General features: G+C 44.2%; 1 protein-coding gene across 1 annotated transcript; it reads right to left on the bottom strand.

Annotated features, from left to right (window-relative positions):
• Positions 1-272,292: 272,292 nt before the first annotated feature.
• On the bottom strand, positions 272,293-272,681 carry LOC121283899 (histone H2A). Its single transcript, XM_041198702.1, is given in 2 exon segments — positions 272,293-272,576; positions 272,579-272,681. Coding segments are annotated over 2 exon segments (387 nt in total).
• Positions 272,682-1,153,433: the final 880,752 nt, after the last annotated feature.

Here is a 1,153,433-nt window from a genome sequence, read left to right as displayed (position 1 = left end):
CCCATTGAATCCGGAGGATGCAGCGGAGGCATTACTGGTGGAGTTTCTCTGGAATCTTATGTGTTGCTGATAGGTCTCATAGGTCCAGGTCTCACTGCGGTAGCATTAGACCATAAGGCGTAGAAGTTGGTCATTTGGCCCATTGAGTCTGCTCTGCCATTCAGCGAGATCATGGCTGATCTGATAATCCTCAACGCCACTTTCCTGCCTTTTCACCATAACCCTTGATTCCCTTACTGATTAAAAACCTGTCTATCTCAGTCTTTCATATACTTAATGACCCAGTATCTACAGCTCTCTGTGGTAAAGAATTCTACAGATTCACTACCCTCTGAGAGAAGAAATTCCTCCTCATCTCTGTCTTAAATAGGTGATCCCCTACTCTGAGTTTATGCCCTCTGGTCCTAGACTCTCCCACAAGGGGAAATAACTCTGAACATCTATCCTGTGAAGCCCCCTATATGTTTCAATAAGGTCACCTCTTATTCTTCAAAACTCCAATGAGTACAGGCTTAACCTACTCAACCTCTCCTCATAAGAAAATCCCTCCATACCTGGGATCAACCTTGTGAACTTTCTCTGGACTGCCTCCAATGCCAATATATCTTTCCTTAGATAAGGGGACCAAAACTGTTCACAGTATTCTAGATGTGCCCTAACTAGTGCCTTGTATAGTTTCAGCAAGACTTCCCTATTTTTATGCCCATATCCTTTGAAATAAAGGCCAACATTTCATTTATCTTCCATATTACTTGCTGAACTTATATGCTAGCTTTTTGTGATTCATGCACGATGACCCCAAAATCCCTCTGTGCTGTAGCTTCTGCAGTCTTTCTCTATTTAAATAATATTCAGCTCCTCTATTCTTCCTGCCAAATGCATAGCCTCACATTTTCCCACATTATGTTCCATCTGCCAATTTTTTGCCCACTCACTTAACCTATCTAAATCCCTCTGTAGACTCCTTGTGTCATCCTCACCATTTGCCTTCCCACCTATTTTTGTGTCATCCGCAAACTTGGTGAAAGTAAATTCACTTCCCTCATCCAAGTCATTAATATATATTGTAAATAGTTGTGGCGCCAGCACTGAACCCTGTGGCACTCCACTGGTTACAGGTTGCCTTCTTGAAAATGCCCCTCATATCCAAACTCTCTGTCTTCTATTAGCCAATCCTCTATCCATGCTAATATACCAACACCAAGGGGTCTTACCTTACTAAATAGACTTATGTGCGGTATCTTATCGAATGCCTTTTGGAAATCCAAATATATTACATCTACTGGTTCCCCTTTATCTATCCTGCTTGTTACCTCCTCAAAGAATTCTAACAAATTTGACAGGCATAATTTCTCCTTCAAGAAGTTATTCTGACTCTGCATTTCTAAATGCTCTGCTATTACATCATTCATAATAGATTCTAACATTTTCCCAATGATGGAATGATGGACTATAGTTACCTGTTTTTGGTCTCCCTCCCTTTTTGATTAAGGGTGTTACATTGACAGTTTTCTAATCCTCTGTGACTTTTCCAGAATCTAAGGATTCTTGGATGATTACTACCAGTGCATCCACTATCTCTGTAGCTACTTCCTTTAATATCTTAGGATGTAACACATCAGGTCCAGGGGACTTATTGGCCTTTAGCCCCATTAGTTTCCCTAGTACTTTTTCTCTAGTGATATTTATTGTATTTATTTCCTCCCCCGACACCTTTTGGCCCTTAATTATTTAGTATTTTTGGAATGCTATTAGTGTATTCTACCATGAAGTCTGATGCAAAGCATTTATTCAACTCCTCTGCCATTTCCTGGTTCCCCATTATTATTTCCCCCGCTTCATTCTCTAAGGGGCCAATGTTCACTTTGACCTCTCTCTTCCTTTTCATATATTTGAAGAAGCTCTTACTTGCCAGTTCACCCTCAAAGTTTATTTTCTCCCCCTTTATTATTTTTTTGGTAATCTTTTGTTGGTTTTTAAAACTTTCCCAATCCTCTGGGTTACCACAATCCTTGCCACATTGTATGCTTTTTCTTTCAATTTGATACTGTCCTTAACTTCCTTGGTTAACCATTGTTGGTTTATCCCCTTTCTATTTTATTAAATGACTGCCATTGTTCATCAACCATCTTTTCTGCTAAACTCTTTTCCCAGTCTACTCCCGCTAACTCTGTCCTCATTCCTTTGTAATTGCCCTTATTTAAGTTTAGCAGTTGTTTCCATCCTAAGTTTCTCACTTTCAAACTGAATGCTAAGTTCAACCATGTTATGGTCACTATTTCCTAGGGGATCATTTACCCTGAGATCATTTATTAAACCTGCCTCATTACACATTACCAGATCCAAAATAGCCTTATCCACACATATTGTTCTAGGAAACACTCTATCAATCCTTTCTTGTCAATTTGATTTTCCCAATCTAATGAAGATTAAATTCATCCATGAATGTACTGGCTTTTTTTACATGCCCTCATTATTTTCTGATTTATTTTCTGTCCTACAGTATAGCTATGTTTAGGGGGCCTATAGACTATTCCCACCAGTGTCTTCTTCCCCTTGTTATTTCTTACCTTCACCCAAATGGATTCGACATCTTCCTATCCAAGATCATTTCTTGCTATCATACTTATTTCATCTCATACTAACAAAGCTACCCACCACCCTTTCCTCCTGCCTGTCCTTTCAAAACGTCACATACCCCTGAATATTTAGTTCCCAGCTTTGATTCCCTTGTAACCATGTGGGTGTTGTTACAACAACTGCCCTGTACACAAGGACTTCTATTGACTTGTGGAAGTCTTTGTTGTCAAACTCTCACTGCCATATATTTTAGAAGGCTGAGCTGGTGCAGATTATTTGGTGTTGGAACTCTTCATAGATAGTGGCCTTTTGGGAGAGGTAGCTGCCAAAGTATTGGAAATGCTCAACATATTCCAAAGTCGCTCCTTCAACATGTATGGGAGGTGTAATATTTGGCTGACCAGCTGTGGGTTGATATATATGTAGAATAAAGGGTTAACATCAGAAGCACATGATGCCACATGATTGAATAACAGAGGTCTGGAGAGAGGAGAAGTTGCAACCTTGTGCAGAGTTTCTAATATGTTTATAGAAGCTGTGAATAAAGAGTAATGATTTTAACAAACTACAGTCTCGAGTAGCTTATTTTGGGAGAATAGATAAGCCCCAAAGAACCCCATCTAGATCCCAAACAGACAGCAAAACAATATGAGTTTCATTTTGGCAACATTCAAGGACAGGCCAAGGAGATGAATTGAAGAGATCAAGAGCAGCTTACAAATCTGGTGCAGGGTGGGCAATGACACTGCAGTCATCTGCAAACTGTAGATCATGTATGTGGTCAGTTTAGTTTTGGGATGGAGGTGACTGAGATTGAAGGGTTTTCCATCTAGGTGGTATTTAATACTGATAACAGAGGGTAGTTGATCTTTGATGAAGTGACTTGCCACTGTCAAATAGTATGGGGGCCATCATACAGCCTTACTTGACCCTGGTCCAGATTTTGAAAACACCTCTTTCAGATCTCCCACTCAGGCAGTTGGATTCATATCATCATGAAGCAATTGCAGAATTGTAATGAAGCTTCTTAGAATCTTTGGGGAATGTAATGAGCTTGATGTACCGGACAAGGTTCTTACTTAAAACAGAAAAATGTACTTACAGAGCTCTTGCAGAAACTACATGCTTGAACCAGGCCCACGACTAGAAAGCTCTGCTCCTAAGATTACCCATGCTTAGGGCTGATTCATCTGCACAATCATGTGACTCCTAAAGGCAGTAAGTAAGGTTTTACCTGCAATCACTACAGAGAATAACCCACTGAGCCTCACAACTTACTGAGTCAAATGCTTTGGGTTAGGTTGATGAATGCAATGAAGAGTTCCTGGTGTTGACCTTGACATTTTTCTTGGATTTGCTGGCAACAAAGACCATGTCAGACATTTCCCTGGAAGATCTAAAGTCACACTGTGTCCCCAGGAGGATTTCCTCAATCACAGGAAGTCAGCAAATCAGGAGAATATGTGTCAGGATTTTTCATGCGATGGACCTCAATACCTCAATCATAGCATGATTTATCAATCATCGCATTCCTGAAGTCAGGGGAGGGGAGTTATTGTTCTTCCCAAATCTGTAGGATGAGTGCATGGAGCCTTGAGTACAAGACCATCAGCTTTGAAGACCTCAGCTGGGCTACCATCGAGGCCACAGGCTTTGTTGTTTTTCATCCATTTTATTGTTTGTTGCAGCTCTCCCATTGATGGTTGTTCACCTTTGGATTCCAGGACAGGGTACTGGGGGATAGCTTGAGAGTGTATCACCTCTGTTGGTGCTACCACCTTCGTATGTCACTAATCTCATTGGTGTTGTCATATTTATCCTCTATTCTGCTGTTGTCAGGTCATAGCTTCTATTCCCCATCCTCCCTTCTACAGAATATTGGCTTTCCAGATGGCTGGCAGGCAAAGGCAGCACTAACCTATCACCTCCTTTAACTTTGAAGCTTTGAAGCTCCATGGTTCACATGTGTTGTTCATAAAATACTAAAAGCACCCTAAAATTCAAGTTACTTTCCATTTGAAACAACTTAATTGATGTCCCACAACATTGGTATTAGATGTCCATCCTCCATGGTTCCACGCCATTTAAAATTCGGAACTGACATCATGGCATTGGACTTCCAGGCAAATAGGACCCAACTGCATTTTACAGTTACCTGCCCTCACTCACCCACCTGCCCCACCAAATGCTGACCCCACTGGCAGTGGCTCAGTAAAATTCCAGTCCCATAATCAGCGAAGGATGTGGTGGGACAGGAAGATGGTTTGGCATTGTGAGATGGTAGCTTCAACCATATCATGCTTTTGGCATTGTCTCACCATGTCTATTGATAGGCACAATTGCAAGCCTAACGGCAGTCAAAAGACTGCTGAAACCCATATTGACAACTCTCTCCACATCATCACCCAGACTGTTTGGGGTTCAGGAGAGAGTTTGTTTCACATTGGAAACCAAGGTTTCGATGGCAGTAGAGTTGAGCATTCATGGGAGATTTTGTTTATGGTCTTGGGGTCTTTGGCTTGGCCAATCTGCTGTTAATATCCCTGGAGTTGCTGCATGCTTCTTGGCGAAAGGAAGTATTTTAATTCTGTGCATTACTACATCAAAATTGCAGCTAGTGGACTCCAGCCACAGTAGGAGGCAAACTAGAAAAAGTGATTTGGATAAATTGGACACATGAATAGGCAAAAGGCATTTAATATGGACAAATCTAAGACATTGGGATGAGGATAGCAAAATGAAGAAATGGAAATACAAAGCTAAATATTTTTGAAATACTTAGAGAGAGCTGTTCATAATGGTTTCAGCAAGTTACAACATAATAGAGGAATCTCAGGATATTAGTGGATAGGCACTCAAACTAACTAGGCTGTGTGTAGCAGCAATAAGAAAAGCTGGCTGGATCTTCAGATGTATAGCAGAGATATATAGCACTCTTAGAGGTGATAATGAGCCTATACAAGGCCATTGAAAAAGCTCCAACTTGAGTACTTTGTATAATTTAGTTTGCCATACTATAGTAACCTTAGATCTCGAGGCACTATAGACAAAAAAAAATCCAACAAAATTGATACCAAGCACAAAACATAAGGTCAAGAAGTAGAAGTTGAAGGGTTTGGCAGTGAGAAGAGCTTGGCATAGTGTGGCTATGGATACCCACATGGGCCCCCATTATTCCTGTCTCTTTATGGGGTATGTGGAACATTCTTTGTTCCATTCCTACTCAGGCCCCCTCCCACAACACTTTCTCTGGTACATCGATGACTGCTTCGGTGCCACTTCATGCTCTCGTCTAGATCTGGAAAAATTTATTAATTTTGCTTCCATCATTTTCAAGTGGTCCATCACTGACACTTCCCTTCCCTTCCTTGACCTCTCAGTCTCAATTTCTGGTGATAGACTGACCACCAATATTCATTACAAGCCTACCGACTCCCACAGCTACCTTGACTACAGCTCCTCACACCCCGTTTCCTGTGAGGACTCCACTCCATTCTCTCAGTTCCTTTGCCTCCGTCGCATCTGTTCTGATGATGCCACTTTCCAGAACAGTTCCTCTGACATGTCTTCCTTCTTCCTTAACCAAGGTTTTCCACCCACGGTGGTTGAGAGGGCCCTCAACCATGTCCAGCCCATCTCTCGTGCATCCACCTTCACACCTTCCTCTCCCTCCCAGAAACAAGATAGGGTCCCCGTTGCCCTCACTTATCACCCCACCATCCTCCGCGTTCAAAGGATCATCCTCCACCATTTCTGCCAACTCCAGCATGATGCTACCACCAAACACATCTTCCCTTCACAGGGATCCCTTTCCGCAGGGATTGTTCCCTCCAGGACACCCTGGTCCACTCCTCCATCACTCCCTACACCTCAACCCCCTCCCACGGCACCTTCCCATGCAACCACAGAAGGTGCAACACCTGCCCCTTTCCTTCCCCCTTCTTCACCGTCCAAGGTCCCAAACATTCCTTTCAAGTGAAGCAGTGCTTCACCTGCACTTCCCTCAATTTAGTCTACTGCATTCGCTGCTCCCAATGCAGTCCCCTCTACACTGGAGAGATCAAACGCAGACTGGGTGACCGCTTTGCGGACCACCTTTGGTCTTTGCAAGCATGACCCAGACCTCCCTGTGGCTTGCCATTTCAACACACCATCCTGCTCTCATGCCCACATGTTCGTCCTTGGCCTGTTGCAATGTTCCAGTGAAGCTCAACGCAAACTGGAAGAACAGCACCTCATCATCTGCCTACGCCCTTTACAGTCTTCCAGGCTTAATATTGAGTTCAACAATTTCAGATCATGAATTCTCTCTTCCATCCACACCCCCTTTCTCATCCCCCTTTTTCCAATAATTTATCACTTTTAAACAAACATATTTTCTTTTCCCACCTATTTTTACATTTATTTTGATCTACTGTTTCATCTCCACCTTCTAGCCCATTTCGATCCCTTCCCCCCACCCCACCTCCACTAGGGCCATTTGCCACTAGCTTGTCCTGCTTGCTACCCTTAATGTCACCATTAGCACATCCTTTAGATAATATCACCACCGTCAACACCCCTTTGTCCTTTTGTCTATGACATCTTTAGCAGTCTCTTCTTTCCTCCACCTATCACTGGCCCCTTATCAAGCTCTACCTACCCCATCCCCTTCTACCAGCTTATATTTCATCTCATTTCTATATTTCTTAGTTCTGATGAAGGGTCATACGGACTCAAAACATCAACTGTATCCCTTTCCGCAGATGCTGTCAGGCCTGTTGAGTTTTTCCAGGTATTTTTGTTTTTGTTGTTGACGAGCTTGGAATTGTTTGCTCTGGGGAATAGGTGATTCATAATAGATACTATAAAAATATTCACTTCTTAAAGGAATACATAGGTCAAGCCTCAATAACATGTTCAAGATTAATACAAATTCTAGGAACAGGAGCGATAGTGTTAACCTTAAGAGAAAAAGTTCCTTAACAGTGTAGATTTAAAAAGTAGAGGAAGAGGAGGCAAAGAGTATGGGATAAATTTAGGATGAGTTGGATAACAATCTGAAGGGCATATGTTGGATGGTGCAATGGATATTCATGTTGTTTATATTGACTCCACTGACACACATGCTGGAAGGTATCAATAGCTTAATTTGAAAGTCAGGATATCCTGATATTCTGTGGCCAGTATCAACCCCTGTGGTTTGTTATAGTGTGTTGTAAATCAGCACACTGACAGTCAGGCATGTACTTGTAATACATCTATCACTATACATCCCAGAGAAAAATCAGGGCCCATAAGTTTTCGCTTCACTAGATTTCCAATGGAAATAAAAAAGGAAGAATTTGCATTGATATGGTGCTGTATCTCATGTACTGGAATGTTTCAGCATTTGACAACCATAAGTTATATTTTAAGTGCAGTCATTTTTATGAAAACGACCACAGCAGTTAATTTGTGTGCAACTTGCCACAGACAACTGTTACTGACACGAGTATTTATTGGACGGTTATGTTTTAAGCGCTCTCTTTTAATTTTGGGTAATTTTAGAACGTCCTGGAATGGGGGATGGTAATCATGCTGAACTCTGCCTGGAAACGGACTCATGCAATGTGGTTACCATGGGAGCAGAGGCCCAGGTTGAAACTCATAGAAACTCAAGTGCTAGTTTTCATATGTTGACACAAAAGAGGGGCAGCTGGTTTTGAACTTTGCAGTCTCGATCGGTCAGAGAGACCTGGAGGGAAAGACTGAAAACAATGACAAATGTGCTAAGCAGAGGGTGAGACTTTTTTTTATTAACTACAATGTTGAATGTTACTGAGAATGGATTCCTTGCTTGAAGAAATGGGACCTGTGGAGATATAAATTCCAAGGAGGTCGCAGAGCATGCCTTACTGCTGGAAGTCAATTCGATTATACTCAGGAGGATTGAGTGAAAGGACTTTTAAAGGGCAATGGAAGTGAGGCAGGGAGAAGAGAGCCTGTGAATCACTAGGAGGAATTTGGGACTTTATCAGAAGGCTATATATCTGTTCAAAGTGTGTTATGACATATAATTATTTTATGGCATTTTCAGTTATGTTAATTGGTTAATATGGGATACCTTTTCTGTAGTATTGTAATTTCATTATCTATCAAGTATTGTTTAGTCCATAAATATAAGCAAAATACTGTGGATGCTGGAAATCTGATGTTGAAGAATAAGGTAACCTATTTAGTCCATGTTGCTTTTACTTTGCTTGGGAGTAAAAGTCTTAAAACTTTTTGTGTGATTCTTTGCGTCGGTCACTGGGAAATTCATATCTCTTTCTAAAAGTTATTGGCCTCCACAGGATCGTAAAATTACAAATAAATGAGTGATCAAATAATGATACTTTAATGGTGTTAACTAAGGAAGAAATTTTGGCCAGACAGCTCACTGCTCTTCAGATAGTACCACGAGATCTTTAATGTCCCCTTTAGTCATTTAGGGCCTTGGGCTTAGCATTTCATTTTAGTGACAGCAAATCGAACAGATCCGTGCTCCCTTGGGGTTGGTGCCAAGCTAGATAGAATGTTTATGGCTAGAATTTTCTGTGCCCGCTGGCATTGGGTGTGGTCAGTGGCATGAGCAGACAATATGGCGCAATCAGTTTCACAACAGCGTAAACCAGTTTGCGATCATCTGCATTTCCCACCTTTGGACATTGGGAACCTCATTGTAATACATCTGCAAATCATTATTAGGCAAGCCTGTCGGAATTGGTCCCCCGCCCCCCCCCCCCCCCTCTCTGGACCATCTGCCTACGTCAGCTGGAAAACATGCTGATGTGTTTCACAACAGCATATAAAAAGAATGCTCTTGGCGGACTGCACTTTGAAGGGAACTCGGAGGTGAGTACACAGTAACATTGCAAAGTGCCTGCCAGTTGGACTTCAGGCTGAGGCGACTTGCGGGGGGAGTGGGGTTGGGGGGGGAGTGGGCAAGGGCTGCCCTGCAGTTGAAGTGACTTGTGGGGGATCGAGGGCAAGGGCTGCCCTGCGGTTGAAGTGATTTGTGGGGGATCAAGAGCAAGGGCTGCCCTGCGGTTGAATGTAGAACACAAGCATTTAGGATGGGGGAATATGGTGGATGAGGGAAATGGCCATGCATTAGGGACACCTTGTATGAAGTGACCATTCCTCTGCAGCTGAGACAGTTCAGGTGCAGCCACGTTGAGATAATTGGAGCCATCCATCTAGCTTATTTAGCTTATTTAGCTTATCAAGCAACACAGAGGCATGAAAATAGCACCAAGTGCTTCAGAGCTTTTCATCCCTCGGCACAGACTGTAAATTCATGAGTATTTTTGTTGATTGCAGAACAGTTGGACAACTGGGCACGTTGTACAATCTCCTTGCTAAAGCTGGCCATGGAGCAGTCACTGGTGGAGGTGCTCACAATCCCTTGCAATGTCATCATCCCGATTTGGACCAGTCTTCCCCATGGTTCAAGCTAACAGTGCAGCCTTGCAGCATGGGCTAGGAGAATTCCTGCACCTGATCTGAGGGCATAGCACTAATCTAATGGGCAAAGCTGCTGTTAATCGGTCAGGTGGAGTGGTGCGGAGGAGGGTGGGGTTTTGGGCAGCCATGCAGCGCACTAATCTCTGGCCATCCAAATGATGGCCAGCACTCTCCAGGATGCGTTAAGGGGCCTTTAGTCTTAACCAAGTCAGGTTCATAGTGCATCCGTGCTAACCCACAAATCTCTCTCTTTCATCCTGTAGGAGGAGTACATCAGGATCATGGAGCCTGGTGAACTAGCTGTATTTGTTGTGATATACAGAGAGCAAAGATGATGGAGAAGAGACCAACTGAGGCGCCTGGCTGCACAGAGGGAGGAGCAGCATCCCCTGAAAGAAGTGGCGGCTGGGGTTCCCATACACACCGCCAAAGAGACACAGTGAGCTGTCGCTGGTCGGCACCTAGCTAGACCCAGGGTCTTTTCCTGCAGATGACTGAGAACCAGTGTCGCTGAAGACTGCATGTCGAGGGAACCGGTTGGTCACATCTACCAGCTACTGCAGGATTTGGCGCCAAGGGGACATGGAGGACATCCACTGCCATTGGCCATGAAAGTGACAATTGTACTCAATTTCTATGTCAGTGGCATCTTTCAGGACTCTACAGGTGACCTCTGTGGGACATCACAAGCCTCCAATCACAAATGCATCCATGAGGTCACGGATTCCATCTTTGTGAGGGCACACACCTTTGTGCATTTCACCAGGGACCAGGTTAGCCAGGATGCAAGAGCAATTGGATTTGCCCAGATCTCGGGTTTCCCACAGGTGCAGGGTGTGATCGACTGCACTCATGTGGCGCTCAGGTCTGCATTGCAACACGCAGTGGACTATGTCAGTCACAAGGGATTCCATTTGCTGAATGTGCAGCTTGTGTGCGATCACCAGAAATGCATCCTGCAGGTCTGCACACTGTTTACCTTGAATATGCATGACTTCTATATTCCCAGTTGGTCACAGATCCCTGGAGTCTTCCAGGGTCCACAGAAGCTGCAGGGATGACTCTGTGGGAACAATGGCTACCCACAGATGATGACCGAGTTGTACTATTAGTGATAGAGTTAATTTACAGACACTTCTTGGGTGGAAACATTAAGTTTATTTACAATAGACTCAGCAGCAATAACACATGTGCTTTCAACTCCAACTCTATCTCTACACTGACTGCTGAGATAGCCCATGCTACTCTCCTATTGGTTACTACAATCATGTGATCTTGCCTAGCAAGTTATATTCTTAAAGATACATTACACACTAAATAAAACCATAATTACTGCAGTCCTCCCCCTTTAACTCGGTTATACATAATATATTTACAAGTACATATTTTTCAAGACAACATTATATTCACACTGTGTAAGGGTACTTCGGAGAGCACTTGTAGTTCTGTATCCTCAACCCTTTCAGGAACATCAGACATGTTAGTCCTGGGTTGAGTATCTTCAACAGGAAACAAGATCGGGTCATGGTCACTGGTGGAATCAAATCTTGGTGATTTGTCTCTCTCTTCCTTAAATGGTCCTTAATATGTTTATGGATGATCCAGCCTTCCACCTCCATGTGGTAAGATAGAGGTCCAGTCACCGCACTCATTTCACCCAGTAACCACTTTGGTCCTTCCCCGAAGTTCTTTACATATACCAGCTCTCCCATGGTAAATTTCCTCTCGCGACAGTGCCAGTCACGTATAGTTTTTTGGCTTCCCTGACTCCTTTCCACTTTCCCCTCTAAATTCAGCATTATTAAGCTCAATCTCATCCTGAGAAGGCATTTCAACAATAACTCCGCAGGTGTGACAACTGTTGTTATGTGAGTGGTAGTCCTGTAATTAAAAGGAAAGCATGCTAGCTTGGTTGCCAGTGAATCACCAATTAACATTTTCATGCCTGTTTCGAACATTTGAATCTCCCTTTTGGCCAGTCCATTTGAGGAGGGTGGTACGATGCAGTTTCCACATGAGTGACACCATTGAAGCTTATAAATAGTTGAAACTCAGCACTCGTAAACGCCGTGCCATTATCGGAAAAGGTGTGTTTGGGCCCTTGGACGGTGAGGAGAGGGGAAGTAAAGGGTCAGGTGTTACACCTTCTGCAGTTGCATGGGAAGGTGCCGTTGGAGGGGGTTGAGGTGTAGATGGGATGGAGGAGTGGACCAGTGTGTGCCGGAGGGAACGATCCCTACGGAATGCCGCCAGGGGGGTGAAGGGAAGATAAAAACAAAAAACTGCTGATGCTGGAGATCCAAAACAAAAACAGAATTACCTGGAAAAACTCAGCAGGTCTGGCAGCATTGGCGGAGAAGAAAAGAGTTGACGTTTTGAGTCCTGATGACCCTTCAACAGAAAGATGTGTTTGGTGGTGGCATCATGCTGGAGTTGGCAGAAATGGTGGAGGATGATCCTTTGAATGCAGAGGCTGGTGGGGTGATAAGTGAGGACAAGGGGGACCCTATCATGTTTCTGGGAGGGAGAAGAAGGCATGAGGGCGGATGTGCAGGAGATGGGCTGGACACAGTTGAGGGCCCTGTTAACGACCACGGGTGGAAAATCTCAGTTAAGGAAGAAGGAGGACATGTCAGAGGAACTGTTTTTGAAGGTAGCATTATCAGAACAGATGCGACGGAGGCGAAGGAACTGAGAGAATGGGATGGAGTCCTTACAGGAAGCGGGGTGTGAGGAGCTGTAGTTGAGGTAGCTGTGGGAGTCAGTAGGCTTGTAATGAATATTGGTGGACAGTCTATCACCAGAAATTGAGACAGAGAGGTCAAGGAAGGGAAGGGAAATGTCAGAGATGGACCATGTGAAAATGATGGAGGGGTGGAGATTGGAAGCAAGATTAATAAATTTTTCCAGATCCCGACGAGAGCATGAAGCAGCACCGAAGTAACCATCGATGTACCGGAGAAAGAGTTGTGGGAGGGGGCCTGAGTAGGAATGAAACAAGGAATGTTCCACATACACCATAAAGGGACAGGCAAAGCTGGGGCCCATGCGGGTACCCATATTCACACCTTTTCTTTGGAGGCAATTATCTGCTTCTATCACTGCTTGCTTGTCCCTACAACCACCACCCCCCACTTCTCTCCGCCCATCCCCCCACCTTAAACCAGCTTATATTTCACCCCTATCCTAATTTTACTCAGTTCTGTTGAAGGGTCATGAGGACTCGAAACGTCAACTGTTTTCTTCTCCGCCGATGCTGCCAGACCTGCTGAGTTTTTCCAGGTAATTCTGTTTTTGTTTTGGATTTCCAGCATCCACAGTTTTTTGTTTTTGTTTTTAGGTTGTATAATACTCAGTTTCTCTTGTCTATCCAGTTCAATGTCGATTATTGCTGTCAGGGCATATGGCACCGGTCTTGCCTCCAGGAAGTGAGGGGTTGCTTCCGGATCCACATGAATCTTGGCCTGCAGGCCCTGGATTTTCCCCAGTTCATTCTTGAAGATGGTGGCGTACTTTCTAAGTAGCTCTGGTAGCCCGCTTGCTCTCAACTGGAAAATTTCAGACTATTCTAAAGTAATCTTCTTTAACCAATTTCACTGTAGGAGCCTTGGCCCTTCATCTGCTACCACCATCAAGGGTAGCTTTGCAGATTGGCTTCCATAATGGACAATTACTCTGCTTATGCCTTTTACTTCAATGACTTCACCCGTATATGTTTTTAGCTCGGCAGCTGTTCCATCTAAACTTAATTGATGTTACCCATTATTCACATATCTGAAGGTATGTTCCCCAATTACTGTAGTGGAAGCTCCTGTGTCTATTTCCATTCTAACAGGTTTGCCATGTGAGTACTGTTGAAGAGTCATATAGACTCGAAATGTTAACTGCATTCCTCTCCGCAGATGCTGTCAGACCTGCTGAGTTTTCCCAGCTATTTTTGTTTTTCTAACAAGTTTGTCATTTACTTTCACTGTGACAAATATTAGTTCTGTCTTTCCAACTTTCAGATTAAACAATGAGTAAATGTCTGAATTTGTTATTTCAGGCTCTTATGCATTGTCGATTTCATTGGGATTCTTCATTTGTTTAAAATCCTGCTTGAATCTTTCCTTGCATTGCCTCATTATATGTCCATTTCTATGACAATAGTAGCATTTGATTTTATTTAAACTGCCAATCACTAAAAGACTGATTGTTTCCACCTCTATTAAAATTATTCTTCAATTTTGCTGCTAAGTTATTTTTCTTTATTCTTCAGCTAGCGGAGGCTGTTTCCCACCTCTCTGCAGAGTCTCGCTTTTTCGCGCCTCTTTTAGGTGAGATTTCCCACCTAATGTGGAGGGCGGCACCAATTTGCACACCCCGTTTTGCTTTTGAATCTCTCACTGCGCTTTCCATGGCCAGTGCTATCTCTCGCGCCTTCTTGAAATCCAGACTCACTTTGGACAATAATCTTTTCTGAATAGAGTCCTCTTTCACAACGCACACCAAACCATCTCTGAGCATGTTTTTCAGAGTCATACCAAACTCTCAATTTTCCATTAGCTGCTTTAAATATTCCACGTAGCATGCAATTGTCTCACTTGGGGCTGTATCTTGCAAATCAAACCTGAACCTCTGCACTGTGACTGAGTGCTAGGGTTGAAAGTGACCCTTCAAGAGGTCCCCAATTCATTGAAAGTTTTTGCATCTGGGGCCAGGGGTGCTTTCAAACCTCAAATCAAATCATAGGTTTTGCTCCCACAAGTACTCCAGAGGAGTACTTGCCTCTTCTCTTCCCCCATAATCTCGTTCACTTGAGAAAAGAATGTGAGGGGTTCTATGTATTGAGATCAATCATCTGAGCAGGTTCAAAAGGATCAATCCTCCAAAATTGTAGCATTTTTATTGAAATAACTTCTTTAATTCTAACAGAGCTTGCTACTTACAATCACTGGGCGAGGTGCTGTGCCCATTTCTTTTTAACTTGATTTCTTCTATTCAATCCTGTTTAATCCTTATCACCAGTTTGTTGCAGCTACATGTGTGCTTTCAACTCCACGCTACTCTCCTATTGGCTGCTACAGATCATGTGTTCTTGCCTCACAAGTATTATTCTCGAAAGTAGATTACACACTAAATAAAACCATATTTACTACTAAGTGGCTGATGACATCCAGCGGTGGCCTCAGACTGCAGCAGAGAAGAGGTATAACGAATCTCATGCTGCAACTTGCAACTTGGTGGAGCAGACCATTGGGATGCTGAAAATTAGTTTCCAGTGCCTGGGCTCATCTGCTGGAGCCCTGCAATTTGGTCCAGAGAGGGTGGCACACTTTGTCGTCACCTGTTGCGCCTTTTCCAACCTCGCACTGCAATGGGAAGGAGATCGGGCCGAGGAGGAGATGGAGGTCTCCTCTGATGGGGAGGATGCTGACAGGCATGATGATAAGGACGATGATGATGGGGATGAGGCCCTCACATTGGCCAGATGAGGCAGGCGTGCTCGGGATGCCCTCATAGATGCTAGATTTGTGGAGAATGATGATGACATGCAGTGAGGTGACTCCATAGATCCTCACATTGTATGTATGAATGTTTGCATCCAGTTGGGCTTACTGCAGCCCTCATGCCCTCTGTGATAATGTTTCTGTCATGGAAGCACAGTGGAGGCCCTTAAAGCCACTCAATTACAGGAGGATGTTGACAACATGCAGTGAAGACACCCCATCGATCCTCACATAGTCTGAGAATGTCTGACTCCTGTCTGGCCAAGGACAGCTCACTTGCACTCTGTAATCAGGGTATTATCATAGATTACAGTAATGAAACTTTAAAATCACCTGATCCTTTGTCCGCCTTCAGCACCTGACCCTTTCAGGTGCATAGCATCACTGGTCACAGATGCTGGTGTGATGGGGGCCAGCCTCTCCTCAAAGGTGCTGACAGCACACAGAGAGAATGAGAGAACTCTGTGACATCTGCCTACTACATTCTGGCAGCAATGACCAGCACCGCCGAGGTACAGGTATCAGTAATATGTCCAGGAAGTATGAGGCTGGACCATCACCTTGGTCTAAAGGTTGCATAAATCACAGGGAAGAGGCTCTGGACTGAGACAACTACCTTTATCTTGTGCAAAAAGTTTTCACGTCTGAGTGACAAGAACACTGCCCATCAGAACAAGGAGCCATAGGCAGGAAGACATACTTGGGAGTTTATTAACAATAGTGAACAGTTTCAACAAATGATTAACACCCGTGTCCAGGCTGTGCAACTACATCCTTCTTAATTTTCCTAACCCTGCCTCTATGTCTTGGTGCTTCTCAGATATCCACTGCGGAGGTAGAGGCAGCCTGCTGACTGTGACACCCTATCTGTGATGCCCTTGGCAGGCATCTACTGAAGGACTAAGACCTGGCTCACTTCTTGAGGAGCATGGGTGGCTGGAGTGAGATCTAGCTGCTCCACACCCCTCTCACATCACACTGTTGGAGGCCAACTATGGCATCAGCGACAGACTTGAGCCTGCCCAGCAGTGCAGGGCAACATCTTGAACCAAGGTGCCCATGGCAGCTATCATTGTACCAGTGTTGACCTCGGTGCATTGGCATGCCGGCGCTATCACCTCAGCCAGAAGGTGGACGGACTCATTCATCATGCATTGCAATCTGAGGAGTGCAGCGGACATCCTTCCAGATGTTTCCAAGCTTGCCTTTGCAGCTCCAACAACTATGACATCACTGAGTCCAGAGTCTCATCATCTGATTTGGACTCAGCAAATTTCTGGTCTCCAACAGTCCGCTGAGGGTCAGACACCTGGGAAGTCCATGCCACCACCTGCTGTGGATCAGACAGTGAGATGTACTTACCAGATTGTGATCCCGAGGCTACTCTAGAACTAGTTCCCACCGAGGTGTGTGTCTTGTGCTGGTGGAGGGTGTGGGTGAGCGTTGTGATGGTAATTCAAGGAGGTTGCATCCAGATCCCTCTTCTGAGGTTTCTTCGGAGCTCCCTGGGAGACCCTGGGTCATGGACTCCATCAACTGTTTCCCAGATGCGCCTGCGGAAGCAAAGGGAGATAATTAGTGCATGGCAGAGGCGTGTGAAAGAGGACACATCACTCACAGTATGGTTGTCTGATGGATGTTGCACTATAGGATCCTCACTTGGTAGAGCACCGCCAACCTCATTGTCAGTGCAGGAACGGTCCAGATCAGCGTCAGTCAACTGGATGGCTCTATTTTCCAAGTCTGTGATTTCAGTCATTCCTCCACCAGTCTGTGAACTCTCCCTGCTGCTGTGTGCCAGCTGTTCCTGCATGAGTAGAGATGGAGAGAACTTAAGCAGGATGCCTACCAGGCCAGATGATAACTATGCCTGGCCTATGTGGGTGGTGAGTGATCCCATGAATGGGATGAGGACAGTGAAGGTGTGTGTGAGATAGTGAATGGTCATGTCCCTTGCACTGGCAGTGAGTGGGTGCCCTGTGTGTGTGTGCTGGGTTTGTGAGTGTGTGAGTTGAGAATGATGAGAAAAGTGACTTAACCTGGCAGAGGAGATCATTCATCCTCTTGAGGCACTGGGTGGCTGTCCTCTTTTGAAAGGTTTTGGCACTGATTACCGCTGCCACCGCCTCCCAAGCCTGATTGGTCATGCCGCTGCCCATCCTACAGCTAGAGCGGGGATAGAGGACACCGCAGCTGGCCTCCACGACATTCAAAAAGCATTCCAATGGCGTGTCAATAAAGCTGGATCTGCAGTCTTTTTGTCTTTCGTAGACACCTTCCCTGCAGTAGTCGTGTGTTAGAAGCACTGAGATGTGTGCATGTGGCTGGACTTTAAATATGGCACCTAGTATGATGAAGCGGCGAGGTGAAGGCTTGGAGGGCGAATGAGAGCCCACCTGCTATCAAAATGGTGTGTTTCCTGGGAATGCGCAATTAACATGGCGGGTTTGGAAATGATACTGCGTGAAAACCTGTCACTGTGCCAGCGAGTAAAACATCATTTTACCCACTCACTACTGCAGTTAGTGCAAATATGGGATGATTCCGCCCTATGTTTAGCCTTGAATCCACAAGCTTCTGACTGACAAATAAGAGCATTGCCACCTTAGCAAATTTCCTTTCAAAGGGAATTATTTTGTCACAAGTTACAGCACTCACACCTAATATCAGTCAATGGCATTTTTGGAAACAGAATAAGCATTATAATACAATTTCAGATATATAAATCAGTACAAACTACCTGAAATTTAAACTTTATTTAAACCTTTATTTTGAATCAGTTAATTTTGGTTTGTTTGTATTTATAATATAGATTAGAGCTTAACCATAACCCATCTGTGTTTGGGGTCTGATCCCAGATATAATTTTAGTTAGCGATAAGGTGCAAAATAACAAGAATCTTTTAAAATATATATAAATGGGAAAATTGTGTACCCCTCCATTCAACAGAAACTGGATACACCAGGAGTTAAAATCCAACCAATAAATTTACTGCCCTTTTCTTTCCTCATCACCACTAAGTTCTTGTGCATTTAGGGCATAAACCAGGTAGGAGCCTTATGAATATATGTAAACCAGGCCCCTGGTAATTTTAACTATCCACACCCATAATCCTACTGAATGGCAGCATATGTTTGAGGGGCTGAATGGTCCACTCCCGTTCATGTCCTTACTGAATGGAATGTTCCCCCAAGATGGACGCTTAGTACAGCTGTGACAACACACAGCCTTTTCAATATAGTAAACGTATTTCAAAGTGTTTCACAGGAATATTAAGACAAAACCGACACCAAACTTTGGAAAAATACACCGGGGCAGGTTACCGCCCAGAAGGATAAAAACAGTAAAAACTGGGAAATAAGAGTATTATTATGGTCCAAACTGGTCTTGTATAGCTTAAAATAGAACACCAGTAAAACTTGGAAATAAGAGTATTGGCAATAGCTTGGTCAAAGATATAGGATTTAGGGAGTTTCTTAAAGGAGGAGAGAGGGAACTCCAGAGCTTAGGGCCCAGGCAGCTGAAGCATGGGCAACAATGGTGAAGTGATTAAAATCTAGATGCACAAGAGACCAGAATTGGAAGACCTCAAATATTTCATGTGGTTGTAGTGCTAGAGGAGGTAACAGAGATATAAAAGGGGCGAAGCCATGGAGGGATTTGAAAACAGGGACATTTTAAAATCAACGCAATTCCCTGTCAGGAAAGTTCAAAACTTTCCTTTGCAGGGATAGCAGTTACAGGCGTTCTCCACCTTCCTTGAAAACCCTCCCTAAGCTCCCTAGCTCCCTGCAACTTAATTTACCTGTGGGTTGAAGGCATCTGGGACGTTCTGTCAGGTTTGGATTCCCCTCTGTCATAAACATAGTTTTGATAAACTTAGGACTGTAGCTTTAAAAACTACTCCTCTGTTGTAAGATCACATGATCTGTGTAAACCAAAGAGTTAGCAGCGCGGGGAACTTCTAAGTGAGAGTTCTTCTTTAGTTGTGGAGTTCCTGCTACTGTCTTGTAAATTAAGTTCAATGTTTCCACCAAGAAAAATCATCTCTATAACAAACTGGTAATGAGGATAAATCAGATCTGGTGCTGTCCTTCACTCAGCGATTGCGAGTATCTAAGATAATTAAAAAGAAAGGAAGATATACTCATCTGAGGTGCCAGTTTGGCAGAATCGACCCCTTTGAGCCAGGCACAGATAACTGGGGTCTCAGTATATAGAACGTCTTGCATTCTACTTTCAAGCCAATGAAATCACAGTGGAGGAAAAGAGGAGAGTGATTCGCTCGAGTATTTGTGGGACCAAGACCTACAGTTTAATTCGAAGCTTGACAGCCCCCAGCGCCCCTGATTTGAAGACCCCCAGTGAATTAGAAGACCTCGTTAAGGGACATTTTCAACCCAAGCCCTCAGTCATCATGCAGAGGTTGCAGAGGTGGAGGTACAAATCATGGAATAGAGCCCTGAGGGAGACCATTGCTATCTACGTGGTGAAATTAAAACAACTAATGGAATATTGTAATTTGGGTGAAACCCTGAATGGTATGATCAGGGATTGTTTGGTATGTGGCGTGCAGGAGGATGCTATTTAGTGAAGATTGTCTGGCTAAAGTGGATCTTGACTTTAAGAAAGTGTTGGAAATAGCACTTGAATGGAAAATTCAAGGTGTGCAAAATGGTGCTGTTTTCCTAGTTGGGGGGAACAGTCAGCCAAAAGTAACGCGAAAAATCAAGACTCCGCTACGAAGCAGGAAATAGCCCCGCTAACTGCAAGTTTAAAGGTAACAGCTTAGCAGCAAAATTGAAACTCATTTTTATCAACGTGGAAACAATCACACTCCAAATGGTTGGCAATTTAAAAAGATAGAATGTTACTTTTGTCACAAAAAATGGACAAATATTGAAACATTGCAAGGCGAGATTAAAACAGGTTTCCAGGCAACAAATGAAGCTCAATGAAGTACATAATGTGGAAGAGCCAGAGACAACCAATTCTGGCATTTATTCCTTATAGGGCCACTTATTGTCACATTACAAATGAATGGTAAACCCTTAAAAATGGAAATAGACATGGGTGCTTCTACCACTGCAATAGGAGAACACACTTTCAGATATCTAAATAAAGGTGATCAACAATTACGTTTGGAACAAACATCTGCCAAGTTGAAAATGTACACAGGCGAAGAAATCCTAAAGGTATCACCAGAATAACTGTTCATTACAGACATCAAACAGCATGTCTACCAGTGATGGTATTAGAAGGTAGAAGACTAAGGCTTCTAGGTTGAAACTGGTTGAGGGAAATTAACCTTGATTGGCTAGTGAGATTTCAAAAGGAGGCCGGAAGAGTCCCTGAGAGGAAAAAGAAACAAGACGAGGTACTTCTGAAAGGGCCTGGGGAGCCCAAGGGCCACAATTAGATGAAAAAGGAATGTGCAGCCATTCAGCAACCTGAAGAAATGAAGACTGCCTCAAACAATGACATGGAAGAATGGCAGAAGAAACTCAAGGAGACTCTGCTGAATGACAGAATTCAAGATGAAGTGAATGAGCTTCACAAAGAAAAGGAAAACCAGTTGAAAGACGTTCACACACAACAAGGATCCCTCAAGACAAAGTTTGTGCCTCTGGAAAGTTATGAAGAGAAACAAGAAGAATTTAATGTCCTTATTAATAAACTGAAGAACTAGTTGGCAGAGAAGATGCAGCAATGTTAAAGGTTCCGGGAGGAAGCCAGTAGATACTAGAAGGAGACAGAAGAGTGGAAGAATCATCTGAATGAAGCTGAAGAGGCTTTGAAAGCAAAAGTTGCTTTCCAAGATGCGAGTAGATGAGGAAATCATGGGCAGCTCAACTGCTGAACTAAGACAAGCTGAGATTTCACCTGAGAGAAGTCTGGCTGACAGTGAAGTCAAAAAGAAGGCCGAGACTAAACTTTGTGGTAGAAAGAAGATGACAAAAGGAAGAAGGTCCCGAAAAGACAATAAAAGGCGGGAACGAAAAAGTTAACAGGTGAATTGTTGGAAACTAAACTTGCTCATTTCCTATTTCACTACGGAACAATTCCCCACACTACGACAGATGCAACACCTGCCGAATTATTGATGAGGGCGTCATCTTCAAACAAGACTAAGCCTGATATTTCCCAATTTAGAGGGGAAGGTGGAGAAAAGTCAAGGGAACCAAAAGCGACTCATGATTTGCATAGTCGCATGTGACAATTTACTGTTGGAGAAGCAGCATATATACGAAATTTTGGTGGAGGACTGAAGTGGTTATCTGGTAGAGTGAGCCATGTGACCAGACCATTGTCGTACCACGTGGAAACGGAGGACCGGATCGCCCATAAGCATGTGAATCATTTAAGACGAAGGGAGCTACCCAAACAAAATGATGTTCTGCCTGTAACCATTGCTGAACCTATGGTTCCTGTTGAAGTTGCACAACCAAGGATAGACATGCACGATGTCTATGTTGGAGTGGATAACACTGAACTGCCTAATGAGGTACCTGATGTTAGTGCAGTTCCAGAGAATGTGGTTCTGAAAAAGAATTGGAAGTTGTGGAGCTACAACATTCCACATGGATCAGGAAACTACCAGAAAGATTGAACTTGTAATTTCATGACCTGTGTAAATATTGTTATGTCATGAGAGAAATATCCTTGTATATACAAAATGTACAGAAAACTTAAAGGGGGAGGAATGTAGTTATTATAGTTTTGATAAATGTAGGACTGTAGCTTTGGAAATAATCCTGTGTTGTAAGATCACATGATCTGTGTAAACCACTGAGTTAGCAGCATGGGGAACCTCTAGGGGTTAGTTATAGAGTTAGATGCACACATGTAGTTGCTGCTACTGTCTTGTCAATAAAGTTCAATGTTTCCACCAAGAAAAGTTGCCTGGAAAATCAACTCTATAACACCCTCTTAGGTGTGCAGCTGGTCACTGGAATATTAATGAAATTTAGCCATCCAAATGGAACAGACTTTCCACTGCTGCTCCTGCCCATCCTGCTTATACTCATATCTCTGATATGTGGCTAAGCGGTAACTTGTCTCTGAGACAGAAGGTTGTGGTTTCAATTCCTACTCTGAAGACTTGAGTACAAAAGCAATCCCATGGCATTACTTCTAAGGAGAGTAACAGAGTTCTCATTGGTATCCTGAATAATTAATCACTCAACAGTTTATCTGGTCATTATCTCCTTGTTTTTTATGGGATCCTGCCATGCACAAATTAGTTGTTGCATTTCCTGCATTACAACAGTGACCACACTTTGAAAAATTATTTAATTAGTTGTAAAACTGTAAGCACTTTGGGATGTTCTGAGGTGTCTAAAGATAATCTATTAACGTGAATTTGTTTTTCTTTATATCATTGTTCATGTTGGGGCTGAAATTTCCTTCAGGGTTTGTGAGGTCAATGTGAGCTCATCTAAATAACATGATGCAGGGTGTGCAAGCATCATTGCAAGCCCATAGCCCATGACTGCCCTGCGCAACATGAATTCTGGTGTATGTATGACCTTGTGAACGTGGCCTCTGCAGTCTCTCTCCAACTGGCCCTGCTGCTCCTAGCCTCCCAAGCAAGGTGACTGATATTAAAGAAAAACTAAAATTACCTGCTGGTTTCTCCAGGGGTCCATGCTTGAGCCCAGTATGCCCCACCTCACTGCACATTCCGTCTTTCACACATTTGTTGAATCTTTGCTACTAGTTCTGCCAACTTGGCATCATTTGCCTTGTTAGAAATTCTGGTAAGAGACTGCCAGAGTCCTTGAAAAAGATAAGCCTGGTTTGTCAGTGGATTAATGTATTTCAACAATTAGAGTATCATCAAATCATAACAAGAGAAAAGTATTTTAGAGTGTATGTTAGCAGATCTCCTTTAGCACTGTACTGAATTCTGTGTTCCTCATTTTTTGTCAATAACCTCTTCCCTTTCTCTCTCTTTCTCACATCTCTCAGTTTTCAATTGGTCTCTCTCCCCATGCCTCCAGTCTCTTTCTATCCCTCAGTCTGTCTGTGTGATCTCTCTATCTCAAATGTCTCTCTGTAGCCTCTTTCTCATATCTCTCTCTCCTGGTTTTTAAACCTATTTCTCCTCCTTCCTATTTTTCACATCTTCCTGATTTTTTGCCTATGCTACCCTCCCTCTGTCTGTGCTCCAATCTATCCTCTAACTCGCTGCATCTTTCATCCAATGTCTTCCCATCTCTCTCCTGCCATGGGCAGAATTTTTCGGTCATTGGGCGGGCGTGTGTCCGACCCGAACAAGCATAAAATGACACGCAATGACATCAGACGAGCGTTCCGACATCATCATGCATTCACGCAATATTTCCCTCGGGAGTCGGAGCTGGTCCTGCCATTAATTAAGAGGCCAGTTAAGGCCCTTGACAACCCAATTAATGGTGATTTAATGTTGCCAGTGCGATTTTTCACTCATCACATGGGCAAAACGGGCAGGTGGGCAGCCCACAATTTGCAAAGCCTCATCTACGGGAGGGATACAAAGGCTCAGCAGCATTGGCAATATGAGTAGTGAGGACTTTGGAGATAATTTGCTGCTGGTTGCTAATTAGTACTTGTCAGCTTAATCTCTGATCGGGGCTCCATTGTTAGCATTTCTAGGCTTCATTTCAGGACTCATTGGTGCCTTCAAGGCCCCTTGAGGATTCAAACCGTGTGGACCCTTCCAGGTATCAGGCAGCCTTTCCTTATCCTGGTAATGTGGATTGTGATCTTCGCTGGAGGCACCTCCTCTGAGGAGGAAGAAAGGGGCAGAAGGGAGAGGAGACCACATATCCCAATGCAGCTTCCAGGGGAGGGACCTGTGGGAGGAGAGGTGCAAGCACAAGGGGCTCAAGACCAGCAGGAAGTCCAAGACAGAAGGGGCCACAGGAGATGCCACTATCCTGCAGCCAGAGTTTACAGGCAGCGATGTAACTACTTCAATATTCCCACAAGCAATGCTGAACGAGGCTCTGTCTCTCCAGGGAGACCGTGACCTCCATTTGTCAGACGATCGGGCCTGAGATCAGCTCCATCTGTGTGGATGAATACCCCATGCCAATGGCTCTTAAGGTCAAGGTGGCCCTCAACTTCTATGCCTCTGGCTCTTTTGATGGGTCAGTAGGGGATCTGTGTGGTGTCTCCCAATTAGCTGCCCATGGTTGCGTCAAGCAGGTGACAGAAGCTCTGTTCAGGCGGGTAATGACTTGTAATAATTTCCATATGGATGTGACCAGCCTGGCTGAGTGAGCCAGAGGCTTTGCAGCGATTGCTAGCTTCCCCCATGTCCAGGGTGCTATGGACTATACACATGTGGCCATCAACATGCCAGCAGGTGAGCCTGGTGCCTTCATCAGCAGGAAGGGCTTCCACTCCATGAACGTGCAGATAGTGAGTGATCACAGGATGCTGATTCTACAAGCCTGTGCAAGGTACCCAGGCAGCTTCCACGATGCCTACATCCTCAGATACTCCCAGGCGCTGGGGCTCTTCAGTGCTCCAGCCCAGCTGCATGGATGGCTGCTGGGTAACAAAGGCTATCCCCTCAAAAGGTGGCTCATGACGCCTCTGCGCCCTCCCAAGAACAGAGGCAGAGCAGTGGTACAACAGGAGCATTGCCTCCACGAGGGCGGTGGTAGAGGGAATTATATGTCTTCTCAAGATGCGCTTCCAATGCCTGGACCATTGAGGGGGTGCACTGTAATACCTCCCAGAGCAGGTGTCGCTGATAGTGGTTGCATGCTGCACTCTCCATAACCTGGCACTGGCACTGGAGGAAGAGGATGTTGATGCAGCTGCACAGGCCACAGAGGATGAATCTAGTCATGAGTCAGAAGAGGAGCACAATGAGGAGAACACTGAGGGTGTAGAGCCAGACCTCGGTAACCTCCAGGGAGGCAGGGACACCAGAGACACATTGATCCAACGTTCCTTCAGCCAGGCTGCCAAATAAGAGCTACCACCTCATGCCAGGGTTGCTGCCTTCATCCTGGACCACAGAAATGACACTTTCCTTTTCCCCCCAAGATACACTCAGTGCCTGTGCAATAAGGTTTCAAGCAACCCACATCCAGAGTTACATACTGGCCTACCCTGCACCTACAAAATAAATGAAGCACCCTCAAGCCAATAACAAAAAAGCAAATGTAATTTAATGTTTGAACTCATATTATTGAACAGAACAATATCTGGTTGTTGATCCACCTTGAGCGTTGGATCAAGGTGTCTCTGGTGTCCCTGCCTCCCTGGAGGTTACCAAGGTCTGGCTCTACACCCTCAGCGTTCTCCTCACTGTGCTCCTTTTAAAAAAAGTAAAACGAAATGGGGGAACTAAAGATCACTCGTGACCAGTCCCTCTTGTACTAAAGGTGCTTTAAGCTTACGTTTATGAGCGCTACATCTAGATGCTCCTCCCTCACTGGCACCAGCGTTGGAGACAGCCTGCTGACTCTGCCATCCTGTTGGCCTTGATGACCTTGGCGGGCGTCCTCCGCCTGGGAGGGAGTGGCCAGTTCCACACTGGCATCTCCCCAGTCGCTGCAGCCTCATCAGATTCCACGGTCACTGGCGGAGGGGTGAAGGAGCTGCTGCCATCATCCAAAGTGACCTGAGAGGAGCCCGCAGAGACAACAAGCAGCGCATGCACCAACATGAGATTGCTTGGACCTCCCTGCTCGCCATTGATAGATGTTGCATCTAGCTGGGATACAGGGTGCCTCATCCATTTCCCAAACGGACACTGAACCACCTGAGGTCAGTGCCTGTGTGAGGGCTTGCAGGTCTGAGCGCAGCCCTAGGAACCCCTGATTCTGTTCCTGGAGCAGTCTCTCCATGACAGTCGCCACTCTCTCCATAGTGGAGGCATTGTGCACAGCCATGAGGGTCACTGCAGTGTTCACACTCCGTAGGGACTCCTTCATAACAGAGACCACAGCAAGCATACCCTCTTGGAACTCCACCAGATCCTCCTGCACATCCTCCTGCACATCCAGCATCTGCTGCCTAATGGAGGACTCCAGAGGGCCATCATCTGCCTTCAACTGAGCATCATCCTGGTCTCCAGCAGTCCTCCGACTGTCATCACCTTGGGCACTCTCTGCCTCCTCCTACACCTCAAGTGAGTGTGAAGGGCCCTCATCAACATGCACCGAGATACTAGCTGCTGAACTAATGTCCACCAAGGTGCTGGTATCTGCGCTGGTGCCTGGCTCAGAGAGTGGGTGTGACGCAGGTGTTGGGGAGCATGGTGGTCCTCCGGTATCAGGGGTAGCTCCTGGAGGCCCTGTAATTGGCTACTTGATGGCAGATCTAAGGGAGGAGAAGGACATGTCATTAGTTTAAGTCATCACACTGTCACTGTGCATGCCAGACACCCTGGTGAGACAATGGAGATCTGCATCATGGTGCCATCGTTTTTCAATGATCAATGAGGAATCCAGTCTGGGGGCTCCCATCAATGATGAGACTGCAAAAGTTTGTTTGCAGTATCCGAAAGTCTCACCTCAGTGCACTGCACTCTTACCTTTGTCTGACACCTCAGCCTCACCACGTCCAGTTGACCGAGGTACATGGCACCTCTCATGCTCCAAGGCTTCCTGCTCATACCGAGAAAGGATGAGGAGACGTGGAGGTCCCCCGCAACCTTTCAGTATTGTTATTGGCTGCCTTCTCCTGTAAGGACAGAGGAGCATGGATTAGTCTAGGCTCTACCTGCAGCACCATTGTAGCCTGGCCAACCCCAGCTGAGGAACACCTTGCAGGGCAGGTCCAAGTCGTGGCCCTCGAGGCGCAAGGCACTCAGTCCAAGCAGCCAGGGCTCACCCCCTTGGTCAGCTTCAATATGTTTGACAGTTGGCACTCAGATTCTAACACCCCTGAGCTCCACGGGGGGAAGGCCAGCCCAAAACAATTCAACACACTGACCCATGCCAACGCGGTACTCACCCTTCCTGAACGCGGCAGGTCATTGAAGTGCTTCTGGCACCACGCCCAGGTGTGCCGCACTACATCATGGCTGCTCACCTGAGCTGCCATCTCCTCCCACGCCCTCCTTGTGAGGTGCAGTGGCCTCTTCCTCCCATCTCTGGGGACAAGGGTGTCTACTCTGGCAGCCACCTCCTCCAGGAGGGCGGCAATGCACTCATTGGAAAAACGAGGCGCCAAGTGCCCAGCCAACCTCTCCTCCCGCCTGGTCTCTACATGTTCTTTTGTAGCCATATTGCTGCTGCAACTCTGATGTGGGCAGCCTCCATGGGGCTGCCTGTGCCATTTTTGAACTGGCTGCCGGGTCGCCATTGGATCTGGTGGCCAACAGGCCCCTGTTTCCGCCCATCCCTTCTCGGATGCTCGGCAGCCGGCATTCTCACTGGGCGGGCCTTAATTGGCTTACCAGCGTGAAATCGTAGTTGGGTCCTGATCTCGGGCAGCGGTCAGCTTCCTGACTGCTCCTGCTCCTGACCGACAAGGGCAAAATTCTGCCCCATGTCTCCCTGAGTCTAATGATCTCTTGTATCATCTGGTTGGCATGGCCAAATGAAAAGGGAGAGGCTCGACCAACTGTGGAGGTCATGCAAAGAAACCTTAAATGTTCCATATGATTAACTGAAACAGAGGAGGGTGAAGAAACTACAAGGCTGGAGTTAGGAAGGCACAGTTGAGTAAGGCTGGAATATGAACAATGGTGCCAGAGTGATCGGCATTTTAGGCCTGAGGGATGAATAAGAAGTTGAGGAAAAAATCTAAAAAATAAGTTTAAACTTAAATTTAATTCTGTTTTCATCAGCAGAATAGCTAAAAGATAGACTTTCAATTGCAGTCATTAGACTCTTTAGTAATTGAGCAATGGGCTGGTGGGCTATAGCATCACCAGATAGAAAGGGATGCCTGTTTGCACCATCACAGCAACTTGCATAGGAATTCCCAACATAAATGTTTACTTAAGAATTTTTTCATTGTAACTGTTGCCATAGCGCATCTGAACCAGTAGCATGTTTCTGACTAATGCATGATGGTTGTAAAATTCTAATTTGGGTGTATATCTTTAAACTATGAACAAATTACTTCCTGGTGTCTCAAAAAGGAATCTCAGTAGATACTGCACTTAAGTGTGCCATAATATCTGGCCATTTTCTCTTTATATTGACTATTATGTCCCTAGTAGTAAAACAGGGATGGAAGAGATGATCAATAATAACCCCCTCTTTGCTGATTACACATTTATGGATGCGCTAGAATCAGAGATTGATGGTTTCATAGAATCTAATACAGAAACAATAGATTCAATTGTTTTGGTATAAATGCTTACAGCCAGGTAGCATTATTAACTTTGCCTCAACTTGGAAATAGAAAACTGAGCAAAACTCATTAAGCTGAAAGAAGTATTGGTTGTACCAGGGAAAGAACACAGCCAATCTCCAAATGAAGCTCCTTCATCATGAGCTTATGAAAGTTAAGCATGAATTTAGTACTATTTACAGAAGGAATGGAGTATTCCCTCTTCTTGGGAGACATTACAAATCATGACCCACATGTAAAATTAGGAAATTATTGATTCAAGTTTGGTACATGTTGAGACTGCTGCTAATAGATACTTTGCTGTGGTAAACACAAACCCTTCAAATCAACAAATGACATTTTTTCTCCCCACACCTCAGACCAGCTGTTATAACAACTCTAGACACTAGAACTCCATTCCCAAAAGCCTTCATTCTAGTCAGATCTCCCCTTTTAACAAGTCAGCTGCCTGAACCCTCCTCACAAACATATCATCTGTGCCTGGTCTCTTTGTAAAGTGCTACAGGCATTCTGTTAGGCTCAAGAAATAGGCTAGAAATAGGCTAGAAATTATTGTTTATCAGATGGGCTTCACATCATCTAGAAAGATGCAATGGTGTGGTTAATGCAGGTTGCTGTGATAAGTTCATCAATCATTCAAAACTTTTGATTTGAGTTAAAAAACTTGGATTTGCAGTAGAAATAACAGTGAGGCTCTCAGTTCCTTATCCCAGGTACACAGTTAAATGCAGAAATTGATTACATACATACAAACAAATGAATTAGGAGCAGGAGTAGGCGACTCAACCCTTCAAGCCTACTCTGTCATTCAATAAGATCATAGCTGATCTGAGTGTAACCTCAATTTCACATTTCCACCTAACCCCGATAACTTTCACCCCCTTGCTTATCAAGAATCTACATAGCTCTTTCTTAAAAGCAGACTCTGCTCCCGCCGTCTTTTGAGGGAGAGAGTTCCAATGACTCATGACCCTTTTGAGAGAAAAAAATTTTCCTCATCTCTGTCTTAAATGGGTGAACCCTTATTTTCAAACAGTGAACCCCTCGTTCTAGATTCTCCCAAAAGAGGAAAAAACCTCTCCACTTCCACTTTGTCAAGACCCCTCAGGGTCTTTAATGTTTCAATCAAGTTACCTCTTACTCTTCTACACTCCATTAGATACAAACCTAGCCTGTCCAACCTTTCCTCATAAGACAACCCGCCCATTCCAATTGTTAATTTAGTATCTAATGGTTGTTGTCTGAGTTTTTCTGCTGCTCCAGAAGCTTTTCTCTAAACCATATCTGGGTGAGGGACTACATTGAAATACATGGAATGATGCAAAACTTTTGTACCTACCTGATATTTACACACTAAATTTGCCAGAAAAGGTTAGAGTTTGTCTATTCCAATGTAAAAAAAAAATTAACATGAGATTAATTTACTTTTATAAATGTTGGATCTCATACTTTAATTATTGTTGTGGATCCAAAAAACTAAAAATGACATTTTTAAAAGCTTTTTATTTATCTCGTTTATCTCTTTCTCCTTTAATTCCATCTTGTTTCCCTATCTTTATTTGCTTCCTGTACATGTTTTGGTTTGGAATTAATTATTCTCAAATACACTTGCTGGGTCAGCTTTGATTGTGCACTTCATGAATGATTCTTCGACCTGATTAGTTAAGGAGGCACACTTGTTTGCCCTATTTACACAGGTCCCAGATTAAGAGGGTGCTGCACTGTTTTGGATTTCTTATTGATGCAAGTTCCAGTGCAAAAGCCCAAATATAAGTGCAAGATTGTTTAGCGCTGACTGAAAAAGGATATTATTTTTAATGCGCTGGCCTTCAAATCCCATAAATAACAGGTTCCCAAAGAAGCCCACGGACAGACTTCTTGATGTAAAAGAAGAAGATGATATAGTGATCAAAAGCACTGGGCAGTGTTATAAATTTTTGGTCTGATCTAGACCGTTTCTTGGATTCAGCATCATTTTTCCTTAAGCAGATCCTATGCCCAACACAATATGGAGTTTGCCCAATATCTATACAAATGCTACCATTCAGCGGGCCATAACAATTAGACCCAAATTTTATCAGTCTTATATCAACATTGTCTCAATGACAGCATTCCCACCTATTAGCCAGAAGGCTGTGGGTTAAACACAATGAAATTAATTAGATTTTACAGCACAGAAACATGCCATTCCATCAAAGTGGTATGTATCAGTGTCTATGCTTCACATGGGCCTCCTCCAGCTCTATTTATTTCATCTCATCATTTCAACATTTCCTAAGAATATATAAATCTTACAGGCTATTGTAATATAATCATCTGCACAGGTGCTACTATCTGATTTTTATGTTAGGCTGATATTTTAAGATGCAATTAATTTTATTGTCATCAGTTATTCTAACACTAAGTTGTAGGGAGTTATTGTATCCTCCAGGAGGAAAAAATAGATCAATTCTCTTTTGTTTATGACCTGAAAGATAGAGAGAGGGAGAGAGAGAGATTACATTCAGCTCCACCTCCAGGTACTCAGTCGTTGAACACAATTGTCACCATGATTAAATGTGCCTTTTGCTGCCTGAATTCAAGTGTCAATCAGTGATCCCTGTATATGTTTTCTTTTTTCATATCTGATGAGAAATAAAACATTGCATAATACATTCCCCATATTTTTCTGAATTAACAGGGCGCAGAAAAGCCATGCCCCTAACTACAAAATTCTCAGGTGTTCAAGGGGATTTGAAAGACTTTTTAAAGAAATGTACAAAGTACAATATCTTCTTTCTTCCTATTCACTGTCAGCCCGTAATGATCAAGTCACTTCATGTCAAATTTTCCCTATAGCATTGCCCACAGTTCTGTTGAAAGAACAAACAATTCTTAGTTGCGGGGGTGCTATAGAAATAAAGTTGTTGAAGAGGAAAACTTTTCGTTAGGAATAGATGAGGATCATTTCAAACAGCAGTCAATGACAACAATTAGAATGAAAATCCCTTGATGCAAAAGCCAAATTGCTCAAGGTAAATAAATAACTTCCATTAATAGCAGTCTGTGTCAGTGGCATTCAATTAATGAACAATTTAGACAGGGACTGGACATTGATTATATATAATGGCCATTAATGAGCTATCTTCCAAATTAAGGCATATGTTGAGGGATTATAACCATTCTGTTCATGCATCTCTTATGACAAACAATGTCAGTTTCATGATCTACCAGGAATAGAATGATTAATCTACTCAATGTTGGTGAGGGTTTATTCTGGTCTATGTAATGGTTGATAGATATAGTACCATATTGAAGTTCAACACCTTATACCACAATATCAGTGTTTTAGCTCTCATTGTGATCAGCACCCTGTAAAATTTGAGCAAAATTTGTAAGGAATCTATTGTTTCCAAATACATTTTCAAGTGATAAGAAGTAAATTTATCCATCACAATATTCGGAACAGCCTAGCAATACAAAGCAATCTGTTGATAGAAAAGCATACCCTTACAGTCAAATATCATTGGTAAGGTATGAACAGACTCCATAGCAACACATAAGTGTTTTGACTCTTAAAAAGGCCATTAATTTGAATTCCAGAACTATCTGTTACCTAAATTCAGTTGCCTTAATTTGCTGAGATTTTTCAGCAGTAACCGAATGCTATAAAAATAGAAAATGCTGGAAAAACTTAGCAGGTCAAGTAGCAACTGTGGAGAGAGAAACAGAGCTCATGGGTTCAATTTTAAGTATCTTGGCAATGGGTGGGAGTCCGTTCTGGCAGTCGATGGCTTGCCAACTCCCGTCCATGCCTTTGAAAGAAGGTGCATATTACATGATGTGGCCAAATAACTACCACTGGGCAGGGAGCCAGCCAACAGCCTCAGAGGATGGTGGACAGTGCACCCAATGGGCCTAAGAGGGTGGGACATCAGACACAGAGGTGGCAGGCCGTGTGACCCGGAAGAAGGTCGCAGCCACTCATTTAAAGGGACCCCTGGCACGGGAATGTGCCAGCTGCACCAGGTATCATCATTTGGAAAAATTAAGAAAACCCTGTTGGAGAATATAAATAATTTGAGCCATTGCTGAATGAAATTTGTTAAAAATGTATGATTATTATTACTGTTGGGAAGCTTTTAGGACCTTTAATATGGAACAATTAGTATTGGAATTTAGGCAAACCGTAACCCTGATAAACAGCAAGTGTTGAGGGAGATATTGAACATCAGGATATTAACTCTCTGTGTCTCTCCACAGATTGCCAAGAGGAAAGAGCCAGTGATGGGGAGGGCAAAAAGTCAAGGATGGCCCTGAGGTTTGACAATGACTCCGCAAGTCCTCCTCCAGGCTGTAGGTGACAGGCAGGAGATCTTGGAGGTCCTCATGCCGCTGATGGGAGAGGAGACTTCTCAGCCTGACCAAAGCAGCATGGATGGAAGTTGCAATGGAAGTAAGCATCTTTGGGGTCATCCAGCGAACCTGGTTACTGTGCCACAAGTGCCTCAATTACCTTTTGAGCTCTGCAAGGATGAGTGTGTCACCATTATGGAGATGTACATACATGGAAGGTTATCTGAAGGCTGCATTAAGGTATTGACTTGTGTGTTGCACAAATGTGCGAGGTGACATGATGCACACATGCTACTCCATGTGGCAGCGGGAGAATTTAAAGTCACACCAGTTAGCTGGCTCAAATTATTGTACAAACTGTGCATCCGATAGAGTTCTTATAGTCCATAGGAGTTCAAGAATGATTGTGCAGGAGAATCAACATCATTATAATATCGCACTTTAACTATGAAGAGGTCTCACAATACCAGAAAGAGAAGCAAGACCGGAGATGGTGTGCCAAACCTAGCTATTCTAACGCCCATAGAGGAGGAGGTGATGGAACTGGCGATGAATGAGTGGAGTCACTTCATTGCTCAAGGAGAAAGAGGAGGAAGGTCCAGGGGTGGTGAGGTTGCAAAGGGGCATCTTGATATTTGAAAGAAAGATGTGTTATGAGGGCGGGGAAGGGGAGGATAGGTGACGTCTAGAATGTTGTTAGGAATGAGGCATTGATGGTTTGAGCTTGAAGGTTCTCCTGCATCAGAGAGGGAAGAGCATGTTGAAAGGTGTAAAATACAGATACTGAGCAATATCTCACAATATTTGCAATGCTGGCAATGAGGAAACTTGTCTTAGTGCACTCACCTTGATATAGAAGATAGCCTTAATCATCCCTATTTTTGTCCCCTACACAGGTGCAACATCGGCTGCTGTTGCCGCAAGGCCTGAGGGTCACATATTGCTCTGTGAGGAGGAAGAGGAAATCTCAGGGGGTGCAGTGTCACATTCTTGCTCCACACTCAGCACCAGAGCAGATGCCAGCACCTCAGTAGGCACGTGTGCCTCAGAAGTAAGGGATACACAAACTGGTGAAGGCACATCACAGCCTCACATGCAGCTGCCAGAGGCTGAGGTGCAGTAGGCCTCTGGCAGTAGGAGGAGAATTAGAGGTGACAAAGTTGCTAAGCCCAAGTTAGGTGATGAGCTTCTGGAGATACCTGTAAGGTTATAGATGCTGAATGTCCAGCATAAGGTGTGTGGAAATGTAGCAAAGATACCAGAGGGGTTGTTATTCTGGCATGACACTGGAGAAGCGTTGGAGGAGGATGATGTGGCCAACTGTGTCAAAAGGTTGCAGACAGGTCAAGAACGATGAGGGTATATAAATTTGTCACAGTCACATAGGATGTCCTTTACGACTTTGGTAAGAACTTTCTTGATTCCATGCCAGAAGCAGAAACCTGATTCCACAGATTTAAACATTCTAGGAAAGTGGAAACAGGTTAGGAAGGCGCCAACATGTTCAAGGACTTTGGAGAGAAAATGGAAGCTGGAGATGGGACGGTAGTTTGCAAGGGCAGTGGGGTCAAGGTTTTTTTTGAGGAGAGGGGGTGATGACAGCAGATTTAAAGAAGAGAGGGGCAACATCTGAAGAGAGGGAACTGTTACAATATTGATTACCATGGAGCTAGGAGGGGAGGTCAGGTGATCAGCACTTTAGTGGGAATAGGATTGAGCGAACAGGATGTGGATATCATGGACAAGGTGAGCTCAGAGAGGGCATGAGGGGAGATAGGAGAGAAACTAGAGAGAAATGCAAGTTCAGGACTAGGGCAAGGGGGACTAGGAAGTGTGGCTAGGTGGGATAGTGGAATGGAGGGACACAGCAGAGGCAGCTGGTTGGATAGTCTTGATATTTGTGAAAAAGAAGTCCATGAACTCCTCACACTTATTGTTGGAGGTAACGGTTGTGGAGACAGGGAACATCGGTTTAAAAGTCAGTTTTTAGTAGTGATAAAAAGATGGGGATTATCTTTGCATTTCAAGGTGACCCTGAAATAATGAGCAATCTTAGTAAGTTCCAATAATGCTTTAATTGGCCCAGCCACATCTAGTGGTGGAAGGCTGTTTCATTCATCCGCCATAATTTTTCAAGTCTACGTTCCTTGGACTTAAGGGAGCGGTGATGAGAGCCATACCAGGGGAGTGGCCAGGGTGAGAATGAGGAAAGACTTTACTGGGGACGAGGGTACCAAAGATGGAGGTGGGTACACGATTAAGCAAATCAGCAGCTGCAGAAACATTGTGCTGAAAAGAGAGCCACAGGCTAGAGAGTTGGGACTTTGAAAATGTGATTATAAATTAATTGTGAGATAGTTATTTTCCAGGACCAGAATTTTAAGACCCTGCCATGGCATGTCTCTCCCCCCTTTAGCCCGGTGGATGCAGCAAGCCATTTAAATCCCTATTCAGTCAGGCAGGACCGTAATATCCCACCGAGGGAAGGGGCTGTAAAATTCTGGCCCATGTATGGATACAGAAAGAGGTGGGGTTGTGGTGTGGAAGAAGAATATGAGTGGTGAGTGATATCCTCTGACAAGTCTCCTTACTTTTTTTGGAAAACGCCATGGGAGCTGCAGTCTTCACGCGTTCTGATTTAGCAGAAGCTGCTGCTGCTTTAATAAAACCGTAAAAGATAATTGGTTTGTAAGTTGTGCAAGCAAGACAAATACCTGACTTAATCTTCACCTAGTGATGGGAAATGAAGAATGTAAACAGATTTCACAGAGCTCAGTACATAGCAGTTCTTTCCCTGAATTTGCAGGCAGTTCATAATTCTCACTTTGGAATTCCTATATGCATTATTTCAAAACCTGCCAGTTCACAAGCTTCATAGAATTTTGTATGCATTGCAATAATGTCTTGCTTTTTGAATATAAAATATTATGAATCATAACTATGTCATTGTTCCTGCTAACAGCTAGTCATCCAATAAAGGCAGACTACAAAAAAATGCTACATCTTTGATTTTCAGATCTATTTTCTCTCTTTTGTTTTGTTATAAAGATTTTATAGTCCCATTTTATTGTATATTCCTACTTAGCTGTACAAAACACTGCAAACAGGTTCCAAAATTCAAAGGTGGAGTCGTGATATGAACTATTATTTATTATATCATGTTACTGAATGTTTTGGTCTATCAAAACAAGTATGTCAGTGCTGTTGAATGATAGCCTCAAGTGCTCTCAGGAGCACGGGTCTTATGGGTCATGTGGAGAGTACACTTATCTCTGTAGCAATCTTATAATGTCATGTTTCTGCCTCCCACACCAACCATCCTTCTGGCACTTCCTGAAAAAATACTAATTTGTTCTGAATTATGTTCAAATTACAGATGTGGTCTCAAACCCACGAGGATTGAAATTGTCCATTTCATTTAGGGCACTTACAACCATCAGAGAGATTCTTTCATTCTAAAACAATGGTTCCCAAAGTAGAGACTGCAGGCTAGTCAAAAATACAAGTCACCAAAGCTGGTATTTGGCCAGAAAAGTTTGATGAACTTTTGGCCTCACAGTCCAAATATCTTAGACTCACTAATGCAATTATGAGGCACCTGCCACAATTTGCAACAGCATACAACTGTGAGATCAGATTTGCAACAAGTGTGGGGCTGAAAACAAAGAAGAGGACTTGGCTGAACATAAAACCTGACATGGGGTTGTAGCTCTCCATCTTGGAACCAAACGTCACTTCATTGGTACATATGGACATAGGAATTAGGAGAAGGAGTGGACCATTCAGCTCCTCAAGCCTACTCAGCCATTTGATAAGATCATGGCTGTTCTGATTGTGACCTCAACTCTACTTTCCTGTCTAGCCCCAATACCCTTTGCCTCCCTTGTAAATCAAGAATCTATCTCATTCAGCCTTAAAGATAGTCAATGACCCTGCCCCTACTGCTCTCTGGGGGAGAGAATTCAATGTACTAATGATTCTTTGATGTCTCCTTTGGTGTTTCATGAGTTATGTCAATAAGACATGAAAAAAATCCAAACTGTGTATATCAGACTTTATTCTTTTTTTTTGCTATTTTTTAAATTGGACTTCCTGCTGAACCCAACATAATGGGTGCTACAAGTCACATGACCACAGGATTGGCCCTTTGTTCTGAAAGCTAACAACAGGAGTTACAAGAACAGAAAAATCCCCTTCTCATCATTGTGGAATCTCACACCAAATTGTAAGGACATTATAATCACAAAACAAGAGGACTTGCAAATCGAAACTCATTATTCCTGCAGAGTTGTTAACAGACTCATCTCACACCTGGTGTTGTCCATGTCCATTTAAAAAGGGGACAATTTAGGGGATAATGGACATCATTTGCATCTTGATAAGCATACCTCTCAAGTGGTGTCAGAGGGTTTACCCAGACAATGGCATTCCAACCCTAGAACCTCAGTATAGATGGTAACTCTTTCAAAAGCTGGGACATTATCAGTCCAGAAATCAAAGCAATTTCCAAACAATAGATAAACATCCCTTTTGAAATCATTGTGGAGTAGGAAAGTCACATGACTGGAGTAACCAGTTTGAAATCTCCATATTCCTTTGAGAACAGGGAAACCCCGAGTATGCTGAATTACCAACTAATCAAATAGACCTACAGTAGGATTCCTGCTGACTAAGCTGCTGGTCTCTGTACCTGAACTCCTCGAAGTTTGTTTGATATTAAAGTCTGTGACCATCGCCTGCAAAGTAGCCTAAGCATGAAAATCATGTTGTGCTGCTCTGTCATTCATTTCAAGGATTTTTGTGTTGTCTCCAATTAGGAACTCATCTGGACTGAACTTTGTCACAAAGGAAACATTCCCTGGACTTTGATTTCCCATACTGTGGAAATCAGGTGAGCTAATATTCATTTCTGAGGTTCATTTACTGTTGTTATACATTGTTGTAAAAATTCCCTCTTTCTATCCCCCTTACTCTATATCTGTGTGTGTGTGTATGTGTGTGAGGTTGTGAACAATCCTGCCACCACACCCCCCACCACCCCTAACTGGGTTTGAATGTGAAATATACTAACCTTCTGAGCTAATTACAAAGAGAGTTTGCTGTATGTTAGCTATAAAATTGGACCACACAAACTGAGGGTTTGGGGAAACATGCCTACTTTAAAATAATACAAAAACACCTGTGCTTAAGCACAGACAGGGAGAGGATTAAAAAGTTCAGTTTGCCTCTCCCCCATCCGTATACATGGAAAACAACTGGTGGGTTATTTTGCAGTGGGAAGCAAAAGCAGGTGGGTAGGGCTGGTAGTTGTCTGGCAGGCTCTTTTGTCCCAGCTAAGTGGTCTGCGGATGAGAACTACTATTCTAACAGCCTGGTTAGATTCAAATCTGTATTCATTAGTTGGGTTAAAGAGCACAATGTAGAAATTTGTAATACAATGAATGCTAGTTAAATTCTATGAGCAGCATGAAAGAGGTGCCTTTAGTACCTTAAGAATTATAGTTGCATTTCAGTACTCCCATAAAATATCACACAAATTATAAAACTACATAATGCTGAACATATGAGATATATTTTACTGGATAAGCAAAGGGGGCAGGATTTTTAGTTTGGCGGGCAGGTGCGCGCTTGACACGCTCGAGCATTAAATAAAATGTGCTGACATTGGCCGGGCGTGCCGATATCAACGCGCACTCTCACAATATATCACTAGACGGGCACACAATGGAGACAGAGGCATGCCAGCCATTAATTAATTGCCAGTTAAGGCCCTTGAGACACCAATTGTCTTGGACTTTACGTAGCCCGTGTGATTTTTAGGCCATTGCATGGGCAAAACAGGCAGGCAGGCGAGCCACAATTCCAAAAGTCTCTTCCACGGACAGGAAAAGAGGGGTCTGTTGCCTTGTCAATGCGATTAGTGAGGAGTGCAGGATATCATTTGCTGCTGGTTGCTTCTGTGAACAGGACTGCTTCATTTTCCTTCAGAGTTGCATTCCGATGTTTTAGAGGCTTCAGTTTATTACTCAGTGTTGTTGTCCAGGCCCCCGGAGGACTCACACTGCTTGGGGCCTTCCAGGTATCAGACAGACTTCCCTTACCTTGGTAATGGAGATTGTGGTCTCCGCTGGAGGTACCTTCTCTGAGGGGGAAGAGAGGCAGAAGGGAGAGGAGGCCAGGAGTCTCTATTCAGCCTCCAGGGGAGTGACCTGTGGGAGGACAGGTGCAGACACAAGGGGCTCAGGGCCAACAAGAAATCCAAGGCAGAAGGGGCTGCAGAAGACACCAATATCCTGCTGTCAGGGTTTACAGGTGGCGATGAAGCTACCTCAATATGTTTGAGGTACAATGCCAAAGGAGGCTCCATCTTTCAAGGAGACAGTGACCTCCATCTGTCAGGGGATCAGCCCTGAGATCAACTCCGACTGTGTGAGTGGACACCCCATGCCAGTGGTATTGAACGTCATGGTGGCCCTCAACTTCTATGCCTCCGGATATTTCCAAGGGTCATTGGGGGATCTTTGTGAGTGTCTCAATCAGCTGTCCATAGGTGTGTCAAACTGGTGACATATGGTCTATTCAGGTGTGCATTGGCTTTCATTCATTTCTGTATGGATGAGGCCAGCCAGGCAGAGTGAGCCAGAGGCTTTGCCATGATGGCTGGGTTCCCCTGCATCCAGGGTGCAATCGACTGCACATATGTGGCCATCAAGGTGGCAGAGATTGAGTCATCAACAGGACAGGATCCCACTCCATGAACGTGCAGATAGTGTGTGATCACAAGATTCAGATTCTGCAAGTCTGTGCAAGGTACCCTGGCAGTTCCCATGATGCTTACATCCTGAGGCATTCCCAGATGCCAGGGCTCTTCAGTGCTTCAGCCCGACTGGATGGATGGCCGATGTGTGACAAGGGCTATCCCCTCAAAAGGTGACTCATGTTGCCTCTCCGCCACCCAGGAACAGAGGCCGAGCTGCGGTATAACAGGAGCCATGCCTCTTCAAGGGATGTGATAGAGAGAACCATAGGTCTTCTCAAGATGTGCTTCCAATGCCTGGACCATTCAAGGGTGCACTGCAATACCTCCAGAATGTGCGGCACTAACAAGGGGGTCTCACAATGGAGGGAGAAGATCTTGATGCAGCTGCACAGGCAACAGATGATGAGTCCAGTAGTGAGTCTGAGGACGAGCACAGTGAGGAAAACACTGAGGGCATAGGCGTAGACCTGGGTAACCTCCAGGGAGGCAGGGACACCAGGGATGCTTTGATCTAATGCTCCTTCAGCTAGACTACCAAATAAGAACCACCACCACATGCCAGGGCTGCAGGCTCCGTACTCGGTCCCTGACAGGACCACATCCTTGGTCACCAACACAAACTATGGGCCTTTGTAATAAAGTTTCAGGAGACAAACGTCCATCATAGCATCATGGCCTACCCTGCACCTACAGAACAAATGGAGCATACAGAAGCCAATTGCATAAAATAACATCTCATTTATTTGTGAATTTGAAACATTGCAGAAATTGACATGAACCAATGTTTTCCATCACACCATTAAAAAGAGAAAAGAAAAATGGGGGAACCAAATATCACCCATGATAAGTCAGCACATTAAGCTGTGCTTAACGTGGAGGGAGAAGATCTTGATGCAGCTGCACAGGCAACAGATGATGAGTCCAATAGTGAGTCCAAGGACGAACACAGTGAGAAGAATGCTGAAGGCATAGACGCAGACCTGGGCAACCTCTTAATGTGGGCAGTGCCACTCCCTCTTAGGCATTTCCGCAGCCTCATCAGATGCCATGGTCACTGGTAGAGGGGCAGAGGAGCTGCTGTTATCACCTGGAGCACTCTGAGAGGAGCCTACAGAGATGACAGGCAGCTTTTGTGCCAACATCAGGTCACTTTGGACCTCCCAAAGTGATGAGGATGGACGGGCACCTAGCTGGGATGCTGGGTGCCCAATCCATCTCCCACACCGACATTGACCAGCTGAGTTCATTGCTGGTGTGAGGGCTTGCAGGTCCGAGCACATCCCTAGGAACACCTGATGGAGTCCCTGGAGGATCCTCTCCATGAGAGTCGCCACTCTCTCCATGGAGGAGGCAGTGTGCTCGGCCATCAGGGCCAATGCAGTGCTTGTGCTTGTGCTCTGCAGGGTCTCCTTCTGGGCACTCTCTGCCTCTGCCTGCACCTCAAGCGAGTGTGAAGTGCCTTCACCAATGTACACCAATAGACCACATGGTGATGTTATGCCCACCGAAGTTCTGGTATCTGCGCTGGTGCCTGCTTGATAGAAAGGGTGTGACACAGGTGCATGGTGAATATGGTGGCCTTCAGGTGTCAGAGTGGGCTGAAGGGCTCCTCATAACTACTGGCTGCTGGTGAGCCTAAAAGGGAGACAAAGGACATGTCATTAGTTTAAGTCATGAAGCAGTCACTATACATGCCTGGCACCCTGTCGAGACAGAGATATGCATCATGGTGCCCTCATCTTTCCATTATCAATGAGGATTTCAGATTCGAGGCTCAGAGCAATGTAGAGACTACATGAGAATGATTGCAATAACCGACATTCTCACCTCAGTGCACTGCACTCTTACCTTCCTCTGGCACCCCAACCTAACCGTGGCCACTTGACCGAGGTCATGGTGTCTCTCCAGCTCCAGGGCCTCCTGCTCGTACTGCAAGAGGATGAGGAGGTGTGGGATTCGTGACCTCTCAACATTGTTATGGGATGTTTTATCCTGAAAGGACAAAGGTGCATTGATTAGTCCACTGTACCTGCAGCGCCATTGCAGCCTGGCCAATTCCACCTGAGGAACATCTTGCAGGGCTCAGCCGATTCGTGACCCTCAGTCCAAGCAGCCAGGGCTCACCCCCTTGGCCAGCTCCTGCCCCACTGACATTGGCACTCACACTCTAACACCTGTGAGGTCCATGGGGGGATGGGCAGCTCATAACTGTTCTGCAAAGTGGCGCATGCCAACACAGTATTCACCCTTCTCAATCGCAGGAGATCGTTGAAGAGCTTCCAGAACTGGACCCATGTGCACCTCACCATGTCGTGGATGCTGACCCTGGATGCCATGAGGTTTTGTTGAGGTGGCGGGGCCTCCTCCTCCCTTTCCTGGTGACAAGAGTTTTTTTCTCCTCACTGCCACCTCCTCCAGGAGGGCTGCAAGGCACTCGTCTAAAAAAGGCAGGGCCAAATGCCCAGCTGGTCTGCCCTCCCGCCTGCTGTGTCCACCCGCTATGGTTTCCATTTGCAACACTTCCGCGTCCTTCGGTGGCAGCCTTACAGGGGCTGCCGAGGCCGCAGTTGAATCAGCCGCTGGGTCGCAATTGGAACCGGCAGACATCATGCCCCCGCCCCCACTTTCGCACTCATTCCCAGGCCGCGTATCGCACTGGGCAGGCCTTAATTAACTTGGCCATGTAAAACCGCAGAGCGCTGCTGATTGAGGGTGACCGTCGGCTCCCCGACCACCAACCGCACACCCCTGCTGATCCCACACACCAAGGGTAAAATTCTGCCCTTGAGGCCTACAGCCTCTAGGCTAAATGGTCAAAAGGCTTACTTCTAGCTTATGTTAAAAGTAACAAAATTTCCACGTGCAAATAACATTTCATTAATTCTTTACATAATTATTTATTACCAGTACCATTAACGTTACATTCTAAATTTGCAAAGGAAGGCAGGTTTAATACAATTTTGGTTGAGGGACAGGAAACTGGTGGTGGTGAATAGGCTGCCCCTTGACTTCAATGGAACAGAAAATCAGGCAGAGTGTGTAATCGATGATCAATCTGCTACCATCCACTTTACACTCCTACCAGTGTTGAATTTTGTCTCTAAGATATTTCTTTTTATTAATTCATTTCTACAGTAAATGCTGAAGTCATGGCTAACCAAGATACAATTATTAAAGCAAAGCAAGTTGATGGTGAAATGTTTGTGCACCAGCAGAATCTAGGATTACTAGTCCTGCTCATAGCTGTGGCAGTTTTCTCAGATTCTATTCACTGGTCTAAGCCAAATCCAACCTCATTACTTAGTGCATTTTCATAGGCTGCCCAATGATCTGGAGAACAGAAACACCTGTCCTTAATCCACAATGTTCTCTTAATCAGTAACTTCCTGAAGTAAAACATTGTAGGAAGGGCATTCAATTTACCAATTTTGCATGATTTGTTTTTGTTATTTCCAAATATAAAATGCAGGATTGATTATATGCATTTTCTGCATATAATAATACTAACTTATTTCATATATTATGGTATTCCAGTATTTATGGGAATAATTATAAATCTACAACTTCATTATAATTAACAGATCTACATTATGCCCATGATGACTAAATTGTTAGGGTCTAAATTAATCTGAAACTTTTATTTAAAGTGTGCTTTTAATATTTATCCTTTGCATGCAGTTGATATTATAATAATGTTCTGGATATTTCAACAGCTTTATTAATATAATGCTAACCATTGTTTGGTCATAAAATATATTGGGGTGGTATTTCTAAGTTGGGGTTGAGTTCTGGTCAAGATTAACTCTTCAGCAAATGTGCGCACATGTTTTTTTTAACAGGATCTGCTATGTGTTTTTGTTGTCTTTTGGTTCCCAGAGGTTGTTAATAATCACGCTTTAAGCTTGGAAAGATCAGGAACTCTTTGGGCAGAACTTTCTGCCATCCAAGCGGGTGGGCCTGATCCAATCTCTGGCTGGCGGGGAGCCGATTCCTGCCGGAGAAGTGGGCCCCACAACCATTTTAAGTGGGCGGGCCAATTAAGGCCCGCCCAGCGTGACACCCGGTGGGAAGTGCTATGCCCTTCCTGTGTGGGTGGGGGGGATTCCCCAAATGCGAGAGTGCACTCTTTCGCGCATGCGCACGAAACAACGCACATCTCCCTGAGGCAAAGTGCTGCCTCAGGGAGATCGCTGACAGTTGTAAAAACAGTGAAAATAGAAAAAAAATCCTTAATATGTCCCCCTCATGTGACAATGAGAAGGGACTTGTTAATAAGTTTCACTAAAACTTTATTGAACTTTTTAAATCCCTACATGAAACCTCATCCCGCCGGTGAATGAGGTTTCATGTGTTTTCTATTCCCCGCTGGTGCTCCTGGCCTGCTTGCCACCCTTAAGGTTGGATGGGCAGGTCCTTTAATTGTTTTAATGATCCTGTCAATGGCCTCAATTGGCCAATGACAGGTCAGCGGGCGCACAGCTGATTTTGCTGCAGGCCCGCCTTCCTGAAGATTTAAATGGGGTGGGATGACACTGGGGGTTCCCCCTGACGTCATCCTGCGTCATTTTGCACATTGGCGAGTGGGACCCGCCCCTGCTCGCTGACGGCAAAATTCAGTCCTTTGTGTTTAATTTTGCTACGTTGTCTGGTTCAGTAGAAGGTCTGGATTGAACTGGTTCTGTGCACATCAATCAGTCTCTCGTGCAGCCATGAGATGTGGTCTCCTGGAACACTTACATATAACACATTAGTTCCTAGCTATGTAGTTCCTAGCTATTTACATATATATATACAGATAATTCAACAATATAAAGCATCCCTCTCTCTTTAAAATGTAATGCCCCTATCAATGTTCTAGTCATTAACTTTTATAAACTAAAGAAGATTAGCAATTGACTTTTAGAAATAAAATGTACCCATTCTTAGAGTTTTTTACAGCATGAATTCTTTTCTTAAAGTATTATTCATGGTATCACTTAAATGGTACAATGTTGTGTCTCCAACTCGTACATTTAATATTCGTTGCTTTTAGTGGTGAGTTGGCACGCTTGTACAGATGATTTTGTGCATGTTTGAATCATAGAAGGAGGTCACTTGGCTCATCATGTCTGCACCAGCCAAATAACAAGCCACCCAACCTAATCCTACATCCCAGCATTTGATCCGTAGCCCTTCAGGTGATGGCGCTTGAGGTGTATATCCACACGCCTCTTAGGGGAGGCAGTGGCATGGTGGTATTGTCACTGGACTAGTATTCCAGAGACCCAGGGTAATGTTCTGGGGACCCAGGTTTGAATTTCACCTTGGCAGATGATGGAATTAAAAGTCTGATGATGACCATGAAACCATTGTCGATTGTTACAAAAACCCATCTGGTTTACCAATGTCCTTTAGGGAAGGAGATCTGCTGTCCTTACTTGGTCTGGCCTGCATGTGACTCCAGACCCACAGCAATGTGGTTAACTCTTAAAATGCCCTCAGAACAAGGGCAATTAGGGATTGGCAATAAAAGCTGGCTTAGCCAGTGATGCACAAATCCCATGAAAACATTTTATAAAAATGAGTTAAGGGTTTCTGCCTCTACTACACTTTCAGGCATTGAGATCCAAACCCCCACTACCCTCTGGGTGAAAAAAAAAACTTTTCCTCACCTCCTTCTATCTTTCTACTAAACACTTTAAATCCAGCCCCCTGGTCACTGACCTCTCTGTTAAAGTGAATAGTCCCTTCATATCCACTCTATCCAGGCCCCTCACACTTTTGTACATCTCAATCAAATTTCCCCTCAACCTCCTCTGTTTCAAGGAGAACAATCCCAGCCTATCCAATCTTTCCTCATAGCTGCATTTTTCCAGTCCTGGCAACATCTTCGTAAATCTCCTCTGTACCCTCTCTAGTGCAGATACATCCTTTCAGTAATGAGGTGACCAGAACCGCACACATTACTCAAGTTGTGGCCTAACTAATAATTTATACAGTTCCAGCATAACTTCCTTGCTCTTATGTTCTGTACCTTGGCTAATAATGGAAAGGATCCCATATGCCTTCTTAACCGCCTTATCAAACTGTCCTGCTAACTTCAGAGATTGTGGACATTGGCTCCAAGGTCTCTCACTTCATCTCCACCTCTCAGTCTCCTCTCATTTATTATGTAATCATTTGTCTTGTTTGACCTCCCCAAATGCATCACCTTACACTTCTCTGGGTTGAATTCCATTTGTTACTTTGCCTCCCTGACCAGTCCATTGATATCTTCTTGCAGTCTACAACTATCCTCTTCACTATCAACTACGTGGCCAATTTTTGTGTCATCTTCAGGCTTCTGGATCATGCTCCCTACATTTATATCCAAATTGTTAATATAAAGCACAAAAAGCAGAGGAATTAGTATTGAGACCTGTGGAACCCCACTGGAACAGCCTTCCAGTCACAAAAACACCTATCAAAAATTACTCTTTGTTTCCTGCCAGAGTCAATTTTGTATCCAATTTGCTTCACTCCTCTGGATACAATGTGTGTTTACTTTTTTAACTAGTCTGTGGGACCTTGTAAAAAGTCTTGCTAAAATCCATGTACACCACATCAACTACACTACCCTCATCAATCCATCTTGTTACTTCCTCAAAAAATTCAATCAAGTTAGTCAGACATGATCTTCACTTAACAAATCCATGCTGGCTGACCTTGATTATTCTGTGCCTTTCTAAGTAACAATTTAACCTGTCTCTCATAATTGATTCCAATAATCTGTCATTACTGAGGTTAGACTGACTGGCCTGTAATTATTTGGTCTATCCCCTGCTCCCTTTTTAAACAAAGCTACAACTTCAGCAATCCTCCAATCATCGGGCACTACACCTGTATCCAGTGAGGATAGGAAAATAATTGTCAGGCCTGCACCATTTCCTTTTTTGGCTTCTTTTAACAACCTGGGGTGCATTTCATCCAGCTCTAGTGAATAATCCACTTAATAATTCAAAGTGGCTTACGCATCAGCCTCCAAACGCAATTTTGATCCAATTGGGCTTCTTTATATTGGCCCGTAATTCTAAATGCTTCCACTGGGCTTGATCAGATTGATTTAAAGCAATGTATTGAATAAACAGGCAACACTGAGATTTGAACTCAGGATTTCTTGTTTACTAGACAAGTGCTTTGACCCACTAAGTCATGGTGCCAATTAACGAACAGCACTTCTGACAGTATGGTATTTCCTCAGTATTGCACTGCAGCGTCAACCTTGATGCTTGCACTCAAGTCCTGGAGTGAAACTTAAATCCATAACCTTCTGAGTAAAAAATGCTGCCAGCTGAGTTATAGTTGTAATGGAGCCAGATTAAAAACCCAAACATCCTAAATCCCACTGGTTAAAAAACAGCCAGGCTCCAGAAGAACCATCTTCTTCTTGAGTTCTCTGGCCCAAGAGAGATCCAAACCACTTTGCAACGAGCTCCACCACAGCAACGGCAAGGAGGAAGATCCTAAATCCACCCCAGCCAGAATGGGGATCAAAACTCGAGCTGTTGACACCAATCTGATCCACACCAGCTGTCCAGCCAAATGAGCCAACAGGCCTCCTTGAAGTATTAAATTTTGCTTACACTTACATTAACAAGCTTTAATGTTTCCACCCATTTCAAACTGGGGACCTTTCCCGTGAGAAGCAAACATGAAAAATATTACACCACAGAGGCATTGGCCAGAATTTTCCAGCCCTGTTAGTGTCATGGCAGGCAGGAAAGGACAATATGGCGAGAAGGCCAAAATCATTTTACGGCATGGTGAAACCAGTTTGCAATCGCACACTCCACCTGTCAATGCTGCGTTGTATTTCCCACGACCACACATCGGGGATGTCATTTGAATACATTTGCATCTAACTATAAGCCCTGCTCACCGTAATCATCTACCCCCTATTAAATATACCAGACACATCGGTGTGACTTCGGAATGGCGTACTTCACGACTGCTTTTAAAAGGCATACAACTGGTAACCTGAGCTTCAAGGGGAACTCGGAGATGAGTGCACACAATCTTGTGCAGTGCTTGCAAGTATCGCCCATAGGACATCAGGGAAGAGGCACTTTGCATTCTGACAGTTGCTTTTTTTTGACTGGCTTTCTGTACAGTGCTGTGTCAAGGGCTCCAGTTCCGGTCAGACCTGGGGTGGGGCGGGGGAGGGGGCGGGTGCAGGGTTGTGGGGGATGGTCATGGTGGGTAGTTGGCATGGCAGCACAGACAGATTGAAGGAAATACTCAAACACATGTTGGGAGAAGGCGGGGTGAGGGAAGCAGCCACATACTTGGAAAAGCTTGTCAAAAGTGAGCATTCTTCCGCAGCTGAGACTGTTCAGCAGCATGGAGTGGGACATCTGAAAATTTCCTGCCCACTCAAGCAATGCGAAAGCATGAATGTGCCACCAAATGCTCCAGAATTTTTCACCCCTCGGGTGCAGGCTGCAAATTAATGTCAGTTTTAGGGGCCATCAGAACAATTGGCCGACTGGGCAAGTTATAGACTCCCCTTGTGAAAGCTGGCCCTGGAGCAGTCACTGGTGGAGGTGCTCAGAGCCCCTTGCAATGTCTTCATTAAGGTTTGGATCAGTATCCCTCATGGTTCAAGCTAACATCCCAGCCTTGCAGTGTGGGTTAGGAGACTGCCTGCACCCGAGCTGACAGCACAGCATGCAGTCCACTGGCTGAAGCTGCCACCAATCGTTCAAGTAGAGTGGGGTGGAGGTGGGTGGGGTTTCAGGCAGCCAATGAGCAGACTACATACTGGCCATCCAAGTATTGGCCCTAAATCTCCTGCATGCATGAAGGGGCCTTCAGAGTTAACCAAAAGACACCCATACTCTTTTTGATACTGCAGGAGGAGAACAGCAGGATAATGGAGCCAGGTGATTTAACTGCAAGCCTCATGGCTTACATAGAGCAGAGAAGAAGAAGAAGAGAGTGGCAGAGGCACCTGGCTCAGCCAATGGAGAAGCACCTCCCTCAAGATGAAGGGGCAGCAGGGAATGCTGCACACAGGGCTGACGATCCACAGAGAGCCATTGCTCAAAGGCACCTCGCTAGGCCCAGGGACTGTAGACCATGCTTGTCATTCCTGCAGATGACTGAGAACGAGTATCACCAAAGATTGCGCATGTCCAGGGAACTGGTCAGTTACATATTCCACCTGTTGCAGGATTTTGTGCCACGGGGACATGGAGGGCATCCACTGCCAGTGGCTGTGAAAGTGACCGTGGTGCTCAATTTTTACGCCACTAGCTCTTTCCAGGGCTCCAAGGTGACCTGTGCAGAATCTCACAAACCTCCGCACACAAGTGTATCCAGGAAGTCACGGATGCCATCTTCACAAAGGCACAGAACTTTGTGCATTTTGCCCAAGATCAGGAAAGCCAGGAAGCAAGAATGTTGGGATTTGCTCAGATCTCAGGTTTTCACAGGTGCAGGGTGCCATTGACTGTATTCACATGACGCTTAGATCTCCGTGGCAACAAGCAGTCAACTACATCAACCACAAGGGCTTCCACTCGCTGAATGCTCAGCTGGTGTGCGACCACCACAAACACATCCTAAGGATCTGTATACGATTCCCAGGGAGCATCCATGACTCCTACATCCTTAGCAGGTCTCAGATCCTTGACATCTTCCAGGGTCCACAGAGGCTGCAGAGTTGGCTGCTCTGGGACAAGAGCTACCCACGGAGGATGTTGATGATGACACTGTGTGGTAGCTTCGGACTGCAGCAGAGTGAGAGTACAAGGCTCATGCTCCGAACCGGAATTTGGTTGGAGCAAACTGCAGGCATTTTGAAGGTGAGGTTCCGGTGACTCAACAGGTCCAGTGGAGCACTGCAGTACAGTCCCAAGAGGGTGTCGTGCATCATCGTTGCTTGCTGCGCGCTCCACAACCTGGCGCTGCAGTGAGGGGAGGACCTGGCTGAGGAGGAGATGGAGGAGCTGCACACTCCTGTAATGAGGAGGACAATAGAGATGACAATCATAAGGTCCTCCAAGGCAAGGATGCCAGTGATGAGGCCATTGCACTGGTCAGATGAGGCAGGCATGCTCAGGAGGCCCTCATAGCCACAAGATTCATGGAGGATGATGAAAAAATGCAGTGAGGACAGTCCTGACCTCCTCACCTGGCATTTGTGAATGTTTGACTCCTGTGTGCACATACCCTCAGTGCTCAGGCTCATGTCATGGAGACACTGCAGAGGTCCTAATAGTCAGTAGATTCCGGGAAGATGATGATAACATGCAATATGGCCACTCCATAGATTTTCACATTGCCTCCTGCCTAACTCCAGACTGGCTGAGTGCAGCTTTCTTGCACTTGTGATCAGGGTGATATCATGGAGATGCAGCTGTGAAACATTAGAGGGTCCTGATCCTTTTTCAGCCTTCAGCATGTGACTCCTTAAAGAGCACAGCATCACTGGTCAAAGATGCTGAGGAGATGGGGGCCAGCCCCACTTCGAAGGTGCTGAGAGCACACAGAGAGAATGACGAACTCTGTGACACCTGCCCACAACATTCTGGCAGCAATGACAAGCACCATCAAGGTGCAGGCATCACTAACGTGTCCAGTGAGTGTGAAGCTGGACCATCACTTTACTCTGAAGGTTATACATTGCACAGGGAAGAGGCCCAGGACTGGGACAGCTGCCTTTATCTTGTGCAGGAATCAAGGTTTCATATCTGAGTGACATGAACACTGCTCATCATAAAAAGGAGCCAAAAGGCAAGGAGACATTCTTCTGAGTTTATTGACAATAGTGATCATTATGTACAAGTGATTAACAGTCATGCCCAGGCTGTGCAACTACATCTTTTGTAAGGCTTGGCCTAAATAGCCAAGTGGTTATGGTACTGGGTTTGTAACCCCAAGATCAAGAGTTCAAATCTCACAATGGCAAACTATGAAACAATGTAACTTCATCTGAAACAGATGGAAACAGGTTTACTCAAAAGAGTATCAAGAGTTCAAATCTCACAATGGCAAAGCTATCAAGAGTATCAATCCAACAGCGGGCAGGGACTCACCAAGTGGGAGCATGACAAGTAAACCCTGGAGTTTTTGCCTCCAATTCTGGCGGGGTGGCTATCTTGTTGGCCCCGCATTTTCAGCCGGAGATCTTGGGGGTCAAGGAGCCAGTGCCAGGCCGGTTGCTGCACCTGACTGTGCGTCTGGGGGGGGCGGTGCTTCACTTTGTGAATGTGTACGCTCCCCTGGGCACGCAGCAGCAAGCGAGCTTCTTTGAAGAAGTGTCCACTCATCTCGGCTCCATCGACGCTGGCGAGTGCATCGTCCTCGGGGGGGATTTCAATTGCACCCTCGGGGTCCGGGACCGTCACGGTACCCCGCACTGCACGCGAGGTGTGAGTAAGTTGCGGGACCTGGTCAGGTCCTTCGACTTAGTGGACGTCTGGCGAAATCTCCATCCTGACTCCAGCGTGTTCACCTTTGTGTCACCTGGAGTCGGAGCGTCCAGACTCGACCGCCTTTACTTTTCGAAGGCGTACGTGTCCTGCGTTCCGGCTGCTTCTATACAGCAGGTTCCGTGCACGGACCACCGTCTGGTGTGGGCGGAGCTCACTTCGTTCTGCGCTCGGACGGGGTCCACGTACTGGCATTTTAATAACCTGTTGTTGGAAGACCAGCGGTTCCTGGACTCGTTCCGTCGCTTCTGGGCCGGCTGGAGAAGGAAGCGGGGAGGCTTCCCCTCCTTGAGGCTATGGTGGGACGTGGGCAAGACTCACGTCCGAGTTTTCTGTCAAGAGTACGCGAAGGGGTCGACAAAGAGACGCAAATCCAGGGTCGAGGAGTTGGAGAAGGAGGTGCTGGACCTGGAGGCACGTCTCCGTCAGCCCGACGCGGACCCGGCCCTGCGGTCGGTGTACGATGAGAAGAAGGGCGCGCTGCGGGACCTGCAACTGGTCGGGTCTCGGGGCGCGTTCGTGAGGTCGCGGATCTGTTTCCTTAAGGAGATGGACCGTGGCTCTCCCTTCTTCTACTCACTGGAAAAAAGGCACGGGGTCCGTAAGCAGCTCTTTACGCTGCTGGCCGACGACGGATCACTTGTCTCGGATCCGGAGGGCATCAGGGCCATTGCCCGAGATTACTACACTGCCCTTTTCTCTCCGGATCCGTCCAGTGAGGAAGCTTGCAGAGTTTTGTGGGAGGACCTGCCGCAGGTCGGCCCGGAGTGCGCCGGAAAGCTCGACTCCCCTATAAGTCTGGGGGAGCTGACCGGCGCACTCGACGGTCCTGATCTATGGGCCCCCGGTGCGGAAGGGGGTCGGGAAGGAGTAGGACCTCCTCGTGAACATGCTCCTGGGCCTGGCCAAGTTGGCCATTAACAGGTCCAGGCAGCGGGCGATCGACGGGGGAGTCCCGCCCGATTGTTTGCCCCTCTTCCGTGGCTACGTTCGCTGCCGGATGTCCCTGGAGAAGGAGCACGCGGTGTCTGCTGGCACTCTCGAGGCCTTCCGTGCTCGGTGGGCACCGCGGGGACTGGGGTGTTTTGTTGACCCCTTTAATCACATTTTGATTTAAAGTTTGTAAGTTTCCTTTAAACTTTGTTCTTGGTTTTACAGCTGACCTGAATTAGGGGCTGTGCCTGATTTATCCCAGTTTTGTTGATTTGGTTTTCATTTAAAAGATTATCAAGAGTTCATCTTCTTAACGATCTCGTGGAGGTAATTGTGGATTCAGTTGGTTTCCTGATACTGAGGAGAGAAGGTGTGTGGTGTTGGTGTTGCTGCTCCTCAGTGTTTCAACTGTTTCTGTTGCTGCCTTTGGGGTTGTTGCTTCTGCTGTGTGCTGCTGCTGGACCTGCACTCGAGGGTGTTTGCTGCTGCTGCTGCTGGACCTGCACTCGAGGGTGTTTGTTGCTGCTGCTGGACCTGCACTTGAGGGTGTTTGCTGCTGCTGCTCCTGCACTCGAGGGTGTTTGTTGCTGCTGCTGCTCCTGCACTCGAGGGTGTTTGCTGCTGCTGCTGCTGCTGGACCTGCCCGTGTGGAGCAAAAGGAGAGAGAGGGAGAGAAGAAGAACAGCTTCTGTTGTTACAGGATAGGAAGGCCAGGACTGTGTCTAAAAACAACATCCTAGGTGGGTGTTCAATGTTATTGTTTGTGTAAGGTGGGGGCAATAAAGGACTGTGTTTTGTAGGGGGAGGCAAGAAGACTGCCAGAGGGGTTGGGGAAGGAAGAGAGGGAGGGTGAGTGTGTGTGCTGAAACCATCTTTCTGCCGCCCCTCCCTCAACCCAGCCCTTTTCCCCGGTAAGACCAGCAGTAGCTGGTGAAGACATCACCTCCCCCTGCCTGAAGAACATCAGGCCCCCACCCACCGTCCATCCACCATCGAGGACACCCACCTGGACATTTACCTCTTTCCCTCCTGTGCCTCCCTGTCTTTTACTCCTCTCCCTCCTCTCCTCTCCTGCCTAAAAGAGGGGAGGTTGTTTCTACCTCTCTCCCCCACCCCCTTTCCTCCCTATATATATATAAAAAAAAAACAACAAAATGGCCAATCCTTCCCGGGGTGGGCGTGGCTCTGGCCCTAAGGCCAATTCACCATCGCCTGTGGCCGGGCCCTCGAGGGCTAATATGGAGGCGGTTTTGTCACCGGTGGCAGGGCCTCAAAAAAAGAAAACCTATGCGGGGGTGGCTGCTTCTGCAGCTCCAGCTGCTCCTGCTGCCCTGTCACCATTCTGCCTCCTCACCAGGGCCCTTGGGGTAAAGAGCTATGCTCACCCTGAAATGACAATAGAGGCCTGTGTAAAGGCTATGGCTGGGGTCGTCGGCCCCTCAACCATTGTCGCGGCCTCTAAAATGTATGGGAAGGCCATCTTCTTCTTGAGGTCCGAGCGGGCGGTGCACCTCGCCCTGCAAAAAGGACTCACTGTGGGCGAGACTTTTCTGGCGGTCGACCCCCTTGAGGCCACCGCCCAGAGAATTATTATTTCGAACGTCCCGCCTATTCTATCCAGTGAGCTCCTCCTCCCCCACCTTAATAAACTGGGGGAGGTCAGGTCGGGGTTTGCACCAATCCCGCTCGGCCTCAAAGACTCGGCCTTCCGCCACGTGTACTCCTTCCGGCGCCAGGTATTTGTCCGCTTGGCTCAGATGGAGTGCCTGGAGGGGGCCTTCACTATCAATTTTGAGGGGACCGCCTATCAGGTCTTCTGGACCGTGGAGGGCATGTGGTGCCATGCTTGTAAGGAGGCGGGGCACGTGAGGAAGAACTGCCCCGCCTCCAAGGCCACGAGCCCCACCCAAGCGGCCACGGCTGGCACCGCCCCTCCTCCCCCCGCCACCACTCCATCTCCCTCCCCGCAAGGGGAAGCGACGCCAGCGGCCACTGCCATCTCGGCTGCCGGTGAGGCGGGGGGAGAGCCCCTGCGCCGTAAGAAGGCGCGGAGGAAGACCCGCAACCTGGAGGCGGCCCCTGAAACGCCCCAAAACCCCCAAACACCTGCAGGCACCGGCTCGGGGGAAAAGACATCATCCGGCCCCGGCGTCATGTCCGCGTGTGCTCCCGGACCCGTGGGCGCTAAGGCGTCGAGTGCTGGGCCCGGCGTCGTCCCTGCGAGTGGTCCCGGGGCCGGCGGGGAAAAGACGCGGGACCCCGAGCCGGGGAATCTAACATCCAAAAGCCAGAGGGTGGAGTGTCCGGGAGGGCTGGACAAGGAGGAGGGGGCCTCGGAAATGGAGGTCTCCCTAGCCCCCAGCCTGACCCGGAAGAGACGTCACGCTTCGGAGGAGGAGGTGGGTGATGCCCAAACTGAAGAAGTTGGGTGTGTCCCTTCCCCCGATGAAGAGGTGGTGGCGTTTCCACCAAGTAAAATCTCGCCCTGTCCACTGGGGGAACTCAAAACCCCTGCACCGACTCCCACCACTATTACCCCTGTCAACCTGCTGCAGTCCCCTGAACAGGGCCCCTCGGGGGTCACTGAAGGCACCTCCCTTGAGGTGGTGCCCGACTCAGGAACCCTCGATACCCCCGAGGTACCTTCTGGCTCGTCGGGGGACTGTAGCTTTCAAAATTTAAAAAATGTTAACGGGTCATTGGGTGGCGGCGAAAAGGAAGGCCTTCCCGCTCCCTCCCAAACCTTAGCACCGGGCGTCCTAGTTTTGGGTCAGGAGCTTGTCCTGAGCTCCCCGAACGACCTGGTGCCGGGAGGAGAGCGGGCATCAGAACTGCCGCTGCCCTCTGACCCAAAACGTTTAGAGGAGACCAGAGAGGACCCCTCTGGCCTTGATCCTGGGGGTGGGATCGAGGTACAGGTGGGGCCAGCTGGCAGCTCCGAATCAGCCCCCGTACTCAATGCGGGGGAGGGGTCGGAAGCTGGAGGCGACGACCTGGAGGAGGACGGGGTGTCCGTGGTGAGCGCTGGAGATTACGCTGAGTCGCTCTCAAGTGAGGCGGTGGATCCCCTGGTGCCCTCCACTGACTCCCCCCTCATCCCCCCAAGGGAACTCCGGGACTTTTTGGTGAGTCATCGCGGTCGCCGAGACAGGGTTCAGTTGGCCTTGGACCGGTGGCATTCTTTTCCGCTGGTGTTCTGGTCCACTCGCGAGGCTCTCAAGTCTCCTGAGTTGGATAGGAACGCGCGGCGGAGGGTCCAAACGTTTCTCGCTGGGCTCCTGAAGGAGAGGAAGGACTAAAAAGTCCTCTTCTTTTTAATGACTTAAGGTGAAGGTTTGATGTATCTTTGACAATGAAGACGACTATAGCCAGCCTCAACATCCGCGGCAGCAGGGGCGCACAGCGCAGGTTCCAGAACATCTCGGTCCTCAGGGACGGGAAGTATGCATTGTGCTTCCTGCAAGAAACCCATACTGTTCCGGGAGACGAAGCCACGTGGTTCCTGGAGTGGCGTGGGGGGGTCTACATGAGTCAACTAGCCTCCAATTCTGGCGGGGTGGCTATCTTGTTGGCCCCGCATTTTCAGCCGGAGATCTTGGGGGTCAAGGAGCCAGTGCCAGGCCGGTTGCTGCACCTGACTGTGCGTCTGGGGGGGGCGGTGCTTCACTTTGTGAATGTGTACGCTCCCCTGGGCACGCAGCAGCAAGCGAGCTTCTTTGAAGAAGTGTCCACTCATCTCGGCTCCATCGACGCTGGCGAGTGCATCGTCCTCGGGGGGGATTTCAATTGCACCCTCGGGGTCCGGGACCGTCACGGTACCCCGCACTGCACGCGAGGTGTGAGTAAGTTGCGGGACCTGGTCAGGTCCTTCGACTTAGTGGACGTCTGGCGAAATCTCCATCCTGACTCCAGCGTGTTCACCTTTGTGTCACCTGGAGTCGGAGCGTCCAGACTCGACCGCCTTTACGTTTCGAAGGCGTACGTGTCCTGCGTTCCGGCTGCTTCTATACAGCAGGTTCCGTGCACGGACCACCGTCTGGTGTGGGCGGAGCTCACTTCGTTCTGCGCTCGGACGGGGTCCGCGTACTGGCATTTTAATAACCTGTTGTTGGAAGACCAGCGGTTCCTGGACTCGTTCCGTCGCTTCTGGGCCGGCTGGAGAAGGAAGCGGGGAGGCTTCCCCTCCTTGAGGCTATGGTGGGACGTGGGCAAGACTCACGTCCGAGTTTTCTGTCAAGAGTACGCGAAGGGGTCGACAAAGAGACGCAAATCCAGGGTCGAGGAGTTGGAGAAGGAGGTGCTCGACCTGGAGGCACGTCTCCGTCAGCCCGACGCGGACCCGGCCCTGCGGTCGGTGTACGATGAGAAGAAGGGCGCGCTGCGGGACCTGCAACTGGTCGGGTCTCGGGGCGCGTTCGTGAGGTCGCGGATCTGTTTCCTTAAGGAGATGGACCGTGGCTCTCCCTTCTTCTACTCACTGGAAAAAAGGCACGGGGTCCGTAAGCAGCTCTTTACGCTGCTGGCCGACGACGGATCACTTGTCTCGGATCCGGAGGGCATCAGGGCCATTGCCCGAGATTACTACACTGCCCTTTTCTCTCCGGATCCGTCCAGTGAGGAAGCTTGCAGAGTTTTGTGGGAGGACCTGCCGCAGGTCGGCCCGGAGTGCGCCGGAAAGCTCGACTCCCCTATAAGTCTGGGGGAGCTGACCGGCGCACTCGACGGTCTTTCTAGGGGCAAAACCCCGGGACTAGACGGGCTGACCGTGGAGTTCTTCAGGGCGTTCTGGGACATCTTGGGGAGCGACTTCGCGGGGGTCCTGGGGGAGAGCATTGCTACCGGGGAGATGCCCCTTTCGTGGCGCAGGGCCGTGATTGCCCTGCTACCGAAGAAGGGGGATCTCCGCCTTCTTAAAAACTGGCGCCCGGTCTCCCTCCTCAGCACGGACTACAAAATCTTCGCCCGAGCCATGTCTTCTCGGCTCGGCACCGTGCTGGACCACATGATCCACCCTGACCAGTCCTACACCGTCCCGGACCGAACCATTTATGATAACATCCATCTGGTCCGGGACATCATCCACCATTCCCAGAGGGCTGGTCTGTCGAGCGCCTTCCTGTCTCTCGATCAGGAGAAGGCGTTCGACAGGGTGGATCACGAATACTTACTCGGAACTCTGCGAGCTTTCGGGTTCGGGACGCATTTTGTCGCCCGGATCCGACTTCTGTACACTGCCGCGGAGTGTCTAGTGAAGGTTAACGGGTCCCTGACGGCGCCCCTTCGCTTTGGGAGAGGGGTACGTCAGGGCTGCCCCCTGTCTGGCCAGTTGTATTCTATTTGCGTGGAGCCTTTCCTGCGCCTCTTGCGGAGGAGGTTGTCGGGATTGGTTCTGCGCGGGCCGGGCATCGGGGTGGTCCTTTCGGCTTACGCCGATGACGTGCTCCTTATGTTTAGTGACCCGGCTGACCTGCGGAGGATGCGCGAGTGCCAGGAGGTCTACTCTGCCGCTTCTTCTGCCAGGATCAACTGGGGTAAGTGTTCTGGACTCCTGGTCGGTCAGTGGCAGATGGATCCCCTACCCGAGGAGCTCAGGCCTTTCACCTGGAGCAGGACCAGCCTCCTCTACCTGGGGGTCCATCTCTGCCCCGCTGAGGAATCCTGGCCGGCAAACTGGCAGGAACTGGAGACGAAAGTCACCGCTCGCCTGCGGCGCTGGACAGGACTGCTCCGAGTGCTATCTTACCGGGGTCGAGTTCTGGTCATAAACCAGCTGATCGCCGCCATGTTGTGGTATCGGCTGGTCACTTTGACCCCTCCCCCGGACTTTGTCACAAGAATCCAGAGATTGTTAGTCGACTTCTTCTGGGACAAAAGATTGCACTGGGTCGCTGCCGAGGTTCTGAGTCTCCCGCTTAGGGAGGGTGGTCAGGCGCTAGTGTGCCTACGCACACAGGTGGCGACTTTCCGCCTTCAGACCCTGCAGCGATACCTCTACGTTGAGCCTCCTCCTAGATGGTGTGCCCTGATGACGTATTTCTTCCGTCAGGTGCACGGCCTGAATTATGACGTGCAGCTCCTGTTTATAGAACAGCTGGGCCTCGGTGGCTCCTTGCAGGCGTTGCCCGTCTTTTACCAGGACCTGATCAAAGTCTGGAAAGTGGTCGCCTCGCGACGCAGCTCTCCCCCGTCAGGAGTAGCGGCTATCGTCAGAGAGCCGCTGCTCAGGAATCCGCCCCTCCGTCCTTTTCAGTGGTTGGCGGAGAGGAGGGCTGTGGCCGCAGGGGTGACCAGGATCGGGGACGTGCTGGGTGGCGGAGGACTGGGCTGGATGCTCCCGCAGGAGTTGGCGTGACGCGCGTCTGTGAGTGTCCAGGTCGCAGCCGATGCCATCCAAGACCTGAGAACGGTCGTGCTCGGACCCGACGTTATTTTGGGTCTTGAGGTGGCCCAGGTGCGCGGTGGTCTTCCGTCTGAGCGTTCCCCTGTTCGGACGGAATTCCACATTGGCCCCAAGCCCCGAACCCTCCCTCGGGTGCTGGTGCCCCGCAATATGAGCCGCCTCGGGGACATGCCCTCTGTGCCTTTTGGCACAGCAAAGAGGGGCTTTTTGTATGGACTGCTGCTGCACACCTTCCATTTTCTCGCCCTTGTCCGTCGACCGGACACGCCCTGGTGTGCCTTGTTGCCGTCCGGCGGCGGAGGCCCTCGATGGGAGGCCCTCTACGGAGGTGTCCTCCCCCTTTCTATCGGGGACCTGGGTTGGAGGGTGTTGCATGCGGCAGTCCCTTATAATAAGAGGATGCATAGGTTCACGGACTCTCAGGACACATGCCCTTTTTGCGGTCTTGTGGAGTCCGTGGACCATGTATACATAGGGTGTTGTAGGCTGCACTCCCTTTTTAGTTATTTGAAAAACCTTTTATTGATGTTTTGTTTGCACTTCAGCCCCACGCTCCTGATCTATGGGCACCCGGTGCGGAAGGGGGTCGGGAAGGAGGAGGACCTCCTCGTGAACCTGCTCCTGGGCCTGGCCAAGTTGGCCATTAACAGGTCCAGGCAGCGGGCGATCGACGGGGGAGTCCCGCCTGATTGTTTGTCCCTCTTCCGCGGCTACGTTCGCTGCCGGATGTCCCTGGAGAAGGAGCACGCGGTGTCTGCTGGCACTCTCGAGGCCTTCCGTGCTCGGTGGGCACCGCGGGGACTGGGGTGTTTTGTTGACCCCTTTAATCACATTTTGATTTAAAGTTTGTAAGTTTCCTTTAAACTTTGTTCTTGGTTTTACAGCTGACCAGAATTAGGGGCTGTGCCTGATTTATCCCAATTTTGTTGATTTGGTTTTCATTTAAAAGATTATCAAGAGTTCAAATCTCACAATGGGAAACAATGTGACTTCATCTGAAACAGATGGGAACGGGTTTGTACTCGAAAGAGTTACATCTTTCATAATGCTTGGCCTAAATAGCCAAGTGGTTATCGTACTGGGCTTGTAACCCCAAGATCAAGAGTTCAAATCTCACAATGGCAAACTATGCAACAATGTAACTTCATCTGAATAGGAACAGATGGAAACGGGTTTGTACTTGAAAGAGTTACCCAGCAATTATGCTTGGCCTAAATAGCCAAGTGGTTATGGTACTGGGTTTGTAAGATCAAGAGTTCAAATCACACAATGGCCAAATATGAAACAATGTAACTGCATCTGAATAGGAACTGATGGAAACGGGTTTGTACTCGAAAGAGTTACAACACTGGCATTTTACTCGAAAGAGTTACATCTTAACCAAGCTTGGCCTAAATAACCAAGTGGTTATGGTACTGGGCTTATAACCCCAAGATCATGAGTTCAAATCTCACAATGGCAAACTGAAACAATGTAACTTCATCTGAATAGGAACAGATGGAAACGTGTTTGTACTCAAAAGAGTTACATCTTAACCAAATTTGGCCTGAATAGCCAAGTGGTTATGGTACTAGGTTTGTAACCCCAAGATCAAGAGTTCAAATCTCACAATGACAAACTATGAAACAATGTAACTTCATCTGAAACAGATGGATATGGGATTGTACTCAAAAGAGTTACATTCGGTCCCAGTGTAGAAGAGCCAGGATCCAGATGGAAGGTGAGTACTGGGGATCTTTCAGCAGGAACAGGGCTGGATGCCCCCATTGAGGTTAGAATGTATGAGGGGATGGAGACAGGGTTCCAAAGACCGGGGGGAGGAGACACATAGGGACAGCAGGCCTTAAGGAAGGACCCCATCCAGGAAAGGAGGCCTGTGAGGGAGGAAAGCCCTAACAGAAATGCACCCAAGGCCTGAGCAGGCAGGCTTCCCTGTCCATCCCTGACCTTCTCCCACTGGTCTGAAAATTGACATCAGGCAGGAAATGACCCTGAAGTAGCCATTAACTGACCACATAGGTTCTCAATGGGAGCTAAGTGGGCAGACTGTCCTGGACCTCACCCACTCCTCATATAACCTCAGCCAGGTCATGTGCTGTTGCATAGGTGGCAGGAAGGGCAGTAGCAGAATTTCCGGCTGACCTGCGGAGGATGCGCGAGTGCCAGGAGGTCTACTCTGCCGCTTCTTCTGCCAGGATCAATTGGGGTAAATGTTCTGGACTCCTGGTCGGTCAGTGGCAGATGGATCCCCTACCCGAGGAGCTTAGGCCTTTCACCTGGAGCAGGACCAGCCTCCTCTACCTGGGGGTCCATCTCTGCCCCGCTGAGGAATCCTGGCCGGCAAACTGGCAGGAACTGGAGACGAAAGTCACCGCTCGCCTGCGGCGCTGGACAGGACTGCTCCGAGTGCTATCTTACCGAGGTCGAGTTCTGGTCATAAACCAGCTGATCGCCGCCATGTTGTGGTATCGGCTGGTCACTTTGACCCCTCCCCCGGACTTTGTCACAAGAATCCAGAGATTGTTAGTCGACTTCTTCTGGGACAAAAGATTGCACTGGGTCGCTGCCGAGGTTCTGAGTCTCCCGCTTAGGGAGGGTGGTCAGGCGCTAGTGTGCCTACGCACACAGGTGGCGACTTTCCGCCTTCAGACCCTGCAGCGATACCTCTACGTCGAGCCTCCTCCTAGATGGTGTGCCCTGATGACGTATTTCTTCCGTCAGGTGCACGGCCTGAATTATGACGTGCGGCTCCTGTTTATAGAACAGCTGGGCCTCGGTGGCTCCTTGCAGGCGTTGCCCGTCTTTTACCAGGACCTGATCAAAGTCTGGAAAGTGGTCGCCTCGCGACGCAGCTCTCCCCCGTCAGGAGTAGCGGCTATCGTCAGAGAGCCGCTGCTCAGGAATCCGCCCCTCCGTCCTTTTCAGTGGTTGACGGAGAGGAGGGCTGTGGCCGCAGGGGTGACCAGGATCGGGGACGTGCTGGGTGGCGGAGGACTGGGCTGGATGCTCCCGCAGGAGTTGGCGCGACGCATGTCTGTGAGTGTCCAGGTCGCAGCCGATGCCATCCAAGACCTGAGAACGGTCGTGCTCGGACCCGACATTATTTTGGGTCTTGAGGTGGCCCAGGTGCGCGGTGGTCTTCCGTCTGAGCGTTCCCCTGTTCGGACGGAATTCCACATTGGCCCCAAGCCCCGAACCCTCCCTCGGGTGCTGGTGCCCCGCAATATGAGCCGCCTCGGGGACATGCCCTCCGTGCCTTTTGGCACGGCAAAGAGGGGCTTTTTGTACGGACTGCTGCTGCACACCTTCCATTTTCTCGCCCTTGTCCGTCGACCGGACACGCCCTGGTGTGCCTTGTTGCCGTCCGGCGGTGGAGGCCCCCGATGGGAGGCCCTCTACGGAGGTGTCCTCCCCCTTACTATCGGGGACCTGGGTTGGAGGGTGTTGCATGCAGCAGTCCCTTATAATAAGAGGATGCATAGGTTCACGGACTCTCAGGACACGTGCCCTTTTTGCGGTCTTGTGTAGTCCGTGGACCATGTATACATAGGGTGTTGTAGGCTGCACTCCCTTTTTAGTTATTTGAAAAACCTTTTATTGATGTTTTGTTTGCACTTCAGCCCCACGCTCCTGATCTATGGGCACCCGGTGCGGAAGGGGGTCGGGACGGAGTAGGACCTCCTCGTGAACCTGCTCCTGGGCCTGGCCAAGTTGGCCATTAACAGGTCCAGGCAGCGGGCGATCGACGGGGGAGTCCCGCCCGATTGTTTGTCCCTCTTCCGTGGCTACGTTCGCTGCCGGATGTCCCTGGAGAAGGAGCACGCGGTGTCTGCTGGCACTCTCGAGGCCTTCCGTGCTCAGTGGGCACCGCGGGGACTGGGGTGTTTTGTTGACCCCTTTAATCACATTTTGATTTAAAGTTTGTAAGTTTCCTTTAAACTTTGTTCTTGGTTTTACAGCTGACCAGAATTAGGGGCTGTGCCTGATTTATCCCAATTTTGTTGATTTGGTTTTCATTTAAAAGATTATCAAGAGTTCAAATCTCACAATGGCAAACTATGAAACAATGTAACTTCATCTGAAACATATGGAAACGGGTTTGTACTCGAAACAGTTACCCAGCAATTATGCTTGGCCTAAATAGCCAAGTGGTTCTGGTACTGGGTTTGTAATCCCAAGATCAAGAGTTCAAATCTCACAATGGCAAACTATGAAACAATGTAACTTCATCTGAAACAGATGGAAACAGGTTTGTACTCAAAAGAGTTACCAGATTCCTAAAGAAGCTTAATAGGCTGTTATTTTGCCTCCTCACCAGGGCCCTTGGGGTAAAGAGCTATGCTCACCCTGAAATGACAATAGAGGCCTGCGTAAAGGCTATGGCTGGGGTCGTCGGCCCCTCAGCCTTGGTCGCGGCCTCTAAAATGTATGGGAAGGCCATATTCTTCTTGAGGTCCGAGCAGGCGGTGAACCTCGCCCTGCAAAAAGGACTCACTGTGGGCGGGACTTTTCTGGCGGTGGACCCCCTTGAGGCCACCGCCCAGAGAATTATTATTTCGAACGTCCCGCTTATTCTATCCAGTGAGCTCCTCCTCCCCCACCTTAATAAATTGGGGGAGGTCAGGTCGGGGGTTGCACCAATTCCCGCTCGGCCTCAAAGACTCGGCTCTCCGCCATGTGTACTCCTTCCGGCGCCAGGTATTTGTCCGCTTGGCCCGGGAGGAGTGCCTGGAGGGGGCCTTCATTATCAATTTTGAGGGGACCGCCTATCGGGTCTTCTGGACCGTGGAGGGCGGGCGGTGCCATGCTTGTAAGGAGGCGGGGCACGTGAGGAAGAACTGCCCCGCCTCCAAGGCCACGAGCCCCACCCAAGCGGCCACGGCTGGCACCGCCCCTCCTCCCCCCGCCACCACTCTATCTCCCTCCCCGCAAGGGGAAGCGACGCCGGCGGCCACTGCCATCTCGGCTGCCGGTGAGGCGGGGGGAGAGCCCCCGCGCCGTAAGAAGGCGCAGAGGAAGACCCGCAACCTGGAGGCGGCCCCTGAAACGGCCCAAAACCCCCAAACACCTGCAAGCACCGGCTCGGGGGAAAAGTCATCATCCGGCCCCGGCGTCGTGTCCGCGTGTGCTCCCGGGCCTGTGGGTGCTAAGACGCCGAGTGCTGGGCCCGGCGTCGTCCCTGCGTGTGGTCCCGGGGCCGGCGGGGAAAAGACGCGGGACCCCGAGCCGGGGAATCTAACACCCAAAAGCCAGAGGGTGGAGTGTCCGGGAGGGCTGGACAAGGAGGAGGGGGCCTCGGAAATGGAGGTCTCCCTAGCCCCCAGCCTGACCCGGAAGAGACGTCACGCTTCGGAGGAGGAGGTGGGTGATGCCCAAACTGAAGAAGTTGGGTGTGTCCCTTCCCCCGATGAAGAGGTGGTGGCGTTTCCACCAAGTAAAATCTCGCCCTGTCCACTGGGGGAACTCATAACCCCTGCACCGACTCCCACCACTGTTACCCCCGTCAACCTGCTGCAGTCCCCTGAACAGGGCCCCTCGGGGGTCACTGAAGGCACCTCCCTTGAGGTGGTGCCCGACTCAGGAACCCTCGATACCCCCGAGGTACCTTCTGGCTCGTCGGGGGACTGTAGCTTTCAAAATTTAAAAAATGTTAACGGGTCATTGGGTGGCGGCGAAAAGGAAGGCCTTCCCGCTCCCTCCCAAACCTTAGCACCGGGCGTCCTAGTTTTGGGTCAGGAGCTTGTCCTGAGCTCCCCGGACGACCCGGTGCCGGGAGGAGAGCGGGCATCAGAACTGCCGCTGCCCTCTGACCCAAAACGTTTAGAGGAGACCAGAGAGGACCCCTCTGGCCTTGATCCTGGGGGTGGGATCGAGGTACAGGTGGGGCCAGCTGGCAGCTCCGAATCAGCCCCCGGACTCAATGCGGGGGAGGGGTCGGAAGCTGGAGGCGACGACCTGGAGGAGGACGGGGTGTCCGTGGTGAGCGCTGGAGATTACGCTGAGTCGCTCTCAAGCGAGGCGGTGGATCCCCTGGTGCCCACCACTGACTCCCCCCTCATCCCCCCAAGGGAACTCCGGGACTTTTTGGCGAGTCATCGCGGTCGCCGAGACAGGGTTCAGTTGGCCTTGGACCGATGGCATTCTTTTCCGCTGGTGTTCTGGTCCACTCGCAAGGCTCTCAAGTCTCCTGAGTTGGATAGGAACGTGCGGCGGAGGGTCCAAGCGTTTCTCGCTGGGCTCCTGAAGGAGAGGAAGGACTAAAAAGTCCTCTTCTTCTTTTTAATGACTTAAGGTGAAGGTTTGATGTACCTTTGACAATGAAGACGACTATAGCCAGCCTCAACATCCGCGGCAGCAGGACCGCACAGCGCAGGTTCCAGAACTTCTCGGTCCTCAGGGACGGGAAGTATGCATTGTGCTTCCTGCAAGAAACCCATACCATTCCGGGAGACGAAGCCACGTGGCTCCTGGAGTGGCGAGGGGGGGTCTACATGAGTCACCTAGCCTCCAATTATGGCGGGGTGGCTATCTTGTTGGCCCCGCATTTTCAGCCGGAGATCTTGGGGGTCAAGGAGCCGGTGCCAGGCCGGTTGCTGCACCTGACTGCGTCTGGGGGGGGCGGTGCTTCACTTTGTGAATGTGTACGCTCCCCTGGGCACGCAACAGCAAGCGAGCTTCTTTGAAGAAGTGTCCACTCATCTCGGCTCCATCGACGCTGGCGAGTGCATCGTCCTCGGGGGGGATTTCAATTGCACCCTCGGGGCCCGGGACCGTCACGGTACCCCGCACTGCACGCGAGGTGTGAGTAAGTTGTGGGACCTGGTCAGGTCCTTCGACTTAGTGGACGTCTGGCGAAATCTCCATTCTGACTCCAGCGTCTTCACCTTTGTGTCACCTGGAGTCGGAGCGTCCAGACTCGACCGCCTTTACGTTTCGAAGGCATACGTGTCCTGCGTTCCGGCTGCTTCTATACAGCAGGTTCCGTGCACGGACCACCGTCTGGTGTGGGCGGAGCTCACTTCGTTCTGCGCTCGGTCGGGGTCCGCGTACTGGCATTTTAATAACATGTTGTTGGAAGACCAGCGGTTCCTGGACTCGTTCCGTCACTTCTGGGCCGGCTGGAGAAGGAAGCGGGGTGGCTTCCCCTCCTTGAGGCTATGGTGGGACGTGGGCAAGACTCACGTCCGAGTTTTCTGTCAAGAGTACGCGAAGGGGTCAACAAGGAGACGCAAATCCAGGGTCGAGGAGTTGGAGAAGGAGGTGCTCGACCTGGAGGCACGTCTCCGTCAGCCCGACGCGGACCCGGCCCTGCGGTCGGTGTACGATGAGAAGAAGGGCGCGCTGCGGGACCTGCAACTGGTCGGGTCTCGGGGCGCGATCGTGAGGTCGCGGATCTGTTTCCTTAAGGAGATGGACCGTGGCTCTCCCTTCTTCTACTCGCTGGAAAAAAGGCACGGGGTCCGTAAGCAGCTCTTTACGCTGCTGGCCGACGACGGATCCCTTGTCTCGGATCCGGAGGGCATCAGGACCATTGCCCGAGATTACTACACTGCCCTGTTCTCTCCGGATCCGTCCAGTGAGGAAGCTTGCAGAGTTTTGTGGGAGGACCTGCCGCAGGTCGGCCCGGAGTGCGCCGGAAAGCTCGACTCCCCTATAAGTCTGGGGGAGCTGACCGGCGTACTCGACGGTCTTTCTAGGGGCAAAACCCCGGGACTAGACGGGCTGACCGTGGAGTTCTTCAGGGCGTTCTGGGACGCCTTGGGGAGCGACTTCGCGGGGGTCCTGGGGGAGAGCATTGCTACCGGGGAGATGCCCCTTTCGTGGCGCAGGGCCGTGATTGCCCTGCTGCCGAAGAAGGGGGATCTCCGCCTTCTTAAAAACTGGCGCCCGGTCTCCCTCCTCAGCACGGACTACAAAATCTTCTCCCGAGTCATGTCTTCTCAGCTCGGCACCGTGCTGGACCACATGATCCACCCTGACCAGTCCTACACCGTCCCGGACCGAACCATTTATGATAACATCCATCTGGTCCGGGACATCATCCACCATTCCCAGAGGGCTGGTCTGTCGAGCGCCTTCCTGTCTTTCGATCAGGAGAAGGCGTTCGACAGGGTGGATCACGAATACTTACTCGGAACTCTGCGAGCTTTCGGGTTCGGGACGCATTTTGTCGCCCGGATCCGACTTCTGTACACCGCCGCGAAGTGTCTAGTGAAGGTTAACGGGTCCCTGACGGCGCCCCTTCGCTTTGGGAGAGGGGTACGTCAGGGCTGCCCCCTGTCTGGCCAGTTGTATTCTATTTGCGTGGAGCCTTTCCTGCACCTCTTGCGGAGGAGGTTGTCGGGATTGGTTCTGCGCGGGCCAGGCATCGGGGTGGTCCTTTTGGCTTACGCCGATGATGTGCTCCTTATGTTTAGTGACCCGGCTGACCTGCGGAGGATGCGCGAGTGCCAGGAGGTCTACTCTGCCGCTTCTTCTGCCAGGATCAACTGGAGTAAATGTTCTGGACTCCTGGTCGGTCAGTGGCAGATGGATCCACTACCCGAGGAGCTCAGGCCTTTCACCTGGAGCAGGACCAGCCTCCTCTACCTGGGGGTCCATCTCTGCCCCGCTGAGGAATCCTGGCCGGCAAACTGGCAGGAACTGGAGACGAAAGTCACCGCTCGCCTGCGGCGCTGGACAGGACTGCTCCGAGTGCTATCTTACCGAGGTCGAGTTCTGGTCATAAACCAGCTGATCGCAGCCATGTTGTGGTATCGGCCGGTCACTTTGACCCCTCCCCTAGACTTTGTCATAAGAATCCAGAGATTGTTAGTCGACTTCTTCTGGGACAAAAGATTGCACTGGGTCGCTGCCGAGGTTCTGAGTCTCCCGCTTAGGGAGGGTGGTCAGGCGCTAGTGTGCCTACGCACACAGGTGGCGACTTTCCGCCTTCAGACCCTGCAGCGATACCTCTACGTCGAGCCTCCTCCTAGATGGTGTGCCCTGATGACGTATTTCTTCCGTCAGGTGCACGGCCTGAATTATGACGTGCGGCTCCTGTTTATAGAACAGCTGGGCGTCGGTGGCTCCTTGCAGGCGTTGCCCGTCTTTTACCAGGACCTGATCAAAGTCTGGAAAGTGGTCGCCTCGCGACGCAGCTCTCCCCCGTCAGGAGTAGCGGCTATCGTCAGAGAGCCGCTGCTCAGGAATCCGCCCCTCCGTCCTTTTCAGTGGTTGGCGGAGAGGAGGGCTGTGGCCGCAGGGGTGACCAGGATCGGGGACGTGCTGGGTGGCGGAGGACTGGGCTGGATGCTCCCGCAGGAGTTGGCGCGACGCGCGTCTGTGAGTGTCCAGGTCGCAGCCGATGCCATCCAAGACCTGAGAACGGTCGTGCTCGGACCCGACGTTATTTTGGGTCTTGAGCTGGCCCAGGTGCGCGGTGATCTTCCATCTGAACGTTCCCCTGTTCGGACAGAATTCCACATTGGCCCCAAGCCCCGAACCCTCCCTCGGGTGCTGGTGCCCCGCAATATGAGCGGCCACGGGGACATGCCCTCCGTGCCTTTTGGCACGGCAAAGAGGGGCTTTTTGTACGGACTGCTGCTGCACACCTTCCATTTTCTCGCCCTTGTCCGTCGACCGGACACGCCCTGGCGTGCCTTGTTGCCGTCCGGCGGCGGAGGCCCCCGATGGGAGGCCCTCTACGGAGGTGTCCTCCCCCTTTCTATCGGGGACCTGGGTTGGAGGGTGTTGCATGCAGCAGTCCCCTATAATAAGAGGATGCATAGGTTCACGGACTCTCAGGACACATGCCCTTTTTGCGGTCTTGTGGAGTCCGTGGACCATGTATACATAGGGTGTTGTAGGCTGCACTCCCTTTTTAGTTATTTGAAAAACCTTTTATTGATGTTTTGTTTGCACTTCAGCCCCACGCTCCTGATCTATGGGCCCCCGGTGCGGAAGGGGGTCGGGAAGGAGTAGGACCTCCTCGTGAACATGCTCCTGGGCCTGGCCAAGTTGGCCATTAACAGGTCCAGGCAGCGGGCGATCGACGGGGGAGTCCCGCCCGATTGTTTGCCCCTCTTCCGTGGCTACGTTCGCTGCCGGATGTCCCTGGAGAAGGAGCACGCGGTGTCTGCTGGCACTCTCGAGGCCTTCCGTGCTCGGTGGGCACCGCGGGGACTGGGGTGTTTTGTTGACCCCTTTAATCACATTTTGATTTAAAGTTTGTAAGTTTCCTTTAAACTTTGTTCTTGGTTTTACAGCTGACCTGAATTAGGGGCTGTGCCTGATTTATCCCAGTTTTGTTGATTTGGTTTTCATTTAAAAGATTATCAAGAGTTCATCTTCTTAACGATCTCGTGGAGGTAATTGTGGATTCAGTTGGTTTCCTGATACTGAGGAGAGAAGGTGTGTGGTGTTGGTGTTGCTGCTCCTCAGTGTTTCAACTGTTTCTGTTGCTGCCTTTGGGGTTGTTGCTTCTGCTGTGTGCTGCTGCTGGACCTGCACTCGAGGGTGTTTGCTGCTGCTGCTGCTGGACCTGCACTCGAGGGTGTTTGTTGCTGCTGCTGGACCTGCACTTGAGGGTGTTTGCTGCTGCTGCTCCTGCACTCGAGGGTGTTTGTTGCTGCTGCTGCTCCTGCACTCGAGGGTGTTTGCTGCTGCTGCTGCTGCTGGACCTGCCCGTGTGGAGCAAAAGGAGAGAGAGGGAGAGAAGAAGAACAGCTTCTGTTGTTACAGGATAGGAAGGCCAGGACTGTGTCTAAAAACAACATCCTAGGTGGGTGTTCAATGTTATTGTTTGTGTAAGGTGGGGGCAATAAAGGACTGTGTTTTGTAGGGGGAGGCAAGAAGACTGCCAGAGGGGTTGGGGAAGGAAGAGAGGGAGGGTGAGTGTGTGTGCTGAAACCATCTTTCTGCCGCCCCTCCCTCAACCCAGCCCTTTTCCCCGGTAAGACCAGCAGTAGCTGGTGAAGACATCACCTCCCCCTGCCTGAAGAACATCAGGCCCCCACCCACCGTCCATCCACCATCGAGGACACCCACCTGGACATTTACCTCTTTCCCTCCTGTGCCTCCCTGTCTTTTACTCCTCTCCCTCCTCTCCTCTCCTGCCTAAAAGAGGGGAGGTTGTTTCTACCTCTCTCCCCCACCCCCTTTCCTCCCTATATATATATAAAAAAAAAACAACAAAATGGCCAATCCTTCCCGGGGTGGGCGTGGCTCTGGCCCTAAGGCCAATTCACCATCGCCTGTGGCCGGGCCCTCGAGGGCTAATATGGAGGCGGTTTTGTCACCGGTGGCAGGGCCTCAAAAAAAGAAAACCTATGCGGGGGTGGCTGCTTCTGCAGCTCCAGCTGCTCCTGCTGCCCTGTCACCATTCTGCCTCCTCACCAGGGCCCTTGGGGTAAAGAGCTATGCTCACCCTGAAATGACAATAGAGGCCTGTGTAAAGGCTATGGCTGGGGTCGTCGGCCCCTCAACCATTGTCGCGGCCTCTAAAATGTATGGGAAGGCCATCTTCTTCTTGAGGTCCGAGCGGGCGGTGCACCTCGCCCTGCAAAAAGGACTCACTGTGGGCGAGACTTTTCTGGCGGTCGACCCCCTTGAGGCCACCGCCCAGAGAATTATTATTTCGAACGTCCCGCCTATTCTATCCAGTGAGCTCCTCCTCCCCCACCTTAATAAACTGGGGGAGGTCAGGTCGGGGTTTGCACCAATCCCGCTCGGCCTCAAAGACTCGGCCTTCCGCCACGTGTACTCCTTCCGGCGCCAGGTATTTGTCCGCTTGGCTCAGATGGAGTGCCTGGAGGGGGCCTTCACTATCAATTTTGAGGGGACCGCCTATCAGGTCTTCTGGACCGTGGAGGGCATGTGGTGCCATGCTTGTAAGGAGGCGGGGCACGTGAGGAAGAACTGCCCCGCCTCCAAGGCCACGAGCCCCACCCAAGCGGCCACGGCTGGCACCGCCCCTCCTCCCCCCGCCACCACTCCATCTCCCTCCCCGCAAGGGGAAGCGACGCCAGCGGCCACTGCCATCTCGGCTGCCGGTGAGGCGGGGGGAGAGCCCCTGCGCCGTAAGAAGGCGCGGAGGAAGACCCGCAACCTGGAGGCGGCCCCTGAAACGCCCCAAAACCCCCAAACACCTGCAGGCACCGGCTCGGGGGAAAAGACATCATCCGGCCCCGGCGTCATGTCCGCGTGTGCTCCCGGACCCGTGGGCGCTAAGGCGTCGAGTGCTGGGCCCGGCGTCGTCCCTGCGAGTGGTCCCGGGGCCGGCGGGGAAAAGACGCGGGACCCCGAGCCGGGGAATCTAACATCCAAAAGCCAGAGGGTGGAGTGTCCGGGAGGGCTGGACAAGGAGGAGGGGGCCTCGGAAATGGAGGTCTCCCTAGCCCCCAGCCTGACCCGGAAGAGACGTCACGCTTCGGAGGAGGAGGTGGGTGATGCCCAAACTGAAGAAGTTGGGTGTGTCCCTTCCCCCGATGAAGAGGTGGTGGCGTTTCCACCAAGTAAAATCTCGCCCTGTCCACTGGGGGAACTCAAAACCCCTGCACCGACTCCCACCACTATTACCCCTGTCAACCTGCTGCAGTCCCCTGAACAGGGCCCCTCGGGGGTCACTGAAGGCACCTCCCTTGAGGTGGTGCCCGACTCAGGAACCCTCGATACCCCCGAGGTACCTTCTGGCTCGTCGGGGGACTGTAGCTTTCAAAATTTAAAAAATGTTAACGGGTCATTGGGTGGCGGCGAAAAGGAAGGCCTTCCCGCTCCCTCCCAAACCTTAGCACCGGGCGTCCTAGTTTTGGGTCAGGAGCTTGTCCTGAGCTCCCCGAACGACCTGGTGCCGGGAGGAGAGCGGGCATCAGAACTGCCGCTGCCCTCTGACCCAAAACGTTTAGAGGAGACCAGAGAGGACCCCTCTGGCCTTGATCCTGGGGGTGGGATCGAGGTACAGGTGGGGCCAGCTGGCAGCTCCGAATCAGCCCCCGTACTCAATGCGGGGGAGGGGTCGGAAGCTGGAGGCGACGACCTGGAGGAGGACGGGGTGTCCGTGGTGAGCGCTGGAGATTACGCTGAGTCGCTCTCAAGTGAGGCGGTGGATCCCCTGGTGCCCTCCACTGACTCCCCCCTCATCCCCCCAAGGGAACTCCGGGACTTTTTGGTGAGTCATCGCGGTCGCCGAGACAGGGTTCAGTTGGCCTTGGACCGGTGGCATTCTTTTCCGCTGGTGTTCTGGTCCACTCGCGAGGCTCTCAAGTCTCCTGAGTTGGATAGGAACGCGCGGCGGAGGGTCCACACGTTTCTCGCTGGGCTCCTGAAGGAGAGGAAGGACTAAAAAGTCCTCTTCTTTTTAATGACTTAAGGTGAAGGTTTGATGTATCTTTGACAATGAAGACGACTATAGCCAGCCTCAACATCCGCGGCAGCAGGGGCGCACAGCGCAGGTTCCAGAACATCTCGGTCCTCAGGGACGGGAAGTATGCATTGTGCTTCCTGCAAGAAACCCATACTGTTCCGGGAGACGAAGCCACGTGGTTCCTGGAGTGGCGTGGGGGGGTCTACATGAGTCAACTAGCCTCCAATTCTGGCGGGGTGGCTATCTTGTTGGCCCCGCATTTTCAGCCGGAGATCTTGGGGGTCAAGGAGCCGGTGCCAGGCCGGTTGCTGCACCTGACTGTGCGTCTGGGGGGGGCGGTGCTTCACTTTGTGAATGTGTACGCTCCCCTGGGCACGCAACAGCAAGCGAGCTTCTTTGAAGAAGTGTCCACTCATCTCGGCTCCATCGACGCTGGCGAGTGCATCGTCCTCGGGGGGGATTTCAATTGCACCCTCGGGGTCCGGGACCGTCACGGTACCCCGCACTGCACGCGAGGTGTGAGTAAGTTGTGGGACCTGGTCAGGTCCTTCGACTTAGTGGACGTCTGGCGAAATCTCCATCCTGACTCCAGCGTCTTCACCTTTGTGTCACCTGGAGTCGGAGCGTCCAGACTCGACCGCCTTTACGTTTCGAAGGCGTACGTGTCCTGAGTTCCGGCTGCTTCTATACAGCAGGTTCCGTGCACGGACCACCGTCTGGTATGGGCGGAGCTCACTTCGTTCTGCGCTCGGACGGGGTCCGCGTACTGGCATTTTAATAACCTGTTGTTGGAAGACCAGTGGTTCCTGGACTCGTTCCGTAGCTTCTGGGCCGGCTGGAGAAGGAAGCGGGGTGGCTTCCCCTCCTTGAGGCTATGGTGGGACGTGGGCAAGACTCACGTCCGAGTTTTCTGTCAAGATTACGCGAAGGTGTCGACAAACAGATGCAAATCCAGGGTCGAGGAGTTGGAGAAGGAGGTGCTCGACCTGGAGGCACGTCTCCGTCAGCCCGACGCGGACCCGGCCCTGCGGTCGGTGTACGATGAGAAGAAGGGCGTGCTGCGGGACCTGCAACTGGTCGGGTCTCGGGGCGCGATCGTGAGGTCGCGGATCTGTTTCCTTAAGGAGATGGACCGTGGCTCTCCCTTCTTCTACTCGCTGGAAAAAAGGCACGGGGTCCGTAAGCAGCTCTTTACGCTGCTGGCCGACGACGGATCCCTTGTCTCGGATCCGGAGGGCATCAGGGCCATTGCCCGAGATTACTACACTGCCCTGTTCTCTCCGGATCCGTCCAGTGAGGAAGCTGCAGAATTTTGTGGGAGGACCTGCCGCAGGTTGGCCCGGAGTGCGCCGGAATGCTCGACTCCCCTATAAGTCTGGGGGAGCTGACCGGCGCACTCGACGGTCTTTCTAGGGGCAAAACCCCGGGACTAGACGGGCTGACCGTGGAGTTCTTCAGGGCGTTCTGGGACGTCTTGGGGAGCGACTTCGCGGGGGTCCTGGGGGAGAGCATTGCTACCGGGGAGATGCCCCTTTCATGGCGCAGGGCCGTGATTGCCCTGCTGCCGAAGAAGGGGGATCTCCGTCTTCTTAAAAACTGGCGCCCGGTCTCCCTCCTCAGCACGGACTACAAAATCTTCGCCCGAGTCATGTCTTCTCGGCTCGGCACCATGCTGGACCACATGATCCACCCTGACCAGTCCTACACCGTCCCGGACCGAACCATTTATGATAACATCCATCTGGTCCGGGACATCATCCACCATTCCCAGAGGGCTGGTCTGTCGAGCGCCTTCCTGTCTCTCGATCAGGAGAAGGCGTTCGACAGGGTGGATCACGAATACTTACTCGGAACTCTGCGAGCTTTCGGGTTCGGGACGCATTTTGTCGCCCGGATCCGACTTCTGTACACTGCCGCGGAGTGTCTAGTGAAGGTTAACGGGTCCCTGACGGCGCCCCTTCGCTTTGGGAGAGGGGTACGTCAGGGCTGCCCCCTGTCTGGCCAGTTGTATTCTATTTGCGTGGAGCCTTTCCTGCGCCTCTTGCGGAGGAGGTTGTCGGGATTGGTTCTGCGCGGGCCGGGCAACGGGGTGGTCCTTTCGGCTTACGCCGATGACGTGCTCCTTATGTTTAGTGACCCGGCTGACCTGCGGAGGATGCGCGAGTGCCAGGAGGTCTACTCTGCCGCTTCTTCTGCCAGGATCAACTGGGGTAAGTGTTCTGGACTCCTGGTCGGTCAGTGGCAGATGGATCCCCTACCCGAGGAGCTCAGGCCTTTCACCTGGAGCAGGACCAGCCTCCTCTACCTGGGGGTCCATCTCTGCCCCGCTGAGGAATCCTGGCCGGCAAACTGGCAGGAACTGGAGACGAAAGTCACCGCTCGCCTGCGGCGCTGGACAGGACTGCTCCGAGTGCTATCTTACCGGGGTCGAGTTCTGGTCATAAACCAGCTGATCGCCGCCATGTTGTGGTATCGGCTGGTCACTTTGACCCCTCCCCCGGACTTTGTCACAAGAATCCAGAGATTGTTAGTCGACTTCTTCTGGGACAAAAGATTGCACTGGGTCGCTGCCGAGGTTCTGAGTCTCCCGCTTAGGGAGGGTGGTCAGGCGCTAGTGTGCCTACGCACACAGGTGGCGACTTTTCGCCTTCAGACCCTGCAGCGATACCTCTACGTCGAGCCTCCTCCTAGATGGTGTGCCCTGATGACGTATTTCTTCCGTCAGGTGCACGGCCTGAATTATGACGTGCAGCTCCTGTTTATAGAACAGCTGGGCCTCGGTGGCTCATTGCATGCATTGCCCGTCTTTTACCAGGACCTGATCAAAGTCTGGAAAGTGGTCGCCTCGCGACGCAGCTCTCCCCCGTCAGGAGTAGCGGCTATCGTCAGAGAGCCGCTGCTCAGGAATCCGCCCCTCCGTCCTTTTCAGTGGTTGGCGGAGAGGAGGGCTGTGGCCGCAGGGGTGACCAGGATCGGGGACGTGCTGGGTGGCGGAGGTCTGGGCTGGATGCTCCCGCAAGAGTTGGCGCGACGTGCGTCTGTGAGTGTCCAGGTCGCAGCCGATGCCATCCAAGACCTGAGAACGATCGTGCTCGGACCCGACGTTACTTTGGGTCTTGAGGTGGCCCACGTGCGCGATGGTCTTCCGTCTGAGCGTTCCCCTGTTCGGACAGAATTCCACATTGGCCCCAAGCCCCGAACCCTCCCTCGGGTGCTGGTGCCCTGCAATATGAGCCGCCTCGGGGACATGCCCTCTGTGCCTTTTGGCACTGCAAAGAGGAGCTTTTTGTACGGACTGCTGCTGCACACCTTCCATTTTCTCGCCCTTGTCCGTCGACCGGACACGCCCTGGTGTGCCTTGTTGCCGTCCGGCGGCGGAGGCCCCCGATGGGAGGCCCTCTACGGAGGTGTCCTCCCCCTTTCTATCGGGCACCTGGGTTGGAGGGTGTTGCATGCAGCAGTCCCTTATAATAAGAGGATGCATAGGTTCACGGACTCTCAGGACACGTGCCCTTTTTGCGGTCTTGTGGAGTCCGTGGACCATGTATACATAGGGTGTTGTAGGCTGCACTCCCTTTTTAGTTATTTGAAAAACCTTTTATTGATGTTTTGTTTGCACTTCAGCCCCACGCTCCTGATCTATGGGCACCCGGTGCGGAAGGGGGTCGGGAAGGAGGAGGACCTCCTCGTGAACATGCTCCTGGGCCTGGCCAAGTTGGCCATTAACAGGTCCAGGCAGCGGGCGATCGACGGGGGAGTCCCGCCCGATTGTTTGTCCCTCTTCCGTGACTACGTTCGCTGCCGGATGTCCCTGGAGAAGGAGCACGCGGTGTCTGCTGGCACTCTCGAGGCTTTCCGTGCTCGGTGGGCACCGCGGGGACTGGGGTGTTTTGTTGACCCCTTTAATCACATTTTGATTTAAAGTTTGTAAGTTTCCTTTAAACTTTGTTCTTGGTTTTACAGCTGACCTGAATTAGGGGCTGTGCCTGATTTATCCCAATTTTGTTGATTTGGTTTTCATTTAAAAGATTATCAAGAGTTCAAATCTCACAATGGCCAAATATGAAACAATGTAGTGAACCTGCTCCTGGGCCTGGCCAAGTTGGCCATTAACAGGTCCAGACAGCGGGCAATCGACGGGGGAGTCCCGCCCGATTGTTTGTCCCTCTTCCGCGTCTACGTTCGCTGCCGGATGTCCCTGGAGAAGGAGCACGCGGTGTCTGCTGGCACTCTCGAGGCCTTCCGTGCTCGAGTGGGCACCACGGGGAATGGGGTGTTTCGTTGACCCCTTTAATCACATTTTGATTTAAAGTTTGTAAGTTTCCTTTAAACTTTGCTCTTGGTTTTACAGCTGACCTGAATTAGGGGCTGTGCCTGATGTATCCCAATTTTGTTGATTTGGTTTTCATTTAAAAGATTATCAAGAGTTCAAATCTGACAATGGCAAACTATGACATAATGTAACTTCATCTGAAACAGATAGAAACATGTTTGTACTCGAAAGAGTTACAGAGAAAATATTTATTAAACCAGCTGATCGCAGCCATGTTGTGGTATCGGCTGGTCACTTTGACCCCTCCCCTGGACTTTGTCACAAGAATCCAGAGATTGTTAGTCGACTTCTTCTGGGACAAAAGATTGCATTGGGTCGCTGCCGAGGTTCTGAGTCTCCCGCTTAGGGAGGGTGGTCAGGCGCTAGTGTGCCTACGCACACAGGTGGCGACTTTCCGCCTTCAGACCCTGCAGCGATACCTCTACGTCGAGCCTCCTCCTAGATGGTGTTCCCTGACGACATATTTCTTCCGTCAGGTGCACGGCCTGAATTATGACGTGCAGCTCCTGTTTATAGAACAGAGGGGCCTCGGTGGCTCCTTGCAGGCGTTGCCCGTCTTTTACCAGGACGTGATCAAAGTCTGGAACATGGTCGCCTCGCGACGCAGCTCTCCCCCGTCAGGAGTAGCGGCTATCGTCAGAGAGCCGCTGCTCAGGAATCCGCCCCTCCGTCCTTTTCAGTGGATGACGGAGAGGAGGGCTGTGGCCGCAGGGGTGACCAGGATTGGGGACGTGCTGGGTGGCGGAGGACTGGGCTGGATGCTCCCGCAGGAGTTGGCCCGTCGCGCGTCTGTGAGTGTCCAGGTCGCAGCCGATGCCATCCAAGACCTGAGAACGGTCGTGCTCGGACCCGACGTTATTTTAGGTCTTGAGGTGGCCCAGGTGCGCGGTGGTCTTCCGTCTGAACGTTCCCCTGTTGGACGGAATTCCACATTGGCCCCAAGCCCAAACCCTCCCTCGGGTGCTGGTGCCCCGCAATATGAGCCGCCTCGGGGACATGCCCTCTGTGCCTTTTGGCACGGCAAAGAGGAGCTTTTTGTACGGACTGCTGCTGCACACCTTCCATTTTCTCGCCCTTGTCCGCCGCCCGGACACGCCCTGGCATGCCTTGTTGCCGTTCAGTGGCGGAGGCCCCAATGGGAGGCCCTCTACGGAGGTATCCTCCCCCTTTCTATCGGGGACCTGGGTTGGAGGGTGTTGAATGCAGCAGTTCCCTATAATAGGAGAATGCATAGGTTCACGGACTCTCAGGACACATGCCCTTTTTGCGGTCTTGTGGAGTCCGTGGACCATGTATACATAGGGTGTTGTAGGCTGCACTCCCTTTTTAGTTATTTGAAAAACCTTTTATTGATGTTTTGTTTGCACTTCAGCCCCACGCTCCTGCTCTATGGGCACCCGTTGTGGAAGGGGGTCGGGAAGGAGAAGGAGCTCCTCGTGAACCTGCTCCTGGGCCTGGCTAAATTGGCCATTAACAGGTCCAGGCAGCGGACAATCGACAGGGGAATCCCGCCCGATTGTTTGTCCCTATTCCGTGGCTACGTTCGTGGCTGGATGTCCCTGGAGGGGGAGCACGCGGTGTCTGTTGGCACTCTCTGGCCTTCCATGCCCGGTGGGCACTGCGTGGACTGGGGTGTTTTGTTGACCCCTTTAATCACATTTTGAGTTAAAGTTTGTAAGTTTCCTTTAAACTTTGTCCTTGGTTTTTTAGCTGACCTGAATTAGGGGCTGTGCCTGATTTATCCCAATTTTGTTGATTTGGTTTTCATTTAAAAGATTATCAAGAGTTCAAATCACATAGTGGCAAACTATGAAACAATATAACTTCACCTAAAACATATGGAAATGGGTTTGTACTCGAAAGAGTTACACTCTTCACTGAAACAGGGTTGGTCCCTTCGTTGATGGTAGAGTGATAGAAATGTCAGGCAATGAGGTTAGAGACTGTGGTTGACTAAAATTTTCTGCCCTGCTGAGGGATCCTGGCTGGCAAACTGGCAGGAACTGGAGACGAAAGTCACCGCTCACCTGCGGCGCTGGACAGGACTGCTCTGAGTGCTATCTTACCGAGGTCGAGTTCTGGTCATAAACCAGCTGATCGCCGCCATGTTGTGGTATCGGCTGGTCACTTTGACCCCTCCCCCAGACTTTATCACAAGAATCCAGAGATTGTTAGTTGACTTCTTCTGGGACAAAAGATTGCACAGGGTCGCTGCCGAGGTTCTGAGTCTCCCGCTTAGGGAGAGTGGTCAGGAGTCAGTGTGCCTACGCACACAGGTGGCGACTTTCCGCCTTCAGACCCTGCAGCGATACCTCTACATCGAGCCTCCTCCTAGATGGTGTTCCCTGACGACGTATTTCTTCCATCAGGTGCACGGCCTGAATTATGATGTGCAGCTCCTGTTTATAGAACAGCTGGGCGTCGGTGGCTCCTTGCAGGCGTTGCCTGTCTTTTACCAGGACCTGATCAAAGTCTGGAAAGTGGTCGCCTCGCGACGCAGCTCTCCCCCGTCAGGAGTAGCGGCTCTCGTCAGAGAGCCGCTGCTCAGGAATCCGCCCCTCCGTCCTTTTCAGTGGTTGGCGGAGAGGAGGGCTGTGGCCGCAGGGGTGACCAGGATCGGGGACGTGCTGGGTGGCGGAGGACTGGGATGGATGCTCCCGCAGGAGTTGGAGCGACGCGCGTCTGTGAGTGTCCAGGTCGGGAAGGAGGAGGACCTCCTCGTGAACCTGCTCCTGGGCCTGGCCAAGTTGGCCATTAACAGGTCCAGGCAGCGGGCGATTGACGGGGGAGTCCCGCCCGATTGTTTGTCCCTCTTCCGTGACTACGTTCGCTGCCGGATGTCCCTGGAGAAGGAGCACGCGGTGTCTGCTGGCACTCTCGAGTTTTTCCGTGCTCGGTGTGCACCGTGGGGACTGGGGTGTTTTGTTGACCCCTTTAATCACATTTTGATTTAAAGTTTGTAAGTTTCCTTTAATCTTTGTTCTTGGTTTTGCAGCTGACCTGAATTAGGGGCTGTGCCTGATTTATCTCAATTTTGTTGATTTGGTTTAATTGTTTTTATTTAAAAGATTATCAAGAGTTCAAATCTCACAATGGCAAAACTATGAAACAATGTAACTTCATCTGAAACAGATGGAAACAAGTTTGTGGACGTGGGCAAGACTCACGTCTGAGTTTTCTGTCAAGAGTACGCGAAGGGGTCGACAAAGAGTCGCAAATCCAGGGTCGAGGAGTTGGAGAAGGAGGTGCTCGACCTGGAGGCACATCTCTGTCAGCCTGATGCGGACCCGGCCCTGCAGTCGGTGTACGATGAGAAGAAGGGCGTGCTGCGGGACCTGCAACTGGTCGGGTCTCGGGGCGCGTTCGTGAGGTCCCACATCCGGTTCCTCAAGGAGATGGACCGTGGCTCCCCCTTCTTCTACTCGCTGGAAAAAAGGCACGGGGTCCGTCAGCAGCTCTTTACGCTGCTGGCCGACGACGGATCCCTTGTCTCGGATCTGGAGGGCATCAGGGCCATCGCCCGAGGTTACTACACTGCCCTGTTCTCTCTGGATCCATCCAGCGAGGACGCTTGCAGAGTTTTGTGGGAGGACCTGCCGCAGGTCGGCCCGGAGTGCGCCGGAAAGCTGGAGTCCCCTATAAGTCTGGGGGAGCTGACCGGCGCACTCGACGGTCTTTCTAGGGGCAAAACCCCGGGACTAGACGGGCTGACCGTGGAGTTCTTCAGGGCATTCTGGGATGTCTTGGGGAGCGACTTCGCGGGGGTCCTGGGGGAGAACATTGCTACCGGGGAGATGCCCCTTTCGTGGCGCAGGGCCGTGATTGCCCTGCTGCCGAAGAAAGGGGTTCTCTGCCTTCTTAAAAACTGGCGCCCGGTCTCCCTCCTCAGCATGGACTACAAAATCTTCTCCCGAGCCATGTCTTCTCGGCTCGGCACCGTGCTGGACCACATGATCCACCCTGACCAGTCCTACACCGTCCCGGACCGAACCATTTATGATAACATCCATCTGGTCCGGGACATCATCCACCATTCCCAGAGGGCTGGTCTGTCGAGCGCCTTCCTGTCTCTCGATCAGGAGAAGGCATTCGACAGGGTGGATCACGGATACTTACTCGGAACTCTGCGAGCGTTGGGGTTCGGGACGCATTTTGTCGCCCGGATCCGACTTCTGTGCACCGCCGCGGAGTGTCTCGTGTAGGTTAACGGGTCCCTGATGGCACCCCTTCGCTTTGGGAGAGGGGTACGTCAGGGCTGCCCCCTGTCTGGCCAGTTGTATTCTATTTGCGTGGAGCCTTTCCTGCGCCTCTTGCGGAGTAGGTTGTCGGGATTGGTTCTGCGCGGGCCGGGCATCGGGGTGGTCCTTTCGGCTTACGCCGATGACGTGCTCCTTATGTTTAGTGACCCGGCTGACCTGCGGAGGATGCGCGAGTGCCAGGAGGTCTACTCTGCCGCTTCTTCTGCCAGGATCAACTGGAGTAAATGTTCTGGACTCCTGGTAGGTCAGTGGCAGATGGATCCCCTACCCGAGGAGCTCAGGCCTTTCACCTGGAGCAGGACCAGCCTCCTCTACCTGGGGGTCCATCTCTGCCCTGCTGAGGAATCCTGGCCGGCAAACTGGCAGGACCTGGAGACGAAAGTCACCGCTCGCCTGCGGCGCTGGACAGGACTGCTCCGAGTGCTATCTTACCGAGGTCGAGTTCTGGTCATAAACCAGCTGATCGCCACCATGTTGTGGTATCGGCTGGTCACTTTGACCCCTCCCCCGGACTTTGTCACAAGAATCCAGAGATTGTTAGTTGACTTCTTCTGGGACAAAAGATTGCACTGGGTCGCTGCCGAGGTTCTGAGTCTCCCGCTTAGGGAGGGTGGTCAGGCACTAGTGTGCCTATGCACACAGGTGGCGACTTTCCACCTTCAGACCCTGCAGCGATACCTCTACGTCGAGCCTCCTCCTAGATGGTGTGCCCTGACGACATATTTCTTCCGTCAGGTGCACGGCCTGAATTATGACGTGCAGCTCCTGTTTATAGAACAGCTGGGCCTCGGTGGCTCCTTGCAGTTGTTGCCCATCTTTTACCAGGACCTGATCAAAGTCTGGAAAGTGGTCGCCTCGCGACGCAGCTCTCCCCCGTCAGGAGTAGCGGCTATCGTCAGAGAGCCGCTGCTCAGGAATCCGCCCCTCCGTCCTTTTCAGTGGTTGGCGGAGAGGAGGGCTGTGGCTGCCGGGGTGACCAGGATTGGGGACGTGCTGGGTGGCGGAGGACTGGGCTGGATGCTCCCGCAGGAGTTGGCGCGACGTGCGTCTGTGAGTGTCCAGTTCGCAGTCGGTGCCATCCAAGACCTGAGAACGGTCGTGCTCGGACCCGACGTTATTTTGGGTCTTGAGGTGGCCCAGGTGCGCGGTGGGCTTCCGTCTGAACATTCCCCTGTTCGGACAGAATTCCACATTGGCCCCAAGCCCCGAACCCTCCCTCGGGTGCTGGTGCCCCGCAATATAAGCCGCCTCGGGGACATGCCCTCCGTGCCTTTTGGCACGGAAAAGAGGGGCTTTTTGTATGGACTGCTGCTGTACACCTTCCATTTTCTCGCCCTTGTCCGTCGACCGGACATACCCTGGCGTGCCTTGTTGCTGTCCGGCGGCGGAGGCCCCCGATGGGAGGCCCTCTATGGAGGTGTCCTCCCCCTTTCAATCGGGGATCTGGGTTGGAGGGTGTTGCATGCAGCAGTCCCCTATAATAAGAGGATGCATAGGTTCACGGACTCTCAGGACACGTGCCCTTTTTGCGGTCTTGTGGAGTCCGTAGACCATATATACATAGGGTGTTGTAGGCTGCACTCCCTTTTTAGTTATTTGAAAAACCTTTTATTGATGTTTTGTTTGCACTTCAGCCCCACGCTCCTGATCTATGGGCACCCGGTGCGGAAGGGGGTCGGGAAGGAGGAGGACCTCCTCGTGAACCTGCTCCTGGGCCTGGCCAAGTTGGCCATTAACAGGTCCAGGCAGCGGGCGATCGACGGGGGAGTCCCACCCGATTGTTTGTCCCTCTTCCGCGGCTACGTTCGCTGCCGGATGTCCCTGGAGAAGGAGCATGCGGTGTTTGCTGACACGCTCAAGGCCTTCCATGCTCGGTGGGCACCGCGGGGACTGGGGTGTTTTGTTGACCCCTTTAATCACATTTTGATTTAAAGTTTGTGAGGTTCCTTTAAACTTTGTCCTTGGTTTTACAGCTGACCTGAATTAGGGGCTGTGCCTGATTTATCCCAATTTTGTTGATTTGGTTTTCATTTAAAAGATTATCAAGAGTTCAAATCTCACAATGGCAAACTATGAAACAATGTAACTTCATCTGAATAGGAACAGATGGAAATGTGTTTGTACTCGAAAGAGTTACATCTTCTTAACATTCCTAAACCTTCTGTTATGTCTTGGTGCTCCCCTGACATCCACAGTGGAGGTGGAGGCAGCCTGCTGACTGCTATACCCTGACTGTGATGACCTTCACAGGTGTCCTCTGGAGGGCTGAGATTTGGAAGGTCCTGCCTGCTTTGGGGGTCCTGCTGTGTGACAGTGGCACCCTCCTTAGCCAATGGTGCCGCAGGAAGAAGGGATTCGGATGGGCTGGACACTCCTGGAGTCACCTGGGATGTGCACCGGCTTATTCTCCTCCCTATGGGAGCATTAGGCCCCAGCTAACTCCTTGAGGAGAAGGGGAATCTGGAGTGAGATCGAGCATGCCCTGAAGTCCTTAGGTGACCGCAGGGTGGGCAAATCAGAGGTTACCCCACCAGCGATCTGCGTGTTTCCTGGGAATGCATTATTAATGAGATGGAATGGGCTGGAAATGGGATGATACAGTGTAAGAAGCTGCCCTTGCATCCAGCAGATAAAACATCCATTTTCCCGCCCGCTATCATACTTTGTGCAAATCTGGGATGATTCCGCCCATTGTGGTGTTCCTGGTGTTGCAGGAGTTGTGCTTGATATTGTTAATGTTCTGTCATTTTCTGGTGATATTGTTAATGTTTTCTCCCTGGATATTAATGTTTCTGGTGTTGCTAATGGTCTTTTCTGCTTTTCCAGCTCTGGTGTAGGTCGAATGTGGGCTCCGTTTCTTCTCATTTGCTCACCAGTTTGGATCTCAATTCTGTATGACTTTGGTATCTCGGCTTCAGCAACAACTTTTGTTGGGCTCCAGGTTTTCATGATTGGATCCTGTATGTGTACACTTTGTACTTTCAATAGCTTAGACAGCAATTTACCATGTTTGTTGAAGTGCTGACCTTTTTTATTCTGTACTTCAATGAGTTTTTATCTCATTTCCTCCTGGCCACTTGGAAGATGTGTTTTACTCAGCAGAGTGGTCTTATATTTTCTTCCATTCAGCAATTCTGCAGGTGATTTCATGTCTACCTTGAGAGCTTTGAATCGGAGTGACGATCAGGTAAAGTTGTCTCTAAGCATTTTACAAGGGTTTGTTTGATTGCCTGGACCTGTGTTTCTATAAACCCATGAGCTTGAGGGTATTGTGAGGATGAGGTGATTTTGAACCCATATTGTTCAGCGAATTCCTTAACTTTCCTGGATGTGACCTTGGTGCCAACATCAGATGTTAATCTTTCAGGAATCTCTTACTCATCAAACAGAACTCATACTGCTGAAATGTTTGTTGTAGCTCTCAAGCCTTTCATCTTCCGGATGAAAGGAAACTTTGAGTAGTAGTCTGTGACAATAAGATACCATTCTTGATTGTGTCCGAATAAATCATGCCATTGTCTGGGTGGTACTTCAGGAGCTATCAGCTCTTCTTTCTGCAATGTGTAATTTTACATTTGGTGCACATTGCTGTGAAGGACAATGGCCTCACACTACATATTTTTATGAAGTACATATGGATGTGCTATTTCCAAAATTTCCAAAACACTGAACAAAGACCTTTAAAATGGTGGAAACTGTGACTGTTTGTGACCCCTGAACTAAAGAAGCCACTTGGCAGTTTTAGGAAAACTCACACCTCGTTATCTCTCATGAGCCACCACTGACCCTCTGTGTGCTATAGAGACGAACTTCAAAGAGAGCTTTACCAAGGCCGTCTGCATTAAATAATGCAACTGACCAGGAGGTGATGGATTGTCTGCTAAGACAAAGGCCCCAGAACTTTCCTTTCAATTCAAATAGCTGAGACATTTACCAATCATTGGAATCCAGACAATGTAGTTACACCATTTGTCAAAGATGGTGGGAGATGGGAGTCATGTGACATGGGCCTCTGGGTTGTGGAACAAGTAATATTGCCTTGTCGAGATGAACCTGGCCCCATCTACACTGCTTCTGTTGGAAGTAATGTGCCATTGCCTATAAGACTGATTCATCTCTGCATGTCTCTCTCACCATGTGAAGTCAATGACACCAGAAAAGTGAATTCTACAGCATCGGTTTTCAACTCACCGATCTCTGTGAAGGCATATCTCATTGGACTTTGATCCTGGAACCCAGGTGAAACAATATTTCTTTCCTCTGTGGTCTCTGCACTGTAAATCTTTCTTTTTCTATCCCTCTCTTTACTGTCTGAAGGTGAGTGGGGTGTTGCAAACCCTCTTTTGAGCATGTGCAAATAAACTAACCCTTTGAGTTCATCCTATCCCAAGCTTGTTGTGGGGATATCAATAGAAAATTGGATTTCACCAAAGCCAGGGGGTTGGGAAATATGCCACCACTTATAAAGAGGGAAACAAATCCAAATGACCTTTCAGTTTATGGATGCATTATGAGAGGGGAAATTAGTGCTATTTAAATTAACACCCGCCCCCCTTCTGTGCATTACATTGGGCGGAATCATCCAAGATTTGCACTGAGTGTGGTAGCGGGTGAGTAAAACGATATTTTACCCACCAACCACAATGGCAACTTTTCATGCCATGTCGTCCCAAAACCACAGCATTAGTTATACAGCCTCCAGGTTCAATGATGCATCCCTGGAGCCAACGGAGTCTTGATGTGATATCCTCTATCCCTGCTCTGGCCACAGGATGGGCAGTAACATCACTAAACCAGCTTGGGAGGCAGTGGCAGTGGTGATCAGTGCCAACACCCTGCAAAAGAGGACAGTTGCTCAGTGCAGAAAGAGGATGAATGATCTCCTTTGTTCCTCCAGGATAAGTCACTCTTCTCATCACTCTCAACTCACACACTCACAAACCCATCATGCCTCCACAGAGCACCTACTCACTGCCAGTTCAAGGGACTTCACCATTTACTCTCTCAAACACACTTTCATTGCCCTCATCCCATTCATGGGACCACCCACTACACACACATGCCAGGTTAACATATCTGGCCTGGCAGCATTTCCTGCTTACACTCTCTCCATCGCTATTCATGCAGGGCAAGCTGGGTCACAACAAGATGGAGAGGTTGCAGACCGGTAGAGGAATGCCTGAAATCAAGGTCCTCATGGACTTTGAAAACAGAGCCAGCCAGCTGGCCAGCGAGGGGCTGAAGTGTTCCTGTGCTGATGGTGGGGCTGTTTCACAGGCCACTACCATGCACCAATTATCTCTCCTTCCTTTCGCAGGTACACCTGGGAAAATGCCGAGACAGTCCATGCCCCAATCAAGCTCCGAGGAAGCTCAGAAGAGGAATCCGCTGAAACCCTTCCTGAAGATCCATCACAGTGCTCGCCCACACCCTCCACCAGCATGGAGAACATACCTCAAAGGGACCTAGCTTTACAGTAGTCTCAGGGGATCACAATCTGGCAAGCACATCACTCTGTCTGACCCACAGCAGAAGGCGGCAGGGACTTCCCAGGTACCTGGCACTCGGGGGACTGCTGAAGGCCAGAAATTTGCTGAATCCGAGTCAGGTGACGAGTCACTGGACTTGGTTTTGCCACAGTTGCTGGAGCTGCAAAGGCAAACTCGGGATCATCAGGAAGGGATGTCTGCTGCACTCCTTAGATTGCAAGCCACAATGGAGGAGTCCGTCCTTCTTCAGGTTAAGGTGATAGTACTGGCATGCCAACACACCAAGGTCAACACTGGTAGGATGGCAGCTGCCATGCAGACTTGGTGCAGGACATCACTCCTACACTGCTGCATAAGTTGAAGTCCATCAGTAACACCATAGTTGGCCTCTAACAGTGTGTACGTGTGAGAGGTGTGGAGCAGCTTAGTTTCACTCCAACTACCCCTTGTTCTCAAGGGGTTAGCCAAGGCCCTCGGGCACCTATAGGAAGGTGGATCAGCATGAGTACCCCCTGGGGCAATCTATGCAGGTGACTCTGGAAGTGTCCGGCCCATCTGACTCTCCTCTTCCTGTGACTTCAGTAGCTCCAGCTCCATAGAGCGAGGAGGGTGCTACTGCCACACAGCAGGACCCCGAAAGCAGGCCGTGGCACTCCAGGTCTCAGCCCTCCAGAGGACACACGCCAAGGACGTTACATTCAGCAGGCTGCCTCCACCTCCACTGTGGATTCCAGGGAGCACCAATACATAGTGGCAGAGTTAGGAAGGTTCAAAAGATATAACTCTTTTGGAGTTAAAACAATTAAACTAAATTAACAAAATAAGGGTTAAAACAAGCACAGCCCCTAAGTCAGGTCAGTTGTAAAACTAAGGACAAAGTTTAAAGGAATCTTACAAACATTAAAACAAAATCTGATCAAAGGGGTCAATAAAACACCCCAGTCCCCGCGGTGCCCACCGAGCACGGAAGGCCTCTAGAGTGCCAGCAGACACCGCGTGTTCCTTCTCCAGGGACACCTGGCCGCGAACATAGCCGTGCAAGAGGGACAAACAATCGGGCGGGACTCCCAACTTGATCGCCCGCTGCCTGGACCTGTTAATGGCCAACTTGGCCTGGCCCAGGAGCAGGTTCACGAGGAGGTCCTCTGCCTTCCCGACCCCCTTCCGCACCGGGTGTCCATAGATCAGAAGCGTGGGGCTGAAGTGCAAACAAAACAGTAATAAAAGGTTTTTGAAATAACTAAAAAGGGAGTGCAGCCTATCACACCCTATATATGCGTGGTCCACGGACTCCACAAGACCACAAAAAGGGCAGGTGTCCTGGGAGTACGCGAACCTACACATTCTACGATTATAGGGGACTGCTGCATGCAACACCCTCCAACCCAGGTCCCCGATAGAAAGAGGGAGGACACCTCTGTAGAGGGCCTCCCATCGGGGGCCTCCACCGCCGAACGGCAACAAGGCACACCAGGGCGTGTCCGGGTGGCGGACGAGGGCGAGAAAATGAAAGGTGTGCAGCAGCAGTCAATACAAAAAGCTCCTCCGCGCTGTGCCAAATGGCACAGAGGGCATGTCGCCGAGGCGGCTCATATTGCGGGGCACCGGCACCCGAGGGATGGTTCGGGGCTTGGGGCCAATGTGGAATTCTGTCCGAACAAGGGAACATTCAGCAGGAAGACCACCGCGCACCTGGGCCACCTCAAGACCTAAAATTACGTCAGGTCCGAGCACGACCGTTCTCAGGTCTTGAATGCATTGGCTGTGATCTGGACACTCACAGACGCGCGACACGCCAACTCCTGCGGGAACATCCAGCCCAGTCCTCCGCCACCCAGCACGTCCCCGATCCTAGTCACCCCGGCAGCCACAGCCCTCCTCTCCGCCAACCACTGAAAAGAACGGAGGGGTGGATTCCTGAGCAGCAGCTCTCTGACGATAGCCGCTACTCCTGACGGAGGAGAGCGACCATGTTCCAGACTTTGATCAGGTTCTGGTAAAAGACGGGCAACGCCTACAAGGAGCCACCGAGGCCCCTCTGCTCTATAAACAGGAGCTGCACATCATAATTCAGGCCATGCACCTGATGGAAGAAATACGTCGTCAGGGCACACCATCCCGGAGGAGGCTCAATGTAAAGGTATCGCTGCAGGGTCTGAAGGTGGAAAGTCGCCTCCTGTGTGCATTGGCACCCTAGCGCCTGACCACCCTCCCTAAGCTGGAGAGTTAAGGAGATGTAACTCTTTTGGAATTAAACTAAATTAGCAAAATAAGGGATAAATCAAGCACAGCCCCTAAGTCAGATAAGCTGTAAAACCAAGGACAAAGTTTAAAGGAAACTTAAAAATATTAAACCAAAGTGTGATTAAAGGGGTCAATAAACACCCCAGTCCCCGTGGTGCCCACAGAGCACGGAAAGCCTCGAGGGTGCCGGCTGTCACCGCGTGTTCCCTCTCCAGGGACACCCGGCCTCGAACATAGCTGCGGAAGAGGGACAAACAATCAAGCGGGACACCCTCCTCGATTGCCCGCTGCCCGGACATGCTCAACTTGGCCAGGCCCAGAAGCAGGTTCACGAAGAGCTCCTCCTCCTTCCCGACCCCCTTCCACACCGGGTCTCCGTAGATCAGGAGTGTGGGACTGAAGTGCAAACAAAACAGTAACAAAAGGCTTTTTAAATAACTGAAAAGGGAGTGCAGCCTACAACACCCTACATAAGCGTGGTCCACGGACTCCACAAGACCACAAAAAGGGCAGGTGTCTTGGGAGTCCGTGAACCTACACATTCTCCTATTATAGGAGACTGCTGCATGCAACACCCTCCAACCCAGGTCCCCGATAGAAAGGGGGAGGACACCTCCGTAGAGGGCCTCCCATCGGGGGCCTCCGCTGGCAGACAGCAACACGGCACGCCAGGGAGTGTCCGGGCAGCGGACAAGGGCGAGAAAATGGAAATTGTGCAGCAGTCCGTACAGAAAGCTCCTCCGCGCCGTGCCAAATGGCACAGAGGGCATGTCCCCGAGGCATCTCATATGGCAGGGCACCAGCACCCGAAGGAGGGTTCGGGGCTTGGGGCCAATGTGGAATTCCATCCGAACAGGGGAACATTCAGCAGGAAGACCACCGTGCAGCTGGGCCACCTCGAGACCTAAAATTATTTCAGGTCCAAGCACGACCGTCCTTAGGTCTTGGATGGCATCGGCTGCGACCTGGACAGTCACAGACGTGTGACGCGCCAACTCCTGCGGGAGCATCCAGCCCAGTCCTCCGCCACCCAGCACGTCCCCGATCCTGGTCACCCCTGCGGCCACAGCCCTCCTCTCTGCCAAACACTGAAAATGACATAGGAGCGGATTCCTGAGCAGCAGCTCTCTGACGATAGCGGCTACTCCTGACAGGGGAGAGCTGCGTCGCGAGGCGACCACTTTCCAGACTTTGATCAGGTCCTGGTAAAAGACGGGCAACGCCTGCAAGGAGCCACCGAGGTCCCTCTGCTCTATAAACAGGAGCTGCACGTCATAATTCAGGCCATGCACCTGACAGAAGAAATATGTCATCAGGGCACACCATCTAGGAGGAGGCTCGACGTAGAGGTATCGCTGCAGGATCTGAAGGCAGAAAGTCGCCACCTGTGTGTGTAGGCACACTAGCACCTGACCGTCCTCCCTAAGTGGGAGAGTTAAGGAGATGTAACTCTTTTGGAGTTAAAACAATTAAACTAAATTAACGAAGTGAAGGACAAATCAAGCACAGCCCCTAATTCAGCTCAGCTGTAAAACTAAGGACAAAGTTTAAAGGAAACTTACAAATTTTGAACCAAAATGTGATTGCGGTCATTAAAACACCCCAGTCCCCATGGTGCCCACCGAGCACGGAAGGCCTCGAGAGTGCCGGCAGACACCGCGTGCTCCCTCTCCAGGGACACCCGGCCGCGAACGTAGCCGCGGAAGAGTGACAAACAATCGGGCGGGACTCGCCCCTCGATCGCCCGCTGCCTGGACCTGTTAATGGCCAGCTTGGCCAGGCCCAGGAGCAGGTTCACGAGGAGGTCCTCCTCCTTCCCAACCCCCTTCCACACCGGGTGTCCATAGATCAGGAGTGTGGGGTTGAAGGGCAAACAAAACATTAATAAAAGGTTTTTTAAATAACTAAAAAGGGACTGCAGTCTACCACACCCTATATGTGCATGGTCCACGGACTCCACAAGACCGCAAAAAGGGCATGTGTCCTGAGAGTCCGTGAACCTATGCATTCTCCTATCATAGGGGACTGCTGCATGCAACACCCTCCAACCCAGGTCCCCGATAGAAAGGGGGAGGACACCTCTGTAGAGGGCCTCCCATCGGGGGCCTCCGCCGCCGGACGGCAACAAGGCAAGCCAGGGCGTGTCCTGGCGGTGGACAAGGGCGAGAAAATAAAAGGTGTGCAGCAGCAGTCAATACAAAAAGCTCCTCCGTGCCGTGCCAAATGGCACAGAGGGCATGTCCCCGAGGCGGCTCATATTGCGGGGCACCAGCACCCGAGGGAGGGTTCGGGGCTTGGGGCCAATGTGGAATTCTGTCCGAACAGGGGAACGCTCAGACGGAAGACCACCGCGCACCTGGGCCACCTCAAGACCTAAAATTACTTCAGGTCTGAGCATGTCCATCTTTATGTCTTGGATGGCATTGGCTGCGCCCTGGAGACTGACAGACGCGCGACCGCCAACTCCTGCGGGAGCATCCAGCCCAGTCCTCCACCACCCAGCACGTCCCCGATCCTGGTCACCCCTGCGGCCACAGCCCTCCTCTCCGCCAACCACTGAAAGGGACGGAGGGGCGGATTCCTGAGCAGCAGCTCTCTGACGATAGCCGATACTCCTGATGGGGGAGAGCTGCGTCGCGAGGCGACCATATTCCAGACTTTGAGCAGGTCCTGGTAAAAGACGGGCAACGCCTGTAAGGAGCCACCGAGGCCCATCTGTTCTATAAACAGGAGCTGCACGTCATAATTCAGGCCACACCTGATGGAAGAAATACGTCGTCAGGACACACCATCCCGGAGGAGGCTCAACGTAAAGGTATCGTTGCAGGGTCTGAAGGCGGAAAGTTGCCACCTGTGTGCGTAGGCACACTAGCGCCTGACCGCCCTCCCTAGTTGAGTTAAGGTGATGTAGTTACATAGCTTGGGCACTGGTGTTAATCACTTGTACATAATGTTCACTATTGTCAATAAACTCTGAAGAATATCTCCCTGCCTACGACTCTTTGTTCTGATGAGCAGTGTTCTTCTCACTCAGATGTGAAACCTTTCTGCCCAATATAAATGCAGGTGTCTCAGTCTAGAGCCTCTTCCCTCTGCTTTGTGCAGACTTCAGACCAAAACGATGGTCCGGCTTCACACTCCCTGGAAACATTACTGATGCCGGCACCTTGGTGGTGCTGGTCATTGCTGCCAGAATGTCGCAGGCATCAAAGAGTTCTCTCAAATTCTCTGTGTGCTCTCAGTGCTGGCCCCAATCTCTTCAGCATCTGTGACCAGTGATGCTGTGCTCCTGAAGGGCTCAGGTGCTGAAGGCAGTCAAAGGATCAGATGCTTCTAAAGTTTCATGGTTATGTCTCCATGATCTGACCCTGATCACAGAGCGCAAGTGAGCTGCCCTCAGCCAGACAGGAGTCAGACATTCACAGAGGCTATGTAAGATCTATGGAGTGTCCTCACCGCATGTCGTTATCATCCTCCTGCAGTAGCGTGACTATTAGGGCCTCCACTGCATCGCAACAAGAGCCTTGTTATACCTTCACTCTGCTGCAGTCTGATTCCGCACACAGGTGTCATCTGCAGGTAGCTGTTGACCCTAGAAGGCAACCATGCAACCTCTGTGGACACTGGAAGATGCCAGAGATCTGAGACGGACTGAGGATGTAGGAGTTGTGGGCAGACCATAGAAACCATGCACAGACCTGCAGGATGTACTTATGGTAGGTCACGACCTTCAACTGCAGGTCAGCCCTTGCGCACCCAGCAGCCCCCGCCCCCCCCCAGCCCCCACCCCCACCCTCCTAATGTGCTTCAACTGCAAGGCAGTATTTGCCCCCACCCCCAAGTCACCTCAACCGCAGGGCAGCCCTTGTGCAATCATGCCGATGTGGACGGGCGATCCAGCATGGGGGGATGATTCCAGCGGGCTGGCCTTATAATGATATGAAGATGTATTACAATGAGGTTTCTGCTGTCCGATGGTAAGAAACGCAGCCCGCTATCAACAGGGTGAGCAGACGATCGAAAGCTAGTTTCACGACGTCGTAAAACCAATTGTTGGCCTTCTCGCCATTTGGTGTGCTCACTGCGCTGAGCATGCCTGATGCCAATGGGCATGGAATATTCTGCCCCACATTTTCAATGTCTTTTTGTGTGTCGGTCCAGGACACAGGTGACCTGGCTCTGAGCTTATACTTCTCCATTCCCAGGTGACCTTCAAGTGTCTTCTGGAGAAGAACTTCCTGCATTTTATTGGGTATGATTATTCTGGATCCGGCTAGAAGAACACCATCTTCCACTGAGATGTCATCTCTGATAGACCAATACTGCCATATTGCTGGCTGTGTGTGCTGTATCTTATGAGGCCAACCCTTGATCACTTGCTGAGAAAGCATTTGTCACTCCTCAACTTTGCTGGTCTAATCTGTAATTTGACTTAGTTTTGGTGGTGTTACATTCACTAGGTGATGGATCTTTGTATCTGGATCATCTATCTCCTGTTTCTCCTGCAGCATCAATGGAGATAGAGTATTTGCCAGCACCATTTCTCTTCCTGGCTCATATTTCAGAGTGAAATCATAACTCTGAAGCCTCAAGATTAATTTATGTCTTTTTTTATTATTCGTTCCTGGGATGTGGGTGTCGTTGGCTAGGTCAACATTTATTGGCCATCCCTAATTGCCTTTGAGAAGGTGGTGATGAGTTGCCTTCTTGAACCACTGCAGCCTTGCTGATATTTTACATAGATTCTTCTTGTAGATCAGCTCCAGTGGACAAAGATTGCTGTTCACATGAACTTCTGAACTTTATTCCATAGAGGTATGTGTGGAGTTTCTTACATCTATACAGGGTTGCCAAAAGCTCTCTTTCAATGTTGGCGTATCCAAACTAATTTCCTGTCAGTGAGAAACGAATGTTTTCAAACATGCCAAATTTAGTGCCCCTGCCCGGCACTATTCCTGCTGCTGGTAGGAGCAGAAATTTCCGCCCAACATCACAACATGTTTTATTTGGTTTTCAGATGCTTGTACCTGAGGCAAGTTTCCATCAAAGTAGTTTTGAGTTTCATCTTTCTCAAGAAAGTAGAATTCCAAGCATCTTTCTGCATTGGAGGTCAAATGGAAATTTTGCTTCAAGCATATCTTTAGAGCTCTGCCCTACTGTACTTTCCATTTGTAATTCAATTTTCATTCTTGTAATTCCAAATAGTTGCTTGTTTATTTTTCCATTACCATCATCGTATTCTTGAACAATATGTCGTTAAGTGTTTACGCAATGTTGTGAACTGACAAGTGAACAAACATCACACATCTGAAAGTCCTTTCTGTTTGACCTAAGGCTATTTAACAAGCAGAGTTGATAAAGGGGAACTGGTAGATGTGGTGTATTTGGATTTCCAGAAGGCATTCAATAAGATGCCACAAGGTTATTGCACAAGGCAGGAGCTCACGGTATTGGGCCTAATGTATTAGCATTGCTTAAGGATTGGTTAACACACAGAAGACACAGTTGGGATTAGTGGGTCTTTTTCAGGTTGGAAAGATGTAACTAGTTGAGTATCACAAGGATCAGTCCTAGTGTCTCAACTATTTACTATCTATATTAATGGCTTGGAAGAAGGGGCAGAGTGTAATGAATCCAAACTTGCTGATGATACAAAAATAGGTGGGAAGGCATGTTGTGATGAGGACATAAGGAATCTGTAAGGGGATATAGAGAGGTTGAGTGAGTGGGCAAAAACTTGACAGGTGGAATTTAATGTAGGAAAGTGTGAGGTCATTCACTTTGGTAGGAAGAATCAAAAGGCAGCCTATATTTAAATGGAGAGAGACTACAAAAAGGTGCAGCACAGAGGAATTTGGGTGTTCTTGTGCATGAAACACAAAATGTTAGCATGCAGGTGCAGCAAGTAATTAAGAAGACAAATTGAATTTTGGCCTGTATTGCTAGGGGGCTAGAGCTTAAATATAGTGAAGTCTTGTTACAACTGTACAGGGTGTTGTTGAGGCCGTACCTGGAGTACTGTGTACAGTTTTGGTCCCCGTATTTAAGAAAGGGTATACTAGCATTGGAGACAGTTCAAAAATCACTAGGCTGATTCCACTATTTGGAGGTCTATAGACTACACCGAGCAATGTAATTGCACGCTTTTTGTTCTTTAGCTCGAGCCACATTGATTCTGTCCTTGAACCCTCTGGACATCCTCTTTCTCCAGTAGTGCAATGCTGTCCTTAACCAATACAGCCACCCCTCCTCCTTTCCTTCCTTTCCTATCTTTTCTGAATACCTTGTATCCGGGAATAATTAACAACTAGTTCTGCCTTTCCTTAAGCCAGGTCTCTGTTATTGCCACAACATCATATTTCTACATGGCAATCTGCACCTGTAACTCCCCAATCTTCTTTACTGTACATACATGCATTGTAACCCTGATTTAGATTTTGTTACTGTCTCCCTTACCCCAACTTTACCTATTTTTAACTCACTATTCTCTGTACTAGTGCTATCTGTCCCTCCCAGTTTTTTTGTGCACTCTGGTATTCCTCTCTAATATCTTTTCTTGGTTCCCACACCCCTGCCAAGTTAGTTTAAAGCCCTCCCAACAGCACTAACAAAACTCCCAGCAAGAAACTCAGTCCCAGCTCTGTTCACGTGCAACCTGTACAGCTTGTACAGATGCCATTTCCTCCAGAGCCAGTCCCAGTGTCCCAGGAATCTAAAGCCCTCCCCCATGCACCATCTTTCCAGCGATACATTCATCTGCCTTATCCTCCTATTTCTGTACTCACTGGCATATGGCACTGGGAGCAATCTGGAGATTACTACTTTAGAGGTCTGCATGCTAATGTTCTACCAGCTCCCTAAATTCTGATTGCAGGACCACATCCCCCTAAGTCATAGGTCCCAATTGCTCTTCCTTTCTTCTTCCTCCCCTCTTACATAGCCGAGCCACTCATGGTGTCACAAACTTGGCTCTGACTGCACTCCTCTGAGCAACCAGCTTCCAAAACAAAAAATTGATTTTTGAGCAGGGCCCCAGGGGACTCCTGCGTTACCTGTCTACTTCTCTTGAACTGGCTGGTGGTCATCCATTCCCTCTTTGCCTTCAGACCCTTAAGCTGCGGCATGACCACCTCTCTGAACGTGCTATCCATTGTCGTTATTGTTTATTGCTGGTTCTTTGACAGTAGAATTCACCTGGCAGGATACAAACAACTCATTTTTGTAGTAAGCAAAACAGTTTTTAAAAAAAGCAATTACAATTTTGTCATAAACAGAATTATTTGAAATAAAGTCAATAAATCCCAACTATATTCATGCATTATGTACATATATGTTGACATAAAATAGTTAGAAATATCATCAGAATAGTGCAGTTAAATAAGAAAATTGTAGCAAGTATAAAAAACATGAGGTGACCCTAAGTATTTTTGTGCACATCCTTCATTTTTATTGACCTACTATGTCTGACCATGACAAATGTGTTATTTCAAAATGACTGAAGTAAATTAAGTTGTTTTTGAGGTGCTTGAATATCTGACATGTATCAATATGGGTACATCATAATGTTGATGAAAAAATTGGTCAGTTTGTGTATTTTATCCTTTGAAAAAAGTGTTCAGAAATAGTGCTACTTTTCAGGATCATTAAAACTATGAACAGAGCAGAAACAGGAAAATTGTGCCTCACTGACTTTCTCAAATTGTTACTTCATTTCTATAGCTCAATAAATGTGACTTTTTTCTTCTGTGAATGCTAGAGGATTTTTGCATTGCTAATTTGATGAATTTGATGATGAAGAGCTTGACTAATGCAAAATCAATTAGAACTTTTACGGTGACAGAATCTTCATTAATCTCTTTGGTTGGCTGTTGTCCAGGCTAAGTCAGGCATTTGCCTCAGCAACTCTCCTTAACATGCAGTAAAACCTGATTTATAAAGTTAACCTCGCAGTGAATAATATATTCTGTTTAATTATACCAATAAATGCATTGGTGAGAATGCATGTTTTATATATATTCTTTCAGTTCCAAAACATCAAGGCTCTGAAATGAGGCTAGCATATAAATGCTGAATGCGCTCCTGAGAAATTCTTCTCCTCATAATTTTAGCTGACATGTTCGCCCATTTGCTTTAAGTGGGTTAATACCTCTTTTAAGATGCCAAAGAAGTAGAATTTCTGGTGCCCATATGTTGTTATTTCAGGGCTGCGTTCATTCAGTTTTGGCTGCCTTGAGCAGTGAATCAGAAACTTAGAAAGTTTCTGTTTCAAACGTGAACGCCGATGATTTCACAGACACATAGCTTATATAAATGTCCATTCAGTTAGATAGTTGTTCTACAGAAATGAAAAGGCTATGGATCTGAAAATTTCAGGTGGTGCTACAGCCAAACAGTCACCCTGGAATTGCATCAACTGGTGCTCTCTAGTGACGCTTAGATATGCCAGGGCCCTCCTTGACCAAGAAAGTGAGAATAGCCAGCATCGGGAATCTAGCAGCTGGATCTCGGCTTTTTGCCCAAGTTATTCGGCCAAGTTCCTCTCAGAATTCTGGGGCAGAATTTTTTAGCCCCAGTGAGTGGAGTATAAAGGGTTAACAGGTGGGATATGCTAATGTATGATGTAGATGATGAAGTTCCACTGACATAAGAGAGATGAGAGATAAGTTGGAATCATTCCTAGGTGCAACATGCCTACTCTGTAACCTGTTTAGATGTAATAATGTAATAAACAAGTGTTAAGCAGAGAATGTCCACAGTCTATCCACGAACCAATCCCCACACTTGGAGTCCAAGACAGAAGAACCCATCTCAGAAAATGCGGGCAGCTGTGGAAACATCAAATTTAGAAAGAGACATCAATGTTATAGGAGGAACCACAGAGTGCAGAAACATTTGCAAACAGCTAGAAGAAATTTTGTCAGAAGAAGGAGGCACACTGCAGAGACCTAAGGATGACCAGACCTGGTGAGCAGTCCCTGGCCTTGTGCGGCCCATTTGACTGCCTCAAGGAGCCACAGAAAGGCCATCAGTGACAGTTATGGAAACGCCATTTTCTCCAGACCAGGTCTTCATGAAAAGGAGCCAAAGCTTCAAGTTAGCTCTTTGTTTAATGCAGCAGGTCCAGTAGTGGGCGATGTTCTCCAAGACAGGGTATGCAGTAGATTTTAAGTCCAATTTTGAAGCATTTTATACCTTTTCTAATCTGCCATGAAACCCCGTTATCGAGCAGGCAATTCCATGGGTGAGGTGGCCACAACTCTAAGCACCAAATTGGGCTATAATTCGTGACAACTCTGAGGCTTCACGTGACTCCATTGACCCCACCCGCAAGAAAAGCCACCAAACCATGCAAAATTATGCGATAGCATAGTGCTGCGAGAAACAAGCATGGGTGTCAAGACTGTCCAGCAGGGGGAATGAATTTTTCCAGTGTGGCAAAACTGGAAATTTCAAGCATTTCAGCAAATCCAGGAATTTTAATCAAAGTTGCAGACAAGCAAATGTGTATGAAACACATTCCTTCACAGAAATGTAAAATCCAGAAAAGGACAAAATTACAGACTTCCTAGGAGCAGTTGGTAGTCTTTACAGTCCAAGTTCAAGGCTTTGACACTACTTTTAATATTGATCCTGGAGCTTCTGTTAACATATTAGCAGATACTCTCTACTGACTTCAGCCAATGGCCCTTCATCCATCAGAAATCAAGTTACAAGGTTCAGGTGCCATAGACCTAGCAATCAAAGGCAAGATTATTCCTCCTCTTAGCTACAAGGGTGACAGATCATTTCTACTTCTCTGTAGCTCTGAAGAAGGGTCATACAGTCTCGAAATGTCAATTCTGTTTCTCCCTCCACAAATATCAGATCTGCTGAGTTTTTCCAGCATTTTCTGTTTTTGTGACAGATCATTGATTCCCTCTCTGTTCTTCACAATCAACCTACATCCTTGAGTGATAATGTTGGCATACTTCTAGGAGTCATAGAAAACAGATAATGCTTATCATTTAAACAATTTGCTGCCTTTCATGCAACAATCTTCAACCTTTTCTTTAGAAGCAGTGGAAATTCAGCCTTCGGAAGCTGAGATGTTTGCACACTCAGCAGTAAGTTCTTTTCTTTCACAGAGACACCATCCACTAGGCCCAGGGCAGACAAGGAAGTTATGAATCTCTCAGTTCATCACAAAGTAAGGCCGGAGGTGGGAGTAAAGAAGGCACTGCTGCAGATGATGACCATCCCCATGAATACCTACTGAGCTGAATTGGCTCTTCCTAAAGAGTGATGAGGAAGAATCCCTTGCAGTACTGAATAACCTCTTGGAGGTTGTGGTCCTAGAGAATGATTAATCTTTCCCATTGATGGATGCACCTTATGTAGTCTCTGATGCCTTTTTAGAAGAATCAGCTTTGCTTTTACAGGCCGAGTAGCATTCAGATTATAGTTCTGTTGAATTTATTGATGTGTTGTCTTCTTTATTTCCTGTTGCTCGTGAAGAGTCTTCCACAAAGAATGATTTGCCTGAATCCAGGTTAGAGTCCATAGAGGATCATATTGCTAAAGAGCTGGTATCTTCCCAGGGTGAAACTCAATTGGCACCCATACTTCAGCACCAGCTGAAAGTCTTCTTCTCTTCAGAGCCAGAGGTCAGCACAGAAGCTGTTACAGAATCTTCAGCACTTCTGAAGCTGCAGAATCCTGTACAGTTATCTTGTCCCAGAGTTGATTGTCTACAAGAGATTCCTCTTGCCTCCATATTCTCAGCAATTTTTCCCATTGCCCATTGTGGGCAGCCTTGTACAGAGAGAAGTGTGCTGTCTTATCACTGTCTACAGAAAGTAGATGGTCCTCCCAGAAAATCGTTGGTAAATCATCTCTTCTTTTCCTGACTGTCTTACAGGAAGTTGGTCATTTTTTTCCTGCGTCACCTAAGTTCAGTAAGATCTCAGATCTTCATTGCCTTTTCAGTCTTTAATACAGCAGGGGAGGATGCAGCTGTGATAGTCTTCCCAAGAGCTGAAGATCATTCCACTTCTGAAGCTTCTTCCAGAGTCCTTTGAGGGAGCTACAAATTCTTCAGAGTATCCTGAGCTCTTCTTTTCCCGTCCCTGAGGATCCAAAGTTTGATTATCTTCAATCTTCTCTTTTGGAACAGCCTTTCATTCCCAAGTCTTCGTTGTCCTTGCAGTACAGTTATCCTGCAGCCAGTCTCTGCTTACCAGCAATGATGCCAAAGTGTTGACCCATTCTGCAGATGATGATGACCTGGTAGATGTAGAACAGTGTTCTCATGTCTCCAAGACATCTTCCCTAAGGGCCGAGAATGCTAAGGGAGATTGAATTCCTCCAGGACTGTGACTTGGGGAGGGCAAGAGTGGGAGATGAAGCTGACTAGAATCTGTAGCTGTAAAAAAGGAAGTTACAGAAGTCTAATGTAAATAGTTAAAGAAATAGGGCGGACTCGTCCCAGATTTACACTAAGTGCTGTAGCGGGTGAGTAAAAAAACGCTGGCTGCGATGGTGGGTTGTCAAGCTGTATCATCCCAAATGCGCCACATTATTTATGCACTCCTCAGAAACATATCATTTCCATAGTGGGCGGGTCCTCATTTGCCCGCCCGCCATCACCTCACCGCTGCATCACACCACGCGACTATTTAAAGTCCAGCCACAAGCCCACATCTCAGTTCTTCCAGACCACCACTGCCACATGGAAGACGTGGCCCTGAAACTGAAGAAGACTGCAGCCCCCAGGTTCCCTCGCATCCCTCAAGTGACTTTTGGATGCTGTGGAGGCCTGCCACAATGTCCTCTACCCCCCGCTCTGGCCGCAGGATGGGCAGCAACAGCACTAACCCTGCTGTGGAGGTGGTGGTCAGTGCCAATGCTCTTCAAAAGAGGACAACCACCCAGTGCCGCAAGTGGATGAATGATCTCCTCCATTCCGGCCAGGGTAAGTCACTCCTCATCACTCTCAACTCACACACTCACAAACCCATCGCACATCCACAGGGCCCTCACTCATTTCCAGTTCCACGGACGTCACCATTCATCCTCTCACACTCACCGTCATTGTCCTCATCTCATCTATGAGACCACTCACCACCCACACAGCCAGGCATACTTATCATCTGGCCTGGCTTGCATCCTGTTTACACTTTCTCCATCTCTATTCATGCAGGACAAGCTGGCACACAACAAGAGGGAGAGGTTACAGGCCGGTGGCAGAATGCCCAAAATCCAGGTCCTCACAGACTTTGAAAACAGAGCCATCCAGGGCCGGTGAGGATCTGGACCGGCCCTGTGCAGTGACTGCTCCATGGCCAGCTTTAGTGAGGAGATTGTACAATGTGTGCAGTCGTCCGACTGTCCTGCATTCCACTAAAATGCTCGTGAACCTACAGTCTGTGCCGGCAAGGGGGAGGCTAGTGGGCTGGGGCTGCAGAGGGGAAAGCTCTGGAGCACCTGGTGGCACTTTGATGCCTCTGCGTTGCTTGAGTGGGCAGAAAAACTAGGAGACAGACCCCAATCATATCAATGTGGCTACACCTGAACTGTCTCAGTTGCAAAGGAATGTTCACTTTATACAGGTTCCCTGAATGCGTGGCCAATTCCCTTGCCCACCCTACCCCCACCAGCACCACCCCCCCCTCACCCCACCCCAAATACTTGTATGCGCTATTCAATGGCAGGGCTGCCCTTAACCGCCATCAGTCGCCACAATGGCAGGTCTGCCCTTTAGCCCGGTCCCCTGCTCTCCTTGAAGATTGAAGTCCAACAGGTGACCCTGGTGAGTGCTGCGCAATGTTACTGTGTACTCACCTTCGAATTCCCTCAAAGTGCAGGCCGCCAAGTGCACAACTTTTATGTGTTGTTGGGAACACATCCGCATGCTTTCCCAATGACGTGGACATTCAATCCAGCAGTTGGCGGTGGGTGGGGTGGGAATGATTCCGGTGGGCTGGCCTAATAAGGATAGGCTGATGTATTACAATGAGGTTCCCGACATCCGATGGCGGGGAACGTGGCTAACCATCAACAGGGAGCGGACGATCATGAACTGGTTTCCCGCCATCGTAAAACTGATTGCGCCATATTGTCCTCTCTCACCACCAATCATGCCCAATGCCAGTGGGCACGGAAAACTCTGCCCATAGGATGAAATTTTCCGCACCTGCCCACTGCCAGGATCTTCCAGTCCTGCCGCAAATCAATGGACTTCTGGCTGGCCTGGCCCGCGGTGGGTCCCACCCACAACAGGGCCGGAAGATCCTGGCCATAGTTTCATGTTGCTGTTAAAAATTAGGATAGTATACTTGGGGGGATGTGTATAAAAAGGGTTAACAGATGTGTTTTCCCAATGTTGACATAGATGATACCACTGAAATCAGTCAGTCATGTGTTAGACTCTTGAGAGAGAGAAGTTTGGAACACCATTGTCAGGTGCAATGTGCCTACTCTGTAACCTGTTTAAATGTAGCACTAATAAACAAGTGTTAAGCAAATACCAGAATATGTCCACAGTCTGTCTAAGAACCAAGTCCCATGTTAAAGACAGAGGACCAATCTCAGATTGGGTGGATGGAAAAGGTGGATAGGCTGGCATGCCCCTCTCTCAATCCCGAACCCAGTGCTGGGCCATTTTCAGAGAGGTGTGCAGTCAACTAAGCTCTTCAAGAGTCTTGTTGAGGACAGTTGAAGAAAGCCAACTGGGATTTTCAGGTCAGCTTTCAATTTCTGTATGTGACAGGGGGAGTTTAACTCCGTGGAGGTGTGCACCCAGCAGAGGAGGAGGTGGGGGAGGGGCAGTGCTCCAGCCCCTTTGTGCCTGTCTGGGTTCAGGTGCAGCCAAAAGCCATCGTGCTGAGGGATTCCCATCACCAACCTTCCCTGCGCCCCACACTCCACAGCCCCTCCCCCTGCCCAACACTCCGCACCCCCTCCCCTCCCCGATAGTGGTATCCTAGCTGCTTTTTTTGTCTTTATGTGAATTTTTAACAAGGTTGGTGACAGGGCACTCTCATGTTGAAGCACCCTGCTAGTTACTTGCCTTCTACTGCTGCCTGCTGCTCCTCATAAGCTGGGAGGATTTGAGACCTGGAAACAGATCTGACTTCTGCCCAGAAACAAAAATTCAGCCCAAAGTGGCAGCGCAGCAAAAAAGTGGAGGAAATTTGGCTCAGTTGGACTTTCTTTTCCATCTGTTTGATTTTACCTTATAGTTCTGAGGATGTCAATTGTGCTAAACTCAATTTCACAACATTTAATAGAAAAGCAAAAGCAAATCTAATAGCAGTAATTCTAATTCAAACTGGAACAGAAAGGTAACCATGAGCTAACGCAAGCTGTTGCAAACATGCCAGTTACCATTTGGAATAAATTAATTCCAAAATATTTATTTCTCAAGATAAAGAATGGCTTCTGGGCCATCTTAACTTCTTGGTAAAAATAACCTTAACATGCTGGGAATTTCCTCCAGGGTTCTCCTAATCAGCCACCATAACATCAGCATAACATAACACAATGTAAGTGGGGTTTCCACCCAACCCCCAGGTACAGCCTCCCCATCACATCATTCAAATGATTCTTTCTTTACATTAAGGTTCCAACTCCATCACTCTACTCAGAATTCAATTCCAATTGTTGGTTACTATTTGTGTGAAGAGATTCTTCCCGATATCAGGGATGAATTCATTATTCACATCTTCAAACCTCTCCCCTAGTTTTACTGTTATAACTGTGGTAACATTTGGGTTATCTTTACCATTTTTCCCAACAGGACAGAGTTGAAAAATAGAGTTACTTTTATTGTTGGATTGTTAAGAAGCATAATGTCTTCATAAAAGTTTAAGAAATAAAATGCATGAGTGATAGGTAGTAAAGATCCAAACAGACTAGCTTGTACAAGCTGTTGGCCTGTAAATAAGCAAGATATAAATAAGCCTGTCTTAGCAAATGTAAAACACCTCAATGAATTTTGAAGAAAAAACTTTCATCTCATTTAATGACTTTGAACAAAGGATAGAAGATAAAGCTGAGACACAGGCTTCGCACAGATAGAAGAAGGACACTGCACAAAGAGCTTTCCAAAGAGGAAGTTGTCAGATGTTTTACCAGAACGAAGAGGTCATAGGTGGTGGAGAACAGTTAGAAGTCATCTTGTTTAAGTTAAATTAGATGAACCAGTTACAATCGCCACAGAGAACTGATAACTTTTAAACTGAAAGGAATGTCCTTGACATCAATAGAAAGAAAACTGCTGGAGAAGATTTCAATTTTGAAAACTTAAACTGTAATAAACTAACTAAAGCCAACTTGGCTCAAGCAATAATTAATAAGTGAGGGATGTTTCAAATAAAAAGATAAATTTAGCTTTAAATAGTCGATACAACAAAGAGAGGCTTCTCATAGTTACAAGCACTCACGTTACTTCCAGCACAAATATGTGATCACATGTAATCTCACAGTCTTTCCAACTTAGTTTTTCATTTGTAAGATCTCCCACCCAGTCTTTGGGTCATATTCACCAGCGGCCATATTCCATCTGAAATTCCCAGAAACAGTTACCACCAACAAGGCACACATCATTGAACCCTCCCTCACTCGGATCACAACAGTCTTGAAGGTACAGAATCTTCAGACTCCCTTCTCCAACCCTTTTAAATGGTCTGGTGGGCACTGGCACCACTTCAACAGCAGCAATGGCTATTTTCCAATTCACAATCTCTTCCTCTTCTTGTCTTCAGTATTCTGCCCTTTTCAACTGTATATCACACATATTAACTGAGGGCAGATTTTTCCATGCCCGCTGGCGTCGATAATCATGGCAGGCGTGAGCGGACAATATGATGCGAAGGTCAAAATTGGTTTCAAGCCATCGTGAAACAAGTTTGCACCCGTTTGCTCTGCCCATCAATGATGGGCTGCGTTTCCCAACATTGCAAGTCAGGAACATCAATGTAAACATCTGTATATCATTATAAGCCCAGATAACTGGAATCATACTGTCACACTGAATCATCAGAGCTCTTCGGTGTGATTGCACACTGACCTTATTCACAACTGGACATAAGCGGCGTGCACATGGTGAGCTGCACTTCACTGGGGACTTAGAGTCTTGTTTACCTACCTTGTTTTTAACAGCACTCGCAGCCACCAGCGCCAGGCTTCACAGGCAGCACCACATCACTTTTTGGGGGCTCATGGGCAGGTTCCTACCTATCAGACCAGCCATAAGGCAGGGGTGGCTTTTCAATGGCTGCAGGACTATGGCTTACTTGTGGAAGGGGGAGAAGTGGCCTCAGGTAAGGGAAGAAGCTGCAGGGCGAGGGCTGTACTGGGGAAGGGGGGATATCCCAGGGTATGTGTGGGGACACATGTTGATCTGTGCAAGTGGCCTCAAGAGGGTGAGGGCTGAGGAAGCAGTCCCTCCAGAGGACATGAGGGCAGATGGTGATATGAGGGTGTGTTTGAGAGTGTGAGTGGTGATATCTTTTGAGCTGGCAGTGAGCGAGATGAATATGTGATGGCTTTGTGAGTGTATGAGTTTAGAATGATGAGATAGTTGCTTATCCTGGCAGCACGGAGGAGATTATTAATCCTCTTTCTATACTGGATAGCCAACCTCTTCTATGCAGCATTGTCACTGACCACCTCTGCCACCACCTCCTAAGCTGGAGTGGTGACTCTCATGGACTTCCTGCAGCCAGAGCAGGGATAGGGGCCATCATGGTGGGCTCCAAACGTGCACAGAAGTTATCCCTGGGATACGTCACAGATTCGGGGAGCTGCAGTCTTCTTGCTTTTTGGGGCCATGTCTTCTATGCAGCAGTCCTGGGCTGGAAGTATTGAGAGGTGTGTGAATGGCTGCTCTTTAAATATGACACCCGGCGTGAGGAAGCAGCGAGGTGATGGGCAAATGAGAGCGCACTTGCCATCGAAATGACGTCTTTCCCGGGAAAACATGATTAATAAAGTGGAGTTGGGATGAAACAGCCAGTGAAAATCTGCCATTGCAGCCGGCTGTTAAAACATTATTTTTCCCACCTGCTATTGCTAGTGTAAACCTGAGGTGATTCTGCCCACAGTCTCTGCTCCATTCTCAGAGACCTGTTCCAATGCCAGGATCTGCTTGAAGACTGCCAAACAGAAAACTGTTCCATTCAGAGAGGGACTATCTTGTTTTCTTTTTGCACCAATTCTTATTGCTCTGAATTACCTACCATAAAGACATGCTGGAAAACCAAATACCACTGCAATAAGCTTTCTATTTACCCTTTTCTTCTGAGCTGGTCATCCCAATGGCAATCCCAGGTCACATAGGCATTTCTGGGAACCTAATAATGCATAAACAGGAAACCATTTAACCCTCTTTAAAAATACTCTCCAGCACATTTTTCTTAAAGGGACATTGCACAAAAGAAAATACAGGTTTTTCCCAGTACATGGGTCATCACAAACCATGGATGTGGTTATGAAGAAGCATGACATGTTCTTTATTCTGTATAATTAAGAAATTAATTACTGTACTGATTAAATTAACTGAGTCTGATCATAACTGTCAATTTATATGTTCACCTGCTGTGAAATGAAGCAGCCTATCAATTTGTATCAAGCTTCATCTTATTTCAACTAACATGCAGAAGTCATGAATATCCCAATCAGGCCTAAGCTATAGATAGGGTTAACACAGAGAAAGGATAGATACAGAGAAACTATTCTTTCTGATGGGGCAAGCACAAATGAGGGGACATAATATTAAAATTAGATCTGGGAAGCAGTTTTCCACACAAAGAATAGCACACATTTGGAACTTACTGCTGCAAAACGCAATGGATGCAAGGAGCTTTGAAGACTGAGACTGATAGATTTTTGTTAGGTATCAACATCTATTGATGTGGAATCAAAGCAAGTAAATGGAGTTGAGGTACAGATCAACCAAGATCAAACTGAATGGTGGAGAAGACACACGAGACTGAATGGCCCTGCTCCTGTTCCTATATCATCCAGTAAAGATATATAGACATCAAGATATAAAACAGCATGAGTCAACCCCCATAAAGATTTTGATGGGGTGAGTAAAAGGAAATAATTTTCACTGGAGAGTCGGTTACCAGTGGACATAGTTTTACCATAATTAGCATAAAATCAGACAGAAGATGAAAATTTTTTTAAACAATGTGACTTATAATGATCTAAATACCTGAAAGGATGGTGGAAGCTGATCCAATGGTAACTTCCAAAAGGAAACTAGGTTTACACTTGAAGAGGAGCAAAGGCCATAGGGAAAGTGAAATTTTCACGTAATAAGTTGGATAGCTATTTCAAAGAGCAAGCATTGCCATGATCAGCCAACTGGCCTATTTCTGTGCTGTATAATTCTGATACTATAATCACTCTATTTCTGAGAAATTACAATTCCATCCCTGCAGTACAAAAGCAAGCACATTACAGGGCCTCAGACACATTTGCCACTACCTGACCATGCCAGTCTTTATAAGCTTTATTAACACATGGGCCTGAATTTTACCTTTGGTGGGCACATGTGATCATTGGGCCTGGGAGCAGCCAGGAAATGGGTGCCTGACTGCAGTTTCACACTGGCTGGCCAATTAACGGCCAGCCAATGTGAAAAGCATGCTGAAAAGCTCAATGCTACCGGGGTGAGGGCGGGAAGAGGGCAGACGATGACATTTCCGCAGGCCTGGGTGAGCGCTACGAGAAAGCTCCCTGCAGGCAGACAACTGCAGTGGGAGCTGAAGACCTAAAAATACTCAAATAAAGGTTTAGAAAGCTTCAAAAAAATGTTTATGCGTCACAATCAATATAGCTGATAAAAAAGCTGTCCACAGATATTTATTCTTATTTTATTTCATAATGGAAATTTCATCTGCCCTTGGATGAGGTTTGATAAAAAATGCAAAGGCAGCCTGGCTGATTCGCCCATCTGCCAACCGTAAGATTGGATGTGCCACAAAAAATCAGAGACAATTGTTCTGTTAATGGGCTTAATTGCCCTCTTAATTGTCGGTGGGCACTTTTGCGCATGCCCATCGAGCGAAATATTGTGCAAGTGTGCGATGACATCAGAATGCTCGCCCAATGTCTTCTCGCATGATTTCACGCCCGATTGAGTCTGGTGCACGTGCACCTGCGGGAATGTAAATTTCAACCCATGAGCACAAAATGAGCGTCCTCTTTCTTACATGACTACAATTTCACAGGCTAAGTGCAACTTCTCACTTTTTGCAATGATTTCATTAATAATCACAAGCCAGCCTACTTGTTCAGTTGCATTTTCCTGAGTATCCAATCATGCTTTTCTTTCTCAACCTAAGTATTGAGCATCACAAGAGGTGTTTGGCTACTTACATGGTACAATAATCCTTCCAAGCTGAAAAGGCCCTCCTCCCATGGCAGATTGGTGTTCAGAGGTGCTTCAGGCTCCATATCTTGACTTTGATTGGCAGAATTAACACATCTTGTAAGACATAGATTTTGTAGATTTGTTAGCAACATTGCATGAAGGGTAACACGTGCAGCTATTGATTTCAAAGGTGAACAATGTAATGGTACCTATGGTGCCCAAGAAGGAAAAAGGAGTTTTTCATTTTGGTTGTATGTCTGTTTCCTGCTCTTCATAACATGCAGGGAAAATGTAAAACATTACTTCACTGGGCCCTTTCTAGACCTTGGTGCAGTTCCTAATAGGTTTGCTTTGCTGAGGAGCTTACAACTGCTTCTCCATTCAGACCTTGGGTTAAAATAGAAGATTATACCCTGATGATGTTATCAGAACCCAAACTATATATTTAAGGATACCCTGCTGGCTTGGCATGATTATCCTTATTGATTATAAGTTAAAATTGCAGTTGGCCAGCTTGGGGTGTGAAGGGATTGGTTAAGATCCTGGGGGCCCTGTTTTAACTTGATATAAGCAAATGGGTTTTGAATGTATTAGGACTGGGCCATGATTGCTGCCAGGTCTGGGGGTGGAGGGGCAGTTATCATCAAAGCCAGAATCACGTCACTCCTACTCAGCTTAAAGACAAACAAGAGTTGATCCAATTGGTCAAAGAACATTTACACCCGAAGCCATTTGTTATCGGGGAAGGTGTGGTAAAGTGAGGTACCCTGTCCCTTTAAGAGAATGCAAGTGTACTGATCATGTGACAGCACTGATTAATTACTGTACAGTGTGGGCAACTGGGAGCTGTAAGTCAAGTTCTGGAGGTTTCTGATTGAGCACATATGTTCTGGTGCTCTGCCCTATGTCTCAGTAAACCATCACTGTTTATTTTTACATTAGTCTTTCCCCATTATTGATTGCAAGCAGCAACCGAAGAGAACATAGAAAATCAAGCAGTTAGAGTTCGGGTGGCCAAGAAACCCATTTACCCAAGACATAAATGTGGTGATGAGGATAAAGAACAAAAGAAAATAAACTTCATGACAGGTGAGCAAAGCTTGTGAAATAGGTGACAGTCGGCAATCAGAGCAGAAAGCAGTGCTGCAGTTTAAAATAATAAAAAAACCCTGCAGAATTGTGATCATGGGGATCCTGCCAAAACTTGAAAAGAGTGCAAAACCCAGCAGAGAAAAGTTGACAGCTGCAGAGACCGAGTTGGAAAAAATGGTGACTGCTCTTAAAGCAGCAATACGTTTAAAAGGCTATATGAAAAATGGCTATGGACAGAAAATTATAAGAGACCCCATGGAGACCGTGACTCCGTGGTAAGCCAAACAGCTAAATATGTCATTATCTGGAAAGCCTATTGGAAGTGCAGTCATTCATGATGCCGCAGTTCGGGTGTGTCGATCTGCTCGACTGCATTTCCGGTGACTGGTCTCAATGTGTCGAATGCCTAGTATCCTTTTTTACCATTAACAACATTGCAGGGGAGGAAAAGAAAAGGGCAATTCTTTTGTCTTCATGCAAGAGCAAAACGTATGGGCTGATCCTCAGTCTTCTGTCACCTAGCGCCCCAGACTCAAAGACTTTCGACGAGTTAATAAAAATTGTACAGAGCCACCTGAGACCAAACCCCAGTTACTATGCACTGCTTCAAGTTCAATTCAAGGAACAGGTTTTCAGAGGAGACAATAGCTTACTATGTGGCCATTTTAAAGGCATTAACTGAGCATTGCAAATTTGGAAAGTCCATTAGTGATATGTTGAGACACCGGCTGATATGTGGGAGTGGAGATGATACCATTCAAAGGCGTTTGCTAGCCGAACCTAGGCTAGACTTCAATAAGGATTAGAGTTAGCTACTGCATTGGAGAGTGCTGTTAGAAATTCCGAAGTTATAAAAGATACACAAAATGGCGCCATCCATCTGGTCAAGCGGAAGAATCCAGCAACAAAAGACGTGAAATCTTTGGACTCGCCAGAAAAACAGGAAATACTCACTAGCTCCAGACCATTTAAAAACTGCAGTGAAAATCCACAGCATGATTGAGAGAAATACATCCAGGCCTCCAGTGAGCGAATGACAACTCAAACAAGTCGAGTGCTTTTTCTGCCACCGCTATGACCTCATAATGCGGCACTGTGGAGAAAGGCTAAAACAACACTATAAAGGCAGAAGAAAAAAATCATGAAATATGCCTTGTGGAGGAGCCAGAAGAAATAGAATCCGACAATCATTCATTATACAACCTCAAGGTAGGTAGAACCGAGCCAATCTAAATACTCATTACAGTTAATGGACAACCCATTAAGATGGAAGTTGATACGGGAGTGTTGATGTCCGTCATTGGAGAGCATACATTTAGATATCTGAGTAAAGGAACCCATCCTTTGAAGTTGAAGTTTTGAACACAAAGCTGAGGACATACACAGGTGAAGAAATAAATGTGAAAGGGATATATCAAGGTGCAGTATGAGGAACAGTCAGCAAAATGACCTCTATTTATAACGTCAGGCAGGGGACTGAGCCTCCTGAGAAGGAACTGGTTGGGAGAGATAAATCTTGAGGGCCCATTAAGTTCCCAATTCGACACCAGAAGCATTGCAAGAAAAAAATAAATATGCTAAGAACCAACGGGAGAAGCCTGTAGAAGTGTTACACTGGGACAGAGTTCAGGCTGAAGTCAGCATCCTTCAAAAGGAAATGGAAAATCTGTTAAAGGGCTTTCGTGCACTACAAAATTAAATCAGCTCCCAATTTGTTCCATGAAAAAGATATGAAGAAGAAAATGAAGAGTTAAGCATGTCTCTGGCCAAGTTAAGTAATGAATTATCTGAGAAGGGGCAACGATATGCAATTCTCTGACAAACTATTAATGAGAATAGGAAATAATTGGAAGAGCTGAAGCTGCAGCTAAAGCTGGAAGGCCCTAAATTCTCAGAAGAGGTGTCAGAGAACCCAACTACTGAGCTCATTCATGTTCAGCTCACGCCTTAGTCTAGTCCAGCCAACAGCGAAATTAAAGAGAAGACAGAGAAACGAGTCAGTGCTACCAAGAAAAGGAAACACGGGAAGAAAAAGAGAAATTATTGACAGCCGTCGGAAAGCAAAACAAAAAGATTTCTTTTTCCTTTTCCTCTTTCTCCTCACACATCATGTAGCTCATCGTTGTTTTGCTATGTGCTTGTTGCCCTTTATCTGTTTCAGCTTGGAGTGGAGGGACAGCAGGAATGAACATGACTGCACCCGGAAGATAGTGAAATCACCCACTGAGAGACATAGTGGGCAACTGCCCCTGAAAAGGAGGTCTCAGAAACACCAGCTGAGGTTGTTGGGCTATGACGCTCAACCTGTCAAAGAAGGCCTCCTGAGAGACTTGACCTGTAAATAGTTATTGTGTAAATAGTTACTGTGTTTTAAGCTTGTTAGCTGTAGCTTTAAGTAAAGGGGGAGGGTATAATCAGGTAACCTGTCCCTTTAAAGGAATGCAAGTGTTCTGATTATGGAACAGAACTGATGAATCACTGCATAGCAGGGGCAACTAGGAACTGTAAATCTATTCTGGAGGTTTCCAAGTGAGCACGTATGATCTGGTGCTCTGCCTTATGTCTCAATAAACCATCACTGTTTATTCTTACATCAGTCTCTCTCCATTACTCATTGCAAGCAACAACTGAAGAGAACATAGGAAGGCATGCAGTTAAAGTTTGGTTGGCCAATGAACTCATTTACCCAAGACTTGAAAGAAAAATTCAAGTTTAACTTTGAAAGGATGGAAAGTGATCATGAAAATGTTGCTTGGTTCATGGCAGAACTGCGAAATCTGTCTGAAACACATGACATGGGTGGGCTTCTCGACAGAAGGAAAAAACAATTTGGACCAGTACTCTTATTTCCCAGTTTTACTGGTGTTCCAATTTAAGGTATACAAGACCATTTCAGACCAGTATTCCCATTTCCCACTTTTTACTGTTTTTTCCCTAAATGTAACCATAGATCATTTTGTGGTTTGAAGGTAATGTGCATACAGAAGAAACCATTGGTAGAAGACAAATTCAGGTTTGCTAGAGTTCTTGAACTAGCATTTGGCTGCCAGTGAGTTAATGCCATCAAGACTTCTTTCAATTTGCCTCAACTGTGAGACCAGACAAGATCTTGGTTAATATCTTTCCTGAAAGATGGCACCCTGACACTGAAGCACTCCCTCAGTACTGCACTGAAGCTGGCTTCCCCCAAAGGTCACAAACTTTCCTATGAGGCAGGTTTTTTTTTAGCTTACAAAACTCACACCACCACACGAAAATAGCAGTAGGGAAGAAGTTCAAATTTGCTATAGGGCTGAAAATAGTGACTGCAACCTCAGGAGAGCTGCATCTGAACCATGATCCAATGCCTGCCCAACTCACGAAAAGGCTGCACAAAAATAGCACATGGTCAGGAAGGGAGAGGAAACCTATTTTATCAGTGAAAAACTTCAATGTTTCAGCTCTCTGTATTTCTATTTCCATTGGGAGGTGAAAATCTGACCACAGAGTCAGGAACATTCTAACAGATAAGTGTTAAAATGTTTTCACAACTTAATATATCATTATTAGATGCGGTATTATAATGTAGATATGTTCTAACTGCAGTGATTCTTCACAGTGCTCTGTCCTGAAAAGGTAAATTGACCATTACGTTAATCAGTGTTGTTTAAGTGTTGGGTTGCATTAAAGTGTTTTGAAAAAGTGCAATAATGCACTCAAATTGTAAAAAAAAGCTCTAGTCATGTTTTGGACTTTGGATTTAAATGTTTGGAGATCTTTTGCTTTGAAAATATTGCCCTGTTGTTGAAAGTAAAATAAAATCTAAAATACATGCTCGACTCAATTGATCAATTGAAATGGAAATGAAACACCATCTGTAGTTTAAAAGAAACCATCTTTTTTTCAGCCTTGATATTAGATTTCTCAGGGTTTGCTGTGACAGATGAGCCTATTATGAATGCCTGGCTGATTTCCAATGCTCCAGTACCACATATCTCTGCAGGGGGCTCTACTGAAATTTCATTTAGCAGCTTTAAGAGGATATTAAATGATTACTTGTCTTTGATGTGATAAATGGCATATGTTTGTTTTTACAACAGATTGACCACATGACGGGATTTACATTTTTAATGGCTGTTATGAATGAGAGTTTTTTTTCCACAATGAAGTGTCTTATAAGAAATTGCTGTGTAATATCTATATAAAGTCCAAAGGAATGTATTGAATATTATAGGAACAGGGCTCTATGTTGCTCCCTTTCTCTCTCTCTCTCTCTCTCTCTCAATAAGAAACCTCCATAACAGCTTCTTGGGCTGACAAACCAGGGCAGTGAAGGCCGTGATGTCCGACAAGGGCATGCCTTTAGCATAGGGACTGAAACAATGCATTTCTAATTCTGATAATGGGGGAGGGGGGGTGGGGGGGGGGGGGGGGGGGGAGGGGGTGGGGTGGGGGGGGGGCGCGATCTCATGGCCCATATGTAAAGCAAATGTCTTAAGGTTAAACAGAATGTCCTAGCAAACGATGAGCCACAAAATGACTTTTTATTTCAAATACAGACTGAGGTCTACCCATCATGGATATTGGATGAGCAACAATGAAGGACACATGAGGAAATGGAAGAGGAATGGGCAGGGATGGTTTGAGTGGGCTTGGAAGGGAATAGGGTGGCATGGGATATATGGAGGCATGGAGATGGCATTGGAAGAATGAGGGGGCTTGCAGGATGGTGGGATGACATGGAGGATATGAGGGGTCATGGAGGGGTTAAGGGAGGTATGTGGGGGTATGGTGTGGAAAGGGGGATATGAGAAGCATGCAGAAGCATAGGAGTGCATGGGGCATGAGGGTTGACGTTTAGGGGACAAAAAAGCAATGTTGTGAAATGGGCTGCTGTCCCCAAGTACCAAGGTGGACATTCTAACTGGCCCACCTCTGTACCTGCACTCCTTCTGCACTGCATTGCAGCTTGCAAAACCCAAGCCCTCCCGCCCACATTTCTCAGAGACACAAGTATGATGGGCATGGGATTTTGAGGTGGGCTTAGGTTTCGGAAGCTGCAAAAGGGCCTGACTCGCATTCCCCCAGGCTGAGACAGAATTCCGGATCTATGTGTTCAAGTTCAAGTGGACTGAACTAACAACCTTTTGACAATGGCAAGTGTACTACCATGAAGCCAAGATTTGCACTTTTGGAAATGTCTGCTGGTGCCCAGAGTGGACAAAGAAGAAAGGGGAATTTCTGGTGTGTTACCCTGGTATGTTATTGGCGTTGTAAGGTTAGGGGAAGATGGTGGTGTAGTGGTAATGTCACCGGACTAATAATTCAGGGAGCCAGACAAATTCTCTGGGGACATGGGTTAAATCCCACCATGTTAGCTGGTGGAATTTAAATTCAATAAATAAATCTGGAATTGAAAAGCTAGTCTCAGTAATGGTGGCTATGAGACCATAATTGAGTTTTGTTAAAAGCCTATCTGGTTCACTAATCTCCTTTAGGGAAGGAAATTTGCCTTCCTTACCTGGTCTGGTCAACATATGACTCCAGACCCACAGCAATATGGTTGACTCTGAAATGGCCAAGCAAGCCATTCAGTTCAAGGGTAATTTGGGATGAGCGGATGGTGAATGGATGATGCTCAACACTTACCTTGAAAATGGCTGCCCAAAAAAGATTGCTCCTATTCCAACATGACATTCGATCTGGTGCCATCTATAGGAAATTTGTCTAATCCAGCAACAATGAAGTCGTCAAGCAGGCTGAGCAGCCAGTCAGATTGAAGAATGTTCACAGACAGCAAACCAAGAAGTATAAAGCACAGGTTATTGATCCCTTTTTAATCGGAGAGTGAAATAAGGCTTTGGATATTAACATGGGGTTAAGGTAGAGGCTGAACCATGATAAACCATTTTTTTGAAAACTTCTTATCATTTCAAAATTATGGAATTGTTATCATGTAATAGAGGGAATGACACTCCACACTCATGCATTTAGTTTTTACAGGGCCAGAAAAGTTGCTTAACAGTAATTATGATTTAGTACATTGTTACAAACTCAGATACACCTCATTCAACAAGGCTTAAAAATTTTAATGGTTTTACAGTGAGAATATGCAAAAAAGTTGAAGTTCACACAAACACACTGATTTCTATGCTGATAGCATCAGTGATACTGTAACAGTATACCCTGTGGAGGAGCAAGGCATCATTGACAGCAGCTTCTGGATGTCCATGTTTAACTGTCATTACAACTGCTAATTCAAGCACCAAGATTATTTTACAAGGGATTAACACCTATCGCTGCTCCAATTATAATACAAATGAGCTTACCCAGGAAACTGTTTGCAAATACCTCTTCTGACTGCCCACTGGTGGACAAAAGTCTTTTTCCACTTGTGCAACAGCAGCACAAATCAATGTGAGAAAATCTACCCACTTTCTGTAAACAGCAGTCAAAACGGTTTCAGGAGGAACTAAGATAAAAGCAAAACACTGCAGATGCTGGAAATCTAGAACAAAAACAAAAATACCTGGAAAAACTCAGCAGTTCTGACAGCATCTGCGGAGAGGAATATAGTTAATGTTTTGAGTCCGAATGATTCTTCATTAGAACTAAGGAAAAATAGAAAAGAGGGATAGGAGGTAAAAAAAGAATATCACCACTGTCAGCACCTCTTTGTTCTTTTGTCTGTGACATCTTTTGGCAGTCTGCACCTATCAGTAGCCCTCTATCCAGATCTACCTGTTCCCCCCGCCACCACCCCCTCCTTAAACCAGCTTATATTTCACCTCTTTTCCATTTTTCCTTAGTTCTGATGAAGAGTCATTCGGACTCGAAACGTTAGCTATGCTCCTCTCTGCAGATGCTGTCAGACCTGCTGAGTTTTTCCAGGTATTTTTGTTTTTATTCAGGAGGAACTAATTCTGTTTGACCAACCACCTTGATTGGGGAACCAATTTTTAGTGAATGGTGGCAGTCCCCATGAAGTATTGAATCAACTTTCAGAAAGTATTTGGTTACACTCAATGCTTTATGGACTTAGGTAAGAAATCAGCTGAAGGGCAGAAAAAGTAAGCACTTACTGGAGGTGTTATACTGGGATAGTGGGGAGGAGCGTAAAATAATTAGTTGAGTGCTCCAAGCCTCTTAGTTTGGGCCACTGATGTTTCTAATTTTAAAAAAATGGCTAGAATTTTGATCAAAATTGCAGGTGATGCAAAGCTAGATGGGGCAGTGGAATTCGAGGAGACAGCACAGAAATGAGAGAATGTGTTGAAAACAATATGCAAGCAGGCAGAGAAATGGCTGAAAAAAATTAACAAATGCTGATCATAGAAGAAAAAATAAACAATGTGCATGCTCCATGAATGGTGTCGATAGAGCTAAGCCTTTAATCTAAAAGAGACCAAGGTATTCCAATAAACAGAGATATTAGTGGATAGTCAGAAGGATGTTAAACTACATAGCCAAAATAGTACAATACAGGTCAAAGGGTGTTGTGATCCAACTGCCTAGACTTTGTTCAGACTCTGGAATCTTTTAAGAAATAATTGGAGCCTGAAGTGGGCATTATACATGTTTCACTCCAATAACACAACCTCTTTGAATCGTCACTGCACTTATTAGCATACAAATTGTATGAAACTAAGATTTTTTTCGAGCTTTTGTTTCTCACATTGATATAAACTACTTAATCAAGAGGTCAGCAGCTTGCTCTTTTCGAAAAGTGCAATGCGATAATATCTAGACTGCATATTCAAGTGAGATCTGCAGCAACATTCAACATTTATGCAGGCAGCTGGTAAACAATATTTGTTTTACTGATAGCTCTGCTCCCAGAGTAAAGATTTTCCCATTTGCTCTTTGGCGATGAGTTAGATTCACTGCCTATGAAGTAAACATTTAATTATAAGAATTAGATTATGCTGGAAAGACTGAACAAGAAAACATTATTGGGAATCTGTCTTTATTGATTATATTTGTGACTACATCTCTCAGTAAACCAAGAATCGTCTAAGTGGCCCCTGGCAGGGAATAAAGGTCAGTTAGTACTGGAGGGTTGACATGGATTGGTTTCCTGATAATTCAGTATTCACATTTATCGAACTGCAAAAATATAAATAATAATTTCTGAAAATATTTAGGCTCTTATTCATTCGATCAGACTGTCTGTTTACACATAATGATGGTAAATAGTCTAAGAACTTGTTACATATTGTGTAATGTAAATATTTGCTCATGCTTATTTTGATGGGATGGGCTAAAAGATCCAATTATTTTGTAGCTAATGGAAGAACATAAAACTTATAACAAAATTTGGATCGGGATATCCTGCAGTAGGTATATGGAAAGGGGGAATGAATTAAACTATTCCTAATATGCCTCTTGTGATGACTTTTGACCCAAAGCAGTACAGTAAGGAAAATTAGTAATTTCCTTAAAATGTGTAGGTAATCTATAATTGTTTGGGGAACCTATAATTAAGAATGTTTGAAAAGTACTTTTAAGAGCTTGCATCAATTGTAAAGAGGTCAATTGCAATTTTCTTGGAGCAAAGGAAATATTGGTTCATGTGACCTGGTGATCCTTGATTTGGAAGCAATACCAACAGGAAGCAAGTTAAGATTAAAAAAAACACATGGACAGCCACAGAGAAGACAGACAAAGAAGCTACTATAATAAAAAATAAAGGTGAGCTGCAGCAAAGGGGAGAATAAAGAAGGAACATTTTCAAGGAGCTGTGTGTATGTAATACAGTTAAACAGGACAGAAGGCTGAAGACAGGGATGGATTGGACAATTTTACTTCCGCTGCTTCAGTTTTGCTGCATCCAGCCAGATCGTTCAACGTGGTTTATTAAAGGATTCAGATGAAGGAGTCTCTGGGGAACGTTATGGCACAGCCGATGGTAAATGCTGAGCTGCTCAAATCCCAAAGGGAAACTTGAAACAACTGCCACAACTGTTTTGTAATTTGTATAAATTTCGAGATGCATGCCTTGAATTCAGTAGTAATAAAACCACCGAGTCTTATAGGTTTCTTACAAAACTAAATTAAACCTTTATTAATAGAAAAAATGATTTTAAGTTCATAGATAGATCTACAAATTACTACTATAACTTCTAAATCTGCTAGTTAATCTAACTCCCAGTTACACTTTCTTTAAGGCAACAGTAAGACACATCAATTTTAAAAGACCCAGGCAAAGAAACACAGTACCCTGAACTATCTAATTCAAAGTGGGTTTTCTTAACTTCAGCTTTTTGTAGACAGCACCTTGAGGCTTAGACGCTGGAGGCTTTATCACACTTGTTTTAGAACTTAGAATGCCTACCCTTACACACAGCCTCCACTCCTTTATACAAATTTTCCCCTTTGAAAGCAAATTCCCATTGTTTCACTATGCCTTTGGGCTTTACCTCTCTAATAATAAAAATCTCTCATAGTACCAATTTTACCAATGATCTTTGGAAAAATTAAACACACTCTCTTAACTTGTCCTGAATAGGTGAAACATTTCACACCCTCCTTTGAATTCAAGCTAATCTGGTTTATTTAAAAAACAACTATTCCCTTTACACCTATGTCTACCTAATTAATATTTCAAACCTAGCTTATCTTCTGATACATCAATGCCTTCAGATCAACTGCCTCTAATTCAATTAAGTCACACATGCACACATATACTTAGACCCATACGCACAGACCCCACTATTACTCTACAATAAATTCCAATAACTTTATGAAAATTATCATATCTTCCTGACAGGAATCTGTGTCATCAAGATAACCATGAACTTAACTAAGGAGGTTCTTCAGGAGTCTACCATTTGCGTGATGACTGTCTCTGTGGATCTTGTATAAAATATGGCTGCCAGTCAGTGCAACTTGATGGCCAAATCAATTGAGTGGAAAAATGAAAGGCTGAATTGGAAAGACTGTGAGATTGCACATGGTGCCATGATTGTGCAGGGAGTAATTTTGGTGCCTGTGGTTGCAGAAGATGTACATTTTTTGTCTCGACATCTCTATTTGAAGTATCTTTTGCCAGTTAATTCATGTTTAATTTGAGTTGGTTCTGATTCCTATTAAAGTAAAAGTTATAAAAATGAAATATTGTTGGTGATTTCTTCATTTGGGAGTTGTTTGGTAAATCAGATTATTTTAGTTTACGCTTCCCCATGGGGATCATCACACTCAATCTACAATGTGTTGAGAAATGAACTTCATATCAGTGCATGTGGCAGGCCATGCTTTTCTACACACTCACAATTTTTTCCAGCTTTGTCCAGCTATCATTAGTGCTTTTCCCAGGGCCTCAAGTTTAATTTTTAAGACAATATTAATAAAAAGAGTTCATAGAGACAAATGATTTCTATTTATCCTTTGTTCTAGCGGCTTCAAATAGCGTAAGAAGTTGCTCTTTTTAGTAATATTGATCAAATTCCTTTGTGAAGTAGGCTTTAATCCATAGTAAATGAAATATAGTCAAATCAAATAAACGTTGCTGCTCATTTTATCACTTCCTTCAGCTATGGTCTCAATGAACATTCCTTCTGCCAATATCCTAGCTGAATATATTCATCAGAAATATTGGCTCAGGTCTTCCTGACAGCAGCAAAGCCGTGGCTTATACCGCTGACTAGATTTGTTGGTTGCAATGCAAACTTCCTCCCCGGCTTTCCTTCCCGCCCCATGCACATCCCAAGTGTCACTCACATCTCTCATCGTCCACACTTCATGATCACCCATCACCATTCAACCCTCCCCCCAAAGGCACCACTGGCTCTCATCCACCATTGGTGGATGCAAGGAGCTGGGAATGCCAGGATAGCAGGGTGGGGGTGGGGATAGGTGGGGCAAGGGACTGTTGCTCTCCATGGAGAGAGGGTTTTTGAGAGGAGCAGGCGTGCCATTGGTGGGGGAGGGGAGGTGAGCTGGGGGCGCAGGAGGGGATGCAGGTGGGAATGAGCAGGGGCACGGAAGCAGGGAGAGTGGGTAAGCCAGGGTTGCAGGAGAAGAGTAAGCAGGTGGGATGAGGGGTGTGATGCGAGCTGGGGTTGTAAATGGAAGGTTTAGCAGCACCAAGAATGGAGGGAGTGTGAAGGCACTCCGGATTTAAAGGCCTGCTCCCAACATGTTCCATGCCTGTTAGGAACAGCGCTAAATAAATCAGGTCCAAAAACTAGGTAAGTCCTGGGCAAGCAATCTAAGTTCATGTGCTGTCAGGTTCCAGCTGGATCATCAAAGGAGGTCCCCAGAGAGCCATGACTAGCAAACCAGAAGTTCAGGGTTCCAGTGTAAGTCAGTTCCACAGAACTTCCAAGTCTGTTGCGGCCCTGAATAGCTGTAAATGTCTGCTATTGGGACCAGATAATTTGGGCCAAACAGTATACATGTATAAGCATGCTATAGTGGACAGCAATCCAATTAAGCTTTCTTTAGCTCTACAAATTTTCACCAAAGTAGTTGTTCGAATTGCTGACAGTATCATAACATTGGGTGGAAATTTATCAGCCGCACATAGCGGAGAGGTGGGAATTTTGAAAATGGAACTTCAGGTCGGCCACCCAACGTGCTTGCAGCTCTGGCCAGTCTTGCTTTTGTTAACTGTGTAATGGAAACAGCTAACTGTCCGACAGCAGCAGGTAGTCAATCAGTGCCAAACAACTGGCTAATTGGGGATGCAGCTGCAGCTGCAGGATATCTTGTGGATGGGGTTCCCATCTGCAATGATGGTCTGGCACCTTTAGTCACATATGAGTGTAAAACTTTCCTACATCTTCAGAGGATGCCTCCATCTTAAAGCGCTCATGTGGTCTCCTCTCTGCCCTAGCAGCTCCTGCCTTTCCAAGTGGGACTGCTGGCAGGATAACTCTGAAGGAATTAGGATGAAAAGCTGTTATATCAAGTCTATGTCCCACAATATAACCCAGCAGGGTTCATGTGCCGCTCCCACCATGGCTCATGGCTTTGGGTAAGATCATATGGGCGGGCAGCGGTACCCATCGTTGAAGTAGGGGCCTGCAGTCTTTATTCCTTTGTTGGCCATGTCTCTTGTGCAGTGGTGGTGAGCTGGTGTTGATGAGCACTGTGCTGGTGGCTGCCTTTAATCATGGTGGCCAGCGTGATGTGACAGCCGGGTGATGGCAGGGGATGAATGAGAGCCTGCCCGCCTTGGAAATGGCATGTTTTGTGGAAGTGAATGAATAACGAGGTGGGCTTGAGATGATATGGCGTGAAAATCCACCATTTTCGTCGGTGGGTAGGACTCCATTTTACCGCCCACTACCGCACTTAGTGCAATTCTGCGAAAATTCCGCTCTAAGAATGAAAATTTGCTGTGTCAGAGAGTCATGGGTACAGTCACATCCTGTTATTCAGTCTATTTGTTGTAGTTCCTTAATATTCTGGAATGTGGCAAAAATAAAGAAGGCACATTTTCAAGCTAATTAATTACAGGACTAGCATTGAATACCAAAGGCTTTATGGGAGAAAAATTTGCATTTCCAAACTCAGATAATGTGGTAATAAAATATCATCAAAATTTTAAGTAGAGCCTTGGGTATTTCTAATAGCAGAAAACATCTGTGTTTGAAGACATTTTCAACACCTTTGCTTGGTATAAGGTAACATCTGTCAACTGTCTCTACAGCTTAACTTGCTTTGATGATTTGCTTTCTTTACTCAGTGAAACCTGCATTTAATTTCATTTTGAAACTTCAGCAAAGACAAGCCATCAATAGTTTGCTTTGTAGGTGTTCTTGTTATACCAGAAATTTGGTCTGTCTAAAGGACTGAAAGAAAACAAGACTTGGATTCAACATGCAACCTTGCAGACTATTCCATCCGGCCAGTTTTTTTTCAGTGAAATGTGTTCTTGGAAAATGGATGTCAAAGTTGGAGATTGAAACACTCAGGGAGATTAACCTCTTTGCTGTGCCAGGAAATATTCAGTTCTGACGGTGGGAATTGGGATGAAAAGCTGTTATGTCAGGCGTCCACCCTCACAATATAGCCCTGGAGTTCCCAAAATAAATGGATATGTCCTTCCAGTGGATGCAGGTCCAGCATAGGGGTATGGTTGATGAGGAAGGCAGGGGCTTCTAAGTATACCTTAGGGTGTTCCAAAATGGAGGGGTGTTCCTAAAGGTTGGAGGTGGGATTTGTTTCAGGACACACATGCACTCCACCAGTAATTGGGTTTGTGCCATGGCAATACATATACAATATAAAAAGAAGGCAAGGTAAATTGTACATGCTCCTCCCACAGGGGGACATTTTACCTGTTCAGTAAGTGTGTGTGTGTATGGATGGGAGGGGTGGGTTGGTTCAACACCATGACTAGCCCAACTGATTTCAGGGTTTTACATCTAGCATCAAAACTCAGATGTTAGGCATTTTACAACCTATTCTGCCCGACACAGGACTTTCTCGATCTCTGAAGGAGAATCTTCGCTGTAATAGGGCCCAAAACTTCCAATCAGAGTTGGAATCCCTGCGCCCGACACTGATCAGGCAGAAAACTACCCACTTACCCGCGTACGTTGAAAATTCTCCTACTTCTGATGGAGGACCCTGCAGAACTCCCTCATCACAAAAATCCACACAGAGAGCAGTGAAGATCTGTGCAGAAGCCATGCTCCCTTTTTACGGCACTAGCTGCTGTATTCTGATCAACATTTAAAGGTCTCCAAAGTTCTCAATGTGCTAGTGAATGAGTGAGTGAACTGGTGAGTGTATAAATGTGTAATTGGGTAGTTGGGTGAAGTAAGTGAGTAGGGTGGCGGGTGGGTTACATGACAGCTGGGTAGGTTGGCAGGTGAGTGAGGTGGATAGGGTGGGTCGGGGCTAGTCGGGCCGGGTTAGGTCGGGAGGGATTGTCAAGTATGGTTAGGGCGGAATCGGAGGGAGAAATGGGGGAATCGAGGGGTGGGGTCTGGTCTGGTTGAGTCAGGGGGTCCGGGGGGGTGGGTAGTTGGGTGGTGGGGTATAGTCAGCTTGGGTGGGTGTGAGGAGTCAAGGGGCCAGGGGAGGTCAAGTAGGGGGCTAGTCAGGTCGGTCATGGGGAGTTGGGGCTTAGTAGGGTGTTGGGGTGTCAGGTGGATAGTCGGATGTTGAGGGATAATCAGCTTGGATCGGGGGATTTGCAGGAAGTCGATTGGTAAGGGCTAGCCAGTTTGGGTCTGGGGTGGTAGTTGAGTTCAAGAGGGAGTCATGTGGTGGCGGATAGTCAGGTTGGGTAGGGAGGGGGAGGAAAGTGATGGGGGCTGGTCAGGTCAGATCAAGATGGAGTCAAGTGGTGGAAGAGAGTCAGATTGGGAAGGGAGGGTCTCTGTTGAGTAGTTGGGAAGTAGTGGGGTGGTTGAGGGGGTAGTTGGGGGTGTCAGTTGTGCCCAGGAGTTCGACTAGGATTTTTCTGTCTAACATTTCCTGGGTAAATTTACAGATAAGTAAGTTGGAACCATCTAATCCAGGGTTCCAGGTATATTAATATGATCAAGCTCTGGGTGTCTTCAATAGAAGAGCATTGGAAACAATGCTGTTGCAATCTAGTGAACATTTATTGAATATTTACACTATTTACAGAGATGGACTTTAAGAGGACTCCATTCAAACCTTCTTCCCTCAAGTTCTAGTTACATGTGATCTGACATCATCTGACATCACTAATGATGCACTCTAGCTACTAACATAATAGCTATTGAGCCTTTATAATACACCAGGGGGCAGGGAATTTCCCACTAGAGACTCAAACTCTCCAGGCAATTTCCAGGGAGTTTTTGCATTGGGACCTTTACAGGATTCCATAGCACATCTTGAGGGGGTACATCCAATTCCTGCCATCTGGAGACCGGAAGATCTGGGCCAGTGCGTATTTTTCAATTTTTTACTAAATCATCTCAGGCAAGATTTCTTCTATTTGTTATTTGTGAATATGTGTACTCCAAAAATGCCCATGAATTTCAGTGCAACTGGGAAAATGTTTACTCCCTTGCCTTGCATTTTGTCCTCTGGTTCTGAAACTTCTAGAGACCAAGGCCCAAATTTTCACTTCTAAGTCAAGAACACAACGTCAAGAAATTTTCCAATTCTCCAAAACTGACTCAGGGGAAACTGCACAAATGGTCAGATTTTTGCACTGGCTGGGGGCATGTGTATGTACTAGATTTGGGCCAAGCAACCCTGGAAACAGAGTGGAGGCAGCCACAGGGGCTGCTGAGTGCCAAGACGGGCTGTTTATAAGGCCTGTCTTACTTTTTTCAAGCAAAAAAAAATCTCAGAATAAAAACAGTAAGGCTCTCTAGCCCTCACACCTTTCATACTCCCTCTGCCCCATCCATGCCAACTTATGCCTCATCAACCTATGCGCTTACACCCTCTAAGCCAACCCACCCAGTATCCACCAAGGCCAGACCTCAGCTGCCATGCTGAGATGAAAAAAATTGAAGTTCTAAGTATCTATTACAGACTTCAGTCTATTAAAAAAAATTCTGATTGTTAAAAGCCTATTCAAAACATTTAAATCCCTTCATGTACTTAATCCCTCTTAAAAACAAACATCTTTATTCATAGCACCACATCCCTTTATAACTACTTGGAGCTGTCAATCAAACTGTGAACTTACAGGCTCCCCACTGTGATAATGATAGGTTGTAGAAGAAGCGATGCAGTATTAATACTGTTGTGATAACCCTGAGGCTTATGTTATAGGAACATAAGACAGGATTATGTTAATTGACCCATCAAGCCTGCTTCACTGTTCAATTTGATCATGGCTATTGTCTACCTCAACGCCATTTTCCTGCATTATCCCCATATCCCTTGACATTATTAGTATCCAGAAATCTATCCATTTCTGTCTTGAACATGCTCAATGATTCAACTTCCACAGCCCGCTGGGGTGGGAATTCCAAAACTGCACTATCCTCTGAGTGAAGAAATTCCTCCTCATCTCAGTCTTAAATGGCCTACTTCTTATTCTGAGACCGTGCCCTTTGGTTTTAGACTCACCAGCCAAGGGAAACATGGAAACATCCTAGCTACATCTACCCTTTCATGCCTTGTAAAAAAATTGGTAAGTTTCAATGAGATCACTTCTCATTCTTTGAAACTCCAGGGAATACAGGCCCAGTTTCCTCAATTTCTTCTCATAAAATAATCCTGCCAACCCAGGGATTAGTCTGGTGCACCTCCATTGCACTCCCTGCATGGGAAATATATCGTTCCTTAGATAAACTGATACAAATTGCACACAATACTCCAGACGTGTTCTCACCAAGGGTCTATACAATTGCAGCAAGATATTTATATTCCTGTAATCCAATCCTCTTGCAATGAAGGCCAACATACCATTTCCCTTCCTAATTGCTTGCTGCATCTGCATGCTAGCTTTTAATCACTCATGAACAAGGACATCTAGGCCCCTTTTGGACATCAACACTTCACAACATCTCACCATTTAAGAAATACTCTGTCTATTCTGTTTTTTCTATCAAAATAAATAACTTCAGACTTATTCACATTATATTCCATCTTCCATATTCTTGCCCAGTCACTGAGCCTGTCCACTTCCCCTTGAAGCCTCCTTGCATCCTCCTCACAACTTACAATCCCATCTACTTTTGTGTCATCAGCAAATTTGGAAATAATAAATTTGGTCCCCACATCCAAATCATTGCTATAGATTGTGAACATCTGTGGCTCTCGCACTAATCCTTGTGGTACCCCATTAGTAACAGCTAGCCATCCTGAGAAGGTCAACAAACAGCCATTAAAATTACAAGCACCCTAATTTTTTTTCAACTCAGAGTCACAGAATCACAGTGCAGAAGAGGCCCATCGGCCCAACGAGTCTGCACCGACACATGAGAAATACCTGACCTACCTACCTAATCCTATTTACCAGAACTTGGCCCATAGCCTTGAATGTTATGATGTGCCAAGTGCTCATCCAGGTACTTTTTAAAGGATGTGAAGCAACCCACCTCCACCACCCTTCCAGGCAACACATTCCAGACTGTCACCACCCTCTGGGTAAAGAAGTTTTTTCTCACATCCCCCTAAATCTCCTGCCCCTCACCTTGAACTTATGTCCCCTCATGACTGACCCTTCAACTAATGGGAACAGCTGCTCCCTATCCACCCTGTCCATGCCCCTCATAATCTTCTACACCTCAATCAGGTTGCCCCTCAGTCTTCTCTGCTCCAACAAAAACAACCCAAGTCTATCCAACCTCTCTCCATAACTTAAATGTTTCATCCCAGGCATCATCCTGGTGAATCTCCTCTGCACCTCCTCCAGTGCAATCACATCCTTCCTATAATGTGGCGACTGGAACTGCACACAGTACTCCATCTGTGGCCTCACCAAGGTTCTATACAACTCCAGCATGACCTCCCTACTTTTGTAATCTATGCCTCGATTGATAAAGGCAAGTGTCACATATGCCTTTTTCACCACCTCACTAACATGCCCCTCCGCCTTCAGAGATCTGTGGACCCACAGTCCAAGGTCCCTTTGTTCCTCAGAACTTCCTAGTGTCATGCCATTCATTAAATACTTCCTTGTCAAATTATTCCTACCAAAGTATATCACCTCACACTTTTCAGGGTTAAATTCCATCTGCCACTTATCTGCTCATTTGATCATCCCGTCTATGTCTTCCTGTAGCCCAAGACACTCAACCTCATTGTTAGCCACCCAGCCAATCTTTGTATCATCCGCAAACTTACTAACCCAACCCTCCACATAGTCATCTATATCGTTTATATAAATGACGAATAATAGGGGACCCAGCACAGATCCCTGTGGTACACTACTGGGCACTGGCTTCCAATCACTAAAGCAGCCTTCTGTCATCACCCTCTGTCTCCTACATCTAAGCCAATTTTGAATCCACCTTATCAAATTACCCTGTATCCCATATGCATTTTCCTTCTTTATAAGTCTCCCATGTGGGACCTAGTCAAAGGCTTTGCTGAAATCCATATAAACTACATCAACTACACTACCCTCATCTACACACCTGGTCACCTCCTCAAAAAATTCAATCAAATTTGTTAGATATGGCCTCTTCTGACAAAGCCATGCTGACTATCCCTGATCAAACCTTGCCTATCCAAGTAGAGATAGATTCTCTCCTTCAGAATTTTCTCCAGTAGTTTCCCTACCACTGACAAGAGACTCACTGGCCTGTAGTTCCCTGGCTTATCTCTACAACCCTTCTTAAATAGCAGAACCACATTAGCTGTTCTCCAGTCCTCTGGCACTGCCCCCGTGGCCAGAAAGGAATTAAAAATTTGGGTCAGGGTCCCTGCGATCCCCTCCCTTGCTTCCCTCAACAGTCTGGGACACAAATTATCCAGACCTGGAGATTTGTCCACTTTTAAGCCTGCCAACACCTCCAATACCTTGTCACTCCCTATATCAATTTGCTCAAGAACCTTGCAGTCTCTCTCCCTGAGTTCCATACCTTCATCCTCCTTCTCTTGGGCGAAGACAGATGTGAAGTATTCATTCAACAGCAGGCTTTTTTTTTCATTTAGAGCAGGGGATTGAAATAATTTGACAGCCTGACAGTTCCACAGACCTTATCTATCATTTACACATATTCATACTGATTCTTAACAATCCAAAGTCACAGTTGGGAACAGACCCCACTCCAGAAAAAGTGGGGTCTGTTTGAACATTATGTTGAGTTCAAATGTTCCCACTGGGTTCAGGTTTCCTATATGTATGAATCACATCCCAGCTCCTTTTCCCTCCAGCGAAAATAGTATCTGTTGGAATGGGGGCAGGAGTTCGGATTTGGAGCTGAGGTGTGGAACCCTGTTGTCTCCACCAAAATTTAAGCTTAAATTACAGATCGAGAAGGTGTTTATCCATTTTCAGTTAGTCTCTCATGAATCCCAGATCCAGCAGTGAAAGGGTAATATTTCAATTCACTATGCCATCCATCTCTATCTGCCGATATATTTTAATTTGAGAGATCACAGCATTGTCTATTGAGACTGCAATGCTATTTCAACTTGGATTAATATGAAAAACAGAGGGAAAAACAGATTGATAGGTGAAGACAATGCTATGAAAGTGAAATATAAAAGTAAAATCAATGTATTTAATACTTGACAAACAAGTTGTGTTAAATGAAAACTACATTATGTACAAACCAAATCCTTTTCAAATATTTACACAATGGACTCATCATTTCACTTAAATGTGTATACATTTTGTTTGAAAATCTTTGTAAAGTGCTTCTGAAATTAAAAATATGCGCTGAAGCTCCGAAATAAATAACCAAATGTAATAGAAAGGCTTGCTGGGGATTTCACCTCTGGACTCCCAGTGATGTTGGAAGTACAGGAGCAGAAACTCTCGACAAGAAGCTACATCATATCCAACACTACAATGGCGAGTATAAAAATTAAAAGATTTTCCTTATTAATGGAATACAATGGCCCAGAACTTCCGTGGACCGACAATCACCATCGGTTTGCCACTGTGCTCCTTTTTATTTACCCAAACCTGGAGCTGCATATTTCTGGGGGCCAGGCTTCCATCCTGGGCCTGGAGAGAAATGTGCAGCGCAGCAGCTTGGGAGCCCTATCAGCATAGGGTTGGAGTGTAGTCTGGGGCAGGGGAGGGGTGTTAGCAGATATTAGGGGCTCAAGTGGGCGAAGAAGGTCAGAAGGGGGATGGGGGGATGAAGGGGGAGATCATTACCATAGTTACCCAGGAGTTAGGAGTGGTTTTAATTCTTTTCCTGGGTATCTTTTCTGCTAAGAGAGTCGGAACCATCCAAAATCTTCTATTTAATTTGCAGCTTCTAATGGTTCCAGGCACAGGGTCTTTGCCCAACTGAAGTCCTTGTGTGGGGATGTTATTTTCCTTCTGTCAGGTCGCTTTGCTCGCGAACACAGTTGCACGCCTATCTACCGGTGGGTGAGTTGGCAACAATATGCTGCAGATGCAGAGACCAATATAAGATGAAGCACATGCCGTTTATTTACACAAACAACAGAGCACCAACACAACATATGCTTCTCCAACCAGACCCTACTCTATGCTACTAATTAATGTTGTAGCCCACGCTACACAGCAATTGGGTCACGTGGTCAATCTGCTCACATTCTCTTAAAGCTGTATTGCTCCTCAGGTTACCACATCCCTCCCCCTTTACTCAGAAGTACAACTTACAATCTTGACCATATACCAACAATTTACATAAATAAACTATTTACACATTCAGTCTCTCTGGAGGTTTCTTCAAACGTGTCGAATGTCGTAGTTCTACAACATCGGATGTTTTATCCGAGGCCTCCCTCTCAGGAGTCATCTGTCCACTAGGCTCTCCAGTTGGAACCTGTAAGTTTGTCTCTTTGAGTCTCTCAGGCTCAACGGATCCTACAGGCACTTCCAAACCAAGTGGAGTTCCTTCTACATGTGGCGTAGGCTCCAATGGAAATGCTTTCACCCTCTTTTGGGCCCAATTGCATGCACCCCTGCTGCTCCCACCACCCCCACCTACCCCCCCCCTCCTCCAAGTTCAACAATGTGAGTGCCAACTGTCAGGAATGCTCTCAAAATCACCATGCTGGGCAAGGCTAAATTGAACATGGTATGATCAGCTTCCTTTTGTGTAAAAAAAAAATCAGGGCCTTGTTAGTAATTCTGCTTTTTCTTCCTACACATCTTCATTGATGGGTTTTCTTTTGGCAGCACTGACCTTAATCCCAGACTTCTTTTCAATTTCTCTATTGGCCAGACTAGGCTTAGGTATAAACTCAATTTGAGTGAACTCAGAGGTTGAGTCTTCCAGCATTTCCTCATCTGTCAGCTCCTTTGAAAACTCAGGGATGTCTATTTTTAAAGCTTCTTGGCTTTCACGTAGCTGATTCTTCAGCTCTTCCATTTCTTTTTTATATTTGTTAGTTGTTTCCTGGAGAATTAAGCATTACTGTACTTTCTTGGCTAATTTATTCTTCATCTCGGCCAGGGATTTGCTGAATTATTTCTGTTCTTCCTCATACCTTTTCAGTGGTACAAATTGGGACCTGAGGGAATCTTACAATATGCAGACGTTTTTCAGCAGGTTTTCTTTTTCTTTTTGGAGATTACTGACTTCAACTCGCACTCTGTCCTGAAGCATCACCTCTAAGAGTTCCTTGAGTCTTTGCATAGTCCTTTTTGAAAACAATAACATTTCCTGCTTCTGCTTGAGATCTTAGCAGTCTTTCAAGATTATTTTCTCTTAACCAGTTTCTAGCGAGGAGACTCAGTCGTCTACCTGCTATCACTATTAGGTTTGAATCAACAGACTGATTTCCACATTATACTGGAACATTGTATATACCTCTTACTTGCATGTCCTCACCAGCATACACCTTTAGTTTAGCATCTGAACTTTTCAGATTTAGTGAGTGGCCTCCTCCATTCATATAGTTAAACATATGTTCTCCTATAACTGTCGTGGGTGCTCCCTGTGTCCACCTCCATGCCAGTGGGTTTTCCTTTGACTTCCACTGACATGTAGATTGGCTCTGTTTTACTCATTTTTAAGATGTGCAGTGAGTAAATATCTGACTCTGTTTCTTCTAGTTCCTCTCTTATGTGTGTTTCATGGCTTCTGCCTTTTTGTTTAAAATTTTGTCTCAATCTGTCTTTACAATATCGTATAACATGCCCATTGTGATGACAGTAGAAACACTCGGTTATTTTAAACTGTTGTTTGTTTGCAGGCTGTCTGGTTCCATTTCTGCCATTATTGGATTTTATCTGTTAAACCATTGCTTTTTGCTGGTGTTTTAATAGTGGCTGTTTCTTGCCTTTCCACAGAGCCCAGCGTTTCCATGCCATTTCTAACTGGTGCTTCCCTCCCAATGTGAAGGACAGAGCCACTTTGCGCTCCTTTGATTGATTCTGAATCCATGACTGCGGCTTTCATTGCGAGCGCCAACTCCAGCACCTTGCCGAAGTTTAAAATTCATTTCTGACAACAACCTTTATTGAATGGCGCCTTCGTTAACCCCACATACTAATCGGTCTCTTAATATGTCATTAATTGATGTCCTGAACTCTGTGCTCTGTTAGTTGTTTCAAGGTTGCTATATAGCAAGCGACTGTCTCTCCAGGGGTGCGACACCTTGAATTAAATTAAAAACGTTGAATTGTTACCGAGGATTTCGGCTGCAAGTGGCTTTTCACAAGATTTACCAAGCCCTTGGAATTTGGGGTGTTAGGTGCCGTTAGATTACAAATTAGGTTGTATGTTTTACTGCCACATGTCAATAAGAGGATTTCCCACCTCTTCTCCTCCCCTGATATGTCGTTGGCCAAAAAGAAGAACGCAAGGCATTTAAGATAGTGTGACCAGTCATCAGTGATCTGATCAAATGGTTCCATGCGGCCAAATTGTGGCATAACAGCAGGAGATAACTTCAACGACTATGGTGAGGGCTGAACTTACAATCGACCTGCAAGGCACAGATGATTCACTTCTGTGGAATTTTCAAGGCTTTCTTTGGTGTTGTCAACTGGTCGTACTTTGCCTCATCACCAGTTATTATGTTTCTTCTGTCAGGTTGCTCTGCTCATGAACACGGTTGCACACCTATCTACAAGTGGGTGAGTTAGCAACAATATACTGCAGATGCAGAAATCAATATAAGATGAAGCACATGCTGTTTATTTACACAAGTAACAGAGCACTAAAACAATGTAACTCCTTCGAGTACAAACCCATTTCCATTTGTTTCAGATGAAATTACATTGTTTCATAGTTTGTCATTGTGAGATTTGAACTCTTGATTTTGGGGTTACAAACCCAGTACCATAACCACTTGGCTATTTAGGCCAAGCACTAAAACAACGTGTGCTTTCCCGACCAGACCCTACTCTAAACTACTGATTAATGTTGTAGCCCTGGCAACACAGCAATTGGGTAATACAGTCATGTGGTCAATCTGCTTACATTCTTTTAAAGGTGTATTGCATCCCAAATTACCACAGGGGACTTCTGGAGCTTGGGCAGGGTGTGGGTTCCCCAGCGCATCTTCTGGGGCATCTATTTATGTATGATATTTATTTGTTTGTTTTCAATATTAGGAAAACCCCTCTCCTGAACAAAAATTAAACTCGCAAAAATACAAGAATTAGGACAGGAGTAGGCCATTCGACCACTCAAGCCTGTTCTGTTATTCAATAAGATCATGGCTGATCTGATTGCAGTCTTAACTTCACGTTCCTGTCTTCCTCCCATAACCCTTGATTCCCTTGCTGATCAAAAATCTATCTAACTCAGCCTTGAGTATATTCAATGACCCAGATTCCACTCCTTTCTGGGGAAGAGAATGCCAAAGGCTAATAAAAAAAAATTCTCCTTACTTCAGGCTTAAATGGGAGACTACTAATTTTTAAACTGTGACGCCTGGCTCTGGACTTCCCATGAAGGAAACATCCTCTCACCATCCACCATGTCAAATCCCCCCAGGATCTTGTATGGTTCAACAACATCACCTCTCATTCTTCTAAACTCCAATGGCCTAACCTATTTAAATGCTCCTCATCAGATAAGCCCACACCCCAGGAATGAATTGAATGAACCTTCTCTGAACTGCTTCTAATGCAGTTGTATCTGTTATTACATAAGGAGACCAAAGCTTTACACAGTATCTTAACAAGACCTTGTACAGCTTCAGTAAAACCTCTCTCCTTTTATATTCCATCCCCCTTGCAATAAATGCTAACATTCCATCGTCTTAACCACCAGCATAATAACCTTTTATGATTAATGTACCAGGACACTCAGATCCCTCTGTACTGTAGAGTTCTGCAATCTCTCCCCTTTTAAATAGTTATGCTCCTTTTCTAGTCTTCCTGCCAAAGCGGACAAGTTTACATTTTCCCACATCATACTCCATCTGCCAATTTTTTGCTCAACCACTTAACCTATCCATATCTCTTTGTAAAGTCTTTACCTCCTTGTGACAACTCACTTTCCTACCAATCTTGATGTCATCGGCAACTTTAGCTATCAGACATTCAGCCCCTTCATCTAATTCAATGACTTACAGTGGAATCATCATGCCATCGGGCATGTTCGGCAGCATGAGTGGACAATATGGCTAGAAGGCCAAAAATCGGTTTCACAGTATTGTAAAGCCAGTTTGCAATTGTCTGTTCAGCCCATCAATGACAGGCCAGGTTTCCTGCCATCGGACATCAGGAACCTCACTGTAATACATCTGCATATCATTATAAGGTCAACTTTCCGGAATCATCCACCTGCCCGGATCGTCCGCCCATGTCTGAGTGAGTGCACGCCGGTGTGATTTATAACAGTGTACATAAGGTATGCACTTGGCAGTCTGCACTTTGAGGCAAACTTGGAGGTAAGTACACAGTAATGTTGTGCGCGCTCAACCGGGTTGCCTGTTGGGCTTCAAGGTTGAGGTGCGTTGGAGCCGTGGGGGCAAGGCCTGCTCTGTGGTTGTAGGCAGTGCACAACCGTGTCTGGGAGGTGGTGGGGTGGGAAGTGGCCAGGCATTAGGGAAACCTTGTATAAAGTGACCATTCCTCTGCAGCTGAGACAGTTCAGACGCAGACACATTGATGTGCTTGGAGTTGGGCCTCTAGCTTATCTGCCCACTCAAGCAATGCAGATGCATGAAAGTGCCACCAAGTGCTCCAGAGCTTTTCACCCCTTGGGCACAGACTGCAAACTAATGAGCATTTTAATGCAGAACAGTTGGATGACTCAGTACATTGTACAATCTCCTTGCTAAAGCTGGCCTTGGAGAGTCTCTGGTGAAAGCGCTCACAGCCCCTTGTAATGTCTTCTTTCAGCGTGGGTTAGGAGAATGCCTGCGCCTGAGCTGAGAGCACAGCATGCAGTCCAGTGGGCAAAGCTGCTGCCAATTAGTCAGGTGGAGTGGGGCGGGGGTGGGTGGGGTTTTGGGCAGCCATGCAGTGCACTAAACTCTGGTCATCCAAGTGGTGGCCAGCAATCTCTGGAATGCATTAAGGGGAATTCAAGCTTAACCAAGAGAGGTTCTTAGTGTACCGAAGTGAACCCACACGTCTCTCTGTTTCATCCTGCACAAGGAATACATCAGGACGATGGAGACTAGTGAACTAGTTGTATGCCTGATGGTGTACAGAGATTGGAGACAACAAAGAAGAGAGCGACGGAGATGCCTGGCTGTGCAGAGGGAGGAGCAGCACCCTCAGGAAGAAGCAGCAGCTGGGGCTCCCACATACGCAGTTGAAGAGCCACAGTAAGCTGTCGTTGGTTGGTGCCTAGGTAAACTCTGGGTCTTTAGACACCACCTGTCATTCCTGCAGATGACCGAGAACCAGTGTCACCAAAAATTGTGCATGCCTAGGGAACTGGTCAGTCACATCTGTCACCTGCAGCAGAATTTGGCACCATGGGGACATTGAGGGCATCCACGTGAAAGTGACAATGGTGTTCAATTTTCATGCCAGTGGCTCCTTTCAGGGCTCCACAGCTGACCTCTGTGGGATATTACAAGCCTCCACCCTCAAATGCATTCATGAGATCATGGATGCCATCTTCACAAAGCAACTTTGTGCATTTCACCCGGGACCAAGAGAGCCAGGATGTAAGAGTGATTGAATTTGCCCAGATCTTAGGATTCCCATAGGTGCACTGTGCCATCAACTGCACTTACACAGCGCTCTGATCTCTGGTGTAACAAGGGGTCAACTATATCAACTTCTCCCCTTTGTTATGCACCAGCTTGTCCTGCATAAATAGAGATGGAGAGTGTAAGCACGATGCCTGCTGGGTCAGATGATAAGTATGCCTGGTATGTGTGGGTGGTGAGTGGTCCCATGGACAGGATGAGGACAATGCAGGTGTGTGTGAAAGAGTGAATAGTGATGTCCCTTGCACTGGCAGTGAGTGAGGGCCCTGTGGGTGTGTAATGGGTTTGTGAGTGTGTGAGTTGAGAGTGATGAGAAGAGTGACTTACTCTGAAGGAATGGAAGAGATCATTCATCCTCTCGCGGCACTGGGAGGTTGTTCTCGTTTGTGGGTATTGTGGGTACCATCACCTCCCAAGCCGGATTAGTGATGTTCTGCGGTCAGGTGGGGGTACAGGACATCATGGCGAGCCTCCACTGCTTTCAAAAGATGCTTGAGGGATGCGTGATTGAACCTGGGGGCTGCATGTCTTCCTGCAGCAGTCATGGGCTGGAAGCACTGAGAGGTGTGCGTGTGGCTGCACTTTAAAGATGGTGCCCAGTGTGATGAAGCAGTGAGGTGATGGCGTGTCAGGTGATGAGAGTCTGCCCGTCATGGAAATGGCACTTACACAGCGCTCTGATCTCTGGTGCAATAAGGGGTCAACTATGTCAACCTCTCCCCCTTGTTATGCACCAGTTTGTCCTGCATGAATAGAGAGCCTGCCTGTCATGGAAATGGTATGTTTCCTGGGAATGTATAATTAATGCGGTGGGTTTGGGATGATACAGCATGTAAAGCCGCCATTGCAGCCGCTAGATTAATGTCATTATTCCCACCCACTTCCACACTTCGTGCAAATTTGGGACGATTCTGTCCCAAGATTGTAAATAATTAAGGCCCCAGCATTGATTCCTTGGCATTGCACTCGTTACAGCTTACATCCTGAAAAAGATCCATTTATTCCTACTCTTTGCTTACTGGTAGCTAACTAATACTTTATCCAGGCTAATATGTTACCCTGTCCGCCATGTGGCACCTTATCAAATGACCAAAATATCAGGTGGGGAGACTGCCCAGCAGGAGAATGGCTGCCCTGCAGACAGTTCATGGCCAATTGGTCGCTAGTTGACTAGAGGCAGGACTTCTGCCCTTAGAAACACGAAGGCCCTTCTCAGAGAGTACCAGGCAATCAGAAGTTTGCAGCACTGCAGTACCAACAGCAGCCACCAGGAGCAGAGGTCACTGCCTGTACTGTATCGAAGACATCAGGGAGGTGTTCAGCGATGGACCTGGACATCCATGTATGTCTGGGAGTTAAAGCGGGCCGGGCTAGCCGGCCTCACCAAGGGCTGGGGTGCCATTTTGTACAAACTGGGTTGCGGCGGGGGTGGTGGGGGGAGGGTAGTTGTTGCAGTATAAGGGTCTGGCACAGAGGTAATGTGGGACTGAATACAGTAGTGCCCACAAAGTGATATAAAAAGTTACAGGATCCAGACCCATGGTCAGTGTGTTGTACAGAGAAGTGTGTAGACCTAAGTATGGAGACATCTCCTAGAATGTAACCTTTACTGTACGTGTAAATAGTTCTAGTAGTTAATAAATACTTACAGTGTACCAACAGAAGACTACTGAGACTTCTCTAAGACACGCTGATCTGTAACCAACAACTGATATGGGGAGAAAAAATTTGGGAGGGGGCCTCTGATTGTCACCAGGAGCTTTTAAAGGTAGAATCCCCACTCTTTTGACTGGCCAACAGCCTGCAGGATCAAACCTGCCAGGTGTGGGGATGCCTTTACTGCTATCCATCAAACCATTCACATCTTAAAGATAACATCTTCCACAAAATTCATATCCACTTATTCCAGCCTTGCTTTAGGAATATGTAACAACACATCTGCTACAGTCTGTTTCTTCCCTTGCACATACTCATTTGTAGCACCAAATTTGATCAACCGCACACAAAATCTTTAAACTCTTGGAGGCATCTTTGCTAATTCAATAGAGTAACCAAAGGTATGTGGGCAGTCTCAGTTGTGAACTCAAGACCCAGGATATACTTCTCGCAAGCCCAGATAGCAGCTGAAAATTCTTTTTCAATACTGCATGCCTTTGTTCTGTTTCAGTCAAAGAACATAGTACACCGGCCTATGATTACCATCCCCCTGAATCTGGAAAAGTACAGCCCCCAATCCAGTCAAAGATGTGGCAACAATTGTCGACAGTTCTGGCTCATAATGAACCAATGTGCCTAGTGATGTTAACATTTCCTTGATACTTCCAAATGCTATCTGTTGGGCTTCGTCCCAGCACCAAGCCTGGTCCTGTCTTAGCACCTGATGTAATGGTTCATTCACATTTGCTAAGTTGGGTGAGAACTTCCCCGCTTGATTCACCAGCTCCGTAAATCACTGGAGCTCAGTGACATTTTGAGGAGGTAGAAATTCTTTGATCGCTCTAGTTTTCTGAGGATCTGCACTGACCCCTGACACACGAACAAAATGCCCTAGGAATTTAATCGTCAATTACGAGAAGTCACATTTGATATTTAGGGTAAGTCCTGCTTCTTGTAGATGTTGTTGCACAGCTCTCACGTTGGCATCATGCTCATTGTAGTGAACCATGGGTTTGGATGTCATCCATGTGGCAAATTACTCCCTCCAAATCCTCCAGGATTACATGTCATCACCCCCTGAAAAATCTCAGGTGCAGACATGATACAAAACGGTGATCTGTTAAAGCAATACCTCCCAAATGATGTAATAAAGGTGCTAATGATGACATTAAGGGTAGAAAGCAGGACGAGCAAGTGACAGATGGCCTTAGTGGGGGTGGGGTGGGGAGAAGGGATCAAAATAGGCTAAAAGGTGGAGATGAAACAATAGATGGAAATAAATTTAAAAATAATAGAAATAGGTGGGAAAAGCAAAAAAATATAAAAAAATTTCGTCCTGCTTTCTACCCTTAATGTCACTATTAGCACATTCCCTAGCTAACATCACCACCGTCAACACCCCTTTGTCCTTTTGTCTATGACATCTTTGGCAATCTCTCCTTTGCCTCCACCTAACACCGGCCCTCTACCCAGCTCTACCTGTCCCACCCCCCTCAACCACCTTATATTTCACCTCATTTCTATTTTCCCTTAGTTCTGATGAAGAGTCATATGGACTCGAAACGTTAACTGTGTTCCTCTCTGCAGATGCTGTCAGACCTGCTGAATTTTTCCAGCTATTTTTGTTTTTGTTTCAGATTTCCAGCATCCACAGTATTATGCTTTTATCTGAATGATACCAGGGAAATGCCATTACCTGCCATTAATTAATGCAATCAAGAAGCCTGGTGACCCAACACAATGACACAAATGACATATCATCTATAAAATACATTCAAGAAATTATGCAACTAAGGTCTGCATCACAGACAATAGTATGGGGATAGGGTCATTCAAACCCTCATTAACTTTGGAGCCAAGTGTTATTAATATGCTATTACTGTGCCACCTCAAAGAGTAGGAGAATTGCTCATATAATGAGAACTAATAATATTCGTCTGGATACATCTTCCATGGAAAGCTCTGTACTGTTGCATCCAGCAGGAGCTGATGACATTTGTCTGGCCTTTGCATGGAATCAACTAAATGGACGTTGGAACATATGTTTCGACATGTCTGAGTTAAATTGTTACAAAAGAAGAGCAGATGTGAGTATCCGGGCTGCAGTTGGAAGGACGGCCAGCGCTGGTCACTTTGACTCAGGTCTACATTCTACACCGAATAGGCCAGCCTTGTTGGGGATTGTAAATTTCAGCCAAATCATAGTGATATTGGTCGAAGGGTTTTATGAAGGTTCGGTGTGAAAATTGGTGTTTTTTGCTGGTACCTTGTAACTTGTTTCAGCCATATCTTGGTGATATTGGTCTGAGGATTTTTTCTTAAGATTTCAGGACAAGACGTAGTGTGTTGCCTGTGTTTTTGTAAGTTTAAATCAAGTTGTGGGGACTTTGTGTGGAGTTAGTATTTTTGTAAGTTTAAGCCCGAGTTGTGGTGATTTTGTGTTGGGTACTGGGAATTGGTTGTTTTAAATTTTGGGGTTTTGTACTGTGGAGTTGTGGGTGATTCAATAAAGCAATTGTGAATTATCAGGAGAAACTGTCTCACTGGTCATTCTGTTCAAGCCATACACTTGTGTATCTGGTTTCACGAACTTGAATATGGAGACGATCTCTGAGAGTGACCGCGCGACAGGACCAGTGGGTGATATGGCTGAACAGATGGCACCATGGACAAAGTGATCCTCCCATGACAATGGAAATGATCTTACGTAAGTCTGTCTGTGAGAAGCTAAAGCCAAGTGAGGCTTGATTAAGGGAAATGGCTAATTCAGAGGATCTGTCAGGATGGGTCGAGGGGTGGACTGAGTCATCCCAAAAGTGAAAGAAGATAAAAAAGGCAGTGTGGTTGTATGAATATGACTATCATCACTGTAAAGGCCAGTATGAAAATATTAAACTCAGGCAAGAAGTCGAGATCCTGAGGAAACAAGCCTCTGGGAAGCGGTAGTTAATTGCTTGATGAATGAACTTGAGGGGCTAAAGGCAGAAAGTGCCACCGAACAGTCAGGGCATGAATAGACCGTGAGTTATTATCAGGTCCAGGTCTGTAAGGTAAAGAAAGAGAGAAATGAATATCGGAGGTTCTATTATGAGGTGAAGGCACAGGCTCAAGGCTTGAAAACGAAGTGTGAAGGCGGCTTACCATTTGGTAAAGGAACAGAAAAGGGACAAGGTGCCTTTTGAAGTAGAGAAGTTGTCTAATAACCAGGTCCAGACACAGCTCACTGAGTGCCTGGAGAAGGGGGACAGGGTCCCTTTTGCGGAGGTTGTGTTCATTCAAGAATGGATAGAGGAGAAAAAGCTAAGAGCTGAAAAGCTTACAAGCCTTTCAGTTAAAACAGTTTATTGTGCTGAGAAATTTGGCAAGGATTTTCAGGAGTCAGAGAATATAAGATGCAGGGCACACAAAGGAATTCAGAACTTAAAAGGGAAAATAGGCAGGCAACAGGTACTTGTCCCAGCTCAGATGAGAAGACTTGAGGTCCTCTGTCAGCGAGACCATGGTCCATCTGTTTGCGTAAGGTTGAGATATAAGAGAAATTTTGGGGTCATGGAAGATGGTTAGGGGAAAGTAAGAAATTAAGTTGATATGCCCAAAGTATAGTTAAAATGCTGTGTGAACGGTAAAAGAAACCTTGTGTGTATGTGAGTGGAGTCAGTTTCTATCTGTGTGTTTTAATCTGTTTGTGTGTCTTTTCTGATTTTGTGTTCTGTGCTCTGGTGTTCAGTGTCTATCACCGAGTGGATGTTGTAAGTGTTAAATCCAAAACAAAAACAGAATTACCTGGAAAAACTCAGCAGGTCTAGCAGCATCGGCGGAGAAGAAAAGAGTTGACGTTTCTAGTCCTCATGACTCTTCAACAGAACCAATTGTGTTGCATGCTTGTGCTGAGTGAGAGAGAGAGAAAAGGGTCTTTTGTCTGTCACTTAAAAGTTGTTTAAACCCTTGTGGCCTGTTTTTGTGTGTAGTTTAAAACAGCTGGTTGTTTTATGTGTTTTCACAGTAATAATGTTGTGAGAGAATGTTTGTGTGATAAAGATTTTGCATGGATGAGTATGTTTTAATATTTCTCCTGAACCTGTGATATCCATCTTAAAAGTAAGGTGTAATTAATGTGTGTGTGATAAAAAATGTACGTGGATGAGCATGTTTTAAAATTTCCCTGAAACTGTGATATCTATCTAAAAAGGGAGGTGGAATTAGTGAAGTAAAATCTTCAAGGATTGAATCTAGAGTCATGATTACTGGACAGAATCATAATTCCAGGTTATTTTGATAAACATATGGGGATTTTAATCCAGATATGAATTCACACATGTGAGAGCGAGGTAGTTTTAATGTTTGGGAGGATTGATTGGAATCTGGGATATTTGAAGTGATCATGGTTAATCCTAATTGGATTGGTTTTGGGTTAGAAACTTGTTACAAAGATTAAGGTTTTGAGGATTTTGTTCCTAGAAAAGGGAAAATTTTGAGATTGGATACTACTAATTGGAACTTGAGTTCAGACTGCCAAAAGTAGGGGAAATTAAAAAAAAGAGCTTGGAATTTTAAACAACTGGAAGGGTGATTTTAAATTACTGTCTGAGGAGAATGTTAAGAAATCTGAGGAGGTGTGAAAAAGACAATGAGAATTCAAAACGTAGAAACAGTTTCCGTTTTTTAAATTTATTTTTATTGGGCATTACGACATTTTTAAGTTTCTCAATTGTCAGATATGTTTGGTCAAATTAACCCATTTTGCCCCAAGCTAAATGGATCTTTTGTGTTTTTCTTACAGGTAAACTGCAAGTAACAAGATCTGCATTAGCTTCGACTGTTACAATTGTAAAAGTGAAGCTCAACGCAAACTGGAGGAACATTACCTCATCTTCCAACTAGGCACTTTACAGTCTTCCAGACTGAATATTGAGTTCAACAATTTTAGATCATGAACTCTCTCCTCCATCCCTATCCCCTTTCCGATCCCCCTTTTTTCCAATAATTTATATAGATTTTTCTTTTCCCACCTATTTCCATTATTTTTAAATGTATTTCTATCCATTGTTTTATCTCTGCCTTTTATCCTATTTCGATCCTTTCCCCCCACCCCACCCCCACTAGGGCTATCTGTACCTTTATTATCACATTCCTTAGATAATATCACCAGCTTCAACACCTCTTTGTCCTTTTGCCTATGACATCTTTTGGCAATCTCCACCTATCACTGGCCCTCTATCCAGCTCTACCTGTCCCACCACCCACCACCCACCCCCCCCCCCACCTTAAACCAGCTCATATTTCACCTCTTTTCTATTTTTCCTTAGTTCTGTTGAAGAGTCATACGGACTCGAAACGTTAATTGTGTTCTTCTCTGCAGATGCTGTCAGACCTGTTGAGTTTTTCCAGGTATTTTTGTTTTTGTTTTGTACGCAACATTGTTAGTTAAGTAAAACAAAAAGAGAATTACCTGGAAAAACCCAGCAGGTCTGGCAGCATCGGCGGAGAAGAAAAGAGTTGATGTTTCGAGTCCTCATGACCCTTCAGCAGACGTTTTTCCAGGTAATTCTGTTTTAGTTTTGGATTTCCAGCATCTGCAGTTTTTTGTTTTTATCTCTATTGTTAGTTAAGGGGCACGAAACACTTACAGTTAGCCATGGTTGGCAAAACACAAGTGACCAAGCAGTAAAACTCATTTTGGGTATCTTGTCCACCATTACCCAAGCATTTAAGAAATTAGAAGGATTTTTTAAAAGGGAGTTTGGGTTGATGGATTTTAATGTATAGATTCTGTAAGTAATGTAAGATTTTGCTGGGACCTGCAATACCTCATCGCAGCTGAAGATTTATCGGCAGTAATATCTCATTTAAGGTATAAAAGAGATTTTAAAGGGGAAGATGTAGGATCAGAATCCCCTCCAACTGGGAAATTTATGGAACATAATTTCATACCCATAGACATGTTTGGATCTATAAATTACTAAAAAGCCAAGCTGCAGCCAGCAGTACAGGGCCGGGCAGCAAGGGGTTAATACAGACATTTGGTAAAAAGACAGTGGGCAGAATTGTCCCAGATTTGTACTAAGAGCGATGGCAGGCGGGGAAAATAACATTTTACTCGCTACTTCATCATGCCAGGTACCACATTTAAAGTGCAGCCGCGCTCAGTGCTTCCAGCCCAGGAGGCAGCTTATAAGACATGGCCCAAAAAGGCAAGAAGACCACAGCCCTCGGATGACTTTTAGACATCGTGGAGGCCGCTCTGATGTCCCCTACCCCTGCTCTGGCCGCAGGAAAGTCAGCAACATTACCACCATGGCTTGGTAGGCAATGGCAGCAGTGGTCAGTGCCAACACTGCCAAAAGAGGTTAGCCGTCCAATGCAGATTGAGGATGAATGTTCTCATCTGTGCAGCCAGCGTTTGGCAACAATCTCATCACTCTAAACTCACACTCTCAAGCCCTTCACACATTCACTGGCATCTCACTCACTGCCAGCTCAAGGGACATCACCACCCATTCTCACACACATACCCTCACATGTCTATTTAGCCTCATCTCCTCTGGAGACTGCATCCTCAGCCCTCATTATCTTGAGGCCACTTGCACAGATCAACATGTGCCCCCACACATACCCTGAGATACCTTCCTTCCTCAGTACAACTCTCATCCTGCAGCCTCTTCCCTTGCCTGACGCCACTTCACCCCCTTCCCCAAGGAAGAGCCTGTCCTGCAGCCATTGAAAAGCCACCCATATATGGCTGATCAGGTAGGTAGAGACCTAACCATGAGCCCCTAAAAGTGATGTGGTGCTGTTTGTGAAGCCTGGCACTGATGACTGTGAGTGTTGACCGAAGCAAGGTAGGCAAATAAACCTTGAAGACCCGAGTGAAGTGCAGCTCGCCAGGTGCATGTCGCTTCTGTGCTGTTATGAAACACGTTGGCGTGTTTACCTGCTGTCGCGGGAAGACGATCCAGCAGGTGGGGGAATGAGTCCAGTGGACTGGCCTTATAATGATATGCTGATGTATTACAGTGAGGTTCCTGATGTCCAATGATGGGAAATGTAGCCTGCCATTGGTGGGCTGAATCGACAATTGCAAACTGATTTCATGCTGTTGTCAAATCGAATGCGCCATACTGTCTGATCATGCCACCGAACAGGCCCAACACCAGCAGGCACGGAAAATCTTGGCTAGAGTCTCTAACTCTCAGAGTCCTGGAGTCACCAATATGTGGCAAAGCTCCCATCCACCCCCATCCTGCCTCTGGGCCACCTGCTTTCTGCTCCTGGACTGGGGACTGGGGACCTAACCGGGCGCCTGTTGCCACCAACAATTCTCTTAAAAATACAGCTGCCTGTTTTTTTTTCCCTCCTGAAGGGAATTTCCATTCCCATCCTCTTGTTTTTTTTAAAAAAAACCTTTAAACAAAAGATGTATGTTCTGATCTGCTTTCAGACACACTCCCCTCAGGATTATTATAAGTCTATAAATCTGATTTCCCCTAGAGCTCTGGTTAACTCCCTAGGCTTTTAAAGTAAAAAAAAAATTAATTTTAAAATGATGGGGTGAACCCACCAACTGACTGTTGGATCCTGGTCACCAGTTTGTTATGGATCTGGGTCGCATGATTTGTTTTAGGATGGCTCAGTTGGTACAATAGACAGAGTAGATCAGCAGGCAGTTCTTAGGTGGAACACATTCTGTTTATTTACAAAGGTATTCAGCAGCTACACTTGTGTACTTTCAACTCAAACTCTGTCTCCACACTACAGACACTTGACTATAGACTACTGACTACTAAGGTAGCCCACACTACTTCTCTATTGGATACTAAGATCATGTGATCTTCCATTATAACATGCTTTTTAAAGGTATATTACACATCAGATTACCACATCCCTTCCCCTTTACTAAGAAATACATTTTACAGTTACAATTACAATTTTTTTAAAATATCAAATTATTTACACATATAAGTAATTTACAAATTCAATCTTTCTGGGGGCTTCCTTATTCATGTAGAATGTCTCAGCTCTACAGCTTCAGATACTTCGTCAGGAACATCCTTTTCTGGGGTTTTCTGAACATCAGGTTCTTCGGTGAGCACCTGCAAACCTGTTTCCTCAACTCTTGCAGGTACAGCCGATCCTTCAGACACATTTGTACTTGGTTGAATTCTTTCAACCAGAAATACTGACTCGGTCGTGAACACTGATGGAATAATTTCTTGGTGAATGATTTCTCTTCTCCTTATATGATCCACATGTCTCCGGATAACTCGATCATTACGTGGTAAGCAAGAGGTCCGGTCACTGCAATTATTTCACCCAATAACCACTTTGGTCCTTCTCCAAAATTCTTCACATATACCGTCTCTCTTGCTGTAAACTTCCTGTCACGACTACATCAGTTGTGTCTAGTTTTCTGACTTTCCTGATTTCTTTCCACCTTCCCTCCTAAATTTGTCATTATTAAGCTCAATTTCGTCCTGAGACAGCATTTCACCAATAATTCCGCAAAAACCTGTTGTTTTGTGAGGGGTGGTCCTATAATGGAAAATAAAGCATGCTAGCTTGGTTACAATGGAATCTCCAGCTAATTTCTTCATGCCAGACTTGAGTGTTTGGACCGCCCTTTCAGTCAGTGCACTTGAGGAAGGTGGTACAATGAAATTATTACATTAGTAATACCATTGAGGTTGATAAACCATTGAAACTCAGCACTTGTAAATGCCATGCCGTTATCAGATATGATTACTCTTGGTAGCCAGTGAATGACAAAACTTTGACGTAGCTTGTCACTTGTAGCAGGAGGCATTGGTGACTTCACCTCATATATGTCTATCCATTCTAAGTGGGCATCAACAATAAGAAGAAACAGAATGAAAGGTCCCACATAGTCAATATGTAATCGCACCCATGGCCTTTCTGGCTACTCCTATGGGTGTAACGGAACTGTTGAAGATAAATTTTGCACTTGCTGACACTGCATGCAATTCTTCACTAAGCTCTCTATTTCCCCATCTATCCCAGGCCACCATAGATAGCTGTGTGTTATGGTCTTCATTTGGGAAATTCCTGCCACTATGTAGTTCTATTAACAATAGCTTTCTCCCTTTTGGAGGAACAATCACTTGTGCTCCCCACAATAAGGTGCCATCCTGGCTGGTTATTTCATGTCTTCTGTTAAAATATGGTTTCATTTCATCAGATACCTGCTTTTGTGACCAACCATGAAGAACTTGTTCTCATACTTTGTATTAGACTGGCTCTCAATTTGTCTAGTCTCTGATCTGTCTAGAACATCGGTGATGAATCTAAGAAGTTCAACAATAAAACAACTTCTTGAGGTACTGGGGCATCCTCATCTTTTTCATGTAAGGGCAAATGACTAAGTGCATCAGCATTTGCAATCTGATTTCCAGGCCTGTGGATGAAAGTATATTCATACGCTGCCAGAATCAATGCCCATCTTTGTATTTTTGCTGAGGCTATCTGTGCTATAGCCTTGTCCTCGCTGAACAATCCTAGCAAAGGCTTGTGGTCCGAAACAATAGTAAAATGCAGGCTGTGCACATACTGGTGAAATTTTTTGACACCAAAGATGATTGACAAGCCTTCTTTTTCTATCTGTGATTATCACTTTTCCACTGTGGTGAGAGTTCTTGATACCTATAGGCCTTTCCATGCCATCGACCATTTGATGGGAGAGCATTGCTCCCACTCCATAGGGAGATGCGTCGCATGTCAACATCAATTCTTTCCTCTGGTCGTAATGTACCGATAGATTGGATGAGTGCAACATTTTTTTTATCTTTATGAAAACTTTTTTCTGTGGCGTTTGCCAAGACCAATGTTGGTTTTTCTTGAGCAGATAATGCAGGGGAGCCAGTTCTGTAGACAAATTAGGTAAGAAACGCCCATAGTAACTGATCATCCCTAGGAATGATTTGAGCTCGGAGGTGTTGTTTGTCGTAGGTGCCTCTCTTATTGCTCTCACTTTTTCCTCAACCAGGTGGAGGCCCTGTGAATCTACCTGGTGACCCAAATAGATTACCTCCCTCACTTGGAATGTGTGCTTTTCTTTTTAAAAACACACCCAAACTGCAAGAAACGTTTTAAGCTTTCTTCTAAGTTTTCCAAATGCTCCTTTTCAGTGAGTCCTGTCAGCAGAACATCATCTAAATATATTACAACATGGGTCAGTCCCTGCAGTAAACTTTCCATTGTTCTCTAGAATAAGGCACAAGCTGAGGAGACACTGAAAGGCAAACTGATATATTGGTACAACCCTTTATGGATATTAATTATGACAAATTTCTGGGAGGCCTTCTCTAACTCTATTTGTTGATAAGCATGGCTCATATTAAGCATCGTACAAGGGGTTCCACCTGTCAGCTTAGCATACAGGTCTTCAATTTTTGGCATGGGCTCTCTGTCCACCTTAGCCACTTTATTAACTCCACAATCTCCACAAATTTGAACGCTTTAGTTGGGTTTAAGAACGAGGACTATTGGTGCTGCCCAATCTGAGAACTGCACAGGTTGTACAACGTCCAGTTTCTCTAATCTGTCCAGTTCAGTATTGACCTTTTCCCGCAATGCATAAGGTACTGGTCTCGCTTTCATGAGTCGCGGGGTTGCCTTTGGATCCACACACATGTTTGCTTGCAGCCCCTGGATCTTCCCAAGTTCGTCCTTGAAAACTGAGGTGTATTTTTGTAGTAGCTCTGGGGTCTCACTTGCTCTCAGCTGGAAAATTTCAGTCCATTCAAACTTAATCTCCCTTAGCCAGTTGCATCCAAGGAGGCTTGGCCCCTCGCCTGCTACCAGCATCAAGGGTAGTTATATCGATTGGCTTCTGTAATGGACAGTAACCCTGCTTATGCCTTTGACTTGTATGTCTTCTTCTGTGTAAGTTTTTACTTTGGCATCTGTTTCTTCCAAATGTAATTTATGTTCACCATAATTCAGATATTTGGAGATATGTTCACCAATCACTACAGTGGAAGTTCCTGTGTCCACTTCTGTTCTAACAGGTCTGCCATTTCCCTTCACTGTTACATATATGGTTCTGTTTTCTGAATCTTCAAATTATACAGTGAATAAATATCTGAATTTGTTACTTCATGCTCTTTTACACTATAAATCTCATGGGGTTTTCCCTTTTGTTTGAAAGTCTGCCTGATTCTTTTCTTGCACTGTCTCATTTTGATGACAATAAAAACAGTCAATTTTTCTAAATTGCCAATCATTATAAGACTGCTTGCTTCCACCTCTGTCACAATTCTTCCTTGCTTCCGCTGCTAAGTCATTTGTTTTTATTGGTCTGCTGGCAGTGGCTGTTTCCCACTTCTTGGCAGAGCCTTGCATTTTCGCACCTGTTTTGGCTGGAGCTTCCTGCCCACCATGGAGGACCGTGCCATTTTGTGCTCCCTGAATGGCTTTCAAATCCCTCACTGTGCTTTCCATGGCCAGTGCTATCTCTAGGGCCTTCTTAAAATCCAAATTTGTTTCAGACAATAACCTTTTCTGAGTCATCTCCTCATTCACACCATGCACGAAACGATCTCTGAGCATATCTCTGAGATATACCAAACTCACAATGTTCTGTTAATTGTTTCAAACTTGCCACATAACAAGCAACTGTATACCCTGGGGCTCTATTTCTTGAGTTAAATTTGAACTGTCTCATTGTTACCAATGGCTTTGGCTGGTAATGACCCTGCATGATGTCCACCAATTCATCAAAACCTTTCGAATCAGGGGCACCGGGTTCCATCAGACTTCAAATTAATCCATAGGTTTTACTCCCACACGTGGATAAGAGGATCGCTCGCCTCTTCTCTTGCCCCCCAATGTCGTTCGCTTGGAATAAGAACACGTAATGAGACCAATGTAATGAGACCAATCATCTATGGCTGGATCGAAGGGATCAATTCTTCTGAATTGCGGCATTCTGTAAGGGGATTGCTTCGAAGATTAGGACAGAAATTCTACTTTCAATTACTGTGCAAGGTACGGCCGATTTCATTTTTCTTGATTTCTTCTGTTAACTTGTTTTATTCCCAAAGCCAGTTTATTGTATCTTTGCTATTGTCCTAGCTTTTTTGTGCTTTTCCCTCATCACCAGTTTGTTGGATCCTGGTCACCAGTTTGTTGGGAATTATGGATCCAGGTTGCACACTTGTTTTCGGATGGCCAAGTTGGTACAATAGACAGAGTAGGTCAGTAGATACTTCTTGGTTTGAACACATTCTGTTTATTTACAAAGGTATTCAGCAGCTACATTTGTGTACTTTTAACTCCAGACTCTGACTATTGACTATTGCTGCACCTCTATTAGATATTAAGATCATGTGACCTACTATTATAACATTCTTCTTAAAGGTATATTACACATCAGGTTATCACACTGACTTTATTGGAACCTGATCACTGACTGTGATCTGACACCAAAGATACATGAGGAGCAGCAAGAGAATATGTTAAGAAGTCCTTGCAGCTGATGCCTGGAGGAATACAGCACAAATGGATTTCTGGGGAAGCCCACATAGGAGAGGTTGGGACAGCAGGGCAAAATCTGGGAAATCCAGGATGGAGAGTCCCCCTCAATCCTCACTTGCTGTCGCCAGGCTGGCAAACCAACTGGATTTTTGGGACTGTCCCATAATTCAGCTTTTCATCCTGCATCTTGGGTAAGATCTTCCCAGGGTGCATTTTATCCTGGATATCTTACGTCTCCGCAGGCTTTGTGCTGCGCATGTGTCAGCAGCAGCATGTTGGTGGTTCCTGTTCTGGGCTGTCCAGCAGGTTTCTGGCTGGCGTCAGGGTTGAGTATCAGACTCGGGCTGTGTTGTTGGGCTGCGGTGGTAGTCCCATGCATGAGTTAGAGACAATTGTCCCCACCACAACCTCACCCAGGGTGACCAAGTCACAGCAAAATATTTAAAGGCCATGTTGACATGGCAGCAACCCTGTAATTAAACCAATGTGCGGGGAAGTAGGTGTTAGGTGGTGGTGCCAGAACTGTAGTTGTGGGGGGTAGCAGTGGGGTTGTGTCCTGCTGCATATGTCCCAAACACAAACTGGGTCAGACACATGCACAGAATCAACAAACAATTACACTTGTCCCAACTCAGGTGCAGAAACAGCAGGAGAACAGCAAGGCCCAACACATGCGCAGAGATGAGAAAAGAAGGCTCAGGGCCTGGTGCACGGACAGAGATGAGTCAAAGCAGACATCTGGAACAAAATGCGTCCCGGGAGAGGCAGACCTGGGATGCAAGACAAAAGCCTGGATTACGGGACAATCATGAAAAATCTTGAATTGTTCATCATCTTGCTCTCACAACCCTTCCTGCCCCTGTTCCTAGGTCTCGCTGATACTTCCACTGCCTCCCACTTCCTCATGGCAAAGTCTCCCTTTTCTTATCATTTAGCGGTTGGTCACGCTGGCTACTGCTGCTCGGTCCTCGAGCCATGGTGGTGGTGCTGCGGGGGGAGGTGGAGGGGGGTGGTGGTATTGGTGGGGGCGTGGATGGACATGTAACATTTGTCAGATTTCTCAAACTTATGATTGAATTTGCCAAGACTTTTGGGGGGTTTTTTGAACACTAGCTGAACCAAACTGTCTGTGACAAAAAACCTAAAAACACAGAACATGAACTTGTGAATTAACTGCAAGTACATTACTACTTACTTCAAGTGCATTTCTCTCTGTGTGGAATGGGATAAGGTATTATAACATACATGTACATGTGGTGACTCTTTTACAGGAATTGGGGAAAAGAAAAGGAAGGCATGTTTGCTCCCCCACTACATGATCTGTGCAATGACCCTAAATTAAACAATCTACAGATTGAATATATAACATATTGCATTAGCTTGGGCTTAGAAAAATCCATTGCACAATAATGCTGATGCCAGCTGATATGTGAAACTTAGTCAAATTTGTCTTAGTCAAATTTTGCTGTAATTGCAATAACTTATGACCTTTTCTGATGTCAGTTGAATGTTTCTGAGCACTGAAAGTTAAGAAATGCTGCTTATCATGCTTGAGCGTTGCGTGATTTCTTTTGATGTCAATTGATGACAATGATATCAATTGATCGGTCCTTGGGATATCAAATGGTGGCTAAATGATTGCTTTTGTGTGCAAATGATGTCAAATGAATGCAAATGAACTCTGTTGAATGCAAATGATGTCCAATGATGTCAAAACTTCCTGGTAGTTGATACAGCTTTCAACAACAAAATCCATATTGTTGAAAATAAAGGATCGCTCAAAAGATCAATCTCACTAACAGATTGATCTACAGGTCACCTAATAGTGGAAAGGATACCTGGGCTAGATATGTTAGATAGTATCAATAAAATCAACTTTAGTCTACAAAAGCCACTGCTACTCTGCACACACTGGCATGTATTCTTGACATTCCCATAGGAGCACCTTGCTCACATCCTTTAACACAGCTCCTCCCCAATGCCTAAATAAATGATTATGAGACTCTGCAGTCAAACAGCCAATTCTTCCCAGGATATATTTCTCTTACTTATTATTTCCCAGGATGTAGTCATCACTGGCTAAGCCAACATTATTTGCACATCACTAATTGCTCTTAAAAAGTTGGTGGTGAGCCATCTTTTTGAACCGGTGTAATCCATGTGGTATAGGTACATCCACAGTGCTGTTAGATAGGGAGTTCCAGGATGTTGAAACAACAACAGTGAAGGAACAGTGATATATTTCCAAGTCAGGATGTTATGTGGCTTGGAGGGGAAATTGTAGGTGGTGCTGTTCTCATGCATATGCTGCCCTTGTCCATCGAGGTCACGGGTTTCGAAGATGCTGTTGAAGGGGCCTTGGTGAGTTGCTTTATGTATCTTATAGATATATAAGATATAGATATATATAGGTATATATATGGTACACACTGCTGTCACCGTGCGTTGGTGGTAGAGGGATGGAATGCTAAGTTGTTGAATGGGGTGGCAATCAAGCGGGTTACTTTGTCCTGGACAGTGTCGAGCTTCTTGAGTGTTGGTGGAGCTGCACTGATCCAGGCAAGTGCAGTGTTTTTCATCACACTCCTGTCTCGTGCCTTGTAGATGTTGGACAGGCTTTGGGGAGTCAAGAGATGAGTTACTTGCTGTAGAATTCCAAATAATGACTTGTTCTTGTAGCCACAGTATTTATATGGCTTGTCCAGTTCAGTTTCCGCTCAATGGTAACTCTTACAATGTTGATAGTGGAGGGTTCAGTGATGGTAATGCCGTTGAATGTAAAGGCGAGATGATTAAATCCTCTCTTGTTGGAGATGGTCATTGCCTGGCACTTGAGTGGTGTGAATGTTATTTGCTACTTATCAGCTCAAGACTAAGTGTTGTCTAGGTCTTGCTGCATACGGGCACAGACTGTTTCAGTATCTGAGGAGTTGTGAATGGTGTTGAATATTTTGCAATTATCAGCGAACATCCCCCCTTCTGACCTAATGATGGAAGGAAGGTCATTGATAAAGCAACTGAAGATGGTTGGGCCTAGGATACTACCCTGAGGAACTCCTGCAAGAATGTCCCGGGACTGAGGCGATTGACCTCCAACAAGCACAAGCACCTTCCTTTTGTGCTAGGTATGGCTCCAAACGGTGGAGACTTTTCCCCCTGATTCATATTTACTCCAGTTTTAGGGCCCCTTGATGCCACACTTGGTCAAATGCGGCCTTGATGTCAAAGGCAGTCACTCTCACCTCACTTCTTGAGTTCAGCTCTTTTGTCCATGTTTGGACCAACGCTGTAATGAGGTCAGAAGTTGAGTGGTCCTGGTGGAACCCAAACTGAGCGTCAGTGAGAAGATTATTGCTGAGCAAGTGCTACCTGGTAGCACTGTTGACAACTCTTCTATCATTTTATTGATGATCGAGGGTAGACTGCTGGGCATTAATTGGCTGGAACAAAAACAGAATTACCTGGAAAAACTCAGCAGGTCTGGCAACATCAGCGGAGAAGAAAAGAGTTGACGTTTTGAGTCCTCATGACCCTTCAACAGAACTGAGTAATATTAGGAGAGGGGTGAAATATAAGCTGATTTAAGGTGGGGTGGTGGTGGGGGAGAGAAGTGGGGGTGGTGTGGTTGTAGGGACAAGCAAGCAGTGATAGGAGCAGATAATCAAAAGATGTCACATAAAAAAAACAAAGAGGTGTTGAAGGTGATGATATTATCTAAACAAATGTGCTAATTAAGAATGGATGGCAGGACACGCAAGGTACAGCTCTAGTGGGGGTGGGGTGGAAAGACTAATAGGGCATAAAAGGTATAGATTTAAAAATAATGGAAATAGGTGGGAAAAGAAAAATCTATATAAATTATTGGAAAAAACAAAAGGAAGGGGGAAGAAACAGAAAGGGGGTGGGGATGGAGGAGGGAGATCAAGATCTAAAGTTGGTGAATTCAATATTCAGTCCAGAAGTCTGTAAAGTGCCTAGTCGGAAGATGAGGTGCTGTTCCTTCAGTTTGCATTGGGCTTCACTGGAACAATGCAGCAAGCCAAGGACAGTCATGTGGACAAGAGAGCAGGGTGGAGTGTTAAAATGGCAAGCGACAGGGAGATTTGGGTCTTTCTTGCGGACAGACCACAGGTGTTCTGCAAAGCGGTCGCCCAGTTTACGTTTGATCTCTATAACGTAGAGGAGACCGCATTGGGAGCAATGGATGCAGTAGGCTAAGTTAGGGGAAATGCAAGTGAAATGCTGCTTCACTTGAAAGGAATGTTTGGGCCCTTGGACGGTGAGAAGAGAGGAAGTGAAGGGGCAGGTGTTGCATCTTTTACGTGGGCATGGGGTGGTGCCATAGGTGGGGGTTGAGGAGTAGGGGGTGATGGAGGAGTGGACCAGGGTGTCCCGGAGAGAAGGATCCCTATGGAATGCCGCCGGGGAGGAGAAGGGAAGATGTGTTTGCTGGTGGCATCATGCTGGAGTTGGCGGAAATGGCGGAGGATGATCCTTTGAATGCGGAGGCTGGTGGGATGATAAGTGAGGACAAGGGGGACCCTATCATGTTTCTGGGAGGGAGGAGAAGGCGTGAGGCCGGATGCGCGGGAGATGGGCCGGACCCGGTTGAGGGCCTTGTCAACGACCGTGGGTGGAAAACCTCGGTTAAGGAAGAAGGAGGACATGTCAAAGGAACTGTTTTTGAAGGTAGCATCATCAGAAACAGATGCGACAGAGGCGAAGGAACTGAGAGAATGGGATGGAGTCCTTACAGGAAGCGGGGTGTGAGGAGCTGTAGTCGAGGTAGCTGTGGGAGTTGGTAGGCTCGTAATGGATATTGGTGGACAGTCTATCACCAGAAATTAAGACAGAGAGGTCAAGGAAGGGAAGAGTCAGAGAAAGACCATGTGAAAATGATGGAGGGGTGGAGATTGGAAGCAAAATTAATAAACTTTTCCAGGTCCTGACGAGAGCGTGAAGCAGCACCGAAGTAATCATCGATGTACCGGAGAAAGAGTTGGGGGAGGAGGCCGGATTAGGACTGGAACAAGGAATGTTCCACATACCCCATAAAGAGACAGGCATAGCTGGGGCCCATGCGGGTACCCATAGCCACACCTTTGATTTGGAGGTAGTGAAAGGAGTTCAAGGAGAAATTGTTCAGTGTGGGAACAAGTTCAGCCAGACGGAGGAGAGTAGTGGTAGGTGGGGATTGTTCAGGCCTCTGTTCGAGGAAGAAGCTAAGGGCCCTCAGACCATCCTGGTGGGGGATGGAGGTGTAGAGGGATTGGACGTCCATGGTGAAGAGGAAGCGGTTGGGGCCAGGGAACTGGAAATTGCTGATGTGACATAAGGTGTCAGAGGAATCACGGATGTAGGTGAGAAGGGACTGGATAAGGGGAGAGAGAAGGGAGTCAAGATAACGAGAAATGAGTTCTCTGGGGCAGGAGCAAGCTGACACGATCGGTCTACTGGGACAGTGCTGTTTGTGGATATTGGGTAGGAGGTAGAAGCGGGCCGTCCGAGGTTGGGCGACTATCAGGTTGGAAGCTGTGGGAGGAAGATCCCCAGAGGAGATGAGGTCAGTGACAGTCCTGGAAACAATGGCTTGATATTCAGTGGTGGGGTCATGGTCCAGGGAGAGGTAGGAGGAAGTGTCTGCGAGTTGACGCTCAGCCTCCGCGAGGTAGAGGTCAGTGCGCCAGACAACAGCAGCACCACCCTTGTCAGCGGGTTTGATGACAATGTCAGGGTTGGACCTGAGAGAACGGAGTGCAGTAAGTTCAGCTAGAGACAGATTAGAATGTGTGAGAGGAGCAGAGAAATTGAGATGACTAATGTCACGCCGACAGTTCTCAATGAAAAGATCAAGAGAAGATAAGAATCCAGAAGAAGGGGTTCAGGTGGAGGGAGAATATTGGAGGTGGGTAAAAGGATCCGTTGAATGGAGAGAGGACTCCTGCCCAAAGAAGTAAGCACGGAAATGAAGATGGCGGAAGAAGAGTTCAGCATCGTGCCGAGCCCGAAATTCATTGAGATGAGGGCGTAAGGGTATGACACTAAGTCCTTTGCTGAGCACTGAACATTCTGCGTCGGAGAGGGGAAGGTCTGGGGGTATGGCGAATACACAGCCAGGGCTGGGATTGGAAGATGGGGTGGGGACGGAGGGACAGGCAGGGGTGGAGTGTCCTAGATGGGTGTTGGTGTCGATGAGTTGTTGGAGCTTGTGTTCCTTAGCACTTGAGAGAAAGAGAAAAAGTTTCTTGTTGAGGCGTTGGACGAGACGAAGAATAAAATGAAACTGGGGGCACGCGCAGCTTTGAGAAAGGGTACGGCGGTGCTGCTGGAGGGAGAGGTCGAGTGTGTTCATATAGAGGCGCATGGCACTGAGTGTGGATCTCAGAATGTGACGGGAACAGCATTCCGAGAAACGTTTATGTCCCGGAGATACCTTAAATCCTGGGTGGGTTCGAAACAAGAGGGATGGAATTTTAGTTGAAATCCATGTGGGGTAAGTCGGAGACGGAGACAGTCACTGAGAAAGGAGATATGGCTGTGAAAGCGGGTTTTAGTAAACACCTTGTCAAACACCAGGAGAGAAATGGAAAGCAATGAAGGTGAACAAGGCAAAAGAGAGGTACAGAAATCCTGTCGGAGGGAGGAACAGTACTTCTTCAAGGTAGGCATTTCTTGAAGAGGAGTGGCAGTCAATTAAACACAGAGATAAAAACAAAAAAACTGCGGATGCTGGAAACCTAAAACAAAAACAGAATTACCTATAAAAACTCAGCAGGTCTGGCAGCATCGGCAGAGACGAAAAGAGTTGATGTTTCGAGTCCTCATGACCCTTCAACATTAATTCAATTTTAATTTATATAGATGTTTCTTTTCCCACCTATTTCCATTATTTTTAAGTCCATACCTTTTATGCCCTGTTAGTCTTTCCAGCCCATCTCCACTAGAACTGTACCTTGTGTGTACTGCCATCCATTCGTATGTAGCACATTCGTTTAGATAATATCACCACCTTCAACACCTCTTTGTTCTTTTGTCTGTGACATCTTTTGGTTATCTGCTCCTATCACTGCTTACTTGTCCATACAACCACACCCCCGCACTTCTCCCCCCGCACCACCCCACCCGCCCCCCCCCCCCACCTTAAACCAGTTTATATTTCACCCCTCTCCAAATATTACCTAGTTCTGTTGAAGGATCATGAGGACTCAAAACGTCAACTCTTTTCTTCACCACCAATGCTGCCAGACCTGCTGAGTTTTTCCAGGTAATTCTGTTTTTGTTTTGGATTTCCAGCATCTGCAGTTTTTTGTTTTTATCTCAGTAATTGGCTGGGTTGGATTTGCCCTGCTTTTTGTGAACGTGACATATCTGGGCAATTTTGCATATTGCCAGGTAGATGACAGTGTTGTAGCTGTAATGAAACAGCTTGCCTAGGCGTGCAGCTAGTTCTGGAGAACAAGACTTCAATACCTTTGCCAGAATGTTGTCAGGCCCCATAGCCTTTGCACTATCCAGTGCCTTCAGCAGTTTCTTGATATCACGTGGAGTGAATCGAATTGGCTGAAGACTGGCATCTGTAATGCTGTGGACCTCAGGAGGAGGCCAAGATGGATCATCCATTCAGCACTTCCGGCTGAAGATGTTTGCAAATTCTTCAGCCTTGTCTCTTGCACTGTTGTGCTGGGCTCTCTCATCATTGATGCTAGGGGTATTTGTGGAGCCTCCTGCTCTACTTAGTTGTTTTATTGTCCACCACTACTCATGCTTGGATGTGGAAGGACTGCAGAACTTAGATCTGATCCATTGGTATAGCTCTGTCTATTCCATGTTGCTTCAGCTGTTTGGCACAGTGTCCTGTGTTGTAGCTTCACCAAGTTGACACCTCATTTTTAGGTGCTGCTCCTGGCATGTCCTCCTACTCTTCACTGAACCAGGGTTGATCCCCCAGCTTGATGGTAATGGTAGACTTGGGGGATATGCTGAGCCAAGAGGCTGCATGTTGTGGTTGAATACAATTCCACTGCTGCTGATGCCCAGCTTTCTGTTGCTAGATTTGTTTGAAATCTATCCCATTCAGCAGGTGGTAGTACCATACAATACGATGGAGGGTATCTGCAACTTGAGGATGGAGCTTTGTTTTCACATGTTCTATATGGTGACTGCTCCTACTGATACTGTCATGGAGAGATGCATCTACACCAAGTAGATTGGTGAGGATGCGGTCAATTAGGTTTTCTCTCTTGTTGGTTCTGTCACCACCTACCGCAGACCTAGTCTAGCAGCTATGTCATTTTGGCCTTGGCCAGATGGTCAGTAGTGGTGCTACAAAGCCACTTTTGGTGATGGATATTGAAGTTCCCCACCTAGAGTACATTTTGTGTCCCTGCCACCTTCAATGCTTCTTCCAAGCGATGTTCAATATGGAGGAGTACAAATTCATCAGCTGAAAGAGCAAATGCAAGCACGGTGGTGGTAATCAGTAGGAGGTTTCCTTGCCCATGTTTGACCTGATGCCATGAGATTTCATGGAGACTGGAGTCAATGTTGAAGACTCGCAAGGCAACTCCCTCCTGACTGTATACCACTGTGCCACCATCTCTAATAGGCCTGACTTGCTGGCGTGACTGGACATACATAGGGATTTTGATGGTGGTGTCTCGCACATTGTTTTTTCATGTATGATTCTGTGAGTGTGACTATGCCAGGCTGTTGCTTGAATAATCTGTGGAATAATTATTCCAATTTTGGCACATGCCAGGTGCCTGGTTTCATTCCTTATCAACAATTCTGTAGTGGTTTAATATAACTAAGTGGCTTGCTAGGCCAATTCAGTGGGCATTTAAGAGTCAACCACATTGCTGAGTCTGGGGTTACTTGTAGGCCAGACCAGGTAAGGATGGCATGTTTCCTCTCCTGAAGGATATTAATAAACCAGATGGGTTTTTATGACAATCAATAATTCATGGTCACCATTACTGAGACTAGCTAATTACTAATTGAATTTAAATTCCACCAGCTGCCATGGTGGGATTCAAACCCAGGGCTCCACAGCATTAGCCTGGCCTCTGGATTACTAGTCTAGTGACATTACCATTGTGTCACTGCCTCCCCTATAATCCAATTTACTAGAATATGCCACATGCCATCATGTGATTTTCCTCATCCTTGGTGTCTTTGATGATCTGTCATTTGGTCTTCTGTACAGTCATTAAGCATCAGTCTTTCTTATAGAATCGAAGAATCTTATATCAGGAGGCCTTTCGTCCCATTGTGTCTGTCCATTCAAACTGCTGGTCCATCCCCCACCCCACTCTTTCCCCATTGTCCTGCAATGTTCTGACCTTTAATTTATCCAATTTCCTTTTGAAATGTATCATTGAATTTGTTTCCAACACCTTTTGAGGCAGTGCGTTCCAGATCACAATTACTTTCAGATGAAAAACTCTCACCTCACCTCTGTTCCTTCACCAATCTTCTTAAACCTGTGCTCCCTGGCTGCAGACTTTTTCTTGAGCAATGTACTTATTCACTACAGGTGCTTCGACAGGCTTGAGTGTCCACACTAAGATGGCTTGCATATTGCAGAAACCAGCAATGATGTAAAAAATTTGGCCCAGATTTTATGACGGGAGGGGTGGGTGTTGAAGGTGAACTGTCAGCATTCGTCGTTATTGACGCTGATTGTAACTTCATGATGTTGGGCATTCAGATATTAGTGTGGAAATCTTGAAGTGTTAGTCGTCTACTCAGGGCTTTACACGGGCTGAGACATGGATTCCACCCCAGAGCCAGCAATCAATCAGGTGTAACTGGGTTTTCAATGGTGATGTGATAGTCAACTTTGATGAACAAAAGAACTGGCCCTGAAAAGTTAATTTTGTTTTCATGGAGCTTTGTCAAATGATTAGTTCTAGATTTTTTAAAACTATTTTTAAAATTATGTTTAAAGTTTTTTAAAATAGTTTTGTAGCTTCTACCTTCACTACATCTGTATGGCCTAATCTTTAATTTGATCCCTGTAAATTTTTTTAAAAGTGATTTTCTTTAACTCATTTTTAATTCCTGTTTGTGTGCCTGGTAAAACCCTCTAATGTGATTAGTTTATTTGAACAGCTTTATGACATCACTGTAGCTCCATGCTGGGAATCACCAGTATCTAACTCTTCAGTCAGCCACAGTATTGCTGCAGGATGACAGGAGTGAAATGCTCACCAGAGGTATCACTAGATTAGTCACTGAGACTTCAAGGTCAATGGCAAGTGCCCTTGCTTTGTTGCTGACTGCAAATTCTGGGCCAAAACAAACGGAAAACACTGCGGATACTGGAAATCTGAAATAAGAACAGAAAATGTTGGAAATACTCAGCAGGTCTGGCAGCATCTGTGGGGAGAGACAGAGTTAATGTTTCAGGTCGATGACCTTTCATCTGTAATGTAATAGGTTTTGAGCAAGCGATGGGGGATGGGTAGAGTGGAAGGTGGGAAGAAGAACAAAAGGGAAGGGCTGCGATAGGGGGGATAGCAGGGCAGATTAAATAACAATATGTTTCATGAGGGCACATATGCACCAAATAGGAGGCGAGTAAATCGACAAGAAAACTTTTATCGAAGTTAGTAGCATGTTATCAAATAGGTGAAAGGGTTCACTCACTGGTGTGAAAAGTTATTGGAGCACTTCAAGGGACAGGGGAAGAGGCAGAAGTCAGAGTCTTGCCAGCTCCCCATCCTCCTAGCGTCACCAGAGCACTGTTCATTGACCCAGGCTTTGTGGACCTTCCTGATCAACTGAAAGGGTGAAGCTGTAAATAGGTGCTGCAGCTTCGGAAATTAGAGACCATTAAACACCAGCCTGCACAACAAAAAAGCAATGCTTGGCATCAGTGAGCTGCAGCGGAGGGGGTGCCAAAGTAGACTCTAGACTTTTTAGATGGTCAGAGACATCTGGACCCTTCTCACTGAGGAGTGAAGCTTGCACCTTGCTCTACTCATAGACACACCTTGCCAGTAGCAGCCCAGGTAACTGCAACCTTGAATTTCTTCACCTCTATAGAGCCTTTCAGAGTTCAGCCGTGGACTTCAGTGGCACCTCTCAATCAGCTGAAGAGGCAATGGCATAGTGGTATTGTCACTAGACTGGTAATCCAGAGAACCAGGGTAACTCTCTGGGAGACCTGGGTTTCAATCCCACCATGGCAAATGGAATTGAATTTAATAAATGACCATGAAACCATTGCCAATTGTTGTAATGTCAATGGTTCACTAGTGTCCTTTAGGGAAGGAAATCTGCTGTCCTCACCTGGTCTGGCCTACATATGACTCCAGATGCACAATAATGTGATTGACTCTTAAATGCTCTCTCAACAAGGGCAATTAGGGATGGACAATAAATGCTGGCATAGCTAGTGATGCCCACATCCTGTGAATGAATAGAAAATAAACACCACTGCATCACCCTACTGACCAATGCCCTTGTTGCCAAGTTCGTAGATTATAAGATCATACAAAGTAAGCCATTTGGTGTCTTAATCCTGTTCCACCTTTTGATAAGATCATGGCTGATCTGATTGTGGCCTCAACTCCACTTTCCTGCCAACTCCCCACATAAGCCATGATCCCCTTGTCTATCAAAAATCTAACTCAGCCTTGAATAAGTTCAATGAGCCAGCTTCCACTGCTCTCTGGGAAGATAATTCCACAGACTAACGATGCTCTGAGAGCAACATTTCTCCTCATCTCCATTTTAAAAGGGATACCTCATTTTTAAATTGTGTCCCCTAGTTCTACTCTCCTCCACAAGGGCAAACATCCTACCAGAATCCACCCTGACATGTCACCTCAAAATCTTATATGTTTCAATAAGATCACCTCTAATTCTTCTAAATTCCAATGGGAAATGGCCCAACCTGCTCAAACATTCCTCATAAGTTAACCCTTTCACCCCAGGAATCAGTCTGATGAACATTCTCTGAACTAATTTGAATGCAATTGTATCCTTTCTTAAGTACACTGTACTCCAGATGTGGTTTCACCAACACCCTGTATAGCTGTAGCAAAACTTCCTTATTTTTATACACAATTCCTCTTGCAATAAACACCAACATTCCATTACAAAAACAGAATTACCTGGAAAAACTCAGCAGGTCTGGCAGCATCGGCGGAGAACAAAAGAGTTGACGTTTCGAGTCCTCATGACCCTTTGACAGAACTTGAGTTCAAGTCCAAGAAAGAGTTGAAATATAAGCTGGTTTAAGGTGTGTGTGTGGGGGGGGGCGGAGAGATAGAGAGAGAGAGAGGTGGAGGGGGGCGGGTGTGGTTTTAGGGACAAACAAGCAGTGATAGAAGCAGATCATCAAAAGATATCAACGACAATAGTACAATAGAACACATAGGAGTTAAAGTTAAAGTTGGTGATATTATCTAAACGAATGTGCTAATTAAGAATGGATGGTAGGGCACTCAAGGTATAGCTCTAGTGGGGTTTTTTTTATATAATGGAAATAGGTGGGAAAAGGAAAATCTTTATAACTTACTGGAAAAAAAAGAAAAGGAAGGGAGAAACAGAAAGGGGGTGGGGATGGGGGAGGGAGCTCACGACCTAAAGTTGTTGAATTTAATATTCAGTCCGGAAGGCTGTAAAGTCCCTAGTCGGAAGATGAGGTGTTGTTCCTCCAGTTTGCGTTGGGCTTCACTGGAACAATGCAGCAAGCCAAGGACAGACATGTGGGCAAGAGAGCAGGGTGGAGTGTTAAAATGGCAAGCGACAGGGAGGTTTGGGTCATTCTTGTGGACAGACCGCAGGTGTTCTGCAAAGCGGTCGCCCAGTTTACGTTTGGTCTCTCCAATGTAGAGGAGACCACATTGGGAGCAACGAATGCAGTAGACTAAGTTGGGGGAAATGCAAGTGAAATGCTGCTTCACTTGAAAGGAGTGTTTGGGTCCTTGGATGGTGAGGAGAGAGGAAGTGAAGGGGCAGGTGTTGCATCTTTTGCGTGGGCATGGGGTGGTGCCGTAGGAGGGGGTTGAGGAGTAGGGGGTGATGGAGGAGTGGACCAGGGTGTCCCGGAGGGAGCGATCCCTACGGAATGCCGATAAGGGGGGTGAAGGGAAGATGTGTTTGGTGGTGGCATCATGCTGGAGTTGGCAGAAATGGCGGAGGATGATCCTTTGAATGCGGAGGCTGGTGGGGTGATAAGTGAGGACAAGGGGGACCCTATCATGTTTCTGGGAGGGAGGAAAAGGCGTGAGGCCGGATGCGCGGGAGATGGGCCGGACACGGTTGAGGGCCCTGTCAATGACCGTGGGTGGAAAACCTTGGTTAAGGAAGAAGGAGGACATGTCAGAGGAACTGTTTTTGAAGGTAGCATCATCGGAACAGATGCGACGGAGGCGAAGGAACTGAGAGAATGGGATGGAGTCCTTACAGGAAGCGGGGTGTGAGGAGCTGTAGTCGAGATAGCTGTGGGAGTCGGTGGGTTTGTAATGGATATTGGTGGACAGTCTATCACCAGAGATTGAGACAGAGAGGTCAAGGAAGGGAAGGGAAGTGTCAGAGATGGACCATGTGAAAATGATGGAGGGGTGGAGATTGGAAGCAAAATTAATAAATTTTTCCAAGTCCCGACGAGAGCATGAAGCGGCACCGAAGTAATCATCGATGTACCGGAGAAAGAGTTGTGGAAGGGGGCCGGAGTAGGAATGAAACAAGGAATATTCCACATACCCCATAAAGAGACAGGCATAGCTGGGGCCCATGCGGGTACCCATAGCCACACCTTTTATTTGGAGGAAGTGAGAGGAGTTGAAGGAGAAATTGTTCAGCATGAGAACAAGTTCAGCCAGACGGAGGAGAGTAGTGGTGGATGGGGATTGTTCAGGCCTCTGTTCGAGGAAGAAGCTAAGGGCCCTCAGACCATCCTGGTGGGGGATGGAGGTGTAGATGGATTGGACGTCCATGGTGAAGAGGAAGCGGTTGGGGCCAGGGAACTGGAAATTGTTGATGTGACGTAAGGTGTCAGAGGAATCACGGATGTAGGTGGGAAGGGACTGGACAAGGGGAGAGAGAAGGGAGTCAAGATAACGAGAAATGAGTTCTGTGGGGCAGGAGCAAGCTGAGACGATCGGTCTACCGGGGCAGTGCTGTTTGTGGATTTTGGGTAGGAGGTAGAAGCGGGCCGTCCGAGGTTGGGCGACTATCAGGTTGGAAGCTGTGGGAGGGAGATCCCCAGAGGAGATGAGGTCAGTGACAGTCCTGGAAACAATGGCTTGATGTTCAGTGGTGGGGTCATGGTCCAGGGAGAGGTAGGAGGAAGTGTCTGCGAGTTGACGCTCAGCCTCCGCGAGGTAGAGGTCAGTGCGCCAGACAACAGCAGCACCACCCTTGTCAGCGGGTTTGATGACAATGTCAGGGTTGGACCTGAGAGAATGGAGTGCAGTAAGTTCAGAGAGAGACAGGTTAGAATGGCTGAGAGGAGCAGAGAAATTGAGACGACTAATGTCGCGCCGACAGTTCTCAATGAAAAGATCGAGAGAAGGTAAGAATCCAGAGGGAGGGGTTCAAGTGGAGGGAGAATATTGGAGATGGGTAAAAGGATCCGTTGAACTGGGAGAGGACTCCTGCCCAAAGAAGTGAGCCTGGAGACGAAGACGGCGGAAGAAGAGTTCAGTATCATGCCGAGCCCAAAATTCATTGAGGTGAGGGCGTAAGGGTATGAAACTAAGTCCTTTGCTGAGCACTGAACGTTCAGCATCGGAGAGGGGAAGGTCAGGGGGTATAGTGAATACACGGCTGGGGTTGGGATTGGAAGAAAGGGTGGGGACGGAGGGACAGGCAGGGGTGGAGGGTCCTAGATGGGTGTTGGTGTCGATGAGTTGTTGGAGCTTGCGTTCCTTAGCACTTGAGAGAAAGAGAAAAAGTTTCTTGTTGAGGCGTCGGATGAGCCGAAGGATAAAATGAAACTGGGGTCACGCGCAGCTTTGAAAAAGGGTGCGGTGGTGCTGCTGGAGGGAGAGGTCGAGTGTGTTCATATGGTTTTTTTTACCAACATTTCATTTGCATTCCTAACCATTTGCTGCATCAGCATGCCAACATTTTGCGATTCATGTACCAGGACACAAAAATCCTTTTGTAAAGTAAAGTTTTCTCTCACCATTCAAATAATGTACTGTTTTTCTATTTTTCCTGTCAAAGTGGACAAACTTAGACATATAGCTAAGTTTGACCTCTCTTTTGGTTTTATTAATAGAGGCAGGTATGGCTGAAGTCATTTATCGGTCTAGTAGGGCAAATGGAGACCAAAAGACTGAAGCCCAGGAAGACTGACAGTCATGTTGTTCCATCAGAAATGCAGTGTGCAAGTGTGCAAGTCTGCCTACCTGTCTCACCTCGAGTGACCCCCCACCCTTATGCCAAATCTTGGGAATGAGATTACCTAAGCATTAGGGATAGGCATTTACACCTGTATCACTGCTTCTGCGGAGTCCACTCTCGGCACCCAGCAGGTTTTTCGAATAGCATATGGAACAAAAAAACAAAACTCAAATTCTCTTCTCCCTTGTTCCTCTGGTGATGAGTCCCACGTTCCAGTGGTAATTGATCTGCGTTTGACCAATGCCATTCGAATAGATATTTAAGGGACACACAATTTGCACTGTAGGACAAGTAGATTTGCTTCATGTGACTGTTTTCACCACTGACCATAGAGGGGATGTAACTGATAAGATTTCCAGGGGAACCCAGGCTTTCCAGCATGTTTCTGAATACATTCGAGAAGTGATAGAAAGCTGAAGGCACTGAGGGAAAAGTGCACATTCACCAATGGGAGCCACTAAATGACAGAAACAGATTTTGCTACAATTACCTGTCCCTCTGTTACGAGGTTTCTGCCCACAATGTAGTTTTGTTTAATTAGGCAAGGTTTGCCTTCTTAACCTAATCAAAGAACTTCATTACATTATAACTTTAGCTTACTTGGAGGTAAAGTGCCAGATAAAATGAATTTCTAGATGACCTAATCAATGCAGAGATGGAATCCTGGATAGGAAATGGAGGTGACCCATAAAATATATTGCAATCATGTGCAATCTTATATTGCACTAATTTAGTAATACATAAAATGCTTCAATATTTTAATGGAGGCATTAATTTGCCTCTGCCTAAAACAGCAGGCAGAGAATTTTAATGTGAACACATTCACTCTTTGTAAAATAATAAAGCACAGATTAATTTCTAAAGTTACAAGTAAAGATAAAGGCAAGTATAGTGTTTCAGTTCTCTCTGAGTACAGATGTACGGCTTCTTCTGCCTGCTTTGTTTATATTAAAATAAATATTGTTGAATTCATTGGGCCGAATCATCCCAGATTTGCACTCAATTCAGTAGCGGGTGGGTAAAACAATGTTTTACCCGTTGGCCGCAATGGCGGCTTTTCACACCATATCGTCCCAAACCCGCTGCATTAATTATGCATTCCTGGGAAGCACGTCATTTCTATGGCAGGTGGGTGCTCATTCGGCTGCCATGTCAGCACCTCACCACTTCATCATGGCGGGTGCCACATTTAAAGTTCAGCCACATGCACACCTCTCAGTGCTTCCAGCCCACGACTGCTGCAAAGGAGAAATGGCCCTGAAAAGCAAAGAAACTGCAGCCCCCAGGTTCAGTAACTGTCCCTTGAGTGCCTTTTGGACATAGTGGAGGCTCGTCGTGATGTCCTCTACCCCCACTTTGGCAGCCGGATGGGCAGCAACATCACTTATCTGGCTTGGGAGGCGGTGGCAGTGCCAATGACCTGCTAAAGAGGACAGTCACCCAGTGATGCCACAGGATGAATAATCTCATCCGTTCCACCAAGCTAACTCATTCTTCTCATCATTCTTAACTCACAAACCCATCACACATCCACAGGGATCTCACACCTCAAGGACAATGCCACTAACTCTCACACACACCTCCATCAGGCTCATTGCCTCTTGAGCTCACATCCTTATCCTGCCCATGACTCTGCACACCAAACAAATATTCCATGCAGTGCCAAGTGTCCTGTTCACCCTCTCTCCAACTGTTTTCATGCAGGAGAAGTTGGCTCAAGTCAGCAGGGAGAGGTCCCAGACCAGGGGTGAGTGGCCCACATTAGGCCCCTCACTCACTTCGAGCAGCATGCCATCACGCTGACTGGTGAGGAAGTGGATTATGCCTCCCGTGACACTGAGATTGGCAGCGAACATCTACCCGAGGATCATGCATCATGTCATCCCTTTCTCAACGCAACTGTGAGTGCTCTCTCTCCTGCTTTTGACTCTACTGCCATGCACTAATTATCTGTATTTTGGTTCACAGGCAGCTCTACAAAGTGCCCGACACCCTCAGCCAGCCAGTCCCTCAGCTCCATCCAGGTCCCCACCTCCAGTCAAGAGGACAGCTCCTCCATTGAAGAGCTGGAAATAAGCAGCCTGGAAGACCTGTCACAGCACTTCCCACATCCTGCACCCTTCAGAGACACACACCTTGGTAGGGCCTAGACCTAGGGCAGGCTCAGGTTCACAATCTGGTGGTCACTGCATGGACACATGTCCTCAGCAGCAGGAGGCAGGTTCGGCTGAGCTGCCTGGCGCTTGGGGGGCTGCTGGGGATCTGGCACCTGTGAGATCTGAGTCAGGTGATGAGCCTGTAGATTTGGCCTTCCAATTCATCCTACAGAATCAGTAGAAGGCCTGGAACAACATGTTGAGCTGTTGGAAGCCCTCAACAGAGTGGCACATGAGTCGGAGGAGTGCATTTCACTGATGGACCTATTCCCCCTCTGGAACCCCTTCCCTCCTCCAGAGCCCTTCCCCCCTCTGGACCCCTTAGCCCCCCCCAAGAATCTCTTCCCCCCCAGAACCCCTCCCCCAGCCTTACTCCTCCCGTCTTAGTCCCCCCCCTTTCTTGACTCTCTCATACATCCCTACTTCTTCTGCCACCCTTAGTCCTTCCCCCATGCCCCGACTCCTTCCTCCAGCCTTACCTCTTCCTCCAGTCTCACTTCTTCCTCCAGCTTTTCTCCTTCCTCCACCCTTACTTCTTCCTCCACCCTTACCACCCCTCCCTCCCACCCTCACCGCAGTCCTTTCTCTCCCTGGACTACCTCCCTTCTCCTCCCTATGGACTCCCTCCCCTTTCGTACTCCGTCCCCTTTCCAAACTCCTTTCCCTACACCTTCTACCCCCTTACACCTACCTTCCCAAGTGCCAACTTCTCCCCGTTACCCCCTCCTCCTCATGTACTCCCTCACCTCTCACTACCTCACCCCCCTGATGCCTTCATTCCCTCTCCCAATCTCACACCCCAACACCTCTTCCTCTCCCAGTTGACCTTAGACCTTCCTCTCCCGCCCACGCGACCATCATCCATTATGAGCATCAGTGATGACTTTCCAAATTCCGTGAGCTGCTTTGCAGCAGAGCCATGTCCATGAGAACCTACCAACTTGCCATGGGCATTCCTCCAGTATGTCACTGCTGTCGGGCTCCAGCATCTTCTGCTCCTCGGATGTGAGCAAGGCCCTGGCGGTAAGTCCCAACAATTGAACATCACAGCTGTCAAGACTTGCTCTGCACCGGCGTGTTTTCCCCCTGACGTGGGTGGATGATCCAGCATGGGGCAACTGAGTCCAATGGGCTGGCCTTACAATGATATGCTGATGCATTACAATGAGGTTCCCAAAGTTCGATGATGGTGAACGTGGCCTGCCATCGACAAGCTGAGTGGACAATCGCAAACTAGTTTCCAACATCGTGAAACCAACTTCTGGCCTCCTTGCCATATTGTCTGCTCAAGGAACATCCCAGTCACTGTCTCAAAGCTTCACTGAGTCAAGTTTTGAGTCACCCAGAAATTGGTACAATAAAACCTATAAAGTTGTTGAATTGAAGACATTTGTTTAAGAACCACTAAGAATGATTTTAAGGCTAAAAAGCTTTCTTCTACTCTTAATGAATAATCACAGCACTTCTAAGCAATTGGAACAAACATTCTTTCCTAAAGTCAGAAGACACTTTGAGCCAGTAAAATGTACCTAGAATGTACCATCTCGGCAGGAGAACTTTATGTTTCCATGGTAATTTTAACTAAAGCCTGTTCAACAAATGATTTCAATGTTCCAGAATTCATTGGAGAAAAATGTTGCTTACTTTCAGCATGTAATTAGATTGCAAAAGTAATTACTTTAAACTTAAATTTTAAGGGAGTTATCTGAGCAGTTAAGGTGCTTTTAAGGATTGCGTAGATGTTATTGTGGTAAAGACAGAGCTATACTTAATGTTTTAGAACATAACTTTCCTTGTATTTTACAACCTGATATGATTAAACAGCTTTACTAATTGACCAGCAATACTCAACAATCTTGTTCTCCAATTTACTATCTTATCTGCTTATAAATCATATTCCCTCAACATATTCTTATATGCATCATTGCTATTTCAGGTTGGATATTATATTTGAAACAATTTTTGATAATGTTTATCAAACATTCAGATTTACACTTAACTCTTTTGTGTGTGAGCTCATTAACAGCTAATGAGTGATCGTGCTTGACAATAACCTCAGACGAAAGAATGGAGTGGACCATCATCTTCATATGATCATTGCTGGTCCTCTTGAAGTTAAAATTGAGTTGTTCATTTTAAACTGGGTAGATTTTGTTTTGCTGTGAATTCAAGTCTTTGGCAAACTCAATGATGATTACGAGAAATAAATCTTATCAAGCTGATAACATCCATAAACAGAATTTAAGCTTTTTTCCTGTTCTAGATTCAAAGACAGGTGATAGCCAACTATATATTTTTTTTACAATGCTGCTACCATACACTGTACAACAATTCCAATGAATTTAACATGACACTGTAAAAAATGACAATAGAAATGAACTGATTTTGAAAAAATACTCATGCTGGGACTACAGTGATTTTCAATTTGGCAATAGTGTAAAATGCATAATATGAGCTCAACCACTCATTAAACACCTCTCTTGATTTTTATTTTGATAGAATATCAGCACAACTTAATTAGCCCCCACTGTGTTTAAGTCTACCACAATCGACAATCTTATTCTTGGAAGGATAGAATCTTTACACGCTGTCTGCAGCAAATAACACTGAGCAGAGCTAAATTATAGGCTAGGCTGTAGACCCATCTCCTAGTAACCACTTCAATCTCCATGCATTAGATAAACTCAATCTTCATTGCTGAATATCAGATTAATTAACCTTACATAAATGGAGCAATACATAAGTTGAAGGGTGATAAGATCTTTCTGTGATGGTGTTTAGTCTCTCTTGAAGCCGATGCATCCTCATGTTTCCTTTTGTCCTCCCCATCCACACAACATACATGCAGTCCAGTTTTGACACAATTTGGTGTTGGGTCCCGAAGCAGACAATGGGTTTCTGATTTGCATAATCAAGGAGCCTAATGCATGTTTTAGACAGGCTCTCTGGGCACACAGAAGTGAAAGAGGTTGGCTGTTGCAACTTTTACAGCCAACACACTTCAAACAGGGGAGTCCACCACTGGAAAGTGCACCAAAACATTGATTCCCCCGTTTCTTGCCCCTACAAACAATCATGACAGGGACCAAATTCCCCTGAGTGACTTTTTTTTCTTGAACCTTTTATGTTCAGCTACAATGTTGGATTTCTTGGTAGTACAAGCTTCAAACAATGGGGAAAGGATTGTTGTTACAAAATATGTTTTTTTTAAAAGCTGGTAACTCCTCTTGAAATAACGAGAATATTTTTGTATCTAGTAAACAGATAGCATGATACAGCTGCATCTTTAATGATAAAATCATTTGTAGCAATTCTGGATCGAGAATTATAAGATCTGTTTAAACTGCAAATCTTTCAATTTCAATTTATTTGCCACAAAACCAAACGACATAATACTGCTGCTAAAATTAAATTCCCAGCTGCTTGTGGTAAATGTGTTGATGCTAATTTTCCATTGCTGAACTGATAGATTTTAATCTTTGGGCAGCCGACTGTTGAAGCAAAGAATCCAAAACGATTTTGACCCAACCTTATTTAAATAGAGCTGGTGAGCTGTAACTGACCAACAGACATCCTGATACAGATTGGCAGGTTCAGGCTAGTGCAATATTAACTATACCCGAGGCCAACCAAGGTACACTCTGGTGAGGTTTGCATTTGAAGTGGGGAAATACCTTGGGTGGTGGTGGTCCATATTATATTTGTGGTGCCTGAAGAGCTTTCCTGCTCCTCCTGCTTCCTTTTGGGGACCTCTTCAGCTGCTCCAATTGTAAAAGTGGGCAAAGCTTATATGACACTCGCTCTGTCCAGTCAGCTCTTAAAGTGACTGTTACGTAATTAGGTTTGCTAACCATCCAGAAATGACCTGGAGTCTCCAGGAATTGAAGGTCAGCCTCCAGAACACTGCTGTGTGCAATCCTGGAGAAAAATAATTGGAACATTAAAAAAAAGCTTTTTGTCATTTTCTTTGAACATTTCTTTTTACCAGATATAAAACTATTGAAAATGGGATAAAAGCTTGCTTGTCTGACAGTCAATCATCCTCCAGTTGGGAGTCTTCTTGCTTCCAGTTGGCATAAGCAAGTATATCATAAGGATGGATATGTTGGCCAAATAATGGCTGGGCACGGGGGCAAGTCATGTGATGAAATCAACAGGAATACATTCAATCACAGTTGGCAACCCTAGTTATGTGCTATGCAAATCAGAGATTTTCAATGTTCATGTTAAAGGGGCCTATCACCCGAAACAAGTGGGCATTCCAATCGCTGAAAAGTAGACCCCTTTCAAGATGGTAGTAGTGGAGGCACTGACAAAAACAGGATGTTAAGCATTGCCTAAAATTTTAAATGCCTTTATTACCCACTTACAACGGGTTGCCCAAGTTAAAATTAACCCAATGTTTCTTATGCCTTCAGTCAAAAAGAATTTAATTATGGTAATAGAATATTCTTAAGTTATGTATAAATCCAGCAACTCCCCTCTGAACCTTTTCTAGGTTCTATCAGCCACAATGTGAAGGAATCAAAACCAGACAAGGTTTTCTAAATGTGGCTTAGACATGGATTATGCGAAGAAAGAATATTGTTTCTAGCTTTATATATTATTGTCTTGGCAACACATCCAAACACGCTATTTTGTTTTACAATAGCCTCATGGTACTGTTCAAGAGTGTTCAATGAATCAGGCACTATAACCTCCTTCAACCACCCAGCAAACTTGAGCATGCAATCCTAGATGATGTGCACATGATTAGACTTGCCTCTATCCAAGTGCATCATGTTATATTTTTCTATATTAAAAAAGCACCACCAGGTATGAGCCATTCCCCTGTCATGTGTAGGTGTTTAAGAAATTATTTATTTTAACTTAAAACCCTTACACAGCAAACTTGCCAACATTGGAAATGTGTGCGTCAGTTATGAAAGTCGTGAAGAGCAACAGCCAGAACACTTGTCACCTCACTGTCAACATCTTGAGGGTGGGCCAGACAAATCAATACTCTGGCTACAAAGACATAGCATTGCCTAGACAAATTTAAGTCAACACAGCCGACACATGCATAGTCAATTGGCCTCCTTGTGTGCTTTGTCATTATATGATTCTATGAACACAAGGACCAGTCTAATTTAAGGAGAAAGGTCACCACCACCTTCACAAGGAAAATAGGAGCGGGAAATAAAGTTTGCCCTGCCAATGTTGCCCACCTCCCAAGACCAAATTTCAAAAAGGCATAAAAGAAAATTAATGGTCGATTTTCCTGGGCATTGTACATCAGGAACACTTGATTGAGAAGCACAGCCAATTGGAAACATAAATAAAGACCAGTAACACTTGGATTCCATTCTCATTGAGCTGCCCGTAAACATCCTGTCCTCACCACAGAGCTGTGCCTGAAGGAGAGGTGGCTACTGAATGAGTTCTGTTACATTTATGACATAAGAACAGCCTGGATCTAAAATTCCCTCTCCCAGTACCAGTTGCAGATCAGGTATTAGATGTTCTGCACAAATAAAAAAAGTTCTGGCAAAATAATGGAGATTTTTATTTTGTGAGGAAAATGAGCAGGCACTAGGCAACAGACTTGCCCTCCCACTCAATATTTCCTGTCACCTCTTCCTAGTTGCCTTGCAGGACCTTTTCCCCCATTTTTCAAATAAGATCACTTCCCAAACAGCAACTGGTCCTCTTCCAGTAGCTGTGACATGCCTTCTTTTAAATGTTTCCTTCTCCTACATATGAACATCAGTAGTGATGGTCTATAAAAGACCAAGGACCATCTAGCATGTCTTCTACTATCCTGGTAATTGCATAATATGACATCAGAATAGTTGACTCATTGTACCCATCAAACATGGTATAAGTGGGTGGCCATCTGTTACAGTAGAAGAGCCTGACAAGGCAGGAATCCTCCAGGAGTATAGCATTGTCATTTAGATTTTGGTACTGAGTACCAGCGAGGAAGATGACACCTTGAGGGAATGTACTCTTGAGCACTTTCATGGCATTATGTAGTATGTGACTGCATAGGCAGGGCTCAGCAAAGTGTAGAAAGGCAGTTGTCATAGAGGATTTGATAGTCAGTGGGATACACAGGCATCCCTGCAACCACTGACACAAAACTTACACAGTGTGTTGCCTCTTGGGTCCCAGGGTAAAGGACACCACTGAACAGCGGCATAACATTTTGTTGGGGGGTAGGGAACAGCCAGAGCTCATGGTTCATATTGGAGCCAAATGCATAGGCAGAAAAATAGGTGAGGTGCTAAAAACAGCTTCAAGAGTTGGGAAGAATGTTAAAGAGCAGGATTTCAAAGATAGTGATCTCTCGATGACTCCTAGGGCCATATGGTAGTTGGTGGTGCTGAGAGATAAGACAGGTTATTGTGTAGTTGGAGAAATGATACAGGAGGAAGGGCTTCAGATCCCTTGTGTATAGGGAATCTTTCTGAGGCAGAAAGGGAGGGCGTGTACAAAGGAAACAGGTTGCACCTAAACATGGTTCAGACCAATGTCCTCAAAGGGTTACTAACGGGTTCTGCAGGGGGTGTGGAGTGGGGTTGGGGAGGTTGGGGTGATTGGGTTAAATAAATTTGTCAGGTTGAGCAAAAAGCCAGGCTAAAACATTAGGGAGAAAACTGTACACAGAGTACTGAGAGAGACAAATAGCATTAGGATGAAGAGCAATCCAGCACCAGGTTGGAGAGGGGGGGAGTACAAGCCACACTATGATCAATTTGGAATCCATAGCTGTATAAATGCATAGAGTGTGGGAAATAAGCAATTTGTAGGCACAAGTAGCCATTTAGGATCATGACATAATGGCAATAACGGAGACCTGGCTCAAACAAGTGGATTAATGGTCGCTTAATATTCCTAACTACAATGCATTCAAGAGAGATAGGGAAGGAAAATTGTAAGAGGGTATTGCAGTATTGAACAAAGATACTGTTGGAGCACTAGGAGAGCTTTAAAATTGAATGCTCAAAGACAGAATTTATATGGTTATATTTAAAGATCAACAGGAGATCTATTATATTCCTGGGTGTATACTATAGGTCATTGAACAATAAGAAGGTAAAAGGGGCAAATGTGCAGGCAATTAGAGAAGGCTGCAAGGTTAAGAGTAGCATTAATGGGGAACTTCAATTATCCTAATACAGATTTGTAAAATAACCATGTAAAGGACAAAGGGCAGAAATTTTTGCTCAGTGGGTGGGCACGCTCGGAGCGTGAAATGGTGCGCGTTGACGTTGGCCGAGTGTACCGACATCAACGCACAGTCTCATGATAGTTCAGTCAGCAGGCACGAGCTGGAGTTGGCAGTGCACCCGCTGATAATTAAAAGGCTTGTTAAGGCTAATAAATAATCAATTAACTTAAATTTTTCTCTGCCCATCCAAACTAATGATTGGCAGGCAGGCGAAAAGGCCAAGCCTTTTTTTCCAATTTTTCCCCAATGGGTGGGATGAGGTTTCTAAAAGAAAATAGCAACAAAATAAAAGTTTTAAAATTAAATTAATAACATGTCCCTGTTCATGAGGGGACATGTTTTATTACTTTTTTTTATTTTCTTCATTTTCTTTTTTAAAAATACTTCATCTCCCTGAGGCAGCTCTGTGCCTCAGGGAGAATATGAACGGCTCATTCTCACGCATGCGCTAAACTCGCACTCGGCCCATTCGCCCTCCTCTCCCCCCCGCACAGACAGCGCTGCCACTCACGTTCATGCTGGGCGGGCCTTGATGGCGACCTGGTCTTCCACCCCCCAGGAGGGCACTTCGATTGAGCTGGTGGCCTCAGTACTTGGCAGGAATGAGGTTGGCTACTCCGGTGGCATTCAATTCAATGAATTCAATGTTATTAGTCCATCTTCAACATCATGAAGTATTTTGATGGTGAAAATAAGGAGGAACTGTTTTCAGTGGTAGAAGGGTTGGTAAACAGATGAACATAGATGTAAGGTAATTGGTAAAAAGCTCGAGGTTTGGCAGGATCTGGAATGGATTGCCTGAAAGAATGGTGGAAGCAAATTCAAACGTAATTTCCAAAAGGGATTTGGATAAATACTTGAAGAGGAGAAATTTATGTGGCTATGGGAAAAGAGCTGCAGATTGGGGCTAATTTGGTAGTTTTTTCAAAGAATCAGCACTAGCAAGGGCAAAGTGGGTTGACATGCACCCTCTGTGCTGTATCATACTATGATTCTTTGAGGCGAGGATCCCCCAGTTGTGGAGAACTTTGAAAGCCACAGATCTAAAGTCACTTGTTCCTCCCAAGCATTCTACACTTATCATATGTCATGCCTTAGATTAATCCTATGTTTTCTTCTGCCCATAAATAATGCACTTTCATGAATATATGCATCATTAGGTGATCCCACGTTTGCACTTCTCTTGCCCTTTACATTAATAATGAGTGGCAGTGGCTAGGGCTGTGGTTGTTCTTTTATTTATTATGTCCTTGCAATGCCAATTGAATTGCCTCCTTTAAGCATTCTCTGTCCTTTGAGGCCTGAAGCTGTGCTTTTATTTCCTGGGCAATCTTCACCGCGCCCAATTGGTGGCCCCTGCAGTTGTCCGTAGTAACATCAGGAAATCAAAATTGGGCTGAGGTTGAAAGTCAACTGCACAAACAGAGCTGACATCAGGTGTACTGTTAGTTTTCTGCAGTACCCACACTTTCTGCTTAGTTCCCTTTGTTTGAAGGATATCATCCCATTGATGTTTATTGGAGCCCTGCTTCAAGCTAACATGACAGGGGTTCACCATTGCTGTCATGACGAAGTCTTCGTAAAATTTTATAGATTTCACTGATATTAAAGGTACAGTTCTCACCTTATAAAACAAGCATAAGGTGTAAATAACTTTAGTTCTCATTTCTCTGAAACCTCTTATTCTCAGTTATTTATATTGCAATTTGTTTTTGCCCTCTCTCCCTTGCTGGATTAGCAATTTTGATTTAAGATGTTTAAAATTAATTTGTCTATTTGTCTCTCCACTCTTCTCAAAACCTTCCTTCTCTTTCATATTTACTTAATTGATTACTTCTCATGGTGGAATTGCTTTTGCATTACCAAAGGAAGATTTTTCACCATTCTACCTTCAGCTCCTGAACAGATGGTCATTTGCTGTCATCCAGGTATAGCTACTGTTGAAATACACCAGAATTTTTGTTGAGCATTGGAAGTAGGACCAGAGGCAGAAGGACTGGAATATTGGCCTTGGTGAGTGGCATGCCACTTTGCAGCATGTTCCATCCTCTGGGCTGTTTTTAATTTAATTCAATTCAATTTCACTTTATTGTCCATACCAAAATTCATTTCGGGTACTTGCTCGTACATTAAGAAATTACATATAACTGAGTAATAACAATAAAAGAACGAAAATTATCCTATCACAGAGATCTAACTTTAGTTAAAATAGTATTAACAATTACCCAATTCCTTAAACATAATCAGTAATTCCCATCCTAAGTGTATATCCTCGTCCATGTACCAAACTCCCGTTAAAAGTTCTTATAGAGGAGGATACAAACAAGTTCAGGAACCAATTTGTCCTGCACCTGAGGGATTGTAGCCTTTTCCCTGGGTGTGTCCAACATTAATACTGATCCTCATTGCTCACAGCTCTCTTCACTTGTGTCAAAATTCTTCGAGACCAGATTTCATCAAATACCTTTCCTGCCTTTAAAAGTAAATGATTGGCTGGGGGCGGGGTGCTATCATTTACCTGCACGCAAGCGCCATGTATCCTATTAAGGTTCTTAACAATCCTATTTAGGACACTGGGGAGATACCAACATGCATTTTCCAGTCAGTAGTTGGGCCACCCTCAGCGAACGATTCCCAGCCAATGGATGAGAGCAGCCTCCTGGCTGCCAACCGCGGACCCACTGCTCCAAATAACTTAGGTAAACGTCAGTGGCGGTGACCATTAGGTAGCAATAGCTACAGCCACAGGCTACCAGGTGGCAGGGTTCCCTCCCCAAAGTAGAATTATGGCAGCTGTGGCTAGTATTAATTACATCTTAAATAGAAAGTCTGCAGGGGGCTCTTCTATCTTAATGAGCCCTCTCTCTCTCTTACATACATTTTCGATGCCCACCTCATATGGTAGGGCTTCTGCTCTCTCAGAGCTGGAGGGCCTCCAATTTGTCCTCAAGCCTTGGGAGCACATCTGCCTACCCTCCTTAATTGGATGATGAGCACGCACCCTGGACATTAATGGGCCAGACATTCAGAAATCACATCGGGCCTCAGACGCTTTGTGGGTTCAAGACCCAGAAATGATCCTGATGTTGGGGTCCTGACCTCAAAACAAAAATCCTGTCCTTAATGTCCAGTAACAACTCAGAAGGAAAAAAAAACATTTCGGACAAGCACTCTTATTTCCCAGTTTTACTGGTGTTCCATTTTAAGTTATACAAGACCAGCTTGGGCCAATATTCTTATTTCCCAGTTTTTGCTGTTTTTTCCTTTTGGGAATACATGATAAATATATGACCCAGATCCACTCGCAAACATCATTCAATCTCTGAGCAATGTAAAAAACAAACTCATCTCAAACAACAGTTAGCTCAGCATTTTTAATTAAAGCCTAAATTGTATAAAATGCTGAAAATATGAAACCACCCAGCCCTTGCCTCTGATACCCCTCCCCACCCAAGTGAGCACCCCACTGTGTGACCTCCATCCCGTCCCATTCACTTCTGTCCAGGGATCCAGTGATGATCCCTGCTGAAGCCACTCACCAAGGCTCCTTCAGCAGCACTTTCCAAACCTGTGAGCTCTACCACACAGAAGGACAAGGGTAGCAGATACATGGGAATATCACTACTACAAGTTCCCCTCCATCTTGGCTTGGAACTATATCGCTGTTCCTTCCCTGTCACTGGGTCAAAGTTTTGGAACTTCCTTCCTGACTGTGCATTGGGAAGGAACTGTAGGTGCACCTGTACCACATGGACTGCAGCAGTTCAAGAGGGCAGCTCACCACCGCCTTCTCAAGGGAAATCAGGGATGGGAACAAATGCTGGCCCAAAGAAATAGATGAAGAAATAAAAAAAACCTGGAAGCAATAGTATGGAAGTTAGCATCATCCAAGCAGATGTACCAGAGATGGAGAAGCTAGGAGAATGGGCTAGAGTCCTTGCAGGAAGTGGGGCTTGAGGAAGCGTAATGAAGGTCAGGTGAAATAGCGGGCTGAATTTTACAGGGTGGCGTACTGCTCATCATCCCCTCCCCCGTTGAAATGGACCAATGAAATAAAGTCCATCCCATAACAATTAACAGTCTGCAGGCAGCATCAACAAAGTAAGTGTAGGTCTCCCGCCACTCACTGGGAGGAAGTCCCACTCTTGGGAGCTACTGGCCAATCAGATTGCAGTCCTGGCAGCTCCAGGGCTCAGTAGTGGCTGCTGCCAGGACTGTAAGCAAGCCCAGGATGAAGGCTACAATGGATCCCGGTATTGGCGGTATTGCGCGGGAAGGATCGGGCACTTGAGTGGGTGTGTGGGTTTTGCAGTGCAGGTGGGGAGGGAGGGGGGGTATTATCTTTATGGGGATGCCCTTGATGCGCAAAGTACACCCTGCCCCCAACACTCTCACTGATGATAGTATCCTCCCGCCCCATACATTCCCACCCTTTTAAAAACTTTCTTTCCACTCCCACCTGCCTGCCCGTGCCAACCGTGTTATGGTGTGAACAGCATAATATTGAGGTCAAGTGCCTTGTAAACAAGCTCAATTGACCCTTAATCATTTATTTACATATGGCGGGCAGGCTGCCACTATTATGGGGGGACAGCTGGGAGGTGGGTGAGAATGGTGTGGGTTAGTCACCCCTCATGTTTTACTTGCTCCATCCTCACTGAAAACACACCTGGTGGAGCACCTGAAAATCCAGCCCAGCTTCTTTCAATTTAGTACATCCTATTCGCTGCTCATGATGTGACGTCTCCATTGGGAAAACCAAACACAGACTGGGGACTGCTTTGTGACACATTCAGTTTACAGTTGTGACCTCAAGCTTCCAGCTGCCTGTCATTTTCATTCTCTTTCTTGATCCCAACTCTGATCTTTCTGATAAAAACAAAAAAACTGCGGATGCTGGAAATCCAAAACAAAAACAGAATTACCTGGAAAAACTCAGCAGGTCTGGCAGCATTGGCGGAGAAGAAAAGAGTTGACGTTTCGAGTCCTCATGACCCTTCGACAGAACTTTCTGTCCTTGTTTCCTGCAGTACTCCAGTTAGCCTGAATGCATGCTGTCTTATTTCCTTTACTGTTATCAGGCCTACCAAATAAAAAGTGTTTTAACTTATTCAGCTTCTGCCTTTTTATCTAGACCTGATGCAATCATGTATCAAAGGAATCTCGTTCTCCAGAGTCCCCAATTTTGCAATTGATCTGGGTCTTGGATAAGTCCAAATGGATCTGGAAGTGTGGATTTCTGAATCACGGTTAAAATTTCTAAATTGCAGGTTCAGCTTTAAGAAGTTTAAGAAGCTTTAAGAAAATCCAAGATGGCACCGCCATTTGCTTCTTCACAAAGGGATTTCTTATACTTGCTGGTTTTGGTGGACTCCCACAGTAATGGCATTCGTGATCTTAGTGTTTTTTCACCAATGGCTTCCTGGATTGACTGGTTAGAGAGTAGAATTTTCCCTGAATTGCACTAAGTGTGGTGGCAGGTGTGAAAAAGGCATTTTTCTGCCTGCCACATTGGTGGGTTTATCTGCTGTATTATCCGCTCCCCGGCACGTCCCACCTCATTAATAGTGCATGCACGGGAAACACACCGGATCGCTGGCTGGTGGGAAGATTTGTCCATCATGTCATGAGCTCAGCACCTCCTTCCTCCAGACACCATATTTAAATGTGAACCAGAGTGCAGCCTACCTCAAGTCTACAGACCAGACTGCTCCAGGCAAAAGATGGCCCCGAAGGTCAGGAAGACAACAGCCCCAAATGTAGTGATGCCACATGGAGCACCTTTTGAATGCCATTGAGGCCTGCTGCGATGTCTTCTACCCTTGCTCTGGTTGCAAGACGTCCACCAGAGTCACCAATCGGCCTGGGAGGCAGTGGCAGCGGTGGTCAACGCCAATGGAGCACAGAGAGGAACAGCCATCCAGTGCAGGGAGAGCATGAATGCTCTCATCCATTCCACCAGGTTAAGTCAACCATCTCCTCACTCTCAATTCACACACTCACAAACCCATCATTCATCCACAGGGATCTCACACCTCAAGGGACAACATCAATAACTCTGACACACACTCACACATCACCATTAGGCTCATATTCTCAGGAGCTCAAGTCCTCATCCCATCCATGGCTGCACTCACCACAGAAATATTCCAAGCATCCTTGTCATCTGCTGTAGCATGTGTCCTGCTCACACTATCTCCATCTGTTTGCATACAGGAGAAGCTGGCTCACAACAGTAGGGAGAGGACCCAGACTGGGCATGGACTGTCCAATATTAGGCCTCTTACTCACTTTGAGGAGCATGCTATCATGTTGGCTGGTGAGGACATGGACTGTTCCTGTGGCAATGGTGAGGTCAGCTGCGAATACCTACATGAGGATCCTGTGCCAGATCATCCCTCTGTCAACACAGCCATGACTGTTCTGTCTTGTTTTTGACTCTGCTGCCATCCACTAATTATTTCTACTTTGGCTCACAGGGAGCACGGCCAAGTGACCGATGCCGTCAGCCAGCCAGTTCCTCAGCTCCATCCAGGTCCTCACCTCTGGCCAAGAGGACACCTCCTCCATTGAAAAGCAGCCCGGTATAAGCAGCCTGGAATTTCCATCACTGCGCTTACCCACACTGCCCACTAGCACAGAGGCACACACCAACTGGACCTAGACCTGGAGCAGGCTCGGGTTCATAATCTGGTGGTCACCGCATGGGCAGGTGTCTGCAGCAGTAGGAGGCAGGTTCAGCCGAGCTCCCTGGCACTTGGAGGACTACTGGGGAAGAGGTATCAGTGAGGCCTGAGTCATATGACGAACCTCTAGAGTCGGCCTTCCTCTCATCGTGGAGAGTCAGAAGAAGGCAGGGGAACATCACACAGAGCTGTAGAAAGCACTCAAAAGAGTAGAACACAAGTTGGAGGAGTGTGCCCATGGAGATCCTGGTCCAGCAGAATGTGGAGATGTGCGCAGACCTGCACTCCATCATGGTAGCCATAGGTGAGTTCCTACAGTGGCAAGGTGAGAAGCAAACGGGACACCTCAACATTTCTCTGGGTGCTCCTTCCCCTCAAGGAGTCAGGCCAGGGCCCTCGGGCATTTGGAGAGAGGAGGAGTGGCAGCTGGACACCCCTGGGTAATCCACTCAGGAATATCAGAGGCTGTCCGTTCCTTCCAAGTCCCCTTTGCCTGTGACCCCTCAACCTCTTCCTGTGTCACAGCAGAGGGAGCAGCTGGCTCACAGGAGGACAGAAAAGCAAGCCGGGGCCCTCAAGGCCTCGGGTCTCCAGCACGCCAAAGTCAGCAGAGGCAACAGGACCAACCATTGCACAGGCTGTCTCTATCTCTGCTGCAGGTGTTAGGGCAGCACCTAGAAGAATTATTAGGCCTAAAAAATTCAAGCAATTTTGTTCACAAGTGGCTGCATGGTCAACACATTTTGTCATGTTATAATCTGACAATATATTCACTTTTATTGAATAATGTGTAATTTGGCATTCAGCTTCATTGACAGGCTTTGCGAGTCCTCCCGCGACATCCTTCCCCATGACTAGCAGTTCAGCTGTACACAGTCAGGCCATGAGTGATTCCGGAAGAAGTGTGTGTGTGTGGCAGGGCCTTTCGGAGCCTCATGCAAGCACTCTCCCACTTGCGCAGAGCCTTCACCCATCGCAGTCATCTCACTGCCCTGAGCATTTTCAATGCTGCCTGCTGGGGTTCTCTTTCAGTTGTCCATCTGAGCTGACCTGCATCTCCGCCCGCCCACTGATCACACTCCCATGCAGCACCTGTGCCGGCCCAACACCAAGCTCTGCTCACTTTTGATTTGTGCGATATGTTAGTCGTTAAGTTTCTGGAAAGCTCCGTCACCCTTTCCCCTCCTCAGTCACCCATGTCCTTTCCCCCAGCACAGTCCAACCCCAGCATCACCTTCCACCTCCCCACCATTACCCTACAACCTGAACCCTTCTCCTTCAGGAATGTCCAGATGAACATACACATTCCTTACCTTTGTGAGAATCCCACTCCCATCCACATTGACATCCCTGATCTCCTCCTTCTCACTCCCAGTTCTGTTTTTGCCTCCATGTTCCCACCAACCCTCCCTGTCACCCTTTCTACCGGTACCGAAAAACCCTCACCCTCCCACCCTACCAGTTTCCTCTGCCCCCTCTCACACTCACCATTCCATCCTACCATGTCCACCCTGAGTTCGCTCCCCAGGAGGCAGTCACTGGCTCCACAGACCCCTCCCTTGTGGCATTCCACCCCACTTACACCTTCCCCTCCATATACCTTCCTCCCCCAGTACATATTCCTCATCTCTTATACCTTCTTCCTCCATACATTTTCCTCCCAACTTACACCATTCTCCCCGTAACACCTTCATCCCCAATTACACCTTACCCCCTCCCAACATCAGCCCCCCAACACCTTCACCCCCCAACTTCACCCCATTCCCTAACACCTTCGTCTCCCTCTCCCAACTTCACCCCACAACACCTTTGTGCCCCCCTCCCAAACGCCCCTGGGAGATGGTGCGAGCCCATGGCAATGCCCCGGGAGATGGTGCGAGCCCATGGCAATGCCCCTGGAAGACGGTGTGAGTCCATGGCGATGCCCCTGGAAGATGGTGCGAGTCCATGGTGATGCCCCTGGAAGATGGTGTGAGCCCATGGCAATGGCCATGGAAGATGGTGCGAGTCCATGGCGATGCCCCTGGAAGATGGTGCGAGTCCATGGTGATGCCCCTGGAAGATGGTGCGAGTCCATGGCGATGCCCCTGGAAGATGGTGCGAGTCCATGGCGATGCCCCTGGAAGATGGTGCGAGTCCATGGCGATGCCCCTGGAAGATGGTGCGAGTCCATGGTGATGCCCCTGGAAGATGGTGTGAGCCCATGGCAAAATCCCTGAAGTGCTGAAGCAGGTCCAAAGCCTGAGCAAAGTTGAAACTGTTGCATGGAGACCTCCCGCTATCCAAGGGCTGCTTCGCAGTGCATGAAGATCCAACCAGCATGCGATGCATGTGTTCCTCCAGGGTCTGGTAGTTGTAGGCCTCCAGCATCTTTGTCTCGGTTATCTGCGATCTGAGGAAGGCCTTAAAAGTAAGTCATTGTTTTTATACATCACGCTTGTCTAGACATATTCTGGACTGGGTCAGCGTGTTTTCCTGCTAACATAACGGTAAATCTGGCATGGGGGGGACAATTCTCTTAGGGCCTTACTTTGCATTCCATTAGCGGGATACAAATTGGGTTCATGCTGGCCTCCAGCACGATTCACGATCCACTATGGTGGAAACCGTCGGACGGCCCTGCTGTGATTTCACACTGGCATGAAACTGATTTCTGTCCCTACCAACGAATTTCACTTCCCCCCCACCTCCAGCTGCCATGATGCTCGCCGCAAACGGGAGCGGAGAATTCCGGCTAGAGTCTTTCCCACTTCAGCAAAATATCTTGGAAGCATTGAATCTTGGCTTTTGGTGGGTTTTTTAAGCTGCCTACTCAGTCGCAATTAATTTTTAATTCATTTTTTTGTCTTTGTTTGGAGTGAGCTCAGCTGCCATGTTTTTAGGTGCCAAGAATCAGGTTCCTTGGACTGCAATTTAAATGGCAATTTCTGACCACTGAAATCTTTTAACTTCTTTAAAGATTTGTGTTGTCGAGAAATGTAAAATTTTTAGCTCACTCCTGCTAGGTCTGATGACTCAATATATGCTGGGTATTGAAGCTGGACTTCTATGGGTTTCAATGGAGTCTTCTGCTGCAGTGAGGAATTTTATTTCTGCCTTCAGCTTCCAAGCCTTTACTTGGAGCTTTTCTCTGGTGGTTTCTTTCTGTGCCTTCACTTCTTGAGCTTTTCTTCAGGTCAGAATGATTTCTTGATTTTTCCATCAGTTTTCCAGGATTTTAATTTTCTTCTGCAGTCTCTACTTGATTTCAAGTTGTTCCATTTGCTGCCACCATGTTGTAAGGTGTTATGCATTGTTCGGAAGGTTTTATTAAGGTATTTGTAGTTGTAGGTAGTGCAACAGTAAATATTTATCAACCACTAGAAACTATATACACAGGTACCGTAAAAATCCATGCTAGGAGCTGTCTTCATGCTTGCTTCTGCACATGGCTCTATCCAACATTACACTGACCCCCTAGGTGAGAGTCATATGTTCTCTACATCACTGTGCGGGCAGTACTATACTCAGTCCCACAGTATCCCTTTATGTACCAGACTCTTATACTACAGGTGAGGGGTAGAGTAGCAGGCATGTGGGTGAGGGGGGTTAGAGTGGGAGATGAATGGGTGAGGGGGTAGCATGGCAGGTGGGTGGCTGAGGGGGTAGTGTAGCATGTGGGCCAAGGTAGATGGATGGGTGAGGGGTTAGGTTGGCTTGTGGTTGAGGGAGCAGGTAGCACATTGGTGACAGGTAGGATTATAGGCACATGGGCGTGGGGGTAGTTGTCATGTCCCGAATGTAATTCCTCTTATATTTATGCCCAAATCATTTCTATTAAGGGAAAGAAATAAAAATCCTTATCTGCTTTCTGTCCCACAGCCACAGTGAAATTGATCTTGTGCTCAAAATGGGCCATAACAACAAAGGTGAACTGCGCCACATACCGCTCGCTGGCAGCCTGATGCTCGAGTCAGCGAGCTGAAATTTTTTTTGTGGGCCCAGGAGGAGCAGTTCTGTGTGTCCTGGGCCTACAAAAATAAAGTGTAGAGTTGTCAGGTTGGCGGGCCCGGGGGCTGGCAGGGAATGGACCACCAACCACGATCGGCCCCCAGCTGCGATTTCATGCTTGTTGGCCAATTGACGGCTCAGCGCTGCTGGGGTGGGGGCGGGAGGGGGGGGCGAGCACTGAAGTCAGTAAGGGCACAGGGGAGAGTGCAGTGAAAGCTCCCTGAAGGCAGAGAGCTGCCTCAGGGGGCTGACAAATTTAAAACTATCAAATAAAGCTGACTCTCGCGCGCGCCCGCCAACTAAAATCTCGCGCATGTGCGCAATGATGCCGGGATGCTCACTCACACGCCGAACGGAAAACTCTGCCCAAAAGCTCGGAATTTTTTTTACTTTTTTAAAGTGGCCTAAGGTAGTTTCTTCAGGACTGCTAGTTCAATCCTTCAACGCCAACTGTAATTAGGCAGAGAATGTGCACCACAAGCTTCACCCATTTGTAACTGATTTTTACATTCAGGGTCCCACAACTGGTGTGAGACTTTGATTTGAGGTGTCCACACCAGTTTCAGACGGATACCCTGGACAGCTAAATGTCACCCCAGGCAACGTGATGTCAAGTTCAGTTCAAACACAGATTGCATCACAAAATTTGCATATCTAATTTGTCTAATTTGGAAAGTTTAAGCTCATTGGCTCTCCCCCACACACTCTTCTTCTAGTTATGAGGCTGTCACTTTGCGGAAACTCCATAGAAAATATCCACCACTTGTTACCTTTATCTCTCTCTACACATAGATTTATTTGGCAAATTCCATTTAAACAAGCATTATCTCTACTTCAAAAATCTATGAGTTAAAATCTTCCGGTCTCCGGGTCGTTAGAGACCAGACGTACAATGGAAGATGCATGTCAGGACCCTAATGACGTCCTGAGGTGTAGGCATAGGTGGGAATTCCTGAGAAGTTTAAACTTCTGATAGGCTGATTTCTTGCTGCCAGACTTCCTCCGCGAATTTCTCCGACCCTGAGATCAGGATGGGGACTTGGGCTAGATACATGGGCCTTACCGGAATACTCAGCCAGGAAATGTTCAGCAGTTTAAAACCTGGTCTAACAGCTGGGTAACTCCGCAACCACACCCCCCAATCACCCTATCCTATAATCCGACCATCCCCCGACACCCAACTATCCCCCGACTACCAGACTACCCCCCAAACCAACTCCATCCAACTATCCCCGATCTGACCTGACTACTCTTCGACCTGACTACTCCCTGACTACCCATCTACACCCCACGACAAACCAAACAAACTCCCAACCACCAGACCACCCTCCGACTACATCCTTACCCAATTACTCATTCATCTACCCACCCACCCACTCACCGACTTACACACCTATCCACTCACCCGACTTACCCGACTACCCACTCACCCATCTACCCAGCTACCTCCCCAACTCAACTCACCCACCTATCCACATACTCACATACCCAGCTACCCATTCACTCACTCACCCATTCATTCACTCACCCATTCACTCATCTATTTGCTAACCCACACTTATTCATTAAATATATGAATGTACAAACATACCAATTAGGAGCAGGATCACGCCACTCAGCCCCTCGAGCCTGCTCTGCCATTCGTTAAGATCATGGCTGATCTGATTGTAACCTCAACCCCACATTCCCGCATATATTTGATAACCTTTCACCCCCTTGCTTATCAAGAATCTATGAATCACTATCTTAAAAATATTTAAAAGGCAAAATCATCCTGGCCTCGGGTGTGTTCGGTGGTGTGAGCAGACAATATGGCAAGAAGACCAAAGGCAGGTTTTACGATGTAAGCCCGTTGATGGTGGGCTGCGTTCCCCACCATTGGACATCGGGAAACTTTTTATAATACATAAGAACATAAGAAATTGGAACATTCGGCCCCTTGAGCCTGTTCCGCCATTCAATAAGATCATGGCTGATCTGTTTGTGTTTTGAATTCCACATTCCCACCTGTCCCTGTTAACCTTTGATTCCCTTACCTAACAAGAATAGATCTACCTCTGCCTTAAAAATATTCAATGACCCCACCTCCGCCACCTTCTGAGGCAGAAATTTCCGAAGTTGCACAACCCTCTGAGAGAAAAAAAACTCCTCATTTCTGTCCTAAAAGGGTGACCCCTAATTTTTAAAAAAGTGGCCCCTACTTCTGGACTCACCCTAAAGAGGAAACATCCTTTCACATCCACCTTGACAACAATGTTGAGGATTTATATACTTCAATCAAGTCAGCCCTCACTCCCCTAACCTCCAGTGGAAACTTTCCTCATAAGACAAACCACTCATTCTAGGTACAATCTAGTTAAACTCCTCTGACTCGTCTCCAATTCATTTACATCCTTCCTTAAATAAGACCAAAACTGCACACAGTAATGAGGTGCGGTCTCACCAATGCCCTGTACAACTGAAACATAACATCCTTAAGATTATGTTCAATTCCTCTTGTAATAAAGGATAGCATCCATTAGCCTTCTTAATTACTTGCTGTACCTGCATACTAACTTCTTGTGACTCATATACTAGAACACTTAGATCCCTCTGCACCTCAGATTTATGCAGCCATTCTCCATTTAAGTAATACTCAGTGTTTTTGTTCTTCCTGCTAGATCTTTATTCGCTCAATCTATCAATATCCGTCTGCAACCTCCTCACATCCCCTTCACAACGTACTTTCCTACCTATCTTTGTGTCATCTGCAAATTTAGCTACCATGCCTTCACTCCCCTCATCCAAGTCGTTGATGTAAATTGTAAAAAGTTGAGGCCTCAGCACAGACCCCTGTGGGACTCCACTCATCACATCTTGTCAATCCAAAAAGGAGCCATTTATGCATACTCTCTGTTTCCTGCCAGCCAGCCAATCTTCTATCCATGCCAATATGTTACCCCCTGCACCATGCTCTTTAATTTTCCATATTAAACTTTGATGTGGCACCTTATCAAATGCCTTCTGGAAATCTAAGTACAGTATATCTACAGGCTCCTCTTTATCCACAACACATGTTTCTCCTTCAAAAAAACTCAATAAATTGGTTAAACACAATTTTCCTTCACAAAACCATGCTGACTCTTTCTGATTGCCTTGGACTCTTCTAAGTGCCCAGCTATAACCTTCTTAATGATTGATTCTAACAACTTCTCCAAGACAGATATCAAGCTAACTAGTTTATAGTTTCCTGTTTTCTGCCTCCCTCCCTTCTTGAATAGAAGGGTTATATTTGCTACTTTCCACTCTAATTATTGTGTTCATTAAATAATCCTTTCCAGAATCTAGTGAATTTTGGAAAATTAACACCAGCGCATTGACTACCTCATTAGCCACCTCTTTTAAAACCCAAGGATGTAGTCCATTGGAACCCGGAGACTTGCCAGCATACAACTCCATCAATTTGCTCAGTACTGTTTCTCTAGTGATTTCAATTTCACCAAGTTCCTCTCTTCCTTTTACTTCCTGACTTACAGCTATTACTAGAGTTTTTTGTATCCTCTATAGTGAATATAGAAGCAAAATACTTGTTCATTTCTTCCGCCATTTCCTTATTTTCAACAATTAACTCCCCACTGTCACTCTCCAGAGGACCAACACTCACTTTACTTACTCCTATCTTTTCTAAATACCTGTAGAAACTCTTGCTATCTGTTTTTACATTTCTAGTTGGCTTCCTCTCATACTTTAAATTCTTTCTCCTGGTTAACCTTTTAGTCATTCTCAGCCATCCTTTATATTCTGACCAATTATCTGTCCTGCCACTCATCTTTGCGGAGTTGTATGCTTTTTCCTCAAGTTCAAATCTTTCCTTAACTTCTTTAGTTAACCACTGATGGTGGGTCCTCCCCTTAGAATTTTTCTTTATAATAGGAACGTATTTATTCTGAATACTCTGAAATATCCCCTTAAATATCTGCCACTACTTCTCTATTGATCTATCCTCTAGCCTAGTTTCCCAGTTCACTTCTGCTAGCTCAGCTTTTATGCCCACATAGTTACCCTTAATTAAGTTTAAATGCTAGTCTTAGACCCCTCTTCTCCCTTTCAAAGTGGATGCAAAATTCAATCATATTGTGGTTGCTACTACCTAGTGGTGCCTTTACTCTGTGGTCATTAATTAATTCTGTCACGTTATATAATACCAAGTCTGATATAACCTGCTCTATGGTTGGTTCTAGAACATGCTGCTCTGAGAAACTATCTCGAAAGCACTCTAAGAACTCTTCATCCAGGCAACTACTGACAATTGAGTTTTCAAGTTTATATGTGGATTAAAATCATCCATGGTTATTGTTGTCCCTTTATCACAAGCACACAATATTTTCTCTTGAATACATTGCTCTACACTGTGGCTACTGTTAGGGGGCCTGTAGACCACTCCCACTGGTGACCTTTTCCCCCTGCTATTCCTCATCTCTACCCAAAACGATTCTACACCCTGATCTCCTGAACCAAGATCATCTCTAACTATCGCACCAATGCCCTCTTGATTAACAGTGCTACCCCTTCACCTTTACATCAGCATATCATTATAAGGCTAGCCTGCTGGACTCATCCACCCACAATGGAATCATCCACCCACATCAGTAGGAAAACACAATGGTGCAGAACATGTCTTGACAACCAAGATGTGCAGAAGTCGGAACCTACTGCTAAGGCTCTGCTCACATTGTGGATATCCAAGGAGCAGAAGATGGGACACTGGAGGAACATCCATGGCAAGTTGATTGGATTCTCATTTACATGACTTTGCTGCAAAGCAGCTCACAATGGATGATGATCGAGGGGGTGGGAGAGGAAGGTCTATGTTCAACTGGGAGAGGGAGAGGTGTTGGGGGGCTGGTGAGGTTGGGAGGGGGGAGTGAAGGTGTTGGGTGGTAAGGTTAGGAGGCAGGGATGAAGGTGTCAGGGGGGAGGTTGAGGGGGAGGGAGTACAGGGGGAGCAGGGGGTAACACGGCAGAAGATGGCAACTGGAGAGGTAGGTGTAAGGAAGTGAAAGGTGTAAGGGAAGTAGTTTGGAGGAGGGAAGGAGTGCAGATAGGGGAAGGAGTTAGGAGATGGGAGGGAGTCCAGGGGTGGGGAGAAAGGATTACGCTGAGGGAAGGGTGTCCATGGGGAGGAAGGAGTGCTGAGAGGGGAGTGAGTAAGTGTGGAGGAAGAAGTAAGGGTGGAGGAAGGAGTCAAGAAGGGGGAAGGGGTAAAACTGGAGAAAGAAGTGAGGGTGTCTGAGGGATTCAGGAAGGGGGAAGTAGTAAGGCTGGAGGAAGACGTGAAGCTGGAGGAAGATGTAAGGCTGGAGGAAGGAATCAGGAGGAGGCAAGGATTAAGGGAGTCGGAAGAAGTAAGAGTGTCTGAGAGAGTCAGGAAATGGAAAGAATAAGTGGGGGGTGGGGAATCCAGGATGGGTGGGAGTATTCAGGCTGAGGGGAAGTCGTTCCATGGGGGAAGGAGTTCTGGGGAGGGGAAGGGATTCGGAGGGGGGATGGTATTTTGAGGGGGAAGGAGCCCGGAAGAAGGGCTGGGGAGGAAGGGGTCTGGAGTGGGGAAAGGATTCCGGTGGAAGGGATCCAGTGGGGGAAGGGTTTCCAGGGGGAAAGGGTCCAGAGGGTGGGATGAGATTCTTGGGCCGGGTTGGGGGGGGCGGGGGGGGGGGGTGGTAGGGATCCAGAGAAGGAAGGGGTTCTAGGGGGAAAGGGTGCAGAGGGTGGATCTCCAGGTGAGTGTGCAAGGGAAGGGTTTGGTGGGTCCATAACTGCCTCCTGGGGAACAAACTTAGGGTGGGTGTGGTATGAGAGTTTGGTGAGAATGACCAAGGGCAGAGTGAGATGGTAGGTTGGGAGGGTGAGGGTAGCAGTAGAAGGAGTGGCGAGGGTGGTTGGTGGGGACCTGGAGGCAGACACAGATTCTGGGGGTGGGAAGGAGATTGTTGGAGAAGTGAATGTGGATGGGACTGGGATTTTCAGGAAGGAAGAGAAAGTACACATTCACCAGGAGTTCACTGAAGGAAAAGGGTTGTGGCTGGTAGGTCAAGGAGGGGAGGTTGAAGGTGATGCCAGTGGGGTCAACTGTGACAGGGGGTAGGAAATTGGTCACTGGAGGAAGGGAAAGGACTGGGCAGTGGAAGTAAAACAGAACTTGCACCATGCTGTCCAAATCGAAAGTGAAATGAAAGTCGTGGATGAGAACAGGTGCTGCATGGGAGTGTGATCAGTGGGTGAATGGAGATACAGGTCAGCTCACATGGACAACTGAAAACGAACCCCAGCAGACAGCATTGAAAATGCTCAGGCCATTGAGATGAGTATAATACATGAAGGATCCACATGTGTGGGAGAATGTTTGCGCAGGCTCGGAAAAGCCCTGCTGCACACACATTTCTCCCTCCAGAATCACTCGTGGACCGGCCATTCCCTCTGCAGTGACAGAGGACGAGGTTGGGACAAGAAAAGGGGACTCAGAGGGAGAGGACTGCCTCTGAGATTCCTAGGTGGATGACCAGGTGTGTCCAGCTGCTGCTCCTCCTCCCTTCAGGTGCCCGAGGGCCCCGGCCTGTCGAGGGGAAGCAGCAGCTGGGTGGATGTCGAGCTGCACTATTTCTCTCTCATGTTGCCACTGCAGGAACTTACCCATGGTTTCCACAATGGAGTGCACGTCTGTACACATCTCTATGTTCTGCTGGACCAAGGCCTCCATGGCATCCACCATCCTGCCCATGGAGACCTCCACACACGCACATGTGGGCATCACTTCATCAGAGAGCAGGCAGATGCACTGGCCCAACTCACATGATGCTGAGGGCTTCCAACAGCTTGGCATGATGTTCCCCTGCTTTTTGCTGACTCTCCATGATGAGTTGGAAGGCTGAATCCAGAGACTCGTCATCTGACTTGGACCTCACAGATGCCTGATCCCCAGCAGTCCTCCATGTGCCATCAAACCTGGCTGTACCTGCCTCCTCCTGCTGGGGATAAGCGTCCGTGTGGTGACTACCAGATTGTGAACTCAAGCCTGCTCTAGATCTAGGTCCCACAGAGGTATGTACCTTTGCTCTGGTGGAGGGTGTGGGTAAGCGCTGTGACAGGTCTTCCAGGCCGCTAATTTCTAGCTCTTCAATGGAGGAGGCGTCCTCTTGATTGGAGATGAGGACTTGGATGGAGCTGAGGGACTGGCTGGCTGAGGGTGTTGGTCGCTTGGCAGAGCTCCCTGTGAACCAAAGTAGAGATAATTTGTGCATGACAGCAGAGTCAGAAGAGGTGAAAGAGCATTCACATTTACGTTGAGAGAGGGATGATGTGGTGCAGGATCCTCAGGTGGGTTTTCATCGCCGACCTCATCATCACCGCAGGCACAGTTCCCATCCTCACCAGTTAGCGCAACGGCACGTTCCTCAAAGTGAGTTGACTGGGCCTAATGTGGTCCACTCCACGCCTGACCTGGGATCTCTCCCTGCTGATGAGAGTGGGCTTCTCCTGCATGGAAACAGATAGAGAGAGTGTGAGCAGGACACATGGCACTGTATGGAATGTTTGTGTGGTGTGTGGAGTCATGAACAGGATGAGGACGTCAGCTCAAGAGGATATGAGCCTGATGGAGATGTGAGGGTGTCTGTGAGAGTTAGTGGCATTTTCCCTTGGGGTGTGAGATCCCTGTAGATGTGTGATGGGTTTGTGAGTGTGAGAGTGATGAGAAGAGCAAGTTACCCTGGCGGAACAGATGAGGCCATTCATTCTGTACCAGCACTGTCCTCTTTTGCAGGGCACTGGCATGGACCACCGCTGCCACCACCTCCCATGCTGGATTGGTGATGCTGCTGCCCCTCCTGTGGCCAGAGTTGGGATAGAGGACATCGCAGCGGGACTCCACGTGTCCAAAAGCCGCATGAGGGACGAATCACTAAACCTGGTGGCTGCAACCTTTTTGCCTTCCGAGGCCATCCTGACTTCCGTGCAGCAGTCCTGGGCTGGAAGCACTGAGAGGTGTGCACGTGGCTGGACTTTAAATATGGCGCCCAGCATGAGGAAGCAACAAGGTGATGGCATGGAACGAATGAGAGCCTGCCCTCCCCCCTTGGAAACGGTGGTTTCCGGGAGTGCATAATTACTGCGGTGGATTTGGGATGATATGGCATGAAAAGCCGCCATTGCAGCCAGCGGGTAAAACGTCGCTACCACACTTATTGCAAATCTGGGATGATTCTGCCCAAAGACTCTGCCTCCACTGCCTTTTGAGGAAGTGAGTTCCAAAGACTCACAATCCTCGAGAGAAAAAATTCTCCTCATCTCTGTCTTAAATGAGCAATCCCTTATTTTTAAACGGTGACCTCCTAGTTCTAGATTCTCCATCAAGAGAAAACTTCCTTTCGACATCCACACTGTCAAGACCCTTCAACCAAGTCGCCCCTTACTCTTCTAAACTCCAGCCAAACAAGCCTAGCCTAGCTAGCCTTTCCTAATACGACAACACCCCCATCCCTGTTTTAATCCAGTAAACCTTCTCTGAACTGCTTCCAATGTATTTACATCCTTCCTTGAATAAGCAGACCAATACTGTACACAGTACTCCAGATGTGATCTCACCAATACCCTGTATAACCGAAACGTAACCTCTCTACATTTGTATTCAGTAACTGATAACATTCTATTTGCTTTCCTAATGACTTGCTGTGCCTGTGTACTAACCTTTTGCAATGCATGTCCTAGGACATCCAGATCCTTCTGCATCTCAGAGCTCTGCAATCTCTCACCATTAGATGGCATGCTGCTTTTTTAAACTTCATGCCAAAATGGACAATTTCACATTTTCCCACATTATACCCCATTTGCCAGATTTCCCCCCCCCCCCTCACTTAATATATCTACATCCCTTTGTAGCCTTCATATATCCTCTTCACAATTTACTTTCTCATCTATCTTTGTGTTATCAGCAAATTTAGCAACCATACCTCTGGTCTCTTCATCCAAGTCATAGTCCAGCAGCAAGGAATCAGCCTATCAGAAGTTTAAACTCCCCAGGCAAGCCCCACTTATATCCACACCCCAGCACATCTGCAGGGTCCTGACATGCATCTTCCATCATACGCCTACTCTCTAATGATCTGGAGACCAGAGGATTTTGACTCACAGGTTTATAAAGTAATTTATATAAATTGTAAAAAATTGAGGCCCCAGCACTGATCCCTGTGCATAATATTATTCACATCTTGCCACCCAGAAATTTACCCCTTTATGCCAACCCTCTTGTTCCAGTTAGCTAGCCAATCCATGCCAATATGTTGCCCCATACACCAGGAGCTTTTATTTTCTGCATTAACCTTTGATGAGGCACCTTATCAAATGCCTTCTGGTAATCTAAGTCCAGTACATCTACAGGTTCACCTTTATCCACAGCACATGTTTCTTCCTCAAAGAACCCCAATTGTTTAAACATGATTCCTTTTTCACAAAACCGTTCTGACTCTGCCTGATTACCTTGAATTTTTTTTAAGTGCCCTGCTATGATGTCTTTAAGAATAGCATCTAACATTTTTGCTAAGGCAGATATTAAGATAACTGGCCTATAGTTTCCTGCTTTCTGTCTCCCTCCCATTTTGAATATTGAAGTTGCATTTGCTATTTTCCAATCTAATGGAACCTTCCCCGAATCTTGGGAATTTTGGGAAATGAAACCAATGCATCAACTATTTCACTAGCCACTTCTTTAAGACCCTAGGATAAAATCCATCAGGTCCCAGGGACTTGTCAGCCTGCATCACCAACAATTTGCTCAGTATCACTCCCCTGATGATTATAATTTTCTTGAGTTCCGCTCTCCCTTCCATATCCTGATTTACAGCTATTTCTAGAATGTTATTTGTATCCCCTATAGTGTAAACCAATGCAAAATATCTGTTCAATTAATCTGCCACCTCCTTACTTTCCATTATTAATTCCCCAAACTCACTTTCTATAGGAACAACACTCACTTTATTAACTCTTTTTTAAATATCTATATAAATTCTTATTATCTGTCTTTATATTTCTAGCTAGTTTTCTCTCACTCTAATTTTTTCCTCCTTGCTAATCTTTTAGTCACTCTTTGCTGATTTTTATATGCTGTCCAATCTTCTGACCTGCCACCCATTCTTGCACAATTATATGCTTTTTCTTTAAGTTTGATACTATCTTTAGCTTCTTTCATTAACCATGGATGGAATTTAGTGAAGGGTTTAGTTTAATGGTTTAGTTAACCCTTGGAATTTTTCTTTCTCATTGGAATGTATCTATTCTATGTATTCTGAAATGTCCCTTAAATGTCTGCTACTGCATCTCTATTGACCTATAACCCAATTTTCCAGTCCATTTTAGCTAGTGCTGCTTTCATGCCCTCATAATTGCCCTTATTTAAGTTTAAGATTCTAGTTTTAGATCCACTCTTCTCTCCCTCAAACTGAATGTAAATTTCAATTATATTATGATTGCAGCTACCTAGGGGTGCCTTCACATGAGGTCATTAATTAATCCTGTCTCATTGCACAATACCAGGCCTGGTTCAGCCTGCTCTCTGGTTGTGTCCAGAACATGCTGTTCTAAGAAACTATCCTGAAAGCATTCTATGAACTCTCCATCTAGGCAACCTTTGCCCATCTGATTTTTTTCAGTCTGTGTGTAGATTAAAATCCTCCATGATTATTGCTTTTCTCTCAAGCTCCCAATATTTTTTCCTTCTTACTCTGTCCTACTATGTGGGTACTGTTGGGGGGCCTGTACACAGCTCCCACGAGTGACTTCTTGGCTTTATCATTTGTCACCTCTAATCAAACCGCTTCTACATCCTGGTTTATTGCATTAGCTCATCCCTCTCTATCATCATCATTAATGAATGGAGCCACACCTCCACCTTTTCCTAGCTTTCTGTCCTTTCTAAATGTCATGTACTCTTCAATATTCAGGTGTAAATCTATGTCATCCTGCAGCCATGTTTCTGTAATGGCTTTCAGATTGTACTTATTTATTTCTATTTGAGCTATCAGTTCATCTGTTTTGTTACAACTGTTACATGCATTCAGATACAGAGCCTTGAGATTTTTCCTCTATTATTTTTGTAAGCTCTAGTGTTATCTGCTGACTTACTCTTAGATGTGTACTCTGTCACTTCCATCACGGTCTTTTATCCTTTCCCATAATAATACCTTTTGCTCTTGCCTTACCTCTACTCTTTGACTTACCACATCTTCCCTAGACTTGGACCTTTAAAGATTTACCTGAATACAGCAGCTACTGCTGTAAAAAGTTGGCATGTCCTGTCCACCCCCCAACTCTACTCCAGTCACTGGAGTTAGATGGGAGACATCGGGTCAGGAAAATCTTCATGGGCAGTGGCATGTGTCCAGCATTGCCACTGACTTAAATAACTCATCTCATTGTCCTTTATTGGCTAGTGCCTTTCTAAACATTTTCTAATTTTACGCTAAACTACAGATTTAGAAATGTACCTACAATTGAGGTGGCACTATTGGCCCATATTCTTATGGCTTATTCCTTTCTCCTTTTTGAACATGGGTGTAATACTTGTTGTTGTTCCTATTCCAATTTCCAAAGATGTTACCTGGAATTTATAGCTGCTAGCTCCAGTGGCTTCTCTCCATCCTCCTTCAGTATTCTGGGTTGTATGTCATCACCTAGTGACTTATTACTTGAGTGCCATTCAATTATGAATGAAGTTTCCTTTTGAATATTTATATACATCAGTAGCTCTTTCACATCTTTCTCAGGTATTTTCATTGTTCCATTTTACCCATATTTATTAAAAACCGAGGCAAAGTACTGATTAATCACCATTGTCAATTCTTCATTCTCAGTTACAAGATGGCAATTTTTGTTTTATGGTGCAGAACACTTCAACAGTTTAATAAGTATAGAACAGAAGAAAATGGGGTCAATATTAGCCACTCTACATGAAAGGTGACAGAGGGTTGCGGGAGGCATAAAATTAAAAATCACCAAATGCAATCTCAATCTGTTGTTTATGTGCCTGATGCAATTTTCATACCAACAGGTGTCTAATTCCCAATCACAAGAAGTGGGACACTTCATTATAATATTTAAATTAATTCAGTTGGGGGCATGCTTTAAATTTAACACTGGCCAGTTGTGTTTTCCAGGATTTGGGAAACCCGGCAAATTAATGATGATGGGTCGACCACTTTTTATAGCACTGCTTGTGAGCCAGCAAGAGCGGCCTCCATGAAAATTCTGATGAGTGACTGATTGCCCTGGGTTTGGATTTGGAACCCAGAAGTAGTCCTGCCTTCTGTTTCCTGAGCTTGAAGCAAAAGTTCAACTGAAAATATTCATTAAGTACCTGCCCACGTCTTTTGCCTGCACACACAAGTTACCTCTAAGTCTCTAATAAACCCTGCTCTTTCCTTAGTTATCCTCTGGCCCTCATACATTTTTAACATATCTGTGGATTTTCCTTGATTTTAGTTGTCAATTATTTTCCATGCCCTCTCTTTGCTTTTTTAATTGCACTTTCTGTATTCCTCTCTGCTTTCTGTAGTGTTGAGCTATTAGCATCTGACATAAGCTTTTCTTTTTTTTTGTATAATCCTACGCTGTCTCCTCTTAGGTATGCAGGGAGGTCTAGATTTGGGAGTCCCAGATTTTATTTTATGAGAACGTATTTGTTCTGAACCCTACTTTATCTCCTCTTTGGAAGCCTCCCAACGTCCTGACATTGATTTATCTTAAAGTAGCTGTTTCCTACTATGCTTGCCAAATCACATCTCAGCCCCAAAGAATTGGCCTTTCCTCAGTTTAAAACTCTTACTCTTGGTCTGTATTTATCCTCTTCCCTGGGCCACCACATGCACTCAAGCTGTCTTCTATGCATTCTCCCTCACCAACTCAGCCTCATAGCAAAGAGTTACAAACCTTCAGTTGTCTCTTTGAACCTTCTTGCTTCTTGCAAGCTGTTCAATTAATGCTGTCTCCCACCCCCCCCTCCCCATTGTCCCTACATCCTTGACAATCCCAATGTCCACTCTGACCCGCAACCTTCTCATTATCCTCCTCAATGCTTTTGTCTGCTCATATGACTCAACCCATGAGACCTCTATTACCTGACTTTGACTCAGGACCTGCCTCCACACTGAATACAACTCCCCCTTTAACTATGACTGTTCCTTCTGCCACCCAGCACCCTCAATTCGAAACTAAGCACCCCACTGCTGATAGCATCACCCCTGCCCTTTAGTCATTCATCTGTCTTTCAAACCCTGCTTGACCTTCCCATACCCACCCATATAAGAGACCACGACACTCAGGACACTAGGCCCTCCCTTCCACCGCACCTCCCTGCACCCGAACACTAATCTCTGTCCACTCTACTTTCTTTCCATGGCACCTCCCTGCATTCATACACCAACCTTTCAAACCCATCACCTTGTGCCACAGAGTTCAACATGGAAGCCTGCTCACCTTCATCACAACTTCACAAAGTTGACGGGATGAATTCACTTTTAAATGATCGTGCACTGGACATGTCACTATTCTCATGCACTGCTGACTTTATCCCAAGGGTAGGACTTTATTCAAAACTATTTCGCATTAATGAGTATTCATGGCATGTAAATACATTGCAAGTATGAACCCTCAACTGGCCAGTAATTTTTGACATGCTGCAAACACTTTGCTGACTTACTACTGCATCTCAACAGCCATCAGGAAATCAAAATTCTCTATTCACATCCAGCCTATTTAGGCACCCATTAAACCACATTCCCTACTTTTGTGAGCTCCATAACATCCCCCCTCCACCATCTCTCTCCCCATTCACATACGTGTCTGCCTTCGACCAGGTTTTTCAGGTTTCTGTTATCTCTGGTCTGCTTGACTTCTTGCATTCCATATTTTCTCTTTTAAAGTCTTCAACATTTATCATAGCTTGTTATTAATCTCCAGTAAATTATTCTCTGATTCCGAAATAGTGCTAAGCTGCATCTGCAATTCACTAATATGATGTCTGAACTCAACACTGTCACTCTTCATTTTGAAGTTCTATTTGAAGCATGTGATGTTGAAGATTTGACCTGAAGTTCAGGATCTCCCTCTCCGATGCCTCTGCTAATTGCACACCATGCAGCTTTGCTTCCATATGTTCCTTTTCAGTATGCCATGCTATGTCCTACTCAGCTTTCAGTTTTTCCAGGTCAGGAGCTTTATTCTCTCGTTCTAACATTTCGTCTTGGAGTGCTGTAAATTTCTGGAAATCTTCTTTATCTGCCTGAGCTTTCTGAATTAGATCTCTTTGTGTCTTTTGATATTGGCATTGAGAATTTAAATATCTGACATTCATTTGTCATTGCATGTTATTTCTCTAAAATGGAATTTACCCATTTATAGGCCCTGTGACTCTGGTGATAACTTGCTTTCCTTCCATTTCTTGGAGCTCTCTTTCAAGCTTTCCTTTTAGTTCTATCGGTACTTGAGGGATGAATCACTGGTTTCTTCTCTCAATCAATAGTGATGTGATACTCAAAATCTTCAAAATATTCAACCATCTCATCAAACAAATCAAGCATTTGGACCAGATCTTGCTTGCCTTCAATTGGAGGGCTTTATTCAATGGGTATTATCTTCAACAGTCAGTGATGCCTCCTTCATCTCAGGTTTATTGAGAAAAGTTGTAGCTCTTCGCAACTAGCCAACCCCAGAAAAGCTGGACTTCCTGGTTCGATGACATAGAACATATAGTTAACATTTTTTCCTATATCTGTCTGTCCTAGTTGTTGAATTATAAAATGCTGTCAAAAGATGTTACTCGGTTTCAGGTAAACTTTTTTTTCGGGTAACCTTCTTTCAAATTTTCAGGGATGATCTTCTGGGAAAGTGTGAGTGGGTTTGCATTATTCTGTGCTCCGGTATCAAGCTTCAGTTACAGTTTTATGGTTCTGGGCTTATTTCATACCTTCTACTTGATCTGATTGGTTGTGCAAATTTATTTTAGCTGGGAATTGTCACATCTAAACATTCCATGTAGATGCATGGTTCCTATGTCTATTGTCTCCTCAAACTCTTGCCCTCTTCCGGGGAATGTTTGTTTCCTTTTCGTTTGTTGCCCTGTTGCCCTGCCTCTGAGAATGAATTTATCATCTTTCTTTGTTATGCACATCTTGTCCCACTGATTTCCAAAAAACCCTGCAGTTTGATTCATATGTGGGACATTTCCTTCTTTCTATGAACTCATGGTTGTCCACAGCTCCTGTATATCTTTCTCTCTGTCTGCTGTACTTTCTTTTGTTGTCATTTCACTGCATCAACCCTGCTAACTTTCCCTTGACTTAACTGAAGACTAGCCATTTGGATAGTCAGTGTCTTCACCAGTCTACATAGCTTCATGGGCTCTGGCATTGTCTAGAGCCTGCAATATCGTGAGGTTGTTTTTTCCAGTCAGATCCTGTTGTACATCAGGTTGTACAGAGCCTCGAATGAGCTGATCTACCAGTCTTCCATTGTTTCCTTGAACCTACGCTTGTTGATTACATTTCCCAATCTCATTAAGAAATTAACAGGCTCACCTGGTTCCTGCCATAGTCTCTGAAATTCATATTGTTCGATTTATTAGTTTGACTTTGGTTGGAAATGCTTGCTGAATTTCTCAAAAAAATTGTCTTGGTTTTTCTAGTTGTCTTCACTCAGCTCCAAACTATTAAACAGACCTAAATCTTTCTCTTTTGTCCACAAAAGGATGTAACTGACTCTTTCCTGTTTACTAGTGTCTTTTAGCAAATTACTAAATTTCAACCTGTGCCTTTTCATTAAACTTCTTAAATGCCACCACAACATCATTCGCTTCCCAGTTCATCCTGGGCTGGAGCTACATGTTCATTGCTGGGGTGGCAGGCATTTCATTTTTGCATAATTCATTCAGTTTTTCTTTCTCTCTGGCAATAATTCAGGTTCAATTTTCTCAATATAATTCAGCATTAAATCAGTTTAAACTGCTTTACTAACAGACACCTGCTATCACCATGCAATGCTTTGTGGTTTTCAGCAGTTTGAAAAAAAATCACACTTTTAGGCGCAGATGCTGGAGCTGACGTCAAATATATTTCTCAGGTTTCAGATGCAAAATGATACATTGTTGCTCGATGCACAGACTGCAGTGCAGTACTGAGTGATGTGGTATCCTGGATAGCTATGTATACATTCGCACAACAGCATAATTCCTAAGGGCTTTCAAACATTAAAACAATATAATACTCTATCTGCAATGCTGCATCACACAATAAATAACATTTCCAGGTAAAAAGACAGCTAAAGATTGTGGAAATGTCATATATTGTTATTGTTTTATAATGTAATTGCATAAGAAATAGGAGCAGGAGTAGGCCATTTGACCCTTCAAGCCTGCTCTGCTATTCAGTACAATCATGGCTGATCATCTACCTTAACTTCACCTTCCCTTATTCTCCCCATTTCTCTTATTTCCCTTCATATCCATGAATCTATCAATCTCTGCCTTGAATATAAGCAATGACTGGACATACACAGCCCTCGGAATAGAGAATACCAAAGGCCCACAACCCTTTCAGTGGATAAACTTATCCTTATTTGTGGGGGGTTAATTTAAACAGCACAAATTTGTGCTCTTACCAACCATCCATAAAAAGAGAGGTGTTTTGATTTGTTTCCCACTTTATAAACAGTGGCATATTTCCCAACCCCTCAGTTTTGTGTGATCCAAATTTTCATTAATAACCTCACAGCAAACTTGAGATAGGATGAACTCAAAGGGTTAGTTTATTTACTCATACTCAAAACATAAGGAAGATTTATAGTGCAGAGGTCACAGAGAAAAGAAATTTTGTTTCATGTGGATTGCATTGTCCAGAATCAAAGACCAATGAGGCATTCCTTCAAAGACGTCAATGGGCTCAAAATCGATGCTGTAGAATCACTTCTCCAGTACTGTTGACTTCACACGATGAGATAGGCATGCAGAGATGAATCTCTGTTTTGTAGGCAATGGTAGAGAATTTCCAGCAGAAGCAGAGTGGATGGGGCTAGGTGCTTAACCTGGGCAGAGCTCCTTTTTTGTGAGGCTGATAGTTAGGTGGTAAACAGCAGATTGGACTTTGCAGTTCAGTAAGCCAATATTACTGGTTCCACAGTCAGAGGCCAACGTCACATGACTCTTCACACTGTCTTTGACAAAGGATGTGTATCCTTCATCTGGGTCCCTGAGATTGTTAAATGTTTCAACCATTAAGAATTGAAATGAAGGTTGTGGGGCCCTTTGTCTTAGCAGTCAAGCAGGCTCCTGTTGGCTAGCCTGGGTTATGAAATGCAGATGGCCTTTGTATAGCTTTCTTAGAATTTGGCCTTTGCAACCCTCAGGGGTCATTAGTGGCTCCCCAGAGATAAAGATGTGCAAATTTCCCCGTAACTGCCGGGCAGCTCTTTTTGTTCGGGGATCACAGGCTGACATAGATACAACCATTTTAAAGGTCTTTGTCTAGTTTTAATTTTTATTGAAATAATGATGACCATATTTCTATATATTTTATAAATAATAGTTCCTCACCTCATTTCAGTTCTAAATTGCCAACTTCTTATTTTGTGACTCCCCAGTTCTAGGCTCCCAGCTAGGGTAATACCCTACCAGCATCATCCCTGTTAATCCCCTCAAGAATTTTATGTTTCAATGAGATCACCTCTCATTCTTCTAAATTCTAGAGAATATAGACCTCATCTATGCAATCTCTCCATAATTCATTATAAAGAAGCTGCAATCATATACCAAATTGATTGAAGAATATTTCAGTGCATATAATGTCTATCACTTAAATTTAATCAGTGGATGGCAAGAAACGTTCCTGAGGGATATTGTCACAGCAATTTTCAAAAATAGTAACAAATATTAAATTGTAGATACATTTGTGGGATCATTTTTCTTAGGAAAATGTTATGAAAAATTAACTTATTGTATAAACTACTTTTTATTTGCTTATAAACCAGGAGACAGCACATAGTCTGCCTCCAGATCTAAATAAAGACCTTAAGGTTTACTTTCAAAAAGTTTAGCCTTTCAATATTGTTGGTTGTGTAGGCTTGTTAAAGCAGATGTAATAGATTTCATAGAAATGCACACAAATCTTTGCTGATGCATGGATCTTGCATATTACTTGTAGATAACAGAATTAAAGGTGACAACAGATAACACATCAACACTTTCTCTTGAATTGTTTACAAATAATAGTCTTAAGATTAGGCAGGCTTAATGAGGCTGCCAGCAAATTGGTTCACAGACCTCAGTTGCTTATTACCAGTGAGCAGCAGGCACCAGTCGCAGCCCCAGATACAGCTCATCAGTCATGAAATGAGAATGAATTTGGCTGGCTATGATGCTGATTGAGGTCCTCAGCAGTGTCCAGGGCAGGAAGCAGTTGAGAGCAGGCGTGTGTGAAGGGTGGCCGACAGGAGCATGCTGACTTATTGGAAAACAGGGAGAAGCATTCTTGCTGTTCCTCGCTTCCCAATGAAGTAAATAAGAAGTTGAAACTTAGCTTTTGCATGGCTTCAACTACTTTTCATCTGCTGGTTTGGCTAATAAATGCATGAAGAAAATCCTGCAGTGTGCCTGGTGCACATAGAAACATAGAAAATAGGTGCAGGAATATGTCATTTGGCCCTTAGAGCCTGCTCTACCATTAAGTATGATCATGGCTGATCCTTTATCTCAATGCCATGTTTCCAATCTCTCCCCATACCACTTGGCATCTTTAGAGTCTAGAAATCTATCTATTTCCTCCTTTAGCATATTCAATGACTTGGCCCTTACTGCCTGCAATGTAGATAATTCGACAAGTTCACCACACTCTGAGTGAAGAAATTGCTCCTCATCTCAGTCCTAAGTATCCTATCCTGTATCCTGAGATTGTGAACCTTTGTTCTAGACCCCCCCAGCCAGAGGAAACATTATCCCTGAGTCCACTACGCCCTTCCTTGTCAGGATTTTATACGTTTCAATGAGATCCTCTCTCATTCTTCTAAGCTCCTGTGAATGCAGACCTAGTCGACCCAATGTCTCCTCATACAGCAAGCCTGCCAGCCCAGAAAAAATCTTGCGAACCTTCGCTGCGCTCCCTCTATGGCAAGTATATCATTTCATAGTTAAGGAGACCAAAACTGCACACAATACTCCAGGTGAGGTCTCACCAAGGCCCTGCACAGCTGCAGTAAAACATCCTTGCTCCTGTACTCAAATCCCCTTGCAACATTTGCCTTCCTAACTGCTACACCTGCATGATTGCTTTCAGTGACTGATGTATAAGGACACATAGGTGGGAGAGTCGTGACATGCGCACTTTTGCGCATACGTCTGAAAGAGCACAGAAATCTCCCTGAGACATGGAGCTGCTTCAGGGAGGTTATGTTCATTATGAAAACTTCAAAAAAGGAATTAAAAAAATTATTCAGATCTGTCCCTTCATGTGACAATGTCACATGAGCTAGGACATGTCAATGAATTTTAATTAAAACATTTATTTGATTTATTAAGCCTTCATGAAACCTCATCTCACCCGTGGATGAGGTTTCATGATAAATGCAAAGGCTGCTTGGGCTCTTCGCCTGCCCGCCAACCTTAAAGTTGAACAGGCAGCCCTGTTAATTATTTCAATTAGTTTTTAAATGGCCTTAATAGGCCTTTGACTGTTCGGCAGGCATGCAGCTGACTCCGAAGCATGCTCGCTAAGCTGAAGATCTGAATGATGCGCGGTGATGCCAGGATGCATGCCCAATGTCACTGTACGTCATTTTACGTGTCAGTGTGTGGGGCCCACCCCGGCACGCCGAACGGAAGATTCAGGCCGTGAGATCATTGAGATAATTCACAATCAGATTTTGCAAAGGGATCTGAAAAAGGCACTTGTCTCAATTTTTCCTAACATCCGTTTCAGGTGCACATCCTGGATACCTATAGAAAAGCCCCAACCAATATAGTAGATAGTGCACTTCCAGTGAAGAATGCCACCTGCCATATTGGGCCCTTAAGTTCCTGTTTAATACATACAAACGGATACAGAGGCCTAATTGTTCACCACGACCGACAGCCTCTCCATCATGGCAAAAATGGCTGGCAGCCTGGAAATCCGAAGTCCTGCTCTGAACATGACACTTCCTGTTTTCACAGAAGTAGGACTGGAGTTGGGGTCAGTTTGATTGACAGCTCCAAGTGCTAATAGAATAGAGATGTTTGTTTTCATAAGAGTTTAGTTGAAGAAAATTCATTCAATTGAATGTATTTTTATCAATGAGAGTGTTTTCTTTAAATAGTGACATCATCAATAACTTTGTTTTAATGTCAGAATGGCTCCTGAGCTTTCCCCATGGTGGATATTAGGTGAGCTGGTATGGAGGGGGTAGTGGTTAAGGGTGTTGAGTGGGGTCATAGGTTGGCATGAGTCGGCAATAAGATGGCTTGTGGGTACTAAAGGACCAAGGGGATGACTGGGTAGCATGGGTTGACATGGGTGCTATAAAGGGCAAAGGAGATGAGAGGGGGCATAGAGGGGGAAAGGGGGTATCAGGGCCATGGGGGTAGGTAGAAGTGCATGGGTTAGCATGGGGAACATGAGGGGCCATGGGGGGCATGAGGTGACATTGATTAGCATGGATCGGGCATGGGAGTATGTGGAGGGGTGAGAGAGAAGAGGGGTTAATGCTGGAAGGCTGTTATTTTGTTTCAATAATTTTTTTGTATTAAATTCAACAAAATGTCGGTGCACGGAGGCAGGCCTTCCGGCCAGTCTGCGCACTCATTCCGGGGGTGAGGTAGGCCCAACTTTTAATCTAGCTGCCCCCCACAGACAAAAATCGGAACTGAGGGCTGCCATTTTTAAAGGTCAGTTCTCAGATCTTGGAATTTTCCCGTCTCTGAACTCGTGACCCGGGAGCAAAAATCTGGGCCAGAGTGATCTAATTTCTAGACTAATTTATTTTACTAGACTAGTCTGATCTTTGGATCATCAAGAAGTCCAGAACCCAATAGCTTGTTGATCTATCAACTATGCTCCAAAGCCAATACCATCTGCTTTATTAGGGAACAGGTGCAGTCACTTATTGGATTCCTAGTCCACTCTGTTCCAATTGAGAAACTGGCAATCTTACTATGGAAGGCCAATAAATCCTCCAGGACTTGTTTCAAGCTCTTAAAACATGGATGAAATAATTGGCTTTGAAAATTCCCTCTGTGATTTTGTTAAGCTGACTTCAGAATCTTTGCCATGAGAATTTCATGCAGAATTTTGTTCTTGCTCTTGGAAAATAATGAGCTCCTGAAACATGGCCACCTTGTGGGAATAGCAGGACTACAAAAGATGGAGCCTTGTGTTTATGAATGATTTAAACTATACCTATCATTAACATACTTAACATGGTATAGTTATGTGTGAAATAGTATTTGCATCTGATTACGAGTAAAATTCCACATTCATAGCCATTATCATTGCTAATGGAGTGCTCAATAAAGGGATTTTATCTTAAGAGCTGAATTCCAGCATTATTATTAATGAAAAATATCTGAAGGGGAATGAAGTGTCATAAATAATATTGATAAAGTATAAATATCCCATTCCATAGAGAACACATACACCTTTGTTATATAAACTGTTCTTCTCATGTAGAATGAGAAGACTCGTGGACTACATCAAGCAATGCCTTGTTTTGTTCCTCTATTATCTGTTTTTCTAGAGGCATTCTTCAGTTTTTACTAAGGTTTATTACATATATTTTGTGAGAAAAATAACTAAAATGGTGATGTGCATAATGAACTTTGGAAATCACTTATCTAGTACAAATGTTGCCAAAGATAAGACTGGATTGTACATTGGGGGCCACCCCAACATGAAAAATGCTGGGGTGAGCCTGCCTCCAGTTGGTGGACTCCTTCTGCAACCATGTAACAGCAAACTCGCCATTAAATGGCTTCAGGCACGACTTCTGTCCCTCAGCAACAGGAAGTTCCGCCTCAGAGTGTTGCTGACCAATCAGAGCCCAGTAGCTCTCCAGTACCTGCAGTGACACCTTGTGCAATGGCCACTGTCAGTACTGTAGTGAAGCCTGCAGGAAAGCATGCAGCGCTGGAACCGGGATCAAAGATAAGCCTGGGGATCTCTCCATGTCCAGGCTGGCAGGCTCTAGTGAGGTGGGGGTTGGCTGTAGGGGCCAGGTTAGAAGGTCGGGAGTAAGGGGAAATGAGGTGGGGGATGACCATTGTGGAGCCCTCTAATGGGGCCAAGGTGCCTGCTAAAGAGGCACAGTACCCCCTTTCCCACAACCATCATGTGGAGTGAAAGCTACCAGGCTGGATGCTTGGTGTAGACTTCTCCCGCCTATGGTTAAATCCCAGTGGTGCTGTGATGAGGCCATTAAATGCCATTAATCAAACCCTTAAGGTCCTCAATTGGCTCATGGGCTGCTGGTAAAATTACAGCAGCGGGCAGGTAGGTAGGCAGCAGCCATGCCAACCTGCTGCCTTGTGTGCAGGCTTGTGAAGTAGCATGTGGGGTTGGGAAGTTGACTATGTATCCGCTTTTCCTGACTTATGTCAGCACTTCCTGCACTGAATCCATGAGTGTGCTCTTGTTGCTAGCCTCCTGTGCCACCTCTGGCCTCGTCTTCTCAGCATCAGCAACAGGTTCCACCTTCCCAGGTTGCAGCATTTGGTCATCCTAATTCGAAACTGAGAATTCTACCTCTACTTCTTCCAGCTCCATGCTCTTCAAATGACATCTTTGAACTAACATTATAAATACTGGAGTTGAACCATGTCAAGTTGATTGTCAACACGCCCACTGTCACTGATTGGACAGGAAAGCTGGAAATAAAATGGTAGTGAGGAGGCAAGTCACAGACAAACATGCTGAAAAAATTTTCAGCTTTTTGATTTGATACCAGACCCCACTCTTCCAATCCCAGCATGCCTCCCATTTAGCATCAGGACCAAAGTTGTCACTCGCTCAAGGGATACTCTCAGAACCTCTTTGAACATGTTTCTTGTCAGGCGAGTAACCATAAATTTTAATTCCTATATTATCTTCTTTACCTCTGCTGGAATGTTGGTACATCCTTATTCAGTCCCCATTCTTCCAGTTCAGTTGAGCTCTGTGAATTACCTGGTGCCATGCCCTCACTCACACCAACTCTCTCTTGATGCCAGTATCTTTGCTTGGGTGTTAGAATGAAAAAACAAATGAGGCAGGGGGTGACAGTGAGAGGGTTGTGGCAGAGGAGCAAGTTGGAGGTTATTGCTCCAGGGACTCTTGTGTGACCTTTTCCTCAGCACTCCATTCCTCATCATCATTTATCATCACCATCATCAATGAGGTCAGAACTGTAACTGATCACAGCAACTTAGCTTATACTCCTACCCATATCCTTTTCTTTCGATGCACCTCCTCACACCCTCATCCATCCAATCACCATTGCCACTCACCCTCATGCCTCGCCCTCATAATCACCCTTTTCAAATGCACTTCATCAATCAGATGAACACATTCCATGATAGTTATACATAGATCTGTTCTTTCACCTGTTTCAGGAGAAAAGAGGGCAGAACACCAGTGAAAAGGAAAGAACGGGAGGTGGCTCTCCATCCATTTCACAATTTACAAGTGCAGAACAGGAGGCACTCAAAATCAATGGAATTTAGGCTTGCCTGGTCGTTAGAAATATGGACACAAGGAGATCCCAATTATCTGGTTATATGATTAAATGTCAGAAAACATAAATGCACTCAGCACTCAGTCAATGTGAAAAAGTTGCAAGATTTTTATTCTTAATAGTCATTCATATCTGTTACCTTGGACTGGGCTTCATGCATGCAACAGGAGATGCTGAAGGTCACGGACAATGATTTCTTGGAAGAGATGAGTTCTTCTGAATGTGCACTGTCACAGAACTCAAGCAGCTCAGATACATGCACTTCAGTAAGACTAATTTGACAGTTAGCTGGGCTTTCATTTGGTGTCTCACACTTCACAACTGAGCAAGAATAGAGTATATGCCAGAGGTCACAGCTTCTCCATGTTCTGCTCAGCTAGGCACAGATAATGAAGCCCAGGGGCCATTGATGAAAAAGAGAATTATTGAGAATCAGCAGATAATATGCAAAGCACTGGCAGGTCTTCAAGTCCATCATTGCACAGAGAATGGAGGAGTCCACCTCAAGCAAGAATTAGTTGATGTCACAGATCATTTAGATGATCATGGAGCAGCAAATAGCTCACCAAATATCGTGCTCACACCTGCCCAAACACCACTGTTACAGGGGTGTGTTGATGTCAAGTACAAGGTGGTTGACTCTTAGCTGCCCTCTCCAACGTTAATTCAAGGGCACTTAGGGATGGGCAACAAATGCTGGCCTTACCAGAGATGCCCACATCCCAAGAATAATAATAAAAAGAATCAATTTCATCTGCTGGACTCATGTATGGAACTTTTTAAAAAGGCAGTTGCAACTGTTAAAAAAAAGGACAGAATTATCTGGTCCTCTTGGTGGTGGGCATCATGGCGGGTGTGAGCGGACAATATGGCAAGAAGGCCAAAAATCGGTTTCACCGCACATCGGGAACCTAATTTCAATACTTTAGCATCTTATTATATGCCCTGCTCACCGCAATAAATACCCACATCAAACACCCGCATTGGCGTCACTTCAGAAAGGTGTGCTTCATGATTGCATTTAAAAGGTGTGCACCTGGCAAGCTGAACTTTGAGGAGATCTCAGAGGTGAGTGCGCACAAACTCGCACAGCACACACAAGCATTGCCCATAGGACTACAAGGAAGAGGCGCCGTGCATTCAGGGCGAGAGGGGCACAGTCAGGTCACTTTTTCTTGGCTGGCTTGCAGTGTGTGCCGGGGCAAGGGTTCCATTGTGGGTGAGGCCGGGGGAGGTGGGACCAAGGCAGCACAGATTGAAGGAAGTTCAGAAGCACGAGCAGGCGGTTGGGAGGGTGGTGGCGGTGGGAGGACGGAGTGTGGGGTGGTGAGGGGAGTAGCCAGGGACTTGGGAAAGCTTGTCAAAAGTGTTCTCGGGAGGCCCTCATAGCTGCAGGATTTGTGGAGGATGATGACGAGATGCAGTGAAGACATCCTGACATCCTCACCTTGCACCTGTGAACATTTTACTCCTCCGTGGGTGATGGCAGTGCGCCCTACAAAGCAGAGGCCTTAATAGACATTAGATTCCAGGAGGATGATGATGAGATGCAGTGAGCACATTCCATAGATTTTCACATAGCCGCTGTGAATGTCTGACTCCTGTCTGGCTGAGGACAGCTCACTTGTGCTCTGTGATCAGTGTCATATCATAGAGATGCGGCCATGAAACTTTAAAGGCACCTGATCCTTTGTCATCCTTCAGCACCTGACCCCTTCAGGAACACAGCGTCACTGGTCACAAATGCTGACAAGTTGGGGAACCAGCTCCACCTTAAAGGTGCTGAGGGCATACAGAGAGATTGACAGAACTCTGTGATGTCTGCCCACTACATTCTGGCAGCAATGACAAGGACCATCGAGGTGCAGGCACCAGTAATGTTTCCAGTGAGTGTGAAGCTGGACCATTACTTTGGTCTGAAAGTTACACGCTGCACAGGGAAAAGGACCTGGACTGAGACACCTGCCTTCATCTTGTGCAGAAAGGTTTCACAACTGAGTGACACGAACACCGCTCATCAGAACAAGGAGCCATAGGCAAGGAGATATTCTTGGGAGCTTATTTACAATCGTTAATATTAAGTACAAGTGATTAACACCCGTGCCCAGGCTGTGCAACTATGTCTTTTTAACCTTCCTAACTCTGACACTACGTCTTGGTGCTCCCTGGACATCCACAGCGGAGGTGGAGGCAGCTTGCTGACTGCTACACCTTGTCTGTGATCACCTTGATGGACGTCCTCTGGAGGGCCCTGGCATGATGTGGGTGTTCTGCTGTGTGCCAGCTGCACCCTCCTCAGCCTGTGGAGCTGGAGTTATGGGGGTGACAGGAAGAGATGATTCGGATGAGCTAGTCACCCCTGGAGTCACCTGGGTGCATAGCTGTGGGTGCGCACCTGCTGGTCCTCCTCCCTATGGGTGCCCAAGGACCCCTGGCTGACTTCTTGAGGAGAAGGGGAAGCTGGAGTGAGGTTGAGCTGCCCCATAGCCATCTCACATTGACACCGTTGGAGGCCAACAATGGTGTCAGCGATGGAGTTCAGCCCACACAGCAGTGCAGGACCGATGTCCTGGACCAAGATCTCCATGATGGCTGTCATCCTGCAAGTGTTGACGTTGATGCGTCGGCGTGCAGGCACTATTACCTCAGCCTGAAGGTGGACAAACCCCTCCATCATCTCTTGCAATCTGAGGAGTGCACCAGAACATCCTTTCCTGATGTTCTAATGATTGGCTTTGCAGCTCCACTAACTGATTGAGGACCGAGTCCAGAGGCTCATCGTCTGACTTGGACTCAGCAGATATCTTGCCTCCAGCAGTCCTCCGAGTGCTGGCAACCAAGGATATCTCTGCCTCCGCCTGCTGTGGAACAGACTGTGTGGTGTGTTCACCAGATTGTGATCTTGAGGCTACTCTATATCCAGATCCCATCGAGGTGTGTGTCACTACACTAGTGGAGGGTGTGGGTGAAGGCCATGATGGGTTTTCAATGGTGTTTTGCTTAGGGTCCTCATCCAAGTGCTCTCAGCACTGGGGTTAGGGTCACCGTTGTCTGGGGGCAATGTGTCAGATGTGCCTAGGAAAGAAAGTGGAGATTATTAATGCTTGGCAGCCACGTTGAACACAGGGGAGGTGGTGGCATAGTGGTATTGTCAGTGAATTGGTAATCCAGAATCCCATATGCTCTGGGGACCTGGGTTCGAATCCCACTAGGCAGATGGCGGAATTTGAATTCAGTAAAAATATCTGGAACTAGAAGTTTGATGATGACCAGGAAACCATTGTTGATTGTTATAAAAACCCATCTGGTTCACTGATGCCCTTTAGGGAAAGAAATCTGCTGTCCTGATCTGCTGGCCTACATGTGACTCCAGACCCACAGCAATGTGGTTGACTCTTAAAAATGCCCTCTGGACAAGGGTAATTAGGGATGGGCAATAAATGCTGGCCTAGCCAATGACACCCACATCCAATGAAGGCAAGTAAAAAGAACAGTGGGTTCAGAGTAGCACTGTTCGCTACTGACATCACTGCAGGAAGGTTTGATATCCTCTCTAGCCAGCTCCAACACATGACTCTTGAATGGACCTTGATGTCTGCCACTCCACCCCCAATCTGGAACTTTCTTCGGTAATTGTGCATGGTCTTGTCCTGCATGAAGACAGATGGGGAGAGTGTGAGCAAGGAGCATGCCAGACCAAATGAGAAGGATGCCTGTGTGTGTGCTGAATGGAGCCATGAGATGAGGAGTCCAGTGGAGATGAGGCCATATGGAGATGTATGTGTGAGAGAGTGATGTTCCTTGAGCTAGCAGTGAGTGAGATGCCAGTGAACATGTGATGGGCTTGTGAGTGGATGAGTTGAGATTGACTTATCTGGTGGAATAAATGAAATCATTCATCCTTTTTCTGCACTGGATGCCACTGGCGTGGTCAGTCTCACCACCTCTGCCACTGCCTCCCAAACCGAGGTGGTGAGACTGATGGCCCTCCTAGTGCCAGAGTGGGGGTAGAGGACTTCACGGCGGGCCTCCACAGAAGGCCAGGGATGCATCACTGAATTGGGGGGCTGCAATTTTCCTAGCTTTTGGGGCCATACCTTCAGTGGAGCAGTCCTAGGCTGCAAACATTGAGGAGTGTGTGCGCGGCTGCATTTTAAATAATGTGCCCAGCATCAGGAAATGATGAGATAATGACATGGCAGACCAATTGGACATCTGCTGTCAGCAATCCGGTGTGTTTCCTGTCACTGCATAATTTATGGGGCAGGAAGGGGATGATACAGTGCAAAAACCCAACATTGCGGCCAGCAGGCAAAACATATTTTTTCACGGCCATGCCGCCCTAAGAGCAAATCTGGGATGATACACCAAAGACATTGACTTAACATGGCTGCCATAGGTCACCTGGCACATCTGCAATTGCAAGTTGCTCAAGTTTTTGGAAGCTTTCAATGCGGATTACAATTATGATATACCCAGGTAAATTTCCTGTGGAATTTCATACCTGGATTACTTGAAAGGTGGACTGAAACTGAAAATGTCTGTCGCCACTTGCATCACTCTCAGAGCCATTCTGATGGAGAGTCATATTGGACTTGAAATGTTAACTCTGCTTCTCTCGCCACAGATGCTGCCACACCTGCTGAGTTTTTCCAGCATTTTTTCTTTTTATGTAGTATAAAACCCACATTCATTCCATCAGGCAGAGACAGAAAGTCTACAGAGACAATCAGTATCCTGGGGGTTACTATTGACCAGAAACTGAACTGGACTAGCCATATAAATACTGTAGCTATAAGAGCAGGTCAGAGGCTAGGAATAGTGCGATGAGTAGCTTAACTCCTGACTCCCCAAAGCCTGTCCACTATCTACAAGGCACAAGTCAGGAGCGCGATGGAATACTCCCCACTTGCCTGGATGAGTGCAGCTCCCACAACACTCAAGCAGCTTGATACCACCCAGGACAAAGCAGCCCACTTGATTGGCACCACATTCACAAACATTCACCCCCCTCCACCACCGACGCACTGTAGCAGCAGTGTGTACCATCTACAAGATGCACTGCAGGAATTCACCAATGCTCCTTCGACAGCACCTTCCAAACCCACGACCACTACCATCTAGAAGAACAAGGGAAGCAGATAGATGGGAACACCACTGCCTGGAAGTTCCCTTCCAAATCACTCACCATCCTGGCTTGGAAATATATCGTTGTTCCTTCATTGTCACTGGGTCAAAATCCTGGAACTCCCTTCCTAACAGCACTGTGGGTGTACCTACACCGCATGGACTGCAGCAGTTCAAGAAAGCAGCTCACCACCACCTTCTCAAGGGAAACTAAGGATGGGCAATAAATGCTGTCCCAGACAGTGATGCCCACATCCCATGAATGAATAAAAAAAACTATGTTGGAGATGTTGATATGTTCTTCCTATCTCATCACATGGAAGAATGGACCATTTAGACATGATGGCCTGGACATTAAAAAAATAATCACCTCGACCATAACACAATAGTCAAGGTCTGTCCATACATGAGCTAATCAGTTACCTTCTGCAGAATACTCAAATTATTATGGAGATAGAGTTTACGTGATCAAGATCACCATTTTCAAATGTATTTTGTTAGAACATCCTGCTTGATTTTGGGGGAATCTGAAAAAGGAACACTTGATAAGAGCAAGAAGGCTGCATGCCTATCTCTCTCTTTCAACCAAAGTGAACTGTACATGCATACATCATATCTTGGACAACAGACAGAAAAATTCTAAAGAAAACTTCAAATTCCAAAGCAGTGTTTCCAGGGGGGGAAAAAAAACAAGGACTACTGTTTAAAGAACTGCCTCAGCCATGAACAACAGCAAAGGACTCATTCAGTGGACTCTGCATTTGCCTTATATTGGTGAATATTAATTTGGCCAAAGTTAACCTCCTCTACTTGGTAACTTGTAAGTTTTGCATGTGTGTGTGCTTGCGTACGTCTGTGTGTGTGTGTGTGTGTCTGTGTGTCTGTGTTTTGCAAAGTTTGGGACATGTGTTTACCTTTTTTAATATTTTAATATCTTTAACTGAATGGGTTTTTAATCACAGTAAAGATTAACCTCTTTTTTATTTAAATGCAAGTAAGCCTGCCTGGCTGAGTTCCTTACAATCAGCATGTAAACAGTTAAATAGATACACTGAATTGGCAAATTCATCCTTATATATAAAAAACCCCTGTTACAATCAACTGAGGAGTAGGAAACAGGGGAGTCCTCACACCTGTCCATATCTGGTCGTAACAACACCAGCTGCACATTGATCGAGTGGGAGTCCTTATGATTGATAAATACTCCTCGGTGTTTGCTGGGGTTCCCAGGTTACTACATCTATGCAATCAATGATACCATGGATTTGTGGAAAACCAGCCAAAGGTGCAAAGTTGAGTGTCTGCTCATTCTGACTGGCATGGTCACAGGTGAAGTTTACATATAATTGCCGACCTGTCAAACATGTAGTATGTCTCTGGTAGAGCCCTAGAAAAGCTAGACAGCAAAAAGGTTGAGGGAAGTGATAACTTTGACAGACACTGTTAAAGTGTGGCCACCAGGTCCAGCAGAGAGCACACCTTCTTCTAGGAGGTTGCAGATGTCTGCCACTACCTGATGTGACAACATCACGTACTGTTTTTCAGGTATGTCAAGGAAACAGAGCCTCTGCCTCTCATCCCTGTTTCTGCCTCAGCTTCCACTTTATTTCTGTTGCCATTACAGACTAATATCTATATTCCACCAACATTTATATATTTTTTTATTCATTCAAGGAATGTGGGCTTCGCTGACTAGGCCAGCATTTATTGCCCATCCCTAATTGCCCTTGAGAAGGTGGTGGTATGGGTAGTGCTGTCTAAACCAGGCATGACCTGCTGAAATGGTATAGTCCTGATAATGGAAGCTTTTAAATGGAAATAATTTAAAGACGGGCCTTGAAGATTTCAGGTGATGAGGCTGTGACTATTTCCTTTTGCAGCTTGTCCCATTGTGGAACTGTCCTTGGGAAGAAATATTGTTGATACACTGTCTTGGAAACAAGTGTTCTTTGTAGTTTGTGTGGATGGCTCCTCATGTTTTGTCATTGCCAGAGGGCACCAGGTACTTGTTTCTGCCCATTCCCACCAGTCCATTCTGTATTTTAAAGAATATGTCAAGTCTATTTTTCTCTCTCTTTTGCTGTAGTGATTTCCATTCTGAATTTTTGGTCCAGCATGTGGACAAGAGTTTTCATGAGGAATCTTGTCAAAGGCTTTTGCCATGTGAGCAGTTTAATTTCTTTCAAGACTTGAAGCTAGGTCATCGATAGTTTGTAAAAGCTGTGTTGTGGTAGATATTTTCAACTGAAAGCTATACTGACTATCTACCAGAATATTATGAGTTTCAAAGTGGCTTGTGACATGACAGTAAACAATATATTCAAGCAATTTGCATGTGACACTGGTGAGAGATATCGGACTCTAGCTTTCCAGCTGACTTTTATCCTCTTTTTTGAATATGCCACAGATGTTTGCTTGTCTCCACTGATCTGTTAATTAGCCAGTATTGATTGACTCTTGAAAGAAATAGGTCAATATTGGAGCAAGTTCATTAGCTGCTGATTTAAAAATCCAGGAAGAGATTTAATCTGAATCCAAGCTTCATTTGGATTTATTTCTTGCAAATAATTTTAAAACACCCTCTTTACTTATGATGGGGCTTAGTATGTCTCATAAGTGGTCACTGCATAAACTGGACATGTGTGTTAAATCTTCTCTTGTAAATACATGAGAAAATTGATTACTTATTGCTCCTGCTTTACCCTTTGGATCACACAAAACTAACGCCCATTTTGATATCTGAAACACCCACTTCTTCCTTTTGATTTTCTTAATGAATGACCAGAAGCCCTTAGGATCCTCCTTAATAGAGGTTGCAGGATACTCGAAACATGATCGTTCCTTGCTTTGTTGAGAGCTTTCTTTACTTTCCTCTGGCAGGTTTCATATTCCTTCCAGTCTTCCTTATCCCCGGGCTTCTTAGCTTTATTGTAAAGACACTTTTTCTTTCTACGTAGCCTACAGTTTTCTCGACAGAACCATGGGGGATTTCTCTGTTGGATGAAAACTTGGATGGTATATATTGATCCATTGCTTCTGTCAAGGTATTTTGCAGCTTGTTCCATTTTTCTTACACTGAGAGATTAAATTAATAAAGTAATAAATATTAAAATGCTGAAGATATTTTTTATTCCTTCCTTGTTGGTTTTCTTCCAAAAAAGATTTTCTTTTTGGCCTTTTTCTTATATTTACATACGGATGCGGGTCAGGTACTATGACTCAGTGATCATTAATCCCTGGTTCTACAGAGAGTCTTGTGAACAAACAGGATTTGTTGGTGAGCACAAGATCTGGGAGGCTATTCCCTCTATTTGTTCATTAACCAACTGTTCCATCCTGCTTTTAACAACCACATCTAAGAGATCTTTTATGGTGTTTCCACAAGTGTAGTGATTTGGGATAGTGTTTCCTGCACTACAGATAACATTGGGCTGTTTTAAGTCTCATCCCACCATGTTCTTGGAGGTGTGCAATGGTCCCATACTGAGAAAAATCTTTAAGTTCACATACTTCCAAATGTAATGGTCTCAAATTCAAGATATAAATCTTTCAAAAGGTTGATCATTACCAGTCTATGCTGATTCCTACACATAGTACTGTACAGTATGATACATTGGGATGGATAACAAAATTCCTCATATGAAGACTTGCCTAAATGCTGAATTGACCTTCTGTTTTGGCCAGACAGTAAGGCGATTACCAAAAAAAATCCCCAGTCAAAATTAATTTGAGTCCCAAGAAAGTAGTGTATAGAACAGCTATAGGCACGGTAGCAGACTGTACCTTTACAAAGAAAACAAATAAATATTTAAGGTACTATTAATCCCCTCTCCCAAGCCAACATGCCTAGCATCAAGGTAGTAATCACTCAAAACTAGCTCTGCTGGGCAGGACATATCATTTGTATCACAAAACAAAAACAAAATTACCTGGAAAAACTCAGCAGGTCTGGCAGCATTGGCGGAGAAGAAAAGAGTTGACGTTTCAGGTCCTTATGACCCTTTGATATCATTTGTATGTTTGACACCAGACTTACAAAGCAACTGCTTTACTCGGAATTCAGTCACAGCAGGAGAGTCCCAGGAGGACAATGGAACTGCTTAAGGGATGTCCTCTAAACAAACCTGAAGAGTTCAAACATTCCTGCTGATTCACAGGAATCCCTGGTTTGTGTCTGACCAGAATGGAGAAGGTCCATTCAGGAAGACACCAAACACATTGAGAGGCTTCATCGGAACACGCAGGGACAAAGTCAAGGTGACGGAGAGTGCACACAAGCCTCCAAGCAACTCATCGGTCTGACCCTTCCAGCCCTACTTGTCCCACATGTGGCAGAGTCTGCAGGTCACAGATTGGACTTAACAACCACCTCTGAACATACTGAACTGTAAAGGAAGCAAGTTACCTCAATCTGGAGTTGCTTCTTAAGAAAAAGAAGAATAACATTAAGTTAAACATTTTTAAAAGGCAGCCGCCAACAAAGCGCTCATCGCCACCAGCTCACCACCGCTGACCGGGAAACATGGCCAGCAAAGAAAAAAAGACTGCAGCCCCCACTCTTCAACGACGGGTCCCCTGAGCGACTGCTGGATGCCATGGAGGCCCGCCGGGATGTGCTTTACCCCTGTTCTGCCCGCAGGATGGGCAGCAAAATCACCAACCCGGCTTGGGAGGTATTGACAGCAGTGGTCAGTGCAAACACTCTGCAGAGGAGGACAGCCACCCAGTGCCGCAAGAGGATGAATGATCTCTTCTGTTCTGCCAGGGTAAGTCACACTATTCATCACTCCCAACTCACACACTAACAAATATAAAAACAAAAAAACTGCGGATGCTGGAAATCCAAAACAAAAACAGAATTACCTGGAAAAACTCAGCAGGTCTGGCAGCATCGGCGGAGAAGAAACGTCAACTCTTTTCTTCTCCGCCGATGCTGCCAGACCTGCTTAGTTTTTCCAGGTAATTCTGTTTTTGTTTCACACACTAACAAGCCCATCACACATCCACAGGGCCCTCACTCACTGCCAGTGCAAAGGACATCACCATTCACTTTTTCACACACACCTGCATTGTCCTCATTCCTTATTTGGGACCGTTCACCACCCACACAGGCCAGACATACTTATCATCTGGCCCAGTAGGCATCCTGATACATTCTCCCCATCTCTATCCATGCAGGACAAACTGGCACACAACAGGGGGTAAAGGTCACAGACAGGTAGAGGGATGCCGGATATCAAAGTTCTGGCAGAATTCAAAAACAGAGCCATCCAGCTGGCCGGCGATGACTGGGACCAGTCCTGTGCTGACAGTAAGGTTGGCACTGCTCTACCAAGTGAGAATTCAGCAGTGCAACATCCATCAGAATACCATGCCATGAGTGATGTGTCCTCTTTCACAGGCCATGCACTAATTATCTTCCCTTAGGGACATCTGCCAAACAGTCAACAGAGTCCATGACCCAGGGCCTCCAAACAAGCCCTGAAGAAACCTCTGAAGAGGAATCTGGAGACACCCTCCCTGAAGACCCATCACAGCGCTCACACACACTCTCCACCAGCGCAGAGACACACACCTCAGTGGGACCTAACTTTAGAGTAGCCTCGGGATCACAATCTGGTGAGAACATTGCACTTATTGATCCACAGCAGGCGGAAGCATGGACTTCCCAGGCCCCCGGCACTTGGAGCACTGCTGGAGGCTAGAACGTTACTGAGTCTGAGTTAGATGACGAGCCTCTGGACTCAGTCATGCCCGAGTTGCTGGACCTGCAAAGGCAAGCTCGGGAACATCAGGGAGACACGATGGAGGAATCTATCCGTCTTCAGGCTGAGGTGATAGCACCGACATTGCAAGACACCGAGGTCAACACTGGCAGGATGACGGCCACTATGGAGAACTTGGTCCAGGACATCACTCCTGCACTGCTGCGTGGGCTTAACTTCATCGCTGATGCCATAGTCGGCCTCTAACAGTGTGTACGCGAGAGGGGTGCTGGGCAGCTCGACCTCACTCCAGCTACCTCTTCCGCTCACGGAATCAACCAGGGGACCTCGGGCACCCATAAGGAGGAGGGCCATCCACCTAAGTAACCCTGGGAGTGGCCAGCCCATCCGAATCCCCTCTTACTGTCACCTCTGCAGATCCAGCTTCACAGGCCGAGGACGGTGCCACTGCCACACAGCAGGAACCTGAAAGTAGGCTGGGGTCCTGCAAGTCTCAGCCCTCCAGAGGACACCCGCCAAAGTCATCACAGACAGGGCATCGCAGTCAGCAGGTTGCCTCCACCTCCGCTATGGATGTCCGGGGAGCACCAAGACCATAGAGGCAGGGTTAGGAAAGTTAGGTAAAAGTAGTTGCTCAGCCTGGGCACAGGTGTTGATCACTTGCACATACTGTTCACTATTGTCAACAAACTCCTAAGAATGTTTCCCTGCCTGTGTCTCCTTGTTCTGATGGGCAGTGTTCCTGTCACTCAAATGTGAAACCTTTCTGCACAAGATAAAAGGCAGGTGTCTCAGTCCAGGGCCTCTTCCCTGTGTTCTATGAAGCCTTCAGACTAAAGTGATGGTCCAGCCTCACATTCCCTGGAAACATTACTGATGCCTGCACCTCGGTGGTGCTGGTCATTGCTGCCAGAATGTAGTGGGCAGACAACACAGAGTTCTCTCATACTCTCTGTGTGCTCTCAGCACCTTTAAGGTGATGCTGGCCCCAGATCCTGAAGGGCTGAGGTGCTGAAGGCGGACACAGCATCAGATGCATCTAAAGTTTCATGGCTGTGTTTCTGAGATCGCCCTGATTACAGAGTGCAAGCAAGCTGCCCTCGGCCAGACAGGAGTCAGACATTCACAGAACATTCACAGAGGCTATGTGAAGATCTATGGCGTGTCCTCATGGCATGTTGTCATCATCCTATTGCGATCGATCGAATATTAATGTCTCCACTGCGTCTCCATGACAGAAGCATTCTCACAGAGGGTATTGGCACTGCGATAAGCCAGACTGGAGTCAAATGTTCACAACAGCGATGTGAGGATTTATGGGGACACCTCACTGCATGTCGTCATTATCCCCCACAAAGCTGGCAGCTATGATGACCTCCCGAGCCCTCCTGCCTCATCTAACCAGTGTGAAGGCCTCATCCCCGTCATTGTCACCACTGAGGAGCCCCTCACTCCCATACCCATCTGCATCCTCCTCAATGGAGGAGATGTGCATCTCCTCCATCTCCTCGTCAGGCAGCTCGTCTCCCCGTTGCAGCGCCAGGTTGTAAAGGGTGCAGCAGATGACAATGATACATGACAGCCTCTGTGGACTATATTGCAGGGCTCCACCACACCAGTCCACCGGAACTGCATCTTCAGCATCCCGATGGTCTGCTCCACCATGGTGTGAGCTGCTGCATGAGCTTTATTATAGCGTCGCTCTGCTGCAGTCTGAGGCTGCTGCACGGGTGTCATCAGCCATGACCTCTGGACGTAGCCCTTGTCCCTGAGAAGCCATCCATGCAGCCTCTGTGGACCCTGGGAGACTGCAGGGATTTGTGAGTGACACAGGATGTAGGCATTGTGTAGACACCCTGGAAACCGCTTGCAAAACTGCAGGATGCGTTTCTGGTGGTCACATACCAGCTGCACATTCAGTGAGTGGAAGCCCTTGCGGTTGATAAAGTCCACCAAGTGTAGCGACAGAGACCTGAGCGCCACATGAGTGCAGTCAATCGCACCCTGCAACTCTGGGAATCCTGGATGACCTGGCCCCGGGCAAAATGCACAAAGTTGTGTGCCATGGAGAAGATGGCATCCATGACTTAATGGGTGGTGGATTGCAAAATCCCAGAGGTCACCTGTGGAGCCCTGAAACTTGCATAGAAATTGAGAAATTGAGTGGTCACTTTCATAGCCAATGGCAGTGGATGCCCTCCATGTCCCATTGGTACCAAATTCTGCAGCAAGTGGCAGGTGTGAGCCACCAGGTCCCTAGACATGCACATCATCGGCGGCATTGGTTCTCAGTCATCTGCAGGAATTGCAGGCAGCATCTATAGACCCTGGGTGTCACTAGGTGCTGACCAGCCAAGACTTACTGTTGCTCCTGGGCAGCGTGTGCAGGAGCCCCTAATGCCCCTTCTTCATGAGGTTGCTGCTCCTGCCTTTGCGCAGCCAGGTGCCTCTGTCACCCTCTCCTCCGTCTTCTATGGTCTCTGTCGGCCATCAGGCACACAGCTAGGTCACCAAGATCCATGATCCTGACATGATCCTCCTGCAGCATGAAAATGAGAGAAGCAGGGTTATCATGGCTGTAATTAGCACCTTTCCTGGTCCTGTGTGATCACCCCTTAATGCTTCCTAGAGAGCACCGGTCACGAGTGTGCTGCATGGCTGCCGTGTCAACCTGCAACATGGGGAACAGGTCCAAACCAGGATGCTGAAATTGGAAGGGACTGTGAGCACCTCCTGCAGTGACTGCTAGGTGGTGGGGGTTTGGCTGGGGGGTGGGGGATTAAGGTGTGGAGCCCTTGGAGGCTCTTTGGTGCCTCCACATTGCTTGCATGTGTGGGCAGGCTAGGAGCCTGACCCCAGTCATATCACTGTGGCTGAGACTCATCAGTCTCAGTTGCAGAGGCATGGTCAGCTTATACAGGTCGCTAATGCATGGCCACTTCCCTCACTTACCCTGTCCCCCATGCCCCCCCAGCTCAACTGCCTGTGCACGGGATGCAGTGCCAGGGTTGCAGTTGACCGTCACCTGCCCCCCCTCCCCGCCTCCCCCCACCATCTCTGACAAAGGTCACCTCCAAGGCTGGCCAGCACCTTTCCCCCAGACAACTCACCCCTCAGCAGTTGAGCAGCGGCCTCCAAGACTGGCCAACACTTTTTGCCCCCGGATACCCCCACTCTCCCCCCCCTCAGCAGTAATTTCTGAGGCTGGCCAGCACTTGCCCCCGGACACCCCCACTCTCCCCCCCACTGCAGTCGTCTTCGAGGCTGGCCAGCACTTGCCCCCGGATATGCCCCCCGGCCCTAGCAGTCGCCTCTGATGTTGGCCAGCACTTGCCCCTGGACATTCCCCCTCACCCTCAGCAGTCACCTCCGAAGCTGGCCAGCACTTGCCCCCGGACACCGCACACCCAGCAGTTGCCTCCTAGGCTGGCCAGCACTTTCCCCCAGATACCTACACCCCCCACCCCTCAGCGGTCGTCTCTAGACCAGGCATCAGTTGCCCCCACCCCCTGGTGTCCCTGGGGCCCGTAAACAATGGACGAGCTGTGGAGAATGCTGCTGTTCACTCACCTCAGTTCCCCAAATTGAAGGCCGCCAAGTGCACGTTGCCTGTGTGCTATTGTGAAACATGTCGGTGTGCTTTAATACGGCGGGGTTCCAAGAGCCTGGCAGGATGGCTTTGTATTACAATTAGCTCCCCACCGACTGATGGCGGGAAAGTGCCCACCATCATGGGCTGAGCGGACGATCACAACTTTCCTTTATACCATTGTGAAGCAGGATGCACCATATTTTCCATGCACACCATCTATCATGCCCACCGCCAGCGGGCTTGGAAAATTCCACCCTATATGTCTGCTTGGCTCCTTCCCGCTTCCTCAACTCTTCTACCCTCATCCAGTTCTGTTTATGGGATGCCTTCCGCTTCCCCAGCTAGCATTGTAATAAGCACTTTTTGAAAGAGTTCATTTTCTGCCACAGAATGAGCTGAAGTGAACTAAATACAGAACTAAATGGTTGCTGCTGTGTGAAATATTCTGAATATTTATGAACTTTGCATAGCCTGGCTGTACATGAAAAGCGTGGTTGAGAAAAAAAAAATCAATAAAAAGGATATTTAGGCAGCAATGTACAAAATGCACAATGACTTAAAACATGAAATAGTGAACAACTGTCCATTACAATTGATTATGCACCAAGTATTATCCAGGGATAAAAATCCAGAGTATCCGTTTTCACAAGAAATATAATCAAGGAAAGTTTTTTTTTTCTGTCTCCTGTTCTGTTTATCTTAACAATTTGGAATTACATTTCAAATGTACAATCTCCTAAGTTCCCAAAAAAAAATCATTAGCGTGTAGTTGGGGCAAAGTTGGGATCAGTGCCATTTTGGGGTGAGTTGCACTGAATGCCAGATTGGTGACATGTTTGTGCACGTGCCTCTGAAAGCAGGCAGACCATGATGTGCCATTTTGGAACTCTAACATTCCCCCTTAATTCCCTATAGTTGAGCACATGTTCAACAGCAGGTAGGAAGTGCCCCCCTGCTACTCACACCCAGTGCTATTTAAATGGATCATCAATTACTCTCAGGTTAATTGCTTGTTGATTTCTTATGGCTGTTGCTTTGAGTCCACAAGCATTTGCACCTTGCATAGCTGTTTGAAATTACAAAAGTACTTGCTTTATTTTTTCATGGGATGTGGGCATCGCTGGCTAGGCCAGCATTTATGTTCTTGTCACTGACATTCTTTGAGAAGGTCAACTTCTTAAAAGGCCTTCTTTAGCCTTCTTGAACTCCTGCAGTCCATGTGTTATAGGTACATCCACAGTGCTGTTAGGGAGGGACTTCCAGGATTTTGACCCAACAATAGGAAGGAACAGCGATATAGCTCCAAGTCAGGACTATGTGTGGCTTGGAAGGGAACTTCCAGGTGGTGGTGTTCCTCTGCATCTGCTGCCCATGTCCTTCTAGATGGTAGAGGGCACAGGTTTAGAGGTTGCTGTTGAAAGAGCATTGGTGAGTTGCTGCAGTGAATCCTGTAGATGGTGACACACTGCTGTCACTGTGTCAGTGGTGGAGGGAGTGGAAGGTGAAGGTAGTGGATGGGATGCCAATCAAGTGGGCTGCTTTCTCTTGGATAGTGTCAAGCTTCTTAAGTGTCGTTGGAGCTGCGCTTCTCCAGGGAAGTGGGGAGTACCCCATCACACTCCTGACTTATGCCTTGTAGATGGTGGACAGGCTTTGGGGGGTCAGGAGGTGAGCTACTCCCTGCAGAATTCCCAGCCTCTGACCTGCTCTTGTAGCCACAGTATTTATATGGCTGGTCCAGTTCAGTTTCTGGTCAATGGTAACCCCAAGGATGTTGATAATGGAGGACTCAGTGATGGTAATGCCATTGAATGTCATGGGGAGGTGGTTAGATTTCCTCTTGTTGGAGATGGTCATTGCCTGGCACTTGTGTGGCACGAATGTTACTTGCCACTTATCAGCCCAGTTTGAATAGTGTTCATGTCTTCCTGCAAATGGGCACAGACTGTTTCAGTACCTAAGGAGTCACGAATGGTGCTGAACATTGTGCAACCAGCATTGAACATCCCTACTGTTAACCTTATGGTGGACAAAAAGTCATTGATGAAACAGCTGAAGGCTGTTGAGCCGTCGACATTACCCTGAGGAACTCCTGCAGTGGTGTCTTGGGACTGAAATGATTGACCTCCAACAACAACAACAGCAACCATCTTCCTTTGTGCCAGGTATGACTCCAGCCAGTGGGGAGATTTCCTATGATTCCTGTTGACTCCTTGATGCCACATTTGGTCAAATGCAGCCTTGATGTCAAGGGCAGTCACTCTCACCTCACACCTGGAGTTCAGTTCCTTTGTCCATGTTTGGACTAAGGCTGTAATGAGGTCAGGAGCTGAGTGGTCCTGGTGGAAACCAAACTGAGTGTCAGTGAACAGGTTGTTTCTGAGTAAATGCCACTTGATAGTCCTTGATGACCTCTTCTATCACTTTATTGATGATCGAGAGTAGACCAATGGGGCAGTAATTGGCCACGTTGGATTTGTCCTGCTGTTTATGGACAGGACATACCTGGGCAGTTTTCCACATTGGTGGATACATGCCATTGTTGTAGCTGTACTAGAACTGCTTGCTAAGGGTACAGCTATTTCTGGAGTACAAGTCGTTAGTTCTATTGTTGGAATATTGTCAGGGTCCTTAGCCTTTGCAGTATCCAGTGCCTTTAGCCATTTCTTGATATCATGTGGGGTGAATCGAATTGACTGGAGACTGGCATCTGTGACGCTGGGGACCTCATGAGGAGGCTGAGATGGATTATCCACTTGGTACTTGTGGCTGAAGATAGATGCAAATGCTTCAGCCTTGTCTTTTGCACTGAAGTGCTGGACTCCCCCATTAATGAGGATGGGGGTATTTGTGGAGCCTCTTCCTCCAGTGAGTTGTTTAATTGTCTGCCCTCATTCACAACTGGATGTGGCAGGACTGTGGAGCTTGGATTTGATCTGTTGGTTGTGGGATTGCTTCGCTCTGTTTATCACTTGCTAGCACACAGTAATCCTGTGCTGTGGCTTCACCAGGTTGACAGCTCATTTTTAGGCATGACTGGTGCTGCTCCTGGCATGACCTCTTGCACTCTTCATTGAACTAGCGTTGATCCCCCAGTTTGATGGTAATGGTAGAGTGAGGAATATGCCAGGCCATGAGGTTACAGCTTGTAGCTGTATACAATTCTTCTGCTGATGGCCTCAGTGCCTCATGGATCCCAGTTTTGAGTTGCTGGATCTGTTCAAAATCTATTTTATTTAGTACGGTGATAGTGCCGCACAACACGATGAAGGGTATTCTCAATGTGAAGGCAGGACTTTGTCGCCACAAGGACTGTGTGGTGATCACTTCCACCAATACTATCACGGACAGATGCATCTGCAACAGATTGATTGGTGAGGACAAGGTCATTGAGGTTTTTCCTCTTTTTGGTTCTCTCCCCACCTGCCACAGACACATTCTAGCAGCTATGTCCTTTAGGACTCAGCTAGCTCGATCAGTAGTGGTGCTACTGAACCACTCTTGGTGATGGTCACTGAAGACCCCACTCAGAGTACATTCTGTGCCCTAGCCACCCTCAGTGCTTCCTCCAAGTGGCGTTCATTATGGAGAAGTGCTGATTCATCAGCTGAGGGGTGATGGTAGGTGGTAGTCAGCAGGAGGTTACTTGCCCATGTTTGACCTGATGCTATGAGACTTTATGTGTTCCAGAGACATTGTTGAGAACTCCCAGGGCAACTCCCTCCCAACTGTATAGCACTATGCCACCACCTCTGGTGGGTCTCTCCTGCCTGTGGGACAGGACATATCCAGGAATGGTAATGGTTGTGTCTGGGACATTGGGCGGAATTGTCCCAGATTTGCACTAAGTGTGGCGGTGGGTGGGTAAAGTGATGTTTTACCCATCGGCTGCAATGGCGGCTTCTCACGCCGTATCATCCCAATCCCACTGAATTAATTATGCATTCCCAGGAAACATGCTGTTTCAATGGTGAGTGGGTTCCAATTCACCCGCAATTCCCTCACCTCGCCACTTCCTCACACCGGGCGCCACATTTAAAGTACAGCCGCGTGCACACTCTCAGTGCTTCCAACTTAGGACTACTGTAAATAAGACATGGCCTCAAAAGGCAAGAAGACAGCAGCCCCCAGGTTTAGTGATGCATCCCTCAAGCGCCTTTTGGGCCCTGGAGGCCCGCTATGATGTCCTCTACCCCCTGCTCTGGCCACAGGAGGGGCAGCAACATTACTACTCTGGCTTGGTAGGCGATGGCAGTGGTGATCAGTGCCAATGCTGCACAGAAGAGGTTGGCCATCCAATGCAGATAGAGGATAGATAATCTCATCCATACAATTAGGGAATGACAACCATCCCATCACTCTAAACTCACACATTCCAGGCCATCACACATTCCCTGGCATCTCACTCGCTCAAGGGACATCATCACCCAATTTCACACTCACCCTCACATCTCTATCTGGTCTCATTTCCTCTGGAGACTGCCTCCTCCGCCCTTACCATCTTGAGGCCACTTGCATAGATCAACATGTGCCCCACACACACCCTGAACTACCCCCCTTCCTCAGTACAACCCTCAACCTGCAGCCTCTTCCCTTGCCTGAGGCCACTTCTCTCCCTTCCCCAAGGAAGACCTAGCCCTGCAGCCATACAAAACCACCCCCATCTTATGGCTGATCTGGTAGGGAGAGACCTGCCCATGAGTCCCCCTAAAAGTGGTAAGGTACTGTCTGTGAAGTCCGGCGCTGGTGATTGCAAGCGCTGCCCAAAGCAAGATAGGCAAACAAACCTCAAAATCGTGAGTTAAGTGCAGCTCGCCAGGTGCACATCACTTATGTGCAGTTGTGAAACATGTCAGCGTGCAGACGTAATATGATAAGGTTCCAGATGTCCGGTGGTGGGAAACGCTGCCACCATCGACAGTCTGAGTGGTTGATCGCAACCTGGTTTCACGACATTGTGAAACTGATTTTTGGCCATCTTGCCATATTATCCACTCATGCCACCGAATATGCCCGATGCCAGCAGGTAAGGATGATTCCGCCAATTGTCTGTAAAGTATGATTTTGTGAATATGGCCCTGTTAAGCTGTTACTCGTCTGGTCTTTGGGACAGCTCTCCAAATTTTGGCACAAGCTCCCAGATATTAATAAGGAGGACTTTGCTGGGTCGACAGGGCTGGGTGTGCCTTTGTCTTCAATGAGTAATGTAACAGGTGCTGAAGGAATTTTTCTTTGACTTCAAGGCTTCTGCACAAATCAGTTTCTCCTAGACATAGGTACAAGTCGGCATTTCTTTCAGAGTATAGCTTGCCTTTGTTATGGCAGGTGGATGGTAAATGCCAAGCTAAATCCCAGCAGCTATTACAACTATTTGCAATTTGTATTTATTTGTACTAAAAATGCAGGCTTTGAATTCAATAAGAAGAAGGCCACCAAGTCTTATAGGTTTCTTACAAAACTAAATTAAACCTTTAATAATATAAGAAATGATTTTAAGCACATACGTAGTTCTACAAATTAATACTATGATAACGTCTAAATCCCCTAATTAATCTAAACCCAAGTTACACCTCTGTTAAGGCAACAGGGGGCACACAGGTTTTTAAAAGAATCAGGCAAAGTAACACACAATACCCTGAACAGTCGAATTCAAAATGAGTTTTCTCAGCTTCAGTTCCTTAGAGACAGCTGCTTGAGGCTTAGATACTGGAGGCTTTTCACACTTGTATTAGATCTTAGAATGCTTACTCTTACACACAACTTCTGCTCCTTTATACATGCTTTCCCCTTTGAATACAAATTCCCATTTTTTCACTATGTGTTTGCACTTTACCTCTCCAATAATAGAATCTATCATAGTACTAATTTTACCAGTAATCTTTGGGAAAAAACAAACACACTGTTTCTTAGCTTCTCCTGGCTAGCTGTAACATTTCACCGATGGTTTGAATTCAATCTAGTCTTGTTTATTTAACAATGCAAATGTTCCCTTTACACCTATGTTTACTGACATAACATTTCAAACCTAGCTTATCTTCTGTTACATCAAATCCTTCAGACCAGCTGCCTTTAATTCACTTAAGTCCCCCCCACCCCACCTCCATACACACTCACGCGCACACACACACACACACACACACACACACACACATATAGACACAGACCCCACTATTACTCAAATTTGCAATAGATTCCAATAACATTATGAAAATTATTATATCTTGCCGACAGACTTGGAGAATGAACCAAGACCACACAGAGTAGGACAAGCTGCTAGAAGATGGTGGAGGAGGAGAGGAGGGGAGAAGGGCTCTCAACAGGGGGAATATCTGCCCACAGGGTTCAGGGAGCAAATCTCCTACCGGAAGCTCAACAAAGAACAATGTGTACTGCATCTGCATTTCTGCAAGGATGTTCTCATTGAAATCTGCCAACTACTGCATCCACAATTCCAACTTCTGAGGGATTACATTGTAACTGGCTATCAAGGGTTAGGAGGATGACCAGGGGGGTTGTCTCTGATGGACCAGGGGTGACCTTCAAAGGAGACTCCCCCCTTGTCCTGAAGCTGGCAAGCTTCCCAGGTAGTGGGATAAGATTAAGCCCTTAAGTGGCCATTAATTGGCTACTTAAGGACCTCAATAGGCCTAAGGGTGGGCAGGAAGGCCATCTGTGGTTCACCATGCCTCTCTGTAAAGTTTTAGGAAGGTCAGGGATGAGTGGACCTATTGTGGGAAGGCTAGCCATTGGATTTTATGTGTCCCCCGTCACTGGTGGGGAAGTGTACGATCTAGCTCAATATCAAGACTGTTTCTAACAAATGGATGGTGATCATTCAAATATATATGCAAATTGTGTCCTCAACTTGCGGGTGCATATAATAGGCTAGAAATTGAGCTAGTGTTTCAGAATGTGCTCCTGATGCTTACATAGTGGCAGATCACAAAAATCGTCACACAATTTGAAGTTTGAGATCTAGTAAGCACCCACGATGCCTCTATTATGTGGCATTCCATCATGCCTAGACTAATTGTTGTTTGGTAGTACAGAACTTGAGTATTGCTGAAAAATGACATGTTGTCGAAGCTTTTCATTTTGCACTCATCAGGACAATTCGCAAGAATACCAAATGTAAAGAGAACAATGATTTATACTTCATAAGAAGCATGTGCTGATCGGTTGGCAAGTGGAATCTGATTGATAGGGGCATTGCCAAGGAGAATGCACTAGTTAACTGATGACTGGCAGTTAACTGCCAAGTTTTGTTTACACTCAAACCAAACAGGTTGACTGATTGGTTAAAGCATTGCCCTGGGGAATGAACCACAGAATAGATGCCTATTTTGTTTAGCTGAAACAGGCACAATGTGTGTACACATTCTTTCAGTCTGCAAAAAACAGGGCTTTGTGTATTAATATAAGTACACACATCTCGCATTTCAACTAAACAAAATAGGTGACTGCTACTTCCTGGCTCATTCCCTAGGGCAATGCCTTGACCAATCAGAGTCAGCCTGCCTGGTTTGAATTTAAACAATGCTTGACTGTTAACAGTCAGTCATCAGTTAACTGGTGCATTCTCCATGGCAAAGCTTTTACCCATCTGTCGACTTGCCAACCAATCAGCACTCTCCTCTCATGAAATATAAATTGTTGTTCCTTTTACATTTGTTATTCTTGTGAATTGTCCTGATGAATTCAAGATGAAAAGGTTCGACATCATGTGTCTTTTTCAGCAGTGCTTAGATTATTTGAGGCCCAGTGAGACTGAAAAGATAGCTCCAAGGAAATGGAATTGTCCTCTTTGACCTTTGCTGATGGACACTGAGAAATCTTTGAGCACTAACCAAACTGAAATGTAATGAGCACATGCATCAACCAGAATGATTTTGAGCACCTCCCTAATAAACTTGAGATGTTTCTAATTATACTTGAGAAAACATCATTTTATAAGTGACCTGAATGCTGTTACAGAAGCTGATAGGGCCAGACAGTCATTTTGTGTTTGCAACAATACAGCATACTGCAATGCCTACACATTGAGCAGAAGTGGGGCAGTGTTGGGCGTGTGCAGAGAAGTGGTGGGGTGGTGTCATTTCATCAGAAAGTTTTTCTGGTGGTCAGCATGCCAAGGGGCTGTGGGGGTAGACTGGACATCCCCAAGATATTGCCAGGACAAGGCAATTTAGATTCCAGAAGACAGGGAAGATGGCCAGTTAAGGAAGGAAAGCAGACCTTCCATGTTGATAGTGCAATCAGTGGGCAATTTCCATGGAGGCTCAGCATATAAGGACTTCAACAGGGTCCTGATGAAAGTCAAGTCTCCAACAATCTGGAGACCAAAAGATTTGGCCCCAGGTGATTTGATATAAATAAAAGGATTTTTCTTTTTTAACATTTGACAACCAGATCATTAAGGTTTAAAGGAAAATGTTAAAAAAAAATCAATTTGACACATTCTACTTGTTGTAAACATGAAAATAGAAGCATGTAAACTTGCTAAAGCTACCCACTTGATATAAAATACAAAATTAGTTAATTTAAAAAAATAAAGCAGAAGTTAATTTGCACTCTGAATGATTCTGTCCCCCGCATCCCAAATATCCTGCCTTTACAAATTTAGACACACACACAGCAGTAAATTTTATCAAAGGTTTTTTTCTCGCTGCTTTCAAATATTTGAAACAATTATTCCAGTTTCACATCCAGCTGCATTGAGAAGCAAGTGTAACTTTCCCTACCGAAGCTCAGCTAGAATGACAAATCCCCCAATCACAGAATATGCTCATTACAACCTGACCCCTGTGATCAAAGTGCTTATCAAAGTGATTGTTGCAGTGTGTGTTTATGTGTATGCGTGTGCGCGTGTGTTTTGCTAGCTTTTTCAGAGTAAAGGCATTATACGATTATCCAAGTCTTATCCTGACAAAAGCCATATTTTTGCCTGGTTCAATCAAACCAGCCAAATCGAGATTAGCCCAGATTTTTGGCCTAGATTTACACTTATCTTTAGCATGAGCTATTGCTCTCTGGAATGGATTTCTTAAATAATAAAAAGTGACAGGTGTGGTTCTGGCAGCTCAGCCATTTAGCAACTACAGAACCATACAAAATCTAAAGAAAGTGTTTTATGCTAGGTGATACATCGCAGTTTTATGACATAGCCGAATTTATTTGGAAAATGTAAATGTAAGTTTAACTATGAATCTTAAAAAATATTTAAAATCTAATGAACTAATCTAACATTATATTAATTCTAGCTTTAAGAAAAATAAACAATCGGCTGGTGAAAGAAAAGCAATAGATATTTTGATTAGTGTAATTTCACCAACGGTGGTAACTCATTTTGGATGTCACTATTCTGTCTCATACTAATTCCTGCTTGCTTGATACCCTTGCCCTCGCTGATCTACATTGACTCTCTTGTCTCCCAAAACATTAAAATTCAAATCCTCTTCCTATTTGCAAATTCCTTCACTCTCTTGTTCCATCTTACGTCTTCACCTTCTCCAATCGTACAACAACCTCTGTGTCTTCCCTGATCTCTACCCCCATGGCTTGAAATCCATTCATAGAATCATAAAATGATACAGCACACAAGGAGTCTACCATGTCTGTGACATTGTCTAGGAAATAATTATTCAATTAGTTCCATTACCATGCCCTTTCCCTATAGTTCTGCAAATGTTTTTCCTTCAATTCCCTTTTAAACATTATTATGGAATCTGCTTGCACCATCCCTCCAGGCAGTGCATTCCAGATCATAGCAATATGTTAGGTTAAAAAGGTTCTACTTATTCTTTTACATAAGAACATAAGAAATAGAGTAGGAGTAGGCCATTCAGCCCCTTGAGCCTTCTATGCCATTCAATAAGATCATGGCTGTTCTGCTCGTGTTTTGCGTTCCACATTCCCATCCATCCCCGATAACCTTTGATGGCCTTGCCTAACAAGAATCCATCTACCTCTGCCTTAAAAATAATGACCCTGCTTCCACTGCCTTCTGAGGCAGAGAGTTCTAAGGTTGCATAAATCTCTGAGAGAAAACATTTCTTCTCACCTTTGTTCTATAAGCACTACCTCTAATTTTAAGACTGTGCCTCCTATGTTCTGGACTTATCCACAAGAGGAAGCATCCTTTCCACGTTCACCTTGTCATGATCATTTAGGATCTTATATACTTTAAAACACCCCTCACTCTTCTGAACTCCAGTGTAAACAAGCCCAGTCTGTCCAACCTTTCCTCATAAGGCAACCTGCTCATTTCAGGTATCAATTTATTAAATCTCCTCTAAACTGCCTCCAATGCATTTACATCCTTCCTTAAATAAGAAGACCAAAACTGCACACAGTATTTGAGGTGTGGCCTCACCAATGCCCTGTATAACTAAAGTATAACATCCTTACTTTTATATTCAATGCCCCTCATAATAAATGATAGCTTTCCATTAGTCCTCCTAATTACCTGTTGTACCTGCATACTAACTAACTCATGCACTAGAACACCTAGATCCCTCTGCCCTCAATATTCTGCAGTCATTCTTCATTTAAGTAACACTCTGTTTTTTTATTCTTCTTGCCAAAGTGAACAACTTCACATTTTCCCACATTATATTCCATTTGCCAGATATCTGCCCACTCACTCAACCTATCTATATCCATTTGCAACCTCCTTACATCCCCTTCAAACATAATTTTCTACCTATCTTTGTGTCATCTACAAATTTAGCTCCTCATCTAAGCCATTGATGTAAATTTTAAAAAGTTGAGGCCTCAGTGCAGACCCCTGTGGGACACCACGCGTCACATCCTGCCAATCAGAAGAAGACCCATTTATGCACACTTTTTTTTTCTGGCAGTCAGCCAATCTTCTATCCAGGCTAATATGTTACCCCTTACACCATGATCTTTTATTTTCTGCAATAACCTTTGATGTGGCCCCTTATTAAATGCCTTCTGGAAATCCAGGTACAGTACATCTACAGGCTCACCTTTGTCCACAGTGCATGTTATTCCCTCAAAAAACTCCAATAAATTGGTTAAAAATTATTTATCTTTCACAAACCCATGCTAACTTTCCAGATTACTTTGAATTTCTCTAAGTTCACAGCTATAACCTCTTTAATGATTGATTCTAACAACTTCCCAATGATAGACATCAAGCTAACTGGCCTATAGTTTCTTGTTTTCTGTCTCCCTCGATTTTTGAATATAGGGGTTATATTTGCTACTTTCCAGTCTAATGGAACCTTTCCAGAATCTAGCAAATTTCAGAAAATTAACACCAACACATGCATTCCCTCATTAGCCACCTCTTACCAATCACCTTAAATCTTTCTCACCTTGTTACCGACTGTTCTGCCACTAGAAACAGTTTTTCCTTACTTACTCTTTAAAACCATTCATGATTTTGAACACTTCTCTTAGATCTCCAATTAACCTTCTCTGTCCTAAGGAGAAAAATCCCAGCTTCAGTTCTTCCATGTAACTGAAGTTCCACATCCCTGGCTCTATTGTGGTAAATCTCTGCATTTCTTTTAGCTATTTTTCTACCCTCTCTCTAAAGTACTTTGGGATATTTTATATGTTAAAGGTTCTATATTAATATGCTTTGTTATTGATTTTAACTTGTTGCAGTAATACTGACTAAAGTCAACAGAATTAATATTGGGCAAAATGGCTAACAGCCGTGCTGCAGGTCTCATCTCTTTTTCTTATTGAACCATAAGTCTATTGTAACATAGAATTTTAGGGACCTATTCTGCTGAGTTCCTCATGTCTCTCTTATTTTTGATAAAGTAAATCAAAGGTAGATTTGTCACCAGGCCACTGTGCTTCCTGAAATACAGGTAATGAATGGAAGAGGCCTGGGTGCACCCACCCGTCGAGGTAACTCCATAAGATGGGTGTCTTGATAAGACCTTAACATGGAAGAAAACAGAAACAAAACGTATACTTCAAAAATGCTCAATTTTAACCGCACATGCTCAATTGGAATGGGGTGTGTTAGAGATACAGGAAACCTGGCATGATGCATACAAGCTTCACACCATTTTATTCCTCACATTTCATAAGCGTATGAGATCCTCACCCAGGTAGCCGAGGACGTCAGTGAGCTTCAGGTTGGGATTTTCTGTGCCCACTGGCATCAGGCATGTTCGGTGGCATAAGCAGACAATAGATGCGATCTGTTTTACGATGGCGTGAAACTACTTCATGATCATCTGCTCAGCCCACCAATGACGGGCCGCTTTCTCAGCTATTGGACATTGGGAACCTCAATGTAATACATCAGTGTTGTGACACAGCAGTTGGTAAAGGCTGAGTTGTTTAAATCCCAGAGGGAAACTTGCACAACTGTGGTAACCTATATCTTCAATAGTTATGTTTGAAATGCAGCTCTGAGTTCAGGAATAAAGCCACTGAGCCTTGAAATGTTTTTTAATATAAAACTAAGTTAAATATTTATCAATTCAACAACAAATTAAACACATACACATGTCTCCAAATTACTATCATAATAACTTTTAAATAAATCCTCAACTTAAACACTCCCAAGTGAATCTTCACTAAGGCAACAATAACCCATAGACTTTAAACTGACAACAGGCAAAGCACATTTGACCTTACAAAATCCAAAAAGAGGTTCCTTTTAATTTTGTTCCTTTGCAGATACAGTTGTAGGCTTACAGGCTAGTTAGATCTTAAATGCCCCTACCTCACACACAAACTCCTTTCTGTTTACACTTAGCTTCCCTTTTCAATGTAAATTTTCCATTGCATTACAAGGTTTTTAAAAAAAAATTACCTCTCCTATAAATAACCCTTTCATTCCATCAATTTTATTAGTAATATAAACACATTGCTTAGTGTCTCTCAGCTAGGTGCAAGATTTTACCCATTCTTTTGAATGGTTCATCCAACAAATGCAAATTGCACTTTACCTTTTAACTTCCTTAGTTTTATCTAATTAACATCTCAAAACTACTATACATCAAAATGCCAAGACCAGCTAGCTTTAATCCAATTAAGACACACACAGACTCACACATAGACACACACATAGACACAGACCCTACTACAAGTCCAATTTAAAACTACTTTCCAATGACGTTATAGACAATAATATCCCTTCATCACAATCAGTATATCATTATTAGACCTGCCGCCAGAATTGTCCCCCCACCACTGGATCATTTGTCTACGTTGGTAAGAAAACACGCCAACATGTTTCCCAACAGCACATATGTGACATGCACCTGGCGGACTGCACTTCACTCAGGATGTCAAAAGTTTGTTTGCCTACCTTGCTTCGGTCAGCACTCATAGCCATCAGAGCAAGGCTTCACAGACAGCACCACATCACTTTTACAGGGGCTCACAGATAGGTCTTTACCTACCAGATCAGCTATATGTGGGTGACTTTTCAATGGCTGCTGGGCAAGTCTTGCTTGGCAAATGGGGAGAAGTGGCCTCAGACAAGGGAAGAGACTACAGGACAAGAGCTGGGGAAGCTGGGTATCCCAGGGTGTGTGTGGGGGCACATGTTGACCTGTGCAAGTGGCCTCAAGATGGTGTGAGCTGAGGAGGCAGTCTCCAGAGGAGTGAGGCCAGATGGACATGTGAGGGAATGTGTGTGAGAATGAGTGGTGATGTCCCTTGAGCTGGCAGTGAGTGAGATGCTGCTGAATGTGTGATGAGCTTGAGTGTATGAGTTTAGAGCGCTGAGTTGGTTGCCATACCCTGGCTGCACAGTTGAGATCATTCATCCTCCAACTGCATTGAATGGCCAATCTCTACTGTGCAACATTGGCACTAACCACCACTGCCCTGCCTCTCAAGCCTGGCTGGTCACGGCGCTGCCCAACCTGTGGCCAGAGTGGACTTCACAGCGGGCCTCCACAGCATTCAAAAGGTGTTCAGTGACGCATCACTAAAATTTGGAGCTGCTTTATTTACTTTTTAATCTATTTGCTTTTTATGGACATCTTTCCTGCAGTAGTCGTGGGCTGGAAGCACTGAGATGTGTGCACGTGGCTGGATTTTAAGTATGTCACCGGCTTGTTGAAGCAGCAAGGTGATGTTGTGGTGGGCGAATGAGAGCCCGCCTGCCATAAAAACAGTATGTTTCCCAGGAATGCATAACTAATGCAGTGGGTTTGGGATGATACGACGTGAAAATTCGCCATTGCGGCTGACTGGTAAAACGTCATTTTACCTGCCTACTCCGGCACTTAATGCAACTCTGGGATGATTCCGCCCTCGGAGCCTGGTAAGGATCTGACTTCTGCCTTTCCCCTGTCCCTTGATGTGCTCCAGTAACTCATCACTCCAGTGAGTGAGCCCTTTTCCCTATTAGATAACATACTACTAACTTTGATAAAAAGTTTTCTTGTCGACTTACTCGCCTCCCATTTGGTGCGTGTCTGCCCTCACAAAAGCTTTTGTCATTTAATCTGTCCTGCTGTGCATAGTATCACAGACCAACCCTTTTTTTCTTCTTCCCACCTTCCTTCCTTCACTTGCTCAAAATCTATTACATTTCTAACTTGTCCCAATATTAATGAAAGGTCATTGACCTGAAATGTTAACTCTGTTTCTGATGGGCAAAGCAGCCAGTTTGATTGGCACCCCATCCATCAGCTTAGCATTCACTCACTCCAACACTAATGCACAGTGGCAGCAGTGTGTACCATCTACAAGATGCACTGCAGCAACTCATCAACATTCCTTTGTCAGCACCTTCCAAACCTGTGACCTCTTACACTTCAAAGGACAAGGACAGCAGATACATAAGAACACAACCACCTACAAGTTTCCTTCCAAGCTACACACCACCCTGACTTGGAACAATATTTCTGTTCCTTCATAGCTGCTGGGTCAAAATCCTGCAGTGGTTCAAGAAGGCATCTTCTCAAGAGCAACTAGGAATGGGTAATAAATGCTGGCCCAGCCAGCGAAGCCAACATCCCATGAATGAATTTTTAAAAACTCGCTGCCTAACTGCACTTTGGGTGTACCTACACACATGGATTGTATTTGGTTCAAGAAGGCGGCTCATCACCACCTTCTCAAGGGAAATTAGTGATGGGCAAATAATGCTGGCCTAGCCAGTGATGTCCACATCCTGGGAAGGAATAATTTTTTTTTTTAAAGCCCTGGGAAAAATTCTCCGTTTAACTGTAGCATTTTATTATCATTTATCCAGGCATTGGGGAGGAGCTGTGGTAAGGCATATGAGTGAGGTGCTCTAATGGGAGTGTCAAGAATGCCTATTAATCTGTATAGAGTAGCAGTGGCTTGTTTGGGCTAAAGTTGACTTTAGCGATACCATCTAACATATCTAGGCCAAGGCAGGATTTTTCTACTTCCTCCCCGTGGCCGGCATCATGGTAGGTGTGAGCAGAAAATATCACAGGAAGCCCAAAATCAGTTTTATGTTATAAAAACAGTTTGCAATCGTCCGTCCCAGCCTTCAATGGCATGTCGGGAACATCATTTGAATCTCATTATAAGGTCTGCTCAGTGGAATTGGATGATTGAGAGGCCTTGGTGGGAAGGAAAGCTGAACGTTAAGCTCCTCCAGGACGATGGAAGGGACTTCCACACTCACACAGAGAGGGTCCAAGCTGGTCTGGCAGTGAGACCTCAGCACCACCATCTTCCAACCTGCAGTGATGGTGCAGTACAAAGTTAACATGAGGAGATAGTCTGCTGGTGAGGGCTTTGAGGGCCAATTGGAGGGCAGGTGCACTGCACTGGGGGGGTGATTAAAGAGACACCCAACTGAACTGTGCATTCCCAAATGAGGAGAGTTGCACAGCTAAGACATGTTCGGAGCCTTTCAATGACAATGCAGGGTATCAGGAGAGTGAAGATATGAAACACATTCATGCGAGACTAATCCTGAAAAGTGGCACTTATCAAGCTCCATGTTCACAGTGTGGAAATTCTCCAGAGTGCTTATGAACTCCAGAGCAATTGGGCAAATGGACAAGCTTCAGTTGCATGTTAGAATCGAGGCACTGGCAGGTTCACAGAAGGGAAGCCTCAGACCCCCATGAAATAATCTCAGTTCCTGACTAAACATTTTCCCTCATGTGTATTCCAAAGAGTGTGGTATTAGAATGCAGTGAATGAGGATCCCAGTGTCAGGGCTGAAATCAGCACCTCCAAGCGCCTGGCAGTAGCTTATATAAATGTGCGGAGGTGGGGGTGGGGGGTGTGGTAAGGAAAGGGGCGCCTTGAAACACACCCTGCACTGGATAGGGTTTCAGTGGCAAGTAATTGCCAACATTGGAATCAAGCCCTTGAACCCACATTCACTGACAAGTCATTGACAGAAATAAAACGTTTGAGGTCAAGGCCCACAATTACGTCAACTTGGATAGAGATCAACCAAGCCAGGATGGCAGAGCACTGGGCTTTGCTGAGATTGCTGGATTCCCACAGATGCAGTGTGCCACCTATTACTCTTGTGTAGCTATAAAAGCTCCCTGGCAACAGGCACTCCACAGGAAAGGCTTCTACTCGCTCAATGTCCAGCTGGCCTGCAACAATATCAAGCAAATCCTGCAGGTTCACAAGAGATACCCAGGAAGCTGCCAAGACTCATATACCCTGAGTAGATCCTATATCCTGGACATCTTCAAGGGCCCACACAGAATCCAGGGTTGACTCCTCAGTGTCAAAGGATACCCGCAAAGGACATGGCTGGTGATGCCTGTGCAGCAGCCACAGAATCGTGAAGAGAGAAGGTACAAGAATGCTCATGCCGCTACCTGAACACCGGTGGAGCATACCATAAGGATCTTTAAGATGTGATTGCGATGCCTGGAAAGATCTGGTGGAGCACTGCAGTGCATACCCTGGAGGGTCTCACAGATCATCGTGGTTTGCTGTGTGCTGCACAACCCGGCGCTGCAAAGTGGGGAGGACTTGCCAGATGCCAACATGAAGGATCTGCATGAGGAGGAGGACCTCGAAGGGGATGAGGGTGATGAATTTCAGGAAGACGTGGCTGCAGGGGAAGAGGCCATAGCATGGGCCAGATGAGGCAGGCGTGCACGTGAGGACCTGATAGCCACCAGATTCCATGAGGAGGATGACAAGTTGCAGTGAGTTTCCTCTTGATTAAGTTCCCTCCATCATGGGCCAACATGAACTCCAGTGTGGCAAAAATTCCTCTCCTTTCGCCCATGTACTTCAATCTGAGAGTGATTAGTTACACAGCAGGCTCACATTGTCCTAATCGTTTGAGGGATGATGAACCCTCAGCATCATGTGTCCTTGCTGAGGTGAGGTGCTAACTGGAGGAGGGCATCCCGGCATCAGACAGCAGAAGGTGCTGCCTCTTGAAGCACCTCTCTAGCTACCAAATGCACTTCCAGGTCATATTCAAAGGCTTCATTGACGGTCCAAAATCACCATTTGGAATTAGCATCACTGACCTCAGTGAATGTTTAGATGAGGTGATGCACAGCGCTGCAGCCCTATGTTGTGACAACAGCCTTGTGGGCACAAAACAGACAAATACAGAGTGAAAAAGACTCAAGGTTGTAGGTATGAACGCCAGGACAATATAGTGGCTGAGAAGCACAGAGATTTGGCACTGATTGGTGAGATTAGCAGATGTACACTCAGAAAGTTGGAACTGTGGCTGGCTGACAGGAGCACACAAAAGCTGAGTATGGGCTCATAGCATGAATACCCTGCCGGATGACGGAGAGCACATGGAGTTCCAGGGCATATGACCCTTTTCCATTTGTTAAGCCATCTCTCCTTTGACGCTACACCTTCACCTTTCAATAATGCAGGTGAAATGGGAGAACACCTCTGCCTCAATCTTGCACAGCCAAGAAAAACATGACATGACCCTGCAAAGCATGTGCACGAGGTTCCTTCCACAAGCACACTTAACATTAAGGACGAGGTATCATTGATGTAGCGAATGATCTGAGAACAGACACACACTGTAGTGATATGGAAGCATGTTACATAGACGAGAGGCCCATGATAATGGCAGCTGTATAAAGTCGGAGGGGGGGGGTAGAACATGATGTGACACCTGATTGACAGCAACACAGCTCATCATAAAAAGGAGGCATATACAAAGGAGATGCAAAATGGGTGTGATTCCATTTATATTTGTGAACATTATATACATGTGGTGAATACCCATGCCACTATTGTTCTCCTAATATTTTTTAACTTTCCTACCCTACCACTATCTCTGTGAATCCCAACATCCAAAGCGGAGGTGAAGGCAGCCTGCTGTGACACCTACGCCCTGTCTGTGATGATGTAGGCAGGTATCCTCCGGAGTGCCGAGATCTGGAGAGCCTCAGCCTGCTTTGGGGGTCCTGCTGTGGGGCAGGTGCACCCTTTTGGCCTGTGGAGTTGGAGGTGATGGGGTCACAGGAAGAAGGGAATGCGATCAGCTGGACACCCCCGGAGTCACTTGGGAGGATGGCCCTAGGGTGTCTACCAGCTGGTCCTCCTCCTGATGAGTAATGAGAACCGCTGGCTGACTCCTTGAGGTGAAGGGGCAGTTGGAGTGAGATTGAGGTGCCCTGGTCCCCTCTCACATAGCCACTGATGGATGCCATTAATGCCTACAGCAGTGGAGTGCTGCGCCTGGTGCCGTGCAAGAACGACGTCTTGGACCAAAGTCTTCATGGTGGACGCCATCCTACCAGTGTTGACCTCGGTGCTTTGGCATGACTGCGCTATTACCTCAGCTTGAAAATAGATGGACTCCACCATTGTACTTCGAAATCTGAGGAACGCAGCTGACCTTCCTTCCTGATGTTCTCATGATTGTCGCTGCAGCTCCACCAACTGATTTAGGACCCAGCCTGGAGGCTCATCATCTGACTCGGACTCTGCAGATTCATGGCCTCCAATGGTCCTCCCAGTGCCAGCTATCTTGAATGTCTCTGCCTCCACCTGATGTGGACCAGATTCTGTGCTGTGCTCACCAAATTGTGACCCCGAGGCTGCTCTGGAACGAGGTCCCACCGAGGTGTATGTCTCTGCTCTGCTGTAGGATGTGGGTGAGTGCTGTGACAGGTCTTCTACGGTGATCTGTTCTCGTTCCTCATCTGAGGTGTTGTCAGGGCTGGAGCTGAGGGCCTGGCTTGTGGATGCCCTTGGGTGCTTTCGAGAGGTGCTTCAGAAAGAAAGTATAAATAATTAGTGCACAGCAGGCAACTCTAAAACAGGACAATGCATTCACAGTATCACCGCCTGAGGGATGAGCTGGTGCAGGATCCTCACTTGAATGTGTTCCACTACCCTTACCATCAACACAGGCATGGTCCACATCCTCAAAAGGATCAGCCAGCTTGATGGCTTGGTTCTCATGGGGAGTGATAACTTAAATTTCGGCCACTCCACCCCCAGTCTGAAACAGCTCCCTCTGATTATTCTGCAAGCTTATCCTGCATAAAGACAGATGGAGAGTGTGAGCAGGGCGCATGTCAGGGTTCATGATAAGGATGCCTGCCATGGGTGGGTGGTGAGTGGAGACATGAACGGGATGAGGGCATGAACTCCAGAGGATTTGGGTCCAAATGGAGATATGAGGGTGTGTGTGAGAGAGTGAGCGGTGATATCCTTTAAGCAGGCAGCATGTGAGGTCCCAGTGGATGTGTGATGGGCTGGTGAATGTGTGAGTTGAGAGTGACAAAATGATTGACTTACGTTCGAGACATGCCTGAGATCATTCATCTTTTTGCACTGGGTGGCTGATCCATCTGTGCTGCATTGGCACTGACCACCGCTGCCATTGCCTCCCAAGCTGGAGTGGTGAAGTTGGTGGACTTCCAGCCGGGAGTACAGGACAATGTGATGGACCTCGACTGCCTCCAGAAGACTTTCGGGGAAGCATTACTGAATTATGGTGAAACTATCTTCTTCCCTTTTGGGGCCATCTCTCTATCTGTAGCAGTCCTAGGCTGCAGACAATGAGAAAGCTGTGCATGGGTGCCATTTAAATATGCCCCCTGGAGTGAGGAACTAGTGAGCCCACGGTGAGGTGACCGAATCAGAGGATGCCCACCTGCAATCCAGTGTGTTTTCTGTGCATGCATAATTAATGAGGCAGGAAGCAGATGATATGGCGCAAAAACCCTCCATTGCAGCTGGTGGGGGGAGGGGGGTGGCGTAAAACATCAATTTTCATGCCCTCTGCTGCACTTAGCCCTCGAAGGGAAAATCCCGCCCCAAGTCTCCTTCCCACAATTAGGTGACCTATAGACCAGTCTCTTAGTGTGATTGATCCTTTGATTGAGCTCTAATTATCTGTTATATCTACCTATGTGGATTCTGTTTATGAAAGCTGTATCAACTACCAAAACATGTTGATATTATTTACATTCAACAGTGTTCATTTGTGTTATGACCACTGCAGATGTTAATTGCTGCACAAACCAAATCCCAGAGGGAAACTTGTAGGCCATACTCTTTTCTTCATATTCTGAAAATGAGTTGAAAGCATATTGATCTCAGCAGCAAGAAGTCCAGTAATATGTTTGGGATTTAAAAATGTAAAATAAAAGTTTTAATAACAAAAAGAAAAGAAAACTTAAGCACAAAAGACTACAGATACACAGTTAAAATTAGTCTTACAAAACATTCCCCCCAAAAATTCCCTATTTGGTCAGTCCCACAAGTAAACAGCAAATAGGCAACACTCCCTTATAGATATTTAACTATAAAAATCCAATAATATTATTCAAGGCCCCATGATCTCAAAAGCTCTCTTCCATTCTGCTGTGGAAATCCAAGACTTCTAAACAAGACTGCTTGTTTGAGCCCAAGACTTTTCTGGCTTGCCTGGGTGGCTGATTCAAATTGCATCTTCTCCCAGCCTAGAACTGTTTCCAGGAGATCTTCCTTACACAGTCAACCCCTAAGCTCTTCACAGTAACTCTAAAATACCTTTGTCCCCATTTCACCTCAGGTTCCATTGTTCTCACACCTCTTTGAAACTTAAGTCCTCCCAAATATAAGATCTTTCATGTTTCTATTTTGTCTCTGCTTTAGGGTCAAGAAAATGTAATATACACACTTCTGTTTACCCATGGAACTCCTGCAAATGCAAAAATGTTTCTTGTCACCTCTGACTTCTGTTTTACATTCAAACAAACTCTCATCTTATCTAAAAATGCAAATGTTTGATCCAAACTATTTACTTGTACCTCAAACTACCATAATGTCTTGTTACAAATGCACAAACCTAATGCCTCTATTCTTTCAGGTCTTAAACCTCCCATACAACCTGTCTCTAGTAACTTTTCCCCAGCTTAAACAAATCATTTACACACACAAACACACCTTTCTTCACAGAATAACACAATATTCCCCAAAAATATTTTTAAAACACCCATTCTCACATTTACATTCATTTGAAATCATTTGTGCTCAAAGTCGATCATTTCGCCAACATTTGATATCATTTGCACTCAAAAGCAACTATTTAGCCACTAATTGATACCCTAAGTAGCGATCAACTGATAACATTGACATAATTGACAACAACTGAAATCACACAGCGCTCAAACATTTGTGATTAACATCATATAACAAGCTTCAGTGCTCAGGAGCATTGCACTGATACCAAAAGAAGTCATAGAGTTTGTTTGTTAGGAAACTCTAAGGTATTGTGATCAAGGCAAAATTTAACTAAGACAAAATTTGACTCAGTTTCACACATCAGTGACATCAACACCTTGGGTTTTTCTAAGCCCAGGCTAATGAAGTACGTTACGTATTCAGTCTATAGATTGTTTAACATAGGAATAGTGCACAGATCATGAAGTGGGGGTACAAACATGCCTCCCTTTTCTTTTTTCAATTTCCCCTACATGAGTCATCACATGTACATGTACCTTATAATACCCCATCCCATTCCACACAGAGGGAAATGCACTGGAAATGAAATAGTTATACATTTTCAGTTAATTCAGATGTTCATTCTCATGTTCCCATGTTACGGAGTAATGGCTAGGGAGCAGGATTAGGTAGATGGCTCTTTCAGCAAGCCAGTGCAGACTTGATGGGCTGAATAGCCTCCTTCTGCACTGTAAGGGTCCATGTTTTTAATATTTTGTCATAAGCAGTTTGGTTCAGCTAGCATTCAAAACCACACACTCTCTCCCCCCCCCCACCCCCCGCCACAAAAGTCCTGGAATCTTCAATCACAGGTACGGCCAGTTAGAGAAAGGTCATCTTCCCAAACCCTCATGGCCCAAGAACTGAGCAGCAGTGGCCTAGGTGACCAAGTCTAGGTGAAAATATTAGGGAACATTTTGCCATTGGTAGGGTGTGATGGGTACTGGCGAGACCATGGGAACAGGGGTGGAAGGGGTTGGCGAGACCAAGGTGACCAACCATCCCAGATTTTTCAGGATTGTCCAGTAATCCAGGCTTTTGTCCTGCATCCCAGGTCAGGTCCTCTCGGGTCGCATTTGTCCTGAATTCCTGCTTTACCGCCGTTCTGCGCATGCATTTGGTCCCAAATGTTCTTTTCTCATCTCTGCACATGTGTCAGGCCCGGCTGCCTGGCACATTCTCCTGCTGCTTCTGCACATGTTGGGACAGGCATATTCTTTTGTTAATTCTGAGCATATGTTAATCCCAGCCCGCACACAGTTTGTCTTTGTGACATTTGGAGCAGGATCACCACCTCCCCCAACCCCTTCACAGTTCTAGTAGAATGACCCACCTCTCATTACACCATCACTGCCCACTAAAACCCACCCCGCCCCCTCCCCACCATCGCCCCACACCCTGCCACTGGTTTACTTACATGCCCACAGCCATGACAACGTGGCCTTCAAATTTTTCACTGAGAGTTGGGCGAGGCTGCGGCGGGAAGGAAGAATCTCCATCCCTAACTCATGCATGAGATGACCACTGTTGCCCAGTGACCTGCCCCTAGTCTGATACCATCTGATCAGACCCAACATCCTGCTCAACACCTGGAACCTTGCTGGACAGCCCCGAATAGGAATTACCAACATGCTGCTGCTGGCACATGCGCAGGCACAAAGCCTGTGGAGACAGAAGGTATCCGGGACAAATGGCATCCTGTGAAGGCCTTACCTAGGATGCAGGTTGAAAAACCAAATTACGGGACAGCACCAGAAAATCCGAGATGGTTTAACACCCTGGCAGCAGCGAACGATGCCTGAGGGTGACCATCCATGCTGGATTTCCCACAATCTGCCCTGCTGTCCCAATGTAGTGATTGTAGGTATAACCTTTCCCACTACCCATTAGGAGTTATGTGATTGTTGTGATGAAGGAGCCCTAAGCGTGGGCAATCGAAGGGTCGGAGCTTTCTAGTCAAGGACCTGGTTCAAGCGTGTAGCTTCTACTAGAGCTCTGTAATAAAATTATCCGTTTTAAGTAAGAAACCTGTCCGGTACATCAAGTCCATTACACCCAACCTCTCGTGTGTGGGTTTCCCAGCAATCCATCATTGCTGTATTCTTCCAGGCATCAGCTGTGAGGACTTAACATATCCTCTTACTGCTGCTCACATATCTTTGGTGTTAGATCACAGTCAGCCACCAGGATTCTAAAAAGGTCAGTTTGTGGGTTCACCTCATCTTTTTTAAAATTAAAATCGTTTTTTTTTAATTTAAAGGTGAAGGGAGTTATCCAAAGCTCTGGGAGATTTATATATTTATGATAATCCTGAGGGGTGTGTGCCTGGGCACAGATCAGAACACTCATCTTTTGTCTGAAGCTTTTTTTAAAAAGAACAAGTGGTTGGGATGGAAAGTTCCTTCAGGAGGGAAAAACCCAGTTGGCTGTGTTTTTAAGAGAATTTTGGGCAGCAACAGGCGTCCATTCCCCAGCCCAGGAGCAGAAAGTAGGCGGCCTAACTTAGGCCCAGAGGCAGATGTGGGGGAGGGAGTTGGGTGGGGGTGGGGGGGATGTTGGTGGATGGGAGCTCCACCATGTATTGATGACTCCAGGACTCTTAGAGTTAGAGACTCTGGGCAGAATATTGTGCTCATCGGGATGGTGCACGCCTGACCCGAATGAATGTAAAATGACCCATGATGACGTTGAGCGAGCATCCTGACGTCATTGCGCACTTGCACGATATTTTGCCCTGCAGGTGCGCACGGGAGTCGGCAGTGCGCCACCAACAATTAACAGACCTTTTAAGGCCATTAAAGATCTAATTAATGAAATTTTTCACTGCTTGTCCAACCTTACAGTTGGCGGGCAAGCAAAAAGAACAAGTGGCCTTTGGATTTTTTGCGAAGCCTCATTCAACAAGTGGGGTGATGTTTTGATCAATGATTTTTAAAAAAATAAAAAATTTTTCAAACTAGTTTGTAACATGTCCCTGCTCATGTGACAGAGTCATTATTAACATTTTTAGTATCTTTATTTTTTATTTTCACAAAGCTTCAGCTCCCTGAGGCAGCTCTGTGCCTCAGGAAGCTTTTAGTACGTGCACCCGCAGGCATGCACAAAATTCCCTGCTCGCCCTTCTCCCATCCCCACACAGGCAGCATTAGGCACTGCAGCACGGCGATTCACACTGGCTGGCTGTTAGTTGGCCAACCAGCATGAAATGGCGGTCACGGCCTGATCGCAGGTGGTGGTCCTCTTCTTGGCCAATCCTACTCGCCCCCGCCAAGCCCGCCCGACGACTGGAAAATCCTGCCTTCTGTGTGGGAGAGAGAGAGAGAGAGCGGTTGTGTGTGAAAGTGAGGAGTGTGTTTGAAAGTATGGACGTGTGCGATGGAGACTATGGGTGCCTATGTGCATGTGAGGCAGAGACTGTGTGACACAGAATCTCACTGGGGTACAGCTTCCACATGCACCATCTGTCTTGGTGAAGGGTTCCACACTCTAGGGCATGGGTCCCACCACGAGGAGCAGCCAGTACAGGAGAACAAAGCAGGTCGAGGTGTGGGTTTAGGGGAGGGGTTTGGGTTGGGGCTATAGTCCACACTTCAGGTATGAATAGGTAGTGTAGGTTGAGAGGCGGTTCAGCCAGGGTCTCTGGCTCAGCAGCTGGCGGTAAGTCTGAGTTAGGGGCTGGTGGGAGGGGGGGAGGATGGGTGGGAATTCTCCCACCTCTTGGCAAAGTGGAAAAATCCAGCCGAGGGGTGGATGGAGAAGGAGGAGGGGATAAGTATGTGAGGGCTGAGTATAGGAGGGACAGCATTGGTGAGTGTGTATGGGGGAGGCCCATTGATCATTTTTTAAGCCACTAAATGCTTTCGGTTCCTTTGAACTCTTGGTAGCATTTGATGTCAAAGATAGCAATCATTGGCTGGCAATAGGAAAACCTTGTTCCAAATTAAACCTTTTGATGTCAAATGATCACTGATCCTTTTGAGCAAATTGTGTGCATTTGAACGCAAAAATTATGTTAAAATTTTCTGGTAGGGTTTTTTCTACTGCTGTGTTATCTCTAATAAGTACTGCTATTTCGACAGCCCCTTTTCCCTTCTCTTTTCTAAATATGTTACATGATTCATTGGGGAACAGAAGAGATGCAGCATTAATCAATGTCTGCTACAAATCACTATATTTCAGAGTCCTCTGTGGGTGTGTATATTTGCTTTGGCGACCCTGCATCATTTGGAGATTCAATAATATTACAACAGTTTATTTTACAGTAAAACAGGATTTCTTCTTTATTTACAGGAAATTCAATATTTATTCACAAAATGTACAAATAATATTGGGAGAAGGATCAGTTGATGTTACGAGGAGGAGGACCTGGATGAGGTCAGTTGCTGTGAAGGCAAGGATCAGGCAGGATTCAGAACATATGGTGCTGAAGGGTCTTTCGGGTGCTGGACAGCTGACAATTACATCTTTCCAACAGGAGATACTTCGGACGAGTCCAAAGCTGTCTGTGTGCTTCACGAGAAAAGTTAACAAGGCCACTACATGATCATGGAGATGGTCATGGTCGTTGATGGAGGATGTACAGTCCATAGGAAGTCTCCATGTTGAGGGAATCCTGAATAAGTTGGCATGATAGGCATCTAAGAAAACCGAAGTAATACCAGCTGGGCTCCTCCATATACTTTTCAATTAAGTAATGAACCTTTTCAGGTCCAATGAGTGAGAAGATCTGGATTGTTAAACTAGAAGATTGGATAATCTCATCATTCTTACCACCCAAACACAGCAACAAGCACACCAGGTTGGCATGGATCTGCTGCTGGAAGTAGCTTTGACACATCGTACCTCGGTAATAGGTGAGATGTACCATGAGTATCTCATCAAGCTGTTAATTACAGTATCTCTGAGACCCAGCACTGAAATCCACAGAGCTTTTAGGTGCTCCCCAAAAAAGATGATCACAGGACCGGCCTGACAGTCTTGGACCCTAACCAGTTGGTGAAAAATATCTCACATATCACAACTAGCATGTGCATTCAATCCACTGGCCAGCAGAACAACACCCTTATCAAATGTAACCCCCAACATTTCATGCAATCCTTCATTTCTCACCATCTCTTCATGGTTATCTCTTTAACCTGGCCAATCAAACGGCTCCTTTAGCGACCTCATACGATTTTCATTCAGAGACCTACTTGTGTGTGCCTCAAACTCAAACTGAGGTGAAACCTCTCTGCTGTGATGAATCAAGAGAAAATTTAATATAAATGGTGAGAGATACAAGTAGACTACTGAACAACAATGGGAACAATGTATTCCCCACTTCTGCCATCCTGAGGACTTAGCTATCATTTCATTTAGCCAAGAGATGGTGGCCAGGGAAACATTGGTTGAATACTTGTTCCCACAGATGGAGTAGGTTTTTCTCTGAAGTGAGTACACAAGATGTTCTATGGTATTCACTGTGCAGCCTGCCTCCTCAGATGCTGACCACCACACATCCCTGATAAACTTGTCTTCAGGGATGCAACAGGCGAGCAGCTGGGACACAACTGCTGTTGAGTTGTGTGAAGCCAAAATTGTTAAACCTCATAGAATTCACCATTTAACCTCCTGGTAAGAAACTAAATCTAAATGAACCCCCAGCACTTCAATGATCTCTGAGACCTGGTCCTGGATTTCTCACCCTTGTCTTGTGAAGATGGTTTCTAATAACAGATAGCTACACAGGCACAACTGGGCTGTTGACTAGACAAGTTGTTGAAGACCATGATCATAAGTTTGTCTAGCTCTTCATTGGGCAGGCACTCGGTGATTCGTTCTGTGATTGGATGATACTTTTTGAATTGTACTTGCACATCGAGGTTTGACAGTTCTTGAGAATCCCAATCCACTTGTGTTGCTGTTCCAGATTGGCACCTTGCCTGTCTGAAAATTTAACATTTTTGCATTCAAATGCACTCAATGTGCTCAAAAACAATCGGTGACCATTCGACATCAAAATGTATAATTTGGAACTAGTTTTTCATGCAGTCAACCATTAATTGTCAACTTTAACATCAAATATGATCAAAAGCTCTCAAGGACATCACAACCACACTCTCACACCCACACAAGCACTCTCACACCTGCACACACACTCTCACACCCACAGACACACTCTCACACCTGCACTCACACCCACACACACACTCTCACACCCACACAAGCACTCTCACACCTGCACACACACTCTCACACCCACAGACACACTCTCACACCTGCACTCACACCCACACACACACTCTCACACCCACAAAAGCACTCTCATACCTACACACACACTCTCACACCCACAGACACACTCTCACATCTGCACTCTCATACCCACACACACACTCTCACACCCACACATGCACTCTCACATCCACACTTTCACACCCATACATGCACTCTCACACCCACACATGCACTCTCACATCCACACTTTCACACCCATACATGCACTCTCACACCCACACATGCACTCTCACACCCACAGATACACTCTCACACCCGCACTCTCACACCCACACTCTCACACCCACACATGCATTCTCATACCCACACATGCACTCTCACACCCACAGATACACTCTCACACCCGCACTCTCACACCCACACTCTCACACCCACACATACACTCTCACACCCAGACACACACACACACTCAAACCTGCACGCTCACACCCGAACTCTCACACCCACACACACACTCTCATGTCCACAGTCTCACACCAACACATGCACTTCCACATCCACAATCTCACACCCAAACCCGCACTCTCACATCGGCACTCTCACACCCTTACCCACTCTCTCACGCCTGCACTCTCACAGCCACACATGCAATCTCACACCAACACATGCACTCTCAGACCCACACTCTCACACCCGTACCTGCACTCTCACACATGTACTCTCACCCTGACACACACACTTTCACATCCACACCCACAGACTGCAGCTTTAGGCCTTGCAAAATTTTAACCTGAAGCAACAAGTGAGGCAACAAGGAACAACAGTTTCCGAAGATAGTCAAAAAGGTAAGTTCATTTCATCTTTTAAATTTTCTTCAGGGACATAAGGATTAGGAATTGTTGAGCCTTCCCATCTCTGGGCCTCCTACAATGACATGAGACCTGACCTTGACGTGCATTTGCTGTGGATCATTCCCAATGGCCCCCTGCCATTCTCACCTGCTCCCAACCACCAGCGCCATGTCGTTGATGCCAGGTTTTGGCAGGACATGGATCTAATTTATTTAAAGGCCCCGGAGTTAAAATAGCCCTGGCCTCCCATCAATGTTTCCACTTAAATGCGTGGGTATGCAGCCATGCAGCAGCCTGGAAGATAATTTGTGGGCCTTGTTCTGTGATACACTTTTGTAGCTGTAAAAAAAAAATTAAAGGGATTACACACTGACTGACATTGGAGATGCCTAACAACTAAATTTTAAAGGGACCATTGCATCTGGTCAGTGAACAAAGATAAGATTGATACTCGCTTAGTTCTATGTTCCATGCATGTCCCTTGTCCAGAAGTAAAATCAGAATTCCTGGTTCCAATGCATGAATTGTGGCAGATCATGTTGTTATGAGTCTATTTAAAGTGTTTTTATCACAAAGGCTTCTATTTGACATCAGCTCCCACAACACTCAAGAAGCCTGCACCATCCAGGACAAAGCAGCCTGCTTGATTGGCACCACATCCACAAACATTCACTCCCTCCACCACCGACACACAGTAGCAGCAGTGTGTACCATCTACAAGATGCACTGCAGGAATTCACCAAGGCTCCTTCAACAGCACCTTTCAAACCCGCAACCACTACCACCTAGAAGGACAAGGGCAGCATTAGATGGGAACACCACCTCCTAGAAGTTCCCCTCCAAGTCCTTCACCATCCTGACTTGGAAATGTTTTGCCATTCCTTTACTGTCATTAGGTCAAAATCCTGAAACACCCTTCTTAACAGCACTGTGGGTGTACCTATACCACATGGACTGCAGCGGTTCAAGAAGGCAGCTCACCACCACCTTCTCAAGGGCAACTAGGGATGGGCAATAAGTTCTGACCCAGCCAGTGAAGCCCAAATCCTGTGAAGGAATAAAAAATAATAATAATTTGGGTTTAATTTTAACTCCCCACTGTTAAAGAGGAAGTGTTAAAATGGAGTGGGGAATTTTCACACTTTTTTTCTACCCAGACCCGATTGATTGGAATTTTAAATGACAGGTGGCAAGGACCCGAACCTAATGCCAGCAGGATCTTTCTTAAATATGCAGATCAGGCCTGATCTGTAATTGTAATTTGATATCGGAGCAGGGGGGCAACAGTGACATCTCCAGCAGAATAAAGCAGCTGAGTGCAGGAACCAGATCTGGAAGAGACGCAGTAAGAAAAGTTGCTTATTCTTTTTAAATTCTTTCCCACTTGGAAATCTTCAGTTGTCTCTGCATTTAGGTCCCCACCACTCCTAACCAACCAACTTTCATTAACCCCAGCTGGGATTCAGGCCTCATTCCCCACCCCATACCTACCTACAAGGCAATTCCCTCTGATGCCTGGTGGCTGTCTCCAACTAGCATGATTTTAACAGCTGTTTTGGTCAGAAAATCAGCAAGTGGCAAGTGGCATGAAAATTAGGCTAAAATTAGGCCAAACCTGACTGCTGCCACTTCAGGGCAGACATGGCTCAGTCCCTCCTGAGAGTAGAATTCAAGACCTCTATTTTCGACTTAGAATTTTTTCACCAATGAGGCCCTACTGCAGTACCATTTAGATTGTCCTCTTGGTACTCCAGGAATTCTGCTAGAAGCTCACCTTTGGATTGTTTATACTGCTCAACCAGGAAAAAGCATCAGCGTGGAAGGAATTCAGAGGAGTGGTTAAGAGCCATAATCCCAGCTTCATCTGGGTATTGGTCAAACTCACTTCAGCAAACAACAAACTCTGCAAAGATTCTAAGCACCTCCTGTAGCTGTGGCCCTGATGGGATCTGGGAGGCAGTCATGAAACCCAGCTCTAAACATTGTCATATGACATTGTCTGCCATGGAATATTTGGAATCAGTCGAAACCTCTGTGACTGCAGTAAGGGAGTTGCAGAATTACATGGACTGGCAGCAAGTTAGTGAAGAATTATCCATAGAAAGGAGATGAGGTCCAGGACTGAACAACAATCTTCACTACTGTTCCAATATAGGAGCAAAGTAATAGGACATAAACTTACAGCTTATTAGAACAAAGCATAAGTGATGCCATGGAAAATATATATAACGATATGGATATATGTACTGTTCATCCTGATGTGAGTATCTAAAGAGGTTTATTATTTTACTCAGATCATTTCAGTCAACTCTGGCTTTACAGCAATCATGAATAAATTTTAAAGTACTGCACATGGTAGGGAGTGGCTGTACAGATTTAGTCTGTTCCTTTTATAAGATGAGCTACAAATAAGATTCTTGCACTGAAATTCTGTAGGGGTCCTAGCCATCTCCTACCATACCTATGGCAGAAGATCCATGGAGCCTCCATGGAAATAGCCTAACCATCTGAAACTGACTCTTGGCACCCTTTCTCAGGTGGTTCACCAGTCCCTCATAAAGCTAGCTTTAAGGAAGGCGACTGATAGAATCCTGATGTATTTCAGAGCCAGCATTTTTCCCTTGAAAAATTAAAATGCTATACATTCTTTGAAATGTTGAGTTAACCCACCAACCACATAATTAAATCATAACAAATGGTATGTTTATATAAAGGTGTGCACATTGAAATAATAATTTCAGAAGGGCAGCGCATTACCTCTTAGTTCTGGTTGGTTGTCACCATTCAATCCATTCTGCTCATTGTCCCTGTCTCACATAACCTGAGCTGTATCATGAACTGGATTTCTATTTATCTAACCCACCAGGAGCAGGGGTTGTCTGAAAAGTGTTGGGAACTGTAAAATCGGGATTACCCTGCATGCATGTTTGTTTCCCATCTAATTGACAGACTTGGCTTCCAAGTCAGATGGGGAGCAGATTGGTTGAGGCTACAGGATCAGGGAGGGAGGTTATGGTTAGGGTTTGCGGGGGGAAGGGCAAAATCTGTAGGCGCTTGTTTCGGGAGGGGTGTTGGCCCCAGGAGGGTGAAAAGGGGTCAATCAGATGGGAGAGCTTTGATTGGCTGGGGTGCTTTCAGCATGGCGAGATGATCTCTGCAGGTGGGGTGATCCAGGGGAAAGTTGACTCTGGGGTCTTGGGGCGGGGGGAGTTCAGAGGCCTTGGAATGGGGGGATCAGACCTACTGAGATTACCCTCTGCACCCCACCCCACCCCCCAGCACCTCATGCTGTGATCATCTCAGCTTCTCTATCTTTTATCCCGCTATCAAATCTCCTACCCATCCAATCGACCTCCCTTTCATTCCCAAAACCCCAGCCCCAGGGTTGACCCCTTATGGTGGGAGGGAAGGATTGGAACCCTGCGAAGTGGATCAGCGGCATGGAGGATAGGTGAGGGAAGTCAGGGGCCTTGTGGGGAAGTCGGGGTGTGGGTGGTGTCAGAATGCCTGACCTGGGCTTTGAAAAGACAGGTATGCTGGATCCAGGATGTACATGTAAAGGCACTCACCTCCTGGATCCAGAAGCCCTCTCCGGATGGAGGTGGCAGGTTTCAGAAGTCTCCTGCAATTAAAGTAGAATAGCTGAAAAGAAAAATAACAATGAGGCTTACTGCCTCATCATCATAGGAATGTGCAAATCCACCCCCTTGGAGCAGTTTGGTTGCCCATCAACATTCCTGCTCAGTTAAAGCCAAAATTTGGTAAGTTTGGGGCAGGTTTGAGCTGGAATTCTGATTTTAATCATTTTAACTCCACACCTGACGCAAACCTATCCATCTCTCTTTTGGTTAAACTTCTCCCTTCCCCCTCTCAACACCCCCATTCCCTTCCAACTCCCCATGAGTCTTGTAAATTGTCACCTATCAAAGACCTTCTAAAAACATGTATACTGCATCCACTTCATTCCCTTTTCTACAATTTCTGTTGCTTCTCCAGATAATTTAAACATGACTTTCCTTTCAGAAATTGATGATTTTTTTCATTACATTCTCAATCAATAGATTGATTTGAAGACTTTTCAGGTGAAGGGTGCCAGATAATCTGACTGATGAAAATAGAAGCTGAACAAATACCAGTGAAATGACTTCTCCTAAATTTAAACAACGTAAGACAGATACAAAGGGAACCTTTGAGCAGCTCATTCCCAAAGGAATTTTTCTGCAAATCTTCAGTCCCTTAAAAGCAAAGTCACAGTGGTAATATGAATATGCCATCCTAAGCACCAGTTACACTGATAAAAACAATCAGTACAATCAGCTTATGGAAATACTAGAACAAAGTGTAGTGGAAGCTGTTTGAAGCAACAGAAAGCTCAGCTGAAAGCTTCACTGATGTGAAGCAGCAGAAGAAATTTAGATGCCAATGAAACCAAGGGGAGATAAGTGTGAAAAATCTGAAAAAAGAGCTTCTCTATGTCACAAGCAAGAAGTGATTTATCCACCAGCTGCTTATAGTAAATTGGGCCACCTGGATGCAAATAAACAAAGTAACAAAGAAGAATGATCTTTGAAATATAGTCAATAATGCAATATAAGTGATAAATGCTGAATGTGCAATTTTATTATCATTATATGTAGTTTGATCGCACTAGCCAGAATAATCACAAAGGCAGAAATTTAAATAATTTTGAGATGATTAAAATAATGAAGAAGTCTTGCAAAGAAAAAAATGAAAATATGAAGTGGAAGGGTCAACAAAAAAGCATGAAAAATGTCAAAACAGAGGGAAGCAGCATGTAAATGTTATAAACATTATTGCAGAAATTATCCTGAAGACTTGTGTATCAATCAAAAAAGAGGTGAAATGATGTTCAGCCCTTCTGAGTTCATGGAAAACTTTACAAATTTGAGGTTTATGCACTGAGTTTGTTAAATGAAGGAGTTCCCATTTTAAAACCCTGGATGTATACTCAATTGTAACTTCATAGTATGGCCCGTTATTGTGAGAAGTTAAGGGAAGCTTCTTGGGCTGACAAGAAGTGGGAAGTTGTGTGCTGCAAGGATCCTTGTTGGGCCCACTGTTGATTACCATTTACAAAATTGATTCAGGCTTAGAGATTGGAGGTGCAGTGTTGACATTTGCAGATGAAGCTGCAGGTATAATTAATAATGTAGAAGACTGCACCAAAGTACAGGAAGAAACAGGCTTGCAGAGTGGCCAGACAAATGGCAAAAGAAATTTAACATAGGAAAATGTGATGCCGTTCATTTTAGTTGGAGGAATAAAGAAGTATTTATTTCTTGGAAAGTAAGAAATTATTGGGTGTCAGAACCAATAGCTTTGGAATATAAATATACATTACTAAATCTAGCAGTGCAAGTTAATAAAGCAGTAGAGGATACAACGTTTTTAAACACATTTATTTATTGATATATGAGTTTGGGGCATCACTGGCAACACCCGCATTTATTGTTTACTGCCGTTGAGAAATTGGTGATGTGCTGTCTTTTTGAACCGCTGCACTCCATGTGGTAAAGGTAATCTCACAGTGCTGTTAGGTAGGGCATTCCTGGAATTTTGATCCAGTGACAATGAAAGAACAGCCCTACTTGCCTAAGATAGGACTGGGGTTAATTTCTAGAGGATTAGAATGGAAATGTAATGAAATGTTAAATTTCTTTAGTACTTTGTATAGTTTTGTATAGTTCCTGCCCGCACACTGCAAAAGGGATATTAAGGTGGTAGAAAGGGTGCAGAAAAGATTTACAAGGATGTCATTGGAATTGAGAAAGTACAGCTATCAAGGAAGATTGGACTTGTTGAGACTGTTTTATTCGGATGAGAGAAGATAAATAGGAAACCTAAAGGGGTTCATTAGATTGGGAAGGTAGAAACAGTTCCCACCTGCATGTGAGTCCAGAACGTGGAGACATAAATATAAGATTGCTACTTAGAGATGAAATGAGGAATTTAAAAGGAACTTATTTTACAGAGAATCTTGTGAGAATGTGAAATGTGCTACCACAGAATGTTTGAAGTAATTTGCTTTGATACATTTATTTCCAAACTTGATTCATAAATGAAGAAGAAAGAAATAGTGAGATATAGGCCCAGAATGGAAAGTAATTATTGAAAGGGTAGGTAGTTCTTGTGGATTATAAATACTGCCATAGACCATGAATGATTTGTTTCTGTGCTGTAGATTCTAAGTAATTCTATGAGCAAAAGTAGTAGCGAAAGTCATGATAGAATTTCTATTACCAAATAGATTAATGCGCAGGCAAAGTAACATTAACCTTCACTTGTAGCAATAAAGTTTGCCTCTTCCAGCAGCATCTGTATCAGGAAAACCTTACTGTTTGGACCAGCCCCACAAGTCACTCCAATAAGTGAACTTTATAACCCCCCTATGATCAGGAGTGTACATGTATTTTCTTACATCTAGTTATATAGCAATGTAGAATCATAGGATAACACACCACAGAAGGAGGCCATTTGGCCCTTTATGGATGTGCCAGCTCTTTGAAATAACTATCCAATTAGTCTTTCTCCCCTCAGCCCTGTAAATCTTTTTCTTTCAAGTATTCATCCAATTCCCTTTTGAGTGTTACTATTGGATCTGCTTGCACCATCCCTTCCAACTGCATTCCAGACAACAACAGCTCCCCACATAAAAAATAAAATCTGCATATTCTACTCTAGTTGTTTTTTGTCTATCACCTTAAATCTTTGTCCTCTGGTTATCAACACTTCTGCCACTGGAAATAGTTTTTCCTGATTTACTTTGTCAAAACCCATTCATGATTTTGAACACCTATGAAGTCTTCTCTTAACCTTCTCTGAGAAGAACAACCCCAGTTTCTCCAATCTCTCCAAGTCTCTCATCAATGATAAGAACTGCCAGCTGTAATATAGCACCTAGGTAATCTTAAATGCATCCATGTGCTTTTCTGTTTTCTAAGTGAATTGGTTGTAAGAATAGGCTCCTTCCTCTTGCCGCTTATCAACTCTCACTGGGTCTCTCCATCTTGCTACTTATCAACTCTCGCTGGGTCTCTCCATCTTGCTACTTATCAACTCTTGCTCGGTCTCTCCCTCTTGAGCCCCTTTTTGAACTCTCACATGATCTCTCCTTCTCATGCCATTTTTCAACTCTTGCTGGGTCACATGACTTACTTACATGACTTATTTTACATGCTACATAACAATAAACAAATTATTGTTTGGTAATATAGAACTTGAGTATTGCTGAACAAAGACATTTTGCCAAAACTTTTCATCTTGCACTCAACGGGACAATTGCAAGAATATCAGTGTCAGGGGAAGCAACAACTGTTTTTCAGCAATAAACAAATTATTATTTTCCCAGCAATAGCAACCTGTATCCTATTTTCTTCATAATAACATTATGCAAACTTTAGCCTTCCTACGAGCCTACATCATTTTTCTGGTCACTAGCATGAAACCATTGTTGCTACCTTGAGAAGAATAACAACTTATGATAAATGTTAACTTTTACCCAGAGAGACAGAAGGAGGCAAAAGCTTAAAATTTGCAACCATTCTTCCATATGCCAAGAATACACTTAACAAGACACCAATCAAAGCCCACTTAGTGTTGAGACCATGAGAACACATTGCTAACTAGGACTTTTGTTGTGCTGAGTGAATGAAACCAATCCAATATTATGTCTAATTGCAACCTATCACATCGACTTAAACTTATGAATAAACACAATTTGGTTAATTACCTCTTCAGCTAATCAAATCTCAAAGCTTACATAATAAATCAGAGTAAGAGTAGGCCATTCAACCCTTTGAGCCTGCTATGCCATTCAATTTGACCATGACCACTCTTGTATCTTATTTGGTGATGAGAATAAACTCAATGAGACATTTAACTTTATGGCACGGTCATAATACAAATTAGCCTCAAATCTCATCTAGGATATAAAGGAAAGAATTCAGAAACATAATATTAATAAAACACAATTAAGTTCAATTAATATTGAAGACTTAATGTGTTAGGAGGAATAGGTTCTTATTAACTGCATGACCTTTCCTTATTCTTGATTTTCTTATTTAATGGCATTTAATAGGATTTTAGCAAGCAAATGCATGCCAATAATTTGATTAAGAAGTTCTAACAATAATAGATCAAGATGAGAAGTTGAAACAGGAAAGTTGAAAAGTGGCACAAGGAGACACCCAGCAAGAGTTGAAAAGTGGCGTGAAAAGGAGGGAGCCGGTGAGAGGTTGAAAAGAGGCACTGGGGGAAAGACCCAGTGAGAGTTTGGAAAGCAGCATGAGAGGGAAAGGCCCAGCGAGTATTGAAAAGCGATGTGAGAGGGACAGACTCAGTGAAAGTTTGAAAAGCAGCGTGAGAGGGAGAAGCCCAGTTAGAGTTTGAAAAGTGGCGTGAGAGGGAGAGACCCAGTGAGAACTCAAAAGGTGGCGTGAGAGGGAGAGACCAGGGAAGGCCAGTATGTGGAGCAACTGCATTCTGATAAAAACAAAATCAAAGTTTGACATCCCAGGGAAACAGGTAAGTGATTGGTTGGTGAGTATTTTGCTTGTTTGTCTGCAAAAACTCTGTAATTTTTTAGTAATTGTAGGGTGTCATTAGCAGTAGTAAAGCTTATTGGGAGTAATGGGGTTCATTAATTATAAATTAATTGAGAGAAATAATAGAATAATTTACACATAATAAGGATGGCAGAGCAGTTGATTTATTGCAAATACAGAATATGGGAACTCCTGGACACCAATGTGATCCAGGGCAAATACATCAGCAGTAAGTATCTGTGGCTTGAGGAGCTTCAGCTCAGAGTGATTGAGCTGGAGACTGCTCGACAGACACTACAATGCATTAGGGAAGGGGAAAGTTACCTCAATACTTTGTTTCAGAAGGTAGTTACAACACTTTGGTCTCCTAACTTGGTCAGTGGTCAGGGACAGGAGGGTGTGAGCCATATAACTAGGTTGGTAGAGAAGGTTTTAAACTAAATAGTGGAGGTGAGGGATCAAGAGTTGGAATATGGGATAAATTAAAAGAGCAGACAAGGCAAGAGAGCAAAACAGTAATAAGGGAAATGATAATCAAAGCATGGCAGGAAAGGACAAAGTGTACAAGCCTACAAGTGCAAAAGATACAGCTAGAGGTGTGAAAGTATTAAAAGTGCAGAACTAAAGGCTCTGTATCTAAATACACACAGCATTCATAACAAAATGGAAGAATGGAGAGCTCAGATAGAAATAAAGGTGCATGATCTGATAGCCAATACTGAGACATGACTGCAAAATAACAATGACTGGAACCTGAATTTTCAAAGGTACGTAACATTTCAGAAGAACAGGAAGCTAAGAAAAGATGGAGGAGTAGCTCTGATAATTAAGGATGGTATTTGTGCATTAGACAGGAATGAGCTTAGTTCTAAAGATCAAGATGTAGAATCAGTTTGGGTAGAGATGAGAAATAGTAAAGGCAGGAAGTCACTTGTGGGAATAGTTTATAGGCCCCATAAGTGTAACCAAACCATAGGGCGGGGTATACAAGAAGAAATAATGAGGGCTTGTGACAAAAATATAGTGATAATCATGGGTGATTATAATTTTACACATAGATTGGATGAATCAGATTGGCAAAGGCAGACCGTAAGATGAGTTCATCAAGTGTTTCTGGGACAATTTCTTAGAGCAGCATGTGCAAGAGCTAACCAGAGAGCAGGTTATTCTAGATGTGATAATGCCCAACAAGACAGAATTAATTAATAACTTCATAGTAAAGGTACCCCTGGATAGCAGTGACCATAGCACGATTTAATTTCACATTCAGTTTGAGGGAGAGAAAAATGGATCTAAGACTACTGTTCCAAACTAAATAAGGGAAATTATTTGGGCAGGGACACAGAACTAGCTGAAATGAACAGGGATTTTTGGTTAAGTGATATATCAGTAAAGATGCATCGGCAGACATTAAGGAAACATTTCATAACACCCAGCAAAGAAATATTCCAGTGAGAAAGAAAGACTCAAGGAAAGGATGCACCAGTCATGGCTAAGGAAGTTACAGGTTATATGAAATTGAACGAATAAAGTGTACGATCCCATGAAGATTAGTGGCAAGTCAGAACATTGGACAGAATATAAAGAACAGTAAAGAATGACTAAAAGAATAATAGGGATGGAGAAAAAAGAGTATGAGAGAAAACTAGCTAGAAAGATAAAAACAGATAGTAAGAGCTTCTACAGGCATTCAAAAAGGAAAATGATAACGTGAGCATGGGTTCCCTAGAGAGCAAGTTGGGGGAATTAATAATAGCAGATAAGGAAATGCCGGATGAATTGAACAGATATTTTGCATCAGTCAGCACTATACAGGTTACAAATAACACCCTAGAAATAATTGTCAATCAAGAGGTGAAAGGGAGGGAGAAACTTAAAACAATTACAATCACCAGGGAAAGGGTCCTGAGAAAATTATTGGAACTTAAAGCTGACTAGTCCCCAGGTGCAGATGGACTTCATTTTAGGGTCTTAAAGAAAGTGGCTGCTGAGGTAGTAGATGCATTTGTTTTAATTTTCCAAAATTCCCTAAATTCTGGAAAGGCCTCATCAGTTTGGAAAATAGTGAATGCAAACTCTTCTATTCAAGGAAGGATGGAGACAGAAAGCAGGAAGCTACAGGCTAGTTAGCTTAACATCTGTCACAGGGAAAATGCTACAATCTATTCTTAAGGAGGTTATAGCTGGGCATTTAGAAAACCTCAATGCAATCAGGCAGAGTCAACACGGTTTTCTGAAAGGGAAATCGTGTTTGACCAACTTATTAGAGATTTTTGAGCAAGTAACATGCAATGTGAATAATGGGGAGCCTGTGGATGTGATGCATTTGTATTTACATTAAAGTAAGAACTCATGGTGTAAGGAGTGACATATTATCATGGATAGAGGATTGGTTAGCTAACAGAAAGCAGAGAGTAGACATAAGAAGGTCATTTTTGGGTTGCCAAGCTGTAACAAGTTGCGTGTCACATGGATCAGCACTGGGGCATCAACTATTTACAATCTATGTTAATGGCTTGGATGAAGAAGCCAGGTTTGTTGCTGAATGTTTTCTGCCAGTTGCTGAATTTGCTGGTGACACAAAGATAGGCAGAAAGTAAGTTGTGAAGAGGAAATAAGGGGTCTGCAAATGGATACAGATAGGTTAAGTGAGTGGGCAAAAATTTGGAAATGCAGTGTAATTTTGGAAAATGTGAACTTGTCAACTTTGGCACGAAGAATAGAAAATCAGCATATTATCTAAATGGGGAGAGATTGCATAATGCTGAGGTACAGGGAGGGGGTCTGGGTGCCCTGGGACACAAATCGCAAAACGTTAGTATGCAGGTCCAGCAAGAGATTAGGAAGGCAACTGGAATGTTCCCACTTATTGCAAGGGAATGGAATGTAAAAGAATATAAAAGGATGTTTTGCTACAGTTTTACAGGGCATTGGTGAGACCACATCTGTAGCACTGTGCAGAGTTTTGGTCTTCTTATTTAAGAAAGGATGTAATTGCATTATAAGCAGTTCAGAGAAGGTTAACTCAACTGATTCCTGGGATAAAGGGATTGATTCCCTTATGAGGAAAGTTGGGCCTGTATCCATTAGAGTTTGGAAGAATGAGAGTGATCTTATTGATCACATATAAGATCCTGAGGGGGCTTGACAAAGTGGATGCTGAAAGGATGCTTCCCCTTGTTAGAGAGAGCAGAACTAGGGGCACAGTTTAAAAATAAGGCATCTCAAATTGAAGAAGAAGATGAGAGAAATTGTTTTCTCTCAGAGGGTTGTAAATCTGTGGAGCTCTTTTACCAGAGAGAGGTAGAGGCAGCATCATTGGGTATTTTTAAGGTAGAGGTATATAGGTTCTTGACTAACAAAGGAAGCAAAGGGTATCAGGGCTATGTAGGTATGTAGTGATGAGGCCATAATCAGATCAGCCATGATCATATCGAACGGCAGAGTAGGCATGAGGAGACAAATGGCCTACTCCTGCTCTTAATTTATTTGTCTGTATATTCGTCGAGGAGCTCCAGCTACTTATGAACAGAACAGAATCCTGAAATGCAGTTAATGCCACATATTTCACTGCTTAACAATTTCAATTATTTATTGTAAGTATGATTTGGACAGCATTAATTTCCCCATAGATTCTCCCAATCTCCTGCCATGATTTTGGCAGATGTTTAGGAGAAATGCCGTAAGCTGTTTATGCAGTTTCTGTAGGGATTCCATGGCTCGACCACCAAAGTTATGGGAAAAATCTGGAGTAAACCTGTGGACTATTTTGATGCCCACTGATATTGTTCAATTTTTTCTTAGCATATGTTACAGTCCAATTTTTGTCTTGTTTCCCTGCTTATGTCATCTCCTACAGTCATTTTAACAGGCAGCAGATCTGCTCCCTGGTCTTTATTGCTCCAAATGATCCACTCAGATGTAAGGTACAACTGGCGAATTACAACTTTTCTTTGGATTTTCACCTTTTGGAAGGATTTGATAGTTATGTTGTTAAAAAAATGTACATAAAATGCCAGGAGTCCTTGTTTTGTAATGTGCAATACCAGTAAACAGTTTTTGAAGCAGTAGATAAATCATGTTCTAGTTCTCTACAGCAAAAAGAAAGGAACATTTCTAATAATAACTTTAGATGATGCTGTAGTTGCTATCAACGACAAATAATGAGCAATAATAATGATTGAACATTATCACTGACTTAAGTATATTTTTGAGATATTCACCAATAAAGGACGTGTTAGTCCAGCTAGGGGAACAGAGTTGGCAAAGCACTGAAAACCCTTCACAGAAAATCTGCTTTAGAGTAGGATTTCTTTACCATGTTTAACATGATTTTTGGCAACGAGTCTTATGAAAACTGGGGAGATTTCAGTTTAATGCATGTTGGTTGAAGATGCCAGTGTTCATTTAAATTGATAATCTGCCTCTTTTAAGATGGCATAGTGCCTGGCTGCACTTTAGTGAATATCTTTGAGGATGATCCAAAGTTCTGTTATGTTGGATGTGCATGGTATTATTTCTTTCTAAATTTGTTTTTAAATGGATTGATGGAGATGAAGGAAGAAGATCTGTAGCACACTTCAACATCAAGATTGAAAGGAATAGGAGAAAAACAAAATAAATTAAGGCGTGACATCAAGCTTAGCTTCTAAAAATGTAATAGCTCAAGAGAAAATGTCATAGAATCGAATAGAATTTTCCAGCATGGAACTATGTTAATTAGTTGAACGTTATTTGAACTTCTTTATGAATTAAGCAATAGTTGATCTCAACTATAAAGACTAACTGATAAGTGTTGGTAATGCATTTTTTGCCTGTCAATGACCTGAAAAGCTAGATAGAAGAGGGTGTTCAACAATAAGACAGCATCTAGCAGTTCTGGAACAGATGACCAATTGAAGGTATTTTAGAAATGTTTCTTTCTGTCTGCTTTTGAGAAGTGGAAATCTATTTGTGAACTGTTCCAATAACTGTTGACTGCTGCACTTTATTAAGATCAAACTTCCCCTATCAGTTTTGGATACTGTTGTAGGCCAAGGTCCCATCCACTAATAAAAACCTACATGCAGGGCTGGACTTTCACTACTGAGGCAGGTAGCTTGAGCTGGGAAATGTCCCAACTTGCCAGACCCACTTTGGTAAAAAGTACCCAGAATTGCACAATTCTTGCTCTGGGGTGTTAGGGGATGTGGAGGGTGAAGGTGGGGTGGAGACAGGGGTTGGGGGGGGAGGCAGGGTGGGGGGAAACGGGCAGGTGTGGGATTGAGTTGGGCCTGCTGACCCTGGAAGAGACCATAGGTGGCTATGGAGCAGGTGAATGCAGAGGTGGGCTTGTTAGAAGGCCTACCTTAGTTCTCTGGGACTGGGGCAGCTCATCAGCACCTTCTCGAGGGAGAGAATTAGAAATGGATAGTAAATGCTGACCTTGACAGCCAATTCAGACCCCAATAATGAATAAATAAAACAAGAAAATCATTGTTTTTTCCCTCCAAGATGACTACAGTAATGTATGATTACTTTCTGAAATATTAAAATATATCTGTGTCATACCACTTGGTGAAATTCGAATCCATGAGCACAGATTGAATTCACAGATATGATCCTGTGTATGTACTAATCCTATATATGTTCCTAGGGTTGGACTCATGAAAACTTTAAGGGTGAGTTCCCAGTATGAATAATATCTGCCATTAGAAACACACCCATTGATGACCTGGGAACCAAGTACTCTGCAAAACTCAAAAGTCCCTTAGCAGTTTAAAGGGGCTTCTGCTTTCTGTTGGCAAAGAGGAATCAAAAAACATAAAAGTAGAACCACATCCAAGAGAACGAGTTCTAGCACAATTTACAGATGGAACAATATAAATAATAGTGCAGCTCTCATTCTTGCAGTTGGCCATTTGGTGAGATGAGTGGTTCATGAGGCTATCAGGAGGTTATGACATAGTATTGCCAATGAAACTTTTCAATAGATCTAGCTGCAGTGCCAGCAAAGTTTATAGTAAGACAAAAAACCTCTCAATAATTTTTATGTCATGCCAGGTATTAAGGAATCTTGGTATGTACAGTTATTTACCACCTACACTGCACTGTAGTGCTTTATATATTTTCCAGGAATGCCCATTATACATCAGGGTCCACTTTCTAATAGGTTCCCTTTCCCTCATGCAGCAACTGCTTTTCCCCTCTAACAAATCCTTTGATCTACTGTATATGCAGCAACATACAAACAACTTTAACATAGGAAAAAAATCCCAAGAACTACATGTAGAGACATGAGCAGAATTTTCAACACTTAATACGTGCAGGAAAGACGGGTCCCTCATTAGTAAGTCGGGAATCTGTTAAAATCTCCAATGAACTTTGTTCCGGCTCTTTGACTGAGACCCGGCATTAGTAACCCACTTCCATCTTTTCTAGTCAATCAGACAGGGTGGACAGGATCATGGACTGAATCTGTCAAAGGAAGGATTTCTGATTAAACGAATCCCGGCAGGGGTCAGAAAGGCTCAAATGCAAATGTATTGTTGAGAATTCAGCAACCTCAGGAGTGGAGGAGACCAGGGGAGTCTGCTCCCTGGGTCTCTCATTACTTACCTGGAGTTCCTGCCGTGGGATCTGAGGGACTGCAGTGGGCTGATGTTTGTCAAGCATGAGAGGAAGAGGAAAACCTCTCCAAACAATAAGATGTGAATGGAAGTGCCTAAGAAAGGAAGTGAGCATCAGGTGCAGTCTCTTCAACCTGAGGACCAAGAGGATCCAATACCTCAGAAGCATGAAAAAGGTGAATGGTGTAATACTTCCAGATGCCAATCTCCACACTCTGACTTTTCCAGCATTCTCTTGCAAAGCACCCCTCAGGACAACTCACTTTGCAGCTCCATTCATTCCTCTCTCTCCAACCATCTCTGAGCAGTCAGCATTGATACTCACCCCCAACTGACTGCCCTCTTGCCCCATGCCTCACAATCACCCTCCACAAACGTTGTCTGTGCCTTCTATCCACACCAGCCATTTCTAACACTCATAAGTCTGTTTTCTCCCCTTGCAGAAAAGAGAGCACACAACTTCAGGAAGAAGCAGAGACCCAGTTGGGGGCAGGGGTGGGTGAGGGTGGGGGTGGGGGGAGGTGCTGGTCCTCCAGCGACAGGCACCTTGCGGTGCATGCCTATCTCCTCCTCTGGAAAGTGGGTTTTTCCTCCAGGAATCTGCAGCTGTCACTAATGACCTGCCATGAAAATCTGAGCTCCCTGGCCCATTGCTGTTCGGACATGACAAGAGAGCTGGTCCTTTGCCTGCAGGGCCAATCCGCAAAATAGTGGACAATAAAAACATTGAAAGCAGGGGCTAGGAAATCTAAAGACCTGGTCCCAGTAGTAAACTCGTATTAACATTTTCTCACATCATTCATTAATTGGAAATAAATCAAACATTAAAATTATTATATCATAAAATTATTCTCATGCCCACAAGAATTGAAGCTCTTATCAATGCCTTGTCACTGCTGGTTCAAGGAGCTCCTTACCAGTCTCTCAAGATTCATTCTCTATAAATTCACATTTGTCCAAACACACACACATTTGACACACACTATCACACATGGGTCTCATGATAGACTCATCCAGGAATGTTTCACTTAATAAGTGTGCGTGAAGTATCTAACGGTGCCATCAGAAACCCTGTTCACTCACACCCCCACCCTCCAAGACACAATTCATTCTAACAGTTCGCCACTTGCTGAAGCTGCAGGAAGAAGAGGAGGGGGCCTCCATGCCGAGGTGCACTTGAAGATGAGGTAAGCTTCTTTCACCAACCTGGGCCATTGAAGTAAGTTCGACAATCTGGCAGCATAGTTTATGTTCCAGAGGCGTGCTTCTGCTGTGAGGGATGGCATTGTTGCAAAATGACCCTCTGTGGGCCAAAGAACAGACATTAAGGAGGGCTCCCTTCTGGAACCCGCTGAGAAGCCACCAGTGTTTACCTGGGGATCTGCCCACATGGCAGCAGGCCCACCAGATGCAGGAAAAATGCCAACAGAGGCAGGTGGGACATAAATTGGCTCAAATGACAGTCATACAGCTCCAACTACTAGTAATAAGCCATGGTGGCATATTGCCCTCCCAATGACTTTCATAACTTTTTACCAGCCCTCTCCCCTCCCAGCCCATCGCTGTAAGGCTGGTAAAATTCAGTCCCAAGTCTTCATTCTCATTAATGCTCAGTGTTTCACCTCATGATATCCAAATAACTTCTGAACAACATGCATATCTATGTTGGAGCATGCCCAGGTTAGATAACAAGACAGAGGGTGGAATCATCCGATTCCATTGGCAGGGGGCAACATGGTGGGTGGGGGGGGCTGTCAGTTTGGCTTGAGGGGCAAAAATTGGTTTCACACCGGCAGGATTATCCATTCGTGTCTGTTATGGAGGAACACAAATCCCGCTGAAGGCCGGCGTGAACTCTATTTACATCCCGCTAATGGAATGCAAATAAGGCATGACTGGAATTATCCCCCCATGCCCATTTTACCATGTCAAGGAAGAATCGTATTTTTGCTAATATTACTGTGGGGCACTGAAAAGCAGGTGTGTGTGTGTGTGTGTGTGTTTGTGTGTGTGTGTGTGTGTGTGCACTAATTTAAATAAGGATGGAAGGCTGTGTGAGGTGTGGCCATGTGAGATTTTGAAAAGTGCACCCTGTGAAACGGACTTGGGGGAAAAAGCCTCTAGCTGGACTGTTGCCTTTAAAGGGGGTGTGTAGTTTGGGAGTCTGGTTAAGTAGAAATTTTGGGAATTGTTTTAACTGTGTAACTGTAATCTTGTGTTCGTTTAAGGTTTTTCTTCTTTAGTTAATAAATGTTTTAATTTAACCTTTAAAATCTCTAAAGGTGGTAGTGGACTCACTGCTTCTGATTTCAGTGCACAAGCCTTCTTGTAATAAATACAAGTTGCAAAATCGTTGTGATGGCATGGCCACGTTTCCCTTGCCGATTTGGTCAGCCTGGCAAATACCACCTGCCACATTATTATAACTGTTACGCTGGCAGGAAAACAGGCTGGCCCAGGACACACCTGGAAAGGTGTGATCTGCAGAATTCAGGATTTACCTTAGGGGCTCAGATTGTGGACATCTGAGGAGAAGATGTTGAAGCTCTACAACTAGCAGACTCTGGAGGAACACATGCATCGCGTGCTGGGTGAATTCCCATGGACATGGCTGTGCTGTGATGCAGCTCTCGGAAGGTGGGAGGTCTTAGTTGATGCTTTGGGTTTGCTTCAGAACATCATGGCCTTGGCCACAGGTGGCTACGGATGATCGGTGAAGAGCTGTGAGTAGGAGAGGAAGATGCACTGGGATGGGTGGGTGAGGAAGGTCGAGGCGGGAGACGGAGCTGTACTGGGGGGGCGGGGGTGGTGTTGATCGAAGGTGTCAGGGGGGTAATGTTGGAAGGGGAGGGCAAAAGTTTCAGGGGGGTGAGGTTGGGAGGGGGGACCAAGGTGTCGGGGATTGAGTTTGGAAAGCAGGGACAAAGGTGTCGGTGGGAGGTGAGTTTCAGAGGGGTGGGAAGAAGGTAGCGAGTGGGTGAGGTTGGGGGTGTCAAAGATGTCTGGGGGTTGAGGTTGAGGGGGGGCAAAGGTGTCGAGGGGTGAGGTTGGGAGGGGGAAGATTGACTACAGGGTAGGAGGGTGTAATGGGGAAGAATGCACCAAGTGGGGAGGTAGGTGCAAGGGGGGGACGAGGTGTAAGGGATGGAGTTCGGAGACGGGAAGGTTTTTGGTGGAGGAGGGAGTAAGGGTGAAGGAAGGTGTAAGGGTGGAGGAGGAAGAGGGGGATACCCAGGTAAATGTGCAAGGAGGGGTCTGTGGAGTCAATGACTGCCTCATGGGGAGCAAGCAGAGGGTGGGTAGGATGGAATGGTGAGCGTGAGAGGGGGGAGGGGGAGCCAGTAGGGTGGGAGGGTGAGGTGTGTCGATAACGGTAGAACGGACAGCGAATGTGGTTGGTGGGGACTCAGAGGCTGACACGAACCCTGGAGGTGGGACGGAGGAGGTCGGGGAGGTCAATGTGTATGGAGGTGGGATTCTTAGGAAGGCAGGGAACATGCACATTCACCTGGATGTCCTAGAATGACAAGGTTTCCGGTTGGTAGGTGGTGGTAGGGAGGTGGAAGGTGATGCCAGAGGGGTCCACAGTGATGGGGGAAAGGACATGGGTGACTGAGGGAGGGGAAAGGATGAGGGAACTGATAAGATACTTGACCATGATCATGGCTGTCAAAATCGAGCGGAGCTTCATGCTGGATGGGCTTAGGTGCTGCTTGCGAGGACAATCAATAGGTGGGCAGAGATGCAGGTCAGCTCAGATGGGCAAATGAAAATGTTCAGGACAATAAGAGGAGTGTGATAGATGATGGCTCTGTGTGCATGGGAGAGTGCTTGCATGAGGCTCTGAAAGGCCCTGCACAAACACATGCTTCTCCCTCCAGAATCACTTGTGGTCCGGCTGCGTGCGGCTGAACTGTGAATAGGGGTGGGGGTGGAGATGGTGGAGGGTTGCAGTGGGAGAGCACACGAAGCCTGTCAATGAAGCGGAAAGACAACTTTAACATTACTTAGTGAAAATGAATATATTGTTAGATTATAAACTGACAAAATGTGTTCACCCGTGCAACCACTTGTGATCAGAATTTTTTAACCTTTCTATGCCTAACACTTCTTCTAGTTGCTGCACTAACATCTACAGCAGGGGTGGAGACAGCCTGTGCAATGGCTGGCTCTGTCGCCTCCGATGACTTTGGCATGTGTCCTCTGGAGACCCGAGGCCTTGAAGGCCCTGGCTTGCTTTGGCTGTCCTCCTGTGGGCCAGCTGCTCCCTCTGCGGTGGCAGAGGAAATGGTTGAAGGGGTCACAGGTAAAGGGGACTCAGAGGGAGCAGACAACCTCTGAGATTCCTGAGTGGGAGACCGAGGGGTGGCCAGCTGCTGCTCCTCTCCACCTTGGGGTGCCCGACAGCCCTGGCCTGACTCCTTGAGAAGAAGGAACACCTAGATGGACATCAAGGTGCCTTGTTTCCTTCTTACGTTATATATGTGGAAATCACTTCATCAGCGAGCAGGTGGATGCACTCTTCCGACGCGCGTGCCACTCTGTTGAGGGCTTCCAACAGCTCTGTCTGTGTGACATTCCCCACCTTCTGCTGATTCTCCATGATGAGTTGGAAGGCCAAATCCAGAGGTTTGTCATTCGACTCAGGCCTCACAGATGCCTCTTCACCGGCAGCCCTCCGAATGCTGGGGTGCTCGGCTGAACCTGCCTCCTGCTGCTGCAGACACGTGTCCATGCAGTGGCCACCAGATCGTGAATCCGAGCCTGCTTTAGATCCAGGTCCCACTAAGGTGTGTGTTCCTGTGCTGGTGGAGGGTGTGGGTAAGCACTGTGATGGGTCCCCAGGCTGCTTATTTCCAGCTCTTCAATGGAGGAGGAGTGCTCTTGGCTGGAGGTGAGGACCTGGATAGATCTGAGGGACTGGCTGGCTGAGGGCATCGGTCGCTTGGCAGAGCTCCCTGTGAACCAAAGCAGAGAATTAGTGCATGGCAGCAGAGTCAAAAGCAGGAGAGAGAACACTCTCAGCCACATTGAGTGAGGGATAATGTGGTGCAGGATCCTCATGTGGGTGTTCGCCACCAACCCCCACCATCGCAGCAGGCCCAGTCCACGTCCTCACCAGTCAGCACAATGGCATGCTCCTCTGAGTGAGGGGCCTAATGTGGGCCACTCCACCTCCCGGTCTGGGATCTCTCCCTGCTGTTGTGAGCCAGCTTGTCCTACATGAAAACAGATGGAAAGAGTGTGAGCAGGACACGGGGCATTGTGGGGAATGTTTGTGTGGTGAGCGGATGATGGAGATGTGAGGATGTGTGTGAGAGTTAGTGGTGTTGCATCTTGAGGTGTGAAATCCTTGTGGATGTGTGATGGGTTTGTGAGTGTGTGAGTTGAGAGTGAGGAGATGGTTGACTTAACCTGGTGGAATGGATTAGAGCATTCATCCTCTTCATGCGCTTGGATGGCTGACCTCCTCTGTGCTCAGGTGGCACTGACCACCATTGCCAGTATACCTCAAGCCTGATTGATGACTCTGGTGGACCTTTTGCGAACAGAAGGGTGTTAGAGGACATTGTGGCGGCCTTCCACTACATCCAACAGGCGCCCCAGAGAGGAATCACTAAATTTGGGGCTGCTGTCTTCTTCGCTATTGGGGCCATCTGCCCCCTGGAGCAGTCCTGATCTGTAGCCATGAAATAGGCTGCACTCTGGTGCGCTTTAAATATGGCACCAAGAGCAAGGAGGTGCTGAGGTCACAGGGTGGCAGGCAAATCCAAGCCTGCCCACCCACCAGAGATCCGGCATGTTTCCTATGAACATATTATTAATGAGGCAAGATGTACCAGGAAGGGGATAATATGGCATGAAAATCCGCGACTGGTGAGCAAAATGTCTTTTCTTCATGCCTGCTACCACACTTAGTGCAAATGTGGGACGATTGCACCCAGGCTTGATGAAAAACTAATGGCAGATCCAAAAGTGACACAGATTTTTTGTCTGCATTTCACCAGATCATCACTAGAGTTGTTCACCTCTTTTCCCCTGACTATGCAGTAAATGGCAGGGAAATTTAAGGGGCTATTTGTCAAATGTAAGAAAATTGCAATGCTTTGAGGAAGCACTTGGAGCTGCCAGTTTTGATGAGTTTTGCCCTGCCTTCACCAACCCTATTACTGTAAGCTCACCTCTAACTCACTCTCCCATATAGTATCCCACATACTTCATCCCAGAATTTGCCGAGCTTCCTTTTCCTATGGTGCCAGGATCTTCCATCAATGGTAGTTTTCTGGCACAGGTAGTAGGGTAGCTTTTCTTATGGAGAAAGCAATTGTCAAGAATTTCTTCAGGGCTTCTCCTACTGTGCCACCATAATATCAATGGAAGTTTGATCTTTTTTCTGATCTCGCCTCTTCAGGCATAAACCTTGCTGGGGTGGCTGGTTTTCTTGGACAGCAGCATAGCCTGGATGTTGGGCAGGACCCTACCCTGGACTATGGTGATGCCTCCCAGCAGCTTGCTGAGCTCCTCGTCATTGCGGATGGTGAGCTGTAGGTGGCGGGGGAAGATATGGGTCTTCTTGTTGTCCCAAGCCGGGTTGCCAGCCAGCTTGAGGATCTCGGCCGTCAGGTACTCGAGGACGGCGGCCAGGTAGACGGGGGCTGTAGCCCCAACCTGCTCGGCATAGTGACCTTGCTCAGCAGCCAGTGGATACGGCCAACGGGGAACTGGAGCCTGGCTCTGGAGGAGCGAGTCTTGGCCTTGGCACGCCCTTTGCCTCCAGTTTTACCGTGACCAGACATCTTTCAGAATTAGCTCTCATTGATGTTTATGGGGAACTGCATTTATGTGGTTCAGTAGGATTTCTGTTGAACTTCCACCAAAGTTATACCAACAGTGTGGAATATGCCATAAAGAAATTGCCCCCATATGAGCATATGGAATCATGGAATGGTCACAACACAAAAGGAGGACATTCAGGTCGAGTCTGCATCATCTCTCGGTAGGAGGAATTCACCTAGATCTACTGCACCTGCCTTCCCCCATAGCTCTTCAAATTTTTTCTGGTAGGTACTTATCCAATCTCCTTTTCAATGCCACAATTGAATCTACCTCCACCAAACTGTTAGGCCACGTAATCCAGATCCTAACCACTCAGCACATAAAACGAAAATCTTTTCCCACGGCGCCTTTGGTTCATTTGCCAATCTGTTGGTGCCCAATGATTATCGATCCCTCTGCCAAACGGAACAATTTCTCTCTATCTACCCTGCTTAGGCACCTCCAGATTTGAACACCTCTATCAACTCCCCTCTCAGGCTTATTTGGCCTAATGAAAACAGCTCCAGCTTCTCCAACCTCTCCACATAATGGAGTCTCACATCCCTGGAACCATTTGTGTAAGTCTTTTCTGCACCCCTCTCTAAAATCTTCATATCCTCCCAAAAGTGTGTAACTCAGGATTGGAGACAAGAATCTGTTTGAGGCAGAACTACTGTTTTATAAAGGTTCATTATAAATTTCTTGCTTTTGTACCCTATGTCTCATTTTATAAGCCTCAGCATCCCATATACCTTTTTAATTACTTTCTCAACCTGCCCTGCCACCTTCAATGATTTGTGTACATATACTTGCTGATCTCCCCGTTTTTACACCCATTATTAAAATCGTGTCCTTTATGTTATATTTCCGGTCCTCTTTCCTCCTATCAAAATATATCACTTCACATTTCTCTGCATGTAATTTCATCTTCCACTTGTCCGTCCATTCCACCAGCCTGCCTATATTCTTGTGAAATCTATCACTATCGTCATCACAGTTCACAATATTTCCAAGTTTTGTGCCATTTGCAAGTTTTGAAAATGTGCCCTTGACACCCAAGCCCAAGTCATTAATATGTATCAAGAAAAGCAGTGGTCCTAATACTGGAGAACACCACTGTATACCTTCCTCCTTTCTGGAAAAACAACAGTTTACTCTCTGATTCCTGCCACTCAGGAAACTTTGTATCAATGCTGCCATTGTCAGTTTTATTTCCAGGCCTCAACTTTGCTGACAAGTCTATTAGGTGACACTGAAATATTTTTGGACATCTATATATACTACATCAAAGACATTAACCACATCAATGCGCTTTGTTAACTCATCAAAATATTCAATTAATATAGTTAAACATGATTTGCCTTTAACAGGTTTGTTCTGGCTTTTCTTAATTAATCCACATTTGTTCAAGTGATTGTAAATTTTTTTTCCTGTGTTTGTGATAGGGTTTGGAGAGAATTGAAACCCTTGTAAACCTTTCCCTTACTTTCTGCAATTAATGTGATTTTGGAAAGGAAGATGTGTATGTTTCTTAGCCCCTGGAGTGTGTGCTTTCAATTTAAATAACAGCAGCAAAATTTTGTGCATTTAAATAACGAGGATTATTTATTCACTCATTCATTCCGAAAGTTTAAACACTACCTATCTCACCCAAATACACGCATGAGATGGATACAGTTCAAGAGAATAGTGCATTTTTAAAAGTTGTAAACAAAAGAACAGTTCATAGTTCACGTATTTGACTTGTAAGGAAAAGCAGTCATTGTGGGCCAAGTGAAGGCGGCATTTTCACTCTGAAAGGGTAGTTTAGCTACTTTCAATAACTAGTCATACATCATGGAATATTGCAGGAGTCTCTTGAAGAGATGGATGTTCAGCAGTTTGGTCAAAGTTGGTCACTCTTGGTTTCTTCTTACCAGGAGATCAAATTTCTTTACATGTGGACTTGGAATAGGAATCAGGCTGGAAAACATTTTAGATGCATCAGTCTCCAGGTTTAAAAAGGCATGGGCCTATTGTCTTTTTTGCTGAGCATTATCTCCAGCCAGTGGTCAGGGTTGTCTGACTGACTTTCTGGGTCTTGAGATAAGTGCAATTCATTATCTGAAGAGTTTTGGTCAGATGGTCAAATATTGTCAACCCAGAATGGATGAGTTCTTCATACTTACTCAGGACGGATTTGTTTCTGCCCGCTCTTATTGTTAAAGTTCAAACTCAGAGGCATGGAATGTGGACTTGTGTTTTTGGTAACTCGACAAACAATGGCAAGTGTAAATTCCACAGATAGTATTCATTTTGGTATGGCCCTTCAAAGTGCAGCACTCCCCCATGGGCATTCAAGTAAGAACTTCCTGGAAATTTGAGGTAGCTTGTTTAGAAATTGCAAAGTCACCTGCCCCTTGACAGCCATCTTAATATTCTTGTTAGTGTCCATTTTTAAAAACAATAAACAGTTCCAGAGAAGTATATATTGAGTGCAGTCCACATTTAAAGTTATGAATAAGAAATGCCTTCACTGGGCATGACATCAGATTAACATTTCTAAAACTTTTTTCATTATTGAGGGTAAATTTATTAGCTTGTAGATGCTGGTTTTATTCTTACATCTTTTTTTGAACAACATTTGCAACATTTTCAGTTCTTTAGTCCTCTGGCATCAACCTCATACCTAAGGAGTATTGGAAGTTTAAGGCTAGTACATCTAAAATTTCCAGCCAGGACAGTTCCATTCTTAAACTACAGAAATTATCCATCCTCCACTTTGACCCTAGTTTGCTCCTTGTCTTTTTATATAGCTAACCTAAATCTTATGATGCCATGATCACTGTTACCTAAATGTTCCCCTACTAACACGTGATTCACTTCATTCATTCCCCACTCATTCTTCAGAATCAGATCCAGCATGCCTACTTTCCTGTGGGGTTATAAATAAAATAATCAATAAAATTCTCCTGAACGCACTTCAGAAAATCTTTTCCCTCTCAGCCCCTTAGACCATAAGACCATAAGACATAGGAGCAGAAATTAGGCCATTCAGCACATCGAGTCTGCTCTGCCATTCAATCATGGCTGATAAGTTTCTCAACCCCATTCTCCTGCCTTCTCCCTGTAATCTTTGATCTCCTTACCAATCAAGAACTTATCTAGAAAAACTCAGCAGGTCTGGCTGCATTTCGAGTCCTCATGACCTTTCAACAGAACGAAGTAAAAATAGGAGAGGGGTGAAATATAAGCTGGTTTAAGGCGGGTGGGGGGAGGGGGGGTTGGGGAGAAGTGGGGGGGGTGGTGGTTGTAGGGACAAGCAAGCAGTGATAGGAGCAGATAACCAAAAGATGTCACAGACACAAGAACAAAGAGGTGCTGAAGGTGGTGATATCATCTAAAAGAACGTGCTAATTAAGAATGGATAGCAGGACACGTAAGGTACAGATAGCTATAGTGGGGGGGGGGGGGTGGGGGTGGGGGGGTGAAATAAGACTTAAAGGGCATAAAAGGTTTGGCATTAAAAATAATGGAAATAGGTGGGAAAAGAAAAAGCTATATAAATTATTGGAAAAAACAAAAGGAAGGGGGATGAAACGGAAAGGGGGTGGGGATGGAGGAGGGAGTTCAAGATCTAAAGTTATTGAACTCAATATTCAGTCCGGAAGGCTGTAAAGTGCCTAGTCGGAAGATGAGGTGCTGTTCCTCCAGTTTGCGTTGAGCTTCACTGGAACAATGCAACAAGCCAAGGACAGACATGTGGGCAAGAGAACAGGGTGGAGTGTTAAAATGGCAAGTGACAGGGAGGTCTGGGTCATTCTTGTGGACAGACCGAAGGTGTTCTACAAAGCGGTCACCCAGTCTGCATTTGGTCTCTGCAATGTAGAGGAAACTGTATTGGGAGCAACGAATGCAGTAGACTAAGTTGGGGGAAATGCAAGTGAAATGCTGCTTCACTTGAAAGGAGTGTTTGGGCCCTTGGACGGTGAGGAGAGGGGCAGTGAAGGGGCAGGTATTGCATATTTTGCATATGCATGGGGAGGTGTGGTAGGTGGGGGTTGAGGAGTAGGGGGTAATGGAGAAGTGGATCAGGGTGTCACAGAGGGAATGATCCCTATGGAATGCCGCCGGGGGGGTAAAGGGAAGATGTGTTTGGTGGTGGCATCATGCTGGAGTTGGTGGAAATGGCGGAGGATGATCCTTTGAATGCGGATGCTGGTGGCTTGATAATGAGGACGAGGGGGACCCTATCATGTTTCTGGGAGGGAGGAGAAGGTGTGAGGGAGGATGCGCAGGAGATGGGCCGGACACGATTGAGGGCCCTATCAACGACCGTGGGTGGAAAACCTCGGTTAAGGAAGAAGGAGGACATGTCAGAGGAACTGTTTTTGAAAGTACCTTCAAAAGATACCAAGGGCCCAAACACTCCTTTCGAGTGAAGCAGCATTTCACTTGCATTTTCCCCAATTTAGTCTACTGCATTCATTGCTCCCCATGCGGTTTCCTCTACATTGGTGAGACCAAACGCAAACTGGGCAACCGCTTTGTAGAACACCTTCGGTCTGTCCGCAAGAATGACCCAGACCTCCCTGTCGCTTGTCATTTTAACACTCCACCCTACTCTCTTGCCCACATGTCTGTCCTAGGCTTGCTGCATTGTTCCAGTGAAGCTCAACGCAAACTGGAGGAACAGCACCTCATCTTCCGACTAGGCACTTTACAGCCTTCCGGACTGAATATTGAGTTCAACATCTTTAGATCTTGAACTCCCTCCTCCATCTCCACCCCATTTCCGTTTCTACCCCCTCCCTTTTGTTTTTTCCAATAATTTATATAGATTTTTCTTTTCCCACCTATTTCCATTATTTTTAAATCTATACCTTTTATGCCCTTTTAGTCTTATTTCACACCACCCCCACTAGAGCTGTACCTTGCGTGTCCTGCTATCCATTCTTAATTAGCACATTTGTTTAGATAATATCACCACCTTCAACACCGCTTTGTTCTTTTGTCTGTGACATCTTTTCATCTCCTATCACTGCTTGCTTGTCCCTACAACCTCCCCCCCACCCCCCAATACTTCTCCCCCTGCCCCCCCCCACCTTAAACCAGCTTATATTTCACCCCTTTCCTATTTTTACTTAGTTCTGTTGAAGGGTCATAAGGGCTCGAAACATTAACTTTGTTCTTCTCCGCCGATGCTGCCAGACCTGCTGAGTTTTTCCAGGTATTTCTGTTTTTGTTTTGGATTTCCAGCATCCGCAGTTTTTGTTTTTATTTTTAAGAACTTATCTATCTCGGTCTTAAATACACTCAATGACCTGGCCTCCACAGCCTTCTGTGGCAATGAATTCCATAGTTTCACCACTATCTGGCTAAAGAAGTTTATCCTCATCTCTGTTCTAAAAGGTCTTCCCTTTATTCTGAGGCTATGCCCTCGGGTCCTAGTCTTTCCTACTAATGGAAACATCTTCCCCATGTACACTCGATCCTGGCCTTTCAGTATTCTATAAGTTTCAATCAGATCCCCCCTCATCCTTCTAAACTCCATCGAGTATAGACCCAGAGTCCTCAAACATTCTTCATATGTTAAGCCTTTCATTCCTGGGATCATTCTCGTGAACCTCCTCTGGACCCTCTCCAGGGCCAGCACATCCTTCCTGAGATATGGGGCCCAAAATTGCTCACAATATTCTAAATGTGGTCTGACTAGAGCCTTATAAAGCCTCAGCAGCACATCCCTGCTTTTATATTCTAGTCCTCTCGAAATAAATGCCAACATTGCATTTGCCTTCCTAACTACTGACTCAACCTGCAAGTTAACCTTAAGAGAATCCTGGACTAGGACTCCCAAGTCCCTTTGCACTCCAGATTTCTGAATTCTCTCCCCATTTAGAAAATGGTCTATGCCTCTATTCCTACCAAAGTGCATGACCTCACACTTCCCCACATTATATTCCATCTGCCACTTCTTTGCCCATTCTCCTAACCTGTCCAAATCCTTCTGCAGCCTCCCCACCTCCTCAATACTACCTGTCCCTCCACCTATCTTTGTATCATCTGCAAACTTAGCCAGGATGCCCTCAGTTCCTTTATTTAGATCATTAATGTATAAAGTGAAAAGTTGTAGTCCCAACACTGACCCCTGTGGAACTCCACTAGTCACCGGCCGCCATCCTGAGAAGGACCCCCTTATGCCCACTCTCTGCTAATCTTCTATCCATGCTAGTACCTTGCCTCTAACACCATGGGCTCTTATCTTACTGAGCAACCTCCTGTGCGGCACCTTGTCAAAGGCCTTCTGGAAGTCCAAGTAGATAACATCCATTGGCTCTCCTTTGTCTGACCTACTCGTTACCTCCTCAAATAATTCTAACAGATTTGTCAGGCATGACCTCCCCTCGATAAAACCATGCTGACTTTGCTCTATTTTATCATGCACTTCCAAGTATTCTAAAGTCTCATCCTTAATAATGGACTCTAAAATCTTACCAGTGACCGAGGTCAGGCTAATCGGCCTGTAATTTCCTGTCTTTTGCCTCAGTCCCTTCTTAAACGGGGGGTTACATTAGCAATTTTCCAGTCCCCTGGGACTCTCCCTGACTCCAGTGATTCCTGAAAGATCACCACTAACGCCTCCACTATCTCTTCAGCTATCTCCTTCAGAACTCTGGTGTAATCGATCTGGCCCAGGTGATTTATCCACCTTCAGACCTTCCAGTTTTCCTAGCACCTTCTCCTTGGTAATGGTCACCATACTCACCTCTGCCCCCCCGACTCTCTTGAACTTTGGGGATGTCACTCGTGTCTTCCACTGTGAAGACTGACGCAAAGTACCTATTCAGTTCCTCTGCCATTTCTTTGTTCCCCGCTACTACTTCTCCAGCGTCATTTTCCAGTGGCCCCAGTCCACTTTTGCCTCTCTCTTACCCTTTATATATCTAAAAAAATTCTTGCAATCTTCTTTTATATTACTGATTAGTTTAACCTCATATTTAATCTTCTCCCTCCTTATTTCTTTTTTAGTTGTCCTCTGTTGGTCTTTGTAGGCTTCCCAATACCCTGGTTTCCCACTGCTCTTCGCTGCATTGTATGCTTTCTCTTTAGCTTTTATGCTGTCCCTAACTTCCCTTGTCAGCCATCGTTGCCTCATCTTCCCTTTTGTATGCTTCTTCTTCCTAGGGATGAATTTTTGCTGTCTCCCCCAAATTACTCCCAGAAACTCCTGCCATTGCTGTTCCACTGTCTTTCCTGCTAGCTCATCTCCCAGTCAATTCTGGCCAGCTCCTCCCTCATGTCTCTGTAGTTGCCTTTATTCAACTGTAATACCGTTACATCTGATTCCAGCTTTATCCTCTCAAATTACAGGGTAAATTCTATCATATTATGGTCACTTCCTCCTAAGGGTTCCTTCACCTTAAACTCCCTTATCAAATCTGCCTCATTACACATCACTAAATCTAGAATTGCCTGTTCCCTAGTGGGCTCCACCACAAGCTGCTCCAAAAAGCCATCTCGTAGACATTCCACAAATTTCTTTTCTTGGGATCCACTACCAACCTGATTTTCCCAGTCTACCTGCATATTGAAATCCCCCATGATCACTGTAACCTTGCCTTTCTTACACACCTTTTCTATCTCCTGGTGTATCTTGTGCCCCACATTCTGACTACTGTTCGGAGGCCTGTACATAACTCCATTATGATTTTTTTACCTTTGCGGTTCCTCAACTGTACCCACACAGATTCTACATCATCTGACCCTACGTCATTTCTTGCTAATTTTATTTTCATTTCTTACTAACAATGCAACCCCACCCCCTCTGCCAACATGCCTATCTTTTCAATAGGATGTATATCCTTGGATATTTAGCTCCCAGTCCTGATACCCTTGCAGCCATGTCTCCGTGATGCCCACCACATCATACCTGCCAATTTCAATCTGCGCCATAAGCTCATTTACCTTATTTCGTATACTGCGTGCATTCAGACACAAAGACTTCAGTCCTGTATTTCCCATCCCCTTTCTCATTGTCGTCCCTTTATCTGATGTGCTTGAAGTTAGATTCCTAGCTCTTTCCAAACACTCTGTCCTATTTTGTGTTCTGGAGACTTTAATAGCCTCTCCTGGGCTCTCCTTTCTTTTCAGTATTTTCATAATTTTCCATGAAGTTGAATCCACCCCCTCACACGCTAACCTGCTGCTTTGTTTCCCATTAGTCATACTTCTTGGTGTTTTACCCTTCCCTTCCCCCCCGACACTTTCTAGCTTAAAGTCCTGTTGACCACCTATTTACCCTTTTCACTAGAACATTGGTCCCAGATTGGTTCAGGTGGAGACTGTCCCAATGGTACAGATCCCTCCTGTTCCAATACTGATGCCAGTGCCCCACGAAATGGAACCCCTCTTTCCTGCACCACTCCTTTAGCCACATGTTTACCTCCCTTATTCTCATGTCCCTATGCCAATTTGCACGTGGCTTAGGTAGTAATCTGGAGATTATAATCCTTGAGGACCTGTTCTTTAATTTAGTTCCTAGTTCCTGATAATCCCCAAACAGGTCCTCTTTCCTAGTCTTACCTATGTTATTTGTCCCGACGTGGACCACAACAGCTGGATCCTCCCCCTCCATCTCCAATATCCTTTCAAGCCGGTCAGAGATGTCTCTCACCCTGGCACCGGGCAGGCAACATACCATGCGGGACTCTCGATCCTGCTTACAAAGGATGCTACAATTCCCCTAATTATAGAATCCTCTCCAACTACCACTTGTCTTTTTGCTCCCCCCTCTTGAATGGCCTCCTGTGCCACAGTGCCGTGGTCAGCTGGCTCATCCTCCCTACAGCCCTGTTCCTCATCCATACAGGGAGCAAGTACCTCGAACCTGTTGGACAAGGTCAAAAGCTGAGGCTCCTCTGTTCCTGAACACAGGATCCCACTACCTGCCTCACTTGCAGTCACACCCTGCTGACCCTGACCAATGATCGAACTTGAGGTACTTAATCTACCGGGTGTGACCGCCTCCTGAAACAAAGCGTCCAGGTAACTCTCCCCCTTTCGAATGTGGCACAGTGTCCAGAGCTCAGACTCCAGCTCATCAATTCTGAGCCAGAGTTCCTCCAGTACCAACACTTGCTGCAGATGTAGTCGCTGAGGCTAGCAATGGGATCTGCCAGCTCCCACATCATACAGCTACAGCACATCACCTCCCCAGCCATCTCGATTTAGATAATTCATTTATTAATTAGCTTTGCAGTGTTTTTTTTTCAAATTTGGTGCAGATTTGCCGCCAACCAATTAGGTCACAGCTTTCCAGTGATGTCGCTTTTTCAGCTTTGGCTTCAGTTACTCTGTGCTCCAGTGCTCCTCCCTCCGAGTCTGCGCCCTGGAGACAAGGCCGCGAATCCCCGAGGTAAACTAGATTTATACTCACCGCTCCGGTGCTCCTCCCTCCGAGTTTGCTCCCAGGATTTACTCACCAATCAGCTGCTTTTTCTTTAAAATCCACTTTCAGAAGAGTGTCCCTCTCAGGTCTGGTGCACTCCTGAAGACAATGCCTCTTCCTCTCTCTCTCTTTTTTTTAGGTTTGAGGGGTAGGGAGGGATGGAAACACTACAGCAATGTAATGTTTGGGCCCATTCCATTCTTTGACAGTGGGTCCTCCTTAATTCCCTCCTGAGTCGTGGTGACTTCTCCCAGAATGTTTCCGTCACTTCTCATCAGCAGCCTCTGTTGGATGCTCTTCCTCCTGTTGAGTGCAAGAGTCCTTCTCCTCGATTACCTCCTGAGTCGCAGTGGCTGTGGTGACTTCTCCCAGAATGCTTCAGTCACATCTCACCACCGCCCTCTGTTGCCAAGGAGTGTCATACAGCTTTGCAATCCCAGTTTATATTATAATAGTTAAAGTCCCCATTATCACTCTTCTATAGTTCTTGCACCTCTTTCCAATTACCCAGCAACTCTGCTGCTTTATATCTTTTCCCACCAGTTGGTGGCCTATACAATATACCCAGTAGTGTAAGGGTATCTCTATTTTTTTTTTGCAAATCTAAACAAATAGATTTTGTCCTTGACCTCTCCATGATATTCTTTCGCTCCAATACTGTATTATTCTTAATCAATAATTCCAATCCTCTTCCTTTCTTTCTTCTCAATCTTTCCTGAACACCTTGTATCCAAGATATTTAGCATCCAGTCCTGCTCCTTTTTGTGTCAGATCTCTGTAATTGTCATCACATCATATTCTCTTGCAGCTCATCAACCTAATTTACCGTACACTTGCGTTACACAGCCAAACAGTGCAGTAGGTTGTTCTTAATGATGTGGATAAAAGTGTTTCTATGGGATTGAGGCAATCAAGACTGCCCTTGACATCAATTCTGCATTTGACCGAGTGTGGCATCAAGGAGCCCTAGCAAAACTAGAGTCAATGGGAATCAGGGGGAAAACTCGCCACTGGTTGGAGTCATACCTAGCACAAAGGAAGATGGTTGTTGTTGGAGGTCAGTCATCTCAGCTCCAGGCATCACTGCAGGAGTTCTTCAGGGTAGTGTCCTCGGCTCAACCATCTTCAGCTGCTTCATCAATGACCTTCCTTCCAGCTTAAGGTCAGAAGTGGGGATGTCGCTAATGATTGCACAATGTTCAGCACCATTCACAACTCCTCAGATACTGAAGCAGTACATGTCCATATGCAGCAAGACCTGGACAATATCCAGGCTTGGACTGACAAATGGCAAGTAACATTTGTGCCACACAAGTGTCAGGCAATGACCATCTCCAACAAAAGAGCATCCAACCATCACTCCTTGATGTTCAATGACGTTACCATCACTTAATCCCCCACTGTCAACATCCTAGGGGTTGCCATTGACCAGAAACTGAACTGGACTAGCCATATAAATACTGTAGATACAAGAGCAGGTCAGAGTCTAGGAATCCTGCAATGAGTAACTACTGACTCCTCAAAGCCTGTCCGCCATCTACAAGGCGCAAGTCAGGAGTGCAGATCCCACAACACTCAAGAAGCTTGACACCACCCAGGACAAAGCAGCCCGCTTGATTGGCACCATATCCACAAACATTCACTCCCCTCCACCACTGACACACAGTAGCAGCAGTGTGTACCATCTACAAGATGCACTGCAGGAATTCACCAAGGCTCCTTCAACAGCACCTTCCAAACCCACAACCATCTAGAAGGATAAGGGCAGCAGATAGATGGGAACACCGCCACCTGGAAGTTCCCCTCCAAGCCACTCACAATTCTGACTTGAAAACATATCGTTGTTCCTTCGCTGTCACTGGGTCAAAATCCTGGAAATCCCTTCCTAACAACATTGTGGGTGTACCTACACTACAAGGGCTGCAGCAGTTCAAGAAGGCAGCTCACCACCACCTTCTCAAGGGCAACTAGGGTTGGGCAATAAGTGCTGGCCCAGACAGTGAAGCCCACACCCCATGAATGAAAATGAAGCGTAAGCAGCTTGAGGAATTCCAGAACAGGATTATTGATCTGGAAACCAACATGCAGACACTGCGCAACATAAGGGAGGGGAATAAGTACCTGGATACTTTGTGCCAGAAAATGGTCACACCTCTTAGAAGACGGTCATCTGTTTTGGTCAGCAGTAAGGGACAGGAGGATGTGACTGTCAGTGAGGCAGGTACTGGGACTGAGCAGACAGTAGGGAAGGAACTTCAGGCTTTGCAATTGTCAAATAGGTTTGAGGTGCCCACAACTTGTGTGGATGAAAGCAAAGTCTGCAAGATGGATGAGCTGGCTGGCCATGGCACCATGGTACAGGAAGCCATTCAAGAGGGGGGAGCAACAACAAAGGTAGTCTTAGTATGGGGATTATATAGTGAGGGGGATTAATGCTGTTCTCTGCAGCAAAGAGTGAGAGTCCAGAGGCTGTGTTGCCTCCCCGTGCCAGGGTTCAGGACATCTGCTCAGGGCTGGAGAGGAGCTTGCATTGTGAGGGGGAGGATTCAGTTGTTGTGGTTCATGCTGGTGCCAATGACATGGGTAGACCTAGGGAAGAGGTTCTGCAAAATCAGTATGAGAAGCTAAGTACCAAATTAAGAAACAGAATCTCAAAGGTAATAATCTCTGGATTATTACCTGAGCCATGTGCAAATTGGTATAGGACAAATAAGATTAGAGAGGTGAATAAATGGCTCAAAGATAGGTGTGGGAGAAGTGGGTTCCGATTTGTTGGACACTGGTATCAGTTTTGGGGAAAGTGAGGGCTATACTGTTGGGACGGTTACACCTGAACCATCTAGGATGAGTGTCCTCCAAAATTGCATAACTAGGGAAGTAGAGAGGGCTTTAAACTAAACAAGGGGGGTGAAGGTAGAGGTAGCTTGGGTAGAGGTAGCCATTCAAGGCGTAGAGTCAAGACAGGAGAGCAAAATAGTAACATGAGAAATGAGGGTCAGAAAAATGAAGGAAGGACAGAGAGAAAAAATACCTAAAAGTACATCAACAGTCAAGACTAGATGTTACAAAGGTAGCAAAAAGACAAAACTGAAGGCTTTCTATGTGAATGCACATAGCATGCATAAAGTAAATGAATTGATGGCCCATATTGAAGTAAATGAATGTGATCTGATAGCAATTATGGAGACGTGGCTGCAGGACAACAATGATTGGGTCCTTAATATTGAAGGGTAAATGACATTCAAGAAGAATAGGAAGCTAGGTAAAGGTGGAGGGATAGCACTGTTAATCAAGGAGGGTATTGGTGCAATAGTTAGAGATGACCCTGGTTCAGGAGATCAGGGCATAGAATCAGTTTGGGTGGAGATGAGGAATAGTAGGGGGAAAAAGTCATTAATGGGAGTGGTCTACAGGCCCCTTAACAGTAGCCACTGTGTAGGACAAAATATTCAAGAGAAAATATTGTGTGCTTGTGATAAAGGGACTGCAATAATCATGGGTGATTTAAATCTACACATAAACTGGAAAAATCAGATTGGCAGTAATAGCCTGGATGAGAAGTTCTCAGAATGCTTTTGAGATAGTTTTTTAGAGCAGCATGTTCTGGAACCAATCAGACAGCAGGTTATATGAGATTTTGTATTGTGTAACGTGACAGGATTAATTAATGACCTCAGAATAAAGCCACCTCCTAGGTAGCAGTGACCACAATATGATTGAATTTTACATCCAGTTTGAAACGGAGAAGAGCGGGTCTAAGACAGGTATTTAAACTTAATTTAAGGGCAACTATGTGGGCATGAAAGCTGAGCTAGCAGAAGTGAACAGGGAAACTAGGCTAGAAGATAGATCAATAAAGAAGCAGTGGCAAACATATTACAGGATATTTCAGAGTATTCAGAATAAGTACATTCCTACTATAAAGATAAATTCTAAGGGGTGGACCCACCATGTGTGGTTAACTAGAGATGTTAAAGAAAGCATCAAACTTAAGAAAAAAGCATACAACTCTGCAAAGATGAGTGGCAGGTCAGATGATTGGACAGAATATAAAGAATGGCAGCGAATGACTAAAAGGTTAATCAGGAGAAAGGAATTAGAGTATGAGGGGAAACTAGCTACAAATGTAAAAATGGACAGCAAGAGTTTCTACAGGTATTTAAAAAGGAAAAGAGTAAGTAAAGTGAGCATTGGTCCTCTGGAGGGTGACAGTGGGGAGCTAATAGTAGAGAATAAGGAAACGGTGGAAGAAATGAACAAATATTTTGCTTCTGTGTTCACTATAGAGGATACAAAAATATTCCAGTCATTGCAACAAATGAGGAGGTGAATGGGAGAAAGGAGCTTGGTGAAATTGAAATCACTAAGGAAATGGTACTGAGCAAATTGATGGACTTGCAGGCTGGAAAGTCTCTGGGTCCCGATGGACTACATCCTTGGGTCTTAAAAGAGGTGGCTAATGAGAGAGTTGATCCGCTGTTGTTAACTTTCCAAAATTCGCTAGATCCTGGAAAGGTTCCTTCAGATTGGAAAGTAGCAAATATAACCCCTCTATTCAAGAAGGGAGGGAGGCAGAAAACAGGAAACTATGGGCCAGTTAGCTTGATGCCCGTCGTGAGAAAGTTATTAGAATCGATCATTAAGGAGGTTATAACTGGGCACTTAGAAGAGCTCAAGGCAATCAGATAGAGTTAGCATTGTTTTGTGAAAGGAAAATTATGTTTAACCAATTTATTGGAGTTTTTTGAAGGAGTAACATGTGCAGCAGATAAAGGGGAGCCTGTAGACGTACTGTACTTAGATTTCCAGAAGGCATTTGATAAGGTATCACATCAAAGATGTAGCAGGTAACATATTAGCATGGATAGAAGATTGGCTGGCTGGCAGAAAGCAGGGAGTGTGCACAAATAGGTCTTTTTCTGACTGGCCAAATGTTGGGAGTGGTATCCCACAGGGGCCTGTGCTGGGGCCTCAGCTTTTTCTGATTTACATCAAAGACTTAGATGAGGGAAGTGAAGTCATGGTAGCTAAATTTGCAGATGACACAAAGATAGGTAGGAAAGTATGTTGTGAAGAGGACATGAGGAGATTGCAAATGGATATGGATAGGTTGAGTGAGTGGGCAAGGATCTGGCAAATTGCGTTTAATGTGGGAAAATGATGTTGTTTGCTTTGGCAACAAGAATAAAAAAGCAGAGCACTACTTAAATGGAGAACAGCTGCATAATTCTGAGGTGCACAAGGATCTAGGTACTCTAGTATATGAGTCACAAAAAGTTAGTATGCAGGTACAGCAAGTAATTAAGAAAGCTAATGGAATGCTATCCTTTATCACGAGAAGGATTGAACATAAAAGTAAGGATGTTAAGCTTCAGTTATACAGGGCATTGGTGAGACCACACCTCAAATACTTGTGTGCAATTTTGTCTCCTTATTTAAGGAAGGATGTAAATGCAATGGAGGTAGTTCAATGGAGGTTTACTAGACTGATACCTGAATGAGTGGGCTGTCTTATGAGGAAAGGTTGGACAGGCTGGGCTTGTTTCCACTGGAGTTTAGAAGAATGAGATGTGATTTGATTGAAGTATACAAGATCCTGAATGACCTTGACAAGGTGGACAGCAGAACTATGTTTCTTCTTGTGGGTGAGTCCAGAACTAGGGGACACTGTTTTAAAATTAAGTGTCGCCCTTTTGGGACAGAGATGAGGAGAAATTTTATCTCTCAGAGGGTTGTGCGACTTTGTAATTCTCTGCCTCAGAAGGTGTTGGAGGTGGGGTCATTGAATATTCTTAAGGCAGAGGTAGATAGATTCTTGTTATCGGGGTTAGACGGGAATGTGGAAATCGAAGCGCAAGAAAATCAGCCGTGATCTTATTGAATTGTGGAGCAGGCTCGAGGAGCCAACTGGTCTACTCCTGTTCTTATTTCTTATGTTCTTATGAGCAGAGCTGAGGAGGTTTTGCAGATGTGTGCCATTTTGGTGAAGACTGTGCAAGTAGAACTCAGGTTGGTAGGGAGCTGCTGTTGAATGAGGATTGGTGACTAAATACTTAAAGAAAAGGAGCTAGAATTCTACCTGAGGAAGTTCAAAGCTTTGATTGACTTTGTGGCTGAAATAAGCACTGCATCTGTTAAGTGGACTGTCAGTAAATACATAACATCTATCTTTGTTGTATCTGCTACTTAATCTGCAATACTATTTGCCAGTTAATTCATGTTTAATTTATGTTGATTTTGGTCTGATTGTTGAATTAAAAGTTATAAAAAAGTGAAACAATGTCCATTTGTCATCTTGTTGGGGTCTTTTGGTAAATTCGATTTTTTTGGCTTTTGGTTTCCATGAGGAGCATGACAAAATCAAAGAAAATTTTTAATGCAATTATTTTTTAAAAATTACATGTCAAAATGCTGCCTGGTTGTGCTGGCTCATGGAAAGTTTTGTGTTCAACAATATGTAAATAAGTTTGAGCGAAAACTTGAGCAAAAAACTCACTCAGAAAAACATTTCTGCAATTTGAGTGCAATTTGTGGCTGGAGAACTGATTCTGATCCAAGTGGAAATTCTTGACCAGTGTGTTAAAAATGTCAAGTGTTTGGTGTGTTTCCTGGAGCTTCAGAGGTTAGAATATTTTATTTGCTGCTGGGTGTCATTTCAGAAAATCACTGCAATCATTAATGCTGTCAGAATGTTCACCAATTAAAAGATTCACTGTCTGATGTTAATTTCTACCCATGGGTTTAATTATCTAAGTACAAGGTAAACCTCATCAAGGAACCCATTATAATGGGTTTAACTGATAATCAGATTGCAGCCAATTAATGTCTGTATGCTTGGATGCACAATAATTTACAGCTGAAAGAAAACCATAGACAACAATAGAATTTGAGGCACTGACAGTTTCAGCAATATGTACTGCACTGCGGAGGCCTATCATATGATCGTCATCCGCTCCCAATAGAATATAGGTAGCTTCGCAGAATGAAAACCCAATGAACATAATAATACTTGGTTTCAATTTTATTATCATTGCAGGGTGCTTAACCTCCCTAGATTTGTTCCTGAAATCTATTAATTAATTTCTAAGGGAGGATGGTAACTTCGACACTGTGATCAAAACAGAATCGAAGAGTGGAGCATTATGATGATAGATGTACAAAATTAAACCTGTGTTCAATTACACAGGATTATCCCACATATAGTGTGCCTGAGGGGTCTTTCAGGTTGGGAAATACACAGGTGAGGTCAAAGTCCAGCGGTGCTCATCCAACCAAGTATTCAGGAGGCCTGAACCGCTTACAGCTTCAGGTCCTATGAAAAGCATTTATCAGGCTCATATTGACTGGAAATGTTAACTTTTTTCCATGGACACTGCTTGAGCTGAGAGTGAATTCAGAATTTTCAGTTTTCATTTAAACTGTCATCACATGTTTATTATACGGCAATCCACCATAGAGCCTTGATAACTCAGGAGCAGACATTGGAGTGGTTAGTTAACGGGGATAGTCCTACAATGGTATATGATTCCATTAGGCATCTGGGTACAGATGGGAAGAACAAAATTTTAATAAGGCAGATGGGACTACAAGAATTTTAATAGAGCTGGCCATAGACATTTTGAAATCTCATTTTAACTATCTGGATAAATCTGGTATAGCCAGAGTCTCCAGAATCATTGCTGCTTTCTACATGCTATGCATTGAATAGATCAAATAGCTAAAGACCACAAAATAAAGCAGCATAACACTGCTGATTTTGGAGGCATTGATGAAAAAAATGATGGGAATTGGGGTCCACTTCTGACTTCCATGCTGATTGATGTGTTTTGCAGGTACCTTTTGCATGCAGACTGTGATATCAGTCAATGTTTTTGCTTATTTAGCACACAATCTGCCAGTTTGGATTTCACCAACCCTGTTAAAGATCTCTCTTAAACACACAGAGTGGAACATGCATTCAGCTGCATATAAAGGTCTGCCCACCAGCATTATTTAAAGGCATGGTCATTCAACTTTCAGGTCAGGTACTGTTGACTTTCCTTTTGTGATGCAGAGCTATTGGACGTACTGTTGTGTTGGAGGAGTTGACAGAAGTCCTTTCAGTCAGAAGGGATTGGTGTTGGATCTTTGGAAGGATCACTGTGGTTTAAAAAGGCCTCTGAATCCACCGCTTGCTCCCAGTCGTAGGGGCTATAGTTGCACTTCATCTTGGGCTACATCATTTCAGGAACATGGAGCAAAAACAGCAGAGAGGAGAAGTTATTCACAGAGAGAGGAGAGGAAGGGCTGTCAGCAAGAGGTTTTGTCCACCTAGGGCCTTCAGATTGTACTTCTCCTACCTGCACCTAAACTAAAGCAGTGACTGTAGTTGCTACGCTTCACCAAGGGGATGGTCTCAGAACTGTGCTACCTCTTTAAACCGAACCTGCAGCCCCAGGGCAGGGTGAGAATGGCACTGCCGATGGCCCTCAACTTCTGTGCCGCATATCCTTCCAGGCTAGCACTGGTGCCAGCACAAACATGTCAGTTTGCTGTCCATAACTGCATCCAGTATGTCACTGGAGCCCTGCCTGCCAGGAGAGGAGACTTCTCTGCCTTCTCTCCAAGCAGTGAAGAGCAGGATGTGTGGGTATGTGGCTTTGCCAGTCGACCTGAATTCCTAATGGTGCTCCCCAATATGAGTAATGTATTAACTAATTTCACTTAAAGATGAAGCATCAAAACTACATTAATAGGAATTAAGAAGAAGGGTTTGAATCTTTGGAATTCTCTGCCCCAGACGGTCATGGATATTCCATTGTTGAGTATATTTCAGGTTGATATAGACAGATTTTTGGTCACTTGGGGAATCAAGGGATATGGGGGTTGGGAAGGAAAGTGGAATTGAAGCTGAAGATCAGCCAAGATCATTTTGAATGGTGGTGCAGGCTTAGCAGGCTGTATGGTTACTCTGTCCCTATCTCTTATGTTCTTATGTATCTAAAAACTGGAAACTCACTTTAGCTTGATATGAATCAGGAAAAAAATCAATTTCTAATCAGTTAGACAATAACTTCCTTTCTGCAATTAGGGTAGATTATTGCCTGAAATGACCAAAAGTCAAATCTAATCTAATATTTTGCTATTTAATAAAATTATATATTCATTACATCAATAACTAACACAGATATGTAAATTGCATTATTGGCTTTTCAAGTGTTTAGTGGAAGTGCAAAATTACTTGAACAAAACATGCTTATAGTTTTCAAATATCACAGGAAATTTTCACCTCCATCTGAATTTGCATGTCCACTGCATCAGCCCAAATCCAATGACTTGAGGTACATGATGTTTGTGCCTCAATACAAGAATAAGCTGTCACTGTTGTCATTGTTACTTGGGTTTGTTTTTGGCAAAAATGAAGTGGAGGTTCCCATGGTTAAAAGGTTGCCTGTACCTCCTAAAGGGAAGGCACCTTTGGCTAAAGCTGCCTTTTTATTCATGGATTTATCGAGAATGAAAGAAGGTCCGAGAGACAGATTCAGAATGCCTGTCTGGCAATAGTGGATAGTGGTTGTTGAACACAGGGATACTGGATGCCTTAAAATGAGGACCTGGTAACAATACTGAAGAGCTGCTCATTCTCTGTCTGGTCCTGCATCACGTTACTGTGTCCCCAGCACTTATAAGCCTTCCCTGCTCCGATTGCTAGTTCTCTGCTACAGTCACAATAGCACACTTCAGTCTATAATGCTTTCCGTTTCACTTTCTGCTGCTAAACCTGTCCTTGTAATTACTGGGCCTTCCTCCCCACACCTACTTCCCCAAACCTTTCCCTGACCATGAAAACTATTAACCCTCCACAGACAGCTTCAGCAGCCTGCAATCTAGCTTACATCCACACACCTTCCAGGGCAAGTCAGTGCACTGCATGAGGGAGGTGTCCATTAATGGAGGAGGGCTATGCCAGTAAAATGAGTTCTCACGCCAATAGAGAAGGTGAACATGAGGTTGATGCAAAGGGAAAGGATAAAGCCTAGCCGATGGCGAGGCTGTCAGAAACCTCATGCATGCTGACTGGTCATTTTCCCCCCTTATTCTCTTGAAACTGAACTTCTTCCCTCACACATGCTGCATTACAACCTGGTAGCAAATGATATTCCACTCTAATTGCTTTTCCTTGACACCAAGGGCTGAATATTATTGGGGGACAGATGGCTCTGACTCTGACTGGATTTCCAGCATCCGCAGTTTTTTGTTTTTATATTTTGGCTCTGACTCAGTCCATGCCAACTTGCCCCGACACCTTAACACACTGTGGGCAGACTAAAATACCTGCCAGTGGGACTTCACCCCACTCACTGGAGCGGAAGTCCTGCCCTCAGGAACCGTTGGCCAATCCAGTTGGCTGGCAGCTCCAGCAGTCCTGGCATCGCCAAGAATGTATTAGTGAGTGCTTCCAGGACTGCAAGCAGGCCCAAGACAATGGATGCCAGAGCAAGGTAAGTCCAGGATTTTGGGTGGGGAGGGTTTGGGTAGTTTACAGAGCCAGGTGGGGGTGTCAGGTTTTGGTGGGCAGGCAGGTAGGAAGAAAGCGCGGTACTATCTTAGGGAACGGCCCCCAGATGCACAAAGGGTACACCCCACAGATAGTACACATACTTCCCGCCCTTTTCAAATTTTTTTAAAAAAAACGGCCTGCCCACTCCTGCTTGACTGCCCCTGCCAACTGTACTATGGCATGGGCAGCATATTATTCGGGTCAAGTGGCATGTTAACAGGCTCAGTTGACCCTTGATTATTTATTTAAGTATGGCAAGCATGCTGCCAATTTCAGCACCTACCCACCAATTATATTATGGGGGTGAATTTGGGGGTGGCAGGAAGGTGATGGGATTGGCAGCCACCCTTTTTTATCTGCACCCCTGCTGAAAATACACCTGGCAGGAGAATGTAAAATCCAGCCCTCAGTGTTAACTGCTGTCTCTCTCCACTTTTACAATGTCCATATCAGGTGACTGGCCTAGATGTAGAGGAGACTGGAGAGCCTCGCCACTGCTCTTCCTCTTTTTACAGCCACACTAAATTGCAATTGTCCAACAGTCACGAGGTTCTTGCAAGTTATGTGGATGAGAGCGGGAACTGCAGGGTGGATGAGTGAGCTGACCACGGCACCATGGTACAGGGAACCATTCAGCTGAGGGGAGGAAATAAGAAATTAGTAGTGATAGGTGACAGTATAATTAGGGGGATAGATACTGTTGTCTGCAGCAATGAGCATGAATCCCAAAGACTGTGTTGCCTGCCCGGTGCCAGGGTTAAGGGCATCTCCTGAGGGCAGGAGAGGAACTTGGAGTGGGAGGGGAGGGATCCAGTTGTTGTCATCCACATTGGTACCAATGACATTGATAGGACTAGAAAGGAGGTTCCGCTGAAAGGATTTGAACAGTTAGGAGCTAAATTAAAAAGAAGAACTTCCAAGGTAATAATCTCGGGATTACTACCTGAGCCACGGGCAAACTGGCACAGAGTCAGCCATGATCTCACTGAATGGTGGAGCAAACTCGGTGGGCCAAATGGTCTACTTCTGCTCCTACAACTTATGGCCTTATGGTTTTACAGTGGCATTACAATCAGCAAACATGAAGGCAACAAGAACCTCCTGCTTAAAATCCCTCTGTAAGCACTGTTTAATCGCAGAGACTGGACATATGGCTGAAGATGTCTTGGGACCCTGTGGAAGACCTGATGAGTGGGCCTGCGTTGGGAATTGTCCTGTAAGTTTAAACTTCTGATGGGAAATTCCATTTTGCCCAGAACCTGCCAAAGAGTCAGAGCCCTGGTGGTTACCTGAATAGTTATCCAGGAAACATTCGACAATTTAAAACCTAGTCTAACACCTAGATAACTACACAACTGACCCTAGAATCACAGCACCCCTGACCACCAAACAACCCCCCGACCCAACACAACTACCCGTCAACCCAACCTGACCAAACTACCTCCGCAACCACCCGAATATCTACCTTAACTCCTCCTGACCCAATTTGACTACTCCACCACTGACTTCCTCACCAGCTGACTACCCCTTGACCAGACACGATCACCCCCTTTACCGGAATACCCCGCCTGACCCAACTTGACTACCCTCTGACATGAATCGACCACCCCCCCAACCTGACTATCCCGCCTGACCGCCCAACTACCCTCCTGACCAGACCTGACTACCGCACCATCCCGACCTGATTACCATTCCCAATTTCACCTGACTGGTGTCTGATCAGATCTGACTACCCCTCCGACCCAACCCAACCAACCCCCCTACCCGAACTAACTAACCCCTGACCTGACTACCCATTCTCCACCTACCCACCTCAACCATCCACCTACACACTTACCCACTTACCCACCTCACCCATCTATCCACCTCACCAATCTACCCACCTACCCACCTCACCCACCTACCCATTCACTCACTCAACCATTCATCTATTCATCCACTCACTATTCATTCATCCATTCATTCAATTCAAAGGTGAGACCATTAAACTTACAACAGCAGCTAATGCCTTAAAAATGGGACGTGTCCTCTCTTCCCCCAAGTCTACTCTAATCTTATTGAGTCCACTGAGGGACGCTGTGCATTGCTGTGAAAGCAGGGATCAGAAGACCCTGGAATAAATACGCAGCAGTGTCGAGTTGGGGAAATTTATGAGCGCAGTGGCAATTTACTCAACATTGCTGCTGTTCAGAAGGTTCAGGCCATTAAGTCAATGCATTAGCAGTCAAAGTGAGCAAACCAACAATTTACCTGAGAGAGCTGGGAATCCCTTCAATTAACATAGGAAATGGCACCCAAATAGCTGCATAATATTTGGTCATTCGGCACTTCAATCCTGTTCCATCACTCAATGAAATCATGGCTGATATGTATATTAACTCCATCCACCTGCCTTGTCTCCATATCCTTTTTTTTAAGCAAACAACTATCAATCTCAGATTTAAAGCTATTAATTTAGCTAACATTTACGGCATTTTGTGGGAGATTACCATATTTCTACCTCGTTCTGTATTGCTCTTGTTGAGTTTTATGCCTCGGAGATATGAAAAGATGATACACCAGGTTCTATGTGTGCACAAGTTTTATTCAGTGCTTTAAAATGTCTACTCTCATTCTTACATCTGATTGCTTATAGTTTAGTTCCTTTTTCTCAGTAACCATACCCAGATTTAACTGATCACATATAATGGACAGATACCAGGCACACAAAATCAAACATTGAACAATTGAAGAATCGAATATGACATATTTTCGCCCTTGTAAAACTAAAAAACCTTATTTTAAATTAGAACATCCCAAACAACATCAAGTCACTCCTTAGAATTTGGAGTGTCCTTTTTCTCTAAGTAAAGAAATTGTCTTTGAGGTATGAAGGTTGTAGATGACAGTGCTGAGATCCATAAATTTGAGGTTGTGGTTTTGCGTGATCAACTAAATGAGGCAGAAGATCAACAACACAGTCATTCATTGGAAAACAAAATGTGTCCTTGTAATCACTGTCCTCAAAATATCCTGGTCAACTCACTAGCAAGCATCTCGCATTTCACTTTGTGTTGTCATCCAACAGATAAGAACTGGTACCAAGCAACTGATTGATTTGCTTTGGTCTAGACAGAGATGATGCGAGTTTGTGGTCATGATTTGGGTGTTTGAGGTGAACCCAATCTCCAACTTCAAATCGTGGTTTCCTTGCATCGAAGTACGCTTTTGCTTTAACTTGTCACTTTGCAATTTTTTCTGCTTTTACTCTGACATTCACGTTGGACAGTGATAATGGCTTAAGAATGGTCAGCAGCCTGCAGAAGTTATGACCTGTCATAATTTCGGCCGGTGTCTTTCTGGTCAGAGATCAGAGATGTGGGTTAGATTGATATGTTTGAAGTAGGATAGGAGTGGATTGCTCCAAGGTTTTCCCCTCCGATGTACTAGCTCTCAGACTGTCTTTGATCATCCTGTTGAATTGTTCACCATTTGATTACAGTTTATTTTGCAATGTCAGATGGCAGCGAACTCAGTAGCTTGCTAGGAACTCTGGAACTGACTGGAAACAAACTGTGGTCCATTTTCTGTAGTGATCGTCTCCAGCAAACACCGTTTTGGAACTAACTTGCCTAGAACGTCAATGACCAAAATGGTGGTTATAGAATTGGTTGCACTGATTTCCAGCCATTTGTTCTGTAGATTATAAACAACAAGCAAAACAACATTGATTCCAAGGGGCTACTTGCGCTTCTTCAAAATATCCACTTAGAATTGTTACAATGGTTCTGTTGACCATGGGTTAGTTGCAGAAATGTGGGACAGAGTTTAACAGATTTTTCACTGAGTGTACAAGCAAGGCAGTTTCTAATGAATTCTTCTACAGCGATCTATTGCTGGCCACCAGACTGCTTCACAGAATCATTGTTTCATCTTGATGATACTCAGATGTCCTTCATGGGCCAGATGCAATACACACTGCTTTAGCGCTATTGGGATTACTGCTTGAGTTCTGTGTGCCAACAAACAATGCGAGCTTGTTGCATGCTTTTTAGTATGAGAATAGTTCTTCCTCTATTCCATGAGGCCACTTGGTTCTTAGGCACTAGCTTTCTTTCTGCAGTACACTGCCTGTCACCGATTCTGCCTTCAACTGCTCTTGCATAGCAAGATCCATAGTTGTCTCATAGTATTCAATGTTGCAAGTTGCTTCACTGTCGGTATTAGTACTGCAAAACATGTCAGCTACTTATTGTGTGAATCTGTGAGAAACTTGACTTCAAAGTTGTACTGATGAAGATAATCTGGCCATCTGTAGATTGTGGAGGTCAGTGTTCCTCACATGGCTAACAGTATAATCAGCACTTGGTGATCGGGGCGAAGAATGAATTTTCTACCATCGAAACTGTAAAATTTGCAGAATTGATGTGTCAGTCCAAGGGGCATAACAGTACCTCTTAATCCCCCCAAACCTGGTAAATAAGGAAGGCTGCTGTTGGGTATGGCCAGTGTCATCCATCACATTAATGTGTACTCTAGTGGGATCTGAAAGTACCCCTATAAGGCTTCTGTGTTTGGCTACATAGAATGTGAACCTGCCTAGGTTGATGTTTTTATAGCATACTGGAATTGTGACTGGTTCTAAAACCAGACTAATCAAGTCATTGTAAACTTGAAGAGTGTCTGTTGCAGGAGTGAAAGTTATGAAAAATACCGATGGTTGAGTTTGCTGCTCAATAAAGATACTTTTGTATCAACATTGATGAGAAGCAACACTGAGATGCCCGTGACCTCAACTGAGCATTCCATAAAATGACTTAGTGCTTTAACATGCATGATGGTTTACACATACCATACCTCACTCTCAGAAAGATGTTCCTCCAAGTGTCAACCAATGAAGTCCCTTCTTTGACCTGCATATCTTTGTGAAATGCTTCCACTTCAATCACAAGTGACACTTTTCCCTTCGAGCTAGGAATGACATTGTGAATTGATGAGCATTTCCATAATTTGGTCATGTGCTTGAGGGTAGCTGGCCATGATGGCCTCTGGCATTTCTGGTGGAAAGTATATTGTTTGATCATCACCTTTTAATCCATCAATCTCACAACATGGGTGGATCTCCCGGTGAAGAAAGGAAAGGTGTGGGAGCTGGTAAATTTGAACGATTTTCCAACATCCACATTGACAGTTGTTGTGTTTTATGCCTCAGAGATATGCAAAGATACACCAGCTCCCTATGTGTGCAGGAGTTTTATTCAATGTTGTAAAATGTCTGTTCTCATGCTTACAGCTGCTTGCTTACAGTTAAGTTTCTTTTTCTCAGTAACCACATCCAGGCTTAACTAATCACACACATTGAACAGAGAACAGATACCAGACACACATATAAAAACACTGAACAATTGAACGTTACAGTTCTCACCCATAATTTGTGGGTCTATTGTAGAACTGGCAAATCACATCCAGCAGCAATTAAAGAGGCATAACGCATCTGGAACAAAGACAGGATCCTAATTTGCAAAGCAAATTAGAAATTAGAAATGTCTTCAGACACTGGTGAGTTTGACCACCCTTTCAATACAAAATTGGATCTGTTTGTCCAATTTCTAATTTGCTTTGCACACACAGGTGAAGAATCCAAGAAATTCAGTACCAGCACAACTTCTTGTGGCACTGGAGCATGTACAATGCTATCTGATAACGGGAGATGATTGAATGCACCTGCATTTGGAATATGCAAGCCAGGACAGTGCATAAAGGTGTACTCACACACAGATAATTTCAAAGCCCAATGTTGAATTCTTGCTGGTGCTATTGGCGGAACGGCTTTATCCTCATTGAAAAACTCTTTAATGGTTTATGATCTGACACAAAGGTGAGATATCATCTATGTAGGTACTGGGGAATTTCTTCACTCTGAATATAACTGATAAACCTTCCTCTTCTAGTTTGGAATAACCCTTCTTGGCTGCAAAGAGGGTTCTGGAAACATAGCCAGTGGGCCTTTCTGATTCATCTTCCATCCTATGCGATAACGCAGCTCCATAATGAAGTGCATCACATGTTAATACCAATTCTTTCAACCGCCATAGCGTACCAATAACATGGTGAATGTAATAACTTCTTAACTTTCACAAAGGCCTTTTCCTGTTGTGAATTTCACAACCAACGATGATTCTTTTTTAATAACAAGTGTAATATTGCTAACACTGTTAACAAGTTTGGCAAGAAGCGGCTATAATAGGGGATCATGCCCAGGAAGGACTTGAGTTTGGTTACACTGGACAGAGAGGGTGCATCCTTGATTGCCCTAACTTTCTCTTCTACTGGTTGCAAACCCATGGCATCCACCCTGTGACCCAGGTAAGTAATTTCTGGTGCTTGGAATGTGCATTTCATTTTCCTTAATTATGCACCAGCTTTAAAGAATCTTCTTAGCACCTCTTCCAGGTTGGTCAAGTTTTCGACTTTAATTGACCTGTGGATCAGAACAACATCCAGGTAAACTACTAATTGGGGAAGTCTTTGCAAAAGACTTTCCATTGTCCTTTGGAAGATTGCACATGCAGATGATACTCCAAAGGATAGGCGAGCATATTGATACAGACCCTTGTGTGTGTTGACGGTTACATGCCCTCTAGACATGCTATCCAGCTCTAACTGTTGCCATGCATGGCTCATGTCCAGTTTTGTATAAGGTTTGCCTCCAGCTAGTTTTGCATAAAAGTCATCTATCCTCAGGATAGGACATTTATCTAGCTTGGCTGCCTTGTTTACGGTCCCCACAAATGTGTAGTTTGGTCAGGCTTTACCACTGGGACAATGGACGCCGCGCATTCCAAAGATTGGGCAGGTTGGACGATGCCCAACTTTTCTAACCAGCACAGTTCTGCATCCACCTTCTCCTTTAAGGCATAAGGCACAGGACTGGCCTTAAAGAAACAGGGTGTTGCCTGAGAATCCAATATATTTTTGCTTTTAAGCCTTTTGGCTTCCCTAATTCATCACAAAAAACTGTTGAGTTTCCTTAGCAATTCAGGAAATCCTCTTGTTCTCTAGTGAAATATTTCAGACCAGTTGAGCTTGATTTTTTGTAACTATTCTTGGCCCTGAAGACTAGGTCCTTCACCCGTCACTATGATTACTGGAAGCTGGGCTGTCTGTTGCCTATAGGACACAGGAACTGTGACGATGCCCTTTACCTGTATGGGTTCTCCAATGTATGTCTTCAATTAAGCTGCTGTTGGCTCCAGATTCAGTGGCAGGGTCCCTTCAGTTGGGTATTTAAATGGTCCTCTCCCATCACTGTGGTTGAGGCTCCTGTATTTACCTCCATTATTAGTGGCTTCCCATCAACATGGATTGTGACAGTAATAGGTTTGGTTTTTATCTCTGTGACATTGTACGGGGAGTAGATGCTGGTATCGGCAGCTTCAGGTTCTGTTGTATTATTCAATTCAATCATATTGGTTTGCTGCTTTATGGGTTGTTTCGACTTTGCCCTGCATTGCTTTATTATGTGACCTTTCTTATGGCAGTAATGGCATTCTGCATCCTTGAATCTGCAGGTGTCCGATACACGGTCACCCCCACAGCTATAACAGATTAACCTTGGAATCCTTGCTGAAATGTTTCTACTAGGTCTTCTCGTTTTTCTAACAGCAGACATTGCCTCTCACTTCACCGCTGTGTCTCTGATTTTTGCACCACGACTGGCGGTAGGTTCCTGTCCTACGTGAAGAACAGTGTCATGTTGTATGCATTGTAAAGCCTGCGAGTCTCTTACAGCACTTTTCATGGCTAGTGCTACTTCCTTGGCACACTTCAAATCGATGTTGACTTCTACAAGTAAATGGCGCTGAATGGCATCATTGTGAGCTCCACAATCCTAATAGGTCTCGCAGCATATCATTGAGTGTGTCTCCGAAGTTGCAGTGCTCAGTCAACTGCATCAACTTCACTATATAGGTTGCAGTGGGCTCTCCCAGGTCCCTTACTCTGCAATTAAACTTAACGCTCCATTATTACCGATGGCTTTGGCTGGAAATGCATTTTCACAAGGTCCACTAATTCATTAAAGGACTTAAGATTGTATGTCTTACTGCCACATACTCTCAAAAGGATTGCTTTCTGCTTCGCCTCTGCAGTAATTTGTTCACTACAAAATAAAAACCAGTCTTCCATAGTCACATCGTAAGGATCAATTCTGCTGAAGTGCGGCATGACTGGTGAGTCATCTTTTCTTTTCTCTTAACATTTAATGTACTGACCTTCACAAGGTGCAGCATCGTAGCTATTTTACCCTTGTCACCAAATGTAATAGCCCGGATTTTCTGGATGGGATGAGAATGGGACCTGCCCCAGCCAGAAGTCCATTGACTTGCAGCGGAGCCAGGAGATCCCGGTGGCGGGTGGGTGCGGAAAATCCCGCCCAGTGAATCGATTTGCCAGACAGGTTTCAACTAGAAACAGATAACTTTATTACAGAGAGCTTTTCAGATGCTAGATGCTTGAGCCAGGTCCTCGACAAGAAGTCCTGCGCCCTGGATTGCCCACAATTAGAGCTCATTTGTCGGAGCCTCCAAGAACAATCAAGTGATCCCTGATAGGCAGTAGGAAAGGCTATACCTTCAATTATTACAGTTACATTAAGATAAATAACAAAGGAATTAGATTTCAACATGACACTGGGACATAAAGCTTTGCAAGTGTTTCATAGGGACCGTTATAAATCACTAGGAAGCTGAAGATGCACATTGATCATTTAGAACTTTCACGTGCAGCAAGATCCTGAGTCTACACAATATGAGTGTTTGGAATGGTACAGAATATTTACAATATTTACAGAATAAGATACAAAATATTTATTCCATGTTGACAAGCAGCAGTGAAATTTAAATGAAAACACACAAACTTTGTTTGCTAATGTTCATTTGTGGAAAGAAAGAATCCATGTGATGCATATCAGTAACTGAACAGTGAACGTTCAGATGTCCTCCTTAAGCCACATCAGTAGCTTGTCACTCAAACAGAAATGTTAACTGGAGCCTTGGAGCAGGTGCAAGCTTTGCTGCTTTCTCTGCGGAAAAGCAAAGGAACAAGACTTAGGCTTCATTTGACAAGGAATTAAAACTTTTCAGCTGCCCTAAACCATAAAACATGCATATTTAAGAGATGATTTAATGACAAGTCAGTTCCTGGGTTTGATCTTATAACTAGCAGCACAAAACTGGATATCCAAGAGGCACTGTAGGCCATCAGCAGTAGCAGATCTGTATGCCACCACAATTTGTAACCTCATAGCCTGGCATATCCCTCACTCAACCATTACAAGAGCCAGTGTAGGGTGCAGATGGGAACCTATCGCCATAATCACAAATTCTTGTGCCTCCTCCTATTTTAGTAAACAGGTGAGGACATGATCTGAGAAATTTAGAACTAGCTTCACATATGTTCACAAGATTAATGGGCTTTCCCATATGTACACTCCTCTACAGGTCTGTGAATGTTGATCAGACTTGATTAAAAGTGGAACTAGTCTCTTTGAAATGCATTCCCCCCTGGTAAAGGGACTCTATCTAATAAAATAGATGTGAGTTAATGTGGTTATCTGATGATACCTTTAAGAAGGATGTTATAATAGAAGAACACATGATATAATTATCCAATGGCAGAGCAGTGTGGGCTATCTTAGTAGCCTGTAGTCTGTAGTCTAGAGAAAGAGTCTGTGATGTAGAGACAGGGTTTTAGTTTTAAGTACACAAGTGTAGCTGCTGAATTTCTTTGTAAATAAATAGAATGTGTTCTACATAAGAACTGTCTACTGATCTGCTATGTCTACAGTACCAACTTGGTCATCACGAAGCAAGCTTGCAACCCGGATCTATTGGTCCAATTAAACTAGTGACCAAGGATCCAACAGTTACAGAAAATCCAAAACAAAAACATAAAAACACAGAAAAAATAACAACAATCCTTGGAGCAGATTTGAAATTACTATTATTTCTAGGGACACCTACCATAACTTTGGCAAGAATCTATGGGGAAGTGCATAATCTCTGATGGAACCCAGTTATGCTGGGTTTCAGCCTAACCTAGCGTTTTCCATGGGCCTTAGTTAGTGGCAGAATTTCCACCTATCCTACACTGAGAGTACCCATGTTATCAGCCACATAGGGATCCGGTGTAAGGTTGAGTGCCAATATACTGAGTGGGCCACAAAAAGGTCTAGCCTTAACATTACATTAGCATTTTTAATTTGTTTTTGTACCTGTGCACTAGCTTCTGGTGATTTATACACATCAACACCTAAATCACTCTACTCCTCCATGACTCCTAGTCACTCATTACTGAAAATATGCCAATTTGTTTTAATGAATACAGAAAGGATGACCTCACCCTGCTCCACACTGAAATACATATGCCATAGTTTTGCCCATTCACTTTATTCAGTTGATGTCCCTTTCCAACTTCCTGCTACCAGCCACACAATTCATTGTGCCTCTTAACTTTACATCACCTGTTAACTTTAATATGCAATTTTCTATTCAAAATCAAAGCCCTGCTACTGACTGAACTGGTCATGTCCTGAAGGATATCGCCACCAGACTGGGCTTGGTCCAACTAAACTAGTGACCAAGGATCCAACAGTTATAGAAAACCAACACAAGGGAAAACAATTACTTGTCTTTCTCCTCACAGCTGCCTGTCACAGATGCATTTGTTCTTGACAGTATTGGTAGGAGTGAAAACTTGTGGCGATGTCCCACCTTTACACAAAGGATACCCTCTATTGTGTTGGGTGGCATTACTAGCATGCTATATGGGACAGATTTAGAACAGATGTATCAGCACAAAACTGAATATCCAAGAGGCACTGTAAGCCATCAGCAGTAGCAGATCTGTATTCCACCACAATTTGTAACCTCATAGCCTAGCATATCCCTCACTCTACCATTAGAAGAGCCAGTGTAGGGCGCAGAAAATGCTAGGAGCAGCACCAGGCATATCTAAATATGAGGTGCAAACCTGTTTAAGCTACAACACAGTACTGAATGAATCTGAAACAGCAGAAGCAGTGTGCTATTGACAAAGCTAGTGAAACCACAACCAGTGGATCAGATCAAAGCTCTGCAGTCATGCCACATTCAGTTATAATGGTTGTGGAAAGTTAAACAACTAGCCAAAGGAGGAGCCCCACAAATACCCCCATCCTCAATTATGTTGGAGCCCAGCATGAGAATATACAGACTGGGCTTACTCATTTGGAACCATTTTCAGCCAGAACTGCCAAGTGGAAGATCCATCTCAGCCCCCTCCTGAGTACCCCATTACAGATGTCAGTCTTTGGCCAATTCAATTCACTCCTTGTGATATCAAGAAACAGTTGAATGTATTGGATATTACAAAGGCAATGGGCCCTGACAACATCCATATGTAGTACTGAAGACTTGCATTTCCCGTTTAGCCGCACCCTTAGTCAAGCTGTTCTAGTACAGCTACAACACTGGCATCTACCCAATAATGTGAAAAATTGCCAAGCTATGTCCCATCCAGACAAAGCAGGACAAATCTAATCTGGCCAATTACTGGTGTTATGCTCCCAGTTGATGTTGCTACTGGACAAGTCAAATCCCAGGGTGGATCCTGGCTTGATCGATCCTAACTTTTATTTTTTGTTTAGATATGTGGAGGGTGGCTACTGAACAGAGTCCCAGGAGTCAGTTGCTAAACTTTAACAAAAGAATAAAACATTTATTAAACAAGAAAAGATGAACTATATTACAATACTTCTTCACCTCAACTATTCCTTTACAGATATATACAAATTTGGAAGGATAACACAAGTTACAAAATCTATCTTATACTCAAATGTTCACAGAAAGTGCACAATCCAAGTAAACCAATAGGCAACTTGTGGTTAGGCATATCACACTCTGAAACCAAGTGATCGATGCCACAACAAACAGGTGCTATGGATCCCTCATCCACTCCCTCCAAATGCATGTCACAATGTGAGCCAACTAGTCTCACTGAACTCTGTCTTTTACAGGAGGGTTTTCAAACTCCACTCTTGAAGAACCCACTTTGGAACATTCTCCAAAACAACTCTTTCTCTCAAATGCCTTCCACAAGGGTCCAACTCCAGGGTTTTGAGCTCTCCTAATGTTCCCCTCCCCTGGATTGCCATGTGCATTCAAGATTTGCCTTCCACGCACTCTCTCAGATTTTCAGCAATACCAACAGAACACCACTGCTACACATGCCCATAGTCGGGAGTCACCAAATTTTTGGCTGTCTCCTCAAATCTTCTGGCTTCTCGTAAGCCTATTTTGCTTTAAGTCTGCATCCTGCAACTTTCTTACTTTAAACTTAGAGCTTTCCTCTGCTCCTCACTCTTGACTTCACTTAACAGGACCTTTTCCAGATTTCTGTTCTTCCTTTGACTAGAAGATCTTCTTGGGACCTTTCTCCTGTTCCACTTCCTGGTTTTGCCTTCTTTAGTTTTGGACTTGCTATCTGTCCCTCTCCTATGCTGCTTCTCCTGGCAACTCCTTTCAATGAAACTGAAAAGCTATTTTTCTGTTTTTCTCTGTCTTTGTGGGTCCCTCTCTCTGGACCCCTGTTGCAAGCAACACTACAGCTTTTTTTATAATTTGTGTTTGTTTTAATTTTCCTTCAAAAGTCATAAAGCCTCATTAGAATGTAGGCACCTTTTAAATTGAAACCAAAACTCAAGTTCCCCCATTTCTTACCACACAAATACAGAAATACAAATTAAACTTAAAGATATACCCTAATTCTAACACACACAAATACACATATGACTTACTTAAAACCATTTCTAGCCCCTAACACTGCCCCCATCAGTTTACTCTCAATCATAGCAAAGTGATGGAAGTTGTCACAACTATGTTATGAAACAGCACTTACACAGCAATGACCTGCTCACTGATACTCAGTTTGGGCCCTGTCAGTCAGCTGCAGGCCTCATTACAGCCTCGGTCCAAATATAAACAACATAGCTGAATTTCAGAGGTGAGGTGAGAGTGATTGCCCCTGATATCAAGGCAACATTTGAGCAAATATGTCATCAAGGAGCACTAGCAAGGTTGAAATCAATGGAAATCAGCGAGAAAACTCTCCATTGATTGGAGTTATACCTACCACAAAGGAAGGTGGTTGTGGTTGTTGGACACATCACCTCAGTCCCAGGCCCAACTATCTTCAGCTTCTTCATCAATAATTTTTCCTCCATCATAAGGTCAAAAGTGGCTATGTTCACTGATGATTGAACATTGTTGAGTTCCATTTGCAACTCCTCAGATACTGACTTAGTCTGTGCCCAGATATAGCAAGACACAGACAACTTTCTGGCTTAGGTTAATAAGTGTAGTTGATAGTGAAGAGGAAAGCTGTTGTCTCCAGAAAGATATTAATGGTTTTGTCAAGTGGATGGAAAAGTGGCAAAAGGAAGTCAATCTGTAAAAGTGTGAGGTAATGCATTTGGGGATGGCAAACAAAGCAAGGGAATACTTAATAAACAGGATTGATATAGAGAAGGGTTGAGGAAGTTAGCAACCTTGGAGTGCATGTCCACAGGTCCCTGAACCTGATAGGACAAGTGGATGAGGTGGTAGGAAGGCATATGGAATGCTTTCCTTTATTGGATATGTCATGTCATGTCAGAACTGTATAAAACGTGGGTTAGGCCACAGCTGGAATTTTGTGTACAGTTCTGGTCACCACATTATAGGAAGGACATAAATGATCTGGGGAGAGTACAGAGGAGAGTTACAAGAATGTTGGCAGGGCTAGAAAATTGCAGCTATGAGGAAAGATTGGATAGGCTCGGGTTGTTTTCCTTAGAACAGAGGAGGCTTAGGGGTGACCTAATTGAAGGTTATAAAATTATGAGAGGCCTGGATAGGGTAGACCTGTTCCCCCTATCTGAAGGGTCAATTACCAGGGGCCATAGATTTTAGATGCTTGGTAGAAGGATTAGAGGGGACATGAAGAAAAGCTTTTGCACCCAGAGAGTGGTGGGCACCTGGAATTCACTGCCTAAATCTTCTGTTGAGGCTGAAATGCTCAACTCATTTAAAAGATACCAGGATCAAATCTGAAGTGCTGTAAACTGCAAGGTTTAGGACTAGGCTCTAGAATGTGGGATTAAAAATGAGCGATTAGTTTTTTTTTGGCCAGCACGGACACAGTGGGCTGAATGGCCTCTTTCTGTACTATAACTTTTCAATGGTTCTATGGTTCTAAGTTGCAAGGAACATTCATGCCACTGAAGTGCCAGGCAATGACCATCTCCTACAAGAAAGAATCTAACCATCTCCACTTGATAGTTAATGGAATTACCATTGTAAATCCCTCACCATCAATATCCTGGGGTTTACCATTGACTGGAAACTTAACTGGACCAGTCATTTAAGTACTGTGGCCAGGAAAGCAGGTCAGAGACTGGATGCAGAATCTTCTGCCTGTTGGGGGGGACGGGCCTGACCCAATCACCGGCTGGCGCGGAGCCGATCGCCGCCAATAATCAGGGCCACACCGCCATTTTACATGGGCAGGCCAATCAAGGCCCACCCAGCGTGACATTCGCCAGGAAGCGCTATGCGCTCCCAGTGCAGGCAGGGGGTGGGGGTCCCTAAAATCGAGAGTGCGCTCTTTCGCGCATACGCACAAAAGAGTGCACATCTCCCTGAGGCTGAGTGCAGTCTCAGGGAAATCGCATTGACTTTTAAAACTATTAAAAATAGAGAAAAGAAAAATCTCTGACGTGTCCCCTCATGTGACAATGTCACATGAGTTGGGACATGCTCATAATTTACAGAACAACTTTATTACAATCTTTAAAACCTTACATGAAACCTCATCCCGCCTGTGGATGAGGTTTCATGTTTTCTCTATTTGCCTCTGGGGCTCCTGGCCTGCCTGTCAACCTTAAGGTTGGACGGTCAGGTCCTTTAATTGTTTAAATGATCCTGTCAATGGCCTCAAGTAGCCATTGACAGGTCAGCGAGCCCACAGCTGATTTTGATGCACCCCCGCCTTCCTGAAAATTTAAATGGGGCAGGATGACATCGGGGGTTCCGCCTGATGTCACCCCATGTCATTTTAAGCATCGGCGAGCAGGCCCCACACCCAGCTCGCCAACGGCAAAATTCTGCCCTGGGAATTCTGCGATGAATAACTCACCTCCTGACTTCCCAAATTGGTCCACATCTACAAGGCCCAAGTCAGGATTGTGATGGAATAATCTTCACTTCGCTAGATGAGTTTAGCTCCAAAAAAACTTGAGAAGCTCAATACCTTCCACAACAAAGCAGCCTGCTTGACCAGCACCTCATTATTCATCTTAAACATTAATTCAAGATGCAATGCAGCAATTCACCAAGGCTCCTTTGAAAACATCTTCCATACCTGTGATCTCTACCACTGGGAAGGATGAGAGCAGCAAACACATGCAAGTTCCCCTCCAATTAGGCTGACTTGGGACTATTTAGTTATTCCTTTACTGTCACTGAGTCAAGATCCTGGAACTGCCTACCTAGCATTCCTGTGAATGTACTTACACAATATGCACTTCAGTAGTTCAAGAGGATGGCTTACCACCACCTTATCAAGGGCGATTATGGATAGGCAATAAATGTTAGCTTTGTTAGCGACACCCACATCCCATGAATAAATAAAAAGAATACAGGCCATTGAGCACCATTTGTCACATTTTGGCTTTCAACAAACATTCACTCTGTCCCTACTCCCTGTCTCCTGCCTCCTAACCAATTACATACTTTGTCACAAGGTTATCTTCAATTCTGTCTGTTTTCACTATTGTTCATGGTTTCTTGTATAGAACTTTATCAAATGGATTCTGAAAATTCATAAAAATAACATCCACAGGCATTCACTCCCCTATACAACATGTTTGCAACTTCATCAAAAGGTAATTTAGTAAAACATGCTTTACAAATCCATGCTGACTCTCTTTAATAATCTCATACTTATCCAAAGGCTCAGTCCTTCTGGGCTTGATTATCATTGGGACTGGGACCCGGTGCCCAGATATTTCCAAGTCCCCACCCCAGGCCACATCTGCATCACTCATGCAATGAAACCTTCAAATGCAGATGCATTTGGGCTGATGGTGAGCTCGGTGTCTAATTAGCAATGTTGAATTTTGCCAGGAGGAGACAGTTGCCTGCTAGAGCATGAGCGTCAAAGGCAGGTGGCATCCATGTTGGGGCCTATTACTTTACAGTAGACAGGGGGCAGCATGTTGGAGGGTGAGCAGCCTCACCATGCGCAAAAGCTGGCTATAGCCAACTAAAATGTATTGTGTCTAATTTGGAACAGAAACCACTCATAGCAAAAGATTATAATCATAAAGAAATTCTTAATTAGTCCTTGCATTCAACCCAGCCTCGATGCATTAACATGCACCAGACTTTTCAGGTTGGTGATTTACAAATTGAAAATTGCCTTGTGGCCCTCACCGCCCTGTTAACAAGCTCCTTAAGGATCTTAATTGGCAGTTAATTGGAGTCAAGCAGGTTCCTGATTCCATCCTCCCACCCTCACTTTGAAAATTCCAGCATGTCTAAGAAGTGTTGGAATACTGACATACCATGTGGAAGCACTATTTTCAAAGTGCACTTGCTCCTGTTCTTGCTCCCATGGATGATTGAAAATCCCAGCCTCTGTTTCTGATAATAGAATCCAGTAATTTCCCCACAACTGATGTGTCTTTAGTTTTTTTGATTTCTCCCTCCTTCCCTTTTTAAGTAATGGAATGACATTTACAATTGTTCAATCAATAAGCACAATTCCTGAACCTGGACAGCTTTGGAAAAGTATGACAAATGTGCTTGCGCTTTCCTCATCTGTTTCTTTCAAGACCCTGGAGTGGAAACCACAGGTCCTGGAGATTTGTTATTGTTAAGTCCCATTATTGTCTCAGTTACCATTTTTTTTTCAAAAAGACTTGTATGAAATTCATGCATTGTGTGTTTTACTATAGCACAGATATTTTATACTCCTCCTCCACTGAGAAAATGGATACAAAATATTCATTTAACAAGTCTGCAGTTTCTTTATTGTTCTATTATAGTCTCATCTGCATTTATCTTTAATGGAGCCTTTGCCACTTCCTTTCTCGTCATATGTTTATAAAAATCTTTTACTATTACCCTTTGATAATATTTTTCACACTCCCTTTTTGCACATCTTATCAATATCTTGGCATCCTTATGCTTCTTTTAGGGCTTTCTAATCACTGAATTTTCAGTCTTACTTGCATTTCTGACTGCCTCATCTATCAGCTTGTAACTAAATTATTAATCCAGTATAGAGAATGGAGTAGATTTTTATCCTTCTGGGCATTAAGTTATCACCTGGGTAACTGAGTGCAAAAAAGAAAATTTGATGGGAAGGTTTGTATATCGCTAGGAGATCCAGCCTGGTTTCCATTCTGTTCATTTCAATGGAAGGAAAATCTGTTGGACTTTATTATAGGTGTTCAATCCTCTCTGCTCTCGTTCCCACACTTCACCCATATGATGCTTAGTGCCAAGGTTTTAAAAATGGAAAGCTACTGGCTTTCAACTTGGTATAAATGGTGAGCAGAGAGAATTTGCCTCTGAGTAACTATGAGAGGGTATGGACAGGGGGCATATTAACAAGGACACATGTCACGTCAATTTTGGCAGTTGCTAAACACTCAAAAGGACTTGGAGAATACAGGTTCCCCTCTGTCCAACAACCTTATTTTAACAAATAATATTTCTGCAGACTGCTGGCAAAGTACCAGCCAGCAATCTGAGCTCCTCAGGTAAGTGTAAGGCTTCACCAGTAATTGGCATAGCTGTTGCAGATGGCTCTGCTTTTGGGATCCTGTCATAATATATAGAGGTCAGGCACAAATGTGGAACTTCTCAGTTTACGGTAAGTATTAGTCTGGATATTCCACAGTAGGCCAAACATCCAATTCTGCTGGCTGGGCATGTATGCCTATGAGAGAGTAGGCCATATCATAGGCCAGGATTTTCCAGTTGCCGAGCGGGCTTGGTGAGGGTGAGCGGGAGCGGCCGCGAATTGGACCGCCGCCCGCGATTGGGCTGCGATCATTTCACGCTGGCTGGCCAATTAACAGCCAGCCAGCGTGAATCGCCATGTTGCAGCGCTCAATGCTGCCTGTGTGGGGGTGTGGGAGGAGGGCGAGCGGGGAACTTCGTGCATGCATGTATGTGCACGCAGTAAAAGCTCCCTGAAATACAGAGCTGCTCCAGGGAAGTGAAGCTTTTTTGAAAATAAAAAATAAAGATACAAAACAACGTTAATAATGTGTCCTCTTGTGTGACTCTGTCACATGAGCAGGGATATGTTACAAATTAGTTTTAAAATTTTTTTTAAACCACTGATCGAAATCTCATCCTGCCTGTGGATGAGGTTTCACGAAATATCCGAAGGCTGCTTGGCCCTTTTGCCTATCCGCCAACCGTAAGGTTGGATGGGCAGCATAAAATTCAACTCAATTACCTTGTTAATAGCCTTAATAGGCCCGATAATTGCCGGCAGGCACGCTGCTGACTCCCGTGTGTGCTGCACCGACTGAAATATCGTGCAAGTGCGCAATGATGTCAGGGCACCCGATTTCATCAGGCGTCATTTTATGCTCGTTCAGGTCGGGCATGTGCCCACCCGATGAATGCAATATTCTGCCCATAGAGTTACAGAGCGATAGACTTGAAGTTTATTGGTCCATAAATAAAAGGATTGGAGGTGTAGGCTCAATAAAATGGCGGGGAACATGTTTAAATGGAACCCTGACATGTTGCTGCTGCTGATCAACTTTTCGAGAGGTAATTGGGATACAGGGTCTAGATCATGGGTAGCGGCAGCGAGCAGGAAATTAAGTTTTTAAGAAGCCTAGTGCTATTTTGAGGTGGTTTTTAAATTAAACCAGGAATGCAAGGGAACCACGGAGCTTCAGCATCTTGCCAGCTGTATGGAGACGAGAGCTCATCGTCTGGTGAACGGCGGGTGGAGGTGGAAATTATAGAGAGCACAGCACTTCACCATAGGAAAAGTGTGAGGCTTTAAAGCATAGGGGGGAGAAGATGGAGGCATTGTCAAGTGGGCCCACAAATCAGAGGCAGATTATTGGAATGGCCTCTCCAAAGGGCAGTTCACACCTGCAGAGTTAGGGGATGGAGAGGTTTTCATCAATTAACAATCAGTTTTATGCACTCAGATTCAGATTCCTCCAGAGAGGGGAAGAATGAAAGATAGAGAGAGACAAAGACAGAGAGGTGCAGGCAAAGGGATCAGGGTTGCAATACCCAGAGGAGCAATCGACCCATGAGGTGAAAGGGGACACACACAACTGGGGCAAAGACGGCTGAAATTACGTTCCAGTCCCTGGATAAATCTGGCGGAACCCTGCAGTATGCATCATCAAGTGTTCACATGTTGTTGTAGTATGCTGTGCTCTGGAGGATGGCCTGTTGGGGACTCGAGGCAAAGCGTCCGAGGGACTGATGAAAACTGGCATCCACATGCATGCCAGGGAGACAGAGTCACTCATATGGACATGCCTATGTAAGTGCTTGATTGCTCCCCCTCACAGAGCCTTGCTGGCCTTTCCTTGAATGCCCTTACCATCTCAGTTTAGTCTGCCACAACAAGATGCCAAGGCATACACTCACCATTGCCCTCAGCAATACAGGCTTTTTCTTTACCTCCTTTTCAAGAGCTCACCAGCTGATGAAGGTCCAGTGATGCAGAAATGAGCACTCAAGACTTTAACTGAAGCAAACATCACCTTTCATTTTACATATTGATCCAAATCCTTTTCATTACACAATTACCTGAATGACACCAGTGCAACTAGGTTTTTTTTAACACTTGTGGGTGCTCTGATGTTGCGTGGCCCTGGTGCTGGCAGATGAGGCGGAGGCAGGTTGCTTGCCTTTCAGTTTGGGGGCCAAAAATGACCTCTTGCCCTTTTGTCCTCTTTGTAGCTGAGTCCTTCATGACCCTGGAACCTGAGGAGGCCACCTGCATCTGTGCAGAAGCCACCTCTGTTGTTATGACTTCATGAAGTACTGGTCTTTCCTTCAAAAGGACTTAGACACCACTGCTGACGTCCTTCCTGAGATGAGTCCCTAGGGGCTTCAGGCAACTGTTTCTCCACATTTTCCAAGGCCCACCTGTCCTTCCCCATGCTCCTGGAATGCTTGAGTCCCTGCAAAATGTCCATACACTTCAGGCCCATCTCGCCCACCCATCACTCCATAGAACTCATGGGTGTGGCGTGCTATAATGGGTCAGCACATCCCTCAGATCCTTCCCCCTGGGAGCAGGAAGCTGAAAGGAGTATAGGCAGATTTGGGAGAATTTTTCTGGTCTGCACAAGGTGGGGATCACAACGGGGTGGGGGGTGAAATCGGGGGCGGGGTGGAGGGGGGTTATCATGTGGTGTTCCCCACTATTTTGTGCTGCTGGGGAATTTCGCCAACTACAGGGCTGGCTTCAAACAGGTTTCTCACCACAAGGAGGTGGGAAGCAAATTTAAATATTCAAATGCCTTATTAAGGGCATTTTGATGGCATTTTGTCGATGGTGGATGGACGTTCGGCAGAATGGGGAGGTTGCCACCTGAATGCGGTTAACCACCCAGTGGCAGCCTGAGGTGGAGAGGAGGAGACTTGTTTTTATTTGGAGAGGCGCCTCAGGCAGGGAAGGCAGCCCCTGCAGTCCCAGGATTATCTCAGAGGGGTTCCCCTTCCAACAAGATAACATGGTTGTCTGATGGATGTTGTACTGCTGGATCCTCGCTTGGTAGAGCACCACCAACCTCACCGTCAGCACAGGATCGGTCCAGATCCTTGCCGGCCAGCTGGGTGGCTCCATTTTCAAAGTCTGTGAGGATCTTGATTTCAAGCATTCCCCCACTAGTCTGCGACCTCTCCCTGTTGTTGTGCATCAGCTTATTCTGAATGAATAAAGATGGTTAGAGCATATGCAAGACACCTGCCAGGCCAGATGATAAGCGTATATGTGGTGGTGAGTGGTCCCATGGATGGGATGAGGACAATGAAGGTGTGTGTGAGAGAATGAATGGTGATGTCTTTTGAACTGGCAGTAAGTGAGATCCCTGTTGGTGTGTGATGGGTTTGTGAGTGTGGCAGTTGGAAGTGATGAGAAGAGTGACTTACCCTGGTAGAACGGAAGTGATAATTTATCCTTTTTCGGCACTGGGTGGCTGTCCTCTTTTGCAGGGCATTGTGCTGACCACTGCTGCCACTGCCTCCCATGCTGAGTTAGTGATGTTGCTGCCTCTCCTGCAGCCAGAGCAGAGGTAGAGAACACCACAGCGGGCTTCCACTGCCTCCAAAATGCACTCGAGGGATGTGTCATTAAACTGGGTGGGGGGGGGTGGGGGGGGCGGGGGGCTGCAGTCTTCTTGCCTTTCAAGGCCATGTCTTCCGTGCAGCAGTCCAGGGCTGGAAACACTGGGATGTGTTGCTTGGTCGCACTTTAAACATGGTGCCCGGTGTGGGGAAGGGACAAGGTGATGGCGTGGCGGGTGAATGATAGCCTGCCCGCCTTTGAAGTGGCGTGTTTCCTGGCAATGCATAAGTAATGTGACGGGACTGGGATGATACGGCGTGAGAAGCCACCATTGCAGTCAGTGGGTAAAGCATAATTTTTCCTGCCCGCTACCACACTTCATGCAAATCTGGGGCGATTCTGCCCAAGATGTTTCCGGGCAGCCCCTAGAGTTTGTGACTTTACTAGGCAGCAAGTTCCTTCAGTTGTTCTCAATGTCTCTAAGAATTTCATGATGGTATCTTATTTATCACATTGTTATTTTTTCAGAAAGCAGATGAAACAGACATTTCACTCTGAGGCTGGTTGTTTGGGGGGAGGAATAACATGTGACACTTGTCAGGAATGCAGGCACAGATGCAGAGGCATGGTACACTTAGGGCTGCACCTCCACAAGAGCTCCATTTGAACAAACCATTGACACCCAGAAAGAGGAGTTCTCTGCTCAAGTCATTCTGGGACATCCTACAATGTAGCTGGAGATTACTGAATGCTCCATAACTTTGTCCTGGAAGTAAGGACAACTCTGGAGGCCCCCTGTGGAGGAAGATGCATGAACAGGAAGAACAGCAAAATGCAGAGGATACTGTGTAAAAGCAGGGTCCACTAATCCTGCCAGCTCCCAGACCAACAGGTCAGCAGATCATTGGGAGAAGTATTCACTGAGCCAACCTTTCCTTCCCTGCACCAACAAACTCCTTCTACCATCAGACCCAGTTCAGCCATCATCCAGCTGAATGCCCTCTACTTAAAACAATAGGGAGCATATTTTTATCACATGTCCTGGTATGGTCAATAGATACAATCCAAAGAAACAAGAATTTGGTGTAGAATAGTTCATATTGAGTTGGGGGTTAGCTCCATTAGGATCTTATAAACCTTAGATGAGTATGCTAGATATCAGATTTAGTCTGTATGAATGCAGGAAGAGAAAGGACAAAGATTAGTCCAACTGAGTATCAAAAATGTGATTGTATATTTCACATGTATCTTTACTTATAGGCATATACAGTACAACTGGAACTGAAAAGGAATGAAATAATGGGGTTTTTATTTTCTAGATAACAAAGATGAATGGATTTTGAAAAAGAATGTATTTTCCTCTCTTGCATGCTTATTGTGCAAGTACTCATTAGCATCTTCTCAAGGGAAATTAGGGATGGACAATAAATGCTGGACTTGCTGCAATGTTCCCATCCAAAGAAAAAAATTTAAAAAAGCTTTGAAGCTGCTGGATGACAAATAGTTGAATGCAGATTTTATTTATTTCATTTATTGAACTATGAATTGTGCGCCATGTAGCAGTCCTGTCATACACATTCTTTATTTCCCTGCTACTTTTTCTTTCACCTGCTACTTCAAAAGCTCATGTATTTATACATTGTCTCTCAACACGCTGGTAAATGGAACACCCCAAAGTTCTGACATACTCCTTGGGCATAACCTTTAGCTTTAGCTGGGGTGCTAAATGGGCAGAGATGATTGGTTGCCCATTAGACAGCCAATTCAGTTTTCCTTTCCATTTGTTGGGTTCTTCAACTCAACATCAACCTTGGTTACAAACAACCTTTACTGGGATTTGACCAAGTTCTGACAGAGTAAATGTCTTAAGCAAGAGTCACACACAAACAAGAAATTAACCACTTTCATCCTGGCCAATATTTGTTGATTTGTTTAAGTTGTGTCTTTCTCTAGAGAAAAGCTTAAGAGTTTTCTCGAGTACTAATCAGCAGAACCCATTCCTTTTAATATTGATGATTCATTATATGTAATGCAACCCATCTGAAGTTTAAACTTCCCAGGTAAATACCGCACATGTGCACGGTTAGAGACTTCCTTTGTTTCCCGTCATGCAACAGAGACGAACATCTGAACATTCACCACTGGTGCTATTGGAAGATCCGGCGAATTCCCAGAATGTTTCAGGGTATGGGTAACCTTTAGCATGAAAAAGCTTTGTCAGCAAGGAAAGGGGTTTTGTTAGCAAGGAATGTTTAAGCAAGGGGTCAATGGTCTTCCTGATAAGAAGCTAGCTTTTTTCAGTTTTCCTGACCAACCTGTTGATCATTGTTTTGTTTGTCTGTGGTATAAGTTAGCTTCTTATCAGGAATATCATTGACCCCTTGCTTAAGTAGTGGTGAATGTTCAGACGTTCGTCTCTGGTGCACAATGGGAGCCAAGGGAAGGCCCTACCCATGCACATGTGTGATACTTAACTGGGAAATTTGAACTTCAGATCAGTTGCATTACATTGTCCGGGCCCCTCTGTGAATGTCTCCAATACTGACTTTAATTTTGGAGACTTGGTCTTCATGCACTATACTCACATAGAAATTTGCCCAATTATTCTCCTACTATTATTCGTAGGCATGGGTGCTGATTAACAGTGGCAGCTGTATTGGAAAGGCTGAAAACACAATCCCCATCCACACCCCTGACATTGATCACACCTCACACCCCTGACAGTGCTCAAGCCTCTTCCATCCACAATAATACTCACCCTTCACCCCTCTTGACCCTACTCACCCACCCACACTCCTAACAGTGATCAAGCTCCCCGCACCCAGGCCAATGCTCAACCCCTTCCAACAATGCTCACCACAAACTAATAACAAAAAATGTCACCCATTCACTGCCATACTCAATTATGGACAATAGACACCCTGCTTTGAAACAAAATGAGGTTGAGAGGCCAGATGACCTCTTTTCTGTCAATATACATGGCACCATATGACATTGTAAGGTAAACTTTGCCTCTGAACAGGAAAATAAAATGTAAACAACCTTTTGGGACATTCTGTTGAAGGCATTACAATGCAACAAACATTTCATGTGGATTGCTAGCTGCCATTGTCCAAATAACTGCAAAAGCTAGTTCACAACGGGCTTACAGACTTCTCAGCTTCAGAGTGGAATTTCATAGAACAGGTGTGAGAAGAAACCCACTTCTATTATAAGGAGATGCAGATGGATACAATTCAAACACTATTGTGTGTCAATGCCCAAGTTGTCAGAGACCATGGGAAGAATTCTCCTCCCATTGTGAGGGGAAGTGCAGGAGCAGGTATGGGCAAGTGCACCACTGATCAGCGCCTCCAATAGGGGCTTGCCGCCATTTTATGTGGGCAGGCCAATTAAGGTCCGCCCAGCATGACATCTGCCAGGAAGCGCTATGTGTTCCCTGCGTGGGCTGTGGGGATGGGGGGATTCTCTCAGCCAGGAGTTTGAAAGAACACACTCATCTCCATGAGGCTAAGTGCTGCCTCAGGGAGTTCAGCGCCAAATTGAAAAATTGTAAAGGCGCAAAAACAATATTACCCTGACATGTCCCCTCATGTGATACTGTAACATGAGTTGGGACATGTCCATCACTTTATATCATACATTTATTAAATTTTTAAAAACCCTCATGAAACCTCATCCCACCTGTGGATGTGGTTTTATGCTTTTTCTGAAGCCCGGCAGGGGCCCTGGCCTGCCCGCCAAACCTAAGGTTGGACGGGCAGGTCCCTTAATAAGGTTAATGATTTTGTCAATGGCCTCAATAGGCCGTTGACAGGTCGGCAAGTGCACAACTGACCTGGATGTGCCCCCGCCGAACTGAAAATTGAAATGATGCGGGGTGACATTGGAAGTTCTGCCTGACGTCATCCCGCGTCATTTCACTTGTCGATGAGCAGGCCCCGCTCCCTGCTTACCAACCTCAAAACCCCGCCCCATTTGTGTGGACAATGAAAAACAGATGCTATGGTCACCTGACAGAAACCAGGCTTTGATAAGGAACTTTTATTCAGATATATTTTGAGAGCAGCCAGAGGGAGGGTGGGGGTGTGGGCAGACAGATTTCGATAAGCAAAAGAAGGACCCTGTCTAAAATCCATCAGCAGGTAGAGAATTGGGGCTATCCTTTACCTACCAATTTGCAGAACAAAGCCAAGTTTTCACTGCAGGAGCTCTAGAATGAAGCCAGAGAAACCTGCTGCTGCAAACTGTAAGCCACAGTGAATTGGTCATCAGAAAGTTCCACCCTCCAATTCTTCAGTGAATCAACCTTGAAAGATTCAAGGGTAACAGTGATAGTTTGGACTCTTAAGACTTAAATATATGTCACTTCTTTTGTAATTTGCTTTGATTGTGCATACGCCTGTGTGTGTCTGTATGCATGTGAGTGTGTGTCTACGTGTTTGTGAGTGGGTGCTTTTGGAAATATATACAGGCGTTGAGTAATAAACATTTTCCATTTTTTTAAACTTGCAAGAAAAGCTGTCTTTTGTCTACTCCTGAGAGTTACAGCACTCAAGGTGTTAAAACAAGTTCTCCCTTTAAAGCACATCTGCCGCTGGTCAATTGAGAGATGGAAAAAAGGGGGAACCATCCTAGCATCTCTCTCCTGTCCATAACACAATTGAAATTCTTAAACATTAGTAACAGTTAAAAATAAACATTAAGAACTTTGAAAAGTCCACCAGAACACTACAAACATGCTGATCTTAAGGATGGTCATGTGAGTTGGCGACATCAGTAGTGGGCTTTGCTTCTCTGCTCCTCACCAGTTGCCTGGTGGATCCCAGTGATCATGGCTCACTCCTTGTTCGAGGACAGGAAGGCCCAGCTGGAAGGACAGGAAAAGGTAAGGCCGTACTTTAATTTGAAATCAATGGTGACTCTATATGTGTGAAAGCAAAACAGGGCAAAGCATATAATGTTCAGCCATTTAACTGCTACTCATTTCATACTCCCACCATAGTTGAAATTTCCACTGTTTTTCTTTATCAGAAAATGATCATTTTGAGAATTTCAGTCAGTTGTTTAATGAGAATAGATGCTCATTAATTTCTCGGCAATTATTTTTGAAATCACATTGCAGTGAAACCACTTTAGCTGTTTTTGTTTATGTTCTTGATGAGAAGTGAGAGAATTTCTGAATCATCTATTAACATTTAATTTGCATAGGAAGGAAGTAGGCCATTTAGAACCTCGAACATGTTTTGCTATTCAATGAGATTGATCTGTGACCTAATTCCACATACCCACTTTTGGCCCTTATCTCTTAATATCTTTGGTTAACAAAAATCTAACAATCTTAGACTTGAAACTGATAATTGATCGAGCATCAATAGAGAGTTCTATATCTAGCACCTTTCTCATGAAGAAATGTTTCATAGTTCCACTCATGTAGGATCTGACTCTAATTTTTGGACTAGGGGAAGAATCTTCTGATTGGCGAGCGGGGATGGGGCCGGAGCCCACTCCGCCAATGCGTGAAATGATGCACGGTGACATCGGGCGGGTGTCCCGACCTCACGAGGCGTCATTTAGATTTTCAGTTCAGCGCCCATCAAACTTTCAAAGGCCAAAATACTTAAATGAGCTGCCTGTTCAACCTTAAGGTTGGTGGGCAGGCAAAGTGCCCAGGCAGCCTTCGTATTTTTCACGAAACCTCATCCATGGGTGGGATGAGGTTTCATGAAGTGTTTAAAAATGCAATAAAAATTACTTTAAAGATTCACTGATATGTCCGAGCTCATGTGACACTGTCACATGAAGGGAAATGTTTTAAAAAGTTTTAATTACTTTATTCATACGTTTAAAAGTTTTGTATCTCAGGGAGATTTCTGCTCTCTCTTGTGCACACGCACGAAAAAGTGTAGGCCTGGATTCAGGGAATCCGCCCCCCACCACCCCCACCACACCCAACCCCCTCCCCCCACCACCCGCACAGGGGGCACTCAGCACTTAACAGTGAGCGTCACACTGGGAGGGACTTAACTGGCCCACCCACATAAAACTGTTCGTGCTCACTCCTGGCCGCCCCGACACAACCCCCCCCAACAACCCCCATTATGTCCCTGATATGAATGTGAGGTTTTATATGATGGTTCTGTTTTGGGCTATCTTTGTTTATCAAGATAAAATTACATCATGAAGAGGGATATGGAACACTGTTGCTAGTTTTTCCTGGTGACAAGTTGATGTGGCCTGGTTACCATGGAGACGGGGGACGAAGTCAAATATTATTGAAATCCATGTGCCAGGTTCAACACCTGGAAACAAAGGACAGAGCACTTATTGGGCAGAATTTTGCCGTCGGCAAGCAGGAGGTGAGGCCCGCTCGCCGACATGTAAAATGATGCATGGTGACGTCGGGCATAACCCACACTGTCACCCCACCCCATTTAAATTTTCAGGAAGGTGGGGGCGCAGCAAAATCAGCTGCGGGCCCGCCAACCTGTCAATGGCCAATTGAGGCCATTGACAGGATCAATTAAACAATTAAAGGACCTGCCCATCCAACCTTAAGGTTGGCAGCAGGCCAGTAGCCCCGGCGGCAAATAGATAAAACATGAAACCTCATCCAGTGGTGGGATGACATTTCATGTCGGGTTTTAAACATTTTAATGAAGTTATTATGTAAATTATGAACATGTCCCGTCTTATGTGACATTGTCATGTTAGAGAATTTTTTATTTTTACTGTTAATATTTTTAAAAGTGTCAGCGATCTCCCTGAGGCTGCACTCAGCCTCAGGGATATGTGCGCTCTTTCGTGCGCATGCGTGAAAGAGTACACTCTCGCTTTTGGGGAATCCCATCCCCCCGCCCGCACAAGCAGCACATAGTGCTTCCCACATGATGTCACGCTGGGCAGGCCTTAATTGGCCTGCCCACGTAAAACGGCAGCGGGGCCCACTTCTCCAGCAGGGATCGGCTCCCCGCCCGCTGTGGAGGGAAAGGTTGAGTGTGTTCAAAAAGCAGCACACAGCTCTGTGTGTGGATCTCAGGTTGCAGCATGAACAGCACTCCGAGGAATGTTGTATGTTCCGGAGATACATGTAATCCTGGGTAGATTCGAAACATGAGGGATGGAACTTGAGTTAGAAGCCACATGGGGTAAGTCATAGACAGAGACAGTCACTGAAGAAGGAAATATGGCTGCGAAAGTGAATTTTGGTAAACGCCTTGTCAAACACCAGGAGTGAAATGGAAAGCAATGAAGGTGAACAGGGCAAAAGAGACAAGCAGGAATCCTGTTGGAGAGAAGAGCAGAACATCTTCAAGGTGGGCAATCCTGGAAGGGAAGTGCAATGAATTCAACACTAAGATAAAAGCAAAATCCTGTTGGAAATGTGCAATAAAAACAGAAAATATTGGAATAACTTCAGACCATGAACTCTCTACTCTATCTTCACCCCTTTTTATTAATTTATTAATTGTTTTATCCCCTTTTTTATCCTTTTTTAAATCCCCATTTCTATCCTTTTTCCCCAACCATCGGCCCCTGCCGTCACCCCACCCCAACAAGGGCCTTCTGTTACTTGTTCCATGTTGTTCTTTCACAGTGTGCTTACCTTTGTTCTGTTATTAACACTTTCTGCTTTCTTACCTTTATGCCATTATCAGCACCTTCTTTAGCCTTTACCAGTACCATTAACACTCCCTTTGTCTTTTTGTCCATGACATCTTTGTTAATCTCTCCTTAGCCCCCATCTATCACTGGCCTTCTGTACAACTTTACCTGCTCCACTCCCCTTAAACAGTATAAATTTAATCACATTTCTACTTCTCTTTAGCTCTGAAGAAGAGTCATATGGACTCGAAACATTAACTCTGTTTCTCTCCGCACAGATGCTGTCAGACCTGTTGAGTTTTTCCAGCATTTTATGTTTTCAGTTCAGATGTTCAGCATCCACAGTATTTTGCTTTTATCTTAAATGTTGTTAGCTCTGTTAGCAACAGACAGAATGCTGGTGAAATATTGTCCTCTGGTCAAAGAGTTAGAACCTACAGAGATCTAAAGACACCGGAAAAATCATCCTGGTGAGAATAACAGAAGGAATCAACAGGTCTGACTGCTGGAAGTCAGTTTGGGAATTCTCAGAAGACTGAGGGAGAGGGCATTCAATGGGTAGTGTACATTACAATTCAGTGAAATGGGGAGAGGTGGACCCATTGGAAGCTGAGAGTGCTTTTGGATTGTTTCTTGTAAATACTACAATTCTGTGGAGATTCTGCTGTAAAGTATAAATGTGATGTGGGGCTATCAGTTGTGTTAAGACACGACTAAGGGCTACCTTTTCTAGTTTCGAGCATTAGTTGCTGACTAAGTAATGTCAATCGAAGTTGATTTTAGTTTGTTATAGCAAAAATCTTAAAACTTAAAACCTTGTCATCCAGTTACTTCAAGTTGGTCACTGGGCATTCAAATCCATTTTAAAAAATGTTATTGATTTTTACAGGGAATGTAACAGCCTCTTAGTCCTAGGCTCCCAATCAAGGAAAATTGTATTTCCCAATCAACACTATGTGTTCCCTGCTTCTTCTTCTCCAGGTAGCCTGAGGATTGCTGAACTATAGTTTATTCTGTGATTTTACTATAAAGCAGAGCAAAGGAGACAAGACCCCCCCTCCCCACCCCCCACCCACCCCACCCAACCATTTACCTCAGCCATAACCATGCTCTCTTGATGTTATTCTGAATCACATGCCAGCAGTCTAGCCAACTGATCCTACCTGGACCCCTCTTAATAACCTGAAAATTTTGATCAAATCATCCATTTTCAAGGGAAGACAAACTTAGTTTGTGTAATCACCTTTTGTTTCACATAGTTGAAAGATAAGAACATAAGAATGTTTTTGAGATTAACCTCCCACCCCCATTAAAGTTATCTCAAGGGACATATCCAATTCTCTTTTGAATTTGCTGATACAATCACCACTCTTTACAGGAAGCAGTTAAATCAAAAGCTGTTCTGTCACATAATTTTTAACAATTCTATTCAATCTTTAATGAAGAGTCTCAGTTTCTCTGTCAAGACAAGGACCGATCCATTCTTCCTTTTATTCATGGTTTATGAGACATGCTGGATGTGGTATGCTGAAAAATATATTTTATTGGAACAACTGGTAAATAACAAAAATATAATACAATGATTCAACCCTGTATGTTGCATTAGGGCAGGCTCACTGTATACAAGTTACAACTTAATTCTGTACCAAATTATAAACATTTATTCTAGTGCTTTGGCACAACAAACCAGGCAAAAGCTCCTCTAATACCAGAAAAGGAGAGAGAAAGTAAGAGAGAAAAAGAATCAACCACTAAAACAACAGTGTCAAAATGCAATAGGAATAAGAGGCTTGCTTTGTTTCTACAAATGTTTTGTGCGGTTACCAAAGATTACTGAGTAGTAGCGCATGCCAGGTACAGTACCTGTTTCCTAGGAATCCCTGCACCCTATTATAGGGTATAAATATACATTTCTCTGCCTTGCTGGCTTGTTTTTTATTCAAATTCCCATTATAAAGGCTCATTTGATTATAATGGTAGTCAAGTTGTTCTTTGCTCACCAATTATTCCTGTTCAGGACACTTAGTCCGCAGCTGCAAAAGAGAGGAAAAAGGGAGAAAAATTGGTGCTGGGTGTTCTGGTGTTTATGCTAAGGGAGTTGATCCCTTATTTATGCAGATGCAGAAAATATAGTACCACAGAAAAGAGGCAGGATTGGAATAACTGCACCTTCCATTTTGGTTTCCTCTGGGAACAGAAGCTGGATACTTATTTTGATGGACCTCAAGAAACTTGTTAGCCCTGGCAACTGGCCCCTCTCAGATTGGAGTATCTGAAAAGGGCAGAGAACAAGCTGAGGAAGGCTTTAATAAGTATATAGTCCTTTCTTCCCAGAGGGACCAATTACTTCATTACTGCTTATGTTTGGTGCAGAAATCCTGGAATGAAGGTTTGAAATAGCAGCCTTCTGGCTTAGAACCTAGAGGACTATCAACTAAGTCCTATTGACAATTGTGATGCACAATCCTAACTTTTTAGTGAAAGGAATGTACACATTTTAACATGCAGCTGTAATTTAACAATTCTCTTTGTATTCAAAAGGGATCTTCAAGGACACGTTAGATTGTTTGTATGTTAATTGAGGGCATCATATAAAATTCTGCTATAATGAATCCTCTTGTGGGCTTTTGTTTGCAAAATTCTGATTACCAAGTCAAAAACACTGACACTAATAATGTGGTCAGGGCAAAATCTGCCCAAAAGAGATCTATTAAAATCCTGTTGTTTCATGAATTGATTTTATAGCTGCTACTTTGTGACTGAGAAAAAAAAATGAAATGTTCTTTCTATCTTACTTCATATGAATAAAAGCCTGCAGCTAACTAGACTGATTACACCAACTGCATTTCAGCATCACTTCATATCGTAGGAGATTTAGGAGATAGCTGGGCTTATCTTCCATTGTAAGTTCCCTGGTGAGTTACTGGCATTCACACTGCCTCAGGAGAGTCTGTTTACAAAATCTTAGTGGCGATGTGGGGCTCCATTTTCAAAGAGAAAGACTGAAACAATGATTAAATTACTTTATAGTGTTGAGTCTAATAACACATTGGTATAGTGTAACTTGACTGCTGAGATCATGGGCTGGATTTTCTCTTAGAGATCATGACCACAATGCCAGGACCAAATGAGGGCCCTAGCCCAGTACCGTGAAGGGATAGTGATATGACACTGATATGATTAGTGGCCAGAGTGCGCACGCACCGTCCAATTAAGCATAGGAGGCAGCCCAGTGAAGACAGAGTGGCAGCCCCGCTGTCAGAGGTGGAAGTTGCAATGCCCGCAGAGACAGAGAGCAAAAGAGAGCACAAGAAAAGGTGCCTCACAGTGCAAGTGCCCTCTGGAGACCAGGGGCAGATTTTTTTACTTCAGCAGACAGGCGCTGGCCTGTCCCGCTCAAGTATAAAATGACACACGTTGAAGCGAGCGTCCCGAAGTCAATGTGCAGTCGCGCAATAGTTTGGTCAGCGGGTGTGCTCGGGAATCGGCAGCGCACCCAGCAACAATTAGAAGGCCTATTAAGGCCATTAAAGTCTTGACTACCTTAAAGTTTTCACTTTTCCATCCAACCTTACGGTTGGCCAGCAGGTGAAAAGACAGGCGGGATGAGGTTTCCAACAGCAAATAAAAATAAAATAAAACATTTTACATTTCATTTATAACATGTCCTTGCTCATGTGACAGAGTCACATGAGGGGACATGTTTTATAACATTTTTAAAATCTTTATTTTTTTTTGAAAATTGTTTATCCCCCTGTGGGAGGTCTGTGCCTCAGGGAGATTTTCAAGCGCGCACTCGTGCACATGGGCAAAGTTCGCGCTCATCCTCCTCCCCCACCCGCACAGGCTACGCTGAGCGCTGCCGCTTGCATTTCACACCAGGCGGTCCTTAATTGGCCCACCCGGTGTGAAATTGCAGACCGGCCGCAATCGCAGGAGGCAGTCGGCTTCCCTACTGCCCCTGCCCCCCCCCCCCCCACCCCAGCCTGCCCGACAAGGCAAAATTTTGCCCTTAGGTTAAAAAGAATTGATTTAAAAAGGACCACAGCTGTCAGACCATGGGCGGAATTTTCCATTCCGGAGACTAAGTCCAGTAGCAGGAGCGGAAGTCAAACTGGGGACAGCTGAACATGCGAGATCTTGCGCTGTTCAAAGCATTAATTATGCATCTGTGAGGAGCACGTTGCATCTCTGGAGGGGTGAGCAGGAAATGACCTGCCCTGTTGTCATCTCACAGGCTCCAATGTTCCCAGGCACCATATTTAAACAGCACCTGGACACCATTCACTTGCTGCAAGCCAGGACCTCCAGACTCTGCAAAGCAAATGTCCAGGAGAAGACAGCTACCCTGAGCCCCACAAATCAGCGATGCCTCCCTGGAGATTCTCCTTCAGGCAGTCAAGGAAAAGCGGGTGGCCGTCTTTCCGAGAGATGGGAGCAGGAGGCCCTCCCCTCTGACTATTGCCACCTGGGAGGAGGTTGGCAGGGTGGCGAGTGCCAGTGGGGCCCAAAGGAGCACTACACTGCAGTGCAGGAAACAGATGAATGATCTCATCTGCTTTGCCAGCATAAGTAAAACCTCTACTCATTGCAAACTCACAATCTCGTAAGTCTAAGGGTTAGGGTCCACAGAGATGCCACACGCAATCGATAGATGGGACATTAGCACTCTTTAAAAATTCTTTCACAGGATGTGGGCATTGTTGGGTAAGCCAGTATTTTTGTTGTACATCTCTAGTTGCCCTTGCGAAGGTGGTGGTGAGCTGCCTTCTTGAACCACTGCAATTCATGTGGTGTGGCTCCACCCCTTGCGCTTAGGGCTCATTCGTCAGAACAATCAAATGGCCCCTAAAGGCAGTAAGAAAGGTTATACCTTCAATCACTTCATTTTCTCCCTCTTTAGGATTTTTTTACATTTCCTATTTACAAAGAATATTTTAATCCACAATATATACACATATACACAGATTATGTGATTAAAGATTAAGTTTCTGAGGTGACTTTCTAATTCGGTTGGAGCGATGTAGCTCTACCACTTGAGATTCTCCCATTGGATCGACATAATCAGGAACTGCAGCAATAGGCTTGCAATAGGACTTGCAATAAGCATTCCATGGTCCTTTGGAAGATTGCACAGGCAGATGATACACCAAATGATAGGTGTGTATATTGCTACAGGCCCATATGCATGTTGATAGTTATATACCCTCTAGATGTGCTGTCCAGCTCTAGCTCCTGGTATGTATGGCTCATGTCCAGTTTGGTGTAGGATTTTCCTGCAGCCAGCTTAGCGTATAGATCTTCTGTCCTTGAAGGAGGATATTTATCTAGCTTAGCAGCCTTTTTCAGAGTTAATTTGTAGCCTCCGCAAATGCAAATAGTTTGGACATGGATTAGCTTGGGTGTTCTAAGAACATCTCTTGGTTAAGTCTGAAGGCCTCTTAACACATCCTGGAGAGTGCTGGCCACCATTTGGATGGCCAGAGTTTAGTGTGCTGCATGGCTGTCCGAAACCCCACTCCTCTCTGCCCCACTCCACCTAACCAATTGGCAGCAGATTTGCCCATTGGACTGCATGCTTGGCTCTCTGCTCAGGCACAGACATTCTCCTAATCCACACTGCAAGGCTGCACTGTTAGCTTGAACCATAAGGAGACTATTCCAAACTGGAGTAAGGACATTGCAAGGGGCTGTGAGTGCCTCCACCAGTGGCTGCTCCATGGCTAGCTTTCGCAAGGAGTACAGTGAGATGTACAATGTGTGCAGTCATCCAACTGTTCTGCAGTGCAATAAAGCACTCATTAGTTTGCAAACTGCCTGAGCGGTGTAAAGCTCTGAAGTACTTGGTGACACTTTCATGCCTCTGCATTGCTTGAGTGGGCAGAAAAGCTGGAGACCTGACTCCAAGCACATCAATGTGTCTGCGATTGAACTGTCTCAGTTGAAGAGAAATGGTCACTTTATACAATGTTTCCCTGATACATGGCTATTTCTGCCCCCCACACCGACCCCCGCACCATCAACCTCCGTGCAGTCCTTGCCCCCTCCCCCCAAGTCTCCTCAACCTCAGTGCAGTCCTTGCTCACACCCCCCCAGAAGGCGCCTCAACCTCAGTCCGGTCCTTTACCTTACCCGTAACTTGCCTCAGCCTTGAAATCCAACAGGCGACCCTCGCAAGCGCTGCATAAAGTTATTGTGTACTCACCTCCGAGTTCCCCTCAAAGTATAGTCTGCCAAATGCACATCTTATGTATGCTGTTGCGAAACACGTCAGTGTGATGCTCGGATGATCTAGCGGGTGGGATGATTCCGGTAGGATGGTCTCATAATGAGATCAGGTGTATTACAATGAGGCCCCTGAAGTCCAATGGCGGGATATGTGACCTGCCATTTATGGGCAGAGCGGACAATTGCAAACTGGTTTCCCGACATCATGAAACCAACATTGGCCGTCTCGTCATACTGTCTGCTCGCGCCGCTGAACATACCCGACGCCAGCAGTCACATCTGATTCCGCCCATTAACTCTGTTTCTCTCTCCACAGATGGTGCCTAACCTGATGAGTATTTCTAGCATTTTCTGTTTTTATTTCAGATTTCCAGCATCTCCAGTATCTCGCTTTTGTTATACAAATGTGTTTCCTATCAAGTGTCCGTAATCGTGGTCAACAATAAGCAATGATAAAAAACGCAGGGTTTCCAAATCCAGGCTGTGTAGACCAGCTTTTCAATCAGTGATGAAGTTGCAGGCCTGCAAAATGCTAGTGACCTCCTGCATTGATCCCACCAAAATTTGCAAAACTACACAGTGGCCATCTAATTTAAATGAAGTGAACACCCAGAACAATAGGGGCACATCTCTGACACCTGCCTGGGCATGGCAGATGTAGCTGAATGGTTTTGTGGAAATGTGACTATTGTACAGAGTTGGCTGTATAACAGGACTACCAAAAAATGGCAAAAAATACCTTAAGACCTTGGGGGATTCAGAGACTGATCCAAACCTAGTATTCCAGGTGTGCCAGTTTGGGCTGCACAGCAAGCAGTTTTCCCGTGTTACTCAGTATATTGCCTGTTGCTCTTCTGTCAAGCCAGAGATGAAAAGGCTTCCAGGGTATTCCAAAGACGGCACTCCCAACAGTGTTGCATTTCCTTAGTGCTGCACTGGAAGGTCAGCCTTGATTTTCATATTCAAGCCCTGGAGTGGATGTCCAGTGATTACAGGGATGGAGGAGGTTACAGAGATCGGGGGCGGAATTTTCCATTTTCGAACCTAGGTGCGGTGGCGATGGGCTCTGTCGTGCATTTCCCGCTGCTCAGAACTATGGAAAATCACGCCAAATCCACGCTTGGAAGCTAATTAATTATATGTAGCCGAGTATCGCTCTGAATCACATGGTGGATTGGGAACTGATTCAGCCTTCCGAACTAACATTGAGTTCAACAACTTCAAACCATGAACTTGCTCATCCATCCTCATCCCCCCTTTTTTATCCCTTTTTTTAATATTCATTTTCATTTTTAAAATTTTTATTTTGTCATTTTTAAATTTTTATTTGTATCCACTGATTTTTATTTTTATTTATTTTCATTTTTATTCATTATTTTATCCTCACCTTTTATCCTATTTTCAATCTTTTTTCCCACCACCGTCCATTCTCCCTACCCATTCATACAAGGGCCTTCTGTCACTTGTTCATGTTGTTCTTTCCAGAGTGCTTACTCTTCTCTTCACATTTTGCTTTCTGATCTTAATGCCACCATCAGCACTTCCTTTAATCAGTATCACTATCATTAATACCCCTTTGTCCTTTTGTCCATGATATCTCTGGCAATCTCTCCTTTGCCTCCACCTATCACTGGCCTTCTATCCAGCTTCACCTGCTCCACCACCCCCCCGCCCCCTTAAATTTCATTACATTTTTACATCTCGTTAGCTCTGAAGAAGAATCATAAGGATTCGAAATGTTAACTCTGTTGTTTTTCCCTCCACAGATGCTATTAGACCTATGAGTTTTTCCAGCATTTTCTGTTTTTCAAATTTCCAGCATCTGCAGTATTTTGCTTTTATCTAAGTCATCCTTCTACTCCTTCCAAAATCAAACTCTTATCATGGCATCATGTACTCAAAGGGCTACTCCTTTCAGGGATCTCATATAACATCATTAGCAGGGGACACATAATGGCATTGATACTCCTGGATAAGTTCACATCATCACCAATTCATCTATCAAGCTGCACACATTCCATCCTCAGCCCTTTCTGGGGAGTGTGCAACACACACAGGGGGCATGCAGGTTTCCCAAACTCTGCTCCATCCCCTCTCATCACAATCCTTTCTTTGTCTTCATGCAGGCCAAGCTAGCCCACAACAGAAGGGAAAGATCCGAGACTGGAGAGGGACGGCTGACGTCACACCGCTCATCCAATTCGAGGAGGATGCCGATGAGCTAGTTGGGGAGGACAGGGATGGCTCCTGTGGGGAAGGGAAGATCAGCCTATCCCAGCAAGCTAGCACAGATGACACCTCCATGAGTTCGTCACATCCTGACAATCGCAGTAAGTGACATGCAATCTTGTGTTATGCCTGCTCATGAACTGAAACTATCTTCTCTCTCTTATAGGCACCAGCACATCAAGACACAGCAGAGGGCTAACATAAGCCCCAGCCCCCAGACCACCTTGAGTAAGGAAGCTGAGGAAGCCACTATAGAGGAACTGTCACTACGCCCACTCACTCCCTCCACTAACACAGAGACACTGCTGGAGTTCATCCACCCTCCAAATCTGAGTCAGGTGATGAGCGGCCACTGAGGCAATGCTGTAAATGCAATGACAGGCGGTGGAACATCAGGAAGAGGTATGGCAGTCATTCAGCAGAATGGAGCGAAGGATGGAGACGGCCACCACGTTCTGTCTGATGTCGTGTTCCTGATACGCTAGTGCCTCGAGGTCATCTTGGGAAGGTTGGCAACCACCATAGAGACCTTAGTCCAGCAGATTTTCTGGATTTGCGCTCGGTCCTGGACTCCATGGCACAGACTTTGCTGGGATCCATCAGTAGCTAGGTGAGATGGGTGCGAGGCACCTTGACCTCACTCCAGGTGCTCCTTCTTCTCAAGACATCAGGGAGGGGGTCATCGGACACCCATAGGGAGAATGAGTGTCAGCGGACACTCCGGGGACCTCCACTCTGGGTACACTAAATGTGCCCAGCCACTCAGAGTCCCCTCTGCCTGTGACCCCATCCACTCCGTCTGCTCAGAACGAGAAGGGTGTTTCTGCCCCTGAGCAGGAGGCCCCTATCAGGCTGGGACCCTCCAGGCCTTGGACCACCAAAGCATGTCTGCCAAGATCATCTCAGACATCAGGACATAACAGGCTCCCTGCACCTGTGCTGCGGATCTCAGGGCTATACCCAGGCATAGTAATAGGGTTAGGAAAATTAAGAAATATTGAACTCATTTTTAGGACATAGGTGTGCAACCACTGTAGAAATGTTGCACTCTTGTTAATATATTTGATGTTAATGTGAATAGCTTGGTCAACTGAAGGCATTGTCGTTATTTACATATATGTATCCTCTCATTGCGAGGTTTAGCCATCCACCACTCAGTGACAGTCTCCCTTTGTGAGATTCACATTCATGTGATGTCAACCTCATTGAATATAGTTTCCTTGTGTAATGTCAGGGAGATGTATCAAAATCTTTATTGGAAGTGTGCGCTAAAAGCAATCATAACCCTTTATGCTCACGACATAACATTGTGTGAAGGCAGCTCAGCAGCCTTTAAGGATTAGCGGCAGTTGTGTCTCATCAGTGGTAGTGCTAAAGGACAAGAGCTGAATGAAATGATAATATCCCCACCCATGTTTCCAACAGACTAGCTGCTGTAGTTTCTCATTAATGCGGCGATGACTGCATCAAGTTAGCTGATGCAGCGTTCTTGCTGTTATGTTAACTTTCACTTCCCAGAGCAAGTACACACAGGATGCGCCACAGACCTTCTTAGAGATTATGGCCTGTCAATCATGAAGCTAGAAGGTGCAAGTCTGAATGCTAAACTTGCTTTCGATGTGACTGGTTCAATGCAATGGCATGGCATTAAGGGACAGAAGGAGTATGGCCATCTTCCCTTGCCTTACTCCTCCTGGAACGTGGTGGCAATTAAATTGGCACAGGCACGTCTTCCATGTCAAACTTCCTCGATGGCATCATTCCATGGCAGCTGACCCTCATCTTCCTCATGAGGTTCCTGGTCCTCCTGCTCTTCATCCTCCGAGGAGCTCTCATCCTCTTCCATTTCTCTCTTTGGCAAGGGATCACTCCTTGGCAGCACTAGGCTGTGAAGGGCGCAACACATAGTGATGATGTGGGATTCCCGATTTGGAATGTACTGCAGGGCCCCGCCTGAGCAGTCTGAGCATTGGAAGCGCATCTTCAGGATGCTAATGGTCTGCTCATTATGGACCATGTGGAGATATGATCTGCATTGTACCTCTTCTCTGAGGCACTCTGAGGCCGACACACAGGTGTCATGAGCCATCCTTCCTCATGAAGAATGTGCCAAATGTGATACACCAGAGCTCGGGACAAGAATAGACTTGTGCAGCATTGTCTCTCGCTCATCTGCAGATAGGAGAGCCTTCTTTGATGGACTCTTGGTTGACTTAGTCGCCTCCATGATTTGGGTCTATCCTCCTGATCCTTATGTTGTTACTGAGGCTTCCCTGGACCCTGGACCTCAGACAGGGCCTCAGTTCCCAAAGCTGTGCTCAGCAGCACCTGTCCCTTCTTCTCCACCTCCATTTTGTTGGAACCCTCAAGAAGGGCTGCATTAAGACCAGGCTCCATTATTGTTTTGTTCTTCTCTCTGAAATGAAAAATTAAAGACAGTAATGGATAATGGGGAAAAACAGTGAAGCTCACAATTTAAACCCAAAGCCACTGTAATAGTCTCGAGCAGCTTCTATCCCATTAGCCTTGTTGCTGATGCAGCCTTATATCTGAGGTGCAAACGGACCCATCAAGGTGACCAAAATGCCATCCTTAAGACTCAACCTCTCAATCCCACAGAGATTGGAGAAAGTTTGAATGACGTACGTGACCTTACCTAACTCAGTGCTCTAATCTCAGATCTGGCATACTGATTGACAATAAATTGCTCATGATTAATGACTGGATGCCCTTTGACCTGTTATTGCTGCTAATTGTGGCAAGCGCATGAATGTCTTTCATTGATGGGATGCCATAAATGCATTAGCTGTGCCTTCTTAATGGTTGCCTACATTTCCAATTTTCACATTCCCCTGTGTTAATGTTGAAATGGAGCGAATGTCATGTGAAGCCTGTGACTCTTGCATTTCCCTGTTACTGAGCAGCAAAAGGCATGTGTTCCAATGGCACCCTTCTCTCTCTCTGACTCAATATCTGTCTTGTTGCTACAACAAGTTTGAGGGCATCCCCAGAAAGGGCCCCTTAGCCCAGCAGTGCACTCCTCCCACGCTGCCTCTGACCCCTCCCGTGCAGATTCGTTTCTACTTTCAGCTTTATACTGCACCATTACATCAAGTGTGCAAGATAGTGGTCTTCACTTTTATTTCAAGATCAGCTTTGACCCTCACTCTGTCAGTGTTCAGGTCTCCCCTGTTTACCTGGAACCTCACGATGTGCCGGTAGAGCTTCCTCCTGATATTCTCCAGCCTCCCCCAGTAATAGTGGTTCCCATTGTTGTTGTGGTCAACATTCCAAGCCTCTTCCCTGACCTCATCACTGTTGATGTGCCCATGCCCCATGTTGACCTCACCCTCCCCCATCTAGAGGCCATGTGCAAGGTCAGCTTCAGAGGAGACCACCACATCAACCAAGAGAACTTCAAATACCCCTCCCCATTATCATAGTTTCCCTATCTACAGGCTGCAGATGCCTCCTCTGATCATGACCATCCCATATGCAGCCCAGTACAAACCCATGAACAGTGACTGTAAAAACGCCCTGCCTATCAAGCTGTGCCTTATCCCAATTGAGCACACAGGCCTTGCCCCTCCCTGGAGCAGGAGTAGAATATGCATGCCATGCATAGCCTGTGGCATGGCCTGCTGCACCCTCGGACTGTTTCTACTCTCTCACTCTTGACTGTGAGGTGCCCAGAGCCCAAGGACTATGTCCACTCTTTCACTCCTGAACGTGAACCCTAGGAGTGTCTCTGCTCTCTCACTTCTAACTGTCAACACCTCCCTTCATGAGTCTCCATGCAACCCGTCCCTCTTGTGCTGCACTAACACATACCCCCACTTCCTATTCCAGAGTCTGCATGTATCCCCTCCCACTCATACATTTGGTATCCCATCCACCCTCTTATCTGTCTGCATTTTAGTTTCCCTTGTTGGGCTCCAGTTTCCCTCCCCTCAGCTTCCAACCATTTCCCCGCCCAGCCTTTTTGCCCACAATGTGTCCATCATCCTCCCCTGCCGGTTGTAATGCTGGTCTCTGTTTGAGTGTACAGCCCTGCCTGAGTGCTGCTGCATAGTGGGGTCCTCCAGGGCTACAGGGGCACCCACTGGGAGCAGACAAACCCTACACCCATGGCAGTGTGGTGCTCCACTAGCATTGCAACAAGACTGGCGCAGCGCTGTCGCAGGTAGGTTATGTGGGCTGCATTCACCTCAAAGTCATGAGCGAAGTGAGGTCCGACTGCTGCTTGCCACTCTTTCTCAACCATGTTTCAGACCAGTGTGAATTCCTGCTGGCTTGATGGAAGATTGGAAGGCACCACATAATCCCAGTGAGCAGCATATTTAATGAGCATTCATGAGATGGTAATGATGCAAATGGAATTCCTGACACTAGGCAGCGGGATACCTCACCCACCATCAACCTGCCATTCGAGAGCTGTCAGGAGAATTGCAAACTGTTTTCACGCTGGAAGGAGTCTGATTTTTTGGCTCTCTCCAGTTTTTCCACTCCTGCCTGCCACGAAACCTGCCACGGGCAGGATGGGCAAGATTTTGCCCTTGGCAAGGGTGCTCAGCGGGGGTGGTCAGGAAGCCGACCATCACCCACAATTGGCTCTGCACCCCGATTTCTTGCAGGCGGGCCAATTATTGCCCGCCCTTTGTGGATTGCAGGCGGCAGCGCTGAGTGCGGGCGGGAGAAGGAGTGAGAGCGGGCCTCTGTCACATGAGATGGGACAAGTTTTTAATTCCAAAAATAAAGTTTTTATTTAATGTTTATTTGCTTTAGGAAACTTCATTCCACTTGTGGATGAGGTTTCCTAAAAAATGTAAAGGCCGCTTGGCCTTTTCGCCTGCCCACGGGCGGGCAGTGTAAATTTGAATTTAATTAGATTGTTAATGGCCTTAATAGGCCTTTTAATTATCGGTGGATGCACAGCCGACTCCGGCGTGTGCCCATCAAACAAAATATCAAGCGAGTGCGCGATGACGTTGGGACGCTTGCCCAATGTCATCACACATCATTTTACGCTCGAGCGAGTTGGACACGCACCCACACGCCGCGCATAATATTCTGTCCAATATTTTGAGCCCAATTTGGCTCCTCTTCTTCACATTCCATTAAAGTATAGCTCAGGATTAGATCGCAGCAAAGTGCATTTTTGTTGAACTGTACAGCACTGAAACAGATGTTGAAACAGCAACTGTTTTTCTGAAACATAGAGTGAGAGAGCAATATTAAATCTAATTATTAATATTTATATGATCATTTGAAAAAAATACAAAGAGGCAAACTGAAGTGGTAGATAAATCACAACCAGATGCTTAAGTCCATTTGGCCCTTTCATGAATTTGCTAAAAGGGTACAATCAAATGAATGGGCAATGAGTAAAACATTTTCTTTTGTTCATCATGTTACCCAAATTTCTAAAGGTCTTTGTTAAAAAAAATTGCTGAATTTTCAATTCTTTTTTAACTGGACATTGATGCACGGCAAAGGAAATGTTAAAGTAAAGAAGAGAGAGAACTGGAGTCAATCCTTTATGGGGCCAGATTTTAATTTACCTTCTTGACCCTTTTCTGGGCCAGCTGCTCCTTGCTGCCAGGCTTCCTGGTGAAGCTAGCACAAGGCACCAACCTCATACAACACAAAAGCTTAGATTCCCTAATCTCTATTTATTTTTTGATGTTCTTGAGCATTTAAGAGTTCAAAAGAATGACATGGTATCTTTATTGTTTCCCCCAAAGGCCTCTAAATTATATGAGCAAATACATACCAGGGCCCTTTACAAGAAGGCCCATCATCATGTCAGGTTTGCTCTGGACGAAGATAGCCAGGCTGTGAGGTTCACCTCCTTTGCCACCATCTCAGGCTTCCTTAGAGTACAGGGTGTAACAGATTGCATCTATGTGGCTATACGGGCTCCATGGCAGCAGCCCCTATTGTTTATAAACCTCAAGGGCTATCATTCCATCAACGTGCAACTGGTGTGTGATCACCAGAAACACATGCTGCATGTTTGTGCATGGTACCCTGGTAGTTGCCATGACTCCTTCAACCTGAGTTAATCCCAGGTCCCTGAGATTATCGAGGGGCCATTACATCTATGGGGATGGATGCTTGGGGATAAGCCACTGAAAAACTGGCTAAGGAGAGGTACAATGCTGCTCACAGCATCACACGCTCCCTTATAGAGCAGACCATAGGGCTTTTGAAGATGCATTTCAGGTGCTTGGACCGCTCAGGTGGCTCAATCCAATACACTCCCAAAAGGGTTTCCTGCATCATTGCAGTGTGTTGTGCCCTTCACAATCTGGCTATGCAAAGAGGTGACCCCTTGCCGGAGGATGAACTGGAGGAGGATGAGAGCTCATCAGAGGGTGAAGATCTGGAGGTCCAGAGACATTAGAGGCTGCTGAGGGTCAGTCAGAGTGCGATCATATCATGGACGAAGGAAGGCGTGGACGATGTGCCCATGATATGTTGATCATTGACAGGTTCCAGGAAGAGCAAAATTAAGTGAGGGAATATGGCCACATCTCTCCTAGCCCTCAATGCTATTTTCTTTCAACTCAGGAGATGACCACTCACTTGCAGCGAGAACCAGTCCAGCATTCACACTTGCATGTTCTGACCTCATGAATCACCAGGCTGTGATCTTTGCTTTGGTCCATGGGGCCCTGTGAGTGAGCTCGCTCTGCGAACTGAGAGCCCACTTAGGAAAAGATCGATGCGATAGAAGAATTGAAGCCTTCGCTGCCATGTAGTGATGCAAATGCTGCTGTGACTTAGATGTGGACATGCCTAGGGAACCCCTCCTCCCGTGCATGTCTTTTCTCCTGCCACTACCACAGAAGAGGCACAAATGCTGCTAGATTATTAATGCTGATGAGCTGCCCTCAATCAATGGTGTTCCTTGTGGAAGAAGGGTTAGAAACGGTTGCATCACACGCTTCAACTAAAGATTTAAACACATCTCCCTGACATCACACAAGGTGCGGAGACTAGTTTAACAGAGGTTGACATCACAGGAATGTGAATCTCAGTGTGGGACACTATCACTGAGTGGGAGGAAGGCTAAACTTTGAAATGAGAGGATTCCAAAGTACAAAATCACAACGCCTTCAGTTGACAGGAACATTCACATAACCATCAAATGTATTAACAAAAGTGCAATTTATTTACATGTCTAGCACACCCGTGACCCAAAAGTACCATCAATTTTTCATAACTTTCCTAACTCTAGCGCTACACCTGGGTGCAGCCCCAACATCCACAGCAGAGGTGGAGGCAGCCTGCTGACTGCTATGCCCTGATGTCTGTGATGACCTTGGCAGACGTCCTCTGGTGGACCATGGCCTAGAGGGCCCTGGCCTGATAAGGGTCACTTGCTCATGAGTAAAAGCACCCTCAACGGCTTGAGAAGCTGGAGTGGATGGGGTCACAGGCACAGGAGGCTGTGAGAGGCTGCATACCTTTGCAGTGTCCTGAGAGGTGGTGCCTGGGGTGATTGGCTGATACTCATTCTCCTTGTGGGTGCTTGAGTGTCCTGCCCAGACTCCTGCAGGAGATGGTGCACCTGGAAGGAGGTCAAAGTGCCTCGTCCCCATGTGACCTACATCCTGATGGTGCCCACCAGGGTGTGTGGCCATGGAGTGGAGGGCCGGATGCAAACAGGCAAAACCTGCTGGACGAAGGTCTCCATGGTGGTCGCCAGCCTTCCCATGGTGACTGAGGCACTCGCATGTTAGGGTTAAAACATCAGACAGAACACAGATGGACTCCTCCAACATTCGTTCTAGTCTGCAGAGTGACTGTTGAATCTCTGCCTGATGCTCCACCGCCTTTTGTTGCTTCTTCAGCATTGATTTGGCAGCTGCTTCCAAAGGCTCATCATCTGACTTGGACTGAGCGGGTGGCTGGTCTCCAGCAGCTCTCTGAGTGCCTGAGACCTGGGCTGTCCCTGCGTCCGACTGCAGTGGGGACGTGTCAGTAAGGTGTTCCCCAGAAAGTGAGCCAGAGCCAAATCTACAGCTGTGTACCACCAACATGTGTGTCTCTGAGCTGGTGGAGGGTGAGTGTGAGCACCATGGCGATTCTTCCAGAACTTCCTCTTCAGATGAAGTCAGTGGGCTCGATCTGCTGGTGCCTTGAAAATAGGAAATAGAGTTTCAGTGAATGAGCACGAGCTATATAAGACTGCACATGACTCATTGTGAATGCTAGGATTTGATGAAGTGATGGAGCTGTCATCCATACTAGGTTGCTGGGAGAGGCCAATCTCCTCTTCACCACAGGAGCGATCCCTATCTTCTTCAGCCAGCTTAGCTGCAGCCTCCTCAAAATCCCGTGAGGGAGAAGATGTCAGGCATCCCTCCCCAGATCTGTGATCTCTTGCGTCTGTTGTGCGCCAACTTGGTCCGTATGAAGAAGAAAGAAAGACACGTGATGAGAAGGGATGGAGCAGATGTTGGGTGAGATGCATGTCCCCTGTGTGTGGTGACCCTACCCCAGCAGGGCCAGAGGATGGAGTGTGAACAACATGATAGATGGGATGGTGGTGATGTGAAAGTCTCTGTGGGAGAATGAGTTTTGATGTGTGTCTCCCTCTAATGGAGATCCCTGGAGAGAGTAGCCTTTTGAGTGCATGAAACCATGATGAGAGTTTGATATTGGGGGGATTTGAAGGATGACTTACCCTGGCGGAGCGGATGAGATCATTTATTTATCCGCTTCCTGCACTGGATGGCATTTCAGGAGCGGTTGCCAGCCGCGTTCAACTGCTCAGCGACGGCCTCGCAGGCCGGAGAGGTGAGGCTGCTGTGCTTCCTGCAGCCATCCCTGGGATAGAGCATGTGCCTTTGAATCTACGCCCTCTGATAAAAGCCTGGAGGGCCTGTTGTGTGAAGCGGGGTGCTGCCTTCTTCTTAAGGTTCTCAGCCTTCCTCTTCTGGCTGCAAAGCATCTCTGGTGGGTTGGAGAGAGTGAGGTTGTGTTGGACTGGCCTTTAAATATGGCCCCCAGACCTTCAAACCTGCCAGCTGATGGCGGGTGGATGAATCTGTTCCTTACCTACCAGGTGATTCAGACCGATATGTGCCTTTGCATAATTAATGACCCACCAAGCTTGGAATGGGGCGCAAGTTCTTGCCATTTCGGACAGCAGGGTGGGCGCTGCCAAAAACGCTCTCCACCGCACTTAGTCTCATCTATGAAATGTTCTGCCCCATGTCACCATAGTCACAGCCTTCAGCCTTTCAGTGCAGCCGTTAATGAAGGAGTCAACAGGTTCTCCTGGCTGCTGGACACGTTTGTTAAACTTTGCTCTTTCAATGATATTGTTAGTGCTCAAATTAAAAAATGGGTCAAGTAATTTTAAAACTTCATCAAACTATGCTGAGGATTCATGGATTCCTTGTCTAGCTATTATATTGCATATTACAAGACTTCCCTCTATATTTGGGTTATGTGTTCATTTACATCACACTGTGGGCAGTACTGTACCCAATCCGATGTTAACCCTTTTTATGCCAGATCATTATGCTACAGTAGTAATACTATAATTGTGGCCCTTAGGGTTCTATCAACAAACAGCTATTGAAACTGAAAACACCTTTTTTTTTCAACTCAGACACAAGTAGGTTTATTTTAAATTTAAAGGGCATGGGATTTAAATAACTTTGCAGCTTGACAGTTCCACAGACCTTATTTGTCTTTTCCGAGAGTTTTCATCTGCTCTAAAAAATTGTAAGTCACATATTGCAGGATAAGGACCTTGATCCAGCTCTTGGACCTACTGAAGAAAGCAGTGAGTTACCCTTTTGGATTCTGTCTTTTTATCTGCACCTGAAGCAATCATGTATATAAGGAACCTCTTTCTCCAATGTCCCTAATTCTGTGACTGGTCTAGACCTTGGATGTGTCCAAATTGGTCTGGTAAGGTAGATTTTTGATCCACGGTCATTTAAAATTAGAAGTGTGTATAGTTTTAAATGCTGTTAGGAAATCCAGGATGGTGCTGCCATATGTTTCTTCTCAACAGGGTCTCCTGCGCTTGTTTGTTTTGGCAGGCTCCCGCAGTAATGGTGTTCACAATTTCTGCATTTTAAATTTTCAGCAGTGACTCCCTGGATTAACCTTTTTGAATCTTCCCCACAGTATCTAAGTATTTACAGGTACCTGTCTTTTCCTGTGTTTTTTAACTAGTGATTTTTTAAATAATATATTTTTTTTGATTGGAGCGAGCTTAGCTACCACGTGTTCAGGTGCCGACTTGGATCTCGGGCTTTTTGCGGTGCTTTTTTTAAAATGGCAATTCTGACAGCTGCTGACTTAAAAGCTTTTTAAACGTGCTCTGGCCTAGAAGTTAAGTTTTTTAGCTCTTCCCTGCTAGATCTTCTGATTCTGCACTCTGAGTATTGAAGCTAGACTTTCACGGGATTCAGTGAGTCTTCTGCTGTAACATGGAGTTTTATCTCTGCCTTCTGCTTCCAATCCTGCTTTGGAGCTTTTCTCTGGTGATCTCCTTCTGCAACTTCACTTCTGGTGCTTTCTTTGCGTCAGAATGCTGCTTTTTCAATCTTCCAGGTTTTACATTTCTTCTCCAGCTTCTGAGGCTCTGGGTTGTTTTGATAGCTGCCACTCTGTTGTAAGATGTGTGTGGTTTGGTAGGCCTCATGAACAGGCTCGGAGTCTTGTGTAGTTTAACAATAAGTGTTTATTAACTATTTGTAAGTATGTACATATATACAGTATAATAACTAATATACAGTATAATAACTAGGAACTGTCCCCAAGCTTGCCTCTACACACATCTCTGTTCAGTACAAGACTTCCCTCTATATTTGGGTTATGTGTTCATTTACATCACACTGTGGGTAGTACTGTACCCAATTCGATGTTAACCCTTTTTATGCCAGATCATTATGCTACAGTAGTAATACTATAATTGTGGTCCTTAGGGTTCTATCAACAAACAGCTATTGAAACTGAAAACGCCTTTTTTTTTCAACTCAGACACAAGTAGGTTTATTTTAAATTTAAAGGGCATGGGATTTAAATAACTTTGCAGCTTGACAGTTCCACAGACCTTATTTGTCTTTTCCGAGAGTTTTCATCTGCTCTAAAAAATTGTAAGTCACATATTGCAGGATAAGGACCTTGATCCAGCAAAAATGGGTTTTGGTTCAACTCAGCACTGAGTTCAAATGGCCCTGCTGGGTTCAAGAATCCCCTACGTGTGAGTCACGTTCTGCTCCTGTTCCCTTACCCGTAAAAATAGGAGCACTTGGAAATGGGGGCAGGACTTTTGAATCGGGTTCTGGCACCATTTTGGATAAAGCACAGAGTCTCTACAACTCCATGAAAAGCTAGGCCTCAGTCTTCAATCAGAGGTGCTAAAGTTGTTCCACTCCCATAACAAAACATATTACACACACATCACAGGAAACATGAACTCTCTCCAATTTCCTCCAGTTTGTAATGTTTTTGGTCCCTTCCCAGAGTGTTTCTCTAACTCTCAACCTCCCTGGTTGTTTTTCTCTTTCTCTCTCTCTCTCTCTCTCACACACACACACACACACTCTCAGTTTGAGTTTGTCTCCCTGCCTAAATGTGTGCTTTTCTCTTTCTCACACAAACTGTCAGGTTTGGATTTCTCTCTCTCCCTCTCCCAGTCTGTATTGCTCTATCCCTCCCCCAGTTGCTGTCTCAGTATTCACAAAGTTGCTTGGCAATTTTTATTTGTCTTAGTGAGATCATCCTCATTATTAGCGATGAAGCATTGTGTTATGAATAACAGGGGTAGAGTGGGTGGGATCCAGCAGGACGCAAACAAAGCAATTTGGTTGAAAACCATGACAGCTGGGATACTGTGCCTGTGCGAATTGTGCAGAGATTGTGGGCTCAATTTTAACTCTGTGCAAGTCAATGGGTTTTGAGTGAGTTAAAATCAGGGCTCAAGTCTGCTGTGTCACTAGCAGTAGCGCTTGGGAGACCGGTGGCCTATTGCAGTATACTCCCTCCCAAAGCAAGAGGATTGGGAACCATCAGCTAACTATCTATTCAAACATGCTGGTTTTGGAGATTGCATTCAAGGATGAAAAAGGTATTGAAGAGACTACAGCAGGAGAACAGGCGCAGCACATTAAGATGGAAGGACATAATCCAATTTTCCCAGTCAAGCTGAAAAATATTTGGACTGTAATGTTTCCAGTTTATATTGGTATATAAGCATCCCATTCTTTTCGATCTCAACAGCTGCACATGTTAGAAAAAAATGTTCATGATGGTGTCCTGATCTCCTGTTGTAACTTCAATATGAGATTGGAAGGAACCGGTGAAACAGCACAAGCAACCGAGCTTCCACTGAATTTATGAAAATACATTGGAAAACAACGTCATGCAAATTCCAGGTAATTGTTTTTGGTTTATACTTTTCTTTTAGATAGAGTCAAAAATGACAGTCGAATATAGCATTTAATATAACCAGGGCAGGTGTGTTTTAATTCACATATTGTGTATAGGTTTAAGTGTGTGTGCTCCCTGTGTGTATATGTTATCGATGCTCAATGTGATTTAGTTCTGTGCTTAACACCTAAATACAGTCATGCACCTCTATGTTTGGTGTTTGTGTTCCTGATTTATTTACTCCATCAGGTAAGAAAGTAAATTGTTAAGAGGAGGTAAGCATTTACAAAGGGATATGGATAGGTTAAGTGAACGGTTGAGAATCTGGCAGATGGAATATACTGTGGGAAAATGTAAAATTGTCCACTTTGGCAGAAAGATTAGAAAAGGAGTATAGTTATTTAAATGGAGAGAGATTTCAGAACTCAGTGGTACAGAGGAATCTGGGTGTCCCAGTACAGTCAAAAGAAAAAGTTAGTATGCAAGTGCAGCAAGTGATTAGGAAGGCAAATGGATTGTTGGCGTTTATTGCAAAGGGAACAGAAAATAAAAGTAGGGAAGTTTTACTGTAGCTTGGTGTGATCACACCTGGAATTCTGTGTACAGTTTTTGTCCCCTTACTTGATAAAGGATATATTGCATTAGAAACAGTTCAGAGAAGGTTCACTCGACTCACTCCTGGGATGAAGAACTTATCTTGTGATAAAAGGATGAACAGTTGGACCTCTATCAGTTGGAGTTTAGAAGACTAAAAGGTGATCTTGAAACACATAAGATGCTGAAGGGATTTGCTAGGGTGGATACTGGGAAGATGCTTCCTCTGGTGGGGGAGACTAGAACTAGGGCTAGCAGTTTAAAGGTAAGAGATCTCCCTGTCAAAATGGAAATCAGGAGAAATGTTGTCACTCAGAAGGTTGGTAATCTTTGGAAATCTCTTCCCTAGAAAACAGCGGAAGCTGGGTCATTGAATTTATTCACGACTGAATTAGATAGATTTTTGATAGACAAGGGAGTCAAGGGTTATGGGAGGCGATCGGGAATGTGCAGTGGAGACCACAATCAAATCAGCCATGATCTTATTGGATGGCGGAGCAAGCTCGAAGGCCGAAAGGCCTACTCCTGCTCCTAAGTCCTATGTTCCTATGTTCCTACATTCCTACCTTGAGGGAACAGAAGTGACAGCTGTGCACTCTATTATCACCTTCATTGAGATTCCTAGTGCCTCTTCACTGGAGTTGTATCAACCTCTGATGTACCGCCATCTGTGCCAGGAATATGCTTTGTGAGAGGGATCCATCGAAGCTCCCTGTTCAAGGCCTGCTGTTGGATCATTTCTTTCACCAACATTATTGTCATTCAGCTGCTCTCAGTTCTCTGCAAGCATGATACTTCTGGAGGACACCTCTTCAGGACACCCCTGGTCTCACAGAGGACAGAATAGGCATGCACTTCTGCTAATTAGTTACAGCAATTTTTTAATGGACTCCATGCTCAGATTGCTATAATACCCCTCAGGTGCAAATTGGTTTTCTTCGAAAAAAAGAGAGAATTAGCATAGACTGAGTTCAGCAAAATTTAAGTCATGCTACATTAGGTTCTCTGTAGTGCCATGGCACACAAATATCATGAGACACCTTTTTCAAACCTTTCATTGTATACTTATGTCCTATGTGGCTACAGCACCAATTTTGCAATGCTTTAAGTTGTCCCATTCAAATTGGGCTTTTCAGTACATATTAAAGCAGACAGCATTTGCAGTTCTTTGATTATATTTTCAGTACATCTCAGGTCAAGTATTTTTCTTGATGTCCTTCCAAGTCCTTGGATATTCCTGAGCTGTGCACACAGCAAATCCACATCCAGGCCATCTCACATCAGGCTTGATTAGTGGGTCACCCTCTTGTCTTGAAAATATAATCCTACTTATCAAATAGATGACAGGGCCTCAAAATTAGGATTTGTGATCAATATGTCCAACCAATGCTGGGGCCTTCTGATTTCCACCTGCAGAGCTGGCTTTGGTTTCATTTTGCAGTAAAATTTAGTCAAGGGGCACGTTAGCTGCTTGCAATGTATGAAACTAATGTTCAGTCCAAGTACATACGAACATACATATGAACATAAGAGTTAGGAGCAGGAGAAGGCCACTTAGCCCCTTGAGCCTGCTCCACCATTCAATGAGATCATGGTTGATCTGATTGTAACCTCAACTCCATATTCTCGCCTACCCCTGATAACCTTTCACCCCCTTGCTTATCAAGAATCTATCCATCTTTGCCTTAAAAAATATTCAAAGACTCTGCTTTCACCGCCTTTTGAGGAAGAGAGTTCCAAAGTCTCATGACCCTCTGAGAGAAAAAATTCTCCTCATCTTTTCTTAAATGGGCAACCCCTTATTTTTAAACAGTGATCTCTAGTTCTAGATTCTCCCACAAGAGGAAAATCCTTTTCACATCCACCCTGTCAGGATCTTAAGGGTAGAATTTTGCCCTCGTCGGCCAGGTGTGGCGGGTGGGCCTGGACGTGGTCGCAAAGCTGACCACCGCCCGAGATCGGGCCCCGACATGGATTTCACACTGGCTGTCCAATTAACAGCACAGAGCTGCCTCAGGGAGCTGAAGAATTTTGACATTAAAAATAAGAATTTTAAAATAATGAAAACATGTCCCCTCATGCGACTCTGTCACATGAGCAGGGACATGTTAAATCAGAGTGTTAAAAGATTTTTTAAAATGACTGGTCGAAACCTCATCCTGCCCGTGGATGAAGTTTCACTAAAAATGCTAAGGCCACCTGGTCTATTCGCCCGGCCAATCGAACGGGTGGACAGGCAGCGAAAAATTCAAGGCAATTAATTGATTCAGGACCTTAATAGACCACTTAATTGTCGGCAGGTGCACTGCCAACTCCTGCATGCACCCACTGACTGTCATATTGCGCAAGTGCATGATGACGTTGGGATGCTCGCCTGATGTCATCGCGCATCTTTTTACATTCGTTCAGGTCAGGCGCGCGCCCGCCCAATGAGAGAAAAATTCTGCCCTATATTTTTCAATCAAGTCACCTCTTACTCTTCCAGATGTGCTCTCACCATGGCATTGTATAACTGCAGGAAGGCATCCCTACTTCTGAACTCAAATCCTCTTACAATGAAGGCCAACATACCATATGCCCTCCTATTTGCTTATTGCACCTGCCTATTTACTTTCATTGACTCTTGTACTAGGACATGCAGATCCCTTTGTACATCCATATTTCCCAATATATCATCATTTAAATAATATTCTGCCTTTCTGTTTTTCACAGCGAAGCGTATAACTTCACATTTATCCATGTTATACTGCATCTGCTATGTGTTTGCCCACACAGATAACTTACCTAAATCACCCTGAAGCCTCCTTGCATCCTCCTCACAACTCACAACTCCACCCAGTTTTGTGTCGTCAGCAGACTTGGAAATATTGCATTTCGTTCCCTCATCCAAGACATTTATATATATCGTGATTGGTGGGGCCCAAGCGCTGATCCCTGCAGTACACTACTAGTCACCGCCTGCCATCTGGAAAAAGACCCATTTATTCTCATTCTCTGTTTTAGGTCTGTCAACAAATTCCCAATCCATGCCAGTATATTACCCCCATGTGCTTTAATTTTGCCCATTAGCTTCTTATGTGCGAACTGATCAAAAGCCTTCTTGATATCCAAACACACCACATCCACTGGTTCTCCCTTATCCATTCTACTAGTTACATCCTCAAAAAACTCCAATAGATTAGAATAGTTAAGCATGATTTCCTTTTCACAAACCCATGCTGACTTTGTCTAATTCTGTTAATGCTTTCCAAGTGTTCTGTTACCACTAACATTTTCCCCACTACTGATGTTAGGCTAACTGGTCTGTAATTTTCTGTTTTTTCTTTCCTTTTTTTAAATAGTGGGGTTACATTTGCCACCCTCCAATCTGTTGGAACCGTTCCAGAGTCTATAGAATTTTGGATGATGACCACCAATGCATCCGATATTTCCAGGGCCACTTCCTTTGGTACTCTGGGATGTAGATTATCAGGCCATGGGCATTTTTCAGCCTTTAACCCATTAATTTCTCTAACACCATTTTTTTTTTACTAATTCTGATATTCTTCAATTCCTCCCTCTCACTAGGACCTTGGTTTCCTAATGTTTCTGGGAAATTATTTGTGTCCTCTTTTGTGAAGACAGAACCAAAATATGTGTTCAATTCTTCTGTCAGTTCTTTGTTCCCCATTATAATTTCCCCCCTTTCTGACTGTAAGGGACATACTTTGTCTTTGCTAATCTTTTTCTCTTCACATAGCTAAAGAAGCTTTTATAGTCAGTTTTTATATTCCTTGCAAGTTTACTCTCATACTCCATTTTCCCCTTCCTGGTCAATCTTTTTGTCAATTTTTGCTGAATTCTAACCTACTCTCAATCCTCAAACTTGCTGCATTTTCTGGCAATGTTATATGTCTTCTCTTTGAATCTGATACTATCCCTACTTTCTTTTGTAAGCCATGGTTGAGCCATTTATCCTGTTTCATTTTTGCGCCAGACAGGAATGAACAATTGTTGTAATTCATACATACATTCCTTAAATATTAGACATTACCTATCCACTGCCAACCCTTTTAGTAAGGTTCCCCAATCCATCATTGCCAACTCGCACCTCATACTCTCGTAGTTCCCTTTATTTAAACTCTAGTTTCGGATTCAATTTCCTTACTATCCATCCTAATGAACAATTCTATCATTTTATGGTCACTTTTCCCCAAGGAACCTTGCACAATGAGGTTGTTAATTAATCCATTCTCATTGCACAATACCCAGTCTAGGATAGCCTGCTCTCTAGTTGGTTCCTCAACATTTGGTCTAAAAAATCATTATGTACATACTCCAGGAAATCCTCCTCCACAGTATTATTGCTAGTTTGGTTTGTCCAATCTATATGTAGATTAATGTCACCCATGATTACAGCTGTACCCTTATTGTATGCATCTCTAATTTCCTGCTTAATGTCTTCCCTTATATCTCTATTACTGTTTGGGGGCCTATAGACAACTTCCACCAATGTTTTCTGCCCCTTGGTGTTTCTTATCTCCACTCAAACAGATTCCACATCATGATTTTCTGAGCCAATATCCTTCCTCACTATTGTGTTGATTTCCTCCTTTACTAACAATGCTACCCCACCTCCTTTCCCTATTTGTCTGTCCTTCCTAAATATTGAATACCCTTGGATAGTTCAGTTCTCATCCTTGGTCACCCTGTAGCCACATTTTCCATAATTGCAACTATATCATAACCATTTATATCTATTCGCATTCACCCATCTACTTTATTGTGAATGCTCCGCGCATTAAGATACACTGCCTTTAAACTTGTCTTCTTAACCTTGTTAGTCATCTTAGCTTTATTTTGCACAATGACCCCATTTGTTTTACACCCTTGTTTTTTCTGCCTTCCACTTTTCCTTCTTACTTTTCTGCCTTTTGTTTCTATCCTTGTTTCTCCTCCTCTGTCTCTCTGTTCAGGTTCCCATCCCCCTCTCATTATGGCTTAAACCCTCCCTGACGGCACTAGCAAAGACCGCCCCAAGGACATTGGTCCCGGTCCTGCCCTGATGCAATCCATCCTGTTTGTACTGGCCCCACCTTCCCCAGAACCGACCTCAATGTCACAGGAATCTGAATCACTACACCATTTCTTCAGCCACATATTCAGCTGATATATCCTGTTATTTCTACTCTCACTAACACGTGGAACTGGTAGTAATCCTGAGATGACCACCTTTGACTCTCACTTATTTATAAACAGGAGACTCTTCTATGATACAACTTAGGCTTGGAAAGTCAGCCCTGTTGTCTGAGTCTCTCCTCCCCAGCATCCTGTTCATGTTGTGGCTCTGCTTGACTATGCCCCTTCTACTGGAGCTGCGCACAGAGTCGTCTCTCCCTCTTTCACCTCCTCCATTGCATTAGGACCCTGAAAAAGGCAGCATTCAGCTCTGGATCCATATCTGCTTTTGCCTTCTCTCTGAAAGGAAACGTTGAAGACATTAATGATTCAAGGGGCAAGAAAGTGAAGCTCTGGGGATGACACATTTGGAAACTATAAGCGTCCATAGTTTTTCCTTGCATGGTGGCTGATGCCGCTTTGTCCCTGAGACACACATCGAGCTGACCAAGGAGGCATCGCAGATACATAACATCTTGAGCCCTGCATGGGATGCCAAAGTTTCAGTGAGATGATTGACCCATCCTAGCTCTGTGCTCCAATCTCTGATGTGGCATATTAATAACCAATCAGTTGTTCATGGTCATTTAGTGGATATTCTTTGGCTTGTTAGGAGTGTCAATTCTGGTGAACATGTGACAGGCCTTCATTGATGGAATGCCATATATGAAAAAGCTGTGCATCCTTCACTATTGCCTGCATTCCTAAATTCTAGTTCCTGTGTGTTAGTCTTGAGATGCAGCGACCTGATGTGAAGCCACTGAGTTTGAGTAGCCCCTTTAACAGTGCTCATGAAGCCATTGGCTTTCAATAGCTTTCATCGCAAGGAAATCTTCCTCCTTTCTTTCTAAGCAGACTCCTGCAGCAACAAGAGGTTAGAGGGAGAGACCAGAAAGGCCACCCTCATGTTCACCCTCCCCCCAACTGCTATTTCACAGCCTTCCCTCCCTGTTGCCCACCTCATGTTCATCAACCCCACCCTTGCCTCACAGCCCACACCCAGTTGAAATGCTAGTTTCTGAAAGTGGAGGCCTGCATGAGTACGACAGTACAGTGGTGTTCCTCATGACAATGTAGGCAAAGAGCAGGAGCAGATCAACCCTACAGCCCCAGCAGCGTGGCATTCATCGCAACAAGACCGGCGCAGTGTTGTGGCAGGTAGGCTACGTACGTTGCACTCATCTCGAAGTTACCAGTGAACTGAGATCGGACTTGTGCACACCACCCCTTTTCAAATGGATTTGAACCCTACGTAATTTCCCGCTGGCATGACACAAGATTGGAAGGTGTGACAAGATTCCGGTGAGCAGCTGTTTTAATGATCATTCATGACATGTTAATGAATGCAAATGGAATTTGTGCCATTAGTCGGTGGGATAACTGACTCGCCATAAACACACCATCGGGAGAATTGCAACCTGATTTTACAACAGCGGATTTGCGACTTTTTGCCTGCTGCTGGATTCTCCGATCCCGCCTGCTACGAAACCCACCAGATGACAAAAATTTTGTCATCTTCTTTGCCGTTCAACCAACTGAATGGTTTTGCGGCATGGTCCCAGTCCCAAAATTGAATGTGTCCATCCATATGTGCATCAACTTGACACAGCTCAACAAAGACATGGTGAGAGAAGTTCACCCAATTTCCTCAGTGGACAACAGCCCAACAAACTCTCTAAAAACAATGTTTTCAAAGCCATCAGCAGCTTTTGGCAAATTCCATTAGACAACAAGTCCAGATTGCTGACTGCATTCATCACTCCTTTTGGCAGATCCTGCCTCAGCCACTTACCGTTCAGAATCACCTCTGCAATGGAAATATTTTAACGCACAATGATGGCCATTTTGCAGGGCCTAGAGGGTGTCAACTGCCACACGGAAGATGTTTTGGTCCATGGCATGACAGTGGAAGAACATGACAAAATGCTCACAGCGGTCTTAGAACGCTTGTAGGAAGCAAGGCTGACACTGAATGAGAAATGTGAACTTTCCAAGACCTCTAGGACACATAGTCAGCAATAAAGGCATCACAGCGGAACCACAGAAAACAATAGCTATCAGCGAGTTTCCATCCTCTATCCTGGGCTTCCAGAGATTCCTGAGTATGGTGAACCAGTTTGCAAAATTTTTACCAAACTGGCACAGGTCACAGAAACCCTGTGGCACCTTCTCAAGAAAGACCATTCATGGTGCTGGCCGGACACGCACCAAGAGCAAACGTTTGGTTGCATCAAAGCCATGCTGCTCTCAACCAGCATCCTGGCACAATATGACCCATCCCTGCCCACCGCCATAGCAGTGGATGCTTCATCCACAGACACCGGAGCAGTCTTATTTCAGGAACAACTAGATGGATGTTATTGGCCAGTGTATTAGACATTCAGAGGTCTGCTGGACAAAGAGACAAGAAATGCCGTGATCAAAAAAGGAGCTCGCTCAGTCACGTGAGCGTGTGAGAAGTTATCAGACTGCATTATTGGCCTAAGGGTCAACATTGAAACAGACCATAAGCCACTGGTCTCATTGCTGGATAAGAAGGAGCTGGCAAAGATGCCTGCTGAATCCAGGGGCTCCATCTATGCCTCAAGAGGTTCACATATGAGACGCTATACATTGAGGGAAAAAACAAACAACAGCAGACACACTTTCCAGAGCCACAGTGGACCTTCTAAAGAAACATAATGTCAACCTGATCGAGGAGCTCGAATCATGCTCCCAATTGGTGAGGAGGCACCTGCCGTCCACCAGAGGAAAATTCCAACAGGAATGAATGTGAGGTGAGAAGTGTGCCCACAACCGCCTGTACTGTCAATAAGGGTGGCCACAGCAGAGGCTGACCATGAAGGCTTGGTTTGAACAGCAGAAACCCTTTACTGTCATTGATAATCTGCTGGTATACAATGAGCGGTTGGTCATACCACCTTCCTTCAACTGGAGATCCTCCAAAAAATACACCAGGGCCACCTGGGCATTACCAAATGTAGGGCACAGGCCTAAAGCAGTGTGGTGGCCTGGCATTACAAGAGCAATTCAGCGTATGATAGCAAACTGCCAGGTGTGTACTACACAAGCAGGACCTGATGGAGCCCCTTATCCCCACACAGTTCCCAGCCAGATCGTGGGAGTGACTGGGCATTGATTTATTTGTTTTCATTGGCAGATCTTTCATCATTCTGGGGAACTAATTCTCCCGATGGATTGAGGTGAAGCAATTGTACATAACAATCACAGAAGCTGTGGTGAGAGTGTTGAGGGAGATGTTTGCGAGCCATGGTATCCCAGACTAGATAGTGTCGGATAATGGTCCATAATTTGAAAACCATACTTCACCCAATTTGCCATCACCACATGGTTTCTAGCACCATACCATCTCCCCAAGATGCCCACAGTCTAATGGGTCCACACCATATAAGCTCTGCTGAAGAAGAGTGACAACTTCCAAACAGCACTGTTAACCTATATGCCCCACCCGTCTACAATATGGCTTAGCCTCATCTGAACTCCTGATGGTCACAAAACTCCCCACACAACTCCAAATCTGCCAAAGGAACTAATATCAGGGTTGGCAGCCAAAGATTACCAAAACATCCGGGACAGAGAGCAGTCCAACAGGCAAAAGCAGGCATTGCAGTGAGGTGGACCTGTAGGTTAACAGTGCTTTCGGGAAGTCGCCATTCTCCCTCAGTAGCCTTCTGCATACAACAAAAGGTACCGCATCAGCCACCTTCCACATATACACAAGTTCGACAGAGCCTAGTGGAGAGGGCATCATTGTCCAGAGAGTCAATGACAAGTCATGGTCATACTTTGGCAGTACTTCAGAAGATAAGACCAGGAAGAGCATTCTCCTCGTCCCTTGAGGTGACCCTCCCTCTATACTTTGGAGAGAAATTGAACAAGATGTCCAAAAATAGAAACTGAAAATAGGAGCAGGAGTAGGTCATTCGGCCCTTCGAGCCTGCTCTGCCATTCAATATGATCATGGCTGATCCTATATCTCAACACCATACTCCCACTCTCTCCCCATACCCATTGGTGCCTTTAGAGTTTGGAAATCTATTTATTTCCTTTTTAAATATATTCAGTGACTTAGCCTCCACAGCCCTCTGTGGTAGAGAATTCCACAGGTTCACCACCCTCTGAGTGAATAAATTTCTCCTCATCTCAATCATAAATGCTCTACCCCATATCCTGAAGCTGTGACACCTTGTTCTAAACCCCCTCAGCCAGAGGAAACATCATCCTAGCATCCATGCTGTCCATCCCTGTCAGACTTTTATATGTTTCAATGAGATCCCCTCTCTTCTAAATTCCAGTGAATAAAGGTCTAGTCAACCCTATCTTTCCTCATACGACATTCCTGCCATCCCAGGAATTGATCTGGTGAACCTCCACTACACACCCTCTATGGCAAGTATATCCTTTCTTAGGTAAGGAGACCAAAACTGCACACAATACTCCAGGTGTGGTCTCACCAAGGCCCTGTACAGCTGTAGTAAGACATCCTTGCTCCTGTACTCAAGTCATTTTGTAATGGAGGCCAACATACCATTTGCCTTCTTAACTGCTTGCTTGCAGTGACTAGTTTACAAGGACACCCAGGTCTCTTCATCAACATTTCCCAATCTATCAGAATTTAAATAATACTCTGCCATTCTGTCTTTCCTACTAAAGTGTATAACTTCACACTTATCCACGTTATTACTGCATCTGCCATGTACTTGCCCACTTGTTCAACCTGTTTAAATCACCTTGAAGCCTCTTAACACTCACCTCCTCGCTCATATTCCCAACAACTTTTGTGGTGTCAGAAAACTTGGAAATATTACATTTGGCTCTCTCATCCAAATCATTGATATATATTGTGAAAAGCTGAGGCCCAAGCACTGATCCCTGCAGTACCCCACTAGTCAGTGCCTGCCACTCCAAAAAAGACCCATTTATTCTTACTCTCTGTTTCCTGTCTGTGAGCCAATTCTCAATCCATGCCAATATATTCCTCCCAATACCAAGTGCTTTAATTTTGCAGACTAATGTCTTATGTGGGACTTTATCAAAAGCTTTCTGGAAATCCAAATATGCATCATCCACTGAATCTCCCTTATCTATTCTGCTAGTTACATTCTCAAAAAGCTCCAGTAGGTTTATCAAAAATGATTTCCCTTTCATAAATCCATGTTGACTTTATCTAATCCTGTTGACATTTTCTAAATGCCCTGTTATCACATTCTTTACAACAGACTCTAGCATTTTCTCGGCTACTGATATTAGGCTAACCTGTCTGTAATTCCCTGTTTGTTCCCCCTCTCCTTTTTTAAATAGAGTAATTACATTTGCCACCCTCCAATCTGCCAGGACTGTTCCAGAACCTACAGAGTTTTGAAAGGTGACAACTAATGCATCCACTATTTCATGGCCACCTCCTTTAGCACCCTGGAATGTAGATTATCAGGCTCTGGGGATTTATTAGCTTTCAGTCCCATTAATTTCTCCAGCACTATTTTTTTTAGTAATACTAATTTACTTCAATTCCTCCTTCTCACTAGATGCTTGGTTTTCAGGCATTTCCAAGAAGACAGAACTGAAATAGTTGTTTAATTGCCCTGCCATTTCTTTGTTGTCTATTATAAATTCTCCCATTTTAGACTGTAAGCGATCTGCATTTGTCTTCACCAATCCTTTTATTTTTACATACTGAAAGAAGCTTTTACAGTCCACTTTTCTGCTCCTTGCAAGTTTATTATTATACTCTATTTTCCCCCAATAAACAATCTCTTGGTCCTCCTCTGCTGAATTCTAAACTGCTCCCAATCTTAGAGTTGCTACTTGTTTTTAGCAACTTTATATGGCTCCTCTTTGGATCTAATACTATCCTTAATTTTTTTTGTTAGCCATGTTTGGGCCACTTTTCCTGTTGTGTTTTTGCATCAGAAAGGAATGTATAACTGTTGCATTGCGTGCATTCATTCCTTAAATATTAGCCATTGCCGATCTACCATCATGCTTTTTAATGAAGTTCCCCAATCTATTGTAGCCAACTCACCCCTCATACCTTTGTAGTTTCCTTGGTTTAGATTTAGGACCAGAGTTTCAGATTGGACTATTTCACTTTCCATTTGAATGAAGAATTCTATTGTTATGATCATTCTTCCCAGAAGGACTCCATACAACAAGATTATTAATTAACCCCTTCTTATTGCTCTACTGCAAACCTAGTCTGTTCCCTAGTTGGTTCTTCGACATACTGGTCTAAAATAAAATCTCAGAGACATTCCAGGAATTCATCCGCCACAGTATTATTGTGAATTTGATTTGCCCAGTCAATGTGTAGATCAAAATCACCCATGATCACTGTAGCATCCTTGTTAAATACCATCCCCTACCTCACCACTGTTGTTTAGAGGTCTAAGTACAACTACCACCAATGTTTTCTGCCCCATATTGCTTCTTAGCTCTACCCAGACCGATTCTATATCTAGATTTTCTGAGCCAATATCCTCTCAAACTATTGCACTGATTTCATCCTTAACTAACAACACCACACCACCTTTGTTTCCTTTTTGCCTGTCCATCCTAAATATCAAATACTCTTCAGTCTTCAGTTCCTAGCCTTGGTCACCGTGCATCTATGTGTCCGTAATAGCAATCATATTGTACCTGTTTACATCTATTTGCGCTGTTAATTCATTGCCTTATTGCGAATGATCCATGTATTCAGATACAGTGCCTTTAGACTAGTCTTTTTAATGTTTTTATGCATTTTTTTTTGTATTATGGCCCTATTTGCTGATAGCCCTTTTATCATCTGCCTTCCACTTTTGCTTTCTACTTTTCTGTCTTTCATTTCCATCTTTGTTTCCCTCTCTCGTGTCTCCCTGCTCAGGTTCCTATCCCCCGCCACTCTAGTTTAAACCCTCCCCCACAGTATTAGTGAGTACCCCTGCGAGGATATTGGTTCTGGTCCTGCTGGGGTGCAACCCGACCAGCTTATGCAGGCCCCATCTTTCCTGGAATCAGTGCCAATGTCTCAGGAATCTAAATCCATACCTCCTACACGATCTCTCCAGCCATTCACCTGGTCTATTCTTCTATTCATGATCTCGCTAGCATGTGGCACTGGGAGTAACCCTAAGATTTGAGGTTCTGCTTTTTAGTTTATTTCTTAGCTTCTTATATTCTGCTTTCAGGACCTCATCTCTCTTTTCACTTCTGTCGTTGGTATCGATATGGACTGTGACCTCTGGCTGTTCACCCTCTCCTTTCAGAATGTCCTGTGGCTGCTCAATGACATCCTTGACCCTGGCACCAGGGAGGTAACATACCATCCTGTAGTCACATCTGCTGCTGCAGAAATGTCTACCTTTTCCCCTTATGATAGAATCCCTTATCACTATTGCTCTCCCCTTCTTCTTTCTCCCCCCATGCAGCTGAGCCACTCGTGGTGCCACAGACTTGGCTCTTGCTGCATTCCCCTAAGAAACCATCTCCCCAGCTGTATCCAAAAAGGAAAATCTGTTAGTGAGGGAGTTGGACCCAGGGGACTCCTGCACTACCTGCCTAGTGCTTTTACTCTGTCTGGCAGCGACCCATTCCCTTTCTGCCTGTGCACTCTTTAGCTGCAGTGCAACCCCACCTCACTGTATGTACTATCCACAAAGATCTCAGCCTTGCAGATGCTCCACAGTGACACCAGCTGCAGGTTAAGCTCTGAAACATAGATTTCGAGTAGCTGCAGCTGGAGACACTTCCTGTACATATGGTCGTCCTGGACACTGGAAGTGTCCCTGACTTCCCACATCACACAGCAGGAACATTCCACATGGCTGAGCTGCTCTGCCATGATTTACCCTTAAATACCCCCTTTACCTAGTTTAAGGACTATTAAATATATACCAGGGACCTTACTTCTTATACTTTAAACATTACTTAATCTTTAAAGACTAGACAGTAGAATACTCACCAGGTCCTACTTACCGAGACCACTGCTTCTCTCACACTGGCTCCCAGTCCTGCTCTGGTCTCTTCGGAATAATATGTTTATTGAGGGGTTTTAAATAAATTGGATAGGCTCTTTTTTTATACGGAGAAAGTCTGTAATAGATACTTTGAACTTTAATTTATTTCATCTTAACATGACTCCTGAGGCCTTCCCATGGTGGACACTAGTTGCGTTGACATGGAGGGTATAAGAGCAAAGGATGGTGGGTGAGGGGGAATGAGCTGGCATGAGTTGGCCCTAAGTTGGCATAGGGGATATAAGGAGCAATGTGGATGAGTAACAGAGCATGAGTTTGTATGGGGGTGTAAGAGGGAATGGGTAGAGGGGCATGGGTTGGTATGGAATGTGTTAGGCGACATTTGGGGGAATTTGGGGGCATGGGTTGCGTGAGTTGGCATGGATGAGGCATGGGAGTGGGTGAGCAGCTGAAGGGATGTGGGGGGTGAGGGCTAGAGGGCCTAATATTGAACAACACAAGTCAGATGAAATCCCAGAGCACTGAAGCGGGCCTTTTAACCTGCCCACCTCGGCACTTGGCAGCCTCTGTGCCAACATCCAAACTGTTTCTGGGGGGTGGTGGGCCCAACTCCAGTACACACTCCCTCCCTAGAATGAAGATCCCGCAATTCAGGGCACTTTTCCCAAGGTGAGAGCGGTAAACCGTAAACTTTCCCAACTCAGGAGTGAAAATCTAGGCCTGAGCCTCATTTCACTTAACCATGGTGTCAGTGGCAAGGTAGAGAAGTCACTAAATTAAAGCAGATTTGGTTTTGGTTTTAAATAATATTTTTATAAATTGTTGTGCATTGTAAAAATTCATAAAAGTGTACAAAACAATTTAGTGAGAGGTTATTGATATTGATGTCTTAGTTGAATCATTGGTATTGGTGTTTCTCATAGCAGTCAGTAATATAGAAAAACACAAGCAGTTTTTATTTAACAAAAAACAAAATACTGTGGATGTTGGAAATCTGAAATAAAAACAAAATACTGGAAATACCCAACAGGTCAGATGCAGCATCTGTGGAGAGAAAAACAGAGTTACCATTTCAGGTCAATGACCTTTCAACAGAACTGGGACAAGTTAGAAATGTATTAGAGATTTCATTTTACTAGACCAATACCAGGAATAGGTGGGTTGTCTTATGAAGAAAGGTTGTATCCACTGGAATTTAGAAGAGTAAGAGGTGACTTAATTGAAATCTTTAAGATCCTGAGGAGTCTTGACAGGGTGGATGTAGAGAGGATGTTTCATCTTGTGGGAGAATCTAGAACTAAGGGTCACTTTTTAAAAATAAGGGGTCACACATTTAAGACAAAGATGAGGAGATTTTTTTTCGCTCAGTGGGTTGGGAGTCTTTGGAACTTTCTTTCTCAAAAGGCGGTGGAAGCAGAGTCGTTGAATATCTTTAAGGGAGAGATAGGTAGGTTCTTGATTAATAAGGGGATGAAAGCTTAGCAGGGATGAATGACAGGAATGTGGGGTTGAGGTTACATTCAGATCAGCCATGATCTTATTGAATGGCAGAGCAGGCTCGAGGGGCCGAGTGGCCTACTCCTGCTCCTAACTCGTATGTTCATATATTCGGTTTTAAAGAAATGGAGTGTGTGTGTGTGTGTGGTGTGGCAGGGGGGGCGCGGTGGGGGGTGAGGGAAGGTGGAAAAAGAACAAAAGGGGAAGGTCTGTGATAGGATGGAAGACAGGAAAGTTAAATCTTGGAAGGGCTGGTAGTGCATGGCCAAAGAGGTTGATAATGGGACAAGTAAAGAAACAAGAAGAGTATCCAGAGGAACTGTGAATGGCAGAATGATGAACAGTTGCCATCCAAAAACGTGAAAAATGAGAGTAAAACCAAAACCTGTAAAGGAAAAGGAAAAAAATGAGGACAGAGGTAATGGTCTGAAATTGTTGAACTCAGTGTTGAATCAGAAAGGCTGTAAAGTGCCTAATCGAAAGATGGGGTACTGTTCCTCAAACTTATTTTGAAATTGGAACCTACCGAACAGAGATGTCAGTGTGAAAGTAAGGTGCAGAATTAAAATGACAGGCAACTGGAAGCTCAAGGTCATTCTTGTGGACTGAATGCAAGAGTCCCACAAAGCAGTCATCCCATCTGTGATCTCTCCGATGGAGACAGAGAAGTTAAGGAAAGAAAGGGAAAAGTCCAAGTGTACACTATGTGACAGTGAAAGAATGATGGCAGTTGGAAGCAAAGTTGATGAAGTTTTCCAGCTCAGGGCAAGAGCAGGAAACAGCACCGATATAGTCATCAACGTACCAGAAAGAGAGATGAGGGAGGGGTCCAAGTATTACTGGAAAAAGGAATGTTTTTATTAAAACTTGTTTAAACCTATCCTTAAACCTTTCAGTTCCTTTGTGTTCTTTGATTTATAAATTGTTATTCATCTCACTATAAAACCAAAAAGCAAACATTTTTTTGAAGCTGGATGATGCAAAAACAACCAAAGTAAATGCAATAACATTTTCAGACAATGGCCAAATGCCCCATGATCTTATGTCATGTGATGCCTCACATGAGCAGTGTCATGTGATCGAAGGTCAAGTGGTCAAATGTTACGTGATAAAATTTGCAGAAAATTTCAAACCAGAGGCGACAGCCCTAATCTTTGCTCCTCCTCCAGCTGGACTTCAGGTTGTACTGCATCACTCAGCAATCAGCACAGGAGCCTGTGCAACAGAAATGTTTGCAGAAAACAATGGCCCTAATTGGATGAAGGCCAGCGGAAGTATCACCAGTGCAGTATGGATGGAGAGAGCAGAGAACGTCAATGCAGTCTGGTCAGTGGCTCCAATCTGCAGGCGGATGGAATGGTTTGGATTGTGTAAGATTGTTAAGGTGAGCGAGTGTATCTGTGACATTTTAATTGGTTGCCTTGCCTTTTTCATTGTTGCTTACCAGACCGACTGCCTTCAGGAAAACCAGATTTACATGTAGTCTGACCAGCAAATGTTAATAAAAGCCACACCAAAAGCTTAAGTTCTAAAACATACTTACCTGAACGTGCACCTCCTATCTTCACATTAAAAGCACGGGGAGTTGCAAGCCACCACTTGTCCCTCCACACTTAATCATTACTTACATTTCTCTCCCAATCCTCACATCAACCTTCTTCCCTGTTATCCCCCTCTTCTAGTCATCTCCCTCACTTGGTCGCTCGCCCCCTCTCAGGATGTATGTCAGGGCCATTGCCAGGGATGCAGCAACCCAAAATTAAAATGATCATTGCCAACATGTTCCAATTTTCTTAAGCTTCAGGCATGGTGCTGGAGGGAGAGAGGATGGCTAACATTGTATCATTATTTAATGAGGCAGAAAAGGCTTGACCGAGTACTTATGGGTCAATCAGCCTAAAGTCAGGGTGGGCAAATTATTGGAAAAATTTTGAGACACAGTGGATCAATCTAGGCCAGTCAGCATGAATTTGTTACAGGAGGATCATATCTGGCTAATTCGACTAATTCGTTGAGAAGATAACAAGGAGCGTTGATGAGGGTAATGTGTCTGATGCAGTCTAAATGGATTTTACTAAGGCTTTTGACAAGGATCTACATGGATGACTAGTCAGAAATGTAAAAATCCAGTGACAAGTTGGATCCAAAATTGGCGTGATATCAGGAAGCAAAGTATAATAGTTGACAGGTGTTTTTGTGATTGAAAGGTTAATTCCTGTGGGGTTTCCTAGATTCCTGAAGGTAGCAGGATGGATAAGGTAGTTAAGAAGGAATATGGGATACCTCCCTTTATTAGCTGAGGCAGCGAATATAGGAGCAGGGTGGTTATAATGAAACTGTTCAAAACACTGATTAGGCCATAGTTACAGTGTTGCGTTTCATTCTGGTCACCAAATTACAAGAAGGGTATGATTACACTAGAAAGGACATAGAGGAGAATTATGGGGCAGAATTTTATGCCTTGCAGACAGCATGTGCCCGACCCGAGTGAAATAGCGTGAGATGATGTTGGGCGAGCGCCCCAATGTCATCCCACACACGAGCAACCCTCAGGTCAACGGGCGCGCACACATGACGGAGCCACGCCCACCAACAACTGAAGTGCCACTTAAGGCCATTAAAAAGCCAATCATACTCAATTTTATGTGATTCTGCGCTTGTCACATGGGAAAAACGGGCAGGCAGACAGCCCACTTTCAACAAAGCTTCATCCAAGGGCAGGATAAAAAAGGGTCAGCAGCATGGCCATTGTGAGTAGTGAGGAGTTGAGGAGATAGTTTGCTGCTGGTTGCTTTTTGAACTTGACAGCCTAATTTTTGTTCTGAGCTTCAGTCTTAGCTTTTCCAGGCTTCATTTCAGGACTCATTGGTGTCTCCAAAGCCCTCGGAGAATTTTGACCGTGTGGACCGTGACCAGGGAGGCTGTGACCTCTATTTGTCAGATGATCGGGCCTGAGATCATCTCCAGCTGTGTGACCCCATGCCAGTGGCGCTGAAGGTCACAGAGGCCCTCAACCCCTATGCTTCCGGCTCTTTCCAGGGCTCAGTAGGGGATCTGTGTGGAATCTCCCAATCAGCTGTCCACAGTTGCATCAAGCTGGCGACAAAAGTTCTGTTCAGGTGAGTGCTGACCTTTATTCTTTACCATATGGAGGAGGCCAGCCAGGCTGAGCAAGCCAGAGGCTTTGCACTAATTGCTTGGTTCCCCCACAACCAGGGGGCAATTGACAACACACATGCGGCCATCAAGGTGCCAGTGGATCAGCTGGGTACCTTCGTCAACAGGAAGGGATTCCACTCGATGAACATCTAGATAGTTTGTGACCACAAGACGTAGATTCTGCAAGTCTGTGCAAGGTACCCTGGCAGCTCCCATGACATCCTCAGACACTCCCAGATATCAAGGCTCTTCAGTGCTCCAGCCCGACTTGATGGATGGCTGCTGGGTGACAAGGCCTACCCCTTGAAAAGGTGGCTTATGACGCTTCTCTGCTACCCAAGAACGGAGGTGGAGCAGCTTTATAACAGGAGCCGTGCCTCCACAATGGCGGTGATAGAGAGGACCATAAGTCTTCTGAAGATGTGCTTCAGATGCCTGGACTATTCAGGGAGTTCACTACAATACTCTCCAGGGAGAGTGTCACAGATAGTGTTTGCCTGCTGCACTCTCCACTATCTGGCTCTGGCAAGGGGGGACCCACTAGAGGAAGAGGATCTTGAGGCAGCTCCACAGGCCACAGGGACTGAATCCAGTGGTGAGTCTGAAGAGGAGCATGGTGAGGAGAACACTGAGGGCATGGAGGCAGACCTCTGTATTCTTCAGGGAGGCAGGGACACCAGGGATGCCTTGTTCCAACACTCCTTCAGCTAGGCTGCCAAAGATCTGCTTCCACCTCATGCCAGGGCTGCCGCCTCCACCCCAGATATTTGAAATGATCTTTGAACCCAAAGTCACCTGGCAAAGCACAACCAGGACAGTCACATTCAAAATCAGTTTCTTTCAGCTCTTGGTCCTTGCAGACAGCAGCTTGAGGCTTCTCACACTTGTTGAATCTTAAAATGCCCCTCCTTACTCACAATCTCCTTTCTCCTTTATACATATCTTTCTCTTTGAATGTAAAATTACCAGGCTTTTAGTTTTACCTCTACTAATAATAATTTCCTTTCATCCAGCCAATTTTATTAGTAAGCTGAAAAAAAAATCACATTGCTTGGCGTCTTCTAGCTAGGTAAAAGACTTCACCCATTCTTTTGAATGGTTTATTTAAAAATGCAAATTGCCCCCTTGACACCTATGTTTCTAAACTCCCCCATGTTTATCTAATTACCATTTCTAACCTACTTCTTTCTACACATCAAAGCTTCTTCAGAAAAATTGGCTTTAATCCAATTAAGAGGCATACACATAGGGCAGGGTTTTTCTGTTGGTGTGTGGGGGCAGGCCCAACATGCCGATGCATAAAATGACGTGTGATGATGTTGGGCGTGTGTCCCGACATCATCGTGTAATCCCGCAATATTCGTTCGGCGGCACATGCTGGAGTCGGCTGCACGCCCGCCGATATGTAAACTGCCTATTAAAGCCATTAAGAAAGTAATTGATCTAATTGTTAATACTACCCATCCAACCTTGAGGTTGGCGGGCAGGCGAAAAGGCCAGGCGGCCTTTGCGTTTTTTAGGAAACATCATTCACAAGCGGGTTGAGGTTTCCAAAAGCTTTTATTAAATAAATAAAAAATTTTACCTAAATATAAAAACATGTCCCATCTCATGTGACATAGTCACATGAGGGGACATAGTTAGATAAATTTTTAAACCATTTATTTAATTATTTCAACATCAATTCAATCTCCTTGAGGCAAATCCCCTACCGAGCCCTGGAAAGAGCCGGATGGAGCTCCATGCCTCAGGGAGATTGAAGCGCTCTTTCACGCGCATGCACAAAAGAGCGCTGGCCCCGACTCTCCCTCCACCCTCAGCTCGCACATGTATTACACTTGGCGGGCCTTAATTGGCCCACTCGGGTAAAATGGCAACGCAGAGCCAATCACAGGCGGAGATCGGCTCCACGACTCCCACCGCTGCCTGACAAATTCAGGCCATAGAAACAGAAACCACTACACTCTATTTTAAAAAATAATTCCAATAATATTATAGACAATAATCTCTTCATGACACAGATACAATAGGCCAAATGTATTATAAATCCTGAGTCTATGAATAGATAGCAGTACCCACCTAGGGATCTTCACAGAACCTTTCTGCTACCTCTACCTCTGAGGCAGCTATGATTCACCAAGAAGGTGGTGCTAAAATCCCCAAGGGAATCCATAACCCAAAAGCACCAACTTTACCGAACTAGCTCCAAATGAAGAAATTTACTGAACAAAATTTCACTTGCTGTCACTATAAATTACACGTGGATTGTAGACACCACAAAGGCTATCTCATGAATCTTATAGTGGATCTGAATGCCTATATGGCCCCAGTTCCAGCTGGGCTTCCAAGCAGAGTTCCAATTTTTTTCCTTCAAGGACATAGCCAATTTTCTGCAGGCAACAGCTTCCACATAAACAGTGTTCGGCACGTGTTACCTTTCCTATGTGGGGCCCTTCTTTCCAGAGCCTTCTCCACTCTCAGCTCCCATCTATCATGATGATATGGATTTACCAGAACCATCTTTACCTGTGCAAGGTGTGCCCCCTTCTGGGCATTCAATCACCCAGTTGGAAAAGAAACAGTGGCAGTAGTCCCATATGTGCTTTATGATGGTTTATTTTCAGCTCTCTGGCCCAACTTGCTGATCGCCTTTTGCTTGCCAACTCCTCTGCTTCCTCTTTGTGTCTTGACACATCATTTCTGTATTTTAGCTTCCTTCCTGTTGGTAGTGCTTCCAGGGCAAGAGTCATCAGATCACATGGACCAGCATTTCTTACTATTCTAAATTTATAATTGATCTCCTTACATTTGATATGAACTCTTAAAAAGCTGTTTTCCAACATTTTTAAAAAAATAGTTACTGACTACCCAAATATTTTAAATTTTCCTTATTGTTACATCTTCTGAATCAAAAGACTTCAAAGTGGTCACTGAACTCCATCAATCCCCACAACAGGACAAGCAGAAGGACTTTGCTGCCAGTAGCTGTGAAGAACGCCATGGTGCTCAATTTCTACGCCAGTGGATTGCTCCAAGCTGGGACTAGTGACATTGTCAATATCCCACAGTTCATCATGCACAGTTGCATCAGAGAGGTACTCCAGGAGAAGGGACTCATAGTCTTCTTTCTAAATAGAGAAAAACAGGAGTGAGTACATGCCTTTGTCAGGGCAGTGGGATTTCCAGTGGTGCAGGGATCCATCAGCTGCAAGCATGAGGCTCTATAGGCACAGCATCTCAATGAGGAGATGTACTGGAACAACAATGGTTACCATAAGACCATAAGACCATTTGGTCCATCGAGTCTGCTCCACCATTCAATGAGATTACGGCTGATTTGATAATCTTCAACTCCACTTTCCTGCCTTTTCTCCATAACCCTTGATTCCCTTACTGACTAAAAATCTGTCTATCTCAACCTTGAGTATTCTCAATGGCCCAACCTGTACAGCCCCCTGCAGTAAAGAATTACACAGATGGACTACCTTCTGAGAGAAGAAATTCCTCCTCATCCCTGTTTTAAGTGGGCACCCCCTTACTCTGAGATTATGTGCTCTGGTCCTAGATTTCCTACAAGGGGAAACAACCACTCAACATCTACCCTGTCAAGCCCCATAAGCATCTTATATGTTTCAATAAGGCTGCCTCTCATTCTTCTGAATTCCAATGAGTACAGGCCCAACCTACTCAACCTCTCCTCATAAGAAAATCCCTCCATCCCCGGGATCAACCTAGTGAACCTTCTCTGGACTGCCTCCAATGCCAGTAAATCTTTCCTTTGATAAGGGGACCAAAACTGTATTCTAGGTGTGGTCTAACTAGTGCCTTGTATAGTTATATCAAGACCTCCCTATTGTTAAATTCCATTCCCTTTGAAATAAAGGCCAACATTTCATTTGCCTTACCTATAACCTGCTGAACGTGCATGCTAGATTTTTGTGATTCATGCACGAGGACCTCCAAATCCCTCTGTGCTGCAGCTTTCTTCCGTCTTTCTCCATTTAAATAATATTCATCTCCTCTATTATTCTTGCCAAAGTGCTTAAGGTCACACTTGCCCACATTATATTCCATCTGCCAAGTTTCTTCCCACTCACTTAACCTGTCTATATCCCTCCGTAGACCCTTTGTGTCATCCTCACCACTTGCCTTCCCACCTATTTTTGTGTCACCTGCAAACTTGGTGACAATACATTCACTTCCCTCATCCAAGTCATTAATATATATTGTAAATAATTGTGGTCATGCAGGGAACATCATGTTGATGAATGCCCTCTTTCCTGGCAGCAGCCACAATGCTTTCATTCTGCATCAGTCAGCCATTCCTGCCATATTCAAGCCGGTGTAATGAACAGAAACTGACTGGTTCTACTCTGCTCATGACTCCCCTCTGCCACCTGCACAGACACAGGCAGCATATGTTCAATGAGGGCTATACATCCACCAGGAATGTATAGAGCAAGCCATCAGTGTTCTAAAACAGCAGTTCTGCTGCCTGAACTGCTCAGCAGTAGGCCTAAAATACTCAATGGAGCAGGTCTCCAAATTCATGGCAGCCTATTGCATCCTCCTCGACTTGGCTTTCATGAGGATGCAGCTGTTGGCACTATACCTTCAGTGAGCACTTTGGTGGGAGGAGGAACAGGAAGAGAGGAGGCATCTGGATCCCCATTGCTTCAGATCAGCAATACACGAGCAGTTAAACAGACTCCAGTTCCCCTAAAATCATCCTACATCACCAGTTCTCCTCTGATCCCCCCCAGCTTTCCATCCTCTGCTGTGGAGTATTGCAGGCTTAGCCTAAATACCAAAATAAAAGACACCATTGAGCAACCAGTTCAAACCTACTAGATCAACCAAACCATCCAATATTCCACACAGAAGTCAACTATTCTCCCTCAAGCATTCCCCTAGTGCTTGTCTTGCAGAGGTCTGCAGCCCACATCTGCCTGGTGACTCAATACAGCTGGATCCCACCGCCATGCTACTCTCTAAAATTCAAGTGCCAGTATCTGAGCAGGTGGCAGTGAGATCAATTGACAGTGTTGCTTCATCAGACATCTGCTCTTGCTCACACTCTTCATGGTAAGGTTGTAATAGTGTTGACTATCCAAAAGTAAAGATGCAGAAGGTGAGGGTAGGGGCGAGGGAAACACAGTGAGGTGGAAAACAAGAGGTCCATGGTCACACCATATGTAGCTTGTACTTCATGCCAGAAATCAGGATAAGGATGAAGTGGGATTAGACAAGGTGCATTAGGCAGGGACAAACCATCATCCTGGGTGTTCTCAGCAATGCAGGTTACAATGGCCTGAGTCAATGCCAGCCCAATAATTCGCAGCACCATCTCCTCCAAGTGGATCAGGAGATTCAGGCATACCTGTTCACTGCCAGTTCTTTCTGCTGCCTCCTGTTTCGTGCCATCTTGTCCTGCAAGAGAGAGAGACGAGTGTTAGTGAGTGCATTGCAATGAGTTTGGGTGATGTGTCTGTCATAGCTTAATAGCTGGAAGAATGTGGAAGCTGTGAGATGTGGATGTGAGAGGGTAAGTGGAGCACCTGAATGTTAGGCATGAGTCCTGATTGTTGATTGTATAATGAGGGTATAATGTATTGAGCAGTATGTGGACTTGGTGGTGGTGTGGGTAATTGATGACATTATTTAAATTGGGCTTTGCTGGCTGGGCTAGCATTTATTGCCTGTACCTAGTTGCCCCTGAGTAGGTGGTGGTGAGCTGCCTTCTTGAACCGCTGCAGTCCATGTGGTGTGGGTACAGCCACAATGCTCTTAGGAAGGGAGTTCTAAGACTTTGACCCAGCGACAGTGAAGGAACGGCGATGTATTTCCAAGTCAGGATAGTGAGCGATTTGGGGGGGATCTTCCAGGTGGTGGTGTTCCATCTATCTGCTGCCCTCGTCTTTCTAGATGGTAGTGGTCATGTGTTTGGAAGGTGCTGTTGAAGGAGCCCTGGTGAATTCCTGCAGTGCATCTTGTAGATGGTACACACTGCTGCTACTGTGCATCGGTGGTGGAGGGAGTGAATGTTTGTGGATGTGGTGCCAGTCAAGCGGGTTGCTTTGTCCTGGATGGGGTCAAGTTTCTTGAGTGTTTTTGGAGCTGCACTCATCCAGGCAAGTGAGGAGTTTTTCATCACACTCCTGATTTGTGCTTTGTAGATGGTGGACAGGCTTTGCAGAGTCAGTGGGTGAGTTAAACATCACAGGGTTCCGAGCCTCTGACCGGCTCTTGTAGCCACAGTATTTATATAGCTAGTCCAGTTCAGTTTCTGGTCAATGGCAAACCCCAGGATGTTGATAGTGGGGGATTCAGTGATGGTAATGCCATTGAATGTCAAGGGACGATGATTAGAATCTCTCTTTTTGGAGATGGTCATTGCCTGGCACTTGTGTGGCGTGAATGTTACTTGCCACTTGTCTGCCCGAGTCTGGATATTGTTCAGGTCTTGCTTCTTTAGACATGGACTGCTTCTGTACCCAAGGATTTGTGAACGGTGCTGAACATTGTGCAATCATCAGCCAACAACCCCACTTCTGACCTTATGGTGGAAGGAAGGTCATTGATGAAGCATCTGAAGATGGTCAGGCCATGGACACTAACCTGAGAAACTCCTGCAGTAATGTCCTGGAGCTGAGATGACTGGCTGGCCTCCAACAACCACAACCATCTTTCCTTGTGCTAAGTGTGACCCCAACCAGTGGAGAGCTTTTCCCCTGATTTGCATTGACTCCAGTTTTGCTAGGGCTCCTTGATGCCACACTCTGTCAAATGTGGCATTGATGTCAAGGGCAGTCATTCTCACCTCACTTCAGGAGTTCAGCTCTTTTGCCTATGTTTGAACCAAGGCTGTAACAAGGTCAGGAGCTGAGTGGCCCTGGCAGATCCGAAGCTGAGTGTCAGTGAGCAGGTTATTGCTAAGCAAGTGCTGCTTGATAACACAATTGATGATCCCTTCCATTACTTTACTGATGATAGAGAGTAGACTGATGGGGCGGTAATTGGCCAGGTTGGATTTGTCCTGCTTTTTATGTATAGGACATACCTGGGCAATTTTCCACATTGCCAGGTAGATGCCAGTATTGTAGCTGTACTGGAACAGCTTGGCTAGGGGCGCGGCAACTTCTGGAGCACAAGTCTTCAGTACTATTGCGGAATATTGTCAGGGCCCATAGTTTTTGGAGTATCCAATGCCTTTAGCCATTTCTTCATATCACTTAGAGAGAATTGCATTGGCTGAAGACTTGCATCTGTGATGCTGGGGATCTCCGGAGAAGGCTGAGAAGGATCATCCACTTGGCACTTCTGGCTGAAGATTGTTGCAAATGTTTCAGCCTTATCTTTTGCACTGATGTGCTGGGCTCCCCTATCATTGAGGATGGGGATATTTGTTGAGCTTCCTCCTCCAATGAGTTGTTTAATTATCCACCACCATTCATGAATGGATGTGGCAGGACTGCAGAGCTTAGATCCGATCTATTGGTTACGGGATTGCTTAGCTTTGACTATTACTTGTTGCTTATGCTGCTTGGCACGCAAGTAGTCCTGTATTATAGCTTCACCAGGTTGACACCTCATTTTTAGCTGTGCCTGATGCTGCTCCTGGCATGTGCCCCTGCACTCTTCATTGAACCAGGATTGATCCCCTGGCTTGATGGTACTGGTAGAGTGGGGGATGTGTCGCACCATGAGGTTACAGATTGCGTTCGAGTACAATATTGCTGCTGCTGCTAGCTCACATTGCCTCATGGATGCCCAGTCTTGAGTTGCTAGATCTGTTCAAAATCTATCCCATTTAGCACAGTGGTAATGCCACACAACACGATGGAGGGTATCCTCAATGTAAAGATGGGACTTCGTCTCCACAAGGACTGTGCAATGGTCACTGCTGCCCATAATGTCATGGACAGATGTATCTGCAGCAGGCAGGTTGGTGAAAATGAGGTCAAATATGTTTTTCCATCACCACCTGCTGCAGACCCAGTCTAGCAGCCATGTCCTTTGGACTCAGCCAGCTCAGTCAGTAGTGGTGGTACCAAGCCACATTTGGTGATGGACATTGACGTTTCCCACCCAGAGTACATCCTGCGCCCTTTCCACCCTCAGTGCTTCTTCCAAGTGGCATTCAACATGGAGGAGCACTGATTCATCAGCTGACTGAGGGCAGTACATGGTAATAATCAGCAGGGGGTTTCTTTGCCCATGTTTGACATGAAGCCATGAGACTTCACGCTGTACAGAGTTGGTGTTTAGGACCTCTGCTGGGTCTATCCTGCCGATGGGACAGAACATACCCAGGGATGGTGCTGGTTGTGTCTAGGACATTATCTGTAAGATTTGATTCTGTGAGGATGACTAGTTCAGGCTGTTGTTTGTCTAGTCTGTGAGACAGTTGTCCCAATTTTGGCACAAGACCCCCAGACATTGTTGTTTCCTGTGCCTAGGTCAATTCTGGGTTGTCCATCCAGTTTCATTCCTTGAGACTTTGTAGCAGTTTTGTACAACTGAGTGACTTGCTAGGCTATTTAAGAGTCAACCACATACCTGTGGGTCTAGGGTTTTCTTCCCTAAAGGGAAGTAGTGAACCAGATGGATTTTTACAACAAACAGCAATGGTTTCATTTGACTTTTAATTCCAGATTTTTATTGGATTCAAATTCTATCTGCCATGGTGGGATTCAAACCCAGGTCCCCAGAGCATTCCCCTGTGTCTCTGACTACTACTTCAGCTATAGTACCACTACGCTATCTCCTCCTCATGATGCAGTTACTGCCCTTGACCACCACTGATCCATCATTGAACTTATTGCAGTGCTGTAGCCAGCTCCTCATTGTGAAGTTTCTTGAACAGATTTCTGCAGCCTCCTGTTCCCATTCCCTTTATGGTGTGCATCTAGAGGCCTGGCTGCCTGAGGAAACAAGGATTCTTTTCTCATTTCCGCCTCCAAGACTAAAACCTCCAGTGCTGCATCAACTAACCTGGGGGCCCTCTCTCGGGCCTGTTACTCCATTGTTAGTCCATCCCTGAAACACCTCCTCTTAGGAGATTCAGGTGGCCTTCAGGAAGTGCAGACTAGTTTCAACTAATGCTTGCCATGCCCTGCTGATTGTGCAGCCCATTTTGGCCTGGTTGCTTGCCATATTCATGTTATTAGCAGACAGCACGATATTTGCATGCTATCTGCATTATGTTGACCGGGAGTGAACAATAGCACATCCTGATCCCTGTGCCCGCTAACGGGGCTTATGGATTTAGTAGCCGTTTAACTTTTAAAAGTCACACTAAATAACCTACTAGCTGTAGGAATGAAACTCTATAGTTCCCTTTCCTGAGAGGTTGAGTCGCATTAAAGATCATGAGTCTTGTAATTAAAAGAGTACACACACTGTTAACCACAAGCTGTAACCTGTTTTTTTTTATTCATTTATGGGATGTGGACGTTGCTGGCTAAGCCAGCATTTATTGCCCATCTCCAACTGCCCTTGTTCAGAGGGCATTTAAGCATCAACCACATTGCTGTGGGAAGGAGTCACATGTAGGCCAGACCAGGTAAGGATGGCAGGTTTCCTTCCCTAAAGAATATTAGTGAACCAGATGGTTTTTTACTACAATCAGCAAAGGTTTTGTGGTCATCATCAGATTTTTAATTCCAGATTTTTATTGAATTCAAATTTCACCATTTGAACCCAGGTTCAGAACATTACCCGGGGTCTCTGGAATACTCATATCACTCTGCCGCTGCCTCCCCTGCAGCAAATTTAATTGGAAATTAATGCACAAATATAGAAATTTCCTGAAAATCACAGGAGGGTTGAGGGCAAGCTACCATTTTTGTGAGGCTAATGACAGAATGTCGCAAATCATCCAACAATTTGTGACAATTCATAAATCACAGGGTATCCCTTCCTCATAACTAATTGCTGGGCGATTTCCACATTAACGATGGTGTGTGCATTAAACACACTGATATTTCGCCAGTAAATCTGAGCCCATTGATTTAGTTTACAAAATCAATCTACAAAAGGGCCTTTATTTTGAGATCATGCACTGAAGCTGAATGAACTTTGCAGATTACTCCTTAATCATAGACTATCTTAGCAAGCAGTTAACATTAATGATGGCTGTGGAGGAGTTTGTCACAATTAGCAGAACATGTATATATAGAAAAAAGGAGATTTGTAAAATCAATGTTCTGTATATCTTAAAATAAATTTGGAGCTTTAGAGCAGCTTCCATGATGTAATGTGGGCAAGGATTTAGGAACATTGGATATGTGGAAGTTGTGTAGGTCATGCCTTCAGTTTGTTTAAATCAATCAGGTGTATAGTGGCATACTGGGGCAAGATTGATTTCAGTCTTTGTACTTTTTTGTATGGAAGAGTCTAGCTTAAGACAAATGAGCTCCTGTGTTATCAGTGAAAGCAATTTGAAAGCAGCAGTTAATGATAACAGAGTCCAACACATTTATCTGTTAAACAGAAGGAATCAATAAAGTTGACAAATTACCATAGTTTGCTACATCAATGTCTTCAGCTTCCTCAGTTACTTCTCTATATCCCTCTGTCTTTCTACAGTTGAACATGTCATTGAACTGTTTGAAACTCCTAACCAGATTCAAAGGCAGGGAATAGATCTGCACTTTGAGTTAAAAACAAAAACAAAAAACAGGGGGAAACAGAAAGGGGGTGGGGATGGGGGAGGGGACTCACGACCTAAAGTTGTTGAATTCAATATTCAGTCCGGAAGGCTGTAAAGTCCCTAGTCGGAAGATGAGGTGTTGTTCCTCCAGTTTGCGTTGGGCTTCACTGGAACAATGCAGCAAGCCAAGGACAGACATGTGGGCAAGAGAGCAGGGTGGAGTGTTAAAATGGCAAGCGACAGGGAGGTTTGGGTCATTCTTGCGGACAGACCGCAGGTGTTCTGCAAAGCGGTCGCCCAGTTTACGTTTGGTCTCTCCAATGTAGAGGAGACCACATTGGGAGCAACGAATGCAGTAGACTAAGTTGGGGGAAATGCAAGTGAAATGCTGCTTCACTTGAAAGGAGTGTTTGGGTCCTTGGACGGTGAGGAGAGAGGAAGTGAAGGGGCAGGTGTTGCATCTTTTGCGTGGGCAAGGGGTTGTGCCATAGGAGGGGGTTGAGGAGTAGGGGGTGATGGAGGAGTGGACCAGGGTGTCCCGGAGGGAGCGATCCCTACGGAATGCCGATAAGGGGGGTGAAGGGAAGATGTGTTTGGTAGTGGCATCATGCTGGAGTTGGCGGAAATGGCGGAGGATGATCCTTTGAATGCGGAGGCTGGTGGGGTGATAAGTGAGGACAAGGGGGACCCTATCATGTTTCTGGGAGGGAGGAGAAGGAGTGAGGGCGGATGCGCGGGAGATGGGCCGGACACGGTTGAGGGCCCTGTCAACGACCGTGGGTGGAAAACCTCGGTTAAGGAAGAAGGAGGACATGTCAGAGGAACTGTTTTTGAATGTAGCATCATCGGAACAGATGCGACGGAGGCGAAGGAACTGAGAGAATGGGATGGAGTCCTTACAGGAAGTGGGGTGTGAGGAGCTGTAGTCGAGATAGCTGTGGGTGTCGGTGGGTTTGTAATGGATATTGGTGGACAGTCTATCACCAGAGATTGAGACAGAGAGGTCAAGGAAGGGAAGGGAAGTGTCAGAGATGGACCACGTGAAAATGATGGAGGGGTGGAGATTGGAAGCAAAATTAATAAATTTTTCCAAGTCCTGACGAGAGCATGAAGCAGCACCGAAATAATCATCGATGTACCGGAGAAAGAGTTGTGGAAGGGGGCCGGAGTAGGACTGCAACAAGGAATGTTCCACATACCCCATAAAGAGACAGGCATAGCTGGGGCCCATGCGGGTACCCATAGCCACACCTTTTATTTGGAGGAAGTGAGAGGAGTTGAAGGAGAAATTGTTCAGCGTGAGAACAAGTTCAGCCAGACGGAGGAGAGTAGTGGTGGATGGGGATTGTTCGGGCCTCTGTTCGAGGAAGAAGCTAAGGGCCCTCAGACCATCCTGGTGGGGGATGGAGGTGTAGAGGGATTGGACGTCCATGGTGAAGAGGAAGCGGTAGGGGCCAGGGAACTGGAAATTGTTGATGTGACGTAAGGTGTCAGAGGAATCACGGATGTAGGTGGGAAGGGACTGGACAAGGGGAGAGAGAAGGGAGTCAAGATAACGAGAAATGAGTTCTGTGGGGCAGGAGCAAGCTGAGACGATCGGTCTACCGGGGCAGTTCTGTTTGTGGATTTTGGGTAGGAGATAGAAGCGGGCCGTCCGAGGTTGGGCAACTATCAGGTTGGAAGCTGTGGGAGGGAGATCCCCAGAGGAGATGAGGTCAGTGACAGTCCTGGAAACAATGGCTTGATGTTCAGTGGTGGGGTCATGGTCCAGGGAGAGGTAGGAGGAAGTGTCTGCGAGTTGACGCTCAGCCTCCGCGTGGTAGAGGTCAGTGCGCCAGACAACAACAGCACCACCCTTGTCAGCGGGTTTGATGACAATGTCAGGGTTGGACCTGAGAGAATGGAGTGCAGTAAGTTCAGAGAGAGACAGGTTAGAATGGGTGAGAGGAGCAGAGAAATTGAGACGACTAATGTCGCGCCGACAGTTCTCAATGAAAAGATCGAGAGAAGGTAAGAATCCAGAGGGAGGGGTCCAGGTGGAGGGAGAATATTGAAGATGGGTAAAAGGATCCGTTGAACTGGGAGAGGACTCCTGCCCAAAGAAGTGAGCCCGGAGACGAAGACGGCGGAAGAAGAGTTCAGTATCATGCCGAGCCCGAAATTCATTGAGGTGAGGGCGTAAGGGTATGAAACTAAGTCCTTTGCTGAGCACTGAACGTTCAGCATCGGAGAGGGGAAGGTCAGGGGGTATAGTGAATACACGGCTGGGGTTGGGATTGGAAGATGGGGTGGGGACGGAGGGACAGGCAGGGGTGGAGGGTCCTAGATGGGTGTTGGTGTCGATGAGTTGTTGGAGCTTGCGTTCCTTAGCACTTGAGAGAAAGAGAAAAAGTTTCTTGTTGAGGCGTCGGATGAGCCGAAGGATAAAATGAAACTGGGGGCACGCGCAGCTTTGAAAAAGGGTACGGCGGTGCTGCTGGAGGGAGAGGTCGAGTGTGTTCATATGGCGGCGCATGGCACTGAGAGTGGATTTCAGAATGTGACGGGAACAGCAGTCCGAGAAACGTTTTATGTCCCGGAGATACCTGTAATCCTGGGTGGGTTCGAAACATGAGGGGTGGAATTTCAGTTGAAATCCATGTGGGGTAAGTCGGAGACGGAGACAGTCACTGAGAAAGGAGATATGGCTGTGAAAGCGGGTTTTAGTAAACACCTTGTCAAACACTAGGAGAGAAATGGAAAGCAATGAAGGTGAACAAGGCAACAGAGAAATCCGGAAATCTTGTCGCAGAGAGGAACAGAACTTCTTCAAGGAGGTAGGCATTTCTTGAAGAGCAGTGGCAGTCAATTAAACACAGAGATAAAAACAAAAAAACTGCGGATGCTGGAAATCCAAAACAAAAACAGAATTACCTGGAAAAACTCAGCAGGTCTGGCAGCATCGGCGGAGAAGAAAAGAGTTGACGTTTCGAGTCCTCATGACCCTTCGACAGAACTTGAGTTCGAGTCCAGGAAAGAGCTGAAATATAAGCTGGTTTAAGGTGTGTGTGTGGGGGGCGGAGAGATAGAGAGACAGAGAGGTGGAGGGGGTTGGTGTGGTTGTAGCGACAAACAAGCAGTGATAGAAGCAGAATATCAAAAGATGTCAACAACAATAGTACAATAGAACACATAGGTGTTAAAGATAAAGTTGGTGATATTATCTAAACGAATGTGCTAATTAAGAATGGATGGTAGGGCACTCAAGGTATAGCTCTAGTGGATTTGAGTTGTCTGTTCAATGCTCTGGTTACATTGTATGAAGATCGATGTTAATCTTGAAGGCTCAAGATCTGTTGCTGTAAGGAGCACCAACCGTGAAAGTTAAAGGATTCCTTTGAACTTTACAAAAATTTGGTAAGCATCAAAAGGAACATTATTTCACTACACTAGAGAAAAACAGTAATGGTTATTAAATATTAACTTGACAAGCAGATGCAAACAGATTTTGTGTCAGAGAATTGGGCCTTGCTTATCTTTGAGGTTGTTCTGTGACATCCTTGCTTGGCATATTTTCTTTGGTAAAGAATAATATGAAAGTAATTTTAACCTTTTCATTTTAATACTTACTTCCACATCCTTTCCTTAACAAACATCAAGGAATTACTGGCCCGTAACTTCTGATGGAGTGGCAATTGAGTCAGATTGTTACTCCACTTGTAATTACTTACCTTGAAATCTGGCTGCTTCCATCTCGCCCGCCCTTCTGACTCAGGCTGGGTGAGACCTATGTAGAGCAGCGGGTTCCCACAGCATACAGTCGAGGGCAGCTCAATCGAAGGTAAGTAAGCCACACCCCCTTTTTGCAGCACATGGTGCTATAAAGCAGGTAAATGTTCAGCTACTGAGAAGCCAGGGAGAAGGTAAGTGTATCAGGTAAGTGGGCAGTTTTGGTGGGGCTGCAGGTGGCCAGATGGGGTTCAAGTGGTCAGTGGAGGGGGGGGGGGGGTCACTAGGAGGGATGGTCAGGTGATCAAAGGGGGAGGTGTAGTTGTTATGACATTGCAGTTGGTAAAGGCTGTTATTTAAATTCCCAGAGGGAAACTTTAAACAGCTGTCATATCCTATATTTTCAATTGGTATGTTTTGAGTTACAGCTCTAAATTCAGGAATAAGACTACCAGTTCTCAAGAGGTTTTTATATCAAACTACATGAGACAATCATGAATTTACACAAGTTAAACACATACACATGGCTACAAATTACTACTATCATGACTTTATAATGAGTTCCCAAACTAATCTCCACTAAGTCAACAACAACCCATAGACTTTAAGCAGACACCAGGCAAAGCATTTTCACCTTACAAATTCAAAAAGAGGTTTCTTTCACTTTGGTTCCTGTGAAGACAGTTGTAGGCTTACAGCTGCTTTGATGTTACATGCCTCTGCCCTGCACACACAAAACTGCCTTCTGTTATACCCAGCCTTCTCCTTTGAATGTAAATTCTCATTGTATCACCAGACCCTTTGAACTCCACCTCTTCTAACAATAAAACCCCTTTCATAATACCAATTTTATTAGTAATATAAACATTTGCTTGATGTCTCCTAGCGGGGTGCAAGATTTCACTCCCACTCTTGAATGCTCTATTCAACAAAATGCAAATGTATCTCTACCTCTGTTTTCATCTCAAAATTAGTATCAAAGTACCCAGGCTAGCTAGCTTTAATCCAATTAAAACACACACAGACACATCCAAGACTAAACCTCTATTTAAAAGAAAATAATTTCTAATAACATGATATACATTAATAGCTTCACGACAGTAGTTGGGGTGGGTGTAGTCAGGGATGTTTTAGTCAGGGGAGGGTATAACTGGAGGAGGATGTAGTTGGGGGAGGGACCCCATGTGGGTTGGAGGGGTCAGGGCATCCTGTGGGGGCATCGGGAGTCAAAGAGTTGTAGGAGTACCCCATGGGGGGGTTGGAGCATCCCATAGGGAGTCACGGCATCCCGTGTGGGGTGTAAGGGGGTAGTTGGGTAGGTGGGAGGCTAGTGGGGGGTAGGGGTAATTGTGGCTCCCATGAATGGTTGGAGGGGGTGTGGTGGAGGTCATGTAGGGCAGTTAAGGGGGTGTAGTGGGGGCGTGGGGGTAATCAGGAGTCCCGGGGGGGGATCAGTGGGGCGGTCAGTATTATAGGTACCCAGAAGCTAGAAGTGGTTTTAATTCTTCTAACTCTTTCTGGGTAACTATTACTGTAAGACAGTCAGACCATCTGAACTTTGCAATTTAAATCGCATTTTTGGATGGTTCCCAGGGCAGAGCAATTGCCCATCAGAAGTTTGAACTTCCCGGGAACATGCTCCACAATCTTTACCTGGGAACTTCAGGTAGGGCGTGTCCCCCAGCGCATCTTTTGGGTAACTCCCAGGTTCATTGCCCTGGGGGTCGGAAGTTATAAGCCATTATTTACATCCAGAATGGATTTCAGGTTCATATCAGCATTCCGTTGAACTTTTATTGATAAACTAAGTTGCATTTTTTTAAAGTTGCACTGAGGCCCTTTATTTTACAACATACTGCAATCCAGTTTTCCTTGATCTGACCACTGGGATTTCTGTTCAGAACACAATTAACCTCTAGGTTTGCTCTCTCATGAAATGTGATGGCAGATTTGCTTACACAGAGGACCAGTTAAGAGATCTACTGCAGTTAACAACAAAATTTGTTAATCAATTTGACCCAAAATATCAGATAAGGAAGTGGAGACAAAGTCTAAATTAATGAAAGTGCAGAAAAGGGGCATGGTTTAGAGGCTCCATGATCCAGATGGTTAAAACATGTCTAAATGTTTCATAACAAATTTCACAAGTATGTTAACTTTGTAGTTGAAATCAGCAAGCCACACAATTGCATCTTATAATATGAGGCAGGAGAAAGCACACTGAGCATGCTAAGGTTCCAGTTCAGTGACTCTTTAATCCACTGGCACAAAAATAAGCAAAGAAAGTGATTTTAAAGATAGAAAAATCAAACATGTTGAGAGTTTACCCACTGATTCGAACTGTTCCACGCCGCCCCAAAAGCATTGGCTCATGCCCTGGTTAGCCAGCTGAAAAGGCTCTCCAATCCCGAGGGAACCCTAGGCACAGAAATGTTTACTCACTCCACACCCTCCACCACTGCTGCCACAAACTGACAGGGCTGCATCTAACCCAATTGAAAGCCACCATGGCAATGGCAGGGTCCAGCATCCAGGCCTAAGCAGCGGATGTCCTGCAGGGATGGTCCATAGAAGTTGAAAGTCAGAATGGATAGTTGACTCCCCCAGTGACTCCTGCTCTACATAAACAAAATTAATAATGTAATTAATGATGGTGGAATACATTTATCAAGGGATAGCTATAACTGAGATGTTAATGAACAGAGAATAGAGTGAACATCCGCAATACTGGAGCTCCACTCATTTCATGCTTTATGTGCTTTACTGGATCCCAAAATAAGGGGGGAGAATGATCCTACTTGAACCAGGTGGGATTTTTGTTTCAATTTTGAAATGAAGTCCTCATAATGTTATTTAGACAAAAACCTGATTTTCCAGTGTTCCCACACATATAACATAGATTCATGTGCAATTCCATTGAAAATCAGTACCTATGATTGCCAGGCACAGATGGATTTTAAGAACCTTGCCTGGAATCTGCTATGTGCATTTCCTGGACTTTTTTTTGCCTTTGTCCTTACTGCTTGATTTCCGAATGTTCTGACTTATGTGGTGAGGAGATCATAACGCAATTGTTGTGGCACAGCTAATTGTTGCCAATAGTAACAGTCACACCACAGGTCTCCTCTATTCTTGAGCCTTTGGGAGAAGAAGAAAAGGTGCAGTGAAGAGATGTTAGATCAGTGAGGGTGCACCAGATGTGTTCTGTGTTCTGTGACTACTCATTGGTATGCTCGTCATCATATCTGCAAACACACATCTATATTTTGGTTCCTTAGAGGGTTGGTGCTTGTGATGGCTTCAATTCCCTAGGATGGCAAAATTGTGCAATGTGAAGGCCGAAGGCTGAATAGTTCTTCAGTAGGACTTCAGGCACTGTATTTCACACTTTATGTGACACTGGATGAATGAAAGCATTTCAGGTGATCAACATTCAGCAGAGACTGATCAGCTTCACCAACCATGAAACCATCAAAAAAAAATCTGAAAGCCATTGCACACATACTTGGCAAAAGCCTTCTTCTGAAGAAGAGTCATATTGGACTTGAAAGGTTAACCCTGGGAGGAATCGTCCCAGATTTGCACCAAGTGCAGTAGCGAGCAGGTAAAATGTTTTACCCGCCAGCTGCAATGGCGGCTTTTCAAGCTGTATTGTCCCAAACCCACCACATTAAATAGGCATTCCCGGGAAACATGCTGTTTACATGGCAGGCGGACTCTCATTCGCCTGCCACACCATCATCTTGCCGCTTCATCACGCCAGGTGCCATATTTAAAGTGCAGCCGCGTGCACACCTCTCAGTGCTACCAGCTCACGACTGCTGCAGGGAGACATGGCCCTAAAGGCAAAAAGACTGCGCCCCCCAGGTTTAATGATACGTTGCTCAAGCACCTTTTGGATGCAGTGGAGTCTCGCCCTGATGTCATCTACCCTCACTCTGGCAGCAGGATGGGCAGCAACTTCACTAATCCAGCTTGGGAGATGGTGGCAGTGGTAGTCAGCGCCAATGCCCTGCAAAAGAGAACAGCCACCAGGTGCCTCAAGAGGATGAATGATCTCTCTTCCACCACTCTTCTCATCACTCTCAACTCACATACTCACAAACCCATCCACATGGACCCCACTCACTGCCAGTGCAAGGGACATCACCATTCACTCTTTCACACATACCTTCACTGTCCTCATCCTGTCCATGGGACCACTCACAACCCGCACATGCTAGCCATACTTATCATCTGGCCTGGCAGGCAACCTGCTTACACTCTCTCCATCTCTATTCATGCAGGACAAGCTGGCACACAAGAGGGAGAGGTTGCAGACTGGTGGAGAAATGCCTGAAATCAAGGTCCTCACCGACTTTGAAAGCAGAGCCATCCAGCTGGCAACCGAGGATCTGGACCAGTCCTGTGCTGACGGTGATGTCGGCGGTGCTCTACCAAGTGAGGATCCAGTTGTGCAACATCCATCAGGCAACCATGCTGTAAGTGATGTGTCCTGTTTCACAGGCCACTGCTATACACTAATTATCTCCCCCTGCTTATGCAGGCACATCTAACAAATAGAGTCCACGGCCCAGGGCCTCCAATCGAGACTAAATATGGCATCAGCAGTGCAGTTCAGCCCACACAGCATTGCAGAAAGCACATCCTGGACCAAGGTCTGCATGGCAGCCGCCACCCTACCAGTGTTGACCTCAGTGTGTTGCCATGCCGGTGCTATCACTTCAGCCTGAAGGTGGACAGGCTCCTCCATTGTGCTGTGCAATCTGAGGAGTGCAGCAGATAGATCGCACTTTGATGCATCTACATTATTTGAGTGGACAGAGAAGCTAGAGGCCGGACTCCAATTGTAGCAATGTGGCTGTGCCTGAACTGTCTTAGTTGAGGGGAATGGTCACTTTATACAAGGTTCCCCTGAGGCGTGGCCACTTCCCTCATCCACCTTACCCCCTATCTCACACGTGCTTGTGTGCTACCTTCAACCGCAGGGCAGTCTATGCTGCCCGCAGCCAAGTTGCCTCTTCTGCAGGGCAGCCTTTGACCCCCCACCCCACGTCCCCCACCCAATGCGCCTCAACTGCCAGGTAGCCCTTAACACCCCATCCCCCCGATGCAGCTGAACCTTGAACTCCATCAGGTGTCCCTCGCGAGTGCTCCACAGGGTTACTATGTAGTCACCTCCACGTTCCCCTCAAAGTGAAGCCTGCCAATTGCACGCCTTTTATATACTGTTGTGAAACATGCCAGCCTGCAATCTCGCCAACATGGGCGGATGACGGGGGGGTCGGGGGTCCGGGGTGGAGTTGAAGATGTGTCCAGCAGGCTGGCCATATAATGATATGCTGATGTTTACAATGAGGTTCCTGACATCCGATGGTGGGAAACGTGGCCCACCATCGATGGGCTGAGCGAACTGGTTTCATGACGTCGTGAAACCGATTTTTGGCCTTCTTGCCATATAGTCTGCTTACGGCACCGAACATGTCCAACGCCAGCGGACACGGATGATTCTGCCCTCTGTTTCTCTCTCCATAATGCTGCCAGATCTGCTGAGTTTTTCCAGCACATTCTGTTTTTATTTCAGATAGCCAGCATCTGCAGTATTTTGCTTTTATTTAAGAGCCATCAGCAACTGGTTTCGCAAGCTGCGATTCAGTAAAAAACCAGATAACATATTATCTGTGGCAAGGACATCAAGAGCTAACATGTGGAAATTAAGCTGACAGTTGCTCTTTACCAGAGCAAATGAATTGTCATCCCACCTCTAGGCTCCCCATCCAATCAGGGAGGTCAGGTAGGATGAGGCATCTATCCTGTCAAAGGAAGGATTTCTAACTAAAGGGCATGGGTTGGAATGGCTCACCAGAACTTGTTTTTTAAGGCTGCATGAATGGAAATGCAACCTGGGAAGGATGCTCCCTGGGTCTCTTATTCTTGCCCAGATGGCTGCAGTTACCTGAGCTCTCCCAAGGACAGGAGGAAGAGGACAATCTCTCCAAATAGGCAGGTATGGGTGGAAGTGGCTGAGGAATTCAGCAGCTGAACTGTGGCCCCTCCAACCTGGTCCAGGATCCAGAACCTCCTGCAGGGGGCATGAAAGGTAAGTGCCCTAACACTTCCAGGCGCCAAGTCTCACACTCCGACTTTCCCACAACTCACCTGCACAGCACTATTCAGACAATCAAACCTTAGAGCTCCACTCATTCCTCTCTCCCCAGGCACCAGGAGGAGGAGCATGTTGCATTCCAGTGGCAGGCACCTGCCCACCTGGGCAGGAGGACTTGTTCCAGGAAGCAGCAGATGCTATCAGTGACCTGCTGTGAGAGTTGCAATCTCCTGAGGCATTGGTGTTCACACATTGAGAGAGTTGATTGTCTGCCTGTAACCCCTGCTTTGGAGGTCTCATTTCCTTCCAACTGGATTTACATGTATATGTAGTTGAGGAGAAGGTAGTAGTGCTCCTGGTCTTGCTCCTGCTGCTTCAGGTTCTGTTGGATGTCATGTGGCCTCACCTCTTGGCACTTCAGCAGAGGTGGAAGATGGAGCTGCATACATTGCTCTCATGCTATGTTAAAGGCTGGCATCAGGGAAGTGCAGCTGAAGGTGAGTGAAGCACTAGACAGCTGAAGTGCCTTCCCAAGCAGTTGGCAATCACCTGCCAAGCAGTGAAAGGACTCTGAGAGAAGAAGTGCTTTGAACAGTAGTCTCACATTGACAATGCCTGGAGCTCTTCAGTGGAACTAATCAAAGATGGACAAAGAGAGGACTGCCATGAGGCTATTAATGTATATAATGTTACTGGAACTTTAAAAAAAATGATGTTTTCTCTGTGGGTGTGTCTGTGTGTGTCTTAATTGGATTAAAACCAGTTAGTCTGGGTACTTTGATGTATAATAGTTTTGAGATATAAACAGAGGTAGAGGTACATTTGCATTTTGTTAAATAGAGCATTCAAGAATGGGAGTGAAATCTTGTACCTAACTAGGAGAGACCAAGCAATATTTATATTATTAATAAAATTGGTACTATAAAAGAGGTTCAAAGAGCCTGGTGCCACAATGATAATTTACATTCAAAGGGGAGTCCTGGGTATAACCTGAGAGGAGTTTGTGTGTGAAAGGCAGAAACATGTAAGATCAAAGCAGCTGTAAGCCTACAACTGTCTGCAAAGGAACCAAATTGAAAGGAAGCTTATTTTGAATTTGTAAGGTAAAAATTCTTTGCTTGGTGTTTGGTTAAGTCTATTGGTTATTGTTGCCTTAGTGGAGATTAATTTGGGAATTTGTTAAAAGTTATGATCATAGTAATTTGTAGCCATGTGTATATGTTCAATTTGTTGTAACTTAATAAATGTCTCATTTAGTTTGATATAAAAACCTCTCAAGAACAGATGGTCTTATTCTTGAATTTAGAGCTGCAACTCAAAACATACCAATTGAAAATATAGGTTATGATAGTTGTTTAAAGTTTCCCTCTGGGACTTAAAATAACTAATCCTTTAAAAACTGCTTTGTCATATCAATTGGGGGCTCTTGGTGGTATAGAAATTATAATTCATTTATTGGTTTGGAATTGGTGAATCTTATGGTAATGAATACAAGAAGCACTTTGAGTTAAGGACGTGGTGGGATATTTTAGAAGTGGTCCAGGGTTATCCACAGAATTTGGTTATAGGGATTCCATTTTTGTTATTTGCTATTAGAGACACTCCTACTCCATTGACTGGTTTTAGCCCTTTTGAACATGAGGGAAGGGGACACTGAAATTGATTCATGAGAAATCGGTGGGTCAAAATTCAGAAACTATTCTTCTAGATTATGTATCAAATTTCAGGGAATGATTGAACAGAGCATGTGAATTGGCTAGGGAATATTTAAAGACATCAGAGCAAGTGATGAAAGTGAAGGCAGAAAAGAAAGCTAAAGCTCACAGTTTTGTTTCTGGAGTGAAAGTAGTAGTTTTGTTTCCAGTATTAAGTGATTCATTAAATGCAAGATTTAGTGGACCTTACAGGATTGAAATGAAATTGAGTGAAGTAAATTATTTAATAAATATTCCAGATAGAAGAAAGAAGCAGAGGGTGTGTCATGTAAATATGCTTAAAAAGTATTTTGACAGGGAAGAGGAACAAAAAGAGATATTAGTGATGGTGGATGATGAGAAAGAGGTAGAAGTGCAGGTCTCTGAAATTGATTTTGCCCTAATCAACTTGGATAATGAAGGGGTGCTTGAAAATGTAAATGAAATATCGAGTTACCTTCCAAGCAAGTGTCAAAGTGATTTGGAAAAGCTATTGCAATCACACAAACCTATTTGCAGAAATAAGTTGGGAAAGACACATTTAGCTAGACATTATGTAAGTATTAAAATTTTATCTTCAATAAGGCAACATCCTTATAGATTAAATCCAGCAAAGTTATCACAAGTACAAAAAGAAATTGATTTTATGCTTCAAAATGATATAATTGAGTCTAATTGCAGTAACTAGAGTTTGCCTATTATACTGGTACCAAAACTAGATGGAACACAAAAACTGTGCTATTTATAAGGTATCATCAACTTTTTAGAAGTAATTTACTGGCTGATTGTCTCAGGTTCGTGCTATGATCCTACAAGTGATTGGTGCTTTCTATAGTCATTTCAAAGACCAAAAGTCTACAAGGACTGGTATGGCAGGTGCTGAAGGAATTTTTTATGACTTCAAAGCTGTTGCAGAAATCTATTGCTCCAAGGCGTGGGTACATTAGCAGGCATTCCCATTGGAATTCAGCATGACCTGAAGAATGAACGGAGGCCACACAGAACAGGACAAGCTTCTGGAAGGGAGACAGAAAGAGGGAGAGACAAGGGGAGAAGCACTCTCAGCAGGAAGTTATAGGCATTCATGGAACAAGGTTGCTCCTGTAACCTTGGCGAGGCGCAATATGTGAGACATCTGTGTGTTGGTAAGGAAGTCTTCACTGAAGTCTGCCACCTGCTGCAACCCCAACAGGAACCTTAGGTTAGCACAAGGACCTCAGCACTAGTGGCTGTGAAGGTGAACTTTTATGTTTTGGGCTCCTTCCAGACTGGAACTGGAGACATTTGCAATATCTTGTCATTTCCATCCACTGTTGAGTGAGGAAGATCACTGATCATCTCTAATAAATAAGAGTTTCATAAAAAACAAACTAAATTTGTAAATGAAACCATGCCATATTGCAAACAAAAGTCAAAAAGTCACACTTGTACATTCTCTTGGTGCGTATCCTATTGCTCCTATGCAGTCTAGCCCAGTGGTTGCAGCATAGCTGGGGAAGGCTACTGACTTTCAGTGAAGACAATTGCAGATAATGTTGGAGGATGACTTGAGCAACTCTGGCCCTCGATAGTTTAGCTTCAGACTTTGGCTTGGGGTGCAGCAGTCTGGATAGCTGACAGTCAGTAGCAGGGGCACCGGTGGAGTGGATGTGGTGGAAGGATGAATGCTGCCTTCCTGAGAGAGCACAGCAGGTTCGTGCTCCACAGAGCCACTGCCACATCACCAGGGTGGTGCCTCAGTGATCCTAGTAATCTGGACAGTTGATGGACAGATTGCTGAACTACAATGACATCTTGCAAACCCCTTTGCGCACTATAAGCTGCAGCCATAATGGCATCAGTCTGAACTTTCACAGCAGCACTTAAAGGTTGTGTCTGTGCCGCATTGGAAGCAGTTACCTCAGCCATCAGATGCTGATCATGGTTGGGACCCCAAGTGTGTGAATGAACTTGGCCGTCTCTCCCATTCCCTTTATATTCCCCTTCACCCTTCTGCCTTTCTCCTTTCAGAGGCGCAACTTGTTCAGACAATGGAGGAATAGAATAAAACAATTATGGTGAAAACACAGAACCTTCTCTTGATTTCACAATTATAGCCACCAGCTCAGAGGAGCCCCCTACCTCGGCTGCAGCCCACTGGTGCCCAATGTCTTATCACGTGCAGTACATCCAAAGCTCCTCCTGGACCCCTGCAGATTCAGAACATTTCTCCTATTTCCCACCTCCTCCACCAAGGCCTCCAGAGCAGTGCCTGAAAACCTAGGACCTATGCCCATCTACACTGTCCCATTCTTTACTGTTTCCCAGGTCATATTCACTTCCTGCATGAATATCAGCACCTGCTCCAGCCACAAGGCAGCTCCCCTTTAAGAAGTGCAGGCCAGTTTAGGTCAGTTTTAAGAAATGCAGATTGGCTTTAGCTAACACTAGCAATTTACAACTTTTGGCTCACAGCCAATGAAGAGCATGGTTAACACTGGCTGCATGCAAAAATCATACAAATGAGCTTGCAGCACAAAGTTGGGGTGTTGCGTGCATTGCATTGATCAGATGCAAGTTAATCATGTATTGCAATCTTCATGTCTGTTTTGGGAGCTAGCCAATTTAGCCTGCAGTCTATTTGTTAGTGATATTGTCTGATGTAGTATAAAGGGTTAACAGATGGGATATGCTAATGTATGATGTAATTGATGATCACCACTGGCATCAGTCATATGTAAGATTCAAAAGGTTGAAATCGTGCTTAGGAGGAACATCCTACTCTGTAACCTGTTTATAAGCAGTAGTAATAAAGTACCATGTCTAGAGTCCACAGATAGAAGGGCCATTTCAGAATATGGTGACAGCAGTGGAGACATTGTTGCAAAAAACACATCTGTGTTATCGAAGGCATCACAGACTGAAGAAAATCTTGATAGCAGCTCGTAACAAATTGCCAGAAGGAGGAGGCACACTAGAGAGAGGTAACGATGACCATACCTGGTGAGCAGTCCCTGCCCCTACTCCGCCTATTTGACTGCCTCAAGGGCCCACAAAGAGGCAGTTGGAGTTGGAGTTACACTATTTTCTCTGATATGGTGTTATAGAAACACCATTTTCTCTGATATCAAACTGAAGCAAGCCTTCGCTCTAAACAGCAGAAGCACAATTCAGTTTATTTCTTTAAGCTGTGGGTCCAATAGCAGACGATGTTATCCTGAGGCAAGGAGAGGAGGGAGTCCACTACGGATCTTGAAACCATACTCAAAGTCTTTGGCACCTATTTTAGCCTGAAGCAATACTTAGTAATTGAACAAACATATTTTAACCAGAGGTCACAATGACCTGGGGAACTGAATGAATTATTTAAAACCAACCTATATCTCTTAGATAATTCTTGCAGATACGGGGCGCTGAAGGACGAGCTAATCCAAGATCGTATAGCTTTGGGTGTCCAGGATGAAAAACTCTCCAACTTTCGGCAGACCAAAAATGACATTGCTTTAGATCAAGCTGCCCAGATTGTGAGGCAGGCCAAGCTTAGGGAATTTAATATGGCTTTAATTAGGCTTCACATAATTCTATTGAATAGTCATGCTCACAGGCACTGGCTTCTCCCAGAAGAAATCCCGCCAAACCAGCCAAATTGGCATGAAACTCCACACACTCAAGCCATTTTGAGATGCTTGTGTTGCGGTGCAAGAAACCAACACAGATATCAGGACTGCCCAGTAGGGGCACGGAGTGCTTCCAGTCCAGCAAAACTGAACATTTCAAGCATTTCTGCAAATTCGACAATTTTAATCAAGGTAAGAGGCAAGAAAATATTTATAAAACACTCTTCATTCAAGAAATGGCAAATCAAGATAAAGACAAAATGATGTATTATACGATATTCCTGTAGGGGAACTTGACAATCTTAGTCCAGACTATTGGTCATCTACAGTGCAAGTTTAAGGCTTCAATATCATCTTTAAAATTGATACTGGAGCTGCTGTTAACATTCTGGCAGATGATCGCGACTGGTTTCAGCCAATGACCTTTCATCCATCAGACATCATAAGAACATAAGAAATAAGAAATAGGAACTGGAGTAGACCATTCAGCCCATCGAGCCTGCCCTGCCATTCAATAAGATCATTGCTGATCTTGTGTTTCAATTTTTACATTCCCATCTAACCTTGATAACCTTTGATTCCCTTGCCTAACAAGAATCTAACTACCCCTGGCTTAAAAAATATTCAATGACCCTGCCTCCACTGCCTTCTGAGCCATCAAGTTACAAGGTCTAGGTGGCATAGACCTTCCGAACAAAGGCAGGATTGTTCCTCCTCTTAGCTCCAGGGGGTGACTGATCATTGATTTCCTCTATGTTCTTCACAATCAAATAGATCCTTGTTGAGTGGTGATGTTGGCATACTTCTAGGAATCCTAGAAAAACCAGATGATGCTCATCATTTGAAAGGCTCGCTGTCTTTCACGCAACAATCTTCAATCTTTTGTTTAGAGATAGTGGAACGTCAACCTTCAGGATCTGAGGAGTTTTATACAATTAGCAGCAAGTTCCTTTCTTCCACAGAGACATGATCCACTAGACCCCGGGTGGAGATTGAAGACATGAATCTCACAGTACTTCTTGAAATAAGGCCAGAAGTGATGGATACAAAGGCACTGCAGCAGACAGTGACCATCTGCATGAAGACCTGCTGGGAAGAATCCCTTGCGGCACAGAGTGATCTGTTGGAGTTGGAGGTCCAGTTGATAGATGCACCATATAAAGTTTCTGTTATCTTTTGCGAGGAGTCAGCTGTGTTTCTGGTGGCTGAGCAGCATTCAGATTTAAATTTCATTGAACCTACCACTGTATAGCCTAGTCTATCTTTCATTCTGTATGAAGAGTCTTCCAGAGATAGTGCCTTGCCTAAGTCCATGTCAGTACATAGGAGATCACACTGCCACAGAGCTGGTACCTTCTAGAAGTGAAAGTCAGTCAACAAACATACATCAGTCCCAGCTGGAAGTCTTCTTTCCTCGGAGTTAGAGGCCATGACAGAAGCTGCAGCATAAACTTCAGCACTCCTGAAGCTGCAGAATCCTGTATAGCAATCTTGTCCCTGAGTTAATTATCTACAGGAAATTACTCTCATTGCAGAAGATGAGTGTAATAATTGTAGTTTTAAGGAATGTAGTGACTGTAGCTTTAAAACTTACTGTGTTGTATAGCATCATGTGACAATGTGAACAAATCAGCTCTAAACATGGGGAACCTTAGAGTGGGAATTCTTCTGATTGTGGAGCTTGATAAAATCATGTAACTGCTGCTGCAGCCTGTAAATAAAGTTTGATGTTTCTAATGAGAAACCTGTCTGGAAAATTAAGTCCATAACATTGAGGATGTCCTGTCCCTTGTCCCCATATTCTCAGCAATTATTCCCAGAGTGGAGAAACCTCATACAGAGAGAAGTATGCCTCTCTTACCACTGCCTACAGAAAGTAGACAGTCCTCCCAAAATATCATTGAGAAATCATCTCTTCATCTTTCCAGAAAGGCTTACAGGAATTAGGTTGTTTTTTCCTTTGTATTCTAAGTTCATTGAAATCTCGGATCTTCAATGCCTTGTTAGTTTTTGATTCAGCTGTGACAAGCCTCCCTAGAGTGGAAGATCATTCATCTCCTGAAAGTCTTCCCTATATGCTTCGGGGGAGCAACAATTTCCTCAGGGTGTCCTGAGTTCTTCTAGCCCCAGGGAGTCCAAAGATTGATTCCCTTCAGTCTTCTCTTCTGGATCTATCGTTTGTTCCAAAGTCTTTGTTGTCCTTGCAGATCAATCGTCCTGCAGTCTGTGCTCTTCTTTCCAGTAATGCTGACAGTAATGTTGCTAAAGTGTTGTCTTATTCTGCAGATAATGAGCTCCTACCAGATGCTGAAGAAAGCCCTCATGCCTCCAAGATGTATTCTCTAAGGGCCAAGAGTACTGAGGGAGATTGAACCCCTCAGGACCATGACCTGGGGAAGGGAAAAGTCAGAGTTGGAGTTGGATAGAATCAGTAGTTGTAAAAAGGGAGTTACAAAAATGCAATGGAAATAGTTAAAGATATAGGCCGGAATTTTCTATCCCTGTTGGTGCCGGCCATCATGGCGGGCGTGAGCACGCAATATGGCAGAAAGGCTAAAAATCAGTTTCGCTTGCCGTGAAGCCAGTTTGCGATCATCCACTCCATCTGTCAATGGCGGGCCATGTTTCCTGTCACCGCGCATCAAGAACATCATTTTAATACACCTGCATACAGTTATAATCCCTGCCCACTGGAATCATCCCCCCATGCTGGGTCATCCGGGCACCTTGGCATGATTGCATGCCGACGTGTTTCACAACTGTATATAAGCAACGTGCACCTGGCAAGCTGCACTTCTCTCGGGACTTCGATGTTTGTTTGCCTACCTTGCTTCGGGCAGCACTTGCAGTCATCAGCGCCAGGCTTCACAGGCAGTACCACATCACTTTTAGGGGGACTCACGGGCAGTTCCCTACCTGCCAGACCAGCTGTAAGGTGGGATTTGTTTTTCAACAGCTGCAGGGCTAGGGCTTGTTTGGGAAGGAGTGAAATAGGCCTCAGAGAAGGAAAGAAATCACAGGGCGAGGGCTATACTGGGGAAGGAGGGTATCCCAGGGTGTTGATCCTAGGGACTCATGTTGATCTGTGCAAGTGGCCTCAAGATAGTGGGGGCTGAGGAGGCAGTCTCTAGAGGAGGTGAGGCTAGATGGGGATGTGAGTGTGTGTGAGGCAGTGAGTGGTGATGTACCTTAAGCTGGCAGTGAATAAAATGCCAGTGAATGTGCAATGGCTTTGTGAAAGTGTGAGTTTAGAGTGATGAGATGGATGCCTTACCCTGGCAGCACGGATGGGATCATTCACCCTCTATTTGCATTGGATGGCCAACCTCTTCTGTGCAGCATTGGCACCAACCACTACTGCCATCGCCTACCAAGCTGGAGTGGTGAGATTGCTGGACCTCCTGCGCCCAGAGCAGGGATGGAGGACATCATGGTGGATCTCCAAAGGTGTTCCAGTTGCTGAACTCTTTCTTGGCTTTCAGGGCCATGTCTTCACTGGGGCAGTTCTGGGTTGCAAGCATTGAGAACTCTATGCGTGGCTGCAGTTTAGATATGGCGTCTGGAGTGAGGAAACTTTGTGATAATGGAATGGCGGGAGATTCACAGAGGCCGATCCTGGGGCTGCATAATTAATGAGGTGGGAGGCGGATGATATGGCTTGAAAAGCTGCTATTGCAGCCGGTGAGTAAAACACCCTTTTTCCCACTGCTGCCGCACTTAGTGCAAATCTGGGACAATTCCGCCCATAGTTTTATGTTGCTGAAAGTAAGATAGTATACTATAAAGGGTTAACAGATGGGCTATGCTAATATATGACATAGATGATGGTGTACCAATGACATCACTCAGTCATGTGTTAGACTCTCTTTCTCTCGAGAGAGGTTGGAACACCATGCCTAGGAGCTACATACCTACTCTGTAACCTGTTTAGAAGTAGTGTTAATAAATAAGTGTTAAGCAGATGCTAGAGTATAGCTGCAGTCTGTCTATTATCCAAGTACCACGCCTAGAGTCCACAGATAGAAGGACCATCTCAGAACAGTTGAGAGATAAATATTGGTAAAGACAGCAGGCAGCAGCCCCTCTGCTTGTATTTTGATATAGTCCTGTAGGGTCATTTATATTCACCTAAGAAAGCTTAAAGAGCCTCTCTTTAAGACTGCATCCAAAGAGAAATCACATTTGGGCAAAACAGCACTCGCTCAGCAAAAGAAAAACAAGACTTGCACTTATCTAGCACCTCTCATAACCTCAGCAGGTTCCCAAAACACTGTGCAAAATAAAGTACTTGTGAATTTACATTACTCCTGTGATGTAGTAAATACAGCAGCTAATTTGTACACAGCAAGATCCCACAAACATCAAGCTGATAATGACCAAATAACCTGATATTTGCGATGTTGTTTGAGAGTTGTTTATAACGCTCCTGCTCTTCTTCTTCAAAATAGTGTCATGGAATCTTTTACATCCACCAGAGTGAACAGTGCCTCAGTTGAACGTGTCATCCAAATGGCAGCACATCTGACAGTGAGTACTCCCTCTGTACATTTTATGCTCAAGCCCTGGGCCAGGATTTTATGGCCCCTCCCATTCCTGCAAACTGAATGGAGATTTAAATGGCTCTCCACATCCACTAGGGGGAGACACGCTGCAGCAGGGCCACAAAATGCAGTGAGGCTTGAACCCACAATTTGCTGACTCAGATGCAAGACTGCCATCACCAAGTCATGGCTGACAGTTTAATTATTGTACCATATGTGGTCTGTTTTTAGTTTGTTTCGCTTGGTACCTCCTATTTCTACCTCCATGCTGATGTCTGACTCCATCCTGCCTCAGGTCATCTATGCTGAAACCGTTATCCATATCTTTGTTATCTCAATATTTGGCTATTCCAGTGCACTCCTGGCCATCCTCATATACTCTGCCCCTCATAAACTTGAAATCATCCAAATCTCTGCTGCCCATGTCCCAACTGACATTGAGTTTCGTTTACCTATATGCACTCGCTGACTTACACTGGCTCCTGGTTAAGCAACACCAGCAATTTTAAAATTCTCAACCTTGTTTCAAATCCATCCATGGCCTCAATCCTCTTTATCTATGTAACCTCCTTTCAATCCATAGCCCTCTAAGATATCTGCCTTTTGATCTAATTCTGGCTTTTGAACGTCCCCGATTTTAATTACTCTACTGCTGGAGGCTATGCCTTATACTCCCGAGGCTCAAACCTCTGGACTTCCTCAGTAAATCTCTCTGCCTTGCTTTCCTCCTTTAAAATGCTCCTTAAAAAATAATCTCTTGGCCAAGCTTTAAGTCATCGAACTTAATAACTCCCTATTTGACTCATTGTCATATTTTGTTTTATAAAGCTCCTGTGAAGCACCTTGGGATATTTTATTATGTTGAAGGTGCCATACAATTATACGTTGTTATTGCTGAATTGTACATGAAGTTCGTATGAGTGGCTGTCTGATTATTGCACAATGTACTGTTTACATGGAGTCGAGCTGAGTGATATTTTCTGTTTTTTTCAATCACCCATGGTACATGTGCAGCAGTGGTTCATTCTAAATGACAGCATGCTCAGCCTAGCAGCAAGATTCAGTACAGATACAACATGGTGAGTGGCCTTAGATTGTGTTACATGGCATGAGACAACCCTCCACATTCTGGTCCAACTGCAGTGGAGATGCAGCATCTGAGACATCACAAAAAAGCTTTGAAGACACAGGGCCGGATAGTGCTCAAATTAAAGGCTGGTAAGATTGCAGTGTATAGCCTGCCATGTCAGTGTGTGGGATAGCACATTGAGAGGGCCAGCACTGTGTTAGCTCAATTGGGACAGGTGAGATACTAGGGTGTGTGTCAGATTGATAGCAACCAAGGGAGAGTCAAACAAAAATATGCCCCAAAGTAAAGCCATCATAAAAATTGGTCCAGAGACCATTGCAATTATAACAGAGCTTCAGAAAATCACATGAAAGTGACAGGAGCGACAGTCATCTCAGGTACTAAAGGAGAAGGAATGTCAAACGGGTATTATTAAAATGCCGTATTGTGACTTTTCAAATGCAGAGCTAACAGACAGAATTAATGAGTTGATGATCGCATCCACTCATGGAAGAATTCCAGAAAAATCTGCTAGACAAGCTCAAAACATACAGCATTGAAGAGCTCCTCAAGGATGGTTGTAAGTACGAAGTGATCCTTGCAGCTTGACGAAGCTTACAGGTCCTAAGCACAACCCCAATTGCTGACGCACTCACTCAAGCAGCCAAACATAGTATGACATGTGGAAGGTGTGGCCTTCTGCATGCATCAAGAAAAAGCCCAGCTTTCCAACAATCCTGCAAGGCATGTGGCAGAAAGGGCCTTTGGCAGCAGCAGTGCACTATAGCAAAGGCTGATGCAGCTACAAAGAGCTGCGCACTGATCCAAACAGACCATACGTAGTGGTTACCATCAAGCAATAAGAATGACCATCAAGCATCCCGTCAGAAACATATGCATGAAGTGATTGACAAAGAAAAATGTGACTAAGACCTGCACGATGAGACAAAGAACAGTGAATACAAGTTGCACATTGTCAATCTTGTGGAAAACATAGGCACTGTCACACCATCAGAAATGTTTGCCAAGGTTCAAATTATCTGCCCTAAGAAAGTTGGTAACTATTTGTTATTGGCCTAGATTGACACAGGGGCAAGTGCCAAATACTACTCCTGTGAATTCTAAAAAACATATATCCACAGTCAAGGATGGCTGTTAGGAGGAAATTAAAAATGCTAAAAGAGAAAACAGTAATAATTTACTGAAAAACCCTTAAATTCTCCAGGCAGACATGGCTGCCAAACATATTAAGAGTTAAAGATTACCAGATGAACATTGCACAGCCTTGAGAGTTAGATTGGAGACTCAAGCAGGACATAAGTTAGATTAAGTGTACTCCCCTCTCACATAGGGAAGGGGCAGATGGTTTTAGCTTAGATATGGGAAGATGAACAATAGACAAAGAGGGATTTGATGAAACACAAACAGTCTTGAGTTGTAAGAACCAAGGTCTTTGCATAGGTGTTTTAATTTTGATTGGATAATATAATTATGTATACATCCTTTAGAATAATTGGTTAACAAAATCACATATATACTCAATAGGGTAGAGATAATGGAACCGTGTGTCAGTTACCGATTGGAAATATTCAAATGTACTCAAATGTGTTATGATAAGAAAAAGTATAAAAGTAATGAAATGTAATCAATCTGGGAGCTGGGTCTTCATTCTTAGGAATGATTGCGTCTCCCTTGCATATGCTTGAATAAAACCGGTTAAAAGGAAGCCTGACTCTCTGTGGTTGTTGCGGGATTGGAGAGTGTACCATCTTCAATGGCCAATGCAAAACCTACTGATGCACTGCTTTCAGTGTACAACAGTTCACTAATTCCATGTGCAGGGCCAAAGTCCAGGAGTGCAAGTACAATCAATCCTCCTGGTGTCACAGATGTTCTACATCATGGAGACTAAAAGCCCAGTGACCGCAGGCCTACCCATGTGCAGTGACCTCACACTTCTGACAATCCATAGAATTAGTGAGACCTCAAACGGCAGGTCAACCACAGAAAGTACTCATATTGCCCCAGTTCATGACATAATCTTAAAATATCTAGAATGTTTTCACAAAATTAGCAGTTTCAAGGGTGCTGCAACATTACTCAGGGAATGCAACATGGTTGACCTGGTACATGTAGCGCAATGAAAATGCCAGCACCAAAAGAAGCGATGGCAAAATATTCCACGCTACAGAAACTGCGGAAACCATCATTAGAGAATGCCCAGGTTCAATTCAGCATGTCCACAAACAGGTGAGGCCATTTTGGCCTTATTGGGATGAGCTAGGAGTCTTTTGGGGAGTCATTTTTAAAGGCAGGTAGGTCATCATTCTGGAATCTTTGTGACCTGATATTCTTCAGCAACTTCATCACTCACACATGGGCATAGATTGGACAAGAAGACTCGTAAGAGAGACAGGGCAGGATTTTCCGCACCCTCCTGCTGCCGGGATCTTCCGGTCCTGCCGCAAGAAAATGGGCATCTGGCTGGGGCGCCGCCTCACCCATGGCGGGTCCCACCCATGACAGGGCCGGAAAATCCCAGCCACAGCCTATTGGCTGGTTATGAACAATGACATTAAAGTCATCGTCAGGAAAACCAAGGCACATCAAGAGCATATGCTAATTCAGCACAACAAGCCATAGACTCAACATAAAATTCCTACCCGTCCTTGGTCCAAAATCACATCCGGCCTCTTTCATGTCCATGGCGCTGACTTCATCGAAAGCGTCGACTTCTTTACCAAGTACCCTTTTATTCAACAATTGCACAATACATCAAGCACAACTGTCGCGCACACTCTAAGTGCTATTTTCAGTTTATTTGGTGTACCTAGAGAAATCATGATGGATAACAATCTGTAATGTATTGGTAAGCCACTTCAGGATATGTGTGAGAAGTGGAATATTGATCACACTACTCCTTCTCCTCATTACCCTAGATCTAATGGCCTAGCTGCAGTGAAATCCCTAATTCTCACATGTAGACAGACCAAGCAACATCTATACATTGCAATATTGCATCTGAGAGTGACACCTTTAAGTGCACTATTCCATCACTGGCAGAGGTTATGTTTGGCAGACCAGTGTGTAACAATCTACTTTTACCCATTCTACTCTCTCAGAAACTGGATAGCAACTTTTAAAACTGCAAGAGAAGATGACCAATGTGCACAAGAACAATGCAGATACACAATCGCCAAGTTTACAGCTGAGCCAACAATTTTGCATCCAGGACCCACAGAAGATGACAAGGATTTGTTCTGTCAGATCCTATGAAGTCATTACACACAAAGGTACAATAGTGAGGCATAAGCAAAGACAAATCAGATCCATTCCAGCTCATTAACCACCGTACAGTCCAGTTGCATCAAGGACAAGATCCAAAATACGACCAGAACAACATCCAAGACTGACAACCCCACAGGTCACTGTGAGAAATTAAAGAAACCTAAGACAAGGTTACCATTGCAAGATCTGGGGGTGCCAGCAGATTACCTCTACACTTTAGAGACTCGTAGATTCACCAGTCCTATACATTTATGTAATAGTAACTAAACATAAACATGTATTGTAAGTAGTTATACTTTGTTGGAAGGGGGAAAGTATTTTTAAAAAAAGAGGGAGATGTTGTAATATGTCTTTAAGAGGTAGCAGCACGCCATCATTTTAAAAGAAGTGTGTTATGTGATCCTGCCTCAGTTTCACTTCGGCCTGGAGCAGAACACAGCTATGCAGCCCTGCAGCTCTGGTATCCTCAAGCTTTCTATCCATGTATATCTGTTCACATGTGCCTGTTCTTAATAAATGAATTCACAACATGTTTGCATAATCCTTTATGAGTGATTAGCGTCTTTATATTATTATAACACACATGACAAATTATATTCTTCTATACCTTCATCTTTCACACATGGGCATAGATTAGATGAGAAGACTTACAAGAGAGACAGTTTATTGGTCGGGTATGGACAATGGCATTGCAGTCAGCATCAACAAGTGTAAGGCATGTCAAGAGCACATGCCAAGTCAGCACAAAGCACCTATGGTCCCATGTGAAGTTATGACCCATCCTTGGACCAAAATTGCATCCAACCTCTTTCATGTCCATGACACTGACTTCATCATCATTGTCAATTACTTTACAGGATGCCCCATTTTTCAACAATTACACAACACATCAAGCATGATATATTTCCAAGTGAGGAAGGTGTGTTACTGAAAGGGAATTGCAGATGGTGGTATTTCCATGTATCTACAGCCCTTGTCCTTCTAGCAACTACAGATTGTAGGTTTAGAAGATTATGTCAAAAGAGCCTTGGTAAGTTATTGCAATGCATCTTGTCGATAGTACATACTGCTGCCTCTGTGCACTGCTGGTGGAGAGAGTAAATATTTAATGTGGCAGATGACGCTGGCTGCTTTGTCCTGTGTGTTATAAAACTTCTTGAGTGTTGTTGGGGCTGCATTCATCTAAGCAGGTGAATTTTGCTTCTTGATGTGACAAAAGAAAATGATGGATTTCCCTCATACCCTTCAGCAAGCAATTTAACATATGTTACATTTATTAAATATGGGTTATGCTAATCCACACATACACTAAGAAATATATGCACACAAGTTGGGTTCATTAAGGGCTTGATGTGCTTAAGGAAACTGCCACTAAGTCATAAGTGTGAAGAAAAAGTAGTTGTGGAAAGCTGAACTAATAGGATAAATCTATGACAACAGTGTGTCAATATTAGCCTTCCAAAGTTCTTAATTTCACATTTTCATACAAAATGTTAAAGGTATATATTCATTATAAAGCTATATATCCTTATTGTGTTGCTAAATGTTTTGTACAGACCCAGTTTACATTTTCGTAAAGCAAGTTGATTCTAGCAGGCCTTTTGAATTGTATAACTCATCACATGGAGGATGAAATGTAATAAGTATTTACAATCCATATTTTTAATATTTGTCAAAAGTAAATTAAATACTAATTTCCCATCACAATTTGCATTCATAACAAAATCACAAAATATATAGCAAACCTTCAATTATTTTTAGGTGCCTGTCTTGGCCAAGAATGGTTTAAGTACAGAAAAAAAATACATTACTCTATTGGCCTTCAACTTGCCGAAAAAATAATGGCATATGCAAAGCACATACCATTATTAATTTTGAATTCCACCAGTAAGTTTAAGGAATTAAGAAATACATTATGAGCTGCAAATTTCCAGAACTTAATGGTCAATTTATGTTGCTCTGTCATTTGTTTTGCACAAACAGTGACTCCACAGTATTTTTAAGAACTTGCTGGATTTGGACATTAATTGCCCTTTAGTCTCACCACAGAAAGTCAAGTTTAGTAATGGTAGTGTAAATACAGTGACAGGTCTTGTATCACACTGGTGGCATCCATCCTCTGGGCCAGAAGCTTTGGATTCAAGTTCCACTTCAGGACTTGGTGGCCACCGAAGGTGTGTCCATAATGTGGCAAAACCTGTTGATTATCAGCCTGTATATCCTTCCAATAAGCTTGATGGCAGATGGTAAGAGTGGGAGAGTTTCCTGGTCAGCCGTCCTGCAGCAGGGCAATGGCAAGCCCCTGCAGTACTTTGCCAAACGTAATCGTGGACCAAACCAGTGGAAGTCCATGGTCGCCAATGCTCTCTTAGGGCATGGTGCCTGAAGGAGAAGTGTAAACACCCTTCTAAAGATTTGGTCATTGTTAATGACTCCCAGTCAACATCCAGGGCCCAGAAAATGAACAGTTAAAAATATGGAGTCTCATTCCTTTAAGTTGTTGTTGAAGTTGTCAGAAATGTCAAATAAAAAAATACATAATTTTTCTTGTTGTTTTTCCTCCCCTCTGAATCCAACCATCCTTCTCTTTATTTTTTTCTCTGAACCTGATATGACTCTGATTCACTCTCCATTCACACTCCATTCAGTCATTCTGTTTATTTCTCAATCCTTAAAAGGTTACGGGCGTAGGCTATTGATCCTGTAAGGTCCCAGATATCCTGTTGCTTTCACCACATCATTATCAGCTTGGACTTCCAGTAATTAAGTGAGCTGAAGTGTTTAGCAAGAAGTCTAATTAACGGTGTACGCCTTGAGATTCCCCATGCTGGAATATTCTGGTGTGTTTTTGTAGCAGCTTGCTATAATAGGGGAAAATTGTAAATGAACACTGAAGCAAACTATTTTCCACTTTGTATTGCTCTTCTTCTATCAAGTCTCAGAGACATATTTCAATGCTATTCTGACCCTACTGTCCAAGCTTCAGCCTTTGTAATCTTTTTTGTTTCATGTTATTAAAATTGCAATATCATTTGGGACAGTTTTCTTGATGGCAGTGTGATATGACTTATCATCATCTCCCAGTCATACAATCCTCAACTCCTTAGGGCTTTAATTAATCATAAATCTGAAGTGAAGTAAATCAGATGATTCAACAAGATGAATATAAAACAATGGCTCGTGTTTTTATAAAACAAAATATACTACATTATCTGACATGGGAGACTGCTTTGGACGCTTGATTTTAATTATTGATTATTATTTTGCAATGCAAAACATAGTTGAACAAAGCATTCCACTAGTAAATTAATTTAAGAAAGCTAAAGAACATTTACTGTTTTAATTCCAGTTTATTACATTATATTTCACAGTAATTATGCACAAATGAAAGGAAATTTTCTCCAAACATTAAAATTCACCACAGACTAGAGGGTCAGAGAAATATTGAAGTCTTGAAGCTGGGAATGCAGATAAAAAAAAAGGCCAGAAAACAGTAAAGGTAATCCCAGCATCATACATAAGGACATTGGGACATTGAATATAGAAGCATGGGAGTGACATTGAAGTTGTGCAAGAGTTTAATTAAGCCACAGCTGGAGTATTATGTACTGTTTTTGGCACTTCAACATAGGGAAGATATTAGTTATGAATCCCAGAGAGCCATCACTTGTAGGCACCTCACTAGAACCAGGGTCCATACGCAGCGCATGTGCTACCTGCAGACGAACGAGAACCATTGTTGCCAATGACTGCACACATCAAGGGAACTAGTCACTCGCATATGCCATCTTCTGCAGTATTGGGCATGACACCAGAGGGCATTCTTTGCCAGTGGCAGTAGAGGTGACCACCATGCTCAATTTCTATGCCCGTGACTCCTTCCAGGGCTACACTGTGGACCTTCTTTTATCATTCATTCATGGGATATGGGATTAGCTGGCTGGGTCAGCATTTATTGCCCATCCCTTGTTGCCTTTGAGAATGTGGTGGTGAGCTGCCTTCCTGAACTGCTGCAGTGCATGTGGTGTAGGTACACCCACAGTGCTATTAGGAAGGGAGATTCAAGATTTTGACCCAGTTACAGTGAAGGAACGGCAATATATTTCCAAGTTAGGATGGTGAGTGACTTTAAGGGGAACTTCCAAGTGGTGGCATTCCCATCTATCTGCTGCCCTTTTCCTTCTGGATGGCAGTAGTCATCGGTTTGGAAGGTGCTGTTGAAAGAGCCTTGGAGAATTCCTGCAGTGCATCTTGTAGGTGGTATGCACTGCTGCTACTGTGCATCAGTGGTAGCCGGAGTGAATGTTTGTGGATGTGATGCTAATCAAGTGGGCTGCTTTGTCCTGGACGGTGTCCAGCTTCTTGAGTGTTGTAGGAGCTGCACTCATCCAGGCAATTGGGGAGTATTCCATCACACTCCTGACTTGTGCCTTGTAGATGGTAGACGGGCTTTGGGGAGCCAGGAAGTGAGATACTAGTCCAGTTCAGTTTCTGGTCAATTGTAACCCCCAGGATGTTGATAGTGGGGGTTTCAGTGATGGTAATGCCATTGAACATCAAAGGGCATTGGTTGGATTCTCTCTTTTTGGAGATGGTGATTACCTGACACTTATGTGGCGCAAATATGACTTGCCACTTGTCAGCCCAAGCCTGGATATTGTCCAGGTCTTGCTGCATTTGGACATGGATTACTTCAGCATCTGAGGAGTTGCGAATGGTGCTGAACATTGTGCAATCATCAGCGAATATACCCACTTCTGACCTTATGATGGAAAGGAGGCCATTGAAGAACAGCTGACCATGGTTGGGCCAAGGACACTATCCTGAGGAATGCCTGCAGTGATGTCCTGGAGCTGCGGTGGCTGACCTCCAGCAACCACAATCATCTTCCTTTGTGCTATGTATGACTCCAACCAGTGGATAGTTTTCCCATGATTCTCATTGAATCCAGTTTTATAGGGCTCTTTGATGCCAGATGAGGTCAAATGTGGCCTTGATGTCAAGGGCAGACACTCTCACCTTACCTTGGGAATTCAGCTCTAGTGTCCATGTTTGAACAAGGGATGTAATGAGGTCAGGAGCTGAATGGCCCTGGCTGAACCCATCTGGCGTCAATGAGCAGGTTATTGCTGAGCAAGTGCAGCTTGTTAGCACTGTTGATGACCCCCTCCATTACTTGATGATCGAGAGTAGACTGATGGGGCGGTAATTGGTCGGGTTGGATTTGTCCTTTTTTTTGCGTACAGGACATACCTGGGCAATTTTACACATAAAAAGGTAGGTGCCAGTGTTGTAGCTGTACTGGAACATCTTGATTAGGGGCATGGCGAGTTCTGGAGCACAAGTCTTCGGTAGTATTGCCAGAATATTGTCAGGGCCCATAGCCTTTGCAGCATCCAATGCCTTCAGCAGTTTCTTGATATCACATAGAATGAATCGAATTGGCTGAAGACTGGCATCTGTGATGCTGGGGATCTCTGGAGGAGGCCGAGATGGATCATTCACTCAGTACTTCTGGCCGAAGGTTGTAGCAAATGCTTCGGCCTTATCTTTTGCACTGATGCTCTGGGTTCTTGCATCTTCGAGGATGGGGATATTTGTGGAGTCTCTTCCTCCAGTGAGTTGTTTAATTGTCTACCAGATTTCACGAATGGATGTGGCAGGACTACAGAGCTTAGATCTGATCCGTTGGTTGTGGGATCGCTTAGCTCTGTCCATCACTTGCTGCTTATGCTGTTTGACACGCAAGTAGTCCTGTGTTATAGCTTCACCAGGTTGACACCTCATTCTTAGGTATGCATGGTGCTGCTCCTGGCATGCCTTCCTGCACTCTTCAATGAACCAGGGTTGGTCCCCTATCTTGATTGTAATGGTAGAGTGGGGGATATGCCGGGCAATGAGTTTATAGTTTGTGTTCGAGTACAGTTCTGACAAACAGGTGTCAGACATTCCCAGATGCAAGCAAAGATGTTAGGGATGAACTCACTGCATCTCAGCATCATCCTCCTGGAATCCTCTGCCTTTGTACTTGCCAGATGAGACAGGCATGCTCATGAGGCCCTCATTGCCGTAAGATTCCAGAAGGATGATGCCGGGATGCAGTAAGGACACTCCTAAGATCTTCACATTGCATCTGGGAACATCTGGCTGAGGGCAGCTCACACATGCTCTGTGATGAAGGTCATATCATGGAGATGCTGCTGAGATATAGCGGCTACACGGGCATTAAGAGCACTTGATCCTGTGGCAGGCTTCATCCCCTTTTTCCTTCAGCACTGCACCTTGACCTGTCAGGAACGCTGGCGAGATTGGGAGGTGGTGGGGCGGTGGGGTGGGGTGGGGTGGGTGGTGCATGTGGCGGGGGCGAGGGGGCCAGCCCCGCCTCTAAGCTGCTGAGAGCACACAGAGAACATCACGGAACCCAGTGGCGCTTGCAGCAAACACAAGCCATATCAAGGTGCAGGTAGCACTGATCTGGAGAGTGACTTTGAAGTAGAGCAATTGCTGAGCTCAGAAGCACTGTGCAGGGAGAAGCCCTGGATTATGACACTTGCCTTCATTTTGTGCAGGAGCCAAGGTTTCACACCTGATTGACACAAATACTGCTCATCATAACAAGGAGCCATAGACAAGGATACATTCTAGAGAGTGTATTTGCAATGGTCAGCATTGTGTACAAGTGATTATCACCCATGCCCACATTGTACAACTATATCTTCTTGACCTTTCTAACCCTGCGCTACATTTTGGTGCATGCCCGACATCCGCAGTTGAGGTGGATGTGGCCTACTGACTGCTACACACTGCTGTCTGATACCCCGATGGGCATTTTCTGGAGGGCCGAGGTCAGGAGGGTCCCAGCCTGCTTTCGGGGTCCTGCTGTGTGGCAGTGCCACCCTCCTCATCCTGAGTAGCTGGAGCTTTTGGGGGTCACAGGAAGTAGGAATTCAGATGGGCCGTTCACTCCTGGAGTCACCTGGGTGAATGGTCCCGGGGTACACATCTGCTGGTCCTCTTCTTTATGGGTGCCCGAGAGCCCCTGGCTGACTCCTTGAGAGGAAGGGGCAGCTGGAGTGGAATTGAGATGCTCTGCCCCTCCCCCCCACCACCTTGCATTGACACTGCTGGATGCCAGCAAGTGCCTCAGTGATGGAGTGCAGCTCTTGCAGCAGTGCAGGACTGATGTTCTGGGTCAAGGTCTCCATGGCAGTTGCCACCCTACCAGTGTTGACCTTGGTGCATTGGCATGCAGGCGTTATCACCTCAGCCTGAAGGTGGAGGGATTCCTCCATCGTGCCTTGCAACCTGAGGAGAGCAGTGGACATCCCTTCCTGATGTTCCCAAGCTTGCCTTTGCAGCTCCAGCAACTGAGGTATGACCAAGTCCAGAGGCTCCTCATCTGACTTGGACACAGCAGATCCCTGGCCTCCAGCAGATCTCCAAGTGCCAGCACACTGGGATGTCCCTGCATCCGCCTGCTATGGATCAGTCAGTGAAATGTGCTTATCAGACTGTGGCACTAAGACTATTCTAGAACTGGGTTCCACCAAGCTGTGTGTCTTTGTGCCAGTGGGGGATGGTGTGGGCAAGTGCTGTGATGGGTCTTCAATGTCAGTGTCTGAAGGTTCCTTTTCCATGGAGAGAGTGTAAGCAGGACACCTGCCAGGCAAGATAAGATGGATGTGTGGGTGGCGAGTGGTGTCATGGATGGGATGAGGACATGGTCTTCAGGGCAGATGAAGGTGTGTGTGAGAGAGTAAATGGCGATGCCCCTTGAACTAGCAGTGAGTGAGATCCCTGTGTATGTGTGATGGGTTTGTAACTTGAGCATGATGAAAAGAGTGATGGCATGGAGGAGATCATTCATCCTCTTTTGGTACTGGGTGGCTGTCCTCTTTTGGAGTGCATTGGCACTGACCACCGCTGCCACTACCTCCCATGCTGGATTGGTGACCTTGCTTGCTGGTCTTCGCCAAGAGCAGGGGTAGAGGACATCACAGCCCGCCTCCACTGCATCTAGTAGGCACTCGAGGGAGTTGTCATTAAATTTGGGGGCAGCTGTCAGTTCCCAGCAGCTTTCTATCCCTTGCAGTGTGCTAGCTCTGTGCAGGTGTGGCCTTTAAATATGGCACCCAGATTACTGAAGCTCTGAGATCACAGCAGGTCCGCTCCACCAGCAATCCAATATAAAATATATGTCTCTGATTTTATTTCATAATGTTCCACATGATACATGATGAAATTCCGCCATTCCTGATTTCCTTGCCTGATATTGGACTTTGCCGATTTCAGGGAAAATCCTTGCCCTTGAGTGGGCAATAGCAAGAAGAGGACTTATAGTCCTTCTTCTCTCTCTCCAGCTATTCTCCAGCTTATGCTCCACCTGTATCTAACCAGCCAAAGACCACAGTGTCTTCTGTGTAAACCAAGCAGCTGCTTACTCCAGAGGAAAAGACAGAGATCATCTGTCAAGTCTTTAAATCGGCTCGAAACAAATCTAGAAAAAAATACGGTGTGTGTGCGTGTTCAAAAATTCTCAAAGGGGAATTTTAAGTATTATGTTTGAAATGTCACTCTAAATTCAGGAATCAGACCACCAGTTCTCGAGGTTTTATACTAAACTAAGTGGAACACTTTATTAACTTTCACAGGTTAAAACACATACACATGACTACAAATTACTACTATCATAGCTTTTAACAAATTCCCAAACTAATCTCCATTAAGGCAACAGCAACCCATAGACTTAAGCAGGCATCAGGCAAAGAATTTTCACCTTACAAATTCAAAATGAGGTTCCTTCCACTATGGAGCCAGTTGGAGGTTTGCAGCTGCCTTTTGATCTCACATTGCCTCTGCCCTGCACACCCCAAAACTGCTGAAGTTATACCTACCACCACTGATTGAATTCAAATTCTCATTGTCCTACCAGTTTCTTTGAACTTTACCTTTTAACAATGAAACCTCATTCATTGTACCAACTTTATTAGTAATATAAACACATTGCTTGGTAACTGCTAGAAATGCATCAAGTTTCCACCCCACTTCTTGAATGGTCTATTCAAAAAATGCAAATGCGCGCTATCTCTCTTATACATCAAAACTAGTACAGATCAAAGCACCCAGGCTAGCTGGCTTTAATCCAATTAAGACACACCCGCAGACAAAACCTCTATTTGAAAATAAAAATATTTTCCAAAATATTATATACATTAATAGCTTCACGACTGTGCATGTGTTTGTGTGTGTGTGTGTGTGTGTGTGTGTGTTTATATACGTGTACATGTGTGAGAATCTATTGGAAGCATGTGTGAGTGTGGGTTGGAATGTTTTTAAATTACTTCTAGAACAGGTGATAAGTACAATAAATACTATTTCCTTTTCTTTCAGAACATACAAGGAAACCTGTCTGTGTGTGTCTTTTATGCTCACATCACTTAAACAGGTAAACACTGACTGAACTGACAAGAAAATTATTTTACAAATGCCTATTGCTATCAACTGAGAGGTGGAAAGAGAGGCGAGCCATTCTACCACTCTTCACATGGCAGTAACACTCATACAAAAGTAATATACTGCAGATGCTGGAAAACTGACATAAAAATCAAGAATGTCCAGCAGGATTGGTGAAGAGAGAAACAGAGTTAATGTTTTAGGTCAATAAATTTTCATCAGAACCACTTCCCTGGGGATTTGACCACCTGGGGCCTGGTCTGATGGCCTGATTTAGGGTAGTCCCCACCCAACTGGAAGCCAATCCTGTCAGCTGGGCTGAGCTCTGGGCAGGGCAACTCTCAGGGCCAAAAGATGAACAATGTTGAGTTCAAGCTCCACAGCATACAGGGGAATCAAGATCTTCAAGGTTCCGCTTCAAAACTACAACCATCCTCACTCACACCACCCCTCCAACTGCCGATGTAATCTGTAATCTTAATATCGTTGTCTCTATTTTCAGTTCAGTTGGCTAGGTGGCTAGAGTATGATGCAGAATGACATCAACAGCGTGGGTTCAATCTCTGTACTAACTGCGGTAGTTTATGGAGGGCCAGCCTCCTTGCCTTACCCCACCTCTGCCTGAGTGGTTCCCCTCAAACTATGAGTAGTCAAGAATGTCCCTCTGATGGAGAAAGGTGCCTATGGTCCTTTGGGGCCATGGCTACATTTTCACTTTCACAATAGAAGGCCAAATCTGGGTGGAAAAAGGAAACTTAAAATAAGTCAAAAGGAAGGAATTAGTTGAGATTTAATGTAAGTGAAATTAATGGCAGTCCTGAAAATAATGAAACGTAAGATATAAAAAGCCCTGATGCTTTCCACCCCAGGGTATTAAAAGAAATGGATCGAGGAATTGCAGATGTATTAGTCAAAATTGGATTGGAAAATTGAGAACGTCATTCCATTGTTTGAGAAGGAGAGGGAAACCAGTTAAATACAGATCTGTCAACTAACATCAGTTCTGGGAAAGTTACTGGAATTTATTATCAGAGAAAGAGGCGCTAATATTTACAGGGACGAAACGGAGGGAGGAGGAAAGGTGAGCTTTGGAACAACTTCGAGCCACACTTGGTTAAGCTGTCATATAAGATTTTCTATCTGCTTGCCAGCCAGCAGCCAATCAGGTTGAGAGGTTGGCTGGTTGTCAGGTGGGAAGTCCAGTGGTGCTCAGCAGCAATAAGGGAGCACAGGGGAATGAGTGAGGGAAAGATTGTAGAGGTTGGGAGGATGTCACCGAGATCAGCAGAGGGAGGTCAGGGTGAGGGAGTTGTGGAGACCAGGGTTGGGGGTAAATCTGGGAGACTGGGAATGGGGGAAAAATAACAGGATGGGGGAGAAAAGAATGGAGGCTGATGGTGGAGAGGGTAGCAGGTTTACTAGTGTGGCTGTGGGGGAATTACTCCTGCTCCTCCTGGCTCACAGGCAGTGCTAGAAATGTTACAAATTTGCTGGATTCATCCTTACTTACCTCCCTCCAGCTGCCAGGTTTTCCTCACCCCTATTAATCCTGGCCTGCAGATAGTGAATGGGAAAATCAGGTAAAATTTGAAGCATATAGCTTTGTTAAGATATTGGGGGAATTTTCCGTCCCCATTGGCATCAGGCATCATGGTTGGTGTGAGTGGACAATATGACGAGAAGGCCAGAAGCCGGTTTCACACCACCATGAAACCAGTTTGATACTGTCCGCTCCACCCGTCAACAGCAGGCCGTCTTTCCAGCCGCCATACACCAGGAACGTCATTTTAATATGTCTGCATCTAATTATAAGCCCTGCTCACTGGAATCATCAACCCCACATCAAAGTTACCACCCAGGTTGGTGGGAAAACACGTAGGCCTAGAATATTTCTTGACAAGTGTCTCATGTAGAAGTCGGGACTTACCGCCAGGGCCTTGCTCACACCGCGGACATCCGAGGAGCAGAAAATGCTGGAGCCTGACAGCTATCCGACCCTGGAGGAACACCTAAGTCATATGCTGTGGATTCTGATGGACCTGGCTCTGCTGCGAAGTAAGTCACAGAAGGTGGGAGATCTCCGTTGGTGCCTGGCTCGGATTCAGGACACTTGCCTTGGCCATGGTCTGATATGGATGATCATTGAGGGGGTAGAGAGGAAGGTTCAGCTGTCAATGTGTGTGGAAGGTGTACTGGGATGGGGTGGGAGAGGAAGATCTATGTTTAACTGGGAGAGGAAGGTATACACCATTGTGGGGGTTGATGTTCGGAGGGGGCAGAATGATGATGTCAAGGGGATGAGATTGGGAGGAGAGAACAAAGGTGTTGGGAGGGTGAAGTTGAGAGGGTCAGGGTGGGTACAGGGTGAGGAAGGTGCAACGGGAGAAAATGTGGCAATTTAGGAGGTAGGTGTAAGGTGGGAGGAAGGTTTAAGGAAGGAGTTCAGAGTAGGGAAGGAGTTTGGGGGAGGAAGGAGTTCAAAGGGGAGAAGGAGTAACGGTGGAAGAAGGAGCAAGTTGGGGAGGATGTCCAGGTGAACATGTCAGGGAAGGGTCTGTGGAGTCGATGACTGCCTCCTGTGGGTGGGCATGGTAGAATGGAATGGTGAGAATGAGAGAGGGCAGAATGAGCTGGTAGGGTGGGAGGGTAAGGGTGCAATGGTAGCAGTAGAAGGGGCAGTAAGAGTGGTTAATGAGGACTCGGAGGCAGAGACGGACCCTGAGGATGGAATGGAGGAGGTCGGGTAGGTCGCTGTGGATGGGGGTGGGCTTCCCAGGAAGTTAGGGAATGTGTACTTTCACCTGGACATCCCGGAGGAAAAGGGTTTTGTTGGTAGGTGACAGTGGGGAAGTAGAAGGTGATACCAGCGGGGTCAACAGTGATGGGGGAAAGGACATGGGTAACTGGGGGAGGGGAAAGGACAGAGGAGCTGAAGACATACTTTACAACAACCACGCTTGTAAAATCGAAAATGAGTGGAGCCTTGTGTTGGGCGGGCTCAGGCACTGCATGGGAGTGTGATCAGTGGGTGGGCGGAGCTGCAGGTCAGCTCAGATGGACGACTGAAAGCGAATCCCAGCAGCAGCATTGAAAGTGCTCAGGGCTTTGAGATGAATGGATGGAGCAAGGCTTCGCATGTGAGGGAGAGGCTTGCACAAGGCTCCAAAAGGCACTGCCACACTCACATGCTTCTCCTTCCAGAATCACTCATGGGCCAGCTGTGTGCAGCTGAACTGCTAGTGGAGGAGGGGGGGACGGTGCTCACAAACCCTGTCAATGAAGCTGAAAGGCACCATTATCCATGATAGAAACATAGAAAAAATAGAAACAGGAGGAAGTCACTCATCCCTCTGAGCCTGCTCCACCGTTCAATATGATCATGACTGTTCCTCTATCTCAATGCCATACTCCTGCTCTCTCCCCATACCGCTCGATGCCTTTGGAGTCTACAAATCTATTTATTTCCTTCTTAACTATATACAGTGACTTGGCCCCCACAACCTTCTGTGTTAGAGAATTCCATAGGTTCACCACCCTCTGAGTGAAGAAGTTTCCCCAATTCTCAGTCCGAAATGGTCTACCCTGTGCCCTGAGATTGTGACCCCTTGTTCTAGGTACCCCAGTCAGAGAAAACAACATCCCTGCATCAAGTCTGTACTTCCCTGTCAGAATTTTATATGTTTCAATGAGATCCCCTCTCATTCTTCTAAACTCCAGTGAATAAAAGCCTAGTCATACGACAACCCTGCCATCCCAGGAATCAGTCTGGTGAACCTTCGCTGCATTCCCTCTATGACAAGTATATCCTTTCTTAGGTAAGGTGAGCAAAACTGCACACAATACTCCAAGTGTGGTCTCACCAAGGCCCTGTACAGCTGCAGTAAGACATCCTTGCTCCTGTACTCAAGTCCTCTCACAATGAAGGCCAGCATACCATTTGCCTTCTTAACAGCTTGCTGCACCTGCATGCTTGCTTTCAGTGATTGGTGTATAAGAACACTCAGGTCCCCTTGTACATCAACATTTCCAAATCTATCACCATTTAAATAATGCTCTGTCATTCTGTTTGTCCTACAAAAGTTAGCCATGTTATACTGCACCTGCCATGTATTAGCCCATTGACTCACTTCAAGGCAACTTGTCTAAATTGCCTTGAAGCCCATTAACACCCTCCTCACAATTCACATTCCCACCTTTATTCAGTGGAAGTGAAGAAAAGTGACAAGATGTGTTCACCCATGCAACCAGTTGTGACCAGAAATTCTTAATTTTTCTAGGCCTACCACTTCTTCTAGGTGCATGGGTGGAGACAGCCTTTGCAATGTTTGACCCTGTTACCTCTGATAACATCAGCACGGCTCCTCTGAAGAGCTGAGGCTTTGAGGGCCCTGGCTTGATTTGGCTATCCTCCTGTGGACCAGCTACTCCCTCTGCAGTAACAGAGGCCAAGGTTGAGGGGGTCACAGACAAAGGGGGCTAGGAGAACAGCCTCTGAGATTACTGAGTGGATGACCCAGGGGTGTCCAACTGCTGCTCCTCCCCCTTCGGATGCCCGCGGGCCCCGGCCTGACTCCTTGAGGGGAAGGAGCACCTGGAGGGAAGACAATTGCCCCTTTCCCTCTCACATTGCCACTCAGGCCCTTACCCATGGTTACTGCGCTAGCCATGCATCTCTGCATTCATGGCGTCCACCATCCTTCTCATGGAGACACACATATGCACATATGTAGGCACTACTTTATCAGAGAGCAGGTGGATGCACTCCTCTGACTCGCGTGCCACTCTGCTGAGGGCTTCCAACAGCTCTGCATGATGTTCCCCCACCTTCTGCTAACTTCACAATGAGTTGGAAGGCTGAATCCAGAGACTTGTTATCTGACTCAGACCTCACATATCCTCTTCCCCAGCAGTCCTTCTCCTGCTGGGGAGCTCAGCTGAACTTGCCTCCTCCTGCTTGGACACATGTCCATGCAGTGATCACCAAATTGTGAACCCGAGCCTGCTCTAGGTCTAGGTCCCACTGAGGTGTGTGTCTCTGTGCTGGTGGAGGGTGTGTGTAAGCGCTGTGACAGGTTTTCCACGTTGCTTATTTCCAGCTCTTCAATGGAAGAGGTGTCCTCTTGGCTGGAGATGCGGTCTAGGTTAGAGCTGAGGACTGGCTGGCTGAGGCTGTCGATCATTTGGCAGGGCTCCCTGTGAACCAAAGTAGAGATAATTAATGCTTGGCGGCAGAGTTAAAAGCAGGAGGGAGTGCACTCACATTTGATGTAAGAGAGGGATGATTTGGTGCAGGATCCTCATGTGCGTATTTGCCGCCAACCTTACCACACCCTTAGCGGTCAGCGGGATGGCCCACTCCTCAAAGTAAGTGAGAGGCCTAATGTGAGCCACTCCACCCCCGGCCATGTTGTTGTGAGACAATTTCTCCTGCGTGAAAAGTGATGGAGAGATTGTGAGCAGGACACATGGCTTTGCATGGAATGTTTGCATGGTGAGCGGAGCCATGGTCGGGCTGAGGATGCGAGCTCCAGAGGATATGAGCCTGATGGAGATGTGAGGGTGTGTGTGAGAGTTAGTGGTGCCCTTGAGGTGTGACAGCCCTGTAGATGTGTGATGGGTTTTTGAATGTTTAAGCTGAGAGTGATGAGAAGAGTGACTTACCCCGGTGGAATGGATGAGACCATTCATCCTGTAGCAGCACCAGATGGCTGAGCTCTTTTGCAGGGCATTGGCGCTGACCACCACTGCCACCGCCTCCCGTGCTGGATTGGTGACCTTGATTGTTGCCCTTCGCCCAGAGCGGGGCTAGAGGGCATCACTGCGGGCCTCCACTGAGTCCAGTAGGCGCTCGAGGGAGGAGTCGTTAAATCTGGGGGTAGCATGTTTCGTCCCTTTAGCAGCCATCAGTTTGGAACAGCTTCCTAACCCTTGAAGGGTGCTAGCACTGGGAAGGGGCGGCTTTTAAATATGGCACCCAATTTACAGTAGGGCTGAGGTGGCAGCAGGGTGGGAGAATTGGAGGATGCCCCACAGTGACCTGGCATGTTTCCCAGAAATGCATAATTAATGAGGCAGGAATTGGGCGATGAGGTATGAAAACCAGCCATTGCGATCAGTGGGTAAAATGTCCTTCTTCATGCTCGCTACTGTGCTTAGTGCAAATCTAGGACAATTCTGTTCATTGAAATATCCAACGTGCATGTTGAGAGCAGGTTCATTTCCTCCTCCCATTGCATCTTCAATACAGCCAGAGGTGGGGAGTTGGAAGCGGCTTGGGTTCAGGTTTCAGATTTTGGAAATGTTACACCCTCCCTGCTGTTTGCATCTGTACTGTAGGTTAAAATTCCCCTTTGATAAGTATGAGCTGCTCAGCATGGATTTGACAAGATCATTTCTAGGCTCATCCATCTGGACTTTTGCAGAGGTTGCTAGCATAGTGGATAGGAGAGTACCTTTTGGTGTTACCTATATGAACTTCCAGCATGCACTTGCTAAAATTCTGCACCTGAGATAATCAGCACAAATCAGTGTGCACTGAATTGTGCATGAACCCATAATTGGTTGGGAAGTGGGAGACAAAAATTAGAGATTAAAGGAATGTACTCTGATAGATGAAAGTGACAAGTAGCGTTCAACAGGGATTATTATAGGCACGTCATCTTTTCACCTTATATATCAACAGCGTGCATGAAGGAATTGAAAATTGTATCCAAAGCCAGAATTTTACGGCCGGCGTGCGGACAGAGTGGGAGCCGGCAGGGGTGCGATCGGCTCCACACTGGGATTTTACGAGAGGTCAATTAAGGCCCGCCCGGTGTAAGATGCAACAGCAGCAACAGCGAGAAGGGGCGGGTGGGGGCAGGAGCTCAATGTCCGCCGGGTCCAATGGCGCCTTGGTGGCCGATTCAAAAGTGGCCGTGGCAGCCCTGTGACGGCTGCCAGTGAAGCACATGCATCTCGTCATGGAGATTGCAACTGGTGAACATGGCAGGCAGGAGGGCAGATCGGCGGGGCAACCGGCCCCATATTTTTCCGATGAGTGTCTCGCTGCCCTCCTGGAGGAGCTGGCAGCACAGAGAGAGATCCTTGTCCCCAGGGATGGGAGGAGGAGGAGGCCACCTCACCAAAAATGCCTGAGAGGAAATGGCATCTAGGGTGAGCACCCATCAGCTGGTGAGGTGCACATGGGTGCAGTGCCGCAAGCGCTTCAATGACCTCCTGCAATTGGGAAGGGAGAGTACCATGTTGAAATGGGTCACTTAGCACAGCAGTTAGGAGTGCCCCTCCCCTCCCCACCATCGCCCCTCACCACTTGGACATCAGACGTCTTAGAGTATGATGTCAATGAGGCAGCATCTGGGCAAGGGGTTGAGCCCTGGCTGCTTGGAATGAGGGCCTTGCGGCTCCAGGGTCACGACTCGGCTGAGCCCTACGAGGTGTTCCTCAGGTGGGGTTGGCCAGGCTGCAGGATGGACTAATCAATGCTCCTCTGCCCTTTCAGGAGAAGACATGCCATAACAATGCCGAGAGGTTGCAGGCTGGCAGCTGGCCGCAGGGGCTGTGGGTCAACAGGACGCAGTGAGATCGGGATGCCACAGTGAGGTAAGAGTGCAGTGCACTGAGATCAGAATGCCTGTCATAACAACTATTCCACTGTTGTCTCTATAGCCTCGAACCTGGAATCCCCATTGATAATGGAAAGACGAGGGCACCCTGATCCAGGTGCCAGGCATGCACAGTAACAGTGTAATGACTTCAACTAATGACATGTCCTTGTTCTTCCTTTCAGGATCACCAGCAGCCCATCAGGGTGAGGAGCCTGAAGGCCAACCACTGACCCCAGAGGACTGCAATGATCAAAACCCACCTGTTTCACACCCTCTCAGCCAGGCAATGTGCACCAGCATAGATACCAGTACCTTGGTGGGCATTACATCGGCGGCTAGTGTCTCGATGCACATTGGTGAGGTCACTTGATGTGCAAGCGGAGGCAGAAAGTGCCCAGGGCGCCAGCAGTTGGAGGATGGCTGGGGACCAGGAACATGCTCAGTTGGTGCCTGATGATGTTCCTCTGGAGTTGTCCCTGAGGCAGCAGATGCTGGAAGTCCAGCAGGGTGTGTGGGAGGATCTGGCGGAGATACATTAGGGAATGTGTGCCATGGTCTCCATTGTGGAGGAGTCCATGCGGAGCATGAGCAATAAAATGACCCTTGTGGACAAGAGCACTGCCTCCTCCATGGAGAGAGTGGTGACTCTCATGGAGAGGCTGCTCCAGGAGCTGAATCAGGGCTTCCTGGAGATGCACTCGAACCTGCAAGCCCTCACACCGACAATGACCTTAGGCGATCACTGTCAGTGTGGGAGATGGATTGGGCACCCAGTATCCCAGCTAGGTGCCCATCCATCAATGGTGAGCAGGGAAGTCAAAAGCAACCTCACATTGGTGCACGAGCTGCTTGTTGTCCCTGTGGGCTCCTCTCAGGGTGCTCTGGACGATGGCAGCAGCACCTTCATCCCTCTCTCAGTGACTGTGGCATCCTATGAGGCTGTGGCAACTGGGGAGATGCCAGCTGTGGAACTGGCCACTCCCAGGCGGGGCCAGCACAGGCTCCACAGGCCAGAGGATGCCTGCCAATGTCATCAAGGTCAACAGGACAGCAGAGTGAGCAGGCTGTCTCCAATGACAGTGCCAGCGAGGGGGGACATAGCACCCACAGGCGAAAATTTACAGCACCTTAAGCACAACACGGGCTTTTCACTGATGATATCTTTTCCCCCACTCTTACATTAAATATTGTTTGGTGTGATGGATAACACCTATCAATTTAATGTGTTTTATGTATGCCAGGCACCACAACATTAAATGCGTTTCTGTTCAACAAGCCTCTGGATGCTTCATTTGTTCTGCAGCTGCAGGGTAACCCATGATGTTATGAGTGACTTGTTTCTCATTGAATTTTATTGAAATGGCCCATAGGGCATGTTGTGCACCAAGCAAATGTTCCTGTCAGGTATCGAGTATGGAGTCTGCAGCCCTGGCATGTGGTGCTGGTTCCTATTTGGTAAGTTAGCTGAAGGAGCATTGGATCAAAGTCTCCCGGGCATCCCTTCCTCCCTGGAGGTTGCCTAGGTCAGCGTCTACCCCCTCAGTGTTCTCCTGACTGTGCTTGTCCTCGGACTCACTACTGGACTCATCGTCTGTTGCCAGAGAAGCTGCGTCCACATCTTCTTCCTCCACTGCCAACCCCCTTTCCAGTACCAGATTGTGGAGAGCACAGGTTGCAACCACTATCAGTGACACACAATCTGGGAGGTATTGCAGTGCGCCCCCTGAACAGTCCAGGCATCAGAAGATCACCCACCGACCCCTGGAAAGAGCTGGAGGCATAGAGGTTGAGGGCCACTGTGACCTTCAGTGCCACTGGCGTGGGGTGTCTGCCCATACAATCGGATCTGATCTCAGGATCCATCATCTGACAGATGGAGGTCACTATCTCCCTTGAGAGATGGAGCCTCCTTCGGCATTGCACCTCAGACATATTGAGGTAGTTGCATTGCCGCCTGTAAACCCTGGCAGCAGGATAGTGGTACCTTCTGCCGCCCCTTTCAGCCTTGGACTTCCTGTTGGCCCTGCGTCCCTTGTGCTTGCGCCTGTCCTCCCACTGGTCACTCCCTTGGAGGCTGAAGAGAGACACCTGGCCCCCTCCCACTTCTGGTCCTCGCTTCCTCCTGAGAGGAGGTGCCTCCAGCAGAGACACAATCCCCCTTCCCAGGATGAGGGAAGGTTGTCTGATACCTGGAAGGACCCAAGTGGTATGACTCCTCTGGTGTGATGAACTGAAGCCTCTTATTTCTGTCAAAGCAGCTCTGAAGTGAAATGAAGTTCTCCTGCTCACACAAGCAACTTATAAGCTAAAGTACTAACATTAGCAAGCCCACTCACCCCTCCTATCCCGCCCGTGGATGAGGTTTTTGAAAATGTGGCCTACCTGCCTGCCCGTCGCGCCCATGCGATGCCCTAAAAATTGCACGGGCTACATAAACTCCCAGTCAGTTGGTGCCTCAAGGGCCGTAGCTGGCCCGTTAATTAATGGTGGGTGTGCCTCCAATTTCTTCGAGTGCCCGCCGAACGAAATATCGCGAGAGTGCGCGTTGACATTGGGATACATGCCCAACATCATCGCGCGTTATATTATGCTCAGGCGTGTCGGCCACGCGCCTGCACACCCAACATAAAATTCTGGCCCAAGTTTACAGATGGCACTAAGTTAAGAGGCACAGTAAATTGCATGGATGATAGCGAGAAGTTGTAGAGGAACATAGGCAGAGTAAGTGAGTTGGGCGGAGTGGGGGGGGGGGGGGGGGGGGGGTGGGGGGGGGGGGGGGGGGTTGAGGGTTATATATGTTAAACAGTGTAAGTGGCCTCAAGATGGCGATGGGTGAGGTCCACGTGGGCCATTGGCACATCCACTTCAAAATGTTCAGGGGCTAACAAACAGACATGCAGAAGAAGCACGATGGGATCAATGAATACAGGGGCTGGATGGGAAGGTCTGTGAGGGAGGAAAATTGTTTGATCCTTGGTCACTAGTTTAGTTGGCCTATTCGATCTGGGTTCCATGCTTGTTTCGGGATGGCCAAGTTGGTAACTTAGACGGAGTAGATCAGCAGACACTTCTTATGTAGAACACTATTTACAAAGGAACTCAGCAGCTACACTTGTGTACTTATAACTAAAACCCTGTCTCTACATCACATACTCTAACTCTAGACTACTAATTACTACCTATTGCAGAATCCTAAGGTACCCCATACTACTCTGTCATTGGATAATAAGATCATGTGATCTTCTATTATAACATTTTTCTTAAAGGTTTATTGCACATCAGATTACCATATTCCTCCCCTTTACTCAGAAATATATTTTACCGTTACAATTAAAATTTTTCTCAAAATATTAAATTATTTACACAGATAAGTAATTTACAAATTCAGTCTTTCTGGGGGTTTCTTTATGCATATAGAACGTCTCACTTCTACAGCTTCAGATGTTTTATCAGGAACCTGCTTTTCTGGTGTTGTCTGAACATCAGCTTCTTCGGTGAGCACCTGCAAACCTGTTTCCTCAACTCTTGCAGGTACAGCTGATCCTTCAGACACATCTGTATTCAGTTGAGTTCTTCCAACAGGAGATGTTGACGCAGTCATAACACTAAAGGAATCATTTTGTGATACTTTGTTTTTCTCCTTCGTATACGATCTCCATATGATTCGGTCTTCTGCTTTCACATGGTAATAATGAGATCCAGTGACCGCACTTATTTCACCTGATAAACACTTAGGTCCTTCACCAAAATTTTGCACATATACCGTCTCTCCTACGGTAAACTTTCTGTCACAACTATGCCAATCAGACAATTTCTGACTTGCCTGACTCCTTTCTGCCTTCCCCCCCTTAATTTGGTATTACTAAGCTCAATCTTGCTCTGAGATGGCGATTCATCAACAATTCCACAGGTGTGACACTTATTGTGTGAAGGGTGGTCCTATAATGGAAAAGAAACATGCTAACTTGTTGCTATGGAATCTACAGTTAATTTCTCTGTGCCATTTTTGAATGTTTGAACTGCTCACTCGGCCAGTACTTTCGAAGAATGGTAGTATGGTGAAGTTTTTAACCTGAGTAATACCATTGAGGCTGATAAACGATTGAAACTCAGCACCCGTAAATGCTGTGCCATTGTCTGATATGACCACTTCTGGTAGTCCATTGATGGTGAAACTTTGTAGTAGCTTGGCAATTGTATCAGAAGTTGTTGGTGACTTTATCTAATATATGTCCATCCATTTTGAGTTAGCACCAACAATAAGGAGAAACATTGTTCCCATAAAAGGCCCCACAAAGTCAATATGCAATCGTGCCCATGGCCTTCCTGGCCACCCACACACAGGTGTAACGGGACTGCTGAAGGTACCTTTTGCACTTGCTAACACTGCATACAACTTCTCACTCAGCTCTCAATTCTCCATCCATTCCAGGCCACCATAGATAGCTGCATGCAATGGCCTTCATTCAGAAAATACCTAGATGTGCACTATGTAATTCAGTTAACAAAGGCTTTCACCCTTTTGGGGGATCAATCACTTGAGATCCCCACAATGAGATTCCATCCTAGCTGGTTATCTCATATCTTCTGTGAAAATACAGTTTCATTTTGTCAGGTTCCTGTTCTTGTGACCAACCATGAAGAACTTGGTCTCGCACTTTGGGTAAGACCAGATCTCGACTTGCCCAGTCTCTGACCTGTCTAACACATACCGGTGATGAATCTAAGAGGTTCAACAATAAAACGAGTTCTTGAGGAACTGGAACATCCTTATCATTTTCTTTCAAAGGCAGATGACTCAATGCATCAGTGTTTAAAATCTGATTTCCAGGCCTGTGGGTGAAAGTATATTCATATGCTGCCAGGATCAGTGCCCATCTCTGTTTTCTTGCTGAGGCTATGTGTGGTATAGTCTTGCCCTCACTGAACAATCCAAGCAAAGGCTTGTGGTCTGAAACAATAGTAAAATGCTGGCCATGTACATACTGGTGAAATTTCTTGATACCAAAGATGATTGGCAAGCCTTCTTTTCTCTATAAGTATCCCGTTTCCACTGTGTTGAGAGTTGTTGATACATATCCACTAGGTCATTCAGAGCCATCGTCCATTCGATGGGAGAGCACTGCTCCCACTCCATAAGGAGATGCATCACATGTCAGAATTAATTGTTTTCTTTGGTTAAAATGCACTAATAGGTTGGATGAATGCAACTGCTGTTTCACTTTTGTGAAAGTTTCTTTCTATGGTGTTTGCCAAGATCAAAGTTCTTTTTACTTGAGTAGGTAAAACAAGGGTGTCAGTTCTGTCAATAAATTAGGCAAAAGGCATCCATAATAATTGATCATCCCTAAGAATAATTTGAGCTCAAAGGTGTTCTTTGGTGCTGGTGCCTCTATGGCTCTCACTTTTTCTTCAACTGGGTGGAGGTCCTGTGCATCTACCCTGTGATCTAAATAGAGTACCTCTTTCACTTGGAAATTACACTTTTCTTTTTTAAACACACTCCCATCTGCGAAAAATGCTCCAAAACTTCTTCCAAGTTTGCCAAACACTCCTTTTCAGTGAGTCCTATCACTAGAACATCATCTAAATAAACTACAATGTGAGGCAATCCCTGCAGTAAACTTTCCATTGTACTCTGGAATATGGCTCATGCAGAGGATACACCAAAAGGCAAATAACTTCTGGGAGGCCTTCTCTAATTCCAATTATTGATAAGCATGGCTCATATCAAGCTTCATGAAGGTGGTTCCACCTGCCAGCTTAGCATACAAGTCTTCAATTTTTGTTATAGGGTGCCTGTCCAACTTAGCCAATTTATTGAAAGTCAATTTGTCGTCTCCACAAATTCGAAACTTTGGTCAGCTTAAGTACAGGGACTATTGGTGCTACCAATTCTGAGAACTGCACAAGTTGTACCACTCCCAGTTTCTCCAATCTATCCAATTCAGCATCTACCTTTTCTTGCAATGCACAAAGTACTGGTCTTGCATTCATAAATTGGGGTATAGAGTCGGGATCAACATGAATTTTGGCTTATAGCCCTTGGATCTCCTTGAGTTCATCTTGGAAAACTGAGGCATATTTTTGTAGTGGCTCAGGTAACCCAGTGGCTCTCAGTTGGAAGTTTTCAGTCCAATCCAATTTAATTTCTTTCAGCCAGTTTCATCCAAGGGACTTGGCCCCACACCTGCTACCTCCATCAAGGGTAATTTTGCTGATTGACTTCCGTTCTGTACTGTAACCCTGCTTGTGCCTTTGATTTTGATGTCTTCTCCTGTGTAAGTTTTCAATTTGGTATCCGTTTCTTCTAAATTTAATTTACGTTCCCCATGATTCAGTATTTAGAAGTATGGTCACCATCACCATAGAGGAAGCCCTTGTATCCACCTCCATCCTGATAAGCCTATTATTCACCCTCACTGTTACATGGATTGGTTCTGTTCTTCCTACCTTTAAATTATACAATGAATAAATATCTGAATCTATTATTTCAGGCTCTTCTATGTTATGAATCTCACGGGGATTTTTCTTTTGATTGAAAGTCTGCCTGATTTTATCCTTGCAATGTCTCATGAGGTGCCCATTTCAATGACAGTTAAAACATTTGATTTTTTTTTAACTTCGATTGGTTACAAGGTTGTCTGCTTCCACCTCTGTTACCATTATTCCATGTGTTCGCTGCAAAGTCATTTTCAAAAAAAATTGTCTGTAAGCTGTGGCTGCTTCCCACTTCTCACCAGAGCTGTACACTTTTACACCCTTTTTGGCTGGGGCTTCCTGCCCATCATGGAGGATGCCGCCATTTTGCGCTCCCAGTAAGACTTTTGAGTCCCTCATTATGCCTTCCATAGCCAGTGCTATTACCTGCACCTTCTGAAACTCCAAATTTGTTTCAGACAGTAATCTCTTCTGAATCGTGTTTCCATTGGTACCGCACACCAAATGATCTCTAATCATTTCATTTATAGATGCACCAAACTCACAATATTCTGTTAACTGTTTCAGACTTGCCACATAATAAGCAACTGTCTCCCCTGCGGCTCTATTTCTTGAGCTAAATTTGATCTGTTGCATCGTTACCGAGGGCCTGGGTTGGTAATGTCTCTTCACAAGGTTCACTAAATCATCAAAACTTTTTGAATCCGGGGCACTGGGTGCCATTTAACTTCAGATCAATCCATAAGTGTTACTCCCACTCATGCGCCTTTTCTCCTCCCCTACACGCAAGGCATTCTACATAATGAGACCAATCGTCCACTATTGGATTGAAAGGATCAACTTTTCCAAACTGCGGCATGCTTCGAGGGGATTGCTTCGATGATTAGGCCGGAAATTCTACTTACAATTACTGCGCGAGGTACAGCCCAATTTTGGTTCGCTTGATTTCCTTTCTCCCTTTTCTTTTGCTTTTTTCTTGCCCTTCCTTGTTTTTTTCACCTCATCACCAGTTTGTTCAATCCTTGGTCACTAGTTTAGTTGGACTAATGGATCCACATTCCACGCTTGTTTCGGGATGGCTAAGTTGGTACCATCGACAGAGTAGATCAGCAGACAATTTTTATGTAGAACACATTCTATTTATTTACAAAGGAGCTCAACAACTACACTTGTGTGCTTACAACTCAAACCCTGTCTCTACATCACCGCACTTACTCTAGACTACGAACTACTAAATACTGACTACAGACTAGTAAGGTAGCCCGCACTACTTCATCATTGGATGATAAGATCATGTGATCTTCTATTACAACATTCTTCTTTAAGGTTTATTACATATCAGATTACCACAGAAATCTGAACATAAGGTCCCTTGGGGAAGATGGAAGGGGTTTCCATACTTACACAGGGAGGGTCCAAGCTGGCCTGGCAGTGAGAGCTCTGCACTACCATCTTCCAACCTGTAGTGGTAGAGCAGTGACAAATTAAAATGAGGAGAAGCTCTGCAGGCAGATTAGAGGGCAGGTGGAATGCACTCGAGGGGAGGGGGTGGAGGGGAGACTGGGCTGATTACATTGGCATGTAACTCTTTCGAGTACAAACCCGTTTCCATCTGTTTCAGATGAAGTTACATTGTTTCATAGTTTGCCATTGTGAGATTTGAACTCTTGATCTTGGGGTTACAAACCCAGTACCATAACCACTTTGTACATTGGCATGTAACTGTAGTGTGCATTCCCAAATGAGGGGAGAGGCACAGTTGAGACCTATTAGGAATCTTTCAATGACAGTGCAGGGAATCAGGAAGTGAAGCAACGATGCCCTTTCATGCAAGACTAATCCCGCAGAGTGGCATTAATCGATTTCCTTGTTTTAACTTCTTGTTTACAGCATGAAAGTCCCCAGAGTAATAATGAACTCCAAAGCAATTGGGCGAATGGAAAAGCTCAAGAAGCCTGTTAGAAAGTTGGGTGCTGGACAATTCACTGAAGAGAAGCCTCAGGCCCCACCTCCAAATAACCTCAGTTCCTGACTAAACATTTTCCCTCATGTTTATCCCAAAGAGTGCAGTGAATTAAGCTCGCAGAGCCTTGGCTGAAAGCAGCATATCCAAGCTCCAGGCCAAAGCAATGTCATAGCAGTGTCATGCTGGGGATGGGTGGAGGACATTGATACATGCTCCATACTGGCCATCATTTCAGGGGTGAGTACTCCATGACACGGGAACAAAGCCCTTGAACCCACATTCACTGATAAGTCACTGAGAGAAAGAGGACCTTTGGAGATTAATGCTGACACTTGTCTATTTCTCATTGATTTTGCAGAGAGGAGACCATCAGGAAGATGGAGGCTGGATTTATCGCTGCCTGCGTTATCGCTTACAGGCAGGAGAGAAGAAAGAAAATATTATGGCAGAGGTGCCTGAATTGCCAAAGGGAGGAGCAAGACCCTCAAGACCAAGGACCAGTAGGGCCTCCTTTGGACGCAGGAGATGAGGTTCACATAGATGTTACTCATGGGGGGCTTACAACTCACATGCCTTATCTGCAGGTGAGGGAGAAACATTGTGGCCGACAGCTCTGCATAATGAGGGATCTGAGACAGGGACAGCATCCATTGCTGCTGGCTGTGAAAGTAACAGCCACACTCAACTTCTACATCACAGGCTGCTTCCACGGCTCCACTGGGGACCTCTGTGGAGTCTCTCAAGCATTCATGCATAGCATTCATTGTCAAGGCCCACAATTACATCAACTTCAACAGAGATCAAGCAAGCCAGGAGAGCAGAGTACTGGGCTTTGCTGAGATTTCTGGATTCCCACAGGTGCAGGGTGCCATTGACTGTACTCATGTGGCTATAAAAGCTCCCTGGCAACAGGTACTCCAGTACATAAACAGGAAAGGCTACCATTCACTCAATGTTCAGCTGGGTCTGTGACCATAACTGGCCACGTAGGTTTGTGCCAGATACCCAGGAAGCTTCCACAACTCATATGTCTGTCGTAGATCGCAGACCTCTGACAACTTCGAGGAACCAAACAGGGTTCAGGGCTGGCTCCTCAGTGACAAAGGCTACCCACAAAGGACATGGGTGTCGATGCCCATGTGGTGGCCTCAGACTCATGCAGAGAGAAAGTACAATGAGGACCATGGCACTAGCCGAGACTTGGTGGAGCAAATCATAGCCATTTTAAAGATGTGATTCTGATGTCTGGACAGATCAGGTGGAGCACTCCAGAACAGTCCCAGAGGGTCTCACAGATCATCGTGGTTTGCTATGTGCTACACAACCTGGTGCTGCAAAGTGGGGAGGACTTGCCAGATGATGAAATGCAGCAGCTGCACATCTCCTCCGACGAGGAGGACTTCGAAGGAAATGAGGGTGCAGGGGAAGAGACCATAACATGGGCCAGGTGAGGCAGGCATGCATGTGGGGACCTGATAGCCACCAGATTCCACCAGGAGGATGACGAGTTGTAGTGAACACACTATTGGACATGAGCCTCCTTCATGTATTAGCATAAGCATGAGCATCGCAATTCATCTCATTTCGCCCATGTACTTCAATCTGAGAGTGAATAGTTACACATCAGGCTCACATTGTCCTGATCCTTTGAAAAATGATGAACTCTTGGCAGCATGTGTCCTTGCTGAGATGAGGTGCCAACTGGGGAAGGGCGTCCCAGCATCAGATGGCAGAAGGTGCTGCCTCTTCAACATGTCTCCAGTATCCCTGTTGCAATGGCACCCTACAAGAGCCAGGAACTGTTGTTCAATCCTTAGTTGCTTCATAGCTGTAAGCCTTCAATCTGACAAGGCTCCTCAAGGAGATCCATCTCAAGCAAGGGAATTATACGATCTGTGTAACATCAATTGCGAATCAGACAATTCACACTTGGACAAGGCAGCCAATGACATTCTGCTGTTGTGAATCCATTTAGAGATGACTCAGCCATCTGTGGTGCATTCTTCCAAATCACATTGACATCTAGCACTCTCAGTTCAGCCCTGGACTGCATTTGTCCTCAGCTTGATATGAATCTGGACGATCTGAGCATAACAATGTCAAAAACCTGCCTGCCAGACATTAAGATGCCTCCTCTTTAACACAGACATGGTGCCCTCATGGCCAGCCCTGGCCCTTGCCAAATTCAAAATGCACACACACCATGAAACCCTCAAAGGCACAGGCCATTGCGAATAAAGGGTACACTTCAGCTTCAGTACATCCTCGCCCTTATCCCATTGCTCTGCTACACATTGTCTAAAACAACCATGTGCTCTGCCAGAGCCTGGTCAAAGCCTCTATTGTTGCCGGCCAGAAATGGCCATTTGGAATTTAGCATCAGTGACCTCGGCGAGTGCTCAGGTGAGGGGATGACAGCGCTGTATCCCTAGGTTGTGACAAGAGCCTTGTCCCTGCAAAACACACAACCTCAGGGTGAGACACGCACAAGATTAGAATTTTGAGTGCCAAGACTATAATGTGGCTGAGAGGGGCCGGGCTCTATCACCTTGAGGTGGCAAGATTCCCTGCTTATTGGTGAGCTTAGCAGACGTACACCCCAAAAGTCGAAAACATGATTGGCTAACAGCAGCACACATGAGCTCCGAGTTTGGGCTCATAGCAAGAAAACTCTACCAAGAGACAGCATATGAACCTTCTCCATGTGCAAACACATCTCTCCTTGAACGCTACTCCTTCACCTTTCAAGAATGCAGATGAGACAGGAGAACACCTTTGCCTCAATTTTACACAGCCAAGAAAAAACATGACATGATCCTGTCAAGCATGTGAGCGAGGTTCGTTGCACAAGCACACAACATTAAGATGCAGTCATCACTGATATGAAGAATGATCTGGAATGATCTGGAAAAGGGGCAAACACTACAGTGATGTGGAAGCATACTGCACAGACAAAAGGCCCATGATAGCGACATCTGTGATAAATTGGGGGAGGGGCTAAAGTATCACATATGATTGACAGCAACATAGCTCAAAATAAGAATGAGTCAAACACAAGGGGAGATGCAAAATGAGTGCAATTCCATTTACATTTATGAACATTATATACATGTTGTGAACACCCATGCCACCATAGTGCTCTTCAATCATTTGAACTTTCCTAACCTTACCGCTATGTCTTGGTGCTTCCCCGATATCCACAGCAGAGGTGGAGGCAACCTGCTGACTACTAGGCCCTGTTGTCTGTGATGGCCTTGGTGGGTATCTTCTGGAGGGCCGAGACCTGGAGGGCCCCCGCCTGCTTTATGTGTTCTGCTGTGGGGCAGGTGCACCCTCCTCGGCTTGTGGAGCTGAAGGTGATAGGGTCACAGGGAGAGGAGATTTGGATGGGCCAGAGAGTCCTGGAGACACCTGGCCGAATGGCCCTGGGGTGTCCAGCTGCTGATTCTCCTCTCTATGAGTGCCTGAGGGCCCCTGGCTGGCTCCTTAAGGAGAAGAGGCAGCTGGAGTGAGATATAGGTGCTACACCCACTCCTTGCGTAGCCACTGATGAATGCTACCAATGGCTATAATGATGAAGTGCTGCTCCTGCAGCAGTGCAGAACTGATGCCCTGAATAAAGGTCTCTATGGCGGTTGCCAACCTGCCAGTGTTGACCTCGGTGTGTTGGCATGCTGCATTATCACCTCAGACTGAAGGCAGACGGACTTCTCCATCATCCGTTGAAATCTGAGGAATGCAGTTTGACATCCCTTCCTGATGTTACCATGATTGTTGCTTCAGTTCCAGCAACTGTTTTAGGGCCAAGTCCAAAGGCTCATCATCTGACTCAGACTCAGCAGAATCATGGCCTCCAGCAATCCCCTAAGTGCTGGCAAGCTTAGTTGTCCCTGCCTCCGCCTATTGTGGGCCAGATTGTGCACTGTGTTCACCAAGTCGTGCCTTTGAGTCTGCTCTAGAATGAGATCTCACTGAGGTGTGTGTCTCTCCATTGGTGGACGGTGTGGGTTAGCGCTGTGACGGGTCTTCTTCTGTGGTGACCTCTGGCTCCTCTTCCGATGTGTTGCCGGGGCTGGAGCAAAGGGCCTCGCTTGTGAATGCCCTCTGGATCTTTCCAGAGGTATCTATGGAAGAAAGATCATTAGTACATGGTAGACAACTCTAAAACAGGACAAAGCACTCACAGTGTGGTTGTCTGATGGTGTCTTAATTGGTGCAGGACCCTCGCTTGGCTGCGTACCGCCCATCTCACTGTCAGCGCAGGCACATTCGGTGTCCTGTCCAGCACGGATTTCAATCTCTGTGAGGACCTTGATTTAGGGCACTCCACCCCTGGGCTGGGATCTCTCCCTTTTCTTGTGCATGAGCTTGTCCTTCATGAAGGCAGACGGAAAGTGTGTGAGCAAGACACATGCCAGGGCAGATGACTTGTGTGGGTGGTGTGGTTAGACCCATGGAAAGGATGAGGATGCAAGCTCCAGAGGAGCTGAGGCCAGATAGGGATGTGTGGGCGTGTGTGTGTGTGAGAGTAAATGGTGATGTCCCTTGAGTTGGCAGTGAGGGAGATGCCAGTGAATGTCTGATGGGCTTGTGAGTGTGTGAGTTGAGATGAGATGGTTGACTTACCCTGGGAGGCTGTTGAAAGCATTCATCCTTTTCCTGCACTGGGTGGCTGACCTCTTCTGCGCTTATTTGGCACTGACCACCACTGCCACTGCCTCCCAATTCGGATTGGTGATCTTGTTGGACCTCCTCAGGCAAAGCGAGGCTAGAGGACATGGCAGCAGACCCAACTGCGTCCAACAGATGCACGAGTGAGGTGCCACTGACTTTTGGAGCAGCATGTTTTTCTCTTTGGGAGACATGTCTTCCATGGAGCAGACCTGGGCAGCAGACATTGACAAAGCTGTGCAGCGGATCCATTTAAATGTGGCTTCCGGAGTGAACAAGCGTTGAGCTAACGGCGGAACGGTTGAATCAGAGGCTGCCCACCAGCGACCCGACATGTTTCACATGCGTGCATAATTAATGAGGTAGGGAGCGGACAAAATGGCACAAAAACCTATCATTGCAGCTGGGGATAAAATGCCAATTTTCATGTCCGCTCCTGCACTCTCATGGCAGTTTAAAAAATTAATAAATACACCTAGAACGGAAAGGTGGTATCAGTAAAAGTGACAATGAAGCTGTTCGATTGTCATAAAAACTGAATGGTTTACTAATGGGAAGGAAAGCTGCCATCTTTACTTTTTTGACTTAGATGTGACTCCTGTCCCATGCTGATATGCTTGACTCTTAATTGCCCTTTGCAATGGCCTACATCAAACCACTGGAAAGGATATGAAGAATCAAACTAGATAGAGCACTCTGCAATGACTGACACATGGAATTTGGACATGCTTAAGGCTTTAATTGAGTGTGACACCAAGGGGTCCTAGTTAAATTAAAGCCAAAAGGCATCAGGGTGAGAGCTCTCCAGCACCTGATGCCCAATTGGCATCTGCAACATTCCTGTTTAATACAAATGAGGCCCAAGGGCAACTTTGGATTAGGCTTTAGGTTGCCAGGTACTGGCGCGCAATGCAATCCCTTCACTGTCTGTTTTGGGCACAAGCCCAATTTCTTAGACAAAATGCAAAATCATGATTTATTACTGAATAGCAATAGTGCTTCCTTTTTGTTCAAAGCGGATGTTGATTTGTTGCACGGTGACCACTTATTGTAAACATATGCAGGTCGAAGAATTAGATGTTTCAGCATATATTTAGCTTGTAGCTAAGAATTTGGTAGCGAGGATTACAGCTTTACACTCTGTGTATGGTTATACAGTGTGCAGAAGCAATCATATTGTAGCTATTAATATTCTTGTATCATTTTGTGTTTTTCTATTTGTATTGCTTCATGACATCCTGAAATACCATTGACTGTGAGCTGCATGATTTAGGATGTTTATAATCTTACAGCAATTTTCTTTTGCTATTTACATTGAGCCATTTAAAATGTGTTTTTGCCTTCTTGGAACTGATTATGTTTATAGGATATTTATGTCAATATCATAAGCCTATTGGTTAGAATTGCATTCATAATTTTACTGCAGATTTTGTAATTTCTCCCAGTTTGAGTCCAGCATAGATTGAGACACCCTTCATAAAGATTTTAGTCAGCTATTAAAATTGTCTCTTTTTTGCAATCTTTCAGATTCTATGCAACAACAGTCTTCAGTTTAAAAAATGAAACACATCTACATATTCCGATTATTGCTAAGCCAGGGTATGGATCAAATGACAGATGTGTTTTTTTTTAACTAATTATGCCTCTTAAGTATTCATATTGAAGCACACCTCTGCAAATTAGTATTCCAATCTCAGTCACTAATTTCTGGTGATGTGATAACTGCTATTATGGGGAGAATTGAACCACAGGAGCTGCAAGCTAACAGTACCACCACAATGAAGCAAATTTAATTTCTTCAGAAGTGGCCTTTTTAAAATATTTAATCCACGTAGGATAGGAAGAAAATGTTACCAATCCCTTAACCAAGGATATTTAGTGGCAGTGTAATTTTCTCAGACCAGATATTCCAGTTCCTTGGAGGTATACGTTTCCGAAGTATATTGTGCTCAACCTTATGAATTGAGGATTATTAGTCAACACAACCAAGATAATGCTTTGTCTGTCATTGTAAAGTCCATATGAGCAATATTCTATTTTGCCAAAAGGCTCTTTTTGAACCATTTAGTTTTAAGCATCTGGGTGACTGACACACATTTAAAGTCAGCATGTCTGACTCTTGCACCTCAATTTTCATTCGGGGCATGGGATGATTGCGGGAAAAAACTAGTAGTGGACAATGAACCTGGCAAGGCCTGGATATGGATGCCCCACCAATCTCAATGCAAGGCATTTATGTTAATCAATCTGTGCAGAATTCCGCCTGATAGCCAGACAGAATAACTACTTGGCTGACGGACGGGAGTTGTGCATGCGGCAGCAGGAGGTGGCAGCAGAGACCCATGTGAGCGGGGAGTGGAAGGCTCTAGGCAGGGCTCAGGAGGTGGGGTGAAAGACTGTCAGGAAATTCTCTATGATTTGGGCAATGGGTATGCAGTGGTGAAGTTTCTGTCAAAGATCAGAAGGTCTGTCCAAGTTCCCATAGGAAGCTTAGAGGTACTTTCCCTCCTGTGCCACACAAAACACAAAATAACATTTCAATTCTTACTTTCTGGACTTCTTCTGGTCCAGGATCCACCTCCCACCACATTTACCTGATGGTGAAGTTGAGAGTGCCCCATCCCAACCCCCACTACCCCACTTGGACTGGTCTGCACTGGAGTGCTGCTTTGGGCTGCAGTAAAGTGCTTAACTTGGAGTTTGGTAACTGAGGGAGTTTGGTGAGGAGGGAATGAGGTAATCCTTTGAGTACCATGAGTATGGTTGGGTAAGAATTTACTACTTTTATCGCTTATAATTTTTAAGGTCTTATTTTGTGGTTCATCGTTTGTAAGGGCTATATTCTGTAACAACGAGGGGCAGGGAAGAAGGGCCTGAGAATAATTGATGCTATTTGATATTATGTATCTTCCAAAAGTTTTAATTTAATTCAAAGGGGTAAGTCATGACAGGAGAGCTCACATCCATGGTGTGCTCTTCCTGCTCTATGTGGGAAACCAGGAACATATTCAGTGCCCGGGGCCAGCATGTGTGTGGGAAGTGTCTCCAGCTGCAGCTCCTGGAAGCTGTCTTGCAGTTGCTTCACAGTGTCCCCAGCCGCCGCTCCAGCTCTGAAATCCAGGCTTCCAGGAGCTGCAGCTGGAGACACTTCCCACACACATGCTGGCCCCGGGCACTGAATATGTTCCTGGTTTCCCACATAGAGCAGAAAGAGCACACCATGGATGCGAGCTCTCCTGCCATGACTTACCGCTTTGAATTAAATTAAAACTTTTGGAAGATACATAATATCAAATAGCATCAATTACTCTAGGGCCCTTCTTCCCTGCTCCTCGTTGTTACAGAATATAGCCCTTACAAATGATGAACCACAAAATAAGACCTTAATAATTATAAGCGATAAAAGTAGTAAATACTTACCCAACCATACTCATGGTACTCAAAGGATCACCTCGTTCCCTCCTCACCAAACTCCCTCAGTCACCAAACTCCAAGTTAAGCACTTTACTGCAGCCCAAAGCAGCACTCCAGTGCAGACCAATCCAAGTGGGGTGGTGGGGGTTGGGATGGGGACATTCTCAACTTCCTCATCAGGTAAACATGGTGGGAGTTGGATAGCACATGTGGGGATGTTGTCACACCACAGGCTAAGAGTCCACAGGCAGGAAGGGAATGGGTGACCACCAGGCAGAGCAAGAGGACTAGGCAGGCAGTGCAAGGATCTCCTGTGGCTATTCCCCTGCAAAACAGCTATACCGCTTTGGATACTGTTGAGTGGAATAGCCTCTTAGGGGAAAGCAGCAACAGCCACATTCATTGCACCATTATTGGCTCTGCTGCACAGCGGAGGAGTAAAAAGTGTGGGAATGCAATAGTTATAGGGGATTCAGTTGTAAGGGGAACAGACAGGCATTTCTGTAGCCACAAACGAGACTCCAGGATGGAATGTTGCTTCCCTGGTGCTAGAGTCAAGGATGTCTCAGAGCGGCTACAAGGCATTCTGAAGGGGGAGGGTGAACAGCCAGTGGTCGTGGTACACATTGGTACAAACGACATAGATTAAAAAAGGGATGAGGTCCTAAGTGCAGAATATAGGGAGTTAGGAAGTAAGTTGAAAAGGTAGTGATCTCAGGATTACTACCAGTGCCACCTGCTTGTCAGAGTAGAAATAGCAGGATATATCGGATGAATACGTGGCTGAAGAGATGTGTGAGGGGGAGGGTTTCAGGTTCCTGGGATATTGGGACCGGTTCTGGGGGAGGTGGGACCAGTACAAACTGGACGGGTTACACCTGGGCAGGATCGGGACTGATGTCCTCAGGGGAATATTTGTTAGAGTGGCTGGGGAGGGTTTAAGCTAAAATGGCAGGGGGATGGGAACCTATGTAAAGAGTCAGAGGAGGGGGAATTAAGGATAAGAACAAAAGACAGAAAGGGGAATAAAAAAAGCGATAGGCAGAGAAATCAAGGGCAAGAATCAAGCAAGGCCTCAGTGAAAAATTGTGGGAATAGGACAAGTAATGTTAAAAAGACAAGCCTTAAGACTTTGTGTCTTAATGCGAGGAGCATTCGCAATAAAGTGGATGAATTAACCACGCAAATAGATGTAAACAGGTATGATATAGTCAGGATCACAGAGACATGACTTCAGGGTGACCGGGGATGGGAACTGAACATCCAGGGTATTCAGTATTTAGGAAGGACAGACAAAAAGGAAAAGGCAGTGGAGGTGCTTTGCTGGTTAAAGAGGAAATTAATGCAATAGTGAGGAAAGGCATTAGCTCCGACAAAGTGGAATCTGTATGGTTAGAGCTCAGAAACGCTAAGGGTTAAAAAACTTAAATAGGGGTTGTATTTAGACTCCCAAACTGTAGTGGTGATGTTGGGATTGGCATTAAAAAGGAAATTAGGGACGCATACAATAAAGGAACATCTGTAATTATGGGTGACTTTAATATGCATATAGATTGGACAAATCAAATTACAATATGACAATACCATAGAGGAGGAATTCCTGGAGTGTATATGGGATGTTTTTCTGGACCAATACATTGAGGAACCAGCAAGAGAACAGGCCATCCTAGACTGGGTATTGTGTAATGAGAAAGGAATAATTGGCGATCTAGTTGTGCGAGGCCCCTTGGGGATGAGTGACCATAATATATGATAGAATTCTTCATCAAGATGGACAGCGACATAGCTGATTCTGAGACTAGGGTCCTGAATCTTAATAAAGGAAACTATGATGGTATGAGTTGCGAGTTGGCTATGATAGATTGGGAAACTAAACGGTTGACGTTGGATAAGCAATGGCAAACATTCAAAGAGTGCATGGGTGAACTGCAACAATTGTTTATTCCTGTCTGGGGCAAAAGTAAATCAGGAAAGGTGGCCAAACCATGGCTTACAAGGGAAATTAGAGATAGTGTTAAATCCAAGGAAGAGATAAATTTGCCAGGAAAAAAACCTGAGGATTGGGAGCAGTTTAGAATTCACCAAAGGAGGACCAAGGGATTGATTAAGAAGGGGAAAATAAAGTATGAGAGTAAGCTTGCGGGGAACATAAAAACTGAATGTAAAAGTTTCTATAGATATGTGAAGAGAAAAAGATTGGTGAAGACAAATGTAGGTCCCTTACAGTCAGAAACAGGGGAATTTATAATGGGGAACAAAGAAATGGCTGACCAACTAAATACATACTTTGGCTCTGCCTTCATAAAGGAGGACACAAGTAACATACCAGAAATGTTGGGGAACACAGGGTTTAGTGAGAGGGAGGAGCTGAAAGGAAACAGTATTAGTAGGGAGATGGTGTTAGGGAAATTGATGGGATTGAAGGCCGATAAATCCCCAGGGCCTGATAATCTACATCTCAGAGTACTTAGGGAAGTGGTCCTAGAAATAATGGATGCACTGGGCATCTTGCAAGATTCTATAAACTCTGGAACAGATCCTACAGATTGGAGGGTAGCTAATATAACCCCACTATTTAAAAAGGGAGGTAGAGAGAAAACAGAGAACTATAGACCAGTCAGCCTGACGTCTGTAGTGGGGAAAATTCAAGAGTCCATTATAAAAGATTTAATAGCTGAGCACTTGGAAAACAATGGCAGAGTTGGACAGAGACAGCATGGATTTACGAAAGGGAAATCATGTCTGACAAGTCTACTGGAATTTTTCGAGAATGTAACTAGTAGAGTTGATGAGGGAGAGCCAGTGAATGTGGTTTATTTGGACTTTCAGAAGGCTTTCGATAAAGTCCCACATAAGAGATTAGCATGTAAAATTAAAGTGCATGGGATTGGGTGTAGTGTATTGAGATGGATGGAAAACTGGTTGGCAGACAGGAAACAAAGAGTAGGAATAAACGGGTCTTTTTCTGAATGTCAAGCAGTGACCAGTGGGGTACCGCAGGGATCGGTGCTGGGACCCCAGCTATTCACAATATATATTAAAATTTAGATGAGGGAACTAAATGTAATATCTCCAAATCTGCGGATGACACAGATTGTGAGGATGATGCAGAGATGCTTCAGTGTGATTTGGACAAGCTGAGTGAGTGGGCAAATGCATTGCAGATGCAGTATATTGTGGATAAATGTGAGGTTATCCACTTTGGATGCAAAAACAGGAAGGCAGATTATTAGCTGAATGAATATAAATTGAGAAAGGGGAATGTGCAACGAGACCAGGGTGTCCTCATACACCAGTCACTAAAGGTATGCAAGCAGGTGCAGCAGGCGGTAAAGAAGGCAAAAGGTATGTTGGCCTTCATAGCCAGTGGATTCGAATGTAGGAACAGGGATGACTTGCCGCAATTATACAGGGCCTTGGTGAGATCACACGTGGAATATTGTGTGCAGTTTTGGTCTCTTTATCTGAGGAAGGATGTTCTTGCTATAGCAAGACAAGAGCGGTGAACGTTTACCAGACTGATTCCTGGGATGGCGGGACTGACATATGAGGAGAGATTGAGTCAATTAGGATTATATTCGCTGGAGTTTAGATGAATGAGGAGATATCTCATAGATACCTATAAAATGCTAACAGGACTAAATAGGGTCTATGCAGGAAGGATGTTCCCAATGGTGGGGGAGTCAGAACCAGAACCAGGGGTCACAGTCTGAGGATACGGGGTAGGCCATTTAGGACTGAGAAGAGGAGAAATTTCTTCACCCAGTGAGTGGTGAGCCTATGGAATTCGCTACCACAGAAATTAGTTGAGGCCAAAACATTGTATGTTTTCAAGATGGAGTTAATTATAGCTCATGGGGCAAAAGGGATCAAAGGATATGGAGAGAAAGCGGGAGCAGGCTTTTAAGTTGGATGAGCAGCCATGATCATAATGAATGGTGGAGCAGGCTCGAAGGGCCGAATGGCCTACTCCTGCTCTTATTTTCTGTTACCTCAAGCCCAATGCTCAGGCTTCAGGATGAAATTATAGATTGGGCACTGATGAATCAAACCTGATCTGCATATTTAATGCTGGATCATGCTTCTATTAATAAGACCAGGTTAGTATTGAGACATGAAGGGAAAGTGTAATAAACTTGGTGTACCAGACAGGTTTATTGTTAGAAAAAGTAAACTTTATTTATAGAGCTCTTGAAGAAGCTACATGCTTCAACCAGGTCCACAGCTAGAAAGCTTAGCCACCTGTGCTAAGGACCGATTCCTCTATACAGTCACATGATCCCCCAAACAGTATGATAAGTTTTACTTACAATCACTACATTCCTCCCCTTTTAATTTTGTTTTACATCCCTTATTTACAAGAATACCTTAATCTATAACCCATACAAATATACACAAATTGTGCGATTATCGATTCAGTCCCTGGGGTGGTTCCTAATTCAGTTTCTAATTCAGTTAGAGCGACGTAACTCTACGACTGGAGATTCTACCACTGGATTGACTTGATCAGGAACTGCAACATCAGGGACATCCTTAGACGATGGCAATTCAGAATTATTTACTTTAACAGAGACATCAAGTGCGTCTATTCTATGCCAATCTGGCATCTCAGAGATTAAAGGTTCAGTCTCAATTTCAGATGGAATGATAGGTTGTTGAAATGTCTCTCTACTTCTTAGATGATCCACAAGTTTTCGAACAATCCGGTTTTCCACTTCCACTTGGAATAACAAAGGCCCAGCTTCAGAGACAATTATAACAGGAACTCATCTAGGTCAAGTTCCAAAACTGGCTCTCCCACAGTAAATTTTTGATCTTCACCATAAATATTATGATTCACCTTCTGACTACTCTGGTTCTTCTCTACCTTCCCCTCTAAGTCAGGGAACACCAGACTTAACCTCGTACGGAGGTGGAATTTCATCAGTAATTCAGACGGCGTTGAACCCATAGGTGCATGAAAAGTCATGCAATACCTAAGAAGAAATCATGAAATTAGTGTTCCTAACGTTCTTTTGGATAATTTCTTCATTCCTGTTTTAAAAGTTTGTACTGCTCTCTCTGTTAACCCATTGGATGAAGGATGATATGGCACTGTTTGAATATGTTTAATCCCATTTAAATTCAAGAATCTCTGGAATTCTGTACTAGTGAAAGCAGTACCATTATCTGAAACAATGACTTCTGGTAGGCCATGTTTACTGAAACATTGGTGCAGCTTTTCAGTAGTTGCACACAATGTCAGTGATCTAACTTCATACGCATCCATCCACTTAGAATGCATATCGATGATCACTAAAAACATAGTACCTAACAATGGACCTATATAATGAATATGTAGTCTAACCCAGGGTCAACCAAGCCACTCCCACAGATGCAGTGGAGCTGAAATGGGCATCTTCTGTTGTTGCTGACACTGGAGTCGGTGCTTGACCATTTTTTCTACATCATTGCCTATACCTGGCCACCAGGTATAGCTTCACACAAGCATCTGAATTTTCAAAATGCCTGCTGGATGCGCATTGTGAAACTCTGTCAAGACTGTGAAGGGACGATGACTCTTGCTCTGCACAACAAGATTTCATTTTGACAACTTAATACAGCTTTACAGGTAAAGGATGGCTTTAACTCTTCAGAGACTTGTGCATTCGGCCATCCTTGCAATAACCTGCTCTCAGACTCTTGATAAAATTAGACCCCAGTTTGTCCAGTGCTTTGCACTGTCAAACGAGGAGCCCAGGAAATTCAACACAAGTACAACTTCTTGAGGCACTGGAGCATGTGTAATGCTATCTGGCAAAGGAAGACGACAGAGGGCATCTGAATTTGTTATATGCACACCTTGGATGTACTCATATGCCAACAAAATCAAAGCCCGTCTTTGAATTCTGGCAGAGGCTATCAGTGGAATTGCTTTATCTTCATTAAATAAACCCATTAGTGCCTTGTGATCTGAAATTATGGTGAAATGTTGACTATGCAAATATTGATGGAATTTCTTTATTCCAAATAGTACATATAAGCCTTATTTTTCAAGCTGTGAGTAACCCTTCTCAGAAGCAGAGACGGTTCTGGAGACATATCCTATTGGCCTTTCGGAGCCATTTTCCATCCTGTGTGACAACACCGCTCCCAAACTGTAAGGAGATGCACCACTAGCTACTATTAAATCTTTTGATGGGGATAATATACTAGCAGACATGATGAATGTAATAGCTATGTGACTTTTATGAAGGCTTCTTCTTGTTGTGCCTTCCATGACTGCCTCTGATTCTTCTTCAATAATAAGCTTAAAGGGGGTAATGCTGTAGACAAATTTGGCAAGAACTGACCATAATAATTTATCATGCCTAAAAAAAGATTTGAGGTCTGTGACGTTGACAGGATAGGGCACTTCCTTGATTGCCCTGACTTTCTCCTCTAAAGGATTCAACCCTTGGGCATCTACTCATTGGCCCAAATAAGTGACTTTAGTGGCTTGGAAAGTACTCTTCTCTTTTTTCAATCATATACCAGCCTCAAAAAATCCCCTTAAAACCTCTTCTAGGTTGGCCAAACGTCCAGCTTCCATTGAACCTGTGATCAGGATGTCATCCAGGTACACTACAACTTGGGGAAGTCCTTGTAGTAGGCTTTCCATGGTTCTTTGGAAAACTGTACAGGCAGATGATACACCGAAGGGTAGGTGTGTATATTGGTACTGGCCCTCATGCTTGTTCATGGTTATATTCCCTCTACCTGTGCTGTCAAGCTCTAGCTGTTAGTACACATGGCTCATGTCCCATTTGGTGTAGGATTTTCCTCCTGCAAGCTTAGTGTACGGATCTTGAATCCTCAGGGTTGGATATTTCTCTAACATAGCAGTCTTGTTCACAGTTAATTCGTAATTTCCGCAAATGTGAATAGTTTGATCTGGTTTCCTCACAGGGACTATGGGCATTGTCCATTCTGAAAATTGGACACACTGGATTATTCCTAGCTGCTCTAAGTGGCACAATTCTACATCCACCTTCTCCTTTAGGGCATAAGGCACAGGTATGTCTTTAAAAATCAGGGTGTTGCCTCTGAATCTATGCATATTTTTGCTTTTATCTTCCCAATTCATCATGGGATATGCTGTCATACTTTTTTTAACAGCTCAGGAATTCCTCCTGTTCTAACTTAAAAATTTCCTGACCAGTTGAGATTAATTTCTTTTAACCAATCACGGCCCAGAAGGCTAGGTCCTTCAACTGTTACAAAAGTCACTGGCAGCTGGGTCGTCTATTGTTTGTTGCACACAGGTATGGAGGCGATACCTTTCACCTGCATTGCCTCTCCAGTGTACATCTTCGACTGAGCCGTGGTTTGCTCCAGATTCAGTCGTTGGGTACCATCGCTTAGGTACTTAAAGACATGTTCTCCCTGCACTTTGGTCGATGCTCCTGCGTCAATCTCCATGACTAGAGGCCTCCCATTCACTTGAATAATGATGGTGATTGGTTCAGTTTTTACTGCTTTGACATTGTATAGGGAATGAAAATCAGAATTAGCAGCTTCTGGTTCGGTTACATTGTGCACTTCAGTCAGCTTGGTCTGCTGTCTGATTGGCTGTGATTTTGCCCTACATTGCTTTATAACATGCCCTTTTTTGTGGCAGTTGTGGCATTCTACCTCTTTAAACCTGCAGGTTTTCGCTACGTGGTTTCCCCCACATTGTAACAAATTAACTTCTGAATTTCTGGTGAGAAGCTTCCAGTATTCCTTCTTATTTTTCGAACAGGACAGACTGTTTCCCACTTCACAGTTTTCCTTTGTTTTGCACCACGCCCGATGGTAGGTTCCCACCCCAACTGAAGAACAGCATCCTGCTGCACACTCTGTAAAGCCTGCGAGTCCCTCCCAGTACTCTCCATCGCTAGTGCTATTTCCATGGTGCGCTTCAGGTCAGTATTAATTCCTGCAAGTAGCTGAATGGCATCGTCATGTATGCCGCAAACCAAATGATCTCACAATTTGTCATTGAGAGCACCTCCAAAGTCGCAGTTCTCAGTCAACTGTTTTAACTTCACAATATACATTGTGATTGACTCACTTGAGGCCCTTACCCTAGAGTTGAACTTGAATCTTTGCTTAATCACTCATGGCTTAGGCTGAAAATGTGTCTTCATGAGGTCTACGAGCTCGTTAATAGATCTGGAATTTGGCATGTTTGGGGTGCGTCAGGCTACGGATGAGGTTATATGTCTCGCTCCCACAGGCACTGAAAAGAATTGCTTTCTGCTTCTCCTCCACTGTTATTTCATTCACCACAAAGTAGAAACCTAGGCACTTTATGTCCTGGCTTCAGTCTTTCATGGGTGAGATGTATGTGCTGATTCTGCCAAACAGTGTAATGACTGGTGAGTATACTTTTCCTACTTCCCTTAAAAAGTGGAATACTTACATTCAGTAGGTGAGGTGCAACATCGGATATGTTTATCCTCATTGCCAATTGTAATAAACTTGGTATGCAGCTTTTTTTTAGAAACAGCAAACTTTGCTTACAGAACTCATGAAGAAGCTACATGCTTGAACCAGGTCCACAACTGGAAAGCTCCGCCCCTAAGATTCCCCGCTTAGGGCTGACTCGTCTGTATAGTCACATGATCTCCAAAACAGTACAATAGGTTTTACATACAATCACTACAGAAAGGCAGCAGGATTGAGGTAAGGCAAGTGCCTTGCCATATTTTAACTGCAGCACCCCCCTCCCTCACCAACACCCTCTCCCCCAGTTTCTGCCAAATGATGGCAGTTAAAATTAGGGTTTTGTTTTCAATATAATCAACAGCAAATCATATATTTGTTTTTCATATCAGGCTTTCAGATTTCCTTGGTGCAGGATCCAATCAGTTGCACAAATAAACTATTTAACTATTATGAGGCATCTGTTGAAAAGTAGATTCCTGCCATGAATATTTAAATGTATTGTGATGCCATGCATATAATAATTTGTTCCATTTTATTACCACAGCTTCTCAGAGATAGACTCTTCCTTGGTGATCTCTTAAGCAGATGGTTCTCAATGAAGCTTTCCTAGAGGTTGGCATAGCTTGTGTCCTTTACTTCTCTCTTCAGGACATTCTGTCTTTCCTTGACATTTCCAGCAATTTATTCAAGTGTTTGCACAGAATTCTGAGCAGATTGTGCCAAATTTAGTAATAACTTCCCTTGGGCAACTGGAAACGGCCATGTTAAAAAATGGACCCAAGCGTTGTTAACCTCAAATTCATGTATTTTATTTTTGTATTCCATCATCCCTTTCCCCAAAGTACAATATATCATTGATCCTTTGGGTTAAATGTCTCCATTTTCCTTGTCTTCAGTTTTTTACAACTTTCCAACAAAAATCTGATGTAAACCATTTGGATACCATAAAAATAGAAGAACTAATTAAAAGGGTGAAGCGATACAGCCGCTCTTTACAAAATTTAAGATTTTTTCTGGCTTATTCTCAGCAAGTCTACTAATTTTCCTGAAGCAAGTGTGCCATATTGCAGAAATCCCAGTAGGAACATCATTTACATGTTATCCTCTGCTCCTTTTTATATACTATTTCTTTAGCAAGTGAATAAATAATCATTTTTCTGTGTTTTCTGAAAACCACTAAACATTAATTTATTAAACATGTTTACACCGAATACCCTAATTTAATGCACAATAAAAGCAAAATACTGTAGATGCTAGCTATCTGAAATAAGAACAGAAAGCGCTAGAAGTACTCAGCAGGCCTGGCAGCATCTGCAGAGAGGGAAACAGAGTTGATGTTTCAAGTCAAATATGACTCCTTCCAACAGTTTCTGTTGAGGTTTAATGTGTGTCTTTCTACAGCTTAGCAGTTAGGAGACAATTTAAGTCAAAAGCACAAATTTGCCTAATAGTAAATCATAGAACCATAGAACTGACAGAAGGAGTCCGTTCCACCCATCGAGCCTGCACCATTTCTCTTGAAAAGCAATCTAGTTTGTCCCAATCCCCCCACTTCTTTCCTCATATATCCCTGCCGTTTTGTCTCCACAACAAAAAAACATAAGAATGTAAGAAATAGAGCTGGAGTAGGCCATTTGCCCCCTCAAGCCTGCCCCGCCATTCAATAAAATCATGATTGATCTTCCCCAGGCCTCAACTCCTCTTTTGTGCTAGCTTCTCATAGCCCTCAACTCCCGAATATTTCAAAAATCTATCTACTTCCTCTTTAAATACTCTCAGTGATCTAGCCTCCACAAATCTCTTGGGTAGAGAATTCCAGACATTCACTACCCTCTGAGAGAAGAAATTCCTTTGCATCTCAGTTTTACATGAGTGTCCCCTTATTCTTTAACTATGTCCCCTAGTTTGTGATTCCCCCACTAGTGGAAACATCTTCTCAACATTTACCCTGTCAAGCCCCCTCAGAATCTTGTACCTTTCAATAAGATCACTCCTTATTCTTCTAAACTCTAATGAATAAAGGCCTAACCAGTTTAGCCGTTCTTGATAAGTCAATGCCCTCATCCCTGGAATCAGCCTAGTGAATCTCTTTTGAACTGCATCCAATGCCAGTATATCCTTTCTTAAATATGGGGACCAAAACTGTACACAGTACTCAGGTGTGGCCTCACCAACACCCTATACAGTTGTAACAAGACTTCACTATTTTTAAACTCCAACCCCCTAGCAAGACAGGCCAAAATTTAATTTGTCTTCTTAATTACTTGCTGCACCTGCAGGCAATTTTTTGTGTGTTTCATGCACAAGAACACCCAGATTCTTGAAGTGTCTCTCCATTTAAAGAATAGGCGACCTTTTGATTCTTCCTACCAAAGTGCATGACCTCACACTTTCCCACATGAAACTCCATCTGCCAAATTTTTGTCCACTCACTCAACTTATCAATATCCCCTTGCAGGTTCTTCATGTCTTCATCATGACATGCCCTCCGATCTATTTTTGTAGTGTCAGAAAATGTGTATACATTACACTCTGCCCCCTCCTCCAAGTCATTAATATAGATAGTAATTAATTGAGACTCTAGGACTGATCCTTGTGGCACTCCACTAGTTATGTCTTTCCAACGTGAAAAAGGCCCATTAATCCCAACTCTCTGTCTTCTGTGTGTTAACCAATCCTCAACCCATGCTAATATATTACCCCCATACCGTGAGCTCCTATCTTGTACAATAACCTTTTATGTGGCACCTTCTCAAATGGCTTCTGGAAATCCAAATACACTACATTTAACAGTTCCTCTTTATCAACTCGTCTTGTTATATCCCCAAAGAACTCTAGAAGATTTGTCAAACATGATTTCCCTTTCACAAAACCATATTGACTCTGTCCATCCTTCCCGCCTCGCCATTTAAGTGAAAAAACAATAAGTATTTATACAATTCTCTTTTGAGTGCCAATAGTGAATCAGTTTCCACTACCCATTCAGGCAGTACATTCTGAATCTAACCACTTGTTGCATAAAATGTTTTTCCTCATGTTGCCTTTCCTTCCCTTGCCAATATCTTAAGTCTATGGCCTCTGGTTATTGACCCCTCAGCCACTAGAAACAGTTTCCCTTTATTTACTCTATCTAAACCAGCCATGATTTTAAACACCTCTATTAAATCTCCTCTAAGACTTGTCTGCTCTATGAAGAACAACAACACCATCTCCAGTCTACCCATTAACTGTAATTCTTTATCCCTGGAACCTTTCTATTAAATCTCTTCTAGTTCCCTTCCAAAGCTGTCACGTCCTTCCAATTTTGATGTCCTGTAAATATTCTGATTCCCACAATATTTGGGAACAGTATGCAGTTAGCTTTGCACTTGCTTGAGCAATGCTTAATTTTAAATATATGAGAAACTCCAAGCTTGGATTGAATCTCTTGTTCGAAGTTTACAAAAGAGAGTTAGGACACAAAGGATATCAAAATCTTTTAAAGTGACATAGTATTCCTCTGTTTGGGAAAAAATGTCCATCTGCAAAAATGTCCACAACAAGCAATAGATGACAAATCAAATGTGAAGGCAGAATATGTAGTCCTTAGGAAAGTGATGGATGAATGTCTATCAAACCTCCTGTTTGATAAATGTCAAGGTTAAGGTGTTGCTGCATGGGATGGGTGCAAAAAGGTTGCATTATTTGCCAGGCAGAAGGTATTGGCCAGGATAAATATTACCCACCTCCAGTACCCAATGGACTTTGAAACAGATGTAGAAAAATATGACAGGTTAAAAACCGCAGAATACTGAGTAGATGGTCCAAGTATATTTGTTATGTTTTAACAGCTCAGTTCCTCCGTTCATAAATCTCATGCTTGTTTACAAATTCCCTTCATGGCTTCACCCCTCCCTATCTCTGCAATCTCCTCCAGCCCTACGCACTCCAAAATATTTGAACTACTCTGACACTAGCCTTGAGCTTCAGCGTCCCTGATTTTAATCACACCACCATTGCTGTTAAGGTCCTGGGCTCTGGGATGCCCATCCTACACATTGCTGCTTCTCTACCTCATTTTCCTCCTTTCAGACAATCCTCAAAATCTTTGACTAAGCTTTTGGTCACCTACCACAATATCTCTCTATGTGGCTCAGTGTCATATTTTGTTTTCTAATGCCCTGTGGAGGACCCAGGAACATTTTTTTTATATTACGGTTGCTATATAAATATAAGCTGTTATTGATGTTGTTTTTGTATTGATGATTTTATATGTCCCTTTAGCCATTGCGTCTTCCAGTCTCTTGCTGAAGTTGTTTTTCAGAATGAGTCATATTTTCAGTGATCTGTCTTCAGCCAGCTATCATAGTGTTCACTTCATCCTCCAGCTGAAATCTCTGTGATCTTGATAAATGCCTATCATCCTTTGCTCTACCTTAGTTTACCATTGTGATTGACATCACATTTTTCTGCAAGGCAACTAGGAATAAATAAACTCAAAGGAAATGTGAAAGGAGGCACATTTAAGAGATATGCGTGCATAATGCTCAAAGTATTGAAAACAGATGCCAAAATTGGAGGCTGTGTTGCCATTAGGGAATAACATTGTGATGGGAGTGTCAGAAACATGGATTAAACCAGATTACATCTTTAACATTAATATAAAATTCAAGGATATGCAGTGTTTAGAAAAAAGAGTGGACAAAAATGGTGTAGCTGTCTTTCTCAGGAACATGTGGGAGGTAAAAGTTGAGAGTGGGGGTAGAAATGAGGGAGGGGGAGGTTGGGGGCTTGAAAACTTTGTATAGACGTTTGTAATATGTTGCTAAATAGAAATTGCTAGATGTACTCAGTAGATCAAGCAGTTTAAGGAAATGGATAATCAGACTGTCCTAAGGCATATGACAGTTATTGATTTCCCTTTATATTGTACTCATAATGACCTTTAGCTTTTACCTGTTGAGTAAGGAAGTATAAATCAATTTAGATGCAGTAACCACAGAATGATTGAATAAAGAATGATCTTAAAGCAATGGTCAGTTCAGTAAAGTTAATTAAAACATGTGCTTCATATATTTCTGAGGGCTTTAATCAGTGAATAACAAGTTAGTTCTGCAGAAGGAAATATCAGCAAAACAGGTTTAGAAGTGGGAGATGGAATGGTATAGATTTAAAATTAAAGAAGTTCTAATTGGTAGAAAAGAACACGAGTGAAACTACCAGTGGGTTGTATAGAAAAACAAAACTTGCTGGGTAGACATTTATGGAGGCGACGGGGATCTCAGCAGTAGATTGGAGAGCCGGCTAGAGACTGGTGTTAACAGCAAAATACTGCGGATGCTGGAAATCTGAAACAAAAACCAAAATATCTGGAAAAACTCAGCAGATCTGACAGCATCTGCGGAGAGGAATACAGTTAGCATTTCGAGTCCGTATAACTCCTCATCAGAACCGGTGTTGCCTCATTTTGAGAAGGTCTACCAAATTATGAGCCAATCAGGCAATTAACAGGCCACCGGCGGGCCTTCCACAGGATCAGGACCACAGGGGTGGGAAGTCCTGCCTCCACAAGAGCTGCCGATCCATTGGAGACCAATAGCTCTTTTGTTAGCAGTGTCATTCAGCAGGTGGTGGCTTCTGCAGGAAATACATCCACTGGGTCCCAGGATCGAGGAGCGACTCAGGCCAGAGGGAAGTAATGGCAGGAGGGACTACATGGGGTAGGAGTCCCGAGAGATGGTAGCAAGGGGGTCAGCAGTAACGGCTTGGGGTTGGCTCTTGATGGGTCTGCCCTTTGCAACACTGAGTCCGTTAATGTGTTTGAATGAGGGACAGCTCCCCTCCCCCATCCACAGGAGACCTCAAGCAACCTGCACAGATTTGTTTATTCTGCTCCCTTCGAGGCAACAGGCCTGCCTGTTTCATACCAGGAGAGATAGGAAATTTGATCAAGACTCTACTCTAGGGTTATTAATTTCCATCAATGCTCTGAATTAACACATTTGCATTCAGCAAACTAACTGGGGAAAATTCATCTAACCTCCCAACATCAGTGACTGTGTCACCCCTGTATTTCTAAGGATAAAAATTGACTTGCTGCTTCACCAAACAAATGTGTGTGGGGGGGGGGGTTACCCTCAGATAGAAAATCTCGATATCTTTCTGAAACTTGATTCACTTTATGAGTGAATATGGGAGAAACTACCTGTTTGTTGTGAAATTTACCTGTTTGGACAATATATTTCCTGGGGAAACACCATTTGACTTTGCAAATGCAACATGTTTGCTTTTCCACTTCCAACACTCAACTTTCACATGTACTTTTTATGACAAAGTGGCATGTCGGTTCCCTAAAACCCAACTTGTCCTCAGGATTTCACTTTACTAACCTGAGGAGTGCCTGTCTTTTTACTTTTACCATTTTTCTCCACAAAGCCAAATTTCTTCCCTTGACCAAATGTCCTATCTCTCCAATTTCTTTTGGAATTTCCAAATTCGAACCTATTACTAATGTTCTTATGAGTCAATCATAATCTTCTGCCAACACGGCATCTCTTCTAATTTTCCAAACTTTATGTTTCTCTTGGTGGGACCTCATTCTTAATGGACACCATTTTTGAATTCTCCATCAGAATCACTTCCCTAAGGTTCTCAATGTCTTGTACAACCTTTATCAATCTATACCAAATATCAAACAGCATTTCCTTTCCTCCAGCAAATTCCACATAGATCCTGCCCTGTTTCCTTTTGCAAATTCCTATACTTATGTCTGTAGGCTGCTGGCACCAACTCATAGGCATTGAGAACAAGCGTCTTCACTCTGTCATAGTCACCTGAGTATTCTTCTGAAAGAGACAAATACACCCCCAAAGTTCCGTGCAGGGACATAGTCCAATTTTGTTTTGGCCAATTCAGATTTGGTGCAATTTTATTGAATGAGGCAAAGCTCCCTCCTCTAACCAGCAGTGAACTTTCTAAGTTTCATGCCTTGTCCATCATGACACATCTTCACTTTGTCTTGCTTTTCTTTTATGTTGCGATTGACATTGGGCTTAAGCAAACTCGACCTTGTATTCGAATGTGTTTAAATACAAGCTTATAGGTGAGCAACCTGTTGTAGACTGTTGAAGAAATATGGAAATTACTGCTTAACTTGTCACCTGGAAAATACTTCTGCAAAGAGCTTCTCACAATCTGTAAACATCTTTCTGTAGCACCCCCCAATGCTGGGTGATATGGTGCTATTAGAATATGTTTGACTCCATTGTTACTAGGAAATATTTCAGATTCTTCTAATGTAAACCATGGACCATTATCTGACACCAATGCCTCTGACAATCCATAAATTACAAAACAATTTCTCAAAACCTCAATAGTTTTGGCACTTGTGTGTTAGAGTTCTGCTATCTTTACCCCCTGGAGAGGTAAATTTATTCAGTCAAACTAATTGTCAGTTTCAATTCTCAATTAAAAGAGATTTTAAATCATCATAAGAGCTTAAGTCAGCTATGCCAGCTATTGACTTGGTTTAAAATAAAATGTCCTCTCTCCCAGGATTATTTAGACTAATTAAAGATAACTCAGAAAAAAAACATACACTTTACAGGCATATTATAGCAGAAATTAACTCACTGAAGAATTTGCCTCTCTCAAAACTTAGAACCCTATAAGGAAGGATTCTAGAAGAGTTGGGATTCTTGAGGTTTACAGCATGAGTCCACAACCTTTTTTATAATGGTTACTTTATAATACTTATAATAATAAGCCTAAATTGTGGATTACATTCTGATAATGTTTTGAATATTACAGAAAATAAATGCAAGTTAAACTAACCAATCTATGCATAAATACAGAAGTGCAACTTTAATTAAAATTAAATTAAAGGTTCAAATCCACTTAGAAAATAAAAGTAGGGTATTTAAATAAATTTTAAATTTCATACTCACAATCAAAAGTATAAAGTGTAATTTTCTGCTGTCTTTGTCTCAGCTTGAGAGGAAATCATATTAGGTCTCAACTCTCTGATGGCTATGCAAAGCTGCCTTACTTGTTTACCTACGTTTCTAATTTAAAGAAAATCTATTGTCTTTAGTATAACCTAACCATTGCCAGTCTTATTGTTACACTCTTTTGTTTAAGTATTTCTTGAGGAACAGAAAAAAATGTTCTTCTGAAATGCATCTCAGTGTTATCACTTGGTGGCCTGTCTACAAAAGCCTTTCGCAAGGCCTTTGTGTCTGCATGTGTGTATGAAACTAATGTTCTCTCTGCTTTTAGCAAAAGATTTTTAGCTGTGTATTTAGCTGAATTAAATTTTTAATCCTTTCATTAGCTGGGCCAAATGGGTTAAATCCTAAACAATATAGAATTTGTCTAGACTCAACATTTATCCACTTGCTATAGCGATTGACCAAAACAGGGTACTCTTTCCCTTCCACTTCAAAGAAATTTACATGTACTCATTCACATGGTTTCTTTTTGTTTGACCATGGAACGAGAGGAACTTAGGGAGGAATCATCCCTGATTTGCACAAAGTGCGATAGCAGGCATGAAAAAGGTTCTTATACCCATTTGCTGCAATGGCAGGATTTTGCGCTGTTCGACCCATTCCCACCTCATTAATTATGCAACTACAGGAAACCTGCCAGGTCGGTGGTGGGGGGCAGCCTCTGATGTTCCCACCATGCCGTTACCTCGGCCGTTCCTCTGGCAGGCTGCCATATTTAAACTATAGCTATGCGCATACTTCTCAATGCTTGCAGCCTAGAACTGTTCGATGAAGTCATGGCCCCAAAAGCCAAGAAGACTATAGCCCCCCGATTCAGTGACGCATCCCTGGGATACCTTCTAGTTGCCATGGAGGCCTGCCGGGATGTCCTATACCCTTGCCCTGGCCACAGGAGGGCCAACAGTCTTACCACTTTGGCTTGGGAGGCAATGGTCAGTACCAATGCTACACACAAGAAGTTGGCCATCTAGTGTAGAAATGGATGAATAATCTCATCAATGCGGCCAGGGTAAGACAACCATCTTATCATTCTAAACTCACGCACTCACAGGGCCATCACACGTTCATGAGCATCTCACTCACTGCCAGCTCAAGCGATGTCACCATCACTCTCTCACACACATACCCTCACATTTCCGCCCGGTCGCATCTCCTCTAGAGACTGCCTCCTCAGCCCTCACCACCTTGAGGCCACTTGCACAGATTAACGTGTTACAGTACAGCCCTCATCTTGTAGCCTCTTCCCTTGCCTGAGGTCACTTCTCCCTGATTCCCAAGCTAGCCCTAGCCCTGCAGCCTTTGAAAAGCCACCCCCACCTTATGGCTGGTTTGGTAGGTAGGGACCTGCCCATAAGCCTCCTAAAAGTGATGTGGTGCTGCCCGCAAAGCCTGGCCCTGATGACTGTGAGTGCTGCCTGAAGCAAAGTGGGCAAACAAACCTTGAAGTCCCAAGCGAAGGGCAACTCGGCAGGTACCTGTCGCTTATCTACAGCTGTGAAACACGTCGGCATGCAATCACACTGATGTGCCTGGATAATCCAGCGTGGGGGATTATTCCAATGAGCAAGCCTTTAATGAGATGTACAAGTATTGGAATTAGGTTCCTGACATGCGACAGTGGGAAATGCAGCCCAATATTGGCATTGGCATGTGGAGTGGATGATTGCAAACTAGTTTCACGATGGTGTGAAACTGATTTTTGGCCTTCTCAATGTCCCCATCCACTTGCCGTGATGTCCAATGCCAATGAGGCCAGAAAAATTTCAGCCTATCTCTGAACCGTGGTGGTGGAAAAATGACTCACAAATCATAAAGGAGACAGCTTTTATTTACACTCAGTCCATTCTTAATTGTGAAATACGTCTGCAATTTCTCACCACCACAGTCTTTAAGCTAGCCACTCATGACATAATTGAGCACTTTACTGAGCATTACATCCTTGTGAGTTTCTTCACTAATTTCTCTGGTAGACACTGGCATGTAATTTATGTATGTTAAGTAATTCACAGGTAATATAGTGGCTAGAAATGTTTCAGTCTTCATGGGAACACTCGAAAGAACATCCGCATTAGCATGATCTACTAACTTATTGGCCCAGATCTTTCGGTCTCTGGATCATGTGAAAAAGGTACGTGACTGTCTTCTCCTTGATGCTAATCACTGCAATGGAGTTGTTCATGGGACTGTGTGCTCTGCATTTCTGAGCAGCCGGGCCCGGATGATTTGGCCAGAAATGCGGAGCAGAATTGGAGTGCCGAAAAGTACAAGTGGAGTGGCCAGTCTGATGATCACGTCCTTACAGAAGATCCAGGCCATGATATTCAATATTGTCCTTGTAGGTCATCAAAATTAACATCCATCTCTGAAGCTGTGCTGCTGCTGTGATGCTACTCCCTCCTTTGAACCAAATATGATCTTAAGGAAAACAAAAACAGAATTACCTGGAAAAACTCAGCAGGTATGGCAGCATCGGCGGAGAAGAAAAGAGTGGACATTTCGAGTCCTCATGACCCTTCGACAGAACTTGAGTTCGAGTCCAAGAAAGAGTTGAAATATAAGCTGGTTTAAGGTCAACTCTTTTCTTCTCCGCCGATGCTGCCAGACCTGCTGAGTTTTTCCAGGTAATTCTGTTTTTGTTTTTGTTTTGGATTTCCAGCATCCGCAGTTTTTTTGTTTTTATCTCTATGATCTTAAGGGTTTGATGATCAGTTAACAAATTGAACTTCCTACCATACAAGCATTTGTGGAGCTTACTGTTATCACATTTAATCACGAATGCCTCTTTCTCAACTTGTGGGTAATTTTGCGATAACTTCATTGAAGTACATGAAGCATATGTTAAAGGTTTCTTCACAGCATCTTACATTATGTGAGATAACACCACACCTAACCCCTGTGGTGAGGCATTGCATGTGAAAACCCATTGCTTCATGAGATCATAGTGAGTCAAAAAAGCATGGCTAGTCACTGCTTTCTTCACTTCTTCAAATGCTTTCTGACACTCCGCAGACGACTCCCAATCTATACCATCTTTGAATAATTGATACATTGGAATGAATGGTGCTAAATTGGGGATGAACCTAGAATAATACACAACAATCCCTACGAATTTTTATAGTTCTTCTTTGTTCTCTGGTCTTTTTACTATCAAAATCCCCTCAACCTTCGTGTGCATTGGGTGAATACCTTCTCCATCTATTTGGTGACTAGTTATGTTACACTTGACACCGTGAAGCAACACTTGTGCATTTTAGCTTTGATGCTATACTCTAAGGCTTTGTTCAACCGTACAATGTTCTCAGTCTCTGTCTTATTGTTAATTAGAATGTCATCTAAGAAGCAGCACACTCTTTTCATCCCACTTATGCTGATCCATGATGCTTGGAAAAACTGCGGGTGCAGTAGACATCCCAAATGGTGACCTTTCGTACCGGTACAATCCTTTGTGTGCATGAATGATAAGCAGTTCCTTGCATTTGTCTGTTAATTCTAATTGCAAATATATATTTGGCAGGTCTATCTTACTGAACAACTTTCCATTTGCTAATTTAGAAAACAACTTTTCACTAGCAGGCAGTGGTTAAATATTATTCTCAATCACTGTACTTAGTTAAAAGCAAAACGCTGCGGATGCTGGGAATCTAAAACAAAAATACCTGGAAAAACTCAGCAGGTCTGACAGCATCTGCAGAGAGGGATACAGTTGACGTTTCGAGTCCGAATGACCCTTCATCAGAACTAAGACATATAGAAATGAGAATCATATTTCATCTCATTTCTATACGTCATACTCTGATGAAGTGTCATACAGACTCGAAACATCAACTGTATCCCTTTCCGCATATGCAGTCAGACCTGCTGAGTTTTTCCAGGTATTTTTGTTTTTGTTCACTGCATTTAGTGTTTGCTTATAATCTCCACAAATCTGAATGGACCTGTCTGCTTTTTGAACGATCATAATGGGTGAGCCCATTCACTGCTCTCCACTTTATTAATTGTCACTGCTCCTTTTAATCTATTCAACTCTTTAGTTACTGCTTCTAACTGTGCAAAAGACACTGGACTAGTCTTGCAAAATGTCAACTGAAAATTGACCTTTATCTTGACTTTGGCCTTGCAGTGCCTTAATTTTATCATTTGGCCCTTGTTGCTCAAAGGTCACTTTGTGCTCTCTTAGCACTTCTTCAACATCAGACCTATTCTTCCTGACCCCTACTGTAAATAACTGAGCCCATTTTAACTGCCATTTTCAAAGCCAATTCCTTCCCATCAGGGAGGCTTTATTCCTTCCTGCACTCCCAATGGCAAGTAATGGAATGCATCATCATATTCTGTTACTGGAATAACTGGTCAGCGTCACGCTAGTTTTGCATGAGGGAATGTGATCCACTTTCCAACAGGGATAGCACTTTGACTAGAAATAGGGGAATTTAAATGGATGGTGGCTACCATGGCAATGGTAGCATCTAAATTTCTAACTCTGAGACTGTGAACTTGGTGACCACAGTCTGGAACTCACTGAAATCCAGTGGACCTGCCCTGCAAGCTCTGGAGAAGATTATCTCTTTCTGCCATTTCCATGACTGTGGCCTCATCACAGGCCTCCTTCCAAATCAACCATTGCCATTGCTCAAAAGCTTGGCCTGGACTATACTGTTCTCCTGGCCTCCTACAAGCATGCCTCGAAGGTTGATTTCTAATTTTGCGCCATACCCAAAGTGATGAGAGACTTTCTGTCACAGCCACTTAAACGGGGCTTCTTTAAAGTGGTCTGTGAACTAAGAATTTGTGCATATGTGTGTATGAAACCAGCATTAATTTATGAGTAGAACAATTTAAACATGACCCAGCAGATAAGTTTTAGTTTTATGATAGTTTATTAAAGTCTACTGCTGAGAGTTATTTAAGTAAATAGTGATAAGATTATTGACAATAATACAGGTACAAATATTAACATGCAATTGAAGGCAAAAGATACTGAAAGGTGAGGTTTCAAATCAGTCTCTGTGAAATAGCACCATGGGCATGAAATGATTCCTTCTTTCCGAAGTGAAAGGTTTGAAGTCACGTTCAGCAGCCGTGATGGCTTCTATTGTTGACTCTCTGGAGGTTGCCTGTACCAATGGACACAGCAGGTCAGTAGCTTTGGGAGCAAGATAAGGACCTTTTTCTTTCTAAGTTTTGCCAGTACCACACTTGAAGGTTGCCTGGTTTCCTTTTTTAGTAGAGCTGTATTGTTTTTCTCCTGGACACCTTCCCCTTTAGCTCCAGGTGGCAGGGAACTCTAGCTCTCACACTGGTTTTAGCTGAGAGCTGTCTAATGGTAGTGTCTCTCAAACCTGCCACACCAAAATGGCTTCTTGCAGACCTTTTTATAATTCAAAAACACAAAGTGGCTGCTATGTTAATGTAGGCAAGTCACTATTCCACAAGCAAAGAAGTCAATTAAATTGTCGTCTTTTGTAGAAGTCCTTCCTGTCTCCTGTTCTCTCAAAGGGAAAAGGGTTTTTCACACCTTTTAGACATCAGTGGATATCCTGGAGGGGTCTTTGCATGTTTTAATGATTCTTCAGCAGTGCAGCACTCCCTTAATACTAACCTTCTGACAGTGCAGCGAGATCAGTGAGCTATCGAAACCCCTGTTTACATCGGCGGGACTGGAAGATGCTGCTGGAGTGAAGGGCTGCAAAAATTACAGCCACTGTGTACCTGAATACAATGTGCACACGCAGAGCAATCTTTCAAATTGCTGAAACTTCCTCAAAATCAACATCAGAAGTTCCAAAGACATGATTCTGATTGGGTTTGGATAAGCACCAGAAAGTGCCATGTTGTCTATCTATATTTTTGTTTTGAAAAAGGCTTTTGTAAACTCAGCGCAAAGGCTTGAGAACAGAAGTGTGCCTTTAAAACTGTTGTTCTTAAAAGCTGTAATATCCTAATTATGTGTTGATGACGCTTTTTTTAAATTTGAGAATGTAATAAAAACTTGACAACTGCTTCCTTTCATGGAATGCAATTCTCAATGCGATTTCATTCTTAATCATGCCATGAGCTTAGAATCTCATTAATTTTAAAATATTTCATAGTATTGGGGTCCCGTGATCAACATTGGTTAGACCCCACCTCAAAAGCACCTGGCTCCATTATGGTGAGGAAAACATTTACTTTATCCTTATTTTCTGTTTTATTTGCTTTCAGACAAATGTGTAACCTTTGTTCACAATTACACCAGACCTCTTTGTTAGGGTTGAATTCCCCCATTGTCCCCAAATATGCCTTCAGTGCTATTTTTTCAATTCTGTACCATGCTGACTCACCGGAGGGAATTTTCCAGCCCCCTGCAGCGCGTTTCCATGTGGCAGGATCAGCGAGCCATTGAAATCCCCATTTACATTGGCGGGACTGGAGGATCCAGCAGGCGTGAAGGGCTGCAAACATTCCGGCTACTGTCTACCTGAATACAATGTGGACTCGCAGAACAATCTTTCAAATTGCTGAAACTTCCTCAAAATCAACATCAGAAGTTCCAAAAAGTGTGTCGTAGGGGAGAATTTTCTCCCCACTGGGTGGGCTGGTCAGGAGCAGGAGCAGACGCAGGTGGGCACGGAGCTGATCAATGCCTGTAATCAGCTGCACCCTGCCATTTGGCATGGGCGGGCCAATTAAGGCCCGCCCAGCATGACGTGTGCCCGGAAGTGCTCAGCGCTACCTTTGTGGGCGGGAAGAGGAGGGACAGTCGGGGTCTGCGCTCCTTTGCACATGCTCACGAGAGAGCACAGAAATCTCCCTGATGCATGGAGTTGCCTCAGGGAGATTAAGTTCAGTTATAAAGATGTCTAAAAAAAATCATTCAGACATGTCCCCTCATGTGACAGTTTCATATGAGCTGGGACATATTTATGAATTTTCATGAAAAATTTCATTTAAGCAATAAACACTTCATGAGACCTCATCCCACCTGTGGATGAGGTTTCATGAAAATGCAAAGGTCACCTGGGCTCTTTGCCTGCCCACCAATCTTAAGGTTGGACAGGCAGCCATTTTAATTAGTTTAGTAATGACCTTAACAGGCCTTTGACAGTTTGGTGGGTGCGCAGCCAACTCCGGTGCGGTCCCGCCAAACTGAAGATTGGAATGACGTGTGGTGAGGTCGGGACATACGCCTGATGTCACCACGCGTTATTTTATGTGTCGGTGAGCGGGGCCCACCCCCTCATGCTGAACAGAAGATTCAGCCCATAATGTTTTCCAATCCTTAACTTCTCAAAAGAAATCGATAAAAAATTCTATCCAATCTTCATCATTACCTTTATGCTGTGTATTACATTGAGTAAGACTAATATATGCTCAGCTGCTGGCAGCCATTTTTGAACTAACTTTATTTACAAAGAGGGCCGCAGAGAGAGCAGTATAACAAAACGCTCAGCTCTTACAGTATACTACAGTTGTATTCTGCTCAATCTTCAGTCTTTCCAGGCCAATGTCTATATTCTATAATTCTAATTTTTTATCTTGGAATGCTGTGAGTTTCTGGTAATCCCCTTCTTTGGCTGCCTGAACTTTCTCAATTAGCTCTTGTTACTTTTCTGTCAAGAGCTCTTTGTGCCTTTCAATATTGGCCTTGAGAATTTCAATATCTGACTGCAACCCATTCATTTTACTTTGCACGTTATCTCTCATAACAATGGAATTTACCAAACCTGGAGACTCTGTGGCTCTGTCAATCACTTTCTTGCATCTGATTAGAGGGTGCTTTTCAATGGGTGTACATTTTTCAACATTCAGTGATGCCTCCTTCATCTCATGGTTTACTAAGATCAGCTGCATCTCGTTGTAATTGTTCAACTCCAGGATAACAGGACCACCTGTTTCCATGATGCTAACATCTTTTTCTTTGTGTGTCTCTCTGATTTAAGTTGTTTCTAGCAGTCAAATCTCAGCTTCCCCGTATGCCATTATCATGACATTGCTCGGTTTCAGAGCACCTTTCTTGGGTTACCATTTTCTTTGAAATTTTCAGGAGAAATCTTCTGAACAGGATGGTGTTACTCTGTGCTCTCGTATCAAACATCAGCTTCAGATTTATGGTTGTGGGTGTATTTCTCGCCCTGTAACTGATCTGAATGATTGTGTGAATTTCTTTTCTTTGAGAACTATGATGTCCAGTCATTTCATGCAAGAGTGTGATTCCTGTCCCTATTGTGCTTTCAAACTCATCATCATCTTCCAGGAATTAATTTAAAATGGAATTCAACCGTATTGTGATCACTTATTCCCTGTGGATCTTTTACTGCAAAATTACTAATTAACCCTGTCTTGTTGCACAATAGTGGATCTAAAATAGCTTTATCCCCAATTGTTTTCACAATCTATTGCTCCAAGAAACTGTCACAAAATCATTCTACAAATTCATCTCCCAGATCACTTTTGACAAATTGGTTGGTCCAATTAACATGAAGAAGAAAGCTCCAATAATTATTACATATTTATTTAGAAGCTTCATTTTTCTCTTGCTTAATGCTGGTATAACTACATTTGAGGGGTCTATAACCTTCTCCCGCCAGTGTTTTCTGACCATTTTTATTCCAAGTCCCCACTATACTGATTCTACTTCATGATTTTCAGAGCCAAGATCATTTCTTAATATTGTCCTTTTGCCCTCCTTTACTCTTAAGGGCTTTCATCCTCTTTTCCCATTCTGTCTGTATTTTCAAAATGTCGTGTACCTTAGAATATTTATTTTCTCAATCTTGCTTACCTTATAAGCATGGGCTGGATTTTCATCCCCAAGGCAGGCAATGAGAATTATGAAAATTTCTGGCTCAGCCCACCAGCCTCAGGAGAAAATTCCAGGAAAGATTACATTTTCATTGTTGGGTTTGGGGGGGGGGAAATGCAGCTGAACTATTAAAGAGATCGGAGTCTGCCATAGGGGGTGCTTAGGTGGGCTGTTTAAAAGGCCCGCTTTGGTGCTTTGGAGCTTTGTCCCAGTTATAATTTTAAAAATTCATTCATGGGATGTGGGCATTGCTGAGTGGGCCGGCAATTAGTGCCCATCCTTAATTACCCTTGAGAAGGAGGTGGTGAGCTGCCTTCTTGAATAACTGTAGTCCACGGTGCTGTTAGGGTGGGAGTTCCAGCATTTTGACTCAGCGACAGTGAAGGAACAGCGATATATTTCCAACTCAGGGTGGTGAGTGACTTGGAGGGGAAGTTCCAGGTGGTGATGTTGCCATCTAACTGTTGCATTTGTCCTTCTAGATGGTAGTGATCGTGGGTTTGGAAGGTGCTGTCTAAGAAGCTTCAGTGAGTTCCTGCAGTGCATCTTGTAGATGGTACACACTGCGGCCACTGTGCGTCGGTGGTGGAGGGAGTGAATGTTTGTGGATGCGGTATCAATTAAGCAGGCTGCTTTTTCCTAGATGGTGTCAAGCGTCTTGAGTGTTGTGGGAGCTGCACTCATCCAGGCAAACGGGGTGTATTCCATTATCTCCAGACTTGTGCCCTATAGATGTGGAAAAGCTTTGGGAATCAGGAGGTGAGTTACTTACCACAGGATTCCTAGCCTCTGACCTTCTCTTGTAGCTATACTATTTATATGGCTAGCCCAGTTCAGTTTCTGATCAATGGTAACCCCCAGGATGTTGATAGTGGGGGATTCAGTGATGGTAATTCCATTGAATGTTAAGGGCCAATGGTTGGATTCTCTCTTGTTGGAGAAGGTCATTGCCTGACACTTGTGTGGCACAAATGTTGCTTGTCACTTGTCAGCCCAATCCTGGACATTGTCCAGCTCTTGCTGCATTTGGACATGGACTGCTTCAGTATCTGAGGAGTCGTGAATGGTGCTGAACATTGTGCAATCATCAGTGAACATCCCCACTTCTGACCTTATAGTGGAAGGAACGTCATTGATGAAGCAGCTGAAGATGGTTGGGCCTAGGACACTACCCTGAGGAACTCCTGCAGTGATGTCCTGGGACTGAGGTGATTGACCTCCAACAACCACAATCATCTTCCTTTGTGCTAGGTATGACTTCAACCAGCGGAGAGCTTTCCCTGTGATTCCCAGTGACTCCAGTTTTGCTGGGGCTCCCTGAGGCCACACTCTGTCAAATGCTGCCTTGACGTCAAGGGCAATCACCCTCACCTCTCCTCTTGAGTTCTGTTCCTTTGTCCATGTTTGAACCAAGGCTGTAATTAGGTCAGGAGCTGAGTGGCTCTGGTAGAACCTAAGCTGAGCATCAGTGAGCAGGTTATTGCTAAGCAAGTGCAGTTTGATAGCATTGTTGATGACCCTTTTCATCACTTGACTGATTATCGAGAATAGACTGATGGGTCGGTAATTGGCCAGATTCGATTTGTCCTGCTTTTTGTGTACAGGGCATAACTGGCCAATTTCCCACATTGCTGGGTAGCTGCCAGAGTTGTACTCTTATTCTCTCACCACCCCCATACACAATCCATGCCCACTCATGCCACCCATGCCTGGGCTTTATTTGAACCATGCTGGGACCAGTGGCCTAGTGAATCGTATAACTAAAGTTGTTGATAGGACTTTAAGCTAACTAATGGGGAGGAGGGGGTGGAGGGTTTAATTGAAGGGAAGTTTAAAAAATCAAAAAGAAACGAGAGATCAGAGGTGCAGGGTAGTGAAAAAGTGATTGATAATCAAGGTGTGACAGGAAAGGGCAAAAAATATAAGCAGAAAAGTGCAGCAGAAATTAGAAACCAGATTGAATAATAATGGTAAGAAGTGAAAGCTCAAGGCTCTTTATCTGAATACACACAGCATTTGTAACAAGATGGATGAGTTGACAGCACAAATAGAAATAAATGAATATGACTTGATAGTTATTACACAGACATGGTTGCAGGGTGACCAAGACTGGGAACTCAATATTCAAGGGTATTCGGCATTCCGGAAAAATAGGCTAAAAGGAAAAGGAGGTGGGGTAGCTTTGTTAATAAAGGAAGGTATCAGTGCAGTGGCGATAGTGATATAGGTGCAATAGATCATGATGTGGAATCAATTTGGGTGGAAATAAGGAATAGAAAGGCAAAGAAGTGATGGGTGGAAGTTGTCTATAGGCCCCGGAAGAGTTGCCTCAGTGTAGGACAAAGTATAAATCAGGAAATAATGGAGGTGTGTAAGAAGAGTGCCACAATTGTCATGGGTGATTTTAATCTGCATATTGACTGGACAAATAAGATTGGCAGGGGTAATATGGAAGACAAAATTGTTGAGTGCATCAGGGATTTTTTCTTAGAGCAACAGATTGCAGAACCTACCCAGGAACATCCTGCCATCCATTCTTAATTAGCACATTCGTTTAGATAATATCACCACCTTCAACACCTCTTTTTTCCTCTGTGACACCTTTTGATTATCTGCTCCTATCACTACTTGCTTGTCCCTACAACCACAGTCCCCACTCCCACTTCCCTCCCCCCTCCCACCTTAAACCAGCTTATATTTCACCCCTCTCCTAATATTCACTCAGTTCTGTTGAAGGGTCATGAGGACTCAAAACGTCAACTCTTTCCTTCTCTGCCGATGCTGCCAGACCTGCTGAGTTTTTCCTGGTAATTCTGTTTTTGTTCTACCCAGGAACAAGTTACTTTAGAGTTAGTAATGTGTAATGAGGTGCGATTAATAAAAGATATCGCAGTTAAGGATCCCCTAGGGGGTTGTGATCCCAACATGGTAGAATTTCAAACTCAGTTTGAGGGTGAGCAACTCGTGGCTCAAACCAGTGTGCTCAACTTAAATAAGAGCAATTACAAAGGTATGAAAAAAGAGTTGTCTAAAGTTGGCTGGGAAAATGAATAAGGGGAAGCTCAGTGGGTGAAGCAGTGGCAGACATTTAAGCAGATATTTCATAATGCTCAGCAAAAATTTATCCTGGTCAAAAAGAAGGACTTGATGAGAAAGATGAACTACTCATGGTTAACAAAGGTGGCCAAGGAGAGTATTCAATTAAAAATGAAGACATTCAAAACAGCAAAAACTAGTGGTAGGCCAGAGGATTGGGAATTTTTTAGGAACCAGCAGCGGATGATTAAGAAAGCTAATAAAGAGGGAGAAAATTGATTATGAAAGTAAACTGGCAAGAAATGTAAAAACAAACAGCAAGAGTTTCTATGGGTATATAAAAAGAAAGAGAGTGTGGGGCCCTTGGAGGATGCAGCTGGGGAATTGATAATGGGGAACAAGGAAATGGCAGATAATTTAAAATAATATTTTGCATCGTTCTTCACGGTGGAGGACACTATAAACATCCCAAAGATATCAGGTAAGCAAGGAGCTAACGGGGGAAAAAGATCTTATAACTATCTCTAGCACAAAGTATTTGACAAGCTAATGGGACTAAAGGCAGTCAGGTCTCCAGGGCCTGATGACCTGCATCCAAGAGTTTTAAAGGATGTGGCTGCAGAGATAGTGGACACATTAGTCAAAATATTCAGAACTCACTGGATTCCGGGAGTGTCCCAGCGGATTGGAAAACCATTTATGTGACACCCCTGTTCAAGAAGGGAGGGAGACAAAAAACAGAAAACTATTGGCCAGTCCAGCCTAACATCTGTTGTTGCCAAAATGGTAGGGTCCATTATTAAGGAAGAAATAGCAGGACATTTAGAAAAGCTTAACACAAACAGAGTCAACATGGTTTTGTGAAATGGAAATCACGTTTGACAAATTTTCTGGAGTTCCTTGAGAATGTAACAAGCAGAGTTGATAAAGGGGAACTGATAGATATAGTGTTTTTGGATTTTCAGAAGGTGCCACATAAAAAGTTATTTCACTAGATAGGAGCTCACGGTAATAGGGTAACGTGTTAGCATTGAGTGAGGATTGGTTAACACACAGAAGACAGAGAGTCGGGATTAATGGATCTTTTTCAGGTTGGAAAGACATAAATAGTGGACCGCCACAAGGATCAGTCCTAGGGCGTCAATTAATTACTATCTATATTAATGACTTGGAAGAGGGGGCAGAGGGTAATGTATCCAAATTTGCTGACAATACAAAAATAGGTGGGTGGGCATGTTGTGATGTGGACAAAAGGAATCTGCAAGAGTATATAGGTAGGTTGTGTGCGTTGGGAAAAACTTGGCAGATGGATTTTAATTTAGGAAAGTGTGAGGTCATGCACTTTGGTAGAAAGAATCAAAAGGCAAACTATTATTTAAATGAAGAGAGGCTCTAAAAAGGTGCAGCACAGAGGGACCTGGGTGTCCTTGTGCATGAAACACAAAATGTTAGCATGCAGATGCAGCAAGTAATTAAGAAGGCAAATGGAAATGGCCTGTGATTGCTGGGGGGTAGGAGTTTAAAAATAGGTAAGTCTTATTACAACTGTACAGGCTGTTGGTGAGGCTGCACTGGAGTACAGTTTTGTTCCCCGTATTTAAGAAAGGATATGATGGCAGTAGATGCAGTTCAAAAGAGATTCACTTGACTGATTCCTGGGATGAAGGAGTTGACTTATCAAGAACAGTTAAATAGGTTAGGCCTTTGATTTTGGAAGAATGAGGGGTGATCTTATTGAAACGTACAAGATTCTGAGGGGGCTTGACAGGGTAGATGTTGAGAAGATGTTTCCACTAGTGGGGAATTCTCGAACCAGGGGACAAAGTTGAAGAATAAGGGGACACTCATTTAAAACTGAGATGCAAAGGAATTTCTTCTCTTAGAGAGTAGTGAATGTCTGGAATTCTCTACTCCAGAAATTTGTGGAGGCTAGATCACTGAGAGTATTTAAAGAATCCCAGAATCACGGTGCAGAAGAGGCCATTCAGCCCATCGAGTCTGCATCGACACATGAGAAACACCTGACCTACTACCTAATCCCATTTACCAGCACTTGGCCCATAGCCTTGAATGTTATGACATGCCAAGTGCTCATCCAGGTACTTTTTAAAGGATGTGAGGCAACCCGCCTCCACCACTCTCCCAAGCAGTGCATTCCAGACCGTCACCACCCTCTGGGTAAAAAAGTTTTTTCTCACATCCCCTCAAACCTCCTGTCCCTCACCTTGAACTTATGCCCCCTTGTGACTGACTCTTCAACTAAGGGGAACAGCTGCTCCCTATCCACCCTGTCCATGCCTCTCATAATCTTGTACACCTCGATCAGGTTGCCCCTCAGTCTTCTCTTCTCCAACGAAAACAACCCAAGTCTATCCAACGTCTCTTCATAACTTAAATGTTTCATCCCAGGCAACATCCTGGTGAATCTCCTCTGCACCCCCTCCAGTGCAATCATATCCTTCCTATAATGTGGTGACCAGAACTGCACACAGGTAGAATGAAGAGGTAGATAGATTTTTTGAAATATTGGGAAATTGATGGCTATGAGGAGCTGGCACAAAAGAGGAGTTGGGGCCTGGGGCAGATCAGCCATGATTTTATTGAATGGCAGGGCAAGCTTGAGAGGCCGAATGGCCTCCTCTTATCCTATTCCTTATGTTTCTAATGTTTAGTACTCTAATGGGTGCCTGGGGCTCTCAGCCAAGAACACATATTAAGGCATGGCTGAGAACCCAGAAATCCATTAGCCTTTTGAAACTCTTGAGCCCTCGGGAAAACATTATTTGATTGACAGCTCTGGCTCTCTGGTCTATGCTGTCAATTCACAATGTTCATTTACACAAGATAAAGAGGTTTCAAGTGTTTCCAGTTTCAGCTATTGAAACTTTTAAGGACCTCGATGATTAATACTTTTAGTGGGCTGTATTAAACATATTTGTTTTCAATAGTGGAATGTTATCAATAAATGACATTTTTTGAAGCTTTTTACACATGTCCTAGTGTCACTACATGGTTCATAGGTTCAATATTGAGTATAGTGGGTGAATGGGCATGGACATACCATAGCTTGGCATGGTATGACCATTAGGGGACATGGATGTGGTTAGGGGGTATATGTTGGGACGAAGAGCATGAGGAGGATCTTTTGCCGACTATCGTTCATGACACCTCTGAGCTGCTGTGAGCTATGACTCTTTGAAAAGCTGGTCGGACTCCATGAAAATTGCAGAGGAGTTAGACATGTTTATTCCCACAATGGAGCCAGGCAGAACAGGAATGCAGGATGTGGACTTGCAATCTGAAAGAGCCCTACCCTTAAAAGGCACTCCTGAAATTTGGAAACCAATGGGAATGGGATCGGGAGTCCCCGAATCGGGTCCCAACCGCCATTCTCACCCCTCCACGCAGTCTCCCCAACTCCATAAAAATCCAGCCCCTTGTCTCTGTAATGGTGATTTAATCTAAAACATTTATATGAACATCCATTCATGACACTAGCTCATCTACCTTATTGCAAATGCTTGATGGTTTGAGGTAAAACGCCTTTTAATTTTATTTTATTTAACCACCATTATTTGCATGGATCTCATTTGTTGATGCCTTAGTACCATTAAACTCTCTCTTCCTTCCTATCTCACTCTGTTTGTCTTTGCCCAGTTTGCTAGAATATTCATTTGTTTCATTATTCTATTTAGATTCCTAAATCTCCCTTTTCCTGAACCTACACCCCTGCCGTCTTATAGTTTAAATCCTAATCGACAGCCCTTGTTATATGATTCACAAGGACACTGTTCCCAGCTGTTTTAAGTACAGCCCACCACAATAGAACAGCTCCCCCTTTCCCTGTTTACAGGCTTAATGTCCCATGACTCCAGATGAGGAATTCTGAGATGAGGCTGTTCAAGCTGCAGACACTTACCGCAGATCTGGATGACCGGGATTGAAATATATTCCGCAACCTTCCACATATTGCACCAGCTGCCCTGCCATGCCTATCTAACTTTATTTATTTATTTGATTAGTTAATTATTAATTTCGTAAATTAAAATAATAGTGAGTCACAGCCTCCAAGTTTGGAGGCAAAAGGACACTCAATATCTACTGGAGGTAAAACAAAATGAATTAAAAAAAACACTCCCTTCCTTTTCTGTACCAAATTCCCATTTGTACCAAATTGCCAACTTCATATTCAGTTCACAAAGCACTCTGCTCCTGCATCATTCTGTGCATACCCACCCCATGTCTTTGTAAAAGCACTCATAATTTTCCATTCCTGGTGTATTGTAAACTTCACCGAAGACATTTAAGTTCAAGAGGTATGTGAATATGATATATGAAGCTATATGGTACAAGCTGGTTATTTTTTGCTGAGTTTGAGAAGTTAGCAAAGAGACAAAATTTTCATAACTAGTTACTGAAGAGTTCCACTTTATCAGCTGCAGTCCTGTGGGATCTCTCTACAGTGTTTATGCTCACTAAAGCTTGACATGCAAGCATAACCTAGTAAATTGCTCCCAGCAGCTTGATAACTTAGTCACTCGCTCTGGAATTTTGTTCATCATCACCGCCAGCTGCACTGGATTCATGAATCTGAAACCTCACCTTTCCGATGCGCTGCAAGGCATGATACATGTTTTGTACAATGAGGTGTCATAATTGATATGCATATTTCAAATGTGACCTTTATTCCCAAATTTTCAGTCTGCATGTCACTGTAATGTAAAAAATAAACTTGCCATTCACAGAGTCCTGAATAGATATTGAAACCTCCAGTCTGCAATTCAGTAATGCCTGTGAATAATAATTTCAGCACAATGTAAGATTTAATGTTATACTCCATGGGTGCTCCATAGCAGAATTTCATTTGAAGATTGAGATTCAGTGAAAAATGTAGATGTTACAGCTTTAAGATGAACTCTGTAGTCTAGGACATAAATATGTGCCAGCATTTTTATAAAATTATTTAGCCCACCATGTTTATTGACAAAGGAATTTTATGAAGAATCTATTTTTAAACATCCGTACACTGATCTTTTCAAAGCATAATTTCAAGCCCAGTGTGTGCTTATTTAGGTGAGGGTGGCTAAATGTTAAATGTTTGAATTCTAATTGTTGTGCAAATAGTAATTATTTTCTAATAAAAGATTTTAAGATTCAAATTCAGTTCTAACTTTAGAACCTTTCAAGAATTGCAGCAATGACTGTTTTCCAAATACTTAACCTCGTTTTATCTAGATACATGTAAAGCTTGTTATTTTTAAGTAGCATATCCATTTGGTAAAGGTTGTTCTAAAATGGTTTTTGGGAAATATTCCTATCAATTTATTTAAAAAGCTAAGGCCATTTGGGTAAGTAACAACTATAATTATAACTAAGATTAAGATACTGTGGTAATGATGTGTAATATACTTTTAAGAAGAATGTTATTATGAAAGATCACATGGTCTTAGTATCCAATGGCAGAGTAGCATGGGCTACCTCTGTAGTTAGTAGTCTGAAGTCAGTAGTTAGTAGCAGCAGTAGTGTAGAGTTAGAGTTTGAAGTGTTAGCACATGTTTAGTTGCCACTGAGCACCTTTGTAAATAAACACAGGGGGGAGAATTTTCTCCTTGTCGGGGAGCTGAGCGGGAGCAGGCGTGGGTGGGCGTGCAGTTGATTGCTGCCCACAACCGGCTGCACAGCACCATTTTACGTGGGTGGGCATGACGCGCACCCGGAAGTGCTGAGCGCTCCCTGTACAGATGGGGGGAAGAGGGAGAGTATGGGCCTGCACTCTTTTGCACATGCATGCAAAGGAGTGCAGAATCTCCCTGAGGCACGGAGCTGCCTAAGGGAGATTACTTTGGGGATCAAAAATTGAAATAAAAGAGAAAAAAAAATATTCAGACATGTACCCTCTTGTGACAGTGTCACATGAGCTGGGTCATGTCAAAGAATTTTAATAAACATTTTTATGACATTTATAAACCCTTCATGAAACCTCATCCCGCATGTGGATGAGGTTCCATGAAAAATGCAAAGGCTCTTCACCTGACCGCCAACATTAAGGTTGGATGGGCAGCCCTGTTAATCATTTCAATTACTATTTGAATGGCCTTAATAGGCGTTTGACAGTTCAGCAGGTGCATTGCTGACTCCAGTGTGCACCCACCAAACTGAAGGTCTGAATGATGTGTGGTGACATGGGGACGCACACTAGACATCACCACACGTCATTTTATGCATCGGTGAGCAGGCCCTGCCCCTGCCCCTGACCAGAATATTCAGGCCAGAGTTTCTACCTATGAAGTGTTAACTACTCATCTCTATCAATAGTACCAAATCAGCCACCCTTACATCAAACAGGTGTGAACAGGATCCAAGAAACTGGTGACAAGGATCCAACGGATACAGAATAAAATGGTAATGTTCATTATAGCAATTAATGGAGCAGTGTTGTACAGCAAAACTTAGTATCAACAATAAAATGTGGAAAACAAAAAGTCTATTGGATCCATTGCCCAACTCTTTCCAATACTGCAAACAAGACATTCACAATCAGGGACTCTTCTTAATTTGTTCTATAATCCAAGGGAGGTAAATAATCACAGCAATAAGTTAATATTTTCTCTTCTTCTGATAGCCTATTGAACACAACTCCAGGCATTGTAATCAACCCTGAAAAAATGCACTGCACATTTAAATATGCATTGTTCCAGGAGGGTTGGACCTGTATTGTCCCACAGGATACATCAACATATGAACAATGGCAGATAGAGGTGTTCCATCCCTAACCTATTTAGTTGCAACAAACTATCAACTAAAGCACAACTATTCCCTTCATAATCTAATCAACTAAGCTGTTTTTTTTTGCTCTTGTAACATTAAAACCCACAGGTTTTATGCCAATTTGTTCCAATCACTTCCCCTCTTTACCTAAACATATTGAAGGCTGCATAGGTTTGTGTAGCACCCACGTTTTTAGTGCTACTCAAACATCTAACACTTTAAAATGAGGTCAGAGATGTGCATGCCTACTTCTGATGGAGATATAGGAAAATTTTGAATGGCTTTTGATTTGTCAGTGGTTGTCCTTTGGGCCTCATAAGCCTTTGTGTCAGCTGCCCTGCTGCCTCTTTATTTCCCCACCATACCCAAAACAGGCACCAGAAAGCTCCCTCTTGAAACTTCTCATAGGGTTTTGGAGGAGGGAGAGGATGCCCAACAGAGGGAGACCAGAGTGCACCAGTATACCTCGATCTACAGACACAAGCAAACATACCTCACACTGACAAATGATCAGTGTGTGCAGAAGTTACTATTTGAAGGAAAGCTGTGATGGCAGAGCTGATGATGATAGTGAAACATGCAAATGTGTGATATACTATAGTAATGGAAGTTCTTCTGGGCACCCAAGTTGCAAGGGATCATGCTCTCAGGTATGAAAGAAGTTTGCTAAGGATGATGGATTATCAAGGAGAGCCAGAGCGGGAAATGGGGCAATTTTAACATGAAAGAGCATGTGGATTTTGGATTGGGTGATCAGGGTGAGGGGGTGGGATTGGGGGTGCGGCTAATGCTAGTGAAATTGGCAGCGTGCCAGGAGCCAAATCCCATCCTCAGATATCCAGATTTCATTCTAATGCATTAGGCTGTGTGCGAGTAACCTCCTTGGCAATTACCATATGTTAATCATTCAATTCAAATGATATTGACTCAGATTTCTGAGCTCAACAGGTTTTCCAGGCTTCCTGAATCTCGCCAGTGAAAGCAAGGTGAGAGCATGATGGCAATTGTGGGGATTAATCAATCTTGGTGTCTTGTGACACAGGGAGTAGCATCCCTATCTTTAAGCCAGAAGCTCCAGGTTTGAATCCCATTCTGGTGCTTAATGATAACAGAAGGTGTGTTTCATAATGCAGCCAAACTGGTGAGTATCAACTAGTAAGTCCTTCCAACATACTCCAATGTCAGGCAGTAAGAGCAGGGGAGTCTCCTGGTCAACCAGAAGCTGCAGAAGAAAACTACTGCAGCATCTTGCCAAGTATAACATTGACCAACACATGGAAGTGCATGGTGTCAAAGCCCTCTTAGGGCATGGAACCCAAAGTGAGAGAGAATTAATCTTGGGACAAAATGGTAATAAATACACAGTACTCACTATTTTATGTTGGTTAGTCTAGTTCTGGAATGATTACTGAGCCTCATCATCTAGTTTTGGCTGGGAGCTCAGACAAGCACTAGTATACTAAAAGAGCTACATCCCAGTGAAAACATTCTCTGATTTACAGCGCAAGCTTTCAGATCTCTGTTGTCAATTTCAAAATGTTTGTTTATACAGATTAAGTGGTTTCAAGGGTTTGTGGTTGTTCCAATTGATACTTCAAAGGATCTGGGTGATTGACACATTTATTAGCTTGAAGTGAAATTACTTTTCTTTAACATAGGAGAAAGTTATGAGTAGACTACATTTTTAAAGCTTTTTTTCACACATACACTAGATGCTGTAGGGCTCATTGTTTCTAAATAGTATTTAGTGGCTCAATGGATTTGGAATTTTAATAGCTAGGCATAAAGGACATGAGAGGCCATAAGGGATAGTGGAAGGGCAGAGCTTGGCATAGAGGGCATGAAGAGGAGTTTTTAAACTTACCTTTTAAAAGTGCCCATGACTCTTTAAAAACCTGGCCTAGCTCCAGGAGTAGACTTGCCTATCTCCTCAATGGAGCCAGCTAGGTCAGGATTGCCAGATATAGACTTTTGACAGGAACCAGCCCACATCCTCTAAAGGCACTCCAGAAAATCAGACAGTTCAGGAATAGTATTGGTATCCTGGAACCAGGACCCACCCACCATTTTTAAAAGGCTTCCAAGTCATCCCAACTTGTTGAAAATCTAGGCCTTAGTCTCAATCTATTCTGAAGAAGCTACTAACTCAGACATGTGTATGAGTTCTCCAAATGTGTAATACTGTTACCAACTTCTCAAATCCTTAATAAATTCACTTATTTATTTTTGTGTTAACCATTATGCATGGTTGGTGCCTTGATGTTTATTTACTAAGTAAGCACAAGGAGAAGAAAAACATAACACACACAAGTTCCACACAATTCATTCCTCATTGCCTTCTTAAATGATAGTACAGTATTGTAAACTTTCTGAGATGCTGTTTGATGCAGCTCCAGCTTGCAGGTGTAAATCTGTTTTTGGATGACTGCCGAAGGCCACAGTAGAAATTTGTAGGTTGTAGGTGAGAATAAAAACACATAGAAATGTTACAATTTATAGGGTACAATCCAAACCTGAAAAGACAGCAGGTTGATTTCAGAAAAACTTTTACATTGGTGTTGTTGTGCATTATATTTCCGCCCAGCGTATATAATCTGATCACATATTAAATGTCCTTTTTAAATCAGAGTTTAATTCTTTCCCGATTAAGTTTATTAGATTTTCAAAATAACACAAATGGTGTCCGCCTGAAAAATATTAGATGTGAAAGCTCCAATCATCTGTTTGTTCACCAAGTGCACAACCTGGCCCATTTTTAATTCATAAACAATTAGATATTAATATTTCAATGCTGGTGCAGTAGAAGTATTTAATACATTTTAAAACATTTTAATTGGATAAGCCCTTGCAAATTATTGTGCAAAGTTCACAATCTATCACAAATGTCTGCCACAATCAGGGATTGTGAAAAAAAAACATTCATTCTACTCAACATGACACCAAAATATAATATTTACCTGAAAATCTTCAAGATTAACACATCTCCTGTCCATGATTTTAGCAAAGAAGCTGGCACGAGTACAAAATAGCAAGGCCCTTTAGCGCTTAGGCCATATTTTGATTAGTTACCAACAAGAGAAATACCATCCTGTTTGGCCAATTTTTTAAAAGAAGCATTTGCAGAAAAAAAAAATTCCCCCAATTCTTCCAATCAGCATTGAGATCGCTTTGTCTGATACTGATCAGGCGGAAAACTACCCACTTACCCGGTTATGATTTTTCTGGCCAAACTTCAGTTACACGATGCAGAAGAAATCCCTCAGCACAGGAATCCACAGGGACAGCAGTGATGATAATCAGGGCAGAAGCCTCACCACCTTTTTATGGCACTAGCTGTCATATTCTGATAAGTGTTAAAGGTCCCAAAGCCTTTCAGTGTGTTAGTGAATGAGTGTATGAGTGAATGGATGAGTGTGTAAGTGGGTAAGTGGCTAAGGTGGGAAGTGTATAGGGAGAGGTCTGTGTGAGTGATTGGGGGGGGGGGCAGTTGTATAGTTACTCAGGATGCAGACTGTTTCTGTGTAACATTTCCTAGGTAACTATCCAGGTAAGTAAATCAGAACTATCGGAAGTTTCCGCATCTAACTCAGAGTTGGAGACTTTTTTGGGGGGCCCCAGGGAGCCCATCAGGAGCTCAAATTTCCTGGGCAATTCCCATAGAGTCAGTGGTTGGAATTTTCCAGTCCCTCACGCCGGCAGGATCTTCCGGTCCTGCTGTTGTGAACGGAGATTTCAATGGCTCGTCGATCCTGTCGCAGGGGAACCAGCCGGGAGTACTGGAAATTTCCGGCCAGTGTGTCGGGACTTCCATAGGGTCCTGACATGCATCTTTGGTCTTTCTTCCTGTTTCTGACAATCCAGAGACTGGGAGATCTTAGGCCATTGATGTTCACTGTTTTCTTTTTGGAAAATTGACAATGGAAGTTTGGTATATGGATTAATTCACCTCGGAGACCAACTTTGAACCAATCATCCAAATTTGACGGGCAGGGGTTAATACGTGAGCCTCTAAACTTTAACTAAGTTTGTATCCATATGTTAATGGTCCAAAATGTTTAACTCTTGCTCCATTAAATAGTTATTAAACTTGGAGAGGCAACAGTTAAATTTTACACCCAGAAGCAACCCCAATATATACTTAATAAAATAGTTTACATGAAATGTGAAACATGACACAGTCTGGCCCAACAATGAGTGAAGGTTTCCTCTCTTTGGTCTTTGTTGCAAAATTGTAAACACTTGAATAAAGAAAACTTGTATAACTTCAATACAAATAACAGACAGAATCTCCCTCTAATGTGTGTTTATCTTAGCTATTAAGCAACTCTGCTGCTGAAATTTGGGTTTCCAGCATCCATCGACTTTTTGATATCTTTAGAACTCATTAGAACTTGGGCTAATGAAGTGCTAATGACTCGTTTCATTTACTTTTGCACCGAGGAGCAAGATAGAAGATTTCATCTCATCAGTTTGAGTTTGATTTGAACAAAGGTCTCTCAGGTAAAAGGTCATATTCTAATCTGAACTTCTCTTTCAGCTGACACATACTCTGTGACATTTTGTTAACAGAATCCTGAATGTTTGTGCGTTACTCCATTTGCTGAATTATGTATCAGCAGTTGGAATGGAATGGTTCAGCGGGGCATAAACTCAGAGCTATTTCTAATAGATGGCCTATTAGAGGAGATTTTAATGGATTTAAAATCAGGATGGTCGACTTGCTGATCCTGCGTTCAAACCATTTTAACTCGAACCTTCTAATAGGTGGCCCAGGCCCCTATCTGGTGAAACCCTCATTAATCTCAGCAACTCAATTATTTATGGTAGAACTAGAACTCAGATACACTTCTTAAAGCCAGCCTGCACCTGTTTAAAAAAGTAATAATAATAATAATTCTGTGGGTGCTGGAAATCTGAAATAAAAGCTGAACATGCTAGAAATACTCAGCAGGTCAGGTAGCATCCGTGGAAAGAAATATAGGATTAGTCAGGACTTTCAGGACTTATAAACTTTGTGAAAATGAAGATAACAGACAAATGGAGCAGCAGGCTAGAGGGAGGGCTCCCAGCTTTTCAATGCAGTGGGGAGAAAGAAGGGGAGATGGAGGTGGAGAGAAAGCAAGGACTCAGCTTTTCTTAGAGGACCAGGTGGCCTTCCAGATAAGCTCTTCAAAGGGAATGGGAGCAGATAGCCATGGACCTCAATGCTGGAGTCTGGTCCTGAGGGCCTGGTTACAACATTGGAAAAAGTTCAACCACCTCACACGACTGATCAAGGTCAATGAATGCATCCTCAAATGCCATATCCTAGCAATTGCAAACTGTTCAACGTACCACACTCCTATCACTCAACCATCAACAATCTCGAGCAATTAGGACTCATGCCTAACATTCAGATGTCAAGCTCTTGTGCACACACTAATCACTGTTGCAAGCCTCACAACCACATCTCACAGCATCTACACACTGCTAACTATTCATTAATTATAGGCACCTCACTCTAACACACATTGCAATACACCCATGGAAATTCTTCCCTCCCACTTGGAGGGCAAGGTAGCACACAGCAAGAGGGAATGGCAAAAAATCAGTGGGGGCAATGGCATAGGTACATGTCCTTACCACATTTAAGGAAATATTGCTCAGGATTATTACTGATGCCATCACTGAGTTTGTCGTTCCAACTGTCAGTGATGGTTTGTTCCTGCCTTATGCATCTTCTTAAATCCAACCTCGCCCTCAGCCCTCAAACTGGTATAGTATACAAGTTGCAGATAGTATAGCCATTTGCTCTTTCTAGTCACCAAAACCCCCTTCTATCCCTCACCCCAAACTTGCCCTTGCATATTGACACCTGGCCTTGATAGAAACCTACTTGAGAGGTGATAAAATCTTCTCCCTAAATGAATCCTTACTCAGACTGCTGCAGTGGCTTTTAGCACCAAATCACAACTTGTTCTGTCCCTCTACCTCACTGGCATTTCCTCCTCCTTTGAACATCTAACCTTGTTCCACCCTCTCATCTCGCATTTAAGATCCTTGTTCTCTACCACCCACTCAAGTACCCCAAAAACCTTCTCACCAAACAATTTTCACTGCTTTCCTCTCTTATCCTCTGCACAGAGCAATTTCTCATCCTCAGTGCCTTTAACCTCCATCTTAATTCATTCAGCACTCTGAGTTTACTGCTCTCCTTTCCTTCCTTAATCTCTCCTCCAACTCCACAATACTATTCATGGCCACCCCTTTGATATTGCCATTACAAATGGCCTTGCTCCTCCCATCATGTCAATCACAGATTTAGCCATTCCTGATCACTTCCTTGTATTGCACCCCTGCCACATTGCCCCAACCTCTCCCAATCCTACTTCCAACGCCGGAAAACAACCTTTCCTGATTCACTTAAACTGCACCTTCAAAACACCAATTACCTAGCCTTTAGTCCTCTTTTCACCGCAATATACCAGCAATACAGGGTATACTGCTACTGATCTGCTCACACACAACCTTTCCTCTGTCATTGATGCCCAAATCCCAATTAAAACCATTGCGCCCTGGTTGTTTTCCCAACACCGTCCTCATCTCCACTCCTTTAAGTCCAAGGGACACTGACTTGAAAGAATAACTGTTTTAGCCATTCACTGCCAAATTTGGCTGGACCACAGTCAGATCCTGCCCTTACCTGGAAAAGCTGCTCACTTTTCCAGGATCATCTTGAAATGCAAAGATAACTCTCAGTGTCTTTTCTCTACTGAAAACTATCTTCTTAAACCCCTCTACCCTGTCTTCTCCATCCTCACCTCCAATGATAAATTCAAGCTCTTTATCATGAAGATTGAGACCATCCATCCAGCTGCCTCTTCTACTTTGCTCCCTTCTCCTAGTCTATGAGGCCAACTTTCTCAGAGGATACCCCTACCCTAATCATGAACTTGCATCTTTCTTGAGCTTCTTTCCAATTATCCCTCATGCCCTCTCTGAGTTCATTTTATTCATGACGCTCACCTCTTGTTCCATCTCCAACTTCCCTATCATCTCCAAGGTGCTTGAAAGTGCTGTTACCCCCCTAATCTATCGCCATTCCTCCCAGAACTTTGAATCCTTTTAATCAAGTTTCCATCCATGCCACAGTCCTGAAATGGCTCTTGTCAAACTCACAAATGACATCCTTTGTGACAGTGATAGAGATAAACTCTCCTCAGCCTTCTAATGCAGCCTTTGAGATTGTTGACCACACCATGTCCCTTCCTGTTATCCAACTGAGTAGGACTGTACTCCCATGCTTCCAATCTTTTCTATTTACTTGTAGCCAGAGAATGACCTACAGTGGTTTCTATTCCACTCTAGTATTTCCAGTGTCCCCCAAGGACCTATTCTTGTCTCACTCCTATTTCTCACCCACATGCTCCCCCTCAACAACATCCGAAAACACAGCATCAGTTTCCACAAGTACACTGATGACAGCCACCTCTACCTCATCACCACCTCTCTCGACCCGACCTCCATGATCTCTAAATATTCAGGCTGCTTGTTTGACATCCAGTCCTGGAGGAGTAGAATTTCCTCTCAATAAATATTGGCAAGTCTGGAGCCATTGCCTTTGGCTCCCACCGTTCATTCCCTAGCTATTGATTTCATCCCTTTCCCTGGCAACTGCCTGATGCTAAGCCGGATTCATCACAACCTTGGTGTCATATTTGACCACAATATGAAGGTCTGACAACATATCTGTGCCACCACTGAGACTGCCTATTTCCACCTCTGTAACCTAGCCTGATTCCACCCCTACCTTGGCTCATGTTTTGTTGAAACTCCATCCATACTTTTGTTACCTCCAGTCTTAAATGTTTCAATGCCCTTCTTGTCCACCTGTTATATTCTGACCTCTGAATACTTGAGGTCATGTAAAGCTTTGCTGCCTTTGTCTTAACTCACACCAAGCCACATTCACCTATCACTCCTGTGCTCACTGATTTATTGGTTATGCAATGACTTGGTTTGAAAATTCCATCCTTGTTTTCAAATGCTTCCATGGTCTTGCCACTCTCTAACTCTGTAACTTCCTTCATCCCGACAACTCTCCAAGATATCAGCACTCCCCCAATTCTGGTCTCTTGGCACTCCTGATTTTAATTACTCTGCCTTTGCCAGAAAAGGCCTTAAACTATGGAATTCTGTCCCTATACCTCTCCACCCATCTTTTTCCTGCTTTAAGATGCTTCTTAAATTCTACCTTTTTGACCTTGCATTTCACAATCTGCTCTACTATCTCTTTATGTGGCTCATTGTCAAACTTTGGTTGATAATTCTCCTGTGATGAGTTTTAGACATTTTACTCCCATTAAAGGCTCTATATAAATTGAAGTTTGTGGTGTTTTTGTTCTTACAATGTCCTGGCAAATATTTATTCCTCAATCAACATTATTTTAAAAAAAATCATCTTGTCATGTACTTCAAAGCTGACTGTGATCAAATTGGCTGTTCAACGTTTTTATACAATACTCATTGCAAAAAGTATTTATATACAAACACAAACATTTTTAAAAAACTCTTAAATCAAATAGCAGGTTTATATATATGGAGAGGGAGACAGAGAGAATGTTTTGAATCCGTATGACTCTTCTACAGATCTGCTGAAGAGTCATACGGACTAGAAACATTATCTCTGTCTCTCTCTCCACATATCCACATATGCTGTCAGAACTGCTGAGTTTTCCCAGCACTTTTTGTTTTCGTTTCAGATTTCCAGCATCCACAGTATTTTGCCTTCATTCTAGATTTATATCTATACTGAGAGAAGATTTGCTGGAGCATGGCATCTTGGGGCATGCCTGGTTATTTAAATATTTTCCTGAACCCTTCAGCTCAAAAACCCTGTAAGTTAAAAAGAAAGGAACAAAAGACTTTCATTTATATCCCACTTTTCATCGCTACAGGATGTCCCAAAGCACTTTACAGCCAATGATGTGCTTTTGAAGTGAAGCCACTGTTGGAATGTAGTAAACACAGCACACGTTAAGCTTCCATAAACAGTAATATGATAATGACCAAATAATCTGTTTCTTTGTGATGTTAATTGAAGGATAAATATTGGTCAGGACACTGGGGTAAATTCCCTAATTTTCTCCAAAATAGTCAGGGATCTTTTACATCCACCTGAGGGGACAAATGGTATCTCGGTTTATCATCTCATCAAAAAGATGGCACCTCCGACAGAGCAACACTCTCTCAATTCTTCCCTGAAAAGTCAGTCTTTATTTTTATGCACTATGTCCTGGACTGGGACTTGAATCCACAACCAAGTTTCTGCAAATGAGATCAGCTGATAGTGGCATGGTGAAGGCAACAGTGCATCTGAAAGCTGAGCAAAAAAATGGGACAAATAATTATCTCTTTAATCAATGTGATTTAAGAATTGGAAATAAACAAAGAAATAGCTAAGAAGGAGAGCGAATTAAAAAGGTGCACTCAATGTAAAATGAGGTATAGAAAGGAAAATAAAGAGTGAAGGAAAGATATGATCTAGAGGAATAAAAAGAAACAGAAAAAGAAAATTTTAATAAGTGACATTTCTAAAATCTCCAATAACAATTCGCTACCAGGAGGAATGAGACACACCAGGCTGGATTTTCCCACTCTAAATCAGGGTGGAGCAGAGGCAAGAAGACAAATAAAATAACAGTCGAGCAGCTTGGTCAAAACTTCCACCTCCATTTCCAGCACCACCCATTTTACACAGCATGAGAAAGAGAGCAGGTGAGAAACCAGACCATGCCTAACAAAAATTAATTTAAGCTCATTGAGGCTGTACTTTTTAGTGCCCCAAGTGAGACCACATGCAAATTTCTGGGAGGCGACTGGCAATCGAGAACCCAGTGAATGGAGGCATGAACAGTAATGGAGTTCAGTCAGCAGGTGGAGAGCTGACTATCTAGGGAGATGGTCACAGGCATCTGTGTCCTCATCAGTGAGGAGCTCATGCCTTGCTCCATGCATGACCGGGCCCTGCCTGTATCAGTTCAAGTCACTGTGGCCTTGAATGTCTTCACCACTGGATCATTTCAGGGCTCAGCTGTGGACCTCTGTGACATCTCTACATGACTATAGTCCCAGCTGCCCTCTTAGCTGATCCTGGATGCTACATCAAATGTCCCACCAATGGGGCATCCAAAACTCAGAGGCACTTGGATATGCCACAATTGCTAGGTTCCCAGTAGTCTAGGGCATCATTCACTGTACCCAGTGATAGGCAGGGGAGACAAATTCTAGCTGAGAGAAGGTACAACAATGCTCATTCTGCTACACAAATATTGGTAGAGCAGACCATTGGCACCTTGAAGATGTGATTCCTGTGCCTCGACGGGTCTGGCGGATCACTCCAGTACATTCCCCAGAGAGTCTCACGTATCATCGTTGTTTGATGTGCCCTGCACAACCTGGTGCTGCAAACAGAGGAAGATTTGCCCGATGTCAAGGTGGAGGAGTTGCATGCCTCCTCCAAATGGGAGGACATTGAGAGGGATGAGGGTGATGAGATTGAGGAAGTCGAGGCCACAGGGAAGGAAGCCATAGCATGGGCCAAACAAGGCAGGTGTGCACGTGAGCTGCTCATAGCCACCAGGTTCCAGGAGGATGATAACAAGTAGCAGTGGTTATCCCGTTGAGCCTATGCTCTCCATGATGGGCCCACGTCAGCACCAGTGTGGCTAGCCTGCTCAACCATCCTCTTCATTCTGGGGCTGAGTATTTACACATACTGCTCACAATGTCTGCATCCTTTGAAGGATGATGAAGCCTTGAGGGGCATGTGTCCTTGCTGAGGTGAAGTAACAACTGCAGGAGGTCATTCCGGCATCAAAAGACAAAAGGTGCTGCCTCTTCAAGCATTCCAGTCACTAAGATATCCTAAAAGAGGCAGGAGTCACACTGCAATCCTCAGTGGAATCATTGCAGTGTACCCTCAGTCTGACAAAGTGCCTCAAGGAGATCCATCTCCAGCAACCGAAAAACACCTTATGTGTCATTTCGATGGTGATACTGCTACGCTAGACTTGGGCCATGAAAGGTGAGGATGTTCCACAGATGTTAACGCTTGTTTGAAGTATTCAGTCTTCAGAGTTACCTTAATCCCCATTACATTGAGATTCTCCACTCTCAGTTAGGGATGCAGAGCTCCAGTTAGTCTGACCTTTCAATGGACATAGTTCACCTCACAATGACCATCTTCACAAATTTGCCTGACAGACATGAAAAAGCATCCTTTTCGATATCATCAGTTTCTCGTAAAGGTCAGCCCTAGTCCTTGCAACCCTGAAAGTGCAGACACACCATGGAGCCCTCAAGGTTCTGCTTTGTCGATAATGAAGAGCACACATCAGCTGCATTACATCCTCACTCCTAGCCCATTTCTGCACTGAGCATCATCTTCCCATCAAGCTAACATATGAGCATTGAAACCATGCTCAACGGTTCCATTGACCACAACACATCTCCATATGGATGTAGCATTTTTGAGCTCAGGGAGGGGAGGCTAAGTAGGATAATTGGGGCAGCACAACATCCCTTCTTTTAGGCAAGAGTCATGTGAGCACTATGCAGACAATTCCAAGTTGCAAAAAGGTTAAAGCTGTAGTTTTCAGCACCAAGAAAAAAGAGTGCCCATGAGGGACAGAGCACTAGCACATTGAGCTGGGAAGGTATGCACACTTATTGCAGATGTACTTAGCAGATATACAATTGTAGAGTCGACAATGTGCAAGACTGGTAGGAGCACATGGATGGCAGAGAGCATGGAGTTCAAGGAAAGATCACTCTTCTCTATGCTCATCTACATCTCTCCTTCTACACTTCATCTTCACCTTCCCACAATGCAGACAAGTCAGGGGATTACATGAGCTTCCATCTTACAAAGCCAAGAATGAATGTCACTTGAATCTTCAATGCATGTCGATGAGATGCTTGGCACAAGCACACTTTCCATTGAGGGTGAGGCATCATTGAAGTCAATAATGAACAGAGAAAGGACACACACTGAGATGAAATGGCTGCACACGACATTGACCAGAGGCACATGATGTGATATCAGCAATAAGTGCGCGGAGGAACATGGTGTGACATTTGATCAAGTACAACACAGCACAGCATACAGAGGAGACATACACAAGTGGAGATGTGGAATGGGTGCAATTCTATTTATACTGATATAAGGTATATCCATGTGGTGAAAACCTGTGCCACCAATGTGCTCCGAAAACTTCTTGATTTTCCTAACCCTGCCGCTACAACTGGGTACATCCCCAACATCCACAGCGGAGGTGGAGGCACACTGTTGATTGCTATGCCCTGCTGTCTGTGATGTCCTCTGGAAGGCTGAGACCTGAAGGGTCTTGGCCTGCTTTGGATGTCCTGCTGTGTCTTGTCAGCCTGTGGAGCTGGAGGGATGGGGTCACAGGCAGAGGGGATTGGGATCGTCTGGACACTCCCAGAGTCACCTAGGCGGACGGCTCTGGGGTGTTCAGCTGCTGGTCCTCATCTCTATGGGTACCTGAGAGCCCCTGGCTGTCTCGTTGAGGAGAAGGGGCAACTGGCATGAGATCTAGGTGCCCTGGACTCCTCTTGCTTAGCCACTGGTCGATGTCACAAATGTCTACAATGATGTAGCAGCAGCACAGGACACCATGTCCTGGTCCAAGGTCTCCATGGCAGCCACCGACTTACCAGTGTGCTGGCATGCCGGCACTGTTGCCTCAGACTGACTGCGGATGGACCCCTCCATCATATGTTGCAATCTTGGAATGCATCTGACAACTTTGCCTGATATTCCCATGCCTGCTGCCTCTGCTCCAACATTTGCATTAAGGCTGAGTCCACAGGCTCATCATCTGCCTGAGATTCAGCAGAATCCTGGCCTCCAGCTGTCCTCGGAGTGTCATGACCTTGGATGTCCCTGCCTCCACGTGCTGTTGACCAGAACCTGTGGTGATCTCCCCAGATTGTGACACTGAGCCTGCTCTAGATCTAGGTCCCACCGTGGTGTGTGTCTCTGCTCTGGTGGGGGTTGTGCATGAGCTCTGTGACAGGTCTTCCACAGGTGAGCCCTCAAAATCCTCATCTGAGGTGTCTTCAGGGCTGGAGATGAGGTTCTGGCTCCTGGTGTCCCTGGGGTGCTTGGCTCTGATGCTTATGAAAGAGGGTAGAGATAATGAGTACATGGCAACAGATTCCAAGACATAACATTATACCCACAGTCTCGCTGTCTGAAGGGTCAGCTGGTGCAGGATCCTCACTTGGGTTGCTGCCCCTGACCTCATTGTCACTGCGGGCATGATCCCAGCCCTCTCCTGCCAGGTAGACTGCATGTTCTTCATACTGGGTGAGGGCCATGATCTCTGGCATCCCACCACTGGCCTGGGACCTCTCCCCCTTATCGTGGGCATTCTTGGTCTGCATGAAGACAGATGAGGATGTGAGCAGGAAGCAGGCCAAGGCAGATGATAAGGATGCCTGCTTTGTGTGAGTGCTGAGTGGAGCTGTGTACAGGATGAGGAAGCAAACTGCACAGGGTGTAAGGCCAGGTGATATCAGGGTATATGTGGGAGAGTTTCCCGCCCGTCATTGTACTTAGTCCACAGAGGGGAAAATCCCACCCTAAAGGTCTATCCACAGTTAGCACAGCTGCTCTTGTCATTGTTTGCAGGTGTAAACATCTTGCACCTTCTTCCCAGTAAGTCAGCCTGGACACCCCTGTACCCATAGCAACCAAGCCACTCAGGCTTGTCATTGGGCAGAATTTGGAGCAGATTACATGACCCCCTTCATTCCTCCATTTTACTAGGAACTAAAGAGACATTCCAAAACATAATGATCTCATCAATTTTAAATTCATAATAATGTATTTATTTGCTGCTCATAGAGAAATTGTAGACATGTTCTAGAAAAAATATTTAACATAGGAAATCTTCACAAACACACTTATGATGTCTTTAAACAAAAATCTAGAAGAATCCTCATACTAATATTGCAAATGTGGTATCATTAGTGACCTCTGCAAGGTTGAACGGTTTCACACAAAGCCTGTTCATTTCTGTTTGTCTCAGTTTCATTTATTTGTACTGCAACATCAATGTACTAACAATGACAATGATGCTCGAGTTTCTACACTAATCTGTTTTCTTCTTCCATCTGTTATTCCTATAAGAATCATAATGTCAAATTATTCTTGCAAGAGTGTAGCATTAGTCATTGTTACAAGTCTGATTAAACCACATCCCTATTTTTATAAATGAGAATATGACACCTATTCGTCATTGTCTGGTAACTTGAATTGTTAGGTCAAGTGCAATCACATTACCAAGTATATGAAGATTTTGGAATAGATGCATACATGTCCATGACATTGAGGCAACAGTTCACTGAGTGTGGCATCAACAAGCTCTCACAAAATTGAAGCAACTTCCTCCATACCATCCCAATTGGATGAAGAATGGTGATCACTAATGCCCTCAGTATGCAAAGCACCCATGATCCCCCAACAATAGCACGAGATGCGCAGGCCATAGCAGACCACTACAATATGCAAGACCTTCACTGGGGCATTCTGCAGGACTCCACTGGATCAGTCAAGGCACCTGAATCTCATCTTCAACAGCGTAATTGTCTGCCTGATGGTTACTCTAGCAAATGTGTGCCAGATATTGTGCCTCTCATCTGCTGCAGTGCAAGTATACCTCACAGGTATGAGTAGCTGTGGCTTCAATAGATAACTCCTGAGGTGGGGGTTGATGTAGAAAAGCTGTGGAGTCTGGCACTGTCAAAGTATATAGGTGTCATGGTTACTTCCCAGGAACTGTGCACGTACATGAATGATTCACTTTTGATGCACACAAACAAGTTGAATATTGAAGAAATGGAAGCCCTTCTTTATAATGAAGGCTGCTGGCTGCTGATGCCCCCAGACCCAATGGACCTCTCCACCTGACTGTCCAGTCACTACAGAAGTGCATATAGTTACTGCCCCTCTCAAGCATGGCATTGGTCACCTCCTTGATGCAATGATGGGCAGCAGCCTGGGAGATCCCATACATGTCCCCAGTGGATTTCTGGTAAGACCAGTTGAGAGCCATGATCATCTTCAGCACCACTGGCATGGGGTGCCCACTAACCATCATGGGCCCTAGCTTGTCCTGATGAATAGTGTATAAATTAGCAACTGCCTTGCTGGAGAATCTCAATCTGTGCTGAGACTGCCACTCGGATATCTGAAATAGTTCAGCCTTATATGGTGGATCTATCCCAAAGATAGGACTTTCTACCTGCAGGAGGCTGTTGACCCACTTCTCTGCACCCTTCTCTTGCAAGCTCACCCGGAAGCTAGGTCACTTGATTCCCCTTATGTTCCTGCTGTGCTTCACCATTGCCTGAACCTCCCCTTTCTCTGAGCTGCTGCTCCTCCTCCTCAGGGTTGAGGGATGGGGGGGGGGGGGTGCGGGGTGGTGGCATGAAGATTGAATGGATTATGCCTATGGTGATGGGCTCTCCCATAGTCATGTACATTCGCTCCAGCTGACTTACACTTATGCTTTTCCCTGGCTAGACCCTAGGGAGCAAGTACCACTGCTCCTTTTTGACCCCTGCAGCACATACGCTCATTGCAGTGCGAACACCTTAACCCCTTACTTTTGCCACCATCCGGCAATGCCACCTGTTCTCGATTCCCCCTTCCACAGCACGTCAGCTCTCTGGATGGCTGACTGGCCTTCAAATGATGTAAATATGGTAGACCTCAAACAGATCTTCCTTTGTAGAAGGGGAGTGGTGCCATATTCTCCCAAAGAAATCCTGTAATCCTTCTTCCCACTCAGTGAATGGTTACTTCGCCAAAAAAGTCAGAAATTTACCCTATCTACCAGACTATTAACAAACATTCATTATAAGCTACACAAAAACAAAAACAGAATTACCTGGAAAAACTCAGCAGGTCTGGCAGCATCGGCGGAGAAGAAAAGAGTTGACGTTTCGAGTCCTCATGACCCTTCGACAGAACTTGAGTTCGAGTCCAAGAAAGAGTTGAAATATAAGCTGGTTTAAGGTGTGTGTGTGGGGGGTGGAGAGAGAGAGAGAGAGGTGGAGTGGGGGTGTGGTTGTAGGGACAAACAAGCAGTGATAGAAGCAGATCATCAAAAGATGTCAACAATAATAAAACAAAAGAACACATAGGTGTTAAAGTTAAAAGTTGGTGATATTATCTAAACGAATGTGCTAATTAAGAATGGATGGTAGGGCACTCAAGGTATAGCTCTAGTGGGGGTGGGGAGAGCATAAAAGATGTTAAAAATAAATAAATAAATAAATAAATAAATAATTTTTTTTCTTTTTCTCTTTTTATAATGGAAATAGGTGGGAAAAGGAAAATCTATATAACTTATTGAAAAAAAAAAGGAAGGGGGAAACAGAAAGGGGGTGGGGATGGGGGAGGGAGCTCACGACCTAAAGTTGTTGAATTCAATATTCAGTCCGGATGGCTGTAAAGTGCCTAGTCGGAAGATGAGGTGTTGTACCTCCAGTTTGCGTTGGGCTTCACTGGAACAATGCAGCAAGCCAAGGACAGACATGTGGGTAAGAGAGCAGGGTGGAGTGTTAAAAGGGCAAGCAACAGGGAGGTTTGGGTCATTCTTGCGGACAGACCGCAGGTCTTCTGCAAAGCGGTTGCCCAGTTTACGTTTGGTCTCTCCAATGTAGAGGAGACCACATTGGGAGCAACGAATGAAGTAGACTAAGTTGGGGGAAATGCAAGTGAAATGCTGCTTCACTTGAAAGGAGTGTTTGGGTCCTTGGACGGTGAGGAGAGAGGAAGTGAAGGGGCAGGTATTGCATCTTTTGCGTGGGCATGGGGTGGTGCCATTGGAGGGGGTTGAGGAGTAGGGGGTGATGGAGGAGTGGACCAGGGTGTCCCGGAGGGAGCGATCCCTACGGAATGCCGATAAGGGGGGTGAAGGGAAGATGTGTTTGGTGGTGGCATCATGCTGGAGTTGGCGGAAATGGCGGAGGATGATCCTTTGAATGCGGAGGCTGGTGGGGTGATAAGTGAGGACAAGGGGGACCCAATCATGTTTCTGGAAGGGAGGAGAAGGCATGAGGGTGGATACGCGGGAGATGGGCCGGACACGGTTGAGGGCCCTGTCAACAACCGTGGGTGGAAAACCTCGGTTAAGGAAGAAGGAGGACATGTCAGAGGAACTGTTTTTGAATGTAGCATCATCGGAACAGATGCGACAGAGGCGAAGGAACTGAGAGAATGGGATGGAGTCCTTACAGGAAGCGGGGTGTGAGGAGCTGTAGTCGAGGTAGCTGTGGGAGTCGGTGGGTTTGTAATGGATATTGGTGGACAGTCTATCACCAGAGATTGAGACAGAGAGGTCAAGGAAGGGAAGGAAAGTGTCAGAGATGGACCACATGAAAATGATGGAGGGCTGGAGATTGGAAGCAAAATTAATAAATTTTTCCAAGTCCCGACGAGAGCATGAAGCGGCACCGAAGTAATCATCGATGTACCGGAGAAAGAGTTGTGGAAGGGGGCCGGAGTAGGACTGGAACAAGGAATGTTCCACATACCCCATAAAGAGACAGGCATAGCTGGGGCCCATGTGGGTACCCATAGCCACACCTTTTATTTGGAGGAAGTGAGAGGAGTTGAAGGAGAAATTGTTCAGCGTGAGAACAAGTTCAGCCAGACGGAGGAGAGTAGTGGTGGATGGGGATTGTTCGGGCCTCTGTTCGAGGAAGAAGCTAAGGGCCCTCAGACCATCCTGGTGGGTGATGGAGGTGTAGAGGGATTGGACGTCCATGGTGAAGAGGAAGCGGTTGGGGCCAGGGAACTGGAAATTGTTGATGTGACGTAAGGTGTCAGAGGAATCACGGATGTAGGTGAGAAGGGACTGGACAAGGAGAGAGAGAAGGGAGTCAGGATAACGAGAAATGAGTTCTGTGGGGCAGGAGCAAGCTGAGACGATCGGTCTACCGGGGCAGTTCTGTTTGTGGATTTTGGGTAGGAGATAGAAGCGGGCCGTCCGAGGTTGGGCGACTATCAGGTTGGAAGCTGTGGGAGGGAGATCCCCAGAGGAGGTGAGGTCAGTGACAGTCCTGGAAACAATGGCTTGATGTTCAGTGGTGGGGTCATGGTCCAGGGAGAGGTAGGAGGAAGTGTCTGCGATGCCCACGCAAAAGATGCAATACCTGCCCCTTCACTTCCTCTCTCCTCACCGTCCAAGGACCCAAACACTCCTTTCAAGAGAAGCAGCATTTCACTTGCATTTCCCCCAACTTAGTCTACTTCATTCGTTGCTCCCAATGTGGTCTCCTCTACATTGGAGAGACCAAACGTAAACTGGGCGACCGCAAGAATGACCCAAACCTCCCTGTCGCTTGCCATTTTAACACTCCACCCTGCTCTCTTGCCCACATGTCTGTCCTTGGCTTGCTGCATTGTTCCGGTGAAGCCCAACGCAAAGTGGAGGAACAACAGCTCATCTTCCGACTAGGCACTTTACAGCCATCCGGACTGAATATTGAATTCAACAACTTTAGGTCATGAGCTCCCTCCCCAATCCCCACCCCCTTTCTGTTTCCCCCTTCCTTTTCTTTTTTTTCCCAATAAACTATATAGATTTTCCTTTTCCCACCTATTTCCATTATAAAAAGAGAAAAAGAAAAAAATTATTATTTATTTATTTATTTATTTTTTTTTACATCTTTTATGCTCTCCCCACCCCCACTAGAGCTATACCTTGAGTGCCCTACCATCCATTCTTAATTAGCACATTCGTTTAGATAATATCACCAACTTTTAACTTTAACACCTATGTGTTCTTTTGTTTTATTATTGTTGACATCTTTTGATGATCTGCTTCTATCACTGCTTGTTTGTCCCTACAACCACACCCCCACTCCACCTCTCTCTCTCTCTCCGCCCCCCACACACACACCTTAAACCAGCTTATATTTCAACTCTTTCTTGGACTCGAACTCAAGTTCTGTCGAAGGGTCATGAGGACTCGAAACGTCAACACTTTTCTTCTCCGCCGATGCTGCCAGACCTGCTGAGATTTTCCAGGTAATTCTGTTTTTGTTTTTGTTTTGGATTTCCAGCATCCGCAGTTTATTTGTTTTTATCTCTGTGTTTAATTGACTGCCACTGCTCTTCAAGAAATGCCTACCTCCTTGAAGAAGTTCTGTTCCTCTCTGCGACAAGATATCCGTATCTCTCTTTTGCCCTGCTCACCTTCCTTGCTTTCCATTTCCCACATGGTGTTTGACAAGGTGTTTACTAAAACCCGATTTCACAGCCACATCTCCTTTCTCAGTGACTGTCTCTATCTCTGACTTACCCCACGTGGATTTCAACTGAAATTCCACTCCTCATGTTTCGAACCCACCCAGGATTACAGGTATCTCTGGAACATAAAACGTTTCTCGGACTGCTGTTCCCGTCACATTCTGAAATCCACACTCAGTGCCATGCGCCGCCATATGAACACACTTGACCTCTCCCTCCAGCAGCACCGCCGTACCCTTTTTCAAAGCTGCGCGTGCCCCCAGTTTCATTTTAGCCTTCGGCTCATCCGACGCCTCAACAAGAAACTTTTTCTCTTTCTCTCAAGTGCTAAGGAACGCAAGCTCCAACAACTCATCGACACCAACACCCATCTAGGACCCTCCACCCCTGCCTGTCCCTCCGTCCCCACCCCATCTTCCAATCCCAACCCCAGCCATGTATTCACTATACCCCCTGACCTTCCCCTCTCCGATGCTGAATGTTTAGTGCTCAGCAAAGGACTTAGTTTCATACCCTTACGCCCTCACCTCAATGAATTTCGGGCTCGGCATGATGCTGAACTCTTCTTCCGCCGTCTTCGTCTCCGGGCTCACCTCTTTGGGCAGGAGTCCTCTCCCAGTTCAACGGATCCTTTCACCCATCTCCAATATTCTCCCTCCACCTGGACCCCTCCCTCTGGATTCTTACCTTCTCTTGATCTTTTCATTGGGAACTGTCGGCGCGACATTAGTCGTCTCAATTTCTCTGCTCCTCTCACCCATTCTAACCTGTCTCTTTCTGAACTTACTGCATTCCATTCTTTCAGGTCCAACCCTGACATTGTCATCAAACCCGCTGACAAGGGTGGTGCTGTTGCTGTCTGGCGCACTGACCTCTACCTCGCGGAGGCTGAGCGTCAACTCGCAGACACTTCCTCCTACCTCTCCCTGGACCATGACCCCACCACTGAACATCAAGCCATTGTTTCCAGGACTGTCACTGACCTCATCTCCTCTGGGGATCTCCCTCCCACAGCTTCCAACCTGATAGTCGCCCAACCTCGGACGGCCCGCTTCTATCTCCTACCCAAAATCCACAAACAGAACTGCCCCGGTAGACCGATCGTCTCAGCTTGCTCCTGCCCCACAGAACTCATTTCTCGTTATCTTGACTCCCTTCTCTCTCTCCTTGTCCAGTCCCTTCCCACCTACATCCGTGATTCCTCTGACACCTTACGTCACATCAACAATTTCCAGTTCCCTGGCCCCAACCGCTTCCTCTTCACCATGGATGTCCAATCCCTCTACACCTCCATCACCCACCAGGATGGTCTGAGGGCCCTTAGCTTCTTCCTCGAACAGAGGCCCGAACAATCCCCATCCACCACTACTCTCCTCCGTCTGGCTGAACTTGTTCTCACGCTGAACAATTTCTCCTTCAACTCCTCTCACTTCCTCCAAATAAAAGGTGTGGCTATGGGTACCCGCATGGGCCCCAGCTATGCCTGTCTCTTTATGGGGTATGTGGAACATTCCTTGTTCCAGTCCTACTCCGGCCCCCTTCCACAACTCTTTCTCCGGTACATCGATGATTACTTCGGTGCCGCTTCATGCTCTATTCGGGACTTGGAAAAATTTATTAATTTTGCTTCCAATCTCCACCCCTCCATCATTTGCACGTGGGCCATCTCTGACACTTCCCTTCCCTTCTTTGACCTCTCTGTCTCAATCTCTGGTGATAGACAGTCCACCAATATCCATTACAAACCCACCGACTCCCACAGCTATCTCGACTACAGCTCCTCACACCCCGCTTCCTGTAAGGACTCCATCCCATTCTCTAAGTTCCTTCGCCTCCATCGCATCTGTTCCGATGATGCTACCTTCAAAAGCAGTTCCTCTGACATGTCCTCCTTCTTCCTTAACTGAGGTTTTCCACCCACGGTCGTTGACAGGGCCCTCAACCGTGTCCGGCCCATCTCCCGCGCATCCGCCCTCACTCCTTCTCCTCCCTCCCAGAAACATGATAGGGTCGCCCTTGTCCTCACTTATCACCCCACCAGCCTCCGCATTCAAAGGAACATCCTCCGCCATTTCCGCCAACTCCAGCATGATGCCACCACCAAACATATCTTCCCTTCACCCCCTCTATCGGCATTCCGTAGGGATCGCTCCCTCCGGGACACCCTGGTCCACTCCTCCATCACCCCCTACTCCTCAACCCCCTCCTATGGCACCACCCCATGCCCACGCAAAAGATGCAATACCTGCCCCTTCACTTCTTCTCTCCTCACCGTCCAAGGACCCAAACACTCCTTTCAAGTGAAGCAGCATTTCACTTGCATTTCCCCCAACTTAGTCTACTGCATTCGTTGCTCCCAATGTGGTCTCCTCTACATTGGAGAGACCAAACGTAAACTGGGCGACCGCTTTGCAGAAGACCTGCGGTCTGTCCGCAAGAATGACCCAAATCTCCCTGTCGCTTGCCATTTTAACACTCCACCCTGCTCTCTTGCCCACATGTCTGTCCTTGGCTTTCTGCATTGTTCCAGTGAAGCCCAACGCAAACTGGAGGAACAACACCTCATCTTCCGACTAGGCACTTTACAGCCATCCGGACTGAATATTGAATTCAACAACTTTAGGTCGTGAGCTCCCTCCCCCAGCCCCACCCCCTTTCTGTTTCCCCCTTCCTTTTCTTTTTTTTTCAATAAGTTATATAGATTTTCCTTTTCCCACCTATTTCCATTATAAAAAGAGAAAAAGAAAAAAATTATTATTTATTTATTTTTTTTTTTTTTTACATCTTTTATGCTCCCCCCACCCCCACTAGAGCTATACCTTGAGTGCCCTCCCATCTATTCTTAATTAGCACATTCGTTTAGATAATATCACCAACTTTTAACTTTAACACCTGTGTTCTTTTGTTTTATTATTGTTGACATCTTTTGATGATCTGCTTCTATCACTGCTTGTTTGTCCCTACAACCACACCCCCACTCCACCACTCTCTCTCTCTCTCCACCCCCCACACACACACCTTAAACCAGCTTATATTTCAACTCTTCCTTGGACTCGAACTCAAGTTCTGTCGAAGGGTCATGAGGACTCAAAACGTCAACTCTTTTCTTCTCCGCCGATGCTGCCAGACCTGCTGAGTTTTTCCAGGTAATTCTGTTTTTGTTTTTGTTTTGGATTTCCAGCTTCCGCAGTTTTTTTGTTTTTAATTCATTATAAGCTCACTGGCTCCCACAGCTACCTTGACTACACTTCCTCACATTCTGCTTCCTTTAAGGCCTCTATTCTATTGTGCCAGTTTCTTCTTCCACATCAAAACTTCTGATATGTCTTCCTTTTCCTCCGCGGAGGACTTCTTAGTTTAAAGGGCACAATTTCAAAATTTGTGGATGATATGAAACTTGGAAGTATTGTGAACCAGGAGGAGGAGAGTGTAGAGCTGCAAAACGACATAGATGAGTTAGTGGAATGGCGGATAATCGGCAGATGAAATTTAATGCAGAGAAGTGTGAAGTGATTCATTCTGGAAGGAAAGATATACTTGCATTGGAGGCACTGCAACAAAGGCTCACTTCATTAGACCCTGGAATGAGAGAGTTGTCCTACGATGAGAAGCTGAGTAAATTGGGTCTATATTCTCTAGAATTTAGAAGAATGAGTGGTGATCTCATTGAAACATTCATTATTATGAAGGATCCTTAACAGGTTAGATGCTGAGTGGTTGTTTCTCTTGGTTGGGAAATCTAGAACCTGGTGGCTGGGTAAGAGGTCCATCAATTAAGAATGAGTTGAGGAGAAATTTCTTGACTCAAAGGGTTGCTAATATTTGGAATTTTCTAGCCCAGAGAGTTGTGGATGCACCATCATTAAACATATCTAAGACTGAGATAGACTGATTTTTAGTCTCTCAGGGAATCAAGGGATATGGTGTCCAGGCAAGAAAGTAGAGTTGAGCCACTATCAGCCAAATCATATTGAATGATGAAGTAGGCTCGATGGGCTGCATGGTCTCTTCCTGCTCCTATTCCTTAAGTTCTTATGTCCCACATGTAGCCTCACCAAAAAAGGATGATGTGCTACTTAGGTGGAGAACTAGCATGACAGTTCTCCACCCACTTCCATACATGTTATAATTCTGACCCAAATGCTAACTGTTTTCAAAGATGAGGTATATTAATGCGAAAGCATAATACTGCAGGCGCTGGAAATCTGAACCAAAAATTAAAACTATTAGAAATCAGTCAGAACTCTGATGAAAGGTCATCAATCTAAAATGTTAACTTTATTTGTCTCTCCACGGAAACTCCTTGACCCGCTGACTCTTTCCAGCATTTTCTGTTTTTGTCTGAGGAATATTAAGGCTATAGTCTGTTACCATTTGAAACAAGACTGAAACCCAAATCACTCACAGTTTAACTTTGCAAGAAAGATTAGACCTTCCAATCTATTTAGTAAGCCTTATGGCAGATTCTGTATTTATATGGGGTATTAATTAATTTTGTATTACTGACCTACTTTACTATATTACAAAGGACTGTTTGTATAGGAAACATGGGACAGTATTTAATGGAGGTGACAAGGGTCTTGTGTGATGGCTGGAGAGCCAAAATGCCCCTTTTAGGGAAGGCCCACTAAATTAAGTGCCCCCCAGACTCTTAACTGGATCGTGGAGGGCTTTCCCTGGGATTGAGGACCCTGGGGGCAGAAGCCCCACCCACTGAGAGCTGCTGGCCAATCAGAGTCCACCTGAAGCCTAGTATTGTCACTGGATCCCATGCCAGAGATCACTGGGTGCGGGTCGCAGGGTAGGGGAGAGTGCAGGAGGATCGATACCAAGGGCTCCAGGTGGCTTTCTGTCGGCTCCCCCTTCCTGACGCCTGATTCCCCAATCAGACATTGAGTGCCTTTGCATTAGTTGTCCACCTAAGGGCTTCATTGATGGTGGGCTAACTGCCCACCTGCCATCCTCTCGCCCAGTTAAATGTTCTTCCTGCCACCAAAGCTGCCACAGGGAGGCCATTATTGTCTGCACATATTGTGAGAGTTAATATGACTGCCCTTAATTACATTAACAGCCTTTTTCCAAAATCTATCAATGTAGTTATAAAATAACGGTAGTTTTTGTCCATGAAAAGCTTGCTATATTAAAGTTTAACAAGATTACTGCTGAGAAAAACCCATGCTGAGTACATCAAAGAATACAGGGTTTTCTAATTTAAAAAGTAATATTTAAATTTGTGCAGTATGTGTTCTGTAATTGGCACTAAATGTAAATTGCTTTCTTTTGAAGTTCCAAGATATAAACAAATTGTGGTTGAGGAATGTGGTCAGGTTTGTCACAATATGGAAAACACAGCAATAATTTTAAAAAGTTGCACTTATTAGAATAATTGAATGTATTACTTTTGAAAGTGTTGACAGAGGGAGTTAAACTGCTTCAAAGTCTCAACGTACATAAGTACAGCACACAGATTACTTTTAGTACCACAATAAACAATCCTAACATAGAGGAAATCCTTGGCTTCATCTATGCTCCTTAGAACTTCTAGTGATGAAAGTAAGCTTAATACAGATTTAAAACTGTTGCTCTACACTTCACCCATGTGGTATCTGTACTTATGAAAACAAATCAATGAAAAAATGATTTGCCCATACGAATTCTGGTGTTCAATTATTGTGTAGCCTTACCTGGAAGTTACAGTTGTGCTTTTCCTCATTGCCTGTTCATTGAGGAATGTGAATCTGAATGACTAGAAAATATGTATCATATGTAACTGTTAGCAACTAATAAAATTTAGTAAGACGAAGGCTTCTGCGGTTTTTAATGAACACATTTATGGTTTTCTACAATTAAGGAATAGTGTAAGAAATGTGGGGAGAGAAGTCTGGTAAGTGCAAGGAAGGCTGAGCAGATAAATAATTTTTGTAAGGGTTGTTCGGTAACCATATTGCAAAAAAACTGAGTTCAGGCTAGCCTTGACCAGAGTGCAGTATGAAGGGCTTTTTATGAGTGTTTCTTTAAAAAGATGAAGGGTATTTTCATGCCATTGGTGGATAAAGAAGGAAAGGGGAGCCCCCCCAAAGTCTTCAATCTTCAAAGGGGAGCTTGAAGGTCTGAATTAGTGAAGTTCTAGACTCTTTTTCTCTGGCTTGGTACCACATCCTTATGCCCCCAGGTCCAGATGGTACCTGTAGAACCATAATTTTGTGCAAGTAGAATAAAAACATTGGCATAACATGCACTGATGTTACAAGAGAGCAAAGTGAAAGAGCCAAACACCATTCCTCTTGTCTGTTTCCCCTCCCCGTCTGCTACAGAAGAGTGCAGGTCAAATTGTCCTTTTAAAGGCTGCACAGAAATTTCCAGGTAATTCAGCTGTTTACACCAATTTCACAATTTTTGCACTAAGGCACCAATGGGATTGCAGATGAGCAGATTCACAAATCAGCATATAGTGCCCTCTGCAGGTGTATGTTTTCTGAAAAGAGGAAGCAGCAATGAATTAATATCATTTCAAGGAGATTCTAGGCCAAAGGGCTTGGAATTCTGTAGAGGTTACCCTGCTTGTCTGCCAGAAATTCAGCAGGAGAGCCACAACAAATTGTATTGGTTTGCGCTGCTCTTCCTGCATTTCTGCACTATAGTGATAGTCAGCAAGTGGAAGAACCTTCACGAAGATTCACCTCATGTCTTTCAGCAAATTAATACTTTCAAAAAGTATTGTCAACTGTAAATATGACAATTCAATCAAATTGTGGATCAATTTCTTCATAATTAGAATTGATAAAAACTAAACCAATTGAGAATAGTTTGGCATTACCACTGTCGAACAGTTAGACGTGACGCGTTTATCACATCTTTTATCATGTTTAGTTAATGACCCTCTGAAGTAAAATAATAATTTCTCAAACATTGTCATCCTCTTTCAATATTTTCTCATATTTAACATATCAGGCATTTTCAGACTGAGAATGAAGGAAAAAAATCACAATACCTGTGCTGCTTTCTATTTTCACACGATCAAGCCAAAGTGTTACAGTGCAGTTCGACCTTGGGCAAATCTGAACTCTGCATCAAGTATTTTTACAATGTGCACATCTGTCTTTGCTCCACTGGAAATTGTATCACCTGAACATAAAGCCTGGCACTTCATCATTGTCATGAGCAAATTGTTATGGGGTTCAGCTGACTTGCCATCATTCATTATAATGTGGGTAGATTGCTCCCCATGTTTGTTGTGGGTCAGTAAATTGTTAGAGTTCACTTTTCCATTTTGAGTCAACATATGTCTGGAAGTGCATATATAAACCTTTAATATGCATTTTCTTACAGCAAGTGCTCAATTTGATGTTCAGACATTACTCCTGAAAGCGCTGAAGCTGCAGTACTGCTTGAAACCTCACTAGCCTTTGCTTGTAGTTTATAGTTGCATTAAGAGTAAAGTTTTTTTTTAGTATTCAACCAAAACAGATTGTGAATAGAACAGTACCAACAAAAAAAATCCTTGAACTATGAGATGAAAGGTTGAATGATCAAGAAAATCAGAGAACATCTAGTAAGTCTTGGTTGAGATTGCAAATGTGACAGCTCTAATTTGCCAGTTACTGAATACATAAAGATGCTATACTGGCAATTTTGTTGCCAGTTTAATTCCCTTTATCCCATAACCTCACATGGAGCCTTCCAAACAATTTGCATTTATATAGGGCTGAATTTTCCAGGGGGTGCGGGGGGCGGGGGGGGGGGGGGGGGGGGGGGGAAGGTTTTGGGGTGGTTGTACTGCTCGCACCCCTGGAAAGAAAGCCATTTCCAAACGGACTGGCTTAAAAGCCTGTTCCACAGCAATAACACACTTGGAGTGGCCTAAACAGGCTGAGGGTCAAGCTTCTACTTTTCAGTGGGACAGGAAGCTTGAGAGCTGCAGGCCAATCAGATCAGCCAAATTAGCAGTCCCAGCAGCATCAGAACTCAGTAGTAAGCACAGTTGGGATGGCAAGGCGGCCCATGGAAATTGCCAATGGCATCCAGACCCAGGCAAGTCCTGCGCTTTTAAACCAGGGAGGTACTGGAGAATCTAGGGAGGGGAAAAGGGGGTTGAGAGGCTAAGTTTTGGAGGCCAGACAGGGAGGAACAAAGCAGATGGTCACAGGGCACCCCAAAATGATGCACCCTGTCCCTATTCTTTCCCATCTTTACAACACCGTTGAAAAAAACGGTCTTTACACTGTCGCTTGCCTGCCACTGCTTAGCATTTTATGGCAGTGGAGGTGGATTTAAGCCTTAATTACAATTTAAAGGCCACAATAGGCCTAAGGACGGGTGTGCTGGTGAGTGCCTTACCAACTCCCCGTATTATGGGAAACAGATCAGGGGTGGGTGGGAAGGTGCTGGGCTGGACAACTTTACATGCCCTCCCACCTCCCCACCAAAAAAATGTCCAGTTTTCTTGACATAGTAAACAGTGCCAAGTCTCTACCCAGGAAAATAATCAGATAAAAATTGACACTGTGTCAAAGAATATTTTGATGAATGACTAAATATTTAATCACGAGCTAGGTATTAATGAACATTTAAGAGGAGAGAGATAAAAGGGCAGAGAGGTTTAAGGAGGGAATTCCAGAGCTGAAGGCACAGATGGCAATGGTGGAGCAGCCAACTTCAAAAAGCATTACTGCCTTTAAACAAACTGTGGTCCATCCAAACATCTAAGGTACAGCATGTAAAATGGTGTCTCCTAAGTAAGTGAACCTATCTGTTTAGAAAAGTGCCTTTGTGCAATGTGGCCTGCCATAGGCTTGCCATAGTCATGTGACTTCTGATGTATCTGTGGTAGACAAAGGCTTGAGAGCAGAAGCCATTTCATCCATCACTTGGAACATGGGCAGGGTGGTGTCAGGAGTGTGCAGCTGAAATTGAGTGGATTTTGATGGCTGTAAGAGAGCCAGCAGCTGTAAGAAACAGCAGAGAATAATTAAAACTTCAGTCTGCAACTTTATACAGGACATTGGCCACTGGATAAGGTGATATGGCTTTTAATACTCCATTGCCTGCTCCTATGGAGATGAAGGCTGATTTGAAAATTAATTGGAAATTATTTTAGTCTCAATGACAACACTGTAAAATTGCCACAGAATTAAACAAGAAACATGAGAGTAGCAATTCTGTTTTTACTGCTGGGGAAAGAGTGCTACAAGCTTTATTGCACCCTAGACCTCACTGAGCAGAAGAAAAGCCAGTCCCATAAACTCTTAGAGGCATTGACGATCCACTTTGAATCCTGTATTAATGTCACTTATGAACACTATGGGCCGAATTTTCTCGTCGGCATGTGGGGGCAGGACCTGCAAGCCACATGTAAAATGAAGCGCGGTGACATTGGGCCATTGCAATATTTCGGTGGGCGGGCGCGGGATGATCTCTGATGTGTGCCTGCCATAAATTAATGGGCTAAGTTAAGGCCCTTGACACCGATTTTTTGGGGCTCGTAAGATCTTCAGGTCATCACACGGGCGCAATGGACAGGTGGTGGCCATATTTATATAAACCTCATCCACGACGGGGATAAGAGGGGTGAGTGGGGTCGCGACTGTTATTTGTGAGGCATTTAATGTTTAAACTTACTGCTACTTGCCTGTGTGAGCAGGAATACTTCAAAACTCTTTAAAGCTGCTTGGACAGGAGCAACAGGCTTCAGGTCAGGACTCTGGAGTAAACATTTTTGAGGCCTTGCTGAATTCAGGAAGCCTTTCCTTAGCCTGGGAATGGGAGCTGTACTCTCCACTGGAGGCACCTCCTCTGAGGAGGAAGGGAGGGTCAGAAGGGGGAGGAGGCCAGGAGTCCACATTCAGCCTCCAGGGGAGCCACCTTTGGGAGCACAGGCACAGGCACAAGGGGCGCAGAGCCAACAGGAAGTTCAAGGTGGAAGAGGCCACAGAAGACACCACTATCCTGCTGCCAGGGTTTACAGGTGGCGAAGCAACTACCTCAATATGTCTGAGGTGCAATGCCGAAGGAGGCTCCGTCACTCAAGGCAGACAGGGCCCTCCATTTGTCAGATGATAGGCCCTGAGATCTGTGGTAACTGTATGGGTGGGCACCTCATGCCAGTGGCACTGAAGGTCATGGCTGCCCTCAACTTCTATGCCTCTGGCTCTTTCCAGGGGTCGGTGGGTGATCTTTGAGGAGCCTCCCAGTCAGCTGTCCACACTTGTGTCAAGCAGGTGACAGATGCTCTGTTCAGCCGTGCATTGACCTTCATCCACTGCCTCTGGGACGAGGCCAGCCAGGAGGAGAGAGCCAAAAGCTTCGCAGTGATTGCTAGGCTCCACCTCATCCAGGGTGCAATCGAATGCATACATGGCCATCAAGGTGCCAGCGGGTGAACCTGGTGCCTTTGTCACCAGGAAGGGCTTCCACTCCTTGATTGTGCATATAGTGTGTGATCACAGGATGCAGATTCTACAAGTCTGTGCAAGGTACCCAGGCAGCTCCCACGATGCTTACGTCCTGAGACACTCCCAGGTGCCGAGGCTCTTTAGTGGCCCAACCCGGCTGGATAGGGTCAAGTACTACCCCCTCAAAAGGTGGCTCAAGAAGCCTCTCCGTCATCCAAGAACAGAGGCTGAACAGCGGTGCAATAGGAGCCACACCTCCGCGAGGGCTGTGGTGAAGAGAGCCATCGGTCTTCTCAAGGTGCACTTCTGATGCCTGGAGCGTTCAGGGGGCACACTCCAATAGCTCCCAGATCATGTGTCACTGATAGTGGTTGCATGCTGCGCTCTCCACGACCTGGCACTGGAAAGGGGGGATGCAGTGGAGGAAGATGATGTAGACACAGATGCTCCGGCTGCACAAGATGAGTCCAACAGTGAGTCCAAGAATGAGCACGCACAGGAGAACGCTGAGGGGGTAGACACTGACCCGGGCATCCTCCAGGGAGGCAGGGACACCCGGGAGGCTTTAATCCAAGGAACCATCAGCTAGCCCACCACAGATGGACCTTCAACACACACCAGGGCTGCAGACTCCATACTCGATACCTGACAGCAACATCTGCCTGGTCAGGAACATTAACTTTGTGCCTTGTCAATAAAGCTTAATGACAAACAAGTCACTCATAACATCAGAGGTTCCCGTCCTCCTGCAGAAATAAAGAATCACCCTGAGCCATATTCACATATGAAGCATTTAATGAATTAAAAAAATTAAACAGAAAAGAAACTGTTCAACATCACACCAACTTGTAATCAACTAATAGTGGGGCAACATAAAACCACCAGTGAGAAGCCTGTGGTGTGCCTGAGGTGCCTTAAGTTTATGTTTACGGGTGCTACGTCTAGGCGCTCCCCCCTCACTGGCACTGGCATCTGAGACAACCTGCTCACTCTGCTGTCCTGTTGGCCTGGATGATCTTAGCGGGCGTCCTCTGGCCCGTGGAGCCTGTGCTGGTCCCGCCTGGGAGGGAGCTGCCAGTTCCACAGCTGGCATCTACCCAGTCTCCACAGCCTCATCGGTCACCGGCAGAAGGGCAGGGGAACTGCTACCCTCATCCTGAGTGCCCTGAGAGGAGCCTCGCAGAGATGACAGGCAGCTCCTGCGCCGACATGAGGTCGCTTTGGCTACACATTGCCTCATGTATCTCCACCAGACCATCCCACATACCCTGCTGGACTTTCAGTGTCTGGTCCCTCACGGACGACTCCAGAGGCACATCATCAGCCATTGACCGAGCATATGCCTGGTTCCCTGTAGTCCTCCGACTGCCGGCACCCTGGGCACTCTCTGTCTCTGCCTGCGCCTCAAGCAAGTGTGAAGTGCCCTCACCGCTGTGCCCCAGGACACCAGCTGATGATCTAATTCCCACTGAGATGCTGATATATGTGCTGGTGCCTGCCTGGCAGAGAGAGTGTGACGCTGGTGCTTCTAATTGTTCAGGGCCCTCAGGTGTGAGAGGTGGCCCATCTGCCTCCTCCTCCCAGCCTTGCTCCGTTGATGCTGAAAGGAAGAACAAGGACATTTGATTAGTTAAAGTGGAGACAATGTCAATGTGCATCCCTGTCCCCCGGATCATTATGCGCTCATCCTGCTATTATCAACCCCATGTTGCAAACTTCAATCACTGAGCATTCAGCAATGCCATGGCTGCTGGAACACACATGGTGACCTCAATGCATGGCAAACATATATCCCTGTGGCACCCCAGCCTCACTGCCATTGGTGGACCTGGGCACATGGCGCCTCCTCTTCGCATCTGGTGATGATGGCCAACAGGGCCTGGCCTCTGCCAATCCGCATCAGCTCAGCGGAATTGTGTGCAGTCTTCTCCTGAAAAGGAGAGAAGAGCATTGATTAGTCCAGCCTGTACCTGGATTCCCATCGCATCCCTGCCACCCCAGCCAGAGTGGGATATTGCAGGGCTCTAGTGATTCATCACCCTGCAGCTGCCACACCCTTGCACCAAGAGGCCAGGGCTGACCCCTCCCCCTTGCCCACATGCTGCCTCCATCACATTTGGCATCACACTGTCTAATCTTGCAAAGTGAGGAGGCACAAGCACGTGGAACACCAAGGGCAGCAGATGGATTGGTGCGCACCACATGGAAGCTCCCTTCCCAGCATGTTAGCAGCCTGACTTTGACATGCTTCCCAGTTCCAGCACTCTGCCTAGGTGCAGATCCTTGAGTTTGCTGCCAAACCTATGCTCTGGGTGTCGGTGTCACATATGCTGCTGGTGCAGAACCCATCTCAGCACAACCTTCTCGAGGTGAACTAGGCATGGGCAATGTCTGCTGGCCTACCCAGCGAAGGACACATGCCATGAAGGATTCAATGCAGTAACTACACTCAGAGTTTGGGGAAAACCTACATGCTGTGTTTAGTGACCTATGCCAACATGGTACTCACCCTTCCTGAGTGCAAGGGATCATTGAAATGCTTGTGGGCACTGGATCCAGGTGTGTTGCACCATGTCGTGGGAACTCACTATCTCTGCCACCTCCTCCCAGGCACATTTGGTCATGTGGGTGGGGGGCTTCCTCCTCCCAACCCTAGGAACAAGGACCTCTCACCATGCTGCCACCTCCTCAAAGAGGACAGCAAGGCACTCACTGGAAAAGCGAGGAGCACAGCGCCCCACTGACCTACCCTCCTGCCTGGCCCGCTCACCCGCAGCGCTCTGGGGAGCCCTTCTGCTGGCCATGGTTCATAGCCTTTGCAAGGCTGCAGGAGCGCTATTTAAACAGGCTGCCAGGTCGCCATTGGACCCAGCGGTCATTGCAGTCCCGCTGCTGCCTGCCCAGTCCCGCTGTCCTCAGGAGCTGCGTTTCACGCTGGGCGGGCCTTAATTGGCCCACCCGCATAAAATGGTGGCACAGAGCCAATTGCAGGCGACGACCGCATCCGCGCCTGCCCATGCCCACTCCCAAATGGCCTGCCCGATGGGGAGAAAATTCTCCCTTATTTGTTCAATACCAGACCCCAGGAAGAGGAGGAAAATTTGATCAGTGTGTGACTATATTGAGATTCCAAGCTGAAGCTTGTGAGTTTGAATAACTAAGAGATGTTCTGATCAGAGATAGGATTATCTTAGAATCAATAGATCCCACTGTGAGAGCACATCTGCTGCCCTCCATTCACTATTCACTAATGTACTGCTCAAGGAAGCCATAGACATTTGCACCCCGTCACTATATTATGGCGATCAAGACATGTGGCCGTTGTCTGAATCTATATTCATTGAACTTATGAGCTCAACAACTCATGCAGTTGAGTTCAGTTTTAATGTCACTATATATGCCCAAATAGATGGTGCTGCAATGTGATCCCCTCTAGGCCCAGCTCTCGCCAACATCTTTTGTCGGTTTCCATGAGAAACTCGTCTTTAATGGAATGACCCCTGACATTTTACCCCTTGCATATTTCTAATCTGTAGGTAATACTTTGCTACATTTGAATCTGCAGCTGCATGTAAGAACGCTCTCTGCCCTGTGCTCAAATTCACCTTTGAAATGGAACAGTCAAATGACTTCCCTTTCCTAGATGTGCTAGCTGAGAAATCTACCAATAGATTCTCCACTACTGTATACTGCAAGCCTACATTCACTGGTTAATATATGTTGGGATTCTTACAGTTATACACGCTATAATATTGGCCTTATCTGCAACCTCGTAAATAGGGCCCAAGCCATTTTATGACTTAGCAAGTTTGATGCTGAAACAGGGTGCATCAAAGCCACCCTGCTGGATAATGGCTACTTTGATCTGATCATTGCTCATTGTATATTGTGCAAACATGAATGGGTCTAAGGCTGCCACTTTCAATCCTGTAAAGCACCAGGCTTTGCAGGCAGAACCACATCTGTTTTAGGGGACTCACGGGCAGGTGTCTATCTACCAGACTAGCAGTAAGGTGGGGGTGGAAACACTTCAGCAGCGATTTCAAAATTAACCTGTTACAGATGTGGGGGTAACCACGTACCAGGCACCCGCAGATTCAAGGAGGCAAAATGCCATTACTGCCACAAAAAAAGGGCATGTAATAAAGCAATGCAGGACGAAATCAAGACAATTTGGACAGTGGACCAAAGTGATTGAAGTGAATCATATAACAGAGCCTGAAGTTGCCGATACCGATATCTATTCCCTGTACAATGTCAAAGTAGTAAAAACTGAACTAATAACCATCACCATTCAACTGAATGGAAAGCCACTAGTAAAGGACATAGATATGGGAGCCTCAGCCACAGTTGTGGGAGAGCACAAACTTAAATACTTAAATGAAGATAACCAACCACTGAACCTGGGGCAAACCACGGCTCAATTGAAGGCATACACTGGAGAGTCCAGACAGATAAAGGGCATCGCCACAGTACCTGTGCCTAATGGGCAACAGACAGCCCAGCTTCCAGTGATCATAGTGACAAGTGAAGGACCCAGTCTCCTGGGCCAAGACTGGTTACAAAAAAGTTAAGCTCAGCTGGTCAGAAATATTTCAAGTGAAGACAAGAGTAGCTCCTGAGCTATTAAGGAAATACAAAAGTATATTTCGTGACAAATGGGAAAGTTAAAAGGCTTTCTTAATTAGCACATTCGTTTAGATAATATCACCAACTTTAACACCTATGTGTTCTTTTGTTCTGTTGTCTGTGACATCTTTTGATGATCTGCTTCTATCTATCACTGCTTGTTTGTCCCTACAACCACACCAACCCCCTCCACTTCTCTCCCCCCACCCAAACCACCCCCCCCCCCCCCCCCCCACCGCCCCCCCCCCCCCCCCCACCCCCACCACACACACACACACACACACACACCTTAAACCAGCTTATATTTCACCCCTTTCTTGGATTCACTCAAGTTCTGTCGAAGGGTCATGAGGACTCGAAACGTCAACTCTTTTCTTCTCCGCTGATGCTGCCAGACCTGCTGAGTTTTTCCAGGTAATTCTGTTTTTGTTTTGGATTTCCAGCATCCGCAGTTTTTTTGTTTTTATATAAGTTAAAAGGCTTGCAAGCAAAAATATATGTAAATTCTCAGGTGACACCCCAGGTCTTTAAGGCCAGACCTGTGCCTTATGCCCTAAAGGAGAAGGCGGATACAGAATTGTGCCACTTAAAAAAGCTAGGCATCATCCAGCCAGTCCAATTTTCGGAATAGGCAGCGTCCATAATCCCTGCAATGAAACATGATCAAGCAATTTATATTTGTGGAGACTACAAATTGAACAAGGCAGCCAAATTCGATAAATATCTTATCCAGAAGATAGATGACTTATATGCAAAGCTATGTGGACACAAATCCTATATCAAACTGGGCATGAGCCATGCATACCAACAGCTAGAGCCGGAAAGCACTTCCAGAGGGCATGTAACCATCAACATGCATGAGGGCCTGTATTAATATATATGCCCCTACCCTTTGGAGTATCATCTGCATGTGTAATCTTCCAAAGTACCATGGAAAGTCTTTTGCAAGGATTTCTCCAAGTAGCAGTGGACGTAGATGAAGTCCTGATCACAGGGTCAATGAAAGCCGAACATTTAGCCAACCTGGAAGAGGTTTTAAGAAAGTTTTTGCGAACCGTTGTACAATTAAAGAAAGAGAAATGTACTTTCCAAGCGCCAGGAGTCACATACTTGGGTCACTGGGTGGATGCCAGGGAGTTGGATCCAGTAGAGCAGAAAGTCAGGACAATCAAAAAGGCTCCTTCCAGTGTCACTGGGCATGATTAATTATCATAGTCACTTTTTACCAAACTTGCCAATAGTGTTAGCACTATTACACTTGCTATTGAAAAAGAACCATCGTTGGTCATGGAATTCACAACAAGAAGAATCCTTTGTGAGAGTTAAGAAGCTATTACATTCATTATGTCTACAAGTACATTATGTACATTACAAGTACATCAAAAGAATTAATATTAACCCGTGATGCATCTCCTTATGGTGTGGGATGGAAGATGGAAGATAGTTCCGAAAAGCCAATCAGCTATGTCTCCAAAACCCCCTCTGCAGCTAAGAAGGGTTATTTACAACCTGAAAAGGAAGGTTTATCAGTGATAGTTGGAGTGAAGAAATTCCACCAGTATCTGCATGGACAACATTTCACCATTGTGTCAGACCACAAACCACTAATGGGGTTGTTTAGTGAGGATAAAGCCATTCTGCCAACAGCATCAGCAAGAATTCAATGTTGAGCTTTGATATTATTAACATATGAGTGCATGTTTATGCGCCATCCTGGTGTGCACATTGCAAATGTGGATGCATTCAGTCATTTCCCATTACATGCTCCAGTGGCTCAAGAATTTGTGCTTGTGCTGAATTTCTTGGACTCTTTGCCTGCATGTGCAAAGCAAATAAGGAATTGGATGAACAGGGATCTAATTTTGTCAGAAGTCCAAGACCTTGTATTGCAAGCGTGGTTGAATTTACCAGTGCTGAAGAGATAAGACCATTCCATGCCCAAAAAACAGAGTTAAGTTGCCAAGATTGAATCTTGTTGTGGGGAGCAAACATCATTGTCCCTTCACAAGGAAGAGAACCAGCCTTGACAGAGCGTCACAGCGTGCATCTAAACATTTCGAGAATGAAGATGCTTGCGTGAAGCTATGTCCGGTGGTCAGGCATAGACAGTGACATTGAAAGCATGGTCAAGCACTGTCTCCAGTTTCAGCAACAGCAGAAGTTGCCCATTTCAGCTCCACTGCATCCATGTGGAGTGACCTGGTCAACACTGGGTTAGACCATATATTGATTATGTTGGTCCATTCTTAGGTACCATGTTTTTATTGATCTCGATGCGCATTCTAAGTGGATGGATGTGTATGAAGTTAGGTCACCAACGTCAAGTGCAACTATCAAAAAGCTGCGCCATTTTTTTAGTAAATATGGCCTATCAGCAGTCATTGTTTTGAATAACAGTACTGCCTTCACTAGTTCAGAATTTCAGAGATTCATGAGTTTAAACGGAATCAAACATATTAAAACAGCACCATATCAACTCTCATCAAATGGGATGGCTGAAAGAGCAGTGCAAACTTTCAAATCAGGAATGAAGAGGTTATCCGAAGGTACTCTAGAAACTCGACTTTCACATTTTCTTCTCAATTATCGTATAACGCCTCATGAGACTATGGATTCAACGCCGTCTGAATTATTGATGAAACGCCTATGTACAAGGTTAAGTCTGGTGTTTCCAAACTTAGTGGGGAAGGTAGGGAAGAATCAGAGTAATCAAAACTTGAATCATGATATACATAACAAAGCTCGAAGATTTACTATAGGAGACAGCTTTCGTGCAGAATTTTGGAAGTTGACCTTGTTGGGAACCTGGTACAATTGTCTCAGAAACTGGACCCTTGTCATTCCAAGTGGAAGTGGAAGTCCAAATTGTTCGAAAACATGTGGATCATCTAAGGAGTAGTGAGACATTCCAACAACCAACTATTCCACCTGTGATTAATGTTGCACCATTAATCCCTGAGATGACAGACTGACTCAGAATAGACATACCTGATGTGCCTGTATAATTTTCAAACCCTGAACTGCCACTTTCTAGTGCTGTACGTGATGCTGCATTTCCTGACCATGTCAGTCCAGTGGAAGAACCTAAAGTAATGGAGCTATGGTGCTTTAACCGAATAAGAAAACCACCTCAGAGACTTAGGGCGGAATTTTCCAAGGCTGCTGGCGGTGGGCGTGATAGGTGGTGTGTGCGGAAAGTATGGCACGACCTGCTTCACAACAGCATGAAGGCATATCACAATCATTTGCTCAGCCTGCCGATGGCAGGCTGCGTTTCCTATCATCGGTCAGCGGGGAGCTATTGTAATACATTAGCATATAATTAATAGGCCATCCTTCCAGGCTTTTGGAACCCTGCCGTATCGTCCATCCGCACTGCTGGGAAAGAACGCCAACATGTTTCACAACAGCAGGCGAAGTACGCTTGGTGGCCTTCACATCGGGAGAAGAGAGGCGAATGAGCATCAGCGTTCTCCACAGCTCACCTGTTTACAGGCCTGAGGGGCGCCGGGAGTTGGGGGCAACTGATGCCTGGCCCTGGAGGCAACTGCTGAGGTTGGGGGGGAGGGGATAGTGCCTGGGGGAAAGTGCTGGCCAGTCTTGGGGCGACTGCTGAGGGGGTGGGGGGTCAAGTGCTGTCCTGGCTCTGCATCCCGGGCACAGGCAATTGAGGTGGGGGGCAGGGTAAGCAAGGGGCGTGGCTACACCTTAGGGACAACTGTATAAACTGACCAACCTCTGCAATTGAGACAGATCAGGTGCAGCCACAGTGATATGATTGGGGTCAGGCTCCTAGCCTGCCCGCCCATGCAAGCAATGTGGAGGTATCAAAGGGCCACCAAGCCCTCCATACCTTACACCCCCTGGACTATCGCCCCCGGCACTGGCTTTGAATCTGCCACCACTTTATTGGACCGTGGAGCAGTTGGACTGCACACGTTGTACAGTCTCCTCGCCAACGCTGGCCATGTAGCAGTCACTGCCGGAGGCGCTCGCAGCTCCTTGCAATCTCAGCATCCCGGTTTGGACCATTGTCCCCAAGTTGCAGGTTGATAGGGCAGCCATGCAGCACACTCACCTCTGACCATCCGAGGGGTGACCAGCACTCTCCGGGAAGCATTATGGGGCCGTCACACAGGGCCAGGAAAGGTGCTAAGCACAGCCATGATAGCCATGTCTCTCTGTCTCTCTTTCAAGCTGCAGGAGGACCACGTCAGGGTCATGGGTCCTGGTGACCTAGCTGTGTGCCCGATGGCCGACAGAGAGCGAAGATGATAGAGGAGAGAATGACTGAGGCACCTGGCCACGCAAAGGTAGGAGCAGCAACCTCAGGAAGAAGGGGCAGCAGGAGCTTCCACACAGACTGCTCGGGAGTGACACCGAGCCGTGGCTGGTGGTTCTATATGGCCCAGGGTCTATACATGCCACCCGCCTTTCCTGCAGATGACACGGAATCAATGGCGCCGATGACTGCGCACGTCTAGGGACCAGTTGGCTCACATCTGCCACTTACTGAATGACCTGGCGCCTAGGGAACATGGAAGGCATCCAGTGCAGTCAGAGCTGGGGTAGAGCAAACCTGTTGGGCCTCCACGGCATCCAGCAGTCGCCTGATGGTGTACCCATCGTTGAAGCGGGGGGCTGCAGTGTTTTTGCCTTTGCTAGCCATGTCCCCCGGACAGCGGTGGTGAGCTGGAGGCGATGAGTGTTTTGCGGGCTGCTGCCTTTTAAAGATGACAGCCGTTGTGATGCAAAAGTGGGCGATGGCAAGTGGGCGAACAAAAGCCCACCCGCCATGGAAACAGTGTGTTTCCCAGGAATGCAAAAATAATGAGGCAGGTTCAGGAAGACACAACGTGAAAACTCGCCATTTTGGTCAGCAGGTAGGACTAAGCAGGTGGGACGAAATGTAGTGATGTAAGATATAGCTTTTCCTACTGTCTATTAGGGGTCACGTAATTGTTCCTGACAAAGAGCCCTAAGAGCAGGTAATCTGAGGTTCAGAGCTTTCTAGTCGTGGACCTGGTTCAAGCATGTAGCTTCTAAAAGAGCTCGGTAATAAAGTTACCTGTTTTTAAGTAGAAACCCGCCTGGTACATCAAGACATTACACTCAGCATCTTCCAAGGAGAGTTCCAGCTGCTCTCATGTCCAGCCTGAAAGACTAGATGGCAGAACTTGAAAAGATGACAGGAATCAAGAAAGTGACAACTCCTATTTGCTGGATTAGTCGCATGGTAGCAGTGAAACAACTTGGAAAACTGAGGGTGTGCATAGACCCAAAGGACGTCAATAAAGCTTTGAAAAGATCTCACGACCCCATGCCAATCATTGAAGAACTTTTGCCACAACTTGCAAAGTCAAAGGTCTTTGCCACCCAAGATGTGAAGGATGGATACTGGCAACTGAAGTTGGATGAATGCAGCAGTTTTCTGACTATGTTCTGGATGCCACTTGGGAGGTCCAGATGTTTGTGCATGTTTTTTGGCATTTCTGCTACTCTGGAAGAGTTTCAAGGCAAACAGCATGAGATAGTCTTCAAGATGATATTCACCCAGAAGACATCCAAGACCCATGAAATCATCTTTGTAATTTTATTTAGGATTTATTCAGCAGTTAGTGGCTTGGTGCCATGCAAAACACTGCAAACCTCCTCAGGAACATGGAGAGTTAACCGGCCAAGCCTCTGACTTGTTTCAGTTGCGATGAATGGATTTTGCTTAGTGTCTACTATTTGGAATTGCAAATCTTCTTTCTTTCCATTGCATTGGGCTCTCAGCTTAGCTTTGCCTCTTGGAGTGAGCACTGTTCCATTATATAGCCTCAACTTTACCTTCAAAGGCTTCATTTTCAGGTCACTATCTTCCAGGAGTGGAAGCAATTTTGGATGAGCTGCGAGTCTATGGATGTGGAGATACAATAGCGGGAACCATCGCAGACTATGATCAGAATCTAGTGACACTGCTGGAGAGAGCTCACCAGATGAACCTGAAGCTGAACAAATAAAAACTGCAACTGAAGATGACTGAAGTCAAGTACATAGGTGACAGTGAAAGGACTTCGCCCCAATCCTGATAAGGTGCAGCTGTAGCAGAGATGCAAAAACCAGCAGACGTGAAGGAAGTGTAATGACTTGTTGGATTTGTAAACTACTTAGTAAGATTCTTGCACAATTTGTCATTGGAGTGTGAACCTCTACGCAAGCTCACTGCGAAGGATGGTCAGTGGTATTGGGATGCAGAGCATGAAGCAGCTTTCACTCACATCAAATAATTAGTGACTGCAATGCCAGTGCTGAGGTACCACAATGTTAATGATGTTTCACCCCGCAAACTGATTCCAGTGAGACAGGGCTTGGAACAACTCTCATGCAACAAGGACAACCAATTGCGTTTACATCCAGAGTGTTCACGCAAACTGAATGATGCTACGCCCAGATTGAGGAAGAGTGCCTGGCTATCATCTTTTCTTGTGAGCATTTTAATCAGTAACTGTTTGAGAGAGACAGTGATGGAAGAGTCTGACCACAAAACATTTCAGATCATCCTTCTCAGACAATTTCTGTCTGCACCAAAGCATTTGCAAAGGACGTTACTTTGTTTGCAGAGATGTCATTTGGAAGTGAAGTACAAGCAGGGGAAGCAGATGTATATTGTCAACGTATGTTGTCAGGAACTGCACTCCCTTTGAATTGCTGATGTTAGCACAGAGTATGAAATCTTCCAGATTCAAGATAGGTAACAGCACAACCTGCTCTGGAAGTCATCAACCCAGCAGAGGCACTGAATTTGACAGACAAGCATCTTGCTCAGATCAAGCAAACTACACAACGAGATGCAACAACTCTCCAGATGCTGCAGGAGGAAGTGATGAAAGGATGGCCAGAAACCATCAAGGAAACACCTATTGTTATAAGAGAGCATCGGGATGAAGTGATTAGCCAAGATGGCACCTTGTACAAAGGCACTAGAGTTATTATCCATAAGGAGATGAGAAAAAAGATGCTGAAGCGCATCCACGCAAGTTACCAAGGAATTGAATCGCGTCTGAGGAAGGCAAGAGAAGTGCTCTAATAGCCAAATATGAGCAATGAGATCGAGGACCACATCAGTCAGTGCCAGTACTTGTAAGGAACATCAAGATAAAGAGCCGCGCATGACTCATGACATCCCAGAGGGACCATTTATGAAGTTTGGAACAGACCTCTTCATTCTATTTGGAACTAACTATCTCATCACCATCAACTACCATTCAGACTACTGGGAGTTAGACAAGCTGATGCCAATGGCCACCAGTGAGAGCATGGAATGCCTGAAAGCACACTTCAGTCATTATGGCATTACAGACATTGTGATGAATGACAATGGCCATCAGTTCACGAGTGAAAAAATCAGGCACTTCATAAATGGTTAGGAAATTCAGCTCTACACATCATCCTTTGTATATAAAGCCTTGAGAACAGAGGTCATTTCATCCACCACTTGGAATACTATCCATGGAAAACAGTGTGTGCCCTTCAATGGTAATTTTGGTTAGCGCTTAGTGTTTTTCAGGGGTAGGCTGATGTCTAACATTTTATTCAGATGGTTAGTGAGGCCAAATTTCTGACAAGCATCCAATAAATGGTTCATGATGAATTGAAGATTCTCATCTGTGCAAGACATGGTCCTCAGAAAACAAGAGCTCCTGAATAAGATCGTCACAAGTGTAATTTTGCACTACTGGCTGTGGTGATCAAACAATTTGACATCTATGCTGAAGTCAATATATATTACCTTATCTTGGAATAAGCATACAAGAAAACAAGGCACTAAACAAAGTGGAAGCTAAAACATAATCCTGTTTTACTCTACTGCAGACATGAAAAGAGTTGAAAATTTCACCTTTATCATAACTGTCTGCAATGCATCATAGAATTGACTGATCATCCAGAAAAAGTTTTTCTTACAGTCAATATTGTCCAGAATAAAAGCAAAGCTGGAAATCTGAAATAAAACCAGAAATTGCTGGAAATACTTAACAAATTAGGCAGCATCTATGGAGACAGAAACAGTGTTAATGGGGTGAATTTTAATTTGGGTTTCAGGAGCCTGATGTCCGGGTGAAAAGCAGGTCCAAGCCCACACTTGCCAGAAGCAGGACCGGGGGCTCAGCAATTTTACCACAGGCATCATCTCATTGGTCATCAGTGGGCTGGCCATTCAATCAGAACTCTGAAGCTTTGGCAACGCCACTGGGAGAGGTGCTCTAAAAGGGAAAACTTTAAAAAAAATTAAATTAAGTGTATAACAAGCAAGAAAAATGAAATCACAGTATGTGCTTAAATACGATGCTTGCTTGGAATAATCAGCTATAAGGTAAAATTATATTTAGGAGTGGATGAGCAATAAAACATAATAGTTATCATCCTTGTCCACAACCTGGTAAAACATAGACATGAAATGTAAGTGATTTAGTACTGGATTAGAAAGGCAACACATGACTGTATGCTGTCTGTGATTGTCCACTAATGTAACCACTATTATGATCCCCATAGAAACCAATAACATTTATAAAGAAATTCGAACTTCAAATAAATGATTGAAAAGCTCACACGACAATTTCACGTTTTAAATAAAAACTGTAACAAACAAACTTAAAGCATCATTGGCTATACACTATTTCAGTAGGTATCTTATACTCTAAACTACAGAAAAGATCCTCCATTTAACTTTACAGTGACCAAAACTCCTCCAGCTACAGCTATACTTTACTTTGTCCTTAGGTGGACACTTCTTTCTCCAGAAACAAGTCCAAAACTAATCTTAGCTCATTTTCTTTTTCCAGCAGGGTAACTTTTCCCCCCCGACTGACTTTCGCACTGAGGAATGAATTGGAGATCCCTCCCTTCTGCCAAAGCTAGACAGATCTTCGAGTTTTATATAAACCCTCAAGAAATTGGTTTCTTCAATCCAAATGCAAATACCCATCCATATATTGCGTGGCGAACAATAGTGTCTTACTGCCTTTATCTTTCTGCTCTCTCTCTCAGGTTTTTGAAGACTGACCATGTCTGTGAGGTTCAGTGGTATTCTTTAGGATAACCTGCAACCTGATCCTACCATGGATTCCTATGGACCCTTCATCTCTCAAAATCCCATCTCCATGACAATGTGAATCACATGGACCTTGCGCCTAGGTAGAATGCGAATTAGCGATCCTTTAGATTCCTAACTCTATTCTAGTTTGGAATTAAATAAACAGTTTAAAGTATAACCATTGACAAGACATGATATTACTAAAACCTCCCTGGAAGCTTGGAGACTAAGAGCCAAAGTTTTGCCAACAATGTGTAGCTCAAGTCTGGAAATTCCCTGATCGCAGGACCCACCTCAGTAGAATGGACCAAAAGAGCCATGAGCTTGCTCTGGGCTTGGCAGGGGGAGGGAATTGGTGGGGAGAGCGGGAACTTATGCCAATCCATGCCCTCCCATCCAACCCCATGGTCCCTCATACCTTTCATGAAAACTGATATTTCCTCTATGCCCATTCATCCAGTGTGTGCTTTGCACAGAATCAATAAACCACATAGTAACAATGGTATCTGTGGAAACTCTCAGAAAAATACATTCATTCACATATTTTCTTTTGAAAAAAAATTGCTGTTCCCACAACTCCATAAAAGTGTCAATCAGATAGGCCATTAAAATATCAATAACTTAGACTTTAAACACTTTAAACCTCTTAATCATGTGCAAATACACATGAGATATTGACAAAAGAGATCACAGATGCAGTGATTTATTATAGCCTCTTAAAGATATCAAACAAGCAAAGTCAACAGTTCTTTCCAGCTGTATAAACAGAATCCCTGCTGAGAAAATAATTTTATTACTCTGGGCTCCCAGTCAAACATGTATAATGAGGCCTGCCAGTTCTACTGGAATGGTTCTTACACCTGTCTTCATTATGCATGCTTGTTCTTTCTGTGTATTTAGTCCAGGTCTCAATGTTTATTTGCCCAAGTTGTATGAAGTGTTTGAAGAATCTGTTATTGTTATTTTAAAGGTCTGTATGATTGATACTTTTATAGGGTTGTAGGAACAACAGTTCCTTTTATAAAAAGAAGATTTGAGAATGAGTTTTTTTTTTCTTCTGAGTAGTTCCACAGATGCCAGTTTTACTATATACTCCTTTGGTTCTGTACATAGTGTGTACTGTGTGAATAGGCATGGGAAGGCCAGGAGATGTCATGGAGTGTATGAGGTACCATGGGAAGGTTGGGTGGCATGGAGGGGGCATGTGGGCATGGAAGGTACAGAGGGGCACTGTATTTTTTTGAATTTACCTTTCAAAAGGTTACAGTCTCAAGACTATGGTTCACGACTCCTCTGAGGAACCATGAACACGACTCATCCAGAATCTGACCAAACACCATGAAAATTGTGAGGGGCTAGGAGATGTCTAGCCTGCAATGAAGCTGGCCAGGTAGGGAGCACAGAGTGTGGGTTGCAGCAGCAACATTTGGGAGCATTGGGAATGGTGTTGGGAATCCCAGAATAGGGTGACCCTCCATTTTTAAATGGCTCCAGAGTCATTCAAACTCTGTGAAAATCAGGCCAAGCAGCCTATCCACCATCTGTGCAGCTGCTCACATCAGTGTTTGTAGGTCTGAATATCTTGCACCTTCTTCCCAGTAAGACAATCTGGATCCCCCTTTAACCATTAAAAACTAAGCCACCCAGCATTGCTGTCAGGCAGAATGCAGAGCAGGTCATATGACACCGTCATTCCTCCATCTTAACCAAAATTAAAGTCACTGCCCTGAAACATAACAATCTTATAAAACTTCACATTTGTAACACCATTCATAGGCCAGGGTTTTCCCGTCGGCGATTTGGGGGTGGGGCCTGCTCACCGACGGGAAAATGATGCAGGATGATGTTGGGAGGAACCCCCGATGTCATCCTGGCCCCTTTAAATTTTCAGGAAGGCGAGCGGATAGCGAAATCAGCTGTCCGCCCGCCAACCTGTTAATGGCCAATTGAGGACATTGACAAGCTAACTAAGATTGTTAAAGACCTGCCCGTCCAACCTTATGGCTGGTGGGCAGGCCAGGAGCCCCAGCGGGCTCCTGATAATACATGAAACTTCATCCACTGGTGGGATGAGGTTTCATGTCCGTTTTTAAAAAGTTTCATAAAGTTTATGTGTTTCTTATTAACATGTCCCATCTCCTGTGACATTGTCACATGAGGGGGACATGTTAATAATTTTAATATTTTTCTGTTTTTGGAATTTTTTTAGATGTCAGTAAACTCCCTGAGACAGCACTTGGTCTCAAGGAGCAGTGCGCTCCTTCGCACGCATGCGTGAAAGAGGCCACTTGACAGCTGGGGATTCCCCCCTCACACCCAGCACAGGAAGCATATAGCGCTTCCTGTCGGGCAGGCCGCTGGGTGGGCCTTAATTGGCTCACCCACTCAAAATGGCGGCGGGCCCCATTTCAGCGGTGGAGTTCGGCTGCCCGCCCGCCACTGAGCTGGTGGGGCCTACCCACCCACCAAGGGCAAAATTCTGCCCCTAGTCTTCCAACAAAAGTGAAGAGGCCGGCATAAAATGAGTAACTTTTGTCGTTTAAGTCTTTTAAAAAATGATTAACAATGAACTTGTGTAACATTGCACAGCTTCAAAATTACATTGAGTAATTTCCTTCGGGTCAAACTTACCATTAGTGGGGCCAGTTTTGAGGCTTGTTATATCCAGAAACTGGGCACATATTGGGATAACAGACTGGATAATTTAATGAAAGTCACTTCCATTTGATTTCCACCTGGCTTATACACCATAGGAGTTATCAGACAGGTTTCAGGTAGGCACTGGGACTAAGAGACAAGCTCACTGACTTGTTTAAATTTGGTCAAAGCAACATTGTTAAGATTTAGATACGATGAGGTGATATTATTGCTGTCATAAAGACAGTACCTGCCTCACTCAAAAGCCTCAAGCATTAGTTAGTCAAGTGGAGGATTTTTTTAAAAAAATACTGACCAGAAGCTGATCAAAGATAATTTTGTGAATCATTTTTCTGACCACAAAATGGTGTCTCACTACCCTCTTATTATAGCTTTAGGAGCATTGTGACATCATTAAACAATCGTTCCGTTGATACATTAACTGTGCTTATTTCTTTGTTCCCTCTCTCCTTTCCCTGGTTAAACATAGGAGGAAAATGAGTACCTAGGAATATAAAGAATCCAGATTAAGGTAACAATCTGTGATTTTACAGAAGACCAAAGCCCATTATCATCTTCAGTCATAAGTCACTTCTAATTTGGTTTGCATTTTTTAAGACCTGTTTGGATCTCAAAAAAGCACTTAGTTCTCCGATTTCAAACTTATTTGTATAATATTCACAACTCGAGGTACAAACTCAGATGATTCTAATGATCATATTATTGTTAGGAGAGGAACATTGCACATAAGCCAAATTTACCTGAAAAGACTTTGACTTTGTGGGTGGTGTAAAATGGGTGTTAGTAAATTGGCAGCCATTTTACATTTCGGTACTTTTTATTTCTACTTAGTTAACTCTTAAATGACTACTGCTTGCATTCAAAGTGGAGCTGCATTGAATGCATGAAAAACAGTAATTAAATGATAGAAGGATGGAGGACAGAAAACAAAGCAGCAGAACTGTCCCATTTCAGGGATACCTGCTCCAGATTCACCAAAGGAAAGCTGTCCTCCATTGGGGTGAGGGGCATGGTCCTATCAGGAACAGTATTAGAAGAGCTTGAATGAAGATTGTCAAATGAATAAATTGAATTGCCCATGAGCTGCCTTTTTTTACTGCCACCCAGCAAATGTATGATGTAAGGTTTGAAGAAACGTTCATGAAGAGATTACAAGTGTCCAAAAAAAATGGTGGCAGAACTTTGCAGAATCCCATATAGCCATTCAGTGGCTGTCAAAGTAATGACTTCCTTTAATTTTTATATTACTAGGTCTTTCCAAGCAACACAAAGGTTATCGCTGCCAAATCTCCCATACAACTGCATCAGGCAGGCAAAAGAAAGATTTTTCCACTTGCTTCCATTGCTTTCAAATTCTTTATGAGGATGATATGAACCACCGCAGTTGAAAACTCATGAAAATGAAAGAAAGCAATTTAAGAGGATTTCCTGCATTCCAACAGTCCAATATTCCCATTTCATTTGCTGAGTGATCTTCCTGGCCTCACATTGCATTGAATCATAATCTCCCATCACAGATTCTGTCAGATGCTCTAAGTATGCTCCAAGCAACGCTTCAATGGCACTGTGCTGCTACAAACAGCTCTCTTTCCTTTTACACACCATTTGGAATTGCACTGGAGGAGAGACCATATTGCATGTAAAAGAATTACTGACCACTGGTGCTCTTCCTGGCACACTAGCCTCTTGGCAATCTGGAACACCTTGCTTAATATCTCACTCTGCTAATTCCATTTCTTTCCCCCACCTACCCTGTGCCCAATGCCTTACACAGGATTACACCATGCCCACGCAAAAGATGCAACACCTGCCCCTTCACTTCCTCTCTCCTCACCGTCCAAGGACCCAAACACTCCTTTCAAGTGAAGCAGCATTTCACTTGCATTTCCCCCAACTTAGTCTACTGCATTCGTTGCTCCCAATGTGGTCTCCTCTACATTGGAGAGACCAAACAAACTGGGCGACCGCTTTGCAGAAGACCTGCGGTCTGTCCGCAAGAATGACCCAAATCTCCCTGTCGCTTGCCATTTTAACACTCCACCCTGCTCTCTTGCCCACATGTCTGTCCTTGGCTTGCTGCATTGTTCCAGTGAAGCCCAACGCAAACTGGAGGTACAACACCTCATCTTCCGGCTAGGCACTTTACAGCCATCCGGACTGAATATTGAATTCAACAACTTTAGGTCATGAGCCCCCTCCCCCATCCCCACCCCCTTTCTGTTTCCCCCTTCCTTTTCTTTTTTTTTCCAATAAACTATATAGATTTTCCTTTTCCCACCTATTTCCATTATAAAAAAAAAAATATTTTTTTTTACATCTTTTATGCTCTCCCCACCCCCACTAGAGCTATACCTTGAGTGCCCTACCATCCATTCTTAATTAGCACATTCGTTTAGATAATATCACCAACTTTTAACTTTAACACCTATGTGTTCTTTTGTACTATTGTTGTTGACATTTTTTGATGATCTGCTTCTATCACTGCTTGTTTGTCCCTACAACCACACCCCCACTCCACCTCTCTCTCTCTCTCTCTCCGCCCCCCACACACACACCTTAAACCAGCTTATATTTCAACTCTTTCTTGGACTCGAACTCAAGTTCTGTCGAAGGGTCATGAGGACTGGAAACGTCAACTCTTTTCTTCTCCGCCGATGCTGCCAGACCTGCTGAGTTTTTCCAGGTAATTCTGTTTTTGTTTTAATTAGTTAGTTGTCCTTCACAGGCTACTTGCACCTAACACACCAGACCTAGATTCCTTGAAACGACATGGTCAAATTGCCCAAAATTCTGAAAGTTATGGAAATGGTGGACATCACTTTATCTGATGGTATCGGTTTCTTATCTGTTGGCACATGCAGCTCTTGCTCAGTGCCAGTATCACTGTACACTGCACGCATTATTGGCCTCATTCAGAAACCCATCCCTTGCTGGTTCAGGAAATGAATGTTATCTTAGTGATGTTTAGATCTTTATAAAATTTCTATGTACCTAACAGCAGTTGGTAAACACAATGGCCAGATTTTTACTTACCTGATCCACCAGGAGCTGAATTGACATTGGGAAGGCATGGGAAGCCCATAAGCCTGGATTCCCCCACATGCTGCAGAGTTAACTACAGAGCATGTACATGCAGTCACCAATCAGTATTTGCTGATCCACCAGGTTTGCTTCCAGTTGGATGGAGAACCAGTTGATGAAGGACACAGGACAAAAAGGTCTGCACTAGGGTGTAAATGGAGAAGATGATCTATACAGGAAGTTGGATTGATGCACAGTTAGGGGAAGCGGAGTCAATGCAGGGCTTGGAGGTAGGGGATCGATATTGAGCTGGGACATGAATTCAAAGGGGGTAGGGATGGTGGGGGAGGGGTTTCAATCAGTGGGTGCTGCAATCTTGGAACAACTGGCAATCCCAGAATCCTGTTGGGGAGGTTGGAGGCTTCGGGCTGGTGAAAAGTTGGTAATGGTAGGGCACAGGATGTGTAGGGGGTAATCAGAGGCCTGGAAGATGAATCAGAGGCCAGTGGGGTCACATGGACAAGATCGCGGTGGAGTGGGGAGCGGTGTTGTCCGTAGCTGGGATTGCTGAGGCAGGCAGAGCATGAGCCATGGAAGTAAAGATGTTATCTAACAATTAACCTGTAACACTGTTTGTCATAATGTTTCTGAAATTATATAGATGGTGAGTTACTGTAGTCTTTTTTAATCATTCATGGGATATGGGCATCTCTGGCTAGGCTGCCATTTGTTGTCCATTCCTAATTGCCCTGGAGAAAGTGGTGGTGAGCTGCCTTCTTGAACCGCTACAGTCCATGTGGTGTAGGTACACCCCACAGTGCTGCTGGGGAGGGAGTTCCAGGATTTTTACCCAGCAACAGTGAAGGAACAGCAATATATTTCCAAGTCAGGATGGTGTATGGCTTGGAAGGGACCTTCCAGATAGTGGTGTTCCCATGTATCTGCTGCCCTTATCCTTGTAGTGATCGTGGGTTTGGATGGTGCTGCCTAAGGAGCCTTGTTGAGTTCCTGTAGTGAGTCTTGTAGGTGGTACACACTGCTGCCACTGTACATCAGTGGTGGAGAGAATGAATGTTTGTGGATGGAGTGCCATTCAAGTGGGATGCTTCAATCTTCTTGAGTATTATTGGAACTGCACTCATCTAGGCAACTGGAAAGTGTTCCATGATATCTGTGAGAATGGGGTTTTTAAAAAATATTTTGGGGAATATTGTGGTATTCGGTAAAAAAAATGGTTTGGTGTCTATGTGATTCAATTATGCTGGGCAAGAGTTTGTAGGAGTTAGGTCGTCTGGGGGTTTGGAAACATGAAAAGGGTAGGAGGTGTTAAGTTGAGGCACATGGATATAGGTTAGATCTAACATTTGCATTTTTTTAAGAAAAGTTGAGAGGTTGTTTGAATTTCAAAGGGGAGTCAAAGGTGCAAGGAAAATGTTTGCATTTTGCTGGAGTCCATAGGTAAATAGTAGCAGGGATATTATATTTTTATTGACTCAAAAGCAAAGACAAGATGGGAACACGAAATATCTTATATTTGGAAGGGTTTGAGTTTCAAAGGGGTATGAGAACAATGGGATTGAGATGAAAGGGAAAAAAAGTATATTAGAGTTACTGTGGATAGCTGGTTTTTAGCTATGAAGCTGGAGAGCTATTGAATTGAATAGCTGTTAAGCTGGAGATGGCTGGAGATTGCTGGAGTTTGTTTGACATATTGTGAAGTCTTGGGCTGCAGCAAGCAGTTTTATTCTGAAGTGAATTCTGCTGTAAAATGGAAGAGGGTAAAGGCCATATGGTACATTTTTATTGAAGCTACAGCAGTTTGCCTTGTGTAATATTACTGGATTTCATATTTAAATATCTATAAGGGAGCGTTGCCTGGAAAGTGTTTACTTGTGGGTTTGACCAAGTAGAGTTTTGGGGAAATATTTTGAAAGACTAACCTTAATTGTGTAACTGTAATCTTGTAAGTTTTCTCTTATTTTTTATTAACAAATTTTTTACTTTTAATTTTTAGAACTGGAAAGTATTACTGGACCTCTCACTGCTGAGATCGTAAGTCTTCTTCTTGGTTTCAGAATACAAAAAACCAAGTTGTGGCCTGTAACGCAATTTTCCCTCTGGGGTTTGGTTTGCACAACAATTAACACCAGCTATGGTCATAACACACTCCTGACTTGTGCCTTGTAGATGGTGGACAGTGTTTGGGGAGTCAGAAGGTGAGTTACTCGTCACATGCTTCCTAGCCTCTGACCTGCTCTTGTAGCCACAGTATTTATATGGCTAGTCCAGTTAAGTTTCTGGTCAATGGTAATCCCCAGGATGTTGATAATGGTGAATCAGTGATGGTAATGTCATCGAATGTCAAGGGGCATTGGTTGGATTCTCTCTTTTTGGAGATGGTTATTACCTGGGAATTGTGTGGTGTGAATGTTATTTGCCACTTGTCAACAAGTCTGGATATTGTCCAGGTCTTGCTGCCTTTGGACATGGACTGCTTCAGTATTTGAGGAGACGTGAATTACGCTGAATATTATGCAATCAACAGTGAACATCTCCACTTCTGACCTTATGATGGAAGGAAAGTTATTGATGAAGCAGCTGAAGATGGTTGGGCTGAGGACACCACCCTGAGGAACTCCTGCAGTGATGTCCTGGAACTGAGATGATTGGCCTCCAACAACCACAACCATTTTCCTTTGTGCTAGGTATGACTCCAACCAGCGGAAAGTTTTCCCCCGATTCCCATTGACTCCAGTTTTGCTAGGGCTCCCTGATGCCACAGTCAGCCAAATGCTTGCTTGATGTCAAGGGCTGTCACTCTCACCTCACCTCTGGACTTCAGCTCTTTTGTCCATGTTTGAACCAAGGCCACTCTCGTTTCCGGTGCTTACATTGATGCTGAGTGGTCTGTCCGGTTGCATTCCTTTATAGGCTTCGTAACAGTTTGCAACAACTGAATGGCTTGCTAGGTCATTTCAGAGTCAACCACATTTCTGAGGATCTGGACGGCAGATTCCCTAAAGGGAATTTGTGAACCATATGGGCTTTTATGACAATTGACAATGGTTTCATCGTCATCATTAGACTTTTAATTCTAGACTTTTATCGAATTCAAACCTCACCATCTGCCATGGTGGGATTCAAACCCAGGCCCCAAGAACAATATCCTGGGTCTGGATTACTAGTCCGGTGACAATGCAACTACATCACCGCCTCTCCAGTTATTGTCAGTGGCATTATTCCAAACATGAGTCATTGTCTTCAGAAAAGAAATCTTAAAGAAAATATCTTCAAACTGTATTATTTTAAAGAAGAAAGAGTTTGCTATTATATGTTTTCACTTTCTTGAGATATTCCAAAGCAATTAAAGTCAGTGGATTACCTTTGCACAGCACAAGATTTCTCAAACCTTGAGATGAGACCCAACTTATCTATGTTCTGGAGATGTTGATTTAGGATAAATTTTTAAAATAACATTGAGAGGATCCCCACTGCCCAACTCTTTTTCAAAAAATGCCATGGGGATAAGTTTTTAAAGTGGTTTTCCAGCTCATCTGCTGTAACTTCAGTGAAGGAGACCCATGGAGTCCAGCAAAATGAGTTTTCTGCAGTTCTCCCACTAAAGCTGCAGTGGGCAATTGGATGAGCCCTCATGGAAATGAACTGCTGGCAGTTTTTACATCCACTTGAACAACAGACAGGTTTAACATCTTGCAAGACAGCACCTCCGACAATAAAGAAATCCTTCAGCATGGTATCAGTCAGGGTTATGTTGTCAAGTCCTTGCTGTAGGACTAGAACTTGCGACAGCCTGATTTTAAAGATGGGAGCATTACCTGTGAGCCAAACTGAAAAGTATAATTGTTAGGAACTTCTGATATGCAAACCAAAACCTAATATGGAAAAACTCTGAATCAATAGTAGCTGAAAGAGCAGGTGACCACAAGTCTAGTCTAATCTTTACAACGTACCATTTCTAAACAATGTAGTATTCATGTCAAACTTGTTGATTGGTGGTGTTATTGACTTTCATGGCGAGCACAAGTTGTTTTGTTCCACGTAGAGCTTGTTAGCTTCCCAATTGAATACCAATATTTTATTCTAACTAGCAAGAATCTGGATCTGAATTGATACAGCTGTCTTCTTTTCAGCAGGGAATTGTACAATACATATTGATTCAGCATACGGGCTATTTCTCCCTCCTATCCACAGAAAACAAATGAAGTTGACATTTGATTTTCATTTTCTGAAACAAAAAAAAAATTCTCATTTTAAATTGTCTTCCACCTTTACTGTCAAGTCAATATGTAATTAGAGAGAAAACGTTCCTCTGCAATGAAGGTTGACTATAAACAAAGAAGTGGTGAGAGTGTATTACAGCTTGTTGCTCAGTTAAAGTCATAGCAGTCAAAGAAAGAAGAGATAAAACATTGGTACAAATGCCAACAAGATTTCAACAACCACTTAGTAAAAGTTTTTTCTTAAATTTATCAAGCTGTTTCAGTAGCTCAGTGCCTTTGACCTCTGGTCTATGCTGAATTCACTGATCCAAACCAGGCACTGCTAAAAGACCCACAATTAACCTCAGCATTCTTGAAAAAAAGGAGGAAAATCAGTTGGTTTCCTGTTCCAGCTCATTGGGCAGAATTTTATGAGTCGGCGAGCAGGGGAAGGGCCAGCTCAACGACGCATAAAATGACATGCACTGGCATCGGGGGGAGCTCCCGATGTCACCGTGCCTGATTTAAATTTTCAGGAAGACGGGGGCGCAGCAAAATTAGCTGCGCACCTGCCAATCTGTCAATGGCCAATTGAGGCCATTGAGAGGGTCAATGAAATAATTAAAGGACCTGCCCATCCAACCTTAAGGTTGGTAGTTGGCCAGGGGCCCTGACGGGAATTAGAAAAAACATGAAACCTCATCCACAGGCGGGAAGAGGTTTCACGTAGGCTTTAAAAAATTTTAATAATGATTTTGTAAAAATTATGGACATGTCCCAATTCATGTGACATTGTCACATTAGGGGACATGTAAGGGAAATTTTATTTTTCTATTTTTATCTTTTTTACATGTGCAGCCTCAGAGAGATGAGTGTGCTCTTTGGTGCGCATGCATGAAAGAGCGCACTCTCGATTTTGGGATTCCCCCCACCCGCACAGGGAGTGCATCACGCTTCCCTCTGGATGTCATGCCGGGCAGGCCTTAATTGACCCGCCCAAATAAAATGGCGCCACGTCTCTGATCGGGGGCACTGATTGGAAGCACGCCCATATGCGCCGGCCCATCAACTTCCCCCCAAATGGGGGGAGAATTCAGCCCATTATCTAATGACTGCTGCAAGAATGTATATAAATGTAGACACTGAGTGGGCACAGGGTTAAGTTTGGCTGTGGTGTATGAAAGTCATTTTGATTTCCACATGTTTATCCTTGGGATAACAGTGACACTAGCAAAGTTGAATTTATTACCAACCCCTAGTTGCTCTGAAAAGTTAGCAATGGACCTTGCATAAGATTGTAGGATCATAAAATATAGGAGCAGGAGTAGGCCATTCTGCACAGCAAGATTGCTCTGCCATCCAGTAAGATCATGACTGATCAAATTGTGGCCATAACTGTTCCATAATTCTTAATTCCATTGTTGATCAAAAATCTGTCGAATGCAGCCTTGAATATTTTCAATGACCCAGCCTTCACTGCTCTGCGGGGAAGAGAATTCCAAAGACTAATGATCCTCTGACAGAAGAAATTCTTCATCATCTCTGCCTCAAGTGTGAGAGGCCTTCTAAGTGTTCCCTAGTCCTAAATTCCCCCAATGTTTGTTGACTCTTAAATGCCCTCTGAAATGGCTGGGCAAGTCAATCGGTTGTATCAAACCACTACGACTCTGGAAAGAATGAAACCAGACGGACCACCCAGCATTGACCTCTGCACCGGAATGACAACAGCACACTGAGACTTCATGATCCTGCAAAGTTCCCCTTACTAATATTAGGGGATTGTGTCAAAATTGGGAGAGCTGTCTGCCAACAGCCTGACATCATCATATTCATGGAATCATATCTTATAGACAAGGTTCAAGACACCACCATTGCCATCCTTGAGTATACCTTGGCTCACCAACATGTCAGAACCACCAGAGGTGGTGGCACAGTGATATACAATCGGGAGGGAGTTGTCCTGGGAATCCTCACATTGACTCTGGACCACATGAAGTCTATGGCATCAGGTCAAACATATTCAAGGAAACCTCCTGTTGGTTCCCACCTACCTCACCTGACGAATCAGTACTCCTCCATGTTGAACACCACTTGGAAGAAACATTGAGTAGTAAGGGCACAGAATGTACTCTGGGTGAGGGACTTCAATGTCCATCACAAGAGTGGTTCAGTAGCACCAACTGACCGAGCTGGCACAATCCTAAAGGACATAGCTGCTATACTGGGTCTATAGCAGGTGGTGAGGGAACCAACAAGAGGGAAAATCTACTTGACCCCATCCTCACCAATCTAACTGTTGCAGCATCATTTCTCCATGACAGTATTGATAGGAGTGGCCACTGCACAGTCCTTCTGGAGATGATGTCCTGACTTCACATTGAGAATACCCTCCATTGTGTTGTGTGGCACTATCACCGTGATAAGTGGGATAGATTTTGAATATATCTAGCAACACAAAACTATGCATCAAGGAGGCACTGTGGGACATCAGCAGCAACAGAATTTTATACAACCACAATCTGTAACTTTGTGGCCTGACAAATCCCTCACACTACCACCACCATCAAGCCAGGGTATCAACCTTGGTTCACTGAAGAGTGCAGGAAGGCATGCCAGGAGCAGCACCAGGCATATCTAAAGATGAGGTGGCGACCCAGTGAAGCTACAACACAGGACTACTTGCATGTCAAACAGTTGAAGCAGCAAGCAATAAACAGAGATAAGTGATCCCACAGATCTAAAACTGGGAGAGATCAGATCTAACTTCTGCAGTCCTGCCACAGTCGTGAATAGTGGTGGACAATTAAATAACTCACTGGGGGAACAGGATCCACAAATATCCCCAGCTCCAATGATGGGGGAACCCAGCACATCAGTGCAAAAGACAAGGCTGAAACATTTGCAACAATTTTCAGCCAGAATTGCCAATTCATCTTGGCCTTTTCCCAGCATCACCATCAAGAGATAACCTAATCATGTCCCCTTGACATTCAATGACATTTCTATCACTGAATTCTAAATATCATCATCCTGGGGGTTACTATTAACCTGAAACTGAACTGGACCCACCATACAAATACTATGGCTACAAGAGCAGGTCAGAGGCTGGGAATTCTGCAGAGAGTAACTCACTTCCTGACTCCTCAAAGCATCTCCACCATCTACAAAGCTCAAGTCAGGAGTGTAATGGAATAGTCTCCATTTGCCTGCATAAGTGCAGCTCCAACAACACTCAAGAAGCTTGACACCATCCAGGTCTAAAATTATCTGTCCCCTAGATGATTTCAGCATGTATTGTTCAAAGAAACTGCTCCAAATACACCGGTGAACTCATCGTCCAGGCTACTTTTGCCAGTTTGATTCGTCCAACTAAATGAATATTAGCATTCCCCATGATTATTGCACTAGCCCTCTTACAAGCCTCCATTATTTCTTGTTTTATACTATGTTCCACAGTGTAGTACTGTTAGGGGGCCTATAAACCACTCCCATGATGACCTTTTTCCTTTGCTATTTCTTAACTCCATCCAATCTGATTCTCTGAATCAAGATCATTTCTCACTATTATACTGACATCATCTTTTATTAGCAAAGCCACACCACCTCCTTTTCTTTTCTTCCTGTTTTTTTTCCAAAATGTCAAATATCTTTGAGTATTTATCTTCCAGTCATGGGCAAGTGGAACCAGGTCTCTGTAATAGTTATCATATCATACCAATTTATTTCTTTTGTGCTGTCAATTCATCCACCCTGTTACCAATGTTGCATGCATCAGATAAAGAGATTTTTCTGTCTTTTTTTGTATCTTTCCCAATTTTTCGCTATTCTGAACTTATTCGCTGATACACTCTTACGTTTGTATGCCCTATCCCTTCCTGTCGCACTCAATACCTGGAATGCTATCCTGCACTACTTCTTTGTCCTTTTTCTTTAACTTTCTAATACCCTCCAACCCCACTCCCCTAACTATTTTGTTTAAAATCTTCTCTACAGACCTAGCTGTATGATTCTCCAGAACACTGGTCCCGTTGAGGTTTTGGTAAGGGTTGCCACAACAGCTTCCTCTTTCCCCAGTACTGTTGGCAGTGTCTCATGAATCAAAACCCATTTCGCCCAAACCAAGCTTTGAGCCATGCATTCAACCCTTTGCTCTTAATTACCCTATGCCAATGTGTTCATGGCTAAGCTTGTGATCTAGAAATTATTACCTCGTGGTTCTGTTTTTAAATTTAGTCCCTGGCTGCTCAGACTCCCTTAGATAAAACTCTTTCCTAGTCCAACCTACATCCTCGGTACCCACATGGACCACAAAAACTGGATCCTTCCCTTGCAATCTTAGTTCCTCTCCAGCCCTGAGGAGATGTGCTTAACCCTGAGTCCAGGCAGACAATACAACACTTGGGACTCACACTCTCGATTGTAGAGAATAGTATCTATTCCCCTAACTCCAACTACATTACTTCCCCCCCACCCCCTGAACTTGAATGGTGCTGTGGTTAGTTTCCTCATCATCCCTGCAGTCCCTGCTGTCACCCACACAAATTGAAAGAACCTTGAACATGTTAGACAAGTGCATTGCTACCTTCTGGATTTCTAGAGCTGCCTTACTTGTGGTCACACCCTCCTGCCCCTGACACAGAGTAAATCTGAAGTACCTAGCCTAAGGGGTGTGACTGTGTCCTTGGACAAAGTGTCCAAGTAACATAACCCTCCCTGATGCATTGTAGTGTCCAAAACTCAGACTCCAGGTATTCAACGTGGAGCAGAAGCTCCTCAAGCTTACTGCAGGTGTGGTTGCGTGGTTACTGGTGTCCACCAACACCCACATGCTACACATGTGACACATCACCGGTCCTTCCATCTTTACTGCATTTAATTTAACTAATTAGGTTTCAAGGTTAGAAATATCACTCAGCTGTTGTTTGTAGCTATGTCAAGTAGTTTAACTAGTTAAGCTATAAATTTAATGCAATATTTATATCTGCCCAGTAGTGCTTTAAACTATTGTCCAAGTTTAGAGGAATAAAATCTTAAAAATTCACCAACCAATCACTTACCTGTTTACCTAATTAAAGCATTGAACACTAACCAGCTTCTGAAGGCTGAAAAAGAGATATAAAAAACAGCATCTCCTTTGCTCTCTGCACCGAATTCCTACCTGCACCAAATTCCCAAGTTAGCACCTGTACCTCGTCACACTCAGGGCTTCATAAGACTCTGTGCTCCCACACCTTTCCTTCAATCACAACAATCCATGTGTTGCTGATATTCCCACAGTGATGTTACATAAGGAATTCCAGGATTTTGACTGAGCAATGGTGAAGGTACAAAGATATAATGACAAAAACGTGCATTTATAAAACACCTTGAATATAATAAAACATTCCAAGTCAGAATCGTCAGTGAACAGTCCATCCCTAACCTTATGATGGAAGGAAGGTCTTTGACAAAGCAGGTGAAGATGGTTAGGCCCAAAATGTTTCCCTGACAGCAATTATCTGAGGCTGCAAACCTGGCCTCCAATAACATCGAACAATGGCCATTGCATCAGGTGTGACTCCATGCTACTGAATTGTAATACCATATTTGGTGGAGTGCTGACTTGATGTTGATAGCAGCTATTCCCACCGCTCCTCTTGCATTCAACTCATATCCATTTCAGTCGGTGATGCAATCTGGAATCAAATGGTTCTGGTGAACCCAAACTCAGTGATCTTGAACAGTTTTTTATGAGTCAATGCTGCTTGCTGGCACTCTTAATGCCTTCTCCATCACTTTGCTGATGATTAGGAGGAAGCTGATAGGAGTGGTAATTGACTGCACAATATTTGTTCTACCTTTAGTAGTCGGACAAGTCTGGGCAATTTTCTACATTGTTGGATGGAGGTCAGCAAAATAGCTGCACAAGAATAGCTTGGTTGGAAGAGTTGGTGAGATTTGATGTGCAGGCCTGCACCATTGCAGCTGTAAAATTGTCATAACTCATAGCCTTCATTGTACTCAGTCACTTGCTAATGTTCTGTTGAACAAACTAAGTGGCTGTGTGTTGCCATCTATGATGGTGGGGAAATCAGGAGGAGTTTAAGGGGGACAGCAGATGTTTTCAAACACTTCAACCATGTCCCTTGCACTCACATGTAAGACTCCATCATATTTAAGGATGGGGATGTTCTTCAACACACCTGCTCTATTTTTGAGTGGATGTGATAGGGCCCCAGAGCTTTGGTTTTACTCATTACTTGAGGGCTGTCAGACTGCTTAGATCTGTTTATAGCCTGCTTTTTTTTATGCTTAGCAGAAGGTAGTCCGGTAACTTTACTAGGTTTGTGCCTCATTCTCTGATATTCCTAGTGATGCGGGTGGCATGCCCTTCTATGCTAGCCATTAAACTAAGATAGCTTTTTTTTTAACTTATTGATGAAGAAGGACTGAGGGATGTGTCAAATTAATGAGGTTATAGGTCATTGAGGTATACAGTTATGCTCCTGTTAATAGTTCACATGCTGCATGGATGTCAAGTTTTAGGTTGCTTGATCTGTACTTAGCTTTTCCCACTTACCTGCAGAGTGTCATTCCTGTAAAGACTAGATCGTGCTTTCACAAAAAATATGGAGTCGTCATTCCAGACAATATTATGTTGTACAGACACGATGATGACAGGTGAGTTGAAGCGGACAATGTAGGTTCCCTCACCATAAAGCAGTTACGTGTAGAGGATTTGATAAAATTGGGCAGTAATGGTTTAAGCTATCCTTAGGGCAGAATTTTGAGATTGTTGAGCAGGTGAGATGGGTGGGCACAGGAGCAGCTGGGAAACAGCCCGCCACCCGCGATCAGCCCCCGACCGTGATTTCATGCTGGCTGGCCAATTAACGGCCAGCCATTGCGAAAGGCGCGCTGAAAGGCTCAATGCTGCTGGGGTGGGGTGGGAGGAGAAGCAGAGAGCTGCCTCATGGAGCTGATGAATTTAAAACCTTCAAATAAAGATTTTGAAATGCAGAAAAAAACATTGACTCACTCACCGTAACATAGATTATAAAAATTCTGCAGAAATATTTTTTTTATTAATATCGGAAAGCTCATCGTGCCCTTGGATAAGGTTTCCTCAAAAATCCAAAGGCTGCCTGGCCGATTCACCTGCCCGCCAACTGTGATGTTGGGCGGGCAGTGAAAAATCCAGGTTAATTACTACACTAATGGCCTTTATCGGCTTCTTAGTTGTCGGCTGCCGACTCTTGTGTGTGCCCACTGATCGAAATATCGCACAATGACATCAGGATTGTGTTGGGTGCGCACCTGCATGCTGAGTGAAAAGTCCTGCCCTAAATGGTGTACACTGAAGTTCCTCACTTAGAGTACATTCTGTGCACTTTCCCAACCCTCCCCACCCTTGCTTCTTCCCCCACATGGGAAAATTAAGTTAGTGCCACAACTTCTGCTTTTGGTGTGCTGTTGAGGAAAGAATATTGGCCAGGACACCAGGAAAATTCCTTGCATGGGATCCTTAATGTCTCATCCAAAAGATGTTTCATCCAACTGTGCACCTTTGTACTACACATAAGAATTAGTCTAGATATTTACTGAACTGCTAAAGTGGGGCTTAAATTCATAATGCTCTGGTGCAGAGCTGACGGTATTGCCAATTGAACCACAATGGTGTTGGTAAGGAATAACAAAGGGCTACAGATGGAGTCTTGGACAATCTAAAGGTGATTCTATAGAAATGGAAGAAAAGTCATCGGTAGAGATGTATTGTCTGCACTATTCCATTTGCAGTGTAAAGGGTTGCTGCTCATATGGGCTATGGAGGATCAGGAATTAAAAAGGGTTTGAAGAGGATGAGGACAAATCTGGGGTGAAATGTAACCAACCACATTCTGCCAAAAACACAACTCCATGCGGGTCAAGTTGGTCTTGGCCAGTAAAATGAGCAACGGCAAATTGGCAACCTGTGTTACAACCTGCCCAATTTTCTTCAGGTAAAGCAAATCAAACAGTGTGTAACCCAGATGCCTGATTAAGTTTAACCTGTCTTCTGCTACTGCCCAAGATCAATTTCATCCCCTGTAGCTTTTAACAGTGACTTTGCTCACATAATAACATAATACATATTTTAAAAATACAGCAACATAGAAATAAAATCACATGTTGATTAACACAGCTCTAACCATCCATCTTTACCATTCCACAAACAGTACCCCGCTGGCACACTAATCAAGGATAGAGGGGATAAAGGACGGAAAAGATCCTGATGAGTTGGAAAGAACAAGAAGTGTGAGGGAGAAACCTGATGTTGTTGTGGAGAAAGGAAAAAATCTATCTTAAAGAAGCTGAAAAGTAAAAAGAGAGAGCAAGAGAGAAATAAAACTCTATTAAGTGAGGTAAAAAGGCAAAAAGAAGGAAGATAAAACCTACTGCAGGCTGAGAGCTTCTCAGGCTCTGTTGGGAGAATAAGTTTCCTGTCAGAGCTTAGTGGGTTCATGTTTTCAAGCAATGTATTTCCAAATGACCATGAGCACTATAGGAGGTCAATGACAGATTAACTGCTTATGAAACTTTAAGAGGAACCCTGAGTAAAGATATCTTTAGGATTCTGACATTCATTTCAAGAAGCTCTTTAACTCCAGTGGTGCCTTAATTGTAACTTCCTAACACAGTGTAGTCAAGGACTCTCAGTTTGCATGTGTAGGGTGCTGAGATACTCCAACAACTATGCCTTTTGATGTTGCAATATACTCTAATCTACTCATATCTCTCTGCACTTCATTACACCTAAACTACAGTAAACAAAGATTTTCTAGTTAATCACCTATTTCCTTTATTCAAGCTCCAGAATTGTGGTATGGGAGACAAAGCGATAGGACTTGCTCACTATAGCTAACGTGTCGTTATGACCTGGTGGAGGATGCTTCTGTGCAAAAGATGCCCTTTCTGAAACAATGCAATCCTTCAGTTGCTATGTTGATGCTTTTATGTTACCTGGGAAATAGCTTCTATTCTTGAAGATATAAAGGCACACTTTAACAATTGTTGCCAATGATACAGAATTGTTCAATTGTGTGTTGCATGAGGAATACTCATACTGAAAGAGCAGACACCTATTCTGTGGTTAGTTTGAAAACTCAGTTACAAGCAAATGAATTAAAGCAAGAAGCACAAAGCAGGACCAGTGACAATGTAAGAAGATCAATTCAGTCACTTCTCAGAATTTCAATGTGATTGATTAAAAAGCAAGCTAACCAATAGGGATCACATTGGTCACAGCTGCTAGACAGGAGCTCACTCAGAACAATACATCTTGGTTTAAATTAAAGACTCAAATGTACTTTTAGTTAGAAAATGTAACATGCAATTGCTTGTTGCACTCATAAATTGTGTGCTGCAAATATTAATGGTGTTTCTTTGGCACAAAATCTATTACTGCTACATACAGATTAGATCCTTAGTGACATCTGGTTGAAAAACTTATTCAAAGGGAGGATTTAAATTCCATACACATTGGAAATACGTTACCTGTATATTGCTAGCTGCTTGTTCTGCACTGATATAAACCATGAAGAGACCTGAAAAAATTACTTCTTTCAAAGATATCTGAGCCTCAATTGCCCCAGAGAGCCTGCTGCAACCTACTAGAAAATGGCAGGAAACCAATTGTGCTTAGTTGTCACTAATACCAGCCTTTCCCACACAAGACCAATGATGTGCGGAGTGGTTATGGGAGTAAGGTTTTCTATTGGTGTAGAGTAGACTTTGACTTTGTGAATTAGGGTAAAAGATTGAATAATGAATCAGCAGCCTGTTTTATATTTCTCCTGCGTTTTATTTCCATTGGAATTACCGAAGGACTGTCAATTTGCTGTTGAATCATAGGCCCAGATTTTTGTTCCTGGATTGGGTGTACAGAGTCAGGAGATTTCCTAGCGTGGTGATCCGACCTTTAAAAATGTCTGCCAGCAGGTTGGATTTTAGGTTGGGACGGGGGGTTGGGATGGTGGCAGAGGGTAGTGGCAGGCTGAAATAGGTGTTGGAGCAGGCGACACCAGAATGAGTGCAGAGGCTGCCGGGCACAGAGGCAGGCTGGGCAGAAGGCATGCCACTGTGCTCTGGAACTGTGTTGAAATTTAAAAAAAAATAAAACAAAAAACAGCCCTCACCCCCTCAAACCCCCACTCACACCCTGTGCACCACCATGCCAAACCCATGCTCCCACCCTCCCATAGCCCTCATACCCCCTATGTCAAACCATTCCCCTCTACACACTCCACATGGCTCCTCATACCCCCATGCCAAACTATGCCCTTCATATCTCCATGCCAACTTAATGCAACTCATGCCAACCCATGCCACCCACCCAGCACCCTTTGCAATTACCCCCTCCATGCCAACACACCTAGTGTCCTTGTACAATTCCTTGACATTTTTTGCAGCTGGACAGTTCTTTAACCATTCTTTGACAGCTGGAGAGTTCCAATGATTTTGTGCGTAAAAAGTACAGAATTATGTTCACTTTTAATAATCCCAAAAGGTGCTTTATCTGTCCAAAATGGATCCTGGGACCCTCTCTAAAGAGGTACCTCACCTCTTCAAAGGGTTACCATGGCTATCCAAATGAATCCACCAAGTTCAGACATCCTCTTACCTGTTCTAATCTGCGCTCTGCAGGTTTCACACTCTTGGCCCACCAAAATTCCACTTCAGTGGAGGCAGCTGGTGATTTAAATGTTTCTGAGAATTGCGCATGCGCAAACCCCGGCCTGACTCTACCTCCACCTGCAAAGATGGGAAATGCCTGGTTTGGGTGCAGGAATTAGAGACTTCAGCCATTTCTGGGATTTTCGCCATGGCATCTCTATCATGGTGAAGATCTGGCAGCATAGATCAAGGTCATTCATCCCATTGTGGGATTTTGGTAGACCAGGAATGTGAAACCCGGAGTGTGCAAATTAGGACAGGTAAGAGGACGTCTGAACTTGGTTGATTCATCTGGATAGCCACGGTAACCCTTTGGGGGGTAAGGTACCTCTTTAGAGAGGGTGCCTGAGCTAGATCTTTGAAAGTGCAGTTGTAATTAATTTCCACATCCCCTCTTGTCATTCATAACCCTGGAAGTTCTTCATCCTCAAGTAGCAGTTTGCATTAGTTATGGAATCAGCTTTCATCAGTTTTCAGATAAAGTGTTTCAGATCCCCAACTCTCTGAGTGAAAAGAAAACTCCTCATCTCTCCTCTGTATCTTTAGTCAAATCTATGAACAATGGTTATTGACCCACTCACCAGAGGGAATGTTTTTTTCTCTATCTATACTCTCTCAAAACCTCTGATCATCTTGAAAACTTCAATTCAGTTGCCTCCCAACTTTCCTCATAACTGAAATCCCTGGTCTCTGGGGGAAGGTTTAACCTAGATGGCAGGGGAATGGGAACCTGAATGGGGACACACAAGAGAGAGAAACAAAGATTGGAATGTAGGACAGAAAAGTAGAAACCAAAAGTGAAAGGCAGAGGAAACAAGGACTAGCAGCAAATAGGATCATTGTACAAAAAAAATGCATAAAAATGCTAAAAAGGCAAGTCTAAAGGCACTATATCTGATTGCACATAGCATTTGCAATAAGGTAGACAAATTAACAACATAAATAGAGGTAAGTGGGTATGGTATGATTGTGATTATGGATACCTGGCTGGAGGGTGACCAAGGCTGGGAACTGAATACTCAAGGGTATTCAATATTTAGAATGGACAGGCAAAAGGGAAAAGGAGATGGGGTGGCATTGTTAGTTAAGGATGAAATCAGTGCAATAGCGAGAGAGGACATTGGGTCAAAAAATCTAGAAGTAGAATCAGTCTGGGTGGAGCTAAGAAGCAACAAATGGTGTTAAACCTTAGTGGGAGTTGTCTATAGGCCTCCAAACAGTAATAATAAAGTAGGGGACAGCATTAAACAGTGTAGGGGGTGGTGGTGTGTGTCAGCTTCACCTCTGACTTCTGAGCGGTTCGAATCGCACTCACTCCCTGGGTTCTAGACCTTGGACTTATTTGGGGGTTGTGACAAAGTGCAGCAGACAGCTGGTTTGGGTGCAAGAAAAAAAAAACTGGGTTTATTGAAGTCACAAATGAACTTATAACATTAGGATTACACTAAGGTTATACAGACCTACAAAGTACACTTAGTTAAGAATGGGGAACACACGGCATAATGAGGGAAAATCACGCTATTAATCCCCTTACCCTTACCCCACCCCCAAAACCTAACTATATTAAACTAGGAGAGGTCAGAGATCATGCTCACCAACCAGGGTTCCTTGACAGTTCAAAATCCAGCCAGGTAAGCCGGTTGCGGTTTTGGGGTATGCTCTTTGTGTCTTCTGGGGCCTGCCTTCCCCACGTGGTCCTGGTCTGTAGAACCTGCGAAGGTTCTTCAGTTGGTTGGAGGGCACAGTTGTGGGTGGTCAATCTTCGTGGAGGGCTGCAGTTGTGGCCTTGTTGTCTTTGGTTGAGCCTGCCACCCCGTGCCCCTCACTGTGATGTTGCCTGTGGGCCTGCAAACCTCCAGATCTCCTCCCGCCGCTTGGCTCAGCTCCCTGCTTAAACTCTGCATCAACCGCTCCAAAAACTGCTCCCCTGCCAGATCTCCCCCCTTTCAGAACTGCTGGCCCAGTTACACTGTTTTTTTTTCAAATTTCTTATCTGAAACCAATTCAAGATTAGTTCTTTGTCTGATTTGGACTTCATCAGGTGATTGTTGTCCCGTTGTTTTTAATGGGCTCGCATGATATTTATCCTTGTCTTCCTGTTCCTGTAACTAGCCTTGAACTGAAAGCCGTTGTATATGTGGAGTATTGATAGGTTCGCATAATTGCAATGATGGCTGCCTTCCTGCCTTAGTAATTAGTAGTGATTGTTTATGCAAGATTTTGATGGTCTTTAGTTTCGTGTAAGATGAAGTCTTTCTCTGGGTTGATTGTTTTAAAGGGAAGAATGTATATTTTGTCTCCTCTCATTGTCCGGTTCCAGGCAACAATCCACATTGCACTCAACAAGCCCGGGCATGTCCAGTCCCAGGCCTTCATGGGCTGCAGGGTTCTACACTTAACTCAGCAGTTGGGTCCTCTGCCATAAAAGTCCAAAAGTCATATCCTTGTTGATGATATGAAAAATGTGAGAATTTTGAGAACCCTTCAGCTGGAAATTAGAGATGCATGTAACAAGGGTGCTATAGTAACCATGGGGGACTTTAATCCACATATAGACTGAGCAAACCAAATTAGCAATAATACTGTGGTGAATGAATTTTTGGAGTGTGTACGAGGTGTTTTTTTTTAGACCAGTATGTCAAGGAACCCATTAGGGAACAGGCTGTCCTAGATTTGGTATTGTGCAATGAGAAGGGTTTAATTAATAATTTTGCTGTGCAGGGTTCTTTAGGGAACAATGACCATAACATGATACAATTCTTCATTAGGATAGAAAGTGAAGCAGTCCAATCTGAAACTAGGGTCCTAAATCTTAATGAAGGAAATTAAGAAGATATGAGGTGTGAGATGACTAAGATAGATTGGGGAACTTCATTAAAAGGCATGACGGTGGATTGGCAATGGCTAATACTTATGGAACGAATGTACGCATTGCACCAGTTGTACCTTCCTTACTGCTGCTAAAACACAACAGAAAAAGCAGTTCAAACGTGGCTAACAAAAGAAATTAACGACAGTATTAGATCCAAAGAGGAGTCATATAAAGTTGCTAGAATATGTAGCAAGCCTGGGGATTGGGAGCAGTTTAGAATTCAGTAAAAGAGACCAAGAGATTGATTAAGAGGGAAAAAAATGGAGTATGAGAGTAAACTTGCAAGGAACATAAAAGTGGACTGTAAAAGCTTCTATAAGTATATAAAAAGAAACTGATTAGTGAAGACAAATATAGGTCACTTAAAGCCTGAAATGAGAGAATTTATAATAGAAAACAAGGAAATAGCAGAGTAATTAAACAACTACATTAGTTCTGTGTTCAAGAAGGAAGACACAAATAACTTCCCAGAAATACTAGGGAACCAAGGGTCTAGTGAGAAGGAGGAATTGAAGGAAATTAGCATCACTAAAACAATAGCGCTGGAGAATTAATGAGACTGAAAGCCGATAAATCCCCATGGCCTAATAATCTACATCCCACGGTAAAAAGGAGGTGGCCATGGAAGTAGTGGATGCATTGGTTGTCATCTTTCAAAATTCTGTGGGTTCTGGAATAGTGCTGATAGATTGGAGGGTGGCAAATGTAATCCCACTATTTAAAAAAGGGAGGTAACAGTGAATTACAGACCAGTGAGCCTAACCTCAGTCATAGGAAAAATGCTAGAGTCTATTATAAAGGATGTGATAACAGGACACTTAGAAAATATCAATGGGATTTAGCAAAGTCAACGTGGATTTATGAAAGGTAAATCATGTTTGGCAAACCTACGAGAGGTCTTTGAGGATATAATGAGCAGAATAGATAAGAGAGAACCAGTGAATGTGGTGTATTTAGATTTTCAGAAAGCTTTTGATAAAGCCCCACATAAGAAGTTAGTGTGTAATATTAAACACATGAGATTGGGGGTAATATATTAGCAGTGATTGAAAATTGGTTAGCAGATGGGGAACTGACAGTAGAATTAAACGGGTCTTTTTCGGGGTGGCAGGTGGTGACTAGTGGGGTAGCGCAGTGATTACTGCTTTGGCCCCAGCTAGTCACAATGTATATCAATGATTTGGATAAGGGAACCAAATGTAGTATTTGCTGATGACACGAAACTTGGTGGGGATGGAAATGAGGAGGGTGTTAAGAGGCTTCAAGGCAATTTAGACAGGTTGAGTGAGTGGCCAAATATATGACAGATGCAGTATAACATGGATTAGTGTGAAGTTATCCACTTTGTTCGGAAAAACAGAATGGCCGAGCGTTATTCAAATGGTGATAGATTGTGAAATGTTGGTGTACAAAGGGACCCGGGCATCCTTATACACCAATCACTGAAAGCAAGCATACAAGTGTGGCAAACAGTTAAGAAGGCAAATGGTATGCAGGCCTTCATTGCAGGAAGACTTAAGTACAGGAGCAAGGATGTGTTACTGCAGCTGTGCAGGGCCTTGGTGAGACGACATCTGGTGTATTGTGTGCGCTTTTGGTCTCCTTACTTAAGAAAGAGCATGCTTGCCATAGAAGGAGTGCAGCAAAGGTTCACCAGACTGATTCCTGGGATGGCAGAATTGTCATATGAGGAGAGATTGGGCCGACTAGGCCTCTATTTACTGGAGTTTAGAAGAATGAGAGATCTCATTGAAATATATAAAACTCTGACGGGTTTGGACAAACTCGATGCAGGGATGATATTTCCTCTGGCTGGGGGGGCTATAACCAGAGGTCTCAGGATACAGGGTAGACCATTTAGGACTGAGATGAGGAAAAACTTTTTCACTCAGAGGGTAGTGAATCTACGGAATTCTCTACCACAGAAAGCTGTGAAGGCCAAGTCACTGGATATATTTAAGAAGGAAATAGATAGATTTCTGGATTCTAAAGGCATTAAGGGGTATGGGGAGAGTGCAGGAGTATGGCGTTGAGTTAGACAATCAGGAATTATCATATTGGAAGGTGGAGCAGGCTCAAAGGGCTGAATGGCCTACTCCTGCTCCTATTTTTTATGTTTCTATCTTGGTAAACCTCTTCGGTTCCATTCCTCAAAACTGATGCACGATGCCCAAAACTGTCTACAGTTCTTCAGCTGAGGTGGAACTAATGATTTATAAATTTTTAGCATGTTCAATTGCCTCTCTATTCTATGAGCAGAATTTTACGAGCCGGTGAACAGGGGTGGGGCCCACTCGCTGACGCATAAAGTGATCCACAGTGACGATGGGGGGATCTCCCGACGTCACCGCGCCTGATTCTAATTTTCAGAAAGGCGGGTACACAACGAAATTGGCTGTGCGCCCACCGACCTGTCAATGGCCAATTGAGGCCATTGACAGAGTCAATTAAGTAATTAATGGACCTGCCCATCCAACCTTAAGGTTGGTGGGCAGGCCTGGAGCCCTGGCAGGAACCAGAAAAAGCATGAAACCTCATCCACAGGCGGGAAGAGGTTTCATGTAGGCTTTAAAAAAAATTAATAAAGATTTTGTAAAAATTATGGACATGTAAGGGAAATTTCATTTTTCTATTTTTAGCTTTTTACATTTAGAGCCGATCTCCCTGAGGCAGCACTTAGCCTCAGGGAGATGAGTGCGCTCTTTTGTGCACATGCTTGAAAGAGCGCACTCTCGATTTTGGGAAATCCACCACCCCCACCCGCATAGGGAGCGGATAGCGTTTCTATGCAGGCGTCATGCTGGGCGGGCCTTAATTGGCCCACCCACGTAAAATGGGGTGCCGATTGGAAGCACGCCTGTACACGCCCACCCATCAACTTCCCCCCTGATGGGGGGAAAATTCAGCCCTATGTCTCTACTTATAAAACAAATTATCTCATATGCTTTTTATCACCATTTCATTCGCTGAAATTATCACTAACCCATTTGATCGTGTTTTCTTGGATATTTTCTGATCTCTTTCCATAATTACTGGAAACTGAATTATATCGTAGTCATTATTGGCTTGATGATATTCTACCCTAGGACACTCCACTTGCTCTATTTCACTTACCAGAACCAATGTAAAACTGTTTCCTTTCATGTTGCACTGGAGATATATTGAAAGTTCATTTGTACACAGATGAGAAATTCTTCTCCTTTCCTATCTGTAGCACTGTTTTATTTCTCCAGTCTATATTGACATAAGTAGTCTCCTGATATGACTACTCTAATTTTGATATGCACCTTTGAAATTTGCCAGTAAATTTGCTTATCTATCTTTTCTCAATGTTTGGGGTACAACAAAAATTGCCCAGCAATGTAACACCTCCACCTCCATTCCTTAACACAAATCAGATTCACTCCGACAACACCTACTAAATCCTCTCTGTTTAGAATGTTCAAGTACTGCTACACACCCTCCTGTATTCCTCCTAAAGATTCTTTTACCCAATCTTTGCCCCATGCAAAACTTCACATAAAAATTATATTTTTACCTGTAGTTGTTCCATTATCACTTACAGTTTTTGTCTAACTCATTTTGCAGTTCCCAAGCTGCCTCCTCAGGATGTATGTACTGCCTCTAGTTTCGTACCTACAGATTTGTCCAATATATAGTGATATGCGAACTCAGGTTATAATCTAAATTCAAAACATCAAGTATTGAGTGGAATAGTGATTTAATTCACAATTTCCTCTTGGCTGTTAAATGATCTGTGTTGTTGTGGTGCAATCCTGAGTACTATTGTTGCACAGGAGCAGAATAAAAACTGCAGGTGAGAAATTCGTCTCTGCCCTGCTGCCTCCAGCAGCACTATGGAGCCAAGCTCTAGTTTTTTGGGGCATGCTATGCCACCAGTTGCTTCTGGTGTGGCCCGTGCAGTGCGCCATCTTGAGAAGAGAGCCCACGCCAGCATCCTCAACCTGCGCCAGTCATTCAAATTGTAGGTAAAGTAAACTTATTGAACTTCTGCTATTGAAACATGTCTGGAAGTAATCAATATTTTTGGAGTGTTGTTGTGAGTTCCTGAACTTGCCAAAGAGTGTTGCTGCATTGTCTCAGGGATGGCAGAGGAATACATAACTTGTCCATACAAAGGCTGCAAAGGCATGGGAGCAGTGATGGCAGTGCCTATGAGTGTAGAGCACCAAATAGAAATGGATCAGAGATTGTGGAGAGGGTAAGATCTGCATGACGACCTCTGCTAACTTGGAGTTAAACTCCCCCATGCTCTTTGACAATGACAGCAGGTTGCCTGGCTGGCCAGCCAATGCACCCAGCAACTCATTGTGCACGACATTCAGTGCCCTCCTGTATGATGTCTCATGGAGATCCTCATCTAAGTGCTTTGCATTAGATCTTGTCTGCAACCTCTTATGAGCTGACAAATAAACCACCCATTACCACTGAGCTGATTGCAGCCCAGTCATGCCTAGATGCCTCACCACGTGTTGGCCCTAACTTTGATTGTGTAGAACTGTGTTTGGTTAATGTGTCTGCCACAGCTGAATAGCTGGAGGTATGTGGAGGTAGGAAGAGATGGGGTGAAGCTTGAAGTATTGGTAGGTATTTGAGAATGAGGTAGAGAGTCTGGATATTTTGCATATGTCTTGAGTGTCATGGGGTGTTGCTGGATGTGTGATGGGTGTGTGATGCATTGAGCAACATGAGTGGTTGGTAGGACAGTAATTAGGAAATGTCATGTGGAAATGCATTCAGTGACATTGATCATGTACATGAAATAATTTGACTTCTTGTAAAAGTGCTGTCAGGTCCTTTAGTCCAGTCTCCAGGAATTGAACTTGCTGGCCAGCTGCTCCCAGTCTTTTCTGAGGGTGGTCCTTGAGGATCTCCTGGTCACCTGCAGAGCCATGGCATTGATCCTTCTGCCCACTTTCACCATTACTGCTTCCAGCATTGTATCCATCATCTCAAAACTCTCTTTCTACCCTGGGGTTCCATTTCCATCTTTTATATTCCAACAATGTTATTCAGTGCAGCTTTCCCTAAAGAGGGATAGCTTGCCTTTAAGAACAGAGTGCTGGCTCAACCACCTGCTCTCAGCATAATGCTCCTCAGCCCTGTAAGAAGCTGCAATGTTTTTGATCAATTTAATCATACTTTTAGCTGAGATTTGTGGAAGCTGTTCAACCCTGGGATGGGGAGGAGCATCAACAGATAAACAGAGTATATTCAAAGTAGGCAGGGAAGAGGTACAAAGGCCTGAAATATTCAATTTTCAGTCTCTTCTGCATGAGGAAAAGAAATCAATTCAAAGCATTCAGCTGGTAAAGTAAAATCAGCAATAAATCACATGTCTGATTAGTGTGGAAATTATCACACCACAACTGCAAACCAATTCAGACTATGGAGTATTCAGCAAAGAGGCAAAAGGCATAGAATTGAGTTAGGACCAATAAACAGGCATACTCTGAAGCTATATTTCACTTTAATATCAAGTCAAAACTTTGGAAAAGCTTCATAAACACAAGTAACATAGAGCCAAGACGTCTGTTTAGCTAATGTAAGAGTTTTGAAAAGGTGCAAGAGAGTGACACAAACTGATATTGATGGGCAATGTCAGAGTTTGTTTCCTTTTGAAATGTAGAAAAAAAACAGCAGGTATTTTTAATAAATACATGCTTTATCAGATAAACTCTGACATTAATCCCCTGAGCAACAGTTTGTAAGAACTCAGTAATTTATGAGAGTTGTATTGTTTAATTGTCTGTGGTTATAGAATGTGTATGTGAGATCAGGAAAGGATACTGCTGTTATATTTATTGATAAAGATCTTGAAGGCATTTGCAACATTCATAAGGGGTAGAACATTACTGAAGGAGGTTGAATCAAATGGACATTGTCAAGGTGTCTCTAATATTGTACAAAAAATTAGATGCTTCATTGGAAAATTGAGCCTTAAGGTGGATTTTGATGGAACAATATGATCTTGTCAATGAACCATCCTGTCCATCCTGGAAAGGAAATTATAAAATTCATTACAAAAAGTCATTTTATTCTGAAGTTGAGTTCCAGTCAGCCACTGAAAGGTATGATTAGCAGGAGGTTGAACATTCACCAAGTGATTAAATATATGACTTCTTGTAACACATTTTTGCCTAACTCATATATTGTAATGGGTGAATTGTATTGTTAAAATCTAGTAGAAACACTAGTATTTAATTTGATCTTTGAGTTTCGTCTCATTATTTCTCATAATTTTCATGTCTGATTAGAAGAGAAGCCTGCGAGGGGTAGAAGGTTACGTCTTATAATCCCCTGCTGAGCACTGAAAAAGATGTTAGTGTGAAGAGGTAGTGAACAATGAGGATTCTCTCAACCCATGTTGCAATCTACAAAGCGAGATGGGAGAACCAAGTTTCTGTGTTACCCACCTCTGATGAAACTGGTGCAGACAGAACAAGAATTGTGACACCCATGCTAAAAAAATGGATCAAAAGAATTTTTAGCCCTACCTGTCTGATGATACATTGCATGCTTATAATTTGTCCAAAGCAGTTTTATAGTTAAGATTCAGGTAAAATCTCCAGTGCAAACTCAAGTTCCAAAAAAAACTGGATGTCCATACAAGCGAGTCTTCTTGAGTAACCCATTCAGAATTGTACAATTTTTCCTTATCCAGCTATCACCCAATTTATTCTATCACATAAAGTCACAAAATCTATCCTTGGGAGTTCCTGATTTTCAATTAAAGACCACATGAGGGCTGCTTCATGCCAGGCCGCAATTTTAAAGCTAGCAGTAGGTGGTCAGGGTTGGCCTCCCATTTCCCCCCCAACACTGGCCTTTTCAACTCAGCCCATGCCCCCTTGTACCCCTACACCCACCCTAGCACCTTCTCCCTTGCCCTCACTGACAGACCACTGGATTTACTTGCATTCTGGGCTCCCAGTACTTTGTCCTGTGGGACTGAGTGTATTCCCAGTAGTGGCCACCACTCCTGGTGGTGCTGCTGGGACTGGAGACCTGCTGGCCAGCAAGATTAGCTAGCAGCTCTCTGAGGCAAGACTTTCTCCCCAGATTATGGGTGAAGGCTCACCTCCAGCCAATCTCCAGCCTATTAACACCACAGAGTGTTAACATGGCTAAGGGGCATCCACCATGAGCAGGCGTAATTGTGCAGTGGTGAGGCAGGAAACTCAGGCTTATGAAAAATTTTGCCCTGGATTGCACATGTAGACTTATGACACCTAAAGAAAGAAAAAGAGACTTGCATTTATATAGCACTTTTCATGACCAACTAGCATCTCACAGTGCCTTATTGTCAGTGCTGTAATGTAGGAAATAAAGCAGCCAATTGGCGTGCATCAAACTTGCACAAACCGCAAAGTGATAATGCCATGACAGCGGGTCACAATCCAAGTTATTTACGGGCATATTGAGGAAGGCATGTGGTTTTTAAAAAGGACATACAAGCAAAAGCGGGCTGAGATTCTAAAGTAACCACTTTCTGGAAAATTCCTATGTGGTTTATACTTGACCAACGAGTCCAGAGAGACCCTGTATTGTTGCACCTAAAAAGGTGTCAAGGCCCACTTCAGGCAGAGACACTTGAAAGGGAGAGATGCAATACAGCAGTTGAGCTGTAATCTCCTGTGGTTAAGAGACAATGGAAACTGATTACTACACCTCAGCAGAAACCATCTCCTGTTGAGTTATATCTCAGAATGTGGGAATGATCTGACTTGAAAGAAAGTAGATACTGGTTGAAAGACATGTTTGTTTTTCCTTTCCAGGAATACACAAGAAAAATGGTTAAAAAGCCAGCTGCAAACCTGGTGTGTGTGTGCTAGTTCTTGTGTTCTGGTTCTGGAGGGCTAGTGTGTGCTGTGAAGGTCAAAGCAGAAGAACAGCAACTGGGTATCCCTGCAGCTTGTCAGGTAAAAGTCTCTTTCTGTTGCTGGAAGCAAGACACAAGTCAGCAAAGCCACATTTAAAAAGGAAACAGGACAACTCCTTCAGCAAACCTGCAGAACCAAGTGTCTCCAAACCAACTGCTCAACTGCCAAAAGCAGCCCAATTAGAATCACCTAACTTCACGGCTACAACATTTCACCATCTACTCCTCACAGACAAGCCAAAGACTGATTTTCTTTTTTTACTTTTATTTTTGGACTCAACTTCTCATTTCTAATCTGTGTATATGTTGCATTTTTATTATTTTTTCTTGAGTTTTTAGTAACTAATAAACCTACTCTTTCTTTGACTCAAGACAATTTGGTTAAATTGGCTCCTTCTAAAACATAAACACATTTGGTCTGGGGAAAGTTATCCACGAGGAAAGGGATCCTTTTTCAATTAGGCTTGTTGCGACCAACCGAGGGGGTTGAACAAAAACAGGGAGCCAGCTCATTCCTCCTCACCTGGGAGCATAACAATTTGGGGAAGATCTCCGGGGACCGGGTGTAACAATAATGACCAGATAATCTGTTTTTGTGATGTTGATTAAGGGACAAATATTGGCCAGGACACCAGGGATAACTTCCCTGCCCTTCTTCAAGTGCCATAGGATCTTTTATATCCATTGGAGCAGTCAGATGGGGCCACACTTATCACATCCAAAGGACAACACCTCTCTTAGTACTGCAATGGAGTGTCAGCATTGATATTTTCTCAAGCTCTGGAATGGGAGCTGAACCCACAACCTTGAGACTTGAAGGCAAAGGGGCTAACAACAGAGCCAGGGCTAACAGCAAGCTCACTGACACCACAACATCAAAATACTGCAGGTGCTGAAAATCTGAAATAAAAATGCTTAAAATACCCAGCAGGTCAGATAGCAGCTGTGGAGAAAAAAATACAGCATAACATTTCAATTCAATAGCCTTGCATAAGAGCTGGGGAGAGTTAGAAATGTAACAAGTTTTGAGCAAGAATAGAGACAAGAACTTAGAGGGGAGGAACGAACAAGGAGTGATTAACTGACAAAAGGAATAATGGCGCAAGGCAAAAGGGAAAGGTAATGAGACAAATAAAGAAACAAAAGATGGGTCTGGATCTGTATTTAAAGAAAGTAATCTATATCTCTCACACCTTTCTCAACACCGCTCTCTGTTGCAACCTGTCACTGCCATATTCAGTCCCGGATGAATTTCATTGTCTGCAGTCCCGCATAAAAGCTCTTTTCCCTCAGAACCAATTTCCTCCCCTCTCTGACCACTGTCTGTTCATCATATCTACTTCCACCTCTTGACATCACCTGCCTCTACTACTACCTCAGCTCACCGACTGTTGAAACTCTTACTAATGCACTGAGACTTAGCTATTCCAAGGCTTTCCTGGTGGGCTCCCATCCTCCATCATCCATAAATGTTAGCTCCTCAAAGTTCTGCTGCCTGCGTTCTAAACCGTATCAATTCATGCTCACCCATCACTTTTGTAACTGCTGACGAATATTGGCTGCCAGTTCACCAATGCCTCACATTTTAAATTCTCATCATTGCCTTCAAATCCCTCAAGGTCTCACCCTCCATATTTCCTTTATGCTTTCAAGCCCTACAATCTCCGCCTCCCCGAAGAAACTATGCATTCCTCTATCTGTCTTTTTATGTATTACCCTTCCCTCCCTTGCCCTGTCCCTTCCCCACTCCCACCCCACCGTTGGCAGCCAGGCCTTCAGTCCTCAAGGTCATGAATTCTGAAATTTCTTCTGTGAACCTCTTGATCTCTCTCCTCCATTAAAACATTTCTTACTGCCTACCTCTTTGAGCAGACTTTTAACCAACCCTCCTGTAAATTTACGCTTTGGTTTAGTATAATTTTATTTAAACCTGATAGGCTTTGAAGAAATGCCTTCGGACATTTTCCTACATTCATTCAAGGCAAGTTGTCACTGAGGCCTGGCTTACTACACATACAGCTTTCATTGTAACAGGCAGCCTATTTTAACAGTAACAATTATCTGCCACGAACTAAAATAAATTTGCATAAACTATTCTTGAAGTTGACCCAATAGGATGTGAATGTAAACACATTGACTGGAAACAAAGGACCAGAAAACCAATTGGCAGAATCCTCACTCTTGTTCACAGTGATTGAACATATGCAATCATTTTATATAAATCATAGTTCATAAGGGTTCTGTGATGATAAACCAAGCAAAGCATTTTAGGTTTTAACTAACTGAGTAGAATTCAGTGCAGGGGTGGAATCTTTCAGCCCCACCAGCAGTGGGAAGCGTGGTGGGTGGGGGACCTTAATTTGGCATGAAGCCAAAAATTAGTTTCCCAACATCGGATTAACTTTTGGAATTTTGTTCTTGGGACTTTAAAGGTAGCTTAAAAGGGGTTGGAGCTTCCTGATGAACAATGTCAGGAAGCCCTTTTGCCTGCATTAGCATGTCATGCACGCTCATTAAAAGGTCACCTCACCAGAATTAAGTTTCAGCACCAAATTAAGTTCCCCGCCAGTCAGAAGTTCACTTTTACGACTGTATATAAGTGACATGCACCTTGTGAGCTTCACTTCTTCCATGATCAACAGTGAGTTGCCACTGCATTGTTCTCTTTGGCAAGCTTCTTTAAATGGCAGCCTATACTTCAGATCGGGTGGTGGCAGTGGAGGATGACCGAATGAGGGAGGAAGGGAGGCAGGCCTTGTGGGGAAGGGTGGAAGGGATAGTGCAAGCTGTCCAGGGAGGTAAAGTGCAGGATATCTGCGGCCAAGGGAGGCAGACTGATCTGCTCAAGCAGGCATTGATCGTTCTTCTGTGCAGTGATGGTGGCAGAGGGAAGCATCTAAAGGGTGGTGCCATGGATGTCGAGATTGGGGTCCTGAAGGTTAAGGTTAGGGTAATTGGAGGCAGAGTGACAGTGACGGGGGGAGTTGAATCTGGTAGGGTGGGTGTGGCAGGATCATGGTCAGGCACTGTGGGGTTTCATTGGGGCAGTGGCAAAAAAGCAAGGTTAACAGTGACCTCGAGGATGGGAGGGGTCAGGGTCAGGATGGGCATCTGCACTTGGATGGTTGAGGGCTCAGGGATAAAGACATAAAGTATTATAGGGTCAAGAGCAATGGAGGTGGTGCAAGGTGAAAGGAGGGGAGATGAAGGATAATGTGTGTTGGTAAAGGAAGATACAGGGGATTTTGGTGGGTGACAGGGGGAGGGTAGAATGTGCTGGACCTTCATCAATAGGAGATGCATATCATTGTTTAACTTACAATGTTGCAACGCAATCCCACTGTGAGAGCCAGGACTCTCAGTGGAAGGAGGGTCTTCAGCAGTGGGTGGAGTTACTGCCAACTAAAGGGCCACCCAAATAATCAATAGTGAAGTGAATGGAGAACCATGCTCAGGTGCATTCTCATCACTCTGGTCAATCCCCCAAGACAACAGTGTTCCTCCATAACTCGAGTCTCACTGCAGCGTCATTCCAGCAAGGTTAGGAGCAGTAGCAAAGATTCAGCTGAAGGCCATTCCTTTTTGACTGAGGCAGGGACAGCCAGAGTGGGAGACAGAAGTGGAGCTCCACAGGGCTCAGGTGGGGAATGGTCCCAATTTGCCAGGTTGGAGCCTCGAGTTACCCCGATAGATAATAAGGGTGGATAAGGGGACAGATGTCACATCTATGATGGCAAGGAAGCGGTCTACAAAATGTGTCACCAGGGATTTAGAGGGAAGCTCAATAGTGTCTGAGGGAGGGTGCAAGGACATGGCTTTCATGACCCCAGTCCAAGCAACATGTATCCATGCACATGGATGTCTGAAAGAGGTCCTCCAGTCCGGGCTTCACCGTGCTGCTGTGTGTGTCGGGGTGGATGCTGCCATTGGCTGAAATGGTCAGGGACGGAGGGAAAGTTTAAAACAATGTGATGATTACATGGATCACTGTAATGTGTTCTCAGAGCACTTCAGGTATCCCGGAAGATGACTCAAGACAACCTTGCCATTTTGCCAGCCATGGAGCAACTGAGGAGGAATTGGTGCAAGGCTGCCTACTGCCAGGAACAGCAACGGTCAGAGCAACAAGAGATAGCGGCTGCAGAGGCTGCTCAAAAAGCATTCTCAGAGCGACCCTAATTGAGTCACCAGCACCTGCTGGGTGGCCAGGTTTGTACCAAGGCCACAACTTCAACAGTCATTCCCAAGGATGGCTCCTACACAATTCAGGAGTCTTATACCCTGCATAGCAGATGATGCAAGGGATGAAATGATGATTGAATAGGTCCACGTCAACCGTGGGTGCTAGGGAATAAAGTTTGATGTCCTTAAATACATGAGATCATTTCAGCAACTACTAGCATCATGAGAATACAGACATACGCATGGAGAAATTATACATTTATTTACAACTGTGATTGATATTTACAGTGCTTATACACCTGTTTCACGTTTGTGCCCTAAATGTTTATTTTCCTATTACAACACCCAAGTGCAGACCCAACATCCACAGCTGAGCTGTAGGTAGCCTGCTGACCGCTATTCCCTGCCAACTGTAATGACTTTGGCAAGTGTCCTCTGATGGCCTGAGGCCTAGAGGAACCCAGCCTGTAAGGGTTCCTGCACAGGTACGAGTGCAACCTCCTCGGCCTGACCTGCTGGAGGCAATGGGGTTACTGGCAGAGGGCTGGTGAAGTGGCAAGGCACCTTTGGAGTGTCCTGGGTAAAGTTTCCAGAATGCCAGGCTGCTGCTCCTCCTCCCTGTGTGTGCCCGGTGGCAACTCCCTGACTCCTTGAGGAGAAGGGACACCCGGAGGGAGGTTGAGGTCCCTGTCCCCTTGTTGCCTAGCATTGCTGCATTGCACCAGTGCCGAGAGCGACAGGTACAGGTCAGAGTGCTATATGGCAGCCACCAGATGTGCTGCTAGACCTGATACTCCAAGTCAGCTGTCATCTTTTCCATGGAGGCAGCCAAGCGCTCACATGCTGTAGCCACGGCAGCAGACAGAAGGTGGACAGACTCCTCCAGCCTTCAGTCTAGCCTGTGCTGTGGTCTCTGAGGGCAGAATTTTCCGTTGTTAAATCAGTTTGCAATCGTCCGCTCCATCCGCTAATGGCGGGCTGCATTTCCCGGCACCACATGTCAGGAACTTCATTTTAATACATCTGTATGGCATGATATGCCCTGCTCGCCGGAATCAGCCCCCGACGCTCGATCATCCGAGCACATCGGCGTGAAGCGTGTTTCACAACAGAGTTTATAAGGCATGAAGCTAGCTAGCTGCACATCGAGGGAAACTGGGAGGTGAGTGCACAGTAGTGTTACTCAGGGCTTGTGAGGGTCGCCAGTTGGACCTTAAGTTTGAGATGCAGCGCATTCAGGCGAGGGCACAGGCAAGTCGTATTTTCCAAGTTGGCTGACAGTGCAGTATCAGGGCAAGGGTTGCCCTGCAGTTAATAGTAGTGCACAAGCACATGCTGGGGGTTGCGGGGGAGGGAAGTGGCCACACATCAGGGAACCCTTGTATAAAGTGACCATTCCTCTGCAGCTGAGACAGTTCAGGCACAGCTACATTGACATGCTTGGAGCCAGGCCTCTAATTATCTACCCACTCAAGCAACGGAGATGCATGAAAATGCCACCAAATGTTCTAGAGCTTTTCAGCCCTTGGGCACCGGCTGCAAACTAATGACTGTATTAGTGGACTGCAGAACAATTGGACGACTGGACACATTGTACAATTTCCTTGCTGAAACAGGCCATGGATAGTGACTGGTAGAGGTGCTCACAGCTACTTGCCATGTCAGCATCCCAGTTTGGACCAGTCTCCCCCATGGTTCAAGCTAACAGTGCAGCCTTGCAGTGTAGGTTAGGAGAATGCTTGTACCTGAGCTGAGAGCACAGCATGCAGTCCAGTGGGAAAAGCTGCTGCCAGTTGGTCAGGTGGAGTGGGGCGGAGGTGAGTAGGGTTTTGGGCAGCCATGCAACGCACTAAACTCTGGCCATCCAAGTGATGGCTAGCATTCTCCGAGACATCTGGCTGTGCAGAGGCAGAAGCAGCACCCTCAGGAAGAATGGGCGGTTGGAGCTTCCACACATGTCGCTGGAGAGCCACAGTGAGCCGTCACTGGGTGGCACCTAGCTAGACCCAGGATCTATAGATGGCGCTTGTTATTTTTGAAGATGAACTAGAGCCAATGTCGCTGAAGACTGTGCATATCCAGGGAACAGGTCAGTCACATCTGCCACCTGCTGCAGGATTTGGCACCAGTGGCCATGAAAGTAACCACAGCACACAATTTTTATGCCAGTGACTCCGATCAGGGCTCCACAGATGACCTCTGTGGGATATCACAATCCTCCAACCACAAATGCATCCTTAAGATCATGGACGCCATCTTTGTGAAGGCACACAACTTTGTGCATTTCGCTTGAGACCAGGAAAGCCAGGAAGCAAGAGTGCTGGGATTTGCCCAGATCTCAGGTTTCCCACAGATGCAGAGTTCGATCGACTGCACTCACTTGGTGCTCAGATCTCCATCACAACGAGCAATCAACTACATCAACTGAAAGGGCTTCCATTCACTGAATGTTCAGCTGATTTGTGAGCACCACAAACATATTCTGCAGGTCTGCGTGCAATTCCCAGGGAATTTCCATGACTCCTACATTCTCAGAAATTCTCAGATCCCTGACGTCTTCCAGGGTCCACAGAGGCTGCAGGTTTGGCTCCTTAGGAACAAGGGCTACCCTCAGAGGACTTGGTTGATGACACCCATGAGGCGGCCTCAGACTGCAGCAGAGAAAAGGTATTTGCTCCTTGGAGGAGCAAACCATTTGGGATGTTGAAACTGAGGTTCCAGTACCTGGACCAGTCTGGTGGAGCCCTGCAATACAGTCCACAGAGGGTGTCACACATCGTTGTCGCCTGCCAGGCCCTTTATAACCTGGTGCTGCAAATGGGAGAGGAGCTGGCTGAGGAGGAGATGCAGAAGCTGGAGGTCTCCAATGAGGAGGACGCTGATGGCAATGAGGATGAGGAGGTCTTCAAAGGCGATGATGATGGCGATGAGGCCATCGAACTGGACATGTGAGGCAGGAGGACTCGGGAGGCCCTCATAGCTAATAGATTTGTGAAGGATGATGACAACATGCAGTGAGGAGACACCATAGACCCTCATATTGCATCAATGACTCTTTAACTCCTGTCTGGCTCATGGCAGCACACATACCCTTTGTGATAAGGCTCCTGTCATGGGAAGATGGTGACAATATGCAGAGTGGACACTCCATTGATTCTCACATAGCTTATGTAAATGTCTGACTCCTGTCTGGCTGATGGCAGCTCACTTGTGCTCTGTGATCAGGGTCATTTCATGGAGATGCAGCGGGGAAAATTTAACTTCTCCTGACCCTATGGCATCCTTCGTGAGCTGAACTGTTCAGGACCACACCGTCACCAGACACAGATGCCGATGAGATGGGGGGGTGAGCCGCACCTCAAAGGTGCTGGAGGCACACAAAGAGAATGAGGGAACTCTGTGCCACCAGCCCAGGACATTCTGGCAGCAATGATAAGCCCCATCGACGTGCAGGCATGACTGATGTATCCAGTGACTGTGAAGGCACACCATCAGTGTGCTGTAAAGGTTGCACAAAGCCAGGGAAAAGGTCCTGGACTGAGACACCTGCCTTTATCTTGTGCAGGAACTAAGGTTTCACCTCTGAGTGACACAAACACTGTTGATCAGAACAAGGAGTCATAGACAAGGAGACATTCTTGGGAGTTTATTAACAAGGTGAACATTATATACAAATGATTAACACCCATGCCCAGACTGTGCAACTACATCTTCTTAACTTTCCTAACCTTGCCGCTACACCTTGGTGCTCTGCAGGCATCCACAACAGAGGTGGAAGCAGCCTGCTGACTGTAATCGCTTTGTCGGGGGTCCTCTGAAAGGCTGAGAGCTGGAGGGTGCTCTGCTTTCGGGGTCCTGCTGTGTAGCAGTGGCACCCTCCTTGGCCTGTGGACCTGGAGCTGCTGGGGTCACAGGAAGATGGGCCAGATACTCCCAGAGTCACCTGGGTGGAAGGCCCTGGGGTGTGCATCTGCTGATCCTCCTCCCTATGAATCTCTGAGGGTCCCTGGCTGACTCCTTGAGGATAAGGGAAAGCTGGAGTGAGGTTGAGCTGCCCCCGAACCCTCTCTCATTGACACTGTTGGAGACCAGCTATGACGTCAGTGATGGAGTTGTGTCCACGCAGCAGTGCAGGACTGATGTCCTGGACCAAGGTCTCCATGGCAGCAGACATCCGACCAGTGTTGACCTCAGTGCATTGACATGCCAACGCTATCACCTCAGACTGAAGGTGAATGGACTCCTCCATCATGCTTTGCAATCTGAGGAGTGCAGCAGACATCCCTTCCTGATCTTCCCGAACTTGCCTTTGCAGCTCCAGCAACTGAGGTATGACCAACTCCTCATCTGAGTCAGACTCAGCAGATTTCTAGCCTCCAGCAGAGTGCCAGAAACCTGGGAAGTCCCTGACACTGCCTGTTGTGCATCAGGCAGTGTGGTGTGCTCACCAGATTGTGAGCCCGAGGCTACTCTAAAGTTTGGACCCACCGAAGTGCATGTCTCTGCACTGGTGGAGGGTGTGTGAGAGTGTGTGATGGGTCTTCAGTGATGATTTCAGAAGATTCTACTTCTGAAATTTTTGGGGCTTGAGTGAGGACCTGGGTCACGGACACCCTCAGCTGTTTCCCAAATGTGCCTGCGAAAGCAAGGAGAGATAATTAGCTCTTGGCATGAAACAGGACACATCACTCACAGCATGGTTGGCTGAAAGACTTTGCACTGCTGGATCCTTGTTATGGCACAGCCAATGGTAAATGCTGAATTGTTCAAATCCCAGGGGGAAACTTGAATAAATGCAACAACTATTTTTTGCAATTTGTATGTTTCGAGATGCAGGATTTGAATTCATAGTAATAAGGCCACTGAGCCTTATAGGTTTTTACAAAACTAGATTAAACATTTATTAATAAGAGAAATGATTTTAAGCACATACAAATGTCTATAAATTACTACTATAATAATTTCCAAATCTTCTAATTAGTCTGACTCCCAGTTACACCTCTGTTAAGGCAATAGTAAGACATATAGCTTTTAAAAGACCCAGGCAAAGAAACATGATACCCTCAACAATCCAATTCAAAGTGACTTTTCTTAACTGCAATTTGTTGTAGACAGCAGCTTAAGGCATAGATGCTGAAGGCTTTTCACACTTGTTAGATCTTAAAATGCCTGCCCTTATACACAGCTTCTCTCCTCTAGACATATTTCCCCCTTTTAATCCAAATTCCCAATGTTTCACTATGTCTTTGGACTTTATTTGCCTGATCATAAAAAATGATCATTGCACCAACTTTACCAGTAAATCTTTGGAAAAGATAAACATACTGCTTCTTAAATTCAACTGACTAGGTGACACATTTCACCCCTCCTTTGAAAACAATCTAGTCTGATTTATTTAAAAATGCAAACGTTCTTTTACATCTTACATTCTAAACTTCCCTCATGTTTACCTGCTTAACATTTCAGACCCAGTTTATCTTCTAACACATCAAAGCCTTCAGACTAGCTGCCTTTAATCCAATTAAATCTCACACACACACACACACACACACATGCACACACACATATGGACACAGATACAACAAATTTACAATAAATTCCAATAACTTTATTATATTTTCCTGACAATCCTCACTTGTTGAGCACTGCCAACCTCACCATCAGCACAGGACCAGTCTAGATCCTAGCCCACTAGCTGGATGGTTCTATTTTCAAAGTCCGTGGGGGCCTTGAACTCAGGCATTCCTCCACCAGGCTGCGACCTCTCCCTTTTGTTGTGTGCCAGCTTGTACTCCATGAAGGCAGATGGAGAGTGTAAGCAGGATGCCTGCCAGGCCAGATGATAAGTATGCCTGGCATATGTGGGTGGTGAGTGGTCCCATGCACAGTGTGTGTGATAGAGTGAATGGTGATGTCTCTTGAACTGGCCGTGAGTGAGATCCCTGTGGATGTGTGATGGGTTTGTGAGTGTGTGAGTTGAGAGTGATGAGAAGAGTGACTTACCCTGCTGGAACAGAGGCGATCATTCATCCTCTTGCAGCACTGGGTGGCTGTCCTCTTTTGCAGGGCATTGGCACTGATCACTACTGCCACGTCTCCCAAGACGGATTGATGTTGTTGCTGCTTCTTCTGCAGCCAGAGCAAGGGCAGAGTATATTACAACGGGCCTCCACAGCATCCAAAAAGCTTTCCAGGGATGTGCCACTCAATCGTGGCTCTATTTTTCTTGCCTTATTGGGTCATGTCTTCTGTGCAGCGGTCCTGGGCTGGAAGAACTTAGGTGTGCACATGGCTGCACTTTCAATATGAGGCCTGGCACAAGGAATTGGCAAGGTGATGGCGTAGCAAGCAAATTGGAGTGTTTCCCAGGAATACGAGGTTAATGAGGCGAGATTGGGATGATATGATGTGAAAAGTCACCTTTGTGGCCAACAAGTAAAACATTATTTTTCTCGCCTGCTGCTGCACTTAGTGCACAACTGGGACAAATCCTCCCTTAAAGTCTGCTGCCACCATATATGTTGAGGGTCTCAATATAGACCTCAAAGGATCTGACTCTATGCTATCTATGCCAAGCAAGACATTGAGACTGGTGGAGGTTCTGGTCAAACACAGTTTTACATGAAGTTTATTACTAGAACAACTATATACAGCTCTGCAAAGACCTTGATCTAACCTGGGTCCTATCAGTTATAGGCTGATTGCTTGATTATATGACTGTGTTGTAAATATGAGGCAGAATTTTGCCCTTCGTGGGCAGGCGGGCCCCACCGGCTAGGCGGCGGGCAGACAGCCGATCACCGCCAAAATGGGCCCTGTCGCCATTTTGGGTGGGCGGGCCAATTAAGGCTTGCCCAGTGGGCCGCCCATCAGGAAGCGCAATGCAATTCCTGTGTGAGGGGTGGAGGGATTCCCCAAATGTCGGAGTGTATGCAAGTGAAAGAGCGCACATCTCCCTGAGACTAAGTGCTGTCGCAGGGAGAGCGCTTGAAAGTTTTATAAACTTCAAAAATAGAAAAATTAAAAAATTATTAACATGTCTTCCTCTTGTGACAATGTCACATGAGATGGGACATGTTAATAAATATCACACAAACTTTATTAAGGTTTCTTAAAATAGACATGAAACCTCATTCCGCCAGCAGATGAGGTTTCATGTTTTTTCAGAAGCCCGCTGGGGCTCCTGGCCTGCCCGCCAACCTTAAGGTTGGATGGGCAGGGCCTTTAATTGGCTTAATTATCCTGTCATGGCCTCAATTGGCCATTGACAGGTCAGCAAGCGGACAGCTGATCACGCTGTCTGCCCGCCTTCCTGAATATTTAAATGGGGCGGGATGACATCAGGGGTTCCCCCGACATCATCCCACGTCACTTTAGCATTGGCAAGCCGGCCCCGCCCCCAGCTCGCCGATAGAAAAATTTGGCCCATAGTTTTATTTAGTGTGTAATGTACCTTTAAGAATAATACTTGTTAGAAGAGATGCAGTAACCAATAGGAGAGCAGCGTGGGCTGCATCAGCAACCAATAGGAGAGCAGCGTGGGCTACATCAGCAGACAGTGTAGCGATGGAGTTGGAGTTGAAAGCACACGTGTAGTTGCTGCTGACTATATTGTAAATAAACTTAATGTTTCCACTTAAGAAGTATCTGCTGTTCAACTCTTTAATAATAGTACAACTCAGACACCTTACAGCAAACTGGCAACGAGGATAAAACATGATAGAACAAAAGAAATTAAGTTAAAAGAAATCAGCAGCACCTCACTCAGTGAGTGTAAGTAGCAAACTTCATTAGAATTGAAGAAATTATCCCCTCTCAAAATGCCACAATTTGGGAGAATTGATCCTTTTGAACCAGTGTCTCTCAATTGCTCTTAATATATAGAACACCTCACATTATTTTTTCAAGCAATCAAGATTGCTGGGGGAGAAGAGGCGAGCGGCCCTCTTGAGTACTTGTGGGAGCAAACCTACTGTTTGATTCAAAGTTTGACTGCACCCAGTCCCCAGAATCAAAGAATTTTGATGAATTGGTGGACCTCGTGAAGGGTCATTTTCAACCAAAGCCCTCAGTCGCGATGCAGACGTTCAGGTTTAATTTGAGAAACAGAGCCCCAGGTGAGACCATTGCATGCTATGTGGCAAATTTGAAGTAGCTAACGGAATATTGTGAGTTTGGTACAACTCTGAATGACATCATTTTGTGTGTGGTGTGAAAGAGGACTCTATTCAGAAAAGATTACTGTCCAAAGTGAATCTGGATTTCAAGAAGGTGCTAGAGATAGCACTGGCCATGGAAAGTGCTATAAGAGATTCACAAGCAATACAGGGCACGCAAAATGGTGCCGTCCTCCACATTGGGTGGGAAACCTCAAGCCAAAGCGGTACAACAAAGTGAGACTCCGTTGAAAAGCGGGAAAAAGCCCCCACTAGCCAAAGAATAAAGAAAAATAACTTAGCAGTGAAATTGAAGGATAATTTTAATAGGCATGGAAACAATAAATCTTTTAGTGATTGGCAGTTTAAAAAAATTGGATGCTACTATTGTCACAGAAATGGACATACGATGAGGCAATGCAAGGAAAGAAAGCAGGCTTGTAAACAAAAGAAGGAGCCCAATAAATTGTAGAAGATCCTGAAACAACAAATACTGACATTTATTTGTTTAATCTGAAATTTGGAAAAACAGAACAAATATTTGTCACAGTGAAGGTAAATGGCAAACCTGTTAGAATGGAAATAGACATGGGAGCTTCCACTACAGTAATTGAGCAACATACCTTCAGATATTTGAATAAAGGTGAACATCTATTAACTTTAGAACAAACAGCTGCCAAGCTAAAATCATATACAGGTGAAGACATTCAAGTAAAAGGCATAAGTAGGGTAACTGTCCATTATGGAAACCAATCAGCAAAGCTTCCAGTATTGGTATTGAGAGGCAGAGGACCAAAGCTTCTAGGGTGAAATTGGCTCAGAGAAATCAACCTGGATCGGCCACTGAGATTGCGAAAGGAAGCTGGAAGCATTCCTGTTTTGAAAAAGGAGTGTGCAAGGACTCAGCTACCTAAAGAAATGCAGGCTGTCTTGAGCCAAAACCTGGAAGAACAGCAGAAGAAACTCAAAGACACCATGCTTGATGAGAGAATTCGAGACGAGATGAGCAACCTTCACAGGAAAAAATAAAACCTGTTGAAAGACCTTCACACACTGCAAGACTCCCTCAAGTCAAAGTCTGTACCTCTGGAAAATTAAGAAGAGAAACTGAAAGAACTCAGCACCTCTCTGAACAAACTGAAGAATGAGTTGGCAGAGAAGACACAACAATGTTCAATTTCCAAAGAGGCAGCAAACAAATACAAAAAGGAGGTGAAAGAGCTGAAGAACCAGCTAAATGAAGCCAAAGAGACTTTGGAAGCAAAAATCACAGAAGTTTACAAGAGGCAGACAGATGATAAAATTTTGGGAGACTCAGCCACTGAGCTAAGAGAAGTTGAGCTTGCATCTGAGAGAAGTCTGGCCAACAGTGAAGTCAAAACGAAGGTCGAGATTAAAGTCTGCACTAGAAGGAAGAAGGCATGTAGAAAGAAGATACGGAAATAATAATAGAGGCTTAATTCTGGCAGAATACAATACACTTTTGTACATAGGCCTGGCAATCAAATCGCAAATGCCGATGCCTTTAGTCGTTTGCCTTTACGTGAAAATGATGAGTATGTCCCAGTTCCACAGGAACTTGTTTTACTGTTAAATTTCTTAGATTCCTTGCCAGTATGTGCTCGACAGATCAGACACTGCACAAGTCGGAACCCAATCCTATCTCAGGTACGAGAACAAGTGCTACATGGTTGGCCCCAGGAAACCGTATCTGATGAAATGAAACTGTACTTCAACAGAAGTACTTCAACCAGCCAGGATGGCATCTTGATAAAAGCAAAATACTGCGGATGCTGGAAATCTGAAACAAAAACAGAAAATGCTTGAAAAACTCAGCAGGTCTAACAGCATCCGTGGAGAGAAAAACAGAGTTAATGTTTTGAGTCTGTATGGCTCTGAAGAAGAGTCACAGACTCAAAATGTTTACTCTGTTTTTCTCTCCACAGATGCTGTTAGATCTGCTGAGTTTTTCCAGCATTTTCTGTTTTTGTTTCAGGGTGGCATCTTATTGTGGGGTGCATGAGTGATAGTTCCTCAAAAGGGAAGGGAGCCCGTTTTAGTTGAACTACACATTGTCCATCCAGGAATTTCCCGAATGAAGACTGTAGGATGCAGCTATTTATGGTGGCCAGGGATGGATGGTGAAATAGAGAGTTTGGTAAAGCATTGTGTGCAATGTCAGTAATTGCAAAAGTTGCCAGTGAAGCTCTATTACACCCATGGGAGTGGCCGGGTAGACCCTGGATGCAGTTACATATTGACTATGTTGGACCTTTCCTGGGAACAATGGCCCGTAACTTCTACGCTCCCCAGCATCGGATTTGGGGGGTACCCCAAAGATGTGCTGTGGAATTCCTTTGGCAAGTTCCGTGGTAAGGGGGTGCATGGCAAAGGCCCAGAAGTGCTAACTTCCTCCGGACAATTGCGCTGCGCTGGGAACCATCCAAAAATGCGATTTAAATCACAAACTTCGGATGGTTCCATTGGGGTTTATACCAATAGTTACCCAGAAAAAGTTAGAAGAATTAAAACTCTTCTAACTTTAGGGCAGCTGTAGTAAAGACCTAGACCAACCCCACAGAACTCCCCCACAAACACCTACCCCACTCCACCCCCACCCACGTGACTTCCCCCATTCCCCATCCCCCTTCCCCGACCTTGGACCACCTCCCCACTGATCTTGGACCACCCCTAACACTCTTCGCCCAGACCTCAGACCCCCCCACCACGCCACCACACACCCCCCTCCACACAGACCTCAGCCACCCCACCGCCATAACCCCCCCAACTTCCCCTCTGACCTCAGGCCTCCTCAACCCCCCCACTGACCTTGGGCCCCCCAGTCCCCTCACACCCAAACCTCAGACTCCCCCAAGCAACCACCCACCCTTGCCCAAGGCCTAGGGAGCCCCCCAAAATCTCAGACCACACCCCCCCCAAGTCCTTGGACCACTCCCCAGATTTCGGACCACCCCCCAGACACCTGGCCTCTCACCCAGGCCTCGGACCCTCCCACAGACCTCGGAACCCTCCCCAAGATCTCGGACCCACCCCCAACTGCCCCCCCGACCCGCCTGACCTCAGACTCCCCCAATTCCTCCCCTGATCTTGGATCCCCCCCAGCCTCTGGACCAAACCCCCAAACTCTGGACCAGCAACCCCCACTCAAATCTCCGGACCAGCTGCCCTCACAACATCCGGCAAACCATCAACCCCCAACCCTCAGACCAACCACCCCCTTTATAGCCCTCTGCAGTAAAGAATTCCACAGATTCACTACCCTCTGTGACAAGATCGGATTCAAACATTCAATTCCAATTTTTGATAATTATAACTTGAAAAAACTTCCAGTTGACATAGATTGAAAATAATGTAACATCAGTAACCCTTCCATTATGTCCATTGTGATAAAGTATGTTGTTTTGTCCACTAAAAGCTTCTGGGTAGCTAATGGAAGTGCTGTAAATGAATGGATGCAGAATAAAACTTAAACTCTATTATAACAAATAAAGGATAATACAGTTAGCTTTTCTAATATCAAAGTGTATCCATATTCTTGACCTTTAAGGAACAAAGATTTATTTATGAAGAATCCATAAAGCACTGTTCTATTTGATTTGCTGAGCATTAAGACTTCAAGATCATGCATGTATGAGTGTTTTAAAGTAGCAAAGGGACTCATTTTATTTGCCCTTATGAAAGAGTTATCTCCTTTATAGCTCTCATTTGAAGAGCAGCTATTTTTAAGGACTGTGAAAATATATTTAGTCTTAGCAGGAGTGCATTGTTTATATGTCCTTTCTCTTTTTAATGCATTGTAAACTACTGGATGTAATCAAACAGCACTCATATCAGTCACAGCATACGAGTAAATGCTATCTCAGACTGTCTGCAGCCAGATTCAATCAGTCGAGATCCTTGCACTTAACACCTTAATGGTCTTCAGAGAGACAATCTCTCTGGAATTAAAACAATTGAAGACAGACAGAAATGCATTTGGTAACAGATTTCCTTACCTTAAAAAAGTTGGCCCAATTAAAACAAATTTCTCATGCTCCACAATTACTTAGACAATAACAATCCCCCATAGCATCAATGTGAAAGTAAATACATTTGTATTTAGTAATGAACATCAAACATAACAGTGGAATGCTCTGTTAGTATACAGAACATAAATTGTCAAATACAAATTTCTATGTTTAATATTTTGAAGTAAGAACCAATATATGTAACATGCACAGCTTGTTTTGTAATGATACAAAATACCTTATCATTCAATCCAGCTCTATTCAAGTCTGGAGTTTTGTTGTCAATGTTTGGACCTCAAAAATGCATATCTATTTTCGATCTCATGGGTCAATTATGTTACACTTTCTATGTTAATCTGTTTTCACACAAAGAACACTAAGACTCAAGTTTAAAAAAGTGACTAATTTTGGCAAGTGGCATGACACCATTTTGAGAAGGCAATCTCTTCGCTTTGGCTTTGTCTCAGCTGGATAACTGGAACAGGTGGGAAGGTTATTTTGTAAATCATAAAGTTTAACATCCCAGAGAATTCACGTTCTTTAAATATAAACATTTCAGGACATTTTGATACCAGTGAGATGGCTCCATACCTAAACACTTAGGGCAGGATTCTCCCCCCGTTGGGGGTGAAGTTGAAGTGCAGGCGTGTACAGGTGTGCCTCCGATCGGTGCCCCCAATCAGGGGCATGGCGCCATTTTACGTGGGCAGGCCAATTAAGGCCCACCCAGCATGACATCTGCACAGAAGCGCTATGCACTCCCTGTGCGGGCGGGTGGGAATCACTAAACCTGAGAGGGCGCTCTTTCGCGCACGCGCATGAAAGAGCACAGTCATCTCCCTGAGGCTAGGTGGTGCCTCAGGGAGATCGGCTCCAAATTTAAAAATGGTAAAGAGATGAAAACAAAATTTCCCTGACATGTCCCCTTATGTGACACTATTATATGAGTTAGGACATGTCCATAATTTTTTTTAAAAGTTTAGTTAAATTTTTTAAAACCTACATGAAACCTCATCTCACCCGTGGATGAGGTTTTATGCTTTTTCTAATTCCTACCGGGGCTCCTGGCCTGCCCACCAACCTTAAAGTTGAACAGGCAGGTCCATTAATTAGTTTAATGACGCTGTCAATGTCCTCAGTTGGCCATTGATAGGTCGGTGGGTGTGCAGCTGATTTTGCAGTTCCCCTACCTACCTGAAAATTTAAATGGGGCACGATGACATCGGGAGTTCCGCCCAAGTCATGCTTCTTTTTATGCATGGTGAGCGGGGGTTTGGGCGGGGGGGGTGGTGCGGGTGGTGGGGGGGCTGGGCCCGCTCACCAGCGGGAAAATCCTGCCCTTAAAAGCATGTATAGAATTCTACCTTGTCCAAATGCACAAGCTGGTAGTAACTCAGGTGTGCAGTAGAAAGGCTGAATCAGTCTTTCCCTTTAGTCTCACCCTGGTAAATAGAAAGTGACATCTGCAGTGGGTGTTGTATTGAATCAACAGTGCAGAATTACTTTGGTTCTTACACTGTATCTATTCCATGTTGTCCCTGATCTCAGAATTCTAGTTCAGTTTTAGGTAGAGCTGGCAACCTGAGCATGGGAGTTCTGATGAAGAGCCCCACCTGAAATGTTCACCTGTTTTCCTCTTTCAAATATTGTCTGATCTGTACATTTTCTGTTAGTATTTCAAATTATCATTGACATTCCTTCTCCTTCAGTTTACTTATGAGTATTGGTTGGATGAGATCCCTGTATTTCACCCAGCTTTATTGGAAGCTACTCACCACAATAAATCCATCCTTTTACTGCCTGCAATCTTTAATGATTTGACTGAATAGTTGGAATCCATTTTGGCAAAACTACCAAATTTTTCAATTCAAGCTGTCAATGAATCCCATTCTTTTACTTTGATTTTGCCTTCTCCTTTAAGGAAATTGACAAAATAACTAGAATGTGGTGAGATGAATTTCTTACAGCGAACAAGCTGTTAAGATCTGGAATGTGCTTCATGAAAGAGAAGCAGATTCAATAATTACCTTCAAAAGGGAATTGTATAATTAGTTGAGGAGAACATTTTTCAAGGCTAAGGGGAAAGGGAGTGGAATTAATTACCTAACTCTTTTAAAGACCCTCATAGGCACCATGGGCAGAAAGAATTCCATGATTCTTCCTTGCGTATGAAAATCAGACTGACCTTTGCTGTTTTCTAGACTAATAATCAAATGATTTTATTTAGTAGCTCTGGTTGTATGCTCACTTAGTGGGTGCTCTTTTGGGTAAAACTCAAATTAACAGCCACCACCTCTTTCTTTCTAAAATGTGGCACCCTCCTGCCCTCTCATGGACAACCTCTGCAAAGTTTATCCAGTGAGTGACTGAATCATGCTAGCAGTAAGGTTGGAAATGAGAGAGCACAAACTTAAATTCAGGAAGTGGAGCAAATGCATTTCTCAAAATTCTTAGGAGCCTTAGAAATAAAAGTTGAGACCTGGAGGGTCCTTGATGAAGAGGAAGGCTGTATATATTATCACAGGTATGGCAAAAGCCTGATTCAAAAATGACATTGGTTGAGTAAATGTGATAAAGTTCACTTTCTAGCTGTGGAAAAGACAACTGAAAAAGGGTGCAGCTTCTTAAATGAAAGAGAATATGAGTTAAATGGAGATGGACCAGATGTGGACAAGGTAAGTTCTCTGTGGATAGGAATGATAGACATGAAAGGAAGAAAGCTAACTTTGGCCATCTGTTACTGATGACCGATCAGCAAGAAAGATTTGACTAGGAACCCACCATGGTGGACGGACTTGCTTGCAGTGGATGTGGCAAGCCAGCCAAAAGGCCATTGACTTCGGGGGGGCCGGAAGATCCTGCTGGTGGTTGAGGCTGGAAAATTCTGGCCTTTGGGTCTAAAGAGGAATATACATGGGGCAAATTTAGATGTTATGGATGATTTTGACAGAGGGGTTGGGAAATCTATAAAACTATGAAAGGTGCAGCAAACAAAAAGATAATCAATTGGAAGATAATTGATCAAGGAACTCATCTAATGAGAGGATTATTAAACTGATATGAAGTACCAGAAGATGATAGAACAGATCAGAGTCAATGAATTGGTAAGGATGACCAAGCTATGCTGAAATTTAAGGTTCGGCTTACCTGGTGAATTCTGGTGAAGAGAATTAGTATAATTAATATATTTAACTTTAGAAAGGCAGATTTCAAAGTTTGAGCTAAGGCAACTGGACTGGACAGCGTTGTTAGAAAAGCATGGACAAAAAATAGATCATGTTTAAAAATGCTACATGGAGTACTAAACAATACATACTTGTGTCATCTTGGCTCAGTTGATAGTCAGAATGCCTGACACTCACTTACCAAAGCAAATCTCCTATGGAGATTTGGAGCACACTCTCACGGTGGTCAAAGGAAGCATAAAAGGACACTTTGAAGGCGTTACATAAGAGTTTTGACATTGACCCCAAGTCCTGGGTGAAGCTCACTTAGGATCACTGCACCTGGTGCAAACAAATAAGAGGTGTGGCTTCCTTCAAAAACAAATACATATCAGAGGCAGAGAGAAAAGGTAAGGAGAGGAAATCTTGAGCCTGAAACTCACTCAAAACTCAGTCATTTACAGTATTATGTCCAATTTGCAACAGAGCCTTCTAGGCACAGATTGGCCTTAGCCGTCACCGACATACCCACCGGAACCCTACCAAACATTTCAGATGATGAACATGGTCAGCTTCACCTCAAAGAACAAACAACTGCACAGCCACCACTGAATTAGAAGGCTGTGGATTCAACTTGCAGTCCGGAGACTCATGCATAAAAATCTAGGCTGACACATAGTATTGGGGGAGCACCGTACTGTCGGGGATTGTGGCACTGTCAAAGGTGCCGTCTTTCAGATGTGATGTTAAACCATGACCTAGTCTCTTCTCAAAGGTAGACATAAAAGATCCTCATAGAATCATAGAGGTCTACAGCACAGAAAGAGGCCCTTCGGCCCATTGAATCTGCACTGGTCAAACTAGTACCTAACTAATTCTATGGCACTAAATATTCCTAAAGCACTATTTTGAAGAAGAGCTGGGGAGTAATCCCTGGTGTCCTGACCAATACTTATCCTTCAAGTAACATCACTAGAAAAAGCAGATTATCTGGTCACTATCACATTGCTGTTTGTGGACTTTGCCATGCGCAAATTGATTACTGTGTTTCCTACATTACAACAATGACTACACTACAAAAGTACTTCATTAGTTGTAAAGAGCTTTGAGACAACCTGAGGTCATGAAAGGTGTGATATAAATGCAATTCTTTTTCTCTTAGACTGCTGGCAACATTATGTCCTTCCACTGGTTAGCTCACAAATTTCCCCTCTCCCAATAGAGTCAACCCTGTGACTGACAAAGTGCTATCTTCATATATTTAGCATACTTTCACATGAACAAAACACATAGAACTATTTCTCCATTCCATCAAAGGCTCCTGTGGTAGCATCTTCATCCTACAAACAATGCTCACCTGCCTGACCAAGGATGGGACAGAAGGCTTGAGGGAAGCTTAGGAAACAAATCCTAGGGTGACTGTTAAGGAAGGATGTAAGATGTGTGGGGGTTGTTTTTATATCTTGGGCAGGAATTTGGCCTGGTGAGTGGCAGGCTCAGATGGCGGCAGCAGGGCAGTCTCAGTTGATTTCATCAGCCATTTCATGTGCATTCTTCAGGAAGACGTACTGCCTGAACCCAGCAGAATGCTGAGGAGATTGGCAGGTGGTGCAGGATTTTGGGTAGCACGAGAACTAGAAGGGATGATTGTTGGCACAAGGTAAGTGGTCAGGTGAGTGTTTAGATGCGATTGTGGTCAGGGGAGAGGGGAAAGGAGCATGGAGGTGGGGAAGCCAAGTTTCTTTATGGGGCCCAGATGGGTGTTCTTGCTGTTCCTATCCCACAAGGAAATTAAAGGCACATTTTTTAAAATTATCTTGCTGGACATTTTCTGGCCCTCTCCATTGTTGGGGCAGGTTTTGCCATCATCAGGACCCAATCTACATATTCACATTAAATCTCTGCTGGTTTTGGGTGTGTAAACTTAGTGTCAGTAACTTAAAATTATAGTCAGTAGAATCTTGGTATGTCTCCCACTCCATTTCAATTGTCAGGAGGCCACTCGTGTTGATTCTGTTCTTGCATCCAAATCTTCTGATTAACAGTGTGACACCAAAACACACATTTTCAGATTGGGCATTCCCCTCTTAATAATAAAATGAGCAGCATTCTTCTTACTATCCCATAGGGTCTAGCTCAACAGGCCTGCCTATTTGGGTGGAGGGACAGACTAACATAGCTCCTGTTCCTAGCTACAAAAAATTCCTTCAATTTCATTCAGAAATTAGTGATCTTTGCCAGTGGAGAAATGTAAACGTGAGGCCCATTCTTGGATATTCATTTTACACATCCCGGCATGGCAATTCACAAATAGGCCATGAAGTGCTTTGATCCTAACCAAAATGACCGCTGAAATGCAGGGACCTCTTCCCCCTCCCCATACGCCCCTCCCTCAGCCCACTTGATGTCTTGAAATCCAAGGCCAAACAATTTGTCTCAAGGCTTCAACACTTATTGCTCAGAGTATAATTTTAGCAATATCAAAAATCTGGATGCATTAATATATCTCTCCCACAAGCACAATGCAATCAAAATGTACAATGCTTTCATAAAATGTATATGCAAATATATATCCTTGAGAGTCCAATAAATGAAAGAGAAAAAAGGTAAAAGAGGTTCACAAATTGGTCAGGAGAGCTAATATACAAAAGAGATTAGGATAGTAGGGAATAATGCAAGAAATGTTAAGAATTTGTATAAATATATTCATAGCAAGCAGGTAAAAAAGGGAATATTCAATAATCCTAAAGGCGACATGACATCAAGCACAGAAAACACAGCAAATATACCGAATGAACTTTTCTTTTCTATGTTTGGTCCGTGAAGTTTTCAGATAATAAAGTTTAATTTCTGCAGAGAGGATGCATGTGGTGGAAATACTAAAAGAAATGGAAATATCAGATTGGTTGGTCTGGGCTAAGAAAATTGAAAGAAGACATAACACGTGACTCAGGTGGATTTCATGCAAGGCTGTTTAGAGAAATGAATAACAAAATTAGTGATGCACTGATCATTATCTTTAAAGAATCAGGAGTAGTGTCCTAGATTGGAAAATAGCTAATGGCCTACCATAAGGGGATGTGATGGCATAGTGGAATTGTCACTGGATGAGTAATCCAGGGAGTGCACTGGGGTGTGTGTTTGAATCCCGCAATGGCAGATGGTGGAATTTGAATTTGATAAAAATCTGGAATTAAAAAAGTAATGATGACCACAAAATGATTGTTGATTATTGTAAAATCCCATCTGGTTCATGAATGCCCTTTAGGGGATGAAATCTGTCATCCTGACCTGGTCTGGTCTACACGTGATTCCAGACCCACAGCAATGTGGTCATTTTTTACATGCCCTCTGAAGTGGCCTAGCAAAATGGCCTAGCAAACCACTACAAAGTCACAAAAAAGGAATTAAACTGGATAGGCCACCCGGCATTGACCTAAGCACTGGAAATGATAATGGAAATCTCAGCCTGTTGACCCTGCAAGTCCTCCTTACTAACATCTGAGGGCTGCCTCACAGAATAGTCAAGCAACAGCCTGACATAGCCATCCTGACAGATAATATCCCAGACACCACCATCACCATCCCTGGGTATGTCCTGTCCCACTGGCAGGACAGACCCAACAGAAGTGGTGGCACAGTGGTATACAAAGGGGAGGGAGCTCCCCTGGGAGTCTTTAACATCAACTCTGGACCCCATGAAGTCTCATGACATCAGGTCAAACATGGGCAAGGAAACCTCCGGCTGATTACCATGTACCACCCTCCCTCAGCTGATGAATTAGCATTCCTCCATGTTGAACATTACTTGGAGGAAGCACACAGGGTGGCTAGGGTGCAGAATATACTCTGGGTGGGGGACTTTGATGTCCATCAACAAGAGCGGTTTAGTAGCACCACTACTGACCGAGGTGGCCGAGTCCTAAATGACATAGCTGCTAGACTGGGTCTGTGGTAGGCGGTGAGCGAACTAACAAAAGAGAAAATCATACTTGACTTCATGCTCACAAAATTTCTCAGATGCATCCATCCATTATGGTATCAGTAGGAGTGAGCACTGCACAGTCGTTGTGGGGACAAAGTCCGCCTTCACCTTGAAGATATCCTCCATTGTGTAGTGTGGCATTACCCTTAGAACAGAGAAGGCTGAGGGGAGACCAGATAGAGGTATACAAAATTATGAGGGGCATAGATAGGGTAGATAGGAAGAAATTTTTCCCCTTAGTGGAGGTGACAATAACCAAGGGGGCATGGATTTAAGATAAGGGGCAGGAGGTTTAGAGGGGATTTGATGAAAATATTTTTCACCCAGAGGGTGGTTGGAATCTGGAACACACTGCCTGAGGGGGTGGCAGAGGGAGGAACTTTCACAACATTTAAGAAGTATTTAGACGAGTCCTTGATACACAATAGAAAGCAGGGCTACGGGCCAAGTGCTGGAAAATGGGATTAGAATAGTTAGTTACTTGATGGCCAGCATGGACACAATGGGCTGATGGGCCTATTCTTGTACTGTATGACTCTATGGGAAAATTTTCCCCCGTTTGGGGGGGAAGTGCAGGAGTGGACGTGGGCAGGCGCGCCTCCGACCGGCACCTCCGATCGGGGGAGCACCGCCATTTTATGTGGGTGGACCAATTAAGGCCCGCCCAGCAGGACATCCACCAGGAAGCGCTACGCGCTCTATGTGCAGGCATAGGGGGGAATCCCTCAGCCGAGAGTGCATCCTTTGGTGCATGCATGCAAAAAAGTGCACTGATCTCCCTGAGGCTAAGTGCTGCCTCAGGGAGATCGGCTCCAAATTTAAAAATGTTAAAGAGATGAAAACAAAATTTCCCTGACATGTCCCCTCATGTGACACTGTCACATGAGTTGGGACATGTCCATCACTTTTAGTGAAACCTTTATTAAATACTTAAAAACCTCCATGAAACCTCATCCCACCCATGGATGAGGTTTCATGCTTTTTCTTAAGCCTGCCAGGGCTCCCGGCCTGCCCGAGAACTCTAAGGTTGGACAGACAGATCCATTAATTAAGTTAGGTACTTTTTAAATGGCCTCAATAGGCCGTTGAAAGGTTGGCAGGCGCACAGCTGATTCGGCTGCGCCCCCACTGACCTGAAAATGGAAATGACGCAGGGTGAAATCGGGACTTCTGCCTGACATCATCTTATGTCATTTTACACATTGGCGAGCGGGCCCCATCCCTGCTCGCTGACCGAAAGATCCTGCCCTATGTCTTTTCGACTACAACTGTGCTAAATGGGATAGATTTCTAAGAGATCTAACAACTCAAGACTGGGCATTCATGAGGTGATGTGGGCTGCAGCAGCAGAATTGTACTGGAACACAATCTGTAACCTCATGGCCTGACATATCCCCCACTCTACCATTATCACCAAGCGAGGGGATCAACCCTGATTCAATGAAGAGTGCAGGAGAGCATGCCAGGAGCAGCTCCAGGCACACCTAAAAGTGAGATGTCAACCTGGTGAAGCTATAACAAGGGCTACTTGTATGCCAAACAGCATTGCCAGCAAGTGATAGACAGGGCTAAGCATTCCCACATCAAAGAGATCAGATCTTATCTCTGCAGTCCTGCCACATCCAGTTGTGAATGGTAGTGGACTATTAAACAACTCACTGGAGGAGGAGGCTCCACAAATATCCCCATCATCAATTAAGGGGGAGCCCAGCACATCAATGCAAAAGATAAGGCTGAAGCATTTGCTACAATCTTCAGCCAGAAGTGCTGAGTAGATGATTCATCTTGGCCTCTTCCAGAGGTCCCCAGCATCACAGATGCCAGCTTTTAGCCAATTCATTCCACGTGATATCAAGAAATGGCTGAAGGCACTGGATACTGTAAATGCTACGGACCCTGACAATATTCCGGCAATAGTACGAAAGACCTGTGCTCCAAAACTTGCCGCGCCCCTAGCCAAGCCATTCCAGTACAGATACGAAACTGACATCTACTCGGCTATGTGGAAAATTGCCCAGGTATGTCCTGTACACCAGAAGCAGGAGAAATCCAACCCAGCAATTACTGCACCATCAGTCTACTCAATCAGCAGTAAAGTAATGGAAGGGGTCATCAACAGTGCTATCAAGCTGCACTTGCTTAGCAATAATGTGCTCACTGATGCCAGTTTGGGTTCCACCAGGGCTACTTAGCTCCTGACCTCATTATAGCCTTAGTTCAAACATGGACAAAAGAGTTGAACTACTGAGGTGTGGTGAGAGCCGCTGCCCTTGACATCAAGGCCGCATTTGACAGAGTGTGGTGTCAAGGAGCCCTAGCAAAACTGGAGTCAATGGGAATCAGGGGGAAAACTCTCCACTGGTTGGAGTCATACCTAGCACAAAGGAAGATGGTTGTGGTTGTTGGAAGTCAGCTTCAGGGCATCACTGCAGGAGTTCCTCAGGGTAGTGTCTACGGCCCAGCCATCTTCAGCTGCTTCAGCAATGATCTTCCTTCCATCATAAGGTCAGAAGTGGGGATGTTCGCTGATGATTGCACAATGTTCAACACCATTTGTAACTCCTCAGATACTGAAGCAGTCCATGTCCAAATGCAGCAAGACCTGGACAATATCCAGGCTTGGGCTGACAAGTAGCAAGTAACATTCACGCCACACAAGTGTCAGACAATGACCATCTTCAACAAGAAAGAATCCAACCACACCCATTGAGGTTCAATGGCATTACCATCACTGAATCCCCACTGTCAACATCTTCGGGGTTACCATTGACCAGAAACTAAACTGGACTGGCCAAATAAATACTGTGGCTACAAAAGCAGGTTAGCAGCTAGGAATCCTGCAAAGAGTCCTACTGACTCCCCAAAGTCAGGATTGTGATGGAATACTCCCCACTTGCCTAGATGAGTGCAGCTCCCACAACACTCAAGAAGTTTCACACCATCCAGGGCAAAGCAGCCCTCTTGCTTGGCACCACATCCACAAACATTCACTCTCTCCACCACCAATGCACAGCAGCAGCAGTGTGCACCATCTGCAAGATGCACTGCAGGAATTCTCCATGCTCCATTGATAGCAACTTCCAAACCCATGAGCACTACCATCTAAAAGGACAAGGGCAGCAGATAGATGGGAACAACACCACCTGGAAGTTCCCCTCCAAGTCACTCACTATCCTGAGTTGGAAATATATCATCTTTCCTTAATTGTCGCTGGTTCAAAATCCTGGAACTCCCTTCCTAACAGCACTGTGGGTGTACCTACACAACATGGACTCCAGTGTTTCAAGGCATATGGGGCACTTGGCTTTATCAATCGAGACATAGATTACAAAAGTAGTGAGGTCATGTTGGAGTTGTATGGAGCCTTGGTGAGGCCACAGCTGGAGTACTGTGTGCAGTTCTGGTCGCCACATTATAGGAAGGATGTGATTGCAGTGGAGGGGGTGCAGAGGAGATTCACCAGGATGTTGCCTGGGATGAAAGATTTAAGTTATGAAGAGAGGTTGGATAGACTTGTGTTGTTTTCGTTGGAGCAGAGAAGGCTGAGGGGCGACATGATCGAGGTGTACAAGATTATGAGGGGCATGGACAGGGTGGATAGGGAGCAGCTGTTTCCCTTAGTTGAAGGGTCAGTCACGAGAGGGCATAAGTTCAAGGTGAGGGGCAGGAGGTTTAGGGGTGATGTGAGGAAAAACATTTTTACCCAGAGGGTGGTGACGATCTGGAATGCACTGCCTGGGTGGGTAGTGGAGGCAGGTTGCCTCACATCCTTTAAAATGTACCTGGATGAACACTTGGCACGTCATAACGTTCAAGGCTATGAGCCAAGTGCTGGTAAATGGGATTAGATAGGAAGGTCAGGTGTTTCTCATGTGTTGGTGCAGAGTCGATGGGCCAATGGGCCTCTTCTGCACTGTGAGGTTCTGTGATTCTGTGAGGCAGCTCACCACCACCTTCTCAAGGGCAACTAGGGATAAGCAATAAATGTCGTCCCAGTCGGCAAAGCCCACATCCCAAGAACGAATTTTTTAAAATTTTAAATGGACAGAGATGACCCAAGACACAGCAGGCCAATGTGTCTAGCACCTGATGTAGGCAGAGTATGAAAAGGCATTCTGAAAGAGAGGGCCCCCTTGGATGGGGATGGTATAGCAACATAAAAACTTACAAAATAGGAGCAGGAGTTAACCATTTGGCCCCTCATTCCTGCTGTACTATTTAACAGGATCATGGTTGATCTTTTACTTCAATTCCACTTTGCTGCCCACTCCCCATATCCTTTGATTTCCTAAGAGACCAAAGGCCTCTCAGTTTCAGTCTTGAATATACTCAACAATGGAGCAGCAGCTACCCTCCGGGATTCACAACCCACAAAGGAAAGGAATTTCCCCTTAGCTCAATCCTAAATGATCAACCTCTTATGTTAAATCTGTGCCCCCATATCCTAGACTCCCCCGCAGGGGAAACAATCTCTGAGCCTGCCAGCCTCTTCAGAATCTCATATGTTTCAAAGGGGCAACCTCTCATTCTTCTAAACTCCGGAGAGCATAGCCCCAATTTACTTAACCTCTCTACATGGGACAACCCTTTTATTTCAGGAACCAATTTAGTGAACTTTGGCTGTACCAACTCCAAGGTAACTGCATCCGTCCTTAGACATTGAGACCAAAAATGCACACAGTACTCCAGATGTGGTCTCACCAAAACTCTCTACATTACAGCAAGACTTGTTTATTCTTGTACTCTAACCTCCTTACAGTAAAGGCCACCATGTCATTTGCCCTCCTAATTGTTTAATATACATGCATTCAAACCTTCTGTGTTCCTTGTATGACTATACCAAGGTTTTCTAGCACCAGTATTTAGAAGTCTCAAGCCTTTCAAAGCAATATTCAGCTTTTCTATTCTTCCTACCAAAACGAATAACTTGAAATTTCCCTTATACTCCACATTCCCCCTTGTTTTCGATTCACTTAGCCTGCCTTTGCAGCCTCTTTGTTCTTCTCCACAGTTTACCTTTCCACCTAACTTTGTATTGTCAGTAAACTCCAATACATTTCTGTTATGGACAGGTGAGGGATTAATTTAAACAGGCCTAATTTCTCTCCTCACTATCCATCTGTAAACAGAAAGGTGTTTTTGATTTTTCATTTTCCCCTTTATAAGGGGGGTAGATTTTCCCCAACCCTTCAGCTTTGGAGTGATTCAATCCTCTATTAATAACTCCACAGCAAATTTGAGATAAGGTAAAATAAGAGGCATAGTTCATTTTACAAACACACACAAAACACGGGAAGGTGTTTTGCAATGTCCGTTGTTTTTGCATCTATACAATAAAAGAGGGTATGGGAAAGAAAGGGGCTCAGGTCAAAGATCACAATAAAAATAAGGATTATGGTTTCACATGAGTCCAGAGACCAGAATCAATGTCTATGGAAGGTTCTTTAAGGTGGCTTTGTCTGGCAGAATTTCTGATCTTGGTCCTAGGATCTCAGTTGCAGTTTGAATCCATGGAAAATGCAGCAAAGCATTCTTATATCCTGGGTGAAATACAAGGTTCTTTCTGGAGATCAGACGCTGAAAGAGATGGATATCAGCAACAGGCTGCTAGCCTGGAGTCTGGTTTTCTCTCCCGAGCTTAAACCGCAACAGAAGATAACTAGCCCTTTGTCAGCTTGGCTGGAACATTATACAATGCAAGAAGTGTTACATTTCAGGAGTTTGATGAGTTAGCATTTGTCCTTGTTTAAACTGCTTAGAAGCTTCCAGAACTACCAAAATGTGGTCAGCTGTGGGCATTTTATCAGTCCTGCCATTTATCTATTTAAAAAAAATGTTTATAAAGTAACCAGAATGATATAGATATATACATAAATATTCCTTCCTATCTTCTGATCAGGGCATTACTCTTGGTCCCCTCATCCTGGCCATTAATATAGATTATAATATAGTAAGATATGCTAGCAGTGAATTTATAGGACTGAGATCTTCCCTGACGACTGGTGTTGTTCAAAGAAATGATTGACAAAGGAATTTGTTGGATGTGATATATTTATATTCTATCCATCAAATCATAGGTACATAGGAACAAAAGTGGGCCGTTCAGCCCCTCAAGGTTATTCTGCCATTACTAATATCATGGCTGATCAGTATACTAACTCATTTTACCTGCCTTGACTCCATTTCCCTTTACACCCTTTGTCTAGCTAAAATCTATTGGTCTCAGATTTAAAATTATGAACTGAATTAGCATTTACTTTTTGGGAGCGAGTTCCTCACTTTTGTGTGAGCAGGTGTTTCCTAATGTAATAAACTTGGTGTACCAGACAGGTTTTTTGTCAGAAACAGTAAACTTTATTTACAGGGCTCTTGATGAAGCTACCCACTTGAACCAGGTCCACAACTAGAAAGCTCCACCCCTAAGATTACCTACACTTGGGGCTGATTCATTAGCACAATCATGTGATCCATAAAACAGTATGAAAGGTTTTACTTACAATCGCTATATTCCTCCCCCTTTAATTTTTTTAACATATTTTATTTACAAGAATATCCTAATCCATAACATATACAAATATACATAGTTCATCAAGCACATCCAATGATCAATAAAAACATGGTACCTAAAAATGGACCTACATAGTCTATGTACAGTCGAACCCGGGATCAACCAGGCCACTCCCTCTGAAGCAGTGAAGCTGGCCCAGGCAACTTTTGTTGCTGCTGACATTGGAGACAGTGTTTAGCCATTTTTTCTATATCACTGTCTATACCTGGTCACCAGATATAGGTTAGCACAAGCATAAACAGAATTACCTGGAAAAACTCAGCAGGTCTGGCAGCAGCGGCGGAGAAGAAAAGAGTTGACGTTTCGAGTCCTCATGACCCTTCGACAGAACTTGAGTGAGTCCAAGAAAGGGGTGAAATATAAGCTGGTTTAAGGTGTGTGGGGGTGGGGGGGGATGTTGGGTGGGGGCAGAGAGAGAGAAGTGGAGGGGGTTGGTGTGGTTGTAGGGACAAACAAGCAGTAATACAAGCAGATCATCAAAAGATGTCACAAACAACAGAACAAAAGAACACATAGGTGTTAAAGTTGGTGATATTATCTAAACGAATGTGCTAATTAAGAATGGATGGTAGGGCACTCAAGGTATAGCTCTAGTGGGGGTGGGGAGAGCATAAAAGATTTAAAAATATTTTAAAATAATGGAAATAGGTGGGAAAAGAAAAATCTATATAATTTATTGGAAAAAACAAAAGGAAGGGGGAAACAGAAAGGGGGTGGGGATGGAGGAGGGAGCTCAAGACCTAAAGTTGTTGAATCAATATTCAGTCCGGAAGGCTGTAAAGTGCCTAGTTGGAAGTTTTTCCAGGTAATTCTGTTTTTGTTTTGGATTTCCAGCATCCGCAGTTTTTTTGTTTTTAGCACAAGCATCTTCACTTTCAAAATGCTTGGATGCGCACTGTGAAGCTGTCAAAAGTGGTTCTCTTCCTTGCAAAGAAACAATGATTTTTGCTCCTCACAACAAGATTCCTTCTTGACAACTTAATTCAGATTTATGGACATAGATTATTTTTATTTCTTCAGAGGCTGATGCATTTAACCATCCTTTCAATACCTGTTTTTGGCCCTTGATAAAATTGGATCCCAGTTTGTCCAATTTTTTACTTGCTTTGCACAGACCGGCGATAAGTCCAGGAATTTAACTTCTTGTGGCACTGGAGCATGTATAATGGCATCTGACAAAGGAAGACAACTGAGGGTGTCTGCATTTGTTATTTGCACACCAGGATGGTGCGTAAAGGTGTATTCGTATGGCAACAAAATCAAAGCCCATCTTTGAATTCTGGCAGAGGCTAGTGGCGGAATTGCTTTATCTTCATTAAATAAACCCATAAGCAGCTTGTGATCTGGCACTATAGTGAAATGTTGACCATGCAAATATTGTTGGAATTTCTTTACTCCAAACATTATGGATAAGCCTTCTTTTTCAACTTGTGAGTGACCCTTCTCGACTGCAGACAGAATTCTGGAGACATGGACGATTAGCCTTTCGGAATTGATTTCTGCCATTTCTTCTTTTGTTTGCCACAGAGTTTTGTCTCGTCCTTCATTTGATTTCACCATTGGCCAAATTTTTCTCTGGTGATATCTTAACTTGGTTCAGCTTGGTAGTTGAGCTACCCATGGCTTTGCTGCTCTCTCACACCTTGGAAAGTCCCATGACTTTTCCTTCTAATGCCTCTTTTGTTTCAATCAACTGCTTCTTCAGTTCTTCTGTCTCCTTTTTGTATCTTTTGGCTTCCTTCTGGAACATTGAACATTGTTGAATTTTTTCTGCCAAATGTTTCTTCAGTTTGTTTGGAGTGGCACTGTATTCGTTTCACTTCTTTTCTTGATTTTCCCGTGGAACCAACTATGACCAGAGGGATCCTTGCATCCTGAGAAGATTATTTGGTTCTCTTATCTCATTCCAAAATACACTGTCATGTTCCCTTCTCAACTCATGGTTTCTTCTTGTTCTAACCTGAAAAATTTCTGCCAGTTGGGCTTAATCTATCTTAATCAATCACAGCCCTGAAGGCTAAGTATTTCACCTGTTACAACAATTACTGGCAGCTGGATGGTCTATTGCCTGTAGGAGACAAGTACAAAGGCAATGCGTTTCATTTGTATTGCCTCTCCAGTGTACGTCTTCAGCTGAGCCGTGGTTTGCTCCAGACTCAGTGGCCGGGTACCTTCATTTAGGTATTTAAATGCATGTTCTTCTACCGCTGTCGTTGATGCCCCTGTGTCAATCTCCATGACTAGATGCTTCCCATTTACTTGAAGGGAAATGGTGATTGGTTGTTTTTACTGCTTTGACATTTTATAGGGAATAGATATCAGTATCAGCAGCTTCTGGTTCAGTTGTATTGTGCAATTCAGTCATCTTGGTCTGCTATCTGATTGGCTGTCTTGATTTCACTCTGCATTGCTTTATAACATCCCCTTTTTTGTGACAGTAGTGACATTCTACCTCGTTAAATCTGCAGGTTCCTGGTACATGGTTACCCTCACATCGGTAACAATTTAATTCCTGACTAGCTAGTGAGATGCTTCCAGTATTTCTTTTTGCTTTTCAAGCAGTACAGACTGTTTCCCGCTTTGCGGTTTTCTGCTTGGTTTTCATGCCACGCCCGGTGGTAGGTTCCCATCCCAAATGAAGAACAGCGCCATGTTGCACACTCTGCAAAACCTGTGAGTCCCTTTCAACACTCCCCATTGCTAGCACTATTTTCGTGGTGCAATTCAGATCAATATCAAGTCCTACAAGTAAATGGTGCTGAATGGCATTTTCACGTACACCACAAACTAAATGATCTTGCAACATATCATTTAGAGTACCTCCGAAGTCACAATGCTCAGTCAACTGTTTTAACTTCCTGCTATACATTGCGATTGACTCACCAGGGGCCCTTGCTCTTGAATTAACCTTAAATCTTTGCATAATCACATTGGCTTCAGCTGAAAGTGGAGCTTCACTAGGTCTATGAACCCATTAAAAGATCTGGAATTGGGTGCGTTCAGGGCTGTCAGACTAAGGATGTGGTCATATGACTTGCTCCCACAGACACTGAGAAGAAATTCTTTCTGCATCTCCTCCACAATTATTTCATTCACAGCAAAGGCACTCTATGTACTGACTCCAGTCTTCCATGGACAAGTCATGTGGGTCAATTCTGCCAAAGAGTGACATGACTGGTGAGTATACTTTTCTTTCTTTCCTTAAAAATTGATACACCCACATTCAAGAGGTGAGGTGCAGCAGTGGAGCTATTTATCCTCATCAACAATTGCAATAAACTTGGTGTACCAGACAGGTTTCTTATTAGAAAAAGTAAGCTTTATTTACAGAGCCTGATGAAGCTACATGCTTGAACCAAGTCCATGGCCTGAATCTTCTGGTCGGCTTGTGGGGATGGACCCCACACAGCAATGTGTAAAATGACGTACAGTGATGTCAGGCATGCATCGCGACGTCACCGCCCGTCATTCTGACCTTCAGTTCGGCGGGTGTGCACCGGAGTCAGCTGCATGCATGCTGAACTGTCAAAGGCCTGCCTGGGAAGAATGTCCTGCAGTCAGCATCGCGGTGAAGCAGCCTGGAAAGAGTGTCCTGCAGTCAGCATCGCGGTGAAGCAGCCTGGAAAGAGTGTCCTGCAGTCAGCATCATGGTGAAGCAGTCTGGGAAGAGTGTTCTGCAGTCAGAATCACTATGAAGCAGCCTGGGAAGAGTATCCTGCAGTCAGCATCACGGTGAAGTAAGTCTGGGAAGAGTGTCCTGCAGTCAGCATCGCGGTGAAGCAGCCTAGAAAGAGTATCCTGCAGTCAGCATCATGGTGAAGCAGTCTGGGAAGAGTGTCCTGCAGTCAGGATCGCTATGAAGCAGTCTGGGAAGAGTGTTCTGCAGTCAGCATCGCAGTGAAGCAGTCACTTTAAACAGTGACGTCAGCACAAAAGTGAGAGCTGATTGGTGAGTAGTGGATAAGTGTTTTTCTCCAGTTTTTATTCTAGTTTAATATAGATTAAGCTAAGGAAAGGTAAGGGGTCCAGTTTTTATTTAAAGGACATAAATAACAACTTTTTTTTTACTGTATTTAACTTAAAGTAAGTTTTTTTTCAACTAAAGACATGTCAGGGCAGCTCAGTCCAGTGGTATGTACTGCCTGCAACATATGGGAAGTGCTAAACGCTCCTTGCGCTCTGACCGCCCAAGTGTGCAGGAAATGTCACCAGCTGCAGCTACTTGAGCTCCGGGTTGCGGAGCTTGAGCGGCAGCTGGAGGCACTGAGGTGCATCCAGTAGGCTGAGAGTTTCATGGATAGCATGTTTTTAGGCGTGGTCACCCCACAGCTTTCGGAAGTGCAGACTGAGAGCGAATGGGTGACAGTCAGAAGAAAGGTGTCAGGCAGGTAGTCAGGAAATCCCCAGGGTGTATCTCGCTCAAGAACTGTTTTTTTGCATTGCAAAACAGTGAGAGAGACAGTTCCTCTGGGGAGTACAGCCACGCTCATGGCACTATGAGTGGCTCAGCTGCACAAGGGGGGTGGAAAAAGAGGGGAAGTGCAATAGTGGTAGGAGACTCGATAGTAAGGGGAACAGACAGGCTTTTCTGTGGCCGTAGATGTGACTCCAGGGTGGTATGTTGCCTCCCTGGTGCCAGGGTCAAAGATGTCACTGAATGGCTGCAGGGCATTCTAAAGGCGGAGGGCAAACAAACAGAGATCGTGGTACATATTGATACCAATGACATAGGTAGAAAGAGGGGTGAGATCCTGCAAGCAGAATTTAGGGAGCTAGGAAACAGATTAAAAATCAGGACCTCAAAGATTACTTCCAGCACCATGTGTTAATGATTACAGAAATAGGAGTTTAGTCAAGATGAATGCATGGCTGGAGAGATGGTGCAGGAGGGAGGGCTTTAGATTTCTGGGACATTGGGATTGTTTCTGGGGGCGACCTGTACAAGGCAGACAGGTTGCACTTGAACTGGAATGGGACCAACATCCTTGTGGGAAGGTTTGCTAGTGTTATTGGAGAGGGTTTAAACTAACTTGGCAGGGGGATGGGATCCTGAGAGAAGGTTCAGCGGGGGGAGATGCACAGCCAAAATTAGAAGAGAGAGTAAGTGAGTCTGGAAGGCATAGAAATTATCGGCCAGTTAAGGCACAAGGGAACTTAGCAAGGTTGGATGGTATTTATTTTAATGCAAGGAGTCTGACGAATAAGGCAGATGAGATGAGAGCACAAATTAACACATGGAAGTATGATGCCATTGCTATCACAGAGACATGGTTGAGAGAGGGGCAGGATTGGCAGCTCAATATTACAGGATATAGGGTCTTCAGGTGAGACAGTGAAGAAGGTAAAAGAGGCAATAATGATCAAGGAATCAATAACAGCAGTAAGGAGGGATGACATCTTAGAAGCCTCCTCAAATGAAGTCATATGGGTAGAACTTAAAAACAGAAAAGGAGCAATCACATTGCTGGGAGTGTACTATAGGCCCCCACACAGTCAGAGAAAAATAAAAGAGCAAATATGTAGGCAAATTTCAGAAAAGTGTAAAAATAACAGGGTAGTAATAATGGGGGGATTTCAACTTCCCCAACATTAACTGGGTTAAGTCATAGTGTGATAGGTTTAGAGGGAGCAGAATTCTTAAAATACATCCAGTAGAGCTTTTTAAGCCAGTATGTAGAAGGCCCTACAAGAGAGGGGGTGGTCCTGGACTTAATTTTAGGGAATGAAGCCGGACAAATGGTAGAGGTATCAGTGGGGAAACATTTTGCAGATAGTGATCATAACTCCGTTAGATTCAAGGTTATAATGGAAAAGGACAAGGATGTGCCAGAAATCAGAGTTCTAAATTGGGGGAAGGCCGATTTTACTAAGACCAGATCTGATTTGGCCAGAGAAGACTTGGAGCAGCTACTTTTAGATAAATCTGCGTCAGAGCAGCAGGACTCATTCAAGAAGGAAATAGGGAGAGTATAGGGCCAACATATTCCACTAAAGACAAACGGTTGGACCAACAAAGCCAAGGAACCCTGGATGTTGAGGGATATACAGGATTAGATAAAGAGAAAAAGGGAGGTTTATGGCAGATAACGAGGGCTCAAAACAGCGGAAGCCCTAGAGGAGTGTAGAATGTGCAGGTAGGAACTTAAAAAGGAAATTAGGAGAGCAAAAAGGAGGCATGAAAAAACATTGGCAATTAAGATAAAGGAAAATCTTACAAGTATATTAAGAGTAAGAGGATAACGAGGGATAGAGTGGGGCCCATTAAGGACCATAATGGCAATTTGTGTGTGGAGCCAGAAGGCGTAGGCAGGGTTCTAAATGAATACTCTGTGTCAGTGTTCACAAGTGAGAGAGACGACATGGGTATGGAAATCAGGCAGAAGGACTGTGACATAATTAAATAAATTAGCACAGAAAGGGAGGAGGTTCTAAGAGGTCTGGCGGTGTGAGGTGATGCAGTTGGGCAGGACAAACAAGGCATGAGAATACACGATGAATGGTAGGACCCTGGGAAGTACCGAGGATCAGACGGACCTTGATGTGTGTGTCCACTAGTTCCTTAAGGTAGTGGGACAGATAGATAAAGTGGTTAATAAGGCATATGGGATACTTGCCTTTGTTGGCCGAGGCATAGAATATAAGAGCAGGGAGGTTATGCTGGAACTGTATAAGTGGATGGTTAGGCTACAGCTAGGGTATTGTGTGCAGTTCTGGAATCCGCATTATAAGAAGGATGTGATTGCACTCGAGAGAGTGCAGAGGAGATTTACCAGGATGTAGCCTCGGCTGGAGAGTTTTGGTCATGAGGAGAGATTGGGTAGACTGAGGTTATTTTCCCCGGAACAGATGAGATTGAGAGGGGACATGATTGAGGTGTATAAAATTATGAGGGGCGTAGTTTGGGTAGACAGGAAGGAACTTTTCCCCTTGGTGGAGGGATCAATAACCAGGGGGCATAGATTTAAGGTAAGGGGCAGGAGGTTTAGAGGGGATGTGAGGAAGAATTTTTCCACTCAGAGGGCAGTGGGAGTTTGGAACTCACTGCCTGAAAGAGTGGTAGAGGCAGAAACCCTCAAAACATTTAAGAAGTATTTGGATGTGCACTTGGGATGCCATGGCATACAAGGCTATGGGCCTAGTGTGGAAAATGGGATTAGAATAGTTCGGTAATTGTTTGACCATTGCAGACTCGATGGGCCGAAGAACCTTCTTCTCTGTTGTAGACCTCTATGACTCCATAACTCTAAGGCCATTAATAATCTAATTAACTTGTGATTGTCTGGGCTGCTTGTCCAACCTTAAGGTTGGTGGGCAAGCGAAGAGCCCAGGCAGTCTTTGCATTTCTCATGAAACCTCATCTACAGATGGGATGAGGTTTCATGAAGGGTTTATAAATTAAATAAAACTTTTTATTAAAATACATAAACATATCCCAGCTCATGTGATAATGTCACATGAGGGGACATGTCTGAGTAATTTTATTTTGTTTTCTCTATCAATTTTTGAGAATGAAATTAATCTCCCTAATGCAGCTCCGTGCCTCAGGGAGATTTCTTCAATCCTTCGCGCGAATGTGTGAAACAGCACCGGCCCTGAATCTCCCTCCCCACCCCCCGCCCGCACAGGTAGCGCTGAGCACTTCTAGGTTCACATCATGCTGGGCAGGCCTTAATTGGCCCACCCATGTAAAATGGCGGCACGCAGCTGATCGTGGGCAGCCACTGGCTGCACACTCGCCCGCGCCTGCTCCTGCCCAGCCTGCCTAATGGGGGGAAAATTCTGCCCCATGACTAGAAAGCTCCGCCCGTAAGATTACCTGTGTGTAGGGCTGATTCACTAACACAATCATGTGATCCCTAAAACAGTATGAAAGGTTTTATTTACAATCACTACATCTACCTTCTCTCCTGAATGAATGAATTCCTCCTTGAAGGAATGTCCCATTGTCCTAGACTCTCCCACCACCAGAAAATAATTCTCCCTATCTCAATCTACCCTATCAATTCCTTTCAAAACCCTAAAAACCTCAGTCAAATCACCCGAACCTTTCAAATTCCATGGAATAATAGGCTAATGTATGTAATCTCTGCTCATAACTTAACCCTTAAATCTCTGATAACATTTTGGTGGATCTGTGCTCGACTTTTTCCAAGCCAATATATCCTAAGTTGCAGTGCCCAGAACTGTGCACAGTGCTCCAAAATTATTTAACCAGTGTGCAGCAAAACTTAAGCCTCTTGATATTCCAATCCACTTAATGTAAAGACTAACATTCCATTAGCCCATTTTATTATGTTTTGTTAATGATCACTTCATTTTACTGTACATGGACTTTTAAATCTCTTTAGGGCACTAATGTTCCTCACTTTTCACTATTTAAAATTACTCACATCTATTTTTCCTGGATCAAAATGAGCAGCCTGATACTTATATTCACCCACTCAATCTATCATTTTTTCTTTGTAATGTTTTTCTCTAGTCTACACTACTGACTATGCCACCAAACTTTCTGTCATCAGCATCTATGCATGATTCTCCAAATGAGTCACTCCTTCAATAAGGTTTTTGAAACCAAACCACACAAGCAATAGATCCACAGGGTAGAAGGCAAGAAATAATAATAATTATAAGCAACGGTGTAAGGCACAAGTCAGAGAAAGTGATAATGGCTAGAATATTACGCTGGGCATGCGAGCACGCACCCAACATTCCCAAAAGTGAAATGACATGCAATGACACCAGGCGTGCATTCCACGTCATTGTGCAGTCTCACGATGTTTCGTTCGATGGGCATGTGCCGGAGTCGGCTGCACGCCCGCCGATAATTAAAAGGCCTATTAAGGCCAGTAACAACCTCATTAACTTGGAATTTACACTGCCCATCCAACCTTACAGTTGGCCTTTTAGCCAAGCCAAGTGGTCTTTACAGTTTTAAGGAAACCTCATCCACAAGCGGGATGAAGTTTCCTAAAACTAACATGCATTAAATAAAAGTTTTATTTTGGAATTAAAAACATGTCCCATCTCATGTGACGGAGTCACATGAGAGGGGACATGTTTTCTTAAATTTTTTACTGTCTTTGTTAATTTTTTTAAAAAGTGCTTCAATCTCCCTGAGGCAGCCTTGTGCCTCAGGGAGATTGAAGCATCCTTTCATGCGCATGCGCATGCGCAACTGTGTGCTAGGCCTGGCTCTTCTCCTCCTCCCGCCAGTACAGGCAATGCTGAGCGCTGCCGCTCGCAATCCACACAGGGTGGGCCTTAATTGACCGGCCCTCATGAAATCGCGGTGTGGAGCTGATTGCGGTTGGCTTCCCAAAAGTCCCCACCCAGCCCTGCCGAGCACCCCTGCCAAGTGCAAAATCCTGTCTAATGAGTCTTTACAGGCAATTGCATGGCCATGCTTAAAGCACACTGTGCGATTCTACATCAGGATATCCAGTTTTGGAATCTTTATGGAGATGTACAGCTAAACGGAAAGGATGGATCCTGGAAAAATCAGTACCTGGTTTAGGGAAGCTGAGCTATGAGGAGAGTTTGAAAGAAAACAAAACATTACACTGCAAGTCAATCAGCACCTCCAAAGAGAAAAGAAAACATCGTGTTCAGGTACCCTTCATCAGAAGCAAGGGTATTTAATCCCTTTGTTCATACAGCTGATTTATGGTTTGAAACCTGGCCAGATCTTTTTTCTTCCATTCCTGCCACTTCCACAGGCTCATTCTCACTTGTGACTTATGACTCATCTGGCGTTTCTCCCTAAAACACATAGCCTAAGCTTTGTATGATGCAAGAAGCTATGTTGGAGCTGACATTGGAGCAGGGGAAAAGAACAATTTGCTACGACGTGCGAAGACCTACAATACACTTAGTCTGACCTCATCTATAGGAAGAAAAAAGGAGGAAGATTTACAATGCATCCTCAAGACAATGCTCTCAAGGAGATATAAGAAAGAAATTTCCACCTGTTAGTTCCTGCCAAAACGACAGGGCCTTTAGTGAGCAGGGAAGCCATTCTGCTCAGCAGTGATCTTTGCTCTGGCTCTTTAACTCAGGCACAGCATTAGTATCTGGCTTCTGGCTTTTCTGAACAATCAGAGAGGGCAGGTGGAATGATGACATGCCAAATCTGTCAAAGGAAATCTTTATAATTAAAGGCACACCAGCAGGGGTCAGAAAAGCTCAACTGCACATGCATTGCTGAGGATGCAGCAATCACAGACATAGAGAGGAGACCTGGGAAGGCTGCTGCCTGGGTCTCTCACTCTTACCTGCAGGTTCTGCTGTGGGATATGAAAGGCTGGAGTGAGATGATGATTGCCAAGCAAGGGGGTAAGAAGCTAGTCTCTCACACCAGATAGGTGAAGATGGAAGTGACCGAGGAATCCAGCAGTAGGAATGGGCCTCTCCAACCTTGAGACAGTGCCTCAAGAGGATCCAGAATTGCAGGAGGGCGTGAAAGGTAAATGGCAAAACACTTTCAGATGCCAAACCCCACTCCCTGACATTCCCAGCTCTCCCACACAACAGTACACAGATCAACACATCATCCATTGCCACTTTCTTCAGGCATCTTGCATAGCCAACACTCACACTCATCCTAATGCCCTCATGTTTCCATGTCTCACAGTCATGCGGAAATGCATGACCACTTGGTCTTGCTCTTGTTCCAGGAAGTTATAGGTGTTAGTAATGACTTGCTGTGAAAACTTGGTGAACCCCAGTTGCAAGCTTGTAGTGGGATGGCCGAGTTGATACTATAGATAGAGTTGATCAGCAGACACTTCTTAAGCAGAGCACATTCTGTTTATTTACAAGGTACTCAGCAGTTACACATGTGCTTTCACATCAAACCCTATCTCCATACTTCTCCTGCTAATAACAGACTACCAACTACAGAGGTAGCCCATATTACTCTTCTATTGATTACTGGAGATCATGTGATCTTCCTTTATAACATCCTTCTTAAAGGTATACTACACATTACATAAAACCATAATTACCACATCCTTCCCCCTTTCCTCGAAAACACATTTTACATTTAGAGTTATAATTTTCTCAAAATAGCAAATTATTTACACTGAATAAGTAATTTACAAGTTCAGTTTTTCTGGGGGTTTCCTCTGGTGTGTAGAATGTCTCAGCACAACAACCTCAGATGCTTTGTAAAAAACCTCATTTTCTGGAGTTGCCTGAACATCAGGTTCTCTGGCAGATACCTGCAAATCTGTTTCCTCAACTCTTGTAGGTACACCAGATATTTCAGATAAATCTGTATTAGGTTGAGTTCTCTCAATAGGAAACATTGACCCAGTCATGAACACTGGTGGAATAATTTCTTCGTGATTTGTTTCTCTCTTCCTTAGGTGATCCACATGTCTCCATATGACTCGGCCTTCCACCTCCACGTGGTAAGATAGAGGTCCGGTCACTGCACTTATTTCACCCGGTAACCATTTGGTCCTTCTCCAAAGTTCTTCATGTAGTTCTCCCACAGTAAATTTCCTCTCATGACTATGCCAGTCATTTCTAGTTTTCTGACTTCCCTGACTCCTTTCCACCTTCCCTGCTAAATTCAGCATTATTAAGCTTAATTGCATCCTGAGACAGCATTTCATCAATAATTCCATAGGTGTGAAGCCTGTTGTTGAGTGAGAGGTGGCCCTATGATGAAAAAGAAAGTGTGCTAGCTTGCTTGCTAGGGAATCTCCAGTTAATTTTTTGATGCCTGTCATGAATGCTTGAACTGCCCTTTTGGCCAGTCCTTTTGAGGAATGGTGGTACGGTACAGTTTTTACATGAGTGATACCGTTGAAACTCTGCACTCGTAAATGCCATGCCATTATCAGAAACGGCCTCTTCTGGTAGTCCATTAATTGCAAAACTTTGATGTAGTTTCTCAATTGTAGCAAATGTTGGTGACTTTACCCCATATATTTACATCCATTTTGCATGGGCATCTACAATGAGCAGAAACATTGTTCCCATGAAAGGTCCCACATAGTCAATGTGTAATCATACCCATGGTCTTCCTGACCACTCCCAAGGATGTACCAGAGCTGTTGAAGGTAACTTATGCAATTGCTGACACTGCACACAATTCTTCACTAAGCTTTCTATTTTTCTATCCTTCTCAGGTTAATATTGTTAATTGAACTACACAGCGCACATCCAGGAATTTCTGAATGAAGACCATAGTACGCAGCCACTGTGTAGTTCAATTAACAATATCTTTCTTGCCTTAGAAGGAACAATCACTCATGCTCCCCGCAGTAAGATACCACCCTGGCTGGTTATTTCATGTCTTCTGTTGAAGTACAGTTTCATTTTATCAGATACAGGTTCTTGTGACCAACCATGAAGCATTTGTTCTCGTACTTGAGGTAGAACTGGGGTCTCGACTTGTCCAGCCTCTGATCTGCCTAGCACATGTCGGTAATGAATCTAAGAAATTTAACAATAACACAACTTCTTGTGGAACTGAGATATCTTCATCATTTTCTTGTAAAGGTAAACAACTAAGTGCATCAGCATTTACAATTTGATTTCCAGGCCTATGTACAAAAGTATACTCATAAGCTGCCAGGATCAGTGCCCGTCGTTGTATTCTTGCTGAGATTATGGGTGGTATAGCCCTGTCCTCACTGAACAAGCCTAACAATGGCATGTGGTCAGAAACGATAGTAAAATGCCGGCTGTGTACATACTGTTGAAATTTCTTGACACCAAAGATGATTGACAGGCCTTCTTTTTTTATCTGTGGGTATCCCTTTTCCGCTGTGGTGAGCATTCTTGACACATATCCAAAAGCAATTCTGGACCATTGTCCATTCGATGGGAGAGCTCTGTTCCCAGTGCATAGGGGGATGCGTCACATGTCAACACCAATTCTTTGGTTTGGTCATAATGTACTAATAGGTTGGACAAGTGCAACAATTGTTTCACCTTAATGAAAGCTTCATTCTGGGGTGCCTCGCAAGACCAATGTTGGTTCTTCTAGAGTAAATAATGCAGGGGTGCCAGTTCTGTAGACAAATTGGGTAAGAACCGTCCATAATAATTGATCATTCCAAAGAATGATTTGAGCTCGTAGGTGTTCTTTGGTGCAGGTGCCTCTCTTATGGCTCTCACCTTTTCTTCAACCAAGTGGAGGCCCTGTGAATCTACCCTGTGACCCAAATAGATTACTTCCCTCACTTGGAACGTGCACTTTTCTTTTTTTAAATGCCCTCCAGCCCGCAAGAAATGTTTTAAGACTTCTTCTAAGTTCACCAACTGCTCATTTTCAGTGAGTCGTGTCAGCAGAACATCATCTAAATAAACTGCAATGTTGGGCAGTCCCTGCAGTAAACTTTCCATTGTTCTCAGGAATACGGAGCAAACTGAGGAGATGTAGAGAGGCAATCGAGCACATTGGTAAACCTCTTGTGGGTATTAATTGTGACAAATTCCTGGGAGGCCTTCTCTAACTCTAATTGTTCATAAGCATTACTCATGTCAAGCTTCATGTAGGCGGTTCCACTTGTCAACTTGGATTACAGGTCTTTGATCTTTGGTATGGGGTGTCTGTCCAGCTTAGCCACTTTGTTAACTGCCAATTTGTAGTCTCCACAAATTCCAACGCTTCGGGTTTAAGTACGGGGACTATTGACGCTGCCCATTCTAAGAACTGCACAGTTTGTATAGCACCCAGTTTCTCTAATCTGTCCAGTTCAGTATTGACCTTTTCTCGCAATGCATAAGGTACTGGTCTTGCCTTCATGCCTTCAGGGTTGCGTCTGGACCCACATGAATTTTTTTTTTGCACACCCTGGATCTTTCCCAAGTTCGTCCTTGAAGACTGAGGTCTATTTTTGTAGTAATTCTGGTAACCCACTTGCTCTCAGCTGGAAAATTTCATCCCATTCTAACTTAATCTCCTTTAGCCAGTTTTGTCCCAGGAGGCTTAGTCCTTCACCTGCTACTACCATCAAGGGTAATTTTACAAATTGGCTTCCATAATGGACATTTACTCTGCTTATGCCTTTGGCTTAAAAGTCTTCTCCCAAGTAAGCTTTTAATTTGACATCATTTCTTCCAAATTTAAATTATGTTCACTAAAATTCAGGTATCTGAAGGTGTGTTCCCTGTAGTGGAAGCTCCTGTGTCCACTTCCATTCTAATAGTTCCGCCATTTATCTTCACTGTTACATATATTGGTCCTATCTTTCCTACCTTCAAAGTAAATAATGAATAAATATCTGAATTTGTTGCTTCAGGTTCTTTTACACTGTACATCTCACGGGGTTTTTACTTTTGTTTGAAAGTGTACCTGATTCTTTCCTTGCACTGTCTCATTATGTATCCATTTCAATGACAATAAAAACATTTGATTTTTCTAAACTGCCAATCATTATAAGACTGCTTGCTTCCACCTATGTTGCCATTATGCCATGTTTCCACCGCTAAATCATTTCTTTTTATTTTTCTGCTAGCCGTGGCTGTTTCCTGCTTCCCACCCAACGTGGAGGTCAGTGCCATTTTGCGTTCCCTGTATGGCTTTTGAATCCCTTACTGCGCTTTCCATGGCCAGTGCTATCTCTAGTGGTTTGTTAAAATCCAAATTTATTTTGGGCAGTAATCTCTTCTGAATCGTATCCTCATTCACACCGCACACTAAACGATCTCTGAGCATGTTGTTTAAAGATGTACCAAACTCGCAATGCTCTGTTAACTGTTTCAAACTTGCCACATAACAGGCAACTGTCTCCCCCGGGGCTCCGTTCCTTGAATTAAACTTGAAACGTTGCATCATTACCGAGGGCTTTCACTGGTAATGACCCTTCACGCGGTCCACCTACTTGTCAATTTTTTTCCAATCTGGGGCACTGGGTGCCATCAAACTTCTCCTGATGGAATTGACCTTGGATGCTGCATCACCTTGTTCTGAGTCCTCCACTCATTTACTTTAACATTTACTTCAAGTTAGATGATCTTCATCTCCAAAGAGGCTACTCTCCAATGCTGAATATCTTTGGTTAAGAGTTGTTGCTAAATGTTGAAGTCTTACTCATTGCTTCATTGGATACATTTTGGCAAGAGAAAGAAATGCTTGATCTCAGCCAGCTGCAACACCCCATCATGGGGCTGAAGTTTGCTTCATTGGAAAGCAACAGGTCTTTATTAAACATTGGCTCACTCAAATATGCATCCCTCAATAAACTGCAACATAGGTCTGCTTTTCTGCATGTGTTTTTTCAGTGTGCAGTGAGGATATAGAAATAAAGCTGAAAAGCTTGTCTTTCAAAAACGACCGAATCCAGTTGGCTGTGCTATTGGCATCAGCCTTGATTTGCTGGACTTGGAAAATCAGAGGTTAAATGAAAATCTAACATGCTATATGGAAGAATCTAGTTCCTTGAAAAAATGTTTTAATTTGACATCAACTGATACAATCGGTCTTATCCCTGTTTTCGATTACCTGTTATTGCTTCTCCACTGAATGCAAATCAGGTGCATCTGCCCGCCAGTAGCATATCACTCAACATATTGACTATATACAGAACCACGTAAAGCATAAAACTTGCTCCCACACATTTTTCTACTATCAGTGTAATGAACTCCACAATGGTATACCCTTAGAAGGCTGTCCCATCACATAATTACCAGTCATGTACTCCTGGCTGTGCTTGCACCAGTTCAGATCCACCTAGTAAGAATCAAAAAGAGATGGTCAGCAGGAAACATAGGAATAGGAGAAGGCCATTCAGCCCCTCAAGCCTGTTCTGTCATTCAATGTGATCATGGCTGAACTGTACCCTAATTCCATTTACCGGCCTTGTTTCCATATCCCGAATGCTCTTGGCTAATAATAATTTATTGAAAGCAGATTTACGATTATTAATTGAGCTAATATACAGTGCTTTCTATGGGAGAGTGTTACACACTTCTACCACCCTCACATTAAGAAATGTTTCCTAAGCTCTCTACTGAATGGCTTGGTTCTGGTCTTGTCCTAGGCACACCCACCAGCAGAAAATAAGCCATTTCCCTATTGATTCCTTTCAAGATCCTAAAAACCTTAAACCTTAACCTCCAGATTCCAGAAAATACAAGACTTGTTTATCTAACCTTTCCTTTGTAATTTAACCCTTGAAGCACTGGTAACATCCTGGTAAATCTGTAATGCACTCCTTCCAAGGCCAATGCATCCTTTCTAAAATGTGGTGTCTAGGACTATGCACTGTATTTTCAACTAATTTACAAGGTGTGGGCATTGCTGGAGAGACCAGCATTTATTGCCCATTCCTAATTATCCTTAAGAAGGTGGTGGTGAGCTGCCTCCTTGAACTGCTGCAGTCCATGTGGTGTAGGTACACCCACAGTGCTGTTAGGGAGGGAGTTCCAGGATTTTGACCCAGCGACAATGAAGGAATGATCATATATTTCCAAGTCAAGATGGTGGTGGTGGTCAGGATGATGGAGGCGAACTTCCAGGTGGTAATCTTCTCATGTATCTGCTGCACTTGTACTTCTAGATAGTAGCCGTCATGGGTTTGGACAGTGCTGCCTAAGAAGCCTTGGTGGGTTTCTGCAGTGCATCTTGTAGATGGTCCACACTGTTGCTACTATTCATCAGTGGTGGAGAGAGTGAATATTTGTGGAAGGGGTACTAATCAAGCAGGCTGCTTTGGCCTGCATGGTGTCAAGCTTCTTGAGTGTTGTTGGAGCTGCACTCATCCAGGCAAGTGGAGAATATTCCAGCACATTCCTGACTTGTGCCTTGTAGATGGTGGACAAGCTTTGGGGAGTCAGGAGGTGAGTTACTTGCTGCAGGATTCCTAGCCTCTGACCTGCTCCTGTAGCCATATATATATGGTTATTTTAGTTCAGTTTCTGGTCAATGGTAATCCCCAGGGTGTTGATGGTAATGCCATTGAATGTCAAGTGACGATGGTTAGATTCTCTCTTGTTGGAGGTGGTCATTGCCTGTCACTTGTGTGGCATGAATGTTACTTGCCACTTGCCAGCCCAAGCCTGGATATTGTCCAGGTCTTGCTGCATTTGGACATAGACTGTTTCAGTATCTGAGGAGTCGCGAATAGTGTTGAGTATTGAGCAATCATCAGTGAACTTTCCCACTTCTGATCTTATGATGGAAGAAAGGTCATTGATGAAGCAGCTGAAGATGGTTGGGCCTAGGACACTACCTTGAGGAACTCCTGTAGCGGTGTTTGGAACTGAGATGATTGACCTCCAACAACCACAACCATCTTCCTTTGTGCTAGGTATGACTCCAACCAGCGGCAAGTTTTCCCCTGATTCCCATTGACTCCAGTTTTCTAGGGCTCCTTGATGCCACATTCGGTCAAGCGCTCCTTTGATGTCAGGCGCAGTCACCCTCATCTCACCCCGGGAGTTCAGCTCTTTTGTCCATGGTTGAAATAAGGCTGTAATGAGGTCAGGAGCTGAGTGGCCCTGTTAGGATCCAAACAGAGCATCAGTGAGCAGGTTTTTGCTAAGCAAGTGCCGCTTGATAGCACTGTTAATGACCCCTTCCATTACTTTACTGATGATGGAGAGTAGACTGATGGGGGTGGTAATTGGTCGGGTTGGATTTGTCCTGCTTTTTGTGTACAGGACGTACCTGGGCAATTTTCCACATTGCCGAATAGATGTCAGTGTTGTAGCTGTACTGGAACAGCTTGGCTAGGGGAGGGGCTTTGTTCCAAATGTATCTGAATCAGTGCTTTTCATAGCTTTATGGTGCACCTAAGTAAAGCAAACAGCACAATTGTAGAGGCACAAGTTGAGGTGGCAGCAGGCAAACCACAACAACGTGAATGGAAGCAGTTCACACACTTTTAATGCCAAGTATAGGAGAAACAAAGAATAAGGGAACTATATAAAACACTAATACTAAAATAAAACGGTTACACATGTAATGTGTATCTGTATTTTAACAGGGACTATTAATGTAGTAAGCAGTATGTTATTAGCAGCTGTATTAGTATAGAGAGCATTGATTTTGTGGAGGTTATCATTCAGTATGAAGAACTAACTGTTCTCATTGGGTTGTATTGATAGAGTTAAGCAAAAATCCTGTCTTCATCAGTGATCTTACGGACTTCATAAAAAGTGATATTTACTGGTTGCTGAGGAGACCATCCTTTATACGGTGACTTATCCTTCATCTGAAAGAGTAATCAGTGTCCAAAGCAGTGTTCACTGATGTTGTAATCCATGTGAAACTCCCAAACTGATGGATATAGTTTTTGTCCCCTTTGGTAGCAGAGGGTAACTGTCACCATTTGTTATTGTGTGGTCCTAAGAAATTTGTTTTGTAGAATCATTTAGATTTCGCCACAATAGCACCAATGCGGTGTTGGCCAGTACCAGCACTAACTCCTAATTGAAGTTATTTACTCGAATTCCATTTCCCTGCTCATTTACAATGCTTTTCCGTATTCATTCTTCTTAAATGCTTATCTGATCTAATTTTCAATGCTTTTATAGGCAGTAGGGGTGGAATTGTCCCAGATTTGCACTAGCGGGTAGCGGGCAGGAAAAAGGACATTTTATCGTTGACCACAATGGTGGGTTTTCATGCCGTATCATCCCAATCCCACCTCATTAATAATGCATTCCCAGGAAACACACCGTTTTGATGGCAGGCGGGCTCTTTTTCACCTGCCACACCGTCACCTCGCCACTTCATCACGCCAGTCACTCAATTTAAAGTGCAGTCACGTGCGCACCTCTCAGTGCTTCCAGCAGAGGGCTGCTGCAAAGAAGGCATGGCTCTGAAAGGTGAGAAGACTGCAGCCCCCAGGTTTAATGACACATCCCTCAAGCACCTTTTGGATGCCGTAGAGGCCCACCATGATGCCCTCTACACCCGCTCTGGCCACAGGAGTGGCAACAATATTATCACTCTAGCTTGGCAGGCTACGGCAGTGGTGATCAGTGCCAATGCTGCACAGAACAGGTTGGCCAGCCAATGCAGATAGAGGATGAAAGATCTCATCTGTACCACCAGGGTACGCAAAATATCTCATCACTCTAAACTCACACACTCAAGCCTATCACGCATTCACTGGCATCTCACTCACTGCCATCTCAAGGGACATCAGCAATCACTCACTCATGGATGGGAGTTGTCAATAGGCCCCCGAAAACTTGCCTCACTGTGGGACAAAGTGTAAATTTGGAAATAATGGAGGCATGTAAGAAGGGCGCTACAATTGTCATGGGTGATTTTAATCTGCATATTGACTGGACAACACAGATTGGCAGGGATAACATGGAATATGAATTTGGAGAGTGCATCAGGGATTGTTTCTTAGAACAATACATTGCAGAACCTACCTGAGAACAGGCGATTTTAGATCTAATAATGTGTAATCAGGTGGGACTAATAAGAGATATTGTAGTTAAGGATCATCTAGGGGTAGCAATCACAACATGGTAGAATTTCAAATTCAGTTTGAGGGCAAGCAACTTGGGTCTCAAACCAGTGTCCTCAACTTAAATAAGGGCAATTGCAGAGGTATGAAGAATAAGTTGTCTAAAATGCGCTGAGAAAATAGACGAAGGAGAAGGTCAGTGGATGAGCAGTGGCAGACATTTAAGCAGATATTTCATTACTCTCAGCAAAAGAGTCACAGTCAAAAACAAGGACTCGATAAGAAGGATGAACCACCCATGGTTAACAAAGGTGGTCAAGGAGGCATACAAAGCCGCAAAAACTAGTGGTAGGCCAGAGGATTGGGAATTTTTTAGGAACCAGCAGCTGATGACTAAAAAGCTAACAAGGAGGGAGAAAATTGATTATGAAAGCAAATTGGCAAGAAATATAAAAAGAAACAGCAAGAACTTCTGTGGGTAGATAAAAAGAAAGAGAGTGACTAAAGTGAGCGTGGGACCCTTGGAGGATGCAACTGGAGAATTGATAATGGGCAACAGGGAAATGGCAGCTAATTTAAACCAATATTTTGCATTGGCCTTCACAGTGGAGGACACTATAAATGTCCCAGAAATATAGGATAAGCAAGGAGCTAATGGGAGGAAAAATCTTGTAATAGTCTCTATCACGAGGGACAAAGTGTTTGACAAACTAATGGGACTAAAGACAGACAAGTCACCAGGACCTCATGGCCTGCATCCAAGGGATTTAAAGGCTGCAGAGATATTGGAGGCATTGGTCAAAATATTCCAGAACTCACCCGATTACAGGAAGGTCCTAGTGGGTTGGAAAACTGCAAATATGACCCTCTGTTCAAGAAGGGAGGGAGACAAAAGCAGGAAACTATAGGCCAGTCAGCCTAACATCTGTTGTTGGGAAAATGCTGGAGTCCATTATTAAGGAAGAAATAGCAGGACATTTAGAAAAGCTTAATGCAATCAAACAGAGTCAACATGGCTTTGTCAAAGGGAAGTTGTGTTTGACAAATTTACTAGAGGTCTTTGAGATTATAACAAGCAGAGTTGATAAAGGGGAACCGGTAGATGTAGTGTATTTGGATTTCTAGAAGGCATTCGAGAAGGTGAAATATAAAAAGTTATTGCACTAGATAGGAGCTCACAGTATTAGGGGTAATGTATTAGCATGGATTAAGGATCAGTTAACACACAGAAGACAGAGAGTCAGGATTAATGGGTCTTTTTCAGGTTGGAAAGATGTAACCAGTGGAGTGCCACACCGATCAGCCCTAGACTGGGAACCTGCATTTTTGTGCTGCCCCTGAGACTGGAATGCAATGACAATAAACCACTAGTTGCCAGGAATACAGCTCAGGATGAAGCATCGGCAGACAATAAGCCATGGACCTGCCTTCAGTTAAAGCACACAATGAATAAAAGCTGTTTTAATTGTTGAAAAAAGACTGGTGTGTGCTCTGGTGAATAGTATGTTATAAGCTACTGTTGTTTTAAACACAATTATTGATCTAACTCACTGCATTTTTTTTAAACTTTACTTGATCATGCAAACATATTGGATTAGTTGTTTTCCTCTGTCTCTGATCTGTGCGTAATACTTTCTGCCTGTGTGAAGTGAGTGTGGGAGTGTAGTACAATGCTATTAGTAATCCGCGAACGGTATCACAATTGGGATAATTGTTAGTCCCTGTTTGCATGCAGTGTGTAGGAGCAGAAAGTAAAAGGTTTAGATTTCAGCAATGCGGTGTCATTACTAACATTGTTGTTCAGCTGTTGAGTGTGCAAAAAAACTCCAAAACAGCTCAGTAATCTCATCTAATTTGTTATGGCATCTGATTAAGTAAGACAGGGTCATTTTAGGTGTCATGATGGAAGATTGAGAGAGAAAATTTATACTTTGAAAGGGAATTTAAGTGATTTTGAGACTCGTGCATGGAAGCATTTAATTCTGCAATGCTAACTACTGCCAGTATGTTAAAATATTTAATTAGAGATTAGTTGAAAGGATTCCAAACTATGATTCCAATGAGCAGGAATGAAACATCATATTGTCTGGCAGTAAAAGAAGGCAAAAGCTGGATGAAGCCTAAAGTATAAAGACAAGCATAATTTTACATAATCTAAAATGTTTATTATAATGAAGCAATTTTGGAATCAAAGTGTCAAATTCCACAAACCCTGCAAAATTTCAGTGGATAAATCAATGGACTCAAATGACTGGTGAAACACAAAATGCTATGCAATTACTAACAAAAATAATCTCAAAAATAAGCCACAAAGTGCTACAAATGATAGCTTGCCTGAGTGAATGATCACCAAACTCCATTATCCACGATCAGACAAGACAGATACTGCCCTTTACCACCCCCATCACTATCACACAGCTTGCATGAGAATGACCTGATTCAACAGGTTATCAAATTAATAAGCTGGAAATGTCCAAGTGCACTCTCAGATGGCTGTCTTGAATTATATTAATAAAGTATCTGATATGCTGGTTGAAGCAGATTGGTTTTCCAATTAGGTCACTCATTGCACTGATGCAAAAACAGCTCAAGCTATTAACTATCATAGTTCCCTTATGTTGAAAAAAATCTTCCCACAATGGTTGTGGGGTCAGCATCTAGTTTTTTTGTGCTGGAGTTGACCCCCTTTCTCATGAAAGACTCTTCAAATGTCAAATCTGTTCAACCTTTGCATTCAGTTGCATTATCTAGACCTGGAAAGACAGAAGTTTACAATTTTGGTACATATCAATCCATGTTATCCTACACTAATAACATGGTCTTCTTAAATGAATCACTCTTACAAACTTTGGGTTCAACTATCCACTGCTCAGCAACTGTAGCAAAAAGGTACATCAGGCAAAGGTGGCACATACTATTAGGCATTGAGGCCTAAGGTTTGCTGTGCACCTGTTGCACAGTGATCAATGTTACAGCATGGAGTAGCACTGGTGGCACTGAGAACCTGCACATCAGATTCACTATAGACATCAACAAAAACGAGGCCTTTGCCACATAAATGTCGCAACACCCAGAGCATGCTGCTGGAACTAAGTGTGCATTTTAAACTGGTGTTGAATGGTTAGCCCATTGTCACCTGTTCCTAGAAAGGGAGCATGAGTGTTGCATCAAGTAACTACATGTTTACCAGCAATGTCATTTTTTATTTCATGGGGTCCTCGGAGTGGCTATCAGAGTCAGATTGCCACTCTGCTCCTAATTTCTTACTTTTATAGCTTGGGTAAATGAGTTCATTGGCCAACCAAACTCTAACTGCATGTCTTCCTATGTACTCATCAATTGCTTCTTGTAATCAATAATGGGGAGATACTGATGTAAGAATAAACAGTGATGGTTTATTGAGACATAGGGCAAAACACCAGATCATACGTGCTCACTCAGAAATCTCCAGAACGAGACTTACAGTTCCCAGTTGCCCTCGCTGTATAGTGATTTGTCAGTGCTGTCACATGATCAATATACTTGCATTCTCTTAAAGGTACAGGGTACCTCACTTTACCACATCCCTCCCCCTTTACTTAAAGGTACTGCTAACAAACTTAAAACACATTAACTATTTGCACAATAACTATTTACAGGTCAAGTCTTTCAGGAGGCCTTCTTTGACAGGTTGAGCGTCACAGCCCAACAACATCGGCTGGTGTTTCCGAGACCTCCTTTTCAGGGACCAGCTGCCCACTAGGTCTCTCAGTGGGCACTGGCAGATTGGGCTCTCCAACTCCCTCGGGCGCCACAGGCAGAACCGACACTTCCGAGTCGTGTGACCTTCCCTCCACCTGCGGAGCTGATTCACAGATAGGTGGCGACTGCATTTTGCCTGGTGGGATTGGTGTTCTTTGGTAGAGGTGATCCATGTGTCATTGAATGACTCGGCCATTTACCAATATATTATAGGAGATAGGTCCAGTTACAGTGTTGACCTTGCCTAACAACCAATTTGACCCATTGCCAAAGTTATTCATGAGGACCGCATCTCCCTCTGCAAAAGCTCTTTCGTGCCCATGTCCATCATGCCTAGTCTTCTGCGCCTCTTGGCTTTTCCCCACACTCCCCTCTAATTTCAGCTGGATCAGAGTCAGGCAGGTGTGGAGATGTCTCTTCATGAGGGGCTCTGCAGGGGCAATGCCAATCATTGTGTGTGACATGGAGTATGCTGGAGTATGCGAATAAAAACCAGGACAATCTCGTACTGACGGAATCCCTTTTACCTTTTTCATTCCATCTTTAAACATTTGGACAGTCTGCTCAGTCATGCCATTGGACGCTGGGTGGCAGGGGGAGGTTCTGATATGGGTAATGTGGCTCAGGGTTATGAACTTGATGAATTTGATACTGGTAAATGTGGTCCGTTGTCAGAAACAAGGACTTCCTGCAACCCATGTATGGCAAAGCTCTTCCACAACCGATGTGGGTGACCAGACTTCATAGACGTCCCCATCCACTTGGAGACTATCATCAAAAGGAACATTGTACCCAGGAAGGGTCCCACATAATCGATGTGGAGATGCACCCATGGCTGAGCCGGTCATTCCCACGGGTGCAATGGAGCTGAGTGGGGGGAGCTTTTGCACTTGCTGGCATTGAGGACAGCTTTTGACCAGAGTTTCAATGTCTGCGTCCATGCCAGACCACCACACATAGCTGCGAGCGATCATTTTCATTCTGCTAATGCCTGGGTGGGCTAATAACAGCTTTCACCCCCTCAGGGGCATGACAATCCTTGCTTCCCATAACATCCTGAAAGGATAGCTCATATTTGTGATCATAACAAGGTTTCATCTCCTCGGAGTCAGATCTACCAGACCAACTGTACAAGACCTTCACAAGGACGGATGACAGTAGTGGGTCCCGGCTTGTCCACTTCCAAATTTGTTTGGTTTGAACAGGAGAGGAGTCCAGGAAATCTAGCACCAAGATGAAGTTCTTGGGAATTGGGGGTTTGTATCCATAGGCAGCCAAAATGAGCACCCATCTCTGTATGTGAGCCAATGCGATGGCGGGTATCAACTTCTCTTCCCCAAATAATCCCAGCAGGGGCTTATGATCAGGGATGATATGGAAATGGTGACCGTGGAGATATTGGTGAAATTTATGGATGCCGAACACAATAGATAATCCCTTTTTTTCAATTTGGGAATACCTGCTGCTGCTCTGTGAAACTGAGTGTGCGAGATGCATAGCCAATGGGTCTCTCTGATCCATCCGCTATCCTGTGTGAAACAACAGCCCCTATGCCAGAAGGGGACGCATCACATATTAAAATCAATTCCTTTCTGGGGTCAAATTGGACCATCAGGGCCAATGATGTCAATGGTCGCTTGGCTTTCAGGAAGACATCCTGGCACAGGGCTTGCCAACTCCAATTTTGGTACTTCTTAAGTAGGCTGTATGGGGCCAGGTTGGTTGAAAGATTCAGGAAGAATTGCCATAGTAGTTTAACATGCCTAAGAAGGCCTTAAGTTCAGTGCTATTTCTCAGGGCAGATGCCTCATGAATGGCCTGGACTTTCTCTTTCACAGGTCCCTGCTCATCAACCTTGTGGCCCAAGTAAATTACCTCTCTGGCTTGAACAGGCATGTTTCCTTCTTTAAGTGTACCCCCGCTTGGGCGAATCATTTGAGTACCTCCTCCAGAGTTGCTAAGTGCTCCTCGTTGGTTAGTCTAGTGACCAAAATGTCATCCAAGTAAATGACAAAATGGGGTAAACCTTGAAGCAGGTTTTCCATAGCCCTCTGAAAAATAGCGCAAGCAGAGGAGACTCCAAAGAGCAATTTTTTGTATTGATACAACCCACGATGCGTATTAACGGAAATCTTTCCCAACTCTACCTGCTGGTAGGCATGGCTCATATTTAACTTTGAATATGTGGTGTCCCCTTCCAACTTTGAATATAACTCCTCATTCTTGGGTATTGAGCGTCTATCCAGTCTGGCCACTTTATTTACAGTTAGTTAGTAGTCACCTCACAAATGTATGCTTTGGTCTGGCTTTAGCACAGGCACAATGGGTGCCGCCCGCTCAGCAAACTGCAATGGCTGCAGGATGCCCAATTTCTCCAGCCTGTTCAGTTCGGCTTCTACCTTGTCCCGCAAAGCATGAGGGACTGGTCTGGCTCTTATAAACCTGGGGGTTGCATTTGGGCCTACATGGATTCAGGCCTGTAGCCCTCAAATCCTTCCTAATTCATCTTTATAAATGGAAGAGTATCTGCGCAATAAGTCTTGTATCCTTTCATAGTAATTTGAAAATTTTCAGCCCATTTCTATTTAATCTTTTCGAGCCAGCTGTGGCCTATTAAGTTGGGTCCTTCTCTGGCTACCACTTGTACAAGCAACCTTTCAAATTGACCTCCGTACTTCACTGAGACCTGACATACCCCTTTCAGTCTTATTTCTTCACCGTATTGTCCCACTTGACCAGATGGACAGCGCCATTTTGTGTATCTTTTATAACTTCGGAATTTTTAACAGCACTCTCCATCACGGTAGCTAATTCTAATGCCTTATGGAAGTCCAGACTGGGCTTGGCTAGCAAACGCTTTTGAATAGTATCATCTCCAATCCCGCATATCAGCCGGTCTCTTAACATATCACTTATGGACGTTCCAAATTTGCTATGCTCAGTTAATGTCTTTAAAACGGCAACATGGCCAACTATTGTCTCCTCTGGAAGCCTGTTCCTTGAATTGATCTTGAAGCACTGCATAGTAACTGAGAGTTTTGGTCTCAGGTGGCTCTGTACAATTTTTATTAACTCGTTGAAAGTCTTCAAGTCTGGGGCGCTAGGTGACATAAGGCTGAGGATCAGCCGTACGTTTTGTTCCCACATGAGGATGAAAGAATCACCTTCTTCTGCTCCTCTCCCATGATGTCATTAGCGGTAAAAGAGAATGCTAGGCATTGGATATACCGAGAGCAGTCATCTGAAATGTGATCGAATGGATTGACAGGCCTGAACTGGGGCATCATGAATGACTGCAAAGGGACTGCACTTCCGAGAGGCTAACCAGGCAATGATGAATTTAGGTGCTTGGCTTACCACAGAGTCATCCTCTGTCTGGGGTCTCTTATAATTTTCTGTCCATAGCCATTTTGCATGTATTGACCCTTTTAAATGTATTGCCGTTTTAAGAGCAGTTGCATTTTTAAAAATTTGTCTCTGCAGCTGTCGGCTTTTCTCTGCTGGGTTTCATGCTCTTTTCAGGTTTTGGTGAGACCCATGCAATTGCGATTCTGCAGGGTTTTTAAAATATTTTAAACTGCAGCACTGCTTTCTGCTCCGATTGCCAGCCGTCACCTATTTTACAAGTAAATACAGGTGCTCTTTCCAATGCTTCGCTCACCCATCTTGTAGACTCCCACTCAGGGGTCTTGCAATGTCTTTATCCTCATTGACACTTATATGTCTTGGGTAAATGAGTTTGCTGGGCAACCGAACACGAGCTACACACCTTCCCATGTTCTCATCAGTTGCTGCTTGCAATCAGTAATGGGGAGAGATTGATGTAAGAATAAGCAGTGATGATTTATTGAGACATAGGGCAGAGCACCAGATCATATGTGCTCACTCAGAAACCTCCAGAACTTGGCTTTCAGTTCCCAGTTGCCCACACTGTACAGTGATTCGTCAGTGCTGTCACATGATCAGTACACCTGCATTCTCTTAAAGGCACAGGGTACCTCACTTTCCCACACTTACCCAAAATTATTTTCTATCTGCTCCTGACTCAGGCCTGACTGGGGAGGTTGGGCTTCAGGTGGTGGGTGGGTGAAGGTGGGAGGGGGGGCACGGGTTGGTCTTTGGGGGGGGTAGTCGGGTTGGGTCAGGTCTCAAGGAGTGTTGGGTCAGGTCGGGTTGGGCCTCTGCAGGGTTGGGGGGTGGTGTTTCAGGCCTTGGAAGGACGTGGATGTGGGGCCAGGCCTTGGGAAGGGTGTCATGTTTGGGGGAGGTAGGAGGGAAAAGAGCCTCTGTGTGCGTAGAGGGAATCCCCTGTGTTGGGGAATTCCTGTCGAGGTATGTAGTCCCTTAGGGGTGGGGGGAGTACCATGGGGGTGGGAGTAGTCAGCAGAGGGGTGGGAGAGACCCCTGAGGCATCAGGGGCTGGGGTTATCCCATGGGGGGTTGGTGTGGGTTTGTGCAATAGTTACCCAGAAGTTAGAAGTGGTTTTAATAATTCTAACCTTTTATGGGTAACTATTGGTGTAACCCAGTTAGAGCCATCTGAAGTTTGCGATTTAAATCATATTTTTGGTTGGTTCCCAGTGTAGGGCAATTGCCAGGGGAAATTTTCACTTCTGGACAATTACCGTACAAACCTCTCCTGCGAACTTCCATGAGTGGGATTCCCCAGCACATCTTTAGTTACCCCCCACACCCCAATCCAATGCCCTGGAGCTTGGAAGTTACGGCTAGTGTACTTCATTTTCACCACTTTAGCTATTCACACCTTTTAAAGCTGAACTCCATCTGTGAGACTTACAATTGATCACCTTTGAAATTGGTATTCCAATGGTCATCCTTTATCTGCTGGTTCTGGTGGAGGAAGAATTGGACCAGTAGGGGATTATGCCACTTAAATATTAGGCACTTTGTACAGTATCACAGTATCTTTACAATGCAGATGGAGGCCTTCGTCCTATCGAGTCTGCACTGGCTCTCTGAAAGAGCATTCCACCTAGTCCCACTCCGCTGCCTTATCCCCGTAACCTTGCACATTCTCTCTTTTCAGATAGCAACCCAATTCCTTTTTGAATACCTTGATTGAACCTGCCTTCACCAGCCTTTCAGGAACTTTGTTCCAGACTCCAACCACCCTCTGGGTAAAATTTTTTTCCTCACATCACATTTACTCCTTTTGCCAATTATTTTGAATCTGTGCCCTCTAGTTCTTGATGTTCTCTTGATTGGGAACAGTGTCTCACTATTTACCCTGTCCATGCCCCTCAGGATCTTGAATATGTCTATCAAGTCTTCTATCAGACTTCTTTCCTCCAAGGAAAACAGTCCCAACCTCACCAATCTTTCCTCATAGCTACAGTTCTTCATCCCAGGAATCATCCTTGTGAATGTCCTCTGTACTCTCTCCAATGCTTTCACATCCTTCCTCAAATATGGCACCCAGAACTGGATGCAGTGCTCCAGATGAGGCCTGACTAGTGTCTTATACATGTTCAACATAACCTCCTTGCTCTTGTACTCAACACCCCTATTAATAATGCCTAAGATACTATATGTTTTATTAACTGCTCTGTCAACATGTCCTGCCACATTCAATGATCTATGTACATATGCACTGAGGTCCCTCTGTTCCTGGGCCTCCTTTAGAGGCTCTCCCTTCATTTCATACTGTCTCACCATATCTTTCCTGCCAAAACGAATCACCTCACTTGAGTTTTGAGTATAAATTTGGTCAGTTCTAATGCATACTCTGTTATGTTGCATTATTCATTATCTCACTTCCTCTAACCTCTAACATTTATTCATTTCTCTCTCCTGTAATTATGCACAGGATTCAGCTGAATACAGTCAACAATTTTTATCTGTCACCTAAGTATTTTCACTAAGTTAATCAAACTATAAAAAATAAACAAATAGGCTCAAACAAAATCTCCTAAAGCCTTGCAGCAATTTGTTTTTTTTTTAATTTTTACATATTCAAGATGTACAATTTTCATATTTATATCAAGCTACATCATAGACTGATAAAATGAAATGAAGTTACAGTCCACCTGAAAATGATTACCGTGCTTCCTAAGATGTTTAACAGGACAAAATATTATGTCCTGAACAACATTATTTTAAATCATAATTACTTCTGGAGGAAATGAAAATTTAGGCTTTCCCTACAAACAATAATGTGATATTTGTGTTTAACGCTTATGCTTTTTTGTAAAAGGACATTTTAGTTAAAAAGGAGTGCTATGTAAAAAACTGACAGTAGGGTGTGCTAAATCCTGGATGTATTACCTACTGGTGTAGCACAGGGAACAAAGGAGCCTTCTGTTTTTTTTTTCCACACAGGAAGCTGGGGTTCAGAAGCAGATAGCTGTGTGTGTATTCTTAATTGTTAAGAAGTGACAAAACACTTCAAATGGTGACAAGGATGGGATCATCATTATTAGGGGTTTTAGAGGCTTTTGATCCAGCTATTATGGATTTTGTAGTTTATGCCGAGCAAATGGAACAGTTTTTCATTACAACTGAGATTGAAGCGGAAAAGCAGGCCTCAGTGTTCCTTACAGTCATCAGAATAAAAACTTTCACTTTACTGAGAAATCTTGTTGCTCTGGACAAGCCCGCAGATATAAGCTTTAAAGAGCTTGTGGACGTTTGGCAAAAGCACTTCGATCCCAGACCAGCAATTATTGCCGAAAGATTCAAGTTTCACCAAAGAGAACAGCATGATAGTGAGTCAGATTCCTTGTTCTGTCTCGTCTGGACTCACTGAGTTGAGAATATTAGCGGAACATTGTGACTTTAAAGGCTACCTGGAAGAAACATTACATGATTGCTTGGTTTATAGACTAAGAAATGAAGAATTCAACGTAGATTGCTATCAAAGCAAGAGTTGACACTGAAGAAAGCGTTCAAGATTGTGCAAAGCTTTGAAATGGCAGAGAAACGAGTTGGATTTGAAAGCGCATTCTAATAATGCTGAAGCTAAAATAGTAAAGTCAGGGTATACTCGCTTTCAAACATGTTACTGCTGTAATGGAATAGGGCATAATGTAAAAGCCTGTAAGTGGAAAACCGCTAATTGTTGCTACTGTGGACAAAAAAAGGACACTTACAGCATGCATGTAGATCAAAGGCTGATCACAGTAAAGCAGTATGGCTAAGAAAAGGGCATCATGAGGAGCACAGACAAGTCGTGCTTGAAAATAAACAAGCAGTTTAAAAAGACTCATTACTTGGAAACAAAATACAAAAGTAATGCGAGTCCAGATGAGACAGAAAATTAAACTATCAGCGACAATGAGGAAGAGCAATTGTATTACATTCAGTCTTAATGGTAAAATGGTTAAAATGGACATTGACACTGGAGCATCTGTTTCTATTGCTTCAGAGAAGGCTTGGGAGAACATTTTCAAGAAATGACCATTGGAGAAAACCCTCCTCCAGCTTAGCACCTACACTGGTGAGCCTGTGAATATACTTGGAAAGATGCCCGTTCAAGCTAAGTATGGAGATCATATAGCAAGGTTGCCACTTATCATTGAGAAAGGGGATCATCCATCGCTTATGGGCAGGGACTGGCTAAAAGAAATTCAGCTGCACTGGAATAAAATAAACAAAGTGCATTGCAACCCCTTGTTAGCAAAGCATATTAATGTCTTCAAAGAAGGTCTTGGAGTTATTAAAGACATTGAAACCAAACTTGCTATGAAGGCTGAAGCTTCTCCAAGGTTCTTCAAACCACGTTCAGTTCCTTCTCAATGCGACAGGAAATCCACCAGGAGCTAGAACAACTTGAAAGCTTTCAGATAATTGATAAAGTTGATTATGCAGAGTGGGCAGCTGCAATAATCCCAGTAGTGAAGGATGACGGGTCTATCAGAATATGTGGTGACTATAAAATCACCATTAATCCTTTCCTGGAAGTGCATCAGTACTTGCCACCGAAAATTGAGGACCTGTCCGCTGCTCAGAATGTAGGTGAATTATTCACAAAGCTTGACCTATCACAGGTATTTTTGCAAATGCAGCTGAGTGAAGATTCCAGGAAGTATGCAACCATCAACACACACAAAGATCTATATCAATACAAATGGCTACCATTTGGAATTGCGTCATGACCAGCCTTATTCCAGTAGGCCATGGACAAAATACTACAGGGCCTCCCTGGTGTAATCTGCTTCTGAAGCAACATGCTCATCACTGGGAAAAACCTCCCAACTCATTTAGAGAACCTAGGCAGGATCCTGCGTAGACTGGAAAAATATGGCATCCGCTGTAAGAAATCCAGATGCTCATTCCTGAAGCCCTCAGTGGAGTACCTGGGACATGTGATCACCAAAACTGGCTTCTCAACCTCACCCAGAAAAGTGGAGGCAGTGATGAATGCACCACAGCCCAAATATTTTAAGAAGCTTTTGTTTTTGGGACTTGTGAATTATTATGTCAAGTTCACATCCCATTTGGCTACCAAGGCAGCACCACTGCATAATCTGCTGAAGATGAATGCAAAGTGGGATTGGTCACAAACCTGTTAGGAAAGTTTCAAGGAACTCAAGCAAGAGCTCACTTCTGCTAAAATCCTGGCACGTTTCAATGGAAAGTTATCTGCCAGCTTGGCTTGTGATGCATCTGGATATGGTGTTTGAACTGTCACCTCCCATACATTTCCTGATAGTAGTGAAAGGCCCATTACATACACTTCAAGCACAATGTCCAAGGCAGAACAAAATTATGCCCAAATTGAGAAGGAAACTCTTGGACTAATCTATGGAGTCAAGAAGTTGCACCAATATTTGTATGGGCGTAAATTCACATTAATTACAGACCTCAAGCCATTGACCTGGTTGCTTAGCCCGAAGTGACAAAACCCAACACTTGCCGCTGCAAGCCTACAAGGGTGGGCACAGATCTTATCTGCTTACCAGTACAAAATTGCATTTCACTCTACTGAGAGTCATGGAAATGTGGACGCACTTTCCAGACTTCCATTATGCCACAGCTCCACAATCCGAAATGAAGTCAATGCTTTCAATGTAAACCAGATAGACATGTTACCTGTTAAAGTGGATCAAATTGAAATGCAGAGGGATACTATGCTCTCCAAAGTATACCAGTACACAGAAGGGTTTGTTTGTACCTCAAGAAGTGACTACTGAGCTTAAATTTTACTACATGTGTAGATTTGAGCGGACTCTGCAAGACGGTTGTTTGTTATGGAGAATCAGAGTTGTTATTCCTCCAAAATTCTAAACACAAGTGTTAGAAGAACTTCATCTCAGTCACATGTGAATTGTCAAAACAAAAGCATAACTTATCTACATGTATGGTGGCCACACCTGGATAAAGACATCGAAGGCATGCTCAGTCATTGTCTTCCATGCCAAGAAATGAAGTCTTCTCCTTCACCTGCCCCATTACGTCCATGGGCTTAGCCTGACCACCCATGGCAGAGACTTCATGCGGACTTTGCCGGACCACTTCACAGACATACGTTCCTGATTGTGCTGGATGCCCATGTTATTCTCATGAAGTCAACAACTTCAGCAAAGACCATTGATGCTCTTTGGAATGTGTTCACTACTTTTGGCTTGCTGGAGCAGATTGTGCCTGACAATGGCACACTGTTCACATGATGCGAATTTGAAACATTCCTGAGAAACATTGGGATCAAGCAGATTCTTATCTTGCCTTACCACCCATCCTCAAATGGTGAAGTGGTGCAATTTATCCAGGCATTCAAACAGCCATATTGAAGGGGAGGACGCAAGTAAATTGGAAGTTTAAGCTGAAGGACCTTATTATGATTTTTCGTAGCACTCCACATTCAACAACAGGCATATCTCCTGCTGATCTGATGTTTGGAAGGCGACTGCATTCCAGAATGGGTTTGCTATGTCCAGATTTGAAAAGAAATATTGGGTCAACGCAACCTGATCAGAAAAGGTCTCATGACACAAGTAAACCAACTCATGAGTTTAATCTGAATCAGTCTGTTTGGGTCGCAAATTACTGTGGAACACCGAAGTGGCTCCTGGGAAGAATCATCAAGCGTCGAGGACCACTGACCTATGAAGTTGAATCTTCTTGTGGAATCTGGAAGAGACACACTAACCAGATTACAGAAGCCAAATCCAAGGAACCAAATTTCCAACAATCTCCAGTCACAGTGGAAGATTTCTGGGAAACATCTGCTGCAGTTGGTGAAACCCAATTTGATTCAACTGACAAACGTGTTGCACCTGTAGCTGCAGCTGTTGAGCATGAACAGAAACAAGTGGAACAGCAGAACCTTCCATTTCTAAGCAAACAAACAGAGATACCTAAACCAACACTCCTCTCTCGACCAACGCAAATCTGCAAACCGCCTGACTGAGCTGTTCCTAGCTAAAGGTGGAGGAGATGTGATGTTTGTGTTTAATGTTTATGCTTTTCTATAAAAGGACATTTTAGTTAAAAAGTGCTATATGAAAAAACTGACAGTAGGTGTGCTAAACCTTGATGTACTGCCCTCTGGTGTAGAATAAGGAATAAAGGAACCTCCCGTTTTTCATACAGGAAGCTGGGGTTCAGAAACAGATAGGTGTGTGTGTGTGTATTCTTAATTGTTAAGAAGTGACAACACACTTCAAATAACCATTTATCCACTGAGTTAGAGTGGTTTTTAAAGAGAAAATCAATAATCCCAAACTTGCCTGAAGGAGTGCAGCTCCAAACTAATAACTTTCCAATGTGATCAACGTTTTGTAAGATGTTTTAAACACATCGGCTTTACACATAGTGTTATGTCTGATAGTTCCGAGGTCTGAAATAATCATACTTTTGATACAGATGTTAGAGCTAATATCAAGTTTATTTCCCCAGATTTCACCATGTGGAATGTAACATTGTTGCTTTGGTGCACAGACTGTGGTGCAGTAGGGAGTGATGTGACATTCTGACTATACATATATAACTATGTATTAAAAAAAGCTCCTAAATCATTTTGGAATAATTCATAACAATATAGCACATAATTTGTCTAAAACATATAATTTGTTATATAGGTGTTCCAGTTTTATTTGAATCATGATATAGTTCCTTGAAAATTTCCCTCTTTTAAGCCTTTTTCACTATTCTTAATTTTGGGTTCCATTTCAGATACACGTTAATGCACTTCTGTGAAACAGATTCAATCACCCAGCCCCTCAGTACACATTGCAAAAATTCAAACATTGTTTCACTTTGTACATGTAAAACAAGCTGGGCAAGGTTTATTGCCTTCAGCATCTCATGTAACTTTTCCTGTTGTCATGGAAGGAGCTATGAAAGACAAGCAGCAGAACCCAGAGGCAGAGGACAAGCCTGATTAGAAGACAGGAGACCTATCAGTTAAAGAAAATGATCAATCATCAAAGGTCATAAGGCAGAATGTAACAGAAAGCAACATGCTTAGATGCATTAAGTAACCATGGCATGACTGTTGTCTGCGTATGTGTCTTATAACCTTGTCAAATAAAACTTCACCTCCATTGGCTAGCTGTGCATTAAAACCCAGGAATAGACCAGCATTTCTTCTAAATTACCTAATTTGGTGCATAGCAAATGACCTGTAGCTAACAATTTCAACTTTTATTAATGTGTTTTAATAATGTGTGGTGCAGCTGTGTGCTGCCCCAGTGCTTCTCTTTAGTGAAAGTGTAAGGTAATAAGCCATAGTTACAAAGGACCATAGGCATCTCTCTCCATTAGAAAGAGAAACAATTGGTTATAGATAGCTTGAGGGGCACCACTCCACAGTTTGGGGCAAGGTGATGAGGCAGGCCTTCATGAATACCATGGATGGCATAGGGATTGAACCCACACTATTGGCATTATTCTGCATCACACTTTAGCCATCTAGTCAATTGAGCTAACTGACATCCCCCACCCCAGCCTGCACCATACCGCACACCCCGCTGCACCCACCCCCCCCCCACCCATGAACGTGCATAGCATTGGATTTCTACTTGTCTAGTGTATACTCTTTCTAAATAATTGCCCATTAGAGAGGAGAAGTGATCTGAATTGCTACAGATGTCAGTGCTTGCTATTAGAAATGGAGCTGGTTCCCTACAAACTTGTGATAGATCAGTTATTCACCATGCAACTACAAGTGAAACAAATCTTGCTGGCTATATTGGACTGTATGCTGGGTAACACATCTGCAGTGACTGGATAGATAGCTGGATAAGCAAATGTGGTTTTGCCCAAGAAACATCAGTACTACCCATGCCAATGCCTGGCATTGTCTTCCTGTGAGACAGTCACTCAACATGTTCAGAGATCTATACGGGAGAAGACCACTGTTTAGCTATAAGGTTGTTGAACCTCTGTGTTACCTGGTATTTCAACATGGTGTATAAAGAGAATACAGGGTGGAGTTTGAGGTCTGTATATTCTTAGTCTTAGCCTTTGTTAAGGAAACTATGGAGGAGCCATACAGACTGACACGTGACAACATGGACTGCTGATTCTGAGCTAGCAATCTGCATTTGTAGGAAAGCCCTCAAAAGCCTGATCCTCTAGGTTCAGCAGCTGCTGAAGCCCTCAAGCTGACAATCCACTTGCAGGTCCTCCAATTCCACAGCTTCCTTAACAAAGGCTAAGACTAAGAATATACAGACCTCAAACTCCAACCTGTAGTGTGTATTCTCTTTATACACCATACTGAAGTATCAGGTAACACAGAGGTTCAACAACCTCATAGCTAAACAGTGGTCTTCTCCCACATAGATCTCTGAACATGTTGAGTGACTGTCTCACAGGAAGACAATGCCAGGCATTGGCATGGGTAGTACTGATGTTTCTTGGGCAAAACCACATTTGCTTATCCAGCTGTCTATCCAGTCACTGCAGATGTGTTACCCAGCATACAGTCCAATGTAGCCAGCAAGATTTGTTTCACTTGTAGTTGCATGGTGAATAACTGATCTATCACAAGTATATAGTGAACCAGCTCCATTTCTAATAGCAAGCACTGACATCTGTAGCCATTCAGATCACCTCTTCTCTCCAATTGGCAATTATTTAGAAAGAGTATACACTAGACAAGTAGAAATCCAATGCTATGCATTTTCATGGAGAGCGGGCAAGTGGGGGGGAGGCAGTGGGTTGGGGGATGTCAGTTAGCTCAATTGACTAGATGGCTAAAGTGTGATGCAGAATAATGCCAATAGTGTTGGTTCAATCCTCATGCCATCCGTGGTATTCATGAAGGCCTCATCACCTTCCACTTGCAGGTCCTCCAATTCCACTTCTGCTTGGTTCCCCCTCCCTTTTACTCTCTCCTGCAAATCACTAATTGCCCCACAATATTGATATGACTTTTCTCATTCTCCTGAATCACCTACTACCTTTGGCTGATGAAATCCTCCCAGAAGCCCAGTGTGGCTTTAGTCCTTCCAAGGGGACCTCTGACATGGTCTTTGCTACCAGACAAACCAAGAAAAGTGTCAAGAATACCAGTAATTCTGCATTTATTTAATCAACCTGACCAAAGCATTTGATCCAGTAAATCATGAGGCTCTGTGGATTGTGCTCCAAAGATTTGGATCTCTAAGAAGCTTCACAAATCTGCAACTGCTTCATGATGATATGACTGCAACTGTCTTGAGTGAGACATCTGAAACAAATGCCTTCAAAATCTGGACTGGTGTCAAGCCTCCATTCTATTTACAATGTACCTGACAGTGGTTGCTCACCACAAATATCAACTGCCCCCTGGTGTTAATATTAAATACCACCAAGATGGAAAACTTGTTAAACTCAGTGGCCTCCATGCCAAAACTAAACTGATCACCATGGTCATACATGATCTATATCGTATTGTTGCCCATTCTGCACCAGGTCTGCAATCTTTTCAATTCTACATACAAGAAACTCAGCCTGTCCTTGAGTGTTGTCAAAATAAAATTCATATATCAACCCACACCTGGTCAGCCAAAAATTTGACTTCCTATCTACATTGAAGGAAAGACTCTGGAATATGTTGAACACTTCCCATACCTTGGCAACCACCTCTCTCAAAAGGCCACCATTGATGAGAAAATCCAACGTTGGATCAGCTGTGGAAGCTCAGCCATCTACAAACTATGGCAGTGAGTATTTAACAAGAAAGACCTCCACAAGCCAATGGAAGTCCTAGTTTGTACAGTACAGAGCAGATGTCATCACTGCCATGTTATTATAATAATACAATACCTTGGGCTTGTATAAGACACAAGGCACCAATCACTCATAAAGCATTGGTAAACACATTGTGAGTGTATTTATTAATACTAGGCACATGAGAACAGTTATACATAGGTATAAATCTTAATACAGCAGAGCTGAGTGTGTCTGCTCTGCTCAAAGCAAAAGTGAAACTAAGGCTGGGATTATCTGGTCCCACCGCCACGGGACCAGAAATACTGCCCAAAGTCAACAGACCTTTAGCAGGTCTGTCAAATTTTCTGTCTCACTTGTGATGATTCCTGCCATGGGCGGGACTGGAAAATCTGGCCTAAGGCTGGGTCACAAGATATGTTTCCTTTTTGGTGGTCTCATAAAGGCATATTACAACATACCCCTTATTTTTAAAGACACTTTCCCCTTTCCAAAGAAGTACGACTATTTACAATTCACTTTCATGCCCAGTTACCATTAAATAAGTGTATAATCCTGATGAATCTATGAGTCTCTAATGCATAAAGGTAGTCTGCTAGTATACCCTGACCTTGTAAGTGTAACCTTGTCTGGAGGTGTCTTTAATTGCTCACAGTGATCTGTGGGGCTATCATTCTTGGATGTTGTTCCTGGTTGAATTTAATATCTTGTCCTGGATGCAATAGGGCCATATTGTTGTTAAGGAGCTGGAATGGATCTGATTTGTCCTCAGTTACAACTCACCTCTGTGTATAATGACTTCATGGCACCTTGGTTCTGAACAAATCCTTGTCACCTCAACTGGTTACCACCTATTTTATTTGTGATTTATTGATGTGAACTTATTGTCCCAACTGTAAGCTTGGCAATTCTGTACCTGCATTTTTATCATGCACGTTGGTCACCTTCTTTTATAGTTTTACAAGTTGGTCTCTAGTTTCTGAGACAGTAGAGTGGGTAAGAGAAGGTAAATTCGTACACACTGGTCTGCTAAACATGAGCTCTGCGGGTGATGGAACAGTTGCACTGAAAAGTGTCACTCTCAGTTATAACATTGCAATGTGTAGATCTGGCTTGGTCTGTCTACATTTGAGAACTAGGGATTTCAACGTGTGAATCATTCATTCAGCTAGGCTGTTAGATCTAGGGTAATGAGAAGAAGCAGTGTTATTGAAATTCCATTTCTCACACATATCCTGAATGGCTTATGAATAAATTGCAGACCGTTCTCTGCAATGATCTTTTTAGGCACACCAAATAAGTTAAAAATAGAAATTAGAATATATGTGACAGTCGCTTGACGTATTATGCAATTGCTGAATAATGGGGTACTTAGTAAAATAGTCGATGATTACGATGAACTCATTGGCATGGACATGAAAGAGGTCAGGTGCAATTTTGGACCAAGGATGGTTAGGAACTTCATATGAAATCAATAGTTTGTTGTTCTGGCTTGGCATGTGCCCTTGACATACCTCACATTTTTTGAAAATGACGTCAGTGTCATTGTTTATACCCAGCCAATAGACTGCCTATGTTGAGAGTTGTCTTCTCATCTATGCCTAAGTGTAAATGATGAAGTTGTTGAAGGATATCTGGTCGTGGACATGCTGAATTGAATTAGGATATCATTCAGTGATGGTTTTCTACAGTTTCTGTGGTGTAGAATCTATTGCCGTTTTAATTAGTAACAGGTTAAAAGGTTATGGGGAGAGGGCGGAAATTGGAGTTGAGGCTGAAATGAGATCAGCCATGACCTTATTGAATGGCGGAGCAGGCTCGAGGGGCTGAATTGCCTACTCCTGCTCTTAGTTCTTATGTTTCTTCCTGTAGCTGTTGGAACTTGTGTTGCACAAAATGTGTGTGATTAATTTGGAGAACATCTTCAAGTTCAATGTCAATGAAGTCAACTTACAGATTCAAGGATATAGCTTCTGTTTTCCCTCAGTTAGGCAATCAGCTAAGTGTACCTAAAGTGACCATCAAGTTATCTGGCTTATACTTAATATCACAGCCATAACCTTGAATCTTTATCAGGTAATGTTGCAATCTTGGCAATGCGGTGGTCAATGGTTTTCACGAAATCATCTCCTGTGGCTTGTAGTCAGTCTCTACCACAAAGTGTTTGCCAAATAGATAGATAGAATTTCTGTGAGGCATCTGTCTCCAGGGTAGTTGTCGCGCTAGGATCATAAAATTGCAGTGTGGATAATGACTGCTTCAAAGAGGTCATCTTCATTTGAGGAATTGGCATGGCTTCAATACCCTCTATTTCACTTGGATCGGGACATATGCCAGCACTGGAATAAATAGAACCGAATAAATTCATCAGCTGAATGTTGATGTCACATTTCAAACTGTTAAACACCAATCCTTCATGACATACTGCTTGCTTCAGTAAGTGCAGATTATGGTCATGTTCTTGCTTTGTTTTTCCCATAACAGCAATGTCATCGGCAATACAGATGCACTCAGGCATAGTGCACGTAATGTGGTCCACGTGAGCATGAAAGACATCCTGGCTAGCAGTTAGCCCAAAAGGAAGTCATTGAAAACAATATCGTCTGAATGGGGTACGAAATGTAATAAGCTCTTGGCACTTGTCTGCAAGAAGTACTGACCAGTTACCATGCTTGGCATCAAGCTTCGAGAAGAACTTTTCACCTGAAAATCATGGATTTAACACAGCTAATGTGGGTATTTTGTAAGGATAACATTTCAAAGCTGCGCTTAAAAGCCATGGATCAAGGCATAATGTCAATGACCCATCCTTCTTTATGACATAGGTGACGGAGCTACACCAATCTGTGTGCTCTTGTACTCTTCTAATGATTCCATCTTTCTCCATTTTATCTAGTTCAGCCTTCACTTTTTATTCTAAGTGGATGCAGCAATTATGTGGTGGATCAATTAATGGACATGCTTTCTCTGTAAATGTAATGTTGCAGCTACCTAGAAACTGTCAATTTTGTCAAAACATTCTGAATATTTGGATGTTAGGTTGTGGACTGATGTGATAGGAGTGGTTTCTGAAGTTGATCTGCCTTATGATGTTTGACTAATTCCATGGATTGTTACTGGTGTGAGGTCATGACATGCTGGTAGACCTGCAAATGCTGGGCCTTCAGTCTCCATGATGTAAAACATCTGTGACATCCAGGAGGATTGATTGTACTTGCATTCCAGGACAATGGATCCAGCACATGGAATTAGTGAACTGTTGTATGCTGAAAGTTTCACCGCAATAGGTTTCACCATGGCCTTCATTGTTTGGAGATACATGTCTTTTAGAATTCACAGAGATAGTATGTTGGCACTTGTAGCTGTGTCAATCTTGGCCAATAATGAATAGTTACCAACTTTCTTAGGGCAGGTTCAATAAAGTCCCATCGTTTGCGGGGATTATGTTCCCAGCATATCTCACAAATGACAAAATCGCAAAGGGGGAACATGTTTTTGAATGAGATTTAATTAGCTAGGTTCCAGCCTTCTGAAGGCAGTTTGGGGCTCTCCAACAAAAATGTAGTACCTGTACAGGACAGACATGGGAGTCTCTGAGCAATATATCAGTTAACGTTTAAAATTGAATAGAGCTGTTATTGTCGCTCTGGATCCAGCAATTCTGACATTTCCAGGTTAATACCTTCATTCGGGCTGCACTTAAGCTGAAACCATTTCAGTCTCTGCTCCATCATGGTTTACATCTCCCTGGGAAAAGAAGAGAGAAAAGAAACCGCGGATAAGCGAGCATTGTTTATGTGATGGGCAATGCTGTGCACAAAGTACAAAGTGAGGGTAAGTGAAAATCTGAAAAAGGAATTGCAAATGGTGGGACTTTACTGTAGTTCAAAACTTGGCATGTGTGATGGTTTCTCTGTTTTTCACAAGATTAACAGTGTGAAACATATGTTCACCGCTCTTCGTCTCATCATGCACATCATTATCATCATTTTCTGGTTTGTCAGTCACCTCTTTTATATGTTTCTGACAGGATCCGAATGGTCATTCTTCTTGCTTGAATGTACCCGATGTGTACGGTCTGTTTGGATCAGTATACGGTTCTATGCAGCTTTGTAGCATCAGCCTTTGCTCTCATGCACTGCTGTTGACAATGGCTCTTTCTGTAACATGCACTGCAGAATTGATGCAAAGCTGGGCATTCCCATGGTGCATGCAGAAGACCACACCTTCTACATATCTTCCTAGGTTTGGGTGTTCTAATCAGTTTGTCAACAATCTGGATTGTATTTCAGACCTGTAATCTTTGTTGACCTGCAAGGATCACTTCTTACTTACATCCATCCTTGAGTAGCTCTTCGATGCTTTACATATTGGCTTTTCTAGCAGATCTTTCTGGAGTGCTTTCCTGGGAGTGGATGCGATCACCAACTCAACAATTCCCCCTTCTAACTCTATGTTTGAAAAATCACAGTATATACACTTTTCTCCACAACTGCTGATGAAGTGACCTATGGATTTTGTAGGCTGTTGTTAAAATGTTATGAGTTCCAGTTGATGAATACAGAAGTTTAACGATTCTGAACTGGTCTTCCTATGTAGTCCATATCTTTTGGGGATCCTTCAGCTCTCCTGTTAATCCTAACATGTTCAGCCTGTGTAGACCTTCATTCTCATTTGCTAGGTGAATTTTTATGGCTTGCTTTTCCGGTTCAGACACACTTGAATCAAGAAACAATAGTTCCGTATGTTGTTTAAACATTTTAAATCCAGATGGTAGGTCAGCACCCTCCCAATTCAAACTGGGCAATTTTGTGGACATTTGACAATATCCCTTTGACTTTCCTTTTCCTGTACCTGGGATAAGTGTCACTGTAGCCACTTTCCTGTGCTTTTCCGTAACTCCTCCCACGAATATTAGTTGCGGTGGGAACCCACCATGGGTTAATGGCGTATTTGCTTTTTATCCAATTTATCATTCAACAAGTCCCCAAACAATCCATTATAAGCACAACCTTCTCTGGCCCAATTTTTATTACTTGTTTTTGTTTGACTCTCCCTCGCTTGGTATCAATCCATCTTACACCCTGATCACTCAGCTTTCCCAACTAAGCTAGCCTGGTGCTGGGCCTCTCAACATGCAGTCCCACTTACACAACTGACAGACTATGTACTGCAATCTCACCACGAGGGATCTGTCTACTTACCAGCTCTTTATTTCAGCATTAGCTTGTATCTTCAAAGCTTTTCTGCACAGTCACCATGCTCAATTCTGAACTCTCTCTGATGTTGCAAATTCGTTACAGTCTGAACAAAACGTCAAGGGTTATCTTGTATCTCTTAGCATGATCTAAGGATGTTCTCCATGTTGTATATGTACTTCATCTTGCTGCCAGCTAGCTGACTACTGCTGCTCACCATGTTGTGTTATTATTTACCGTACAAGGCATAAGGCACCAATTACTCATAGGGGATTGGGTAAATATGCTGTGGGTTCATTTATTAAGACTAGGCACATGAGAACAGTTATACGTAGGTATAAAGCTTAAAGGCATCAGAGCTGTGTATGTGCTCTGCTCAAAGCAAACATGAAACTAAGACTGGATCATAAGACACATTTCTTTTCTAGTGTTTTCATGCTGATAATACTTAAGCACATGTTACAGCTGTCACCACATGCCTGTACGCAGTGAGACCATAAGAAGATAAGACAAATTCCATCAGCAATGCCTCTGATGCACTCTCTGGGTTCAATGGGAGGACCCTCAAACAAACATTAGCGTCCTTCTTGAAGCCAGCTTCTCAAGCATTCAGGCAAAACTGCTGCAAAAGGAACTTTGATGAACTGGATATTGGGCAGAATTTTCCGTTCCCACTAGTGCTGGCATGATCGGTGGTGTGAGGGGAAAGTATGGCCCGATCAGTTTTACAACGGTAGGAAAACTGTCCGCATTTGGCCGCCCAGCCTGCTGATAGCGGGCCACATTTCCCGCCATCGGACAGTGGGAATCTCCTTGTAATACATCAGCATATCATTATTAGGCCTGCCTGCCGGATTTGTCTCCCCTCAATTGATCGCCTGTCCACGTCGGTGGGAAAACACACCAACACATTTCACAACTGCACATAAACAACGTGCACCTGTCAGCTCTGTGCTTTGAGAGGAGCTCAGAGATGATTACGCAGCAACATTGAGCAGCGCTCACCAGGGTTGCCTTTAGGACTTCAAGCTTGAGGAACGCTGGGGTGGGGTCAGGGTTAAGGGCAGCCCTGCCATTGAGGTGATTTGGGGTGGGGGGTGGCAAGTGCAGCCCTGCCATTGAAACGAATTGATGGGGTTATGGGCAAAGGCAGCCCTGCCATTGAATCGACTTGTGTGGGGGGTGGTGGGGGCAAGGGCTGCCGTTGAATATAGCACACAAGCATTTGGAGTGGGAGGGTAGGTTGGGCGAGGTGAGTGGCTACGTATTAGGGAAACCTGTTTGAAGTGACCATTCCTGTGCAACTGAGACAGGGTCGCGCCTCTAGCTTATTTACCCACTCAAGCAACATGGAGGCATCAAGGTGCACCAAGTGCTCCAAAGCTTTTCACCCACCACCCCACCCCTGCCGGCACAGATTGCAAAGTCATGAGCATTTTAGTGGATGGCAGAACAGTTGGAAGACTTCACACATTGTACAATCTCCTCACTGCAGCTGGCCATGGACAATCACAGCTGGAGGCGCTCACAGCCCCTTGCAATGTCAGCATCCCGGTTTGGACAATTCATCTCCATGGTTCAAGCTAACAGTGCAGACTTGCAGTGCAGTTTAGGAGAATGCCTGTGCCTGAGCTGAGAGCACAGCATGCAGTCCAGTGGGCAAAGCTGATGCCGATCGGTCAGGTGGAGTGGGGCGGAGGTGCTGGGTTTGCAGCGCACTAATCTCTGACCATCCAAATGGTGGCCAGCACTCTCCGGGAAGTATTAAGGGGCCATCACACGTAAGCAGGACAGGTTCTTGGTAGACTCATGCTAATCCATGCATCCCTCTCTTTCATCCTGCAGGGCGAGTACATCAGCATGATGAATCCTGGTGAACTAGGTGTATGCCTGATGGCCTACAGAGAGTGAAGAAGATGGGCGAGAGAACAACTGAGTCTCCTGGCTGCACAGGGGCAGGAGCAGCAACCTCAGGAAGAAGGGGCGGCTCGGGCTCCCGCACACACCACCAAAGAGCCACAGTGAGCTATTGCTGGTCAGCGCTTGGTAATGCCCAGGGTCTATAGAATCTGCCTTTCATTCCTGCAGATGGCCACGAACCAGTATCACTGAAGAATGAGCATGTCCAGGGAACTGGTCACTCACAGCTTCCAATTACTGCAGGATTTGGCACCACGGGGACATGGAGGGAATCCACTGCCAGTGACCATGAAAGTGACTGTGACGCTCAATTTCTATGCCAGTGGCTCCTTTCAGGGCTTTACATGTGACCTCTGTGGGATCTCACAAGCCTTCGCCCACAAATGCATCCACAAAGTTATGGATGCCAGCTTCGTGAGGGCACGCAACTTTGTGCATTTTGCCCGGGACCAGGAGAGCCAGGATGCAAGAGCGATTAGATTTGCCCAGATCTCGGGTTTCCCATAGTTTCAGGGTGCGATTGTCTGCACTCATCTCAGTTGCAACATGGTGTGAACTACATAAGGTTCCATTCACTGAATGTGTAGTGGTGTGCGACCACCAGAAATGCATCCTGCAGGTGCGCGCACTGTTTCCAGGCAGTCTGCACAATGCCTACATCCTCAGTCTGTCACAGCTCCTGATTTCTTCCAAGATCCACAGAAGCTGCAGGGATGGCTCCTCAGAGACAAGGACTATCCGCAGAAGCCGTGCTGATGACACCCGTGTGGCGGCCTCAGACTGCAGCAGAGTGAAGGTATAACGAGGGTCATGCTGAAACTCGCAATTTGATGGAGCAAACCATCGGGAAGCTGAAGATGAGGTTCTGGTGCCTGGACTGAACTGGCGGAGCCCTGCAATACAGTCTGCAGAGGGTGTCACTCATCATTGTCATCTGCTGCGCCCTTTACAACCTAGTGCTCCAACTGGGAGACGAGCTGGTTGAGGAGGAGTTGGAGGAGCTGCACATCTCCTCCAATGAGGATGAGGATGAGGAGATTCCCAGAGGTGATGATGGCAGGGTTGAGGCCACCGCACTGGCCAGACGAGGCAGGCAAGCTAGGGAGGTCCTCATAGCTGCTAAACTTGTGGAAGATGATGACAACATGTAGTGAGGTTACCCCATAGAACCTCACATTGCATTGTGAAAGTTTGACTCCAGTCTGGCTTATGGCAGCACCAATACCCTCTGTGAGAATGCTCCTGTCATGGAGATGCAGTGGAGGCCCTATTAGTCGCTCGATTGCAGGAGGATGATGACAACATGCAATGAGGATACTCCATAGATCTTCACACAGTCTCTGAGAATGTCTGACTCCTGTCTGGCCGAGGGCAGCTCACTTGCGCTCCGTGATCAGGGCCATCTCAGAGACACAGCCATGGAACTTTAGAAGCATCTGATGTTTTGTCCACCTTCAGCACCGCATCACTGGTCACAGATGCTGGTGTAATGGAGACCAGGCCCACCTTAAAGGTGTTGAGAGCACACAGAGAGAATGAGAGAAATCTGTGGCACCTGCCCACTACATTCTGGCAGCACTGACAAGCACCATCGAGGTGCAGGCACCAGTAATGTTTCCAGGGAGCGTGAGGCTGGACCATCACTTTAGTCTGGAGGCTGCACAGAGCACAGGGAAAAGGCCCTAGACTGAGACACCTGCCTTTATCTTGTGCAGAAAGGTTTCACATCTGAGTGACAAGAACACTACTCAACACAACAGGCAGGGAGACATTCTTGGGAGTTTATTGACAATAGCGAACAGTATGTACAAGTAATTAACACCCATGCCCAGGCTATGCAACTAATTCTCCGTAACTTTCTTAATCCTGCCTCTACATCTTGGTGCTCCCCAGACATCCACAGTGGAGGTGGAGGCAGCCTGTTGACAGCGATGCCCTGTCTGTGATGAACTTGGCAGGTGTCCCCTGGAGAGCCGAGACTTGGGGACCCTGCCTCTCTTGTCTGTTTCCAAGATGTGCCTGTGGAAGCAAGGGATGATAATTAGCACATGGAGATGGTGTGAAACAGGACACATCACTCAGCATGGTTGTCTGATAGATGTTGCACTACTGGATCCTCACTTGGTGGAGCACCGCCGACCTCACTGTCAGCACAAACCAAGTCAAGACCCTCACCGGCCAGCTGGATGGCTCTGTTTTCAAAGTCCGTGAAGACCTTGATCTCAGGCATTCTTCCACCGGCCTGTGACCTCTCCCTTTTGTTGTGTGCCAGCTTGTCCTGCATGAATAGAGATGGAGACAATGTAAACAGGATGCCTGCCAGGCCAGATAATAGTTATGCCTGGCATGTGTGGGTGGTGAGTGGTCCCAAGGATGGGATGAGGACAATGAAGGTGTGTGTGAGAGAGTGAATGGTGAACTGGCAGTGAGTGAGGGCCCTGTGAATGTATGCTGGGTTTGAGAGTGTGAGAGTTGCGAGTGATGAGAAGAGTGACTTACCATGGCAGGATGAAGGAGATCATTCATTCTCTTGTGGCACTGTGTGGCTGTCCTCTTTTGATGGGCCTTAGCACTGACCACCATTGCCACCATCTTCCAAGCCTGGTTGGTAACGCAGACATCACGGTGAGACTCCACTGCATCCAAAAGGCGTTCCAGAGATGCATTGCTGAAGTGGGGGGGGCTGCAGATTTTTTGCCTTTCAGGGCCATCCTATCTTCCGTGCAGCAGTCATGATCTGGAAGCACTGTACTTTAAATATGGTGCCCGGCGTGATGAAGCAGCAAGGGGATGGCGGGAGAGCCAATCGAAATAGCATGTGGCAGGTTTGGGAAGATACGGCATAAAAACCTGCCGCTGTGGCTGGTGGTTAAAACATCGTTTCACCTGCCTGCTACTGCAATTAATCCAAATCTGGTACGATTCTGTCCATTGTGTCAAGATGGCCAAACTGTGCCTCTCCTGCCGGGCATTACGTTGTCAATTCTCAAATGGTAGATGGAAAGCTAAGGAAGCAAACCCTGTAGTCTGGATCCCACTATCTCATGGGACATCCAGCGCCAGGTGCTTAAAGATCTGTGGGTCAAGAATCTGCCTTTCAGTCACATGAAAACTTATGGCAGAAACTTGCAACCCTGAGTAGATGAATTAAGGGACAGAAAACAATGATATATCTGTGATCATGTTTGTCACTGTAGGAGGAAGTTATGTAGGCTGAAGCTGCACATTGGACTCTGCCACTTTCTCCCTTGGGCATTTGGAGGAGAAGAACAGCAGATTTTAGAGTCCTAGCAGTAGGACCGTCCTTCATCTGAGCTTACTGGGTATGACATATCGTGTGCTTTTCTACTCTTCATTGAGTGTCAGTTTGTAACAGCGTGATTGAGTGACTGGTTAACTTGGTAAAGAATGAGGATGATACTAGTATGACCATGGCAGAAACCCCCAATGCCCTCTATCCTTAATGTCTCTGCTGCCCAAATCTCCACGGCCACTTTGTCATAAAGAATTAAGGATCGTAGGTTCACTGGTCTGCATGTACTACTGTACTTTGTGAAAGCAGGTGGAAAGGGGACATATGGAAGAGGAAAGATTTGAATAGTACTGATTTCTAGTGCAAAATGGCAGCACAGCTGAACGGTACACCCAAAGACATTAGCCCGAGGTTTGATTGAAATTAGATTTAATTAGCATGAAACCAGCGAGTGAACTGTGGATACCTATGATGCCTGGGCTAAGGAAATTCAAATAGGTCCAATGCTGAGCTACCCCACAGAGAAGTCCAGATGTTATGCAGTGAGGCAAGATGCACAGGGGAAGGTGCTTTCATGTCTGAATCCAATATGTGATGTTCGCATACTCATGTAAAAATGTCTTGCCTTGTCTTAGTTTCAAGTGATATGCTTTTTTTCAAATTCTTGAAAAATTAGAACATAAAACTAATAATACAAAGGTTAGACCAAATACCAATGTGGGGCTTGACTCATAATGCCTATACATCCATATTCCATGAACATTTCTTACTTATGCTACAAAAACAACTTGGAACATATCAAACAAAAACAAAATACTGCAGGTTGTGAAATATGATACAGAAGCTGAAAATGCTGAGAACTCTCAGGACGCCTGGCGGCATCTGTGGAAGGAGAAACAGAGTTAAGACTTCAGACTGATGACCCTTTGCCAGGACGAACAAAATCTGATGAAAGGTTATTGACCTGAAACCTTGGGCCAGATTTTCATGATAGACTCGGGAATCATGAGTCTGGCCATTTCCCGAAAGTGCGTACCCAAGTTCTGAATAAACCCACACTAACATGTTAGTTTCTCCCCAGGGAGTTGGGGTCGCTTGAAGTAGTGGCTTCTGCCTCCCGAAGCAGGGCTAAGGTAGGAACAGAGGTGGGTGGATGCTGAGGCCGCCAAGTTAAAAGGCCTGCCTCCATTCACTGGTACAGTGGTCCACTTCTGTTCATGATTGCCAGGCCCTGAGCCCTCACCTCACCCCACCCACCTCCCATGCCCCCTCATATTACCCATTCCCCTTCCATGACCCCTTCATAACCCACATGCATAGCCCATATCCACTTACCCAGTACCCACTACAGGCAGAACTTATGAGTCCTATAATAAAGGGAATTCTTTTAAGTGCTCACTCAATAAATACACAATCATATGTTCAAACTCCACTTCTAAAAAATTGATATTCTTAGGAGATCATAAAACTGTTAATCATACACACAGCCAGTCAAACTCGAGTTGAAAAACCTTACCCCTTAAGTGCACATAAATCTGTCACAAAATAAACTGTCAGTCATTCAAACCTCCTCAAAATATCATAATCCTATTAGTAGTTCATAAAGCTATCAGTCGGTCAAAGCTTACAGTCCCTTTCACAGCTGTGTGAACCCCTGCTGAGCTAAACCCATTAGTGGGCTTGGCGTTTAGACAAAAAATCATAATGGGATTCCATTGCACAACTGTATAAACAAGCCCTCCAGGGCTCAATGCAGTGTGCCTTTCAAACTGCGCGAACAGATGGCTAGCCATCTTTTCAATTTTTCTTCGAAGGCTCAGGAGATAAATTTTCAATCAAAGAATTCAAAAATATTGTCAGCTATTTCAAAAGCTCAACAAATGTTTGGATTTTAAATCCATGTGAAAAGTCAAAGCACAGTTTCAAGATGACATATTAATATCTGATTCTCAATACTGCTAAATGCAGAAAAACACTTTATCCACTGGAGAAGGTATTCTAATGCATCTGAACAATTACGCAATGCTGGTCAATTAAATGGTCACATACCTTTTAAGGACTGAGCCCTATGATCAATCACTGCATTAAAAACATTTTTAACTTATTATACAAAATCTAGTTATGACACTTGAAATTGGCAAGACCTTTTTAACTCGCCTGTATAAAAGTTCCTCACCCCACAACAGACTTCCCCAAGGTTCTTAAACTGACTGACCTGATTGACCACTGGCCTCGCCAAAGATCTCAGCCTCACAGAGATTCAAAATTGAAGCAGGTATTTAAAAGTCTGAGCCCAACATCACTTCCATGTGCTTTGGGTCAGCACCCACCACATTTCCTATACAGGCCAAAATGGCAGATGGTGGGAATCACTTGGGGATTTAAACCTACCCTCCCACACCACACCCCCCAAATTTTTGGCCATTTGACGTGCATTTGCCCAGCTTCATGATGGCAAAATCTAGCTCCTTAACTATGTTTCTCTCTCCATAGATGCTGCCAGATCTATGACTTTAAACAGTGCACATTGAGTGAGACTTGGTCCAAGTGTGACTATTAGTGCTAATAAAGCATATTATGCAATTATATAGAGTTTATTAAGCTTAATGGAACCCAGCTAATTGGATTAATTGTTGCTTTCAGGCAGTTACAATGAAAATGCTTAAAGTTGCTTTAAAGCTCCATCCAGAATTTGTGAACAGTTGTTAGCATTGATAAAAATATCTGATCTGATAAGACTGACTGTTATGGAACAGCCAATGGTAAATGCTGAGTTGTTCAAATCCCCAAAGGGAAACTTGAAACAACTGCCACAACTTGTTTTTGCAATTTATATAACTTTTGAGATGCATGCCTTAAATTCAGTAGTAATAAGATCACCAAGTTATATAGGATTTTAGAAAACTAGATTAAACATTTATTAATAAGAGAAATGATTTTAAATGTATATATAGGTCTGCAAATTACTACTATGATAACTTCTAAATCCCCTACTTAATCTGACTCCCAATTACACTTCTGTTATGGCAACAGTAAGACACATAGATTTTAAAAGACCCAGGCAAGGTAACACACAATACCCTGAAGCAGTCAAATTCAAAGTGATTTTTCTTAACTTTAGTTCTTTGAAAACAGCAGCAGAGATGCTGAAGGCTTTTCATACTTGTTGGATCCTAAAAATGCCTGCACATAACCTCATGTTACAATGTCACACGAGATGGGACATGTTAATAAGAAACGCAAAAAGTTTATTAAAGTTTTAAAAAACGGACATGAAACTTAATCCCGCCAGTGGATGAAGTTTCATGACCGCTGGGGCTCCTGGCCTGCCTGCCAGCCTTAAGATTGGATGGGCAGGGTCTTTAACAAGGTTAATTAGCCTGTCAATGGCCTTAGTTGGCCATTGACAGGTCAGCAGGCGGACAGCTGATTTCGCTGTCCGCCCACCTTCCTGAAGATTGAAATGGACCAGGATGATGTCGGGGGTTCCTCCCGTTGTCATCCCATGTCTTTTTCCCCTTGGCGAGCAGGCCTTGCCCCCAAATCGCTGACGGAAAAATCCTGGCCACTATCTCTAAACTTCATCTGGATAGGTATAACATTTTACCCCTCCTTTGAAAACAATCTTGTCTTGTTTATTTAAAAATGCAAATGTCCTTTTACATCTTACATTCTAAACTTTCCCCATGTTTACTATGTTTACATCAAAGCCTTTCAACCAGCTGCCTTTAATCCAATGAAGTCACACACACACACACACACACACCCACACAGACATAGATACCACTATTTAAACAATAAATTTCAATAATATTATGAGAATTATTTTATCTTCCTGACACTGACATGGGGATGTCACATGTCAAAACTGAAATAAATCTATCAACAACAGCACAAAATAAAATGGATACATGATTAATTTACCAACTGGGTGCCAAAATAGCATTGTAGATCAGCTGCATATTTTAGAAGACATACAGTTTTAATTTATGTTGATTGCAACTTGCTACTCAAGCAACTAACTCAGTAAAACTGATTTTAGCCTCTGTTCTATGATCCGGTTGAAAGCATTGCAATATCTTTCAAATATTAGAGCTGATTTTCCTCATTCCTGTAGCTGGGGAGTGCTCTGTTTGTAGCTGCTGCTACACATCCACACCCTTCTGCCATTTCCAGCTGTTCGATTTTGCACTCACAAAGAAAAAGCTGTTTGGGGTTTTTACAAACCCCCTGTCCCCCAGCTCTAATTTCTTTTCTCAGTTTCTTCTTTCCTCCAACATCCTTGCTCTCCACCCTCCCATTTCCCCCTTTGCCCTTCCTTCTCACCTCCCAATTACCTCTGCCTGTTTTCCTCTCCCATCCCTCCACCTCCTTCTCCTCTTCCGCCTCCTCCTCCTCTTCATCATGCCCTGCACCTTTCCCCCCATCTAAATCCAATTATCTCCTGTCCTCTAACCTTTCTTGACTTAAATTCTACACTTGAACATGATTCCTTGTGTAGCAAATATTACAAAGAAGATCAATTAGTAATTTTAAACCAGTGTAAAAGAAAGCCAATTATTTCTGCTGGTTTCAGAGTAAATTCCCCAGCATCAGAGTCTTCCTTTTAATTGATCTCAGAATGTGACTACGAACATACAAACAAATGAATTAGGAGCAGGAGTAGGCCACTCAGCCCCTCAAGCCTGCTCTGCCATTCAATAAGATCATGGCTGATCTGATTGTACCCTCAACTCCACATTTCCACCTACTCCCGATAACCTTTCACCCCTTTGCTTCTCAAGAATCTCTCTACCTCTGCCTTAAAAAATATTCAAAGTCTGTGCTTCCACTGTCTTTTATGGAAGAGAGTTCCAAAAACTCACGATCCTCAGAGAAAAAAAATCTCCTCATCTCTGTCTTATTTTGGTGACCCCTTAATTTTAAACAGTGATTCCTAGTTCTAGATCCTCCCACAAGAGGAAACATCCTCTCTACATACACTCTGTTTACAATAAAAAACAAACACCAATATATATAGTGACATCACAGCCTGAGATTATCCTAAAATACCCTTACAACTGATGGATTCATTTTAAATACAGTAATTGCTATTATGTAGACAAACACAGCAACAAATCTGTGCACAACCAAATTCCAAAAAGGAAAAGAATTATTGAAAAGTCAATCTGTTTCAGCTGATCTTGGTTGACGGAAACATGTTAACCAGCACACTGCATAACTGTGTGCTCATCTGATAGTGCCACTGACTCTTTAAATCCACCTGAGCAGGTAGATAGGGCCTCCATTTAATTCGTGACCCAAGAGAAAGCACCTCCAACATTGGAGCCCTCTACATACAGCACTGAACTGTCGTCCTATAATATGCATTAAAGTCTGTGTTGAGTTGTGCCAATCATCTTCTAACTCAGTGATAAGAGCGCTGCCAGTTGAGTCAGACTGTATCTAGTTAGCATCAGGATGCATATGTAATAAGCCTTAAAGGGATATTTCATGTTGTACACAGCTTCCCACTAGCGACAGAACAATGCATTGTGGGTTACATGATAACATGTTTTTACATCCCTACAAAAGAGTTGGGGGCTAAATTTCCATGGGTTTCCCCTGCTGGAACTTTGGTGTAAAAGTCATGGAAAACAAGGGAACACAATATAAATGGTCATCAACAAAATGAAGAATGAAACACGAAACATCAGGCTTTGAGCTTATTTTCCTTTGGGAATAAAGGTAATTAAAGGAAGCTACAAGAAATAAGCATGTTCCTAGAATAGTAAAACCCATCTTCATTAAATCAGTCTGGATGAATATATTGTGCCATGAAAGATCATCAGTTGACAGTAAGAATATTCAATTTTCAGATACTTATGGCTCAGTTCTGAAAAATATGAATTTTCTTTTAGTTTTTAATAAGATTAATGGCATGATATATTCAAAATATATAATGTAACTAAATAATTGTGTTAAAAGCTAACAGAAGCAGAGATAGTTAATTAAATAAAACATATTGGAAATAAATGTCTATGTCCACTTATGGTCCATCAGTTTCAAATAAAGCTGTCACAGAAAGTAACTCCTGTCTTCTCTAAGCTCCAATCTTCCTCAGCAGAACATATACCCGGGGGCATATCATTGGGTACAGCAGTTAATAAGTTATATTGATTTTAGTGCAATTAATTAATTTGTCAGCCAGAAATAATGAATTTTCTTCCATTTAAGATTAAGCTGGTGACATATAGATCAAAAAAAGACAGGTGCGATAAGAATAATGTCCAACCAGAGTGAATGTGCATGTATTAGAAGGTCAGTTACTTATTACATTTAATGACATAAATTTAATTACCTAGATTGTACTGATCTACATCTGTACATTTTCACTTATTTGTTTGTCATGCAATTACCTTAAAGTAAAGCTTAGTTAAAAGAATGCATCAAGATGTTTTAAATGGTTAATCTAACTGACGATATAACTTTTTTCGCAAATTAAATTTCCATTAATAGAAATATTGTGATTCATATCACTAGATATAGTAGAGATGATGGAAATCAAGAGATTAAATTTGGTGCCTTGTGATTCCTCACCCCAATCATAATCTTTTGTGTCTCACTTTTTATTACATCTTTGCAGGAAAAAAGTGAAAAAAAGGTTTTTTATTTTGCAGAGGATTGAGTAACTATTGATGTTAAATAATTTACATATATCCATCAATAATATAATCATGCAATTACTTGAAAAACAGTAACCAATAGCTGTCTCTGGATCATTTAACATACTTTGAAAATGTTCCACACTACAATCAATTATGTACGAAATTGACTCATCTAATAATGGAGGCTGCATTAATACCCATGTATTTATTTCCATTACACAAGCAAAAAAGATTTTTTTTAAGATGAAGGGGTTGATTTTGTGGTTGGCACACTGGGTCAATTGTGCAGGATCCTGAAAATTAGATAGCTGGTAATCCCTTCCAGTCTTCAGTGGATCCTTGTTCTGCCCCACTCTGCTATTTTCTGTTGGGTTTTTTCAGCCACAAAGTTATCCCTTGCATAGCTAATGCAATTGCTTTTGGCATACCCACAGCTTGATAAAACAGGACCCTCCTTCCGTGCATATGCACTCCTTTCTTTGATATGCCACCTTTAAGGTGTGGACAATTGAATTTTCTTTAGAAAACATCCTCAAATGAGAGAACTTGAAAGTTTGATTTCAATTTTGAAAACAAACCAAAAGGAATTGTGCAACTTGCACCAATTTGCAATAATTCTCAAAATAAAGCTCCACTTTATGAAAGGGGTACAAGCATGTTTGAATGATCTGTGCTCATTTTATAGGTGTGCCGAACAGCTGCAGCTCAGTTCAAGACAAACACATATCAAGCCAGTGGTTAATAGAAATAACCTTGAAGTGAATTAATCTAGCATACCCCAATTATGTACCTCTCAGTGCTAAATGTGCTCTTCTGTTGTATGATACAAGGGATGTGTACCCGATGCACAGGAGGTTTGTTTCTTTCAATGGCCATTTGCTCTAGTCGGTGTTAACCACACTATCATCAGTGCCATAGCTCCATTTGACTATCAGAGGATCATGCCAGATGTGTGCAGCACAGGGCTGCGTAATTCCTCAGAGCTACGCATGCTCATCAGTGTTATTCACCAGAAGTGTGGTGGAAGCCGTTAGCCAAATCTTGCTGGAAAAATGATGGCATGTTCACAATGCATGTTGTTAAGGATGTGCAAATTGGCCACCAGGTTCAGGTGAAGAACAGAAACCCTGTAGTTATAAATTCCCATAACTTATTGTTTGATTTATGCCACTCCAGATGTTGACCTTTATAAATGCCAGTTCACCCCCATCTCCCTGTTTTTTTTAACTTTATGTGGAGCTTAACCAGAGCTTTCTATAACTAAAGCATAACTGCCATCTCTTTAGATCCACCTCTCTTGAGACAAAGCTAACCATCCATTGTCATGAAGCTATTAATGTATATAATATTTTGGAAAATATTTTTCTTTTAAAATAGAGGTTTAGTCTGTAGGTGTGTCTTCATTGGATTAAAGCCAGCTAGTCTGGGTGCTTTGATGGGACTACTAGTTTTGATGTATAAGAGAGATAGCATGTATTTGCATTTTTGAATAGAGCATTCAAGAAGTGGGGTGAAAACTTGATGCCTATCTAGAAGCTACCAAGCAATATGTTTATATTACTAATAAAATTGGTACTATGAAAGGGGTTTCATTGTTAAAAGGTGGAGTTCAAAAAGGCTGGTGAGACAATGAGAATTTGCATTCAATCAGTGGTGATAGGTATAACAACTTGATCACTTCAGGTGTGCAGAGCAGAGGCAATGTGAGATCAAAATACAACTGCAAGCCTCCAACTCTCTCTACAGCAACCAAAGTGAAAAGAACCTCATTTTGAATTTGTAAGGTGAAAATGCTTTGCCTGGTGTCTGGTTACTTCTATGGGTTGCTGTTACCTTAATGGAGATTAGTTTGGGAATTTGTTAAAAGTTATGATAGTAGCAATTTGTAGCCATGTTAATATATACTTTAACTTATGTAAATTAATAAATTGTTTCATTTAGTTTAATGTAAAATCTCAAGAACTGATAGTCTGATTCCTGAGTTTAGAGTCACATCTCAAATATAACATTTTAAATTATAGGTTATGAGAGTTGTTTAAAGTTTCCCTCTGGGATTTTTAAATAACTCCACTTTACCAACTGCATCGGTCAAAATGCCATTGATCTTTTGAATCAATTTTCATACCTGTTCATTAGCTTTTCATGCTTTTTTGCTTGCATCTGATCACAGACTCTAGTTTCTCAGCATTTACAAAAAAAGTATGATTCATCCTTCTTAGCTCCAAAGTGGATGACTTCACACTTTTATGCAGATTGAAATTAATTTTCCACAGTTTTGCCCATTCACTTAATGAATGTCCCTTCTAGGCCAGGATTTTCCCCTCGGCGACTTGGGGGGAGGGCTGAGTCACTGAGGGGAAAATGACGCAGGATGACATCAGGAGGAATCCCCGACGTCATCCCGGTCCATTAAAATTTTTAGGAAGGTGGGCGGACAGCGAAATTAGCTGTCCGCCCGCCAACCTGTCAATGGCCAGTTGAGGCCATTGACAGGCTAATTAAAGTACTTAAAGACCTGCCCGTCCAAGCTTAAGGCTGGCAGACAGGCCAGGAACCCCAGCGAGCTCCAGGTTATTGATGAAACTTCATCCACTGGCGAGATGAACTTTCATATCCGTATTGTAAAAAAATAATAAAATTTATGTGCTCTTTATTAGCATGTCCCATCTCGTGTGACATTGTCACATGAGGGGGACATGTTAATAATTTTTTATCGTTTCTATTTTTAATGTTTTTGACACAGTCAGAATTCTCCCTGAGACAGGACTTTGCCTCATGGAGAAGTGTGCGCTTTCACGCACATGTATGAAAGAGCGCAATTTGACAGTTGGGGATTCCTTCCCCCTCCCGCAAAGGAATGCAAAGTGCTTCCTGTCGGGGATGCCGTTGGGTGGGCCTTAATTGGCCCGCCCACTTAAAATGGCGGCGGGCCCCATTTCAGTAGCAGGGGTCGGATGCCCGCCAGCCACCAAGTCAGTAGGGTTCGCCCGTCATCCAAGGGCAAGATTCTGCCCCTAATGTGGTGTCATTAGCAATCTTGGAAGGCTCTATTCCTTCATCTAAATATAGTGAAAAATTGAAGTCCCACCCTGTTTCCAAAATTCGAGTTCACCTGTAAAGAAATTGGACCTGATTCAGCAGCCACTTCTAACTGGTCACATGATCTGCTAAAGAGCCATCTCTTGGAAGGAGCCCTGTAGTTAATCCAAATTTGACCTCAGCCATCTGAATTTAACTGGACTACAACTTGAGAGCGGAAAAAAGCTCTCTTCCTCACCAGACACATGGACCGTTAACTAGTCCGTTGGTTTAATACTTGTAAAGTGCACTACTTTCTTTAATTGTATCTTTCTGAGTATGTTATGTGCGACTGGTGCAGCATTGGACCTTTTGGGGAGTATGTGGATAAATAATCCTCTTTGTTTAAATCCATGAAAGTCTGCTGCTGATGATTTTTAATTTGACGACACATTAACAGGGGTTTAGAAACACATACAACCACCTTTTCAAAAGTGAACCATACTGATTACAGACAGATGGGAAGGGAATTGGGGGTTTCCGTTTATCTCTCCTTCCCTATCTGTAACAAGCAGGATTGGCTTTGAGGAAACTCCAGACCCAGGTGTTTAATCAATAATTGCCTATCATTTTGTTCAATAACTGTCATTAGTCCATAGTGAGACATGGGGGGCAATTTGCTGAGAATAGACACTTTAATGCTCTAAGTTGGATGGGGAGATCTAATTTTCAGAGATAAATTGAATTATATGCATTGATTCTGAAAAATTCAGTTTTGAATTCCTACCTCATTTTTCGCAGAAATGTTTGCTCCTTGGATCTTTACCTAAATATATTTTGTGCAGGCTCTTTTTTTAATTACTGGTACAAGATCTTTGTTCTGTTGTTCCATAGATATATATTATTAATTCTCAATTTGTTTAATTTTAAATCAATTCTGCTCCTTTCAATGCATTATTTTACCATTGCAACATGTTTTAATCTCTGAAACACCTCTAACTTGATTTTCAGCCTCATTTTATTCTAATTGTTTTTCTTAATTTTAGCTTCCTTAAGTAAGAATCACTTTATTCTGTCAGTGTTGATCCAGTTCTGAACCACTCTCTGTGCCTTTAATTAGTCTATTCTCTGCTTCATATGCAGCTCCATCAGCTACCTGCTAGATGTTAAGATTTTGCTATCCTTTCTAAAGATTAGGTGCATATTTTTTTGATACTTTTAAACCTTATATTTCACTGCTGTCTGCAAGGGGCCTATGACATCCAAATATTAATGTTTATGCTTGTAGTAAGAAGTTCCGAGGTTGACTGAAACTGTATTTAATGTGGCTTTCAACCAGTCAGAGAAGAAAACTCTCATGGACATGTCTAGTCTGCAGAAGTGGGGCTCCTTTTTTACTTTTTCAAACTGGTGTACATTTCTCCCATGTCACCTGAAACATGCCATATTCCTGGCAGTTGAAAGCAGTAGTGCAAATGTATACATTTGCTGATAATTAGAATACCAATCATCCAACAACTCTATCATCTAAAATTGAATGCATTAGATTACATTTGATGATGTTTATGATGAATGCAGAATTTAGGTAATCAGAATTTTGCACTTAGCCTTTAATCAACTAACAATTTAAAAATAACGTAAGTAACAACATTACTAATAAAAGGGACAATTGATTTGCATCGAGTGCTGTAATTCAGGAGTTCCTGAAATCAAATTTTGAGTTGACCTTTTCAAGCACGAAACTGGTCTGCCACCAAGACTAGGGAGTCATTTTAAATGTTGGCGGGGCGTCAAACTGATAGCAGCTAACTGGATGCTCACCATACAACCTGGCCTATGGCCTGAGAATATCCTGGCAATAGTACTGAAGGTTTGTGCTCCAGAATTTGCTGCGCCCCTAGCCAAGATGTTCCAGTGCAGCTACAACATTGGCATCCACCCAGCAATGTGGAAGGTTGCCGAGGTATGTCCTATGCAAAAAAGCATGACAAATCCAACCTGGCTAACTATTGCCCCATCAGTCCACTCTTGATAATCAGTAAAATGATGGAAGGGGTCATCAACAGTGCTATCAAGCAGCACTTGCTTAGCAATAACCCGCTCATGGACCCTCAGTTTGGGTTCTGCCAGGGTGACTCAGCTCCTGGCCTCATTACAGCCTTGGTTCAAGCATGAATAAAAGAGCTGAACTCCAGAGGTGTGGTGAGAGTGACTGCCCTTGACATCAAGGCCGCATTAGACAGTGTGGCATCAAAAAGCCCTAACAAAACTGGGGGATTCAATGGAATAAGGAGGAAAACTGTCCACTGGTTGGAGGCATACCTAGTACAAAAGAAGATGGCTGTGTTTTTTAAAATTTATTTATGGGATGTGGGCATCGCTGGCTGGGCCAGCATTTATTGCTCATTGCTAATTGCCCTTGAGAAGGTGGTGGTGAGCTGCCTTCTTGAACTGCTGCAGTCCCTGTGATGTAGGTACACCCACAGTGTCATTAGGGAGGGAGTTCCAGGAGGTCAATCATTTCAGTTCTAGGAAATCACTGCAGGAGTTCCTCAGCATAGTGTCCTAGGACCGACCATCTTCAGCTGCTTCAGCAATGACCTTCCTTCCATCATAAGGTCAGAAGTGGGGATGTTCGCTAATGATTGCACAATGATCCAACAAAACTCAAGAATATTGCTGAAAAAAGAGAGATGTCTAAGCTTTTTATCTTGCACTCATCAGGATATTCACAAGAATACCAATATAAGGAAAAAACAACAATTTATACTGTATATGAAGAAAGTGCTGATTGGTTGGCAAGTGGCATTGCCATGGAGAATGCACCACTGATGGTGACTGACAGTTAAGAGCCAAACATTGCTTGAAATTTAAACCAGGCAGTTTGACCCTGATTGGTCAAGGCACTGCCCTGACGAATGAGTCAGCGAATGGCTGTCACATATTTTGTTTGGCTGAAACAGGTGCAATGTAAGTCCATGTTCTTTCTGCCTACAATGGACAGGACCCTGTGTGTTAATATATGTAGCTTTCAGTACACGCAAATGCACCACATTGCAATACTCAAGAAGCTTGACACCATCCAGGGCAAAGCAGCCTGCTTGATTGGCACTCCATCATGGGTGGAGACACACAGGGGCAGCAGTGTGCACCATCTACAAGATGCACTGCAGGAACTCACCAAGGCTTTTTAGACAGCACCTTCTAAACCTACAACTGCCACCATCTAGAAGGACAAGGACTGCAGACACATGGGAACACCACCACCTGCAAGTTCCCCTTCAAGCCACTTACCATCTTGACTTGGAAATATGTCGCTGTAATTCTTCGCAAACAGCACTGTGAATGCACCTACAGCACATAGACGGCAGTGGTTCAAGAAGGCAGCTCATCACCACCTTCTAAAGGGCAATTAGGGATGGGCAATAAATGCTGGCCTAACTAGTGAACCCCAGATCCCATGATTCAATAAAAAACTTCAATGAGAAGGCAAAATTAAGCATGGTATACAAGAGGCACTTTGAGTGCTAATATGAAGGTTTCTTGGGAATATTGCCACAACAGTTGGCCATATAGGCCCTTAAGGCAGCTCAAACATTCAAATAGATTGTGCCTGATCTATTCCTCAATTCTATTTATCCACCTTTGGTCTACATGATTTGAACCCTTATCTAACAAAAACCTCAGTGTTAAGAATTTAAATTGACACTGCATCCATGGCCTTCTCAGTATTCAGTACAGATTTATACTACCTTGTGTAAAAATGTGCTTCCTGATTTCACAACTAAATGGCAAAGTTTAAGATTATTTCCTCTTGTTCTGGATTTCCTCACCAGAGAAAATAGATTTTCTACATCCACCATATCAAATCGCTTAAAGACCTTGATTCGGTCATCCCTTCTATATTCATGCCATCTAGCTTTATGCAATTTGGCCTCATAATTTGACTCTTTAAGGATTGATATCATTCTGATGAATTTGTGCTTACCCCTTCCAAGACAATCATATGCTTTTTGAAGTTCAATGCACAAGATTGAATGAAGTACCCCAGATCAAAGCTGTGTTCAACTGAAGCATCTCTTCTTCATCTTTATATTCCAGCCCCCATGAGATAAAGGTCCATATTATATATGCCTTTTTGATAACCTGTGGTTCTTATATGCCAGCCTATTGTGATTTGTGTACACAAACTCCTAAATCCCTTTGCTCCTTCATGCCTTTGGAAACCACCATTAAGGAAGTTTTTGTACTTGTCCTTCTCAAATCCAAAGTGGATGACCTCACTCAGTCACATTGAATGCCATGTGCCATAGTTTTTCCCAATCACTTAACCTGTCAATGTCTCTTTGTAACTTCCTACTCTCATCTATACAATTTTCTACTGCCTCCTAACAATCTCATCTGTAAACTTTGATATAACTCTCGTTTACATGACTCAAGTCACTAATATGTATGGTGAAGCACTGAGGATCCAGGAGAGATCCCTGAGGGACTCTGGTCATATTGCACCAATAGCAGAACTTACATAAAATAACAGTAGGAAGAATTAAATAGTCTTCAGCGTGGGGTCAGCACTTGAGTTTCACTGCCACTATTCTTCCTACCCTGCTGGTGTACTAGATCTGCTGGTGTGCACAACTAATCATTGAGGCCACTCCTGAAGTATACTGTATTGCTGAACCAAGCTATGTTAATATATTTAACTCTCCATGCCATTTTGGCTCTCTATTTTTCAATCGACAACTTCCAGCAATATACTGATTGATACCCTGCCCCTCAACAGACCTCTGGGTTCACTTTCCCTCCACAGTTGCCATCAAACCTGGATATTATTTCATTTATGCTACTAACTGATACTATCCTACCCACAAGTCAACTTCATCCCACTTCAGGATCTCTGACTTTAACTTTGGCTTCTGTCACATTGTCTCCACCCTATCCTTTATTTAAAATCTATGTATTCCTAATCTTTGCTATGTCTACATAATCTGAATTACTTCAATGTCCATTTACGTGCATGTTTTTGATGCTGTCCCAAACTGAGTACATTACTTCCATCTCACTTATATTTCTTTTTGCTTGACCCCTTTGTTGGCCCTTCTCCCCTGCATTCATTACTTCCTGTCACTCATCCATGTCATGCCATCTTTTATTTCTCCCTTTTCATGTACTTTGCCATCCTCTCCATTAAGAATTCCTACCTAAAACACTCGTTATTCCTCAATATTCATAATGATCTGAAATTTTTTTCTAGCTTTTATCCTGTCATGTCTTCCTTGAGCCCTCTGATACATGAAATTATGCTCTTAGTCCCATTTCCATTAAACCGCTGAGCACTCAGTTTGTCCTCTTGGCCCCTCTTGATAGCTGACATTATAATTGGCCCCCTTTACTCAATACTGTCCTACTACAGGGACTTGAGCACAAAACAAAGGCTGACACTGCAGTACAGTGCTGAGAGTGTTAACACTGATTTGATGTTAAACCCAAGCCCCTCTCCTCTCTCAGGTAAATGGAAATGATCCCATTCCACTATCCTGAAGAACAGGGGAGGTTTCCACAGTGTCCTGGCTGATATTTGCCCCTCATCCAACACTTAAAAACACTGTTTCATTTCTGTTTGTGGAAGCTTGCTGTGCATACACTGGTTGCTGTATCTCCTACCTTACAACAGCGGTTACACTTCAAAAATACTTATTGGCTGTAAAGCACTTTGAGACAACCTGAGGTTGAGAAAGGCACTACATAAATGCAAATCTTTCTTCTTGTATTTGACACCGTGTCATAACAGGTTCCCTTAAAAAAAATTTCAATCCCCCCGTCCTTACCACCCGTCTCCAATCTCCCTTTCCTCTCCAATGCCCTTGAAAATGCTGTCACCTCCAAAACCCCATGCCTATCTTTCAAAAACTCCATGTTTGAACATTCCAACCATGTTTCCTTCCCTGTCACAACACTGAAACAGCACTAATCAAAAGCACAAATAACATTCTCAGTGATAATGACCATGGGCATTATCCCCCCTCATCCTTCTCAATCCTCCTGTGCTTTTTTTCTCATCATTAAAGGGAATCGATAATGCCAATCTGCCAAAGCAAAATCATGCAGATGAATCAAAACAGAAAATGCTGTAAATACTAAGCTGGTCTGGCAGCATCAGTGGAGGGAGAAATAGGTGTTCTGATGAGAGGCCACAATCTGAAATGTTAACTCTGTTTCTCTCTCCACAGATGCTCCCAGACTTGTTGAGTATTTACAGCATTTTCTGTTCTTACGCTAGTCTGCTCACATCACTTTTCATTCTCTCCCTCTTCCAGTCACCTTCTAACTTAAGAACAGTAACCCCCATTCCATATTTGGTCACTATCTTTAAAAAAAGTCTGATTATATCCTGTTCAGGAAACCCTCCCTTTCTGAAGGGATTGAAATTATTCATATTATTCATTTATCTTGTATTTTATAATTGTGTTTCAAGTAGATGAATATTTTAAGATCATTCACAATAAAAGACTATCTGAGTTCTTGTGAGTCCTCTATGGTGACCAGTCAATAGTCAGAACCTGTTTAATCTGTAATTAAGTCCACAATTGCTTGTAAAGACTTACCCTCCAAACTCCCCTCCAAAGATTGACTGTATTTTTGAACCAAAATTCTCTTAAAATATTGGAGTCACCACGTTGGTCTCATATTCTCATTTAACATTGCCAATTATTTTCTCTTTTTGGCTTTGCAGCAAGTGTCAGGATGAGTACAATTCCAGCTTTTCCAACATGGAAAATCTAATTCTTCCACAACACAGAATATGCCGGTTTCGTGTTACAGGGAAAGCTGGAATAGCAGCATCTCTCACTGAGAACATGGAAGAAGAAACTGTATTTAATCCTGAGGCAAATTAGTGGCTGGCATGAGATTTAGGATAAATACCAGGGGAAAGATGAACTTAAAGTCAGAGACATAGCAGAGAGAATTCAGGAACCAAAATGCACGAAGGCATCAAATAGAGGTGTGAATACTATGAGGAGAGCAAATGAAAAACACCAGAAGCACATGATAAGCGAGACAGGATTAAAGCCATCTGAATAAGGAAGAAAAGCCATGAACAGATAGAGACAGAGAGAATAGCCATAAGGAGGTTTAGTGCAAAAGAGAAAAATTAACTGCTTGATACAAAGAATAGCTTCAAATGATGCCTCATAGAACTGCACCACACTCCCTTAATAGGAGACCATGCTTATGTGCCTGAAGGCCCAAGTACACCCAAAATTGGGCTTTGCGCCTCACTTAACTGAGACTGGCATTCTATGGACATTTAATAGGCATTCCAGCAGCTCACCAGTGAAGGGGCTTTGAATGTTGGTCATTGCATTGCCTGCAGCAGTCTTTAGTTAGGTTGTTAAATGAGGAGAAGGTGCAATCAGGAGGGGATGATTGACAATGAAAGGACAATTAGGACATTGGGCGTCACGTGGGTATGTCTGTAAGCCAGCACTTTGGTTGGGCTTTAAGTTAATGGCCAGTGTCAGGATGCTTGAGACTGGAATTGGGAGGTGGTAATTAATAGGTGGGCAGTAGCAGCCTGCAGTTTTAATGTGGAGCTGGAGGTGGAATCCATGGCAAGGGTTTGCATTTTTTGGGGGGGCCAAAGATGGTGGTGTTGGTCATCTCAATGTTTAACTTCACCTCACGCAAACCTAGATGTTAGACAAATATTCTGACAACACAAAATAGTGGAGAGGTTGAGGGACGTGCTGGAAAGGAAGAGCTGAATGTCCTCAGCATAAATATGGAAGCTGACCTTATTTTTGCCAATGATGTTGCTAATAAACAACATGCAGATGGATGAGAAAGATGAAGTGACAAGAAATACATCTTTGGAGAACTCCAGTGGTAGCAGCATGGGGATGGGAAAACTAGCCATTGCTGGAAATGCTGTGGCTACAATTCAATAGGTAAGAGTGAAACCATGCTTCAGTAATCCAACTGAGCTGGATGATGGAGGAAAGGCATCAAGATAGCTAACAGTGTCATAGACAAGGTGAGTTCAGAGAGAGCTAGAGGGGTGGGGGGGGATTAAACAAAATAGAAATATGTGGGTTTAGTGTGAGGGTTAGGGCAAGGAGAGTGGAGTTCTGGTTCCATGGACAAGCAGAAGAGTGGGGTGCAACAGAGGCAGCTGATCAGAAAGACTCAATTTTATGAAAAATAATTCATCATTTGGTAGTACAGAACTTCAGTATTGCTGAAAAAGAGACATTGTTTGTCGAAGCTTTTCATCTTGCACTCATCAGGACAATTTACAAGAATACCAAATGCAAAAGGAACAACAATTTATACTGTATGAGAAGAGAGTGCTAATTGGTTGACAAATGAACTCTGATTGGCAGAGATGTTGCCATGGAGAATGGACCAGTTGATAGGGACGGATGGTTAACTGCCAAACATTGTTTGAAATTTATACTAGGCAAATTGACTGTGATTGGTCAAGGCATTGTCCTGAGGAATGATCCAGTGAATGACCGTCACTTATTTTGTTGAGCTGAAACAGATGCAATGTGTGTACATGTTCTTTCTGTCTGCAAAGATGGGGCCCTGTGCATTAAGAGATGTAGCTTCCAATATATGCAAGTGTACCACACTGCAAACCTGACTGACAATCTTAAATTGGTTGTCAGTGTAATTCTTAGCACACTGAGGATTGTTTAGCAAATGTTGTCCAATCACAGAATCACACAGTGCAGAAGAGGCCCTTTGGCCCATCGACTCTGCACCGACACTTGAAAAACACCTGACCTACCTACCTAATCCTATTTACCAGCATTTGGCCTTGATTGTTATAAAAATAAAAATAGCTGGAAAAACTCAGCAGATCTGACAGCATCTGCGGAGAGTGATACAGTTAACATTTCGAGTCTGTATGACTCTTCATCAGAACTGAGGAAATATAGAAATGAGGTGAAATATAAACTAATTGAGGGGGGTGGGACAGGTAGAGCTAGTTAGAGGGCCAGTGATAGGTGGAGGCAAAGGAGAGATTGCCAAAGATGTCATAGACAAAAGGAAAAAGGGGTGTTAACGGTGATGATATTAGCTAAGGAATGTGTTAATGGTGACATTAAGGATAGAAAGCAGGACAAGGAAATGACAGATAGCCCTAGTGGACTGGGGTGGGGAGAAGGGATCAAAATAGGTTAAAAGGTGGAGATGAAAAAATTATGGAAATACATTTAAAAATAATGGAAATAGGTGGGAAAAGAAAAATATATTTAAAAAAATATATATATAAAATTGGAAAAAGGGAGATCAGAAAGGGGATGGGGATGGAGGAGAGAGTTCATGATCTGAAGTTGTTGAATTCAATATTAAGTCCGGAAGGCTGTAAAGTGCCTAGTTGGAAGCCGAGGTGCTGTTCCTCCAGTTTGCGTTGAGCTTCACTGGAACATTGCAACAGGCCAAGGACGGACATGCGAGCATGAGAGCAGGATGGTGTATTGAAATGGCAAGTGACAGGGAGGTCTGGGTTATGCTTGCGGAAAGACCGAAGGTGTTCCGCAAAGCGGTCACCCAGTCTGCATTTGGTCTCTCCAATGTAGAGGAGACCGCATTGGGAGCAGCGAATGCAGTAGACTAAATTGAGGGAAGTGCAAGTGAAGTGCTGCTTCATTTGAAAGGTGCGTTTGGGCCTTTGGACGGTGAGGAGCGGGGAAGTAAAGGGGCAGGTGTTGACCTTTTGCGGTTGCATGGGAAGGTGCCATGGGAGAGGGTTGAAGTGTAGGGGGTGATGGAGAAGTGGACCAGAGTGTCCAAGAGGAAATGATCCCTGCGTAATGCCAGCAGGGTGGCGATGCTGTCAGACCTGCTGAGTTTTTCCAGCTATTTTTATTTTTGTTTCAGATTTCCAGCATCTGCAGCATCTTGCTTTTATCTTCGCATTGAATGTTATGACGTGCCAAGTGCTCACCCAGGTACTTTTTAAAGGATGCGAGGCAATCCACCTCCACCACCCTCCCAGACAGTGCATTCCAGACCGTCACCACCCTCTGGGTAAAAAAGTTTTTCCTCACATCCCCTCTAAACCTCTTGCCCCTCACCTTGAACATGTGTCCCCTTGTGACTGACCCTTCAACTAAGGGGAACAGCTGTTCCCTATCCACCCTGTCCATGCCCCTCATAATCTTCTACACCTTAATCAGGTCGACCCTCAGTCTTCTCTGCTTCAATGAAAACAACCCAAGTTCATCCAACCTCTGTTCATAACTTAAATGCTTCAGCCCAGGCAACTTCCTGGTGAATCTCCTCTGCACCCCCTCCAGTGCAATCACATCCTTCCTAATAATGTGGCGACCAGAACTGCACACAGTACTCCAGCTGTGGCCTCACCAACGTTCTATACAACTCCAACATGACCTCGCTACTTTTGTAATCTATGCCTCGATTGATAAAGGCAAGTGTCCCACATGCCTTTTTCACCACCTCACTAACATGCCCCTCCGCCTTCAGAGATCTATAGACACAAACGCCAAGGCCCCTTTGTTCCTCAGTACTTCCTGGTGTCATGCCGTTCATTGAATTCTTCCTTGTCAAATTACTCCTTCCAATGTGTATCACCTCACACTTTTCAGGATTAAAATCCATCTGCCATTTATCTGCCCATTTGACCATCCCATCTATATCTTCTTGTAGCCCAAGACACTCAACCTCACTGTTAACCACCCGGCCAATCTTTGTGTCATCCGCAAACTTATTAATCCTACCCCCCACATAGTCATCTATGTTGATATATAAAAATGACAAATAATAGGTCTCCGAGCACAGATCCCTGTGGTATCCCACTGGACACTGGCTTCCAGCCACTAAAGCATCCTTCTGTCATCATCCTCTGTCTCCTACAACTAAGCCAATTTTGAATCCACCTTATCAAATTACCCTGTATCCCATGTGCATTTGCCTTCTTTATAAATCTCCCATCTGGGACCTTGTCAAAGGCTTTGCTAAAATCCATATAAACTACATCAACTACACTACCCTCATCTACACACCTGGTTACCACCTCAAAAAATTTCATAAAATTTGTTGGGCATGACCTCCCTCTGACAAAGCCATGCTGACTATCCCTGAACAAACCTTGCCTTTCCAACTGGAGATAGATTCTCTCCTTCAGAATTTTCTCCAATAGTTTCACTACCACTGACGTGAGCCTCACTGGCATGCAGTTCCCTGACTTATCTCTACAACCCTTCTTATATAGCGGAACCAAATTAGCTGTCCTCCAGTCCTCTGGCACCTTCCCAGTGGCCAGAGAGGAATTAAAAATTTGGGTCAGAGCCCTGCGATCTCCTCCCTTGCCTCCCTCAGTAGTCTGGGACACAAATCATCCGGACCTGGAGTTCAATACGATCTGCCAGTCTTTGGGATGTATGGCCTACATACCTAGCATCACACTGGCACTGAAATTCATATACCACATTACTCATTTATGTGATAGGCAGAATGTCTTCTTGGCTTGACGGCAGCATCCTGTTAGTGGTGAATAGCACTTGCGTTGCTACTGTATAGTAGCCGCATGAAACAGTGAGCTTCACCTGTTTTTTTTAATTTTTTTAATTTTAATTTTCAGCAATACTGAAAAAGAAATCATTGGGCTCTTTGCATTTATTGTTAAAAGTGAGGGTGAACAAGAGAGATGGAGTTGTGAAACAGTAGATAGTGGAGAAATGAAGTGCGGAGGGAACCATTCGGAACCATTATATCAAATATAATGATTTATATTTGTGCTCATTGAAGTGAGGAAATAGGATACATTCTACTTTAGGCATCCCCAGGCAGCATTCATTACTCCCAGGTCAGCCACTCCACAGCCAGATGCAGAGCAAGTGCACTTCATTCAGCAAGGTGTCTTAATGATTGATGATTGCACAATGTTCAGCACCATTCGCAACTCCTCAGATACTGAAGTGGTCCATGTCCATTGTGCAATTAGAGTGTGGGTAGAAGAAGAGAAGAGTTTAAGTTCATTCAGAATGGAATTGGGATTGGTGCATTGGAATAGTCAAACCTAGAGTAACATAGGAACTTATGAAGGTTTGGAAGATGTTAGGGGATGCTATAGAGGTGGAAGTAGGTAGTCTTGGTCGTGGTGCAGACATATGTCAATTTCTAGCAAAACCTATATATATATATTCTATACGTTATATATACATATGTGTATGTATATATATATATATATATATATATACACACACATACACACCTATATCTAAATATATAAGAGAGAATCTATATTATGGTGCCATTGGTTGTGGGAAAAATGTTGGCTAGTGTACCAGGAGAACTGCCCTGGGCTTCTTCTAGTAGCATGATGCAATCATTGTTTCTATCTGAGAGGGTAGACAGGGCTTTAGTTAAATATCTGATTTGGAAGATTGAAGCTATCCGCTTTGGCTGCCACCACAGGCTCCATACACCTGCTGCCAATTGCATCCTTTACTCAAACATTTTTCTGATGCACTACAATGAGGAAGTCCGGCAGCATATTGGAAACCTGAAGGTTTTCTCAATGTGCTTGTCAGCGGATTTTTAACCTAGCCACTGTATCTGCACCTGCTGATGACAGTCTCTTTCAGCTCCACTATTTAAAGAGATCCTGTGAAGAACATATTTGAGGCGTTGTGTAGGTGTTTTGAATTAAGCCATACCTGCACAGATGAGGCACAATGGCAAGGCAGAGATATACTTCAGCGGTGCATTCCTGAAGATGATGCTGTGGGTTCTAAAGGCCCTCTAGGAGACGCTCTTCCTCATGGCCAGGGGAAGAGTGACATAGTGGTAATGCCAGTAATAATAATCCTGTAATCATACATAGTGTTAAAGTGGGGGCCCCGGTGAATGCTCTGGAGACATGGGCCAGAATTTCACCCATTTCGGGCGGGCTCGGTGGAGGCGGGCGGAGGTGGTCGGGACGCCGACCACCGCCCTTGGTTGGGTCTGGAAGACAATTTCACGCAGGCAGGTCAATTAAGGCCCACTCAGCATGAAACGCGAGCGGCAGATCTTGTTGCTGCCTGTGCGGGTGGGCACAGGGAGTGCGACCTTCCCGCGTGCACACGGAGCCGCCTCAGGGAGATGAACTGTTATAAAAAAAGGTGAAGAAAATAAAAATGTAATGAAACATGTTGCCTCATTTGACTCTGTCATGTGAGCAGGGGCATGTTATTAATTGAGTTTTAAAATTTTTATTTTATTTTTCTTTGCTTTAAGAAACCTCATCCCGCCCGTGGATGAGGTTTCCTAAAAAGTGCAAAGGCAGCTTGGCCTTTTCACCTGCCCATCAACCATAAGGTTGGACCGGCAGTGAAAATTCCAAGTTAATTGACCATTTAATGGCCTTAACAACCCTTTTAATTGTCAGTGGGTGCACTGCTGACTTCGGCGCACACCTGCTGATTGAAATTATGCGCGACTGCGCATTGACGTCAGGACGCTTGCCCAACGTAAATGCGCGTCATTTTACACTCGAGTGAGTCAGGCATGTGCCCGCCCATCGAGCTAGATATTTTACCCATGGGTTCGAATCCCATGGTATTTATTAAATTCAGTTAATAAATCTGGAATTAAAAAGCTAGCCTCAGTAATAGTGACCATGAAACCATTGTTGATTGTCGTAAAAATCCATCCGGTTTTCAGGGAAGGGAATTTGCTGTCCTCACCGGGTCTGGTCTATAAATGACTCCAGATCTACAGCAATGTGGTTGACTGTTAAATGCCCTTTGAAATGGCCTCGCAAACCACTCAGTTTTATCAAACCACAATGAAGCCTACAAAAATGAAAGATACTAGACGAACCACGTGGCATCAACAAAGGCACTGAAAACAATGGCAAATCCATCCCTGTTGACCTTGCAAAGTCCTCTTTACTAATATCTGGGGGCTTTTGCCAAAATTGAGAGAGCTGCCCCACAGACTAGTCAAGCAACAGCCTGACATAGTCATCCTCACAGAATCATACCTTACAGATAGTTTCCCAGACAGCGCCATCACCATCTCTGCGTATGTCCTGTCCCACCAGCTGGATAGGCTCAACACAGGTGGCGACATAGTGCCACATTGTCAGGATGGAGTTGCCCTGGGAGTTCTCAACATCGACTCCGGACCACATGAAGTCTCATGGCCTCAGGTCAAACATGGGCAAGGAAACCTCCTGCTGATTACCATTCACCATCCCGCTCAGCAGATGAATCAGTGCTCCTCCATGTTGAACATTACTTGGAGGAAGCACTGAGTGCGGCAAGGGCACAGAATGGACCCTGAGCGGGGGGCTTCAATATCCATCAATAAGAATGGCTCTGACACCCCACTATGGACTGAGCTGACCAAGTCTTAAAGGGCATAGTTGCTAGACTGGCTCTACGGCATGTGGTGAGATAGTCCATGATAGTATTGGTAAGAGTGACCAGTCCTTGTGGAGACAAAGTTCTGCCTTCACATTGAGCCTCCATCGTGTTGTGTGGCACTACAATGATGCTAAATGGGATAGATTATTTCGATCTAGCAATTCAAAACTGTGGGCCATCAGCAGCAGCAGTATTGTACACAACCACAATTTGTCACCTCATGGCCTGGCATATCCCCTATGCTACCATTACCATCAAACCGGAGGATCAAACCTGGTTCAATGAAGAGTGCAGATGAGCATGCCAGGAGCAGCACCAGGCATACCAAAAAATGAGGTGTCAATCTGCTGAAGCTACAACACAGGACAACTTGCATATCAAACAGTGAAAGCAGCATGTGATGGACAAAGTTAAACAATCGCACAACCAACGCAGCAAATCTAAGTTTTGCAGCCCTGCCACATCCAGTTGTGAATGGTGGTGGACAATTAAACAACTCACTGGAGTAGGAAGATCCACAAATACCCTCATTCTCAATGATGAGGGAACCCAGAATATCAGTGCAAAAGATAAGGATGAAGCATTTGCACCAATCTTCAGCCAGAAGTGCCGAGTGAATGATTCATCTTGTCCTCCTCTTGATGACACCAGCATTAAAGTTGCCAGTGTTCAACCGATTTGATTCACTCCATGTGATGTCAAGAAATGACTGAAGGCACTGGATTCTACAAAATCGATGGGCCTTGGCAACATTCCAGCAATAGTGCTGAAGACTTGTACTCTAGAAACAGGTGCTCCCTGAGCCAAGCTGTTCCAGTACAGCTACAACACTGGCATTTACCCGGCTATGTGGAAAATTGCCTAGGTATGTCCTGTCCACAAAAAGCAGGACAAATCCAACCCGACCAATTACACCTCCATTAGTTTGCTCTTGGTAATTAGTAAAGTGAAGGAAGGGTTTGTCGACAGTGCTATCAAGTAAAACTTACACAGGAACAAGCTGCTTACTGACACTTAGTTTGGGTTCTGCCAGGTCCACTCAACTCCTGCCCTCATTACAGCCTTGGTTCAAACATGGACAAAAGAGCTGAACTCAAGAGGTGAGGTGAGATGAGAGTGACTGCCCTTGACATCAAAGCCACATTTGACCAAGTGATGCATCAAGGAGCCCGAGCAAAACTGGAGTCATGGGAATCAGGGGGAAAACTCTCCACTGGTTGGAGTCATACCTAGCACAGAGGAAGGTGGTTGCAGTTGTTGGAGGTCAGTCATCTCAGTCCCAGGACATCATTGCAGGAGTTCCTCAGGGTAGTGTCCTGGGCCCAACCATCTTCAGCTGCTTCATCAATGGCCATCCCTCCATCATAAGGTCAGAAGTGGGGATGTTTGTTGACGATTGCACAATGTTCAATATCATTTGTGACTCCTCAGATACTGAAGCAGTTCGTGCCCATATGCAGCAAGATCTGGCCAACATTCAGAATTAGGTTAATAAGTGGCAAGCAACATTTATGCCACACAAATGCTAGGCAATGACCATCTCCAACAAGGGAGAATCCAACCATCTCCTTTTGACATTCAATGGCATTAACATCGCTGAATTCTCCCGTTATCAACATCCTCGGGGTTTACCATTGACCAGAAATGGAACTGGACCATATACATAACAGCCATATAAATACTGTAACTGCAAGAGCAGGTCAGAGGGTAAAAATTCTGCTGTGAGTAACTCACCTCCTGACTCCTCAAAGCCTGGCAACCATCAGCAGTGTGATGGGATACTATCCACTTGCCTTGATGAGTGCAGCTACAACAACACTCAGGAAGCTCAACACCATCCAAGACAAAGCAGCCCGTTTGATTGGAACCCCATCCACCACCTTAAAAATTCACTTCCTCCACCACTTGGTTCACCTGCAAAGTGTGCTGGTCTGAGGAACAATGCGCAGGAGAAGGCTTGGATGCACAATGGCAGCAGTATGTACCATCTACAAGATGCAATGCAGCAACTCATCAAAACTCCTTTGATAGCACCTTCCAAACCTGTGACTTCTACCCTCTAGAAGGACAAGGGCAGCAGATAGATCGGAACACCACCACTGGATGTTCCCTTTCAGGTCAGTCACCATCCTGACTTGGAGCCAAATTGCCATTCCTTCACTGTCGCTGGGTCAAAATCCTGGAATTCCCTTCCTAACAGCACAGTGGGTGTACCTACATCACATAAACTGCAGTGGTTCAAAAGGCGGCTCACTACCACATTTTCTAGAGCAGTTATGGATGGGCAATGAAAATGTGGGCCTAGCCAGCAATGCTCATGTTCCACTGAAGAATTTTTTAAAAGGCAGGCACCGAGAACAAATCGGCATGATTGGAAGTGGCAAGAATGTGGTGCCTCGGGGCAACAAATGTGAGTGGTATTCACATTTAAGTATAAACACCCACCCTTTACCTTTCCAAGCATCCTCCTGCATGTGTACCCATCCCTCCCCATTGAGGCACCTCCTCACATGCCTAACTGATCAGCCACCATTGGCACTCATCCTCAGCTTAATGCAATGTCACATACAGTGATCCTCAGAGGGACCCTCCGAAAGTGCTGTTCTTCCATCCTCTCAAAATAGTCCACACTCATAGGTCTCTTCTTAACTCATTGTAGGAGAAGAGAACATAGATCAGCAGGGTGATCGTCCAGCCACCTCCATACTGACAGCTTCAGAGGAGGAGGGGCTTTAGATAATTCAAGTCTCGATATGCCTGGCTATTGAAGAGGAGTACATACGTACAACACTCAGCCCTATTTACTGGATGTCAACTGGGAACCCTCTCTATTTGTTAGTTCTAATTAATCTTTTTCATCCCTCATGAATCCATCCAGCATCCCTTAGGTACAACAGGAGGTGAAAACTCCTCAGAGGAGTCCCCTCCCTCTGAGGGTCATCTTTACAGGATTCAAACACACAGTCCACCAGCTCAAGTACACACAACCCAGTGGGGCCACCCAGATAGGTAGTTGGCTGTCACATGGGGTCGATTTTATGTCAATGGGATTTTATAACCCTGCCGAAGTCAATAGACTTTTGAATGGCTTGTCGCATTTTATGGCTCCGACCCCATCGCGACGGGGCCTTAAAATTCCGCCCATGGTAAATCACAGATCACAAATTAGTCATGTTGGAGGCACCGACAGCTGTAGAGGGTCCCCATCGGAAGGCACAGGATGCTCCAAGTTCTGCTCAGCTGGAGAGAGATGCTGAGCCGTGGGGGAAATTTGACAATAAAGAATGAGCGTGAGGTTTTGTAAGCCTTTCAAGCTCCACTGCACAATTGGAGAGGGATTGTAGGAAGCCTTTTCTAACTTAGTGTCAGGATGTCCCAGGCCTTTGCAATGATGTCTATGTCATGGAAAGAGTGGTTGTTTGCATGGAACATTAGGTGCAGCAGACAATTGAGTGGATGCTGGCCCACAACAATGGTTCATACATTCAGACTTCCACCTTATTGATCACAGAATCACAGAACCACAGTGCAGAAGAGGTCCTTTGGCCCTTCAAGTCTGCACCGACACGTGAGAAACATCTTACCTACTTACCTAATCCCATTTACCAGCACTTGGCCCATGGCCTTGAATGTTATGACGTGCCAAGTGCTCATCCAGGTACTTTTGAAAGGATGTGAAGCAACCCGCCTCCACCACCCTCTCAGGCAGCACATTCCAGACCATCACCACCCTCTAGGTAAAAATGTTTTTCCTCACATCCCACCTAAATCTCCTGCCCCTCACCTTGAACTTATGTCCCCTCATGACTGACCCTTCAACTAAGGCGAACAGCTGCTCCGTATCCACCCTGTCCATGCCCCTCATAATCTTGTACACCTCGAACAGGTCACCCCTCAGTCTTCTCTGCTCCAAAGAAAACAACCCAAGTCTATCCAACCTCTCTTTATAACATAAATGTTTTAGCCCAGGCAACATCCTAGTGAATCTCCTCTGCATCACATCCTTCCTATTAAATGGTGACTAGAACTGCACACAGTACTCCAGCCGTGGCCTCACTAAGGTTCTATACAACTGATGATTGAGAAAACCTTTCCTCAATCTTTCCTGTCTTTAGGCACCTCATTGAAGTGCAGCAAAGTGCTCGCCAGCTCATTACAAGCAGGGAAGTGAGGATGGGATACAAAAAGGAAGACAGAGCAAAGGGACGTGAAAATGGGGACTTTGCTCAAAATGCTTCCACTTCTGACCCCTTGCATTTCACATCCGTCCCAAGAATCCCAAGAGCTGCCTCCTGTCCCGATGGTTGAGTCTGACCCTGCACAGGTCCAAGTGGCACAGTCTTTGCTGGGACCCACCCGAGCTGCAAAACCAAGAGAGCAGTAGCCAAGTGTATTCAAGCCATCATAGCAAGGAAATCAGCAACCTACCTAAAGACCTGCTGATGCCAGTTAATTTAAGAGCACCTTGATTGTTACTTGTACATCCAGTGATTCCCTGGACTTATGGGATGCCAGCAAGACCAGCAAACCTGAACACCTGTTCAGTTCTGTTAAAGGGTCATGAGGACTCGAAACGTCAACTCTTTTCTTCTCCGCCGATGCTGCCAGACCTGCTGAGTTTTTCCAGGTAATTCTGTTTTTGTTTTGGATTTCCAGCACCTGCAGTTCTTTTGTTTTTATCAACCTGAACCCCCATTCATTCTGACTGACTTCAATGGTTTTGAAGTGCACATGAGTGCTAACAAAGGCAAGCACAATATCTATTGCCTGTGAAATGCAGTTGTGGGCATCAAATGGCAAGATATCACAAATAGATAATGGAGTGAGCTGGAGACAAAGAAATTAGGGCTGTAGGAACACTGACCACCACAGGCAATGCATGTCCACCTGGTCCCATCGGCACGGGGTCTTCTTCCAGCAAGTTGAAAATGTTAGGCACCACCCGACCCGATACTCTGCGCCTCCTGAGGCAGAGGTGTTCAGCCATGTCAAGGAAGCTTAACACCTGCCTGTTTACCCTGTGTTGGGGGCATCAACTCATGTGAGTTGGAGTCCTGTGCTAATCCCATCAGTTCTGTGAAGTGAGGGGTTGGAGGAGATACCTGCTGTTCTTGTTCTTGCTGCTGCTGCTCCTGCTGTTGTTGGTTTTGTAGTTGCTGCTGACGTTTCTGGTGTTGCTCCTGCTGTTGCTGCTGCTGATGTTGCTGCTGCTGTTGTTGCTGCTGCTTTTGCTGGTGTTGTTGCTGCTGCTGGCATTTCTGGTGTTGCTCCTGCTGTTGCTGCTGCTGATGTTGCTGCTGCTTTTGCTGATCCTGCTGCTCCTGCTCTTGCTGCTGCTGCTGTTGTTGCTGCTGTTGCTGCTGCTGTTGTTGCTGCTGCTGTTGCTGCTGCTCCTCATGTTGCTGTTTATGATCTTGCTACTCCTGCTGATGCTGATCCTACTGCTCCTGCTGCTGTTGTTGTTGCTGCTGTTACTCCTGCTGCTTCTATTGCTGCTGCTCCAATTACTGCTGCTGCTCCTGCTGTTGCAGCTGCTCCTCTCGCTCCTGGTGCTGTTGCTGCAGCTCCTGTTGCTGCTGCTCCTCTTGCTGCTGCTTCTCCTGCTGTCGCACTTGGTGCTACTGTTGCTCCACCTGCTGCTGTTGCTACTGCTGCTGATCCTGTTGTTGCTTCTGCTGCTGTTAATGCTGTTGTTGCAGCTGTCACTGTTGCTGCTTCTGTTGCCATTGCTGTTACTATTCCTACCCCTGCTGTTTCAACATCCTGCTGTTGCTACAGCTTCTGCTCCTGTTCCTGCTGCTGTTGCTGTCTCTGCTGTTGCTGCTGCTCCTGCTGTTGTTGCTGCCCTTGTTGCTGCTGCTCTTGCTCTTTTTGTTTTTGCTACTGCTTTGCTGCTGCTACTCTTGCTGCTCTTGCTGCTGCTCCTGCTGTTGATGCTGCCCTTGTTGCTGCTGCTCCTGCTGCTGTTGCTATCTTGCTTCTGCTGCTCTTGTCTCTGTGGCTGCTGCTCTTACTGTTGTTGCTCTTGCTGCTGCTGCTCTTGCTGTTGTTGCTGCTCCTGTTGCTGCTGCTCTTTCTGCTGCTACTCCTTCTGCTGCTGTTACACCTGCTGCTGTATTTGCTGCTGCTGTTGCTACTGCTGTTGTTGCTGTTATTCCTGCTGCTGCTATTACTCCTGCTGCTGTTGCTACTGCTGTTGCTTTGTTGCAGTTGCTGCTGCTGCTCTTGCTGTTGTTGTTGCTAGTGCTGTTGCTGCTGCTGTTGCTGTTGCTGTTGCTGCTGCTCTTGCTTTTGCTGCTGCTACTGCTCTTGCTGCTGCTGCTGCTCTTGCTGCTGCTCTTGCTGCTGCTCTTGCTGCTGCTGCTCTTGCTGTTGCTGTTGCTGCTGCTCTTCCTTTTGCTGCTGCTACTGCTCTTGCTGCTGCTCTTGCTGCTGCTCTTGCTGCTGCTCTTGCTGGTGCTGCTGCTGCTCTTGCTGCTGCTGCTGCTCTTGCTGCTGCTCTTGTTGCTGCTTTTGCTGGTGCTGCTGCTGCTCTTGCTGTTGCTGCTGTTGCTGCTGCTACTTTTGCTGTTGCTGCTACTGCTGCTACTCTTGCTGTTGATGTTGCTGAATATGCTCATGCTGCTGCTACTCTTGCTGTTGTTGCTGTTGCTGCTGCTACACTTGCTGTTGCTGCTCTTGCTGCTGCTGCTCATGTCGCTGCTGCTGCTGCTCTTGCTGCTCCTGCTTCTACTGTTACTGTTGCAACTCCTTTTGCTGCTGCTGCTCTTCCTGCTTTTGCTCTTGCTGCTCTTGCTGTTGCTGCTGCTGGTGCTGCTGCTGCTTTTGCTCCTGCTGCTTTTATTGGTCCTGCTTGCTGTTGCTGCTACTCTTGCTACTCCTGCTTCTACTGTTGCTGTTGCTACTCCTGTTGCTGCTGCTGCTCTTGCTGCTATTGCTGCTGGTGCTGCTGTTGCTATTGCTTCTGCTGTTTTTATTGGTCCTGCTTGCTGTTGCTGCTGCTATTGCTGTTTTTGCTGTTGCTGTTACTCCTGCTGCTGTTCTTGCTGCTGCTGCTTTGCTGCTGCTGCCCTTTCTGCTGCTGTTGCTGCTCTTGCTTCTGCTACTCCTGTTGCTGCAACAACTGCTGCTGTTGTTGCTGCACCTGCTGCTGTTGCTGATGTTGCCACTCCTGCTGTTGCTGCTTCTGTTGGTACTGCTCCAGCTGTCACTACTGCTGCTGCTGCTGTTACACCTGCTGCTTTTGCTGCTGCTGCTGCTCCAGCTGTTGCTGGTGTTTCTGCTGATGGTCCTCTTGGGCCTCATCTGAGACTGAAGTCAAATCTCTGTCATTTCACCTTTTTTTTTGACAATTTCTGGGAAGACTGGGAAAACCACGCATACTCTTTAATTCAGGATCCTGGGTTAACAGTGCAGCTAATGAACGTTTGACATTTTGAAATGGCAGATGACCTCTCAGTCCCACACTGCAGATTTCACTCAGGTTAAAGGTGGAATCGGGGGTTTCTGTGCATGCTAGCAGTTTCAGCTGTTTTAACCTGCCACCCAACCATCCTGAGGGGTTACAAGTTCCCCACACTGTCTCAAGTTGTTCATAATTTTGTCATATTCAAACCCAAGTTCAGCTGCCTATCCCACATGCTGTCCATCACAAAGATCACCTACTTCCCACTGTCCCTTCTTCAGGTCATCTGTCACTGAAACGTTCATCATTGCATTTGTCAGCTTCATATTCAAGTATTTCAATACTCTCCTATATAGTGCCCATCTGCTATCCTTTGTTGAAATTCAGCTCAACCAAAATTCTGCTTCTTAAAAACTGTACACCAGGTCCTACTCACCTTTCACCCCTACCCTTGCTGACCTACATTGTCTCCTCAACTCCAATGCCTCTGAATTAAAATTCTCATCCACTTATGTAAATCCTGATGGTTTTGCCCCTTCATATCTCTAACCTCCCCAGTTCTGCAAAATCCTCTCCCTGAATCCTTTATTCCTTTCATTTGATACTTCTGATTAGTGCTTGCTTCTACTTTGGATGTGTTGGTGCCCTGGCCTGTTTGAGTCTGACTATGTAACATTCCTGAGAACCATCCAGAAGCAGCTATGAGTTTGAAGACAGAAGTGAAACCATGACCATTTTCTTCTTCTGAAATCCTTTTCCAAATGCAGGAAAATGCTGTCTGCAGTTGTATCAAGTACAGGAAATAGTCAGAACTGGAGAAGAGAAAGCATTGGTATGTGAAATACAGTCTGAGATTTTTGATCTAAATAAATTGGCTTTTGAGTTTTACTGAAAAAAAAAAGCATTTCCTTCAGCTGAGTTTACTTGAGGACAGGGTGGGTGCAAATCTGATCTTACTGATGAATATTTTTAGGTTTTGAAGGAATTTTCGCTGCCTACATCAATAGTTTTGGGATATAGGTCAATCATGCTGAGGAGGAAAGATAGTTATTAGCATGTGCCTTATCCACCATCACTCAATTCTTTCCTGCTTCTCTCCTGCACTGAGTTAATGACAAGTTGTTATCTTTTGTGCATCCATTCTCCTTTCACCTCACCATTCACACTAAGCTATGCTTTCAGTTGCCTCAGTCTCAAGCTCAGGAAATCGCTTCCAAAAACCCTCTGTCTCTCTCCCTCCCTCTCCTTCTTCAAACCCTCCTTAAAACCTATCCCTTTGACCAAGCTTTCCAACACCACTTCTAATAACATTTGGCTCTGCATTTTCCTTTGTTAAAGATATTATATAAACACAGGCTGATTTTATTGCTGTTTCTGTGTTTGATTTTTTACTAGAATAATTCAGCAAACGGACAGTGAATTGAAATTTTATTTTCATGATTGTTAAAATTGCTGATGCATCTGGTAGAAAACACAAATAAATGCTTTAAAATGTCGAAGAGTGTGAATAATTTGATATCTATTTTGACTGTATGATGTAAAAAGCTATCGTTAGAAATTAATTCACAATTTGCAAAACAATAAGAGACAGGTGATACAAAAAGCAAGTTTAGATCATGAAAGCAAAAATATGAGTAACATTCAAGAGGCAGAATTTTCCCTGAATTGCACTAAGTGCGTTAGCAGGAGTGAAAAACAATGCTTTTCCTGCCAGCCACGATGGTGGAATTTTACACAGTATCATCTGCTCCTTGCAACCTCATTAATAATGGATGCATGGGAAGCATGTCGGATCGCTGGCAGCCAGCCTTGGATTTTCCCACCATGCCATCACCTCAGCACTTCAGCACTCCGTGCGCCATATTTAAAGTGCAACAGAGCACGGCATACTTCTTGCCTACAGACCAGGACTGCTGCATGCGACAACTGGCTCCAAAAGCCAGGAAGACAGTAGACTCCAAATGCACTGGAGTGCCTTTTGGATGTTGTTGAGGCCCGCCACGATGTCCTTTACAACCACTCTGGCCACAGGAGAATCACCTGGGCTGGGAAGTAGTGGCAGTGGTGGTCAGTACTAACGGAGCACAGTCAGCCATCCAGTGCAGGAAGAGGATGAATGATCTTATCCATTCTGTCAGGGTAAGTCAACCACCTTATCACTCTCAACACACACTAACAAACCCATCACACATCCACAGGGATCTCACACCTCAAGGGACAACACCACTAACTCTCACACACATCCTCACATCCCCATCAGGCTCATATCCTCTGGAGCCCGCGTCCTCATCCCGTCCATGGCTCTACTAACAACTCGAGAATCCCATGCAGTGCCATGCACCTGCTCACACTCTCTCCATGCAGGAAAAGCTGGCTCACAACACGAGGGAGAGATCCCAGACTGGAGCTGGTATGGCCTGCATTATGCCCCTCACTCACTTTGAGGAGCGTCCCATCACACTGACTGGTGAGGATGTGGACAGTTCCTGCAGTGACAGAGAGGTCAGCAGCAAATGCCCCATGAGGACCCTGCACCACATCACCCCTCTCTCAATGCAACTGTGAGTGCTCTGTCTCCTGTTTCTGACTCTGCTGTCATGCATTAATTATCTCTACTCTGGCTCACAGGGATCTCTGCCAAGCAACTGACACCTTCAGCCCGCCAGTCCCTCAGCTCTATCCACATCCTCATCTCCAGCCAAGAGGACATCTCCTCCATTGAAGAGCTCAAAATATGTGGTCCGGTTGATCGGTCACAGCGCTGACCCACACCCTGCACCAGTGCAGAGATACGTACCTCAGTGGGACCTAGATCTAGAGCAGGCTTGGGTTCACAATTTGGTGGTCACTCAGGAATCTCAGAGTCTGCCTGCTCCTTTCAAGTCCCCTTTGCCTTTGACCCCCTCAACCTCATCCTCCATCACTGCAGGGGGAGCATCTAGTCTACAGGAGGGCAACCAAAGGAAGCTGGGGCACTCCAAGCCTCAGCTCTCCAGCAGGCACTTGCTGAAGTGACCAGCGACAACAGGGTCAACCTCTGCACAGCTGCCTCCACCCTACTGTGGATGTCAGGGCAGCAACTAGAAGTGGTAGGCCTAGTAAAATCAAGTAATTTTGATCACAAGTGGTTGCATGGGTGAACACATTTTGTCACTTTATAATCTGAAAATCTGTTCACTTTCCCCGAATAATGTTGTCTTTCAGCTTCATGTACAGGCTTCACCAGTCCTCCCTCTGCATCCCCCCACCCCACTAGCACCACAAGGCACAAGTCAGGAGTGTGATGGAATACTCCCCACTTGCGTGGATGAGTGCAGCTCCCACCACATTCAAGAAGCTTGACACCATCCAGGACAAAGCAGCCCACTTGATTGGCACAAGCATTCACTCCTTCCACCACCGACACACAGTGGCAGCAATGTGTACCATTTACAAGATAGGTATGGAAAACAGGCACAAGACATGTGATATAATGAAAGAAATTATCGTAGAAAGGGAGGAGGTCCTAAGTGGTCTGGCAGGCTCAAAAGTCAGTAAATCTCCAGGCCCAGATGAAATGTATCCCAGGCTGTTCAGTGAGGCAAGGGAGGAGATAGCAGTGGCTCTGGCAATAATTTTCAATACCTCTCTGGCCGCAGAAGAGGTGCCAGAGGACTGGAGGACAGCCAATGTGGTACCATTATTCAAGAAGAGAGGAAGGGATAAACCAGGGAACGACAGGCCAATCAGTCTAACTTCAGTGGTGGGGAAACTATTGGAAGCAATTCTGAGGGATGGAATTAATCTACACTTGGAGAGGCAGGGATTAATCAAAGAAAGTCAGCATGGTTTTGTTAAGGGGAGGTCATGCCTGACCAACTTGATTGAGTTTTTCTAAGAGGTGTCCAGGTGTGTAGATGAGGGCAATGCATTTGACGCAGTCACTTGGACCTCAGCAAGGTTTTTGATAAGGTCCCGCATGGGAGACTGATAATGAAGGTAAGAGCCCATGGAATCCAAGGCAATTTGGCAAATTGGATCCAGAATTGCTGAATGGCAGGAAGCAGAGAGTGATGGTTGAGGGGTGTTTTTGTGACTGGATGCCTGTGTCCAGTGGGGTTCCACAGGGATTGTTGTTGGGTCCCTTGCTGCTTGTGGTATATATAAATGATTTAGACTTGAATGTAGGAGGGTTGATCAGTAAGTTCATGGATGACACAAAAATTGATGGGGTGGTAAATAGTGAGGACGATAGACTTAGATTACAGGAGAATATGGACAGGCTGGATAAGTGGGCTGATCAATGGCAAATGGAATTTATCCTGATAATTGTGAGGTGACACAAACAAGGCACGGGAATACACGATCAATGGTGAGGCCCTGGGAAGTACCAAGGATCAGAGGGACCTTGGTGTGCATGCCCATCGGTCCCTTAAGGTAGCAGGACAGATAGATAAGATGGCATATGGTTAAGAAGGCATATGGGATACTTGCCTTTATTAGCTGAGGCATAGAATATAAGAGCAGGGACGTTATGCTGGAACTGTATAAAATGCTGGTTAGGCCACAGCTAGAGTATTGCGTGCAGTTCTGGAATCCACATTATAGGAAGGATGTGATTGCACTAGAGAGAGTGCAGAGGAGCTTTACCTGGATGTTGCCTGGGCTGGAGATTTTAGTTATGAGGAGAGATTGGATAGATTGGGATTATTTTTGCTGCAGCAGAGGAGATTGAGGGGGGACATGATTGAGGTGTATAAAATTATGGAGGGCATAGATAGGGTAGACAGGAAGGAACTGTTCCCCTTGGTGGAGGGATCAATAACCAGGGGGCATAGATTTAAGATAAGGGGCAGGAGGTTTAGAGGGGATGTGAGGAAGACTTTTTTCACCCAGAGGGTGGTGGGAGTCTGGATCTTGCTGCCTGAAAGAGTGGTAGAGGCAGAAACCCTCATAACATTTAAGAAGTATTTGGATGTGCACTTGCAATGCCATGGCATACAAGGCTATGGGCCTAGTGCTGGAAAATGGGATTAGAATAGTTAGGTACAGCGCAGACTCAATGAGCCAAAGGGCATTTTTCTGTGCTGTAGACCTCTATGACTCTATGACTCAATGGAGGGGAATCTTCCGGTCGGCAAGTGGGGGCGGGGCCCGCTCACCAATGCGTGAAATGATACGGGATGACATCGGGTGGTACTCCTGCCATCACCCCACATCTTTTCCATTTTCAGGTCAGTGGGGGCGCAGCCGAGTCAGCTGTGCACCTGCCAACCTGTCAATGGCCTATTGAGGCCATTTAAAAAGTAATTAACCTCATTAATGGACCTGCCCGTCCTTAAGGTTGGTGGGCAGGCCGGGAACCCTGGCAGGCTTAAGAAAAAGAATGAAACCTCATCCACGGGCGGGATGAGGTTTCATGAGGGTTTTTAAATATTTAATAAAGGTTTTAGTAAAAGTGATGGACATGTCCCAACTCATGTGACAGTGTCACATGAGGGGACATGTCAGGGAAATGTTGTTATCATTTGCTTACCATTTTTAAATTTGGACCCGATCTCCCTGAGGCAGCACTTAGCCTCAGAGAGATCAGTGCGCTCTTTCATGCGCATGCCTGAGGGAATCCCCCCACCGCCCGCACAGGATGCTTCCTGGTGGACATCATGCTGGGCGGGCCTTAATTGACACACCCACAAAATGCCTCCAGCATCTTCTTTTCCTTGGAACTCCGTGATCTGAGCAAGGCCCAAAAGGTGCATCCCCATTTCTGCACATCTCACTTCTGCAGACATTCCTCGGACCACCATGTTTTCCCACCAGTGTAATGGTAAACTGGGTGTGGGGGGACGATTCAGGTCAGGCTTTACCTTGCATTCCATTAGCAGGACGCAAATCAGTTTCACGCCAGCCTCCAGTGGGCAGAAATCATCGAATGATCCTGCTGTAATTTCACCGTGGCGTAAAGCTGATTTCTATCCCTCCCACTGAATTTTCTCACTTATCTGCCATGATGCCCACCACAAATGGGAGCTGAAATCCCAGACAAAGTATTACAAAGTTTTTACAACATATAAACAGGCCACTCGGCACAATAGGTGCAAGCTGATGTTTATGCTACTTATGAGTTCACTTCCACCCTCTATATCAAACCTCATCAGCAATCCATTCCGTTCCTTTTTCCCTAATGTTCATATTTAGCTTCTGCTTAGTCAACAAATTCCACGGGGGCTGTTCCAGTGACAAACTGAATAACTAGGGCTGTAGAGAGGGCTTTAAACTAAATAGAGGGGGTGGGGAAAGGGTTCTGGAGAGGGGGTATGTAGGTTTACAAAGCAAAAGGATATGGCATTCTTGCAGGGAAGCTATTTAGGTGATGATACCCAGATTGTGACAAAAAGGGACAGAGTGTACAAACAAAAAAATAACAGCAGCAAATAGGATCAAAGGGGAAAAAATGGTAAAAAGGCAAAATTAATGGCTCATTACTTAAATGCATGTAAATAAAACAAAACAAATGAATTAACGGCACAAATAGAAGTTAGTGGGCATGATCTTATAGCTGTTACAGAGATGTGGATACAAGGAGATCAAAGCTGGGAACTAAATATTCAGAGGTATGTGAATTTTTGAAAGGACAGGCAGGAAGGAAAGGACGGTGTGGTAGCTGTTTTAGTAAGAGATGAATAATTATGATAGCAAGGGGGGTGGTGAATGAAATAAATACAATAGCTATCACTAGAGAAAATGTACTAGGGAAACTAATAGAGCTAAAGGCCAATAAGTCCCCTGGACCTGATGAGTTACATCCTAGGATATTAAAGAAAGTAGCTACAGAGATAGTGGATTTTCTAGTAGTAATCTTCCAAGAATCCTTAGGTTCTGGAAAAGTCCCAGAGGATTAGAGAACAGCCAGCATAACACCCTTATTCATAAAGGGAGGGAGATAAAAACAGGTAACTATAGGCCAGTTCACCTAACATCTATCATTGGGAAAATGTTGGAGTCTATTATAAAGGATGTAATAGCAGAGCGTTTAGAAATGCATAATCTAATCAAGCAGAGATAGCATGGCTTCATGAAGGGGAAATCATGCCTAATACATTTATTAGAATTCTTTGAGAAGGTAACAAGCAGGATAGATAAAGGGGAACCAGTAGACATAATATATTTGGATTTCCAAAAGGCGTTTGATAAGGTATCGCACATAAGGCTACTTAATAAGATAAGAGTCCATAGTGTTGGGGGTAGTATGGATAGAGGATTGGCTATAGAAGACAAAGAGTTGGGATAAGGGGGCATTTTTGGAATGGCAAGCTATAACTAGTGGAGTGCCACAGGGATCAGTGCTGGGTCCTCAACTATTTACAATATATATTCATAACATAGATGAGGGAAGTGAATGTACTATCGCCAAGTTTGCGGATGACACAAAAATGGATGGGAAGGCAAGTGGTGAGGATGACACAAGGAGTCTACAGAGAGATATAGACAGGTTAAGTGGCTGGGCAAAAACTTGGCAGATAGAATATAATGTGGGAAAATGTGACATTATGCACTTTGGCAGGAAGAATAGAGGAGCTGAATATTATTTAAATGGAGAAAGACTGCAGAAAGCTGCAGCACAGAGGGATTTGGGAGTCTTTGTGCATGAATCCCAAAAAGCTAACTTAGATGTTCGGTAATAGGGAAGGCAAATGGAATGCTGGCCTTTGTTTCAAAGGGAATGGAGTATAAAAATAGGGAAGTCTTGCTAAAACTGTACAAGGCACTAGTTGGACCACACCTAGAATACTGTGAACAATTTTGGTCCCCTTATCTAAGCAAAGATATTCTGGCATTGGAGGCAGTTCAGAGAAGGTTCACTAGATTGATTCTGGGTATGGAGGGATTTTTTTATGAGGAGAGGTTGAGTAGGTTGGGGCTGTATTTATTGGAATTTAGAAGAATGAGAGGTGACCTTAATGAAACGTATAAGATTTTTAGGGGGCTTAACAGGGTAGATGCTGAAAGGTTGTTTCTCCTTTTGGAAGAGTCCAGGACCAGAGGGCATAATCTCAGAGAAAGGGGGCACCCATTTAAAATGGTTAATGAGAGATGGGGAGGAATTTCTTCTCTCAGAGGGTAGTGAATCTTTAGAATTCTTTACCACAGAGGGCTGTAGAGGCTGGGTTATTAAGTATACTCAAGGCTGAGATAGACAGATTTTTAATCAGTAAGAGAATCAAGGGTTACAGAGAAAAGGCAGGAAAGTGGAGTTGAGGATTATCAGGTCAGCCATGATCTGATTGAATGACGGAGCAGACTCAATGGGCCAAATGGCCTACTTCTGCTCCTACATCTTATGGTCTAATGGACTCTTAAATGCCCTTTCAACAAATGCTGGTCCAGCCAGTGATGCCCACATCCCACAAATAATAAAGAAAAATTCCTTTTTGGACTTATTAGTGATCGTCTTATATTTATGACCCAAAATTACTGTCTAGTCTGCAAATGGATATTTCTGCTCCATTTCTGCTCTATCAATCTCTTTGATAATCTTAAGGACCTCTATCAGGCCACCCTCAGTCTTCTCTTCTCCAGAGACAAGAGCTCCCAGCCTTTTTGAGTATTCTCATAGCTATAACCTCTCAATTCTGGCATTATTCTAGTAACTGACTTATGCATCTTCTCCAATCCTTCTATAATATAATATAGATATTCCCCATTTAAAAAACTTCCTAAGAACAGTATTTCAATTTAGTGCGGTTTCTAATTTAGGAATCTTACCCAAACAGCACTGCCTCCATTGTTGTTCCAGCAGTTACTGTGCATGTACAAAGAACTGTGTAGTAACTGCTCATGCTCTGTTTTAAACACTTCCCACTGCCCCTCACTCTTCATGGCTTGCTGTTTCCCCCTGCCTCCTGCTCACTGTTTCCTTCTCCTTCTCCCTCCCACTCACTGCTTTCCTTTCACTCCCTCCCACTCGCCACCTGTGACTCCGTCTCCCTCCCACACGCCGCTTCCCTCTCCCCCCTCCCACTTGCCGCTTCCCTCTCCTTCCCTCCCACTCGCCGCTTTCCGCTCCCTCTCACTCACTGCTTCCCTCTCTCTCTCTTTCTCTCCCACTCACCCCATCTTCTCGGTCTTCACCCTGCTCACCACCTCCCACCCTCTCCCTCTCACTCCCTGCTTCCCATTCCTTCCCTTCCATTTGCTGCCTCTCTCTCCCTCCCTTTGACTCCCTACTTCCCTCTCCTTCCTGCTCACTGCTTCCCTCCCCTTTCCGCCTGCTCACCCCTACCCTCTCCCTCTCCATTCCCTCTCTTTAACTCCAACTTGCTGCTTCCCTCACCCTCTCCCTCCCTCTCACTCACCACTTTGCTCTCCCTCTCCTTCCCTCCTTACTGCCACTTCCCTCTCCCTCCCTTCTGCTTTCTGCTTCCTTCTCCCTTCCTCCCTCCTGGCAAGAGGGAGTAAGGCGCAGCAAAGGGAAGACGGCGGTGGCAAGAGAGAGGGAATAGTAAAGGGCATGCAGGAGGGAGGGAGAGGGAAACGCTGTGCGGGTGGGAACCGGGAAAGGGAAGCAGAAAGCAGGAGGGAGTCAGAAGAGGGAAATAGCAAGTGGAAGGGTCAAGATGGTTGCGAAGGAGTTGGAAGTGTGGGAGTTAAGTTAGTAAGGGTAGTAAGTTAGTAAGAGTTGCACGTAGAAAGAGGATTTTTTGTCAGTTAGGCAATCAATAGGTTTTTCATGTAAAAATTACAGGTCAGGAGCATAACCCACTCCTATCACATGCTTTCTTATAGGAAAGTGATCTTTGCTTAGCACATATTCATTTAGTGCACGCTTATTTTTAGGAATGCTAAATGATGGAAAGCTGACTGGAGACCAGTTCACAGCACTCCAAGTGTGGTCTAACCATGGTTCTATCCAAGCTGGATAGTACTTATTTGCTTTTTATTTCAATCCCTCTAGAAATAAACCCAGTGCTTTTTTAATGGTTTTGTTAACCTGTGTCGCTACTTTTAGTGATGCATGTATCCGTATCTCCTCTGTTTATTGCAAGCCCCTCTGCTGTATTAACTATACCCTACAATTTGGTGTCATCTTCAAAATTTGGAATTGTCCAATTCCTTATTCCAAATTAGTTATGTTAATGGCGAACAACAGAGGTCCCAACACAGATCCTTGTGGAACACACTTCCCACCATTTGCCAATTTGAGCCTTTAGCCCCTCCTCTTTGGTTCATTTCATTTTGTAGATATCCATCCCACTACTTGTCCCCAATTCTAAATATTCTGATCTTAGTCATGAGTCTACCATGCAGTGCCTTATTGAGGCCTTTTGGAAATCCAAATATATGCATTACAGCATTACTCTTATTTATCCTTTCTGTCACTTCCCCAAAGAATTCAATAAGGTTAGTCAACCAATTTACATTTGGATGTCTGTTAGGAGCAAGAATGTGGAAGGCACAAGGAAATTCATTACCTGCTTTCTTGAAGCGAATTGGGCTAATGATGCATTACAAGATTTGGCAGTGCATTCACACAATACAGATTTTAGGGAATAGCTTAATAGTTATTGACCCTAATCCACTACTTTGAGAGTGCTAAACTATTAAAAGCTCTTTTCTGCATTTTTGAAAAAAAAAAATCAATAATATTCATTTGCTACATAACAATTAGTTTGATTTTTCTAGTTTTAAAATTGACATTTAATTGAGTTAAATAGAATATAAATACTTTTCCATGCTGTTCTCTCCAGCTCATACATCAGCATATTATAATGTTACCTGTTGGAGATGTAATTTAAATCCATTTAAAACAAAGGCAAAAATACCTAGGAGACAGTTGGCACTTTCATCTCTGTGACCTGCAATAAGTCGAGACAAGATTGAAGGAATGTAAGTCTTCCGTTTATGTTGGCTATAATAGTCTTTTCTTATGACTTTTCTGGTTCCTGGTGGGTATGAATTCACAAAACTGTTCTTAATTCAGCACCAATTAGCAATAATTGGCAGTCTCAGGCAGACATGGCTTAAAGATTATTGGTTTACATGATGGAAAATATAAACTGGTTCAACATAGAGTGTTCTGCAATTATGATAGAAAATATCAAACTCCTACAAAAATGTTTTCAATATATTCAATTTTTTGAGTATAAAAAGCCAATTGTTTCTCTTCAATGTTTAATGCCAATTTTTGCCTCAGCAAGAAAAAACTCGTGAATGCTCCCCGTTATATATTAACTCATTGTGAATATTATGCTTAAATTTGTTTAGCTATTGCAATTATACTGAAAATTATACTTGTCAATAATATTGATACCATTACAGTGAATATGCCACAATATAATCTCCCGGAAAGAACATCTTTGAGTGTCAACTGAATGGAGCATACCTGCTCTTATTTTTGGCCAGACATCTAGCCATGAATGAAAAACACTTTCCAACTCATTATTTTACTTCTGTGATTTTGCTCCTCTAAGTGTAGAATGATAAAGGTAGAATTGACACTGATTTTCACCAACTCCTATTCTCCCTGTCCTGCACTTCTTGAAGACCTGAAGCATTCATTGTTGAAAAGGCCTGTGCTTTTCTGCCAGACTTCCTTTAGGACAGTTGCTCCAATTGCAGACTTAACAACCCCCTTTGTGAACAAAAGCTACTAATTCCCCCTCTTGTTTTTTGTGCCAATTATTTTAGATCTGTGTTGGTGGTGGTGTGTTACACCAGGGAGTCCAAGTTGCTGTGGCAACTTGCAGGGTGCAGTCCTGAGTTGTTGGTAGTGATGGTAGCAGCTCCAACTTTCTTTCCATCATAAGAATGACCAGGAATCTCCCCCTCTCTTACTGCCTGCTATTGGCACATGTTGGAAGGATTTGCAGGTTGATAATCAAGCTGTTTGGTCACATTATGGGCACACCCTTCTTGGCCATCAAGTCCTGGTGGGGATCTCGAACACAGAGCTTCTGACTCAGAGGGACACTACCCACTGCACCAGAAGCCCTCCATTTTGAATCTGTGACCTTTGGATCCACTTGCCAGAGGAAAGAATTTCTTTCTGCTTGTTTCATCAAAACCACTTAAAATTTTGAATACCTCTATTAGGTTTCCCCTAAATCTTTTCTGCTCTCAAAGGAACAATTTTAGTTTTCCCAGTCACTCCGCATAACTGAATTCCCTCATCCCTGGCATCATGCTGGCAAATCTCCTTTGCACATTCTCCAATGATTTTGCATGACTTTGATGTATTCAATGCCTCTATTTAGAAAGCCAAGTACCCCAGTTGCTTTCCTAACTAGCTTAGGAAAGCATATGGGATACTTGGCTTTCTAAATAGAGGCAACTTGTCCTCTCACCTTCAACGATTTGTGTAAAGGCATTTTCAGGTCCATCTCCCCCGTAAAAATAGCACCATTCAGATCATCCTGCCTCTCCATCTTGTGCAGTACTTCACACTTATCACCATCATAATGCAGTAACCACATGTCTTCCTATTTCAACAACCATTCATATCTGCCTGAAGTTTGCCACTATTCTGCTCATTATTCTGCTTATTATGTTGCTAGGGACTTAAGAACATGTGAATCATGAGCAAGAGTAGACCATATGGCCCAGTGAGCCTGCTCCGTCGTATAATAAGGTCATGGATGAACTTCTATGTTAACCTTACTTTCCTACCTAATTCTTATATCCCTTGCTTGCCTTAGTACCCACAAATCTATCGATCTCTTTCTTGAAAATATTCATTGACTGAGAATTTACAATGACTGAAGCAGAGAATTGCAAAGGTTCACAACCCTTTGAGTGAAGAAATTTCCCCTCATCTCAGTCCTGAATGGCTGTCACATTATCCTTAGAACATGAACCCTTCTCTCCAGCCAGGGGAAGCAGCCTTTCAGCCTGTCAAGCTTTCTAAGAATGTTATATGTTTCAATGTAATCACCACTCATTCTTCTAAACTCCAGAGAAGATAGACTTATTTTCTTCATTCTCTTTCATAGGCTTTATTCTCTTCATTCAATAGCCCTCTCATCTCCGAATTTCATCAATTGGACATTTGCTGCACCCTCTCTAAGGCCAGTCTACACTTCCTTAGGTAAGGAGACCAAAACTGTAGATAGTACTTCAGTATAGGGCAGAATCGTGCCAGATTTGCACTATGAGTGGTAGCTGGCAGGTAAAATGATGTTTTACCCGCTGGCTGCAATGGCAGCTTCTCACACCGTATTATCCCAAACCTGCCACATTAATTATGCACTCCCAGGTGTAAGGAACATATCTTTTTAATTCTGTCAGAATGCTGTAAAGAACATATCTTTTCATTTTCTTTTGGACTGCGGATTAAAATTACAACGGCTACAGTTTGAAAGACATGTCCACTGGAACAGGATGACAGGCATATAGAATGTTGCAGTCTTGGAACAGAGTGTGCCATGATAGACAGGACAGTGCCAAAAAGGAGTCTTGAGCCAAGGGAACTGCCTGGCAACAATGTTTTAATTGGCTCCTGAAGAGGTGACCAGGTTTTGTGTGAGAGTGGTGCAGCAAATAGTTCCTAGTCTGAAAGAAACATGACCTAAAACCTCTTTCTCCTGTGTGTGGAAGATTCCAATAATTCCACAATAATAGCTAGTTGTCGTTTTCTTCTCATATCTCTATAACCGGTTCTCTCTCTGAAAACCCCTGTCAAGGGGCAAAGGGGAAACTCTCTGTTAGAGACATTGAAAGGCAACTGCTCAAGCTGTGAACTAAATACTGAAAGTCCTGGAAGACCACTTTGTGTCATCAACAAGAACTGAAAGGAATTTGAAATACATCAGTCAAAATCAACCCATCAAATCCTGTACTCCAGAATTAGTGCTGTTTTATCCCACCCTTAAAATCCATGTTTTTGAGTATATTATGAGTCTTGCATGTGTATGTTTAGGGATTTATGAAGTGGTAGAGCTTAGGTTATAGAGTTAGAAATTAGCAATTCATATTTTTTTTCTTTTGCCACTGGTTAATGACAGTTTGCTCAATAAACAGCTATTTACTTATTAAGTTTACAAACCTGGTATTTGTATTCTGTTAGCCTTAATTAAACAGTTAGTAGAATTTTGGCAATCTGGTGCTTTGATCAAACTTTTTCAAGTTTGTCGTGGCTCAGGGAACAGGCTTGATATTACAGTACACTATTCCCAGTAAGCCGTGACAAAGTTTGGGGACTTGGGTCCGGGATATTTTGATACAAAAGATAATGACAATTTGTGTGTAGATTTAGTAAGTAATAAAAGCTAAAAGGAAACATTAGGTTTGCTCAGTCAAAAATAAGATGGTACCGAAAATTGCTAAAGCTTTCTTGCAAGTGTACGAGATGTCCCTGACAATTTTACAATGGGACCCAAAAGCCAGGTTAATCGAATTGGCAAGTAAATTAAGAGTAGGATTGCCTGCCAAAGCTAGGGAGGCAGAGATAATTGAAGAGATGACACAGCATTTGAAATTGGAAGGAATACCTGAGAGACCAAGTTTTCAAGGGGTGGTTCATTGGAATGGGCTCAAATTCAGTTGCACATAAAAAAATTGGAACTAGAGGCAATAGAAAAAGAAAGGGCATTCCAAAGGGAACAGGCTGAAAGGGCATTCAAAAGGGAACAGGCGCAAAAGGAAAGAGAAAGGACGTTTCAAAGGGAGTTGGAAATGGCAAAATTAGAAAAGGAGGAAAGAGAAAAAGAGAGACAGAATTCCAGCTTAAAATGCTGACAGTCGAAATGGAGGTGAGGCAGGACTTATTTCCAGGTCAAAGGCCAACGGGGAGATGTTTAAATTTTTGCGAGCTCTTCCAAAGTTTGAGGAAAGGGATTTTGAAGTTTTCTTTATTTCATTTGTGAAGACAGCTAAACAGATGAACTGGCCAAATGGAAACTGGACATTGTTCATGCAGAGCAAATTGCCAGGTAGAGCACAGGAAATTTATGCTTCACTGTCAAAGCAGGTTTCTAGGGATAATGATGTGGTGAAAAAGGCCATTTTGAGTGCATATGAGTTGATCCCTGAAGCATACAGACAACAATTTCGAAATTTAAGGAAACAGCCTAGACAAACTTACATTCACTTTGAAAGGATTAAGCAAAGTCATTTTGACAGGTGGATATGAGCACTAAAAGTTGAAACTACCTATGCAGTTCTCAGAGAGACCATTCTCTTGGAAGAATTTAAAAACTCCCTACCTTCTGTAATAAGAAACCATGTTGAAGACCAAATGGTTGCAACTGCTGGACAGGCAACAGTGATGAGCTGATCCATAAAACTAAACTTTTATTCCATCACCCCCATAAACTTGAAAAGGATAGAAAATGGGAGAGTGAATGGAAGGCAAGTAGCCAGGGTAAAGAATGGATAGCTGGGAATACCTTGAAATCTCCTTCCCAGATCAGGAAGGAAGGTACTGAGGGTGCAGGTGAAACTCGAAGGCCTAAGTGGTTTTATTGTAATAAAGTGGAATTTGTGAAGGAAACCCATGTGACTTATTGAAGTTTGTAAGAGTGAGTCCTTGCCTTATGGCTGGTCTTGTAGGTAGAGTCCTGCCCATGAGCCCCCCTAAAAATGCTGTGGTGCTGTCTGCGGAAATCTGGCGCTGATGACTGTGAGTGCTGCCCGAAGCAAAATAGGCAAACAAACCTCAAAGTCCCGAGCAAAGTGCAGCTTGCCTGGTGCATGTCACTTATGAGCAGCTGTGAAACACATTGGCATGCAATCGTGCCAATGTGGGCGGACCACTCAGCTTGGGGGGATGAGTGTGGAGGGCTAGCCTTATAATGAAATGCAGATATATTACAATGAGGTTCCCAACGTCTGATGGGTTACACGCCCCACCATCAGTGGGTTGAGCGGACAATCGCAAACTGGTTTTACAATATTGTGAAACCAATTTCTGGTCTTCTCGCCATATGGTCCGCCCACGCTGCTGAGCACGCCTGATGCCAGCGGGCGTGGACAATTCTGCCCAAAGTCTCGCCAAAACTATATATAATTCCAGAATGACTTCCTTACTCTTTTATTCCAACCCCCTTGCATTAAATGCTAACATACCATTTGCCTCCTTAATTGTTTGCTGAACCTTCATGTTAACTTACTTTTCCTTTACAAGGACTCATAAGTCCCTCTGAATATCATCATTTATTAGTTGCTGATCTTTTAAAAGATGTTCTGCTTTTCCATTCTTACTATCAAAGTTAATAACCTCTCCACATTACAATCCATCTGCCATCTCCTTGCCCTATTACTTAACTGATCTTTATCCTTTTTCAGTCACTTTATGTTGTCCTCACAGCTTACTTTCCCCTATATTTTTATGATCTATAAACTTGATATAGATTTTAAATAGCTGTGACCCAAGTGCTGATTGCAGTGGCAATCCTCCCTCAACTGCACTGCTGCTCATTTTTAAACTGGCTGGGTTCCTCCCTCAATGCTCCACCCCGCTTACTGCCAGGATACTAGGCATTGACCTTCCTGATGCACTGTGCATGGTTGCATACTAGGATGTTAAGGGAGTGGAATTTCTTTTGGTTTCAGTACATCTCAAAGTTGAAATGTAATGCCCACAAGGCAACCAGTGTGCAGTCAATGGCACCCCACAGCATGGGAAAGTCTGCAATCCTGGTAAAGCTGTGTTCTCACTCTGCCTGCCTATCTCTAACAAGAGGCAATGAAATGTATTGAGATTCTCAGTAGAACCTTAGTGATCTCCCTTATCCAACATTGGACAACAAACTGAAATGTTGCAAATATCACCTACTCCAAACTGGAATGAGTCAGAAATAGAGCAGTTCAAGGCCACTATCACCTGCACATTCACTGGAGATACCGTTCATGCCCTGTCCTGCTATGAAACTGCAGTTGTGGCTGCAACAAGTGGCAGATTTCAGTAAGGACATCTTTAGTGAAACAGACACTTCTGATACACTGTTCCTCACTGAGGTTCGGGGAATTGCTCACCAAACCTCTTGGACAAATATGGTTCCTACTGAGAACCTTCTTCTCCTTCTCCTCCTTTTCCTCCTCCCTCTTCTAGTAACATATACAATTCAGCATCATCTCTGCTCATTCTTCTTGCCATGCTGTAGGTCAAGGGGACCACATGTTACTGTACCCATGCCTGGGAGCTAATGCTTTGTATAGAATTATTGAATCCAGAAAAAAACCATGCAGCTCATGCCACACCACTTCCTGCAGACTTCAGCAACATTGGGCAACTCTGGAAACCACCAATCACTTCTACACTTGCTGCAACAGCCAACTAAAATCAATGAGCAATAGAAGATTAAAGTAGTTGCTGTTCATTTTAAAAAGCATGAGTAGGGGTTTTTTCTTGCAGCTGAACATGTGCAAAGTTAAGAAAGTGTATTAATTGGAGCATTGAGCTTGGAAATAACAGCACTGGTATCAAATCTGTACTGCATGCTTCAGGAATGCAGGCTGACTGGCACTAGAAAAGATGGGTGCTAGCGTTGAATTTACCGACCCAAGCCTCTGAAATTAAAAACAGTCTGATCTATGTTGTGAGCATAAGGTCAGATCACCAGGAATGGATTGAAAGGAATCAGCTAAAGAGATCCATACTCCTTTGATTGTTAGAGATTTCCAGTGTAGTAATCAGTGTAAGCAAAGATAATATATTTAATTTTAATATTTATCATTTTGGTCTAAATGGTGTAAAGCAGGATTTGCAAACAATCTACCAGACCATCAGTTTTATTGCAGTCAGGGTTGCTGTGTTTCCCTTGCTATTTCTCGATTGTTAGTAGTTGCAGCTTTGTCTATAGTGATTAATGATGGAGCAGGGCCATACAGTAACCCAATAGCTGAACTAAAATATTGCCACTTTATCCATGTGCTTGTGATTTTACCTTTGTGGATGGCAATCTTTGCTAAAGGTCATTAATGTTCATCTGAGTTGAACATATTATCTTCAAAATGTTACACGCATGCATTCTCTCTGACTCTGATGTCAAAAGCTATTTGAAAGAGGTTAGCAAGATGTGTATTTCAAACATATTGTTAGCCTCATGAAACCATTGTATTGCTTAACCAATCAATAAAAGTTTCCAATGCAGGAGACCACACATTTCACTGTAGTTTCACTTTAAAGATAATTTCATTTCAGAAAATTACAGTGATGCAAATGTCTTAAATTATGCGAAGGGAAGAATTTTGCTGTTGGTGTGCGGGGGCGGGCCCGACACGCCAACACATAAAATGACGTGCGATGACATTGGGTGTGTGTCCCAACGTCACTACGTGCCATTGCGGTATTTTGGAGGCCGGGCATGCTATGACTTCGGAAGCACACCCACCATCAATTAACGGGCCAGTTAAGGCCCTTGAGGCAGTAATTGACAGCAACTTCTAGCAGCCCGTGTGCAATGCCGAAGGAGGTGTTGCACAGGGGCAACGGGCAAATGAGGTTTTAAAACCTCATCCATGGGTGGGATAAGAGGGGTGAGTGAGCTCATGAAGGCAAGCTGTTAGTAATTTACTTTTTAAACTTACTGCTACTTGCTTGTGCGAACAGCGCAACTTCAATTCTCGTCAAAGCTGCTTTGACAGAAAAAACAGGCTTCAGTTCAGGACTCTGGAGGAAACATAATTCTTGGGGCCTTGCAGGTTTCAGGCAGCCTTCCCTTACTCTGGGAATGGGCATTGTGGTCTCCACTGGTGGCACCTCCTCTGAAGAGGAAGAGAGGGCCAGAAGGAGGAGGAGGCCAGGAGTCCATATTCAGCCTCCAGGGGAGCCATCTTTGGCAGGTCAAGCACAGGCACAATGGGCGCAGGGCCAACAGGAAACGCAAGGTGGAAGGGGACACAGAAGACACCACTATCCTGCTGCCAGGGTATACAGGCGGCGATGCAGCTGCCTCAATATGGCAGACGTGGCTGGATGGATGGCTGTTGGGTGACAAGGGCTATCCCCTCAAAAGGTGGCTCAAGATGCCCCTCCACCATCCAAGAACAGAGGCTGAGCAGCGGTACAACAGGAGCCACGCATCCACAAGGGCTCTGGTAGAGAGAACCATCAGTCTTCTCAAGATGCAATTCCGATGCCTGGACCATTCAGGGGGGGGCGCTGCAATACCCCCAGATTGTGCATCGCTGATAGTGGTTGCATGCTGCACTCTCCACAATCTGGTGCTGGAAAGGGGTGACGCAGTGGAGGAAGAAGATGTAGACGCAGATGCTCCGGCTGAACACAATGAATCCCAGTAGTGAGTCCGAGGACGAGCATGCTTAGAAGGATGCTGAGGGGGTAGACACTGACCCGGGCAACCTCCAGGAAGGCAGGGACACCTGGGAGGCTTTGATCCAACGAACCTTCAGCTAGCCTACCAAAGATGAACCTCCAACACATGCCAAGGCTGCAGGCTCCATACTCGATAACTGAAAGCAACATCTGCCTGGTTAGGGACATTAACTATGTGCCTTGTCAATAAAGCTCAAAGACAAACAAGTCACTCATAACATCATGGGTTCCCATCCACTTGCAGAACTAATGAGGCACGCAGATGCTTGTTGAGTACCAAAATATTCAATAAGTGCATACTTGCACACAGAAATCAAAGTCCATTAAAAGGTGTTGAGCAGCACTCCTACTGCAAAACAATTGGGGGGGGGGTGCAAAGGAAAACCACCAGTGATAAGCCTCTGTTGTGCCTAAGGTGATTTACCTTTATATTTGTGGGTGCTTGCTACATCTGGATGCTCCCCCCTCGTTGGCACCGGCATTGGAGACAGCCTGCTCACTCTGCTGTCCTGTTGGCCTTGATGACCTCAGCGGGAGTCCTCTGGCCCGTGGAGCCTGTGTTTGCCCCAACTGGGAGGGAGTGGCCAGTGGCACAACTGGCATCTCCCCAGTCACCACAGCCTTATCAAGTACCATGGTCACTGGCAGAGCGATGGAGGAGCTGCTGCCCTCATCCAGAGCGCTCTGAAAGGAACCCACAGAGATGACAGGCAATTTGTGCGCCAACGTGAGGTCGCTTCAGACATCTCTTCTCACCATTGATGGACGGGCACCTAGCTGGTTGCCCAATCCATCTCGCACACTGACACTGACCACCTGAGGTCAATGCCATTGCGAGGGCTTGCAGGTCCAAGCGCAACCCCAGGAAGCCCTGATTGTTCTCCTTCCAAATCTTCGAGCACTACCACTTAGAAAAACAAGGGCAGCAGATGGATGGCTGCACCACCACCTGGAAGTTCCCCTCCAGGTCACTCAGCATCCTGACTTTGAAATGTTTCAATGCTACACCATTGTGTCTAGGTCCAAATCCTGAAGCTCATCCCTAAGCAGCACTGTGGGTGTACCTGCACCACATGCAGCGGGTACAGAAGGCAGCTCACCACCACCCTCTCAGAGGCAACTAGGGATGGGCAATACATGTTGGCCTACCCAGTGAAGGCCACATGCCGTGAATGAATGAATGCAGGAACAAAATTCTGAGTTGGGGTTGTGCCGAGTGGGGGAGCCTACCTAACCGCTATGATAAGTGACCCTTTCCAACACGGCACTCACCCTTCCCATTCGCAAGAGATCATTAAAGTGCTTGTGGCACTGCACCCAGGTGTGTCTCATCACATCGTGGGAGCTGACTATTTCTGCCACCTCCACCCAGGCACATTTCGTCATGTGAGGGGCCTCCTCCTCCCGTCCCTTGGCACAAGGATGTCATGGCATGCTGCCACCTCTTTGAGGAGAACAGCGAGGTAGTCATCCAAAAATCTCAGGGCACACTCCCCCGCTGACCTGCCCTCCTGCCTGGCCTGCTCTTCTTCCCGCTGTTCTCAAGAGCCGCAATTCACACTGGGCCGGCTTTAATTGTCCCACACTCATAAAATAGCAGCATGGAGCCAATCGTGGGAGACGATCGGCTCCACGCCTGCCTGCGCCCACTCCCGAACAGTCTGCCCACCATAAGTAAAATCCTGCCTGAAAAGCTTTGGGAAATGATAATTTCAAGGCAAGGGAGAAAAAAAATAAAGGAAACTAATTGATATGTACAATGGATTATTACCAATAATTCTTGTTAATTTTAGGTTGTATTTTGGGTTTTTTTCTATTCAGAAGTGTTCATGAACATTAAAGGAAATTGTGAAGCATAATCTTTGTCCCTAATGTAATTAAACACTTAACGAAATCATGATTAAGTTAAAAATAACTAAAATGAATGGATTTAAGATTTATTTTCTGACAAGAATAACTTAAATGAGAGTTTATTGAAAATCAATATGGGTTGATCTATGTAGATCTATAATATTGGCAGCTTGCCTTTGTATTTTTGATTTTTGTTACAAAAGCAAACAATTGGGGAAACATCAACTTGTGGCGTCCCATTTTGTGCCTATAAAATGGGTATCAGACCTTCAAGTGTTGCGCTTTAATATGTCCCACATGGTCTGGACCGGAAGTCCAGAAGTGAACTGGACGCCATTATGGAATGAGCAATTTTAGTTATTCAGAGCATCTACTCAAAACATGAGTTAGGATTGGGGTCCAACATCAGTTGGGCCTCAAAATGTGAGCATTTGGTACCAGTGGATAATGTTTGCACTGTGCATGCTCAGTCCAAATTTACTTGGCTCTTACGTGGCTTAAATGACAATCCTTAAAGGATTTTCTGGAGGATGCTCAAAAAAGTCCCAAAAATGCTCAGTTTTTATTGTCAAATGATTGGGAGAAGCAAAAATGTTTATCCTGGGCCCACACTGTTAATATTGGAATTGTGTTGCAGTAGCGTACATGCTTTAAGTTGGTAATCATGAGCAGCTGCCCCCAGTTGGGGAAGTGTTAGGGCTTCATTGCAAGACTACAAAAAGGTGCTCACGTGGAGTGGTAGGGGAGAAGGAAATTGGAAGTGACTGCATCTGTATCTTTACTCTGCGGGCTTGGAAATTAATCTGTTTAAAGGTACAGGCTGGCTTCAGACTCATTCTTTCCTCAATAATTGAATATTGGAATTAACATGATAGCAGAGGATGAACATTAAGCTCCAGTGATTGGCTTTTGAATAAGAAGCTTCTTGTCTTTATCCCCGAGAGAAAAAGAAGCATACTGCTGCTGACAAACTCAGTCACACAATGGCGGAAGGACGATGCTAAATCTCAAACTTTGACTATCCACCACTTTTTATCCGGAGGCAGAGCCATATCAGCAATATGAACGTTTGAACATATAAGCGTATGAATTAGGAGCAGATATAGGTCACTCAGTCCCTCAGCCTGCTCTGCAATTCAATTAGATCATGGCTGATCTGATCTTAACCTCACATTCCTGCCTATCCCCGATAACCTTTCATCCACTTGCTTATCAAGAATCTATCTACCTCTGCCTTAAAGATATTCTAAGATTCTGCCTCAACCACTTTTTTGGGGAAGAGAATTACAAAGTTTCACAACCCTCTGAAAGAAAAACATTTTCCTCATCACTGTCCAAAATGGGCGACCCCTCATTTTAAAACAGGGACCCCAAGTTCTAGATTCTCTGTCAAGTCCCCTCAGGAGCTTGTATGTTTCAATCAAGTCAACATTTATTCTTCCAAAATATAAAAACAAAAACAAAATTATAAAAACAAAAAAACTGCAGATGCTGGAAATCCAAAACAAAAACAGAATTACCTGGAAAAACTCAGCAGGTCTGGCAGCATTGGCGGAGAATAAAAGAGTTGACGTTTCGAGTCCTCATGACCCTTCGACAGAACTTGAGTGAGTCCAAGAAAGGGGTGAAATATAAGCTGGTTTAAGGTGTGTGGGGGTGGGGGGTGGGGTGGAGGAAGGGGGGTTGGGTGGGGGGAGAGAGAAAGAAGTGGAGGGGGTTGGTGTGGTTGTAGGGACAAACAAGCAGTAATACAAGCAGATCATCAAAAGATGTCACAAACAACAGAACAAAAGAACACATAGGTGTTAAAGTTGGTGATATTATCTAAACGAATGTGCTAATTAAGAATGGATGGTAGGGCACTCAAGGTATAACTCTAGTGGGGGTGGGGAGAGCATAAAAGATTTAAAAATATTTAAAAATAATGGAAATAGGTGGGAAAAGAAAAATCTATATAATTTATTGGAAAAAACAAAAGGAAGGGGGAAACAGAAAGTGGGTGGGGATGGAGGAGGGAGCTCAAGGCCAAAAGTTGTTTAATTCAATATTAAGTCCGGAAGGCTGTAAAGTGCCTAGTCAGAAGATGAGGTGTTGTTCCTCCAGTTTGCGTTGGGCTTCACTGGAACAATGCAGCAAGCCAAGGACAGACATGTGTTCAAGAGACCAGGGTGGAGTGTTAAAATGGCAAGTGACAGGGAGGTTTGGGTCATTCTTGTGGACAGACCGCAGGTGTTCTGCAAAGCGGTCGCCCAGTTTACGTTTGGTCTCTCCAATGTAGAGGAGACCACATTGGGAGCAACGAATGCAGTAGACTAAGTTGGGGGAAATGCAAGTGAAATGCTGCTTCACTTGAAATGAGTGTTTGGGCCCTTGGACGGTGAGGAGAGAGGAAGTGAAGGGGCAGGTGTTGCATCTTTTGCGTGGAAATGGGGTGGTGCCATAGGAGGGGGTTGAGGAGTAGGGGGTGATGGAGGAGTGGACCAGGGTGTGCCGGAGGGAACGATACCTACTAAATGCCGATAGGGGGGGTGAAGGGTAGATGTGTTTGTTGGTGGCATCATGCTGGAGTTGGCAGAAATGGCGGAGGATGATCCTTTGAATGCGGAGGCTGGTGGGGTGATAAGTGAGGACAAGGGGGATCCTATCGTGTTTCTGGGAGGGAGGAGAAGGCGTGAGGGCGGATGCATGGGAGATGGGCCGGACACGGTTGAGGGCCCTGTCAACGACTGTGGGTGGAAAACCTCGGTTAAGGAAGAAGGAGGACATGTCAGAGGAATTGTATTTGAAGGTAGCATCAACGGAACAGATGCGACGGAGGCGAAGGAACTGAGAGAATGGGATGGAATCCTTACAGGAAGCGGTGTGTGAGGAGTTGTAATCGAGGTAGCTGTGGGAGTCGGTAGGTTTGTAATGAATATTGGTGGACAGTCTATCACCAGAGATTGAGACAGAGATGTCAAGGAAGGGAAGGGAAGTGTCAGAGGTGGACCATGTGAAAATGATGGAGGGGTGGAGATTGGAAGCAAAATTAATAAATTTTTCCAAGTCCCGACGAGAGCATGAAGCAGCACCGAAGTAATCATCGATGTACCGGAGAAAGAGTTGTGGAAGGGGGCCGGAGTAGGACTGGAACAAAAAATGTTCCACATACCCCATAAAGAGACAGGCATAGCTGGGGCCCATGTGGGTACCCATAGCCACACCTTTTATTTGGAGGAAGTGAGAGGAGTTGAAGGAGAAATTGTTCAGCGTGAGAACAAGTTCAGCCAGACGGAGGAGAGTAGTGGTGGATGGGGATTGTTCGGGCCTCTGTTCGAGGAAGATGCTAAGGGCCCTCAGGCCTTCCTGGTGGGGGATGGAGGTGTAGAGGGATTGGACGTCCATGGTGAAGAGGAAGCGGTTGGGGCCAGAGAACTGGAAATTGTTGATGTGACGTAAGGTGTCAGAGGAATCACCGATGTAGGTGGGAAGGGACTGGACAAGGGGAGAGAGAAGAGAGTCAAGATAATGAGAAATGAGTTCTGTGGGGCAGGAGCAAACTGAGACGATCGGTCTACTGGGGCAGTTCTGTTTGTGGATTTTGGGTAAGAGATAGAAGCGGGCCGTCCGAGGTTGGGCGACTATCAGGTTGGAAGCTGTGGGAGGAAGATCCCCAGAGGAGATGAGGTCAGTGACAGTCCTGGAAACAATGGCTTGATGTTCATTGGTGGGGTCATGGTCCAGGGAGAGGTAGGAGGGAGTGTCTGCGAGTTGACGCTCAGCCTCCACGAGGTAGAGGTCAGTGCGCCAGACAACAACAGCACCACCCTTGTCAGTGGGTTTGATGACAATGTCAGGGTTGGACCTGAGAGAATGGAGTGCAGTAAGTTCAGAGAGAGAGAGATTAGAATGGGTGAGAGGAGCAGAGAAATTGAGACGACTAATGTCGCGCCGACAGTTCTCAATGAAAAGATCAAGAGAAGGTAAGAATCCAGAGGGAGGGGTCCAGGTGGAGGGAGAATATTGGAGGTGGGTGAAAGGAGCCGTTGAACGGGGAGAGGACTCCTGCCCAAAGAGGTGAGCCCGGAGACGAAGACGGCCGAAGAAGAGTTCAGCATCATGCCGAGCCCGAAATTCCGGACTTAATATTGAATTCAACAACTTTTGGTCTTGAGCTCCCTCCTCCATCCCCACCCCCTTTCTGTTTCCCCCTTTTTTTGTTTTATCCAATAAATTATATTGATTTTTCTTTTCCCACCTATTTCCATTATTTTTAAATATTTTTAAATCTTTTATGCTCTCCCCACCCCCACTAGAGCTATATCTTGAGTGCCTTACCATCCATTCTTAATTAGCACATTCGTTTAGATAATATCACCAACTTTAACACCTATGTGTTCTTTTGTTCTGTTGTTTGTGACATCTTTTGATGATCTGCTTGTATTACTGCTTGTTTGTCCCTACAACCACACCAACCCCCTCCACTTCTTTCTCTCTCCCCCCACCCAACACCCCCCCACCCCCCACCCCCACACACCTTAAACCAGCTTATATTTCACCCCTTTCTTGGACTCACTCAAGTTCTGTCAAAGGGTTATGAGGACTCGAAACATCAATTCTTTTCTTCTCAGCCGATGCTGCCAGACCTGCTGAGTTTTTCCATTTATTCTTCTAAACTGCAGCAGATACATGCCTAGCCTGCCTAGCCTTCCCTCATAAGACAACCCAGCCATTCCAAGCAATAACCTAGTAAACGTTCTCTGAACTGCTTCCAATGCAATTACATCTTTCCTTAAATAAAGAGACCAATAATGAACACAGAACAGATGTGGTCTCACCCATGCCCTGTGTTACTGAAGCATAACCTCCTTACTCTTGTATTCAATTCCCCTTGCAATAAATGATAACAATTTATTAGCTTTGCAAATTACTTGCTATACCTGCATACTAACCTTTTGTGATTCATGCACTGGGACGCACGGATCCCTTTGCATCTCAGAGCTCTACAGTCTCTCACCATTTAGATAATATATCTCTTTTTTATTTATCCTGCCAAAATGGAAAACCCCATGTTTTCCTACATTATACTACATTTGCCAGATCATTACCCACTCTCCTAACCTATCTATATCCCTTTGTAGTCTCCTTATGTTCCCTTCACAACTTACTTTCACACCTATCTTTTGTCATCAGCCTATTTAACAACCATACCATCAGTCCCTTCAACCAGATTATTTATGTAAATTGTAAAGAGTTAAGGCCCAGCAATGGTCTCTGTGGCAACCATTCATCACATCCGGCCAACCAGAAAATGAGTCATTTATGCCTACTCTCTGTTTCCTGCTAGCTAGTCAATCTTCTATCCATGCCAATATGTTACCCTCTACAACATGAGCTTTTATTTTACACAATAATCTTTGATGAGGCACCTTATCAAATAACTTCTACAAGTCTAAGTACAGTACATCCACTGATTTCCCTTTATTCACAGCACAGGTTACCTATTCAACAAACTTTAATAAATTAGTTAAACATGATTTCCCTTTCACAAAACCATGTTGACTTTGCCTGATTGCCTTGGATTTATCTAAGTGCCCTGTTATAATGTCTTTGAGAATAGCTTCTAACATTTTCCCTATGACAGATATTAAGATAACTGGCCTATAGTTTCCTGCTTTCTATCTCTTTTACTATCTTTTTGAATTAAGGAGTTACATTAGCTATTTTCAATCTAATGGAACCTTCCCCGAATCTAGTGATTTTTGGAAATTTAAACCAACACGTCGACTATCTCACTAGCCACTTATATTAAGGCCCTAGGATGAAATCCATCAGTGCCCAGGGGCTTGACAACCCACAGTTTCAATAATTGACGGAATGCCACTTCCCTGGTGATTGTAATTTTCTTGCGTTCCTCCCTCCCATTTCCTGATTTACAGCTATTTCTGGGATATTACTTGTATCCTCTATCTTGAAGACTGATGCAAAATACCTTTTTAATTCATCTGCCATCTCCTTATTTTCCATTATTTATTTCCCAGACTTACTTTCTATGGGACCAATGCTCACTTTGTTAAATCTTTTCTTTTTTAACTAGCTACAGAAACGCTTACTGTCTAACTTGTTATGCTGTGGCAGGTGATATGTTCCAGGTAGTCCAAATTCACAAGGGAAACTTGGCCCACACTATCACAGCGGTTTTCCAATTTATATTTATTACAAGAAGATTTGTGCACTGCATTAAGAAGTAATGAGTCTACTCACCTTTAGAGATTTTAAAAATTAAATTTAAACATTTATTAACAAAAGGAAAGATTTCAAGCACATATATAATATTACAGTTACTTATTACTATAACAAACCCCAAAATTCCTTGTTAACCTGACTCCCAATTACACACCCTCTTTAGGGCAACGGTCCAAAATAGATTTTTAAATTTAGATAGGCAATCAGCAGGTTTACCAGAGCAGCCATTCAACAGTGGAATTCCAAAGGTGTTTCTCTAACTTTGGTTACTGGACATAGCAGAATTCTGCAAAAGTGGCTGGAGGCTTTTTTCCCAACGTTGTTTTGTACAGTCCTTTTAGATCTTATATGGCCCCCCAATATAGCCTTCCACCCTTCTTTATATTTGTTTCTGTATCTTTAATCTGTAAATTCCATTGTTCTATTTGTTTTTGGAAATTTATTTTTCCCATATAAAAAAACTTTCATGTCGCCAATATGGTCAGTACCTTTGGGAAAAATAAACATACTGCTTGGCCTTGCTTACCTTGTTAGTTGTAAACATCCTATCACCCCTTTGAAACCCAAACAACACTTCACTTATCTAAAAGTGCAAATTTCCTTCACACCCTACATACTGCCCTCATCCATGTTTACTCATTAGCATCTTAAATGACTTTTACCTCAACTTCTTTTGATAATTTCAAGATTTCAGTCTATCTGGTTCTAATTTAATTAAATCACAGACAGAGCCAACTACACTCCCACCCATAAACCTACTTTACAATAAACCACAAAAATATAATGAAAAATGTGTTAGTTTCATGAAAAACATTATATTTCTAGCTAGCTTTCTCTTGTACTCTAATTTTTTCCTCTTCAGTAATCTTTTAGTCATTCTTTGCTGTTTTGTATGTTGTGTCCAATTTTCTGACCTGCCACCCCCATCTTTGCACAATTATATGCTTTTGTTTTAAGTTTGATACTACCTTTAATTCTTTTAGTTAACCACGGATGGTGGTTCCTCCCCTTGGAATTTTTCTTTCTTGTTGGAATGCACCTATTCTGTGTATTTTGTAATATTCCCTTAAATGTCTGCCATTGCATCTCTATTGACCTATCCCTTAACCTAACTTGCCAGTTCACTTTCGCTAGCTCTGCTTTCATGCCCTCATAATTGCCCTTATTTAACTTTAAAATATTAATATTACACCCAGTATTCTCTCCCTCAAACTGAATGTAAAATTCAATCATGTTATGATCACTGCTACCTAGGGGTGCCTTCAGTGTGAGGTCATAAATTAATCCTATCTTGTTGCACAGTAACAGGTCTGGTATAGCCTGCTCCTTGGTTGGTTCCAAAATGTGCTGATCTAAGAAATTATCCCAAAAACATTCCATGAATTTTCCTCTATGCTACCTTTGCCCAGCTGGCTGTTCCAGTCTATACGTAGATTAAAAGCCCCCATGATAATTGCCATAACTTTCTGACAAGCTCCCACTGTTTCTTCTTTGATACCCCATTCTACCATGTGACTACTGTTAGGGGGCCTGTACACCACTGCCACAAGTGAACTTCTTGCCTTTATGATTCTTCATCTCTATCCAAACTGCTTCTACATCCGGGTTTCCTGAACTTAGGACACCCCCCTCTATTGTGTTAATGTTGTCTTTAATTAAAAGAGCCTCCCTTCCACCTTTCCCTAACTTCCTATTCTTCCTAAAAGGCACATACCCTTCAATGTTCAGATCCCAGTCTAACCCATCCTGTAGCCATGGCTCTGTACTGGCTATTAGATTGCACTTATTTATCACTATTTGCACCATCAGTTCATCTGTTTTGTTTCAAGTGCTCTATTCCATTATGGAGCCTTAAGTTTTATCCTTTTATTATTTTTATAACCTCAAGCCTTTTCTGTTGGTTTGCTCTTAGATTGGTATGCTCTGTCCCTTCCTGTTATTATCTATTTATCACTTCCCATATTAATACCTTCCTCTCTTACCTTGTCTCTACTCCTTGATATACCACACCATCCCACATTTGATCCCTTGCCCCTACTATTTAGTTTAAAACCATTTCTACTTCCCTAGTTATGTGATTTGCAAGAAAACTCTTCCCAGCGTTGTTCAGGTGTAGACTGTCCCAATGTTATAGCCCCAACTTTCCCCAGCACTGATGCCAGTGCCCCACGAACCGGAACCCACTTCTGCCATGCCAGCTGAGCAACACATTCATCTCGCTAATCTAATTTGCCCTATGCCTATTGATGGATTGTCAAGTGCAGTGGGTTTCATAGGCTTGGATTCCCAGCCTAGATGAGCCTGGGAAGAGCGTCCTGCAGTCAGCATCATGGTGAAGCAGTCTGGGAAGTGTGTGCTGCAGTCAGCATCATGGTGAAGCAGTCTGGGAAGAGTGTGCTGCAGTCAGCATTGTGGTGAAGCAGTCTGGGAAGAGTGTCCTGCAGTCAGCATTGTGGTGAAGCAGTCTGGGAAGTGTGTGCTGCAGTCAGCATCATGGTGAAGCAGTCTGGGAAGAGTGTGCTGCAGTCAGCATTGTGGTGAAGCAGCCTGAGAAGAGTGTCCTGCAGTCAGTTCCTGTTGAAAATAACAAGAGTGACATCACAAGGTAGAGCAAGAGAGAGCGGTGGAGAGATCAGAACCAGCGCGAGTGCATGGAAGCTTCAAAAAGTGAGGTCAGCAAAAGGTGAGAGCTGATTGGTGAGTAGTGGGTAAGTGTTTTTCTCCAGTTTTTTCTCCAGTTCTTCTTCAGTTTAAACTAGATTAAGCTAAAGAAAGGTAAGAGTTCTAGTCTTTATTTAAAGTATGTAAATAATTTAACATTTTTTACTGTATTTAACTTAAAGTGAGTGTTTTTTTAAATGAGAGGCATGACAGGGCAGCTCAGTCCAGTGTTACGTACCTCCTGCAACATTTGAGAAGTCCTAGATGCTCCTTGAGCTCTGACTGACCATGTGTGCAGGAAATGCCACCAGCTACAGCTACTTGAGCTCTGAGTTTCAGAGCTTGAGCGGCAGCTGGAGGCACTGAGGTGCATCCGCTAAGCTGAGAGTTTCATGGATAGCATGTTTTTAGGCATCATCACCCCACAGCTCACGGAAGTGCAGACAGAGAGGGAATGGGTGACCATCAGTCAGAAGAAAGGTGTCAGACAGGTACGCAGGAAATCCCCAGGGTGTATCTCACTCAAGAACCATTTTTGTGTGTTGGAAAATGGTGAAAGTGACAGTTCCTCTGGGGAGTACAGCCACGCTCATGGCACTGGGAGGCGGGGGGGTGGGGGGGTGGGGGGGGGCGGTGGGGAGGGGAAGAGCAATAGTGGTAGGAGGCCCGATAGTAATGGGAACAGATAGGTGTTTTTGCGGCCGTACTCATGACTCCAGAATGGTATGTTGGCTCCCTTTTGCCAGAGTCAAGGATGTCACTGAATGGCTGCAGGGCATTCTAAAGGGGGAGGGAAAATAAACAGAGATTATGGTACATATTGGTACCAACGACATAGGTAGAAAGAGGAATGTGGTCCTGCAAGCGAAATTTAGGGAGCTAGGAAGCAGATCAAAAAACGGGACCTCAAAGGTATTAATCTCTGGATTACTTCCACTGCCACGCGCTATTGAGTATCGAAATAGGAGGTTAGTCCAGATGAATGCGTGGCTGGAGAGATGGTACAGGAGGGAGGGCTTTAGATTTCTGGGACATTGAGGCCATTTCTGGGGGCGTTGGGGCCTGTACAAGGCGGACAGGTTACACCTGAACCAGAATGGGACCAACATCCTTGCGGGGAGGTTTGCTAGTGCTGTTGGGGAGGGTTTAAACTAACTTGGCAGGGGCTTGGGATCCTGAAAGGAGGTTCAGCAGGAGGAGATGTACAGCCAAAATTAGAAGAGAGAACAAGTGAGTCTGGAAGGCATAGAAATTATAGGTCAGTTAAGGCACAAGTAAGGCAAGGTTGGATGGTATTTTAATGCAAGGAGTCTGATGAATGAGGCAGATGAGTTGAGGGCACAAATTAACAAATGGAAGTATGATGCCATTGATGTCAGGGAGGCATGGTTGAGAGCGGGGCAGGATTGGCAGCTCAATATTCCAGAATATAGGGTCTTCAGGCAAGACAGGGAAGGAGGTAAAAGAGGAGGGGGTATTGCAATATTGATCAAGGAATCAATTACAGCAGTAAGGAGGGATGACATCCTAGAAGGCTCCTCAAATGAAGTCATATGGGTAGACCTTAAAAACAAAAAAGGAGCAATCACATTGCTGGGAGTGTACTATAGGCCACCAAACAGTCAAAGAGAAATAGAAGAGCAGATATATAGGCAAATTTCAGAGAAGTGTAAAAATAATAGGGTAGTAATAGTGGAGGATTTCAACTTCCCCAACATTAACTGGGTTAGTCATAGTGTGATAAGTTTAGAGGGAGTGGAATTCTTAAAATGCATCCAGGAGAGCTTTTTAAGCTAGTACGTAGAGGGTCCTACAAGAGAGGGTGCGAACCTGGACTTAATTCTAGGGAATGAAGCCGGACAAATGGTAGAGGTATCAGTGGGAGAGCATTTTGCAGATAGTGATTATAACTCTGCTAGATTCAAGGTTGTTATGGAAAAGGACAAGGATGAGCCAGAAATCAGAGTTCTAAATTGGGGGAAGGCCAATTTTAATAAGGTCAAATATGATTTGGCCAGAGTGGGCTAGGAGCAGCTATTTTTAGGTGAATCTGCGTCAGAGCAGTAGGACGCATTCAAGAAGGAGATAGAGGGAGTACACGGCCAACTTATTCCTGTAAAGATAAAGGATGGGACCAACAAATCCAGGGAACCTTGGATACCAAAGGATATACAAGATTGGATAAAGAGAAAAAGGGAAGCTAATGGCAGATACTGAGGGCTCAAAACAGTGGGTGCCCTAGAGGAGTATAGAATGTGTAGGGGGGAACTTAAAAAGGAAATTAGGAGAGCAAAAAGGGAGCATGAAAAATCATTGGCAGTTGAAATAAAGGAAATTCCAAAGTTAAATTACAAATATATTAAGAGGAAGAGGATAACTAGGGAAAGAGTATAGCCCATTAAGGACCATAGTAGTAATTTGTGTGTGGAGTCAGAAGATGGAGGCAGGGTTCTAAATGAATACTGTGTGTCAGTGTTCACAAGTGAGGGGGACGCTGTAGGTATGGAAATCAGGAAGAAGGACTGTGATATAACTAAAGAAATTAGCATAGAAAGGGAGGAGGTTCTAACTGGCCTGGCAGGCTTAAAAGTAGATAAATCTCCAGGCCTGGATGAAATGTATCCCAGGCAGTTGAGTGAGGTAAGGGAGGAGATAGCAGGGGCACCGGCAATAATTTTCAATACTTCTCTGACCACAGGAGAGGTGCCAGAGGACTGGAGGACAGCCAGTGTGGTACTGTTATTCAAGAAGGGAGGAAGGGATAAACCAGGGAACTACAGGCCAATTAGTCTAACCTCAGTAGTGAGGAAACTATTGGAAGTAATTCTGAAGGACAGGATTAATCTGCACTTGGAGAGGCAGGGATTAATCAAGGACAGTCAGCATGGTTTGGTTAAGGGCAGGTCATATCTGACCAATTTGATCGCATTTTTGATCGCAGCGACCAGGTGTGTAGATAAGGGCAATGCATTTGATGAAGGCTACTTGGACTTCAGCAAGGCTTTTGTTAAGGTCCTGCATGGGAGACTGATAACGAAAGTAAGAGCCCATGGGATCCAAGGCAACTTGGCAAATTGGATCCAGAATTGGCTGAGTGGCAGGAAGCAGAGGGTGTTGGTCAAGGGGTGTTTTTGTGTCTGGATGCCTGTGTCCAGTGGGGTTTCACAGGGATCGGTGTTGTGTCCCTTGCTGTTTGCAGTATATATAAAGGACTTAGACTTGAATGTAGGAGGGTTGATCAGTAAATTCACAGATGACACAAAAATTGGTGGGGTGGTAAATAGTGAGGAGGATAGCCTTAGATTACAGGAGGATATAGGCAGGACAAACAAGGCACGGGAATAAACAATGAATGGTAAGACCCTGGGAAGTACCGAGGATCAGAGGGACCATGATGTGCATGTCCACCGGTCCCTTAAGGTAGCGGGACAGATAGATAAGATGGTTAAGAAGGCATATGGGATACTTGCCTTTATTAGCCAAGGCATAGAATATAAGAGCAGGGAGGTTAAGCTGGAACTGTGTAAAATACTGGTTAGGCCACAGCTAGAATATTGCATGCAGCTCTGGAATCTGCATTATAGGAAGGATGTGATTGCACTAGGGAAGGGTGCAGAGGAGATTTACCAGGATGTTGCCTGGGCCAGAGAGTTTTAGTTATGAGGAGAAATTGGGTAGACTGGGGTTATTTTCCTTGGAGCAGAGGAGATTGAGGGGGTATATGATTGAGGTGTATAAAATTAAGAGGGGCATAGATAGGGTAGACTGGAAGGAACTTTTCTCCTTGGTGGAGGGATCAATAACCAGGGGGCATAGATTTAAGATAAGGGGCAGGAGGTTTAGAGAGGATGTGACGATGAATTTTTTACACAGAGGGTAGTGGGAATCTGGAACTCACTGCCTGAAAGAGTGGTAGAGGCAGAAGCCCTCATAACATTTAAGAAGTATTTGGATGTGCACTTGCGATGCCATGGCATACAAGGCTATGGGCCTAGTGCTGGAAAATGGGATTTGACTGGTGCAGACTTGATGGGCCAAAGGTTCTTTTTCTGTGCTGTAGAACTCTATGACTCTATGATTTTCCATGCCTGCCAGTGTCAGGCATGCTTATTGGCATGAACGGACAGTATGGCATGATCAGTTTCATGATGGCGTGAAACCAGTTTGCGATCATCCGCTCAGCCTACCGCATTCCCTGCCATCAGACGTTGGGAACCATACTCTAATATATCATTATTAAGTCAACCCACTGGAATCGTCCCCATCCTCCCCACCATTCCAGCTGGATCATCCGCTCACGTCAGTGGGAAAATAGGCTGACGTGTTTCACAACAGCAAAAAATCGATATACGCCTCGCTTGGGACTTCAAGGTTTGTTTGCCTACCTTGCTTCGGTCAGCACTCGCAGTCATCTGTCAGGCTTCAGAGACAGCACCACATCACTTTTAGGAGGACTCACAGTAGGTCTCTATCTACCAGATCAGCCAGATATGGGTGGCTTTTCAAGGGCTACAGGGCTAGGGCTTGCTTGGGGAAAAGGGAGAAGTGGCCTCAGGCAAGGGAAGAGGCTGCAGGATGAGGGCTGCACTGGGGAAGGAGGATAACCCAGGGTGTGTGAGGGGGCACATGTTGATCTGTGCAAGTGGCCTCAAGATGATGAGGGCTGAGGAGGCAGTGGAGATGAGGCCAAAGGGGCATGTGAGGGTATGTGTGTGAGAATGGGTGGTGATGTCCCTTGAGCTGGCAGTGAGTGAGATGCCGGTGAATGTGTGATGGGCTTGAGTGTGTGAGTTTAGAGATGAGATGGTTGCGATACCCAGGCTGCATGGATGAGATCATTCATCTTCTATCTGCATTGGATTGTCAACCTCTTCTGAACAACATTGGCACTGACCACCACTGCCACTGCCTCCCTAGCCTGGTTGGTCATGTCACTGCCCAGCCTGTGGTTAGAGCGAGGGTAGAAGACACTGCAGCAGGTTTCTACGGCATCCAAATGGCATTCCAGTGATGCTTCACTAAACCTGGGAGCTGCAGTCTTCTTGTCTTTCGCGGAATTTTCCCTGCAGTAGCCGTGGACTCACAGCGCTGAGATGTGTGCACGCGTCTGGACTTTAAATATGGCGGCTAGCGTCCTGAAGTGGCAAGGTGATGAAGTGCGGGTGAATGAGAGCCCATCTGCCATCAAAACAGCATGTTTCCCGGGAATGCAAACTAACGCAGTGGGCTTGGGACAATCCGGCATGAAAAGCCGCCATTTTACCCACCCACTGCCGCACTTATGGGACAATTCTGGGACAATATTTTGTGTGGGTGAGAATGGGAAGTGTTGTTCCTTGGCCTAGGAAGCCAAGGAAATAATGCGATTAGTAAAGGACACCCTGGTTGCAGTGACTCTTGCACTAGTAGAGGTGGTCGACATAGCATTCTTCTTATCTAAAAGGTCAGGGGAAATACTACAAGGGGAAAAGACAAAGAAAATGTCCCAATAGAATGTTGTGTTGACAATCGATCCCTTTGGGATAACATACATTCCACAAATAGTGTGAGTGAAAAACGATTATGAATTGATATCGCAAGTCTAAAACAAATGGTGGAGATAAAGAAAATCTCAAAGCTCCAATGAGTTGACACAAGCCATCAGTTATCAGGTTGTTTCACCAAAAAGAACACTTGCCATGAAAAATTATTGGGGGTATTAGAAGAGGGATGACTAAGAATGTGAATTTGAAAATGTGTGACCTGTTCCTCTGTCTTCATTTAATTTTTTGTCTGAAAAGGAAATGCACTTGTTATTTTTTTTCCTTTAAAAAGAAGGGAATCTGTTAATGTTGGAATTGTGTTGCAATAGCATACATTCTTTAAGTTGTTAACCAAGAGCAGCTGTCCCAATTGGGGAGTATTAGGCCTTCATTACAAGACTATAAGAAGGTGTTCACACTGGGTGTTGGGGGGAATTGGAAGGTCTGTGCGCAGAATCATCTGCTCCTGTTGGCGGTGGGTGTGATGACAGGTGTGAGCAGACAATATGGTGGGAAGGCAAAAAATTGGTTTCATGAGTCCAATGGGGGAGATGGTGTCTGGGGCAGGGGAGGTGGTGAGATATGCAGGTGAATGTGCGAGGGGTCTGTGGAGTCAATGACTGCCTCCTGGGGAGTAAAATGATGGTGGGCGTGGTAGGAGGGAATAGTGAGAATGATAGAGGGCAGAGTGAGACGGTAGGGTGGGAAGCTGAGGGTGTGACAGTATGGGTAGAAGGGACGGCGAGGGTGTTTGGTATGGCCTCGGAGGAGGGCACAGGCTCTGGGGGTGGGAAGAAGGAAGTCGGCAAAGTCAATGTGGATGGGGTGGGATTTTCTGGAAGATAGCACATTCACTTGGACAACCCAAAAGAAAAGGGTTGTGACTGGTAGGTGACGGTGTATAGGTGGAAGGTGATTCCAGGGATGTCAACAGTAATGGGAGAAAGAACATGGGTGACTGGGGGAGGGGAATGGATGGGGGCACCTGACGAAGAATGTTAAATGCACCATGCTTGCAAATCCAAAAGTGAAAGGAGACTCGTGGTGGGCGGGAATAGGTGCTTCATGGGAATGTGATCAGTGGGTGAACAGAGATGGAGGATAGCTCAGATAGGCAACTGAAAGCCAACCCCAGCAGGCAGCATTGAAAATTATCAGGACGTGGAGGTGAGTGTACTGGGGGGAGGATCTGTGTGTGTGGGAGAGTGTGTGCTTGCACGAGGCTCCACAAGGATCTGCCACACACACACTTCTCCCCCCAGAATCACTCGTGGGCTGGCTGTGTGCGGCTGAACTGCTAGTGGGGGGGTGATGCAGGGAGATGACTTGCAAATCCTGTAAATGAAGCTGAAAAACACCATTACACTTGAGTGTAAGTGAATATCTTTTCAGATTATAAAGCAATAAAATGTGTTCACCCGTGCAACCAACCGTGGATAGAATTTCTTAACTTTTCTAGGCCTTACATTCAAGTGTTGCCCTGACATCCGCAGCAGGGGCGGAGACGGCCTGTTCAATGTTTGGTCCTGTTGCCTTTGATGATTTTGGCATGGGTACTCTGGAGAGCCAAGGCCTTGGGGGCCCTGGATTGCTTTGGCTGCCCTGTGGGCCAGCTGCTCCCTCTGCAGTGACAGAGGACGAGGTTGTTTTGTTTCTATATTTCATTGTTTACATTTAAGAAATAAATATTTGCATTTATATAGCACCTTTAATGACTACCAGATGTCTCAAAGTGCTTTACAGCCAGTGAAGTACTTTTAAAGTGTAGTTACTGTTGTAGGAAATGTGGCAGCCAATTTGCACACAGCAAGGTCTCACCACAGCAATGTGGTAATGACCAGGTATTCTATTTTTGTGATGTTGAGCACTGAATTGTTGATCTGAAGGGATAAATGGCCAGTTTACCAGAGACAACTCCCCTTCTCTTTGAAACAGTTCCATATGGGATCTTTTATGTCTACCTGAGCGAACAAATGGGGCCTGGGTTTAACATCTCATCCAAAAGACAACACTCTGACATTGCAACACCCGCTCACTACTGCACTTGATTTAGTGTACTACAACTTTCTAATTCAGCAGCAAGCGTGAATCACTGCTGACACCTATAGTAAAGGGCCAAGGCCAAATGTGGCTCAGATACCAGGCCAGCAAAGAACGGTACCCAGGGTAATTATTCTAGTGACTTTGCATTCATCGCCCTAGGTTTTACATTTTCTTTGTATACTTTCAATATCAAAGTTTAACTTTAAAATACACATCACAAAGCTAAAAAGGACTGTTGGGAACTTCTAATTGAACATTTGGCAGAGATCACATTTCAAATTTTTAGTTCAATTTTTTCTCCATACAATTATTACGAGATTGAGGTGCACTTAGGAACTGTTTTAAATCACAATTAATTTTTGAAGGTTTACAAAGGAAGGTTACAGGTTACAGGCATTGAATATGTGTACTGAGGCCATGTAGGTTTATTTTTGAATTTACAACCTAATATAACGTGAACCAGTTGAATCATCCCTGGCCTATTAGCCAGAATCAAATTTGAGAATAGCAGATGTCGTTTATAAACTCACACCAGAAAGAAGCAGAAGAGGTGGCATGTTTTATTGACAGTCTACTAGTGAATCCTTCCAAAGTAGAAGGAGAGGGAGCAGAATGCTAGCTCAAGAGCCCCCTTCCTCAGGGCAACTTTTGTCCTCTCTGCCCAGGGACCTGTACCTCCAGGATTGGCCTGCTGAGTTACCGGAGGACACACAAATGCCTGACAGGCATCACCTTTGTTTTGAGAAACCAAAGGCCACGACTGGTTAAACACTACATGAAGGAAGTGAGAGTCTTATTCCTCAACTTGGCTGGAAAGCAAAAAAACAATGACACGTAAGTAGTCAGTTAGGCCTCATTGCAGATTCAGAGCTGCAAAGTTAACCAAACTGGTACTCGGGATAGTGTGGTATATTTTCTAGCTCTTGAGAAGAGTTAGATACTAGAATCAAAGTGAGATTTTATCCCAATTCTTTCAATAAAGGAAGCCATCTGACATTTGTCTCCCTGGAAAGGAGGACAAACACACTTCCAGGAGATGATTGGTCAATAACCAAGCCACAACCCCACTTCCACCACCACTATCTCCCATCCCCACCATTAGCAACATTTCTAACCAGTCTGAGATACAGATGTGGCAACTCTTTCATCTCTAGAAGCAGACCACAGCTGAAATGATCAACAGGCAGAAACTAGTTGTGGCAGTCAAAGGGAATGATATTTTCACATTATCCACATCTTCCAATTATAAATTGGTCATTTGGCAACTACAAGCCAGCCCTCCATTGCAGAATCTGGCAGGAGAGCAAGTTTATGAAAGGGCTGTAGAAACTAGCAATACATGTTGCAGCTGTACATCAACAGTATCAGTGCCAGACTGGGCATTTTACTTGAAGATTGATTAAAAAGGATTAAAATTAACTAATGCTGCTGGGAAATAGCACATTAAATATGCTTGAGTCACAAAGAGCAAGCAAGACAAATCTGCTACTGCATACCACATGAAGGCATCATTCGTGCATTTTATTTTCTATATCACAAAGGAATTGAATTTCCTAATAAATAAGTAATCTGCAATCCTTCAACCATGTTCATGCCTAAATATATATCCTTAGAACCAAGCTATTGATCCCATTGCTGGCACATCAAAACAGCTTCCACTCATTACTTTCCATTGCTGAACATATTCCACTTCCCATATCTGGCATCATCTCAAGGGCAATTAGGGAGGGGCAACAAATGCTGGGCTTGCCAGCAACTCTCACATTCTCTGGCCAAATTCAAAAAACATCTAGGGGAGGATTTTCCCCTCATCAGGGTGGACGTGGTGGGCAGGCCCCGGAGCAGCTGCGTTTCAGTCCACTGCCCGTGATTGGGACCCGACGGCGATTTCACACTGGCTGGCCAATTAGTGACCAGCCAGCGTGAAATGCGTGCTGGGAACCTCAGCACTGCAGGGATGGAGTTGGGAGGAGCGTGAGCACTGAAGCTTGCGTATATGCGGGGGGTGGGTTCACTGAAAGTTCTCTGAAAGCGCAGAGCTGCCTCAGGGAGCTGAAGATTTTTAAAATGAAAAATAAAGATTCAAAAAATAAGGAAAACATGTCCCCACATGTGACTCTGTCACACGAACAAGGACATGTGAAAAATGAGTGCAAAAAAGGTTTATTGTTTTTTCAGACACTGTTGGAAACCTCATCCCGCCCATAGATGAGGCTTCGCAAAAAATGCAAAGGCCGCCTGGCCTAGTCACTCCCCTGCAAACTGTAATGTTGGATGAGCAGTGAAAAAATTCAAATTAATAAACTGATTATTGGGCTTAATCGCCCTCTTAATTGTCGGTGGGCGTGCTGTTGACTCGCGTGCCCGCCGACTGAAATATCGTGTGAGTGAGCAATGACATTGGGACGCTCGCCTGACGTCATTCGTGTGGAATTTCACGCTCATGCCTATCAGGCACACGCCAGCACACTGAGCTGAAAATCCTGCCCCTACAATTCTGTTCACCATTTACCATTCTAAGAACAGTTTTATCTTGTTCAGAGTATTGATAAGTTATACAGGCCTTCTACGGCATAGGATGAAGAAATATGAGGTCATTTATAGTGGATCCAAGAAAGACAAATATATTTTTTTTAAATGGCAATGGCCAGGAGCTGTGGAGGAATTAGAGGTTTAGGTATCCATGTACATACATCATTAAATAGGTAAAAAGAAATCAAAAATGCAAATAGAATTTTGGCCTTTGTCTCAAAAGGATTTGAATTCAAAGTGAGGAAGTGATCCTTTAGTTGTACAGAGTCTTGGGCATATCCCATTCGGAGTAAATCAGGATAAATATGTTGGCCTTTGAAGGGATGCAGCACTGGTTCAACAAAGGATTAAGTTATGAGGACCAGTTGCATAAACTTGCCTTGTATTCCCTTCAGATTAGAAAGCCAAGAGATGATCTACATTTAGGGGGGAGCTTTATGAGGTCTGCAAGACCAGGAAATGTGGCAGGCTGGGTGACTTAATTAGGTGGGTGTTAAATTTCGCTTTCCTGATGGCGGGTTCAAATTTAGATATTAAGTCAGTTTGTGGTGGGGTCGGCTTCACACCTTCCTGTACGGGTTCCTACTTTTAATACATTTGCATCCACGAATTTTCATCATTTTATATTTAATTCCTACTTTACAGGTTAAATCAGCGCCACATGGAAATCTCATGCCAGCGGTTCACGTTTGTTTAAAGGCAGCATGCATGCACTAGTTGGGTTTCGTGCAGTTGTGTCTGAGGTGAACGGTTGTTGTCTTTGTTGAACTCTGCTGCAGAAGGAAGGGCAATAGTGAAATGAATATTTGGCTCCAAAATCAGGATGAGCAAAGGCAGGTTGGTGGGTTGGGGGGTGATGGGGAATGGGGTTTGGGGGAATTCTGTTCAGTGTCATGTTCCATTGCCTTGGATGACTGTGATGGGCATCCTCTAGGAGTATTGGGCCTTGAGGGCTCCAACCTACTGGGGGTCTCCTGCACTGGTGCAGGGGCATTCACCTTGGTCTTACCTGGTGGAGGTAATGGGGTTAATGTTGAAGGGGATGAGGAGACATTGCTTACCCTGAAGGTGTCCTGAGAGGAAGGTGCCAGGGCAGCTGGCATGCTCACTTCCTCCATCTGGATCTGCAATGACACCTGCCTGTCTCGCTGAGGAGAAGGGCCACCTGGAAGGTGATCAAGGTGCCTCATGCCACACTCGCCTAGCCAATGCTGCATTGCCCCCATGACTACAGCAATGGAATGTAGGTCTGAGTACACATGGGTTGACCTGACTCTCCACAGCGATCGCCGTCCTCTCCAAGGAAGAAGCAATGCACTCACATGCCTGAGACATGACAGATCACATGGCTTGAATGGGCTCCGACATCACCTGTGCAATGCTGAGCACGACCTCTGGCATCTCTGACATATGTTCCCCTAACTTTTGGTGCATGTCAAGCAGGCTTCTCATGACCACATTCAGAGGCCTGTCATCTGTGTGGGGCTTAGCAGGGCCCTGATCCGCAACAATCCTCCACGTGTCTGGGACCCAGCTGTCACAGTGTCCCTCAGCTGCTAGGATGTATTTGTGCTGTGCTCATCAGTTTTTGACCCGAATTGTACATATAACCCCTCCATGGACCATGTGGTTGTAACTAGGTTTGTGAAATTTGCTGATGAGGCAGATGACGGTACATTATCTGGGACATTGGCTTCATCATTCCCAGAGGTGGAATCATCTGAGTCCTGCCTTGGCTGCGGTCTGGTCCTGGTCTGTTGATGACCTGTAGTGGAGAACAAACAGAACCCACATTAAACATCGTCACAGTATGAGCGCATCACATGCTCTCACCTGCTTCCTATGTGCCCATATGTCACCACCAGGGTGGCTGTCTCATCATCCTTGTGCCTGGCCATTCTACACTTACTATCTGTAATGACCAGACTCCATCCTCTCCTCTGGGCTGGATAGCCTCCTTCTCTGCTTAGGTTAGAAACCTTAGGTCTGCCACTCCACCCGCTGTCTTAGCTCATTCACAGTCATTATGTTTCTCTTTGTCTGGCACGACAAAGTGCAGAATTAGTGACATATCAGGTGATGCCCAATGTCCTTGTCTACATGCATCCCCAGCAGACACTGGCCTGTCAAATGTTGCATTCAAGCACACACAAAAAAACAAATTACCACATTCTTTGGCTTCAAATGCCATGTGACGCTTGAACTGATGATTCATTCATCCACCTGGCATAGATGCCCACATGAAAATGTAAATTATTGATGACCCCACCCCTTGTTAAGATGTGATACTGGCAATTGCCCTGGCAGATTGGAGCAGGCCGTTGACCTATTTCCTGAACCAGATCTAGTTCTTGTGTGGACACCAAGGTTGCTCACCCCCTCTGCCGCCTCTATCTTGGTCAACTGCGAGGGCCTTCTGGTGCCATCTGGAGGAAAGGGCACCTCCCATATTTCACTGGTGGCCTTGGGGAGAACCTACAAGGAGGCATCGCTGAACCATGAGGCTGGTTTCTCTCTGTTATCAGGTATTGGAGGGGTGGTGGACAATGCAAAATAATGATAAGGGAAGTAGTGGTGGTGTATGAAATGGTTAGGTGGGGGTGAGATTAACTGACATCTCTTTGGAGAGGACATTATTCCAAATGGATTCCTAATGGACATAGGACTAACCCCCCCTCCCCCCCTCCAGCACAGTGTTCTCCCACCCACGGGACTTCTCACCCAGAACACCCAGAGGCAAAAATTTGGCAGATGCAGAATAACACGAGAAAATGTGAACTTGTCCACTTTGGAGGGAAGATTAGAAAACCAGCAGATTACTTAAATTGAGAGAGATTGTGGGATTTAGGTCTCTTGGTACATGAACCACAAAAGGTTGGTATGCAGGTATAGCAAGTGATTAGGAAGACAAATGGAATGTTGGCATCTATTGCAAGGAAACTGAGTATAAAATTAGGGATGTTTTATTACAGTTGTACAGGGTGTTGGTGAGACTATATCTGGAGCACTGTGTACAGTTTTTGTCTCCTTACTTAAGAAATGATACAATTGCATTAGAAGCTGTTCAGAGAAGGTTCACTTGACAAATTCCTGGAATGAAGGTGTTATACTATGAGGAAAGGTTGGACAGCTTGGGCCTGTAGCCATTGGAGTTTAGAAGAATGAAAGGTGTTCTTACTGAAACATATAAGATTCTGCGGGGACTTGACAGGATGGATGTTGGGGACGGTATTTCCATTTGTGGGACAGAACTAGCAATCACATGTTAAACATTAGGGGTCTCCCATTTCAGATGGAAATAAGAAGAATTTTTTTTCTCTCAGAGGGTCATTAATCTGTGGAATTCTCTCCCCCAGCAAATAGTGGATGCAGAGCCATCAAATATTTTTAAAGCTGAGTTGGATAAATTTTGATCATCAAGGGAGTCAAAGGTTATGGGGAGCAGACAGGATAGTAGAGTTAAGGCCACAGTCAAATCAGCCATGATCTTATGGAATGGAGGAGCAGGTTCAAGGGGCCGAATGGCGTGCTCCTAATTCATGCACAGAATTTTCAGGTCGGCGGGTGGGTGTGATCAGCAGGTCCTAGAGTAGTCAGGGGTGGAAGGGTCTCATGGGGTGGGAGATTCCTGTGGAGGGGATAGTCCTGTGGTTGGCGGGATGTCCAGTGCGTTGGGTAGTCAGGGTGGTGGGGGAGTCCTGTGGGGGATGGGTAGTCGGTTGGGGAGTCCATGGGGGGAGGTGGAATCCTGTTGGGGGGTGGTGGTTTAGTCAGTGGGTGGGGAGTCCCCTGAGGGGGTGTAGTCAGGAGGTTGAGGAGTACCATGGGGGGCGGGTAGTTGGGGGTAAGGGGTTTCCCATTGGAGGGGTGGATAGTTAGGTGTATGGGGGCATGGGGGTAGTCCTGGGGGGGTTTGGAGCGCATATATACAATAGTTACCCAGACGCCACAACGTTTATAATTCTAACTTTTTCTGGATAACTATTGATAAAAGAAAGTCAAAACTGTCCAAAGTTTGGGATTTAAATCGCATTTTTAGATGGCTCCCAGTGCAGGGCAATTGCCCATCAGAAGTTTGAACTTCCCAGGCAATTCCTGTACAAACCTTACCAGGGGATATCCGGGGCAGGGATTCCCCAATGCATCTTTGGGGTACCCCCCAGTTACACTGCTTGGAAGTTATGGCATTAAGGTCTGTAGTCAATAAAGATAATGCTCAGCGGCTCCCTATTTGTGTAGGAGGTTCGCTTATACCATATGTGATGAATTATTAACTGATGGTGGGTTACACCAAGAAAAGCATTGCCCGCCGTGTGATCGCACGTGTCTCCCATGCCCATTGCCAGCCCTTCAGATTTAATAGTAACCACGTGGGAGCCGACAAAAAGGAAGTGAGCAGAAGTGCCGGCCACTTCTGGTTCCACCATCGGGAAGAGCATGGCACGGATAAAATACCGACCTTTCTGTTCAAAACTTTAAAGGGATTTAACAGGATGGATGTAGATAAGCTATTTTATCTAGTGAGGGAAATACAAAAAAAAGGACAGAACCTTAAAATTAGAATTAGGAGTGAAAACAGGAAACACTTTTTTCACATAAAGGATAGTGGAACTCAGGAGCACATGATCCCTAAGAGCTTGTGATTGCCGGGCCCATTCAAATTATCAGGATTGGAATTCTTTGATTTTTGTTCATTTAAGAATGTCAAGCGATATGAAACAAAGACAGGTAAATGCAGTTGAGGTACAGATCCATGATCCAATTGAATGTTAGGACAGGTTCAAGGGACTGAATGTTGTACTCGTCTTTTTATATTGAGCAACTTATGATTCTGCCTTGACAGGAAGTTGTAGAAATGAAGACTGGCAGAATTTCAGTGTTAATGAATGTGGGATTAAGGGAACATTGACAAGGGTTTCCGGAACTGTAGGTCCTGGTGGACCTCAGTTCAGCGTTGAGACCGATTGAGCTGAACTGTGTAATTAATTTCTCATTGTGCAGTCTCATACTGCCTCTCACCCTTGTGTTTCAACCTTACTCTTGACTGGATGGTCCTCATCAGATGAGTCCTCAAATTCACATAACTCCTTCATCTGATACCCTCTTCAGTCAGTGATATTGTAAAGGATGCAGCATGTCACATTGAAAACTCTGTCCGATGCATATGGCAGTGAGTCCCCAAATCTATCAAAGTCAACTAATCTTTAGAATCCTAAAGTGAGCTTTATAATCCTGCATGTGATGGCATGACAATGATTATATTTGATCTGCCCAGGCATCATGGGGTTTTGGTCAGGCAAGTTAGGAGGGGCAAGCTGCTATCCCTAAGCAGTCGCCTCTGGCATTCCAGTCATGGTGGAAAAGTGGGGAGATTTGTACACCACAAGGTGAATGAATTGTGTGTGCCTGTGAAAGGCTTGCATGATTCTATTGTTGTGAACTGATACAAGTTAAACATTGATCAAGTGGAATCCCTTGCAGTTTACAGTATTCCTGCTGAACCTCTGGAGGTAATGAACCTAGATTTGGTTGGATTAATGACCTCCTTAGCAGCTTGGAAGGATCAAAACACAAAATAGTGGTTTGTTCTGATCTGTGTTAGGTAGGAACATGAGCTGACTCTTGCCCCAGTGTTGCCTGGATTCTACTAGCTGTTTCCCTTGACCATATGATCAAGACTGGGCATATTTTGGGACATTTTATTATTTTTTTTTTCTGTGGAGAAAATATACATGATACTTGGTTTGTTATTTTCAGCTTCTCAAAGCACTGGAGAAGTACCATTAACGGTCCTTCACAAGATCCTCCAAATCCGGTGGTGACAAAGGCAGGTCAACAACAGCATCCTGTCCCAAGCCAACACGCCCAGCATCAACAAATGAATCACTCAAAACCAGGCTCCGTTGGGTGGGACACTTCAATTTTATGCCTTACACCTGACTCCCAAAGTGGCCGTTCCACTCAGAACTTAGTCATAGCAGGAGACCGCCAGAAGGCCAGCGGAAATGTTGTTGACTCATGGGACTTCCTGGCTTGTGCCCAACCAAAATGGAGAAGGTTAATTCAGGAAGGCACCGAACACACCGAGAGATTTTGACGGGAGCATGTAGAGGCAAAGTTGATGCGTCAGAGAGAGCACACAAACCTCCAAACACCTCACCAATCAACTCTTCAAGCATCACCCACATGTGACAGAGTCTGTAGATCACGTACTGGACTCATCAGCCATCTCGGAAGCCATCGAACCAGAGTAGAAGCAAATCATTCACAATCCTAAGGGGCTGCCTAAGACGGAATAGGAACATTCAAAGTTTCAACATTATTCAAAGCAGAAATGATGTTTTGTAAAAATAAATAATAACTTTGTACTCTATGCCCTTAGTTATAAAACTCAAAATGATTTTTAGATGGCTTTATCCACCTACCCTCATACTTTTAGGGAATTATAGCCTGGTTTTTGTGATTGTGATGATCATGAAACTGTTAGCATTTTCTGTCATTATTCTGTGAAACGAACAGTAACTTCAGATAACAGCATGTGCAGTTAAACACAAAAATATGGAAGCTGCTGTCAGGAGTACCCTGCTGCTCCACAGGCCACCTTGTCACATGCAGTCTTGCAACATGGTAGTTAGCACAGAAAGTAGGGACTTAACAAGAACTTCAACATTTATGCATTGTTCTCGGTGTAAAAACAATTGAAAACGTTATGCCTTGTTGAGTGAGGTGAAACTGAGTGCTTAACAGGCTACCAATTCATAATTATATATAGGCTTCTTTATAATCTTTCAGCTTCTACCTTAATCCCATGTGCATCTCCAATCTTTATTTTGGTCTCTGTAAAGTTATTAAAAAGTGAATGATAAGCTGATTTTTTTTATTTCTGGTTTGCCATCCCTGAGACTTCTTCATTGTGATTGGCTACTCAGCTTGTTTGATGACTCCACTATTCCTGAGTGCCAGAGATTCCCTATAGCTGATGCCAGAATGTAACTGATGTTGTTGCAAGTAACTAGTTTACCAATCCTATGTTTTAGAATATAACTTATATTAATTAATTGGGTTAAATGTAAGATAAGTTGGAACACTTAGTTAAGAAACTGGTATGCATCCAATGTATATGTAAATCAAACAAGCCTGAGTTAATTGGAGTTAAAAGCTAACCTGTGTTTATTTTACAAGGTCAGGGTTGGAAATGAAAATAAAACTTAAACAGTGGGTGACCATCTCTAGGCTTAGTGAAACCAGGTAGCCTGGAGAGGGGCACTTATATCCATCAGGGAGATAAATTGTTAATATGGGTTACAGAATCAAAAAGTAATTAGTTTGCATTTCGGTTTGGGACATCCCAATGCATGCCACATTGCCATGGAAATGGGCTGTGGGTGTCAGGTTCTTTTGTTTAATTTTCTTGATTTTTCTCACAGAAAGCAGTTTCAGGCTTGGCCTTGTATAGGCTTCAGTTCACTGAGTTGGGGAAGCCAAGGGAAATGAATGTTAGTCAGGCCTGTACATAAGCAGAGAAAAGACTAATACTATTTTGTTTTGTTCATCGTGTGAGTATGGTCTAGAGCTTGAGTTCAATTTGGAATTCGTGAGGGAGAAAGAAGCTGGAAGATTTTCTTACTTTGAAGCCAGTGGAAGAAATCTACAGGTGTCCTCATGGAGCTTTTTGGTAGAAAGCAGTCAGCAGTTTTAGCTTGGAGAGCTATGAGAGAACAGTTGGGTATCCACCAGCAGCCAGGGCAAGGAACTGAGCAGAGCTGTGAGGCCATTAAGCAAAAGTTAGAGGGTCGCTTAGCCAAAAGCTAATGGAAGGGTCCCCATAAATCTTGCACCTTGGAGGAAGCTGAAATACTGAGAAGAATTAAAGTAAATTTCTGAGGACTGTGGCTTACATTTGGGTTGGTCTCAGTAGAAATAAATGAATCTCCAAGATTCTTGAAACTCCTGGAAGGGGGTTGGGGTGGGGGAGAAGAGTAGAACTGAGTTTGTAGCATAAGGTTTTGTTTATTTTTTCTTAAACAACAATTTTTTTCTTTAAAAAAAAGCTGAAAACTTATAGCGTACTTCTGTCAGTTAATTAGTAGGTATTTGGATTCCACTTTTAATGTTAAGATCTCTAACAGGATTGGAACAATGTTGTAAGGAGGAAAACAATGCCACAGGGCTTGCTAGATTTTTGTGGCAGCTATCTGTGAGGTTAGCAGCATGCATTTTCTCTTCACTGTTGACCACAAAATCTGGGTCTATCTATTTTAACCTCCAGAGTTCCATGTCCATACAATTCCTTCAGGGTCTTCCCATTGAATACATACTCTCACTACCTGTTTTTCCTCCAAACATACATAAACACATACATGCACATACTAAAATTCAACTGCAACCATTCTGTCTATTTTATTAGCCTGTTAACGCGTTCCAGAGACTGTACTTCCTGCTTGTCAATGTCTCTTATTTCTGTTTTGTCAGCAAATTAAGATTATGGTCCAAATGCAGGAGCAAAAGTGAGCCAAGTTCTGACCCCTTGAATAAACAACTTAACTTTCACAAATCCAAGCAATGCCCCTTTACCCCAACTTGGATACTCAGGAAAGCAGAATACTGAAGATGCGTTAAATCTGAACTAAAAACAGAAAATGCTGCAAATACTCAGCAGACTAAAGCAGCATCTGTGAAGAGAAATGGAGAGACTCTGGGTTGAATTTTGTCAGTAAAGTGCCGTTCCCGATGATGGAACTGGAATTGTGCACCAGTTCCACTCTCCTGCTTTTTCCTGTTTCCCACACAATTACAATTAAAATTTAAAGTGCTGGCAGCATGCTTGGGAAATATATGCAATTCCGCAGCAGGGGATACTTTTCAGCTGACAATGCTGCAGCTACCAACAGGCTATAAAAGAGCCTCCCGGACAAACAGGAAGGCTCTACATCACAACCAAAACATCCCTGCCCAACTCTGTTGTCATTAACAGAAGAATTATTGAGAGCATAAAGCTGGCATAGGTGTTTTTCAAAATTTAAATTTCACTTGTAAATAGTTCACATTACTTTGGCTTCACTTTATTTATCTGTGCATCATCATTATTTGTTGAGACCAGCTTAGTCAGAGAGCTAAATATACTGGCACACTTCAGATTGGCATGCAATCATGGATACAGGGAAGTTAGAGACATTTCCTTATTGCAGAAGAAACAATATTTTGATTTTTTTTCTTTTGTTCACTTTTTATTGAATATTCATGTTAGTGTCCAGTGTTGTACTCGCCTTTCTGTGGGACATGACTGAACTTGCAGGCTCACCTGCCCTTCCCTTCTATGCATTGTAAAGGACATTGTTTGAGATCACTCTCAGTGAGGATAATTGAAATGTTGTAGGTGAACTCATAGCCCTGTAAAGAACAACAACCTGAGATGGACCCACAGTTGGACAGGAATGACACCACCCTTTGGGCCCCTCATGTTCTTACATTTACTAAATGTCCCCACCATTCCCCCCACCACATCCAGTACACCAAGCACTTCCCACTTCACTCCTCCATGCCTCCGACTCCCCCCTCTGTTGTTCCTTGGATCTCTCTTCCACTCCTTCATTTCCGGGACACCATTCCACCCCACACTGCCCATCCCCTAACAATGACTGATCCTTGCCAGTGCCGAACCTCCATGCAAGCTATGATTCTCCTGCTGCCCTCCCTTGTTTTGTAGAGTTCAGCAAGGGAAGCTTTTGACCTCAGACACAACTGCACAAAGCCGTGCCAGCTTTGAATGAACGTGTACCGGGTGTTACGAGATTGTGTGAGCCACCGACTTTATCTTGAAAGTAGGACTTTATTTTTTTTTTAAATTGATGCTAATAGGTATTCATGGCATGCAAATGCATTACAACCTGCAATAAAACAGCATGAGGCGCAACACACCACGAATGCACTGCTGACTTTATCTCTGCAACTCAACTTGCTGCTGGCCGTACTCTTGCTGTAATTATCTTTTGTCTTTTCATATACTGATAAAAGCCTATTATATTATCTTGTAGCCTTGTTTCATTTTCCCTTTCACCCTTGCTAATCTCCCACTTCACCTCCCCACTACATTTTTTATATTCCTGATGATTTTTTTTTCAGTCTTAAATGTTAATGGTGGTGTAGTGGTAGTTTCACTGGACTAGTAACTCAGAGGCCACTGCTAACCTGCATCGGTTCAAATCCCACCATGGCAGCTGCTGGAATTTAAATTCAATTAATAAATCTAGAATATAAAGCTAGTCTCAGTAATGGTGACCATGGCAACTATCATTGATTGCTGTAAAAACCCATCTGGTTCACAAACACCCTTTAGAGAATGAACTCTGTCCTTACCTGGTCTGGCCTACATGTGACTCCAGAGTGGTTGACTCTGAAATGGCCTAGAAAGCCACTCTTTCAAGGGAAATTAGGGATGGGAAAGAAATGCTGGCATGGTCAGTGATGCCCAAATCCTATGAGAGAATAAAGAAAAAGAATACTCCTCTTAAGATTGAGCTATTTATCCAAAGGAAATTATATTTTAATGCACCCCTTTCTGCTTTGATTTGGCACTTTATCAATCTCACACTCAAAAATTTCTCACTGCTGATTTATCAGCCTGTTTGACAAGTTTTCAACCTAGTTATTTTGGTCCACAGGACCTATCTTACACACCTTTGCCATTTTTTTCCCCAGTTGAACACTCTTATCTTCAATTCTTCATTCTCCTTTTCCAATAAATCTATGTTGAGGTTGTTATTTCATAACTATTCTCCTACAGTCAGTTATTTGCTCCATTTCATTTCTCAGAACTAAATCAAGCAATGATTCTTTTATTGATGACGAGAGATATACTGATTCACAAAGCAGTCAGGAGTGTTTCCCATTTTGATTACATACTATCTATATTTAAGTCAGTCTTTGGATATATAAAATCACTCAATATTATTGCCCCATTGCAGTTGTGTCCAAAACATTAGTCATGAGTAACTAATTGGTAATCCAGATATGGCTATTTACATTTTTGAAAGAAGAGTAATAGACACTGTCATTGGAGCTATGAATACTCATTCACACAGAATGGGCTGCATTTTACACAGGGGGGGGGTGAGGATTACTGCCACACCACTCACCCAAGCCCCACTCCCCAACAACAGAAGGAAAGCCAGCCAGAAACAAACACAACCAAAGCAAGCCTGCCCTGCAGCCATAAAGAGCTTCGGGAAGGCTAAATTAGTTGAGTGTGGGACTTCCACAGCCGCCCCCCCGCACCCCCATAGTGGGAGGAGGCCCCGCGCTTAGGAGCTGACAACTGATCTTATTGGCTGGCAGATCCAGCAGTCCCGGCAGCACTAGAGCTCAGTAATGGTGCTGCTGGGACTGCAGGAAGGAGCACGAAGAAGAACGTGGCTGCCCCATAAAGGCAAGCCTCAGGGTTTCAGGATGGGGAGGGGTCCTAGAGCCCAGGGAGGATGCAAAGGGGGATAGTGGGCTGGGTTTTGGAAGGCAGCCGGCACAGAAGGAAGGGGATGACATCTTGGTGGGGAGTGAGGGGGCAGGGGGTGGCAGTGGTGGTAGCCCTGATGCATAAATGTTTATCCTGCTCCTTCCTTCCATTTTTCATGTACACCATAAAATAATGAACTGTCAACTCCTGCCCACCTGCCCATGCCAGCTGCATTATGGCATGGGCACCATATTATCCAGGTCAATAGACATGCTAACAAGTGTGTTTGTTTTGTGTGTTTGTTAGTATAATGCTAATAAAAGCTAAGTGCATTTTTTATTATCGTGATTTAATGAGTGCTGATCGATTTTGTTAAATGCCTTTACTTGTATTGTTTGAGTTTATGTTATACATTTCTATTAAAATTAGTTTCCGTGGCTAAAATGATTTGGCTGTTTCGGTTTTAAGTACAGTAACTACAATGCTCTTTCTTTTTAAAAAGTCTGTGACTAACCTTCTATTAGACAACACACCCTATTCCTTTTATACATCCCTCTGAACTATCTGAAGATCTTCACACATAATATTCACTGAGAGCTGCAGCATTCCCATTTCTTAACCCTATTCATCCAGATCTGGTCTTAATGCCAGACCCTATGCCATTTTTATGCTCTAGCACTATAATGGAATCCTTCATTTCTGTTGTCATCTGTCTCCTATTACTCCTATCCATATTCATCCTCAAAAAGTTTATAACCAGAAATATTAAGTTACTAGGCCTCTCTGATTATTTTACATTAAAAGTGATAGAAAGTTGCTTGAGAAATATATTTCATTTAGAATTTTTCTGGGAGTGATATTATTAACTTTTGCACCAGTGATATAATCAATGGGGTTACTGGACAACAATTCAATTTAAAATGTTATCAGGGTGAATTTAATTGTTTCACTACATTAAGAATTTTATATACAATAATTGGCATGCAAAGTCTCTAATTAGCAGTTGTGAAACAGAGAACATAGCGTAAAATTGGTTGTAGCAAATCTCTTTTATTGTCACAAAACAGAGAGCAACACATTACAGTGTTTAGGCAGCAATTTGCAGTTCCAAACAAATCATATATTACCCAAATGGATAGTAGATGGAGTAAAACACGTTGCTCCCGTCTCATTCCCTTTCTTCTGCTGCTTTCATTGTATTGAAAGTATAATTAGATAAGCAGTTAAGCTTCAACCAGCATTGCATCACTCACTCAGGCGACATACTTTATCAGTTGTCTTCTTTGTTTGCATCTTTCATTAGAAATCGTCTCTCCTTTCTACCCTTTTTCCTTGGCCATATGACCCAATACTGGTTATCAAACTAATATAGGCAATAAGACAAATACTAGAGAAAGTTCTTTACTATTTGCAAGCAAATGAATCCATGTTAATCTTACAATGGAAATAAAGGACAACTGAGGGACAATGGCCTGAATTTGACACCAAGTCAGTGGTCCCGGAAGCGGACGTGAAATTTCACTTCCACCTGCGATTGGCCCCTGAGCATAATTTCATCCTGGCTGACCAATTAAGGGCCAGCCTGTATGAAACGAGGGCTGAGAAAGCCTCAGCGCTGCCAAGGGGGGGCGGGAAGAGGGCAGGCACCGACAAAAATGAGGGCGCAGGTGGGTGCTTCTAGCGAGCTCTCTGAAGGCAGGCAGCTGCTGCGGAGCTGCCTCAGGGAGCTGCAAACCTGGACAGATTAAATGGCAAGAAAAAAGTACACCGCATAATGTCTATGCAGCACATTCAAGCACCTGGCAACAGAACTCAAAAATCATCAGTCCCCAGATATCATTTTTAATTATATTTAACCTCAGACCTTTCATCCCACCTTTGGTTGAGGTTTCTTTTAAAATGGGCTGCCTGCCTGCCATTTTGCCTGTGCGACGAGAAAGAAATCACACAGGCAATGTAAAATCGTGGATAATAATGTTTTTAATGGCCTTAATTGGCCCTTTATTTGTCGGCGGGTGCGGCTCAGTCGCCGACCGAAATATTGCTCTCACGCATGATGCACGCCTGACCTAATTTCACACAATTTCACATGTTACTGCCCGATCACCATAAAATTCTGGCCCATATCTTATTTTGTAACATTTAGGAACTTTTGTCAGTTAAAATATATCTGGTTCCACAAAAGGTTCGTGGTACAAAACTTCAGTATTTGACAATCCATTTTTCATCTGATTTAAAAGTATATTTTAAAACATAATCTTATGTTCAGGTGAGAAATGGTAAAATAGTTCCCTTTTTCCATTCAGTTGACCATAACAGGTGTTTTTTAAAAGAATTCCCTCACCAATTCAGTGTGTGTTTAACTGTGTAAGTGCTGTTTCTGTAAAAGGCACACAAAGACCGGTTTTCTTGTAAGCTGTTTTTTAAGAGAATAGTATTTATTGTACTTAACACATGATCCAGTCCTTCTGTTGGGCTACCTCCAGATGGCTTTGGAGCTTGTAGAGTACAACCGTGCAAATGTTCAGCCATCTTAGGAGCTGCTGTTTAAGTCATTTTTAAGAATGCTGTTCAGTCTTTGTACTTATCTGGTGGTTTCAGCCTAATGAATGAAGTCATTTTTGATATCAAACAGAAGTTTTATAACAGCATAAACATAATAAATTTGTACAGTAGGATTGCAGCACATTAACCAAAATGCTCGTTCACCTGGAAGTCCTGGATTAAAATTTTAGCTCTAGCTGAGATTCATCCACAAGCTTTCCTTAGGTGGTATTACTGATCGCATGTGTAGAGTCACCTCTGCAAGCCCACATGATTGCAAAAGAGGGAAAATCAGCAGGTGATATTTATAGATTTATCTGTTCACTAACTGCCTATCCAATTTTTCAACCAGATTTCAGGTTGTACTTTTCAAATACTCTCTTTACCTTATAGTAATTGCTGGATTTCCTCCAATCAAACCCAAGAAGACACAAAAAAAAATGACTTCGGTCCCCATCAAAAACTTCAATAAGAGCAAAATACTGCAGATGCTGGTAATCTCCTTAGCCCCCACCTATAGGTGGCCTTCTATCCAGCTTTACCTGCTCCACCCACCTTAAACAGTATAAATTTAATCACATTTCTACTTCCTTTAGCTCTGAAGAAGGGTTACACAAGCTTTAAACGTTTACTCTGTTTCTCTCTCCACAGATGTTGTCAGATCTGTTGAACTTATCCAGCATTTTCTGTTTTTTTTCAAAAACTTCAATCCTGTTTGATCCTTCTCTCCAGCACATATCGGGCAGGACTTTTATTTGATTGGGAGGGCAGGACTAGGGGCAGATAGTCAGGTGCTTAAGCTTGCCCTTTGGTTTAGCATGCCAGTTTCCTGACACAAATCTGCATGCTTCACGTTTAAAATAATGCAGAGGGAGGCAGAAGAGGCAAGCCACTCAAACTGTTTAAATGGTCAGGTAAGCCTCTTAAAGGGCTTATTGTCAGCTTGTTAAGGTCCAGTTTTAATTTTCCTTTTCAGGCGTGGGATCCACACAGGATCCAATCACAAAAGGGAATGGGAGGTGGTGACACAGTGGAGAGTGTGCTAGAATGGCAGGACAGCAGCAGGAGGTATCACTGAAGAGGAAAGGCTCAGAGAAAGCCCTCACTCACCAGACACCAGTTGTGCTCAGTAAGGGAAATTATCTTTCAAATCTCTGCACTTGTGACAAGGGGATTTTGGGGTTCTGGTTTTGGGGTGGTGGGCGGGGGGGTGGGGGACAGCAGAGGATACTGGGTGGGTCCTTCTGCTTAAAGGTAGCAGGGACACATGGCTTTGGGGGTTAGGAAGACTCCCCGATCCAATGGAAAGGAAAGACATAAGAGGAAATGGGCTCATGCTTCTCCGAGCTTGGAAGGATCAGCAAGGAGGACCAACATTTACAGGAGCTGAGGGAGACCCTGGGAAACAGGGGTACAGAATTGAGGAAAGAGGGGCAGGAAGACAACAGAGACAACACCCTCAGCAAAGGGTCTACTGCTAAAGGAGAAACTGCATGGACGAGATGGAGCCTCAGCACTGCAGAACACTGTGGTTGTCCAGGCAGATGTTCGGTAACCTGAATGCCCTCCTTGAGGGCCATCCAAGTGTTAGCAGAACCTGTTGCCATGGTCTACTTAAGAGTCACAGTGGCCTTGCACTTTCCTGCAACTGGCTCCTTCTAAGGAACAGGCATTGGTGATATTTCACAGGCAGCAGCACATCATTGCATTACAGAGGTAATGAATACCCTAACTGAGAGGGCAGGGGAGTACATTGAATTCAAGGTGGAGTACAGCAGTCAAGCTCAAAGTGCAGTAGGATTTGTTTCCCTCACTAGGTGCCCTCAGGTGCAGAAGATCTTTTATTGCACCCATGTGGCCATAGAAGCACCAGCTGACCAGTCATGGAGATTCCTCAACAGGATAAGATTCCATTCTCCAAATGTTCAGTTGGTATGCAAACACAAAAAAGTACTTTATGCACGTGCGTACACTTTCATTATCCCTTTATCTTCTGGGCCTCACAAGTGCCGCAGGTCTTCATGAAGCCATTGAAGATTGAAAGATGGCTGTTAGTGGATAAGGCTTATCTCGAGAACAGATGGCTGATAACTCTAGCGCGTCACGCAGTCATGGAGACTGAGGGACATTGCACCCAATGACATCTGAACACAATAGTCATCATTCAGCAGGCTCTCAGCCTCCTGATGAAGAGGCTCAATTACTTTGACCAATCAAGTGACATCTTCCAGTATCCTTCAAAAATCTCACATATTGTGGTGTTCTGCTCCGCACTCCAGGACATGGCTCACCAGGCAGGTTTGGACTTTGAAGAGAAAGAAGCATTGGAAAGGCACAGCTCCTCAGAAGGAGAAAAAAGAGGAGGAGGGAGATGAAGACAAGAAGTAGGCTGAAAGAGAACTGAAGAGTGGTCTCCAAGCTTTGCAGGGATGTCACCCCTGGTGTGCTCAAGAGGTGGAATGCTCAGCAGGATGGCAGAGATGCAAGCGCCAGTCTGATGCAGAGACTTGTGCAGGACTCAGTCCGCAGAACAATTGGAGAGGACATTATCTTTATATTACCTGACTTTCAATGCCCTTGGGCCAAATAGCATAGGTGATAAACTTTGTCTTGCCAGTGTTGCCCACATCCTAATAATTTTCATATATAATAATTCAACTTCACTATGCCAAACACAAATTCACCATTGGTTTTCATAAATTTGCTTGTTTTTGCTAAAATCATTTCATTTGTACCTCTGTGATTACACAAACTTATAATACTAAAACAAGTTGCAACTTCCCTTAGGATAGAAAAGTAACATTATAATAAAAACTTGTCAGGTAGTTGACTTCATCATGGAAGAGTATATTTGATTAGTGTGTATAGTTGTGGCTTTTCTCCACTGGGCTCACCACATTTAAAATCAAGTTCACACAACCAGTGATCACCATAACACATCTTTCAATAAATCCTGAGTCATCAAGATGTGTCAAGGTAATATTTTAATTTCCTATCATACTCAATACAACCTGCAGAAAACCCATTAAAAAGGTACTTTTCAAGTTTAACTTTTGTCAGTTTATCATGTCATCAATTGCTATACTGAAAAACTATAAATTTCCTACTACGCAATTTTCAAATCATTTTAGTTTGCCTTATCTAAGTGCCTATGAAAAATACATCATAATGTTTAAATATAATGAATGCAACATTCTAATAATAATCAGATAAAAAGCTGGCAACTCAAATATTAACAGTAATTTATGAGGTCAGTTCTCATTTTCCATTAAAATATCCTTTGTTCACATCCCTTTGTAAAATAGCTGTCTACCATTTTCCCAGTTTCCAATAAACAGCATGAACTTTAGTGCATTTAATAACCTAATATTCAAGGCAAAAGTATTGCCAATGCTTCTGTTCATAAAAATAGAACACTATGATATTGGGTTTCTCTTTATATAAAGAAAATAATTATTTACTGGCTACCCAGATTCCTCCAAAAGACCTGTTCAAAGGATGGCACGACAGAGTCAGGCACCATAGATAGATAGCAGTACACCAAGGGGTCCTAAAATCCAGCTTTACTGCTGTACATGGCTGTGTTCCAGGCTATCTAATGCATTTACTAACCCAGTCATTGGAGCAGCCTGAAAATTATATTATTTTTCAGTTTATGCCCCTGTGTCAATGCCTTAAATCACATAATCTTGGATGCAGGGTGAAGCCAGCAGTTATAACACAATTTCTATCTGGTTCAGATTGTGAAGTTTAGAACCTATTATGTTAGAGCAGCAAGACACACATTGCCTGTCAGTATAGAGCTCTTTTCTTGAGCATCCGAAGCCTAATTTTATATCATGCCAAAATTATATTCCACGGTGCCAAAATCAAATGATGTGAGACATTTTTTTCAAATCGAGCCAACACTGCTCAGTTTTAGTTCATTTTTCAGTCAGATTGGAATCTGACTCCAGGCTTATGTTACCACTTTCATGTGATGCAGTGGAAGTCAGTGTGTGTGAAAATAGTAATATAACAGCTCCTAAATTTTAATTATTATGACAACACAAACACTTTGAGAAGTCACACCCATTTGCAATTCACCTCTTCTCAGTTCTCAAGGTGTTTTTTTTTTTTCTTTTTCAGTTGATGAGAAGTTTTTGTACTGTTAGAGAGGAGACATGCCTTAATGTGGTGATAGACCATGGGCACATGGATACATCGTGGAAGGAGAAAATCTGACCCTAACAGATATGTTACTAATCATTATTTCTAGTACTTTCCAGAAACAGTGCTGGTTTCAGCCACTTAACCTTAAAATAACATCACAGAATCACAGAATTGTTATGACACAGAAGGAGGCCATTTGGCCCATCATGAATGCAATGGCTCTCTGAATGAGCAACTCACCTAGTAGCAGTCCCTGCCTTCTCCCTGTAACCCTGCACAGTCTTCCTTTTCTGATAACAGTCTTATTCCCTTTTGAATGCTTCAATTGAACCTGCCTCCACCGCACTGTCAGGCAGTGTATCCAAACTCTAACCACTCACTGTGTGAATAAGTTTCTCCTCATATCACCCTTGCTTCTTTTACTAATATAAATCTGCGCCTTTGCATTCTCAATCATTTCATGAATGGGAACAGTTTCTCACTATCTACTTAGTCCAGGCCCTTTATGATTTTGAATACCTCTATCAAATCTCCTCTCAACCTTCTTTTCTTTAAAGAAAACATTCATAATCCCCTTTGAATATGGCTTTAAGTTAATAATTTATTTCAAACAATTGAAGACATTTTATTTAACCATACTATTAAGATAGATATAATGATGTTTGCATTTCCTTTTGTTTCTCTCTAACCTTGGTAGCTGGTCAGTCCTCTTTCAATTCTTCAAACAAGAAACAGTTTCTGTAAGACAAACATTCTCAGCATTCCACAATTGTATGCACTTATTGAATGTTACAAATGTATTTTGACTAGCTCAGCAAAATCTAATCTCAATGTACAATTGTAGCTAATAGGTAGTCTTGGTAACTACCAGTGAAGAACTGACTGGGCAATGTTAATTTTAACATTACTTTCCAAGATTGCAACAGTGTTGTTGGAGCGTTTAACCACGTTAAAATGTCATATACATAAACGCGGGTAGCTGTTGTTAGCCAGTCCAAGTCAACCCAATACAATATCTTCTGATGCTTTCGATACTCTCTAGCGTAATACCCCTAGATCCTTGACCAATGCTGCTTTGTGCATCTTTGCCAGGTGTGACTATGGCTTGATCAAAAGGAGAGTATCATCTAAAATCTGGGAACATCAACTTCTACGAGTTTTAATAACTTTATAGAACTTGAGACTTAACTCGCCATTAAGGAACGCTTATTGAAAATAATGGGTCATATCTGTATAACGCTAATGCTACAGAAGGATCTCCAAACACAGGCATGCGATAACCCGAATGTTTATTTCAACTTGGTATCCCGTTTAGTCAATAGAACAAAACTTATCGGAAACAACACTCTTTCCATTTCCTGTTTATAAAGTTAAAGTATTTACTAACAGAAGCAGGAAAGAAGTCTAGGAAGATTTGGGGATTTATTTTGGCATTTCCTCGAATTGAATACTTCAACAACGCTCTCCGACGTCTACTTTCCACAATGTAATACAATTAGCGTAGAATCACATTGAAACCCATACCAACGAACACTTTATTAGCAGTGTTTTTTGAATTCATGGAGATCTTCCTAACCCTGGTCATATTTGCCTAGCGATAAACAATCTATAGATTTGTCAGTGGAGGATCCTAAAGCTATCTGTCTCTCTAGCTCCTGACTTTCTTAGACACGCTACTTCAGAGAGAAGGTACGCCGCTTGTTTTTTTTTGATATAATGATGAGCATTTAAGCTAAATGTGGACATAAATAGCGGAATTTAATTTCCACACTGTCACAGTTAAAATCGGTATTCGCGTGCATTTTTGGCTGTGTTGCATCCCTCCGAGTCGCCCCCTTTCTCTTTGGCGTGCGGCGGGATTGTCCAACACAGGGCTTGGCTGCACTGTTTTCATTACATTAATGTATGCCGTGGAGGTCCATTGTGTGTAATTACCAACAGAGATGGCCAGGGTTTGCTCCGGGAGCACTGGTCCTCGGCACGGCTCGTTTAGTATGCGTGTCACATCGCACTGCCCATAGGAGGCAGCTGATGATGTGTGCGTATGTGTGTGTGAGAGAGAGAGAGTGTCTGTGAGCTTTAGTGCACATACTTGGGAGCTGCTTTTGGAGAGGAGCATTCGCAGCCGCAGCCGTACAGCGCCCTGCCTCTCAGTCCCACTACCACCAACTACTACTGCCCGGACGAAGAGGAAAGCACCGCTCGTGTCAGCGTTACAAAGACCCGGTGAAGAGGTGCTGTCACATCTGGTGACTCCAGATGTGCTCAACAGTGACCTATTGACAGATACAACGAAAGCCTCAGCAACACTGGTTTTAGAAGACAGACTGGGGAAGATTTACCAGTCACAGGAAGAGTCAACAGTTTAACACAGGTATGTAGTCCCGTGTTCTAGAGTTCAATGTTAACCGTTTGGTTCAATGTATAGACCTGTCGGTCTCATGTAGGCTTGATACTTTTTTTCTAAGCGGCAGACATTAATATCGTGTGCTTTATTGGATGAGCCTTTAGCTATTTTTTTTCGCCCCAGTGTGGAAACATCAGTGAGACTTTAGTGTCAGCGTGAGACTCGTTGGGACTTTGATGGAATGCTGAATGTTCAGGATAGAAACACATGGCGGGGCAGCTGAAAATCTGTTCACTAGTCAAGCAAGTTGGTCATATTAATTACTGAAATTTGCACAAAAAATAGCCCCACAGTTGCTTTTGATTTAATGTTCTTTTCTGTAAAATAGGCGTAACCGTGTGATCTTTCACAGTTTGAGAGTGCAATGTCCCCAGTTGCAGGCTCTCGCAATAGAACATGTTAGAGACCGCGTTTCCGCGAACCCTCCCTTCTGTGTGGAGACAGATGCCGCCGGCTGTATCACAAGAAAAGACGCTGAATGCAACCACCCCCCCCCCCCCCCCACCCCCACCCCAAACCCTTAACATTGGTCAATAACTGCTTACCTGCGGCAAGGTCATCAAATAAATCGGAGTGCTTCCGTCAGCTCCAAGAGCGGCTTCAACATGTAACACCCGCAGGGTTGTCACCTCAGCTGTCAGTTTCCGATCAACAGACGTTTATTTCCATTTATAACAGAAACTTTTCAGGTCACATTGGATCTCTCCCGTTTGGAGACTATACAGCAATTCATTATTTCAGGTAGGTACAAGGTAGAATTCTTGAAGTGCTATGTTTTATGCAATTCCCAGACCACATCCCAGTAATCCTTTTATTGTCACTTTCAATTTGTCAAAGAGCAAATGAGCGAGAAGTGATAAAGAGGACCTACCGTTTTATATTTTCTCGGTGAAATAAGTCTTCTCATAGCTGTTGCATTACGTTTATCGAAATTCTGATTGAAAGTGGTCATTAAAGGAAGCTATGAACACGTGCCTGTCTGAAATGGCAACAAATGATTTATAAAATGCACTTAACATTTTATTTGCACAGTAACCCTTACAGTGAAATGGACAGTGTTTCACTTAGATGAACTAAAATCTCTCAAATAAATCAGAGCACTAGGAAACAACAAATCCAAAAATAATTTAAAATGCTAAATGAATTGTGCTCATGCCTAATAGAACCTTCTAGTCAAATAACTGAAATATTAGGTGCAGCATAACAGATATTTACCAACAACCTTAGTGTACAGTGTTATTACAAAATTCATATTTTAGAATAATTGGTATGCTTTGCATGCACAACATGTATAGAAAGTGAATGGTAAGACTTGCAGCATTCATTCAATGCTGACATCCTATAATGAAGTTCCCCCACACCCCTGCCCCCCAACTTTGGAAAGCTGATACACATTTCAAAACCTTTATGATAAATATGCTTGCATAGACATCAATGACTACAAATTAATAGGGAGAAATGTTTGGATAAGTTTTAGATTGCTTGAGATGCAATTAAATAGCTGTGAATTAGTGGCATTATTTTAGATTGATAATTTATTTTAAAGTGTTTCAATTCAATATACCAGTTCTTGGATTACTTCAAATACTGCTTTATGCCTCAACATGAAGGCATCCGAAATAATTGCAGAAATTTTCAATTATATATTAATTACCAGTTATTATTCCACCAAAACAATGTCCCTGTGTTCCTTATTCAATAATCAATACTTGTTGATGTGCTGCATGTACACTACTGATTTCATTATTTGCAGAATCAAATCCCAGTAGCTTAGCATACAACCTATGCTTTCTTTACTGCAATGAATACTAAGTGTTCAATTAGACTGTATATGAATTCAGTTTAGCAATCATGAGTGGTCAATAAATAAACCTTCCTCCTTTAGTGGTCGCACTGAATTCTGTGAAGAGAGTTGGTATTGAAGCTATTCCTGTGCATTAGCACTTTTCAGCAAAGCCAGGCAGCATCTGAATATAAATAAGGGGAAAGAAAATATTCTATCAACAGAAAGTTGCAAAAACAATCTAGACAATAGGTTTAGGTATGTAGACCCTTTTTTTTAATCAGCTTATTGTAATAGACTTAATAATATAGCTGTAAGCACTTTGTTGAGTCTTGTGGGAGATTATCACTTCAGTGCAGAGAGGACTCCTGCAGATCACTGGGTCTGATTCGCAACAACTCTATAGAAATTGAATTTCTTTATACACATCTCAACTCATTTTTCTCTAAAAGATTTTTTTAAGATCTGGAGGACATTATATGAATTATATCCGGCTTCTTGTCTTTATGGTTTGGAAGCTTTCATCTGTATACAAGTGTCTACTTTGCTCTTGCAGGAGACGGCTACAAATTAAGATTGCTCAAAAAAGACGCAAGTAATATCAATTCCCTTGTTTAGTTTTTCTGCTGCACAAAGGATGAAAGACAAAGGATTGCAGCTGTACTACCAAGACTGAAGGATAATAGAAATTAGTGAAATGTATTTAGTTTGGGTGTGTACTGTCTTGACTAATATCTCCTTTAGTGTGATGCTTTCATAAAGTTAATACAGTACAAAATACAGTATAATACATTTATTTATTGAATTTGAATCATTTTTCCAACAAGTTAGTGGTTGATTTTCTTTCCCTCATTTTCATATCCCAGTCCATTGTCTGCTACTTTCACAATATGCTTTTAGCAGTGGATGATATGGTCTGGTCTATGGATGTCTGCGTGGGCACCATCAATTCCTCTCATACTGCTTGACATAGGTCCCCCATGCTGAACTCTCCATTGAACAACCAGGCCGAGGATCAATATTAGGTGATATTGGGATTGGCTTTGGGTCCTCAACATAGGACACAATTGTATTTGACGAGTTTGTGGATTATTAATTATTATTCACACAATCACCATGAGTTAGATAATATGGTAGCAAAATACTGTATTTCGTAACAATTTGAGACACATTTAGGCAAATTCCAGTAATTTCGGCAGCTGTTACAAAAAATGGATAGAATTGTAAAATCAGATCCAGAAAACACTGTTTCAAAATCCATGAATCTTGTAATAAAAGCAGAATGTGACTGGTACAATCATAAACCAATTTCCTTAGTTGTAAATGGATTGAATCACAGAATGAATTCCCAAAACAGAAATAAAAATCCTACAATCCAATGCAATATAATGGAATTTGACCCATTCACTCATCAGTAAACCAACAACAATTGCTTATGAGTAAAGTGCACAATAATCACAAGGATTGTTTCAAGGAAAAATAAGCATCAATGGAGGGAGAATGTAGCTGCCCCATTCCTATGACGTACCTCTACTCAGATTCTCCTCTAACCTTTTGAAATTGGACAGAAATCAAAATGACTTTTTCAAATGTGCCAATTTATTAATAATATCAATTTATTAACAATAATTTTGAAGCATTTAATGTGTTACACCAATCGTGTTAGTGACATTTGTTACAGTTTACAGAATTTTACAAAACAAATCAATAATGAAAGATATATAGTGTGTATGTTGTAAGAAGTTTTAATGGTATTTGTGCTTTATGAATTACATAACATCATTATATTGTAAATTATTTTGTACATCTTATTATCATATAAGCTCCTATGAATAAAACATTATTCTGCAATTCATATTTCTCCAAGGTCTCCCAGTAAGCTGTGTCTTTTTTAAGCAAGAAAACTTGGTTGTGACCAAGGGCCATCACTTAAGAAACCTGTATGAGCGAAGTCAGTATTATTGAACTTCTCATGTTATGATTTACTGCAAACAAAGTACCAGGTGAAATTATGCAGCTTAATACTTGCTTCTTTTATGTATATCACTTGTGGAATTGGCCAAGGCCACTATTTTGCAGGAGAACTGAGCAGGTTGGAACTGTGGCCCTTGGCACCTGCAGCTTGAATTTGTTTCTCAGGCAGCACATGATCAAGCAGCAGACATGATGGTTCTCTGTTGCTGCATCCATCATTCATAGTGACCTGAGCTGATATTTCCACTGCTATAGGGAATTAACTTACAGTTTATATATTTAAGATGACGTGCGACTCATTTAGGACTTAATTATTGAATTGGAGCAGAATAAGTTTATTTGGAAATAACTGATACCTGACAACTTAATGGCCTAACCACTTTACCGAATAATTGCTGCTCCGTTTGAAATAAAGAGTAGCAAGTGACACATTATTCTACTTAACATTATGTAGAAGGAAGTGGAAAAATTTATTTTCGTGTACCTTCAAACTGAAACTGCCATGCAGTTGATGCTTTGAGGGGTAAATGGAGATAAAGCTGCTGACCTGGTCAAAAAAATTCCTATGCTAAAAAAGGATAGATAAAACCCAAGGTTCAAAAATCTTCTGATGGGGGTAACTGTCAGGCAAGCTTTAGATCTAGGTGTCCCAATACTGAGGAATAATAAAAATATTGGATTGTCAAAGAGGAAGCTCAAAATACCAGGTATTTATTTTGGGGATTCCTGATTAAAATTTACATTTATGCATATAACTACATGACAGGTGGAAGACTTGAAAGATCTACTAGAGGGAAATTGAATACTGAAACTAAGAAATGTCCAACTGGGATTCATAGAGCCAACTGTGAAAAGATTCAGCCACAATATATGTTGATAGGACTCCTCCTATTGGTGATCCTAAGCTTTCTTTCTGTTGGTACTTGTATGTATCAAAAAAAGGAATGATTAGTAATCAGTTGGCTACTGAACTGGGTTATAAACCAGGGAGAATACTTACTTTATCTGCTTCAGCCTACAACAAATGCATTGTAGTATGGGGAACAGTAATCAGAACTGTCCGAACAAAATTACTGAATGCATAGAAATACACTGTTGGTCCAATAAGAGGTTTCTTGTGGAAATTCACCAGACGTGACTGAATCATTGCATATAGCAGCATTATGGGCAAGAATGTTTTTAATACATTGTCTACAAATGAAAGCAAGCACACATCTGGAAATGTCAGGGTAAATGTTTGTCTTCTCTCTCTGGTTGTATGCTGGCAGAATGGATTACCTCCCTTTTAAAAGATCTGGCCGATTTTCAATTGCTTGATCTCAATGGAATAAAGATCAGATAGGTTTTCTAAGTGGCATCACACCCACCCTAATCAGATTATTGCCCAGGCTGTGAAGTTGAAAATCTACCCTATAGTACAATTTATGGGAGATTTCAAATAAAAGCCGTGATCCCTTGTCTTCAATAGAAATCTTGGACTGCAATGATCAGCTCAGAGAGTGAAGCAATGCCTGAACCATGACTAGATCTTTTGAATGTAAGTCAATTCTTATTGATGCAGAAGACCAGCAGTCTGCAGGATATAAGGAGGGTTTTTTTTTTATTTCTTGCTCATCTGGAGGGAAGAAAGAAAATAGAAGAATGGCTGGTTTTGGGGCTGTTTTGGTCATAAGAATATATTCAAATAAGAAGCTAGGCGGGAGTGCACACCATGATTTCATTTCTTTTGGAAAGCCTCTATTCAATAATGGAAATGGTAATTTCACACAAGGGTAAGTGCTTTACAAGTATGCTTCCTGCTTCTTGGAAAAATAATGATTGAGGTAAAAGAGACAATTTTACACCTAGAGAGGAATAATAAATAACAGATCTGGGTGGTGTGAAGACCTTCGAAGCAATTGTGCTATGTGGCAAGAGGAATGACTTTCTTCATCCATGTACATGGATAAAGTAGAGCTGGACTGGTGATCGGTGAATAAAGAGGATAGTATACAGCTATGAAATTCCCTGTATAGTCTCATCATTCCCACTAATATACTACCATTTACATTAACCTACATGAATTTGATGCTTTGGAGTTTTACAGGGTAAAGTACAGGTTGAATTTTGTTTTCATAAGGAATGTTAAAGCCATATCTGTCCAGTACACAAATATATGTCAAATATGCATTATATGATGTGGGAAAAGCCACTTACATCTTCGAAAATATCTAATGTTTGACCCAGTGTCCCATGCAGTCCTCGAGCAGCAGGTGGAAAATAAATCTTGAATTTTATCTGGAATGTAAATTTAGCTCCAAAATCCGTGCAATTGTTGATTTTTAAACCTATCTTATTTGGAAGGAATGAGGAAAGGTTGCCCACTGGCATCTTGTTGTAAGTAAGATTATGTTGATTTTTCACCTGGGGATCAAGTAAGCCCTGGAGCTTTAATCAATGTTAAGCACTTGGCTAACTATTGGAATACAGCATTGGGTGCTTTTAAGTGTGATATTATTGCATAATTGCATTAATCAAGAGGGGTTCAAAAGGTATTGACTTGAACATACCAATAACATCTGACTCAGTTGTTGATTCATATAGTGCTTGAGATCCTGGGGGTGCCACCTTCACCCAGGATATATGACCATGTTAAGGTGTGAAGGGAAGTTTTCCTTTCTCATGTTGGGTCAATCTCGATGCAGATTAATGTTGTGGCACATATGGTGTGTTCAAACAGTCCTTATGCTTATGGAATAATCTGTAGACATATTGGCCTGGATTTTAGCCTGGACACGAGTTCTGTGCAGGGGTGGGAGTAAAGTGGTTGGTGGGGGCTGTCATTGTGAGGTCAAGAAACAAGAAAACGCGGGTTTCCAAAATGCCTTGCAGCAGGGCTCTTGTAAATGGGGGCTAGAGGCCCTCATGTCGCCCTTTTGGGAACATTGCTTCAGAGGGCTGAGACGTAGGAGGATAGATCAGCATATTGGGTGAGTGAGAAAAATCCTGATGGGAGGTGGTTCCAGATCATGTGATGGGTCCATATTGCAGGGACAGGGGCGATGGGTCAGGTGGTCCTGATTTGGTGGGGGGGGGGGGTAGTGGTGGGGTAGTGTTCAGAAGGTGGTCAGGGTAGGGTAGAGGGGAATGGATAGATGACTGGGTGGGAAGGGGTTTACCATTGAGTCTGGCAAGCTAATCTGCTCCTTCTGGCCCATAAGCAGTGCTGTAAAAGCACTTACTCATGAATTCAATTCCACTCAACTCCTTAAAGCTGCCATGTTTTCTGAAACCTGAGATACTCAGACGTCTGCTGTTAAAAATAGGATGACCAATAAAATGAAGACACACAGCCTGAGTACATTATTTAAATGACCAATCCACATCCTGCCTGTGGATTGATTGCCCGCCTCTCATCTCATCAATTTTAATAACTGGAAGTGGACAGGTTTGAGACAGGTCCTGATTTTTTGCCACTTTACCCTCTGCTCCATCCCAATATACCCACTTTTGGAAGTTAAAATTCAGTGCATTATGTTTTTAGCTCCATTATGAGAAGTCTTCAAGTTAAGGTGCATCATTGAACTGCAAATTTATATTTGTACTAAATATTTTACTGGCATTTTTGTTCAACATTTTGATGCTTTATTCATTCCATTATTATTTAACATATACGTTAAATTATGGCATTTGATACATGTAGGCGTGTTGTGCTAAATTTCTGTGCATTGCCTTATAATAACGCAAACATCAAGTTTAACTTGACATGGTTATTTTCTTTTAATATTTAAAGCCTTCAAGAACAAGTTACTTTGGTGTCAAATGTCTAATTGCAGCACAGTCAACTACTAAAAATGCACCAAAAGCATCTAAAAAGCCCAGATTTTGCAGTCAGCAATGAAGCAACAGCACTTGCCGTTGGACTTGAAGAAAAGTGCTCACAAAGATCTACTGGCCTCTGTGTCATGTACTTCCCCTTTCCCAATGTCACCTTAAATCTGGAACTAAGTCAAGGGAATCTCCTGGCGTGTAGCTGCTGTGATGTGATCATACTGGGTAAACAGCCAATCACATTGAAGTATTCTCACAGACAGCAAACCATGAATTTAAAAGTGCTTCATCATTCACTTTTAATTAAAATTCTCATGTGGCAAAATAAATTGTGATTAGGCTAAAATATAAGTTAAAATAAAGATAACATTCTAAAAGAAAATCTAACGAAATGTGAATTTTTATCTTAATAGATAAACTTATCATTCCACAAAATAAAATTAGCTTCTCAGGGCCAGTAAGGGTAATTAGCAATAATTATGAAGGTAGTATGCCATTAAAAATAACCAGTTGAACCTCATTCAACAAGGTGTAAATTTTACAAGGGTTTTCATAGTGAGACTATGGGCAGAATCCTCTGTCTGTCAGGCGGGCTGATCGGAACGGGCGCGGAGCCTGGTGCCATCCACGATTGGCTGCGCGCCGCTATTTTATGTGTGGGGCCAATTAAGGCCCACCCAGCATGACGCACCCCCAGTAGTGCTCAGCACAACCTGTGCATGTGAAAGAGCGCAGAAACCTCCCTGAAGTACAGAGCTGTCTCAGGGAGATTAAGTTCAGATTTAAAGTTTAAAATAAATAAAGTTAAAAATCATTTACACATGTTTATGAACTGTTTAAAAATGTTTATTAATTTAAGAAAACCTTCATGAAACCTCATCCCACCCATGGATGAGGCTTCTAGAAAAACATGAAGGCCGCTTTGGCTCTTCGCTGCCCGCCAACCTTAAGGTTGGATGGGCAGCCCTGTTAATTATTTAAATTGGTTTTTAAATGGGCCTTAACAGGCCTTTGACAGTTTGGCGGGTATGCAGCCACTTCCGGCACGCGACCACCGAACGGAAGATCAGAATGACGCGTGATGATGCCCAACTTCACCATGTGTCATTTTATGCGTAAGTATGCAGGGCCTGCCCCCACATACCGATGGGAAAATTTTCTCCTATGAGCGTAAGAGAGGAAGTTGTCCTCAACTTATAGGTTTCTCGTTGATTGTATTCTAGGGGTGTTCAAATTTCTAGAGTAGCATACAATTACTAACAGCAACTTCTGGGCTTGATTTTCATGCTCCCCCACCGGCAAGGTAGAGCATGTAATTGAGGGAATGGGATTCCCTCTGGGTTCCTGCTTGCCCCGACCTCATAATAATTTTATGCTGGGGTGAGCAATGCATCACCCATGTCCCAAATGAGGCACTTGTGTGGCCAATTATTGGGCCGTTTCCCACCCAGCCTCAATTTTAAGGCTGGCAGGAACATTTACCTGGCATGAGGGAAGCCCGTGAAAGAACGAGCCTAAGCCTTGGGCAGGAATGGGGAGGGACATCTCCATCAGAAGCCCCCTTCTGACTTTGGACACACTCCTTAAGGCCTGGTGGCCTCTAGGCCTCCCTCCCCCACCCCGGCCTCACCCCCAACACCCCAATCACCCGGGTTCCACCCCACACCCGCTATCACCCGAGCTTCCCTAACCTCTCCATCCAGAGATCATGTAAACTTACCTTGCCATCCAGTCGCAGGACCTAGGCTCAGGCATCTTTCTGAAGTTCCTCTTCTGTCCACTGCAGCTCTTGTCGCTGCAGGGACAGGGACTAGAGGGCTGTCATCCAATTAGAATGGCCAGTAGCTCTCTAAGTTTGGAATTCTTCCAGGCTGAGGGGTGGAAGTCCTCCCTGCAGCTAATTGATACTTGTTCAAGCATGAAATGTCTGCAGGGCAGTCAGAGTCGACTCATCGGATGCCAGGAAGGGAAATCCCGCCATTCGACATATTCAGGCCCTAGTTCACTGTGTTATTCTGTGCACATGCGGACTCCTGATGTTGTCAGTTTCAGTGGAGCAATGACAGCGAAGGCAGAGTTTCAACATCATTACCAGCACAAAATCTGGGAAAGCCAATATTTCCTTGAGGCGGTGTGTTCCCCAGAAGATAAAAAAACAAATTTCCCTGCACAGCTATCCAAATTTGCCACATTGTTGTGTTCGTGTATTCTTGTGTTTAGTTTTTCCCCCTGCAGTATGTATAAAATGTAGATCATGGCATATAAGTCAATCTTTGAAGCCTCAAAAAATCCTTAAAGGATCAGGAGTTGACTTATACACCGAGTATTATATGTGAACTGTTGGTCTTTGTGTAGGTGGTCGCCATTTTGAAATGTGAAAAATAACACCGGTGATTCGAATTAAATCAATGTGTCACATTTCATTATTGAATGAATTAATTCGACAAGGATACCCTTAACCACAGTCAAAAAAGACACCAAATTCATTGTCTTCAGCATCCAATGTAAAGAGTTCATTGAATTCACTGAGTCACTTTGGGTATAGCATTCTCTTAAGGATCACTGTCTGATGATGAATCACTGGAAACTGGCAATTTTGCCATTGAGGTCTCTTTGTAGTCTCTGGGCGATCTTGGTCTTCTGTCACAACATTAATTTTCACTCCATAATACCAATTAGCTGATTCTCTGAAATCTTTGCTGGACTCAGGGTTTGATTTTATCCACTTAAATGCATTTATGCACTGCATTCCCGGTGACGATGTAACCATTCTGATGATTTGCGAGGACAGAATCCGAAACAGATCAGGTCAGTGGCTGGCCCTTGTTCTCATGCTCCATTTGGTCTTGGGCATCTTTTTCAGGGTGGATTCCTTTTTCTCCCATTCTCACATCAGTTTTTCACTAACACCGAATTCTCGCGCTGCAGCACAGTTGCAGCACAGTTATTTGACAAGTTAGCAAATGTTACGGCTTTTAGCTTGCAACCAGCTTTGCATTTCAATCCTTTTGCTGGAGGACCCATTTCTGTTTGATGTTCGCCACACGTGGTCTGCTGTTTGTGGGTGTGTCTTTAATCCCTGCGCATCTTCTTGGCAACAATGGCCCGTACTTGATCCCATGCGTCAAGTAATAATGCAAGTGTCACATGTCCTAGCAGAAAAGTGGGGTTGACTAAAATACCAAGTATAAACATGATGCTTGGTGCTGAGAAAATAGGGTCACCTTATATACCAGGTTGACTCATACACTGCAATTTATGATCCTGGGATCTTGGTTGGGCCTGCAATTCAGCATAAGTTCATGTCCTATTATTCTCTCACTGTAATTGCCTGTTTTCAAATGTTTCAAGCAAAGCCTGTAGATCTTTACAGAAAAATTAACTGATTATATAATTTGATCCCAAAACACTTGAATTCCATGTGATAAAATCAGAACGTATCTTGTATTCAGGCATGTTGAGACTCAGGTTTTTTTTTAGATATGCCTGCTTTTTTTGAAACTGTTCATCAATGTTTACTGCTTTTCTGGACTGGCATGAATAAGGAAAATATTAAAGATGTATCAGTATCAGAATTATAGAAGGGGGAAACTGATGTGCTTGTTCTTAACGGTAAATAAATCATTTTGCATGTTCCTTTTGCAGAATATACTATCATGGCTTGAAATATGTAATCATTTTTGACTAATGAAAAGAATGACTTGAATTCATATAGCATCTTTTCATATCTCTTCAATGCCTCAAAGCGCATCACACAGAATACGTTTCTTTAGTACAGTGAGTACAGTTAAGCAGACAATGCAGCAGCCATTTTGTATCTAATAAGATCGTAGGAACCTCAAAGAAATGAATAGCAGCTGTTACACGGTTTGGGTCTTTTACAGAAAAACTAAAATTGAAAAGCAAGTGTCAGTCATACACGTAATTCATGAAAACATACAGTTTTTATTATTTGAATTGTGTGGCTTGATTCCAATACAAAATGACCCGCTCATAGACCAAACTGAACTATCTTCATGATATTTGTATGGATTTAAACTGGGTCTTTTATACTGAAAGCAATTTGTTTTTTCTTAATGTATTATGACAAAATTAAACAGGCCATTATGAAACTGAAACTAGATTGAAACTAATCTCTTGTTCTTTTAAGGTGGTGTTGAGTGAATGGTGAATGTTGGCCTGAACACTCAGGAAACTCCTTGTTGTTCAAAAACTGTGATGAGGTCTTGGGCTGGATATTCATGTCAGAGGGGGGAATTGGGAGACTTCCTGCTTCCACCTCAAGATTGCTGGGAGACAGGATTTACTGGTGGTCCAGACTCTAAGTGGCCTGGAGATGGAAATGGAGACAGGCTAAATGCAGAACGGGCAGGTTAAAAGGCCAACCTCTGTCCCTAAGTGAACTCAGCCCAGTTTTTCTAATGCAATCTGAGACTCATTTATATACTGTTGAGCTTTCTGACCTTTTTAAACCCCCTTCACCCTACCCCATTCACCACCTTCACCGCCCTCACCCTCCTCATCGCCATCGCCCACTATCTACTTCATGAACAGAACTCACAAGCCCTATTATAAGAATTGGAAGCTGTTGAATAGCCCATAACTCTCAACAAGTAAACAAACTGACATCAGAACTACTTTCTCAACAGATGTCTAGACTGAATACATAAAAACAGTGAGAAAAGTTTAAACAATTAGGCGTTGTTATTGTAATAGGCTACACTTTCATTCTTATAAAATGTACTCTACCATTTTATCCATTTCATGAACTATTTTAATCAATCCGAAGATGTTTCCACATTTAATGTTGATATTTTATTTGACAGCTTGCCAGTTGGCAGAAGTAACACTCTAGCAATCACACTGTTTAATTGGTAGTTACAACACTGTTACAACTCACCTTAACGAACATAGTTACAACTCATGCGACAGCCTTTCACAATGAACTGTAAAGGGGACAAAATCATATTACTTACCTTTTAAACATTTCCCACCCTTAATCAATGGTTCATGCCATCAGATAGCTGGTGTCAAGCCCAACGCTGCTAAAGTACAGCCACCTCCCTGAACATTAAAAAAAAAATCAACAGGAGAGGGGCTCTCAGTGAGTCCACAGTGCTGTTAACTGCCTTCTTAAAAGGATCGCACATGATCCAGGGCCTATTCCCTCCCCTAGACATGAAAATAACCAAAGGCGGAAACAGAGATGTGACTTACGGGCCACCACTTAGTGGTAATTTTTTTTCTGGCCCTGTCTCTATCTGGTCCCAGTTGGGGCCATAAAAATTGAGCCCCTTATCTTCAATTTGAACCCCTCCCTTGATCTGGGCCTGAATTTTCTATCGGCGTGCTGGCAGATCGACATGCCCGGAGGAAGATGTAATGTCCGCTCCCACCCAACATTGGCATCTGACAGCAATCACATGCTGCTTGGTCAATTAACAGCCAGCCAATGTGAAGGTCACTCACTGACAAGGCCAGTGCTGTTGGGAGCAGAATAAGGGCGGGTCCCTCCATGAAGCCAGCTGCGGGCAGTTTTTAAAGGATATCAGGATGCTGAGAAGACTGAGGGATTTGGGGTTTGAGCAGTATCAGACCCTCTTCAGTGAGAGTCAATTGCTGTTACCTTGCAGCACAGGCAAGAGCACCTTCTGAAGAGATTTGTGGCATGGCGTGCTAGAGGAGAAAGCCAAGTAAGAGGCAATGGAAGTGTTTGAATGCCAACAGCCCCTTGTTTCACCGATGACTGCAGGTAGTCAGTGATAAACGGGAGACACTATTGCCAGGTGATGGCACTAGGAAGCCTCCACATCTAACCAAGAAAACCTGGATGGAGGTGACTGAGTAGCAGTGGGTTAATGCAGAGGATCTGGGTGCGGTGTCAGAAGAGGGCGATTGACCTTCTCCACTATGCAAGGGTAAGTAAGGAAGCCCACTTGCATAATGATTGAATGCATATGTGTGGGCATGCATTTGGTGGGGCTGGAAGGTGTTACATGATCAGCTCCAGACATAAAGGAGACCTGTACCCAGCAAGGCTGTTTAGGACTAGGTAGGATGGCAAGATGCATAAAAGGAAGAAGTCCTACAAAGTGTTGGACACATGGACCAGCGATCTTAGGGAGGAGCATGTAAACCTTAGCCATATAGAAAAGGAACTCATTAATGTGCTCTTGTCTTCATAGGAGAAGAGGAAGCACAATGCACAGGAACTAGCCGTACAGGTGGTGGAGTTCCAAATCTGGCAGTACTGACACCGATGGAGGAGGGCATTATAGAGTTGGCATGCAAGCAGGGGGAGAGATCTGCTGGTCGAGGAGAGGTGAGAGTTGTTTGAGGAGGATGAGAGTGAATGGGATACACTTTCAATGGGAGGGAGCTTCACAAATGGAGGGTTCAGGGGCAAGGAGTGTAAGGTTATGGTCACTGTTTCTCTGTGTTCTTGCATCAGTATATGTTGGAATCACGCCATGCCCAAGTGCAGAATGCAGCAGCAGCTACTTACTCTGCTTATTTAATGCTCCTGTATACTCATTGCTGTGTTTCATCCATCAGATGGATCATTGTCCACAGCAGTCGAGGATACAGATGGTCCACCATTAATATTGAAGGTGAAGGGACCCTCAGGTACTTCTGTACCACAACCTCACTCCACACCTCTCAACACCTCAGATACTGGCACAATGGTGGGGGTGAGCAAATCCAAACGGACGGTAGCATATACTGCCGGAAGCACATAACATTTGCCTAAGCATGTGTTGCAGACAAAGGCTGGGATTTTCCAGCCCCATTGTGGTCCCGCTATGGCAGATTCAGTGGCCCAGCCAAAAGTCCATTGCCTTTCTGGAGGACTGGATGATCCTGGCGGCGGGCAGGGCCGGAAATTCCTGCCCTGAGAATTCCCAAGACTTTGGCACTTGGGGGAGTGTTGAAGATGAGGACGATACTGATCTCCAGCAGATGACGAGGGCCTGGAGTCATCCATCAGGCAGAAAATGCCAGATGTCCAGCAGGAGGTACGTGGAAACCTGGCAGAGCTTCCAGAGGGTATGTGTGCCATGGTCTGTACAATAGAGGAGCCCATGTGAGGCATGAGCACTGCTGTAACCCTCTGCTCTGAACGCACGGCATCCTCCATCAGGAGATTGGCAACTCTCAGGGACAGCCAGCTCCAGCAGCTCAGTCAAGGGTTTCTGGGTTTGTGTTCAGACCTGCAAGCTCACAATCTGGCAGTGATCTCAGAAGGGCATTGCCAGTGTGAGAGGTAGATGAGGCACCTGTCTCTGCTAGCTTCTTGTCCATCTATGGCAGGCAGGAAGGTCCTAGCAAGCCTCCTGTTGGCAGATGAGTGGCAGCTACCTACAGCTCGGAGCTCCAGATGGCGACAGCAGCTTCTCCGCCCCTCTGCCAGTGACCATTTTGTCTGAAGAATCCGTGATGACCGAGGAGGGTCCCGCCACTGTGCAGGACTCTCCCACTGAGTTTTGGCACACACAGCCTCCGGCAATCAGAGGATGACCACCAAGGTCATCCAGGCCAATGAGGCATCTGAGTCAGCAGCCTGCCTCCAATGCAGCTGCCAGCAATGGGGGAGTACCAAGACGAAGCACTCATAAACAGTTTAAGAAATCATAGCAAACACAGAAGGGCAATCATGGGTCAAATCGTTAGCTTTCTGAATTGTTCCACATCACTTTATTAAATTGTTGCTTCGTATCACATGTTCTTCTTGTGCTCTGAGTGCCATTAAGATCGGAGGCCAGCAGTTCAATCCCAAAAAGTAATTGAGCATGATTGCTCTTTTCCAGAGGAGGCAAAGTCCAAAGAGGGTGTCAGGAAGGGTTCATGAGGTCTGAACGATTATGTAGTTGCAGATTTTCATGGATATGGAAAGAGGACTTTGGAAGCTGACTAGAAGTTCCTTTGAATGAGAGCTTCCCTGGTCTCCCTGGCTCCCAAAAGCTGCTCCTCAACATGGCCCTGTGGCTGTGCTGGCTCATCCTCAGAGTCTATGTTCGATTCATCCCCAAATATTGGTGACTGTACATCACAGTCTATCAACTTTCTGATTTCCCCAAGAGAAAGCCAGGTTGTTATGTGCTGTTCCTGCAGAATGAGCAACACGTGATCCAGTGTATACTGAAGAGATCCCCTGGACAGGTCCAGGTAGCTGAACCTCATTTTGAGCAGACCAATCGTCCTCTCGATTATGGCCCTCATAGAGGTGTAGCTTCTGTTGTACCCCTATTCAGCGGGGGTCCAAGGATGTCTTATAGGTGTCATAAACTATCTTTTCAGAGGTATCCTTTATTCCCCACCAGCCAGCCATCCAAGCGTGCAGGGGGCTGAAAAGCCTTGGAATCTGGAAGTGCTGGAAAATATAAGAGTCATAGCAACTCCCAGGATACCTTGCACAAACCTGGAGGATCTGCTGATATTGATTGCACACTAGCTGGCCATTGAGTGAGTGGAAGCCATTATGATTCACCAAAGAACCCGGTTTTCCAGTAGGTCTTTTATAGAAACATAGAAAATAGAAACAGGAATAGGTAATTCGGCCCTTTGAGCCTGCTCCATGGCTGATCCTCAACACCATACTCCCACTCTCCCCACTTGGTGCCTTTAGAGTCTAGGAATTTATCAATTTCCTTCTTATATTCAGTGACTTGGCCTGCACAGCCTTCTGTGGTAGAGAATTTCATATGTTCACCGCCCTCTGAGTGAAGAAGTTTCTCCACATCTCAGTGCTAAGTGCCTACCCCGTATCCTGACCACCCCCAGCAGAGGAAACATCATCCCTGCATCCATTCTGTCTAGCCCTGTTGGAATTTTATACATTTCAACGAGATCCCTTCTCATTCTTCTAAACTCCTGTGAGTCTAGTTTAGTCTAGGTGGCCCAATCTCTCTTCATATGACAATCCTGCCATCCCAGAATGACCACATTGGTGCAATCAGTGGTGCCCTGAATCTTTGGGAAGCCTGCAATAGCTGCAAATTCTCTTGCATGCTCTGCCTGGTGTTACAATCCTAGCTGATGTTAATATTGGACAAGTCAGATCCCAGGGTGAAACGTGGCTTGATAAATCCTAACTTTGTACTTTTTTTGAAATAGTGGAGGAAAGCTAATCAACAAATTCACAAGAGTCTGCTTATGAACTTTTAACACAAACAATAACACAAGAAAAATGAACTATATTACACCAGAAATAAAGGTTGAAAAGATTGCAATGTGAACACAAGAAAATGATCCAAATATTCACTATTCCCTCATCCCAGCTATATCTTTACAGACATAAACAATTCAGAAAGATAAAGCAATTTACCATATCTATCTTATACCCACTCAGGGTAGGTATGTGGTACAGGTGAATTAACAGGTGAACTGTGGTCAGACACCACACTCCAAAGTAAATGACAGATGTGACCAAAGCAGATTCTATGGGTTTCTCAACAACCCACCCAGATGCTTGTCACACTGTGAGCCAACCTGTCTCACTGAAACTCTGTCTTTCTCAGGAGGGTTTCCAATCTCCACGTAAGAAGAACTCGCCTTGGAATTCTCTCCAAATGTCATTCCCACTCTGACGGCTTCAACAAGGATCCAGGGTTTCAATGTCGCCTTCTGAGACTCCTTTCCCCTGGATCTCCGAGTACACTCAAGCTTCACCTTCCGAACACAATTTCAGATCTTCGGCCATGCCAAGCAGAACATCATTGCTGCAAAAGGGTGCCTTTTCCCTTAGGGCCCGCAGCATGGAGTCACCAATCTTTGTTGTCCTCTCGGATCTTCTAGCCTTCTCTCGAGCCCACTTTGCTTCAAGTCTGCTCCCCGAAGCTCTCTCTCTTTAATTCGGAGCCTATTTCTCTGATGCATTCTCTCAACTTTACTTAACGGGATCTGTTTCTGATCTCTGTCCTTGTCCCTGCCTGGGACCTCAATCTGTCCCAGGTTTGGGACCTTCTTCTGGGTTTGGATTCTTATCCCAATTCCCCTCCCTGTGCCCTGCCCCCTGGGTCAACTTCTCTGGAATACCTCTCCAGTTCATGTCACCTGATCTGCAGTTTTGCACCGTTTCACTTCTTTGCTTCTTTTCATATGCACATGTGTGCAGGTCCAGTTCCTGGCCCAGTGATATGAAAATGGACAATCTGCACCTGTGCAGCCATCTCCAGGCCAGCACATGCACAGGATGCCCGAGGCCTGCTGGCAACTGGAGTTTCTGGCCTCCGAACTGCCAATTAAGGTAAGCATTTTGAATTTCACTATACTTATCCCTTGGAAGCACTGTTTCTTTACAATGGTTTAGCATTGTACAAAGACGTAACCTCATAATCTACTAATAAATAGCTTATTACATACCATACAGATAAGCCTTTCATTTTATTTCACAACTACACGTCATATAAAGTTACGAAGGTTTAATCAAAACAAAATTCAATACATGTAACAAATAGGATTAGCAGAATTTAAACATCATAGAATTATCATAATGTAAATGTTTGCATTTCTTTTTGCTCTTATTCCCGCTCTTTAAAGAATGTCTCATTTAAGTCTACAGACCAAATGTCATCCTTTTCATTAGCTGTAGGCATAATTCCATCCTCAAGCTCAGTTTTCAACTCAAAAGTGGTAAATTCTCATTTCAAGACAATAAGATCAGAATGGCATCTTTTTGCATTAACAACTCATCTCTCTGATCAAAATCTTTTTTAGTCTTCTCAAGGGTGTTATTGAGATGATTTTCATGTTGATACAAAATGGTTCCACACCCTTGCTTGGTTTGACCTTTGAACATTTTAAGGTCTTGTAGTTTTCCCTAATCCCAATTGAAACGGGTTTTATTTAATTCTCTTTGAGCAACATCAACCACTTCCTCACTCTGGATTTTTATTGTTTATTCCAATATTTCAAGTCTTACATAATTCGTAAAGCATGTCATTACACTCCTCTGCAGGTTTTTAAATGATCTTTTGCAAACTATCCATTTGCCTGGATTCTGGCTGCTATACTCTGTGCATTAACACTGACAAGCACTTGTAAATCAGAGTCTCTGGTCATTGGCTCTTCCAGACTATTTTTCAGTTTCAGTCCTTTTCATTGACAATTCTTATTTCTCAATTCTCCAGGCACATCAGTGGCTTCCTTACCAGGCATCTCATTCTTTTGGGTCTCTAAATCATATCAAAGTTCAAGAATCTCATTGCTCTTTTCATGACAAAAATCTAACAGTTCATTAGTCTTGTTATTTTAAATTTGGCATTTAATCAACTGTTCAGTTTAACTAGCAATTCCTTTTCCAGTTCAAGGTGTTTTCAGGATACTTCATAGAGACTTCTGCTACTTGAAGTTCATCAAGTTTTCACTGAAGATGTATTTTTGTTGAGTTTGATTCTACAAGTTTATCACCAAGTCATTTCAAGTTCTCAGCCACGTATTCTACTTCCTATGACTGATGCCCAATTATTCTCATTCATTCTCGTCTTTCATTAGCAAATTCTTCTTTCATGTATGCAAGTTGGTTCTCCACACAGATCAGGTTTTCCTCTAATTGCTTGTTATTGGCAATAAGTCCCTCATGTCTGACCAAAGTCATTTTTTGGAGTTTGGTAATATCATCATGATCAAACTCCTGCTGCAATACATTCATCACCGTGTTACTGTCTCCGCTAGCCAAATCATTACCCGGAATAAGACCCACCCCTTCAATAGGTAACCTAGGGATAATTTCTACTGTAACAAATCAGTTTAGTAAGGCATTTTGTAAATTTACTTCACAACAGAACAGGTTTATAAACTCCATGAATATCTCCTATTAATACCTTTTCCTTCACCAGACTGTCCAGAACACAAATTATATCATCAGCCAACACCAATGACTGATCTGCCCTAGTATCATTCAACATTTTAATTTGTTTACATGCTTTGTTGGAGGAGTGAGGAAAAACTTCTCCCTTCAAGATAAAACATCTAGAGCTTCCAGTAACCTGAGTCCCTAAGCAGTAGTTGAGAAAGAATTCTCTTGACTATCCTGAGCCATATGCCCTTCCTAGTAGGTTTTGAGAGAACATATTTCACTGTAGCACCGCTACAGTTAAAAAACCCATTTCCTTTTCTGGTCCAGCCTCTTCTGAGCATTCCTTAAGCGTTCCTAACACTGCAACAGATCTCCTATTTAATTTCCAACAATTAGCTTTAATATGTTCAGTTTCATTGCAATGGAAGCATACTATTTTCTTTACATCATGTTTAGGTACTAGCCAATCTCCTTTATTATTTTGGCATCCTTCTGTCTGTTCCCAAGAGCTAGTACTTTCAAATAATCAGATTTTCTATTCCTCCAATTTCCCTGTTGATACACATATGACTATTTCCCCACATATAACTAACTTTCTGTATGAGATATAGGTATCAGCCAAAACTACTGCTTATTGGATCTTTGATACTTGATGCTCATCTAGATAAGCCTTAATTGTTACTGGAATATTGATTCGGAATTCTTCCAAAATTATAATTTCCCTCAGGTTCTCAAATTTATTTTCTAACTTCAGTGATCAAAACCACTGATCCCAAGGCTTTCGTTTTTCCCTAGCAAATTCTACAAATGCCTGATTAGGCCTTTTCTTATGATCTTGAGTTTTAATTGATAAGCTTCAGGGACAAGCTCATAAGCATTGAGTATTATCCTTTTAACGTCTTCTTAGTCTGCAGATTGCTCTTCTAACAGACTAATGTACACATAGCTGTGTCTGACAGGACACGTTGTTACATTAAGGTCCAAGCATCTTTTGGCCACTTCAACTTCACAGGTACCTTTTCAAATGAGGTAAAATATCTTTATATCCATCCTCTGTAAACTTAGGCACTAAACAAAGATTTTTAGTTAAATCAAAATTTTCAGAATCAAACTTATCCTCTGAACCACTATTCTTCCTTTCTTCCTTTATCCTATGCTTTCCTCTAGCCTGGTCATGTTGTGTGATTTCTTTCTCTCTTGGAAAGTCATGCTCAAGCTTTTCCATTTTCATTTCTTTTTCTTTTTCCTTTTTTTCTTAACTTCTCTCTCTGGCATTCAAGTTCAAGTTTCTGCTTTTCTCTATCTCTTTCTATCTCAATCCATTTCATTTGCAACTGAGTTTTAGCTAACTCTAGTTGTGATACACTTTTTCAGGTTCTTCTTTTAATTCTAAATGCTTGGCAATCATCTTAACCATCTAAGGCTTAAGAAAACCTGCTTTTATTTCTACACACAATTTACCTGCTAACTCTCTTAGTATAGCCTTAGTCAAGGATTTCAAATTATCCTATATTATATTTTCTGCTCCCAGTTATGTCTTAGCAATAGTCAAAACCATTTTTGAGTTCCAACCAGTTTAAAACACTTCACAGTAAATCTTGGTCCTTTACCCAGCACCTCCACATATTCACTTCTTTAAAGATTCACAGACCCAATGTAAATTCAAGAATGTTTGATTCCGCAAGAGCCCCATTTTGTTTAGATTCCAGCTGATGTTAATACTGGACAGGTCAGATCCCAGAGTGAAACCTGGCTTGATAGATCCTAACTTTGTATTTTTTTGAAACTGTGGAGGAAAGTTACTGAAAAAATCCACAGGAGTCTGCTGATGAACTTTTAACATAAAAATAAAATATTTATTAAGTAAGAAAAACGAACAACATTGCACCAGACAAGAATTTTGGAAAGATCTCAATACAAACACAAGAAAATGATTCAAATATTGACTATTCCTTCACACCAGCCATATTTCTACAGAGAGGAATTCAGAAAGATATTCAAGGTAGGTATGTGGTACATGAGAATTAAAAAGCGCACTATGGTCAGACACACCACACTCCAAAGTAAATGACCAATGCGATTAAAACAGATTCTATGGATTTCTCAACAACCCATCCAGACACTTGTCGCACCAAAAGCCAACTGGTCTTACTGAAACTCTGGGCGGAATCATCCCAGATTTGCACTAAGTGCGGTAGCGGGTGGGTAAAATGATGTTTTACCTACCGGCCGCGTATCGTCCCAAACCCACCATATTATTTATACATTCCTAGGAAACATGCCGTTTCCATGGCAGACAGGCTCCGATTCACCTGCCACATCGTCACCTCACCACTCCATCACGCCAGGCATTACATTGAAAGTACAACCATGTTCAGTGCTTCCAGCCCAGACTGCAGCAAACAAGACATGGCACTGGAAGATAAGAAGACGGCTGCCCTTGAGCTCCCTTTGGATGCTGTGGAGGCCCACTGTATTGTTGTCTTCACCCTCTCTGGCCGTGGGATAGGCAGCAACATTACCACTATGGCTCGGTAGGAAATGGCAGTGGTGAACAGTACCAATTCTGCATAGAGGAGGTTGGCCATCCAATGCTGATAGAGGATGAATCATCCCATCCATGCTGCCAGGGTACGGCAACCATCTCATTACTCTAAACTCACACACTCACAAGCCCATCACAAATTCACTGGCATCTCACTCACTGCCAGCTCAAGGGACATCACCACCCAATCTCACACACATACTCTCACATGTCCATTTGGCCTCATCTCCTCTGGAGACTACCTCCTCAGCCCTCACCATCTTGAGGCCACTTACACAGATCAACATGTGCCCCCACACATACCCTGAAATACCCTCCTTCCCCAGTACAGTTCTCATCCTGCAGCCATTGAAAAGGCACTCAAATATGGCTGACCAGGTAGGCAAAGACCTGCCGGTGAGCCCCCCTAAAAGTGATGTGGTGCTGTGTGTGAAGCCTGCCACTGATGATTGCGAGTGCTGACCGAAGCAAGGTAGGCAAATAAACCTCGAAGTCCCAAGCGAAGTGCAGCCCGCCAAGTGCATATTGCTTATGTGATGTTTGAAACATGTCAGTGTGGCGGACGATCCAGCAGTGGGGGACAGTTCTGGCGGACTGGCCTAATAATGATATGCTGATGTATTACAATGATGTTCCTGACATCCAATAGTGGAAAACACAGCGGGCGATTGAGAACTGGCTTCATGCCATCATGAAACCAATTGCGCCATATTGCCAGCTTACGCCACTGAACATGCCCGATGCTGGCATGCACAGAAAATTCTGGCCTCTGTCTTTCTCACGAGGGTTTCTAATTTCCATGTTTGGAGAACTTGTCTTAGAATTCTCTCCCCCTTGGATGGCTTCAATAAGGATCGGGGGTTTCAGTCTCACCTTCCGAATTCCTTTCTCCTGGATCTCCAAGTACACTCAAGCTTCATCTTCCAAGTACAACTTCAGATCTTCAGCCGTGCCAAGCAGTATACCACTGTTCCAAAAGGGTACCTTTGCCCTTATGGCCTTGAGCACAGAATCACCAACCTTCAGTTGCCCTCTCCAATCTTCTAGGCTTCTCTTGACCCAACTTTGTTTCAAATCTGCTCCCTGCAGCTCTCTCACTTTAATTCGGAGCCTATTCCTCTGCTCTTTTCTCTCAACTTTACTTAACAGGATCTGTTTCTGAGCTCCGTCCTTCTTCTGGGACCTCTTTCTGTCCCACTCTCTGTTTTGGGGCTTCTTCTTGTTTTGGGACCTTCTCTCTGTCCCCTCCCTGTGTCCTGCTCTCCGGAAACGTACTCCAGTTCAGGTCACCTTACCTGCAGTTTCATGCCATTTCGCTTCTTTGCTTCTTTTCATGTGCACACGTGTGCAGGGCTGGTTCCCAGCATAAAGATGTGCAAATGGACAATCCTCGCATGTGTGGCCATCTTGCACAGGAGGCCCAAGGCCTGCTCGGAAATGGAGTCCTTGGCCTCCGAACTCCTGATTGAGATAAGTATTTTGAGTTTCATCACACTGGCTATCCTCAACTGTTCTGAAATGTATGCAGATATTCACCCTCCTGAAGAGTGCGTTCATGATATGCTTTATGCAGTTGTGTGCTGCTGATAGTGACACACTGGCAGAAATCCCCACAGGACATGGAAGGGTCCTGAAGTTTCAAAATTGAAGGCAACAGTCACTTTTAGTGCCACAGGCTTAGGGTGCCTACCAACACAGTTGGATGCTATATCAGGCCCAATAAATTTGCAGATGGAAGTCACTGTCTTCCTTGGGGGTGGACCTTTCTTCTGCACTGTGCCTCTATCATGTCCAGATAGTTGGATCTAACTCTGCACACTCCACTAGCAGGGTAATGGAGCCTCGCTGGCCTTCAACCACTTCAGGCTGTATTGCTTGCTGTTGTGGGTGGACACACTAATGATGCATCCAGCCAGCTGTCCTCTCTTCCTTGCCTAAGGAAGGCCCTCCAACTAACATAACAATCCCCTTTTTTTTACTATTGCATTGCTGAGGTGCACACTTAATGATGCTATGATGAGTCTGTAAATGGCTCTTTAATTGACACACTTGGGTGTCATTGTCCATAAGTCACTGAAAGCTAACATGCAAGTGCAGCAAGCCATTAGGAAGCTAATGGAATGTTAGGCTTTATTGCAAGAGGATTTGAGTACAGGAGTAGTGAAGCCTTGCTTCAACTATATAGAAGTTTGGTTAGACTGCATCCAGGGTACTACGTACAGTTTTGGTCCCCTTACCTCAGAAAGGATATGATTGCTATAGAGGGGGTGCAACGAATGTTCACCAGACTTGTTCCAGGGATGGCAGGACTGTCTTATGAAGAGTGATTGGGAAAACGGGGCCTGTATTTGCTAGAGTTTCGAAGAGTAAGTGGTGATGTCTTTGAAACTTACAAAGCATTTAAAGGAATAGACAAGGTATATGCAGGTAAGATGTTTCCCCTGACTGTGGAGTCTAGAACCAGGGGACACAATTTCAAAATAATGTCACTAAGGACCGAGATGAGGAGAAATTTCTTTACTCAGAGGGTTGTGAACCTTTGGAATTCTCTACCCCAAAGGACTGTGGAAGCTCAGTCATTGAGTATATTTAAGGTAGAGATTGATAAATTTCTGATTAACAATAATGTAAAGGGTTATGGGGATAGTGTAGGTACAAGGCATTGAAGCATTCTATCAGCCATGATCATATTGAATGGTGGAGCAGGCTCGACGGGCTGAATGGCTTCTCCTGTTCCTATGTTCTGAAGGACAGAAGCCTCCTCACCTCAGAAAATAATCAGCAGCAGTATGGTTCACAGAGCAATCAAGAAAGTCCTGACTTACACAAGAAATATTTATTGCTACCTCCACATTCTTCGCTTCATTCTCAGCCCTCTTTCCCATTCTAGATTTAGAATGTCCTGATTTTGAATTTCCTGCCAGCCTATGCGCTGACTGTTAAAATGCATAGGCTGTTTAAAATTGCCATACATTGCCTTTTTAATTGGATGAATTGCCCCTTTAATTGACGTTGGGCAGGCTGGCAACATTTGGCCACTCTTTCCCATCAAAATATCGCGATGTGGCAGGATGACATTGGAAACCCCTCCCAATGTCATCACGCTGTATTTCACAGCATGTTGGGAGCACCATGTGCCTGCATCTGTGCCATTAAATTTTGCCCCTGGGGTGGCTGAAAGGATGATGTGTTCATATCCTGGATTGAGGCTTGAAACTACCTTTCCGACACTAGGCTACCAACAGATTCAACAAGTGGAATTTAATGTAGCTGGCTGGGGTCTCACCTGCTGGTTGGAGAGCTGGTGGAAGCCCCATGTCGCCTACTTTCAGGAAAGCACACCACATTAAGAGCCAATGCACATGACTGGGCAGCAGCGGGACTTTCCTGAGATCAAGGATCCCAGGGGGTGAAGATCCCACCCCTCGAGAGCTGCCGGACAATCAGAGACCAGCTACTGTGCTTTCTTGGCAGCGCCTCCAAGGAAGCAGTGGCTGCTGTTGGTAATGCATTCACCCGAGGCCTAAGATCGCCAAGGGACTCAGGCCACAGGGTAGTGATGACAGAAGAGGGCCATGACGGAGGGGAGGTTCGGGGTGGGCAGCAAGGGCAGGGGGCAGATCTTAGCGGCATGCTCTTCCCGAAGCCAGGACCCTCGATCAGGCACTGAGTGCCTGACAACGAGCAGCACCCCTAACCACCACCCCCCTAACCCCAGCCCCACTGAGCCCACTGAAAGTCCACAAGAAACCCCAACAGCTTTTGCTTTTCACAGGTTTCCTGCCCACATCTGGGTGAATACCAGCAGCGGTGGGATGAGGCTACTAAGTGGGCATTAATTGCCCACTTAAGGGCTTCAATTGACAGCGGGGCCGGGAGGCCAACCATGAGCCATCCAGCCCCAGGCTTAGTCAGGGCAGAGGTGTGGGGTTCCCACCCAACACCCTCCTGCCTGATTAAATCCCCCCACCACCAAAATCACCTCATGAGAGAGCATTAAATTCCAGCAAAGATAACCATATAAACAACTAAATTCTGACTAGCTGGGAAAATACAGTCAGTTAAAAAGGGTAGTGTTGATTAAATAAAATTTACCGTGAACAATTTTGTCTGTCTACATTGTAACATTATAGGAAAAGGAGTTGGCTATTCTAATTCACGCCAGTTAACATTTTTTTCAGGAATGATTGAACAGTTTTTTAAAATCCCAGATTTTAATCCATATTCCATTATACTCATGCTACCCTTTTGAACATCTCAATTGACTTTGCATCTTTGGCCTTCTGGGACAGTATGATCTACATTCTCTTAACGATTTGTTTGCAAGTTTTTCTGGATTCACTATTAATAGGCATGGTTCAAGTTATTTGACTATGTTTCCTTTCTTTCTGGTTTTCCTCATTAGGAAACTGTTTGCTTTGTACCAGATGTTAACCGGTCTGTCATCATAACTCAGTCTTTTCATCACAGATAGTATCCTGGTAAATCACAGCTAAATTTTCTTCAAGGCTACTATACACTTCCTAAAAGAGTGTGGGTGGAATTAAATGTAGACAACGGAGGTCTCACCTGCCAGCTGGAGAGCCAGTGAGAGCCTCGTGTTGCCTGCTTTTGGGAAGGCCTGCCTAATTAAGTGTCAATCAGGGGTGGAAATCCACCCTCGCCAACCACCCTGAGAGCACTGGGGAGGCAGTGGTAGCGACTGTTAAGGCACCCAGCTGAGCCCAATGATTACCAAGAGACCATGGCGGAAACAGTGGGTATGGCCTGCGGTCAGCAACAAGGGTTAGCTTTCAAGCAGCATTCTCCTCCCAATGCCGGGTCCCTCAATTGGGAAATGTGTGCCTGACAATGAGGCACTCCCTCCCTCCCTACTGGAAGCCCTCAGCCATTCCCAACAGTGTTTACTTCCCATATGGCAAGTCTCCTGCCCACCTCTGGGCGAATACCAGAGGGGGTGGGATGAGGCCATTAAGTGGGCACTAATTGCCCATTTAAGGGCCTCAGTTGGTGGCAGGACGGGAAGTCCATCCACAAAGCCTCCACGCTTAACTGACTTAATCAGGGTGGAGGCAAGAAAGTGGCTGGATCCCCACCCGCCACCCTGCTGCCAGATTAAATTATGCAGCACCACCAAAAGTGCTTCCGTGGAGAACATTAAATTCCACCCTATGTCTAAAACTAAACACCAAATACCCTAAATAATGACTGATCAGAGCTTTGTATAATTATAGTAATGTTATTTTTATATTAAAAAACAGATAGTCATGGTACATCAATTCACCATGCAGGATACTGAGGTACACAGCTTTGGACTTCGACTCCATTCATTTATGATCTCAGTTGCAATGCTGTGGATAGACTCGAAGCCAAAGTTACCATTCTCTTCACAGGTTGGATGGAATTTTGGAAGAAGTATTTACCCAGTCCACTCGTGTGTACCTGCTGATGGGTGAATTGAGATGGGATTAATGACTACCTAGCAGCAAGTCACATATCCACCTTGCTAGACTCTTGGTTCTGGCATAAAAGAAGAAAATCAGGATAATTACTTCCCTTTCTTTGCTGGGTCTGAGTGCTCCCGTTCTTAAGGGCTAACTCAAATTCGAACTCCTAGGGCCGATTTTTCATATGGGTGCGGAGGTACAATTTTGCTGCGCAAATTACCACACTTTATTTTGGAAGAAATCCGAAATTTGCTGTACATTCCCGAGCCTGCACCATTTTCCTCTGGCCTTTTTGCTTGTTAGGAATGCCTAGTGTGCAAAATGCACACCTGTTCCCGCTGAGGTCAGATTCCCCATCTTAAATCGGGGGTCAGAATCCTCCTGCACACCAACTGGATTACACAGTCTGTGCAAAATATGGAAAATGCACACTGATCTGTGTTGCCGTTTCAAAGTGAATTTTCTTTTATTCTAGCATAAAAACTTTAAAAATTTGGTTTTCTTTCCTCTTTCACTGCTATTTTTTTACTCCACAATAAGCACGTATCCTTATCCTGTATGAACCAGTCTTGAGCTCCACATGGCGCTCCTGTGAATTCCTACAATTCATCAAAATAGCCATACATGCTAGTACACGTTACCATGCTTCTGTTCAACTGAAGTAGTGAAAAAGCTTTAAGCATCCATCTCCCAGTGCAGATAATTACTGAAAACAATAGGTTGTCTCACACCTGTGCTTAAAAAGAATAGCTCAAGTTCCGCCACTGATGTATAAGTGCCTAACTACCTTTAAACCAGGACATTTTAAATTTAGATTCTGGAAGACTAGTGTCAGCATTACTAAATCCAACTCCCTTTACTTGGTGGAAGATTCATGGGACTAAAAAAAAACTGGATTTAATTGTGCAAGCACCAAGAGCCAGCTTGCAAATGCCAACCTCCTTAACTTGAGTTATACCAAGGTTCAATATTAAAACAGCTATTGTTTCTAATGTTGCTGAGTTCATACCTAGGATATTAACATGAAGACATTGATGTAGTTCTATTGAATAAAGCACTTTTCCTAATTCTTGATGAATTAAAGAAACCTGAAATAGCTACTATGATTCTAGATTTAGGTAAAGCTAACTTCAATGTGATGAGACAGAAACTGTCCACTGGCAAATCTGTAATTGGTAAAACAACAGAAGATTAGTGGAAGGTGTTCAAACATTGAATTTGATGAAGAACTAGTTAAAACACCTATGGGGCAAAAAGTCTACTTGCCAAAGAAAAAAGCCATGGGTGACTATAGAGTTGAAGGACAGCATGAAATGGAAAGAAAAAGTATTCAAGAATGCAAAAAATATAGCATAAACTCAGTGAATGAGAAACATAGAATAGCAAAGAGTGACAAAATAAAAAGTGAGAGCATCCAAAAGGGAACGTGAAAAGAAACTTGCAAGGGATAGCAAAATTGACACACACAAAAAAATTTGCAATTACCTTAGGAAGAAAAGAGGATGATGAAGAGCAATGCTAGCCCTTAAAAAACTGACTGATAATATTAGGAATCAAAATAAGGAAATGGTGGACATGTTAAATTACAGTATTTACAGTAGAGGAAGAGGATAGCACTCTGGACAATCTAAGGGAACTAATGCTGAGTTAGGGATGGGGATTTACGTAATTAGCATAAGCAAATTAACTGTAATGAATATAATGGTGTGAAAATCCCTCGGAACAAATGAGTTTCATCCCCCTAAACCCCTGGGATGTAGGATGTAGGTTAGAACATTGGAGGTTTCCTAATATAATCTTGCATAGTTCTCTTCATTCAGGAACCATTCCTTTAGATTAGAAAATTAGACAAGTCAATCCATTATTAACAAAAGGCGAGAAAGAGAAACTATTATAGATCAGTTAGCTTAATACCTATTGTCAGGAAATTGCTGGAAACTATACTCAGAGATCGAATAACTGAACATTTCAGCTGATCAGAAGCAACCAGTATGAAATTGTAAAAGGCAGGTTATGCTCCACAATCCTGATTTAACTTTTTGAAGAGGTGACAAAGTACTGGACAGGGCGATGTCTATGGATGTTATTTGTATGGACCTCAAGAAGGAATTTGATTAAGTCCCTCTGTTAACTAAAATTGAAGCTCATGGAATTGAGAGACAATGTTGACCACGTTAGGAATGTGGCTGAGCAGTAGGAGACAGAGAGTACTGATAAAGGACAGATCAACTAGTTGGCAGGATGCAATGAGTGGCATCCTACAGGAACCTGTCTTGGGCCTTAACTATTCACCATATCTATGAAAGACTTGAAGGATGGAATGGAGAGTCACATATCAAACATATGAAATAGGAACAGAAGTAGACCATTCGGCCCTTTGAGCCTATTCCACCATTCAATAAGATCCTGGCTGACCTGTTTGTGTTTCAAATTCCACATTCCCATCTACCTCCAATAACTTTTGATTCCCTTGCCTAACAAGAATCTATCTATCTCTGCCTTAAATATATTCAGTGACCCACCCTTCAGAGGCAGAGAGTTCCAAAGTCACACAACTCTCTGAGAGAATAAGTTTCTCCTCATCTCTGCCCTAAGAGAGCAATCCCTAATTTTAAAACAGCGCATCCTAGTTCTGGACACACCCACAAGAGGAAATATCCTTTCCATATCCACTTTGTCAATACCTTTCAGGATTTATATACTTCAATCAAGTCACCCCTCACTCTTCTAAACTCCAGTGGAAACAATCTCAGTCTGTCTAACCTTTCTTCATACGACAAACCATTCATTCCAGGTATCAATCCAGTAAAACTCCTCTGAACTGCATCAACGCGTTTATATCCTTCCCTAAATAAAGGACACCAAAACTGCACACAATGTTTGAGATGTGATCTCACCAATGCCCTGTATAGCAGAAGCATAACATCCTTACTTTTATGTTCAATTCCTCTTGTAATTAAGGATAGCATTCCATTAGCCTTCTTAGTCTCTTGCTGTACCTGCATACTAACTTTTCGTGACTCATGCACGAGAACATCCAGATCCCTCCACACCTCAGAATTCTGCAGACATTCTCCTTTTAAGTACTATTCTGCTTTTTTAGTCTTCCTGCCAAAGTGAACAACTTCACATTTTCTTACATTATACTCCATCTGCCAGGTTTTTTCCCATTCAGTCTACCTATATCCATCTGCAACTCCCTTATGTCCTCTTCACAACATACTTTCCTACCTATCTTTATGTCTTCTGCAAATTTAGCAACCACATCTTCACTCCCTTCATCTAAGTCATTGATATAAATTGTAAAAAGTTGAGGACCCAGCAGACAACCCTGCGTCACATTCTGCCAATCAGAAAAATACCCTTTTATGCATACTCTTTTTTCTGCCAGCCAGCCAATTTTCTATCCATACTAATATGTTACCCCCTAGACCATGAGCTTTTATCCAAGTTTTCAGTAGACACAAAGAGAGGTGGCAGTGTAATTTGAAACAGCAATATTAATAGATTAAGCAAATGGACAAAACTATGGGAAATGTAGGGAAATGTGAGATCATCCACTTTGAACCTAAAAGGGATAGATTAGAGTTGTTTCTAAATGGTGAAAAACTAGAATCAGTGGACATCACAAAAATCTTAGGTGTCCATGTGCATAGATCATTAAAATATTATTGCTCAGGCACAAAAAATAACCAAAAGGCTAATGGAATGTTGGCCTTTATTATCTAGAGAACCAAACACATGGATGTGAATTTTCGCTCCCAGGTCCGGAGAGCATTTCTCGCCTCCACAAACCCCATCCTGGAAAAATGCCCCTGAAATAGGGTTTTTGCTCTGGAGTGGTGGGGTCCTCTGGGAGTTGGGCTGGGTGACCCTAGAACAAGTGCAGAGGCAGCATGGGTGGAAGGACTGCCTCGGTGCACCCAGCACTTTGTCAAATATATTTTTAAAAAGTATTAATAGAATACCAGCTCACCAGCCTCACCCATCACAACCCACTCAACTCCCACACAATCTCCATGCCCCATTCATGCCAAACTGCAGCACCTCATTCCCCCTACCCATCCCTATGGCCCCTCATACCATCCATGCAAATATATGTCCACTATCCAGACCATAACCTCTCATTCCCTCCATGCCAATCTATTTCATCCACCCACCCATATAACCCCACAATTGCTCCTTGCCAACTTAAGCCCTTCACCCAGCCCATGGCCCTTTTTAGCCCCTATGCCAGTTTACTGCCAACTCATGCAAACTCATACCCCACACCAACCATCCTTTGCCCATACACCTACAATGCCAACTCACCCAGTATCCACCATGGGCAGACCTCAGGAGCCATGCTGAGATTAAATAAAATAATGCTTTAAATGTCTACTGCAGGCCTTATTTTTTTTAAAAATGCTCATTCATAAAAACCCATTCACTAGCTTTTCATTCCTTCAACTATATAATCCCTATAAGAATAAACATTTCCCTCAAGTCTTAATCTCTCTTAAAAAAAGTAATGGAATTTAAATTCTCATTTGAAAGGGTCTATACCGACTTGGCCATGTCAATTAAAATGTGAAATGTAAGGCACCGCACTATGACAATGGAAGGTTATGAAATTAGTCATGCAGCACAAATGCAGTAATGATAACATTCAAGCATATGTCAAAGACAGTAACTCTGGTAACCGCCAGGATGTTGATAGTGGATTCAGTGATGGCAATGCCGTTGAACGTCAAGGGGAGATGGTTAGATCCTCTCTTGTTGGAGGTGTTCATTGCCTGGCACTTATATGGCGTGAATGTTACCTGCCACTTATCAGCCCAAGTCTGCATATCGTCCATGTCTTGCTGCATGTGGACATGGACTGCTTCAGTATCTGAGGAGTTGTGAATGGTGCTGAACATTGTACAATCATCAGCAAACATCCCCGCCTCTGACCTTATGATGGAGGGAAGGTCATTGGCAAACGGCACCTAACCTCCCCAAAGATATTCCCGGACCATATTCAAAGGAGATACCCTACCTCTTCAAAATGGTACTCAAAAGGACTCCACAAAGTTTAGACCTGCTTCTATCAGGTTTAATATGTGCACATCATGTTTCACACATCCAAGCTGCCAAAATCAGACATGAGTAGAGGTAGCAGCTGATTTATATGGGCAGCTTCCTCCATGAAATGAGCATGTGTGAAATGTGAAATGCCCCCATTCCCGCTTCCTGGGAAAATGGTAGATGCCATGTTAGGGGCGGGACTTCTGGATTTCAGCCTCTTCTGCCATTTTTGCAATGACAGAGAGGCTCTCTGTCATTGTGAAAATCCTGGCCATGGGGTTAGCTGCAGCTGTACAAAGCCCTGGTTAGACCACACTTTTGAGTACTGTGGCAGTTTTGGGCACCCCACTTTAGGAAGGATGTATTGGCCTTGGATTGAAAGCAGTGTAGATTTATCAGAATGATGCCTGGACTCCAAGCGTTCATTATGAGGAGATATTACACAAAGTAGGTTTGTGTTCACTGCAGTTTAGAAGATTAAAGGGTAATTTTCAAGATAGGGTAGACAGAGAAAAAATATTGCCATTGGTGGGGAGTCTAGGGCTTGAGAACAGAGCATAAAAATTAGAGACAGACTTTTCAGGAGTGAAGTTAAGAAACACTTCTACATGGAAAGGATGTTAGAAGTTTAGAATGCTTTTCTGGAAAGGGCAGTTGACACTGGGTCAATGGTTAATTATATTTCAGCTTGCTTTGTCTGTCCTCTTGCAGGCCAGCTGCTCCCTCTGCTGCAATAGAGGACAAAGTTGAGGGGGTCAAAGGCAAAGGGGAATCAGATGGAGCGAACAGCCTCTGAGATTCCTGAGTGGATGACCCAGGGGTGTCCAGCTCCTCCCCCATCGGATGCCCACGGGCCCTGGCCTGACTCCTTGAGGGTAAGGAACACCTGGAGGGACGTTGAGGTGCCCTGTTTCCCTTTCATGTTGCCACTGCAGGAACTCACCCATGGCTACTGCAATGGGGTGCAAGTCTACGTGCATCTCCGCAATCTGCTGGACCAGGGTCTCTATGGTGTTTGCCATCCCTCCCATGGAGACCTCCATACACACACATATGTGCACCACTTCATCAGAGAGAGACGGACACACTCCTCCAACTCACGTGCTACCCTCGTTGTGGCCTTCCAACAGCTCAGCGTTGTGTTCCCATGCCTCCTGCTGAGTCTCTGCTGAATTCTGATGAGTTGGAAGGTTGAATCGAGAGACTCGTCATCTGACTCAAACCTCACAGGTGCCTCTTCCCCAGCAGTCCTCCGAGTGCCAGGGAGCTTGCCTGAACCTGCTTCCTTCTGCTGTGGGCACCTGCGGTGACCACCAGGTCGTGAACCCAGCCTGCTCTAGATCTAGGTCTCATCGAGATGTGTATATTTGCGCTGGTGTCTTCCAGGCTGCTTATTTCCAGCTCTTCAATAGAAGCGGTTTCCTCTTGGATGGAGCTGAGGGACTGGCTGGCTGGAGGTGTTGGTCGCTTGGCAGAGCTCCCTGTGAACCAGAGTACAAATGATTAGTGCATGGCAGCAGTGTCAAAAGCAGGAGAGAGAACACTCGCAGTTGTGTTGAAAAATGGATGACGTGGTGCAGGAAAATCATGTGGGTGTTTGCTGCAGACCTCCCCATTGCTGCAGGCACGGTCCACATCCTCACCAGTCAGTGTGCTGGCACGCTCTTCAAAGTGGGCCACTCCACCCCGTCTGGAACCTCTCCCTGCTGATGTGAGCCACATGAAAACAGATGGAGAGAGTGTGAGCAGGATGCATGTTACTGCGTGGAATGTTTGTGTGGTGAGTGGAGCTATGGATGGGATGAGGAGGCGAGCTCAAGAGGGTATGACCCTGATGTAAATGTGAGGGTGTGTGAGAGAGTTAGTGGTGTTTTCCCTTGAGGTGTGAGATGCCTGTGGATGTACGATGGGTTTGAGTGAGTTGAGAATGATGAGGTGGTTGGATTATCCTGGCAGAACGAATGAGAGCATTCATCCTCTTTTTGCACTTGATGGCTGACCTCCTCTATGACTGCTGCCACTGCCTCCCAAGCCAGATTAGTGACTCTGGTGAACTTCTTGCGGCCAGAGCTGGGGTAGAAGACTTCACGGCATCCATCCGCTGCGTCCAGCAGGCACCCCAAGAGGCGTCACAAAGTTTTGGGGCTGCGTCTTCTTTGCTTTCAAGGCCATCTGTCACGTGAAGCAGTCCTGGTCTGCAGACATGAAGTAGGGTCCGCTCTGCTACACTTTAAATATGGTGCCCGGAATGAGGAAACACAGGTCACGACATGGAGGGCAAATTTGTGCCCGCCCACCAGCTATCTTATAACTTCCCATGAATGAATTATTAATGAGGTGGGCGCACCGGGAAGGGGCTGGTACAGTGCGAAAATCCACCATTGCAGACAGCGGGTATAACGTCATTTTTCAAGCCTGCTACCACACTTAGTGCAATTCTGGGATGATTACACCCTGTGTTTCTAATGTTAAAGCAACTTTACACATCAATCATAAGATGAGCTTCAATGTATTTCATGTACATGTCACCAGGCAGAATATTACAGGGGGTGAGGTGGGGGTGGGGGAGGGAGGGCAGTGGATGGTTTGCACCCCCCTGGAAACAAAGTTGGCGTGGAGCCGGCCTGCTCCACGCTGGCCAGCCCCACAGCCATAACACACTCGGGACAGGCTAAACCGGGCCAATGTGGGACTTCACCCCTCACTGGGGAGGAATTCCCAACCTCGGGAGCACCCAGTCAATTGGATTGCCTAGTAGTTCCATCAGCCCCGGCAGAGCCAAGAGCACATTAGTGGATGCTGCCATCAAGGAAGCAGAAAAAGGCCCGATGGATCCCCAGAAATAGTTAATTCTGCAGTCTTGGACAGGGACGGGTTTGGGCAGATTAGAGAGAGGTGCGGGGGATTGGGTGGTGGACTTAAGATAGCAAGTGCTTAGGAAGAAAGGGGACATTCTATCTTAGGGGTCCACTCCCCCGATCTGCAAAGGGCAGCCCGGAAGATAGAACACGCTCGTCGGGGCAAGTAAGATGCAGTTTCAGGAAATGGTCACCATGCTGGCAATGAACTTGTTAACAGCTACAGAACCTTACATTAAACTCTAGTTGTTGCTGACTTGAGAGAACAGTTCAGCTTGTTATTTCACAATAGTGTTGCCAACACTCTTTGGTGAGAAAGTTTTTTTTTGCATTTTCATTGTCTTGACTGCAGGGTGGAACTTTCATGAAATGGAGCGATGGGGCATTGGACTGACTGCATTAATTTGCCGACTGGATTTTTGCTTCAGTCTGTGAAGATTTCAGACCCTCCTTCTAATTATTTCTATCCATCTCCTCTCCAGCCAGAGGACAAGAAACAATAGTCTGTTTCTTTGAATTCACAATGAAGAGCAAAATTACAGTTATATATGATGCAGCTCTCATGTTGCACTTAGTAAGATCCTGCCAACAGCTAGAAAGGTGAATGATCAGCTACTTTTGATTTGGAGCTGTTAACTAAGTGATAAGTGTTGGCCAGGATACTAGGAGAATACATTTGCTCCTCAAATAATGAAGAAACACTTGACCTGATTCTTCATACAAATTTAGAGATCTGGCGAAATGTTTGGATCACCAGTATATTAATGCTCACCTATTACTAAGTGTGTATCTGCACTTAAGACAATGGCCAGTGAGTTTCATTTCTGTGCTTGACAGCCCAAGTTTCTCCACATATTAAAATTAATTAGCAGAAACAATACATGATAAGAAGTACAGAAGTGGGAGATCCTGGTCAGTATTTGCAACATCCACATTTTCTTATTTAGGAATAATTAAGCATTATGTTCTGCTATAATATTTGCATTCATGGATCTTATCACATCAAAACCACAAATAATTACTTTGAAATTACTTTGACTATTGTCACTTTTCTGCCAACAATTCTCCACAGACATGTAATGAATGACTAGTTAATTAACTTACTTTGGTAGTGCTGGTTGAAAGAATTATTAGGCAACAAACAGAATTTGCACTTTGTTTGATTGGTGCCAAGGTGTCTTATTTTCCTCAAAAGCGACCGGATATGACAAATGGGATCTTACTTCAACATCTCATCTCTAGCATACCATTTTTAAGATTGCAGTGCTGGTTGAAAAATGCACTGAAACATCAACCTAGTTTATGAGCTCAAACTCTGCTATGGGGCTTCAATGCATTATCTCCTGACAGACATAAGAGTGTTGCCAACTAAGATAAACTGATGCACATAATCACTTTGCATGAAAAGTGCTGTTCAATGTCTTGGAAATGGTTTGCTTTGATATTTGTCACGTAAAAAATGAAAACATTTAAACCCAGTGGCACTAAAAATGACATCTAACTTATTTGTGTTACTGCTACTTACTGTTTCAATTCATATGCCCTGTTGTCATCATTCTGTCAAAAGAAAGGCAGATGTGGGCACAGAAGTAAACTTATAAGGCGGGGGGGGGGGTGGCGGGGGGTGGGATCTGTAGGCCAGCGCTTCCCAAAACTTTTCTTGATGTGACCCCATTTTCATGCTTCATAATCATGTAGACAGTTGGTTGATCCTAAGGTGGAAAATGGAGGGTTTACACAAAATAAAGTGAAGACCTAACTTTTCACAGGCTATGGTAGCAGCAGCGATTGGGCCTCAAATAACAGGACATTAAGCCACGCCCACCAACATAATAAAACACAAACATTTAATGGGGCCTCACAGCTGTCAAAACTCAGTCCGAGCCCCATGGCCGGCATTGCTGTCTTAGAGCTTGCAACCCCAAAATCTCATCCCACAATCCCACTGCGGGTTGCAACCCACAGTTTGGGAACCCCTGCTGTAGGCTTTACAAGTCAAGTGCGAATTATCTGATTTTCTGTATGAGCTATAATAAACCTGGCAGATGCTATTAAGTATGACAAATGCTGGCTGCGCAACACTGACTTCCATCGTTCTACTTAATGCTAGAGCAGCTACAATATGTATTTAACTTTATGATACATAGTTTTGCTATCCACCTGCATTCCAACAGTGATGTTGCAGAACAACTTGGGATTGCAGTAACTTTACTAAAAGTTAGAGAAATATTCTGTCTTTCTTGAGTTTTGTCTGTGGTGGACAAAACTTATGTCAAAATATGTGCTCCTTTACTCACATTGTAACCATAAGGAATTCTATTCCCTCCACATGAAAGTGATCAGAAATGTGTTTTTTTTTCTCTCCAAGTTTACACAAAGCTCCTGGCATGTGGATTGCTAAATTTTGGAAATTCTTAAGAGGGCTGGCAGATGATAATTTAAAGAAAGAAACACCAGAATCTGGAGAGATCATTCAGACTAGATTTAGTCTTCTGGATAATTGAATTTGGAGCATGAACATGAAATGTATCTAACCTCCCTTTATGCTATTAGTCAATCCTTTGCAACAATCTCATAAGATATTGTTAGATTGTGTTAGTAAATCAGTTGCTAGTTCATGAACTATTCCTGCTTATAGTGTAATACTGATTGAGCTGTTTGTCATTTGAGATGCAGATGTGATATGCTTGGATTCTAGATGATTCCACCTTACTTGTGAAGCTTGGAAAATTATTGATCAATAAACAGCATCATGTTAACCATAGTGCCCAAACTATTTGTTTGACGTGAATTTATTGTACCATGTAATGAGCATGTACATCCTGCTTGACTCTGAAGGCACTACACTTCAAACTATTTTATTGTTATGTTTTGGGACTGTCTTTAATTTAAGATAAAATGAAGGTGGCCATGTGACCTGTTCTGATGTCTGCCTGACAGCAAGCTTGGGTAGTTTAATTGTTAGAGATTAAAGGGGATGCAGATTGTTTTACTGGGAAGAAGGTGTAAGGTTTTTATGCTTGGAGACAATGGCAGCCCCATGTTTGCTAATACTGGACAGACTGAGTCTCCAAGCTCCCAGAACGTATTGAAAATGTCAAGTTGTAAACAGTTGTGCTTTAAACTGTTAGTTCCAAGGTGAAAGCGAATTGGGTTCCCAAGGATAGCTAATCAGCATCTCTACCTGGATACAAGACCCAAGTGATTCACATTGCCATCAAAATGGGTTTTGAGAGGGTTTCTAAGGTATCCCTGAAAACTCACAGACATAGTTAGCCAGGGTCTGCAAGAGAGAGATCAGCTAGGTGGCTCACCACACTGGAATACAAGTGGAAACTCATGCTTGGATTGAAAATACCAAATTTTTGGGGAGTTAACATGAGGCTGGAAGATTTCCTTAGCTTTAGCTGGAGGGAGAAGTCTTCAGGAAAACTCGCACAGTGAAATACAGTTCAGGAGTTAGAAGTTTTCAAGCTGGGAAAGGAAAAGATCAGAAATAAACCCTTGGGAGCTAAGAATCATTTTGGACTGATTCTCTGAGAATTGAATGCCTATTTAAAGGACATTGTAATGTATATCTGATAATGGTTTTATTTTTTGTATTGTTTTGTAGTTTAAAGTATGTTACCGACAAAATAATGTTTTGTCAAAAGTGCTTTTAATCAGTTACAGTAAGTGTGTTAAAAGATAAAATATTGTTGTGTTATCTGTTCAGCTATAAACTGAATTTCTTTTGCATTTGAATTCTTTTTAAAAGCTATTGGTCTCTATAGGGATAATACAACAGTGAAAAAGTCATACATTTCTTTATGTTTTATTTGACTGGTTGCTTCCCTCAGGAGACTAGGTAATCCACAATGTGTCCCACTGTACATGCTCTGTTTGTAGAGAGAACAGACCTGATTGCAAAAGGACCTTGTTATTATTCCACACTTGTGTCTCCTTAAAAGTTTTGAGACGGAACAATTGATCCACTTTCTCCCTGTAATTGAGGTTCTCTTCAGCCTGCTCTTCTTACTTGACAATTGAATGAGATGTTCTCTTCAGATTTTATAAACAATATTGAATATAGTTTGACATCAAGCCCACACAAATTATGAAAAGCGATTGTGTTCAATGTAGTCCAAGCTCTCTCTGCATGAATTTATATTTGGGACTTTACCATGGTCCAAAAATCAAAAGGCTCCTGGCTACTACAACCACCTCCCACCCTGAGGTCCACTTCTGCCTCAGTAAACTCTTGCTTTTAGTTACAACTGCCATTTAGATGATCCCTCTGTCTGAGATGCAGTTCAATGGGTTCAATCTGTTTTGTATGTTAATCAGATACTGTGTGCACCATCACAGGGTGTGGTGCAACATTACACGATTTGCTCTCTCATGCAGCCTTGTGAAAGATGTAGTCAGGGCAGCAAAATGTGTTCCAATAAAGCTCATGTTTTATAGACCCCCGCAGACTCATTATATATCCTGTATTGGCTAAACAATACCAAGAATACTATATGGTGACAGTGCGTGAAACATGGTAATGGAGAAGTCTCTACCAGCGCTGGAAAGCTTTGAGAAGGTCACAGTCCTTAACCAAGCAGAATCATGGCTGAATCAATATCAGAAATTTGCTAGATATTGAACCATGTTGGGCCTTGCTGTGAAGCTGAGCAGTGAGCAGTTTAGTATACTATTACATGCGATGGGTGGCTATACAGATGATATCCTCATCATGCAGGATAAAGATAAGACAAATCCACGAATGATTAAGTGATCAAAGCACGTGAGACATGCTTCTATCTAAGAAAAGATACTATTGTTGACCGGGCTAAATTTAGCAAAAGAACCCAATGTCAAGGGAAAAGTGTTGATGCATTCATTAATGTCTTGTATAGACTTACAGAAGTTTGTGAGTATGGCAGCTTGAAAGATGAACTGATTAGAGACAGAATCGCTGTGGGAGTGTTGAATGATGCCTTGTCTGACCACTTTAGCAAAAGCAATCCAACTGAGCAGACAAGCTGAGATCAGGAAACAGAATCAATCTGTGGTTCAAGTTGACAGAGTGAGGCTGATCTAAAAAGCAGCTGACTCAGTAGACCATGTCAAATTTAAAAATAAGGAAAAGATGTTGTAAAAAAGCAGGGGAGATAGGAAGAGCTCAAGCCAACTGTAATTAGTGAAGCAGGGAAAAACACAGGTATGAAAACAGCTCTGCCAAAGAGGCTGAATGCCATTTATGCAGAAACGTGGGCCACTTTCAGGCAGTGTGCAATAACCAGAAATCTGTAAAGAATACTCACAAACAGAAGCCCTTGAAAGGTAGCAAAATCCATGAAGTAGACGATATCCACGATATTGAGATGCCTTTCCTTGGGGAGATCCAGGAACCATGTGGGCACTACTGTGGTGCTGATATCTTAGTAGAGGGAAACAAGACACACTTTAAGCTAGACACAGGTCTAGTTTCAGTTCTTTCAGATGCTGAACCATGGTTGGCAAGAAGCTATCTTGAGCCATCATGCAACAAACTATATTGGTAGCAGGGATAGAACACAAGGTCATGGTGGCAACCTTCAAATTTTGAGAGACAGAATTCACAGAAACATTGTATGTGATTCAGAACCAGAGTTACTCACTTTTGAGCATGAAGCCCTGTACCGGCTTATATCTGATTTGCAGCATAGAGAAACTGGAAAACCAAGAAGATCAGCCTCAAAACTTTAGACTTAAATTCCCACAGCTGTTCACAGGACTAGGAAAGCTGAAGACACCATACCACATAACTCCACTTCCAGGAATGAAGCCAGTGTGTCTGTTTACAGTCAGAAAAAAATCCTCATCCAATCTTGCCAAAAGTAAAGAAGGAAATTGACTCTACGTTGGAGCAGTGGGTTATTGACTGTACGTTGGAGCAGTGGGTTATTGACTGTATGTTGGAGCAGTGGGTTATTGACTGTATGTTGGAGCAGTGGGTTATTGACTGTATGTTGAAGCAGTGGGTTATAACTATATGTTGGAACAATGAGTTATTGACAATATGTTGGAGCAGTGGGTTATTTCAGCAGCTGGTGCTCAGGGATGATTTCAGTGCCAAAACCTAATGGTGCATCAGAATTTCTGTGGGTCCTACACAGTTGAGCAAAGCAGTTGAATGTGAAGGTCATCCTATGGTGACTGTGGACAAGAACTTAACTAAATTGGGAAAGAGTTAAATCTTCAGTGAAGCTATATGCAAGTAGTAGCTTTTGGCAACTACCCCTTGATGAAGAGTTTAAGTTGCTCACAACTGTTATTACTCCATTTCTGAGGTTTTGCTTCAACAGACTATCCTTTGGCCTCACATCAGCACCACAAATCTTCTAGAGGACGATATCAAGCATTCTTGAAGGACTGGATGGAGTTATAAGTCACATGGATGATGTCCTTTTTTTACATTCATGGGATGTGGGCTTTGTTGGCTGGGCCAGCATTTATTGCCCATCCCTAATTGCCCTTGAGAAGGTGGTGTTGAGCTGCCTTCTTGAACCGCTGCAATCCATGTGGTGTAGGTACACCCACAGTGCTGTTAGGAAGAGTGTTCCAGGACTTTGACCCAGTGACAGTGACGGAACAGCGATATATTTCCATGTCAGGATGGTGAGCGACTTGGAGGGGATCTTCCAGTTGGTGGTGTTCCCATCTATCTGCTGCCCTTGTCCTTCTAGATGGCAGCGGTCGTGGGTTTGGAAGATGCTGTCTAAGGAGCCTTGGTGAATCCCTGCCGTACATTTTGTAGATGGGAGATTGTAGGTGCTGCTACCTTGTGTTGGTGGTAGAGGGAATGTATGTTTGTGGATGTGGTGCCAATCAAAGTAGGGTGCTTTGTGCTGGATAGTATCAAGTTTCTTGAGTGTTGTAGGAGCTGCACTCATCAAGGCAAGTGAGGAGTATTCCATCACACTCCTGACTTGTGCCTTGTAGATGGTGGACAGCCTTTGGGGAGTCAGGAGGTGAGTTACTCATCACAGGATTCCTAGCCTCTGACCTGCTCTTGTAGCCACACTTTTTGTATGGCTAGTGTGGTTCAGTTTCTGGTCAATGGTAACCTCCAGGATATTGATTGTGGGGATGTAGTGATGGTAATGCCATTGAATGTCAAGGAGCCATGGTTAGATTCTCTTTTGTTGGAGATAGTCATTGCCTGGCATTTGTGTGGTGTGAGTGTTACTTGCCACTTGTCAGCCCAGGCCTGGATATTGTCCAGGTCTTGTTGCATTTGGACATGCGCTGCTTCAGTATCTGAGAAGTCCCGAATGGTGCTGAACATTGTGTAATTATCAACGAACATCCCCACTTCTGACCTCGTGATAGAAGGAAGGTCATTGATGAAGCAGCTGAAGATGGTTGGGCCGAGGACACTACCCTGAGGAACTCCTGCAGCGATGTCCTGGAGTTGAGATGACTGACTTCCAATAACCACAACCATCTGCCTTTGTCCTGGTATGACTCCAACTAGTGGAGAGTTTTCCCCCTGATTATCAGTTTTGCTCGGGCTCCTTGATACCACACTAGGTCAAATGTGGCCTTGATGTCAAGGGCAGTCACTGTCTCTTCATCTTGGGAGTTCAGCTCTTTTGTCAATGTTTGAACCAAGGCTGTAATGAGGTCAGGAGCTGAGTAGCCCAAACTGGGCATCAGTGAGCAGGTTATTGCTAAGCAAGTGCTCCTTGATAGCACTGTTGATGACCCCTTCCATTACTTTACTGATGATTGAGAATAGACTTATCGGGCGATAATTGATCGGATTGGATTTGCCCTGCTTTTTGTGTACAGGACATATCTGGGCAATTTTCCACACAGCCAGGTAGATGCCATTATTGTAGCACTACTGGACCTGCTTGGCTAGGGGCACAGCAAGTTCTGGAGCATGAGTCTTCAGTACTATTGCTGGGATATTGTCAGGGCCCCTAGCCATTGCGCTATCCTGATACATAGATCCATTCAGACAGAACTTGACACTCGAGTTACACTCAACAACAATTAACTTATAACATGACACTAGAGTTATATTCAACAACAAATGCAAATTCTTGCAACCATCTATCAAGTTCCTTGGGCATATTGTAGATGCATCTGGTGTCAGAGTTGATCCACAGGAGACAAAAATGGTCAAGGAGTTTCCAGTTCATCAGAACATGACTGAGCTCCAGAGATTCAAGGGTACGGCAAACCAAGTCCGAAAGCTCCTGCCCAACGTAGTTGTTGTCAATGAGCCACTACATCAGTCATTGCGACAGGACAATACATGGTGCTGGGAAGAAGCACAACAGAAGTCTTTTCAGAGAATCAAAAAGACGCTGATATCGCCTGATATTTTTGCTCTCTTTAACCCAGAGCTACTCCCTATCATTGATGCAGATGCACCTTCTGCAGGATTGGGAGCTGTACGGATGGAAAGTGCAGGCCAGTTTACTATGTATTCTGTCCACTGACAGAGACTGAAATGAGTGATAGGGAAAGAAGCATTAGCTGCTACATTGGCTTGCAAGAAGTTTGTAGATTATGTTCTTGGCCTCAAGTAAAGATAAGACAGATCACAAATCCTTCATGGCACTTTTAAATTCTAATAAGTTAGCAAAAACGCCTCCATAAATACGATTCAGACTGAGGATAATGAGGGATTTGATGCAAAGACGGAGTATGTTCTGGGAAAACAGCAGACTACAGAAGATACTTTGTCTCATATCCCAGTGGCAAGGCCCTAAAAAGGTGATGTAGCCCTTGTCAAAGAAGTAGGAGCTTTTGCATTGACAACAACCACAAATCTATCAGAACAACTCATGTTGAATGAAATCAGAAATACATAGAAATCTGATAAAGAATGTGCTCAGGTCAGAGGGTACAGCATTAAATCTTGACCAGCATACATGCTACACAATTCCATTCTCAGGCAGTACTATGAACAGAGAGGACACCTCAGTCTAGTTGATGATTTGCTCATATATGACAAGAGTGGTCATTCCGAGAGTTCTGAGATTCGACATACTACAACAATTGCAACTAGGACATTTGGCCTTCACAAAATTTCAGTGGGGCCAGTAAGACAGTTGGATGGGTTTTTATCATCATAAGTGAGCAAGAGAGATAGGGACAGCACTGCAGAACCCACGTCAGAGGGTGCAGGATGATCCAAACTTTGCTCAGCTGCACCTTGGGGGTTGTAAGTGAACAGGATAATTCTAGTGCAGCAGCAGAGAATGTTCAAAGCCTTGGATGGATCTGTTTCTTGCATAAATGCCATGATGTTACAGGCCTTTGTGATGCCTTCATCCATGGAAAGAGCACCTGCATTTGGAGGAGATGCATATTGCATATGCTGTAATCACATAAGTGCAGACAGACCTTCACCAATGGTTTGCGCATTATGAATGTTGTTGACTGTTTGCTTATTGTGATTCGTCTCATTAATTTAAACATGCAGTTGTAACAATGAAGGGCCAGGTCTTTATTGAGACAACATACTTCATGGTTCTATTATGAGTTCTCAAGTATACAAAATAAAAAAGGGACTTGCATTTATAGAGCACTTTTCATGACCACTGGACATCTCAAAGCGTTTTACAGCCAATTAGATACTTTTGAATTGTAGTCACTGTTGTAATGTAGAAGATGCAGCAGCAACCTCCCACAAACAACAGTGTGAAAACTACTAGATAACTTGTTCTTTTAACATGGTGTTGATTGAGGTTTAAATAATATCCAGGACAGCGGGAGTAACTCACCTGCTCTTCTTCAAACTAGTGCTAGGGGATCTTTCACATCCACCTGAAGATGCAGATGTGGCCTCTGTTTAATGTTTCATCTGAAAGACAGCACCTCCAGCAATGCAGCACTCCCTCACTACTTGCACTGCGGTGTCAGCCTTGATTTCATAGTGCGCAATTCTAATATGAGAACTGCATAAAAAGGCTCACTCACACTTCACCTTTGATTTCTACATTCCGTGCATTGCACTGATAACTTGCAGTACATCAAAAATACATAAAAGCAACTTCAGAATAACAACATGGAACAAGTGAACTGCATTTAGCCCTTCTCAATCTCTTGCAATCATTCTACTACCATTGTTATATTTTCCTCTTAAGCTTTTCCATCATTTTATGACATTGCATCTCACAACTCCTGCCTTTCTCCAACAGGTTAGCATACTCCAGGCCATCACAGGTATGGCTGAGTGAATTTCATGTATTCCATCACCCTTTTTATCTGTGAGGAAATGTTTGCCTTAAATCACAGGCATCAATATCTGCTGCAGGTGCATTGCCCACATTATCTTCCACACCTTCTCCTCCTCATAATCTTCTGAACTGGTTCTGTGCTCTACTCCTCGTTCCTCCTGCGGATCCAAACCTTGCAAGGTTGTGCAGGATGCAGCACTCCAACAACTATTCTTGAGATCCTGGCTGGCGAAGGAAGCCTCCAAATCTGTCCAAACACTGGTTAGAGCGAGGTGTGGGGGATTGGGTGGTGGATTTAAGATAGCAAGTGCTTAGGAAGAAAGCGAACATTCTATCTTAGGGGTCCACTCCCCCGATCTGCAAAGGGCAGCCCGGAAGATAGAACATGCTCATCGGGGGCAAGTAAGATGCAGCTCGCAGTTTCAGGAAATGGTCACCATGCTGGCAATGAACTAGTTAACAGCTACAGATCCTTACATTAAACTCTAGTTGTTGCTGACTTGAGAGAACAGTTCAGCTTGTTATTTCACAATAGTGTTGCCAACACTCTTTGGTGAGAAAGTTTTTTTTTGCATTTGCATTGACTTGACTGCGGGGTGGAACTTTCATGAACTGGAGCGATGGGGCATTGGACTGACTGCATTAATTTGCCGACTGGATTTTTGCTTCAGTCTGTGAAGATTTCAGACCCTCCTTCTAATTATTTCTATCCATCTCCTCTCCAGCCAGAGGACAAGAAACAATAGTCTGTTTCTTTGAATTCACAATGAAGAGCAAAATTACAGTTATATATGATGCAGCTCTCATGTTGCACTTAGTAAGATCCTGCCAACAGCTAGAAAGGTGAATGATCAGCTACTTTTGATTTGGAGCTGTTAACTAAGTGATAAGTGTTGACCAGGATACTAGGAGAACACATTTGCTCCTCAAATAATGAAGAAACACTTGACCTGATTCTTCATACAAATTTAGAGATCTGGCGAAATGTTTGGATCACCAGTATATTAATGCTCACCTATTACTAAGTGTGTATCTGCACTTAAGACAGTGACCAGTGAGTTTCATTTCTGTGCTTGACAGCCCAAGTTTCTCCACATATTAAAATTAATTAGCAGAAACAATACATGATAAGAAGTACAGAAGTGGGAGACCCTGGTCAGTGTTTGCAACATCCACATTTTCTTATTTAGGAATAATTAAGCATTATGTTCTGCTATAATATTTGCATTCATGGACCTTATCACATCAAAACCACAAATAATTACTTTGAAATTACTTTGACTATTGTCAATTTCTGCCAACAATTCTTCACAGACATGTAATGAGTGATTAGTTAGTTAACTTACTTTGGTAGTGCTGGTTGAAAGAATTATTAGGCAACAAACAGAATTTGCACTTTGTTTGATTGGTGCCAAGGTGCATTATTTTCCTCAAAAGCGACCGGATATGACAAATGGGATCTTACTTCAACATCTCATCTCTAGCATACCATTTTTAAGATTGCAGTGCTGGTTGAAAAATGCACTGAAACATCAACCTAGTTTATGAGCTCAAACTCTGCTATGGGGCTTCAATGCATTATCTCCTGACAGACATAAGAGTGTTGCCAACTAAGATAAACTGATGCACATAATCACTTTGCATGAAAAGTGCTGTTCAATGTCTTGGAAATGGTTTGCTTTGATATTTGTCACGTAAAAAATGAAAACATTTAAACCCAGTGGCACTAAAAATGACATCTAACTTGTTTGTGTTACTGCTACTTACTGTTTCAATTCATATGCCCTGTTGTCATCGTTTTGTCAAAAGAAAGGCAGATGTGGGCACAGAAGTAAACTTATAAGGCGGGGGGGGGGGGGGGGGGGGAGGTGGGATCTGTAGGCCAGCGCTTCCCAAAACTTTTCTCGATGTGACCCCATTTTCATGCTTCAGAATCATGTAGACAGTTGGTTGATCCTAAGGTGGAAAATGGAGGGTTTACACAAAATAAAGTGAAGACCTAACTTTTCACAGGCTATGGTAGCAGCAGCGATTGGGCCTCAAATAACAGGACATTAAGCCACGCCCACCAACATAATAAAACACAAATATTTAGTGGGGTCTCACAGCTGTCAAAACTCAGTCCGAGCCCCACAGCCGGCATTGATGTCTTAGAGCTTGCAACCCCAAAATCTCATCCCACAATCCTACTGGGGGTTGCAACCCACAGTTTGGGAACCCCTGCTGTAGGCTTTACAAGTCAAGTGCGAATTATCTGACTTTCTGTATATAATAAATCAGGCAAATGCTATTAAGTATGACAAATGCCGGTTGCAACACTGTGACTTCCATCGTTCTACTTAATGCTAGAGCAGCTACAATATGTATTTAATTTTATGATACATAGTTTTGCTAGTCCACCTGCATTCCAGCAGTGATGTTGCAGAACCACTTTGGATTTCAATAACTTTACCAAAAGTTAGAGAAATATTCCGTCTTTCTTGAGTTTTGTCTGTGGTGGACAGAACCTCCATTAAAATATGTGCTCCTTTACTCACATTGTAACCATAAGGAATTCTATTCCGTCCACATGAAAGTGATCAGAAATGTGATTTTTTTCTCCAAGTTTAAACAAAGCTCCTGGCAAGTGGAATGCTAAATTTTGTAAGTACTTAAGAGGGCTGGCAGATGATAATTTAAAGAAAGAAACACCAGAATCTGGAGAGATCATTCAGACTAGATTTAGTCTTCTGGATAATTGAATTTGGAGCATGAACATGAAATGTATCTAACCTCCCTTTATGCTATTAGTCAATCCTTTGCAACAATCTCATAAGATATTGTTAGATTGTGTTAGTAAATCAGTTGCTAGTTCATGAACTATTCCTGCTTATAGTGTAATACTGATTGAGCTGCTTGTGGTTTGAGATGCAGATGTGATATACTTGGATTCCAGATGATTCCACCATACTTGTGAAGCTTGGAAAATTATTGATCAGTAAACAGCATCATGTTAACCATAGTGCCCAAACTATTTGTTTGACATGAATTTATTGTAATGAGCATGTACATCCTGTTTGCCTTTGAAGGCACTACACTTCAAACTATTTTATTGTTATGTTTTGGGACTGTATTTAGTTTAAGATAAAATGAAGGGGGCTATGTGACCTGTTCTGATGTCTGCCTGACAACAAGCTTGGGTAGTTTAATTGTTAGAGATTAAAGGGGATGCAGATTGTTTTACTGGGAAGGTGTAAGGTTTTTATGCTTGGATACAATGGCAGCCCCATGTGTGCTAACACTGGACAGACTGAGTCTCCAAGCTCCCAGAAAAGTATTGAAAATGTCAAGTTGTAAATAGTTGTGCTTTAAACTGTTGACTTAGTTCCAAGGTGAAAGAGAATTGGGTTCCCAAGAATAGCTAAACAGCATCTCTACCCGGATACAAGACCCATATTATTCACATTGCCATCGAAATGGGCTTTGAGAGGGTTTCTAAGATATCCCTGAAAACTCACAGACATAGTTAGCCAGGGTCTGCAACAGAAAGAGCAGTTGATGGCTCACCACACAGGAATACAAGTGGAAGCTCATGCTTGGATTGAAAATACCAAATTTTTGGGGAGTTAACATGAGGCTGGAAGATTTCCTTAGCTTTTGCTGGAGGGAGAAGTCTTCAGGAAAACTCGCACAGTGAAATACAGTTCAGGAGTTAGAAGTTTTCAATCTGGGAAAGGAAAAGATCAGAAATAAACCCTTGGGAGCTAAGAATCATTTTGGACTGATTCTCTGAGAATTGAATGCCTATTTAAAGGACAATGTAATGTATATCTGATAATGGTTTTATTTTTTGTATTGTTTTGTAGTTTAAAGTATGTTACCAACAAATTAATGTTTCATCAAAAGTGCTTTTAATCTGTTACAGTAAATGTGTTAAAAGATAAAATATTGTTGTGTTATCTGTTCAGCAATAAACTGAATTTCTTTTGAATTTGAATTTCTTTTTAAAAGCTATTGGTCTCATTAGGGATAATACGGCAGTGAAAAAGTCATACATTTCTTTAAGTTTTATTTGACTGGTTGCTTCCCTCAGGAGACTAGGTAATCTACAACGTGTCCCACTGTACATGCTCTGTTTGTAGAGAGAACAGACCTGATTGCAAAAGGACCTTGTTATTATTCCATACTGTGTCTCCTTAAAAGTTTTGAGACGGAACAATTGATCCACTTTCTCCCTGTAATTGAGGTTCTCTTCAGCCTGCTCTTCTTACTTGACAGTTGAATGAGATGTTCTCTTCAGATTTTATAAACAATAATGAATATAGTTTGACATCAAGCCCTCACAAATTATGAAAAGCGATTGTGTTCAATGCAATCCAAGCTCTCTGCAATAATTTATACTTGGGACTTTAACATGGTCCAAAAATCAAAGGGCTCCTGGCTACTACAACCACCTCCCACCCTGAGGTCCACTTCTGCCTCAGTAAACTCTTGCTTTTAGTTACAACTGCCATTTAGATGATCCCTCTGTCTGAGATGCAGTTCAATGGGTTCAATCTGTTTTGTATGTTAATCAGATACTGTGTGCACCATCACAGGGTGTGGTGCAACATTACACAATTTGCTCTCTCATGCAGCCTTGTGAAAGCTGTAGTCAGGGCAGCAAAATGTGTTCCAATAAAGCTTATGTTTTATAGACCCCTGCAGACTCATTTTATATCCTGTACTGGCTAAAGAATACCAAAAATACTATATAGTGACAGTGCGTGAAACTCACCAGCGCTGGAAAGCTTTGAAAAGGTCACAGTCCTCAACCAAGCAGAATCATGGCTGAATCAATATCAGAAATTTGCTAGATATTGAACCATGTTGGGCCTTGCTGTGAAGCTGAGCAGTGAGCAGGTTAGTACACTGTTACATGCGATGGGTGGCTATACAGATGATTTCTTCATCATGCAGGGTAAAGATAAGACAAATCCACGAATGATTAAGTAATCAAAACACGTGATACATGCTTCAGTCTAAGAAATGATACTATTGTTGACCGGGCTAAATTTAGCAAAAGAATCCAATGTCAAGGGAAAAGTGTTGATGCATTCATTAATGTCTTGTATAGACTTACAGAAGTTTGTGAGTATGGCAGCTTGAAAGATGAACTGATTAGAGACAGAATCACTGTGGGAGTGTTGAATGATGCCTTGTCTGACCACTTGTAGTCAAGAGATGATCTAACCTTTGCTTGTCGGCTCAGTTGGATTGCTTTTGCTGAGATCAGGAAACAGAATCAATCTGTGGTTCAAGGTGACAGGGAGAGCCTGATCTAAAAAGCAGCTGACTCAATAGACCATGTCAAATATAAAAATAAGGAAAAGATGTTGTAAAAAAACAGGGGAGACAGGAAGAGCTCAAGCCAACTGTAATTAGTGAAGCAGGGAAAAACACAGGTATGAAAACAGCTCTGCCAAAGAGGCTGAATGCCATTTATGCAGAAACGTGGGCCACTTTCAGGCAGTGTGCAATAACCAGAAATCTGTAAAGAATGCTCACAAACAGAAGCCCTTGAAAGGTAGCAAAATCCATGAAGTAGACGATATCCACGATATTGAGATGCCTTTCCTTGGGGAGATCCAGGAACCATGTGGGCACTACTGTGGTGCTGATATCTTAGTAGAGGGAAACAAGACACACTTTAAGCTAGACACAGGTGCAGCAGTTTCAGTTCTTTCTGAGGCTGAACGTTGGTTGGCAGGAAGCTATCTTGAGCCATCATGCAACAAACCATATTGGCAGCAGGGATAGAACTCAAGGTCATGGTGGAAACCTTCAAATTTTGAGAGACAGAATTCACAGAAACATTGTATGTGATTCAGAACCAGAGTTACTCACTTTTGAGCATGAAGCCCTGTACCGGCTTATATCTGATTTGCAGCATAGAGAAACTGAAAAACCAAGAAGATCAGCCTCAAAACTTTAGACTTAAATTCCCACAGCTGTTCACAGGACTAGGAAAGCTGAAGACACCATACCACATAACTCCACTTCCAGGAATGAAGCCAGTGTGTCTGTTTACAGTCAGAAAAAAATCCTCATCCAATCTTGCCAAAAGTAAAGAAGGAAATTGACTCTACGTTGGAGCAGTGGGTTATTGACTGTATATTGGAGCAGTGGGTTATTGACTGTCTGTTGGAGCAGAGGGTTATTGACTCTGTGTTGGAGCAGTGGGTTATTAACTGTATTCTGGAGCAATGGGTTATTGACTGTATGTTGGAGCAGTGGGTTATTGACTGTGTTGGAGCAGTGGGTTATTAACTGTATGTTGGAACAATGGGTTATTGACTGTATGTTGGAGCAGTGGGTTATTGACTGTACGTTGGAGCAGTGGGTTATTGACTGTGTTGGAGCAGTGGGTTATTGACTGTGTTGGAGCAGTGGGTTATTAACTGTATGTTGGAACAATGGGTTATTGACTGTATGTTGGAACAGTGGGTTATTGACTGTACGTTGGAGCAGTGGGTTATTAACTGTATGTTGGAACAATGGGTTATTGACTGTATGTGGGTTATTTCACCAGCTGGTGCTCGGGGATGATTTCAGTGCCAAAACCTAATGGTGCATCAGAATTTCTGCGGGTCCTACACAGTTGAACAAAGCAGTTGAATGTGAAGTTCATCCTATGGTGTCTGTGGATGAGAACTTAGCTAATTGGGAAAGAGTAAAGTCTTCAATGAAGCTAGATGCAAACAGTAGTTTTTGGCAACTACCCCTTGATGAAGAGTTTAAGTTGCTCATAACTTTTATTACTCCATTTCTGAGGTTTTGCTTCAACAGACTACCCTTTGGCCTCACATCAGCACCACAAATCTTCTAGAGGACGATATCAAACATTCTTGAAGGACTGGATGGAGTTGTAAGTCACATGGATGATGTCCTTTTTTTACATTCATGGGATGTGGGCTTTGTTGGCAGGGCAAGCATTTATTGCCTATCCCTAATTGCCCTTGAGAAGGTGGTGTTGAGCTGCCTTCTTGAACCACTGCAGTCCATGTGCTGTAGGTATACCCACAGTGCTGTTAGGAAGAGAGTTCCAGGACTTTGACCCAGTGGCAGTGACGGAACGGCGATATATTTCCATGTCAGTAGTGAGAGCGTCTTGGAGGGGAACTTCCAGTTGGTGGTGTTCCCATCTATCTGCTGCCCTTGTCCTTCTAGATGGCAGCGGTCGTGGGTTTGGAAGGTGCTGTCTAAGGAGCCTCGGTGAATACCTGCAGTATATTTTGTAGATGGGAGATTGTAGATGCTGCTACTTTGTGTTGGTGGTAGAGGGAATGTATGTTTGTGGATGTGGTGCCAATCAAGTAGGGTGCTTTGTGCTGGATAGTATCAAGTTTCTTGAGTGTTGTAGGAGCTGCACTCATCAAGGCAAGTGAGGAGTATTCCATCACACTCCTGACTTGTGCCTTGTAGATGGTGGACAGCCTTTGGGGAGTCAGGAGGTGAGTTACTCGTCACAGGATTCCTAGCCTCTGACCTGCTCTTGTAGCCACACTTTTTGAATGGCTAGTCTGGTTTAGTTTCTGGTCAATGGTAACCTCCAGGATATTGAATGTGGGGGATGTAGTGATGGTAATGCCATTGAATGTCAAGGAGCCATGGTTAGATTCTTTTTAGTTGGAGATAGTCATTTCCTGGCATTTGTGTGGTGTGAATGTTACTTGCCACTTGTCAGCCCAGGCCTAGATATTGTCCAGGTCTTGCTGCGTTTGGACATGGACTGCTTCAGTATCTGAGAAGTCACGAATGGTGCTGAACATCATATAATTATCAATGAACATCCCCTCTTCTGACCTCATGATAGAAGGAAGGTCATTGATTAAGCAGCTGAAGATGGTTGGGCCGAGGACACTACCCTGAGGAACTCCTGCAGCCATGTCCTGGAGTGAGATTACTGACTTCCCACAACCATCTGCCTTTGTGCTGATATGACTCCAACTAGTGGAGTTTTCCCCCTGATTACCATTGACTCCAGTTTTGCTCGGGCTTCTTGATACCACACTAGGTCAAATGCGGCCTTGATGTCAAGGGCAGTCACTCTCTCCTCATCTTGGGAGTTCAGCTCTTTTGTCTACATTTGAACCAAGGCTGTAATGAGGTCAGGAGTTGAGTAGCCCTGGCCGAACCCAAACTGGGCATCAGTGAGCAGGTTATTGCTAAGCAAGTGCTCCTTGATAGCACTGTTGATGACCCCTTCCATTACTTTACTGATGTCTTTGCCTACATTGTCTACTCCTACACCCCTGTGCCTGAATTCAACAGTTATTACAAACTCTAGGGCCAGGATTTTTCCCTTGTCGGGCAAGCTCGGTGGGGATGGGCGCCAGTGGTCAGGGAGCTGACCACCACCGCCGATCGAGGCCAATTAAGGCCCTCTGAGCATGAAATGCGTGCTGCAGTGCTCATCGCTTGCTGTGTGGGGAGGGAGGAAACGAGGGCGACTGTGAACTTTGTGCATGCATGTGGGTGTGCGCTGGGGAAGCTCCCTGAGGCACAGAGCTGCCTCGGGGAGATGACGATTTTAATAAATAAAAATAAAGATTTTTAAAATTTTACAAAACATGTCCCCTCATGTCACTCTTTCACATGCACAGGGGCACGTTACCAATGAAAAGTTAACATTTTTATTTTATTTTTAATTGCTGTTGGAAACCTTATCCCACCAGTGGATGAGGTTTCCTAAAAAATGCGAAGGCTGCTTAGCCTTTTCGCCTGCCCACCAACCGTAAGTTTGGACGGGCATTGAGAAATCATATTAATTGGGACTTTAATGGCCTTAATAGGCCTGTCTATTGTAGGCAGGTACACTGGCAACTCCCGCATGTGCCCGCCAATCGAAATATCGCATGAGTGCGCGATGACATCGGGACACTCGCCTGACACGTCATTTTATGCTTGTTCAGGTCGGATGTGCAACCGCTCAACGAGGTAGAAATTCTGGCCTCGTGATTCAACAGATGAATCAAGGAGCAAACCAGGATGCTGCAGCAAACATGCCAGAGGGAAGACACTGGGTAGCTCCACAGTTCAGCAATACCTCCCTGCACATTTTCCTCCAGCCTGCAAGGGAAAGGCAGGTGGCCTTCTTCTCTAGGGATGGCAAGATGAGACCCTCCTGCCTGAATATGCAAACCTGGACAGAGACCAGAGAGAAGGTCAGCAGCTGTGGAATCACCCCCCACCTCCCTTTCAATCCTCGATGCAGTGCCACGAATGGGCTAGCGACCTTTTTCACTCCACCAGGTGAATCCTCCATAAGATGCTCCTCTTTGGGCTTTCCACGGGGGAATGCAGGATGATGTGCTACATGAAGAGGGAGTGACCAACCAGGTGGTGGCAAGAGGCAAGGCCAGCAGCAGATCCCTTTGAATCCATGTCAGCCTCTTGATGACGCAGTCTTTGCTCAGCCCCACCCTGTCCTTTGGAGCAGGCACTAGAAAACCCCCATCATGGGCCAAAGGACTGCATAAGTGTTGTGCAAGTCTTTGTGGGAAAACTAACAGTGTCCCTCCTTGAGCTTGCCGGAGAAACAGGCCATCATTTACAAGGAGTGGGTGAAGAGAGGTGGAGGTGTCCCCTAAAGTAGATCACTGGCTCCAGCAGAAGAGGCCCTACATCTGGTTGGCTCACAGGATGGCCACACAAATGCAGATGGCAAGACAGGAGTGTGAGGAGACATGGTGCTTATGTGTCCACCACAGCACATCCGATGCTCAGAGGTGGACAGCGTGAGGTCTGTGGTCCACATCTGAGGAGGACGAATGTTCAGAGGGGCACTATCATATCATTCCCCCATGCCCTGAATGTGTGCAGATGCTCTCACGTCAGTGGGTATACGTTTGTGATTAGATTCAAGGTCACAAGCTGGTGAGCACATCACAGATATGCCCAAACAGCTGAAGGAGCCTGTGAGAGCTGAGGCCATTGGCAGTCAGAGGCCAGGCCCATGTTGATCATAAGCCCAGGCTGGTGATGCATGTCCATCACAACTTATTGGAGCTGCGGCGAGAGGTGAGGGAACATCTGGCAGAGTTGCAAGAGCCTTTGTGTAGCCATGCAAGGATAGTAGAGACGACCATCCAGGACATGAATGCTGCATGTCTCATGTGCTTGTGAGCACATGGCACCCTCCATCGAGAGGCTGGTGACCTTCATGGCGACACTGATCCAGCAGACCCATCAGTGGATGCCAGATATATGCACAGGCCCGCGTGCTACCATATTTTCTGTGAGTTCAGCGCAGCAGTGGTAAGCCAAGAGGGGGATGAGGTGTATGGAGTCTCCACCACGTCCTTCTCAGGTGAGCAATGTGGTGCATGTGCCTTTCAAGGGGGGACGAGTGGCTGACTTCTGCTACTGGGGACTCCTTTCAGAGCACTCTGAATGTAGACAGTGGCTCCTCAGTCTCTCTGCCAATGACCATAGCTCCAGTAGCTGTGGCAACAGGGAAGGGTCCTCCATTGTTGCAGGATACTCTTAGTGTGCTGGGGCTCAGCAGGCCTCAGGCAGCCACAGGATGGCCATCAAGTTCATTCGAGGCTACAGAGCAGCCTGATCAGATGCCTGCTTCCAACTCAGCTGCAAGCACAAGGGTCTGACCTCATAGAAGCACATCTTAACACATTATGAAGAGCACCCAGATGCATGTGGTGTTCATGGGTGCTTAGACTTTTCATTCTCTAGGCTGATGAGATAATCAAACGTGGTTTACCTCAACACTAGCAGCCTATTGTGGGAACAAGGCTGTAGATGGCATCTGATGTTCACAGGCGGTCTGACTTTGCACTTACTAAGCCCTGATAGAGTAGCGTCAATAAATCTATGTCACAGGTCCTATTGTTAATCGTCTATGAATTTCTTGCTGCCTCCTCAGATGCCATCTGCAGCCTTGCACCCACAATAGGCTGCTAATGTTGAGGTAGACCACGTTTGGTTAGCTCATCAGCCTAGAAAGTGCACTGGTGAACCTGGGCACTAACTAATGGAATGCAACATGAGGGAGGCGACAGCAGATCAGCATAAAGGTCTGTACTGCATCGGCATTGAAAGGGCCTCAGGATCACAGGAACTGGCTATATAGAAGATTGTCTTGAGCCTCCCTGGTGTATCTCTTATTTCCTCATGCCTCGGGTGCAAGGGGATCCTCAGCCTGTGCTGCCTGCTCAACCCCCCTGCTGAGCCCTCTAGTTTTCTAAAACTGCTAGAAGATAAAAAGAAATGATCAACACTTCAGTTATGTAAATAATGCTGACGCATCCTGGGAAATTAGATCCCTTTACATGCTCAGCCCCCCTGCTGAGCCAACGCAATACATTTGGAAAGATTGAGAATTTTAAATAAAAGCTTTAATGAAGGCATTAAAAGGCAAAAAAAAAACCCAGAAAATAAATGTAATTGTGCTATTGTGAAATATAGGCTATTAGACCGCCTGACCTCACCCCGCGTCATTTTACCCATCGGTGAGCAGGCCCCCACCCACCCTGCCCATGGACGAGGTTTCCAAAAAAATGCAAAGACTGATTGGCCTTTTCGCCTGCCCACCAACCGTAAGGTGGACAGGCAGTGAAAAATTTCTTTTAATTAATTTTTTAATGGCTTTTTAATTGTCGGCGGGTGCACTGCCGACTGAAATATTGTGCAAGTGCGCGATAACGTCGGGATGCTCACCCAATGTCGTCATGCATCATTTACTGCTCAGTCGGGTCAGGTGCGTGCCCACCCGCCAAGCTAAAAATTTTAACCAAAGTGAATCACTTTCCCATTACAACCAAAGAAAGAACTGTTGTTACATTCTGTAGGAGCTTTCCCATCAGAAAAAAAAGCACAAAAATATTATACCTTGTAAGCTGAAATACAGTACATTCCAAAATTCCCATATTTGTAAAAGAATTAACTTTTAAACTATAATAAATTTTATAATGTAAAGGAACAGTGCTAACCCTTTCTACTTGCCTCCCACTTGCTCTCTCTCCTGCAGGCCTAAACTCTCCTACTCTCCGACCCTCTCCCACAGGCTGAATTTCTTTGACTTTCTCCTGCAGGCCAACTCTCTTCCGCTTGCCAACACTCTCTCTCCTGCTGATCCTCCCACTTGCCGTTTCCCTACCCAGGCCTCTCACCCACCACTTCCCTATTTCAGAAAAAAATGGTATATTAACCTTTATTACAAAGTGATTGGCGTATAAGAGTAAATAAATGTTAATAGAATTACATAGAGCTGTGGAGAGACCACACTGAAAAACTGTGTAGAGTTTTGTTTTTCTTGCCTAAGGAAGGATATACTTGCCTTCAAGATGGTACAGCAAAGATTTAATAGATTCATTTCAGGGATGAGGAGATTGTCCTATGAGGAGAGACTAAGTGTAATGGCCCTATATTCCCTGAAGTTTAGGAAAATGGGAGGTTATCTCTTGAAATGCATATAATTGTTAAGGGGCTTGACAGGATATTTGCTGAGAGGATTATTCACCTCGCTGGGCAATCCAAAATTAGGGATCATTGTCTCAAAATGATGTATTAGTCATTTAGGATTGAGATGGGTAAAGATATCTTCACTCGGAAGGTTGTAAATTTTTGGCCTTCTCCACCTCAGCGAGCTACGGGTGCTCATGCATTGAGTACATTTAAGACAGAGATCAATAGACTTTTGGATACTAAGGAAATCAAGGAATATGGGGATAGTGCAGAAAGGTAGAGTTGATCTTATTGAATGTCAGAGTTGGGCTGAAGAGCTGAATGGTCTGCTTCTGTGACTATTTCTTATATTCAGATGCTGCCTAATCTGAGTATTTCCAACATTTTCTATTTTATTTCAGATTTCCAGAATCTGCAATATTTTGCTTGTCTCTAGTGCCCCGAAAACTTGAAGTGACTGCAACCTGGGCAGAGCACTAAACAGCCTCAACATGATGGCCTCAGATTTGCACTTTATTGGTTTAGCTATACAATACATTGTGTTTATTTTGTTAATTGCTGTGTTGGAATGACTGCAATTGATTTGTGCTGTTTCTGCCAGCAGTCCCAAGTCTATTTCAGCTTCTCCATTGGAACATTCAACAATATTTATTGAATAAATACAACCCCCATTTCTGTTCTTCAACTGTGTAAGTTTGTACACTTATTTGTAATAAATTTCATCTACCTCTTGTAGATATTGTCAACCGAACTGCAGCATGTGGAATTTAGGGGGTTGAGTTGCTGATGGGGGTTTCTATTGCTCCTTAACCGTAGCAACAATGCAAAAGTCACAAGCCCTGGAAAAATGACATCAGTGCCATTTATACCATTTTCCTGGGGTTCCATGGCTCATCCTGCAAAGCCGGGACAGGTGAATGGATGAAGCCTTTTAGATAAAAGCAAAAAAACTGCGGATGCTGGAAATCCAAGACAAAAACAAAAATACCTGGAAAAACTTTTAGATATTTGTTTGCTTATTCCTCTTAGGTCTAATTGATTTATCACCCATGATCGATGTGCAATAAAGTAGTGTCCTTTGTATTGACTACAATGAGAAGAGTCATTTAGGATGTAATACATTTTTAGGTCTTCCTTCAGGGATATCAGCACTTTGTTTATAACCCTGTCCTTGTATTTTCTCATTTATACGCCTACTCTTGAATGTAATTTCAATCCTACACACCTACTTTTCTTACAGTGGCAGGAAGTTCAGAAGTGCTTGGCTGATGATTTGCAGTGTAGGCCCGTAACTTCCGAGCTCCTCAGCATTAGATTTGGGAGGTACCCCAATGCTGCGCTGGGGAACCCCTGTGGGAAGTTCCCAGGTAAAGGTTTGTAGCAATTGCCCAGAAGTGCACACTTCCTCTGGACAATTGTGCTGCATTGGGAACCATCTGAGAATGTGATTTAAATCGCTGGGGTTATACCAAAAGTTACTCAGAAAATGTTAGAATAATTAAAACCTCTTCCAACTTCTGAGTAATTTTGTAAAGCCCTTGACTGACCTCCACATGGGACAACCCCCACCACCCCTGAACCACTCATCACCCCGAACTCCGACATGCCCCACCCCCTCCCTCTGACAACCCCCAACCCCTGATACCCACCACCCTGACCTCTGATAACCCCCACCACTCGGCCTCCGACTCTATCACCCCCAGACCTCATAACCCTCCCCACCACGGTCCCCCCGACCTCAGATGCCCTGCCCCGCGATGCCCCCCAGACCTCCAACCGACCTCCGCCCTCAACCTTAGACCACCGCCCTCCCCCAGCCCTTCAATCCACTGGAGCTCAACTTTGCTGGGGCCTCCAAGGGGTATTTCGATGCAGCTCTGGCAAATGGAAGTGTCAACATAATTTTCAAGACCAATAAGTGTGCACTTATTTAACCTAATTCCTGCGAGCCACCATTTCCTACACAAGTCGGAAGTTACGGATAGAATCATGAAATCATAAAATGATTACAGCACAAAAGGAGGCCTTTCAGCCCATCATGTCCATGCTGGTTCTCTGAAAGAGCCACTCAGTTAGCCCCATTCTTCAGGCCTTTCCACCATAGCCTTGTAAATCGTTTCTCTTCATCAGCTTATCCCACTACCTTTTGAAAGTCCCAAATGTATCTGCCTCCTCAGGTAGTGCATTCGAGAGCCAGAATATGATGCTCATTGGGTGGGCGCATGCCCGACTTGACTGAGTGTAAAATGACGTGCGATGACGTCGGGCGTGTGTCCTGATGCCAACACGCACTCACACCATATTTAGGTCAGTGGGCGTGTGCGCCCACCAACAATTAAAAGGCCTATTAAGGCCATTAAAAAGCTAATTGAATGAAAATTTTCACTGCCAGTTCAACCTTCCCGACCACACCTGCCCAACCCTGCCGAGCCTGCGCACCAAAGGCAAAGCTCTGTTCCTGATTATATTTGCAATTTATAACAAGTTGAGGCCTTCCTTGCTCATGGAATCAACTGTATATCTAATGGATATCTGGCATGACATTGGAGCTTTGTTAGAAGAGTATATATAAAACGAGTATCTGCCTGTATGTACTTCACTAGGTGAAATGCTTGTTCAGAGAGCCAGTGTAGACATGATGGGCTGAGTGACCTCATTCTGTGTTGTATCAGTTCTGTGATTCTGGAATCATGTATTTATCCCTTTCTAAATTTCCTTCATTGTACCTCACCCTTTCTTGTCAAGTGACTGAACAGCACATTATATTTGTTTCTAATCAGTCTAGATCCAAATATTTTGCACCTGCTTCTACAAATACGGTTAATTGGAACTTTGACTGGCCATAAAAGAGCTCAGAAAGCAATGAAATTAAATTGATTTTCTGCAAATCTGCTATAATACTGTATAATCACATTGTATAATTGCATTTTTGACATAAAATCTAGTTCCTTTGAGAATTTGAATCGCATTCAATGACAGAATGTGTCTGCTCATTTACCAGCCTATGTCCTTTTGAAGTTTGTTACTGTTCACTACATTTTCAAGTTCTTGTGTCACCTGCAAACATTGAAATAAAGCCCTGTACATCCAATAATTAATATGTATCAAAAAAGCAATTGTCCTGATACCAAACCCTGGAGAACAACACTGCATTCCACTCTGAAAAACAACCGTTCATCACTGCTGTCTGCTTTCTGTCCTTTAGCCAATTATGTACTCATACTGCCATTATCTCTCTAATCCCATGGGCTTTAATTTTGCTAACAATGCTCCTGTTGGAGACCGTTAACATTAAAAGATAAATCTGAACACCCAGTAATTAACTGACAGAAACACACCACAAGATTTCACATTTATAAACAAAATCAAACTTTATTGTATATATAAGGAATATTAAACAAAGCGAGCACCACTAACTTAACATTTTTGTTTGTAACAAGGCATGTTATGAATCCAATTTTACTTTTACTTCCCCCCAGGAGTTCCCTTATCTTACGAAACCTTGAAAATTCATTCACTTCTTTAAGGACCAACCCAAACTTCCGACACAACACTCTGGAATCCATTTTGATTTCTCAGTTTCTCAGTCTGACACTTAGACTTTTAGAGTTGTTTCTCTCTGCAAGGTTTCAGCTGCCAATCTCTTCCACTAGTTTTAGGCTGATTTTAATTCCTCATGACAATGTTAAATCCTTATGAATTTGGATTTCTCATTCCAAGTATGGGCCTACATTCACAATTTCTGCTTACTGACTCCAGGTCAGGAACAGCCCTGATTCCTAATGGCCTCTCTGCTCCTTGTTCTCACTGCGGGCAGATATACAACTGCCTTCACACAGCCTTATGCATTATACATTATTATAGCTGATTTCTTCCCTTAGCTTCAAACTAGGCAAATCTTTCAGCTTTTTTTCCCTCCACATGAATTCCAAATTAAGCTTGAGCCCCATCCATATTCTGCGCGGCAAGTGATGCTTAACTGCAGGACTAACTAATATACATCACCTTTGATTCTCCCAATCCAGTGAGCTGCAGTCTACAACAAAACCAAACAAGAATTACCTTCTGTGATTAAAAGATCCAGCTAAATTAAAGAAAATAACCCTCTGACCTCCAAAGCCCATCTCCATGACAATGTGACATTCTTTGGAATGTACAAAGAGAAATGCAAACAAATTATTTTACCTTCAATACAACTCTTTGATTATGTAAGCCATGTGAATAACTTAAATTGCTAATAGAGTTTGCGACCATTTTTCCAAAATTCCTGTCCCTTCATGGAACTCCACCATTGGCCAACTACCCTCAATCTCTTTTCAGCTACATACATAATTTTTTTTTTATGTAAGCGGAGACTCTCTGACTAAATGATAGGTCAACCATTGTCCAAGTGTTCCCACTGTCAACTCCGCCCTTGTTGAGTAAACACAGAACCCTTTTAAGTGTGAGAAACCCAGGCTTGTTTGGGTTGCATTTACATTAAAGTTGTGCTTATCAATTTCTCAACCAGGTACCCCCATTTATCTACAGATAAAACTTTAATTCCTAAACAAACATGAATTATCTACACCAGGTTTTTATCTGTTCATGGGTCAGCATTTATTGCCCATCCTAATTGCCCTTGTTCAGAGGACATTTAGGAGTCAACTGCATTGCTGTGAATCTGGAGTCACATATATGCCAGACTAGGTCAAGACAGCAGATTTCCTTTCCTAAAAGGGATTAGTGAGCCAGATGAGTTTCATGGCCATCATTGCGCTTTTTAATTCCAGGCTTTTCTTTCCCCATTGAATTCAAATTTCACCAACTGCTGTGGTGGGATTTGAACTCAGGTCCTGCAAGTATTACTCTGGGTGTCTAGAACTCTAGTCTAGTGATAATACCACTATGCTACCAGAGGAATGCAATATCCTTATACTATTGTTGCTGGACTAGTAAAGCAGAGACCTAGGGTAATGCTCTAGGGACCTGCCTTCAAATCTCACCACAACAGGTGGTGAAATTTGAATTCTATGTTTAAAAAAATCTGGAATTAAAAGTCTAATGAAACTATTGTTGATTGTTGCAAAGACACGTTTGGCTCACTAAAGTCCTATAGGGAAGGAATTCTGTCATCCTTACCTGACCTACCTGTGACTCCAGACCCACAGCAATGTGGTTGACTCTGAAATGGCCTAGCAAGCCACTCAGTTGTATCAAACCACTACAAAGTTGACTATTTAGACCATTCTCTATCGTGACCTTAAAGAGACATGCCAGGTTAGTTAGACATTGCAAATTTGCTCTAGACCGCAGGTATCCATGAGCAACACCATGGGAAATGAACTAAGGTAAGTTTTACAATATTAAATTCAGAATTCTCATACAGTTACTCACTTCCTAAAGTCAATTGTCTTTAGAATTACCTGGTGCTCATTTTAAACAAATTAATGTGCCTTTTTTAGTCTCAGTTAAATCTTATAAACTGGTGACAGCTTGTTTGGAAGTCTCCATAGTTTAGCCTTTTAATGTGGCAGTTATTAACCCCATTTATTACGAAGCTCTTTTCTTATTAAAAATGCATAAAGCAGAATAATTATTAGCACCAGGGAAACAGTACAATTAGAAGGTTGAAAATGCTTCAGCAAGGGGAAAATGTTAAAATAAATACTTTAAGAAAGTGAGGGCATTGTAACATCATAGTTAATGATTGTTGGGAATCCAATTCTTAACATTTTTAACAGGCCTATTATATAAGTATTCAAGTATAATTTTCTGGGTATTTAACAATAAAGGTGTTTCACTGCAATCCCCTTTGCTAGTAATTCAATAAATTATCAGTATAAACTAGTAATTAACTTGGTAACCAACAGAGGCCATTATCAGCCTAGTACAATCTACAACCAACAGAACAGCTTACCTTCAGGGTAGGAAGCTTTCCTATACCTTGATTTACTTTTAGGCCCCAGTCTACTCTATAAGTTAAATCAAAAGATAGGTATTTCTCCATCATAAAAGGCTAGGAGTTCCACAAGCTGCAAGGTGTCTAAAATAGTTTTGTAATAAATGTATATGAAGTCCAATAATGGGAAACATTTACTTTTACTTTGTCATTGCTGCTAGGCTTTAGAAATAAAGATATAATTGAAGTTGTGGGCATAGGTTATTTTCCTCTCGTGAACTCTGCAATTGTATATTCTGGTAACATCAGTCTAATGTTCACTATTCAGAGCAATACAACTTATTGCAAATAGTGCAGAAAACAATGAACCTGATCTTTAGATACACAGGTGATTGAAATCTTGTGATTGGGACATGTTGGGGCCAGTTATCCATTAGATATTCATGGGCCTCCTGTGTCCCGATCACCACAAGTCTGGCAGAATAGCCATAAATAGACACCCAGATAAACCATTTCCTTCCCTTCCCCTGAATGGCTTTGTAAGGGACAAAGATGCTTCCCATTCTACATAGGTTACCTGTGTCTGAAGAGGTGAAGATAGTGTCAGGAACCCCAAGCTGAGAATCCACATGTTCCCAGCCAGCTGTCTGGGCTCACCTGGATTGTGCCTTGGTCCTTGAAATAAGACTTTGCAGTGGGTATTTTTGGCCCTCTTTCAAAAAGGGGACTGATTTAGATACTTAATTATGTCTTTTGGAGTTGTGGGGTGTTGGCGGGGTGGGGAGGGGGGCGGGGTGGGGGGGTGGGGGGGGGTGGTGGTTGGTGAAAGTTGTGACAATCTACTGTAGTTTGTGAATGTCTGGGGGATGTAAACACCATAAATGTGTAACAGGTTATTTAAGTCAAAGGGACTTCCCTCGGATCTCACAAAATTCATTATGGCCAGAGGTCCTGCCTATGCACATCCTAGCAATTCATCCAAAATATTAGGTTGTGGGCTTATGACCATTTTATGAATTACAATTCTGAGTTTTTTTCCCTTTTCTCCTCAAAACACTTGATAATGAGAGATGGGCTCCCTCCTCCAATATTCCTTCCCTTTGAGAAGTCCACTTGCTGTAATCAGCACATGGTTGAGATTGGTAACTGGCAGAGTGGGGGATCAGTGCAGTCCACCTGTACCATCATGCTGACCAGAAAAATTCTTCCTGATGAGATACTGTGATCATAACGGTGGGTTTGGCAGTTGGGTTCTAATATGACATGACAGTAGACTAGTTTTCAGAAGCAAAATGACAGTGCTAAAGCAAATAAAATAACTATGGTAGGTCAGGAAGGATATTTGATTCACTTATTTTCCTGTTGCTCACAGCTCCAGTTATTGGACAGTATTACATACATTATCATTCCCGAAAGGTACACATTTTGCTTTGGTAAACATTGGAGCTACTTTACTGCTTCCAGGGCCTGAGGCAGATAAAGTAACAAATCTCATTAAAAGTCAACCTTTTGGAATTTTTCTGCAGTCAGATTCATTTTGTTTAATTAGGGCTGAAACAAAGCATTATACTTCAGCAAAAAAAAAATGTAAACAATGTTATAGCTCTTTTATGAATAACTTAGCATATTTTATTTAATGATTTAACATGCAATTGCTCTGCTATGGTTACCTGTGTAAACTAATTATTGGTTTGGATTTTCCTTTCTGTAATTACTGTGCTTAATTTGCCATTAAATTTACATTCATTGAATGTGACCTTACCATTTGTATTTCAAGATGACACTCCAAGGACATTCCCAATGCATCCAAAGCACATTGGTTTGTGCATGTAGCAATGTTCTTATTCATACAGTGTCATTCAGTAGAGACTGTTGCAACTTATTGTTGAGTTGACTTGAAAAGAAAATACTGCAACTCGTCTTCAACTCATAGCCGATATTGACCAAAGCCTACTTTGCTAAAGATGAGATCAGCTATCATTTTGAATTGCTAAAGGTATAGGAAGTAAGAAAAAATGCATGGTATCTTGTGTGTACATACAAATAAAATGCATTTGACTTGGACAATATCCAGGCTTAGGCTGACAAATGGCAGGTAACGTTCCCGCCACCAGGCAATGACCATCTCCAACAAGAGAGAATCTAACCATTACTCCTTGACATTCAATGGCATTACCATCATTGATTCCCCCACTATCAACATCCTGAGGGTTACCATTGACCAGAAACTGAACTGGACTAGCCACATAAATATCGTGGCTACAAGAGCAGGCCGGAGGCTAGGAATCCTGCAGCAAGTAACTCACCTCCTGATTCCACAAAGCCTGTCCACCATCTACAAGGCACAAGTCAGGAGTGTGATGGAATACTTCCCATTTGCCTGGGTGAGTGCCCGTTGATTGCGATGCAGACAGTCTACATGTTATTTTATTTCAGTTATTTCAGCACGTACCCATGTGAACCATACAGTTATTCAGCTGGATGCATCAGAAGAGGGCCCATATCATTAGTGGCTAGTACCACAAGAAGCTAGTCTGCACCTCTTAAAGGGGAGGTGCACTGTGGCTGGAGCAGATGCTGGCCATCATGTGGAAAGTGACTCAGGCATGGGAAATAGTGAAGAATGATACAATATAGAAGACGGTGAACACCAAGGTTTCTGCTGCTGCACTAGAGGTCTAGTAAAGGAGGTAGAAAGGGAAAAAAATATGCTGTATCTACAGGGGCCCAGGAGGCCTAGCAACACAGGCTCAGAAGGCAATGGGAGCAGATAGCCATGGAAGTCAATGGCAGAGGTCAAGCCCTGAGAAACAGGGTGCAGTGCTGCAAGAATTAGGTATGTGAGGCTCCATACTGCAAGAATTAAAGGACAAGAGGCCAGTAAATGCATCTTCAAATGCTATTTCCTATCAACTGCAACAGTAGCCTTAAAACATTGCTCAATTCATCACATCTCATCATTCCCCTACTAACGATCTTGATCAGTCAAGGCTCCTACCTGACATTCATATGCTCCATGGAGTCTCACATACTTAACACTGCTGCAAACCTGACACCCATGTCTCACAAGTTACACACACTGCCAGCTGATCAACCATAACAACCACATCCACCAAACAGATTGCATGATATTTAATGATACACCTCCCTCTCTTGCTGAACAGGTGGCAGAAACAATAAAAAGTACCATTTGAGTACTGGGTGTATGCTACAGGCTACCAGCCAGTGAACAAGATATGGAGGAGCAAATTTACAGAGAGGTACAAAACTATAGAGTAGTAATAACTGGGGTCTTTAATTGTCATGATACAGATTGGGATAGTAAGAGTATAAAGGGGAGAGAGGGGGAAGAGTTTCTGAAATGAGTTCAAGAGAATTTGGTCAGTATGTTTCTGGCCCAATGAGGAAAGAGACATTATCTGATCTGGTTCTGGGCAATATGGTAGGTGATGTATCAATAGGGGAAACTTTAGGGAACAGTGATCACTATATTAGCAGATTTAGGCTAGCTGTGGAAAAGGATAAGGAGTAATCTAGCGTAAAATACTTAATTGGGGGATGGCCAATTTTAGTGGGGTGTGAACAGGTCTGGCCCAGGGAAATTAGAATCAAAGATCGGCAGGAAAAATTGGAATGGAACAATGGGCTGCCTGTAAAGAAGTGTTTGTTCAGGTGCAGTCAAGGTACATTCCCATGAGGGGGAAAGATAGGACAAACAAACACAGGTCTCCATGGATGATGAACGAGGTGGAGAGTGCGATGAAGCAGAAAAAAATGTGTATGGCAGATGTCTGGTTGATAAAACAAGTGGGAACTATGTTGAATAAAGAAAATTCACAGTAGAAGTGAAAAAAGAAATAAGAGAGGTAAAGAGAGTGTATGAGAAGACTCTGGTAGCTGACATAAAAGGGAATCCAAGAGTCTTCTATATACTATAAATAGTAAATGGGTAGGAAGAGGAGGTGTTGGGCTGATTAGGTTCCAAAAGGGGGATCTATGCAGGGAGGCAGAGGGCATGGCTGAGATACTAAGTGAAAACTTTGCATCTGTCTTTCCCAAGGGAGAAGATGCTACCAAAGTCAAAGTGAAAGAGGAGGCAGTTGAGATACTGGATGGGCTGCAAATTGATAGAGGAGTTATTAGAAAGGTTGACTGTACTTAAAGTTGATAAATCACTAGTTAGATATTTGATGGACAAGGGGGTCAACAGTTATGGGGGTAGACGGGAAAGTGGAGTTAACCAGATCAGCCATGATCTTAATTATTATTATGATGCTTATGATTATCATTATCATTATTATGGTCTTCTCCTGCTCTTTATTCCTATAATTTTATAATTCTCCTCAGATACAGAGATGGTGCTAGAGGACTGAAGAATTGCAAATGGACCATTGTTTATTAAAGGGTGTAAGAATAATTCCAGGAACTACATGACTTATCAGTTTAATCTCACATTGGGAAAGCTTTTAGAAATGATAAACAATAGTAACTTGGACAGGTGTGAATTAATTGAAGAAAGCCAGCAGGGATTTGTTTTTAATTAACTTGATTGAGTACTTGGATGAGGTAACAGAGTAGGCGGACGAGGGTAATGTGCTAGACGTGATGTAACTCCTTCAGAGTCAAACAATTAAACTAAATTAACAAAATAAGGGATAAAGTAAATGCAGCCACTAAGTCAGGTCAGCTGTAAAACCAAAAACAGAGTTTAAAGGAAACTTTCAAACATCAAATCAAAATGTGATTAAGGGGGTCGATAAAGCACCCCAGCATCCCTCGGTGCTCACCGGGCATGGAAGGCCTCGACGGTGCTGGCAGACACCGCATGCTCCCTCTCCAGGGACACCCAGCCGTGAATGTAGCCACGGAAGAGGGCCAAACATTCGGGTGGGACGACCCCCTCGATTGCCCGCTGCCTGGACCTGTTAATGGCCAACTTGGCCAAGCCCAGGAGCAGGTTCACGAGGAGGTCCTCCTCCTTCCCGACCCCCCTCCGTACCAGGTGCCCAAAGATCAGGAGCATGGGGCTGAATTGAAAACAGAACAGTAATAAAAGGTTTTTTAAATAACTGAAAAGGGAGTGCAGCCTACAACACCCTATGTAAACGTGGTCCACGGACTCCACAAGACCGCAAAAAGGGCAGGTATCCTGGGAGTCCGTGAACCGACACATTCGACGATTGTAGGGACTGTTGCATGCAACACCCTCCACCCCAGGTCCCCGATGGAAAGCGGGAAGACACCTCTGTAGAGGGCCTCCCAATGGGGACCTTCACCGCCGGACGGCAACAAGGCGCGTCTGGGCGGTGGAAAGGGCAAGGAAGAGAAAGGAGTGCAGTCCGTATAGGAAGTTCCTCCGCACCATGCTAAATGACACAGAGGGCATTTCCCCGAGGCGGCTCATATTGCAGGGCACCAGCACCCAAGGGAGGGCTTGGGGCTTGGGGCCAATGTGGAATTCCGTCCGAACAGGGGAACGTTCAGAAGGAAGACCACCGTGCACCTAGGCCTCCTCAATACCTAAAATTATGTCGGGTCCGAGCACAACCGTCCTTAGGTCTCGAATGGCATTGGCCGCGAGCCGGACACTCATGGATGCACGACACGCCAACTCCTGTGTAAGAATCCAGTCAACTTCTCTGCCACCCAGCACGTCCCTGATCCTGGTCACCCCAGCAGCCACAGCCCTCCTCTCCACCAGCCACTGAAAAGGACGGAGGGGTGGATTCCTGAGCAGTGGCTCTCTGATGATAGCTGCTACTCCTGACAAGGGAGAGGTGTGTTGCGAGGCAACCATTTTCCAGACTTTGATCAGGTCCTTGTAAAAGACAGGCAATGCCTGCAAGGAGCCACAAAGGTCCCTCAGGTCTATAAATAGGAGCTGCAAGTCATAATTCAGGCCATGCACCTGGTAGTAGAAATACATTGCCAGGGCACACCATCTCAGAGGAGGCTCAACGTAAAGGTATCGCTGGAAAAACTCAGCAGGTCTGGCAGCATCGGCAGAGAAGAGCAAAGTTGATGTTTCAAGTACTCATGACCCTTCAACAGAACTAAGTAAAAATAGGAAAGGGGTGAAATATAAGCTTGTTTGGGGGGCAGGGAGAAGTAAGGGGAGGTGTTGTTGGGACAAGTAAGCAGTGATTGGAGGTTGGAGGAGATAACCAAAAGATGTCACAGACAAAAGAACAAAGAGGTGTTGAAGGTGGTGATATTATCTAAAAGAATTTGCTAATTAAGAGTGGAGAGCAGGACAAGCAAGGTAGCTCTAGTGGGGGTGGGGTGAAATAAACGATGGGTGGAATACATTTAAAAACCATGGAAATAGGTGGGAAAAGAAAAATCTATATAAATTATTGGAAAAAACAAAAAGGAGGGGGAAGAACCAGAAAGGGGGTGGGGATGCAGGAGGGAGTTCAAGATCTAAAATTGTTGAACTCAATATTCAGTCCGGAAGGCTGTAAAGTGCCTAATCTTTTATGCCCTGCTAGTCTTTCCACCCCACCCCCACTAGAGCTGTAGCTTGAGTGCCCTACCATCCATTCTTAATTAGCACATTAGTTTAGATAATATCACCACCTTCACCACCTCTGTGTTCTTTTGTTCTTTTGTCTGTGACATCTTTTGATATCTGCTCCTATCACTGTTCGCTTGTCCCTACAACCACACCACCCCCCCCCCCCACCACTTCTCTCTCTCCGCCGCCCCCCCCCCCCCACCCCCCACCTTAAACCAGCTTATATTTCACCCCTCTCCTTATATTCACTCAGTTCTGTGGAAGGGTCATGAGGACTCGAAACGTCAACTTTTTTCTTCTCCGCCGATGCTGCCAGACCTGCCGAGTTTTTCCAGGTAATTCTGTTTTTGTTGAGGCAGAGGGCATGGCTGACGTATTCAGTGAATACTTTGCATCTGCCTTTACCAGATCACGGTGAAATAGAAGGTAATACAGGCACTAGAAGGGTTTAAAATTGATAAGGATGAGGTAATGGACGGACTGTCTGTATTTAAATTGGATAAGGCACCATGAGGAATGAGAAACTTCAGTTATGAAGATAGATTGGAGAAGTAAGGACTGTTTACCTTGGAGAAAAGAAGGCTGAGAGGGCATTTGATATATTCAAAATCATGAGTGGTCTGGACCGAGACTACAGGGAGAAACTTCGCACTTGTGAAAGGACCGAGAGCATGAGGGCACAGATTTAAAGTCAAAGGAACAAAAGTGACCTGTTACCAACGAAAAAGATCAAATAAGTTTTGAGAATTTTACATTAACAAACAAACTAAAAGCACTGTTTCATTGGCAACTTATAGTCTATGGTACAGTTGTAGCTGCATTCCTTAAAAGTGCGACTTTAAGTGAAACAACTTTTAACTGAATCAAATTTTCCCATCAAAATAATGCAGTGAGTAATTAAGTTTGGAATGCACTGCCTGAGAGTGAGGTGGGGGCAGGTTCAGTTGAAGCATTCGGAAGGGAATTAGATTGTAATCTGAAAAGGAGGAACGTGCAGGGTTACGGGGAAAAGGAGGAAGAATGGCACCCAGTGAATTGCTCATTTGAAGGATGGTGCAGAAACAATGGGCTGAATGGTCTCCTGTGCTGTAACAACTGTGATTCTGTGATTAAGCACTTTTTATTGCTAAACTATTATTTCGCCAGTTTTTTTTAATGTAAAGGTCTGGCAAGCATAAGTAAATGCCATAAAAGAAAGAAATTCAATAATTGTGAGGTATACAAGTACTTAATCAATGGCAAGCAAAACCAAGTATCAGCACAAAAGTATGAGATGTATAGGTATCGGGAGTTGCCTACTGAATAACAAAATGTAACATTCATTTGGGGCACTACTTCTGATTTCCACTCTACTCTTCATGGTGTATTTTAATTAGATATATAGGAAAATATGGAGTAAATTATTGGCAGCAAAATCAGCACAATAGATAGCTAAATTTATGGTCTACAGCTCCCATTCCTCAATGGGAGAAGCTGGACCAACCATGTTCAGCATAGCAAAAAAAAATCTGAATTTCAAACTTGACCGCTTGTCAATGTTGATTTATTTTCTGATTTTTACATTTTTTTCTTTTAAATTGATGCAGGTGGTGGAAGCCATTGGCTGTTAAGGCAGTTCCTGATTCACCATTATGATCGCTGTGGTATATTCAAATTATATTACTACATTCCAGACCCTGAGTCAATGATTTGTCTCAATTTTGCTTGGTTCTGCTGTTACCTCTTACCTTTGAGTAAGAAAGTTATGTGTTTAAGGCCTCCTGAGGATTTGATCAAGGCTGACCGAGTGCAGTACTAGATGATGTTACAATCCTCATAGAGACCGATAATTTTCAAAAAGGAAATTTGAATCCCCATAACCGACTAAAAAGATCACGCAAGTTTTGACAAACAAACAAACAAAAAGCACTATTCGTACGCAACTTATACTTTGTGCTACGGTGAGTCCTCACATGAAGTTGTAGCTGCGTTCATTATATGTCCAATTTTAAGTGAAACAACTTTAAGCGAATCAGAATTTCCCATCAAAACCTATGTAAAGCTATAGTTAGGTTCTGCAGTAACTTTCTCATCAGAAAAAAAACTTTTACCCTGTATGTTGAAATACATTGCATTGCTAAATTGCTTTGGTAGATTAAATAAACTTTAAAATAAAATGGAATCAGTCTGTGAAGTTCAGTGTTATTTTTCTAGGAAAACCTGCAACTTGATCCTACCATGGCTTCTGACGGACTCTTCCCCTTTCAAAGCACACCTCCATGGCAACGTGAATCACATGGGCCTTGTATCCAGTTATAAATGCCAATTAACTATCCTTTAGACTCCCAACTTTTCTTTATCTTGAAACTAAATTGATAGCTTAACATATAACTATTTACAAAACCTGACATTCCTAACATTTTCCTGGGACTTTTGAGACTAACAGTCCATCCACCATCAGCACAGATGTTTTAGTCATTGTTTACAGATGTGAACACATTGCATCTTCTTCCTAGTTAAAAAAAAAACCCAGGCCCCCCTTTTAATTTTTAAAACCAAATTTGCCCAAGCTTTCTGTCAGCAGAATGTAGAACAGGTTGCATGACCCCCTTCATTCCTCCATTTTACCTTACATTAAAGGAATAGTCCCAAAACATAATAATCTTATAAAACCTCACATTTATAATAGGGAGTGCCAAATTGTCTAATGCACAGACAGTTTTAGATAGAAGTTTAAATAGAGAGCTCAACAACCTATTCAGGTGCACATAAAAGATTTTAATGTAGCGGTGTAATGGTGGCATCACTGGACTAGGAAGACTAGTGCTCTGAGGACATGGGTTTAAATTTCACCAAGGAATTTAAATTCAGTTAATAAACCCAGAATTAAAAGCTAGTCCCAGTGATGGTAACCATGAAACCAATATCAATTGTCATAAAAACCCATCTGGTTCACTAAGGAAATCAGCCATCCTTACATGGCCTGGCCTCAGTGTGACTCCAGATCCACAGCAATGTGGTTGACTGTTAACTTCCCTCTGAAATGGCTTAGCAAGCCACTCAATTATGCCAAATCACCTCAGAAAAGTCAAAAAGGAGCAAAATCAGATGGACCACCCACCGTTCTTCACTGTTGCTGGGTCAAACTCCTGGAACTCCCTTCCTAACAGCATTGTGGGTTTACCTGGGCCGCAGTGATTCAAGGAGATGTTTCAGTACCACCTTCTCAAGGGCAACTAGGGATGGGCATTACATGTTGGCCTAGCCAGCAGCACCCACATCTCTTGAAAGAATAAAAAAAGAAAAAAGTTTGAAGAGGTTCAAGGAGTCCAGTCCCAGAGTCCCAACCAATACCACCAAAAACAGATAATTTATCATTCGTTCATTAGCTGTGCATTAATTTGCTGCTGCATTTGTATATCTAGCTTCAAAAGTAACCTAATGGTTGTAAAATACATTAGTCAAAGTCAAAGATACTGTGGTCTATAAATCCTCAATCTTTTTTGTGTAAATGACTGAAAAATGTGCAGGCATTTTGGGGGATTTTTTCCTGGCCAGGGGAGGCAGAATGGTGTGTGCGCGGGGAGTTAAATCCTCAAAAAGTGACATTAGGGTGAGATCCTGACATCATCCCACCCTCTGCTGGCTTTTACCCGAACGGACTCCAAGGCAAGTGGGGGGACCTCCGTCCAGCTGTCGAGAAAATCATCATGATATGCAAATAGGCAATTTATCTTTAACGGTGCACTCTGGCTTCAATTGCTAGCTTATGGGTTCCCAATGTCTCACCAAGTCGGGGGAAGGTGAGTACATAGGAAGAAATCATTGTTGGATGAAATTGACTGGCCAACAACAGTATAAAGGCTGAAATCAACAAGCTTGTGGTTAGTCCCAATGAAGGGCTGATAGGATGAGTTCTTTCAGCCTGAATTCACAACGGTCTTTGGGAATTGCAACTTTGTGTGGTAACATTCAAGTGCTTTGGAGTCTGCTGAGCTGAATCTCAACTTCTTGCCTTTGAGACTTCCCAACAACAAAGAGGTACCTATGTTATAGCTTGGACCTCTGAAGAGGAGCAGAAGAATGATCCAGGCCAACAGCCACTGCTAAGGAGCAGCAACAGCAGCAGATGCTGCTATCTTCAAAGCGACATGTAGCTCCAAGGGGCAGAGAGGGTGGAAACTGAGTTTAATCTTGAAAGAGACAATAGCCATACACCATGGTCTATAAGCCAAGAGTGAGCTTGCTCGAAGTGTCCGAACAACAGTGCCACGGAAGGCTCAGTCTTTTGTGGCATGTAGTTGCAGATATGACAAAGACCTCCCCCAAAGAGGAGCAGTTGACCAAGCATTGCCTGTACTTGGCAAGGTTATGACAGCTCTGAATTTCTTTGCTTTCAGGGATCTGCTAGTGACATATTGAAGGATTTCTAATCTGTAGCCTAGAATTGCATGACCCAGGTCACTGATGCCAAGGCTGCAAACTATATTCACTTTGCCATGAAGGAGGTGAACCCTGAGGTCTGTTGGCATCACTTCCCTCACAGGATTTCCACAGGTTCATGGGGTGATTAATTGTACTCCTGTGGCAATCAAGGCATCATCTGATCAGCCAGGTGCCCTTCATTAATCAGAAGGGCTTTCACTCCCATAATGTCTATGACCAGCACAATTCACCATGCTTGTCTGTGCTGGGTATCCAGGGGGCTGCCATGACTTCTTCATCTATTAGTATTCTCAAGCTCTGCAGGTGTTCTCTCCATCAGACAGCCTCAGAGGCTGGCTTCTGGGAGACAAAGGGTACCTACTGAAAAGCTGGCTGCTGACCCCAGTGAGGCACAGGAGAGGTAGAACAAAAGACATTTCATCACCAGGATGATAATAGAGTAAGCAATTGGCTTGCTCAAGATGAGATTCCTGTGCACTGACAGATCTGGAGTCACCCTTCAATATGCAAGCACAAGGGTAGCCAGGATTATTGCGGTCTGTTGTGGTCTTCACAACATAGTTATGCAGAGAGGATCATGCTGGCCTAAGAAGAAAGTGAAGAGTGCCCGGTTTCCACAGACCAGGAGGATCAACCCCTTGTCCTGTTGATGCCAGCAACCTCAGACTTGCCCACCAGAGAAAACCACAATGCCCTCATCCAGGCACGCTTCACTTGAAAAGTTATGAAGATGTGTTATATAAAATATTAATTTATAATGTCATTGGCTGGACATACATTTGTATTGAAATTTTTTGAAAAGAACACTTTTCCTAAGCAAAGGATACTGGCTTTCAGCAGTTAATATGTTGCATTTGTGAAAGACACAGGCTGATTTTATGGAGATAGCGGGTCTATGGTACTCTGAGAGAGAGGTCATGTTACTCAGCTTTTGGGTAAAAAGACAGTGGATTTTTGTTTTGGATTGAGACTGCCACAGTGGCAACAACATTATCCCATCTCTCTTTGTTCTGAAACATCTTTATCAAAGCTGAACTGTTTGTGATTTGAAAAACACATCAGAAGATCTCTGCGGCTGCAAACCGAGAGTTCTTAAAGGAGAATACTGAATCAACAACAGTGCCTCCAGTGAGAAACCCCAAAAACCAGCAACTACTGTCGAAAGGGACCTTTCAGCTGTAAACAATCCTCCAGAAATCTGTGAATATTGTTTTTTTGACTTTTCTTGTTACTTGGCCAAATTTTTAAGATCCGATGCTCTGTTAAGTTTTTTTCGCACAAATGGTGGGTTTTGGGCTAGGATTGTGTGTGTTTTTGCATTAGTGGGTAGTTGGTCATTTATGTTCATTTTAAACCTTTTGTTAATAATTTCTGCATCTTTACGTGAATGAGTTTTAGCAATAAAACCAACTATTTACTTGTCAACTTAAGGAGCCTGACTGGCTTATTTCTTGCACTCAGCTATATGTATATTATATAAATATAAATTACATTGGAAATTGCCACCTCTCTTTTAAATTCAAACTCTATTATAAACAACTCATGGGTGGGACAAAGAGAGGAGTCAGTTCACCCCTGTTAACACTGTGAATTCCATCAAGAACCTGTGGCACCCTCTGTCCTCGAGTACATCTCCTCACCCTGCCAGCCATCATAGACACACCTTTTCCTCTTCATCAAGGCTGATCATCCATTCACTGGAAGGTAACTAACCAGGGTGAATGGGAGATATAACAAAATAGAGGCCATGAGAATGAGCTTACATAAATTCATGCTTTCATTGATATAAAAAGCATTGATGAGATAATAATCCTATTATAAGCACACACGTGAATTCCTTTATGCAACTAAGACATATTCCTCTTACATTTTCTATTACTTCTGCATATTGCTACCTCTTTGGCCTCAGCTGAAGTAGAGGCAGGCTGCCCATTCCACTACTCTGATACATGAGATGCCGATGATGAATGTTTTCTGGATCGTGGAGCCCCTTAGGACTCCCCCAAAGACTGCCCCACCTGCAGCTATGCAAGAGCAGATTTGGACCTGGGGGCAGGAGACAGCATATGGGATGCTATCTGGGGTGCAGGTGCATTAGCGGAGTTGGGGGAAGGGCTAAGATCTGGGAGACCCTTTCTCCTTCTTTCCTCTCATGACTCACCTGCATTTCTCCAAAGGGGAGCGCTTGGCTGCATGTCAGTGAGATGTTGAGCCAGCAAGACAATGCTCTGATCCATCTTCTGTAAACTGGCAGCCAGAGTGTATAGGCCATTGGTTTGGGCCAGCATGCCATATCTGATTCTCCACGAGGTAGGTGGGTGTCACCACAAATGTCTGAGACATTATTCTCTCTCCATTGGTGCACACTTTCTCTGGAAATGCCAACAGAAACACATGCGTTTCCTGTTGATACTCCACAAGTTCCTTTTGCACTGATGACCCTGAGCCTCAGCATCTGTATCCAGCTGGGCAGAGCTTGCAGTGTCTTGCACCCTCTGCCAGGAACTCTCCAATGCTATCCCTGTCACAAGCACCTGCTCCTGTTCACATGTAATGTGCTCCTCACTATGTGTCACCCTATTTACCAGTAATGCTGATGCTACTGAAGTGTGTGCATCTGTGCTGGTGGAGGGTGTGCAGGAGTTATATGACCATCCTCAAAGTGAATGTCCTTCTGTGAGGACTCCTCAGGTTCCTTCTTCATCTTCTCCATCTAGAGCCAAGAAAGATCTGTTGAAGATCATGAGTCAGCACTGTAAGTAGGTAAAATAAAAGCTGAAAATGCTGGAAAAACTCAGAAGGTCCAACAGGTCTCGAAATGTTAGCTCTGTTTTTTCTCTCCACAGATGCTGTTAGACCTGCTGAGTTTATCCAGCATTTTTTGTTTTTGTTTCAGATTTCCAGCATCCGCAGTATTTTGCTTTTATCTGTAAGTAGGTGAAGTGGGGTACAAATTTAACACAATGCAGACCATGTTAGCTCATATAATGGTGACATCAATTAAACATGAGTGACAGTTCAGTACCAAGTGGAAGTGCTTCATCTAATGCAGTCACCAGGTCTTTGGGCCATTCCCATTTTCCCATCACCAACAGCCAGTACTTCAGCCACCCTGACAACCTCAAATCTGTCATCCTGAGTGATGGTCAGGGCCAGGGTGACCATGGCTGCAGGTCCACTTCCTGATTCTCTGCCTCTCCCTGGAGTTGCTGCCTCAATTTTCTTGCAACAAGAGATGACAGAGATGTATGAGAGTGTATGCTGAGAATGGAAGGAGAACATTTGAGGAGGGTAGCTGTGAGGAATGGGAGTGAGAGGGCAATAGGATGAGGTTGAGTGTGAATCGGGTCTGTTGAGATGGAGATTTGAGAATAAAGTTGGAGAGAAAGGAATGTATGTATGAGTGTGAGTCAGAGGAGTGCAATGCAGGAGAATGCTATGGAGGCGAGAGAACACTGGATTCCATCTGATAGTGGTTTGCCACTCCTCTTGTCAGAACAATGAGGGCATTATTTTTTTCTGGCAGTGGACCCAGGTCAGCTACTTGCTTCCTCGGTTACTTGCACCTGCTTGGTCAACCTGGCTGACATCCTCCTTCCATTCTCAGGGAAGAGGACTTCTCCTATGGCCCTGACTGCATCCATCCTAACCTGCAAGGACCAGGGAGCAGCCTTTCCTCAACCTGCTTCTACTCTGCAGCAATTTCCTCCTTTCCACTGCTACATTCCCTGCTGCATTCACTGCTGTTGTTGTGACCCCTGCCAGGGTTCCTTTAAATAGAGATCCTTGAACGAATAATTAGGTGTATCATCCCACCTGTCCTCGATGATTGGTCGAGTGACCAAGAGATGGGATCCTGATGGTGCTGCTGAGCCAAAGAGCCCAGCAAAGCCTGCTGAAGAGCTCGACAGGTCCTGACCCTTGAATCTTCCCATCACTTCAGCTAAGCAGGGAATAAGTAGATAAAATTCTACCATTTCAGTTTATTCATCAGTGGAGATGAGTCTTTAACAAGGAAAAAATCGAAGGTGTATGGCATATTTGCAAATGGGTTAAATTTTGATGACAAAGGTACAATATAGGGAACATTACTATTTAGCAGGAGGGGATGCTCCCTACTAATCCTGAATTAATACAGTGGATGGATAATGTCATGGAAATACTCTTGCATTAGTTGTGTGAAATAATTGCTCAGATATTCTATCATCAGTTCAGAATCATTCAAGGCAGAAAAAGGTATTTGGCCTCTTAGAGCCTGTGCTGGCTCTTTGAAAGAGCTATTCAATTAATCCCACTCCCCAATCTTCATAGTTTTATAATTTATTTTTGCTTTTCCAAGAACATATCCAATTCCCTTTTGAAAATTACTTTTGAATCTGCTTCCAACAACATTTGAGGCAGTGAATTTCAAATAATAACAGCTCATTGGATAAAAAAATTCTCATCTCCCCTTGCATTCATAAGAGTGAGTAACCCGAATTCTACAGAAGTGATGGCATCATAGATCCACAAAGATCTTAGTCTATGAGTATCTATTGTGTTGTAATATCCTGTTGTAATAGAGTAGTAAATAACACAGAAGTGGCTCCTTGTGTATGTGTATCTTCAACAATAGAGTCCAGCAGGTCCATAGAAAACAGCACTTGCTACCAAATGTAAATATTGCAGAACTGCACTTGCAGTTGCTTTCTTCAGATAGGGCCCAAAAAATTAATAAAGTCAAAGCATCTTAGAAGAAAAGTTGTTTTCTTTGGACTTGAGGGTGATTGTAATTATTTGCAACTGAAATATATATTATTTATAGATTAACACAATTCCTTTTAATATAATTAGTTTCGCACCAAGTATTTGGGACTGCCTAATTCTTTGGAATTTCCATGGGGTTCTCTTGATTTTGAACTCTACCATTTGCAGTTTTCCAATGTTCCTCCACTGAAATTATGGTAACAGATGGTAGAATTCCACATAAATTACTGCCCAATGTGCCTTACCAGCAGTTGAGAGGTTTGGTGCAACCATTGGAAAAGGACCTTGAGAGGTTATTTTGTGTTGGGGTCCCTGTTCTGTGAATATGTCTCCTGTAACTCAAACTAACCATATACATATCACCCTTGGATCAAGAATACCACACAACGACAAAGTGCAGCTGCCCACACCACTACCACATGTCCGCCCGCCCACCAACCCACCAGAAAAAGTGTAAAATTGTTTTTAAATCACATATTTACATTTGTAAATAATTTAGGTTGGCACTGTATTACAGAGTTCAAGACTTGATCATCATTCTAACCTACATGCTAGGAATGTCTTTATGTCATTCAAACCTCACAATGACAATATGGTGTCTTTCGAGAGAACATGATGACGTGGTAGTATCATATAAAATTTCAGCCAAGATTTATTACTACAAAAAAATCAATTGTATTTTGTGTCACTTTATCACTGAGGGAGTGGAATAGTGAGAGTCAATCATTCATTCACTCATAATCTGGCTCTCCATGAGCTACCTCCTCTGATCACTCCATTTGGCTTCACGTGTATTTTCTTTGATCTTTTCCCAGCTGCAACCAATTTCATCACTAACAGAGGCTCTTGATCTTCAACCTTACTGCATAGTTCCTGTCTATCATAATTATTTTCTCCTGGATACCTTACCACAAAGGATAATATTATCCAGATGCTGTCACTAAGTAATAGCCTGAGTTACTCTAAGCTGTTACCACCATCACATTACCACCTCCCAAAAGACGACACAGCTCTTTAAAAATAGATTAGATTTCTATGATTTTTTGTGTTATAGTGAATTTTGCATGGTGGCGTGCTTAGGCTAATTTTCAATTAGGGCAGTAAAATAATTTTAAAGCAATTAGCTGAACAAGCTTTGAAACCTTGTAAGCTATTCTGCATACCTAAAAGAGGGAATCTGGTGTTTTGGGGATTTTACTATTGATGTTTTTCTCTGATTCAGTGCTTGGCTCATTTCCTTAGGATCCCAACTTTATTAAGGACTTGCATGTGCCTTTACCTGCCCAACATCTAGATAAATATGTAGCATGCTCAGGGATTAAAGAGAAAAGCATTCTTTATGCAAATTGGCTTGCTGGTTGTGTTGCACACCATTGCATGATCAAAAAAGGTGGAAGAATAAGCACTCCACTTGAGTATGCTTAACCTATAAACCGTCAAACAGATTTGTTAAAAAGTAAATGGATAAATTGACAGAAACAATATCAAATTATAGTTAATAAGTTAGTTAGGCATCCCGTCCGTCTTACAAGATGATGGATTACAGCCAGGGTGTATGTCACTTATGTATTGATCATTGTCTGTTGTGGTAAGGTGGATTCACGAGTGGCAGTCCCTTTCACAGCTGGCACAGAGGTGAATAGTGTTAGCCCAAGGTCAACAGATGTTTTTTCCTTCTCTTTTCTGCCATCTGGTCATTTCTTTTGTCCTCTGCTTTTTCCACATGTTTCCTGACTGCTTATCTCCAGGCACTCCAGTCAGCAGCAAGGACTTCCCAACTCTGATCTCACTTGCATTCTTGTAATGCAGACATGGGTGACCTGCTGGTAGCAAGCTCACCAAAGACCATGCCTTTGGGGATGCAGCTGTCATCCATTCGGCTCACATGACCCAGCCAACGGAGTCACAGCTGACTAAAAAGGGAAAACATGCTGGGGATCTCTGCATACCTGTGTACTTCCATACTTGGCAATTTGTCTTGCCAGGAAATGCCCAATCTTCGTCCAAGGCAGCGGAGATGGAAGCTGTTCAGCTGCTTTTCTTGGCTTGCATAAGTTGTCCATGCCTCACTACTGTACAGGAAGATGCTGAGAGCACAAACCTGGTTGGTACACACGAAGCTTCATACTTTCAATTAACTTATGCTGCCCCAACATCCATTGATCAAAGCCTACAACTGAAGGCAGATTTCAAGCAGTGTTTACTGCTATTTCACCATATAAACTCACTATAAAAGTTAAATGTAGAGTTCAAACATCACATAACATTTGTTCAAAGGCACAACATTCAGTTTAAATGTAGCTTCTCCTGTACTGCAGCACTTATGGTACCAACAGGCACTATAGGAAAAAGTTGACACTTTTATAATAGATTTTATCATAAAAAGCAGGGCTGGGCATATTTTTCTGCCGATGTCATTTAAACTCAAGAATGACTCCTTATGCAACATATGAGGGACCCATTAACAATTACACCCAATGAGAAAAACAAAAGAAATTAAAAGCATCTTGTTCTCAGCCTAATATTTATGGAACTCAAACATTTAACTGAGCCACATCCATTTCATTGCTCACTTTCTGGAGGCTCCTGGATGCAGGTCATTTTAACTAAAGTCTCTTCCTCTTTCGTTCCTTCTCCACTCTCCCAGTTCCCTTACTTAACATGAAGACCCTCCTGATCTTGAGTCCCCATGTAAATTATTATTACTTTATGAAGCTTGGCAAAAAACGTTGTGGGTGAAATTCCCTAGTAATGATCAATGAAGTTGCATTCTAAGCTGTTATATTTTTGAACTTTAATTTAAGTTTGCTGTTGGTCCATAATCCACTTCTCAACTTTGACATGACAGTTATGGCCTTGGCAAACTTGATGCTGATTTCAGCATCAAGGAACAGTTGCTGGTAATTGTTGATCCATGGTATGTGAAGCTGTCAACGACCTCCAAGGTCAGGTTGTCAATGTTGATAGAAGGTGGAGTCTGTACATCGTGGCCCATAGTCTTCCCAAAACTGCTGTGAGTCCAAGCTATTTGTAAGGCCCAGGAGAACCAATCTACAAGCTGTTGCAAGTGAGCTTCAGCATGGGATGCCAGTGCAGCCTCATCAGCAAATAGCAACTCATGGGCTAGGACATTACGCATTACTTGGCATGTATTCTTGCCAAGTTGAACAGCTTGCCATCAGTTCTGGCATGCTGTTAGACACGCTCATTTGAGTTGCCAAAAGTATACAGTAGCAGCATGGAGAAAAATATGCCAAAGAGAGTTGGCACCGGGATGCATCCATGAATTACCCCACTGCTGGACTTGAAAGCCTCTGATGATGTGCCACAGTAACTGACGAAACGAAGCATCTTCTCATAGAAAGGTGAAATGACCAGGAGCCCCGGTAGGCAATCTATTTTCTGAAGCAGTTTCTGTTGACAAGGACAAGGCCTTGGTAAGGTCCATGAAGGCAATGTAGAATAGTCTGTGCTGTTCGTGGCACTTCTCCTGTAAATGCTGAAGTAAGAAAATAATTTCAACTGCCAATCCGCCAGCTCTGAAGCCACACTGAGAACAGGGTAGATGCAATGCGGTCAGAGCAATGTAAGCAAAGACCTTCCCCATCATAGTTAACAAGAGATGCCTCGGTATTTGTTACAGTCACCGAGATCCCCTTTGCTTTTGTATCACGCATGTCTTAAGGCACAAATAGTTCCTTCCAGCAGGGATACAAAAGTTCATGGAGATACGATAGCAGTATTGGTTTTCCACTTTTGATGATTTCAGGTGGAATGCCATCATTTTCTGGCCAAGATGGTCCATGGCCTTGTTGAGCTCTACTATGGTGGGCTCACTGTCCAGCTCCTCCATAGCAGGAAGGTCTAGAATGGTGCTGAGAGCTTCTTCAGTGACAATGTTCTCCATTGTGTAGAGTTTGAGATAGTGCTCTGCCCACCTTTCTATCCATTTGTTAGGTTCAGTTATGATCATCCCTATCTTTTTCATCACGGGGGTAGATTTGGTTACTGCTGGGACTGCTGCTTTCTTGATTCCTTTATACAGCCTTCTAGCATCCCTGGGATCAGCAGCAGATTGTATGCCATTGCAGAGTTACAACTAGAATTGATTGGACGGTGCCGATCAGTCTGCTGAGACTTGTTTCAGACTGCGCTGAGAGCATCTAGATTTTGTTTGCTATAGGCACTTGTTTGTAGTTCATGAGGGTGCTCCTCTTGGTTGCAGGAAGTAGCAGCATTCCTCTGAAATAAAAATATAAAATGTTGGAAAAACTCAGCAGGTCTGGCAACATCTGAAGAAAAGTCATATGGACTCGAAACGTTAATTCTGTTTCTCTCTCCACAGATGCTGCCAGACCTGCTGAGTCTTTCCAGCATTTTCTATTTTTATTTCAGATTTCCAGCATCCACAGTACTTTGCTTTTATTTTAGCATTCCTCTGATCTCTGTTGCATGCCGTAAGTGCAGAGTTATAGAGGGTGTTGTGCAGATGGTCCCACTTTGACACCACACTCTGACCTTGGGTTTTGTTGCCTGAAAGATCCTGATTGAGGTTGTTGAGGAGCTCCTGGGCCCTTTCTGGGTCAGTGGTATGGCAAATGGTGGTCCCAGGACCATCTTTCTACTTGGGGTGGTATAGTTTCATTGGCTAAAGCCTGATCTTGCTACATGCAGGCAGTGGTCAGTGTCACAGTCAGCGCTTTGACAGTAACAAGTGCTGAGGACACTGTTTAGGGTGTTATGTCTGGTGATGATGAGATCTAGGTGGTGCCAGTGGTGCAATTTCAGATGGCACGAGGATAACTCATGGCATGGCCTGGATTGGAAACATCTGTTCATCACACAGAGCCCCTGACAGCAGTATAGCTCCAGCAACCTCAGTCCATTTTTGTTATTCTTGCCCTGGTGCCCTGTACTTGTTGGCCAAGCTGTGTAATCAATACCCACCCTTGTGTTGAACTCCCCTGGAACCTCCAGTCCCTCAGTGCTGGGGATTCTGCTGATGGCGGTGTCAGGTGTTTCATAGAATTGATCCTTGACATCTAGATGGAGGTGAGAGTCAGGGCATTGATGCACATCAGGTTAACCAGGCCTGTGGGTGCTGACGAGTGAAGAGTAAGAAGTCTCTCTGAGCATTCAGTGGGTTTGTGGGCGGGGGATGGGAGGGGGTGTTGGTGGTGTTGATCATCGCGAGTAGTGTAGCAATGTTTTTTACTGCAAAACCCATTCTGTGCTCATATGTTGCCTCTTGCGTTTTCCCCTGTCAGAAGAACATATAGTGTTTCTCTTTAAGGGATCCACTTTGAGGGAGCTGAGCTTCTTGCAGCACAGCAATGTCCATATTGAAACTTGTAAGCTCTTTGTCAATTACAGCTGTCTTGTGTGAGTCTTCAAGCTGCAGAAAGTTACCAGTAAGGCCAGGAAGCACGGTCCTTACATTCCAGCTTGTGATGCGAAGGACTGGGGTCTTCTTTGTTGAGTTTTTCTTGCCTTGTTTATGGATTAGAGTTGAAAAATGACTCTAAGCTCCAAGCACCCATTGAAGCAAGCTGGCTACGGTTGGACAATACCTAATTGACTGGGGCTGCCCAGCCTGAGCTGGCCATATAGCTAACCAATGAGACACAATGATCTCTCCCACTGTCGGAAGTAACCCTTGGCACTCGTACACCATGCCAATCAAATGAATCGGGACCATTTCCGGCCCTGATCCTGCATGGGTCTGCAGTGCACAGTCTGGTGTGATCTTCCAGGAGAGTTCCCCAATTAGACTCCTCTGCATCCACCATCCAATTAAGGATAGTGGGCGGGTTCTTGAGGCTGCAGGCCCAAAGGCCAGCAGCTTTGAAAGGCTGGCAGCTCCACCTGAGGAGTGGAATCCTCTCTAGAAGATTTGTTGGGTCTATGGGTGTGGCCTTCTTACCTGCAACCCCAGCATCGAGCTTGGCAGAAGTTTATTCCAATGCCGAAAGATGCTGACAGAGTACTCCTTGTCCCTCCATTCGTCCCATAATTGCTCATAATTGGCTATCCACCACTGCCTTTGTTCACCATCTCCAGCAAGAACACGCAAAGGCAGAAACATATTGGCCCCCTGGCTGAAAATCCTAATCTCCATGTTTGCTCCCAATCCCACATTCAAACCTGTCTCCACGGGTTTGGGAAGATTCCACCCATCTACTCTGTTTCTCTCTCCACAGATGCTGCCTGACCTGCTGTGTATTTCCAGCATTTCCTATTCTAATTTCTGATTTCAGCATTGTCAATATTTTGCTTTGAGTATGAGTAAGATCCTTCTTACCTGTCCCTAACTTTAAAAAAGCTATTGGTGCCTGCTGGCAAGACTGAATAACCGAAGTAGTAACCTGTAGTTGTTCCTGAAATTATGCTTTTATAAAGCTGGCTCTCACTGCAAAACCCAGTCAGGGTGCCTTTGAATTGTTCAGCAGGTTTCACAGGTTACTCAGCATTCCCCAAGGTCTTAATCATTTTTTTGAACTCCTCACTGACATGAAATTTTGAGTTCACATTACTCTTTATCCTGATAATTCAACATTCCGAGGTTGCTTAATGATCCAGAAAATCTGCACTTCAGTAAGAGTGTCCTACCTTCTGTGCCCTGTGGGAACATATCAAGGCCTCGGCATCCCCACTTTAGCTGAAGCAATGACTGCCCGTTCCACTCACTCCTCCTTGTCCCCTCTCTCACTCTTCATCCGCCTCATTCCTCTTTGTTCCCCTCACCCTTCCTCTTTCTTTCCTCCTCCACTCTCCCAGTTCTACTGAATATGACTCTCCTTGATCTTGAGTCCCCATGTACATCATTATTGTTTTATGAGGCTTGGCAAAAAGCACAGTGGGTGGAATTTCCGGGTAATGATCAATGAAGTTGCATTCTGAGATATTATATTTTTGAACTTTAATTTAAGTAACTGTTAATCATGGCGCAAAATGGAATTTTCCTATTTTCCTATTTTTTATTGTGGAATTTTGTATCTTGTACTTTTTGTGAATGGTTAATTAGCCAAAAATACTGAAGGAAAAGTAGTCCCGTGAGAGATGAAAAATTGGGAAAAACTGTGGAAGTGCCATTAAGGCTGTGGATAGGAAAGTAGGAATTGGTCTTCTAATAGGAAAAACATTAATGAAAATATTTTATTTATGCATTTAAAAGTGCCATTTGTAGTTTATTCATGTTATTATCAAACAAGCAACTATTAAAATAAAAAGCACTTATTCAGTCTGATGCTAACTCCTTGTATTTTACACTTTCTAAATTGCCTTTTGCCCAGGCTTGAATGTCTCTTTTTTTAGCATTTTTCCACATTAACACAATAGAAAAGGGGAAGGGCCATCACCTCGAACAATTCAAAATATCTATTGCCCAATAACTATACTGGTATGCAGACTGTGTCATCTAGCAATTAGCCACCCTGTCGCAGAATTGTTGTTTCATACTGTGCTTTGGGTCTGAAAACATTTTCAATCCCTGGTATGGAATTTCAGGTTTAATCCATTGGGAGTCCTCTCTTTCCCTCCAGACAAATTGTTGACTGAACAAAATGAGGCAACATCTTTATCATGTTTAAAAATGAACTCTTCTTTGGTGCATCTGTACCGCAGAGACACTAGACCTTGTTGAATGCCTTGGATTGCTATTACAAGCACGTATTTCACCCACCATTGCATCAGCACTCTAGGACTATCAAATGTGTATATTAATTATAACAGACAATAATTAGCTGACAGTGTTTGCAGTGTTTCTGAAGGATTTATGTTGTAAAACTATTGTCATTGCTCAGATCAGAATAAAATAATTAACACTTCTTATTGCTCACCAACCCTAATCATTACCCAGGTTCCTTAATGGTTGTGAAACTGCTATAGCAAATTTTGTTAGATCCTCTTGTGAAGAGCCTTGGACTGTTTAATTATGTGAAAGGTGCTATAAAAATGCAACTTATTACCGTATATTAGCTTTCATTGGATATCAACAGACCGATTATGGTCCAGATGAGCTGCTCCAGGAGCCTCCAGAAAGTGAGCAATGAAATGGATGTGGCTCAGTTAAATGTTTGAGCTCCATAAATATTAGGCTGGGAACAGCACATGCTTTTAATTTCTTTCGCTTTTCTCATTGGGTGTAGTTGTTGATGGGTCCCTTGTATGTTGCATAAGGAGTCATTCTTGAGTTTAAACAGCACTGGCAAGAAAATATGTTCAGCCCTGCTATTTATGATAAAATATAGAAGTGTCAGATTTTTCCTGGAGTGCTTGTTGGTACCATAAGTGCTGCTGTACAGGAGAAGCTACATTTGAACTGAATGTTGTGCCTTTGAACTAATGTTACATGACATTTGAACTCTGTACTTAACTTATATAGTGAGTATGTATGGTGAAATAGCAGAAACACTGCTTGAAATCTGCCTTCAGTTGTAGGCTTTGACCAATGGATGTTGGTGCAGCATTATCTGCTGTATTCCCTTGTACAGGGTCATCATTTTATGTTTTGAGCTAATTGAATAATTGTTGAACTATTGTGCAAACCCTTACTGCTCTTCGTAAAATGTTTTGGGTGGACTTGTCCCAGATTTACACTAAGTGTGGTAGTGGGCGGGTGAAGTGACGTTTTACCTGACAGCCGCAATGGCAGTTTTTCGTTCCAAACACACTGTATTCATTATGCATTCCCAGATAACATGCCGTTTCCATGGCAGACAGACTCTTACTCGCCCGTCACACCATCACCTTGCTGCTTCATCACACTGGACACCATATTTAAATTCCAGCTGCACGCACACCTCTCAGTGCTTCCAGCCCACGACTGCTGCAAAGAAGACAGGATGGCCCCGAAAGGCAAAAAGACTGCAGCCCCGAGGTTCAATGACATGTCTCTTGAGTGGCTTTTGGATGCAGTGGAGGCTCGCCGTGATGTCTTTTACCTCTGCTCTGGCTGCTGGATGGGCAGCAACATCAGCAATCTGGCTTGGAAGGCAGCAGCGGTGGTCAGCGCCAATGCCCTGCAAAAGAAGGCAGCCGCCCAATGCCAAAAAAGGATGAATGGTCTCATCCATTCCGTAATTCACTCTTCTCATCTCTCTCAACTCACACACTCACAAACCCACCACACATCCACAGGGATCCCACACCTCAAGGGACAACACCATAACTCTCACACACACCCTCACATCTCCATCAGTTTCATATCCTCTAGAGCTTGCATCCTCATCCCGTCCATGGCTCCGCTCACCACACAAACATTTCACACAGTGCCATGTGTCCTGCTCACACTGTCTCCATCTGTTTTCATGCAGGGGAAGCCTACTCACATCCGCAAGAAGATGTCCCAGACTGGGGGTGGGAAGGTCCACATTAGGCCCCTCATTCACTTTGAGGAGTGAGCGATTGCACTGACTGGTGAGGTGTGGACCGTGCCTGTGGTGACACTGAGGTCTGCAGCGAACACCATCGTAAGGATCCTGCACCACATCATCCTTCTCTCAACGCAACTGTGAGTGCTCTGTCTTCTCTTCTGACTCTGCTGTCATGGACTAATTATCTCTGCTTTGGTTCACAGGGAGCTCTGCCAAGTGACCGACACCCTCAGCCAGCCAGTCCCTCAGCTCCATTCACTTCCTCACCTCCAGCCCAGAGGACACCTCCTCTATTGAAGAGGTGGAAATAAGTAGCCTGGAAGACCAGTCACAGCACTTACCCACACCCTGCACCAGTGCAGGGACATGCACCTCAGTGGGACCTAGATCTAGAGAAGGCTCAGGTTCACAATTTGGTGGTCACCACACGGGTATATGTCCGCAGCAGCAGGAGGCAGGTTTAGCCGAGCTCTCTGGAACTCCTTGGATTGCTGGCGAGGAGGCATCTGTGAGAGATCTGAGTCAGATGATGAGCCTCTAGATTTGGCCTTCCAACTCATCCTGGAGAGTCAGCAGAAGGCCTGGGAACATCTGTAGAGCTGTTGGAAACCCTCAGCAGTGTGATGGAGGAGTGCATCCGTCTGCTCTCTGATGAAGTGGTGCCCACATGTGTGCATATGGAGGTCTCCATGGGGAGGATGGCAGACGCCATGGAGACCCTAGTCCAGCAGAACGCAGAGATGTGCTTCATCGTGGGAGCCATGTGTGAGTTCCTGCAATGGTGACGCAAAATGGAAACAGGGCATCTTGACTTCCCTCCAGGCACCCCTTCCTCTCAAGGAGTCAGGCAGGAGCTTCTGGGCATTCGAAGGGAGGAGGAGCAGCAGCTGGACACCCCTGGGTCATCCACTCAGTATTCGCAGAGGCTGTCCTCTCCCTCTGAGTCCCACTTGCCTGTGAGCCCCTCAAACTCATCCTCTGTCCCTACACAGGGAACAGTTGGCCAATGAATGATTCTGGAAGGAGAAATGTGTGTGTGTAGCAGGGTCTTTTGGAGCCTTGTGCTAGCCCTCTCCCATGCATGTGGGTCCTTCTCTTTTCACACTCATCTCAATGTCCTGAGCATTTTCAATGCTGCCTGCTGGAGTTCGCTTTCAGTTGTCCATCTGAGCTGACCCGTATCTCCGCCCACCCAATGATCACACTCCTATGCAGCACCTGATTTTGCCCAGCACGATTCTTGTCTCACTTTTGATTTGCACAGTATGGTCTGGATTCAGCTTTTTATGCGGTTCCCCCAGTCACCCATTTCATTTTCCCCATCACAGTTGACATCCCCCTCTCCTAACCTCATGCCCCCAACTTCTTCATTTCCCCGCCTCCCACCTTTACCCTCGCGATACCTTCATTCCCCCTCAGCTCACACCCCCCGCACCCCCGACACCTCTTCCTCTCCCAGTAGATCCTAGATCTTCCTCTCCCATCCTTTTGACCGTCATCTGTTCTGACCATCCATGGTGAATTTCCAACTTCCATGTGCTGCTTTGCAGCAGAGCCATGTCCATGAAAATCTACCCAGCATGCCATGGATGTTCCTCCAGGATCCCGTTGCTGTCGGGCTCCAGTATCTCCTGCTCCTCGGATGTCCGCGATGTAAGCAAGGCCCTGGGGGTAAGTCCTGACTTTTGCAAGTCACAGTTGTCAATACGTGTTCTGCTTGAGCTTGTTTTCCCACCAACATAGGCGGATAATCCAATGGTGGGGTTGGGGGGCTGGGGGGGAGGTGGAATATGTCTGGTGGGTTGGCCCTATAATGATATGCCAATGTATTACAATGAAGTTCTCAACTCTGATGGCAGGACACACAGCCTGCAATCGGTGGGCTGAGCGGATGATCACAAACTGGTTTCACGACGTCTTGAAACCGATTTTTGGCCTCCTCACCATATAGTCCGCTCACGCCCGCCGGGCACACCCGATGCCAGTGGGCATAGATGATTCCGCCCTTTAATTTGTTTCTACTGCCCTTGAAATCCCTGGGAAATTTCAAGATTCACCTGTAATGGGGTTGGCAGCCTACATCTCCAGAGCTGCATGAGGCTTTTTAGTGTCTCATTTGGGGCTTCCAACCTTTGCCAGTTGAATCGCATTAACATGAAAAAAGCCTTAAAAAAAGTCAAGGAAATAAGAACCATGTTTCTTTATTGTGGGGATAAGAAGCAGATGATTATTTTAATGAAAACCATCGTTCAGCTCTAAATAAACGTGTTTGAATGGTATAGCTACAGTGTGCTACACCATGGTTATGGATCAGGCCTTTGCTTCGAAGAATAGGTTTTATAGTTGAGACCATTATTGTTTATAATTAAGCTGAGATGATGAATTATTCTGAGTGTGTTAATAGAAGATTTTTTTATCTCAAGAATCAATAGCTGATAAAGTCATCTGAATTTTACACATTTTAAGTTAAAATTTGTTTTAAAGGTGATTTTACGGGCAAAATTTTAGTCAAGTAAAACATAAAAACAAGTGATAATTCAGAGTTAGGTCTATTTTAATTTTCCTTCTTGATACAATACTTGTATTTTAATTATTGTAAATGTAAATTATGCAATCTACCAGAGACACTTGGCCACTCGCCAAGGTTTAAGAATTTGGTTTGAGAATATTTAATTATGGTTTTGTGGCTTTGAATAGTTTTTAATTTAGTCAAATAATTTTTAAAAGGCTCTTCAGGTAAAAATAGTTACCAGCCCCTGAGCAAACATTTCAGAGCCACCGTTCCCAGCCCATTAAGTTCCCTGCCTGCTCAACCCTCCTTTCTTCATCTCTTCCCTCTGTCCTGTGCTCTCTCCTGTTCTCTCTGCCTCTCCTCCCCCTGCCATCTCTCCCCTCCTCTCATCCCTTTCACCCTCTCCACTTTCCTTCCTTTCACCCGCTCTGCACTCGTCTCCTTCACCTACTCTGCTCTCTTCTCCTCTATCCTTTTCCTCCCTTTTGTCCTCTCACTAATCCTCCCCTCCCCCCTCTTCCTGATTCAGTTATACGGCGACTGTCTAATCCTGTTTTGACTTGGATAATCTTAACTAGCCACATGCGACATCATGAGACATCAATTAGTAGGTAGAAGATTTCAAGTTTTTTTTGATTCAGTATGAATTCATCTTTTCAATTTTGTCCTCCTGAATCTATCAATACACTCTTGTCTGCAAGGAAAAGTGCTCCTTTTTTAATGAAGAAATTGCCATTATTTGAACTGTGGCATATAATTCAGACTGCTCTCTGTACATTGTTTATACAGTAACCCAAGGTTGGAGATTGCTAAAGTATACTGCTCCTTACTGATTTTATGCTTGGATGCACAAAATTTAAATGGATTATTCATGCACATAGAATCACAGTGCAGCACAGAAGGAGGCCATTTGGCCCATCAAGTTTGCATCATCTCTTTCAAAGCACAATCCACTGCACTCTGCACTGCTCTTTCCTTATGTTTCTGCAATATTTTCTCCTTCAATTATTTATCTTTTGAAAGCCACTATTGAATCTGATTATTTACAAATCTGTCACTGGCAAAAGGTTTCTCTTTGGTTACTCTAACTAAACACTTCATGATTTTGAACATCTCTATCAAATATCCTCTCAACCTTCTCTTCTCTAAGGAAAACAGCCTCAGTTTCTCCAATCTATCCAAGTAACCGAAGTCCCTCATCGCTGCAAACATTCTAATAAATCTCTTCTATACTCTCTTCAAAGCCTTCATTGTCCTTGCTAAAGTCTGGTGCCTAGAATTGGACACCACATTCCAGCTGGGGCCAAACTAGTGTTTTATGTTGGTTAGGCATAACTTCCATGCTCTTGTCTCTTTTTGTAAAGTCCATGATCACATCTGCTTTGTTAACCCATCCTGTAACCTTTGGCGATTTGTGCACAGGCCTCTGTGCTCTTGCACATTTTCAAAATTGTATCTTTTAACATATATTGTCTCTCCCCATTCTTCCTACCAAAATGTATCACGTCACACTTTTCTGTGTTAAGTATCATCTGTCATATATCTACCCATTCCTTCAATCTGTCAATGCCTTCCTAAAGTCTTTTATTATTTTCTTCATTGTTTACTACACTTCCACATTTCATATCATCTGCTTATTTGAAAATTGTGCCCTTTACCCCCAAGTACAAGTTATTAATGTATATCAAAAGTATTAGTGGTTCTAGTCTTGAAACATGGAGAACTTCAGTTTATACCTCCCTCCAATCGGAAAAACAACTGTTCACCACATCTCTCTGTTATAGATCCCTTAGCCAGTTTTCTATTTGTGCTACCAATTCTTTAATCCCAAGGGCTCTACTTTTGCTAACAAGCTTATTACGTGGTGCTTTATCAAATGCCATTTGAAAGCCTATATACACAACGTCAATTGCACTGCTCTCATCTACCCTGTTTCCTCATCAAAATTTTACGTTAGTCAAACACAATTTTCCCTTAACAAATTCTCCTTTATTCAGAGATACTTGTCCAGTTGGCTGCTAATTTTTTCCAGGGTTTTTGGTGTGAATTTTACGGAACCCTGCTGGCATATTTGAATGCAGGGGGAACATAAAATAAAGCAGATGGCCAGCCCACTGACTTCCTACCCACCCCTGACCTGTCCCCCATATTACGGGAGGGGTTGAGTAAGGAGTCAGCATGCCCGCCAACCTGCTCTGAGGCCTATTGAGGCCCTTAAGTAGCCAATGAATGGCCAGTTAAGGACCTCATTCCACCTCCACTGCAATAATATGTGTGACTGGGGAAGATGGAAGAAAGATGGCTAACTCCTATGTTTCAATCCATGGGTAAAGGCAGGAAGGAAAATAGGTATAAAAACAAAAAAACTGTGGATGCTGGAAATCCAAAACAAAAACAGAATTACCTGGAAAAACTCAGCAGGTCTGGCAGCATCGGTGGGGAAGAAAAGAGTTGACGTTTCGAGTCCTCATGACCCTTCAACAGAACTAGGTGACTTGCGGTCTGTCCGCAAGAATGACCCAAACCTCCCTGTTGCTTTCCATTTTAACACTCCACCCTGCTCTCTTGCCCACATGTCTGTCCTTGGCTTGCTGCATTGTTCCAGTGAAGCCCAATGCAAACTGGAGGAACAACACCTCATCTTCCGACTAGGCACTTTACAGCCTTCCGGACTGAATATTGAATTCAACAACTTTAGGTCGTGAGCTCCCTCCCCCATCCCCACCCCCTTTCTGTTTCTTCCCCCTTCCTTTTGTTTTTTCCAATAAATTATATAGATTTTTCTTTTCCCACCTATTTCCATTATTTTTAAATATTTTTAAATCTTTTATGCTCTCCCCCCCCCACTAGAGCTATACCTTGAGTGCCCTACCATCTATTCTTAATTAACACATTCGCTTAGATAATATCACCCACTTCAACACCTGTGTGTTCTTTTGTTCTGTTGTCTGTGACATCTTTTGATGATCTGCTTCTATCACTGCTTATTTGTCCCTACAAGCACACACCCCTCCACTTCTCTCCCCCAACCCCCCCCACCAACACACCTTAAACCAGCTTATATTTCACCCCTTCCTTGGATTCACCTAGTTCTGTTGAAGGGTCATGAGGACTCGAAACGTCAACTCTTTTCTTCCCCGCTGATGCTGCAAGGAAAATAGGTACCTCCTTTGGGGATGGGGGGGCATCCCCTGTGCCATCAAGGAGATGGTACCTCCCATTGTACCTCCACCCCACTGGCCTTTAAAACCCTCACCCCTCATTGGCATCCTTGATCCCTCCCTGACTGAAATGCCTGGACTTAGTCTAATATCCATGTTCTTCATTCCTGATGACTGCCTGTAGTCCCAGCAATGGCCACTACTTGCTTCTGGCATTGCTGGTACAACTCGGCTGCTAACCAATCTCGAGCATGGGACTCCCTGTCCCTGGGGAGTGGAAGTCCCACTCTCACCTTATTAAAGCCACCCCCAGCATCTTATTGCTGCAGGGCAGCCAGATTTAAAGTCAATGTGGTGCCAATCAACTTTTCACCCCCATATGTCCTCTTGTAAAATTCACCGCGTTGTTTCTACAAGCTTCCCCACCACTAATGACTGATGTGTAATTGCCAGGTTTATCCTTCTCACCTTTTATGAATAAAGGTGTAACACTAGCAAACTTCCTGTCCTCCACCTCTACCCCTTATCTTAGGAGTACTGTCACTTCTGTCCTTACTTCCCTCAGCATCCTTGGATGTATCCCATTCTGGACTTATTTGCCTGGGTGCTCACTGGGAGGGGGGGGTTCATTGTCAGGTGGTCAGGGGGAATGAGGGTTAAATAGTCAGGGGGAGAGTGGTCATGGGGAGGGGGATTTCGTGATCAGGGAGGGTTGGGGTTGCTGGGGGACAGTTGGGGGTGGGGAGTAGTCGGGGCTCAGGAGGGTAGTCAGTGGGTGGAGAAGATGGTTGGCATGGTGGGGAAGGTAGTTGGGGGGTGGGTAAGTCAGGAGGGTGGGCCGTAGTCAGGCTGTGGAGATGGTAATTGGGGGGTGGGGCAGGTAGTCAGGGGTGGCTCAGTCATGGGTGTGAGGGTCAGTACCATAGTTACCCAGGAGCTAGAAATGATTTTAATCATTCTAACTTTTCCAGGGTAACTATCTTGCAAGAGCGTTGGAACCATCCAAAGCCCCTGATTTAAATCGGAGTTTATGATGGTCCCAGTGCAGGGTAATCACCCATTGGAAGTTTAAGCTTCCCAGGCAATTCCTGTGCAGTGCTTGCATACAGGCTTCTGGTGGGGGGTGGTGGAAGGTCCCCAGTGCATCTTATGGGGTAAATCTGGGGTTCAACCTCCACTCCTGGAAATCGGAAGTTCTGGGAATATTGTGGATATTTCTCGACAGACCTCAGTGAGTAATCCATAGTTCATGAGCTCATGTTGGCTTTTAGCCACAGAATCCTGCTTTGAAGTCAGGTTGAAATCAGATAAAGGGCAGAGGAATATTGCAACAATACATAGACTTTAGTTTGTCATATTAGAAACTCAGAATATCCATCACCTGGAGGGGTCGTACCCAGGAGGTATCTCAGATGATGTGCTGGGGGACCCCCAGAAGTCCCCAGAGAAAGACTGCACTGGAATTGCCCAGGAAGTTTAGACTTCCAATGGACAATTACCCTGCACCTGGAAACATGTGAAACTCCGGTTTAAATCAGAGACTTTGGATGGTTCTGACTTCTTCGCAGAATATTTACCCAGGAAAAGTTAGGAGCACTAAAAACACTTCTAATTCCTGGGTAACTATGTTACCGGTCCCCCACTGGACCCCATGAATACACTTTCATCCCTTGCTACCCTCCAAATCCCAATTATCACCTCCAGCACCCCCAAAACCCGACAACTCTCCTGGCCCGCCGATTACCCTTCCATCCCCCGACTGTTCCCCAACCTTCTAACTACCCCCACCACCCCACCCCCCCCAACTGCCCTTCTCCAAGCCTGAATACCCTACTGCCCCTGACTACCCCCCCACTCCCAGGCTACCCTCCCCCAGCCCCTTAAGACCCCCACCCTCTTGACTACCCTCCCAACTCCTTAACTAACCCCCACACCCCTGACTACCCACCTCCACACCCCCAACTAGTGTTTCCCAAGACTGACTACCCTTCTGTTCCCTGACTGCTCCCCAGCCCCCCGACTACCCTCCCCGAGTCCCCGACTACCCTTATGACACTCACCACCACCTGACTACCCCCTCACCCCCACGAATGCCCCCCAACTAACCTCCATCCCCTGACTACTCCCAACCCCTTAACTAACCCCCACATGCCTGACTACCCTCCCCCACCCCATGACTACCATCCCAACCCACCACCCCCAACTACCCTCCCCAACCCTGACTACCCTCCTCAACATCCCCCACCCCATGATGACCCTTCCACACCCTTTGACTACCCACCCAACCATCCCAACCCCTGAATAGCTTCCCAACACCACCCCTGACCACCCAGCCCTCCCTCCAACCATCTCACCCATGTACCTTACACATTTACCTTCTCGCTGTCAAAGTGGCTGGACCTTTCAACGTACCTGGTTTATGGCAGCTAGTGCTGTAAAAAGGGGACGTGGCTTCACTTCCCCCAACGCTGCTGCCCTGCACTGGAAGGACTCCAGAAGTGCTGCGCTGCACATTTCCCAGCAGAGCCGGGTCGAAAGATCAGCTGAGGAGCATTTAGTTCTGGACCTGGGGAAGTAAAAGGAAGCAATCCCACGATGCTAGCCACTCCTTGCAACTTCTATTCCGAGCCTTGTCCTATAATGTAGGGCAGAATTTATTGTCTGTATTATGGTGACAGGTCATTGGTGGATCAGACCTTCTGGTGGTCTCTGGGTTGTGGCCTGACATCATTTCCTGAATAACAGGTAATAAAGGACATAGCAGCTGTTGGATCCATTTAAGAGGTTCCCTCTTCTGGTGGGGAAAGAAGTAGATGGTAATCTTTGCAGAACCTTTCTGGGGAATATTCCAGTTTAACGCCAAAATCCCAAGTCCACTTTTAGTGGTAAATTAACCATCAGCTTGAGTGTGTTATGTTTTTCAGATTGTTCAATGCATTTTCCCTTTGCTCAGGATTTTCTACAAGATTTGTAGATGTAATACAAAATCTCTCCACGGCATCTTATCTGAATTTCTATGATGTTTTTAATGAAACATTCATGAGTAACTTCCACCAAAGCTGAGGCTCCTTACATAGACATGCATTTGCTCATGAAATTCTTTCAGTACACTGATAAATGCAACATTATTTGGTTTTATCATTGCTGTGACTCCAAATGCAATTTAGCGAGAAACTATTGATCTGATGTCATAAAGATGAACTGAAAGGTTGAGGTTCTCCTCTTTATGATGAGCACTGAAGACCCAAAGTACAATGAGCTTGAGTCATTCCAATTTATTTTCCAATGTATACAAGTTCTCAACTGCTGTCCTCGTACTTCACCCTCATTTGGCTATTATCCTTGGGAGGATCATGATGATCAAAGCTGCCATGAAAATATTACACTATGTTTATAGTGGTTTATCTAAGACAGGTGTTGTAGTACAGTATGGAAAACTTTAACTTCATTTAGCTAGACTCCTTCTAGAGCCAATGTGTTAGTGTTTGATGCTGTCCTTGTGAGAAATAGAGTGCTCCACTCTGCAGCAGTCATCAGCCACTCTGATGTATCGCCATGAATTTTAAAAAAACGTAAATGTTGTCAAATATTTACTCTAGAAATGAATGCCATTTGTGCTGCTGCTTTTCCCCAAAACCTTTCCTTCACATTTAAAAGCACAAATCATTTCAACTGTGCTTTTCTAATATAAATATGGATTCTCCCAGAAGCCAGCAGTTGACAGAATTATAATTGTTACTGTGAGCCACTAGATTTCACAAGGAGGCTCTAGATTCTGAACTGTTAAATCTGCAGATCAGAACTGTGGGTTTGTTCAGATATAATTTTAAAAATGACTAATTTAATGGAAGAGAGAGAACAGAAAAAAAAATTATGAAAACTGAAGTCAATGAAATGTGCAGGTGAATAAAAATTCAATGTATTACCAACAGTAGTCATTGGTTAGATATATTACATCAGTGCTTTCAGCTTTATATTGATAAAAATCTGTGGTATAATTTATGCTGTCAGGTAACTGATGTATTTTGTATCATTTCTGAAGCTTCATTAGTCTTGATTTTTCATCTATCCTGTTTCTTTGATCATTGTCTTTGAGAGCTTTACTGCTCGAGTAAACATTTGGTAATACAACTGAGGTAATGAACAAAAAACCCTTGTTTGTTAATTATTTTTCAGCATTTGGATCAATTCATATGCCTCCATAAGATCTTTCCCCATTATCACAATGAGCAACTTAAATCGAATCGGATCTCTTACTAGCTGGAACTATTAAGCAAGATTGTTATGCAAACCATGAACAAATGAACATGTGACAATAATATATAGAATTTCTACTGGAACTAGAGGTCACCATTTAAAAATAAATTTAAAACGAGATGAGACAATTTTTTTTCTTCCCCAAGGGTCTTTGGAACTCTCTTCCTGAAAAGGCAGTGGAAGCAAAGTCTTTGAATATTTTTAATGGAGAGGTGGATAAATTCTTGGTAAACAAGCAGGTGATAGGTTATTGGGAGCAGGCAGGAAGCAGATTTGAGGTTACTATCAAATCAGCCATGATCTTATTAAATAGCAGAGCAGGCTCAAGGGGCCAAATGGCCTATTACTGCTCCTTGCTCATACGTTCAATTCTCAATTTGGAAGGAAAACCATAAAAGCGTATAAAAAGCAGGATCTCCTCCCTGCTCTGTACCAAATTCCCACCTGCATCAAATTTCCAAGTTCGCATTAATATCTCGTTGCACTCAGGCTTCGTTACGCCCTCTGCTCCCACATTCTGTGCAATAGCAAAACTTGTTTACTTTTATAGGGGCTGATGACTCACACCTGTCATGTTTTCATAATATAAAGGCACCAATTGCTCACAAGGGACTGTGCAAATAAGTTGTGTGTTCATTTTCTATGAGCAGGAACATGTTAACAGATCTACAATGACAGAAAGCTTGAAGACACCAGAGCTGCAGACCTGTGGGTTTACTGTGCTCTACTCCAGGCCAAAGTGAAATTGAGGCAGGATCACATGACACATTTCCCTTAAAGTGCTGGCATTCTGCTATCTCTTAAAGGCATATTACAACATCCCCTTTCCTTTTTAAAGATACTCTCCTCGCTTCCAAAGAAGTAAAACTACTTAAAATACAGGTTCATGTATAGTTACCATTACATAAGTATATAGAACAGATGAATATGAGTCTCTAAAGTGTCGAGGTAATCTGCTGGTATACCCAGATCTTGTAATGGTAACCTTGTCTGGAGGTGCCTTTAATTGCTTACAGTGACCTGTAGGATTATCAATCTTGGATGTTGTTCCTGGCTGCAAATTGGATCTAGTCCTCGATGCAATAAGACTGCACAATGGTTGAGGATATGGAATGGATCTGATTTGTCCTCGATTACGCCTCACCATTGTGCTTTTGTGTAATGACTTCATAGGACCTGGGTTCAAAACAAACCCTTGTCACCTTGGCTGATTGCCATGTACCTTCTGTGGGACCTTGAATGCAAACTTTTTGTCCCAACCAGAACTCTGGCAATTCTGTGCCTGAATTTTTACTGTGCATGTTGCACATCTTCCCTTGCAGTTTTAAAAGTTGATCTCTAGTTCTTGAGAGAGTAGAATGGGTAAAGGTAGATAAATTGGTACACACTAGTCTGCCAAACATGAGCTTTGCTGGTGATTCAATAGTTGCACTTAAAGCTGTTGCTCTCAGATGCAACACTGCAGTGTAAGTCTTGTTTGGTCTGTCTACGTTCAGAATTAGGGATTTCACCATGTGAATTATTTGTTCAGCTAGGCCGGTAGATCTAGGGTAATAAGGAGAAGTATAGTGATCAATATTCCATTTCTCATACATATCCTGAAATGACTTACTAATAAATTGTGGACCATTATCCATAATGATCTCTCTAGGCACACCAAACAAACTGAAAATAAGAGTGTACATGACATTTGTGCTTGACATATTGTGCAATTGTTGAATAATGGGGTATTTGATAAATTAGTCGATAATAATGATGAAGTCAGGGCCATGGACATTAAAGAGGTCAGATCTAATTTTGGGCCAAGGATGGGTAGGAGCTGTGTGTGGAATCAGTGGTTATTTGTGCTGACTTAGCATATTCTTGACATGTCTCGCAATTCTCGACAACAACGTCAATGTTATTGTTCATACCCAGCCAATAGACTGTCTCTCTTGTGAGGCTTCTTGTCTGAGCTATGCCTATGTGTGAGTGATGAAGTTGTTGAAGAATATCAAGGTACAAAAATTCCAGTATGATGACCTGCCTGCCTTTAAAAATGACTCCCCAGAAGATACCTAGCTCATCCCAATAAGACCAAAATAGTCTCACCTGTTTGTGGATATGCTGAAATGAATCATGCCATCTTTCAATGATGGTTTCCACAGTGACTGCAGTATCGAATCTTTCACCGTTCGTTGTTGTAGCTGCTGGCATTTGTATTGTGCAAAATGCATCAAATCTGTTGACAACCTTGCATTGTCCTGTTGCAGCTCCATTGAAACTGCTAATTTTGTTGAAACATCCTGGATAATTTGATGTTAGATCATGAACTGAGGTGATAGGAGTAGTTTCTTAGGTTGATCTGCCAGATGAGGTCTCATTGTTTCTGTGTATTAGTGACTATTATTGTCAGTAGTGCGAGTCCATGCCATGAAAGTAGACTTATGATTGCTGGGCCTTTCGTCTCCATGATATAGAACATCTGTGGTACCCAGAAGGATTGATTGTACTTGCATTCCAGATCTATGAAACCTGCACATGGAATTAGTGAACCCTTGTATGCTGAGAGTTTCACAGCAGCAGGTTTTGCCATAGCCTTCCAAATCTGTGGATACATGTCTTTTAGAATTCGCAGGGGTAATATGTTAACACTTACCCCTGTGTCAATCTTGATCAATAACTGTCTGTTTGGATCAGTGCACGGTTCTTAGTAGCTGCATGAGCCTTTGCTCTAATTGCTGCTGCTGCCGATGGCCCTTTCTGTCCCATGCTTTGCAGAATTGATGGAAAGCTGAGCATTTCTTTGATGCATGCAGAATGCCACACCTTGCGCATGATTTGCTAGATTTAGGTGTTGTAGTAAATGCATCAACAATCAGGGTTGTATTTAGGACCTGTAAACTTCTTCAACCTGCGAGATTACTTTGTATATACATTGATCCTTGAGTTCTTCGATGCTAGTTGCCTTAGACTTGACAAGCAGATCTTTCTAGAAGGCTTCCATGGGAATGGATGCAATCAACAACTCAACAATTTTGTCTGCTAATGCTACAATTGAAAAATCACAGTACACACCCTTTTCTCTGCAACTGCAGACAAAATGGTCTATGGATTCTGGTAGGTTGTTGTCATATGACCTGAACTCTAGTCAATGAATTTGGAAATGTAGTCTGATTCTGAACTGACCTTCCAATTTATTCTATATATTTTGGGGAACTTTTAACTCTTTTTCTGTTAATCCTGAAGTGTTCAGCCTGTATAAGCCTTTATTCTCAATTGATGGGTGAGTTTTTATGGCTTGTTTTTCTGGTTGAGACACACCTGAATCAAGAAACTGTAGCTCTGTACACTGTTAAACATTTTGAATTTGGATGGTAGGTCAGCTGCATCCCAATTCAAAGTGGGGAATTTTGTGGACATTCTGACAATACCCTTTTGACCTTCCTTCTTCTATAGTACCTGGGGTAAGTGTCACTGTAGCCGCATTCGTGCACTTTTCTGAGCTGCACCATTATAATCATAACTTTCTCTGGCCTGATGTTTATGAGGTTTGTTTTTATTTGACTCTCCCTCACTCGCTATTGATCTAGGTTACATCCTCTCTCCTGCCTTCCCAACTAAGCTAACCCAGTGCTGGTCCTCCAATGCACTGTCCAACTCACGAGAAGGGATTCATCTGCTCTTTACTTGAGCACTATCCCAGCTTGTCTTCAAAGCTTTTCTGTGCAATTGCTATGCTGTAACTTGAATAATCTCTGAAGGGGCAACTCCGTTGCAATATGGCCAGAATATTAAGGGTCATTTCATGCCACATAGCACAATTTAGCACTGTTCACCATATCATACCTGTACTGAATCTTGCTGCCCTGCTGAGCACTATGTTGTGTGTGTGTTTTAATCTTATAAAGATAGTAAGGTGAGGTGGTGGCATAGTGGTATTATCACTGACTAGTATTCCAGAGACCCAGGGCAATACTCTGGGGACCTGAGTTCAAATCCTGCCTTGGCAGATGGAGAAATTTGAATTCAATTAAAAATGAAACCATTGCTGATTGATCTAGGGTCCTTTAGAGAAAGAAATCGGCTGGTCTGATTTGGCCCATATGTGACTCTAGATTCACAGCAATGTAGTTTGCAATTAGGGATGGGCAATAAATATGGGCACTAGCCACATCCCATGAATGAATATTGGAAAAAAAATCACTCAAAAGGGATTGTGCATTGGGTTCATTTATTAATTCTAGGCTAATTGTGAATAGATATACATGGATGTGTTTGCTGTATTCTGCTCCAGCCTGAAGTAAAAATGTGGCTAGATTACACTTAACATGCATGCTGCAATCCCTGAAAGACATATTGCAACAATACCTAGCTTTCTGCGACAGTGATTAACACCTATTCGCATTCAGTTAATTGACTGATAACTGCCACTGGCAGGCAGTTTTGTTACCTAGATTCCTTAACTAGCGTACAGTTTTAAAATTCTAAGTTAGAGTGTAACGGCTAACCTAAATTAAAACATGAGAAACACTTACCAGAGAAATTCCCACCTGCACCAAATTCCAAAGTTACCACTCATACTTTGTTGCAGGCCTTGTCACCTCTGTTCCCACATTCTGGCAAGGCCTGAGTGTGACAAGGTATGAGCACTACCTTGGGAATTTGGTGCAGAGGATGAAGGAGGGCTGCTTTTTATGATTTTTTTTCAGCCTTAAGAAGCTGATGATTGTTCAGGGCTTTAATTAGTTGAGCAGGTAATTGGTGAGTTTTTTTAAAAATTATCCCTCTAAATCATGGGAGGAGTTTTAAATCGGTACTGGGAAGATATAAGTATTGAATTAAATTTATTGCTTAACTAGTTAAGCTACTTGGTATAACTCCAGACAACAGTTGAGTGATATTTCTAAAATTGAAACCCAATTAGTTAAATGAAACACAATAAAAATGTTGGGGAGATGTGTTGTAGCTATAGTATGTGGGAGCTGGTGCACACTAGTGTGATCGACAGCAACCACAGCTGCAGTAAGCATCTGAAGCTCAAGGAAATTCAGCTCTGAGGTGATGAGCTGGGGTCTGAGCTTTGAAAATTGCGATACATCAGGGAGGGGTAAAGTTACCTGGGGACTTTGTTTCAGGAGGCACCCATTAGACTAGGTACTTCTGATTTAAGCTGTGGTCAGGGGCAGAGGTTGTGAGTCAGGTAGGTGTGGAAATCCAGAAGGTATTAATGGAGGACTCTCAGCACTTGCAATTGTCCAACAAGTTCAACTTATGTGGATGAGAGCAGAGACCGCAGGGAGGATGGGCAATCTGACCACGGCACTTTGCTGCAGTGAGCCATTCAAATGGGGGAAATAAAAAGGAACGTAGTTGTAGTAGAGGAGAATATAATTAGGATAGATACTGTTCTCTGCAGCTGAGAGCCTGAGTCCGATCTATATTAATGACTTGTATGAAGGGACAAACTGTTTTGCAGCTAATCTTTCTGATGCAAAGATAGGTAGGAAAGCAAGTTGTGAGCAGGATACAAAGAGTCTGAAAAGGGAAGTAGATAGATTAAATGGGTGGCATAAAAATTGGTAGATGGAGTATCATCTGGGAAAATGTGAGCTTGTCCACTTGGGCAGGAAGAATAGAAAAGCAAAATATTATTTAAATAGAGAAAGACTGCAGAATGCTGCAGTACAGAGGGATCTAGGTGTACTTACACATGAATCACAAAAGGTTAGTGTGGAGGCAGAGCAAGTAATTAGGAAGGCAAATGTCGTATTGGCCTTTATTGCAAGGGGGTTGGAGTATAAAAGTAGGGAAGTCTTGCTACAGCTGAACTGGGTATTGGTGAGACTGTACCTGGAGAAGAGTGTTCAGGCAGGAAAGTAGAGTTAAGTCCACAATCAGATCATATCGAGTGGCAGAGCAGGCTCGATGGATCAGATAGCCTACTCCTGCTCCTATTTCTTATGATGTATGATGTATGTACTAAACTGTTCTTCATAAATAACATTTATAGCCTACCCAGCTTTCTTCTTGTATTCTTTGAGCTATAGGACCTAAAAACTGCAGTTTTTGTTCAACTTAATTTGGTTGAAAGGAGGTGCTAAATACCTTTCTTTGATACCTTTTAAGCTGTTGCCAAGACTTGTTTCAAATTCATAATTATCAGCCCTGTTCAAGTAAGCATTCAACTTCCAATCTTTCAAGTAACTACTAATCTCAGCCTTAGTGTAGTTTGATCTTTACAGCTTGAATCTCAAACGAACATGGAAGCAAAGCCTCATCTTCACTGGTACTGACAAAAAATGTGAAGCAAAAAAACTCATTCGGGAGAATTTTCCGGTCGGCGAGTGGGGGTGGGGCCCGCTCGCAGAAGCCTAACATGACGTGCGGTGACACGGGGCGTGCATCCCATTGTCACTGCACGTCATTTAGATTGTAAGTTCTGTGGACGTGCAGCTGTGTCGGCTGCACGCCTGCCAAACTGTCAAAGGCCATTAAGAATGTAATTATAGTTGTTAAGAAAGCTGCCGGTCCAACCTTAAGGTTGGCGGGCAGGCAAAGAGCCCAGGCGGCCTTCGCATTTTTCATGAAACCTCATCCATGGGCGGGATGAGGTTTCATGAAGGGTTTATTAATTAAATAAAAAATTTTGGAAAAATTAATGGGCATATCCCAGCTCATGTGACAGTTTCACATGAGGGGACATTCCTTAATTTTTTTTTCCTTTCTTAAATTTTTCGGAACTTGAACTGATCTCCCTGAGGCACCTCCATGCTTCAAGGAGATTTCCACGCTCTTTCACATGCAAGTGTTAAGCAGCCCCAATGGCATGAGTACAGTTCCCCTTTTAGTGCAGCAGGCTGTCCTTAAGAGGGGCATGTTAATTGTGCATCATGCTAGCCAAGCACGCACCTTGGCCACCTGCTGAGCATGCAGCTAGTCAGTAGTATGTTTCACATAATGTTTGCATGCTGCCTGCCTCAGGGGGACTGTGGGGTAATCGTGCATTACAATCCCCATGCCTAATATCACATCTAATCAAACATTTCCCCCTTGATGTTTTTATCAAGAGGGTTTAAGCACCATGGAAAATATCACTGAGAAGTCAAAAACTTTGATGTTTTAAGTTTCAAACTTGTGAGGAGAGGATCCAATTGGTCTTCAATGTTTGCACAAAATAAGTGATAGAGTGGCAATCTGTTTTAAACTCCACCAAGTTTTTTTTGCCATTAAAGTTAATGAGAAATAAAATTGAAAAAGGTGCAAAACAGGCTGCTGACTTGCTGTCATCCATTTAGTGCTTTTGCTGAAGACCAGTGCCTCCCTTGATATCTGTAGAATGAGAATTGACACTGTCACACATACCTGAACCCTTTCCAAAACGAGTAAAATTTTGAAACAATGGGTCCCAAACTTGTGAAAGAAGCTAGCAGTTTATCCAAGTCTGAAGTTCCAAAGGCTTTATGACACAATGAAAGTAAATTAGTGTCACATCAACCCCATTACATTCCAAAACTGTAAGATAGGTGATTCACAGTTGGTGAAAAGGCTGAATAATTATTATTCTATTTACCAGAAAATGTCATTTTGTTTCTTTATTTTATTGTGATAGGTTTCCTAAAATAAACTTTTTTGCGTAATATTCAGAAACATGAAACTGGAAATCATCTCCAAATCAGAGTGCAAGCTCTCAAAATATATCTGGGTCTGAGAATATCAATCCTCCTTCTTTGCTCATTTGGGATTTGTTTGTGGTTGATTCTGACTTGCACTGTATTTCTGTAAGGCTGGTTTGGAAATGTTCAAAGTCTCTGAAAATAGAACAGATAATTTAAGTAAATTCAACAAGCTGCTGGATAAGGATATTTGTTTGTTTATTTCTAATTTCTATAAGAGTTTTGACAGCTCTCAGGAAGCTGCAATAAACCGATTCATATTGTGATGATGATGCAGAGCAAGCAGGAGGAAGTGAGAATTAAAGTGGTAAATGCAATGTGTATCTGATTTCCTGGGGAAAAATAACTATATTTTAGATACTGCTATCAACTACAAAAGGTTTATTTGTAATGTCCAAGTAAAACAATAGTGAATGATTGGCAGCAAATAAGTACTCTGCAATTGAATCATTTTATGTCAGTGAAATGTATGATTATGACCTTTGCATATGACAAATAAGATTCAGGCCAGAATCGTCATATTCATTTGGAGCTTTGATGCTTTCTGGCTTGGTTTGACCTGATTACACATCCAGACTCTTATCAGAGCATTTGTTGCTGGAAGTAGAAATGGCTGTCAAGCTTCCCCATTGTAACTGTATGCATTTATTTGACTTCACTGTCTAATTGCATTTCATTGTGCTAAAAGAACACTGTTAATATAATTTACTTTATTTTCATCACATGCATTGTTTATAAACTGAGACAGGAAAGATTTCAGGCTGGGTTTCCTTCTGAACTCTGCCATTAGACTCAAATGTCAACCAAAAGCCTCGATTGTGTGGGGAAAGAGTCACTCTGTGGGCGGGATTTTACTTTCGTCAGGCGGGCAGGCCCAGGAGTGACCGGGATGACGTCCACTGCCTGTGATCGGCCCCTGACCGTGAAATCATGCTGGCTGGTGTAGCACGCACTGCAATGCTCAGCACTGCCAGGGTGGGGGCGGGCGGAGGGTGAGCAAGGAAATCTGTGCCTCCATAGGAGTGCATGCTGACAGCTCCCTGAGGGCACAGAGCTGTCTCGGGTGCAGACCACCCCACCAGCTGAGGTGGAAGCTGCTGACCTGAAGATGGAGGGTGGGAGAAGGCCAGGAAAGTTTTCTTTCGCTATTCAAAAAAAGTCACTGGTACCTGACTATGATCCTAGAGGGTCAACCTCTTCCAGTGACGCCAGCAGCTGCTGCTGCAGCTGCAGCTCACCAGGCATTATGGGTTCCCTCGTGTGAGCCGTTGGTGCCACACCCCGACCTTCACTTCCCACCCTCAGCCCATCATATTGGCTTGGACATGTCATTGCCAACTGAAAATCCCAGTCAACGTGGGAACTCGGATTGAATAGGCCACATAATTATCAATAATTGCCCTCAATTGGTGGCAGTTAATACGACACTAAACCACCCCCTTAAAATGAGGGGTTTGTGGCTAGGGTCATGGCGGTGAACCGGCACAGGGGCCATCAGCGCCAAATTACATACCTGCCCACCTCCAATCCAGGTCTAATACCAATTTAAAAATCCAGCCCATGGCTTCTGCTTAGAAATGGGAAAATATCCAATAGTCTGGATCTCTTTCCTCACTAGATCTGTTCTCAAAAACACCACCCATACTCATGTGGAGAGGGTGACAAGTTAGTGAAAGTGAGCACAGATACTGATGTAGAAGTGAACTAACCCAATGATATAGCCCTGGTGTGATATCCCTCCCCCCACCCAGTTTCTTTTATATCGGCTCAGATCTGTACAAATACCCTCTCACTATATTTCCTGTGAATGCTGTGTTGAGAATGCATTCAATGTCAGTTTGAATAACAGGGTATCATTTTTTTTTTAAAGCACAAATTTAAAATACGTTTCTACTTAGATTGTTTAAATGAGGAATGCATACAATAAGGGTCCATAGAGACTTTCAGGGACTCTGCGAAATAATGGGAAAGTACCGACCAAACAGGACCGGCCTTACATGTTGCCTACGTGAGGGACTGCTCAGGACACCATCATCACTACTTGGATCTTAACATGCCAATGTGTAGAAAGTCATGCACCCCTGCCGATGCTTGGGTTGCCTTAGGATGCTGAGCTTTTTTAGTAAAAGGCCCTGTAGCGCCTTTACCCTTAGTTGACGGAGGCTGCAACCTCTTGCATTAGTACACTGTCACTCAAGGAGATGCACACAGCTGCCAAATAAATTTCAGACTATCCTCCAGCTGGCCTGTCATTGCTTTGCAGGGCCATTGCTTTATTATATTGAATGAATCAAATTCTACTTTTATCTACATGGGATTTTTATGGGTTTATTGGGGAACCGCATTCTGCAATTGCATATACTTTTCCATGAAAAACAAGAAGCATTGGCTTTCATATAGAATGATTTCCGAGTGCCAACAGAACACCAAAAAGAGACAGATGCAGCAGTAAGATGCAGGTACATCCATCACATTGATATTTGAAAGCAAATACCTGTTTTCTTAAAATCGTCATTATAAGACTACATGCTGCGTTTCCTTATTGTGAGTATTATGTAGTATTATGATTTGGATATGGGCGTCTGCCATTAGTAATCCAACCAACTGAAAGGTTTGAGAGCTACTGGCTTAAGTGCGTCAATTTTCCTGTTCCAAATTGTAATCTACATTTTTGCAACATTTGGCTTCTTGCAATGAAATGTTTCAAATAGAACAGTTATGGTTTTGTCAACACTTCTTTTCCGTTCATGAGTGCTATGAACTTATATAGAATTCAGCCCAACATGTTGCCATTTTTGCTCCACATAAGCTTCCTACCGCCTCTCTACATCTGACCCTCCCAACATGTGCTTCTATGAAGGATTTTTCTATTGCTCATCATTTATTCAATGTCACCTTGCTTTCTGCGCATTTAATTTTCCTGCGTCCATTAAGGCTTCAACTTCCACAAATCACAGGACAAACATATGAAACTCAAGAGTTAATGTTGCAGCCTCAACCGCCTTCAGGCTTAGTTTTCTCTCCCCATTGTACTGGATAGTGCATCATTGTTTTCATTATTCTATTTATTGCAAGTTTTTGAAAAGACAAATTTTAGATGAATGTACAGGACATAGCCAGGAAGTCGTTCAGTGTAAACTAATATTGGGCTGTACCAATCCAGTTTTTAGGAGGTGTAAACACACAGGACATGAATTGCCTGAAATTCAACACAAATTGATACATGCATGGCAATTTCTGTCAGGAAGGTCACAAGGAGGTTGCTGTTTGAAATGTTAACCGTCACATTGATGCAGTGTTTTTTTTTTTCTCTAACACTGGGGATCCAGTAATTTATATAAGGAAGAGAGCCCAACCTTAAGATTGAACCTATCCTTGGTAATGCTTCATGATGCCATAGAATGTTAAGACTAGAAAAGTGCTTCAATTCTCAGGATTGATGTGTTTTATCTGAATGAACACAACATGTTAAAAAGCAACCAAAACCAATTGCAATAGCCAAAGATGGTGTCATGAATGCTTTATGGTATTACTATAACTTCTTTTGACTTATATTTTATAAATCTACTTGCACAACCTAGACCCAGATTTTAACCGTGGCAGAGAACCTCCCTATCATGGCAAAAGCCCTGGATATGGCCAAAAATTCTAAGTTCTGCCACCGAACACAGCATGTTTCATTTTCGCAGGGGCAGGAGTAGAGTCGGGCCAGGGTTCGTGCATGCCTCTACTGAAGTGTGATTTTGGTAGACCAGGAATATGAAACCTGAAGTGTGCAAATTAGAATAAATAAGAAGAGGTCTGAACTTGGTGGATATTTGTTTGGACCAGGGTACCCCTTTGGAGAGGTAATGGTACCCCTTTGGATATAGTCCCAGAACCTCTTGGGAGAGGGAAGGCACCCTTTGGGATTATTAAAAGTGAACATGATTATTCACTTTTTATGCACAAACTCATTGGACTTGACAAGCTGTCAAAGACCTGTCAAATAACTGTTCAGTTATCAAAGAACTGTCAAACTATAAAATAACTGTCAAAAAAAAACTATCCAATTGTCAAAGAACTGTCAAGGAACTGTCAAATTATACAAGGTGAGTCAGCACATAGGTGGTAAGAGCAAAGGGTGCTCAGTGGTGGGTAAGGGTTGGCAAGAGTCGATGCTAAGTTGGCACAGTGGCTATAAAGGACCATGGGAATGTGGGAATGATGGGAGTATAAGAGGAAATGGGGGTGGGTAGAGGGACATTGGTTGGCATGGCAGTATGAGGGCCATGGGGTATGAGGGCCATGGGGCACGAGGTGGTTTAGGTTGTCATGGACAGGGCATAGGGAGTGTGGGAGGCTGATTTGGTGGGGGGGTGGGGGGGGGGGGGGTGAGAGCTAAGGGATGTTTTTTGTTTTATTCTTTTTCCAAAATTTATTTTAATACTGTGCCAGAGCACAGAGGCAGGCCTTCCGTGCCCACCTCCATGCTGGGCAGCCTCTGCACTCATTCCAGGGCCAACAGGCCCAACTCCCAATCCAGCCTGCCTCATGGAATGTAAATCCAACCTGTGGGTGGTCATTTTTAAATGTTGGCACCCGACCCAAGAGCGAAAATCTGGGCCATAGTGTTTGATTTGTTTTCGCAATAACATTTTCAACACACTGAGTTTGTGTTGCAGTCTGATAGTGTAGCTATCACTGTGTAATCATACGTGCTCTTCCATTAAAAATATGCATTACCTAGCTGTTCTCAAGCTGGATTTTCAATATGAAATGTAATTTGTCTTGCATATGTCCATTTGTAATATGACTGCAGAGCTCTTCAGAAGATATCCATAGAATTAGACTTTAATAGTTTCCTGCACAAATTTCTCATAATTTAATAGTTGATGCAATCTGCTCGAATTAGCTTTACTGATATACGCAGAGAATTTAAACAGGGGTGAGCAGGTGGAATTGGGTGTAGGTGAGGGGTTAATGGAAAAAAATTCAAAGCGCTGGCAAGCCCACCAACTTACAGGTTTTAATGAGATTGGACAATGGGCAGGAAACCAACCCACTGCCAGGAGGCTGGCCAGTTATTTAACTATGTTAAGGATGCTGAAAGCCTTGGAGGTAATTGCAGATTTAACAGTGACTGTCCATGTTTCTCAGACCTCAGGAAACCTGCAGTTGCAGAAATATGATGACAGCCTCTGGGAGATGAGTACTTACAGCATACCTTGTGGGCTATAAGGATTAGGACTGTTTCTGTGTGGCTTATTCACCACTGCTCCCACCCCCAAGCTCAGGGATCAGATCCTCCTTTGGGATTGGCATCAACAAGGCCCTACATCTTGTAGTCAATACACCACCCATTGTGCTGCATTTGTCTAACGATATTTATTTATATTATTAATTAATTAGTTACTCATTTAGTAAAGTAATAACAAGTTACAACTACTGAGCTTGGAGGTAACAGAAGATCACTCACAAGCTACTGGAGCTGAAACAAAAAGAATATAGAGCAGCACCTCCTCCTCCCTCTGCACCAAATTCTCATTTGCACCAAGTTCCTGACCTAGAACTCAGTTCATAAAGCACTCTGTTCCCAGATCATTCTGTGCTCCTCACTCCGTGCAAACACTGCCTATGTATATGGAGAGTTTATGACTCCTACCCAAAGTTACAATTGCTAAGTAATTAACACTTACTCCTGCAACCATTTTCAGTTGATTGACAGTTAACTGCCACTGCCATTTTCCCTTAACTAGATATCTTAACTAGCTTGCAGTTCCTTTAATAGTTTTAAAGTTCAAAGTCAGATTCAACTGTTAACAAAAATTACATCTTGGCACAGACTTACCAGGGAGATTCCACTTGCACAACATTTCCAACTTTGCACTTGGTTCACAAATTCCCCTGTTCTGGAAACAAAGTTGATGAAATTTTTCAGCTCAGGGCGAGAGCAGGAAACAGCACTCATACTCTCAACAATGAACCAGGAAAAGAGGTCTGGGTAGGATTGGACCAAGGAATATTCCACATATCCCACAAAAAAGTCAGGCATAGCTGGGACCCATGGAGCCTACCCATAGCAACACCTTTTATTTGGAAAAAGAGAATGATGTTGATGGGAGAAGTTGTTCAACATGAGAACAGGCTCAGCAAGATATTGAAGGGTTGTTGTGGAAGGGGATTTGTTGGTCCTCCATTCAAGGAAGAAGCGGAGAGCTTTCAGGCCATCCTAGTAGAGGATGGAGCTGTAGACAGATTGGATATTCAATAAAATATTGAGGAAGACGGTGACCTAGTGGTAATGTTGCTGGACTAGTAATCCAGAGGTCTAGGTTTATGCTCCAGGGTCACAGATTCAAATCCCACTGCAACAGCTGATGCAATTTAAATTCAATTAATAAATTCAATTCATTGTTTTAAAAATGTGGAATTGAGAGCTAGTCTCAGTAACGGTGGCCATGAAACCTATGGTTCACTTATGTCCTTTAGGGAAGGAAATATGCCAGCCTTACCTGGGCTGGCTTACATGTGGCCCCATGCTTGCAACAAAATGATTGACTCTTAACTGCCCTCTGAAATTGCTTAGCAAGCCATTCAGTTGTAACAATTAGGGATGGGACAATGAATTCTGGCCCTGTCAGTGACACCACATCCCATGAAAGAATAAAAACATAGAATGGAGCAACTTAAAATAAGGATTTACAGTAATACAATGCTCCTAATGATTCCTCTTGACAAGGTCTACATGAAAATAATTATTTTATTTTTGGAAGACCATTCGCTTTTAGCTGCTGAATGATTGCTTTGTATTTCCAGCACTCTCTTTTTCAGTTCAAATTTCCAGCATTTGGTTTATTTTAATATCAGGATTAAAAGGAACACCATTTAAAGCAATTTTTAAAAAAAATTACATTCTAAAATGCTGCCTGATTGCATTGGCTCACAGCAGATATTGTGTTTGCCGACATGAAATAAGCTTGAGCAGAAACTCAGTGAAATAAACCACTTTTCAAAATGCAGGTATTTTAGATGCAGTTTGTACCGGAATCGCTGAATCCACCAGAAGTGCAAACTCTATCCCAGGAAATATTTTTTAAAAGACATTGGCCAGCTTTTGCTGGAGCAGTGTTTGCTATTAGGCTTCCCTTGAATCCTTTATTTGAAATAGAGGACTCAATTTACAAATGCCTACAGGGTCAGGAGCTGGTGCAGGTATTATTTGGAAAGTGGGGTCCTGGAGGTAATTGTGGGATCCTAATGCCCCAGGACAGTTTCAAATTTTCAAAGTGCTGGTAGGGTAGGGTGAAGGGAAATGGGGAACCAGCTCGTTGACAAATAACAGCCTATTAAGCTTCTTTAGGAACCTGGTAACTCTTTTGAGTACAAACCTGTTTCCATCTGTTTCAGATGAAGTTACATTGTTTCATAGTTTGCCATTGTGAGATTTGAACTCTTGATAATCTTTTAAATGAAAACCAAATCAACAAAATTGGGATAAATTGAACTCTTGATCTTGGGATTACAAACCCAGTACCATAACCACTTGGCTATTTAGGCCAAGCCTAGAAACCTGGTAAGGTGCTGTGGTACTCAGGAAGGCAATTACTATGAGACAGCCTTTCAGTAAAGCTGAGTTATTTAAAAATTCCAGAGGGAAATTTTAAACAACTGTCATAGCCTATATTTTAAGTGTTGGGCAGAATTTTCTGCCTGTCGGGCGTGTGGGCCCGACCCAATCTCTGGGGAGCTGATCCCTGCCGGAGAAGCGGGCCCCGCCGCCATTTTACGTGGGCGGGCCAATTAAGGCCCACCCAGCGTGATGCCCGGCGGGAAGCGCTATGCGTTTCCTGTGAGGGCGTGGGGGGAACGCCCCAAAAGCGAGGGTGCGCTCTTTCACGCATGCGCACAAAAGAGCGCACATCTCCCTGAGGCTAAGTGCTGCCTCAGGGAGATCGCTGACACGTTTAAAAACATTAAATATAGAAAAAAAATCCTTAACATGTCCCCGTCATGTGACAATGTCACATGAGATGGGACATGTTCATAAATTACATCAAAACTTTATTAAACTTTTTAAATCCCTACATGAAACCTTATCCCGCCAGTTGGACGGGCAGGTCCTTTAATTGTTTCAATGATCCTGTCAATGGCCTCAATTGGTCATTGACAGGTCAGCGGACCCGCAGCTGATTTTGCTCCGGGCCCACCTTCCTGAAAATTTAAATGGGGCGGGATGATGTCAGGGGGAACCCCCGATGTCATCTCACGTCATTTTACACGTCGTGAGCAGGCCCCGTCCCCTGCTCACCGACAGCAAAATTCAGCTCATTATGTTTGAGATGCAACTCTAAATTCAGGGTTCAGACTACCAGTTCTCAAGGAGTTTTATTTTAAACTAAATGAAACATTTTATTAATTTACACAAGTTAAATATATGCACATGGCTACAAATTACTACTATCATAACATTTAACAAATTCCCAAACTAATCTCCATTATGGCAACAGCAACACATAGATGTAACCAGACACCAGGCAAAGCATTTTCACCTTACAAATTCAAAATGAGGTTCCTTTCACTTTGGTTCCTGTGGAGACAATTGGAGGCTTATGGTTACTTTGATCTCACATTGCCTCTGCTCCACACACATGAAAACTGCTGAAGTTATACCTAGCACAGCTCATTGAATGTAAATTCCCATTGTACCACTAGCCTCTTTGAGCTCCACCTCTTTTAACAATAAAACCCCTTTCATAGCACCAATTTTATTAGTAATATGAACATATTGCTTGGTCTCTGCTAGCTAGGTGCCAGATTTCACCCCACTTCTTCAATGCTCTATTCAAAAAATGAATATGCACTCTAACTCTCTTACTCTCTTATATCTCAAAACTGGAACACAGCATAGCACCCAGAATAGCTGGCTTTAATCCAGTTAAGACACACCCGCAAACTAAACCTCTATTTTAGAAGAAAAATATTTTCCAATAATACTCTATACATTAATAGCTTCATGTCGCATTTTTTAAAGTTTATTTTGGCAAACCTGAACAGTCAAAGCCTGTTAATGACAACCACTGGATTATTGCAGGGCCAAAGAAAAATTCCTCTTGTTACAGTGCAAGTTATTAGGCCCTTGGGTAATCTTTGTAGGAACTTGCACACTGCCTTTGTTTGGCCTGGTCTTCCTCATTATCAATCATTTATCCTTCTGGTCTTCTGATGAGCTGCCTGTTCTCTTTTGCAAGGAAGTGGCAGGCCCCAACATGGCTGCCATCTGCCATAGCCATTGGTGCCAGGCAGGTGGCTCCCACTCCTTGGAAGTGCTCGGCACAGCTAATTGGGTGTCAAACTCGCCTCTTGCCCATTAGGGTATTTACATTTCAAAATAGTGTTGCATAACCGATACAATTGAGGCACGGGACAGGACCCAGGATTCATCTGACTGTCAGGTTCCCAAACCTGCTTTTACAATCCAGCCCAGACTGTGTCCCACCAAGTTACTCAAAGTGCAAGCTGAAAACAGCGCAGTGAGAGAAACAGGGCACATGGGACCTAAGTGAACAGTGCAAATAACAAAGTATTAATTTAGTCAATGAAAATAAAAGATTCTGAAATAAACAGTGGAAGCCAGGTGACATCAGGTGCAGAATGGTAAATTGGCAGATGGTGGGAAAGACTGAATTAAAAGAATGATGGAGACAAAAGAAAAGTAAGAAAAAATGTTAACTTTAACATTTGTTAGTCTTGAAAACTTTGCAAACATTTCACAACCTGAAGGAATGAGACTCCACACTTCTCAATGTAAATTTTTGGCACGAAGTTTGATTGGCAGCCAGTAACAGTTATCACATCATTAAAAGGACTTGCAATTAGTCACTCTAAATATCTGTTACAGTTTCAGTTTGTATCTACCACTCAAATATAGCAAGTTCACAATTTCTACTGGATGTCAATGGTGAGGCCGTTAGCGAAATGAAGCTAACAGAAGATCAGCTCAACTCAGACAGCAATTTTTAAATATTGGTATTTAACCACTCACCTTTCCATTGTCTGATTTACTATTTGCTATTTATGCATAAATAATGGCAGCACCATTAGCCTCACTGCTACTTTACCACAAACTCTGACCAGTTAGTTTTCTCTATTCCTGCTGCTTATTCTCTCCATTTTTCCCCTACTTCTCTTCCTCATTTTCCTCCTCCAGCTTGAACAAGAATGAACATAATTACATCTGAAATAAAAACAGAAAATACTGGAAACAGTCTCTCAGTCACAATCTCTGGATACAGAAACAGAGTTACCATCATTAAAATCATCACATCATAGACATTACTTGTATATTACAGATCGGTATATAACACCCTAACCTGTAATTTTTGGATTGTGAAATGAATAATAATGCTGCACAGAGATAAAAACAAAAAACAAAAAACTGCGGATGCTGGAAATACAAAACAAAAAAACAAAAACAAAAACAGAATTACCTGGAAAAACTCAGCAGGTCTGGCAGCATCTATCAGTTTGCCAGAAAACATATATTAACAGGTAAATGCATGGAATTAATCACTCGGAATGAATGAAACAATTCTTTTACGAAGCATTGGATTTGGTATTTATCGATCAAAGCACTGGGTTTGGAATTTTATATTAGCCTTTATGTGCTGACAAAAATTGATAAGATCTGTTTAGTTAGCACTTAGTAGGAAAGATAACATGATCAGAATGAGCAGAGGTTCTTTTGTTGTATTGTGCTGTATTTTAACCTTTGTTTTTTAAAGTACTTGTTGGGTCATTGGGTTGAGACAAACAAAAACATTACAGCACAATAAAAGAAGCAGGAACTAGGCACCATTAGAACTGTAAAATGAAACTCATGAACAATTGAGACTACATCAGTCGCTGTTAACATGTCACAAGGCCATGTAGTTTCATTAATGCCTCTTTTGTGTAATATAATTAATGTCTCACAGTGAAAGATCTTCTGATCAACTGTGGTTCTTTTTACATCTATCCAATGCTATTGCCTCAGGTTATGCAACTTTCAAAGATGGTAGCAAAATAAATTAATCAATGCTAACTATTTTATGTATGTTTCAGATATTAAAGTCTTCTTGTGAGGACTGCCTGGATAGATGCCGGGTGTTGCACTGCTAAATTCCATTTCCCTTACAGCATCTACTGCTAATTTGGTTCTGTGCTGTTTTATTTGAATGCTCTTTACCCCCTCTTAACACGCAAAATGGGTTTTCTGAAAACTGTTAATCAGAAATACTTCAGTGATTTTATCTTCAATATATACTATATTTTGCTTTTATCAAAAATAGAAATTGAAAAGGAACGTTGTTTAATACAGATGTGCAATGTCTAATTTAAGTTAACTTAACTTAGGAGTTAAACATTCTTGACTTTTGAGTTAGAAAATCTGTTTCAAAATCTACCACAGACTTGAGCAAATAATTTAGCTGACCTTTGTGTGCAACATGGAGTTACTGTTCCACAAGCAACTGCAAAGTTTTTCAGCTATATGTTTAAACTGAAGCCATATGAGCTGTTCAGGTGGAAATAGAAGATTCCATGCCAGGAAAAGAAAGAAAGCAAGCACTTACATTCAAAGAATGCCTTTCATGACTTTAGGATGCCCAAAAGTGCTTTAAAGTCAATGAAAGATTTTTGAAGTATAGTCATTGCTGTAATTTAGGAAACATGGCAGACAATTTTCATAAAGTTAGCTCTCACAAACAGCTAGTCAGATAATCGTTTTTAGTAATACTGGTTGAGGGACAAATATTGGCTAGGACACCCAGGGAATCTTCTGCTCTTCTTCAAAATACTGTAATGGAACTGTCTACATCACCTGAGAGGGAAGGCATTGCTTCTGTTTAATGAGTGATCTGAAAGACAACACCTCTCACAGTGCTATGCTCCATCAGCACTGCATTGGAGTGTTAGCTTAGATTTTGTGCTCAAGTCTCTGGAGTGGACCATAGCTAGGTCTGGAAGCAACAAATACAAGAATGAGGGGAGACAGGTGGGCTGAGGTGTCTGGTAGTATGGAGGTTGAAATGGGCAGTCTATATGGTGCAGGGTATATGCAATAGAGAACTTGGCTGGGATTGAATGGAACGTTAAGGCTGCAACAGTTTAGAATAAGACTGAAAGTGTGGCTGGGGAGGAGGATGAAATTGGTGCCAAAAATGATGCCTTCCATTTCTCCAAAGTTTAATTGGGGAAATAAAAACAGGGAATGATGTAAATACTCAGCAGGTCATTCAACATCTATGGAGAGAAACAAATTAATCGGCAGGATTCCCCGGTCGGTGTGTGGGGGTGGGATCCACACGCTTAAAATGACACAGGATGATGTCAGGTGGAACTCCTGACATCACCTCGCATAATTTGCATTTTCAGGTCGGTGGAGGCGCAGCCGAATCAGCTGTGCATTTGCCAACCTGTCAACGGCCTATTGAGGCCATTTAAAAAATTATTGCAATAGTTAAAGGGTGGAAATTGACCAGGATTTTCTGTGCGCACTGGCATCAGGTGTGCGTCCAACTTTAAGATTGACGGGCAGGCTGGGAGCTCTGGCGGGCTTCAGAAAAAGCATGAAACCTCATCCATGGGTGGAATGAGGTTTTATGTAGGTTTTTAAAAATTTGATAAAAGTTTAACTAAAAGTGATGGATATGTCCCAATTCATGTGACAGTGTCACATGAGGGGGCATGTCAGGGAAGTTTTACTTTTCTATTTTTAAAATTTTGAATTTGGCGCCGATCTACCTGAGGCAGCACTGAGCCTCAGGGAGACGAGTGTGCTCTTTCGTGCACTCTCGGCTTAGGGAATCTCCCCCTGCCTGCACAGGGAGCACATAGCACTTCCTGGCAGATGTTATGCTGGTAAAATGCCAGCGTGCCCCCATCAGGGGCACCAATCGGAGGCACGCCTGCATGTGCCCGCTCTGGAACGTCCCCCCAGTGAGGGGAAAATTCTGCCCAATGTTTCAGGTTGATTCTTCATCAAGACTGAGGAAAGGTGGAGACAAGGGAAGATGTGGTGGTGTCATTACGGAGGAGGTTCCCAACATGCGATGGCGGGAAATGCTGCCCACCATCAACAGGCAGAGCAGATAACTGCAAACTGGTTTCCTGACATTGTGAAACCGATTTTTGGCCTTCTCACCATATTGTCCATTCACGCCAACGAACACACCAGATGCCAGTGTGCATAGAAAATCCCGATCAATTTCCACCCTTCTCTCACCTTCACCTGGTCTATCTCTGACACTTCCCATTCCTTCCCTGATTTCTCTATCTCTACTTCTGGGGATAGGCTATCATCTAATATTCATTTGAAGCCCATGAACTCCTACAGCTACCTTGACTAACTGACTCACATCCTGTTACCGATAAAAGCCTGGAATTTCCAGCCCATTGTGGCAAAAATGGGAGAGGATGATCTGTTGAATGTGGAGGATGGTGGAGTGGAAGTGAGGATAACAGGAACCCTATCATGTTTGTGGGGGGGAGGGGAAGGGGTGAAAGAAGAAGTGAGTAAAATAGATTGGATATGGCGGAGGACCCTGTCAACCACATTGAGGAGAAATCCTTAGTTTAGGAAAAAGGAAGACATAGCAGAAGCACTAGTATGAAAGGTTACACGACCTAAGCAGATGCGATGGAGGCAGAGAAACTGGGAAAATGGAACCGAGTCCTTGGACAGGATTTTCCAGCCCCACCCATCCCCGAGATCGTCCGGTCCTGCCAAAAATCAATGGACTTTTGGCTGGGCTGCTAGATCTCCCGCCTGGGTCCCGCCACGATGGGGCCGGAAATTCCAGGCTTTTATCGGTAACGGGATGTGAGTCAGTTAGTCAAAGTAGCTGTAGGAGTTCGTGGGCTTCAAATGAATAGTATTCAATAGCCTATCCCCAGAAGTAGAGATAGAGAAATCAGGGAAGGGACGGGAAGAGTCAGAGATAGACCAGGTGAAGGTGAGAGAAGGGTGGAAATTGACTGGGATTTTCCGTGCGCGCTGGCATCGGGAGTGTTCGGTGGCATGAGCAAACAATATGGCGAGAAGGCCAAAAATAAGTTTCACAATGTCAGAAAACCAGTTTGCAGTCGTCCACTCAGCCCTTTTGATGGTGGGCAGCATTTCCTGCCATCGGATATTGGAAACATCATTGTAACATGTCTGCACATCATTATAAGGCCAGCCCGCTAGACTCATCCTCCCCCCAACTGCCTCCCCTACAACTGCTGGATTGTCCACCCATGTCAGCGGGAAAACACGCCAGCATTTTTCACAACAGCATATATAAGTCCTGCACTTGGCGAGCTGCACTTCACTCGGGACTTCGAGGTTTGTTTGCCTACCTTGCTTGGTCAGCACTTGCAGTCATCAGCGCCAGGCTTCACAGACAGCACCACATTTCTTTTAGGAGGGGCTCATGGCAGGTCTCTACCTATCAGATCAGCCATATGTGGGCACCTTTTCAATGGCTGCCGGGTGAGGGCTTGCTTAGCGAAGGGGGAGAAGTGACCTCAGGCAAGGGAAGAGGCTGCGGGACGAGAGCTGTACTGGGGAAGGAGGGTATCCCAGGGTCTGTGTGGGGGCATAGGTTGATCTGTGCAACTGGCCTCAGGATGGTGAGGGCTGAGGAGGTAGCCTCCAGAGGAGATGGGGCCAGATGGACATGTGAGGGTATGTGTGTGAGAATGGGTAGTGATGTCCCTTGAGCTGGCAGTGAGTGAGATGCCAATGAATGTGTGATGGACTTAAGTGTGTGAGTTTAGAGTGATGAGATGGTTTCCATACCCTGACTGCACGGATGATATCATTCATCCTCTATCTGCATTGGATGGCCAACCTCTTCTGTGCAACATTGGCACTGACCACCACTGCCATTGTCTACCAATCCGGAGTGGTAATGTTTCTACCTCTCCTGCAGCCAGAGTGAGGGGTTGAAGACATCACTGCAGGCCTCCACGGCATCCAAAAGGCCTTCAAGGGCTGCAGCCTTCTTGCCTTTCGCGGCCATGTCTTTTTTGTTGCAGTCCTGGGCTGGAAGCACTGAGCGCGGCTGCACTTTAAATGTGGTGCCTGGCGTGATGAAGCACTGAGGTGATGGTGTGGCAGGCGAATCAGAGCCCGCCCACCATCGAAACAGTGTGTAACCACGAATTGCGTAATTAATGCAGTGGGTTTGGGACGATGCAGTGTAAAAAGCTGCCATTGCGGCCGGCAGGTAAAGTGTCATTTTTCCTGCCCTCTACCACACTTAGTGCAAATCTCTGATGATTCCGCCCAAAGCCATTGAAATTTTCCAGTTCATGGTGAAAGCAGGAAGCAACACTGATACAGTCATCAATGTACTGGACAAAGAGATGAGGAAGGGCATCTGAGTAGGACTGGAACAAGGAATGTTCCGCATAGCCCACAAAAAGGCAGGCATATCTAGGACCCCTTTAGGTATCCATAGCAACAGCTTTTATTTGGAGAAAGTGAGTGGAGTTGAAGGAGAAGATGTTCAATGTGAGAATAAGTTCAACAGGGGGAGGAGTGCAGTGGTGGATGGGGACTGGTTGGGCCTCTGTTCAAAGAAGAAGCAGAGAGCTCTCAGAACATACTGGTGCAAGATGGAGGTGTAGAAGGAGTGCATATCTATAGTGAAGAGCAAACAGTTAGGACTAGGAAACTGGAAACTGTTGAAGTGACATATGGCATTGGCAGAGTCACAGTCATAGGTTGGAAGAGACTGAACAAGGGGAAGAAAAAATAGAGTTGAAATGAGGAAAAAAAATGCTCAGCGGGACAGGACAAACTGGTTGACCAGAGCAGTCCTGTTTGTGAATTTTGGATGGGAGGTGGAAGGGAGCTGTTTGGGATTAGGGTCTGAGGTTGGAGGCTGTGGAGAGAAGATCTCCAGAGGAGATGTGGTCAGTGACAGTCCTGGATGCAATGACTTGATGCTTTGTAGTAGGGTCATGGCCCAGCGGGAGGTAGGAGGAAGTCTTGGAGAGTTGGTGATTGGTACCTGCTAGGTTAAGATCAATATGATAGGAAACAACGGGAAAAATTTTCCCCCTGTTGTTGGGGGGGAAGTGCAGGAGCGAGGGCTCACCCAGTGTAACATCCGCCAGGAAGTGCTATGCACTCCCTGTGTGGGCAGCGGGGGGATTCTCTCAGCTGAGAGTGCGCTCTTCCGCACATGTGTGCGAAAGAGCGCACTTATCTCCCTGAGGCTAAGCGCTGTCTCAGGGAGATCAGCTCAGAATTAGAGTTTTTAAGGTAAATGTTTAAGAAATTTCCCTGACATGTCCCCTCATGTGACACCGTCACATGAGTTGGGGCATGTCCATCACTTTAACTCAAACCTTTATTAAATATTTAAAAACCCTCATGGATGAGGTTTCTCATTTTTTCTTAAGCCCACCAGGGCTCCCAGCCTGCCTGCCAACCTTAAGGTTGGAGGGGCAGCCCTCTCAATTACCTAAATTGTTTTATTAATGGTCTCAATAGGCTGTTGACAGGTTGGTGGGCATACAGCTGATTCGGCTGCGCCTCCACCGAACTGAAAATGGAAGTGACATGGGGTGACGTTGGGAGTTCCACCCGATATCATCCGGCGTCATTTTACGCATCAGTGAGCAGGCCCCGCCCCCTGCTTGCCGACCTAAAGATCCTGCCCAACAGCTTCATCCTTATCAGCTGGTTTGATGACAATGTTAGGGTTAGACCTAAGAGAATGGAGTGCTATAATCTTAGAAGAAGATAGGTTGGAGTGAGTGAGTGGACCAAAGATTTTGAGATGGCTGATTGAGCAGGCAGTTCTTAATGAAAAGATCTAGAGTAGGTAAGAGACCTTACCTACTAAGATGAAGGAGTCCAAGTAGAATGAAACTATTAGAGATGGGTAAAAGAGCCTGATGAGCAGGGGAAAGATTCCTGGCCAAAGTGAGCACAGAGGCAAAGGTAAAGGAGGAAGAGTTCAGTGTAATGCCGAGCTTGAATTTCACCAAGGTGGGGGAGTAAAGGGATGAAGCTAAGGCCCTTGTCCAGGACAAATCATTCAGAGCCAGAGAGGGGAAGGTCAGAGGTTATCTTTTGTATTTTTACTCATTACCACAAAACCTTGGGCATTTATTCTCTCCTACCCTCGTCCCTATCATAGACTTCCCCTTTGTTTCCCCTCCCCTTTTCAGTTGGTCAAAACCCATTACATTTCTATCTTTTCTCGGTTTTGAGGAAAGCTCATCATTGACCTGAAACAGTAATTCTGTTTTTCTCCACAGATGCTACCTGACCTGTTGAGTATTTCCAGCATTTTCTGTTTCTAGTTCAAATTTCCCGCATCTGCATTATCTAGCTTTTGTTTAATTGGAGGAAATGATGGCTCATCCAGTACTGGATGTTGTTCCATGCCAACTGACAACAACAAGGTAGTGGAGGAGTTGAGAGAAGTGGTGGAGTCATAGAGCTGGATGTTGTCAGCATTAAATTGTAGGCCAATGTCTCGAAAAATGTTGCCAAGGGGCAGCAAGTGGATAGGAAGAGGTAGAGGCCAAGCATGCATCCTTGGAGCCATAACAACTAAAACAACTTGCACTTCTTTATTGAATTTAATGTAAGAACACATCCCAAGGTATCGTGGGAGATTAAGTTTGAAAAATGACAGGGGTGCTGAACCTATCAGCAATCTTCTGCATAACATAAATACTTATTGTGCCTTAGGCAAAAAGGAAAAGAAATTAGGGCAAGCTATCCTTCCTGCCATCAGTTGCATGTATTGGGGTGGACATAGTGGATAGTGTAGTTTGTCTCCGGTGGAGGATAATGCATTTTCTAGGCCAGGAATTTGGCATTGAACCTCCTCGAGCCATCTTCCTCCATTGGCAATCCTTGGACCATACACAAAAATTAGAAGAAACCAAACCCTTAAGTCCAAAAAAAGAGGAAACTCTTCTAACTGCATCAGGAATGACCTCAAAAATAGAACCACAAATTTCATTAATGCATCTTTAAATATTTTATCAAGTAAGCATTTTGTAATGCTGTCTTCATAAAAAGCCAGTTAGACATGTCTCCATTAAAAGATAAAGGAGTAAATTTTTGACCTTTCACCCAGGTCTAAAACTGTTGTTGTAGATCGGCTGTCACAGAAATCATCTGATTTTCATTCCCTTGTTCTCTTTCAAAATTGCACAATTTCTAATGGACAGTTAATCCTCAATGCCAGTTTCATACCTTGACAAGAAGTTGAAATTCCGTTCGATTATATTTCTCTCCACCTCCACCAACATCAACACTGCATTAGTGTGACACAGAAAAATGCTGAAGACTTGAAGATTCCAGTTTAGCGACTCTTTATTCCACCAGCACCAAACGTATTAAGTAAAAAAAATGTTCATTTTGAAGGTCATTACAAAAAAAAACAAACAGTTGAGAGCTCAAATCCTAATTCAAGCAGCTGAAAGCCAGCCCCCACCATCTGCCTGTGCCTTCAGCACAAGTCCCGCCCCTCGCAAAACCCACCAAAACTACTCACAGAAATCCTGAGGGAGCCTCAGGTGAGAAAAAAATTGACCAACCTTGCATTTTCCACTGCTATCGCCACCTCCTGGTAGGGCTGCACCATGACAACAATGGCATCCAGTGCCCAGGCCGACCTCCAGAATCCCACCTATGCAGAAGCTCGGCAGACAGCAGCACGACTCCTCTGCTATATTAGTAAATTAGCAGAATGTTTTTGGTGTACAGTTTATTTCAATGTATTACAGTGTAAATAACTTTATTGAGCTAAGGTAATCTAAACTTGTCAACTATTTCAATATTAAATTCATGAATGAGTAACTTAGGCAATCTAGGTTTTGCAAAAAAATAAAGCTAAAGTTGAATTATGTGCTCACCCTCAGAAAGATGGATGGTAAAGTTGTTTGATGATGCAAACTGCTCCAATTAATTTCTTTACGATTGACATCACACTCTCAAGGATGTTGAGATATTGAACTAATGCTTTGTCATGGAATATAATGGTTGTATGTAGAACTGCAAAGTTAAGGAGTAGAGCATTTCCACATTGGTAGGAAATGGCTGTGGAGAGAACAGACTGTGGATGGACCATAACACCTGACCCTCCACACTAAACTGAGACATAATATCTAATGTTTTGCATGTTTATGTATGATGTTTTATATAGACCGTACTAAGGGAATTTTTGCCTTTTGAAATAAACTAGAACAGTGGATGGAATTGAGAATTGTTGAATTGGGAAAGGAGTTGAAAGAGCAAGAAATGATGATGGAAATTCAGTTGTGGAATTTTGTTCAGTTTGGAAGTCAAAGCAATTTTACCTTTTATGTGATATAACTCTATTTTGATCAATGATGGGACTGACATTGGGCGTGTTCGGTAGCATGAACGTCCAACGTGACGCAATTGGTTTCATGACAGCATGAAATCAGTTCATGTTTGTCTGCTCAGCCTGCCGACGGCGAGCTGCGTTTCCCACCATTGGACATCCGGAAGCTCATTGTAATACATCAGCCTATCATTATCAGGCAGCCCGCTGGAATCTCCCCCCACCCCCCTGCCCCGGGGAAGCACATCAACGAGTTTCACAACAGCACATAAAAGGCGTGCACTTGGTGGCCTGCACTTTGAGGGGAACTTGGAGGTGATTATTCAGTAACATTATGCAGCGCTTGCCCGGGTCACCTGTTGGACTTCAAGCTTGGGCGTTGCGAGGGGTCGGGGTTAAGGGCAGCCCTGACATTGAGTTAACTTTTGGGGAGGGCGGGGGCCAAGTCAGCCCAGCCATTGCATTTCGTGCACAAGCATTCTGGGTTGGGGGGGGTGGGGGTGGGGGTGGGGGGGTGGGTGGGGGGGAAGCGGGGGTGGTGGTGGTGGTGGTGGGGGGGTGGGTGGGGGGGTGGTGGGGGGTGATGGGGTAGGGTGGGCGAGGTAAGTGGCCATGCATTAGGAAAACCTGGATAAAGTAACCATTCTAGTTGATCTGCCACTCAAGCAATGCAAAGGCATCAAAGTGCTCCAAAGCTTTTCACCATCCACCCTCCACACCCCCCCCGACCCTACCACCCACCCCCCACCCCCCACCACTCCAGCACAGACTGAAAACTCGAGCATTTTAGTGGACAGGAGAACAGTTGGACAACCGCACATGATGTATAATCTCTTGCTAATGCTGGCCATGGAGCAGGCACTGTTTGAGGTGCTCACATACTCCTGCAATGTCTGCATCCTGGTTTGAACCAGTCTCCCCCATGGTGCACCCTTGCAGTGTGAGTTAGGAGAATGCCTACACCTAAGCTGAGAGCACAGCATGCAGTCCAATGGGCAAAGTTGTCGCCAATCAGTCAGGTGTAGTGGGGCGGAGCTATGTGGGGTTTTAGGCAGCCATACAGAGCACTAATCTCTGGCCATCCAACTGGTGACCACCACTCTCCAGAAAGTGTTAAGGAGCCTTTACACTTAACCAGGACAGGCCCCTAGTATACCAATGCTAACCATGTGTCTCTGACTTCCATCCTGCAGGAGTACATCAGGATCATGGATCCTGGTGAACTAGCTGTATGCCTGATGGCCTACAGAGAGTAAAGACAATGGTGGAGAGAGCAACTGAGGCTCCTGGCTGCGCAGGGCAGGAGCAGCAACCTCAAGAAGAAGGGGTGGCTGGGGCTACCGCACATGCCTCCATAAAGCCACAGTGACTAGTTGCTGGTTGGGGCCTCGTGACACCCAGGCTCTATAAATGCTGCCTGCCATTCCTGCAAATGACTGAGAACCAGTGTCGCTGAAGACTGTAAATGTCTAGGGAACTGGTCATTCACACCAGTTACTGCAGGGTTTGGCGCCAAGTAGACATAGAGGGTATCCACTGCCAGTGGCTGTGAAATTGACGGTGGCACTCAATTTCTACGCCAGTGGTTCCTTTCAGGACTCCACAGTTGACCTCTGTGGGATATCACAATCCTCCACCTGCAAATGCATCCATGAGGTCACGGGGATACCAGCTTCGCGAAGGCACACAACTTTGTGCATTTAGCCCGGGACCAGGAAAGCCAGGATGCAAGAGCAATTGGATTCGTTCAGATCTCAGGCTTCCAGGGGGCAATCGACTGCACTCACATGGTGCTCAGATCTCTGTCACAACACATGGTGAGCTATATTAACCGCAAGGGGTTCCATTTGCTGAACGTGCAGCTGGTGTGTGACCAACAGAAACACATCCTGCAGGTGTGCGCATGGTTCCCAGGCATTGTGCATGACTCCTACATCCTCAGTTGGTCACATATGCCTGGAGTCTTCCAGAGTCCACAGATGCTGCAGGGATGGCTCCTCAGGGACAAGGACTACCCGCAGATGCCATGGCTGATGATACCAGTGCGGCAGCTTCAGGCTGCAGCAAAGCGATGGTAAAATAAGGCTCATGCTGCAACTCGCAACTTGGTGGAGCAGACCATTGGGATGCTGAAGATGCGGTTCCAGTGCCTGGGCCAGTCTAGTGGAGCCCTGCAATACAGTCCGCAGAGTGTGTCACACATCGTTGTTGTCTGCTGTGCCTTTTACAGCCTGGCACTGCAAAGGGGAGATGAGCTGGCTGAGGAGGAGATGGAAGAGGAGGAGGATGCCGATGGGGGTGAGGGTGAGGAGGTCCTCGGAAGCGATGATGATGGGGATGAAGCCCTTGTATTGGCTAGACAAGGCAGTCACACTTGGGAGGCCCACATAGCTGCTCAATTTGTGGAGGATGATGACATGCAGTGAGGTGACCCCATATATCCTCACATTGCATCTGTGAACGTTTGACTCCAGTCTGGCTTATGGCAGTGTGAATACCCTTTGTGAGAATGCTCCTGTCATGGAGATGCAGTGGAGGCCCTAATAGTCAATTATAGGAGGATGATGACAACATGCAGTGAGGACACCCCATAGATCTTCGCAAAGCCTCTGAGAATATCTGACTCCTATCTGGCCGAGGACAGCTTGCTTGCACCCTGTGATCAGGGCCATATCATAGAGACGCAGCCATGGAACTTTAGAAGCATCTGATCCTTCATCCACCTTCAGCACCTGACCCCTTCAGGAGCACAGCGTCACTGGTCACAGATGCTGAAGAGATGGGGGCCGGTCCCTCCAAAAAGGTGCTGAGAGCACATCGAGAGAATTACAGAACTTTGTGATGCCTGCCCACTACATCCTGGCAACAATGCCAAGCACCGTCGAGGTGCAGGCATCAGTAATGTCTTCAGGGAGTGTGAGGCCAGACCATTGCTTTGGTCCAAAGGTTGCACAGAGCACAGGGAAGAGGCCCTGGACTGATCCTTTATCTTGTGCAGAAAGGTTTCACATCTGAGTGACAAGAACACTGCTCATCAGAACAAGGAGCCATAGGCAGGGAGACTTCTTATTTTTTATTTGTCCATGGGATATGGGTGTTGTTGGCTCAGTCAGCATTTATTGTCCATCTCCAATTGCCCTTGTTCAGAGGGCATTGAAGAGTCAACCACATGGCTGTGGGTCTGGAGTCATACGTAGGCCAGAGAATACTGTGAACAGTTTTGGTCCCCTTATCTAAGGAAAGATGTACTGGCATTGGAGGCAGTCCAGAGAAGGTTCACTAGGTTGATGCTGGGTATGGAGGGATTTTCTTATGAGGAGAGGTTGAGTAGGTTGGGCCTGTACTCATTGGAGTTTAGAAGAATGAGAGGTGACCTTATTGAAATATATAAGATTCTTAGAGGCCTTGACAGGGTAGATACTGAGAGGTTGTTTCCCCTTGTGGGAGAGTCTAGAACCAGAGGGTATAATCTCAGAGTTTGGGTTCACCCATTTAAAACAGAGAGAAGGAGGAATTTCTTCTCTCAGAGGGTAGTTCATCAGTGGAATTCTTTACTGCAGAGGGCTGTAGATGTTGGGTTCACCCATTTAAAACAGAGAGAAGGAGGAATTTCTTCTCTCAGAGGGTAGCTCATCAGTGGAATTCTTTACTGCAGAGGGCTGTAGATGTTGGGTCATTAAGTGTGTTCAAGGCTGAGATAGACAGATTTTTAATCAGTAAGTGAATCAAGGGTAATGGGGAAAAGGCAGGAAAGTGGAGTTGAGGATTATCAGATTAACCATGATCACATTGAATGGCGTAACAGATTTGATGGGCTGAATGGCCTACTTCTGCTCCTACATCTAATGGTCTTATGGACCAGGTGGCAAATTTCCTTCCCTAAAGGACATTAGTGAACCAGATGAGTTTTATGACAATCGGCAATGGTCCTACGGTCATCATTAGACTTTTAATTCCAGGTTTTTATTGGATTCAAATTCCACCGTCTGCCATGCTAGGTTTGAAACCCGGGTGCCCATTACCCCTGGGTTTCTGGATTACCAGTTTATCAGCCTTCCTACCAGTTTTGACCTGGGTGCATTGGCATGCCTGGCACTATCATTTCAGCCTGAAGGCGGATGGACTCTTCCATAGTGCCTTGCAATCTGAGGAGTGAAGCAGATATTGCTACCTGATGTTCCCTTGCTTGCCTTTACTGCTCCAGCAATTGTGACATGACTGAGTCCAGAGGCTCGTCACCTGACTCAAACTCAGCAAATTTCTGGCCTCCCAGCATTCCTCCGAGTGCTAATGCCAGGGAAGTCCCTGCCGCCGCCTGCTGTGGATCAGACAGTGCAATGTGCTCACCAGATTGTGATCCCAAGGCTATTCTAAAGCCATGTCCCACCAAAGTGTGTGTCTCTGCGCTGGTGGAGGGTGTGGGTGAGTGCTGTGATGGAACTTCAAGGAAAGTTCCTTCAAATTCCTCTTCAGAGGTTTCTTCAGGGCTTTATTGAAGGCCCTGGGTCATGGATTCCATTGGCTATTTCCCAGATGTGCCTGTGAAAGCAAGAAGAGATAATTAGTGCATGGCTGTGACCTGTGAAACAGGACATATCACTCACAGCATAGTTGTCTAATATATGTTGCACTGCTGGACCCCCACTTGGTAGAGCACAACTGACCTCATCGTCAGCACAGGACCAGTCCAGATCGTTGCTGGCCAGATGGATGGCTCTGTTTTCAAAGTTGGAGAGGACCTTGATTTCAGTCATTCCTCCAGCGGCCTGCAACCTCTCTCTCTTTTTTGTGTGCCAGCTTGTCCTGCATGAATAGAGATGGAGAGAGTGTAAGCAGGATGCCTGCAAGGCCAGGTAATAAGTATGCCTGGCCTGTGTGGGTGGTGAGTGGTCCCACGGACGGGATGAGGACAACAACAGTGAGTGAGAGAGTGAATGGTGATGTACCATGATCTGGCAGTGAGTGAGGGCCCTGTGGATTTGTAATGGGTTTGTGAGTGTGTGAGTTGAGAGTGATGAGAAGAGTGACTTACCCTGGCAGAATGGAGGAGGTCATTCATCCTCTTGCAGCACTGGGTGGCTCTCCACTTTTGAAGAGCATTGGCACTGACCACCGCTGCCACTGTGTCCCAAGCCGGATTAGTGAGTTTGTTGCCCATACTGCAGCCAGAGCAGGGGTAGAAGGACATCATGGTGGGAATCCATGGCAACTAAAAAGCGTTCCAGTGACTTGTCGCTGAACAGGGGGAACTGCAGTCTTTTTGCCTTTCAGGGCCATGTCTTCTTTGCAGCAGTCATGGTTTGGATGCAATGAGATGTGTGCACATGGCTGGCCTTTAAATATGTTGCGCAGTGTGATTTAGCGGCGAGGTGATGGCAGGTGGGTGAATGAGAGCCTGCTTGCCATGGAAATGCCATGTTTCCTGGATCTGCATAAATAATCTGACGGGTTTGAGACGATACAGCGTGAAAACCCGCCATTGCGGATTTGGCAGGGGATGTTGCTGCATCCTTACAGGGAGAGAACAGTATTTGTTGATCTGTCCACACAATGGCAGCAAGAGGTCTGAGTGCTACAGTTGCAGTGCCTTTGGGTCCACAATACAATAAGGAAATGGGGCAGAGGCTTCAGAGAGGGGAAGCACTGCATGATACATTCAATCACCTTGGAGCTAGACTCCTACATGTTGCTGGACAGTTAATCAATCTCAGTATGCTTCCTTATCATTCTCCTGTATTCTGTCCCACCACAGAACTTATCTGGGACTTCTCCGCTCCAGGGAGCAGACATACAAACTATCCATTCCTCCAGGCCGCATTGCAGCCCATTTGTGTCCAATGACTCACCATATGCTAACTCTTTATTTGCTTCTAAGAGAAGTGCAATTCCAATATCTAAGCCTGTGGCTGTGACTATCAAATCAAATAACAGGGTCTCTTCATCAGTGTTGTGCTGTTGTTTACTCTCTTTCTGATTGGGCTGCTGTGGCTGGTATTACGACCGGTGTCCAGGTGAGATTCCCCAAATTTGTTAACTTCCTGAAAGGGACCCCAATTTTGTTACGTTCTCAGTTGAGGATGAATGAGTGGGCTCCCTTTCTTTATTCAACCCCTTCAGCTGGTCACAACAAAGTTAATTGAAAAGGGATCCCTTCTCCCGTGGATATCTTTTCCCAGTCCAAGTTTATTTATCTTTTAGAAGGAGCCAATTTAATTAGGCTTTCTTGAGTCCAAGAAATAATAGGTTTATTTGTTGCTAAAGCCCAAGAAAAATAATAAAAACAAAACACACATACATGCAGATTAGAAATGAGAAGTTAAGGATCAAAATAAAAATTTTAAAATATACAAATCAGTCTTTGGCTTGTCTGTGAGGTGTAGGTTGCAGGATGTTGCGGCCATTAACTTATGTAATTCTGGTAGAGCTGACTTTGGCAGTTTCGCAGTTAGTTTGGAGGTACTTGGTTCTTCAGGGCAGCTGAAAGGCTGTCCTACTTCCTTTAGATTGTGGCTTCTGCTGATCTTTGCCTCCAGCAACGGATAGAGAGAGAGATCCTTCACCTGCAAGCTGCTGGGGAGTGGGGGTGGGGGTGTGGGGTGGAAATGACTTGTTCTTCTGCTTGCTGTCACACACCAAAACATCAGCTTTTTAACTGATTTTTCCATGTATCCTGGAAGAGAAAGGAACTATGACTCATACCCAGCTTCCATTTTTTTTTTATCTTAGACCATTTGCTCATCCTGAGATTCAGTCCTTTGCATCTTCCCTATCTCCCTTTCAAGTGTCTCTGTTTGAAGAAGGCCATGGCACCTTTCAGGTGCAACATTCCATGTCCTCTCAGGACCAGTCAGTCAAGTATAATCCATATAGGAATTTTCCAGGAAGTAGTCACTTTACATTTTCAGCCATCTTTTGTTATGTGTTTTAATTGCATCTCTTTTTAAACAAAAACACAGTTCTTCCTTAAAAAATTCAAATTGCCCATAGGTAATTGGTACCATTAGCCTGCTGTCATAACACTGGTCAGGCAGCAATTCTTGGGTATCTGAAAGCAGAAAATCAGAAGGGGGAAGGTTGGAGTGACGGAAGAGGAGATGACATGAAAAGCTAGATATCCATATTCACATCATCAACAGTTTGCACACCATGCCAGATAGCAGGATGATGCTGAGATGAAAGTTGAGAAGAGTCTTATGGAACTATCATATTGTTATCCTCAATTTTCTCAGCAATGCCAGATTACACGGAATCTGTCAAAGCGGAGAACCATCTTTTCCATAGGGCTTAGAAGCTGCAAACTTCCTCCTCCCCCACCAGTTCTGGTCTGCTTCTTGCAGTTATGGGTCACCTTGTTCTGCAAGAGAGAGTGTAGAATGTCAGTAACTGAATTGCAGTGGATTTGGATGATGTGCCAGCCAGAACTGAATAGCTGGAGGGATACGGAAGTAGTAGTATGTGATCATTATTGGAATTTCTACGAAGTTGGTGTGGAGTATCTGGATTTTAGGTGTGAGCCCTGAGTACAAGGACTGCTGCTGGGTGAGTGATGTAGGTGTGGTACATTGAGCTGCATGAGATATTGGTGATGTAGCAAATATGAGGTACTTTGAAGATGCATTCATTGACCTTGACCATCTACATGAGGTCATTATACTTCTGGCTGCCAAGCCCTCTTGCCCGGACTCCTTGTATTGACCTCCCTGGTGAACTGCTCACATTCTCTTCAGCAGGTGTCTCTTGAGGGTCACCTGGCCTTCTGCAGAAACATGATCTCACTTCTCCTGTCCATGTTCATGCACAAGGCCTCCAATATCATGAACTTAGGAATCCTTTTGCTTCTATGGTTCTCAATCTGTGCAGCTCTTACATGCAGCTAAAGTCAGCTTCTCTCTTTCATTGAGTACAGCTCCCTTTAAGATGGACAGACTACCTTTAGGAGGAGTATGGTGGCTGCACCAAGTACTAGCAATGTATGCTGCTTGGCTCCTTGCTGGATGCTCAGACAGCCAGCAGCATGAGCCCTGCTTAGACCACTACTACAATCAGGTTAACATGGAGGCAGCACCAATTTTGCATGCTGTATGTCATAATCAGTGTCCCATCTTTTTTTATTGCGCTCCATGACAAAAACTAGCACAAAATGAATTTCAAGTTGGGTTTGAGAGGATTATTTTATGCTACATGGAAAATAACTATTTCAGAAAATCTTGGATCTCGTGTTGAGGTAACTGAGAAGCTGTCTTCTGAAAAGCTACCTCCAACAACCACACCACCTTTGAATAAAGATTATTGACTTGTATCCTCAACCTTTCTGTTTCAGCAGCTAAATGATTCCCTTCCCTCATTTCAAAAATGGATGCCTGACTAAGTTCTTTGACAACCCAGCCAACCCAGCTTTTCACAATAATACCAACTGAGGTATTTATCATTTTCCCCCTTTTCTAGGCATTAATCCTGTTCGTTCTATAATATTATTTATTGTTTATGTTAGATCTACATTTTCCATTATTCTCCAAGCATAATAGGCATGTGTGTGTGTATTGGATTTACTTCTCATCATGACTTAATTGATGAACGAGGAGGGGAATTCGGTATCCCATGGCTGGTTGCCAAACATTCAGCCACCATTGTGAATGTTCTTAAGCCTGTAAAAATTCTTAATCTTCCGATAGATGCTAACCAGATCAGTAAACTGAATTCTATTCGAACAGGAAATGACTTGCATGAAGTAAATCCATTGACTATTTACAAATGTGTAATAGAGGAGCAATTACTGTCATAATGTAATTTCAAGCAACTTCTTGAAGCAATAGGTTTTACCTAACAAATACTGTGTTTGATAAATCCAAAACCAATGAGTTAGTAACTGCTTCATTGACACAGGTCCAGGCCACATTATGGTGATGGCAAAAGTACAAATAATAGTTTTTTAAAGATTAGGAACTAATAATGAGATGATCAATTGTGTTTCATTTTTTATTTTAATTGGTGGCATGTATTTAAAAGCTGAAAGTAGCCCTTATCATATAAATGCGCTTTAAATATAGTTCTTAGCAGAGGTTTTAGGAAACAGTTTGTACATTTTCCGTGCCGTTTAAATGAAAGTAAATTCTGCTTCATTTGCAGAGGGAAACATATAATACAATACCATTTAAGCCACAAAGAACAATTTTGAATCAAAGCATCTCAGGGTCCAATCCTATTGTAGAACCTCTAAGCAGTTTAAAAAGAAATGCCAGATTAATGTTAGACTGAAGAGGAGACTTTAAGAGCTGCTTCCAGTGTCAAACTAGTTAGAGAGATGCAGAATAGAAATCAACTTGTGACTCAAGAGTTGGTGTTGATATTTTAATATATAGCATGTTGGGCCAAGTCTAGGGAAACTACTGTAGCTGCACTATAGTACAGCTATATACTGGAAGCTATAGCCACCGTACTCTACACTTAACCCGAACTAAAACCCATGCCCTTGTAGTAACAGTAAATAGAGCAAGCCGGAGAACATTTAAAGTGGTAAGGAAGGGATTTAAGGTTTACATCTAGATATGGCATAGCATTTTCTTGCCTTTCATGTTCACATGTAAATAAGGCAAACATTGTCCTCAGTACTTTGTACAAAATTACTCCTAATAATGGTCTAAATGCAAATAAATCCATTTCCAGGCACTGCCATGGCCTTGAAAGAATAGTGGAGGTTGCCAGTGGTCCGCTCTGCTGTTTGCTATTCACTGAACACATAAGGCAATTTGTGATTAACTCTTCAATAGGGTGACTGATACCTGGCCACCAGACTAACTGCTGGGCTCTTACTCGACGTTTCACTAATTCCAAATGACCTTGATTTTTCAGAGAATGTCGAGTCGAAGTGTTTTAGGGAATGACTAGTCTAACTCTAAAAACTAGGAAATCATTGATCATTGTGAGATGTTTTCTCTGCTGAAATATTGGTGAAGTATTGGGTTGTTAGGAGTATAGTCCTGACATCCATTCTGACAATACACTTTTAATTTTGATGCATTTATCATCCTGCTGTTGTTTTTGCTTAATCTCTTGTAATCTCTTTTACATGGATAGTAAATAACGAGCAAAGTATATACTGCCACTTTCTCAATAAAATTTAAATTTTACAACTTGCCTCCTTTCACTGGTATTCTTGATAATGTATCTACTGTCCTTTAGTACTACCCTTGAAGGTACTCAGTAACTGAATCATATCTCATAAGGTTCAGTCTAAAACGTTGCATTTTAGGTGGCATTTTTGCAATTTCCTTTAGGTTTAGAAGAGTAACCAAAGGTTTGTGGTCGGTTTCAATTTTAAACCTTAATCCCATGGCATAATCAGAGAACTTATTGCAGGCCCATGTGGCTGCTAATACTTCTTTCTCAATGATTGTATACCTCTTCACCGTGTCTGTGAGAGATCTTGAGGTATAATAAACTGGTCTCCTTTGTCCATCTTTTTGTACTTGAAGGAGCACCATGTCCAATCTCTAGAGGATGCTTCTGCTGCTATAATTGTTGGCAACTCTGGATTGCAGTGTGTTAGAATTTCTGGTGAAATTAGGAGATTTTTAATCTTGTCACGCGCATTTTGCTGCTCCAAGTTCCAGCACCACTATTGGCCTTGTCTGAATAGCTATCATAACAGCTCATTGATTTCCACAAATTTTGGCAGGAACTTGCCTACTTGTTTGACCATCCCAAGGAATCTTTGCAATTCTGTGATGTTTCTAGGCTGTGCAAGCTCTCTACTCACCTGGGTTTTTAGTCGTTCAGCCATAATTCCTGAAACTTGCACAATGTGTCCTACAAATTTTATCAAAGGCTTTGCAAATTCACATTTTGTCATTTAATGTCAAAGCTGCTTCCTGAATGACTTGGAGGACTGCTCTCATTCGACGGTCATGTTCTTCGCTTGATGAACCGTCAACAAGAATGTTGTCCATATGGTATATTGCTCCTTCTGTACCTTCCAGGAATCTCTCAGGTGCAGAAGTAAATTCTAAATGGTACCCTACTAAAACAATAACTACCAAATGGGCTGATGAAGTAGTTAGAAATTTAGATTCTTTGTCCAGAGACAGCTACTAAAGCTGATGAGCATTCAGTTTTGTGAAGAGGGTGCTTTTTGCTGATTTGGTGAGGCTTTCATTCACTGATACCATCGGGTGTATTTTGTGCTCGACTGACTTTTTAATTGAGTCAAGTCCACACAGATTCTAATTGAACCATTAGGCTTTGATACTGTGACCATTCCAGAACACCATTTAGCCAGTATGCTTACTGGAGAGATGGCCCCTTTTTGTAACATATGTTCAATTTCACTCTTGACTTTGGCAAAGAGTGGGTGAGGGATCTTCCTCACTATGAAGAGACAAATAGGCTTAGAATCTGCCCTTAGGGTTATGAGATATTTTGTTTTCAGCTTTCTTCAGCTTGGAAATAGAGATGGAACTTCATCCTTGAATACCTCACTGGACTGCTCATCAGCAATTTCATCAGCTTTGTAACTAAGCCTCAAACATTTTCAGTAAATGTTCTGCTCAGTAAAGATGACTCCTAGTTCTTCATCACATGCAGAGGTTCCGTAATTTCTTTATCCTTATATCTTAACCTTGCTGAGTGATGTCCCTCCTGGACCTTGTGACTAGATTGAGGATGGCAGCAATATGATATTTTTGAACCGTTCTACTTCATCAGATAATACTGAAACACTTGTCCTAGTATCTAGCTTGAATTCTGTGGGGTGACCATCAATGTCTAATTTAAGACTCCAATAATTATTTTCTGTTTTGTTAACTTCTTCTAAGAAGGTTATTTGTTTTTTCTGTGGCTCTTCCACTTCTTGGATTTTATCTGGTTTTGTTATTATAAGTTACTAATAGTGATTGGCATGCTTTTTCCTGATTTTGTGAGCTTTTGTTTCACTGCATTTTCACTGTACTTTCTATTTTTTGTCCAACATGTTGAATTATTCATTATTCATTATTCTTTTTTTTCCAACCAACATCACTTTCTCCATGAACAACCGTTCTGTTTAGCTTCTTAAGAACAGTCTGTTGTGCTATTTGTACTATCTTTGTGAGATGTAAATCTTCTCGCTTTTGCAAAAGATCTGACAGGGTTTCATCTAAGACCCCAACCAATATACAATCACGTATTAATTCATCTCTGAGGATCCCACAGTTGCAATTCTCCATGAGCCTAAGCAGGTCTTCTATGAATGAGCCCATGGATTCACCTCTTATTTGCCTCCTCTTTTAAATTCCACTCATTAAATTATCATTTTTTTTAACACTGAAGTATTAATTGAATGCCTGAAGGACTTACTCATATGTGCTCGAAGCCTCGTGGACACCCTGTTTTGCAATAACATTGTCTGCTATGGCCCCTACTGCATAGAGTAAAGTACTTACCTGACCCTTCTCTTCCCTCTTATGCAAACCTGAAGCTGTTCTGTATCAGGAGAATCTCATCCTCCAATTGCCCAGCTGTTGGGCTGATTGTAAGCCTTCAGTTCTTCAGAACATTCCTGAGAGTGTCAATGTAGATCTCCTTCTTACCCTAAGCTCTTGATCTGTTGCTGCTGAATAGTTTGGCTTGTAAATTGTGATCTGTACTCAATGCTGTCTGGACACTGGATCTGTTTGTCTGCCTGTATTTGCAGTACCCACAATGCTCCATTCTCAGATGAGTCTTCAATTATTTTTCTTCTTGTCCTTTTCCCAAGGATTTGTAGGTCTTTCAGGTCTGCAGTTTTCTTTTGGAGTTTCTGTGGGTCTTTGTGCTCTGTCTACTGCAACTATATCTTACCTTGATTTCAGGGTCTTGATGGGGTTTCTTCAAGGGAATTCCTGTTACCCTAAGCATGCTAACATCGACTGTTATTTGTAAAAAAAATTCTTGTTTATTTACAGATCTATATATCTCTCAGTGCTCTATGTGACGTTGTACTTTTGCTTCCCAGCAGATCACATCTCTTAGCCATGTGACACTGCATCATGGTTGCATCAGTAGTTACGTCAGTATTGGGTGCTCCTGAGGTTAAGCGTTTACTTTGCACTGACAACAGTGTACAGTGTAACAGTCATCTACAATCTGAAACTTTGCTGCATCTTCTTGCAAACATGTGCTTTGTTGATCTATCAGGAAGGTGCAATGGATTGGTAAACAGGTGGTGGAATCATCCCAGATTTGCACTAAGTGCAGTGGTCGGTGAGTAAAACATCCCATTAACAGCACATTAATTATGTATTCCCAGGAAACACGCCATTTCCAGGGTGGGTAGCCTCTCATTCACCCACCACGCCATCACGTTGCTTCTTCATCAAGCTGGGCGCCAAATATAAAGTGTACCACACACACATCTCAGTGCTTTCAGCCTATGACTGGGGCAAAGAAGACACAGCCCTGAAATGCTAGAAAAATGCAGAGACAGGTTCAATGACGCATCTCTCGAACACCTTTTGGATGCAGTGGAGGCTTGCCTTGATGTCCTCTGACCCGTCTCTGGCCGCAGGATGAGCAGCAACATCACTAATCCGGCTTGAGAGGCAGTGGCAGCAGTGGTTAGTGCCAATGCCCTGCAAAAGAGGACAGCCACCGAAGGCCACAAGAGGATGAATGATCTCCTTCATTCCATCCGGGTAAATCACTCTTCTTAGTACTCTCAATTCACACACTCACAAACCCATCACACATCCATAGGGCCCTCACCGACTGCAAGTTCAAGGGAAATCACCATTCACTCTCTCGCACACACTTGGATTATCCTCATCCCATCCATGGGACCACTCACCACCCACACGTGCCAGGCATACTTATCATCTGGCCTGGCAGGCATCCCACTTACACACTCTCCATCTCTATTTATGCAGGACAAGCTGGCACACAACAACAAGGAGAGGTTGTTTAGTGGTGGAGGAATGCCTGAAATCAGGTCCTCACGGACTTTGAAAACAGAGCCATCCAGCTGGCCAGTGAGGATCTCGACCGTTCCTGTGCTGACGGTGAGGTCAGCGGTGCTCTACCAAGCAAGGATACAGCAGAGCAGCATCCATCAGATAACCATGCTGTGAGTGATGTGTCCTATTTCACAGGCCACTGCCTTGCACTAATTATCTTCCCTTGTTTTCGTAGGCACACCTGTCAAACAGACGGCAGAGTCCATGACCCAGGACTCCAATCAAGCACCATAGAAACCTTTGAAGAGAAATCTGAGGGCACCCTCCTTGAAGTCCCGTCACAGTGCTCACCCACACCCACCACCAGTGCACAGACATACACCTTGGTTGGACCTAGCTTTAGGGTAACCTCAGGATCACAATCTGGTGAGCACATCGTACTTTCTGATCCACAGCAGGTGGCGACAGGGACTTCTCAGGTGTCCGGCACTGAGAGGACTGCTGGAGGCCAGAATTTTGCTGAGTCCGATTCAGATGACGAGCCTCTGAACTTGATCATATTACAGTTGCTGCAGCTGCAAAGGCAAACTCAGGAACATGAGGAAGGGACGTCCACTGTGCTCCTCGGATTGCAGGACACGATGAAGGAGCCAACTCACCTTCAGGCCAAGGTGATACCAACAAGCCAATGCACCGAGGTCAACATGGCGGGTGCCATGGAATCCTTGATCCAGGATGTTGCTCCTGCAGTGCTGTACGGGCTGAACTCCATCGCTGATGTCAAAGTTGGCCTCCAGTAGTGTGTACGTGAGAGAGATGTGGGGCAACGTGATCTCACTCCAGCTTTCCCTTCTCCTCAAGGAGTCAGCCAGGGGCCCTTGGGCACCCAAAGGAAGGAGGATCAGCAGGTGCACACCCCGGGGCCATCCATGCAGATAGCTCCAGGGGTGTCTGGCCCATCCAAAATCCCTCTTCCTGCGACTGCAGCAGCTCCAGCTCCACAGCTCAAGGAGGCTGTTACTGCCATACAGCAGGACCCCAAAAGCAGGCCAGAGCTCCTCCAGGACTCCCTGCAGGTCTCAGCTGTCTACAGGGTGCCTGTCAAGGTCATCATAGACAGGGTGTAGCAGTCAGCAGGCTGCCTCCACCTCCACTGTGGATGTCCAGGGAGCATCAAGACATAGCGGCAGAGTTAGGAAATTTAAGAAGATGTATTTGCACAGCCTGAGTATGGGTGTTAATCAATTGTACATACCATTCACTATTGTTAATAAACTCCCAAGAATGTCTCCCTGCCCATGGCCCCTTCTTCTGATGAGCAGTGTTTTTATCACTCAGATGTGAAACATTTCTGCACAAGATAAAGACAGGTGTCTCAGTCTAGAGCCTTTTCCCTGTGCGTTGTGCAGCCTTCAGACCAAAGTGATGGTCCAGCCTCACACTCCCTGGACACATTATTGATGCCTGCACCTCGATGGTGCTTATCATTGCTGCCAGAATTTTGTGTGCAGATGTCCCAGAGTTCCATCATTTTCTCTGTGTGCTCTCAGCACCTTTAAGGTGGGGCTGGCCCCCATCTCTTCAGCATCTGTGATCACTGATGCTGTGCTCCTGAAGAGTTCAGGTGCTGAAGGCGGACAAAGCATCAGATGCTTCTAAATTTTCATGGCTGCATCTCTATGATATGACCCTGATCACAGAGCACAAGCGAGCTGCCTTCAGTCAGACAGGAGTCAGACATTTTCAGAGGCTATGTGAGGATCTATGGAGTGCCCTCACGGCATGTCATCATCATCCTCCTGGAATCAAGCAGCGATTAAGGCCTCCACTGTGTCTCCATGACAAGAACATTCTCACAGAGGGTGTGTATGCTCCCATAAGCCAGACACAAGTCAAAAGTTCATAGATACAATGTGAGGATCTTATGATGTCTCCTCATTTCATGTCATCATCATCCTCCACAAATCTAGCAGCTATATGGGCCTCCCGAGTGTGCCTGCCTCGCCGGGCCAGTGCAAGGGTTTCATTGTCGTTATCGTCGCCTTCGAGGACCTCGTCCCCTCATCGCAATCAATGTCCTCCTCCCTCTGCGCAGCCAGGCCTCACCCATTCTCTTCTCCATCATCTCTGCTCTGTACACCACAAGGCATACAGCTAGTGCACCAGCCTCAATGATCCTGATGTACTCCTCCTGCAGGATGAAAGAGAGAGATGCATGGTTAGCATGGGTGTATTAAGAACTTCTTGTGTTAAGTCTGAAGGCCCCTTAACGCATCTTGGAAAGTGCTGGCCACCACTTGGACGGCCAGAGATTAGTGCAGTGCAAGGCTGCCTGAAACCCCATCTTCCTCCACCCAACCCCACTTGACCGATTGGCATCAGCTTTGCCTATTGGACTGCATGTCGTGCTCTCAGCTCAGGTGCAGGCATTCTCCTAACCCGAGCTGCAAGGCTGCACTGTTAGCTTGAACCATGGGGAAGACTGGTCCAAATCGGGATGATGACATTGCAAGGGGCTGTGAGCACCTCCACCAGTGACTGCTCCATGGTCAGCTTTAACAGGGAGATTGTACATCTTGCCCAGTCATCCAACTGCTCTGCAGTCCACTAAAACGCTCATTACTTTTCAGTCTGTACCCAAGGGGTGAAACGCTCTGGACCACTTCGTAGCACTTTGAGGCTCCTGCATTTCCTGAGTGGGCAGCTAAGCTAGAGGCCCGACTCCAATCATGTCATTGTCCTGCGTCTGAACTGCCTCAGCTGCAGAGGAATGGTCACTTTATATAAGGTGTCCCTAATGCACGGCCACTTCCCTCACCCACCCCCTTCTCTCCCAACCCCTCATGTGCTTGTACGCTACCTTCAACCGCAAGGCAACCTTTGCCTCCCTCTCCACAAAGTCGCCTCAACTACAAGCAGCCTTTGCCCCCAAGCCCCAACGTGCCTCAACCTTCAAGTCCAACAGGTGTCCCTCGCGAGTGCTCCACAATGTTACTGTGCACTCACCTCTGAGTTGCCCTCAAAGTGCAGTCCGCCAAGCGCCGCCTTATAAATGCTTTTGTGAAACACAAAGGCGTGCAATCATGCCAACACGGGCGGATGATCCAGCCGGGGAGGGGATGAGTCTGGCAAGCTAGCCTTGTAATTGGGGTTTCATTGGTGTCACTTCCTATGAGTCGATCAGTAGTCTGGTTTTATCCTTCCTTTTCTGTCCTCTTACTCTGTATGTGAGTCTGGTCGAGATGAGTATAGTGTGTAGGACACTAATTTAATTTTCCAGATTACTCTGGCTACAAATAATTGCATGTTGATTTAGTAAATGGATTTTCTCAAGTGCTGTGAGCGTCCCTGCATCTGCACTCAGGCACTCCAAGTTTAAGGAAGTGCGAGCACTCAATATAATCTGTCATGTGAAATGACAACATGGAAGATCTTATTCAAGCTAGTCAGTAGCAGTATAGCATTTTCAATGTACATTGAGATATGCTGATGTATTACAATGAGATTCCCGACGTCCGATGCTGGGAAACGTGGCCAGCCATCAACGGGCTGCGCGGGTGATCGCAAACTGGTTTCATGATGTTGTGAAACCGATATTTTGCCTTCTTGCCATTTTCTCCACTCATGCCACCGATCACACCCGACAGCAGCGGACATGGACAATTCTGCTCTGGGTTAATTTCTTATAGCCGCTTCAAATAGCTCTGTACCTACTTCAGGCACCAGCACAGGGATCAGGTGCTGAATTGTTTAACCCCAGAAAATGAATCGAAACCTCTTTCCAAAACCTTTCAAAAATATTTGTTCCTTCATTCTGATATTCCTCTTAAATGTATATCTCCCTTTTAAATTACATTTACATCAAATATTCCACTCCAACGCTCATGTATTCTAACTGTCTAAATCTGCAGTGGGAGTTTTTCTTGTAAATGCACTGACATCAGAAAGTTAGGTGCAAACAGTGCACTTCAGAGTCTGTCTAAACATATGGCTAGTAGCCATTTGGTGTCGTATCTAAGTATTCCTAAATTGTGTATGTTTTCAAACTCACAATTTTTAATCCCTAGGACAAAGATCAAAGATGCAAATTATTGAAGTCTCTCAAGATTATAGCTTGTTCCATTGGCTTAGTGAATCAATAAGATATTATAAATCCCAAGAATAAATTTAAAAAAGGAATTCTAAAGAAAACTTGCCTGCCAATACCAACACAGCATTTTAGAAAAATACTAATCACATTGATTCTTTGTATTTGGATGAACATGGTTCCAGATTTGAATATCTTTTGAGCTCACTCCAGACCATTGAATTAATGGAGCAAGCTACTGGGTTTCTGACAAAAAGCAATAAATTTGAACCAAATTTACACTGATGAAGTTTATGATCTGCTACCAGTGCAAATGCAAACAGCCAGGAATTGCCAGTACAAAAGCAAAATACTATGGATGCTGAAAATCTGAAATAAAAACAATAAATGCTGGAATACTCAGCAGGACTACAGCATCTGTGGAGAGAGAAATAAAGTTGAAGTTTCAGGTTAGAAATGCAACCAGCTTTAAACAAGTACAGAAAGCAAAGGCAAACAAAAGGGAAGGCCTGTGATAGACTGGAAGGCAGGAGAGATTAGATGACAAAAGGATTGATGGTGTAATTAGATGGTAAAGAAATAAAAAAAATGGGTCTAGTGGATGTGTAACTGGGATGACAGAGTCATTCCCAATAGCAGCAATCTAAAAGAAATAGTTGGGGGAATGCAGGGGGTCGGAAGTGTATATGATTGAAATTGTTGAGCTCAATATTGAGTCTGGAAGACTGTAAAGTGCTTTTTCAGAGGGTGTGTATAGGGAAGTATTAGGCTTGGTCATAGGCAACATTTCAATTATCAGACTTGATCTTGCTGTCATTGCATGTAGTCCTGGAAAGTATTTGGATGAATGGAATTGGGGTTTCATTGGTGTCACTTCCTAAGAGTCGATCAGTAGTCTGGTTTCATCCTTCCTTGTCTGTCCTCTTGCTCTGTATGTGAGTCTGGTCGAGGTGAGTATAGTGTGTAGGACACTAATTTAATTTTCCAGATTACCCTGGCTACAAATAATTGCTTGTTGATTTAGTAAATGGATTTTCTCAAGTGCTGTGAGCGTCCCTGCATCTGCACTCAGGCACTCCAAGTTTAAGGAAGTGCGAGCACTCAATATAATCTGTCATGTGAAATGACAACATAGAAGATCTTATTCAAGCTAGTCAGTAGCAGTATAGCATTTTCAATGTACATTGAGATATTATGGAATCACGTGTGCTAGATTCTGCGATGTTCAGGGAGATTTTAATCTATTTGTTTTGTAGAATTGGGCGATGGGCAGTTAAAACTGCCAGGTTTACCACAAGACAGCTGAACACACTTGCCGTTCCTAATTTTAACAGACCTAGCTGGGCAGGCGGCTGAGCTGGAAATCCAAAACAAAAACGGAATTACCTGGAAAAACTCAGCAGGTCTGGCAGCATCGGCGGAGAAGAAAAGCATTGATGTTTCGCGTCCTCATGGCCCTTCCACAGAACTAGGAGAGGGGTGAAATATAAGCTGTTTTAAAGTGGGGGTGGAGGGGGGGGGCGGGTGGTGGGGTGTAGGTGGGGAGGGGAGAGAAGTGGAGGGGGGTGGTGTGGTTGTAGGGACAAGCAAGCAGCGATAGGAGAAGATAATCAAAAGATGTCACAGACAAAAGAACAAAAGAACACAGAGGTGTTGAAGGTGGTGATATTATCTAAACAAATGTGCTAATTAAGAATAGATGGTATGGCAGTCAAGGTATAGCTCTAGTGGGGGTGGGGGGGCATAAAAGATTTAAAAATAATGGAAGTAGGTGGGAAAAGAAAAATCTATATAAATTATTGGAAAAAACAAAAGGAAGGGGGAAGAAACAGAAAGGGGGTGGGGATGGAGGAGGGAGTTCAAGACCTAAAGTTGTTGAATTCAATATTTAGTCCGGAAGGCTGTAAAGTGCCTAGTCGGAAGATGAGGTGCTGTTCCTCCAGTTTGCACTGACCTCTACCTCGCGGAGGCTGACCGTCAGCTCGCAGACACTTCCTCCTACCTCTCCCTGGACCATGACCCCACCACTGAACATCAAGCCATTGGTTCTAGGACTGTCACTGACCTCATCTCCTCTGGGGATCTTCCTCCCACAGCTTCCAACCTGATAGTCGCCCAACCTCGGACGGCCCGCTTCTACCTCCTACCCAAAATCCACAAAGAGCACTGTCCCAGTAGACTGATCATGTCAGATTGCACCTGCCCCACAGAACTCATTTCTCTTGACTCCCTTCTCTCTCCCCTTGTCCAGTCCCTTTCCACCTACATCTGTGATTCCTCTGACACCTTACGTTACATCAACAATTTCCAGTTCCCTGGCCCCAACCGCTTCCTCTTCACCATGGACGTCCAATCCCTCTACACCTCCATCCCTCACCAGGATGGTCTGAGGGCTCTCCGCTTCTTCCTCGAACAGAGGCCCGAACAATCCCCATCCATCACTACTCTCCTCCGTCTGACTGAACTTGTTCTCACACTGAACAATTTCTCCTTCAACTCCTCTCACTTCCTCCAAATAAAAGGTGTGGCTATGGGTACCCGCATGGGCCCCAGCTATGCCTGTCTCTTTATGGGATATGTGGAACATTCCTTGTTCCAGTCCTACTCCGGCCTCCTTCCACTATCTTTCTCCGGTACTTTGATGATTACTTTGGTGCTGCTTCATGCTCTCGTCGGGACTTGGAAAAATTTTTAAATTTTCCTTCCAATCTCCACCCCTCCATCATTTTCACGTGGTCCATCTCTGACACTTCCCTTCCCTTCCTTGACCTCTCTGCCTCAATCTCTGGTGATAGACTGTCCACCAATATCCACTACAAGCCTACCGACTCCCACAGCTACCTCGACTACAGCTCCTCACACCCCGCTTCCTGTAAGGACTCCATCGCATTCTCCCAGTTCCTTCGCCTCCGTCGCATCTGTTCTGATGATGCTACCTTCAAAAGCAGTTCCTCCGACATGTCCTCCTTCTTCCTTAACCGAGGTTTTCCACCCACGGTCGTTGACAGGGCCCTCAACCGTGTCTGGCCCATCTCCCGAGCATCCGCTCTCACGCCTTCTCCTCCCTCCCAGAAACATGATAGGATCCCCCTTGTCCTCACTTAGCACCCCACCAGCCTTCATATTCAAAGGATCATCCTCCGCCATTTCTGTCAACTCCAGCATGATGCCACCACCAAACACATCTTCCCTTCACCCCCCATTCAGCATTCCGTAGGGATCGTTCCCTCCGGGATACCGTGGTCCACTCCTCCATCACCACCTACTCCTCAACCCCCACCTATAGCACCTCCCCATGCCCACACAAAAGATGTAACACCTGCCCCTTCACTTCCTCTCTCCTCACTGTCCAAGGGCACAAACACTCCTTTCAAGTGAAGCAGCATTTCACTTGCATTTCCCCCAACTTAAGTCTACTGTATTCGTTGCTCCCAATGCGGTTCTCCTCTACATTGGAGAGACCAAACGTAAACTGGGCGACCGCTTTGCAGAACACCTGCGGTTTGTCCGCAAGCATTACCCACACCTCCCTGTCGCTTGCCATTTTAACACTCCACCCTGCTCTCTTGCCCACATGTCTTGGCCTTGGCTTGCTGCATTGTTCCAGTGAAGCCCGACGCAAACTAGAGGAACAACACCTCATCTTCCGACTAGGCACTTTACAGCCTTCCGGACTGAATATTGAATTCAACAACTTTAGATCTTGACCTCCCTCCTCCATCCCCACCCCCTTTCTGTTTCTTCCCCCTTCCTTTTGTTTTTTCCAATAATTTATATAGATTTTTCTTTTCCCACCTATTTCCATTATTTTTAAGTCTTTTTTGCCCCTCCCACCTCCACTAGAGCTATACCTTGAGCGCCCTACCATCCATTCTTAATTAGCACATTCGTTTAGATAATATCACCACCTTCAACACCTCTGTGTTCTTTTGTTCTTTTGTCTGTGACATCTTTTGATTATCTTCTCCTATCACTGCTTGCTTGTCCCTACAACCACACCCCCCTCCACTTCTCTCCCTCCACTCCCCCCCTCCACCACCTTAAACCAGCTTATATTTAACCCCTCTCCTTGGATTCAGCTAGTTCTGTTGAAGGGTCATGAGGACTCGAAACATCAACTCTTTTCTTCTCCGTCGATGCTGCCAGACCTGCTGAGTTTTTCCAGGCGGCTGAGCTGCCTGCCCAAAGCTGTCAGGCACTAATTCACATCTGCTAGTTGAGATCCAATTATATCACTGTTTCCAGAATGGCCTGTGTGGCATTCTTCAATGATTTTAATGAGGAATGCCACCAAGACCTTGTAGTAAAGGCTTATGGTACTGCCTGCCCCTATAAATTGATGTAAACCTGTGTAGCATGACCAGAAGTGGCTCAATGTGAGCTAATTTCTCCCTTTTAACTTTAGCCTGAGTAGAGTATCTACCGTGGCATTTTGACCTGACAGGAGAGTTACAGAACTGAGGTGGCACTCCAGTTCATTTTAGTGCTTTTCTTTTGTGAGGACAAAAGAAGTATGACTGATCCTCTTGGCCCCATAAGTGTAGGTTTCCATTATTGATCCCCTGCCACATCTTTGTGGTTATGTGACCCCTGGACCTGCCTTCCTCAGATTTATTTTAATGCTGACGTTATGGGAGTATTCCCGGGTACATGGTGTTTAGAAGAGATAGGAAAAGAGGAGGGCAGGTTGTGTTGGTTAAGGAGAGCATATCATAGGAAAAAGAGGATGTCCAGAGGGTTGAAGGACAGAATCAATTTGGCTAGAGCTAAGGAGCAAAAAGGGTGCCATTACATTGCTCAGTGTAGCCTATAGACTGCCAAATAGTGAGAAGGATGTAGAACAACAAATCTGCAGGGAAATTACAGAGAAATACAGGCATTATAGAGTAGTTCTAATGGGGGACTTTAATTACCCGAATGTAGACAGGGACAGTGGTAGTGTAAAGGGCAGCGAGAGGAAAAAGTTCCTAGATCGTGTTCAGGAGAATTTTCTACAGCAGTATGTGTCCAATCCAACAAGAAAAGACATGCTGTTGACCTGGTTCTTGGAAATGAGGGATGGGCCAAGTAGATCAAGTGTCTTTGGGGGAATATTTAGGAGACAGTGATCATTGTATTGTACATCTTAAGATGATAATAGAAAAGGATGATAGGCAATCCAGAGTAAAAATAATTAACTGGACGAGAGCCAACTTTGATGGGGCTAGAATGAAGCTGGGCCAGATAGACTGGAGCGAAAGATTGGCAGGAAAAGCTGTAGCTGAACAACGGGCTACCTTCAAAGAAGAATTGGTTCGGTCACAGTCAGGCTATATTCCATCAAAAGGGAAAGGTAGGACAAACAAATCCAGAGCTTCCTGGATGAAAAAGGAGATTGAAATTAAGATAAAGAAGAATAAGTGCACTTATGACAGGTGTCAGGTAGAAAATACAATTGAGAAGCAAGAGGAATATCGAAGGTTCAGAGGGGAGGAGTAAAAGCATATTAGAGAAGTGAAGAAGGATTAGGAGAAAAGGCTGTCAGCCAACATAAAGGGGAATCCCAAGTGTTCTATAGGCATATAAATAGTAAACGGGTGGTAAATGGAGGAGTAGGGCCAATTAGGGACCTACAGGGAATTTACACATGGACGAAGAGGCCAGGGCTGAGCTAGTAACTGAATAATTTGCATCCATCTTTACCAAGGAGGTAGATGCTACCCAAGCCATGGTGACAGATGAGGAAACTTTGTCACTAGAGGGGTTCAAAACTGATAAGGAGGAAGTGTTGACTAGACTTTCAGTACTTAAAGTTGACAACGCAGTGGGACCAAATGAGCTGCGTCCAAGGATATTGAGGGAAGTGAGAGTAGAAATTGCAGGGGCACTGGCCATAATCTTTCAGTCTTCCCTAGACTCATGGGTGGTGACAGAGGACTGGAGAATTGCAACCATTATGCCTTTGTTCAAAAAAGGTTGTAAGGATAAGCCCAGCAATTACAGGCCAATCAGTTTAACTTCAGTGATGGGCAAGATTCTAGAAACAATTATTTGTGATAGAATTAGAAGTCACATGGAAAAATATGGGTTGATAAGGAACAGCCAGCATGGATTTTAAAGGGGGAAATCATGTTTAACTAACTTGCTGGAGTTTTTTGAAGACATAACAGAGAAGGTCGATGAGGGCAATTCTGTTGATGTGGTGTACATGGACTTTCAAAAGGCTTTCGATACAGTGCCACACAACCGACTTGTGAGAAAAGTTATTGCTCATGGAATAAAAGGGACAGTAACAATGTGGGTACAATGTTGGCTGAAAAATAGGAAGCAAAGAGCCAGTGGATATTTTTCAGGCTGTGGGAAGGTTTGTTGTGGAGATCCCCAGGGGTCGGCATTGGGACTTTTGCTTTTCCTGACATATAGTAATGATCTAGATCTTGGTGTGCAGGGGACAATTTCAAAGTTTGTGGATCATACGAAGCTTGGGAGTATTGTGAGCTGCGAGGAGGATGGTGTGGAACTTCAAGAGGTCCCAATAGTAACAGGTAGTGCAGAGGATGTAGAGAAGGAAGAACTTAGAACAATCACCTTCACTAGAGAAAAGGTACTAAGCAAACTATTGGTGTTAAAGAGTAATAAGTCCCCAGGACCTGATGGCCTACATCCCAGGGTCTTAAAGGAAGTAGTAGCGGAGTTAGTGGATGCATTGGCTATAATATTCCAAAATTCCCTGGATTCTGAGAAGGTTCCAGTGGATTGGGAAAATGGTAATATAACGCCCTTATTCAAAAAGTGGGGGAGGCAGAAAGTAGGAAACTATAGACCAGTTTGTTTAACGTCTGTCATTGGGAAATTGTTGGAATCCATTATTAAGGAAGTAGTAATGGGGCATTTGGAAAGTCAAAATGCAATCCATCAGAGTCAGCATGATTTTATGAAGAGTAATCATGTTTGACTAATTTGCTGGAGTTCTTTGAAGATGTGACAAGCAAAGTGGATAATGGGGATCCTGTAGATGTAGTATATATGGACTTCCAGAAGGCCTTTGATAAGGTGCTGCACAAAAGATTAATACACAAGATAAGATTACTTGGAGTTAGGGGTAATATATTAGCTTGGATAGAGAATTGGCTAACCAACAGAAAGCAGAGAGTTGGGATAAATGGGTCTTTTTCTAGATGGCAAGCTGTAACTAGTGGGATGCCACAGGGTTTGGTCCTTGGACCCCAACTATTTACAATCTATATTAATGACTTGGGGCAGAATTTTTCTGTCGGTGATCTGGGGGCAGGGCCCGCTCACTGATGCGAAAATGACACAGGATGACATTGGTGGGGGGGGGGACCCGTTTAAATATTCAGGAAGGCGGGCGCACAGCATGAACAACTGTCCACCTGCCGCCCTGTCAATGGCCAATTGAGGCCATTGACAGGGTAGTTAAGCCAAGTAAAGGCTCTGCCCATCCAACCTTAAGGCTGGCAGGCAGGCCAGGAGCCCCAGCGGGCTTCTGATAAAAACATGAAACCTCATCCACCGGCGGAATGAGGTTTCATGTCTGTTTTTAAAAAGTTCAATAATTTTTTTTGATATTTATTAACATGTTCCATCTCGTGTGACATTGTCACATGAGGTGGACATGTTAATATTTTTTTTTTATTTTTCAAGTTACAAGCACTGCCAGCACTCTCCCTGAGGCAGCACTTAGTCTCAGGGAGATGTGCACTCTTTTGCATGTATGAGAAAGAGCACGCTCTGACAATTGGGGAATAGTGACTAAATGGGTTTTTATGACAATCAATGATCAGTTCATTATCACCATTACTAAGAACACCTTTCAATTCTAGACTTTATTAATTGAACTTAGATTCCACTGGCTGTAGTAGGATTTGAATACAAATACCCAAAGCATTAGCCTGGGCTTCTTGATTTCTAGGCCAGTGACATTGCCACCATGCTATAGTTTCCCCTTGCATTGTGGGAATGTCATTTCACTCAGAGGTTCAATGTTGAAAAACACGGAATAGCACTTTACTTTGTGATATATGCGCACTAATTTTGCCATAAGAAGTTAGAGTTTTTCATTTCAATTCAACTAAATTTTAAATGGTGTGATAAGTCTTATCTACTGCCAAAAAACCTCTCTAACACTGAAAATTATGTTTTACAAGCGTCACGTCTTATCCCTTTAGCTTGTAATTATTGTTGAAGATTCAAAATGTATTAATTCCTGTTTAACTTTTCCTCTTCCTGTCTTTATTTCATTTCTGCAACTGATATGAAATTGAATTAATTATTCTAACTGACACTTCCTGGTTCAGATTCTGTGCTGCTCATTAAGAATTCTTAAACTTGATTGGTTGAGGAGAAACACAGTCACTTTCCCCATTCACACAGGTCCCCAAAGCCATGTAGGGTCTACACTGAAATGACTTTCTAATCACCGAAAGTTCCAGTGCAAAATCTCATTGAAAATCTGTGGGCAAGTGAGTTTTCATGAATGGCTGACACCATTCATTCATTACTAACTGCAAAATCTGATCCTATTGTGTCCAACACACTAAAGTTAGTGTTTAGAGGATGGTTTTTGAAAAGGGTTGGGAATTCACCATAAATATTTGGTTGAGACAAGATTTAGTACATTCTGATTCCAAGCAAGCTCAACCTTGGGTAAAGTTTATAATTCAGAGTGAAGCCTTGGTCACAAATATCAGTAATATTTAAGAAATGTTAAAACATATTAATTGACATAAATCATCAAAGAGTGTAAATTAATGAGTGGCTTATTGTGCATATCAACATGAAGGATGAAATATTTCATAATTTCATGATAGATTCTTGATGTTATTGTGGAATAAATGTGTTCTAATCTATCCCAACAATTTACTGTAGCCTCAATCTTATAAAGCATTCCAGTTACACAAGTGGGACGTATTTGTATCGCATACCAGCTATCCTTCTTGGTAAACTTCATTAATGTGTGTTCTGATGCTGGTTATGTTTCAAAATTCTGCTTAAGAGTGACTTTGCCAGTTTAATGCTGGCAATTATTAATTACTAATAAATTATCAACAATATTGTAACAGTAGAACAACAGAGCTCAAATGAAATAAGACCCAGTGCCCCAGTTTTATTTGGCTTTGGGCCATTACAATATCAAAGAAGAGAGATTCATTCCATATATTTGGGCTGTATTTAAATCCAGTTCTTGGTATCCAAACCCATTGCACCCCACAAGGCACTCAGATTATGCAGTTTTAGTGCAGGTATGATTCTGAAAGAAAATGTCTTGCTGTGCAGTAACTTTTGCTTCTCTTGAGAATCATGGCAGCATTTGAGTAATTAAAGTCTATCAATTATTCATGTCTTTCTTCTTATTTTGTATGCAAGGGAATGTTTTGCCATGACTTAGAATTTATAATTATTTCACTATTTTAAAGGTCTATACAAACTCATTTTGCATTAATCACAATTATAATTCAGGAAACATCTCCTTTAATCCTTCTAGTGCTTACACAGATTAACTTTGCTTATAGTAGACACATAACTAATGTTATTAAAATTGAAACTGTCGTCTTAATACACACCCAAAATCTGTTAAAACAAGTTCATTTAGTTGGTATAGTATTAATATAGAGTAAAATTTATTTGCAATTTCAACATGCTGCATTTGTGTTTTAGAATTGTTACAAAAGCTTTTATTTAACACTCTCTTTAGGAAAAATGTATTTAGAAGTCTTACAAATAAATTATAAAATGATGTAAGGCACATCGAAATATGTCATTGGATCACTTCCTTGGGAATTAATTGTTCTATCTTTTGGCTTTTACGTTAGGAATTTCCTTGGGTTTAGTGCCATTGTTGTACTATAAATTCTAAATGCACTGTCGTAAGTGCACCTTGCACTGCTTTGTGCACCAGACTGAACATTTACCTGTTCAATACAAAGGTAAGTCTAGAGAGATGCAGGGATTGAACAGCAACCCTGTGCTAAAATGTACCTGGTTACTTGAACGTATCATGTATTGCTCATGCCATAAACTAACTGTTAATATTAGACAAATAAGTAAACAGTATTTGGTGCAAACTACAATACAAACTTGGCTATTTCTCCTCAAGGTCAAAACAACAAAGATGCTTCTCCAGCACAAAAAGTCAAAATAAAAGTGTTGCCTGAAATAGTCACTCACCTTTTACAAGGTAAAATCCTATAACAGAGTCTCTTATTGGCTTTGTACTGCTGACAGTGTCAAAGTGAATGCCTCGTTATTGTAATGCAGCCATCATATAGCCAAAATTAATTTGAAGATAAAACCAGAACAACGCACATTAAGAAAGATGTGTCTCAATATATTAGATATTCATCCATTTGACAGGTACATAAGTTCATGCTATGATTTCTGATTGCTGCAATTTAACATTTTGTCCTACCAACTATCATAGACACTACAGCTCAGAATAACACCAATGTATTTGTATTCAACAGACCTTAGCCTACTAACCACACCCATCCCTCCAAAACCACAAGTTGATGAATGCAAGCCACCAATACATATGAATGCCTTTGGAATACCAGCCTATTTTTTTTTACCCTGCAGCAGAATGGACCTACATTTCCTGAAATTTAAAGGAGTAAGAGGGATATAAGATTTTAAGGGGGTTTAAGGATAGATGCAGAGAGGCATTTTCCCTTAGATAGGACTAGAACTAGTGGGCATAATTTAAGGGTAAGATATTTGTCATTTAGAACTGAGATGAGGAAAAATTCCTTGTGAATCTTTGAAATTTTCTACCACAAAGGGCTATGGTTGCCCAGCCATTGAGTATGTACACTGCTAAGATCATTAAATATTTTGGTAAATACACTAATGAAATCAAGGGTTATAAGAATAGAGCAGTGAAGTGGAGTTGAGATCAGAGATTAGCCATGATCTTATTAACTGGTGGAGCAGGACTGAGTTGCTGTATGATCTACTCTTGCTATTTCTCATGTTTTTAGGTTTTCAACTTACAGAAACTGAGTTTAACCATGTGTATGTTGTTGGTGGAAAGATAGCATCAGATAAATAATTGATCACAGGCAAAACTACTTCACTGGGCGGAATCATCCCTGCTTTGCACAAAGTGTGGTAGTGGGCAGGAAAAACATCAATTTACCTGCTGGTTGTAATGACAGGTTCTTGCACCATATCGTCCCCTTCCCATCTCATTAATTATTCACACATGGGGAGCACACCGTTTTGCTGGTGGGAGGCCTCCAATTTGCCTGCCAGGCTGCCACATCACTGCTTCCTCACGCTGGGCGCCATATATAAAGTGCAGCTGCACACACGCACACCTCTCAGTGCTTCCAGCCCAGGACTGCTACACAGAAGACATGGCTTCGAAAGGCAAGAAGATTGCAGGCCCCAATTCAGTGATGGATCTTTGGAACACATTTTGGACGCAGTGGAGACTCGCCATGATGTCCTCTATCTCCGCTCTGGTCACAGGAGAGGCAGCAACATCATCAATCCAGCTTGGAAGACAGTGGCAGTGGTGGTCAGTGCCAATGCTGCCCACAAAATGTTGGCCTCCAGTGCAGTTAAAGGATGAATGATCTCATCTGTGCAGCGAGGGTAAGTCAACCATCTCATCACTCTAATCTCACATACTCAAGCCCATCACACATTCATTAGCATCTCACCTCACTGCCACCTCAAGGGAGATCACCACTCACTCACTCACACATACCCTCATATCTCCATCTGGCCTCATCTCCTCTAGAGACTGTCTCCTCATCACATCCATGGCTCCACTTAGCGCACACACACATGCACGCCTGGCAACCTTCTCATTTGGCCAGGCCTGCACCTCGTTCACACTTCCTCCATCTGTCTTTCTGCAGGACAAGATTGTGCACAATGAAAGGGAGAGGAACCAGAACGGGGCGGGTGGAGTGCCAGACCTCAATGTACTTACTCCGGTTGGAGATGACCATTATTGCAGCAATGGCAAAGTTGGCGCCAAGCATCCAAGTGAGGATCATGCACCAGATCACCCCTCTGGCAACACGTGAGTCCACTGATCTGTGTACCTCGGTTGTCATATACGAACAATCTCCACTTTCTCTCATAGGCACATCTGCCACGTCACCCTCAGGCAACTGTAGCCCCGACTCCAGCATCGATAGCACCTTGGTTGAAGAACCTGAGGACAGCACTCTTGAAGACCCATCACAGCGCTCATCCGCACCTACATGAACAGCAGGCTCGGGTTCACTATCTGGTGAGCACAGCACACAATCTGTTCCACAGCAGGCGGAGGTAGGGACACCCGAGCTCACCGACACTCTGAGAACAGCTGGAGGCAAGGAATCTGCTGAGTCCGAGCCAGCTGATGAGCCTCTGGATTCAGTCCTCAATTGGTTGTTGGAGCTGCAGTGAATCATGGGAACAGCAGGAAGGGACGCCACCTGCACACCTCAGATTGCAAGGCACGATAGAGGAGCCGGTCCACCTTTAGACCAGGGTAATTGCGCTGTCATGTCAATGAGCCAAGCTCAACATTGGCAGGATGGTGGCCGCCTTGGAGACCTTGGTCCAGGGCATTGGTCCTGCACTGCCGCACGGGCTGAGCTCCATCGCTGACACCATTGTTTGTCCTCCAACAGTGTCAGCATGGGAGGGCTGCAAGTCAGCTCTATTTCACTCCAGCTGCCCATTCTCCTCAAGGACTCAGCTAGGGGCAGTCAGCGGCCTGTAGGGAGGAGGACCAACAGCTCGACATCCCAGGGCTGTGACTCCGGGAATGTCTGGCCGATCCAAATCCCCTCGACCCCATCATCTCCAGCTCCACAGGTTAAGGATGGTGCACCTGCCCCACCACAAGGGACCCAAAGCAGGCTGGGGCCCTCCACATTTGGCCCTCCAGAGGATGACCGCCAAAGTCATCACAGACAGGAGGTAGCAGCCAGGAGGCTGCCTCATCTTCCGCTGTAGATGTTGGGGGAGCACCAATTCGTAGTGGCAAGGTTAGGAAGGTTAAGAAAACGTAGTTTAACCATATGGGCATGAGTGTTAATCACTTGTCCATAATGTTGACTATTGTAAATGATTTCCCAACAATGTTACACTGCCTGTGGCTCCTTGTTCTGATGAGCGGTGTTCGTGTTATTCAGATGTGAAACCTTTCTGCACAAGATAAAGGCAGATGTTTCAGTCCAGGGCTTCTACCCTGTATTTTGTGCAACTTTCCCAGCACACTGATGGTGTGCCTTCACTGACACTGGACACATCAGTCATGCCTGCACCTCGATGGGACTTATCATTGCTGCTAGAATGTCCTGGGCTGACAGCACAGAACTCCATCACTCTCTCTGTGTGCTCCAAGCACCTTTGAGGTGCAGCTGGCTCCTCTTCTCATCAGCATCTGTGTCTGGTGACAGTGTGGTCCTGAACGGTTCAGCTCACGAAGGATGCCATAGAACCAGGACAAGTTAAAGTTTCCCTGCCTCATCTCCATGATATGACCCTCTTCACAGAGCAGAAGTGAGCTTCCATCAGCCAGACAGGAGTCAGACATTCACATAAGCTCTGTGAGGATCTGTGGCGTGTCCCCACTGCATATCATCATCATCCTTCTGGGATGTAAGGACTATGGGCATCTGCTGTGTCTCCATGACAGGAGCCTTAACACAGAGGGTATGTGTGCTGCCAGAGAGACAGGAGTCAAAAGTTCATAGGTGCAATGTGAGGATCTATGAAGTGTCTTCACTGCATGTCGTCATCATTCTCCATGAACCTAGCGCCAAGAGTGTGCCTGCCATGGCCTCTGGGCCATCATCCTCGCCTTCGAGAAGCTCATCACCCTCATCCCCGTTGACGCCCTCCTCATCGGAGGAGATGTGTATCCTCTTCACCTCCTGTTCAAACAGCCTCTCCTCCCGTTGCAGCACCAGGTTGTGTAGGATGCAGCAGGTGACAGCGAAGCATGACAGCCACTTTGGACTGTATTGCAAGCTCCACCCCACTGGTCCAGGCACCAGCACCTCATTTTCAACATCCCAATGATTTCTTCCACCAAAGTGCGAGTTGTACCTTCTCTCTCCTGCAGTCTGAGTCTGCCGCACTGGTGTCATCAGCCATATCCTCTGCGGTTAGCCCTTGTCCCTGAAGAGCCAATCCTGCAGCCTCTCTCGACCTGGAAGATGTTAGGAATCTGAGATCTACTGAGGATGTAGGAGTCATGGACACTCCCTGGGAAATGCGCACAGACCTGCAGGATGCATTTGCTGTGGTCGCACACCAGCTGAACATTCATCAAGTAGAAGCCCTTGTGGTTTACATAATGCAATGCTTGTTGCCATGGAGATCTAAGTGCCGTGTAAGTGCAGTCGATGGCACCCTACACCTGTGGAAAACTGAGATCCCCACAAATCCCAGCACTCTTGCTTCCTGGCTTGCCTGATTTTGGGTGAAATGCACAAAGTTGTGTCCCTTCGTGAGTATAGCGTCCATGTCCTCATGGATGCATTTGTGGGTGGAGGCTTGTGAGATCCCGCAGAGGTCACCTGTGCAGCCCTGAAAGGGGCCACTGGCTTAGAAATTGAGTGCCACCTTCACTTTCACAGCCACTGGCAGTGGATGCCCTCATGGCCCTGTGGCACCAAATCCTGCAGCAGATGGCAGATGTGACCGACCAGTACCCTGGACATGCACCGTCTTCAGCAACAGCTCCTCGGCATCTGGAATGACAAGTGCCATCTGTAGGCCGGGGATCTAGCTAGGCACTGATCGATGATGGTTTGCTGTGGCTCTACAGCGGCATGAGCAGGAGCCCCAGTGCTCCATCTTCTTGAGGGCGCTGCTCCTCTTTCTGCCAGCCAGGTGCTTCTGTCACTCTCTTCTCCTTTGTCTTCACTCCCTATAAGCCACGAGGCATACAGCTATCTCACCAGGCTCCATGCTCCTGATGTACGCCTCCTGCAGGATGAAAGAGAGAGACGCTTGGGTTAGCATTGGTTTCCTGGGGACCGGTCATGGTTACGTGTGCGGCTCCAGCTTTGTTTCAAGGCCCCTTAACGCATGCCACAGAGAGCTGGCCATCCCTTAGATGACCAAAGATTAGTGCGCTGCATGGCTGCCTGAAACCCCACCCACCTCCGCCCCACTCCACCTGACCAGTTGGTGGCAGCTTTGCCCATTGGACTGCCTGCAGTGCACTCAGCTCAAGCGCAGGCACCCTCCTAACCTGCGCTGCTAGGCTGCACTGTTAGCTTGAACCATGGGGGAGACTGGTCCAAACCTGAGTGATGACATTGCAAGGGGTTGTAAGCGCCTCCAGCAGTGACTGCTCCATGGCCAGCTTTTGTAAAGAGATTTGCCCAGTTGTCCAATTGTTCTGCAGCCCCCTAAAATGCTCGTTAGTTTGCAGTCTGCGCCTGAGGGGCGAAAAGTTCAGGAGCATTTGATGGCACTTTCATGCCTCTGTGATGCTTGAATGGGCAGATAAGCTAGAGGCCCGACTCCAAGCATATCAATATAGCAACACCGAAAATGCCTCAGCTGCGGAAGAATGCTGTGTATACAAGGTTTCCTTAATGCGTGGCTGCTTACCTCCCGCCGCCCCCCCATGCGCTTGTGAACTACCATTAGACAGTGCTGCCTTGCACCACCCCCACCCCCCCCACCCCACCCCCTCACCCCAACCGCTGTGCAGCCCTTGCCCTGACACTGCGCTGTCAGCCAGCTGAGAAAAAGAGACGTGCCCATGCCCTCGACTGAATGCACGGCACCATTTTCATGAAGCCAAATGGGCAACCCTCTCAAGCACCGCACAACATTAGTGTGCACTCACCTCTGAGTTCACCTCGAAGTTCAGATTGTCAGGTGCACGCCTTTAAAATGCTGTTGTGAATCACGTCGCTCTGAAATCACGCTGACATGGAGGTAAGTTCAACGTAGGGGGATGATTCTGGTAGGCAGGCAAGATGAAGAAATGCAAATGCTTTGAAATTAGGTTCCCGGTGTTGGACGGTGGGAAAAGCGGCCCGCCATTGATGGGCGGAGTGGACGATGGCTAAATGGTTTCACGGCAGCGTGAAACTACTGATATTTGAGCTCATGCCATATTGTACACACCCCCCACCACCCCACCCCCCGACCCCCCGCCCGCCATGACGCCCGTCACCAATGGGAGCACACGATTCCACCCATTGTTTCGCAATCATCACAATGAACATGACACCAGCAGTAAATTCTCCCTCTCTGAGTCAAATTAATTAATATTTTGAAAAGAAAAAATCTCATAAAGCTTACAGATTTATTTTATCAAAACAATAGCCTGCAATTTCCACCTTGAGATGTTACGTCGATATTATTCACTTCTTTTAAATGAGTTAATAAGCATCAGATGCGTATTTATCTATAAATAGCCCGCAGTATGATTTCAGGTCATTTTTTTACATACAAAACCTTTCTTTCAAACCTTCTTTAGCTTTCTATTGTAATCTATGCCCTCTGATCCTATCACTTAGGCCTTGGCTAAACAAATCTCTCCCCCACCAGTAAGTATGGTGCAATGTGTTTGGGTGATGTGCTTCTCATGCTTTGATGACTGGCAGTGTATGCAAGCTGTGCTGTGCCAGTGTGAGCATGCAACAAAACTAAGCTTTTGACGGTGAGGCTAGGTTATTAATGTGACGTATGAATTGTGCTTGGTAGTGAATGTTGATAGATGAGTGAAGGGGCTGGTGACTGAAGCACTGTGTGAGGTTAGTGGTTCATTGTAAGGACATGGCATTTGAAGATGTTTTCACAGAGCTTGACTGCATTAGGACTTCTTGCTGCACTTGATCCTAGCCCTTGGGGATACACTGTGACAGCTCCCTGCTGCCTACTGCCTTCTCATTGTCTGGGGGGCAAAATGCTCTGTGGGTAGAGGACCTTTCTTCTCTTGTTCACGTCCTGCACCAAGGCCTTCAGTGCTGCATCAGAGAATCCTTAGGGCAAAAAACAAAAAATAAAAAATACCTGGACAAACTCAGCAGATCTGGCAGCATCAGCAGAGAAGAGTACAGTTGATGTTTCGAGTCCTCATGACCCTTCAACAGAACTAAGTAAAAATAGGAGAGGGGTGAAATATAAGCTGGTTTAAGTTGTTGGGGGGGGTGGGGGGGGGTGGGGTTGGTGTGGTTGTTGGGACAAGCAAGCAGTGATAGAAGGAGATAACAAGGCAGAAGAGAGATATGAAAATCCTGATGGAGAGTAGAACAAAACTTCTTCCAGGTAAGAATTTCTTGAAGGGAAGTGGCAGTCAATTAAACACAGAGATAAAAACAAAAAAACTGCGGATGTTGGAAATCCAAAACAAAAAATAAAAAATACCTGAACAAACTCAGCAGGTCTGACAGCATCGGCGGAGAAGAGTACAGTTAACGTTTCGAGTCCTCATGACCCCCCTTAAACCAGCTTATATTTCACCCCTCTCCTATTTTTACTTAGTTCTGTTGAAGGGTCATGAGGACTCGAAACATTAACTGTACTCTTCTCCGCCGATGTTGCCAGACCTGCTGAGTTTGTCTAGGTATTTTTTATTTTTTGCTTTGGATTTCCAGCATCCGCAGTTTTTTTGTTTTTAACCCTTAGGGCACACTCTCTCCCTTGTTATAATATTTTTAATCTTATTGTTCAGACTTCCTCAGCAGCATCCAGCATCTGCTACAGCCAGAATGCCCATTTCCTTTAAGAGGTACAGGCTGGCTCTAAGTAGTACAGGTTAGCTTTAAGTTTTCTTTTATTCATTCAAAAGGTGTGGGCTTTGCTGGCTAGGTCAACATTTATTGCCCAGCCCTAATTGCCCTTGAGAAGGTGGCCGTGAGCTGTCTTCTTGAACCATGGCAGTCCATGTGGTGTTGTTACACCCACAGTGCTGTTAGTGAGGGAGTTCCAGGACTTTGACTCAGCGACAGTGAAGGAACGGCGATATATTTTCAAGTCAGGATGGTGAGTGGCTTGGAGGGGAACTTCCAGGTGGTGGTATTGCCATGTATCTGCTGCCGTTGTCCCTCTAGATGGTAGTGGTTGTGGGTTTGGAAGGTACTATCGAAGGAACCTTGGTGAGTTTCTGCAGTGCTAGCCTGGCATGAACTTGAGTGCACTACTGATACATGCAGCCACTCAGCAGTATATTTAACAATGAGTTGTGTTCTATTACATATAGTTCAAAAAAGCACAAAATTTGCACGCAGCCTGTATCACAACACATGGGCGTGGCTTAATCGAGCATTATGACCCCATGATCCATTTTTGGGCCTTATCTGATTTTTTTCCCCATATTAACCATGAAATTGTCCAAGGTAACATGAGCATATGAAGCCTTAATACATTTGTCTAAAATTCTTCATTTTGCCACTTAGGAGAGACAGTAGCCGTATGTTTTACACATCTTAACTGAGGTTTACATTGAGCAATTTGATATTTTAAGCATTTGCATGCTCATATTCCACAGTGTAATTTTAGGGCTGTTACGTATTGCATCTAAAATGACGTTCAATTGCTGGCAGTTTAGCTCTAAGTGAAGACTTAGGTCACAAAAAAAAGCAAATGCTTTTTATAATTTAGCTGACTTTTAAATATAATGGGCAGTGTCTTGTGGAGGTGACAGGGATCTTGGAGACTGGCTAGTGAGCCAGCGAGAGCCTCACATCATCTCTTTTCAGGAAAGGCCACCACATCTTGTTTCAATCAGACACTTGACAGGTCAGTGGGGGACCTTCCCTGGGATCAAAGGCATGGGGTGGGGGTGGAAGACTCGCCCACCAAGAGCTGGCAGCCAGTTAGAGGCTGCCAGGTCTATTAAATAGCAGTGCCACTGGGGAAGTGGTGGTTGCTGCTGGTACGGCACCTACTCCAGGACACAGGTGAGTGATGGCAGGAGGGGATCGCTCTGTGAGTGTTGCAGTGAAGATGAGTTTGCCAGCAAGAACAGGGTGTTGGCTATCAGCCACCACCCTCCCTCTTTTCCTATGCCATGTTTCTTGATTGGGCGCTAAGTGCCTTTGATCGAGGACCAAACACTCCCGCCCCTGCAACCCCTGGGAATTTGTAAGCAGCCCCACAGAGTTTGCTTGTCATATTCCCCACATAGTAAGCCTCTCAGCTGTTGCTGAGTTAATATCAGTGATGGAAGGATGAGGTCCTTAAGTGGGCATTAATTGGTCATTCAAAGGCTTAAATTAGCAGTGGGGCAGGAAGACCGTTCACTGACCTTCCCACCATGGACTTAATCAGGGCGGAGGCAGAAGGGCAGTGGGTTCCCCATCTACTACCCTCCCAACTATTTAAATGCCTGCTCACCACACAACTCGCCATGGAGGAGAGCTCAACACACTGCCCAACAGTGAGAATCCATTGTGATTTTTCTGTTCGCTGTGAACTTACCTGAATGCAACAGAAATATAATTAGGGTATATATGGGCATAGATACGCAGACATGAGGCCCAATTTTAACATAGAGAAGGGGGCAGGTTTGAGTTGGACATTGATTTAAACTTCAGCTCATTTTATTTTTCAATGGGCAGAATTTTTTGCCTGTTGGGCGGGTGGGCCTGACCCAATCTCTGGTGGGCGGGGAGCTGATCCCTGCCAGTGAAGCGGGACGCACGGCCATTTTACATGGGCGGGCCATGTATGCGCTTCCTGTGTGGGTGTGGAGGGGATTCCTAAAAGCAAGAGTGCGCTCTTTCGAGCATGCACACGAAAGAGCACACATCTCCCTGAGGCTAAGCGCTTCTTCAGGGAAATTGCTTCCACTTTGAACAAGAAAAAAAATCCCTAACGTGTCCCCCTCATGTGACAATGTCACATGAGATAGGAAATGTTCATAATTTTTAACACCCTGCATGAAACCTCATCCAGTCTATGGATGAGGTTTCATGTTTTTTTCTATTGCCCACCGGGGCTCCTGGCTGAACCGCCAACCTTAAGGTTGGACGGGCAGGACCTTGAATTGTTTAAATGATCCTGTCAATGGCCTCAATTGGCCATTGACAGGTCGGCGGGCAGACAGCTGATTTTGCTGCACGCCCACCTTCCTGAAAGTTTAAATGGACTGGGATGACGTCGGGCATTCCACCCAACATCATCCTGCGTCATTTTACGTGTCGGTGAGCGGGCCCTGCCCCCTGCTCGCCGACGGCAAAATTCTGCCCAAGTGATTTGATTAGGTATCACAATCTAACTTTCACTGTTCTCACTGTGCACATTAGTAAAAAAAATCTAGGGCTATGAAAATAATGAAAGGCTCACAAAGCTCACATTAAACCAAAATTAAGACACTTGTATCATTGCATTGATTTTGAGATAAAGTTATAGATTCCATTAAACCTATTTAAATTTATTGTGCTGCTTGTTTCACTCATGCTGTGCAGTTTAGTTTTGTAATTTATTATAGACATTCTAACGTTTCCAGCATCTCTGCATTTGCATTTAATGTGACCTTAATGTAAAAGGTAAATTAACATTTTCCTTAAAAGACATTGGCAAATTGAAACAAATCAAAGGATCTGCAACCTATGTGTTATTGGAAAAAAAGCAGAAATCTTCAACTTCTGCCTTTTGTTTCCCAGTGGACTGATTATAAAACCTGTTCTCCAGTTAAAATACAATAAGCCAATGCCCTGAGGATCGATGTGGAACATGAGTACTTTGGAACTAGCCAAAATCAAGCCTTTTTTTGACATGGACTTCAGTACACTTAGATTTCATTTGAAAAAAATCCTTTCCAAAGTCAATTGATATCAAACACAATCTGATGTACTCTGTATATGATCTGAGTTGGATCAGAGTCTTGATGATAAAATATCATGTTTGGTTTCTTCTGCAGTGCAATAAAACCTGAGAAATGATCTATGCAGCAGTAAATCACTTTGTGGTTTCTATTATTTATTCAAAATTACTTTCTACTTCATCTTAGATCTACCATGCTGTGCAACATTCCCTGGTCCAGGGTAAGTTTAGGCTAATTGCTCCCAGGCGACTTCTAATCCCACTTTATAAGTGCATGTTACATGGTTCACCAGGCCAAAATGATAACATAGGGCAAAAAGTTTTAGCTTAACGGGCGGGTGCGCACTCGATCCATTCGAGTGTAAAATGATGCGCATTGATGTCAGGCGAGTGTCCTGAGGTCAACGTGCAGTTGTGCGATATTTTGGTCAGCGGGTGCGTATGGGCATCAGCGGCGCGCCCGCCGACAATTAAAAGGCCTGTTAAGGGCATTAAATTATCAATTAAGTTACATTTTTTGCTGCCCGTCCAACCTTATGGTTGGCAGGCAGGTGAAAAGCCCAAGTGGCCTTTGCACTTTTTAGGAAACTTCATTTGGGACGGGATGAGGCTTCCTAAAGCAAATAAAAATAAAATTAAAATTTTAAAACATAATTCATAACATGCCCCTGCTCATGTGACAGATTCACACGAGGGGATTTGTTTCATTACACTTTTAAGTTCTTTATTGTTTCATAACTCTTTGTCTCCCTGAGGCATCTCTGTGCCTCAGGGAGATTATGAAGCACACACTCATGGAAATGTGCAAAGGTCGTGCTCGCTCCGCGCACACTCCACCCCAGCCCGCTCGCACAAGCAGCGCTGCGTGCTTCCGCTCACGTTTCACGCTGGGCGGGCCGTAATTGGCCCACTTGACATGAAATTGCCTTCTGGCCCCGATCGAGGGCAGCAGCCAGCTTCCTGACTGCCCTTGCCCACCCTTGCCATGCCTGCCCGACAAGGGCAAGATTCAGCTCTTGGCATTTTCTCACCCTTCTCGCTGAGAAAGTGCCTAGTCTTTACTCAATAACACCTCTTGATAGGTTTGCTTTTCCCCAAACTATCACTCTATGGCACAATACATTGATCCATCAGAAAACTGCAAAATTTCTACACGTCCACTTATTTTACAGTCCCAAGCACATTTGGTCCTTTACGCACTTATTTAACTATGTGTATCATTATCCAACTGTGAAGTTGTGCATACTCCCAAAGCTGTTGTTAAGGCTCCTTCTTCAGCCAGCAGAAGAGTTTATTTCCATATTGTGATAGAAAACTTTGAGACATTCATTGATAGCCAGACTGAAAGAGAATTCAGCTTATGGGGAATTATGAGTTTGCCTCATCGTTCTATATATTGCCACCATTCATAACTGTCAACTAGAACTAAGTGTTCTAATGTAACATGTGACTTGGTGTGACTATCTGAAGTTAGAGGGCAGAAAATTTAACTCAGCGGGTGCGCACGTGCGTGACCCCCTCAATCGTGAAATGACGTGCGCTAACATCGGCTGAGCCTGCTGCTGTCAATGCACAGTTGGCTGATAGTTCGGTAGGCAGGCGCACGCCAGAGCCAGCAGTGCATCCACCAACAATTAAAAGGCCTGTTAAGATCATTAAGTACTCTACTAAATTAAATTTATTGCTGCCCGTCCAACCTAACAGCTGGCGTGCAGTCAAAGAGGCCAAGCGGACTTTCCATTTTTTTGGAAACCTCATCCATGGGCGGGATGAGGTTTCCAAAAGCAAATAAAAATAAAATAAAAACTTTAATTTTTCATTAATAACATGTCCCTGCTCATGTGACAGAATAACATGAGCAGGGACCATATTTCATTACATTTTTATTTTTAATTTTTTTTTATATCTCCTCATCTCCCTGAGGCAGCTCCGTGCCTTAGGGAGATTGTGAAATGCTCACTAGCACTCATGTGCGAAGTTCACGCTTGGCCCGCTCGCCCTCCTCCCCCTTTCCCCCTTGCCGGACCCCCACCCCCCCTGCAGCCCCCGCACAGGCAGCACTCAGTGCTGCCACTCGCATTTCACACAGGGTGGGCCTTGATTGGCCTGCTAGTGTGAAATTGCATTGCGGTGCCGATCGCGGGCGGTGGTTGGCTTCCTGACCACCCTTGCCTGCCGAGCACCCCGCCAAGTGCAAAATTCTGCCCAGAGCATTTTTTAAATCCACTTTAGTCAATAAGCTCTGATTCTTTTTCTCTGAAAAAATAGTTATCCTTTTGAAACAAAGGGTGGTAACTTATTTTTTTGTCTGTAAAAATGAGTAAATTAAAGTATTCAGTTCTTTTCTTGATTATGACATCTTAGGCCTGAAATTGCTATCTTTGATAATTGTAGTGAAAAGGTAGAAATGAGTTAAAAAAAAATGGAATTTCTGTGAAAAAGGCAACTAAATATTTTTAAAAGCGAAATACGGCAGATACTGGAAATCTGAAATTAAAACAGAAAATGCTGGTAAGGTTCAGCAGGTCTGGCAGCATCCATAGAGAGCAGCTCAGACCTGCTGAGTTTTATCAGCATTTTCTGTTTTTATTATAACTAAATATTTTTCCTTTTCAACACTGCTTTTGCTTTTGCAAAATAATGAGAAAAAGTTAGTATAACAGATGAGTTTTCTTTATTAGGGGTGTTATGAAGAATTCTTGCGCCATTCTGCAGCTGCATAGTCAAGTCAAAAACTTAGTATTTCATTCCATGTTAAACTAGTCTGAATCAACTTAATGAATGGGAAAATTTGCAGTGTTAGGCACAACAGCCAAGCCCATGTGGTCAGTAGGGAGAAATAAATAGAGCACCATAAAAACAGCAGCAAAAAATATATCTTGAGGGGGAGCTCAACAGAACTCTTAAACACCTATATATCTGCCTATGCAGCTGCCCTTACATTTGAAAAAATGATCACAGGAAAATTTCATTTGAAATGTTTAAAATTTACCTAAGGGCAAAATATTGTTTGTGTGCTGAGTGTTTTTTTGTACAAACTACTCTCCAATTTTATCGAAGGAAATTATAGTTTGCTCTTGCAGTTTCACTTAAATACATTAAGTTATATATCAGCAGGAATACCTCAAATTGGATCTCCCTGCGTACCAAATCACAGTGGAGCAACAGGACCTAGAAATGCCATGCTTTAGGCTTGAGATTTCTATTGTATGCATTTCCTAATGTTTGTTAACTTTAACCAAATATAGCCATTTATGGAAGAAAACAGGAATTTCTGTCCAGATGTACTTCAGTTTACTTCAGTATATTTTACTGTTGGGGATTTGGAGAGAGATTATAAAATACTGCAAAAAGATTGCAGATACCAAATACTTTAAGATTGACTTGCTGTTATCCTTTTGCCTAAATAGCTGGGGCTAAGAGGAGTTAGTTGTTCTTTCCAGCAACATCTGTAAAAGGTCAATTCAAATTATTATTTTTATACTGAAAATACTTTATTACAGCTTCACTAATCCCTCAGCTGAGATCAATCAGGATCTATCTGTTTTCTTCATTTTATTTCGATTAAGTTTGGGATCTTCGTTTTGGTTGAAAATCTAATTTGTAATTAACTTTGATCACAATTGTTAATTTGGCTTAATTATACTCCAGCAATGTTACTCCTGATGACAAAATAATGAGGCTATATATTTAAGTTTTACTCCAGGATTTGGCATACCATCTAAAATGACATTTCAGTCCAGTACTGAGGGAGTTTTGTGTTGTCTGAGGTGACATTTTGCAGATCAGATGATTAAAAACTGCTTTTTTGTCTGAGCTTGATTCTCTGATGCATGAGTCTTGGTTTAGTGGTCATACACACATTTCTGAGTCCAAAGGTTGTGTATTCAAATCTGACTCCAGAGATTTGAGCACAAAATCTTGCCTGACCATTTTGCACAGTGCTGAGGGAATGCTGCACTGTCAGAAAAGCTAATTTTTGGATGATATATTAAACTAAGCTCTTTAGCCCACTGACTCCCACAGCTACCTCAACTATACCTCCTCGCAACCTACACCATGTAAGGGCTCCATTACATTCTCCCAGTTCCCCCATCTCTGTTGCATCTGCTCTAATGATGCAAGCTTTCAGACTAGCATTTCGGAAATGGCTCCCTTTTTCCTCAACTGAGGATTAACTTAACTTTTAACTTTTAAACATACTTAAAGCCATATAAAAGCCTTAAACACATACATAAATACATATTTTTTAAACACATTATAATGCCATGCAAACACTTTTTAAACATACCTGTCAAAAGATTCCTGACTCCGGACCAGGGGGCCCACATGGTTCATGACGCCCCTGACAAACCAGAAACCACATCTCCCTCAAAAGCTGTCCAATTCCAACAAAATTGAAAAGCCCAATCCCGCAAAGTTGTGAGGGCTACCTGCCCGCTCTCTTCCTACATCCTTATCCTGCGCAGCAAAAATTGCCAGAAAGAGAATGGGGGTGGGAATCCCGGAATCGGGTCCCACCCAGCATTCTTATAGCATTCTGAGATGGACAGATGCACATAAATCTACCCCCAAGTCTCTTCTTTACAGAATTGCATTCACATTGCTCAACAGATCTTTTTAAAAAATTGTTCTGAAGATGTAATTGATAGTGGTAAGGCTGCATTTGTTGCCTGTTCCTAGTTATCTGAGATGTTGGTATTTGGGTTTTTGCTTGACCCTTAACCTTATGGAGGTGATAGTTCCCTATGGCTGAGGTTGCAGAAGAGGAAGTTGCTGTCAAACTAACATTACTGAATTGCTGTAGTTTCTGTGTAGATCATACATCTTGGTGGAAAATGTACTCATATAGCTAGGTGATAAATATTCCATCATACTTTGGATATAAGCCTCGCAAGTGGTGGATAGGCTTTCAGGGGTACACCATTTCAAATCAAAACAAAAACAGAAACAGAAATACCTGGAAAAACTCAGCAGGTCTGGCAGCATTGGCGGAGAAGAGCACAGTTGACATTTCGAGCCCTCATGACCCTTCAATAGTTCTGTTGAAGGGTCATGAGGACTCGAAACATCAAATGTGCTCTTTTCTGCCGATGCTGCCAGACCTGCTGAGTTTTTCCAGGTATTTCTGTTTCTATTTTTGTTTTAGATTTCCAGCATCTGCAGTTCTTTGCTTTTAACCATTTCAAACCATCTCTGTTTGCTCTAACTTTTTCTTTCTTGTCTGTTAACTGAGTTTTTCTTTTTTCCAGTGTAGTCACATCTTCTGATATACCAAATGTCCATTTTTTAAAAAAAATGTTTCTTGTGGGAAAATCTATCAGACACCTCCATTAAATCCATTCAGACTACATCGGCAGTATGTTCTTTGTCCTAACAGTCACTTCTTTAAAAAAATCCTTTTAAAACAATCCACATTTGATAAATTTAAATAGATCAGTGCTGGCTCTCCTTGATTAACTTAGACGTTTCTTAGCTCTCATAGGTTTTATAAAATTTATAAATTTCTATCCTTAAATAAAAAGTCCTTGATCATGTTTAATCATGGAATCCCTTGTCTATTCACCAGTGTGAAATACACATCCTCTTTCCCTAAACTCCATGTGAATCAAATAGATCTATTAATGTCTTAATAGCTCTCAATGCTATTTCCTGATATGTAGCCATTTAGGTTAATTTGAGGTCCATTCAACTCTATAAAAATAATAATTTATTCTTGCTCCATGTACCTCCTATCCTGTGGATGGGGAAGGTGTGCAATTTTTCCTAATGTATAATTTCACTTGGGGCTTCTGCATTATGTGGTTGTGTCTTCTGAGTTCAGTGATCAATGATAAAATCTTTAGCAATTTAACTCTATATAATTGTACCTGACCTCCTCTGTTTATTCCAACAAAAATATGTTCACTTGTTCAACTTCCCTCCAGTTTAAAATTATCCTTGGTCTATATTTTCCTCTTCAAGTTGAGAAGAGTGCATCAGTTCATTTCCCAACATTGCATTCCTGACTCCTGAAGGTTAGCCAATTCACACAGAATTTTCATCCCCCAGATTTCAGGAAAGGGTGCAGTTGTGGCCATGCCTCCTAAAGCAAACCCATGGCGTTCACAGAGGTGGGCAGATGTCGAGGCCAGTAGGTTTGGAGGCCCACCTCCATTTGCTAGGACATAGGTCCAGTTCTCTTTATGGTTGCTAAGCCACCAAGCCCTCACCCCTCACCCCGTCACCCACCCTCCCTTACCAACTTCATACCCCCAATGCCCCCTCGATACACCTCTGCCCCCATACCTCCTCATATCCTCCATGACAGCTCCATGTCCACATGCCCCTCCATGCCCCCATGTATCCTCCATGACACTTACTTGTATTTACTATGTGCAGAACTCGTGAGCAATATAACAATTTGAAGACTTTGAAATGTTCACGAACTTAAAAAGAACAATTATCTATTCAAACTCCAGTTGAAAACTTTGCCCCTCTTGGAAGCTCATAAAACATATAAGCACATAGATATTGATATTCCCCTTACAAAATCTTTCCTCTAAAGTGCTCGTTAATCTTTCAAAATAAACAAACAGCCATTCAAGAACCTTTGCAAAACATTTAAACCTATTATGAGTTCATAAAACTGTCAATCAAACAAAGCACATTGTATTCTCTGCAGCTGTGTCAAACAGCCCTTGTTATAAGCTAAATTCATCAGTGGGGTTTGGAACTCAGACATGGATTCATAATGAGATTACATTACACAACTGAACAAACAAACCCTCCTGAGCTAATACAATAGAATCTTTGAAGTTGCCTGACCAGATGTCCAACTCTCTGCTCCTTATTTTCAAAGACTCACAAGATGGAGCTTCAAAAGTTATGATCACCATAAAGAGTTAAAACTTTTAAAAAGAGATATGAATTTTCCAGTGACCAAAGCAAAGGAGAGCACAACAAAATTTCACATTTAAGACTTTTACTATAAAAAAACATACTAAAATAAACATTGTCTAGACAGTACTTAGTAGGAAACTAATACATGAACCTACAGAAAAGGTATTCTGTATTATCACATTAATACAACCAAAATCCATGAGCCACATTTGTACCTTACACCAACCCCTTAGTAGAAATATAGACCGGAATCTTTCATTCTGGAATCTAAATTCAGTGGCAAGTATGCAAGTGGGAGTGATTTCCACTGTGGGGAAGGAGGTGCAGGATGGCTGACCATGCACAATCTTGAACATTCAGCTTATTAAATGTGCATATGCGAGGAGCTTGCCAATTCTTGCAGCAGGGGAAGGCAGTAAGTTGCCATCCTGCCATTATCTCAAGAGGTTGAAGATCCCAGTGCCATATTTAAAGGGCACCTGACAGCCTTCACTATCCCTTCCAAATTTTGCCTGGACACTGCTCCACCCTTCCTCGCTAACCCTTCTTTCCTTCCTTGCAATTTGTACTGTCACCACCACCACCTGGTCTCAAGCATAGGCTGGCATTTACAGACACTCCCCAAAGAGGATAACGCAGTGTCAGCTCACCATTAATTATGGAAGAAGTCTACCTCGTCAGGTGCCCACCACTTATGCGCAGTCAGAAAAGTGAAAACATTCTAATTTCTCTCTGGCGGGGAAGTTAATTTGGTGGGGGATTTTAACGACGGCCAGGGGGCCTTTTAATCAGCATGCATGACTTGCTAATGCATGCAAAAGCGCTTCTCAACATTGAAGCTCAACTCACTTTTAACCCACCTTTAAGTCCTGAGAGCATAATTCCTTAAGTTCATCTTACTGTCAGGAAACTGATTTTTGGCCTCACACCAGATTAGGATCCCCTGCCCGCCAAACTTCCTGCTGCTGGTGGGACACGAGGATTCCAACCCATAGTCTCTTAAATGCCCAAATTCCTCTGGGATTTAACAGGATCTCTTCTCCCTTCCACAACATGGTGAATATTCCAGCATCCTTTTAAACAAGGTCCCTACACTCAGTTTTCTGAGCACACTCAAATAGACTTACAGTAGCAAGGCATCCATTAGCGACACATTGGGCTGAATTTTCTGTTTGGCGGGGGGCGGAGCGGAAGCAGGTACTGCTATTTAATGCGGGCGGGCCAATTAAGGGCCAGTAATGCCGGACTCCTGAGGATAGCGGGAGTGGGCAGGCAGGGACGGGAGTGCATTGTCCGCTGGATCCAATAGTGAGCTTGCGGCCTGTTTATATGAAGCGCTGGCAGTCTTTGCAAGGCTGGCTGCTCACAATGTCAAGTAGAAGGGCTCACCAGAGGGCTTCTGGTGAGCAAGCCAGTCCGGAGGGTAAGCCAGCGGAGCAAGCAATGCTGGAGGGTAGGGCAATGGGACAGACCAGGCCGGAGGGTAGGGCAGGGAGCATGCGTGCCCCTCGTTTCTCGGATGACTGCCTTGCTGCCCTCCTCAAGGAGGTGGCAGCATGGCAGGAGGTGATGGTTCCCCAGGAAAGGAGGAGGAGGCCCCCCCACATGACAAAACGTGCCTGGGAGGAGGTGGTGAGATCCAGTTTCGCAAGCGCTTCAATGACTTGTTGCGCTCTGGCAGAGTGAGTACCATGTTGGCACTGGTCATGTAACCCAGCAGATCGGCTTACCCCCCTACTGCCCGCCCCACCCCCACCTCCCCCCAAGCCTGAATGCAGAACTTCATTGAATCATTGACGGCATTTATCCTTTGCTGGTTGGGCAAGCAGATACTGCCCATGCTGAGGTCAGCCTAAAAGGGTGGTGAAGAGATATGGTTTGTCCCCGCAGCATGTGTTACACTGACTCCCAGAAGACTGTTTTGGGGGATACCTGGAGGAGCTGCACTTAGATGCTGTATTTGAACTCCAGGTCATGTCCAAGTCAGGGTGATGACATGCTGGGAGGGAAGCTTCAAGGTGGCGTGACAACGAGCCATCTGCTGCACTCTGTGCTTCACATGTTTGCGCCCCCTTGCTATGGAAGGATATACCGTGTGGTCCCTAATGTGATGTAGGCAGCATGAGTCCGGGAGCAGTGGAGGTGTGGACAGGCCTAGCATCTTTGTGTGAGTGTTTGGCAGCAGTGGGGTGAGGAGGCTCTGGAGCCCTGATATGTCCCACTCTGGTTGGGGTGGGCCGTGTGCAAAGAGAGTCCATGTGCAATTTGCACAAATCAATGCTCGTCTCTCATTTTCAGGAGAAGAATGCTCGTAATATGGCAGAGCATGCGAGGACTGGCGGCGGCCAGACGCAGATTGCCATTCTTAGCCGGTTCAAGCAGGAGGCCCTGGATCTGGAGAGACACCATGTGCCAAGGTCCACTGGTGTCAGTGAGGCTGGGGTGCCACGGCCAGGTATTTATGCCCAACGGTGAGGTCAGCATTGTTCTCCCAATAGCCATAGCACTGCTTAATGTTAAATGATTTAATTTTGCAACATGGCTTGACCATTGCTTATGGAAGTATGAGCGCATAATGATCCGGGGGACAGGGATGCACTTTGTCATTGTCTCCACGTTAACTGGTCCAATGTCCTTGTTCTCACTTTCAGCATCAGCGGAGGAGGGCCGGGAGGACGAGCAGCAGAGATCCCCTCTCACAGCTGAGGGGCCTGAAGTCTCACCAGTGTCACCAATCTCTGCCAGGCAAGCACCAGGGCAGAAAATAGCACCTCGGTGGGAATTCGAACATCTGCTCCTGTCCTAGGGCACAGCAGTGAGGGCACTTCACAGTCGCTGGAGCAGCTGGCAGAGACAGAGAGTGCCCATGGCGCCAGCTGGTAGAGGACTGCAGGGGACCAGGCACATGCTCAGTCAGTGCCTGATGATGTGCCTCTAGAGTCGTCAGTGATGCAGCAAACGCAGGAAATGCCGCCGAGTGTGCGGGAGCATCTGGGTGTGATACATGAGGCTATGCTTGGCTGGGTCTCCATGGTGGAGGAGTCTACGCAGACGATCGCCGAAGCAATGAGCCTCATGGCTGAGCGCCATGCATCCTCCACAGAGAGAGTGGCAACTCTCATGGAGAGGCTCCTCCAAGAGACCCATCAGAGCTTCCTGGGGATGCACTTGGACCAGCAAGCCCTCACATCAGCATTGACCTCAGCTGGTCACTGCCAGTGTGGGGCATGGTCTGGTAATCAACTTTCCCAGCTCAGTGCCCATCCAACCACGGTGAGCAGGGAGGTCCGAAGCGAAGGGAGGTCTGGCATCTCTGCAGGCACCTCTCAGGGTGCTCCAGATGAGGGCAGCAGCTCCTCCGCCCTCTCACAGTGACCGTCGCATCCAGTGAGGCTGCGACGACTGGAGAGATGCCAGCTGTGAAACTGGCAGCTCCCTCCCAGGCGGGGCCAGTACAGGCTCCACGGGTCAGAGGACGACCTCCAAGTTCATCGAGGCCAACAGGATGGCAGAGTCTGCAGGCTGTCTCAGATGCCACTCAAAGCAATGGGGCAGCACCAAGACTTGGTACCAGGAAACACAAACATAAGGCACCCTAGGTACACCACGGGTTTATCATTGGTGCTTTTGTGTTGTGATGAGGTCCTTATGATTTGTTTTCTTTGGTAATGTTATTCTCTTTTTTTAAGGATAAATAAATTGTTTTGCCTGACAGAATAAATTCAGACATGTCACCATGGCTGAGGGTGCCTCTTTTCTTCTGCATGTGTATGGTTTCCAAAACTGTAATGAGTGCTTGGTTGGACATTCAGCTTTATTAACTAGGCCCTTAGTGACTGTTCCTAACCAGGCAAATTTTGCAATTAGGTGTTGAGTATTGAGCCTACAGCCCAGGCTTGTCTTGGTGGTCCATCTGTGTTGTGCTAGCTGAAAAGTCATTGGATTAAAGCCTCCTGGGTGTCCCTGCTTCTCTGGAATATGCCCAGGTCAACAACTACCCCCTCAGCAATTCCCTGTGTGTGCTCATCCTCGGACTCATCATGTGCAGCCGCAGCCTCTGCGTCGATGTCTTCATTGTCCACTGCGTCCTCCCTTTCCAGCGCAAGATTATGATGAGCACAGCATGCAACTACTATCACCAAGACACGATCTGATGGGTACTGAAGGGCGACCCCAAGGCGGTCCAGGCATCGGAAGCACATCTTGAGAAGACTGATGGTTATCTCCACCATAGCCCTTGTGGAGGCGTGGCTTCTATTGTACTGCTGCTCAGCTTCTGTTCTTGGATGGCGGAGATGCATTATGAGCCACCTTCTGAGGGGATAGCCCTTGTCACCCAGCAGCCATCCATCCAGCCGGGCTGGAGCACTGAAGAGCCCCGGCACCTGGGAGTGTCTGAGGATGTAGGTCATGGGAGCTGCCTGGGTACCTTGCACAGACTTGAAGAATCAGCATCCTGTGACCACACACTATTTGCACGTTCATGGAGTGGAAGCCCTTCCTGTTGACAAAGGCGCCGGGCTCACCTGCTGGTGCTTTGATGTCCACATGTGTACAGTCTATAGCACCCTGGACACGGGGGAAGCCAGCAATGGCTGCGAAGCCTCTGGCTTGCTGTGCTTGGCTTGCCTGATCCCAACAGTAGTGGATGAAGGTCAATGAATGCCTGAACAGAGTGTCTGTTACCTGCTTGACACAAGTGTGGACAGCTGATTGGAAGACACTGCAAAGACACCAAGCCCTGGAATGAGCCGGAAGCATAGAAGTTGAGGGCAGCTGTGACCTTCAGAGCTACTGGCATGGGGTGCCCACCCACACGGTTAGCCGAGATCTCAGGCCCAATCATCTGACAGATATAGTTGACTATCTCCCTTCAGAGACGGAGCCTCCTTCAGCACTGCACCTCAGACATATTGAGGTAGCTGCTTTGCCGCCAATGTTCAGGATTGCATTACCTGTCTCAGGTCTCACAGCCTTCAAGATCCTGCCTGCCTCACCGGAAACACCAATTTCATGAAAATTTCCATTTGCGGCTAACATTTAAACACCAATTCTGACATCACTTTAGGTGAATGTTGAGCGTCGCAATCTCCCACATTTCCCGCCTCAGGGAAAATGACATCCATCATGAATAGCCTGGTTGTCACAAATTTTTGGGCCCACACACCTCCAGCTTGCTCTAAATTCTTTCTATTGTGGCAACTGTTTCCTATACTCTAAATCTGTTATCAATGTCTGTAAACAAAGACTTTTCCATATGAGCGAATGGACTAAAATTGTTTCCTGTATGCATTTCCTTAGAGGTGTCCACATTTATCATAAGATCACAAGAAATAGGAGGAGTAGGCCATTTGGCCCCTTGAACCTGTTCTGTAACGTAATAAAATCATGATCATCGACCTGAAATGTCAACCCTGTTTCTCTCCAGAGTTGCTGCCTAACCTGCTGAGTATTTCCAGCATTTTCTGGTTTTATTTCAGAGGGTAGCAGATTTGTCGATCCAGTAAAAACTTGGGGCAGGATTTTTCACTGAGTGAGCATGGTCCCGACCCACTCAAGCGTAAAATAACGTGTGATGACATCGAGTGAGCGCCCTGACGTCATCGCCCACTCGCGCGAAATTTCGGTCAGCCGGCGCAAGCAGGAGTCAGAGCCACGCCTGCTGTTAATTAAGAGGCCCCTTCAGGTCACTAAAAGGGCAATTAACACCGATTTTACTTTGCCCAAGTGATTTGCACTTGTCACCCAGGCAAAACAGGCAGGTAGGCAATCAACAATTTGCAAAACCTCATCCAAGGTTGGGATAAAAAGGGTCAGCAGCATTGCCAGTGTGAATAGTGAGGAGTTTGGTAGATAGTTTGCTGCTGGTGACTAATTAGTATTTGGCAGCTTCATATCTGTTTGGGGCTTCATTCTTAGCATTTCCAGGCTTCATTTCAGGACTCCTTGGTGTCTACAAGGACCCCAGAGAATTTAGACCATGTGGACCCTTCCAGGTGTCGGACAGTCTTCTGTAACCCTGGTAATAGGGAATTGTAGTCTCTGCTGGATGGACCTCCTCTGAGGAGGAAGAGAGGGGCAGAGGGGAGACAAGGCCAGGTGTCCCAATGCAGCTTCCTGGGGAGCGACCTGTGGGAGGAGAGGTGGAGGCACAAGGGCGCAGGGCCAGCAGGAAGTCCAAGGTGGAAGGGGCCGCAGAAACGCCGTTACCCTGCTGCCAGGGTTTACAAGCAGTGATGCAGCTACCTCAATATGTCTGAGGTGCAATGACGAAGGAGGCTCCGCCTCTCAAGGGAGACAGTGACCTCCATTTGTCAGATGATTGGGCCTGAGATTAGCTCCGACTGTGTGGGTGGACACCCCATGCCAGGGGCATTGAAGGTCACAGTGGCCTTCAACATCTATGCCTCTGGGTCTTTCCAGGGCTCAGTGGGGGATCTGTGTGGAGTCTCCCAGTCAGCTGCCCACAGTTGGAGTCAAACTGGTGACAGAAGCTCTGTTCAGGTGGGTATTGACTTAATAAATTTCCATATGCTGAGGCCAGCCAGGCTGAGCGAGCCAGAGACTTTGCAACAATTGCTGGGTTCCCCAGTGTCCAGGGTGCCATCGATTGCACACGTGTGGCCATCAAGACGCCAGCAGGTCAGCCGAGTGCCATTGTCAACAGGAAGGATTCCACCCCATGATCGTGCAGATAGTGTGTGACTACAGGATGTATATTCTGCAAATCCGTGCATGGTCCCCTGGCAGCTCTCAGGACCAGTACATCCTGAGACACTCCCTGGTGTCGAAGCTCTTCAGTGCTCCCACCCATCTGAATGTATGGCTGCTAGGTGACAAGGGCTATCCGTTGAAAAGGTGGCTTATGATGCCTCTCCACCACCCAAGAAAAGAGTCAGAGCAGCGGTATAACAGGAGCCACACCTCCACAAGGGCAGTGATAGAGACAACCATATGTATTCTGAAGATTCACTTCCGATGCCTGGACCATTCAGGGGGAGCACTACAATACCCCTAAGAGTGGGTGTCACTGATAGTGGTTGCATGCCACGCTCTCCATAATCTGTCACTGGCAGGGGGGACCCACTGGAGGAAGAGGGTCTTGACACAGTGGCACAGCCACGGATGATGAATCCAGTATTGAGCCTGAAGAGGAGCAGGGTGAGGAGAACACTGAGGGTGTGGAGGGAGACCTCGGTAACCCAGGGCTGCCTTCATCCATTGCTTCTTCAGCTAGGCTGCCAAATAACCATGACCACCTCATGCCAGGGCTGCCACCTCCATCCCAGAAGTCTGAAATAGCCCTTTCCTTTGACCCCAAAGGACCTCAGTGCCTGTGCAATAAAGTTTAGAGCCACCCACATCCAGCATTACATACTAGCATACCCTGCACTAACTTAAATAAAAAAGGTGAGGCATACTCAGGTCATTATGACAGAAGAAGATTTATCTCATTTTAACATCACCTTCCCTGGTCTTCATTCGCAGACCTGTAAACATAAATAAAACATTGCACAACAGAAGATTATCCATGACCAGTCCCTCTTGTGTTCATGGTGCCTTAAACTTATGTTGGCGAGTGCTACATCTTGGTGCCGCCCACCCCCACCTCACCACCCCAAACCCCATCCCCCAACTCACTGGCAGCAGCATTGGAGACAGCCTGCTGACTCTGTTGTCCTGTTGGCCTTGATGACCTTGGCGGTCATCCTCTGGCCAGTGGAGCCTGTGCTGGCCCCACCTGGGAGGGAGTGGCTAGTGCCACAGCTGGCATCTCCTCAGTCACCACAGTCTCATCAGATGCCATAGTCATTGGCAAAGGGGCAGAGGAGCTGCTGTCATCATCCAGAGTGCCCTGAGAGGAGCCCGCAGAGATGACAGGCAGCATGTGTGCCAACGTGAGGTTGCTATGGACCTCCCTGCTCACCACTGATGGATGGACACCTAGCTAGGATACAGGATGCCTCACTAACGTCCCACACAGACACTGATCACCTGAGGTCAGTGCGTGTGTGAAGGTTTGCAGGTCTGAGCATAACCGCAGGAACCCCTGATTCTGTCCCTGGTGCTGCCTCTCCATGAGAGTCGCCACTCTTTCAATAAAGGAAGCAGTGCACTTGGCCATGAGGGTCAACGGAGTGCTGATGCTCCCCATGGACTCCTCCATAATGGAGACCATGACACACATACCCTCATGGATCTCCGCCAGATTCTCCCACACATCTTGCTAGACATTCCAGCATCTGCCGCCTAATAGATGACTCCAGAGACTCAGCATCTGCCTGGTCTCCAGCAGCCCACTTACTGCCAGCGCCCTGGACACTGCCTGCCTCTACCTGCACCTCAAGTGAGTATGAAGTGTCCTCACCATTGTGCTGTGTCATTTTAGCCACAGATCTAACGCCCATCGAGCTGCTGATATCTGCGCTGGTGCCTGGTTCAGACAGCAGGTGTGACGCTGGTGCATCTGGAGCCTGGTGGGCCTCTGGTGTCAGGGGTGGCTCTTCAGGGTCCTGTGATTGAGTGCTCGGTGGCAAATCTAAGGGAGAACAGTGACACGTCATTAGTTTAAGTCATCACACTGTCACTGTGCATGCCAGGCACCCTGGTGAGAAAATGGAGACCTGCATCAAGGTGCCATTGTCTTTCAATGATCAATGGGGAATCCAGTTTTGAGGCTCCCATCAATGAAGACACTACACAAGAATGTTTGCACCATCCAGAACTCTCAAATCTGTGCACTGCACTCTTACCTTTGTCTGACAACTGAGCCTCGCCGCGGCCATTTGACTGAGGTGAGTGCCGGCTCTCCATCTCCAAGGCATCCTTCTCGTACCTCGTGAGGATTAGGAGGTTTTGGGGGCCTCCGCCGGTCCAAGACCTTTCAATGTTGTTATAGGCCGACTTCTCCTGAAAGGACAGATGAGCATTGATTAGTCCACTCTCAACCTGCAGCGCCCTCGCAGCCTGGCAACTCCACCTGAGGAGCACCTTTCAGGGCACGTCCAAGTTGTGGCCCTCAAATCACAAGGCACTCAGCCCAGATAGCCAGGGCTCACTCCCTTGGCCAGCTCCAGCGTCATTGAGGTTAGCATGCAGATTCTAACACCCTCGAGCTCCATGGCGGTGGAGGGGGGAAAATGGCCAGACCTTAACACTTCAACACACTGGTCCATACCAACACGGTACTTACCTTTTCTGAGCGCAGCTGTTCATTAAACCTCTTGTGGCACTGGACCCAGGTGCGTTGCATAACATCATGGCTGTTGATCAGTGCTGTCACCTCCTCCCAAGCTCTTTTTGTAAAGTGCAGTGGCCTCCTCCTCCCGACCCTGGGGACAAGGGCATCCCTCCTGGCAGCCACCTCCGTCAGGAGGACCATGAGGCACTCATCAGAAAACTAAGGGGCCTAGTGCCCACCCGATCTGTCCTCCTGCCTTGCATCTCCAGCCGCTATGGAAAGCATAGTTTCCTAGTGACAACATCAAAGTTACCTTCTTCTCTGGCAGCCTTCCAGGGTCTGCCTAGGCCATTTTTAAACCGGCCACTGGGTCGTCATTGGACCTGATGGCCGCCAGGCCTCCGCCCCTGCTCGGCCCTTTCTGACCAATGAGGAGCTGCGTTTCAAGCTGGTTGGGCCTTAATTGGCCCGCCAGCGTGAAATCGCATTTGGGGGCCGATTGCAAGCAGCAGCCCATTTCCCGGCCGCTCCTGGGCCCGCCGACCACACCTGCCCGCTGAACTCAAAAATCTGCCCTTGATCTACCATTCTGTTAGTGGATAAGGGATTGAAATATTGAGCAACACTTCTGTCAAGACAGCAATGGCATTTGTAACTTCTCTTGCAGTTGTTTAAACAGAATTAACTATTTTCTGCTGAACCAGGGGCTAATTCATTACATTGATGCTGGATTCTCAATGTAATTGTTTCAACTCCACCTTTATTCCCAACAACCATTAGGCTCTAATTTGAGAGGTTTCTTTTGTTAGTTATTTTATGCTCCTATTCAGCTATCCATTATAGCATGTCTGATCATTTCACCTCCAGAAAATCCCCCTTTTTTGGTGAAAACATATTACAGAGAGAAGACAAAGCTAGTCCACCAAATGCATATTATTACAATTCATTATTAAACCGTCTATGCTATTATAATTGCACAAGAGACCAAACAGACTAGTTTTGTGAGTCAGGTTATTTTCCTGACATTAATCATGTCCTGGGTTCTTCATGATGTATCTTTCATACTTTCCAATTTCCAAACTTTACAGATATGTAATCCCCTTATTTGAATGTTAGGGCATATATTTTTACATATGTAAACAAGAGTAACTTGATGACTAATGATATTGTGAACCAGCAATTCAATTTTCATGATCACTGAACTTCTTGACTGCTGAGCAATGTCTAGTTTTCTAATTTTAAATTAGAAATAGTTAACATAATTAACATGTTCTCTCTAATGATTATATAATTGTAGCCTTTAATTTTGATAAGGATGGGAATTAACAATGCTTGAGTTATGGAAGACTCTATTTTCTAATTAACCTAATGTACACATGCAAATTAGTCTCTGTTATCATAATTTATTATCTCTGATGGCCTGAAATTTGCACTTTCGATGTTACATAAAATAAACCAATACAGGTTACTAATGAAGTGTCCTGAAAGAAAGCAATGAGGAGGAATTTGCATTTATTTTGTGTCTATCATAAACTCTGGATGTCCTAACGGATTTCATAGCCATTTAAGTAGTTTTTACAGGGGTAATGTTCATGGAAATTATATACTTCCTGGCTTTACATGGCTATGTTTTTGACTAGGCCAGATGTGGGATGTTACGTTTGACTATTTCAAGTCAAAGATTAAGACTAGTGCTGAGAATAGATTCAATACTCAGGTTTGGGAAATGAAGATAGTGGGGCTGGGTTTTAAGAAAACAGCAACATTTGCAGACAGTAAAGGAAAGTTAAGCATGGAAAGGAACACGCTGGGGTCATGATAGGATATGGGCTTCTTAATTTGAGTCCAACATTATCTTGAGGTGCAGTATGTTGTAGATAATGTTACACATTTCTGAAGAAAATCTTTCTGTCATTTTATTCTTGGGAGAATGTGACCTATTTATCTCAAGCTTCATAATACTTAATGCCACACTGTTATCTACATTTTTCCTTCAGTCTGACTGAGGAGCTTGCAGAGCAGGGTGTGGAGTTTTATTTCTCTCTGTAATATGATTTGATAGAATTTATGTGGTGCTATGTGATAAGGGAAAATGAGGTTTTACCTAAAATGGTTAGATAATAACAAACTAGAATGGAGAAAAACAGTGTTTACACTTGTAACCAACAAAGGACCACAAAACCTATACATAAACCGCAAATCAAAATGTAAAGGACAGACACAAGAAATTTTTAATGATAAAATTTGCCTGAATTCCAAATTTGGTACCAAATGCAGCTGAAATCAAAGCAACTAAAATCAACCAATTTATACAGCCAGAAATATATCTCAATTGCTGATAAATGTATTGTACCAATTAGAGAAAAAGAAAAACTAACAGAAGTTATCAGTACGATACAAACTTAAATTGCAAACCTATTCCAGTTTTAAAATGACACAAATATATACAATGCAATACAAACCATTTTCAGTTATGAAAGGTATAGAAATTGACTTCCATTGTATCCAAACCTCCCACCCCATGCACTTCAATACCATTTAAAAAAAAATATTTCATGGCATGTGGGCATCGCTGACTAAGCCAGCATTTATTGTCCATCTCTAATTGCCCTTGCTATCCCTTTTAATTAGGGAATGCTACAAACCATTTAAACCCCGATGAATGTGATCTCAGGGAAATTTTCTTTTTAACATGATCATTACTTCAAGTCATTGCCATTTGACAAATTAATTTGATATTAATCCGCTTTAAATAAGTAAATCCTCTTGACACCTTAACTGTCCCATGATCAAAAAGCTACTTTATTCACCTCTTATCCTCTTGAAAAAAAATCACCATTTGTTGCCTCCAGTTTGGCTGTAGTTTATTGCTCCTGACATTTCTTTTTACCCAGGCATGAGATGTGCTTTGGATCAGATTCAATCCAGGAATATTGAGAGCACGGCATTCTGTCATTTTATGAAACTTTATCTATTTAGAAGACTGGTAAAAGACAATCCATTTGGATAAAAGCAAAATACTGCAGCTGCTTGAAATCTGAAACAAAAACAGGAAATGCTGGAAAAATCTCAGCAGGTCTGACAGCATCTGTGGAGAGAAAAACAGAGTTGACGTTTCGAGTCTGTATGGCTCTTCTTCAGATTACAGAGAAGTAGAAATGTGATGAAATTTATACTGTTTATAGGGGGATGGAGCAGGTGAAGCTGGATAGAGGGCCAGTGATAGGTGGGGACAAAGGAGAGATTGACAAAGATGTCATGAACAAAAAGATAAAGGGAGTGTTAATAGTAGTGCTGGCCTGGGTAAAAAGGTTCTGATAGTGGCGTTAAGGTAAGAAAGCAAAAGAAAGTGATAATAGCAGGACAAGGGAAGGCACTTTGAAAAGAATAACATGAACAAGTAACAGATGGCCCTCTTTGGGTGGGGTGGGGGGAGGGGGAGGTGGAGGAAAAAAAAATAGGGATCGAAAATGGGATAAAAAGGGGGGTAAAAAGAGACGGGATAAAACAATGAATAAATTAATGAAAATAAAAATGAATAAAAATAAGTGTATCAAAAATAAAAAATAATATTGATGTTTATAAAATTATTATTATTTATTAAAAATCAATATTGTGGTTGACAGGGCCTTCAACTGTGTCTGACCCATCCCCCGTATCTCTGCCCTCAAACCTTACTCTCCATCCCAGAACCTTGATAGGGCCCCCCTTGTCCTCAATTATCACCCCACCAGCCTCCAAGTTCAAAGGATCATCCCCCTCCATTTCCGCCAACTCCAGCACAATGCCACCAACAAACACATCTTACCCTCAGACCCTGCCTCCCCCTCCCCCCATCCCCCCATCAGCATTCCATAAGGACTTTTCCCCCTGGAACACTTGATCCACTCCTCCATCACGCTCAACACCTCATCCCCTTCCCACGGCACCATACCATGCAATCGCAGAAGGTGCAACGTCTGCCCCTTTGCCTTCTCCCTCCTCACTGCCCAAGGGCCCAAACACTCCTTTCAGGTGATGCAGTGCTTCACTTGCACCTCCTTCAATTTGATCTACTGCATTCACTCTCCCAAGGCGGCCTCCTCCACATTGGGGAGACCAAACGCAGACTGGGTGACTGCTTTGCGGAACGGCTTCGGTCTGTCCGTAAGCATGTCCCAGACCTTCCTGTCCCTTTCCATTTCAACACACCACCCTGCTCTCATGCCCACATGTCCATCCTTGGCCTACTGCAATTTTCCAGTGACGTCCAACGCAAACTGGAGGAACTGCACCTCATCTTCGGATTAGGCATTTTGTAGCCTTCCAGGCTCAACATTGAGTTCAGCAACTTCAGACCATGAACTAGCTCCTCTATCTACAATTTTTTATCTCTTTTTTCCAATATTCATTTTTATTTTTTATCCACTTACTTTTATTTATTTTTATTGTCATTCATTTATTCATTGTTTTATCCCCTCTTTTTATTCCCCCCCCTTCTTATCCCATTTTCGATCCCTTTTTTCTCCCCCACCCCACTCACACAAGGGTCATCTGTTACTTGTTCATGTTGTTCTTTTCAGAGTGCTTCCCCTTGTCCTGCTAAAATCACATTCTCCTTTCTCTCCTTAATGCCACTATCAGGACCTTTTTTTTTAGCTATTACCACCACCATTAACACTCCCTTTGTCCTTTTGTTCATGACATCTTTGTCAATCTCTCCTTTGCCCCCCCTATTGCTGGCCTTCTACCAGCTTCACCTCCCCTACCCCACCTCCCCATTAAACAGTATCCATTTCATCACATTTCTATTTCTCTGTAGCTCAGAAGAAGTCATATGGACTTTAAACGTTAACTCTCTCTCCACAGATGTTGCCAGACCAGCTGAGTTTTTCCAGAATTTCCTGCAATCCATTTTAGATGTTTAGAAGGAAAAGTTTGTTGTGATCATGTTTATAAGCTTATTGTCAAGAGTGACCTTGTATTATACCAGCTCTCAATTATATTGCTAAATATTAACAATTTACGAATATGGTTGTCTTTCTTCAGCAATTTTTCTCATCCAATTGATCATTTTGGAACAAGCCAAACTGTATCTAATAGTGGTCATGCTTCTGTGACATCACCCACCATTTCCTTAAATAGCCCCAAAACAGATTAAGAGTAATTTGCAGATAAGAAGACCACTGTGACACGCTTTCTGAAAAACATGAATCTTATCTCTTTTGGTGATCTTCCCTCTCAGACTATTTGTTAGTGCAATGCAAGTATATTTCTTAATATGAAACAACAGAGTTGCAATCTACAAGAACACTGGCCTAGCCAGCGATGCCCACATTCCATGAAAGGATAACAAAAAGGTATTGAACTGCTTGGGCCAGGAGATTTGGATACAGTGGAAGTCAATTTCTATTCCTTTCATAACTGAAAATGGTTTGTGTTGCATTGCATATATTTGTCTCCAAGTCAGATAGTTGTGGATTTAAATTTCTCTCCTGATACTTGAGTACATAACCTAGGATAGCACACATGGGGAGTACTGCCCTGCTAGATATGTTGAGATGTTAAACCAATGGCCCATATTCCTCTTGTGTGAACATAAAAGATCCAATAGAAATACTCCAGGAAGAGCAAGGAATTCTCCTCATGTCTTGGCCAACATACATCTCTCTACAATCTCCAAAACAGATGAAATGGTCACTTATATGTTGTTTGATTGTCTGCCAACGTTTCAATTTTACAACACTTCAAAAGTACTTCAATGACTGTAAAGCACTTTGGATGTCCTGAGATCGTGAAAGGCACAAAGGGCAGAATCTTCCGTTCAGCAAGTGGGGGCGGGGCCTACTTACCGATGCATAAAATGACACGGGGTGACGTTGGGTGTGCGCCCCGATGTCACCCCGCGTCATTTAGTTTTTAAGGTTGGTGGGTGTGCAGCTGACTCAGCTGTGTGCCCACCAACCTGTCAATGGCCTCTTAAGGCCATTAATAAAGAAATTGACATCATTAATGGACCTGCCCGTCCAACCTTAAGGTGGGCGGGCAGGCCGGGAGCTCTGGCAGGCTTCTGAAAAAGCATGAAACCTCATCCACGGGCAGGAGGAGGTTTCATGAGTGATTTAAAATTCTCGGAATATTTCAAAATAAAAGTTATGGACATGTCCCAACTCATGTGACAATGTCACATGAGGGGACATGGCAGCAAAATTTTTTTCTCATGTTTATTTGAAGTTTTAAACCTGAGCCGATCTCCCTGAAGCAGCACTTTGCCTCAGGGAGATCTGTGTGCTTTTTCATGTGCATGCGCATAAGAGTGCACTCCCGCCTCAGGGAATGTCCCCCCACCAGCCTGCACAGGGAGCGCATAGCGCTTCCTGGCGGACTTCATGCTGGGCGGGCCTTAATTGTCTCATCCACGTAAAATGGCAGCATGCCCCCAATTGGGAGCGCCGATTGGGAACCCACCCACGTTTGCTCTCGCATATCCCGCCCCAACGGGGGGAAAATGTTGCCCTACATAAATGCAGGTACACAATCCCACGTCATATATAAGTAAGGCTTCCTGGGTGGTTGCTTATAGTGGATAAAATTGAATGCCATACGTGATAACTGTCAACTTATTCAGCTCAGAAATAACAGTATGCGTTTGATTCTATTGTGTGCCAGTAATAGTCATGAAAACACGAAGGACATTAACATCACCTGTGAGCAATATCAATTTTATCTTTTCTCTTCAGAAAGAGAATAGATGGAAGAGATTATCTTAATAATAATAATATAAAAACAAAAAACTGCGGATGCTGGAAATCCAAAACAAAAACAGAATTACCTGGAAAAACTCAGCAGGTCTGGCAGCATCGGCGGAGAAGAAAAGAGTGGACGTTTCGAGTCCCCATGACCCTTCGACAGAACTAAGTAGAAATAGGAAATGGATGAAATATAAGCTGGTTTAAGGTGTGTGTGTGTGTGTGTTGGTGGGGGGGGGGGGGGGGGGCGGGGGTTGGGTGGGGGGAGAGAAGTGGAGGTGGGGTGTGGTTGTAGGGACAAGCAAGCAGTGATAGGAAAAGATAATCAAAAGATGTCACAGACAAAAGAACAAAAGAACACAGAGGTGTTAAAGTTGGTGATATATATCTAAACGAATGTGCTAATTAGGAATGGATGGTAGGGCACTCAAGGTATAGCTCTAGTTGGGGTGGGGGGAGCATAAAAAATTTAAAAATATTGAAAAATAATGAAAATAGGTGGGAAAAAGAAAAATCTATATAATTTATTGGAAAAAAACAAAAGGAAGGGGGAAGAAACAGAAAGGGGGTGGGGATGGAGGAGGGAGTTCAGGACCAAAAGTTGTTAAATTCAATATTCAGTCTGGAAGGCTATAAAGTACCTAGTTGGAAGATGAGGTGCTGTTCCTTCAGTTTGCGTTGGGCTTCACTGGAACAATGCAGCAAGCCAAGGACAGACATGTGGGCAAGAGAGCAGGGTGGAGTGTTGAAATGGCAAGGGAGGTTTGGGTCATTCTTCCGGACAGACCGCAGGTCTTCTGCAAAGTGGTCGCCCAGTTTACGTTTGGTCTCTCCAATGTAGAGGAGACCGCATTGGGAGCAACGAATGCAGTAGACTAAGTTGGGGGAAATGCAAGTGAAATGTTGCTTCACTTGAAAGGAGCGTTTGGGCCCTTGGACGGTGAGGAGAGAGGAAGTGAAGGGGCAGGTGTTACATCTTTTGCGTGGGCATGGCGTGGTGCCATAGGTGGGGGTTGAGGAGTAGGGGGTGATGGAGGAGTGGACCAGGGTGTCCCAGAGGGAACGATCCCTACGGAATGCTGACAGGGGGGGTGAAGGGAAGATGTGTTTGGTAGTGGCATTATGCTGGAGTTGGCGGAAATGGCGGAGGATGATCCTTTGAATGCGGAGGCTGGTGGGGTGATAAGTGAGGATAAGGGGGACCCTATCATGTTTCTGGGAGGGAGGAGAAGGCATGAGGGTGAATGCGCGGAGGATGGGCCAGACACGGTTGAGGGACCTGTCAATGACCGTGGGTGGAAAACTTCGGTTAAGGAAGAAGGAGGACATGTCAGAGGAACTGTTTTTGAAGGTAGCATCATTGGAACAGATGCGATGGAGGCGAAGGAACTGAGAGAATTGGATGGAGTCCTTACAGGAAGCGAGTTGTGAGGAGCTGTAGTCAAGGTAGCTGTGGGAGTCGGTAGGCTTGTAATGGATATTGGTGGACAGTCTATCACCAGAGATTGAGACAGTGAGGTCAAGGAAGGGAAGGGAAGTGTCAGAGATGGACCACGTGAAAATGATGGAGGGGTGGAGATTGGAAGCAAAATTAATAAATTTTTCCAAGTCCCGACGAGAGCATGAAGCAGCACCGAAGTAATCATCGATGTACCGGAGAAAGAGTTGTGGAAGGGGGCCGGAGTAGGACTGGAACAAGGAATGTTCCACATACCTCATAAAGAGACTGGCATAGCTGGGGCCCATGTGGGTACCCATAGCCACACCTTTTATTTGGAGAAAGTGAGAGGAGTTGAAGGAGAAATTGTTCAGTGTGAGAACAAGTTCAGCCAGACGGAGGAGAGTAGTGATGGATGGGGATTGTTCGGGCCTCTGTTCGAGGAAGAAGCTAAGGGTCCTCAGACCATCCTGGTGGGGGATGGAGGTGTAGAGGGATTGGACGTCCATGGTGAAGAGGAAGCGGTTGGGGCCAGGGAACTGGGAATTGTTGATGTGACGTAAGGTGTCAGAGGAATCACGGATGTAGGTGGAAAGGGACTGGACAAGGGGAGAGAGAAGGGATTCAAGATAACGAGAAATGAGTTCTGTGGTGCAGGAGCAAGCTGATATGATCGGTCTACCGGGATAGTTCTGTTTGTGGATTTTGGGTAGGAGGTAGAAGCGGGCTGTCCGAGGTTGGGCGACTATCAGGTTGGAAGCTGTGGGAGGAAGATCCCCAGAGGAGATGAGGTCAATGACAGTCCTGGAAACAATGGCTTGATGTTCAGTGCTGGGGTCATGGTCCAGGGAGAGGTAGGAGGAAGTGTCTGCGAGTTGACGCTCAGCCTCCGCGAGGTAGAGGTCAGTGTGCCAGACAACAACAGCACCACCCTTGTCAGAGGGTTTGATGACAATGTCAGGGTTGGACCTGAGATAATGGAGTGCAGTAAGTTCAGAGAGAGAGAGAGATTAGAATGGGTGAGAGGAGCAGAGAAATTGAGACGACTAATGTCGTGCCGACAGTTCACAATGAAAAGATCAAGAGAAGGTAAGAATCCAGAGGGAGGGGTCCAGGTGGAGGGAGAATATTGGAGGTGAGTGAAAGGATCCGCTGAACGGGGAGAGGACTTCTGCCCAAAGAAGTGAGCCCGGAGACGAAGACAGCGGAAGAAGAGTTCAGCATCGTGCCGAGCCCGAAATTCATTAAGGTGAGGGCGTAGGGGTATGAAACTAAGTCCTTTGCTGAGCACTGAACGTTCAGCATTGGAGAGGGGAAGGTTAGGGGGTACAGTGAATACACGGCTGGGGCTGGGATTGGAAGATAGGGTGAGGACGGAGGGACAGGCAGGGGTGGAGGGTCCTAGATGGGTGTTGGTGTCGATGAGTTGTTGGAGCTTGCGTTCCTTAGCACTTGAGAGAAAGAGAAAAAGTTTCTTGTTGAGGCGTCGGATGAGCCGAAGAATAAAATGAAACTGGGGGCACATGCAGCTTTGAAAAATGGTACGGCGGTGCTGCTGGAGGGAGAGGTCGAGTGTGTTCATATGGCGGCGCATGGCACTGAGTGTGGATCTCAGGATGCGACGGGAACAGCAGTCCGAGAAAGGTTTTATGTCCCGAAAATACCTGTAAACCTGGATGGGTTCGAAACATGAGGGGTGGAATTTCAGTTGAAATCCAAGTGGGGTAATTCGGAGACGGAGACAGTCACTGAGAAAGGAGATATGGCTGTGAAAGCGACTTTTAGTAAACACCTTGTCAAACACAAGGAGAGAAATGGAAAGCAATGAAGGTGAATAAGGCAAAAGAGAGATACGGAAATCTTGTCGCAGAGACGAACAGAACTTCTTCAAGGAGGTAGGCATTTCTTGAAGATTATCTTGATTAGTTTCACTGAATTGTGCACTTCTGGGAAATTAAGTGGTTTCAGCAAGGAGAGCTGAGATTTATCTACAGCAGTTGATCATGATTGAAACCACATATATGCTATAAATATGACTGCTCTGAAGGAGTCAAGAAGCAAGACTGAAGTTAGGGAGGTAACCAATATTATAGTCAGTGGTAAGTTTTGAGGAGACATTTCAAGATGGCAGAAAGAAGACAATGGAGGAAGAGATTGCCAAGGTCCCTTCATATGGTGGTAAAATGCTGGTCATGTTTGGAATAAGAGGAGGGTCAGAGAGCATACAGGAGTGAAGGGTACATGCTCGAACTTGCAGAGATAAGTACCTTCGTATTGTTGTGCTCGTCAATTCATTTAAAAAAATCTTTCTATCCCACTCAAATGTGGCTTTTTGAGCCATTCTACAGTTTGTTGGCTTCAGCAGACTGCTGCTGTAGATGGGGAGTCAAGGTTATTAAGCTTTTAACTTGGTGACTTATATTTTTGAATACATTTGCTTGTGTATAAGTGACAGGGGTTTAAACTATGTTCAACTTTATTCAGTCATTGTGGAATGGATAAACTTACTATTTGTATATTTGCTGTAAGTGCCAGACAATAATATACAATGGCAAAACTTATAGAACTTGCTACCACAGAGAATAGTAAAGCAAATGTATAGATACATTTAAAGGGAACCTGGACAAGCATTTGAGGGCAAAGAGAATACGGTTACGATGGCAGATTTAGATGAGGAAAGGTGGAAGGAGGTTTGAGTGGAGCATAAACTTTGGCATTGAGTAGTTGGGCCAAATATCATATTTTCTTTATGCCCAATATCCTATGTAATCCAATGTAGTCCTATGCCAGGCAGCCTCCTGTCACTGTCAAAGAGTATGCAGGAGTCTGACTCCAACTTGGCGCAGGGGTAGCACAGAGCTTGCCTTCTCCACAGCTTCTGCTCCATCTCCCTGCAGGCCCAGAGGCACTGCCTGTGCTAACTCCAACCTGTTGCAGCCTTTATATGGATAGGTCACCACTCCTTCTGCAACTCCACCCCCACCACCCTGCCCATAACGATGCAGCAACACTCCCTGACAGTACTTCCAGAAACAATCCAGAGTAATTCCAGTTACTTTGCAATAGAAAAAGTTCAAAAAATGGTGTTCCCTGCAATTTTGGTGCAGGCCCTTTAAATAACATTTGTTACGTTGGATCTTTGAAGAGTGATGAATGCATGTGTATAAAGTACCTGAGTAGTTCAAATTTGGTGTTACTTCAGCCTTTTGACCATGTGACATCAGGATAGCACAAGTTCAAAGCCTTCTGGCGAATGCAGGGCGTACACTTGTTTGCTACCATGTCAACTCACCCTCAGAGGTGCTGGTAGGCTTCTGTTACACCGCTCAAGGTGGCGCTAAGTGAACAAATTTCTAGTCGTTTTTATCAAATTTATGGGAAAATCTAAGTGTTCCATCTATATTCCTCTTCGTTAATAAAAACCCCATAAATAACTCGAATGTGTGTTGCAATTTTATGTACTAAATTTGATACTTTTGTGTAATAAACTTTGAATGCAGCGCAGGTTCTTTGTAAGAAACAATAAACTTTATTTGCAGAGATTCTGATGAAGCTATATGCTTATTCCAAGACCAAGGCTAGAAAAACTCCATCCCTAATATTTCCCGCGCTTAGGCCTAATTTGACTGTATAGTCACATGATCCCCATAACAGTAAGAAAAGGTTTAACTTACAATCAATACATTCCTCCCCCTTGAATTTTGTTTTGCCCTCTTATTTACAAAACGTCTCAACCCATATCATATACAATTGTAAACAGTTCATGCAATTATAAACTTAGTCTTTGAGGAGGTTTTTGATTTCGGGTAGAGTGACTCTTTAACTGGAGGTTCTTCCATTGGACCAACTTGACCAGGAACTGCAGCATCAGGGACATCCTTAGACACTGGCTGTTCAGAATTATTTACTCCAACAGAGACATGGGTGTGTCTATTCTTTGTTGATCTGGCACCTCAGGGATCAAAGGTTTGACTTTGATTTCAGGTGTATTATCTGATTGTTGGAGTGTCTCTCTACTTCTGAGATGATCCACATGTTTCCTAACAATCCTGTTCTCCACTTCCGCTTGATATAACAATGGTCCTGTTTCAGATACAATTGTACCAGGAACTCATCTTGGTCCAGTTCAAAAATTTTCTACAAAAACTGTCTCTCCAACAGTAAACTCTCGAACTTTACTGTGAACATCATGATTCACTTTCTTTCTGCTTTCTCTCCACCTTCTCCTCTAAATTAGGGAATATTAGACTTAATCTTGTACAAAGTCAGCACTTCATTAGCAATTCAGAAGGTGTTGACCCAGTGGTCGCATGAGGAGTTGTGCGATAGCTGAACTGAAATCTTGAAATTCGTATTTCCAACATTCCCTCTGATAGTTTCTTTGTGCCTGTTTTAAAGGTTTGTACTGCTCTTTCTGCTAACCCATTGGACAAGGGATGATATGGTGCTGTTCTGACGTGTGTAATCCCATTTAGGTTTACCAGTCTTTGGAATTCAGTACTAGCGAAAGCAGTACCATGATCTGACACAATAACTTCAGGTAGACCATGTACATTGAAACTTTGGTGCAGTTTTTCAATGGTTGCACACGATGTAGGTGATCTTATTTTAAATACATTCATCCACTTTGAATATGCGTCGATCACAAGAAACGTTGTACCCAGAAATGGGCCTACATAGTCTATATGTAGTCCAACCCAGGATCGACCAGGCCACTCCCACAGATGCAGTGGAGCTGAAACAGTCAACTTCTGTTGTTGCTGACACTGGAGACAGTGCTTAACCATTTTTTTCCAAATCACTGTCTATACCTGTCCACCAGATATAAAGTTGAGTGAGCATCTTCATTTTTGAAATACCAGGATGTGCACTATTCTGTCATTAGTGGTTCTTTTCCTTGCAAAGGGATGACGACTCTTGCTCCCCATAACAAGATACCATCTTGACATCTCAAGTTCAGATTTACAGGCATAGAATGGTTTTAATTCTTCAGAGACTTGTACAGACTGGTGAAAGGTCCAGGAAATTCAACACAAGTACTACCTCTTGAGGTAACTGGAACATGTGTAATGCCATCTGGCAAAGGGAAATGCCTAAGGGCATCTGCATTTGCTATATGCACACCAGGACCGTGTATAAAAGTGTACTCGTATGACAACAAAATTACAGCCCATGGTAATAAAAACAGGAAATGCTGGAAAAACTCAGCAGGTCTGACAGCATCTGTGGAGAGAGAAACAGAAGTAATGTTTTGAATCTGCATGACTCTTCAGAGCCCATCGTTGAATTCTAGCAGAGGCTATCAATGGAATTGCCTTATCTTCACTAAATAACTCCAACAGTGGTTTGTGATTTGACACTATGGTGAAGTTTCAACTGTGCAAATATTGATGGAGTTTCTTTACTCCAAATATGATAGCTAGACCTTTTTCAATTTGAGAATAAATTATTGGAATCAATTCTGAGACAGAGGATAAACTATCACTTAGAAATTAATAGATTAATCTGGGATAATCAACATGGTTTTGTTAGGGGAAAGCCATGTCTTACTTCCTCCAAACATTTGATTAAATTAGTAACAAGAAGAATTGATGAGAGTAGTGCAGTGGATGCTGTCTACATGGATTTTAGTAAGGCATTTGACAAGATCCCACATGGCTGACTGGTCAGAAAAGTAAAAACCCATGGGAGACAGAAGAATGTGGTAAGTTGGATCCAAAATTGGCTTAGCAACAGGAAACAAAGGGTAATGGTCAGTGGATGTTTTTGTGAATGGAAAGCAGCTTCCTGAGATGTTCACAGAGCTCAGTGTTGGGTCCATTGCTGTTTGTAGTAAATATTAATGATACGGGCTTAAATATTGGAGGCATGATTGGGAAATTTGCAGATGACACAAAAATTGGGCATGTAGTTGATAGTGAAGGGTATAGCTGTCAACTCCAGAGTGATATCAATGTTTTGGTTGAGTGGGCTGACAAGTAGCAAATGGAATTCAATCCACAGAAGTGCAAGGTAATGCATTTGGGGAGGGCAAACAAAGCAAGAAAATACACAATAAACAGGAAGATATTGAGATGGGTTGAGGAAGTGACAGACCTTGGAATGCTTGTCCACAGGCCCCTGAATGTGACAGGACAAGTGGATAAGATGGTAAAGAAAGCATATGGAATGCTTTCCTTTATTGGATGGGATATAGAATACAAAAGCAGGGATGTAATGCTGAAACTGTATAAAACGCTGGTTAGGCCACAACTGGAATTTTGTGTACGCTTCTGGTCACCATATTACAAGAGAGACATAATTGCTCTGAAGAAAGTATAGAAGAAATTTATAAGAATGTTGCCAGGGCTTGAAAATTATAGCTATGAGGAAAGTTTTGATAGGTTAGGGTTGTTTTCCTTGGAACAGAGGAGGCAAAAGGGTGACCTAATTGAGATGTACAAGGTTATGAGGGACCTATATAGAATAGACAGGGAAGATCTGTTTCCCTTAGAGGTCAATTACTAGGGGACAAAGATATAAGGTGATTGGTAGAAGGATTAGAAGGGACATGAGGAAAAACTTCTTTACCTGGAGGGTGGTGGGTGTCTGAAATTCTCTGCCTGGTCTGGTGGTGGAGGTATAAACCCTCAACTCATTAAAAGGCACCTGGATCTGCACCTGAGGTGCTGTAACCTGCAAGGCTATGGACCAGGTGCTGGAAAATGGATGGCTAGTATTTTTAATTTTTCTTCTCCAGATATGGGCTGAATGACCTCTTTCTGTGCCTTAACTTTTCTATGGTTCTAATGCCAATGGGGGGTCTTCAAATGTGGAGATTGGAAACCCTTGTGAGGAAAACAAAGTTTCCATGAGACTGGTTGGCTCACAATGTGACAGAAATCTGGGTGAGTTGTTGAGACATCTATGGAATCTCCTTTGGTCGCAAGTGTCATTTATTTTGAAGTGAGGTGTGGCTGACCACAGTTCACCTTTTAACTCTCATTGACCTCATACATGTTAGAGTATAAGATAGTTGTTGGGCTGTAACTTCCATCCTCCAGGGCAGAGTAACAGGAGGGTACCCCAAAGATGTGCTGGGGAATTCACCCCACTCCCCGCTACCACTCCGATAAGGATTGCACAGCAATTGCCTGGGAAGTGCAAACTTCCCCTAGCCAATTGCCCTGCGCTGGGAGCCATCAGAAAATTGCAATTTAAGTCGCAAACTTCAGATGGCTCTGACTGTGTTACAACAATAGTTACCCATAAAAAGTCGAAGAATTAAAACCAATTCTAGCTTCTGGGTAACTATTCTACAGACCCACACTGACCCCCCCCACAGGACTCCCCCAACATTTCCGAACCCCGGGGGGCACCACCACCTCCCAACTACTCCTTCCCCCTAATGCTACTCTGCCAACCCCACCCCTCCAACTGCCTCCATGGCACTGGATGTCCCCCAAACCCTGGCTACCTACCCCCCACCCCAGGCCTGGCTTGAACTGTCCTCCCCCACACCCCCCCCCCCCCCCCCCACCCCCGCCGCCTCCACTAAATTGCAACATCGACAACACCCACCCCGCATGGTTGACCACCGCCATCCCCCCGACTCGCCGACAGCCCGCCTCCCCCAAATTCTAACTGCCTACCTGACAAAACTACCTTGTCCCTGGCTTGAAAATGGATGGACATTTAAACTCACCTGATTTATGGCAACTGGTGCTGTAAAAAATGAAGCGTGGTCTCTTCCCTCCTGTTCAGCAGCGCTCAACTGAAATCTTCAGGAGTGTGCTGCCCTGCACAGTACTTGCCCGGTCTGAGTCGGGCGAGGCAGGATCAAAAAGTTTCAAGGTAAGGAGTAGAAGCAGAGTGGCAACCTGTGGAAATTCAGTTCCATTGTAATTTGTTTATCTGTCTGAATTTGTATGCGTCAGTTGAGGTATTTCTTGGTAAAAGGATATTGGGAATTGAATCATCATCTTGTGTTTGGGCTGAGGTCTTTCCAAACTTTTTTGACTGGCGTACTATACTTCATCTTTCTTGATTTAATAAGTATTTTATTCTTTGTTTTATAAGTTCATCAGCAGACTCCTGTGAATTTATTCAAAAACTTTCCTCCACGGTTTTGAAAAAAGAAACAAAGGTAGGATCTATCAGGCCAGGTTTCACTCTGGGATCTGACTTGTCCAGCCTTAATGTCAGCTGGGATTGTAGCAATAACATGATTAAATTTATCCAATGAATTATGGTTCTTAGTTTCTCAATGTCTTCATAAATATTTCTATTTGAAGGTTTCAGCCTCTTTCAAAGTCCTAGGCTTGGATTTGACTTTTATGTCCAAAGCTGTGAACTTTGAGCTGATGTTAGGTTGTGAAACCCAAGCATTTCCAACATCCCTCATTTGCAAGGATGCATCAGTGCTATTTAGGCAGCCATACTATAATAGTATTTTGAGTCAGCTTCTAGCTGTACCTCAAATAAATTTAAAAAGTTAAAAGGATAAATTTGTGAAGCTTTATGGAGAGAAAATGTTCCTACTTTTAAAACACGATTGTGTTTCAGATTGCATGGGGCTGGACTTTCAATCTGGAGTCAGGAACCTAATGCCTGTACCATGTCCAGATTCCAACTCCACTGATGTGACATGATTTGATATGCAAAAACCCTAACTGGGCCAGAGGCAAATTTGACATCCAATTTGTGGTGCTGGGCACTGCCTGGAGATGGGAACCAGCTTTGGAGGGCAATTTTCAAAGGCGGACAGCAGATGTGAATGGGCTCACTGTTGCCTTATGGAATGGAGTTGGCAGGAGAACAGAAGGCCAGCTACCTTATGGCCCAAGTGTCCAAATGTTCACTTATCAGGTACTTAATCAGCTCTTTTCAAGCAATGGTGACTTTGTGCCACTTCATAAATACCTCATTTTGTCTATCCTTTTATTTTTAAGATTTTAGATCAGCAGTCACAAAAAATAATGGATTTCACAGGGCACCATGATAACCACTCCCTCAGGCAGTGGCGAGTCCACCCACCAGAAGAACAGCTTCCCTGCTGTCATTTAATGGCCAATTGGTCATTAATTGGTCAGAGGTGGGATTTCTGCCCCTCAGGAAGTCCCACCTCAGACAGTTACTAGCCAATTGGATAGCCAGCAGCTCTGTAGTTCCAGCAGCGCGAGGTGGTAGTGGTAACCACTGCCGGGATTACAAGCAGTCCCCAAAGAAGATTGTCACAAGAGCCAGACATCATGATAATTGTGGGGGGCGGGGGGGGTGGGGGGGGGTACGGATTTTGCCAGGGTATGTCTGGCAGGTGCTGGAGAGGGGGCTGAGGGAGGTGAGAAGGGGGGCGGTGTCGGGGACTGGGCTTGGAGGTTGGTGGGGCAAGGGTAAAAGGGGAAATGTGACCTTGGGGCAGAGGGTTGCCTCCGATGTGCACAGGGGATCTGAAAAGGAGAGCCCCCACTTGCCTGACACCAACCCACACAGTTAAAGCTGCAGGGCTACCTGTTTGGCGTGGGCCCCACCGTGCCTTGGGTAAAATAGCAGCAAGGGTGGGATAAGGCCCTTAAATGGCCATTAATTGGTTACTAAAATAATTAAGGGGTAAGGAGATTATGAAGCACATCAGCCGTGATCTTATTGAATGGCAGACCAGGCTCGAAAGGCCAAATGATCTGCTACTTCTCCAATTTCTTATGTATAATAAGAATTATTTCATATTTTTTTAACTGACTATTGTCAGTCATTCCATCTTGTTACTGAAAACTGAAGCCAGTTAATTCTCGCTATTCACAATTCTTAGAAACCTAAAGTGAATATAATAGCTGAATGTAACTATTTTAACCTGTGAATCAGATACAAGGTATAATTTATTTTAGCTGTAAGACATCATAAACCATAGGTCTCAATGTGATTTGAACCATATGATTGAATTACAACCTTCATTTTTTTCAAATTTAGATTTTTATTGAAGAAAGTTTATCGCACAATAAGGGCTCAGCAGCCTATATTGATCCGCAACCATAGCCAGGAAAATCAAACATTGACAGTACTGATAAACAAGGTCGTGAATCAACCTTGCAGTTGTTTAACATCAGGCAACTTTTGACTATTGTGAGGAAACAATTCAGTCGTAGAACAACAGTCTACAGAGCATTAAAAGCAAAATATTGCGGATGCTGGAAATTTGAAATAAAAACAGAAAATGCTGAAAAAAAATTCAGGCTGTCTGGCAGCATCTGTGGAGTAAGAAACAGAGTTAATGTTTCAAGTCTGTGACTGGCTTTTGTCTCTCTTCCTGCCTATCTATTTTCCAGAGCCTTGAACATTACATAATAACACATCAAACGTAATAACAATGCTTATTCTACAACTTACATAGAAGGTGATCTTCCCCTCGTTAGAATATCTCAGTTAGATCTTCATTTCTTTTGAGATCTCATTGAGATAATATGGGACAGAATTCAATTATTTTGGTTTGAATTAGTTTCAGCCGTGTATTGATGCCCTTGTGCAAGTACAGTTTACCAAAAAGGAGTCTCATTCTGTTTATTGAGATTAAAAGTTCCAGATAATCAATCTGACTCCCCGCCTTGCTGGTGTCCTCAAACTGTGGTGGAAGTAAATGAGTTCCGGATTTGTGTTTCCTGACATACTTTCCCAGTATATCCCCATGTCCTTCTGAACTAAATTAATACAAATTGTTGTACAATGAGCAAAATTGCTGCCATCAAAAACTTAAATTAATGTGCAAACCAATAATCTGCGAAATCCCATTTCCATCAATACACTGTCCTCTAACTTTAAACGCAGCATTAATTGAAATGGAAATTATTGGAAGATGGGATGTGCACTCTCTTTCTTACCATATGAGTGGCCTGACATTTAATGGTGGATTGTAATTAAGGCTAGGCAGGCAACTGGTATGCAGCATAGGGAAAATATATAGGTCCAGCCACCTCTCATTCTAATGGCAACTTGCTAGATCTGTATCCCATGGGATGAGAGGGAGGTCGTAAAAGTTAGGGGCCTGATGGCCTGCACTTGACTGGCTTCTCTGGTGATCATTTAACAGCCATCAAGTCTTTAATTGGCTTGGGATGGGAATTCCACCCCCATCTGAGAGGAAGTCCCGCCTCCAATGTGGAGTCCCAGCCAGCAGCTCTCTTGTTCCAATAGCACCACCAGGAGTAGTGTCCACTGCTGGGACTACAGTAACTGCCTTGAAGAAGAGGAACTAGGAAGCCTGAACAAGCTGAGCCTGGGGTATCACCAGAGCCAGGCTGGCAGGGCATGGCAAGGGGCATGGTGGCTGGGGCAAACAGGGCAGATGGGGAGGGGAATGCAGGGTGGTGGGAAACATTGTGGGGGACCTCCGATGGCCTTTGGGTGCCCAAACAGGAGGGACTCATCTTGGCTTGGCCACTGGCTGCCGATTTTTGCTGGGCGGCTTGGACATGTGGGGCAGAATTGTATCTATGTTCCCGACGGCAGAACAGGAAGTGGGCACCACTTCCACTCTCTTGCTTTTTACTGGTTCCCATGCAATTACAATTAAAATTTAAAGTGCCAAGGGAAGCTTTTCAGTGATAACACCTGCCATTAACTGACAATGCTACAGCTATGGACGGGCTATAAAAGAGACCCCTGGACAAACAGAAAGGCTCTGCATCACAGCCCTAACTTCCCTGCCATCTCCATTTCCATTAATATAAGATTGCTGAGAGCATAAAGGTGGCACGGGTGCTTTGCAAATTTAAGTTTCACTTGTAAATATTTCGCATTATATTGGTTTCACTCTACTCATGTGTGCATCATTGTTATTTGCTGAGACTAGCTTAGCCAGGGAGCTAAATGTACTAGCATGCCTCATGGTTGCCATACATTGATGAACACTGGGAAGTTAGGAGCATTTCTGTTTTGTGGATGGAACAATTATAAATGTTTGCGTTCATTCTTTATTGAATGCTCATGTTAGTGTCCAGTGTTGTCCTTCCCACTCTGTGGGACATGACTGAGCTTGCAGGCTCAGCTGGCCCTCCCTTCTATGCGATTAGGTAACAAATTTGTCCACATTAGAGAGGCCTTCATTATGTAAAAAAGCTATACCATGATCTGCTAGATATAAAAGCTGTTGTTTCCTCATGAGTTGCCGAGCATTTCATTCCTCAAAGTTACATTTACTCATCAATTAGGGATGCGCAGAGTACTGAATTTGGGTTTGCAGTTTCATACTTGATCCTCAGCAGATTGTCCTAGATCACTCTCAGCAGAGTTAACTGAAATGTTGTAGGTGAACTCAAAGCCCTGTAAGGGCTTTGCCAGCCAACACCATGAGATGGGCCCACATGTGGACTGTACTGAAACCGACATTTAAGCCCCTCATTTTACCTTTATTCACCGATCCAACCACACCCCAGATCTTTCTCTCTTCCACTCCTGTATGCCCATGACACAACTACACACCACCCCTCAACTCACTGCGGACTCACACTTGCCAGTTCCGAGCCCCCGTGCAACCTGCCATTCTCCTGTTCCCCTCCTTTGTGTCACATGTTCAACAAGAAAGACTGTTAACATCAGACACAGCTGCACAAATTCGACTGTTTCATGCTGGCTTTAAAAAAAAGTGCACCGGATGCCACAAGATTCTTGTGTGCAACTGACTTTATCTTGAAAGTAAGATGTAATTTGAAAAGGTTTTATGCTAATGAGTATTTATGACATGCAAATGTATTGTACAGAGTGGCATGAGTCCTGATGCTCCACCAACATGCCACTGACTTAATCTGTGCATCTCAACCCACTGTCAGCAAATTGAAATTTCAGCTCCCACTTAACTCAGCCACTCTGTATGCCACATTTCCCATTCTTTCAGGCTCCATAAAATCCCTCTCCTAGAGTGGTTTTCCCCACCTTGGGAAAAATCCTAATGCCAGTGGGAGGGGGCAATTGCCATTTCAGGGCCTCATTTAGCCCATTGGTGATGGGGCCGCCCAACACCTCCCATGCCATGAGTAATTTACCCATGGGGGCAGGCAGTGGGAGGTAGACAACGGGCAGGGTGCTGCTGCTGTGGTGCCCAATTTTACACCTCCACAGCTGCCAACCTGCTTGGGTGGAGGGTGAGGGTGTAGCGTTTTAATATTCAGCCCAATATGTATTTAGATCCAGAGTCTGTTAAATCTTGGATAGAATTTATCTACAAAAAGAATGCAGTAAGGTAATGGATATTGCCAATGAAAGATTCATGAATCAACTCTTGGAGTAGGAATAATACATAATTTATTCTTATGAGGATGCATAGCTTTATAGATTTCTCAATAATATGACCAACTGTCACTGTTTAATTATGCTTGACTCAGTCCTTCAGGGCATAGTCCACAATTTTACTTCTGCTAGAATGGATTATGATTGCTGAGTAATTAATGCCTACATAGGTATGGGGCAAGATTTTTAGCTCCGTGTGTGGGCATGTGCCTGACTCGCCCGAGCAGAAAATAGCAGGTGATGATGTCGGGCGAACATTCTGACGTCACCCCGCGCTCGCACGATATTCCGGTCAGTGGGAATGCACAAAAAACGGAAGCATGCCAGTCAACAATTCAGGGAGCAATTAAGCCCATTAAAGTTCCAATTGATGCAGATTTTTCATGGTCCGTCCAACCTTGTGGTTGGCGGACAGCCGAATCTGTCAGGCAGACTTTGCCTTTTTGATGAAACCTCACCCAAGGGGGGGATGAGGTTTCTGTTATTAATTTTTAAAAAATGTATGGACAGACTTTTCATCATTTATATTTTGAGGCAACTGATTCTGATGCGTGAACATTTTTTTCTGAATTTTAAAATATTTATTGATTGCTTTTAAATTCTTCAGCTCCCTGAGGCAGCTCTCTGCCTTCAGGAAGCTTTGATTCTGCATCCCCTGCACCGGCGTTTATGTCAAAGCCCATCCTCCTCCTACCCCCACACATGCAGCGCTGAACATTTCAGTGTGCCATTCACAATGGCTGGCCGTTAATTGGCCAACCAGCATGAAATCGCAGTCAGGGGCCACTCGCAATCGGCAGTCTGTTCTTCGGCTGCTCCTGGGCCCGTTGATTGTGCGCGCTAGCCGAGCTAAAAATCCTGCCCACGAAGTGAAAAAAGGCATGAAGTAAGACCCTGTGAAATAATTTCCAGATGGTTAAATCCTTAGATATAATTCAGTTACCCTTGTATTCCAAGATGTGACGACAGTTAGAAACAGGAGTGGACCAATCAGAATTTTGAGACTGTCCCCTATTCCCCATATTCATTTATATCATGACTGATTGTACCTCAATGTGAACGTATAACATTCTTAAGGGGCTTGACAGTATAGATGCTGAGAAAATATTTCCCCTGGCTGGAGAATTTACAACACAAGGTCACAGTCTCAAAATAAGGGGTGGCCATTTAGGATTGCAATGAGGAGAAATGTCTTCACTCAAAGTGTGAATCTTTGGAACGCTCTAACGAGGGAGCTGTGGATGCTCAATCATTGAATATATTCAAGACTGACATCAGTAGATTTTTGCATATTAAGAGAACTAAGATATGGCAATTGTACAAGAAAGCGGAGTTGAGGTAGAAAATCAGCCATGGTCTTGTTGAAGGTTTGAGCAGGCTCAAAAGGTCAGTCTACGCCAGCTCTTATTTCTTATGTTCTTATATTCTAACCACATTCACTCACCAAAAGCCTAACCTAATTTTAAAATTATGGCCCAGTGTTATGGATTTCCCCATCACGAGAAATAGTTTCTTTCCATCCACCACATCAAAATCCTTTTAAAGGTTAGTCTTAAATTTAAATGAAATGTAGCTTGATGTTCTCAAACAACCTGGAAATATATGTCTACAGGAATATTTTATGAATCTTCGTGATAATCGTGGAGCTGGCCCCAAGTGTCATGCAATGCTCATTCCTTATATTAATTTGCAATTGGAGCAGCCAATCTTATTGCTACCGTCACCCAGATGCTAAGAATTGAGCCCTGGGCCTGAAGTTTTCAGATGGTGGGATCTCCCTACTCGCCATCTGAAGAGTTCCCTGCCAACTCTAAGTGCCCTGCAGACATTTCACGCTTGAATGAGCATTGAGTGGCTGCAGGCAGGGCTTTGGCCTCTCACTCAGGAGGAAGTCCCACCTTAGAGAGCTGCCGGCAATCTGATTGGCTGGTTGATCTCCAGTCCCTGCGCGACAACAGCTACAGTAGAATGAGGAGGAAGTGCATCAACATACCTGAGCCTAAGTCCCGGAACCAGAGGACAAATTAAGTTTAAGGGATCCCAGGGCAGGGAGGGTAGGGAAAGCCTGGGAGGTGCACAAAGGGGGTGATCGGTTTGTCAGGGGAAAGGCCGGAGGGGAGGGAAGTCCGGTGGCCACTGGACCTTAAGGGTGTGGGGGAGTGCACGCAGTCAGAAGGGGACTTTGAATGGAGGCACCCCCTCCCAATCCACCTCCCCATCCCCCTATCACTTCCCGCCTGAGATCTAAGCCTATCCTTTTTCAGACATCCCCCATTCCGGGTAAATTCTCTTGGCAGCCTAAAAATTAAGTCTAGGTGGGAAACAGCACATTAATTGGCCACATAAGGGCCTCAACTGGGGCAAGAGCAGGCTCCCCATCCGAGGCCTTGACTGCCCAGCATAAAATCAGGGCAGGCGGGAACCAGGAGAGAATCCACCCCTTCAATTTCATATGCTCCCCCTCCTCCCAAAAAAACCCACCAGCCGGGAAGAGTGAAATTTTGGCCCTGGAGTTTTTGCTCAGTTACCCTGTTTTATTTAGTGTAATTCCCCCAATATCAGTGTAACAAGCACAAAAGATCACAGGAATTTAAATGCAAATAGTGTTCAATGCCACCCAGAGGTTTCTGCAGCCTTTTGGGCTCATTTTCAAAATATAATTCCAGATGTTGGTGATGCCCAAGAGACTGACAGTGCCCTAGGCTGAATTAATCAATATTGGGAGTTTTCGCAAATCACGTTTACTTGCCAGCCGTCAAAGAGGTTACAAAAGTTAAGCTGGAATTTTCAGGCACAAGAGCACCTGGTGCCAGGTTGACGGAATCTCAAAATGATTTGAAAAGATATTAGAGAGAAAGGGGGAGGAGAGAATTCAAACGTTGTGACCCAAGTTGGAACCAGCAACACAATGGAAGAGTAGGCAAGACATGCAGCTTGGTGAGTGCCAGGAACTAGGAGCAAAATCACAGGATCTGCATGTTTATTATCTCTACTTTACAACCAAAGCCACATGCAAATTGGCATTGGAATATGCAGATTAAGAAGGTGAACAAGTGGCTAAAGGAGTGATGTGCCAAAGAGGGGTTCCATTTCATAGGCTACTGACACAAGTACTCAGACAGAAAGGAACTATACCTTTGGGATTGTATCTACCTGGGACCAGGGTCCTAGACGGAAAGAATAACTAGAGCATTCACAAGGACTATAATTTAACAAATGGGGGAAGGTTCAGGCAGAAAAAGATAGTATTAATAGTAGCTTCAAAACAAAGAAAAGAGAAGAGAGAAAATAACAGGCATAAATTGTGCGTTAGATTCTACAGGCAAAGGGAAAATATAAGATATAAATTAATTAAACCAGGAGAGAGAAATAAAATAAAAATTGAGTAAAACATTAGAGCAGAGAGACAGGTTAGTGTGCCTGCTTCAAATAAGTGTTCTTTGTACAAAACACATGGGGCAGAATTTTGCCGTCGGCGAGCCAGGGGTGGGGCCTGCTCACCAACGCGTAAAATGCCATGGGATGATGTCGGCAGAACCCCCGACGCCATCCCGCCCCATTTAAATTTTAAAGAAGGCAGGAGCACAGCAAAATCAGCTGCGGGCCCGCCGACCTGTCAACGGCCACTTGAGGCCATTGACAGGATCAATTAAGTAATTAAAGGACCTGCCTGTCCAACCTTAATGTTGGTGGACAGGCCAGGAGCTCCGGCGGCAACTAGAAAAAACATGAAACCTCATCCAGCGGCAGGATGAGGTTTCATGTAGGGTTTTAAAAATTGTAATAAAGTTGTTATGTAAATTATGAACATGTCCCAACTCATGTGGCATTGCCACATGAGGGGACGTATAAGGGATTTTTCTTTTCTCTATTTTTAATATTTTAAAAAGTCGAGGTGAGCTCCCTGAGGCTGCACTTAGCCTCAAGGAGATGAGTGCAATCTTTTGTGCGCATGAGCAAAATAGCGCACTCTCAATTTTAGGGATTACCGCTGCCCATAGCGCTACCCAGCGGACGTCATGCTGAGTGGGCCTTAATTGGCCTGTCCACATAAAATGGCGGTGCGGCCCTGATCGCTGGCGGTGATCAGCTCCGTGTCCACCCGCGATTGGGTCAGGCCTACCTGCCTGACAAACGGAAAATTCTGTCCCTGGAGTGTAAGGAGGAAATTGAATCAATTGAGGGCACATTAAGGCACCATTTGACTGAGTGTGACATCAAAGAACTCTAGAAAAAATTGAAGTCAATGGGATTCAGGGGAAAACTTCACTGGTTAAAGTCACACCTAGCACAAAGGACCATAGTTCTGGTTGTTGAAGGCCAGCCATTTCAGTCCCAGGACATCACTGCAGGAGTTACTCAGGGTAGTATCCTAGGCTCAACTATCTTCAGTTGCTTCACAAATAAACTTTCCTCCATCATAAGGTCAGAAGTGGGGATATTCATTGATAATTCCACAGTGTTTGTAACCATTCACAACTCTTCAGATACTGAAGCCATTCATGCCCATATTTAGGAAGACCTGGACAACATTCAGGCTTGGGCTGTTTGGTGGCATATAACACATGGCACACAAGTGCCAGAAGATAACCATCTCCAACGTGAGAGAATTTAACCATCTCCTCTTGTTGTTCATCGGCACTACCATTGCAGTGTGATGGAATAATCCCAATTTGCCTGGATGAGTGCAGCTCCAACAACACTTAAGAAGCTCAACACCATCCAGGACAAAGCAGCCTACTTGACTGGCATCCATTCCACCACCTTTAACATTCAATCCCCCTACCACTGGCACACCATGGCAACAATGTTTCCATCTACAAGGTGCAGTGCAGCAACTCACCAAGCATCCTTTGACAGCTGCTTCCAAACCTGCCAGCTGCATGATCTCATTGAATGTTCAAATATGTTTAAGGGGATAAATGGTCTACTTCTGTTCCTATGTTCCTAGTACCAACAGAAGCTATGGCTGGGATTTTACTAGTCCTCTGGAGATGGGCTAGAAGGTGGGAGAATTTGTAAAATGTCATTAGAAGGCAGCGGAAGGCCTGACAAGCTCCCATCGCTACTGGATATTCCAAAAGGCAGGTACAACAGCAGCTCGACTGCTCATCAACTGGAGGTGAGCAACCAATTAATCCAAATCATTGGCCAATTTACTAACTTTTATTCCTCCTCCAGTATTTTACCTGTGTCATAATGGCCCTCAGCTGCATTAGGTGACCCTCAGGTACATCCATGCAGCCTCCCAGCTGCTTCCCAGGAGAAGGAATATTCCTTCCCAGAGGCTCCATGTCCCACAGAGACATCCCCTCATGGGGTGGGTGGTCACCCCCCCATGCTTGGAATCCAACACTCGAAGGGTTCATCCCGCCAATCATTGGGACTTGCTGCCTGGACCCTGCACATTCAAAATATTTCTCACCGGTCCTTCAAGGGCGCACAAACATGGAGGCCCCCTCTCCTTCTCACTACAGCCTCAGCAGTGCCGCTGCTAAGGCTGCAGCACTGCTGGCCATCTGAGTGAGCTGGCAGCTCAGAAGCAGGATGCCATCCTTAATTGAGGAGCAGTTCCAGGAGCAGCCAGTTAAGTGGACACCCCATTAAACCTCCTCACCATTCACCCACACAGGCTCGGGACCCACAGTTGGTCCCAGCAGTGGGGCCCACCATATGTCAATAAAATTCTGGCTCAGAGTTGACTGCAAATATTTTGGGAGTGAAAAATGAATATTATCATGTTACAATGCTTTTAGGAGGGACAGAATAGGTAAGAAAGCAGACAAAACGACAATTGGTGACAGAGTGTGTACATGCTGTATAATGGTAACTAAGCTTGACAAAAGGAAAAGTTCAGACAGAGTCAATATAGCTAGAGATCAATAATGAGCAAGGGATTGTTACATTAATGGTGCTATACTTGAGCCTCTAATTGTGGGAAGGAAAAGAAAAACGAATCCTGTGGACTGATCAGGCAGATGAGTTGAAATAATAGTTATTATTCTCTGAAATTTCAATTAGCGTTCATTGCTTTGAGGCAGGATGAGAGTAAACTGAAAAGAGAATGGAATTCCTAATATGCGTGAAGAAATCTTGCCTCAAATGGCATGTTCATTTGCTTATATGGGAAGACGAGTCCACTATGATCATGATCAAAGGACGGGGAAGGGGGAAACCTAGACCAGAGGACAGACAAGATGGTGGGTCCAGAAGGAAAACTCTTGATCCTTAAGAAAATAAACAAGGGGTAATTTACCTGGGCTTTTCTGAGACATAAGCCTCTCTCTCTCTGTCTCTCAGCTTGACTATACCAGAATTTCAACTCATTTTTAGGACTCCTTCAGTTAACAAGAGTTTTACCCTCTTTTAGCCAACACAGACAATTTCAACTGAACTCTGTTTGAGAGATGTTTTCTCTTGTTCCAAAACCTAAAACTCAAAACTAAAATCCTGCTTGAAACAGAAGCACATTCATAATCTACTCACCCTATAAGTAACTCATTTTGACTTTTTATATTAACACCCTCCCACCCTGAAACCTACTCCCAATCTTTTTTTTAATCCATGCACGATGCTCGTCTATGCCAATTCGGTACATGACTCATATTCTTGTATATTTTGGAAAATGTTGAAACTGAGCACCACCAGGAAAAGCATGCTTGTGAGAGATGCATAGAGAAATTGGAATAACAATTAAGAGCCATAAAAAGAAACATAAGATAAATGAAAAAATAATACTTTCAGAAAAAAAGTGAGACAAAGTGAGAAAAAGACTTGATAATTGAAGTATAAAGATAATTGTGTGAGAGATGTGCAGAGAGAAAAGGCAAATAGATAAACAACGAAAGGCAAGGAATTTGAGTTTCAATTAGAATGTACAGCAGTGCTCTTTTTGTCTCTGGTCTAGCAATCTGCATTGCATCATCTACACTCTTACCTGATTCAGTGGAAGATAAAGGTCCAGAATACTTTATTTATCACCCATTATTGTAGAAACAAGATTTTGCCATAAAGCAAACATGTCTTCTTCTGATGCTCAATTTAAATCTCTTTTTAATCATTTTGTGACTTCACTACAGATGTTAGATATTGTCTACCTTACACCTACTCACTGTCATTAGCTAAATTTATTAATTTGTATGGTTTTAGTTTTCCCCAGATCGCAACACGAAAAATTGATAATTTATCCAAAACTATCAGCACAAAGGTGTACTTGTTTAAATATATCTGACTTTGAAACACTCACTGTAGAAGAGATACTAACATTTCTTTTAACTGGAAGAGCAGGTATCATTCCATGCTCTTCTATGCATTGCATTTTGTAAATATGTAGCTAGGGAAATAAGTATATATTTGTACTTCCATATTTTACCTTTGCCATGATACTGATTTAAGAGAGAACATAAAAAGGAATAAAAAAATGCTGCAGTAAAGATTTGAAAATGATTGATGCCATTGGTGTTTTATTTCATTTGCTTTATATACCTTTGAATGCTGCCTGTTCCTGTTTTTATGCTGTGGTTTAATCAGTTCTACTGGACCTAGGTTCCCTGTAGTAATCATTGTTTCACAGAATCATTAAGTAGTTTGTTGTCATCAGGCTCAAAGCATCTGAAACAAAGCAAACAAGTACTGATGCACTGTTGTGTATGTTCTCCAATTATTAGCCATGCATTCAGTATTTTTTATAAAATGTGTCTGTCATCCCCTTGTTAATTTCAGGCTGTTTTCATCACAAAGATCATACAACATTTACAAGGCTTGATGAGGTTGTTTTTGATTGATGCCAAGTCTATTAATTTTCAGTCTGGTCATAAAGTTGAACTGTGGATGTATTTTGAGATTATATAAATATGGGGACCGATATTTTTCTAATGAAGTGTTTAATTTGAAAGCATTTTAAATGCCTGCAGGATCAGTTGGAGTTTTGTATATGCGTTTAAATTTGCATAGTTTGCATTGATGGGGCACAACTTAATGTCCTCCCCTGTGGTGAGTTTGGTGGTGGGGGGGTGGTGGTGTGGTGGTCATTTAATCAGGTTGGAGAGTAGTGAATGGGGGATTGCTCCCCCCTATTTTCCCGCCTTTGCCATGATTAAGTCCGTGATGGGAAGGCCTGTGGAGGATGTCCCCACCCCGCCAATTGAGGCCCTTAAGTGGGCAGTTAATGGTCACTAAGGGCCTGATTCCATGTAGGGTTGGTTGGGAGCTCCTGGAGATTGAAGGGGGGCGGGGCTTCTTGTTCAAAGGCACTCAGTGCCTGATCGAGGGGCCTGGCATTGGGCAGGGAGCCCTTGATACTGAACCCCTTCCTTGGCAATTGCCATCTCGCTTCTGGGATCCAATGACAATCCTCCCTGGTGGCGCTGCAGTTCAGTAGAGTCGTTGGCCTTTGATTGGTTGACAATTCTTGGCAGGCAGGGCTTCTGCCCCCAGGTTCTTTTATCCCATGTCCCGTTATTTGCCTGAGTGGCTCTTAATTCAACAGGTGTTCCCTAAAAGAGGTGATATGTGGCTCCTACTGGCTCTCCAGTCAGTGGGCGAGACCCCTGTCGCATCCATTAAATACTACCTATGGAGCGATGTGCAAGGATGAACAGCAGCCCTTCTTTCCTACTATCCATTTCTAGAACAGCTAGGTATCTTAAAATATGTAGGATACTTCACCATGACAGAGAATTCCAGGTGTGCTCTCAGGTGTGTAAAAGGCAGACTCACAGCCACAATTCTGTGAGTTATGAGTCTGTCCTGCTTTTGAGGGAGCTGTAATAACTCACTGTCACCAGAGTGCTACCCTTTATTTATTGGGCCTAACACTCCCTGGTGACTGCCACATGTGGTTCTAATATTTTTTCATGTAAAAGTTTTTTGGCCCACGAATCTGCATGCCAAATCTGAATCACTCATAACAATAAATTTTATAATTTACCAAAAGTAATACTGTGTTTCATCAGTTCAGCTGAGATTAAGGTTAACATTAAAAAAAATAGGGTAAATGTGTCTTTCAAGGCTGTAAGGATGAATGCAGATGATCCAGTATTGTACAGGACACTGAGGTTAATATCTGTTTCATTATGTGAGATTGAATTGATGTACTGGTCTGTTGTTTGATTGCCCTTGGCTGTTGGGTAAGGCTTCAGAGAACTTTGTTGAATTGAAAGCTTGCATGTGGTTCATTCTTCCTTTCTGAATACTAAGTAGCTTGAGCAGAGTGCATAATTGAATCTTCTCTGTTGTAATGAGATGTATTCGAACACATTTTTAATAAATGAGCTTGCTGTGTTAAACAAAATACCCGCTTCAATCCAGTCTTATCTGCATTTCTGCACCCAGTTTCTGAAACATTCATTTGCTATTGATCTCATCCCCCTCTATACTGCCTCTGCCTGAATCAACTTGTTCTATCCTGAGCTAGATTATGGACCTCTTCTCTTCATCACAATAACTGTTTATTTCCACCTCTACAACATTTTTGGCCTCTATCTTTACTTCAGTCTATCTACAGCAAATATCTTGTACATGGCTTTGTCATGCATAGGGTCAATTATTCCAAACTTCCCTTGTTTTCCCACCCTTCACAAATTTCCACTGGCCAAAGGTGTGTTTGTTATAAAAATTCACATATATGATATGACAGGAAATATAACAGCATGGCTGAAATGTTAGTTGACAGGAAGCAACATGTTAGTGTTGGTGCTCAAATTGGAGATGAGTTGGAAGTGGTGCATTCCAGGGGGCAGTGTTTGCTCTAATTTATGTTTTGCAGCCTGATTTGGACTTAGGGAGCACAGCATCAAGATTTTTCAGATATTTAAATGAGAGGGCTTAATGAACAGCAAGGAAGATGGTAGAAGATTTTGCAAAGTTATAGACAAGTTCATGAAATGGATAAGCGATGTCAGGTACAGTTTAATATGAAAACAATTGAGTTAATAAATTTTGGAAGTAAAATCAAGAAGTGGGAGTATATTCTGAAAGAAAGATGTTGAAAGGTGTGGATAGCCAAAGTTATAGGGTTTCAAATATAATAGTCTAAGTGCAGATATAAACTGCAGCAGTTCAAGAAGGCAGCACACCACCACCTTCTCAAGGGAAATTAGGAATGGGCAATAAATGGTTGCCTAGCCAGCAATGCCCACAGCCCATGAATGAATAAAAAAGAATCGAAAAAACTGCAAAAGAAATAGCATTTTAGATTTTATCTCTAGGGATGTAGAGTAAAAAGTTTATGATAAATTTGTGAAAGCAATGGTTGGGCTACAGTTACTGTACTGTGTGCAATTTTGGAGTTCCATTATAGGGAAGGACAAAAATGGAGAGTGTAGATTCATCAAAATTATACTAGAAATGCAAAGTATGGTTATGCATACTTGAATTGATTTCCACTAGAATAAAGAAGTGTAAGAGCAAATTTAGTCCAGATTTAAACTATGAAGAGTTTTGATGGTTTGAATGGGAAAAGAGTGTTTGCTCTGACTTGGGACCATTCACGGACCATTGCTTTAAAATTATCACTGAGTGAGGGTAGGCATTAGGGGAAACTTTGTTATGTGTAGAATCATATTTTTGTACACCAAAGAGGGAGGTTGTCCAACCTATCATATCTACGCCAGATCTTTGAAAGAGCTATCCAATTGGTCCCATTTCTCTGCTCTTTCCCCATAGCCTGACATATTTCTCCACTTCAAGTGGATATCCAATTCCCTTTTTAAAGTTAATGTTGAATCTGCTTCCAACATCCCTTCAGGCAATGCATTCCAAATCATAGCAACTCGCTGTGTAAAACAATGGGAAGAATTTCTATCTCTGGCACCATTCTCAACAATCTTCTCTGCATCCTCTCTAAGGCCTTGTTTCTGGAGCAGCCCGCAAAACAACCCATGCTGGAAAGGAAGCTGACACGAACATCACCTGTGTTTACCGGAAGTCAGCAAACTGGTGTTGCAATGACAGCACTCAATCGTAGTGGCTAATTTGATGTCCTATTTACGAACTTTGAACCATGCAGGTCCAATCAACATATTTGCTTGTCACTCATCAAAGGGCATGCATTCAGCTGCAGGAGGGGCCCAGTGTTAACATTATTTAAAGGGCCTGACACCCAACTTAGAAATCAGATATGTTATAACGACTTCTGCTATTGCAAAGTCTCTAGAAGTACTGTGGAGATTATCCGGAGGTGTTGTGGTGAGTTCCTGGAATTAGCTGCATCTTCACAGGGAGGGCAGAGATTTGTCCAACAGATATGGGAGCTGTAGCTACAGTGCCTCTGTGTCAGCAGCATGACAAGGAGATGGAGCAGAAGCTGTGAAGTGGGGAAACTCTGCACGATGCCCTCTGCCAAGTTTGGACCAAACTCCTTCATAATTCTTTACAATGACAGGTGGCTGTCTGGCGGACCTGGCAAGGAACGCAGCATCTTGCTATGCATCTTCCTCAGCACTCCCCTTTATGCTGCCCCATAAAGGTTCCTATCTGAGTCTCCTCTAGCAGAGGCCATCTATGATATCACCCTCAAATGAGCTGGAACAAGCAACCTCTTCCCTCTGACCTGGATACAACAAATTCATGCCCGGTGACTCGCCATATATAGATTCCAATTCCATGCTTGCCTCTAAGGTGCATACAATGCTAGTATCAGAGCTGGTGGTTGCAAGTGTCAGATCAAGTCAGAGTGCCTCTTCATCAGTGCTGTGCTGTTGCTCTCTCTCCTCTGGCTTGGGCTCTAAGGCTGGTTAGGCAGCAGTTTCAGGCATCTAAAAGCAGGAAATCAGAAAGGGGGATGTTGGGATGAGGGAAGGGAGGGTGTGGTGGAAGGCAAAAGATCCATGGTCACACTGTCTGCAGCTTGCTCATTGTTCCAGATAACAGGATGAGCAAGCTGGGAATTGAGGAGCATAAAGCAATAAGTATCATCATCTTCAACATTCTCGGTGACCCTAAGTGTCATGTGCTGCATTGCAGCTGGCTTCACATTTCAGGAAACCATATCTTCTGTAGAGCTTAGGAAGTGCAGACGTTCTTGTCTCTCTCGGTTCTGCTTTGCTTCCTAATGTTATCAACAATCTCGTTGCACAAGAGAGAGTGGATGTCAGTGATTCTGTTGTTGCGATCCCGTAGGAACTGATAAATTTGAAAAGAACATTTGGATTCCCAGTGACCAACCCAAAGGAATCACATGACAAGATTTCAAGTCTTAAGATTTTTATTGTAGCAAACAAACTAAAATCAACTTCGACTGAACATTACTTAATAGGCAGCTAATACTTTAAACGACAGAAAATAAATCCTTGTCTATTTCTTAACATGACTGGTAACCTAACATCGTATTTATATATTACAGCATGCCTTCCACAGAATTGCAGTCTTTTCAGGAAACAGACCAACATCACTCCCAGCTTCCAGTGGGTTCATTCCTCCCTGTTTAACCAAGTTGTAATGTTTGGTGACCATCAAAGATCCTTTCCTTCAGTCTTCCAAGGATTCCTGAACTGTCTTCCAGCAACAAGGCTCACTCCGGTGATACCTTCCCCCAGCCTCACCAGGACAAATCTTCTAGTGACCTTAAATCTCTGCAGGCTCCTTCCTCCAATCCAGAGGACCAGCTTTCACTAACATTCTGCCCGGTACTAGCAGAGAATAGCTTTTCCCAGCTGCTCACATCAACTGTTGCTTCCCTGTCTCCTTCTCTCTTTCTCTCATTTCAAAGTCTCTGAGAGAGTAAGTCTGCAATAGCAAAAACATTTGACTCTCCCTTTGTGTCCAGGTATTAAAACTGACACGTACATTTCAATATCAACTAACCGGGGCCTGAGTCCCCATGGTATCCAGGCCACACAGGCCAGTCGTCAGGGAGAACTGGAAACAGATCACATGTCGCTCTTTATTACTCCATTTTACCTTAAGTTAAAAGAGCTAATCCAAAACAGAACCAACCTGTAAATCCCACGCTTGTAACAATTGCACTGTGTTTAGGTGATGTGCCTGCCACAGTTGAGTAACTGGAGGGATGTGGAAGTAGCAAGAACTTGTTGTGAGGCTGACATCATTAAAATACGTAAGACATTGGCACTGCATATCAATATTAGGCATAAATTCTGAGTGCCAGTGACCACTGATAATGAGAGCTGGATTTGTGATACACTAAGGAGTGCAGGAGGTTAGTGGTGCAGTGGGTAGTAGATCTCATGGGTAGAACTTTCCCTGCGTCGGGGGGGTTGTGCAGGGGTGGGCGCATCTGGGCACGGACCTGTTCGACGCCGCCATTCTATGTGGGCGCCCATTTTAAGGCCCGCCCAGCTTGACGGCACCCAGAAGCGCTGTACGCTCCCTGCGCGGGGGTGGGGGTGCGTTCCCTGAGTTGGGAGTGCACTCTTTCGTGTGGAGAAATCTCCCTGAGGCACAGAGGTGGCTCAGGGAGATTAGTTTTAAGTTTTAATAGTTCAATAAAGTGTTGAAACACTTTTTTTGACATGTCCCCTCATGTGAAACTGTCACATAAGCTGGGACATGTGCATTACTTTCAATAAAAATTTTTGAGAAAATTTAAAATCATTCAGGAAACCTCATGCCGCCTGTGGATGAGGTTCCATGAAAAATGCAAAGGCCGCCTGGGCTCTTCGCCTGCCCGCTAACCTTAAGGTTGTACGGGTAGCTCAGTTAACTATTTGAATTGTTAGTTAAATGACCTTAATAGGCCTGTGACAGTTCAGTGGGCGCGCAGCCGACTTGGCCAAGTGCCCGCTGAACTGAAAATCTAAATGACACTCGGTGACGTCAGGACGCACACTCGACGTCACCCCGGTCATTTTATGCCTCAGCGAGCAGGCCCCGCCCCCGCTCGGCGAGCCGTAGGTTCTCCCCCATGTGAAGATGCATTTACTGACCTTGACCACCTGTGTAAGATCATTAAACATCTTGTGGTGCTGTTTCCAGGTCCTCGGAATTGACCTCTCTGGCCACCTTCATTTCTTTTTGAGGTGCTCTTTGACTATCTCCTGCCACCTCACATCCCCCAAAGAAACATGGCCTCCCTCCTCCAGCCTATCTCTACCCTAAGGCCTCCAACGCCAGATCCATGAAGCAGAGAGGCATCTCTCTGCCTTGGTGTTCCATTTCCCTTGTTTAGAATTGCAGCCACTGCATTGAGTAACAGCCTCCTGTGATTAAATGTAGCTTAAGAGTGACAGGCTCCCTTTAAGAGGAGCAGGCTATCTGCACGATGTAATCTGCAAATGCTGATTGACCCCCTGCTAAACGCTAGATGGTTAGCAATGTGGGCCCTGCTTGGATCAATGGTACAATCATTTAGATGAGGAGGCAAAACAAACTTTACATGGTGCTACCTCAATAGCAAAGGCCATGGACAGGTCACGGAGCTCTAAAAAATGTCACCATCCAATTTCTTGCTCTCTGTTTCTCCAATTCTGTTGTACTATGTCACAGAGTCATAAATTCATTATGGCACTGATGGAGGCCATTCAGCTCATCAAGTCCATGCCAGTCCTCTGTAGGACAACCCAGTCAGTCTCATTCACCCACTCTATCCCTCTAGCCTTGCAAGTTTATTTCCCTCAAGTCCCCATTCAATGTCCTTCTAAAGTCATTAATCATTTCCACTTCCACCACCCTTGTAGGCACCGAGTTCCAGGCCGTTACAACTCGCAGCATAAAAGACTTCTTCCACACATCCCCACTCCATCTCTTGTTCAAAACCTTAAATCTGTGTCCCTAGTCTTTGTGCCATCAGCTAATGGGAACAGCTTTTCTTTATCTAATTTATCTAAAATTGTCTTAATCTTGTGCATCTCAATTAAATCTTCCCTCAATCTTCCTTGTTTCAAGGAAAATAACCCCAGTTTCTTCAACCTAACCGTGCAGCTAAAAATCCCCATCCCTTGAACCATTCTGATAAATCTCCCCTGAACCTTCTCGAGGATGTTCACATCTTTCCTAAAGTGTGATGACCAGAACTGGATGCAATACTCCAGTTGTGGCTAAACAGAGCTTTATAAACGTTTAGCTTCCCTGATTTTGTATGCAAGACCTCTATTAATGAAGTCTCAGATCTTATATGTTTTGTTAACTACTATTTCAATATGTCCTGCTATCTTCAAGGATCTATATGCATGCATCTGCAGCTCCCTCTGACCCTGCACACTCCTTAGAACTGTGCCAATAGGTCCACATTGTGTCTCCCTATCCACTCTGTTAAAATGCATTTTTATTTCACATCTATATTAAATTTCATCTGCCACTTGTCTGCCCATTCTGCTAGCATATCTATGTCCTGTTAGTTGATTAGTATCATCCTTACTACTTGCCACAACTCCAAGTTTGGTATCATTAGCATATTTTGAAATGTTATTCTGTATTCCAATAGCCAAGTCATTTATATATATTAAAAAAAGCAGTGGCCCTACCATCAAATCTTGGGGAACACCATTGTCTATGATCTTTCAATCTAAATAACAAGAATTTACCAAGACTTGTTTCTTGTCCTTAAGCACATTTCTTTTCCAAGCTGACATCGACCCTCCTATTTCATGGGCTTCAATTTTACCAGCCTTTTATGTGGTATTTTGACTAACTCTTCCTTAAAATCATGTAGACAACATCCATTGCATCCGCTTAGTCAAACTGCATCAAAATATGCAATTAGATTAACCAAGCACAATCTGTCTTCTACAACTATATGCTGACTATTCGTAATGAATTCAAGCCTCTCTAAGTGCCTGTTGGATTCCTTCCCTGATTATTGGACTGGATTTCCCCCCTGTTACAAGAGTTGGCTGGCAGCCAACGCACCTGAAAGAAGTCCACCTATAACCATAACACGCTGCCGGTGCACTAAACAGGCAGAGAGTGGGACTTGTACCCCTCATTGGGAGGAAGTCCTGTCCTCAAGAGCTGCTGGCCAATGTGATTAGCCAGCAGCTCTATCAGTCCTAGCAGCACCACAACCATATAGTGGGTGCTGCTAGAACTGTAAGCAGGCCCATGAAGAAGGCTGCCATAGCGTCTGGACCCAGGTAAGTTGGGGGTCTTGGATGGAGCAGCCTAGGAGGATGAGGGAGGCGGGGGGCAAGGGGGATTGGGAGGCAACATTTCAGAGGCCATGCGGGGAGGTAAAAAGGGGTAGGGTGACATCTTGGAAAGGTGCCCTCGATGTGGAAAGCTTGCTGTGCCAAATGCTGTGCCCTCCTTCCCGCTTTTACAATTATTTTTTTTAAAAACAGCTTGCCCAATGCTGCCAACATGCCCACGTCAACCATTTTATGGCACAGGTAGCGTATTATCTAGGTGAATTGGCTTGTTAACAAGCTCAAAATATCCTTAATTATTTCTTTTAAAAGGGTAGATGGGCTGCCAATTTTGGTGCCCGTGCACCTTCCGTATTGTGGGGGACAGCTTGGGGGTGGGCAGGAAGCTGGCGGGGCTTGCCACCCATTATATTTTGCATGCCACCCTGTCAAAAACATGTCCAATGGGTTGGGGCAGCCCATAGTTTCGAAAACCTTATCCACCACTGACTAGAGTGTGGCTACTAGGAATGTTTTTTCACCCTCTTTTGAATAGGGGTATGACATTTGTCACTCTTCAGTCCTCTGGCACCTTCCCATATCTAAGGAAGACCGGGAGATTATTACAAGCCCTTCCAATATCTCCCCTCCCTCTTCTTTATTGCCTGGGATGCAAATCTTTTGTACGAGGTGACTTAGCCATTTGAAGCATAGCCAGCCTTTCCAGTACACCATGCTTTTGCTATCTTTCACCACATCCATTACCTGTATCATTTCCGTTTCTACTGATACTTTATCAGCATCCTCTTCCTTAATAAACACCAATACAAAGTACTCATTAAGTACTCTAGCCTTCTCTATGCCTTTAAGCATATATCCCTTTTTTTCTCCCAATTAGGACCCACCCCGCCTACCTGCTTACTATTTACATGCTGGCAGAGGATTTTTGTGTTCCTTTTTTATTAACTGACATTCCATTTTTATATTCTATCTTTGCCAGTCTTAATTTCCTTTCCCCTTCCCTCTCAACTTACTATATTTGACCTGGTTCTCACTTGAAGAATTCACCAGACATCCATCATGCTCTCTCTTTTTGTTTCATCGTATTCTCTATCTCACTCATCATCCAAAGAGCCTTGGCTCGGTTTCCTTACCTTTTGTCCTTGTTGGAATGTGCCTAGTCTAAATTTGAAACATCTCTTCCTTAAAGATCACCTGTTGTTCCATTACTGTTTTTCCTGTCAGCTATAATTTTCATTTACCCTATCTAGTTTCCCTCTCCTCCCATTGAAGTTAGCCTTCGTACAATTTACAAGTTTTACTTTAGATTGGCCCCTGCTCTTTTTCATTATTAATCAAAACCTTTCATATGATGGTTACTTTTCCCAAGTGGTCCCGCACATCTCTGTGATTTCCCTGCAGATTTGGTCCTCTATATCTCTCTCACTATCTGAAGGCAGTTAGGATACCCCATGTAGCTTGACCACCCTCTTTTTCGCTTTTTAACTAATCAAATATTCTCAAGGGCTTCCTCTTTTCTCAACACTGCAATATCTTCCTTAATCAGTGCTATTATCCCACCTCCCTTTTTCCCTTCACCATTTTTTTCTGAACACTTTGTACCCTTGAATATTAAGCACCCAGTCTCACCAGCCTGGAGCCACACATTTGTAATTCCCACTACATCATATTTCCACACAGCAATTTGTACTTGTAGTCCCCATGTTCCCTCCATGTTGCCTCATTCCTCTCATACCCCATCTGTCCCCTTCATATCCCCATGCTCCTTCTATGCCCCCTCATAGCTCCCATGAACCCTGAACCCCCCTTCCCCTTCCATGCACTCTCATATTCCCATGCCCCCTCCATTCTCCCTCATTCTCCCATAGAGTTGAGCATGAAGGTCCAGTTTATATTGAGATAATAATAAGATGAGTTCAGCTTATAGCAGTAATCATTCTTTCTAAAGTCTCTATGTATTGAGTTAAGGAATAAAAAGTGTGCCCTGCTCTTTTGGTTGTGGATAGGTTTTCTGCCAATTCCTGCTTGCTCCTTGGCCTTGTGATCCACATTATCCTGGAGAAAGAAGGGGAGCTAATGAGTGAATAACTTAAGGCTTTGAAGGTAACTTATGCTAGGAAAGAAAACACTTTTGCATTCTGAACACTCATAATGAAGTGTTTTCAGATCAGCTTGCACAGGCTAGATGTAAAGTTGAGCTTCCTTTGCTGTACCTCAGAACATTCTTTAACCCCAACCAAGAAAAATACACTTTGTGTACCAGAATGCTATTTTGTTGTTCGCACCTGTAATAATTTGTCAGTAAGATTAGGTCAGTTAGGAATTGTAGGTTAGCACCCACTAGGAACAGGGCTAGGACTCTTTGCAGGATGAATTCTTAATTTGTGTGACACAAGAAGCTCGTATTGCTCTATTAATTAGACTTTATTATCAACTTAACTAGATTCAAAAGTTAATGCCCTTCCACTGATCACCTTGTACTGTTCAGAATGTGATTTGTGTATCGCATTAATTGAAAGCGTAGAGTATAACCTTGTCAAATTTTTATTGAGTTGAAATTTTGAATAGGATGCAAAAACACACCAGCTACAATAGCGGTCACTGCAGTGTTGGTAGGAAAATGTCCCGCAATGTATACTGATGCCAAGACGCCAAAGAATCCACATACCACAGTATGCTCGCAGACATCAAAATTAACATGTCTTGGCAAATGTATTTTGGTTGTACATTAGCATTTACAAATGAGTGACTCTGAAACAGTTTGAGCAGCAACATAATTCAATGTGATCTTTCCACAGTCTGTCATGCCAGTATCAAGACCACAGATGAGATATCAAACACTCTGCTTTGTGGCCAAGGTTAATGTACAGTATGGGTGAAGGTAAATGCCCCCCCCACCACCACAGAAGCTGGTTGGGAGGAGGGGGGCAGGGTGGCTTGTATAATCGGGCAGGAATATGTAGGGTGGAAATGTTGTCTTATACCTGACCCCACCTGATTACATCCAGGGCAGGAAGGCTCAAGGGCAACCTTCCTGCCTAGAGGCCAATGGAAGCCCTTAAATGGGCGCAAGGGCCACTTAAGGACCTAATTCCATGCTGCTGGTATTGCCTGCAGCCAGGTGGGAATGTCCCTCCTACTGGAATACAGTGCCCAATGGAAATACCGGCTGGCGGCAAGACCCCGGCCTGACCATTAAACTAACCCCTACCCTCCCCACCCTTGCCAAGGCCTCCTTGACTCACACCAGTGATCCCGCCTCACATACCTTTCCTCATAGGCTCCTCCAAGGATCTTCAGCTAGGCCACTGCAGTACTGGCAGCGGCCACATTCTCTCTGATTGGCCGGCAGCTCTTGGAGGCTGGACAGCCAAAATGAAGATGCTGAGGATCGGCTCTCCAACTGGTGGACAGGGCTACCGCTGTTACCATTAAATTCCACCCTATGGGCAGAATTTTGCCATTGGCAAGCAGGGGGCGAGGCCCACTCGCCAACATGTAAAATGACGCAGGATGACCTTGGGCGGAACGCCCGTCATCATCTCGCCCTATTTAAATTTTCAGGAGGGCGGGGGCGCAGCAAGATCAGCTGCGGGCCCGCTGACCTGTCAATGGCCAAGTGAGGCCATTGACAGGATCATTTAAACAATTAAAGGACCTGCCCATCCAATCTTAAGGTTGGCAGGCAGGCCAGGAGCCCCATTGGCAAATAGAGAAAACATGAAACCTCATCAATGGTGGGATGAGGTTTCATGCAGGATTTTTAAAATTTTAATAAAGTATTTCTGTAAATTATGAACATGTCACATGAAGAGGACATGTCAGGGAATTTTTCTTTCCATTTTTAATATTTTTCAAAGTGGAAGTGATCTCCCTGAGGCTGCACTTAGCCTCAGGGAGATGTTTGCTGTTTCATGCACATGTGCGAAAGAGCATACTCTCAGTTTAGGGACTCACCCACGCCCGCACAGGGAGCACATAGCACTTCCTGGCAGACATCACGCTGGGCAGGCCTTAATTGGCACGCCCACATAAAATGGCGGTGTGGCCCGCTTCACTGGCAGGGGTCAGCTACCCGTCCGCCAGAGATTGGGTCAGGTCTGCCCGTCCGACAGGCAGAAAATTCTGCCCTATGTGTTTGTGGCAAATGTGTTAGAATAGACAGATCTTATAATTGAATTTATCGCTGAAAACCCCAGCAGTTCAATGACACATTGAACTCTTAGAATGACCATTCCTTATTTTTGAATCCATGTTGAGCATTTCAAAAAAAAGTTATTACATTTTTCACAGAATCATATACCTTTTCCAATTTACACATTCCAATTGTACAATGTCACACAACTTCCACACTATACTGCTTGGATGGGGAAAAATAGCTGCAGTGGGAACACAATACAGATTAGTACTTGATAGTGTATGTTTTGTTCATATCTAATTGTAGATTTTTGTCTGTAACAGAGCTGAATTCTGACACTACCCAGGGATGGCTGCAAAAAGCAGCATGTTCATCACATGGGGGAGAGGGTGGGAGAATCATTGATACGCAGCTTCAGAAATAGATACAGAATCAGGTAAATACATTTGTACTATGACTGTGTTCCAATTTTGATGCTTTTTACATTATGGCATTGATAGTATTGAGAACAAGCTCATACTTAACACTCCACATTCCTTTATTTTACCTCATAAGTTATTCATGTCTTTTCCTGAGGCAATCATTTCATTCATGATAACTGAGTAAGGCACTGATCTCAGTTATATATTTTACCTTGAAAGGGAAAGGAAATATTTGTGCAATAACAAATTGTGCACTATAACATTTTAATGTTTGCGTTAATCACGTGCCTGACTGCCAGGAAGACCTTAGCAACAATAAAGGAGAGAGAAAGAAACAATAAAAATGGTACAATTGAAAGATTTTTTGGGAAGAAGGGCAATGTCTCCATTATAAAGCATTTCATTCTGATTCATTCTGATTGTATTCCTTTTTAGGTTTGGGAAAACGTCAGATGTTAATATATAATTCATCATTTTCACACCAGCGAATTCATTTGCACAGTTTTTAGTTGGCTAATAGTTCAACATTAGACAGTGACTGCTCATTTACCATCTTTGAAAGAAGCTACTGCATTTAGAACTGACACTTATCAATGGTGTACACTACCTATATAGCATTAACGAGTATCAGTTAAGAAATAAGTGATTCACAACTCATCTCTATAACTGTAATCAAACAGGATTGGCTGTGATGCAAAAGGTAATATATTTTTTAAGTGGATGCTGAAACACAATTCACATAATAATTTAATGCAAATAACCAAAAGTGAATAATACATCAGTTGCCTTAAAACTTAATTCAGTACTAATTTATTCAAAACTCTTTTGTTTATTTTACTAGCTCTTTTACAAAATATTTACTAGTACTCCTGAAGTGTGACATTAACTTCCAGCAACATCACGATCAGCACTAGCACCAATACATAACAAATTCTTAATCTTATTCATCCAATAATTTTGCATTGCAATAACAGTAAAAATCAAGAATTTGTACATTGTATTTGCTTATATACATGTATATATGTATATTGTATAGAAGCCCTGAACCAAACAAACAGTTTCCCAATTCTTTGCATTTACCTAGAAATAATAGGGTACATTGTTATCACCAGCTGGGGAGGAGTCAAATGATTCTTCTCTTTGCCCACTCCTTGTTTGATCACAACAAGATATACTTGCCAATTCCTTGAGTACTTAATTGTTTACATGCTGTGGTCATAAAAGAACCAATAGGACAGGTTTTCTTGAGTTTAACGAAGGAAGAGATTAACTTTATTAAACTTAAACCATTCTAACTAAAATACGCACTGATGTTCGCATACACACACTCTCAAAGTTCACACGCACCCACAAATACAGATTACAGAGTAGGGAAGGATAGCTTGGCCAAAGTAGAATCAATTAAAAAAAGGTAAAAGAGCATGTAGTCTGTAGTGTGGTGACCTGTCTGGCTTCAGGCTGAATTCATTGGTCTCAATGCCTCTGATTTAAAGATGTAGACAACTGAGTTGTTTTTTCTTTGTGAGATGGTAGTGCTGGGTTGGACTCTTTTAAGAAATCTGTCTGCAGCAAGGTGTCCCTGGATGATTACAGTCAGCTAATGGAGCTCAAAGCTTACCAGGTAGTTTAGAGAAAAAAGGAGACAGGAGGGGCCCCAACTACATTTTCTCCCTTACTGCTTGTCCTAGGTTTTGCTGAGAAAATGTGTTTAAAGCAGACAAAGGGTTAACTTGTCATGTGACCTTTCTTCTCTAACTGCCAGCGGCATTCAAAAAATATATTGTCTATGTATTCCAAAGGTGACTGATTAGCTCATGTCTGGAAGGTAATTTAGCCAGAGTCCCATTGTGTCTAAATGATTAGCCTTAATGGTCCATCTCCATCAGTTGAATACCTCAAGTGATTGCCAAAAATGCCTTGCAAATGAGACCGGAGATGTGAATCCTTCGCACTCCCCAGAAGGCATTGTCTTTGATGATTTTTGCAGACTCCACTCCAATGAATTGGAATGTTGGATATATAGTAGTGCAAATTGAGGTTAACCATCTTGAGCTGTGAGTTCAAATCACTTTAGTTTCTGTTTCAAAAAAGTCTGTTTTTAAAAGTTCAATTCAGATTTCCAGCCAATGGATTAAAAATCATTACTTGGTACAAAGCACATCTCCATGACAATATATAGAAATCAGATTACTTAGATTGAATTAATAAATGAATAATTAAATGTGTTGTGGTACAATTGTTTTGTAAATTGGATATCTTAATCCTTAATTCATAGAAATCCTGATCCAAGTGTAATCTCGATGTGAAGTTAACATGCATGGGTGCAGTAGTTCAATAATAATGAGATTTAGGTGTACTTTGGTTGCAGTTGCATTGTATCCTTCCAGATGTTGTCTAAATAGACCTGGTACCATATAGCATTGCTTGCAGAATCCATTTTTACTTCAGCCAGGCAACAGAAAACCATTACAATTTTCTTTCTCAAATGCTAAATATCTGAACCTTTTTTTATTTAACCTAGATATAAGATTGAAATTTAAATCTGCAAAGTCAAATATTTGTGTCTATGGATCTACTGGCATAATTTCATGCTCCTAAAAATGCATTTTTTTCTGCTAGTACACACACCAGTGCACATGTATTTGCTTCTCAGTGCCTCAAGATGTGCACCGTCTACTGTATTATATATTTGGAAGTTTCAGTAAACGTGTAACTCTGCCAATAAGGTGCATTGTCTCTTTCAAAATAATTTTGTAGTTCTAAATTTTAAATAGTTCATGCTGGACACATAAATCAAATCCAGAATTTATATGCCTGGATCTATTTTTTCTCCTTCAAATCACTGATGTACAGTACCAAAATGAAACATAATTATGTCCCTTTAGGTATGAGTGTTTTAGTTGAGATGTTGAAGAATATAAGCACATTTCCAAGGTCCTGGAGCAGCCAAAGCAGTCAAGGCCAATTTCAGTTTTATCAGATTTGATTAAAAGCACCGATTATTGTACCTTATACAACTTATCACTTCAAAATATAGGTAATCAGATTTGATTTTTTTTTCCAGTCTTCTTGAAAAATTGTCCATTCCATTTTATGCTGACAGAACATATTAGATAAAAACTGTTAACAACTGATTGCATTTAAAACTACAGGAGCTTTTTATATTGAACATGCTGTAATTTGATAGCTCAAAGTTCGTAAGTTTATAGCATTTATGGGTAGTCTGCAAGGCTTAACTTGCATATTTAGTGCTTGGCATTTGATTTGATTTATACAATTATGTTCAATGGCATATAAATCCTAAATAACCAAAGCAACATTCAGTAGGTGCATTAAAAGGAATATAATAACTATGCTTTTATGTTGAGTGCTGATATGGAATAAAAACTGAAAAGATAGGAATTATAAAGCTCTCTTGTCTACAACTATGACAGAAATCCATTGATGTCAAGTGTTTTATATTACATTTGGTCACAGATTGAGATGACATTCCTGATGACATTGCTGTCTTTGGAAGAAAGGGAAAATGTAAGATTCACAGCTACTGTAAGAATGGAGACAGTTAGTATAAAACTAAGGGCTAACCACATAAATAAATGGATAATGGTTGTGGGAAAAGGACTCTGGCATGACTTCAATTACAAATTGGCAAATGGGCCTTTGGATGTTGGATTAATTTTACACAATAAATTAAAATTTATACAATGGAGTCCATTAGATATTTCCGATGATGAGTTTTTAACAGATGTTAACACTAGGTCACAAAAGTTGACAGTGTGAAGTTCTGCACCTGATCCTTTTGTGCTGGCCCCCATTGAAGCCTAAAACTTCAGCTGCTTTTTTATTCTTGCAGTGTTTTTTTCCTCCAGTATTAGTGACAAATGTAGAATAAAGGGTAAACGGAATTGGATATGCCAATCTAAGAGGTACATGATGATGTAGCGCTAACATCAGGCATCACGTGTTAGGTACTCTAGGCAGCAGATGGGCAGATCTGAGAGCAGATGTTCCTTCTCTATAACCCACTGTGTACATACTGTAAATAGTATAAATAAACTAGCTTTTAAGTAAATATCCTGATACGCCTACAGTTTCCCCTTGTTAGAATACAGACCTAACATATTCCACAACAACAAAGGGAAAAGAAAATATGTGTTGAGGTCAAAATGTCATCTTCATCAAAATCAATAGACAAATATAGAAAAGAAAGAAAGACTTGCATTTTTAAAGTGCCTTTCATGACTTTAAGATGTTCCAAAGCACTTTACAGCCAATAAAGTACTTTTTGAAGCATAGTCACTATTGTAACCAAAGAATGATGCACCACAGGAGGAGGTTATTCAATATATCAATTTCATCCCACTCCCTTGTTCTTTCTCCCGTAGCCCTATAAATTTTATGCCTTCAAATATTTATATCTCTTTTAAATGTTACTATTCAATCTGCTTCCAATAGCCCTTTATACAGTGTATTCCAGATCACAATGTCTCACTGAGTTTTTAAAAATCCTCATATGGCAACTGTTTCTTTGGCCAATCACTGGATTTTCATGCCTCTGTCATTTAGGAAAGAAGGTAGGGGAATTTTAAAATGGTGTGTGAGACCCAATTCCAGGATTCCCACCCCAATCCCTGGCATGTAGGATTTTTGTGGCGGGATCAGGGTTCGGGTGGGGAGCCCACACTCAGCAATCCAGCCCTGGCTTATTCCAATGTAGGAGTAGGCATTTTAGACCCCACATTATTTTCATGGAATTGAGCCTGTTTGGGAAGAGACATGGTTCATGGCACCTCAGAGGAGTCATGAACCATAGTCTGGTTTCAGGAACCTTTTGACAGGTAAGTTTAAAAGATGTCACCCATGCTGTCTCAAATCCCCCATGCTCCCTTCATGCCCCTTTCGTGCCTACTGCATCCTCCATGCCCACTCATCCATTGTGCATTATGTACAGAACCAATGAGCCATATATTAATGCTGGGAAATTTTTGAAATGCTCATGAAAAAAAGCACCCAATGAAAAATATTCTTTGAAAACAACAGCTGCTCTTACAACCTTATAAGAATGTTAATCAGACAGTCATTTGTAGCATTGATAACAGAAGTTTTACTTCAATTCATATCTCTTAATCTCGTCCAAGTAAACTTACAGGCATTGAAAAAACAGATCAAAGAGTATCTCAAAAAGAGCAGTGGTCCTAAGATAGAGTCCTGAGGGACAGCAATGTCTACTTCATACCAGTCTGAAAAACAACTGTTCACCACTTAGTCCCATTCACCAGCTTTTTTTGCATATTCATGCAAATTATGTCAAGCATGTGTCCAGTTGCCATTGAAAGTTGCTACGGAATCTGATTTCAGCACGAGAAAGGTCGTGCATTCCAGATCTAGCAACCCGCTATGTGAAGAAATTTCTCCTAATTTCTCCTGTAGTTCTTTTGCCAGTTATTTTAAATCCATGAACTTTGGATTACATAACCACTCACTAGAGGAAATAATTTCGCCTTCAAATCAAATCCCTCAATCACAATCCCTTATAATTCTGAATATCTCCAAGTGTCACCTTTCTCTTCCCAAAGGAGAACAATCCCAGTTTCTTGAGGGCAGGATTTTTAGTTCGGCAGGCACCCACTATCGATGGGCCTGGGAGTGGCTGGGGAATGGATCCTTGACCGCGATCGCTCCCCCCAACTGGAATTTCATGCCAGCTGGTCAATTAATGTGGAAGGTGCACTAAAAGCCTCAGTGCTGCTGGGGTTGGGGCGGGAGGAGGGTGAATGCTGAAGTCAGTGCAGGCACAGGGGAGCACCTTAAAAACAATTGTTTTCCAGACTGGTATGAAAGCTCCCTGAAGGCGGAGAGCTGCCTCAGGGAGCTGAAGAATTTAAATGCAAAAAATAAAGATTGTAAAAACCAGGAAAAAATGCCCAGGCATCAGAATCAGTCAACGGGCCATATGGATGATGAAAATTCTGTCCAAACATTTTTGTTTTTTGAATTAATATCAGAAACCTCATCCCACCCATGGATAAGGTTTCCTGAAAAATGCAAAGGCTGATTCGCTTGCCCGCCAACTGTAACGTTGGACGGGCAATGAAAAATCTCAGTTAATCACTACCATAATGGCCTTAATAGGCTTCTTACTTGTTGGCGAGTGCACTTCGAAATTTTGTATGTGTGCGCCAACTGAAATATCACGCAAGTGCACGATGACGTCAGGACACTTGCCCAACATCATCGTGTTCAAGCGGGTTGGGCGTGCGCCCGCACACCATGCAAAAAAATTCTGCCCCTAATTTCTACACATAACTGAACCCGCATCCCTGGCATCATCCTAGTAAATCTCCTCTCTGCCCTCTCCAGTGCATTGGCATTCTTCCTAAAGAGCCCAGAACTGTAATCAATACTCCAGCCAAGGCTTAACCAATGATCTGTCAAGGTTTAACATGACTCCTTTGTTTTTGTAGTCAATGCCTCTATGTACAAAGCCAAATATAATTGTTTTTTTAACTGCCTTATCAACCTGCCCTGCCACCTTCAAAAGTTTGTGAATCCATAGGTCTCTCTGCTATTGCACATCCTCAAAATTGAATCATTTAGATTATAATGTCCCTGCTTGTTGTTCCTCCCAAAATGAATCACCACACTTACCTGCATTAATTTGCATTTGATATGTGTTTACCCTTTTCACTAGTGTGTCTATTTCCCCCTGAAGTCTGCGACTATCACATTCACTATTTACTGCTTTCGCAAGTTTTGTATCATCGCCCAAGTCCAGCTCATTTATATGCAGCAAGAAACACAATGATCCTAATACAGGCTCTTTGGGATTCCATTATATCTCCCCGATCAGAAAAACCTATCACCACTACTCTCTGCAATCTACCCATTTGCCAATTTTAATTCTAAGTTACCACCATTCCTTTATTCTCAAGTGCTAGTATTTTTTTCTCAAATGCCTTTTGAAAGTTCATATCTATGTCTAATGCACTAATTCTCCCTCTCTGTTACTTCATCAAGAACACAGCCAGTTAGGAACTCAATCAGGGATCTCAATGTGTTCCTGTACATTCTCTGTGGGGATAGTAGAGAGTTCAGCAGTCCTGGTGCCTGCCTCTTACCTCTGCTTCTTATCTTTCCAATCCATGATGCAGTGGAAAAGACGTTGAACCCTTTGCTCTTCTGAGCATGATGAGAGGAATGTGGGTTCTGAAAATATTTAACACCTTCAAACACTCACAGAACTCTGAATGGCAGAATTTGCAAAATGGAAGTTACCAGTAACAGAGAAGTTGAAAAAAAAACAGAGAAATCAGATGGATGCAGAGAATGGAGGTGACGCCTCTATGCTGTAATATTCCTCCCAGGCTCAGAATTCTGAGAGTAGCATAAATTACGTTGATACCAGGTGAGCTAGATCTCAGATATGCCATTACTTTTCTGTCTAGGTGCCTGTGACTCAAAAGCTGGTCTAAATGCAGGAAATTTATGATAATCATTACCTTGAATGTGGAGTGGTCAGTGGGTTAGAGTGTGTAGGGGGGGGGGGGAAGCAAGAGAGTGGGGATATTGCAGAGTTGTGATAATGAACTTTTCAGTGAAGGATTTGGTGGGCTGATGCAAAAGCTTCTGGAAAAATATGAGTGTGAATAGAGGCGTAACTCACGTGTATTTCCTTGGGGACTTTGGTGCTGAAAAACAGATCCATCAACATAGATCTGCCTTTTAAATGGTGCAAGTTTCCAGGAAATTTCCACACTTTAAGTAGAACAGATCCTAATTATAATGTTTTCTGATGTGTTACAGCCTCTAACACAATGCATATCTGGCTCTCTGCAATAGGAAATACAAAAAATTTTACTTCAAAATGCACTCCTAACCAAAATACCGTGACAAAATTATTAAGGTCTGCTTTATGAGTATTTGCTCAATCCGCAAACATAAAGGAAATGTATGTTTTCATTTTATTAGATTAATGCTGCACTTTTATAAAGGAGAACATAGTACTAAAATGTAATAACAAATGATGAGTTGCACAGATTTTTCAAGCTTATTTCTATATCTCTCTATATATTCTGAGATCTAAAAGGTTTACAATAGGAAACAATTAGTTTAATGCAAAATTATACAATAGACAATCCATTAAATTCTGAAGAAAGATACATCAGAAATAAAAGATTTTCATAGCAATGTTAGTGCATCAAAAAGAAAGGATACTTTTCTTCATAATACAGTACTTTCAAATTGTGCAAAGAAACATTTTTACTTCAAGGTACTCTTTTCATTTTTAAAAAAATAAATAGAATGTAGAACAGAATTTATCAGGAACATAGCTTAAGGATTTTGGGCAACATGTTTCCAGGGTTTTTCCTGGTGGATATATGGCCTTAAGGTTATTCCAGATGTTATGAAATAACACTGCTACAGGCCATGAACTTTGTGCAGTGAAGTTAGGTCAATACATTTTTCCCTAAATAGTTGATACAACTGCAGTTTTTCAAATATTTCTATGGTAGTGGAAAGAAAAGTGAGTGTGTGTAGCCTTAAGAGACCTTAGGACTGAAATGAATATTGATCTTTAAAATCAATAAATCTTGCTCATTGGACAAATAATGGTTGTTGTTTCATGACATTTTCATATGTTGTGAGCAACACAATAATTGTGTATATTAGTCATCTGGGAAAAGTTTACGTTTACAATAAATGTACCACATAGAAATTCAATGAATTCCAATGCTGAATAAATGAAAGTTTGAAGTTTGAGGGGTTTATAAACCTTTGGGTTCAGTAACTCCTTCCCATTCATTTTAGTGATAGTAAATAACATCTCCTGGAGAATTAGGAAAATTTTTTTCAAACTGAACTCTATTTGATTAGGATGCATGCAGTTATTAATGGGGTAATTTAGAGACCACAAGAACACCTTGTCATTTCTGGTGTTTCTGCAGTGCAGCATTAGCAGAACATATTTAGAACTGAAAAAGGATCATATGGACTCGAAACGTTAACTCCATCTTTCTCTCCACAGATGCTGTCAGGCCTGCTGAGATTTTCCAGCAATTTTTGTTTCAGATTTCCAGCATCTGCAGTATTTTATTTTTATCTAAATACTTCTGTAGTTTTTTTGGCTATTATTTATATGAAAGAAACTTTGGGATGCTTCGATACATGTCAATAATTTATTTTGAAGAAACTGAAACAATTATACACCTAAGCATCTTCATTTATAAATATATATGTTCAGTTATACCAACTACAGTCTCAGAAAATTCATATTCCGTTTATAGATTTGCTGTGTGAAATGTAATGACTGAAGGTCATTCAAGGCAAATTGCAAGGAGATTCTTTGGAGAAGAATAATCGTAATATTCAATCACTCATGATGTTACACACTTTGGAACCATTTATATCTAAGATTCAAATAATTGAGCAACTGAAGTTGTTGAAAACTTTGTTGGGTTATATTCACTGACCATACAAATCTTGGTGGGTTCCTGTTCCCAATATCTCTTTCAAGTATTGAAAAAAATATTCTCCTCTCTTAATTTTCATGTAACAGTCTTCCTCCTTGAAGTTTTAATCCTAAATGATAACATAGAATGTATGGAACAAGAAGGGATTAGATTCCCATCAAGCCTACAAGTTCTACGCAATATAGAACCATTATCACAGACTATGCCCATGTTGAAGGAGAGATAGGATGTCCCGAAGGTGATTTATGTATAAGTAATCAAAAGCGTACAAGCAAACACCAGAATATTTCTCAATGTCAATTAGACTGGTTAGTTGACTTTTACCGATGCAGATGTGGGAATCACTGTCCAATTGTGTAAAAGAGAAGTAATTATCAATAACATAGTGCCTTTTTCATCTTCAAAAGATCTAGAAGTATTTCATAGCCAATTAATTGATTTGCACACAGTAAGATCAAATGCAGAAAGAATTAAATAACCAATAAATCTGCTTTGCTGGTGTTGGTTAAGGGATTACTCTTAGCTAGGACAACAGGGAAACTTTTCTGTTGTTCAAGTAGTGGCAACTGAACAGGTTTAATCTCCCATCAGAAAAGTGGTACTAACAATATGACAGCATTCCCTCAGTGCAGCAGTGAATTATCAGCCCGGCACTCAAGACCTTGACTTAGCTCTTGATTTCATGAACTTCTGCCTTATGTCATGTTATGATTCCAATAAAGACCAATAACTTGTGAAAGTAAGGAATCCCCACTAAATCAAAAGAAAGAAAACCAACGGACAGGATTTCAATTCTTAAAACTGTTACCGTAACATACCAACTAAAATCAAAATAATTCAATCATTAATTAACAGGAGATGAACATTTCAAATCAAAAGATAATTTTCACTTTAAATAGTTGATACAACAAAACTACCCCTCAAGTAGTTACAAATATTCACGTTACTTCCCGCATAAATGTGAGACTGTGCTATCAAGCAGCACTTGATTATCAATAACCTGCTCATTGATACCCAGTTTGGGTTCTGGCAGGGTCACCCAGCTTCTGACCTCTTTACAGTCTTGGTTCAAACATGGACAAAAAAGCTGAACTCCAGAGGCGATGTGAGAGTGACTGCTCTTGACATCAAGGCAACATTTGACCAAGAGTGGCTTCAAGGAGCCTGTGCAAAACTGGAGTCAATAGGGATCAGGGAGAAAACTCTCCACTGGTTGGAGTCATGCCTAGCACAAAGGAAGATGGCTGTGGTTGTTGGAGGTCAATTCTCTCAGTTCCAGGACATCACTGCAGGAGTTCCTCAGGATAGTGTCCTAGGCCCAATCACCTTCAGCTGCTTCATCAATACCTTCCCTTCATCATAAGGTCAGAAGTGGGGATGTTCACTGATGATTGTTCAATGTTCAGCACCATTCATGACTCCTCAGTTACTGAAGCAGTCCATGCCCAAATGCACCAAGACCTGGGCAATATCCAGGCCTGGGCTGACAAGTGGCAAGGAACATTTGCACCACAAAGTGCCAGGCAATGACCATCTCCAACAAGACAGAATCTAACCATTACTCCTTGACATTCAATGGCACCACCATCACTGAATCCCCCACTATCAACGTCCTGGGGGTTACCATTGACCAGAAACTGAACTGGCCTAGCCATATAAATACTGTGGCTACAAGAGCAGGCCATAAGTGAGGAATCCTGTGGTGAATAACTCACCTCTGACTCCCCAAAGCCTATCCACCATCTACAAGGTGCAAGTCAGGGATGTGATGGCAAGCTCTCCACTTTCTGAATGAGTGCTCTCCAACAACAGTAAAGAAGCTTGACACCATCTAGGATTAGCACCCCCTTCCACAAACATTCACTCTCTCCACAACAGTGACAACATAAAGATGCACGGCAAAAACTCACCAAGGCTCCTTAGGCTGCACCTTCCAAACCCAAGACTGCTACCATCTCAAAGGACAAGGGCAGCAGATACATGGGAACACCACCACCTGAAAGTTCATCTTCGAGCCACTTACCATCGTGACTTGAAAATATATTGTCCTTACAAAAACCACCATATAGGGCAGGATTTTGCCCTTGGTGGGGGTGCTTGGCGGAGGTGGGTGGCGGCAGTCGGAAATCCGACCGCCACCCGCAATCGGCTCCACACTGCGATTTTACCTGGATGGGCCAATTAAGGCCCACCCAGCGTGGATCACAAGCGGCAAAGGGGGAGGAGGGAGAGGGGGCCTAGTGTGCAGTATATGTGCGAGAAAGAGCGCCTCAATACCCCCTCAGGGAGATTGAAGCGCTGTGTAAAAAAAAATGAAGAGAATAAAAATGTAATAAAACATGTCCCCTCATATGACTCTGTCACATGAGCTGGGGCATGTTTTTAATTCAAAAATAAAGTTTTTATTTAATGTTTATTTGCTTTAGGAAACTTCATCCTGCTCTTGGATGAAGCTTCCTAAAAAATGTAAAGGCCGCTTGGCGTTTTCGCCTGCCCGCTAACCATAAGTTTGAAGGGGTAGCGTAAATTTGAATTTCATTAGATTGTTAATGGCCTTAATAGGCCTTTTAATTATCGATGGGCGCGCAGCTGACTCCGGTGCATACCTGCCGAACGAAATATTGTGAGACTGCGCGATGGCGTCGGGATGCACACCCAACATTATTCCACGTCATTTTGAGCTCGGCCGTGTTGGGCACGTGCCCGCATGCCAAGGGTAATATTCTGCCCATTGGGATAATCCAGGATTTTTAAAAAATTCTTTCATGGAATGTAGTAGTCACTGTTTGGTATCAGTTCACTTGCCTTTGGGAGTGTGCCTGTGAACATAGACGGAGGTTTTTGGACAAATTCTCCCAGTATAAAGGGAGTGACAGTGTATTAATGCCTGATTAATGAATCACTGGGCAGGCAAAAAGCTCCATGGTCGATATTCAATTATTAAGTTTCCAGCTTTACCAGATAAGATGAAGAGTACTGCAAAAAGTGTCCATCTTGCATTTTTCAAGTTTCCCTTAACTCAGGTGTCAATTTTTAAACTGACAACTATCCCAACATCCTTCACAGTTTTGAAAGCAGCCATATAGTTTCTTCATTTTTTAAATTAATTCATAGGATGTAGACATTGCTGGCAAGGCCAGCATTTACCGCCCATCCCTAATTGCCTTGAGACTGTGGTTGTGAGCTGCCTTCTTGAACCACTGGTGTAGGTACACCCACGGTGCTGTGAGGGAGGGAGTTCCAAGATGTTGATCCAGTAAAGGAATGGCAATAAAATTCAAAGTCAGGATGCACGCTTGAAGAGGAAACTGCAGGTGCTCCCTTGTGCTTGCTGCACATGTTCTTCTAGATGATAGAGGTCACAGGTTTGGAAGGTTTTGCCAAAGGAGCCTTGGCAAGTTGCTGCAGTGCATCTTGTAGGTGGTGCACACTGCATCATGTTTTGGTGTTGGAGGGAGTGAATGTTTAAGGTGGATGGGGTGTTGATCAAGTGGCTTTGTCTTGGATGCTGTCGAGCTTCCTGAGTGTTATTGGAACTGCACACATCCAGTGTTCCATCACATTTCTGCCTTGTGCCTTGTTAATGGTGAAGGGGCCTGTGGAGTCAGGAAGTGAGATACTTGTTGCAGAATTCCCAATCCTTGGTCTGCTCTTGTAGTCACAGTATTTATGTGGTTGGTCCAGTTAAATTTCTGGTGATTCTCCAGGAAGTTGATGGTGGGAGAATCAGTGATGATATTGCTGTTGAATGTCAAGAGGAGATGATTAGATTTTCTTCCGTTGGAGATGGTCTTTGCCTGGCACTTGTGTGTTGTAAAAATGACTTGATGCTTATCAGCCTTAGCTTCAAAGTTGTCCAGGTCTTGCTGCATGCAGACATGTATTGATTCATTATCTGAGGAGTTACAAATGGAACTGGACACTTTTAAAACATTCTGAGCTTGCGGTTCTGTGCTTGGCTTGTACATCTAGAGCCACAGAACATTCCCCATAATGTACATTAATCACATTTGGTAGAGTTTAATGTAAATGGGAATACCTCAACAGGTAATGAAATGTTAATATACAAATTACAGCTGCTATTTTATTCTGATCAAATTTTCACTTTGCTGCCAAATATATGTTGCATTTTATGCAGACTGTCTCTTGGGTCTTTACTTAGCATCATCAAGCAATGTACCCTAATAAAGCTTCAGCAAAGCTTAAGGCAGAATGCCCAGGGATGTTCAGTGCTTGAAGCTCCCTTTCAGTTCTATTGCAGGCTAATACTTTTAAACATTTTGCTGTTATAGTAGCGATGGCTTTGTTAAACAGTAGCCTGCATGAGCTTTAAAATCACAAGGATCCATGCTTCACCATTGTGTTAAGGAATTGTTGTGTGACTAACTGAGTAATTAGGCAATGATCAAAGACAATTCTTTCCATTTTCATTGGTGTTTCTGATCTTTATGATGCTGTATATAAAACAGTTAATTGACTCACAATTTGATCGATTGTGATTCCTTTGCACAAAAATGCAGTGCCCTTCAATAGCACAACACACCCAAGCTCATTTCATTTAGCTTCTCTAGCTAGGTGCATGTTCTTGAGACAGATGATTGGTATTTGAAATGATCTGGTGTTTTGGCAATAGAGGATCGAGCATCAGTTTTACTAACTTCTTGCATTGTGCCTCCCCTTCCCAATGCTAGGTCCCTCGATCAGGCACACAGTGTATGATAACAGGGTTTTCTGGGTGGTGCTGGGGAGGCATGGGAATGCTGTGCTGCTCCCATTTATTCCCTGAGCCACCTGTAGTGGGTTCAGTGATAATGGGTGTCGATTGGTTCAGTAATGACCCTTACGGACTTCCCACCCCCAGGAGGCTAACTTGGGGCCCCTCCCGCAGTGGGCTGTATTAAACCCAGCCCTATAAATTTAAATGAGATAGTGTCTGAATGGTCCCGGCAGCTTCACTTCCTGACAATGGTATCACATAACATGAACTATTCATGAATCCTTCCTGTATTTATTGAGGCAGAAACCACTTTCACATGAGCCTCCTAATGCAATGCAACATTTACCCTTATCCATTAAACTCTTGCTATACTTGCACCTTTATAATTGTCCTTTTTGTCTATTTGTTACAATAATCATATTATGGCCCCAAAAATATATTTAAACAAGCAACATATTGTTTTAACAGCAAGGATGAACATTTTCAAGTTTGACCTTTTTGAGGTTGGGGAAGTAAAATAATGAAACAAAATTTAAAATAACCAAAATTTCATATTTACTTCAGTTTTTTGGATGCTTCCCTAATCGTCTGAGGCATTTCCCCTCACAGGGGCATGATTTCATTAACTCACCCAAATAACCTCATGTGTGAACACAGACAGTGGTCTGAAACCTCCCCATAAATGTCCTTTTCTGGCATGAATTGTTGGGTTACAACTCAGCATAGTAACCATGAACAATTATCCCCTTCCTACTGCCACACATTCTCTAATTTTTTTCTCATGTTGTAAATGTGGATAATTTTCACAACTGGATTAAAAGGTCTCATACTAACAATGAAATGATTTTTCTCAAGCATCATTCAGAAGGAAAATTTAACGTTGCAGCTGCTGCATTATAATAAAACATATTCAAAAATAATTGAGTGCAATTCTCTCCTAAACATATCACCATGTTTGCCACAATGAGTGTAGCAGGTTGGGGTGTGTGTGGGGTATTAGGCTTTTTCACCTGAGGACTATGACATACGCATAGTCTTATTTCCAGTTTTCACTAGGGTTGGAAAAAGATTCATTAAAAAAAAACAGGTTCATGAATTATTCATGAATTATGGCTGCACACCATTAAATATTTATTTATTTTAAATCAAGTGCAGATCTTCATTCAGGATCCTTTATAAAATTTGGCCAGTATCATGCAGTATTTATTCATATTTTTCATGTTTTTATTGATCCAGGCAAAAATGGCTCTTTATTTGACAGTCACAAAAAGTAAATGGAAATATCCAGACTTCACATTATCATATCCAATCATCAATGGAACACTGTTCTGATGAAGAAAACTGCAAAGTAATTTTTAATCTACAATGGCTGTTACAGACTAGTATTTGAATGAATTTACATTTAGGTTGGTATTCTGTTGGGCCGACGAGGGTGGGGGTGTGGTCTCGCCCGTTGGTTGGAGAACCGGCAAGGAACCCCCCTCAGTTCCATGCGGGAGGTCTGACAGAATCAAGTGGTCTTCAGACACTTAAGTGGCTACTGTCAGGCATTCCACGCAATTGGGGTCCCCAGCGGAACTGGCCCTGCCTGCCGAGAGCTGCTGCCCAAATAGAGATTTGCAGCTTCACATAGGTTTGCTGGTTGGCATTTGGGAGGCAGGGGAAAGCTGTGCAGCCCCCATTTAATCCCTGAGCCACACCACTAAATTGTAATGGGTTAAGAAACAATGGGTGTCAATTAGCTCATTAATTAGCAGCCAAGAATCCTGAGCCAGTCCCTTCTACCCTCTGATTTAATTAGAGGAAGTTTTGCCGCTGCCAGGGGACTGAAGCGGGGCCTCTCCAATGATTAAGTGTGCCTGGCCGCCATGTTTCCCGCCATGACAGGCTTAATTAAATCCATCCTGATCAATTTAAATGAGTCAGTGTCTGAATGGTCTAGGCAGTTTCATTTGCCTGACAATAGTATCACATACCAGGATCTATGCATGAATCCTTCCTCAATTTTTTGAGCCATATTTGACTTCAATAAGCTTACGTTGACTTTTGTAAGGAGTAAGGAAAAGGTGTGCAGAGCCTCTTATTTAGACATTATGTTTCAAAGATTGTATTTTTCTACAGCTTTAATCTGATTAATCCAACTTTACCGAAGAGTTGATGAGCTAATTGTATTTGTTAGTTTTCTATGTCTGTGCATTAGAATAACTTTGCACTATCAAGTCACTATTAAATAGATTATTTCCGCAGCTTTCTCATTCAGTTTTATTCTATGCATACTTCAACTCAGTTTTCTTTTTTTAATCTGTACTGTGGAGAATGTTAAACTTTTTAAAAATTTTCTAAAAGCATGCATGTAATTGGAAAAAAATCACCATAATTATGGAAGGAAATAAAAACCAAGCATGTCCCAACAATGAGATACAGGGGCTCAACCAACGTACTGCAACAATAAAACATTGGATGAATCATTGGGGAGCTCAAGAATCCAGGAAATGGGAGAAGTCTAACAGACTTCCATAAAAAGTGCAGATTTGCTGTAATAGATTCACACAATGTTAGTGGAATACATTAGCTTCTCTTCAGTCTAAAGACATTTTGATTTAAGCCCATATATTATTGTGACACTAAGCTCATAGTTCAACTGTAATTGTCTTTGCAATTTTGTTGTTCACATTATGCATTGGAAGAAGTTGATTCTGAGTAATTTGATTTTAATATTCTATACACTTCAAAAGCTTCCAACGTCTCTGATTATGAAACTATGTTGTATTATTTAAGAAATGTTACATCACAAGAACAAAAATGTTCCTGAAACACTCCTATTCTGAGGAATAGCAATACATGAAAACTCATTCAGAATTCTGCAGCATTTATAATATGTCTGCAGCAAAAATTGTAAAAAAGATTTTAATCAAACCTCTCTGCCTGTGACCATGTTGTCTTGGATTGTAATACCACATTATTGAGGTCTGACTAGTTCAGGTTGTTAATTGTACAGTAATTGAGTATTCAGTTGTGTTCAGGCAGTGGGTGTTAACTGGGGATTCACTTGTACAGGGGACTGAAGTGGGGCTTCTCCAATGATTAAATGTGCCTGGCCGCCATGTTTCCCGCCATGACAGGCTTAATTAAATCCATCCCAATCAACTTAAATGAGTCAGTGTCTGAATGGTCCAGGCAGTTTCATTTGCCTGACAATAGTATCACATACCAGGAACTATGCATGAATCCTTCAGTTGTGTTGTTTTGTTTGGATCTATATATTTGGAATGTGAGGACTGGATTTTCCATGCATGTGGAGATGGGATAGGGGGCAGGGGCCTGGTAAAATAGGAAGGAGCCATGGGGGGAAGTTTCGCAGGTTGGGCTGATAACAGCTGCATGATCCATAGAAGCAGGCAGACAATTAGGGTGACTAACATCCCAATTAGAGTGATTTTATCCCATGGTTGGAACTTTCCACAAGTGGAGCTTTCCCTGCTATGAGCGGAGGCTGCTAGCTAGAGGTGACCTTCATTAGTCGGACAGGGAGTACGGGGGGAGGCACTGGAGCAGGAGGACCCATGTCATAATGATGGCACTGTGTGGATGATAGGTTGCAGCCATAACCATGTTTGATCCTGTGGAAGGGATTTCCCTCCACCATGCAGTCACTATTGGCTTTGGGAGTCTACAGCGCAGCCCTTCTTTGTTGGCCAGTGATTTCTGATTTTCCTCAGGAGTGTCCACCTCTCCCACTTATTGGAGCTACAGCCATGGGGAGCTGCCCATCATCCTTAATAGCAGGTGAATGAATCCCAGGGATGCCTAAAGAACAGCTCAGTACTTCAGATGTGAATCAGAGTATCATTATGCAATTAAATTCCCAAAGCAAAGAGGCATGGTCCTTGAAATGACATATGATGAAGCGAATTCTGAGGAAGAGGATAAAAATAATGATGAATCCAAATAAATTATACCCATCACAGGAGTTTTAGTCCTGTGATGAATGTGTTGGATGCAAGCTCCTTTAATTGTGCTTTTGCTTCAACAGCACGCGGAATAAATTGGTTAAAATATTAACCCGATTCACTAAATAGCGGGAATGAAAGAATTAAAAAACTAATACTTGTTTTATGTTTGGCAATGGCAACACATTGAGGTCACTAAGGAGAGGTATAGTTCCATGAAATATTGCTGGAGTAAGCCATTTTATAAATACTGATGTAGTTTCTGTTTAGATGCTCATGCTGTTGAGTAAACATTCTATGAAAAGGGCACAAATGTAACTTGATATGGAACATAATAACAAGATAAAGCAACTATTTTTGGAAAACCAGTCAATCTGCAGTTTACCCTGTCAGGACATTATTATATCTTCCGAACAAAACCTAATGTTTTTTGTCAGAATGTTTGACAAATATAAATGACATTAGGTGATAAGGCTAAGAGAGAAAATAAACAAATTGTCTTTAAGTTACACAGACAATTTGCTCACCCTATTTGTCAGTGGTTAAAAATCCTACTAAAGGATGCAGGTGTGGTTGATGAATATACAAGGCTAAGAGAATAGATTAGTGAACATTGTGAAATCTATAAAAGGTATTGAAAGACAATGTCATATCCTATTATAAGACTTCCATTGGCATATGACTTTAACTTTTGCATGGAGATAAAGATATGAGACAAAAATAGAAATATTTTCAACCTACTTTTTATTGATCTGCTAACCAGATTTAGTATTTCTATTATTAAAAAAATATAGAGAGAAATGGTTTGGAACTGGACTTGGGATGCCATCAAAGCTTCTGACTGATAATAAAGGGAATTTGCTGGGAATGATGAATTCAGAGATATGTGTGAAAACATGGATAACATAGCCATGAATACAGCAGTTGAAAGCACTTTCAGAAATGGTTTTTGTGGAAGGAATCATGCGTAATCAAGGAAATAGTGAATAGAATTTTAGCTGATCAATCTGTCTGTAAATTGACAATTGCTCTGGCATGCTAAGAGTCCTCTTGAGGTGGTTGGAAGATATAGCCTTTATCAGTTACTGTATGGGCAAAATCTAAATTTGTCTTATGCGCTGTGTGATTGTCCTCCTGCTCCAGGTCATAATACAATTAGTTCAATTTCTTCTGCATGTTTGAATGCTTTTTATGTAGGAAAATTAGGTTTCATCAAGGCTGAAGTCTTAGTGAAAATTTATAGAACACTGAGATTTAGAATAAGACCACCTCAGACAGAACTAATTTTAAGAGATTTTGTATGCCAAAAAGGAGAAGATCATAGGGAATGGAAAGACCCTGGTAAGGTAATAGGTTGTAATGGTCAGAGCGCACTTATCAAAGATGGCAATCAAACTGTTACAGTTCATGCTATGTGATTAATCAGAATTAATTATCAAATCTCAGACTCTGAGCAGTTGATAGAAATTAAAGAGGCACCTTTTACATTAAATGTTAACATGATTGGTGATGAAGGCTTTGAGGAACAATATGGTGGATTAAGGGCTGGATCATGGTAATGTGAGTCTAATGAATGGAGGGAGGTGACAATTGAGGGATCTGCAGGAAAAGCTACTGACAAACTTAGATATTGAGGTTGATGCACAAGATGATGGCCAAGACTGGCAAAATGGAGTGAAAAAGCCGAAAGCAAGAAAACTCAGTCAAATGGTGATATTGAGTTCAGAAGTGAACCTTGCATCAGAAATTATCTCAGACAGAGGAAGGAACCTGTAATGGTGCAAAAGAAAGATCTCATAGGAGAAGGTCTGACAAATATAAAAATGAAAATAGAGGCTGTGACTTGAATAGCTTAGATAATGAAATAATAGCCACAGACCTGCCTCATAACAGAATTAGACACTGAAGTCCTCTTGATCATTAAGTGTTGGTGCTGCCAATAAACTTCAGGATAAACTAATAAGAGAAGCAAAACAAAGTGAGTTAGATAGTTGGAGAGTGTTTGAAGCTTATTCTGAAAAAACAGGTAAGAGGTACCCAGCTTTGCCACATAGGCGGATTTGTACTGATGAAGTCCTTGCAAATGGGACCTAAAAGGCAAAAGCAAGGCTAGTTGTTAAGAATTTTAAAAGGCAACTGGATGATACAGGTTTGAGAGTGGACTCTGCCACAGCTGGAAAAGTAATCTTGAAAATCATTTTCGCTATATTGGCTACATGTTCATAAGAATGTAGATCAGGTGACGTAAAAGCCATGGGCCGAATTTTTAGGTCGGCGTGCGGGTGCGTGCCCGTCATGTTGGGGCAAGAAATAAAGTGCGTTGATGTCAGCTGAGCGTGCCACTACTAATGCTTACCCTCGCGATATTTCGCTAGGCAGAGAGAGAGGTGCAGGCACAAGGGGCGCAGGGCCAACAGGAAGCCCAAGGCAGAAGGGGCCGCAGAAGACGCCACTATCCTGCTGCCAGGGTGTACAGGTGGCGAAGCAGCCACCTCAATATGTCTGAGGTGCAGTGCCAAAGGAGGCTCTGCCTCTCAAGGGAGACAGTGACCTCCATCCATCAGAGGATCGGGTCTGAGATCAGTTCCGAATGTGTGGGTGTACCCCCATGCCAGTGGTGCTGATGGTCACAGCTGCCCTCAACTTATATGGCTCCGGCTCTTTCCGGGGTCAGTGGGTGATCTTTGTGGAGTCTCCCAATCAGCTGTCCACACTTGTGTCAAGCAGGTGACAGAAGCTCTGTTCAGGCGTTCATTGACTTTCATCCACTACTGCTGGGACGAGGCTAGCCAGACAGAGCGAGCCAGAGACTTTGTAATGATTGCTGGGTACCCCGCATCCAGGGTGCAATAGGCTGTACACATGTGGCCATCAAGGCGCCAGCAGGTGAGCCCGGTGCCTTCGTCAACAGGAAGGGCTTCCACTCCATGAATGTGCAGATAGTGTGTGATCACAGAATGCTGATTCTGCAAGTCTGTGCAAGGTACACAGGCAGCTCCCATGACACTTACATCCTGACACACTTTCAGGTGCTGAGTCTCTTCAGTGCCCCAACCTGTCTGGATGGATGGCTGCTGGGTGACAAGGGCTATCCCCTTAAAAGGTGGCTCATGATGCCTCGCCAGCATCCAAGAACAAAGGCTGAGCAGCGGTACAATAGGAGCCACGCCTCCAGATGGGCTGTGGCAGAGAAAGCCATAGGTCTTCTCAAGATGTGCTTCCGATGCCTGGACCTTTGAGGGACGCACTGCATTATCCCCCAGATCATGTGTCACTGATAGTGGTTGCATGCTGTGCTCTCCACACTCTGGCACTGGAAAGGCGGGATGCAGTGGAGGAAGAAGATGCTGAAACAGCTACTCTGGCAACAGACGATGAGTCCAATCATGAGTCTGAGGGTGAGCATGATCAGGAGTACACTGAGGGGATAGATGCTGATGTGGGCAATCTCCAGGGAGGCTAGGACACCCCGGATACTTTGAGGAGTGGAGAGGTGATGGTGCTGTGGTATTGTCACTGGCCTAGTAATCCAGAGACCCAGAGTAATGCTCTGGGGACCTAGGTTCAAATCCTGCCATGGCAGATGGTGAAATTTGAATTCAATAAAAATCTGGAATCAAAAGTCTAATAATGACCATGAAACCATTGTTGTAAAAACCCATCTGGTTCACTAATGTCCTTTAGGGAAGGAAATCTGCCATCCTTATCTAGTCTGGCCTACATGTGACTCCAGAATTACAGCAATATGGTTGACTCTTAAATGCTCTATGAAAAAGGACAGTTAGGGATGGGCAATAAATGTTGGCCTAGCCAGCAATGCCCATATCCCATGAATGATTTTTTTAAAAATCCAATGTTCCTTCAGCTAGCCTACCAAAGAAGAAACACCAGCACATGCCAACGGCTGCAGGCTCCACACTCGATACCTGACAGGAACATTTACTGGGTGAACAACATGCACCATGTGCCATTTCAATAAAGTTCAAAGTTCAATGAGGAACAAGTCACTCATACATAATGGGTTACCCTGCAGCTGCAGAACAAATGAAGCACCCAGAGGCTTGTTGTACAAAAACACATTTAATGATATGGTGCCTGGCATATGTAATACAAATGAAATTGAGAGGTGTTATCCGTCACACCAATGAACATTTAACGTAAAAGTGGGGGAAACAAATATCACCCATGATCAGGCCATATTGTGATTAAGGTGCTTTACATTTGTGCTTGCGGGTGCTAAATTTAGGTGCTCCCCTTGCTGGCACCAAATTTGGAGACAGCCTGTTCACTCTGCTGTTGTGTTGGCCTTGATGACCTTGGCGGGCATCCTGTGGCCCATGGAGCCTGTGCTGGCCCCGCCTGGGAGGGAGTGGCCAGTGGCACAGCTGGCATTTCCCCAGTCGCCGCAGCCTCATCGGATGCCACCGTCACTGGCAGAGGGGCTGAGGAGCTGCTGCCATCATCCGGAGCGCCCTGAGAGGAGCCCACAGAGACGACAGGCAGACCGTGCACCAATGTGAGATTGCATTGGACCTCCCTGCTCACCAGTTATGGATGGGCACCTAGCTGGGATACTTGGTGCCCAAACCATCTCCAACACTGACAGTGACTGCCTGAGGTCATTGCCGGTGTGAGAGCTTGCAGGTCCGAGCGCATCCCCAGGAAGCCTTAATTCAGCTCCTGGAGCAGCCTCTCCATGACAGTTGCCACTCTCTCCATGGAGGGGGCATTGTGCTCAGCCATGAGGGACATTGCATTGTTCACACTCCACAAGAACTCTTCCACAACGGAGACCATGAGACATATTCCCTCATGTATCTCCGCCAGATCCTCCTGCACACCCTGCTGGACTTCAAGCATCTGCTGCCTGGGGGACAACTCTAGAGGCACATCATCAGCCACCAACTAAGCATGTTCCTGATTCCCAGCCATCCCCCGATTGCTAGCGCCCTGGGCATTCTCTGTCTCCGCCTGCGTCTCAAGCAAGTGTGAAGTGACCTCACCAATGTGCACCGAGATACTAGCCGCCAATGTAATGCCCACCAAGGTACTGGTATCTATGCTGGTGCACATTGCCTGGCTGAGAGGGTGTGGGACAGGTGGGTTTTGATCATTGCAGTCCCCTGGGGTCAGTGGTGGGCCTTCAGGCTCCTCACCCTGATGGGCTGCTGGTGATCCTGAAAGGAAGAACAAGGACATGTCATTAGTTGAAGTCATTACACTGTTACTGTGCATGCCTGGCACCTGGATCAGGGTGCCCTCGTCTTTCCATTATCAATGGGGATTCCAGGTTCAAGGCTCACATCAATATAGAGACATCAGTGGAAGGGTTGCTATGACAGACATTCGCACGTCAGTGCGCTGCACTCTTACCTCCCTCTGGCACCCCTCTCTCACTGTGTCTGGTTGACCTAGGTGCTTGGAGCCTCTCCAACTCCGGTGCCTCTTGCTCGCATCTGCTCAAGATTAAAAGGTGGGCGGTCCTTCGCCAGTCCGCAACCTTTCTGCATTGTGGGATGTCTTCTCCTGAAAGGACAGAGGAGCATTGATTAGTCCACCCTGTACCTGCAGCATCATTGCAGTCTGGCCAATCCCACCTAGAATACCTCGCAGGGCTCAGCCAATTCGTGACTCTGGAGCTGCAAGACACTCAGTCAAAGCAGCCAGGGCTCACCCCCTTGCCCAGACACTGCCTCATTGACATTTGCCACTTACACTCTAAGAACTCTGACGTCCAAGGGTGGGTTGGACAGCCCTTAACTGCCGTGCTAAGTGACCCATGTTGACATGGTATTCACCCTGCACGATCGCAGGAGATCATTGAAGCGCTTCCGGCACTGCACCCACATGCACCTCACCACATTATGGCTGCTGGATGCCACCTCCTCCTTCCATCCCTGGGGACAAGGATTTCTCTCCATGCAACCACCTCCTCCAGGGGGGCACCGAGACAATCAGAGAAACACAGGGCCAACTGCCTAAATGACCTGCCCTCCCACCATCACGAAGTCCACATCCTTCACTGGCAGCCTTCGAATGGCTGCCGCGGCCACATTTGAATCGGTCGCCAGGCTGCTATTGGACTCAGTCGATAATGAGCACCGGTCCCCCCTGTTCTTTTTGGAGCTTTTAAATACATTGATTTACATATTAAGCAAAGTTGATCTGGTATATCTTCAAATCCCAGTAAGGAAGTGCCACTGACATCCTGGTTAATCATATTAGGTAATCACAGAAAGATGAAGTTATATCTAAAGAAGAGGCAGAATAATTTTGAAGCCTTATTTGTCAGTTGAACTGGTTGGCCACTCAGGCTAGGCCAGATGATAATTCTTACATATTGGCGTTAAATGCTATGGTAGCATAGAGGTCCTGTGGTGTAGCTAACTCTCACCACTCCAAGGCTGTTGTTGTATATCTTCTCCGCTTCTTGTTATTAATTGTATATTGTAAACTAATTTCAGTCTTTTCATACACATTGACAGAAAGGAGCCAGCACTTGATTGATTCTGAGGAAAGATTTGAGGCTTTGTGAAGTCACCTATAGACCCAGAAAAGGAAATAAACATCTTATCCAAGTGTCAACCTAGATGGGATTGTTAAACATGCACACCGTGGGCAGAATGTTCTAGTTGGTATGTGGGGGCGGCCCCCGCACACCAACGCATAAAAAGACACACGGTGACGTTGGGCAAGCGTCCCGACGTCACCGTGCGCCATCGCAATATTTCGGTGGGCGGGTGCGCGATGGTCTCCGATGATCACCTGCCATTAATTAAGGGGCCACTTAAGGCCCTTGAGGCACAAATTGACAGCAATTTTCTGGGGCCCGTGCGATCCTCAGGTCATCACAGATCCTCAGGCGCAACAGACAAGCAGGTAGCAGACATTTGTATAAACCTCATCCACGGGCAGGATAAGAGGGGTAAGTGGGGTCGTGAATGTGCTCAGTCAGATATTTATTTCTGAAAGTTACTGATACTTGTCTGTATGAGCAGAAATACTTCAAAACTCATGCTAGCTGCTTGGGCAGGACTCACAACCTTCAGGTCAGCACTCTACAGTGAAGATCCTTTTAGGGGCCTGCAGGTTTCAGGAAGCCTTCCCTTAACCTGAGAATGGGAGTTGTGCTCCCCACGTGAGCACCTCCTCTGAGGAGGAAGGGAGGACCAGAAGGCCAGGAGTGCACATTCAGCCTCCAGGGGAGCAAACATTGGGAGAAGAGGCACAGGCACAAGGGGTGCAGGGCCAACAGGAAGTCCAGAAGTTGCCAATATCCTGCTGCCAGGGTATACAGATGACAAATCAGCTCCTTCAATATGTCTGAGGTGCAGTGCCAAAGGAGGCTCTGTCTCTCAAGGAAGACAGTCAACTCTATCTGTCAGGAGATAGGCCCTGTGTGGGTGGACACCCCCATGCCAATGGCTCTAAAGGTTACAGTTGCCCTCAACTTCTATGCCTCTGGCTCTTTCCAGGGCTTGGTGGGTGATCTTTGTGGTGTCTTCCAATCAGCTGTCTACACATTTGTCAAGCAGGTGACAGACGCTCTATTCAGGCATGCATTGATATTCATCCACTACCGCTGGGACCAAGCCAGCCAGACACAGTGAGCCAGAGGCTTCGCGGCCATTGCTGGCTTCCCCTGCGTCCAGGGTGCTATGGACTGCACACATCAAGGCACCAGCAGGTGAGCCCGGTGCCCTTGTCAACAGGAAGGGCTTCCACTGAATGTACAGATTGTGTATGATCACAGGATGCAGATTCTACAAGTCTGTGCAAGGTACCCAGGGAGGTCCCACAACACTTACATCTTCAGACACTCCCAGGTGCCAGGGCTCTTCAGTGCTCCAGCCCAGCTGGATGGATGGCTGCTGGGTGACAAGGGCTATCCCCTCAGAAGGTTGCTCATGACGCCTCTCCGCCATCCAAGAACAGAAGCTGAGCAGCGGTACAATAGGAGCCATGGAACCACAAGGCCTGTGGTGGAGAGAGCCATTGATCTTCTCAAGATGCGCTTCCAATGACTGACCACTCAGGGGGCACAGCCCAGTACCCCCCAGATTGTGTGTTGCTGATAGTGGTCGCATGCTGTGCAATCCACAATCTTGTGCTAGAAAGGGGTGACTGTGAATGAAGAAGATGTAGACACAGCTGCTGCGCCTGCACATAAGTCCAGCAGTGAGTCCGAGGATGAGCATGCTCTGGGAAATGTTGAAGGGTAGACGCTGACCAGGGCATACTCCAGGAAGGTAGGGACACCCAAGTGGATTTAATCCAATGAACATTCAGCTAGAACGCCACAGATAGACCTCCAACAAAAGCCTGTGCTGCAGGCTCCATAATTGATTCCTGAGTGCTAAATCTGCCTGGATAGGAACATTAACTGAGGGCCTTGTCAATAAAGCTCAATGTGACATAGCCCACTCATAACATCATGGGTAACCATCCACTTGCAGAGGAAAAGAGCCATGGTTACATGTCTAAATTTAATGATATAACAATAAGATCTTAAGGAAACAAAATGACAAAGGTGTTAAACACCACACCAACTAATGATCACCTCATTGCGAGGCAACATAAAAGCACCAGTGATAAACCCGTGGTGTGCCTAAGGTGCCTTAAGTTTATACTTTTGGGTGCTCCATCTTGGTGCTGTCCCCTTGCTGGCACTGGCATCTGAGACAGCCTGCTCACTGTGCTGTCCTGTTGGCCTCGATGACCTTGGAGGGCGTCCTCTGGCCTGTAGAGCCTGTGCTGGCCCCACGTGGAAGGGAGATGCCAGGTCCACAGCTGGCATCTCCTCAGTCGTCACAGCCTCATCAGATGCTACAGTCATTGGCAGAGGGCTAGAGGAGCTGCCGCACTCATCAGAGCGCCCTGAGAGGAGCCCACAGAGAATACAGGCAGTTGCTGCTCCAAGATGAGGTCACTTCAGACTTCCCTGCTCACTGTAGATTGATGGGCACCGAGCTGGGAAACTTGGTGCCCAGACCATCTCCCACACTGGCACTGACCAGCTGAGGTCAATGCCAATGTGAGGGCTTGCTGGTCCATGCGCATCCCCAGGAAGCACTGATCGGTCTCCTGGAGGAGCCTCTCCACAAGAGCTGCCTCTGTCTCCATGGAGGAAGCATGGTGCTCGGCCATGAGGCTCATTGCATCAGCGATGGTCCACGTAGATTCCTCCAGCACAGGCACCAAGCCTCATATATCTCCGCCAGATCCCCCCGCACAACCTGCTGGACTTCCAGCATTTGCTGCCTCATGGACGACTCCAGAGGAAGATCATCAGCCACCGACTGAGCATGTGCCTGGTCCCCTGCAGTCCTCTGACTGCTGATGCCATGGACACTCTCTGTCTCTGCCAGATCCTCCAGCGAGTGTGAAGTGACCTCACCGCTGTGCCCCGGACACTAGCCAATGATCTAATTCCCACCAAGGTGCTGGTATCTGCGCTGGTGCCTGCCTGGCAGAGATGGTGTGACGCTGGTGGGTCAGAGACTTCAATTCCCTCAGGTGTGAGAGCAAGCCTGTGCCTCCTCCTCCCAGCCCTGATCTGTTGATGGTGAAAGGAAGAACAAGGACATTTGATTAGTTAACATGGAGACAATGCCAATGTGCATCCCTGTCCCCTGGCTCATTACGCGCTCATCCTTCCATAAGCAATGGTCAAACCATGTTGCAAACTTCAACCACTGAACCTTCAGCACTGCCATGGCTGCTGGAACACTAACGGTGACTTCAGTACTGGGCAAACAAACCTGCCCATGGCACTGAAAACAGTGGACCTGGACACATGGCGCCTCTCCAGATCGAGGGCCTCCTGCTCGAACTTGGAAACGATGGCCAACTGGGCCAGCCCTCCACCAGTCCTCACCAGCTTGGCGGCATTATGAGCATTTTTCTCCTGGAAAGGAGAAAAGTGCATCGATAAGAGCAACTTGTACCTGGACTCTCTTCACTGCCGGCCCACCCCAAGCAGCCTGGAACATTGCAGGGCTCTTGAGCCTTCTCACCCTGCAGCTGCTGAACACTCACACAAAGATGCCAGGCCTGTCCACCCCGCACCCCCACCCCCACCCTTGGCCAAATGCAGCCTACATCACATTTGGTACCATATGGTCCAACCTTGCAAAGCAAGGAGGCGCGAGCACAAAGGGAAGTAGATCGATCAGTGCCAATGCCACCTGGAAGCTCCCCTCCCAGTAGGTCATCACCCTGACTTTGACATGTTTTGCAGTTCCAGCACTGCGCCTCGGTGCAGATCCTCCAGGTTGCCCCCAAAACAGTAATGTGGGTCTCAGTGTACCACATGCTGCGGGGGCAGAACCCATCTCTTCACCACCCTCTCAGGGTGACCTCGGCATAGCCAAATATCTGCTGGCCCACTCAGTGAAGGACTCATGCTGCCAATGATTCAATGCAGTCACCACACTCAGAGTTGGGGAGGCGGCCAGGGGGCAAAGCCTACCTGCTGGCTTAAGAGACCAACACCAACATGGTACTCACCCTTCCAGAGTGCAAAAGGTCATTAAAACGCTTGCGGCACTGGACCCAGGTGCGCTATACTACTTCGCAGGAGCTCATTACCTCTGCCACCTCCTCCCAGGCATGTTTAGTCATGTGGGAGGGCCTCCTCCTCCCGTCCCTCTGTACAATGACCTCCCGCCGTGCTGCCACCTCCTCGAGGAGTGCAGCAAGGCAATTGCCTGAGAAAGGAGGGGCACAGTAACCCCCTGCCTTACCCTCCTACCTGACCTGCTCACCAGCAGTGCTCAGGGGAGCCCTCCTGCTGGCCATGATTGACAGGCTTTGCAAGGCTGCAGGAGGACATTTAAACAGGCCGCCAGGTCGCCATTGGATCCAGCAGTCACAGCAGTCCTGCCGCTGCCCGCCCACTCCTGCTGACCTCTGGAGCCACATTTCACGCTGGGTGGGCGTTAATTAGCCCACCCGCATAAAATGGCGGTGCGGACCTGATTACGGGCGGCGATCAGGTCTGCACCCACTCCCTCACAGCCCATTCGACAGGCAGAAAATTCTGCCCCATGTGCCTGCAGTACAAATAACCATGTTTACTGCCTGGACTACATACAAAGTGGGAACTGTGCAGCTTGTCTTGAAAAATTCCTTTGTGCTTTATTGATCAGCAAAAATGTTCGTAAAATAGTCAGTATTTCATTTATTTGTGTAGTACATTTGTAAAAGCTTTAATATGTGTTATATTGTTATTATACATCTTTCCTGTCCCTTGGTTTGAATGAACCTCAGCATCTTCTGATTAGCAAACACTAGGAATGTGATGTCACTGATATCTGAATTGAAATAACAAAGTGGAAGGAGAAAAAGAAACTATCCTACATCAGGTTTTGATTTGGTGGTGGTTGTGGCAGGGCGGGTGGCGCAATTAACATCGTCAGTGCTTGTGATTCCTGAGGTCTTTCATTTTAAAAAAATCTTCATGTGGGCAGAAAAAAGTGTGAACCAATTTGATTCTACAGAGGGAACAGGTAACAAATCAGGAGAATTCTCTGCTCTTTTTCTTGCAGCTGCACATTTCTTTCTTTCCTGGGAGTCTCTGTCAATGATTTGCTCAAGTGTCACATTGCCTGGAACTCCCTCACTAACAGCACTGTGGGTGTACCCACCCCACATGAACTGAAGTGGTCCAAGAAGGCAGCTCACCAGTACCTTCTCAGGGCAATTAGGGATGAGCAACAAATCCTGGCCTAGCCAGTGATGCCCACAACCTGTGAAATTATTTTTTTTAAAAATCAGTAAAGTTTTAAAGGAACTTGTCTAAATTCCATTATCCAGTCTACTTGCTGGATCTGCTATTAAGTGAACAAAGTAATGTTAACTTGGTAAGTTCCATTTTATTTTTCACTTATTTGAAGCAATAAATACCTCAAGCAAAGAAACAGTTGTTCTGTTTTGTACATTAATGACTCTCATCTTAGTGAACACAAAACCTTTTGGAAATTTTAAGACGCAGTACCTTGAGTTTAGCCAACCATTCTGGTGTTTTGTACCTTGTGTGTGAAATGCTACCTTTGAAAACTATTTTGTTTAATATCAATTTTAGCACTTCAAATATAAATCTGACTATTATTTTGAAAAAAGTAATTCAAAATTTAATATGGACGTTTAATTGGTTCAGTTCTTTCCCAATAAATAAATTTAACAGCAAATCACCAAAGCAGCACTGTGACAAGTACTAAATACAAATTTTAAGAATGGAGCCTTCACTATGAAGCAGACAATTTGTGAATCTATTTAGCCACAATGAGGGGATATATTTTGCTGTTTTACTGTGTGGTTTGTTTAATTCTTCCTCCAAATACTGTTAGGAGATCTTCTCATTTTATGTTTGAAAACTTAATAAATTCAGCAAATGGTACATTTCTCCCCCAAGCCTCTGGGCAGGATTTTCCCACAGTTTGGGGCCCTGACATTGGGAGCAAATAGGGGTTTCCAAGCACTTCCCAATTCCTGTCCCAAGCCAGGCCCGGGGAGCTATTTCTCCAGAGACTGCCTCCTAATTGGCGACCTCTGTGCTCACTGTCCTATTAAGGACCTCTAAATGGAGGTGCCCTTAGGAGTATAATTTTGCACTAAGAATTCAGAGGAGCCAAGCAAGCAAACCCATGAAGCGGAAACCCCTCCGGCGGCAGCGTTTGGGTCTCAGGTGCTGCCGGCTTTTTCTCTTCAGGGATTGGAGCCTGTGGCTCTAATGGCACGTGACCTGCAGCAGGGACACTGCTTCTATGGAGCTGACGGCCTCCACAAGTGGCAGGAGGCAGCTCCGCCACCAGAAAAACTCCGGCGAACCCTCTAAATCGTTCCCGTTGGGGCCTTAAATGTGCAAATTGGCGGCCCCCATGCATTCATAGGGCAGCTGATCTGATGCTCAGCGAAACATCCCTGGCAGCAGGAATGCATCAAAGAACCAGCCCAATGTACTTACTGCGATCTTCCCACCCCCTCCACCTTCAAGGCCTTCACTGTGGGCCTGGAAAATTTCAGCCCTCTGATTCTGGTACACTAATACACATGATGCAATAATTACATCTTCCCAGGAAACAAAAAATATTGCCGCAGCTCGCTTAGTTCACCTACCTTCACTTGTAGCCCTTACCTACTAAGTGGAATTAATCCCCAGTATAAATGGTGCTATCTCAATTAAACATTCAAAAACTAATTGGGTAAACATTTGGTTAGCAACAGTACTGGAAGTTACAGTGAAGGACGAAATATGGGAAGGGTAGACTGAGGAAGTGCAGAATGGTTCTTGTGACTCACATGGAAGCTGGGAGGAAAGAAAGTATAAGGACCTGGGTGGAAAAAAGGGGTGAAGAAAAGTCCCAAGAATCCCACTTTCAAAAAACCAAATTACTGCAGATGCTATAAAATGTGAAATAAAAACAAGAAATGCTGAAAAGACTCAATATGTCTGGCAGCATCCCACTTTCATATTTGTTGAAATCTATTTTGTTATGTATATATAAAGGACATATTTTGATAAAAAGTATTGCTTTGTCATCTAGACACATAATGCAGAAGATTAAAAACTTCAATTTTAACCTTGTAATTGTTCATGTGAAAAGATCCATCAGTCATTCATTCTGTAATAAAAACAAATTGTAAAAGGGTGTACATTATTTCTCAGAAAAATGTTGTCTTCCAGTCAGCTAATGCCATTATAGTAATGGTTTAATATCACCATGTTGTAAAACAGAGCCTTTTCATCCCGCAGAGTGGCATTGAAAATTTGACATTCAGAAAGGCAGAGATAATTGGCCATGCAAAATACAGTGGAACTGATCTAAAAAAACAACTGCAACCACTTGGTAACCTAACAAAAAGCTGGTGCAGACACAATGGGCTGAATTTCCTCCTTCTGTGGAGCAGATGTTTAATTCTGTAAACTTCTTTGGTTAATATTATAAGTCACCTGATATAAAACAGTCCCACATCTATTGGGAAGAGTTTAAACTAATTGGCAAGGGTGTGGAAACCAGGAGATAATATTAGAGAGGAAAACCAAGGTGCACCAAGAAAAAATCAAGAAAATTGGGAAAGACAATAAAGTAAGGCAATAGAGTAAGAAATAGTAAGGTATTGGGCAGGTTCAGGGTAAGAGGGAGTGTATTAAGGTCTCAGATTAGGTTTAATGTGCATGCATTTGAATGTGTAGAGTGTGGTAAATATGGTTGGTGAGTGAAAGTGTAGATGGGCCCAATAATTCTACTTTTCAAGTCAGGGGCCTATGATGTTGGGTGTGAATCCAGGCCGGGAAGGTGGCAGGACTTCCATCTCAATTTTACTGGTGGCAGCTCATGAATAAGCTGCTGCTGGGTTTGCGGCCTACGCTGGATAGCCACCTGTCCCCTGGAGTTGCTGGCCCGTGGCATTGCTATCACTGAGGTATACAAGAGCTCCAGAGCCTAGATGAGGTATGCTGAAGAAATTTTCTAAACATTTTGGGCAGAACATTGCGCTTGTTGGGCAGGCGTGCACCTGATATGAACAAGCGTAAAATGACGCACAATGATGCCGGCCAAGCGTCCCGACATCATCATGCATTCGTGCGATATTTCAGTCAGCAGGCACCCGCAGGAGTCGGCAGTGCACCCACCGATAATTAAATGGCCTATTAAGGCCATTAAACATCTAATTATGGTTGGCTGGCAGGGGCCTTTGGATTTTTTGTGAAGCTTCATCCACAGGCAGGATCAGTCATTAAAAAAAAATTAAAATTTTTAAAACTAATTTCTAACATGTCCCTGCTCAGGTGACAGCGTGAAATCATGGTTGGGCCCTGACCGTGGGTGGCAGTCACTTTTGCAGCCGCTCCCAGGCCCACCAGCAGCGCCCATCTGAGGAGAGCAAAATCCTACCCTTTAAAAAGATATCAATGGAGCAGGAACCCCTCAGACCTAAGCGTTTGGGGCCACGTGGGTCTGTGTTCACTGTCTGCGCCCCCCTCTTTGAAATAAATTGTGGCAGGAATCCTGTCAAAAGCCAATCCCACTGTCAGTAAAATCCCAACAAGGACCCAATCTAAACTAGCACCCCTTAATTTTACTGCCCCCTTCCCCACCCCGCACCTTCACCGCCATGATCCAGCCTCCCAGGGGCTGGTAAAATTCTCCCCATGATGTTTTGGCGATAATGGAGGCCCAGCTCAAAAAATGGACAGAACTGGGTTCTAGATATTCCAGGGTACATGGGGCAGAATTTTCTGCCTGTCGGGTGGGCGGAGCGGGAGCGGCCGCTGGTGGGCGCGAACCTGATTGGCGCCCACGATCGGGTCCGCACCGCCATTTTACATGGGAGGGCCAATTAAGGCCCGCCCAGTGTAACATGCAAACGTAATTGTTGAGCACTCCCTGTGTGGGTGGGGGCTACTGCTTGAGTCGGGACTGTGCTCTTTCACACATGTGGGCAAAAGAGCGCAAGAATGTTTTAAGTCCTAAAAGTTTAATAAAGTGGCGATAAAATTTTTATGCCATGTCCCCTCATGTGAAACTCTCACATGAGCTGGGACATGTGCATTCATTTCAAAAAAAGATTTTTTCAAAATTTAAAATCATTCATGAAACCTCATCCCACCTGTGGACGAGGTTCCATAAAAAATACAAAGGCTGTCTGGGCTCTTCGCCTGCCCGCCAACCTTAAGGTTGGACAGGCAGCTCCGTTAATTATTTTAATTGAAAGTTAAATGGCCTTAATAGGCCTTTGACAGCTCAGCAGGCTGACTCGGGTGCGTGCCTGCCAAACTGAAAGTCTGAATGACGCCCAACATTACCACGTGTCATTTTGCGCCTCAGCAAGTGGGCCCTGCCCCCAAGCACTGAGCCGAAGATTCAGCCTATGGTGCTCTGGAAAGATAGGGAAGGAAAGAAAGGAGGAGGGGAAGCAACAACTTTAAGGAGAACATTACAGCATTGGAAAGAGGATCTCCTAGACGGATCAAGACAGAATATATTTGGTTAGAGCTAATAAACAATAGAGGTACCATTACATTGGTGGATGTATTCTATAAGTCACCAACAAGCGGGGAAGATATAGAGGAACAAATTTGCAAGGAAATTAGAGAGATGCAAGAATTATAGGCCAGGATTTTAAAGCCCCGTTATAGTGTGACTCTCCCCCCCCCCCCCCAACCCCCAGCGAATGCAGCAAACCTTTTAAATCTCCATTCAGGTCGGCAGGAGCGTAATATTCAGCCAGGCAAGAGGGGCCATAAAATCCTGGCCGTGGGCAGAATTTTGCTCTTGGCAGGGGTGTTCGGCCAGGGTGGTTGGGAAGCCAACTGCTGCCAGTGATAGGCACAGCACTGCAATTTTACACAGGCTAGGCAAATTCAGGCTCGCCCAGTGTGGAATGCAAGCGGCAGCGCTCAGCACTGCTTGCAGCTGCCTCAGGGAGATAAAGTGCTGTTTAAAAAACTAATGAAGAAAATAAAAATGTCATAAAACATGTCCCCTCATGTGACTCTATCATATGAGCAGGGACATGTTTTTAATTCAAGTGTGAAATTTTAATTTTATTTTTATTTGCTTTAGGAAACCTCATCCCGCCCATGGGTGAGGTTTCCTAAAAAGTATAAAGACCGCTTGGCGTTTTTGTAATATAAATTTGAATTTAATTAACTTTTTAATGGCCTTAATAGGGCTGTTAATTGTCAGCTGCTGTGCTGCCAAATCTAGACTTGCTTGCCCGCCGAACGAAATATCGCGGGACTCGAGCCTGCCCGTTGAGCTCAATATTCTGCCCCATGTTTCCAGCCTAGAAAGGAAGGAGGCATTCATGGATCTGGTTCTGGTGAATGAGGTGGGTGAAGTGAATCAAGTATCAGTAGGGGAACTTTTCAGAGCCAGTGATCATCGTAAGGTTTACGTCAGCTATGGAAAAGGAAAAGGAACAATCCAGGGTTTAAAAAAAGTAATTGAGGATGGCCAAATTCAGTGTTTGAGAGTTGAACTGGCCCAGGTGAATTGGAGTCAAAGATTGGCAGGCAAAACTGTAATTGAACAATGAGCTTCCTTTAGAGGAGGTAGCTTGGATACAGTCAAGGTACATTCCCAGGCGGGAACAAGGTACCGTAATCAAAGTCAGGGCTCCCTGGATGATGAATGAAATACAGAGTAAGATGAAGCATTAAAAAGGGTAGGTGTGACAAATGTAAGATAGGTAATACAGGTGAGAACAGGGCTGAATATAGAAGGCGCAGACGGAAAGTGGAAAAATATTAAGGCCTGGATTTTCGCTGAGCGGGATCACTATGCAGACCTTTAAATATGGCAGAAGTCCTGTCCCCATTTCCAGCAGATCCCAATTTATTTTCCAGTGAGGCAAGGGGAGCATGAAACACATTGGCATAAATCACTAATCTGCTGGGCCACTTGAAATTAGTGCTGAGTTCAAACAGACGCCATTTTCTCTTCCAAAGGCCTTACACTGCAATGTGAGAATCATGCTTGTATGGAAGAAGCATAAATACCTGTGAAGAGACATTTAGGGTCTGTTTAAGTGTCATAATTTGAATTGCCAACTCTTTCAAATTGAAATAATCAACCTGCAGCTTTCACTTGGAGTAAAAATAAACAGTGCATTGGTTGACAAGCCATCTTGTGTAGTTTAAAAAAAAACAAACACTAACCACCTGTTTCTGCAATGTCAATGGACACCATTGTTTACATTCCCCAAGGATTAGGGCTGAACCCAATATGAATGCTTGACTGAGTTTCAAAAGGTCAAGAAGTACTTATCTCAGCAGGCTGCTAAATAGACATTGTGATTGCCAGTTTTAAGAGGTTATTAAAAGATTACTTGTCTTTTATTTTGTTACTGATATATTTGTTTATTTGTTTTTATAACAGATTGACTACTTGAGGGGATTTGCATTTTTGAGTAGATTTTATGAATGCATGTTTGAGTGAGACCCATGTGAAATAATTAAAAGTTTAATTGTTTTTCATCTCCACTGTCTCCTGAAGTTTTCCCACACTGGAAACTGATTGAGTGGCTATGGAGGATGCATGGGGGGGGGGGGCAGGTGGTGCATCTCCTTGGAGAAGAGAAGATTAAGAGGAGATTTGATAGTGGTGTTAAAATCATGAGGGGTCTGGATAGTGTAGATAGGGAAAAACTATTCCCATTGTTGGAACGAATGAGAACCAGAGGAGACTAACTTAAGGTGATTGACAAAAGAAGCAAAAGCGACATGAGAAAAAGGTATTTTTGAATGCAGCAAGTGGTTAGAAGATCTGAATGTATTGCCTGGCTTTCAAAAGAGATTTGAACAATTATCTGAAGAGGGAAAAAGACATTGCAGGGCTATAGGGAAAAGGTGGAAGATTGGGGCTTGGAGAGTTCTCTTCCAGAGAGCTGGCCTGGACATGATGGAGTGAATGGTTTCTTTTTGTGCTGTTGCAATTCTATGGGAAGAATTTTCTCCCCATTGGGGGGTGGGGGGGGGGGGGGGGGTGGTGGGGAGTGCAGGAGCGGGCATGGGCAGATGTGCCTCTGATCAGAACCCTCAATCGGGGGCATGCCGCCTTTTACATGGGCAGGCCAATTGAGGCCCACCCAGCGTGACGTCTGTCAGGAAGCGCTATGCGCTCCTTGTGCGGGCAGGGGTATGTTGTATTTCTGTTTAAATGTATTTTTTTGGAGTTTCCTAATACATTACCTTCCAAATATTTTAATGTTAAGTAATTTTTAAAATTCATTCATGAGATGTGGGTGTCTCTATCCAGGCCAACATTTATTGCCCATCCACATGCAGTCCATGTGGTGTAGGTACATCCACGGTGCTGTTAGGGAACAAGTTCCAGGATTTTGACACAGTGCCAATGAAGGAACAGTGAGATGTTTCCAAGTCAGGATGGTGAATGATTTGGAGGGGAACTTCCAGATGGTGGTGTTCCCCTCTATCTGCTACCCTTGTCTTTTGAGTTGGTAACAATCGTGGGTTTGGAAGTTGCACCTTAAGGAGCCTTGCTGAGTTTCTGCCGTGCATCTTGTACATAGCCTACACTGCTGCTGCTGTTTGTCAGTGGTTTAGGGAGTGAATGTTTGTGGATGGGAGTGCCAATCAAGCGGGCTGCTTTGTCCTGGATGGTGTTGAGCTTCTTGATTGATGTTGGAGCTGCACTCATCCAGGCAAGTGGAGAGTATTCCATCACACTTCTGACTTGTGCCTTGTAGATCGTGGATAAGCTTTGGGGAGTCAGGAGGTGAGTTAGTCACCGCAGGATGTTTAGCCTCTGACCTGCTCTTGTAGCCATAAAATTTATATAGCTAGTCCACTTTTGTTTCTGGTTAATGTTAACCCCAGGATGTTGATATTGGGAGTTTCAGCATTGGTAGTGCCATTGAGTGTTAATGGGTGATGGTTAGATTCTCTGAAAGCGGGGGAATGTGAAAGCCGGGGAGACAAAGAGCCGGGGAGACAGAGGGAGGGAGAGACACGGAGAGAGAGAGCAAGATAGAGAGAAACTGACAGATAGAGCGAGACAGAGGAAAAGGAGAGAATCTGAACAATTCTTAATGAGCAGCACAGTCTGAACCTTTAAATTAGAATCAAAAACAGAATTACCTGGAAAAACTCAGCAGGTCTGGCAGCATCGGCGGAGAAGAAAAGAGTTGACGTTTCGAGTCCTCATGACCCTTCGACAGAATAGTTACTTTAATATAAAATCAGGTATTGAAAGTAAAATAAAGTGGGGGGGGGGTGGGGAGTACAATTGAATTAAGAAATGAGATGGATCGAAAACATGAAAAAAAAGTAATCTCCAATAATTCAAAGCTGAAGGCATGCCATTCCACACATATGAAAATAAAGTTTCATTGCCAGTATGGTTGCTTGGCACCAATTAAGACTAATCACAACACTCAAAGTGTATGTAGATTGGAATGGACAAGTCCTAACTTTATGTTGTGAATTTTGTTCATTTCTGTGATATCAGCACACAAACTTGATGGTGTTCAAAGCATTTGAATAGGGAACCAGTTATCAAGATTCAGTTTTCAAGCAGTTTATGGAGGAGCAGTATATCCTCAAGTTCAATCTTCAGATTTTTGTGTTTAACTATGCATCTCCACTCACCAGAAGTTGCTGTTTTATTTTCACATTAATACATTTGCTATTAGCCCACTGTTACTTTACGGCAAAACGTTGGCCAAACTATTGCAGTTTAAACTTAAATGTTTCATTCAAATATGTAAAAAAAAATTAAACGTGTCAATTTATACGCATACAACTTATTAAGTTTATATACATCAGTTGCAGTAGTATTTAACCTTAATTTATAGTAAACTCATAATAAGTTTTTTTAAAGACCTCAACCGAATATTTTTTTAGAAAGTAAACAATGATTTTGTATGAAGTTTGATCAGACATTTCAAATATTCTAAGTAGTTCACAGCGAACATTATAGTTTTGTCGAGAGCGGTATGTGCTGAAGACATTGGTACTGAATCAACATGTTGATCAGTTCACTGAAACTTTTGTATCTGTATGATGGTATGTGAATGAGATGAGTTCTACAAGAGTGCATTGTTCACACAGTAAAAAGGTGATTGGATTCAATAACTCATTGGCATGGCTGAATCCAAGGCCACATAAGCAGCAGGATAGTATTTCTATAAATCCTCAAAATAGAATTAAAAACTATATAAGAAAAAATATGATTACTTTTCTTTGAGAATATCACTGATAATGAAAAAAATTCAGCCACAAATCAGACTCTTTAGAATATCCCAGAGGCATGTTATTTTTTTCATGCACATATTAGACCATTTGCTAAAGAGGACCTACATTCTGATTCAGATTTATGACACTAATGAAGTCTTGCTTGGTGGGGATAGTCTTTTTTTATTCCAGTGTTGGTTATTGAATATTTCTGTCTATGCTCCTCTTATATATTGTGATAATACTGATATGTATCTTTAAAAGAAAGTTGCTATTAGTCATAATCTCTGTGCTGAGTGAAAGACCTGTTGACACTTCTTCCCTTGTTATCTAATAATCCCAACTGGGAAATGTATGTGTTTGGACTTCTGTTGTTGACCAAAATCTAGCTCAGCAGTGATATCTACTACAGTCCAGTAAGCTTTTGACACTCATTGCAGTCTTAGATATGAAGAATAACAACTTGGGCAAGGTTACAGAAGGTTCTGATACTCCTGAAACTTAAGTCCAGCATTGAGGTGACCCTTCAGATGAGATGGACTGATAATTGAGAGGAAAAGAGAGTTGCAGAAAATTAGTTATGTATTAAATTGAGAAGCCTCATAGCATTAGAAGCAATGGCCTATTCCTCATTTAAGTTTTCTTTTCTAAGTCTCTTGAGAATGCCATGGCTCATCTCTAAAGTTTTACTCAAAGCTAGAAAGGGGTACTTGTAAGTGACCAACCCTATAACCATTCACATGCCAGTTTTTAAACTTGCTAAATAGTTGTGCCAGTTCTGGTCAGCATTCTGAAAGGACTGTTCCCTTCTCGACACCCTAGTCCATTCCTCTTCCTTTCCCATGGTTCCATCCTATACAAATGCAGCAGGTACAACACCTGCCCTTATACCTTCTCCTATCTCACTGTACAGGGCCCTAAGCATTCTTCCAGGTGAAACATCAATTTACTTTTACTTCTTTCAATTTAGTAGACTGCATTCATTACTCATGATGCAGCCTCATCAACTTTGGAGGGGCCAAAGGCAGATTGGGTGACCACTTTGCGGAACACCTTAGTTCCTTCAGGTCACCTGCCATTTTAATTCTATGAGATAAAAACAAAAAAACTGCGGATGCTGGAAATCCAAAACAAAAACAGAATTACCTGGAAAAACTCAGCAGGTCTGGCAGCATCGGCGGAGAAGAAAAGAGTTGACGTTTCGAGTCCTCATGACCCTTCGACAGAACTAAGGGTCATGAGGACTCGAAACGTCAACTCTTTTCTTCTCCGCCGATGCTGCCAGACCTGCTGAGTTTTTCCAGGTAATTCTGTTTTTATTTTAATTCTATGACCCATTCTGATCTCTCTGTCCTTGATCTATTGCACTTTTCCAATGAAACTCAATGTAAGCTCCACGAACAGCACTACATCCTGCAAATAGGCACTTTATAACCTTCCAGACTCAACACAATTCAACAATTTCACATCATAACCTTTCCCTGTCCCTCTATTTTTTCACACAGCAGCTGTTGGTGATTCTGCTTTTGCAATTTGCACCTCCTCCAGAGTCATCTTTTGTTTCTTTAATTATCACATTGCAGTTTCCTTTTGCCTCACATCATCATCCCTTTCTTCATTTAATCTCTCCTCCATTTCACCCCATCACAGACCTTCTCTCTTGTTCTCCCCCACAACCCCATTTCCCTCACTCTGGTCTTGCTTAAAACCTATTGCATTTCTAACTTTTTCCAGTTCTGGCAAAAGATCATTGACCTAAATCACTTATTTTTTTTTGCCACAGATGTTGCCTTGCAGAGTATTTCCAGCAGTTCCTGTTTCTATTTCTGGATGGACACATCCCTGGAGGTTTTGTTACATGACCTTCCACCTCCAACTACCTCATACCTACTCTCACATCATTGGATGCAAATGCCCAGCCAATCAAGAAAGTTCTGAGGAACAAAGGGACCTTGGCGTGTGTGTCCATAGATCTCTGAAGGTGGAGGGGTATGTTAGTGTGCTGGTGAAAAAGGCATATGGGACACTTGCCTTTATCAATCGAGACATAGATTACAAAAGTAGGGAGGTCATGTTGAAGTTGTATAGAACCTGGAGTACTATGTGCAGTTCTGATTGCCACATTATAGGAAGGATGTGATTGCACTGGAGGGGGTGCAGAGGAGATTCACCAGGATGTTGCCTGGGATGAAACATTTAAGTTATGAAGAGAGGTTGGATAGACCTGAGTTGTTTTCATTGGAGCAGAGAAGACTGAGGGGTGACCTGATCGAGGTGTACAAGATTATGAGGGGCATGGACAGGGTGGATAGGGAGCAGCTGTTCCCCTTAGTTGAAGGGTCAGTCACAAGTTCAAGGTTAGGGACAGGAGGTTTAGGAGGGATGTTTTTACCCAGAGGGTGGTGACGGTCTGGAATGTGCTGCCTGGGAGGGTGGTGGAGGCGGGTTGCTTCACATCCTTTAAAAAGTACCTGGATGAGCACTTGGCACATCATAACATTCAAGACTATGGGCCAAGTGCTGGTAAATGGGATTAGGTAGGTAGGTCAAGTGTTTCTCATGTGTCGGTGCAGACTCGATGGGCCGAAGGGCCTCTTCTGCACTGTGATTCTGTGATTTCTGTGAATCAGAAATGAATTGATTCATTAATACTCCATTGGCTCATTCTTAACTGTCAGTCAGATAGCCTTTACTCCACATCTCTGTTAATTTTATAGCAAATAAACAAACTAATTCAAAGAAAGTGCAAAGAAAGACCCAATATTTTTTCTTGTCACAAGGATTTTTCTCCTGACTTTTTGTTCACAGTAGTGTCCAGGAAATCACTCTTACCTTTGAGTTATTAGTACAAAAAAATTAATGCAGCCAGATAAAAGCCAAGAGTAATTGGTCTGCACCATACTGTCTGCAGCGAGATGTTTTTTCTTTATCTTCAAGAAGTTACAGACACTCATGGCTCAGGTCCTGGCTAAGATATTCACTTGACATAGATTCTACTGCTTCCACACCAGTTCCAATTTTCTTCCTGTCATTCCATGAGCTTGAAATGCTCCAGCCATGTGTACTTGACACATCCACCATCAACAGCGTCAACAAAAACAGCAACTTCTATTTATCTAGCGCCTTTAATATAATGAAACACCCCAAGATGCTTCAGGAGTAATTTAGAACAAAATATGACACCTAGCCATTGAGGGAGATATTGGGTCAGAAGACAAAAAGCTTGGTAAGTTTAAGAAGCATCTTTAAGTAGGAAAATGAGGTAGTGAGGCAAAGAGGGGTAGGGAGGCAATTCCAGTCCTCAGAACCAAGGCAACTAAACGCATGACCAACAATGGTGGACAAATTATGATTAGGGATGCACAAGCATCAAGAATTGGAGAAGTGCGGACATCTTGGAGGGACTGGTGGAGATTAGAGATGGGAAGATGTGAAGCCATGGAAGGATTTAAAAACCAAGATGAGAATTTTAAAATCAACACATTGCCTGACCACACATCAGTGTAGGTCAATGAGTGCAGGAGTGATAAGTGAGCATGACTTGATATGAGTTAAGATATGGGCAGCAGAATTTTGCATAACCTCAAGATTATGAGGGTAGACTATAGGAGACCAGCCAGGATTGAATTGGAATAGTTAAGTTTGGAGGTAACAAAGGCAGAAATGAGGGTTTGAGCAGCAGATAAGCTGAGATAGTGCAAAGTCAGCCAATGATCTGGAGGTAGAAATAGGTGACCTTAGTAACAATGTGATTATGTGGTCGGAAACTCATCTTGGAATGGAGTTGGGAGAGGTGGTGAAGTAAAGCTGGTGTCATCTGCACACAAGTGAAAACTAATGCTGTACTTTTGGATAGTGTCACCAAGGGGCAGTATTTAGATGAGAAATGGGAAGTGGGGTACACCACATTAGACGTGCCATACCAGAAGAGAAGCATTGAAAGTGATTCTCTGGCTATGATTTGACAGATGAGAATGGGACCAGGTGAGAGCAGATCCATGCAGCTGGATAAAAGCGGAGAGGCCTTGGAGGAGGATGGTGTGGTTAGCTGTGTGAAAAGCTGCAGACATAGGTCAAGAAAGTTGAGGAGGGATAGTTTGCCTTTGTCACAGACACATAGGGTATAACTTGTGACAGAGTGGATACCTGGTTGGAGAGACTGAACATGGAGTTCTTGGCACTCCCAGTGCCATGTACCCGACAAACCCAAGCAGCATCTCTGATTGAACCCAGAATATAAGCTACTGGAACTCCAGTTCAGCCATCAGGTGCAGGCTGATGGGCAGTGAATTGCTGATTGGCTTCACTGCTGAAATATGTCAGCCCCATTCTCCATCTAATAAAAATAATGTTCAATAAAAGGTATGACATCTTCAAAGATACTTTTCTTCTGAGTTAACAGTGGCAATACTTGAGTTTCCAATCTACAAAATTACAAGATTCCTGTCAAAATTGGGAAGGCTGGACACCCTACCACAAAATAATTGCAGTTAGATTTCTTTAATTATAGTCATCTCAATCTTTGCCTTCATCAGTCTAAAGGTTGCTGTAGTGTGCTTTAATGACTGTGTTTACCATGCAGCCCAAGTATGCAGGGAAACTAATATATTTGTAGTGTAGTCCACACTCAATAAGTTCAAAAATCAAAATTCAAACTTCACAATAGGTTGACAGCCCCAAGCTACAACGATGTTGATTGGACTGCAAAATTCAAAAGGCAGCCTAGCTGGTGACTTGTTTTTCCCTACAAAAATTCACTGCGCTATCCAATTAACAGCTTTGACATCCAGGCTTTATGAAGAAATTGAGAAATCTACACCTTTTATTGACTTGTGGAAATTTCTGCTTCCTAATAAACTCTGGAAGGCAGCAAGATAAATTTATCACACTTTGAACAGTTGGCATTAAAGATAAAACAGGAAAAATAAATTTGTGCACTTTTCTTAACTAGTAGATTTCTTAAATAGGTTATGACAGTCCCTTACTGCATCAATGCATATTTGAAATAGTCTGGCAATTCTTTCTCTCTCCTCTGCCAAGCATTAAAATTTGTAGAATAATACAGCAAAGCAAAATGACTAATCTCTCCCTGGGGAGTCTTTAAAGAACACCACCTCCACTGTCTGTCCTTGCATTATGTATTATGACCACATCTGACTCTATACTAATGTCCTTTTATTTGACCTGCCAAAACCTCCTTCCGTTCCTTTCAATAGAATATTTATTGTTCCTTATGTGTTTTTTTTTCTGTTTCGCATTTGTACAAGGCAAACAACAAAGATCAGTAAACTGCACCGGAGACAACTAAAGACCAGCTTTTATGCTTGTTACACCACTACCACAGGCAAGGTTTTTATGACAGGCAGGAGCATGACATTTAGCAAAGGTCCCATAATAAAGCATTTTAAACTTGTTTTCCACCAACTAGAAGAACTGTTTCATTGCTTGTCATTTTCTTCACAGCAAGCCTGTGTTGTGCAGAAAGTAATGCTTTGTTGCAATGTGATTATGTACATAGGACAATGTAAAGACTTTTGGGTAACAGTTAGATTACCTCAGGACATTGCACAATTACAGTTTCAAAATGTTTTAGTCATAGAAATTGAGGAAAAATGGGCATTTAGAAAAACTAATAAAGTGCATTAGAGTTCTAACAGTCAGATCTGAGCTCAAATTAGAGTCCTGAATGTCAGTTATTGTTCGGGATTCAGTAGTTCCTGACCAATTTGCTGTTTACGGTAGCGAAATTGCTATTTTGGTCCAGGGATGAAGCACATAGTATATGTTCACATAAGCTCACCTTAACTTGGGTGAATATGAAGTACTTCTGACAACAACCATTGTTGATAAGTCCATAGCCTACGGAGATCCAATTGGAAAATACACACCTGATTTAAACAGCAAACTGGGAAAATCATGCGCAAACTTAAATTATTAATGATTTAGATGATAGGATAGAAAACCACATATTCAAACTTGCTGATGATACAAAAGTATGTGGCAGTGTAAATGGTGTAGGTGGAAGCATAAAATTACAAAGAAATATTAATTAAGTGAATGGACAAAATTCTGGCAAATGGATTTCAGTAAATGTGGAGTAATCCGCCTTGGACCTAAAAAGAATAGAACAAGTATATTCTAAATGGTAATGGGGGCATTATCTTATGAGGAAAGGTTGAACATGCTAGGCCTGTATCAATTGGAGTTTAGAAGAGAGGTGATCTTACTGAAACATATAAGAACCTGAGGGGACTTGACAAGGTGGATGCTGAAAGAATGTTTTCTCCTGTGAGAGATTCTAGAACTAGGGGACACAGTTTAAAAATACGGGGTCTCCCATTTGAGATGGAGATGAGAAGAAATGTTTTCTCTCAGATAGTTGTGAACCTTTGGAACCCTCTTCTCCAGAGAGCAGTGGAGGCAGGGCCAACGGATATTTTTAAGGCAGAGGTAGGTAGATTCTTGACTAACAAGGGAGTCAAATGTTATCTAATGTGTTTAGGCAGAATGTGGAGTTGAAGCCACAATCATATCAGCCATGATCATATTGAATGGTGGAGCTGGCTTGAGGGGCTGAATGGCCTACTCTAGCTCCTAATTCACATGTTTGTACGTACATAGAAAGTTAGAAACTGTGAAGGTCTTAAGAGACTTGGGATCCATGTAAATAGATCATTAAACCTGTCATGAGCAAGTACAGAAAATGATCCAAAAAGCTAATATCTAGAAGACTAGAATATGTCTACCCCATTATTGACGGACATTAAAGCAATATGACAAAGATGGCAAACTGGACTTTTGATGAGGCTTGAAATACTGGGGCTGTTTTAACTGAAGCAATGAAAGCAAAGAGGAGATACAATAGTGTTTATTAAATTATGAACAGTTTTGATAGGGTGGATGGAGAAAGATAATTTTCTCTTGTTGGAAAAATTCTGAAAATTTAATATTGTCATTAAAAGAGTGGTTACCAAGAAGGCTAAAGAAAATTTCTTTCTTTAAAGGGTTGCTGGACCACTTAATACTTTGCCACAGAAGGTGTTCTAATCGGCCACAAGCAATATTTTAAAAAATTAGTTGAATGGCAGAAGAGCAGGGAAGTTCCCCTGTGTCCTGGACAGCGTTTTTATCCCTCAAACAAAAGCAGTCATTTTTATATTGCTGTTAGTGGGACTTTGCTGAGCATAAATTGACTGCTGTGCTTCCTATGGGTAGAATTGTCCCAGATTTGCACTAAGTGCGGTAGTCAGCCTATATAGTAATGTTTTACCCATCGGCTGCAATGGCAGGTCTTCGCACCTCATTATTTCTGCAGTCATGGGAAATGTGCCGTTTCGCTGGCGGGCTTCCTATGATACACCCACCATGCCATCACCTCGCTGCTTCCTCATGCCGAGCGCCATATTTGAACTGCAGCCATGCACATAGCTCTCAGTGTTTCTAGCCCAGGACTGCTGCACAGAAGACATGGCCCTGAAGGGCAAGGAGACCGCAGCTCACTGTTGCTCTGACCCGTCCCTGGAACATCTTTTGGGCACTGTGGAGGACTATGCGATGTCCTCCACCCCACTCAGGCCGCAGGAGGCCCAGCAGTGTCACCACTCCAGTTTGTGAGGCAGTGGCAACAGTGGTCAGTGCCAATGCTGCATAGAAGAGGTTCTCCATCTAGTGCAGAAAGAGGATGAATTATCTCATCTGTGCTGCCATGGTAAAGCAACCATCTCATCAATCTCAACTCAAATACTCAAGCCCATCACTCATTCACTGGCATCCCACTCGCTGCCAGCTCAAGGAACATCAGCACTCACTGTCTCACATACACCCTCACACCTCCATCAAGCCACATCTCCTCTGGAGACTACCTCCTCAGCCCTCACTCTATTCAGGCCACTTACATTGATTAATATATATCCTCACAAACACCCTGGGATACCCCCCTTCCCCAGTACAGCTCTCGTCCTGCAGCCTCTACCCTTGCCTGAGGCCACTTCTCCTGCTTCCCCAAGCAAGCCCTCACCCAGCAACCATTGAAAAGCCACCCCCATCTTATGGTTGGTCTGATAGGTAGAGGCCTGCCTGTGAGACTCTTAAAAGTGATGTGGTGTTGTCTACAGAACCTGGCACTGATAACTGTGAGTGCTTTCCGAAGCAAAGTGGGCAAACGAACCTTAAAGTCCCGAGCGAAGTGCAGTTCATCAAGCCAGGTTGCTTATGTTCAGCTGTGAAACAAGTTGGGTGGATTTTTCCCAGATTTGCTCTAAATGCAGTAGCGGGCGGGTAAAACAATGTTTCACCCATCGGCCGTGATGGTGGGTTTTCACGCTGTATTGTGACAAACCCGCCTCATTATTTATGCATTCTTGAGAAGCACGCCATTTCCATGGCGGGCAGGTTCTCATTCACCTTCCTACCATTAGTCCGCTGTTGCATCACACCAGCTGCCATGTTTAAAAGGCAGCAGCCAGCACAGCACTCATTGCTACCAGCTCACCACCGCTGCTCGGGAGAGATGACCAGCAAAGGAAAAAAGACTGCAGCCCCCCGGTTTAATGATGGGTCCCTTGAGCGACTGCTGGATGCTTTGGAGACCTGCTGGGATGTCCTGTACCCCCGGTCTGGCTGCAGGATGGACAGCAACGTGACCAATCTGGCTTGGGAGGCAATGGCAGCAGTGGTCAGCACCAATGCCCTTCAGAAGAGGATAGTCAGTGCCGCAAGAGGATGAATGATCTCTTCCGTTCCACCAGGGTAAGTCAGTCTTTTCATCACTCTCAACTCACACACTCACAAACCCATCACACATCCACAGGGCCCTCACTCACTGCCAGTTCAAGGGACATCACCACTCATTCTCTCACACACACTTTCATTGTCCTCATCCTGTGCATGAGAACAGTCATCACTCACACAGGCAAGAAATACTTATCATTCGGCCTTGCAGGCACCCTGCATACACTCTCTCCATCTCTATCCATGCAGGACAAGCTAGCACACAACAAGAGAGAGAGAAGTCTCAGACTGGTGGCAGAGTGCCTGAAATCAAGGTCCTCACAGACTTTGAAAACAGAGCCATCCAGCTGGCTGGCCACGATCTGGACCGGCCCTGTGCTGACAGTGAGTTCAGCGGTGCTCTACCAAGTGAGGATCCAGCAGCGGAACATCCATCAGATAACCATGCCGTGAATGATGTGTCCTGTTTCACAGGTCACTGCCAAGCACTAGTTATCTCTCCTTGCTTTCTCAGGCACATCTGCCAAACAGCCAACAGAGTCCATGACCCAGGGCCTTCAATCAAGCCCCGAAGAAACTTCCAAACGTGAATCTGAAGGCACCTTCCTTGAGGTCCCGTCAGTGTGCTTCACTCACACACTTCAGTGGGGGCCTAGCTCTAGAAGAGGCATAGGAACACATACCGGTGAGCACACTGCAGTGTCTGATCCACAGCAGGGGGGAGGCAGGGATTTTCCAGGCCCCCGGCATTCGGAGGACTGCTGGACCTCAGGAACCTGTTGAGTCCAAGTCAGGTGACCAGCCTCTGGACTCAGTCATGTGACAGATGCTGGAGCTGCAAAGGCAAACTAGGGAACTTCAGAAAGGGATGTCTGTTGCATTCCTCAGATTGCAAGGCATGATGGAGGAGTCCGCCTGTCTTCAGGCTGAGGTGATAGTGCCGGTATTGCAATGCACTGAGGTTAGCACTGGCAGGATGGTGGCCACCAAGGAGACCTTGGGCCAGGACGTCGCTCCTGTACTGCTGTGCGGGCTTAACTCTATCACTGATGCCTTGGTTGTGCTGATGCCAACAGTGTGTATGCAAGAGGGATGCTGGGCAGCTTGATCTCACTCCAGCCACTCCTTCCCCTCATGGAGTGAGCCAGGGGCCCTCAGGCACCGATAGGGAGGAGGATCAGCAGGTGCACACCCCAGGGTCATCCACCAGGTGACTCCAGGAGTGTCTGGCCGATCCGAATACCCTTTTCCTGTGACCTTTGCAGCTGCTGCTTCACAGGCCAAGGTTGGTGCCACTGCCACAAAGCAGGACCCCGAAAGCACACCAGGGCCCTCCGAGTCTCGGCCCTCCAGAGGACGCCCGTCAAAGTCATCACAGACAGGATGTAGCGGTCAGCAGACTGCCTCAACTTCTGCTGTGGATGTCCGGGGAGCACCAAGACATAGCAGCAAGGTTAGGGCAGTTAAGGAAAAGTAGTTGCATGAGTGTTGATCACTTGAACATACTTTTCACTATTGTCAATAAAATCCTCAGAATGCCTCCCTGCCTGTGGCTCCTTGTTCTGTTGAGCAGTGTTCCTGTCACTCAGATGTGAAACCCTTCTGCACAACATAAAAGACAGGTGTCTTAGTCCAGAGCCTCTTCCCTGTGCTCTGTGCAGCCTTCAGACCACAGTGAAGGTCCAGCCTCACACTCCCTAGAAACATTACTGATGCCTGCACCTCAGCGGTGCTGGTCATTGCTGCTAGAATGTAGTGGGCAAGCACCACAGAGTTCTCTCATACTCTGTGTGCTCTCAGGACATTTAAGGAGGGGCTGGCACCGATCACACCAGTGTCTGTGACCAGTGATGCTGTGCACCAGCTCCTGAAGGGCTTGAGGTGCTGAAGGTTGACACAGCGTTAGATGCATCTAAAGTTTCATGGCTGTGTCTCTATGAGATGCCCCTGATCACAGAATGCAAGAAAGCTGCGCTCGGCCAGCAGGAGTCAAACATTCTCAGAGACTATGTGAAGATTCTGAAGTGTCCTCACTGCATGTTGTCATCATCCTCCTGCGATAGAGCAACTATTAGGGTTTCCGCTGCGTCTTCATGACATTCTCACATTCTCACAGAGGGTATTGACGCTGTGATAAGCCAGACTGGAGTCAAACATTCACAACTGCGATGTGAGGATCTATGGGGACACCTCACTGTATGTCATCGTCATCCCCCACAATTCTGGCCACTATGAGGGCCTCCAGAGCACGCCTGCCTCATCTAGCCATCGAGGACCTCCTCACCCTCATCCGAGGAGACCTCCAGCTCCCCCATCTCCTCCTCAGCCAGCTTGTCTCCCCATTGCAGCGCCAGATTGTAAAGGGTGCAGTAGATGACTCTGTAGACTGTATCACTGGGCACCGCCGGACCAGTCAAGCACTGGAACTGCATCTTCAGCATCCCGATGGTCTGCTCCACCAAGTTGTGAGTTGCAGCATGACCGTATTATAGCGTCGCTCTGCTGCAGTCTGAGGCCACCGCATGGATGTCATCAGCCATGGCCTCTGCAGGTAGCCCCTGTCCCCAAGGAGCCATCCCTGCAGCCTCTGTGCCCCTGGAAGACTGCAGGGATTTGTGAGCGACTCAGGATGTAGGCGTCGTGCACTCCCCCTGGAAACCATGTGCACACCTTCAGCATGTGCTTCTGGTGGTCGCACACCAGCTGCACATTCAGTGAGTGGAAGCCCTTGCAGTTGATGAAGTCCACCGAGTGTAGTGATGGAAACCTGAGCACCACATGAGTGCAGTTATTCGAACCCTGCACCTGTGGGAATCCTGAGATCTGGGCGAATCCAATGGCCCTTGTATCCTGGCTGACCCGGTCCCGGGCGAAATGCACAAAGTTGTGTGCCATGGAGAAGATGGCATCCATGACTTCATGGATGTATTTGTGGGTGGTGGATTGTGAAATCCCACAGAGATCACCTGTGGAGCCCTGAAAGGAGCCACAGGCATAGAAATTGAATGCTGTGGTCACTTTCACAGCCACTGGTAGTGGATCAGCCCCCCATATCCCCTTGGCACCAAGTCCTGCAGCAAGTGGCAGCTGTGAGTGACCAGGTCCTTAGTCATGCACAGTCATCGGCGACACTGGTTCTCGGTCATCTGCAGGAATTACATGCTACATCTATAGACCCTGGGTGGCACTAGGTGCTGACCACCAAGGCTCACTGTCACTCCTGGGCAGCGTATGTGGGAGCCCCTGCTGCCCCTTCTTCCTGAGGTTGCTGCTCTTACCTTTACATGGCCTGGAGGCTTAGCTGCTCTGTCCTCCATCTTATTTACTCTCTGTGAGCTATCAGGCATACAGCTAGGTCACCAGGATCCATGATCCTGACCTGGTCCTTCAGCAGCATGAGAGTGAGGGAGACACGGTTAGCATGAGCGTACTTAGCATCCTTTCTGGCCCTGTGTGACTGCCCCTTAATGCTTCTCGGGAAGTACTGGCTACCCCCCGGATGAGATTGCAAGGGGCTGTGAGTGCCTCCAGCAGTGACTTCTATGTGGCCAGCATTGTCGAGGAGATTGTACAACTTGTGCAGTCCAATTGCTGTGCAGTCCAGTAAAGTGGTTGCAGACTCACATTCTGTGCCAGGGTGGTGGGGGGTAAGGTCTGGAGGGTTTGGTGGCACATTGGTCCCTCCGCATTGCTTGCATGGACGGGCAGGCTAGGAGCCCGACTCCAGTCATATCACTGTGCCTGAACTGTCTCAGTTGCAGGGGGATGGTCAGTTTATACAGGTGTCCCCACTGCGTGGCCACTTCCCTTGCCTACCTTTCCCACCACCTCAATTGCTTGTGCGCGGGATCCAACACCAGGGCAGCAATTGCCCCCGGACACCCCCACCCCAAGTACAGTCATGTCTGGGGCCAGGTAGCAGCTGTCCCGGACTCCACCCCCGTGAAAACAGTCATCTCCAAGGCAGGGCGACAATCCACCCAGGCAACCCAACTCTCCTGAAACCTACAGAGCAACAGGTGATCTTGACAAGTTGTGGAAAATGATGCTGTTCACTAACCTCAGTTCCCCCAAAGTGAAGGCCGTCTGCATGCTGTTGTGAAACACGTCAACATGCTTTCCTGCCGACCTGGGCGGACAATCCAGTGGAGATCCAGAGCCTGGCAGGATGGCCTTTTAATGAGATGCTGATGTATTACAATGAGCTCCCCGCTGACCATTGGCAGGAAACATGGCCTACCATCAGTGGGCTGAGCAGACAATTGCGACCAGCCTTCCCACTGTTGTTAACCAGATCACGCCATATTGTCTATGCCCGCCACCTCTCACACCCGCTGCCAATGGACACAGAAAAATCCTGCCCGTCAGCGTGATGGGATGATTCCAGTACACAGGCAAGATGCTGAGATGCAAATGGATTGAAATTAGGTTCCTGACATTGGACGGTGGGAAAGGCGGATTGCCATTGAGAGGCAGAACAAGCGATCGTAGGCTGGTTTCACGATGGTGTAAAACCGATTTTTGGCCTTCTCACCATATTGTCCGCTCAGACTGCCATGACACCTGACACCACCAGGGTGGGGGGTGAGGGGGGAAGGTTGGGTGGAAAATTCTGGCCCATGTTAACTATATAATGACTATACTTCAAAAAAATACTTTGTTGGTTGTAAAGCACTTTGAGCTTTCCTTAGGTTGTGAAAAATGTTATACAAATACAAGTCTTTGATTTACACTTCTTTCTTTAGGATAATTGCCTTGTTTGTCTACATAAGCACATTAGTCAGTAGACAAAAAAGTAATTTCTTGGACGATGCCTTTTGTAACATTTCAATATGATGAGGCACTATACAAAAGCAAATATACAACACATGAAAACTGAGCAAGGTAATCCCCAGCAGGTTCCCTCTTGAAATCAAGAATGTTAAATGTATGGTTCAAATGTATACAAATGACAGCATCATGCCCAATTAAACTCTTGTTATTACATCGCCCACTCTGCCGACCTACGATCTTGAAATCTGCTCTCAGTCTTTGAGAGAATGGGGATGAAACTTATAATATGTGCAAAATAAGCTAAAGTGTATCAGCAGCTCATTTTAAATCCCACTGGCTTTATCAGGCAGGGTATAAACTGATTTGCTATTGCCAGTTTGTGTTCACGGTTGAGTAACTTATATGCTGTGAAGTGCAATTGATATTCATGGTGCAAATAGAGTTCAGCATTGAAATGGTCATTAGAGAAACCAAAGTACTTTAATTATCCCTGAAAAACCATGACAAGATGTACTACTTTCAAAAATAATTATATAGAAAAGTGCAGAAGCAAAGCGTGCTATGGTATTTTTTAAAATAAAGCTCATTTGGCACAGGGATGGCACCTAAATAAACTGGAAAATAACTTGTATTTTGATTCTTAAAAATAAACAGATACCTAATGCAGAAAATTATATAGAACTTTCAACATGACATCTAATGTGAAAACAATATTAGCCTATTATTAAAGAAGCTTCTCAGGAGAAAAGGCGATAAATAGAAGCCGACATTAGTTTACAAAACTCAGATAATCACTCACTTTTCCAGAACCGATTTATCCAATTCAGGGGAGTTGGAACCTTTTTTGGCAGGCAATGGGTGCTAGGCAGGGATGCCAGTCCATAGCAGGGCACACACTGAGGGGAAATTTAACCATAGTCCAATCCATCTAACCAGCACATCTTTGGACAGTGATGGGAAACCGGAGCACCCAGTGGAAACTCACACGGACACTGGGAGGCCATGCAAACTCCAAACAGACAGACACCCGAGGTCAGAATTGAACCTAGGTTCCTGGAGTTGTGAGGCAGCAGTGCTAACACTGAGTCACCATTGACACCCAACTCTCTCAAAATATATTGCAAATTCAAAATGAGACTTGGTGCATTTTATTAGAATATAATCCATGATAAGGTTGGCCATAACCATGTTATGCTGGAAACTTCAGCAATTGATTTACCTGCTGAAAAGAAGGCGGATGTTCAAGTATTTGATAAAATCTTTCACATAATACAAACCTACAGTAAAAGTTCATTGACAGAGGCTTCATAACTTGAGGCAGGCAGGCTATTTGAAAATAAATGTTAACTGTCAACAATAATAGTTGTAATTAGTCTAGCATGATCAGAGGCAATCTCTAAGATTTGGTCACAGAACAGTTGCTGGGTAAAGTCATTATTAATTATTTTAATTAGAAAAGATAAAATGCCTATTTTTGGATATTTTGTGCAACATTCTCTGAAGAGACTAAATTAATTCAGATATCTGTATGAATTTTGAAAATGGCAAATGGATAGGCGATTCCATACAATATTAAGAAATATGCAATACCTACTGGACACAGCAAATATTATTCCACACTGAGCAGCCATCAGCAAACATAATATTGAAAAGGTCAAGGGAGGTCATGGATATATTGGAATAGTGTCCATATGTGCATTATGTCTGCACAGACTCTCTAAATACAGAGATATCATCCACAACCACTCCACAGTGCCTTCCAGCCCCTTCAAGATTTCAATGGTTTCTTTCAGAAATAATTCTGATGGAAACAAAATCTTTTGAACTGGGTAATGAAAGTAGTGAACAAGGCATTATGCGGATGGAATGGTATTTGCCAAAATATAAATGAGGAAAGTACATGCATTCCAGCAGTACAGAAAAAAAATAACTTTTTGTACTTACTAACTCCAATCAACTTTTACTTCAAACTGCTTGGATGTGTCTTTTAAAAAAACTGGCACATTTGACATACATCATTCAGTAGGTTGTAACTTTCAATGTGATTTGGACTTGTTTTATTGTCTCTACACTAGTTCTATACTCCTGAAGTTTATTTATGCTACGACATTTAACAGCTTGCATTTATATAACACCCTTAGCATAATAAACCCCCCCAGGGTGCATTGTGGAACAAGATTTGCTGCCAAGCACTTAAGAAGAAAATAGGCTAAGTGACCAAAAGCTTAGACAAAAATGTAAGTTTTAAGAAGTGTCTTAAAGAGAGAAAGAGAGGATGAGACATATAGGGAAGGAATTGCAAAGCTCAGGGGCTAGGCAGCTGAAAGCATGTCTGCCAGTGATGGAGTTATTAAGATTAGGAATACTCAATAGGCCAAAGTTTGTGGAGTGCAGGGATCTTGCGGAGAGAGGCAGGAGAGGTGTGGAGGGGTGGGTGGGTGGGGAGGTGTGGTGCATGTAGGGCTTAAGAAGATTACAGGGATAGGAAGGGGTGAAGCCATTGTTCAGAATCATACTTAAATGACATTTTCACAAGTTCTTACTTCAGCAACTCAATGTCCCAAAAATCCATCAGTTTTTAATCTCTACTTTCTGTATCAGGATCATCTTGTACATGTTCGAACATGTAACTGGAAAACTGAATTATATAATCTCACATATATGTTGTCTGTAAAGGCACTGATAAAATGACACAGGGCAGGATTTTACAGATGGCGAGTTTCCCGTACCGTTACCAAAAAAATCAGCATGAAGCTAGCCCCACAATTATTTAATGTGAAATGTTGGCTGGCTCGAGGTGAGCCTTCCACTCCCAGCTGGGGTGGAAGTCCCATCTCTAAGAGCTGCCAGCCATCTGATTGGTTGGCAACGCTCTAGTCGCAGCAGTGCAGCCAGGAAAGGTGGGCACTGCTGGGACTACATTCGGTCCCAGGCTTGGCCTGAATAGCCAAGTGGTTATGGTACTAGATTTGTAACCCCAAGATCAAGAGTTCAAATCTCACAATGGCAAACTATGAAACAATGTAACTTCATCTGAAACAGATGGATACGGGTTTGTACTCAAAAGAGTTACATTCGGTCCCAGTTTAGAAGAGCCAGGATCCAGATGGAAGGTGAGTACTCGGGATCTTTCAGCAGGAACAGGGCAGGATGCCCCCATTGAGGTTAGAATGTATGAGGGGATGGAGACAGGGTTCCAAAGACCGGGGGGAGGAGACACATAGGGACAGCAGGCCTTAAGGAAGGACCCCATCCAGGAAAGGAGGCCTGTGAGGGAGGAAAGCCCTAACAGAATTGCACCCAAGGCCTGAGCAGGCAGGCTTCCCTGTCCATCCCTGACCTTCTCCCACTGGCCTGAAAATTGACATCAGGCAGGAAATGACCCTGAAGTAGCCATTAACTGACCACATAGGTTCTCCATTGGAGCTAAGTGGGCAGACTGTCCTGGACCTCACCCACTCCTCATATAACCTCAGCCAGGTCATGAGCTGTTGCATAGGTGGCAGGAAGGGCAGTAGCAGAATTTTATGGGCCCCTTTCATCTGCAAATCCACCAGTGGCGAACATTAAAACTTTGCCCACAGAATTTTATAGCACAGAAATGGGCCATTTGGTCTAATAGGTTTAGCTGGTGCTTATATTCCACATAAACCTCTTTTCATTTTTATCTCATCCTATTAACATATCCTTTTATTCTTTTCCCCTTTGTCTACCTGTATATTGTCCTATTAAGTGCATTTATGCTATTCACATTGAACAGCTTACAGGATAGTGTGCATCACATTTTTACCATTCAGTGTAACAACGTTTCTCTGAATTCTTTACTGGATTTATTAGTGGCAATCTTATAGTTAAAGATCTCTATTGGATTATCTCTAGAGGGGAAAAAAGCCACAGTCTATTCAGGTTTTCCTGATATTTGCACCTTTTTAATACTGGTAAATCTGGTCCTGGCATTTTTGCAAATTCTCTGGTGCTTTTATACACTTTCTGTAATGTCGAGACCTCAATTGTGCACAATACCAAGTGTTGTCTAATCACGGTACTATATAAGTTTTGCATATTCCTCTAAAATTGAACCCCCATAGGTGGTTTGGACTTTTTTTTTGCTTTATTAACCTGAATTGCTACCTTTAATGAATGGTGAATCAGTACTTTTGAATCTCTTGGCACCTCTACCCCATTTGGACTCATTTTTAAAGGAGTAGGTTCCTCTTTCCTTATCCATCCTAACAAAACACCAACGCCTCGCACTTGCCTATCTTGAAATTAGTTTGCCAATTACATCCATTCTTCAAACTTACTAACATGTTCTTGTATTTTGCAGTATAGCTGTGCAGGGCCTTGGTGAGACCACACCTGGAGAATTGTGTGCAGTTTTGGCCTCCTTACCTAAGAAAAGATATACTTGCCATAGAGGGATTGCAGCGAAGGTTCACCAGACTGATTCCTGGGATGGCAGGATTGTTGTATGAGGACAGATTGGGCTGACTAGGCCTGTATTCACCGAAGTTGAGAAGAATGAGTGGAGATCTCATTGAAATATATAAAATTTTGACAGGGATGGACAGACTGGATGCAGGCATGATATTTCCTCTGGCTGGGGTGTCTAGAACTAGGGGTCACGGTCTCGGGATACAGGGCAGATCATTTAGGACTGAGATGAGGAGAAACTTCTTCACTCAGAGGGTGGTGAACATATGGAATCCTCTACTACAGAGGGCTGTGGAGGCCAAGCTACTGAATATATTTAAGAAGGAGATAGATAGATTTCTGGACTTTAAAGACATCAAGGGTATTGGGAGAGTGCAAGAGTACGGCATTGAGATAAAGAATCAGCCATGATCATATTGAATGGCGAAGCGGGCTTGAAGAGTCAAATGACCTTCTCCTGCTCCTATGTGTGACAGTCTTCCTCAGTATTAACTATACTGTTAATACTCCAATTTGGTGCCATCCACAACTTTTGATATTTTGAGCACTGCATCAAATTAAGTTGTAGAGTACATCACTTTTTGAGTCCAAATTATGGGTGTACAATTATGGTCCCTGCACTGTGGAACACCACTCCCCACCTTCCACCAGTTTAAGTAACCACCTTTTACCCCTGCTTTCTGATTTTTATTTTCATAGTTAGTTTTGAATTATGTAGGGATGTAAAAAGATCAGCAGTGATACATCATTTTGACTGACAGCGAAATGAGAAAAGGATTCAAGATAATTTGAAAATAAAAATTTAAGGAAACATTAGAAAAAATATTTTACACACAGATCAGTTGGAAATTGGAATTTTGTGCCACAGTTAATGAAACAAAATGTATAAATGAAAAAATGAAATTAGATGTTGACTTCAAAAAGAGAAATAAAGAAAGATATGGAGAGCAAGCAAGACAAAATAGACTAAACAATTTGTAGAGAAAAAATCATTGATGCAGCCATGATAAATTGAGTGGCCTATTTTGAGTGCTGTGATATGGAATGATTCCAAAGTGTCACATGTAGCCCACTTTACCTTCTAAGGTTGTGTAAGCTAAAATACAATGCCTGTAACTGGGGTACTGTGGGATGATTTTTGTGCATATGCTGTTATGTAATAGGAATATCTGCAACAGTAACAATTCTAAAACTTTAAGCCTGTCTTTGCTCAGTTTAACCGCTGACTCAGTAGGTCATTGGGTCAAAACCCATTCCAGCAGATAGTCTAGGTTTACATTCCAGTGCGGTGCTGAGAGAGTGCTTGTCAGAGATTCCATCTTTGGGATGAAAAATTAAAACTGAAACCCTGTCTGGTATGTCTTCTTGTTCCCAGAAATTTGAATTAATCAGACTTTTAGATTAAAAATGCTGGGGCGTCATCAAGGGTAGAATTTCCACCCCCCACCCGACTGGGGGTGGGTTGGGGGGGTTCTGTGCAGTCGTTTTAGTAGGTGGGCCAATTAAGGCCCACCCAGGGTGACGCACACCCAGAAGCGCTGAACACTCCCTCTGCAGCAGGCGGGGGGTGGGAGAGCAGGTGATTCCCTGAGTCAGAAGTGCACTGCCCGAAAGAGTGCAGAAATCTCCCTGAAGCACCAGTTTTAAGCTTAAACAGTGTAATAAAGCGTTGTAAAATTTTTTATGACATGTCCCCTCATGTGAAACTGCCACATGAGCTGGTACATGCACATTAATTTTAATAAAAAATTTTCTGAAAATTTTAAATCGTTCATGAAACCTCATCCAGCCCGTGGATGAGCTTCCATGAAAAACACTAAGGCTGCCTGGGCTCTTCGCCTACCCACCAACCTTAAGGTTGGATGGGCAGCTTTCTCAATAGGCATAATTAGTTCATTAATGGCCTTAATAGGCCTTTGACAGTTTGGCACTTGGCTGTGCACCCGCCAAACTGAAAATCTAAATGATACACAGTGATGTCAGGACGCACTCCCGACGTCACCGTGCGTCATTTTATGCTTCTGTAAGCGGGCCTCGCCCCTGCTCGCTGAACCGAAGATTCAGCCCCAAGTGTATCACTGACACATTGGACTGATACATTGTTGCTCAAGCACTCTAAGTGCAGAGCAACAGTGAATGTGGCACCCTGGATGTACATTCTCTTTACAATCATTTTCTAGCTCTTTACAAATAATAAAACATAACACTGTCTTCCCTCTCAAGTGGATGTAAAAGATTCCATGCTACCATTCAAAGAAGAATGGGGTTGGGAGGCTGTAGGGGAGGTGCTGACAATGTTTATCCATCAACTGATGCTACCAAAATAGTTTATCTGGTCAATTAACTCATTGCTCTTTGTAGGGCTTTATATGCTCAAATAGGATGCTTTGTCTGCATACAATGTAACTGTAACTATACTTTAAATGTACTTCATTAGCTGTGAAGTACTTTGAAATGTCCTGAGGATATATGGAGCACCAAATCAAAATAAGTTGTTTCATGTGCACAAATCTTTCTGTTTATTTTTCGGTGATTAGTCACCAGTGGTCATGACATTGGTATGTCAATATGACAGAGCATTTCAAACAGATTGCACTCACTTGATCTTTAGAAACAGAGAAACAGAAAATAGGAGCAGGAGTAGGTCATTCGGCCCTTCAAGCCTGCTCCGCTATTCAATATGTTCATAGCTGGTCCTTTATCTCAATGCCATATTCCAGCTCTCTCCCCATACCCATTGATACCTTTAGGCTAAGGATTCTCCCCACCGTCGGGATGGAAGCTGAAGAGCTGCGTGCCTCCAATTGGGAGTGCGCCGCCATTTTACGTTGGCAGGCCAATTAAGGCCTCCCAGCATGACATCCGCACAGAAGGGCTATGCGCTCCCTATGCAGGCCAGGGGAATCTCTAAACCCAAGATTGCGCTCTTTCACGCTTGCGCACAAAAGAGCGCACTCATCTCCCTGAGGGAGATCAGTTTACTGTAAAAAATATTAGAAATAGAAAAAAAAATCTCTGACATGTCCCCTCACTGTTGGGACAGGTCCATTAAAAAACTTTAATTAAATCTTTAAAAACTACATGAAGCCTCACCCCGCCCATGGAGGAGGTTTCATGCTTTTCCTAATGCTCGCCAGGGCTCCTGGTCTGCCTGCCAACCTTAAAGTTGGACGGGCAGGTCCATTAATTACTTAAATGACTCTGTCAATGGCCTCAATTGGCCGTTGACAGGTCGGCAGGCGTAAATGGCCTATCCCGTATCCTGAGAACTTAACTCCTTGTTCTGGGCCCCCAACAAGAGGAAACATCATCCCTGCATCCAGTCTGTCCAGCCCTGTCAGAATTTTATACGTTTCAATGAGATCCCCTCTCATTCTCCTAAACTCAGTGAATACAGGCATAGTTGGCCGAATCTCTTCTCATACGACAATCCTGCCATCCCAGGGAATAGTCTGGTGAACCTTCGCTGCACTCCCTCTATGGCAAGAATATCCTTCCTTAGGTAAGGAGACCAAAACTGCACACAATACTCAAGGTGTGGTCTGACCAAGGCCCTGTACAGCTGCAGTAAGACATCCTTGCTCCTGTACTCAAGTCCTCTGACAATGAAGGCCTACATACCATTTACCTTCTTAACAGCTCACTGCACCTGCATGCTTGCTTTCAGTGATTGGTGTATAAGGACAATCAGGTCCCTTTGTACATCAACATTTCTCAATTTAGCACCATTTAAATAATACTGTCATTCTAGTTTTTCCGAATGAAGTGGATAACCTCAAAATATTGTGTTGCCAGCAAACTTGGAAATATTACCTTTGGTTCCATCATCCAAATCATTGTTATATATTGTGAATAGCTGGGGCTCAAGCACTGATTCCTGCGGTACCCCGCTAGTCACTGCCCGCCACTCTGAAAAAAAACATTTATTCCAACCCTCTGGGCAGGATTTTACCAAGAACGAGCGGGGGCAGGGGTGGGGCCCACTTGCCGATGTGTAAAATGATGTGGGATGACGTCGGGCATTTCGCCCGACCTCATCCCGCCCCATTTATATTTTCAGGAAAGTGGGTGTGCAACAAAATCAGCTGTGGGCCCACCGACCTGTCAATGGCCAATTGAGGCCATTGACAGGATCAATTAAGCAATTAAAGGACCTGCCCATCCAACCTTAATGTTGGCAGCAGGCCAGGAGCACCAGCGGGGAATAGAAAAAATATGAAACCTCATCCACCAGTGGGATGAGGTTTCATGTAGGGTTTTAAAATTTTTAATAAAGTTGTTATGGAAATTATGAACATGTCCCAACTCATGTGACATTGTCACATGAGGGGACATGAAAGGGAATTTTTGTTTTCTATTTTTAATATTGTTGAAAGTAGAGCCGATCTCCCCGAGACAGCACTTAGCCTCAGGGAGATGGGTGCGCTCTTTTGTGCGCATGCGCGAAAGAGCGCACTTTCGATTTTAGGGAGTGCATAGCGCTTCCTTGTGGATGTCACGGTGGGCGGGCCTTAATTGGCCCACCCACATAAAATGGCGCCACGCCTCCGAACGGGGCGCCAATCGGAAGCACGCCTGCATGCGCCAGCCCATCAACTTCGCCCACCCCCCCCCGCCCCCCCCGGACAGGGGAAATATTCTGCCCCCTGCTTCCTGTCTGTTAACCAATTCTCAATCCTTCCCAATAAATTACCCCCAATCCCATGAGCTTTAATTTTGCACATTAACCTCTTATGTGGATTTTTTGTTATCAAAAGATTTCTGAACATCCAAATATACCACATCCACTGGTTCTCTCCTATCTATTCTGCTAGTTATGTCCTCAAAAAAACTCCAGTAGGTTTGTCAAACATGATTTCCCTTTCATAAATCCATGCTGACTTTGTCTAATCCTGTTGACATTTTCTAAGTGTCCTGTTATCACATCGTTTATAATAGACTCTAGCATTTTTCCCACTACTGATGTTAGGCTAACCAGTCTGTAATTCCCTGCTTTTTCTCTCCCTCCTTTTTTAAATAGTGGGGTTATATTTGCTACCCTCCAATCTGCCAGGACTGTTCCAGAATCAACAGAATGTTGGAAGATGACAACCAATGCATCCATTATTTCCATCGCCACTTGCTTTAATACCCTGGGATGTAGGTTATCAGGCCCTGGGGTTTATCGGCTTTCAGTCCCATTAAGTTCTCCAGCACTATATTTTTTAGTAATACCAATTTCCTTCAATTCCTCCTTCTCAATAGGCCCTAGGTTCCCTAGCATTTCTGGGAAGTTATTTGTGTCTTCCTCCATAAAGACTGAACTAAAGTAGTTGTTTAATTGCCCTGCCATTTCTTTGTTTTCTATTATAAATTTTCCCGTTGTGGACTCTGAGGGACTTACATTTGTCTTCACTTTTTTTTTTCTTTTTACATACTTATAGAAACTTTTACAGTTCACTTTTATGGTCCTTGCAACTTTAATCTATTTTGCTCAATATTCTATTTTTCCCCTCTTAATCAATCTCTTGGTCCTCATTTGCTGAATTCTAAACTGCTCCCAATATTTTTACTAGCAACTTTATATGACTCCTTTTTGAATCTAAAATTATCCTTAATTTTTTTTGTAAGTCATGGTTGGACTGCTTTTCCTGTTGTGTTTTGTGCCAGAAGAGGATGTATAACTGTTGCAATTCATTCCTTAAATATTAGCCATTGTCTATCCACCCTCATGCCTTTTAATGAAGTTCCCCAATCTATCTTAGCCAAGTCACACCTCATACCTTTGTAGTTTCCTTTGTTTAGATTAAGCACCCTAGTTTCAGATCGGAATACTTCACTTTCCATCATAATGAAGAATTCTATCATGTTATGGTCACTGTTGCTGAAAGGACCCCCCACAATAAGATTATTAATTAGCCCCTTCTCATTGCAATTGTCTTATAGGTTACGGGGAGAAGGCGGGAGACTAGGGTTGAGAAATTTATCAGCCATGATTGAATTCCGGAGCAGACTCGATAGGCCGAATGGCCTAATTTCTGTTCCTATGTCTTATGGTCTTATGGTCTAATACCAAATCTAGGACAGTCTGTTCCCTAGTTGGTTGCTCGACGTACTGGTCTAAAAAAAAAATCTATTTTAGACTACAGGAATTCATCCGCCACAGTACTATTGCTAATTTGGTTTACCCAATCTATATGTAGATACCAGTACTAATATCATGATTATTGTAGCACTCTTGTTACATTCATTTCTAATTGCCTGTTTAATGCTGGCCCCTACCTCATCATTACTGTTTGGATGCCAGTAGACAACTCCCAATAATGGCCCTTGGTGCTTCTTAGCTCCACCCTGACTGATTCAACATCTCGATTTTCTGAGCCAATATCCTTTCTCACAAGTGCACTGATTTCATCCTTAACTAACAATGTCACCCCACCTCCTTTTTGTTTTACCTATCCTTCCTAAATATCGAGTACCCTTTGATATTCAGTTCCCAGCCTTGCTCATCCTGCAGACATGTCTCCGTAATCGGCAATTATATCATACCCATTTATATCTATTTGCACTGTTAATTTGTCTGCCTTTTTCCCAATGTTCCATGCATTCAGATAGTGTTTTTAAACTTGCCTTTTTAACATTTTTTTTCACTTTTATTTGTGCTATGGCCCTATTTGCTGTGAGGCCTTGTTTCCTCTGCCTTTCACTTTTGCTTTCTAATTTTCTTTCTTTCATTCCTATCTTTGCTTCTGTCTCTTGTGTCTCAACACTCAGGTTCCCATCCACCTGCCACTCTAGTTTAACCCCGCCTCCCCCCACAGCACTAGCAAATACCCTCATGAGGATATTGGCCTTGATCCTGCTGGGGTGCAACCCATCCAGCTTGTACAGGTCCCATCTTCCCCAGAATCACTCCCAATGCCTCAGGAATCTAAACCCGTCCCTCCTACAGCATCTCCCAGCCACACATTCATCTTGTCTATTCTCCTATTCCTGATCTTGCTAGCATGTGGCACTGGGAGTAATCCTGAGATTACTACCTTTGATGTCCTGCTTTTTAGTTTATTTCTTACCTCCCTATATTCTGCTTTCAGGACCTCATCCCTCTTTTTATCTATGTTGTTGGTACCAATGGACCATGACCTCTGGCTGTTCATCCTCCCCCTTCAGAATGCCCTGCAGCCACTCAGCGACATCCTTGACCCTGGCACCAGGGAGGCAAAATACCACCCCGGTGTTATATCTTTGGCCACAAAAAAGTCTGTTTGTTCCCCTTATGATAGAATCCCCTATCACAATTGCTCTCCCACTTTTTTTTATTCCCTCCCCCCACCCCACTGACCACTCTGTGCAGCTAAGCAACTCATGGTGCCATGGACTTGGCTCTTGTTGCATTCCCCTGAGAAAACATTTCCCCCAGCAGTATCCAAAATGGAAAATCTGTTAGAGAGGGTGATGGATCCAGGGGACTCCTGCACTACCTGCCTATTGCTTTTACTCTGTCTGGCAGTCACCCATTCCCTTTCTTCCTGTCACCCATTCCCCTTTACCTGCGGTGTGACTACTTCACTGTGCATGCTATCCACAAAGATCTTATCCTTGTGAATGCTCCACAGTGAGTCCAGCCGCAGCTCCAGCTCCAAAACATGGATTTCGAGTAGCTGCAGCTGGAGGCACTTCCTGTACATGTGGTCGGCCTGGATACTGGAAGTGTCCCTGACTTCCCACATTGCACAGGAGGAGCATTCCACTTGGCTGAGCTGCCTTGTCATGACTTACCCTTAAATTAATCCCTCTACATTTACTTCCTCCAGTTTAGAGAATATGAAATACAGAAGAAATATTCATCAGGTACCAGTTACCAAGGCTGAAGCTCTTCTTACTGAGGAACAGTAGAAAATGAAAAGATTCCTCCTTCTCTCTTCACCGAACTCCCTCTCTCACTAAACTCCAATGTAAGCACTCTAATGCAGCCAAAGCAGTGCTCCATTGCAGACAAGGCAGCACTGTAGGTGGCCTGCTTTTACGCTGTCTCAACCTAGCTTCTGAAAACATGTTTAATCCGGTTATTTAATTAACTAGCTGTAGCTACAAGCAGAGCCTGTATAACGCCTGTTTGAAAGCTGGACTAAAACTCACCTTCTGCCAACTCAAAGAGCAACTTTTAGTTAGTTGCTAAATTAGATTAGACTTTAGATAAACATTAACCCTTAAGTTAGCCCTTAAAGTCCCTCTCTTACCAACCACCAACTTAAGCACTCTGATGCAGCCTAAAGCAGCACTCCAGTGCAGACTATCAATGCACTTGATAGTTCTCATAGTAACATAATAACAGTTTCAAGCAGGAGAAGGTATCTCTCTAGTCCACCTAGCCACATTATTCTGTTACATCTAAGTGAGGAGGGCTACACTGGTTTTTCTTTTTTCCCATTCCTTGTTTGATAATATCAGAGGTTTTTTTTATTTTAAAAAGGATGTTGTACTGCCAATTCAGTACATACTTCACTGTGTGCAGTTTGCAAGAATTAAGTCAGACAGGTATTCCATGTAAAGGGGTTAGTTTTGTTGCACTAAAACCCACCCATGTAAATATATCAAAAAATATTAAAAATGTACAAATATGTTCTAGTTCCCACTAAGGTGCACAAACACATGCTTAATTGGCCTCAATTGGCCATTGACAGGTCGGCGGTCGGACAGCTGATTTCGCTGTCTGCCTGCCTTCCTAAAAATTTAAGTTGCCCGGGATGACGTCGGGGATTCCTCCCAATGTCATCCCGCATCATTTTCCCATCAGCGAGTGGGCCCCGCCCCCAATTCACCGAGGGGAAAATCCTGGCCACAGTCTCCAGCAGCTGGAATATCGCTGCTAAATCCCAAATTCAGGCATCCGCACAAAAGGTTGTATCACACGATCTCTCTCCATGTCAGTTGTTTATTCATAAGGAGGTTGATCAGCTCATGTCTGGCCCAGCTCCTCTTAGTCAATGTGATAGTTGAGGTGATTTTTTTCCCCCTTAAATGTCGCAGCAATTAACTTCTGAATGGTTCATTCTTCCATTTGGATAAGATGGGAAGGAAACTTTCACACCTCCAGTGAGGTCATTGTCTGTTGGGGTCTCCATACACCCAACATCTCCCTGAAATGCAATGTGGCTACACAGATGCAAATTGGCAAATTTTAATTCAGGGTTTTTGTTTCTTAGTGAAATGTCCCTTATTAAAAAGTTTTAACATGTGAAACCAGCTGATGAGATATCAAATTAATTCCATATAGCACACCTTTGTGATAATTCTCTTAGAGCAGGGCTTTTCAGTCTGCTTGTGGGGGCAGGCCTGACATGCCGACGTATAAAATGACGTGCAATGACATCAGGCGTGCGTCCCAACATCATCGTGCAGTCCAGGAGATATTTCGTTCGGCAGGTGTGCTCCAGAGTCGGCTGCACACCTGCTGATATGGTAAACGGCCTATTAAGGCCATTAAGAAATTAATTGATGGAATTGTTAACGCTGCCCATCCAACCTTAATTTGGCAGGCAGGCGAAAAGGCCAAATGGCCTTCGTGGTTTTTAGGAAACCTCATCCACGAACGGGATGAGGTTTCCTAAAGCTTTTACTAAATAAGTGTCCTAAATATGAAAACATTTCTGATCTAATGTGACACAGCCACTAGGCGACATGTTTAAATAGAGTTTTAAACCATCTATTTAATTAGCTCCGTGCTTCAGGGAGATTGAAGCACTCTTTTGCACGCATGCTCCGAATCTCCCTCCTCCCCTCGCCCGCACAGGTAGCGCTGAGAGCAACAGCTCACGTATTACGCTGGGCGGGCCTTAATTGGCCCACCCATGTAAAATGGCTCTGCGACTGCCCTCGCCTACTCCCACCGAGCCTGCCCGCCAACTGAAAAATTCAGGCCTTAATTTTGTTTGCGATCACACCATGCTTAGCACATGTATTTATACCTATATACTATTACATATATTATGCTATATATATATACTCTACATTTTATACTATATATACACTTTGTGGTTTGGTAGAACCCTTTCCATGGTGAATTATGCCACTTCTTTTCCTCCTCTACCATATGTAAGTGATTTCTTGCAATGTTTCCCTAGCTGATTATTTGGCACTGTTACCTGTTATTTGCCTATTTTTAGCCAGCTGTAAGTGATGCACTATGGCTGTGTCGCGAATTAGCTCCCATTTACTTTGCAGCTTCTATGATTAGCCTTCATCTAGAACACCATCTACAGTTCAGTCGAAACATCCTTACATTTATTTGAGGCCAATTAGCACTGTACAGTCAATTAACATTTGGACAAATGTTTCTATATATTTTTTCCAGCTTTTGAAAGATGCAGGCAGCCCTTTCCTTGGCTAGGCTATGTTTTGGCATCAATTCCTTTGCAATATGTTTCGGTCATTCTTCTAATTTTCAAATTGAAATGTGAAACTTGTATAACATCAACGTTTTTGATGTTATCCTGAAACATGGAAATTATTGGATTCACTCAGGTATCAGCAATGCTTGGGTAAAATTAAAACTTTCTAATGAATGATTATTTGACATCCTGAGCAAATTCTGTACTTCAGTAATTTTTGCAAAGACTACTTCATCACAAGACAGGGACTTGCCTTTCTTTTCTGCTTCTGTTTTACAAACTTTCATATGCAGACCTTCAGCAGAACATTTTCTGTTACTTCATAGAGATTGATACAAATAAGAACAAAGAATTCCAACACATGCTGGTTACACTTCTCTCCTCAAACAATAACACCAAAAATGTGGTCCTTCTATTCTGGTGCACTGAATAAGGCTAATGCATGCTCAAAAGCAGGCAGCCATTATTGAATAACTTAATTTGCATCTCCTCAACAGGGAGGGCAATATAACAAGATGTTTGGCAATTACAATATCTTACATACCCTGCCCATTTTTAAAAAAAGCAACTTGTAATATTTTAGATATTAATGTATATGCACATATGTTCCAAGAATTCAGTATGACTAAACCAACATCGGCCATACCTGAAATTTAATAGGTTGTGTTGCATATTTATTTACACTGTTAATCATAATCACAAGATAAGACTAGTATTTCCAGAGTAATTTACATGTTTAAAAATTATTTCCTAAACACCAGTATGTCATTGACAAAAATATCATAATTTGACAGGAAATAATGAGAAGAATTACGTTTTTTTTCTTTCCTTCCTTCATACTTTCAATTAAACCACCTTGCTTCTTTCTCATTCTGTTTGGGTATATTGTTCCATTTTCATTAGCTTGACTCTGCTTTCACAACACCTCTGACTATGTCAAACCTGAAGGTTGACTTTGACTACCAACATAACTTGATGGTTGGGGCTGTGACATTGATTGATTTGCCTTAATCAAAGACCTGGCTCACTTTGCTCTATGGTAGATTCTGTAATACTGGTGAACTTTCAGTTCCTTTGTGACTTTCACTTTCTTTCTTATTTTCACTTTGCGCTGTAGGAGGAATTTGGACTATAGGAAGTTTCTCTACCTTTGTCCTATTTCCTCTTTCAAGCAAATAATCTAAATGATACTGATGAAGCCTCTCTCCAGTCTCCACCAGATACATGACTGCACCTATTCTTTTTACAACAATTCCAATCACATATTTCTCTTTATCATCTCGATGAATTTTCACCATGGACTTCTGAACAGCACTGATCTCACTAACTTTCATGTCTTGTGTATCATGACTCATCTTCACTTTGTTTTGTTGTTCTCTTACTTTGCTACTGATGTTAGACTTAAGCAAATTACATCTTGTGTTCCAGGAGTGTGTTTCAGCACTAACTCAAGGTGAGCTACCTGTTGTAGATTGAGGAGTTATTCTGTAAAAGAACATAAAATTGCCTAGCCTGTGTCGAAGAGAAATGTAGAAATTACTGACCAGCTTGTCACCTAGCAAATACTTCTGCAAAAACCTTGTTACCGCCTGCACACTTCTTTCTGCAGCACCATACAATGCTGGGTGATATGATGATATTAGAGTGGGTTTGACCCTATTCTTATTCATAAATATTTCAAACCCTTCTGACATAAACTATGGACCATTATTTGTCACCAACACCACTGGCAACCCATAAATTGCAAACCAACTTCTCAAAACCTCAATAGTTTTTGTCACTTTTTCAATTGCCTTTGTCTCAAACACTTATCCCCTTGCTATAGCTATTGACCAAAACAAGGTGGTCGTTCCCTTCCACTTGAAATAAATCAATATTTGTTCACACAGTTTTCTTGTGTTTGACCATGGAATGAAAGGAATCTTGGTTGGATCTTTTCTCATTTTGAGAAACATTTCAAAAATTTTCTTCAAAATCCCTATCTACCTTTGGCTACCAAAAATAGCTTCTTGCCACTGGTACCATATGGACTATCCTGTGTACTCTTGATTAAGTTCCTCTAACAAACTGTCTCAACCTTTGTGGAATAATGGCTCACAAACCCCAAAGGAGATGGTGTTGATCTACACCCAGTTCATTTTTACAAGTGAAATTCTCCTGCAATTTCTCATCACCACACTCTTCAGGCCAGCCATTTATGACTTAGTTGAGCACTTTACTGAGTATCACATCCTTAGGAGTTTCTTGACTATCTTCTTTGGCAGACATGGGCATGTCATTTGTGCATGTAAAGAAACTCACAAGTATCTCAGTGGCTGGAAATATATCAGTCTTCATGGGAAATCTCAAAAGAACACCTGCATTTGCATGACCTACTCGCTTACAATATTTAAGGTGGAATCATCCACCCTGAAGTGTAAGTTCAATAGTGGAGGTGGAAGTGGGAATGATTCCTTTTGGGAGGGGGTGGTGGAGGGATGCATGATCTTGCACTGTTCAGCTCATTAAATATGTGTCCGTGAGGAGCTCACTGATTCTTGCGGCGGGGTAGGCAGGAAGTCACTGTCCTTGCTCTTGCCTCATGGAGACAAAGGGCACTCGGGCAATCTGCACTATCCCTTCCACGTTTGTCCGCCACTGCTGCACCTTTCCACGCCACCCATGCCCTCCCCCTGCCATCCCCCCTGCCACCCCACCCACCTTTGCTTGCCTTCTGTTTCCAGCCTTCAAGTAGCTTTTGCTACTGGCACCTAATATATGTGAAGTTATGAGCTGTCTCCAAGAAGTTGAAAACTGCATCCACAGACCCCAGGTCATGCAAGAAGTGAAGCTTAGCAGGCAGACACCACGTATATGCAGTCATGACGCTGAACGTTCTATTTTCCCACTGGTAGGGAACTTAATTTGGAGAGGGGGGGGACTTAATTTGGAGGGGTTACTTAATTCCTGTGAGATGGCCTTTTAATGAACATGTATGAGGCTAATGCATGCGAAAGAGCTTCCCCACATTGTTTGTTGGGGAGGTCGACCCGCCTTGTAAGTCACGGTGACAAAATTCCTACAGTTCATCCCAACGTCAGGAAACAGATTTTTGGCCTCATGCCAAATTAAGTTCCCCAATCTGCCACGCTTCCCGTTGCTGGCTGAAATGTGCACTAAGGCCGAGATAGATAAGTTCTTGATTGATCAAGAATCAAAGGTTACGGGGAGAAGGTGGGAGAATGGGGTTGAGAAACTTATCAGCCATGATTGAATGGCGGAGCAGACTCGATGGGCCAATTGGCCTAATTTCTGCTCCTATGTCTTATGGTCTTATGGAAATGTAAGCTCCTGCCCTTATTATTGCACTAATGGCTAATTTTATCATTTTCTCCTTCCTCAAAGTGCACTCTGCTCTCTTAGCACTTCCTCAATATCAGATGTACTCTTACTGATCCCTGCTGTAACTAACTTGGCCCAGTTTAACCATATCATCTTAAGCAAATTCCTTCCCATCAAGTGAACTTTGTTCCTCCCTGGTACTTATTATGGTAAGTAATAGAATATATCATTTTATTTCACCCTAACAATAACTTCACTAACAGTGGAATACTGTAATAGAAATAACTAGTCAGTTTTACACCAGTTTTGTGTAAGGGAATGTGACTTGAGGATTTTGTGCACTTTCCTGAGATAACAGACATTGCTGCAGCTGTATCAACAATGAAAGTAAGTTGTGAATCTCCACCTTTCATTTCTCCTGTGTGCACTGGAATTGTATCTTCAGTCCTATTACTCTCGCCTTCCATGTGCATTTTTTTGCTCTTGATCATCCTGCTCGATAACATCAACTTCCAATTCCATATCTATCACAAAAGCAACATATCCGTATGAAGATTTCCAGACTCCTGATCTAGTTTTAGATCTACCATGACCTTGACCTGGTACCTGGCTGCAATCTGGAGCATTACTGTTTTCTCTGCTCCATGTCATCTGGAAATGACTAACTTTCCCACTGGCATAGTATTTTGACTGGAAACAGGGGCATTTAACATGTTGGCATAGCTACCATGGCAACAGTAACATCTAAATTTTTGACTCTGAGACTGTGAACTTGGCTGCTGTGTTCTGGATCTTCATGAAACCTGGTAGACCTCCCCTACCAGCTCAGGAAAAGAACTTTAAATTGTAATTATCTCGTTTGGCCGATTTCCATGGCTGTGGCCTCATCACAGACCTCCTTCCATGTCTGTTTATTGCCTTTGCTGAAAAGCTTGGCTTGCATTTTATTGCTCTTTAGGCCTCCTACAAACATGTCTCTAAGGTTGCTTTATAAGTTCACATCATACCCATAGTGATGAAAAAGTTTGTTTAATTCAAGACTGCAATCTGTAATAGTTTCTCTTTGCAACTACTTCCTTTGGCTGAATACAATTTTTTGTGCAATTTCATTCATAGTCGTGCTATACTATGAGTCCACAATCTCATTAATTTCAGAATAATCCATTGGGGCCTCATGAGCAACATTGGTTAGACACCACCTCAAAAGCATCATGGTGGGGAAAATATTTATTTTATCCTCATCTCCTATTTTATTTGCATTCAGCCAAATGTGAAACCTTCATTTGTAATTGTGCCAGCCTCTTTGTTAGGGTTGAGTTCCCCCATTGTCCCCAAATATGCCTTCGGTACCATTTTTTCAATTAGCTTCCATATTTATTCACTGTGTACCTGATTACGATATGCAATCTTTCAAAATGCTTAAACTTCCTTAAAATCAACTTTAGAAGTTTGAATCACAGAATCACAGAATTGTTACGGTGTAGAAGGAGGCCATTCAGCTCATCATGTCTGCATCAGCTCTTTGAGCATTTCAACTTAGTGCCAATCTCCTGCCTTTTCCCTGTAACCCTGCATATTGTTTCTATTTAGAGAATCATTAAATCAATGCCCTCTTGAATGCCTCAATTGGACCTGCCTCCACCACACTTCCAGGCAGTGTATTCCAAATCCTAACTACTCGCTGTGTGAAAAAGTTTTTTCTCATCTCGCATTTGCTTCTTTTGAAAACAGTTTAAAACTGTGCCCTCTGGTTCTCAATCCCTTGATCAGTTTCTCCCTACCTACTCTGTCCAGACCCCTCATGATTTTGAAAACTTCTATCAAGTCTCCTCTCAGCCTTCTCCTCTCCAAAAAGAAAACAGTCCCAACTTTTCCAATCTTCCCTCATAGCTGAAGTGTCTCAGCCCTGGAACCATTCTCGTAGATCGCTCCTGCATAAACCCCTCTCGTAAACCTCGTTCTGTTATATATTGCACTGAGTGAGATGAACACATGCTGAACTTCATGCAGCCATTATTGCACTTTATTTACTCTGCCCCGCCCCCCCCACCCCCCAATAGATGGCAACAGAGAGGACAAAACAAAATGTTTAACAAAACAGTATAACAGAATGCTCGGCTATTCCAATAAATTACAGTCCACTCATCCACTGCTGTGTGTAGGGTCTTGGTACAGAATAGTTGCCATGTCTGTCATAGTCACTACACTTAATAAGCAATTTAATGTGTTAGTATATTGAGACATTCTAACATTAGGTGCGATGTAAGTGTAAGTATTTGTTATTAAATAAACAAATTGAGAGAAAGATTTTGAATCATAACTAATATTTGAAGTGATCAGTCTGTAATGTGATACTTGTATGGATGCATTTACAATAAATTAGTGTACACAGGTTGCACTGAAACCTGCTAGCATTGGATGAACATTGAATCCTAGTAGTTTAGTACATTCTCATAATAATTGTTTCCAACAGAAAATCACTTTCTATCCATGATTCCCATAAGTTCTGAATCGTAGCAGAGCTGTCTTGACAAAGCATTGAGTGAAGATGAAGCCGACTATCTCAAGATGCAGCAAATAAATCAATGTATAAGACACTGTTGGATATCCTCACATGCTTCTTTATGGTTAATGGTAGAGCTCCATTGATAAAGGTGTGGGAGCAAGTTTAACATCCCTCCCCTCATCCTTCTTCCAGCTATGCATCGGAAAGACAGAAGCCATCATCCATAGCCTCCTTTCACAGACTCCTTATCATCACCACTAACTTCACGCCTTTTTGTGAATACTCTCTGGCTGAACAAGGCTGTTTGCAATCTTGGTTTCCAATTAGATTTTCCACATCCTCCCTCAAAAAGACCACCTATTTCCACCTCTAAACACCTGCCTCTACCTCTACTTCAGTGTAGCCATTGCTGACATTTTCATACTTGTATTTGTCACTTCCAGACTCAATTTATCAAACACTATCCTGTTTGGACTCCCAAGGTCTGTCTTCCATAAACTTTACCTTATTCTGCTGCCAGTATCCTGTCCCACAATAAGTCCAAACACCTCTGTTTCTGCTGGCTGACATTAGCTTCAAATTTGAACTTGTCATCCATATGTTTAAATCCTTCCATAATCTTGGCTCTTCTGATCTCTCTAGCCTCCCCTAGCTTTACAAATCATTCCTACCCCAAACTCCATTCCCCCTACTCCAGCTTCTTGTGCATTCACCCATTTTTCTCTCATCTTTGGCATTCACCTGCTTCAGTTCTCTGCTATGAACTCCTGTCCCTAAACAGTTTCCATCTCTCATCTCCTTTATTACCTTTCTTAAAACCCATTGCTTTAACTATGTTTGGTCTCCCCTTTGTCTTATAATCCATTATTTCCATCTATGGTTCTGTGAAATGCCTTGAGATGTTTTTCTTCAATAAAGGTGCAATAAAAATGCTCTTTGTTGTTGTTGTTAATAGCTAGTGAGACATGAAGACCTGAAATACACAAAGAATATCTTAAAATTCAAGGTAAATAGAAAAATATAATGTATTAGTGTTGATATGATTCACAACGTTTATCATACTGCTATGATAAACAAGGTGAAAAATCCATTACACAAGCCACTGGACAACAATTTCCCTGTAATTAAGCCATAATGTTGTTTGCACACTCTTTAAAAACAATATTATCAAGCAAAATGCAGATATTTGTATCTTAATGGACTGTAAGATAGGGAACCCTCCTACATCCCCTTTTAGAACTGAGGGAATCCAGTAAATCATGCCTTATTTGTCTGCATTAAGAAAATTCTTGGTCTTCGTAATTCATTTCAAGGTTTATTGCAATAACTTGTTTTAAAATGGTCATTCAGATTAAATAAAACAGCCACTAACTATCTAATTTGTCAGTATGAAAAACAATCTTGCTACATTTTTCACAATACAATGTAAATCTAGTACACTATACAGCTCCAAGAACAAACATAATAGTAGGACTGGAATAAAATGTATTTTGCTTTTATTTCATTTTTCTAACATTGGGATAATAACCTGGATCAGTCTTGGGTTCAGTACAGTCTGAAAACACAATTATACCCTCAGGCATCCCTCAATGTGTTGGTTTAATATCCTATCAACATTTTTTTGCATCCTTACAAGGGACGGATGTCTCATGCATTCTGAAAAAGATGTAATAAAATGCTTGCTGACAACTAAAAGGATTGGATCTAGTGACCTCTAGCTGAAATATAAAATTGATTTTGCACTGATGCTATAAAATACTTTGTGAGCAAAGCCTTGGAGAATTCTTCGCTATATAAGTATTAAGGAACTGCAGTGGATCAGAACTTTTCAGTAACTGTATTTTTGTACTTTCCTTTTCTCTCCTGTATTCTGTTCATTTTTTTTTTGCTGCCTCTATAAAGTCAATTAGCCCACAGGCATGGAGCTATACTTCAGTTAGGAGGATAGAAGAAAGTGTCATACTCCATACTCCCCTGCCGATTCTGAAATCAGTATGGCTCCATTCACCTAACCAGTTGTGCACTGTACTTTTCTTCAAAGTAGGATTGTGATGTCTTCCTGAGACAGGAGGAAAAATCTATGCCTTCCAGGGGTGTCCCACATAATAGTTCAACTGAACAATGATTGAACTTGCCTATAAAGTTGTCATAATAATTTCAGATGTCGACATTTTAGATATATAAAGCCTATACTTATTTGCATTTTAAAAGTTACTGTGACTCTTCATTATTTAATTTTATTATCCCAGAATAAAAGGTTAATTGAGAATATTTCAAAAGATTTCACTGGACCAATCAAAGTAATTTTCATTTATTTTGAACGGAGACTGAAATGAAAACAGAAAATGCTGGAAATACTGAGCAGGTCAGGCAGCATCTGTGGAGCGAGAAATGGAGTTAAAGATCAATGATTTTCATCTGAAGTGAATGACAGTTTTTAAGCAGTGGCATGTTGTCGAGGGGTGGTAGTGGGGAGAGTTGGGGGTGGGTGGAGAGGAAGGGTAGGAAAACGAAAGACCACAGGGGAAAGTCAGTAGTAGGTTGGAAGGCTGGAATGAGTAAATGACCAAAAGGAAGATGGTGGAAGACAAAAGGGAGGAATAATGGAACAAATAGAGAAACAAAAAATGGGTCCAGAATATAAATGGCAATAGCAGAAAAGCAGCATGAGAGAGAAGAATTGAAGGCCCCAAGGTCCAGGAATACAGTGGAGAAAGGTGGGTAGACCCCAAGGGTGCAGACCACCCCTCTGGCCAAGTACTGTTAGGAGATTCCAGTCCAAGTATCAACCAACAGCTCCTCCACTCTTGGTGACTCAATTGTATCTAACATCCATTGACAGCAATTCCTGTCTGAATAAAAAGTAATGAATTATTAAAAATTAAATTCTATGGAGGGATTTGAATTCACAATCGATATGTTGCATGCCTGATGTCATGACCATTCTCTAAACTTCAAGATTAGTGTGGGCAACATTAACCCATTTTATTTTAAATATAAAACATGGCTAATTATTTGGGATTTCCTATTTATTTGGCTGTTTTGCAACTGATTTACTTTGCACATGTTTTCATTGCACAACTTTTTCAAATTTTAATTGCATTAGAAACTTGGCAAAAAATGTGCTGAAATATCTTCCAGCCAATGTTCCAGACTCCTCCATCACCATCAGGAAAGCCTCACCAGAGGTGCCTGCACAATGGTATACAGTTGGGATGAAGTGGCTGTGGGAGTCCTCAACATTGACTTCAGACCACATGACATCTCTTGGCATCACATCAAACATGGGCAAGGAAACTTCCTGCTGATTGCCAGCTGCCATCCTCCCTCAGCTGATGAATCAGCACCCCTTCATGTTTATCACTACTTGGAACAAGCACTGAGGGTAGCAAAGGCACTGTATGTACTCTGGCCAGGGGATTTCAATATCCATTGCCAAGAGATGCTCAATAGCACCACAACTGACTGTGCTGGGTAAGTTCTGAATGATGTATCTGCCAGACTGGACCTGCAGCAGGTGGTAAAAGAACCAACAAGAGGGAGAAAAAACCTACTTGATCTCACCCTCACCAATCTATCAGTTGCAGATGCATTTATCCTTAAAGAAGTTCCATCTTCACACTGAGGAGATGCTGCATCATGTTTTGTGGCACTACCACCATGCTAAATTGGATGCAGAACAGATATGGTGGTGTGTTACACTTCACTCAGAGAGTCCAAGTTGCTGTGGCAACATGCTCTTTTACATGCATGTTGTAGTCTGGAATCTGTCAGCACCAGATTGATATACTCAGCCTGCTAGGCTGTATTATGAATGTGTCATCCTTCTCCATCAAGTCCTGGAGCGGCACTCGAACCTAAAATTCTGGCTCAGGCAGGGGCACTACCCACTGCATCACAAGACCTCCTACAGAATGGATATAGCAGTTCAAAACCTGACATCTATGAGATACTGTGGGTCATCAGCAGAAGAATTATATTCAACCACAATCTGCAACCTTGTGGCCAGGCAAATCTCTTACTCTACCATCACATCAGCAGACCAACTCTTGTTCAATGGAGACTGTGTGAGAACATATCAGGAGAAGCCAAAACATTCTTTTGAAAAGGAGGTACCAACCTGGTGAAGCTATAAAACAGAACTACGAGTATGTTAAACAGCAGAAGAAGCATGCTATAGACAGGGCTAAGGAATCCCACAACTGATGGATCAAATCAAAACTGTGCAGCCCTGCCACATCCAGTCATGAATGATGATGGACAAACAACTAACCAGAGGAGAAAGTGGGAATCCTCAATGATGGGGGAACCCAACACATCAATGCAAAGACATGGATAAAACATATGCAAACATCTGCAACCAGAAGTGCTGAGTGGATGATTCATCTTGTCCTCCTCCTGAGGTCCCCAGCATCACAGGTGCCTGTTTTCAGCCAATTTTGGTTCACTCTAGGTCATATCAAGAAATGGCTGAAGGCATTAGATACAGAAAAGACTCTGGGCCCTGCAACATTCTGACAGTAGTACTGAAAATCTGGGCTGTAGAACTAAATGCGCCCCTAGCCAAGCTGTTCCAGGACAGCTACAGCACTAGCATTTATCTGACAATGTGGAAAATTGACTAGGGACGGCCTGTTTACAAAAAGCAGGACCAGTGCAAACTGGTAAATTACCGCCCCATCACTCTACTCTCAGTCATCAGCAAAATGACGGAAGGTATCGTCATCTGTGCTATCAAGTGGCACTAACCTGCTCACCAACACTTAGTTTTGGTTCTGTCAGGGTCACTAGACTCCAGACCTCATTTAAACCTCAATCCAAACATGAACAAAAGAGCTGAAGTTGTAGGTGGGTAAACTGCCCTTGAAGGGGAAAGTAACTGCCCTTGAGATGAATTCAGCATTTGACCATTAAACCTGGTATCAATAAGCCTTAGCAAAATTTAAGTCAGTGGGAATTAGTGAGAAAGTTCTCCACTGGTTGGAGTCATATGGAGCACAAAGAAGGTGGTTGTAGTTGTTGGAGGGCAATTATATTGGCGCTAACATATTAACATAACACTAACATAAACAGGAGTTCTTCAGGATAGTAACCTAGGCACAACCATTGTCAGCCTGTTTTCAGCCAAATTGATTCACTCTAAGTAATATCAAGAAATGGCTGAAGGCATTAGATACAGAAAAGTCTATGGGCCCTGGCAACATTCTGACAGTAGTACTGAAAGTCTGGACTATAGAACTAAATGCGCCCTTAGCCAAGTTGTTCCAGGACAGCTACAGCACTAGCATTTATCTGACAATGTGGAAAATTGACCAGGTCTTGACCAATGTTTGCTGATGATCGCACAGTGCTCAGTATCCTTCACAATTCCTCAGATACCGAACCAGTCCATGCCCACATGCAGCAAAATTCAGACTTGAATTGATAAATGGCAAGAAACATTCATGCCACACAAAGGGCAGGGAATGACCATTACCAACAAGAGAGCTTCCACATATCATCCCTCATGGCAATTAATCTAGGCACCTAGATTCCACTATTTTGGAACTGAGTTGGATTTATGAAGGTTTTTCAGATTGTGAGCTGCATTTGGAATTCCTCTCTTCAGTCAGGCTGCAACATTGATCATCTCATCTTAGACTTTTAGACCTTGTGATGTCTTGGTGCAAGGTGGATGTTAATCACCAATCAAACAAGTCCATCAGGCATCAGTACCCTGTGTGGATCAAGACATCACTTAGATCTTTCACCTGAACAATGAAATAATAGAAGGTGCCAGTGCTTTGACTGAGGATGCTTTTTTTTTATCTGTTTGTGAGAGTCACTGGCTAGGCCAGCATGCACATCCCTAAATGCCTCAGAAGGCATTTTTAAGAGTCGACCACATTTCTGTGGGTCTAGAGTCACATGTAGGCCAGCAGATTTCCTTCCCCAAAGGTCATTAGTGAACCTAATGGTTTTTTATGAGAATTGACAGTGTCACCTTAGAATTTTAATTCCAGATATTTATTGGAATTCAAATTCCACCTCTGCTGTGGTGGGATTTGAACCTGGGTCCCCAGAGAATCACCCCCAGTCCAGTGACAATACCACTGTGCCACCACCTCCCCATGTCGTTTTGTATACTTCTTTCAGGTGAAAGGGGATGTTTGCTTAATGAGATCATGCTGAGCACGCTTTGTCAGCAGGAAGACTTCATTTGCTTTGGCTTTTCCCTCCCCATTTTTCCCAATGGTTCTGTTACATACACTGGAATCACAACCAACCTTGGCATTAGCGTCCTCCAGAATGATGATCTTTTCTTTTGGGATGGCAGTGGGGAATTCATCAAGGACAGGGTCGAATTTTGCCTTTATGCAGCTGCTGAAAAGCCACCCCCACCTTATGGCTGATCTGGTAGGTAGAGACCTGCCTCATTGCCCCCCCTAAAAGTAATGTGGCGCTGTTGGTGAAGCTTGGCGCTAATGACAGCGAGTGCTGCTGGAAGCAAGGTAGACAAACAAACCTCGAAGGCCCGAGTGAAGTGCAGCTCACTAGGTGCACGTCACTTAAATACGGTTGTGAAGCATGCCATCGTGCAATGATGCCAACCTGCTGGGATAATCCAGCGTGGGGGGATGATTCCGGCGAGCTGGGCTTATACTGAGATGCAGGCATATTACAATGAAGTTCCTGCCAACCTCTTCTGAATAACATTGGCACTGATCACCACTGCCATTGCCTACTAAGCTGGAGGGGTGAGATTGCTAGACATCCTGTGGCTAGAACAGGAGTAGAGGATGTCACAGCGGGCCTCCATGGCGTCCAACAGGATCATTCCAGAGATGCATCACTGAATCGGGGGCTGCAGTCTTCTTGTCTTTCAGGGCCATGTCTTCCATGCAGCAGTCCTGGGCTGGAAGCACTGAGAGGTGGGCATGCAGCTGTACTTTAAAATATAGCGCTCAGCGTGAAGGAGCAGCAAGGTGATGGTGTGGCAGGCAAATCAGAGCCAATCTCCCATCAAAATGGTGCGTTTCCTGGGACTGCATGATTAATGATGTGGGATTGGGACAAAAAGACGTGAAAAGCTGCCACTGCGGCCGGGGGGTAAAACGTTCATTTTCCCGCATGTTACCACACTGAGTGCAAATCTGGGAAGATTCCACCCACAGCCTTCCTTCAGCTGTTCTGTCATTGAGGACTTTTTGGACTGCACTTTGTTTGACATCTTCTCCCGACTTTGCCACCATGGGTGGCCCTACCAGGAGCAAGGAACTACCGATGGGAGGATCCCAAGGATCACTCATGGGATCCTCAGAGCTCTCCACCACATCAAAGTGGCAATTCATGAAGAAGCAGTGTGTACCATCTACAAGGTGCCCTGCAGCAACATGCCAAGTATTCTTTGACCGCACCTTACAAACCTGTAACCTCCACCACCTAATAGGAAAAAGGGCAGCAAACACTGGAGAACACCAGCACCTGTATATTCTATATTAAATCATTCACCATCCTGCCTTGCAACTTAATCGCCATTCCTTCACTGTTGCTGGGTCAAATTCCTGGAACTTCCTCCCAGCAGTAATGTGGGCCACATGGACAGCAGTGGTTAAAGAAGGTGGCTCACCAGCACCTTCTCAAGGGTAATTAGTGATGGGCAATAAATGTTGGCCTTGCAGCGATGCTGACTTCTAATGAATGGATTAAAAAATAAGTAATTTGTCTAAAAGCACATGTTGCATAAGTACTAAGGACTGTGTTTAACTTTTAACAGTAAATCACAATTTTGAAATATGACGTTTTCTATCGTATCGATATTGTGTTTTATGTGGGTCAGTGTCCGTGCAATATTTTTAAATAAAATTTAATATAGTGAATTTTTTGTATTGTGATAAATCATAACTCATGCCACAGCTTTCGTGAGAAAATGTTAATAGATACACCTCTGGCCTGACCTACAACCAAGAGGTCCAAAACTTACACTTTCTGATTCTTGTTAGAAAAGACATCAGTTTGGAGGAGTCAGGGGAGCACCATGTCTTTCAGCTTTTGATCAAATGTCAGTAAATGAGAGATGTAGCCATTATGTACTTGTAGATTTGTAACCTTGAAGGAAAAAGGGAAGTGAAAGGGTCAAAATGCTTAGGTCAAAAATTTGGCTCTGCAGCATCCAGAGTTTCAATGCTATGGGTGCAGTTTTGTTCCAAAATAGTACTTGCATCGCATGCACACTCTTCTAGTGCAACATGTGCCAGAGACCATTTTAATGACAGAGTCAGCATAGGTGCTAGGAACGTGCACTGGAGGTTTACAGAGTGAATAGCGTTGCGTTGTTCAGATGTCTCTAAATGTCGAGATGTACCACAATTGCAAAGGATTCCACTCCCTGAATGACCGGTGGTTTATGTGGCAATGCTCAACACATCAGGCAGGTGAATGTCCATTGTTCTGATAGCAGTCAGATTGCATTTATTCTACACCTATTCTACACCATTCTGCTGTTCCCTCAGTATTTGAGCCACCACATCAAACCAGAGAATATAAACATAAGAACATAAGCAATAGGAGCAGGAGTAGGCCATTTGGCCCCTCAAGCCTGCCCCGCCATTCAATAAGATCATGGCTGATCTGCCCCAGGCCTCAACTCCTCTTTTGTGCCAGCTCCTCATAGCCCTCAATTCTCTGATGTTTCAAAGAATCTATCTACCTCCTCTTTTAATACTTTCAGTGATCTAGTCTCTACAACTCTCTGGGGTAGATAATTCCAGGCATTCACTACCCTCTGAGAGAAGAAATTCCTTCACACCTCAGTTTCAAATGAGTGTCCCCTTATTCTGTAACTATATCCCCTAGTTTGAGATTCCCCCACTAGTGGAAATGTCTTCTCAATGTCCACCTTGTCAAACCCCCTCAGAATCTTTACGTTTCAATAAGATCACCCCTCATTCTTCTAATCTCTAATGAATAAAGGCCTAACCTGTTCAGCCTTTCTTGATAAGTCAACTCCTTCATCTCAGGAATCAGCCTAGTGAATCTCTTTTGAACTGCCTCCAATGCCAGTTTATCCTTTCTTAAATACGGGGACGAAAACTGTACACAGTACTCCAGGTGCAGTCTCACCAACACACTGTACAGCTGTAACAAGACTTCCCTATTTTTAAGAGCCAACCCCCGAGCAATACAGGCCAAAATTCCATTTGCCTTCTTAATTACTAGCTGTACCTGCATGCTAACTTCTTGTGTTTCATGCACAAAAACAACCAGATCCCTGTGTGCTGCACTTTTTTGGTGTCTCTCTCCATTTAAGTAATTGACTGCCTTTTGATACTTCCTACCAAAGTGCATGGCCTCACACTTTCCTGCATTAAAATTCATCTGCCAGGTTTTTGCCCACTCACTCAACCTATCTATATTCCCTTGAAGATTCCTTATGTCCTCATCACAACATGCCCCCCCACCTATTTTGGTATCGTCAGCAAATTTGGATACATTACACTCTGCCCCGTCCAAGTCATTAGGATGGAGAGTAAATAATTGAGGCTAAATAATAAGAGGGTGACTGTTGGATGACATGAGCTATCCGCTTAACACCCCGTTCATTACTCCACTGCGCAACAAATGACAAGCATGTGTACAATGAGAGCTATCCTGCCAAAGGAAACATCAGTGATCAATTCAAGGATCAGTGAACAACAGTTCTGAGGCAGCCGCTCTGAGTCAGTCAATCAGTTTTAATCAGAAGAGAAGGGTCCCAGACAGGGAGAGGTCCCAGGTAGGAACAAGGGAGGAGGACAGGGAAAGGTTCCAGTTAAGTTCCAAAAAAGAGAGGAGCAGCGATTCAGGCTCCATTTAGAGAAAGGGTTGCAGGGAGCAGACGTTGTGTGAAGTGGGCTTGGGAGAAATCCTGAAGGTCCAAAAAGGCAGCTAAAGGTTGGTGACTCTGTGCTGTGGCCGTTGGGACAAATGTACCCCTTTGGAGCAGAGGTGTTCTGCTTGGCATGGCCCAAGGGCTGAAATTGTGTTTGAGCTGATGTTTGAGTGTACTCAGGAACCCAGGACAATGGAATCTTAGAAGGTAAGATTGAAACCCAGCAAAGTGGGCCATTGTTGAAACCATCCAATTTGAAGGCTTTTGGAGTTTTCCAAGGTGAGACCTTCAAAGGTACAGATAGGAAACCCTCAGAAGAGAGATGGAGTTTCACTGAGGTTGGTTGCTTAATAGTGTGACTAAATTTTGGGTGGGTTGTTGAGAAATCCATGGAATCTGTTTTGGTTGCATTTGTCATTTATTGTGCAGCATTGTGTGCTCAACCACAGTTTGCCTGTAATTCCCATGAACCTCATACTTACCTTGAACGCTAGAGTTTCAGATAGATTTTGCAAATTGTTATATCTTTCTGACCCTGTAAAGTGAAGTTCAGTTTTGTTTGTTCAAAACCCATGGAATCTTGTGGCTTTATTCTATTAGCAGGTGCCTTAAATCTCAAACTTTGCCTACTATAAACAAAATGTTATTGGTCCCTAACTGGATCTCACCAACAACTTGGGTCCCGGCCAAGGATCATTGCAAGAGTCATAGATGGTTACAGCATAGAAGCCATTCAGCCTGTCATGTCTGTGCTAGCTCTCTGCAAGAGCAAAACACTGAGTCCCACATCTCTGTCTCTTTCCCTGTGCATAATTATCCAATTCACTTTTGAAGGCCCCCATTGGATCTGCCTCCGTCACACTCTTAGGCAGTGTATTCCAGATCCTAACCACTCACTGTGTGAAAAAGATCTTCCTCATGTCGTTGTTGCTTTTTTTTTTGCCAATTACCTTAAATCAGTGTCTTCTAGTTCTCGATCCTTCCATCAATGGCAACGTTTTCTTTCTATCTACTCTGTTCAGTTGTCAAGTCCAGGGTTAGTCAAGTTGGGTCGGGGAAAGTCAAGGGCTCAGGGCGGGAGTTGGGTGCTGGGGTCAGGTCAGGTTGGGCCAGAGGTGGGAGCCAGGTGATGGGGCTAGTCAGGTTGAGTTGTGTAGGGTTTCATGGGGTGTTGTCTGGTAGAGTGGGGCTGGTGGGGGGAGCGGGGTGTAGGTTAGATGTGGGGGCTAGTGTGTAATTCTACATATCTAAATCTAAAATATATGCCCTGTATATCCATTGTTTTTGTAACTTAAATTATTTTGGTTTCCTTCAGCAAGGTTAAAGAAATGTAATGCTGGTGGTTAAAATATGAACATTCTATTTCCAGTGCAATTATTTAATTGATTTGCAAAATTAAAAGAGGAAATTTATATATTACAATGTTTTCTATACTGCTGGGAGTTGGTGGCATAGTGGTATTATCACTGGACTGGTATTCCAGAGACCCAGGGTAATGCTCTGGAGCCCTGGGTTTGAATCCTACCATGGCAGCTAGTGAAATTTGAATTCAATAAAGATCTGGAATTAAAAGCCTGATGATGACAATGAAACCATTGTCAATTGTTGTAAAAACCCATCTGGTTCACTAATATCCATTAGGGAAGGAAATCTACTGGTCTGGCCTACATGTGGCTCCAGACCCACAGCAATGTGGTTGATTCTTAAATTCCCTGTGAACAAGGGCAATTAGGGATGGGCAATAAATGCTGGCCTAGCCAGTGATACCCACATTCACATGAATGAAGAAAAAATACATGCACTTCTTGGCTAACTGGAAAACAGAAGTCATATATTGTGATTCCCATTTTCTTCGGTGCTCAGTGGGGAAAGTTGCAGTACCACAAAGCTGCTGACAAAATAAACTTATTCAACAGCTAAGTTCCCATTCCTAAATTCTTACAAAATTAACACCAAGCACTTTATAGCTTCAACACAACAGGATGCATTTGAATAGCTGATTGGCCAGTGCATACTCCTGGTAGCTTCAGGATTGCTCTGCCTATGAATTCTTCTTGACAGCAGTAGGAGTGTGCTAGGCAGTCAGGAATTTAGTTTGCCAGTTGACAGAAGAAATTGACCAGATTTGTAACAGCTCCTTAATGTTTTGTGTTCAAAAGTGTACACTGTATTTTTCTGGAATTTATGGAGTGGAATGGATCTGTAGACAAGGAGTCGGAGGCCATCATTATGCCTTTTGTCTTTCACGTTTTCAAGGCTATTCTATGTGTCAAAGCCATTTCCACTCACTCCAAACTTCTTTTCTTCTCTCACACTAATCGCATTTTAGGCCACTATATTCTTTCTCTACAGAAGTAAGGCAATTCAATATGCATATTATAAACATGGTCTCAGGATATCCCACAATGGTTCACAGTTAATGGATTACTTTTGAAGTTTGGACACAACTGTTCTATAGGTAAATGTGGCAGTCACCCAGAAAGATCCCACAAACTGAATGAAATAATAACCTGTTTTATTATTGTCAGTTGACAACTAAATGCTGACCATTACAACTCGTCTACTCTTCTTTTGAACACTGTAATGGGATTGTTTATGCCTGTGAGGTTCTCAGAAGAACCAGTAAGATATTCAGTAAGAAGCATTCAAAATCAGAACTGTGTGTGCTTTTAAAGCAATGGATTCCTCTTTATTTTCTTCCAGACTCTCTCTTGTGGTATATGTGTGTTTGATAGCCTTAAATGGACAAAATGCATTGTGCAATTTTCAAAACACTGCAATGCCCACTTAAGATGGGCCTTTGGGTTGACAAGTCATTCAAATGATGGTACCTCCAATTGTACACACTCCTTCCCATAGCACTAAAATGCCAACCTAAATTATGTCCTCAAGTGAGACTTTCTCATTTCTCCAAATGAATTTTTTTAAGTATTTGTTAGCATAATTCACATTTTTATTGGAAATTGAATTGTTAATAGAAAATCAGAATATTTGTTACGGAATGGATCTACTGTCAGCAAAATGAGTGTTAAACTGTTCCTCTGGTGAAAAACATGTTTCTAAGAACATATAGTTTTTCTTAATCAAGCAGAAGAAAATGGTTTATACTTTTTTGTGTGTCCCTCTGTGCCAGTTCCTGTAATAAGAAAAATCGCATTCCCAGCTGTGACTGGTTGGTTAGGTACTTTCAGCAAATTTGAAAGTAAGGCATATGAGGAAACACTTCTGATTGATTGCTGGTTTATTTTGTTTTTCCACCTCCAGTTTTAAAATTGTTCCCCTGGGAAAAAAAAAAAATCAAGGAACACCAATTTCACTATACCGGGGAAAGGCTTTACAAACCTTTTCCATATCTTTTCAGTGGACATACTGCAGGGAAACAGACGACATGAGCATAGTGATGAACACAAGGCAGAGTCTCTCATGTAGTAATACATCAAGCTTTATCTAAGGATAATAATAACAATAGACAGCTTAACTCAGTTAAGGAGCCTTAATGCGTGGCAGTATGTGAGGGATTTAGAATTCGTAGGTAGCAAGTGAAAGGTATTTTTCTCCAGTGTTGAAACAGTGACATTGTGGGAACTACACACTTGAGTCCTTTCAATCACTGGCTTCTCTTGCTTTAGTGATAAAACAGTTCTTACCAAAGTTGCAAATAATATCCTATAACTGTAACAAAAATAAGCTATCCCTCTTCATCATTCTCAATTTGTCTCCAGTGTTTTCTAATACCCCTCCATCATCATCCAGCTGGATTGGTCTGTACATAACAACAAAAAAACTGCAGATGCTGGAAATCCAAAACAAAAACAGAATTACCTGGAAAAACTCAGCAGGTCTGGCAGCATCGGCGGAGAAGAAAAGAGTTGACGTTTCGAGTCCTCATGACCCTTTGACAGAACTTGAGTTCGAGTCCAAGAAAGAGTTGAAATATAAGCTGGTTTAAGGTGTGTGTGTGTGAGGTGGAGAGATAGAGAGAGAGAGAGGTGGGGGGGGGGGGGTGTTGGTGGTGTGGTTGTAGGGACAAACAAGCAGTGATAGAAGCAGATCATCAAAAGATGTCAACGACAATAGTACAATAGAACACATAGGTGTTAAAGTTAAAGTTGGTGATATTATCTAAACGAATGTGCTAATTAAGAATGGATGGTAGGGCACTCAAGGTATAGCTCTAGTGGGGTTTTTTTTTTATATAATGGAAATAGGTGGGAAAAGGAAAATCTTTATAATTTATTGGAAAAAAAAGGAAGGGGGAAACAGAAAGGGGGGGGGGATGGGGGAGGGAGCTCACGACCTAAAGTTGTTGAATTCAATATTCAGTCCGGAAGGCTGTAAAGTCCCTAGTCGGAAGATGAGGTGTTGTTCCTCCAGTTTGCGTTGGGCTTCACTGGAACAATGCAGCAAGCCAAGGACAGACATGTGGGCAAGAGAGCAGGGTGGAGTGTTAAAATGGCAAGCGACAGGGAGGTTTGGGTCATTCTTGCGGACAGACCGCAGGTGTTCTGCAAAGCGGTCGCCCAGTTTACGTTTGGTCTCTCCAACGTAGAGGAGACCACATTGGGAGCAACGAATGCAATAGACTAAGTTGGGGGAAATGCAAGTGAAATGCTGCTTCACTTGAAAGGACTGTTTGGGTCCTTGGACGGTGAGGAGAGAGGAAGTGAAGGGGCAGGTGTTGCATCTTTTGCGTGGGCATGGGGTGGTGCCATAGGAGGGGGTTGAGGAGTAGGGGGTGATGGAGGAGTGGACCAAGGTGTCCCGGAGGGAGCGATCCCTACGGAATGCCGATAAGGGGGGTGAAGGGAAAATGTGTTTGGTGGTGGCAGCATGCTGGAGTTGGCGGAAATGGCGGAGGATGATCCTTTGAATGCGGAGGCTGGTGGGGTGATAAGTGAGGACAAGGGGGACCCTATCATGTTTCTGGGAGTGAGGAGAAGGCGTGAGGGCGGATGCGCGGGATATGGGCCGGACACGGTTGAGGGCCCTGTCAACGACCGTGGGTGGAAAACCTCAGTTAAGGAAGAGGGAGGACATGTCAGAGGAACTGTTTTTGAATGTAGCATCATCGGAACAGATGCGACGGAGGCGAAGGAACTGAGAGAATGGGATGGAGTCCTTACAGGAAGCGGGGTGTGAGGAGCTGTAGTCGAGATAGCTGTGGGAGTCGGTGGGTTTGTAATGGATATTGGTGGACAGTCTATCACCAGAGATTGAGACAGAGAGGTCAAGGAAGGGAAGGGAAATGTCAGAGATGAACCACGTGAAAATGATGGAGGGGTGGAGATTGGAAGCAAAATTAATAAATTTTTCCAAGTCCCGACGAGAGCGTGAAGTGGCACCGAAGTAATCATCGATGTACCGGAGAAAGAGTTGTGGAAGGGGGCCGGAGTAGGACTGCAACAAGGAATGTTCCACATACCCCATAAAGAGACAGGCATAGCTGGGGCCCAGCATGGGACCCGCATGGGCAGGAGTTGGCAGATAATGAGATTGAGGAGCTGCACGTATCCTCCAATGAAGAGGACCTCGAAGAGGATGATGGTGATGAGGGCCTGGAAGCTGAGCATGCAGGCAAAGAGGCAGGAGTGCTTATGAGTCCCTCATTGCCAGCAGATTCCAGGTGGAGAATGACAAAATGCGCAGAGGATCCTCCTGGACAAGTCTCCTCCATCATGGGCCGGCATGACCGCCAGCATAGCTACTTCCCTAACTTCACCCATGAACTTCCATATGACAGTGCATTATTGCACAGCACGCTCACATTGCCCTCTTGCTGGGAAGGATGAGAACACTTTGAGGGCCTGTGTCTGTCCTGAGAGATGAGGTGCTACCGGGAGGAAGGTGCCCTGGATCCGACATTAGAAAGTGTTGCCTCCTCATGCATACATCCAGCATCCCAGTTGCAGCAGCACTCACCAAGACCACAGGGGCACTGGGAAGATCCTCAGTGGGCTAGTGGCTGTATACCTTCAATCTGGCAAGGTTCCTCAAGGAGATCCATTGGAAGTAAGGCCGCCACACACAATGTCTTACATCAACAGTGATACAGAAACCTATCACTTTGGACAAGGCAGTTGATGAGATTCTGCTGCCGTGACAGCACTTACAGATGACTCAGTCGGCTGTAGGATACTTGCCGAAATAAAAGTGACATCTGGCAGTTTACATGAGGGTCCCCGAGCTGCTTTGATCCTAACGCTGCAATCGAGGCAGAGCACCTGAGCATGTCAAGGCCAGCCAACTTGCTGCATCATATGAGATGCCTCCTCTTACACACAACCAGTGTACCCTCATGGCAATCCTGGCCCTTGTGAAGACTAAGTCGATCAGAGAGCAAGGAGCCCTCAAGGGCACCAACCCTCACTTATGAAGAGCACTGTTCTGGCTCATCACATAATCTCTCCCAATCCATTGCTCCCCTTCACATTGTCAGAAGCAACAATGTGCGATTCCAGAGCATGCCTGAAGGCAGTTTTGACCTCCAGAGATCACCATTTGAAAGTAGCATCAGTAACCTCTTGAAGTGTCAAAGTGATGTGACACACAGCACTTTCTACCAACTTAGTGATGAGAACCTTCTCCTCGCAATATAATCACAACTATAGGTGAGAAACATCTAAGGTTGGATGTCTCAGCACCTGCTCATGAATGTGCCATTGCCTCATGACCTTGAGGCGGCAAGGCGCTCCCACATTTTGCAGAGAAAAGCAGATTGACATTGGGAATGTCGACATCTGTTTGGCTGAGGGCAGTGAACATAAGCTCCGAGCATAGGTTCATATTATCAAAAGACTTCCAAGAGGCAGCGGGCACATGGAGTTGGATAGTACTTGAGAACTCTGCATGCATGATCACATCCCCCCTTGAAGACCACCCTTTCACATTTCAAGAATGTAGATGAGATGGGGGCACACCTCTGCCTCAGTTGTGCAGAGCCAAGAATGCACATGATGGCACCCTGCGATGATTGGGAACAAGATTCATTCAACAACCACACTTAACATGAAGGTGATTGACAGTAACACAGCTCATCGTAAGGAGGCATAGACAAGAGGAGATTTGAAATGATTGTGAATGTATTTGCTTTTGTGAACATTATATACAAGGGGTTGACACCCATACCAACGTGGTGCAGCTACTTCTTTATCATTTTCCTTACCTTGCAGCTATGTCTTAGTGCTCCCCAACATCCACAGCAAAGAGGGACAGGTAAGCTGCTGACTTCTGCACCCTGTTGTCTGTGATGGCCTTGCCAGGTGTCCTCTGGAAGGCCAAGACCTGGAGGGTCCCGGTCTGCTCTAGATGTCCTGCTGTGGGACAGGTGCACCTTCCTCGGCCTATGGAGCTACAGCTGACGGGATCAAAGGAAGAGGAGATTTTGATCGGCTGGACATTCCCGGAGTCACCTGGGTGGATGGCCCTGGGCTGTTGAGCTGCTGATCCTCCTCCCTTTGGGTGCTCGAGAGCCCCTGGTTGACTCCTTGAGGAGAATGGTTAGCTGGAATGAGATCAAGCTGCCCTGCAGCCTTCTCACGTTGACACTGATGGATAACACCAATGGCTACAGCAAAGGAGTGTAGCTCCAGCAGTAGTGCAGGACCAATGTCCTGGACCAAGGTCTCCATGGCAGCTGCCATCCAACCGGTGTTGACCGCGGCGCATTGGCATGCTGGCGCTATCAATTCAGACTGAAGGCGGATGGACTCCTTGATGGTGCATTACAATCTAAGGAGTACAGCTAAATTGTAGAACCATAGAAAAGTTATGGTGCAGAAAGAGGCCATTCAGCCCATTGTGTCTGTGCCAGCTAAAAAAAAAACAAGCTGCTCATTTTAATCCCACTTTCCAGCACCTGGTCCTAAGCCTTGGGCAAACAAGTCTTCCCTGTCTAACCTATCTAGGACTCTCATAATTTTGTATACCTCAATTAGGTCACTCCTTAGACTCCTCTGTTCTAAGGAAAACAACCTTAGCCTATCCAATCTCTCTTCATAGCTGCAATTTTCAAGACCTGGCACCATTCTTATAAATCTCCTTTGCACTCTCTCAAGAGCAATTATGTCCTTCCTGTAATGTGGTGACCAGAACTGTACAAAATTCCAGCTGTGGCCTAATCAGCATTATGTACAGTTCCAACATTACATCCCTGCTTTTGTATTCAATACCTCACCCAATAAAGGAAAGCATTCTATATGTTTTCTTTAGCACCTTATCCACTTGTCCTGTCACCTTCAGGGGCCTGTGGACATGCATTCCAAGGTCTCTCACTTCCTCTATCCCTCTCAATATCTTCCCTTTTATTGAGTATTCCCTTGTTTTGTTTCCCCTTCCCCAAATGCATTGCCTCATACTTTTCCAGATTGAATTCCATTTGTCACTTCACTGGCTACTCAACCAAACCACTGATAACATTCTGGAGTTGACAGCTATCCTCTTCACTATCAATTACACAGCCAATTTTTGTGTCATCTACAAATTTCCCAATCATGCCTCCCACATTTAAGTCTAAATCATGAATATATACAACAAACAGCAAAGGCCACAACATTGAGCCCTGTGGAATACCACCGGAAACCGTTTTCCATTCACAAAAGCACCCATTGACCATTACCCTTTGTTTCTTGTTACTGAGCAAATTTTGGATCCAACCTGCTGCCTTCCCCCGTATCCTATAAGATCTCACTTTTTTGACCAGTCTGCCATGTGGGACCTTGTCAAATGCCTTAATGAAATGCATGTAGACAACATCTACTACAATGCCCTTATCAATCCTCCTTGTTGCTTCCTCAAAAAATTCTATTAAGTTAGTCAGACACAATCTTCCCTTTATAAAACCATGCTGACTATCCCTGATCAATCCGTGCCTTTCTAAGTGACAGTTTATCTTGTCTCTTAGAATTGTTTCCAATAATTTGCCCACAACTGTAGTCAGACTGACCGGCCTATAATTTTCTTGCCTATCCCTCATACGTACCCTTTTTAAATAATGGGACAATTCGCAGACCTCCAATCTTCTGAGACCTTGCCTGTATCCAGTGAGGATTAGAAAATGATCCTCAAAGCATCCGTTATTTCCACCCTGGCTTCCTTCAACAGCCTGAGATGCAATCCATCTGGCCCTGGTGATTTATCCACCTTCAAGGATGCCGGCCCTCCAGTGCTTCCGCTCTCACTATGCTTAATGTATCTAATATTTCCCATTCCTCCTCTTTAACTAGAATGTCTGCATCATCCCTCTCCTTAGTGAAGACAGAGACAAAGTACTCATTGAGAACCATGCCCACATCTTCAACCCACAATTTACCATGTACATCTCTGACAGACCCTACAGTGTCCTTAGTTATTCTCTTGCTCTTAGTGAACTGGTTAAACATCTTAGGATTTTCTTTGCTTTTGCCTGCCAATGTTTTTTCGTATCCTCTCTTTGCTTTTCTAAGTTCCATTTTTACTCCATCCCTGTACTCCTCTAGGCTTTCTACGGTATTTAGTTTTTTGTGACTGTCATAGCTTTCTTTTTTTCTTGTATGCATTGGATAACCAGGGGGCTCTAGATTTGGCAGTGCCACCCTTTGTTTTGTTGGGACATGCCTATACTGTGCCCATAGAATCTCGCCTTTGAATGCCTCCCACTGATTTGACAGTTTTTCCTTCTAATAGCTGTATCCAGCCCACTCTCGCCAGCTCACCTCTCAGCTTTGCAAAATTTATCTTCCCCCAATTTAGAACTTTTAGTCCTGTTCTATCTTTGTCCTTTTCCATAATGATGCTAAATTTTACTATATTATTATGGTCACTATCCCCAAAATGATCCCACCCTGCTACTTCATCAACTTGCCCAGCTTTATTTCCTAAGACTAAATCTAGAATTGTGCCCCCTCTTGTTTTGCTTGTTATGTGCTGGTTAATAAGTTCTCTTGAATGCAGATTAAGAATTTTGTGCCCTCTGCACCCTTCACACTGTTCATATCCCATTTAGGTTAGCTGAAGTCCCCAACAATTACTGCCCTATTTTTTTTGCAATCAGAAATCTGTCTATATGTATGCTCTTCTACCTCCCTTCCACTATTTGGGGGTCTATAGTACACTCTAGCAATGTGGCTGCCTCTTTTTTATTTCTGAGCTCAACCCATATGGCCTCATTGATGCCTCATTTAGTATATCATCCCTCGTCACAGCTGTAACTGACTCTTTAACCAACAATGCTACACCCCCACCCTTTTTATCCCCATCCCTTTCCTGCCTGAAAACTCTATATCCTTGGATGTTGAGCTGCCATTTTTGCCCCTCTTTAAGCTAAGTTCCGCTATAGCGATGATATCATGCTGCCATGTGTCTATCTGTGCCCTCAGCTCATCGGCTTTATTTACTATGCTCCTTGTATTTACATATGTTCCTTTTAAATTCCTGTCATGTACACTTATTAGCCTGTGCTGCTTCTGTCTTTCAGAGTCACTCACTAATTTGCCATCTCCTGTTCCCGGCTCTGAATTTTGCCTCAGGTTCCCACCTGGCTGCCAATCTAGTTTAACCTCCCCCTGTACAGCACCAGCAAATCTCCCTGTGTGAATATTCATCCGAGTCCTGTTCAGGCATAGACCGACCATTTTGTACAGGTCCCACCTTCCCCAGAACTGGTCCCAACGCTTCAGGAATCTGATGCCCTCTCTCCTACACCAGCTTTCCAGACACATATTTATTTGCTCAATTCTCCAATTTCTATACTTGCTTTCACGTGGGACAGGGAGTAATCCTGAGATTACTGCTCTAAACGTCCTGCTTTTCAATCTCCTTCCTAGCTCCCTAAGGTCTGCTTTCAGGACCTCATCCCTTTTTCTACCTAATTCATTGGTACCAACATGGACCATGACTTCTGTCTGATCACCCTCCCATTATAATAGAATTTTGAGACATGAACAAGAACTATGTAATGGCATTGGATCATAATAGTTGTTTTCTAGCCCAAAAGAATATGAATGTCCTGCAGCCACTCTGTGACATCCTTGAACATGGCACCAGGGAGGAGTCTGATTGTTCCCCTAGCTAATGAAACCCCTATCATAACTGCTCTTCACTGTTCTTTCTCCCCTCCTGTACAGTAGAGCCATCTGCGGTGCACTCCTCCAAGGAGTCAATGCCCTCACCGGTAACCCAAATAGAAAACTGATTGGAGAGCGGGACCCAGGGGATTCCTGCACTACCTGCCTGGTTCTCTTGGACTGCCTGACAGTCACCCATTTCCTGTCTGCCTCCATGCTCCTAAGCTGTGGTGTGACTACCTCTCTGAACGTGCTATTCATGTAGCTCTCAGTCACGCAAATGTGCCACAGTGACTTCAGCTGCCGCTCGAGCTCTGAAACCCAGAGTTCAAGGTTCTGCAGCTGGTGATACTTTCTGCACAAGTGGTTGTCTAAGACACCAGTGGCATCCATGTCTTCCCACTTATTACAAGACATGCATTCCACATGACTGAGCTGTCCTGCCCTGGCTTCAATTTACTTCTCTTGCATTAACTTTATTTCACCTGGCCTTGACTTAACTTTATTTCCCAATTGCTTGTGTTCCATACTTAAATGTAAGTAGGCCCTTCTTTTAAAAAGAACGTGTTTTTCTAATTCTCTCACTGAATTTGGGCACAGCATTTGGAAGCCATTTCTTCTGTGGTGCTGTCCTAAGCCGCAGAGAATGCGAATGCTTTGCAGGGGTGCCATTTAAATATGGTACCCAGAGTTAAGGAGTGCTGAGGTTATTGAGTGGTGGCTGAATTGGATGCCACCCGCTAGCAATATGGTGTAATCCCCATGCATAAATATTCAATGGTATTTGAACTGCACAATATGGCGCGAAAACCGGCCATTACAGCCGGTGGGTTGAACGCTGTTTTTTAATGCCTGCTACCGGACTTTGCGTTTTTAAGGGGAAATCCCAGTCAGAGTTCATGTTTCAAATCCAATATGACTCTTCTTCAGAACCTATTAGAAGCAGTTCAGGTGATTTGAAAGGTTTTTAATATAAAACATCAAACAATCCAAAGCATGAACCTTCCTGAAGTATGTTTAAAAACTAAAATGGTCTGTACCTATATTAGCTGACCTTGTGCAAATAAAATCCACAAGCCCAGATAAATTTGAAGAGAAACTAGTTACTGGCAAAGGAGCAGCTCTATTTTGTAATTTGTTGTAAGTGGTGAAGGCAGCTACCTTTCTGTCTCTATTTGAATTCTTACAATCATAGTTCATACACAATATCAGATTCTTGACGGACTGAAAACCCACTGAATCAGCAGGTTGACAGCAATGGTAAAGAGCTGCTTTCCCATACTGAATTCTACCTGCCGCCGATAAAGACAACTTACCAAGGAAAGAAATCTTTGAGGAAAACTACAAACGTTTTCCAAATTATTTCAGTTGTGATATGATGTAAATCACACCAAACACTTCTTGTATGAATTCATTATTCTTTTAATGTACAATTAACTTAATAGAGGTTCAGTGGAATCACCAGGACTATGTAGACAATTGTGTACTTTCAGTAATAGGATTGTACAATTGATCACCTTCCTTCCTGTCAACTCAGATGCCATGCTTCCAATAGCACTCAACAATACCATCTGCAAATGTCCCAGAGTCATAATTACTGTCTGCTGTCTTTCTGTGCAAATAACCATGTGTGAGTAACTTCAAGAATCAATGGCCATCATAATAGAATTTTGAGACATGAACAAGAACTACATAATGGCATTGGATCATAATAGTTGTTTTCTAACCCAAAAGAATATGAATTTAAAAATCCATTGTAGAAAATGCATTGATCCCATCTAAATAAGCACCTTTCTTGTTAACAAATATGCCATGTGGGACTGTATTACAAATGAATTATAAATAGAGCTTACATAAATTCTGCCAATGTGTGTTTTGATTATTATCACTTACTTCACCCCCTCTCTCCATTTCTGCTATCATGCTGCCCCCATTCAGCTGTGGGGAGGAGGGCGAAGATACGCCTAGGGCAGGATTTTTACCTCATCTGGCGGGTGTGGCGGGTGGGCCCGGTAGCGGCCGCAGAACCGATTGCCGCCCATGATCGAGCCCTGACCGCGGTTTCACATTGGCTGGCCAATTAACGGCCAACCCACGTGAATCGCACACTGCAACACTCAGCGCTGCCTGGGTGGTGGGGGAGGAGAGCAAGCGTGGAAGTCAGCGCATGCATGCGGGTGCGCTCAATGAAAGCTTCCTGAAGGCACAGAGCTGCCTCAGGGAGCTGGAGATTTTTAACATTAAAAATAAACAATTGAAAAATAAGGAAAATGTGCCCCCTCATGTGACTCTGTCACATCAGCAGGGACATGTTAAAAATGAGTTTTAAAGGATTTTTAAATCACTGGTCGAAACCTCATCCCATCCTCATCCCGTCCATGTATAAGGCTTCGCATAAAATGCAAAGGCCACTTGGCCTATTCTCCCGCCCGCCAACTGAATGGCGGCAAAAAGTTCCATTTAATTAATTGATTAGGGGCCTTAATAGGCCTCTTGACTGTCGGCAGGCGTGCTGCTGTCTCTTGCACTCGCCTGCCGAACGAAATATCGCGCACTATTTTTCTCTGGTTCGGGTCCAGCGCCCACCCAAGGGAAAAATTCTGCCCCTCGAAGGTAAACCTCTTTACTTATTTGTCAGTGTTACTCTAATGTCTCCTATCTTTAGTTCTCCACTGACTTTTGAATGGCTGTCAAGTGTGCAATTCAAATCTGGGTACGTTTAATCATATTATAACACTGTACTGTAATTTTTGATCATCCAATTTGGCTGATCTTAATCTACTGTGCAGCATATGATGCTATATGACATGTTTTATACCCAGCTTTTCTACAACAGATACCAAAAAATAATGCATCACAATAATTAACCCTTTCATAATTATATATTTTGTAAAAGTATTTTTTCTTTCAACCTGCAGTTTGCACAGCTGTAAAATTTAAAATACATGTGAAAAGTTGAATATTTTTCAGTGCCCTCTCCAGTGTGTTAACAGACAAGTAGGAGAATTATTAGTGAGTTAAAAAATCAAGCTAAATTTTGGGGAGGGGGAAAATCACTTTTAAGATCTTAATGTAAGGGAAGTGTCTGTTAAGTGTGTATATGTTTGTGTAACAGAAACTCTTATTTATTCATATGACTCTTCTCCAGAGCTATGAGTTATACGGACTCGAAATGTTAACTCTGTCTTTCTCTCCACAGATGCTGTTAGACCTGCTGAGTTTTTCCAGCAATTTCTGTTTTTGTTTCAGATTTCCAGCATCCGCGATATTTTACTTTTATCTTATTTATTCATGGTCTTCATGGAGAATCGGTTGAAATATGTTTCGTATGTGGAACAGTCAGGCAACAGTAAGAAATGCTCCATATTGGAAAATAAAGAGCAATTGAATAGTTTATTCTTTCCAAGCATTTTCAGAGGCCAATGCACATTGTATGAATTCTTGTCACGTTTCGTGCTATTTACAGGCTAAATGATCTTTATCTGCTGTTGTAATTCTAAATGTGTAAAAAGGCATTTTCAGCAGTGAAAATCCACCATGCATTTCTGTCAAAATGAAGCCAAGCAGCTGCCAATCTGTTGTTTATTCAACAACAGAAATGGCATGTCCTTGAAAGTTATTTATAGAGAGGGACTAAAATAGCCATCCATATTTTGGCAGCTAAAACTATGCTGGGTCAAGGACAAAATTATTACTTGTTCCTGGGACAAACCAATCTCAGTGAGGCTATATGGGAATGTCAGGGACATGTTTCAATTTTGAAACACTTAATACTTTAAGTATTTGACCCTTCAGTAGCATCAGTCACATGCATCAAACTGCAACAAACTATTTCGCAGGTTGCACCTGTTCCAGTTAAATATGCTATTTTAACCTAGTTGTGATACTTCGCTAAGTACATTCATCCTCTTGGATGGCTTAGGTCCAAACTATGTTTAACTCTCAAGGTCATAGTTAACATATTTTTATTAAGTTTCCCTCAGTGAAATGTCCATAATGGAGGGAATGAAAAACCTTTTTCCTTGCAGACTATAAATGTCCTCAGATGTGTCATTCTCATGAAACATAGAAGATATAAGATAGTTGCAGTAATATCAAAAATCAAGGTCAATTAGGGACTCATTATGAGAAGTACTAAAATTGATTTGCAACCCTATCTCTTCAGCTTGGCAATTTTCAGTGTTAATACTGTGGTGAGGAGCTTCATTAGAACACTTCAAAAGAGACATTTACTGATTGCCCTGAAACTTATCAAGAATTGATTCCTTCTCGTAATAAGACTTGTCAAATTCTTCAAATTAATGAGTCAGGACGGAAAGAATTATAACAACAACGTGGAGTGCTCCATATCTTGGATAATAAAGAGTTGTTCAATAGTTTATTATTTCCAAGTGCTTTCACAGGCCAATAGACATTGTATGAATCCTTGCTGTGCCACATGCTATTTACAGGCTACATGATCTTTATCTGCTGTGGTAATATTAAATGTTTAAAAAGGCACTTTCAGCAGTGATAATCCACCATGCGTTTCTGTCAAAATGAAGTTCTTTCTTTGGCTAATAACTTTGCAAAATGTACTGGAAAATCAATATTGTGAGTAACATCTGAAATGCAGTGCACTAAGTGTGTAAATGTTTCATTTAAATTTTTGGTTAAAATACACAATAGCAGACCAACGTAGATTGGATTAATAATGTATATAGCACTAAAGGCACTTAATATTTTATTTATTTTTAAACAGTAAGTCACTCTTACCTACCACTGTAGGCACTGATATTATAAGTCTATATTCTTACAGTTATCAGTAAAGTCACATCCAGTTACTGAAGCATCAGAAGCTGCATTAGAAAAATAATTAAAAGAAAACATCAGAATCAACGAGCTAAATTTTTATCTGGAAGTCCTGTAGCAAGGGCCAAAAGCAGCTTGTGACCCCGTATTGGTGGGCAGCAGGATGTGGGGCAGCATATTGATGGTGGTGGCCAATGAAGAGGCCAATATTGGGGCTGCTGTTCAAATAAAGACAGTCGCCTACCTGCAAGAGCTGCTGGTCAATCAGAGTGTCGGCAGCTCAGCGGCTTCAGCAGCAGCACTACAGCTATCAGTGGCTATTGCTGAGCCTACAGTTCCAGGAGGAAGGCACCTCAACGGTGAGGCACCCTCAAAAAGAAGGTAAGGGTGGTTGGGGAAGCCAGGGCCTGGTGTGGGGGTGGTGGGCATTAATCATAGCAATGCCATTGTTGCAATGGTGGCCATCGCCACAGCGGAACCTCACTGTGGGCTGTGGAGTGCCTGTAAAGGATGGTGCCTAAAAACAAAAAAACTGCGGATGCTGGAAATCCAAAACAAAAACAGAATTACCTGGAAAAACTCAGCAGGTCTGGCAGCATCGGCGGAGAAGAAAAGAGTTGACGTTTCGAGTCCTCATGACCCTTCGACAGAACTAGTTCTGTCGAAGGGTCATGAAGACTCGAAACGTCAACTCTTTTCTTCTCCGCCGATGCTGCCAGACCTGCTGAGTTTTCCCAAGGATGGTGCCTACCCTGATAACGTTGCAATCTGCCTGATTTTATGCAGCGGTCTCCCCATGTGGCGCAGGCCAGCTTGAAGCCATTCAATAGCCGCCAACCTTCCCATCACTAAAACTATGGCAGTGGGCTAGGAAAATTCAGCCCAAGTCTAACATGACAGCTTTTGTACTATATGCTGTATGTGATAGCAATGCTGCTGGAGATCTATTTGCAATCTATTAAGTATTCAATTTGGTATGTAAGGTATGTTTCATTAACAATTAATATTTGTATGCAATACCAGTCCCTCCTGTTGATGTTAATATGAAATGTATTGTCAGAGTTAAGGTGTTGCAATGTGTTCCGCACAACAGCTGCTATTTTATTGTAAGAGTATATTATCTTATGAGTGTGCACTCTGTTCATTTCTCCACAATAGCTCAAAATGCTTTCTCATTTTTTTCTTATGTTGCCTTTCTTTCCCTCAATAACTGAAATTTCTGTTGTCCAATCAAATAAAAGTGTACAAAATATGATTAAATTAATCAATTAGATTGGCTTGAGGCGTTCATTTAAATGTTTTACTTGAAAGTCTCAGTCTCTCCCAAAAGCCTCGTTGTCCATCTTGATATGTTTTCCCAAGTTGTGATGGTGTGAGCTGAATTTGAATTGTACAGCCTGAGCATGCGCAGTGCATCTGATTTCCTAGGATGCAACAGTATGGCTGTTACAGTTGGTACTGGCAGGATATTTTTGTTTTCTTCCAAGGACTTTGTGCCCAATATCTTTTCTTCAGTTCATTTTTAAAAACAAGCTGACAGATTTCACAATCTTTACTAAAGCAAAACTTTTTATTGAGTCCATTTATTTAAAAAAAAGCAGAGGATTAATTTGTGAGAAACAGTGGACGGAGCAATGGAAGGTTTCTGATTATGCATTGATTGGAGTTTTTGTTTTGTGTTCTACAAACTATAGTGAAGAACATTAAATGGAAAGAGAGAGAGAGGGAGAGACTGTGAAAGAGCACAAATCAGAGAGATGAGGCTAGACCTTACACCACCCCGCCCCCCCACCATCAGCCGCTGGGTGTTTTGTTGGCGGGGGGGGCATGTAAAATATGATGGGTTGCTGTCCAACTGCCTTCCCACCCACCTCATAATGCAATAGACTGGAAAATGCCAAATTGGCCATTTTTTGACGAATAATTAATAGGCAATTGAGCTGCCCACACCATAAAACGGCTGGTGTGGGCAGGCTGGTGGTAATGGGTAGTCTGTTTTTTTAAGCAAATTGCTTAAAAGGTGGGAAGGAAGGGGAGTATGCCCTTTGGGGGGTGCCTTGTGTGCACCAGGGGCACCCCCCCCAATATGTTACCCCTCCAATTTGTTCCTCCTCACCTGCTTCCTCCAAAACTCACCTCCCCCCCACCCCCCACCAATGCTTTCCACTCCTTCCCATTCCTAAACCAAGGGCTAACCTGGTCCAGAGGCCATGTCCTTCTCTTCATGCTTGCAGTCTCAGCAACATCCACCACTGATTTCAGGCATTGCTGGAACTGCCAAAGTTGATAGGCAGGACTTCCTAACACTGAGGGGTGGACGTCCCACTCTCTCCTTGTTCATGTCACCCACAGCATGTTATTGCTGCAGGACAGCCTTGTATAACATGTGTCAGCTGGTGTCCAACATTTCTTCTCGGGTGACCAGCAATATGTGCTCCCTCCAGCAACCCCCCATCTCCCACCCCCAACACGTGCCCTGTAACATTGATCCAATGGAGAAAACACCATTTAGAGATTTGGACTATTTAACGTTACTTCAGTTTATTTTTATAAAGCTGAATTTTTAAGCTAACTAAACTCCCCCACCATTGTTTGTTTTACTTTCTTTATTCTTTCATGGGATGAGTGTGTCGCTGGCAAGGCCAGCATTTGTTGCCCATCCCTAATTGCCCTTGAAATGAGTGGCTCGCTCAGCATTTCAGACAGCAGTTAAGGGTCAATTACATTGCAGTGGGTCTGAAGTCACATGTAGGCCAGACCAGATAAGGATGGCAGATTTCCTTCCCCAAAGGACATCAGTGAATGCGATGGGTTTTACGACAATTGGTGACAGTTTAATGGCCACTATTAGTAAGACTACATAAGAACATAAGAAATAGGAGCAGGAGTAATCCATTCAGCCCCTCAAGGCTGCCCTGCCATTCACTAAGATCATGGCTGATCTGCCCTAGGCCTCAATTTTTCTGCCAGCTCCTCATAGCCCTCAACTCCCCGATATTTCAAAAATCAGTCCACCTCCTCATTAAATACTTGCAGTGATCTAGTCTCCACAACTCTCTGCGGTAGATAATTCTAGACATTCACAACTCTCTGAGAGAAGAAATTCCTTAGCATCCCAGTTTTAAATGAGTGTCCCCTTATTCTGCAACTTTGTCCCCTGGTTCAAGAATCCCCCACTAGTGGAAACATCTTCTCAACATCTACCCTGTTAAGCCCCCTCAGAATCTTGTACATTTCAATAAGATCACCCCTCATTCTTCTAAACACTAATGAATAAAGGCCTAACCAGTTTAGCCGTTCTTTATAAGTCAATGTCCTCATCCCTGGAATCAGCCTAGTGAATCTCATCTGAACTGCATTCCATGCCAGTATATCCTTTCTTAAAAATGGGGACCAAAACTGTATACAGTCCTCAGGTGCGGCCTCAACAACACCCTGTAAAGTTGTAACAAGACTTCACTATTTTTAAACTCCAACCCCCTAGCAAGACAGGCCAAAATTCCATTTGCCTTCTTAATTACTTGCTGCACCTGCAAGCTAACCTTTTGTATTTCATGCACAAGAACATCCAGATCCTTCTGTTCTGCACTTTCTTGAAGTTTCTCTCCATTTAAACAATGGACTGCCTTTTGATTCTCCCTACCAAAGTGCATTACCTCATACTTTCCTACATTAAACTCCATCTGCCAAGTTTTTGCTCACTCACTCAACTTATCTATATCCCCTTGAAGATTCCTCATGTTCTCATCATGACATGCCCTCCCATCTATTTTTGTAGTGTCAGAAAATTTGTATACATTACCCTCTGCCCCCTCCTCCAAGTCATCAAAATAGATAGTAAATAATTGAAGCCCTAGGATTGATCCTTATGCCACTCTGCTAGTTACATCTTTCCAACCTGAAAAAGACCCATTAATCCCGACTCTCCGTCTTCTCTGTGTTAACCGATCCTCAATCCATGCTAGTACATTACCCCCAATTATGTGAGCTCTTATCTTGTGCAATAACCTTTTATGTGGCAGCTTATCAAAATACACTACATCTACCGGTTCCCCTTTATCAACTCTGCTTGTTATATCATCAAAGAATGCTAGCAACTTTGTCAAATATGATTTCCCTTTGACAAAACCATGTTGACTCTGATTGCATTAAGCTTTTCTAAATGTCATGCTATTTCTTCCTTAATAATGGACTCTAGTATTTTCCCAACGACAGGTGTTAGGTTGACTAGCCTATAGTTTCCTGCTTTTGCCTCCCTCCCTTCTTGAACAGTATCAGAATCACAGAGTCACAGAGCAGAAGAGGCCCTTCGGCCCATCGAGTCTGCACCGATACGTGAGAAACACCTGACCTACCTACCTAATCCCATTTACCAGCACCTGGCCCGTAGCCTTGAATGTTATGACGTGCCAAGTGCTCATCCAGGTACTTTTTAAAGGATGTGAGGCAACCCGCCTCCACCACCCTCCCAGGCAGTGCATTCCAGACCGTCACCACCCTCTGGGTAAAAAGATTTATCCTCACATCCCCCCTACACCTCCTGCCCCTCACCTTGAACTTATGCCCCCTTGTGACTGACCCTTCAATTAAGGGGAACAGCTGCTCCCTATCCACCCTGTCCATGCCCCTCATAATCTTGTACACCTTGAACAGGTTGCCCCTCAGTCTTCTCTGCTCCAACAAAAACAACACATGTCTATCCAACCCCTCTTCATAACTTAAATATTTCATCCCAGGCAACATTCTGGTGAATCTCCTCTGCACCCACTCCAGTGCAATCACATCCTTCCTATAATGTGGCGACCAGAACTGCACACTGTACTCCAGCTGTGGCCTCACCAAGGTTCTATACAACTCCAACATGGCCTCCCTACTTTTGTAATCTACGCCTCGATTGATAAAGACAAGTGTCCTGTATGCCTTTTTCATGACCCCACTAACGTGCCCCTCTGCCTTCAGAGATCTATGGACACACATGCCAAGGTTCCTTTGTTCCTCAGACCTTCCTAGTGCCATGCTATTCATTGAATACTTCCTTGTCAAATTACTCATTCCAAAGTGTATCACCTCACACGTTTCAGGGTTAAATTCCATCTGCCACTTATCAGCCCATTTGACCATCCCGTCTATATCTTCCTGTAGCCCAAGACAGTCAACCTCACTGTTAACCACCTGGCCAATCTTTGTGTCATCCGCTAACTTACTAATCCTACCCCCACATAGTCTTCTATGTCATTTATATAAATGACAAACAATATGGGACCCAACACAGACCCCTGTGATACGCCACTGGACACTGGCTTCCGGTCACTAAAGCATCCTTCTGTCATCACCCTCTGCCTCCTACAACTAAGCCAATTCTGAATCCACCTTATCAAATTACCCTGTAGCCCATGTGCATTTGCCTTCTTGTCAAAGGCTTTGCTGAAATCCATATAAGCTACATCAACTGCACTATCCTCATCTACACAACTGATCACCTCCTCAAAAAATTCACTCAAATTTGTTAGGCATGACCTTTCTCTGAAAAAGCTATGCTGACTACCCCTGATCAAACCTTGCCTCTCCAAGTGGAGATTGATACTCTCCTTCAGAACTTTCTCCAATAGTTTCCCTACCAATGACGTGAGACTCACTGGCCTGTAGTTCCCTGTCTTATCGCTACAACCCTTCTTAAATAGCGGAACCATATTAACTGTTCTCCAGTCCTCTGGCAACTCCCCTGAGGCTAGAGAGGAATTAAAAATTTGGGTCAGAGCCCCTGCGATCTCTTCCCTTGCCTCCCTCAGCGGTCTGGGACACAAATCATCCGGACCTGGAGATTTGTCCGCTTTTAAGCCTGCCAACACCCCCAGTACCTTGTCACTCCCTATATCAATTTGCTCAAGAACCTTGCAGTCTCTCTCCCCGAGATCGATACCTCCATCCCTACCCTCTTGGGTGAAGATGGATGTGAAGTATTCATTCAACACTCTAGTGATGTCCTCTGGTTCCACCCATAGATTGCCCCCTTGGTCCCTTATGGGCCCTACTCTTTCCCTGGTTATCCTCTTCCCCTTGATATACTTACAGAATATCTTGGGATTTTCCCTACTTTTACCAGCCAGAGCTTTCTCATATCCCCTCTTTGCTCTCCTAATTGCTTTCTTAAGCTCCACCCTGCACTGTCTGCACTCCACTAATACCTCTGCTGATGTGCTTCCCTTGTACCTGCTAAAAGCCTCTCTTTTCATTCTCATCGTAACCTGAATATCTCTGGTCATCCATGGTTCCCTGGGTTTGTTACTCCTTCCTATCACCCTAGAGGGAACATGTTGAGCCTGTACCCTCCCCATTTCCTTTTGGAACACCTCCCACTGTTCCTCTGTAGATTTCCCCACAAGTAACTGTTCCCAGTCTAACTTGGCCAGATCCTGCATTATTTTACTAAAATCCACTCTCCCCCAATCCAAACCATTTTTTTGCAACTTGTCAATTTCTTTGTCCATAACAAATTTAAACCATGTTGTGGTTGCTATCACTAAAATGCTCACCCACCACCACCTCAACCACCAGACCGGCTTCATTCCCCAGAATTAGGTCCAGCAATGCACCGTCCCTTGTTGGACCCTTTACATATTGACCTAAAAAGTTCTCCTGTACACATTTCAAGAAATCCACTCCATCCAAGCCCTTAACACTATGTCTATCCCAATTAATGTTGGGAAAGTTGAAATCACCTAATATAATTACCCTATTGTTATTGTTTTTACACACCTCCACAAATTGTGCACATATTTGCTCCTCAATTTCCCGCTGACTATTTGGCATCTATAATATACACCTAATAATGTGGCTACCCCTTTTTTATTCCTAAGCTCTACCCACAAAGCTTCATTCGATGCCCCCTCCAAGATATCATCTCTCCTTACTGCTGTAACTGACTCCATGACAAATAATGCAATGCCTCCTCCTCTTTTACGCCCTCCCTTGTCTTGGCTGAAGATTCTATATCCCGGGATGTTGAGCTGCCGATCTTGCCCTTCCCTCAACTACATCTCAGTGATGGCTACTATATCACAATTCCACGTGTCAATCCTCACCCTTAACTCATCCATTTTACCTATAGAATATACAAACTATAAACCAGAAAAAGACCTTAATTAAAGTAGAGGCCATCCAGCCTTGCCTTACTCCCTTGAAGCTTATTTCAGCTGTACGCCCTCTGACTTGATTGTTTTACTATATTATGATGTGTCCCTATTCTTTTCACATTCGGTGTTCCCTCCCCCTGCCAAATTAGTTTAAACTCCTCCCAACAACACTAGCAAACCCCCCCGCAAGGATGTTAGTCCCTCTCTGGATCAGATGTAGACTGCCTCACTTGTACAGGTCCCACCTTCCCCAGAAACGGTCCCAATGATCCAGGAATCTGAAACGCTCCCTCCTGCACCAACTCGTAAGCCACGTATTCACCTGCGCTATTCTCCTATTTCTGAGCTCGCTAGCACATGGCACTGGGAATAATCCAGAGATTACAACTGGAGAGGTCTTGCTTTTTAGTCTACTGCCTAACTCCCTGAATTCTTGATGCAAGAACTCATCCCTCTTTCTACCAATGTCATTGGTAACAACATGTACCATGACCTCTGCCTTATCACCCTCCCCCTTCAGGGTGCCCTGCAGCCATTCAGTAACATCCCAGATCCTGGCACCAGGGAGGCAACATATCATCCTGGAGTCACGTTGACGGTCACAGTAGCACCTGTTTCCCTGACTACAGAATCCCCTATTACTATTGCTCTTCATCCTTTCTTGCCCTCCTGTACAGACAGGCTGCTTGTGGTGCCAGAAGCTTGGCTCTGTCCGCACTCCCTGGAGGAACCAGTGCTGTCATCAGCCTCCAATATGGAACACCAATTTGCGAGCGGGACCCCAAGGGACTTCTGAACTCCTTGCCTGTTTCTCTTGGACTGCCTGGTGGTCACCCATTCCCTTCCTTCCTCAAGTCCCTTCATCTGCAGTGTGACCACTTCTCTAAATGTGCTACCCACAATGCTTTCAGACTCGCGGATGCTCCACAGTGTCCTCAGCCACCGTTCCAGCTCTGAAACCCGAGTTTCCAGGAGCTGCAGCTGGACACACTTCCCGCACACATGCTGGTCCCAGGCACTGGAAGTGTTCCCAGATTCCCACATGGAACACGAGGAGCACACCACGGCTTTGAGTGCTCCTGCCATGCCTTATCTCTTTAAATTAAACCTTTTAAATCAATTACTCTAGGGCCCTTCTTTCCTGATCTTCGTTACTGTAGAATATACAAACTATAAACCACAAAAAGACCTTAAACTATAAGCAATTAAAGTAGTAAATACCTTACCCACTACTTACCAGTGATTCCTTTCCCTTGTAGCCTCTCCTGCTGCAGCACACTCTGAAGATTTAAGAAGTTGGATAGCAAGGAAAAAATGCAAAGAACACTTCGTCCCCTATGCACCGAATTCCTGATTTGCACCAAATTCCGAATATCCACTCTGGCTGTGCCCCACTCATGATATGCTCCCTCTCCTGTTTCGTGTGCACATTAGCATTTTTCCAATCTGCTGGGACCCTCCACGAGTCCACTGAGTTCTGGAATATTTCAACCAATGCCTCCACTATCCCTGCAGCCTCTTTCTTTAAAACCCTTGGATGCAGGCCATCAGGTCCTGGCAATATGTCTGCCTTTAGTCCCATTAATTTCTCAATTACTTTGTCCCTCATGATAGAGACTGTTACAAGATCTTCCCTCCCATTAGCTCTTTGTTTATCTGATATCTTTGGGGTCTTTATAGTGCCCTCCACGGTGAAAACCAATGTAAAATATTGTTTTAAGTTATCTGCCATTTGCCTGTTTCCCCTTATCAATTCTCCAGTCGCATCCTCCAAGGGTCCCACAATCATGTTAGCCACTCTCTTCCTTTTCATATACCCATAGAAGCTCTTGTTCTTTGTTTTATATTTCTGGCTAGTTTCCTTTCATAATCAATTTTCTCCCTCTTATTAGCTTTTTAGTCATCAGTTGCTGGTTTCTAAAAAAATCCCAATCCGTTGGCCTACCACTAGCTTTCGCTGCTTTGTATGCCTTTGTTTTTGATTGGATACTTTCCTTGACCACCTTTGTTAAGCACGAATGGTTCATCCTTCTTATTGAGTCCTTCTTTTTGACTGGGATAAATTTTTGCTGAGCGTTATGAAATAGCTGCTTAAATGTCTGCCACTGCTCATCCACTGACCTTCCCCTCAGTCTATTTTCCCAGTCCGCTTTAAACATCTCTTTATTCATACCTCTATAATTGCCCTTATTTAAGTTGAGGACACTGGTTTGAGATCCGAGTTGCTCGCCCTCAAGCTGAATTTGTAATTCTAACATGTTTTGATCACTACTGCCTGGGTGATCTTTAACTATGACATTTCTTATTAATCCCACCTTGTTACACATTACAGGTTTGAAAATCGCCTGTTCTCGGGAAGTTTCTGCAATGTATTTCTCTAAGAAACCATTCCTGACGCACTCTACAAATTCATATTCCATGTTACCCCTGCCAATCTGAGTTGTCCAATCAATATGCAGATTAAAATCATCCATACAATTGTAGCGCCCTTCTTACATACAACCATTATTTCCCTATTTATACTTTGTCCTACAGTGAGGCAACTCTTCAGGGGCCTATAGATGACTTCCATCCATGACTTCTTCCCCTTGCTGTTCCTTATTTCCACCCAGCCAGATTCCACAACACAATCTATTGCACCTATATCATTACTCACCCTCGCACCAAAAGCTTCCTTTATTAACAAAGCAACACCAACTGCTTTTCCTTTTTGCCTATTTTTCCAGAATGTCAAATAGCTTTGAATATTGAGTTCCCAGTCTTGGTCACTCTGCAACTATATCTTCGTAATAGCTATCAAGTCATATTCATGTATTTCTATTTGTGCTGTCAACTCATCTACCTTGTTACAATTGCTCCATGCATTCAGATAAAGAGCCTTAAGCTTTCGTTTTTTACCATTTTAAATCATTCTAGTTCTAATTTCCGCTGCACTCTTCTGCTTATATTTTCTGCTTTTTCCTATCACACTTTGATTATTGTTCACCTCTTCACTACCCTGCAACTCTGCTCTCTCGTTTCTTCTTAAATTTTTAAACTTGCCTTCAATTGAACCCTCCCCCCGACTAGTTTAAAGTCCTTTCTACAACCCTAGTTATACGATTCTCCAGGACACTGGTCCCAGCACGGTTCAATTGAAGCCTGTCCCAATGGAACAGCTCTCTCTTTCCCCAGTACTGGTGCCTGCGCCCCATGAATTGGAACCCATTTCTCCCACACCAATCTTTGAGCCATGCATTTACCTCTCTAATCTCATTTACCCTATGCCAATTTGCCGTGGCTCAGGTAGTAATCCAGAGATTATTACCTTTGTGGTTCTGCTTTTTAATTTAGCCCTGAGCTGCCCTCAGCAGAACCTCTTTCCTAGTCCTCCCTATGTCGTTGGTACTTACATGGACCACAACAACTGGGTCAATCCCCTCTCACCAAGTTCCTCTCCAGCCCAGAAGAGATGTCCTTAACCACCAGGTAGGCAACACAGCCTCTGGGACTCTCTGTCTTTGCGACAGAGAACAGTATTTATTCCCCTAACTATGCTATCCCCTATTACTACTACATTTCTATTTTCTTCCCCCACTTGAAAATGGCTCTCTGTGCCACGGTGCTGTGGTCAGTTCACTCATCCTCCCTTCAGTCTGTGCCGTAGACCGCACCAGGACCAAGAACCTTAAATCTATTGGAAAAGTGCACTGGCTGAGGCTCCTCCAAACCTAAATTCTGGATCCTCACACCAGCCTCACTCACAGTCACACCCTCCTGTCCCTGACCCCAGCCCAAATTTGATGTAATTAATCTAAGAGGTGTGACAGTCTCCTGAAAGACATTGTCCAGGTAACTCTCCCCTCCCTGATGTGTCACAGTGTCCACAGCTCAGACTCCAGCTCATCAACTCTCGAAGTTCCTCGAGCAGCCAACACTTGCTGCAGATGTGGTCTCTGTGGATTGCATTGGCGTCCACCGTATCCCATGTACCACAGCTGCAACACATCACCTGCCCAGCCATCTCTATTCTATTTAATTAATTAATTTGGATGTTAAGTATTTTAAAAGTGAATTTCTTAACTGTACTCTTCAGCTGTAATAATGTCTCCTGATTTAAACCACTTGGCCAATCAAAAGAGACATGGAAGACATAGCTGCCAATCACCTATCATCAAGGCACCTTGCCTCTTATGGAGGCATAAGAACAAAACTAGCTTTTCAATCCTAGATTTATTTATTGAACTTAAATTCCACCAGCTACTATGGTGGGATTTGAACCAGTGTCCCCCAGAGCATTAGCCCAGACTGCTGGATTATTAATCTATTCACATTGCCACTGTGCCACCATTTCCCTCTGTTTGACAGAAAAGGCCAATGCTAATCATGTAGACCTGTGAGCTACGTTCTAAGGAGTAAGAGACCGGGAGAGCAGGGTAGGTTATTATGTTCACCAGAATATTAACCTTTACAGAAACAGACCGCTTTTAATTCTGTCGATTTCATCAGGAAAACAGCTCCTTTCTTGTTCTAATTTGTTTTTTTCAGTTGGATTTTTGAAAACATCAAAGTATCTTTGAGGGAAACAGATGGCAAGGCAGGGTAGATAGGAAACTGCCTGAGACCAAGGGGGTTACTGATCCCTTGGCATTGACGTTTGCAGGGGTAAGTGGGAAACGTGAAGAATGATTGAAGCAACTAACACTGGGGCAAAGAGAAGGGGAGAATAGAGGGATTGATTCAAGGAAGGTAATGTAGGGATAATAATGGGATTGGGATGGGATTGTCCTGGTGGGTTAGTGAGGAGGTGGAGAGGTAGAAGAGGTGGAGAATGGGGGAGGTATGCGTGACTAAAGGGAAGGTCACCACTGAAGGCTGCATTTTCCCTGCAACCCAAGTGCAACCCATTTTCCCAGAAACCTGCAGCTATTTGTGGCTCATTTCTCTGCCTCTCAACACACTACTTACCACCTGTCACCTGAAAAGTCAGAAAGCAGATGATGACTGAGAAAGAAGCAAAAAGAGTTATGAGAGAAAAACAACAATAAACAGAAAGAAAAGAAATACCATGTTCCCTGATTCATGATTTGCAACATTATTTTTATTCATTCATTGGATGTGGACGTCACTGTCTGGGCCAGTATTTATTGCCCACCTCTAATTGCCCTTGAGAAGATGGTGGTGAGCTGCCTTCTTGAACTGATGCAGTCCATACGGTAGAGGTACACCCACAGTGCTGTTAGGAAGAGAGTTCCAGGACTTTTACCCAGTGACAGTGAAGGAACAGCGATATATTTCCAAGTCAGAATGGTGAGGGACTTGGAGGGGATTTTCCAGGTGGTGGTGTTCCCATGTATTTGCTGCCCTTGTCCTTCTAGATGGTAGTTGTCATTGGTTTGGAAGGTGCTGTCTAAGGAGGTTTGGTGAGTTTCTGCAGTGCACCTTGTAGGTGGTACATACTGCCGCCATTATGAATTGCTGGTGGAGGGAGTGAATGTATGTGGAAGGGGTGCCAATCAAGCGGGCTGCTTTGTCCTGGATGGTGTCTAACAACCTTTGATGTCAAGGCAGCATTTGACCAAGTGTGGCATCAAGGACCCCTAGCAAAACTGGAATCAATGGGAATCAGGGGTTGGACACAGGTTGGAGTCATACCTAGTACAAAGGAAGATGGTTGTGGTTGCTGGAGGTCAGTCATCTCAGTCCCAGGACATTACTGCAGGAGTTCCTCAGGGTAGTGTCCTCGGCTCAATAATCTTTAGCATCTTCATCAATGACCTTCCTTCCATCATAAGGTCAGAAGTAGGGATATTTGCTGATGATTGCAGAATGTTCAGCATCATTGGCCACTCCTCAATACTGAAGCAGTCCATGTCCATATGCAGCAAGACCTGGACAATATCCAGGCTTAGCAAGCAACATTCACACTACACAAGTGTCAGGTAATGACCATATTCAACAAGAGAGCATCTATTTGTCCCCACCCCTTGACATTCAATGGCTTTACCATTGCTGAATCTCCCACTATCAACAACCTGGGGATTACCATTGATCGAAACTGAACTGGACTAGCCATATAAATACTGTGGTTACAAGAGCAGGTCAGAGGCTAGGAGTCCTGTGGTGAGTAAATCGGGTGCTGACTCTGCGAAGCCTGTCCACCATCTACAAGGCACAAGTCAGGAGTGTGATGGAATACTCTCTACTTGCCTGGATGCGTGCAGCTCCAACAATACTCAAGAAGCTTGACACGATCTAGCATAAAGCAACCTGCTTGATTGGCACCACATCCACAAACATTTCACTCCCTCCACCACTCTACACGGTAGCTGCAGTGTGTACCATCAACCAGATGCACTGCAGGAGTTCACCAAAGCTCTTTAGGCAACACCTTCCAAACCATGACCTCTAACATCTAGAAGGACAAACACAGCAGATATATGGCAACACCACCACCTGGAAGTTCCTCTGCAAGCCACTCACCATCCTGGCTTAGAAATGTATCGCCGTTCCTTCACTGTTGCTGGGTCGAAATCCTGGAACTCCCTCCTTAACAGCGCTGTGGGTGTACCTATACCATATGGACTGCAGCAGTTCAAGAAGGCAGCTCATCACCACCTTCTCAAGGGCAATCATGGATGGGCAATAAACGTTGGCCAAGCTAGAAATGCCCACATTACATGAATGAATTTAAAAAAAACACAACCAAGGGCAGAAATTTTTGCTCAGTGGGTGGGCACGCGCCCGACCCGCTCGAGTGTGAAATGACGCACGTTGACGTCGGCCAAGTGTGCAGTCTTGCGATCGCTCAGTCGGCGGGCGCATGCTGGAGCTGGCAGCGTGCCCACCAACAATGAAAAGGCCTATTAAGGCCATTAAGTTATTAATTAAATTACATTTTTCACTGCCCATCCAACCCACTAGTTGGCGGCAGACGAAAAGGCCAAGCGGCCTTTGACTTTTTTTTTGGAAACCTCATCCACTGGCAGGATGAGATTTCCAAAAGCAAATAAAAATAAAACAAATACTTTAACTTTCCATCAATAACATGTCCCTGCTCATGTGACAGAGTCAAAACTCGAACCAGCAGAATTTTCCTCCTGATTCCCATTGACTCCAGTTTTGCTAGTGCTCCTTGATGCCACACTCGGTCAAATGCTGACCTGGTGTCAAGGGAAGTCATTCTCACCTCACCCCATAATAGTAGATCGAGGAGTATCTAATCAAAGTGATGCCACATCCATAAATATGCCTCCAACCAAAGTTACAAATGCGACTTTGTGACTGTGGTTCATTTTTATTCCTCCTCTTCTTTCTTGACCTATCTGTAACCTAACCTTGAGGGCCACACCTGTTTTCCCACAATGCCTCTGCTGCCTGCTCTCCAGCTCAGTGAACTGTCTTTGGTTGTTTGGAAAGGTTTTAGAAACCAGTAAAGAATGACAAAAAAAAAATGAGGGAGAAATTTGAGTATGAGAAGAAGATAGCTAGAAATATAAAAAAAAGATACTAAGAGCTTTGACAAGTACTTAAAAAGGACGAGTAGTTGAAGTGAGCATTGGTCCCATAGAGGGTCAGACTGGGGAATTAATAATGGGAAATGAGGAAATGACAGGAGCATTGAAAATATATTGTGTATCTGTCTTTTTGGTAGGAGACACAAAAAATTCACAAGAATACTTGACAATCATGAGGTAAAAGGGACGGAGGAAATTATGACAGTTGCAATCACAAGGCAAAAAGTACTGGCAAAAATAATAGATCTAAAGGCTGACAAGTCCCCTGGACCTGATGGTCTGCATCCTAGGATCCTGAAAGAAGTGGCTACAGAGATTGTAGATGCATTGGTTGCGATCTTCCAAAATTCTCTAGGTTCTGGAAAGGTCCCAGAAGTCTGGAAAGTTGCAAATGTGGCACCTCAAAAGAGAAAGACAGAATGCAGGAAACTATATCAGCCTAATCAGCCTGACATCTGTCATAGACAAAATGCTAGGATCCATTATAAAGGAGGTAATAGCAGGACATTTAAAAAATCATAATACAAACAGGCAAAGACAACAATGTTTTGTAAAAATGAAACCACATTTGAGCAATTTATTAGATTTGTTTGAAGAAGTAACAAGCAAAGTGGATAAAGGGGAACCTGTAGATGTGGTGTACTTGGGTTTCCAAAAGGCATTTGATAAGGTGCCACATCAAAGGTTACTTCACAAAATAAGACCTCATGGTCCAGGTAGTAACATATTAGCATGGACAGAGGATTGGTTAGTTAACAGGAAGCAAAGAGTAGGGATAAATAGGTCATTTTTAGGTTGGCAAGCTGCAACTAATGAACTGCCACAGGAATCAGTGCTGGAGACTCAACTATTTATCATTTATGTTAATGACTTGGAAGAAGGGATCGAATGTATGATAGAGAAATTTGCTGATAGGTAGGATACTAAGTTGTGAAGAGGGCATTTTTTTTACTTTCATGGGAAATGGGTGCGGGTGTGGCTGGCTAGGCCAGAGTTTATTCCCATCCCTAATTGCCCTTGACAAGGTGGCGGTGAACCGCCTTCTCGAACTTCTGAAGTCCATGTTGTGTAGGTACAACCACAGTGCTGTAAGTTCCAGAATCTTGACCCAGTGACAGTGAAGGAATGGTTATATATTTCCAAGTCAGGATGGTGTGTGGCTTGCAGGAAAATTTGCAGGTGGTGGAGTTCCCATGCATCTGCTCTTCTTTTCCTTTGGTAGAGGTTGTGGGTTAGCAAGGTGCAGTTGAAGGAGCCTTGGTGAGTTGCCGCAGTACATCTTTGTAGATGGCACACACTGCTGCCACTGTGCATTGGTAGTATGGAGATTGAATATTGAAGGTGGTGGATGGGATGCCAATCATGCAGGCAGCTTTACCCTGGATCATGTCAAGCTTCTTGAGTGTTGTGGAAGCTGCACTCATTCAGGCAAGTGGAGAGTATTCCATCACCCTCCTGACCTGTGCCTTGTAGATGGTGCATAGGCTTTGGGGAGTCAGGAAGTGAATTACTCTCTGCAGAATTCCCAGCCTCTGACCTGCCCTTGGAGCCACAGTATTTACTTGGCCGGCCTAGTTTCAGTTTCTGATCAATGGTATGTTATGATGTGGCAGGTGATGTGTGCCGGGCAGACCAACTCCACAAGAGAACCTTGGCCACACTATTTTCTCAACCAATCTTACATTACTTACTATACTTATCTATATACACAAACCATTATATTACCAGGGGCATGCATGAACATAGAAATATATACAAATCTTTTGTATCAACAGAAGTTGTTTCAATCCAGTGTCCAGGTTTTAAATGTCCAATTTCCTTTGAGCTTTAAACTCTCAACAATGCATCAGCAATTAGATTTTCTTGTCCAGCCACATATATAATCTGTAAATTAAATTGTTGCAGTCATAAACTCTATCTGAACAGTCTTGCACTCTAGCCTCGAAATTTGTCCAGAAATTTTAAAGGACTGTGGTCTGTATAAACAATTGTTTCTAAAAAATTAATTGCAGCATAAACCTTGAAATGCTACAATGCTAACACAGGCTCAGAGTCTCCTTTTTGATGCTTGAATATCTTTTCTGATGTACCTTCGGCTTTTGTGAAAAATATCCTATCAGTTTCTCAATTCCAGTTTCACCATCGTGCAACAATACAGCATCAATGCCTACATCACTGCATCAAATGTCAACTTAAACTGTCAAATGCCTTCTGACACTCCTGTGTCCATTGAAACTTGTTCTTTTTTAATAGTTCAGTCAATGGAGCAACCACACTGCTAAAATTTGGTTCCCACTTCCAGTAAAATCTACTCATGTCCAGGAATCTCAAAAATTCTTGTTTTGTTGCAGGCATGGGGAATTACATGATGACTTTTACATTCACATTTCTTGGAGCCACTTTACCATGTCCAATGGCATGGCCTAGAAATGTAACCTCTGTTTTTGCAAACTCACTCTTAGCCAAAATCACCACCAATTAGCTTCTTTCAGCTGATCAAACAGTTTTTTCAGATGTTTTAAGTGCCCTTCCCACGTTTGACTGAAAACTATCAAGCTATCAATATAAACAGCACAATTGCTCAGCCCTGCAATTACTTTGTTTATCAGTCTTTGAAATGTTGCTGGTGCATTTTTTATACCAAATGGCATAAATTTAAACTGATATAGTCTATCTGGCATTCCAAAAATCAATATCTCATTTGCTCTCTCCAATAACAGTACTTGCCAATATCCTCTCTGCAAGTCAATCTTTGTGACAAACTTTGTTGTCCCACATTCTCAATTCAATCTTCCAACCACGATATAGCATATGAACTTGCTTTTGTTATTGTATTTATTTTTTGATAATCCACACACAGTCTTTGTGTTCCATCCTGTTTCGGTACCATCACAAAAGGCGAACTCCAGTTACTGCAACTAAACTCAATGATATCATTTTGAAGCATGAATTCAATTTCTTTCTGTACTTGTGATAATTGCGCTGGACTTAACCTACAAAGATGTTGCCTTATTGAAACTGCATTACCCACATTTACATCATGTGCAGCTAAATTAGTCTTCCCTAACTTACTCCTACAACTAACTTTGTGTGCTTGCAATAGCTTCTCCAAATCAGTTTGGCACTTGCCTGGTGGCTGGGATTTTCCATGCCCGCCAGCATCAGGCATGTTCAGTGGTGTGAGTGGAGAATATGGCGCAATTAGTTTCACAATGGCGTGAACAATTCATGAGCGTCCGCTCAGCCTGCCGATGGTGGGCCGTGTTCTCTGCCATCGGACGTCGAGAACCTCTTTGTAATATATCAGTATATCTTTATTAGGCCTGCCCACTGGAATTGGCCCCCCACCCTGCTGGACTGTCTGCCCATGTCAGCGGGAAAACACATCAATGTGTTGCACAACAGAACATAATTAATGTGCACCTGATGGGCTACACTTCGCTCGGGTCTTCAAGGTTTATTTGCCTACCTTGCTTCAGTCAGCACTCACAGTCATCAGCGCCCGGCTTCATGGACAGCACCACATCACTTACCAGACTAGCTATACGTGGGTGCAGGGCTAGTACTTGCTTCACGAAGGGGGAGAAGTGGCCTCAGGCAAGAGAAGAGGCTGTAGGATGAGGGCTGTACTGGGGAAGGAGGTGGGAGTACATGTTGATTTGTGCAAGTGGCCTCAAGATGGTGAGGGCTGAGGAGGCAGTCTCCAGAGGAGATGAGGCTACATGGACATGTGAGGGTATGTGTGTGAGAATGGGTGGTGATGTCCCTTGAACTGGCAGTGAGTGAGATGCCAGTGAATGTGTGATGGGCTTGAGAGTGGGTGAGCTTAGAGTAGTAAGATGGTTGTCATACCCTGGCTGCAAGGATGAGATCATTCATCCTCCATCTGCATTGGATGTTCAACCTCTCCTGTGTAGCATTGGCACTGATCACCACTGCCAGCGCCTCTCCCAAGCCTGGTTGGTCATGCCGCTGCCCATCCTGTGGCCAGAGCTGGGGTAGAGAACATTGCAGCAGGCCTCCATGGCATCCAAAAGGCATCCCAGTGATGCATCACTAAACCTGGAGGCTGCAATCATTTTGCCTTTCATGGACATCTTCCCTGCAGTGTTCCTGGGCTGGAAGCACTGAGATGTGTACACGCTACTGGACTTTAAGTATAGCACTCAGCTTGATGAAGCACCAAGGTAATGGCATGGCAGGTGAATGAAAGCCCGCCCGCCATTGAAATGATGTGTTTCCCAGGAATACACAGCTAATGAGGCGGGTTTGGGACGATATGATATAACCCACCATTGCTGCTGGTGTATAAAACTGTATTTCACCCACACGCTAGCGTACTTATTGCACATCTGGGACAATTCCACCCAATATTACATTTAAATTTTAAAATACCTTTAATTATCCAATTTGAATAGAGGAAAATCAATTTCAGAATCTTTCATTTATTCTTCTTTCTCCTTATCTACCACCATTAATACCTCCTTTTGGTCATCCTCCCTGTCAAAGTACTTTTTAAGCATATTTACTTGACACACCTTCTGATTCTTTCTTCTATCTGGAATATTTATTAAATAATTTATTTCACTCAGCTTCATTTCAATCCTGTAAATTTTGCTAAATCTTCCTTTAATGGTTCACCCAATACTGGCAAAAAAAACTAACACCTTTTCCCCAGCAACAAAATTAGGAGCTGTGATTCTCTTATCTACTTTCACCTTCATTACCTGCTGTGATATCTTTAAATGTTCCTTAGTTAACTCACATGCTCTGTCCAATCTTTCTCTGAAGTTTGTCACAATCCAGGAGAGTAGTTTCTGAATTGTGACCCATTAATTTCTTCTGAATCAGCTTCAGTGGTCCCTTTACCTCATGACCATAGACTAATTCACAATAACACAAAAGGACTGTTGATGCATTAGGAGCATCCCTGATAGCGAATAACAAGAATGGGATATGCCTATCCCTAATCTGAGGATACTCTTGACTATACGCACTCATCACAGTTTTTAAAGCTTGGTACCATTTTTCCAAAGCACCTTATGATTCAAGATGATAGACTGTTGACTTAAACTGCTTTATTCCCAAGCTGCTCATCACTTTCTTAAACAGCTGTGACATGAAATTTGAACCCTGATCCACTTTTTCTTTTGACAAACCATATCTGGTAAAGAATTTAGTCAACTCTTCCACAGCCTGATGATGACCATGAAACCTTTGTTGATTGTTGTTAAAAACTCATTTGCTTCACTAATGTCCTTTAGGGAAGGAAATCCACTGACCTTAATAATAATAGAGATAAAAACAAAAAACTGCAGATGCTGGAAATCTAAAACAAAAACAGGATTACCTGGAAAAACTCAGCAGGTCTGGCAGCATCGGCGGAGAAGAAAAGAGTTGACGTTTCGAGTCCTCATGACCCTTCAACATCAACTCTTTTCTTCACCGCCGATGCTGCCAGACCTGCTGAATCTACTGACCTTACCTGGTTTGGCCTACATGTGACTCCAGGCCCAGAGTGTTTGATTCTTAAATGGCCTCTGAACAAGGGCAATTAGAGATGGGCAATAAACGCTGGCCTAGCCAGCAACGCCCACATCTACTGGCAGAATTTTCTGCCTGTCAGGCGGGTAGGCCCAACCCAATCTCTGGCAGGCGTGGAGCCAATCCCTGCCAGCAAAGTGGGCAGCACCGCTATTTTATGTGGGCAGGCCTTAATTGGCCAGCAATGCGTGACATGTGGCGGGAAGCACTCTGCATTCCCTGTGCGGGCAGGGGGATTCCCTAAAAGCGAGAGTATGCATTTTCACACATGCGCACAAAAGAGCTCACATCTCCCTGAGGCTAAGTGCAACCTCAGGGGGATCGCCTCGACTTTTAAAAATATTAAAAAAAGAAAAAAAAAATCTCTCACTTGTCCCCCTCATGGGTCAATGTCATATGAGTTGGGACATGTTCATAATTTACAGAATAACTTTATTAAAATTTTTAAAACCCTGCATGAAACCTCATCCCGCCACTGGATGAGGTTTCATGTTTTCTCTATTTGCCACCGTGGCTCCTGGCCTGCCTGTCAACCTTAAGATTGGACGGGCAGGTCCTTCAATTGGTTAAATGATCCTGTCAATGGCCTCAATTGGCCATTGACAGGTCGGTGGGCCTGCAGCTGATTTTGCTGCGACCCGCCTTCCTGAAAATTTAAATGGGGTGGGATGACGTCGGGGGTTCTGCCCGACATCATCCCAAATCATTTTATGTTTCAGTGAATGGGCCCCGTGCCCTGCTCGCTGATGGCAAAATTCAGCCCCACAAGTGAATTTTTAATAAACTCTCTTTGCTGTAATATTTCACAAAGTTATCGCTTCTGGAAACCTTGTAGACATATCCATTATTCTGAGCAAGTACTGATTTCTGATTTTAGTCTCGGGGAGGGGCCCTACACAATCATGACTCTAGCAAAAGTTGCTTAAATGTTTTAATTGCAATTAAAGGTGCCAGTTTAATCATTGCTTGTTGTTTCCCTATCACCTGACATGTGTGACATGTTCTACAGAATTTGACTACATCCCTATGCAATCCAGGCTAATAGAAATGCTTTTGTATTTTTGCTTGAGTCTTCTTAATTACTAAATGTCCCCCTACTGGAAATTCATGAGCTACTCTCAATATCTCATTTCTGTACCCAGATGGTATACCTATCTGATGCACTATCATTCATTTTTCATCTGCTGATACATGAGACGGCCTTCACTTCCTCATTAATACATTACCTTTAAGATAAAAACATTCTGGAATACATTCTGCCTCTGTTTCTGAGTAAGCTGTCTGATATCTCTGCTTTATTCATTGATCCTTCTGTTGTAACTCTACCAATTTAACTGAAATAAACACTTCAGCTTCATTCTCCCCCATTCTCTCTTCCTGGACACCTTATCAAAGCTACTATCAATAAATTGAATATCAGTACCTTTTCTCTGACTTTTAAATTGCTCCTCTACCTGTTTTAATCCGTGAATTTGTGATCTCATTACTATACAATCTGTAAACCATCTAGGATGCTCTTTCTGTAACATCTCTGTTGAATGCACTGCCACAGGCTGCTCAGCCACCGTAGGCCAATGTCTGTGACCCAGCTATATCATTACCTAAAATAAATGGAACCCCTGCAATGGGCAATTTTTCCACTGCTCCAACAATCACCTCACCTGTTTTCCACTTACTCTTTAAATTCGCCGTCCACAATGGAATAGGTTTAGTATCTCCATGAATCTTACTTATTAATACCTTTTAATGTAATACTCCCCCTGAAGAATAAATATCACTATACCATATCATTAAGGATTGACTAGCTCCTGTGTCTCTTAAAATGTTAATATATTTCCTTACTCCATCCTGTACACATGGCAAGACTTCCCTTTCACATACAAAATCTTTAAATATTTCTTTAACCTGCTCTTCAGCACTCCCTTGAGTAAACTGTGAACACATTCCCACTTCTTTACCTATCACTGATTCTTCTTGCTTCACCTGTACACAAACCAGTATTTTTTTTTTCTTGTGTCTGGATCTCAAAACCCACAGTACTCTTATTTCCAGATATTTTTCTGCATTTGAACTATCACAACAGATTTTACCTGTAACCTCCAACACATTGACTTTGTGTGCCCAACCTTATTACAATAAAAACATCTCAGTTTTCAAGTGTCACTTCTACCCTCAGCACCTTCCTTTTTGGTCTGAAGAAAAACTTCCTGAGCATTTCCAACTACTCCTTCTCTTCCCTGACTAACTACCTTCCTTTTACTTTCCCACTTCAAATCCTTCTTGGATTTAAAAGGGTGACAATAAAAGATTTAGATCTATGAACTAACTCATAATCATCATCTATCTCTGCTTCTTGTCTTGCCATTTTAACCCTCTGTTCCTCCACATGAGTGCTCACTACTGAAGAAATTGAATCTTTAAATTCTTCCAAAAGAATTACTTCTCTAAGAGCTGCATATGTTGTCCCTATTTTTAATGCCCGTATTCATTGGTCAAAATTACTTTGTTTTACTCTCACAAACTCAATATAAGTTTGACTAGGCTGTTTCCTTATATTCCTAAATTTCTGCCTGTACATCTCCGTAACCAACTCATATGCACTCAAAATAGCCTTTTTTACTGCATCATAATTCACTGATACTTCTTCTGGCAGTGAAGCATAAACCTCATGAGCTCTACCTATCAACCTAGACTATAAAAAGAATATCCAGATTTCTCATGGCCATTTTACCTGCTTAGCTACATTCTCAAATGAAGTAAAGAATGCATCCACCTCTCTTTCTTCAAACTTTGGAAGAGCCTATACAAATTTAAACATCTCCCCTCTGGGCTTTAGATTGGAAGTGGATATTTCATCCACAGAACCTCCCTGAGCCTCTGAGATCCCTTTTTAAAGTTCAGCTTTTTAAGCTGATATTCTCTCTCCCCCTCCTTCTCTCTTTCCTCCAGTGTTAATTTCTCCAGTGCCAGTTCTCTTTCCTGTTTTCTTCCCACTCCTGCCTTTCTGCTTGCTTCTTTTGAAATGTCCTTTCTCTTTTTTTTCCTTTCCCCCTGCCTTTAACCTTTTCACTTCCAGTGCTTTCATTCCTAATGCTTGTTCATGTTCAAGTTTCTTCATTTCTAATGGAAGTCTCACTGCCTCCAGCTATGAGTCACTAATTTCAGGTATCGCTTCCAACTTCAAATGTTGTGCCATCACTTCAATTATCCTGCTTTCTTTGCCCCTATAGTTAACTGCAAAGTATCCATCAATTTTGCTAACTTACTCTTATATAGTTTTTGTAAACTAATCAGGGCTACATCTTCTACTTCCAGAAAAGTCTTAGCTATGGATAAAGCCATTTATGCAGTCTCACCATTTTAAATCCCTCAACGCCAACTCCTGAGTCCAATGTGCTTCTCATAATCGTAGCCTTAAGATTCACCAACTCCATACCAATCAAAGAATTTCAAAAGCCCTCAAGTTTGTTATGACATGGCAATTGATATGTGCCAGGCAGATCAAATCCACAAGGGAAGCTTGGCCACACTATCACAATGGTTTTGCTTTTTGTATTTTTTTCGAGAAGATGTGTGTATTGAATTCAGAAGTAATGAGTCCACTAAGATCTTTAGAGATTTTAAAATTAAATTAAGATATTTATGGACAAAAGAATAAAAATCAAGCACATGCATAAGATTACAGTTACTTAAACTGTAATAAATCCTAAATTCTTAATTAACCTAACTCCCAACTACATAGCTACTTTAAGGCAACAGTCCAAAATAGATTTTAAATTTGAAAAACAAGCCAGCAAGTTACCACTTCACCACTTGGCAATGGACTTAACTTTAGTTACTGGACACAGCAGACTTTTGCAAAAATGGCTGGAGGCTTCTTCAAGGCTGTTTTCATTCCCTGTTAAACCTTACCTGGCCCCCAACATAGCCTTTCATTCCCCTTTATATGATGTTTCTCTCTCTCTTTAATCCATAAATTCTATTGTTGATCTTTCTTTGCAAACTTACTTTTCCTATAATATAAAAATTTTCCATGTTGGTAATATGACCTCTTTCATTTTGGGAAAAATAAACACACCAATTGGCCTTGCTATCTTACCAGTTGTAAACATCCTACCATCCCTCTGAAATCCAAACAACTCCTTCACTTATCAAAAAATGCAAATTTTCTTCACACCTTATATGCTAAGACCTCATCTATGCATTAACATTTCAAGTATCCTTCTACACCTAAATCCTTTTGATATGTTCAAGCTTGCAGTCTAGCTGACTCCAAATCAATTAAATCACCCAGACAGAATCATCCATACTCACCCCTATAAACCTACTTTACAAGAAATCACAATAACATAATGAAAAATTATTATAGTTTTGTGACAGGTAACCCCCAGGGTGTTGATAATGGGGGATTTAGTGATGGAAATTCCATTGAATGACAATTGGAGATGGTTGGATTCTCTTTTGTTGGACATGGTCATTGCCCCACACTTGTTGGCACAACCATCTTTTCTTACCAGCCCAATCCTGAATGTTGTCCAGGTCTTGCTGCATATGGAGACTGCTCCAGTTTCTTAGGAGTGATGAACATTGTGCAATCATCAGTAAACATCAGTAAACTACCCTGAGGCACTCCTGAAGTGATATCCTTGGACTGAGATGATTGAGTTCCAACAACCACAACCATCTTCCTTTGTGCTAGGTATGACTCCAACCAGTAATGTGTTTTCCCATTGACTCCAGTTTTGCTTGGGTTCCTTGATGCCATAGTCAGTCAAATGCTGCCTTGATGTCAAGGGCAGTTACTCTCACCTCACCTCTTAAGTTTAGATCTTTTGTCCATGTTTGGACCAAAGCTGTAATTAGGTCAGGAGCTGAGTAGCTCTGGTGGAACCCAAACTGGTCATCAGTGAGCAGGTACCAACTGAGCAAGTACTGCTTGATAGCACTGTCAACAAGTCCTTCCATCACTTTACTGATGATAGAGAGGTGGCTGATGGGTTGGTAATTGGCTGGTCTGGATTTGTCCTGCTCTTTGTGGACAGATATACCTGGACAATTTTGCACATTGCTTTGTAGATGCCAGTGTTGTAGCTGCACTGGAAAAGCTTGGCTAGGATTCCAGCTAGTTCTGGAGCACAAGTCTTCAGTACACCTGCTGGAACATTGTCAGGGCCCATAGCCTTTGCAGTATCTAGTACCTCCAGCCATTTCTTTATTTCACCTGGAGTTAATCGAATTGGCTGAAGACTGGCATTTGTGATGCTGGGGACCTCAGGAGGAGGCCAAGATGGATTATCCTGTCGGTACTACTGGCCAAAGATCGTTGCAAATACTTTAGCCTCACCTTTCACACTCATGTGTGGGGCTTCCCCATCATTGAGAATGGGGATTTTTGTGGAGTCTCCTCCTCCAGTGGGTTGTTTAAAGGCATAAAGATATAGAGTCTACAAAGGGATACAGATAGGTTAAGTGGGTTGGCAAAAACTGGGCAGATGGCATATAATATGGGAAAATATGAACTTGTCCACTTTGGCAGAAAGAATAGAAAGTTATATTTTATTTAAATATAGAGTGATTGCAGAAATCTACGGTACAGAGGGATCTGGGTGTCCTGGTACATGAAACAAAAAGTTAGTATGCAGATACGGCAAGTGATTAAGAAGGCAAATGGAACGTTATTGTTTATTGCAAGGGGAACCGAGTATAAAAGCAGGGAAGTGTTGCTTTAGCTGTACAGGGCTTTAGTGAGACTGCATCTGGAATACTGTTTACAGTTTTGGTCTCCTTGCTTAAGAAAGGATATAATTGCATTAGAAGCAGTTCACTCAACTGATTTCTGGGATGAAGGGGTTATCTTATGAGGAAAGGTTGAGTAGGTTGGGCCCTTATCTATTGGAGTTTAGAAGATTGAGAGGTGATCTTATTGAAACATATAAGTTTCTGAGGGGACTTAACAAGATGGATGACTGAAAGGTTGTTTCCCCTTATGGGGGAGCCTAGAACCAGGGGAAACAGTTTAAAAATTAGGAGTCTCTCATTCAAGACTGAGGTAAGGAGATATTTATTCTCTCTGAGTGTCATTAGTCTGAAATTCTCTTACCCAGCAAGCAGTAGAAGTCGTGTCATTGAATATATTCAAAGCAGAGTGAGACAGATTTTTGATCCACCAGGCGAGGGGGTGCTGGCAGGAAAGTGCAGTTGAGGCCACAATTAGATCAGCTATGATCTTATCGGAAGTTCATGCTTCAGGGGCCGGATGGCCGACTCCCGCTCGTAATTCTTGTGTTCTTGTGTTTCCATTCTTTCCTCTCTGTTACATCTAAAGTCTGAAAGATCTATCCATTGCCCCCTCCTGATGCTCATGTTTCCCACAAGTGACATCATTTGAAACCATGGGTCAGTTTCTACAAGTACACTGAAGATACTCAGCTCCACCTCTCCACCACCGCTCTGAACATCCCATTGTCTCTATGCTGTTAGGCTATTTGTCTGAATCCCAATCTTGGGTGAACCACAATTTCATCCAATTAAACATCTTCAACTCCCATGCCAAAAACCATGTCATCATCAATGGTTGCCCTCCCAGCCACTGTCCTGGGTTGAACTAACCAACGCCAAGCTGAACTATTTCAAACAACAATGATCTTTTTTCACCTTTGTTATATTGCCTACATCCACCTCTGTTTAATTTCACTGTTGCTGGAATCCTTATTCATGACTTTGTCATCACCTGACTTAACTATTCCAATACTCTCTTTGCTAGCCTTCCACCCTGCACCGTCTGTAAAGGCAGCTTCTTAAAAACTCTATTGCCAATATCCTATCTCTTACCAAGTCCTCCTATACATTAATCGTTCTCATCCTGGTGTTTAAATTACTTAGGGCTTCCCCCTTGTATATTTCTTAATCCGCTCCATCTCTACAAATACTTCTGCCAATACCCTGGTCACCTGTGTATCCCGCCCCCCCTACCCCCTCCATTTGCCCAACCATTGGTGATTGGTTGGTGGCTCTGTCTTCAACTGTTTAGGTCTTACATTCAGATATTTCCTGCCAAAACCTACCTATCTCACCACTTCCATCTTCTCAAAACCCAGTTAATCAAATATTTGATTACTCCACTGAATAGTTCCTTCTTGGCTTGGCATCTGATTTGTCTGATAACAGTTCTGTGAAGTATTTTTTGATGTTTTTCTACATTAAGGATGCTATATATATGTAAGTTGCAGTTAACTACTTATAGCCTCTGAATCAGAAAGTTATAGGTTTAGGTCTCACTCCAGGTACTTCAGCACAAAATCTAGGCTGGCACTCCAGTGCAGTACTGAAGGAGTGCTGCACTGTCTGAGGTGCTGTCTTTCAGGTGAGACATTAAACTGAGGTCCCATCTGCCTTTGCAGGTGAATTTGAAAGATCCCATTTCCCATAGATTCTTCTTTTGAAGAAGAACATGAGAGTATCCCAAGTGACTTGGCTAATATTTATCCTTTAACTAACACTGAAGACCAGATTATCTGGTCATTATCACATTGGTGTTTGAAGGACCTTACTATGCACAGATTGGGTGATGTGATTCCTAAATTACAACAGTGGCTACACTTCATGTGGACTTAGTTGATTGTAAAGTGCCTGAGGTGTCCTGAGGTTGTGAATGGTATATTATAATTGCAAGGTTTTCTTTCTTTTTCCTTTATAGCTGGTGATTAGCTGCAACTCCAGAATTCAATGGAGCAATTTTGATGTTCTCAACCCACTAGATTAGGGCAATGAATTTTCTGGAAATTGCCAGATTCACATAATTAATACTATTTTAAAGCTACGCCTAAGTAATAATTAATTGATTTTAATAAGACAATAATTTATTTTTAACAAAAGAAAGACTGCATTCTGGAAATCTGATGTGAAAACAGAACTTTATGGAAACACCATCAAGTCTGTTAACACCTTGAAATCAGGAGGCAGGTTAACATTTATAGTTGCGCACTATATTTGACAGCACTGTTAACTTGTCTCTTATCAGTTGCTGACATATTTACTAGCAATGCTTTGTTTCAATGTTTTTTGAATGTTGACATGTTGTGGATGAATGCTCATGGAGTTCGAATGTAAAAAAGTGAGCATTGCAAAAACAGATGCTGTACAGCATTGTGAGATAAATATTCTGATCTAGTGCGTCAGAAAACTCAAAAAAAGACAAATCATACTTGATAATAGGAAGCGAGCCTAATAACATTCAAAGAACCATAATCTTGGCACTCAAGGGCAATATTAGTCACAGTGCGATTATTTTTGAAACAGTCTGGTTTTCAGGACTGCTGAGGACCAGCATCTAGTTCTACAAATTTTAGGAAATTGTCATGACAGTGGATCACAGCCCTGAATTAGTTATGGATATATTGAAATTTTTAAGTAAGGCAAGTGGTTTTTTTTAATTAAAAAGACATACAAGCAAAAGCTGGCTGAGAATGTAAAGTAACCACCTGCTGGAACACTTCTTTATGGGTTACACTTGACCGACTAGTTCAAAGAACGTGGAATGTCACACTTAACAAGCCTTGTCAAGGCCTACTTCAGACAGCGACACTTGAAATACAAAAGACTGAACTTTAATCTCCTGAACTTGCAGAGACAATGGAGACTGATTACCACATCTCAGCAGAAACCATCTCCTGTTGAGTTACATCTCAGAAAGTGGATATGCTTCTGAGTTGAATGAACGCAGGTTCTGGGTGAAAGAAGACTGACGAAGACTGTGAAGACTTATGCAAAGTATTTATTCAACTCCTCTGCCATTTCCTGGTTCCCCATTATTATTTCCGCGGCCTCATTCTCTAAGGGGCCCATGCTCACTTTGGCCTCTCTCCTTTTTATATATTTAAAGAACCTCTTACTGTCAATTTTTATATTACTTGCTCGTTTACCCTCAAAGTTTATTTTCTCTCTCTTTATTATTTTTGGTCATCTTTTGTTGGTTTTTAAAACTTTCCCAATCCTATGGCTTACCACTAATCTTTGCCACATTGTATGTTTTTTTCTTTCAATTAGGTAATATCCTTAACTTCCTTGGTTAACCATGGTTGGTTTATCCCCTTCCTAGGATCCTTCTTTCGCATTGGGATATATCTTTGTTGTGAGTATTGAAAACTATTTTCTTAAACATTTGCCATTGTTCATCAAAGAAACATCAAGAAAGATCCTGCTAAACCTCTTTCCCAGTCCACTCCAGCCAACTCTGCTCTCATTCATTTGTAATTACCCTTATTTAAGTTTAGCACAGTTGTTTCCCACCCAAGTTTCTCACTCTCAGGCTGAATGCTAAATTCCACCATGTTATGGTCACTGTTCCTAGGGGATCTTTTACTCTGAGATAATTTTTAAACCTGCCTCATTACACATTGTCAGATCTAAAATAACCTGATCCCTGGTTGGATCCACAACATATGGTTCTAGGAAACTATCCTGACTACACTCTGAATCCTTGCTCGTGTCTACTTGATTTTCCCAATCTAAATTCACTCATGATTAATGTACTGCCTTTTTTACATGCACTCATTATCTCCTGATTTATTCTCTGTCCTACAGTATAACTACTGTTCGGGGGCCTATAGACTACTCCCACCAGTGTCTTCTTCCCCTTGTTCTTTCTTACCTCCACCCATATGGATCATTTCTTGCTATCGTACTGATTCCATCTCATACTAACAAAACTTTTCCTTCTTGTCTGTCCGTTCAAAAAGCCACATAACCCTGAATATTTGGTTCCCAGCTTTGATCTCTTTGTGATCATGTCTCCATAATGGATATAAGATCATAACCTTTATTTGTGCCGTTAATTCATTTATTTTGTTCCAAATGCTATGTGCATTTAAGTAAAGAGCCATTAATTTTGCCCATTTACCATTTTTTCCCCCTTTGAACCTATTTGTTGCTACTTTTTTATGTTTGTACACTCTGTCTCTCCCTGTCACGCTCTGGGTATCAATACCTAAATAGCTGCCCTGCAATATTGCCTTATAATTTTGCTTTGTTAGTCTACATATCCCCTCTCAGAACACTCCCCCGACCCTATTTAGTTTAAAGCCCTCTCTACAGCTCTAGTTATTGGATTTGCCAGGACACTGGTACCCCCATGGTTCAAGTGAAGCTAGTCCTACTGGAACAGCTCCCTTCTACCCTGATACTGGTGCCAGTGCCCCATGAACTGAAACCCATTCCTCCCACACCAATCTTTGAGCCACACATTTAACGCTTTGACTCTATTTACTCTAATTGCACGTGGCTTAGGCAGTAATCCCAAGATTATTACCTTGGAGGTTCTGCTTTTTAATTTAGCTCCTAACTGTTCAAATTCTTTCAGCAGAACCTCCTTTCTAGTCCTATCAATATTGTTGATACCAGCGTGGACAACGACATCTGGATCCCCCCTCCCACTCCAAGTTCGTCTCCAGCCTTGAAGCGATGTCCTTAATCCTGGCACTGGGCAGGCAACACAGCTTTCGGGACTCATGCTCATGGCTGCAAAGAAAAGTATCTATCCCCTAATTACACTGTCCCCTACCACTACTACATTCCCATTACCTCTCCCCACTTGAAAGGTTCCCTGTATCATGGTGCCGTGATCAGTTCACTCATCCTCCCTGCAGTCCCTGCTCTCGTCCACATAGCTTGCAAGAAACTCATAATTGTTAGACAGTTGCAGTGGCCAAGGCTCCTTGAATGCTAACCCTGGGTTCCCATACCCGCTTCCCCTGCAGTCACACCATCCTGTCCCTGATTACATCCAAATTTTAATGACCTAATCTGAGCGGTGTGACCACCACCTGGAGTGTTCAGGTAACCTCCCCGTTCCTGATGTGGCACAATGTCAGCAGCTCGGACTCCAGCTCCTTAACTCGGATCCAAAGTTCCTCGAGCTGCAAACATTTACTACAGATATGTTCACTCTGGATCACTTTGGTGTCCAGCAGATCCCATATGCTGCAACAGCAACAGATCACCCGTCCTGCCATCGCTACCATATTTTATTTAATTACTTAATTAATTACTTAAGTATCCCTACTCTTTACACTTGAAGAATCCCCCACTCTTTACGCTTTATTCTTTTTTTGTACACACCAGTATCGATCTTATACTTAACAAGCTATTTTTAAGAAAAGGAGAATAAAGAAAATAAAGACTAGAGACCGAAACACAAACTAAAGACCTTACTTTTACTTTAAAGATCTAGAAATAATCACCAATCCTGTTCACCAAACAGCTGCTCTTTAATGGCCTCTTGCTACTCTCTCTGTGCTCTTTAATGGTCTCTCAGTCTTCTCTCACTCTCTCACTGTAATGGCCCGACTGTTTCTCTTGTACTCTCACTGATGATGACCCGCTGCTCCTCTCACTCTCTCACTGTTAATGGCCCCGCTGCTTCCATCACTCTCACTGTTAATGGCCCCACTGCTTCCATCACTCTCACTGTTAATGGCCCAGCTGCTTCTCTCAATCTCACTGTTAATGGCCCCACTGTTCCTCTTGCACTCTCATTGTTAATGGCCCCACTGCTCCTCTCGCTCTGTCACTGTTAATGGCCCCACTGCTCCTTTCGCCCTCTCGCTGTTAATGGCCCTGCTGCTTCTCACTCTCTCACTGTTAATGACCCTGCTGCTTCTCTCACTCTCTCACTGTTAATGGCCCTGCTGCTTCTCACTCTCTCACTGTTAATGACACTGCTGCTTCTCTCACTCTCTCACTGTTAATGGCCCCGCTGCTTCTTTCACTTTCACTGTTAATGGCCCCAATGCTTCTTGCACTCTCACTGTTAATGGCTGCACTGCTTCTCTCACTCTCTCAATACTAATGGCCCACAGCTTCTCCATCCTGACTTACTTTTACTTAAAAGGTCTAGAAATACTCACCAATCCTGTTCACCAATCAGCTGCTCTCCATGCTCTTTAATGGCCTCTTGCCTCTCTCTCTGTGCTCTTTAATGGTGTATCACTCTTCTCTCACTCTCTCACTGTAATTGCTCCACTGCTTCTCTCATTCTCGCTGTTAATGTCCTCGCTGCTCTTCTCGCTCTCTCACTGTTAGTGGCTGCACTGCTTCTCTCACTCTCTCACTGTTAATGGCCCACAGCTTCTCCATCCTGACTTATTTTTACTTAAAAGATCTAGAAATACTCACCAATCCTGTTCACCAATCAGCTGCTCTCCATGCTCTTTAATGGCCTCTTGCCTCTCTCTCTGTGCTCTTTAATGGTGTATCACTCTTCCCTCACTCTCTCACTGTAATTGCTCCACTGCTTCTCTCACTCTCGCTGTTAATAGCCTCGCTGCTCTTCTCGCTCTCTCACTGTTAGTGGCTGCACTGCTTCTCTCACTCTCTCACTGTTAATGGCCTGCTGCTTCTCCCTCCTGACTTATAAATATATCACAGTTCCTTCACTGTCGTTGGGTCAATGCCCTGAAACTCTAATCTTAACAGCACTGTGGGTGTACCTGCCCCACATGGACTTCAGCGATTTCAGAAGGCGGCTTCCCATCACCTTCTCAAGAGCTATTAGGGATGGAGATTAAATGCTGGCTCTCCAGTGATTCTCTGAACAAAAAAAAACACAACATTGGATCAAATGGAATACCTTCAAACACCCACTGAAGAGCTTCCAAATTAAATATATACTAGAAACCCTAGGAACATCAAGCGTAGATTAAACAAGTACAACCCTACATTGACAACACAACATCAAATAAAAAAGAAAAAGGAACTTTGTAAAATTAACTATTTGAAGGAAAAAGGGAGGAAGTCCACTAGATAAAAGAGATGTTCCCACTTTCAGAAAAATGTTAAAAGGATGTTGAGAGGAGAAAAGAGAAATTACAACAACAATAAATTATTTCTATGTTATATTATCAAGGTATATTATCAAGGTAACTATTAGGATAAAAATATTTTTAAAACAAATTAAAGAATGCCTTCAGGATAAAGCAGAAGGCAAAGAGGGAAAAATTGAAATATTCGTACTTTGTTGCAGCATTTACTGGGGAAGGCAGTATCTTAGAAACATCCAGGTATTTGTACCGACTTTGCCATTAATTAGATGGAAGTTCGAGACAAGATAAAAGGGCAGAAACAAAACACATGTTTGGGAACAGATGGTATTTACCGATACTACTAAAAGAGATGAGATTTGTGAAGTAGCAACAATCATCGTGAAGTGCAGAGAATCATTGCATGCCAGGGGGCTGCCATTGGAAGGAAACACATTAACATGGTAAGCATTTTCGAAAGGGAGGATAATTGTAATCCAGTATACTACACACCCAAACAGGCAAAATAATGGACTAAGTAATACAGATAATGCAAAAAAGCATTGAGTCAGGGAAGCAGTCAGGGACATGCTAAAGAACCTAGATAAGATCTGTGATTGGGCAGAGCTGTAATGGATAAAATTTAATATCATAAAATTGTTTGCATGCACTCTGTGATTAGTGAAAAAAATAGCTCAATGTAAGAGTGAAAGTGATCAGGGGAATGAGTCATCTCCGTACCTAAGTTGCCAAGTCAATGTGAAGCAATAATTCACAAAATGAATTGAATGGTGAGCTCCAATGCCACGTCCATAGACTCCCAGCCAGTGGAGATTGTGCTGTAAATGTATTGTTGTCTGGTCCACATTTGTTTTTCTAAGATATGGGTTGAGTGGGGGACTGAGCTGCTCTGTTAGTTGCTAAGGCTCACCAGGTTTGCTTTTCAGTCTGGCCTGTAACTGGGCAAATGGTGCTCACCTGAAACAGGAAGGCAATTTCTTAAACTTGCAAATTGACATGCAGGTTGTAGGACTGAACTGCAACTTTCTAAGAATGAATGAATAGTATGTGCACTGTGCATGCTCTGCATGTTCTATTCAGTTGTACCAGCCATTGAGCAACAATACCAGCCATCCTTTAATGGACCACTAGATCCAACTCAAATAATGGTCAAGGCAGTTTTCTTCCTTTTTTTTGTGGACCCAGGATAAGTAAGAGGGTTGTTCCTGCTCTCCGCTACCCACCCCGCCCCCACCCAACCAAAAAAAGTATGCCAACATGCTGTTGATCTTTTTTGAGGAACAGGAACCCCCAAACCATGATTGCCTCTCTCTCTCTCTGTAGGCATGACATGTGACCACTCTCTTTCCCAGCTGCCCAGCACTAGTGAGCTGCAGCACATCAAAACATTGGGAAGGAGAGGTGGGTGTTATGCGCAAATCAGGTGCCCCACTGACTTCATACCCATTTTGAGCACCACTTAAGGTTATCCCCAGAAACACTTTGAACCTTGGCAACAGTGCAAAGAGAAAACAAGGGGTTAATCACAATAACTATATGAGACTAGAACAACAAGGGGCTCTTTAGCCTTGGAAGATGATGAGTGAAAGGAAGCTTTATAGATGAATGTAACACACTAAAAGACATAGCAGTGTTAATTACAGAATACTGCTTCAAGCTAAGGCACAAGCTAAGGATATTTATAGTTTATAAAGTGACTATGCAAATACATTTATTTAAATGTATACACTTATTATTCCATTTATGAATGTATTCTACTTATTTAGAAAAATAATGGGATTAGTGAGGATGATGAATTTAATTTCTTAAGTTATTTGTAGCAGTACTTGTATTACTCTGGGACCTGTGTTATTCAGTGTTATAGGGAAAAAAACAGCTGTAAAGTTAACAGTGTTCACGTAACTCTTAGATCTGATTAAAATCCTGAATATTTAGCACAATCCTATTGATGGGACAAAGACTTGTAGTAATTCCAAAATAAAGGATATTCATCATATTTGGTGGGAAAGATCTTCAGAGATAAGATTAAGATGAATGGATTAACACAGTGAAAACAAATTCCCATTATAATTCATTGGGCAATCTTTAATCTTATTACAGTTCGTCCAAAGGAACCTTATTTTACAGTGAAGATATTATAGGACCTGTAGTTTCTCTTACTGAGGGGTGTTCTTTTCTGTAAAAAAAAGTCACCAGGGTCTTATTACAAAGATTTTAAAATATCCTGGTCCATGATCTGCCATTTTCTACAGTCATGTAGACATTATTAAGCTAAAGTTTAAATGAGATTGCTCATACTAAGAAGTTTTAAAACATCTAGGGAATTATTTTAGTGAAAGGATGAAAACAGGCACTGAGTGGTGCTGTGCCAACAAAATGTATATCTATGAAACTTTGATTTTAACAGGTAATTTTGAGTCTAGGTGATGATTACCATGATTTAAAAATGCCTGGTGTCACTAAACTGACTTACAAAAGTTTTTCACTCAGATGTTGATTACAAGCTATTTTTGTGGAGCAGTATATTTGAGCTCCATGCATCCATTTCCTTTGAAGATGTGCACTGCCTGACACACAACAGAACATTTCATGATGGCTAAAGGACGGAGGGAGTAGGTGCACAAGTAGGTGCACCTATACTCACACACAGAACTGGAGGAGATGCAAAGGATGATGCCAATGCTGCTCTGCCCTGGTCTTATCTCCACCATCCATTCATCATCTTGGTGGTGTGACTTCTGCCTCCAGGGTCCTTGATCCTGGCAGAAGGCCCGTTGCTGGCTTGTCAAATGTCTGAGTGGCAAATGAGGTGGCAGGCCTTCTTGGAAAGAGGCGACATGGGGTTCTTGCTAACCCCACAGCCAGTGGCCACGATCCCTGTCGCCTCCACTTGAGCCTGCCCGAAGTTTACAGGGTAGAAGTTTAACAGGTCCACAATAATATCCATTTTGGGGGACTAACATCCCATTCCAAAAGAATACATGAAAGATATCAGACCAAATATTGGGTTGGGTCATTTTTAATGCATCGCTCGTGACCACCTAAAACAGGTCTTTGGTGTGTTACACAAGTGAACGAGAATCCCAATGCCTGTTCCAGGCTGTTTATATCAAAATGAACACCGAGGATGGGAGCAAGAGCTGCACCTGCTCCTCTTCAGCAGCTGCTGTAACCCAAATAGCAGCTACCACCAGATGGTTAGTTATATAAAAGAAATATATTTTCTGTATTTGCTTTTAAGATGCAAGGACTCCTACTGCTCATTAGTATCCCAGTCAACCACTTCTCTAACCTCCACCACCTTCTGCTCCTATTAGCAGTTATCATTTCAACCAGCACCACTGCCCTCTCCTCTTGCCCCGCCCACGAGCATCCTCAAGCCCCAGAACTTATCTTTGGGAGCTGCTGGCATTGCAGGTGGGTTGAAATCTGTCTTTTTAAAATGGGCGAGCTGCTGGCAGAAACTCAATAGGCAGCTTACCTAATTAATATTAATGAGACCCAAGGACGTATTTTGTGGCCAGGCTTTCTGAACACATCAACAAATTTCAGTCCTGAAAACGGACCTAAGGTAATTTTCATTCCTTTGTGTTTTGGTACTGTTCCACAAAGTGTGGTGGTGAAAGCAAAACACAGAACAGTGAGGACCAATTTATAAATGACTGATGTAATTTATCTGTGAGATTATGTCCATTTTTGTAGAGCATAAAGAACTGAGTTATGTTGCTCATCCATGATGCTAACATGAACTTTCTATAATGGCTTAGTATCTGTGTCTAACTGCAGTCAGAACACGACAACATATTCCATTTTCAGCAGGAAAATAGATGGATCTGAAGAACAGATCGTATAACAAATGTCAGTCCATTCTACACTTTCTCTGGCATTGATGCTATAATTAACTGAATATTGAATTCCTTTCGCAGTTTATAAAAGCTAATATGCAGATGGACCAATCCAAAGAACATGTACTTCATTGAATCATAGACCTGAATTTTACGGTATTGGAGCAGACGCTCAACAGTCCTGATTCTTCGTGAAATGGGGTGCGATGACATTGGGAGTGTGACCCAACATCATCGCACCGCCTTGCAACATTTCAGTCGGCGAGCATGCGCTGAAGTCAGAAATGCACCTACCAATAATTAAAGTGTCAATTAAGGCCATTTAAACAGCAATTGTCTCTGATTTTGAGTGGCCTGTGCACTTTCTCGGTTGGCACATGGGCCACTCGGTCAGGGGGCTTTCATATTTTTCATGATTTCTATATCCAGGGTAGGATAAAAGGCTTACAGATTCTTGGCAAGGTGAGTAGGTCGGAGTTTTGATGTGAATTGGTTGGAGTTGGTTTACAGATAGTTTCTCTCATTTTTTTTGGTGTTCTGGAGAGCTCTTTGGTTTCTCAGCATTTGTAGATGCTTTCTGCTTGAGTGCACTATTCTGTGCAATCATCTATAAAAAAATTGGATTGTCTATTCTGCAGGAGGGACCTCCTCAGAAGAGGATCAGAGGGCCAGAAGGAAGAGGAGGTCAGTTGCCTGAAGGCAGTGTCCCAGAGTGGGACCCATGGATCATGAGGTGCAACCAGAAGAGATGCAGGGCCATCATGATATGAAAGGCAGAAGGGTCTGGAGAAGACGCCATTATACAGCAGGCAGATTCTACAGACAGCCTGCCTGCTGAGGTCACTGACAGTATGTGATTTTGCAGGTCTGAACGCAACCCCTCAAACCCTTTATTGAGTTCCTGGAGCTACCTCTCCATGAGAGTCGCCACTCTCTCTGTGGAGATGGCAGTGCATTCAAAGCTCCAGGTCAATGCAGTGCTCACACTCCGCATGGACTTCTCCAAGACAGGGACCATGGCATGGAGACCCTCAGGGATCTCTACCAGATCTTTCCGTGAATCCCGGTGGAAATCCCGCATCTACCGCCTGATGGATGACTCCAGAGGCTCATTGTTTGCCTCAGACTCAGCATTGTCCTGGTCTCCAGCAATCCGTCAACTGCCAGTGCCCTCTGGACTCTCTGCCTCTACCAGTTCCTCAGGCGAGTGTGATGTGCCCTCACCACTATGTACGACCATCTGATCCGAGACACTTATACCCACTGACGTGCCTGTGTCTGCACTGGTGCAGAGAGAGGATGTGACACAGGCGCATCGGGCATCTGCTCCTCCTTAGGGGTCAAAAGAGGGTTTTTGGGGTCTCTGCAGTGCTGTGAGGATGGAGCATCTGAGAGAGGAAGAGGGAATGTCAGTTGCCAACATCATTACAAAGTCACAGTGTATACATTCTGGCTGCTTTTCACAATGGACATGTGCCTCAGAAAGGCATTCTGAATGGACTGGGCAATGGGGACAATTAGTTTACACATCTCAGTCTTACAGCAACTGTCCTACATATCTTATACCCTCCCCTAGTCTCTCCGCTATCATTTGGATTCTTACCCTCCTCCAAGACCCTTGCCTCTCCGCAATCAGAGGACCTGGCTCCACACTCGCATGCCATCTCCAGAGCTTCCTCTTCTGCCAGAGTTAATTTTTAAAATAAGGATGTTTGGCACACCACCAGCCATTTGTCCTCGCTGCTGCACATTACGACTTCTCTTCTCCTGTAAGGACAACGTGCTTTCATAAGTCTCCCATCTACATGCCAGAACATATCAGCCTCCACACCAGTGACACAGGCTCAGGTGCCCATCACATTGCCCCACCTCACCCTTACATACATGCCAGCTATCCAGTCTAATTAATTAGTCTTTCAAGGCATAGGGATATGTGCCATTTTAGGCTCTGTATTTCACACCCATGAGCACTAACAAGTCCTGCCACGCACAAAAATATCTATCCGCAGCTGGGAATGGAGTCAGTACTGGCCCTGGCAGAGTGCAGAAGGTCATTGAACCTTTTTCTGCACTGAATCCATGTCCAGCGAACAACATCATGCCGTCTCACCTGGGCTGCCACCACTGTCTAGACCTTCTTGGTTAGGTGAGGTGGCCTCCTCTTACTGTCTTGTGGCAGCAAAATCACACGGCTGGCACTCACTGCCTCCAGAAAAACCCGCAGGCGATCATCTGGAAACAGGTGGGGCAGACCAGCTATGGCCGTTTCCATCCCAGCTGGCATGGGCTACAGGTCCAAATGCCTTAATGCTGGCAGTAGCAGCAGAATGCCTTCCCGATGAATTCCGATACCCACAGAGTATCAATGCAGCTCCCTGAGGCTCCTGGATACGTATTGCCAGCTTTCAGATAACTCCCTAGCAACGTTTAAACCACTCCACTCGCACCCTCATTGGTCCTGGCTCCTTCCCTCTCCCCAGCCCTGCCGGCAATGCTGAGCATGTCTCCGTGCATGTTTCATGCTGGCTGGCAGTTAATTGGCCAGCCAGCGTGAAATTGAGGTCAGGAGCTGATCATGGGCAGAAGCAGATTTCACATCTGTTTCTGAGCCCAACAGTCACACTTTTGTGCCACTCTAAAACTTCAGGCCTTAATGTCCCAGGATATCATGCTGAAGAAGGCCATTCAGCCCATTGTGTAAATGTTGGCTCTTTAGTAGAGCTAAATGCCATATTGCTTTCCAAATCATCGTTATTCAAGTAAATTTAATCTCCTACATATCATCATTGTTTGGTAATATTTTGCAGTGCTGGTGCTTTTAGAATGTTCCATTGAGAGTTAAAATTTCCCTTCACTACAGACGGGAATGAGTGGCATCAAAATCGTTTACTGCAGTGTTATAATGTCTTGATTGAAACATGATTGAATGTCTTTTATGACAGCTATCAGAACTATTTGACAAAATCAGCAGATGAGCCAACCCTTGCATAAGCATCAGTTCATTTTTAATGTTCTTCCTTTTCTCATTTAGTTTACTTTTGCTCTAGAGACAGCATCTATTTTCACCTAACATACCAGCAATTCATCAGAAATTTAATCATGTATTGCCGCAGTGCTGCAGCGTTTTTAAATCATTGAATTTCTACCCCCCAATATAAAAATCCTCAATCTGTAACTGCTGAGCGCCTCATACCCTTGAACCCTCCTACAGTTGGAAAAGTAGCATCAATTCTTCCCGTGTGTCACCCAATGTCACCATGTCAGGATGATCATCTTCACAGGATAATCTGGAAGGAACATTCAATTTTCCTCTCAATGGAATGCCCCATGTATCAGTTAGCGAAGAACTGCCAAAATCAATGGCGTTTACAGATTGGTGGGTTAGATTGTCAGGCCTAAGGGACAAACTGACAACATAAGCTAAGTGTCTTAACCTGGAGTTTTTTTTAAGAAGATAAATGACTAAGATAATTCTTTGAATTTTCTGCTTTTTTCAATAATTCTGTAAAATATGGATTTTACTTTATAACATTTCAAGCTATATATGTTTAGAGGAAAGAATTTTTAGCTTTTTAAGTTATGTCTCCTTTGCTGTAATGTTCACTATTCAATCAAGTTTTACTTCAGACACCACAAACTTGGAAATTATTTTACTGTGAATGCTGTGTATTCAACATATATTGATTTAATTTAATGTAACCTCTGGCTAACAGCCTTTAGAGATATGTATATATTGTTTTATTTGATATAATTCAAAATGACTTGAAGAAATAAATTGAAGAAGAATAACATAATTAATTTTGACTACCTTCAGTATAATCATTAGTTATCAAATGGACAGAGTGTCCTTCAGCCATTCATTCACCTTCAGAATGTGACTTTCATATCTCAATTCTGATAGGGCACTGATTCTAATCAGTGGTTTCTATTATAGGCCTTTAAGCTAAAAAAAAGTGCTGATGAAGACCATAAAAATAAATGAACCTTATCGCTTCTCGGCATCTTAGTGCTTTCCTAGATTTCCTGTGTGTGCCTGAATGGCAGACAATGACTCAGAGATATGTGTCTGTAAGATAATGAAAAAAATGCATCCACAAAAGCAACTGTGTGCATTAATTAACTGGAGCGTTGACTGCTCTTGATGTGATGCTATTAATTTGTATAATAGGTGTGAAGCAAAGCTGCTGTTTCTTCTTAACCTTACAACCATCATTTTGATTATTGACAGTAGGTCAATGTCTGTTGTTTCTTTGATATTCTGCTGCCTGTGTTATGTATGTGTGTGTTATCTTTCAAAATATTAAGTATTGAAGTGAAGTCTTATCTTGTTTAGGTTTTAAATGCAAATGGAAAATAGGCAGTTTAGAGAATAATCAAAGAGACTTCAGGATATACACAATGGGCCAGAGAAATCGAGAGTTCTGGAGGGCTGGGGAAACACTAAGGACCAGGGCCTGAAGATCATTTTTCATACTCATTCATAGGATGTGAGCATCACTGGCACAACCAGCATTTTTTGCACATCCCTAATTGCCCTGAAGGTGATAGTGAACCAAATTCTTGAATTGTTGCAGCCAATGTGATATAGGTACACCCACAGTGTTGTTCGAGGGAAGTCTTGGATTTTGACCCAGCAACAGTGAAGAGGTGGCAAAGTTCTAAGTCAGGTGTCTTGCAAGTGGCGGTGTTTTCCCATGTCTGCTGCTCTTCTCCTTCTAGGTCATAGAGGTTGGGAATTTGGATTTTATTGTTGAAGGAGCCTGTATGAATTGCTGCAGTGCATCTTTTAGATGGTACAGATGCTGCTCCTGTGCATCGGTAATGGAGGGAGTAAATGGTTAAGCTGGTGGTTGGAGTGCTGTTCAAGTCAGATGGTCTGGATTTTGTTGGAGATGCACGCATCCAGGCAAGTGGAGAGTATTCCATTACCCTCCTCACCAGTCTCTTACTATTGGCGGCAGGCTTTGGAGAGTCATCATGTGAATTATCGCAGAATTTCTAACCTCTGACCTGTTCTTGTAGCCACAGTATTTTTATGAGTATTGCTGAAAAAAGAGACAGGTCGAAGCTTTTTGTCTTGCACTCATCAAATCACTTTGCAAGAATACCAATATAAGGGGAAAACAACAATTTATTCTGCATGAGACGAGTGTGCTGATTGGCAAGTGGACTCTGATTGGTAGAGGCATTGCCTGGAGAATGCACCAGTAATGGTGAATGATAGTTAACTGCCAAGCATTGTTTGAAATTTAAACCATGCAACTTGGCCCTGATTGGTTAAGGCATTGCCCTGAGGAATGAGTCAGCAAGTGGCTGTCACTTATTTTGTTTAGCTGAAACAGCCATAATGTGTGTACATGTTCTTTCTGTCTGCAAAAAAGAGGGCACTGTGTATTAATATATGTAGCTTCCAGTACACACAAATGTGCCACATTGCGAGCCTGATTGGCAATCTTAAATTGGTTGTCAGTGTAATTCTTAGCACACTGAGGATTATTTAGCAAATGTTGTCCAATCACAGAATGACATCTAATGTTGGACACTGTGTTTTGAGTTTTGCAAGCACAGGTCAGTTGGGTACAGTCTGTACCTTGCCCATTGCGAACAATGGCTTGGATATGCTGTTTGATACAATCCACCAGTCCTTGGGATGTAAGGCCTACATATCGAGCATCACACTGGCACTGAAATTTATATAGCACATTACTCATTTGTGTGATAGGCATAATTTCTTTTTGCCTTGACAGCAGCGTCCTGTTAGTGGTGAATACCATTCATGTTGCTATTGCATAGCAGCTGCGTGAAATGGTTAGCTTCACCAGTTACTCAAATTTTTGAAATACCTTGCCCTTCCAAGGTAATCTGAGGTAGACTGGGCACTTTTCAGGGCTGAAAGTGATGACCTTAAGCCCGTTCATGAGTTTCCGTGATATATGGCGGGCTGCACTTCACTCGGGACTTTGTTTGCCTACCTTCTTCGGTCAGCACTCACAGTCATCAGTGCCAGGCTTCACAGGCAGCACCACATCACTTTTAGGGGAGCTCACAGAAGGTGTCTACCTACCAGATCAGCCATATGTGGGTACCTTTTCAATGGCTGCAGGGCTAGGGCTTGCTTAGTGAAGGGGGAGAAGTGGCCTCAGACAAGAGAAGAGGCTGCAGGATGAGGGCTGGGGAAGGAGGGTAACCCAGGGTGTGTGTGGGGGGCACATGTTGATCTTTACAAGTGGCCTGAAGATGGAGAGGGCTGAAAAGGCATCCTCCAGAGAAGATGAGGACAGATGGACATGTGAGGGTATGTGTGTGAGAATGGGTGGTGATGTCCCTTGAGCTGGCAGTGAGTGAGCTGCTAGTGAATGTGTGATGGGCCTGAGTGTGTGAGTTTAGAATGATGAGATGGTTGTCAGACCCTGGCTGCACGGATGAGATCATTCATCTTTTATCTGCATTGGATGGCCAACCTCTTCTGTGTAACATTGGCACTGATCACCCCTGCCATCGCCTTCCAAGCCTGGTTGGTCATGCCTCTGCCCATGCTGCAGCCAGAGAGGGGGTAGAGGACATCACAGCAGGCCTCCATGGCGCCCAAAATGCGTTCCAGTGATACATCACTAAACCTGCGGGCTGCAGTCTTTTTGCCTTACGTGGACATCTTCCCTGTGATAATCCTGGGCTGGAAGTACTGAGACGTGTGCACGCGTCTGGATTTTAAATACGGTGCCAGCATGATGAAGCAGCGAGATGATGTTGGGGCGGGTGAATGAGAGCCCGCCCACCATAAAAACAGTGTGTTTCCTGGGAATGCATAACTAATGCGGCAGGTTTGAGATGATATGTCATGAAAATCTGTCATTGCGGCCAGCGGGCAAAATGTCATTTTACCCGCCAGCTACTGCACTTAGTGCAATTCTGGGGCAATTCCACCCCATAATTTGATCTTTGACTGCCAGAAAATGTATGAACATTAAGAAATACATGAACAGCAACAATGACATGACATATAAATACTATGACTACAAAAGCAGACATTAGCAGTAGAGCTGTGTGTGTGTTTGTGTGTGTGTGTGTGTGCATTTATTCTGCTTGAAAGTTAAAGTGAAACCAAGACTGGATCACATGGCACACTTCCCTTCTAATTATGTCAAGCTGCTATCCTTTAAAAGCATATTACAACATTTGCAATATAGAAATACATTTGCAGTTAAATTCATTTTCAAATTCAAATTCAAAAGAAATTTCCTTGGGAGTTTTCTCCATAAATTTTGTGGAGTACAATGGCAAGCAGGGCAGAAGGTAAGTTTGGTGGGCTGGAAGGAAGTATTCCTGCTCTTTTTGGACCACAAACAGCGTTGTAAAGGCACTTCCCTTTTTCCACAAACCAATCCTGGTTTACATTTTCTCTATTTTCATCCTGCTGCTGACCCACTTGTTTTTAGGAGTTAAAATTACTCCCCCTGCCCCCCCCCTCGCCATAGTCACCACTTCGAGCACTAACTCTGATAGTACATTCCAAAGTCTCACAATCCTGTGTGAAAAGTTTATTTTTCTCTGTTAACTGTACCAAATTTCTTACATTTAATTTTATCTCGATGTTCCCTCATTCTAGATTCCACAATCATTGAAAATATTCTGTTCTTTTCTATACTGTCCTATCTCTTCATGATTCTAAAGGTGAACCATATCTTCCCTTAATCTGACTTGTTCTAATTAAAACCAGCCCAATTTTTCAGGCATTCCTCCCTATTTGCATTCCCTTAGATCGGGCACATGAATCTGGACTCTTATTTCTCTAATGTCTCAATATCCTTCTTATCTTGTGGAGCCAAAACTCACAATGGGTGAACAGGACACCTGCTGGAAGCCAGTATATTCCTGCCATAAAGGTGCAGACTGGGCTCTGATAATGTTCTGTTGAAGAGTCATACGGATTCGAAACATTAAATGTATTCCTCTCTACAGATGCTGTCAGACCTGATGAGTTTTTCCAGGTATTTTTATTTTTGTTTTTGATTTGGATTTCCAGCATCCACAATTTTTTGCTTTTATCTCTGATAATGTCACTTGGGTCAGAGTATAATTTTAACCAAAAGCCTGTGGAGAGATGTCTTTGTGACTTTCCTACCAGGCCAAGCTGGCAGCAAACAGAGTGAGACCAAAAGAGCTTCATAAAGGTGAATATGTATCTCATGGGGCTAACACTGTTTGCCTCAGCCTTGATGGTGCAAATCCTAGTAGGAATAAAACTCTGTACTTGCATCTCTGTCTGAGTCCTTGACCCACCAGTACCTCAGTAATGCTATACCTCCTTATTTTCTTCAGCTTCTTTTTGAAGAATTGTAATTATGAACATCTGAAATATATGCCTGCCATCTCTGCAAATTGACTAATTCAAGGTGTCATTTAATTTCTTTGTGTAGTGCAGAAATTCTTGACTCTTTATTGTCTTTATTTTTTTAACGGTATTTGAGCCTTCTAACTTTTCGCTCCTGAGGTTGATGATTTAGGTTGCCGTGTGGTTGCACAGAGTCTAGACATTGGCCAGTATGTTGCCTAGTAATATTCATTGTGCTGGCCAGAGCCTTACTAGATATTATAGCTGTAGGTGGCATCAGAGCTCAATCCTTACCTTAAGTATGCATGTATGTGCTTTCCACTAGGAATTTTTGGATAATGATCAAGAGTGCCATGCTAGCTGATTCCTTTTCACTTCCTAAACCAGATGTGCTTATGCAAATTTCATCTTTCTGACAGCTACCCAGTTGAGATTAGTTAACTCAGCACAATCCAACAATCTTTTGGTGCTACTTGTTTACTGAGCCCCAGGGGAGAAAGGTGTTTATTTTACCTTCAAGTTAATTTTAAAATTACAAGGTCATTCAGTAGCTTTGAAAATAGCAATAACATTCCTTTTGCCATTTTGTGGACGTTAATTTTTTTTGTGGTGCATTGTTTTGGTTCCAACACACAAATACTGATGTAGGATGCATTGCATTCTGAACTATGATTGAAAATTATAGTCAGTGGTTCATTTAAAACTTGAAATAAAAAGGGTCATACAAATCAGCAACATTAGATGAAGGTTTATTCATTAAAACAGAGAGAATATATCTCTGCAGAAAAAGTTATTTATTGGTACATTTCGTGCTTCCGTTTCAACATTATACCAACTTTGCACGTATTTTTTTCATAGGCATTGATTGTAAAAGAAACTGAGAAAAGGTTAATGTCAGCAAAATACTTATGAGAAAACTGTACATCTGTGTGTTTAGCAATCATCTCACATGACAATTAGTGCCATATATTTTAGTAATGCAAAACAAAATCTGTTAAATAGCAAACTTAATTCTAACCAGTAAAGGCATATTTTAAAAATATTTGGTCTCAATAAAGTCACCACTATTGACCAAGGCAAAGAATGAAGCAATGTTGACTAAGAAATGTTTTAACCCCCCTGATAATTTCAGTTTAATGTATTACCAAACCTTTTCAGTCTTCCAAATGCAGCAGCTGTTCTGAAGTCAGAAAAGTGACCAGAACTGAAAATAACACATCCTTGTGCATTAAGATCAAAGACTAGGAATCCTGCGGTGAGTAACTCATCTCCTGACTCCCCAAAGCCTGTCCAGCATCTACAAGGCACAAGTCAGGAGTGTGATGGAATACTCCCCACTTGCCTGGATGAGTGCAGCTCCAACAACACTCAAGAAGCTTGACACCATCCAGAACAAAGCAGCCTGCTTGATCGGCACCCCATCTACAAACGTTTGCTCACTCAGCTATCATTGCACAGTGGCAGCAGTGTGTACCATCTACAAGATGCACTGCAGGAATTCACCAAGGCTCCTTAGACAGCACCTTCCAAACCCACCACTGCTACCATCTAGAAGATGAAAGGCAGCAGAAACATGGGAACACCAACACCTGGAAGTTCCCCTCCTAGCCCCATCCTCCTGATTTGGAAAAATATTGTCATTCCTTCACTGTCACTGGGTCAAAATCCTAGAGCTCCCCCCACTTCCACCCCCCACCCCCCTCCTGCCTAACAGCACTGTGGGCGTACCTATACTACATGGACTGCAGCTCTTCAAGAAGACAGCTCACCACATAGCCTAGGACACTGTATGCTTTATTAACTGTTCTCTCAATTTTTCCTGCCACCTTCAATGACTTATGCACATTTTCACTCTGATCCCTTTGCTCCTGCACCCCCTCCACAATTTTACCCTATTTTGTATTGTCTCTCTTTGTTCTTCCTACAAAAATGAATCACTTCACTCTTCTCTGCATTGACATTCATCTGTCTCTCATCTGCCCATTCCAGCAATGTCCTTTTGAAGCTCTACATTATCCTCCTTACAGTTCACAATACTTCCAAGTTTTGTATCATCTGCAAATTCTGAAACTGTGCCCTGTACATCAAGGTCTAGGTCATAAATATGTCTCAGGAAGAACAAGGGTCCCAACCCAGAACTCCACCACTATAAACCTTCCTCCAGTCTGAAAGACATCCATTAACCATTACTCTCTGTTTCCTGTCAATCAGCCAATTTCATATCCAATCTTCAAATATCAAAATCTTCATCTTCAATGAGGTCGGTGTTAAATGTTTGATCATTCACACTGTGTTACACTTAAAGCAGAGTCAGGCATTTCTTCAAATAGCCACTAGTGCACATTTAAGGTGATTCTGCTTCAACTACTTGAAAAGGTTACACAAGATTTGAAGCTATCAAAGATTGAAAAGCCTAAGACTGAGATTGTAGTTCACAGTGGGTGAAGGCTCCTCTTTAAAGGAGACGAAGCAATTTTGGTCTATTGTGATAATTTTTAAATATAAGCTGGACTGTAAACACATTGATAGTATGATAGTACACCCTCTGCTGGGGTGAAAGGCCTGCCTGAGCATTACCATCATTCACTCTATATAGAATGATAAAATAAATAGTGTTATGGATAGGAGGGAAACAGGCAAACTATACTCATTTTTCTCTCATCACCTGTCCGTATGTAGAAGGTGTTTTGAATTATTTTTAATGTACATAGTGGTGTGTTTTCCTAACTCCTCAGTTTATGTGGTGTAATTTACTAATGATCCACAAGTTATGACTAACTCAGAAGGTTAGCTTGTTTCACATTCAAAACCAGGAGGAGGAGTGTTCATAATTTCCCACTCCACTACATGTACATACACACACACACACTCTCTCTCTAAAGTGGGGGATAGAAAAAGGAGCTTTACAACTATGGATAGTAACAGTACAAGGACCACAGAAATGAATATAAGTTCATGTGATTTCCAGAGTCAGGGAAATTCTTTCATGTTGGAGTTCAAATTCATCCCTGGATGCAGGAGCTGCCGAATGCTGAGGCTATCTGGTTAAAAGGCCCACCTCGGTTCTTTGGAACTTTGTCTTAGTTGTTTTGCTAAATGTTAGGCCCTTTAAGCCTCAATCCTCAACTCCTCACCTACCACTCACTCCTCATGCCTATGCATGCCAGCTCTTGCTAACCCATGCCCTCACCTACCCTAATAGCCCCTATACCTACTTAATGCCAATCATGCCAACCCATGCCCTCCACCCACCACTCTTCACCCTTATATCATCCATGCCAACTCACCCAGTATCCACTATGGACAGAGCTCAGGTGCCATATTGAGATGAGATAAGATAAAGTTCTAAATACCAATATAGACTTTAAGGTGAAAAACGAATGTTTTTCATTCGTGAAAGTTCATTCAATACATTTAAATCTCCTCAAGCACTCAACCCTTTATAAAAACAAGCATTTGTATTCATAACTCCACATCAAAGATAGCTAATTCTTTAATAACTCTTGAAGCTGCCAATCAAACTGTGAATTTACAGCCGCAAATCCAATCCCCACCCCCCCCCCCCCCCTACTGTTGTGGAAGTGGTCAAGGTCAAGCACTATTAATGCTATAATGATAGCACCTAGGGCTCTGTCAACAAACACCTATTGATACTGAAAGCATCGAATATTTTTCAACTCAGAGCCATGGGGAGAATGTTTATTTTTAATTTTTAAAGGGCTGGCCATTTAAATAACTTGACAGCTCCACAGACTTTATCTGCTCTTTAGGAGTACTTATGAAATTTGTAAATCACAAAGTATGGGATAAGGCCCTCACTCCAGCAAAAATGGAGTATGTTTGAACTCAGCACCAATTTCAAATGGCCCTTTGGAGTTTGGGTTTCCTTCCTACGTTAGTCACGTACCACCCTCATTCCCCTACCTATGAAATTATGATAGGTCTGAAATGGGGCGGAACTTCTGGATCCAGGTTCCCAGTGCCATTTCGGCTACAGGAAAATCTGGGCCACTATGCACCTGAATACGATGTGCACGTGGAGAAACCTAAAATTGCTCAAACTTCCTCAAAAATCGACTTTAGGAGTTCCAAAAATGGGTCACAATGTCCTTCAGCCCTTAATTTCTCAAATGAAATGCAAAAAAAAATTCCATCCCACACTTGTTGCCCTCCTTCTGTTGTATATTGCACTGATAAAAGATTACCATGTGGACTCACAGCAGCAGCCATTATCTCACTTACTTAATTTACACCTCTCCAGCAGAGGGGGCAATATAACAAAATGTTCTCATTTTACAACTAGCATCAAAACTGTGAGCACTATGGAGTTGACATTTGCAACTTATAGCTTTTAAAATGTTACAGCATTCCATTTTACTGTTTTGCAACCTGTAAATAGATTACCAAAAACCAATGTATTAACCTGTAATTGATGTGTGCTTAGCAATGTAGCTGTCAGAGAGCTGGGGCTGGATTTACACTCTCCGCTAGTGGGTTTGAAGTGAGGGCGGGGCATGTAAATTACAGCCCCCAGCCCATCCACCCCACCTTTCTAACATTATTTGAGGTGGGGGGGTTGTGCGGGATGCATCAAATGGCTCACTCATCCTTTGGCCTATTAAGTGGCCAATTAATGGTCACGCAAGTGCTTCAGGAGGAAAAGTGGATGTTGATGAGGAGGAGGAGAGTGAAGGGAAGAAGGGCGCATCAAGAGGTCAGGATGAACTGATGGTGCATGAAGTGGCAGAGCCGTACCAGACCCAGAGGGTGATAAAGCCATCATGAATCCGCAATAGAGGTGCAGAAAGACTATGCAGCCTTTAAGCATAAAGGCAGAGACTAAGCTATCTGAAAATGTTCAAGACACAATGCAAAAGGAGGCTCAGGCTTTCAAGAGCCTGCTGGCAGGGGAGATTTTGTCCAACTGCACTGGAGGTCACCCAATGCTTGTAGCTGTCAAGGTGACTGTTGTGCTTGACTTCTTCACAACAAGATCCTTTCAGGCAGCATGTGGAGACCTCAGTGACATAACACAGCCTGCTGCACACCACTGCATCAAGGTCTTCACCGATGCTATGTTCAGAAGGGCAGGAAATGACATCTCTTTCACAATGGACGGCCAGAGACAACTGGAAAGAGTCAGTGGATTTGCGGTGATTGCAGATTTCCCCAGGGTGCAGGGAGCTATTGACTGCACACGCTTCATCATAAAGGCTCCAGCTGGACAGACCTGCACCTTTATTAACATGAAGGGCTTCCACTTGTTGAACATCCAGCTGGTCCGTGATCATAATTGATGGATAATGCACGTATGCATCAGGTACTTGGCAACAGCCATGACTCCTTCATTCTGTGTAACTCACAGGTGCCAGACCTATTCAGTGGCCCTGATGCTCTAGATGGATGGCTTGTGGATGACAATCTACCCTTTGAAGAGATAACTGATAGCTCCAGTAAGGGCACCCAGAACTGATGTGGAGAGGAGCTACAAGGATAGCCACAGAAGCCATCAATGAGAAGACCATCAAGCTATTGAAAATGATGTTCAAATGTCTTTACAGATCAGGAGGGACATTGTAGTATTCTCCTTCATGTGTCTCCCTCATTGTCGTAGCGTGCTGCATCCTCCATGACTTTGCTATTCAGACAGGGGATACCCTGGAGGAACAGAGGATGGCAGGTAGGGCCCATTCATATGAGGATGAGGGCAAGGATGATGTGAGGGAACATGGCGGTGTTCAGGTGGAAGGCCCTGGACGTGGCTATCCATGACGGAGGGGTGCCTTGATAAGGCAGAGGTTTCAATAGTTTCTTAAGACCCAGCCTCAGAGATTTATGCACGGCATTTGTCCAAACCTCATCCCATGTGGAATATGAGACTCATGTCACCACCCTGCCAACACACATACCCTGCCCAGTTACTGACATTCGATTCATCCTGCCTGCCTCAAACTATTAAAACTAATGTCTATCTCCCTAAAGAAGTTCAACAGCAATAACATATTAAAATAACCTCTGCATGAGGGACAATGAGGTCAGGGTTTATTGACATAATAACTATGCAACATTACATTAACAACCATAAGCAAAGCCCCCACGTAACCCACTTGGTGACTACTGTAAAGTTTTCTTCATGTGTTTCCTGGTGCTCTGGTGCTGTGCTCCCCTTCTTCACTTGCAGCTGCACTGGAAAGAGGCTGCTGATCTGCTACTCTCCTTGCCCTGGATGACTCTGGCAGGTGTCCTCCATGTGGCTGAGGCCTTGAGCGGCCCGCCATGTTAGAAGGCTCCTGCTAAGTGGCCGAAGCAGCTACTGTCGCCACATACTGGATGAGGACTCTGTCAAGGGAGGATGGATGGAAAGATGCTGCCCCCATCAAAAGTGCCCTGAGAGGTGCTTCCAGATGGTGGCAGCTGCTGCTCATCCTCCATCACTGGGTCTACTTGGTGCTCCCTGCCTTCCCGTGAGGTCCCAAGGAGCTGGCTCGGTACCCATGCTCCCAGTCCCCCTGTCACACTGGCTGTGGACCCCTGAGCTCAGGGCCAGGATGATGATGTGCAGGTCAGGGCACATACCCATGATTGCATCTGCTATGTGCTTGATTTGTCCCTCCAGAACAGTCTGTCCATGGTGGAGGCTTGACGCTCCGAAGAGTTGGTGATCACAACGCACATGGCCTGGATAGACACTTCCACAGTCTGGGCCAAAGCATACAATCCTGCTGGTATATCTGACAAATCTCCACGGACCTCATGTTGGGCATCCAGCATCTGCTGCCTCATGACAACTCCAGAGGCTCATCATTCAACTTGGAGTCAGTCTCTGGATCACCCCAGACACTCCTCCAACTGCCTGAGGCCTGCCCCACCCCACTCTCTGGCAGCTGCACATGCAAACGTGAAGTGGCCTCAACAGATTGTGCCCACCCTTGTCCTGCACACTAATCCCTGCCGGGGTGCCAGTATCTGCGCTGATGCTTGGCCGAGAAAGGATGCTTCCTCTGAGGGTTCTTCCTCATCCTTGGAGGCAAATGACGACACGGCAACAACATATTGGTTAGCAGAAAAGATCCCTTCACCTGTGCCAGAGAGGCAAAAGAAAGGGTGTTAGTAGTCTTCAAAAACCTTTCCACTGCTGTGCAAGGTCACAATGCTCAGCAATTTCATAGTCATGTGTGCCATGAGATATGACACGACGCAACACTATACACACTTGCAGCAATGGTCAAAAGCTTTTGGCTATGAAGCTTTCCTGTGTTTAAGCCTCAGGCCGAGGCTTATGTCTTTCATTGAATCCTGCCAAACATCAATCCATCTCCCACTTGCCCAAACCCCCTTTCTCCCAGTTTCAGCCATTTGCAATCTTTGCAAAGCTTAAACAGATGCACAGTCACCTCAGAGGCATGCACATATCTCTAAGTAAAAAATACTGAGGAACTGTGTTGATTTAACGCATTTTTTGGTTCACTTGTCTCTGCTCCATGCTAGGTGGCCCTTAAAATGACTGGCCGTGACCTCGTTCTGGGTCACAGTCAATGACTTCCGATGCTGGACATCCTGCCCTCCCTGACTGATTGGGCAGAATCCTCATTGCCTTTGGGCCTGAACTCACCCTCCTCATCTCTGTCTTAAATGGGAGACCCCTTATTTTTAAACTGTATCCCCTAGTTCTAGATTCTCCCACAAACTGAAACATCATCTCAGTATCTACCCTATCAAGCGCCTTCAGAATCTTATATGTTTCAATAAGTTCACTTCTCATTCCTCTAAGCTCCAATGAGTGTAGGCCCGACTTGCTCGACCATTTTTCATAAGTGAACCCCTTCAACTCAGGAATCAGCCAAGTGAACCTCCTCTGAACTGCCTCCTTTGCAAGTATATCCCTCCTTAAGTAAAGACACCAAAACTATACACAGTGGCCAGGATTTTACAGCCCCGCCGCATCTTGTCTCCCCCCGGTGAATGTGACGAGCCATTTAAATCTCCATTCAGTTCGGCGGGACCATAATACCCTGCCAGGTGGGAGGGGCCATGAATTCCTAGCCAGTATTTTAAGTGTGGTTTCATCAATGTGCCGTACATTTGCAACAAGACTTCTGTACTTTTATACTCCATCCCTCTTGCAATAAAGGCCAAAATTCCATTTGCTTCCTAATTACTTGCTGTACCTGCATGCTAAGTTTTTCTGATTCATTTACAAGGATACCTAGATCCCTCTGTACTGAAGCATTCTGCAGTCTTTCTCCATTTAAATAATATTCTGCTTTTCTCTTCTTCCTGCCAAAGTGGACAACCTCACGTTTTCCCACATTGTGGTCCATCTGTCAAATGTTTGCCCGCTCACTTAACCTACCGACCTTATATCCCTTTGCAGACTCTTTGTATCCTCTTCACAACTTGCTTTCCTGCCTATCATCCAAATCACTAATATAGATCTCAATTGCACCTAAAACCTTTGCCTTTTTCATATCTACTATTATTTGAAAGATTGTACTCTGTTTCCCCTCATGTTTCTTTCGTCAGAGGCAATTGAGCTTTCCTTATAACTTATGCCCAAGATTTGGAATCATTCTAATCACTTTCTCTGAACCATTGTAAATATTTGTTGATCCACAATACACAACAACGAGATATATTGGTAAACTCTTGCCCTCATGCTAATATAATTTCTGGGGTGACAAACATATTTTTTCATTCACTGTCTGAATCAAAATCCTTAACATCAGTTTTCTTTTTAAGTATTAACTTGCACAATGTTCCATGAATCAGTGTAGGATGAGTAAAGGTGAGTTAGTTTAACTGTAATTGATACTGATAACAGGTGTAAATCTTACGTGTTAATCGTTAGGGGAAAATTGCCTTGTATTGAATTTCTGACCTTTTGGATGGGAAATGTCAAAAATATGAAAAAAAACAATATCATTGATTATGATTTGTTTCCAGTAGGGCCTTGTGATGCAGTGACTGCAGGAGACTGATGAGTTTCCTCCTCACTGAAAGGAATATTGCTTCCAGTGCTAATTCTATAAAGATTGCTGATCTACATCTATCTATTTATAAAGGAAAGAGAAGAAAAAGTTAAAGCAACATTTTTTTAAAATAATAAAATAAACAAAAATGACAAAATGAAAATAAATTACATAAAGAAATGACTGGAAAATGCAATGCAAAGAGTAGGTTTTCCTTTTCTAATAGATGCAAACAAACTAGGTACAGCACAAAGATGAAAATCAGGAATGACCATTGTTTACCTGATAAAAACAAGAAACTGAGGATGCTGGAAATCCAAAACAAAAACAGAATTACCTGGAAAAACTTAGCAGATCTGGCAGCATCGGCAGAGAAGAAAAGAGTTGACGTTTCGAGTCCTCATGACCCTTCAACAGAACTGGGTGAATCCAAGGAGAGGGGTGAAATATAAGCTGGTTTAAGGTGGGGGGGGTGGGGGGGGGGGCGTTGGGTGGGGAGAGAGAAGTGGAGGGGGGAGTGTGGTTGTAGGGACAAGCAAACAGTGATAGGAGCAGATAATCAAAAGATGTCAAGAACAAAAGAACAAAAGAACACAGAGGTGTTGAAGGTGGTGATATTATCTAAACGAATGTGCTAATTAAGAATGGATGGTAGGGTACTCAAGGTACAGCTGTAATGGGGGTGGGGTGGAAAGGCTAGCAGGGCATAAAAGATTTAAAAATAATGGAAGTAGGTGGGAAAAGAAAAATCTATATAAATTATTGGAGAAAACAAAAGGAAGGGGGAAGAAACGGAAAGGGGGTGGGGATGGAGGAGGGAGTTCAAGATCTAAAGTTTTGAATTCAATATTCAGTCCGGAAGGCTGTAAAGTGCTTAATCGGAAGATGAGGTGCTGTTCCTCCAGTTTGCGTTGGGCTTCACTGGAACAATGCAGCAAGCCAAGGACAGACATGTGGGCAAGAGAGCAGGGTGGAGTGTTAAAATGGCAAGCGACAGGGAGGTTTGGGTCATTCTTGCGGACAGACCGCAGGTGTTCTGCAAAGCGGTCGCCCAGTTTACGTTTGGTCTCTCCAATGTAGAGGAGACCGTATTGGGAGCAACGAATGCAGTAGACTAAGTTGGGGGAAATGCAAGTGAAATGCTGCTTCACTTGAAAGGAGTGTTTGGGCCCTTGGATGGTGAGGAGAGAGGAAGTGAAGGGGCAGGTGTTGCATATTTTGCATGGGGATGGGGAGGTGCCATAGGTGGGGGTTGAGGAGAAGGGGTGATGGAGGAGTGGACCAAGGTGTCCCGGAGGGAACAATCCCTATGGAATGCCGCTGGGGGGGGGGGGGGGTGAAGGGAAGATGTGTTTGGTGGTGGCATCATGCTGGAGTTGGCGGAAATGGTGGAGGATGATCCTTTGAATGCGGAGGCTGGTGGGGTGATAAGTGAGGACAAAAGGGACCCTATCACCCTATCATGTTTCTGGGAGGGAGGAGAAGGCGTGAGGGCGGATGCGTGGGAGATGGGCTGGACACGGTTGAGGGCCCTGTCAACGACTGTGGATGGAAAACCTGAACTGAGTGCATTCCCAGTTTTCCTCCAAATGCTGCGCCAAGGTGTCCTCTGCATCAAATTTAATAACACTAAACTTTATCCCATAGCAATGAATACAAAACACACAATAATAATGTTTGGTCTGAAGAAATTACTTAAAATATTTTCTTTTAGTTTGTTCCAACTCACACCTCTCAGAACTCATTTGGAGTGAGAGCTGTTTCACTTTCACATTCATTTTCCCTGGTTATTTTCTAGTTTCATCATTAACAAATGTAGAATAATTCTAAATACTTTTGCTGAATTACTCTATTATCGATGCTTCAAGCTGCATGGCCACAGCCAAAGTTTAGATTATGGACATAGTTGTACATTGGGATAAGTTTTCAGGTCTTTGGTTTCAGATAGCTCAACTCAAATATTTTCAGTTATCCCAAATTTGGTTTTGGAGGTCAGTCAAACAATTCAAGAGCCTCAAGTGTAAAGTCTGAATTCAGAGTATTCAAATTGCTCTGCAGAAAAAGTTTCCCTTCTGATCTCCATATTCAATTGGACGCTCCAGGAAGTGATTTAAATCTGATATGATATTGAAATATTTATTAAACATCAACTCAACTCTACTAAAAGCCAAATTACATGCTCACAATATCCCAGGTCTTGCTGTGACGTGAGCAATGAAGGACCAACTTTCACCATTCACCTCAAGTGCAATTGCCCACAGATTTTTTTACACAGGCTTATCAGCAGAGACTCCAGTCGTCTGGTGTATGTTTGAATGTGCTGCACTCTAGGGAAGACTTTAGACATCTGTGAGCAAGATAAGCCAAGCAGCACAGCGGCTAGTTAACCAATCAGATTGAAGAATCCTAACTGAGACGTTCAGACTGCAGAGCAGAAAGTAAAAAGCAGAAAATAAAAATTAGAATTTAAATATTGCAGAAGAGACAAAATTAAGATGGGACATACATACGGACTTAAGGGAACATAAGAACTTAAGAAATAGGAGAAGTATAAAAGTCAGCCCCTCAAGCCTGCTCCACCATTCAATATGATCATGGCTGACCTTCAGCTCCATTTTCCCCACCCACTCCCCATACCCTTAAGAGACCAAAAATTTGTCGATCTCAGCCTGAAATATATTCAATGATGGAGTGTCCAGAATCCTGTGGGGTAGAGAATTCCAAAGATTCACAACGCTTGGAGTAAAGTAATTTCTCCGCTTTTCAGTTCTAAATGACCGACCCCTTAACCTGAGACTGTAACTTTATGTTATAGATTCTCTAGTCAGAAAATTAATCTCTCAATGTCTACAATGTCAAGCCCTTTCGACTCTTGTATTTTTCAATGAGATCACCTCTTATTTTTCTAAAACTCCAGAGAATATTGGTCCAAGTGACTCAGCCTCTCATCAATGGACAACCTCCAGGAACCCCTGGTGAACCTTTACTGTACTACCCCCAATGCCTTCCTTAGATATGGAGACCAAAACTGTGCAGAGTACTCCAGGTATGACCTCACCAAAACTCTTACAATTGTCTGAAGACTTCCTTATTCTTGCACTTCAAACCCTTTGCAATAAAGGCTAACATGCCATCTGCTTTTCTAATTGCTTCCTGTATGTTGTTAACTTTCTGTGTTCCTTGTATGAGAGCACTCAAGTCCCTCTGAACATCAACATTGTCAAGTTTCACATCTTTTAAAAAATATTCAGCTTTTCTATTCTTACTACCAAAGTGAAAAACTTCACACTTCCCCAAGTTATACTCCATCTGCTACTTATTTATCCCCTCACTTTATCTGTCTATATCTGTTTGCAGCTACTTTGTGCCTTCCTCACAGCTTACATTCCCACCTAGCTTTATATTGTCAAAAAATTAGTTCCATTACTCACTCTCTTTGCCTAAGTCAGTGCTTCCCAAATTACTTTACACTGTAAATCCATTTTGAGGCTTGAAAATTTCTGTGACCCCAGAGTGAGAGCCAAATGGAGGATTAGAGCAAGGCGTTGGGAGCAATTTGTGAGAATTAAGTGGTTAAACTGCAGGGTGTTTTTTTAAAAGAGAAAACACCTGCCTTCTCACAGGTTTTTTTTGAGCAGGAAGCAGGCCTTCTAGAACTGTCCATTGGGCCATGCCCACACTTGAAAAAATCATGAGGATTTAAAGGCACCTTGCAGTTGTTAGCACTCAGTTAAAGCTCCACAGCCTAACTAATTAATATAGATCGTAAATAGCTGAAGCCCCAGCACTGATCCTTGCGACACAACTTGAAAATGCTCAGTTTATCTCTGCTCTTTTCATCCTGCCTGTTAATCAATCCTTTATCCATGCTAATATATTATCACCAACTTGGTGAGTTCTTATTTGCATATTAACCTCTTGCATGGCAAATTATTGAATGCCTCTTTGAAATTCAAGTATACTGCGTCTACTGGTTCCCCTTTGTCTATCCTAGTAGTTACATCCTCAAAGAACTCTTACAAGTTTCTCAAGCATGATTTCCCTTTCATAAAACCACATTGATTTTGTCTGACCATACCATGCTTTTCTAAGTGCATTGTTAAATCTTCCTTAGTAATGGATTTTAGCATTTTTCCAACGACTGGTATCAGGGTAACTGGCCTATAGTTCCCTGTTTTCTTTCTCTCTCATTTCTTGAATAGCAATGTTACATTTGTTAACTTCCATTCCACTGGGACCAACCTAAAATCTTGGGAATCCAGCATTTTCAAGTTTTGCAGTTCTGTCATAGGGATTGAGGTGCAAAGCACACTGGGGCAGTTACTAATCAGCCAGGCTACTTAACAAAATAGGAGAGAACAGGAAGTTGTGATTTTCACTGTCAAAATGTCCACAACTCACAGTGTGTACACTATTATTTGTTGTTGGAAATGTGTACAGTTCTGAAGGCCTGAGGTAAAGATTTGTAAGCCTTACATAAAAGCTGTGTGAAGCAGCAGCTTAAAAGCTGAACTTGACTTTGAGAGGCTCCTGGGAAGAGGGGCTGGGGTGGCTGGAAAAGAGCAAGGACACATCTGGGTGGGCTCTTCTTCATCATCCCTTGCATTATCAGCCAGGTGAGTGGCATAACAGACTGTCAGAGTGGCTGGGCGTTCATGACAGAGGGAAGGTTGAAGAAATGGGAGCAAGACTTTCACACGTGCAGCGTATAGAGGAAAGCCAAGGTACCTGGGCATGAGATGGCATAGCCCCCAGACAGAACAGCAAGAAGGAGGAGAGTGAGATATTACCCTGAGCGAAGGGTCTATTGGAGCTTCATCAACATGACTGAGAGGCAATGTAGGCAAAGACTTCGAAAACCATGGGATATGGCCATAGAATTTCTGGGCCATGTTGGAGGCAGTCTTCACACCTCAAACAACCAGTGTCCATGTGCTGCCAATTGCAGCCAAAGTACCATGGCCTTCAACTTTTATGCAGCCGGATCCTACCAGGGCAGTGTCTTGCAAGCAGTTGCATAACATCAGTCACCTCTTTGCTAAGGCAGGGGAGCACACTAAATTTCCTACAGTTGTGGAGTCTCAGAGTCAAAGATTCATGTCAATAGCTTATTTCCCACAAGTGCAAGGTGTAATAGGTTGCGCACACAATGCCATCAAAGCACCATCACAGGAGGTGATGATACATGAATAGAAAGGGCGGAATTTTCCGTGCCCACATGTTTGGCAGCATGAGTGGACAATATGGTGAGAAGGTTAAAAATTGGTTTCACGACGTTGTGGAACCAATTTGCAAATGTCCGCTCTGACCGTCAATCGCGGGACGCATTTCTTGCCACCAGATATAAGGGACTTCATTGTAATACATCTGCATATCATTATAAGCCCGCCTACCGGAATGATCCCCCCACTCTGGATTATCCGCCCATGTTGGTGGGAAAGCACACTGGCGCAGAACACATCTTGACAAGTGTGACGTGCAGCAGTCGGGACTTACCGTCAGGGCCTTACTCACATCATAGACATCCAAGGAGCAGAAGCTGACAGCAATAGGACCCTGCAGGAACATCCAGAGCATGCTGGGTGGATTCTCATGGACATGGCTCCCCTGCTAAGCAGCTCACAGAAGGTGGAAAGTCACAGTTGAGGGTCTGTTCATGATGAATCATGGTCGAGGGGATGGAGAGAAAGGTCCAGCTGTGTTTGGGAGAGAAAGATGTACCGGGGCATGGAAGAGGAAGGTAGGGAGGGGGGAAAATGAAAGCGTCGGAGGGGTGAGTTTGGGACAGTGGGGGAACAAAAATGTCAGGTTGGGGTGAGGTTGGGAGGGGAGGAACGAAATTGTTGGGGCACCCAGGTTGGAAGGAGGGGAACAAAGCTGTCGGGGGGTGGGGTGAGGTTGGGAGGTGGGAAGGGAGTATGGGAGAGGAAGGGGTAACATGGGAGAAGACAACATCTGGGAGGTAGGTATAAGGGGGCAGGAAGGTGTACGGGGAGGAGTTCAGAGGGGGAAAGGAATCCAGGGAGAGTAAGGAGTCCAAGGGGAGGAAGGAGTCTGGAGAGGGGAAGGAGTCCAGGGGTAGGAAGGAGTCAGAGGGGAGGAAGGAGTCAGAGACAAGGAAGGAGTCCTGAAGAGCAGGGAGTCCCGGGAGGGAGGGAGTCTTGGGGCAGCAGAGAGTTTGGAGTGGGGAAGGGGTCCATGGGAAGAAAAAGCCAGGGTGGAGGAAGGAGTCAGGAAGGGGGCAGAAGTAAGACTGGAGGAAGAGGTAAGGGTGGAGAAAGGAATCCAGAGAGGGAAAGGAGTAAGGGTGCCCTATGAAATAAGGGTGGAGGAAGGAGTCAGGAAGTGGGAGGGACTAAGGAGGGGTTGGGGGTCCTGCAGGGGGAAGGACTTCAGGTGGGGATAGGAAGGACTTTGGGGAGGCGGAGGGGGGCTGGTGGGGGAGTCTTGTGGTGGAAAGGAGTTCCAAAAGGCAAAGGAATTCCAAGACTGGAAGGCTTTCCAAGGGGGAAAGGAGTTCCAAGAGGGGAAGGAGTCTGGAGGGGTGATGTCCAGATGAATGTGCAAGGGAGAGCTTTGTTGAGTCCATGGCTGCCTCCTGCAGAGCTGACTGAGGGTGAGCACGCTAGGAGGGAATGGTGAGAATGACCAAGGGCAGAGTGAGGCAATAGGTGGGAGGGAGAAAGTGGGACAGTATTGGTAGAAGAGACGTTAAGGGTGGTTGATGGGGACTCAGAGGCAGACACAGATCCTGGGGCTGGGAAGGAGGAGCTCGGGGAGTTTACTATGGACGGGGCTAGGATTTTCAAGTAGGAAGGGAATGCGCACGTTCATCTGGACCTCACCTGAAAGGAAAGGATTGTGGTTCGTAGGTCACTTTGGGGAGGTGGAAGATGATACCAGGGGTTTGACAGTGATGGGGGAATGGAAATGGCTGACAGGGGGAGGGGAGAGGGCGGGGGAGCACATAAAAAACTGTAGCACAACCGTGTTTGCTAAATCGAAAGTGAAACGGGAGTCATGGTGGAGAGAAGGTGCTGCATGGGAGTGTGGTCAGTGGGTGGGTGGAGATGCAGGTCAGTTCAGATGGACAATGAAAGCGAATGCCTGCAGGCAGCATTGAAAATGCTCAGGACATTGAGCTGAGTGTGATACATGGAAGGATCCGCATGCATGTGAGAGTGATTGCACGAGGCTCTGAAGACCTGTCAAACACACACTTGGGCTGGCTGCGTGCAGATGAACTGCTAATGAAGGGGGGGAGGACACACTAAGTCTGTAAATGAAGCTGAAAGACACCATTACATATTATTCAGTGAAAGTGAATAAATTTTCAAATTGTAAAGTGACAAAATGTATTCACCCATGCAACCAGCTGTGATCAGAATATCTTAATTTTGAACGCCTTAGACTTCTAGTGGCTGCCCTGACATCACAGCAGGGGTGAGACAGCCTGTGCAACGGCTGGCCTTGTTACTCCTGATGACTTTGGTGTGGGTCCCCTATAGAGCCAAGGCCTTGGGGACCCTGGCTTGCTTTGGTTATCCTCCTATGGGCCAGCCGCTTACTCTGCAGTGACAGCGGATGAGGTTGAGGGGGTCATAGGCAAAGGAAACTCGGAAGGAGAGGACAGCCTCTGATATTCCTGAGTGGATGATCCAGGGGTGTCCAGCTGCTGCTCCTCCTCCCTTTGAGTGCCTGAGGGCCCCAGCATCCTCCCCATGGAGATCTCCATACACACGCACATTTGGGCACCACTTCATCAGAGAGCAGGTGGAAACACTCTTTCGACTTGCATGCCACCCTTCTGAGGGCTTCCAACAGCTCTGCATGATGTTCCCCTGCCTTCTGGTGACTCTCCAGGTTGAGTTGGAAGGCCAAATCCAGAGGCTTGTCATCTGACTCGGGCCTCACAGATGCCTCTTCCCCAGCAGTCTTCTGAGACCAGGGGAGTTCGGCTGAAGCTGCCTCCTCCTGCTATGCACACGAGTCCCTGCGGTGACCACCAGGTTGTGGAGCCGAGCCTGCTCTAGATCTAGGTCACAGTGGTGTGTGTGTCTCTGTTCTGGTGGGGGGTGTGGGTTAGCGCTGTGACAGGTCTCCCAGGCTGTTTACTTCCAGCTCTTCAATGGAGGAGGTGTCCTCTTGGCTGGAGGTGAGGACCTGGATGGAGCTGAGGGACTAGCTGGCTAAGAGGGTCGGTCGCTTGGCAGAGCTCTGTGTGAGCTAAAGTAGAAATAATTAGTGCATGACAACACAGTTAAAAGCAGAAGAGAGAGCACTCAGTTGCATTGAGAGAGGGACAATGTGGTGTAGAATCCTCACAAGTGTGTTTGCTACCGACCTCACTATCACCGCAGGCACGGTCCACCGCCACACCAGTCAGTACGATGACATGCTACTCAACATGATTGAAGGGACTAATGTGGGCCACTCCACCACCACCCCCCCAACCCGACCCTCCGGTTTGGGTCCTCTCCCTGCTGTTGTGAGTTAGCTTCCCCTGCATGAACACAGGTGGAGAGAGTGTGAGCAGGACACATGGCACTGCATGGAATGTTTGTGTGGTGAGCGGTGCCATGGACAGGAATGAAGATGTGATCTCCATGGGATATGTGAATATGAGCCTGATGGAGATGTGAGGGTGTGTGAGAGTTAGTAATGTTTTCCTTGAGATGTGAGATCCCTGTGGGTATGTGATGTGCTTGTCATTGTGTGAGTTAAGAGTGACGAGAAGAGTGATTTGCTCTGGCAGAATGGATGAGACCATACACCGTCTTTCTGCATTGGGTGGCTGTCCTCTTTTGCAGGGCATTGACGCTGACCACCATTGCCACTGCCTCCTGTCCTCGATTGGTGGCCTTTCTTGCTGGTCTTCACCCAGAGCGGGAATAGAGGACATCATAGTGGGCCACCAGTGTGTCATTAAACTGGGGTGCGGGTGAGGTTGGGGGGATATTAGCTGCAGCCGTCTTGCCTTCTGGGGCCATGTCTTCCATGCAGTAGTCCTGGCTGGAAGCACTAAGAGGTGTGTGTACAGCTGCACTATTAATATGGCGCCTGGTGTGATGAAGTAGCAAGATGATGTGTGGCGGGAAAATGAGAGCTCATCCACCATCGGAGCGGCGTGTTTCCCAGGAATGAATAATTAATGAGATGAGATTGTACATCCCAGGTCTGGATGACAACGGTTACCCATTGAATAGGAGGTGACTGCTTAATCCATTGACCCATCTGGAGACATTGCCAGAACATCATTATAACTTCTGTCACCTTCAGACCAGGGCAACCATCGAGCAGGCTACTGGCCTTTTAGAAATGTGTTTCCGATGCATTGACTACTCGGTTGGAGCACTGCAATACTCTCCTGCAAGGATGTCAAGGATAGTGGTGGTCTGTTGCATGCTACATTGTATGGTGCAATGAAGAGGTGTACACAGGCAAGATCCAGAGTCCAGTGAAGTATACCGTTCATCAGAGGAAAAGGGGAGGAGGAGGAGGCGGACAATGGGGGACATGTTGAGAGGTATGCCCAGGTACCTAGGGCCACTCAGCTCATAACACCATAGTCAATAGGGAGGGCCTAATGCAGAGACGGTTATCCTAAGCAACAGTGAGGATCTAGATACACTCTCAGAAGCAATCAAATGTCAAGCCATTGCTATAAAAGCCTCCTTGAGACCCTAGGTGCCTCACATTTTCTAGGAAATGGCTATTCACCAACAAGAGAGAACATATACAAGTGGCACACAATGGCTGAACTCTTCACCATCATAACTCTGTCTTGAGGGGTTGAGATGCTCTGCAATAGAGGGGCCTGCAAATGTATTTTGGAGGCTGTCAAATATAGGGAGAACAAGTCACCTAGTAACTAACTGAAGCTTGGATGTCAAGGGTGATTTGACACCCAGCACGTGAAGATATGATTGATGGACCAACAGAAACACTGTGACTCAAGACTGTACAGCATAAAGGCACCTGTATGATGGCCAGACCATTCATTGACTTTTAGTTTAATCCAGCACCACTGTGGCACATGTGAGACATCCCACAATGGTTATTGTAGCAACACACCAAGGATCATTGCCAGCCCACAACCTGCAACACATGAAAGGACAAGGACAATCATCTCCCACAAATGCGATATTCTTGAAAGGCTCATAGGTGTAGGGTGGCCGAGTTGTATTATTAATGATAGAGTTGATCCACAGACACTTCTTGGGTGGAAACATTAAGTTTATTTACAGTATATTCTACATGTGTGCTTTCAACTCCCACTCTATCTCTACACTGACTGCTGAGGTAGCCCGTGTTACACTTTTCTATGTTACTACAGATCATGTGACCTTGCCTAACAAGTTTTATTCTTAAAGGTACATTACACGCTAAACAAAACCATAATTACTACATTCCTCCCCCTTTAACTCAGACGTACATATTATATTTATAAGTATATGTTTTTCAAGACAACATAATATTTACACCGGGTAAGGAATTTACAAATTCAGTCTTTCAGGTGGTTTCCTAGTATATGTGGAACGTCGCAGCTCCCCAACTTCAGATTCTTTGTCAGGAACCTCCTTTTGCGGAGTTGCCTAAACATCAGGTGCTTCAGTGGGCACTTGCAGTTCTGTATCCTCAACTCTTACAGGAACATCAGACATGTCAGTCCTGGGTTGAGCATCCTCAACAGGAAAAGCTGACCTGGTCATGATCACTGGTAGAACCAAATCTTGGTGATTTGTCTCTCTCTTTCTCAAATAGTCCACATGTTTACTAATGATCCGGCCTTCCAACCCCACGTGGTAAGATGAAGGCCCAGTCACCGCACTTTAGTCCTTCCCCAAAATCTTTCACGTATACTGGCTCTCCCACAGTAAATTTCCTCTCAAGACTATGCCAGTCATGTCTAGTTTTCTGGCTTCCCTGACTCCTTTCCACCTTCCCCTCTAAATTTGGCCTCATTAAGCTCAATCTTGTCCTGAGATGGTGTTTCAACAATAATTCCGCAGGTGTGACACCTATTGTTGTGTGAAAAGTAGTCCTGTAATGAAAAAAAAAAACGTGCTGGCTTGGTTGCCAAGGAATCAGCAGTTAGTTTTTTTCATGCCTGTTTTGAACGTTTGAATCGCCCTTTTGGCCAGTCCATATGAGGAGGGTGGTATGATGCAGTTTTCACATGAGTGACACCATTGAGGCTGATAAACAATTGAAACTCAGCACTCATAAGTGCCATGCCGTTATCAGAAACAATTACTTCTGGTAGCCTGTGAATGGCAAAATCCTGACGTAGTTTCTCAATTGTAGCAGCCCACATTGGCGACTTCACCTCATATACATACAACCATTTTGAACGGGCATCGACAATGAGCAGAAACATTGTTCCCAGGAAAGGTCCAACTTATTCAATGTGTAACTGCACCCAGGGTCTACCCAGCCACTCCCGTGGGTGTAATGGAGCTGTCACCGGCAATTTTTTGCAGTTGTTGACATTGCACACAGTGCTTTACTAAACTCTCTATTTCACCATCCATCCCAGGCCACCACAGATAGCTGTGTGTTATGAGCTTCATTGGGGAAATTGCTGGGTGGGCACTGTGTAGTTCAATTAAAAGTGGCTCCCTTTCCTTTGGAGGGACTATCACTCGTGTTCCCCACAACAAGATACCATCCTGACTGGTTATTTCACGTCCTCTGTTGAAGTACGGTTTCATTTAATCAGATACAGGCTCCAACCATGTAGCACGTATTCTTGTACCTGAGATAGGACTGTATCACGACTTGTCCAGTCTCTGATCTGTCAAACGCATACAGGATATGCTTTCATTTTTTTCTTCCATTGCTTTATGTTGAACCACACCTGGTCGGTTCAGCTATTGCATTGATCCATGGTTGCAGATACTCTTGAGCATTTCTTGCGGGATGGATAAACATAGTATTCATCTCTTTGGTCTCGCTTTTTCTTCTTTCTCCATGTGGTTGTCTCAAAGCCCTTTGAGGCTGAGGAGGAGCATACCTATGGTGAGGTGTCGATGGTGAGAGACTGCTGCCAGGTTCCAACATCCCTTGTGGTTGTGGGATGCTGGCTGGAAATTGCATTGTGTGCATGGTAGCTGTTGCGTTGACCAGCTGTACCATTGTCATAGTTGGATGTATCGGCTTCTCAGACTGTTGATCATTCTCTGGTACCACTTCCACTGGAGACATCATAATAATCGCATTATAGTAATCGTTGATCCATGGGTGGTAGGTTGGTCTGACCTTCCATGAACTGGCAAAGAGAAAAGAGGGATCAAAGGTGGAATCCGAGTCTGAATACTCTTTAGGGTTTGAGTTCTCAGGATTATGCTGTTCTAAAGACAGTGGTAACAAAAACAAAAATTGCTGGAGAAACTCAGCAGGTCTGATAGCATCTGTGGAAAGGAAGACAGAGTTAATGTTTCAAGTCCGTATGACTCTTCACCAGAACTAAAGAGGAATAAGAAATGTGGTGAAATATAAGCTGCTTAAGGGTGGGGGGGGGGGGCAGGTGGAGCTGGATAGAGGGCCAGTGATAGGTGGAGGCAAAGGAGAGATTACCAAAGATTTCATAAGCAAAAGGACAAAGGGGTGTTTACGGTGGTGATATTAGCTAAAGAATGTGCTAATGGTGACATTAAGGGTAGAAAGCAGGATGAGCAAGTGGCAGATGGCCCTAGTGGGGTTCAGGTGGGGGGAAGGGATCGAAATAGGCTAAAAGGTGGAGATAAAACAATGGATGGAAATAATTTTTTAAAATAATGCTAGAAATAGGTGGGAAAAGAAATATATATATATATGTTAAAAAAATGCAATTTGCAGATTCATCAATGCCTTGCACCAAGACACCATGATTCGCGAGATCACCAAACCAGCAAAACAAAAGCAAAAATTTAGCCTTCCTCTGATTTCTCGCTGAGACCTGATGTACTCAAGTAATTTGAAAAGTTGCTTCCCAAGGACATCAAATGTCCTGTGGATTTGGCTTTTGGGTTGGTCCAAGTGGAATTGGAAATGTTGAATTGTGATCTATGGTAAAGAATTTTAAAGTGTGGGTACAACTCTAAGAGCTTACGGGCTTTCAAGATGGCATTGCTCTTCACTGCAGTACAAAGGATTTCCTGTGTTTGCTAGTTTTGGTGGGCTCCAAATGGCGGTGGTGTGCTTCTGTAAGAATTTTTTTTAACAATGGCTGCATGGGTAGGCTGTCTGCTGACTTATTTTATTCGGCGATTTACTCTTGCGAGTAGTGAGCTGTTCAAATTCAACACAAGCTTGCTGTCTTATGAATCAAATGGTCACAATGTTCCCAAGTGGCTGAGTAATTTATTTAATAGATTTTTTTGTTTTTTTTTTAAACTTGGAGGCCACATGTTGAAGTTTGGAGTCGGAGACTGGGTTTAGTGATGGTTTTCGTTCAAAGAGCACTCCTGACTCTGGATTATTAAAAGAGGTTCTCAGGACTAGCTGCTGCCTGGAACTTAAACAAAGATTTAGCTCACCGTTGCAGGCTTTAGACTATGTATGCTGAAACTGGACTTCCAAGGGAGAATCTATGGAGTCTTCTGCTGCAGTAAGATCTCAGCCTTAACTTCCAGACTCTCTGGAGCTTTTTCTGGTGATTTTTCTGAGTCTTCAGCTTCAGTTGGAAGCTACCCCAAGTCAGAGTTTCCATTGAAGATTTTCTTTCTCTTAGTCTTTTAGCATTTTTGTGAGGTTGAGGGTTTTCGATCCCAAGCTGACAGCATGGTGGGATGGTGTTAGTTACAGAACGTGTCTGTTAAAGAAGTCTCCGTTGTCTTCTGTGTGTTTACAGAAAGTCTTTATTAACTACTTGTAAATAAATAAATATATACAGTAAAGGGTACAGGCAAGGAGCTAGCTTCTTGTCTAGGTCTTGACATGCTCCTGTTCAACACCACACTGACCCTAGGTCATGTGCCTCCATACATCACTGTGTGGGCAGTACTGTATTCAGTCCCACATTAATCCTGTATGTGCCAGAACCTTATGCTACAATAATGACCAGATAATCTGTTTTTGTGATGTTAATTGAGGCATAGATATTGGCCTGGATATCAGGGATAACTGCCCTGCTTTTCTTTAAAATAGTGCCATGGGATCTTTTACATCCACAGAAGCAGGCAGATGGAGCCTCAGTTTAATGTCTGATCTGAAATATGGAACCTCAAATAGTGCACTGCTCCCTTAATACTGCACTGGAACATCAGCCTTTATTTTTGTACTCAAGCACTGGAGTGGAACTTGAACTTAGAAACTTGAAATTCAGAAGTGAGAGTGCTACCAACTGAGCCATTGCTGACACGTTAACTTTAGAGTGAGAATAGTAGGTAATTGCCATAAGTTCCTGCCATTGATGTGATCTCTGTGCAGATTCCATTGTTGCACAATGCAGCAGCATACCTGCAGAAGACCAGTGTATCACTGACAGCAACTTCCAGATTTCTGTGCAAATCTCTAAAAATGGCTGTCAACAGTGTGTTTTGATGCTCTCACTGTTATTAGTATTACATATTTTAGGCCATTATTTAACTTGATCTTTTGTTTTCTTATCAAAAAAGTCCTCACTTGAAGAACTGTAGGCAATTCATTACAATGTGGGCAGTAAAGCTGCATAATGTCATAAAGCTCATTTGTGCAAGAACTAGGCCTGGAGGTAATCTTGCAACTCCCAGCTGTACACAGTTTGCAATTCATGCTGAGTTTCACCATCCAACACCTCTCAGCAAATGTATTGTATTATTTTATATCTTAGAACTACTCTGGTTTCATGAGATTACACTAGTTTCTATGTGTGTAACAGGAATTTATTCACTGTGCTTGAAAATATCTGCTCCATGCTTTTGGCTTTTTGCCTCCAACAACTTCTACAGTTTGCTTATTTTTTTCTGAGTTCAGACCTAAGCTTAAGCAATCAACATAGAGACCATCAGTAATAAATAGACACACAATTAAACACAGGACAATTGAGCACTACAATGTGGAGTGCAAGGTTGGACCTCAGGAAAATTAGATAACACATTGCTCAAGAATTACATATATTTTGAAGAAGTGTGTTAGTTTTCTGTTTTCAGATAGATTATATAATGTTTCTTCATGTTCTGACAACAAAATAAACCATTATATCACATCTGTATAGGAACATTTAGGCACAAGATTCTATGATCTATTTTTGAGTTTCGAAACATAGTGAAGGAAAATGTAAATTTACTTAAAATTAGCTGTTATTTCACTGCCATAGAAGGAAATCAGAATGAAATTCTCTTAAAATTGAGAGGCAAATGATCCCAAATAGTATTTGGTTTATGCCACAAGGGTTTATTTGAACTTATTCTTTGCCTACCCAGATGATTTTCATGCTGTGGTCTAAGCATATCAGTGTACAATTTCCACTGAGAGCAGAGAGTATGTTGTTTATTGTCAGAATGGTTATGCAATTGGACCTGTGTAATTTAAAAACAAAATCCCACGTGAATGAGAATAAAATGTATGAAAAGCTCTACCAACACTTGAAAACATAAATGAGTCTTTCACATTCTTGTTGTCAGTTTGACATTTTATTTTCAAAGTGTAACAGATGGAAGTGATAAAGTAAACAGGAGCCAAATAGTGAGAGGATGATTTTCTTGAAGAAACTTTCTACAGGATATGTTGGTGGGAGACTTTTTAAAATTCTATGTTAAGAAACAGAGATTGTTTGAGTAGGTTATATTTACATTTGGGGTGTTAGGGATGAGTTTTAGCTTTAAAGTTTAAGATTGATTTGTATTTCTATATCTGTGTTATGGATTTTTAGGCTGGTGTGCGGACGTGATCGGCGGGCCTGGGAGCAGCTGGGGATTGGCCTCAGACTGCGATTTCACGCTGGCTGACCAATTAACCGCCAACCAGCGTGAGGTGTGCGCTGAAATGCTCAGTGCTGCTGGGGTGGGGTTGGGAAGAAGGTGGGTGCTGACGTTGCTTCCGATACTCACGCATGCCCACCAACTGAAATATCGTGTGAGCTCAAATGGATAACTTTCATTACGTCAACCTGGACTGAATTTATACTTCAGGCTTAATTCCAACTTCAAGAAAGTAATATGTGCATTGTTTGGTCCTCATTCTGTGTCCTTTATTTATACTGGCTTTTAATTACTACTTACAACTGCTACTGATGAACTATTTCAGTAAATAACAAGGTAAAAAATGTGAGGGGCATGCTCAATTTTTATCTGCTGCATCATTAGTTTTAACAAGCACTTTAAATGGGATGAGAAAATGGCACACTACATTCTTGGTTGTTATCTGCACCATTCGCCAAATCAAATTATTGAAATAAAGTGTCATAATCCAAATCCTTGTCATGTGAGTTTGACACTCATTCAGGCTCCTCACATGCATTGGTGCCATCTCACCTTCAAATGAAGGCCATTGTTCCCTGATACAAACCTGTTTGACCCCCGGGAGCTAAATTCCACAGGGATTATGATGCTTGATTAACTCATGTTTGTTCAATGTAATGCAGACAGCACCCAACCTTGCGCTACCTGTTATTTTAAAAGATTTAAATAGCCAGCCAGTTCTACCCACACTGTTGATTGGCTGGGCACTTCAATGGAGGTTAATATTGCGAGTGGCTAGCAGCACTTCAAGTTAGACTGAGCTGTTTAAAGAGGAAGGGCATTGTTGTGGAGCAGGTACTGGTAGTTATGCAGGAAATGAATCTAGTCAGTGAAACATTGAATACTGGCACAACATGTGATACAGCAGGTTCCAAGGTTTTTGGATTCTCCACTGGACGTTTTGGTGCAGAAGGTGGAAATGAGGAGAAATATAATTTGTTATGGATGTGGGATATTTTCCTCCTTTTTCTCATCTCTCAGCAGACAGCACAAAATACAGTTTTTGAGATTGAGTGTTTTAACTTCTTGGGTGTTGTGACTTTAAAGATCAGACACAAACGGGCTTTCTTATAAGTTTAAATCAAAAGAAAGGATACATGTATATTTCCATGACAGAAGGAATGTAAATGTAACAAAGATGCACTCCCTAAATACAAAGATACACATGTACAAAAAAGATTATTTCTAAAGATGTAGTATGCACTTAGATTACTAGTAGGGTAAAACAGAAACAGGTCCCTTGTTTACACAATCCTTAAGATGGTAGTTCAAAACATTGCAGGCCTGAAGGATTCTCTCTTCTTTTCTTGACAAAAAATGGAAGTTGGAAGTTGCTGGCTGTTTCAGTCAAAATTGTGAGGAGTCCTGATAATTAAGAATTATAATCTTGCAGGTAAAATATATTAGGCCCTCTTTACTGCCTGAGATGCTTGTCTTTTTCAAACAGGGTTCTTTCCTATATGCTGGGTGAGATCCCTCCCTCTGAGGTGCTGATCCTAGATTGACTTACTGGCTGTCCTTGTGGATTAATAGGGTATCAGCTCCCTCCCTAGCCAGTTTTAGTCAGCAACTGGCAATGCCATTTACATTTTAAGCAACTTCCCAGAGGTATGTTCAGACATGTCTGAATGGAAATCACAAAATAAATCACCTGACTTTCTTGACTCCACTTTATGAAGGTATAATGCTCATGTTTCATATTGCTTTTTAAGAGTAAAGTGTCCATCTCCCAATACACTTAATGGGCATATGATGTAATTTTTAACACGTTTTTCTGTAAGAAACAGAAGGTCCTCCAGACAGTATGAAGAAAGTGGGAGCAGATAGCTATGGGGGTAAATGCCAGTTGTCAAGCCCAAGGACCTGGATAAAGTACTTCAAGAAGTTTGATGTTGTGGTATTAACCCAAGTAATGGGCGGGGATTCACAGGATTGCTTACAGTCTCGCAGGGTGGGGTTCCCTCATGCAAAAGCACTCAGTGCCTGAACAAGGGACCCAGCATCAGGAAGGGAAGACCACAGAGAATCATCGCTTTGCCCTTGCTGCCAACCTCCCTCCCCTGCGAACCCCACCTGTCAAACCCACCTCCTGTCACACTCATCTGTGTGTCTGGGGTCCAGTGACAATCCTAGACTTCAGTGGGCACAATACTTGTAGCAGTTTCCACCTCCCCAGTGTTGCTGTCATTCATTAGCACTGCTGGCTTCTAATTACAGGCTCTCTGCAGGCTGGACATCCACTCCTTGGGTCCTTGATCCCGGGGAGTCAAATTAAGTGCCACTCAGGCACGTAACAGGACAGTGGTGGGCCTTCCCTAAAAAAGGTGACACAGGGTTCCCATGTCAGTGAGACCCGCATGGCCTCCATTAAATCCAGCTCCCCATGTGCCTGGGTCCATTTTAATAGCATCTGAAATTTTCATTTAGATCTATAATCCATTTGTAAACAATATATATAGTTTGCAATATTGGGAAAACTATGGGTCCATGTAAGTGTTAAAAGTTCCATGGCTAAATATAAGAAAAAAAATACAGTTTGGATTGTAATGGTCTATTTTACAAAAAAAATCCATATTGATAATTGATAATCCAGCATGCAGTTTTTATCTACGTAGTGTAGTTAATAATATTACACAAATGTCACCATATAAGCAAGATAAATCATCCTTTGCAATCCATGGATGTTTTTCACATAACATAAATGGTAATTGAAAAAATTGTGATTAGATATTAATGGCCTGAATTGCTTAATTTCACAGATAGCAAGACCCCTGTGGCTGCAAAGTTTACTGATGCTGAATTAATGAGGTATGATTATGAAATCTGCCCTTCTGTTTACTTATAACATTTCATTGAATTTGTTTAGCTCTGGTAGATAATTCGCTTTAAAATATACTTTTATATTTTTAAAAATATACTAAAAATATACTTTTTGTGCTGATGTCCTGAGATTTGTTACAACGAACATATACTTCTAGTACTTTGAATTATGCTCTTTATTGCATTACTTTTGTGACAGACTCTGTTTTATAATCTAATAGATAAATAACATTATAGAAAGGAGTAAAACAGCAGTGTGAAAGATCACAGCTAAAGGTTAATATACTAGATCATTATTGACCATATTTAACTTTGTGCCGAAGGGAATTTGAGTGATCATACTATTTGCTGTTACTTTCAGTCTTCCAGCCAGGCATAAATTAATCTTAGCAGAGCAGCTACCATTTGTTATACTTTTGCCATTTAACTGAGGATGCTTCTGTTCTGGGATTTCCTGTTCCTGTATGTTGCTTCTCTGAAGAAAGTGTGCACTGTTCTCCATTAGTCCTGCGGAATGTATGTTCAACAATTTGAAGCTGACCCTATGTTTGTAACATTTATGATTTTATTTAAGTTTAAGTTAGATTAAATTATAGTATTTCAACAGTAGTTTACAAAAGCAATTGAGAATTATACAATAAAAACAGAAAATGCAGCAAATGCAGATCTAGCGGCATCTGGGAAGAGAGAAACAGAGTTAATAGCCTGGATTTTCATCACCAAGGCGGGCACTGAAAGTCAGGATAATTCCTGCCCACCTCGAAAAAATTGGTGGGTGCGGGCTTGAATCGGCCCAGCTGACCCAGAAAAGAGGTCGGAGGCAGCCACAGGCTGCTGGGTGCCAAGGCAACATGTTTAAAAGGCCTGCATCGGTGCTGGGGGGCTTCATTCCAGTTAGAATTAAAATGGAAAGACCCTCCAGCCCTCACCCCTCACCCCCATACACTCCTCATGCCACCTCCATGCCATCTCATACTCCAATTCCAGGCTATGACCTCCACGGCTCCTCATGCCCCCATGTTAATGTATGGCACGTTCAAGTGCATTGATTCACTATACACTGCACAGAACCAATTAACCCTATACTGACAATAGGATATATTTTAAAAAGCTTTTAAAAAGCAGTTGTTCATTCATTACTTTCTACTATGTGAAAAAAATGCATTTCACTATTGCCTAATAAAAGTGTCAATTGTTTAGACCCTTTAAAGTGTCAATAACAGAAACTGCAAGGACTTGAAACTGCTTAATCTTCTGTAAATAAACACTGTGAAATTGACCGCAGGGATCAGAGAGCCACAGTCAGTCAAGCAATGTTGTCCCTGTGGTGCTGTTGTTTCATTAGAGTAATGGATACCTGGGCTCTTAGCCAAGTCTCATTATGTATTTTTGACTACTCACTACTTCTGGGATCACCCACCCTGACTTCTAATCTAGCCCGTCCTCCATGAGATTGAAAATCTGACATCTGGGCGTCCATTTTTAAAAGTCTTGGTTCGTGGAGCCAGGTATTGCCCTGATTATGTGCACCCAACTCATGGTCCAAAGTTTCACTATGTATTCAAACTCCAGGTGGAGGTCTTCCCTAGTCAATCAGGTTGACAAACATAGCATTGTGTTGGGTTTTATTAATATTGCAATTTTGGACAAAAAGTGAATTGCAATAAAAACAATTACAGCAGAATGTTTTATATAGCACCTTTAATAGAGAAAAATATCCCCAGGTATTTTACAGGAATATTATCAGACAAAATTTGATACTGATATACAGAGAAAATGGGACAGGTGACCAGAAGCTAGGTCAAAGAGGTCAGTTTTAAGGAATAATTTTAAAAAAGGAGATAAAGGTGGAGAGATTTAGAGAGAGAAATAAGCGCTTATTATTTGATTTTTTTTGGCTCTGTTTTTGATGGTGTCATTCTGGTAATTAGCAACATTTTTTTTTCTGTTCACTGATCACATTTCCAATATCATGTTCAAGAATTTTATCACAATAGTTTAAAATGCAGTCAGACACCATGGGGAGGACTTTTACTGCCCCTGCTGGGCATGTTTGAGGCAGGAGGCCAGGTGAAATGTGACAGCCCATCACTTCCCCACCCACCCTGGAGTTGTCCCTCATATGACGATGGGTGGGTAAGGCATCAACCAGCCCACCCACCCTTAGCATTGCTGAGGCCCTTAACTAGCTAATTAAGGGCCGGCTAGGGGTCTAATTCCGCCTCCATTGCCATAATGAAGTGGGCCTGGAAGGTGGAAGAAAGCAGCCAGCCTACTTTTTTACCAACTCTGTTGAAAAGGCAGAAAGGAAAAAGGGGTACTTCCTTAGGAAGTGTGTGCTTACCGGGGCACCCCTCCACAAGATGGTGCCCCCCTCCTTTGTACCTACACCTCAGCCTCCAAAACCCGCTGCCCCCAACTCCTTCTCCCCTCTCCCTAGGTTCCCAATCCCTCCCCACACAAAAAGCCCCAACTTACTTTAGTCCAACATTTATGACACTTCTTCCCAGGGACTTCCTTCTAGATCCAGCATTATTTGCTTTTGCTGATGCTAAGACTACTCAGAAATCTGATTTTCCTTGAGGGTGATTATTTCTTTCTTTGAGGGGTGGAAGTCCCCCACTCATCTCATTAAGGCTGTCCACAGTGTATCATTGCTGTGGGGCAGCTTTTCTTAAAGTCCGTCAGTTCACGACTGACTTTTCTACTGGGGGAGTGAACAAATGCCCAGCCCTACAATTCTGATTTTATCACTTTGGACTTCACTTAAATCCCCTTCATTAACTCCGCAATAAAATTGTTAAGAATGAGTACTTGGATATTCCCACTGGATGAACCTAACAATTTGTATTTTGAAATGCCAAAACGTTGTCTGTTCAGAAATCCAGTATAGGGTATTTTTATTTTATAGTATTGAATGGCAGAAACAGGTGAATGGTTAAGCATGTCATCACAAGGTTGCGTTAAGAAAGGAGAAACATAAGAGACTGTGTGATAGAAACTCTGGAAGTCATGCTCCGCTGTTGCCTTGAACCCATCCCAATTTCAGGGTCATAGTCTTTGGAATAACAGAAGTGATGACAGTACTGAGGTACTCACCTATAGAACATTGTGGGTCAGCTTGCAGGTGTATACCTCACTGAACATACAAAACACAGCAATTCCGTGCTGTTTTTGGGATGAAATATGCACCATAAGTTGGGGTGAAGCAATTTCTCACTGGGGTCAAGAAAGGCCGGAAATTCAGTGGAAATTGGTTCCTTACAATTTTCCTCCATCCTATCCCTCTGCTCATAGCACTAATTTCAAGCTAAAAGCGGAGCAGAATTTCTAGGGATATGTGTTCAGTGAGGAACGCAGCAATGCGTTTGTGGCAGATGTACTGTGCTTTCTCTGCTTGCCTAATCAGTGATGAGACGTTCCCACTGCAGATTTCATATTGCTGGTTGTAAAGCAACACAAATTCCATTTGTAGAGTGCCTTGCAGGGAACTTTGCAAAGGATAGCAGTTTCTAGGAATGATGGACCAAAAGGACAGTTGAAGAGATATTTTTGGGAGTCAAAAGTTGTCAGAAAGATAGTGAGATGGAGGTGTTTTGCCAGAGAACTCTGAAGGGCAAGAGTGCAGTGTCTAGAATCAGTCTCGAACTGGGGTTGTAAGGTTGAGAAATAGTTCAGAGTCAGATGATGAACTGTGGAACATAGGACTGGAGAAGATTTTTTTGTTTAAAGTGGGAGTAAGACAGTGGCAGGATTTGCTGACATAATATGCTGCAGGGGAGAGTCACTGGAGTTTGGCAAGGATAGTGGTCATAATGGCCTTTTGTGTGAGACAGGACTCAAGCCTCAAGCGTTCTTCATTAACTAAAGCTTGTAAAGAGTGGAAGAGGGACAACCAACTAGAAAATCCTTGAGAAATTAAATCTTGAGTTGGATTAGGATATTGCCACCAGAGAAAGAGAGGGAATAGTACAGATGGATAATGATCCAGAAATGGAAAATACACCTTGTATATGAGGCTCACATATGAATGCCACTTGGGTGAGATATTGGAGGATTATCATTCTACAGCAAGGAGCCTACAATCTTGGGAGAATAAATGTCTACCTTAATGTTATGACATAACTGTTTTTAAAAGCTGAGTTATTTAAAATCCCAGAGGGAAACTTTAAACAAATCTCATAACCTATATTTTCAATTGGTATGTTTGAGATGCAATTCTAAATTCAGGAATCAGGCCAACGGTTCTTGAGAGATTTTTATATCAAACTAAATGGTATTAAACACATACACTTGGCTACAAATTACTACTATCATAACTTTTTAACAAATTCCTAAACTAATCGCCACTAAGGCAACAACTACCCATAGACTTTAAGCAAACACCAGGCAAAGCATTTTCACCTTACAAATTCAAAATAAGGTTCCTTTCAATTTGGTTTATTTGCAGACATTTGTAGGCTTACAGCTGCTTTGATGTTACATGCCTCTGCTTTGCACACACAAAAACTCCCTTCTGTTATACCCAGCAATTCTCTTTGAATGTAAATTCTCATTGTATCACTAGGCCCTTTGAACTTCACCTCTTCTAACAATAAAACCCCTTTCATAGTACCAATTTATTTGTAATATAAACATTGCTTGGTGTCTCCTAGCTAGGTGCAATATCTCACTCCCCACCTTAAATACTCTATTCAACAAAATGCAAATGTACTTCTACCTTAATATTTACATCTCAAAACTACTATACATCAAAGCACCCAGACTATATGGCTTTAATCCAATTAAGATACACAAAGGCACACCCACAGGCTAAACATCTATTAAAAATAGTTTCCAATAACATTATATACATTAATAGCTTCATGAAACTTAATTAAATGCTGGCACTCTTATTGTCAGATCAGAAGGTTTTGGGTTTGTTTGTTGGACCTTGTGTTGCCTTTCTGTACATCATAACAGCAAATGACTACAGAGCTATCTGATTGGTTGTGATGCACATTGGGATGTCCTAAATTGGACAAAGTGCTAAATAAATGCATTCTTTCTCTCTAAAAGGGAATAGGAGGGGCAAAAACTGCTGGAATAAGGGTATTTAATTGCACCATTATTTCCTTTTTGAATTTCCAATAAAATATAAGACACAGTTCATGCCTATCATTAAGCTGCAACTTCTGTCAAAAGCAACATTTAAAAAAAAGTCTGGTGAACTCATATTACAAAATTATGCTCACACTGGGAAGTCTTGTATGCTGGAGCATTGAAAAATATTGAAAAATCTGTAGAGTTGTCATGACTCTCCATTCATCAATGCATTCCTGGAGGACAAAGCACCTCACCAGAGGCACAGTTTCACAAATGCAGCTTGTCCGCATGTATACAGCAAACATGCATAGAACAAATGGAAACTTGACAGTGGGGAAATGAGGAGAATTTTTGTTATGCAGTGATGAGATATAATCTAGAACGTACAGTCTGAAAGACAGGAGGAAGCCAATTCAATAGAACTTTCAAAACATAATTGAGCATATACCCAAAAATCAAAGACTTGCAGAGCTATGGAGAAGGGACAGGGGAGTAGGGTGAATTGGTTAGTGCTTTCAAAAAGCCAGCACAAGTATGATAAGCTGAATGGCCTCCTTCTGTGTGGTACCATCTTTTAATCATTCATGGGATGAGAATATCACTGGCAAACACAGCATTTGATGCCTATCCCTAAGTGACCTTGAAAAGGTGGTGGTGAGCCACCTCCATAAACTGCTGCAGTTAATGTGGTGTATGTACAGTGCTGTCAGATAAGGGTTTTGACCCAGTGATGATGAAGGAATGCTGATATATTTCCAAGTCAGGATAGTGTGTGACTAGGAGGGGAACTTGTAGGTGGAGCGGTTCCCTTACTGTTCCTGACCTCGTAAAGGCCTCAGATTTCATAGGTGCTGGTGAGTTGCATTGTATAGAAGGTACACACTGCAACCATTGTGTGCCAGTGGTGGAGGGACAGAATGTTTAATGTTATGGACAGAATGACAGATCAAGTGGTTTACTTTGTCCTGAATGGTGTCAAGCTTAATGAGTGTTGTTGGAGCTGCACTGATTCAGAAAGGTGGAGAGTATTCCATCACACTCCTGACTTGTGGCTTGTAGATGGTAGAAAGGTTTTAAGAAATCAGGTGAGTGACTCCTTGCAGAATTCCTAGCTTCTAACCTGTACATATAGCCACAGTATTTATGTGGCTGGCCCAGTTAATTTTCTGATGAATAGTGACCCTGGGATGTCGATGGTGGGTGATTTGACGATAGTAACGCTGTTGATTGTCAAGAGGAGATGTTTATATTCCACGTGGTTGGAGATGGTCATGCTGGGTGCTTGTGTGGTATGAGGGTTACTTGCTACATATCAGCCCAAACCTGAATGTTATCCAGGTTTTGCTGCATATAAGCATAGACTGCTTCATTATGGAATGAGTTATAAATGGAACTGTGCAATCATCAGGGAGCATTCCCACTTCTGACTTTATAATGGAGGGAAGGTCATTGATGAAACAGCTGAAGATGAAGTGGCCTGCTCTGTGCTGAGGAATTTATGCAATGATGTCCTGGAGCTGAGTTGATTGGCCTTGAACAACCACAACAATTTTTATTTATGCTAGGTATGACTCCAGCCAGTGGAGAGTTTTCTCCCTGATTCCCATTAACTATAATTTTACTGGGCCTTCTAATGCCACACTTGGTCAATACTACCATGATGTCAAGTGCAGTCACTTTCTCTTCAGACTGAAATTCAGCTTTTTTGTCAATGTTTGGCCAAAGCTCTGAAGCTGAGTGGTTGTGGCAGAACACAAACAGAACACCGGTGAGCAGATTATTAGTGTGTAAGTGCCGCTTGTTATGACGCAGCAGGTGATGTGTGCCAGGCGAACCAAATCCGCAAGGGAAACCTGGCCATGCTGTTACAACAGTTTTGTAATTTGTATTTATTATATGAAGATTTGGGCACCGAATTCAGAAGTAATGGGCAGAATTTTACCATTGGCATGCGGGGGAGGGCCTCGCACGCCTACGCATAAAATAATGCGCGGTGACATCAGGCGTGCGTCCCAGTGTCACCATGTGCCATCGCGACATTTGGGAAGGCAGGCACACTATAAGTTTGGATGCGTGCCCACCATCAATTAACGGACCAGTTAAGGCCCTTGAGGCAGCAATTGGTCTCGATTTTTCGCAGCCAGTGCAATCTACAGGATGTTGCACGGGTGCAATGGGCACTCAGGTGGGATACATTTGTATAAGCCTCATCCACGGGTGGGATAAGATGGGTGAGTGGGGTCGCGAATGTGATCTTTAGGTATTTAAGTGTAAAAGTTGCTTATACTTCCCTGTGTGAGCAGGAATACTTCAAAATTCATACCAGCTACTAGGACAGGAGTAAAAACCTTGGTCAGGATACTAGAGTAAAGATAATTTTTGGGGTCTGCAGCTTTCAGGAAGCCTTTCCTTAGTCTGGGAATGGGAGTTGTACTCTCCACTGGAGGCACCTCCTCTGAAGAGGAAGGGAGGGCCAGAAGTGGGAGGAGGCCAGGAGTCCACATTCAGCCTCCAGGGGAGCCACCTTTGGGAGGAGAAGCGCAGGCACAAGGGGCGTAGGGCCAACAGGTAGTCCAAGGTGGAAGAGGCCGCAGAAGACACCATTATCCTGCTGCCAGGGTATACAGGTGGTGAAGTAGCTACCTCAATATGTCTGAGGTCTGGTACTGAAGGAGGCTCTGTCGCTCAAGGAAGACAGTCAAATGTATCTGACAGATGATATGCCCTGAGATCAGCACCAACTGTGTGGGTGGGTGCCTCATGCCAATGGCTCTAGTCACAGCTGCTCTCAACTTCTACGCCTCCGGCTCTTACCAGGTGTTGGTGAGTGGCCTCTGCAGAATCAGCTGTCCCTGGTTGTGTCAACCAGGTGACAGACGCTATGTTTAGGCGTGCATTGACTTTCATTTACTATCGCTGGGACGTTGCCAGCCAGACAGAGCGAGCCAGAGGCTTCGCAGCGATTGCTGGCTTCCCCCTTGTCCAGGGTGCACTTAACTGCACATATGTAGCCATCAAGGCGTCAGCAGGCGAGCCTTATGCCTTCATATCAACAAGAAGGGATTCCACTCCTTAAACGTGCAGATAGTGTGTAATCACAAGCTGCAGATTCTGCAAGTCTGTGCAAGGTACCCAGGGAACTCGCTTACGTACTCAGACAATCCCAGGTGCCGGGGCTGTTCAGTGCACCGGCTCGGCTGGATGGTTGGTTGCTGGGTCACAAGGGCTGTCCCCTCAGAAGGTGGCTCATGAAGCCTTTCCGCCATCCAAGAACAGAAGCTGAACAGTGGTACAATAGGAATCACGCCTCCACAAGGGCTGTGGTGGAGAGAACCATCGGCCTTCTCAAGATGCGCTTCCGATGACTGGACCACTCAGGGGGCGCACTCCAATACCCCCCAGATCGTGTGTCGTTGACAGTGGTTGCATGCTGCACTCTCCACAATCTTGTGCTGAAAAGGGGGTCGCAGTGGACGGGTAAGACATGGACACAGTTCCTCCGGATGCACACGATGAATCCAGCAGTGAGTCCAAGGATGAGCACACGCAGGAGAATGCTGAAGGGGTAGACGCTGACCTGGGCATACTCCAGGGAGGCAAGGACACTCAGGAGGCTTTAATCCAAAAACCCTTCTGCTAGCCCAACACAGATGGACCTTCAACACACGCCTGGGCTGCAGGCTGCACACTCGATACCTGACTGCTAAATCAGCCTGGATACTAACATTAAGTAAGGCCTTTGTCAATAAAGCTCAATGTCAAACAACTCACTCAGAGCATCATGGGTCCCCATCACTTGCAGAAGTAAGAAAACACACTGAGGTGTGGCAACATATCAAAATTTATTGAGTGAACAAATGTAACTTCATAAAGGAAAAAAAAAACAGTGCTGGACATCACACCAAGTCTTCCAGAAAGTACTATGGGCCAACATAAAAGCACCAGTGAGAAATCTGTGGTGTGCCTAAGGTGCCTTAAATTTACGCTTACAGGTGCAACATCTAGGTGCTGCCCCCACACTGGCACTGGCATCTGAGACAGCCAGCTCACTCTGTTGTCCTGTTGGCCTGGATGACCTTGACAGGCGTCCTCTGGCCTTTGGAGCCTTTGATGGCCCCGCCTGGGAGGGAGCGGCCAGTTCCATAGCTGGCTTCTCCCCGGTTACCGCAGCCTCAACAGATGCCACAGTCACTGGCAGAGGGGCGGAGCAGCTGCTTCCCTCATCCTGAGTGCTCTGAGAGGAGTCCGCAGAAATGACAGGCAGCTACTGCGCTGACGTGAGGTCACTTTGGACCTCCCTGCTCACCGTAAATGGATGGGTACCGAGCTGGGATACTTGATGCCCAATCCATCTCCCACACTGGCACTGATGGGCTGAGGTGAACGTTACTGTGAGGGCTTGCAGGTCCAAGTGCAACCCCTAGAAGGCCCTGACTGGTCTCCTGGAGAAGCCTTTCCACGAGGGTCACCACTCTCTCCAAGGAGGAAGCATGGCACTCGGCTATGAGGCTCATTGCATTGGTGATGATCCGCTTGGACACCTCTAGCATGGGCACCATGCCACGCATAGCCTCATGTATCTCCGCCAGATCTTCCCGCATACCCTGCTACACTTCTAGCTTTTGCTGTCTCATGGACGACTCCAGAGGCCCATCAACAGCTACCAACCGAACATGTACTTGGTCTCCAGCCATCCTCCGACTGCCAATGCCATGAGCACTCTCTGCCTCTGCCCGCACCTCAAGTGAGTGTGAAGTGCCATCACCGCCGTGCCCCGGGACACTAGCCGAATATTTAATTCCCACCGAGGTGCTAATATCTGCACTGGTGTCTGCCTGGCTGAGACGGTGTGACGCTGGTGAGTGGATTTGCTCTGGGACATCAGGTGTGAGAGGTGGGCCCTCTAACTCCTCCTCCCGGCCCTGTTCCAGTGATGCTGAAAGGAAGAAAAATGACATTTGATTAGTTACAGTGCAGACAATGTCAACTTGCATGCTGCTCCCCCGGATCATTATGTGCTCATCCTTCCTTAATCAATGGTCAACCCCATGTTGCTAACTTCAATCACTGAGCATTCAGCAGTGCCATGGCTTCTGGGACACACATGGTGACCTGAGTGCTCGCCAAACATACCTCCCCATGGCACCCCAGCCTCACCACCACCGGTGGACCTGGGGGCATGGCACCTCTCCATTAGGATGGCCAACTGGGCCTGCCCTCTGCCAGTCCACATTCATTCAGAGTCATTGTGCGCAGTCTTCCCCTGAAAAGGAGAGATGAGCATTGATTAGTCCAACCTGAATTCCCATCACATCCCTGCCAACCCAGGCAGAGTGGAACATTGCAGGGCTCCAGTTCCTTGTTACCCAACAGCTGCCACACACTCACCCAAACAAGCCAGGGCTAAACCCACCCCAGCCACCCGACCATTGCCCAAATGCTGCCTCCTTCACATTTGGCACCAGAAGCTGTCACTTTGCTAAGCAAGGAGGCACAAGCACGTGGACCACAAAGACCAGCAGATGGATTGGTGCTGCCCGCCAACTGGAAGCTCCCCTTCTAGCATGACTTTGACATGCTTCCCAGTTCCAGCAGTCTGCCTAGGTGCAGACCCTTGACTTTCAATCCCATTCTATACTCTGGGTGTCAGTGTCACACATGCTGCGGAAGCAGAACACATCCTAGCTCAATCCTCTCAGAGTGAACTGGACATGGGCAATCTCTGCTGGCACACCCAGTGAGGGATACAGCTGTGAGGGATTCAATGCCATTACTGTACTCAGAGTTGCCGCGGGTAGTGGCTTAGGGGGAAAGGGTGATGGCTGCATTAAGTGGCTTGAGGAAACATGGTACTCACCCTTTCCGAGCGCAGGAGATCATTGAATCTTTTGTGGCACTGGATCCATGTGCAGCGCACCGCATCATGGGAGCTAACACTCTTGACCACCTCCTCCCACGCATATTTAGTCAAGTGGGGAGGCCCCCACCTCCCATCCCTCAGGAGAAGGACCTCCTGCTGCACTGCCACCTCCTACAGGAGGGCAGATAGGCACTTGTTGGAAAAATGAGGGGCACGCTGTCCCGCTGGCCTACCCTCCGGCCTGGCCTGTCCCGATGGCCTACCCTCCGGACTTGCGCCAGACACATTGGCTCTCTGATGTTCTCTTCTCCAAGCCATTATGAGAAGTCTTGCAAAGGCTGCCAGTCCTTCATTTAAACAGGCTGTGGGGTCGCCATTGGACCCGGTGGTCTGAGCACGCCGTTGTCACCCACCCACTCCCGATATCCATGGGAGTCGTGAACTACGCTAAGCAGGCTCTAATTGGCCTGCCTGCATAAAATGGCAGCGCGGACCTGATCACAGGCGGTGATCAGGTCTGCACCCGCCTGCGCCTGCTCCTGCTCCTGTACGGCTTGCCTGACATGGGGAAAATTCTCCCCAATGAGTCCGCTATTAGCTTTCGAAGTTTTAAAAACTAAATTAAAATATTTATAAACAAAAGAAAAGATTTCAAGCACATACGTACAATTACAGTTACTTAATATTATAATAAATCCCAAAATTCCTAATTAAACTGACTCCCAACTACACCCCCCCCCCTTTAAAGTAACAGTCCAAAATAGATTTTAAATTTAAATAGCCAGCAGATTTACCACAACACCCACTTGACAGTGGAATTTGAAAGGCTTATTTTTCCAACTTTAGTTACTGGACACTGCAAACTTTTGCAAACATGGCTGGAGGCTTCCCCAAAGCTGTTTTACACAGTCCTTTTAGTTCTTATATGACCCTCCCAACATCACTTTCCTTCCTTCTTTATATATGCTTCTCTCTGTTTAATCTGTAAATGCCATTGTTCTCGATGTCTTTGAAAATGTACTTTTCCCATAATATAAAAATCTTTCAGGTGCCAATATGGTCAGTACCTTTTGGGAAAAATAAACATAATAACCTTGCCCTATTTATCTTGTTAGTTGTAAACATCATACCATCCCTTTGAAACCCAAACAACTTTTACACTTATCTAAAAATGCAAATTTCCCTCACACCATTCATGCTGCGACATTGTCCATGTTTACTCATTCGCATTTTAAATGTCTTATACCCCTAACTTATTTTGATAATTTCAAGCTTGCAGCCTATCTGACTCTAATTTAATTAAATCACACAGACAGAACCATCTACACTTACACCCATAAACCTACTTTAGAATAAACCACAATAATATTATGAAAATTATTATAGTTTCGTGACACACTTAGCGCTGTCGACAATACTTGCCATCACTTTGCTAATGATGGAGAGTAGACTGCTTTGACAATAATTGGCCAAATTAGATTTGTCCTGAATTTTGTGGATATGACATACCGCAGCAATTTCCCATTTTGTCAGGTAGATGCCAGTGTTGTGGCTGTACTGGAACAGCTTGGCTAGTTCTGGAGCACAAGTCTTCAATACCACAGCCAGGATGTTACTGGAGCCCTTAGCCTTTGCTGCACCCAGTATGCCCAGTCATTTGTTGATATCACTTAGAATTATTTGAATTGGTTGAAGACAGTCATCTATCTGGGGATCTCAGAAGGAGGCTGAGATGAAGCATTCACTCAGCATTTCTGGCTGATGAAGGTTGTGATACTTCTGCATTGTCTTTTGTACTTACATGCTTGGCTCCCTCACCACTGAGTTTGAGGATGTTCATGGTGCCTCCTCCTTCCCATTAATTGAATTGTCCATCGTCATTCACAACTGGATGTGACGGGACTGCAATGCTCTGATCTGATCCACTTGTTGTGGGATTGCTTAGCGCTGCCTGTAGCATGCTGCTTCCAATGTTTATCATGCATGTAATCCTGCATTATAGTTTTGCCAGATTGGCACCTCATTTTTAGGTATGCCTGGTGTTGTTCCTGGCATTCTCTTCTACATTTCTATGTAGAACATCATTCCATAATCCTAAATTCTCCAACAAGGATTAAGAAATGAAAACTTTTCTGTTAATCTTATCTTAAATATTCAGAATTCAACACCAAGTTTGTCTTCAGACCTTTAGACGATTGATGTCATGTTGTACAGTTAGACTCTATTATGTGGCAGTGTGTCTCATCGTATGCAAATCTACTTAAATAGATGAGCATTTCAAAACACTTCTCAGAGGAGAATTGGACAACTTGAAGGGTTTGAGACACTTAGATGAAAGCAATCAAAGGTAAGGTCGAAGATGTGGACTTATTAATAGGCCTTTGAAGGCATAACGAGAGCGGCAGCAGCTGAATAGTTTTGTAAGAGAATTCAAAAGTTAGAAGGGCTTGAAAGATCAAAACACTGGAGCAGTAATGCATGAAACAAGCAGCAATCTACCATAAGAAACATGGAAGGTACACGGTGGGAATAACGTTTGAAGATTTTTCAAGGAAGATGGGATGAAGCCATGGAAGCAATTGAAGAGAGTCTTGAAGACAATTTGCAGGGGCATAAAGAGCCAATGAAGTTTGATGTGGACAGGGCTTATACGTGGAAAGAAAATTGTGCTGCAGAGTTCTGGATTGATTGAAATTTTTGAGGTGTGGCGATGGAAAGTAATTTGAGTAATCGATCCTTGAGGCAGTGATCCTCAGTGTCCATCATATAAGTTCTTTCATTAGATCAAGAGTTGGTTTTCCTTCACTGAAATTCCACAACAGAAGACTTTATGAAATAAAGACTTTGTTGATCCATTCAAAGTTAAGGTCCCAAGCTTAAAGGAAGGTCAGGATTTTCCAGTCCCATTGCGGTCGTGGCTCACTGCGGGCGAGGTGGCACCCCAGTCAGAAGTCCATTGACTTGCGGCAGGGCTGGACAATCCTGGCAGCGGGTGGGTGTGAAAGATCTTGCCCAAAGTCTTGCCTGGTTGAACAAGACTACCAAGCAACTCATACAGGAAACCAAGTTATTTTATGCCATGAATGTAGTGGCACAAAATTAAGGTGGATCAAATACATGTCAGGAGTGTCAAAAAGGCACCAGAAGAGCAAAGGTAATTTCAAATTAAATCTGGCAAGAAAAATGAAGGATAATAGTAAAAAAAATTTATATTAAGAGAAAAATAAAAATAAAGGACGGAGAAGGATACAGACATTACAAATTATGTTACCCAAGCTGCAAAAGCACCAAATAAGTTTCTCCCCTCACTTTTTTTCAAGGAAGATATGGACAATTTATCTGAAAAGGGAACTAGATGGTGTTCCAGAAGTAATTTTTAATACCAATAGGTTACCAAACAGCTGTTCAGTCTTATGGTAAATAAATCTTGTGTTGGATCTTTAAGGAACTATGACAGGGAACTATAAAGGAACAAAAAATCCGTGAAAGGACTATTACTTAAACAGAAAGAAAATAAGGTGTAAGGAAAATCTGGGGGTCCTGAGTTTCAATAAATTAAGGCCATCAGGACAATGCTCACTGACAGTGAGTAGAGCAGATCAGATGTTCTGATGTATTAAAAGGCAATACTGAGCCGAAATTATGACGTAGTCTTGCCACTCTATAAATCATTGGTGCGATCACACCTAGACTACTGTGTGCAGCTCAGGTCACCACAGCACAAAAAGAATATTGCAGTGAACGAAGAGATGCTGATCAAGGCAACCGGAATGATTTTAAGATTCCGCAAGTACATTGCAATGTAAACAATGATGAGCCGCAACACCTTTTAAACAGCAGAACCTAAGGACATGGCCTGCATTTGAAGGGAGGTAAATTCAGTATTAATCTGTGGGAATGCCGGCCCCAATTTTAAAGCTTGCACCACCCCCCAACTCTTCCACCTTCTGCATCTAACAGGAATGGAATGTGGAAAAGGTTAACATTTTTACCACCCTACCTCCTAGCTCTAACCTTTCCAGCCATTTAAACATTCACTGCCCAAATCAGGCCACTAATGAAGGCCCCACAAAAGGTGGACAGGGCCCAGTTAACACCAATGCTCACCAGCTGATGATATAATTGGCACCACGACATAGGATTAATTGAATTTCGGTGGAATGTCCACTATAGGCTTCCTGGGAGCAGATCAAAGACAGCAGCCATGATTGGCCATGGGCAATATTCAAAATCTGCTCCTTTTAGAGCTCCTTGTGCGACAGAATGAGCAGGAGTGCTTGCTTCAGCCCCCTCAAGAAGACTTATACCTCCCAAGTCCAGAAATCCCCACTTCCTAATCTCACTGAAGCATCTGATCCCCAATCTTCTGCAAAATCCTCTTTCCACTGACTCGGGACCAACCCCATGGGTCTCTGGCCTGTGGCCTCCTGCCATTAAATTTTGACTCTCGCCAGATTGTCAATGTAATTGGGTATCAGACAGGAGTCAGCAGAGTTATTTAAATGTTTATAACAGCAGCACCTCCATGTCCCATGTCTTGACTGTTTTGTTGCCCATTATTGGTCTCCCAGCGCTTCTGGCTTCCCATTACTATTGAGGCCATTATATCAGTGAACAAGTGGTCAATCTATGGAATAGGCATTGCTAGATTTTCAACTCATGCCCTGCCATATTAGGAAGAGTTCCAGGGCTTTTTGACAGGCCTAACGTAAATTACCACTACTGGGGGCTGTTGTAGTTTTTATTTTGTTTCAAGTGAAGATCACAAGACATTTAAAAAAGGTAATTGACCCTACAGGACATTTGTTAACCTTCACTGAAGACACAACAGCTTGGCTTGGGCAGTTTTCTTTGGTCGAGGAAATTCTGCGGTATCTGTCACAATCGGGCAGGCACCACAGAAGCATGGTTGCAAAGTGTTCAAACTTTATTTTTCTTTATTCAGATGGGGAATCTTTTGAAAGAAAAATGCCATCAGAGGAATGTTTACTATGTAGCTTTGAATTTTGGATCAGTTTTAGTTATTGGGATGGGAAGGTCTGATTAACCAGTTTCTGCAGATAATTCCTTTGTTGGAAAAATCTGGCTTTCCGTTCAGAGGAATGGACAAAGCTTTCAGTCTGAACTTTCCTTAAATCAAATTATTTCTTGTTTGATTTGTGGTTTTAAACATCGTCATAGTGCTACTGTTGTGCTAACTGCAAAATTTGCACAGTAGTTGCAGGATTCTTAAGCTTAAAAGAGCCAAGAATTTTGTACTTATCAAGGTAAGGGTTTTTAGTGCTGGTAAATGGAAAGCTTTCAATCTTGAATGTCCAGTGTCCTTATCAAGCACTCCCGTGTAAGGTGAAGCACAGTAAAATAAGGTTTAATGCCCTCTCTACTCTGAGCAAATAATACATTTGGAACCTAACTCTGCAGAACATTCCTACTATGCAATGTAACCTTTTCATGCTATGTACACCAGCCTTTCTTTCTCATCTGTCTTGTGCTTTTGCAAACTTAGTGCTAATTTGTGGGTAGCTTTGAAATGTGGAAGCACAGAGGTTAAGACTGTTCAAGATGGAAGTATTGTCTGGGCTGCATTTGAGGCCTGGCTCGAGGGAAAATGCTGGTGTCCATCCAGATCCCATGAAGTCTCAAACATGGGCAAGAACTTCCTACTGATTACCACGTATCACCCTCCCCCCAGCAGTAGAATTGTATTCAACCACAACCTGTAAGAATGTATCCTAGCATATTCCTCACATGTCCCTTGGCATATTCATCAAGGCAGGGGATCAACTCTGTTTTAATGGGGGGTGTAGGAGGACATGCCAAAAGCAGTCTACCAGGCATGCCGAAAAATGAGGTGCCAACCTGGCGAAGCTACAACACAAGACTACATGTATGCTAAACAGTAGAATCAGCATGCGATTGACAGAGCTAAATTGATCCCATAACCATCAGATCAGATCAAAGCTCTACAGTCCTGCCACATACAGTCATGAATGGTGGTGAACAATTAAACAACTAATAGAAGGAAGAGGCTCCAAAGCATCCAAATCCTGAATGACGTTAAAGTCCAGAATGTTGTGAAAATGATAAGGCTGAAGCATTTGCAACCATATTCAGCCAGAAATGCTGAATCAATAACCCACCTTTGCCTCCTCTGGAACTCCCCCCTCCCCTAACACAGATGCCAGTCTTCAGACAATTTGATTCACTCCATGTGATATCAGGAAGCACACTGGAACAGCAAAGGCTATGGGCCCTGACAACATCCCAGGAGCAGTAATGAAGACCTATGCTCCAGAACTAAAGGTGCCCCTAACCAAGCTGTTCCAATACAGCTACATCACTGGCATCTGGAAAAGCCTCCACTGGTTGAAGTCATACCTAGCACAAAGGAAGATGGTTATGGTTGTTGGAGGTCAATAATCTCAGTCCCAGGACATCACTGCAGGAGTTCCTCAGGGTAGTGTCCGAGGCCCAACCATCTTCAGCTGCTTCATCAATGACCTACATCCAACAAAGATCAGAAGTGTGGATGTTTGCTGATGATTGCCTCACATACTGAAGCAATCTCTGGTTGCATGCTGAAAACTTGAACAACATTCCAGCTTGAGCTGATAAGTGGCAAGTAACATTTGTGCCACACAAGTGCCAGGAAATTACCATCCCTAACACAGGAGAATCTAACCATCCCCCTGACATTCAATAGCATGACCTTCACTAAATTCCCCACCATTAACATCCTGGGGGTCACAGTTGACCAGATACTTAACTGGGCCATCCATAGAAATACTGAGCAGGTCAGAGTTTGTGAATTTTGTGGTGAATCACTCACCTCCTGACGCCCCAAATCCTGTCCACCATCTATAAGGCACAAGTCACTTGCCTGGATGAGTGCAGCGCCAACAACACTCATGAAACTCATCTATCCAGGAAAAAGCATCCTGCTTGATCGGCACCACATTCACCACCTTAAACATTCACTCTCTCGACCACTGGTGCACAGTGGCAACAGAGTTTACCACCTATATGATGCACAGCAACCACCTACCAAAGAGTCTTTGACAGCACCTTCCAAACCCAAGACCCCTACCATCTAGCAGGACAAATGCCACATACATCGCTTTCAAGTTCCCTGCAAGCCACACACCATCCTGAGTTGGAACTTTATCACCATTCCTTTATGGTCACTGTATTTAAATCCTGGAACTCCATACCTAACGGTGCTATGGGTAGACTTACAACACTTGGACTGTAGGAGTTGAAGAATAAGGCTCACCCCCACCTTCTCAAGGGCAATTAGGGATGGGCAACAAAAGCTGACCTTGCCAGTGATGCTCAAATTGAAGGACAAATAAAAGAAATTGCCTCATGAGGCATGTGTATGTCATATTAATGGTGGAATTAATTACCCCCGCAACCTCTCCCAGGAGTGGACTGGAAGACAGGGCATCCATATAATCATAAAAACAAAAAACTGCGGATGCTGGAAATCCAAAACAAAAACAGAATTACCTGGAAAAACTCAGCAGGTCTGGCAGCATCAGCGGAGAATAAAAGAATTGACGTTTCGAGTCCTCATGACCCTTCAACAGAACTAACTAATTCTGTTGAAGGGTCATGAGGATTTGAAACGTCAACTCATTTCTTCTCCGCCGATGCTGCCAGACCTGCTGAGTTTTTCCAGGTAATTCTGTTTTTGTTTTGTGATCCATATAATCAGGTGTGAAGGCATGGACGGAGGTCCCTTTACCTTCCCAAGTCTCCTGATTATGTGGGGGGAGACCCGGGGACAGCCTTCTTATTACAGAGGCCATTTGAGGCAATTAAAAGCCACTTAATGGCCACTTAAGTGCCACATCCCACAGCCTCTGCAAGGGTCACCCGGATGTCCAAAGCGAACCCTCACCCGTGTTGTCAGGGCCTGCCTGACTAGCACCAGCGAGCCTGACCCATTTACCGCTCTTCCAGGGCCTCCATCGATGCTGCTGCACCAGGGTCTGCTGCAGTCTCAGCAATGGCCAGCACTCTCGGTGGCGCTGTTGGGTCGAAGAGCTGCCAGCCCCCTGATTGGCAGGCAGTTCTTGAAGGCAACTTCTTCGCCTTTAAAAGGACAGGAAACCCAACGGCAGGCAGTAAACTACCAGATAAGCAATTTAATCCCATCAGGGCTTCCAGAAATCGCCATGATGGGGTTGCCATCGGCTTTCTGGCTGGTGGATGGGCCACCAACATGGTGATTAAAATCAGCCTTAGGTTAACACAAATTGTAGAAGATTTCCATGACTGAATTCATTGTCAGTGCACAGTGTCAGTGTCAAATATTTTGCCTCTAAGAGTTAACCTAATTTACTTTGATAATGCCATAAAGAAAGGGATCACTTTGCAATCTATTTGAAACGGCTAACTTGCTCTAATCGCTTTTCTGTCTATTCAAATCTGCAGAATTCCTTTGAAGTATTAAAAAACACAAGATTTTTCAGACTTGTACCAGGATTAGAAAACATAAGACTGACATCAGGAAGCATTTCAATTGCAGTTTAAAGGAATTGTTAGCCATCAGAAGGATTTGGATGATTAAACATGTGTCTCTGTAAAGGAAGTGTTTATTCCATTTGTAAAGTGCAGAAGATTAAATATAAATGCAATATTTGAATTTCACCTATTTTATCTCTGGGCTCAATCAGTTATGGGATGATAGGATCAGATACACGAAGCCTGTAAAATCAGAGATTTTAAAATAGGAAAAGCCTGAGGAGACTTGAGCAGAGAATAGGCCAATATAATGTACTCTGGAGTTTGAATCCAACTGAGACTGATAATAAGTGACAGTGTACAAATATGTTACATTCAGACCATTTAAAAAAAAATAAACTTGTTACTGCCTAGGTTACATTATACCGAAATCCTGATATAAATACCAATTTATTTCACAAAGAATTGTTCAATTCTCATTTGGGTTTTTCAGTGCCACAAGGGAGTGAGAGATAGACAAAGGCTGTAATTTCCAATATTGCTGGGCACATTTCCAATCTTAGCCAGATAACTTTGGGGAAACATTGGTTGGAAGGTGGGCTGTTCCCCTAATTGGGAAGGAAAAACTGGGAAAAGTCACTGCAGTCCATTCTAATTTCTTATAATTGATTCAAAGTAGCATTACAAACCTGTAACATTGGGACATGTGTTAATCCTCATACAGATCCTCAGTGAGTGAGATAAAGACATCGAAAATAATGGAGAAATTCTTGAATTGTACACTAATAAAAACAAATAACACTTGGATCAGGATTTCTGTGAACTGCCTGTCAAATGTCACCAATTTTTGATGTCTTGTTCAAAAATACACCTGTAAGTTGTAATTTGAAATGCCAATTACAAAATTTACCAGTAATGCAGGGAATCCTTGAGATAATCCATTTGCATGCTTGCCCCCAGTGACTTAGTGAGGGAATGAGCCACTAGAGTCCTAGATTTGATACCTTGTCTATCCTGAATCTATCCTCATTTTGCTAAGATAAAACAAAAGATACTGGAAATACTCAACAGGTCAGGCAGCATTTGTGGAGAGAAGAACAAAGTTAACAGCTCAGGTTTTAACTTAATCTGACTCATTAGGAGCAAAGGGAGTCAGAAGAGCCCATGAAAGCAGCAGAACAAGGTACGTTCCTGTCACCTAAGAGTGTGTGGGTGTGTCAATCTCAGGGTTGGGGTGGATCTCTGGGGGGAGGGGATCAGCCGCAGTGTAGGCCGGGCAAACCAATGGGAGAGATACCAATACCGGAGGGGTGGTAGGGCCTGGCCAACAGGTCCTGGATGGGGAGGATAGCGGATTACAGGGTTCCTGGTGTGGGAAATCAGAGGAAATCATAAACCTTGGGAAGCAATTGAAGCCCAAGATCAGAGGCCTAGGGACCAGGAATGCAGAGGACAAGGTGAAGAGAATCAGAGGCATGTGGGCTGGGGGTGTGTGGGGGTGGGGGGGGCGGGTGGCGAGTCTGAGTCCTGAGGATGGGATTGGAGGCAGGAGATCAAAGACCTGGGCAGTGCCAACAAGCTTCTTGGAGTGGATTGGTCACCTGCTCCCTGATCCACCTCCACCATAACCGCAATTGGGCGGGTTGGAGGCAGGTTTGGGTCAGGAGGCGCGGTGTGAGGTCAGAGGTTTCAGGGCAGAATTAGGATCCAAAGTTAATCAGAGGTAGGGAGATCAGTATCTGGGGTGGGAGGATTCAGGGTCAAAGCTTCAGTAGGGTGATAAGCTGGGGGGAGTGGTGTGGAATTGGAAGCCTCGGGTTGATTGAGGCTCGGGAAACCCAGCCGTCCACAGCTACATTTCAAATGTGAAAAATGATTGAAACTAGCTCGCAGCCTCATTATAATAATTAAAGTGCCAACTGGCCTTCTTGGAGTGGATTGGTCACCCATTCCCTGTACTGCCTCAGTTAAAACCACAAGTTGGGAGGTTGGAGGTAGGTTTGGCTCAGGGATCAAGCTTTTAACACTGTAACCTCCCGTCTGAGCTAAACTCGTTTGTTTTGAGATTAGGATTGCCCTATGTGTTTTAGTTTGATGAAAACTTGGAAAATACAAATCTAAATGGGCTAGAGGAGCAAAGGGCTCTGGGAGTGTAAATACACAGATAAATACACAACTAAGGGTAGAATCATCCGGTCAGCGTGTGGGGGCAGGCCTGACATGCTGATGTGTAAAATGACTTGCGATGATGGTGGGCGTGCGTAGTGACGTCATCATGCGTCATCACAATATTTCATTCGGTGAGCAGGCACTGGAGTCGGCTGCGCACCCGTCGAAATGTTGAGGGTCTATTAAGGCCATTGAGAAATCTCTATCTTTTAGCCTATTTCGATTCCCTCCCACCCCACCCCTACAAGGGGTATCTGTCCCTCGCTCGTCCTGCTTTCCACCCTTAATGTCCCCATTAGCACATTTCTTAGCTAATGTCATGACCATCAACACCCACACCACCCCCCCACCCCTGCCTTAAACCAGCTTATATTTCACCTCTTTTCTATTTTTCCTTAGTTCTGATGAAAAGTCATTCGGACTCGAAACATTAACTGTATTCCTCTCCTCAGATGCTGTCAGACCTGCTGAGTTTTTCCAGGTATTTTTGTTTTTGTTTGAGAAATTAATTAAAGTACTTTAGAATGTGGCCCGTCTAACCTTAAGGTTGGCAGGCAGGTGGAAAGCCCAAGCAGCCTTCGTGTTTTTCAGGAAACCTCATCCACGGGCGGGATGAGGTTTCCTGAAGCTTTCATAAAATAAATAAATAAAATTTCCCCCCTTCATAGACATGTCCCAACTCATGTGACACTGTCACATGAGAGAATGTGTTTAAATAAATTTTTACATCATTTATTAAAATGTTTTATTATCTATTCAATTCCCCAAGGCAGCTCCGTGCCTCAGAAAGATTGCTGCGCTCTTTCTTGCACATACGCGAAAGAGCTCAGGCCCCGACTCTCCCTCCTCCCCCTGCCCACACAGGTAGCGCTGCTACTGGCCACATGTTACACTGGGCGCACCTTAATTGGCCACCCCGCATAAAATGGCGGCATGCAGCCGATCACGGGCGGAGATCAGCTCCGCACCCGCCCCCATCTGTTCCCACCTACCCACCCACCCTAGGAAAAATCCAAGCCTAAAAGTTGTGGCATGGGCCAATCAGACTGTAACAAAAGCAAACCAGGCACTTTGGTTTATTTCTTGAGGGAAGAATTGAAAAGTAGAGATGTTAGGTTAAACTGCTATTGAATCTTGTTTTGACCACTTTGGATATTGTGTACAGTTCTGGTTACTATTTATAAAAAGAATATAAAGCCACTGGAGAGGGTGCAAATAGCAGGTGACACCAGAACTGTGAGGCTATACCTATCAGGAAAGGATGAAACGACTGGATCTTCCAATAGCAGGTGACCTGATAGAGGTGTTTAAAATTACGAAAGGTTTTGATAAAGCAGACATTGGGTTGAATTTTACCATGGAGGTCCAGGAACCCAAGTTGGGACCATACATTTTGGTACTGCACCTGACTCCCGACTTTTATAGCAATTAAATTAACAGGCTATCATGATGCTCATGGTCCAGTTAAGGACAGTGGTGTGTTCTGGAAGCGGGAACTCAGGATAGCATGGCCCACTGCAAGGCGGCCAGCAGCCCTCAATCTGTGATCAGTGAGAATGCTGCTGAGGTCCAAGCAGCAGAAGCAATCGAGAAGCACCGCAGCTGCCATCAGCAACAGGGGAGTAGCTGAAACATTATGAGGCTCATGGCAATTGGAGACATCTTGCTCCACGAACTCGATGGCAACACGGTGAAATGCAAAGACACCAACGTTGCCATTTTCTGCCGGTATCAGTTAAATCTTAATCATATGTAACACTTCCCGCTGTGCAGCCTGTTTGTTGCTAGGGTGCGGACAAGGTGGAGAGCCCGCACAATATATCAAGATTGTAGTCCACTCAGGAAATTCCTGCTAAGTGCCACACTAATTAACTATCTGCCTGTTGCTGCTGCTACTGCTGGGTGCATTGTCAATGCTGGTGAGTTCCCAGCAGTGCGAAAAGCTTGAGGAAGTAGGAATCTGTCAGAAAACCAGCCTGACGATTTCATTCCTAATATTCCACGTGCTCCCCTCCGCCCCCTCCACCCCAAACCCCCACATTGCCTCCAAAGCCATCTCCACAACGCTGGGAAATCATGGCCATTAAGAAAACATTTCCACTTGTGGGGAAGATCAAAACTAGAGGCCATCAATATAAGATAGTCACCAAGAAATCTAACAGAAACGCAGAAGAAACTAATTTACCCAAATAGTTGTGGGAATGTGGAACTCACTACCACAGGGGATAGTTGAGGCAGATGGTATGGATGAATTTAAAGGGAAGCTAAGCACATGAGGGAGATGGAAAAAGAGGGTTATGCTGATAGAATTAGATGAAGAAGAACGGGAAGAGGCTCAGGTGAAGTATAACCAGCAGTAGAAACTGGTGGCACTGAATGGCTAGTTTCTGTGCTGTATGTTCCATTGAATTCCATGGGCGGAGTCTTCCGGACCCACCAGCAGCGGGAAGTGTGGCGGGTGTGGAAACTTAATTTGGCATGAGGCCAAAAATCAGTTTCCTGATGTCAGAAACAACTATTGGAGTTCTGTTCATGCGACTTTAAAGGCGGGTTAAGCTTCCTGATGAACAATGTCGGGAGGCTCTTTTGCATGCTTTGGCATGTCATGCATGATCATTAAAAAGCCACCTCACTGAAATTATGTCCCCCACCAAATTAAGGTCCCTGCCAATGGGAATTTAGGATGTTCACTTTCATGACTGTTGTTATGATCCTCGGCCAGAACTTGAAGCTGTTGGTGAAATACATTGTATGTTTTCAAGAAGGAGTTAGATATAGCTCTTGGGACGAAAGGGATCAAAGGATATGGGGAGAAAGCGGGAGCAGGCTGTTGAGTTGGATGATCAGCCATGATCATAATGAATGGCAGAGCAGGCTCGAAGGGCCGAATGGCCTACTCCTGCTCCTAGTTTCTATGTTTCCACAGTTAGGGACCAATAACATTTTGTTTAAAGTAGATGAAGTTTGAGATTCAAGCCACTTGCTGAGTGAATAAAGCCAAAAAGATTCAACGGAATTTAAACAAATGAAAATAAACTTTACCATACAAGGTCAGAAAAATAAAGCAATTACAATATCTATCTTATACTCTATCATTCAGCTAAATGTGAATTAACAAGTAAACTGTGGTCGAACAAAACACACTGCACAATAAATGACAGATGCGACCAAAACAGATTCCACGGATTTCTCAACAAGTTAGTAACACCGTGAGTCAACCAATCTCACTGAAACTTTAGGCAGAATTTTTCGGCTGCCCTGTGGTGGGTTTAACGGTGGGTGGGGTGGGAGGCAATGTGATGGGAGGTCAAACGTCAGTTTCCTGCCAACATAAAATGACAGCAGGTTCTTCCACTCCTGCCCACAAAAGCAGGTCACAATTCCCACCAGAGGCAAGCATGAAACTGATTTGCATCCCGCTAATGGGGTGCAGGTGAAGGCCTGACCAGGATTCCCCACCCCCCCCTCAAGTGAATCATCTGTGTTACCAGAGGGAAATCATGCTGGTTTAGAACATGCCTTGACCAACATGGTGTGTAAAAGCTGGCACTTAGCTGAAGAAATCCTGGAGCAGCTCTTGGAGATGAAGAGAAGATGGAAGCCTCCAGTGATCGGACCCTGGAACACCATGGGCAGCAGTAGGTGGGTGGAGCATCAACTATGTGGATCTTCTCTGCGCAGCATACCCAGGAGGTGGTTGTTCTCGGTAAGCAGCTTCTTCAAGGGTTTGGTTCTTCAAGCTGCAGGGGGTACTGGTGGGCAGAGAGGGTTTGTGCTAGGGCGGGGGTTTGTGGACTAGATGGGGAGGGGACAACTGAAGAGGTGGGACAGGTGTGCCGGCCTCAAGGGGGATCGAGGGAGGTTGGGGATGGTAGGGAAAAGAGAGAGATTCATTGGGGGTCGTGCAATCGTGACTTCACTAAGGCTCCTTTAACAGGACCTTCCAAACCCATTACCACTACTAACTAGAAGGACAAGGGCAGGAGATATGGGAACACCACCACCTGGAAGTTCCCCTCCAAGCCACTCACCACCCTGTGTTGGAAATATATCACAGTTTTTTCACTGTCATTGGGTCAAAATCCTGGAACTCCCTTTCTAACAGCACTGTGGGTGCACCTGCACCACATGGACTACAGCGGTTCAAAAAGGCAGCTGACGACCACCTTCTCAAGGGCAATTAGGGATGGGCAATAAATGCTGCCCAGCCAGCGAAGCCCACATCCCAAGAGTGAATAATAAAAAATGGGTGAGCTGATGTGGAGCAGGAGGGTGGGAAGGGTTGTGTTAGAGTACAGTTGGGGCAACAGTGCTTGTTCTGGTGTGAAGGGGCATGGGGAGGGTGCAGAGGTGTGGATGGGCATGAGGGTGTGTAGAGGGTAAAAGGCTTCAGAGGGAGGGGTCAGTAGAGTCAATGGAGGATTCTTGGGGTGAAAACTGAGGGTACAGGTAGTAGAATAGGATGGTGATGGTTAAAGGGGGCAGTGAGAGCTGGTAGGATGGGGGGTGCCGGTGCAGCGATGTTGAGTGAAGGGGCACTAAGGGTTATTGGAAGGGATGCGGAAGGTGACGCTGATTCAGGAGGTCGGAAGGATGATGGTGGGGGGAGCATGTCCATTGTAACAGGGGTGGGATATTTGAGAAGGTTGGGGATTTCTACATTTATCTGTGATGTGGGAGGGTTGATGGGTGACCAAGGGAGGTCAAAAGTGATTTCTGGGAGGTCAACTGTTATGAGGGGGAGGGTGTGGGTTACGGGAGGAGGGGAAAAGGTATTACACTCTACCCAACCTTTACTAGCACCTTGGCTGCTTGCAACTAAGCAGATCTTGGGATGCTGCATGGGGGCTGGGTCACTGGGGGCGGAGATGCAGGTCGTGCTCAACTGGACAACTGAAGGGGAACCCCAACTGCAAATATTTACAATGCTAGGGCCCTGGGGCAGATGAAAGTGTGAAGGGCAAAGGCTCAGCGAGCATGAGGGACTTCTTGCACATGGTTCACAAGGGCCATGGCAAAGAAACTTGACTCCCTGCAGATGTCTGGTTCCGGGGGACATGGGTGCCCCTAGAAGGTGATGGTGGGGGGTGAGGGGGGGGTGGTGAGTGTGTGCACAGGCACATCAGACATGATTAAAGTGCAGGTGAATTATATTTACAAAAATGTGATTTGTGTAACAATCATAGTGCACTGTACAACCAGCTGTGAATTCAAAACTTCTTATTTTCTCTTTCCCTACCACTTCATCTAAGTGCTCTCCTGACACCCGCAGCAGGAGTGGAGGAAGCCTGTTGACAAGTTTGCCCTGTTGTCTTGGATGACTTTGGTGATCGTCCTCTGGAGAACTGAGGCCTGGAGGACCCTGGCTCACATTGGCTGTCCTGCTGTGGAACAGCTGTCCCCTCTGCAGTCACAGAGGACGAGGCTGAAGGATTCACAGGCAAGGAGGATTTGAAGATTTGGAGGGGCTGGACACCCTCAGCGAGTCCTGAGTGGAGTCCCTAGGGGGACTGCAGGTCCGCACGACTCTCCAGCAGAATTTAGTGGAACAGGTTCTCCAAGGAGTCTGCCACCCTCCCCATGGAGACTTCCATGCGTGCACAGGCTGGCATCACTTCATCAGCCAGCAGCCGGATGGACTCCTCCACCTCTCATACCACCTTGTTGAGGGCCTCTGACGTTTCTGCCTGATTTTCCCCCGTTTCTCTTGGGAGGACGATTCCAGAGGCCCGTTATTGGAAGCAAACCTCTCATATGCCTCCTCCAAGAGCCGGTAAGCTTCGCTGACCCTGCCTGCACCTGCTGTAGACACATGGCTGTGCACTGACCACCAGAATGTGAAACACTTCCTAAACTAATTCCCACTGAAGTGTGTGTCTCTGGGCTAGTGGAGGGTGCAGGTGTCTGCTGTGATGCCTCTACTGGTGTACTTTCTTCCTCCGTGATGTCCTGGCTCCTTTCCGAGCTTGTGTACTTGCTGGACAAGGCTTCCTCACTTTTGGGCCTTGCCCTCTTCCTGCTGGCATCTGCAAGTGAGAGAGGAGAGAACGAGTGACAGCATGAGCTGCCTCTAACATGGATGCACCCTTGGCCCTGAGGTTTCGATGTCATGCATAGATCCTTACTGGATGGAAGCCACAAACAAATTACTCCATCTCCAATGGATCTGCCCCACTCCTCCCCTGCCATCTGCGTTGCCTGCCTCTCGAAGTCTGTCAGGTCTTTTAAGTGTGGCCCATCCCCTCCCATCTTCTCTGTCTCTCTTCTATTATGGCTTAACTTCTCCTGAGCAAAGAGAGAAGATAGAGTTGAGACCAATTAGGTTTGATGTATCTTTCCCATGTTTCCCATTCGTGCCATATTCTGAATGCACTGCAGGTTGTCCAGAAGGCATCTGGGTTAGCACATGCCAGCGCAGTAAGCCGATGCAAATATGAAGATAAGGTTTAGAGATGAGCTCATTCATCCTTCTTTGATGTTGGAGGGAAGTCCTCTGCTGGAGCCCTGGAGGCTTGATCCCATGCAGGCTTCATGTCCCTGCTTGGCTCCCTCCACCCACCTGGTGAATAGACGATGTCCCTCCTGACCTCCGTTTGTTGACAAAGACAGCCAGGGAGGCGTTGTTGAATTTGGGCCCTGGAGCTCTCTGTCCTCTTCTGGCCATCTCCTCAATCAGCATAGTGTAGGTTGCCGTCCATGTGTTTTAAAAATGGTGCCCGGATATGACGATGGGGCACGCACCATCCAGCCTGCCCTGCCCAAAAATCACCGGGAAGCTGTCAACTGCATAATTAATGAGGCCAGGGTCATGTGATATAGTATAAATTCCCAGTGGCTTTCACAGTGGGAAACACTCCCCATCCCCAGCCCCGGCACAGGGCTTAGTCCTGGAGGGGAAAATTCCGCCCTTCATCTTTCTCACCAGGGTTTCCAGTCTTCATCTTTGAAGATTTTGCCTTGGAATTCACTTCAAAAAGTTGCTCCAACTCAGATGACTTCAACGCCAGCCCACCTCGCAGAGATTCAATCTCTTCTTCCGAGATTCCCTTCCCCGCATTCCCGGATATGCACCTAAGCACCAAATTACAGGCATAACTTCAGGTCTCTAGTTACACCGATCAGAACGCTACTGCTCCAAATGGGTACCATTACCCTAACGGCCCACTTCAATTACCAGGGCTTCTCCTGTGCCCTCTTTACTTCAAGTCTGCTCCCCACAGCCCTTACTCTAATTTGGAGTATGTTTCTCTGCACCTCCCTTTTTCCTTAACTCGACTGCGGTTACTGTGGAAGAATAGAGTGGAGGCTGGGCCTAGCAGGTGTTCTGAGATGGTCCTTCTGGTCTGTGGACTCTAGGCATCATGCGTGGCTATCGGAAAGACTGTAGTCATATTCCAGTACTTGCTTAACACTTGTTTATTAGTACCATGTCCAAACACGTCACAGATTAGGCATGAATGCAGCTGAGCTGAGTGAAGACTTGGAGTTTGGTGAGAGGGGGAGTTGTGTGTGGTTAATTCTATTCTTAAATTTTGCTTTTAAAATCTAATCTAATCTGTAATTAGCAGTAACTGGAAAGTACTCTGTAAGCAGGCTAAGTTCTTTCTTTCAGCAATGAGGATAGATTGGAGAGGTTGGGACTGTTCTCCTTGGAGAGAAGAAGGCTGAGAGGAGATTAGATAGAGATGTTCAAAATTGTGAGGTGGCTGGGCAGAGTAGATAGGGGAAAGCTATTCCCACTCATAAAAGGATCAAGAATGAGAGGCACAGATTTAAAGTGATTTGCAAAAGAAGCAAATGTGATGTGAGAAAAAAGCCTTTTCACACAGCAAGTGGTTTGGGTTTGGAATGCACTGCTTGAAAGCTTGGTGGAGGCAGGTTCAATCGAGGCATTCAAGAGGGCATTAGATGATTATTTGAATAGAAATAATGTGCAAGGGTACAGGGAAAAGGCAGGGCAATGGCACTAGGTCATAATACTCATTTGGAGAGCCAGTGCGGACATGATGGACCAAATGGCCTGCTTCTGTGTCGTTAAGATTCTGTGATTCTTGGAGTTTAGACAGGGTAGCTAATTAGCTAACTGGCTGAATCTGGTTACTGTAACCCAGTTCAGTTTACCATAAATTCAGGGTTCTTTAGTGCAGCTAGGGCAAACGGATTGCAGTTGAGCTGACTGAGTGAAGACTTGAGTTTGGTGAGAGTTGTTCGGGAAAGAGGCGTTTGTTTTCTTTTACTATCTTTCTCACCCCATAGGAATTGGGTCTTGCTCTACGACAGGGAATGGAGCCAACTGGTGAGCATCTGGTAAGTGGGTAAGTTCTATCCTATCCTTAGGTTTAAAATAGTACATAAATTGGTGATAAAGTTAATAAAATATATAAGAAAGCAACATAAATAAGTGATTAATATAATTAAATATTTATTTAAAACACATTAATGACGCCAGGACCAGTGATGTGTCAAGGCTGCAGCATGTGGGAGCTCCTGGATAACACTGTGATCCAGGGCAAACACATCTGCAGTAAGTGTTTGTGGCTTGAGGAACTTTGGCTCAGAGTCATTGAGCTGGAGGCTGAGCTGCAGACTCTGTGACACATCAGGGAGAGGGAAAGTTACCTGGATGTTTTATACCAGGAGGCAGTCACACCCCTTAGGATAGGGTCTCCTGATTTGGTAAGTGGTCAGGGACAGGATGGTGTTACTGCGAGTGAGGCAGGTAAGGGGATCCAGAGGGCAGGAGTGCAGAAGTGTGGGAGTGTGAGCCTCTGCAATTGTTCAATAGGTTTGATGTTTTCTCAGCTTGTTTAGATGAGAGTGGGGGCTACAGGGTGGATGAACAAGCTGACCATTGCATCGTGGTATAGGAAACCATTCAAGTGGGGGGAGCAAAAAGGATTGTAGTGATCATAGGGGACAGTATAGTGAGGGGGATTGACTCTGGTTTCTGTAGCAAAGAGCGAGAGTCCAGGTGGCTGTGTTGCCTGCCCGGTGCCAGGGTTTGGGAAATCTGCTCAAGGCTGGAGAGGAACCTACAGTGGGAGGGGAGCAATCCAGTGGTGGTCCATGTAGATGCCAACAACATAGACAGGATGAGAAAGGAGGCTCTGCATAGACATTATGAGGGGCTAGGCACCAAACTAAGAAGCAGAACCTCAAAGGTTCCTGGATTATTACCTGAGCCATGTGCAAATTGGCATAGGACAAATAAGATTAGAGAAATGAATACATGGCTCAAAGACTGGTGTGGGAGAAGTGGGTTCTGGTTTGTGGGGCACTGACACCAGCATTGGGGAAAGTGGGATCTGTACCGTTGGAATAGTCTACACCTCAACCGTGCTGGGGCTGGTGTCCTTGCGAGCCGCATAACTAGAGGAGTACAGAGGATTTTAAACTGAATAGTGAGGGCAAGGGATAAAATTTGGGATGATGTGAAAAACAAAAGGTAGAGATAAGGCAAGAGAGACAGGTATTAATATGGGAAATGATAATCGTACTGTGACAGGAAGGATCAGAGTGCACAAATCTAAGAGTAATTCAGCAGCTAAGGTTAAATGCTACTAAAATAATAAACGGACAAATCTAAAGGCTCTGTATCTAAATGCACGTAGCATTCAAAACAATACAGATGAACTGATAGTGTGAATAGGAATGAATAAGTACAATCTGGTAGCCATTACAGAGACATGTCTACAGGTTGACGTAGATTGAGACCTGAATATTGAAGTGTAGGTGACATTTAGGAAGGACAGGAAGTTAGGAAAAGATAGAGAGGTGGATCTGTTAATTAATGATGGTATTAGCACATTAGAGAGGGATAACCTAAGTTCAGGAAATCAGGATATAGAAGCGGTTTGGGTTGAGATGAGAAATGACAAAGGCAAAAAGTCACTTGTGGGAGTGGTGTACAGGACCTCTAATTGTAATTACATGGTAGGACCGAGTCTAAAAGAAGAGATAGTGGGAACTTATCAGAAAGGTACAGCAATAATCATGGGGGATTTAATCTACATATAGGGCAGAATTTTCCTGTCGGAGTGTGGGGGTCGGGACCCATGCCGACATGGGGTGACGTCGGGTAGAACTCCCGACATCACCCCACGTCATTTACATTTTCAGTTCAGCAGGAAACACAGCTGAGTCAGCTGTGCACCCGTCGGTCTGTCAACAGTCTATTAAGGCCATTAAGAAACCAAATCAGCTTGTTAATGGACCTGCCCGTCCAACCTTAAGGTTGGTGGGCAGGCCGGGAGCCCAGGCGGGCTTGTGAATAAGCATGAAACCTCATCCATGGGTGGGATGAGGCTTCATGAGGGTTTTTAAGTTTTATTGAAAGGTTGCAATAAAAGTTATGGGCATGTCCCAACTCATGTGACAGTGTCGCATGAGGGGACACGACAGGGAAAAATTTTAAACTCCTTTATTAAATGTTTCAAAACGGAGCCGATCTCACTGAGGCAGCATTTAGACTCAGGGAGATCTCCCAGCTGAGGGAATCCACCCTCTCCTGTCCCCCCCACCTCCCTCACTGCCTGCACAGGGAGTGCATTGCTCTTCCTGGCAGACATTACGCTGGGTGGACCTTAATTGGCCTGCCCACGTAAAATGGCAGCGCGCCCCCAACTGGGGGCACAGACCGGGAGACCGCCTGCACTCGCTCTTACCCCACATCAAGGGGAATACTTTTCCCATAAACTGGAAAAATCAGATGGGCAAAGGTAGCATAGATGATGAGCTCCTAAATTTTTTTTGGCATATTTTCTTAGAACAGCATGTTCTGGAGCCAACCAGCAAGCAGGTTATACTAGACCTGGAATTGAACGAGATGAGATTAATTGATAACCTCCTGGTGAAGGCACCCCTAGATAGCAGCGAGCATAATATGATTGAACTTTACATTCATTTTGAGGGAGATACGAGTGTGTCCAAGACTAGTATTTTAAATTTAAATAAGGGCAATTATGAGGGCATGAAAGTAGAGCTAGCTAAAGTGAACTGGCAAATGAGGTTAAGGGATATGTCAATAGAGGTTCAGTGGCAGACATTGGCAGAATATGCAGAATATATACATTCCAATGAGAAAGAAAAATTCCTAGAGGAGGCCCTGTCACCTGTGGTTAACTAAAAAACTTAAAGACAGTATCAAACTTTTAAAAAAGCATATAATTACACAAAGATGAGTGGCAGGTCAAAATATTGGAAAGAATATAAAGAACAGCAAAGAATGATAAAAAGACTAATAAAGAGGGAAAAATTAGAGTACGACAGAAAGCTAGTTAGTAATGTAAAGACAGATAGTAAGAATTTCTATAGATATTTAAATAAGAGAAGTTAACAAAGTGAGCATTGGTCCTATACAAGGTGCATCTGGGGAACAGATTATAGAATGTAGGGAGATGGCGGATGAATTAAACAAGTAGTTTGTTTTAGTCTTCACTGTAGAGTACTCAAGTGACATCCCGGAAATTGCTGTAAATCAGGAAATGGAAGGGCGGGAGGAACTCAGAAAAATTACAATCACCAGGGAAGTGGCATTAAGTAAATTGTTGGGGTTACGGGCTGACAAATTCTCTAGTCTGGATGGCTTCACCCTAAGTTTTGAAAGAAGTGGCTATTGAGTTAGTTGATTCATTGGTTTTAATTTTCCAACATTCCTAAGATTAGGGAAACGTTCCATTAGATTGGAAAGATTAGAAAGCAGAAAACTACAGGCCAGTTAGCCTAACAGCTGTCAAAAGAAAATGCTAGAAGCCATTATTAAAGATGTTATAGTGGGGCACTTAGAAAACTTCAAGGCAATCATGCAGAGTCTACATGGCTTTGTGAAAGGAAAATCATGTTTAACTAATTTATTGGAGTTCTTCGAAGGTTTCACATGTGCTATGGATAAAGGGGAACCAGTGGATGTACTGCACTTAGATTCCCAGAAAGCAGTTAATAAAGCACCATATCAAAGGTTATTATGGAAAATAAAATCTCATGGCGTAGCAGGTAACATATTGGCATGGATAGAAGATTGGCTAGCTAACAGGAAGTGGAGAGTTGGCAAAAATGGGTCTTTTTCTGATTGGCAGCACGCAACGAGTGGTGTGCCACAGGGATCAGTGTTAGGGCCTCAACATTTTTACAATTTATATAAATGACTTGAATGAAGGGACCGAAGGTATGGTTGCTAAATTTGCTGATGACATAAAGATAGGTAGGAAAATAAATTGTGAAGAGAACATAAGGAGGCTACAAAGTGACGTAGATAGGTTAAGTGCATGGGCAAAGATCTGGCAAATGGAGTATCATATGGGCAAATGTGAAATTGTTCATTTTTGCAGGAAGAATGAAAAAGAAGCTTATTTTCTAAACAGTGAGAGATTGTAGAGCTCTGAGGTTCAGAGGGATCTGGGTGTCCTAATGCATGAATCACAAAAGGCTAGTATGTAGGTACAGCGAGTAATTAGGAAAGCTAATAGAATGTTATCATTTATTGTGAGGGAAATTCAATTACAAAAGTAGGAAGCAAAAGTACAGGACTCTGGTGAGACCACATCTGGACTATTGTGTACAGTGCTAGTCTCCTTATCCAAAGTTGATGTAAATGTGTTAGAAGCAGTTCAGAGAAGGTATACTAGACTAATTGCAGGAATGGGCTGGTTGTCTTATGAGGAAAGGTTGGACAGGTTAGGCTTGTATACACTGAAATTTAGAAGAGTAAGAGGTGACTTGATTGAAACTTTTAAGATCCTGAGGGGTCTTGACAGGGTGGATGTGAGATGATGTTTCCTCTTGTGGGAGAATCGAGAACTAGGGATCACTGTTTAAAATAAGGGATCGCCCATTTAAGACAGAGAAGAGGTGAATTTTTTTCTCTCAGAGGGTTGGGAGTCTTTGGAACTCTCTTCCTCAAGAGGTGGTGGAAGCAGAGTCTTTGAACATTTTTAAGGCAGAGCTAGATAGGTTCTTGATTAACAAGGGGGTGAAAGATTATTAGGGGTAGGTAGGAATGTGGGGTTGAGGTTACATTCAGATCACCCATGATCTTATTGAATGGTGGAGCAGGCTCGAGGGGCCAAGTGACCTACTCCTGCTCCTAATTCATATGTTCGTATGTACATACATTTGCTGCTCCTGAGCATGGTGTTCCAGCTTCTCTTGAGAGTCTAACACATGACAACTGATGCAAGTGACATACTGTCATCCATGTCATACATCAGCCTACCCCTTCTGTTAACCCTTTATGCTACAGGAGTTAGGCTAGGGGGGAAGGGAAGGAGGTTTTCCAGGTAGTCTTTAAATATGGCACCTGGACCTTTGAACCCATGAGGCAATAATGGGGAGGGCAGCTTCCAGTCCATCCCCGCCACAAGATTCACAATACTCTGCACGGATGCATAATTAATGAACTGAACAGTGCAAGATCACACGTGTTCAGCTGCACTGCCCTCCTGTGGGAATCACCTGCACTTCGGCACCCACCAACAAACTTAGACTTCAGAGGGAAAGTTCCACCCTATGTAATCGATGCTGCCTGACCATTTTCAGCATTTTCTGCTTTCATTTCAGATTTCCAGAATCTGCAGTATTTTGCTGTTGTATTAGCTGATCTTTCTCCCTTTTGCACCCCTTTTCTCTGTCTGTCTCCCTTTCTGCCCATCCCATTCTCCATCCTGCCTGTCATATTTCCAGGGGCCTTCCCACCATGGACATAATTTGGTGGAGGCGGGACGGTGGCACGGGTCCCCACTGCCACCATCCCATCTGATTAAATGCCCCTCCACCACCAAATTTGCCAGGAGGGAAGGCACTAAATTCCATCCTCCTCACAACTTGCTTTCCTACCTATCTTTGCTTTATGAACAAATGTGTCCATAGTGCACTCGATCCCTTCATCTAATCATTAATTAGATTTATGATTGCTAAGGCCCCAGCACTGATTCTTGTGATACACCACTTTGTCAAATTGAAAATGGCCCATTTATCCAACCTCCCTGTTTTCTGTTAGTTAGCCAACTCTTTGTCTATGCTGAGATATTATCATGAGCTCTTATCTTTTATCTTGTGTAGTAACTTTTATGTGCAATTTATCAAGTGCCTTTTGCAAATCCAAAGCACCACAACTACTGGTTTCCCTTTATCAGCCCTCCTTGTTACATTCTTAAAGAACTCCATCACATTTGTCAAAAACAATTTCCCTCTCATAAAGCCATGTCGACCCTGCTTGATTTTATTATGATTTTCTAAATATCCTGCTACTACTTACTTAATAATAAATTGCAGGATTTTCCCAAAGACAGATATTAGACTAAATGGCCTATAGTTTATTGCTTTATTTCCCACCCCTTTCTTGAATACAGGTGATGCATTTGCAGCTTTTCAATCTGCTGGTACTTTTCCAGAATCTAGGGAATTTTGGAAGATCACAACCAATGCATCCACTATCTCTGCAGCTTCTTCCTTTAAGGCCCTATGATGCTTGCCATCAGATCCAGGGAACTTGTCAGCCTTTAGTCCCTTTACTTTTCTGAGTACTTTTTTCTCTATTGAGCATGATTTTTATCTTCCTAACTCTCTTTTGCCCACTGCTTTTCCATTATTCTTGGGATCCTTCTTGTGTCTTCTGCGGTGAAGACAGATAAAAAATATTTGTTCCTAGTCTCATCCTTTAACAGGCCAAAGATCATTTTAGCTACTCTGTTCCTTTTTTATATACTTTTAGAAGATCATACATATATTTTGTGCCCTTGCTACCCACAATGTTTCTTCCAAGTGGATGTTCAATATGGAGGAGCATTAATTCATCAGCTGTGGGAGGGCAATAGGTGATTTTCAGCAAGAGATTTCCTTGTCCATGTTTGACCTGATGCCATGACACTTCATAGGGCCCAGAGTCAATGTTATAAACTTACAGAGACATTCCCTCCTGATTATTGTGTTGCCACCTCTGTGGGTCTGCCCTGACAGTGGGATGGTACATACCCAGGGATGATAATGAGGAGGTTGGGATAGTGACTGTAAGGTATGATTCTGTGAGTGTGACTATGTCAGGCTTTGCCTCGCTAGTTTGTAAGACAGCTCACCTAATATTTACACAAGCCCATAGATATTAGTAAGGAGAACTTTACAGGAGCTACTGAGCTGTATGTGCCTTTTTCATGTCCAAATCCAGTGCCTATGTCATATTCAGGTGGTCCATTTGGTTGTATTTTTATTGGACATTTTCATAGCAATTTGATACAACTGAGTGGTTTTCTCCTAAGCCATTTCAATCAACCAAATTGCTGTGGATCTGGAGTTACATATCAGGTGTGCCAGGTAAGGATGGCAGAGTTTCTTCCCTAAAGGGCATTGGCGGGTTTTTATCTAATCTGGTTGTTTCATGGTCACCATTACTGATAGCAGCTTTCTCACTATTTGGTATTGCTGGGTCTAACTTTAATGTATAACTCATTTTTTAACTTTAGTTTAGTCTTAATCTCTCTATTTAACCATGGGGGGACAAACAGCCAAGCTTCCTGAATGTTGGAGGTCATGAAACCTGTAAAGTCAGCTTAAAAAGCTAGGAATATTACAACCTTCCCATATCATTCTGGGAATTACAAGTCTTTCTAATTGTTTATCTTTTTGGAATTGCAAGAAATGCCCAATGTTTTTGCTGAGAGTGGCCATCAATACACATTTGATGGCTGCTTCTCTTTCCTGCAGCTTCAGTATTTTTTGAACTTATATCTGTGGATTCAAGGGTATGTTAATAAAAATTTCTTCTTTATGCTAGATTCCTGTAATTCAATATTTCAGGCAAATGCTAGAGCTATCCTTGCCCTGAGCAAAATGGTGGGAAGAGGGAATATGTCGGTAAGTGCAGCAGTTTAATTGTAGGGCTGCTATCCTAAGATTCCAGGTGGAATGAGTTAAAATTGGCCTTAATGACTTTGATAGAAATGAGACAGCAGTTTTCAACAAGGTAAATGGCCTCAAAACAAATAAATCACTTTGGATAGGTGATATGTATTCTGGGTTCTGAGAGAGACAAGGGCCCTTGTCAGGCAGGTTTGGCGGGAGCGGGCGGGGGTGGTTGGGAATCCAACCGCCGCCCGCAATCGGCTCCGTTCCGTGATTTCACATGGGTGGGCTAATTAAGGCCTGCCCTGCATGGATCGGGAGCGGCAGCGCTGAGCACCACCTGTGCAGGCGGGGGAAGGAGGGAACTGCCTCAGGGAGATTGAAGCGCTTTTTAAAAAAATTAATGTAGACAATAAAAATGACAAAATCATGTTCCCTCATGTGACTCTGTCACATGAGCTGGGACATGTTTTTAATTCAAAACTAAAGCTTTCAGTTAATGATTATTTGCTTTAGGAAACTTCATGAGGTTTCCTAAAAAATGTAAAGGCCGCTTGACCTTTTCGCCTGCCTGCCAATTGTAAAGTTGGACAGGCAGTGTTAATTTGATTTTAATGAACTTATTAAAAGCCTTAATAGGCCTTTCAATTATTGGCGAGTGCATTGTTGACTCCGGCATGCCCCCACCGAAATAAATATCGCGCGAGTGTGCAATGATTCAGGACGCAAGCCCAATGTTATCGCATGTTATATTACACTCGGGCATGTCAGGTGCGCGCTCACACACCGAAAGTTAAATTCTGGCCAGGGAAAATATCTGTGAAGCACTGAAAACTATTCTGAGGAAGTAACTGGAGACCAGGGAAGTGCAGGTAAAATAGAAAAAGGCAGATATGGTTCTCATATTGTAAAGTTGATAAATGAACAAGTAACTAAAGAATTACAAGTCTCACTTTTGTGTGCATAATAATGGAATTATCAAGAATCAACTTAAAGGTTAACTTAATAGAAATAACTGAGCACCAGCATGTATTCAGAAGATGAAACTCCTGTTTGAACAACCTCCTTGACTCCTTTGAAGAAGTGACATCCCAAGGGAACTGTGGAAAGCCATATGACAAAGTATATCTAGACTTCTAAAAACCCTTTGAAAAAGTCCAACATGAAGGGTTACTGGTCAAGTGCAAACCTGTGGGGATTCTGGGAATGGTGCAGAAAAATATTGCAGAACAAAATGACTGTTCTGACATCACATACATCTATAACTTATTTTTAAAACTGAGCCACAGCCTGATGAAAACTGAAGTTGCACAGTTTTTGATTTGGCTCAGCTCAGTTAAATCTCTCAGATTAAGGGAGATTTAATAGGTAATCCTATGCTTGTTCTTAAAGACAATTGACAGATAAAAGTTCCTGCATTTGGTTATTTGCTTGGAGTGTTGCTATTCTGTTCAGTAAGTTTTTAATTAATAGCGCCAACAAATGAATTAGCTGGTCAGTGCATCAATTTGAGTTCTTAATGTCAGTATTCATCAAACTGTAGAGAACTCTAAATGTATAACATTCAGATACTGATGGATCAGTAAAATCAGAACATCATCTACATGTGGCACTTCTGTACATTTAAATTTAATAAATATTTCACTATCTTTCCTATTTTGTCATGTCATTTGTCATGAATTTCACACAAATAAGCCTAAAGTCATTAAATTAGAAGATTACTTTTCTTTAAAGTTCTAATTTATTCTTACATTTTGAGCATTAAAATAAAGATGCTCTTTTATCAGTCTTTATAAAAACTGAAGAAAATCAGAGTCATTGAAATTTCCAGTGGGAGATCACTGTGAATTAGTCAGCTTTAATACCTGCAGCTCTTTTTTCTTTGTATGTTATTTTTTCTTTATATGTTAAACCTGATCATTTCATATATTAGCAGAAGAAAATAAAGTTCTGGTCACTCAATGTTTTTATTGAAATAGATGGGCTACTTGACTACTGCATCATTAGGAATGCAGTATACAAAGAATCATGAAAAATTACTCTCGTGAAAGGTCACATTCATCAAGCATAACTTAGAAGCTCTCAAATACTATAATCAGTTCAGTCTATTCATACAAAAGTTTATTCTTTCAATTGAATGTCTTTAGGCAAACTTGTTCTAAATATAGCAAGGAAGAAATATGTCTATCAACAACTTCTAGCAAGATATGTGACTTATACCAAGCATGGAAAAGCATATGGAAGTTTCAATATTTACACTTAAATGATCTGGCAAATAATATATTTTTGTAATATAGAATTTACTTTTATTAAGCTATTTAACTAGGAACCAAATAAAAGTAAGATGTACATATTTTGAGATCCCGAGCAGTTGTACATTTATGTTAAAGGGCGGAAGAGGGGATTGAATGTAATATAACTATAAAATAATGCACACGCCAATAGGAAACATAAAATGTATGTAGAGCATGCAAAGGTATCTATTATCAAAAGTTGAATGAAAAGTAATTTAGACTTGATTATTAGATCATTCATTGAATATTTAGTCATGATGAAACATTGGCAACAAATTTTCATTCAGGGATATGTTATTTTAAGCTTGTATAAACCACTTATAAGGCATCATTTTGTTGTGCTCAAACTACGACCCAGGGCTCTGAGATTGTAAAGGGTACAGTTTGCCCCTGAGCTGCATCTGGTGCTTTTAGAGCAAGTCTGGATTCACAATTCTCTGATATTCATTTGCCTGAAGTTTTCATTGCTGCTCTGTCTTCAACCATTGTAAAATTCAGGCTCCTGAAGAACCATAAGAAAGTTCTGAAACATTGCTGTTCAACAACAACTTGGATTTATCTCATGTCTACAACGTGGAAAAACATTCAAAGGCACTTTACAGACGGGGAACCAGGAAAAAATGTGGTGCTGAGCCAAAGAAAGAGATATTAGAAATAAGTGACTCACATTTTAAGAGGGTCTTTAAAACTGGAGAGGGAGGTAGAGAGGTGAAGTGGTTTAAGGAGGGAGTTCCAGGGTATGAGTTCTACACTAAGTGCTGCCTCAGGGAGATCGCTGAAAGGCTGTGAAACATTAAAAATAGAAAAATAAATGTTAATGAAGTACACAATTATTAAACTTTTTTAAACACGAAAACAAACCTCATCCCGCCACTGGATGAGGTTTGTTAAAAAATCACTTACCCGCGTGCCCGTTGGGCCCGTGCACTGAGCCTAAGTTCGCACAGGCTCCTCAAAATCCTCGTCAATTGGTGACTTAATGGCCTTAACAAGGCCTTTAATTAATGGTGGATGCGCGTCGCGCTGCATAGCGCACCCGCCGACTTAAACATCGCGATGCCGCACGCTGACCTCGGGACACTGATGTAAAGTCAGCGCGCGACATTTTAAGCACTGACGTGTGAGCCCTGCCACCCACATGTCAGCCAGAAGATTCAGCCCTGAGAGTTTGGGAGATTGTAGGTCGGGAGAATATTATAAAAAATGGGAAAAGGTAAGGCCATGAAAGGATTTAAGCACAAATATGAAAACCTTAATCTGGAGGTGTTAGGAGACCAAGAATAAATGAGGACCATAAAGGCAGTGATAGGTGATGAGGACAAGGGGCGGCATGTGTGGGAGTGGACACGGGTGGGCAAGTTCCCGATCGGCGCCCCAGGTTGGGGGCGTGCCGCCATTTTACTTGGGCCTGTCCAGCGTGACGTCCACTCGGAAGTACAGCGCTCCCTGTGCGGGCGGGGCGGGAGGGGATTCCTTGAGCCAGGAGTGCGCGTGAAAGAGCGCACAGATCTCGCTGAGGCAAAGTGCCCCCTCAAGGAGATCGGTGGAAATTTTAAAAAATTTTGGAAGGGTAGAAAAAATATTCCTGACATGCCCACTTATGTGATACTGTCACATGAGCTGGAACATGTCAATTTCTTGTATTGCAACATTTTATACTCATTTTAAATTCCTCATGAAACCCAGGGATGAGGTTTCATATTTTTTCTGAAGGCCGCCTGGGCTCTTCGCCTGCCCGCCAACCTTAAGGTTGGATGGGCAGGTCCATTAATTGGTTTAATTATTTTTTTAATGGCCTTAAGTGGCTGTTGACAGTTCGGCAGGCATGCAGCCAAGTCGGCTGCACGCCCACCGAACTGAAAATCTAAATGATGCAGCGTGACATCGGGATGCCCGCCCAACGTCAACCCGCATCATTTTTTGCTTCGGTGAGCTGGCCCTGCCCCCGCTTGCCGACCGAAAGCTGCAGCCCAAGGTGCAGAATAAGAATTGGGAGGCAAAAGTTTTGGATTACCTGCATTTTGGTGTGTGGGGGTGGGGAGGGTGGTTGGAGGATGGGAAGTCAGCCAAGAGAGAATTCGAATACTTAGCCTGAATCTGGCTCTGCAAACTGGAAATACTTTTGAGCCTGTTGCTGTTGTAATGCAGGGAACTGTGCTAGCTAATTGGTACAACAAGATTCTATGGGAAAAATTTCAGACCAGTTCAATACTGAATTCACAAGCAAACTATATGAGCCACAGTGGAATAATCAACATTAAGACAGGTAACTGAAAGACCAGATTGCAATGCTACAATTCTCATTTAGTGTAATTATTATTCCAGCAGAAAGGCTACCAAGGACTACGAAAAATAGGACAGTGCAGTAGTTTTGCATTTGGGGCTCCATAAGCTGTACAGAGAATACTAGAATATAGATTCACACCTGAGATTCCCCACACAGTAAATTCCCCATCTCAGTATTTCGATTGAGGGAGTTGTTGTCTCTCCATAGACCATCAAGGAATAACTGAAAGAAATGCCACTCATGCTGATCTTAATCAATGGTGTGTGTGGTTAGTTACTAGGCAGCATTAGATAAAAGCCTGGCAATAGGGCTGGGCAAGGTAAAAGATGACTTTAAAAATAATTCATAACACTACTTCACTTACTCAAAAAGTAATAAAAGATGACAGACAGCTGGAATGCGTCATTTTCCAGGGATTTATAGAAAGGGTGGAAATTGCTAAAGATTTCAGAATAAAATTTATGAATTTATCAATAAGTAACTGTTGTGTCTGTGCTCCCATATCACAAATACTCTATTTGTAAAGGTTACAAATTTATTAAAGAGCAAACAGAAAAAAAAACTAAAATGAGAAGGCAAACAAGGAAACAAAACATGATGGATGAGCTTGTTGATCACATAATTGACACAGTCAGAGGACCCTGTGCTCACACTACACAGTTCATCATAAATTCATTATGGCTTCAGCTGACAACCACAGCATGCAGAGGACAAGCAAAAGCACAGAACAGTGTCATCACAAATGAACGCACACATAAATCAATTGTAATACTGGACCTGGGATGGAAACAATACTCCATAGAAAGCCAAACAAAAACTTGGATTTTATTTTATATTCATTTACAGGATGTGAGCGTCACCAACTGGGTCAGCATATATTGTTCATCTTTAATTGCCCCTGAGTAGGCAGTGGTGAGCTGCCTTCTTGAACTGCTGCAGCGCTGTTAGGAAGGGAGTTCCAGGATTGTGACCCAGCGACAGTGAAGGAACGGCGATATATTTCCAAGTCAGGATGGTGAGTGACTTAAAGGGGAACTTCCATGTGGTGGTTTTCCCGTGTATTTGCAGGCCTTGGGCAGGATTTTTTGCTGAGGGCACCCAACATGCAAGTGTAAAGCGACGTGCGATATTTCAGTCAGCGGGCGCACACAGGAATCGATAGCGCCTGCCGACAATTAAGAGGCTTATTAAGGCCATTAACAATGTAATTGATTTAAATTTTCACTGCCTGTCCAACCTTATGGTTTGCAGGCAGTTGAAAATGCCAGGCGACCTTTGCATTTTTTGTGAAACCTCATCCACGGGCGGGATGAAGTTTCAATCCATCATTAAAAAAAAATTTTAAATTTCATCCAATGAGGGGACATGCTTTTTAACACCTCAAAATCTTTATTTTTAATTTTCAAAATTCTTCATTTCCCTGTGGAAGCTCTGTGCCTCAGGGAGCTTTTCCAGCACACACCTGCACGTATGCGCGAACTGATGCTCTCGCCCTCCTCCCCAGCCTGCCCGCCAACCCCCCCCACCCCACCCCCATCCGCCCACTAAATGTTACTTGCCACTTGTCAGCCGAAGCCTGGATATTGTCCAGGTCTTGCTGCATTTGGACATGGACTGCTTCAGTATCTGAGGAGTCGTGAATGGTGCTGAACATTGTGCAATCATCACTTCTGACATTATGATGGAAGGAAGGTCATTGATGAAGCAGCTGAAGATGGCTGGGCTAAGGGCACTTCCCTGAGGAACTCCTGCGGTGATGTCCTGGAGCTGAGATGATTGACTTCCAACAACCATAACCATCTTCCTTCGTGCTTGGTATGACTCCAACCAGTAGAGAGCTTTTTCCCCCTGATTCCCATTGACTCCAATTTTGCCAGAGCTCCTTGGTCAAATGTGCCTTGATGTCAAGGGCAGTCACTCTCACCTGAAGAAGTATTGAACAATGATACATCAGCCTAGAGCATTCTGTACTTTAATTCTCTAGTTGATCAGAACACATCCCTCTATGTTTTGGATTTAAGTCCCACCTGGAATAATATAGGATGAGATAACGGGATAAAAGCTGTCTTCTCCGGAAATTCTGGGTGAAATGTTTAGTTCTCAACTGAGCTGTTAGTCAAGGCAGTTCACAGCGTAAGTGTTCACTGGTCTTAACAATATTGCAGCTGAGGTGCTTTTTGGGAACTGATGCTGAGACTTACTGAGGCTAAGCAGATGAAAGTTGATGCTATATTGTACTGCTTGCAATGCTCAGTCCTGGCATTGTGTGAAAAGCAGAGAGAAAACAAAATTCCCTGCAAGTGACATCATTCACCTATATGCATATAAAGCGTCACAAAATAAACCTTTAATGGTTGCCCAAAGCCCAGCACATGCTTTACTAGGAGTGAATGTAGGTTCAAGTATTATCACTGAGAACCAAAGAATAAGCTGGATTAAACAGAACATGTATAAAATTTCTCTTGTCAATACGTTTAATAATCAAATCAACATGAACACAATATAAGAAATCAATTTAAAATGCATGAATGCAAATTGGGCTAAGTGAAAGCATGAAAGAATTCATTTTTATTTACCACTTTTTAGCTCCTCAGCATCTTTCACATTCACAACTAATGAATTGTTCTCGAGGTACTGTTAATGTTATGTGGGCAAATGCATCGACCAATGCATGCATAGTAAGGTCCCATAAATGGTAAATAAGATGAAAGTGTAGATAATATGTTTTGGTGGTGTTATTTGAGGGATGAATGTTAGCCAAAACAGTAGGAGGGCTTATTGCTTTGTCTAAAAAGGGTAATTGAAACTTGTAAAATCACCTAGGCAAGCAGAGGAGCCTCAGTTTAATGCAAAATTAAAAAAGCAACACAGCCAACAATACAGCATCCCAACCTAAGTTTAGCCTAAGGGCAGGGTTTTCCCTTTGTCGGGCGGGTGAGGAGGGTGGGCCTGGGAACAGCTGCAATTAGGACCGCCACCCGCGATCAGGCCCAGACCCCGATTTCACACTGGCTGGCCAATTAACGGCCAGCCAGCAAGAAAGGTGTGCTGAAATGCTCAGCGCTGCTGGGGTGTTTATGGGAGGAGGGCAAGTGCAAAAGTCTGTGCATGTATGGGGGAGCGCGTGCTGTGAGCTGCCTCAGGGAGCTGAAGGTTTGGACATAGGAAAATAAAGATTTAATAAATGATATAAACATGTCCCCACATGTGACTCGGTCACATGAAGAGGGACATGTTTTAAATGAAGTGGAATTTTTTTTTGTGTGCTTTTTACTTACCGTTGAAAACCCCATCGTGCCCATGGGTGAGATTTCGTTAAAAATGCAAAGGCCATCTGGCCTATTCGCTTGCCTGCCAACTAAATGGTTGAGCAGGCAGCGAAAATTACAACTTAATTAATTGCTTAAGGGCCATAATAATCCTCTTAATTGTCAGCCAGTGCGCTGCTGACTCTCCCATGCGCTTGCTGACCAAAAGATCACGAGAATGCGCGATGACATTGTAACGCTCACCCAACATCAGCATATGCCCAATCAGGTCGGGTGCCTGCCCACCCAACGAACCTAAAACCCTGCCCTAGGTTTAATACGTGCTTGTCTGGGATTGGCATTTTAAGATCTGGATTTCCATCCTCAAGCCAGATAGCGGGAATCAGGCTTGCCCCGCGTGCCTTGGGAGAAAGTGCCTGCAAAGGCAGGATCTTCATTGCCGAGGGGCAGGTGTGGTTGCGGACTGGAGTCAGGCCTGCCGACCCAGGAAGAAGTACGGAGGCAGCCACAGGGGCTGCCAGGTGTGAAGGCAAGATGCTTAAATGGGCCACCTCGGTACTGTGGGACTTTCCCCAGTTAAAATAAAAACACAAAGGCCATCCAGCCCTCAGCCTTCACACCCCTCACAATGCATACACTCTCCATGCCCTATCCATACTGGCTCATGCCTCCCATGCTAGGCTACATGCAGCCCCACCCAACCCACATGCCCCTCTGCCAAGATATGCTCCACCCATTCTCCCATGCCCGTTATGTGCCTGTGGCAAGCCATGCCCCTCCACTCACCCTTCTGCCAAGGCTCCTCATACTCCCTATGCCAAGCTTTGTCACTCCACTCATCAGCTATGGCCTATCATACTCCCATGCTGAGCCAAAGGCCCACCCAAAGGACCTCACTTCCCCATTGCCAAGCTGTGACCCTTCCATGCCCATTGACCCACTATACACCTTATCAAAACAATGAACCCTATTTTGGCAGTAGTATGTGTAAAAAAATGTTTCTAAAAATTAACTCATACATTCATTACTTTCCACTATGTTTATAAGAAATCATTTCACTCCAAGGCAATAAAAATGCCAATCATCCAGACCCTTTAAAGTATCAGTAACAGAAACCACAAGCCCTTGAAACCAATCAACCTTGTGTAAATAAACATTGTGAAATTGACCATAAAGATAAGAAAGCCTGAGCTGTTAATCAAGCATTTATTTCCCCCCCGGGATGCAGCTTTTTCAACAAGAACAATGGATGTCTGCACTTATAGCTGAGAGCATTTAAACCAGAGATGCAAATGAAGCCAGGATTTGAGAAGCATAGATACCTTGGAAGATTGTAGGGGTGGAAGAGATAGGGGTGGAACAGACATGAAGGGATTCGAAAACAAGGATAAGAATGTTAAAACTGGGATGTTTTGGAGCTAATACAGGTCAGCAAGCTTAGGGTTTATGTGCAGAAGATATGGACAACAGAGTTAAGTTTATGGAGGTGAAAGATGTGGAGCTAGCCATGTGTCCAATGACATGTTGAAATAGTCAGGTTGAGGCAATAAGGATGCAAAGGGCTTCAGCAGATGTAAATTTACGTAGAGCTTCAATAAATACATAGGGCGGTGTCCGTAACTGAAGACATTCCCATAGCCCTTGAAAGTAGACGATGATGAATGAATGGCTTTTTTTAAATTCGGTACTTCCTTATTGGCATGAGAAAAAGCAAATCAATAAATACATCTGTATTTTTATCGGTCATGTGTTTGAATACTCAACTTACTGCACCGTTATGGGAAAATTTATGATTGACCCCCTAAATGCGCCAAACTTCTCAAATTGAACAGTAAAGAGATAGTGGATAAGTATATATTATGAATTTGTTTCTGCATAGATACCTTGAGAAGTTTAATGGTATTGACCATTCTTTTCAGCAGCCTGAATACTTTACTTTTATGAGAGTTGATTTATGCTATTTAAAGAGTGGCTGAAATGAGGATGTGCAGACAGTAACCACCACCTAACTGAATGGTCCAATCTAGTTCAGTCTGTAGATCCAGGACAGAGTAGCTGCATTCTAATAGAAAACAAAGTGTGACATCACAGGAAAACAGATAAGTGATTCCTTGGTGGATATTTTGCTCCTTTATCTTCAAAACGCATGGTCCAGAATTTTGACGTTGGCATGCAGGGGCAGGCCCAGCATGCCAACTTGTAAATGATGTGCGGTGATGTCGCTCATGTCACTGCGAATCATTTAGAGCTTTTGTTCGGCGGGCGCACACCGGAGTCGGCTGCGTAACCCCCAAACTGTCAAAGGTCTCTTAAGGCCATTAGGAAACTAATTTAGATAATTAATAGGACTGCCTGTCCGACCTTAAGGTTGGCGGGCAGGTGAAGAGCACAAACGGCCTTTGTGTTTTTCAGGAAACCTCATCCATGGGCGGGATGAAGTTTCCTGAAGGTTTTATTAAATAAATGAATATTTTTCTCACAATATATAAACATGTCCCAGCTCATGTGACACTGTCAAATGAAGGGACATGTTTAAATAATTTTAATCTTTATTTAAAATGTTCAATATGAACTTAATCTTCCTGAGGCAGCTTTGTGCCTCAGGGAGATTTCTGCACTCTTCTGCGTGCATGGGTGAAAGAGTGCAGGCCCCGACTCTCCCTCCTTCGCCCACTCGCACAGGTAGTACTGAGCACTACTGGTCATGCGTCACGCTGGGCGGGCCTTAATTGGCCCACTCATGTAAAATGACAGTGCACAGCCGATCGCGGGCAGCGATCAGCTCCGCGCCCGCTCCCAACCGGCCCACCAGGCAGATAATTCTGCCCATGCAATTTGTTAGCAATTTTAAGATTTTATTAGTTGTATTAAGGTTTTCTAGCAATAGAAAATGCTATTGGGAGTAGCAGTGTTTATTAATTATAAATTAATTAAGAATAAATTCATTAACACATAATAAAGATGGCAGGGCAGGTGATGTGTTGTGACTGCAGAATGTGGATCTTCCTGGACACCAGAGTGATCCAAGACGAACACACCTGCGGTTTGACGAACTACGGCTCACAGTCATTGAGCTGGAGGACAAGTTGCACAAACTGCAATGCATCAGGGAGGAGAAAAAATACCTAGATACTTTGAACCAGGAGGCAGTCACACCCCTTAGAATAGCGTCTTCTGACTTAGTTCAGGGACAGGGAAGTGACTGCGAGTGAGGCAGGTATGAGGACCCAAAATGTAGAAGTGGAAGAGTCTCAGCCTTTGCAATTGTCCAGCAGGTCTGAGGTTCTTGCAACCTGTACGGATGAAACTGGTGGCTGCAGGATGGATGAGCAAACTGGCTATGGCACTATGGTACAGGAAGCCATTTGAGCAGGGGGAGTTAATAGGAACATGTTGGAATTTGGGAACAGTACAGTCAGGGCAATAGACAAAGTTCTCTGTAGCCAGAAGCCAGATGACTGTGTTGCTTGCCCAGTGCCAGGGTTCAGGACATCTGCTCTGGGCTGGAGAAGAACTTGCAGTGGGAGGGGGAGGATCCACTGGTTGTGGTTCACATGGGTACCAATGACATAGGTGGAATTAGGAAAGAGGTCCTGCTAAGGGAGTATGAACAGCTAGGGTCTAAATTAAAAAAAAACAGAACCTCAAAGGTAATAATCTCTGGATTACTACCTGAGCCTCAAGGTAAATAAGATTTGATAGTTAAATGTGTGGCTGCAAGATTGGCATGGGAGAAATGGGTTTCTATTCACGGGGCACTGGCACCTATACTGGGGAAAGTGGGAGCTGTACCATTGGGATGGTCTTCATCTGAACCATGCTGGGAGGAATGATCTGGTGAGGCATTTAGCTAGGGCAGTAAAGAGGGATTTAAACTAAATAGTGGGGACAAGGGACCAAGTTTGGGAAGATGTGATAAATTAAATAGAGAAGATGAGACAAAAGAGCAAGGTAGGAATAAGAGAAATGATGATCTGAGCATGGCAGGAAGGCACAGAGCATACAAACCTAAGAGTGCACCAGCAGATAAGGCTTGACTTTACAAAAAAAAAGCAACAGGACTAAAGGCTCTACATCAGAATGCACACAACATTTGTAACAAAACAGATGGATTGACAGCACAAATAGAAATAAATATATTTAATCTGATAGCCATTACAGAGTCAAGGCTACTGGATGACAAAGACTGGTACTTGAATATTCAAGGAACATGGTACTTAGGAATGACAGAAAGCTAGAAAAAGGTAGAGGGGTAGCTCTGTGAATTAAGGATGACATTGATATAATAGAGAGAAATAACCTTTGTACCAGAGGTCAAGATGTAGAATCAGTTCGGGTAGAGAGCAAAAATAGTAAAAGTAAGAAGTCACTGTATGACAAGGTACACAGGAAGAAATAATGGGAGCTTATGAGAAATGTATGGCGATAATCATGGGTGATTTACAGATTGGACAAATCAGATTGGCAAAGGTAGCCAGGGTGATGAGTACATTGACTATTTTCGGGACAGTTTCTTCGAACACATATTTTATCACCAGCTAGAGAGCAGGCTACACCAGATCTGGTAAGGCACAATAGGATATGGTTAATTAATTACCTCATAGTGAAGATGCCCCTCAATAGCAGTGATCATAATATGATTGAATTTTACATTCATTTTGAGCGAAAGAGGATTGGATCCAAAGCTGGTGTTTTAAATTTAAGTAAGGGCAATTATGAGGGCATGAAGATGGAGCTAGCTAAAGTGAGCTGGTAAATTAGGTTAAGCATAGGTCAGAAGTGATGCAGTGGCAGATGTTTAAGGACATATTTCAGAATACTCAGAAAAGGTACATTCCAGTGAGAAACAAAGACTCTAAGAAGAGGAAACATCATCCATAAAGAAGTGAAAGATATTATCAAATTGAAAGAAAAAGTATACCATTTTGCAAAGATGAGTGGCAGGTCAGGAAATTGGATAGAATATAAAGAACAGCAAAGAATGCCTAAATGATTAATAAAGAGAAAGAAATTAGAGTATGGGAGAAAGCTAGCTAGAGATATAAAAACAAATAGTGAGAGTTTCTACAGGTATTTAAAAAGAAAAGAGTAAGTAAAGTGAGCTTTGGTCCTCTCTTGAGAGAGAATGAGGAATTAATGGAAAATAAGAAAATGGCAGATGAATTGAACAGATATTTTGTTTTTATTTTCACTGTAGAGAATACAAATAACATCCCAGAAATAATTGTGAATCTGGAAGTGAATGGGAGGGAGGAATTTAAAACCATTACCATAATCAGGGAAAAGGTTCTGAAAAAAATATTGAAGTAAAAGTTGATAAGGCCCCAGGTCCTGTGGACTTCATTG

Source organism: Carcharodon carcharias, chromosome 11, assembly GCF_017639515.1.
Source record: "Carcharodon carcharias isolate sCarCar2 chromosome 11, sCarCar2.pri, whole genome shotgun sequence".
In the NCBI taxonomy this organism is placed as follows: Eukaryota; Metazoa; Chordata; class Chondrichthyes; order Lamniformes; family Lamnidae; genus Carcharodon; species Carcharodon carcharias.
The sequence above is the reverse complement of the archived record's forward strand: the minus strand, read 5'-3'. Positions and strand labels throughout refer to the sequence as shown.